General features: G+C 46.5%; 3 protein-coding genes across 6 annotated transcripts; 1 reads left to right on the forward strand and 2 right to left on the reverse strand.

Annotated features, from left to right (window-relative positions):
• Nucleotides 1-122712: 122712 nt before the first annotated feature.
• Nucleotides 122713-619402, reverse strand: LOC147691857 (uncharacterized). Of its 3 annotated transcripts, none has more exons than XM_086938132.1 (16): nucleotides 619226-619402; nucleotides 498874-499075; nucleotides 432292-432488; nucleotides 431877-431986; nucleotides 392750-392847; nucleotides 336922-337198; nucleotides 336424-336626; nucleotides 317733-317858; nucleotides 312497-312625; nucleotides 302955-303077; nucleotides 279071-279197; nucleotides 240735-243133; nucleotides 194199-196203; nucleotides 180079-180468; nucleotides 170818-170978; nucleotides 122713-126730 (listed from the first exon to the last, which is right to left on the reverse strand). In XM_086938132.1, exons 2-15 carry the CDS (start codon nucleotides 499033-499035, stop codon nucleotides 170842-170844), a joined length of 6483 nt encoding a protein of 2160 aa, XP_086794258.1. In that variant the 5' UTR covers nucleotides 499036-499075; nucleotides 619226-619402; the 3' UTR covers nucleotides 122713-126730; nucleotides 170818-170841. The 3 variants fall into 3 exon arrangements, with proteins under 3 accessions (XP_086794258.1, XP_086794257.1, XP_086794259.1); XM_086938131.1 differs by lacking the exon at nucleotides 619226-619402 and adding an exon at nucleotides 536176-536503; XM_086938133.1 differs by lacking the exon at nucleotides 619226-619402 and adding an exon at nucleotides 536176-536503 and having other exon boundaries at nucleotides 124645-126730; nucleotides 180079-180453.
• A 129987-nt stretch (nucleotides 619403-749389) lies between these two features.
• On the reverse strand, nucleotides 749390-848476 carry LOC147691858 (integral membrane protein GPR137-like). Of its 2 annotated transcripts, none has more exons than XM_086938135.1 (8): nucleotides 848279-848476; nucleotides 814421-815587; nucleotides 792073-792122; nucleotides 791332-791557; nucleotides 779288-779437; nucleotides 766039-766167; nucleotides 761974-762113; nucleotides 749390-751705 (listed from the first exon to the last, which is right to left on the reverse strand). In XM_086938135.1, exons 2-8 carry the CDS (start codon nucleotides 814790-814792, stop codon nucleotides 751540-751542), a joined length of 1233 nt encoding a protein of 410 aa, XP_086794261.1. In that variant the 5' UTR covers nucleotides 814793-815587; nucleotides 848279-848476; the 3' UTR covers nucleotides 749390-751539. The 2 variants fall into 2 exon arrangements, with proteins under 2 accessions (XP_086794261.1, XP_086794260.1); XM_086938134.1 differs by lacking the exon at nucleotides 848279-848476 and adding an exon at nucleotides 823001-823114.
• A 152721-nt stretch (nucleotides 848477-1001197) lies between these two features.
• Nucleotides 1001198-1018003, forward strand: LOC147691859 (zinc finger BED domain-containing protein 6-like). Its single transcript, XM_086936693.1, has 5 exons — nucleotides 1001198-1004853; nucleotides 1005161-1005257; nucleotides 1005548-1005645; nucleotides 1005935-1006032; nucleotides 1017830-1018003. The coding sequence occupies exon 1, from the start codon at nucleotides 1001467-1001469 to the stop codon at nucleotides 1003567-1003569; it is 2103 nt and encodes a 700-aa protein (XP_086792819.1). The 5' UTR covers nucleotides 1001198-1001466; the 3' UTR covers nucleotides 1003570-1004853; nucleotides 1005161-1005257; nucleotides 1005548-1005645; nucleotides 1005935-1006032; nucleotides 1017830-1018003.
• Nucleotides 1018004-1153433: the final 135430 nt, after the last annotated feature.

The following is a 1153433-nucleotide window of genomic DNA, read 5'->3' on the forward strand; positions in this document are numbered from 1 at the left end:
GGCAAGTGACCGGGCCAACGCATCAAGCCCAAGAAAGCAGAAGGGCCCCACGCAGCACTCGTCGAGTCTGGAGGGGTGAGCTTCGGTGCAAGAGTGGCTCAGGGTTGGGGCTTCTCAAACCCCGATGTACAGTTTAGAGGGTCACTCGTGGGCTGCACGGTCAGCGTCTCGTGGTCTTTTCAAGATGGCGTGCCCCACGCTTCCGGTCGTCTCCACGGGTCTCAGCTCTGTAGAGACTGTGGATCGGGCTGTGAGAAGGCAGGCAAGCTTGATCTCGTTGATCTCTGTTGCTCGAGTTCCGGCGGGAACTGCAACAAAGCAGACGTCGAAGTGCTGGATGGTGCCTGTTTGCACAGGGTGGTCACTCCTTGACCACAAGGGAGATTCTTCAGTCTTCTACGTCGAGCAGGATGTCGAAGGGTCCAGAGTTTTGTTTCTTATGTTTCTTCAGGATAATCTGAGTGCGTTGGCACTGCTCCCATTCTTATACCAATCTAGGGGGCTGGATTACCTGCTAGGTCCCCTCCTATGGGTGGGACCCAGGAAGGGGGTGGATACACCCCTTTCCTTTGATCCAGGCCGCGCTGGGACAGGGGCTGGTGTGCCCCAGAACCGGTTTGGCCGGATTATGCAAGGGGCAGCCTTGTGCTCCCCAGGCAGTGTCTGGTTTCTTTCAAACCTCCCTGCTACAATCCACTATCTCCTGTCTGGGGTGGTGTAACACCTCCCTGTGACAGAAAAGCCTTTGTCCAGGCCTCCTCTGCAGAGTTTTGGTCAGCAGCAGGAGGTCAGACTTGTGTCTGTGGCAGAAGCATCCATTTTGTGGATCTGAGGCTCTTTTAAAAATCAACCGCGTTTCAGTAAAGTAACATGTCTTCTCCCTCTAGAGGGGTGGAATGCTATCCCCGTCGACAGAACTGTCGAGGGGATAGTATTCCAAATCGTATGACACCTTACACGACATGTTTTGATAAAGCCAAACCAAAGTTGCTATACAACCGCGAGGATTATAATGCAATTAATAGTATATGGTATGGCATTATCCCGGATCAGCTTAGGGAGTTGTTCCAGACAGCTGCAGACAGGCTCAGCTCATGTCAGAGCTCCATCTCACATTAAACCACACACTCTGCCTCCAGGATTGATAAGGCCTTCCATAGGAGTGGCTCACAGGTTTATATGTGTCCAGATATAGGTTTAGATATAGGTATACTATATCTAAGCAAGGGGTGATTACACCCACTTGCCCCAGCTGACTGATCAGCCAGTTGTGTCAATTTAAGAACCAGCCAGGGGTGGCAAAAGCTATGCTTCAGCCCCTGGTAGGCCTTGGTGGCACCTATGCCCTGAGCACCTATAGTGCATGGTACAGGGGCTGACAAGGGGTCCATTTCCAATTGGGTTATGTACCTATAGTACATGTCTGTGAATTTAGAGAGAGAACAGCAGGCTGGGGGTCTGATTAGCAGGCCCACAGCCTCAGTAAGTCGTAAACCAGTGAAGCAAAAAGCAAAAATTTGGGGTGACCATAGGATAGCAGACCCTACTCTCCTACACAACCCCCTCCCCCCCCCCAAACGCAGGGACATTAAACTTAACCTTGACCAGATAAGTCTTCAGGTTCTAAGTGGAAGTACCTGGGGAGACCATCTCCATTACCATGGTCAGTCCCTGGGCGGTGCTCCACTGTAAAGTCTATCCCCTGTAGGGAAATGGACCACCTGAGCAGTTTGGGATTTTCACCCTTCATCTGATTTAACCACAAGAGGGGCTTATGGTCTGTCTGAATTAGGAAGTGAGTTCCAAACAAGTATGGCCTCAACTTCTTCAGGGCCCAAACCACAGCAAAGGCCTCCCTCTCAATAGCTGACCAACGTTTCTCCCTAGGGGTCAGCCTTCTGCTAATAAAAGCAATGGGCTGGTCTTGACCATCTTGATTAAGTTGTGAAAGCACAGCTCCCACACCCAACTCAGAAGCATCTGTCTGTACAATGAACTGTTTGGAGTAGTCAGGACTCTTCAGGATAGATGCAGAGCACATGGCCTTCTTCAGGTCATCAAATGCCTTTTGACAGCTAACTGTCCACTGAACCTTTTTGGGCATCTTCTTGGATGTCAAGTCATTCAATGGTGTCACAATGGACCCATAGTTCTTTACAAATTTTCTGTAATACCCAGTCAGGCCCAAGAAGGCTCTGACTTGTGTCTGGGTAGTTGGAGGAGCCCAGTCCTGTATGGTCTGGATCTTGCTCTCCAGTGGTTGAACCTGACCCCCACCTACTAGGTGGCCGAGGTACACAACCTTGCTCTGCCCTATCTGGCACTTGGTAGCCTTGATAGTCAGGCCTGCCTTTTGCAGGGCCTCCAGAACCTTCTTCAGGAGGATCAGGTGATCCTCCCAGGTGGAGCTAAAGACAGCAATATCATCTAGATATGCTGCACAAAAGTCATCCAACCCAGCAAGGACTTGATTCACCAACCTTTGGAAGGTGGCAGGTGCATTCTTCAAACCAAAGGGCATTACCACAAATTGATAATGTCCACTAGGGGTAGAGAATGCTGTCTTGGCTTTTGACTCTTCAGCTAGTCTGATCTGCCAGTAGCCAGCTGTCAAATCAAATGTGCTCAGAAACTTGGCAGAAGCCAATTTATCAATGAGCTCATCTGCTCTTGGAATGGGATGAGCATCTGTCCTAGTGACAGCATGGAGACCTCTGTAGTCCACACAAAACCTCATTTCTCTCTTTCCATCTTTGGTATGAGGTTTTGGCTCAAGGACCACTGGGCTGGCCCATGGGCTCTCTGATGGCTCAATCACTCCAAGCTCCAACATCTTTTGCACCTCAGCCTTTATACAATCCCTGACATGGTCAGGTTGCCTGTAGATCTTATTCTTCACAGGCAGACTGTCACCAGTGTCCACCTCATGGGTGCACCAGTTAGTTTGACTGGGTGTGAGTGAAAACATATGCCTGTGGGCCTGCAACACCTGTCTGCAGTCCACCTGTTGCTGCTCAGTGAGGCTGCCTGCCAAGGCTACTCCATCAACTGAACCATCATCAGGGTTCTGGGAAAGCAGGTCTGGGAGAGGGTCACTCTCTTCCTCCTGATCCCCATCTGTGGCCATGAGCAAGCTCATTTCCTCCCTGTCCACAAATGCTTTCAAACGATTTACATGGAGCACCCTGTGGGGGCTCCTAGGGGTTCCAAAGTCAACCACATAGGTGACTTCTCCCTTTTTCTCAATGATAGGGTAGGGTCCAGTCCATTTGTCCTGGAGTGCTGCTGGGCCCACTGGGTTCAACACCCACACCTTCTGCCCTGGCTGGAACTCAACCAGAACAGCCTTTTGGTCATGCCAAGCTTTCTGTAATTCTTGACTGGCCTCCAGGTTTTTGGATGCTCTTTCCATATACTCAGCCATCCTGGAGCGGAGACCAAGTACATAGTCCACAACATGTAGCTTAGGCTTTTTGAGAGGTAACTCCCATCCTTCCTTCACCAAACATAGTGGACCCCTCACAGGGTGGCCAAACAAAAGTTCAAAAGGGCTGTAGCCAACCCCCTTCTGTGGGACCTCTCTGTAAGCAAAGAGCAAGCAGGGTAAAAGGGTGTCCCATTTCCGCCTAAGCTTCTCTGGTAGTCCTTTTATCATTCCCTTGAGGGTCTTGTTGAATCTCTCCACAAGCCCATTGCACTGTGGGTGATAGGGTGTGGTAAACTTGTAGTTTACTCCACACTCCTTCCACATTGCTTTTAAGTATCCAGACATGAAGTTGGTACCTCTGTCTGAAAGAACCTCCTTTGGAAAGCCCACTCTTGTGAAAACTGCAATGAGGGCTTTTGCCACAACAGGTGCTGTTGTGGTCCTCAGGGGAATTGCCTCTGGGTACCTGGTGGCATGATCCACTACCACCAGTATAAATCTGTGCCCAGATGCTGTTTGAGGATCCATGGGACCCACAATATCTATGCCAACTCTTTCAAAGGGTACCCCCACCACAGGTAGTGGTATCAGGGGGATCTTTGTGGTGCCACCTGACTTACCACTGGCTTGGCAAGTGACACAGGAGCGACAAAACTCCTTGACATTTTCTGACATATGAGGCCAGTGAAAGGGAGGGACAAACCTGTCCCAAGTCTTGTTCTGGCCTAAGTGTCCTGCAAGGGGAATATCATGGGCCAAGGTAAGAAGGAAGCCCCTAAACTTCAAAGGTATAACCAACCTCCTGGTGGTACCAGGCTTGGGGTCTCTAGCCTCTGAGTAAAGGAGTCCATCATCCCAATATACTTTATGGGCACCTTGAGCATTCCCTGCAGCCTCAGCAGCAGCTTGCTGTCTGAGGGGTTCAAGTGAAGGGCAATATAATCGGGCCTGCCCCAGGTCTGCCCTTGAGGGTCCCCCTGTCCCCAGAAACTCAACCTGATCAGGCTCCAGTTCCTCTGAGACAGCCTCCTCTTGGACTGCAGAATCAGCTTCCTGTGAAGGCTGATCCTCAACCTGGGGCAGGTGGGAAGGCACAGCCTTAACCCTCTTGCTCCTTCTCTTGGGTTGTGGTTGGTCTATTGTTCCAAGATCCACCACTGGTTCAGGAAGGCACTTCTTAGCCTGAGTCCTTGTCACTGCAAGGACATGTGCTGAAATCCCTAGCATTTCTGCATGAGTCCTGTACTCCACTTCTGACCAAACTGAGCTTTCAAGATCATTGCCTAACAGACAGTCTACTGGGAGGTCTGCACTTACCACAACTTTCTTTAGGCCATCTACCCCTCCCCAGGAGAAGTTCACAACAACCACACTATGTGTAGTAGTGGTGTTGCTTGTATTGGTCACTAGGTAATTCTCACCTAGTACAATCTGACCAGGGTTCACAAAGTCAGGTGTCACCACAGTGACACTGGCACAAGTGTCCCTGTAGGCCTGAGCCAGTTTCTCATTTATTAAAGGCGTCTGCCTATACTTGCCCAGGTTACTGGGACTCACAGTAGTGGACAAAGATAAGTCCACATCATATAGGAGAACTGCCTGAGTAGGGACTCTGACTAGGCCAGATCCCATCTCAGTACCCAAGGTTAACCCTACTATCCCCTTAGGTTGTGCACTACCACTGCTGACTGTACTAGGGGGTGCAGATGCTTTAGGAGCTGCAGTGGTAGGAACTGGATTTTTCTTAGTGCATTCACTGCCCCAGTGTGAAACTGATTTGCAGGTATTACACCAAGGTTTCTTTGGGCCATCGTTCTTCTTTTTCTTGTTGCCATTTTGGGAACCACCCTCCTTATTACTAGTTTGGGGGCCTGAAGACTTCTGGTCCTTTTCTTTATCTTTCTGATTCCCACCCTTCTGGTCTGTTTTCTTCTGGTCACCACCATGGTTCTGGGGTTTCTGCTTAATCCTTGTTCTGACCCATTTGTCTGCCTTCTTTCCCAATTCTTGGGGAGAGGTCAGATCAGAGTCAATAAGGTATTGATGCAACAGCTGGTTCTGACAGTTATTAAGGATCTGTTCTCTCATTATAAGATTGTACAATCCTGTATAGTCTGAGACTTTACTTCCCTGCAGCCAAACCCCCAGAGCCTTAGTGGCACAATCAACAAAATCAGTCCAGTCCTGAGTCTGTGCTTTTTGGGTGTCTCTGAACAACAACCTGTATTGCTCAGTGGTTAGGCCAAACCCTTCAATAAGAGCACTCTTCAGGACAGAGTAGTTTTTGGCATCCTCAGGTCTAACTGTGAGGAGCCTATCCCTCCCTTTCTCAGAAAAGGAGTACCATAAAATTGCAGCCTACTGATCCTGAGGAACCTGCTGTACCATGCAGGCTCTCTCAAGAGCAGTCATCCATTTGTGGATGTCATCCCCTTCATTGTAGGGGGGCACAATTTTTGTCAGGTTTCTATTATCATAGCTCCTGTCTTTCTCTCTAGGAATATTGCTGCCACCAGTGGCATCTAAGCCACACAACTTTCGTTCTCTTGCTAAAGCAAGTTTAGCTTGAGCCAAGGCTATCTTTTCCCTCTCTATTTGGAGTTGGACAGCCCTCATTCTGGCCCTATGCTCTTTCCTCTGGGGGGAAGTCATTCCCCTTTGGGATTCCCTGGAGACACTAGAAACATGAGAGTCCCCTGATGGAGATCTCACCCTTCTGTTGCCTGTGGGAATTATGTTATAGGATCTGGGGAGGTGCTGGCCCTCTCCATTCCCATGTAGGTCTACGTTGGCCTGGTTAAGCCTGGCAACTACAACCTGGCCACCCCTCTGATCCTGATCCTCAGGCTCATCTACTTCGGAGCCCTCCTCCTCCTCTTCCTCCTCTTCTTCCTCCTTTGGAGTGGTCTCATTCTCAGGGGTGTTCACTCCATCTCCTAAATCTAAGGGAGCTGCACTCGCCTTATCTAAGTCATCCTTTTCCAGGATGGCTATCAGGGAAGGAATGGTGGGGTTTCTACCCCTTTTTAGCCCCCTTGCAGTGCACAAGGCACTCAAGTCTTTGTGGCTAAGTTTGTCATAGCTGGAAGTTGCCTTGGTAAGGTCAACTGTCACAGGGGCAGAGCCTGAAGCTCTTCCTGTGTCAGACATGACTGCTAGTGAGGTATAAATGGTGCACTTACCTACACTAAGTGTTTTCCTACTGTACCTTGCTAGTGAGTTGTAGTCAGGGTGTGCTAATCCCTTTAATCTACAACTACTAAGTTCAGTAGAACTTAATATGCTAAGCTTTTGATTTATATGTACCTAGGGTACTTTATGTGATCTTTCAATTTGATAAAAAGATTGCAATCGTAAAACAACAGCAAGCTCAAATCCCACCGCTGCGCACCAATGTGAGAAGTTGGCCTGATATATTAAGTTTCCAATTCTGGAACCACCTTGTATCAGTCCAAACAATCCCTTATGGTGTCTGGTTGTAAGTCAACCTTATAGACAAGCTATCTTAATGGTAGCATAGACTAAGCAGCCTTAAAGGCTAAACTCAAGAGGTCGTGTTAAGCGAGCTGTTTTACCAATCACAATCCTGTAATATCAAATGAAAGGACACCACACAAGTATATATTATAAAAATATATGTGTTTATTACTAAAAATAATCCCCAGTACTATTTATGAGCAAAGGGGCACAAGCGTTAAATCAAAAGCACAGTATAACATACAAAGTTGCACAATAATGGATGAGGGCGGGTGGCCACTCAAACCATATCTTAAAAAAGTGGTATAAGAGATACCTATCGAACAGTGGTTAGGCCTAGGGCAGTGGTTCCCAAACTTCTTTGACCCGTGGCTCCCTTGACCTAATTGGCAGTTGGCCGTGGCTCCCCACTGTTTTTTTTTACCGGAGGGAGGGGGGGGGGGGGGTTGTAAGCACGAACTCATGAGTACTTACTGTCTGCTTCCTAAAGTAATTGGGATGCAATAATGAAGGTATTATAATCATATTTGTAACAAAATAAAAAGATAACAGTTGTTTACTAAGAACTGGTTAAGTGAGAAACGATACTACAGATTAATAGCCATATGTTTGCATGCACCTTTTTTTAACCACACAACAATTGTTACATTAAACTTCAGTTTAATAAAATATCTCCGTGATACCATGTCAAGTAAAAACTGGTCAACTCCCCAATTCTCACAGACTATCCTCACCCTTCATGTCTAACCTCATGATTGAGGAGGAAGAGATGTGGCCTAATAGCTAAAGATGCCAACTCTCAACACCCTGTGATTCCGAGCTGGGCAAATCACTCTTTCCCCCCTACCCTCATGCCTAAAAAAGCAGCCTGTAGTCTGGCACTCTTATAAAATGTCTGGTTCTCATGTAAAGCATGAGTAAAAAGGCGGGCTCCACGGAGCTCATTACATCGTTGGACTGCATTTTATAAATGTTGGCAACAGTATGCCAATGATGAGCAAGAGAGCCCTGCATGTGTTGATCCCATGCAACAGCATGCCATGCCACACCACATATATAGTATTTTAATTTTCCAGCTTGTGTACACGAGTTTCCCCAGAAAGCTGGAAAATTAAAACTCCCTACTTTTTGCTGCACTGCATTTCCTTCACTCTCAATAGTCCAGCATTTCTCTGACTTTCCCAACACTCCAGCATTTCTGGGACTCGCCAGCATTTCCAAAACTCTCCCTACTCTCCAGAACTTCCCTGAAACGCTACATTCCAGCATTTCCATGATTCTGTGCCACATTTCCGGACTCCTCCACACTCGAGCATTTCCAGGTCCCCATGCCCACTGTAGCATTTCCCTGTCTCTGCCCACTCAAACATTTCCATAACTCTCCCTGCACTTTAGCATTTTCCATAATAACCTTACTCACTGTACACTTTCATGTGATGCTACCTGCCCTGTTAGTGTTCCCATTATTTTGGACTCTGCTTTTAATTGGTGGAAGCACGTTGATACATATTTTCTTCAGAGCAGTAAATCACCTGACTAAATAAACTAGGATCTACAATTTAAATCTAATTGTTTTTTCATAATGTAGTGAACTTTGTATATTATTACTATTCTTGTTTTATAACTCTTTGAATAAAGGCAGTACACATCAACTAACATTACTTTTTTTTAGATCTATCCGGACTTTTGCTGTAAAATATTGCTCCTCTACAATATGAGATTTACTTAACTGTGAGGAATTCGCACACAGTGAGCTCTTTTGTTGCAACATTCAATGCAATTGAGGTGAACGCCTTTGATGATCAAATCTGGTTAGTGCGTTATGAGCAGGCATCCTTGTTAGGGGCAACTGAAGATCTTGATATTGGATTCAAGTTGGATGTATATCCCACATCGGAGGGAACTAATACCCATTTGGAAGTCTGGATAATGTCTTGTGCAAGTTCTTATTAACTCTAAGCCTCTGCATGCTCAGAAGGGTTGCCACATGCCTCATATACCAGCTTCTCCTGTTGGGTGCACTAGTCAGTCCACCCAATGTCTCCACTTCGACAACTTCGGAGGCATGGAGGCCTTCCATGAGCAGCAATGTCTTGTTTAGCAGCCAAAAAAGCCAGTCCCAATAAATCTCTATCGGCTTGTGATCCACCCACTCCATCATCCACTCCCAGTAGGATCAGCAAGGAAGAGTGCTCTAAAGTCAGACAGAATACATCCCGAAGTTCAGCAATCACAGATTCATTCCCAAAGCGCTCCAATACCTTTGGGTCGAGTTTGCGCACTATACTAGGGTTCCTTTAAAGAACATGATAAACACAGGCCCCTGCAGCACCTGTGGTGCAGGGAGAACTCCAGCTCTCAAAGGGGCCCAAAGGCAATGACTAGCTTTGAGATATGAGAAGCTCGGGGGCCACTCTTCACTTTATGGGTGTGTGGAGGGGGCATCATTTTGCTAACGCTAATGCTTCACGCATGACTGCGTGAATTAATCTGATAGACACCGCACAAACTTAAGGTGCAATTCATACTTAAACACGATGATTCCAATGTATTTATTTATTTATGTATTCATTCAGTAGTAGATGATTCAGAAACATCAAGTTACTTTTTTAAACTAAATGTGCCCATATGACCAGCGAGCGCGAGTTAATCTTTAACACGCACTCTGTGCAGCCCGCCTTGTTTCAGTAAAATTATTAATCAAACGCCATGCTGATGTTTGGCACAACCTCAGTTTTACACCCGTTATCACCAGCATTATTTTTACAAAAATAATAATGCTGGTGATACGAGTGTGAAACCGAGGTCGGGCCGAACATCGGCATGGCGTTAGATTAATAATTTCACTCATGGGGAGAACAATGATCCATGAACCGTGTCCTTTTGCTCGGTTTTTTAAACATGAATGTTACAGTACAAAAGCGGGCGCCACGGAGTGACTTGAAGTTAAAGTTAAACACAAAAGAAAACCTAGTACTGAGTGCAACAACTACTAACCTTAGATGTGACTGAGAGGGTCCCACGAGGCACGGCGGACAGCAACAACGCACGCACCTGAAATGGTTAGCGCTGCACGTAGGTCCAAGGCGCGTATAAGTACGCACGTTTTGCCCCAGTACCTTCGGGCTAAACCATGTTCACCGAATATGCAGGGGGCACGTAATTTACATCTGACACACCACAAAACTTCACTTTCCCACAACGTGCGCGCGGCGCCCCTGGCACTTCATGGCGGCGCACCGGGGTGCCGCGGCGCACAGTTTGGGAACCACGGGCCTAGGGCCTAGGGAATCGCTGGGAGCAGTCGGGACAAGCAATGCTGAAGTCGGGAAAAGCCCGCGGGTTTCGGGTGCAGCGCTTAAAGCACACGCATGCACCAATGTTAAGTCAATGGTGCGTAAAAGTTAAACAAATAGAGTTTAAGGACACTTCCGCTGAACCTAGAAGGACAAAACTTTAGGCACAGGCCCTAGAGGTGTGTACCAGTGTGGGAACACCGGCGTTGCAATGTTACCTCACCCACAGGAAGCGGGTGCATAGGGTCGAAGTGGCGTCGAATTTCGTCACGCAGGTTCTTGGTGCTTGAAGCTGAAGATGCTGCAGGCGATGTGAAGGAGAAGTGTCCGGTGTGATCCAAGGGTGGATCAGAGTAGAAAAGTACCTGAAAGTAGAGGGGACAGAGTCTGGGTCACTCAGCAGTGACCAGGGTGGAACCAGGACGGAACCAGGCAATGTCGGGCGCAATCAGGTGGTTGTTGAGGAGCTTCTCTCCGCTGCCACGTGGGCTCTGGGGCATCTGCGATGTCCAGGAGCGGGTCACGAGCTGTCCCACGCAGGCTCTCACCGTTGGCGCTGTCGGCTTCAAGATCGGAGTCAACAACACTTGGTAAGAGCAATCCACGCAGGACTAGGAGATTGCTTCTCACTCGGACCAGGAGGGTCAAAGCGGGGGCTCCTTTTCAGAGGAGCTGGTGCAAGTCTGGAGCAACCAGAATCACAAGTCGGTTTTAGGTTTTCGCCGGCACAGGGGCCACAAGCTAGCTGGCAAGTGACCGGGCCAACGCATCGAGCCAAAGAAAGCAGAAGGGCCCCACGCAGCACTCGTCGAGTGTGGAGGGGTGAGCTTCGGTGCAAGAGTGGCTCAGGGTTGGGGCTTCTCAAACCCCGGTGTACTGCTTCGAGGGTCACTCATGGGCTGCACGGTCAGCGTCTCGTGGTCTTTTCAAGATGGCGTGCCCCACGCTTCCGGTCGCCTCCACGGGTCTCAGCTCTGCAGGGACTGTGGATCGGGCTGTAAGAAGGCAGGCAAGCTTGATCTCGTCGATCTCTGTCACTCGAGTTCTAGCGGGAACTGCAACAAAGCAGATGTCGAGGTGCTGGATGGTGCCTGTTTGCACAGGGTGGTCACTCCTTGACCACAAGGGAGATTCTTCAGTCTTCTGCGTCGAGTAGGATGTTGAAGGGTCCAGAGTTTCGTTTCTTATGTTTCGTCAGGATAATCTGAGTGCGTTGGCACTGCTCCCATTCTTATACCAATCTAGGGGGCTGGATTACCTGCTAGGTCCCCTCCTCTGGGTGGGACCCAGGAAGGGGGTGGATACACCCCTTTCCTTTTATCCAGGCCGCGCTGGGACAGGGGCTGGTGTGTCCCAGAACCGGTTTGGCCGGATTATGCAAGGGGCAGCCTTGTGCTCCCCAGGCAGTGTCTGGTTTCTTTCAAACCTCCCTGCTACAGTCCACTATCTCCTGTCTGGGGTGGTGTAACACCTCCCTGTGACAGGAAAGCCTTTGTCCAGGCCTCCTCTGTGGAGTTTTGGTCAGCAGCAGGAGGTCAGACTTGTGTCTGTGGCAGAAGCATCCATTTTGTGGATCTGAGGCTCTTTTAAAAATCAACCGCGTTTCAGTAAAGTAACATGTCTTCTCCCTCTAGAGGGGTGGAATGCTATCCCCGTCGACAGAACTGTCGAGGGGATAGTATTCCAAATCGTATGACACCTAACACGACATGTTTTGATAAAGCCAAACCAAAGTTGCTATATAACCGCGAGGATTATAATGCACTTAATAGTATATGGTATGGCATTATCCCGGATCAGCTTAGGGAGTTGTTCCCGACAGCTGCAGACAAGCTCAGCTCATGCCAGAGCTCCATCTCACATTAAACCACGCACTCTGCCTCCAGGATTGATAAGGCCTTCCATAGGAGTGGTTCACAGGTTTATATGTGTCCAGATAAGGTTTAGATATAGGCATACTATATCTAAGCAAGGGGTGATTACACCCACTTGCCCCAGCCAGTTGTGTCAATTTAAGAACCAGCCAGGGGTGGCAAAAGCTATGCTTCAGCCCCTGGTAGGCCTTTGTGGCACCTATGCCCTGAGCACCTATAGTGCATGGTACAGGGGCTGACAAGGGGTCCATTTCCAATTGGGTTAGGCACCTATAGTACATGTCTGTGAATTTAGAGAGAGAACAGCAGGCTGGGGGTCTGATTAGCAGGCCCACAGCCTCAGTAAGTCGTAAACCAGTGAAGCAAAAAGCAAAAATTTGGGGTGACCATAGGATAGCAGACCCTACTCTCCTACAACCACCCATTGATGAAAGTGTAGAGAACGAACTGGTAGAGGCAGCTGTGGGAAACCCAGCAGGGTCACCACAACCCACAGATCAAAGTATAACAAATTAATCCGTTGAGGTATTAGATAACGTATATATCTCTAGACGCCCATTGCTGATAAAAAGGCGTGGGGTGTATGCAGTGGCCCCCACCAAGAATAGGGTTGGAAAGAAGCGAGCCCCAAACCTAACAGCAAAGAGGAAAGGGAAGAAACTAGAGAGGGAGGTACAGTCAGGCCTAAACGCATCAGCCCCGATCTACGTACCAAATAGACCAATACAATCGGAGCTTAAATTAACAAAGACCCCGATAGAGCCAAAGAAAAACTGGAGAAGCAATGAGGTAAAGGAGAAACCAACAACATCTCGTACTGTGAAGCAGAAAGTAAGGATAGCCTCAGGTCAACTCAAAAGTGGCCATAGAGTTGAAAGCCCACAGGTCCAGGTACTATCCGGAATGGGAAGTAAAGGGTTGCAGATAGGGAGATCAAAGGCCAGACAGCAAAAATATGAAACTCCCAAGAAAGTACAAGAGATAGATAACAATAAATGGGTATACCTGGACCACATGCTGGTGGGGAAAAGGGGAAATACGGTGAGAAAAATGAACCCCCTAAATAGGGCACAGATTTTGACCGCCTTCGCCAAATGTAGTAGCCTGAGTGGGATCAGCACAAATGACCTTCGGCAAATTGGTTTTGTAGAGAATAAAAATGGTAAGGAAATAACAAAAGTGTCACTTCACTCAGACCTGGTAAAAATGGCAATCCTGAAAGCCACCAGTGAGATAAACCATCTGGGTATAAGGATAATTCCGGAGAGGGAAGTTAAAGCCCCCATAGATAATACTTTCCTAAAATATCACGCAGGTCTGGGGAGGAGACAAGTGAATCTATATAGAGACAAGGAAGGAAACCATAGCTGCCTGAATATAGTTATAGATAATACAGGAAACGAAGCCTCATGGGATAACTGGTCTCAATGTAGTAGCCCGAGGGGTGACCCTAATGAGAGTTATACGCAGGGAGAGGTAGAAGAGGGTGGCATGCGTGAGGTAGAATAGGATGAGGGGGTGCCGCAAAGTCTAGGTCTCCTAACATGGAATGTGAATGGGCTAGGCAACGAGGTAAAGCGAGAATATACAAAGGACATAGTAAATAAAGTGGACATTGCCTGTCTACAAGAGACCTGGACATGCAACGAAACCCCAATCATCGAGGGATATCTACAACTAAGTCTCCCGACCACGAAAAAAAGCTTTGGCCGCCCGTCGGGGGGACTAATGACACTGGTTTCAACAAAAGTTCTGAGAGATGTAACACTGTTAACAATGAAATGTAAATGGGTTCAATCCAGCAGATTAGAACTATTGACAGTGGAAAAGAAATACAAAATGTTGACTGTGATGAATGTATACATGCAGTGGGATAATGGTGTAGAGTATGAGAATGAGATGAGGTTTTTTAAAGAGGATGTTGACATTATACTAGAAAAATATGCATCGGATATTCTGATAATAATGGGGGATTTTAACCATAAACTAAATCCAAAAAAGGCCGACCTCTGGAATAGAGAACTGTTAGAGGTGTATGGAATAAACCCTGCTAGCTTCCCAGCAGGGGAGATATCGAAACAGGAATCAGAACTAGTACACTTCCTAGGAGGTAGGGGTCTCCAATGTCTGAATGGTAGAATGAAGACAGATTGCCCAGCAGGGAAGACCTTTAAAATAGGCTCACAGAATTGCCCAATCGACTGCATGTTTATACAAGCCTGGAATTTCCCCCAAGTACGGGAATTTAAGTTCGAACAAAAAGAGGTTAGTGACCATAACCTACTGCACCTAACAATACTTGGGGGAAGAAAAATGCCCAGAGACAAAGTGATTCCCCAGGAGGTTGAGTACCCCAAACGTGTGACGACACGACTTACGGAGGAATATCAAGCAAAACTGAAGGCTATGCAAATTAAAGTTGAGCCTGAAAATTTAGAGAATAAAAACTTGAAATGGTTCATAGAAAAGTTAGAGGAAGTGGTCCGGTGTTTAAGAATAGAACTAAAAAGGGCTAAAAATATTAGTGGGAAACCACCCAGCCGAGTAAAATGGTTTTCTGTCGAGTGCCAATCTAAAACAAGCATTGGAAATGCAATAGGTCTCGCATTAGGAAAGTTTGAGTGATTGGTATTGTAAATTACACTTTTTTTATTTATGTGTTGGTTTTGAAAATAGCAAAATTAATAGCTTTGTCAGTTACAATGTCAATAGTTTTAACTTTCGCAAATGTGACACCTATAGCATTTGTAATGCAATGTGTGTTGTATTTACGTGACTTAGATGTATTGATATTACAAATAACAATGGCTTTTAATTTTGTAAATAATTAATACTTAAATAAAAGTTATTGTAATTTATAATGACAATACCTTAAACGTTTGTAAATAACTTTTGTGAAGATTATGTTCAGTGTATTTTATTGTGATGAAAAACCAAGAACAGTGCGTTTGCACCTACACACACACACAGCCACACACACACACACACACACGCCCACACCCACACACACACACACACACACACACACACACACACACACACACACACACACACATATAGATGTGGTGGTGGTGGATCTGGGGGATATGGTGGTGGTGGATGTGGTGGTGGATGCGGTGGTGGATGTGGTGGTGGTGGTGGATGTGGTGATGGTGGATGCGGTGTTGGTGGATGCGGTGGTGGTGGATGCGGTGGTGGTGGATGCGGTGGTGGTGGTGGATGTGGTGGTGGATGCGGTGGTCGTGGAAGTGGTGGTAGATGTGTTGGATGTGGTGGTGAATGTGGTGGTGGTGGGTGTGGTGGTGGATGTGGTGTTGGTGGATGCAGTGGTGGTGGTGAATTTGGTGGTGGTGGATGTGGTGGTGGATGTGGTGGTGGATGTGGTGGTGGATGTGGTGGTGGTGGATGCGGTGGTGGTGGAAGTGGTGGTGGATGTGTTGGATGTGGTGGTGGTGGATGTGGTGAAAGTGGTGGTGGATGTGGTGGTGGTGGTGGATGCGGTGGATGTGGCGGTGGATGTCATGGTGGATGTGGAGGTGATGCTGGATGTGGTGGTGGATGTGGTGGTGGATATGGTGGTGATGGTGGATGTGGTGGTGGATGTGGTGGTGGTGGTGGATGCGGTGGATGTGGATGTGGTGGATGCGGTGGTGGTGGATGCGGTGGTGGTGGATGGGGTGGTGGTGGTGGTGGAGGATGTAGTGGTGGTGGGTGTGGTGGATGTGGTGGTGGTGGGTGTGGTTAAAGTGTTGGTGGATGTGGTGGTGGTGGATGCGGTGGTGGATGTAGTGGTGGTGGAAGTGGTGGTGGACGTGTTAGATGTGGTGGTGAATGTGGTGGTGGTGGATGTGTTGAAAGTGGTGGTGGATGTGGTGGTGGTGGTGGATGTGGTGTTGGTGGTGGATGTGGTGGCGGATGTGGCGGTGGATGTGGAGGTGATGGTGGATGTGGTGGTGGATGTGGTGGTGGATGTGGTGGTCGTGGATGCAGTGGATGTGTGGGTGGTGGATGCGGTGGTGGTGGTGGATGCAGTGGTGGTGGTGGATGGGGTGTTGGTGGTGGTGGATGCAGTGGTGGTGGTGGATGGGGTGGTGGTGGTGGATGGGGTGGTGGATGTAGTGGTGGTGGGTGTGGTGGATGTGGTGGTGGTGGGTGTGGTGAAAGTGGTGGTGGATGTGGTGGTGTATGTGGTGGTGTATGTGGTGGTGGTGGATGCGGTGGTGGATGTGGTGGTGGATGTGGTGTTGGTGGATGCGGTGGTGGTGGTGGATGTGGTGGTGGTGGATGCGGTGGTGGTGGATTCGGTGGTGGATGCGGTGGTGGATGCGGTGGTGGTAGAAGTGGTGGTGGATGTGTTGGATGTGGTGGTGGATGTGGTGGAGGATGTGGTGGATGTGGGGGTGGATGTGGTGGTGGATGTGGTGGTGGTGGATGCGGTGGTGGATGCGGTGGTGGTGGAAGTGTTGGATGTGGTGGTGGATGTGGTGGTGGTGGATGTGGTGGTGGATGTGGTGGTGGTGGATGTGGTGGTGGATGTGGTGGTGGATGTGGTGGTGGATGTGGTGGTGGTGGTGGTGGTGGTGGATGTGGTGGTGGTGGATGCGGTGGATGTGGATGTGGTGGATGTGGTGGTGGTGGTGGATGTGGATGTGGTGGTGGATGTGGTGGTGGATGTGGAGGTGGATGTCATGGTGGATGTGGAGGTGGTGGTGATGGTGGATGTGGTGGTGGATGCGGTGGATGTGGTGGTGGTGGATGTGGTGGTGGTGGATGCAGTGGTGGTGGATGTGGTGGATGTGGTGGTGGATGTGGCGGTGGATGTCATGGTAGATGTGCAGGTGATGGTGGATGTGGTGGTGGATGTGGTGGTGGATGTGGTGGATGTGGTGGTGGTGTATGCGGTGGTGATGGTGGATGCAGTGGGGGTGGATGGGGTGGTGGTGGTGGATGTAGTGGTGGTGGGTGTGGTGGATGTGGTGGTGGTGGGTGTGGTTAAAGTGTTGGTGGATGTGGTGGTGTGTGTGGTGGTGTATGTGGTGGTGGTGGATGCGGTGGTGGATGTGGTGGTGGTGGTGGATGTGGTGTTGGTGGATGCGGTGGTGGTGGTGGATGTGGTGGTGGTGGATGCGGAGGTGGATGTGGTGGTGGTGGAAGTGGTGCGTGGACGTGTTAGATGTGGTGGTGGATGTGGTGGATGTGGATGTGGTGGAGGTGGTGGTGGATGTGGCGGTGGATGTCATGGTGGATGTGGAGGTGATGGTGGATGTGGTGGTGGGGGTGGTGGATGCAGTGGATGTGGTGTTGGTGGATGCGGTGGTGGCGGTGGATGTGGTGGTGGTGGATGCGGTGGTGGATGCGGTGGTGGTGGTGGTGGATGCGGTGGTGGTGGATGTGGTGGTGGATGTGGTGGATGTGGTGGTGGATGTGGTGGTGGGTGTGGATGTGGTGGTGGTGGATGCGGTGGTGGTAGAAGTGTTGGATGTGGTGGTGGATGTGGTGGTGGTGGATGTGGTGGTGGATGTGGTGGTGGTGGATGTGGTGGTGGATGTGGTGGTGGTGGAGGTGGATGTGGTGGTGGTGGATGCGGTGGATGTGGATGTGGTGGATGTGGTGGTGGTGGATGCGGTGTATGCGGATGTGGAGGTGGATGTCATGGTGGATGTGGAGGTGGTGGTGATGGTGGATGTGGTGGTGGATGCGGTGGATGTGGTGGTGGTGGATGTGATGGTGGTGGATGCGGTGGTGGTGGATGCGGTGGTGGTGGATGCGGTGGAGGTGGATGTGGTGGTGGATGTGGTGGTGGATGTGGCGTTGGATGTCATGGTGGATGTGCAGGTGATGGTGGATGTGGTGGTGGATGTGGTGGTGGATGTGGTGGTGATGGATGCAGTGGTGGTGGATGGGGTGGTGATGGATGTAGTGGTGGTGGGTGTGGAGGATGTGGTGGTGGGTGTGGTTAAAGTGTTGGTGGATGTGGTGGTGGATGTGGTGGTGTAGGTGGTGGTGTATGTGGTGGTGGTGGATGCGGTGGTGGATGTGGTGGTGGTGGTGGATGTGGTGTTGGTGGATGCGGTGTTGGTGGATGCGGTGTTGGTGGTGGATGTGGTGGTGGTGGATGCGGTGGTGGAAGTGGTGGTGGACGTGTTAGATGTGGTGGTGGATGTGGTGGTGGATGTGGTGAAAGTGGTGGTGGATGTGGTGGTGGATGTGGTGGTGGTGGTGGATGTGGTGGTCGTGGATGCGGTGGATGTGGATGTGGTGGTGGATGTCATGGTGGATGTGGAGGTGATGGTGGATGTGGTGGTGGATGTGGTGGTGGGGGTGGTGGTGAGGGTGGTGGTGGTGGATGCAGTGGATGTGGTGGTGGTGGATGCGGTGGTGGTGGTGGATGCAGTGGTGGTGGTGGATGGTGTGGTGGTGGTGGATGGTGTGGTGGTGGTGGATGGGGTGGTGGATGTAGTGGTGGTCGGTGTGGTGGATGTAGTGGTGGTGGGTGTGGTGGATGTGGTGGTGGATGAGGTGTTGAATGTGGTGGTGGTGGTGGATGCAGTGGTGGTGGTGGATGTGTTGGATGTGGTGGTGGATGTGGTGGTGGTGGGTGTGGTGGTGGATGTGGTGGTGGTGGTGGATGTGGTGGTGGTGGATGTGGTGGATGTGGTGGTGGTGGATGCGGTGGATGTGGATGCGGTGTATGTGGATGTGGTGTATGTGGATGTGGTGGATGTGGTGGTGAATGTGGCGGTGGATGTCATGGTGGATGTGGAGGTGATAGTGGATGTGATGGTGGATGTGGTGGTGATGGTAGATGTGGTGGTGGATGCCGTGGATGTGGTGGTGGTGGTTGCGGTGGTGATGGTGGATGCAGTGGTGGTGAATGGGGTGGTGGTGGATGGGGTGGTGGATGTAGTGGTGGTGGGTGTGGTGGATGTAGTGGTGGTGGGTGTGGTTAAAGTGTTGGTGGATGTGGTGGTGGATGTGGTGGTGTATGTGGTGGTGGTGGATGCGGTGGTGGATGTGGTGGTGGTGGTGGATGTGGTGTTGGATGTGGTGTTGGTGGATGCGGTGGTGGATGTGGTGGTGGATACGGTGGATATGGTGGATGTGGATGTGGTGGATGTGGTGGGGGATGTGGCGGTGGATGTGGCGGTGATGGTGGATGTGGTGGTGGATGTGGTGGATGTGGTGGATGTGGTGATGGTGGATGTGGTGTTGGATGCGGTGGTGGTGGTGGATGTAGTGGTGGTGGGTGTGGTGGATGTGGTGGTGGTGGTGGGTGTGGTTAAAGTGTTGGTGGATGTGGTGGTGGATGTGGTGGTGGTAGATGCGGTGGTGGATGTGGTGTTGGTGGTGGATGCGGTGGTGGATGTAGTGGTGGTGGAAGTGGTGGTGGACATGTTAGATGTGGTGGTGGATGTGGTGAAAGTGGTGGTGGATGTGGTGGTGGTGGTGGATGTGGTGGTGGATGTGGCGGTGGATGTCATGGTGGATGTGGAGGTGATGGTGGATGTGGTGGATGTGGTGGTGGATGCAGTGGATGTGGTGGTGGTGGTGGTGGATACAGTGGTGGTGGTGGATGGGGTTTTGGTGGTGGTGGATGCAGTGGTGGTGGTGGATGGTGTGGTGGTGGTGGATGGGGTGGTGGATGTAGTGGTGGTGGGTGTGGTGGTGGTGGGTGTGGTGAAAGTGGTGGTGGATGTGGTGTGGATGTGGTGGTGTATGTGGTGGTGGTGGATGCGGTGGTGGATGTGGTGGTGGTGGTGAATGTGGTGGTGGTGGGTGTGGTGGTGGATGTGGTGGTGGTGGTGGATGTGGTGGTGGTGGATGTGGATGTGGTGGATGTGGTGGTGGTGGATGCGGTGGATGTGGATGCGGTGTATGTGGATGTGGTGTATGTGGATGTGGTGGATGTGGTGGTGAATGTGGCGGTGGATGTCATGGTGGATGTGGAGGTGATAGTGGATGTGATGGTGGATGTGGTGGTGATGGTAGATGTGGTGGTGGATGCCGTGGATGTGGTGGTGGTGGTTGCGGTGGTGATGGTGGATGCAGTGGTGGTGAATGGGGTGGTGGTGGATGGGGTGGTGGATGTAGTGGTGGTGGGTGTGGTGGATGTAGTGGTGGTGGGTGTGGTTAAAGTGTTGGTGGATGTGGTGGTGGATGTGGTGGTGTATGTGGTGGTGGTGGATGCGGTGGTGGATGTGGTGGTGGTGGTGGATGTGGTGTTGGATGTGGTGTTGGTGGATGCGGTGGTGGATGTGGTGGTGGATACGGTGGATATGGTGGATGTGGATGTGGTGGATGTGGTGGTGGATGTGGCGGTGGATGTGGCGGTGATGGTGGATGTGGTGGTGGATGTGGTGGATGTGGTGATGGTGGATGTGGTGTTGGATGCGGTGGTGGTGGTGGATGTAGTGGTGGTGGGTGTGGTGGATGTGGTGGTGGTGGTGGGTGTGGTTAAAGTGTTGGTGGATGTGGTGGTGGATGTGGTGGTGGTAGATGCGGTGGTGGATGTGGTGTTGGTGGTGGATGCGGTGGTGGATGTAGTGGTGGTGGAAGTGGTGGTGGACATGTTAGATGTGGTGGTGGATGTGGTGAAAGTGGTGGTGGATGTGGTGGTGGTGGTGGATGTGGTGGTGAATGTGGCGGTGGATGTCATGGTGGATGTGGAGGTGATGGTGGATGTGGTGGTGGATGTGGTGGTGGATGCAGTGGATGTGGTGGTGGTGGTGGTGGTGGATACAGTGGTGGTGGTGGATGGGGTTTTGGTGGTGGTGGATGCAGTGGTGGTGGTGGATGGGGTGGTGGTGGTGGATGGGGTGGTGGATGTAGTGGTGGTGGGTGTGGTGGTGGTGGGTGTGGTGAAAGTGGTGGTGGATGTGGTGTGGATGTGGTGGTGTATGTGGTGGTGGTGGATGCGGTGGTGGATGTGGTGGTGGTGGTGAATGTGGTGTTGGTGGATGCTGTGCTGGTGGTGGATGCGGTGGTGGATGCGGTGGTGGATGCGGTGGTGGTGGTGGAAGTGGTGGTGGATGTGTTGGATGTGGTGGTGGGTGTGGATGTGCTGGTGGATGTGATGGTGGTGGATGTGGTGGCGGATGTGGTGGTGGATGTGGTGTTGGATTTAAGCATGAGCGGATTTTGCGGATTGGCAATCCGCGAATTTTGCGGATTTGCGGATTCGCAATCCGCAAAATCCGCGAATTCCCGCGAATTTGCGGATTTTTTTTTTTTTGTGTTCGCCCGTGTTTCTGCCAGTTCGCGAGGGTTTTTACAATTTCGCAATTTGCGAACTTACCTGTCGGGTCGCAAGTTTTGCGAACTTGTTGTTTCTACGTGTCCAGCCTGTTTGGGACACTCTTCTTCATCACTGCCACTCTCTGTCACCACTGCCACTCTCTGACTACTCATGCCACCCTCTGACTACTCATGCCACCCTCTGGCCCACCCATGCCACCCTCTGTTTCATCACTACACCCTCTGGTTGTCCAGTGTACATTATTTTCGGCAAAGCAAAGCACACCTTCCCTGCCTCAAGTGACCTGAATTAATTTGGGGCTGATTAATGTGTCACAGAATATTTTTTTAGCTGGCACCTGCTTCCTTAGTGCGCCCTGATTAGTGATCTTTTGCACTTGCTAAGTGCTTTCATTGTTGCAAAATTAGTTACAACACCTGCCCTGCCCCAACTGACAATAATGAATTAGGGGCTGATTAATGGATTTTAACTTCCAGCCTGGCTCCTGCTTGTCTCCCTTAGCTGTAATTCAGGACCTTTGTGGCATATTGTAACTATTCTGAGGTTCAGAGCAGGGTCACATAATAGTTTCAACTGGCAACTGAACTCTGGAGGGGCCCCTCAGGAAGCACTACAGGAAATGGCTACTAATGATGTGCCTGAACTTTTGAACCTGGTAAGTAGTTACTTTCAGTTTTGCCAAGATCGTATTTCTGCAATTTTGCACTTATTCGCGGGGCGCGAACTCACGCGAACAGTGCGAGCAGTGCGAGCAAAATCCGCTGCTCGCGGATTTGCGGATTTTGCGGGAAATTCGCAAATCTCGCGGATTGCGGATTTCCCGAAAATCCGCAAAATCCGCGAGCGGAACGGATTTTCCGCCCACGCCTAGTTGGATTACATTGAACCCGCATGCATCAAGTGCGGATTATACAATATAAAATAATGATTTATTTTGCGCTGACTCACAACCTTAACCAGCCATGATCATTTAGAAATAAATAAGACTATCCACTTAGCTGTGTGAATACAGCACATTCTACAGCCGATAATAAAAAGTCACCAACACAACTAAATAAAGAGCATGAAAAGACAAATAAGAAAGCTGGTGAAAAAGAAAACACATTGCCCAAAAAATAGTGCTTCTGCAAACTGCATATATTGTGCAAAAAGAAACGGAGCATTACTGACAAAGACCAATAACTTACTTAACAATTCTTTTAAGCTAAAGAAATCCATTGCAGCGCACGTTCAGTGACTAAAAATTGAAATCAAAGCAACCACATTCATCCATCAAAAGAACAGCTCAAGAAGGCTGTATGGTGGGCATCGTAAATAAAAAGTGCACTTTACACGGCCGGCCGGCCGTGAAACTGAAAGCACGGCCGGCCGGCCGTGAAAGCCTTTGATCTGGCAGGGGGTGGAGCGGCACCAAGCTGGGCAACAGATGGCTGGCGATTTGATGCTGTGCACGCGCATCGGGCACAGCACCAAATCGCCAGTTAGTTAAAGTTTGTTTAAAGCCCTATAGTCTCGCTTCTCTATCAATGCGCATGCGCATTGATAGGTCACGAGACCTAAAAAGGGAGATACGGGCAGCACAAAGCACAAAGAAGACAAAAAAAGATCTTCACCCATGAGAGACAGGATCCCATAAACAAGTTGAAAAGAGACTTTAAAAAATTGGTACATGACGCAAAAAGTTCATTTAAAGAGAAATGTTGGTCAAACCTGTTGGAAGCAATTGAAGAAAAAACCTTAGACAATTTTGGAAATTGGTAAAGGCAGCAATTGGTCCAACGGATGGCGAACTAAAATGTGTAGTTAGTGAGGCAGCATGGGAGAAGTATATAAGGGAATTGTACGGGGTAAGAGCTCGTAGAGATCAGGTAGATACACAAAAATGGCAAGAAATAGCAGAAGATCTTAAATCTAAGTTTAATGAAAAGCAAGTAGAACTTACAATAAGAGAACTGAAGCTAACTCGTGCGGCAGGACCCGACAACCTTCCTGCAATAATATTGAAGTCAGAAGTAAAGTGGTGGGAAAGATTTTTTGCACAGAAGTTCCATATAATATTAACAGAAGGCATAATGCCACCTAATTGGAAGGGCGCAATAATCAGGCCAATCCATAAGAAAGGGAGCATGGAGGCACCACAAAATTACAGACTGATTAACCTCCTAGATATAGGAGAGAAAGTTTTTTCAAAAATTGTATTGAAACAACTCAACGCATGGGTAAAAGAGTTCCAAATTGTCCCCAGAGAACAGGGAGGATTTAGGGAGGGACTCTCCACGATAGACCATGGATTTGCATTGTGGGCTATGGCAAAGAAGTCAACGGAACAAAATGGCAAGTTATGCTGTTGTTTCGTTGACTTCCGAGCAGCCTTCGATTCAGTAGATCAGGTATGCCTATGGGAAACACTACTGAAGGTAAACATTCCCAGCAACCTTCTGACTATAATAAAAGAATTACACAGTGGGAACTGGGCGCAAGTCATCAAGGATACCGTGGGATCATTGACGCAAAAAATACCTATCGACAATGGTTTAAGACAGGGTTGTGTTCTGGCCCCACATCTATTCTCCATATTCCTGTCAGACCTCCCGGCCTATTTAGAGGTTGAGGGTAGTGCAAGCCCGAGAATGGATGGAAACAAGGTGCCCTGCTTACTATATACAGACGATCTGGTAATTGTAGACCAGACCGAGAGAGGCCTCCAAAGAAAGCTTAACGCTTTCAACGCATATTGCAAATTTCTAACTGTCAACCTAGATAAAACAAAAATCCTATGCTTTGGGAAAAAGATAAGCAGATTCAACTGGTACCTAGGTGAGCTAAAACTGGAGACGGTTAATGAGTATCGCTACCTAGGTATATGGTTTGACAAAAGACTAAACTGGTACACGCATCTGGAAACACAAAAAGCAAAAGCACACACTTCAATATGTGGCCTAAACATTTTTAATAGGGATTATGGAGAGATGTCACACCGACCAATGCTAAGAGCCTTTGAGGCAATGATCCCCCCCCCCCAAGTCCTGTACGGAGCAGAAATCCTTTATTTGAGCGGTAAGGGAGCCTGGGACTTGGTGGAGGGGAAATGCTGGCGATTCCCAGCTTCTGTTCCCCTTCCATACCATGACACCGGGAATTAAACATGCATTTGCCACCGGTATTAGAGCAGTATTGACTGGATGACCTCCAATTACTTACATTGCAATGTAAGCAAGAAGGAGGTCGTGCTTTTTGGAGAATCCCCCCTCCTAAGGTCGCCTGAGTGGTGGCCCACGGATCTAGGAGCTGCTCCTTGCCCTAAGCAGATAGTGAAAAATCTGGGAGTGCGGCTTGACCAGGCGTTATTACTAAAGGAACATTGGAATCTGGTGGCGGGAACCTGCTTCAGGACCATTGGGCTCCTGAGGCGTGTGTTCCCATTCCTGGATGATTGCTATAGGAAAACACTGGTTCAGACATTGGTCGTCAGTAGATTGGACTACTGCAATGGACTGCTCCTCTCAGCCAACGAGGAGCAACTCAGCCGTTTGCAGGTAGTCCAGAATACTACTGCCAGATTAGTCCTTGACGCTCCTTCTAGGTCCCCGTCACGCCCTCTTCTCCATAAGCTCCACTGGCTGCCCATCCACCAGAGAATTGAGTTTAAAGTCTGTTGTGTAATTCACAGATGCCTTTATGGATCTGGCCCTAAATATCTGGCTGAATTATTTCAGCCTTATATTCCGACCCGCTCTTTGCGATCTAGCAACTTATTTTTGCTGCAGATTCCGCAGATTAAGAAGGCAAAACAAGGAGGTCGTGCATTGTCTTATAAGGGCCCCACTCTCTGGAACACTTTGCCCCTAACCTTAAGACAAATTACTAATCTACATGCCCTTAAGAAATCCTTGAAGACTTATCTGTTTCCGGCTGTGTAAGATCTAGGGCTTTTTATGACTATGGTATGGATCTGGCATCTTGGAAGACCTTAAAAGCGCGGAGATACCTCTTGGGGTCGATTCCGGCACTATATAAGAAAACAAATAAATAAAATAAATAAATGCCTCAAAAGCCTTCTATCTCTCCCACAATCATCTATGGTACAAGCTATAAGAAGATAAATAGGCACAAAGTCTTGGGAGATACAAACACAAATGGCAATAATCAGACTATGGAAACGATTTGAAGATCCAGATGGGCAAAAAGTAGCACAATGGTGCAGGAATGAAATCCAAAAGAGTGACCTAAAATGGGCAAAAGCATGTAGAGAAAGATTGATGCAAATTTGCATAAGGCTAAAGGTAGAGGTGATCCAGGAAACGCATCAATTACTTTGCACTAAGAGTGAGCTGAAAGTAAAGGGGAAGGAAGTTTCTAGAATGATTGATATGGGATACTTAGCGAAAAAGAAATCAGTAGCACACATGATGAGCTCTTGGTCAAACGAAAATTGGTTTCCTTACCTAGACATCCTACCCAACCGAGGCTATAGGCAGGAGATATTAAGGCTGCAGATTGGGATTAATCCATGGTTAACAAATAAAGACCTGAAAGCAAAAATGTTTGATCAGAAAGGGTGCTGCAGGTGTAACCTGGGATGCAAAGGAGACCTGGTACATATCCTACTCGATTGTTTGACATTACTGGAACAGCAGAAACTGTGGCTGCGACCTGTGTTCCTAAAACATGATATAAGATCTAGGGCGCAGGCAGCCAACCTACTAACTGAAAATCCCACTATTGACATTGCAATTGCCCTTGGGAAATACATAAAGGTGGTACTGAGTGAACTAAGAAACCAGGAATAATCTGTAGGATTGTATGAATTTTAATTTAATGAAAATATACTCGAACTAAAGGAAATTAATGGGTTTTAAATGTAATGCTAAGTTCTATCTTAAATACAATTTTATTGGCGTTGGTAAACGTATAAGAGAATGTAAGAGTCTTAACCAATATTGGATTAATTTTTATAATGTTTTACCGTTTTTAGGTGAATATTTTAAACTTGTGATACTGCCTCTTGCACCTGTTTAAAGACTATGGTCACAATAAACTTACTTTTGACTTGACTTGACTCTCTGCTCTCCTCTGCCCTCATCCCTCATCTGCTCTTCCCTCCCAGGGCAATGCCCCTAATACAAAAATGATCAACTCAAAGAACACGCCCTCGAAACACCTCCTTTGGCTGGACATCTTCGGCAGGTGATTTTCCACAACTTGTGCTTTGTCCAAGAACGGTTGAGTTGTCCTTGGGTCCCAGGCTTCACCAGCGAGCTCCCAATTATCAAAATTCCAATGTAACATTGTAACAGGTCTCCTCCATACCTAACTCCTAAAACAAAGAGCATCAGTCTAACTAACGAGGAATATGTCCTTGCACCTGCAACGGAAAGCATGTGAACGAATTAACCTTGCATGTAAAAATCTGCTGACTGCCTTCAACTGAGAGCCTTCCCAAGGAAAATATATTTCAGGCCTACTCGATTTAGCTAACATAAGAAATCACGAACAGGCCTATCATGACAAATTGTGGATATTCACTTTAGGCCTTTACACATCCAAGCTTACTCAAGATTAATAAACGTTGCATTTTAAAAGCATTAGATTTCTTCACCTTAAGGCACATTTAGCCATCACTACACATGCAGACTTTTATAGTGCACGTTTACATCTAACACATTACAGTACACACAAACTGATTCGTTAAGCACTTGCAATAGGCAGTTACATTTAAAAGTCGATTTTCTTTCAACTAACACAAACTACTTTTCTAGCACTGCATACATTGTTTTTTATTATATCCATATTTTCTAATGATTAATTCTTAGTTCAAAATAGAATATATGTGGGTGCAGACTAACAGTGATTCTGACGCACCACTACAAATTTCAGAATATCATGACGCTCTATCAGTTGGCTGACCTCCATGCCTGCCCACCTAATTTAGAAGGGCGGACATGCAGGTCAGTTTTAACTGCCAGTAAAAGCCTAGAAGTGATGGGCAGTGAAAATGCTACCCTTGCCATGGTGAGGGGTGCATTTAAAAACATTTTTCAACAGGATATTCTTTTCGAGAATAAAAAAAATTACGTTTGACAAACGACTCCGTCATGTTGAGGGAGCAGTGCTTCAAACTTAAAAAACACATTGACAGAACTTCAGTGACAGCGGTTCCTGTCCAGTTAGCGGTCATTTCTAAAGTTGGCGGGACGGCGGAGTAGTCTCAGCCTGGCATATATTACTTCCTTCGCCAGGTCAAAGGAGTTTACTCCTTCCGCCAAATAATAAATCAGACCCAAAATCATAGAAAACGTTGCATAGACATATTTCTCTTGAGGTTGATGTGTTCTGTGAAGAATTTAAATCACATTTTTGTTCTCCAGAAATGCTAAAGTAACATTCCATTAGGAGAGAGAGTCAGCTACTACTCATGGGAAGACACCTGGAGTTGACGGGAGTAGTCACACTGAAGTTATACAGTCACAGGGAAAAGATGCACAAGCATTGCTCTAACAATAGCAACAGCCGGTGGCATAGAATTGCTGCAGCAGTAACACAGCCCCTGTGAATGAACTACTAAATAGTGCAATCACAAGGACACCTACTGTCCTTAGCTGGGAGTGTGGCTGAAGTAACAGAATCAAGTGCTGCTCTTACAGAGACACCTGTGGGCGTCACTGAGAGTGTTGGTGAAGTCATAGATCTGAGCACTGCTCTTACAATGACACCTGCTGGGCATCAGTGGGAATGCAGCTGAAGTAACAGAGCCAAATATTGCTCTTGCAGGGACCCCTGCAGTCAGTGAAGGAAATGAGGGGGGATCAACCCAGATCCCAGACCACACAGCTATTATTGAGCAGATCCGAGCTTGACCCAGTGAAATATGCTGAATTTTGCCTAGTTTAATTTGCATACACTGGACACATTCAGCCGTGGGAGCAGCAACCTGCAGGTGGTAAACAGCTTTCCAATTTTCACTTGCAGCAGGCCCCAAAACAAAAGGCCTGATTTACAAGGCCATCACCCCTCCATCTGTTTCAATATCATCCTGGCTGGGAGCTACCTGGAGCCTAACACGTATATGCCAACGTAATGGAGGGTAACAAGGTACTCTGCTGGTTATCAAGCCAGAAGTACCCAGGAAAAACTATGATTTTGAGGCAGATTTTTGTCTTCTTTCAACACATGTATGTAAGACATTTGCATTCACTGTAAGAATGTCGGGTGTGTCTGTATGAATAATTAAACAAATAACAATTTAAACAGTGCATACTCATTTATTTTGTTTTATTTCATTATATTATGCTAATCATCCGAGTGGAGGGTGTCAGAGGGCTTTATATCATGCACACACATATATTATACAAAGACAACAAATCATATAAGTATATCAATCAATGTACAGGAAGGTTTATATAAGACAATGAGAGTTACAAGGTTTAGAAGTCACATATCGTCCACACGGATAGGAATTACATGTTACACGTGCATGGTCGGCAGGAAAACAAAGTCAGGATTTAAAATGGTAAGCAGTTGTTGGGCTTGTCTGTACTAATAAGACTTTATTACTATCCAAAATCCTTTTAGTAACTTTAGAATAACAACAGATTTCAAAACATCTGTAAGGTTCTAAACCCATGGCTTGCAGTTTTCATGAAGCTCATTGATGCCTGTTCATAGATCAGTGTGGTACATTAGAAGGACTGCAACTTACAAACTGAAAGCAAGAAAAGGTCCCTGTGCCAAAAGCAGTAACTAAATTACCTAGCTACATAAAATACAAATCTGTGATCTGCATGATACATGGTGTGCTTTGCAGCAGGCACATTAACGCTATATTCTGATTTATGACTGAAAAAAGTAACAGGACAAAACACAGATCTCTCCAGCAAGTGCATTAACCACCAGTTATCTTACCGTTATTATTATCCCCTAAAAAATGTCGGTCACAGAAAAGTCTCTGAAGCAGGTGCCTTGGCAGCTTAAGGTATGCAGCATGTAGCCTCTTTGTGCCAGATCCAATGAGATCAGATTTTCTATCACATTTGCCCTTGTTGCCAATTTGTTTGTGGCAGAGTTAAAAAAAAGAAAAGTTTTCCATATCTCCACCCCCGTGATGTCATCTCCTTTCTGATGCCACTCCTTGACCCCTAATTTGTGGGTTTCCCTGGGTAATGCAGATGGAATGACTGAGAATGCTAGTGGCAGGTGATATATGATGTTACAACGCGGACTGTTACAACGCATACCGTTACAACGCGGATTTTACAACGCGGATACTGTAACAACGCATGTATTTACAACGCATTTTTTTACAACGCAGGTACCTTTACAACGCAGACCATTACAACGTAAGTATTGGTAAGTATATATTAATATTAATATTATAATGGTAAATTAATTGTAAAAAATATAATTTAATGTAATTTTATTTAATTTAAATACAATTAATTAATTTAATTTTAAATTAATATTACTTTATTTTTACCCTGTACCCCTGCACCCCAGAAACTCAAAACTGACCCTCAACCCCAAAAATAAATTAAACTGATTTAATTTAATTGAATTCCAATTAATTAATTTAATTTAAAATAAATGTTACTTTATTTTTACCCTGTACCCCAAAAACTCAAAACTGACCCACAACCCCTAAAATAATGTAATGTAATTTAATGTAATATATTTTCAATTGAAAAATGTATTAATTAATTTTAATATATTTTTACCCTGTACCCCAAAAACTAAAAACTGACCCTGAACCCTAAAAATACCCCTTTACCCAAAAACTGAAAACTGACCCTGAACCCTAAAAATACCCCTTTACCCAAAAACTAAAAACTGACCCTGAACCCTAAAAAAATACCCCTTTACCCAAAAACTGAAAACTGACCCTGAACCCTAAAAATGCCCCTTTACCCAAAAACTAAAAACTGACCCTGAACCCTAAAAATACCCCTTTACCCAAAAACTGAAAACTGACCCTGAACCCTAAAAATACCCCTTTACCCAAAAACTGAAAACTGACCCTGAACCCTAAAAATACCCCTTTACCCAAAAACTGAAAACTGACCCTGAACCCTAAAAATACCCCTTTACCCAAAAACTGAAAACTGACCCTGAACCCTAAAAATACCCCTTTACCCAAAAACTGAAAACTGACCCTGAACCCTAAAAATACCCCTTTACCCAAAAACTGAAAACTGACCCTGAACCCTAAAAATACCCCTTTACCCAAAAACTGAAAACTGACCCTGAACCCTAAAAATACCCCTTTACCCAAAAACTGAAAACTGACCCTGAACCCTAAAAATACCCCTTTACCCAAAAACTAAAAACTGACCCTGAACCCTAAAAATACCCCTTTACCCAAAAACCCCAAACTGACCCTAAACCCTAAAAATACCCCTTTACCCCAAACATATAACATTTAAAATATAACTATATACTTACCAATACTTACGTTGTAATGGTATGCGTTGTAAAGGTACCTGCGTTGTAAAAAAATGCGTTGTAAAAACATGAGTTGTAACAGTATCTGCGTTGTAATGGATGCGTTGTAACAGTAGTGCGTTGTAAAAAATGCGTTGTAACAGGTGCATACCCCGGCAGGTGGTTGGTGTCTACTCTCTATCTCTACTGCCCAAGGCTCTTGGCACACTATCCACGAACAACCAATGGAATGACAGAGAAAACTAGTTTAGCAGCAGGTGGCTGGTGCCTACTCACCATCTATAGTGCCTAGGACTCCTGCAACAGTATCCATGACCTGCAGATGGAATGACTGAGGGGGCTAGTCTAGTAAGGAAGGTAAGGTGGTTGGTGTCTACTCATCATCTCTAGTGCCTTAAACTCCCGGCACGTTATCCATGAACTGCAGATGGAATGACTGAGGGGCTGGTGTAGTGGCAGGTGGTTGGTGTCTACTCACCATCTCTAGTGCCCAGGACTCCTAGCACAGTATCCAAGAACTACAGATGGAATGACGGAGAAGGCTATTCTCATGTGCAGGCCATGCGCTTTGACTCTGATCAGGGGAAACATCCACATTTCTGGAGATCATGTGGCGAGGCGGGTTTGGGGGTTTAACCTTCTCACACTGTCAGAGCCTAATTTGTTAAAAAGTATGTTTTGGACAGGCTTAATTAAGAGCCACTGAATGCTGGGGTTGCTGAAATCATAGGCTGCTTAGTCTTGATTCCACTTCCTACACTTTCTGTTTCTTTATTTTACTTTTGCATGTTCTTTTACGTCCATGCTTTCTCCCCTTTTCACTGTTTTGCTACCTTTTTGTTTCTTCTTCCTTCAACCCTTTCTTACTTTTGCTCTGAAAAACGAGTCCTTGTACCAAAAATGAATGCTAGTGCCCAACAGTGGAAACCAGTGGCACACATTAAGCACTAGGTTTGGTTTGGTAACAGTATCCAAACAAGCATTTGCAATGCAATTGGTCTCGCATTTATGAGACTTTGAGCTATTGACAGTGTAAATAGCAATGCCTTTTATTTATGTGTTGTTTTAAAAACAGATCAATAAAAGGCATTGTCATTTACAAAGCCAGCAACTTAAACTCTCGCAAAGGCAAGATGTATTGCACTGCAAATGCGTTCGGCACCTATGCAATTAAAAAAAAATGCGTTAGGAGAGAGCTTGTCCTGCGGCAGGACAAAGCTATTTAAAATAGTGCTTGTAGGCTGTAATTAAAGCCCACTGAGTAACAAAACACTTAACAGGGGGTGTCGCCATGGGAGATTACAAATGAGACAAGGTGTTATTAAGGAGGGGCCTACTAAGCCTATTGACCAATGAACAACTACAGTTTACTGTAGACAATGACACAAGCCAATGAAAAATATGGGCGGAGCTTCAAGAATACAGCATGCCTCGCAGAGCAGCGAATGCGCTGCCAATGCTCGACCTAAAAAGGAAGATATAAGTATTATTATGACATATACTTCTACCTGATGATTCCTCACCTTTTGAATATCTATCCAAGCGTCATACTGGTCTGAAAACATTTACAATAGCTTTCCCTCAATGGTAAGGGGCACTAGCTTCGTTCTGGGGTTGGAAGTGACATAATGTAGCATCACAGGGACTACCAAGTGCCCAAACCTTTGAGATGTTGATTTCTTTCCTAAGATGGTGACCACATTCCATGTAGGTCATCTATGTCGATCGGTCACACTCCCTTCCTTTGTTCACCCTCTTCACTCTGCTAAGGAGGAAAGGCTGCATAGGCTGGATCCTGAGCATGCAGTCAATTTCTATATTGATTGTACAAAACAATGGACGACTATCTCTTTGTGGGGTTTGCTGACAGCAACAGAGGAACGTGGTGTAGAAAAGATTGTTATCCAGATGAATAATCCTTACATTAACATCTGCTACATAATGGCGCAGAATGAGTCCACACAGGGCTCACTTCCTGACAGCCAAGTCCTCTACATCTACCTTGGCTAGGTGAGTCTCTGTAGGCGACATCTACAGAGCAGCCACTTGTTTTTCTCTTGATCCCTTTGATAATCACTACTGCCTGGATTTGGAGGTGAGGGATGGGCATTTGCCCAGTCTGTATTAAAGGACTCCTAGGGGCATATTCTCAAGCCAAAGTGGTGATAAAACTATCGCCCCATTCACAAGCTGGTGATAACAGCCCATATCACCAGTTTACCTGCAATAGTAGCCGCAAAAAACATCACCACAGATGACCCCGGCAACTATCCCTAATGAGATGCAGAGTTTCCCGTGCAAAAAGCCGCAACAAGACCACTCCGCGACATTCTCAACAACCAGCCAGATCAGCGATAAAATCACAAAACATGAGATAAGGTGCGTTAGCAGCAGGAAATTAATACCTGTTCTGACCTGGTGTAAAGTCAGACGACAGCCTGCACTAGAAAAGGGAGTCCAGCCCAGAGCCACACCTGAAGAACATCAGATGCCATGAGGCCACTTTACATGCAGCTGGGAGCCTCAACAGGGTCACAACACCCACCGCCACCACAAAATCATGTACAAAAACATTCGCCTGATGTCGCACAATCACAACAGATAACATGCATGTGTCGTCACAAAAATGAGCATCACACATTCACCTTCCAATTAACAAACAGAAATGTATTTAAAAACCCTCAAAAGAACATTAATGATGACTCATGGTGGGTCTCCTCTGGACAGTCTGTAGATCACAACCTGCAAGACAAACATCCAGATAAGAATGTGTGTCATGCACTCATCCAAGGACAGAGAGAGAGCAAAGTAGAGAGAGATACAGAGAGGGAGACATAGCGAGAGAGAGAGGAAGACGGAAAGAGAGGGAGAGAGATGAAGACAGAAATAGAGGGAAGGAGAGAGGAAGACAGAAAGAGAGGAAGAGAGAGGAAGATTGAAAGAGAGGGAGAGAGAGAGGAAGACGGAGAGAGAGGGAGAGAGGAAGACAGAAAGAGAGGGAGGGAGTGGAAGACGGTAAGAGAAGGAGATAGAAAGGAAGACGAAAGAGAAGGAGGGAGAGACACAGAGAAAAGAAGAGAGGACCAGGGAGAGAGACTGCTGACACTGCGCACCCAGGCCTCACTGCTCACCTGCTGCCACCGGTGTGTCTCCAACCATGTGCCGGTATGTACTGCAGTTCACCAGGTCCCTCATCTGAAACAAATCCCTCATCTGAAACAGAGTCCAGATACATGAATGGCAAAGTACATAAAATTGCACACGCCATCATCACCTGTCTGGCCCTGCGCACCCAGGCAGCTGCACCCAGCCCCCTCCCACCGCCCTGCGGTGCATGCCTGACCCTGCGCACCCATGCAGCTGCACCTGAGCCCTTCCCGCGGCTCAGCGGTGCATGCCCGTCCCCGCGTACCCAGGCCTCACTGCTCACCTTCCGCCCACCAGCGTGTCGCAAAGAGGGCCCACCGCGTGCCGGTGCAAGCCCCAAGCCCAGGGCCCACGAACATGGCACCCTCCAAATCATGCAGCCCCGTGGGCCACCGGGTCTCACATTTAATTCTGGGTCTTGATTTCGCTATGGCAGAGGACATACCAGTGCACACGGCACCATTGTAGGCTGCACACCCGCTCAGCCCTTGAGGTGCCACTAAGTCTGTGATCCTCGAGGCAACGCCACGTGGCGGTGGGCACGCACTGCCAACTGGCTCAGGCCTACACTGCGGTCTAGCAGGGCTCACAACGATCGTCACCAGTCCGGACCACCAGGACGGGGCATCATCACAGGCTGCACACCCGCTCAGCACTGAAGGTGCCCCTACCTCAGTGCACCGAAAGTCACCGTCCTGTGGCGGTGTGCCTGTGCCGGATGCAGGGTATCCGGTGCCACCAAGTCTGTGCCCTGCAAGTCAGGGACCCTTTATGATTGAGTATCATGGTGCGGACGACATCATGCCACCTCCAGCCCTGGAGAATGCGATGTTACAGGGCCCTAGGCCCTCATGCCTACATTAACACCACATGGATACACCCAGATAGAGAGTGGAAATGGCCTTGAGCTCGTGCACCCGGCCCTTTTTATTGGCAGGGTCACATGTCCTGTGATGCATGTGCTGGATGGGTGTGGTGTGGGTGTAAACCAACCGTGAGGGAGTAGCTGTGGCATGCTTACAACTAGACCTGTGATCTGCAGAACAATAGAGGGTAGGCCTGGCACATGTAGCGTTGTCATCCCCTGAGAGCATAAACGGAGTGGGCTGGCCTGGCGTATGCCAGTCCAGCATAAGGGTTTGAACAATGACCCTGGGGCTCTGGGCGTGGTTCCGTCCTGGACTGAACAAGGAAGTGACTAATGCGTGTGTCTCTGTTGTTGTGTCGGCACCACCCAGACTGCAATTGGCAATGTGTCGCCCTGTGACCCAAGTCCAACGTCATGAGCAACATGGATGTAAGGGGGAATCTATCACCCTACATTCATCCATACTTCGACACTTGAACAATCATAGACATGACACATCTTTGTGAATATGAATGTTTAATGCACATTCAGTGGAGTGTTGCAGCTAGAGCAGTACAGGGCCATGCAAACCCCACTTTACAATGTTGGCGCATTGAGGGCCAGCCAAAGTATCTCACAGGAAAAGCCAGGAAGGGTTCCACAGCGGTATGAATACAGCACTACGAGACCTCAGGGTAGAAGTGTGCTATATAAATGCAAACACATTTACATTTACATGGAATTACAAGTCCAAAGATGAGGAAGAGTTCAGTCCGCAGTCTGATTGCTGTGTCATTGGCGATCACACAGTATATGGCAGTCCATGTCAAGTTCCAAAGTGAGTGTCGCAGATTGTATCGGGGGACAGTGGAAGGTGATGATGCAGAGTGTAGAATCAAGCAGAAATAGCAAGAGGGACACTTCGTGTGTTGCTCCATTGTGTTCCACCTTCTTGGTTACCACACACAATTCACAAATGCAGCAATTTCCGCATTTGTTATTTCCAACTGCTTTGTGTCCTCTAAGGGTGGTTTGGATCTCAGTCGTGTCGTCCCTGTATGTGTGTACCAGGTTTGATCTCAGATTTTTATTTTTCCTGTATGCGTATAGTGGACGCTCAAGGGTAGTTACATCTGGGCCGTTGTTCAAGATTTTCCAGTTATGGTTGATGATGTTTTTGACCTGATTAGCTATGACTGAGTGTTGGCTTACCATCACTATTTTGTCCTGTGTCTTCTTTTTCCCTTCTATGAATTGCTGAAATGTTATACACATGTCTTTATTTTGTTTTGTGTATTTTTTAATTGTATTTGAAATGTATTGGTTTCAAGTGTGTATCATTTCTCAAAGAATATTTCTTTGATTTTAATTGTCTTGTATTTTAATTACTCAGACATATGGTTTTTAATAAAATTAGATTGTGAACGATTTTATTTCTTTGTGGAAATTATTATATATTCCCCAGAATACAGTGGACTATAGGTTCTCCCCCGTGTTTCTGTAAATGGATGTTTACACGGGTCTGTGAGGTTTATTAGTGCACCCCAGGGATTTCCCCTTGACTTGCTGTCCTCTTACCCTGTTCCCTGGTGAAAGTGGGGTACCCTCTCTTTTTGAAATCAAGCAGAAATAGGCCATATGGCGGAGAAGCATGCTACTGCATCTTTCATACCACGAAGGCAGGTTCAGCTGCATCTTCGTCCACTGCTGTTTCATGTGCCTCACGTGTGTCTCCAGCACTGTGAGGCAGTGACTCATCATCAGTGGTCGGAAGTGAAATGTCTGCTGCACTGTGTGGCACTGACACTTCAGGGGAGGAGATTTGGATGGAGTGGTAACAGCAGAATGCATCAGCGCCAGACCTTGTGGCAGCAATGCCATGAGGATGGTCCTGAGGTCATTGAGGAACCCAGCTACCTCTCGCTGGTGTGCAGCTGTGGCAGCCGCTCTTTCCACCTGCGTCTGCTCCATGGCCTACATTAACCTCCGCATGTGTCGTAACTCCTGTGTGACATCTCTAGAACCACTCTGACTGGACAGTTGTTCTAGTCTCTGAGTCAGGGCTCTAGCGATGTCAGCCATGGTCCGTTGGAGAGCATGGAGTGGACTGTGGGTGTCCGGTAGGGACTGTGAGTGGTCACTGATGGGACTTAGACACCCATGTATGGCATCTAGTTTGACTGCCATGCGGTTGAACCCCACCCGCACCTGTTCAGTTAGCTTCTCCTGGCACCCCAACACACGGCATTGGAAGGCCATGTGTTCTTTGTGGGGGTCCTGGGAGGCAGCTTTGGTGGTGGGTACTGCCTGCTGCGTGGTCTGTGCAGGGGGTGGGGTCTCCTCATGGCAGCTGGGCTGCCCTGCTCCTGGAGGTGGGGAGCGGAGGCTCTCCACAAGCTGTTGGAGGGCATCGGAGTTGAAGCTGTGGTGGTCCTCCTCATCATCAGAGAAGAGAGGTTCGGGCTGCTCTGCAGGAGGTATTGGATTTCCCTCTGCAATGTGCAGGGAAGATTCAGTTTAACAATGTGTTCACATGTATGCTGTCGCATTGTACATGTTTTCATACAGACTGCATGACTGTGTACATTGTGGCTGTTTGGGAGGAGCTGCCTATTTTATGCGGGACAGTGGACATTTCTACAACATGACGGATGTGTGTTTGTACTTGTACATTATCAACTCACATTTCCCTGCAATGCCAAATGTGATTGGCCAGTTTCTACACACAAGCGGCACCAGTTGTGTCCTGTGTTCTGTTGTGGATGTGTAGTGGTTTGTACAACATTGTTGTCTATGATGTGGATGTGGCCTTCCTGTTATGTGTGTGTGTGCTGCATTTCGAGGGAGTTGCCCCTGCAGCTCTGATTTTGCTGCCCCTTATCCCTTTCATGCGGTGTGCCTTTAACTTCTGTGCTTGTACAGTGCTGAGATGTTGCATAATTGGGTACATTTGTCTCTTGATGGGAGTTGGGGCCGGGGCATGGTTTGTCCGCAGATTTGCTCTACTTAATTGTACATGTGTGCTATTGTGCCCATCTCCCCCGTCCCCCCAGTCCCTGGTCGTTACTCACCCTGGTGCTGTTGTATCCGGTCATGTTGAGCAGTGTCCGGTCCCCCAACTCCTGCCACCGCTCCCCACTGATGACTGTGGACACCATTTCCTCCATTGCGTCCAGCTACTCCTGTGGTGCAGGACTCCGACCTGAAGTCTGCATTGCTGCCTTCCGGTTGTTGGCGAGTTTGAGCTTGGTTTTGCGCTTGACATCATTCCAGCGCCTCTTGACCTCTTCCATTTGTCTTTTCAGCATTTCGACTGCATTCACCTTGTCCACGATGGACTGCCATAGTCCATTTTTTGTTGCCAATGACACAGTGGAGGTGACAAACAGTTGTTGATGGTGTTCTACCACCTCCGTTATCAAGATCCTGTTTTCCTGCAGACTGAACCGCTTCTTCCTCGGGGCATCGGGGCTAATGAAATGCCTGGAGGAAGTAAAAGGATGGATGACGACATCCTCCCTTAAACTTAACGGGATAAAACAGAGCTGATGCTCCTGGGCCCCCCAACCCCTACACACTTTGACTCCTGCTGGCCCTCATGCCTAGGTACCCCCCCAGCACCCAAGGACAACATAAAAAGCTTAGGGGTCTGGTTGGACAAAGACCTGTCCTTTAACACCCAGGCCACTAAACTCTCCGCAACCTGCTTTGGCCTCCTTAGGATGCTGAAAAAAGTCCTCCCACTCCTACCTATGAAAGCCAAGAAAGTGGCCGTCCAGGGCTTGATCCAGTCCCGACTGGACTTTAGCAATGTCCTGTATCTCGGTGCCCCTGACTACACACTACGTAGGTTGCAGATAGTCCAAAACTGCGCGGCTCGCACACTGCTCCAGGTGCCCCGTAGACTGTCAGCTAAACCTGGGCTGAGCAGCCTGCACTGGCTGCCGGTACGGCAAAGAATTGCCTTTAAGGCGATGTGCATATCCCATCGGGCCTTTTGGCACACAGGACCGGCAATTAGCCGTGAACTGATAACACAGTACCACCCCAGCAAAAATCTTCGCTCTAGCCAGGCTTGCCTGGCCACAGTCCCTAGAATAAAATGAGCAAGAGCTGACGGCAGGATGTTTTCGTACAATGCCGCCAAGCTGTGGAACACGCTTCCCCTTCTCCTCAGGTCTAACCCCAACTTGTCATCTTTTCGGAAGCAATTGAAGACTTTTCTTTTTAATGCTCACCATTAACTCCTCTTCCAGCTTCATACTTTGCTAGGCGACCACAACGATCCGTCAGCGCTTGGACACCCCAGGGCAGCAATCGCGCTTTACAAGTGTACGTTTCATTTCATTTAATTTCATTTCCTACTCTTCTTCTCCTTGGCCTTCCCTGACCCCGAGGTCCCAGGCTGGTCCTCCGGGGGCTTGTGGGTTTCTGGTTGTCCTCTGTACTTGCTCCGGCAACATCCATTGTGCTTCGCTGTTGTTTGGCATTTGTCTGGTTTTTTTCTACTTTTATGGTGATTTTTCCCGTCTGACGTGTGTGCATTGCTGACCTGTCGATGGTTTTCGCTGATTTTTGTATCGCGATTGGCCTCATCACAACTTTTTTTGCCTTTGTGTTTCTCATTTTTGCGGCGTCACGTTGACTTTATTGCAGACATTTGATACATTATCATGTGCCTATCGCATGGTACCGCCGCGTTGAGAATGCCACGTTAACAAGGCATTAGTTTACCACGATAGACTGCGATGTTGAAAGTTGCGTTAAGCAAATTTTGCAATAGTTATCACACGTTCTTGAGAATATCCCTCCTAGTGTAACTGTCCATTAGGCCCTACATTCCTGGGGTGGCATTTCTTGGACATCTATTTAAGAGGTGAAGAATCTGCACGTTGAAGTATCCATCCAAAGAAAAACTTACTTGCCTTCGGTAACAATGTTTCTGATGGAAAAGTCTCACTGATCCGACTCACCCCTACATATTTGATGGGTAGTCATGGGCCGCAAAAAAGATTTAATTACTCATGCTGTTGCTGTCAGGATCGCACTCCGCAGGATCCGCATGCAGAAATAATGCTCCACCTCCGGACCTCCCAAACACCCCGACTGTATATCACAGGGTGTTCAAGTGATACGGCGAGGGAAAAACCCCAAAAGGGGAAAAAACCCAAAAGAAAAGATTGAAGGAAGGGACAGCGAGGGAAAAGAAGCTGCAAGAGGAATACACAAGCATTAATAATGTTCTGAATGCTACTCTCATTACATTCTCACTACATGTAACGCAACCTGATTCACCTGTAATAATACTCATGTTTGCCCCTTCACACAGCAGTGTCTTCTTTGTCCCTCCTGCCCTGCATAACACAAGAAGCACGGTTATCAAAGGCAATGCAACAATGAGCTTCCTATATTAAGCTATCAATCTGGATACATGCCCTGCAATGTAATTTAGGCTAAACCTTTAAATGAGCGTTCCCAAAATAAACGAAGACTTCAGTAATCAAATCCACAGTAATGGAGTGTTGCCAAAAAGCAACTCAAATCAAACAAGCAGATTCCTCCTCTGCTAGGTAAATGTTAATGTTTGTCCCAGATAGCACCTCTAGTATCCAAGATAAACTAAACACGGCATGATGTAGTTACAGCACTACTATCATCCGCTTTAGTATTTGTAATCCGCAAGGTTTAAATCAACATCCTGTATTACTTTTTCGTGCCGGCATTGCGGAGGACTCCCCCCAGCAATCCGTCACTAGACTATAAACATACAGCCCCCATCCGGGTGTTGTTGGCATCAGTTAAGCAAATCTGCACAATAGTTCCAAAAACAAGAACTGTTAATGTTCCTTGCAGCCGCGAGGCTCAGGATGACTCGGGCAAAATGTCCCCCGAGCCGGTACCAGACAACACAAACAATGCGCAAGTAGCGCGAACACTTTACCCGACTCGTTCTCTCTTCTCTGCGTAACTGGAAACTCAGAGTTCTCTGTTCCAAATGCGAACAGGGTTATTAGGAATATCGGGAAACAGAACTATCCCTCCGGAACGAACAAAATCATGAGCACTGTTGCTTAGTCCCGCCCGCTATATCCTGTTTACAGCAAAGGAGCATGGGACCTGTAGTTCGTGGCCCTTAAGTCATGGGAGTTGTAGTTCAGGTAGGCGCGGTACGGACTTAGATCCTGACAGTTGCACTATGTTCACAACCTGATGTCATTCCTGTCCTGCTCCTTCAGCACACGGAAAAAATGAATGGGAGACTGCCATTGTTTTAATGATAGGAACATTTTGTCAGCCCTGTGATGCTATATGACATCATTTTCTACGCCAGAATGAAGCCCGGAGAGTTATAGAAAAAGTTTTACAAACCAGTTTAATGCCTGGATGTATATTCAAGCGGTGTGGAATCTGCAGGGTCGACAGAGTATTCACCAGAAGCTTTGTTACCAAAGGTAACTTTTTCTTCTTATAGTGGCATCTCCTGAGCACAGCTGTTGGCATACCGGGTCTTCCAAAGAATACCCAAGTATATATCTTAATGTGGCGCCTTCTGGGGGTCCTACAGTACCTAGGAAGGAAGGGCCCAGGCCTGCACTTCATGCCATTATCATTGTACGGCCACTTTCACTCACTAGGATGTGTATGTGAGTGTAATTGCAGAGTGCAAGATGGCCGCATAATTGTTCGGCATAGCTCACGGCAAGCCTCAAGTTGTGACTCCCTGGATGGAGCTAATGTATCGCCATCAAGAAGGAAAGAAGAAATAAATGGTTGTACTTTTGACTGAGTCCTGAATGACTGATAGGGACTGCTGCATTATCATTAGTAAGCTTTGCAGGAGCTTGAACGTGTAAGAGGGGAACTTTCAAAACAACATTAGTTCGCTTCTGACACAGCCTGCGAGTAGAAAGGAGCAGGTGCTGTGAACAATGTCTGTAGGGGAGCTCTACAGTGCCTGTGTTCTTTCAAGCATGCCATTGCCATGTTAGACCTGACTGAGAGGGGCCCAGGCACGACCCTTTGTGGATAGAAAGGACTGAATGGCCTGGCACTGAACCTGGTTAGGTCATCAGTGAGTAGGTTTCCTTAAGCGCTATCTGCAATTGACCCATCCTAGAAAGGTACAAATAAACATGTTCCATGTGCAGGAAGTAAATGGCGACCTGCTGTGAGTCACCGCTGAGGTCCACCAAAACAGGTGGATGAGTGCAGGGCAACTGCGGGACTCTAGGCACCCGTCAATGGGGTATGACTAGGCTGTGGGGTTTTAGGTTTAAACCTATAATAACTGATAAAACCCCACTGAAAGAGAAATAGCCTTCACCAGTGAAAACATATAAACACTGAAAAAACACCTGCACAACCGCAAACTAAATGCCATTAAAAGAACGGAAAAAGAGAGTGAAAAAGTCATTTTTTTTCTTCCTGAAGGGGCCAATACAATGTAACTTTGTTATACAAGCTAGCAATAAGAAAGACTGGGCTAACATTATTCTGATTTAGCTTTGTTGTTTAGGGATGCCACTAAAATATTGTTTCTTCTTCCTTTTGCTTTTTTCAGTTTTGTGATCTTTGGTCTAAAGATGCAGGGGTTAGAAGCATGCTTTACGTCTTGTTGAATTATTTTATAGTATAAACTGTAGAGAATCAGGAAATATCAAAATCATATTTGAAATTGTGGCTGCGTTTGATTCTTTCACTGATAGGTAAAATGTCTGGTTTCATAAGAATCTTTCCTAATATGTGTCATCATAGAGAGAGAATGGGTAAAAACCCTAAATACATCAGCCCACAGTTTCTAGTGGGTCAGTATTGATAGTAGGTGAATTGTCAACACCTCAGGTTTTAAACATGCAATGCAAGGTATAGTGACAAGTATATGTATAAAGAGTGCCATCACCAAGCATCTGGGGTAGTGGTGAAAACATGACACCAGGCATTTGGAAAACATGGAACGCAATGTCACTTGGAATGCTCTGCAAAAAAGGTTCTTTCCAAGTTCAACAAAGATTGACGTGATATTGTTTGTATTTGCAGTGTTTCAGATACGTATATGAAAAGGTTGTGTGATGACCTGTCAAAATTGATACCCAAGTTGGAGTGATTCCCTGTAGGAGATCCTTGCCACTAGGTAGATGGTATGCTGAAAGCATCTTTACAATCTTCAGAGTTAATGAGGGATGCTATTGATGTTTTAGTCCATTCTAGTGCACTATTTTCTTATGCACAGGAACTAAAACGCAAATATTTATAATGTTGTGCTTTGTGTGACATCAAAGAAAGAGTCACCCAACTGTTTCCCTTAGCTGATGGTTCTCCGTCCAAGGGGCTATGAATGCTATATTATTCATCTGACAACCATTTACAGAATTTTTGCTGAGTGATGATGCCAAAGGCAAGAAATGTGAGGATCTTTGGTCGCATAAAGAAAGTGATGTCAAAAAAATGCACTCTACTGCATTATTAGATTTGTTCAGGAAAACATAACTGCTGTAGTGGACATAATAAAAAAAACTAGAGTCTGAAAAAACCCTTGTCTGCCAAGTGTTCAGCATAATTGGTGTAGATGTGAAAAATCTCCTTGGGGGTAGGCTGGGCGACACATTTAGTGACTTTGGCACTGCAACATGTTCCATGTTAGAGTGCTTGCCACTTGGTAAGCAAAGCAATGTTGGAGAGCAATTCAGGAAAGTTTATTTTACAATGTATGAAAAATGGCTTGCAAATGATGCCTAGAAATGTCCCTTCACCACCAATGGCATTTGAAGTCAATGAAACCTCACTGTGATACTCTGTACAAGTTCTAGATCCCTTCAGTAAAGGGGAATTTCCTCCTTAGTTTCAAAAGTGCTACTTCATTTTTGACCGCTTCAATGGCTTTGAGGGCATATGTGCCCAGCTCAATGCAAATGTTGCAGAACCTGCCCTGAGAATTGCATTCTTCAAGTGCACCAGTATTGGCATGGAAAACTATGTCACTGGCCAGGGTTAACAAATTGTGTACTGGCTGTTTTGGCATTGCCCATCTCAAGTGACAATGTTGAGAGGGCCTTTTCACAGAAGTTTACATGGGAAAGAAAGAGCGAGGGCACATGACCAAAGACTCACTGAAAAAATGTCGTATGGTGTACTACAATAAGCTTAATTTGCAAAAATCTATTTGGACCTCATAGACACTATGCATACACTGTCTATATACCATGTTATATCAGTGCAGAAAGCAAGCAATAATAGAAGCAAAACGTTTCATAAACACCGGAAAAACACTTCGTCTGTTGTTTTTAGTGGCGCGAAAATGTGTAACCACTTATAACAACTGTTTTTTTGAGGTATTGAAATCACATGAAAACACTGAAAACCCCCCACTAGAATTTACCAAAAATAGAAACTGAAAGCAGGAAAGCCTAGGTATGACCTACTCACGAGATGGGATTGCCCACCTCGCTATGCATATTATAGATATTTAAAACAATAGCATCATACTTCAGAAAAAGCATTGGTAGAGCCAATAGCTTGGGGTTTAATATGCTGAGGCATACAGCATAAGCACATTAAATAGAGAAAATGTAAGAAACGAAAGGTGTGCCTGTATTGAAGGTTCCTGTGACTTTAATACAGTCATGTTTTTGTTTTTATGTCAATTAAAGGCCGAAGGCAAGGGACACTTCATTATAGCCCTTCTTTAGTTTCTATGACATAGACAATCAGGATGATAATGAAGACTCTCATGCCACAGAAGCTCCATTTGTCATAGAAACAGACAAAAAAATATATTGACGGTGAGCGGGCCTTCAACATACACCGCCTTATGTCTATAATGAACACAAAAAGGAAAAAAGATTTATAAAAAAAATACCTAGCCCTGGTGGCACAGGAAAGGCCTGTAGGGAAAGCAGAAGGTCTGGCAGGCAGCGGTAAGGAGCACACAGGACAGAGGGAGAAGCAGGCAGGAGGAACGAGAGAGGTGGCAAGCAAGTGGAAAGAGGAATACACAAGGGAACGAATGAGAACTGACAGGGAGAAACGAGGGGTAGTGGCGGGCAGTAGAAACAAAGAGCAAGAAACAAAGGAAATAGGAAGGGGTGGGAGAGAGCCAGCAGAAGCAAACACAGAGGCCTACCGTTGTAAAGTAATCTCACATGTAGTTGAGAGCAAGCACTGTACGGGAGGCGGAACGAAGCACTCTACTAGCCAATCACATCAATTGAGAAAGTAATACTTCTAAGGCTGAGGCAAGATTTGGCTAATAAAAATCTGACAATGTCTGAAAGAGGCTGGTTAAAAAAAGCTAACAGCTGAAGAGTGGGGACCCACAGCCCCGCTCTAAGCATATTGTATGAAAAACAACTGTTTAACAGCCAAAAGTTAACCCAGGCCTAGAAAGAACTGCGTTATTGTTTTACTGCCTGGTGACTCAGAGTCAGTACTGTAAGGCTGACTCTGGACGTTGAACTCCATTCTGGACGAGGGAGCTGGTCTGCATAGCAATCTCTTACCCTGCTTCTGTGATAGTAGAAAAAGGAGCATTATAGCTGGTGGAGACTTTCTGGAGCGGGTTTGATCTCTGTTCTTGGATTCCTTGAGGTTGAGACTGATTTTTAACAAAACATGAGATAATTCACAGAGAAAAAACTTCAGGAGCTAACTAGCTAATCAAAAGAGCATTTCCATTGACGGTAGCTCCACAACACTGGCATACAATGTCACTGCTTTTTTCATTTCTTGACTCTAGTTGATGTCTCAGTGGTAGTCGGAGAGTGAACTGCCTAGAGCATTTGCTCCCCATGTATCTACAATTGGAAAATGATTTGCTGTGATCTGCTACTTCCAGACAGGATCCAGGGCCAGTTTGGTCCAGGAATAATACTTTTGGTCATAAATGTCCTTATTCCTTGTTTATTGAAGTAGCACTTGGAAGGCATGTTTTATATGTGCACCATGAATTAATGAACAAAGAGAGGAAGGACATGCTGACTATGAACCATCTAGTCCCAGCATTCTGATTTATTAAGATGTATCAGGATTTCTCCCCTTAAAACCAGGCTCCTTGAGTCACAAGATAATTTGTGGACACTGCTCATTCCATCAGGAAATTATTATTTACTACTGAAGAGGGTGATGTTGCTAGACATGTACTCCCTTCCTCGTGTCTGGCACCACAAAGGTCAAAACTACAAAGGATCGCATTTCCTACATCTCCATGTTTTCTGGTACCAATGATCTTTGCAAACCTTTGGAGGACTCTGACATGCAGCTGCGCATTATGCCCAATGCAGGATTCCATTGACCCAGTTGAGACAAGCTATATCTCGCTGTGGACAAAGGGTTCGTCATTGAAAGTCATTTCCGGGAGATAGAAAATGCCTCATCATTGAAAGATTCATTGATGCGCCTCCTGTGACCATTAGATCTTTAAAGTACATAGGTGCATGACAATAGGGCCAAAGCATGAACTGCTAATCCAAAGTGAGGCAATTTCAGGCAAAACTGTAACCACCGTTTCTTCTCTGTATAATCAGCAACTGTCTTTATATTGGAAAAAGTTACATTATTGGTAAGAGCACTGTCTGCTGAGTCATATGTTGATATGTATTTTGTGCTGCGCTTGTTTTGATTATTTTTTACGATTTAGCTCGTTTTGTACTGTATAGATTGCCCTGCAGGTTTCCTGAATTATTTGGCTGGCCTGTACTCCTGAATGTGTTGGGTTTTGACTTCCTCTGCTCTAGGTCAGTCCCAGCTTGCTCCACCCTCTACATCCCAGGAGAACTACAGTTTTTTATCTTTTGTAATCTAAGGGATTGGCCTCCCATCCCCACCAGCCTAAACTATGCCCCTGCTTAACCTGTCCTCCCTGGGCTTCAAGGTCAAGGTAAGAGAGAAGACCCCACGTGTTCCAGGGAACAGGGTACTAAACGACAATGTAAGTCTAACGTTTACACTCTTTTATTAAAATACAGTTTGATCATTCTTTTAAAATGTATTATATCCTATCAATCTGTAGAAATATCATTCGAGCTATCTAAATACAGGGGGTTTCTGTTTGTTTTTTATTAATGGTAATGAATTTTATTGTGAAATGTACCTATTAGATTAGGGTGCTTTTTATGTATTGTATACTTATATTGTATTTTATTTAAATGTAAGAGATGTATTTACATTGTATGTGTTCAGAATATTTGCTTTTTCAGAAATTTTAAAAGAATGATCAAACTGTATTTTAATAAAAGAGTGTAAAGTTTACATATTAGTTTTTGGCCTGTTTCTAAAGAGTACACGCTTGGATGACATGTGATCTAAGTGTAAGTACCATATACATTGTTGTCCACTAGTCAGTCCAGGGATATTCCTAAGACTTGCACTCCCTGGGCTTCAAGCCAGGTGTCTAGGAAAAGGACAAGAAGGTTAAGGGCATCTTTCTCAGTGTTGTTCTCGTCTTGGCCTATCAGGGCAAAGTAGGACCCACAGCTATACCCCTGGCTCTCACTCTCTTACATCTGGCCCTCACCCTCCTCAAAACTCATCCTCCCCACAATCCTACATCCCACAACTCCCCTCCACAACTATTAACCCTCACCAACATCACCATTCTAACAATGCCTATTCAAGTCTCCGCAAGGTATTTTTAATGTAAGCTGACCCTTGTTCATTTCCATTAACCCTACTCACCCAATTCTGTGGTGGGGTTAAAATTGCTTATTATGGTGTTTATTTTCTTCACTCCATAAGGCATATACCTAATGTTCTAAAAAAGCACCTTCATTGTTTGCTCGTTCATTGCTTGTGGACCCCATCCATCATATCCTCATCTGAAAATTGTGCCTCTCGATGAGTTGCACCGATTCAGCTCCTGGGTGGAAGTCGAAAAGCATATGCCTTATGTCAGTTGTGCCTCTGTGGGTTGCTTCTCTTGCGCTCCTGGACAGACCACCTTTAATATTCCATCTCTGTGGGCTATTTCCCTATCGGTCATAGGTGGATCCCATAGACTACTTTCCCTCCCTTAGGCAGTGCCTCTCTATGGTCTGCTCCTTTTTCTATGCCTTGATGCATTATTCCACATTCAAGCAGGTCCTAAAAGCTGAGCTTCCACTGCCCGGGTATATTCACAAGCTCCCTCGGACATTCATCAATCTAATACTACAGGGATTCCTGGAAGGTGGGATTTGGTAATCCAGATTCAGCTTCTTCGGAAATTCGCTAATCGAACAATAGAAGGATCCTTGGAAGGTGGGATGTGGCAATCCAGAATCAACAACAGATTGAAAATGCAAGCACACATTTCGCTTGACCCACACCCAAAAATACAAGTGGTCTTGGTTGCTGAGCTTCTGCTACCCAGGGTTCACCTCATGCCTCACAAAAAGTATTCAAATAGTTACCAAACTAACTTAAAACCAGTACTGTATGTTCCTGGAAGCAGTGCTCCTTCTCCTACAGAGAAGAAGTGGATTAATAAACTGTAAAATACAAAATATTGTCATCACAATATGTTAAAAAATACAAATTTTTTCACTTAATACTCTACCTCAATGCGACTGTTCCCTTCTACATTCACTGTCACTAGATCCCCATTCCTATACTGCCAACCCCATCTTCTTTCCCTTCCCACACATGACTACCAACTTTCCTTCACCAATATCTCTCCTCTCCATCTATTCATTTACTTTTCCCATCTCAACACCCCCTGTACTCATCGCGCCTTTCCCAACATCCATCCCTTTGACACCTCTCCTATAATGCTCCCTCCATCCCGCTATCTCACCTTTCTTCTTCTACTGCATCTACTATCCATCATTCTCCATTCACCTTGCCTGCTCCATTTTTCCATTTGCTCTGCTTCTTTCCCATTCTTATTCCTATAACTCCCATGCTCTTCTAATCTTCTCCGAATTTACTCCATTCTTATATACAAATACCACACCTTGTCTCCAGCCTGAACCTCAGATCTCTAGCAGGTCAATCCTATTTCACTTAATCTCTCCATTCTCGCTAAACCTCACTCTTCAACCTTTCCTTTCAGCTACTCTTACTGCACAGAACAAACTTTCTTACTTACTCCTTCCACTCCACTCTACTTTCACCTTCACATCCCACCCTCAAAGTCACAACACACTTAATTTTAGGCAGGCCGTTACTCTATCTTCTTTCTCTTCAGCCTCCTAACCTACCCACTACTAACCATCTGCCCCTGGCTCAACTCATCTGCTTTCCTACAGCCTCTAAAATGCAAAATCAATTAACAAAAACAGTCTGAAAACTATGAAATGGTACCGCACGCCAACCCTGATCTGTCTTCATTACTGAAACCTGGCTATGTGATAATGTGCCACTAACCCTACATGAAGACATACTCCAAGGTTACAAAAAATTAATTGGAAAGTGCCCCAGGAAGATGACAAAAAGAGGACTAACCACTTTAGATAAAGCCTCTGTAACTATCAAACCCATCAAAGATTACACAGGTTTGAAATTGGACTGTTCCCTTCCTCTTCTCTCATTCTCCAAACTTCGACCCATTGTTTCCTTTTAGCTACAGATCTCCAGCTGCAAACGTACATTTGCTTAGCCTTTCCTGCACTTTGCTTTTAAGATTACATTTAAGAAATCCAACCTTTGCATACAGGAAGACTTCATTACATGGTGTGACAAACCTGAAGGGTCCAAGATTAGATACCACCTCTCTAATCTAGAATCATTAAATCTGATTGCATTGATCTCCAGTCTTGGATCCATGGTTTGGCATGCACTTATACAATGTTCTCACTCATAACTTCATCACAGAAACCAAAACCTATCATCTCATCTAAACCAACTATGAAATAATTCAGTTCAACCTTCATTTCTTTTTTTTTTGGTCCTCTTCTCACCTTTTAAGCCTCTGCGGGTCTTATGAAGCCGCTGTTACGATCTGTTGGCCTCCCGGCTTACCGCACTCGCTTAGGTCACCCGACCAATCCCTTTTGTGAGGGAACTCGGTGTAATCATAGGACCAGCTATATTAATCGTAAATTACGACCCCAACTCATAAAAAGATGCCAGATGTTTAATGGCTTATCCTCTACACCTTCATATTCCAGTCGGGCCATAGCAAATGAGGCTTTAAGCCAGTCCTCTCTTTTTGGTGAACAGGGATCTTTCCATTTCTTGCAGATCTCTCTCCGCGCTACTAAAACCAAATATAATAGAAGACCTCTGCGACTGTGGGGCTGCCTGACAAAATAAGCCATCATCCCCAAAAAGGACTAGTGAGAGATTAACATCGATATTGGTTTTAAAAATGTCCCGGAGTGAGTCGCCCACCTCTTTCAAAAAAGTATTCAGTTCCGAACACTCAAAAAAGACATGTAGGTCATTGGCTAGAGGCGTGAGGCATCTTGGGCATTTGGGAGGTGGCACTGGAGCGAACTTGGCTATCTTTACAGGGGTGTAGTAGAGTCTATTAATAACAAAAAAAATGATTCTTTTTCAAACAGGGGGGTTTGAGGTACTTGTATAATATCTTTAATGAGGGCTCAAAAAGGGACTCTGTTGAGGGTCCAAGGGGGGTTTGGTTCCACACCACCTCTAAGGGAGGAATCTCAAGATCTTCAGCTTCTAGTAGATGGTGATACCACACTGAGATTTCCCTCGAGTGGATTGACACAACCTTTCGATCTCCCCATTCCCTCTTACTTCCCCTTTTTCAGCGTCATACTATGACACTAACTGTAGAAATTTAAATCTACATAACCCTGTACCGATCTTAGCTCTCAAATATTCCCAGGGGTGAACCCCCTCGGAATCAACCAGCTCGGTCCAAGTGGTAATACCAGCCCTCTTTATAGGCAACGTCAAACTGTCTCTTAGGCAGTCCAGGGTTCCGGGTGCATCCCAAACGGGGGCAAGGTCCGAATAGTAGCCTATCCCCCAGCTGAGTCTCACCCTGTGCCACAACTCCAAAGCTGCCCTCAGAACCTTCAGGCGTACCCGCTTAAAGAATTTTGGAGACCCAAACTTATACAGAAAGGCCTCCACCTCCTTCAGCTCTCACCATCTCTCCCAGCAACCTACCCCAAGCTGAGTCCTCTGGTTTCACAAGTAGCATCCAAATGCTTTTAAACTAGAATGCTATTGCATACAGACTAATATCAGGAAGGGCCATCCCACCTTTAATTAGTCTGCGTCTAAGTTTCTTCCAGGCCAGTCGGACCCCCTTGTCCCCCCACACAAAACTCCTAATCTTACTCTGCACCTTGCTAATGATCTTTTTCGAGAAAGTTAGAGGTATAGTGGTGAATAAGTAGTAAAGCTTAGGGAGAATGACCACCTTTACCAAATTGATTTTCCCGTAAATGGTTAAAGGGAGATTCCTCTATCTCCTAAAAAGACGATCTATTTCTTTGGTCACTCTATTAAGATTAACCTGGGTAATTTTTTCCTGATCTTTAACAATGTAAATCCCCAAATATCTAAACTCTGTACTAACTGTTCCTATCCACTGATCCAAGTTCCAACACATTACTTCTGTCTTTGATTTATTAACTGAGTGACCAGACATGGACCCAAATCCAACCAATAACTCCGCAACCCTGAGAATTACCACCTCAGGATTACTCGTATATAATATCAAGTCGTCTGCGTAGAGAGCTATTTTAGACCTATAATGTTCAGACCTAAAAGGATAGATTGATTCATCTAATCTCATGGCTTGCGGTTCTATGTAGATATTGAATAAAAGGGGAAACATCGGGCAGCCCTGCCTGGTTCCTTTTTGAATGTTGAAACTCGAGGTTAATAGACCATTTAAAAGAATCCGAGCAGAGGCTCCCCTGGTAACAGTTTCGCAGGGTTTGGATAAAAATGGGTTTGAATCCCATTACCTCCAATACTTCCCACAGGTACACCTAGCAGACTCTATTGAATGCCTTGGCCATGTCCAAAGCAACTACGGCCAAGGGATCGGATCTCTGGACGGCTAGGTCGATATTGCCTATTAACAGTTGTGTCTGCTCCTGGATGTACCTTCCTGCCACAAAACCCTTCTGATCTGTATGTACCAACTTGGGGACCAATTTTGCAAATCTCCCCGCCAATATGCCCATAAATATCTTATAATCGGCATTTGGCAGGAAGATTGGACAATATGAATCCGCCTTTCGGGGGTCCTTTCCTGGCTTCAAAATCAGAACAACTGTTGCCTCCTTCCAGGACTCGGGGACTCTGCCAGTGGGACAATAAACTGAGTTAAAAATAGCACCCAATACAGGGGTCAACTCCTCTGCAAGAAGTTTATATACTTCACTCGGAAGTGAATCAGAGCCTGCAGCTTTTTTGTTCTTAGATTTTTTAATTTGCTCAGTTATTTCCTCCAAAGTGAAGGGGGCATCTAAGTTGTTCCTACTATCCTCAGACAGGGAAGGCAGCAATTTATTGCTCAACCAAGAGCGAATGGAACTCGGGGATGGAGCCAAATCCTCTTTATAGAGGTTCGAAAAAAGCGAAAGAAGACAAGTTTGCATGTCCTCATTGCTGCTTGATGTCTCCCCATTGCAATTTACTATCAGTTCTTTGATGTCATTCCTAGTACGATCGGCTCTGGCATTTCAGGCCAGTAAGGCTCCTGCTTTCTCCCTGTATTCAAAGTTTTTCATATTTCTAGAGTTCCATTACGCTCTGCACCTTGCATCTAATTTCCCTCTATACTCCTGTCTTGCCTCATCCAAGTCCTTCAGGACTTGCGAGAGACGCTCAGAGTCCCCATTACTTAACCCATTCCTCTCCTTCTCTAACTGACTTATTTTCCCCTTAATGCTTTTTAGTGCCCCAGCCTCTACTCTATTCTTGGAGCAAATGATGCCGGGGAACCTCCCCCTTAGGCTGGCCTTATACGCATCCCAAATAAAATCTATAGTTGTGGATCCCATATTTAAAGAAAATAATTCTAAAGAGGATGACTTCACAGCCTCAATAACTTCAGGGTCGAGAAGCTTGGCCCTATTCAACGTCCATCTTGGCTGCAACTGCAACCCTTTGTTCTGATATGAAAATTGCACTGGTGCATGATCTGAGAGGTGGCTTGGCATAACCGAAATCCCCCCTAAGTTGTACAAGATCGATCTATCTGTAAATATATAATGAATCCTAGAGGAGGGCTATATTTTTTGCTATAGAACGTAAAACCTGGTTGATCTCCCTTCTGGGCCCTCCATACATCAACCAAATTTAAATCTTGTATCATATTCAATGATGCATGACGTATCTTTGGGGCTCATACATGATGACTCAAATTAGACCTATCTTTTGAAGGATCCAACAGGACATTAAAATCGCCCCCCATAACATAAGGAGGGGACTCCAAAGTCAGTATTGATTGCAATTTAAATATGTAGGTCGGATCATCTACATTTTGGCCATAAAACGAGACACACACTAAGTCTACGTTCTCTAATGCCATTTAAGCCACTATCCACCTCCCAGAAGAATCTGATTGTGATTTTTTTATGGAACAAAGGACGACATGTTTAACCAAGATTGCCACACCTCTACAACGAGAAGTCTGTTGGGACACGCTAAAACATTTTATCCAAGGCACCTTAGAAAAGATTAAACACGTTTCTGTGTAGCTCAGGTGCGTCTCTTTTAATAAACAAACTTGGGCAGTAGAGAGTTCCAGATATGTGGTAAATATAATTTACCGGTCAAGTTTTACCGTATAATTACTGACAGAAAAGAATAGCTCAATTGAATGAGAGGCAGAGTCCGGGGTGTCTGAGTCATAAGGGCTTTAATTCAGGATGGCTCGAGCCATGGAAATCAATTCCATCAATACAAGGGTTCGGGGGTATATGCAATGATGGCAAAAAGATGTCAACGATTTATTAACAGTACATGACATATATAGTATAACGGTGCAATAGCAGTGAATACAGTAGGCGTGACAAGTGAATGTGCGTAGCAAAAAGGCGTGTACAAAGGCGTGCACGAAGGTGTGTGCTGGAAACGTCACAGAAAAGTGTCATAAGTGGGTGGATACATAGAAAAGTCTGCAGAGTCAGCTAAGACCTATAACTTGGGTGCGCGCGCAGCTGGTATGACGTGTGATTTACGTGTATCTGGAGAAAGCTAAGGGTCTGACTTTTAGCACTAGTAGAAGAGACAGAAGTCTGGCATGTCAGACCGACCTGTTCCTATAACATGTCTGATATCTGGTATTTGGGGTAGGTGTAATCTGAAGTAAAAGGTCTCTCGGGCAGAGGCTATTCTATACTGGATGCATATGTGTCTAAGTGCAATGCGCGGGGCCATGGGCCTACCATGGTAACGGGAGCTATGAATTACATGAGGGAGACAGGGAGGCTTGGCCCTTTGCTCTGCAGCCAGGGAGCTGTTTACCTATTTCACTAGACAGGAATGTGTTTTCGAGGAGGCTGAGCCGGCTACACTGATAACTTGAAGGCAAAATACTGTTTGGCAGGCAGGCCAGGCCGAGCCAGGCACCGCTTCGCTTGGCAGGAAGTAAGGCAGAGGTCAGGGATGCATCTCCACGTTGCAGCTTTCAGAGACAGAGACAGAAAGTGGTTCAATGGCAGAAATCAGGGCCTAGCTCTGCAGAGCCAGGAAAAACGTGAAAGTGCACCATGTAAAGACGTTGGCAAGGCATAGTTAGGAACGGAATTGTCAATCCATTCATGGTGGATCTGATAGAGGACATGTTAACGTTGGACGCAAATGTATTTGCGTCTTCAAATTCGGTTGCGGAGGGAAGTTACATGCACTTTAAACTCGTACATGGAGACGATGGGGTACACGTTAGGGGACATACTTGACCATAAAAATTTCGATTACCTCATTCCCTCCTTGTCCCCTACGGACCCATTAGGATATATCTATTTTCATGAGACCATCTATCTGTTCATATAACATCATTTGTTCTTCTTTCTTTCTTCGGGAATGGGAACGTGAACTTGAGCGGGGAATACAAGCTGTGGCGCACAAGCCGCAAATCGCTGGCCCACATTGGAGACATAAACAACAACTGAATACTATGGCCAATATAATCCCCAGGAATGACAATAGCTTCCATCCCCAGGCTGTTATTACACTCCAGAGCCAACCGGACCAAGTCCAGGAGCCTGGGTTCTGATGTATCTGATGGGCAATTTCGTGAAGTCTAGTGATGGCCTTATAGACTGATGGCGCGTTATTAGGAATAAACACGCAACAACTGGATCCGATGACTATACAAGCTCCGCCCCTATCGGCCAGGATGACGTCAAGGACAAGGCGGTTCTGAAGAACAACAAGTCTCATAGCAGACTGCTCCTCTGTTAAGTTGCCCAAAGCTGAAGTAGTCTCATTCACTACTGCTTCGAGAATTCTGGTCAATTTGCGGATTAGTTTACTATTGGAGACAGTGCCTAAATAAGGAAAAAATCCTTTATTGAAATCTGTATATTGTTCCCATGCGGTTTCAGTCTGATCAACTAATGGAAGATCTCTCTTGTGCCTAACAAGATTGAGGCGGGAATTCCTGTGATAGTCAGATGGGGCTAGAAAAACTGGTGGCAATAGGAATGCAATGAAACAAGTACCATCCCAGTCTAGAGGTAAACGTACATAAGCTGTATGGCCACAAATGAAATAGGAATGTCGGGAAGCTTTGAATGTAGACTTGCCTTCATCACTAAATTCGACCACAGTAGTACAGTCACTATGGCCTAGATGTACTGAACCATTCTTTCTGACGCATAATACACCTTTTGCTGGTAAAACTGATATAGATGGCAAGTCTGGACTAGTTTCTGACTGAACATTTAATATCATGAGGTTAAGTGTAAAATTGCCTAATCCATACACTTCATTTTCTAGATCGGTCCCTGTCATTTGTGGAAGACCTTCTTCATCTGGGAAACATGCTTTGTTCATGACTGTGTTCAGGTTCCCCCATATCCATTTGCCTTGGGAAACCCTTGAATCAGTGTCTAAAGAGGATATTAAACTAAACCATGCACCACAGGAACCATTATGCGTAAACGGGTAAGGAAAGAGGGGCAGAGCTCCCTTGTAATTCTGATAGGGAGGGAGTCGGCCACATATCCAACAATTAGTAGCATTGTTGATCTGGTGAGAATGGTGTAACATACGAATGAATGTATTGTTGCGCAGCGCAAGTCGATAAGACAATTCATGTGGGGGTAATTCACTAAACGTGTGCTCTGCAGTGTCATTAGAAAAAGAATGTGCAATCGGAAAATACATATATAACATCCAACTGATGCAAATTAATGTAAGACTCAGAAAAAACATAATAATCAGTGTGCAGATGCACCGACTACGGAGATTTTTACAATAATGATTTCTTTTCTGGATCTCCTGTCTATCTCTCTCTCTATTGGGGTCTAACTTGTACATGTCAAGAAACTGTCTAACCGCTTCACCCAGGAGGGGACTTAAACAATTAAACTGTCTGACTTACTAGACCTCAACTTCATGCGGAACTCCTGCTGAGGAGTTTTCTCTACCAGGGGGAGTTTAGTATCAGTCTCTGGAATGTGGCAGGGCTGGGAATCAGTCTTTGGCGGAAGTCCATAAAAGCGTTTTACATAACTCGAGTGGAGCCAGGTTTTTCTGCCTTCGAGTTTCACCGCAGTCCTGGTGGTTAACAAGACGATCTTCGGATCCTTCCAACGGGGCTCCAAAGGGCTTGACCTGTCGAAGTTGCGCACGACAACTACATCGCCGGGGACCAGCTCATGCGGTTTCACCTCGGTGTTGTCTGGAAAAGCTGCTGCAACCTGTGAACGACATGATTGTAGTGCAGACATCAAGGAAGCAAGGTAATCTGTCAGCATAGTACTTTCGACATCAGTAATCTTTCTCGGCATAGGCGTCCCCCACATATTAGGAGGTCTACCGAAGACCACCTCATACGGGGATAGCCCTGTCCTAGAATGGGCTACCATTCTCATATAAAAGAGGGCAACTGGCAAAGCTACTATCCAATCTACTCCTTTCTCTTTACACACCTTGGCAAGACGAGTTTTCAGGGTCTGATTATGTCGCTCCACGAGACCTGCTGCCTCGGGATGTCGAACACAGTGGAATTTCCACTGATAACCTAACAGAAGGGAAACCTGCTTCATGAGTTCGGACGAGAATGGCTGACCATTGTCCGAATATACGACACAGGGCAAACCGTACCGTGGGAAGAATTCACGAACCAACTGCTTGGCAGTGGTCGGAGCAGTGTAATCTGGGACGGGATATGCTTCTGTCCATCGGGATAGGGCACAGACAACTACAAGGACATATTTAAAACCTCTGCATCTGTCCATCTGGATATAATCCATCTGGAGGACTTCAAAAGGATGGTCGGGAGGATGAAATCCACCTCGCTCCACGGGAATACCTTTTCCTGGGTTGAACTGACAACAGATCATGCAGGTACGCACTTTCTGTTTTGCTGCTGCTCGTAAATGTTTGTTAAACCAGAGGTTCTGTAAACTGTCTAACATGGCTTTCTCTCCTAAATGTGCTGGGCTATGTGCAGTGTTAATAATTACTTGGACCATAGAGCCGGGGAGAAACCATGTGGTCTTTCCCTTCGTCATCCATCCCTGTTCAGCCTGGACCCCTCCTTGTTCAGCCCATTTCTTGATTTCGTCTGGAGTAGCATGTGTCTGTATGTCAATGACATCTTGTGTGGGGTCCCTAACTGTCATGCAATGTGTCAGTGATGATACGTCAGTCTTGGTCATATCAGTTGTATGAGTATGAGTCTGTGCTGTATGTTTTGCTGTTCGATCTGCAAAGTCGTTACTCTGGGAAATCGTGTCTGTGACTTTTGTATGTGCTTTGCACTTCATGATGGCTATGGCTGTAGGCAAATGTATTGCTTCCAACAGTGCTTGAATGAGGGGACCATGCTGGATTTTGGCTCTGTGAGAGGTCAGAAAACCTCTTTCTTGCCAGAGGACGCCGAAGTCGTGTACGACTCCAAATGCATAACGTGAATCTGTGTATATGTTTACTTTAAGGTTCTTGGCTCGTATACAGGCTTGGGTCAGAGCAATGAGCTCTGCTGCTTGAGCTGACAGGGTATCAATGCGATGTGTTTCTAAAACTTCAGTTTCAGTGGTCACTGCATATGCGGCCACTAGCTCTCCTGTACTTGTTCTCATACATGAACCATCCACATAAAGTGTCAGGTCTGGATCGGGTAATGCCACATCTGTCAAGTCTTGTCTGGGCTTCGTGATAGTATCAATGACCTCCACGCAGTCATGTGGAGTAGGATCTGTAGTGCTCGATGGTAAAAGTGTAGCAGGATTTAGTGTATTGCAGCGTCTGATTTCTATGTGTGGTTGGAATAATGTCAATTCATAACCTGTCAGCCGTGCTATAGTCAAGTGCTGAGTCTGTGTTCTGTTTAGGAGAACTTCCACAGAGTGTGGAACCTGTACTGTCAATTGATGTCCCAATACAATGGAATCACTTTGTCTGATTGCTAGGGCTGTTGCTGCAACTGATTTTAAGCACGCAGGCAAGGCCTGGGCTACTGGATCTAATGTGCTCGAAAAATAAGCACACGGTCTGTATTTGTCTGCTTGAACCTGAGTGAGAACCGACAACGCTGTGCCATCGCGTTCTGTGACAAAAAGTGTAAAAGGTTTGCTGTAACATGGTGTCGCTAAAACAGGTGCTTGACATAAGGCTTTCTTCAATTCGTCAAAAGCTTGTGTATGTTCCTGAGTCCATGGGAGGACAGCCGAAGACGCTGCCTCTTGTGTTGTCAACTGTATGAGTGGTTTAGCTAGAAATGCATATTGGGGAATCCATTGTCTGCAATAGGAAGTGAGTCCAATAAAAGCTCGTACTTCTTTCTGTGTCTTGGGTTGTGTAAGATGTGCTATTAACTGTATACGATCTGGTGTCAGCTGTCTCCCCTCTTTGGACAGCAAGTGCCCAAGGTACACCACTTGCTGGGCGCAGAATTGCAGCTTCGAAGGAGACACCTTGTGTCCCTTGTCCGCCAGGAATAACAAAACTGTCAGTGATGCTTGTTCACATTCTGGTTCACTCCGGGCGGTGATCAATAGATCATCGACGTATTGGAGCAGGGCAGTATTAGGAGGCATGTGAATATTGTCAAGTTGTCGTTTTAATGCTTGGCTGTAGATGCAGTGGCTTTCTGTGAATCCTTGAGGGGCGCGTGCAAATTTGAAGCTACGGCCATTTAAACAGAAACCGAAAAGATACTGGCTTTCCGGATCGATGGGGACACTAAAGAAGGCGTTCTTGAGATCGATTACAGTAAAGAACGTCGCCTCTGAATCAATAGCTGTTAATAAGGAGGAGATATCTGGGACCACAGGATACTGTGGTACAATGCATTTATTCAATTCTCGTAAATCAATCACCAGTCGATAAACTGGAGGTGCATTTGGATCAGTGCGTTTAAGAATCGGAATGATAGGGGAATTACAAACATTTGAGTCGGTTTCTACAACCACTCCTTGTGCAATGAGCTCGTCAACGATTTTCAGTAAAGCCACTACAGCATCAGGTGGTAACTTGTATTGTCGGATTCGGGGCAGTACTACTCCTGGCTTGAGTGTGACACGATAAGGGGTAATGTGCATACAACCTACATCAGTGGGGCCTTGTGCCCATAAATGTGCTGGAACATTCTGTAACCTGAGATCAAAATCTCTCAACACATAATGGCCCTTGAAATCACGAAGAAACAGCCTTACTCCTTCCGGAGAACAACAAATTACAGCTCCTAGAGCTTTCAGAGTCTTTATACCAAGCAGGTTTTCTGGACATGATTTCGTAAGCAATAAATCAGTAGTACGAGACAACGGACCAACTGCAAGGGGAACAGGTTTTTGATACTTCGTTAACAATAGGCTTTCCTGAAAATCCAAGGGAAACATTCTGTGAGCCTGAGAGGGGTGCCCCTGGAACCTCGTCATGGCTGATGGTAGTTCTGCTTGCCCCTGTGTCAATCAAAAACTTTCTATCCTTTCCTAATACCTGACTATGTACATAAGGACCCTCTTGATCTACAGGAACTTCAATAAGAGGCAAGCCAACCTCCCTCTCTAGGCTGTTTCATGTGTACTGCTGATAATCGGGGTAATCGGATTGTGCATACTGGTACATCTGTTGTGTGACATGCTGTGTCGCGGCAATGGGTTGGGGCTGTGGTACCGCTACGGTCTGTTGTGGAACATGCATAGGTTGTACGTTCTGTGGAACATGTTGTTGAACCTGGTCCTGTCTATGTGGACGTGGTCTCTCTTTGGTTTTACCTGTGGCGATATTGTGCTTCAGAACTGCACACTCGTTTACATAATGGCCTGGCTGTTTACAATAGTTGCATGTCCCTTTAACGGGAGCCGCCGAATTATTTGACTGTGTCGCACCCTTTTTCTGACCATCTGCTGGAACTGACTGAGCAACTAGCATCTTCATTTTCGTGTCTTTCATACGTCTCTGTTCGTGATCGTGTTCCTCTCTAATTCTGTTCTGGTGGTACTGTAACATTTGTAACATCTGGGAAGGTGTATTTGCTTGCCATGTGCTCTCGACTTTCAATACACGGTTCTTAACCTGGGGTAATGAATTCTCAACCAATTTGGTTACAAATAGGTGTGGGTATGACTCGCTACTTGTTTTCAGGCCACTATTAATGTGTCTTCATCGTGTTTCTGTTTGCAGGCTGAGATTGCGTCCCAGTCCTCCTTTTTAGTTGTCAACAATCTTGGCAAAATCTGTACTAATAATCCTGGTAACGCTTTAGTCTTATCCCCAAGACCTAAACCTGGGGTCCGACCCTTGTCTTCGTCTTCCAATTCAGTCCAATTAATCTTTTTGTCTCCCACCTCCCATTCTTTTTCTTTGAGCTTCTCGTAAATACCAGCAGGCAATAACACTTTCAGTATTTTCATAATATCAGAATATGTGTAATCTCCCATGAGTAGCATATCTTTTATTTCACGGTGAAAACCTGCTGGATCTTTATCGTGACTAGGCTCTATTTTCTTCATTTCCAATAATTCCATTTTAGTTATGGGCGTATATACATACACGCGTTCAAATGTATTATCTGGTTTCCGGATGGGATGTACTTCTCGTAAAGGGTTCTGTCTGTCTAGGTGGAAAGGGTTGCTTACTGGGGGTGGAACAGGCACAAAACGTGGGGTCAAGAACGTTCTGTATTTATGGCGTTGTTCGAGAATTACATTAATCAAATCAGTACCTAGGCCTCTCCATCTATGCAGGAGTAAGTCTTGCAATAGATTATACAACGGACCTGGATCAGATTGTTGATTCTCGTACTGTACAATAAGATGTTGGGTCATGTATATACCAGCTAGTCGCTGTTCTTCTGGAGTAAGACTTAAAAACGTTTGCACTACTAAGTCATCTTTATATATACTGTCATCCCCGGCCCATTGAACTGCGGATCGGGCTAGTTCCTGATCACGCAAGGTAGTGAGTTCATGATAACCTACTCTTTCTTTCAGGATTCTATCAGTAACTTGGAAAACATGTTCAAGGGAACATTTCTCTGGAATCGGGGAAAGGTGACGGATGGGTCTGTCAAAGGGCCTATCAAGAGAATACTGTTTAGGGAGTTTCGCCCTACCTACGTAAGCTATCGTGCCTGGAGGCACTTGGGTCGCTGCTGAATCTTCTGGTTCTTCCTCCTCTGAGGAGTCTTTATCGTCTGACTCGAGAGGCTTGTCAGTCTCTTGTCTGGCATGTATTGCTATTATTTCTTTACGGATCTTTCTAGTCATGGCCACTATACATTTCTCTTTATCATGCTTACATTCGGCAATATTCTGACTCCACCTCGACAAACCCTCCATCTCTTCCTGCGAAAAGCCTGGCTTGTCCAGTACCCTTATCAAACTATTAATCAGAAATCGCAATATCATACCCTGTGTCTCAACTTTCTCGTGTGCCATGGCTTCGCGAACACATTTTGGCCTTTCTCCTGTTCTAAGAAAATGATATATGTTGTCTAGATGTTCTGGCATGTCTGGTAATAACAGTAGATAGTCTGTAACACGGCGTAGACGTAGTGAGGCTAACATCATGGGTTTTGTCTTGCCAGGTACTGGATCGTATCTACAATCTGTCAGGTACTCTTTAAGTTTTTCGGCTGGGCTTGCTTTAGGTGTACGCGACATGGCTATTTCTCTCATTGTCACTCGGTGTAAGGGTGGTGGGGTATGATAGGAACCTCCTGAAGCGCCTCCTGAAGCACCCCCTGAGGCAGAACCATGGGCTTGACTTGATGTCAATGGATGTGGGTAAGGTATATTTATCGGGGACGACTGACTCCGAGTCGCATCTGTACTAAAAGGGTTATTAGGACCAAGAGTAAGGGGACCAGCGGGGGAAGTGACACCAGGTGCGGGAAGTTGATGACGTGGAGGGGTCGTGGATTGATCAGCAGGAATCAGCAGTGGCAGTTGTCGGGGTACATTGGCGTATGCGGGAGCTTCATCATCTAAATAGGAAGAAAGGAAACTATCTGCTGTGGTCGGTTTATGACGTACTTTGGTCGGAACCAATGGAGGGGGCAGATCATTCGGTATTTCCGGAGTTGCTTTGGGCCCTCGGCCAAAACTTGATACAGTCCTGGTATAAGAGCATTACTCTGTCTTTCATGTTGTTCGATTTTGACTCGCTGTCCCTCTTCTAGTAGTTCTTTTTCTTTAGCTTTTTCGGAATCTTCTCTACTCTTCTCTGCTTTTCTGAGTGCTTTCTCTGTCCGTCTATGTGATTCCTTGCGCCACAATTCAATGGCGTCTTTCTGTGATTGTCTGGCTTTCTTTTTCCATAACGCTTCTTCTACTCTCATGATGCACTCGGCATCCCATGTCCCTGTAACGGGCCATCTCTGATTCTCTGCCAGGTCTTTAGTATAATCCACCCATAAGTCTAAGTACAGTATGGCATCTAAGCCATGCTTGTAGTACATAAAATGTCCAGGAGTGTCCCTAGGTGGGATGGGAACTGCTTCTTCAAGTATCCCTTTCCTAGTTCCTATCTGTCGTAATTTCGAGAACAAAGGCATTGCTACCTCTATGTTGAACGCAAACACAATGAACACAGTAAATTATGCGAACAATCACTAATACCACGACATTAAACACATTGAAACATTTCGAACAGATACTGACTATTAACGAATTCTAAAACAAAAACAAAACTGAATCGCTGAATAACTGAATTACTAGATGTACTGCTGAACAGCACAGATACACTGCTAAAACAGTGCAGACCGGATCTGTGTACCCAAACCCGTCTTGACCGGATACAAATTAATGCACCCGTCTTGATGCGTCCCCAGCAACGGTACTCACCGGGAAGCACGGAACGGAAGGCCTCGGAAACTCGACTGGACTGGACCGCTACGACGTCACTGGTGCTGCGCACTACGCATGCGCCTCGACGCTTTGGACAGGTGGGCCTCTGGACACCTCGGACACTGTTCTCTCGGCTGGGCTCTGGTCGGGATCCTCCGCACTCCTCACCGCCTCGTCTGGATGTCGATCGCAGTCTCCGTCACCTCCGTAGGCCTGAGGGAGATACGGGAAAACCTGCAGATGCGCATAGAAGTCCGTCACGGCTGTGGCAGGGGGCAAGGCCTGCGACGCATCGCCGGCGCGTGGGGTGGGGGAGGGGTCCCTATTCGGACGCCAATTTATGTGGTAAATATAATTTACCGGTCAAGTTTTACAGTATAATTACTGACAGAAAAGAATAGCTCAATTGAATGAGAGGCAGAGTCCGGGGTGTCTGAGTCATAAGGGCTTTAATTCAGGATGGCTCGAGCCATGGAAATCAATTCCATCAATACAAGGGTTCGGGGGTATATGCAATGATGGCAAAAAGATGTCAACGATTTATTAACAGTACATGACATATATAGTATAACGGTTCAATAGCAGTGAATACAGTAGGCGTGACAAGTGAATGTGCGTAGCAAAAAGGCGTGTACAAAGGCGTGCACGAAGGTGTGTGCTGGAAACGTCACAGAAAAGTGTCATAAGTGGGTGGATACATAGAAAAGTCTGCAGAGTCAGCTAAGACCTATAACTTGGGTGCGCGCGCAGCTGGTATGACGTGTGATTTACGTGTATCTGGAGAAAGCTAAGGGTCTGACTTTTAGCACTAGTAGAAGAGACAGAAGTCTGGCATGTCAGACCAACCTGTTCCTATAACATGTCTGATATCTGGTATTTGGGGTAGGTGTAATCTGAAGTAAAAGGTCTCTCGGGCAGAGGCTATTCTATACTGGATGCATATGTGTCTAAGTGCAATGCGCGGGTCCATGGGCCCACCATGGTAACGGGAGCTATGAATTACATGAGGGAGACAGGGAGGCTTGGCCCTTTGCTCTGCAGCCAGGGAGCTGTTTACCTATTTCACTAGACAGGAATGTGTTTTCGAGGAGGCTGAGCCGGCTACACTGATAACTTGAAGGCAAAATACTGTTTGGCAGGCAGGCCAGGCCGAGCCAGGCACCGCTTCACTTGGCAGGAAGTAAGGCAGAGGTCAGGGATGCATCTCCACGTTGCAGCTTTCAGAGACAGAGACAGAAAGTGGTTCAATGGCAGAAATCAGGGCCTAGCTCTGCAGAGCCAGGAAAAACGTGAAAGTGCACCATGTAAAGACGTTGGCAAGGCATAGTTAGGAACGGAATTGTCAATCCATTCATAGTGGATCGGATAGAGGACATGTTAACGTTGGACGCAAATGTATTTGCGTCTTCAAATTCGGTTGCGGAGGGAAGTTACATGCACTTTAAACTCGTACATGGAGACGATGGGGTACACGTTAGGGGACATACTTGACCATAAAAATTTCAATTACCTCAGAAATAAAAATGGTCCTTCTATCCCTTGGCCTTGGTTTCCTGCCATTTTCCTGATTTACCTGCTTGGCTATCACCCCTACTTGGCGAGATATTCTTATGGCTAAGGTTGTTTTTTTTTCTTTTTTTACCCACTGCTCCCCACCCAGGTGCCCCCGCCCACCCCTCTCCCCATACCCCCTGTGTCCCCTCTGCCCATGAGGAACCCTCCATTCCAATAGGCTAAGCCTATTTGGCTCCCCCCCGGCCACCCTGGGGTACAAGAACAAAACTAACTGCATCCTTGCTGGGAACATGTTTTTCAGTGAAATCAAAAACTTCCCCCTTTATTCCCCACCCCCCTACATCCCTTCCCGCTCATCCTTAATCTTTACAATAAGGGCGTCAGCTTCCTCACTCAATTTTATCTGATACATATGATTGTTTCACATCACACGAAGTAGTGCTGGGAACGTCAACTGTGCCTTGGCCCCAATACTATTCAACTCCTCCAACCTTTTCCCCAACTCCCACTGTCTAATTACGGTAGTATGAGAAATATCCAATCTGATTTGAAAAGAAAAGGGGTTAGAGCTGTTGAAAGATATGAAGCCTACTTTTAAGGCGGAGGACAAAATCTGTTCCTTAACTGAATATGTTAAGATATTAACCAAAATCTTTCTTGGTTTTTGTTTAGCGAGGTTCCTCCTGAAGGGATCATGATGCACCCTTTGAATTTTACACACAAGATCAACTTCTGGCACTCCTTTTAGAATCGTTCCCATTAACACAGATATTACAAACCCCTTGATGTCAGATCCCTCCAGGGCTTCAGGGACATTTAAAAGCCTTAAATTGTTCCGCCAAGAATGATTTTCTAAGCGTTCGAGGTTATCTTTCAGTTCTTTATTCTGAGCAGATAGTTTGGCTACCTCCGCTTCGGTGGAACGCATGGAGTCCTTAATCTTAGGGATATCAATCTCGATAGCCTCAGTTCTTAGTGTGACCTCATCCAATCTTTTAGTTAATACTTCACAGGAGGCTTGAATTGCTGCCTGATTAGCCTCAGAGATTAGAAATCTATTAGTCATTTCTGCTTGATTGGTTTCGGACACCGTAACTCTACAGGCTATTTCATCCTTCATCGCCAGAAGTATATCAGCTGAAGAGTATGATGTTGTGTCAGGTTTACCTGCTATATCTGCTGTGCCTACATTGTTAGTGGCAACGTTGTCATCTGTTACACCAGGTTGTGCTGATTTAAAAGCATCAGATGACTCCATAGAAAGAATTTCAGGATCATTATTTGCCAATGCTGAGTACCTATTTGATAGGCTTACTGCCGGATGCATCATGATCGGGCGTATCTAGAGCCCTCTCCTTTACAGGACTTGAGATGCTAAGAGCCGCCAGAGAGTCACCCTGGCTTGCATTATCTGCAATATTGCCTACGGGGGCTGGCTGGAAGGAAGATGTAGAAGTTGTAGTAGTAGACATAACTTTATAAAAGGTTTTAAGCGATGGAGTGACTTTTATTTTAGGAGGAGACCCCTTCTTGCCCCTTCCCTTTCTCTTGACAGTATCTTACTTTTTGACTTTAGGCTCAAAGCCCTCGTCAGAGTTGCTCCCTTTGGTTTTACCTCGTCTGGTGCAAGCCCTTACTTCAGAGACTAGAGGGAAAACATGTGAAAGGTAGACTGTTTTTTCGTTAATAGGGTCATAAACTGACCTTGCACGAAGGGCGTATATATTTACTTTAGGAGCCTGGGTCTCCACTGCTACTCCTGTGCCACTAAGGCTGCAAAAATTGCCAAGACTGCCAATACTGGGCGCTCCTTCTGTATCCATACATTTGCCTAATGCCTTGGTGATTGTCACCCCAGTTCTTTTATGTGAGGTCAACTTGAAATGGTGCCCTCAAAGGGAGAAAGGAATAAGGGATGGCGACGACTCCCTACCTCAATGCCGGCATCCACTGCATGGGCCCCACAACAACTCACATTCTCCCTCGCTGTCTCTGTCGCAGGCGAGCCGATACTGCCACTGTCTCTGCCCCCGCGACCCGCAACAGGAACGGAGCTGAGTCGCGTCTCCAGCGCACTCGAGCTGCTTCCTCCCAGCGCCACCGCCAACCGCCGCTCGAATTGCCGGCTCCGCCTGCTCTGCCCGGTCTGCTCTCCACTGGGCCTGCAATTGGAAGTCCCGGAGATCTGGAGCCAAAAAGAACCCGGTCCAGGAGCATGTTAAAGTGAGGAGGGGGGGTCTAAGAAATACACCGTTGGTGCCTCTTTTAGCTGACAATCTAGCAAGGGCTCATAATTTTACGTGAGAAAGAAATCCCATGGGGGAGCTGAGCCGCGGCGGTTCAGCTAGCGGCCGCCATATTCCTCCGAGGCCTCCAAGCCTCCCTCTACAGCAACCTTCATTTCTTGGCACCATAAATGAAGATTATACCCACAAGCCCTAAAATAGCTATTAGGAGGAAATTAGATCTTCCCGCTTTCTAAGCACAACTAACCACTTCCTTACCTACCAGTCCATGAAAATCGTTTAGCAGTTCCTCCTCTGCCTGTCATCACTTCTTGGCAACCTTAAACTACTCAAGACATCTTCAGCTATTAACCACCCTCAGAAAGATGGCTGACACCTGAAGCAAAATTCCTAAAACAAATAAAACAACTCAAAGAAAACTTACAACCATAATGACAAATTGGTACTCCAACATCATCCCACAATTTAACAAGCCACTGTTAAAAATGGAATAAGACTTCAGGGTGTGTCTTAGAAGTGGCCTCTTATCAAATTAACTTTACCAGATAATTACAGGAATTTAGAACCCAGAATGCTCTACCTCCAAAGCCATCCACTCACAACAACTAGGTGACCACTGAGCAGATTGCTTAATCTTAAAAGCCAATGATCTGGAAACATATATATATATATATATAGAATTACTGCGCCTCAAAAGAAACTGTACGCTTACAGATGATTTTGAGCGAGCTGCACAAGACTCAATGGGAAGGTTCAGATTTAGAGGATATCCTGACAATACACTTAAAAAAGCATATGACAAAGTTTGTTTAATTCCTAGAGCAAGTCTGTTCAAACACCCAAGTGGGAAAAAAGTAAGTGAAGATAAAACTCCTCGCTTTATCACCACTTTCTCTAATGACTCCTCAATGATTCACAACATCATGAGTCGCCATTGGAATATTCTCAAAACAGATGGTGTTATTGGAAAACAATTATCATCCCATCCCAAAATCACTTACAGGAGGAATAGATCCCTAAAAGACACCTTAATACACAGTCACTTTGATGCTATTCAGAGACCACCACGACTGGGAAATCTGACTGGGTTTTTCCCTTGTCAAAACTGTAAAGCCTGTCAGTCAAGTGGTAAAGTTACCTCATATGAAATCCCAGATACAGGAACAGTGAGGAAAATTAACAAATTTCTCACTTGCACAAGCCCATTCTGTGTGTATCGTCTTGAATGCCCGTGTAAATTATACTATGTCGGGAGCTCAATTCACCCTGTCAAAAAGCGAATTCTAGAACACGCTAGAGCAATTGAACATAATGACCCAAACTATCCCGTAGCAAGACACTTTGCACTGAAACACAACAGTGATCGTAATCTCCTAAAATTCCATTGTCTGGCTGAAATACCCCTTAAAGATCGTGGAGGGAACAGAGAGCTACAAATGAGAAAACTTGAGTCGAGGTTTATCATAGACCTTCAGACAAAGTCTCCATTAGGATTGAATACAGGGGAAGAATTGGCCAGTCATCTTGGCTAATTTAGATGTAGGATCGCACTTTTATTGACACATTTACCTCCTTCTGATCCATAACACCTATTTTTGTCACAGTTTGCAAGATACAACTCGAAATGTTATACATTACTTTTCCTTGTTGCTGATAATGAATACAAATCGATGTACAGTAATTGATGAATTCATGAATTTTTTACATATTATTTGATAGCCCATTCAGGGCTTAATAACGTCTGTTTGTTTAACAAGGCCATACAATTCATGCATTATGTTAACCACTATAAGATGGCCGCTATGTTTATCAATTTCTTTGACTCTCTTTTGTGTTTACTTAACATGAGATTGACGTCAATACATAACTTTATTTAAATTGCCAATGAATTTGGTGCTAGTCACAGCAGACAAAGGCGTGATGCCGAAAAGCGTCCTGTTTTGATTGTTTAATAAATCCTAGAGTCTTGAAAAGAGAGTTGTGGAGTGCCGTCCATTCTTTTGCTACAGTAGAAGAAATTTGGAGCGTTCATATATATATATATATATATATATATATATATATATATTGCATGTCAACAAGGGCTTGTGAAGCCCGAAACGCGTATTGCCCTCTTTCACCAGCTGGCTATGCAATAAAAGAAACCTGTGAATTGATTTGGTGGTCCGTCTCCTGCCTTGCTTCGCCGGTCCGATTGGGGATTGTAGGTGGCGTTGTGGAGTTTCGCGAATATATATACATATATATATTACCTACTGGCAGTCGCCAGTAGGTATATATAGTTAGAACCTAGTTACCAAAGGAAATCCCCAACATTCTATTGGGAATAACTTTGGCGCCGATTGAGGAATCTGCGTGTAATTTTCCTTAAATTTGCTCATCTACGCTCCGCTCCTTCCCTGAAAGTTTCAAGGGGATCCGTCAAGCGGGGGCCGAGAAAAAATGGGGGTCCCAAAACGTGTTTTCCCCATGTTCATTTCCATAGGGACCTTTAGACACGACTACAGCCCGAACGGCTGAATGGAATTACACCAAACTTGGCAAAATGGTAGGGCCTGGTATGCAGATGTGCCTTTGCTATGTTTGGTGAAAATCGCTCCAGTAGTTTTTGAGAAAATTGAATTTGAAATTTTTCAAATGGCATTTTCTATGGGACTTTTAGACATGGCAACAGCCCGAACGGCTGAACGGAATTACACCAAACTTGGCAAAATGGTAGGGACAGGTATGCAGTAGTGCCTTTTCTTTATTTGGTGAAAATCCCTCCAGTAGTGGTTGAGAAAATTGAATTTGAGCAAATTATATATCTATATGCGCTCAACATTCTATTGGGAATAACTTCGGCGCCGATTGAGGAATCTGCGTGTAATTTTCCAGAATTTTGGCCAGCTCCGCTCAGCTCCTTCCCTGAAAGGTTCGGGGGGATTCGTCAAGCGGGAGCCGAAAGGGGGGGTCCCAAAACGTGTTTTCCCCATGTTAATTTCCATAAGGACCTTTAGACACAGCTACAGCCCGAATGGCTAAATGAAATTACACCAAACCTGGCAAAATGGTAGGGCCTGGTATGCACATGTGCCTTTGCTATGTTTGGTGTAAATCCCTCCAGTAGTTCTTGAGAAAATTGAATTTGAAGTTTTTCAAATGGCATTTTCTATGGGACCTTTAGACACGGCTACAGCCCGAACGGCTGAACGGAATTACACCAAACTTGGCAAAATGGTAGGGACAGGTATGCAGTAGTGCCTTTTCTATATTTGGTGTAAATCCCTCCAGTAGTTGTTGAGAAAATAGAATTTGAGCAAATTATATATCTATATGCGCTCACCGTACGCGCACCGTACGCGTACGGTACGCGTACCGTACGCGTACGTGCACGTACCCTTACGTGCGCGAGCGAGTTTCTGATTGGCTGGCAGTCGACTGTCAACATTCCAAACTGTCAAAACCAGGAAGTATTGGCCACCATCTTGTTTTTTAGGAGAACTGAGGCACAAGAGAGTCCAAAACAAGAGTGGAAAACACAAAGAGGGGGCAGGGTAGAGACCCCCCAAACCTCTAGCCCTTCTGAGGGGGTCCCAGAAGGACCCCCAAGGGCAAAAAAAAAAATCGAAAAAATCGAGGGGTACGCACACCATACGCGTACGGTACGCGTACCATGCGCGTACCCCGCAATTAAAAAAAATAATATACATTTTTTTGCACTTGGTGGTCCTTCTGGGACCCCTGAGAAGGGCTAGGGGGTCAGGGGGTCTCTACCCTGCCCCCTTTTCGCGTTTTCCACTTGTTTTGTGCTCTCTTGTGCCTCACTTCTCCTGATCTCCTGAGAAAGTGCTCAGGTGGTCCCAGAAGGATAATAACATATATAAACGGTATCCGCTAATAGAATTAGCATTTACAAAACCTTTGAAATTTATTGAAAAAAATATATGGGTTTCACGCCTGATATAGTTAGGAATTAGCATTTAAAAAACCTTGCACATTCACTGAAAAAACCATAGGTTTCAGGCCTTATATATTTAGGAATTAGCATTTAAAAAACCTTGCAAATTCACTTAAAAAACCATAGGTTTCAGGCCTTATATAGTATTATAGTTAGGAATTAGCATTTAAAAAACCTTGCAAATTCACTTAAAAAACCATGGGTTTCGGGCCTTATATAGTTAGGAATTAGCATTTTAAAAACCTTGCAAATTCACTTAAAAAACCATAGGTTTCAGGCCTTATTTAGTTAGGAATTAGCATTTTAAAAACCATTGAAATTGCTCCTATATAGTTAGTTGTACTAACTATATTTCGCGCACCCGCAATCTACTGCTGATGATGTCACATATTACATCATTCATGACATGGTCAGTGACATCACTGACGACATCACTGATGACATCTCATTTGACATCACTGATCACATCACTGATGATATCATTCATGTGATAATACGATGCACCTCCTCACACTCTAATATAACCTTTGATACACCCAGTGTTAAATACAGACTACCATTCTTGAAACCATTGACACACCAATACCAGTTACTACATACACACTCACTAATTCCTAGGTCTACACACACATTCACTCATTCACCCATAGAATCACTCATACATACAGTCACTCATCAATACAACACTATCATATGCACTCATACACCTATACAGACACTGCCACACTGCCACTCATCCATGGAGTTACTCACACACCTAGTCAGTCATGCAAAGAATCAATCACACTTCCATTTTCTCAACTATACAGTTATACACACAACACCTTACTTATTCAAACATATACTAACACATACTTACTCTCTTATACAATCACTGATACAAGTACACAATGATCCATACAGCCACTCGCACATTCACTGGCTCTCATGTATAGTCATTTATATATGCCAACTCTCACATGCACTGTGTTTTACATATGTACTTACTTGGACATGTAGCACTGAGATATCCATTCACTCACCAACTCACCCATGCACACAGTCAACTGCCCATATAGCTGTTTCCACATGCACTCTTGAACTCATACACCTAGTGAATCAACTGCTCACACATCTATGCACAGAGTCACACACCTCCCAGCCACCCACACACACACTCAGTCTCCCATTCAAATACTTGGGCAACCAATCAATAACCCATATAGCCACTCGTATAGCTACTGATCAACACATGCAGCAGCTTACACAACAACAGACATACTGATGCACACATTCAGACAGTTTAGTCACTAACCCATGCATTTAGTAAGACACATTTAATCACTCACTCATACAGTCAGTCACGCACCTACTAAATCCTTCATCCAGACACTTATACATCCACCCATTCTTCAATATGTAAAACATAAAAACATATTTAAACTTTACAGAAACACACAGTCACTGGATGATGTCATCAGTGATGTCATCAGTGATGTCAAATGAGATGTCATCAGTGATGTCAGTATATATATATATGTATATGTATATATGTATATATATATATATATATATATATATATATATATATATATATATATATATATATATATATATATATATATATATATATATATATATATATCCAAGGAGGATAAACAAATCCACTCAGAAAATGAATGTAAATTGCTAAAGTCGTTTAGAAGAAAGCTGAAAACTATTTTTCTCTCTACCGGGTCTAGTTACAAAAGTGAACTTACTTTAACTCTTACACGCTGTAGTAAATTTACCAGTTTTGACTATTCACCATTTACAAGCGTAAATTTATTACAAAGTGTTGGCTTACATGTCTCCTCCCCCCGAATCAATGGGATAGAGCCTAATTTATAACTTTAAAGTTATTAGTAGTTACTTTCTCAAATGTAGACGGAGGTGTCGCATATGGGTTTCCCTTATTCATTCCAGGTTGGCTTGGCTGGTATTTTACCAATCCAAAGCTTTAATACTGTTCCTGGAATGGTAAAAGGCTTTTGTTATTTTTCAGCTCAGCGTGGATGGCACTCGCTAATCCTACGCCTAAAAGACTTTGCTGTAAAAATGGCAAAAGGCTTTGTCACTTTGTAAGCTCAACATGGATGGCAGTGTGCTAATTCCCGGCTTAAAAAGTGCTGGAACACATTTGAGGGGAGCAGCTTTTGAGCGTCAATAGTATTGTAGACTGCTCCATATAAAGAAGCTGTTCGAACTACCTAGGGTTTATTGCTCTTTTTACATAATTTATGGGGCACTCTAAGCCCCAAGGGAATTGTTTTGACAATTTTTGCTATTACATTAAAATGTTATATATATATTTTTAAAAGTAGACCTGAATTACTATATTTTAGCACTATGTCCTATGGGGATTGTAAATTACATTTCGAAGTATATGAGAAGTAATATTGTAGCACTATTTAGCATAGTTCAAAATGCAATTTGTGAATACGGGTCTCTGTGTTTACGCTGCAGTTGTAAACTGCTCACTGATTTGCTTTTCCAAATTGCTCACATATTGCTACCTCTCACAGAAAGCATTGACGTGTAGCAAATCAATGGTAATACATTACTAAGTTAAACTTAAGTTTTGGTCTTAAGTTAAACTTAAGACAAACAAGTTTAACTGAGACAAAATCCTAGTCGTAAAATTAGGATTTTGTCTCAGTTAAACTTAAGTTTGTCTTAAGTTTACCTTAAGACCACAACTTAAGATTGACTGAGACAAAATCCTAACTTGAGTACTCCTAAATGCCTTCTGTGAATACCGAAAGTTGTAAAGTTGGGATTTTGTCTCAGATTACTTTTGTGACTCGGGCCCAAAGTTTTTGAATTGCAGACTAGACAGTCCTCTGAGAAAATACATAATCCCACACTGCAAACAGTGTTGGCCACCAATGGAAAGTGGGTACAAACAAAAACTATGCTGCATATTCTTTGTATATGCCCTATTTTAATAGTTGCACGTAGACACTTTCTGTGGATACACTCCAATGCCTTACAAATAGGAATTTACAGGGGGCTCTGATTCAGTGCTTGACTGGACCACATAACTAGTAACTTCGTGAAGTCTACGGGCCATGATCATACATTTTATGACACCGCACTGAATGTATCCAGCCTGCTGGGACATAGATTACACGTTGCACTTGCACGTTTTCTTTTAAAATGGATTAATGAATGTTATACAGCATAAGTTTTCCTTTTGTTAAAATAATTCACTGTTTTTAATCATGATACTAATAACCTATTTTGATAACGTATAATTATATGGACTTTTTTTATTTTTGCCTCCGTTTTTATTAATCATGCAAATAAATGTCTCTGCAGAAGAATCACTGTGGAAACACGGATTACCACAGTTCTTATTCTCAAAGTCTAACCTGTCACAGTGCAGCTGCGCTTTACCCGGAAATTGTGCACCCATGCATTTCCAGGTGCGGTAATACTGCATTGAGAGTCCTGCTTTAGGATTTGTAAGGAAGCAGTCGTTTTTATACATAAAATTGATGGTAAAATCAGCTTCAACCGTAAATGAGGGATGTTGAGATCTAGGAACAGAGGCGGTGTCGTCACTGCCTGGTTCACTCACAAAAGTCTGTCCTGCACAGGTGATTACGTTATTTACCTTCAGTAATTCTCTTTCTGGGGGATACTCTATCTAATTGCCGACTCCTCATCTAAATATATGCTCCAGACACCAGACTGGAACTGAAAAATTTTGTGGTAGTGCTCCAGCATGCTCGATACGTGGAGTCGTGTGGCTCTGCTCTGACTCTATACTGCCTTGGAAGTGACTGAGACCCCTGCATTTAAGCGCCAACCCTGCGAGCTGACATCAGTTTCTTATCTCTTTTCCCTCCTGCGCTATCAAATGCAGACCATGTCCAATTGTTGGTAACAGTGTATTGATTGCTAACTTGGGACCTTTTTAGATGTTAAAAAGAGGTCACTTCCTGGAATAGGGAGTTGAGAGGACAGTGATGAATCTGTGGTTAGTAGAAAATTCACCAGAAACAGCATTATCGAGGGTAAGTAACTTGTTCTCCTTAAGGATGCTTTTAACAGCAGATTTCTCACCTTGGAGTAGATCCCAAAGCAGCACCTCCCAAATGCAGGGCAGTCTGTTGAGTGGACTAAGACCAAATGTCTTGCAGAACCAAGAAGATGAAATATTCTTCCTGATGGATCTGGTTGTTAGGTCAATTCTTTATGAACGTATGCAGTGAAGCTCACGTCGCTTCTTGGCAGATGTCAAGAGCAGGTACCCCTCGCATGAACAAAATATTAGTGGACTGAAGCTGCTGGAAGGGCCTCTCAGACCTTCCTGGAGTTGCTTCTTGGACAGTGTGCAACAGATCTTGATTAAGAGGACTGTCCACCTTGGCAATGTGCTTTTCTGTACAGCCTTCCCTTTCTTTGCCACATAAAACACCACAAAAATCTGATCATCCACTTGATGGTCCTTGATATGAGCAATGTAAAAAAGTCAAGCTCTTTTGTGGATGGAACCTACAGTCCTTTTTGAGGTGTTAGGGGAGAAAAGAATGCTTTCAGAGTGATTGATTGCCTAATGTGGAAGGGAATCACAATTTTCAGTAAGAAAGTTGACTGAATTCTCAGACACAATTTGTCTGGAAAGAAGGTGATGTAGGGTGGTTGCACTGAAAATGTCTGCAGTTCATTCATGTGATGAGAAGAAATATTCACAATGAGGAAGGTCATTTTCAGAGTCAGGAGAAGCACCAAACAGTTATACATAAGCTTGAAGGGCAAACACATGTGGAATGTCAAGACCAAGTTAAGGTCTATTGGGGGCATCACAAACAATTCTGGAGGAAACATGTATCAAACAGTAATACAACCTCTTCACAACAGGTTATTTAAACAAGAGCAGTTGGTCCATCAAACACAGAAAGCCAGAAAGGGTTGAAAATGACCTTTACAGTGCAACTGCAAGGCCTTGACAGGCTAAAGACAATACAAACAAAAGGACATCTGACCCCTTCGTTTGTGATGTAATGGGTCCGTGTCCCAGGCACCACATCAGATTCCAAACTTGTCGCAGCATATATGGGTTTTGTGGAGGGGTTTTGGTTCATGAGGATGGTATCAATTATATTGGACTGCAAACAGAATGCAGTCAATCTCCACCCCACAATCTCCATGCATACAAGTTTGAGTTGCAGAGGTTTGGGTGGAACACTCTGCCCTGTTGTTGAAAAAGGATGTACTCCTGTAGTGTCAGCCTTATCGGAGTGCAGATCTTCTTGTTTGTGAGATCTGGGTACTATACTCTCCAATCCCTATCCAGGGCAATGAGGATTACTTGGGCCAAATCTTACTGGATATTCTTCAGAACTTGACGCAGGATAGGTTTTGGCAGCAAGGTATTCAGGGGTCGCATGTTCCATGCCTGACAAAATGCATATCCTAACACGTGATTTTGTGGAAACTCCAATGAGCAAAACTGTTGACACTGCGCGTTGTCGAGGCTAGACGCCACTCATGACCTGTCAGAGGATGTCTTCTCAATTTGTCCTCTTTGGTATTCAGGTTTCCTCCAGGTGGTTGGCGACCAGGAAGATGCTCTTGTGCTCTTGCCACCTCCAGAGGAAAAGAGCTTCCTGGCACAGGGCCCAGGACTCTACTCCACCTTTCTTGTTGCAGTACTGCATGGAAGTAGTGTTTTCCCTGAGAACCTACAACACCTTCTCTATTATGTCCTCTAAAATTATTCCAGTTGTCTTTCTTTTATCTCACTTCTCTCTTTTTTTCTCTATCTTTCTTCCTCACACATTTAGGCTGTTAGGCTCCCTTAATTAGTCATAATGCCGGACCTTAGTAAGTGACCCAACAACAAATCAGACACAAAAAACACAAACGTACCACAGCCTCTTTTTGGTACAACCATTTTGTTACTCCAAGACATTCTTTAGTGACTCCCTGTCTCTCCACTCTTCCTCCCGGATTGCCCCCTCCACTCTCGTATATGGGAACTGACCTGGTCAAGCCACGTTCCCCTGTGAGGGTGGCTGAGACCGGGTGCCTCTCGGGTCCTGCTACTGTTTGGGAGGCACTGCAGCTGAAGTGGTTGGCTCCCTCTGGACTCTGACATCTCTTGGTCTCCCTCTGGTGCAGTGGTACTCTCCAGAGTCTGTCACCAGGTTGGGGGTGATTACTTTCAGTTTGATGTTCCTCTCGGTTTTTCCCATTTTGTCTCCTCCTGACTCCTCCGTTACTCTTTGTTTAATCCTTCTTCTAGACCTCCTCTTCTGCCTGACTTACGTCTTCCCACTTCCTATAGGAAAGATGTGTCCTTCGACTGTTTCCTTCTTTTCTCCGTTTTCCTATTTGTTCTTTCCATTTCGCTAATAGCTTTCTTTTATTTGTTTTTTTCAGATTGCTTCATTACAATGACCCTCTGCCCTCAAACCTTTTCCCGGAAGTTATATCCTCCTTACTAATATTGTGAACTAAGCTCGTCAATACATCACTTCAGCAAGGGGATATTCCAGACTGCCTAAAATCGGGGCAGGTTCCGACAATTCTCAAGAAACCAACAGCGATCCTACGGACCTGCATAACTTTTACCCAATCTCCAACATCCCCACCCTGGCAAAGCTCCTGGAGAAATGTCTGCTTGCCCAACTCTGCAACCATGTAGACCATTTTAAACTCCTGGATCAATGCCAATCTGGTTTCCGCCTGGGCCATAGCATAGAGTTGGCACTAATGCACATTGTCGATGATGCCCTAAGAATGCTGGACCACAATGAGTCGTGCCTACTGATTCTTCTTGACCTCTCGTCAGCATTTGATACTGTCAAACACGACAACCTAATTCACCTCCTGGAATACAGGATGGGGTTGTCTGGGCCTGTGCTTAAATGGTTCTCTTCATTCCTCCAGAATAGACCTCAAAGCTTCAAGTCAAACCAATCCTCCTCCCAACCTGCACAGGTTAAGCTGGGGGTACCACAAGGTTCAGCACTCTCTCCCTTGCTCTTTAACTTGTTCATGGAGCCTCTAACAGAAATTCTGAAATCATTCAGCATTCACTATCACATGTATGCTGATGACACCCAACTATATTTGAAGATCGCCTCCCCTGAGGACATTTAGTCCCTCAATTCAGTCTTGCTGGAAACACAAATTTGGCTGAGACGGAACCATCTGAAGCTAAATACCTTAAAAATAGAATTCCTCCTAATCTCACCCCACAAGCAATCCCCGGTCATGGAGCAATGGCTAAATCAGCTTACTGCTCTCAACTGTAGACCTCACCTCGCTTGGTATTATAGTAGACCATAACTAAACATGCAAAAGCATATGAGCTCCCTCACTAAAGGAGCGAATTTCCAACTCCGCATCCTAAGGAAGCTCAAACCCTTTCTCCCTGCTCATGACCTAAGGTTGCAGTGCAAGCATTAGTGATTGCAAAGCTGGACTAAGGCAGCGCAACACTTTGTGGCTTGCCCAGAGCGAAAACAGCTCCTCTGAGGGTGGCCCTCACCTCTGCTGCTAAGCTCTTAATGGGTTCTAAAAACTACAACCACTTCTCTCCTGACCTGCTGGCTCTGAAGTGGCTCCCATATGAAGCCCGGGTACAGCTGAAAATTGCATGTATGGCACACAAAGCCATCAACTTCAAGACCCCACTTTACCTCGCTCAGAAACTTGAGTTCTCTTGTGGTACAAGAGCCTCCAGAAGTGCCAGCACCCTCCTACTCAAACCACAAAAATGCAAGAAAAAAAGACTTACAATCGTGCCTTCTCAGGCATGGCGCAGAGGATCTGGAACTCCCCCCCCCCCCTCCCCAAAAGCCAGGGTGATCCCTTACACTGTCCGCTTCAAAATGGAAGTAAAAGGACTCTTGATGAAGAAATATTTGCCTCAGTCCGCCTCTCCCACTTTACCTGGGGTCGTGAGCTGCGGTTTGTAGCCCAGAGGTTTTGCTCGTGTGACTGTTGGACACTTTTAAAAATCTTTTGTACATTTTGCTCCGTTGACTATGTATGTTTGCCTATACCCTTCCTTGCTGCATTATATGTAAAGCGCTCTGATACCCTCGTGGTCATGGTTGCGCTATATAAAACTTTATAAATAAATAAGTAAAGGAACCAGACCTGACTCACCAATGGAGTTGCCGGTAAGTAAGGGTTCCCTTCTTTTTCATGTCCCCCCTCTCCTCACAAACTCATTCCATTCGATTTTTCTGATAGGGAATAATAGAGAACCTGGACAAAAAAATCTACATTAACATGATCCTTTCCCTTTCTATATATAACCTCAAAGGAGTATGGTTGCAGAAAAAGGACCCAATAAAGAAATCTGGGGTTACACCCTTTGTTTTTGTGCATCCAAATGAGTGGGGCATGGTCTGAATAAGGAGAAAAGTGGCAGCTATCCAAATAGTATCAGAGCTTGTCAATGGCCCAATTGATGGCGAGGCACTCTTTCTCTATTGCAGGGTAATGGAACTTACATGGGAACAGTTTTATTCCTGACGGTCATTCAACTGAGATAGAACAGCACCCTATCCAAATTTGGAGACTCTGTTGATAGTTCTGAAATTGACACAGAAACAAATATTACCATCTTGTTTAGGAACTAGAATGTCATGTGGTTATTATAGGCCCGGTTACAAACACCATCATTTTCCATGCTCATGTTTCTTAAGTTTCCTTCTTTCTTACACAGTGACTTTTGACATACATTTTGCTTGCGTGTTTGTGCAGCAAATTATTGTCTGAAACTGCATTGCCTACATTTCCACTCCATAGGCACACTATAATGACACCTTGAACATTCAGTGCAAGGAATAAAGTTCACTTGAGCAAATGTTGTTGCATATTGTTGTCCGGTAGGCGACAAAGCTATCACAATAGGATAAACAATAGCGGCCTCACTGGGGTTTCGGCATTGCAGTATGAAATGAAATACCAGCATTTGTAAAGCGCACAGCTACCTCCAGAGAGGACCGTCTGGAATATTAAGCGAGCTATTGCCCAGAGTCACATGGTGCTGGGCTCACCTGCCGCCAGCACAGGGGATCAGACAGTGGTCCAGAGTCAGGCACCCTGGCCGCTGCGCCACAACTCTTCCGATGGGTGTTGGTATATATACAGCATTGCTTCCTTGTTGAAGGGAGATGAGCATTTTGCTGACACTGCAAGGTTGCTGCATGGCAGAATTCCAGCCCAGCTGATTCCTTTTTACCCTGTGAAGAGGGATGTCCAGCTGACGACCAAGACAGACACCCTGATGACACTTACAAGTAATGAAGAGTTAGACCACCTGGCTGGGCTTTGGCAGATCACCCTCCCTAGGGAAACTAAGTTAGAAAGCACTAAGTAGGAGTACACTATAATACAGTACTTATATGCCGCATAAATGTACTGCAATCGCACTATGGTGGAATGGTTCATCTTTTTCACTGTTCTCATAATGATAATTACGCTATTCTGTTTCATTGTACTGATTATCGCAGCACATGTATTTTAGAATAGAACCAAAATGCTTCAATAAATATTGAAATGTCTGTCTGAGTATTTCTTGTGTATTTCTTTGGGTATGTATGAGTAACCAAACAAAAGGGTTCTATATCTGTTGCCAAAATTTCCTTGGGGGATCAGGGTTGTCAATTACTGAGGTTGCCTACACATTTGTTACCCTATAAGGTTATTAGTGCAGATGGTCCACTGTGAGCTGGCAGCGATACCGACCAAACATATCCTGAGGTTGTTCATTGAATCAGAGTGCCACAATCTGGCATTTACGTTGTCCAACAAATGCACAGTTTTACCAGAGAAGTACAAGCTGTATGATATGGCACCGCCAACGTTCTAGGTTGGGCTCTTATTCAAGGGATCGTCAGAGTAGTTTTCTTTTGTGTACCCAAAGGACCCAACTCACCTACAAACGGGTGCGTCCATGGTGTTAGGGAACATATCCTCCTCAGCTGAGTAGGCAAACACTATGGCTGTAGGTTGTTCAACCTTTAACCTTTCAAAGTAGCTTCATGTAGTGGTACCCTCTATAAATTCGACATATGGCTGACCCAGCAGCACTCAACATACCTAAAAACTGCAGACATGCAGGTACTCAGAAGCTGCACCACCATGATTCCACACTTACGGGTGGGGAGGCTATCTTCGTGGTTGAGGCTCACGAAGCATTTAGGACTGAGGAATTCTATTCATGGGTTACATTCACAGCAGCAAACGACTGATTAAGGCTGTTTCACACTTACACTGCAAGTGACGTTTCAAATACCTAAACAGCTTACGAAACTCTAGAAATACCATTATCTTACCAACAACATCAAAATTGGTTTGAAGTTACCCTATCACACACTACAAAAGAAGTTAGACTAGGTCCCCTTAGTAATGAGGGAGCAAAATGGCCAGTCTTAGCCGACCTCACACCACATCCAAACATAGCTAATATGACAGCACCACAATTATGAACATTATTTAACAGTCTAGTCAGAATATATAGAAGTCTGACACAGTTCGTCATGCAGACAATGGCAATACATCCTGCGAGGCCTGCTCAAGCTGCACAACCACAATTTGTTACACCAGGTGTACACCCACAAACTATCAATGCAGTCAGGGTAAAATTCCTGGCAGATTGGAAGGAATCCTGTTCTAGATGGCACAAAAAACAAGTCAGCTAGAATCAGTGTTTCGCCATACAGGACCCCAGGAGAAACACAGGATTCTTACAATTCGCTTGCCAATGGGGATGGCTTCCCCAGTGGAAGACTGCATCACTTGGAGTTCAGTCTTTGCTGTAGTATATACCAGATCACACAGAAGACCCTCATTAGCTGCTTTGCCAGAGGTGCTTAAACAGATCCAGAAGGAGTACGATTCAGCCCTTGCCCTAGATTTGGGGATGAAATTGATGGGCAACTTTGCCACAGTATCCACCATTATGTTAAGTAACAATAAAGGGGAAGCAGCAGCGTTGGTGGTAGACCAGCGACTCACTAACTTGACTCCCAGAGAACAGGAGTGTGAGTTATTGAAAATTATTGAGGAAACCTATGCACCCATAGGTAGAGATAATTTGAGAGCCTGATCTAGTAAACCACAAGTTAAGAGTAATTCTGGAAAGGAAAACTCAAAGCAAGCACCCCAATCTTCTAATAAGGAGTGGAATAATAAGAAACATAAAGGAAAGACTAAGTCACAGTGTGGATCTCCTCAACAGTAGGCAACCAAAAAGAGCTATAATCTGTGTAAGTGTGATAATATTAAAACAACTGACAGGTATCTGGATACTGATACACGTTAAACTTGTTAATATCTGGATTTATCCGAAAAACGCTCGGAGAGAGAGGTGGATGGTCAGAATAGTATGTAAAAACGACAAAGGACTCACAACACTCTTCTGAATACATAACAAAAAAGGAAAATAAACTGAAACAGTCAAAGCCTCAATTCAAAAAGAAGGTAGCTTGACTAAACGTCAAGCATGTCACTGATATTGAGGACACTGCTTCTGAGCAGGGAATAGGCTCTGAATGTGCTGGACAGCGCAGCAGAAGTCACTTTCGTTTGCTGGAACCTGATGGATTGTCTGGTGGCAATAGCGTTGAGTGGTTATATCCAGGTGGAACCACCGGATACGAGGGTGAGCATCCCTCATCGTTTATATGAGATGAAACATCAATTACAGGGGTACTTGCAATTCAGCTATGATATTCTCTTGGCTGAAAAGGACTAGCCAGAATTTGTGATGGATTGCCCAGAGGGAGAAACTATAAATTTACCTACCTTCTCCGACCTCGTCCCAGACTCAGTAAAGCATTTGTATGCCAAGCAGTGGGTTTTAGCACTAGCCCCTAAGGTATACCGCAACTATATGGGGTGGGATGATGGTTTCCCTTATGTTATACCAGTGAGGTCAACCCCACAACCTCAAAGACAATACCCCATTAGCAAAAAAAAAACAAGTCAGAGAAATTCTCGCACAACTTGAATATCAAGGCACATACAATATGAATAACCCCTTGTTTCCAGTAATGAAACCAGACCATTAATTTTGTTTAGTATTAGATTACAGACACCTGAACACAGCTACATGTACATTTGCTTTACTAAACGCATCTAGTGCTGCACTAATGAACAGCATAGTACGAAAGAAATACAAAACAACACTAGATATCTCAAATGGATTTTTGTGCCAAAATTTGGCACCTGAAAGCAGGTATTTGACAGCATTCAGAGCTCTTGGTTCTCAAAAACAGCTCTGCCAATTGCCTCAAGGGTATACGAACATCCCAGGGTTGTTTTCAGCCAGGGTTACAGAACTTTTGCAAGAATTTGATGACCAGGCATTGTCCTATGTCGATGACCTATACTTGACAGATGATGACCTTTCTACAAGCTTGACAAGAATAGATGCATAGTTCTAAGATTTGTTCACATGGGCTACAAATTAAATTTTAAGAAATCAATAACTCACCTCAAGGTCCTATCCTGGGATATGAGCTGTCAAGGGAAGGCAAAAGCCTTGCAACACCCTTCTTAGACATTGAAACAAACACATTGAGGAAACTTCAATTCATTTTGGGATTCATACATTTTAGCAGAATTTACATTCCTGATTACGCAGAACGGGTTAAACCATTCTATAACTTGATTTGTCCAGACCTTTCAAGCACACACTGGACAACTGAAAAAACATAGAAGTTATGTCCAGTACAAGCTGACATGCTAGCTTCAAACCACTTACACACACGTAGACACAACAAGCCTGGTGATCCGTATCATGGGGGTGCATCAGGATATACCTATGCTACATTCAACAAGGGAGACACTGTTCCAATTGCATATAAATCACATTTATATACCAATGCTGAGATGCATTGTGCACAGACAGAAAACATTCTGACGGCGGTACAGACTGCTGTGGTGAGAGAGAACGCATTGGCTCAATTGTGACTCTGGTGCCAGCCTTAAAAGCTGTCACGAAAGCCTGCGTTCCCAATGCTAAAGCATTACATCCAAATGGATACAGTGAGCCAATTCTCTCACAGCAACAGTTGTAGACTACAGATTTGACTCTACACTACAAACACAAGTTTACCTGCAATACGAAAATTAATGCCCTCTGCCTAATGAAGTTATGTCTCTTGAACAGTATGACTACATCATCAATACTGACAGTTCTGCACAGCCGGTCATAGGGACAAAACACCAATTCTCCGCAGCGTGCGCTGCTGTTAAGGGTAGAATGCAGGATGGTGAATTCCACCCTGAAAAGACCTACACACAGTCACTAGGTGATTCCACAGCACAGCTGACAGAACTCAGAGCTCTAATTCTGGCACTTGAGAATATGGATGAGGATTTCCCACACTCATAATGTGTGATTCATATTATTGTGTCCAGTCTTACAATGAGTATCCACACTACTGGAATCAAAATTGATTCAGAGATCCCAAAGGGTACAACATAAAGGGCGAAGTGTTTGAGGACAGGTCGCTAAGTTGAAAGAATGCTTGCCACAGACTAATGTGAGTCACACCTTGAGCAAAGCTATTATTGGCCATGTCTATATAAACAGACTATGGACTTTGTCTTAAAATGCAACATCTGCCAGAAGATAAAGGGATACATTGTAGCACTCCACCACAGCCACCTCTATTGAGCCACTCGCTTGTGTTTATCTGGACCGAAGAAGCCCCTTACAATCAGATGAGGCTTACAAATAATCTTGATTGCAGTGGACTCCTGCTCTCGATTCCTATGGGTTTGGCCACCGCGATAGGCTGACGCCCTAACTTTTATAATGATCTTCAAGTCTTCATCGGGACATATGCTGTTGGAAGATTCCATTCTGACCAGGTCTGGCGTTCCCCTGTAAGGCTCACAAAAACGCCATGGGAAAATTGGGTGTGACTGCGCGGTACTCCTCCTCCTATCATACTGAGAGAAACGCGGTAATGGAGAGGAATAACCTGGGCTTAAAGCAGTCTGTAACAGCTAGGGTCCTAGGTTGAGGTCGCAGTTTGGTCCATCATCTATAAGGGGTCAATAGAGCACTCAATGATCTACCTAGAAAATCCCTGGGTGATCAGACTCCCTATAAGATCCTGTTCGGGAGTTAAGATGTGGGTACCAGACCTCAACAATCCCAGTACAGTGGCGACTGACACACCATTTAACATCAAAGAACATTTGGATGTTTTACAGGAATTGGCAATTTTAGCGAAGCTCAGAGAAACATCCAAGTAAAGCATGCCGCCACTAGTAAAGTGTAACAAGCATTTGCAATGCAATAGGTCTCGCATTTACGTGAGTTTGAGCTATTGGCATTGTAAATAACAATACCTTTTAATTATGTTTTGGTTTTTAAAACATAAATAAAAGATTTACAATGCCAATATCTTAAACACGCCTAAATGCGAGACCTATTGCATTGCAAATGCTTGTTTTCCTGTATAGTCTTGTCTTACTTCTCTTCCACTGAATTAATTACACTATCACCAATTAAATCAATGATTTGTTGGTGAAAGTTCAGTTTTGGAGTGCGTGTCCAGAAGGGCCTGGAGTGATGGGACACACTAAAAAGTGTGTCTTTTTAGCCAATAGAGTTGGAAAATATGCCTGAAAGTTACTATTCATAAAATGAAAGTTCTTAGAATATTGTTCCTCGTAATGTTCACTTAGAAATGATACCTTACCTCAGCGTGCTGCTTGTGCACACAGCAATGAACGTGTGCACACAAACATTGCATTTCAGCGCACAGAAGAAAAATATGAGAGGGAACATTGTATGTAAGCAACTTTGTGAATCGGTCCCTTACAATAGCTGCCGCCCCACACAGCACTCGCTGGGTTGGCAGACAGCTATTGTTAAAGTGAAAGCGAGATGCAAAAATAAACACCCATCCTTCTTAGCCAAAGCCGAATGAAAAATAATAGTGCTTACCGACTAATAAAGGAGACAGTGTAACACGCAAGTAAAAGATCAAGTCCTTATGGGCGGTCACAAAAGGAGACAAGGTGGTAACAAGGAGGGACTAAGAAGCCTCATTATCAATCGGGAGCCAGCATTTAACATGGACAATGACACCAGCCAATGAAAAATGAGTGGAGGCTTCCACAGCACTTCTACAGCATACCCCACTACAGCATGCCTCGCCAAGATTGGCTAACTAGTCCAGGGGAAGATTGTGGACAAGAATTAATTTGGGCCATCTTACCTGTCCTAGCTGTGAAGGCACCAGAACTGTACTTTTACCACCACTTGCTGGCTGCAAAAACCATCCAGGAAGTCCCAATGGAAACTTTGACCAGTGATGAAGCTTCTTCTCCCCGGAAGGGGATAGCTCATAACGAAGTGGCACTTCTACCCACTACATCAGCAACTACCATACAATCAACCTGTAAGGAAATACAGATTTAAATTCTGAAACCTGACACAGATAGTGTTTACATCAATGTACCCCAACTCGAGTCAACTCCCACTTCCACACAGCCTCCAAAGCTGCCAAAAATAGATCAAACAGGTTTGCCTGCTTTGTCGATTTTGATTACTCTTCATTGGATTTGTCGCACCCACATCCACTTCTACCCCTGTGAGATAGATTGTGTGCATTCTACTTTTGGCTGAAGACAACATACTTTGTTCTTCCATGGCTACCTGTAGATTATAATCTCATTACTTTTCCCCATCCTTTGGATTAGTTTTGGGGCAGTCGTTTTCTTGCTTCTGAACGGACACTGTCTCGGGATTCACAGGAAATAGGGACATATTAACCTATTTATATCAGTAAGTACAGGAACACCAAACTCAGCATCCCTGTTACAAGATGGAAAATACAGTTTAAGGTGATTACATAAATGCATAATTACATGGTTATGTGGTTACCTGCATCCTGATCATTCGTAATGGCTCAAGCCAGCTCCAGAATTTTGCCATAGTCTCCACTACGACTTCGCTGGTATCCGATTTTATAATACGCAGAGCCATTTGGGATGATCTTGTTCCCATTTTGGCGCAAACTGGCTTGAGCCATTTTTTGCGAGGCGCCTTGTATGCATGGCAGACGAAAAGGATATGCGACAGTCTCTTCCCCACATAGAAAGGAGTGACAAAGTGAGTCTTGGACAGACACCCAGTTTTTAGTAAACGTTTTTATACGGAGGCTTACTACTCTAAATTAGTGGTAGTGCTTCCTGTCTCCAGAACTGGTTATGATGTCCCAGTATGCTTCCATAATATGCTTAATTTTATGGCACAGAAAGAGCCTGTTAAGGAATTTCAGTTCACCTGGGAAAAGTATTTCTGCCAGATCATCTCCCTGTATAAGGCTTTATATTCCACTTTTGAGGGAAACAAGTTCCCTTCTGGGTCCCGCCATAAGTGGGTCTGGCCCATACTTGAAGAGAGCAACCTTAATCTTGTGTAAACATGTGATCTTGTTGGATTTATCAGCCTCTCTAATTGTCTTAAGAGCCTGCGCATAATCTGCCAACTCCAGGGTGTTTATAAGCTGTCGCCAATAGGCAAGAGGTCTAAAACCCGCTTCTTCTTCAAATGAAATACACCCAAGGTCCATCAATAAAGGCATTAAAGGTGTTGACATCAGGAGACCAGTCAATTCCCTCAGGAACTTGTTCTAAACTTTGACTAAAAAAGATAAATTTTCAAACCCCCGAGTTCTGCTCCATAGATTATTGACGCTCTGACCTTTCCTCGATAAATAGCCATGGCCGGGGCCACTGGTTTGGTTAGGGATAGTTAGTGTTCTTTCAGGAGAGCCCCCGCTAGTTGGTTGTGCTTTACCACCAACAGATCCATCTGTGGCTTCCAATTCATTCTCTTGCCCATAGAGACCCCAAGATAGGTAAAAGAATCAGTTTGTTCGAGGGGGACATTATTCATAACTACTCTTGCTTTCACTGATGTACTTTTGTGCAAAACTATAAATTTAGTCTTGGTGACATTAACTATAAGTTCATGGTCATGGCAGAACAAAATAAATCGGTTGAGGGCTATTTGAAGACCAACTTGAGTTTTTGACAATATTAAAGTATCCTCCGCAAACATCAATAGCGGAACCCTCGAACCAGCAAGAGTTGGAGCGTCCGTGGGATAATCAGATTAATAAGATACCACATTATTGATAAACAGGGAAAAGAGGGTAGGGGCTAGACACTCCCTTGCCGCACTCCCTTGTTAAACAAAAAACATTCTGTTGTCTCCCCTTGTTGTCCCCACCTTACTTGGAAATAAGTAGAGTCGTGCAATTTAATGATGAATGAAAGGATTCCTGCGGGCATCCCCGCTTTATTACGAGTGTCCCAGAGTTTATTACAGGGCACTAAGTCAAATGCAGACTTAAGATCTATAAATGCTGCGTAAAGGGTGCCCCCGGCTAAGATCACTGTGTTCCAATATAACATCATAAATCTAAAGATTTGGTCTATAGTGCTGACATGGGAGCGAAATCCATCTTGATAGGTGGATAGTATCTCGTTATCAACAATCCACTTGTTTACCCTGCCCTGCACTAATCTAGCCACCAACTTTTGCATAGTATCAATAAGACTGATGGGCCGGTAGATGGATGGGGAGGCTCGGTCCTCTTTTTGGTATATGGGGATGATCTCCGCCCCATGCCATGATTCTGGGTTAGGAGCAGCTCTAGCCATACCATTGGCAAGGATGAATATGTATTTCAGCCAATTCTCCCTGTCAGATTTAAATATGTCTGCATGAATGCCATCCGACCCGGGGCTCTACCTGCAGCCACCCCATCGAGTGCACATTCTATTTCTAGCGGGGTAAATGATAATATCTCCTCTGAGGCACTACACTTAAACTGATCTGAGTCGTGTATGTGAGAGGAGAATTGGGACTGAAAATATATGACCCAAGCTTCTGGTAAAACATTATTAGCAGCGACCGGGCCCGCGTTGTGACCTCCCCACTTAATTAAGTGCCAGAAACTACACCAGTTTTTACCGTTGCATGCTACTAGCAGATCCTTCCATCAGTTCTCATCATGGGCCTTTTTTGCCTGTTGTTTGATAGTCTTATATTCCGACCTCCTAGTCCTTACCTCCTGGACAGAGCCAGCCCTGATTGCGCTGGACAGATCCCTCTAAGCCTTCCTGCAAGCCCCATCATAACATTTAGCTGCTTTATGCCCTGGGCCCCTATTGGTTCGCGCTCTAGGTTTTACCAGAGAGGATCCAAGCTTGGCAAACAGAGCCTCATGATGTACTGTAAGGGCTAATAAGGTATCCTCAGTGAAATCCAATTGGGAAAGGACTACCAAGGAATCTGCTAGCGTTAGCTTGATTTGGGGTACAGTGGCCTCATCCGTGGCAACCTGCGCCCATTTTAGCCTGCGTGAGTCATTGGACATAATCACATCTGATGAAGACATTCTCAATTTGCGATTAGCAATTAGAGAATCGCAAATTGAGAATGCAACTTCAAGGGTGCAAGGGTGTCAAAAGGACACCCTGTTGCTCCCCTGAAATAAGCATGGGTGCACATGTGGCGCACATACATGCCCTAAGGGCATGTATGTGCTTCACATTGCACTTTGAAAAATGCAAAAAAGTGAATTTTTCAAAGAAATCGGAAATTAACACCAACTTGAAGTTGGTGGTAATTTGTGATTCCTTAAGGCTAAATTGCATTTTTTTTGGTGCTTCTTACATTGCATTTAAGGAATCGCAAAATTTGTGATTCCTTAAATGCACTTACGAAATATGGAATCGCAAGTTTTGCGATTCCTTATTTTGCATGCAGATTTGCCTCATACATACCACTAAGCAAAATTGCGATCGCAAACGCCAAAATTCTGCGAATTTCGGCATTTGCGCTCACAATTTTGCTTGATACATATGGCCCTTATTACTATAGGCTCACAACATCACCAGCAAAGAAAAATATGCTCACGGATACAAAGCTGATATATTCTGCATCTTTTCTTTCCCAGTTGTCTACAGAAGGGTTTGACTTTTGGAGAGACACTGTTACTTTAAAATCTGTTTGGGGGAACTCAAAATTGGTAGGTTCAGGGGAAAGAGGCATTATTTAGAGCATGCCAGATACCACCTTAAGAGGAGGTCAACTCTACTCCTAGTTTGTTCGTCCGTGAGGGTCACACAGTCGTGTATGGGAGGAACGTCGGGGTCATTTTCAGGCAGGGGCAACAATGTGGCAGGATTCAAAGTTGTGCATCTTTTTAGTGTGATGTGAGGTGCAAGTAGCGCCAGTTCGTACCCTGTCAGTCGTGCGCTAGTCAGGTGTTGAGTCTTGGTTTGGTTCAGGAGGGTGTCGACAGCATGGGGTACTAGCACGGTGAGGGAGTTGGAAAGTACAATTCCCTCGCTCTGACGGATAGAGACAGCAGCGGCAGCTACTGCTCGAAGGCAGGCAGGTAAGGCTCTGGCTACAGGATCAAGAGTGGCGGAGAAGTAGGCACAAGGGCGCTGCTTAGGACCAATCGATTGTGTTAGGACAGACAATGCACACCCCTCCCTTTCGTGGGTGAAGAGGGAGAAGGGTTTGGCAGGTCGATGATAAAGCGGTACGCTTTCTCATCTCCTTCACCTTGCTTCTTAACAATAGGTAGGATTGGGCTGTTGCAGACGTTGCTGACCACCTCTTCAACCACTCCTGTATCTACCAGAGACTGAATGATCGCTACCAGTGCCTTCTCGCCCTCTGGGGATATCCGATATTGTGGGAGTTTCGGGAGCATAGCGTCCTGTCTTACAGTTATATGAATAGGGTCAATCATCATTCGTCCCACATCAGAGTCATTTTTGGCCCACAGGTACGGTGGCAGGGTGTCAAGCAAGGACAGGTCAGCGTCAGTTATGGAGCACATGTGTCGTGAGGGGCAGGATCTGGGCATGTCTGGGTTGTCGTACAGGATGACTCGGATTCCATCTGGGGAACATCTAATAGTGGCTCGAAAATGTTTCAGTAAGTCAATGCCCATAATGGCATCAGGGGAGTTGGAGGAGAGCAGAAATGTCGCGTCAGTGGTGCTGTTTTCTAGATCAAAGGTAATAGGTACGGACAGGGGGTTAGTGGAGGGCGTTCCATCGAAACCTATCGACGTTATGTGTGAGCCAGACAAGGGTGCCCTTGGAATCAGTCGTTTTGATAACACACTACGTGTCGCCCCAGTGTCTACCAAGAATGGAGACTCTGTACCCAGGACCTTAGCGGTGACATAAGGACCTTGCTGGTCAACACAGAGCTCGACTGGATCCCTCCCTTGCCCCTGGCAGTCCTATGCAAAGTCGGGGGCATTTTCACCTTCGGACAGCTGATATTGGTTCTGTCGGGGACGGTCAAATGTGTTCAGTCTCCCTGATCTGTCATTGTTGGTGTCGTTGGTGTGCCCTCGTCCTTGTACTCTATTTCTCGGACCACCTGCCACATCCCTGGAGTCCCTATTTCTATTCATCTCTAGCATAACCGGACACTGGTATTTCCAATGGCCGAACCTTTTGCAGAAGGCGCATTGGTCATTGCTAATGTCTCTACGTCCAGTGTGGGGTGTGGGAGTGTGATCTTTAGGAGGTAGATCACTGGGGGTGGCTGATTGGTAGTTCCCCCTTTGATGTTCCCGTCCTACCGTTATACCTTGTATCTGGGCTATCATTACCCTTTCTTTTAAATCTTTCTTCTTTTTCTCGGACGCCCTATCATTCTCATTCCTTTGGTGCTCGTAATACTGAGCCATCTGAAGGATAGCTGCGGGTTTGGAGGCCCCCCAACTACTCTCACTCGTCTGCAGCTTTTGGGAGACCTCTTGTGTTAGGCCCTTTACGTAATTTTGTACAAACAGGTGCTGTCCGGTTGCGGTGGTCATGTCTTGGCCACTGTAGTCGGAGAACACTGTCTCGAACCGGGAGAAGTATTCTGACACATCTTCCTGGGGTTTCTGTCGACAGGCCGTGACTATCGACCAGTCTACCTTTCTTTCTGGGATCAGTGTCTTTAATTTCTGAACTATTCTGTCTGGGAGTTCTAGTATGTCTTTTACTGGTTTCCTTCCAGGTTCTCGTTGTCTATCTAATTTACCGAGTTGGTCCCAGGTATGTCCAAACAGATCCGTGTGGTCAGCCTTCCGGATTTGCTTCCACACGTCAGCCGGCAGGCATAACCCGAAGAACAAGTCAATGTCCGCTAAAGTCATTATCGTCGAACCCAAGGCTGTGCCTAATTCGGTATAAAATGCTGTCGGGTTCTTTCTTAAATCGGGCAGAGTTTGTTTAAAGGTTAGGATATCTTGTCGGTCCCATGGTTGGTAAACCCAATTATACACAACCCTCCCTTTTGCATCTGCATTATTAATATCATCGCTTGTTCCCTGGCCACGTGGCGGGATCCAGTAAGGGGCCGCCTCTCTGATGGGCATCATAGTATTGGCTACTTCTACTGAGGTCGTTTCAGGGACTGTAACCTTGGCTTCTGGTTTTTGTTCCATGAGGTGGCGGAGGACCTCAAGCATCTGCGTGAAGAGCTCCGTCGCCTCACATTCAGTCCCATCTCCAACATCAATCTTCCTATACAGCGTTGTTAGTTTAGCGGGGCCCTTACTTTGGTACCTATCTTCATATGCGTTCAGGGTGTGGTAGCTGAATCGCAAAATGAAATGCCGCCAGTGGCTGTCGGCATGTGAATTATATATGTTCATTGTGTACTCTTCGCTCTCCCTTCGTTCTACTAAGGTCTTTGCTATTTTGTCGATCCCATCCCGCTCATCTTTGCTCAACCTATTTGGTCTGGCTGGTGGTTGTTTGCTAGCCTCAGGGTTGTCTGACGATGTTGTTAATGTGGCTGGTGCGGAGGCCGTGAGGGCCGGTGCACTAGCGCTGAGGTCGTTCTCGTTTGCATTTAGGGCCTGCGAGTGTTATTGGCAGGGGGCATACGGAGGGGGCATGTAGATGATTGGGGGACCTAGTAGTAACTCATCGTTCGCCCGCTGTTTGGAGGGCAATTCAGGGTAGAGCGCAGAGGGGGTCCTAACAGGACATTGGCCTGTCGACCCTGATTCTTGGTTTCGCATAGTTTCCTTTCTTTCTTTTATTTCTTCTTCTAGTTGCTTTGCGGCTAGGTGGGCTGCCTTTCGTAATTCTTTCCCTATTTTTGCCTCTTCTCTTTTCTTTCGTTGTTCCGTTTCTTTGCGCCACATGCCGATACTATCGAGCATAGTGGGCGTAGTCTTATTTTTCTGTAGCGCTATTTCTAAAGCTTTTATTTTATGATCGTCAAAGGAACCTATCAGTGGCCACTGACTTTCAGGGTTCTTCTTTGTATATTTATGCCATAACTTAGTATAAGCTATAGCGACTAGTCCATGCTTAGTGAACATGTCCTTATTAGGGGTGCCCTCCAGTGGAGCTGGATGATTCATCTCTAATAAGCGGTCCGGGCTGTACAGGCTACCAACCAGTGGGGAGAAGATAGGCATGACGGGTTACAACGGGGACAAAGGTCTGCACTACCTATCTTATCACGACGGACAAAGACTAGACAGAATATTTCTATTCTACGTTGTTTGGAGGCCGTGAATACCTCAAAAGAACCAATACCAAACAATCAGTGTTCGGTCAATCAAACAATCAGTGGGGAGAATAAGTGGGTACGAAAAGTTTGCGTTACCCACCCTTTCTCTACCTGCAAAGAGAGACCTTGTTCTTCCCTGTTTGCAGACAAAGAATCTCCAGACAATAATCCACGAACGACAGTTCGGGACAACAGTGGGGGAGGAAGATAGGCACGACGGATTACAATGGGGACAAAAGTCTGCGTTACCTATACTTCACTGCTTGCAAAGAGAGAGCCTGTTATTTTCTCCGTTTGCAGACGGTGAATCTCCAGAGGGTTTCAACAAAGCGTAATACTAGTATTATCCAAACCAAACAATTTTTTCTCAGTTCGTCGTGTCTACACGACCTTACCCGGACCGCATGGACGGTTTCCTGTCTTCTGAATCCAGCGCCCGATCGTCCTCTCTTCTTCGTGATGTTCGTGGCACTCCTGATGGTTCCCAGTCAGGACCGTAGATCACTCGAGAGAGGTCTGTTCGGAACTAGTGAAGGTCGGATGATCGGCTGTCAGACGAGGGTCTATCGGACACGAGCTCTCCCGATCGTTGCAGTCGTTCACTCTGTCGTCGGGACCTCTCCCACTGGATCCACGTGTCACTGATGGGCCCCACGCTTTGGGACGCCAATTGTGGAAAAAGGTAGGGCTATGACCTTTTTCAAGATGTGCCCGGCGTTAACCGCCCTTGTACCATTCAAATTACCAAGCAATGAGGCAGGCGCCGGAGACCAGAAGGCAGGAAACAGAAGTTTTATTCCGACGGAGCAAAACACATCAGATCGGACAACAAGGTATCGTCTCGAGGTGCTCTAACAGCCTCTCGGAGGCCTGGCCTCTTATACACTGGTTTATGGCATGTGACCTTTCTTTATTACAATCAGAACATTGTGAACAACAAGGAAAGACACATCCCCGTAATCCTCGTGTCAATCCCACCCCCATATACCTTCTCAATAGAGGTCCTCAACCTGCTGATAAGAGGAGGGGGTCATCACGCAGCTGAGTGTTTCGCCAAGTCTTAGGATGTGTGCGTCTGATCATATCCCAGGGGGTGGGGAGGCCCTGATCAACAGTGTGTCCTTTGAAGAGGGGCGATTCCATACAATGAGGGGCAGTAAATGGTATCTCCCAGCTTAGGTAATGGCCTCGGACCTGTGTGGACAGCTGGACACGGGGGAAGGGGTCATCAAAGGAGTGGTATTCATGCCGCGTGGTCAATCCAGTGCGGAGGGAAGGTTGATCAACAGAGGGGCATTCATGGGAGGAGAGGAGGTGCTGGTCAGGCGCTGGCGTGACTCCCAGGGACAGGGTCATGCGGAAGGGTCATGCTCATGAGAGGGAGGGAGGGGGAGCCAGGGTGCGCGGAGGATGCTTGCTGGGTCAGAGGGGCGCGCTGGCAACCGAGCGTGGACAGGGAGACCATGATACCTAAAATGGTTGTCGTGCACGTTGTACATGGGTGACAAGCTGGCGCAGATGATGTTCAGTTCGTAAACTAAAATTCCACAGAGACCCGTAGAGTCAGGGATGCTGATTTGGTGCGCATCGAGGAGGAGATCATGGAGCTTGACTCCCAGTTGGAGGCAGAACCCGATCCCGCTCTCCTGCACGACCTTTCCCTCAAACAGTCGGAATACCGCGACCTTGCCACGAACGCTGCCCTTGCTTTAGCTAAGGAACAGCAGGGTCGGATATACGACGTCGGCGACAAGGCTGGGAAGTTGCTGGCCTGGCTGGACAGGAGAGAGATGGCTAGCCGTGTCGTACCCGAGATAATGGGGGATGACGGAGTTGTCGTCTCTGATCCCAGTGCCATTGCCGAGTCCTTTGCTGATTACTTCCGAGGCGTCTACACCTCTGTTTCGGACCGGTCTGAGACCGACTCGACAGCGCTTCTCTCGACCGTCGAACTCCCCTGTCTTTCGGACGAGGAGCGCGACGACTTGGACAGGGACATCTCTGTTGATGAGATCGCCCTTGCGATCCGCTCATTGCGATAGGGCAAGGCACCTGGCCCCAATGGCATCCCGGTTGAGTTATATAAGATCAGGCCGGACGTGGTTTCCCCACACCTGCGTAACATGTTTCTGGAAGCGCGGGACGCCGGCCTACTTCCCCTAGACCAGAGGTTGGCCACCATTGTGGTCATCCATAAGGAAGGGAAGCCGAGAGACTTGTGTCGCTCTTATCCTCCCATTTCTCTCCTTAATGCTGAGCCTAAGATTCTCGCCAAGCTACTCGCTAATCGACTGATTGGAGTTATCGGCGACTTAGTGCACCTGGACCAGTCAGGCTTTATTCCTCACCGCAACACTGCCCTTAACTTGCGTAGACTCCACGGCGCCCTGGCCAGGGCCCACACCCTGGAGGAGCCGGCAGTCCTTGCTTCCTTTGACGCCACAATGGAATTTGACTTTCTCGAATGGAGTTACCTTTGGGCGGTGTTGACGAAGCTCGGTTTTGGCCCGGTGTTTGTGGGATGGGTGAAGTTACTATATGCCGACCCACTGGCTAACGTTGCCGTCAATGGCCGCATCTCAGCATCTTTTGTCCTTCACAGAGGCACTAGACAGGGCTGCCCCTTGTCGCCTCTCTTGTTTGCGCTCGCTCTTGAGCCGCTCGCGGCCATGTTGCGCACACACCCGGATCTGCACAGCATAAGCTGGGCCCCTGGTTTCGAGGACAGAATCTCTCTCTATGCCGATGATATTCTGCTCTACCTCACTTCCCCTTGCAAGTCACTTATTGTGGCATGCGATGTACTTAGGCTTTTTGGACGGTACTCTGGCCTTGTTATTAACTGGGCCAAGCCCTCCCTATACGTACTGAAAGGGGACACACCGCGCCTCCCAAGAGGGTGTAACATCCAGGTGGCCAGCCAGGGCTTTAAATACTTGGGGATTTATATCTCTGGTAATGCTAAGGCGCGATACGACCACAATTTGCTTCCCCCTCTTCTGCGCCTCCGGCGTGATGTGGAGGGTTGGCGCAAGCTTCCACTTTCTTTACTCGGACGCAATGCATTATTTAAGATGATGTCTTTGCCCAGGTTTCTGTACGCCCTGCAGAACACCCAAGATCCGGTCCCCGCCTGCTATTTTCGAGAGATTGAGGGCCTTCAACGTGCCTTGCTCTGGGACGGCCGTCCCCGTGTCGCTATCACGAAGCTCACGCTTCCGTGGTACGACGGGGGTATTGCACTACCAGATGTGCGCAGATATTACTGGGCCTCCCAATTGGCGGCTATCAATCATGGTTTCTACGGTCCGGAAAATAACCCTGGCTATGCAATGGATAAGTGGCTCTTGTGTGGCGGTAATTACTACAGGGCACTGTATTCGAGGTCTCTGGATAGGCGGATGTCGGGTCCGACGAAAACTGCGGTCCACATTTGGCGGACGATTACCACGGCGCAGGGCTGGCAGGGCAGGCTGACTAGATTCACCCCATTGTATGATTCCGATATTTTGGGCAAGTTATGGCACACCAAGGGATTTGATACATGGGACCTCATAGGTATTTCCAGGGTGCACAATATGATCTCAAAGGGTGAGATTAAGACCTTCTCCCAGCTGCAGGCTGAGTATCAGTTGGGCAGCTCGGAATCCTTCCGTTATACCCAGTTGCGACACGCGCTGCTCTCTGCTAAACCGGCAGAAGGGGCGATTCCAGAAAGCTCCCCGTTGGAGGACAGGGTGTTAGATGGCCACATGCCTGGCAGTGCCATCTCACTGTCGTATAAGAAACTAATTAATGTTCGCACTGACCTCCTACTCGGTGTGCGGGACCAGTGGGTGCGTGATGGCCTGGAGATCGACGACGAGGATTGGCAGAGTGCTGTGTCTTCCCCTAAGGAAGTCGCCATTTCCTCTCGTCTTCGGCTGGTGCAGTTCAAAATCCTGCACAGGGTGTACGTGACTGGCCCCCGGCTTGTGCATATGGGCTACTCGACCGATGGGCTTTGTCGCCGTGGCTGCGGCGCCTCTGCTACTTTTATGCACATTCTTTGGGAATGCCCCGTCATAGCCTCCTACTGGAGACGTGTGCACCGGATTATGGACGAGGTGACTGGGGTGGTGGCGACTGCGGAAGCTAGGAGATGTCTCCTCAACATCTGGGAACCATCCGATCACAATGTGGCTCAGACGCAGTGGGTGACCCTTGGCAACATGGTGGCCAAACGCGATATTGCGCAGAAATGGGGGGCTACGAGGGCTCCCCTGGTGGTGCAATGGAAAGCCAACATGGATTGGTGTATGTTTAGGGAAAAGACGGTCTATGTTGCCAGGGGTAGGCCCAAAAAGTGTTTGAAAGTGTGGGGGGCCTGGAATGCCTACAGGGGAGATATTTGCTTGCCCCCGGAACCTGTCTCTCTGGAGGAACATCTGTCACCATAACCTGTGACACCAACTGTGACACGCTGTAACGCTGAATCCTGTTTCCTTTTCTTCCCCCCTCCTATCCTGATCTATTCTCCTGTATCCGTGTTTGTATGCCCGCTGCTCCCCCTGCCCCGATGCCAACACCTCGAAGGCTTCTACTACTCCATTGCCACTCTTTAGCGCCCTTTGGCGTTTTCTTCTTTTTCTTGTTCTATGTTCCTTTTCTGACATAAAATAATAAAAACAACCTTCACTGTACTGCGATAACTGTTCTTGCACTATTGCTCTCCTGATTCACTATGCTGCCTTGCCTCCGGGATGTTAGGCTGAATAGCTGTGTGCACTTTTCTAAATAAAGGTTTTAAAAATATTTTAAAAAAAAAACTTTGTCTCAGGCGAAACAACACTTGTAACTTCTCTCTGATGACATGGCATTTCAGGACACATTACTAGGTCCCCGTAAACCATGTCAAAACCGCTTCTTGTATGCAATCTACAACAAAGTGTGGAAGGTTTCATAGCAGGAAGCTGCTGAGAGACTGAGCGAAATTGACAGGGTAAATTTAGAAAAGGCTCCAGCAGTAGTTGATAATAGTATGACTACATTGTCCACTAGGATGTACTCTCTGGGTAACACAGTGTCATCTGCAATAGACATAATACAGAATGACACGTCCTCTTTACAACATGGGCAATCACAGCTTAGATCAATCATGCACTTTGATGCTTTGAGCAGACTGAAAGCCTTGTTGTTCCAGAAGAATGTAGCATTAACATCTGCAAAGAAGATGCTTGATCTCCAAGTTGCAAGGACTTCTTTTGAGATACAGTCGCTACTCCGCACTAATTTCTCAATGCATTTTGGGGAGCTTGTACACCGCTTTTTTAACATGTCTAGTACCGCAGAAGTAGAGCATTTTTTCAAATCAAAAGGCTTTGGGTTGGGGGCGGGGGTGGCTTGCTGCCGAGCAAGATGGCCGCAGCTTAGAGGAGCTCCGGGGTAGAGACCGACTCCCCAGCACATCTGTATATTAATCCGTAGGTCTGTTGTGTCCCAAAGGCATCTTTTTGTAGCTGACGATGAGCGGATCTTACCGATCCAATTCCGGCACTTCTCTGAGGACTGTGGCGCTGTGGAGAAGACGGAGACGGTAGCAGCCTGCCGAAGCGGCTCCCGCAGGGGGACTAAATTGTGGCACGCGCTCGCCTCCGGAGGGCTGTGTGCGGCAAATCTCGCTCGTCCTGTGTGGCCGTGGGAGGTCTGTGTCGGCCGCGGATTTGGCGGGAGTGGTGGCAGCCTGCAGCACTCATGCCATCTGCGAGGAAAGGAGGCCCGCCGCCCTCCCCTGTAACAAAGCGGCCCACTGGCTGCAGACTACGGCCTGCAGTTAACCTGCGAGGCGGACGGCGAGCTGGGGGGCGGTCTGATAACGCGACCGGGCATCTCCCTGCACTGTTTGAAGTCCTGTTCTGGCCGCCTTTGATGCAGAAAGTATCCCATGTGTTGCTGCTGGGAGCCTAATGCCCAGATTTGGTCGGTGCATATACCTGGAGACGGATCCGCCCGGGCGAAGGACGCGGGAGGAGTGGGGCGCCAGGTGCTGACCGCTGCCCAGGACACTGTGGAGAGGAGAGGCGAACTGTGTGGGGGCCAGGAGGGCCATCCGGCTACCGCTGACTGTACCTGATTTTGGCACCTAGCGAGTGGAGCAGGTCTCGGGCCCTGGGGATCCACCTAGAGCACGGCGTGAATTAGAGAATCCGGCCTAGGCCGTGGCTGTAGCCCGGGAGGCCTCCCAGACTGTTGCCCAGCATTGTATAGGACCGCGTTGAACAGTGGGAATACTGAAGTGATGGATTGGATATAACATATAGGTGTCTCCGCTGCATCCGCCCTACAAGTTACGAGACCCCCCTGGGCGGCCTGTACTAAGAACAGAATAACGACAGGCCGTGCAAGCCCGCAGGCCTCGTGGTGGGTATGGGCGAATACTGACCGGCGTTGTACCGCCAAATGCAAGATGGGGGCAGGGGCCCTCGCACGACCTCACAAAGTAACTTAGACAAATTTGCATATAATAAAGACTTTCCCCCGCTGTCGCAGCACAAAGACCTAGCGGATAAGACCCCAGATGACAGTTGGGCGCCTAAGGTCACACTGGCAGATATAACGGCAGCCCTTACTAATGTTCAATCGCCAGTGGGGTAAATCTCCACAGATGTCACTCTCCTGCGGGCCGATTTTCAGAAGATCACCGCCAGGGTCGCAGAGGTCGAGCAAGTGGGCAAATCTTTTTTTGAGACACCCGAGGAGGCCCACGACTGGGTGGAGGGATGGCAGCGAGTGGAAGGGACTGGACGGCCTGACAGACGTCGGAGACATCACAGAACAGAGGACGGCCACAGAGACCGAGAGCACGATATGGAGGGGGACCACCAGCAACAGAGGGAGGCCGGAGAATGGGATATTGGAATGCAGTTTGGCATCGGATTCAGGAGTTATGCAGTGGTGCATAACCGAACTCACCGTCGATCAGAGACGATAATGGACCTTTAACTAAAATTGCCTTTGAGGAGGGGAAAGATGCAACTTCCTCATGACTTCTCTACCCCTACAGGCAAGTAATCTTCATGGGGCTTGGGTTTAAGCACTGTGCTATGTTGGGGTGGTGGGCAGTTATGGGTGCGTCTGGCAGGGAGGCAGGGTGGGGGGGTGGAGGGCATGGGAATGTTTCTTTGTTCATGTTTGTTTGAATTATGATTTCAAGTGCAGTACTCAGATGTGCATTGTTCAAACGCAGTACAAGGCATAGGTGTAGCCCCAGTGATCCTGCAAGGCATCTCAAACACTTCACCAGACATGACACAACACGCCCCACTTAGCCCTACGCAGGCAACATGCTTGTTGACTCAGGTGGCTCCTCTTTCCCTGCTCACATGGAATGTGCGTGGCCTGGGGGACAAAATTAAGAGGAGCTTGGTCCTACAGTGTAACAAAAGGAGCTCGCCAGCGGTGGTATTGCTGCAGGAGACACACCTCACTGGCACCAACTTTAAAGCGATGGACAGATGGGGGTACACAATGATAGTGCACTCAGAATTCTCCTCAGGAACTCGGGGGGGGGGTAGGTATTTTGATGCAAAAGCAATCCCCACTGATAATCCAAAACACAAAAATAGATGATCAAGGTCGGTTTGCAGTCCTGATTGGACAGTGGGAAGGGCGATCTATTAACATGGTCTCAGTTTACGTCCCACCTGCATTGCATGCGATTACACTCCTGGCTCTCAGTAAATGTCTACTTGACCTTCCGGTGGGGGAGTTACTGATAGGAGGGGACTTCAACGCTACTATAGTCGGGACTATTGACCGATACCCTGTGAGGGCCAGTGACTCTGGCGTATCTCGCCTTGGCGGGTTTCTGGAGGCACTCAGACTTACGAATGTATGGAGATGGCACCACCCGACCACACGGCAATACACATTCCACTCCGAGGTACATAATAGTCTGACAAGAATAGATTATTTTTGGGCCTCAGTGGACAGCCTCAATAATATTGAAAGCATAAAAATCAGACCCAGGGGTATCTCAGATCACTCCCCAATACTCTTGCAATACACGTACAACCACAAGATGCGTTGGCGTATATACCCAATATACCCTGGCTACCTGCAGGTCCACAAAATCAAAAAGGCCATCACTAAGGCGACAGATCACTATTTCCGAGAGAATGTCGCATCAGTTGATTCCCCTACCACCCTATGGGAAGCATATAAAACAGTCTTGCGAGGGCAGGCTATCACATCTATTACAGGGCATAGGCGGAAAAAATAGCAAGAGCTGCTGGATTAAGAATTGGAATTGCATAGGAAAGAGACACACTACACTGTTAATCCAACACCCGCCACGTCCCAAACCCTGCGTCTGAAACAACAACAACACAGAGAACATCTCCGGGAATTGGCCTTGTAACGGTTAACGGCCGTGAAACACAGGGTATATAAAACAGGTGACAAGGCAGGAAAACTGCTTGCACGGCTTGACAAAAGGGAGCAGGGTGCTAGGTGGATAGCGCAGATCTCTACGGAAGGGGGCGGGCTTACTATGGACCCACGGACAATAGTACACAGACTAGCACATCACTTTCAGAAGGTATACACGTCCACCTCTACGATGACGCAGGAGGAGGCTATGGGTTATATAAAAGACATTGATATGACCAAACTCACCCCAGAGGCAGCGCTTGAGCTTGACACGGATCTCTCTGTGGAGGAAGTACAGGGGGCAATTGGTTTGCAACAGTTCTGGCAAAGCGGTAGGGCCAAAAGGGATACCTATAGAACTCTACAAAAGAACCGCAGGGACCACTGCCCCACACTTGCTGCGCATGTTTTCTGAAAGCCTCCAACTGGGCGAGCTCCCGCCAGACCAACGTAGGGCTACTATAGAGGCTATACTGAAACTGGGCAAACCTGCTGAAGACACCACCTCGTATCGCCCAATATCACTGATTAACGCAGAGGCCAAATTCCTTGCTAAGCTGTTGGCGACTAGGCTCAAACCACTCTTGACGACCCAGATACACCCAGACCAGTCCGGTTTTATGCCCGGCAGGAATACTGACCTCAACTTGAGGTGCCTGCATGGGGTGTTGGCCCGTGCTCCGTACATACAAGAGCCGGCAGTCATCTTGTCTCTGGATGCCCAAATGGCCTGTGATATAGTCGAATGGCCCTTCCTATTCGCCGTGCTCCAGCATCTGGGCTTTGGGCCCAATTTCTGTGCCTGGGTCCGTCTTCTCTACACTAGGCCGATGGCCCATGTTGTGGCTAATGGGCACATTTCTGACGACTTCCCCCTGACACATGGCATGCGTCAGGGATGCCCCTTGTCGCCACTGCTCTTTGCCCTGGTGTTGGAACCACTGGTGACATGGATTAGGTGGGACCCAATGATACAAGGACTTAAGTGGACTGAAGGGTCGGATAACCGCATCTCGCTAAATGCGGACAACGGCCTATTATATCTAACCTCTCCTAAACATTCCATACTAATTCTCCTAAACATCTGTGAAATCTTTGGGAGGGTGTCTGGATACACTATAAACTGGTCCAAATCGGTCCTTTATGTCCTACATGGCCCCCCACCGCAGCTCCCCCTGAAATGCCCACTTCAAATCTCCGAAAAGGTATTTAAGTATTTAGGTATACATATAACAGCCCACCCTGACGAATTCTTTAAACAAAATCTCCAACCCCCGTTAGACTGCCTTAAAAGAGATGCAACACACTGGGGGACCTTGCCGTTAACATTGTTGGGTAAGGCAGCACTGTTGGAAAACACGCCGTTCCCAGTCCCACTGTGCTACTTTAGGGCGGTAGCAGCCCAGGGCTCCAACTTACTGTGGTGAAATAAACCGGCGCGTATTGCGCAGTTCAAGTTAGTCCAGGGATGGTACGACGGGGGATAGCTCTCCTTAACATACAGTTATACTATTGGGAGGCACAATTAAAAGTCATTAACCAGTGGATCCAAGCCCCGCACAGACCCAGCATTTAAAGCGGATAGATCTGCCTTGGGACAAATGGTATGCTGTCTGCTCCCTACGACCGGAAGCTGACCACAGCACTGGTAGGACCCGCAAAGCACACAGTTTCCATATGGCACAAAGCTCAGACTAAACTTGGATGGCAGGGGGTTATAACTCAGCTGACACCTCTCCGGGACACAAAGCGACTGGGTAACCTCAGGAATAGTAAGGGCTTCGATAAATGGGACGACATAGGTATATCCACAGTGGGGGATATGTGGAGCAAGGGGGAAGTTATCACGTTTGAGCGTCTTCAATATGAATTGATCTCCTCCTAAATTTTTAGGTATATACAGATAAAGCACGCACTAACAACGGCATTACCACCTGGCACCGATGTCCCGGAGGCATCTCCTCAGGAGGACAGATTGCTGACAGAGTGTATTTTTAGGAAAGCAACATCATTTACTTACCGAAAATTGGTCAATAACCTGCCTGGCCCCACTGGACCCCTTAGGGGTAAATGGGCCAAAGATGTGGGCGACCTTGACGAGACTGAGTGGCAGGAGGCACTGGCTTCCCCACGGGTGGTGGTTATACCATCGCAACTCAAACTGTTGCAGCTAAAAATCTTACACCGATGCACAAGTTACTACTTGTGTAACGATATATCTGTAAGAGACATTAGTTAGTGATAGATTCCTTACCTTAGAATATCCCCAGGCGTCAGACTGGATCCGGAAACTTTTGCGTAGCAATACCCCTGCGCGCCGGTAGGCGTCGTCTGCGGCTCCGCGTCCGTCGTCGGCGTCGTGAGCGCCGGGATGACGTCGTCGGAGTACTTAGACGGCGCCCATGCGCGCTGACGTCAGTTCTGACACACAGCTTTTCCGCGCCAGATACGCAGAGCCATGATAGAACAAACACTGGTGCCATGAAACTAGGGCCCTGAAAGGGGATGACCTTAACCCTAGATATTGGTTCGCAGAACGGGGAGGATGGGTGGGTCGGTAAGGAATCTATCACTAACTAATGTCTCTTACAGATATATCGTTACACAAGTAGTAACTTGTGCATCTGAAAGAGACACGTTAGTGATAGATTCCTTACCTTAGAATAGATACCCCAGCAATACCAACCCCGGTGGTGGGTCTGCGAACCAATATCACACCAGAAAGTCCTGGAGGACGGAACGGCCAAAGAAGCCATCCCTCCGGACTTGACTCTCCAGGCAGTAGTGTCTTGCGAACGTGTGCAGCGAGGCCCACGTGGCTGCCTGGCAAATGTCCTGCAGGGGGACACCTCGGCCCAGAGCAGTTGTCGTCGCCGTGGCCCGAGTGGAGTGAGCCCGCAATCCAGCCGGGGGCTCCTTCCTAGCCATGGAGTAACATGCTTGGATGCACAAGATGATCCACCTAGAGATGGTCCTCTTGTGCACCGCCTTACCCTTCTTCGCGCCCACGTAACCAACGAAGAGTTGGTCATCCACCCGGAATTGGCATGTGCGATCCAGGTAGTAGGAGAGCGCACGTTTTGGATCCAGGCGGTGGAGCCTCTCTTCCTCTTTCGAGGGATGCGGAGGCGGAAAGAAAGTGGGCAAGGTAATGGACTGCCCGATGTGGAAGGCTGTGACAACCTTGGGCAGAAAGGAAGGTCGTGTACGTAACACCACCTTGTCAGGATGAACAGACAGGAAAGGTGGAGAAGAAGAAAGAGCCTGGAGCTCACTCACTCTCCTGGCAGAGGTGATGGCAACCAGGAAGGCCGTCTTCAGAGTAAGGAGACGAAGAGGACAGTTATGAAGTGGCTCAAAGGGAGCACACATCAGATAAGTGAGAACAAGATTCAAGTCCCACTGGGGCATCACGAAGGGAACAGGAGGGAACATGTGCGTGATGCCCTTCAGAAACCTACTTACAATAGGGGACTTGAATAAAGAAGGTTGATCTGGTAGCCTCAAGAAGGCCGATAGAGCAGAAAGGTACCCTTTAAGAGTGCCCAGAGCAGAGCCCTGCTGGGCAAGGGAAAGAAGAAAGAGCAGCACTTCCGAAAGGGGTGCAGAGAGAGGATCCACAGCCTTTGCTGTGCACCATGCCACAAATCTGTTCCACCGGCAGGCGTATACCGACTTTGTGGAGGGACGCCTGGCTGCCAGAATGATATCACAGACTTCAGGAGGCAAGTCAAATGGCCTCAACTGCCGCCGCTCAATCTCCAAGCTTGTAGGTGGAGACTGGACAGGTTCGGGTGCAGGACCGTCCCCTGCTGCTGCGACAGAAGGTCCTCCCGAAGAGGCAGACGAATCGGGGGATCGACTGACATGCAGAGTAGCTCGGGATACCAGTATCTTCGTGCCCAGTCCGGAGCCACAAGGATAACCTGGGCCCGGTCGCGCCTGATCTTCTTCAGCACTCTGGGCAGAAGTGGTATAGGCGGAAAGGCGTACAACAGATCGCAGCTCCACTCGCGACGAAAAGCGTCTCCGAGCGAGTGCCGCCTTGGAAATTCCAACGCGCAGAACTGATGACATTGCGCGTTCTCTTCTGTGGCGAATAGATCTAACCAAGGCTCTCCCCACTGCTGAAAGAGACCTTGCGCCACGTCCGAGTTCAGACGCCATTCGTGATCCATCATGCACCGACGGCTGAGTTCGTCCGCCCTGGCATTCAGAGAGCCTGCCAGGTGTTGAGCCACCAGGGTCACGCCCTGATGTTCCAGTCATTGCCATAGGCGCAGAGCCTCTTGGCAAAGGGTCCACGACCCCACCCCGCCCTGTTTGTTGCAGTACCACATGGCGGTGGTGTTGTCGGTGAACACTTGCACTACACGTCCCCGGACAGAGGGGAGGAATGCTTTCAGTGCTAGACGAATCGCCCGAAGCTCCAGCAAGTTGATATGGAGCCGGGACTCCGCCGGAGACCAGAGGCCTCTGATCTCCGCCTCTCCCATGTGGCCCCCCCAGCCCTGGAGGGACGCGTCCGTCACAACTACGTGCTCCGGGTGGGGTAGGGAGAGGGATCTGCCACTGACCCAGTCGCGATCCGTGAGCCACCACTGCAGTTGTCTCGCAGTGCCCTCCGAGATCAGGACATGATCGGACAGGTTGCCCTGATGCTGGGCCCACTGAAACTTCAGGTCCCACTGCAGAGCCCGCATCCGCCACCTGGCGTGACGCACCAGAAGGATGCAGGAGGCCATCAGTCCCAGAAGCCGGAGCGTCAACCTGACCGAGACTCGGGATAACAGCTGGAAGATTGGAACCAGAGCCTGAATATCCCGAACCCGCTGCTCGGGTGGATAAACCCGAAACTGCGCCGAGTCGAGAACCGCTCCGATGAAGAGGAGCTTTTGAGAGGGACACAGGTGTGACTTCGGCACATTGATGGAGAACCCCAGCAGGTGCAGGAGGTCGGCCGTAGTCTGGAGGTGGCTGACGACTGTCTGGGGCGAGCCCGCCTTCAACAACCAGTCGTCGAGGTAGGGGAAGACTGATTACCCCTGCCTGCGCAGATGAGCCGCGACCACCGCCATCACTTTCGTGAACACCCGTGGGGCGCTGGTAAGGCCGAAGGGGAGCACGGTAAACTGAAAGTGCTCTTGGCCTACCGTGAACCGCAGGTAACGTCGGTGGGCCGGCAGGACGGGGATGTGGAAATAGGCGTCCTGCAGGTCCAACGCTACCATCCAGTCTCCCGGGTCCAGAGCAGCCAGGACCTGAGCCAAAGTGAGCATCTTGAACTTCTCTGTTCGGAGGAAGCCGTTGACGTTCCGCAAGTCCAAGATAGGGCGTAGGCCCCCTTTGCCCTTCTTGGGCACCAGAAAGTAGTGGGAGTAACAACCACACCCTACTTCTGGCCCAGGAACGCGCTCGATGGCCCTCTTGGCCAAGAGGGCCGAGACCTCCTCTTGCAGAAGTTGCAAGTGATCCCCCGACACACGGTGGCATTGTGGTGGCATGGATGGAGGGGATGTCTCGAAGGGGAGGGAGTAGACCCTTCGGACAATCTGCAGCACCCACCTGTCCGAAGTGACTGTATGCCAGTGGGGAAGGTGATGCCGAACCCTGCCCCCCACGGGCGTCACATGGGCCTGAAAACTCGGACTAGGAAGGTTTTGAGGCAGGCGCTGCTGAGGGAGGTGTGGACTGGCCTCGCCGCGGGCCCCGACCGCCACGGCGGTTCCCACGTCCGCCACCGCGTTGCTGGACATTTTGCCGTGCGTGGCTGGCGGTCCGTGGTGGGGCGCCCCTTCCGTGGCCAGGAAAGGAGCGAAAGGGACCCGATTGCTGGCGTGGGGCCGTAAGGCCCAAGGACTTGGCCGTAGCCCTGGAGTCCTTGAAACGTTCCAGCGCATGGTCTGCCTTGTCGCCGAAGAGGCGACGGCCATCAAACGGCATGTCCAGGAGGGTGGCCTGGACATCGGCCGAGAAGTTGGCGGACCTCAACCAGGCGTGGCGTCGAACCGCCACCGTCGTTGCCATCGCCCTGCCCAGTGAGTCCGTTGTATCCAGCCCACACCGGATAGAAAATCGCGCTGCATCTCGGCCGTCCGCAAGGGCTTGGCTGAGTTTAGCCTGGACCTCCTCCGGGCATCTGGGCAGCACCTCCGCGACCGTGTCCCACAGAGTGTGGGTGTAGCGGCCCAAGAGACAGGCGGTGTTCACAGACCGCAGCCCTAGGCTTACAGACGAGAAAACCTTCTTCCCGAACTGCTCATATCTCTTGGATTCCCTGTCGGGCGGGGCCGACGGGAATGCGGTTTGGGAGTTTGAGGCCTGGATGACCAGACTCTCGGGGGTGGGATGGGTGGACAAAAAGCATGGGTCGCCCGGTGCCGGGCGGTAGCGTCTGGCCACGTTCCTCTCCACAGGCGGGCCTGTGGCGGGCTTGGACCAAGTGCCCAGAAGAACGTCACACAAGGCCTCATTGAACGGCAGGAGGGGCTCCGCGGAGCCTGACTGCGGTTTGAGGACCTCTGTGAGGAGATTAGTCCTCACGGCCGCGACGGGGAGCTGAAGGTTTAAGGCCTTAGCTGCCTTCGTCAACACTACACTGTAAGCAGAACCCGCCTCCGAAGCCACAGTCGGGGGCGAAGTAAATCCAGTGTCTGGCGAGGTGTCAATACCACTGGCCTCCCCAAGCTCATATGTCCAGTCCTGCTGTGACTGGCAATCATGTGCCAGAGGGTCCTCGGACCCCTCCCAAGCCTCCTCGTCACCTGTGTCCTGGAGACCAGGATTAACAGCCAGGGCCTCCTCGTGGAGATAAAAATCTCCAAAGGCCGACGGAATCGGCGCCCAGCGGCGCCCTCCCGACGCCTGAGCAGAACCGCAGGAGACATTGGGGGCGGCAACCACATCGGCTGCCGGGGACGACACCTGAAGGGACGGCGCCGGCGAGGTCGTAAGGTCGACCGGCGAGGTCCCGGAGCCGGATCCAGCGAGGTCCTGCGGCGCCGAGACCGAAGTCGCCAGCGGCGCCGGGCCCGAAGCACCCGACGTCGTCGGGGCCGAAGCGCCCGACCCGCAAGGACCTCCAGACGGAACCGATCGACCCGAAGGCGCCACGGGAACCGACTGAGGAGGGAGGGCCCTCATGGCCATGAGGTACCTCTCGACCTCCTCTTGCGTCGCGCCGTGCCCAGGGACCCGAAGGTGTGGGGCAGGCGGCGACGCTTGCGACTCCCGCGGAGCCGCGTGGGCGGTGTCGCCCGAGTCCCCGGCCGCATCGTGCGAGCGTCGGGGCGGGTCGGAGGATCGATGACGTCGCTCCGACCTCTCATGCCTCTTACCTGAGGACTTGGAACCAGACGAACCGTGTCCACTCCCGGAGCGTCGATGACTCCGACCTCGCGACCTGTCCCTCGACCTCCCGTGGGACCGGGACCTGGAGCGGCGCGGGGCCGACTGCCTCAGCTCGAGACGCTTGCGGGACCGCTCCCGCCTAGCCTTCGACGTCAGGGCCCGGCAGTCGGAGCAGGTTCGATCGTCGTGGTCGAGGCCTAAGCACTTCAGGCACCGGCGATGGGGGTCCGTGACCGACATGAGTCGGTCGCACTTCGAACAAGGCTTGAACCTGGGCATCCCTGGCACCGATAGTCGAGAAATCGACAAAGAGAGAGAGATCAAAAGGATCAAAAATTTCAGTCAAAAATTGACTGGGGGTAGAGCTTCTTCCGGATCTGCGCTAGCTGGCGCGGAAAAAAGAAGAACTGACGTCAGCGCGCATGGGCGCCGTCTAAGTACTCCGACGACGTCATCCCGGCGCTCACGACGCCGACGACGGACGCGGAGCCGCAGACGACGCCTACCGGCGCGCAGGGGTATTGCTACGCAAAAGTTTCCGGATCCAGTCTGACGCCTGGGGATATTTTAAGGTAAGGAATCTATCACTAACGTGTCTCTTTCAGATCTTAATATACTAGACACACCTTACACAAGATAGGTAAAACACCACACCCGTATTGCTTATGTCATTGTGGGGACGAAGGTACCTTTTTTCATACCATATGGCAATGCCCCAAAATCATGGAATTCTGGGTGAAAGTGATGAGAACGTTTTCCCAAACAAAGGACGTCTCACTAATACCGGAGCCCAGACGCTGTTTGTTAAATGTTTGGGAGCCCAATGACCTCACTCACCAGGCACAGGACTGGGCCACATTGGGGATGATGTTAGTCAAGCGTAATATCGCACAAAAATGGGGCTCAGCGGAGATACTGACACTGGCCTCATGGTGCAGGGACATGGACAAGGCATGGTTGCTGAAAGAACGGTATTCGCCAATCAGGGGTGTCCTTGGAAGTGGAGTAAAGTCTGGGGGGCAAGGAACAAATTTAGGGGGGACATATGTGAACCATCAAGTGATCGTGATGAGGATGGTTTGGAGGAGGAATAACGCTGCAGGGAACGTTGATACTGCGGTGGGAATGGGCTATGATGGGAGATGAATTGCCTGTAACAATTATGACCAACTGTATATTGAAGATTGATAGTGTACATCTGAAACTTTGTAAATTGCTGTATAGTGATTTCATTGTTAATAAATCAATAAACATAATAAAAAATAAAAAATAAAGGCTTTGGGTTGGTCAACACCTTCCAGACAGTCTTCTGAGTTATTCCATTATTCATACACTCCGTGCTTGGAAGAGTTTCTGGAGGTCTTCGACTGGTACTGTTCCTGAATGTAAGTACAGAGGTTTTATGTTTTCTGCTTCACAATGGATGCCCCATCAAGAGGCCTGATGGAACTGGCACTACCACATGTGCTCCTTTGGCGTGACCGCATGATACAGTGTTTTGGCGCACCCTTGCTTCATGAACTCAATGAGCATTGGTTCTTGTCCTTTCGGCCTGTATGGCTACAGTGTGGGCAGCCCGTATTCCTCTGTCTGCTATGCATTTTCGAGTGTGCCCTGGACATACGCATAGGAACGCAACAGGCTTCACCCATGGACATGGAACTGCTTGTGGACCCCCTAATGGCTTACTTTTACTGGTTTCCTTCTCGCTTGCCGTTGCTTCTGAATGCATTTCACAAGCCTTTCTGGGATGCTTCAGCTGCTCGTGATCTGGATCTTGGCTCAGCTTCTACAAATTCCACCCTGGCTGTTCCTCCTTCTGTGGCTACTGAGGAGGGTGGATAAGAACACATTTGGTCTTTGGATCTGCTCTGATTGGTGCCTCTGGGAACATTATCTGCGGTTGCTGGGAAGAGCAATGTTCTGTATACCTCTCAGAACACGTAAACATTCTGACGGTTTGGAATAATGGGAACTTTTTTATTCTGCTTTTCTTTTTATGCTAAATTGCTTTTAAATTATTCTTTTTTTAATAGATTGCTTGATTATAATATTTTATGAATTTGGCTTTTGCTATGCTCTTGGTTCAATGCATCATTTAGCTCTTCAGGATTTTAGGTTTTTATGGATATTTTACCTTATGTTTTATCATAGTTTTAATAGCTTTTATTGTCTCACGGCCAAAGTATGGGAGTCAGGTGGTTAGGATAGGCACGGTTAGAAACACCATCATTTTAAAGGCTCGTGTTTCTTAAGTTGTCTTCTTTTTTACCCAGTGACTTTTGACATACATTTGCTAGCGTGTCTGTGCAGGATAATATTCTCTGAAACTGCATTACTTAAATTTCCACTTCAGAGGCACACTATCACGACACCTTGAACATTCAGTACATGGGATAAAGTTCACTTGTGCAAATGTTGTTGCATATTGTTGTCCAGTAGGCGACAAAGCTATCACAATAGGATAAACAATAGCGGCCTAACTGGGGCTTTGGCATTGCAACATGTTTGTTGCTATTATACAAAAAAAACACAAAAAGGAGGGCCAGAGGAGATTTAGAGACCAGCAGGAGTTGACTTCCCAATACTTGTAATAGAACACAAACTCCTGGGTTTAAACAGAGAAGAAAGAGGATTGAGAGTCGGTCAAAGTACCTAGCTAAGGTGGAGCATTCCTTTTAAAAAAAGGACAATTTCCCTCATCCACCGTAGGTGACATGCTTCATCATCAAGAACATCCTTGCACCGTGATGTCTAGTCACGGTGCGGGCTACAACCTCCTCACTAGAGGAAGGAGCACAGGAATGTTTTCAGAGGTATAATAAATACCTTTCTAATCAGCGAGAAGTGGTGATGGGAAATGTGATACTTAAAACTGGCTGCAGAGTACGCCAAACACTTTATTTGTTTGTACATCAGTCAGGATTAAAACAAGCAAGGTCAGCTAGGTATATTTTACCCGCTGGAAGTTTACCATCAAAGTAGGTCAAAGTGTTTCTGCCTATAACCCTCTTTAGAGGTATGGCAGCATTCTTCAGGACCTAAATAAGTGTTGCTTCTGCTCAAGAAAGTGTTCAAAACAATATGTGATAAATATGCAATACAAAACCATCCATCAGTCCAATTTCAATCCAAGGAGGGAATCCACTGGCGGTCACCCGCGTACGTCGGGCATGGTGCCTCAGCTCAGGTCCTCTGACCTGGCAATGGAAGTAGCCATATCTGAAAGACGTCTTAGGGAGCTTATTCTCTGAGCCTCATGCCAGGATCTGCGTTGTTGCAATATTGCAAAAAACAAATTTAGCGCCTGGGAGCTGAGTGTTGTTACACAGCAGAAAGCAGGGCCTTTGCTGCACAGAAGGCTTCACTACACATGCCAGGGGCGTCCTAATCTGGGCCCGCAGGGGCCTAGGGTTCACTGCAGGAGGTGTGCACAGATTCGGGAGGTAGATATGTGGTGATGCGATGTTGCAAAGATGACCTGGTGGTCTCGATGGTGGAAGTGTATGGACCCAATTACAACCCCCAGTTCTACCATACTCTAAATGCCCGGCTGGCTCAATAGGGCACCCTGCCCCGAATCTAGGGAGATGATTTAAATTGTATGCTATGCCCTTATCGGGATGCTATTGAGGCCTGCCTCGGCGGCGGCCCATGCCATTATGGAGATAGCGGCCCAAGGAGAGTTACTGGATATTAGGAGTCACCGGTCCTCCACAGGGGCAGGGTGCACATACTACTCCACAGTAAACGATATCCACACCTGCATCGATTGCAACATTTCTGATTGTTATAATGGAAGTTGCATCCCCGCATCTAGTGGGTGCACACCACTGCCATGCACATATTCAGATCATTCAATGGCCTTGCTGGAGCTAGAGCTGCACTCCTCGCGACCAGCCACGTTCACATAATGCTTTCCCACATATTCACTGTTAGACACTGTGTTCAGGGAGGAATTAGCGCAGGCTATTGTAGCATTCTTTGATACAAATGTAGGCTCTGTGGATACGTTTGCAATGGTGTGGGAGGCCTTTAAAGTCTATATACGGGGTGTTACCTTGTACAAACATGTCAGGGTCCTTGAGTCGCTGTGGGCCTTCTGACATGACTGGAAGTCGAATTTTCATACTTAGAAAGGCAGCACAGGCAGACAGCGCCGAGAAACCTATTTATCAGTATGAACACCGAGGTGAATGACTATCATGAAATGGTGCAGAGTGAGGTGAATCACTTAGGGAAATACGCAGTCACCCGAATGTATGGCAAGGGAGAGCACCCTGGTGCTATCTTGGATGTGCTGCTGCGCCCCTGGCGGGATGATGACCCAATCCTAGAAGTGCAAGATGAATAGGCGTAACCGTTACACACAACCAAGTTGTTCTCCGACCGCTTCTGCTTTCCCGGGACGACAGCATTGCACCTCATGCATATTTCAATGAAATGGCTCATGAGGGAGCACCTCATGGTCGCACAACGCCCTGAGGAGATATGTGCCACGCCCAAGGCAATGCCATCCAGGATGGCACCAGGCACAGATGGGCTCACAGTAGCCTTCTACAAGGCTTACCAAGACCTACTGATTCCCCATCTGGTTACTCTGTATGAGGAAATGGTTAAGAACGGTCATATGGCTACCATGTATGAGGCACTGCTGTTTACTATATTAAAGCCCGGGAAGCCAGCGGATAATCGCTTGTGGTACAGTCCGTTGTCACTCTTAAACGTGGATACTAAAATCTATGCAAAGATCCTTGCCAATCTCTGCTGCTCCCAGGTACAGTGGAGCCCGAGCAGGGTTTGTTCCGGGTCGCACTATAGCATATTATCTTAGGACACTTTTTGGCACAATTCAGCGGTTGGACCCTGATGTGCGCACCACGGCAGTCTTCCTCGATGCTGAAAAAGCTTTCAACTCATAGGGTGAATCTTTATGAGGGCAATTCTAAGATAGTTTGGGGTGGGTAATGTCTTCCTACAACTAGTGGAGGTGCTCTACATGCACCCAACTGCCCGAGTTCGGATCAATGGCGTTGTCACCGCACCTATTGAAATCACAAGGGGTACCAGACATGGGTGCCCCTTGTCTTCATTGCTGTACGCCTTGGTGGCAGAGCCATTAGCTTGCGCACTTCAAGAGTACCAGGCACATGGAGGTCTGCAGTTAGCACATTACTATCTAATCACTTCACCATACACGGATGACAACCTGCTGTAAGTCTGTGACCTGAAGCATAACCTGGCCCTGGTGCTACACGAAGTGGTTTTGTTTGGGGGCTGTGAATAAACTAGGACAAGCCTATCATTTTAACGCTTACTCTTGCTTTCTCATGATTACACTAACTTGGGCGGGGAAGCAGCTACGAGTACAATGGGAGATCTTGACCTTACCATATGCTATGGGAGGACTTAAGGCCCCGACCTTGACACATGCTATAGGGTGACCCAGTGTATGTTTGCCCATTATTGGGTCCATGGCCCACAGGATTTACCTCGTCTGTGGTTAGAGCAAGATGAGGTGGCTCTAGACATATTGCCTCATGCTGTGTTTGAGACACTGATTCAGCACCACTGTACATTTGATTTTCTACACTATGATCGACTCCTGAGAGCACCTCCTGTAACAATTTGTCATATCAATTACTAGATTTGCTTTTGTTGTACTGTATAGTCTATGACGGACACTACACACTGATGCGGCGGGCCGGGTGGTATCGCCTTACGAATGTATGCATCTCTGTGCTAACACCATAATATAACAAAACATATCTGTTTTTAGCTCTCCATTTACGATTATATGTATTTCCGTGCTTACATTATAATGTAACTAAACATATTCGTCACTATTTCCCTATTTTTCCAGATCATTGCTTTTCTGGCGATTGGTAGGCTTCGTATCGCACAGCTGACACGATGTGGGCACGAACTTCTAAAACAAATTTGGGCCATTAAATTATTAACATGTGTCATGAAGTTTTGTAGGTTTAAGTGTTCCGTCAAAATTCTGATTAATGGGGTGTGGAATGGTTTGATCTATGGGCATAACTGTATACTTTTGTGATGCTGACCAACTGTTTAAACTGTACTGGGTTTGCTTATACTGATACCCCCTTTTTTTCTTCTCGTTTGAAGTACTTTTCACGCTGTGATTACTGTTTTCGTAATTTACGATTTGCTTGTACGAACCGAGATACACGTTGATTTGCTTTATGCTGTTGACCATATATATTGGCTTGAATGCAAGAAGGTACTTCGTTTATGCCTGTTGGGTATGTTGGATGTCCGCACTGGTTGCATGGTGACAGGTTTTTGTTACTGTGGCTGTCTAGTTGTGACTTTTTGAAACTGGCCTTGAATGTGTAAACACTGGAAAACACCAGACAGGTCTATGTGCACCACCATGTCTCTTGGTCATTGGTTCTTCCATATGTGAAGCATCTGGTCACAAATTATGTTTCTTGTTACGGACCAAAGAATGCATGGGATGGTCAAACTGCATGTTTTAGCTTTTTTTGTTTCTTTTCTTGTAATTGTCATGCAATGTTTAATATATATATTGTCAAAGTTGTGGATTGAATTATGACCAACTGGCTGACCTTGCTTGCTGTTGTTTGTAGTGAGTAGCGATGGATCTGGGACTCTGATATGACCTTCCTGCTAATAAACTGTATTGTTAGCAGTACAAGACTCCTTTTAGTAAGTGCTTTCGTAAGCTTTCTCAGTATTAACTGTAGGTTGTATCAGCGAGCCTGGTGAGAATGATGTGAATAAATGTACAGCTCAGAAACTTTCTCTCACAACTGTTATGAGACACTATTATCTTGTGTTCCTATGCCCTGCTATCCATCCCTATTTGTTTTTCTCAGTGTGTCTTTCTTTTCAAAGTGTTATGCTCTCTTTTTAATAGTATTACCTTTTTGGCACCACCTATATAGGAATTTTGGGTTTTGACAAGATTATGGATAACATATTTGGGTGTGTTTATGAAATGTATGTATCATAGACTTTGCTGTGCATGTTTGTTCCCTACTAAAGAAGTCCCTTGAAGAATGTTAAATATCCAGGGATTGGAAATCACTGTTGAGTGTAATGTGGGTGTGATGAATTTATTGTTCTTAACTCAAGGGTTTCTCTCTATGTACGATATGTGTATTAGTATTGATGTTTTTATGTTTTTTATATGGAATGCGTATTAGTTATTGTATTTATGTTTGTCCTTTTTAATTGTGCACGCAGCGCTGAAGAAGGCGTTGTCTAGGGCAAAACATGTTGATTGCGTCTGTATGTCAAATTTTAAAGATTGAAAGAGAAGACATAAAAAAGAAACATTCAAGCAACACTGGACTCTTCGGATAATTTTGGAAATTATTTTAATAGTTGATTATATGTTCAATTGATCTTCCTTGCTTATGTGTTGCCTCTCATCTCTTGTTTTCCTTCCTGGAGCAATAGGCTGGGTATACTCGCCCCCTATACTACTATCCTGGTGCTTATGGTTCCCCTTAGGCCAAGAACGGTCAGCGGTACAGGCGTTCAAGGAGTCAGCTATACCCACTATGTGGGATGTCTTCAGTAAGGGTGCAATAGGCACTCCGTACAACATCTTCCACTTGACCCGCACAGTACCCCACCCTAATTTTACCACAGACTTTACTACTCTGCATCTGAATGCCACATGACTTATACTGATCAATGACCCACCTTTGAACACTGTGTTTACAGTGACACTCTTTGTTATTGACAAATGTTGTTAAGCGCTCCGATACCTTCGGGTCTGGCTAGCGCTATATATAACTCCAAAATATATATATTTTTTTAATTGCTGGGACAAGTTACGAGACTACAGTGACAAATCCACCGCTACAACACAATTTCACCATCACAGAGCACGACATACACTGCGGGGACTCCTGGGAGAAGATATCTTGGAGCCCCCAGAGATGCTGTTTCGGTTTTCTTTTCTGCAAATAGTAGCCCTCCTCTGTGTAGTGGTGAGGATATAGGCGCATGAGCAGGAGGCGTGCAGGCCCGAGGTTACTAGAGTCAGCTTTGAGTGGCAGAGGGAACTAGGCATCAAGATTAGCAAACAGAAATGGCAGTACTGCTGCACAGTCATTAAGACCGTTACCTTGAACAGGCATGTCTTATACACTTTAAATACGTCAATTTGGTGTACTATATCCCAGCCCGCCTAGACTGTGGTGGGCTGCGTGATAGTGCAGGCTATCCACGTTGTGAGTAAAGTGAGGCTAGATTTGAGCTATTGGCTTGGTTCTCCTCTGGGGGTGCAGAGGTTTTGGCAGGCAGTATTTCAGGAACTGGAGGTCATCCCTCCTGAATCACTGTAACCGCAGCCATTGCTAGCACTGCTGGATATGACAAGGGGGTGCAGAATGAAGTCAGGCGGCTGGTGGAGATTGACCCGTCAAGGCCCGTCCATGCCTGGACCGCGCCCAGCACCAGAACGCCTGCCTCCCGCGAATGCCACAACGTCCGTCTCCGTTACGATGCCAGCACCCTCCTCGCACTCAACACCGGACGATCGAACACCTGCTTCCGGGCCGCCCGAAGCGCACCCAAGGACCCTTCACCTGCCGGAACTGCAGTTTCACCAGAATCCAATCCACCAATCCACCCACCGGGAAACAACTCAACCACCTCAGCTGCATCTTCTCAACACCCGCACCGCCCGCAAACACGCCATTGAACTCTGGGGCTTACTGGACTCCACCTCGCCAAACGTCGCCTTCCTGACGGAGACCTGGATGAACCCCTCCTCGGCACCCGACATAGCCATAGCCATCCCCGACAGCTACAAGATCACCCGCAGGGACCGCACCAATGGAACAGGAGGAGGAATCGCCATCGTCCTCAGGAACACTCTCAGAATCTCAACCAGCACCGCCGACAACCTCAGCACCGCCGAACACCTACACTTCCAGATCCACACCAATCCCAACACCACCCTCAGAGGAACCCTCATCTACAGACCCCCTGAACGCCAGCCACAGTTCAGCGACTCCATCGCCGACTTCGTCAGCACACACGCCCTCGCCTCCAGAGACTACATCCTCCTCGGGACCTGAACTTCCACCTCCAGAACAATAACGACACAAACTCCACCACCTTGATCGACAACCTCGCCAACCTTGGACTCAGACAGCTCGTCACAACACCCACCCACACTGCTGGCCACACGCTTGACCCCATCTTCTCCGCAAACTCCCACGTTGCCTTCAGCCACACCACCAAACTCCATTGGACCGACCACTGCTGCATCCACTTCACCTTCCAGAAACTCACCACGCACCACCGCACCCAACAGATCCTTCGCCGCTCCTGGAGCAAAGTCACAGAAGACCAGCTTACCACCACCCTCGCCCGGAACCCACCCGCTGATCCCACCGACCCAGACACCGCCGCCCGCAACCTCAGACAGTGGATCGAAGATTGCGCCAACACTCTCGCCCCGATCAAGGAACCCTCCTACAGACACACCAGCAAGAATTCCAGCTAGGTCACCGAGGACCTCCAGGCCGCCAAGCAAGTCTGCTGAAAACTAGAGAAGAAATGGCACCATGATGAGACACCGGACAGTTACGCGGCCCACAAGAACACCACCCGCAGACACCATCAGCTCATCAGATCCGCTTTGACAACAACACACACAACAGCAAGGAGCTCTTCAACATCGTGAAGGAACTCTCCAACCCCAGCTCCAACACCAACAACATCCCACCCTCGCACGACCTGTGCGACTCCCTTGCCACCTTCTTCCATCGCAAGATCGCAGACATCCACGGCAGATTCATCGTCTCGACTACCCCGACAGCCCCTGAGACCTCTGTCCCCAAGACCACCACCAGCACCGACCCCCTCCTCTGCTGGACCAACATAAACGACGACGACATCATCAAAATCATGAACATCATTCACTCCGGCTCTCCATCAGACCCTTGCCCACACCACATCTTCAACAAAGCCAGCACCACCATCGCACCCCATCTCCGGAAAGCCATCAACATCTCCTTTGAGACAGCTACCTTCCCGGAAAGCTGGAAGCACGCTGAGATCAACGCCTTACTCAAGAAACCCAAGGCCGACCCTAAGGACCTCAAGAACTTCTGACCCATCTCCCTGCTCCCATTCCCGGCAAAGGTCATTGAGAAGACTGTCAACAGACACAGACCTGCTACCTCGAGGAAAACAGCATCTTGGACCCATCCCAGTCTGGGTTCCGTAGCAACCACAGCACCAAAACCGCCCTCATCGCTGCCACCGACGACATCAGGACCCTGTGGACAACAGCGAGACCGTGGCCCTCATACTCCTGGACCTGTCAGCCACCTTCGACACCGTCTGCCACCACACCCTACACACATGCCTCCATGAGGCAAGGCTCTGGACTGGACCACCTCCTTCCTCTCCGGCAGAACCCAGAGCGTCCGCCTACCCCCTTTCCGTTCCGAAGCCACAAGATCATCTGTGGCGTACCCCAAGGCTCATCCCTCAGCCCGACATTGTTCAACATTCACATGGCACCACTAGCCCTAGTCGCCCGACTGCGCGACCTCAACATCATCTCCTACACCGACGACAACCAGCTGATCCTCTCCCTCACTGCCAAAACCAACCTCCACAAAGGCATGAAGGCCGTTGCCGAGTGGATGAAGAACAGCCGTCTGAAGCTAAGCTCGGACAAGACAGAAGTTATCCTCGGCTCCACGACCTCCAACTAGGACGACTCCTGGTGGCCGACCGCACTGGGAACAGCACCAACACCCACCGACCACGCACGCAACCTGGGGTTTAACCTCGACTCCACTCTCTCCATGATAAAGCAGGTCAACGCCGTCTCATCCTCCGGCTTCAGCACCCTCCACAAGATCTACAGGTGGATCCCCACACAAACAAGAAAAACAGCCACCCAGGCCCTCGTCAGCAGCAGGTTAGACTATGGAAACACTCTCTAAGCAGGAGCCCCAGCCAAACTCCTGAAATGACTACAACGCATTCAGAACGCCTCTGCACGCCTGATCCTCGACATCCCTCGCCGCAGCCACATCACACCCCACCTGAGAGACCTGCACTGGCTTCCCATCGACAAGAGGATCCCCTTCAAGCTCCTCACCCACGCACATAAGGCACTCCACAACACCAGAACAGCATACCTCAATCGACGACTTAGCTTCTAGACCCCAACTGCTAACTCCGATCCGCCGACCTCGCCTCGCCACCGTCCCCCGCTTCCGAAGAGTGACCGCCGGCGGCAGATCGTTCTCCCACCTCACCGCCAACACCTGGAAAACACACCCCATCCTCGTACGGCAGACCCAGGACCTACTAACCTTCAGAAGATTACTCAAGACCTGGCTGTTCGAAAAGTAGCAGTACCCCCCCCCCCCCCCCCCCCCCCCACAGCACCTTGGGACCCTCAAGGGTAAGTAGTGCACTTTACAAATGCACTGATAGATTGACTGATTGATTGATTGACTTGTTATTTGCATGGCGTAGGATAGCGATGAGCTGGGCTCACTTCCGCTACCAATGCTTAATGAAAGGTACAACGATATTGCGTACTGCAGCATGCAGTCTGACACTTACTATGAGCGGCTCCCAATGTGCAGCCACCCAAGTGATATTTGGGGGCCTTAACAAGTTTACTTAAGCAGAGTCAGGGCAGAAGAACACACCGAGAAGGTTAGCACGGGTGGGGCAGTTGAGTAGATGGGATATGGGGTGGCGCAGCTTATGTATGCTTTTTTTCTAGGATGGAGTGTCTGCACTACGATGCACACCTGTCCCATGTGCCCCAGGCGCTCCTGGGCTACATGTAGAAAACTATTGTCATGCAGACTCAACCTTGCTGATGCTTGTATGATGTAGTGTTAGTATGGTTATGAGTATAGTGTTGTACAAGACAGTAGAAGGGGTGACTGAGGAAGACAATGAAGCAGAATATAGCAAAAGCGACAAAGCCGGAGGGAAGGAAGAATAATGTTATAAAAAAAGAGAGCTAAGTGTAGAAGGGAACAAGAGGAACCTAACATAAACCGAGATGGGGTGCAAAGGATAATGAATGAGAAAGAAGAGAGAAGCAAAATTGTGAGAAAAAATGAAGATGAGTAAGCTGTTAAGACAGAGACAAAGGAAGGGTAGTGTGAGGATTAGAAAAAAAGGACACGCAGAGGTCACAACAGTGGTAAAAAAGTAAAGTTAGATGTAAAAAGCAAGCGAAAGATAAGCCGCCTGGACAAAGATGATCTATAAATAGAAAGAGAACATATAGAAAAAGAGGTATCAAGAAGAGAAGTAAGGCGATAAACAAAAAGGCAAAGAAGAAATGACTGAGACAAAGACACAAAAACATAGCGCACAACACAATTACAGACACTTTCAGTGGGATGGATAGACATCCAGAGGCAAAAGAGCGATATACACAAAAGAAATGCATCATAACATTGCATTCATTGTCAGTATTCATGATGTTGCAGAAGTCATTACAGTCAATTTCCCTCATGTATCTGTTAGCATTAACATGATGCTAGAGGCCAGATTTAATTCCATCCCCGCAGGGCTAATTCCCCCGCTGTGCTGGGGGGCGTGCACAGTCTTGTGGTGCTCGTGAAGAGCTCAGCTCGTCAGGCAGCACAGTGGCGCTGTGCTCATGACGAGCTGAGCTCGTCATGACCACGCCCGTTTCTATAGAACGCTCAGCACAGCGGAGGAATTAGCCTCGCGTATGAGCGCCACGCGTGTCATGACAAGCTCAGCTCGTCATGAGCACAGCGCGACCGTGACTCATGACGAGCTGAGCTGGTCATGAGCACGGAAGGGGTTAACACTTATTCACGCAGCACAGTGAGGCTAACACAAATGCTGTGTTGCGTGAAAAGGAGAGAGGACAGTGCCATATTCACAGAAATATGGCACTCTCCTCCCCTTTCCCTAACACCGGCACAGAAATCAGCTGCCGTGTGCCACAGAGAAACCTTTGTGCCATAGTGCAAGGGTGTCTCCATGCGTGCAGCATGGGTTTTGTACTGGTAGGGTTGCTTTCCAGTACAAAATACCATGCTTAGACTAACTTTAACCCTTTAACCTCTCTGAAAGTGTGCTGTAAAGTGCAGCACTTGTAGTACAAGTCGGGAAAGGAGTGAGAAATTAAAGTATTTCTCCTTCTTTGCGCTTATTTCAAAAGAGCACACTTTTCCAAGGCAAAACACTGTCTACTTTATCTAGAAAATAGGGTTTATCGTCAGAAACCTTGGGTGGTTGCATGGGAATGTGCATGCACTACCCATAGTACGCTCCCTTGGTGCTAAGTAATGCAACCGCTTCGTTGTACTTTCACGCTATTTCCAGCGCTAAACAAGTTTCATGCTTGAAAGTAAATCGTAAAAAAAGATTTGGCGCTGATTTGCATAATTATTGTGACACAAACACGGTGTAAAATCGTAATAATGTCCCATCAAATCACATACAGATGCACTTGTTGTTAATGTCTACTTCATGTGCCAAATCTACTCCAGTACTTGTGAATAAAATACTTTATTTGTTTTCACATGAGATTATTATATTTGTCATATTTTTATTAGGTTAGGCTACAGACCGCATTTAGTTGCCTTGAAGGCCTCAAGTTCTCAATTCATCAAAAAATGTACAATAGGAAGTACACAGAGACATTGTGTGATTTGGGTCAGCCCCCTGAGCCATTTGCTTTCATGTGTTTTACGTGGGTTGCCATTGCTTGAATGGGCTATTCATCAAGGCTCTGGTATTTCTTGGATGGTTAAGCTGTCCAATTTGTGTTCCCATTTGGTTTTCGTGATGGGGCGTTACATAGTCTTTTTCTAAGACATTAGATGTGGCATGATATGTAGCTTGTAAGTGAGGTAGGGGATGTTGCTGGGTGAATGACCTTTGCTGGCAAAACAGGATTGTAATTGCTGGTTTTGGGCATTTTTGTTTAGGAAGGCCTTGCTCTTTGGATGCCATAGCTTTTCAAAAACACACAGAGCTGTTTTCTAATTACCCACGCACGTTCATTTATTTTACTTTAGTCAAGATGATTTGTTAATTTACAGCATTTTTTGTTCACAAAGTTAAGACTTGTGAGCACACAGACTTCCTAAAAAGATGTAACAGAAATACTGACCCTTTCTGAAATGTGTCTACTATGCAATATTTAGTTGTGTACACCTTTGAAGTTCATCACTTACAAGACAAACGTCATTCTTTCTCTTTGAGGGTACAGATTAACTCTGTTAATGAAGTTTGTTCACCAAAGGGTCAGGCACCCAGTTTTCACAATGCATTGGCTCAAGATGTTTCTTCATTATGGGATTTTCTTTCTAGGACATAAAAATGTTGAAGTACAATGCATCTTCTGGTTGGTTTCACGACCTTCTACTGTAACACCAGTGCATCAGTTATCCCACTTAAAGCAAAACTACAAATTAGGATAAGAGCATGGGTGGCAAGAAACAGCAGCATGCAATGTATAAAAGGTTTTCCGACTAAAGGAAACAAAACCACATTTGCCGAAACTACAAGTTTCTTCTATTTATTGCACCGTACTGTTCTGCCTTGCCTTGACTATGTCGTTCAATTGCTTCCCTTATTTTGAGTTATTTGTTAGGGGCTTTTGTTCCAGTTTCGAATGTGCTTCAACCAAACCACAAGCCAAAACATAATTTCGAGGCCTTAGTCACTTCTTTAAGAGTGGTTACAGGGAGGCGCACCCGACTTTTAAAGCCTCAGACCATGAGTGTGGCCTGTTACAAAGAACTCGCAAATGACCATCCATGAAGGAGTTTTAGGGTCAGGCAGTATTAAGATGACATTTTATTTATTAAATCCTTTGAGGTAGCAGCACTAAAGGTGGCCCTGTTGACTCATGGCCTGGGCGCAAGCAGCTATCATTTGCACATTTACGTAAATGATGACAGTATGATGATCAGAGTGAATGAATGACCGCCTCACTTGTATACTGAGGTAGGTTCTAGGAACAGAATTGCCGCTGGGACCCGCATTCTGAATCCTGGTCATGCTATTACTCAATGGTTGTAATAGAGGACAACATGCGGTTTTCGTTTTATTGCACGGTTAAAGCACACTTTCCAAACTGTTTTTCCATTTACATTTTTACAGATAAAACTGGGAAAAACAACTTGTAATGTGTTTTCCATTGGGAAACTGAAACAGGCGCTAACTGTAACGCACCTGATTTCACATTTCCAGAAGGCAATCCCTGGTCACCTTACTTAAAAAGTTGACGAAGTGGAGGGCAGAGAGTTACAAAACTGTCCTTGGCGGATGAAACAAGTCACATACCTCTCGCCTCTGGGGTCAGCGCTGAACTTTTGGGCACAAAATGGCGCCGCTGGGGAGTAGCTTTCAAAAGCACGCAAGAAGCCCCGTCCTGCTGCAGCCACACACGGAAAAATCCACAAAAGGATACGGAGTTGGTAAAATACAAACACTTTATTGCAAGATGTAGTGTCCATGACGTAAGGCGCAGTACCAGGTTTCAGAGAAACGTCAGCCTGTGCAACACTGCTCAATGCTGGCGCCAGTAAAGAGAAAACGTGACATGGTAACAGACAAGCAGAAAAGTGTTAACCAGTTCGGGGGATGCGAGTTTTGAGAGACAGGAAAGTTGAGTAGGGGAGCCGTGAGGACCAGCCTCATAGAGGTTTATCTGTGACAATAGTTCTCCAGCCTGAGATTCATAAAACTAGAATATTCGCCCAAGGCTGCCATCTGGCAGCTTCTCCTGAGCAGAAAAAGGGATTTTGAGGTTTATGAATCTGAGGAGAGTCCTATGAAAAGTTATTTACTTATTTGCCACTTGTAACACCAGTTCTCTAGTTTTAGACACTACCTCAGTCACATGCTTAGAAAAGATCCTTAGACATAAGATAAAGAAAAATCCTTCTGAAACTAGTAGAGAGTTAAAATAATTCCCCTGGCATAAAACAATTAATCCCTCTGAAACTACTAGATGCTGTGAATAATTCACTTACATGGAACAATAAATCCCTCTGAAACTATTTTTTTAACGGTTGTGAATCTACGAAAGAGACTAATGCTGGCTAAATAAGGCTTCTAGACGTCCTTCATTACTGGTGTCAATCTGTAACCAAGACGCCTACCTGCTTCAATCACCATCAGCACCAATTCCCCAAGAGGGCTCTACTCCTGTATGCTCAGCTCTGTACACTTGTCAAACATCTTTGGCCTGATGAACCACGACAGGGCGCGCTGACGCGGAGCCGAGCTCCCGGAACAGGCCGGGTCCCATCTCTGGGACCCTAAGTGCACATTAGAGTAAAGCAGACAAGTCAGCTGTCCGTACTGTGGCTGGCCCCCGGGGGGCGCCCTCGTCATCAGGAGGCTAATGCAGGTCCGGAGCCCCGTGAACGGAGTGAGAGGAGAGTGCGAGCGCGCACCGTCAGCAGCCTGTCTCAGCATCTATCAGAGAGAGGTATGGAAGTCAACTTTATTAACTGGAGGTGCCCGAGCCACAGGTCTGCGCCGCCCCAAACATTAACATCTGTAACCAACAACAGCCCTCTGATACTCCGCTAACCCAAGAGACAGACGCTGTTATAGGGCCACCCTTTTCTTGTGTGCAAGGCATTTTGTCAAAATGAACAAAAATACCAACAACAAAATGAAGAAATGGGATATCACAGTTTGAGTTTAGACAATAATGGTAAAACGTTAAATACAAGTGCAACTATGCATTCTGTTTATATTAATTATGTCAGGGAAAGAGGGTTATCACTTGGGGAGACAGTAAGGGTTAAAATTAGGGTTATGATTAGGGTAAGGTATAGGATAGGAGTTCCCATTACTGTTCATATAAAGATTAGTGTTATCGTCATGGTTGGTGTTAGGCTCACTGTTACATTCTGCCTAACATTATGGTTATGTTTAGGGATAAGGAGGGTGTCAGGGCTAGGGTCAGCCAAAGGGTCATCGTTAGGATAAGGGTAGGTGTTAGGAGTAGTGTCGCTAGTAGTACTGGTCCTTCCTACCTACAGATTAAATGCCAATAACTGCATTTTTGTCATTATGGTTAGCCAAGTCCTCCTTCATAAGTGCTTTATTATGACACAGATCCTAAGACGACGCTCTTGAACTCACACACAGAGGGGCAGTCAGGACTTTGATGATCGTTAGGGGTGTCTGGAAGGAGGCGCACCGCCTCCTATGTGGTTTGCAGGAGGTTTCAGAGAGAACCGACACAAAACAAGGATGCCCATGTGCTTTAGGCAGCTGTTTGAAGTAGAGAGGAACGAGCTGAGTACCCATACCCGTTGCTTTGAGCCTACAGCTGAACTTGGAACAACCATGCTCAAAACCCTTAGCCTCCACAGACACAGAGTAACCTGGAGTTCACAGCATGTGAGGACAGCTTTAGTAACACATGGTCTTGCGATGCAGGGTATGTGCCCTGGACAGGAACGGGTGGTCCTACTGCAGGTTTCCCCTTGACCAGTCCTCCTTCTCGAGATCTGTTAACAATGGAAGGCACCAGCGGCCCTGAAACCACAAAGAAAAGAACTAGTTACTTGCTTCGGTAAGGCTCCTCTGGTGGATATTCAATCTAGGGAGAAAAAAAATAATAATGAGAGGGACCTTTTATTCACCAAAGGAATAGGGTTTCGTATTCAACTAAGAAAATATAAATTCTTCATTTGGCAAACCACTTAACATTCTATAATTTACATAATATTTCCACTAATTACCGTGGTACTTCCATTCATACACCTCTGTATTCTCACATTAACAGAGAGAGTATACCTATGTGTATACTCCTCTAAATATAATGTACCACTACGTAAAACATGTACATATAAAAAATACTTTATGAATCTTTTTAAAATATTATTATTCGATGCATATAAAAAAATATTCTCGTTTTGTTACATTGGTTTAGGAACAGATTCATCAACAATTCCACAATATTAATGTTTCATCAGTCATTCCTGGGATACATAGGGTTAAAGCAAATAAAGAAATAGAAAAAGGATGAGAGTATTCGCAAGACAATTCACTTTGCCATGAAACAGCCTATCTGTGTTAACATCTAATCTGAGATATTGCACAATAGATTACCAATATTTCATTTGCTGTGCCAACACGTTTCACAGATTAGGCATCAAATCTGTCGACGCGTTTCAATGGTATTGTTCTGGTCTACCAGGATGACTTGGGCCCAGTCGTTTTTGATCTTTGTCAGAATTTGAGGCAGGAGACAACATTGACAGAAAGACGTTCAGGAGTCTCTTACTCCATTCCAGCTGGAATGCCTCTCCTGATGAGTGCTCTCGTGGAAGCTCCAATGCGCAAAGTTGTTGACACTACACATTCTCGATGGTGGCAAAAAGACCTAGCAATGGATCCCCCCACTGTTGGAAGACACTGTGTGCCACTTGGGGATGTAAGCTCCACTCGTGATCTGCCAGAGCAATCCTGCTCAGTTTATCATCCGCCCTGGTATTCGGGGACCAGGCAGGCTGCTTGGCAATCAGAAAGATGCCATGGAGCCCAAGCTACCTCCAGAGCGGCGAAGACTCCTGTCACAGCATTTAAGACCCATCTCTGCCCTCCTTGTTGCACTACCAGATGGTTGTGTGTTACTCATGAGAACCAGTACCTAGCCTTCCCTTGATGGGTGCCTGGAAGGCCTTCAGTTAAAGTAAATTGATGTGGAGCTGGCCTCTCTTAAAGACCAGGATCCTTTGATCCATGGCACGTACAGAGATTTGATCTGCGACTTGGGAGCAGGACCTGAGTGAATGCCACAATTTTCTCTAGTGTTCGGTGACATACAACTTCACCTTCCGGTCCCTGATAACCTCTGGGGGCACAAGTGCACACCTATCACATGACTTAGGGCCTGATTTAGAGCCCAGCAGACAGGTTACTCCATCACAAATGTGACAAACATCCCGTCTGCTGTATTATAAGAGCATTATATCCAATGGCACTTTTAATACGGCAGTTTGTGAAGGAGAACTTATCCACCAAACTCTTATTCAGGCCCTTAGAGTTGTATCTTGCGCCCAGACACGAAAGACACACTTCATGACTTACAATTGCTTTCTGCAGTCAAGACACAGAATGAGTTCTTTTTGTTTAATGGGAATATTGTTGCCTAGCACACGGTGAAAAAGTATGGAAGTTGTTGGTAAACCTAAAAATTTGGTGCAAGAGCTCCAGATCAGCGTCCAAAGCCGCAGAAAGACAGGGATTGACGTCCACAAGCAAGTCCTCACCATCACTTCCGTGGTGCTATGGTGCTAAGCTTTACAGCATCACCTAGCTGCGTGGGAGCACTTCTCAAAACATTTCTGGATCCAGCCTGGAGATTATTCTAAAGTGAGGGATCTGTGGTTGGAAGTATCCATAAGAAATATGACAAATTCACAAAGAAAGCAAGCCTGTTCTATTCACCCCGTGTCTATTTGAACAACAATTCCACCAACCACTGACCTGTCACTCTCTTGTGTTCTGCTGTAGAGTACCCCCTGGCCCACCTAGGTGGATAAATGAATATGGGAAAGGTAGTCCATGGTTATGAATCACAGGAAAAACCCATGACGGAAAAGTGAACATTTAACTTGAAATCTAATGCAATGCAACCCTGATTTCATATAGCTCACGCTCACCATTTAGTTGGCGTCTATGTGGTTGTGGGTTTGCCCGTGGGCAAGAGGCTCTGTGAGGAAATGCTTTGAACATACCTTTGCCCACTAAGTAAATGAAGTGTGAAAAGAATGTGCCCCCAGAGCGACCGCGCAGCGGACGCGCGAAGCAAACGCGCGCAGCGGGAGCACCGATTGAGCGCCGAAGGTGCGCCAAAGGTAAGCCCGTCTGCGCCCGTCCGCGCCTGGACCGCGCACAGTGCCAGGTCCCCTGGCACCCGCAGACACCAGCCCACCCGCCGGACCTACGACGCAACCGAACTCTACGCACTCAATGCCGGTAGAATCCCGGGCTGTTATCGAGCCACCCCGAGACGCACCCACGGACCCTTCTGCTGCCACTCATGCAAGTTCACCTGCATTCGGACCTGCACAACACCAGCACCGACCAAGCCGAACTCCAGCAGCAACCACCTCAAGTGCATCCTGCTCAACACCCGCTCCGTCCACAGACACGCCGTTGAGCTCTGGAACCTGCTCGACAGCCCCAGACGTCGCCTTCCTCACGGAAACCTGGATAAACGCCTCCTCAGCACCCGACATCGCCATCGCCATCCCGGACGGCTACAAGATCATCCGGAGGGACCGCGTCAACCAGACAGGAGGAGGCATCGCCATCATCCACAGGAACACCATCCGCATCACGACCAACACCGACGACCCCTCGCACCCGCCGAACACCTGCACTTCCAGATACACGTCAACCCCAAGACCACCCTCAGAGGCACCCTCATCTTCAGACCCACGGGACCACGCACCCAATTCAGCGAAGACATCGCCGACTTCATAAGCCCGCACGCCCTCCCCTCCGCTGACTACATCCTCCTCGGGGACCTCAACTTCCACCTGGAGAACAACAACGACCGCAACACCACCACCCTGCTGGACAACCTCGCCAACCTCGGTCTCAGGCAGCTGGTGACCACCCCCACCCACTACGCCGGACACACACTCGACCCCGTCTTCTCATCTACCAAGGACGTCGCCTTCAGCCACGCCACCGGACTCCACTGGACGGACCACAGCTGCGTCCACTTCAGCTTCAGAAGGACCACAATCCACCACCACCAGCAACAGGTTGCACGCAGAAGCTGGAACAAGATCACAGCCGACCAGCTCGCAACTTCCCTGAACATGAACCCTCCCACCAGCGCACCGAACCCAAGCCAGGCGGCCACCAACCTCGCGAAGTGGATCAGCAACTGCGCAGACGAGCCCGCCCGTCTGCGCAGACGAGGCGGGCTAGCAGACCCGGCAGCAAGAAAGCCCCATGGTTCACCGACGAACTCAAGAGCTCCAAGAAGAACTGCCGAGCCCTCGAGAAAGCCTGGCGCAGAGACCCAACACCGAACAACATGACTGCCCTCAAGCTCGCCACCCGAAAACACCACCAACTGATCCACGCCACCAAGAAAACTGCTTTCAAGGAACGACTGGACAACAACGCCCACAACAGCAAGGAACTCTTCAACATCGTTAAAGAGCTCTCCAACCCCAACGCCGGAAACAACGACATCACCCCATCGCAAGACCTCTGCAACTCCCTCGCCTCCTACTTCCACAACAAGATCGCGAACATACACAACAGCTTCAGCCCTCAACCGACGCACGCCACGACTGAACCACCGCCCCCCACCACCATCCTCCGCGCCTGGACCCCGATCAGCACCGAAGACACCGTCCGCACGATAAACTCCATCCACTCCGGTTCTCCGACCGACCCTTGCCCTCACCACGTCTTCAACAAGGCCGACGCTGTCATCGCACCCCACCTGCGGGACATCATCAACACCTCCTTCGACACCGCCACCTTCCCGGAGAGCTGGAAGCACGCTGAACTCAGCGCTCTACTAAAGAAGCCATCAGCCGACCCCACCGACCTCAAGAACTACCGCCCCATCTCGCTGCTCCCGTTTCCTGCAAAAGTCATCGAGAAGACCGTCAACAAGCAGCTGGCCGCCTTCCTCGAGACGAACGGATCCCTCGACCTCTCGCAGTCTGGCTTCCGGGCCAACCACAGCACCGAGACCGCCCTGATCGCAGCTACCGATGACATCCGAGCCCTGCTCGACAACGGAGAAACAGCGGCCCTCATCCTTCTAGACCTCTCTGCGGCCTTCGACACGGTCTGCCACCGAACCCTAGTGCAGCGACTCAGCAACGTCAGAATCCAGGAGAAGGCACTGGAATGGATCACCTCGTTCCTCGCCGGAAGGACACAGAGAGTCCACCTTCCCCCGTTCAGATCAGAAGCCACCGAAGTCATCTGCGGCGTTCCTCAAGGCTCCTCGCTCAGCCCAACCCTCTTCAACGTCTACATGAGCCCCCTCGCAGCCATCGCACGCCAACACAACCTCAACATCATCTCCTACGCCGACGACACCCAGCTGATCCTCTCCCTCACCAACGACCCCGCCACCGCCAGAGCCAACCTACACGAAGGGATGACAGACGTAGCCAAGTGGATGATGAGCAGCCGCCTGAAACTGAACTCAGACAAGACGGAAGTCCTCATCCTGGGATCTTCACCCTCCGCCTGGGACGACTCCTGGTGGCCCCCCGCCCTGGGCAGCGCACCCAAACCAACAGACCACGCACGCAACCTGGGCTTCATCCTGGACTCCTCCCTCTCCATGACCAGACAAGTCAACGCCGTCTCCTCGTCATGCTTCAACATCCTGCGCATGCTACGCAAGATCTTCCGGTGGATCCCCACCGAGACTAGGAAGACGGTCACCCAGGCCCTCGTCACCAGCCGTCTGGACTATGGAAACTCTCTCTACGCCGGAACCACCGCCAAACTCCAGAAGAGACTCCAGCGGATCCAGAACGCCTCAGCACGACTCATCCTGGACATCCCCCGCCGCAGCCACATCTCCGGACACCTGAGAGATCTGCACTGGCTCCCGGTCAACAAGAGAATCACCTTCCGTCTCCTCACCCAAGCACACAAGGCCCTACACAACCAAGGCCCAGGATACCTCAACAGCCGCCTCAACTTCTACGCTCCCACACGCCAACTTCGATCGACCGACCACGCCCTCGCCGCCGTCCCCCGGATCCGAAGAGCCACCACAGGAGGAAGGTCCTTCTCCTACCTGGCCGCCAAAACGTGAAACTCCCTCCCGACCCACCTCCGCCTGACCCAGGACCACCTCGCCTTCAGGAAGCAGCTCAAGACCTGGCTGTTCGAGCAGTAGCGGACCCCCCTCCCCCAGCGCCTTGAGACCCTCCGGGTGAGTAGTGCGCTATATAAATGCTGTGATTGATTGATTGATTGAGTGTGTTCCCTGTGGAGGAGGTCCACAAGAGTGGTGGACCTTGAGACCATGTGAATTTGGTATGTTTGGGTTGTCTTTGCAGGGTGTATCAGAATTGGCGTTGGTATTCTGAGCCTCTAACACAAGCCAGCTACAGAGCTGAATTTCATGTCTTTCAGTGTCCATTCTCAAGCTCCAAGCAAATGCTGCAGGGAGTACTGATTTAGACCAAAAGATGTCAGGGGTGTGAAGTGTAAAGTACTGTTCTTTGTTTTTTTTTTTTTAAACAAAAAATATAATGCAGGATATTCCGGTATATAGACAGATTATCAACTTGGAAATGTCGACTTACACAAATATCGAGTTGGAAATATCGTGATACAGAAATATCGACAGCAAGAATATCGTGGTCAAGAGTATCAACTTTAAGGTAGGAAATATAGCTTTTAAAAATATCGAAGTCATTAATATGGTTTGCTAAAATATAGTCGTTTAAAATATCGATTTTTTTCATAAGTGTTATGAATTGTAGGACCAGATGTATCAAAGGGTTTTACCCATTCTGTGCCTATGGCAAAATGTGTTCATACATATGGCCCTAAGTTTGTATTTTAAATGCATGTGATCTATTTTTTTGTATAAGCATTGATTTCGTTTTTTAATATATGTGTTACATTTTTAGTAGTTAACAATTTTTTGAATTATATTTTGCACTTTTTAGTTCTGTATCGCATTGTGGGTTTATAGGGGAATAGGGTGGGAAGTAATGTAATTATAATAAATTAATGATTATTTAGTAATATTTATTTATTTAGATTTTATAGTGCTAATTGTGGGAAGTAATTTATTATAAATTAATTAATAATTGGTTATTGACTAATATTTTTTTTTAACAAAAAATTATTGTTTATTTTCCAAAGTACCATACGGGCAAAACCCTGCAAAGTAAATACAAATAGTGAGCGTGGCATACAGTTTGATTGCTAATTAATATTAATTAATTGGTAATTAATTATGGTAATTGTGTTATGTTTTTAGGAGAGGGTTGTGGGGTTATAGGGGTAAAGGATGGTAAGTAATTTAATTATCATAAATTAATGATTTAAAAAAAAGTATTCATATTTATTTAATTTAGATTTTATAGTACTAATTGTAGGAATTAATTTATTATTAAGTAATTATTAATTAGTTGTTAATTATTAATTGAATAATTGGTAATCAATTATGTTAATTGTGTCATTTTTAGGAGTGGATTGTGGGGTGTATGGGGTAAAGGGTGGAAAGTAATTTATTTTAATTAAATAATAATTATTTGTTAATTAATGCTAATTAATTAATAATTAAAATTCATTTTAGATATGAGTTGTGGTAAAGGGTGGAAAGTAATTTATTTTTAATTAATTATTAAGCAGTTGTTAATTGATATTATTTTTTATTTTACAATTAATTATGGAAATGGTGTAATGATTTTTAGGTGTGGGTTGTGGGGTTTATAGGGGTAGCAGGTGGAAAGTAATTTATGTTCAATTACTTTATAATGACTTGATCATTAATATTAATTCATCAATTGATAATTAATTAAGGTAATTGTTATTTTTTTGTGTGTACGTTTTGGTTTTATAGGGGTAACGTTTGGGGAGTAAATACATTTTTATCTGTTTTAATTTGTTTATTTAATTAATAATAATTCTTTAATTGATAGTTAATTATGGAGATACTTTTTTAACATTTAGTTGTGTGTTGTGAATTGTGCGGTGTTATAGTGTAGGAAAAGAAATATTACATTTATGTAATAATTAATGTTTTTGTTTATAAATAATTTCTAATTCAAAATAGTTATTTGTTTGTAAATTATTTTTAAATGTATTTAAAATAATATTTCCAGGAATTTGTCATATCTATGTAACATTATAACACGTTTCTATTTTTTAGCCTTTTCAAAATATTCGAAAATATTTTTCATTTTATTTAATTTTTTAAAAATATTTTGTGTGGGTAATATTTTGTTTGATTTTAATTTTTAACTGACTGGAGTGGGAATATTAATTTTTACTCCTACGCTATCCAACACTTTCCCTATTGTTGCACTCACTGGTGTGGAAATAGTAATTTTTACCCCTCCGCTATCCAACACTTTCCATATTGTTGCACCAACTGGAGTGGGAATAGTATTTTTTACCTCTCCGCTATCCAATACTTTCCCTAGTGTTGCACTAACTGGCATGGGAATAGTATTTCTACCCCTTCGCTATCCAACACTTTCCCTACTGTTGCACTCACTGGTGTGGAAATAGTAATTTTTACCCCTCCGCTATCCAACACTTTCCCTACTGTTGCACTCACTGGAGTGGGAATAGTAATGTTTACCCCTACACTATCCAACACTTACCCTACTGTTGCACTGACTGGATTGGAAATAGTAATTTTTACCCCTCCGCTATCCAACACTTTCCCTAATGTTCCACTCACTGGAGTGGGAATAGTATTTTTTTACCCCTCCGCTATCCAACACTTTGCCTACTGTTGCTCTCACTGAAATGGAAAATTGAAGTTTAATGACTTTTAAATAGTTTGATGTTTTAAGTTATAATATAATGTTTTTTTATTAGATTTAATGTTATTTGTGTATATATATATATTAAGAGACATGAAGTTGCTGCTATCCCAATTGGGCCTAAATGAAGCGTGGTCAAATAGAACTTCACCCCCGAAGCTTACGCTCAAGAAATTATATTGGGACTGGATCTCCTCAAAAAGAAACACTAGTTCTACTATGGGTAGGCTTACGGAGGATTTTCTGAAGTTTAAAGACCAACCCAAGCGGGAAGTGTATCTTGACATTATTGAAAAACCCTTTGATAGGGCTTTATATTTCAAATTCAGAGCAGGAACCCTTCCCCTTCAGTCTTTTACATCCAGTTGGAAACTACGTGAACAAACCACAGAGCTTTGCCCAGTGTGCTTAAACAAACCAGAGACATTGGCGCATTTTATGTTCGAATGCAGTGAGTATGCAAATCCAAGAAGGGTTTGGCTCAAAAATGTATGTCGGCAGCTGGGTACTAGGAGCCATGTGACTGCAATCAGGATATTAACGTCTGATAGCCGTGCCACCTATGCTTGTGTTTTAGCCAAATTTTTATCATGGCTTGGACCATCCGCACCAAAAGGCTCAAATTGACTGTTTAATTCCTTTTTAAAACACATAGTGTTTCTTAATGAACTGTTTTGCAATCTGTGAGAATGTTTTTTACATGCTTTTCTGATCTTACAAATTGTGTAGTGTGATTTACGTGCTGCTTTTATGGTAATTCTTTTTATCGAAATAAAGCCTTTTTGACTTTGACTTTGAATATATATATATATATATATATATATATATATATATATATATATATATATATATATATATATATATATATATATATATATATATATATATATATATATATATATATTTACTAGCAGCCCGTCCCGACGTTGTCCGGGTATGAATTGCTGCCGGCCAGTAGTATATTGTTTGGTAGGATTTCGTTTAGGTAGCATTTCTTATCTGTGACAGACCTGTGAAACGCTCCGATTCACAGTGCACTGCTGATGCACTTAAGAGTGCGCGTTCAGTAGTGTGTGAACTCGAGTTTCCCTACTTTATTTTTCCTTGCAATATTATATAGAGCAAACTCGACAACATGGCATGAGCACAATTTACATTACAGAAGAACACATTCATTTGTGGTAGGCACGGGGAGACAAAGAGATTTGCCTGGAATCACAGGATGTTGAGCTGATGCTGAGATTTGAACGCAGCTCCCCAGCTCTAAAGTTCACAATTCTAGAACTTGTGGCGGGAGGTGTGTCTAAAAGTGTATGTCGGTGCAGGCCATCAATGAGAGAGACCTGTGCATTTTTCAAATGGGTGGTGAAAAAATATGAGTATGTTGCTGGAGATGTGGGCCGCCGTGCCACCAATGTACTTACCGGGGGAGGGTAAACACCCATTATTCCGCAACTTTCTTTCCGCTTACCATCACTCCACATACTTTCATTAAGAAAGTACCAAGGGCCTCATTTATGAGGCTATGCTTCACTTTTACGCCGCTGGTGCGTCACTTTTTGTGACGCACCAGTGGCGTAAAAAATGCGCCTTGTTGCGCCATATTTACAAAGTGACGCATCTAGGTAGATGTGTCACTTTGTAAACCCCTGCGCCACATTATACCTGCGCCAGGTATAATGTATGCAAGGGGGCGTATTGACGCAAGAAAGGGTCGTAGAAGTGACGCAGTGAAATCTATGTGATTTCACTGCACCACTTCTAGGACACAAATGCGTCAATTTCTTACGCCTGCCTCACAGCAGGCGTAAGACTGACGCAGGCCCTTTCACGTGGGGCTTGCCCCATGTGAAAGGTGACATTGCTGGAGTTGCGTCACTTTTGTGACACACTCCAGCAATGCGCCACTTTTGCGCCATACAGATACATCAGAAATACTGACGTATCTGTAACTCCTTGCGCAATGATGCGTCATACTGTAAATATGACACATCCTTGGTGGTGCAAGGAGGGCGCAGTGAAAAGTGACGCATCGCTGTTTTCATGCAGCGATGCGTCACTTTTCATAAATGAGGCCCCATGACTCCCCAATGCCATTATAACGCATGACATTACATTTTATATGCTTTTACCATGCATACATTTACAACGAAATTCGTTGTAAATGCATGAATGGTAAAAGCATGTTTTTTTCAATGCTTGGATAAGGTAAGTATGGGTATAGGTGTATATGTTTTGGGGTACTGAGGGATATGTTTTGGGGTGTTTGGGTATTTTAAGGATTCAGATACAGTTTTGGGTTATGGGGTACAGGGGTAGTTTTAGGGTTTAGGGATAGGTATGGGTTTTAGGGTACAGGGGTATTTTTAGGGTTCAGGGCTGGGTTTGGGTTTTGGGGTATAGGGGTAGTTTTAGTGTTTAGGGCTAGGTTTGGGTTTTGGGGTACAGGGGTATTTTAGGGTTCAGGGGTAGGTTTGGGTTTTGGGGTACAGGGTTACTTTTAGGGTTCAGGGCTAGGTTTGGGTTTTGGGGTACAGGGGTATTTTTAGTGTTCAGGGGTAGGTTTGGGTTTTGGGGTACAGGGGTATTTTAAGGGTTCAGGGCTAGGTTTGGGTTTTGGGGTACAGGGGTATTTTAGGGTTCAGGGGTAGGTTTGGGTTTTGGGGTACAGTGGTATTTTTAGGGTTGAGGGCAAGGGTTGGGTTTTGGGGTACATGGGTATTTTTAGGGTTCAGGGGTAGGTTTGGGTTTTGAGGTACAGGGGTATTTATAGGGTTCAGGGCTAGGTTTGGGTTATGGGGTACAGGGGTATTTTTAGGGTTTAGGGATAGGTTTGTGTTTTGGGGTACAGGGTATATATATATAGGGTTAAGATGGGTTCATGTTTAAGGGTGTTGGGGTATTTTAAGGAGTATGGGTGGGTTATGATTATGGGGTGCAGGGGTATTTAAAGGGAGCAGGGTGGGATTAGCACACGATATGAGACATGGCATGAAGGGCGGGACGTACCACACGCCCCCAGCGTTAGTCACGCCCCCAGCACACGCCCACAGCACAACACAGACACGCCCACAATGGACTACTTTGCTGGCACGGTTCTTTTACCTTTTAAATGTATATGGTGGGCGTCTGCATAGCCCATGTCCTTCTGCTGCAACTGCCCTTTCCAACGCTGTATTGGGTGTTGTGATTGGTGCTGTGGTTCCTGAGATTACCCGCCTCAAAAGTTTGGGCTCTCTCTTTATTATATTAGTATGGATTTGTATATTTTCATATATACAATTATAAAATAAATAAAAATTAATAGTTTATAATTTGTTTTAAAGTACATAAATATATACCTATTTTATATATGTATGTTTATATTTTTACATGAAATGTATTTGCTATATTTGTTAAAATGTATATTAAATCTAATTTATTTTTCAGTTAATTTTATTATTTAATATATTTAATATTATTTTTAATACATATATTAAAATGAATATTTTGTCCAACTACATGTTTTACATCGATTTTTTCTCTCAATATTTTTGTACTTACCATTATAAATATGGGATGTCGATGTTTTTGACATGGATATTTATCACTCAATATTTGTGTATGGGGATATTTTGGGGGTCGATATTCGATCTGTGAACCAGAATTACATATTTTTCCAGGTTCCAGGTGGGTTAGTCAATGGGTAGTGAGCAGATCTCTATTGTGTACCACTTGTTTACTAATGATATCCATGGGTCTTGAATACTATTGTATTTTTTATTAATTATTAAAAGATATCATTAAGGCTTCCACTCTCCCAAGGTTTTTGTATGTCCAAGAGACCAGGCTCCGGGTGACCAGGCTTACTTACACTAGGTGGTGAAGAGTTTTCCGATTTCGGTTAGTCTATGACACAGACAAAAAGATTAAAGAAAGGCCAATGCACCGTCAGAGCTATATCTTTAAAAGAGAATTGTTGTGGTTGAGGTTAGAGTATGGGTCTTTATTTACAAAAGAAAAATGTTATGTAGCACACTAACAATGAAGATAAACAAGAAAAAAAATGGTGCCAGCTCATTCTGGACTGAAATATTACATACTTTTGTAGCACTTACCCGGTAACATGCCAAAATACAAATAATATTTGGGCCCATGGGCAACTTGTCTATGTGTCAAAAATTACAAGTCCTTCAGGCTCTGAAAATCTTCGGCTTTCTTAACAATGGAAAATGTTTTCTCAAAGAATCTAGGTGCAAGACAGAAAGGCACTAAGCATGCCACGTGTTATATGTCTGCTCTTTCTCCTAGTTTCTCCATGGTCATGATCACAAATGTGGTCAACTCAGTCGATTTGAAACGATGTAGCTCAGAATTCAGAAAACATCTGGCACAAAATTTGAAAATTCACCAACCAAAGAGGAATGGCATTCCCAGCTCACAAAGACAATAGACTCTGGTGGTCTCTGAGCTAATTGGAGATTTCAGGTAGAAAGCACACCAGTGCAAAAACTGCTACTGGTTCACAGGTGTCACACCAGGGAAACCAGAACAGACTTAAAAAGGAACACACCGCATACATTGTTTGCTCTGGGAGGTCGACCTTTCATACTGTACATGATCTCCAGCCACAAAACATGTAAACAAGATCACACAACACACACTGATATGAAATGAAGGAGCCCATTAACTGGTGATGGCAGATTTTATTTACATTTTAGAGGTTCAGTAGGTACTTCTTTCAGGATAACAGGTGGCAATAAAAAAGTTTCTAGATATGATGAAGGAAAGTATCAAATCTCTGACGAACATGAAGGCGAAGATTATGTTATTTTCTCCGCTATATTTTAACATAGCAGTCTAGTAAACCACATTCTTTTCCTAGTCTTGTAAACCACATACTTTTCCTATGAACCATCGGAAAAATAAAAGATAAAAAGAGGACAACAACAATCGTCCAATCATAATGTCCCAAACAGCAACATAGTCGTTCCTTGCCAGCGATTCACCCTCTTTCTTCATACGGTGAATAGCAGCTCATCCTGGACTCCAAGAGCCTGATTTAAATATCGGCAATGGGTTACTCCATCACAACAGTGACGGATATCCCATCCGCCAAAATCTCAATCCCATAGGATATTATGGGATTTATATTTCAGCGGACGGGATATCCATCCCAGTTGTGACAGAGTAACCAGTCTGCCGATATCTAAATCAGGCCCTTAATCTTATTTGGAGACTTTATCATCTGAAAAATGAACGTGTATAAATTAACTGTTTCTCTACAGTATATATCAACACATTACAGAGATGTACAACCATAATGAATAATTCGACATTCATGACCCCATTTAATCAACAATTGAAAACCATGTTGATAACATAGTATTACTCACCGTTAAGCAAAAAAGGTAAACCACAATGAAGGTTATCAGCAGCAGGGGTGTGAGGGGGGATTCATTGGTCTCTGACCCATGGGTGAGAATAATCCTCAACTCTGTGTCCTTAATGGAAATTAAACTTTCCTTCACAATAGCTAGGAATTAATTTTATTCTATATCAGGACTGGAGGCGAGGATTATCCTGGTTTAAAGCTTACTAACTACCAGTGAAGCCAGATCAACGCCAGATGAAAACAAGTTACTTGCCTGTAACTGTAGTTCTCCAGTATTGGAAGCTTTCATAGATTCACATACCTGAATCATTTCCCCGTCGTTGAGACGGGAGTCTACGGTACATAAAAAAGTAATGGTTAGCAATATAGCTAACTGTAAAAAAGGCCTAGGCCCATATTTCTTTTGTAACCCATAACTTTCGTTATGTAAAAAAGGACCAAACTTTACCCTTAGCCAATCAGAGGTACCCACCCTCTAGAACCCTCCTGAGAGAACCTCTTGCCCCTCAGATTTTCTACCTGCACGTTGTGCTAGGGAGTCTCCTTTGAGCTCTGCTCAAAATCTGGATTTCTAACTTTGTAGAAGGTTCATATTCAGGCTATTTCTTCTGGATTAGAGAAATTATAATCTACTTCTCATCTACATTCCTGAAAATGACTGGAAAGGAGAAAAAGGGTCTGTTTAGAGCCTGTGCCACCTGCTCTAAAAAGACACTCTACACGGATGACCCACATGAAGACTGTATATATTGTCTTTACCCGGACCACCAAGCAAAGGATTGCAAGGTATGTCGCACTTTCTCTAGTAAGACCCTTAGAGATCGTGAAGGACGCCTTCTGATTTGGCTTCAGAAGATCAAGGCCAGAAAGGAGGTGGTTTCTAGTGATAGTGACCAGGAATCCTCCACTTCTTCCAGGAGATCTCGGAAAAGATCAAGATCTCCTCAGGCTCATTCATCAGGAGACCATCCTGAGAAGGCCCTAAAAAAGACCAGCCAAGGGTCTTCCGGGCGTAGACCTTCAAAATCTCCTCAGAAAAAATTAAAGGAGAATAAAGGACTCAGTTTAAAAGAGAAAGAATCAAAAAGAGCTGCTTCTGAGCCTTCAAATACACCACCTTTTGCTCCGGCATCAGTCACGAAGCCATCCTCTAGTATTCCTGAGGAGAAGGTGAAAAAAGTTCTATTAACACCATCCCTGCTGATGATATCCTTCTCCTGCGCTGGGCCATAATAAAAACGGGTGTGGTCATGACGAGCTTAGCTCGTCATGAGCACACGAGAGGTATAACTCATAAAGAGCTGAGCTCGTCATGAGCATCGAAGGGGTTAAGGAAGTGATTTGGCTTTCTAGTCTTCATTTAAATACAGTAGTTTCTTGAATGGTTTTATAACATGAAGGTTGGCCTTTATCTGAAAGTGTGACGTGAGCGCTCTCCCTTAGCATCCGAATCTGCCGGAGAGTCACCCATATCAAAGTTTGCCAAAGGGGAAGGCAAGTCCAGAATTTGACTCTCCTGGGGGACCTCCGGTGGTGTTTCAATCGACTGGAGGGCATCACGTGCCAGGAAGGCCCACTTAAACCTATTGAAGGCACCCAAATCAGTAGTTTACACTTGGCCTTACCTGAACCCACACCTGGCTGCCCCGGAGATCATGTGGCCTGTGGGCTGGCAAGATCCTCCCTCGAGAAAATGGGTCCATTGGTAGATGTCCATCCACTGCTGTAAATCCGGCTCATAGGAAGCCAGGGCAAAGGAAACCATCTTGTGAATAAACTTGTTGCCGCGTCACAAAACTCATTGCTCAGGGGAAAATACTGGACCTACTCTTCCTCTACAAAAGAGACTGCCTCATCCTGCATTGCAGGGATGTGGGCGCTGGGGTTACCAGTGCAGTCAGGTATGTATGCCGAAGCTCTGAGGAGTTTTTTGTCCCCCGGGGACACAATGCCCTATTCAATTAACTGGGCAGGGCCTGGGTGAGTGTCCCAATAACAAGCGCCTCATCTTGTTACTTAAAGGTGCCAGATACTGACCCTAATGGGCATAAACAATACTGGTAAAAAGACTTCGAGTACAGACCCTGCAGATATAGGACGTAACACTCCAGGCCACAGCGGTTTATGCAGATGCTCCGCAATCGGTAGCAGACACCGCGATCATCACCAGTGATAATGCGTGATCCGATCACAGATCTGCAGAGGAGCGCATCTCGATGAGACAACTTAGGGCCCTCTGGCGGTTGGCGGGGATTACCCCGCACCCCTAGCCTGCTAGCAATGAAGCTCCTGTGAGCTAACCCTGTAAAGTGAAAACACAGTAAAGGCAAAAAACACGAAAAAATACTCAATAACGCATATAAAAGGGTCAGGTCCGATGAGAGACTCTGGCATCTGAACCTTGCTGGCAGCAGAGAGGGGAGAAGAAAGAGGTGGAATCACTAGCAAGGAAGGAGTGTGTTGCTGTTTGGGACATTATCATTGGACTATTGATGTTGTTCTTTTTCTCTTCTATTTTCCTGATGGTTCATGGGGAAAGTAGTTCTTTATGTGGTTTTACATGGCTGCTATGTTAAAATAAAGCAAAGAGAGTACAGCCTAATCCTCGTCTCCAGTCCGGACATAGAATTCTAGTTTCCCTGCTCTACTAATCACCTGCAATCAAACTGCTATGCTCCCACTGCCAAGTCAGCAGACAGTACCCTGCCTCCACTATGAGTTATTATAAACATACATTTCAGTGTACAAAAAAACATAATATATTAATATTCCATTGGTGACTATCTTACACTATAACTATGAAGAGTTGAGTACAGTTATGTACAAACGGAACGTTCGAACTACATTCCAACATTGAGTCACTGGATTGCCTTTCTGAACACAGCCAAGCCACCAGAAGCTGGAGCTCACAATTAAACAACACTTGCAAAAGCAATTGTCAGAAGAACCAGTGACTCTGACTAAAATAAAAATAAGGACAAAGAGTGTGACAGCTTCAGCTCATGATTTCCTCATTATTCATTCTGCAAACATACTTCTATATAGCTACAGATTTCTTACCTTAGAATAATCTTCAGGTGTCAGACTAGACCCAGAAACGTTTCGAGCAGTACCTAGATCTGGAAACTTTTCAAGCAGTTCCTCCGAGTGCCAGTAGGTGCCATTGTTTAGCTCTGCATCAGCCGCACCGAAAGTGACATCCGTGGTGCCTATAGAGGCGCCACCCCAGCACACTGACATCAGTCACTTTTTGCAAACTTTCTATTCCAGAAGAAAGGCGCCATGATGGCAGCTGATGTAACAGTGTGCAGAAACTAAGGACCTCATAAGGGTTACCCTATGATGAGAAATCTTTTTGTAGATTGGGGAGGATCAGTAAGAAATATATGCAGGTAGATAATCTCTACCAGAAAAAGAGTTAAAGTAGATAAGTAACTTGCTCATCTGATGGAGACTTCTTGCTGCAGATTCTTTACCTTAGAATAGATACCCAAGCAATACCACTCCAGAGGAGGGTCTACAAACAGATTTAGACTAGAAAGTCCAGGTGGACCAAACTGGCAAAGTGCCAGTCATGACGGACCTGACTGTCCAGGCAGTAGTGCTTGGTAAACCTGTGCAGTGATCCACACGTTACATCCTGAGAGATGTCCAGGAGGGGACTCTGCAAGCTAAAAGAGTGGTCACAGTTTAGACTGGTGGAATGAGCAGAAAAGCCCTTAGGGGGTTGCTTCATGACCAGTGCATAGTAGTTTTTAAAACTAAGTATAATCCATTGTGGGCTGGTCGTTTTCAGAAAGTTTTTCCCTTTTATCCAACTAGTGTTCCTTAGTACGATCATTGTTGAATTATAACACTCATTTTGGGCCCAGGCAATAGTCTCTCCTCTTCTTTGGAAGAGAGAGGCGGAGCAAAGAAAGTCTGCAGTGTGATGGTTTGGCCGACGTGGAACGGTGTCACCGATGTAATGACCACTTGAAATGCAGTTTTTATGTTCAAAAGTCGTAAAGGGCACTTGTGGAGAGGCTCAAAGGGTGATCACATCAAGAATGTTAAAACCGGATAAAAACTCATTGGAGTATGACGAAGGGTTTTAGAGGGAGCTGATGCTGTAGATCTTTTAAAAATCGAGTCACAACAGGTAACTTTGCAAGGAGGGCTGATCTGGCAACCTCAAGAATGCCAATATGGCCAGAAATACCCTTTACTATCTCCAAAGCAAAGCCTTGTCAGGCTAACGAAAGAACAAATAACAAAACTTCTGACAGAGGTGCAGAAAGAGGATCGACCTTTTTGGTAGTAAACCATGTCATAAATCTGTCTCAATAACAAGTTTATACATTTTTCTTTGAGGGACAACTGGCTGCCAGAATGACATCACAAACTTCAGTAGGGAAGTCGAAAACTGTCAACTGCCACCGCTCACTCTCCATGCATGAAGGCGGAGCGTGTGCAGGTTCAGGTGCAAGTCCCTGCCCTGTTGCTTTGACATTAAATCCTCCCAAGGGGCAGCCTGATTGGATAACCAAGGCTCATGCTCATTAGTTTGGATACCATACTCTTTGTGTCCAATCCAGGACCACAAAAATAACTTGAGACTGGTTGTTCCTGATCTTCCTGAGAACTCTTGTCGAGAGTTAAGGTGTAAAGGAGACCTGAGCTCCACTCGAGATGAAAGACGTCTCAGAAGGACAGTGCTGACATTGTGCATTCTTGGTGGTGGTAAATAGATTGCATCAAGGTTATCCCAATCTCTGAAGAGACCTTGTACCACCTCAGGATGGAGCTACCATTCGTGATTTACTAGGCATTGTCCGATCTGGTATTTCAAGAGCCACACAAATGGTGAACCACCTGGGAAATGCCTTGATGTTTCAGCCATGTCCAGAGGAGCAGAACCTTTTGACACGTGGTCCACAGCCCCACCCTGCCCTAGTTGTTGCACTACCATATGGAGGTGGTATTGTCCCTTAACACTTGAACCAGCCTTCCTTTGAGGGAAGTAAGAGGCTTTCAGTGCTAGTGAGATTGCTCTCAGCTCCAGAAACCAGAGTCCTCCGATCTCAAACTCACACAGATGGTTGCGCCAGCCCAGGAGTGACGCATCTGTTACTGCAATCATCTCTGGGTGGGAAAGGGAGAGAGGTCTGCCGCTGACCCAATCACAATTTGTCAGCCACCACTGCAGGTCTTAGCAGTTTCCTCCGATACTTAGACTAGGTCGGGAGATTCCCCTGATGCTGCGCCCACTTGGACTTCAGGTCCCACTGCATAACCCTGTCATGAGTCACAAGCAGTTGGTAATGAGGCCTAGCAGTCTCAGTGTCCGTATCACCAAAATCCAGGATTTAAGCTGAAACATCGTAATCATAGCCTGAATATCCTAGACCCGCTGTTACTGAAGATAGGTCTGAAACTAGACTGTATTCAGAACAACCCGTTGAAAGGGAGCTCCTGAGTGGGAGTCAGGTGTGACTCTGGTACGTTTATAGAAAACCCTCAGAAAATGCAGAGGGTATGCCATAGTCTGGAAGTGGGAGATGACTGCCTGGGGCAAGACCTTGATCAACAGCCAATCATTGAGGTAGGGGAAGACAGGAACCCTTGACCTCCGCAGGTGTGCTGCAACCACCAAAATCACCTTGGTGCCACTGAAGGGGCACTAGTGAGGCCAAAAAGGAACATAATAAACTGCTAATGTATGAGTTTAATAAATACTTTGCAGGTCTTCTCTTATAGCTTTTTGTTTTTTAATGACCCTCCGAGGGGGTCAGTTCAAAAGTCCAAGCTCCGCACCGAGAAGAAAAAGAACGGGCGTCCTTTCGCGTTGTGATCAGACATATTGAAGATGGCATCCCTGCCGGGCCTAGCGTTGTAAGCAGGGTGGGGGCCCCTAGGCGAGTGGCACAACCTTTGTTTGCTAAGGATAGTTTTACTACCTGAGAGAGAAGGTGCCGGGGATATTGCCACCAGGAGGGGAGGAGGAGTTCACTCCAGAACGTGACGCCTGCGGGTGACTGGAGAGACTGCGGCAGGGCCCTTTTGCCTGAGGAGGGGCGGACGAGTGGTCCCCCGAGTTAATAAGGTGACGCCTGGTGGATGATTATAGCGCCGAGCTGGCCATCTTCTCCCCTTCCCCCTCGTACTTGACTATTTGCCTGAATTTGACCGCCCCCCCCCCCCTCCTGCGGTGCTCCGTCCCTGTGAAGGTACCCGCTTACGGGCACGATTGGCAAGCATCACGCGCATGGCAGACAAGGGGTGACTTGGATTATGACCACGGGACTGTGGAGGCGGTCTAACACCTGAAACTGTACGAACTCGACATGGGGAGAGACAGAGATCCGAAACAGGGCCAGGGCAAGATGGACCAGTATACGAAGGTCGTGGCCCCCCCGCAGGAGGAACGCCCGGGAGCCCGTTAGGACACGGATACCCTCCTCCAAGCAATCCAGGCACCCAGGACGGTGCTAGAAGGACAGATTGGCGCTGTTGGGTCGGAGGTAGCGCTCTTGCGTCAAGACCTTAGGAACTTGGCTGAAAGGGTCACAGAGGCAGAGATGCGGCTAGGAGAGACGGAAGACTCAGTACACAACCTCAGCAAGGGCATGCAGGAACTTCAATCCCCTCATAGGGACCTTCTATGGCGGGCGGACGACGCGGAAAACAGAGCGCGACGGAATAATCTCCGCTTTGTGGGCTTTAGAGAAGGAATTGAAGGGACAAATGTACCCGAATTTCTCTATACCTGGCTGCTGCACACCTTCTCGGCGGGACAAGTTCTCCTCTAGTTTTGTCATAGAAAGAGCCCACCGAGCACTGCTGGCCCGACCACCTGCGGGGGCCAGCCATGGCCCGTAACAGCACGCTTCTAGAATTTCCTAGATAGAGATATGATACTTAGAGAGACCCTAAAACTAGGGGAGATCCGATACGAAAATACCCGCATAACCATCTTTCCGGACTACAATAGAGAAGTACAAAAACAAAGGCGCACTTCTGACTCCGTGAAAGCTAAACTGCGAGAACGCAAGATACAATATATGTTGCTCTTCCCCGCGAAACTGAAGGTTCTCTTCCTGGGCCAATCCCACTTCTTCCAGACCCCGGGGGAGGCTTGGCAATGGCTGGAGGAGCGTCCCCCTCTGGGGTGCCTGGAAACACAGACGGGCGATGGGGCACCCTCCTGTGGTGCTGGTAACCGACCCTGCAAACGCAACGCTCGCTTCGGCCCCGGCAGCTACGAAAGGGTCGCATCTTGGAGGTCACCCCATATGCCCAGAGGGGCACAGGCAGACGAAGACGACGCACGGGTGGATCTCTCGACTTCCGGCTCTCGTTGGGCGCTCATGCTCTCCGACCCTCCAGACGACTTCAGAGGGGAAACGACACTGAGAATGACGATGGGACTGAAAGCGGACACTCTACCTCCGGAGGAGAGGAGGTGGTAGGCCCCTCGATGCACCCCTTGGCGGCTGAAGTACTGGCGATGGAGCAGGCAAGGACTGAGGCGGGGGCATTCCAGACTGAACCCCCGGATTCCAACTCCTGAACAGGGGCCTGCGGGGACAACCGTGGTTCGAACTAATATGCTGGAGCTGACAAACTGGACACGCACGCTATCTCCTTTCTGATCTTTCTCAGCTGATCTTGACTCTTTTCCTACTTTTCTTCCTTTTCTCTCTTCCATTGACGTCTTTGGCCTTCTATTTTCTGGACTCTGTCTTGATGGTTCTGGGACAGCTGCAGGAGTTTTACGCTTGTGGCGTAAGTTGGGCACAGGAGGGCCTGCCCTAAAGACTACCCCGACATATTGCTGGGGATGAGTCATGGGAGGTGGGGGGAGAGGGAAAGGGGGCTGCACTTGTTTTCTGGTTGGGAATGTTTTGGGTTATGTTTTGTTTAATGTTTGCTCGGCACACTGACTGCAGGTTTGCACTGGTCGGCGCACATTCCATCCACCCTCCGCTAGGGATGAACCGGACACATGCCACCCCATGGCCTCCATGACGGTGCACGGAACCCCCGAGGATAGATTAGTGAGCGGCCCCTATAAGGTTCTCACGTGGAACGTAAATGGTCTAGGGGACAAAATTAAAAGAGGACTGGTGACGGCACATATTAAGCGATTACACCCAGATATAGTCCTCCTCCAAGAGACCCACCTTAAAGGAACTAAGTGCTGGTTCCTGGCGAGATGAGCCTATAAGGTATTGGCACATGCGGGGTACACGGCCTGCTCCCGGGGGGGGGAGCTATTTTGATTAAAAAATCCCCACCTTTTACAGTGACTCGGACCTGGACAGACCCCCAGGGGACTTACGTAGGGGTGTCAGGGACGTGGGGGCGACAGAGGGTCACAATAGTCTTGTTAGATCTGGGGTCTCTAGTTGGCAATGGTATTCACCTGTGTCCAAATAGGGATCCTTACTTCTAAGTCAGGATAAGGGGATTACACTCCTTAATAACCCCTGCTCACCCACTTGGTAGCTTGGCACGAGCAGACAGGCTTATCTCAGAGGCAGTGTGTTAATCATTTGTGAATATACACAGTAATATAGTGATAACACTACAGATGGACACAACACAGGTTTTATAAAAATAAGTATTCTTTATATAGACTTAAACACCAGACCATAAATGACAAAAATCCACAATACTACACTTAAGATTACTTAAAAGATGATTAAAGTCTCTTTGTTCAAGTTGATGGTAGATGCGACAAAGTTCTCAACAAAGTACCTGGATGCGTAACGCAAAGTAAACAAAAGGACTCACAGAAGGGGAGATGAGTCAGATTCAGATTCAGATTCAAAGAACTTTATTCGGTTAAAACAAGTAACCAATAAAAGTAGCAGACATAAAAACAGATTACAATAATTACAGCTCATAATGTGAGTTCACTAAGGGAGATCATTAGAAAGTTATTCACTAAGAATTTTTTTTTAAACCATTTCAGTTACCATTTGTTTCCGTAATTTGAGAACACTTTTTAAAAAACTTAAAACCACAGTTACAGTTAAAACCGTATCCATTCTCTGGACTTCTAAAAAAGCTGGGCGGCATCTGGTTAAATTAATTTCTTTTAAAAAAGGGACGATGATTTTTCTACGAGAGGCACTATACAGTCTGCAGAAGAAAAGGATATGAATATCCGATTGATGTGACATGCCATCACACAAGCAAGTGGGCAATATACGCATCCATGAGTTCATACTAGGAAAAGACACCAATCTAAAGAATATACAAAATCTAAAACGAGTTAAAAGAAAGCGATCATAGTTTGTCATGGGCAGGGATAGGTATGGCTGTACAGACTTAGTCTCACATAGAGTAAGGAGGTGGGAATGTACTGAATGTTTCAGAGTTTCAGCTCTCCTCCTCTTATACTCAAGATGGTCCAGGCAGAGGGTTTTCAGTGTACTCCTTGAGATGCTATCCATTGAAGATGGATCCGAGTAATAAGAATAGCACCCAATCTCAGACAGGAAACACTTTACATATCCCTGCCATTCTGATCTATCCACATGATCCAGGCTGAGGGTATCCTGTAATAGAGCCCGATTCATAACACATTCATTAGTGGTCCATACCCTATGCCACAAAAGGATAGGTTGAATTTTAATAATATCTGTTATGTAGGGTTGAGCAAGTTCAGCGTGACAGTTAAATGTGGCAACACACTGTGGAACTGCGAGGACTTCCCTCATAAATTTGTTTTCCACCACCTGGATTGGATCTACATTTGCGTACCCCCACAAGCCTGAGCCATACATAGCCACAGATAAGCATGTTGCTTTATATATAGTTAACATTTCTTTTATCGGCTTCCTGCCCAATTTTCTAACAAAATTCTTTAAGGCCATGATCGTTTTCATAAATAGGAGAGTTCTGGCCTTAATTGCGCTTGTCCAAGAACCTGACTCATGGAATAAAATGCGCAAATAGGAAAAAGTTGGGGTGTTGTCTAATGGAACATTATTTAAAAACATCCGTTTCATTGGTTTACCTGATTTTGGACCACAGTTCATTGTGAAAGTTTTACTACAGTTTACTAGTAGGTCTAGATTCAGCATGAAGTTCTCAAAACTTACTACTAGTTTTTGCAAAGCCTGAGGAGTACGTGCCATAAGCACGGCATCATCCGTATACAAGAGCGCAGGGATTGCCCTCCTCCCCACCCTGGGCATTTCTCTGCACTCCTGCAGCAGGTGATGCTCAAGCCCATTAATATAGAGGAGGAAAAGAAAAGGTGCTAAAACACAACCTTGACGCACTCCACGGCCCACACTAAATTGTCTGGAGCATTCGCCCCCCCCCTACCGTAACGAACAGAAGCTGTGGCTCCACTATAAAGTTCCCTCAGGAAACAGATGATGGTGTTGTCCACTCCCAAACTTTTCATTATTGCCCACAATTTGGTGTGTGACACGCAGTTGAACGCTGATGAAAGGTCCACAAAGGTAAAATACAAGCGTTCCGATTTTATCCTTATGTATTTGTGTTGCAATAACATTAAATTTAGGCCTTGCTCGATTGTGCCAATCCCTTTTTGGAAACCAAATTGCAAGTCGCTCATGACTTCATTTTCCTCCGCCCAGCTTTGGAGTCTTGCCAACACTATTCGTCCCAGGATTTTTATTGAAGAATCGAGAAGGGAGATTGGCCTGTAGCAGGCACAGCTGTTTCTATCCCCCTTCTTATAAATTGGGACGATGACAGAGGTAAACCAGGAATCTTTCAAGCCCCTCGATAAAGCCGCATTAAAAAGTTGTACCAACATTGGGCCCCAGATTTCAGTGTTTGCTTTAAATAGGTCCGCGGGGATCCCGTCAGGCCCAGCTGCCTTGCCTCCTTTGGTAGCTCTCAGGGCACGCAATACCTCATCTAGTGTTACAACCAAGTTAGAGCCTGGTTGTAAGTCCAAGCTAATATGAGGACCTCCTCTGCAAGTATCATCCTGTGCCTTATAGAGATTAGAAAAATGATCCACCCAATTATCCTCGTTTATTGCGATCTCAATTCGCGCCGTATGGGTTTCGTAAGGTAGAGGGGTGTTAATTACTTTCCAAAATGCGGCGGAATTTTTAGTTTTTGAAGCCTCGCAGAGTGAATCTATTGCCTCCTTATTTAGCATAGTTTTCCTTACTTTGAGGGCCTGGTTATTCGCAGACCTACATGCTCTTATTTCACCTGTGTCCCTGGGGCTTCTGTGTACTGCATGTTTTAAATTTTTCAGCGCCCTGGTGCATGCGTTATCGAACCAACTCTTGGACCCCTTACCTCTACGTTTTGCCTCCACCCTTAAGCTACTTTTTATATTTGTGGCTATTATACCAAAGTGCTCAATTATTTGATCATTACTAGAATTGTCTCCCAAACAGGTCATAAAACTAGTGGAGCGCGCCTCCCAAAGTTCCTTGAAGAATGTTGCGGGGATTACTTTACTCCAATTGAGTGTGTACCCATTTTGTCTCCCAAGAACCACATCAACCGCTGCCTCAGCAAGAGGCGCGGCCGTCGATGGGTCTGGGAACAAATCTGCTACCTTGAGACATTGGGGGAGATGGTCACTTAAGGGCAATTGGATGTTTGTAACCCCCACCACTCTATGTTTAAGATTGCTGGAGGAGATGATAAAGTCAATAGTTGACATGAAACCTCTACCAACAAAGGTCGGGGCGAAGGGTGTGGGTTTTAGAGCTGTTTCATTTGCAGACCCCAAGTCAAACATGAATAGTAATTCGTTCAGCAAGTCCCCCATCAAAGTGTGATCAAAATGAGTTAGATGAATATCTCTCGCTGTCATTAGGCCACATAGGCCCTGGCTCCCTTTAGTACAGAGTGAACAGTTAAAATCCCCCCCCCCCCCCCCCCATAAAATTACTAGTTCTCTGTCATTTTTATCTACCTCTAATTGAACTGCGTCCTTGAGCTGCTTCATCGCAACCACAATTTCATCCCTCGGGACATTATTGTAGAAGTTAATAATAATCACCTTCGCTCCTTTAAAATCTCTTAGAATTATGAGCTGAAAGTAATTAGAATATAAATGACAATGAACCTGCTTGATTTTGAGTTGATTTGAAACAAAAGTGGTCAAACCACCCTTTGCCCTTCCAAAGTGGCCTCCAACTGCTGAGGTAAAGAAGGTTCTATAACCATTTACATGGATTGGGTCCTGAGTCCATGTTTCTTGCAGGGCCACTATATCCTGGCCACTTATTACAGACTCCCAGACTGGGTTACTAATTTTTTGCCTCAACCCTGCTACATTCCAGAAAAGCAGTGCACAGAGGTCACTCTTCACCTGTGTCGGGCCATTTCCTATCTTTTCCCTGCTCCCATTGTTATCGCCTACAATAGGTGGCGTCTGGTTCAGGATAACACTGTCAGGCGATGTCAGTCTATCGAGAGTGAGGTTCTTATTTAATGTGGGCGATTCTTGAGATGACTCAATGGGGGCCTCAATGTTATTGGAGAGAACCCCACCCTTAGTAGAAACTTGAAAAACTGGGGGAGAGGGGTTTTTCCCAGCCACAGTTTCTCTGGGAATCTGGGCTTGCTGTCAGTCTACCCCATCCAGACCGGAGAAGATCTGGAAGCGATTTTGGATTGGTAGGTTATACATGTGTGGAGGCAATCCTCTATTGTCCCATGGTCTCCCGTGAGTGAGGTTGGGTCCCAAGTATGGTGGGTATTGATTACTGAAAGAGGGGTATTGATAGACTTGATGCTGATTTCTGGGATAAAAGTCCTCCGGCCTCTGAGTGTAAAAAGAGGGGTCTTGGCCATTTACATAGACAGAGCTACCCAGCACAGGTGGTACCCCCCCAGGTCCAACCCTATCCCATGATCTTGCATTTCCAAACCCCCGTTGTTGGTAGACTGGCTTCTTAATAAGCTGCCTTTCCCTGCCTCAGCTATTAAAGCTTTTTGGCGGTGCATAGGGGTAGAAATAGGATAGAAGATGTGTGGAGATGGAATCGCAGCTTCTAGCATCGAACCAATCACCAATATGCCTCACAGCCCTGTGATCCTTAAAATTGATGATTATGACATCCCCATTTCTATCCTTTGGCCTGGCTCCCACCCAGTTTGCACGCCTTACACTTAAAATTTCACCATTTATTGATGCAGGTAACGGTCTGTTATCACGGAGCCAAAAGGCAACCTTGTTCCGTAGTGCTCCATGATCTTCCCATTTACCTGCGGGCAGTTCTGGGACCCCTGCCATTACAATAACATAAGGGGCAGAATCAGGGGATAAATCTATGATAAGACTAGTTTTTTCGGGAGCGATGGCCAGAGCATTCCCTTTACTTGGCTTAGTCGTTAATAAGTCCTTACTACCACCTTGATTTTGAATTCCCCCTGGTTTAGATGTTTGCTCCTTGGTTGCTGGAGCCGCGAGTTGAGTTGTGGCCAATTGTGGAGTTGGAGTTAATGACGTAATCGCAGGACTACCCGATCTTACCCCTTCTTGCACAGATTTCTGTTTTTGCACAGGTGCCGATATTATAGGTGCTGGTGTTATAGGTGCTCGTGATGGAGGGGGAACTGTTACTTTGGATTTTACAGGTGGGTTGGCACTTAATGAGGAATTCGTCTTAGCTTTATCGAGCCCCTTTACCAGGTCAGATAGGAGGAGGGAGTTCTGTTCGACCTTCTTCTCTATTTGATCTAGCATACTAGGGTTTGGCCAGTTTGTGACTGAGGAGAGTGAGCTACCCCTTTCCTTATTTTATGTGCTCTATTATCCAGTTGCTCGCCCCCCCTTTTTTTGCTGTTTCTCGTAATTAGGGGAGATGTAGGAGGCTTGGGCGACAGCTCAATAGGGAGTTTTGGGGAGCCCGATAGCCTAACACTGTCATTCCCACTAGGTAAGTCCAATAGGGATAAACTAGATGGTGTACTAGACAAGAGATGTTTGCTTATCATGGTGGGGTCAGCAGAAGGGCTTTTAATGTTATCTGTGACCCCTGAGTGTGATAAATCGATAAGCAGCAGAGAATCTCTACGGCGTTTGGGCGAGATTGCATCCCCTATTTCTCCTAAATTAGATGATCTCATTTCTGTATGTGGTAGTAAAGTTCCAAACTCACCCCCCCCTCCTTGTGTAATTGTATGGCTGGTTTTCCTTTGCTTCCCCCTGCGTCTTACTCGGGCTTTCTTAAATCTTCTAGGAGATTCTTTTGCTGCAGGCTCATATATTTCAAGAGAACCTATGCCTGTCCCTATAAGGGCTTGAGCGTGGGAACCCTCGTCATGCTGACCCGCATGGACCATGGCAACAACGGTAGTTACTTTGCCTGCAGGGGCAGAGGGGACCTCTGACAAAGGTGTGTCTGTAACAGTAAATGGAGGCTCCGGTGTAATTGCAGGAGAAGGCTCCAATCCCAAAGACGCCCTTCTATTGCTGTTGATTTGCGCAACCTTTTTAATTAAGTAATTGTCCATAGTTACCAGATTGGAGGGCATAATGGGGGATAGTTCCGGTCTCAAGTGGGAAACAAAAGTAGATTATTAACAGTAGTTTCTCACTCACATGTGCAGTTTACTGGAATCTGGCAGGGAACAGTGATGGAAAGGGGATGGCCCCGGCCCGGCTCCTCGGTCCCCGGAGGGCCACAGAGGGCCCGCCCTTTGCCCGGGCTTCGCCCCCGGCTACGACCCGCGCGCGTCCCGCGATGCGCGTTTGCAGGTCTGATTATATGAATTGAGGGGGCGTGGCACTGGGAGGGGGCGCGGCTCGGCCAGGAAGAGGAACCAGCTGTCGATGACTCCAGGAATGCTGGTCCTCGCAGTCCCGGTCAGCGCGCCTCTCCCTCCTCTGCGGCCACAGAAGTCTCTCTCTCACCTCGCCCTGCGTCCCAGAAGGGCAAAGATCCACACGCTGTCCTCGTGTGTCAGGACAGCAACACAGGGCTTCAGAGCGTTCACGAGCGGCTCCCGCGAAGCGGGGGCCGCGAGGAGCAATAAGCAGCTGGCAGGGGGCGTGGCACTGGGAGGGGGCGCGGCTCGGCCGGGAAGAGGAACCAGCTGTCGATGACTCCAGGAATGCTGGTCCTCGCAGTCCCGGTCAGCGCGCCTCTCCCTCCTCTGCGGCCACAGGAGTCTCTCTCTCACCTCGCCCTGCGTCCCAGAAGGGCAAAGATCCACAAGCCGTCCTCGTGTGTCAGGACAGCAACACAGGGCTTCAGAGCGTTCACGAGCGGCTCCCGCGAAGCGGGGGCCGCGAGGAGCAATAAGCAGCTGGCAGGGGGCGTGGCACTGGGAGGGGGCGCGGCTCGGCCGGGAAGAGGAACCAGCTGTCGATGACTCCAGGAATGCTGGTCCTCGCAGTCCCGGTCAGCGCGCCTCTCCCTCCTCTGCGGCCACAGGAGTCTCTCGCTCACCTCGCCCTGCGTCCCAGAAGGGCAAAGATCCACACGCCGTCCTCGTGTGTCAGGACAGCAACACAGGGCTTCAGAGCGTTCACGAGAGTCAGTTCTGTGACCTGGGGGAATGGTTGCGTCCTTCCTAATTGCTTGCGCAGAGTAGGGGACTCGTCGTGAGCCTTACCGGTGCGGAGGTGATGCGTAGATTACGGCCTCTTGCGGTGCGCAAGATGGCGCTTTGATGTGATGCGATGACGATGCGATGATCCAGTTGCGATGCGAGAAGATGGCGCCCTTGATGCGGCGATGAGATGACGCCCTGGCAGCATTGCGGCGACTCTGTACTTTGGAGCCGCGACAGGCCCTGCGACGCGCTTCCCTGGCGATGCGATGGCGACTCTCTCAATGGCGTCACGCTTCTCCGATGATGCGACAGCAGGCAGCTTTGATGAACACACGCTTCCAGGGAGATGCGACGAAGGCTCGCTTCTCGGCGTTGCAATGATTTCAGCTGCGGCAGCGACACGCTTTTTCTCAAAGCGTCATGCTTCCAGCTCCCAGCGGCATGCAAGTGACTGGAGTCAGAATTCCCAGCAAGGAAATTCAGGAGGGAGCTGGAGGTTAAGTCTTTTGGCCCTGAGACTTCAGCAGGAGGCAAGCACAGGTCAAGCCCTTGGAGAATATTCTGTAGATGAAAGTCCTTACAAAGTTCCTTCTCCTTTCCCTTGGCAATGAAGCAACCACTGCAGGCCAACCCAGCAAACAACACACTGGCAGAGGGGAAGTCCAAACTCTTGCAACTTCCTTGGTTCTTCTCCTTGGCAGAAAGGTTTCTTGTTCCAGAAGTGATCTAAAGTCTGTGGGGCTGGGTCCCAATATTTATACCCCAAAATCCTTTGTTCTCTAAAGGCAGAGTGGCCTCTGCCTAGTTCAAATCAGTTCCTGAGCCCTTTGTTTACATGACTCTCCCCTTCCTTTCATTGTGCAGGGCAGAGACATCAGCCGCCCTACAGGAGGTGGAGCCAGCACAGGGGAGGGAAGATACAGCTCTGGAGCATTCTGTTGACAGCATTCCTCTTCTCCTTTCACTGTTCAGGGCAGAGACATCAGACAAGCCACATGGGGTGGAGCTAGCCTTGTAGAGGGAAGGCCCACTCCTATTCAGGTCCCAGGTGCACCCTCCCCCTCCCATCTGGATGTAAATCTCCCTATTCACCACTGGGCTGTCCCAGACTGTCTCCTGGAATTTCCCCAGCCCTGTCACACACAAACCCAGACAAGGAATATACAACTCAGCAGAGGCGGGCTCAAATGGTTAGACAAGCAAATCTGCCTTGTTGCGCCATATTTACAAAGGGACACATCTAGGTAGATTTGTCACTTTGTAAAACCCTGCGCCACATTATACCTGCGCCAGGTATAATGTATGCAAGGGGGCGTATTGACGCAAGAAAGGGTCGTAGAAGTGACACAGTGAAATCTATGTGATTTCACTGCGCCACTTCTAGGACACAAATGCGTCAATTTCTTACGCCTGCCTCACAGCAGGCGTAAGACTGACGCAGGCCCTTTCACATGGGGCTTGCCCCATGTGAAAGGTGACATTGCTGGAGTTGCGTCACTTTTGTGACACACTCCAGCAATGCGCCACTTTTGCGCCATACAGATACGTCAGAAATACTGACGTATCTGTAACTCCTTGCGCAATGATGCGTCATACAGTAAATATGGCGCATCATTGGTGGTGCAAGGAGGGCGCAGTGAAAAGTGACGCATCGCTGTTTTCATGCAGCGATGCGTCACTTTTCATAAATGAGGCCCATGACTCCCCAATGCCATTATAACGCATGGCATTACATTTTATATGCTTTTACCACGCATACATTTACAACGAAATTCGTTGTAAATGCATGAATGGTAAAAGCATGTTTTTTTATGTTTGGATAAGGTAAGTATGGGTATAGGGGTATATGTTTTGGGGTACTGAGGTATATGTTTTGGGGTGTTTGGGTATTTTAAGGGTTCAGATATAGTTTTGGGTTATGGGGTACAGGGGTAATTTTAGGGGTTAGGGATAGGTATGGGTTTTAGGGTACAGGGGTATTTTTAGGGTTCAGGGCTGGGTTTGGGTTTTGGGGTATAGGGGTATTTTTAGGGTTTAGGGGTAGGTTTGGGTTTTGGGGTACAGGGGTATTTTAAGGGTTCAGGGCTAGGTTTGGGTTTTGGGGTACAGGGTTATTTTTAGGGTTCAGGGCTAGGTTTGGGTTTTGGGGTACAGGGGTATTTTTAGGGTTCAGGGTTAGGTTTGGGTTTTGGGGTACAGGGGTATTTTAAGGGTTCAGGGCTAGGTTTGGGTTTTGGGGTACCGGAGTATTTTAGGGTTCAGGGGTAGGTTTGGCTTTTGGGGTACAGTGGTATTTTTAGGGTTCAGGGCTAGGTTTGGGTTTTGGGGTACAGGGGTATTTTTAGGGTTCAGGGGTAGGTTTGGGTTTTGAGGTACAGGGGTATTTATAGGATTCAGGGCTAGGTTTGGGTTTTGGGGTACAGGGGTATTTTTAGGGTTTAGGGATAGGTTTGTGTTTTGGGGTACAGGGTATATTTATAGGGTTAAGATGGGTTCATGTTTAAGGGTGTTGGGGTATTTTAAGGAGTATGGGTGGGTTATGATTATGGGGTGCAGGGGTATTTAAAGGGAGCAGGGTGGGATTAGCACACGATATGAGACATGGCATGAAGGGCGGAACGTACCACACGCCCCCAGCGTTAGTCACGCCCCCAACACACGCCCACAGCACAACGCAGACACGCCCACAAGGGACTACTTTGCTGGCACGGTTCTTTTACCTTTTAAATGTATATGGTGGGCGTCTGCATAGTCTATGTCCTTCTGCTGCAACTGACCTTTCCAACGCTGCATTGGGTGTTGTGATTGGTGCTGTGGTTCCTGAGATTACCCACCTCAAAGGTTTGGGCTCTCTCTTTATTATATTAGTATGGATGCACCCTGACCTTGGGCCTACCATAGGGGTGTTTAATATGAAGCAAAGGGAAGGTTTAGGGACTGGCAAGTGGGTGCACTTGGCTAAGTCGACATGGCAGTGCTAGACTGCACACAGGCCTTGCAATGGCAGGCCAGAGACACACTTTACAGGCTGCTTCTGTGGGTGGCACAACCAGTGCTGCAAGCCCACCAGCAGCATTTGATCTACAAGCCCTGGGCACACATGGTGCACTGTACTAGGGGCTGACAGTAAATCAAATAACCTAATTGTGGAATAACCAATCAGTACATCAATTTAACATAGGGAGCACTTGCACTGTGGCACTGATTAGCAGTGGCACAGTGCCCAAAGCATAAATCCAGCAAAAACATATCAAAACAGAGGAGGCAATCCGTCAAAAAAATGGAAGGCAGACTCACGCGCCCCCCATCCCTCCACCCACCCCCCAGAATAACAGCGTTGTGAACATTAATTCCATAAGATCTAGCCACCCTAACTATCTGTGACTTGCCAGCAGTGCTTATGTTGGTTGAAAATGCTAAGAATTAGTTTTTATTTTAAAAAAAGGCTTTGACAAAACATCAAAACAAGCATTTGCAATGCAATAGGTCTCGCAGTTATTAGACTTTGAGCTATTGGCATTGTAAATGGAAATGCCTTTTATTTATGTGTTGGTTTTGAAGACATAAATAAAAGGCATTGTCATTTACAATGCCAATAGTTCAAAGTCTAATAACTGCGAGACCTATTGCATTGCAAATGCTTGTTTCGGCTGAGACGCCGACAACGCAGAGCAGCCTTAATATTTTATGTAATGGAGTGAATCAAAAAACAAATAACCCTAACAAAATCTATGGATAGTACATGCAAAAAAAATCCACAAAAAAAAATACAAGACTACAATATTGACCGTATTTAAACAACTCCACATAAAAATGTTGTGCCTACAACTTGAATATGTTGGGGATGGGTTAGAATAGAACATAGTCACTGGAGGCTAGATGGCATATAATGTGCGTGACTAGGGAAGAAGCGTGGCCGAAATATCTCAAGGCATGGCTGGCGATAGATAGATAGAGTGAGGGCGATAGATAGATAGAATGAGGGCGATAGATAGAGTGAGGACGATAGATAGATAGAGTGAGGGCGATAGATAGAGTGAGAGGCGATAGATAGATAGAGTGAGGGGCGATAGATAGACAGAGGGCGATAGATAGACAGAGGGCGACAGATAGACTGAGGGCGATAGATAGAGTGAGGGGCGATAGACAGAGGGCGATAGATAGACAGAGGGCGATGGATAGATAGAGTGAGGGTGATAGATAAAGTGAGGGTGATAGATAGAGTGAGGGCAATAGATAGATTGATAGAGTGAGGGGGATAGATAGAGTGATTCTTCTGGAAACATACTTGGGCAGCCTTGAAGTCCCCTACCTGTTGCTGGCCGGGACAACTGAGCTCCCCTTCCCTGCTGGACCTGCTTCTCCGCGCTGGTGTTCCCGCTCACCCCCCGCCACCGCACCTTTGCACCTAAGGTGCGGCCGCCGAGTGGGGGCGAGCTTTCAGTCATACCTGGGAACTACAGGTTCCATCTCTCCTTGCGACCGGAAGCCGCACACTTGAATTCCGCGCCAGGAGGTGAACAAATACCTGCGTCCCTTTCGGCAGAGCGTGATTCTTCTGGAAACGGACTTGGGCAGCCTTGAAGTCCCCTACCTGTTGCTGGCCGGGACAATTGAGCTCCCCTTCCCTGCTGGACCTGCTTCTCCGTGCTGGTGTTCCCTCTCACCCCCCCGCCGCCGCACCTTTGCACCTATGGTGCGGCCGCCGACTGGGGGCGAGCTTTCAGTCATACCTGGGAACTACAGGTTCCATCTCTCCTTGCGGCCGGAAGCCGCACACTTGAATTCTGCGCCGGGAGGCGCACAAATACCCGCGTCCCTTTCGGCGGAGCGTGATTCTTCTGGAAACGGACTTGGGTAGCCTTGAAGTCCCCTACCTGTCGCTGGCTGGGACAACTGAGCTCCCCTTCCCTGCTGGACCCGCTTCTCCGCGCTGGTGTTCCCGCTCACCCCCGCCGCCGCACCTTTGCACCTAAGGTGCGGCCGCCGAGTGGGGGCGAGCTTTCAGTCATACCTGGGAACTACAGGTTCCATCTCTCCTTGCGGCCGGAAGCCGCACACTTGAATTCCGCGCCAGGAGGCGCACAAATACCCGCGTCCCTCTCCGCGGGAGCACCCGGGCTAAGCCCGGGACAAGGGCGGGACAAGGGCAAGACCATCTGTGGCCATCGGAGGCCAGAAGAGGCTGGGCTGGACCACACCCCTGATATCCGAGACATTGGTTAGTAGATATTTGCGTTCAATATTCTTTACTCTTGTTAGGCCATATGGCAGCTAATCGTAAGAATGTACATAGAGCGGGGGAGGTAGTCATTGGGTCAATGGACGCTTTTTTAATTAAAGCTGAATCTATATTACAACATGAGATAGCTCTGACGGAGAAGAGACTATCGCTAGGTAAAGCGGAGGTACAGAAAAGGTCCTCACTAGGCAAAATTAGCAATGCCAAATCGCCCGCAGTAAATCTCTATCCCACAGCTCTTATAAACAAGCTGGGTAACGATCAGGGGCCTGGTAGTGGACAAGAAGCAGATATATCCACTACTGATATGACCGAAAATAACCCTAGAGGCCAGTCCCTAGCTTCACCATCTCTTCATCTGGATACGTGTATACCACCCTCAAGCCTAATAGTGGTTTTTGGGGGGCCAGGCCAAAGATTGGTGTTAATCAGGCAAAGGGCAGGCAAATGGTCCTAACAAAGTCTATAAGTACACAAACAGAAAATGATAGTACCCTTTATGATATCGGGCTGGAGAGACGACTAGGGAAATTAGAGACAACAATGAAGGACTCCCTAGAAGCTATGTTAAAGGAGAAAGTGGAGGGCCTCGAAAAAGATCTGGTAGCAAGTTTAACACATTTCACGGCAAGAATAGAACATATGTATAAGAAACTAGGGAATGCGGAACGAATATCCTACTCGGAAGGGAGTAATCCTTTATCACATCATATTCCAATAGGGAGGGAAGCAGAGGGCCCAGTGATAGCTAAAAAACAACCCCAAAAGACCGTAAACCTGATTGAGGGAAACAAGGACCATACACATAACATAGCACATGATAACACTGGATACGCAGGTAGATTTACATCACAGGGAAGCCCATGTAAAACACTGGTCAAAACTAAGGCCTATAGCCCAAAAGGATCTGACTTGATGCCAAATACTGACGTTCTACAACTGCCACCGGCATCCTCACCCTATGTAATAGTTTTAACAGGGGTGCCCTCCTTAAAAAGAGACCAACAAGAACCCTGGCAAAACCTCTGTAACAAGGTAGTCGACTGGCTGGTAAAATTCAAGAGGTTCCACCCGGGAGATATCCATGACATCTTGATGGTCCGTAGGGTTGGGTGGTTGGGCCCCTCCTCAAAAGATATCAGAGGAGAGTGTGTGGTGATCAATTTTAGGCGCCCCCAACAAGCCAAGAAGGTCTTACACTGCATGGAAGAACCCCACAGTGTAAATCCGCTTATTAGTGCACTTCCCCTGGGGTACTTCTACAAACCAATGTATGATGGCAATCCAAGACAGCAGTCTCTTCCAGTCTCGTTAGAGAATAGATTTGATGGCTTTGTTAATCTAGAGGAGGTGGATTGACTACTTAAACCTAGTTTAATTACATCCCCTCTGGAGGAAACCAATAAGGAGGTTGAGCGGGGTGAGGTAACCCAGACATCTACTACCAAGCACACATTAAATACATCGGGACCGGGTGCTACGGGCTCAGGTGACGATTTATTATTAACAACCAATAATAGTAGTATTAAGATTGCAATGGACAGTGGTTGTAAAGTCCAAAAAGGAGGAATGGGCGGTACACTCACTAGAGTAGAGGACACAGTTGCTCAAGTTAGCCAAGTGGTCCCACAACTGGCATTATCATTGAGAATTCCGGAAGTCAAATTTATGTCATGGAATATAGCGGGCCTGTCGAGGAACCTCCAGGACATTGTCTGGTGCAGATACACCGATGAGTACGATGTAATACTGCTACAGGAGACATGGGCCTTAGATACTCCCCATAGGCTTGGATATAAAACCTTTTGCCGCGAAGCTATTCCGTCTGTAAGAGGAAGAGCGTCTGGGGGTCTTGTGATTTGGATAAAAATTACAATGGAAATTGAAGTTACCCCCCTCTCTATTCCATCCCAGGACCTTCTGGGTGTAAAGATGGTGACTTAAAAACAAAGAAATTGTCCATTTAATGAATGTATACAACAGGCCTAACCCTTTAAACAAGGAATCTAGGGTAATAGAGCAACTTGACTCGTATCTTGATTCCTTGGGGTTTAACACGCATAAAATAGTAGGCGGGGATTTCAACTGTAAATTTGAGCCATTATTGGGTCTTGATAATATATTTGACGATCAGGACCAGGCAAACAATATCCCTGCACTAGATAGCACAGGGGAGGTAAAATGTACGGTTGCAGCAACCCAAATTTTACAGTTAACTGTGGGGCATGACCTAAGGCTTGCAATGGCCACTTCCAGTCAGATAGACCAACGGCCCCAACATACCGTAAAGGCAATGCCAAGTCGCATATAGATTTTATATTGGTTTCCTTAAGCTTATGGTACTTAATCAATGATTTTAAAGTTGTCTTCAGGACAGTGACCACCTGCCGCTACAATTAACCTTGGATTCCCAGCCTTTTTTAACTAGCAAAGTCGAAGGAGATGCACTAAATGGGATGGACGGTGTTTCCAGATATCCAACAACAGGCCTGCTGTGAAATGGCCTTACATTCTAGCCAGGGAAGCTATGATGGCAAATATATATAACACCTTCTCAGATACTGTTGCATCCTGTCAGAACCACTCATTAGGCGCACAGGGGTGCTAGACATGCACTACCTACTGGTAGATGCTTTAACACCTCTTTTGAGTAAAATCTATGAGAAGGATAACATTTCAAATAGTAGTCACACTAACTTAAGTAACCCTTGGTACAACAAAGAATGCCGCGTAGCCAAGACTCACCTGATCCAGGCAGTTAAAACTAAGAATATACAGGGTATAAGAGTTAGCAGACAAGCTTATAATAAGATCCTTTTACAGTCGAAGAAAGCCTGGGATGAGGACATTTGGGAGGACTTATTACCTGCAGCTAAAATGAGGGATCAGGGTACTTTCTGGAGCCTAATATCAAAGGGGAATAAGTCGGGCAGAACCTCTATGGGCCTATACTTAGATGAAAAAACATGGTGTGACCATTTCTCTAAGTTATACTCTCAAAATGAGGATGGTTCGTGTATAGAAGAACACGAGATGGAATTAGCATCCAGCTCAGTTACCTTACATTTTAACTTAGAGGAGACCATCCAGGCTTTACAGGCCATTAAACCAGGGAAAGCCCCAGGACCTGACAAGATCCCTGGTGACCTGTTAAGACATGACATGGAAGTCTGGGGACCCTATTTAAATTATTTATGTAACTCCATAGTAGCAGGCACGCAGATTCCTGAGACTTGGAAAGGGGCAGAAATATTAAAAAAATGTAAAAAAAAGGGCTCGGTATGATCCAGCTAATTATCGCCCAATTAGTTTAATTGATCTTTTACAAAAAGTCATTGCCAGACATATTTTAAATAGACTTCTAAGTTGGATGGACGAGACTCAGGTACTGACCAAATATCAGGCAGGGTTCAGAATAAAAACCAGCACTATAGACCAAGTATTCAGGTTCACATGCATCTGCTGGAAATATATTAACATAAGGAAGGGCAGTTTGTACGTAGCTTTTATGGATCTAAGGGCTGCCTTTGATCTAGTCCCTCGTACCCTTTTGTGGGACACATTAAAAAACATGGGTGTCCCAGGCGAACTACTCGCAGAATTAATTAGACTCCACACTTGGAATTTCGCCAAAGTAAGATGGGGGGAAGGGAGGGGAAGTAACTAAAGCCATACCTGTGAGACGGGGCGTACGTCAAGGCTGCGTATTGGCGCCTATGCTCTTCTCACTGTATATTAATGACATACCTGCATACCTGGGGAATTGTAGCCATGATTCACCAAAACTGGGGGGCGAAGTGATCTCAGCCTTATTATTCGCTGATGACACTATCCTTATTTCACAAACTCCTAAGGGACTCCAAAATTTGGTGAACTCTTTCTATAGTTATTGTGTGGAAAAGGGACTAGAAATCAACTCATCTAAAACTAAATATATGTCCATAAACCCGCAAAAATCATTTCAAAAGAACTTGGCCTTAAATAACCAAAAACTGGAGTACGTGGGGAGCTTCAACTATCTGGGTATTACGCTGGATAGTAATTTGTCTTGGAAGGGGCACCTGGAAAAAAGCTGAATATCTCTTAAACAGAACTCGATGTCCATACTAAAAATTCATGGAGGGAGCCACTCCAAGGCTATTACACCAGCATTGGAAGTTTTTAAAGCTAAGGCCCAATCAGCGGCACTATATGGGGCTGAGATTTGGGGGTCATCCAGCAGGAAGAACTTTGAACGGGATGAAAATAAATGTATTTGCAGCCTACTTAAAATACTGTCTAGAACTCCCCTAGTACCAGTGTTTTTGGATATTGCTATTAAACGTACTGATCATCAAGCAACTTTAAGGCCGTTATTGTATTGGGTCAGGATATGGACCACTTCAGAATTGATTAATTATAGAAGTGGCCTGTTAGAAATCATGCAGATTGACAAGTATAAGAATATTGCGTGGCTAAAACACATCTCATCGTGGTGTATTAGGCTAGGGCTATCCCATTACTGGGAAGAGCCCTTGAGATTGACACCTCATAGCAAAAAGCTTCTAAAGTCCACCTTTTGGTCCTATATTAACAATGATATACTGCAAAGTTCATCTATTGGTACGCTGACCCAGACGTTCTTGTCTGTTAAGGATAGTGCTTCCTTCGAACCCTTTATGAACGAGGTAGGTCCTCCTTTGGCGAAATCCTTATATCTACAATTTAGATATGGGGTCCTACAGACAAAAGCATATACCTGCAAGTGGGGGGGGGAGGGCACTAAGGATACTGATTTGTGTACTCTTTGCTCGCAAATGGTGAAGGAAGATGATGTTCATTTACTTTTCTTTTGCTCAGTATATAAGTCCCCTAGGGCTTGATGGATTAGATCTTTATGTAAAAATATGGGCGTTAGGTCCTTTAAAAAGGCTGAACGTATATTCAAGTCTGACACTTCACAAATGGTAGTGTTCTGCACAAGCAGGTTTCTTTTTAATGTGTACCTGATTAGGAAGAAGCTTGGTTTGTAGCTATAATTTAATTAACCTGATTCTAGTGTCCGCCATCTTTGCACATTTGTATATAGTATGTTTTAAAAGATTTAATTTTTATTCTGGCTATTAAATTAAATTTTACTGTATTTATGTACTTAAATTGTAGGTTTTAGGGCGAAAAATGTAAATATGGATTAATTGTATATTTATTTCTGTTCCAACTCATTGTTGCCTGCTCACTTGGATATTGTCTGTAAAATGTTTTTATAATGTTGCTTTTATGGCTAAAAGATAGCCGAAATAAAGTTGAACGAACGAACGATAGAGTGAGGCCGATAGATAGATAGAGTGAGGGCGATAGATAGATAGAGTGAGGGCGATAGATAGAGTGAGGGTGATAGATAGAGTGAGTGTGATAGATAGATAGAGAGAGGGGCGATAGATAGATAGAGTGAAGGAGATAGATAGAGTGAGGTCGATAGATAGATAGAGTGAGGGGCGATAGAGTGAGGGCGATAGATAGACTGAGGGCGATAGATAGATAGAGTGAGGGCGATAGATAGAGTGAGGGCAATAGATAGATAGAGTGAGGGCGATAGAAGAATAGAGTGAGGGCAATAGATAGAGTGAGGGCGATAGATAGATAGAGTGAGGGCGAAAGATAGAGTGAGGGCAATAGGTAGTGTGAGGGCAATAGGTAGAGTGAGGGTGACAGATAGATAGAGTGAGGGCGATAGATAGATAGAGTTAGGGCGATAGATAGATAGAGTGAGATGGCCTCGTGGTGGACGTGGTGGTGGACGTGGTGGTGGTGGAGGTGGGGGTGGTGGTGGTGGAGGTGGGGGTGGTGGTGGTAGAGGTGGGTGTGGTGGTGGTGGAGGTGGGTGTGGTGGTGGATGTGGTGGTGGAAATGGTGCTGGTGGACGTAGTGGTGGTGGACGTAGTGGTGGTGGTGGATGTGGTGGTTGTGGACGTGGTGGTGGTGGATGTGGTGGTGGTGGTAGACGTGGAGTTGGTGGATGTGGTGGTGGTGGATGTGGTGGTGGTGGATGTGGTGGTGGTAGACGTGGTGTTGGTCATAGTGATGGTAGAGGTGGTGGTGGTAGTGGTGGTGGACATGGTGGTGGTGGACGTAGTGGTGGTGGACGTAGTGGTGGTGGACGTAGTGTTGGTGGATGTGGTGGTGGTGGAGGTAAGTTAGTTAGTGAGAGAGTGAGTTAGTGAGAGAGGGAGAGAGAAAATAATCAGGCAGAAGGAGAGGAGGGAGCAGTGCATCAGTGCAGTAGGACGGGAAGAACAGGAGAGCAGGTCAGGAGAAGAGGGATCTGAGGACATAGCAACATCGGGGCAGATGGGGAGGGATCTTAAGGGCAGTTTACCAGGGTAGAGGACAGTGAAGAGCAGAAATGGGGCAGGAGTGGAGAAGGCATGGTAGCAGTGGGGTAGAATAGAAGAGGCAGAAGAAGATAGGGGAGGAAGGGGAGGTGTAAGGGAGGAGGAGGAGAGGAGGGAGCAGTGCATCAGTGGAGCAGGACAGGGGGGAGAACATGAGATCAAGTCAGGAGAAGAGGAATCTGAGGACATAGCAACATCGGGGCAGATGGGGAGGGATCTTAGGGGCAATTTACCAGGGGAGAGGACAGTGAAGAGCAGAAATGGGTCAGGAGTGGAGAGGGCATGGTAGCAGCGGGGTAGAAGAGAAGAGGCAGAAGAAGATGGAGGAGGAAGGGGAGGGAAAAGGGAGGAGGAGAAGGAGGAGGAGAGGGAGAAGGAGAAGAGGAGAGCGGAGATGAGAGGAGAGGAGCAGTTTTTAGGAGGTATTATGACAGTGGAGCAGGGCAGCAGGAGGAGGTGGTACGGGCAAACAATTGGGGGTGGTAAAGCAGGGAAGGAGAGAGCAGAGGAGATGGAAAGGGTGGCTAATGGGGAGGTGGAAATAAAGTGGGGGGTCAATGGAACACAAACAACTATTTAAATGGGTGCAAGCATCCTTCTGAGATCACTGCAAGGCACATACCAGCGCGCGCGAATGACATGCATTAATCAAGCGCCAAGAGGGCGTTGAGCGCTATAACAATGGGCGGTTTTGTCAGTGTTAGAACTCACTTGCATTGTGTACTCTTGTCAATATTAGGATGTGATTTTGGACTACAATTTTTCATCAGGGAGATGGTGCACCGACCCTGGAGACCTCTGAAGTTTGAGTGCTATGCGTTCTCAGTGGAGCGCTTAGTAGGGAAATCTCTCAGCACCCTCCGGTGGTGGAGCGGAGTTCTCCGCCTGCGCTTAATTTTGACGAGCTGTTGAGGGCAGCCCTTAAATTTTGCACACCTCTGACCTAAAGCAGGGCCTGCTCTCATTGCCTAAGGGGGAAGCAGATCAGCCGCTGTGACTCGAGCCTACCAGCACCTCGGGGGTATGCATGCAGCACCACTGCATCAAGCTGGGGTAGGGCTCGCAAAAGGCCCAAGGGAGCAATCCCGTCGTCACATGCGGCACGAGCACCACTCTCACCTCGAAGGAGCGTGTGGCCGCTGCACACAGTCTCTCATCGCTGGGGGCCCACAGAGAACCCCAGCAGCAACACTCCCTCGTCGCCAATGTTGTGTCGGCGACTCTGGGGCATAAGGAGTGCCGACCAGGGTGCAGGTATTCGATCAATCAATCAATTGTGTTTTATCTTTGCATACTGCTAAGCCTTGTAGAAAGGGTGACATGGAGACTCTGGGCTTACTGGTCTGGGGTTCTAGCGCAGGTGCTTTCGCTGACCCCGCCTGCCCAGCCCGCTATTTATTGCGCGTGGCCCACTTGATCCCGGGACCACACCAAAAAGCCTGCACCACGGGTACCAACTTCTAAATCCCCCCCCCCGCGTGCACATTCTTAGATTTAAATCAGTACGTACCAGTTAATTCACTGGTATGACATTACACCTCCCTCCCTCCCTCTGTCTCCCTCTCTTTCTCTCCCTTCTCCCTCTTTCGCTCCGTCTCTCTCCCTCTCCCTCTCTGCACAGTACAGTGCACATATGCACACGCAAAGCTTGAGCAATAGCCACATTAAATATATGTTCGTAGCCGCCTGTAAGCACAGCTGCCACGAGCTGCGGGCCCTCTGCCCTGGGGCTCCGCCTTCCACCCACGGACAGACACAGGGGCTGGGGCCTAAGACTGCCCGGCCTCTGCAGCTGCCTCTCTGGGGCGGTCAGAGCCATTTCCTGGATCTGAGAAAGAGTTGCCGAGCTGTTGGTTAGGCTGAGATTTCGACAGCTGCAGGAAATGTGAGATAGAATGAGGTGCCTTGTCAGAGCTGTAGTGGAGCACCAGAGCTGTAGGGAGACAGGAGAGGTGGGATTGCATGTGTTTTACAGGTCAGGATCGAGATGCCTTGGCAGAGCGTGGGGATTGCAATTCAGGATATTGAGCGGTTGCTGCAGGTCATGTCTGGTGTGCCTTGGTGGAGCTGTATGGGGGCAACAGTAACACAAAGAGGCAGCAGTTCAATATCGAGGTGTCTTATGGGGATAGTGGGTGTGAAGAGCGGTGTGCAGCTTCAGGTGCCGTAACAGAGCTGTGGGGGTTGGAGGGGGGCGGTGGGGTGGGTGGGGGCAGGAGGGGGTTCATTCCTGCACCCACAGAAGGTGCTAGTGGGCAAAAAATGAGGCGCTTCGTCAGAGCTATGTGGGAATAGCAGTTCTAGGAATGCATGGGCGCCTGCTGATCTATATTGAGGTGCCTTGGCAGAGCTGCATGAAGATATCAGTGCTGGAACCTAAGGGGGTGCTGCAGGCCAGGCCTGGGGTGTCTTGGCAGATCTGTGTGGGTTTCAGTACTTGAAAGTAGTGGAATAGGAGGCGGGTGCTGCCAGCCTGGACTGATGTACTTTGCAAAGCAGTGTGAAAGAAGTTTAAAACAGGCAGTGCGGGGGCCGCCACGGGAGGAGCACAAGGCCAAACAAACCTCTTGAGGGCGGGCTGTGGCATCTTGACATGCAGCGTGTTGCCTAGCATTGACTGGCACAGGAAGGAAGAAGGGAAAGCGGGGTTTCCTATAGAAAAACAGTATTGCTGATTTTTCACGGCTTGAGAGTGGGGTGGGGGTAGAGGGAAGAGAGGAACAGAAGACACACTCAACCTTTGCTTGACATACGAGGAGGGGGGAGTGAAGGCGACTTGGAATGCCTATGCGCAGCCCAGCTCTTGGGAAGACTTTTTTTTCAGCTTGCTAAATAAACAAGACGTGCAGTGCGAGTGCCGGTCCCGCGAGAAGGGGCGGGACTGTGAGAGCCGATTCCGACGCGTGCCTTGGGATTGGGCCGCGCGACGTCACGTGAGCTGTCTATGGTAGAAGCTCACGAGCGCGACCCAATCCTAAAGCGCGCGTCGTAATCCGACTCTGAAAATGCCTTTCCCATTGAGAATGCTGGGCGCACGACCAGGTCATGTCTCCCCTCGTCGTTTATTCGGCTGAGACGCCGACTATAGTTCTCGCTGCGAGAACGCGCTTAGCGCGTTCGTCGTATTGAGACCTAAAAAGTAGGTCAAAAATTGACCGGTGGTAGCTCTCTCTGGATCTGCGGTAACTGGCACAGAAAAAAAAGAACAGATGTCATTGCACTGGGGTGGCACCTATAAACCCACCACCCATGTCACTTTCGGCATGGATGCGGAGCAGAATGACACCATCTACCGGCGCGGAGAGGTACTGCTCGAAATCATTCCTGATCCAGTCTGATGCCTGGGGATTATTCTACGGTAAGGAATCTACAGCTAGAAGGCTCTATCAAATACACAAAGGTAAACTGCTGAGTAGAGCTGACTTTAGTGCTAAGGACCAACATCATTGCAAGCTATTGAAAACTTTTGGCCAAATACCCTACTAAAGGCTTTTGTCCCACGTGCCTTTATTTAGCTAATCATGACATGCAACTGCACAATGACATTACTTTTGGTCGGCCCTGCATTTCTGCTGTCAGTAAACTGGGACCCGTTCCAGCAAGTGCAGACTTACCTATGCTGCCACACTTGTGCTCCGTCACACACTGCTACCATCAGAAGAAGCAGGTGGGCTGGCCTCTGCTGACCGCTTTGGAATGGCTGCTATAGCACTGCCGAGGAGACCCCGTCGAAGCACGTAAGGGCAGGCGGGACCCGTGGGAATATCTGCAAAACCTGAGGAGGAACAAATAACATGCATCAATGAGTAACTTGTGAATTTCAGACCAATTCTGTGACCAATTAAAACACTCAGCAACAGTCAAGATGCAGATCAGCTCAGAATGCATATCTCTGTGCTCTGTCATTATGAGACTTTTGGTCACTGTTTACTGCTTGGCCTGTGAGAATAAGGGATTTTCTCTGTGCAGACGTGCCGATGAGAGTAAATATCATTGTACCCTTGTTGCGTGTTTATCTAGGTTCCTGATCGATACTGTGACCTTATGCCCCTATTCGGCTATAAATCCATTTATTCCCTATATTGGCATAACCGTTCAAGTGCGATTTTCTGAAAAGTCATCTCTGGCCTCACACGAACAGAGCCACATTTCAGCATAGTTCCCTCTGCCACTTCCTTTGCGACCAATTAGTGCAATGACAGAGCAGCAGTCACTATCTGATATTCCTAGATAACACTCCGAGTTCTTCAACAAGATAAAAACTTAGCAAACATGGAAATCCCCGCTTGCTATGTTTTGATTAGTAATGGAACTCTAATGAGCAACTGATAACTATCACTTCCTAGTGACATCTTTAATTGACGTCTTATGTCCAGCAAACTTGCGTCAAACCCGGCACCTGTCAGGTATAAATATTACCAACGTTGCCTTAAGCAATGGAGAGCTACTGTTGCTGATGCCAGCTGCCTGCATGACCCCGTGTTGGTAAATCTAGCACTCTGTCGCTGCAGCCTGCTATCCTGTGGTGGTGAAGCTGCTGATACCATTATCGCCGCTACAGCGCGAACTATGGTGCAGTACGCTTAAGGAGCTGAACAGTCGTCCCCCTGCGAAGACATCCAGCAGATTCCAGCTGCCCGCGGACGCTGTCCCCCCTCCTTCCTCGACGCGCTGAAGAGCAGCCGCTGCCTTTCTCGTGCAGAGAAATCCAGCTACAGCGTTTCCGGTTTACCCTCGCAGGTGACTGGGATATCGAGAGAGACCCCTGAAGGAGATACCAATCCTCCATCATTCTATTCAGAGGTATGGTTTTTATCGACTAAACCCTTAGACAAGAATTCTTGAAACAAACCTTGGCAAAACCAACTTAACTTAAAGCTACTTACTTGCTCCCCTTTCACGTGTTAGGCTTAGGTCAGGCACACTGGGGTAGGCTTAGTTAGAAGCACCAGTTGAGTATGTTAGCCTAATGTATATATGACTGTATAAATGTTTTATTACTTTTAAACCATTGTATGGCTAAGAAACCATATCAATGCTTTTACAGTTCTATCTCGCAATACTTATCTTACTGTACGTACTTTTTATAATAACAATTATTGCAATTGTGGCAATACATTTCTCTTGTACGAGAAGAAAGACTGTTCAATAAATGTTAACCCTTTATTGACAAACGCCCGTCTCTCTATTCTCTACATCTCGTGAAAGTAAACTGCACTAGACTGACTGAGTGAAATACATGTCTATTGTTTCACACGACCCTAGAGATTGACTCTTGATCTGAGGAGCAAAGTTGTCATGTTGCACGGTTGTTGGAAAACTGAATCCCTTCTTGTCTGTGCCAAGGAAGCTGATCACTTCCCATGCAGAGAAGAAAGTTTCCAGTGACCTCTGAGCTAGTTGGTAACACAACCCAATTAAGTTTAGCATAGTCAGTGGAGGCCTGGAATATCCGCAGTTCCACGTCGATACTACTGTTTATGTTATTCCAATGCGCAGGGCCTAGTGGGAAACTAGGAACTACACTACATGGCGCCCAACGTTTGGTAAGGCGATAAACTAACGCAAGACTTATAGAGTAACTCAGTCGTGCATATTTCACAGACCCCTTTCTCCCGTAAATACTCCAATAGACGTCTGGAGTGGGTGAAAGGTTAAAATCCGCCCGACCTTAGTAGGAAGAGATTCCTATGTAAAGCTCTGGTTTATTCAACGTTGAAGGATACAGTGTTCCAAAATATTGTGCACCTAATCTTTGTCTCCTTGGAGACCTACTCTGCAAACCTTGCATTTTTACAATGCCAGAGAATAACGGAACCTCTGGGGCCGCAGTAGATGCGACTCAGCAAGGTCCCGAACACACAGACCCGGATGCAATAATCATCCCGGTCCACTTAAGAAGATCTATAACTTTAAAACTTATAGATAACGGACTGACACCACAAGGTGGTACAGTAATTTTCGTGATAGAGGCTCACGAGTATCGGCAGACAGAGGTATTCTATTCATGGATAAACTTTCCAGCGGTAAACGCTATAACAAAAGAGTTTCACTATTACAAAATAGAGAAACCTCCGGAAGAGTACGCTCCTTTCGAGGAGATTGAAATTCCACTTAAATTTCAAGAGCACCTGCTCTGGTTTAATGGCGCCCTAAAACACAATGATCACATAACCAGGCTCGGTCCACTAGGTAGACCAGGAGCAACGTGGACGGTTCTAGCCAGCTACACACCACATCCTGACATTGTAAGAATGTCTAAGGAAGAACTGTTAGTACAGCTCAAAACACTAATTAAAATACATAGGCAATTAGTCCAATATGTAATGCGGACTGCAACAGTCCAGCCAGCTGTTAATGTACCACAGCTGACCCCTCATCAGGGGAACACAAATAAAATTACACCACAGAACATACAGTCATGTCTTGGTAAAACACCCATAAAACGGGAACACATTCCTTTCTGGTTAGCACAGAAAATCACTCAAATAGAGGCAGTATTTCCTGATACTACCCCTATTGAGAAACACAGAATCTTGACCATCTGCCTTCCTATGGGAATCGCACCACACGTGGAGGACTGCGACACTTGGGGTACAGTCTTTGCTTCCATCTACACAAAAACACACGGTGTTCCGTCTATGGCGGTAATACCAGAAGTGCTAAAACAGATTCAAAATGAATTCGGTCCAGAGCCCGCTTTAAATCTAGGTATGAAATTACTGAAAGACTTCAAGCAGGTCTCGGCTATAATATTAGCCAACGTAAAAGGAGAAGCAGCATCTGTGGCGATCCGCCAGAAGTTGAAGGAAACAGATATAAAAGATCCTGTTGAGCTTGCAAAAATCATAGAAAAATGCTATGAAGAATTAGGTAGAGACAGCTTGGGTGGGAAACCGGTAAAGCCCCAACTGCTCGAAAATCCTGAAAAATTATTTATTAAAAATAATTTAAACACTCCTAAAAAGAACTGGGATGGAAATAAACAATCCACTCCCAAGGAAAAAGTTTTCCAGTCCAGAGGAAGGTCTCCTCGACGGAGGGAAAGAACTCCGACTCGAGAACGCCAGTCTCCCCAGAGGGAGCCCTCTGAGAAAAGATATAACCTTAGAAATAGGGATAATCTGAAAAAACCTGATAGATATCAAAGTATTGATACACGTCCCTCTCGATCTCTTCCACAGAATTCGGAAAGAAGAGGACGGTCAGAACCAGGAGAGCACACCAAGTCCAAAGACAAGGAACCTGCTCAAAATAAAAAATCTCAATTTCAGAAAAAGAAGGTAGCCAGTATTAGAGTAATCAACCATGCCGAGAATACTGAGGACACAGTTGAAAAACGGGGAGTGGGCATTGACAATGTTGGACAGTGCAGCAGAAATCAGTATAGCACGCAAGATCTTGATGAGTCATCTGGAGACAGTGGACACGAATGAATACATTCAGGTTGAAACTGCCGACACCAGACTTAGCGAGCCCCATAAAATATACGAAATAACATTGCGTATGGAGGGTGATAAGACTAGGAAAATTAAGGGTCTATTTTGGGATAAGCTCTCAAAAGGCTATGATATTCTGTTAGCTGAAAAAGATTGGCCCCCGGAGTTTGTCAGGGAGTGCCCTCGTGGCGAAGAAGTGATTATGCCTGCCTTCTCGAATCACAATTCCGATAACAACTTTCCGATTTAAAAAGTGCCTTGAGTACATACCTGCTGGCCAGTATGAACAATTGGGTAACGGGTATGTAAAATCTATATGGAAATTACCATACACTCATTCTTGCTATAGTGACAGTGACAAAAATGTATTTCTTAGTGGTGAGAACTGTAAACATTCACTAAGCGGTATACTTTTGTGTCAGGGTATTAATTTACACGGAGCATGTGATGGAAATTCAAACCACCTTTCATGCCACCAGCTAGTCACACCTGCAACTCAGATAGAGCCCTTCTTTATGCAACTTTCGAACGGGAGTTACATTCTTAGAACGGATCACAGATGTTGTGGCCTCGCGCCAGGGAAAAGTTATCTAGTAGAAGTAACATCCATGGTCAAATGCTGTATGCAAGCATTGTTTCCGAGTGGGCCTCCAGACATAGTGACTCCCCTCTGGCCTCGTCTGAATCTCTATTCTATACGAATTGATACATTAAGCAAAATGAAATCTGTACTTTTACAGACAACAGTGCCTATAACGTCATCTAAAGAGACGTATGATCTTCTAGTTGCAAGGACAGCTACTGAAGTTCATGACCTTTTATCAACAAATTGCCCCGTGCATTTCGTAGAAATGTTCAGCCAACTCCTTAACATGTCTAGTGCAACAAGCATCCCAGGCATATTTAAGACAGTCTTTACGGGACTGCTAACACCCTTCCAGGCAATTTTGGGAATCTTTCCTAATTTTGTGCACTCCATTTTTGGCGGCATACCATTATTTTTGGGACTCGTCGCAGGGATTCTATTTTTGACCCTCCTGCTACGTTATGGCAAGCCTCGGCTCAGACATAGCTCCCATGGGAATGGAAGAGACAATCCTAGCAATGCGCTACCGGGACAGGATAACTAACGTCCTTGGATTGGCCAGGCTGAGAGATCTAAACATGACCTGGTTCCTTTCATTCAGACCGATATGGCAAAATTGCATTTTACCTGTGCTACGGTGTATGCTTCGCGGAGATGAATGCGTGTTGGACATCTGTCTTTCACTTCCATCAGCAGTACCAATGGACGTCGATACTTTGCTCAGTCCAATAACGGCTCACGCATTGTGTTGTCCCCAGCGGCTACCAATCCTGATGACGGCATTCGTGGAAAATCCTGTACTACAGCCAAGTGGTAACAGTGGAGCGAGTGACAAAAGCAACATCATCCAGGTACAACATTCTGTGAGCATTGCTGGTCCTGCCTTCGATGACAGCAATCACTCTCACACCTGCCAAGTTACAGCACTATCTAATTTGGTTGAACTATCACCTGAATTTGTAGACCAATTCTTTGAGAGCCTGTCTGATACGATGTTCTCACCCATAGAGAAACAATAACTTTTTAGAAGCTTTCCGACACACAGTGTTCCCATGAACTCTGAATTCGGCCTTCAGTTTTGATCAACAAAAACTGCCAAGAGCTTTGGAAATATATTTTCTTTGAATTGGACAATTTTTTTCTAAATATTGACCTTTTTTTGGCACGAACAATTCTTTGCTTAACGTAAAAACTATTCTTAGAGAACAGAAGCTTCACACTATTTCTAAACACATCTAGAGACATAACAACATTACACCAGCCTCTAGCACACATGTTATTACAATGCATTTTTATGTGATGATTTATCTCGCTTTTTCTTCTGTCAGAGATACTTCATGTGTAATTCCTTTTGCATAATCGTTCATTGATTTCATATGCAATAATTCTTGAATGATTACTATGCTTTAAAAAACGTACAGTACCTATATTCCATGTATTACAAGTACGCCTATTTCGAATGCATTTATGTATTTTGGGGTGGGCAATGTTACACATGCATCGAATTGCTTAGTTTTAGTAATTTTGATGGACATTAACCCGTGGAGTGGGTGTTGCGTGTTTATCTAGGTTCCTGATCGATACTGTGACCTTATGCCCCTATTCGGCTATAAATCCATTTATTCCCTATATTGACATAACCGTTCAAGTGCGATTTTCTGAAAAGTCATCTCTGGCCTCACACGAACAGAGCCACATTTCAGCATAGTTCCCTCTGCCACTTCCTTTGCGACCAATTAGTGCAATGACAGAGCAGCAGTCACTATCTGATATTCCTAGATAACACTCCGAGTTCTTCAACAAGATAAAAACTTAGCAAACCTGGAAATCCCCGCTTGCTATGTTTTGATTAGTAATGGAACTCTAATGAGCAACTGATAACTATCACTTCCTAGTGACATCTTTAATTGACGTCTTATGTCCAGCAAACTTGCGTCAAACCCGGCACCTGTCAGGTATAAATATTACCAACGTTGCCTTAAGCAATGGAGAGCTACTGTTGCTGATGCCAGCTGCCTGCATGACCCCGTGTTGGTAAATCTACCACTCTGTCGCTGCAGCCTGCTATCCTGTGGTGGTGAAGCTGCTGATACCATTATCGCCGCTACAGCGCAAACTATGGTGCAGTACGCTTAAGGAGCTGAACAGTCGTCCCCCTGCGAAGACATCCAGCAGATTCCAGCTGCCCGCGGACGCTGTCCCCCCTCCTTCCTCGACGCGCTGAAGAGCAGCCGCTGCCTTTCTCGTGCAGAGAAATCCAGCTACAGCGTTTCCGGTTTACCCTCGCAGGTGACTGGGATATCGAGAGAGACCCCTGAAGGAGATACCAATCCTCCATCATTCTATTCAGAGGTATGGTGTTGACTAAACCCTTAGACGAGAATTCTTGAAACAAACCTTGGCAAAACCAACTTAACTTAAAGCTACTTACTTGCTCCCCTTTCACGTGTTAGGCTTAGGTCAGGCACACTGGGGTAGGCTTAGTTAGAAGCACCAGTTGAGTATGTTAGCCTAATGTATATATGACTGTATAAATGTTTTATTACTTTTAAACCATTGTATGGCTAAGAAACCATATCAATGCTTTTACAGTTCTATCTCGCAATACTTATCTTACTGTACGTACTTTTTATAATAACAATTATTGCAATTGTGGCAATACATTTCTCTTGTACGAGAAGAAAGACTGTTCAATAAATGTTAACCCTTTATTGACAAACGCCCGTCTCTCTATTCTCTACATCTCGTGAAAGTAAACTGCACTAGACTGACTGAGTGAAATACATGTCTATTGTTTCACACGACCCTAGAGATTGACTCTTGATCTGAGGAGCAAAGTTGTCATGTTGCACGGTTGTTGGAAAACTGAATCCCTTCTTGTCTGTGCCAAGGAAGCTGATCACTTCCCATGCAGAGAAGAAAGTTTCCAGTGACCTCTGAGCTAGTTGGTAACACAACCCAATTAAGTTTAGCATAGTCAGTGGAGGCCTGGAATATCCGCAGTTCCACGTCGATACTACTGTTTATGTTATTCCAATGCGCAGGGCCTAGTGGGAAACTAGGAACTACACTACACCCTGTGTTCATATGTGTCTTGTCATTTTGAGACTTGGGGTCTCTCTTGGGGTTTGGAAGAGCGGAAGCATGCTGCAAATCAACAGCATTCATGACTCTCTGAACTTGTGGCTCCCTGATTCTGTTTAGAATCGGAGGAAGCACTGTGTACACATCAGGAAAGCCAGCACCAGCGGAAACCTCTGACCTGATGGCCACTCGGCTAATGATGGTCATCCAACCCTACTGATTTCAGGGTGACCACCACTCTTTTTTCTTGCCCCTATCTGCCATTTGAGTCATGGCAAATGCGGGTAGGGGAAATGTAGCATGGTCTCTATGTGTGGGAGAAAACTCCCTGCATAAGGCCATTTGTTTTTTTGTATTGAAAAAAAAACCTCCCACTTTGGGAGTTTATTTTCTCAATACAACACAGTTTGCCATACTGATTCTTTAAATCTTCAGTGCTGTGAATGGAGACACTGCGGCTCTCTACAGAGCACAAAGATCCCTGCCAGGAAGGCAAGCAGGGGTGTCTAAATAGGGATGATCCTCCTCAATGAGGTGGTAAAGATCACAGCCTCCATTCCCTAAGGGCCCATCAGATGGTCCACCTGGATGGTGATGTCATAGCCTCTGCCCACGTTGCAAAAATGAAATGCCGTCCACCAGGGCCTAAATGACCCTGCTGATTCACGGTGCATGGCTAGGTTTCTGTTCAGCTGTGCCGGTGAACATGGCCATTTCGCAATGCTTTCAAAATTGCACACTCCCCATTCTTACCTTGTTTTAGCTGGATGAATTTGCAAATTGGTTGTCAGCAAAGAGGAAAAGGTACACAGTAATTACACTCTCACTGAAAACTGTAGCTAATTAGCAGTCAGTGCCAAGTGTGTGGAAAAACAATCTGTAGATTAAGGGAAAGCGAGTAAATCGTCAAAACAAGCGAAGTTTCAATAACCAGGAATTTTGCAAACTTTGCTGACACTATAAAAGGTTTGCACACACCTACTGACCTGTGTGCAGCTAGTTCTCTGAGAATAGGCCACTCTGGATTTCTAGTTGTCTCTGCTGAGTGAGAGTGACGTTTTCTGTGTATCATTGTAATGTTGCTCTCTGAGAATAAGATACAGAAACTCCTTTACCTTTTGAACCAGACAGCCAGACAACACTTTTGGGAGATACATATCCCATTCACTCAATCTACAACTTTTTCCGCTATTTTGAAGCTAAAAGTGAAGAACTTGTAGAACGTGTCTGTTATATGCTAAGATTCACTCATATTACAACTTTTCTTGTTTCTTTTAATGCTAAATGTCAAGAACTTGTGGAACGTGCTTGTTATATGCTAAAGCCCTGAAGAAGTCCCAAGAGGGACGAAAAGCGCGAGCGATCAATTGAGTGCTGTGATTTTAAGGAATTTGCACTGAATAAAAGAATACGCCTAACAATATGTTTCGTTTGGGAGATACCACCTTTTTCTGACATGTGACGGACTTTGGACACTGATATCCATCTATAAAGCATTTACTTGTTTAGTTGAGTGCAGAGCCATTTGTGTGTAAATTTGGTTTGGCGAAAGTTCCTTCTCCATTATTGGGGGTCTATGAGGGTACGTCTCTGGCTCATTGCACCATGTTTAAATTCACCTTTAAAGCCACGATACGTTAACGACTGGTGCAGGATTTTATTGCCCTGACCTTTCCCTGTGTGTTTGTGTACAGAAACTCTGTGTATGTCTGGATTTACGAGAAAAAGGCCACGTGACTGCATTATAATCCATCTCGCCCACTCACCCTTCATTACGACCTCAGGCAGTCCATAAGGCTCATACTCTGTGTCATCGTAGGCCACAGACATCTGGTCCCGCTGCCTCTGAAGCCGCTGCACTAAATCTGCTGGGTTTTCTCGCCATGTCCAGGCTGGGCTGTCCTGCCCCTCCATGTTGCCTGTCGATTCCAGAAGGTCAGTCTGGGACTCTGAGTGACAGAGCTCTGGTTTTGCAGCCCTCCGTAACTCATCTAGTTCATTCTGAACGGCAACAAGTGCCTTGGACAGAGTTTCATTGGTCTCCTCCAGGGCCTGATAATTATCCACGAGTTCAGAGTAGCGTTGTTCGAAGTGATCTCTGGATCCCAAGCTCACACTTCTGTGGCACTGCCGGTCAGCCCCTGCAAGGGATATACCTACAAAGATATGGATATGCAGATGGACCTTTGAGTATACACACAAGGACAGAAATCTGCCCAAATACCATTATGCCAAGGTAAAGCAAGTGACTTATAGTAACACCAAGGCTGACCACAACTCACCTGGGCCCTGTATCAAAATCTACTTAGTTATCTGCATTTGTATTTATTTAATGGACTTAACATCTCATCACGAAAAGCTGCATACTTTGCAAAAGCAATGAGTAATATCAGTGCAGTAGAAAACCATGGGTGTGACAAAATAGTTTTTAGTAGTTTTTAAAAATATATATGACATAAATAAATAACAATCATGTCTAGTGAGGATCCTCTGTCAGTAAGTTCTGAGAGCTCATGAGTGTGCCACAAAAACTTTGCTTTGAGTCGTCTTGGACGGCGAGGTGAGTTTTTTGACTCTTCATAAATGCTTTGAGGGAGTGCTCTCAATTACATAGAATAAGTGGCTCCCATTTACAGCAGCTTGCAGAGAAAAGGTTCGGAATTAGTACAGTGCATGGAGTGATTTAGGCATGGCCTAGTGATGGTAGACTGCAAGGCAGGCAGGTGGAAAGTCATACAATATTTTGAAGCACTGGATATAAGTATAGTGTTATACAGATTGCATTATGAATTCTCAGCATACTCCCTCTGATCTGAAGAGAGAGCATCTCAGACTTCATGTGTTACCAGAATATCGTTATCAAAATATTGTTTGACAGAAGTATTGTGCGCTTAGTATCGTCTACAAAAATATTGCCTCGTTGGAGTTAGTAGGAAATTTTTAACAGATACGTAATATTTTTGTAAAGAATATTTAGGACACAATACTTATGTCAATTGATATTTCTGTATATAACATTTTGACTTACAACCTTCTGACCTTCTCTTATACACAAAGTTTAAAACCCTCAGATATACCACCTTGGGAAGCATATGTTTTGGATCGTCCCAGAGAGCCTACAACAAGGCAACACAATAGCCTCTCTTTGATACCCTCAGGACAAATAAATACCTTGAATATCAGCTTCTGTATGATTGCTAATGAGTAGGACCAAACACCGCTGTGTGGTGGTAACCCAATTACTTGCTGGCAATCTTGATTTCACTGAGTACTACCCTTCTTCATCCCAGAATGTAAATCTTGAGGGTAAGCCCGCCCAAAGATAGACACTTCTGTTTTCGCAACCCATAACAAATACATTACTCCTCCCCCACAGTTGGGGCCCATTTATGGATGAGCCTTCTCTGAGAATTCATTGTAATAGCCACTTAAGCACAACATATGCCTATGTTTGCCCAAATTTGATAGGAAAGTACAGTATGGGGAGGGGAGGATTTAAGACTACGAGTAAGAACAGTTTGACAAAGTGTAATTGAGATTAAAGGTATGTAAGTACATTTTCACTAGGTCTCTTATCTCATTGCAGTCCTTACATCAGAGGATTGCCTTTACAGCTTTGTGCCTTGTTTTTAAGGCTCTGCATGAACAGGGACCGATACCGCTCCAAAATCTATTTTCCTGGTATCAGGGTACCAGACTTCTGAGATCCTCCTCTGCGTTCCTAGTGACGATCCCCAGGATCAATAGAGTGAGAATGGGCGGCCGTGATTTTAGTTTCACAGCCGCTACACTTTGGAACACCCTCCCGCTGACACTGAGGAGTAGACAAGATCTTGCCTCTTTTAAAAAGGACCTTAAAACCTTTCTGTTTCCCAGAGTAATGTAAGATGGTCTATCTGCAGGAATAATGTGGTCTCAGCGCCAGGATACCCTTTGGGTGGCAGATGCGCTTAACAAGCAATAAATACATACATACATACATCATGCAGAGCACCAGCCAGTAAAAAAGACTTTGGTCAACATTTACTGTTTGGCAGATGCGGGACATACTCCCGAAATCAACAGACAGCACATCTACCAAACCTGCAGATAACCTGCCTCATACAGAAGTGGAGAACTACCTGTTTTCCAACACAAGGGCAACAGCTAGTTTCAATATTAGCTAATCAACCAAGGTACTGCCGGCAACCTTTTGAGGCCTACGTTTGATATTTGCATCAGCCTACGTTTGATATTTGCATCAGCCAAGTAAACAATGGTGGGCACAAACATACAATAATTCAGAAAAGACCTGGATGGGCTCAAAGAAAATCTACCAGTGCATAAGAGGCATTTTCCTTTTTTTTTTACAGAAACAAACTTCTACTTTGGGGGTTTGTTTCTGAACAACAAATAACGCTAAGTGGACCACAATGACATGGCATCATTTCACTTTCAGCCCAAATTCCAGGCTAGTGCAGTGGGAACTTGTGATACAGCAGCAGATTTGCTTTAGGGCTGGGAAAGGCGGGGGCTATGGCACCTCTGGAGTTTGGTAGCACAACCCTCTTAATTCAAGATGACTGCCCAGTGGCTGAAAACTGTTTAATCCAAAAAAAACACTATGTTCATTAACAACATAAGAAGTTACAGGTTAATCTGAGGAAGCCATTGGCTTTAATGTGGCCATGGACAACTTCTTGCTCTTGTGGTAAGTGCCAAAGGACACAGAGGCTCAAATGACTAGAAGGATGTGGGGCCATATGTAAAACGCTTCCATTTTGTTAATCGCAAAATGGAATTTACAACAGTGTCTTAGACTCTGTTTGCGATTCCTAATGGGGTCGCTAATTGCCTGCCTCATTAATATTCATGAGGCAGGTGCAATTTGCGACCCTCATTGGGACAAGCTATCTGGGGTCAGCGTCAGAAGGCCACCATGTCTGTGTCTGCTGTTCAAATAAAGCAGTTTTTTAAAAATGGAGACCGTTTTTCCTAAAGGAAAACGGGATGCATTTAAATAAGAAAAATTAAACATTCCTGCTTCGTTTTTTAAGAGTAGACAGTGATCCATGGGACCACTGCCTGATCTTAAAAAAATGTTTTCGCTGCCAGTCACGAAGGGGAAGGGATACCCTAGGGACCCCTTCCCATATGCTTACCACCATTTTGGAATAGGTGGGAAACTGCAAGTGTTTTGTAGCCGGAAAACAATCGTACATTGAAGTGTGACTCGCTATTAGGAAGGGACACCCTTGGCACGCCCCTTCCTAATAGCGAGTCGCAAACCCGATTTTGCGAGTCGGTAATTGATTACCGACTTGCAAAATAGGGTTTGTACATTGGGCAGACCTATTATCCGAAAAAAAACGGTTGTATATATAGCCCGTGGTTCTGCCCACCAAGACACAAACCTTCCTTCCCACTTCCAAAAGATGTTGTAAATCATGAACCCTCAAACCAAGAGTTGATTAAAATTAAGAAGCCTAGATCTTGGCTGAGATATAAATCAAACACCATCTCCAGAATTACCCCCTGGAAAGCCAGTGCATAACTGCACATGGAAGAAAACATACACTTTGAAAAACAATCACGTACCAGATCCCTCACCCAGACAGTTGATGTGACATCCTCCAAAAAGAGGTCTAAAAATTGTAGAAATTAGTAGATATTCTGACAAAGGTTCTAAATGGCTAATCGGCATTATTCTATAAAAAATGGGAAGATCCTAAACTGGAAAGAGATACCATACATGATGACACGGTTATTGAAAACAATGAAGGAGGGAAGTATTCAGGCTTAACTGCCCCAATCTAGCCCTAAGGATGTCCAAATGAGTGAACTGTTGCCAGCTGAGCTCCAAGGCCTCACACAGTCATGCACATAACAAGACCCTGTAGAAGGGCTTAACATCCGAAAAGGTTATAGGCGATAATCTGAAGACCATGATGAAAGGAACTTCCAATATTCGTTGCACGCCTTAATGTCGAAGGCCACCTGGACTGCTGGATTACAAACGCTAACTCCTCAGAAAGTCCTACTGGAAAACAGATAAAGTTACACCTCTACCACTTTGTTTGAGTTATTAAAGACCCCAGAGACCAAAGACACATTCTAACAAAAACATTTCTAACAGAGGTATAGCAATGCTATTTATATTCCTATTCCAACCAACAACATCAGCATCAGCATCTAAGGGGACTGCTATTTGATGTAAATGTTCCGTAAAATACTTAAGAATGTAAATGATTAATACCAATCTATAACTCTGTAGCTAGTGAGCACTGACATGAAGGGTTTTGTATGCTGAAAGCTTCTCCTGTTTTTTTTATCTTTTTATGGATATATATATGGTATTTGTGTGGTGTAAACCTAGCCAAAAGGCAGCGGAACACTGTATTGGGTCAAAGACAAGCATAAAGGCAACAAGTCATAAGAGAGGGAGCTGTCTTTTTAAAACTATTAATGCACTGTGATGCAGTGTTCTTTAAAGAGAAGGGTCTTAAACTCTTTTCTAAATTGGAGCGGTATTGGGGCAAGGAAGCTGTACCAGACCCGGGGTGGATAAATGGAAATGGCGCTGCCTTGTTTTTTTTCTTCAGTCTGATGGTGTCCTTGCTGCAGGTGTGCTGAGAACCACTGGAAATGGTGAGATCATTTGCAAGATTAGTGGGGGTGCTAGTCATGATGACTTTATAAATGATGCCGCTGGTTTTGAAGATGTTGGAGGTCGGCAAAGGGTGCCAATGTCATTTCATCATAAGGGGTGGTGTGATCATATTTCTTCATGCTTTGGATTAGATGTGTGGAATCTTGGAGACAATGGAGTAGGGTATTCCACTATACAGATGCAAGAGTACAAGGGCTTGAACAATTGTTCTGTAGTTACTTTCTAGAAGAAACTATTTCATTTTGATAGAAGAGAGAGATGATACAAGACCATTTTTGTTTGTTGGCACTGTGTTCCTTGAGGGTGAGGTTGTTGTCACTGGCGAATCCAAATGACTTGGCATTCAGTGAAAGTAGGGGTTCACAGTTGTCAAGGTTCATGTAATTGATCCAGGTTTGTACAGTTTCTTGTCTGTTGTTCTTAGCAAATAACAGGAAATCTGTCTTGGTTTGGTTGAGCTTCAGGTAGATGCTGGACATCGACGTCGGGATAATGTGCAAGCAGTGCTTGAGGCATAGGATGTCTGAAGCAGATGAACATTTTTAAGTACAGCTGTGCATCCTCTGCACATTGGTGAATCTTGATGCTCTTATTTGTGAGTAGAGTGTGAAGTGGCCGCACATATAGGTTGAAGAGGATAGGTGACAGTATGGAACCCTAGGGGCCTCCGCAGGTGATGAACAAGTTACTTACCTTTGGTAACACCTTTTCTGGTAGAGACTCTATTCAATCTCAGATTCCTCCCCTTTTGAATATCCATAGCCATCAGACAGGACCTGGAAATGTTTTCATAGCAATTCCCTTGTGTGCAGATGGGTGGTGTCGTGCGGCATCATTCTACTTCATGCCACACTATACCACGCAGAAATGATGTCGGACCAGTGTATATACGCCACCTGTTCCCACTAGGGTGAGTTTCTTTCTGAAATACATCCATCCCAACAGACTTGGAGCCTATAGCACCTGATGTGAAACAGTGTGCATAACTTTGGACTGAATGAGATTCTTCCACGAAATGGGGAGTAGGGAGGCCAGGTGACGAATCTGAGGTTAGATTGATTCTCAACCAGAAAAGGCATTACGGAAGGTAAGGAACTTTTTCTCCTGATAGACTTCTACCGCAGATTCTTCACCTTCTGAATAGATACCAAAGCAGTAGCTCATATATGCTAGGTCTGTGGAATGGCTCAGACCAGGGAATACTGCAGGACAGATCTGGTGAAATTCCCATTCCGCTGGACCTGCCTGTCCAAGTGCTTTGTGAAAGTAGCCTGGAAAATGTTCAATGTAAGCCTGGAGCACAGCACGCCTAGCGCCGTGGTAGCAGCCTTTGCATTGTTGGAGTGGTCGTCCTGCCTAAATTCTCCAATTCTCTCAATGTAAAAACTAAGGTCTTTTTAGGATCAAGGAGATGCAGTCGTTCTCCTTCCTTTGATTAATGAGGCAATGCATAAAATGTTGATACAGTCATGGATTGTCCTTCATGAAGGGGCATGATTACCTTGGCTAGGAATGCTGCTAGAAGGGCTAACTTGCCTAAGAAAAAAGGAGACAAATGGTGGGACAGAAGATAAGCCCTGAAGTTCACTCACCTGCCTGGCAGATGTTAAGGCGATGAGGAACACCATTTTAAGTGTGAGTAAGCGTAATAGGCAACTGTGAATAGGCTCCAAGGGCAAGAATTTCAGGTATGTTAAGACAAGTTTTACATCCCACTGTGGCATTCTAAAAGGAGTATGTGGGAACATATAGGTCAGCCCCTTCACACAACAGGTGATCTAAAGAGGGATGGCTGATCCGGTAAACATAAAAAAGCTGCCATTTTGCACTATATTTTGTATCAAAATGCATCCTCACACCCGTTTTTGATGTGAAGACACATTTAATGCATTCCTTGTGTTTGCTTTGTTCTAGTACATGCCCACTAAGCTTTTGCTGTGAATGGTGGGTAATTACATAATGTATAGTAATTATCCAAAATATGCAACATTATGCTAGTGTAACAGAAGTTTTGCCTAGTCCTATTTAGTAGGCCTATTCTTTCCCAGCTGAAAAGTAGCTGCTTTGTAATAGCGAGGGTATGAAACCCTTCCTCTGCCATCTCCAGTATTCCTATTACTAGCAGTAGCTGGCGTTCGGGTGTTGCTCTGGGCTGCAGGGTCTCCATAATGCCTGACACTGTTATATAAGGGGCATCCAGTGGGATGCTGAATTTGGATGCCTCTCTTGCCAAAACTTCTTGGAAAGTGGTGTCATTCAATGGTGAAACCCTTGATGGTGCAGCCATGATGGGGGTAGGTGTGTCAGAACTATCACAGTCCTAACCATCTGGGCATTCTTTTATGATTTCACTTCTTGATAGGCGGTATTCCTCAAATTCCATTGAAAAAAGCTTGTTTCTGACCGGCGACACTAACATCAGCCTAAAGACATAGGGGCAGATGTATCAAGATTCCAATTTGAGAATTCTAAATAGCGATTTTTAGCGAATCGCTATTTAGAATTCGCAAATTGGAATGTATGTACAAAATCGCTATTTTTTAGCGATTCCTTATTTTTCCTTATTTGCGAATTCGCATTTTGCGAATTCGCAATTAAGGAATAATTCCCATGCATTGCTATGGGCCAGGAGGCCCATAGGAATGATAGTGCAATAATTCTCAAATTGCGAATTCACAATTTGCTAATCGCAATTTGAGAATTATTTCAAGGGTGCAGGGGTGTCTCAAAGACACCCTGCTGCACCCCTGAAATTTACATGTGCGTGCATGTGGCACACATACATGCCCTATGGACATGTATGTGTGTTACATGCCACCCTCACAAATGCCAAATAGGGCATTTTTAAAAGAAATCGCAAATTACCACCAACTACAAGTTGGTGGTAATTTGCGATTTCTTAACACAAATTTGCAATTTCAAAAAGTTACATACATCTCATTTAAGGAATCGCAAAATTTGCGATTCCTTAAATGCTTAAGCAAAATAAGGAATCGCAAATTATTGTGATTCCTTATTTTGCAATTTTTTGATACATATGAAAAAATGCTAAAATGCCTTTTGCGAGCCGCAAAAGGCTTGATACATCTGCCCCCAATACTTTTGATGTTGGAGGTTGTGGAAGCTGGAGAGGCCACAGTGGGGTTTAAAGAGGATTTTATTAAGCTATTCTAAAAAGAAGAAGCCCCAGATGTGGTGGTGTGTCCACTGGAGTAAGAAACAGACATAGGCCTAATTTAGATCTCAGCAGACAGGTTACTCTGTCACAACAGTGACGGATATCTCATCCGCTGATATATAAATCCCATTCCACCCGTCCGGCGAGATCTAGGCCCATAGTCTTTTCCTCAGTGATGCTTCCTGAAAGGAAGAGTGTGTATTCACTGAAAATTTCAATGTCAATCTTCGCCAAACATCGAATATTGTTTTGACATCACATGTATTGACGTTAAAAGATGCCTTAACAGAAAGTAGCACAATGTCGAGGAAGTTGGTGATGGCAGGCATCTTGAATGCTTTGACGTCAATTAATTACCTTAGGTCAAGTGCCTATAGTGTTTCGACATCAACATCACTCCCGATCCCCCCTTCGTCAGCAAACAGATCATTTCTGTACCTATCGCTGATATTGAGACCTTCAATGTCAATCAGGATGTTATGATAGAGAATGCCTTCTTTTTTTGGATATCTTCTCCTTGAAACTCTCTTGCAGAGAGACCTTTGGTTCCCAATGCTTCTCAGTGGAAGTAGATACTTTTCTGGTAGCGGATTTCTTTTTTTAAATTGTTCTCTTCTCTGAAATGTTCCAATTTCCCTCTTAGGTCAAATCCCTCCAGGTACTTGAAGGTCCTTCTAGACATCTTAGAGCAAACTTCACATTCGTTGTTGAATGCGTGGCTTGGAGCCACATTCCACAGATGTGCAGCATTCTTCCTTCATCATAAAAGGCATCTTACAAAATAGAAGACAATTTGACTATAAAATAAAGAATAAAAAGCCAAAGAAAGCCTTAAATTGCTTTTTAGCAACAAAAAAAACATTGACTAAAGGTGTCCTTTGAAGATTTCTGGCAGACACACACAGTGTTTCAAGTGCTCCCTCCCGTTAGCTGGGAAAAAATTGAGAGGGCACTGTCAGAACAAGGCATGATGAGATTGAACGCTTCTAGACCTCTTAAATGTGCAGGGTTTATTTTAATACTTCTAATGGTAAAGGTATAAGGCTTCCCTTTTCCCTCACTGTAGTCATAAATAGCCAGCATATTAGATTTAAAGGTGCAGTAATGTGGTTTTCACTAAGGATTTTAAATATGAAACAGTCAACATTTTCAGAATAAATGAGACCTATCAGGGCCCCTGCACACTGCAGGGAGCTGTGTTGTAGCTACACAGGACTGTGCCAAAACTCCCAGGGCATCCCTTAGAAGGGTGTTTGGTCTAAGAATCACAACTGGGCCACATAAGAGCCTCACAGCGGATGATACCATCAAGGAGTAAATAGTCTTGCGTCGGGAGCATTCAGCAGCTTCTGTAGCGTGCATACAATTTTCCTTGAGGTCTCTACATTGTTTTCGTCAAGCTTAGAAGTCGAAGAAAATAAACCTTCTCAGGAGGATCTTCTCTCAGATAACAAAACCACACATTGTGCCTACATGGAAGCAACGCCGCTGCCAAGGCTGAACACTTCATCTTATTTTCAGCAGCTGGACCTGCTTCTCAATCATTGCTTGCAATGGTGCACAATCCACTCTATCCTAAATAGCCTACAATAAGTGATGGTTCCCACCCCAAAGCAAACAGGGCAAGTACATGGCATAAGCTATTACCTTCATGGATTAATTGAAGGCCATAGTTATAGTTTGGCAGCGGAGTATACACCATCAGGACGGCAGAGGACAATACCTCAGGCATTCTGAGGGATCTCCGCCTGACATACTTAGAGTTCTCTGCCAACCATGTGGACAACTCTATACACTGAAAGGAACAACTATCATGACAGCACCATCAGCCAGGACAACCATCTGTCAAACCTTTCAGAAGCTTTATGTTTTTCAAAAGCAGACTCCCAAAGCGGAATTTGGCCTTTGAAATACAAACAACGAATAAGTAATCTCCTAGGGTGTGGTGGTCATTACTGGGTTTTTTCTGTCCCTTTTTTTCAGACGGAAACGGACCAAAAACAAAAAAAGACTTTAAACTGACCACCCTAAATAGGGCAGACAGTGTCAAGACCTTCTTCAGGCAGCCCCTACTACATTGCGGAAGTATTTTGTTGAGGCAGGAAAAGGGGCCTTAGTGATTTACAAGATCAATTTATTTGTAACTCCAATCTATTGTCAATAGGATCCGATAGAGACATCCTCAGATGCCATTGATTATGCACATCAAACTTGGCATCAAAGTTTTCAAATGAGTTAGGGAAATCTGTGTCAAATTGCTGCAACAGATGCATTTTAGTAAGAAATCGTGGATTACTGTTCATTTCAGGGTCCATTTCTTCCCTTGTCTGGGTGTCCCAAATAGTTAAGCAATGGCAGCTCAGGCTCAAGAGGAACATGCAACTTGCAAATCATCCCCAACTGAGATGTAGGAGGCTGCAATTACTCTAAATCATGGCTGATAGATCAGGAACTTCCCCTATTAACAGTTGTTGAGGCCTCTCCTTTCATGGAATGTTCATTAATTTTAGCTAGGCAGACTTTTTAATTAATCATCTAGCTACAGCATATGTGGCTATGGCTATCCCTCTTGTAAATGTGCCATATGTCACAAGAAGCTATAATGCTGCATAAATGCATGCAAATGCTTTGAACAAAGGTATTTGCAAACTAAGATTGAAGCCATGGCCATTTTATGGACACCTGGACATTTTGTGATATTTTCTGCAGACATTTTCACCTCAGACCTTACTGACACCTTTTTAGGGTATTGGCTAAACTCAAGTCACCAATTTCAATGGCACTGCACCCTTTTCCTCACTTCATACACTCAAACCCTCAGTGAGGATGCCAAAGTGGCTGTTGCAGTTACAATAGCTACATATTGATGTCCTCTATAGGCCTCGGCTTGGACGATCTTGGAGGTCCTGAATCTCACCAGCTGACAAAAAGATCAGCTTCCAAAGTCTGAGAAGGCACAAGAACTAAACTCTGGGTGAGGTTTATTGTAGATCAGGCTCTCCTTTGCCTCTTTTGCTAGCTTAGGTTCATAAACGGAGTGCTGGAAAAGCTGGCATTTAATCTACTGCTGCACAATGTCATTCTTATGAAGGAACAGCAAGAAAAGCATCACAAAGATTGTCATTTTTTAGACCTTACCTAGTAAACATTTAGCTGGATAACTCAGAGGACGAATATATGCTCGAAGATTTTCAGTAGCTGATGCCACATAGGTGGTGGCGTAGAGAATGGAAATCCTGCCATCTTTTGGGGCATTGCTAAAATTTCTAAAGCAGTAGTTCTACTTCGTGGTGTTCAAAGCCAAGGTAAAGCAGTAAGTTGCAAAGTGCATCAAACGGCAAACCTCTGGGTCCAGTTTTGATGACTGCCAGTAAGAGGAAATGGATCTATCTTAGTTTCACTGCTACATCACTTATCTCAATCCGATGGTTGCTGTTAACCGATCTGTTTGGATTAGGAAGTAGTTCAATACATCCGTACTGGAAACCTATCACACTTATCCGTAACCAAATCAAAGGTCTGACACATAGACAACAGAAAACACGCCTCACCTAAATTTCCGTACAGGTGGCTGATACTGTGATGTGATGGTCAAGAACAGACACCAAAAAGAAAAGGTAAATCTACTACACAAATTTCTCCCACCAGAAATGACTGTGATAAATCGATGATAGAAGGATACACACAGAGACTAGATCAAACCATAAACAGAGGTATATGTTTTTTCAAAAAGTACTATCAAACACAGCACCCATTTCATGCTCCCTCTAAAACACAAGCTTTGTGTCATAACCAGCACCAGGGCATGTTTGAAGTTCCTAGCAGGTGTAACACTCTGACTGGGGGTCATCCACTGTGCGGAGCAGAGTAAATGTCCAGGCTGTTCAGGAGGAGGGAGAAGTGATTGAAAATGATGGTTGTTGAGTTAATTGCAGGCTGGTGGAAGAAGATGAGCATGCACATTTTAAAGTCCCACTCCATGATTCACCAAGCCCTTCTTCTGAACTTTTGTTGCTTTCTTTTCCTAGGCTCCCTCAGGTTCAATTCCTAGATTTTCCCTGGCATACCGTCATTTAGTTGCAATACTATCCACAATACTGTTGGCTTTCTGGTTCTTTACTACTCTGACTAGGAGTCTGGTAAGTCCATTTCTCTTTTTCTTCAGTTCTTGTGGTTGTGCCTGTATTTTCAATATCTTGAGTCCCTGAGTATAGGAATCCACACAGATCTATAGGTGTTGATGACTCTGTGGCCCTTAGAGACCTCAATGTCAAATGACTATGTCTCCCGATACCACTGAAGGTTTCGCATCAAGTCACCCCTCAAGCCTAAAAACTACGTGATTCACAAAGAATGGTGGCTCCTCACATCATGCCTGGATACTGTTTAGCTCCAACACCACAGGACACCACTTGTGTTATCGGAACTGATTCCATAAATATTTGCATGGCTGTCATTGCACCCAACATCCCAGTGGTAAAAGATACAACATCATGCATCCTTTAACCACTGATGAGATCACATGTTGGGTGGCACTGACAGCCCTTGAAAAGTCTCTTATCTGATGCTGCAAATGTAGAGAAAGAGCAAGGAGTGGAAAATGCTATCAAAATAACCATAGCTCTTAGAGACTTGTTTCCTCTCTATTGCAGCCACTGCCTTCCTGACTAAGGTGTTGCTAGGGGTACTACAGAACAAGCCAGTGGCCACCATGACAACAGCAGTGAGGATTCCTGCCAAAATCCTTCCACTCTTTGGAGGGATTATATAAATTGTTTAAGTTTATCAAGCTCTGCTTATAAATTAAAAGCTTACATCAATGATGTATGTTATCTGTTGCTGCTTATAAAGTGACAGATTATAAGAGTGGCATACCTTACAGTATGTGATCTAATTTCATTCTTCGTATAAATTAGCATGTGATGTTTGATTGTATGTGAGAGTGCCTCTCACTGATTATACGGTAAACATATTTGTCAGAGGCTACCTTTTACAAACAATAAGCAACTATCATCCAACATAACTAATGTCAAATCTGGTTAAAATTAATATACATGAGTGAGCCCTCTCTAACAGAAAGACGGCACACTGTTTATAAGTTAAAGCAATGCCAGGGACCTCTCTGTCCAGTTCACTGTGGGCTTCGGATTAAGGGTGCCAGTCCTGCCCAGCTCTTTGCAGGCCTTGGATACACGTTACTGGTTATATGTTAACATCTCACCCAAATATCTGCAACTTGTTCACTGTCAGTCACATATACATGGCAGTGGTTTTAAGTTAAGGTGTAATTTATACCTTGGCTGTATGTATACTCTGTCAGAACAGCAACAGGGTATACATACCACCAAGATAAAGGTCTGACCCCCTGATTTAGATGCCGGTGGACCATAGGTTTAATCACAGCATAGACTACTCTGTCTCCTCTGAAAAAATCACTCCGAAGGCCCGACACAGTAAAGGGCCATTGGATGCTGACCTTTAATTCCACCCACCTGATTTAGATGGATGAAATTAGCGGCCTATTTTCACTGCCCGCTACTGGCAAGAAAACCCTGACAGTAAGGGGAAGAGGTAATACATCTAAATGAAAAAAGAAACTAGAGTGGTACAAGGCTCCATCAATTTGACAGAACCGTGCATCAAACTTCAAAATGCACTGACAGAAACCGCGGTGACAGCGGGATCTGCCAATGCTTCAAGTAATGACTGCCTGCTTGGCAGCCATTTCTGAATTTGCGGAGCGGCCCCTTCGTCAGGGCAACGGAGTATGCACTCCATTTCCCTGACAGAAAAACAGGCCGCCGTGCCAACTTCTAAGTTAGCCCATGGTCTCTAACCAGGAGTGTCTGGGTCCTATTCACTGTGGGCCTCAGATGCATATGGCAATGGTCATAAGTTTAGTCTCTTACCAGGAAACTTTGTGTTCTACTTTGTGTTCTACTTACCATGAGCCTCTTATACATGGTTCTGGCTGTAAGGTAGCATCTTACCAGGAATTTCTGGGTTTAGCTCACTACCAGTCTCACATACATTCCTCTGATTATAAGTTACTTTCTTACCAGGAGACTCTGGGTCCTGCTTGATATGGGTTTCTCCCAGGTCTCCAGGGCTCGAGGGATGCACAGCAACACCATCCGTGTACAGCGACTCCTTTAAACATGGTTTTCCTATTATATCAGGCTGTGTACCTTTATCCATTTTTCTGTGGGAATGCAGTAACTCTTTCACAGATGGACTCTGCAGGCTCAAGGTCCTTGATTCTATCACAGAAAGTGCATTTTGTTTTATCTGATCTGACTGACCCCTTTCCTCCACCACCCTCCGCAGTTCCTCCTTAGAATGTTCGGTTTCATCTAGCTGTCCACCTATTGCCTTTGGCTCGGACTGTTTGTCCCCGACCTGTGTCAGTCCCTGTAATGCACAAGTTTCAGATGGGTTCCAGTACTCTGACATTGTATCTTTTGTATGAGAGTCTGAGGGTTTCACAGTCTCTGGCAATCTCCCTTTTACTGAAGTTTCCAATAGTCTCTCCTGTACCTGAGGTTTAAATGGTGTGTCCGTTTTTGGTGTACCCTCCAGTACACCAGGCACAGATGGTCTCTCCATTTCTTGCAGTCTCCCTTGTACATATGTTTCCAATGGTCTCTCCCTTTCTGATATACCCTCCTGTACAGGATACTTAATTGGGCCCTCCATGACTGTCACACTCTCTTGCACATGGGTTCCCAAAGATCGCTCCCTTTCTGCCCCACTATCCTCTATCTGAAGTGCTGGTGGTTTCTCCCTCTCAGGCTGTCTCTCCTCTTCCTGAGGCTCAAATGGTCTCTCCACTTCAGACATCCTCACCTCCATCCGAGGCTTGGATGGTCTATCCCTTTCTGGAGGTGTCTCTTGGAACTTAATTTCTAATAATCTTTCCCTTTCTGGAAGTGTGTCCTGTACCTGAGGTGTAGACTGTCTCCTTTTCTTTTGAGATGCTTCTTGTACCTGAGTTTCCGAAGTTCTCCCCCTTTCTTGCAGTCTCTTCTGTACCAGTGTTTCAACATCTTCCTCTCCTTCTGCGTGATGCATTAGCTGTCTCTCCCTTTTCTCAGAATAAATATCACAGGATTCCGGAAATTCCTGAACTGTGGCGGATTCTGTCTGCACTCCCCCAGGCCCCTGTCGTTGGGGGTGTGTGGACTCTCCATCCCATTGCTTTCCATCTGACCCATGTCCCGGGAAGTGTGTGGTCCCCCAATATTCCAGTGTTCCTCCTGGCACCAGACTCTGATGGGGTGTGGTATCCAAAGCTTCAGGTTTCCCCCCTGGTCTCTTGCTCTGGCTGGCTGTGGCCTCTCCATCCCCTTGTATTTCTTGTGGACTCTGTCCCTTTGTGTGTAGATGTTCTCCATTAACTTGCGTTCCTTCTGGCTCCTGTCTCTGGCTGTTTCTGATCTCTTCCTCTCCTTGCATTCCTTCGGGCTCTTTCCTCTGGGTTTGAGTGGTTTCGCCATTCACCTGTGTTACATGCAATATCGGTCTCTGAGCAAAAGGGATCTCCCCATTTTTATGTTTCCATCTTGAGTCCAGTTCACTACCTTCTCTTGACAAGGTTTCTGACACCTTCACCAGTGGTCTGCAGCTCCTTTCATGTCCATCCTGGGAGGTTCTTGCACTGTCTCCTATTTCCCAGAGCCATGCTTTCTCCACCAGCACCTTAGTGTCCACCTCATGCACATCAATGTAGGTGGTGCCACAGTCCCTTCTTTCGCAGAGTTTCCCCTGCTTCCACAATGGTCTGCTCATTAGTGTGTGTTTTTGACTTGTGGTCACTCCACCATCTATAACCCATAATTTAGTTTCAGTCTGCAGAATCTTAGAATCTCCCTTTAGCACTTCTTTTGAGGTTATTTCAGGATCTCCTCCCCCTAAAGGATCAGTATGGGAGTTAATGTTCACCCAAGGTATGTTCATGGAAGTTGATTGGTCACCTGAGCCTCCATAGTCACAAGTGTTTAGCCTTCCTTGTCGGTCTGTTTTTTGATCCAGGATATCACTCACCATCCTGCGCATGACGTCCACCTGAGGCAAATAAAGGGAAGCATAAGAAAGGCATAATGGATCAGAAGAGAGCTGCAAGCATATATAACAAACACTAAGAAATGCCTCCTATACACTAACCAAAAGATCCACAGAAATGAATTCTGTTTAGTTACAGTGATACTGATTTTAAAGCAGAGAACCCCAAAATCAAGAAATGTGCAAATATGGTTGGATAACAAAGACCAAGCTACGTTTTCAATTTCTAAAGACAAAACTATATAATAAAACTCACAAAGAAGATTGTTAAACCATTGATATATCTTGCAATCCAGCTACCTAGTATTCAAGATCTGAACCTGGCCCTTCTCTGCCTTTGAAGATGTATGTTTGGTGTCTCCTAAAAGGCCCACCTTGAGCAGACACCCTTGGAAAAACATAAGCTACAATCACAATGGAGTTCTAGGAAGATTAATACCATTTTCCAAATATACACCATCATCCAGAGGAGATTCTACTGTTGGAAAAAAATAATTCTCCTATAGCATATCTCATTCTTTGTAGAATCCAAACTCAAATTATTCTACAGTAATGCCATGTTATGTAGGAGCTGGGAGTTTCAGTTACTGCTTTAGGCATAAAAATATCAAAACAGCGTAGACAACATTACCATCAGTCGTGGGATCACAGTTCAGAAAGCAGAGTAAACAATGTGGGGGATGAAGCTGAGGTGTCAGCTCTACAGTTAGTATCCAACCTAGAAATGCCTACTTTAGCAGCTTTACCTTTTGCAGGGAGGCTTTATGCCATCAGGTGTTTTGCTGAAAACCTACTTACTTGTAACTAAGAAATGGAAGACGCCATCTTAAAAAAAAGATGTCTTTGCTTGCATTTTTAAGAATAATTGCACAGAATACTACCAACAAAACATCAGGTACAATTGAACACCTGTTAATTTGTGTTTGTGCAGGTTTTGAAAATTAGTGAGTGCACAATCTGTGCCCATTTGAGAGTTAAGCATTTTTGGATGGGGAATTAAGTTCTAAACTATTCCTTATTCAAAAGTGTACTTTTTACCCAGCGATTTTGCTACCTGGTGACTAAAAAGACAGGCAGAACAATTGACTCATCAGGGTAAAACCCTGCGGTCAAATTTAGGCACAGAAGTGGGATGTAGCTTTAAGACAGCTTACTTTTTATGAACAAATCAAACAAGTTACTTACCTTTGGTAATGGTCTTTTTGGTGGATACCCTATTTAACTGAATATTCCCCATCTTAAAATACTCCCCAGGTGCCAGACTGGACCTGAAAACTTTAGTAATGCTCATGTACATTGGTTGGTTGGTTGATAGCTTTATTTCGATATGCATATATCATAAAAGCGTTTACATAACAAATTTACAACAGCACATCGATAAAGGAAGGGACTGGACATTAAAATCAACAAGTAAAAATGGCAATTGATCAGAATAAATTAGTTAAAAAGGGATTAAATTGAAATAGACAGTCTTTTTAAGCGGATCAACCAAGCCCATTTAAAAAATTTGGATACTGCACAAACAATAGGAGGGGCTGTGTCCGTTAATAAGATCCGTAGAGCCACCAAACACTGTTGAGTGCCCAATTCTCTACAAAGTGGTTTGAGCCAGTGGGATCTAGGGCGCACGTAATCCGGGCATTCGAAGAGAAAGTGTGCCACAGTTTCGGGTCTATCGGTACATAAGGCGCAGTGGCGTGATGCCTGCTTAGGCGTGTTCCATCTGGAGAGGAGATCGGCTAGGGGTAGGGTCCCTAGTCTAAATTTAATGTAGAGAGCCCGATCCATGGGGATGGTAATAATGTCTAAATATGGCTCAAAGGCAACAACGTCTTTAATTTCCATTACATTGTTAAGTGGCGCAGTTGCAGAGGCTGCACACGAAGGGGGCTTGAGAGCCGGCGCCATAACGATTGCCTGCCCCCCTGCCCACCCCCCCCTCCTGTGACAAAGCCAGCTCGCGCCCGGGTTTTGGCGCGCAGAAAAGCACAAGGCGCGAAAAACAGCCTGGCCTTGCCCCCCGTCGACTCCCGCGGTGACCCCGGACAGGCGCCTCTCGCCATGCCAATGGGGACGATGCAACATACATACCCCCCAATGGGGCAAGGCCAACGAGCTAGGCAGGGAACAAAGGGGGGGATATAAGGCCTGCTACCCCAGGTAAGCTCCATGTTCACGGCCGGAGCGGGGGAGCAGCATCTTGACCTGAATCTTTTTCCCACCCATCCACACCTAAGGAACAGCAATGTCGCAGGCTGAAGAGCAGTTGCAAGCAAGCAGAGAACTATTTGGATAATGGTTGGTAAGGAGGCACACCGGAGGGCGGTGTGCCAGGATTGGACCACTAACCCTGGGATGCCTAAAGGCTGGGAGAGCTGGTCTAAGGGCAGAGGGTAAGACCCCTCACCTTCAGATGCCTCATGGCTAGGTGAGGCGGCTTAGCGAAGAGGGGGGTAGCAAAACGGAGACGGCGCTCGCAGCCCAGCCCCCACCGGATGGCAGGGCACAACTAGAATTGGACAAGGTAGCGAGTCGTGGCCTAACTCCAGGGACAGAAGCTACTCCTCCCCCGCGCAAAGGGAGCCAAAATCCAACCTACCAAAGAAAAAAACGACCCACAAGGGCCAAAAGAGATTAGAAAGCAAAAGTACAAAGTTTATGCATGTTGTTGTTGTATTCCTAAACTGCGGCCAACAAATGAGTACAACAAGACAAAAGTGTAAGTTGGTTTCTTGTGCAGAATGGGGAATACAACAAGGGGAAATGTACGAATGGGGAGATGTGGGGCAAGTGCAAGGGTTATGCGCTTTCTGTTGGCTCTGTCCACCCTACAAGTGATAGATTGGAGCTGCATAAAAGAGCCACCCCCTGTGTGCTGGTGTCATTTTCTTCCTGGGCATTGGTAACAATCGCACTCCTGGTTAGCTCACTGTAATTCTTGTAAATAATTTAGAGAAAATTCAGTGAATTAAAACTTTGTGAGTGTCGGAGGGGACGCTTTGTCCTCTGCAGGAAAACGCATCATTTTGTCATTTTCTTCCTTAGCACTTTCTATGCCCTCAGACGCTGGGCTTGAAACAATTATTGGTACCAGTGTGCCAGTTCCTAACTTTAGACCTTTTTAGATGTAAAAAAGAGGCTACTCCACAAAAAGAGGATGTGGAAGAGTGGCAAGGAATCCATAGTTAGATAGAGTATCCATAAAAAGGAGCGTTACACAAGGTAAGTAAATTGTTGTTCAAATTAGTACTACTAACCACAGATTTCTTACCTTAGAATAGATACCAAAGCTGTAACTCCCCAAGGTGGAGAGTCTGTGGAGTGGACTTAGACCAAAAAGTACTATAGGACTGAACCAGCGAAATGCCCTTCAAGGCAAACCTGGTTGTCAAGGTAGTATTTCTTCGTGAACATATGCACTAAGGGCCAAGATGCAGCTTGGCAGATGTTAAGAACAGGCACTCCACAAGCACTGGCGGTGGAGAGGTAAGGATATTTTAAGTTTAGGAATCTGTGGCTAGATGTCTTACTGAGCCTCACCGATGCCAGCTGAAAGCCATCCCCCTCCCCACAAGCCATAAGCGGCGGCAACCACGGGATTGGACTGCCTGTAAGTTAAATCAATAAATTAACTAACTTCGAGGAGAACTTATCCAGCAGAGGAGAGGAGGGTGCCAGCTACCAGCCGGTTTGGTGACAAGACCACAAGCCATACTCTCCATCCCCGGCTGCCAGCCTGGGTGCAATTGACTAGGCATTGACAAGGCAGAGGTCAGCACACAAGTCCAACCAACAAGTTCAAGGCTCCTCCTGAAGAGCACCTCAGCCTCCCATTCCCCAGGCGAGACCCACCTCTTTAGAGCCCAGTCGATAAAGAGAGCACAAGGAGATTACTAGGAGAAACTGGAAGTCCAGCATCAAGCTCAGTTGGACTGCGAACCTGCCAAAAATATCAACACCATTGAATAATTGCGCCCACCCACAAGAAAACCGAGACCTCTGACCAGAAAAACACTGCAAACATAAACAAGTGTTTAGTGCTCCCAACTATGGCCCAATAAAAGAAGTCTGCCAGAAACTCCAAATCCACGCCAAGCATGCATCGATCGGGATAACTATGCCGCCAACACGGACTACGGACAGCACTGTCCAGGAGCCACCCCCCAAGAAAACCAAACGCACCACTTCCAGTCAGCTCCTTTCACAGGGGGCTCGGGTCCCCAACAGTGCCAGCTAATAAGTCCGAACAAATACAGGATTTGCACAAAACCTCCCTACGCCAACATGAAGCAGAGATCAAGCTCCTGCTCGGGCACCAGTGGTGCTCCTGAACTGAATACAGCAGTAATATTGCAGATCACAGAAGCACACATTTATCACCACAGCTCCTCTGGCCCTGGAGAGCCGAAATAGCACTTTTTAGCAACAGCTCTCAGGCCGAGAATAAGTTTGCAGGCAGATAGTCCAACCACTGTAAACACCAATAAGGATGAATTAACACCTTTCTATTAACAAAGCCTTGAGATGAAAATAGAAAGAACACTAGAACCTACCCCAAAAACTGTTCAGCGCACAGGAATAGTTCTGTGATACTCTTCCAGAAATGCAAGACAAGAACAGCTTCAAGAACCTTTGCACCTCAACTTTCAACGGTACACAAAATTTCATAGAAAGAGCACTCCTCTGGCAAGCATCAAAAATGGAATTACAAATTGATCTTCTGGAATCCAGTGAGCAGCGCCTAGCCAACCTAAGCATAAGGGTGGATACCACTGAACAGAATATGCTAGACTCCCAGAACTTCAAAAGGTGCTAGTGCTAATGTGACAACATCATAGACAAGTGGGCGCTACTACCCGTGGTCCTTGGCGAGATAGCAACCATAGTGAAGGGAAAAAACGTCAACTCTGAATTCCCCAACCCGGATCCTTACAGCTCCCAAGCACCAACAATTGTAGAAGAGGCATTCTTTGCCCAGGCATCAATAATCCCAGAAGAGGCACCCTTCACCTCATTCTCTAATTCATTGCTCAGCCTATTCAACAAATATGATCCCGCGACTCAACCTGACTTGGTCATACTACAGTCTAGGCCACCAGCAGTAAGCATCCACCATGAAACTCCACCTGAAGTAGTGCTTCCTAACGAGGTGCTGACTGGTGCAGGGAAACACCTGGGCCCCCTGTCCAGGAGGGCCAAGAAAAAGTTGCGGAAGCAACACAAAAAGGCTAAACCCGAAAGAGTGGGGCAGCAAACATCCCCACTGAGCAGACCTCCGCCCATCAGTCCGATAAACCGATTCATATCCAAAGTACCGTTATACCCAATCTTTTCCTCTAAAACAGCCCAGAATAACACCCTCAACAGGGGGGCAATGTCCAAGAAACAAAGTCTCTTCTACTCATTACGAAAGCACCCGTTATATAGGCCTCGGAAGTGGCACTCCTCGATCCCAATCTCACGAAGTCCAAGCAGTCATCCGGGCTGAAGGTCGATGCCAGTATTCAGTCTTCTCCTCCAAAACATCAGGGGAACATAGCCCCAATCCGGCACGCATTGACCCCCACCTATTCCATCACTCCACCAGCCCGGCCTTGGCATTCACACATTGCACAAAAGCCTGCCAACAGCCCAGGCCAATCAGGCCTCCTGCAAACATGTTAACCTGGACTCAGTTTTCCGAATACACAGCATACTACAAGGCAGGTGCCAGCAATTCACCTCCCTTCAATGGTAGTCGACAGCATAATGAAGTAGTGCTATCCCCAAGGTACTTTTACATAGGGCCCTTTGATATCCTGAACAGGAGCAACATTTTGTGCCTATTCCAACATATTCCATCTCTGGCCCATATTCAATCAGAGAGCCTCGAGTGGGTAAGATATCAGAACTTTCAAGAGGACTTGCATGGCGAATACACTTTGGTGGGGTTCCGCTACCAGCACTTTCCAACAGTAGTTCTCATGGAAGCGTCACAGTTCTGAGACATATCCACACGTCCTCTATTCCCCGCGGCAGGGTAAGGAAGCTCTATCCGTCCTGCGTGGCACCCACAGGACTCAAGTAGGTGGGAGAAGTCATCGAGCTCCGCCAAAGATTGCAAAGGACCTCTGAATAACATGCAGCAACAATCAACGTGTCGCTCACTTCAGTTAAGCTAAAGGGGAGCACTGAAGGCTCGGAACCCTACCGTGTGCCATCCCTAACACCTGCCACAGACAAGCAAAATCCATCACAAACAATAAGGCAGATCGCTCCCAACAATTAACAATTATTTCATGGAATGTTGCAGGCATCAAACAACTTGTTGGGGAGAAAACTTCCCTGGACTACCTTCACCAAGGGGACATACTATGCTTCCAGGAGACTTGGGCAATGGCAACAATGCCAACAATGCCAATGGCTGGATAGTATGACCTCCATAATGCTGTCACAAAAAACAGCCTATTTGGGCAGCCATCCGGTGGCCTTTCTATCTTCATTAAACATGAACGGAAAATAGTGACCTCTGCAATCCTCATCAAGTCCAGCTCACTTCAGGCCCTGCTCATCAAAGGCACAAAGCTAAACTCACTACCTCTCCGCCTGATACTACTCAACTCGTACATCAACTCAGCCCCGCTCCTGAAATGAAAGGCCCTGGACCTTTTAGCAAAAACCATAGATGATCTGTTGAATAAATACAAGTCACATTAGGCAATCATAGTAGGGGACTTTAACACTAGGGACTTAGGCAACTATATGTTTGTTCATGAAGGGCTGGCCCTCAAACCTTTTGCCTTTGAAATAGATGAGAGGGACGAAAGCTATCATAGACCTTTATGGCCAACACTACAGCTAGCCTCCACAATTTGACTACCTACACCCTTGCTGTGGAACGCTCAGGGGAAGAGCAACACAGAATCCCTCACAGAATCAAATGGTCAACAAAGCTAGGGGTCAAACTCTCGGCATGGATTGAACCACGGAAGTCTGTCAGCAATAAAACCAGTTTCACAACCGTAGCCGGCCACTGGGAGGGTCTTGTGGCCGACCTCCAGAGGACAATGAGCAAAGGTGAACGAAACACTCCGCACTGGCTACCATCCACCCAGAGCCTCCACTACTCAAAGAAAATTATTCCCAGCAAACAGGGCCTCAACAGGGCATTAGCCGCCAGGAGACGAGGCTCTAAATTAGGAGACAGCAAATCTATTTCCCTGCTCAGGGCAGCACACAGGAAGGAAGTATGGAAGCACCGAAAGAAACTCAAGGAAGAAAGTAGCGTGACTCAAAATCTTTACCCTACTAAAAGTTAAAAACCAAGTCCGCCTATGGAGAAACATTAACTGTCTAGACAATCCGGGGCCCACAAGAGAGAACGGAGTGGCAGAACAGGACTGGCTAAGGCAAGTGAACCGGATATACTCAAGCAGCCAAGATAATGGAATAGTCCCTGAAATAAGTCGTCCAATCCCAGTCCCCAGGGACCAACACAACATAACAATCACAGAAAGCACAGTACTCACCACAATCATGGAAATGAGGAACAACAGGGATCCAGGGCCCAACGGGATCACAGCCATCGTATTCAAATCATGAGCATGAATTCTGGCAGTCAAAACGTACCTCTTTGTATAACTTCGTGCTTGCAACTGCAATACTAGTGTCCAGGAGGGGTTCAATTCTCTTTCCCATTCACAAAAAGGGAGACCGCTCCAATGCGGCAACTTAAAAACAAGGGCGTCACAGTCATCCATCGACTAAAGCGCCTCAGTAGCCGTTTACAAAGCCCAACAGCTGAGACCCGTCTGACAGTACTAAGAGCAACATTTATCCCTGCCCTTAAATATGGCCACATGGCCTTCCCTGGTGCCCTCAACAACTTTCTAACAAACTCCCAGATCAAGGCCTACAAGACCACTCTACTTGCTTCCCGGGCAGACCTCTCTACTTGCTTCCCTGCAGGCCGGAAGATCTGGATTGTAGCTTTGCTAGGGGAATGCTGATCTGGGTGACCCCTGGGGCTCCACTGGAGGTTTTGCACACACTTGTCAACACTGAAGGTGGCTATGCAATACTGGCTGTTAGAAGGCCTCCCATTGGCCCTGGTGTCGCTACACGCCCCCATTGTAAACCAGTCTTCCTTCTTGCAATCCCTGATCGTGACTCCAGTGTTGCGACAGAACGCTCTGGCTCCGGCTTACAGGGGTAGTGATTTTAACTGAACTCCCAATTTAGAGATGGATCGGTAGCCCCCCTCCCCCCTCCCCCTCCAGGCACCCAGACACCAGGATATATTCACACTATTCCGGTTTCCACAATTTACAAACTAGAAGAGATCTGTGCTATTTATAGAAAGTCTTTTAGTAGGGTGTCCCAAGTGGGATATCTTGGATGCACACTTTTAGTTCATTGTCCGCTCCATGATGCCCCGCTTTGCTCTCTCTTATCTGAAACAATTACTTAATATTTTTGTGACAACGAGGGCACCCACCTGGGGTGGGGATAGAGTGTAACGCAATCAAGGTTGTGCTCCAGGGACACATGATTAAGGTGGTTCGCGACATTCGGATGACCCTCCGCACTGAACGTAATAATTTCGAATCTGAGAGACGCCGGTGAGAACAGGCTTCCCCCACTGCCCCACCGATCACAGCTGCGTTGGCTCAAGCAAAATGATCATATAAGACAGGCTAGGTGCCCTTTACCAAAGGGAATACCTGGCTAGAAGACATGTAGAGGGAGATAAGGCTGGTAGGTTGTTGGCATGGCTCTTAAGATCTGATTCACCCAAAAGCCCGATCACAGCCATCAGGGATGGAAGCGCTGGGTTGTCAACATGCAGGATGAAACTAACACTGCCTTTTACTCGTATTACGCTTCTCTATAAACAGCCCCTCAAGTGTGTGACCCAACTGAGATTCACTCATTCCTGGATGATGTTACTTTCCCCTGAATCTCACGGCCAGTATATTGAGTTGGAATCCCCCATCACAGAACCTGAAGTAGGAGCTGCCATACAACAGATGGTAAGAGGCAAGACTCCTGGGGCTGACGGTTGGCCCCTGGAGTATTATACGACCTTTCTCATGCAACTAGCCCCTCGTTTATGTCAGGTATACGCCAATGCATATGCAAAAGGCAACTTACCGTCCTCCCACCGTGAGGCCATGTTGGTGGTCTTGTCCATGTCAGGCAGGGACCCATTGCTCATTAGATCTTACTGCCCACTATCCCGTCTAAATTCCAACTATAAGATCCCAGTACGCTTTCTAGCCAATAGAATAATCGTGGCTGCTCAATTTATTGTCCAAAGCGACCAGATCGGCTTCATACCAGGCAGAAGCACCTCCTTTAATTAACGCAGACTCTCTATGCTAATGGATTGGAAGCGTACATCAGAACAACAAACATGTGTCACCTCACTAGACCTTGAGGAGGCGTTCAACACCTTGGGCTGGCACTATTTACACTATTTACATGCAGTGCTATCTGGTTTTTGGATGGGACCCAAATTCTTGAAATGGATTTCCTTACTGTAAAATTTACCAATGACACTAGTGAAGACTGGCTCTGTTATCTCAGACCCCTTTGTCATTGAGCGGGGCACCTGGCAGGGATGCCCCTTATCACCACTCATAATCGCACTAGGAATGGAACCACTCCCCTGAACGCTTAGACCGGGGGCGGCGGACTGGGGAATACAAGGATAAAATCAATGGAACATGGTTCCCCTGTATGCGGGAGACACGTTGAAATATTTGCGCAGAGACGTGCCAGTCTTACCAGAAGTGATGGCATTGCTGGAACGTTTTGGCGGTGCATTGGGATAAATTCCTCTTATTCCCCATGACCCCCCTGACTCCCGATTCAGAAAAGGGGGTGGTGATGGACAGAGTATCTGAATTAAGCAGACCACTCCTACCCAGTCCAAAGATCGTGGCTTGATCCATCACCGTTTTTTAACCTCACTGCACCATCCCAGCTCAGAACCTGGCTACATGCAAATTAGTCTGTCCCTGGCCCAGTGCATCATGGGAACAGGGCAGACCAAACTACCAAGCCAATTCTTTCACTGGAAAGGAAACAAGCAAGCCGGGCCGAAGACGGCTGTAATGCCAGAAACCGGTCCCCGGAAGCTTGTTTCCTTTCCAGTAAAAGAATTGGCTTGGTAGTTTGGTCTGCCCTGTTCCCATGGACATTGCGGAGGATCAGTGTGCTTATTGTAAGGAGTTTGGGCATTGGGCCGACGATTGTCCGGTACTTCGTGAACAGCGTAGTCAGCGTGGTCGAGGTAGTGGAAGGTCAAGAGGAGGTTATACTGGAACGAGAGGTGGTGGGGGTGATCGTAGACAGGCTGAGGAGAGGGGCCGTGGCCAGGACGAACGAAATACGTTTGATAGACGGAATCAATATCAGATTTCAGAAGGAGAGAACGTGGAACATCAGGATTATGTGCATGCATAGGATTGCGTAGGATGGGGTAAGGAATCAGTTGAAGTGCCAGTAGATCAGCAAGGTCCATATGTAACAGCGGGTATTTTGGGTTCTACTGATCAGTTTCTAGTCGACACAGGAGCTACTCGTAGCGCTCTGTCGAAAAACTTGGTTCCGAGGGCTCCCCTGTCTGGCGAAATGATTACGTGTGTAGGGTTTGATGGCACACCATCCCCCAGCCCATTGTCCAAGCCCCTTGCACTATGCATTGACAAATATTTTAGTTTTGGCCAATTTTTGTTATCGCCCCATACCCCGGATAATATCTTGGGCATTGACTTGCTTAAATATTTTCGAGCAACAATACGCTGCGCTCCAGAAGGAGTGCGGGTTATTCTGAATGACAACTACCCTGACCCTGACGATTGCCCCGACCCTGATAGATTCTGTGTCATTTTAGATATTCCTGCTCTGGCCTCTCTGCCGCACACGTTGTGGGCGACATCAGATACGGATGTGGGAGAGATGCGCATTCCACCAATACACATTACTGTTAAGGAGGGGGCCCCCCTACCACGAGTGCCACAGTATAAGATTTCGAAGGAAGGTGAAATTGCACTGACGCATATTGTTCAGGATTTGATTTCCGCAGGGGTGGTGGAGGAGGTCCCTTATAATGTTTGTAACAGCCCTATTCTACCGATTCTTAAAAGAGACTCAGATGGCAAGATCTATCGATTTATTATTGATTTGCGTGAAATAAATAAAATTGTCATTCCCCAATACCCGGTGGTGTCTGATATTACGACCTTGCTTACCTTGGTTCCACCGACAGCCACCACCTTTAGTGTTATTGACTTAAAGAATGCGTTCTTTTCCATTCCTGTTCACCCAGATAGCAGATATCTGTTTGGTTTTACGCTCAATAATAAATCGTATAGATTTTGTCGTGTTCCCCAAGGTTATACTGAGAGCCCTAGCATCTACAGCCAGGCTTTGAAACGTCAACTAGATTCCTTTACATTGCAGTCTGGCGTGGCACTCATCCAGTATGTGGATGACCTTCTGCTCGCCGCCGACTCCTATGCACAATGTGAACAGAGTACGCTTGCGTTGCTTTCCTTTTTGGCACACAACAATCACAAGGTTTCCAAGAAAAAGCTTCAATACTGTAGACCCCAGGTGACCTACCTCGGTCATCTGTTGTCTAAGGAGGGGCGGGCATTAACATCTGATCGAATTCAGGCAATTTTAGACACACCAGTCCCCCGCACGCAGAGAGATGTTCGTGCCTTCATAGGGTTGACATCTTTTTGTAGACAATGGATCATGGGTTATTCACATATCATAAAACCTTTGCTAGCATTGTTGTCCAAAACTACACCGATGCCTCTTGAGTGGACAGACGAATGTCAGAAAGCCTTTGAGCAGTTGAGACAGGCTCTTTGTTCTGCACCTGTGCTAGGAACACCAGATTACACGAAACTTTTCACACTATACGTGCACGAGAATGATGGGTGCGCATTGTCAGTGTTAGTGCAGTTACACGGGGATAAGCAGAGACCATGTGCATACTTCTCTGCCATTTTGGATCCTGTAGCACGAGGGTTGCCTGGGTGTTTTCGGGCGGTAGCGGCAACAGCAGTAGCCATACGGCAGAGTGAGGGCATAGTGTTATCACACAAACTATTGGTGTTAGTTCCCCACGCAGTAGATGCCCTGTTAAACCAAACAAAGACCCAATATCTTACGAGCGCACGACTTACAGGATATGAGCTGACGCTTTTAGCGCCTCACATAACATTGAAAAGATGCGCTACTTTGAACCCCGCGACTTTATTGCCCTATCCGGCCGAGGAAAGTCAGGAAGACTGTTTTCCTGACTGAGGAACAGACAAAGGGTCGTGTTGACTTACAGGATGTGCCACTTCCTGATGTGGATGGGGAACTGTGGGTTGATGGATCGTGTTTGAGGCTACCAGATGGTACGACTTCCGCAGCATATGCGATCACGACTCTTAAGACGGTGGTTGAAACAGCTAGAATACCACAAAAATCGGCTCAGGCAGCAGAGCTGATAGCCTTAACAAGAGCCTGCGAATTGAGTGCTGGCCTATGTGTGAACATATACACAGACAGCCGGTACGCCTTTGGAGTGGCCCATGACTTCGGACTTCTCTGGAGGGAACGCGGGTTTCTGACATCACACGGAGAGCACATTATGCACGGAGAGTTAGTGCGTGATCTCCTAAACGCGTTGCTTTGCCCCAAGAAAGTAGCAATAGTGAAGTGTAGTGCCCATAAAAAGATCACGGATAAAGTGGGTCAAGGAAACGCCTTTGCAGACAACATAGCAAGGCAGACGGCCATGTCCCGAACTAGCTCCCCTATGTACGTGGTACAATCACAGGCCGAGAGATGGAGTGATGCTAGAGCAGAGATACGGGATATTCAAAAATCAGCTACAGAATCTGAGTTTGCGGCTTGGGCAGCAGATGGGGTGCTAGATGACGAAGGTTGTTGGAGAAGCAAAGACATGGAGAAGTGGAAATTGCCTGTGGCTTACTTACAGGCGATGGTCCAGATGACTCATGGACTGGCCCACGTCGGAGCTCTTGCAATAACTCGGCTTTTAACACGAGTTTGGGAACATCCCGAGATTGCGAACACCGCAAAGAGAGTAGTGCAGACCTGCCTGGTATGTTTGCAACACAATCCTGGAAAGGGGGCCTATACTCCGAAAGGTGAGTTCGTTCCACCTTCTGCACCGTTTGAAGTGCTTCAAATGGATTACATCCAACTCGAGCGCTGCAATAACTTGAAGTACGTCTTAGTGGTGGTGTGTGCTTTTAGCAAATGGGTTGAGGCCTACCCCACGAAAGACAATACGGCTTTGACAACAGCTAAGGTGTTGCTTAAGGAATTCTTTCCTCGCTTTGGAGTTTGCAAATTTTTGTGGAGCGATAATGGGCCCCATTTTGTTGGGAAGATTGTGGAATATGTACTGAAGGGGTTAGGGATTCAGCAAAAGTTCCACGCTGTATTCCACCCTCAGTCAGCAGGTTTGGTCGAGCGGTACAATGCCACTTTGAAGCTTAAGCTGGCCAAAATCGTGGCGTCTACATCGTTGAAGTGGCCAGATGCATTGCCGCTAGCACTGCTCTCTCTTAGATCAGTACCCCACTCACGAACAGGCCTTACGCCCTATGAGGTGGTGTTTGGCCGCCCCATGAATATCTGGGGGGTGCCCAAGCCGCGATTAATACATGATGTGCCTTGTGTTATGATGAATGATTATTTGGCACGATTGACAAATGATTTGCTCTCTATTCATCAACAGGTTCGAGAAGCGCTCCCTGATAACTCCACTGGAGAAGGCCACGATCTTCGTCCTGGGGATCATGTGATGATCCGCTCGTTTGAGAGAGCAAGCAGTTTGGAGCCCAGGTGGAAAGGCCCCGAGCAGGTCCTCTTGGCGACCCGCACCGCAGTACGAGTGACGAACAGAAAGCGGTGGGTGCATTCGACCCATTGTCGCCGTGTCTCTCCGGACCTGGTGACTCCTGCTGTGCTGACTGATTACAAAGAAATCTTGGAGAAAGAAAAGAGCCCAGCTGTGACGTCGGCCGAAGTGGAGGGAGTCTTCCCGGACCAATCTGCTACTGGAAGAGAGCGCTACAATCTACGACCGCGATAAAGAAGATTTTTGTTCCTTTTTAGACTGGTTGGTAACCGCTCCAGGTTTGTGAAACGGAAACCGGGAATTCCAAGGGGGGGGGATCAGTTCTGCCAGAGTAGCGACACCCGTCTTGGCCCGGAGAAGAAAACAACGGCTACCTCGGAGTTCAGCACCGTATTTTTCTTTTTTTTTAGGGTATACACGCACGTGTATCAGAGACTATTTGTGAAAAACTGTGAACAATTTGTGTCGTTTGAGACTTTGCACAGACTTCCTTGAACTATGGCATCAACGGCATCGCGTGATAAGAAAATACTGGGTGCCTTTCTTTTTGTTTTCACGATTGTGGTGATAGCTGTTATAGCTTGGGTAGTTGAACTTGTGGTGCCTGTACGAGAACACTTGCTGCCGACTACCCCGGCACCGTCTGAACATTTCCATTTTACATTGCCATTCCATGAAGAACGCCATCGCCAAACGTACTTAAATAACAGCTTCATTCAGATCCTTCACCACACGCATAATATGACCAATACCTCTAACTGCTGGGTGTGTGGAATGTTGCCTGGGCACCAGAAGAGAGGGGGCACCCCACTTATTCCACTCCCGTTTTCGCACAATGGGTCATGCAATGCCTGGTACACCCTCCTCTTTACTTTGAGATGGCCAACCAAAGGGGGGGTGCTTTTCCGTTTGAATAAAGTATGTTCCCATGATAAGGATGGGTTTCCCCGGGCTGAGGGTACACGCTTTGAGTGGGAAGAGTATAGGCCTGATAATGTATCTGCTCCACGAATATATAGCAATCAGCGAAATGTGAATGTATCCAGTGCTCATGTCATAAATGTCATTGCCACAAAGGCCGATTTATGTATCCGAAACAAGGGCACGATTGCAGTGGGGAAAAGCGAATGTAATATTACTCTCACGTTTGATAGCCCGAATGGCATTTAATTTGTTGCATCTCGAAACACTTACTTCATCTGTGGAACGAAGGGGTACCATCAGCTTCCAGTGGGGTGGTTGGGCACATGTTATGTATCGTTTGTGCTACCTCCTGTATTCATTGCCCCTCCGATGTACCACAACGACTATACTCTGTACCACGATTTTGTTCTGAATAGAGTTAAGCGAACTGTTGCTCTAGAGGATATTGATCAAACGGACACTGCTTTACAACAATATGTGGATTTCAATCTGGGACTATTCTCCTTTGTGGGGGCTGCATTGAACAGCCGGAAAATCAGACGGCTGACTCGCGTTGTCGAGGCTGTTGCGAATGACACTGCTGTTGCCCTGGGGAATATTACCGAAGAACTGCAGATTTCTAGAATTGTCACCCTCCAAAACCGGATGGTGCTGGATGTTGTTTTGGCTGATCGTGGGGGGGCATGTAGAATCATCGGAAGCAGCTGTTGTGTCTATGTCCCTGATAATTCTCCATCTGTGTATGATGCGATTTCCAAGCTGCATAAAATCGCTGCCGAAATACACCCGGACAATGGAACTTGGACACTTTCTGGATGGTTCTGGTCCATGATTGCAACTTGGGGCTGGAAACTGTTGACAATTCTTTGTATACTTGTGGGAGCAATGTTCTTTATATGCTTGTGTATCCAATGTGGCCCTGCCTTATGTTCAATGTGTCTATCAGCTTGTTTACCATCGAGACGAGCTCTTGCTCAGGATAAAATGATGCTACACACAGAGGTGACAAAAATTATGTTAATAGACATCGAGGACGAACATCCAGACTATGTTCATTATGAGGTAGATTCAGCTAAACGCTAAAAGGGTCGTCTGTCGTAATTGGCCCGATCGGATTAGCGATTAGCTGAACCTACACGTTTCGCTTCTTAACTTGGCTATATACGATAAACGCCATTTTGAATGTTGCAGCGGCCATCTTAGACCATGAGCGGCCTCGTGGCCGACGTGCCCTTTAGTCCTTTGTCCGTTCCACTGACCACTCTCATCTGCCCAGCAACAGGCTATTTTTAGTACTGGTCAAGCCACACATGCGCAGTTCTCACTGACCCGTAAACCTTCAGGAATGTGCCGCTAACTGACCAGTGGGTTTGAAACTCTCCAATGAGCTGGCAGTATTCCAAAACATGACCATATATGTCTCTAAAACTGTGTCTTAACTTATGCCGCCTATCTTTTATTGCCCCAAAATTGTATATAAACGGGTCACACCGGTGTTCGGTGTGATACCTCTTGCATTACCGAAGGGTGCTGTTTGAGTGTACCACCACCCCATGGGGTCCTAATAAACTTGTTCTTTGCATTTTACAGTTTCCGTGCCAACAGTTCTTGTGTAAGTGGGTAATCTCTGGAGCGTGTAGGCCTTGGGAACCCCGAAATACTTCAGATCAAGCCCTGATCTTTGGACTGGGTAGGAGTGGTCTGCTTAATTCAGATACTCTGTCCATCACCACCCCCTTTTCTGAATCCCCCTGACTCCCAGCATACGGGAAGCCCTGCTGCACACACCACTACCCTGGTCCTGGGACAGCAGATGCAAGCCTGCGTCGGTCTGCCAAAGAGAGCTTGGACGCAGGAAAGGTACCTGACCTGTGGGAAAGCTGAAAACTGCAATCCTGACATGGACTTTAGTTGCCTTGGAGAGAGACAGGTCATAGATGGAAGGTTTGGAGAGCACCGAGTCATTGTTCTGTAGTGACTGACTCAGAAGAGCCTTTCAAAGGAGTCTAGCGGTCCAAAGGAGTAGCTATTTCATAAGGGTACATTTCTGGAGAGTATATTTAATTTTCAGTGAAACTAATCAGGTCGTCTGATAAAGTAAAACAAAGTCTTTCCCCATGACACACAACACTAACAAAACTGAAAATAACCTTCCTTTATGTTAGTTATTATTGCTAGATACCCCCTATAAATTAAATAGGTTGTTCTATTGTTTATTATTTAATTATATTGTTTATTGTAACTTGTTTGTTATGCACAAAAGTGTCAGGCAAAAATAGCAAAGACACAGGAGGTTGTAAATTGGCATGTTGTACCATTACATGCAAAACTGTGGTAAGTTAAATCTGACTGCTCAATGGAATTCATGATAATTCTCTATATAATGTGTGCTAGGCGTAACCACACACATGGGAGGGAATTTTAAGCATATTGTGGTTTCTGATTAATTTTAGGTAAACTTGCACAGTCTCTGAAGCCTGAAAGCTACTCTTGTTCACACCATCTGTTCCAACACTGTTTTGACAAGCCTGTAAAGTATATGGGGTTGGAGCATGGCCATGCTCCGAAGGTAGGTTTTGGTGGGTGCTGTGAGTAATAGAAAGCATGAAGTAAGAGTGTTTGAGTCGACTAGTGGTAATGAAAACATGGAAAGCAGTGCTCCAATAGCTTCCTTATTCTAAGGTTTTAGCTCTTTAAAAAAATCAAGATTATGTAAAGTTCCCTACAGCCGAGTAAGCATGGTTATAACACAAGTAGAAATATTTCTTGGTTTTGGTGAAATTATGTCAATTATACCTCAAACTCAACAATTCTCCTAGCAGAGAAAATTGGGACCTAAAACATTAACTTAGTAAGAAGATCAATGTCACAAAAAGGCATATATGGAAAAAATGTGTGCATGAGGGAAGGCACAAGGCGCAAATCCCACTTGAGAGACTGGATTTGTAATGGAGCTAAGAGTCGCTGCTGAAATTGAGAGTTTTAGATCCTCATTCTTTATAGAGAATGTATTAGCAAGCTGTTAAGTTTTACTACAGTTGGTGAAGCATTATGTTTACACAAATCCCCAGGAATTTCTTTATCCTGACTTTTAGTAATTTTATGCTTGTATTACTCTGATTGCGGCAGCTCATGTGAGTCTAATTGGCCTTCAAATAAATCAAAAGACTTCTCCAAGAACGCTGTACTGCATTTTGTTTTAGCTCTTGTCTTTCTTATAATTGTTTATATAACTCATTAAATATATTGAAAACATTGCATTTTCAAAGGAAAAACTTCTGATGGAGGGATTGTCATCCTCCAGCCATTTCAGGGACGAGGTCCTTCACCTCTCCACAACATATCTCTGGAATCAAACCTTAATCAAGAAACAGATCCTCCATCCAAACATTTTCAAAAACAACATTGGTACCTTAATGGAAACTAAAATCAAAATTCTAAAGTGATACACATAATAAAAACACTATTAAATTGTTATTCATAAAAACTGTTAGAATGATAGTCAAAATCACCTAACCAAATACCCAACCAATTCTTTACACATTAAGATGTTGTCATATACATACCAAGTGCAATTGGAATGTCTGCGTACCCAGTAATGCCATTATCAGTTTTCACTACATGTGCTACATGTTGAAAATCTTGTCTTGTGTCAGTGCAATGCTGGGACTAAAAGTCCTTGTCTACAAGCAGAAACCTGAAATACGCTTAACATCACTTCCTGTCGAACTGCATGGTATGTCTCATAGAACATCAAGTCCATCATCCCATAGGCATTGATATAGCAGTTTACCATGAGTAAAAATAAAACCACATAGTTTCAGTGGTCAAGATCTGCATGAACACATCTCTAAGTACCATTTTGTCCCCTTTAGCTTCAATCTAAACATGGAGCATCCTGGAAAGCTATTAAATGGTAAACAACATTCACTAATACCACTACAACACTCAACTTCAAATGAAAATCTCTTTCTCTCCTTACAAACAACACTTCACACATGCATGCACCTTTCTTTTAGAACTGGATGCTCAGCATAAACCTCAATCTAGCCCCACCAAAACAGAATTCCTACTATTAGCTCAGAATAACAAACTAGAACTAGGACAAACATGGATTAACAAAATGTATCTGGATGGATTTGAACTACAACTTTCTCCCAATGCCAAGTGACCTGGGATTATTCTGGAAACCGACCTCGCCATCAATGAATAGATTGGGAAGAAAACAAAGTTAGCCTGGTACCAGCTCTAGTCATTAAAGTAAAATGTTTCCACCCTGAAAATGGCTTTGGATTAGCTATTGAATTCCTCATACATTTGAATCTGAATAGTGGCCGCACCCTGCTCCACAGCCTCCCAGACTCTACAGTGCCCATTTTAAGTGCATCCTAAATGCCAAAGCACAGCTCATCAAGGGCCTGCAAAAATATAACATCACTCCCATGCTGACTGAACTCCAATGGAATCCTTGCCGGCCCGCACATCATCAAAACCAGCTTATATCATCTACAAAGCCATCACCACCTACATTCTCACCTATCTGGTTGATAATATGCCCCTCTCAATGGCTCTCGCCATGCGTGCAGCCAGAACACCATCAGACTTGGGCCAACCAAAAGCACAGAAACAATAAGATAACAGGCCTTCTCCATTTATGCATCTAGGATTTGGAACAAACTCATTACATCCATCAGGACCACCCTTACACTGCTGAAATTTAGGAAAGAGCTATTGGCATGTGTCTTTAAAAAACAGTATATCACAGGGAGCAACATTCCACATCTAGTCTGGATCCCAACCAAACCTCAAATCATTTGTGTACAAATATATATATGTGATCAAGGGCTCTTGAGCCCGAAACACGTCATCTGCCATAAGCTGTACTGGATGTAAAAGGTTAATAAAGACATCTTGCCTATAGAAGCGGTCCGTTTCTCCTTCTTCGCCACCGCGCTGTGGTGGAAGTAGCTGGAGTTGCTGTATATATATATATATATATATATATATATATTTAAGTTGCTCGTTTGTTGCAATCCTTCGAAGGAAAATAAACAAGGGCAGACCCAGATTCTGTGCAAATTTTGATTAAATTCACACCAAAAGTCTTCCGCCATGGCGCATTTCGGCAGAGCCCTGCCTTGATCACATGATATATATTCAGATTGTTGGGATATGCTCATACACGTATCCCTTGCTCGAACAACATGACGCCGCCTGGCAGGCGAGGGGTTTCCTGGCCGGGGCTTGTTTTCCACAAATGAAAACACAGGACTCGGACGCATTAAGCGTTAAGAATCACAGCGGGAATACTAGGACAATAAGGCACGGCGCCCATCCAGGGGCGTGTCACAAATATAAAGAAAGGCCCTCCCTGCTACCACTCTGATAATCAGTTCGTCACCCTCTGAAGAAGAAGGCAGCCGCCTTCGAAACGCGTCAGGACTTTAGACGAATCAGGACTGCATCACGAACCTTGTTCCTTCGTTCTCATGCTATTCAGCTACTTGTTGGAAAATAAAGCCCTCACCAGAAGCCCTGCGAGTGTGGTTAGTGTTTTTTAACACATGAGCCTGCATATTTGAAAGGTCCCATCACCTTTCTTTGCCGCACCCGCATATTGAAGAGTGTACAGCGCCCTGATGGGGATTGAGCGTCGCAGAGGAGCTGCATTGCGCTGAGCACCGCCACACGACGGGATGTTACGAGTCCAGAAACGGCGAGCATTCAGCTTGTTGGGATATGCTCATACACGTATCCCTTGCTCGAACAACATGACGCCGCCTGGCAGGCGAGGGGTTTCCTGGCCGGGGCTTGTTTTCCACAAATGAAAACACAGGACTCGGACGCATTAAGCGTTAAGAATCACAGCGGGAATACTAGGACCATAAGGCACGGCGTCCATCCAGGGGCGTGTCACACATATAAAGAAAGGCCCTCCCTGCTACCACTCTGATAATCAGTTCGTCACCCTCTGAAGAAGAAGGCAGCCGCCTTCGAAACGCGTCAGGACTTTAGACGAATCAGGACTGCATCACGAACCTTGTTCCTTCGTTCTCATGCTATTCAGCTACTTGTTGGAAAATAAAGCCCTCACCAGAACCCCTGCGAGTGTGGTTAGTGTTTTTTAACACATGAGCCTGTATATATATATATATATATATATATATATATATATATATATATATATATATATATATATATATATATATATATATATATATATATATATTCACTGAAAAAACGATAGGTTTCAGGCCTGATATAGTTAGGAATTAGCATTTAAAAAAAAACTTAGAAATTCACTGAAAAAAACATAGGTTTTAGGGCTGTTATAGTTAGCCGGACATTTCACTCGTACAAAACCATTGAAATTCCTCCGATATAGTTAGTTGTACTCACTATATCTTGCGCTCCCGCAATCCACTGCTGATGATGTCACATATAATATCATTCATGACATGGTCAGTGACATCACTGATGACATCACTGATGACATCATCCAATGAATGTGGTTTGGTTAGTTATTTAAATATGTATTATATATATAGCAATTTTCATATATAAATATAAATATATGGAGGGAGGATTTAGTAGCAGTGTGATTGACTGTTTACTTGACTAATTTAAAGAGTCTCACTAAATATTTTGGATAGTGACTAAACTGTGTGAACATCTGTATCACTTTGTCAATTGTTGTGTAAACTTCTTCTCCAGTTGGTTACTAGCTATTTGAAAGCCTATATTAGTTATTGATTAGTTAACTGAGTATTTGTATGGGAGAGTGAATACGTGTGTGGTTCGGTGGGGGATGTGTGACTGCCCAAAGATGTGTGAATAGTTGACTCAGTAGGTATATGAAGTTAAAACTACATGTTATAACAGTTGTTTGGGTGAGTGAATATCTTTATGGGTGCGGTAATGAGCAAATACCTCTCTCAATGGTACATGTCCAACAAACTAGAAAAATAAAAGACAGTGTATGTGTCAGTTGTTGTTTATAATTAGGTATACATAAGACTCAGTGATTGTATGAGTGACTGTGGGGATAACTGTATACTTGTAATAGTGTTTTTATAACACACTAAGTATAAGTTACTATCTATATGAATAGGTAAAGTGGTGTTTGTATAAGTGTGTAGCTAAGTAAATGTAAGTATGATCCATTGTTTGCATAAGTGAATAGGATGACTTCATAAGTGAATAGGAGGTGTGCTGGTGTGTAATGTTGATATAGGTGTATAAGTATATTTGATAGTGTTCTATTGATCATTGACTGCATGTATGAGTGAATCTATAGGTAAGTGATTAGATGTGTGTATAGATCTAGGAATCAGAGTGGGTTTTTAGAAACTTGTATTGGTGTGTCAATGGCTTCAAATTTGGTACTCTGTATTTTACAGTGAGTGATGAAAGGTTATACTAGTGTAAGATGAGGTGTATCGGATTGTCACGTGGATGATGTCATCAGTGATGTCATTTGAGATGTCATCAGTGATGTCACTGACCATGTCATGAATGATGTAATATGTGACATCATCAGCAGTGGATTGCGGGGGCGCAAGATATAGTGAGTACAACTAACTATATCGGAGGAATTTCAATGGTTTTGTACGAGTGAAATGTCCAGCTAACTATAACACCCCTAAAACCTATGGTTTTTTTCAGTGAATTTCCAAGGTTTTTTAAATGCTAATTCCTAACTATATCAGGCCTGAAACCTATGTTTTTTTCAGTGAATTCAAAGGTTTTTTAAATGCTAATTTCTAACTATATCAGGCCTGAAACCTATGGTTTTTTCAGTGAATTTCAAAGGTTTTGTAAATGCAAATTTTTAAATGTAATAATTGTTATATTTATTTTTTTGATACTGATTTACTACATTTTTAAACTATTTATTTTTAGATATTTTCTTTTTAAATTACATTATAATAACATTATACATTACATTACAAAATATACTTTCTCAGAATTAATTACTTTAGTTTAAATACTTTGCAAATAGGCAATAGACTGTTAAGTACAGTAGTTACAGTTGTTGCAATGGGCAACACAATCTCAAACACAATGCAACATTGACCTCAATGTGAATTTCTAGTTAAATGCAATTAGTTACTTTATGGATTACTTTTCTAACCATAGAACTGGATCCTAGATTTAGTCCTTGGACATCTCCTATAAACGGTTGACTAAAAGAGTTTTAGTTACAGTAGTGATTTTTAAGGAATATTATTGTATTTTAAAAGTTGAAATTCCTTTAGCAGGTAAGTAGTGCTATTAGCACTTTGTCTTACTCGGTGATGGATCCTGGATCCAGCACTGCTGTATCTCATGTAAACAGTCGAAAGAATGCGTTTAAGTCATACACGCAATTTTTTAGGAATATTTTTAGTTTGTGAAAATAGACACTTAGAAACTTTTCTGATGAAAACCAGACAATGGATTCCTATGGAAGGAAATACAAGTTACTGATAAGTATGGTTAGAATTACTTTTCAGGGTCAGTGCTGGGTTAAAAGATGCAGCACTGGGTTCTCTCCTGATAACAGGTGAGTAAATCAGAATTCGTTGTTCGGATGATTTTAGGTGAATATTTTAAAGTTCCAAAACTCCACACTTAGAAGAATTTCCAAGTGAAACCAGTCAATGTTACCCTATGGAAGGAAATTCACTTAGCAAGTAAGTAGTTATATCGTTACCTTTTCTTACTCAGTGGTGGATCCTGGATCCAGCACTGCTGCATCTCCTGTAAACAGTTGAAAGAATGCGTTTAAGTCATACAGGCAATTTTGAAAGAATATTTTTAGTTTTTGAAAATAGACAGAAACTTCTCTGGTGAAAACCAGACAATTGATTCCCATGGAAGGAAATACAAGTTACTGGTAAGTATGCTTAGAATTACTTTTCAGGGTCAGTGCTTGGCTAAAAGATGCAGCACTGGGTCCTCTCTTGATAACAGGTAAGTAAATCGGAATTCGTAGTTCGGCTGATTTTAGGGGAATATTTGTACACAGGTGAAGGAAGGGTGCGGGGCCTGAGGTGACATGTGTGCAAACACGCCCTGTGGCGCGTTTTAAGTTGGGGAATTAATTCCTCTTCAATCCTGCGGTCCCCTGGGGGCCAACTAGCCCACCAGGTACCTCCAGTATGACCCAGGGAGCTGCGTTGCAAAGAGGTGTTCAGAGGCCACGCCCCTTTTTACAACACTCTGCAACACAGCTCCGTGGCACTTACTAGAGGTACCTAGTAGGCTAGTTGGCCCCTAGGGAACCTCTGGATTGAAGAGGAATTAATTCCCCAACTTAAAACGTGCCACAGGGCGTGTTTGCACACATATCACCTCAGGCCCCACCCCCTACCTTCACCACTGTGCAAACGCACCCCGTGACGTGTTTTAAGTTGGGGTATTAAGTCCCCTTAAATCCTGAGGTCCTCTGGCGGCCAACTAGCCCACCAGGTACCTCCAGTATGCGCCAGTGAGCTGCTGTCGTGCCTGCCATATTGGTTGGCAAAGTCAGAGCGGAGAACTGGTTGGCAAGTACGGTAGGAGTCCTCTACAAGCATACGCGAACAGCAGCGCCTGCACATTAAGCTGATCTTAAGCCCGCCTCCCGGTTCCCATTACGCTTCGGTTTCTCGTTGCGGTTCCGGGGCCAGTCTGTTCGTATCCGGGTCACGGTGGTGGCGTCTTCGGGCTCGTCGTGGTTTTCGGCGTCTCGTCGTGTAAATTACACGGAAGTAAGGTATTCCTCCTTACGAAGAACTCTTCTGTTATTACTGCGTTTAGATATAAGAAAAGAGCTTTGGTTACATAAGTGACGTTTATCTCTAGGTTGCTTTGTTTCTTTTGGCGGTAGTTCCGCCCGTTACGAGTTTCATTTTATTTGGTTGGCTATCAGTTGTATTGTTCATGTGTACCGAGTGTAGGTTTCACATGAGTTTATTTGTTTCTCTCGTGATAGTGCTTTAGATGCGCTACAGAAATATCCTATTGATGATTCTAGTTCAATCGGCTCTCTTATGGTCAAAGAGCATTTGTTTGTCGGGTTCTCTTTCTATGTGTATCCTGTTAATCATATAGGTGAGATTTGTATTAGGATTAATTCAGGGTTACCCTCCTTTGTGAGTCACACCCTATGGTAATTAAGTTTATCGTGTTTCCAGAAGGTCCACGTACTCCTGGTATAAGAAGCCGGTGCACCTCGCACTCCTGTTGTAAGTGATCACTTCTCCTACATTTATTACCGTGCCAAGAAAAGGAAAGGCAGTTAACAAGGAAATAGGAGCGCATAAATAGACTAGAAAATAGGGAGGGAATCTAATGCTTTCTTGTTTTCCTTCCTTAATATAGTTGCATACCAAGAGAGATACACCAGCCTCCTGAGTTCCCACTGTCTTCCTACAACTTTCCACAAGAGAATCCTGTTTTTTCCCCCACTTACCTTGTTTTGTTTTCCCTTCTTCCCCCAAGACATCCTCAAGTGTTTACCAGGTTACATGTTCTGGCATTTGATGGTGTTAGGGGGAAGTTGAGGACTGGTCTTCACTTTTATGGTACTTCTGCGACAACAGCTGGGACTGGCACGACAGCTGCGTTGCAGAGAGGTGTTTAGAGGCCATGCCCCTTTTTACAACACTCAGCAAACGCAGCTCCGTGGTGCTTATTGGAGGTACCTGGTGGGCTAGTTGGCCCCAGGGTACCTCTGGATTGAAGAGAAATTAAATCCCAAACTTAAAATGTGCCACAGGGCATGTTTGCACACATATTACCTCAGACCCCACCCCCTACCTTCACCATTGTGCAAACGCACCCCGTGGCGCGTTTTAAGTAGGGGTATTAAGTCCCCTTGAATCCTGTGGTCCCCTGGCGGCTAACTAGCCTCCAGTAAGCGCCACAGAGCTGCGCTGCAGAGAGGTGTAAAAAGGGGCGTGGCCTCAGAACACTTCTCTTTAAAAAAAAAAAAATTCTTCTTTTTGGGAGGGGGGTCGCGTGGCCCCCCTCCCGGACCACTACTGGACCGGACCAATCTCCCCACGGTCCCAGCCGGCTCACCGCATCCTGCGGGTGCCGGCATTGCTTTTCCACATGGGGAGCAGCTAACATGCTGCTCCCCCTGTGGAAAAGCAATCTACTTTCCTATTTGGAAGAGAGAGCAGGTGTCCTGGAGAAAACGCCTTTTGGCACCCCTCTTTATTCTCGGCCCCCGGTTGATGAATCACCCCGAAACTTTCAAGACAGGAGCTGACTGGAACGCTCCATTAATTTTCAAAATTTGCGATGATTCTTCAAACAAAGCCAAAGATATAGGCAAATCAAAAACTGCCAGTAGGTAATATATATATGTTTCCAAAACGTACCCAGAGCTTTGAGGACGCGACTCCCAGGAGTTCTGTTCACTGTGAACTTTATTGCACAACAGCCTACTCACTCTGATTAGTCACAACTTCCTGGCGGGTTTTAGGGCACGGCCCCTTATTCATAGGAAACAGCTGTCAGGTCACAGGAAAGCACTACGCTTATTGATTCCACATATTGCGTGCCGCTCACAGGTGAGTACTACTACGGCATGCTGGAAATCATAATGCCGCATATGTTCATCTGTTAATCTCCCCTCCAGTGGGGTCCGTGATTCCTGACACCGATAGTCTGCTTTAAAACACAATGTATTGAGCCCTCCAGTGGGTCTCAGGGTGAAAGGGCAGCCGTCACTGCGCTAAGAACTCCACGCTGCAACAAGGCTTTGGCACAGTTCCAAGCCCGCAGTCCCGCATCTTTGGTAGGCGGGTGGTGCAATCCTCCACGCCCGGAGCTGCCGTGTGAAATTTGTTTCCAAAACGTACCCAGAGTTTTGAGGACGCGACTCCCAGGAGTTCTGTTCACCATGAACTTTATTGCACGACAGGCTTCTCTCTCTGATTAGTCACAACTTCCTGACGTGTTTCGGGGCACCGCCCTTTATTCATAGGAAACAGCTGTTAGGTCACAGGAAAGCGCTACGCTTATTGATCCCACATATTGCGTGCCATTCACAGGTGAGTAATACTACGGCATGCTGGGAATTGTAGTGCCGAATATGTTCATCTATTAATTTCCCCTCCAGTAGGGTCCAGGATTCCTGACACCGATATTCTGCTTTAAAACACAATGTATTGAGCCCTCCAGTGGGCCTCAGGGTGAAAGGGCAGCCGTCACTGCGCTAAGAACTCCACGCTGCAACAAGGCTTTGGCACAGTTCCAAGCCCGCAGTCCCGCATCTTCCGTAGACAGGTGGTGCAATCATCCACGGCCGGAGCTGCCGTGTGAAATTTGTTTCCAAAACGTACCCAGAGCTTCGAGGACGCGACTCCCAGGAGTTCTGTTAACTATGAACTTTATTGCACGACAGGCTTCTCTCTCTGATTAGTCACAACTTCCTGACGCGTTTCGGGGCATCGCCCCTTATTCATAGAAAACAGCTATCAGGTCACAGGAAAGTGGTACGCTTATTGATCCCACATATTGTGTGCCGCTCACAAGTGAGTACTACTACGGCATGCTGGGAATTGTAGTGCCGTATTTGTTCATCTATTAATCTCCCCTCCAGTGGGGTCCGTGATTCCTGACAGCGATAGTCTGCTTTAAAACACAATGTAATGTAATGTAATGTAATTTGACTTATATAGCGCACAAATCACCCGAAGGTCTCAGGGCGCTTGCTTAGGGAACCCGTCCTGGTATTCCCTTGTGAGATACCCCGGCAGGGTATCCACAAGGTGAAAGCCAGGCATCCCGCCACGAGGGGCCGTAGTGGAGATTAAGCAAGCTATTGCCCAGAGTCGCAGAGTGTGACCCCGTGAGTTGAGTAGGCACCGGCGCGAGAATTATCGAGTCCGTGGAATTTTTGAGCCCGAGACCCTGCCGCGTCGGGAATCGAACCCTGGTCCACGGCCGCTCTCAGCCTCCGGGTCTGCCGCCTCTAACCACTGAGCCACAGCCCTCCATTGGGCCTCAGGGTGAAAAGGCATCCATCTACATATAGAAGTAGGCTGGTGCAAAGAATCAGCCCTCATTGTGGGACTAAATGATTTAAAACTAGAGAACACATCAGAATGTCAGTGTTTAACGGGGAAGGAGGTTCTAAATCTACAACCCGAGAGGCTCAAATTAAGGTATCAGTATCCTCTCTGGAGATGCTAAAAAACTTGTATTTTTGGAGAGTTCAATCTACCAGGGTTATTGTGCAGAAGATATACTGAAAACTGTTATGATAAGTCAAATAGAACTGCCTCCCATAAAGACATTCCAGCTTTCCCAAAAAGGAGGCAAATGTATGGTACTAAGTGTTGTTTTCTGTGGAAAACAAGAGTATGATGGAATCCTGAGCTGTTCAGCACTGCTCCTGCACCATGGTCTTGTCCGCTAAGGGCACCTGTTGCCCCATTCATGTAAACGCCACAAGTAACGTGAGCTGTAGGTTTTTGCCTATTAAAATAGACAAGAGTGTCTGTATTGCAAGTTTTCACCACACAATATACTCTCTGACCCAGTGAAAGAACCTCACTCAAAAACATGATCTCCTCAATGTCAAATCATCTTCTTCACCATGATTCCTATCGATTGAGGATGCAAACTTGATGACTTTTCTTTGTTTTTGGGAGCTTGAGTCTTCACCTCCGAAGCGAACAGCAGAAAAATATAGAGCACACTTTGGGGCATTGTGGACTTATGGTGGACGTCATTAAGAGTCAAAAAGCTCTGTCTTATTTGATACCCAAGCACAAATATTAGGTTTGTTTTAAAAGATTTCAGACCCAACCACTAGATGGTGAGTTAATACACAGGATGTGAATCTACAAAACGGATTTCAGCTGTAAAACCAGAGCAACCCACTAATCTTGGGTCAGGAGTGTCCACTGGTGTTAATAAGAAGAGAACCCTTTCACCTCGCTGGGGACAATACATCAACAGGACCATTACCATGAAGTCAAGGAGAGCAAGTTACTTACCTTTGGTAATGCTTTAACTGGTAGAGACTTTATCTAGCCTCAGACTGCTTAACTTATAATATTGCCTAGGCGTCAGACTGGCTCTGGAAATTTTCTAGCCGTATGCCTGCACGCCGGTAGTTGGTGTTGTTTGGTTTCGTGTCGGCATTAGATGTGACTTGCACAGAACCTATATAGGCGCCACCGCAGCACACTGACATCAGTTTCTTTTTGCAACTTTCCACACCAGTAGTGTGGTGTCCGAAAAATGCTGACATATTTACTAAGGCCCTCAGAAGGGTGACCCTAAAGACTCAGTTTGCAGAGAGGTAACTATGGAAGGGCAGGTAAGGAACCTGCAGCTAGATAGAGTCTCTACCAATTAAGGCGTTACCAAAGGTAAATAACTTGCTCATTTGATAGAGACTTCTAGCCGCAGATTTCTTACCTTAGAAAAGATACCGAAGCAATGCCTCCTCAGAGCCAGGTCTGCAAACAGATTAGACAAAAATTCCTCCAGGACTGAACGGGCAAAGCGCCAGTCACAACGGACCTGACTGTCCAAGCAGAAGTGCTAGGTGAACAAGCGCAAAGACATCCATGTTGCAGCCTTACAGATGTCTAGGACAGGGACTCCGTGAGCTAACCAGTGGTCGAAGACTTGCCTCTGGTAGAATGTGCATGCATGTGCTCAGGGGGTTGCTTTTTTGTCAACGCACAACAGATCTTTATGAAGAGATCTCCCCCATGGAGTGGGTGGCATTATTTTTCAAACTGTTTGGTGAACTAATGGTGCCCCCGACTCAAAATTGAACGGATAGACCAATGGTTTGGCGGACCGGGTACTCCAGCACATTTATGATGGATTACTGTGTGTAGAAAAAACCAAGAACCTAGTAAGATGTCTGCAGTGAAGCATATCTGCGCATACAGCTAGGTCATTCAAGATACTGGCTGATCCATCAGTTGGGATTTCAATAGTCTGAAGTGATAGCTTTAATCAGTCTAGATATTCAGTAACATTAAGTGAGAGCAGGTAAGCACATTTATCCAGATTGCACTGTTCTTGAGATGGTAGCAAGCAATTATAGATATAGAATTGATCTGACCAACGGAAAGCGATAAATCCAAATAACATTCCTTTCCCTAAGTATTCAAATCTTTAGCTTTCCTATTCCAAAGGATGGAGGTCCTGGTCCCTTGCATTATTGTTAGGGCAGTCATACCTGCTGTTCACTGTGCAGGAAGATTACCCATAATGGAAGAAGGCTTATCTCTGAAAATATTGTATATAGAATCTAATGTCTAGAAAACGGATGCTCAGAATCGGCTATCTTGCATGCATACAAGGACAGGTCCTATTATTAAAAATTCTGTGCACTAAGGGGCTTAGTACAATTGAAAAGAGGCAATCCTGCAGACAAACCATACGAGGTTGGTTCAGCAATAGAAATCAGATTCAGGGCCTTCAGAGGCTTTGCCACAACCCTATGAAACAGTTTTTGTGGAGTAAAGTTATCACATTTAAAAAATTTTGGGAAGTATATAGCATTTATCACGAGAGGCATTATGGGTCTCATCTTCTTATTTTTTAAGAGAAAGGCCAGCTTGTGTTTCTGAAACAGAGTGGTAGTTGAATATTAGAACGTTGAATTCTGTTTTCTATTTGTTCTGCTAGAATATTAAAAAAGACTCTACCATCAAAGGTGGCACCACGGCATCATTGACCCGCATTAAAAGGAACTAATGCTGAATACCTTTCATCACACCACGTGGGGGAACATAAATCTCCTCGGTAGAAGGAGGTACTACTTATAAGGTATCTGCAAGAGGAATACTATTCACTGTATTATAGTGAATGTTCAGTCATACTGGACCTATGATAAGGTAGGCAGAAGGGCTGAATTCCAGATCACAACTTCAATTAAAAAAAAGTATATAGAAGGACAGCTGGTTCTTCCTTTAAATATTTGGGTATCCATATCACAAGGGACCCGACAGAGTTTATGGACAAAAATCTGGGACCCCCAATGGCGCGACTCCGACAGGACGTTACGTTTTGGTTGGGGCTGCCACTAACACTACTAGGGGGAGCCGCACTGTATAAAATGATGTCACTGCCCCGGTTTCTGTATATACTTGAGAATACTGCGTATCCGGTGGCCCCGAGATTCTTTCAGAGAGTAGCGGCATTAGTATCCACTCTTTTGTGGGGGAATCTCCCAGCACGCATCGCACAAGTCAAATTGCACAGGGGGTGGTATGATGGAGGAATCGCGTTGCCTGATCTGAAATTATATTACTGGGCGTCCCAACTTAAACCCATAAACCCATGGATACACACGCTGCAACACGAACCAGCATTTCAAGCAGACAGGGCGCAATTAGGAACAGATACTTTACTGGCTCCGTTATATGACCAGAATAAACTGCGTAAACTGGTAGGGCCCACCAGACTAACCGCGACGCTGTGGCATACTGCGACAGCGGCATTAGGATGGAAGGGGAGATTAACCAAACTTACACCACTGTGGGACTCTCGAGCCTTGGGAAACATGAGAAACAGCAGAGGCTTCGAGCATTGGGATACCATAGGGATATCTACAGTTCGGGATCTCTGGGAAAGGGGTGGAGTACTGCCTTTTAGCAGACTAAGAGAGCTATATGATCTAGGAGAAAGAGAACTGTATAGGTACATTCAGATACAACATGCACTGCTCGCTGCCATACCCCCAGACACGGTATTGCCGGAGTCCTCTCCGCTGGAAGACCGCCTACTAACGGAGTTTATGATTGAACGGGCGACATCACTTACATACCGTAAACTACTCAATAATCTATCTGACCCGATGACCCTGGTTAAGGAGAAATGGGAGAAAGACACCAGTGAGATGGATGAACATGAATGGAACGAGGCGCTGGCGTCGCCTAAAGAAGTAGGCATTTCAGCACGATTGAGACTGGTTCAGCTAAAGGTTTTACATAGGGTATATTACACTAGAACTATGTTACACCGCATTCACAGAGCACAGCACCCTTACTGCCTCTGTGGGTGTGGGGAGGAGGGCACGTTTTTTCACACTATATGGGACTGTCCCCATATCCAGGAGTTCTGGAGACAGATAATGCGAACAATATCACAGACACTGGAAACTTCGCTGCTGCCTGACCCACGAAGGTGCCTCCTAAATGTATGGGAGGCAACCGACTTGTCCAGACATGATCAACTCTGGGTCACGGTGGGCTCGATAGTGGTGAAACGTGATGTGGCGCAGCGATGGGGAGCGACAGACGTGCCAACAAAGACTCAATGGTGTCTTAACATGGACAGGGTTATGGTTACGGAAAGGGCAGTATACACTAACAGAGCTTGTCCGGGGAAGTGGAATAAAATCTGGACCAAGTGGAACATATACAGGGGGGAGATATGTGATCCCTTACCGGAGGACGATCAAGACATGTCGGATGACGAAGGGGTAGGGGAATAATTGACCGCACAAAGCCAGGTGGGGAGGGAAGACTCGGAACTCGGGAAAATCTAAGCTGCTATAAGATAGACTTATGAGTGCGATATGAGGGGATATCAGGGGAGCGACGCCAGGGGGTAGGAGTCCACTCCCATGGTAAGGCCTTAGCGTAGGCCTGGGGGACCCGGACGGAGGAGACATGGGAGAGAAGCCTCACTACTCACTTAAGGTAACCAATAATCAGCACTGCTGGACCGCAATGTGATTCCTAAAGTTTTTTTGAAGTTATCTGTTGTTATTGTAAAAAACGGAAAACCAAGAACCATTATTTCTCAGCAGACAAATGTGAATACTGTGCCTTTTACTTGTTGCAGATGTACAGATTGCAAATGACGAACACATAGATTCCAGACTTATGTTACTGCAGGATGTTTGTAAGATTGTAATGGCGGCCAGCCCTAAGGGTTGTAGGCCTACAGCTGTGTAAAATTGAAGGTACAATAAAGGTTTTTGGAAAAAGGAAAAAGTATATAGACTTCAAGTGAATGGCTACAAAAGGTTGAGAAACAAGCTTTGATAGCACATGAGTTTACTCCAAAATTGTTAATGTTAGTGGTCCTGCCAAGTGGCTTACTAATATACGTGCAAATCGTCTAGTTCATCTTTTTGGCTGACTTCTTGTGTATTTCTTTGGACAAGGAGAGGGGGATGGACCTGGGCAGCCTCTAGTATGTGTCTCAATATTTGTTACTAACAGCCCGTCCCGACGTTATCCGGGTATGAATTGCTGCCGGCCAGTAGTATATTGTTTTGTAGGATTTCGTTTTGATAGCATTTCTTATCTGTGACAGGCCTGTGAAACGCTCTGATTCACAGTGCACTGCTGATGCACTTAAGAGTGCGCGTTCAGTAGTGTGTGAACTCGGGTTTCCCTACTTTATTTTTCCTTGCAATATTATATAGCGCGAACTAGACAACATGAGCACAATTTACATTACAGAAGAACACATTCATTTGTGGTAGGCACGGGGAGACAAAGCGATTTGCCTGGAATCACAGGATGTTGAGCTGATGCCGAGATTCAAACGTAGCTCCCCAGCTCTAAAGTTTGCAATTCTAGAACTTGTGGCGGGAGGTGTGTCTAAAAGTGTATGTCGGTGCTGGCCATCAATGAGAGAGACCTGTGCATTTTTCAAATGGGTGGTGAAAAAATATGAGTATGTTGCTGGAGATGTGGGCCGCCGTGCCACCAATGTACACCCATTATTCCGCAAAATTTCTTTCCGCATCCCATCACTCTGCATACTTTCATTACGAAAGTACTATGACTCCGCAATGCCATTATAACGCATGGCATTACATTTTATATGCTTTTACCACGCATACATTTACAACGAAATTCGTTTTAAATGCATGAATGGTAAAAGCATGTTTTTAAAAAAAATGTTTAGATAAGGTAAGTATGGGTATAGTGGTATATGTTTTGGGGTACTGAGGTATATGTTTTGGGGTGTTTGGGTATTTTAAGGGTTCAGATATAGTTTTGGGTTATGGGGTACAGGGGTAGTTTTAGGGTTTAGGGATAGGTATGGGTTTTGGGGTACAGGGGAATTTTTAGGGTTCAGGACTAGGTTTGGGTTTTGGGGTATAGGGGTATTTTAAGGGTTATGGGGTAGGTTAGGGTTTTGAGGTACAGGGGTATTTTAAGGGTTCGGGGCTAGGTTTGGGTTTTGGGGTACAGGGGTATTTTTAGGGTTCAGGGCTAGGTTTGGGTTTTGGGGTACAGGGGTATTTTAGGGTTCAGGGCTAGGTTTGGGTTTAGGGGTACAGGGTTATTTTTAGCGTTCAGGGCTAGGTTTGGGTTTTGGGGTACAGGGCTATTTTTAGGGTTCAGGGGTAGGTTTGGGGGTACAGGGGTATTTTAAGGGTTCAGGGCTAGGTTTGGGTTTTCAGGTACAGGGGTATTTTAGGGTTAAGGGGTAGGTTTGGGGTACAGTGATATTTTTAGGGTTCAGGGCTAGGTTTGGGTTTTGGGGTACAGGGGTATTTTTAGGGTTCAGGGTAGGTTTGGGTTTTGAGGTACAGGGGTATTTATAGGGTTCAGGGCTAGGTTTGGGGTATAGGAGTATTTTTAGGGTTTAGAGATAGGTTTGTGTTTTGGGGTACAGGGTATATTTATAGGGTTAAGATGGGTTAGTGTTTAAGGGTGTTTGGGTATTTTAAGGAGTAAGGATGGGTTATGATTATGGGGTGCAGGGGTATTTAAAGGGAGCAGGGTGGGATTAGCACACAATATGAGACATGGCATGAAGGGCGGAACGTACCACACGCCCCCAGCGTTTGTCACGCCCCCAGCACACGCCCACAGCACAGCGCAGACACGCCCACAAGGGACTACATTGCTGGCACGGTTCTTTTACCTTTTAAATGTATATGGTGGGCGTCTGCATAGCCTATGTCCTTCTGCTGCAACTGCCCTTTCCAACGCTGTATTGGGTGTTGTGATTGGTGCTGTTGTTCCTGAGATTACCCGCCTCAAAGGTTTGGGCTCTCTCTTTATTATATTAGTATAGATGAAAGAAGTAAAGAAGTTTCATCTTCTGTATTTTTACTCTTGTTGAGGATAAAAAGGAGTGTTTTATATATTTTTTGGTTCAGTGCAAATGCATCAACTGAGGTCCATGGTACAAGGTTGGTGTATGAAACACTGGCAGAAAGAGGGTCTAGACTATGATGGAAGGAAGGTTCCCTAGGACACAGGTTTTGTCAATCTTCCCTGAAGATAGAGGCCCTCTTAAACTTCTTGGGATATTTGGTAAAAATCTTATTTGAGCCAGTCTGCTTCAATCCTGTGCAGCATGATGCAGACACCGGCACCCTCCTCCATGGCACCTTGAGAGCCTTATCGGAGGTAAAAAGGCTGTTCACTGCCTCAGGTCCCCAAGACTTAAAGTTGAGTGCTTTCCTGGAGAGAGGTGCTCTTGTGCAACTGGAGTGTACACTATTTAGTGAGTGGAATACATATGAGAATTCGGGGGGCAACCCTTACAATGTTACTGATCGAAGCAGCACACCTTTAATATGGATTCCTGACACCGATAGTCTGCTTTAAAACACAATGTATTGAGCCCTCCAGTGGGTCTCAGGGTGAAAGGGCAGCCGTCACTGCGCTAAGAACTCCACGCTGCAACAAGGCTTTAGCACAGTTCCAAGCCCGCAGTCCCACATCTTTGGTAGGCGGGTGGTGCAATCCTCCACGGCCGGAGCTGCCGTGTGAAATTTGTTTCCAAAACGTACCCAGAGTTTTGAGGACGCGACTCCCAGGAGTTCTGTTCACCATGAACTTTATTGCACGACAGGCTTCTCTCTCTGATTAGTCACAACTTCCTGACGTGTTTCGGGGCACCGCCCTTTATTCATAGGAAACAGCTGTTAGGTCACAGGAAAGCGCTACGCTTATTGATCCCACATATTGCGTGCCATTCACAGGTGAGTAATACTACGGCATGCTGGGAATTGTAGTGCCGAATATGTTCATCTATTAATTTCCCCTCCAGTAGGGTCCAGGATTCCTGACACCGATATTCTGCTTTAAAACACAATGTATTGAGCCCTCCAGTGGGCCTCAGGGTGAAAGGGCAGCCGTCACTGCGCTAAGAACTCCACGCTGCAACAAGGCTTTGGCACAGTTCCAAGCCCGCAGTCCCGCATCTTCCGTAGACAGGTGGTGCAATCATCCACGGCCGGAGCTGCCGTGTGAAATTTGTTTCCAAAACGTACCCAGAGCTTCGAGGACGCGACTCCCAGGAGTTCTGTTAACTATGAACGTTATTGCACGACAGGCTTCTCTCTCTGATTAGTCACAACTTCCTGACGCGTTTCGGGGCATCGCCCCTTATTCATAGAAAACAGCTATCAGGTCACAGGAAAGTGGTACGCTTATTGATCCCACATATTGTGTGCCGCTCACAAGTGAGTACTACTACGGCATGCTGGGAATTGTAGTGCCGTATTTGTTCATCTATTAATCTCCCCTCCAGTGGGGTCCGTGATTCCTGACAGCGATAGTCTGCTTTAAAACACAATGTATTGAGCCCTCCATTGGGCCTCAGGGTGAAAAGGCATCCATCTACATATAGAAGTAGGCTGGTGCAAAGAATCAGCCCTCATTGTGGGACTAAATGATTTAAAACTAGAGAACACATCAGAATGTCAGTGTTTAACGGGGAAGGAGGTTCTAAATCTACAACTCGAGAGGCTCAAATTAAGGTATCAGTATCCTCTCTGGAGATGCTAAAAAACTTGTATTTTTGGAGAGTTCAATCTACCAGGGTTATTGTGCAGAAGATATACTGAAAACTGTTATGATCAGTCAAATAGAACTGCCTCCCATAAAGACATTCCAGCTTTCCCAAAAAGGAGGCAAATGTATGGTACTAAGTGTTGTTTTCTGTGGAAAACAAGAGTATGATGGAATCCTGAGCTGTTCAGCACTGCTCCTGCACCATGGTCTTGTCCGCTAAGGGCACCTGTTGCCCCATTCATGTAAACGCCACAAGTAACGTGAGCTGTAGGTTTTTGCCTATTAAAATAGACAAGAGTGTCTGTATTGCAAGTTTTCACCACACAATATACTCTCTGACCCAGTGAAAGAACCTCACTCAAAAACATGATCTCCTCAATGTCAAATCATCTTCTTCACCATGATTCCTATCGATTGAGGATGCAAACTTGATGACTTTTCTTTGTTTTTGGGAGCTTGAGTCTTCACCTCCGAAGCGAACAGCAGAAAAATATAGAGCACACTTTGGGGCATTGTGGACTTATGGTGGACGTCATTAAGAGTCAAAAAGCTCTGTCTTATTTGATACCCAAGCACAAATATTAGGTTTGTTTTAAAAGATTTCAGACCCAACCACTAGATGGTGAGTTAATACACAGCATGTGAATCTACAAAACGGATTTCAGCTGTAAAACCAGAGCAACCCACTAATCTTGGGTCAGGAGTGTCCACTGGTGTTAATAAGAAGAGAACCCTTTCACCTCGCTGGGGACAATACATCAACAGGACCATTACCATGAAGTCAAGGAGAGCACGTTACTTACCTTTGGTAATGCTTTAACTGGTAGAGACTTTATCTAGCCTCAGACTGCTTAACTTATAATATTGCCTAGGCGTCAGACTGGCTCTGGAAATTTTCTAGCCGTATGCCTGCACGCCGGTAGGTGGTGTTGTTTGGTTTCGTGTCGGCATTAGATGTGACTTGCACAGAACCTATATAGGCGCCACCGCAGCACACTGACATCAGTTTCTTTTTGCAACTTTCCACACCAGTAGTGTGGTGTCCGAAAAATGCTGACATATTTACTAAGGCCCTCAGAAGGGTGACCCTAAAGACTCAGTTTGCAGAGAGGTAACTATGGAAGGGCAGGCAAGGAACCTGCAGCTAGATAGAGTCTCTACCAATTAAGGCGTTACCAAAGGTAAATAACTTGCTCATTTGATAGAGACTTCTAGCCGCAGATTTCTTACCTTAGAAAAGATACCGAAGCAATGCCTCCTCAGAGCCAGGTCTGCAAACAGATTAGACAAAAATTCCTCCAGGACTGAACGGGCAAAGCGCCAGTCACAACGGACCTGACTGTCCAAGCAGAAGTGCTAGGTGAACAAGCGCAAAGACATCCATGTTGCAGCCTTACAGATGTCTAGGACAGGGACTCCGTGAGCTAACCAGTGGCCGAAGACTTGCCTCTGGTAGAATGTGCATGCATGTGCTCAGGGGGTTGCTTTTTTGTCAACGCACAACAGATCTTTATGAAGAGATCTCCCCCATGGGGTGGGTGGCATTATTTTTCAAACTGTTTGGTGAACTAATGGTGCCCCCGACTCAAAATTGAACGGATAGACCAATGGTTTGGCGGACCGGGTACTCCAGCACATTTATGATGGATTACTGTGTGTAGAAAAAACCAAGAACCTAGTAAGATGTCTGCAGTGAAGCATATCTGCACATACAGCTATGTCATTCAAGATACTGGCTGATCCATCAGTTGGGATTTCAATAGTCTGAAGTGATAGCTTTAATCAGTCTAGATATTCAGTAACATTAGGAGAGAGCAGGTAAGCACATTTATCCAGATTGCACTGTTCTTGAGATGGTAGCAAGCAATTATAGATATAGAATTGATCTGACCAACGGAAAGAGATAAATCCAAGTAACATTCCTTTCCCTAAGTATTCAAATCTTTAGCTTTCCTATTCCAAATGGTGGAGGTCCTGGTCCCTTGCATTATTGTTAGGGCAGTCATACCTGCTGTTCACTGTGCAAGAAGATTACCCATAATGGAAGAAGGCTTATCTCTGAAAATATTGTATATAGAATCTAATGTCTAGAAAACGGATGCTCAGAATCGGCTATCTTGCATGCATACAAGGACAGGTCCTATTATTAAAAATTCTGTGCACTAAGGGGCTTAGTACAATTGAAAAGAGGCAATCCTGCAGACAAACCATACGAGGTTGTTCAGCAATAGAAATCAGATTCAGGGCCTTCAGAGGCTTTGCCACAACCCTATGAAACAGTTTTTGTGGAGTAAAGTTATCACATTTAAAAAATTTTGGGAAGTATATAGCATTTATCACGAGAGGCATTATGGGTCTCATCTTCTTATTTTTTAAGAGAAAGGCCAGCTTGTGTTTCTGAAACAGAGTGGTAGTTGAATATTAGAACGTTGAATTCTGTTTTCTATTTGTTCTGCTAGAATATTAAAAAAGACTCTACCATCAAAGGTGGCACCACGGCATCATTGACCCGCATTAAAAGGAACTAATGCTGAATACCTTTCATCACACCACGTGGGGGAACATAAATCTCCTCGGTAGAAGGAGGTACTACTTATAAGGTATCTGCAAGAGGAATACTATTCACTGTATTATAGTGAATGTTCAGTCATACTGGACCTATGATAAGGTAGGCAGAAGGGCTGAATTCCAGATCACAACTTCAATTAAAAAAAAGTATATAGAAGGACAGCTGGTTCTTCCTTTAAATATTTGGGTATCCATATCACAAGGGACCCCACAGAGTTTATGGACAAAAATCTGGGACCCCCAATGGCGCGACTCCGACAGGACGTTACGTTTTGGTTGGGGCTGCCACTAACACTACTAGGGGGAGCCGCACTGTATAAAATGATGTCACTGCCCGGTTTCTGTATATACTTGAGAATACTGCGTATCCGGTGGCCCCGAGATTCTTTCAGAGAGTAGCGGCATTAGTATCCACTCTTTTGTGGGGGAATCTCCCAGCACGCATCGCACAAGTCAAATTGCACAGGGGGTGGTATGATGGAGGAATCGCGTTGCCTAATCTGAAATTATATTACTGGGCGTCCCAACTTAAACCCATAAACCCATGGATACACACGCTGCAACACGAACCAGCATTTCAAGCAGACAGGGCGCAATTAGGAACAGATACTTTACTGGCTCCGTTATATGACCAGAATAAACTGCGTAAACTGGTAGGGCCCACCAGACTAACCGCGACGCTGTGGCATACTGCGACAGCGGCATTAGGATGGAAGGGGAGATTAACCAAACTTACACCACTGTGGGACTCTCGAGCCTTGGGAAACATGAGAAACAGCAGAGGCTTCGAGCATTGGGATACCATAGGGATATCTACAGTTCGGGATCTCTGGGAAAGGGGTGGAGTACTGCCTTTTAGCAGACTAAGAGAGCTATATGATCTAGGAGAAAGAGAACTGTATAGGTACATTCAGATACAACATGCACTGCTCGCTGCCATACCCCCAGACACGGTATTGCCGGAGTCCTCTCCGCTGGAAGACCGCCTACTAACGGAGTTTATGATTGAACGGGCGACATCACTTACATACCGTAAACTACTCAATAATCTATCTGACCCGATGACCCTGGTTAAGGAGAAATGGGAGAGAGACACCAGTGAGATGGATGAACATGAATGGAACGAGGCGCTGGCGTCGCCTAAAGAAGTAGGCATTTCAGCACGATTGAGACTGGTTCAGCTAAAGGTTTTACATAGGGTATATTACACTAGAACTATGTTACACCGCATTCACAGAGCACAGCACCCTTACTGCCTCTGTGGGTGTGGGGAGGAGGGCACGTTTTTTCACACTATATGGGACTGTCCCCATATCCAGGAGTTCTGGAGACAGATAATGCGAACAATATCACAGACACTGGAAACTTCGCTGCTGCCTGACCCACGAAGGTGCCTCCTAAATGTATGGGAGGCAACCGACTTGTCCAGACATGATCAACTCTGGGTCACGGTGGGCTCGATAGTGGTGAAACGTGATGTGGCGCAGCGATGGGGAGCGACAGACGTGCCAACAAAGACTCAATGGTGTCTTAACATGGACAGGGTTATGGTTACGGAAAGGGCAGTATACACTAACAGAGCTTGTCCGGGGAAGTGGAATAAAATCTGGACCAAGTGGAACATATACAGGGGGGAGATATGTGATCCCTTACCGGAGGACGATCAAGACATGTCGGATGACGAAGGGGTAGGGGAATAATTGACCGCACAAAGCAAGGTGGGGAGGGAAGACTCGGAACTCGGGAAAATCTAAGCTGCTATAAGATAGACTTATGAGTGCGATATGAGGGGATATCAGGGGAGCGACGCCAGGGGGTAGGAGTCCACTCCCATGGTAAGGCCTTAGCGTAGGCCTGGGGGACCCGGACGGAGGAGACATAGGAGAGAAGCCTCACTACTCACTTAAGGTAACCAATAATCAGCACTGCTGGACCGCAATGTGATTCCTAAAGTTTTTTTGAAGTTATCTGTTGTTATTGTAAAAAACGGAAAACCAAGAACCATTATTTCTCAGCAGACAAATGTGAATACTGTGCCTTTTACTTGTTGCAGATGTACAGATTGCAAATGACGAACACATAGATTCCAGACTTATGTTACTGCAGGATGTTTGTAAGATTGTAATGGCGGCCAGCCCTAAGGGTTGTAGGCCTACAGCTGTGTAAAATTGAAGGTACAATAAAGGTTTTTGGAAAAAGGAAAAAGTATATAGACTTCAAGTGAATGGCTACAAAAGGTTGAGAAACAAGCTTTGATAGCACATGAGTTTACTCCAAAATTGTTAATGTTAGTGGTCCTGCCAAGTGGCTTACTAATATACGTGCAAATCGTCTAGTTCATCTTTTTGGCTGACTTCTTGTGTATTTCTTTGGACAAGGAGAGGGGGATGGACCTGGGCAGCCTCTAGTATGTGTCTCAATATTTGTTACTAACAGCCCGTCCCGACGTTATCCGGGTATGAATTGCTGCCGGCCAGTAGTATATTGTTTTGTAGGATTTCGTTTTGATAGCATTTCTTATCTGTGACAGGCCTGTGAAACGCTCTGATTCACAGTGCACTGCTGATGCACTTAAGAGTGCGCGTTCAGTAGTGTGTGAACTCGAGTTTCCCTACTTTATTTTTCCTTGCAATATTATATAGCGCGAACTAGACAACATGAGCACAATTTACATTACAGAAGAACACATTCATTTGTGGTAGGCACGGGGAGACAAAGCGATTTGCCTGGAATCACAGGATGTTGAGCTGATGCCGAGATTCAAACGTAGCTCCCCAGCTCTAAAGTTTGCAATTCTAGAACTTGTGGCGGGAGGTGTGTCTAAAAGTGTATGTCGGTGCTGGCCATCAATGAGAGAGACCTGTGCATTTTTCAAATGGGTGGTGAAAAAATATGAGTATGTTGCTGGAGATGTGGGCCGCCGTGCCACCAATGTACACCCATTATTCCGCAAAATTTCTTTCCGCATCCCATCACTCTGCATACTTTCATTACGAAAGTACTATGACTCCGCAATGCCATTATAACGCATGGCATTACATTTTATATGCTTTTACCACGCATACATTTACAACGAAATTCGTTTTAAATGCATGAATGGTAAAAGCATGTTTTTAAAAAAAATGTTTAGATAAGGTAAGTATGGTTATAGTGGTATATGTTTTGGGGTACTGAGGTATATGTTTTGGGGTGTTTGGGTATTTTAAGGGTTCAGATATAGTTTTGGGTTATGGGGTACAGGGGTAGTTTTAGGGTTTAGGGATAGGTATGGGTTTTGGGGTACAGGGGAATTTTTAGGGTTCAGGACTAGGTTTGGGTTTTGGGGTATAGGGGTATTTTAAGGGTTATGGGGTAGGTTAGGGTTTTGAGGTACAGGGGTATTTTAAGGGTTCGGGGCTAGGTTTGGGTTTTGGGGTACAGGGGTATTTTTAGGGTTCAGGGCTAGGTTTGGGTTTTGGGGTACAGGGGTATTTTAGGGTTCAGGGCTAGGTTTGGGTTTAGGGGTACAGGGTTATTTTTAGCGTTCAGGGCTAGGTTTGGGTTTTGGGGTACAGGGCTATTTTTAGGGTTCAGGGGTAGGTTTGGGGGTACAGGGGTATTTTAAGGGTTCAGGGCTAGGTTTGGGTTTTCAGGTACAGGGGTATTTTAGGGTTAAGGGGTAGGTTTGGGTTTTGGGGTACAGTGATATTTTTAGGGTTCAGGGCTAGGTTTGGGTTTTGGGGTACAGGGGTATTTTTAGGGTTCAGGGTAGGTTTGGGGTTTGAGGTACAGGGGTATTTATAGGGTTCAGGGCTAGGTTTGGGGTATAGGAGTATTTTTAGGGTTTAGAGATAGGTTTGTGTTTTGGGGTACAGGGTATATTTATAGGGTTAAGATGGGTTAGTGTTTAAGGGTGTTTGGGTATTTTAAGAAGTAAGGATGGGTTATGATTATGGGGTGCAGGGGTATTTAAAGGGAGCAGGGTGGGATTAGCACACAATATGAGACATGGCATGAAGGGCGGAACGTACCACACGCCCCCAGCGTTTGTCACGCCCCCAGCACACGCCCACAGCACAGCGCAGACACGCCCACAAGGGACTACATTGCTGGCACGGTTCTTTTACCTTTTAAATGTATATGGTGGGCGTCTGCATAGCCTATGTCCTTCTGCTGCAACTGCCCTTTCCAACGCTGTATTGGGTGTTGTGATTGGTGCTGTTGTTCCTGAGATTACCCGCCTCAAAGGTTTGGGCTCTCTCTTTATTATATTAGTATAGATGAAAGAAGTAAAGAAGTTTCATCTTCTGTATTTTTACTCTTGTTGAGGATAAAAAGGAGTGTTTTATATATTTTTTGGTTCAGTGCAAATGCATCAACTGAGGTCCATGGTACAAGGTTGGTGTATGAAACACTGGCAGAAAGAGGGTCTAGACTATGATGGAAGGAAGGTTCCCTAGGACACAGGTTTTGTCAATCTTCCCTGAAGACAGAGGCCCTCTTAAACTTCTTGGGATATTTGGTAAAAATCTTATTTGAGCCAGTCTGCTTCAATCCTGTGCAGCATGATGCAGACACTGGCACCCTCCTCCATGGCACCTTGAGAGCCTTATCAGAGGTGAAAAGGCTGTTCACTGCCTCAGGTCCCCAAGACTTACAGTTGAGTGCTTTCCTGGAGAGAGGTGCTCTTGTGCACCTGGAGTGTACACTATTTAGTGAGTGGAAGACATATGAGAATTCGGGGGGCAACCCGTACAATGTTACTGATCAAAGCAGCACACCTTTGATATGGAATTACAGTTACAGAGATGCTAAAGCTTCGGTCCTATGATAAACCCAAAAGTCACCTTGACAGTTTACCTACAATCTCTGATGAACTATAGCAATGAAGGGCAGGAGCTCACATTTGGATTTTTCAGCTGTGAAACATTGGCTCTTTGTAGATCAGTCTCTGCGCACTGTCTTCATCCAATACCCAGTGCAACGCCTAAAGCAGATGGTGTCGGCAATGTTACTATTTCTGATCATTCTCTTAAAAGGAAAGAAAATTCAAAAATACATTCTTCCTGAAGGGAAGACAGCAGAAAATGGAGATACTGCATGAGATGCACCTGGAGAAGCTGATCCCTCGGTCCTTATGAGAGGAGTTAAAACATAACTTGAATGGGAACATTTTGTTATACTTGGATTGTTGCAGACACTGGACACACACAGGTAATCCACACAAAGGAGTCAAACTGAAAATATTTTATGGAGCAATACTCCTTTGTAAAGCTGTTCCTAGTCTTGCTTGCAACTGCATGGGAGACTCTGTGGATAAAAATACTCCATACATTTACATTATGTATGCTGTCTGCTTGCTATACAATGCTACTGTCTGTTTAGACCCAAAACTCCCATTTTAAAATACCCATCCGAATTGAAATGCTGCCCCTTAACTGAAACAATACCTGATGCTGAAGGTCTGCGTAGGCAAGGGATGGTGCATCCATATATTCAGCGTGCTGAGCCTCTGCCACTGCCCGCTGGAGGGAGTTGAACTGTTCCTGAAGCACACACCAATGGTCCTTTCCCTGGGCTTCAGGCAGGCCAGCAGCTTTGACAGCCATTGCAGGGCAATTCTTTTGTGATTTCTCCAAGTCGCTCTTTGGACCGTCGGTATTCCCCAGTTCTTTCTGTGGTCGTCTCTTCCCTGTGTCTGGCCATAGGTTAGCAGAACACTCCTTTGCACCTGAGGGTAGCTCGAGATTCAGCAGCTTTTGTTTCAACATGTCCCTTTCACGCGCAAGCAACATACACCTATTGTGCAGGTTCTCCAGCTTGAAGGGTTCAGTCCCTGTTTCTTGACTGGGACTAATATTCCCCTGGCCAGTGGCAACTGTGGTGAATGCTGCTGGTATCTTGTTAATCAGTGGCATTCTTCCTGAGGTGTCATCTACATGGCTGTTTACCAGGTTCTCTGCTGGATTAGGTAAAAGACAGGCATCCTTATCCAGCAGGGACATCTCAGATGGATACATTGTTTCTTGGCCCCCTTTTTGAATGCCTACCTCAGTTTGTTTCCCCAGTTGGTGACTTTTCCCTTCTTCTGGATAAGCCAGATCCAAATCCATGATCTGCTTACAAGAGGGCAACTCAAAAAGTTGGGCTGTTTCAGTACCTCCTGGGCTGTGGCATGTAACCTCTCGTTTATCCATAGCCCAGGTTTCCATTTGGCCTTCTACAACATTTGGCTGCAAGCTGCTGCTAAGCTTCATTTCTTGTGCAGAGCTTGCTATATTTGTTTTGGTTGAACTGTCCTCTATCACCAGCGGACTGCCGTTCTCCAAAGTTCCTTGCTTAGGGTAGAGGATAGCATATTCCAAGACAGTAGGATCTGATGCTCCCGCAGCTCTGGAAGATTTATCTGGTGATACCTCGGGCTTGGCCGTAAGCAGTTTCACATTTTCAGCATGTAGCTGTGCCATGCACTGGCTATACCGTTCCACTGTTTCATTCTGATTGGCAATCTGAGCCTCCTTTTCCTCCAGGCTCTGCAGTAAGTCATCAATGTTCTGAGTCTGAGTCTCAAAGGCCAGAGTCAGCTGCTGGGTCTGCATATTAATGGTGGCCTGCAGGTGGTTGAGCTTCTCTTGCATTCCACTAGCTCTGCTTTCCGCCTCCAACTTCTCCACAGAGAGTGTTTCACACTGAACCTGAAGCTCCTTCACTTTCTGATCCATGCCTTCCAGCTCTGTCTCTCTCTGGTGTTTGGGGAGTGCCTTCTCGTCTTGACTCCTTTCCTCTGCATCTTGGTAGAATTTATTATAGTCCTGGGCTGATTTCAGCTGTTCTTCCAAACTGTTTATTCTCTCATTGAGTACTTTCATTTCACATCCCTTTTGAGTCATTAAAGTGTTGTTAGACATTAGTAGGTCACTTCCACACTTCTCTTGGTCTTTAGTAGTATTGCCTTCCAGTCCATGGACTTCTCTGGGATCCTCTCCACAACTGTGCTTTAGTACTGCTGGTTCTTCACCTCCTATGGACTCCAGCTGGATATTATTGTGATCCTTCAGGTCATGCTGCATTTGGTTAATAACCATCTCCTTCTCCTGGATGTCAGATTCCCTGGCTTCCAGTACTGCAGAGAGCCGCCTGCACTCATCCTCCAATGCTTGGCCCGCCTGTTGATGCTCAGTTGACCTGCGCCTCTCACTTGCCAGATCCCCTTCCAGATGAGATAGCTTCTCTTTTAGCTCCATCACCTGCTTCTTTAGCCGCCTAGTCTCCACGGTGTACTTCTTATCGCTCTGCTTCAGTTTCAAACTGGACTCGAAGAGCGCCTTTTGTCTCAACTCTGATTCCTCTGACAGTTCATTCAGCTTCAGCTTCAACTCTGACAGCTCAGTCTGCAGGGCCTGGTCCTCCGCTTGTAATCCACCACCCCACTCATTGCTTGCAGGCAGACACTGGCCTTTTTCCTCTGAACTCAAAGGCGCTCCAGCAGAGGCTCTTCTGTCGGTCTGACATAAGGTCTCTCCATGTTCATAAGTTAAGGCCACCTCTTCTGTACTCAGAGGCCTCATTTCATTAAGATCTACTGCAAAGCACTGTTTCTTCAGTGTTGGCTGTGAGACATCAGAGTCCCTATGGGACCCATGCAATAATGTTCTATCAGGCTCCAGTACATCTGTTAGCCCACTCTCCTCTGATGTGTTATGTTCAACCTTTCCGGTGAATTCCGTCAGTCTCCCTGCCTCATTCTGACAAATGTCCACTTTGCGGGGAGAGGAATTTTTTCCTAATATGGAGGCTATCTCCTTAGAACCCTCGTGCTTTCTTTTTTCTTTATTCAGGATCTGATGAGCTGGAAAAGAAGAGAAAATGCAATTTTTAACATTGTATAATGATTTTTTAACAGCTCTTACCAGCACCCTACAGATAGGCAATCCCAGAAGTAAGACCTCTAAACTGTAATGACAGCAGCATCATTCAGGTGGAAAATGGCTTTGAAAGCTGACCTGTTTTACGCAGTAAGCCAGAAATACTACATGACATAGGGCCAGTATAAATATTCCAATCTCAAAACGTGGTCTCAAATTGAGTACCGTCTTTTTGTGACTGGAATCTGATTTTGCAAGCCAACCTATGTACTAATGGGTTGCTTGAAAAAAAAAATACTGAATCATACTGCTCGCAGACCAACCTGCTAAATATTATTAAATAAGGCCAGTCACAAGTTGTGACCCACTACGATTGGCTACAATCACAGGGATGGTAGTCTGCAAGAGTAAGCAGACCACCATCCCTGTGATTGCTTTTCAAAATTGAAAACCTTTTTATTCCATAAAAGCTGCCTGGCTTACTTATCGGAATGTTTCAATTTTGAAACATTTCAACAAAGCAGAGGTCCCCTGGACCACTGCATACCACCCCCACCCCTCCGCTCTCGCCCGCTCCCTGAAGTTGTCACACCAATTTGCAAAGAGGTAGGAGTTCAGTGGGAAATCCTTCTCTTTCACTAATAAGTTCACAGTCCAACTCAGTAACTTATCAATTGCGTGTGACCGGAATTCTGGTTGCAAAAGTACATGCCCCTTCCAGGTTATGATTCAGTATCCAGTTCTAAACCTATTTTAACAGTTATAAAACTTTACTGACTCCTGAAATTGGTTTAGTAGAGACCAAAAAAAGGTTTGCTGAAAATGTTAATACTTCTGACCCAAAATATTAAGGTCTTAATGCACAAACACTTACACACTGCTTCATCCTATCAGTGGATGATACATCTTCACACTTCAACTACACCAAATCCACCTACCTGAAAATATTGATTTCCACTTTTCATACACCCATGCTTTCCCTAAAAGATCATGCAACCCTTAATGTACACATACCCATACCATCATCTCATCTCGCTGTTAAAAACTGTATTAGATTATTCCACCAAATCCAAAACCTCAGGTCAACACTTTTATTTCCTTATCTAACACACCAATTCTTGCCCTAAGCAGCTTAGGCTAAGCTGCTCAAACTTCCCTATTTTAACAAAAACTCTAGACTGGTTTGACTTCAATCACTTTATTTCTACCATCATAGGACTGGACTGCAAACTAAAAAAAAAACAGGAAATATTTTGAATTGCAGCCCCATATGCCATGAAGCAAATGAGCCCAACAACCCCTGGAGCTTTCGGTGAAGTTCTGTCAGTCTCAATTAAAACAAATGACATTCGAAAATCCTCTGCCAACAGCAACACACCATTTGCTAAGTCAAAAAATAATGGTCACTGTTGTTACAATGTAAATTAGAGCCCATTAAACATTCTTTACAAGACAGACTGGTTAGATTGGAGAGTCCTCAAACACTTGATGGACCTCCAGCAAAAACTGGCGCTTAGTTTACACAGGCAATGCAATCCTGTCTTTGCCTCCCAACTTCTCTTTTCTTCTTCTCTCTGGAGCGGCCCAGTCCTTTGTCTATACAGCGCGGGGACACACTGTTCCTAGTGTAACCAGGCGCTATACAAGATGTTTTATTATTATTATAGCAATGGTACCACATTTGATCTTTATATTAAAACTCCAAACACTGCACTGTTTATAGGAGAACTGAAACCACATAACACTTTGGTAGTGAACAAGGTCATTCTTACCTCAGACTAATCTTGTCCAATGCTACTAACAATACCCTTTTCTCTCTGAATAGAACCTTATGATGACAATGAAGTAATTAAAGAACTGGATTTTATTCTTGCACAAAGTTACGTGGTTGGCTATAAACTAGGCAATGTTTAGAGTCCGATTATGAACATATGTGGCAGTATTAGTAAGGAGCAGTGTTTGTGCAACCTAGGTATGAGAATTAAGGAACCCTCCAGACACTGGAGTTGGTATTTGGATCACTGAGTGGGCAAGGGCTCTGCACTCTCAAAGGCCACTCCAAATAGGGATCAGCTTACTTTTTAGTTAAGCTTAGAAACCTCAGCGAGTATGCAACCCATAATATGTGTGTGTGTGTCTGCACGTATTGATGTGCACACGCACACATTTGGTGCTACATGCTGCTAGTAGCCAAATGAAGTGTTGCCCAGATGTTCCATTTTAGTAGGAACTACTTATGTATTTCAGTGCTCAGCTAATAATATAATAATTAATTTTCCATTGTTGCTACTCAGGTATGGTAGAGTTCTGCTCAATATGATAGCCTGTCACAGGAGATTTATTATGCGAAAAAAAGACTAGTGCTCGCGTTGTTCCTGGAGTAGTGCATCCTGCTACAGAGGTTTGGGGTGCATAGGCTGCAGTGGGGTGCTTTTTTCGTTTCAGTGAATGAACTTGCATGGTCAGACAGTAGGGTTGTCCATGAGTTGCAAACAGCGGGGGTCCCCTGCAGGTAAGAGCGGTGGGGTCGGGTTGGGGAGGATTCGACAGACAACCACAAGGGAAAATTAAATAATTAATTAATTTTCCCTCGTCGTCATCTGTCGAAATCTCCCCCCACCAACCCCACCGCTCTTACCTGCATGGGTCGCTGCTTTTTGCAAATACTGCCTGATGTCAGTGTCCACATTGTCCTAGCGTTTAACATTCCCCTGGCACTATAATTTCTACATTGCCTTGGAATTTGCCAATGCTAAGCCTGTTTCCACATTGCCAAATTATGTTAAGTTTCACCTGAATACCAAATTATTACTCTCTCATGGTACGCACAATTGGACTGCCAATTGTTCACATTAGTACTGTCTTGGTGCGTATGTGATGAAAAACTGCATGCCCGTCTGCAAACAGCTTTGATATATAAATCCTCTTGCCCGAGCTCTCCATTTCATTGAGTCGGCTACACTGGGGCACCTAAGGTAGCAGCAGTCCACAATGCAAAGATTTAGTTCTGGAGCCTTTCTGAAAAGGGAAAGCGGCTCAGGGGGCAACGCATCCACAAGCATGGATCCACCTTGTGGTGTGCTGCTACAACTCAGATGGGAGGTTTTACAGACAATTTGTCACTTTATGAAATAGAGGTGGACGTCTAGGAGCAGTAGAGATTGACAATGGTATCCCCTTCAACACCCAAATAATAGCTGTAGCATGAATTGGTCTGTCTATTTTTACTTCCTTAACAAATGGGACTTGGGTTAGAATAATGTCTGGTTGTTCTAAATCCATTGTTGTACTCAAGCTAATATATGCAATTGCAGGCTATACACAAGGCTTTCCTAATTGTGGCAACTGGCTCTTCTCTCCAACCAGTTTCTGAGTATGTTTGATAGTACATATTGAACTGTGTCCTCTTTTGTCCTTTTCATGTATTTATATAGTACACAGATATTTACATGTGTTTTAAGATGACCTAATTTTGCAACTTTGATCTACAGCCCTGAAGAAGCTTGTTGTGATATAGGAGTGAAAAGCTTTGGCTGTTACCATACTGTATAATATTTCATACAAATTAAGGTACTAAGTTACGTTCCTGTAACTCCGGTTCTTCAGCATTGGTATCTTTCATACATTCATATACTTAAATAATTGCCCGTCGTCAGCTTGGGAACTCTGGTTACTTTCCAACAGCAATACATGGTCAACCTACGACATACCATATTAAACCAAAAGGCATCTTTTGCAACCCATTGTTATCTAAGCAATTTTACTTGCATCCGCTGCCAGCACATTGACTCTCTTTCCCATCGAATCCCATTTCCTACTTTCTTTGTCTGTAGGCACTGCGCATGGCAATGACAAATCTCTCGACTTGCACTGTGCTGCTGCTGATATGACCGATTCAGTTCAAACTTGATTCAGAATGCATCCTGCTGCGTCCTCTTTGGCCTTGTACTTTCTCTCAATTTTAGACTTACTGAAGCAGTCTCTGGATTCTGCATAAACAAACCTTTTTCCCATAGTTGATGGAATATGGGAACAGACCTCATGCCTCTGTGCATTTTTTCTTTAAATTCGAACAAAAAATATGATTTCTCTGCAACAGAGACTGGCAGACTAAAATGTTCTGAGGCCTTCTCTATCAGGGAATGAAACCTTTCAATGTCATCTTGGGGAGAAGTATGTTTCACAGGGTTAGGGTTGGCATCCTTAGGAGTGTTGAACTGATTCCATTCTGAATCACTGTCATGCTCCCGGGGCAGTTTTGCATATAGCAGCATTCTAATCCTCTTTACTGTCATCATCGTCTACGCTACTGAAGAATGAATGCAACTGATTCACTTGATCATAATCATCTTCATCATTATCTGGCACTTTTTCCTCTAGACTCAATTCTAGACTGTTTCTGCCGTTGTTTTTGTTTACATTTCTCCGGCTGCAAAATTAGTGGCTGTGGGGGGTCGCATTGTTCTACTTTTTCTACTGTTACGGCTGAGGCTGCAGCCTATTGAACAAGTTACTTACTTTCGGTAACAATGTATCTGTAAGAGGCATAGGTTAGTTGTAGATTCCTTACCTTAGAATTACCCCCAGGCGTCAGACTGGATCCGGAGAATGTTTTCTTAGCTGTACCCATGCGCGTCCTGGCATTGGTCAACTGCGAATCCGTTATCAGCGTTGTGGTCACCTGGATGACGTCGCGGTGCCTACTTAAATGCCGCCCCTGAGTGCTGACAGCAGTTCTCACACAACTTTTTACACCGGAAGCGCAGAGCCATAAAAGACACTGACTGCTGGTGTGCCACAACTAGGGCCCTGTAAGGGAGTCCATATCCCTAGAAATCAGATTGCAGAGCGGGAAGGATGGGTGGGGTGGTAAGGAATCTATAACTAACCTCTGTCTCTTACAGATACATTGTTACCGAAAATAAGTAACTATGGGCCAGATGTAGGACACCAAATACCGGTCGGTAACAGCCGATTTCGGCCGTTACCGACTGGTATTTGGTGTTTGACATGTAGGGGGCCTAAATTTTACAGAATCGGTAAATTTACAGAATCTGTCAATTTACTGAATCGGTAAAATACCGAATCGGTAAATTTACCGATTCTGTAAATCAAGATGTAGGTGTCACTTAAAACAGTGCCACAGGCCCTTAAGAATTCGTTATTTACCACCAAATACTATTTGGTGGTAAATAACAAATTCCTGTGAACATGCACATCTGTGCATGTACACCTGTGCCATGTGGCACACATACATGCCCTAAGAGCATGTATGTGTGTCACATGGCACACAAGCCAGAATCAGGGGTGCAACAGGGTGTCAAAGTGATACCCTGTCCCCCTTGACAATTCAGTAATTTTACCAAATCGGCCATTGTAATCAATGGCAATTACCGAATTGGTAAATACCGATTCGGTAATTACTGAATCATTCCGATTCGGTAAAAATTACCGAATAATTACCTACATCTTATTTACCGAATCTAAAAAACCGAATCGGTAAAATTCGGTATTTTAGAGTCAGTAAATAAGATTTACCTACATCTGGCCCCTGTTCATCTAAAAGAGACAGTTAGTTATATATTCCTTACCTTAGAATAGATACTCCATCAATACCAAAGGGTCTGCGGACCAAGTTCATACCAGAAAATCCCTGAGGACAGAACAGGAAAAATAGCCATCCCTCCGGGACTTGGCTGTCTAAGCATTAATGTCTAGTGAACGTGTCAAAGATGTCCGCGTTGCCGCCTGGCAGATGTCAAGAAGTGGGGCTCCAGGTGACAATGCAGTTATTGCTGCCGCAGCTCTAGTGGTATGAGCATGCAGCCCCCCCAGGAGGTTACTTTTTCGCAAAAACCTAACAGATTTTAATACAAAGGACTACCCATCATGAGATGGTACACTTTTGGACAGCCCAACCTTTCTTGGCACCCACTTTGCCAATGAAGAGTTGATCATCCACCCGGAAATCTTTTGTGCGGTCAAGGTAAGACAGTGCATGCTTTGGGTCCAGGCGGTGGAGTCTCTCCTCCTTCCTTGGAAGGCTGCGGAGGTGGGAAAAAGGTGGACAAAGTGATAGTATGTCCTATGTGAAATGGTGTAGGATGGAACGAGGGTCTCGTCCTAACACCACTTTGTACCGCTGCACAGAAAAGAAAGGGTGCTTAGAGGATAGAGCTTGAAGCTCACTCACTCTGCGAACAGAGGTGATGGCAACAAGAAAATCAGTTTTCAGGGTGAGAAGCCTGAAAAGACAGTTGTGAAGATGCTCAAAGGGAGCACACATAAGATAAGTTAAAACAAGATTCAAGTCCCACTGGGGCATTATGAACGGAGATGGAGGAAAGAGATGATTAATGCCCTTAAAGAATCTGTTTACAATAAGGGATTTGAACAAGGAAGGCTGATCTGATGGTCGAAGGAAAGCAGAAATAGCTGCAAGATAGCCTTATAGAGTGCCCAGAGCAGAGTCCTGCTGGGCTAAAGAAAGGATAAACAAGAGAACCTCAGAAAGAGAGACAGAGAAGGAATCCACAGCCTTTGCTGTGCACCATGCCACAAACCTATTCCATCGACAGGCATATACTGTTTTAGTGGAGGGATGCCTGGCTGTCAAGATAACATTACACTCTTTTGGCGAAAGGTCAAAAGCTGTCAACTGTCGCCGCTCAATCTCCATGCAAGGAGGTGGGAGCTGGACAGGTTTAGGTGGAGCACCGTCCCCTGTTGCTGAGACAGAAGATCCTCCCGAAGGGGTTGTCGGTTCGGAGGATCGATGGCCATGCTCAGGAGCTCGGGGTACCAGACTGTTCATGCCCAGTCTGGAGCCATAAGAATGACTTAGGCCCGGTCGATCTTGATCTTCTTCAGCTCTTGGGGCAGAAGTAGTACAGGTGGAAAGGCGTACAGGAGACTGCAGTTCCATTCATGATGAAAAGCGCCGCAGAGCGAGTGCCGCCTTGGAAACTCTAATGCACAAAACTGCTGACATTGGTCGTTCTCTTCGGTGGAGAACAGATCTAACCAAGGCTCTTCCCACCACTGAAAGAGACCTTGTACCACCTCTGAGTGAAGACGCCATTCGTGATTTACCAGGCACCGACGGCTGAGTTTGTCCGCTCTGGCTTTCAGAGAACCTGCCAGGTGTTGAACCACCAGGGTCATGCCATGATGTTCCAGCCATGTCCAAAGACGAAGACTCTTGATGCACAAGTTACTACTTGTGTAACGATATATCTGTAAGAGACATTAGTTAGTGATAGATTCCTTACCTTAGAATATCCCCAGGCGTCAGACTGGATCCGGAAACTTTTGCGTAGCAGTACCCTTGCGCGTCGGTAGGCGTCGTCTGCGGCTCCGCATCCGTCGTCGGCGTCGTGGGCGCCGTGATGACGTCGTCGGAGTACTTAGACGCCGCCTCCGCGAGCTGACGTCAGTTCTTAGCCACAGCATTTCCGCGCCAGAAGCGCAGAGCCATGACAAAAACCAACACTGATGCCATGAAACTAGGGCCCTGAAAGGGGATGACCTTAACCCTAGATATCGGTTCGCAGAACGGGGAGGATGGGTGGGTCAGTAAGGAATCTATCACTAACTAATGTCTCTTACAGATATATTGTTACACAAGTAGTAACTTGTGCATCTGAAAGAGACCCGTTAGTGATAGATTCCTTACCTTAGAATAGATACCCCAGCAATACCATCCCCGTGGTGGTGGGTCTGCGAACCAATAATCACACCAGAAAGTCCTGGAGGACGGAACGGCCAAAGTAGCCGTCCCTCCGGACTTTACTGTCCAGGCAATAGTGTCTTGCAAACGTGTGCATCGAGGCCCACGTAGCCGCCTGGCAAATGTCCTGCAAGGGCACACCTCGGCCCAAGGCAGTTGTAGTGGCCGTGGCTCGAGTGGAATGAGCCCTCAGCCCAACAGGGTGTTCCTTCTTAGCCAAGGAGTAACACGCCTAGATGCACAAGATAATCCACCGGGAGATGGTACGCTTGTGCACCGCTTTCCCTTTCTTAGCGCCCGCGTACCCAACAAAGAGTTGATCATCCACCCGGAACTGTTGTGTGCGATTCAGATAAAATGAGAGCGCACGTTTTGGGTCCAGACGATGTAGCCGCTCCTCCTATCTCGAGGGGTGCGGAGGCGGAAAGAAGGTGGGCAACGTGATGGATTGCCCAATGTGGAAGGCCGTGACTACCTTGGGTAGGAAGGAGGGCCTTGTCCGTAACACAACCTTGTCCGGATGGACTGAAAGGAAAGGAGGTTTACAGGATAGAGCCTGGAGCTCACTCACTCTCCTGGCAGAGGTGATGGCAACCAGGAAGGCAGTCTTCAAAGAAAGAAGGCGAAGAGGACAGTTGTGAAGTGGCTCAAAGGGAGCGCACATCAGAAAAGTAAGAACCAGGTTCAAGTCCCACTGAGGCATCACGAAGGGAACAGGAGGAAACGTATGAGTGATGCCCTTCAGGAATCGATTAACGATAGGGGACTTGAACAAAGAAGGTTGGTCGGGCAGCCTTAGAAAGGCTGAAAGAGCTGAAAGATAGCCCTTGACAGTGCCCAGAGCAGAGCCCTGCTGGGCAGGAGAGAGAAGAAAGAGGAGAACCTCAGAAAGAGGGGCATTGAGGGGATCCACCGCCTTTGCTGTGCACCATGCCACAAATTTGTTCCACCTGCAGGCGTATACCGACTTTGTGGAGGGACGCCTGGCTGCCAGAATAATGTTACAGACTTCAGGAGGCAAGTCAAATGGCCTCAACTGTCGCCGCTCAATCTCCAAGCATGGAGGTGGAGACTGGACAGGTTCGGGTGGAGGACCGTCCCCTGCTGCTGCGACAGAAGGTCCTCCTGAAGAGACAGACGAACCGGGGGATCGACTGACATACTGAGTAGCTTGGGATACCAGTACCTTCGTGCCCAGTCTGGAGCCACAAGGATGACTTGTGCCCAGTCGCGCTTCATCTTCTTCAGCACTCTGGGCAGAAGTGGTATAGGCGGAAAGGCGTACAACAGACCGCAGCTCCACTCGCGACGAAAAGCGTCTCCGAGCGAGTGCCGCCTTGGAAATTCCAACGCGCAGAACTGATGACATTGCGCGTTCTCTTCGGTGGCGAATAGATCTAACCAAGGCTCTCCCCATCGCAGAAAGAGGCCTTGCGCCACGAAAGAGTTCAGACGCCATTCGTGATCCATCGAGCACTGACGGCTGAGTTCGTCCGCCCTGGCGTTCAGAGAACCTGCCAGGTGTTGAACCATCAGAGTCACGCCCTGATGTTCCAGCCATTGCCAGAGGCGTAGAGCCTCCTGGCAAAGGGTCCACGACCCCATTCCGCCCTGTTTGTTGCAGTACCACATGGCGGTGGTGTTGTCCGTGAACACTTGCACTGCACTCCCTCGGACAGACGGAAGGAATGCCTTCAGTGCCAGACGAATCGCCCGCAGCTCCAACAGATTGATATGGAGCCGGGACTCCGCCGGAGACCAGAGTCCTCTGATCTCCGCCTCTCCCAAGTGGCCTCCCCAGCCCTGGAGGGACGCGTCCGTCACAACTACGTGCTCCGGTTGGGGAAGGGAGAGGGATCTGCCATTGACCCAATCGCGGTCCGTGAGCCACCACTGCAGCTGTCTCGCAGTGCCCTCCGAGATCAGGACATGGTCGGACAGGTTGCCCTGATGCTGGGCCCACTGAAACTTCAGGTCCCACTGCAGAGCCCGCATCTGCCACCGTGCGTGATGCACCAGAAGGATGCAGGAGGCCATCAGCCCCAGAAGCCGCAGCGTCAACCTGACCGAAACTCGGGATAAAGGCCCGAAGATCGGAATCAGAGCCTGTATATCCCGAACCCGCTGTTCGGGCGGACAAACCCGAAACTGCGCCGAGTCGAGAACCGCTCCGATGAGAAGGAGCCTCTGAGAGGGGCACAGATGTGACTTTGGCACATTGATGGAAAAGCCCAGCTGGTGCAGGAGATCCGCCGTAGTCTGGAGGTGGCTGACGACTGTCTGGGGCGAGCCCGCCTTCAACAACCAGTCGTCTAGGTAGGGGAAGACTGACACCCCTAACCTGCGCAGATGAGCTGCGACCACCGCCATCACCTTCGTGAACACCCGTGGGGCGCTGGTAAGGCCGAAGGGGAGCACGGTAAACTGAAAGTGCTCGTGGCCTACCGTGAACCGCAAGTAACGCCGGTCGGACGGCAGGACGGGGATGTGGAAATACGCGTCCTGCAAGTCCAACGCTACCATCCAGTCTCCTGGGTCTAGGGCAGCTAAGACCTGAGCCAGTGTCAGCATTTTGAACTTCTCCTTCCAGAGGAAGCCGTTGACGTTCCTCAGATCCAAGATAGGGCGTAGGCCCCCTTTGCCCTTCTTGGGTACCAGGAATTAGTGGGAGTAGCAACCACGTCCTACTTCTGGCCCAGGAACGCGCTCGATGGCCCCCTTGGCCAAGAGGGCCGAAACTTCCTCCTGCAGGAGCCGCAAGTGATCCCCCGATGTGCGGTGGTGTTGCAGTGGCATGGCTTGAGGGGTCGTCTCGAAGGGGAGCGAGTTGCCCTTTCGGACGATCTGCAGCACCCACCTGTCCGAAGTGACAGTGCGCTAGTGAGAGAGGTGATGGCGAACCCTGCCTCTCACTGGCGTCACTTGGGCCGAAAAGCACGGACTAGGAGGGTTTAGAGGTGGATGCCGCGGGGGCAGGCGTGGACTGACTCCGCCTGGGTCTCCGACCGCCACCACGGCGGTTTCCACGGCCACCGCCGCGCTGGACGACAGTTTGCGGCAAGTGGCTGGCGGCACGTGTGGGGGCGCCCCTTCCCTGGCCACGAAAGGAGCGAAAGGCACCCGTTTGCTGGTGCGGGGCAGAGAGGCCCAAGGACTTGGCCGTAGCCCTGGAGTCCTTAAAGAGCTCAAGCGCGTGGTCTGCCTTGTCGCCGAAGAGGCGACGGCCATCGAACAGCATGTCCATAAGAGTGTTTTGGACGTTTGCCGAAAAATTGGCGGATCTCAGCCAGGCGTTGCGTCTTACCGCCACCGTCGTAGCCATCGCTCTGCCCAGCGAGTCAGTAGTATCCAGCCCACACCTGATGGAATACTTGGCTGCGTCCCGGCCCTCCACAAGGGCTTGGCCGAGTTTGGCCCGTACCTCCAACGGACACTCTGGCAGCACTTCCGCCACCGTCTTCCACAGAGAGTGGGTGTAGCGGCCCAAGAGGCATGCAGTGTTGGAAGACCGCAGTCCCAAACTAAGGGACGAGAAGATCTTCTTGCCATAGTTCTCGTACCTCTTTGATTCCCTGTCCGGCGGGCCGTCGGAAATGCAGTCTGGGAATTAGAGGCCTGGATGACCAGACTCTCGGGGGTGGGGTGGGAGGACAGGAAACATGGGTCGCCCGTAACGGGCGGTGGCGTCTGGCCACGTTCCTATCTACGGGCGAACCCGTAGCGGGCCTGGACCAAGTGCCCAAAAGAACGTCCGTAAAGGCCTCAATAAACGGCAGCAGAGGCTCCATGGAGCATGACTGCGGCTTAAGGACCTCAGTGAGGAGGTTAGTCCTCACGGCCGCGACGGGGAGCTCAAGGCCCAAGGCCTTGGCAGCCCTCGTCAACACCACACCATAGGTAGCTCCCTCCTCCGAAGCCACGGTAGGAGGAGCGACAAATCCAGTGTCTGGAGAGGTGTCCAGGCCACTGGCCTCCCCAAGGTCTCCTGCCCAGTCCATATTAGACTGACACTCCTTGGTCAGAGGGTCCTCAGACCCCTCCCAATCCTCCTCATCCCTCATCTCCTGAGATTCAGGGTCGTAATTGTATGAGGTCGGCTCGTAGAAGCAAAAATCTCCAAACGGCGTCGAGAGCGGCGCCGATAGGCGCCGTCCCGACGTCTGAACCGAATGAAAGGAGGCATCGGGGACGGCGCCGCCCGAGGACGGCGTCGGAGGGGACACCACACCGACCGACGCCGGGGGGGGTCGTAAGGTCCACCGGTGACAATCCAGAGCCCGATGAAGGACCAGCGGCACCCTGCGGCGCCGGGCCGGAAGGCGCCGATGGCGCCGGAGCCGCTGGATCCTGCGGCGCCGGGCTCGAGGGCACCGGCGGTGTCGGGATCGTGGGGCCCGAAGGCGCTGGGCCCGAAGGCGCTGGCGGCGTCGGGCCGAAGCACCCAACGGCGTCGGGGTCGAAGCCCCCGGCCCACTAGGGCCCCCAGACGGGTTCGCTGGGCCCGAAGGCGCGGCGGAGCCCGTCGGAGGAGAAAGGGACCTCATGGCCATGAGGAAACGCTCAATCTCCTCCGGCGTCGCGTTCAGCCCAGGGACCGGAGGGTATGGGGCCGGACGCGGCGCCCGCGACTCCCGAGGAGCCGCGTGGGCGGTGTCACCCGAACCCCCGGCCGCATCACGCGAGTGTCGGGGGGAGTCAGAAGAGCGATGATGCCTCTTCGACTTCTTATGCTTCTTACCTGACGACTTGGACCCGGAGGAGTGGTGCCGACTCCCGGAGCTGTGACGGCTCCGTCCCAGCGACCTGTCCCTCGACCTCCCGTGGGACCGGGACCTCACACGGCGCGGGGCCGACTGCCGGAGTTCGAGCCGCCTGCGGGACCGCTCCCGCCTGGCCTTCCTCGAAAGGGCCCGACAGTCGGAGCAGGCCTCGTCGTCATGGTCGACGCCCAAACACGTCAGGCACAGGCGGTGGGGATCCGTGACCGACACGGTACGGTCGCACTCGTCGCAATGCTTGAATCCGGGCATCCCTACGGCACCGTCGGAGTCGTACAGACTTCGAAATGGATCAAAAGATCACCAAAAACTCAGTCAAAAATTGACTAGGGTAGCTGCTCTTTCCAGATCTGCGCTGGATGGCGCGGAAAAAAGAAGAACTGACGTCAGCACGCAGAGGCGGCGTCTAAGTACTCCGACGACGTCATCACGGCGCCCACGACGCCGACGGCGGACGCGGAGCCGCAGACGACACCTACCGACGCGCAAGGGTACTGCTACGCAAAAGTTTCCGGATCCAGTCTGACGCCTGGGGATATTCTAAGGTAAGGAATCTATCACTAACGTCTCTTTCAGATATAGGGGCCACGACCCATGAGCACCCTGTTTGTTGCAGTACCACACGGCGGCGGTGTTGTCTGTGAACACCTGCACTACGTTCCCCTTGAGGGAGAGAAGGAATGCCAGGCAGATCACTGGGAGCTCCAACAGGTTGATATGGAGGCTAGATTTTGCCGGGAACAGCCTACTCTGATCTTCGCCTTTCCCTGATGGCCGCCCCATCCCAGGAGGGATGAATCAGTCACCACTGTTAGTTCTTGTTGGGGAAGGGAGAGGGACCTGCCGCCAACCCAATCCTGGTCCTTTAGCCACTGCTGCAGTTGTTGCAGTTCCCTCCGAGATCTGGACGTAGTCGGAAAGATGCCCCTGATGCTGCGCCCATTGAAAGTTCAGGTCCCACTGCAGTGCCCGCATATACAACCTGGCATGATCCACCAGCAGGATGCAGGAGGCCATGAGGTCCAACAGCCTCAGGGTCATTCTCACCAAAATTCGGGATAGAAGCTGAAACATCGGCATCATAGCCAGAATATCCCAGACTCCCTGCTCGGGAGGATAGGCCCGACACTGCACTGTGTCCAGAACAGCTCTGATAAAAGGGAGCGTCTGAGAGGGAGTCAGGTGTGACTTTGGCATGTTTATAGTGAACACGAGCGAGTACAGGAGGTCCGCTGTAGTCTGGAGTTGGGAGATGACAGCCTGGGGGGAGCCCGCACTTAACAGCCAGGCGTTGAGATAGGAGAAGACTGAAAACCCTGATCTGCGCAGATGAGATGTGACCACCTCCATCAGTTTTGTGTACACCCGAGAGGCACTGGTAAGGCCGAAGGAGAGCATTGTGAACTGAAAATGCTTGTGACCTACTATGAACCGTAGATAACCTCTGTGGTCTGGCAGGGCGGGAATATGGAAATAGGCATCGTGCAAGTCCAAAGCCACCATCCAGCCTCCAGGGTCGAGGGCAGACAGGACCTGAGCCAACGTAAGCATTTTAAACTTCTCTTCCCAGAGGAAGAGGTTGAAGGCCCTGAGGTCCAGAATAGGACACAGGCCTTCATCCTTCTTGGACACTAGAAATAGCGGGAATAGCAACCATGACCTACTTCTGGAGCAGGGACCCTTTCGATAGCTTCCTTGGCCAAGAGAGCAGAAACTTCCTGGCGGAGAAGTGCCAAATGATCCTTAGACATGCGATCAAAAGTCGGTGTCATGGAGGGAGGGGCAGTCTCGAAGGGGAGAAGAAAAAATTCTCCAGATCCAATCTGACGCCTGGGAGTAATTCAGAAGTAAGGGACTATTTGCAAAACCCACCTGTCCGACACAATGGATTGCCAGTGTGGGAGGTGAAGGTGAATTCTGCAACCCACTGGCCATTGATGGCCCTGAAGGGTCCGACTAGAAGGGTTTGGAGGCTGCTGCGGGGTCGGGGGAGAGGGGCTGGCCGCCCGCTGGCTCCCAGACCTGCGAGGTTGCTGGGTCCCACGTCTGCGGCCATGCAGAGGCTGGGCAGCTTGCATGTACCAGTGGCTAGACTGGGCTGGAAGTGGCGAGGCGCCCCTTCCGTAGCCACGAAAGGGGCAAAAAGCAGACTGGAGTGAAGGGGAAGACGCATGGAGGACCAAGGATCTGTCTGTAGCCCCTAATTCTTAAAGCGCTCCAGCGCCAAGTCTGCTATGTCACCAAAAAGGCGATGGCCATCGAAGTGCATGTCCAGCAAAGTTGACTGGACATCCCTCAAAAAGCCGGATGTCCTCAACCAGGCGTAGCGTCTATGGGCTACCAACGTGGCAAACGTTTTACCTAGTGAGACCATGGTATCCAGCTCATATCGAATCGTGAATTTAGCTGCATCTCTTCCATCTGTCACTGCATGGGAGAATGGCCCGGGCCTCCTCCGGGCACTGAGGCAGCACTTGCGCATCCGTATCCCAGATAGTATGGGAGTATCAGCCCAAGAGGCATGTGGTATTCACGGACCGCAGTGCCAAGCTGGAGGAAGAGAACAATTGCTTCCCAAGATGATCCAGCTTCTTGAATTACCTGTCTGGGGGAGCAGAAGGGAATGAGCCCTTGAAAGAAGAGGCTTGGACTACCAAGCTCTTGGGGGAAAGGTGCTGAGTGAGTAAAGCTGGGTCGCCCGGAGCCGGGCAGTAGCGACGGGCAATCATTCTTCTCACAGGAGCCCCTGTGTTGGGATTGGACTAGGTGCCCAGAAAGCCGCCAGTGAGAGCTTCATTGAAGTGCAGAAGGGGTTCAGAGGAGGTTGCCCTAGACTAAAGCACCTCTGTCAGGAAATTAGTCCAGACTGCCACTGAAGGGAGCTCCAGCCCCAAGGCCTCGGCTGCCCTTCGCGCCACTGCAGTGTAAGACGTCTCTCCTCCATAGCTATGGTAGGGGGGGCATGCCAAGGTCTGGAGAAGTGTCCAGACCGCTGGCAACATCCAGGTCCTCTCTCCAGTCCGGCTATTCAAGCTGGTCTGCTAAAGGGTCCAGTGACTCTTCCCAATCCTCATCACCAGCTTCTGGGCGATAGGGAACACCAGGAATGAACAGGGGAACAAAAGTACACTCCAGCGTCGGATTTGACATTGAATGACGTCGTTCCAGCTCTGGGTACATCTCAGGGGTGAGGATAGGGACGCTGTCGGCCGGGGGCTCGGCCAGCGGCAGGGGCATCATCGCTGGGATCGGCGCAGGGGAAGGTCAGGTAAGATCGACTGGCATCGATCTTGATCAAGGCCTGGATCCATGGTTAGGCTGCGGGACCGGGGCCGGTGCTGCTGGTATCAAAAGCCAGGAGCCCTGACAAGCTCCGCCAGGCCCGAAGGTGCGCCGGTGGAGTCGAGCTGCCCAGAGATATGGTGGAGGGCTTTGTAAAATGCACAAAGTTGGGCAGGGGATGCCCCAGCTCCCTGAAACGGTGGGAGGCGCAGAGTCATCCCTGAAGGAGACACCGGAGAAGGAGCCTTAGAGAAACGATGCTCCGGGCCCCGTGTCGCGTCAGCCGACTGACGGGGAGAAGGAGAAGAGCGTCGGTGCTTCTTCGCCTCCTTCTTGTGCTTTGACTTACCCGGGGACTTCAAAGACTTTGAATGGGACAAGGTGTGGGGGCTCCACGAGTGACCTCAAGACCTTCTTCTCGAAAGAGACTAGGAGCGACGTGGAGCCGACCGCCGGGCTGCCAAGAGCTTTCTGGTCCGCTCACGCAGACTTTGGGTTCATGGCCTGGCAGTCGGAGGACAACTTGAGTTGTGGTCGTGCTACAGACACCAAAGGCACATGGGGTGCAGGTCCGTCACAGACATCAGCCTGTGATAGGCCTCGCAAGGCTTGAACGTGGTCCGACAGTGGGACATTCCTCGCACACCTGGAGCCAAATACTCAAAAAAGAAGTTTAGTCAAAAAGTAAACAAAGGGGTAGCTCTCTCTGGATCTGCGCTAGCCTGGTGCGGAAACAGAAAGAACCAACGTCAGCGTGCAGGGGCAGCATCTAATTTGGCACTGCAACGTCATCCCGGCAACCACGACGCCAACGACGGACGCGGAGTCCACTGATGCCACCTACCAACGTCGTGGAGTACTGCTAAGAAAAATTTTTCCATATCCAGTCTGATGCCTGAGAGTAATTCAGATGTAAGGCACTTGTATAAGCCGGTCAGAGGTATGAGCTTGAACTTGTCTTCACTGATAATTGTTATACTCCTCTCCTTATCTTCCTCCTCAATGGATTCTATGTTCAGATCACTTGGGTGAACAGAACTTTCTTACTCATCATTTTATTCAATAAAAAATGACTATGTCATCCAAATCAGGTACTATACTTTCCTCACAAACTATAGGCTTGTCTGGCTGTGGTGAAGGGAAACTGTCCTGAAATCATTTGAGTGGTGGTCTAGGTGGCATGGGTGACATCAACATTTTCTCCAATATTTGGCCCCACCATTTCTTCTTGCACCTCACCAAAACTTGCATGCAACCTATTTGTTTGAGCCAGTGCTTGATTATCTGCCAATGCTGGTTTCTTACTTAGAATATTTGCTTTTGTCAGTGCTTTATTTTTTATGGATATTTGCCTTTGCTGATGCTTGTTTTCAGTCAAATTTATTTGGTTTTGCCGATGCTTGTGCTTTTATGTCTGCTGTTGATGGTGTTAGCTGCTCCCTACTCATTGACTGCAATATTTTCCCTGATGATGTCTCTTTAAAGGTCTGCTTCCTCTCCGTCTACATTTCCTCCGTCGACGAAGACAACATTGTAGCCTCGCTCGTTGATGGCATCAGTTTTCCTGCTGCTGCCTCCCAAATCGCTTGCCTTTCCTACGCCGACAGCTTTACCTTCGTGGGCGAGGGCAACAATGAAGCCAAACTCTTCAATATCATCAGCCTGCTTGCCGTTGCCTCCTTAATCACATGCCTCTCCTTTTCAGACGGCTTTCAACGGTGAAGGTAAAATTGCAGCTGCTGACGAGGAAGAAAACGAGTTACTTACCTGTAACTTCAGTTATCCGGTATTGGTATCTTTCATAGATTCACATGCTTAGAATCATCCCCGCCGACGAGGTGGGAGTCTCGCGGTACAATAAAACATATGCATTACAGTCATAATAACATCACACTATAGGCTATAGTAGATAGCAGAGTCACTACACTAGCCTATCTTAGTCCTTTTGCAAAAAGAACGAAACTTGGAAACCAGCCAATCAGGCAGCAGCCTGCTCTTAGAACCTTCCCCACAGAGGCAAACCCTCAGATTTTAGTAGCACAAGTGAAAGTAACTATGCCATAATGATAAGGTAAACCTCTCAGGGGAGGAGGGTGGGTCGCATGTGAATCTATGAAAGATACCAATACTGGATAACTGAAGTTACAGGTAAGTAACTCGTTTTCTTATCCAGCATTGGGGTATCTTTCATAGATTCACATGCTTAGAATCAGAGTAGCTAGCAGTAAATAATACATAGATGTATAGTGGATTGTGGGTATCATAAGAAAAAATCCAAAATACACCATACCAAACCAGTGCAAAAATACATATATACATATATATACATATCTGTACTAAAATAAAGAGTAAGTCAACATATATGCAACAATAGTTATATGCAAGAAAGAATTGTACAATGGCAGAAACAATATACTCTCATCATATGGCTTACAGTATCAAAAAAGGTTTCGTAGTACTGCTTGCCCAACTGCTGACTCAGCCTCTGTTGCCAGATCCAGGCAATAATGCTGAGTGAAAGTGTGCACACTTTTCCAGGTTGCAGCACGGCAAATCTTGCCCAAAGACACACCAGCGAACGATGCCGTAGAGGAGGACACCGCCCTGGTAGAATGAGCTTTAGGCTTATTTGACAATGGATGGCCTGCCTTGCAATGGCAGAATTGAATAGTGGATGCAATCCACCTTGAGATAGTAGCCTTTGATACAGCTGATCCTTGCTTGTGACCACCATATGAGAGAAATAACTGGTCAGATTTTCTAATGGACACAGTCCGAGATATGTAGAATTTCAAGCATCTTTTGACATCCAATGTATGTAATGACTTTGCCACCGCGGAAGACGGATTAGGAAAGAATGTCCACAATATCACAGGTTCGTTGAGATGAAATGAAGTAGGAACCTTAGGTATGAACGTGGGATTAGTTCTCCAAAGAACATCATCATTGGTAAACTTCAAATATGGTTGTCTTATAGTGAATGCCTGTATTTCACTCACTCGTTGGGAAGAGGTGAGTGATAATAGGAGAGCTGTCTTCCATGAGAGATATTTTAAATCGCTTTATGAATGGGTTCAAATGGATGTTTCATCAGTTGTTGTAGAACCAGATTCAGTCTCCAATCGGGAGGAGGAGCTGTAATAGGTTGGAAAGTTCTGAAAAGGCCTTTCAGGAACTGCTTAATGAGACGATTGGAACAAAGTGATGCTGCCCCCGAGGATCGTCTGTATGTAGAAATTGCAGCCAGATGCAATTTAACAGAAGAGAACATGAGACCAGACTTAGATAATTGGACTGCTCGCAGGCATGTCGCTCCCCACGCCACCACACGGCCGCCAGATGCCTCGTGTCCTGCTTCCTGCCGCCCGCTGGTTCCTGCCGTTTCCCGAGCCTTTCCCGCTGCTGCGTCCCTGCCCCCCTGCTCCCCATTGGCCACCCCACTCCCGCCTCCCAGCTGCTCCTCCCTCCCTATCTCCCTCTTATGGAAGCCGCGGAGCGGCTGCGCAGCGGGCACGCCGCTGTAGTACCAAAGGCGCACCAAAGTCATGCCCATCTGCGCCCATCCGCGCCTGGACCGTGCCCAGCGCCAGAACGCCTGGACCCCGCGATCGCCACAACACCAGACTCCGCTACGACGCCAGCACCCTCCACGCACTCAACTCCGGCCGAAACCACACCTGGTTCCAAGCCACCCCGAAACGGACTCATGGACCTTTCTCCTGCCACACCTGCAGCTTCACATGCGACAGAACCACCAAACCCCCAAGGACTGGACCCAACCACCTCCGCTGCATACTCCTCTACACCCGCTCCGCACGCAAACACACCGACGAGCTCTGGGATCTGCTCGACACCTCCGCCCCAAACGTGGTCTTCCTGACCGAGACCTGGTGGAACGACTCATCGGCAGCCGACATCGCCATAGCCATCCCGGACGGCTACAAGATCACCCACAGGGATCACACCAACGGAATCAGAGGAGGAATAGCCATCGTCCACAAGTCCACCCTCAAGGTCGCCACCCACGCAGACGACACCCTCAACACCGCTGAACACCTGCACTTCCGGATCCACACCGACCCCAACACCACCCTCAGAGGAACACTCATCTACAGACCACCTGGACCCCAAGCTCAATTTAGCGACTCCAATGCCGACCTCGCCAGCACCCACGCACTCGCCTTCACGGACTACATCCTCCTCGGGGTCCTGAATTTCCACCTCGAGAACAATAACGACGCCAACTCCACCACCCTGATCGACAATCTCGCCAACCTCGGTCGCAGACAACTCGTCACCGCACCCACCCACGCCGTCGGCCACATGCTGGACCCCATCTTCTCCACCGGCACCCACGTCGCCTTCAACCACACCACCAAACTCCACTGGACCAACCACCACTGCATCCATTTCACCTTCAACAAACCAACCATGCACCACCGCACCCAACAGCTAACTCGCCGCTGCTGGAGCAAAGTCACCGAAGACCAGCTGATCACCACCCTCGCCCAAAACCCACCCACTGGCCCTACCAACCCAGACATTGCAGCCCGCAACCTCAGACAGTGGATCGACGACTGCGCCAACAGCCTTGACCACTCAAGAAACCCTCCAATAACCACGCCAGCAAGAGCCACCTGGTTCACCGACGAGCTGCAGGCCTCCAAACGCGCATGCCGGAAACTGGAGAAGATATGGCTCCACGAACGCACTCTGGACAACCAAGCAGCCCAAAAGGACTCCACCCGCAGACATCACCACCTCATCAGATTAGCCAATAGATCCTCCTTCAAAGACCTGGACAACAACGTACACGATAGGAAAGAGCTCTTCAGCATCGTAAAGGAACTCTCCAACCCCAGCGCCAACGACAAACCACCCTCACAAGAACTGTGCGAGTCACTAGCCATCTTCTTCATCCGCAAGATCTCAGACATCCATGACAGCTTCAACACCATGACCGTCCAGACTACGCCAGACCCCACCTCCCCTGTGAACACCACCAGCACCAACCGCCTGACCTCCTGGTCCAACGTCAACAACGACCAGACACGCAAGGTCATGAACTCCATCCACTCAGAATTTCCGTCAGACCCGTGCCCACACCACGTATTCAACAAAGCAGACACTGCCATCGCACCCCAACTACCGGAGGTCATCAACATCTCCTTCGAAACAGCGACATTCCCGGAAAGCTGGAAACACGCCGAAATCAACACCCTCCTCAAGAAGCCCAAGGCGAACCCAAGGACCTGAAGACCTTCCGGCCCATATCCCTGCTCCCATTCCTGTGAAGGTCATCGAGAAAATCGTCAACATGCAACTGGCCCGCCACCTGGAAGACAACAACATCTTAGACCCGTCCCAGTCCGGATTCAGACGCAACCACAGCACCGAGACAGCCCTCATCGCCACCACACACTACATCAGGCCCAAATAGACAACGGCGATATATCAGTCCTCATCCTCCTGGACCTGTCAGCCGCCTTCGACATGGTCTGCCATCGCACGCTAAAGACACGCCTACTAGAAGCCGGAATCCAAGAGAAGGCCCTTGACTGGACCACGTCCTTCCTCTCCGGCAGAACCCAGAGCGTCCGCCTCCTGCCCTTCCGATCCGAGGCCACCGACATCCTCTACGGCGTTCCCAGGGCTCAGCCTGACGTTGTTCAACGTCTACATGGCCTCCCTCGCACAAGTGGCCCGCCAGCACTACCTCAACATCATCTCCTACGCCAACGACACCCAGCTCATACTCTCCCTCACCAAGGACCCGCACACCGCCAAAACCAACCTCCACAAGGGAATGAAGGCCGTCGCCGACTGGATGAGGAACAGCCGTCTGAAGCTGAACTCGGACAACGGAGGTACTCACCCTCTGACCCACCCCCTCAGCCTGGGACGACTCCTGTTGGCTGACCACTGGGAACAGCACCGACACCCACCGACCATGCACGCACCTGGGATTCATCCTAGACTCCTCCCTCTCCATGTCTAAACAGGTCGGCGCCGTCTCCTCCTCCTGCTACAAAACCCTCCGCATGCTCCGCAGGATCTACAAGTGGATCCCGACCGAAACAAGAAGAACGGTGACACAGGCCCTCGTCAGCAGCAGACTGGGCTACAGCAAAGCACTCTACGCAGGAATCCTAGCCAAACGCCTACGACAACTACAACGCATCCAAAACGCCTCCGCCTGACTGATCGTCAACGTCCCCCGCCGCAGCCACATCACCCCCACCTGGGAGACCTACACTGGCTCCCCGTCGACTAGAGGATCACCTTCAAGCTCCTCACCCACGCACACAAAGAACTCCACAACACCGGACCAGCCTACCGTCCATCACCACCCCCTTTTGTACAGCCTACCTTAACAGCAGACTCAGCTTCTACACCGCTAGCTCCGCTCCGCCAGCCTCGCCGCTGTCCCCCGCATCCAACGAACAACCTCTGGCAGCAGATCCTTCTCCTACCTCGCCGCCAAGACCTGGAACACCCTCCCTACCAACCTATGGCAGACCCAGGACCTGCTCTCCTTCAGAAGACTCCTCAAGACCTGGCTCTTCGAGCAGTAGCAGCACCCGGTCCCCTCAGCACCTTGAGACCCTGACGGGTAAGTAACACACTTTACAAGTACTTTGATTGATTGATTGATTGATAATGACAATAAATAAGGCAGAACCTTATCAGGAGAACATTCCAGCGAGTGTAAGTTGTTGTTGCTGCACCAGTAACAGAATCTCTTCCATTTTAAGGCATATGCCCGTATTGTAGAAGGGGGTCTTGCTTTATTCAGAATGTCTCTGCATTCTTGAGGTAAGTCTATATCCTTGAAGTCTGTGAATCCAGAAACCAAGCATGGAGTTGTAGTTGAGCTGGACAAGGATGAAGAATCTGACCTTCGCTCATTGACAACAGATTCGGTATAATTGGAAGGCGGAATTGCTTGCACTTGGAGAGAAGAAGAAGTTCTGTGAACCAGTGCTGACGTGGCCATTACGGTGCAATCAGAATCATGCAGCATGGTTCCCTTTTTATCTTGTGTAGAAGTCTTGGGGTCAGAGGAAAATGAGGGAACACGTAAGCAAAAATTCTTGTCTATCTCATCATGAAAGCGCTTCCCCAGGAGCCCTTCAACGATTCCCAACTCGCGAAGAAAGGACATTTCCGATTGCTTTTGGTGGCAAAGAGATCCAGATTTGGCTTGCGCCATTTCTGAAAGACATTTTCCAGAATCATTTGATTCAGTTCCCATTCGTGGCAAGATTTTGTTGTCCTGCTGAGAGTGTCTGCCAAGGTGTTCTGCATTCCTAGAAGATGTTCCACCTTGATTGCAATATTGTGCAAGAGAAGCCACTTCCAAATGTTTTGAGCTTCTTGGGACAGAATGTGAGATCTGGTACCCCCTTGCTTGTTTAAATAATGCATGCAAGTGGTGTTGTCAGTTCTGATGAGAACTGTAGACCCTTGGAGTCTAGGTAGAAAAGACTGCAGAGCCAGGAAAATTGCTTGAAGCTCCAAAAAATTGATGTGCATCTTTGCCATTGCTGTAGACCACCTTCCTCTTATGCTGAGGTCTTGAAGATGGGCACCTCAACCTTCCAGGGAAGCATTCATAGTGAGGATGAAATCCGGAATGGAGGTTGAAAACTGAGCCCTACGGAGACATTTTTGGAAAACCTCCACCAAGAAAGAGTTTCTTTCATAACTGGAGTTACTTGAACTATGTCGTCGAACAAACCTGAGATTTGGAGCCACTGATTGTCCAGATCCTCTTGAATTGGTCTCATTCTTAGCCGCACGTGAGGCACTAGCAGAATTGCCGATGAAAAAATCCCCAGAAAAGATTTGACCAGTCTCACTGAAGCAAACTTTCTTTTTAGAAGATCTGATGCCAGAGAGATGAGGCGAGATATTCTGTCTGCGGACAAGAATGCTTTGTCTTGAACAGTGTTTAGTTTTGCTCCCAGAAATTGAATTACTTGGGAAGGATAGTGGCTTGACTTCTGGACGTTTAGGGAGAGGCCCAGAGAGTGAAAAACTTGCAGGCATTTTGCTGTTGTGAGAGAAGCCTGACGAAAGGATGGAGCTTTTATCAGCCAGTCATCCAAATACGGGAATAGTTGGATGCCTTGCAGCCTGAGATGAACTGCTACCGGAGCTAGAAATTTGGTGAAGACTCTTGGAGCCGAGCACAGGCCATGGAATCTAGAGGCTGCCCTTTCCATAATTGCATGGAAATCTCCTATGTCCTCAGGAGAGGAGTCAAGAGCTAGAGGAACTGGTAAAGCTGGTGTTGGAATAAGATATTCGTCCAATTCATCCACAGAAGTGGGTGAATTTGGAATGTCTCCACCTTCTGCCACCATGTCTCCGTCATCATCCTGCAGTAATTGTGAAGGCAACGCCACTTGGGGATCTGAGACTGGTGTCGCAGGGGTCGCAGGCTGCATCTCTGTAGGTGCAGGAGATCTTTCTGGAACTGTGACTGGAGGAAAACAGATATCCTGCAAGGGGACTCCCCGACCCAGGGCAGTAGTAGCCGCATTGGCCCGAGTGGAATGGGCCCTCAGCCCAACAGGGGGCTCATTTTTAGCCAAAGAGTAGCATACCTTGATGCACAACACGACCCACCGAGAGATGGTCCGTTTGTGCACAGCCCGTCCCTTCTTAGCGCCCACGTAACCAACAAAGAGCTGGTCGTCCACCCAGAACTGGCGTGTGCGGTCCAGATAGAATGAGGATTCAGAAAAGGGGGTGGTGATGAACAGAGTGTCTGAATTAAGCAGACCCCTCATACCCAGTCCAAAGATCAGGGCTTGATCCATCACCGTTATTTAGCTCACTGCACCATCCCAGCTCAGAACCTGGCTATACGCAAATCAGTCTGTCCCTGGCCCAGTGCATCATGGGAACAGGGCAGACTAAACTACCAAGCCAATTCTTCACCAGAAAGGAGACAAGCTTCCGGGGACCGGTTTTTGGCATTACAGCCGTCGTCGGCCCGACTTGCTTGAATCCTGATGGTGCAGTGAGCAAGGGACTCATGTCTGAGTATACCCTGCCACACCTATAGTGGCCAAAAACGATTCAGAAAAGGGGGTGGTGATGAACAGAGTGTCTGAATTAAGCAGACCACTCTTACCCAGTCGAAAGATCAGGGCTTGATCCATCACCGTTTTTTAGCTCACTGCACCATCCCAGCTCAGAACCTGGCTATATGCAAATCAGTCTGTCCCTGGCCCAGTGCATCATGGGAACAGGGCAGACTAAACTACCAAGCCAATTCTTCACCAGAAAGGAGACAAGCTTCCGGGGACCGGTTTCTGGCATTTCAGCCATCGTCGGCCTGGCTTGCTTGAATCCTGATGGTGCAGTGAGCAAGGGACTCATGTCTGAGTATACCCTGCCACACCTATAGTGGCCAAAAACGATTCAGAAAAGGGGGTGGTGATGAACAGAGAGTCTGAATTAAGCAGACCACTCTTACCCAGTCCAAAGATCAGGGCTTGATCCATCACCGTTATTTAGCTCACTGCACCATCCCAGCTCAGAACCTGGCTATATGCAAATCAGTCTGTCCCTGGCCCAGTGCATCATGGGAACAGAGTAGACTAAACTACCAAGCCAATTCTTCACCAGAAAGGAGACAAGCTTCCATCACCACCCCTTGTTGTTAAATTCCATCACCACCCCTTGTTGTTAAATTCCATCACCACCCCTTGTTGTTAAATTCCATCACCACCCCTTGTTGTTAAATATCCATCACCACCCCTTGTTGTTAAATATCCATCACCACCCTTTGTTGTTAAATATTTTGTCCACCAAAAGCGTGGAAGGGTATACTCAGATTTGAGTCCCTTGCTCATTGCACCATCAGGATTCACCCGGAAGCTTGTTTCCTTCCCAGTGTAAGAATTGGCTTGGTAGTTTGGTTTGCCCTGTTCCCATCATGCACTGGGACAGGAACAGACTAATTTGCATATAGCCAGGTTCTGAGCTGGGATGGTGCAGTGAGCTAAAAAACGGTGTTGGATCTAGCCCTGATCTCTTGACTGGGTGAGAGTATTCTGCTTAATTCAGAAACTCTGTCCATCACCAGCCCTTGTTGTTAAATATTTTGTCCACCATAAGCGTGGAAGGGTATACTCAGATAGTCCCTTGCTCATTGCACCATCAGGATTCAAGCAAGCCGGGCCGACGACGGATGAAATGCCAGGAACCGGTAACCCGGAAGCTTGCTTCCTTCCCAGTGTAAGAATTGGCTTGGTAGTTTGGTTTGCCCTGTTCCCATCATGCACTGGGACAGGAACAGACTAATTTGCATATAGCCAGGTCCTGAGCTGGGATGGTGCAGTGAGCTAAAAAACGGTGTTGGATCTAGCCCTGATCTCTTGACTGGGTGAGAGTATTCTGCTTAATTCAGAAACTCTGTCCATCACCACCCCTTGTTGCCAGATAGAATGAGAGCGCACGTTTTGGGTCCAGACGGTGGAGCCTCTCTTCCTCTTTCGAGGGATGCGGAGGCGGAAAGAAGGTGGGCAAGGTGATGGACTGCCCGATGTGTAAGGCTGTGACTACCTTGGGCAGGAAAGAGGGACACGTTCTCAAGACATCTTTGTCTGGATGGACAGAAAGGAAAGGAGGTTTGAAAGAAAAATCCTGGAGCTCACTCACTCTCCTGGCAGAGGTGATGGCAACCAGGAAGGCAGTCTTAAGAGTGAGAAGACGAAGAGGGCAACTGTGAAGTGGCTTGAAAGGAGCGCAGATCAAATAAGTAAGAACAAGGTTCAAGTCCCACTGAGGCATCACGAAAGGAACAGGAGGAAACATGTGAGTGATGCCCTTCAAGCATCTATTTACAACAGGGGACTTGAAAAGAGAAGGCTGATCAGGTAGCCTTAAAAAAGCTCAAATGGCAGAGAGGTAGCCCTTGATAGTGCCCAAGGCAGAGCCCTGCAGGGCAAGAGAAAGAAGAAAGAGGAGAACCTCTGAAAGGGGGGCAGAAAGAGGATCCACAGCCTTTGCTGTGCACCATGCCACAAATGTATTCCACCTGCAGGCGTATACCGATTTTGTGGAGGGACGCCTGGCTGCCAGAATCACATCACAGACTTCAGGAGGCAAGTCAAATGACATCAACTGTCGCCGCTCAATCTCCACGCATGGAGGTGGAGACTGGACAGGTTTGAGTGGAGGACCGTCCCCTGCTGCTGCGACAGAAGGTTCTCCTGAAGAGGCAGACGAATCTGGGGATAGACTGACATGCTGAGTAGCTCGGGATACCAGTATCTTCGTGCCCAGTCCGGAGCCACAAGGATTACTTGGGCCCGGTCGCGCCTGATCTTCTTCGGCACTCTGGGCAGAAGTGGTATAGGTGGAAAGGCGTACAATAGACCGCAGCTCCACTTGCGACGAAAAGCATCTCCGAGCGAGTGCCGCTTTGGAAATTCCAACTCGCCGAACTGATGACATTGCGCTTTCTCTTCTGCGGCGAATAGATCTAACCAAGGCTCTCCCCACTGCTGAAAGAGACCTTGCGCCACGTCCGAGTTCAGACACCATTAGTGATCCATCATGCACCGACGGTTAAGTCTGTCCGCCCTGGCGTTCAGGGAACCTGCCAGGTGTTGAACCACCAGGGTAACACCCTGATGTTCCAGTCATTGCCAGAGGCACAGAGCCTCCTGACACAGGGTCCACAACCCCACCCCGTCCTGTTTGTTGGAGCACCACATGGCAGTAGTGTTGTCCATGAACACCTGCACTACAGTCCCCCGGACAGAGGGGAGGAATGCTTTCAGTGCAAGTCGGATCGCCCGCAGCTCCAGAAGGTTGATGTGGAGCCGGGACTCCGCCGGAGGCCAGAGGCCTTTGATCTCCGCCTCTCCCATGTGGCCCCCCAGCCCAGGAGGGACGCATCCGTCACGACTACGTGCTCCAGTTGGGGTAGGGAGAGGGATCTGCCGCTGACCCAATCACGGTGCGTGAGCCACTATTGCAAATGTCTCGCAGTACCCGCCGAGATCAGGACGTGGTCGGACAGGTTGTCTTGATGCAGAGCCCACTGAAACTTCAGATCCCACTGCAGAGCCCGCATCCGCCACCGGGCGTGATGCACCAGAAGGATGCAGGAGGCCATCAGCCCCAGAAGCCGCAGCATTAACCTGACCGAGACTCGGGATAAAGGCTGAAAGATCAGAATCAGAGCCTGAATATCCCAAACCAGCTGTTCGGTAGGATAAACCGCTCCGATGAAGAGGAGCTTCTGAGAGGGACACAGGTGTGACTTTGGCACATTGATGGAGAAACCCAGCAGGTGCAGGAGGTCGGCCGTAGTCTGAAGGTGGCTGACGACTGTCTGGGGTGAGCCTGCCTTCAACAACCAGTCGTCGAGATAGGGGAAGATTGGCACCCCCAATCTGGGCATATGAGCTGCGACCACCACCATCACTTGCGTGAACACCCGAGGGGCGCTGGTAAGGCCGAAAGGGAGCACGGTAAACTGAAAGTGATCGTGGCCTACCGTGAACCACAGGTAGTGCCGGTGGGCCGGCAGGACGGGGATGTGAAAATAAGCGTCCTGCAAGTCCAACGCCACCATCCAGTCTCCAGGGTCTAGGGCAGCTAAGACCTGAGCCAAAGTCAGCATCTTGAACTTCTCCTTCCGGAGGAAGCCGTTGACGTTCCGCAGGTCCAAGATAGGACGTAGGCCCACTTTGTCCTTGGGAATCAGAAAGTAGTGGGAGTAACAACCACACCCTACTTCTGGCCCAGGAAAGCGCTCAATGGCCCCCTTGGCCAAGAGGACCGTAACTTCCTCTTGCAGAAGTTGCAAGTGATCCCCTGACACGCGGTGGTATTGCGGTGGCATGGCTGGAGGTGTCGCCTCGAAGGGGGGGAGTAGCCCCTTCGGACGATTTGCAGCACCCACCTGTCCGATGTGATGGTGTGCCAGTGGAGAAGGTGATGGCGAACTCTGCCCCCCAATGGTGTCGAATGGGCCTGAAAGCTCAGACTAGGAAGGCTTTGAGGCGGATGCTGCGGGGGGGATGTAGGATGGCAACGCCGCTGTCCCCTGGCACCGCCACGGTGGTTACCACGTCCGCCGCCGTGCTGGATGTTAGTCTGCGGCCCATGGCTGGCAGGACGTGAGGGGGCGCATCTTCCTTGGCCACGAAAGGAGCGAAAGACAGAAGTTTGCTGGTGCTGGCCCGACAGGCCCAAGGACTTGGCCGTAGCCCTGGAGTCCTTGAAACGCTCAAGCGCACTGTCTGCATTGTCGCCAAAGAGGCGACGGACATCAAACGGCATGTCCATGAGGGAATTCTGGACATCAGCCGAAAAGTTGGCGGACCTTAGCCAGGCGTGGCGGCGAACCGCCACCGTCGCACAAGTTACTTACCTTCAGTAACAATATATCTGTAAGAAATAGTAGTTAGTATTAGATTCCTTACCTTAGATTATCCCCAGGCGTCAGACTGGATCCCGAAACTTTTGCATAGCAGTACCCTTGCGTGTCGGTAGGCGTCGTCTGCGGCTCTGCGTCCGTCGCCGGTGCTATGATGACGTCGTCGGAGTACTTAGACGCCGCCCTCGCGGGCTGTGGGCTGTGACCCTTAGTCACAAATTGACTATGGGTACAACTTTTTCCGGATCTGCGCTTGCTGGGGCGGAAAAAAGAAGAACTGATGTCAGCGAGCGAGGGCGGCGTCTAAGTACTCCGACGACGTCATCACGGCGCCAACGACGGACGCGGAGCCGCAGACGACGCCTACCGACGCGCAAGGATACTGCTACGCAAACGTTTCCGGGTCCAGTCTGAGGCCTGGGGATATTCTAAGGTAAGGAATCTAATACTAACCTGTTTCTTTCAGATGTGGAAATCGCTCTGCCCAGCGAGTCCGTGGTATTCAGCCCACATCGGATAGAATACCGTGCTGCATCTCGCCCTTCCGCAAGGGCTTGAGCGAGTTTGACCCGGGCCCCTCCGGGCAACCTGGCAGCACTTTCGAGACCGTGTCCCACAGAGAGTGGGTATAACGGCCCAAAAGGCAAGCAGTGTTGAGGGACCGCTACCTCAAACTGAGTGAGGAGAACAGTTTCTTACCGAACTGCTCATACCTTTTGGATTCCTGATCAGGTGGAGAAGTCGGGAATGCAGTCTGGGAGTTGGAGGCCTGGATAACCAGGCTCTCGGGGTGGGGTGGGTGGACAGGAAGCTGGGGTCGTCCGGGGCTGGGCGGTGGCGCCTGGCCACATTCCGATCTACAGGGGGACCTGTAGCGGGCCTGGACAAAGTGCCCAACAGAACATCAGTAAGGGCCTCATTAAACGGCAGTAGAGGCTCCGAAGAGCTTGCCTGCGGTTTAAGGACCTCGGTGAGGAGGTTAGTCCTCACGGCCACGACGGGGAGCTCAAGAGCCAAGGCCTTGGCCGCCCTTGTCAGCACCACGCTGTAAGCAGCCCCCTCCTCCGTAGCCACGGTAGGAGGGGAGACAAAACCAGTATCAGGCGAAGTGTCCAGCCCACTGGCCTCCCCTAGATCCACTACCCAGTCCTGAAACGACTAGCACTCTCGTGCCAGAGGGTCCTCAGACCCCTCCCAGTCCCCCTCGCCCCTCATCTCCTGATAGCCAGGTTCAAAGGATAGGGCCGGATCATAGAAGAATTGATCTTCTCTCAGCGTCGAATGCGGCATCGAGCGACGCCGGTCCGCGCCGGATCCAGACCGAGGGAGGTACCGGGGACGACGTTGTCCTGGGACGGCGTCGGGGGCGACACCCTAGGGGTCGGCGCCGGTGGAGGGGTCGTAAGGTCGACCAGCGGCGACCCGGATCCGGACCCGGTTGGGCCCTGCGGCGTCGGGAGCGGAGTCGTCGACGGCGCTGGGGCCAAAGCACCCGACGGCGCCGGGGCCGAAGCACCCGGCCCGCTTGGGCTCCCAGTCGGGGGCCGCGGGGCCAGAAGGTGCCACAGCGGGACCCGACAAAGGGGATAGTGACCTCATGGCCATGAGAAAGGCATTGATCTCCTTCGGTGTCGCGTTCAGCCCAGGGACCGGCGGGTATGGAGCTGGCAGCGGTGCCTGCAGCTCTGGCGGAGCCGCGTGGGCGGTGTCGCTAGAACCGCTGGCCGCATCGCGTTAGCGTTGGGGGGAGTCGGAAGAGCAATGTCGTCTCTTCGACTTCTTGTGCCTCTTACCTGAGGACTTGGAGCCCGACAAATGGTGTCGACTCGCCGAGCTTCGATGACTGTGGTCCCGCGACCGGTCCTTCGACCTCCTCCTTGACCTGGACCGTGAACGGGGCGGGCCGACTGCCGGAGCTCGAGGCGTTTACAGGACCGCTCCCGCCAAGCCTTCGACGTCAAGGCCCGGCAGTCGGGGCACGACTTGTGGTCATGGTCGGCCCCAAGGCAATACAGGCACCGGCGGTGGGGTCGGCAAGATATCAGTCGGATGCAATCGGCACAGGGCTTGAACCCAGGCATCCCTACTGGCACCGATAGTCTTTACCACTCGAAACAGGATCAAAAAGATCGAAAAAGTTAGTCAAAAATTGACTAAGGAGTACTGCTTTTTCCAGATCTGCACTTGCTGGCACGGAAAAAAGAAGAACTGACGTCAGCGCGCGAGGGCGGCATCTAATTACTCCGGCGACCTCATCCCGGCGCCAACGAGGGACGCAGAGTCGCAGACGACGCCTACCGACACGCAGGGGTACTGCTACGCAAAACTTTCAGGATCCAGTCTGAGCCTGGGGATATTCTAAGGTAAGGAATCTAACACATGTTTCTTTCAGATACATGGAACACAGAATCATTTGAAATGTTGCTGCAAAAAGTTCTTACCAAGTTCAACAAAGATTTGAGTGATATTGTTTATATTTGCAGTGATTCAGCTACGTATATGAAAAAGTTGTGTGATGACCTGTCAAAATCGATACCTGAGCTGAAGTGCTTCCCTGCAACAGATACTTGCCACTTGCTAGATGATATGCTGAAAGCATCTTTACAATCTTCAGAGTTAATGATGAACACCATTGACTTTTAAGTCTATTCTGGTGCACTGTTTTGTTATGTGCAGGAACTAAAATGCAAATATTTCTTATTTTGTAATTTGTGAGGCATCAAAGAATGAGTAATACCAACTTCGTCATTTAGCTGGTGGTTCTCAGTCGTAGAGGCTGTGAATGCTATATTATCCATGTGTTAAACGTTTACAAATTTTGCTGAGTGAAGAAATGTGAGAATCTTTGGTCGCATATTGATAGTAATGTGAAAAAAAGTACAACCCACTGCATTCTTGGAATTATTACATGAATGCCGTAGTGGACATAATAAAAAAACTAGAGTCTCAAAACACCCTTGTGTACCAAGTGTTCTGCATAATTGGTGTAAATGGTGAAACATCTCCTTTAGAGAATTTGTCACTGCAACATGTTCCATGTTAGAGTGTTTGGCACTTGGTAAGCAAAGAAATTTTAAGGAGCAATTCAGAAAATTTTATTTTTACAATGTATGAGAAATAGCTTGCGATGACGCATAGAAATGCCCTTTCACCGACCATCGCATTGGGAGTCAATAAAGCCTCACTGTGGTGCTCTGCACAAGTTCTTGATCCCTTCCATAAAGGGGAATTTTCTCCAGACTTTCAAAAGTGCTGGTTCATTTGTGAACGCTTCAATAACTCTGAGGGCATATGTGTCGAGTTCAACGCATTTGCTGCAGAACCTGTCACAGAGCATCACAATCTTCAGGTGCACCAATATTGTCATGAAAAGCTATGTCAGTGGCAAGAACTAGCAAATTGTGTATTGACTGTTTGGTGTTGCCCGTCTCAAGTGCCAATGGTGAAGGGCCTTTTCACAGATAAAAGTTTACTTAGGAAGAAAAGAGCAAGCGCGCATGACCAAAGACTCACTGAAGAAATATTGTATGGTGTACTACAATAAGTTTGATCTGTAAAAATGCATTTGGACCTCATATACACTGTACGTATACTGTCTATATACCATGCACTATCAGTGCAGAAAGCAAGCAATAATAAGAGTAAAACGTTCCATAACCCCTGGAAAAACACTGTTTCTATTGTTTTTAATAGTACGAAAATGTGTAAGCACTGATAACCACTGTGTTATGGTATTAAAATTACGTGAAAACACTGAGAAAACCCCACCAAAATGTATCGATAATAGAAACTGAAAATAGGATAGCCAAGGTATGTTATAGGTTGCGTATCTACTGCTATTGGAAAATAACTGGTGTTCCTAGTATGGCAACTTGGGAATTATTCAAGCATGTGATACAAAGCTGGGGAGGAATACGCTTTCATGGACTCAAGCATCTGGAACGTCGTTGTGAACTGTTTGGACATCTGTGAATGAAATTTGTGAAAGAACTTTCACATTGTTATCTGTTGCCTCGCCTCATTTTATGTCACTATATGCTATCTGTAAAACTGAGATGCTTTGTGATCGTGTCTCTATTATGTTATGTTATGTTATGTTATTTATTATTTGTTAAGCGCGCATACGCCCTGGGGCTTCTTGGCGCTGATGAGAGAATCAAACATAACAGTGCATAAAAGAAATACAATTATTTTTTACAGTAGGCCTGGGAAAAAAGAAGAGTTTTAAATGCCTTCCTAAAAGCAAGGAGATCCTTGCTATGTCGCAGGGTCAAGGGAAGGGAATTCCACAATGAGGAGGCTAAAAATTGAAAACTGCTGCCTCCTTGACGTTTCTCTGTCTCACTCCTTGTGCTGTCTGTGTGGGAATGAGGTCATTGCTAGCTATCAGTGCTGAGGTTTGGACTGTGGTTGATTGAGCATCTGCTAAGCAAGTGGGCTGCTGCTTTCATGGCTGAATGCATGGAACAATGGAGTCTCTGGCCTATTCACTCAAAAAACAACTCTCAACTTCCACAGAAATCCCCCCCACCCCGTGGCCCGCACAGCAAGTCCAGAAATGCAATCACATACTGCATCTGCAATGTTTTACTGTCAGGCTTCCATCTTTGCATTTCATTGTCTCAATCATCACTATTTCTGTTCATCATAACCATCCCTTCCAAATGACCACCTCTTTTACTAGCCATTTACATACCCATGATTCTGTTTTACGCCTCCTGATTTGCTTCCTAAATACAGCTACACTGTCTTCCCCTTTCATTCCTCAACTGATGTGCTTCAAGGTGTTGTGATGTAATGCCCTTTGACATTTGCTACTGGATGGCAATTTGCCACTTAATGGTTAACAACATCAAGAACTTCCTTCATGATTCCATTTTAATATCCCTTCTGCCCATAACGTTGGGATTCAACTAAAAAACTATCTATAGGCCTACACCTTCATCAACTACAGTGCCACCTCAGCCCAATCCTACCTTGTGAATAACTATGCAATGTGCCCCGTCTCAACTTTCTCTGCCAAGACGCTTATTAAAACGCCAGTTCTCCAGTACTAAAACAGCGGGACTACTGCAAAAGCACCCTCCTGTGCTGTTCAAGACTTTCTCAACTCTGAAAAAGAAGGTACTGACTTCAACCACAATACATATTCAACCTTGGCAATATTCCTTGATCTACTTAAAACTACCAGTACAAAATTCAGACTGGTTAGCCCACTGTGTGCAACACCCCCAATTAATTCCTCAAGCTAGAGTTCATATCTATCTATACCGCCTCTCCAATTAGGCTGACCCAACAATCTAACTCTATACCTCTATCTGTCCACTTCAGGTACAAAACCCCACACGGCAACTCCAACCCCTCTGCAGGATTCCATCCTTTTTTAATTTTCATACTCCTCCACCCAAAAACCCTACTCAATGGCCAACAATCTTCCACCTTCATAAGCCATGTCAAATCAGCCTTCGTGACCCATCTCCTTCAGCTCAAGGATGTTCATAGATACTGCCTCAAAACAAGACAAATGACACAAGGACTAAATGCATCATGATAATTCTCTAGAATAATATGTAAACGCAGAGCCGTTATGAACTGTTTCACTCTTTACCCTTGTTTATAGCATCAACTTCTGAATAATTTCATAGGTTTTACTGTTCTGCTGCAAAATAAGAAGATTATTTCTGTTTGACATACTAACCTAATGATCAATTTACTTACCCTCACTAACGCTCCTTCTGGTGTATACCCTAACTGAATATTCCTCACATTTAGAATATCCCCAGCAGTTTAAGAATTCTTCTGGAATGCTCCTTTGAACTGTGTACCATACCAAAAGGGATGGATCGGAGCCACATATAAACAACAACCCTATGTGCTAACGTTGGATTTTTGTACCTTTCTCTTTTCTTGTCCTCAGACGTGAAACACAGAACAGATGGCCTGAGAAAGTGTGCTGAATCCTAACTTGTGACATTTTCAGATGATAATCGAAATAGAGATAATGGAGATAAAGACCGAGTAATCAGAGGGGAAGTGTACCAACCAGAAAGAGTGTTACCAACTGTAAGTAACTTGTTCTGATACATACTTCTAACTGCAGTTTCCTCATATTTGGAATAGATACTACAGCAATACATCCCAAAGGTGGACGGTCTGGAGAGTGAACTCAGACAAAAAACTCCCAGAGTACCGAGCAGGATAGAGAATCTACCGCCAGACATCACTGTCAAGACAGTAGCGTTTTGAGAACCTGTGTAGTCACACCCCCATTTCAGCATGGCAGTTGTCTAGAACAGGCAAACCTCATGCCAAAGTATTGTTCTTGTATTGTTGCTGGGATACAGGAATGTTCCCCGATCCTAAAATAGTATATTTGGGGTATCCTTCTTGTTAAAAACCTGAGATTAGAAATATCCATCAGAAAAGTATATTCAAATGAGTGATGCTCGCCTTGGTTGGCTGCAGATTTGAGGGACAGACCCTGTGCACCATGAGCATCCTGCCAATGTTAGCTGCCCTCAAAGTCAAGCTGAATATATGTCAGACATCTTAACAAGAGTGGAAAATAACATGTACACCCAACTTACTTCTAACAGCTCTGATCTAAGTTCAATAATATGACAAAGTAGAAAGCAGCCGAAGTAAAAGCCAGTGCCCATACACCACAGCTCTCCCATTACACTAACTGAAGGCACCAGAACCTACAACTAATCATGCTCACCTGTTGCTTGTGCCACAGATCCGTGACTCCGCTTTACCACCACTCGTCTTGTATCATCTTCCACTGAGGACCATATCTCGCCAGACATTACGGGTTTTGGAGGCACAAGCTCTTGTCTCTTCGATGCCTGTAGGTCAGAGGATAGGTAGAAAAGCAGAGCAGATATCAGAAAAATACTACCCAATCTTATTAATTCAGGTAATAGGTGCCCAGGACTCGGGGGTAGCACCAGCCATTCTAATGGCATCAGCACTGCTTACCGCAAGGGCACACAGCTCATAGATGTTGGAAATCAGGCACTTTAAATGCATACAACACAAATAGTATACACCTTTTGTCCTCTTCAGCAACAACTGTTAGATCACTAGAGACAGAAGAAAGGGAGAGAAAAACAGACAAAGGCAATAGTAAACAGAAGTATAGGGAAAATAGATTAAAAGGCAACATGCAAGAGGGTAAGCACATACATTAATGCATAAACTGCAGGACGTAAGAAGAATTATGCTAAAGGGACCAAGCACCAGCATGCAAAACACAGCACAAAGGACAGCAGGTAAAATGGTTAACATGCAAAAGTCGGGGCATAAAATGGTGGCATAAGAAAGACATGGTGAAACCCAAAAGCATGTCAGATATTATGTCCTGCATGCAGAAGACCCACTCTTTACATGTTCATTGACAAATACTCTTTATCCATAGTTGTACATGGTCAAAACGCTCTACATGAACTGAGCAGTACCTAGATCATGAGGCCCTGTGGGAGCAACTCAAACAGTACTGAGGAGATTGTATAAAAAACAAGTTTTGGATAAAGACATATTTCATAGGTAATACATTATTTAAAGGTAGTTTTGCATATTTCATCTGTAAATGTGTAGCAAGAGAACATCAGGGAGAAAGAATGAGCAGTGCAGAGACAGAGGGCAAGAATAAACACACTAAAAGAAGAGCAATAGAGGTGGGTGACTGTACGGTGATTGGAGTCTTAGGTGGGATGTAAGTGGTATGTTGACGTTGAATATTTTTGCACCCCTGTCCACCAGGATATGGAACCTGTCTTGTGGTGGACAATGTATTGAGGGGGTGTGAGAAGCTCCGATGTTGGCATTATGTAGTCATCCCAACCATCTCCTTTTATCCTTGAGTGTTTTTGCAGTGTCCCTTCTTCCATGTTTGGTTGTTGGTCATGATGAGAGGTATGTACTTGTATTGGCTTTAGTAGGATAACAGTGAAATGTTGGACTGGATGAGTTGGCACTTGAGGAACTAGTGTGACAGGTCAAACTAGAGTAGAAGATTTGAGGTACTGCTCAAGAACATCTTGCCCCTGTGGTTCCTGCAGGTTCAGAGTTTGGGCCTATGGTGCTTTTGATGGTTTGTGATCTGCTTATCTTGAGAAACAGGCATAATGTTTTTTCATCATGTGCCTTGGGTCCTTAATAAGGTCTATTGGCACTTGGTTATGGGACGTTTATAGATTTTTTTGAATGCTGCCTCACAAAGATCATAGATGCAACTGTAGCATGCATGTTTTTTACTCTAGTCTTTCTTCCTGTATCAGGGATAGTTAGGGTGATAGGAGTGAATAGCCTGCTATCAATTTGGTGAAAATATATGTTCCTCCTCTGTATCCTGATTGTAAGTTGCCTCATATAGATCATGAGGGCCCGATTCTTTCTTTTCAGCCTCTCTCTCCATCACATTGGAAGTGGTGGTATTTTGCAGGGTAAGGTATGTTCTGGCCTCACGTCTGACATCTTCTCTTTGATGGGTCTGTTGTTGATAGGGACGACATCAATGGTGGTACTGCTGATGGCTCCGTCTATGGCAGATTCATTGACAGGCTGGTCTTCATCGACAGTATGCTAGTTGTTGGTATTAATGGTGACTTTGTGAACATTTTAGTCTGTGATGATTTCGTCGCTGGGTTGTTCATCTGCAAGGTTTGTGATGGCATAGACGGTGGTCTTGTAGACTGAGGCTGGTCTTCCCTGTGTCTCCTCTTGAGATTTGTTGTAGACGACTGGTCCCCAACTGGGGTTTCTGGCATTGTTGACAGATGTGCTGTCAACTGTGCTACCAGTGGCGTTCTGACAGAGTATGTTTTTTTCATTTTAGGGTATGGCGTGGTGGGATATCTGTGACACTTTCCTTTCTTTTGCCCGTGCTCAAGGGATGGAGAAAATGGCCTCAAAGATTTCTTGGTTGGCATTTTTATAGATTTTCTCCATAAGCTCTTTAAAATAAGATAATGCCCCAGTCGTAGATTCTATAAGACATTTTAACTCTTTTTCTCTTATGAGGGCTTAAAAGCTGAGCCTGATTCATCCCTTAAGAAAGAGGTTTCGTTTGTCTTATTTTTTTGAAGCCACCTCAAGAGTCTTCCCTCTTTGCCAGTGAGAGTTTTGGCAGAAAATCTTCTGCAATTTTCCACTCTTTAGAAATATAGTAAGGGTAAAATCAATAAAGGCATTTTCTGTAAGGGTCTTCAGAGCACCCCCTTACTTTCCTACTAGATTCACAAGCCTAAACAGGCCCTTTCGAAATGATTATTTCAACGCAAACCACCTAAGGATAGGTTCAAAGTAATATTTCTAAATAAAAAGCTGGACTTATCCCGGGGAACCTACGCTCGAAGGTTCCCTTTTCAAACCACATGCAGTAGAAATCTTGGGTCAGATTGCCTGAGGGAGGGCTGAGGCTGGGGGCACTTTCTCTTCAAAGACTGATTTTTGATTATTTTACCATGAAGTGGATGTGCTACTAAAGCATCACAATTTGAAAGTCATGCGGACAGCAGTTTATTATACGTCCTTTGGAAATTTGCAGTGGGACTGCTACATAGACAATGGAAAATTATTGCAGGATGTGAATCTATGAAAGATTCAATGCTGAAGAAGTGGCTTTTACATGAGTGAAGGATTGGGGTTATGTGGGCTGATACGTTCAAAAGTAGTTGTAACTGTGCGGGCAAGAATTTCATACTAACAGAGCATTTCAGGGAGGATTGGAGAGTAGCAGAGCACTGCTGGGTGGGAGAGTTACACTTTAGCAAAGGCCACTAGAATTATGTGGCAGTGGAGGTCTAAACATGTAGGAATATTGATTAGATTATGCTGCAAGAGAATTAAATGTATGTGGTAATTACGCATATTTCATTAAAACAGCTCTGCAGTACAATATACTCCATTGAATATGTATTAAATACACGTCTGATTAGGAGGACCTACACGTTTGTGATTACTTGTGCCAATAGTGAAACAGAGTCACTTAAGAAGGAATTACTGTAGTGGTCTCATTTCCTCGAAGTATAAGCACGAGCCTTCTCGTACTAGATAGTTAAAAGTTCTTTATTGGAATGTTTAGCGAGACTCGTGTTTCTGAGTCAGTTACTCTGTGATTTTTCCCCTGCTGGTCGCTGCGCGGCACCTGTGCATAATAAACTTACAACTTCTTCAACTACTACTTGTCGGAGTACTTACTACAGAAAATTGTGCCAACGAGGGTCAGGGCACAGGTGTCAGAAGAACCTACGATTTCATCCGGAGTTGATGAATCAGAAGAGCGATGTTTATCTTCAGTGACGGAGAAAAGGTGAAGGAATTCTAATTTTACCCGTCGGGATGAGAAGGTATTTACTTTAGTCATTAAGGGAGTGTATCCTATAAGCAGCACCAGCAAGAATTGGGAATTTATTGGTCGGTAGCACAGACAGTTACATTGCGCAGCTGACGTCACTGACACGCAGCTGAAACCCAACATCAGTTTCATTGTGCATTTGACGTTTCTGCCATTTTGTAAAGCAACAAATTGTATTAGAGATGCCTTCAAGCATTGGGTACTACGTGTCGGACCTTTTGTAGTCGGGAAGAGTGGTTGGACACGCAGTTTGAAGTTAACGTTTTTTTCATGAATTTTAACTTCATTGACACTTGTTGAATTGAACAGTAATCTACTTCTTTTACGTGAAACTGAAGCAGTGAGTTCTATTCAGCGTCAAAAGTTAACGGTGACAGGTCCGATTATTATTTGTCGGATTGACATTGATGAAGTTACAGTAATAAAACCTTGCGCTCAGACTGAGCATTTGGAACCTTTTGAAGCCATGTTGAGCATTTTCTTTTCTTAGAAGAAACAATTATTATTATTATTATTAGGGAGTTTTGTAAAGCGCCTGGTTTACGCCCAAGGCGTGTCCCCGCGCTGTGGTAGGTAGGGTGTCCGTGAGCAGTCAACCGTAGTTAGCGTCTGAAGAGATAGGTCTTAAGTTTTCGCCTGAACAGGGTTTCCGAAAACTCCATGCGTAGTTCCATCGGCAGATCATTCCACCGCTTAGCGGCCAGGTATCTGAATGATCTACCCCCCATTCGTGTTTTCTTTATTTTGGGGATTTTCAGAAGACCTGTGCAAGACGAGCGCAGGCTCCTGGTGGGCTCATACCAGGTGACCAGACTTTGTAATGGGGCAGGGGCTTTTCCTCTCAGAATGCGGTGGCATGTGGCCAAAGCCCCGAATTCCACCCTACTCCTAACCGGAAGCCAGTGCAACTCCTGGAGCGCTGCCCTGGAGGGGGATCTTCTAGGAAGCCTCAGAACAAGGCGGGCGGTAGCATTCTGCAACACCTGGAGGCGGTTTAAAACCTTTTCCGTTGCCCCCAGATACAGCAGGTTGCTATAGTCCATGCGAGATGTAACTAACGCATGCACCAGCGTCCGTCGAGCATCAATGGGTAGGAAATCCAAGATCTTCCTCATGGTTTTTAGAATGCCGAAGCATGTCCCCACCACTCGACTAACCTGGGAGTCAAAAGCAAGATCCTCATCTAGCCATACACCCAGATTCTTTGCTTCATGACATGGAGCAGGTACCTCTCCCAGGCAGGGTGGCCACCATGCCGACGACCAGACAGGTGGACCCCCCCCACCACGAGCACCTCGGTCTTGCTGCCATTAAGTTTTAGGCAGTTGGCGGACATCCAGGCTGCCAGTTCTTGCATGCAGACTCTGAACTTGTCCGCCATTAGACCAGGTGCGCGTGAGAGGGATACCACCAGCTGAGTGTCGTCAGCATAGGACACAAGACGTAGTCCGTGGCCTTCAACAATGGTCGCCAGCGGGGAGACATAAAGATTGAACAGGGTAGGGCTCAGGGACGAGCCCTGCGGCACTCCCTGGCCCAACCCAATCTCCCTAGAGTAACACTCTCCCTGGCGAACTTGGAAACACCTGCCTGTCAAGAAGGACCGGATCCATCCAAGCGCAGCTCCTACCACCCCTCCATCATTCAGACACTGTAGCAGGGTGGAGTGAGCTACAGTGTCGAATGCTGCGCTTAGGTCCAAGAGGATCAGGGCCATGGTCTGGCCCTCATCCACTCCCTGTCGCAGAGCTTCCACTGCCATGAGCAATGCTGACTCCGTCGAATGGCAAGGGCGGAAGCCAAATTGAGAGTCATGGAGTAGAGAGGCTTCTTCGACAAAACCCATTAGCTGGAGGTTCACGGTTTTTTCGGCAATCTTCACCATATATGGCAGGAGGGAGATGGGGCGAAGATTGTCTAGCCTATCATAGCTAACATTGGGCTTTTTTTGAAGGGGGAGAACCACCGCTCGTTTCCAAGCATCCGGGACAGTATGAGTCTCGAATGAGAGATCCAGAAGACGACGGATATGAGGCTCCAAGACATGCAAACTGCCCATCAGGCGTCCAGGAGTGGTGGGATCACGGGGGGAGCCTGATTTAATTGACCCACAGATCTGAACGAGTTTTTCAGTGGGTGGGTTTACGAATGTCGCTAGCACCCGTCGTTCATCACATGCCTTAGATACCTCTACCACCTCGGGGTCCATGTCAACCCTACTGGGGAAGGTTGAGTATATAGTAGCGACTTTGTTGGAAAAAAATTCCGCTACTCGGTTGCAGTGGTCAACTGTGCAGAGTTCCTCTGGGACTGCTGCAGGCTTTCCCACTGAGAGGGATTTGTATATTAGAAACAATTCTTTCGAGGAATTTTCGGCTTCCCCAATCCTAGTACCATAGTAGATTTTTTTGGCTTTTTTAATTAGTCCATGGTAATATCGCCTGCTAGAAACATAGTCCAATCTAGCTTGTATGGCGAAATCAATTCTCCAGCGCCTTTCTGCCCGTTTACACTTGGATTTGACCATACGGACTTCTTCACTAAACCAAGGTGCATTTTTCAGTGCGCGTCCCCCTGTTTTAATCTGGGCAAGCGGGGCTACGTGGTCTAGGGCGACTAGAATGCGTTGGTCCAAACTATTGTCAACAACACGCTTCTTATTTTACATCAAGGTTTCACGCTCAGTTATAAACTTAACACAGTGAAGAGCACATTTGTCAATTACACAGAAATACAGTGATGCGCACACCTAGTGTTCTGCGTGTCAAGCAACAGTGATACGCACAGCTGTGGCTGACGTGCAAAATATTAAAAGCTATATAAACAACAGGAAAAAATACGGTGATGCGCACACCTATAATGTGTGTCAAATTATAGTGATACGCACACTACGCATGTTATTTTTTATTTTATTTTGCGTGTCAAGCAACAGTGATACGCACACTTATATCTGATGTGCAGAATATTACAAGTTGTATAAACTGAAAAATTACAGTGATGCGCACACCTACGATGCGTGTCAAGGTACAGTGATACGCACATTTTCTTTTTGTTTTATTTTGTATGTCAGACAACAGCACTCAAAGTTAGACATTTATTTCAACTCAGTAATACTGATAGTATTGAGAGACTTGAGTATATATATGCTATGCAAATCGATTTATACACGTACTAGAGTTGATCTATTTGATCAAGAAAGTTTTTAGTTTTTATAGTTCATTCTTGTTTCTCATCTTAACATGCAATCTGTTTCTCCGCCTCCGCCTTTTCTAGAAGAACCAGGTAATCCACCTATATCATGGAGGAATTGGTATGATGCTTTTGTGACTTATATCAGTGCAATTGGGGCATCGCGTTTTAGAGCTGAACGAAGAAAATTTCTTCTTCTCAATTCGTTAGGATTTGAGGGAAAATCAGTGTTTTAAACATCTACCTGAATTCGTTCGTCATGAGAATGATGAGGAACTCGATGAATACTCAGAGGCTGTTAAAAAATTAGAAATTCGTTTTGACATCCAACCCAGCATTGTTGTAATTAGGGATACGTTTTTTAAAAGGGAACACAAGCATTGCTTTACGGAAGCTAAGTGCTGACTGCCAATTTGAAGTTTTTTAATGAACAATTAATAAGAGACCAATATATTTGCAAATGTTTGGATAAAAACATATAACAAGAACTGTTGTCATTGGGGAATCCAACTCTTGAAGAAGCTTTCTAAAATCTCAGAAAAAGAATTAGATGAAAAAGTTGTGTCAAATGAATCTGTTATGGTTGTTCGCACTAAAGATTATAAGAGTAATAATTCTATTTGTGTTGAAAACACGGGTTTCAAAAACAACATATGTTACCGTTGTGGAAATCTTCCACATTTCAAGTCTGGTCAACATTGTCCTGCAAAGAGTGTTGTCTGTAGAGTTTGTGGAAGATTGGGGCATATTGCCAAGATTTGTAAGAGTGGCAAACGTGTTTTTCATGAGGCAAAACAGTCATCTTCTCCTGTTGCTAATGTGTCTGTTACGGAGGGCAGTGATGTAGATTTCAGCAAAATACAAGATGATTTAAAAGACATGGTTGTTGTTGTGGGTGACATGTGTGCTACTGTGGAGGATCTTTCTGATTGTGTTGATCCGTATGTAGACATAAATATTGGAGGCAAAGTTGATAATTTGTTAGTTGATTCTGGTGCAAGAATTCGATGATTACGCAGGAATTGTTTACTGAAGTTTGGGGTGATCGCTTTTTGATGCCTCCAGATAGATCCCCCGTTTCTTATGAAGGGAGAAGAATTAAATTAGCTGGGTTCTTTGGAGATTCTTTGGAGATTCATTGGAGTTTAGATAAAGAACTATACATGGAAAAATCTATGTTGCCATCAAGGGGCTGTTGATATTAGGTTGGTATCATCAAGGTTTGTTTAAAATGTTTTTTTGCGACCAGGTACCAAAGATCAAGTCTCTGTAGTCTGTGCTGATGATTTTGTTGTTAAAATGTCCGAGCATTATCCTTCAGTCTTTAACAAAAAACTTGGAAAAATTAAAGATTTCACACATGTTATAAAAGTTAAGAATGGTGCTATTCCTGTGTAACATAGACTGAGGAACATACCTTTTAGCGTTAGGGATCAATTGGAGAAAGAACTTAGTGAATTGTGTAAAAAGGGGATCATAGAACCTATAGAATCCTCGTTGTAGTTGTCCCCATTGGTTGTCGCGAAGAAAAAAAAATTCCATCTTCGCTTTTGTGTCGACTTACGCTTAAATAAAAACATATGGGTGGATTCTCATCCCCTTCCAAAGATTGCTGACATGTTAAGTTTGATTTGTGATTCCAAGTTGTTCTCCAAGCTAGATTTGGTGTCAGCGTACCACCAGGCGGTGCTTGATCCCTCATCTAGACATGTCACAGCATTTGTCACCTTTTGGATCTCATCAGTATTTTTATTTTTTTTCAAACATTTTTTTATTGTTTTTTCCAAATGAACATTTCCAAATCAGCATCTTACATCCATTTATGTCGCAGATCCGGTACATTTCAATGGTGCATAAATTATGCAGTTAACTATTCAAATCACACTTTTGGTACAACATTAACTGAGTCTCTGTTGGTTTCATGCAGCAGTCGGGCAGTCGCAATTACACATATTCAACATCATGTCTTAGGAATCCACATACACTATTGCATGATCACAGCTGTATGTTAGGATGCAATACTTTTTGCCAATCTCCGCCATCTCCTGCCCCCTTTCCGACCAGTGCAGGTATCCACCTTCAGTTCATATCACGTCTAGGGGCCACCTGTCGATCATACCTCCCTTCACAGTCATTTACACCCACACCCCTGAGGTTAGGGTACACCTTAGCGTGTGTATACCGCCCAGAGGTTATTTTCCACCCGTATTTTGGTCCTGATGAAAGCTCAGCTTAATTGGCATTTAGGAGCAGAAACATGTCGACCTTCTGTACCCCCAGGACATAGCTGGCTCAGGCTAATAGCCAGCTGCTGTTCGTCTTAACGTTTTTTAATGTCTGCTTACTTTACCTATATTAAAATTAAATTCTGTTTAAAGTCTGCTCTCTTTTAATCTCACCTTGTCACTATTCACTACTGACACAAAAACCCAGCTCCACTGCAATTGCAGGTGTCGCAGCACACCGGGTAGGTATTCGGCCGACCCGGTGGAACCCGATGATGAAGCATGTCACCCACTAGGTGGGTGAGTGAGGGTTTTCTTAAACACCTTAATGGTTTTTGAAGACTATGCACACTTCACTTTTGATATTTTACACTTAAGGCCACAAACACTAGTACCCTTCTTGTGTTTTTTTGCGCCAATAGTCACTTCTTTGTTGTTGTAAGCATCTTGATTTGGGGAAGAGGAGTGTCTCCTAACCCTGCCTCTCCTGTTGTTTAAAATTATGATCCCTCATCTAGACATCTCACAGCATTTGTGTCACCTTTTGGATCTTATCAGTATTGTTTTTTTCAACAGCTGTTTTTATTGTTTTTTCCAAATGAACACTTCTAAATCAGCATCTAACATCCATTTATGTCGCAGATCGGGTACATTTCAATGGTGCATACATTATGCAGTTAACTATTCAAATCACACTTTTAGTACAGCATTAACTGAGTCTCTGTTGGTTTCATTCAGCAGTCGGGCAGTCCGCAATTACACATATTCAACATCATGTCTTAGGAATCCACATACACTATTGCATGATCACGGCTGTACGTTAGGATGCAATACTTTTTGCCAATCTCCGCCATCTCCTGCCCCCTTTCCGACCAGTGCAGGTATCCACCTTCAGTTCATATCACGTCTAGGGGCCATCTGACGATCATACCTCCCTTCACAGTCATCTTATATCCCACTACTCCTCATCTCTTGGGTGAGCTAGAAAATAGCACTGCAATGGTGCCCATATATCCTTGGGCCTGGAGGCCAGTGTTAGTAGTTCCGCATAAGTCAGGAGTCTCTCCTGGCACATTACTAAATCAGTGATCCATTCCTTGAACTGGGGCACCCGCCCTCTGCCCCATCGGCACGCCACCCTTCTCTTGGCCATGAGGAGTTCTAGCGCTGTAAATTTTTGGTGCTCAGGTCGGAATGGTTTGACAGATCCCACCAATGCCATCAATGGTGTGGCTTCTACAGGTGTGTCAATCATTTCGTGTAGTGCCTGAAATACCTGTTCCCAGTACTCTTTTACCTCTGGGCACCCCCATGCCAGATGTAGAAAGTCCACCTCTGCTGAGCGACATCTATAACATCTATAATCCTCTAGTAACTTGAACCTGTACATCTTGGCCGGTGTATAATACAGTCTCTGTAAAAATGTATAATGAATTAGCCGGAGTCTGCTGCTGGCTGAAACACGCTCTGTTTGTACACAGCTCCCTTTCCACTGCTCGTCAGTCAGGACCAGTCCTAGCTCCTCTTCCCATTGAGAGCTTTCTGCTTAATTCAGAGACTCTGTCCCTCACCACCCCTTGTTGTAAATATTTTTGTCCACCCTAAGCGTGGAAGGGTATTCTCAGATGTGAGACCCTTGCTCATTGCACCATCAGGATTCAAGCAAATCGGGCCGAAGACGGCTGTAATGCCAGAAACCGGTCCCCGGGAGCTTGTTTCCTTCCCAGTGTAAGAATTGGCTTTTGTAGTTTGGTTTGCCCTGTTCCCATCATGCACTGGGACAGGAACAGACTAATTTGCATACAGCCAGGTTCTGAAACTGGGATGGTGCAGTGAGCTAAAAAACGGTGTTGGATCTAGCCCTGATCTCTTGACTGGGTGAGAGCTTTCTGCTTAATTCAGAGACTCTGTCCCTCACCACCCCTTGTTGTAAATATTTTTGTCCACCCTAAGCGTGGAAGGGTATTCTCAGATGTGAGACCCTTGCTCATTGCACCATCAGGATTCAAGCAAACCGGGCCGAAGACGGCTGTAATGCCAGAAACCGGTCCCCGGGAGCTTGTTTCCTTCCCAGTGTAAGAATTGGCTTTTGTAGTTTGGTTTGCCCTGTTCCCATCATGCACTGGGACAGGAACAGACTAATTTGCATACAGCCAGGTTCTGAAACTGGGATGGTGCAGTGAGCTAAAAAACGGTGTTGGATCTAGCCCTGATCTCTTGACTGGGTGAGAGCTTTCTGCTTAATTCAGAGACTCTGTCCCTCACCACCCCTTGTTGTAAATATAGGAGTCTCTCCTGGCACATTACTAAATCAGTGATCCATTCCTTGAACTGGGGCACCCGCCCTCTGCCCCATCGGCACGCCACCCTTCTCTTGGCCATGAGGAGTTCTAGCGCTGTAAATTTTTGGTGCTCAGGTCGGAATGGTTTGACAGATCCCACCAATGCCTTCAATGGTGTGGCTTCTACAGGTGTGTCAATCATTTCGTGTAGTGCCTGAAATACCTGTTCCCAGTACTCTTTTACCTCTGGGCACCTCCATGCCAGATGTAGAAAGTCCACCTCTGCTGAGCGACATCTATAACATCTATAATCCTCTAGTAACTTGAACCTGTACATCTTGGCCGGTGTATAATACAGTCTCTGTAAAAATGTATAATGAATTAGCCGGAGTCTGCTGCTGGCTGAAACACGCTCTGTTTGTACACAGCTCCCTTTCCACTGCTCGTCAGTCAGGACCAGTCCTAGCTCCTCTTCCCATTTCCTACGTGAAGTCGGTGGTGTCACTGCCACATGTGTGTGTATCGTGTGATATAACAACGACACCACCCTTTTGGGTGCGACTTTTTCCAGTATGAGCTGTAGTGGAATCAACACTGGCGGTTCCGCTGGGAAATCAGTAGTGATCGATCTTACCCCATTTTTCAGTCTGAGATATACAAATACATCTAGTGGCGTCTTCTGTGTTGTTTGGAACATGTGGTCAATACTACTGAATTGGCCTTCGTGGTATAGGTCTCCCCAATTATATACTTGAGTCTGCTGTTGGAATTTCCTAAACACCCCCTCCTGTAACAATGGCATAGCGGGGTGGTAAGTATGGGGCAATAGGGGGGAATATACCATGGGCACGTCCAGCATGCGTTGTATGCGCTGCCATGCTGCTATTGTGTCTGTGAGAGCATTGGCTGCCCTATCACTATCTCTTACTACTACATATAATGCTCCTTCTATTGGTGTGGGATGCGACAGCCAATGTTAAGCTGCTACTTGTGGCATATATGTCGGTCGCTTCACCCAGTACCCGGCGTAATGTGCCTGCACCCACAGGAAGTAGAGTTACAAATTTGGTATACCAAACCCGCCCTTCACATAAGGCCTCGTCATCACCTCCCACTGTAGTCTAGGTTGCTTTCCTTCCCATACTAGTCGTATCATCTCCGATTTAAGTGATTTAAAAAACCGCACTCGGATAAAAGGGGATATTCAGGAAAAGATATAGCAATCGGGGAAGCACCACCATCTTAATCAAAGACGCCCGGCCCACCATGGAGAGGGGCTGCGCCACCCAACGCGTGACACAGTCTGTTATTTTAGTGATGGCCGTGCCGTAATTCAGTATGATAAGCTCTTCCTTATTTCTAGTGATTCTTATCCCCAAGTATTTCAGTTTCTCCTCGCACCACTCCAGGGGAAAGTCTGGAGAGAAGCGTGTCGTAGCTGTGGTCAGTGGAAAAATGCATGATTTTCCCCAGTTTATTTGAACAGCCGAGAGCTGCCCGAATACTATAAATTCTCTCAATATCAGGTTAAGGTTTTGCTGTGGGTCGCGAATGTACAGAATGATATCGTCAGCGTATAATGAAACCAGTACCTGTTGCAGGTTACATCGGTGGGCCTTATCATTATGATGTTGTCTTAATTTGCCGCAAGCGGCTCTGTCGCTATTGCAAAAAGCATTGGGGAAAGGGGGCACCCCTGCCGCGTCCCTCTAGTGATACTGAAAGTCTGTGATGTTTGACCGTTGACTAGGACCTAGGCCACCGGCATGCAGTATAACAATTTAATCCATGACAGGAACAGTGGGGGGAAGCCCATGCGCTCCATGACTCCAAAAACACAGTCCCACTCGATGGAGTCGAATGCTTTGGTGGCATCTATAAAAATAGCTGCAAGCGGCAAATCAGGCGAGATGTTATTCAGGACGGCAAACAGCGTCCTAAGGTTGTGGGAAGTAGCACTGCCAGGCACAAAGCCCGATTGGTCGGGTAGTATCAAGTTTTCCATTAAAATGCTCAGGCATGTCGCAATTAGTTTGGCCAGAATGTTTGCATCACAATTGAGGAGCGATAGCGGTCTATAGGAGTCACACTGTGCTGGCTCTTTCCCCGGCTTAAGCAAAGACAATATGAGCGTCTCCCTCATAGAGGCTGGTAGATGTCCCACCTCCAGTGCATCTTCGTAGACTTCTCTAAGCATAAGGGCCATTATATCTACATATGTTTTGTAAAATTCTGCCGGAATGCCATCTGTGCCTGTGGCCTTCCAAGATTGTAGACCCATGATAGCTTCCCGTACCTCAACGAGCTCAAACGGTGCACACAAAAAAGCCCTCTGCATATCACTGAGCCAGCCCAGCGCCACATCCCCCAAAAAGCCATCCAAATCAAGTGCCTTTACTCTTGTAGTGGTGCAGAGTTTTTTGTAATGCCTAAAAAAGGCATTAAGTATATTAGGTGTCTCTTGGCACCCTCCTTCCGGATCTCCCACTTCCATTACATAGTTGTTGCATCGAGGTTGCCTTACCTTCTGCGCTAGTACCTTGCCAGGCCTATCCCCTTCCCCATATTGCCGGGCCACCCAGTGTTTGCCTCAAAATTGTACCTCTATCTGAGCCTCCTCCATGAATTCTGTGAGCTTCTTTCTGAATGCTGCTTGTGTGGTGCCCCTTGGGTCCTCTGCAAGTTCCATTTCCAGTGTTTTTAGGTTTGTTTCTATTGTCCGCAGGGAATTTAGGATATCCCTAAAGACTCCGGCCCCCTTAGCTATGCAAAATCCTCTGAGTGTCACCTTAAAGGCTTCCCAGACTATCTCAACACTATCGACCGAGTCCTTACTGCGCTAAAAGAAATCACTGATATCCCCATGCAGCTCCTCCTGGAACACTGTATCAAGCAAAATAGGGGCATGCAGTTGCCAGGGACTACGAGGTGTCCTAAGGTCGCCAGCAGAGAGTCCCAACACCACTGGTGCATGATCCAAATAGGTCCTGGCCAGGTGTTGCACTGTGGCTATTGCGGGAACTGACCCTCTGGATACTAAAAAAATAGTCTAACCGGGCACATGATTGCGCCTGCGCAGTAAAATGTGTGCCTTCCTTCCGGCTGGGATATTTATGTTTCCATGCATCGGTCAACTGGTAGGCAGCAATGATATCTTTTAGCACTCCCTGTGCTTTGGTGTAATGGTGTGGGGCGGGGTGCGATCTATCTAATCCAGGACTATAGGTCACATTAAAGTCACCTCCCCATATGACATGAGTGGAATCTATCTCAAAGATCTTGGCCCACAGAGTGTCGAAGAACCCAGGGTCATATGTGTTCGGCCCATAGCAACATGCAAGCGTGACTGACGTTGTACCCAGCCGGCCCCACGCGAGACAGTACCTTCCCTCCGAGTCCCCTGCTGTGCCCTCCATCCGGAAGGGGACCTGTTTCTTTATCAGTATCGCTGTTTCCCGTGCATATGTGGAATAAGAGGAGAAGATTCTATGTTCTGCCCATCTAGTGGCAAAAGTATTGTGTTTCTGACGCGCAAAATGAGTTTCCAGTAGCATAGCTATATGCACATTATGTCTGTCCAGGTAAGACAGTATATGTCTCCTCTTCCTGGGGTCGCCCATCCCTCTCACATTCCATGTGTGAATGTTTAATGTACCTACGATTGTTCTAGCTATATTGCCTAACTGCTGTTTGTATCATAATTGTTATCCATGCAACCCGTTCCCGATCTTGTACATGCTCACAATCATTTAAAATGACTCTTTTCTGATGCAGTACACCTCCCATCCCTTCTATCCACTCTCCCCTTAAGTAGGAAATCGTATGCACATCCTTCCTTACAAACCAAACAACCCAACTTCTCCCCCTCCACCCCATACCCACTGAAGCAACCCAACTTTGCCAGAATCCGAATCCCACCCCCCTCCCCATCCCTCAAATGCAACAAACACAAACTTAAACCCCTCCTAGTTATTGTGTCATTGTCTTTCTTGGGGGAATATCCCTGGGGGGACATGTCTAGATAGCTACCCAGCCTCTCCGCTCCTTTCAAACCTCCCCCCGGCATTGTGTCTTGCTCCGCAGGGAGGGGGGGAGGGGGGTCGGAGCCTGGAACATCAATAACATAATAGCAAATGAGTCAATTGAGGATATCTCACCGCCCTCAGTCTTTCTGCTCGCCAGTGCGCCTCAGTCTTCCAAACATTGTCTTTTAGTACATGCCAGTGTTCCTGGGGACTGGTTATTCCACATCATCGTTGTCTCCATTACGTTCAAGATGTTGTGAGGCCCCTGGTCCCCTCCACCCTGAGTCGCACGCTTTACTGATCGGAGAAAGACCTCTACATGTTGCGGGTTCATGGAAAATCTTTGTTTCCCCTGATGCGTCACCCTGAGTTTCGCCGGTTACAATAGCGCGTAATCAATTTGTGCCGCTCTCAGCTTATTTTTGACCTCTATGAACTTGTGCCTCTCCTCTTGCACCATGGGAGTGAAATCCGGGTATATCGAGAAAGTGATGCCATCATATGCCAACGTCTGCTTGTTCCGTGCTGCTCGGAGAGCTACGTCTCGTTCCCTGTAATTTAATAATCTGGCGATGATGGGTCGCGGAGGGTTGCCTGGCGTTGGCCGCGGACCAAGTGTTCTCTGCGCCCGTTCTACAATAAACTGCGAAGAGAACGCCTCTTTCCCAATGGCCGCCAGCAGTAAGTTCTCAATATAGTCCTCCATTCTTCTAGTATTAGTCGATTCTGGCACACCTATTAAGCAGATGTTAATGCGTCTACTGCGGGCTTCCAAATCCTCGTTTTTGGCCGCTATTGTTCGTAAGAGCTTGTCCATTCTTGTTAGTTGTGTTGTATGGCTGGCAGTGACGTCATCAGCATCAAATATGCGTCGCTATGACTCCTTGATACGTTCTTCGTGACCGTCAAGTTTGTGAGCTATAGCATCCATCCTGGACGACATCCGATCTACTTTGTTCACTACCATTGCAAATCCCTGACATATCTCTTGTAAAATATTGTTCATATCCGATGCTTGTGATGTGGCTCCTCCGTTGGAATGTGACATGGCCTCCGAGTCTGTGTCTGCTTGTGTGGGCCTGTTCCCCTTTTTCGCCGCATCAAAGTTCAGTTTAGGTTGTCTGGTGTCAGGCTTCCCCATTTGCACCACAGTGCGCTAGCCCAGGCAAACGCAACAGTTGTTCTTCAGCAGATTCTCAATCCCCCCATTTTGGTAGCAGGGACAGGCTCTAGCGTGCGTGAGCTCTATGATAGCGCAGCTTACTGCCATGTGCATGATCTGCGTTTATGTTTGTGCCTGCACGCCCTTCCTGCCATCTGGTGCAATGTGGTATTCTTCTTTCTTGGTCTTCTGTCACTGCCACATGGTTGGTCCCACGCCTCCTTATTAGGGTATTACTCTATGGCCGTAGGCGGCAGCAGCTGGTTTATCTGCGGCAACGCAGCACGTCTGACGCACACTCCCCAGTCGGCCCTGGTGTCACCACTCTCACCCTCAGGGCCCATCCGCAGCAGGACATCGAGCCAGAGTCCTGTACGTCTATGGAGTACCAGTACTACTTAAGGAGGGGAGGGGGGAACCAATACGCTCCCAGCTGCACAGTACCTCTCCACAGATCTCCACTGGGTAGGGGGTCGTTGTACACTTGCTTCTCCAGCTCCGCACAGCGCCACGCAAATGTCACTAGCAGGCCTCAGGGGTACCTTGCCCATCCTTGTTTGCTCCACTACCGGCTGCACAGGTCTCAGCTGCTCACAGTCTGTTTGCCATCGGCCACACTGCCCACCAGTCCGCAGCGCCCTAGGCACGTCCTCTCCGTCCTTCTCCGCTGGGGGGGGAGCAGGGGGTTCCCGCGATCCCAGGCCCCCGCCGAGCACGTTGGTTTCTGTCTCGTTTGTGCCTAAACCAAACAGTGCTCACGGTCCTCACACATTCCCTCTGGCCTCCTCCCACCCAGCCAGTGCTGCCAGTCTCCGCAATCTCTTGCCGTGTTCGGAGGGGCCCTGCGGCAGCTCTGCCCGGTCCCGCTCCGTGTGCACACTGCCTCAGCCTCTCCCCCAAGCTTGCTGGCTCGGAGCTATCGCTCCACGCGGACCATCCTCGAGCGCCGCTGCCGCCCTTACCGCCTCTCGCCTAACCATCTTCGCAGTAAAGGGTCTCTGGCCACAGTCCATCTTTCGCCAAGTCAGCGCTTCCTCCTGTTGCCGCCCGCCGTCCACGCGGCCTGGTAGTCACGTGTGAAGCCCTGGCCTTTCCTGAGCACTGCAGCCGCCCCGTGGTTTCTCACTGTTCCGGCCGGCGGCTCGGTATTACTTTCAATGCTCGGTACTCCGGCCGCCAGTCACCAAGCTCCTTATCGCTGGCTCTGAGTGAAGAGGGAGGCCAGTTCTACTGTTTAATCCAACTTTCGGTGAGTTTTTCGTAGATTTGCACAGGATAAATGTAGGATCGTGGTTCCAGGAAGCAGGAGCCTCACATCAGTGTGGACATTCTGCTTGCGCGCTCTCTAGCGCCCCCCCCCCCCATCTTACTAGTATTGCTGTATGCCATTCGGGTTAGCCTCTGCGGCAGCTGTATTTCAGAGGATTATGTCAAGCATGCTCAAGGGTATCAAGGGTGTAGTCGTTTTCCAAGACGATGTGCTAATCCATGGAGATTCGGATGATTCACATGATGAAGCTCTTTTTCATGTGCTTGAAGCTATGCAGGACAGTGGTGTGGTTTTGAAACAAGAAAAGTGTGTGTTTAAAGTCAAAATAATTGAATACTTAGGTCATGTGCTGTCTGAACAAGGCATTGAACCTAGACCTGCATTCATCAAGGCGATTGTTGACAGTCCGGCTCCCTTAGACAAGAATGGGCTTAAGTCATTTATAGGACTATGTGAGTTTAATTCTCGATGTGTGCAAGATTATGCTTCACAAGCTCAACCTCTTACCAACATGCTTAAGAAAAAAATGTTTCTTTCTGTTGGGATTCTAATACTCAAAGGGTTCTTGAGTGAATTAAAACACAGTTAGTTTACCCAAAAGTTCTTAAACCTGTCAATCCAAGTGTCATGTGCACTATTACTGTTGATGCCAGTGGTTTGAGGTTAGGTGCGGTCCTCACCCAATCTGTCAATGGAGTAGACAACACTTTAGGATTTGCCTCAAGAGTCTTACGTGGCACTGAACTAAAATTTGCTGTTATTGAAAGAGAACTTTTAGCCTGTGGGTGGGCTGTAAGGATGTTCAATTCATATTTTGGGGAAGACATTTTCAGCTACGTACAGATCACAATCCTTTTGTCTCTATTCTATCAGGTGAAAAATTGAAAGAACAAACTCCGAGAATAGCCCGGTTGTCTACAAAACTACTGCAATATGATTTTGAAGTATCATATATCCCAGGAAGTAAAAATGGAAGGGCTGATTACTTTTCAAGGTTTCTCATTGAAGATGAATGTGATTTTGATTTAGAAGATGAAGATTAATGTTTTATTGCTAGTTTAGTACTAGATGACATGTATGCTATCAGTGAGAAGGAATGGAGAGATGAACTTGCAAAAGACAACTTACTCTTGTGTGTTGCTAAGCATGTTAAGGAAGGATGGCCTAAGGAAAAAAATGTAGAAGATGGGTCGTTGGTACGTAATGACAGATTGATTCCACCTGATATATTGAAACTACGTTTGGTGAAGGGGGCACATGAAGGACATTTGGGAAAAACACTTACTAAGAGGAGGTTACAAGAGTACTTTTGGTGGCCCCAAATGGATAAGGATGTGGGTGATTGTGTGGTATGCTCTGGGGCAGAATTAAGTTTTATTGTCGGAACACCACCATTACAACCGATTGAGTTACCTGATTCGCCAGGGCAGAAAATTGGCATTGATCTGGTTGGACCATTTAATATTCTTCCGGCTTCTTCAAGGTTTGCTATAGTAGTAATTGACTATAATTCTAAATGGCCTGAGATACGTTTTATTAATGAACCAAATTCGAGAAGTGTAATTGATTTTCTTAAAGACATTTTCCTACGTGAAGGGTTTCCCTCAACCATTGTCAGTGACAATGGTGTACAGTTTGTAAGCCAGGAATTTGAACAATTTTTGAAGCAAAGTGGTATTATTCATTGTAAAAGGTCACTTTATCATCCACAAACGAACAGATTAGTTGAATGAATGAATCGTGTACTCAACAATTGTGTGCAGTGGGCTTTGGGGGGACATGTAATGTGCAAAATGCTATAAGATCCATGCTGTGGTTCTATCGCACCACACCCGATTCGTCCACCAAAGTTTCTCCTTAAGAACTTTTGCGTGGGAGGAAACCTTGTTAAAAAATGTGTCCTGGTTGGAAGTCTAAGTGGGTGAAAATGAACTCCATTACTGGTTTAGATGACACTGTTAGAGAGAATGTTTCTTTGGCACAATCTAAACAAAGAGCTTATTTTGACTTGAGAAAAAGAGCAATTTCAAATACTTTTGCTGTTGGGTGACATAGTACGTGTAAAGTTTCCTATGTATAAAAAGAAAGGTTGTTCGAAGTACTCAAATCCAATGGTTATAGAGAAAGTTTAGGGAAATGCTGTTAGAATGGAAAACAAGCAGTGGTGGAATGTATCAAGAATTGTAAGAAATTCAGGGGGCAGAATGTTGTAAATGAATCTCCAAATCATTCCTCAACTGTCTTGCGCAGGAGCAATAGACAGTGTTTTGTTCCTGCAAGATTTCGTTAGATCTCCACATTGTATACCTTTAATTTTTGTTACCTTTATTTTTTGTTCTTAATGTTTTATCTATATTTGTAATTTTTTTTTAAATTTGTATGAGGAGGAGGATAATGTAGTGGTCTCATTTCCTCGAAGTATAAGCACAAACCTTCTTGTGCTAGATAGTTAAAAGTTCTTTATTGGAATGTTTAGTGAGACTCGTGTTTCTGAGTCAATTACTCTGTGATTTTTCCCCTGCTGGTCGCTGCGCGGCACCTGTGAATAAAAAACCTACAACTTCTTCAACTACTTCTTGTCTGAGTACTTACTCACTACAATTACTCTAAGCAAACTGTTTGAATTACATTTAAGTATTTCAAATTGTAGTTTCCTGCTGCAGGAGAGAAGACCTTTACTGAATCCATCAAAATGGAAAACTTTACTCTACCTGGGCAACTTTTTTTTACTTAAGTAAATGTATGACTGCTCTGATCAACAACTAAATGTAAAGAGTTACTTTTTGTAAAATAGCTTCCAATACATTGTACCCGATGTGGAGTAACCTTTATTTAATTTATGTATTGTATAGCTTTTTTAAAGCACTGCGTACCACTTAGGGTAGCCTCAGAGCACTCAGGGATTTGATACAATAACAACAAAGAACTTTTCAGAAGAATAAGTTGGTCAAAAGATTGACAAAGATTGCTGATAAGGACCTATCTCATTGAAGACAGAAGGACGCTATAAAAGCCTTGAGATCCGTGGAACACATTATCAGATAATCTCTCTCAGATGAGGAGGCAACTAACACATCTTTGGCATCTAAATGGCTGAAGAGAAAGATATCTTTGCCGAGTATAGTCAAGTTGGTATAATAACCACCTAGGTGCCATTAAAAAGGGAAAACCAAAGGCATGGCTAAAGAGATGCATTTTTAGAGTTTTTCTGAATTTGAGGAAAGCATTTTCAAGTTTCAGATTGGTGGTAAAGTACTTCACAGAGAAGAGTCATTCAGATGAATCTTCCACCAAGTTGTTTGTTAGACATCTGACAGATGGAAAGTAGGCTGAGCTTGTCAGACCCTAGGCTTCTTGTTAGTTGATAAAGAATACAGCATACACAAGGAGATGATGGACAGAGTGCTGACACTTTTCAGACACTCACCCCCTAGTCACTTTTAGATCTGGGTTGAATCCATAATCATACTTTAGCTCACTTTGCCACCCCTGTTCAGACCCAGTCATATGCAAATCAGTCTTAACCTTGTTTCTCATGGGAACAGTCCACCTGGAACTGCCAAGCAAGGTCACTTTGCCACTGGATTCAAGCTGGCCTGCCTAATGAGGGGTGTCACCCCGAAACCGGTCCCAGGATGCTTGTTTTCAGTCAAGACTGATTTGCATATGGCTGAAAAGTTTCAGCGCTCCGTCCACCATCTCCTTGTGTTTGCTTTGATCGCCCTATGTTGGCAGGATACGTCCAGACGTGGGTCCCTTTCTCACTTTTCCATTGGATTCAAGTTAGGCTGGCTAATGAGAAGCGTTACCCCGAAACTGGTCCCAGGAAGCTTGTTTCCGGTCCAGGGAAGACCTGTCTTGGCAGTTCGGGCTGGACTGTTCCCATGAGGAACAGGGTCAAGACTAATTTGCATATGGCTGGGCCTGAACCGGGGTGGCGAAGTGAGCTAAAGAACAATGATGGATTCAACTCAGATCTCTGTCGGGGGGTGAGTGTCTGAAAAGTATCAGCGCTCTATCCATCCTCTCCTTGTGTTTGCTTTGAGTTGATAAGGGATAACCTGCTTGGTGAAATAGCTAGGGCAAACTGAGTTGATAGCTGTCCTGAATAGTCAGTGGAAAATTTTAGTGCAGGAGAGATGTTATCTTGTTGGCTCATATGAATATGCGTTGATTACAATGGTTCTAAACTGTTTGTATTTTATATTGGGAAGTCCAGAATAGATGTCATTGTAATAGTCAAGTTGGGATATAATGAATGCAAGGACTAGTAAACTTTTCTGCAGAATTGGAGGAGACGTAGGATCCCTTTATCAAGACGAAGGTGGTAGAAGATTGATTTAAGAGCAGTTTTTATAAGGGGTAAGAATGACGGCTCACCATCAATGTACAGTCCTAAATTTCAAGCCCGTTCAATAGGGTGCGGAGGAGTGCAGAGGGATTTCACCCATATCACTGGAAAAAGAGGGGATTTACGGTACCAAAAAGCTCAGCATTAGGACCTGATTTAGATCTTGGCAGATCTAGCCCCGACATCAGTTTTCCAAAGGTTTGACCACCCGCCTATTTGACAGTGCGCCATCTCTATTTAGATGTTGATGGGTCTATGGACGAAAGACGGTCTGAGTGCTGCCATCCCCACCAGAATTGTTCTCGCACGTAGACAGTGTCATAGGCATGAGCGGCTGTTGGAGGGAGTCCAGTCAAGATTACTGCCGGACCAATCACGATGTGCCTTTCAGTTGAAGAAGCTAAAGTGGGGATACCTCCTACCTTGAGTTGGCAGAATCGAAGGAAATGAGGTAGAAAGTTACCTTTTTCGGTTTCCCACTTATGTTTCCGTGCTAACCCCATTCTCCAAGTCCTTCCTTTGCTGCTACAACTTGGCCATGACACTAATCAACTCCATTGTCGCTGGGATCTAAGGTAAGCTTCTTTTACAAATGTCTAACTATGAATCATGTGTTGACATTTGCTTTAGCCTTGTGAATTGTTACATTGCTCTTACATGCAATTTTTTCTTATTTTTAATGCATTAGCCTTCATTTTAAAAGGTAAAACTAACACACCTCTATTGACACTGAAAACATTTTTGTTGTTGTGGTGAGTGTTGTGGTGAGTGTTGTGCTTGTGGTGCCTGTGGATGTACATTCAATAGTGTGTGTATGTTGTTTGTTTGCTATGCTATCTGTAAAAAAAAGGGGGAATAGCACATTATCTGCATGTATTTTTTTTTTAAGCCAACGCAACATACATATGTAGTGACACATTAATAAGTAGTGCTTACCAGTCTCCTCTCCAGCAAGGACTCACTCCGTCAGGAAACAGCTGCGAGGACATAAGCAGCACAACAGGAAAATCGAAATAGGCTCTGTGCAAACCTGCCAGCCTGATGGTGACGGAATACTGTTAGCCAGCAGAGGAGTCTGCCCCATCAATGGAGGTGTGCTGCTTACGCAATGGAAAACAGTCTGTTGATGCGGATGGCCGTTCAGCCAGCCCGCATGTAAAAATGGCAGGAGGAACTCTGTCAGCTCGACCGACTACTTGTAAACGCCACCACAGAGGAACAACTCGTCCCGCCAAGATCTAAATCAGGCCCTTAGTCTTTTTTTTGTCAAATTACATACAGAAATGAGCCAACATGCACAAGGAGCAGCTAGACAATGTCTCAGGCCGAAAAAAAAATCTATTGAAATGAAAAAGGAGGTGAACTTTGACAACAAAAGATGAATACCATGTCCACGCACAACACTGAGTATGACTTTAGAGTTAGCAGTTCTGTCCTTCCACAGCGCTAGGAAGAGGGGCACAAACACTAAGAAAGATCTTAGTCTTGTTCCTGTGCAAATCTAGCATCAATCTAGCAATGAGACATCAAACAATGACATCACTTGAGGAATCTTTAGCTATAACTGGAACAGTACTCCAGGAATGTTCTGTGAGACTGTGACAACATTCCATAAATCAAAACATGCTAAATATCACAATCCCAGGAACATGTAATTCAACGTTATGTAATTCTGTCCTCAGGATATTACTACAACTAAAGAAGTTTAACTTAATCAGTGCGGTTTCCTCTGGCCGTTTACCTCAAGATCAGCTTGCAGTTGCTCAACTTTGCTCTGGCTAATGTGGGTCTCCCGCTCTGCCCTTTGGACAGCCTCCCTCAGTTTATCCAACTCCTTCTCCCCACTCAGGTGCTGGGATTTCAGCTGGTGGGAGAGATACAAAGGAGAAAATATCTGTCAGGAGAACGGTGTGCTCTTTCTTTTGATGAATGACAAAATAAGAAAACAATAAGGGGTGATAATACAACTCACAGACATGTACACATTGACTTTTCCAACACAACAGCACCGTAGGCTTACAGTTTTTATCTACTCTTCAAGATGCACTTGCAATTCAGGATCGTCCCCTAGCCCCCAGGTGATATATGACAGAGACATAGCATATCCTATTTATTAAAACAAGAGTATCTACTGCCATATTTACACAGTCAAGATTGTGGCTCGCTGCAGACGTGAGTGTTTCAGAGCTGAAGAACAATAATTTAATTACTTAGATTTTTGATCTGATGTGAACTGGCTTGAAACCAAACGGGCCGTTCATGTAGCAGTTGGGTGTGGTGAAGGCTATTGCTTCAAAATCAGGGGATTTCTTCATTGGGGGAGTGTGGATAACATACAAAGATTTCAGATCTGATCAAGTGTGTTTCATCTGTATTCAGGAAGGTTATCATTCTTTTTTGCAGAGCAGGGGGTGTTGTCCCATTGGTAAATTGATGGGTTAGAAATGGCTCTTTGAAGAGGCTGTTGTTCGTTTTTCTTAAATGGTGCAAAATTTGTTTGATTTCTCCGATCTCCCGGCCCCGGTTCATTCAACCTCAGTGTGACGTGCAATTAAATGATCATCTGTACCCAGCTTTGCATTGCTAAAACTTAAGTTTCTGCTGGGAGGATGGGTGGTGATAAACAAACTGAGGCATTTTGTTATCACAAAAGCAAGTTCCCTCAGAGCTGAAATCAAGGAAGTTACAAAACACGGAACGAGAGGACAAGCACAACATAACTTCGAGGAGGCCTATTGGTGACAGCACCAGTCGAAGCAGATTGTGTGGTCAAGAAATTGCCCGCATCAGTGTCAATTCACCAGGCACAGACCTAGATCTTTGGTGGATATTGAGGTCTAAATCATAAGAACAATTGTTACTTACCTGTAAACAGGTGGTTCTCCAGTATTGGTGTCTTTCATAGATTCACATGCTTGAATATATTCCCCGTCGTCGGAGTGGGAGTCCCACGGTAAATAAAATAGCAATAAATGCTAAATATATAATAATATATAATAAATATGTATATACATAATAAGGAAAAACCTAAAAAATGCATACAATAACCATCTGGTATCTAACCAAGAATTTCCACATAGGAATGCATGGGGAAGAAGAAGTTCCAATGCAGCCTATCCTTGTCATTATGTTAGTCCAAACTGCAGCCAATCAGGCGCCAGCAGCCCTCTAGAACCTTCTCCTCATAGCTCAAGCCCTCAGATTTTCGTAGCACAAGAGTGACCACAGAGTCTATGAGGAGAAGCGAGCCTCTGAGGGGAGGATGGGAGGGTCGCATGTGAATCTATGAAAGACACCAATACTGGAGAACCACCTGTTTACAGGTAAGTAACAATTGTTCTTCTCCAGTATTGGGGTGTCTTTCATAGATTCACATGCTTGAATATAGAATAGTAAGCAGTCCGTATCTGAACACAAAGTTTCCAGGATGCAATGTATACACAAACGGTTGGAATCAACAGGTGTAAACCATGCCATAGAAGTTACAAAACTATATGTATACATAGAGAAGACATGCATAAGACTGGAAACCATAGGAGGAGGGTAGAACAGAGGCTCACCTTATTGAAAAAGATTACGGAGCACAGCTTGTCCCACTGCGGTATCCCCTTCAGCCATGGCACCCAGATTGTAGTGCTTCGTGAACGTGTGCCTGCTGGACCACGTGGCTGCTCTGCAAATCTGATGCAATGGAACTCCGGCAAAGAGTGCAGTTGAAGAGGCCACAGACCTGGTAGAGTGGGCTCTTACTGTAGATTGTAAAGGCTTTCCCGCTTTCTGATGGCAGAAAGCAATCGCCGAAGCCACCCAGCGGGCTACTGTAGGTTTGGTGACTGGTCGCCCTTTTTGAAAACGGCCATAGGCCACGAAGAGCTGATCCGATTTTCGGAACTGGGCTGTTCTGCTGATGTAGAACTTTAAACATCTTTTAATGTCCAAAGAGTGCAGGCGTTGTTCCGCAGGTGATTGCGGATTGGCAAAGAAAGACTTCAGTATAACAGGTTCATTAATGTGGAAGTCTGACGGCACTTTTGGAAGGAAAGTAGGGTTAGTGCGTAAAAGCACAGAATCCGGTTTGAACTGTAGAAATGGTTGTTTAATCGTGAAAGCATGCATATCACTCACTCGACGTGAGGACGTCAGAGCAAGTAAAAGCGCAACCTTCCAGGTGACATACTTGAGGTCTGCGCTATGGATTGGCTCAAACGGAGCAGTCATTAATTGTGACAGGACAATGTTGAGGCGCCACTCTGGGGGAGGACGCCGAACTGGAGGAAAAGTCCGAAGAAGTCCTTTGAAGAATTGACGTATCAATCTGGATGAGCATAAGGAGGCGGAGCCATCATGGCGGAAGCGTGATATTGCCGCCAGAAAAACTCTTAAAGTAGCATGTGACAAACCCGACTGAGCCAGATGGAGAAAGAAAGGGAGGAGCTCAGCGGGCGTGGCACGCAAAGGATGTACTCCGGCGTCTGCACACCAGTGGCAAAAGCGTTTCCATTTCAACTTATAAGTTTTTATAGTTGATGGAGCCCTGGCCTGAGCGAGGATGTTACGACACTCCTGAGGGATGCTTAGATGTGCAAATTCACAGTGCTCAGGTTCCAGGCTGACAAGCTCAGGGAAGAGGGGTCCGGATGGTAGATTTGACCCCTGTTCATGGAGAGAAGATCCATTCGAGGACGAAGAAGAATGGGTTTGCATTGAGACAGGAGTAGCAGCTCTGAGAACCACGCGTGTCGTGGCCACCTGGGAGCAATCAGAAGGATGTGGCAAGGCTCTCTCCGCATCTTCCAAAGTACGCGAGGCACTAGAGGGATCGGAGGAAAAGCGTAGGCGAAGAGATTCGACCAATCCATCAAAAGGGCATTGCCTTGGGACCCTTTGTGGGGATGCCAGCTTGCGTAAGCGGGGCATTTGCGGTTCTCTGGAGTCGCAAAGAGGTCGATTGCAGGGAATCCCCAACGGTGAAGGACCATATCGAGTGTTGGCTGGTGGAGTTCCCACTCGTGGTTGGATGATCGGGATCTGCTTAGGGAATCCGCCAGGAGGTTGGACAACCCCGGAAGATGTACTGCAGTGATTTGGATTTGATGATTGATGGACCAGTCCCAAATCGCCTCTGCCAGGCGGGATAACACCGGAGACTTCGTTCCGCCCTGTTTGTTTATATAATGCATGCAGGTCGTGTTGTCCGTTTGTATGAGAACTGACTCTCCCTGCAGCACTGGTTGAAATGATTTCAGGGCCAGAAAGATAGCCATAAGCTCCAACTTGTTGATGTGCCAGGTCTTTTGATGGAAAGTCCATTTCCCTTTCACGGACAGGTCTTGGAGGTGAGCTCCCCAGCCCTCCAGGGAAGCATCCGTCGTCAGTGTTAGATCTGGGGTGTTGGACAGAAAAGACGTGCCTGCTGCTAGCTGGTGTGGTTGTGCCCACCATCTGAGCGCCTTCTTCATGGGAATGGTGATGGAGACCTGATCGTTGAAGGAACCGGTGACTTGACGCCACTGCTTGTCCAAAGCCTGTTGGATAGGTCGTGCTCGTAGTCGGCAATGAGGGACAAGAGCGATGCATGACGAAGCCATCCCTAGAAAAGACTTCAATAAGCGGACTGAAACGCACTTCTTTGCGAGAAGTAGCGAAACTAGCCGGAGGATCCTCTGTTGACGTTCCCGGGAGACAAATGCTTTGGCTAGGTTGGTGTCCAGCGTTGCTCCTAGGAAATCTTTGCAAGTTGTTGGCTGCAATTGAGATTTCTCCAGATTGATGGACAGACCCAAGGAACGGAATACTGTCTGGCAGATTGCAGTATGGTGTAGAAGTTGTGCGTGGGATTGTGACTTCAGGAGGCAGTCGTCGAGATATGGGAATATCTGTATGCCTTGGAGACGAAGAAAAGCCATGACCGGAGCCAACATTTTTGTAAAGACTCGGGGGGCTGAACGGAGGCCAAATGGAAGGACCCTGAATTGGAAATGAAGGTGCCCCACCTTGAAGCGCAGGAATTTGCGATGAGCCGCTAGAATTGGGACATGGAAGTAGGCGTCCCGGAGATCGATGGTAGTCATGAAATCTCCGACTGAGAGCAAACGCAAGATCTCTGTAAGCGTGAGCATACGGAAGGTCTGGTCCTTGAGATAATGATTGAGTGCTCTCAAGTCCAGTATTGGTCTCCATTCTCCGTTCTTTTTGATGACGAGGAAAAAACGGGAATAAAACCCCTTCCCTCTCTGCGACTTTGGCACAACTTCCACTGCACCTTTCTGAAGGAGAAGGCGAACCTGATGCAATAGTTCTTTGAGGTGCGGAGGTGGTGGTCCGGAAGGTGGCGTTGGAGGAGGTACCTCGACAAATTCCAATGCATGGCCTCTCTTCACAATGTCGAGTGCCCAACGGTCCGTAGTAATGGAGGACCATTGAGAACCAAACAGAGAGATTTGACCTCCAATTCTCCGTTCGATAGAGGAGTCATTGACGTTTGTTGGATTGTCCTCTGAAATTAGACTTCCCTCTGTAAGTTCTGGCAGGCTGCTGACGGGAAGACTGCTGGCGATTACCGGTGTAACGCTGGTTACCTTGGTTGAAGGACCGGTATTGACTGCTTCCTCCACGAAAAGTGGACGTAGTACCACGTCCTCGAGCACCCCGAAAGGGCTGCTTCTTAAACTGAAGGGTACCCAAAGCACGTGCAGTGTCCGTGTCCTTTTTAATGGATTGTAGCGCTTCATCAATATGCGCTCCAAATAATGACTCGCCGTCAAATGGCATATCTAGGATTCGTGCCTGAACTTCCTGCCGAAACGAAGTTGAGCGTAACCAACCCTGGCGACGCAGGACGGCCGCTCCAGCGAGCTGGCGAAAACCGGTGCAGGCTACATCCACTGCACAATCTATAAGTTCTTCTGCCGTCCTTTCTCCTTCTTGCAGAATTTTCTGTGCTTCTGTCTTGGAAGCATCTGGGAGTAACGCTACATAGGCGGCCATGTCAGCCCAAGCCTGACGGTCATAACGGCCTAAAATGGCCATTGCGTTAGCTACTCGAACTGTTGTAGAGGACATGGAGGAAAATTTTCGCCCAATAGCATCCAGGCGACGGCCCTCACGGTCCGGAGGAGCAGTGATTGTAGACGCCGGATTCTTTGAACCCCGTTGAGCTGCCTGCGTGACGACAGAGTCGGGCTTAGGTTGACCTGTAAGGCATGCTGGAGATCCTATAGGAGCTTTGTATTTCTTTTCTAACCTTGGCAGCTGTGCTGGTAGAGAGTTTGGCGTCTTCATTATTTTCTCTCCTTCAGACCAGATGAAATCTATAATCGGGACTGTGTGGATCTGTTTCAGGGGTTGGTTTTTGAAATCGTATAGGAAGCAATCTTCCTCTCGGTGTGCTCGTGGCAATTTGAATCGCTGTGCTGCCCTATCCATTAGCTGGTGGAAGCCCGCGATGTCTACTGGAGGAGAATCCGCTGCAGGCACCTGAGAAGGAGATGGTGTTTGAGCACGATAGTCATCCCACTCCGCCAAATGTTCCTCACCATCCTCATCAACTTCAGAAACTTCACCATCTTCACGCTCTGGAGGATTCTCGTCATCATCATCCTCCGGATAGATGGTAGTGTGAACACGAACTGATGTAGTTCGGTGAACAGTTACAGACGACGCTGGTTGAGGAGGAGCCAGAACCGGGTTAGAAACTGGATTCATTACTGATGGGACCGTTGTAACCTGTGGCGTTGGTGGGAAACGCCGATTGTAGTCTTCCAACATACTTTGGAGGTTTGATATCATGGAGATAGGCAACATCGCAGTCGGAACTTGAGTGTGAGTAGTTTGATGTTGGCCATAAACATCTTCCTCGTCGTTACTGAGGTCTTGGCACTTAATATTTAGATCCGAAAGACTGTGAGCTTGGTCATCAGACTCTTGATCAGAATCAGTCGCAAACAGCGGAGATGGAGGATTAATCATCTCTTGCTCTGTAAGAGTCTCGAACTGTGGTTTGCTGGACTGCAAGGGCAATAGAGGCATTGTAGCAAAAGAAGAGGCCGGCGTCGAAATTGTGTCCTGCGTACGCGTCGACGGCATGACATCAATTGACTTCTGCGATGGGATCGACTTGGATGCCATCGTCGACGAGGAGACCGTCGACGGAGCAGTCTTCAGTGGTATCGATGGAGTCATCGTCGACGGAACCTTTACTTTCAATGTCTTCGTCGACGGAGTCATCGTCGACGGAGTCATCGTCGACGGAGCCATCGTCGACGGAGCCATCGTCGACGGAGTCATCGTCGACGGAGCGGTCGTCGACGGAGCGGCCGACGACGGAGCGGTCGTCGACGGAGCAGATGGAACAGGTCCCCTCGTCGACAGGATAGCCGTCGACGGTGCGCTCGTCGACGAGAGCGTCGACTGAGTCAAAGCCTTCACACCTCTAGTCGACGACGACCGGGTCGTCGACGAGTGAGCTTTTTTCGTCGTTGAAGATGAAATAGGAATCACAGAAGATACAGTCTTAGAGCTGAGAACCACTCTCATCGACGATGAAGACGTCGACGCTAAAGCCGACGACGATCCAGAGGCCAGCGTCGTTGTGACTGTCGTCGTCGATTTGGAACCAGAGAAAGCCATTCTCGTCGACGGAGTAGAAACCACCGTCGTCGACGGCAAATCCGTTTTCCTCACAGAAAAACTGGACTTTGAAGCAGAGGGAGCCTGAGAGCTTTGTCTCGTGGGCCCAGACGTGGTAGGCAAAGGTGAAGACACCGCAGGGGTCATTGTGAGGGAAACTTTCCTCTTTTTAAGAAATGGTGAAGGCACCTCCTGCACACTACCACGTTTAGAAGCTGCTTTAGAACGGCCTGACCCAAGACTTTCAGCGTCAGAAATTACACTATCTTTGTCTTTAAGCCTCTGAAGCCAGACAAGTAAACGGCCTTCTCTGTCCTTTTGAGTTTTCTCTGAGAATTTTCTACAGAGTTTACAGGTACCCACTTCATGGTCCGGGTAAAGGCAGTAAATACACTTACTGTGTGGGTCATCATGAAATAATCTCAGCTTTCCACAGGAGGAGCAAGCTCTGAAGAGAGACTTCTTACTTGAAGACATTATGGAAGAAACTGGAACACTTGAAGAAAGAAAACTGAGCAGAGCTCAGGGAGACTCCCTTACACACGACGTGCGGTAGAAAATCTGAGGGCTTGAGCTCTGAGGAGAAGGTTCTAGAGGGCTGCTGGCGCCTGATTGGCTGCAGTTTGGACTAACATAATGACAAGGATAGGCTGCATTGGAACTTCTTCTTCCCCATGCATTCCTATGTGGAAATTCTTGGTTAGATACCAGATGGTTATTGTATGCATTTTTTAGGTTTTTCCTTATTATGTATATACATATTTATTATATATTATTATATATTTAGCATTTATTGCTATTTTATTTACCGTGGGACTCCCACTCCGACGACGGGGAATATATTCAAGCATGTGAATCTATGAAAGACACCCCAATACTGGAGAAGTTGGGTGCTCCTGCCCCGCCTAACTACTTGGGCAAAAGAACAGAAGGTTTAATCGTTGATTCAATATGGGTTCAGGCCAGGGAGGGGAACTATCGAACAAAATGTGAAACTGTGTTTGATCATCTCTAAATACACATGGGAAAAGGGGAGTGCAATTCACTGGGCCTTCATGAACCTCAGCTCAACCTTTGATAGTTTTAATAGAGTTAAGCTCTGGGCCATGCTGGGGTCTACGAGGAGTTGAACCCACTCTTGTTGCCTTCCTGCATGGTTTACATGATTATCGTGCTGTATAGCGTAATTGGAGGATGCTCTGAGCAATTTAGTTTGAAGAGAGGGGTTCACCAGGGCTGTATCCTGGCCCCCTTTCTTTTCATCCTTTATATAAATTGTCTGGAGTCTGTTTTAATTGAGCAAGAGATGGCCGCTCGTTACCAGCCTTTTTATATGCAGATGACACAGACCTAGACGCACACATGGCCAAGGGTTTGCTGTGACTCCTTGATCTTTTTATTAGTTTCATGGATGGTCTTGGCCTGTTCCAAATCTGAGGTTATGATGGTTGGCCCCAAAACACTAGATCTAATATATTTCTAGTCAGGGGTCAACTAATCAACAGGGTCAAGCATTTTACCTATCTGGGTATCTTACTTGATTCTTATTTTAATTGACAACCATTGCTAAAAATATCATGACTTTTAAAAGGGCCAGCCATAGTATTAATGAATTTTGGAGAAGGCTTAGGGATAAACATATTAAGGCAATGCTCAATGTTTATACTGCCAAATGTATCCCCATAGCAAGTTTTGGATTTGAAATTTGTGGATAAGTGCCCATTGCACCGCTCCAGATAGTCAAAAACATGTTCATGATAGGTCTTTTTAATGGCCTGCAAGGTATTCCCAGCGAGATTGTTCATGAAGAATTGAGAACAGGATCTATATCAGATGTTATTTGTTTCTGCCCCTTCGCTTATGCTTCTCCCTCTGGCTGAAGGAAGTAGTAAAGTTAGACTTTTGGTCTAAACTTAGACCAAAAGCCTAACTTTAGTGGCAGTAAATGCCCTTTGTGAATACCGAAAGTCATAAAGTTAGACTTTCGTCTCAGATTACTTCTGTGAATCAGGCCAAATGTATGCTTTTTTCTGTCACTTTTTTATCTGGGATATTACATTTGCAAAGAGTATGTTCATTTGATTTTGTATTTTCTCGCTGATTGTTTCCATAATTTTTGGGAGTCTTAAGTCTGTTCTATGAAATGTTTTTGCACATGCACTTAAAATTTTGCTCCCTGTGAGGATGTCCATTAGTTAGGGGTTGAACCGTGTAGGCTATATGTAATGTTGCTCAGCCTTTATGGAACTATAAGCCTTTCGTACCTGTATTGTAATCTCCGTATTTCTAAGGACACAACTTGTTTTTAATACAAAGAGTCAGACTCTTTTTCTTTTTATTCTTTTTATAAGAGTCAGACTATTTTTCATGATTGTTTTTTATTTCTGTGTGTACTATTATGATTTAATGAAAAAACTGAATAAAGTTATACTACTACTACTACCATTCACAGTCTTTCACAAAACAGACTTCCAACTTTTATTCTATAAAAAAGTAAATGCCTTAAGGCCCTCCTCAGCAATTCTAAATAAGAATGATGCTTCTTGAAATGAATTGGCATGTATATTTGTGACATGCTGAGGACATATTATCCAAGACATTCCAAAATTGCAGACAAGTGTTATCTGGTAGTATGGATCATTGGTCTCATGGTACCTTATCTGCCTGGGCCTGCAACTCCTGCCCATCGTTCTTTGCCTGTTGAAGCTCCTGCCGCAGACGGGTGCAATCTTGCAGATGTTGTTTTTCCAGGGCCAGGCACTGCTGTTGGTGAGTGGCGACTTCCTGCAGAAAAATTAAAAAAAGTAATCAACCCTTAAAGAGGCCAGGTAGATTTCCCCAAAGCCCATGTACAAAGTGGAACTGACATGAAATGATCACATGCGGAAGACACATTCCATCATGGAATGTTCATCATGAACATTATTCATATTCTTCAAAATTATTCCACCACTCAAGTAAATCGAGAAACACTATTGAAATGCATTACTTTGGGTTTTAAAAACAAAACTCTATGCTCCCATCTTGCTTTTCTTATAATGCACAAGGAGGAGTCCATGTCAGCAAAACAGGTACAGAAATTTTCAGACAACTGCTGTAATCCTTTTCTTCATCGAAGATACCATATTTCTACATATCTGCTTATCATGAATATTTCAAAACAACTTTGCCTTTGATTTCATTCTTTTTTTCCTTCAGAATTTGTCCTTTTTCAAATATTTGTTTTTTAATTCGTTATCTTGTTTTTGCAGAATGGCCATCACCTGTAAAGCCCTCGTTGAGGCAGACTCATTAAGGAAATATACCTCAACTTCAAGATATAGCTCACTGTTGAAAACATAATCGACATCTGCAGTTAGGTGAGAAAGGAGCGTGAATGACCATTAACAAGTAAAACACGCCAATGAAGGGCAATGGAAAAGTGAATTCCGTTTTCTTAGCCTCCTTTCAGACGTTTTTTTAAGGGAAAAGTTAAGAAGCTTCCCCAGAACACGAAGTCAGGCTCTCCAGTGGATCCTTGCCAGACTAAAATTGTTCAACTCGCTTCAGAACTTGAAGCAGAGGCAACTGTCTGCTACATTTAATTTTGTGATGGTTGAGGGTCCTTTCCCAAAGTTATGGAAAGAGACAACAGTAAGGCCAAAGTAAAACAAATACCAACTTAGACCCATTAGATATGAAAAATAATGTCCTATATGGGTAAGTTAATTACCTTAATCCCAGTTCTCTTCCAGGGGTATCCTCATCAAAGTCATAAGAACTGAATATTCCCGCCCATGTGCGGGGACCCCGGAAATAATATAAAATTATATAGGGAAATCACATATATCTAGCTCCACATATATGTATCAACAGATATCATTATTTCTGACACCAATGCAGCCCCAAAACTGAGGCTAAACAATGTAGTTACCCATACATAGGCTGTATTTGCAAGCATATAAAACACACATTAGGTCAAAGAGCACTTGAACTCTGTGTTGTAATGAGCAAAACACTCATAAATCCTGAAAATTGCTAATAAATAGACAATGTTAGCCCACAGGCTAACATCACTATTTCCTGGATAAAGAAAGTAAGACATTATGTGGCTAAAAAGAGACCGTATCGCGCGGAACTACTGAAAGTCATGATTTAAGCAGTCAAGAGGTGTTTTCTTCTTTTTTCTCTCATTTTACAAATATATGGGGGTGGAGGTGTTGGGAGAATGACAAGACAGCTAAATCTTCTGTATAGGAATATTTGTTGCATTTGCTTATTTGTATTATGGGCCCCCCTTGGGCGTGTGCTCAGACTTTATTGAAACAGAGATCCACTCTTATCTTGAGGTTAAAGGGAGAACGATGTTCCTCAGCCAGTACGTTCTGGGCACCCGGCAAACCCACCTTTAGGGAGGAGATTAAAGGGTATGTCCATGGTAAAAAGGTGCAAAAGCTGTTGCAGATGATGACTTTAGGGGCCCAGATCCTCTCCCTGGGTCAGAGCACCCATCAGCCGCCCTCTGTTGACCTGCACTGACAGTTGGTGTTTGCAAAGTCCTGCTTGTGTCAGATCATGCTAGAAGAAGCCAGGCAGTGCTGGAGAGCATTGGCACAATGGGTATATGAACAAGGTGATAAATTGGGGAAGCTTTTATACTTGCTAACCATCAGAGGGGTTACCTCTAGAGTGGTGCCCTCTATTAGAAATGCCGAGGGACGCCTTCATGAGCATGCTCACTCAGTGGCACAAGTTTACGCAGACTATTTCCAAACATTATATGCGAAGACACCGCAACCCACTCGGGGAATTGCCCACCGAGTGCTGCCAGATAATCTACTGCCCATGATACCCCTGTAATTGGCTAAGGATCTGGATCAGCCTATCATAATGTAGGAGATCGGGGAGAAGCTCTCCGCCAAGACTCCTGGGAAAACCCAATGCACTGACTGTTTACCAGTAGAATATTTTCCATTATTCCAGACTCTAGTACTACCCTACCTGTTACCGCTGTACCCTGAGATGGTGGAGCGAGGGACATTTCCACCGGGTTTAGATACAGCAATGATTGTTGTGGCCACTAAGCCAGGCCAACTGTTGACCAGATGCCCCTCTTACAGGCATACCTCTCTTAACAATGCTGACGTCCAGTCATTTGTCAAAGTCTTAGCTATGCCACACCCTGCCCTACTTGATTTATCCTGATTAATGTAGTTTTATGCCAAGCAGAGGCACTCAGCATTGTGTTCAGAGGGTCCAAGTGGCCCTCTCACAAGCCCATCGCCTTCAATGTCCCTCAGCACTGCCACTAGTGGATTTTGAAGAGGCCTTTGACACAGCTGACTGGTCCTTCCAGGCGCGATGCTGAAGAGGACCGGGCTGGGGCCTCACTTACATACACTTGTCATCTCCAACAAACCAACCACCCAGGTCCGGGTAAATGGGACCCTTTTGCTGTCACTCCCAATTGGCAGAGGCACCCATCAGGCATGTCCCATTTTGCCTCTTTTATTTGCCCAGGCGATCGAGCTCCTAGAAGGCTCGCATTCAGGGAGGGTGTTGGGACGGGGGCCCGGTGGAGTGCAACCCGCTACATGTCGATGACATATTGGTGTTCTGGCAAACCCACAGATCTCAGGTTCATGTTGTATGGAGATTCTACGATTATATGGGGAGGCATCTGGTCTCCGAGTGAATTAATCCAAGTCCATGTTGGTACCCTATTGCTGGAGACGCGGACAGCAATTTCTGGCGATCTACATTCCTGTCACGCCGCTTGCTCTTCAAAGCCTTAAGCTGACCCTCTTGGTCAACAGGATGAATGGAGACCTGCAGAGGTGGGGCTGCCTGCCGCTGAATGCCCTGGGCAGAGAAGCCCTCTTTAAAAAAATTGGCTTTGCCCCATTTTTTAAAATATTTTCTCAAACTTCCCCATCCCATTTCTAGACGATGGTTCCAGACCCTTGCTCCAAATATCAACACCTTTTTTGGGGCTGGAGGCTGCCTTCGAGTGGCTTTTGTCAACGACCGGCACTCCCCTTATGACAGAGGGATCGGTATAGCAGACCTCTACTGTTATTACTTGGCTTCAGCTGGTCAGACTGAATGATTGGTTGAACGAGGGTCGGGACGACCCATCTTACCGGGTGAAGCTAGTCTTGCTAATCCAGGACAGGCTGATGGGCCTGCTTTATTGGAACCTGATCCCTCAAACACTCCCCAACTGTACTCGGGTAGTGCTACCATGCTGGAGGGCGGCAACTCGCTTTATTGGCTTGATCGCAAACTTACTGGGTTGACACCCTTGTGGCAGGGGAGACAGTTGCAACATACCGCAGGTCTGTAAGGCATTGGGCTGTGGGATAGACTAGGCATCACTCACTTTGGGGATGTTTGGGCGGACACTGGCATGCAAACATTCCAGGCGCTGCAGGAGCAATACCAGCTGTCCCATACCCAGTTCTATAAGTAACTGCAGCTGTGGCACACCCTGTTGGCCAATATTCCTGCTGACATGCTGTTCTAGAATTTAGCCCCCTTAAGGCTAAACTGTTGATGCAGAGGCTGGGTAAGTAAGCTATATCCCAGATCTATTGTTTTCTAGTCCTCAATGCTCTTGACCGCTTTCCTGGGCTAAGTAGGAGGTGGGAGACCTGGGTGGGTGAGCTCAAGGACAAGAAGTGGCGTGAGGCTAGATTGGCCCCCAGTAAATTGGCTATACCTGCGAGCCTCTAGTTGGTCCAGCTTAACTACCAAGTCCTATACAATACGTGTATGACTCCACAGTGGCTCCATCGAGCCAGCAGGATCTCCCAAGCTAACTATGCCTATTGTTCCATACCAGAGGAAGACTTCTTCTTCTTCTTCTTAATCATATCAGTAACAAGTCTCCTCACATGATTCATCACTCAAAATTCACCTTTAAATATATTTTGGAAATTGAGCCATTTTTAGGAGTTCTGAAAATATACACATTCTTGTCTTGGAATACACAATTATGTCATACTTTTGTTAATTTGATCAAGCAAAAAGTTACAATTTAGAAGTCTGGAATGCACACAGAAGAACTACTTGCAGGTACCTGGAGAGCTACTCATTGGAGAAGCCTGGACTAAAGCAAGGCTTGCATAGCAGCTCTGAGAGGTTATTAGCATTATGCTTGAAACATAGATAATCAGGCCCCCACACAGTCTCTGACCAACATTCATTTTCTAAAAAGCACCAACCTTGTTCTTACTCCTGCTCCATAGCACAAGCTCCCACACTGCCACACTTCTCATCGGTGTTGATCAGGGGAAGGCGAAGCAGGTCATGTCACTCACTACAGAGGCCATCTATGCTCCCACAACAACTCTTACATCAACACAACTAGTAGCTTGCATATTTCAACAAGTGCTTGGGTCACTGGTTTTTGTTAACTTTGGAGAGTTAGACCCCAGGGTATTTCCCTCACTACTGCACACTAAAACTGCAAGTATGTTGCCTTAAGGAGATTTCGAGTTCTTTAGCACAGTCCCTTCCAAGTGAGTTCTACAGGGCAAAACCGTACACAAGTAATCTCTATCTGATGCCTTTTAACATCATCTTTCCATATCAGGAATAGGCCACACATCAGATTCTTGGACTCTTGGTTCTAATCTTGATAAGGGTGACTTTGTAACCACTGACTGGTGTGGAGTGGTCTTATTCTACTTTCTTGTTGTGCTCCTAAATTGCTTGTGACTCCAACATTATGCCTTCATAATGGCCCCATATGTGCATTACAGCAAGTCACGTGAATGAGGGCAACCAATGCTTTACAGGGCTAAGGTTCCCTAATCTGTGAAAGGAAAGCTCTGCACGTGCATTGAGTATATCCAGCAAGCTGACTAATAAACGGGGAGCTGGTCCTATTCAGTAATTGCATTCTCACCTGCTGATACTCCTTTTCTTTCTGCTTTATCTTCTGCTCTAGATTGTGCTTTGCTGCCTCCGAGTTTTGTCTCTGGCACTTGAGCTCTTCAGAGAGAATCTTCAGCTTCTGCTCCAGTGTGATGCGCTGGAGGAAAAAAGCAAACAGTAATGAAACAGTCCGAATGGCATTGCCCATTAGCCAAGTCTACAAAACCCTGCAGATCTTGTGTTTTTATAATACCCTACTTCCATGGCCAAAACAATGTGACTGCTGCCGGATTTAAATCTCTTAGAGCCACATGTATGAAACAATTTTACATTCGCAAACAGTGCAAAGCGCAAAATGCTGCTGTTGGTGAATGCAAAATAGCCTTTCATAATGTATGAAAGGCTTTGTAGTCGCAATTTTATGTAATTGCAAAAATTGTGAAAAAGAAAATTTACAAATTTTATAACAGGGAAAAAAGAGAAAAGAAGGCAGGAAGAAAAAGACATATTTCATCCTGGCTATGGTACAAAAGATCTAACCCCTATACAGTTAGTTATGGGTAGCCAGATCGCTTTACCATGCAGAGCAGCTTTTATTCCCCTAGTGGCGTATATAGTACTCTCCTGATTAAATGCACCCAGAAGGCGAGCTAACCACATTTGGAAGCTCGGTGAATCTGAGTCTTTCCAGCGTGCTGCTAGTATGATTCTATACACGGCAGTACCTATAAATAACATTGCTTCTTCCTACGCTTTTAGATCAAGTGTGCTGTCAAAGCAGAGCAAATAGAGGGTGGGGGAGTCAGCTATTTAGTGACCGAGCACCTCTTCCCACAAATCAAGCATCATTTTTTTGATTAAGGTTAATTTACTACATTTGCTAAACATATGTATTAACGTAGCTGGACCGGATAGACAACCGGGGAACTCATCGTTCTCCCTTTTGCCCCAGGCATGTAGTTTTGCGGGGGTGAAATACAGATTATAGATGGTTTTGTAGGTCTGGGCTTTTAAGCTAGATGATATGAGCAGCCGTGATGATAAAAGTAAGCTCATATCGATTTCTGCATTTGGATTATCTAGTTTATCAGCCCAGACTACTTCTGTTTGCTCCATATCATCTTGTAGTTTTTCCAAAAGCAGTCCATAAATTGATCAAATTCTTGTGGCATTTTTAGCAATAATTTCTATAAGTTCAGTTCTCTCTAAGGTAATGTTAGGAGCTTTCAGTTTTAATACAGTATACACCTGGATGAACTTAATGTAATCACCATTAGGTAGGTGGAACTTCCTCTGTAAGTCTGTAAATGTGGTAGCTATATCTTCCCCAGGAAATCCCCTACTGTAGTGATTCCTAAATTTTCCCATTTTTTTGCAATGACATCGTTAGCTAGAGCGGGGAGCAGATTGGAGTGCCATAGGGGGGTATAGCGATTTATTTTCGATATTTGCATGTGCTTAGCCGTTCTCAACCAAATTCTCCAGGCATTAGAAATGACTTTGAATTTGCTCTTCTTGTAGTAGCTTGGTTATACTTGTCTCAAAAAGAGACCTTTAGCCTTCTGCCCTATTGACAGCTCATAAATAGATGGTATTACTATATCCCCTATATCATCAGAAGAGGGAGTGGAATAGAGGAGAGGAGCCATTTGTTGGAGAAATGCCGCCCAGAAGTAAAATAGCATGTTGGGAACTGCTAATCCACCTCTGTTCTGTGGGAGCAAGAGGAATTTCAAGGATCTCCTGATTTTACCCTGTTACCACATAAATTTAGACATTTGAGATTCTAGTGTTTTTAGAATGTTTTCTTCAAAAATCAGGGGTATTGCTCGAAAAAGGTACAGAACTCTGGGGAAGATATTCATCTTCAAAAAGTTTCCCCTGCCAATAATTGACAGATGCAGACTATTCACTCGATCTAGATCTTTTCTTATAACATTCAATAGTGGCTCATAATCAAGCTTGGGATGGATTTGACATCAGAGCTTATGCTTACACCTAGATAAGTAGCTTTCTCAGCTTTCCTGGGATCATTAAATTCAATATTGTCGGTACAGAGCATGATTGTTTTTTCTTTATTAAGGGAACAGCCAGAGTACTATCCGTACGTTTGTGTTATTGCCTCTATATCCGACATTGCTTCAGAGGGATTAGGTGTTAGGACCACAATGTCGTCGGTGTAGGCCAGTACTTTAGTTTCAAATTGGTCAGTCACCACAGGTTTAATTGTTTGATTTTCTAATAGCTTCAGAATTAAGGGGTTTATGTAAAGAGCAAAAAATATTGGAGAACAGGGACATCCTTGCCTTGCACCTCTAGAGATTTTGATTGTTTTTGATTTGGAGCCCATTATCTGTAGTTTAGCTTTAGGATCAAGGTACATCGCCATTATGGATTAAAACATTTAGGGCCAAAATTATTATGGGTCAATACTGCCCAAAGGAAGTTCCAAGAGACACGGTCAAAGGCCTTCTCGGCGTCCAAGAGGATCATCGACATCTGACCCCCCCGCCCACCCCCCCCCGTTGCGGACATTATGTCAAATAGAGATATAGCCCTTCGAGTGTGATCAGTCGTGCCTTTACCAGGAATAAATCCATGTTGCCATGGGGAGACCAGATGTTCGACAACCCTCCCGAGCCGATTGGCCATAATTCTAGCATATAATTTGGAGTCCGTATTAATTAGGGAGATTGGACGGTAAAATGATAGTTGATCTGGGGGCTTTCCCTTTTTAGGAAAGATAAATATGTTTCTTTCTTTCCAGGACTCCGGAGGGGTACCACTCCATTGAATCCCAAGGAATAAGTCAAGAATGAGAGGGCCTAGACAGTGACTCAGAAGTTTATACAGCTCAAGAGGTATTTTGTCTGGGCCTGCGGCCTTCCCAGAGGCAAGTGCAGACAGGACCTGCTGTACTTCAGTGAGAGTGATTTCTTTCTCCAGATCTTCACGGGTGATATAATCTATATTCCTACTCATCTCAGGGTCATATAGAAACTTGTTTAAGAAAGTGTCGGATTCTACCCTACTGGCTATACTATCGTTTTGGTATAGGTTCTGGTAGTATTGTTGGAATGCGTTAATTATATCTGATGTTTGTGTAAGTGTCTGCCCTCCTGATTGCATAGTTGTGATGGCATTGTAGGACTTTTTCTGGCGGGTACCTAATGTGAGTTGTTTGCCTACCCTTTCGCCATTCTCATAGACATCTTTCTAGTGTGTTTTATAGATCTCAGCAGCTTTCTGAGTCAAACCCGAGTTTAGCTCAGTTTTTAACACCAGCATATGATACATAATGTGTTTCCCATCTTCTCCTTGAGATATTTTTGCGATATGCTCTTCTTCAACCCTAGCTAGCTCTTGTAGCTTCTGGTTATACTCACTACTGCATTGTTTTCTGGCTCTGGCTAGGTAGCTCATTGTTTCACCTCTAAGAGCTGCTTTAAAGCTGTCCCAGACTACACATCTTGGAGCGCTATATCGATTAATATAAAAAAATTCTTGGACCCAGCTAGTGATGTAGTCGATGCACTCCTTGTTGGCCAACAGTTTCCTATCAAAGGCCCAGCTCCTATATTGTCTATTTGCGGTTGTGATGTTAACTGTGAGGGTTAATGCATTATGGTCGGAAATTATCTTGGGTTATTTGATGATTGTAGCTTGATTAGAAAGATCGGTTGTTGTAAATATATAATCAATTCTAACGTATTTACTGTGGGGGCAAGAAAAGTAAGTGAACCCAGGATCCGGATGATTTTTCGTGCCCCAAATGTCGACCAGGCCCAAACTATCTCGTAGCCGGCTGATTGCCTTTAAAATTTGCGGTTTAAGGCCCATGTATTTTGGTTGCGTCTGACTATTAAATAGGGGTCCGAGCGAGATGTTTAGATCACCACAGAGAACGAGTGGGCCCGGCCAGGATGCGAGTTCAAGCTAGAGTTTCTCGAAGACTGTGGGGTCATCTTGATTGGATCCATAGATCGAACATACAGTAACACCGAGAACCAGTTTTATGATAATCCATCTGCCCTGAGGATCTGCTAGTTTGTAGGTTGCTTGGCCTAGGAAGGTTTTAGCGAGTATCGCTACCCCCCGGGTGTTAGAAGTTTGAGTAGTGCATGACAATAGGTTATATCCCTTAATTTTTAACAGCTCCCTTATGTCCCAAGGCAGGTGGGTCTCTTGGAGGCAGACAATATCCACAGGATTTTGATAAATTATCTCGCTCAGGCGCTGGCGCTTGCCTCTATCGAGAAGACCTGCAATGTTCCAAGTACATATGGTTAATCTCCCCTTAAGAGCGTGTTTATTTGCTCAATGTATAACTGTACATTCAATCTCCATTGGATTCCATGACCTGCTTGATCTGCCTTGGATTTTATTAGCATATTATCTAGAATTAGTAAAAAAAGTAAGGATATTGATGACTCCTGTCTTAAATCTGGTTCCGTTTTTTTCTTTTTAAATGCTTCTTCCCACCACCCACTTCCCCCCAAACCCCCACCCCTCCCTGCTCCCCCCCCCCCCGAAATAAGGCAAACAGACTCCGTAAGAGTCTGGGATGATGGTGATGCAGCACAGCAAAAGAGCATATGCAGTAAACCTCCATTTTATAAATTTTCAGGAAGGTATCGGCCTATACCTGTTGCGCAAACAATCAGGGAGGCCCAAATTCAATTAAATCGTATATCCCCCACTTCACCCAATGAACCCAGTGAACCCATCCCACACAAGCGTGTATAGACATTAACCTTGGCCCACATCGTTGAGTCTAGCATATATACTGCATTAGTTATAATCAAGTGTATAACATTTTAGCCATTTCTTTCCCCTTTTTAAGACATAATTCGGTTAACGCTAGTTCATTTTAGTTCGTCCAAATACTCTTTAGCTTTAATCTCTGAGAGAAAAAACTTTGTTTGACCTCCATAGATAATTTTAAGCCGTGCTGGATTGTTTAGATATGCTTGTGCTTTCTTTTCTTGAAACGGCTTAATTAGCATACGTAGCCTCCACCTTCTTTCGACTGTAGCATGGCAGAAGTCAGGCGGACAAAATAGGATATATCTTTGCTGGTGCGCTTAGATTCGGGCCTTGCTTTCTCAAAAACTGCTTGCCGAAGCAGGAAGTAGCCGCAATATACTAAGATTGCCCGGGGATAGGTCCCAGGTTTAGCTGGCAGCTTAAAGGGCATACGATGTGCTCGCTGGATCTCGTTGTCCCAATCCCATTTTGATAATTCGGGCAGAGAGTCTCTGAATAGGTTAGCCACAAATGAGCGAATATCATCGCCTTCGGCCGTCTCGGGAACGCCAAGAACCCGAAGGTTGTTCCTTCGTTGGCGGTTTTCGAATTCTTCTAGCTTCCACCTGACGTCCGCCAGCTCGGACTCATGGGACTCAATTTTTTCCTGGTTCGTGGCACGTTCATTTTCGTTGGAAAGCACCCTGGATTCGATCTCTGTGATTCTGTCCCCAAAGAAGCTACAAGTTTTGGTAAGCTTACGTACAACCACTTGCACCTTGCGCAGTACTGCTTGTGCCCTCCTCCCGTCTTGAGCGGTTTCCTCGTGATGGGCCGCTATGGCTTGTAAAACAGTATCTGGTGTTGTTACAGGTGGCCCACCGAGCGAGGAGTGCGCAGGCTGCTGAGCATTTTTAGCGCTGCATGTGGGGAGTGTAAGCTGGTCGGTGAGCGAATAGTCCCAAGTGAGGTCCCCACCACAATGTTGTTTCTTTTTCCGTTTTTGGGCAGGCTTGGACTTGATGGTGCTAATCTCAGTTCTTTCTCCATTACTACTCCTACTCTCATCTGTCAGGTATGAAACAGATTCATCTGTCCAGTCTCCTTCGACCCCTGCTTCATCAGAAGAAATCACTTGCCTATTTTTCTGCGTCAGGGTTAAGATCATTATCATCATTGCTCAGATCTCTTTGTTTTGACAAGTACTGGTCGAGGTTGCCTTGCCCCTTCCCAGTGTCTGTACTAGCTAGCATATGATCGCCATTTGTCCCAGGACATTTATCTTGCTGTGCCTGGCAGTCAACAGTGGATGAGACAGCCTTTTGCACCTCCCGCATGTCTTTAGCCAGACCCCCATTCAAGGCGAGATTAGCGAGATTGGAGACATTTGCTTCAGCCAGCTGATCGATAAGTTCTACAGTGTCATCGCAATGATCAGGGATTTTACTAGCATTAGTAAGGCCAGGCTTAACTTTTGTCCCCATAGTACTCACATTTGTAGATGGTGCCTGTACAGATTCAGCCGTATGAGGCGGTGGTGTCTTTTTTCCCCTTACCTGCAGCCACTTCTCCATCAGCCTCTCCTTCTCCTTGTATGATCTTGCTAGCGGCAGGGGCAGTCTCTGCAGCATCGCTTGAGGATTCTGTCTGGCGCTTCTTCTCCCGCTCTGGAAGTGCTCCATGGGTCCTCCGCCAAAGATCAATTACGGTAGTGCCAGCGGTGCCGATGGAGCCAGCTGCATCCTTCTTACCGAGTTTTCTTTGAGCTGACAAGGCATCCTGCCTCGGTGAGTTACTGTCTGCTGTATCAGAAGGGGCCATCTCATTCTTCTCCTTCGCGGTGGGTGTCTGAGCCTTTCCCACATCGCTCTGAGCCTGGCGCTCGGTACTCTCTCGGAGCGCCGCTCTGGCAGCTCTTGCTCGTGCTACTGCGGACATAGGGACTGTGGCGATTTTCAGGGGCATTGCTGCGATTGCTGCGATCGTGGTTGCGTCGGCTTCGGCAGAGTCTGCACGATATGTGGGGAGGTCCGATTCGCTATGATGTCGGGGTGGCGGGTTCAAGAAGAATTTCAGGACATCCCATCCGATCAGGGTGTAAAGAGATGTAAGGCGATCGAGCCTGTTTGTCTTCTGGCACTCCCTCAGCATTGTCGTCGAGTTGGTCGAGTTGGTTGAGGGTTAAGTCATGTTTTTGGACGACATAGGGGCCGGCATCTTCCGATCATAGTACGGAGCTCTGGTGCTGTGCTTGCATTACGGTTAGTGACAAACCGCCACCCTGCCCCTCGACCACTCATAATACCCTACTTCCATGGCCAAAACAATGTGACTGCTGCCGGATTTAAATCTCTTAGGGCCACATGTATGAAACAATTTTGCATTCGCTAACAGTGCAAAGCTCAAAATGCTGCTGTTGGCGAATGCAAAATAGCCTTTCATAATGTATGAAAGGCTTTGTAGTCGCAATTTTATGTAATCGCAAAAATTGTGATTACCTAAATGTGGGCTAGAAATTGGGAATCGCAAACTGCGATTTCCTTAGCACATGTACCAAGCATTTTCTAAATGCAAACTGTGCATTTGGGAAAAGGCTATCACCATCGACTTCAAGACAATGGTAACATGTAAAAAAAAATTTAAAAAGCACAAAAATGCTGTTTTCAAAGTGCCATGTAGTGCACACATGCCAATAGGGCATGTGTGCATTTTAAATGTGCACTTTGTTTGGGGGGTGCTTCAGGGGGGCCTTAGATATCCGGGCACCCGTAGCTTTACATTACCTCATTTGCAACTGCCAATTAGGTAATCGCAAATTAGCTAATACAAAACTGTTCGCACCTAAGAAATGGAGTAGTATTACCTATTAGCAAGTCTCTATTTACCGAATCCCTATTTGGTAATAATAAGAAATCGCTAAATCTTTGGCGATTCCTTACAAAGTTAGCATTTTGCGATAACCAAATAGCGATTTAGTAAAAAATGCTATTTGGTCAGTGTAAAATTATTTTTGATACAAGGGCCCCTGTCGTACTTCTCTACTTCTATAGTAGGGGATTTCTGTGTATAGTCATATTCTAGTGAATAGTCCCGCTCATGTGCGGGGACCCCGGAGCAATCAAAAATAATCTCTTAAGTTGTCTTCTGTGCAGTCCTGCATAGACGCTTAAGAGAGAATTAAAGACAAATAATGCAGCCTATACCTGCAAGGCTACACTGTCCAGTACTTCAACTAGAAATGCAGAGGATATTCCACCAATATCATATTCTGCACAGTCTGCCGAGTTTCACCATAGAGAAACTTCCTCCCTTCACAGAATCCTTGGAATGATAGAGAGGAAGGGATGGACAGACAAGTCCCCATAGGCTGCCATTATGTGGCTTAAAAAGGGATACCGTGCCTTCAAGGAAACTTTCCAGAACTGTCGGTATCCCAGAATGCACAGCAACCCCCTCCACTTTCAGTTCTTTTTTTCTGGCTCCTGCTAGCAGGACCCTGGAGCATTGAGCTCTCCCTTTTTTGGGTGTTTTGTCTAAATGTTTGCACTTTTCAAGTCTTTAGAGTGTTTCATTCAACGTGTTTTTGCTCCTTCTTCCTTTTGCTGGAGTTTTTGGTGAGCTTGGCCACTCTTTTGTCAGATATGCCTTCCTTATTTGACAAATGCCCTGAGTGTGCCAGGAAGATGGAAAAATCTGATCCACACAGGGTGTGTATCCTATGTCTCCCTTCTTCTCATGTCCCTGTGGATTGTGAGATCTGCCAGCATTTCTCCAACAGGACCCTGAAGGACAGGGAGAAGACTCAGCTCCGAGGACTGGAGCAAAGAACATAGCAAGATCAAGGGGGGTTTGGGCATGGAAAGGCCTCTTCCTCTGCCCGTACTTCAGCCTCTGGGGGGCTCCCCAGGGAAGAGAAGGCCAGAAAACGTCCCAGGGCTCCGTCGACGTCGACAGCCTCGACGTCGGCGTCGAGAGGGATGACCACCGTCTGCTCCCCATCTCCCCAGGGCCCTGGGTCGAACCGACGTCGCCGTTCGACGTCGAGGGGAGTGACTTCGAGACCTCGGACGAGGTCGACGTCGAGGACCGCTTCGTCGTCGAGACGCCATCAACGTCGTGAAGGGTCTGGAAGGCATCGGCACTCGCCGTCGAGGCGACACCGCCGTTGGCGTCTACTCGACGTTCGTCGTCGAGACGAAGATCATCGAAGTCGAGACAAAGATCTTCGACGTCGAAAAGAGGAAGATCATCGACGTCGAGAAAAAGATCATCGATGTCGAGAGGGCGATCGAAGCCGACACGCTCAACGTCGAAAAAGAGGTTAGCGTCGAGAAGGAGAAGATCGACATCCAGGGGGCGTTCTAAGACCAGGATGGAGTCCCAGGGCTCTTTAGTCAGCCTTTCCTCGGCTTCCACGAGCCCACGGTCGTGGCGGCGCCGTCGCTCGTCCACGAGGAGGTCGGCCTCTAGGTCACCCCCCATCAAGGCCGGCGCAGAAAAGAAGGAGAGTGGTAGAGTCTCCGGGATCGGAGTACTCCCAGGCCTTTTCGCCATCACGGCCCAGGACGCCTACGCCTCCCCCGTTGCCCAAGGACCCTCCTCCGCGTAATCCTATGCCTCCACCGCCTCCTCCCCCTTCTCATAAACCTCCTCTTCCTCCACCGCCACCTCCGCTGAGGTCTCTCTTTTTGCCTCATCTCTCGACACCCCCTACGGAGCTGCCACGCCCTAGGCTCCCTCCTTTACAGCCAGTGGACAAACCAAGGCCAGTGAGGTCGAGATCTCGCTCCAGGCGGAGGTACAGATCCAGAAGTGACCGCCGTTCTTCCACACGGTCCAGACGGCGGCACAGGAGGGACAGGTCTTAGTCCCGCCACATGGACTCGTCCAGTGGCCGGGACTATTTCCCTACATTGTCGGACTCCCCTCAGACGAGGGTGTCTCCGTAGACAACATTGTCTCCTTCCAAGAGGTGTTGTTATGTGGGGCGGCGAAACTGGGCATTACACTCTTGGTGCCCACGCAATCGACTTCAGTCATCTTCGAGACCCTGCATAAGAAACAGCTGTCTCGCCCCTTGTTGCCCTTGGTGCCAGGGCTGGAGAAACCTGCCATGGAGCTCTTCCTCACCCCTGCCTCTACGAAATTGGCACCTTCCAGGTTGCAAAAGAAATACAGGGCCCCAGACTCAGACCCGGCGTGCCTTGGTGGGCAGATCAAGACTAAGGGATTTCGGAAATCCTCTCAGTTTGTTGCCTTTGGGGGTCCAAGCAAGGGCCTTCCACTATCCAAACAGGGTATTTCAAGATAGACCACAAGTGCCATTCTGCATTGCCACACTGCGGCAGGAAAACCTCTGACTGGCAAGATTCAGGCACATTCAACGAGATCGGTAGCATCTTCAACGGCCCTCTTTGCGGGGGTACAGATTAAAGACATTTGCAGAGCTGCTACCTGGAGCAGCGTTCACACCTCTACTAAGCATTACTGCTTGGAGTCCTTACAACAAGATGATGCAGCAGTGGGACAGGCTGTCCTGAGGAACCTCTTCCAATAATTGGTGAGCTTTCCTTTCTATCCCACCTTCCGTGTTACACATTTTGTATCTTTATGTCATGTTGGCTATTGCAATACTTATATGATAACAAAATGTGGTTTTATTGCTAACTGCTTGCTACTCTGATACAAAAGCATGGGAATCTATGAAAGTTCCAATACTGGGGCAAGAAAGCAAGTTACTTACCTGTAACTTTGGTTCCCCAGTATTGGTAACTTTCATAGATTCCCATGCGCCCACCCACCCCCAGAGAAAAGCTCAGCCTACAACAGATATGGTGTCTGGTACACAACGGCTACAAAAAACTGAGGCTCTGAGGTTCCTTCAGGAGGGTTCTAAGGGGGGAGGCACTTCTGACTGGCTGATGCCTAAGTTTGGTCTCTTTTACAAAAAGAGGGTGATATGCTACAAAAGGGAATGAGACCTAGGCCTTTTTCTTTCTCTTTTGTAACTACTGCTATGGTATTTTTGTTAGCAAGACTCCCATTCCGACAACGGGGAATGATACAATAGCATGGGAATCTATGAAAGTTACCAATACTGGGGCAACAGAGGAAGACCTTCCGCCCGTTCCAAAGGTGTTACGGTGCGCAGGGGAGAGGGCAAGGTCGGCAGGCTGGACAGCAGCAACAGCAGCAGCAGCAGTACCAGCGGCGGCCATTCCAAAAGCGCCAGAGGTGGTCAGCAGTCCTCCTCCGCGACCAAGGGCCCAGCCGGGTCTAAGCCCTGAGGTGCTACTTCACCCTCGTCCGTTACCCGCTCCGGTGGGGGGAAGCATACAAAATTACTTGGCAGAGTGGAGAAAAATTACTCAGGACAAGTGGGTGCTGAATATTGTTTGCAATGGATACAGTCTTCGTTTTCTCAGCCCACCTCCAGCGATTCCACCGGTTTGCTTGCAGTTCCAACTGCGTGAGCTACAGACGGAGGCCGATACCCTGTTAAGACAAGCATTTACAATGCAATGGTCTCAGCATTATTAAAGGTAGAGCTATTGGCATTGCTCATGGCATTTTTTTTTATAAATCATAAATAAATGGCATTGTCATTTACATTGCTAATAGCTTAATTGTTAAATAAATGGCATTGTCATTTACAATTCCAATAGCTTAATCGCTGGCAAATGCATGCCCTATTGCATTTACACCCACACAGAGCCACACCCACAAAGCCACCCACACACACACACATACAGAGCCACCCACGCAGAGCCACCCACAGAGTCATTCACATAGAGCCACCTACACAGAGCCACCCTCACACAGACAGAGCCACCCACACATAGAGCCACCTACAAAAAAAGTTATTCACACATAGAGCCACCTACAAAAAAAGCTATCCACACAGAGCCCCACACACATACACACAGAGCCACACAAAGAGCCCCACACACAGAGCCCCACACGCAGAGCCCCACACAGAGCCCCACACAGAGCCCCCCACACAGAGCCCCCCACACAGAGCCCCTCACACACACACACACACAGAGCCCCCCCCACACACAGAGCCCCCCCACACACACACACACACAGCTCACCCACACACACAAAGAGTGTTCGGAGTGGGGAAAGAGGTGGCATTTTTTTGCTGTGCTTAAAGATGGAATCAGCCCTGGGATTCTTGAAGGGGCTACCGAATTGCAGAGACAGTGGAATTTCGACAAAGTCAGAGGCATTTAGAAACAGAAATCTGTTCATACCTGGAAAGGCACAGAGTCTGCAAGTGTGTGCAAGAGAGAGCACTAGACAGAGAATGGGTGCAGGCACCGATAGATAGAGGTGATAAGGGAATCGACAGTGAGAGAAAAGAGAGTGTGAGTGAGAGAGACTATGTGAGAGAGCCAGAGGGAACAGTGAGAAAAACTGAGACATACAGAGGTGTGAGAGAATAAGAAAGACAGATTGGAGAGCAGGGTGGCGTAACAATGCACGCAAAGGGTAGGAGGGGTGAAGAGGAAAGAAAGAAAGAACGAAGGAAAGAAAGAAAAAAGCAATAGAGAGAAAAGGCAGTCACTGTTGATAGTTCTATGGGGCATTTGATTTTGAGGGGGCCTATTTTGCCGTACTGTTCTTCCCCTCAAATTTGAGCAATTTAAGATGTTACTTTCTGCTGGGGGTGGGGCTGAGGTCACGTCCACATCCTGTGATTCTGGGCTAAAATACCTTAATCTCCTCGTACCTGAATGGGTAATGTAAATACGGAGCTCATGTAAAGCGCTCCAATTCGAGTTCGTGCTATATAAATATGCAAAAAATAAAAATAAAAATGCCCTGGTGGGAGAGGACATGTTCTGTAGAGTCTCTGCCCCGACCCCCCCCCCCGACCCCCACTCCCAGGCCCTGGTGAATGAGGGCAGATTCAGTAGAGTCTCACTCTCTGCCCTCCTCCCCCCTCCCCTGCCATAGCGGGAGAGTGCAGGTTCTGCAGAGCTATGGCCGCCTCTCCCAGTAAAGCTCCCGGCGGAGGCAGGCTGGGGGCAGCCTCGAGCCCTGCGCACTGCATTAGCAGTCGGTGTCGGCGTCTGGGAGGTGATGGATGGCAGCTGTTACTTCATTAGAGCTGCATTAGCAGTCGGTGTCGGCGTCTGGGAGGTGATGGATGGCAGCTGTTACTTCATTAGAACTGGTTGTCTGCTCTCTGCACTGCACACTGCGGCTCAGGGAGACCGGAGCAGCGTAGGAGACGCACCGCCTCTGCTGGGCATCCGTGGGCAAAGCCCGAGGCCACTCCTGGCATCTGTGCTGTACCGGGTTGTGTGCACTCCTTCACTTAATCCACTGTCTAACTGCACCCAAACACACACATATATATATATATATATTCTATCCATCCATCCATGTGCCGGTATCTGTGGTTGCATAATAAAGGACTGCCTGTGAAAAGCCGTCCTCTCGCAGTTGCTTGTTCTCAGGACATGAGATTTGATTTGAAAACTTTGGGTATTCTACTAAATGAGATTTGACAATCTCAGGAAAGCCAATTAAATATATCAAATTGGTTTAAAGGAAACGCGGGAATCCATACACATCTTTGGGAATATGATTTTTCATAGGTATTACGACAGCTGGGATACCGGGCAGTCTCTTTCAAGCTTAGACAGGAGGGGCGAGAACAGGGTTAACAAGTTTGCAGCTCAAAACATGGGCCTCTTGTGTTAATAATTTATAAGCAGGAGGGAGACACAGCCTTGCAATGCCCGGGCGCGTCATTTCTTGCCGACCAAGACCCAGGTCAGAAAGCACTGGCCAGATACCGCTCCTTCCCTTTTGGAGCCTGGGTCCTACTTCTTCCCAGACCTTCCGTCTCAAGTACCTGAGGATCCAGATCTCCAAACGGGTAGAACTTGACATCCAAAAACATGTCCTCGGGGACCGTCAGCTCCTCCCTGGCCTCGGCCCGCAGTTCCGTCCCCCTACCCCTGCATCAGCAGATGCTACTTCCAGTACCCAAACACCCAGGCCCATCGTGTTCTTTCCACGCCACAGACTGAAGCGCCCCGCCCCCTGGAGCCACCGAACCGCCAGAGCCAGCGCGCGCCTTGGCCTGTACCATTGTTAAGGCTTCCAAGGGGGAAACGGGCCATACAGCACACCTAAAGACTCACTCGGTACTGCTTTTGCTATGTAGGCACTGTATTTAACAGCGCCAAATAGCTACATATATTGCAAGTCATTTGCGGCAATTATTAATTTTGTGAATGCGTGTCTACTTTTGCGGTACAATAAATAACCCTTCTTAATGGTACGGACGGGAAAAAGATCCCCTAGACAGGAAGATAAACAAGCCGTGAGCGTGCACTCTCCCGAACTTCCGGTGTCTGGATGTGCACGCTCACGTCCGTCTTATGCGCCCACGGAGTGGATGGCTGGACCAGAGGAGCGGTGGCAGCAGAAGTCAGGAGTGGCGGCTGAGGCCACTGATGCGGTAAGTGGGGCTTGGGGGGCTCGTGTGTGTGTGTGTGTGTGTGTCTGCGCGTGTGTGAGGGTGTGTGTGTCTGCGCGTGTGTGTGTGTCTGCGAGTGTGTGTGTGTCTGCGCGTGTGTGTGTGTCTGCGCGCGCATGTGTGTCTGCGTGTGTCTGCGCGTGTGTGTGTGCGTGCCTTCGGCCTGCCGGCCGGCGTAAGCGCGTCCACAGACCCTGGTAGGCTCGTGCACCGCTCTGTCTCCCTTGAGAGGCAAGTGGGCAACAATAGGTCTCGAGAGCCGAGACCTAAAAAAAGGGCGATAGAAGACGTCTCTCTGTCTCAAAGGGAAAAGGATCTTTACTCAGGCTTCTTTCTGATACGCAAGAAAGACAAGAACGAGTTCAGGCCCATTCTGGATTTGCAACAAGCAAACAAATGGATTCGCAGGGAGAAGTTTTGCATGCTGTCTTTGCACCAGATTTACCCTCAGCTGCAAAGGGGAGACTGGCTTTGCGCAATAGATCTGCAGGATGCGTGCTTCCATGTGCCTATTGCATGGAAACACCGGATGTTCCGACGCCAATCACTATCAATACACCGTACTACCGTTTGGACTGAAGTCTGCGCCCAGGACTTTTTCAAAGTGCATGGCAGTGGTGGCGGCACACCTGAGAAAGAACAATGTGTTTGTTTACCCGTACCGGGACGACTGGTTGATCAAAGCCTCCACCTTCCAGTAAGCGCAATTGCACTTCAAAATGACGGCCGTTCTGTTGAACCAGCTGGGGTTGCACATAAACAAGTCCCAACTCCGGTCCAGTGCCTACAGAACTTGGGAGCCTCCATCAATACGCTGTCAGCAAGCATGTGTCCTTCGGAGGAGAGACGCTTATCGATCCTTCGGAAGGCTCAGGCTCTCATGGCTGTTCCATCTACGACAGGTAGGACGGTGTCTTCTCTACTGGGGTCGATGGCCTCTTGTATCTTCCTCACTCCACATGCACGCCTACACATGCGGCAGCTGCAGGAACGTCTGGAGGATCGGTGGGACCAGAGGCGAGGGAAGTGGGACGACAGGATACGACTGTCTCTGCATGCTCAGTAGTCCCTGAGATGGTGGTGTTCAGCAGAAAACCTCCTCAAGGGGGTTCCGTTCCACAAGGACATTCCCACTCAAACTATGGTGACGGATGCTTCTCTCCACGGCTGGGGAGAGAAATCCGGACAGTTACAGTTCCAAGGAACGTGGTCCCCAACGGAGTCCACGTACCACATCAATTTCCTGGCACTCAGAGCTGTTCACTTGGCACTGAAGGCCTTTCATCCGTCGTACAGACGGACAATACGACCACGATGTATTACCTCAACAAGCAGGGGGGGCTCAAGATCGCGCACACTGTCACAGGAAGCGCAGGCGATCTGGGACTGGCTGCTAGCCAGAGGGCTAACGATAACGGCTACCCATCTGCCAGGTGTGCAGAATGCTCAGGCGGACGCACTCAGCAGACTGATCCAGGAAAACCACGAATGGGTCATAAACGACGAAGTGCTCGGAGATGTCTTTGCCAGGTGGGGAACTCCAGACGTGGATCTGTTCGCCACCGCCGACAACAGCAAATGCCGAGACTTCACATCCAGGTATTACCAGCAGGGGACTCGGGGAATGCGTTATGGATCAACTGGTCGAACAGCTTTCTGTACGCTTTTCCGTCCATTCCCCTGATTCCAGCGGTGCTCTTCAAGCTGTTCCAGTCCAGGGCGCGGATGATCCTCATTGCTCTGGAATGGCCAAGACAGTGGTGGTTCATGGACCTGCTTCACCGGTCTCTCCTTCCTCACATACGGCTGCCGTGCCGGCCGAACCATCTCATGAACTTCGGGGGGCAGATGGTGCACCCCAACCTCTCGTCTTTGAGTTTGGCGGCATGGCTCCTGAGATAGTGCAATATGGCCATTTGAATCTTCCTTCCACTAGGACTTCCTATGCTTACAAGTGGAAGAGGTTCTGCATCTGGTGCACGTCCAAGAACTATGATCCGACGAAATACAAGGAAGATGTCATACTTCCATACCTCTTGCATTTGGCGCAGTTTGGTCTTAACTTCCATTCTATTAAGGTTCAGCTCGCTGCGCTGACTGCCTACAGGAAATGTCCCTCACAGACATCCTTCTACCAGATTCCTGTGATAAAGGATTTTTTGGAAGGCTTGAAGAAAGTGTTTCCTCCTGTTCGGCTTCCTTCGCCTTCGTGGGAACTGAATGTGGTGCTGTCTAGGTTGATGAAGGAGCCTTTTGAGCCTATTCATAAGGCTTTGCTGCAACACCTGTCCTGGAAGGCAGCGTTCCATGTGGCCATTACATCGGCCCGCAGGGTGAGTGAAATTCAGGCATTGTGTTGCCAGGAACTTTATACTGTATTTCATGCTGCTAAGGTTGTGATGCGTACTCACCCTAAGTTCCTTCCTAAGGTGATTTCTGATTTTCATGTTAACCAGACTATAACTTTACCTACGGTTTTTCAGAATCCTTCCACTCCAACGGAATGGTCTCTTCATTCCCTGGATGCCAGAAGGGTGTTGAAATTCTATCTGGATAAAACCAAGAATATTCGTAGGTCAGACCAATTGTTTATCAACTATGGGTCGGTCAGGACTGGTCTTGCTACCTCTAAACAGTCCATCTCTAGGTGGATTGTGTCCTGTATCCAGTTATGTTATTAAAAGGCTAATAAGACCTTAGGGGGTCAGCCTAAGGCTCATTCCACCAGGGGCAAAGCGGCTACAACAGCGTTGCTCCGTAATGTTCCCGTTGCAGACATCTGCAGGGCTGCCACATGGAAGTCGGTCCATACCTTTGCGAAGCATTACTGTCTGGACTCTGATGCCAGAGCAGATGCTCAGGTTGGGCAGGCTTTGTTACGAAATCTGTTTGCACAGTAGTGGTGTTGTCTTTTTCCTTCACCGCCGGTTTGGTTGTGGGGATGGGCTTGCCAATCTAATCACTAGATTATGGCTATACACAGAGATCCCCTACTACAGAAGGAGTAGTTTCTTACCTGTAACTCCAGTTCTGTAGTAGGGGTATCTCTGTTATAGTCATAAGCGCCCGCCCTCCTCACCGGCGGAGAAAAGGATAAAATACTGAATGCTACAGGTCTAGCTTTATACACCTCCAAAAAGAACTGAAAGTGGTGAGAGTTGCTGTGCATTCTGGGATACCGAGAGTTCTGGAAAGTTTCCTTAAAGGCACGGTATCCCTTTTTAAGCCACATAATGGCAGCCTATGGGGGGCTTGTCTGTCCATCCCTTCCTCTCTATCATTTCAAGGATTTTGTGAAGGGAGGAAGTTTCTCTATGGTGAAACTTGGCAGACTGTGTTGAATATGATATTGGTGGAATATCCTTTGCATTTCTAGTTGAAGTACTGGACAGTGAAGCCTTGCAGGTATAGGCTGCATTATTTGTCTTTCATTCTCTCTTAAGTGTCTATGCAGGACTGCACAGAAGACAATTTAAGAGATTATTTTTGATTGCTCCGGGTTCCCGCACATGAGCGGGACTATTCACTAGATTATCACTATAACAGAGATACCCCTACTACAGAACTGGAGTTACAGGTAAGAAACTACTCTATCTGTCCCTTCAATTTATCCTCCCCCATGTTGCTGGAATGTTGTTGTGTTAATTACCTTACATTGGCTTCAGATGCCTCTTGCTTTCCCAGTTAGACTCTCCATTTCATCAATTAGCTCCTAAAATTCCTTACCTTGGCCGATTTTGCTCTGTTACGGCTGTACCCATCTCACCATAGCCTTTCCCCCAGATGCATCATGAACCCATTTTGCTATTCCTTAATAGCGAAAAATAACAATTCGCTATTAAGGAATAGCAAAATGCAATGCATGAAGAAATCACTAAAAAAATAGCTCTTTCTTATAATTCCTTAATGGCGACTCGCAAATTGCGAGTCGCAATTAAGGAATACCTCCCCATTCATTCCTACGGGCCGAAAGGCCCATAGGAATGAATGGGAAGACATTCTTAATTTGCGAATCACAATTAGCGAATCGCAAATTGAGAATGCGATTTCAAGGGAGCAGGGGTGTCCAAAGGACACCCTGTTGCATCCCTGAAATTGATCTGTGCACATATGTTGCGCACACAGATGCCCTTAGGGCATGTGTGTGCGCAACATGAAACTTTGAAAAATGCATTTTAGTGCATTTTTCAAAGTTTTTGCAAATTACCATGAAGTTCAACTTCATGGTAATTTGCGAGCCCTATTAGCGAAATCGCTATTTTTTCAACTTTAATCTCAATTTGAGATTCCTTAAATGCAAGTAATCGCAATTTTGCAATTTCTTAATTTACGATTTTTGCATTTGGGATGATGCATCCCAGATGCAAAAATACCGGTCGCAAAGGGGCAGATTCTGAGAATCTGCCCCTTTGCGAGCGGATTTTACCTTGATGCATCCATGCCTTTGTTGTTCCTGCTCTGAGGGTCGCCATCTTACCTTGGTCTCGTTTTGCTCCTGCTGCACTGCCTGGCGTTGCAGTTCTTCTTGCAACTTAGCAGCCTTCTGCACCTGCGCTGTCAAATCAACTCTAGTCCCGTCCAGCTGTCTCTGCAGGTCCTGGCATTTACGGATGAGAACCTGTTCCTCTGATTGCTGTGTCTGTAACTTGCTCTCCAGCTGGGACACAGTGCATCTAAGCTCTGCAGAACACAAAGAGAAGAGTGACTAACCCCATCTGAGAACCCGCTGTACAGGCACCTGGCAATAGAGATAGCAAGAAGCAACCCTAAAAGCATTAAAAGGAGTAAGAGAACTAGGAAAAAAAAAAGAACCAAAAAAATATAAGTGCAATAAATAGACAGAAGAATGGATCAACAGAACAGAGCGCCTTAAGAACAAGAGAAGCAAGCTATGAAATTGCTGACAAGGAGGTGTCACTGCCTTCCGTAGACATCAGCAATGCTCATCCTGCTAATGGAGTTCACTTATTCTTACCTTCGTTCTCGCGTACAAGTGTCTCCTTTCCGTTGACCTCCTGAGACTTTTCTGGGACTCTGGTACAAGTGCTGCCCGCATTTTGAGGTGAACGTCGATTGACAATAGCCGGAGAGTGAGGATCCTGGCCCCATGGAGTCTGGGATGTACGGACCCCTCTGTGTGGGGTGGTGGAGCGCTGTACTGGGCAACGCTCTTCTTGCCAAGGAAACCCTGGTGTTTCTCTCCGTTGGGGGGCTTCCAAGGGGCTGTTGCTTCTACTCAGCTGTAGTTGTCGCTGTTGGGTGACAGAAAGGCACTGTCAAAGTGTGGGAAAGAAACTGCCAATTGACCGCCTTTCAATATTTGGGTGTTTTTATTACTGTGACATTTCCATCACTTCACTGCCTGCACTTAAGGTGCTTGTGTTCCGGATTGACTCATTCTGGGAGCCTCAATGTCTAAAGGGTAGCTTGGAGATTGCTTTAGAACCTCCCAAGATAGAGAGGGAGCACTGCCATGACTAAAAGTGTGGATTATCTTGCAGAAGAGCACAAGACGCAATGGTATAGGACCATAATATTGATATTAGCAATCAGTGAATGATGGAGGAAATAGAAAGAGGCACGGACCATACATAATGATATACGTAGAGACAACGCCTGAGCTGAGAAACCATATTGGTGAACTAGATACTACGCAGAATATAACTCCAGACACAACTTTATAATAAAGGAGGACCATAACTTCAAGGCAACTGTTTAAAACTGAAATTGCAGCATGTACCACCCATCTCTTGAAGAACCATGAATCCAGCTTCAGACCATCCTGCGGCACGGGGACAACTGTTTGACACCTCAAAGACTACACCTTTCTAATCATCGACATTCTTACCTTTAAAGGTGAAATCTGCCTCCTGACATTGCTGGACACTCAATCATTTTCTAACCAACCTCCTTGCCTCATCTACATCCTGCATTTTTTAATCATATACAGTGAGAGTAATGGCCAGTAAAAAAAGACAGGGCTAAGTAAAAAAGCAGAAGACAGCAGGGAAAGAATTCCAGAATAGAGCACAGAGAGAAAGTGGACCCGAGGAGGCAGGGAGTCGTAACAGGAGTAGGACACAAGTCAGAGGAAGGTGGAAGACCAATGGGACAACAGGAAGAGCAGTGTCCGCACTTCCTGGTTAGATTAAGTAGAATCAGTTGGATGGGAAAACTTGCCATGCAACTTCTTTTGTTGCAGGGCTCATCATTGTCGAAATGTTTTCATTCACTATTAGCATTCCCTTTCACATTTGTTGTTTCCATGACCTCTTACCATCCCATTTTGCTACTTTACTCGAGATTCCCTGGCATTACGATTAACCCGTTTTTCTCCAGGCCTGTTGCTAATACGCATGTGTGTTTATTACTGATGCTCATGAGTCTGGGGAGGATTCATAGAACTCTCTGGGTTGTGTCTAATAAAGTTGTAGTGTGACTGAGTAATCAAAACTAAGATTGAATATTTGTGGTGATATTGTAATATATGTCTATCTATGCTTTATTTTAGATTTTCGCTAGTAAAGAAGTTGGAGATGAGACTGAATGTGCACTGATATAAGACCAGAACTACAGCAACTCTCTCTCTCTCTCTCTCTCCTACACCATTTTCTCCTGGGACGAGAGTGACTGTGGAATTTACCAGATTCGTGTGTGCTTTGCCTTCAGTCACAAGATTCAGAAGAGTGGTGGATTAACACTGGTAATCAGTGCTGCACTCTCGCTCCTCAAAAGTCAACTTGTGACTACTGCATTCTATCGAGTTCCCCTTCATCTTCAGTCTCTACATAAAGCCTCTTGGGGCTCTTCTCACTGACAATAGCATCAAAATTCACAAGCAAACCACCAATGCACAACTCTACTCCAGACACCTATGGACTCAAATATTACCTGTATCATATCCAGGCTTGGCTGAGCAGCATCTACGTGAAGCTTAGTAGACCAAAACAGAATCAATGCTATTCACTAAAGACAAAAGCAACCCATGTCCAAACCTGGTTGAATTACATGAACCTGAATGGATCTGAACCTGAACTTTTACCTCACACCAAGTCATGTGGATTCATGTACAAACCAATCTCACCTGCAAGGACCACATCACCGAGAAAATCAGGACAGACCAGCTACCAACTATCTCTACTGAAAAAAATTGAGTTATTCCACTCTGAGAGTCACTGAAGTACTGCCGTTCAAACCCTCATACTCTCACATCTGTATTGTTACAATGAACTTCTCCATCAACTCACAGAATGCACGGTGCCCCCAAACGCCATCCTATATGCTGCAGCAAAACTCATCAATGGTGGCAGAAAAATGACCACCTCTGCTCTACCCTGATGGTACTCCACTGGCTCCCCCTTTGTGGCATGTGCCATCTTCAAAATCAGTGTCATCATCTACAAATCCATCATGAATGGCTCTCCTGCCTATCTAGCTGACAGGGTCCTCTCTTCTGGTGGTGGTCGGCACACCATCTGCTAGGACACTATCTGACAACAGACTTAGAAGGTCAAATAAGAAACAACAAGGCAACAGACCTGCTCCAAAAATGCAGCCAAGATCTAGAATGACATTTCCATATCTTTCAGGACCTCCTAAAAGCTGCTTCTATTTAGGGAAAATTATAAACATAACAAGGACAAACCACTAAGCTTAGTAAGAACCCGAGCTATACGTTATAAAGAACTTTTGCAATTGGGTTACAAGCACCGTTATATGTATATTTTAAATGAGTTTCTGATAGACCAATTAAGAAAAGAACTAAAGATGCACCCAGAGAGAACTATATCATGATGCAATTAAAGTCCATTCCTGCTTTTAGAACCTAGATGCCACTCCACCCGCTCATTTTCTGTGTCTTTGTCATCCACCATGTACAGTGCTCAGCTGTTGTTCAGCTGTCAGCTATATGAAAATACCACAAACCTGCATACAAGACATATATACATACATGATATTGTACCAGTAAGCAGGCCATTGACTGAGTGGTAATAGAAAAGACCTGTAATAGAAAAGACAATTAAAGTCTTTTCTTTGGCATACTGCACAGGTAAATGTCAAATGCCTAATATATCACCTTTCTATAACCATGTTTAATACCATATGCACCCAATGTAGAAAATGCCCATATGGATATATGCATTGCAAACACTGTACTAAATGCTCTACGCTGCGAAGAAAACACCCATGGCGATATTCTGCTGTTTCATGCACACCCTGTAGTTCTGCTCTTGCACATACATGTTAATGACTTAGGCATCTGGGTACCCATTTAAAACCATTGCTACTTGGATGTTAACAAGCAATCAATCAATCAATCAATCAATCAATCAAAGCATTTGTATAGCGCACTACTCACCCGGAGGGTCTCAAGGCGCTAGGGGAGGGGGGTCCGCTACTGCTCGAACAGCCAGGTCTTGAGCTGCTTCCTGAAGGCGAGGTGGTCCTGGGTCAGGCGGAGGTGGGTCGGGAGGGAGTTCCAAGTCTTGGCGGCAAGGTAGGAGAAGGACCTTCCCCCTGTGGTGGCTCTTCGGATGCGGGGGACGGCGGCGAGGGCGTGGCCGGTCGATCGAAGCTGGCGTTTGGGAGCGTAGAAGTTGAGGTGGCTGTTGAGGTATCCTGGGCCTTGGTTGTGCAGGGCTTTGTGTGCGTGGGTGAGGAGACGGAAGGTGATTCTCTTGTTGACCGGGAGCCAGTGCAGGTCTCTCAGGTGTCCGGAGATGTGGTTGCGCCGGGGGATGTCCAGGATGAGTCGTGCTGAGGCGTTCTGGATCCGCTGGAGTCTCTTCTGGAGTTTGGCAGTGGTTCCGGCCTAGAGGGAGTTGCCGTAGTCCAGTCGGCGGGTGACGAGGGCCTGGGTGGCCGTCTTCCTGGTCTCGGTGGGGATCCACCTAAAGATCTTGCGTAGCATGCGTAGGACATTGAAGCACAATGAGGAAACGGCGTTGACTTGTCTGGTCATGGAGAGGGAGGGGTCCAGGATGAAGCCCAGGTTGCGTGCGTGGTCTGTTGGTTTGGGTGCGCTGCCTAGGGCGGGGGGCCACCAGGAGTCGTCCCAGGCGAAGGGTGAGGATCCCAGGATGAGGACTTCCGTCTTGTCCGAGTTCAGTTTCAGGCGGCTGTTCTTCATCCATTCGGCTACCTCTTTCATCCCTTCGTGTAGGTTGGCTCTGGCGGTGGCGGGGTCGTTGGTGAGGGAGAGGATCAGCTGGGTGTCGTCGGCGTAGGAGATGATGTTGAGGTTGTGCTGGCGTGCGATGGCTGCGAGGGGGCTCATGTAGACGTTGAAGAGGGTTGGGCTGAGCGAGGAGCCTTGAGGAACGCCGCAGATGACTTCGGTGGCTTCTGATCTGAACGGGGGGAGGCGGACTCTCTGTGTCCTTCCGGCGAGGAAGGAGGAGATCCACTCCAGTGCCTTCTCCTGGATTCCGACGTTGCTGAGGCGCTGTACTAGGGTACGGTGGCAGACAGTGTCGAAGGCCGTGGAGAGGTCTAGGAGGATGAGGGCCGCTGTTTCTCCGTTGTCGAGCAGGGCTCGGATGTCATCGGTTGCTGCGATCAGGGCGGTCTCGGTGCTGTGGTTGGCCCGGAAGCCAGACTGCGAGAGGTCGAGGGATCCGTTTGTCTCGAGGAAGGCGGCCAGCTGCTTGTTGACGGTCTTCTCGATGACTTTTAAGGGAAACAGGAGCAGCGAGATGGGTCGGTAGTTCTTGAGGTCAGTGGGGTCGGCTGAAGGCTTCTTTAGTAGGGCGCTGAGTTCGGCGTGCTTCCAGCTCTCCGGGAAGGTAGCGTGTTGAAGGAGGTGTTGATGATGTCCCGCAGGTGGGGTGCGATGACAGCGTCGGCCTTGTTGAAGACGTGGTGAGGGCAAGCGTCGGTCGGAGATCCAGAGTGGATGGAGTTCATCGGGCGGATGGTGTCTTCGGTGCTGATCGGGGTCCAGGCGCGAAGGGTGGTGGTGGGGGCGGTCGTTCGATCGTGGCAAGCGTCGGTTGAGTGCTGAAGCTGTTGTGTATGTCAGCGATCTTGTTGTGGAAGTAGGAGGCGAGGGAGTTGCAGAGGTCTTGCGAAGGGGTGATGCCGTTGTTTCCGGCGTTGAGGTTGGAGAGCTCTTTAACGATGTTGAAGAGTTCCATGCTGTTGTGTGCGTTGTTGTCCAGTCGTTCCTTGAATGCAGTTTTCTTGGTGGTGTGGATCAGTTGGTGGTGTTTTCGGGTGGCGAGCTTGAGGGCAGTCATGTTGTCCGGTGTTGGGTCTCTGCGCCAGGCTTTCACAAGGGCTCTGCAGTCCTTATTGGAGCTCTTGAGTTCGTCGGTGAACCATGGGGCTTTCTTGCTGCCGGGTCTGCTAGGCGGGGTCCTCAGAGGGGCGAGGTCGTCTGCGCAGTCGCTGATCCATTTCGTGAGGTTGGTGGCCGCTTGGCTGGGGTTCGTTGTGCTGGTGGGTGGGTTCTTGCTCAGGGAAGTTGCGAGCTGGTCGGCTGTGATCTTGTTCCAGCTTCTGCGTGCAACCTGTTGCTGTTGGTGGTGGGTCGTGGTCCTTTTGAAGCGTGGCTGAAGGCGATGTCCTTGCTGGCTGAGAAGACGGGGTCGAGTGTGTGTCCGGCTTAGTGGGTGGGGGTGGTCACCAGTTGCTTGAGTCCGAGGTTAGCGAGGTTGTCCAGCAGGGTGGTGGTGTTGCGGTCGTTGTTGTTCTCCAGGTGGAAGTTGAGGTCCCCGAGGAGGATGTAGTCAGCGGAGGGGAGGGCATGCGGGCTGACGAAGTCGGCGATGTCCTCGCTGAATTGTGTGCGTGGTCCCGGGGGTCTGTAGATGAGGGTGCCTCTGAGGGTGGTCTTGGGGTTGATGTGAATCTGGAAGTGCAGGTACTCGGCGGGTGCGAGGGTGTCGTCGGTGTTGGTCGTGATGCGGATGGAGTTCCTGACATTTAAGGCAAATTCTGCCCACCTGACATTGACTATTCCTCACTCTTTCGCATCAATGCATCTATAATAGATAAGAAACCCAAATACCCAATCAAAAGGATCTATGAAATTTCCATGAAAATCAAACTTGGCGACCTGTTTTTGTCTAATCCGTTTCTACACATTTTTCACCTTGAATGGCACATACAAGCCTGAGAAAACCACCCTGGCGAATGTCCTTCTCACAAAAAATCCTACATCTAGTTTGTTGTTACCACAGAGCTCTTTCTCTTTTTTATCGCCCCTCCGTGACTCATCCTTTTTTTTTAAGAACACTTTCACCGGTATTGTAACCTTTTCAACATAACAAAAAAGACACCCTAATATCAGAGGGGCACAAACTAGTTATTACAGGCTATGATAATCAAATAAGTGAACTCCTTAACAGTTATTTCATTGATTGTGGTGCAATCCCTTAACATTTATCTGAATCAATTCTCCACAGTAATTGTAACACTAAAAGACTCAGTCAAGAATAAGATGCTTCATTGCCAACCCACTGCTTCTACTCCAACTTTTTTTTATCTTACTACATCTCCTTCTCCTGTTACCCTTACCTCTGAAACAAATATTTCGAAACACAAACCCATTCCACTAAGAAATCAATCTATACCGCCTATTACTGAAGCCTATTCCTAATTTCATCTCCCCCTGACTTAAACATACTGAAGAATAACCTGGAGCAAAGCGATAACACTAACTCAATCTCACATACAATACAAAAATCTAAGTTACCCCATTGGAACAATTTCAGGCACAGGATAAGGCTGTTGCCCAAGTAGACATTTTAACTACGCAATAACAGGTTTGTCTTACTGAACAACCCTAAAACGACTTCTAAAACTTCAGGTATGTTGTAGAACCTTTTCAGGCAGGAATAGTGCACACTAACGCATTCCAGTCCTGGGGGCATTCTGCAACAAAAAATACTCTTAATTGCAACTACAGCTGACAATCTGTTTCCCCTACTGACTAACCCTGTTGGTCTCCCACCATAAACTAGGGTCCGTCTAATAACTCACCTTAATCTAATCTCTCCTTCATCACACGTCCCAAAAATTGACATGACAGAGAGGAACATAGTTCACAACAGCATGATAACCAAAAATCCCAAAATCACCGATGAAGGATCGAAAGCATATATCCTTTGCTACTAGACGAGCCTGTCTAAGCTTTCCTTTCACATAAAACAAAAAGTAAATAAATTATTAGCAAGCTCTTCTTAAAAAGGATTCATGCATTCTCTAAACTGGTGTGTTGCAACAACTAAGGCACAATCCGCTGCTGGCACAATCGCTAGATTTCTTCACCAAGCAAGGCGTGCACACTCAGGGCACCCACTCATGGGCAAGAGCATTACACAAGAAAAGAAAATATTTCGAAAGTATAGAAAAATAGACCATGATGCAGAGTAGCCATAATTCATAAAGAAGATATTAGCTACATGCCATTTGTACCTCCGTGCATCCTAGCCTGTAAAAGCCTGAAATCTAATATCCAAACAAACTAACTAAGTCTTCGCATAAGAACTAATTAGCTTCAAAACCCCTCCATTGCTTTCATAGGACAACTACCTACTGTTTGGAGACTTTCCATTCAACAGGAACAACAATGATCAAAGGCCTGTAAGCACAAACGATCCTTCTCGGTGCTCCAAGGGAGAAAATGGCAAATTGCAAAAACCACAATAGCAATAAATGTGTCAGATAAGAGATAACCCAGCTATCACAAATACCATGGGTCAAGAATAAATACTGACTGGAATTATATTCCAAATATTAGTTTGGTACTTCAATAATATTATCAAGTCACATGCACTGCTCACGTGTCTCACACAAAAGGAGCAAAGCTACTATCACATTAAAAGAAAAGCTAAAGGACAAAACGTAGCACTGGCTGTCTGGAAAGCCAAGGTATGACAGGTATGGCTAATAAGGCAGGTCACAATGTTTTAACACTTACAGTCAATTAAATATTTAAGGCAAACCAGAAATATGAAAGTTGACCTTTCGGCCCCTAAGAAAGAGAGCCCTTAATAAAGGGCCTTCCTCAGGACTTATGAAATAAAAATAGTAGGTACAGCACCTGAAATGCATAGAAGAAAAAAATCTTCAGTGTGCTTTAATGTAGTGCCAAACAGTGCCAACAACCCAGGGGACATGGGATTTAGAGGTGCCTTGCAGAACTTCAGAGGCATCCCTTAAGTTGGAGTAGAGTCTGTGTAATAAACATCTCACCAATAAAGTAACCATGTAGTCACCATGGGAGTAAAACCTAAAACACTCAAAACGGTGCCAAAAAATTATCCAAACTGAAGGGCTGCAAACCAAGGAGAGAAAAAGTCTTTGTTAGAAGAATTTGGGAGAATATAATCAGATTGGTAATGGAGCGAGGAAATAAACTGGAAATTGAGGCAAATATCACACCTAAAAGTACTGTAGCGTAGTTCCTATATTCCCAATAGGCTCTGCGGATTGGAATAATAATACTATAGACTTGACGTAGGACTGAGGTCTACTAGGTCTCTATTGAATATACTAGACTTAATTGTGAGTGCCAGCTGCTCAGAGGTCACTAGAAACTTTCTCCAACAAACAAAAAGGGATTCGTTTCTGACAACCGCATAAACATGACAACTTTGTTTCCCAAGAATTAGAAATCCATCTCTAGAGTCGCGGAATCAATAGATAGTTATTTTACTCAGTCAATCATGCATACTTCGTTTCACCAGAGGTGCAGAGAAATAGAGAGACGGGCGTTTTCAATAAAAGGGTATTTATTGAACAGTCTTCTTTCTCAAGCATAAGAAATGAACTGCTACAATCGTAATACTGGTTGCAAAGTATAATGCTTACAGTACAAAGAGTATTATAAAATAATACTGTAAAAGCATGATATGGTTTCTAAGCCATAAAATACATAAAATACATACACTAATAAAAAAAAGACTAAAAGTACTCAACTGGTGCGTCTAAAATACGCCTACCCGGGTGTACCTAACCTAGGTCTAGTACAAGGGAAGAAGTAAGTGAGGTGTAGCTTAAGTTTAGTATTCTTTTGCCAAGAATCTATTCCAAGAATTCTCTTGAGGGTCTAACCAGCTCCGTACCTTGTTTAGAATGAAGGAGGTCTTGTATCTCTCTCAGGACTCGATTTCCCAGCAACCCGTAGGGGTTGCCTGGAAACACTGGAGCTGGATTTCTCAGTAGGAGAAAAGACAGCGTCTCTCTCAGTGCGTCAGCTGGAGGGTCGGCTTTCTTCGGCACTTGCTGCAGCAGGGCGTCGGGCAAGTAGATAGTCGAACTGCTTTAAACCACTGTGTATTTGCCTGGGCAAATGTGGGCATATTTATACCTTGAAGGTGCCGAGTTTGACATAAGGTTGGACATAATAACGTCATCAAAGACTCAGTTCTTTGAAAACTCCTTGAGTTCTTGGATAAATCAATATTCAAGCAAGGGGAGGTCCCTGACTGCTGAAGGCGTGTTTTTCCAAGAAATCGTTGTGGATTCTCGGAACTAGTGGAAGTAGCCATGCCGTATTTGGGCTGCTTAGGCTAAGTCTAAATATGCTTAGGATTTCTAGGCCTATATAAGGATATGGTGATTTATACCTATATATGGGCATGAATCTGGAAAATTACACTAGGGTCCTAGATTCATATACAACACCCACTCCACTTTAATATGTTCAACATTACTAAATTATAAGCATCTAAACATATCTAGAGCATGTGTTTACAATCCCACCCAAAATACATGAAATGTACTTGAAATGGTTGCACATGAAAATGAGAATTTCTACAGTACGCATTAAAGGAAATGATGTCATTCTAAGTATAAAGTATGATATTGGTAATGAATCATGAAATGGCTTTTTTTTTTTTTAATGGCTCTTGACTACAGAAGAAAAGGTCGAGACCATTTCATAATATAGTATATAAAGAGTTATAGTATTGAGGACAATGCCAAATATGGTCTCTAGGATGTGTTCAGAAAGAATTTCTTGTTCTTTAAGAATACTTTTACTTTAAGCAGATTTACTTTGTGCCAAAAAAAGTTCAATGTTTTGGAAAAAGTTCAAATTGAATCGTAGAAAAATAGAGTTCCCAATTTAGAAAGTTTGTTTTGAAAAAGTGAAGGTCTGATTTCAGAGAACGCTGTGTTCAAGATTCAAAAGTTATTCTCGGCGTCAGGAGAAAACATCAGATCATCCAGGCTGGCAAAAAAAACGTCTACCATAGTAGGCGAATTTGGAACTACTTCATCAAGTAGATCAAATGTGCACAGGTGAGAAGCATCGCCGTCAGCACCAAGTGCCGCATTAGCAATGTTCATATCAGATGGTACCTGTGTGCCTGTTGATCCTCGTATCTCACCCTCAGTTAGACTTACTGGTGAGACCTCAATGAATGCCGTCATCAGGATTGGCAGCTGTTGGGGGCAACACAATGCATGAGTCGTTACCGGACCTAGAAAGGTGTCAACATCCAATGGCAGTACAGATGGAAATGTAAAACAGATGTCCAACACACATTCTTCTCCGCCACGCCCCCTTTTCCTTCTGTGCCCTCCCCGCTCCCGCCTCCCAGCTGCTCCTCCCTCCCTCCCACTTTGCCATAAACGGCGACCGTGCGTACGCGCAGCGGGTGCGCCAACTGTGCGCCGAAGGCGCGCCAAAGGTAAGCCCGTCTGCGCCCGTCCGCGCCTCGACCGCGCCCAGTGCCAGGACCTCTGGCCCCCATCGACGCAAGACGACCCGACTAACCTACGATGCCACCGAACTCGTCGCACTCAACACCGGCGGGATCCCTGGATGCTACCGAGCCACCCCGAGGCGCACCCACGGACCCTTCAGCTGCCACTCCTGCAAGTTCTCCTGCATCCGAACCTGCACCGCACCCGCACCCACCAAGCCGAGAACCAGCAGCAACCACCTGAAGTGCATCCTGCTCAACACCCACTCCGTCCACAGACACGCCGTGGAGCTCTGGAACCTCCTCGACACAACATCACCAGACGTCGCCTTCCTCACGGAAACCTGGATGAACGCCTCCTCAGCGCCAGACATCGCCATCGCCATCCCAGACGGTTAAAAGATCATCCGGAGGGACCGCGGCAACCAGAACGGAGGAGGCATCGCCATGATCCAAAGAAACACCATCCGCATCTTGAGCAACTCCGACGACACCCTCACAACCGCCGAACACCTGCACTTCCAGATCCACACGACCCCAAGACCACCCTCAGAGGCACCCTCATCTACAGACCCCCGGGACCAGGCACACAATTCAGCGAAGACATCGCCGACTTCATCAGCCCGCACGCTCTCCCCTCCGCTGACTACATCCTCCTCGGGGACCTCAACTTCCACCTGGAGAACAACAACGACTGCAACACCGCCACCCTGCTGGACAACCTCGCCACCCTCGGTCTCAAGCAGCTGGTGACCACCCCCACCCACTACGCCAGACACACACTCGACCCCGTCTTCTCCTCCAGCAAGAACATCACCTTCAGCCACGCCACTGGACTCCACTGGACGGACCACACCTGCGTCCACTTCAGCTACAGAAAGACACGATCCACCACCACCAGCAACAGGTTGCACGCAGAAGATGGAACAAGATCACAGCCGACCAGCTCGCCGCTTCCTTGAGCCAGGACCCCCCCGCCAGCTCAGCGAACCCCAGCCAGGCCGCCAACAACCTCACGAAGTGGATCAGCAACTGCGCAGACGACCTCGCCCCACTGAGGACCCCGCCCAGCAGACCCGGCAGTAAGAAAGCACTATGGTTCACCGACGAACTCAAGAGCTCCAAGAGGAACTGCCGAGCCCTCGAGAGAGCCTGGCGCAGAGACCCAACACCAGACAACATGACCACCCTCAAACTCGCCACTCAAAAACACCACCAACTGATCCACACCACCAAGAAAACCGCATCCAAGGAACGATTGGACAACAACGCCCACAACAGCAAGGAACTCTTCAACATCGTCAAAGAGCTCTACAACCCCAGCGCCGGAAACAACAACATCACCCCTTCACAAGACCTCTGCAACTCCCTCGCCTCCTACTTCCACAACAAGATCGCGGACATACACAACAGCTTCAGCAAAGAGCCAACGCAACCCACGACAGCACCTGCACCCCCACCACCACCCTCCGCGCCTGGACCCCGGTCAACACCGAGGAAACCCTACGCACTATGAACTCCATCCACTCCGGATCTCCAACCGACCCCTGCCCTCACCACGTCTTCAACAAGGCCGACTCCATCATCGCGCCCCACCTGCGGGACATCAACACCTCCTTTGACACAGCGACCTTCCCGGAGAGCTGGAAGCATGCCGAACTCAGTGCTCTACTGAAGAAACCATCAGCGGTCCCCACCGAACTCAAAAACTACCGCCCCATCTCGCTCTTCCCGTTTCCGGCCAAAGTCATCGAGAAGACCGTCAACAAGCAGCTGCCCGCCTTCCTCGAGACGAATGGATCCCTCGACTACTCGCAGTCCGGCTTCCGGGCCAACCACAGCACCGAGACCGCCCTCATCGCTGCCACTGATGACATCCGAGCCCTGCTCGACAACGGGGAAACATCGGCCCTCATCCTCCTGGACCTTTCTGTGGCTTTCAACACTGTCTGCCACTGCACCCTAGAGCAGCTCCTCAGCAACGTCGGAATCCAAGAGAAGGCACTAGAATGGATCATCTCCTTCCTCGCCGGAAGGACTCAGAGAGTCCGCCTCCCCCCGTTCAGATCAGAAGCCACCAAAGTCATCTGCGGCGTTCCTCAAGGCTCCTCGCTCAGCCCCACCCTCTTCAATGTCTACATGAGCCCCTTTGCGGCCATCGCACGCCAACACAACCTCAACATCAACTCTTACGCCGACGACACCCAGCTGATCCTCTCCCTCACCAACGACCCCGCCACCGCAAGAGCCAGCCTACACGAGATGATGAAAGAGTAGCAGAGTGGATGAAGAACAGCCGCCTGAAACTGAACTCAGAAAAGACGGAAGTCCTCATCCTGGGATCTTCGCCCTCCGCCTGGGACGACTCCTGGTGGCCCCCCCGCCCTGGGCAGCGCACCCAAACCAACAGACCACGCATGCAACCTGGGCTTCATCCTGGACTCCTCCCTCTCCATGACCAGACAAGTCAACGCCGTCTCATCGTCATGCTTTAACATCCTGCGCATGCTACGTAAGATCTTCCGGTGGATCCCCACCGAGACCAGGAAGACGGTCACCTAGGCCCTCGTCACCAGCCGAATGGACTACGGCAACTCCCTCTACGCAGGAACCACTGCCAGACTCCAGAAGAGACTCCAGCGAATCCAGAACGCCTCAGCAAGACTCATCCTGGACATCCCCCGACACAGCCACATCTCCGGACACCTGAGAGATCTGCACTGGCTCCCGGTCAACAAGACAATCACGTTTCGACTCCTCACTCACGCACACAAAGCCCTACACAACCAAGGCCCAGGAAATCTCAACAACCGCCTCAACTTCTACACTCCCACACGCCAGCTTTGATCAACCAACCACGCCCTCGCCGCCGTCCCCCGCATCCGAAGAGCCACCACAGGAGGAAGATCCTTCTCCTACCTCGCCGCCAAGACGTGGAACTCCCTCCCGACCCACCTTAGCCTGACCCAAGACCACCTCGCCTTCAAGAAGCAGCTCAAGACCTGGCTGTTCGAGCAGTAGCGGGCCCCCCCTCCCCAAGCGCCTTGAGACCCTCCGGGTGAGTAGCGCGCTATATAAATGCTATGATTGATTGATTGATTAGCAGGCATCGTAGAACAGGTAAGATGCAATCTTGCCAGATTGGTCTGTATGTAAGAAACCAAGTGGTATTCAGATCTCTTAAATGAGCCAAGCCAAGAATCTGTGCAATCCTTTCACGATACCGCATGGCTAGGAGGGCTTGTTCCATGGTAGTCTGGGTATCGTTGGTTACTGGACTTGCCATATTGGAGCAGGAGAAACACAAATAGAATTCCTACCAAAATGAGAGGCAGGTCGCCGAACACAGAGTGCACGAAATTTGGAAAAATGCAGAGGACTGCTTCAAATGGTGCTAACAGTCCCGAAAAAATTGTCTTAAATACATGTGCGATGCCGCTGGTATCAGACATGTTTAAGATTTGACTTAACATTTCTGCGAAATGTACTGGGCAGTTTGTTGATAATAATGCATGTATCTCCGCAGAAGTCCTTGCAACTTGCATATCAAACGTTTCTCTTGACGAGGTCAGTGGCACAGTTTTTTGCAAAAGAATGGCTTTCATTCTGCTTAAAGTATCAATTTGTATAGAAGAGATATTCAGTGAAGCCCATAACGCCGACTCCCTGTCTGTCTTGCTTTTTGGATACAATACTTGCATACAACAAGTGACCCTGGCTGACACACTAACTAGATACGCTTTTCCTGGCAACATGCCACAACAGCTGTGATCATTGAGCATAACGTAGTTGCCATTGGATAGCTGCCTGAAAAGTGGTTCTATCATTGCTGCTGGTCAACCGTGCAGGTGGCAAGAAAGGTTATTTGAAGAACCCTCGCAGGCTCCTTGTAAATGGGCTGGACTGTTCCCAAGAGGCACAGGGTCAGACTGATTTGCATATGGCCATGTCTGAACTGGGGTGGCAGAGTGGGCTAAAGAACAGTGATGGATTAAACCCAGATCAGTTGACTGGGGGTGAGTGCTTGTACTGTCAACGCTCCGTCCATCATTTCCTTTGGTTTTGCTTTGTTCGCCATAATGTAAATGTATTGCGATTTATATAGCGCACGTATCACCCGCAGGCATCAAGGCGCTTGCTTTGGGAACCCGTCCTGGTATTTCCCTGTGAGATAACCCCAGCAGGGTATACACAAGGTGAAAGCCAGGCATCCCGCCGCGAGGGGCCGTAGTGGAGATTAAGCAAGCTATTGCCCAGAGTCGCAGAGTGTGAACTCATGAGTCGAGCAGGCACCGGAACGAGAATTATCGAGTCCGTGGAACTTTTGAGCCCAAGACCCGCCGAGGCGGGGGAATTGAACCCTGGTCCAGGAGCGAACTCAGCTTCCGGGTCTGCTGCCTCTAACCCCTGAGCCACACTTCTCCACTAAGTTGGCAGGGTATGCTCAGACGTGAGTCCCTTGCTCACTTTGCCACTGGATTCAAGCAAAACGGGCTGAAGCAGGCTGAAATGCCAGAAACCGGTCCTGGGTAGCTTGTTTCCGGTCCAGGAAAGGCATGGCTTGGCAGTTTGGGTTGGACCATTCCCATGAGGCACAGGGTCAGACTGATTTGCATATGGCCATGTCTGAACTGGGGTGGCAGAGTGGGCTAAAGAACGGTGATGGATTAAACCCAGATCTGTTGACTGGGTGTGAGTGTTTGATTGGTTCAGATGCTCCGTCCATCCCCACCCTCTTTTGTACCGCTTTGTTCGCCATAGGTTGGCAGGGTATGCTCTGACGTGAGTCCCTTGCTCACTTTGCCACTGGATTCAAGCAAGCCTGGCTGAAGACGGCTGTAATGCCAGAAACTGGTCCTAGGAAGCTTGAATCCGGTCCAGGGAAGGCATGGCTTGGCAGTTCGGGCTGGACTGTTCCCATTAGGCACAGGGTCAGACTGATTTGCATATGGCCATGTCTGAACTGGGGTGGTAGAGTGGGATAAAGAACGGTGATGGATTAAACCCAGATCTGCTGACTGGGGGTGAGTGTTTGATTGTTTCAGATGCTCCGTCCATCACCACCCCCTTTTGTACCGCTTTGTTCGACATAAATTGGCAGGGTATGCTCAGACGTGAGTCCCTTGCCACCCCAGTTCAGACATGGCCATATGCAAATCAGTCTGACCCTGTGCCTCATGGGAAAAGTTTTAGAACGATTGATTGTAGCTATGGAAGCCTTTTGCACAGCTACCTTTGCGGCCTCATCAGCCAATGAATTCCCTGCAACGTGAACGCCATCATGCTGATGACTCAGTGTATAATTCACATGAGTCTTTTGTAGTTCTTTCTGTAATAGAACTACTTGGTCCCAAAGCGTTTTATACTTAATTGCGCCACCTTTTGTATTTTTGAAACCACTTTGAACCCAGGTCTTCAGATATTCATTATAATTCTTGACGCAGTTATACGAATCGCACACTATGAGTGTTGGGATTTCGCGATCTGTATTTTCAAGCGCCATCTTGAAAGCTTGGAGTTCAGCTCGCTGAGCTGTACAGTCTCCGAGTGATTGAGTTTTAGTGACCATTGGTCTGAATTTACCTTCGTGCCAGAGACCTTTAACAATCGCGCACCCAACACTATAGGCTTGTTTACCCCCAATTGCGGGCTGTGCGGATCCGTCTGTATCCATCTATCCATACTAATATAATAAAGAGAGAGCCCAAACCTATGAGGCGGGTAATCTCAGGAACCACAGCACCAATCACAACACCCAATACAGCGTTGGAAAGGGCACTTGCAGCAGAAGGACATAGGCTATGCAGACGCCCACCATATACATTTAAAAGGTAAAAGAACCGTGCCAGCAAAGTAGTCCCTTGTGGGCGTGTCTGCGTTGTGCTGTGGGCGTGTGCTGGGGGCGTGTGGTACGTTCCGCCCTTCATGCCATGTCTCAAATCGTGTGCTAATCCCACCCTGCTCCCTTTAAATACCCACGCACCCCATAATCATAACCCACCCTTACTCCTTAAAATACCCCAACACCCGTAAACACTAACCCATCTTAACCCTTTAAATATACCCTGTACCCCAAAACCCAAACCTATCCCTAAACCCTAAAAATACCCCTGTACCCCAAAACCCAAACCTAGCCCTGAACCCTATAAATACCCCTGTACCTCAAAAGCCAAACCTACCCCATAACCCTAAAAACACCCTGTACCCCAAAACCCAAACCTACCCCTGAACCCTTAAAATACCCCTGTAACCCAAAACCCAAACCTAGCCCTGAGCCCTAAAAATACCACTGTACCCAAAAACCCAAACCTACCCCTGAACCCTAAAATACTCCTGTACCCCAAAACCCAAACCTAAACCTGAACCCTTAAAATACCCCTGTACCTCAAAACCCAAACCTAGCCCTGAACCCTTAAAATACCCCTGTAACCCAAAACCCAAACCTAGCCCTGAGCCCTAAAAATACCACTGTACCCAAAAACCCAAACCTACCCCTGAACCCTAAAATACTCCTGTACCCCAAAACCCAAACCTAAACCTGAACCCTTAAAATACCCCTGTACCCCAAAACCCAAACCTACCCCTGAACCCTAAAAATACCCCTGTACCCAAAACCCAAACCTAGCCCTGAACCCTAAAAATACCCCTGTACCCCAAAACCCAAACATAACCCATAACCCTTAAAATACCCCTGTACCCCAAAACCCAAACCTACCCCATAACCCTAAAAATACCCATATACCCCAAAAACCAAACCTAGCCCTGAACTCTAAAAATACCCCTGTACCCCAAAACCCATACCTATCCCTAAACCCTAAAACTACCCCTGTACCCCATAACCCAAAACTATATCTGAACCCTTAAAATACCCAAACACCCCAAAACATATACCTCAGTACCCAAAAACATATACCCCTATACCCATACTTATCTCTGGTTAGAAGCGGCAGACCCGGAAGCAGAGGTTGGCCCGGGACCAGGGTGCAATTCCCGACGCGGCAGGGTCTTGGGTCAATGTCCGCGGACTCGATAATTCTCGCCTCGGTGCCTGCACTAACCATGGGTTCCACTCTGCAACTCTGGGCAATAGCTTGCTTAATCCCCACAACGGCCTCTTCAGCGCCGGGGATGCCTGGCTTCACCTTGGGGGTGCCCAGGAGGGACCATCACACAGGGAAAGCCAGGAAGGGTTCCCCAGCGGTATACAGCGCCAGGACACTCCGAGATGGAGTCACAGTGCGCTTTACAAGTATACATTTACATTTACATTTTAAAAAAAACATGCTTTTACCATTCATGCATTTACAACGAATTTTGTTGTAAATGTATGAGTGGTAAAAGCATATAAAATGTAATGCCATGCGTTATAATGGCATTGCGGAGTCATGGTACTTTCGTAATGAAAGTATGAGGAGTGATGGTATGCGGAAAGAAATTTGCGTAATAATGGGTGTTTACCCTCGCCCGGTAAGTACATGGGTGGCACGGCGGCCCACATCTCCAGCAACATACTCATATATTTTCACCACCCATTTGAAAAATGCACTGCTCTCTCCCATTGATGCCAGCACCGACATACACTTTTAGACACACCTCCTGCCACAAGTTCTAGAATTGCGAACTTTAGAGCTGGGAGCTACGTTCGAATCTCGGCATCAGCTCAACATCCTGTGATTCCAGGCAAATTGCTTCGTCTCCCCGTGCCTACCACAAATGAATGTGTTCTTCTGTAATGTAAATTGTGCTCATGCCATGTTGTCGAGTTTGCGCTATATAATATTGCAAGGAAAAATAAAGAAGGGAAACTCGAGTGCACACACTACTGAACGCGCACTCTTAAGTGCATCAGCAGTGCACTGTGAATCGGAGCGTTTCACAGGCCTGTCACAGATAAGAAATGCTAAGTAAATGAAATCCTACAAAACAATATACTACTGGCCGGCAGCTATTCATACCCGGACAACGTCGGGACGGGCTGCTAGTACTAATATAATAAAGAGAGAGTCCAAACCTTTGAGGCGGGTAATCTCAGGAACCACAGCACCAATCACAACACCCTATACAGCGTTGAAAAGGGCAGTTGCAGCAGAAGGACATAGGCTATGCAGACGCCCACCATATACGTTTAAAAGGTAAAAGAACCGTGTGCTGTGGGCGTGACAAACGCTGGGGGCGTGTGGTACGTTCCACCCTTCATGTCATGTCTCATATTGTGTGCTAATCCCACCCTGCTCCCTTTAAATACCCCTGCACTCCATAATCATAACCCACCCTTACTCCTTAAAATACCCCAACACCCTTAAACACTAACCCATCTTAACCATATAAATATACCCTGTACCCCAAAACCCAAACCTATCCCTAAACCCTAAAAATACCCCTGTACCCCAAAACCCAAACCTAGCCCTGAACCCTATAAATACCCCTGTACCTCAAAACCCAAACCTACCCCTGAGCCCTAAAAATACCCCTGTACCCCAAAACCCAAACCTAGCCCTGAACCCTAAAAATACCACTGTACCCCAAACCCGAAACCTAGCCCTGAACCATAAAAATACCTCTGTACCCCAAAACCCAAACCAGGCCCTGAACCCTTAAAATACCCCTGTACCCCAAAACCCAAACCTACCCCTGAACCCTAAAAATACCCCTGTACCCCAAAACCCAGTAAGAATTCTGTGTTTCTCATGAGGTGTACTATCAGGAAATACTGCCTCTATCTGAGTACTTTTTTGCGCTAACCAAAAAGGAATTTGTTCCCTCTTTGCGGGCAATTTACGAATGACTGATTGTGTAGTCTGTGGTGTAATTTTGTTTGTGTTCCCCTGGTGAGGGGTGTGCTGTGGAATCCTTACAGCAGGTTGGACTATTAAAGTCTGCATGACATATTGCACTAATTGTCTGTGTATTTTAATTAACTGTTTTAGCTGTGCTAACAGTCTGGACCTGTCATGTTTTCAATGTCAGTATGTGCTGTATAGCTGGCTAGTACCGGCCATGTTGCTACTGGTTTACCTAGTGGACCGAGCATGGTAAGGTTATTTTGATGTTGTAGGGCGCCTTTAAACCAGAGCTGATGCTCTTGGTAAGTTAGTGGAATTTCAACGTCCTCAAATGGAACGTATTCCACTGGAGGTTCTTCTACTTTGTAGTAGTGGAACTTGTGTGTTACTGGATTTGCTGTAGGAAGCAGAATCCATTAATAGAATACCTCTGTCTGCCGATATTCATGTGCCTCTATTACGAAGATTACTTTACCACCTCTCGATGACACTCCATTTTCTATAAGTTTTATAGTTATGGTTTTCCTTATATTTGCCGGGATGATTATTGCATCCGGGTCATTTTGTTGGAGATTTGTGTTGTCTAAAACAATCCGAGCTGCTGCTGCAGCCCTCTCCCTCTCGTCGTCACTCATTTTGTTGACCGAGAGTTTGCAGAGCAAGTTTCAAGGAAACAAAGATTAGGGGCCAGATGTAGGTAGGTAAATACTGGTCGATAAAGGCAGAAAATCGGTCATTTCGGCCGTTACCGAACGGTATTTGGAAAATGAGATGTAGGTGGGCATTTTACTGATTCGGTAATTTACCGAATCGGTATTTTAAGGAATCAGTAAATTACCGATTCCTTAAAATACCGAATCAGTAAATTACCGATTTTGCTATTTAGGTAGCACTCAAATGAGTGCTTTTCCCCTTTTAGGATTCGTTATTTACCACCAACCACAAGTTGGTGGTAAATAATGAAAACCTTGGAAAAGGCATTTTTTTTGCTTTTCCAACAGTGCCATGTTGCAGACATACATGCCCTTAGGGCATGTATGTCTGCAGCATGTGCACCCATACACAATTGAGGGGTGCAACAGGGTGTCAAAGTGACACCCTGCCACCCTTCAATGTTTCCCCCTTTTACTGAATCGGTAAATACCGATTCGGTAATTGGCATTCATTCCTATGGGCCTCCAGGCCCATAGGAATGAATGGCAATTACCGAATCGGTATTTACCGATTCGGTAATTACCGAAACTTACTGATTCAGTAATTTTTTCGGTAAAATTACCTACATCCCATTTGCCTGTTCTTAAATACCGAATCGGTATGATTCGGTATTTAAGAATCGGTAATCTGGGATTACCTACATCGGGCCCTAGGTGCACAATATTTTTGGAACACTGTATCCTTCACCATTGAACAAAACCAAAAACTAATACATAGGATTTTCGTCCTACTCAGGTTTGGCAGATTTTAACCTTTTACCCACTCCAGACGTCTATTGGAGTTTTTTACGGGAAAAAGGGGTCTGTGTGAAAAGCACGACTGAATTACTCTAGTATCTAGCGTTAAATTATCGCCTTACCAAACGTTGGGTGCCATGCAGTGGAGTTCCTATATTCCCAATAGGCTCTGCGCATTGGAATAATATATACTATAGACTTGACGTAGGACTGAGGTCTACTAGGTCTCTATTGAATATACTAGACTTAATTGTGAGTGCCAGCTAGCTCAGAGGTCACTAGAAACTTTCTCGAATAAACAAGAAGGGATTCGATTCTGACAACCGCATAAACATGACAACTTTGTATCCCAAGAATAAGAAATCAATCTCTAGAGTCGCGGAATCAATAGATAGTTATTTTACTCAGTCAATCGTTCATGCTTCGTTTCACCACAGGTGCAGAGAAATAGAGAGACGGGCGTTTTCAATAAAAGGGTATTTATTGAACAGTCTTCTTTCTCAAGCATAAGAAATGAACTTCTACAATCGTAATACTGGTTGCAAAGTATAATGCGTGCAGTTCGAAGAGTATTATAAAATAATACTGTAAAAGCATGATGTGGTTTCTAAGCAATAAGATACATAAAATACATAAAATACATACACTAATAAATAAAGACTAAAAGTACTCAACTGGTGCTTCTAAAATACACCTACCCCGATGTACCTAACCTAGGTCTAGTACAAGGGAAGAAGTAGGTGAGGTGTAGCTTAAGTTTAGTATTCTTTTGCCAAGAATCTATTTCAAGAATTCTCTTGAGGGTCTAACCAGCTCCGTACCATGGTTTAGAAAGAAGGAGGTCTTGTATCTCTCTCTCAGGACTCGATTTCCCAGCAATCCGCAAAGGTAGCCTGGAAACACTGGAGCTGGATTTCTCGGCAGGAGAAAAGACAGCATCTCTCTCAGTGCGTCAGCTGGAGGGTCGGCTTCCTTCGGCACTTGCTGCAGCAGGGCGTCGGGCAAGTAGATAGTCGAACTGCTCCAAACCACCGTGTGTTTGTCTGGGCAAATGTGGGCATATTTATACCTTGAAGGTGCCGAGTTTGGCGTAAGGTTGTACATAATAACGTCATCAAAGGCTCAGTTCTTTGAAAACTCCTTGAGTTCTTGGATAAATCAATATTCAAGCAAGGGGAAGTCCCTGACTGCTAAAGGCGGGTTTTTCCAAGAAATCGTTGTGGCTTCTCGGAACTAGTGGAAGTAGCCATGCCGTATTTGGGCTGCATAGGCTAAGTCTAAATATGGTTATGATTTCTATGCCTATAAGGATTGGGTGATTTATACCTATATATGGGCATGAATCGGGAAAATTACACTAGGGTCCTAGATTCATATACAACAGTACAGTGGATGTGCATGACTGGGACATTCAAACCCCTTTCATCCTTCTTGCTTGGAAGCATTTTAGTGCAACTATCAAACAAGCCTACACACCTCAAAGAAACCACACTGAGGCGCAGTATAAACTAAATATGACCACATACATTCTATTAGAATCTATTTAAACTGACTGTTCTGTACAGCACATTCTTCTCTCCACTAGTGAAATACCAAAAATGTCTTTGAAAGGACAAATGAAACCAAAATATGAAAGGGTGTAGAGCACAAAAAAGAACAATTGTTACTTACCTGTAAATAGGTGGTTCTCCAGCATTGGTGTCTTTCATAGATTCACATGCTTGAATATTCCCCGTCGTCGAAGTGGGAGTCCCACGGTACATAAAATAGCAATAAATGCTAAAAATATATGTATGTGAGAACATAATATAAGAAAAAACTAGAAGTAAATACATAACTGAAACCTCTAAAACAATTCCTCCATAGGAATGTATGATAGAGAAAGAAAACACTTGTAAAATATCACTGTCATGTTAGTCCAAACTACAGCCAATCAGGCGTCAGCACCCTCTAGAACCTTCTCCTCAGAAGCTCAAGCCCTCAGATTTTCGTAGCACCAAAGTGACCCAGAGTGCATGAGGAGAAGAGAGCCTCTGAGGGGAGGAGGGTGAGTCGCATGTGAATCTATGAAAGACACCAATACTGGAGAACCACCTGTTTACAGGTAAGTAACAATTGTTCTTCTCCAGTATTAGGGGTGTATTTCATAGATTCCCATGCTTGAATAAAATAGAGAGCAGTAACCTCCAATGAGTTTGCTAAGCACAGCCTGGAAAAGCTCGAAGACAGAAGTAATACAGTCATGGAAGCTTAAATAGCAATCATTGAAACAATAGAAAGGAGGAGGGAACAGAGGCTCACCTTATTTGAAAAGATGACGAAGTACTGCATGCCCCACTGCGGTATCCGCCTCATTGATGGCGTCCAAGCAGTAATGCTTGGTGAAGGTGTGCCTGCTGGACCAAGTCGCTGCACAGCAGATCTGATGAAGTGGCACACCAGCAAACAGGGCGGTGGATGAAGACATAGCCCTTGTAGAATGAGCCCTCACCGAAGACTGCAAAGGTTTGCCAGCCTGTTGATGGCAGAAGGCAATGGCCGAAGAAATCCAATGGGCAATCGTTGGTTTGGTAACTGGATGCCCCTGACGCAGTCGTCCATAAGCAATGAACAGTTGGTCGGACCTGCGGAAGGAGGCAGTTCTGCTAATGTAAAATTTAAGGCATCGTTTGATGTCCAAGGAATGCAATCGCTGCTCAGCCGGAGACTTGGGCTCAGCGAAGAAAGTTTTCAAGAACACAGGTTCATTTAGATGAAAGTCCGTAGGCACCTTAGGTAGGAAAGATGGGTTGGTGCGAAGTACCACGCCGTCAGGTTTGAATTGAAGATAAGGCGGTTTGATAGTAAAGGCGTGGAGGTCACTCACACGATGAGATGAGGTCAGAGCAAGAAGAAGAACAACCTTCCAGGTGAGGAACTTAGTGTCCGCCCTATGGATGGGCTCAAATGGTGATTTCATAAGTTGCGACAGAACAACATTGAATGCCACGGTGGAGGAGGGCGCCGAATAGGCGGGAACATTCCAGAAAAGCCCTTTGAAAAACTGGCAGATAATCCTGGACGAGCAGAGGGAGGAGGAGCCATCTTGCCGGAAGCGCGAGATTGCAGCTAGGAAAACTCTCAAGGTAGCATGCGAGAGTCCAGATTGAGCTAGACTCAAAAAGAACGGAAGAAGCTGCTCCAGAGTAGAATGGATTGGATGGACATTTGCTGCCAAGCACCAATGACAAAATCTCTTCCACTTGAGTTTGTAAGTTTTGATGGTAGACGGAGCCCTAGCATGAGCAAGGATCTCTCTGCAGTCTTGCAAGATATTTAAGTTTGCGAACTCAAGGTGCTCAGGTTCCATGCCGACAATTGTAGAGTGGATGGATCCGGATGGCAAACCTGGCCCCTGTCTGGACGAGGACGAAGAGGAATGGGCTCGCACTGGGACAGAAGGATCAACTCCGAGAACCACGCCTGTCTGGGCCATCGAGGGGCGATCAATAGAATGTGGCAGGGCTGCCTCCGCATCTTCCACAGCACCCGTGGTACTAACGGGATCGTCGGAAAGGCGTAAGCGAATAGATCGCACCAATCGATCAAAATGGCATTCCCGCACGATCCGGGGTGGGGATGCCAACTTGCGTAAGACGGGCATTTCCGATTCTCTGGTGTCGCAAAGAGGTCTAGAGATGGGCGACCCCATCGGTGAAACACAAGATCCAGAGTCGGTTGATGCAGCTCCCATTCGTGTGTCAACGATGTGGACCTGCTGAGGGAGTCTGCCAGAATGTTTGAAACGCCGGAAGATGCACCGCCGTCAAGGTTATCTGATGACGGAGAGCCCAATCCCAAATCGACTGAGCCAGTCGGGACAAGCGTTGAGACTTGGTCCCTCCCTGTTTGTTCACATAGTGCATGCTGGTGGTATTGTCCGTTTGAAAGAGCACTGACTCCCCTTGAATTACAGGAAGAAACGACTTGAGTCCCAGAAAGATCGCCATCAACTCTAGCCTGTTGATATGCCAAGAGCGTTGGGGTGGAGACCATTTGCCCTTGATGGAGAGACCTTGAAGATGAGCACCCCAGCCGTCCAGAGAGGCATCCGTTGTGAGCGTGAGATCTGGCGCGTTGACGAGGAAGGATGTTCCAGTCGCCAGGTTGGTCGGCTGTGCCCACCAGCACAGACCCTTTCTCATGCGAGCTGTACCGGCCACTTGGTCGTTGAAAGATCCGGAGACCTGACGCCACTGTACGTCCAGTTCCTCTTGAATGGGACGGGTCCACAATCTGCAATGTGGGATCAGTGCAATACAAGATGATGCCATCCCCAGAAATGACTTCAATGTCCGGACAGAAATGGACTGCCTTGATCGAATGAGAGACACCAGGCGGAGGATTTTCTGTTGTCGTTCGTGTGAAACGAACGCCTTTGAAAGCATTGTGTCTAAGATCGCTCCCAAGAAATTCCTGGTTTGCGCTGGTGCAAACTGTGACTTGTCGACATTGATGGCCAAGCCGAGGGATTGAAACACATTTTGACAAAGACGAGTGTCTTGGCTCAGTTGATGGCGTGATTGAGACTTGAGGAGGCAATCGTCCAAGTATGGAAAAATTTGGACGCCTCGGAGGCGTAGGTGAGCCACCACAGGACCCAACACCTTCGTGAACACACGAGGGGCGGAGCGGAGTCCGAAAGGCAACACCTTGAACTGATAATGTGTCTGCCCCACCCTGAAGCGCAGGTACTTTCGATGCTGTTGGAGAATTGGGACATGAAAGTATGCGTCCTGAAGGTCTATGGTGGTCATGAAATCCCCGCTGGCCAGAAGACGCAGAATCTCCAGTAGTGTCAGCATGCGGAAAGATTGGCTCTTTAGGTATCTGTTGAGAGCCCTCAACCCCAGAATTGGTCGCCAATCTCCCGTCTCCTTGAGTATGAGGAAGAAACGAGAGTAAAAACCCTCTCCTCTCTGAGACACTGGAACCACTTCGACTGCACCTTTCTGAACAAGAAGACGGACTTGATGGTAAAGCTCCTTGAGATGGGGAGGAGGCGGGCCAGACGGTGAAGTATGAGGAGGAATCTTGACGAACTCTAATATATGACCTTTCAGCACAATGTCCAAAGCCCAACGGTCCGAGGTGGTGGAGGGCCACTGACAATAAAACAGAGAGATTCGACCTCCAACACTTTGGGGATGACAAAAGCCATTGGCGTTTGGGAGTGGATCCCCGATAGAATGACTTTCCCCTATAGGGCTTTGAGGACTGTAGTCGATTTGATTGTGCGTCAGCTTTGGAAGCGTCCGGGATGAGGTCGACTAGGGCAGATATGTCCGACCACATCTGCCAGTCGTAGCGGCCCAAAATGGCTAAGCCATTCGCCGCCCGTACATATAGTGAAAACCATGGTGGAGAATTTTCATCCAATGGCGTCTAGGCGCCGACCTTCTCTATCTGGAGGTGCAGTGATTGGAGCCGCTGGATTACGGGCCCGACGCTGTGCTGCCTGAGTTACAACCGAATCCGGCTTAGGGTGAGAGACCAGGCATGCTGGTGAACCAGTTGGGGCCTTATATTTCTTCTCAAGGCGTGGTACTTGGGCAGGTAACGAATTCGGAGCCTGCATGAGCTTAACTCCCTCCTTCCATATAAAATCGATTATTGGAATCGGTTGGACTTGTTTGAAAGGCTGATGTTTGAAATCGTAGAGGAAACAGTCCTCCTCTCTCTGTGTCCTTGGCAATTTAAAGCGCTGAGCCGCTCTATCCATCAACAGATGAAAACTGGCAATATCTACTGGAGGGAAATCTCCATATTCTCCTGGCGGAGGGGAGGGCGTCTGCATTTGGTAGTTGTCCCACTCTGCCATGCCGGTTGAGACATCATCATTATCCGTGTCATCGTGGACCTCTCCGTCTTCACGTTCAGGAATTGCCTCATCATCCGCATCCTGTGGATACACAGTTGTGTGAATCTTGACCGACGTTTGAACCTGGGATGAAGGCGTCGATGGCAAAGGTGGCGGAACCGTTGGCGGAGCTGTCGCAGTCGCAGCAGGTGATGGTCTAGGAGTACCTTGCAGCGTTGGTGGAAAACACCGGTTGTAGCCGTCCAGCATATGCTGGAGATTTGAAATCAAAGACAAAGGCAAAGTAGCCATTGGAACTTGGACGAACTGTTCCTCAGCATGGGACTCCTGGTCGCCGCCTTCGTTGTCACTGCCGGAATATTGACATTTGATGATGAGATCAGACGGACTGTGGGCCACCCCGAAAGTGTCATCCACATCATTACCAGAGTCCGAGTCGGGCTCAGAGGTAGTGGCAAACATAGGTGAAGGAGGCTGCGGATCAGGAGCAGACAACTGGTGGCATGGCATTGGTCGGCGATGGTGTAGAAGATCGGTGGCGACAGATGCAGAAACTGAAGAAGGTAAAGGCACTAGAGGCAACAAGGCAAATGAAGATGGTGCCACCGTCGACGGTGCCATCGACTTTATCGTTGACAGTGCTGAAATGGCCGTCGATGAAGATGACTTCATGAATCCATCGTCGACGAATCAATAAAACGAATTTCGTAGTACATCGCATTTTGCGATGCAGGGCGCGCTACGAAATTCGTTTTATTTATTGAATTGTTTGCTTACCTTCATTTATCCATACTCCAGTTTTTAGCAACCCCACCCTGCCCCGCCTCTCCACCCCACCGAAACTCCCTACACGGGCCGTGGCTGGTGCAGTGGCATTGAGTACAGAGGTGCAGAGCAGAGTGGCGTGGCGTAGGGTGCAGCGGCATAGTGTAGAGTGCTGTAGGGTAGAGTGCAGTGGCATAGAATGGTGTGGAGTGGAGTAAAGTAGAGTGGACTGGTGTAGAGTGGATTGGCATAGAGTGTTGCAGAGTATTGTGGTGTAGAGCGCAGTGGCGTAGAGTGCAGCGGCATAGAATTCAGCAGCATACAATGCAGCATCGTAGAATACTGTGATGAAGATTAGAGTTTTGCATAGCAGAGTGCAGCAGTGTAGAGTGCAGTGGTGTGGAGTAAAGTAAAGTGGCATGGAATACAGTGATGTGAGTGCAGTCATGCTAAGTAGACTAGAGTGGCTCTAAGGGCAGTGGCGTAGAGTGGTGCAGAACAGAGTTATGTAGGGTGGTGCAGAGTGCAAAATAGTGCCGTAGAGTTGAGTGGCATAGAGTTGAGTGGTGCAGAGTGGTGTACAGTAGAGTGGCATAAATGCAGTGGCATAGAGTACAGTAATGTAGAGTCCAATTGTGCAGCATAGAGTAGCGTGGCGTTGAGTAGAGTGGCAGAGAGTGCAGGACATTAGAGTGATGCAGAAGGCAGTGGTGAAGAATGATGCAGAGCAGTGCCACAGAGTGATACAGAGTAGAGTGGTGTAGAGTGCACTGGCCAAGAGAGCAGTAGTACAGAGTAGAGTGGCGTAGAATAAAGTAGCCGAGAGTGTAGTGTGAAGTGTCATAGAGTACATTGGCATAAAGTGCAGTGACATAGACTAGAGTGGCATATATAGCAGCGTCGTACAGTACAGTGGGGCAGAGTAACGTAGAGTGTAGTGATGTAAAGTGCAGTTGTGTAGAGACAAAGGGTGTAGAGTGCAGTGGTTTAGGGTGGAGTGGCAGAGAGTGGAATGGAGTAGAGTGGCACGGAGTAGAGTAGTGCGGAGTAGAGTAGTGCGGAGTGGAGTGGCGCAAAGTAGAGTGTCACGAAGTAGAGTATCACGAAGTAGAGTGGCGTAGCGTACAGTGTATACAGTAGATTATTAGTATTGAAGTGGCGTACAGTTGCGTGGTGCGGGGTAGAGCGCAGTGGTGTACAGTGCAGAGGCATAGAGTGCAGTGATGCAGAATAGATTAGCTTGACTTACAATAGATTTGCATAGAGTGCAGTGGCGTAGAGTGCAGTGTTGCAAAGTGGACTAGAGTGGAGGGGCGTAGACTGGAGTGTGTAGAATGCCCTGGGATGGATCACTGACAGAATATCAGACCGAAAAATATTGTGTGGACAGAATATTGTGTCAAAAATATTGAGTACCAAAATATCAAGAAGTGCAAATAGTTAAGTATAGATTTATTATTCTTAACTCCACATCTTTGTACCTTTAAACTATATATATATATATATATATATATATATATATATATATATATATATATATATATATATATATATATTACCTACTGGCGATAGCCAGTAGGTATATATAGTTAGGATTTTTTCTCTATGGAACTTTTGAAAATTCTATGTCTAATAACTTTGGCGTTTGTGGACGGAATCGGCTGAAATTTCCAGGAAAATGGCACATTTTGTTTCTGAGCAGCCCCTGAAAATTTGGGGGGGTTACGTCAAGGGGGGGCCGAGAAAAAAGGGGGTCCCAAAACGCGTTTTTCCCATTCATTTTTCCATAGGGCGTTTGGCCTCACTTTTAGCTCGAACGGCTGAATGGATTTGCACGAAACTTGGCAAAATTGTAGGGACTGTTAGCCCGATGTGCCTTTGCTGGGTCTCAATATATGTGCTCCAGTGGATTTTGAGAAATTAACGTTTAAAAAAACAGATATATCTGAGACAGCGTCCCGGATAGCGAACCGGTTCGCGTACTTTTCGCGTAACGGAGCTTTGCGAAGCGAAGCTGATTGGCTCTCCGGTGTCTGTCAACATTCTAAACAGTCCGGAGCGGCCGCCATCTTGTCTCTCGGTAGGATCGAGAGACAAGAGGAGGCCAAAACGAAGGGGGAAATGAAGGAAAGGGGGCAAGGTAGACCCCTTCTGACCCCCTAGGATTGATGAGGGGGATATTAAAGTGCCCCGCGGGGCCAAAAAAAAAAAAAAAAAAATTAGATTTTTTGTCGTAGAGGCGCAAATCGGTACGTGAACCGGGCAGCTAACCGGGCAGCTAACCGGCAGCGTAACGGGAGTCTGAGGAGAAGCTGATTGACTTTCAACATTGTAAACAGTCCGGAGCGGCCGCCATCTTGTCTCTCGGTAGGATCGAGAGACAAGAGGTGGTGAAAAACGAAGGGGGAATTGAAGGAAAGGGGGCAGGGTAGACCCCTCCTGACCCCCTAGGATTGATGAGGGGGATATTAAAGTGCCCCGCAGGGCAAAAGGAAAAAAGAAAAAAAAATTGCGATTTTTCGCGGTAGAGGCGCTTCTCGGTACGCCAACCGGGCAGCTAAACGGTAGCGTAACGGGAGTTCGACATCTTGTGTTTTTGGAGCGTCCGGTTTGCGTACCGGGTAGCTTTCCGGTAAGCGTAACAAGGGGAAAACCAAGAGAAACAGTAAAATAAAATTTAAAGGAATAGATTTCCACCAAACTTAGCAAAATTGTAGGGACTGTTTGTTTGATGTGCCTTTGCAAGGCCTCAAGATATGTGCACGTGTGGATTTTGTCTAATTAAGGTTAAAAAAAATATATATATATCTGTAAGCGTGCTCTGGCGCGCTTACGTTACGGGTTTTGTTTGCGCTGCAGAGACGATACGTCACGTTTATGTGACGCGTCATGAGGTGTCTCACGTGGCTACGTGATACGTCACGTAATAAAGAATATATTTTACAGCTATAGATATTAGCTTTTAAAAAACCAATGAAATTCACTGAAAAAACCATAGGTTATAGACCATATATAGTTAGGAATTTGCATTTACAAAACCTTGAAAATTCACTGAAAAAACCATTGGTTATAGACCATATATAGTTAGGGATTAGCATTTTCAAAACCTTAATTTACTCGCACAAAACCATAGAAATTCGCATATATAGTTAGTTGTAATAACTATATATCGCGCACCCGCAATCCACTGCTGATGATGTCACATATTACATCATTCATGACATGGTCAGTGACATCACTGATGACATCACTGATGACATCTCAAATGACATCACTGATGACATCTCAAATGACATCACTGATGACATCACTGGTGACATCTCAAATGACATCACTGATGAAATCACTGATAACATCTCATTTGACATTACTGATCACATCACTGATGATATCATTCATGTGATAATACGATGAACCTCTTCAGACTCTAATATAACCTTAGATACAATCAGTGTAAACAGACACTCACAGACTGTCACTCATCCATGGAGTTACTCACACACCTAGTCAGTCATGCAAAGAATCAATCACACCTCCATTTCCTCAACTATACAGTTATACACACCTTACTTAATCAAACATATGCTAACACATATTTACTCTCTTATACAATCACTGATACAAGTTCACAATGATCCATACAGCCACTCACACATTCACTGGCTCTTATGCACAGTTATTTATATATGTCAACTCTTACATTTACTGTGTTTTACATATGTACTTACTTTGACATGTAGCACTGAGAAATCCAATCACTCACCAATACACTCATGGAGACAGTCAACCGCCCATACAGCTGTTTCCACATACACTTTTGAACCCATACATCTAGTGAATCAACTGCTCACACATCTATGCACAGAGTCACACACCTCCCAGCCACCCCCACACACACACTCACTCTCCCATACAAATACTTGGGCAACTAATCAATAACCCATATAGTTACTCACATAGCTACTGATCAACACATGCAGTAGTTTACAGAACAACAGATATAATGATGCACAAATTAAGACAGTTTAGTCACTAACCCATGCACTCAGTGAGACACATTTAATCATTCTCTCATACAGTCAGTCATGCACCTACTAAATCCTTCATCCAGACACTTATACATCCACTCATTCTTCAATATGTAAGACATATTTTAACTTTACAGAAACATACAGTCACTGGATGTTGTCATCAGTGATGTCATCAGTGATGTCATTTGAGATGTCATCAGTGATGTCATCAGTGATGTCACTGACCATGTCATGAAGTAGTGAAGTAGTGTGGCTCACTGGTTAGAGGCGGCAGACCCGAGAGCAGAGGACGGCCCGGGACCAGGGTTCGATTCCCGGCGCGGCAGGTTTCTGGACCAGGGTCAGTGGACTCGATAATTCTCTCGCCTCGGTGCCCACTCTGATCAGCGTTCACACTCGGCAACTCTGGGCATTAGCTTGTCTCATCTTCACTAACGGCCCCACCAGACCGCCGGGGATGCCTGGTCTCACCCTGGAGATATCCATTAAGGGACCATCTCTCAGGGAAGCCAGGAAGGGTTTCGCAGCGGTCGAAGCGCCTTGGGACCCTCCGGGTAAGTAGTGCGCTATATAAATGCCTATACATTACACATTACATGAATGATGTAATATGTGACATCATCAGCAGTGGATTGCGGGTGCACGATATATAGTTATTACAACTAACTATATATGCGAATTTCTATGGTTTTGTGCGAGTAAATTAAGGTTTTGAAAATGCTAATCCCTAACTATATATGGTCTATAACCAATGGTTTTTTCAGTGAATATATATATATATATATATATATATCATCAAGGTGCATGTATGTGGAGTTATACATTGTAAAATTTTGCTTACATTTAAAAACGTAGCATCACGATATTTTGTCCCACAACATTTTTGATTCCGAAATTCTGAATAGACACCGACTGTCATAGAGTAGAATGGTGCAAAGAGGAGTAGAGAAGCATGCAGTGGTGCAGAGTGGAGTAGACTGCAGTGGTGCAGAGTGTAGTGGCATGGAGTGGTGTAAAGTGGAGTGGTGCCAAATAGAGTGGAGTGGCGTAAAGTGGAGTCTGCATGGTGTGGTAGCACACTGCCATTAAAGACAACACATTTTTAATTTAATTTATTTGCACAGACATACAGTTTTACTAATAAAATATACAGTGCACAAACAAAAAAGATACTTACCTTTGGGAATGCCTTATCTGGTACAGCCTATATCTAGCCGCAGATTCCCTACCTTAGAAGTATCTCCAGACATCAGACTGGATCGGGAAATTTTTTCGTGAGCAGTACCCCAGGACTCCGGTAGGTGGCGACGTTCAGCTCCGCGTGGCCACGTTGGAGTCATCTGCACCAGAAGGGACTTGCGTGGTGCCTACATTGCTGCCACGGCAGGGTGCTGATATCATTTTCTTTTTGCGACTTCCCACACCAGGAGCACAGTGCCACAAAGAACACTGACAACTAGCGTGGAAAATCAGGGCCCTTAACCCGTTAACCCCTGCGGTAATTCCGCCGCGGTGCGGGCGTTTCCGTGCGCGGGCGGGGCCGCATCGGCCATTGGCCGACGGCAGCACTGGGAAGGTAGTGCTGCCGTCCGCCAATGGCCGACAGCAGCAAGGAAAGGGTTAAAGGGGGAACAGCCCTGTCCCTAGAATTCTTTTCGCAGAGCGGGGAGGATGGGTGTGTCAGGAAGGAATCTGTGGCTAGACAGTCTCTACCAGATAAGAAGTTACTGAAGATAAGTAACTTATTCATCTGATAGAGACTTCTAGCCACAGATTGCTTACCTTAGAATAGATACCCAAGCAATACCAACAGGTGGGTCTATGAAACTGATTCACACTAGTCCTGCAAGACCAAACAAGCCTACTGACAGACCTGACAGTAATGTTTCTTGAATGTGTGTAGAGAAGCCCATTTTGCTGCCTGGCAAATATCCAGGACTGGCACACCGCATCTTAACGCTGTGGCTGCAGCCTTATCTCTGGTGGAAGGAGCATGCAAACCCTCAGGGGTTTGCTACTCGGCCCATGCGTAGCAGATCTCAATGCAGAGCACAATCGATGAGGAGATGGACCGTTTCTGCACGTCCTTTAAGTTCTTCGCTCCACAATGAATTGGTCCCCCCTCTCCGCCCCCAGAACTCTTGTGCGTTCATGGACCGTACTCTTTTTGGGTCCAGTAGGTGAAATTGTTTCTCTTGTTTAGAGGGATGAAGTTGTCTTACATGTGGGCTGTTTTTTAAAATGAGATTGAGGAAAACTTGTGACTAAGGGTTGACTTTTATAACTGATTCAAATGTATATATAATGCTTTTTAAACCTTTTATATGATTCTTATTATGCATTTTGTATTCGATGGTGTTAACCGTGCCTGTTTTTTTATCTGTGTACACTTGGTACATTTTAAATTATTTCATTTATCTCTACTGCTTGCTTTTTTAGTATCCTGCTTTTATGATCCTTAGTGAAAAAAAACAAATAAAGCTTACATTGATTGATTGACTTCGGCATGTTGATAGTGACCCGAGCGAATGCGGTAGTCTGGTGGTGGGAAACGGCATCCTGGGCGGAGGCCACCTTCAACAGCCAGTCATCGAGATATGGGAAGACTGGCACACCTGACTGCCACAGATGAGCTACAACCATCATTTTCACCTTAGTCAACACCTGAGAGGCGCTGATAAGGCCAAAAGGGAGCACAGTAAACTGTAAGTACTCATGGCCCAAAGTGAACTACAGGTAAAGCCTGTGGGCAGGCAGAAGGGGAATTCAGAAGTATATGCCCTGCAAGTCCAATGCTACCATCCAGTCTCCAAGGTCAAAGGCAGATAGTACTTGAGCGAGGGTGCAGGTCTAGGATAAGATGAAGGTCCTGCCTCCCACTGGGTGCCCATGATGGTGAGAGGGCAAACTAAAGGGGTTTGGAGGTTGCCAGGGGGGTGGTGGACCGGCCTGACATTTGGCTGCCCAACCCACGGGGCCTGTGAGTACTCGCCATGCAGAGGCTGGGAATCTTGCGCCACTTGGTGGCTGGATGCGTAAAAACTTGGTTGAAAGCCTCTTTGTCAGCCATGAAAGAAGGGAAAAGCGGACTGGGGCTGACGAGGGGTCATGGACAGACCTAAGGACCTGGCTGTAGCCCTGATGTCCTTAAAGCGCTCTAGTGCCAAGTCCGCTGTCTCTCTGAAGAGACTGGAGGCATCAAAGGGCATGTACGTAAGCAACGCTTGAACATCCCCGGAAAATGCAGTTGTTCTCAGCCAGACGTGGCGCCGCAAGCCCACCGATGAAGAAACAGCTCTGCCCAGCGAGTCTGACCTAGCCAGCCCACATCGGATTGTGAAATTGGCTGCATTTCTCCCATATGCAATAGCTTGGAAAAGTGTGGCTCGGGCCTCCTCCGGGACCATCAGCAGCACCTGAGCCACTGAATCCCACAGAGTGTGGAAGTACTGGCCCAAAAGCCACACATGTTCATGAACATTAGTGCAAGGTTGCTGGAAGAAAACATTTTCTTTCCTAAGGGTCCAGCCTCTTGGATTCCCTAAGCTGTGGAGTGGTAGAAAATGCACCAGGGTTTACAAAGGAGGAGGAAGCTTAGACCACCAAGCTCTCCGAGGTAGGGTGTTATGTGAAGAAATTGGGGTTTCCTGGGGTGGGGTGTTGGCAGCAGACATTCGTCCAGTTCACAGAAGCCCCTGTACAGGGCTTGGACAAAGTCCCAAGCCGGACGTCAGTGAGGGTTTCATGAAATGGGAGAATCGGTTCTGAGGGGTCACTCTCAACTGAAGCACCTCTGTCAAGACATTAGTTCTTGACTGCCACTGAGGGTAGGTTAAGGTCCAGGACCACAGCCACCCTTCTCACCACAATTGTAAACAAGGCTCCCTCCTCTGTAGCCACGGTAGGAGGAAAGCCCATGTCAGTATCTAGAGCGGAGTTCAGTCTGCTGACAGACAACAAATCCTCACTCCAGTCAATGTTAGGGTCTAGGGGCTGGTATTCTTCAGGGTCCAGCGACCCCTCTCACTCTTCCTCGAGTCCCAGCCTATAGGACTAGGGCTCAGGCTCTGGCCCGGAAGGCATGGCTTTACTTGGTGCCGGAGCGGACGCTAGCCCAAGCCCCTCTGGTTTTGTGTCAGAGTCGGAGAAGAACAATAGTTACTTACCTGTAATCTGTGGTTCTCCATTATTGGTGTCTTTCATAGATTCACATGTTTATGTTTATGTTTATTAAAACTTTTATAGCGCGCTCTGTTACCACGGGGTATCCTGGCGCGGTGAGTGGATTGAGAACATAAGTGCTGGGGCAAAGCCTGGATGAACTATAAGAGAGGGGCATTGAACAAGTGGGTCTTGAGATCTTTCTTAAACACAGAAATGGTTGGCGAGGCTCTGAGGGAAAGGGGAAGAGCATTCCAGGCAGAGGCTGCTTTAACTGAAATGGATTGACCTCCCAGACGTGCATATTGGAATTTAGGGTTGGTTAGTAAACATAGATTGGCCGATCGAAGGGCACGGTTGGGAGTGTAGAATGAAAACCTTTTCTGCAGATATGTTGGTCCCTGGCCATGAACTGCTCTGAATGCCAACACAAGAATTTTAAACAGAATTCGATGTGGTACTGGTAGCCAGTGCAGACTGCGTAAGTGGCTACGCACGCTTGACCTCCTTGGGAGAGAGAAAAGCAGACGTACTGCAGCGTTTTGTATCACCTGCAGGCGGTGAACCATATACGCAGGTAGACCACTAAATAAGGCATTGGCGTAGTCGAGCCGGGATAAGATCAGAGCTCGAAGGACAGACTCCTTGGCTGCCCTAGGCAGAAGAGGAAAAAATTTCCTCAGGGCACGCAAGGTGCCAAAGCAAATGCCGGTCAATTTTTTTATGTGATCCGCAAACTTTAGATCCTGACCGAACCAGACCCCCAGGTTTTTAGCTGGGCCTCCCGTCGCACTGGGACAGGGCAGGTCCGGGGGCCAAATCTGCTCCTTGAAATTGTCAGGGAAGGAGCCGAAGAATAAGACCTCGGACTTATCTTCGTTGCACTTAAGTTGGACTTGTGCAAGCCACCTGAAAACTTCCGACAGACAATGCTGGACTGCTGATGGATCGGACACACCCTTAGGCCATGTGAATAGCAGCTGAGTGTCATCAGCATAAGCTATTATCTTGGCTCCCAGATGTTCCGCCAGATAAAGTAGAGGGGTCATATAAACGTTAAACAGTAAAGGGCTTAACGTAGAACCCTGCGGGACTCCAGTTGACAGTCTCTTCGGGGCCGACGAATAGGGGGGCATCCAGACCTGTTGAGTTCTATCACTCAGGAATGATGACAGCCAGTCAAGGGCCAACCCAGAGATGCCGACGGCACGCAGTCTGGCGATCAGTAAGGCATGTGGGACCGTATCGAAGGCGGCAGAGAGGTCCAATAAAATCAGGACCGCTCTGCCACCTCCGTCCAGGCACTCACGAACAGCCTCCGAAACCTCAACTAAAGCCGTCTCGGTACTGTAGGCAGCTCTGAATCCTGACTGAGCAGGATGTAGGGCGTGAGAGGACTCGATGAAGCTGTCCAGTTGTTTGAAAGCCACCTTTTCGCACACCTTCGCCAGAGCTGGCAACAGTGAAATGGGCCGATAGCTCGATGGTAGTGCTGGGTCTGAACCGGCCTTTTTTAATAAAGGGAGCAGCTTTGCCTCTTTCCAACTTCTCGGGATCATGGCCGTGGAAAGGGAGAGGTTAATGATGTACGTCACCTCTTGAGTGATGGTGTCCGTTATCCCGCCCAAAACCCTGGCTGGGCAGGGGTCTGAGGGAGATCCAGACTTTAAAGCAGTCAGGATTTGCCGTATGTCCAGTTCCGAGGCCGGGAGGAAGGCAACAAGTTGGTCCTGTAGACATAGTCTATCCGATCCAAGAAGGACAGGAGGAGTCGTAAAAGACTTTTGAGCCATTTCTAAGTCCGATTGTATTTTTGCAATTTTGTCCGTAAAATAGCAGGACAGTTCTTCACACCATTGAGCGGAAGAAGGGAGCTGGGGTTGGGCAGCACAGGGAGATAGAAAGTTTTGGACAATTGAGAAGATCTCTTTGCTGTTGTTTTCCGCCTTCTCAATTCTGTCCGAATAATACCTGCTTTTAGCTGTCTTGATCGCAGCATAATAGTCCATTTGGGCTGCTCGTAAGGATTTCTTTGCGGCAGGCAGGTAGGCTTGTCTCCATGCTCGCTCTAATTTTTTGCAGACCAGCTTCTGTTCTCGCAGGGCATGCGTGAACCATGGTTGGGAGGGTCGTGACCGCATTCGCCGGACACCCCCCACGTTAGTGGAGGTAGCGACACCATTCGCTATCCAAGAATTGAATGCGTCAACAGTCGCTTCTAGCTCCATCATTGGGGCCGGACGGGTGTCGGAAAGGGACTCAGATAAGGACATCACATTAATCCGGGGGTGGTGTACCATAGAAGGAGTTTTCCTCAAACCCTCATCTAGCTGCCAGGCAAACTTGATCATGTAATGGTCGGACCACACCGTAGGCATTGGGGGGGACAGACTAATATCAAAATTAGTGCAGATTAAGTCAAGAACATGACCTCCCACATGTGTGGGAGCGTCGACCCATTGGGAGAGGTTAGCCATGCTGAAAGTCTCACTAAGACGAGTAGCTTCAGTGGTGTTAGCAGAATCCACATGTATATTAAAATCGCCCAGCAGTAGGAAACGAGAGAAGCGTAAGGCTCGTGGCACGATAACCTCCTCCAAAGATCCAATAAAATTTCCGACGTAGCCTGGCGGTCGATACAGTAGTGTGCCGCCTAAGGTAAAATGCGGACTAATGTCCAGGCAACAATGGAGAAGTTCCGCTTCTTTGATTTTGTCCAGATGCTCGCAGGTGAGAGACCAGTGATCCCTATAGATCACGGCAACCCCCCCTCCTCTTCCCACATCAGCAGCGCGATCTACTCTGCAAATTCTGAAACCACGAGGGATAGCTAACTCGACTACCGGCGAGCAGGAGTCAGTCATCCAAGTCTCAGTAACAAAGAGTAGGTCGAAATCATTATCAGCTAAAAGGTCAAAGACCTCAGCCGTGTGGCAAACCAAAGATCTGGCATTGATCAGGCCCGCCTGTATGATCTTAGTCCCGTTACAGGGTTGAGTAGGCGGGGTGACAGGACTAGGAAGAAGATAATTACAGAAGGGGCATGATCGGAACCGATTATCAGAAAGCGCCCAGGAGTGCGCTGCCTCACAAGGAGGGACCTTAAGGGCTCTAAGGTCGGCAGCGGAATACCGGCGTGGTGTAGGAGGGACAGAGGTGGAAGGAAAACGGCCAGGGGTCGGGGCCCTGTGCCCGGCCAGAGCACGGACGGGCACAGACGGGCCCTCCTTGGGCACAGACGGACCCTCCTTTGGCGCTCCTTCGGCGCGCAGACGGCGCGCCCGCTGTGCGCGTCCGCTGCGCGGTCGCTGACACATGGCGTTATAAACGGACGTGCGATCTGCCGACTAGAGCGTCAACCCCGGTGCAATGCGGTCCCGCCTCACTTCCGGGAAACCGCTGGGGTCGAGCGCTGAGGCCGGGACCAGAAAGGGGCGTGTGCAAATAAGCGAAACCAGTGCTAGAAAGGCAAATAAAGCACCCCACTGGCTGTAAAGTGCAGCGGTGTGAAGCGGAGCCTGAGCACAGTAAGGGAAAGGGCAGGGGGGTTTAAAAACGTTAAAATATGCAATTAATGGCAAAGAGCTAAAAACAGATGATACAGCTCCGCTAGCAGCGTCAAAATAGCAGCAAGAAGGGTTGTGCAAAATAGCAGCGTTACAGCGTTCTTCTCAAGATACTCACAGCCCGAAAGCGTCACCTCAGCCGATTATAAACGGACGGGCGATCTGCCGACTAGAGCGTCAACCCCGGTGCAATGCGGTCCCGCCTCACTTCCGGGAAACCGCTGGGGTCGAGCGCTGAGGCCGGGACCAGAAAGGGGCGTGTGCAAATAAGCGAAACCAGTGCTAGAAAGGCAAATAAAGCACCCCACTGGCTTTAAAGTGCAGCGGTGTGAAGCGGAGCCTGAGCACAGTAAGGGAAAGGGCAGGGGGGTTTAAAAACGTTAAAATATGCAATTAATGGCAAAGAGCTAAAAACAGATGATACAGCTCCGCTAGCAGCGTCAAAATAGCAGCAAGAAGGGTTGTGCAAAATAGCAGCGTTACAGCGTTCTTCTCAAGATACTCACCCTGAATCATTTCCTGTCGTCGGAGTGGGAGTCTCACGGTATATAAAAAAGCAATAATATGCAGTAATATCCTAAGAAAAACTTGGTAATAGTAATCCAGGAAGTAAAGTAGCCCAAGCTACAAGAGTAAAAACCTCCACACTCATGACTATCCTAGTCATTTTGTATAGTCCAAACTGCAGCCAATCAGGCGACAGCACCCACCAGAATGTTCTCCCCAGAGGCTCAGGCGCTCAGATTTTCTCGCACAGGAGTGAAGCTAAAACACCTAGCCTAAAAAGCCTCTGAGGGGAGGTGGGCGGGTTGCATGTGAATCTATGAAAGACACCAATACTGGAGAACCACAGATTACAGGTAAGTAACTATTGTTCTTTTCCAGTATTGGGGTGTCTTTCATAGATTCAGATGCCTGAATCAGAGTAGATAGCAGTACCCAAATAATGCTTGGAAGATGCTATTTGTAACATAAATCTGTACATAGCAAGTATATACATTCACATATTAAAAATGCCAACATTCATATATGCATGAAAAAACTTGCAATCACAGGAGAATGTACTCAATATTAGGCATGGAATAAGCGTCTGGAAAGCAGTACAGAGGAGGAGGGAAACAGAGGCTCACCTTATCTGAAAAGATTGCGTGGAACCCCTTGACCCACTGACGTATCAGTCTCGCTGGCAGCATCTAAACAATAATGCTTGGTGAAAGTATGTCTGCTGGACCAAGTCGCTGCTCTGCAGATTTGCTGAAGAGGAACTCCAGCGAAAAGAACAGTTGAGGAAGAAATAGCTCTTGTAGAGTGAGCTCTTGGAGTTGCCTGCAAAGGGCTTCCAGTTTGTAGATGGCAAAAGCCAATAGCTGCAGAAATCCATCTAGCTAAGGTCTGTTTAAACACTGCTTGTCCTTGCCGTATCTTCCCATATGCGACAAACAGTTGATCGGATTTGCGAATGGCAGAGGTCCTTTGCAAATAGAATTTTAAACATCTTCTGATGTCAAGGGTATGTAATACCCTCTCCGCATGGGATTGCGGATTAGGAAAAAACGTCTTTAAGATGGCTGGTTCGTTCAGGTGAAAATCCGAAGGCACCTTAGGCATAAACTTTGGGTTTGTCTGTGGCACCACAGAAGTGGACGTGAATTGTAAGAAAGGCGAATTGACGGTGAAAGCTTGAACATCACGGACTCTTCTAGATGAAGTCAATGCTAGCAAAAGAGAAACCTTCCAGGTTAGAAATTTAAAATCCACCGTGTGAATTGGCTCAAATAGGTGATGCATGAGCTGCGCTAATACTACATCAAGATGCCATGATGGAGGTGGACGACGTACAGGAGGAAACATTCTGAATAGTCCCTTAAAAAACTGTTGTATTATTCTTGAAGAATAAAGAGAGGTGGATCCATCCTGACGGTACCTTGAAATGGCTGCCAAAAAGACCTTTAACGTTGCATGAGATAAGCCTGATCTCGCTAAGTGCAAGAAAAAAGGTAATATCGGTTCCGGGGTTGCATGAAACGGGTGCACCCCCGCAGATTGACACCAAATGCAGAATCTTTTCCATTTAAGTCTGTATGTCTTTATTGTAGCAGGTGCTCGCGCGTTAGCCAGTACCTCCTTACAATCCGCAGAGATATTTAGATGAGCGAATTCAAGGTGCTCAGGCGCCAAGCTGCTAATTTTAGAGAAGTCGGATCCGGATGGCAAATGTGACCATTCTGAATGGAGAGGAGATTCGGAATTGGTCAAAACTATATTGGATTGCACTGCGATAGGAGAAGAAGTTCGGTGAACCAGTACGGCGAGGCCACCTGGGTGCGATGAGAATCAAGCAACAGGGCTCTTTCTTCATCTTCCGGAGAACTCTGGGAACCAACGGTATCGGAGGAAAGGCGTAAGCATATATTTGAGACCAGTTGATCGAAAACGCATTCCCCTGAGAGTCCTTGTGGGGAAGCCAGCTTGTAAAGAACCGGCATTTGCTGTTGTTCTTGGTCACAAAGAGGTCCAGATCGGGATGACCCCACTGCTGGAAGATTCGATCCACCATTGGCTGATGCAGTTTCCATTCGTGGGTGGACACCGTTGACCTGCTGAGGGTATCCGCCAGAACATTTGCAACTCCCGGCACATGAACAGCCAAGAGATTGATCCTGTGTCTTATCGCCCAAGCCCAGATCTCTTGGGCTTCCTGAGATAGAAGAACCGACCTTGTTCCTCCCTGTTTGTTTAAGTATTGCATACTTGTAGTATTGTCCGTGCGAACCAATACTGTGGCCCCTTGAATGACTGTACGAAAGGACTTGAGGGCTAAGAAGATGGCTCTTAGCTCTAGCAGATTGATGTGCCAAACCTTTTGTTGAGGGCTCCATTTCCCGCTGACCTTCAGCCCTTGAAGATGTGCTCCCCAACCCTCGAGGGATGAGTCTGTGGTGATTGTATAATTTGGCACCTCTTGAAGGAACGCACACCACTTCTTCAAATTTCGTTCTTGGACCCACCAAAGAAAGGCCTCTCGCATCCGAGGAGTTATTTGAATGAGATCTCCGAATGAACCTGAGACTTGCAACCATTGCAGGTTGAGTTCCTCCTGAAGGGGCCTCATTCTGAGGTGGCAATTTGGTATCAATGGGATGCAAGAAGAAACCATTTCCAGAAAGGACTTGAACAGTTGGACTGAAACTGACATTCTTGATAGTAACATCTGAGCCATGTTTTGGATCTTCTCTTGCCTTTCGTCTGATATGAAAGCTTGAACCAGTTGTGTGTTCAAGGTTGCTCCTAAGAACGTTTGCCTCTGGGAAGGAACAAGGTGCGACTTGCTGAGATTGATAGAAAGACCCAGCGATTGGAAGAGAGACAGACATCGTTGGACATGGATGTCTGTGTCTGAGAAAGAATATGCCTTGATAAAGCAATCGTCCAGGAAGGGAAATATTTTAATCCCCTCCAGCCGGAGGTGACCTGCTACTGGAGCTAGGACATTCGTAAACACCCTGGGTGCCAATCGTAGCCCAAAGGGAAGGACTTTGAACTGAAAATCCCTGCCAGCCACTCTGAAACGCAGGAACTTCCTGTGACGGGGTAAAATGGGAACGTGGAAGTATGCATCTTGAAGGTCCGAGGTGGCCATGTGATCCCCTGCTGACAAAAGATGCAGTATATCTTGAAGCGATAACATCCGAAACGATAGTTTCTTCAAATACTTGTTGAGGGAACGAAGGTCTAGAATTGGACGCCATTCTCCAGATGTCTTCCTTATTAGAAAGAACAGTGAATAGAATACTGCTCCTCTCTGCCCTTGAGGGACTTTTTCGAGCGCTCCTTTTTTCAACATCAAATTTATCTGGGAAAACAACTCCTTGAGATGAGCTGGAGGAGGGCCTTTTGGAGGGACATTTGGAGGAAACTTTTCGAATTCAAGAGCATGGCCCCTGGCCACGATGTCTAGGAACCCACCTGTCCGATGTTATTGAGGACCAGTTCGAATAACATTTTGAGATTCTTCCTTCAATCTTTACATGGGATTGCGGCAGCAGCGGTGGCAGGTGATGACACTCATTGCCTTTTATTGGAATCCTTTCCGCGGCAGGCAGGCTTTTTCTTGTTCTGGGAATAGGATGTGTTGCGTTGGCCATAAGATTGGTAACGTTGGGACTGGTAGCGCTGATTCCCCTGATGAGATCTGTAGGAAGATTGTTGGCTATAGCTTCCTCTATTAGAGGACGATCCACGTCCTCTCGCACCCCGAAAGGGTGGCTTCTGAAACTGCGAGGGAGAGAGCTGGCTGTTTTAGTGTCCTTTTTAATGGTTTGCAAAGCTTCTTCTACTTGCGGACCAAACAAAAACTCTCCATCGGAGGGCATGTCTAGAATCTTAGCTTGCACCTCTTGACGAAACAAAGTCGCCTTTTACCAGCCTTGTCAACGTAGGACAGCAGCCCCCGCCAGCTGACTGAACCCAGTAGAAGCCACATCCACTGCAGAGTCTATAATCTCTGCTGAGATCTGTTCTCCCTCTTGCAGTATCTTCAGAGCTTCAGATTTTGAAGGCTACGGTAGCATGTCGATGTACGGTGAGACATCCGACCACATCTGTCGGTCGTACCGACCCAGAATGGCTAAAGAATTCGCTGCACATATCGTTGTCGCTACCTTCGTAGGGACTCAATTCCCAATCGAGTCTAGACGCCTGCTGTCTCTATCTGGTGGGGCTGTGATCGGGGATGAAGGATTTCAAGCCCGTTTTTGGGCAGCTTGCGCAATCACAGAATCTGCCTTTGGGTGTCCTATAAGGCAAGCTGGAGATTTGTCAGGTGCCTTATATTTCTTGTCTAGACGTGGCAAGACTGGAGGGATAAATGCAGGATTTGACATCACCTTGAGTCGCTCTTTCCATATGAATTCTATAATTGGAATTGTCCGGACCTGTTTTCTTGGCTGGTCTTTAAAGTCATAGAGGAAACATTCCTCTTTCTTAATTTCCATAGGAATAAGGAAACGTTGGGTCGCTCTCTCCATAAGAAGGAGAAAACCTCCAATGTCCACTGGAGGTGAATCAGCAGGAATCGGAGGTGAAGGAGAAGGCGTCTGGATTTGATATTCATCCTACTCCGACAACAAGGACCTGTCATCAACTTCACCTTCCTCTCTCTCTTCATCCTCTGATGATTGTGCTTCCGCAGGATGATGGGAAATCACTGGCGAAAGAGGTCTTGGAGACCTGAATTCTGATGTGGAAGCCTGCACCACAGGTGTAGGAGGCACGCAATCCGCTGATTCAGATGGCGTGAAATGACGGTAATAATCGTTCAGCATATGTTGAAGATTGGTTAACAATGCTACAGGCATTTGAGCTATCGGAACACTTTTAGTAGGTGACGCCAAATGTTCAGGCGAAGGTTGATCGTCCTGATCTTCCTCTTGGTATTTAATGAGCAGTTCTGAAGGACTTGTAGCTGCTCCAAACCTACCATCCATATCAGAATCTTCCTCACTGTCTTCTGAGTCCAACAATTTGTCAGGAACCTGTAGAGGTATCTTCTGAGGCGACAGGCACAATGGAGATAAAGGTTCAAGTCCTGAACCACGCCTTTGTAGCAAAGAAGGCTTCGCCGTAGACGGCGTAAAAGTTAAAGCCGTAGATGGTGACCAAACCTGAATTTCTGTAAATGTTGACAATTTTGGCGTTGACGGAAGAGCCGTGGATGGGTTCGTCGACGAAGGAATAAGTCCTAAAGAGGATAACGCCGAGGAGGGCATTGTCATCGATAAAGTTGCCTTCGACGACGAGGAGGGTTTAGTCGACGATGAAGTCTTTGTTGACGATGAAGTCTTTGTCGACGATTTGGCTGGAGACAATGTAGTTCTCATTGACGAGCTCGTCGGCGATGAGAAGGTCGTCGACGAGGTCGTCGACGATGAAGCCGTTGCCGACAAAATTTTCTTGGTCTTGGTCGTCGACGGTGCGCTGACGATAGGAGCAGGTGAAGTTTCTCTCGTCGACGAAATAGGTTTCACTGAGACATAGACCAGCATCGACGGTGATGTCGCCGACGACATGATCATCTCAGGTTTAGGTGATGAAAAAGTACCGTCGATGTAGACATTGCGTCGTCGAAAATCTTCGTCGACGAAGGGGTCGTCGACGGCGTCGATGACGATGGGGTCTTCTTCTGACGAAAAATCTTCTCAGAAGTTGGTTTAGGAGGCAAAATCTTGACCGATCTTCTCGGGCGTGAAATTATTTATTTATTTAGGCAAAGGTTTGCTTTTGACAGGAGGAGTAGCCTTGGAAGTTGAAGGCCTCTCTGACCTCTTAGAAGGTTGCTGTCATTTTCCAATTTTGGCCCCAGGAGAAGATAACACCTCCTCAGCAGCTCTCTTCCTAGAGGCCATAGAAGACCCAGAGGCAACACTGCCTACCTCAGATACTGGATTATCCTGGTCCTTGAGCTTCTGTAGCCACAGAAGTAAGCAGCCCTCTCTGTCCCTGAGGGTCTTTTGAGGGAAGGTCCTGCATATCTTGCAGTCCTTCACTTGATGATCCGGATACAGGCAATAGATGCATTTCTTGTGGGGATCTTCTGAGAAAAGTCGGAGCTCACCAAGTTTTTGGCTTGCTTTGCTCAGCTCGGAAGGTCCTTCCTCTTCTTCCCTCTCTCTCAAAGAAACTTTTAATTCAAGGGCTGATCCTGTCTAGGCTGGAGTTCAGTAACGCTCTGTACCTGGGCGCACCAGAAGCGACAATTAACAAATTGCAATATATTCAGAACTCCGCAGCTAGGCTGCTGACAGGCATTTTAGCAAGGTCATCAGCGAAACCAGCCCTGGGAACGCTGCATTGGCTACCTATTCGCGAAAGGATAAAGTTCAAATCCCTTTGTATTGCCCATAAATCATTACAAGAAAAGGGGCCCCCCATTCTGAAGAACTTAGTGCCCCCTCTACAAAGCTAATAGGCCACTCCGCTCAGATCACGATTGCTTAGCTAAAATTCACAGAGTAAAGAGGGCTCGTACAGGAGGAAGGCGGTTCTCAATCAATACTGGAACTCTGTGGAACTCGCTACTGCTGAAGCTTCGGGCTGAACCAAGCCACCTTCGTTTTCGGAAGCTTTTAAAAACCTTTCTGTTTCCTTAGGGCCCCTAACCTCACTTTCTGTCCTCAGTAGTCTGGGTTCTATAGCGCTGGGACGCTCCCGGGTAACCACGCGCTCTATAAATCCGCATCCAATCCAATCCAATCCACAAGGCCTGAATAATGATTTCTTTGAGGAAGACATCCTAAATTCAAGAAATCCTGAAGAAAACTGAGAAGAACTGAGCAGAGCTCAGGAAGATTCCCTTCACACAACCTGCGGTAGAAAATCTGAGAGCCTGAGCCTCTGGGGAGAACATTCTGGTGGGTGTTGTCGCCTGATTGGCTGCAGTTTGGACTATACAAAATGACTAGGATAGTCATGAGTGTGGAAGTTTTTACACTTGTAGCTAGGGCTACTTTACTTCCTGGTTGGCTATTACCAAGTTTTTCTTAGGATATTACTGCATATTATTGCTTTTTTATATACCGTGAGACTCCCACTCCGACTACGAGGAATGATTCAGGCATGTGAATCTATGAAAGACACCCCAATACTGGAGAATGAAAATAGGGATGGCATCACTGGAGGGCGCCAGCAGTGCCAGGAGCGTCAGCATGGGGACCTGCACCAGGGAAAGTCGAAGTGGCAGCGCCGGTCCAGATCCATCTGTGGATCTAATGGGCCCGACTTGATCAGGGGACGGAACCACCAGTGGAGAACTAGTGGGAACCCCTTCAGAATCCACGCCAACCCTCCCGCCCTCGTGGGCATAAAAGAACCGATTCCTTCATTCTCCTCACTGATTGCGAGTGAGTGCTACGTTTGTGCGCGAAAGCGTTTGTTCCTTTTAACAAGTTTTAAAAAATACCTGTTGCATTTTTAAACCTGCGTGTTTTGCACTGTGATTATTGCTACTTTGCACAGCACCTACCCTCTGCCTAAACGCTCTTTTCTGCAGTGTCCTAAGGCGGAAAGCCGGGTCCTGCTCTTCAAAATCTACCTGCTTTTCCTATATCAAGCTATCCTTGCTCCCTGGTCACTGACCTCGAGGTAGGACTACTAGAGGCGGCCATCTTGGGTGAGGAGAAGGCTGGGGGGCTAGGAAGCAAGCGCTTAGCCACGCCCACCCTCCCGCCCTCGTGGGCATAAAAGAACCGATTCCTTCATTCTCCTCACTGATTGCAAGTGAGTGCTACGTTTGTGCGCGAAAGCGTTTGTTCCTTTTAACAAGTTTTAAAAAATACCTGTTGCATTTTTAAACCTGCGTGGTTTGCACTGTGATTACTGCTACTTTGCACAGCACCTACCCTCTGCCTAAACGCTCTTTTCTGCAGTGTCCTGAGGCGGAAAGCCGGGTCCTGCTCTTCAAAATCTACCTGCTTTTCCTATCTCAAGCTATCCCTGCTCCCTGGTCACTGACCTCGAGGTAGGACTACTAGCGGCGGCCATCTTGGGTGAGGAGAAGGCTGGGGGGCTAGGAAGCAAGCGCTTAGCCACGCCCACCCTCCCGCCCTCGTGGGCACAAAATGAAACCCTCATACAGGCAGCGCAGCGGGCGCGCCGGCGGGGCGCCGAAGGCGCGCCAAAGGCAAGCCCGTCTGCGCCCGTCCGCGACCGGCCGAGACCAAGGGCCATGACCCTTGGCTCAGAGCCGTGTTATTCCAAGGAAAACCTAATTGCGCTTAATAGCGCTACCTACTCCATTAGCCAACATACACAGCAGATTCTGAGGCGGGAGAACATACTGAAGCCCGCAGCTGAACCAGCCCAAAAAAACTCGATCAGAGAAGAAGGAGAGCAACGGTAACGTCATTGAGCGTCAGCTTGCTGAACACTCGTTTGCTCCAAAAACACAATCTAGAGGTATTCTCCCTGCTCCAGGAGGGGAACACAGATATTCTAGGAGTTACGGAGACATGGTTGGATGACTCTTCTGCGCCCGACCTAGTGGCCGCCCTCCCACCCAACTTTGGTGCTATCTCTCATAACAGAAAAGATGGCAGAAAAGGGGGGGAGTAGCCCTGCTATATAAAAATGCCTTTAAAGCAGAAACTATCTGTGCTGAATGCATTGAGGGAGCAGACATCCTAGGCGTCAAGCTCTGCTCTCCCACCAATTGCCTCACGATAATCATCGTATATCGCCCGCCAAAAACCCCCCCAACATTTCTAGAACCTTTCTTGGGTCTGGTTCACGACCTCTGTACGAGATATGAGGGTCTTATGGTGATGGGCGATTTTAACCTCCATTGGGAGGAGCCCATTAGAGACATTACGTCCAAACAGCTCGAAGACGCAATGACCGAACTAGAATTAACCCAGATTGTGACAGGCCCAACACACATGAAGGGCCATACTTTGGACTTGATATGGACTTCTGTTCCTGCCCTGTGCCCAGTCACTTCATTACCCTGCATTTGGTCAGATCACTACCTTTTACAGGGTAGCTTAGCTTTTCCGAAACAAGAAAGCATCTCATCCGACAAATGGCGGGTAGTGAGAAGATGGAACTCCATTAATCCGGATACTTTGCTATCAACTTTACAGCAACCTTCCCACCTAAACAGACTTCCTGAAGATGATCTAGAGAAGGCCAGTCAAAAGCTATCGCAAAAATTGGAATCTGCAATAGAGGTGGTAGCCCCAGCACGTAAGATAAAAATCAGGGAAAAAGGCAAAGGCGCCCCTTGGTTCAATGACGATTTGAGACTCCTAAAACAGGCCCTGCGACAGTGCGAGAGAGCCTGGCGAAAGGGGTATGATCTTAACTGCCAGACTCTATATAAGGAAAAGCTCGCCTTGTATAAACAAGCCATTAGAACTAGGAAAAGTGAGTTCTACGAGAGCAGAATTGCCACAGCACCTAACCCCCAGAAGGAAATTTTCCAAGTACTCACTGAACTGAGGAAAAAGAAGGAACAACCGCCTTCTTTTACGCAAGAAGACTGCCATAAATTTCAATCCTTCTTTACTTCAAAGATATCCGACCTTCTGATAGAAATCGAAAGTACCCCCAGATTTGACTGCCCGGTAACTCCGCTAACTCTCCCGCCCACAATCATTGAGCCTTTAACCTCCCTACCCCTACTTACCAAGGACTCCCTGACAAAAGTGATGAACCAAGTTAAATCAGGCTCTCCGGCGGACCCTTGCCCCCCGCAGATATTTAAACAAGCATGGCCAGGTCTGGAGGAGGACATTTTATCGCTCCTAAATAGTTCCCTTACCTCAGGACTAGTCCCCTCCATTCTTAAAGAGGCGAGACTGATCCCCCTGCTAAAAAAGGCCGGTGCTGGCACTAAGATTCTAAAGAATTACAGGCCCATATCTCAACTGCCTTTTTTAGCAAAAATACTGGAACATCTTGTGCTGTCCGCCCTCTCGCACCACCTCGAGAGTAACGCACTACTCAAACCCAACCAAGCGGGGTTTAGAGCCCACAACAGCACGGAATTAGTCATGCTATCAGTGCTAGATGACCTACGTCTTAAAACAGATAATAAAGATCCCTGTGCCCTGGTGCTACTCGACCTCTCCGCGGCATTTGATACGGTCAATCATGACCTCCTTCTGTCGTGGTTGGGGGAGTCTGGCATCAAGGGCACGGCCCACGCCTGGCTGACCTCGTTCCTCGGTGGACGGGTCCAGAAAGTACAACTGGATGACCTGGTGTCAGAGGCTGCTAAAATTACATGCGGCGTCCCTCAGGGCTCTGCCTTGTCCCCCTTGATGTTTAACACGTATCTGCAACCCCTCATTTCATCTCTGAATCAGATGGACTGTAATATATACAATTATACTGACGACACCCAGATCATCATTCAGATAGGCAATTCCCCTATGGCTGATCAAAAACTGAAGAATATTCTACAATTTAGCGTCAACTGGATGACGGCAAACTTCCTAACGATCAACCCGGATAAGACGGAGGTTCTTCCTATCACAACTTCATCTAGCCCCTGGTGCGACCTCCTTTGGCCCTCAGAATTAGGTAACCCCCCAATACCGGCAACAGCAGTAAAAAGCCTTGGCGTAATCATCGACACAAATCTCACTATGTCAGCCCAGGTCTCGGCGGTGGTGGGCACCTGTGTAGGCCTCCTGAGACAACTGCGCAAGCTAGCTCCCATCCTAAAGGCAGACACCCTCAGAAGAGCAGTGTCAGCCTTAATTCTGGCCCGACTGGATTATGGCAATGCCATGTATTTCGGCATTCCGAAAAAACTCACCAAGAGACTTCAGATCGTCATGAATGACGCGGCCAGACTTATATACAATAAACCAAGAAGGACACCGGCCACCCCTCTCCTCCGGGAGCTACATTGGTTGCCAGTGAATCAACGAGCCAAGTTCTATGCATTACGCAGAAAGCCTTATATGGGCAAGCCCCGAAATACATCAAAAAACGCCTTGTCCCATATGCCCCCAACAGGAACTTACGCTCAGCCAACGCCGCCCTTTTGATCTGTCCTAGGATCAAACGGTCCACTATCGGTGGCCGGACATTTTCCCACACAATGCCCAAAGCCTGGAACCAACTGCCTGAAAATCTGCGCAAAGAAACCAGACTCCTGCCTTTCAGGAAAAAGCTAAAAACCGTGCTTTTCCAAGAGGCATGGGGTAATATCTAGTCTGTTTTCCTCCTGCCAGTACTCACTCGCCTGTTAAGCGCTTAGAGACCCCGGGGTGATAAGGCGCTCTACAAGTCTAAAATACAAATACAAATACAAATCCTCAGGGCCTGAAGTGGTGCCAGCAGTCACCGAAATATGATATGCATGGCCTCACAGAATTCACAGAATTGGCTGGAGGTTGCTCCGGCTGGCAGAAAACTTAAGGAGGTCAAGAGCCAGCCCAGGCGCAGAGCCAGGCCTCGAGTGACAATGCTCCCTCGTCTCGTCAGATGACTTTAAAGGACGGGGTGAAGTTGAAGACCTCTTCAACTTACTACTCTTTGGGGCATATGTGTGAAGCCCATTTCCCGTTCACAAATGGGCCGATTCTCAGAATCGGCCCGTTTGCAAGCAGGAAAAAGCCTTTTAGGATGTAACATCCCAAAAGGCCCTTGCAAAATAGGGAATAGCAAAATTTGCGATTCCCTATTTTGCAAGTGCATTTAAGGAATCACAAATTGCGATTCCTTAAATGCGATGTAGAAAGCACCCATGTTGTGCTATTTCTCCCTAAGAAATCGCAAATTGCCATCAACTTCAAATTGGTGGTAATTTGCGATCTCTTTGAAAAATGCCCTTTTTGGCATTTTTCAAAGTGCCATGTGGGGCACATACATGCCCTTAGGACATGTATGTGTGCCACATGTGCACACATACTCATGTTAGGGGTGCAACAGGGTGTCCTTATGACACCCTTGCACCCTTGAAATTGCATTTGCAATTTGCGAGTACCTAATGGGTACTCACAAATTGCGAATGTCCTCCCATTCATTCCTATGGGCCTCTCGGAAGCCATTCTTTAATTGCGATTCGCAATTTGTGAATCGCAGTTAAGGAATACCAAGGAATCGCAAATTATTTGCGAATTTTTAATTACATCTCGTTTTGCGAATCTCAAATAGCGATTCTCTAAAAATCGCTATTTGAGAATAGCAAAAACAGTATTTGATACATATGCCCCATAGACTTACAAGAAGACTACTTTGAGTATGACGAGGATCTTAGGCTCCATGACTGATTCTGGGACCTTCGTTTTGAGTGCTATCGAGACCGTCATTGCCTTGCACACAGAGAAGCAATGACCTTGAGGAAGCACTCCCTCTAGGCCTTGGGGGGCATGGCACGGCGGTCAACGCAAGTCTTTGTGTCGTGGTCTCGCTTGAGGCACAAGAGGCAAACAAGACGAGGGTCCATCACCAACATCTGTCGGTGACAGGTGCCGCAGCTTGAAGCCATTTTTCCTAGCTGACATACCTGCCACACCAGAAGAAAATCTTTTTAAAAAGTTTGACAAAAAGTCAAAAAAGGTGAGTCAAAAAACTGTTGGGGGTAGCTCCATCCTGATCTGTGCTGCTTGGCGTGGAGGAAAAAGAACGGATGTCAGCACGCTGGGGTGGCGCCTTTATAGGCACTGTGCATGTCACTTTTGGTGCAGGAAGCCTAAAAACGCCACAAACCGGTATGCAGGGGCCCTGCTCACAAAAGAAATGAAGGATCCAGTCTGATGCCTGGAGACAACTCTAAGCTAAGGAATCTGCGGCTAGAAGTCTGTAGCAGATAATGTATGGACACTGCATCACCTAGTGTATTGATTTGTTTTGATCACAATAAAGTATTTGCTTTCAACACACTTCAGAGGTAACCAAACGGGTACTTCATTTGTGCTTTCCTAATTCTGATGTATTTTGAATTACTTGCACAGTTCATTTAAATATTGTTTTATGGTGGAATAAATACACTCTCCTACTCCCATTATCTAGCAGGATTGCCACATAAACTTTATGACTTTGAAGTCAGAGAAATAAAAGTAAACACCAAGCTCCCTTAGAAGCTAGAGCCTGACTTTTGACCTTTGTCTTTGAATCCACAGCACATGTGACAAGATAAAAACAAGATTCATAGGCCTTTTTACAGAAAGGAGAACTTGTGGAAGAATATGGGGAAAGGTAGTGCGAAAAGTCTTTGCTCTTTGGGAGGAACAAACTCACGCTGAACAGCCTAAAACAAATAAAGCAAGCAAATAGAAAGCTAGAAAATGTACATTACAAATCACAAAACCAATGGTGTATATTGGGCGAAATGCATTCCCAGAGAAGCTTTCTGAATGTCCCCAAGATCTCTTTAGCAAACAAGACAGCTGCAGTGTCTCTTAGGCTATGACCTAAAAAGGCCTGTTCACTCCGACTGATCATTACACAGTATGCTGCCACCAAGCTTGTATTGCTTAGCTCCGGGCAAAGGCAGAAGCCTTTCACCACTATGAGGGTAGTGCTTTGGGTGCAGGTCCCAGTCCAAAAAACCAGCAATCCGCGAGGAAGGGATATGTCATGGTGCACACGCAAGATCCATGTTTGCACAAGACAAAAAAAAAATCTGCATCTGGAAAAATGTACAACAATATGCAAACAACACAATGATTTAACTAAGGATCTTCATTAACCACCTAACTGAACCCCTTCCTAAAATTCAGACTGGACGGAAACTAAAACTGGACCCCCCAAAAAAAGATATTCCTGCTAATCACTTTTAATGCTGAAAACAATACTAAGAAAGGATGACTTAGTGGTATATACACCTCAATGAAGTAGATGTCTGCTCTGAATTGATAGAGAAAGCCAAAGCCATTGACTTCATGCTAGAAGACGAACTAAACATAGATGGTCCTCATAAATCTTTGGTAACGTAAGCTCAACAGCAATGTAAACTCATATAATTCACAAGAAGATCAATTCCAAAAGAACATCTTAAAGAGCTATTTAACTCAATTGCACCCTCAAGACTAATATGTAGTATTTCTTACATCACTTACCTCCCTGTTATCCAGACTGACCCATTTAATTTTGTTCTTCATGCAGCTGAAAGATCAATCACAGACACAAGGAAATTTGGCCAAAGCACTCCAGCACTCATTGCACCTAAATGGTGCCTATTCCAAGATTTACTGACAAATCTGCTTGAATTAATGACAAAGCTCTGAAACTAAACCCACCAAATTATGTGACAAATTATTAGTAACATGCATCCTGAGACAATTGTTCCACACCAACAATCTCCAATTGGAAACACTTGATGCAACAAAGCCTCCACCCTAACCTGATCATTTGCTCTGAAGGTATGTAGCAGCTACCCAGGTTGCCTGAAACTCTTTGTGTTTATCATTTTGTGCCAGCACATGTTTGTTGTTGTGGCGGCCAGAAGCATCATCGAACTGAATCCATATGAAAGGCCCCTGTACCCGCATTGGATTCATTATCATCAAGTCTAGAAGCAGTCTGAATCTCAAAAGATTTATAATTTGGAGTTGTACATCAGAACGAGTGACCTTCCTCACCTCCTTCCCTCCCCCCAATCAACTGGCCTGAGTTGAGGATTGGATACGGTATGTGAAACTGGTAGGATCGCAAATTCCACTCAATATACAGCAGAACAGAAAAATCCCCAGAACTAGGAGTGAATAAAGATGGCGGTGAGGTTTGGAAATTATTAAAGGTATTTTCTGAAATACTGATGCAGCATAAGCACAATGTCCATTTTAGAATTACTTGTGGATTCATATCAGAAACAAACTATTGAGAACTCTGAGACGGAAATAACGTCTGTTATAATAAATATGGAATTCAACAAAGCCATATTCGTAAGAGTTGTGGACATGGCTCTTGTCAGAATTCAACTTGCAAATGTGTAGTTGTTGCCAGCAGGCTAGCACCAAAAAACTGGAATTAAAGGGCAAAACAGTTCAAGATAAAAGTACTTAATACTCGGTTTTGATCAGAGGCCTATAAAGGCTGCTTGTGATATCCTTTAAAATCTGTTGGATAATAATGTTTGTCCTGCATAATGGTGCTATATACCGATTGCAAGGCAGAAACGTTGCTGACTGTTTAATCCATGGGCTGTAACAGTGGGGTCACGTGAAAGAACCAGAACTGTCATACTGGGACCTTAGAAAAGGAGCTGAAAATGTAACATTGAATCAATGGGAGATACATTGTCCGAAGCCATGTTTTGTGATGTTAGGTCAAGAATACTTTTGTGTAAGTACAGATACAAACAGAAGACTAACGCTCAGTTTTTCATTTTGGAATGTGGTATAAAAATTTAAATTTTAATACTAGTGAATGATAAATTGCTCAGTATGAAAAAAGTTCAGTGCCACCTAGACATGAGTCTCATCAAATTAAAACTCACTAAATATTCTAGCCCATATGATAATCAGTGATAAATGAGGAACAACTTCTCGAAATGACCTTAACAGAAATCTAACCATAAAAGGATCAAGTTCTAAATGTGAAATATCAGAGGCCAGATGCATAAGCTGCTAAAACCAGTATTATTGTGGGTCATCACAGAGGGTTAAGAAGCTCTGGAGAGTGAATGAAAATTCTGCACCCAAGGCTTGCTGACCTGGGTATACAATAGAGGTGTGTAAAGTATGTCATATAGGGCCTCTCTAACCATAAAAAAAAAATCAATATTACATAAATAGAAAAAGAGAAATCCCAGAAAACAAAGCACCAAAGAGAATAAAAAAAGCAATTAGAAAGGAAAATCTGGAATAAGAGCAACAGAGGAAGAAATAAAGATTGCAAATGGGAAGGAGAACCATGAATAACAGCAAAAGAAGGAGACCAGAGTCAGTGATCTGGCAGGAAAAACAGGAGCAAAAGCAGCAGGAAAAGGGATAGGAAACCAAAATAAAATTACTACAGATAGACAGTAGTGAGATAGAATTCAATGGGCAGCGTTAAAGGTGTTCTCATACCCACCCGAATGCACGGAGGTGAAGGGCTTCTGATGATCCCAGTGGATTGTTCTGTCGTGTTGAGGATGCCTCTCATCCGGTTCAGGGATGCATCATTAATATCTAAAAGGATCAGGTAAAAGATGGTATTATGACACAAAACTAACTAATAATATTTTATTGTCCAAAGGGGGCAGAGAAAGGGAATAAGTTGCAAGCTGGAACTTAAAACAAGCACTGGCGTTGCCAATAGGTTTCGCATTTTGAAAGTTGGAGCTATTGGTTTTGTAAATGGCATTTTATATTTATATATTGTTATTGACAATGCCAATAACGATATATAAATATAAAATGTCATTTACAAAACCAATAGCTCCAACTTTCCTACTGCGAGATCTATTGGCAATGCCAGTGCTTGTTATGATGTCAATTCCTGTGATGCCGTGTGTAATGTCGCGCGCAGTGATGTCACTTACATACTGCCAAACAAGGTCAGTCCCCCAACTTCTTATTTTAGGACTTGTGCCCTGCCCGAATGTAGCCCTTCACTCGTACCGAGGGCCTCAGGGCGCTAGCTTGTGCCTAGGAGAGCATTCACCAGCACAGAAGTCCTCGTGAGAGCAAACCCGGCCTCTGCACTCACGTGCACGCACCCGGAAGCTGCAGTGAGGCGCTATGAATTATACATCACTCACTATCCCTGAGCGCAGCTGGGGCTTCAGGGGGTGGAAGAGGGCATCCTTTCTGCGCCGTGCACAGCTTTACGGAGCTGTGTCCGCCGGGCTTTGGGTTGGTAATGGTAATGGTTGTGGTGCACTGCACACAATGGCGGACGCACATTTTTCTATGCATTATTTTTAATAGCTTCGCAGTGTTTTAAAAGCAGGAGTTACTACAACAGAACTCAACCATACTAGTCTAACCGACCTCAGGCGGATACAGGGTCGGAGAGAGGGGGGCGAGGGAGAGAGAGAGAGAGAGAAATAGATACATGAGTGGCGTGATCCCTGTTGCCTGTCCCTTCTGCTTCCTTTCAGCCCTGGCACACTGACATTCTGCATTCAACAATTCCTCATTGTGTAACACTGGGGAAGAGTGACATTTCTCCAAATGGTTGGGCTTCCATTCTTTGTTTAAAGCGATACCAAAGGGGATGATGTTTGGCAGATAATCCCCGCTTTTCATTTCCTGCACCTTTAGTTCTGTGGTGTGTGCCAGACTGCGGCATGGGCCGTAAAGACCCAAAACAGTGCCTACTTTCCTTCGATAAAGTGTCAGACACAGCTCTGGAGCAATCTAGCAACATGGCGGAGGGGGGACAGAAAACATCTGCCACTGAAGCCTCCTACACCCAAATGACCTTACTCCTGCAAGAAATGCGTAAAGGCTTTAGGGCGCTGGATGTAAGGTTTGACTCCTTGGACAAACACATGGCTGATATGGGGGTCAAGATTCAAACACATGATAGGCTCCTGGATGTTGTGGAGTCTCTCACCTCTGATCTCGAAGATGGCACCACTCAGACGCTGAAGAGGGTTGATCGAGTGGAATGCATCCTAAAAGAGGTTCCGATCAAAAATGAGGACTTGGAATCACGCAGCCGCTGAAACAACATGCGCATTCTTGGCGTGCCGGAGTCCACCGCCACTGGACGCATGGACACGTTTGAATAAAAAGTCCTCATTGATCTTTTTGGGAGAGACGCATTTACAGCTGGATTTGTGGTGGAGCGTGCACATTGGTCTCTTGGACCTAGACCAAACCCTGGTTGCCCGCCTCGACCTATCATAGCCCGCATTATGAACTTCAGAGATCGAGACATGGCACGTTAACGTGGCGAAACAATGTGGCAGGGCTCCAAGATCTCACTATTTCCAAATTTCATAATCATGGTGCAGGAAGCCAGAAGGAAATTTAAAGGGGTGAAAGCTACACTGAGGAATCCTGGACTGAAGTATGGCATGTTGTATCCAGCACGGCTCAGGGTTGACTTCAACGGCAAATATCGCATATTCGACAGTCCCGCGGAAGCGCAGGAGTTCTGCCACAAGTACAAGTCCAATACCACTCGTGCTAACCACGAACACAGACTTGCACCATCACAGACTGGTTCTGACGCAAGTATAGAACTTTTCTCCGGCACAGGTCACAGCTGAATCCTTCGCCAGGTTTTTATTTTATCATCAGCTGATGTCTAATTCTATGGGGGAATGAACAAATGGTCCGTGACCAATGTTTAACCAAGAATAAAATTCAATTTCACAATGTGGGTTGTATGCAAATTACCAACCCTAGTATCATATACTCACAAGTTGCTTCATGCGTGCATTAAATACCTTTTTATGCATATATATTTCAAAAGAACACACAGACGAAAAGAAATATTTTCAGCCCAATTAAATTCAAAAGTATATCCACATTTATTTTGAATATATATTAAATTCGTTTCAATGAACATAGGTTGCGCACAGAAAAAGAAAAGGGTAGTAGAGTAGTGGTGGCGGGTAGTGAAAAGTGTAAATCATAGAATTAAGAAAGAACAGATAGATACTTTCGATACACTGGTAACTCAAGACCAGACAATGTTGACCTGTCCAATGGTAGACTTTCATTTACATGTAATATGTAAATTGTTATAAGCACTCAATGCATTTTAAAGGTATGGCAGATGAATAACTGTTACAGGTCTAGTGGGGAAGAGCGTCAACGTTTCGACTCAACTGAAGCAAAGAGGGGTGACTGTGGCCTCCGCTGCGAGTCTTCATCAGGACAGTACGTGGTCTGTACACTAAAATCTGATTTCTGCCAGCTTTAGGAGTGTCAGAATAGAGGGTTCTGAGTAGACAAGGTCACCCATACCCCTGTATGTGGTCACTTCAGGGGTAGACTAGCTGCAGGAATTAGCTGTCCAATGGGTACTAGCCCCCACACCAATAGCTACCCTAAATCTAGTATTAAGAGACCCCACTGACACCAGAACCCCAGTCCTGAACAACCTGCATCCAAGAGGACAGAAGCAGAGCCCCACAACAGTGACAAGGCTTGTCCAAAGCAAAAGAGGATACCCTGCACCTGTGGCAATAGAGGGACCCTTGTGAAGTCAAAAGCACACCCAGACTCCCCAATATATTATTGAAGGTACAAGTAGTATTACAAGCACATGCATTTTAGATGATTACTGAATTTGAGATATACACTTATCATGCTAATATTTCTTACATTTGTTATTTGATACCACCTTCCCAGCAGTCCGTTTTCCGCTTCCTTCCCCTCATCTGGCATCTAAGGGTCCTGTGTTGGTTTCATTTAGGAACCCAGTGGTGCCTGGCAGTGGGTCATTCTTAGCATCATGCCATTCCTGAGAAGCTTCAGAGTCTTTTCGAAAAGACCTAACAGAATAGTAAGCCCACAACCATTTTCTTCTCCGGTGGCACAAACTTCAGAATGGCTTCCTTAGATGATGTACTTAATGCATTAAACACACTACAAAAAGAATCGGTAGTCACTAGAGTTGAGATGACAACTTTAGCAAATAAACAAGCGATTATTCATTACACTATCAAACCTCTACCTAACAGTCTAGACGCTACTTCGCTAGGACCCTTATCGCCCCAAAATATTTCTGGGACGATGCCTCTGTCGATTCAACATTGCAACACCTGAGAGGTTTGTGGGTGATCCAAACAAAAGACAGATATTCCTGACTCAAATACAATTGCATTTTTAATGTCGACCATTCTCTTTTCCTGATGCTCAATATCGCATCGCCTTGCTTACATCTTGTCTAGGAGGGGACGTTGCTCAGTGGGTATTTCCTTTAGCAAACCAAGATGACCTGTTCTTGTATAACTGGTTTAGTTTTAAGGTAGAAATTGTCAAAGTATTTCATCAACGAGCTGTTACACTGTCCACTGATAAGGAAATCAGAGTTAAAACAAGGGACTCTAGACCTTCATGCACATCTATCCCATTTTAATCGGCTGGTTGTAGAGACCGCCTGGCCTGAAGAAAAAAGGGGAGCACTATTTTATCAGGGCTTAAAAGATCATCTTAAGGATGTAATATTACAGGTGGAACCATAATCTAAGGATTACCCTGACCTTAATAATCTTTCCCTCAGACTTGGTCATGAAATGAATGGGCAAAAAGGGGAGTCGGCGTAGATATTTTGGAAAAGGTGATCGGGTGTTTAAGTCTCCAACTAGACCAAATCCCCAATGCTTAGGAGAACCTAGAGACATTGTATTCATTCATTCTCCACAAACCAAAGAAGAAAAAGAGTTTATACGCCGAACAGGTCTTTGGGTGAATTGTGGTAAGAAAGGGCACTTTGTGAGAGAAAGTTCTACTAAACCTAAGTCTGTAAGTGCTCGTGGAACTGCCTGTTCAAGACTCGTCCTAGGCTATCTCTTGGTTCTCCCAGATAGAGGGACCCTTGTGAAGTCAAAAGCACACTCAGACTCCCCAGTAAAAATGGCATTAGTCCCCTGCAAATTGCAGGTAAAACAATGTTCCAGGTCTGTCAAGATCTGGAATGAGATGACGGTTTCATGTGTATCTTCCTGGACAAGCCTAATAAACAAGAAAAAAGCATACCTTGAATTTACAGGACTACGTGTATCATAATCTTTTACCCTGACCTGGCTGGGCGTCTCCTGCACATAACGTAGCCACACCCAGTTACGAAAGCTTACTATTAAAAAAATCCTTTGATGGACAGAGAGGAGGAATGCTGTCTCTATGATTTTCAATTTTTTGTATCCATGGAACCTTGGAAGGAGAGTTTGTTAACTCTCAATCATTCAGAATCCTCGTGGAGCCTAGTCGCTCACTAATCTACCAAGTAAATATGGCCTCTATTTCACCTTTGTGAGGTGCTGTAAGCAGAGGCATTCGTTTATGGAAAATCAAAGTTTCAAATTAGAAATATGTGTTTCACTTTTCTGTTAAAGTACAGCAGGAATGCATTTGTCTTTCTTGTCAGCAAAAGCCTGTTTAACTGCATTTCAATTTCAAAAGTGTGAAGACTTTAAACAAACAATTAAATCTTCTGAGATGAATAAGACTCACATTCGCAAGATACTTGACAAGCGCTGAGGAAAGTGGAAAGCGGAATCCGGGTGAACTATATCATTACTAATTACTTATTTTTCTTGAAACTGAAAGCATTGAATCTTATTTTGTCTCCGAAAAATTAATCTTGAAAGATTAAAAAATCTTTAGCTTTTGAAACTAAAAGCAGATAACGTTCACTACCAAACAAGCTGAATGCATCTTCCTCAAGTATCTAAAAGAGCATTTGCTTTGTGCTTCAAAGACACAATGAATTCACGCGCTGAGGTAAGCGCAGTTGTCAGAAGAATTCAAGCCATAACTATATATACGCTGAGGAAAGCTTACTCAATTTTGAGAAGATATCACAAGACATATTCATAGCGAAAAGGTTAAACTATGGTGGTGGGGGTGGGGGGGTGGTGGTGGAGGGGGTGGTGGTGGTGGTGGTGGTGGGGGTGGGGGTGGGGGGGTGGTGGTGGTGAGGGTGGTGGTGGTGGTGGGGGTGGGGGTGTATATTATTGAAGGTACAAGTAGTATTACAAGCACATGCATTTTAGATGATTACTGAATTTGAGATATACACTTATCATGCTAATATTTCTTACATTTGTTATTTGATACCACCTTCCCAGCAGTCCGTTTTCCGCCTCCTTCCCCTCATCTGGCATCTAAGGGTCCTGTGTTGGTTTCATTTAGGAACCCAGTGGTGCCTGGCAGTGGGTCATTCTTAGCATCATGCCATTCCTGAGAAGCTTCAGAGTCTTTTCGAAAAGACCTAACAGAATAGTAAGCCCACAACCATTTTCTTCTCCGGTGGCACAAACTTCAGAATGGCTTCCTTAGATGATGTACTTAATGCATTAAACACACTACAAAAAGAATCAGTAGTCACTAGAGTTGAGATGACAACTTTAGCAAATAAACAAGTGATTATTCATTCCACTATCAAACCTCTACCTAACAGTCTAGACGCTACTTCGCTAGGACCCTTATCGCCCCAAAATATTTCTGGGACGATGCCTCTGTCGATTCAACATTGCAACACCTGAGAGGTTTGTGGGTGATCCAAACAAAATACAGATATTCCTGACTCAAATACAATTGCATTTCTAATGTTGACCATTCTCTTTTCCTGATGCTCAATATCGCATCGCCTTGCTTACATCTTGTCTAGGAGGGGACGTTGCTCAGTGGGTAGTTCCTTTAGCAAACCAAGATGACCTGTTCTTGTATAAGTGGTCTAGTTTCAAGGCAGAAATTGTCAAGGTATTTCATCAAAGAGCTGTTACACTGTCCACTGATAAGGAAATCAGAGTTAAAACAAGGGACTCTAGACCTTCATGCACATCTATCCCATTTTAATCGGCTGGTTGTAAAGACCGCCTGGCCTGAAGAAAAAAGGGAAGCACTATTTTATCAGGGCTTAAAAGATCATCTTAAGGATGTAATAGCACAGGTGGAACCACAACCTAAGGATTACACTGACCTTAATAATCTTTCCCTCAGGCTTGGTCATGGAATGAATGGGCAAAAAGGGGAGTCGGCGTAGACATTTTAGAAGAGGTGATTGGGTGTTTAAGTCTCCAATTAGACCAAATCCCCAATGCTTAGGAGAACCTAGGGACATTGTAGCCATTCATTCTCCACAAACCAAAGAAGAAAAAGAGTTTATACGCCGAACAGGTCTTTGGGTGAATTGTGGTAAGAAAGGGCACTTTGTGAGAGAAAGTTCTACTAAACCTAAGTCTGTAAGTGATTTGAAGCTAAAATCAGTAAATTCAATTTAATTAAAACCCAAAGGAAAATAGAAAGTTCAAAGGGTACAGAAGGGGGCCTTTTGTGCAAAACACGGAGAATCCCTTCCTTAACTTCAGAACTTTTAGAAGGCCCTACACACCATCTCATATTGTCTATGACTTTGACATTCCAGAAATTCCATGCCCATGAGTTTCAAATTATGATGGACTCTGGAGCCACTGGAAACTTTATTGATTCCCCTATGGCCCAAGCAGATTAAACTACATAAAAAGAAGTACGAGAGGCTGTGTTTGCTGCAGAGGGAAACATCAGTCCTTATCATAGACCACACAGAAGAAGTACAGTTACCATTAGTAGGGGCCAATGCTATACATGAGGAACTCAATAGATTCAATGTTATTGAGGCGCCACAATATAGATTCATCTTCGGTATGCCATGGCTGGTGCTTCACAAACCTTTGATACATTGGGACTCCCACAGAGTAGAATTTCCCTCTGTTTATTGCTGTGACCAGTGTCAACAAACATTGAATGATACCAAGGGGATTCATTGTGCTTTTCTAGTACAGTCTTTCATAGCTTTCCATATTGCTGCCATAGCCGCAGAAAAAAGATACTGAACTTCCAGATCGGTATAAACAGTTTTCTGATGTCTTTGATAAGAGACAGAAATTTTAACATGTAACAGAACTAAAGCCTTAGTTCAAGCAATTCTTAAGTCCGCTCTAGATTAAATCTATATAGTAGGTTAAATAGATACATTAACCCAAATTGTCAAAAAAGTATCACAAAAGTACCCAAACATTTGAGAATTCAATTGAATCCAGACGGATTCTCTAATTTAATATATAATTTGAAAAAAGTATTTTCGCAAATCAAAATACAAATATTTACATATTATAATCAACAAAATCTTTCATAGTATAAAAAGATGAACGTGCACAGAGAAAGAGAAAGATTTGTGCTCAAGTGATTGATCAAGAATATCAGAGAAACAAAGTATAGAATTGTTTATATACAAGAATGAGCCTGCCCTAACCAACACTTGTAAAAAATATTTGGTTCTTTTTTTACTAGCTCCTAGTTTTCAACAACATCCTCCATTGTCCTTGATTTGCACTATTGGCAAGGGGATTAGGAGGGAGACTGAAGGGAGAGGGGGAAGAGGTGGGCAAAAACTAATAGATGCAGGCTCCAAAGGGAAAGTGTCAAACGTTTCGACCCACACGTAAGCTGGGTGATTATATTCCTCAAATCAGGGTCTTCATCAGGACGGGATGAGGGAGTGGGAATTTCAATGTGCACGCAGATTAAAATAGTCAATGGGCACCTCTGTGTGGTGCACTACCATGCATGCAACGTTTTGTCCGCATCAAGATTATTTAATTGGGCGCACCAGTATATTTACGGGCGTGGATTTCCAGTCAAATAGTAAAGTTGTTCACTCGAATATATTCGAGAAAACGCGGAGAATTTCACTATTCTCTGCACGCTGCTAACCTCGCTACTTCGTCCTCGCGTCTGGGGAATGCGGATTCCCCGCCCGTAAATATACTGGTGCGCCCAATTAAATAATCTTGATGCGGACAAAACGTCACATGCATGGTAGTGCACCACACAGGGGTGCCCATTGACTATTTTAATCTGCGTGCACATTGAAATTCCCACTTCCTCATCCCGTCCTGATGAAGACCCTGATTTGAGGAATATAATCACCCAGCTTACGTGTGGGTCGAAACGTCAACACTTTCCCTTTGGAGCCTGCATCTATTAGTTTTTGCCCCCCTCTTCCCCCTTTCCCTTCTGTCTCCCTCCTAATCCCCTTGCCAATAATGCAAATCAAGGACAATGGAGGATGTTGTTGAAAACTAGGAGCTAGTAAAAAAAAGAACCACATTTTTTTACAAGTGTTGGTTAGGGCAGGCTCATTCTTGTATATAAACAATTCTATACTTTGTTTCTCTGATCTTCTTGATCAATCACTTGAGCACAAATCTTTCTCTTTCTCTGTGCACGTTCATCTTTTTATACTATGAAAGATTTTGTTGATTATAATATGTAAATATTTGTATTTTGATTTGCGAAAATACTTTTTTCAAATTATATATTAAATTAGAGAATCCGTCTGGATTCAATTGAATTCTCAAATGTTTGGGTACTTTTGTGATACTTTTTTGACAATTTGGGTTAATGTATCTATTTAACCTACTATATAGATTTAATCTAGAGCGGACTTAAGAATTGCTTGAACTAAGGCTTTAATTCTGTTACATGTTAAAATTTCTGTCAAGGACCACTTGTTCTTTATAATACTTGATACCCAGGTCCTTTGACTAAATTGGGTCACCCCTTGTTTTATAACAATTTGATAAGAGACAAGCAGAACAATTATCCCTACATTGACAATAAGATTGTCAAATAGACTTAGTGTCAGGAAGTGATGTTCCCAACTGTAGAATATATGCTCTTACAGAGGCGGAAACCCAACATATAAGAAAATATCTTGACAAATATACCGCCAATTGGATTTATTCAACTATCTAGATCTCCTGCAGCCTTCCCCACTTTTCTTCATACCCAAGACTAGCAGCGAATCCAGAAATTGCAATGACTACCATGCTTTGAATAAATATTCTCTGCTACTTATCCAGTTTTACTACATCAAATAAAAAGAGCTCAAATATACACTAAACTAGATTTGAGAGGGGCTGTTAATTTGGTAAGGGTCCACAGAGGAAATTAATGGAAGAGCGCTTTCAAAACCCAATTTGGTTAATTTGAGTACCTTGTAATGCGGTTTGGGTTACGTAACACCCCTGCAGCATTCCAATATTTTATCATGGATGTGTTTAGGGAATTCTTAGATCATTTTGTTGTAGTTTACATTAATGACATCCTGATATATTCCCTAAATGAAAACACACATGCTCAACATGTAGCAGCTGTCCTGGGTGCCTTAAGAAATCATAAGTTGTATTATAAGCTAACTAAATGTGAGTTTCATGAAACAGAAGTCAAGTTTCTGGGGTCCATTCTACCTCCTTCTGGCATGAGTATGGCAGAACACAAGGTCCAATCAGTCAGACTGGTCAACCCCAAAGAATATATGAGAGGTGCAGTATTTTCTGTGATTCACCAGCTTCTATAGAAGATTAAATGATAACTTAACACCCATTACACATTTACTGAGAAAGGGACCACTTTCATTTGTCTCCATACGCTGAGCAAGTCTTTCAAACATTGAAAAAACTTTTACAACGGCACCAATTATACATCATCCCAATACTGACCAACACTTCATTGTGGAGGCGGACGCCTCCAACATAGCCATTGGTGAAATATTGTCATGAAGACATTAAAGGACTGGTCAGTTGCACACAATTACCTATATGTCGAAAAAACTTCTCCCGGCAGATAATAACTACACAATTGCAGAAAAAGAACTATTAGCCATTACAAAAGCGTTCAGTGAATGGCAGAATCACCTATTGGGAGCAAAGCACGCTGTCCAAGTTTTTTAATTTGCAATTAAAGAGATAAGCCAGATTTCTTACACCTCGACAATTACGATGAATACTTTTCTTCTCAGAGTTTGATTTTATAGTAACTTTATGCCCATGAATGCAAAATAAAAAAATAAGACTTGTTGACAAGACAAGAAACCGAAGATATTTCATATAAAGGTGAACAATTATCTAACCTAAAACTTCAACAGGTAGTTGAAATACCTTTCCGGATGTAGTTTGTCGCAAGTTTCCACAAGACAATCTACAAGCATGGGTAAAACGACACCCCAATTAAAAAATCATTGTTAATTTACCCTTTCAAGAATAAAAACTGTTCCTTCCTACTAAAAAACTCAAAGAAATGGAATTTACCTGGTGTCACATGATTCCAAGAGCAAGTTATCCAGGTAAAGCAAAAAGAACATAAGTTACTTACCTGTGAACTGTGGTTCTCCAGTATTGGTGTCTTTCATAGATTCACATGCTTGAATATTCCCCGTCGTCGAAGTGGGAGTCCCACGGTACATAAAATAGCAGTAATATATGCATATATAAGTAAAATTATTATAATTATAAAAAATGCACATACATATATATAAAATACAGTAAACTGAAAAGTACCATAGAACTGAATAGGCCCATAGAAAGCCTAAGGGAGAAAACTCAACTTGGTAACATATCAGTGTCAATATGTTTTGGTCCAAATTCCAGCCAATCAGGCTGCAGTTCCCTCTAGAACCTTCTCCTCAGAAGCCCAAGACCTCAGATTTTCGTAGCACAGAGTAACCAAAGTGCCTGAGGAGAAGGGAGCCTTCTGAGGGGAGGATGGGAGGGTCGCATGTGAATCTATGAAAGACACCAATACTGGAGAACCACAGTTCACAGGTAAGTAACTTATGTTCTTCTCCAGTATTAGGGGTGTCTTTCACAGATTCACATGCTTGAATAAGAGTAGAAAGCAGTAATCATCATATAAGTCATAAAGGTAACAATAATTTCAAGCATATAATAGACATATCATATTAAAGAGAGATAACCTTTCTGACAGGAGGCGGGTAGCAACAGAGGCTCACCTTTAATGGAAAAGATTCCGCAGCACCGCTTGTCCTACTGCTGCATCTGCGGCATCTATTGACTGCAGACAGTAGTGCTTTGTAAAAGTATGGCTGCTCGACCACGTAGCAGCTCTGCAGATGTGTCGCAGAGGTACCCCCGCAAAAAGGGCAGTAGAAGCTGACACAGCTCTAGTTGAATGAGCACGTACTAGAGCTGGAAGAGGCTTGCCAGCTCGCTGATGACAAAAGGCAATAGTGGAAGAAATCCACCTAGTAATAGTTTGTTTGGTAACAGGTTGTCCTTTAGAGGCCGGGGCCTAGGCCACGAACAGTTGATCAGATTTCCTGAAGGATGAAGTGCGCTGAATATAAAACTTGAGGCAACGTTTTATATCCAGGGAATGTAATGAACTTTCCGCAGGAGTTTGTGGATCCGGAAAGAAAGTCTTTAAAAGGAATTAGTTACTTACCTGTACACTATAGTTCTCCAGTATTATCTTTCATAGATTCACATGCTTGTATCTTCCCCGTCGTCATGGTGGGAGTCTCACGGTAACAGAATGACCGAGCAGTATCATAGAGAAGAAAAACTGCATAGAAAATCCCCATAGGGACTGTATTATTTGGTAACCAGACCATTTCTTTGTTTGGTCCAAAAGCCAGCCAATCAGCATTGCTGCCCTGCCCTCACACTCCCCAGCAGAAGCTTCCTGCCTCAGATTTCCGTCCCCGAGTGAGAGACATGGATAAATACCGAGAAACAGGTTCTGCCTGAGAAACGGGGAGGCGGGCGGGCGCATGTGAATCTATGAAAGATAATACTGGAGAACTATAGTGTACAGGTAAGTAACTAATTCCTTCTCCAGTTTTACATCTTTCATAGATTCACATGCTTGTATCAGGGTAGTAAGCAGTGCTCACAACATTTGCAGCATTTCCAGGACAGAACTCAGAAGGAAGCTCTGCCGCAAAGCAATGATATAACAATACATATCAATATATAAGCAATACGATAAATGCATGTTTAAATATAAATCAAAGTATTGTATAGAAAATTAATCATGCCATTAGATCATACCTTACTGAAATAGACGTTTCAGAACAGCTTGTCCCACTGCCGTGTCCTCCTTCCACGCAGTGTCTAGACAGTAGTGTCTTGTAAATAAATGCACGCTCTTCCACGTTGCTGCTCTGCAGATGTCAGGCAGCGCCACTCCTGCGAACAAGGCCATTGAAGTTGCCATCTTCCTTGTGGAATGTGCATACACCTTAGAACATAGCGGCTTTCCCGCTTTTTCATGACATTTCAGGATAGCTGAGGATATCCATCTGGCAATACTCAGTCTTGACAAAGGAAGGCCTTTCCTTTGTCCTTCGAATGCAATGAATAATTGCTTGGACTTGCGGAACGTTTTTGTCCGTTCAATGTAGAACTTTAGGCATCTGGAGATGTCTAGAGAGTGTAAGGCCCTTTCTGCTTCCGATGAGGGATTGCTGAAAAAAGTAGGCAAAATAATAGGCTCATTGAGGTGAAAAGACGTCGTCACTTTGGGAATAAAAGTAGGATTTGTTCTTAATATAACCCTGTCCTGACGGAATTGTAAGAAGGGTTCCTCCACTGAAAAGGCCTGGATTTCGCTAACCCTCCTTGCTGATGTCAGTGCGAGCAGAAGGGCTGTTTTCCATGACAGGAACTGTAAGTCTGTTTTGTGTATGGGCTCGAAAGGCGGCCTCATAAGCTGCGATAGGACTGTATTGAGGTGCCACGGTACTGGTGGGCGCCGGATGGGTGGGAAAACTCTAAAAAGTCCTTTGATAAATTCTTTTATTATCCTGCAAGACCAGAGAGATTGTTCATTTGGCTTCCGCCTGAAGCGTGATATCGCTGCCAGGTGAACCTTGACCGAGGCATGTGAGAGACCTGCCTTAGAAAGTGACAGTAGGTAAGGTAAGACACCTTCTGGTTGTACCTCAAACGGATGCAAGTTTTGACTGCTGCACCAGTGGCAAAAACGGGTCCATTTCGCTGCATAGGTTTTGTTTGTTGATGTAGCCCTGGCTTGCGAAAGAATATGCCTGCATTCCTGCGGAATGTCTATATTTTGAAATTCCCGCTCGTGAGGTTCCATGCTGACAATTTTAGCGATTGCAGATCCGGGTGCAGAATCTGCCCTTCTTTCATGGAGATGAGGTTCTGAAATGTCGGAAGCTGGATCTTGTTGCCCTTCGACATTTGAAGTAGGTCTGAAAACCACGCTTGTCTTGGCCAGGCTGGTGCTATCAGTATGACATGGCAGGGTTCGAATCTCATCTTGCGCAGGATTCGCGGTATCACCGGAAACGGAGGGAAGGCGTAGGCAAATCTTCCTGTCCAGTCCATGAGAAATGCATTTCCCTTGGAACCTTGTTGATGGTACCTGGACGCAAATTGGACACACTTTGAGTTGTTCTTTGTTGCGAACAAGTCTAATGTGGGGGTGCCCCACCTTTGAAACAAGTTGCGAACCTGAGTGTCGTGCAGTTCCCACTCGTGCGTCACCTTGGAAGTGCGGCTCAGGGCGTCTGCCCGTGTGTTGAGGACTCCCTGTATATGCTGGACCTGAATTGAAATGCCGTTGGATATCAGCCATTTCCAGATTCTTTGTCGACAGGTGTTTGGATCTCGTTCCACCCTGTTTTATCAAGTAAAACATGGTCGTGGTGCTGTCCGTCTGGATAAGTACTGACGATTGGCGTATTCTGGGAAGGAATGCTTGAAGCCCCAGAAACACCGCTTTTAGCTCCAACATATTTATGTGAAGCTGAGCTTCCCAATCTGACCAAAGGCCCTGAATTTCTAGCTCCTGAAGATGCGCACCCCATCCTTTCAGCGAAGCGTCCGTTGTCATCACGAAGTGGTGATCTTAAGGAATAAAGCTCAAGCCTTGGTCCAAGTTCTTTTGAACCTTCCACCATGACATGGCCACCTTCATACGGTTCGTGATGATAATGCGATCCTCGAAGCTTCCTTTGGATTGGACCCACTGCTCGTCTAGTTGTTCCTGCAAAGGTCTCATTCGAAGACGACAGTTTGGCACCAGTGGGATGCAGGATGATATCATCCCCAACATGGACTTGTACAGCCTCACGGAAGTGGACTTTTTTGTTTGCAGTGATGCCGTTAGCCCCATGATCTTTCTCCTTCGATCTTCGGAAGGATAGGCTTTCCCTGCTCTGGTGCATATCCATGCCCCCAAGAACTGGATGCCTTGGGCCGGAGTCAGCGAGGATTTCTCCAAGTTGGTCCTCAGACCCAAGCGTTGGAACAGCCGAATGCAGCCCTTAAGAGATCTTGCTGCGTCCTTGAAAGATGGACCTGTCACCAACCAGTCGTCCAGATATGGGTAAATGTAATGCCCTTGCAGTCTTAAGTGGGCCGCCACCGGGGCCATGCATTTGGTAAACACCCTCGGTGCCGATTTGAGTCCGAATGGCAGGACCTTGAACTGAAAGTGGCGACTCTCCACAACAAATCTCAAATACTTCCTGTGCTTCCGGTGAATGGGAATATGGAAGTAAGCGTCCATGAGATCCAAGGACGCCATGTAGTCTTTTTCCTTTATCATTAACAGAATCTCCTGCAATGATAGCATTCTGAAGGGTATCTTCTTTATGTATTGATTGAGATCCCTCAAATCCAATACCTGCCTCCATTTCAAGGTTTGTTTCTTTTTGATGAGGAAGAAATGCGAATAGAAGCCTCTCCCTCTGAGATGTTGCGGCACTTCTTCTATGGCTCCCTTTTGCAGAAGCGAGTGTACTTCTTTCTGCATTTCCTGGCGATGTTGGTTGAGCCTGAGTACTGGGGGATGATCCGGTGGTATTTCCACAAATTCCAGAGTGTGGCCCCTGCTTATGACATCTAGAACCCATTTATCTGATGTTATGGACATCCAGTTGGTGAAATATTGAGACAGATAGTGGTCGTTTTCCGGGATCTGTTGTGTGGGGATCGCCGGCCTGAAATCATTGACGTCTATTAGACTGTTGATTTTTCCCCCTGGCGTTTGGTTTACCTCTGGACTGTTGCTGGTAGGAGGAGTTGGAGGACCTGAACTGGTTGCTGGTATTATACTGTCGATATCCCTGTTGATTATACGGTTGATATCGATTGGACTGAAAAGAGGGTCTTTGATTAAATTGACCTCTTGCACCCCTCTTTCGAAAGGACTGAAACCTTCCCTGCTGAAGAGATCCCAGCGCTCTAGCTGTATCCGTGTCCGACTTTATGCCTTGCAACGCCTCATCGATATGCTTCCCAAATAAATTTTCACCGTCAAAAGGCATATCGACAATTTTCGCCTGCACCTCTGGACGAAAAGAAGTCGCCTTGAGCCAGCCCTGCCTGCGAAGCGAAACCGCTCCAGCCATCTGCCTGAAGGCCATAGACGAGACATCCATGGCGATGTCGATAGATTCGGCAGCAGATTTAGCTCCTTCTTTAAGGATGGCTGCCGCTTCCTCCTTTCTATCTTCCGGAAGTGCAGAAAGTATGGGTGCAAGATCGGACCACATTTGTCTGTTGTAACGGCCAAGCAGTGCCATAGCATTTGCCGCTTTAATGGTAGAGGCTGCCATGACCGCAAACCTCTTACCTGCCCCATCCATTCTCCTTCCTTCCTTGTCTGGTGGCACTAGGGAAGTAGCCACCGGGTTCTTTGAATTTCTTTGCGCCGCCTGCGTCACGACTGATTCCGGTCTGGGGTGCCCAATGAGGCAGGCTGCTGTGGACTCTGGTGCTCTGTACTTTTTTTCAATTCGGGGAACTGAAACCACTATAGACGCCGGTGTTTTCAGAATCTTTAGGCCCTCCTCCCAGATGTGAGGGATAATCGGAATTGAGCGAAGCGATCGTTTGTTATCATCTTTGAAATCGTACAAGAAACAATCCGTCTCTTGCACCTCCACATCCAGATTGAATCTCTTGGCCGCTCTTTCCATGATATCATGGAAGCCTCCGATGTCTTGAGGAGGAGCGGTAGACGGTAGTGGGACAGGTGACGTAGCCGATGGTAAAATGTATTCGTCCCATTCCTGCCCCGAAGCATCATGAACAAGCTCTCCTTCTTCAGGCTGTTCATCTTCGTCGAGTTCCGTTAGGTCATCCCTTATAGTAACCACCTGCGGTGATCTCACCCCTTGTTCTTGTGAAGCAGGTGCTTTAGGCGTCTGCGAGGAAGGCGTCTGCGTAGCTGGTTGCGAGGAATTCGCCTCTGGGAAACGACGGTAGTAGTCGTTTAACATCAACCTAAGGTCAGACACAAGAGTGAGAGGTATGGAAACCGTCTCTTGACGTTCCTCCTCCCGTGAGTCCTCATGCTGCTCCTCCTCCTCATCATAATCACCAGATTCCTGAAATGACTCATATCTGGAAGATTGGGGTCTGTCCCTGAAGGAATATACTTCCTCCTCGTCCGTGTCTTGGCTCTTTATCTGAAGCTGAGAAGGACTGTAGGCGGCACCTGAGGACTCCTCTCCATCTGAGTCCTGCTCCAGCAATGAGGATGGTGGCAAAGGAGAAATCTTTGTCCATGAGGTGAACTCTGCAGATTTACTGATAGTAGCCGAACCCCTGGTCGACTGAAAAGACCGGATTGAGATCATGGTCTTCGACTGCGGTGATTTGAATGATTTTGCAGATGATAGCACGATTTTCGTCGACGGCGCCGTCGACGGAACCATCGTCAACGAAACCATCGTCGACGGAACCATCGTCGACGGAACCATCGTCGACGGAACCATCGTCGACGGAACCATCGTCGACGGGACCTTCGTCGACGGGACCTTCGTCGACGGAGCCTTCGTCGATGCGACCATCGTCGACGGGGCCCCCGTCGACATCCTCGACATCGAACCTGTCGTCGACGGAGTCGTCGTCGTCGTCGACGACGGTCTTTTCGTCGACAGTGAAATTTTACTCGTCGATGTTGTTGTCGTCGACGTCGTAGCCGTCGACGTAGCTTTAGATCCTATCGTCGATGAAGCCGTCGTCGTCGACGAAGTCGTCGTCGACGGTGAAGTCGTCGAAGGAGCTGAAGTCTTCACCACAGGTTTTGGAGCAGAAGCTAGGGAGCTGGTCGAAGGTGCAGACCCAGGCCCTTTAAGACTTGACTGCTTTTCCAGAGGAGTAATAGGAAGAGATGAGGTTGATTTCTCCTTAGATTTACTCCTTTTAGACTCTACTCTCTCCACAGAAACAGAGGCCTTTCTTTTCTTGGGAGTTGAATGAGAAGATTCCTCCTCAGAATCTGAGCCTGATGTGGCCTTCTTCTTCTGAAGCCATAAAAGTAATCTAGCCTCTCTGTCTCTTTTAGTTTTGTCAGAAAATTTTCTACAGAGTTTACAGTCTTTCACCAAATGTTTAGGATAGAGACAGTAAAGGCAGTCCTCATGTGGGTCCTCAGAGAAAAGTATGGCCTTCCCACAGGACCTGCAAGGCCTGAACAGCCTCTTTTTAGAGCTTTCAGCCATCATGAGAAAAATAAGTACACACAATACCTCAATCCAGCAGACAGGAAACAAGATTCCAAAGGGTCAAAAGTTCACTCAGGAACAGAAAAACTGAGCAGAGCTCAGGGAGACTCCTTTCTCACACGAAGGCGGTTGGAAATCTGAGGCAGGAAGCTTCTGCTGGGGAGTGTGAGGGCAGGGCAGCAATGCTGATTGGCTGGCTTTTGGACCAAACAAAGAAATGGTCTGGTTACCAAATAATACAGTCCCTATGGGGATTTTCTATGCAGTTTTTCTTCTCTATGATACTGCTTGGTCATTCTGTTACCGTGAGACTCCCACCATGACGACGGGGAAGATACAAGCATGTGAATCTATGAAAGATGTAATAGTGGAGAATGACCGGTTCATTGAGATGAAAATCACTGGGAACTTTCGGAATAAATGTAGGATTAGTACGTAGTGTAACAGCCTCCTTTGAGAACTGGAGAAAAGGAGGCTGAATTGTGAATGCCTGAATGTCACTGACACGCCTAGATGACGTCAAGGCGAGCAATAGGGCAACTTTCCACGTGAGGAACTTTAAGCTTGCTGAATGGATGGGTTCAAAAGGAGGTAGGAGGAGCCGAGACAAGACCAGGTTTAAGCGCCAAGTAGGCGGAGGACGTCGAATGGGTGGAAACATTCGGAAGAGACCTTTGAAAAACTGTTTAATAATTCTAGACAAATATAGTGAGGAAGAGCCATCATGACGGAAGTGGGATAGAGCCGCTAGAAAGACCTTCAAAGTGGAGTGGGAAAGTCCTGACTTCGCAAGGGATAAGAAGAAAGGCAGAATCTGTTCTGGTTTAGCGGTCATCGGATCCAAGGCCTTGGTGTGGCACCAGACACAGAAACGCTTCTACTTCAACTGATAGGTTTTAATGGTGGAAGGAGCACGGGCGTGCGCTAACACCTTTCTACAGTCTGCGTCGATGGTCAAACGCGCAAATTCATGGTACTCAGGTTCCAGGCATGAAGTTGGAGGTATGCTGGATCCGGATGGCAAATCCGCCCCTGCTGCATCGTGAGGAGGTGAGGCAACGGATGAAGCGGATTTGGCTCGCTCTGGGAGAACAAGAGAAGGTCCGGGAACCATGGGCGCCTCGGCCACTTCGGTGCGATCAAGATGACTTGACAGGGTTGAAGCCTCATCCTGTGCAACAAGCGTGGAATCAGAGGAAGCGGAGGAAAAGCGTAGCTGAATGCGTTCAACCAGCTGATCGAAAATGCATTTCCGCTCGACTCTCTGTGGGGATGAAGACTTGCAAAGCGTTGGCATTTCTTGTTGGTGATAGTCGCAAAAAGATCTATCTGCAGATGGCCCCACTGGCGGAAAATGAACTCCATAGTTGGTTGATTGAGTTCCCACTCGTGGTTGTCCGAGAAAGACCTGCTGAGTGTGTCCGCCAGAACATTGGAAACACCCGGCACATGTATGGCAGTGAGATGAATCTGGTGATGAATTGCCCAATTCCATATCTCCTGTACTTGTTGGGAAAGCAAAAGGGACCTGGTGCCGCCCTGCTTGTTCAGGTAATGCATGCTGGTGGTGTTGTCTGTTCTCACCAGCAGAGATTGACCTTGAACGATCCGTTGAAAAGACTTCAGGACCAGGAAGATCGCCAGAAGCTCCAGGCGATTTATATGCCAAGTGCGTTGGACCGCAGTCCATTTTCCTTGTACTGACAAGCCTTCGAGATTTGCTCCCCAGCCCTCCAGGGATGCATCGGTTGTAAGCGTCAGAGTTGGAGTAGTGTCTTGAAAAGACCGACCTTTTGAAATGTTTGGAGGGTGAGCCCACCACTCCAGAGCCTTTTGGATGCGGGGCATAAGAAGGATGTTGTCGTTGAACGATCCTGAAATCTGCTTCCACTGCTTGTCTAACTCCTCTTGGATGACCCTCATATGTAGCCTGCAGTGGGGAATCAACTGTAAGGCAGAAGAAGCCATGCCGAGGAATGATTTCAACATCCGGACTGAAACGTACAGTTTTGACTGGAGGGATCGTACCATCTGGAGCATACGGTCTTGTCGTTCCTGGGAGACAAAAACCATTGCCAGATGAGAATCTAGAGAGGCTCCTAGAAAATCTCGCCGTTGAGATGGGCGAAAGTGTGACTTCTGGCAATTGATGGAAAGGCCCAAGTCTTGAAACAGGGAGAGGCAAGACTGTGTATGCTGGATTGCCAGTTGAAGATTCGGAGCCTTTATGAGACAATCGTCCAGGTATGGATAAAATTGTATGCCTCGTAGGCGTAGAAAGGCAGCTACCGGGGCCATGATCTTGGTAAAGACCCTCGGTGCTGAACGGAGGCCGAATGGTAGGACCTTGAATTGGAAGTGCAGGAGTCCGACTGTGAAGCGTAGATACTTCCTGTGTCTGGGGTGAATTGGCACATGGAAATATGCGTCCTGGAGGTCGATCGTTGAGAAGAATTCCCCTGGATTGAGGTAATTCAGGATTTGAAGCAGAGTTAACATCTGAAAGGTTTTGCAAATGATGAATTTGTTCAGGGCCCGTAAATCCAAAATTGGACGCCATTCTCCCGACTTTTTCTTGACTAAGAAAAACCGGGAATAGAATCCCTTGCCGCGTTGACCTGGCGGCGCTACCTCGATGGCCCCTTTTTGGATCATTAATTTTACCTGGGCCAAAAGTTCTTTGAGGTGGGGGGAGGGTGGTCCCGAAGGTGGACGAGTGGGAGGGAATTTTGTGAACTCCAGGGTATGGCCTTTGGAGATAACATCCAGGACCCATTGGTCGGAGGTGATTTCGGACCATTTGCAAAAGTACTTTGAGATGCGACCTCCAAGATGCACAGTCGGCAGACGAAAGGAACTGAGACGGTCACTGTTTTTTGTTGTTTGCACCACCTCTATAAGTTGTTTTCCGTTGGTATGGTCTGGAGGAAGATTGACGATTCTGGTTTTGGTAAGAAACTCTCTGCCGGTTATCGCCGTAGGTATTGTATGAGCGATACTGGCCTGATCCACGAAAAGTAGAGGAGCCACCGCCTCTACCTCGTGCCCCCCGAAAGGGCCGCTTTTTATATTGGAGAGTAGCCAAGGACTTTGCGGTGTCAGTGTCCTTTTTGATCGCCTCAAGAGCATCGTCTACATGCTTGCCAAATAAAGACTCTCCATCGTATGGCAAGTCGAGGACTTTTGCTTGTACTTCTGGGCGAAAGTTGTAGATTTCAGCCAGCCTTGACGCCTCAAGACTGCAGCCCCAGCTAATTGGCGAAAGCCTGTGGATGAAATGTCGAGCGCACATTCGATAATTTCAGACAAAATTACCTCTCCCTCTTGGATAATAGCCTGCGCTTCTGCACGGATGGCCTCAGGCATTTGAGGAATCAGTGCGGCAATCTCGGACCACATTTGGCGGTCGTAACGGCCCAGAATTGCCAAGGTATTTGCCACTCTGACAGTAGTGGCCGCCATTGTAGTAAACTTTTTTCCTATAGAGTCCAACTTGCGGCCTTCCTGATCATGAGGAGACGTGAGTGGTGTAGCCGGATTACGAGATCTTTTCTGTGCTGCTTGAGTAATAACCGACTCTGCTTTTGGCTGTGACACTAAACAGGCTGGAGCGGACGCTGGAGCCTTATATTAATTTGTCTAATCTGGGCAAGACTGCAGGTACTGAGTTAGGATGTTCCATGAGTTTAAGTCCCTCTGACCAAATAAAGTCAATAATTGGAATTGTGTGGGATAATCTTTGTGAAACGTCCTTAAAATCATACAGGAAGCATTCACTTTCATGTTGCTGTTTCTCGACAGTGAGATGAAAGCGTTTCGCTGCACGGACCATTAAATTATGGAAGTTTGCAATGTCCACTGGAGGCGATGCAAGAGGTGAGATGGGCGGAGTGGAAGGTGTTTGAGCCCTGTAATTGTCCCACTCATTCATATCGGCATCATCGTCGTCATCAGTGTCGTGAGGAGCAGGATCCTCATTGTCAGTGTCAGGTCGAGTTCTTTCCGGTGATGCGGGTGGAACCGGAGCAGGTGCTTGTAGGGGTTGAGGTTGAGGCTGAGGAGGAGGTTGTGATGCTCGGGAGGCAGGTGTAGATGGAGGGAACCTGCGGTTATAGTCATCAAGCATGTGCTGTAAATTTTTGACTAAAGATAAAGGTATTTGTGTAACAGGTTCTGAAGTTACTGTCTCTGCTTCGTCAACAGGAAATAAATTATTCCCACTTTCGACGTATTCCTCTTCGTCACCCTCATCACTGTACTCCTGGCACTTAATGTGCAAGTCAGATGGACTAGATGCCTGTCCGAACAGTTGTTCCACCTCCGATTCATGGTCGGATTCTTCTCCACCTAATTGAAACAGTTTTTCAGGAAGACGTTGTAATGGCTGCCCTTCTGCTGGCTCTTTGGAGAGGGAGAATGATGGAGAGTGACTCCAGCCTATCACCCCCATAGCATAGGGATTAGGACTATAGACAGGGCCCCTGTCTTACATATATTAGGACATTTTCGTGTCATTTTCCTTAATGTAGGGCTTATGAATTTAAGTTAGGGGATAGATATATAAGTATTAGTCATGATTTGCTCATTTGCTAACATGCTGGGATATTTTCTATGGAGTTATGCATATTGTGGGCTCCGTAGGCCTTAAACGAGACAGACTCCATTTTGCTTTCTGCCCGGTAGCTCGAGAAGGCTTTCTAGGTGAAGTGTGATGTTTTAGTTTTAAGCTGTTGTTCGCTTGGAGAGAACCGGCTCGGGCTGGCCCTTATCGAAGGAATGTATTTTTCTCCACTCCGAAGACACAACTTCAGGCCGGCCGGCTGGGAAGGTGTCCTTGGTACGGGGAGGTACAAGAATTTGGTGGGCGGCAGGTTACTGGCCGTGGATTTCCATGAAGGAACGGGCTTTGATATTAGCGAAGGTGTTAGTCAGTTTGTCAGTTAGTCCGTAGGCGGCATCTAGCCGTTAGCATCTCTGCCATTAATTATCTCATTGGCGGACAGTCGCCATCTTTGAAGTCCGAGAAAGATTTAAGACCGAAACTCTCTGAGAAAGACTGAACGAGAATTAGCGCGGAGCGCACTGATACAGAGAGAGAGAGAGACGGTAGCTAATAACCAGCAAGGTTCCGGTGCCCTGGAGGGAAGCAGACGAGGTTGAGCCTAGCGGTGCAGACGTGTACTTGTGACGGCTGGGGTGTGAATGCAAGGCGAGCCAGGACACAGAGACGAGAAGGGAACCTAGATGACTGCCGAGCCCAGACTTCATATTAACAAGGTGATGTCCGCCCAGCTCTAATAGAACGTGCACTCTAATCTTTACCTTTTCTTTGCAGAAGTTATGTTGCATAGTAATGTGATTCGTGTCTATTGTTAATAAATACCCTAATTCTTATGGAATTATCATGTGCCTTGTGTTCATGTTCAATCATGGTAAACATATCTCCTAGTCGAAAATTGTTTATGTGAACGGATGCGAAATCCCGATCAGGTAAATGGTGATCGAACAAAGAGGGAGTGAGTGGACCTTTGATGCCAAGAGCAGAAAGTACACCATATAATTTGGAACTGTATTCAAAGTCATTATTATAGTTTTCTCCCGAGTAGGTAACTGAAATATTATCCTGATGACTGTTCATAGGAATGTGGTCGTCGTTGATATACGGCGTTAGTGAGAACACTGGGGAGGATTACCAGTGTCTATACCCACAGGATTGTGGCTTGAATAAGTGAGAGCGCTAGGGGGTCGAACTAGCGTGTAGTTTTGCAGGATTGCAAACAGTTTGGAAAAGGGAGCATTGGGTTCTGCAGGCCCGTGTGTAGACGCACCGGATTGTGTGTCATATCTGCCCTAGGGTAGAACGGTCTGGGTCAGGGTGGCCGCGAGACCAACTGATGTGAATAAGATATTGTAGAAAATCCATACATGTATATTGTCATTCCCCATCCTTAGGTGCGATCTGTATATATATTTGTATATCTATCCATTGTGAATACGATCTGAGGAGGGAAGGTGAGTACGTTTTGGCTGGGTCATAGGGGCCCCTGGGGGCTGATCCCATCTAAACAGAAAATCCAGCCATTACATCTGGCGTCACGAACTGTTTACGAAGCCTGTGTGCATTGTGTTGATTTTATCTTGTTGGTTTGCGCTCGGCTTATACGTATTGAATTTTGTTTATAATTTGTGTATATAATTTTTTGTGTCAATATGTTTGCGAAAAAATCATCGTCGGTTTTTAAACTGCCGATTCAGATTCCCGGCTGGGAGTCTACGCCTTATGAGGCCTTGGCCCGTGAGAGGGCTGATTCTACTGGTTTGAGTGAAAATTGGTCTTCATGCTTGGAGCAGGCGGAGCCTGCCGATGTGGTATCGTGCTTGCAGAAAGCGCCAGTAGTGAAGGGTGATGAGCTTCCTATTTTAGGACGCAGAGGTTGGATTGTTCTTAATGCATACAGAATATTGCATGAGAGGTTTGTTCAGCTACAAAAGCAGTTTAAAGATATGGAAGGACAGTGTGTTGAGTTGCAAAATGCACATACTTTGTTGCGTTGTCAAAATAAATTGCTTGCCGACAAACTTGAAACATATCAGACCATTGCCGAAAGAGCTGCGGCCCGTATTGCACGATATAAGTATAAACATCGTCGTGGACGTGTGTCTTCACGCAAAGTGCGTATGGTTGTAGCAAAAGCTGGAATGGATTGGAACCCCGATGAGTGGGACGGTAATATCTGGGATTCTCATACTTCTGACTCCTCGGCAGAGGAGGGTGACAAGCGCGAGTCTTCTCGCTCCGGACGTGATTGTAAATCTGCTTCATGTACTGATTTAGGTCCTGACAGTGACCGTGCTCGTTCTTCCCGTGCGGATGACGTTGTTTGCCCTGATTGTGCTACTAAATCTAAGATGCGGGCTTCCTCGGAAGCTCTTCCTGCAGTTTCTGCTCACCCTATTTTTCGACGAAAATTACAACAGGCCCCTGGTAACCCGGGTGGTATAGCTCTTGATTGTATTGAAGATTTTACTCAGCAGGAAGTTAGTGACATTTTACAACGATTTCGACAACGGCCTGGTGAGGCCTTGCTTACCTGGATGGTGCGTCTTTATGAACTTGGCGCTGCCGGTATTATGCTCGATGCTGTTGATTGCTTACGATTTTGCTCTTTGAGTTCTGATTCTACGATTCAGGATCATTTTCGGAATTATAATGGTGCTGGTCAAATTTCTTTGCTCCAGCTTGCGTCTGACGGCTGTAACCATAAATATCCAACTGAATCTGATTGGCCTATTGATGAGAAACCGTGGTACACTTTGCGCGATGCGTCGCAACGTTTAAAAGAGGAAGTCATGAAAACGGCTATCTTTCTTAGTACTGCTGATAAGTTATTGGATGGTCTTTTAACATCTTCTGTGCGCAATCGCATTATCCGTTCTTCTCCTGTTGCTTACAAGCAGGTCATGATGACATTATTGATTAACCAAACTGGCAATCCTTTGTCTGTTGTGCTTGAGTCTGTTCGTCAGCTTGGTGAGCTGGGTGAATGGTTTAAACCTGAAAGACAATCTCGACCTGAGGGTCGTACTGGTGGGGACTATAAGTTCTCTAGCCGTGACATGTTTCTTGCTCTCATTGCTGATGGTGTCAAAAGGGAGGACATTGATGGTGAGCCTAATAATCGCTTATGGGATATGCTTCGTAAGCGTGGTTTGGATCGGAAAGAGGGTGCCCGGCGTGTGCGAAAGAATGAGTATGATCGTGGTTCGGATGACAGTGGTGATGAGAGGCGACGTGTGAATTCTGATCGCCGTGATGATCGGCGTTATGAACGTGATGGATCCCCTCGTCGTAATGATGGGAGGGGGAGAGAGGATGATCGTGAGAGGGGAAGAGATGATCGTGTTTCCAACAGACGAAAAGATGAAAGGAGTTATTCCCCTGACGTGAGAAAGAGAGAGGATCGTAACAGACTCTCTGATCGTAACTCACAACTTTTTGAACATGACACTAATCCGTTTCGTACTGGAGACGGATATGAACAAGACATTCTAATACCAAAGAAAACTGAGAGCATTTACCCTGACTTGTCTTGGTTGACAGACCGCAGGAAAAATGACTAGGAAATAGGTCAAGCTCCGGTACGCAAGTGGGCTCACGGAGATTACAGACCCTATGTAGATATTGAGATTTTTTGGAAACATCGTAATATCCAAAGGGCCCGAGCATTAGTTGATACTGGGGCGGAGGCCACTTTAATTCATGGTAAGTCGAAAAAATTTCATGGACAGTCTTTTACGATTACTGGTTTGGGTGGTAAAGAGACACCCGCAGTTCAAACTGCACTCGAAATTAAAATTGGTAGGATTCCTCGTAGAGAATACTCTGTGTTGGTTGTGCCACTTTTGGAATACATTATTGGAATTGACATTTTGAAAGGTATGAATTTGCATTTGGATGATGGGTGCTATCAATTTGGTACACAACAGTACATTTCGACCAGACCCGTACGGGTTGGCCGTTTACGCATGCCACCTATTAAAATACCTTTAGCGACGAAAGTAATTTCTCAAAAGCAATATCGCATCCCAGGTGGTCATGAAGAGATTACTGCTACAATTCAGGATTTGGTTGACGCGGGAGTCATAACTCCGGTCACATCTGCTTGGAATAATCCCGTTTGGCCCGTGCGCAAAAGTGACAATTCTTGGCGCATGACTGTTGATTATCGAGAATTGAATAAAAATACACCTAAATTGACTGTTGCAGTGCCTGACATTGTCACGCTGATTCAAAGAATTCAAAAGCATCCAGGTACATGGTATGCTTCTATTGACATTGCTAATGCATTCTTTTCAATCCCGATTGCCCCCGAATGTCAGGAACAATTCAGTTTTACATGGAATGGACGTCAAATGACGTTCCGGAGTCTTCCTCAAGGCTATGTACATAGTCCTACGATCTGTCACCGGCTGGTGGCGGAGCATTTGTCTGAAGTGCCCACGAATCCACAAGTTCAGGTTTGTCATTATATTGACGACATTTTGATTCAAGGTGAAACGCAAGACCAGGTACAGTCCCATTTAGATCAGATCATTGATTGTTTGCGAGCGAAAGGCTGGGAAATTAATCCCGACAAATTACAAACTCCATCCCAAAATGTGAAATTCTTAGGTATTAATTGGCATGAGGGTCACAGAGAGGTGATTCCACAGGTTAAACGAAAAATACTTGATTTTGCTGTTCCCAGAAACAGGAAAGAGGCTCAATGCTTTATTGGTTTGTTTGGATTTTGGCGTCAGCATATTCCCCATTTGAGTCAAATCTTGGCTCCACTGTATCGAGTCACCCGTAAAAAGAATGCGTTTGAATGGGGTGAACCTCAACAGACTGCTTTTACTTTGGCTAAGAAGCTATTCAGTATGCCTTGGATTTGTGGCCCGTGAGTGAAGGTGATGTGGATTTGAATGTGTCCGTGGAAGGCCTGTATGCCAATTGGAGTTTGTGGCAAAAGCAGGGCAGACAAAAAGTGCCATTAGGTTTTTGGACCAAAAAGTTACCCGAGGCTGGTGAGCGTTACTCACCTTTTGAAAAACAGTTGCTTGCTTGTTATTGGGCTCTGGTGGATACCGAGCAATTGACTCTAGGCCATGTTGTGATTTTAAGGCCTGAAATTCCCATTATGCAGTGGGTTTTGAGTTCACCGAAGTCCCATCAAATTGGACATGCTCAGGAGGCTAGTGTGATTAAATGGAAATGGTACATTCAGGACAGGGCACGTGTGGGTCCGAAAGGTGTGGCGGTTTTACATGAGCGAGTGGCGCAGGCGCCCTCCAATGAGACTGAAAGTGTGTGTTCGGTTCCCGTAGTGCAGGAGTCTCCCGTGAAGTGGGGTAAATCATTTGATGATCTGTCCGTGGAGGATAGAAAACATGTGTGGTTTACGGATGGTTCTGCGAAGTTCATTGGTGACAAAAGACATTGGAAAGCTGTTTCATTCAACCCGATTACGCAGAAATTGTTGAGCACAACTGGAGATGGTAAGAGTAGCCAATATGCTGAACTCTATGCAGTTTACCAAGTTTTGAAACAGGAACTACCTGGCACATGTCATATTTTCACTGATTCCTGGTCCACTGCGAATGGACTGGCGGTATGGTTACCAACATGGCATTCTCATAATTGGGAATTGCATTCCAAAGAATTGTGGGGTAAAGAATTGTGGCAAGAAATTTGGGAGTTGCTCCCGCAGAGTACTGTAACAATCTTTCACGTGGATGCTCACACTCCAATTGACTCCCTTGACAAATTTTTCCATAACATTGCAGATGAAAAGTCTAAAATTGCTGAGGCAGTGGTGGACATGCAGGATTCTGATTTGGCGGGATTGGCGAAGTGGGCCCATCAGAAAGCAGGACATTTTGGAGAGAAAGCCACTAGCAGGTGGGCTGCCGATAGAGGAATTCATATTCCTTTTTCTTTAATAAAAGATGTCATTCTACATTGTCCCGTTTGTCAGCATTCTAGGAAAAAAGAGGTGCCTCAGATTGTTCGAGGTCACTTACATCGAGGTAAATTGCCCGCCCAAATTTGGCAGATTGACTATATTGGTCCGGTCCCTATGAGCAGAAATTGTCAATATATTTGTACAGTGGTTGACACTTATAGTGGCCTTTTGGTCGCTTTCCCTTGTAAGAACACTACCCAAGTGAATACCATTAAAACCCTGGAGCTAATTATTCTGTACTATGGTGTCCCATTCCAAATTCAATCAGATAATGCATCCCACTTTCGTGGAAGATTGGTGCAGGAATTCTGTGCGGAAAATAATATTGATTGGGTGTTTCATATTCCATATTACCCACAGGCTTCAGGACTGATTGAGAGGATGAATGGCTTGTTGAAAGAACAGTTGCGCAAGTTGACTGATGACCGTTACAGTCAGTGGAGAGATGTCCTACTTCAAGCTTTATTGATTTTAAATAATCGCCCTTTGTTACATGCTGAATCTCCTTTAATGCGTTTGTTTCCTCCAAATGTTGATGCGAAACCTAATTCTGTATCGAACACTGTCATGTATTGGGAAATTACCCCCGGTGCTTTGGCTCCATGTAGAGCAACCCCAGGTTCCGCAGGCCTCGACCTGCATGCTTTAAATGATGCTAAATTTCCAGGAAAGGATCGAATCATTGTTGAAACTGGCGTTGGTGTCTGTATACCTGCCGGTAGCTTTGGATTAATTGCCCCTAGATCTGGCCTGGCCCTGAAAGGTGTACAAGTGCTCGGAGGAGTAATTGACAGTGATTATCAGGGAGAGATTAAGGTTCTCCTGCTTAATAGCAGTGAGACGGATTTGTTCATAAAGAAGTCTGACCGCGTTGCTCAGTTATTGATTATGCCTGTCTTCAGTGGTGAGATCAAAAAAGGCTCTGCCCCAACGTTGCTAACTGTGCGAGGACAAAAAGGCTTCGGATCGTCTGATCTTCCTGGAGCTAAGATATGGGTGCAATCGCCTAAAAATCCTCCTGAACAGGCTGATATTATTGCGACCGGTCATGACAACACCGTTTTGGTGATGAAGCCAGGGAAAGATGGCTGGGAAGCTGTCCCAGCTGATAAATGTTACTTACGAGAATGATTAAGGCCTGTGTTTGTATTCTTTCAGATCATTCTCTGGACTGCTGCTGCAGGATGTGTCGGCGCTGGACTCCTTTTGGCCTACTACGCCGGGAGAGGAGAGGATCCACCGACGCCGGTTGATGGGATAATCCGAGCTCCGCGGTCTGCGTGGAGTTCTTCCTCCAACTTCTGGGTTACACTCGCAAAGCGGGTGACGAACTCTCCGCATTTCTGTCTTACCCCAATGAAATCTGTCACTGACATTTTAGCGACCTGTTTGGTTGCTGTCCCTGCATCTACTGAGACTTTGCGACACATTTTTAATATCTCAAATGCCCGACCTAATGTTATTTTGGGCGACTTCGCGGCCCATGAATTTTGCCCCTCATGTACTGCTCTTCCAGACCTTGATATTGCTATTCATTCCCGTATTACTACTTTTAATATTACCCCTGGAGATCTATGCTTTATTATGACTTGTGACCCTAAGGCTATTACTGAATGTTTGAGGTTGAAACTCCAGGCCGCTACTTCTTTTTCAGCTCATCAACGATTGCTATGTTCAAAGAGACTTCCGAATTCATGTCTTTCTGTAAAGAACAATATGACTTGTAAACGTTTATTAGTAGCCCCTAGCCATTATCGTTCAATGTTACTGCCAGCTGGATGGCTGTTCTCCTGCGGGAATTCATCTTGGCCCTATATTCCTGCGAATATTTCTGGTGGCCCATGTGCCATCACTAGATTGAGTTTGCTAATGTTTTCCTCACATCCTACTTCACATTCCCGTATGGTACGTGATTCAATGTCATTGCATGAAGATTGCGATTCCTCTGTTCATCTTTATTCCAAATCAGAATACCTTGGTTTAGCTTTTTCTATTATTGGAGTGCCTGCTTTGGCCGTTTATAATGCCAAAACAATCGGCAAAATGGCCTGCTGGATGGTTAAGTCTATTAACCAAACATCCACTGTTTTATCTGATCTCTTATTAGATGCCCAAGGTGAACGTAGAGCTATTTTGCAAAATAGGGCCGCTATCGATTATCTCTTGCTGAAACATGGACATGAATGTTCTGATTTTGAAGGTCTGTGCTGTTTTAATTTGTCTGACCATTCTAAAGCTATCCAATCCCATATTGACAAACTCCACGACTTGACTGCAGAAATTAGACAACATATAGATCAGGGTTTCTTTGACTGGCTTTTTAATTGGTTGCCTGACTTGCATTCCTTACGACAGATTTTAGGGGGAGTTATTGTCGCTATTTGTGTCCTGATAGCTATTTGTTGCTTTATTCAGTGCATCCCTTCCTTGCTCCAATTTTTTAGACTTAGTAAGAGTCGTAGATCAGTTAATTTTGTTTCCTATTATTCTTCTACTGATGTTAGCTCCATTTAGTTTGTGGTTAATAGACTGGAGTCAAGGGGTGTAATGTAATGGCTGCCCTTCTGCTGGCTCTTTGGAGAGGGAGAATGATGGAGAGTGACTCCAGCCTATCACCCCCATAGCATAGGGATTAGGACTATAGACAGGGCCCCTGTCTTACATATATTAGGACATTTTCGTGTCATTTTCCTTAATGTAGGGCTTATGAATTTAAGTTAGGGGATAGATATATAAGTATTAGTCATGATTTGCTCATTTGCTAACATGCTGGGATATTTTCTATGGAGTTATGCATATTGTGGGCTCCGTAGGCCTTAAACGAGACAGACTCCATTTTGCTTTCTGCCCGGTAGCTCGAGAAGGCTTTCTAGGTGAAGTGTGATGTTTTAGTTTTAAGCTGTTGTTCGCTTGGAGAGAACCGGCTAGGGCTGGCCCTTATCGAAGGAATGTATTTTTCTCCACTCCGAAGACACAACTTCAGGCCGGCCGGCTGGGAACGTGTCCTTGGTACGGGGAGGTACAAGAATTTGGTGGGCGGCAGGTTACTGGCCGTGGATTTCCATGAAGGAACGGGCTTTGATATTAGCGAAGGTGTTAGTCAGTTTGTCAGTTAGTCCGTAGGCGGCATCTAGCCGTTAGCATCTCTACCATTAATTATCTCATGGCGGACAGTCGCCATCTTTGAAGTCCGAGAAAGATTTAAGACCGAAACTCTCTGAGAAAGACTGAACGAGAATTAGCGCGGAGCGCACTGATACAGAGAGAGAGAGAGACGGTAGCTAATAACCAGCAAGGTTCCGGTGCCCTGGAGGGAAGCAGACGAGGTTGAGCCTAGCGGTGCAGACGTGTACTTGTGACGGCTGGGGTGTGACTGCAAGGCGAGCCAGGACACAGAGACGAGAAGGGAACCTAGATGACTGCCGAGCCCAGACTTCATATTAACAAGGTGATGTCCGCCCAGCTCTAATAGAACGTGCACTCTAATCTTTACCTTTTCTTTGCAGAAGTTATGTTGCATAGTAATGTGATTCGTGTCTATTGTTAATAAATACCCTAATTCTTATGGAATTATCATGTGCCTTGTGTTCATGTTCAATCATGGTAAACATATCTCCTAGTCGAAAATTGTTTATGTGAACGGATGCGAAATCCCGATCAGGTAAATGGTGATCGAACAAAGAGGGAGTGAGTGGACCTTTGATGCCAAGAGCAGAAAGTACACCATATAATTTGGAACTGTATTCAAAGTCATTATTATAGTTTTATCCCGAGTAGGTAACTGAAATATTATCCTGATGACTGTTCATAGGAATGTGGTCGTCGTTGATATACAGCGTTAGTGAGAACACTGGGGAGGATTACCAGTGTCTATACCCACAGGATTGTGGCTTGAATAAGTGAGAGCGCTAGGGGGTCGAACTAGCGTGTAGTTTTGCAGGATTGCAAACAGTTTGGAAAAGGGAGCATTGGGTTCTGCAGGCCCGTGTGTAGACGCACCGGATTGTGTGTCATATCTGCCCTAGGGTAGAACGGTCTGGGTCAGGGTGGCCGCGAGACCAACTGATGTGAATAAGATATTGTAGAAAATCCATACATGTATATTGTCATTCCCCATCCTTAGGTGCGATCTGTATATATATTTGTATATCTATCCATTGTGAATACGATCTGAGGAGGGAAGGTGAGTACGTTTTGGCTGGGTCATAGGGGCCCCTGGGGGCTGATCCCATCTAAACAGAAAATCCAGCCATTACAGACGTGCTCCACTCCTTATTGGACTTATTTGAATGAGAGGCACAGTCCTCAAGGTAGAAGCAGTTTTCACTGTAAAAGTGGTAGTTGAGGCCGGAGGAGGATGAGATGCCGACGAGCCCGTTGATGTAACAGCAGTAGTCATATGGCCAACCTGAGGCGCAGAAATGGAAGATTTTTTCGTCGTCGACGAAGATTTCTTGTCCGTCGACGGAGTCGTCGACAAAGTCCTCGACGATATTGAAGGTTTGGTCGTCGATGACGAAGTAACCGTCGACGAGCTAGCCGTAGACAGAGTCGTCGTTGCTGATGCGATGGTCGTCGACGAGGCTGTCGTCGACGTTGATGGACCCGTCGACGAGCTTCTTTTAGATGATTTGGTCTTCGTCGTCGGTATTTGCTTCAACGACGGAACCGTCGACGGTGTTCGCGTCGACGATGGGAGCGTCGACGATGATTTCTTCGTCGACGGTATCAACTTGACACTCGTCGACGAGATCTTAACAATCGACGTAATGGGTCTCGTCTCCTGGGCTGTCGTCGACGAGGTGATCGTCGCCGATGCAGCAGTGGATGACATAGAACATGTCGTCGTTGACGAGCCCGTCGACGAGCCCATGCCGGATTTCTGAGAGGAAGGCAAGGCTTTGGGGCACAGACGTCAGAGAACCAGGTCCCGTAGACGTGCCCTGAAGCAAATCCTGTGGGGAAACAATCCTAGAGGATTCCAACAGTCTTCTCTTCTTAAGAAAAGGAGAAGGAACCTCAGTTTCAGACCCACGCTTCTGAGAGGATCTAGAAATGCCTGAAGAAAAACTTTCCACATCAGAAACCACAGACTCCGAAGTCTTCAACTTCTGTAGCCACAGAAGGAGACGGGCCTCTCTATCCCTCAGAGTCTTGGGAGGAAAAGTACGACAGTACTTACAGTTCTTAACCTCGTGGTATGGGTAGAGACAGTAAATGCATTTACTGTGAGGATCCTCATGGAAAAGGCGCAGTTTACCACAGGAAGGGCAGGCTTTAAACAAAGATTTCTTATTTGAAGACATTTTTGAAGAAATAACAGCTAGAGTTGAAGAAAAAACTGAGCAGAGCTCAGGGAGACTCCCTTCACACGACGTGCGGTAGAAAATCTGGGGTCTTGGGCTTCTGAGGAGAAGGTTCTAGAGGGAACTGCAGCCTGATTGGCTGGAATTTGGACCAAAACATAATGACACTGATATGTTACCAAGTTGAGTTTTCTCCCTTAGACTTTCTATGGGCCTATTCAGTTCTATGGTACTTTTGAGTTTACTGTATTTTATATATATGTATATGTATTTTTTATAATTATAATAATTTTACTTATATATGCATATATTACTGCTATTTTATGTACCGTGGGACTCCCACTTCGACAACGGGGAATATTCAAGCATGTGAATATATGAAAGACACCCCTAATACTGGAGAACCATGGATCACATTCATAGACGATTTTTTAGGCCTACGTTACAAAAAGAAATTACAAAGGCTGTCCAATATTGCGATGTGTGTGCTTGAACCAAAGTGGATCATTCAAAACTTCAAGGATTGATGATTCCTCCTATAACTCTTAATGAACCTTGGCAACATATGTCTCTTGATTTCATCACTGGCTTACCCACCATCAAAGAAAGGACACTATTCTGGTAGTAATAGACAGTCTCACAAAAATGGCGAATTTCATTCCTTGCTAACAGATTCTTAACTAAAGCACTAGTACATATACTAATGGTTCAAGGAGTGCATCTTAATGGACTTCCACCAAAAATAGTTTTTGATCGAGAGTCACACTTCACCTCCAAATTTAGGCAGGCCTGTATTCAGTACTTCAAATCAATACCACCATGGTCACTAGATTTCCTCAACAAACGGATGGCCAAACCGAACAAATCAACCAAAATCTGGAACAATATCTCAGACACTATTTAGCCGATTCCCCAGGCTCTTTGGTTGATGTGCTTTAGTTGCTCAAAATTGCTTACAACAATGCTAAACACTCATCCACCTGTTACTCCCCGGTCTACAGTAACTATGCCAGACGTCTCTGTTTTCTTCCTTTCAAAATGAAAGTCAAAGAATCGAGTACACTGGCGGTATTGGAGCAAATCCAGAAGATTCAAACAGTTTGAAAACCTGCCAAGAAGAATGTGATACAGGCAAAAATCAGAAATAAAAATGGATACGAATGGACAAAAAGGACTAGAGTATGAAATCTGAGATCAAGTGTGGTAATCTACTCACAATCTTCAATTTCTCACTTGAAAACAAATGTAAGCTTTGATTTGTTAGTGCATATATGATTCTGTGCCAAATCAATCCTGTCACATTCAAATTGCAATTACCTTCCAATTCCAGTGTCCATCCAGTCATTCACACTTCATTACTGAAACCCGCAATTCCCAAGAAACAGAAGACATCTCCACCCCTTTTGGTTGGCGGTCAAGTAGAATAGGAGATACAGAGCATTCTAGATTCTTGATATTGTAGCAACAAATTGAGGTACTAACTCTCATGGAAAGGTTGTGAAGCATAAGAGAATTCCAGGGCACCAGCAACAAAAGTACACACTCCTTGACTTGCGGGAACATTTCCATTCTCAACATCCCCAAAAACCAGTCCCCACGAAACAGTCTTAAGAGGAGGGTACTATCATGATCTGGAATGAGATGACCATTTCATGTGTATTCCCATGGATGAGGCTAATAAACAAGTAATAAACAACCCTTGATTGTACAGGACTACAAGTACCATGACCCTTTGTTTGACCAGGCTGGGTGTCTCCTGTACACAACATAGCCACACTCAGTGACCAACTCTTACTATTAAAAAATCAAAAAATCCTTTGATAGATGGAGAGGAGGAGTGCTCTCTCTATTATTTTCACTTATCATATTTGCAGAACCTTGGAAGAACAGTTTATTAGCTCTCAATCAGTCAGAATCCTCATGGAGCCTAGTCGCTCGTAAATCTGCCAAGTGAATGTGGCCTCTGTTTCACCTTTGTGAGTGCGGTAAGCAGCACTGTGGAATCATGTTTGTTTCTGGAAAATCAAAGTTTCATCTTAAAAAAATCAGTTTTCTGTTTAGGGACAGAAGAAATGCATTTGACTGTCTGGGCAGTGAACGCTGTTTAACTGCCTTTCAATTTCAAAAGTTATAAGACTCCGTACGGACACCAAAATCTTCTGAGATAAATAAGCCTCACATTGTTATCAAGAAACTCAAGGAAAGTGCATTCAGCTTCTTTGGAAATGAATGTTGTTATCAATCAGTCAATCAAGCAATCAAGTTTATTGATTCATCTTTACAGTAAAGCCATTCAATAATAAAAGATAAAATACACAGTATGAAAGAACCCCCGACTTATGAAATCCTTTTACAACTCCAAGCCCCAAATGGTACATAAGATTAATAAACAAGCATTTACAATGCAATAAGTCTTCCTTTATTAAAGTTTGAGCAATTGGCATTGTAAATGGCAATGCCTTTTATTCATTTGTTTTTAAAACCGGCAATCGGTGCATAGACACGCACTTTGAACGTATAGTCCTTCCTTACGATGAGCAAGGCTGGCAGTAAAAGAGACTGCCAGACTTGCTTCTCATAAGCACGGACTATAAGTACAAAGCGCTTGTTTACGCATTGATGCAAATGAATAAAAGGCATTGTCATTTACAATGCCAATAGCTCAAACTTTAATAATGCGAGACCTGGAACATGAAGGACTATTTTATTTCTGAATCCCATGTTAAAATCTCTCTCCTTAGTGCATTATATACACAAAGGAATCCTTATTTTAATTGCTTTGCACTGCAGCAAGTATTTTGTATTGCTATCATCAGTGCTCAAGTGTGAGTGCCAAACTTATTGGCTTTACAAATGTTTGGCGCACAGTGAAACCATAAGAGAGAGAGTGAGGTGGAATCAGTGTGTGTGTGTGTGTCACAAGTGTCTCACGAGTGTCTAGCTTGTAACGGTATCTGGCCGTGTCAGAGGCTTAAAATTAAGGACTGTAAATTAAAGACACAGGCCCTGTAGAGTCCCGGGGAAGTAAGTAGTGATGCCTCCTCCACTTCTTACATCACGCTGCCCCTCCCTGTGATGCGAGGGGTCGGTGGGAGTCAGAGCTGGATTTACTAGCACTCTCCCATTCATTTCCCTAGGTGCTATGACGTCAGAGAGGGCAGAGGTGTATGGGTTTGAGGATGAGCTCCAACAAGCATGCTGAAAGCACTCCATCAGCACTCATCAAAGCTTAATTTGGACCGGGGATAGAGTGATACAGTGTAGGAACTTGTCCTAGGTGACCTCAGTGTGTGTGCATTGTCTCGGGGTGCTAGGGGAGAAAGAGATTCTGGTATGTAATTCTGCGTGAGAGAAAGAGTGCAGGTCAGGGTGGTGAAATGTACGGTACCCCAGAGAGCGGAAGGATATTGGGCACTTACCTCTCTTTTATGCTGCTAGAAGATTACGTTATGTTGCCTTGGGCAGCAGGGTGAGTGCAGAGACGAACATTGCACTTTAGAGTGTCTATGGCGGAAGGACGCAGGCCCCTTCTCATTGGTGCAAGGGCTTCATGGCCTTGGCTGCTCAGGGCCGAGTGATGCTGTGTTATATTACCCTAGGTGAGAGGGTGAGTGCATGATGACATGTTAGCTCATGCCCTGTTGATGTATTCTATGGACTGTTGAAAGTGAACTGCAATAGGGCGCCACAGTCACAACCTACATTGAATAAGATACAACAGTCTTCACGTATTAGCAATTTTCCTTCAAATCATGTCATATACCTGTTGCGTTGTATTTTCATTTGTTTTGACTAATGTGAAGCAAACGTTGCTAATACTGAATACTGAAAGTATGAACTTATTTTCGGAAATGAAATTGAAAGCCTATATACAGTATATTTAATAAAAGCTACTCCTGTATAAAATACATTGCATACACAATCACCTATATGCAGAGCAGTTACTGCTGATACGGGCAGGCAGAGCGTACACACAAGTGCATTCCATACCTGCTCTGTGCGCAGCCATGTTCTATGCAAGAAAATCTCACGCATGTTCACAGGTAAGGTGCAGACACATGCAGGCAGACCACGGGTACATACATACATACATTCGCAGCCAAGAAGACACTGCCGGTGGAAACTGCAATCTACCACGTCCACAATGGCGGTGGAGAATGGACCTATGGCAGGGTACCGTGCAGAATGACGAATGGCAGGAGGTAGCGGTAGAAAGGGGCGGGACTTGACATGCAGCGCATCGGAGGCACCTGGCACCATAGGACGAGACTGAACCCCCCCACACCAAACTCCCTGCTTATATCGCCATGACCACAGAGGTACTCAATATATATTTTTTAGCAATTTTATAGAGCGCAAACTTCACCCTAAGGTATTGGAGCGCTTTACCTATGCACTAGTTAGTTACATTAGACAAGGTCACATTCATTTTCTGTAAGCAAAAGGAATTAAGTGATTTGCCCAAAATCACAGGATGGTGAACACACGCCGAGACCCGAGCGCGGTCCCCAGCTCTGGCATGCACGCCATAGTGAGAGAGAATCACACAAAGTCGCCACAGAGAAAGCTGCAAACAGACACTGTGCAGGCACGCAAAGTGGCGCCCGCTCACGGAAAAGCAGCATGCACATGCACAGTATACAAGGAGAAGGGCGCATGCGCAGTGCTGCAGACACGCGCGCGGAAAGCAAATACATGAAGCACGCTCTGCAACCCCTGGCCTTAAATCACCCCAAATATGATCTCGGAGGTGGAGCAGTAAAGTCCTTGAGGCCGGGATTTCAAAGCGTGGCGTGAGGAGGGGAAAGAAAGACAAAGCAGGGAGAGCGAGCTGGAGGAAGACAGGGAGAGCAACGAGGAACCGAATCAACAGAGGAGGGACAACGAAGAGGGATTGAGGAGGATAGGAGCCAAGGACGGTCTGAAAGGGGTCTGAAATAACGACGACAGAGCAAGCTGCCTTTGCCAACGTATAACTGGCGTGAAAAAAAAAAGAAAAAAAGAAAACGCCTGTGAGCGGTGCACGCGAAGCATATGTTTTCAATTATCGCGCCCTTATCTGAGTGTGATACTTGAAAACATATGGGCTTTGGTGCACGTAACAGACACCAATAGGCCATTGCCTATTGCGTGTTCTGTTCAAAAACAGCACGCACGCAAAGCCCAATCAAAATGGACCATAGGAAATGAACACGCACAAGCGTGTGGAATTTCCAAGTCCATTTTGAAAACCCCTACAAAACGGCTCGCCTGCACGAGCACTGGTGCGCAGTGCATCACAAGGGCTCGCCCTGAAAAGATAATCCAGTCCACATAAGCCTGTTTTACCAGCATGCCTCTTTTTTGTGGTTTCAGGCAATCGTGGTGCTATCGGCTTAGCTTAAGATGCCTAAGAGCACAAACAAGAAACCTGCGTCGCTTTCCTCAATAACACAGGTGTCTACTGTTTCTCACCCTCTCCAGCTGGTAGTGGTGATCCACTGCAGCTCCAGGGGGGTGTCAGGAAGATCTGTGATTCTACTGGTTTCCCAGCGGCTTGAAGTTTCTCCAACTCTGCTTGGCATCTGTGCAAAAAAAAGAGAAAGGTGAGGACTGAGCTTCCACACAGGCAATACTATTTTCAGCAAATTTGCTTGCGCCCCTTCATCAATCACGTTTTGTAACTGTACTCATCATGGGTCCATATAATCAGGCAGACTCTGTACAGCACAGTGCCCAGTGGCCCTAGAAGAATAAGTAGTGTTCTACATCTTTAACTAAGATAAAGCAGTACAATTACATCCATGCAAAAAGGATGTGAGAGGCAATCTGTCTCCACTTGTAGGCACTGCACTGGCCATCTAAAGAAATACTTAGTATGTGTATGTACCTTTTTAGCTCCTGCTCCAGGCTGCTTATCTCCTTCTTGGCAGCGGATAACAGGCCCTGAAGGCTGCACACTTGGGCATCTTTCACCTGCAGCTCCTGGGTTAGCCGCTGACGGGCCCGCTCTGAGCCTGTATACACCTCTGTCAGGTTCTGCTTCTCCTGCGTCATTGCAGCCAGTTCAGCTCGGCCCTCCTCATACTTGGAGAAACAGAAAAGGCAGAAATAAAAAGCCTTATACAGATATAATACTTTTTGCATTGAGCAGAAAAGAGAAAACGACATTCAGTATACCTGCCCAAACCAACCTACTCTGCTGGTAAAACATTTAGCAGTCCTCTTGCTACGTGGGAGTTTCCATTACCCATCTGATAGCAAATATTAACATTGCCCTCAGTGATATACACAAGCATACAAATATTTTCACTAAATGATAACATCTCACATTCTTCTCACAAACAGAAAATTAAGTAAAGGTTACTCACTGTAGTATCTCCTGCACTCTACAAACCCTCATTTGCAGTTGGGGGCATTTGGAAATCCTCCTTTTTTCTGTGGAAACTCTAAAAACAGAACAGATTCCTCCAGCTGAATTTCCTCCACAATAATCTCTACTGGGATGTGGGAATTCAGTTGGTGGATTCCACTCGTTATTTAGAGACTCCTTCAGAAATTGGAGGATTTTCTTTTTCCTTTTTTCCTCCCAGATGAGATTCTAGGGGCCTAATGTAATTGTGGGCTGATGCAGCACTGCACTAAAAGTTTTCTTTTTTTATTTTCACAAAGAAAATCCCAAAACAGGATTTTCTTTTTGAAAATAAAAAATGTAATGCTCCTCTCGCCATGGGAGTCATCTCTAATGGAGAGGGGAGGATTATTACCATTTTATCATCCCAAATATAATGGACTGTGAAAAAATGGGTATATGTTCACCTATCCTAATTGGGTGGGCAGACATATAGCCATTTCTCTAATGCCCTCTACTCCACTGGGCCATTGGAGGGGTTTGGCTATGGCAGTGAATAAGCAGTCACCGCCGTAGCCAAACCTATGGTTCACCTAGATCTAAATGAGATGAGGCGGACCTTTCTGTTGGTGGTATGTATTCTCTATCGCCGTTGTGATGGAGTACACTTAACGTCAGCCTATAAATTAGGCCCCAAGTCCTTCATCCACTTCAGGAATGCACATAAAATAACAAACAATTGAAAGATACCACAGAAGCCATCCCTTTGAGAGTAAAGAAACCTGAGAGTAGACAAGAGCTCCTATTACCCGATTCTCTCTGTTGTCTGACTGACACTGAAGGTCTATATTACATGTTGGGTAAGGAAAACTCTTTGCACAGAACAAGGACACTAAAAGAAATTCATTGCTTGGTGATTTTTTGGGGGGAGTGCACACCGAAGCCATTCAATCCTGTGTCCCTTTTTGTATTTGCTGTAAAACTATTTAGCAGTCATTGGGATATTTGGTTATCTATTGCTGTCTGAACAGGAAATTTTAAAAAAAAATGCAAACTTCAAAGAGCTACGCCTATGTTAAATCACATAAACTAAATAACTGAATAACAAAGCAACTACTCCGCAGTGTGAGTAGGTGGGAGGGCAAAGAGGAATCTGTGGTTAGATGGAATAGACACCAGAAAGATCCTTACCAAAGGTAAGTTACTTGTTCTTCTGATGGATACTTCTAATTGCAGATTTCTCACCTTAGAATAGATACCAAAGCTGTACCTCAACGCAGTGAGGGTCCGCGGAGTAGACTCAGACCAAAAAGTCTTGCTGCACCGAATGGTCAAAGCGTCCTTCCTTCCAAACTTGGCTGTCAGAGCAGTAGGGTTGGGTGTAGGACCCTGTCCTATGACTGAGACAGGAAGTCCTCCCAAAGTGGCAGCCTGGTTGGAGGATAAATGCTCATGCTCAGTAGTTCCATATACCACATTCTCCTGGCCCAATTGGGTACCACTAGGGTAACTTGGCCTGGTCATTCATGATTTTCATCAGAACTTGGACAGGAGAGGCAGGAATATGTCTCCTGCTGTGAGTACTTGCAGAAACACCACCATGCAAAACAGGTAACAATGCATGTTCTAGATGGTTGCAAAACAGATCTAGCCAGAGTTCTCCCCACTGGCGCCCTGTTCTACCTTGAGATGCAACCTTCACTGATCTGCCCGACGATGGCTCCTTAGTTTGTCTGAATGATAAGGGATACGTCCTAGCACTCCAACCATATCCAGAGGCACAATGCATCCTGGCATTGGATCAGGACCCCACCCTTCTTGTTGCTGTATCACATGGCACCGCTGTTGTCTGTATGTGAGAACCTGGACCAGCCTTCCCTTGATGGACAGCAGGTAGGTCCTCAGAGTCAGATGAATGGCCCACAGTTCCAAAAGACTGATGTGGAGCCTGCCAACCACCTGCGACCATAGTCCTCTGAGTTCCATACTCTCCTAGTTGACTACCCCAAGCCAGCAGTGATACGTATGTCACCACTGTCAGCTGGGGATGGGAGTGTGGCATGCAAGTCAGTCCACTACCGTTGTAGATCTTCAGCTATCTCCTTTAAGATCTTGACAGTGTCAGAAATGTGACGTGGTGCTGGGCCCACTGGCCTTCATGTTCTATAAAAGGACCCAAATTTGCCACATGGCATTGTTGGGAAGCAGGATTCACGAGGCTAAGAGGCCAAAAGCCTCAGAACCACCCACAACTGGATCAAGGCGTGAGCCTGAAACATCAGGATCATATCCTGAATGTCTTGGACTTGTGGGTGCAGAGGGAAAGCCCTGAACTCACCACATCCAGGATTGCCACAATGAATGGAAGCCTCTGAGATGAAACCAGGCGGCACTGCAGCTTGTTCAACGATGTCAGGAGTTCTGTTGTCATCTGGAGGTAGTCCTCAATTGTCGGAGATGAGCCCATCTTCAGGATCTAGTCATTGAGGTTTGGGAATACAGTGATTCCTGACCTCCAAAGATGATGGACAGTGACCACGGAATCACTTTTTTGAACACCACGGGTCCTTATCGAGCTCTGTTTTTATGCCCTGGCCTTTCTATACCGTGGCCTGGTAATACCAAGAGGTGGACAGATCTAAAGCCTTACCTTGTGCTACGTGAGTCACTGGTAACAGTTCTGCCACCTGTGTCACAAACCGGGCAAATGAAATGTATCTGGAAGAGGAGTGTCTGGGGTATTGTTTTAAAGGCATCTTAGGTCCACTATGCCTCTTTTCTATGCTCAATTCGAGCAACATGGCTAGGCCACTTTGGAACCTCCTACAGTCGCCTAGCTTGAAGTCTTTTAACCCCGACCTTTCTTTCTACTTACCTGATCTTTGCTGCTGGGTGGGGTGTTGTTGGCAAAATGTAATGATCCCTGGACAGACACCGCGTTCGAATAAGGTGAGTCACGAATTACACTTGGTAGGGACTGACATAGGTTTACGTATTGATTTCAAGACTGTGCATTTCTCCTTTTTGTCGCGTTTGTTCCTCCTCCTCACTGCCTGATATTCCCAGATACGTTTTTGAGCTCAAGAGGCAGGATTCCAGGATGAGTGAATATATCTATCTTGCAGTGGCGGCTCCTCAAGGGAGTGTTGCGTTAGGATGGGGTGAGGGAGGGGCATGGGGGGTAGTAAACTCCGGCATTTGGCCGAATGGAGTTAAGTAAATAAATAAATAAAACTAATTACATTGCGCGTGTTGCAATGCTGCGATGCAAGGCAGCACGCGCAATGTAATTCGTTATATTCATATATTTATTTACTTAACTCCGTTCGACTGTATGCCGAAGTTTACTACTCCCCACCCTGCCCCTCCCCCGCCCGCCTCACCGCCCGCAACTCTCCCTCGAGGAGCTGCCACTGTGAGTGTGTCATGCGTCCCGCTGCTCCCTCAACAATGAGATGAAGGCTTGCCTTCAACACTCACCACACTGATGCACGCATGCTATTTATAGCTATTACACAAGATATTATGGAAATATCAGAATTTAAAGAACTAAATAGATGGATAAGCTTCCCCTGCGGTCTCCCTAATCTTCTGCATGCATGTATTCACGTTGTCCAGGGATAATTGTATTGTATTGTATTGTAATTGCATTTATATAGTGCTTACTACCCCTGACAAGGCGTCGAAGTGCTTTTTCGGCGAGTAGCACGCTACTCCGGGACCCATAGAGGATTAGTTTTGAATTAGTATAGTGAAACATGCAAGTACATTTTAAGTGGTGGATAGGTTAGTCAGTTAATTGGATTTGGAATGATTGCAGAAGGATAGAGGAGGACAAAGATTTATATTTATATAGCGCTTGTTGACGTACGCTATTCAGGAAGCCTTCAAAGGATTAGTGGTGAATTAATATGGTGAAATATGAAGTAATTTCAGTGGTGGATATTAGTCAGTTACTTGGAGTGAGAAGGATAGCGGAGGGATAAAAGGGGAAGAGAGATTTGCCTTCATATAGCACTTGTTACTCCTGATGGGTGTTGAAGCGCTTTTCTGGTGAGTAGCACGTCACTCCGGAACCCATAAAGGATTACTGTTGAAAATTAGTATAGTAAAAAAATATGAAGTAATTTGAGTAGTGGATATGTTATTCAGTTATTTGGGTAGTATATTAGTATAGTTTAATATGGAATTTGAGAAGTGAACATGGTAGTCTGTTAATTTCGATTGAAAAGGATAGTGGAGGGATAAAAGAGTGAAGGATTTATATATTTTTTATTTTTTAGGTCTTAGCAGTATGAGGAGGGTTTTGGATGAGTAAAAAGGAGTTTTGGAGGGGAGGACTCAGAGGGAAGAGTTGAGAAAGGTTTGTTTTAGGGGATCAGTATAGTAAAAGAGGTGTCAGATGATGCAAGGAGGGGTAGAGTAAGAGAGAGTCTAGAAAGGGTTATTTTGGCAATCATAGTAGTGGTATGGGGTTTGGGATAAATGAGAGAGTAGATGTAGAGGATATATTGATAGATGTATAGGATGAGAGATAGGGTAGTGCATTGGAAGAAGTAGTGGAAGAAGTTTGAGATGAGTCAGAAGGTTGGGCTAGAAGATATATTGAGCGAAGTATAGGCTGAGAAATAGGGTAGTGCATTGGAAATGCTAAATTAGAAGAAAGTGATAAATATATAGATCCATAATTACATTGAAAGTATATAGATACATAAAGGAGGTAAGTATATGTAGATTAAAGATATTGATAGAGGCACAGGATGAGAAATAGAGTAGTGCATTGGATATGCTTTTTCAGGAGAAAAGTAACAGACACACAGATCCAAGTACATGGAAGGTACATAGATGCACAATGGAAGTATGTGCATGTAGACCAAAGATTATTTTTATTTATTTATTATTATTATTATTATTATTATTATTATTATTTTTTTCTCTTAACAACATAATTATTTTACATGTTTATACAAAGTAATACACAAAGATAGGTACATATCTATCGTGAAAAAAATGCTTGTATATAGAGGGAGATGCTGTAAATTTCTGTTTGCCTATGGTGCTTATGTGGGGAAGAGCAAAATCTTGAGTCGTTTTCTGAAGATAAGGTGGTTGTCGGTGGACCGTATGTTGAGGTGTAGAGTTCCATAGTTTGGCTGCTTGAACAGAGAAGGATGTGCCACCCATGTTTTTTTTCTTGAATGGTGGGATTTTAAGGCGAGATGCTCCTTTAGAGGGGAGGTTCCTTTGTTGAATGTGTTTGCTGATTTTTTTCCTGATGAAGAGTGGTCCCATTCCTTGTATTGCTGTGTGGGTGATACAAAGCAGCTTGAACGTGGATCTTCTGGCAACCGGTAACCAATGCAGGGCTTTCACGGCAGGGGAGATGTGGTCTGGCAGCCGAGTTCTGAATCGGTTGTAGTCATTTCATGGTCGTTATAGGTGATCCGTGGTAGAGGCTATTGGCGTAATTGAGTTTGGAAAGAACAAGGGAGATGGTAGCTTGGACCTTGTGTGAAAATCCCAAATGAAGGAAAATTAATCGCAGCGTTTTTATAGTAGCAAAACTTGATCTTGCTAGTTTATCCACTTGGGCATTCATCGACATTCATCGAGTCCATGGTCATTCGAGGTTTCTTACTTCCTTCGATACTTTAGCCAGTGACCCCAGTTCATCAGGCCATGCGGAAAGCGGGTTGTAATGTTTCCAATCGCCACACGTGAGTATTTCAGTTTTTGAAGCATTCAATTTGAGATGGCTCCAGGTCATCCACTGATCCACGGCTCTGAGACAGCTGAAAATTGGTGATTTTCCAATGTCTTCGGGGCATTCCAGTTGAAGGAGTATTTGCGTGTCACTGCATAGTTATAGCACGTAAGGTAAAATGTATTGATCACTACTGGTAATGACTTCATATAGATGTTGAAAAGCATGGGTGAGATGATAGAACCTTGAGGAACCCCTGCTTTTATGGAGTACGGTTTGGACGAGAAAGGTGGGGTATGGATGACATCAGTTCTGTTTCGAAGGTAGGACGCATTCCAGTCTAGAACAGTTACCTCTATGCCGGCTTCATAGAGTCTTTGTTTCAGAGTGTCATGGTCAACTGTGTCAGAGGCAGCTGAGGGGTCCAAGAGGAGTAGTGCAGCAACCCCGTTGCGGTCAACTGTATTCTTTAGGTCATCCCAGATGGCAAGGAGTGGTGTAGCTCACTGGTTAGAGGCGGCAGACCCGGGAGCAGAGGACGGCCCGGGACCAGGGTTCAATTCCAGACGCGGCAGGGTCGTGGGACCAGGGTCAGCGGACTCGATAATTCTCACCTCTTTGCCTACTCTAACCAGGGATCACACTTGGCAACTCTGGGGCATTAGCTTGCCTCATCTCCACAACGGCCCCCCACATACGCCGGGCATGCCTGGTTTCACCTTGGAGATACCCAGTAGGGACCATCTCACAGGGAAAGTCAGGACGTGTTCCCCAGCGGTCTATTGCGCAGAGATACTCCTTCGGGAGTCAATTCTAGTGCGTTAGAAACCCACAATTAATTAATTTTAAAAAAGGAGGGCAGATTCAGTACCTCTTTCCGGACGGAATGCTGTTTGGAAGTCTGAAAGTATCTCATTCTCTTGAATTGTAACATCTGGGCGAACGCTGCTCTTTCTATCAGTTTGCCTAGGGACGGTCCATTTGTAATGGGTCTGTAGTTGTCAGGGTTCAGCGGGTCCAAGTTTTTTCTTCAGTAAAGGACGTATGTATGACTTTTTAAGTTCTTCTGGAAATATTCCAGTAGTTACGGAATCGTTGATGACTAACTGGGAAACAAGACCTGGCACGGCTCGCTCCTCCAGGCAGGGCCAGGGCCAGAGCTCCTGCACACCGCCAGCGCCGCTGGGTGCCTCGAGGCACTACCAGGGTTCAGTGTCTCCAGGTAAATGAAACGAGGCCTGGCACGGCTCGCTCCTCCAGGTAGGTACAGAGCTCCTGCACACCGCCAGCGCCACTGGGAGGCACTACAGCCTTCGAGGGCCTTGAGGCACTACCAGGGCGCTGTGTCTCCAGGTAACTGAAACAAGGCCTGGCACGGCTCGCTCCTCCAGACAGGGCCCGGGCCAGGAACAGAGCTCCTGCATACCGCCAGCGCTGGGAGCGGCTACAGCCTTCGAGGACCTCGAGGCGCTACCAGGGGGCCGTGTCTCCAGGTAACTGAAACAAGGCCTTGCACGGCTCGCTCCTCCAGGCAGGAGAGACCTTCAAGAAAAGTGACGGCAGCCAAGCAGTTGGCTGAACATGGTAGCGCAGTAGCCTACAAATGGGGGAAAGGACATCCACTGATCCACGGCTCTGAGACAGCTGAAAATTGGTGATTTTCCAATGTCTTCGGGGCATTCCAGTTGAAGGAGTATTTGCGTGTCACTGCATAGTTATAGCACGTAAGGTAAAATGTATTGATCACTACTGGTAATGACTTCATATAGATGTTGAAAAGCATGGGTGAGATGATAGAACCTTGAGGAACCCCTGCTTTTATGGAGTACGGTTTGGACGAGAAAGGTGGGGTATGGATGACATCAGTTCTGTTTCGAAGGTAGGACGCATTCCAGTCTAGAACAGTTACCTCTATGCCGGCTTCATAGAGTCTTTGTTTTAGAGTGTCATGGTCAACTGTGTCAGAGGCAGCTGAGAGGTCCAAGAGGAGTAGTGCAGCAACCCCGTTGCGGTCAACTGTATTCTTTAGGTCATCCCAGATGGCAAGGAGTGGTGTAGCTCACTGGTTAGAGGCGGCAGACCCGGGAGCATAGGACGGCCCGGGACCAGGGTTCAATTCCAGACGCGGCAGGGTCGTGGGACCAGGGTCAGCGGACTCGATAATTCTCACCTCTTTGCCTACTCTAACCAGGGATCACACTTGGCAACTCTGGGCATTAGCTTGCCTCATCTCCACAACGGCCCCCCACATACGCCGGGCATGCCTGGTTTCACCTTGGAGATACCCAGTAGGGACCATCTCACAGGGAAAGTCAGGACGTGTTCCCCAGCGGTCTATTGCGCAGAGATACTCCTTCGGGAGTCAATTCTAGCGCGTTAGAAACCCACAATTAATTAATTTTAAAAAAGGAGGGCAGATTCAGTACCTCTTTCCGGACGGAATGCTGTTTGGAAGTCTGAAAGTATCTCATTCTCTTGAATTGTAACATCTGGGCGAACGCTGCTCTTTCTATCAGTTTGCCTAGGGACGGTCCATTTGTAATGGGTCTGTAGTTGTCAGGGTTCAGCGGGTCCAAGTTTTTTCTTCAGTAAAGGACGTATGTATGACTTTTTAAGTTCTTCTGGAAATATTCCAGTAGTTACGGAAACGTTGATGACTAACTGGGAAACAAGACCTGGCACGGCTCGCTCCTCCAGGCAGGGCCAGGGCCAGAGCTCCTGCACACCGCCAGCGCCGCTGGGTGCCTCAAGGCACTACCAGGGTTCAGTGTCTCCAGGTAAATGAAACGAGGTCTGGCACGGCTCGCTCTTCCAGGTAGGTACAGAGCTCCTGCACACCGCCAGCGCCACTGGGAGGCACTACAGCCTTCGAGGGCCTTGAGGCACTACCAGGGCGCTGTGTCTCCAGGTAACTGAAACAAGGCCTGGCACGGCTCGCTCCTCCAGGCAGGGCCCGGGCCAGGTACAGAGCTCCTGCACACCGCCAGCGCTGGGAGCGGCTACAGCCTTCGAGGACCTCGAGGCGCTACCAGGGGGCCGTGTCTCCAGGTAACTGAAACAAGGCCTTGCACGGCTCGCTCCTCCAGGCAGGAGAGACCGTCAAGAAAAGTGACGGCAGCCAAGCAGTTGGCTGAACATGGTAGTGCAGTAGCCTACAAATGGGGGAAAGGACATCCACTGATCCACGGCTCTGAGACAGCTGAAAATTGGTGATTTTCCAATGTCTTCGGGGCATTCCAGTTGAAGGAGTATTTGCGTGTCACTGCATAGTTATAGCACGTAAGGTAAAATGTATTGATCACTACTGGTAATGACTTCATATAGATGTTGAAAAGCATGGGTGAGATGATAGAACCTTGAGGAACCCCTGCTTTTATGGAGTACGGTTTGGACGAGAAAGGTGGGGTATGGATGACATCAGTTCTGTTTCGAAGGTAGGACGCATTCCAGTCTAGAACAGTTACCTCTATGCCGGCTTCATAGAGTCTTTGTTTCAGAGTGTCATGGTCAACTGTGTCAGAGGCAGCTGAGAGGTCCAAGAGGAGTAGTGCAGCAACCCCGTTGCGGTCAACTGTATTCTTTAGGTCATCCCAGATGGCAAGGAGTGGTGTAGCTCACTGGTTAGAGGCGGCAGACCCGGGAGCAGAGGACGGCCCGGGACCAGGGTTCAATTCCAGACGCGGCAGGGTCGTGGGACCAGGGTCAGCAGACTCGATAATTCTCACCTCTTTGCCTACTCTAACCAGGGATCACACTTGGCAACTCTGGGCATTAGCTTGCCTCATCTCCACAACGGCCCCCCACATACGCCGGGCATGCCTGGTTTCACCTTGGAGATACCCAGTAGGGACCATCTCACAGGGAAAGTCAGGACGTGTTCCCCAGCGGTCTATTGCGCAGAGATACTCCTTCGGGAGTCAATTCTAGCGCGTTAGAAACCCACAATTAATTAATTTTAAAAAAGGAGGGCAGATTCAGTACCTCTTTCCGGACGGAATGCTGTTTGGAAGTCTGAAAGTATCTAATTCTCTTGAATTGTAACATCTGGGCGAACGCTGCTCTTTCTATCAGTTTGCCTAGGGACGGTCCATTTGTAATGGGTCTGTAGTTGTCAGGGTTCAGCGGGTCCAAGTTTTTTTCTTCAGTAAAGGACGTATGTATGACTTTTTAAGTTCTTCTGGAAATATTCCAGTAGTTACGGAATCGTTGATGACTAACTGGGAAACAAGACCTGGCACGGCTCGCTCCTCCAGGCAGGGCCAGGCCCAGAGCTCCTGCACACCGCCAGCGCCGCTGGGTGCCTCGAGGCACTACCAGGGTTCAGTGTCTCCAGGTAAATGAAACGAGGTCTGGCACGGCTCGCTCCTCCAGGTAGGTACAGAGCTCCTGCACACCGCCAGCGCCACTGGGAGGCACTACAGCCTTCGAGGGCCTTGAGGCACTACCAGGGCGCTGTGTCTCCAGGTAACTGAAACAAGGCCTGGCACGGCTCGCTCCTCCAGGCAGGGCCCGGGCCAGGTACAGAGCTCCTGCACACCGCCAGCGCTGGGAGCGGCTACAGCCTTCGAGGACCTCGAGGCGCTACCAGGGGGCCGTGTCTCCAGGTAACTGAAACAAGGCCTTGCACGGCTCGCTCCTCCAGGCAGGAGAGACCGTCAAGAAAAGTGACGGCAGCCAAGCAGTTGGCTGAACATGGTAGCGCAGTAGCCTACAAATGGGGGAAAGGACATCCACTGATCCACGGCTCTGAGACAGCTGAAAATTGGTGATTTTCCAATGTCTTCGGGGCATTCCAGTTGAAGGAGTATTTGCGTGTCACTGCATAGTTATAGCACGTAAGGTAAAATGTATTGATCACTACTGGTAATGACTTCATATAGATGTTGAAAAGCATGGGTGAGATGATAGAACCTTGAGGAACCCCTGCTTTTATGGAGTACGGTTTGGACGAGAAAGGTGGGGTATGGATGACATCAGTTCTGTTTCGAAGGTAGGACGCATTCCAGTCTAGAACAGTTACCTCTATGCCGGCTTCATAGAGTCTTTGTTTTAGAGTGTCATGGTCAACTGTGTCAGAGGCAGCTGAGAGGTCCAAGAGGAGTAGTGCAGCAACCCCGTTGCGGTCAACTGTATTCTTTAGGTCATCCCAGATGGCAAGGAGTGGTGTAGCTCACTGGTTAGAGGCGGCAGACCCGGGAGCAGAGGACGGCCCGGGACCAGGGTTCAATTCCAGACGCGGCAGGGTCGTGGGACCAGGGTCAGCGGACTCGATAATTCTCACCTCTTTGCCTACTCTAACCAGGGATCATACTTGGCAACTCTGGGGCATTAGCTTGCCTCATCTCCACAACGGCCCCCCACATACGCCGGGCATGCCTGGTTTCACCTTGGAGATACCCAGTAGGGACCATCTCACAGGGAAAGTCAGGACGTGTTCCCCAGCGGTCTATTGCGCAGAGATACTCCTTCGGGAGTCAATTCTAGCGCGTTAGAAACCCACAATTAATTAATTTTAAAAAAGGAGGGCAGATTCAGTACCTCTTTCCGGGCGGAATGCTGTTTGGAAGTCTGAAAGTATCTCATTCTCTTGAATTGTAACATCTGGGCGAACGCTGCTCTTTCTATCAGTTTGCCTAGGGACGGTCCATTTGTAATGGGTCTGTAGTTGTCAGGGTTCAGCGGGTCCAAGTTTTTTCTTCAGTAAAGGACGTATGTATGACTTTTTAAGTTCTTCTGGAAATATTCCAGTAGTTACGGAATCGTTGATGACTAACTGGGAAACAAGACCTGGCACGGCTCGCTCCTCCAGGCAGGGCCAGGGCCAGAGCTCCTGCACACCGCCAGCGCCGCTGGGTGCCTCGAGGCACTACCAGGGTTCAGTGTCTCCAGGTAAATGAAACGAGGCCTGGCACGGCTCGCTCCTCCAGGTAGGTACAGAGCTCCTGCACACCGCCAGCACCACTGGGAGGCACTACAGCCTTCGAGGGCCTTGAGGCACTACCAGGGCGCTGTGTCTCCAGGTAACTGAAACAAGGCCTGGCACGGCTCGCTCCTCCAGGCAGGGCCCGGGCCAGGTACAGAGCTCCTGCACACCGCCAGCGCTGGGAGCGGCTACAGCCTTCGAGGACCTCGAGGCGCTACCAGGGGGCCGTGTCTCCAGGTAACTGAAACAAGGCCTTGCACGGCTCGCTCCTCCAGGCAGGAGAGACCGTCAAGAAAAGTGACGGCAGCCAAGCAGTTGGCTGAACATGGTAGCGCAGTAGCCTACAAATGGGGGAAAGGACTTCCACTGATCCACGGCTCTGAGACAGCTGAAAATTGGTGATTTTCCAATGTCTTCGGGGCATTCCAGTTGAAGGAGTATTTGCGTGTCACTGCATAGTTATAGCACGTAAGGTAAAATGTATTGATCACTACTGGTAATGACTTCATATAGATGTTGAAAAGCATGGGTGAGATGATAGAACCTTGAGGAACCCCTGCTTTTATGGAGTACGGTTTGGACGAGAAAGGTGGGGTATGGATGACATCAGTTCTGTTTCGAAGGTAGGACGCATTCCAGTCTAGAACAGTTACCTCTATGACGGCTTCATAGAGTCTTTGTTTTAGAGTGTCATGGTCAACTGTGTCAGAGGCAGCTGAGAGGTCCAAGAGGAGTAGTGCAGCAACCCCGTTGCGGTCAACTGTATTCTTTAGGTCATCCCAGATGGCAAGGAGTGGTGTAGCTCACTGGTTAGAGGCGGCAGACCCGGGAGCAGAGGACGGCCTGGGACCAGGGTTCAATTCCAGACGCGGCAGGGTCGTGGGACCAGGGTCAGCGGACTCGATAATTCTCACCTCTTTGCCTACTCTAACCAGGGATCACACTTGGCAACTCTGGGCATTAGCTTGCCTCATCTCCACAACGGCCCCCCACATACGCCGGGCATGACTGGTTTCACCTTGGAGATACCCAGTAGGGACCATCTCACAGGGAAAGTCAGGACGTGTTCCCCAGCGGTCTATTGCGCAGAGATACTCCTTCGGGAGTCAATTCTAGCGCGTTAGAAACCCACAATTAATTAATTTTAAAAAAGGAGGGCAGATTCAGTACCTCTTTCCGGACGGAATGCTGTTTGGAAGTCTGAAAGTATCTCATTCTCTTGAATTGTAACATCTGGGCGAACGCTGCTCTTTCTATCAGTTTGCCTAGGGACGGTCCATTTGTAATGGGTCTGTAGTTGTCAGGGTTCAGCGGGTCCAAGTTTTTTCTTCAGTAAAGGACGTATGTATGACTTTTTAAGTTCTTCTGGAAATATTCCAGTAGTTACGGAATCGTTGATGACTAACTGGGAAACAAGACCTGGCACGGCTCGCTCCTCCAGGCAGGGCCAGGGCCAGAGCTCCTGCACACCGCCAGCGCCGCTGGGTGCCTCGAGGCACTACCAGGGTTCAGTGTCTCCAGGTAAATGAAACGAGGTCTGGCACGGCTCGCTCCTCCAGGTAGGTACAGAGCTCCTGCACACCGCCAGCACCACTGGGAGGCACCACAGCCTTCGAGGGCCTTGAGGCACTACCAGGGAGCTGTGTCTCCAGGTAACTGAAACAAGGCCTGGCACGGCTCGCTCCTCCAGGCAGGGCCCGGGCCAGGTACAGAGCTCCTGCACACCGCCAGCGCTGGGAGCGGCTACAGCCTTCGAGGACCTCGAGGCGCTACCAGGGGGCCGTGTCTCCAGGTAACTGAAACAAGGCCTTGCACGGCTCGCTCCTCCAGGCAGGAGAGACCGTCAAGAAAAGTGACGGCAGCCAAGCAGTTGGCTGAACATGGTAGCGCAGTAGCCTACAAATGGGGGAAAGGACATCCACTGATCCACGGCTCTGAGACAGCTGAAAATTGGTGATTTTCCAATGTCTTCGGGGCATTCCAGTTGAAGGAGTATTTGCGTGTCACTGCATAGTTATAGCACGTAAGGTAAAATGTATTGATCACTACTGGTAATGACTTCATATAGATGTTGAAAAGCATGGGTGAGATGATAGAACCTTGAGGAACCCCTGTTTTTATGGAGTACGGTTTGGACGAGAAAGGTGGGGTATGGATGACATCAGTTCTGTTTCGAAGGTAGGACGCATTCCAGTCTAGAACAGTTACCTCTATGCCGGCTTCATAGAGTCTTTGTTTCAGAGTGTCATGGTCAACTGTGTCAGAGGCAGCTGAGAGGTCCAAGAGGAGTAGTGCAGCAACCCCGTTGCGGTCAACTGTATTCTTTAGGTCATCCCAGATGGCAAGGAGTGGTGTAGCTCACTGGTTAGAGGCGGCAGACCCAGGAGCAGAGGACGGCCGGGACCAGGGTTCAATTCCAGACGCGGCAGGGTCGTGGGACCAGGGTCAGCGGACTCGATAATTCTCACCTCTTTGCCTACTCTAACCAGGGATCACACTTGGCAACTCTGGGCATTAGCTTGCCTCATCTCCACAACGGCCCCCCACATGCGCAGGGCATGCCTGGTTTCACCTTGGAGATACCCAGTAGGGACCATCTCACAGGGAAAGTCAGGACGTGTTCCCCAGCGGTCTATTGCGCAGAGATACTCCTTCGGGAGTCAATTCTAGCGCGTTAGAAACCCACAATTAATTAATTTAAAAAAAGGAGGGCAGATTCAGTACCTCTTTCCGGACGGAATGCTGTTTGGAAGTCTGAAAGTATCTCATTCTCTTGAATTGTAACATCTGGGCGAACGCTGCTCTTTCTATCAGTTTGCCTAGGGACGGTCCATTTGTAATGGGTCTGTAGTTGTCAGGGTTCAGCGGGTCCAAGTTTTTTTCTTCAGTAAAGGACGTATGTATGACTTTTTAAGTTCTTCTGGAAATATTCCAGTAGTTACGGAATCGTTGATGACTAACTGGGAAACAAGACCTGGCATGGCTCGCTCCTCCAGGCAGGGCCAGGGCCAGAGCTGAACATGGTAGCGCAGTAGCCTACAAATGGGGGAAAGGAGTCTTCAACAAAACAATACTGCTGACTATGCAACATGGTGGTAGAAAAGATGGGCAAAACTCCGTCCCAGAGTATTTAAAATATAATGTAATGCATTGAGAAACATCGGCAGCACAAATTCAGTTACACCAGACTTCCATCAATGACTGCTCCTTGTTAAAATAAATATTTGGTGCGCGCGCTTTAAGGGTGCCCGCGAACGATGTGAAGTAGTGATGGTAGGTTTGGAGGTTGGGAGCACAATGGGAGGCCTGCCAGTGGACTGAGCCAGAGAGGTGGCCACCAAGTGTGCACCAGGACTCGGGATGGGCACAGATCGTGCAGCAATATCACGGATGCCGGCAGCTAAATGCTTACCTTTTTTCCAGCTATGCTCTCAGTAACGGTCAAGCAGAGAGCAAAAAAGAAAGGCATGCATGCACATAGCCATTAAACAAGCGCTAACACCTGGGTCGGGAGGGATTCCTGCAGGAAATATGGCGGGAGATTCGGGAAGAAAAAAGGAAAAAGCAGAAAAGGTAGAAGGAAAGAGACCAAGCTGTAGCCCGGTGACTGACGAGGAAGGAGGGGGAGAAGGGAAGGGTTAGTGAGAGCAAAGAGCAGGGGGTGGAGGAGCATGGAAATGAAAGTGATTTGCGCGCTGTAAGGCTTAATGAGCCATGACGGAAAGCCAGATGGTGGCTATGTGCGTAACTGCAAGCTTGAGGCCACAAGCAAAAGCGTGTGGTCGGACTTTTTAAAGCCCACTTACAAAATGTCTCGCCAGTGCAGCTCATGTGCTAGCTCAGGCGAGACCTAAAAACAGGCCAGAGGAACTGCTTCTCCTGGATCTGAGCTGTAGACACGGAAAAAAGGAAACTGACATCAAAGCGCCAGGAGGGACTTGTATGGCTCCACTGACATATCCGTGGACGACCTGAGGGCAGACTCATGCAACTTGTCCCCCAGCGCACAGAATGTAAAGATAAATTGTGAAACATGCTTGAATTTGATAAAATGTCTTCAAAATTGAAAAAGTGTGTTTCTTCAACACAGAGTAATTTTTTACCCAAATGAATCACATTATATCACTGCATTGAGAGGCATTTATTCAAAAATAGTTTTTAAACATACACTGACAAACATTCCTTCCCCACTTTGATGGAAAGCTATAAGTGAACAGTGTACCCTTTATATGGCCTCGGTTATGACACCTGAAGCAACATTATGGTTATGGGCAATTAGAACAAACACAAGAGGTTTTCAACAGCGCACATTCTGATTTCGCAAGTTTGCCACACTGCTTTTATTGACGCCCCTCCCAGTTTTTAAATACCATTCAAAGTCCTGGTGAGATAAGTTTGTAAACACCAATCCTAGTGTAAAACAAAATTGTCAGAGCATAGCTTGACATTTGACCTTTATCTGCAGCAAATGTCATAAGATAACTACATAATTTAAAGGCATTTTTATTTATTACTTAGGTGTTGTAAGCTAACCCAGGAAAACATAAGGTAAAGCGTATGGTAACGGACATCCAATCTCTTTAGGAATTTTACCTTTTGGTATGTTTACATATTACAAAAGGACATCAAAGTCAATACCATTCCGAGTGAGGCAGTCAGATTAAAAAGAACACAGATTAAATTCATTCAAACTATAAAAATAAATTAAAAATGCACTATTCCTTGAAATAAAAATCTCACCTTAGAGAAAATACATGAAATAAAACAATGGTCCCTTCAGGTTTATTAAATCACATTTTATATATATGAAGCATCAGCAAAGAAATAGCCAGGTACGGTGGGTTCTAACTGCCTGAATTCTGGATCATTATAATGATGAGGATAGGTTGGAAAAGCTTGCATTGAGTGTCAGTGTAAAAGAATGCTTTTTTATCTACTGCTGTTGGTAATGTTACTGGGGGTTCGAAGTCTGCTGACAAGGATTTAAGCATGTGAATCTATGAAGGATCCAATGCTGGAGATATATATATATATATATCCATCATGAAGTTGACTGACGAATAGAGGACCACTCACAGGTAAGTTTTCAGTGTTGCATTCATTTATTGAAAGAAGGCATTCTCAGCGTCATAATGCCAATGCTCGAATCATGTCTGTAGTCCCGACGCGTTTCGTGTCTCTGCACTTCATCTGGGGGCTTTGGATTGACGGACGGCAAACAGGCAGTTTCCCAGCACCTGTGGATGAAATACTTCCCGCCTACTAGGCGTGGCCACCAGCGTTGCCTCATGGAACCTGTAGTGCTTAGGTATTCCTTCAGTGAGTCGCCTGCATATCACTTCCGTATTTCTAAAACAATGATACCCCAGTGGGTTGGCAAAAGCAGTTCTGTGCGCATGGAGCAACTCTAATCTTCTTTAAACAGCACTTGCCTGCCCCCAAGGCTGATCTGTCGTTTGGCGTTCCAGCAGGGCTGTGCAGTGCACAACGGTGGTCTCTCTTGCGGCTCAGGCAGGCCACATACAATCCATCGTGAAGTTGCCTGACGAATAGAGGACCACTCACAGGTAAGTTTTCAGTGTTGCATTCATTTATTGAAAGAAGGCACTCTCAGCGTCATAATGCCAATGCTCGAATCATGTCCGTAGTCCTGACGCGTTTCGTGTCTCTGCACTTCATCTGGGGGCTTTGGATTGACGGACGGTGAAACAGGCAGTTTCCCAGCACCTGTGGATGAAATACTTCCCGCCTACTAGGCGTGGCCACCAGCGTTGCCTCATGGAACCTGTAGTGCTTAGGTATTCCTTCAGTGAGTCGCCTGCATATCACTTCCGTATTTCTAAAACAATGAAACCCCAGTGGGTTGGCAAAAGCAGTTCTGTGCGCATGGAGCGACTCTAATCTTCTTTAAACAGCACTTGCCTGCCCCCAAGGCTGATCCGTCGTTTGGCGTTCCAGCAGGGCTGTGCAGTGCACAACGGTGGTCTCTCTTGCGGCTCAGGCAGGCCACATACAATCCATCGTGAAGTTGCCTGACGAATAGAGGACCACTCACAGGTAAGTTTTCAGTGTTGCATTCATTTATTGAAAGAAGGCACTCTCAGCGTCATAATGCCAATGCTCGAATCATGTCCGTAGTCCCGACGCGTTTCGTGTCTCTGCACTTCATCTGGGGGCTTTGGATTGACGGACGGTGAAACAGGCAGTTTCCCAGCACCTGTGGATGAAATACTTCCCGCCTACTAGGCGTGGCCACCTGCGTTGCCTCATGGAAACTGTAGTGCTTAGGTATTGCTTCAGTGAGTCGCCTGCATATCACTTCCGTATTTCTAAAACAATGATACCCCAGTGGGTTGGCAAAAGCAGTTCTGTGCGCATGGAGCGACTCTAATCTTCTTTAAACAGCACTTGCCTGCCCCCAAGGCTGGTCCGTCGTTTGGCGTTCCAGCAGGGCTGTGCGGAGCACTGCAGTGGTCTCTCTTGCGGCTCAGGCAGGCCGCATACAATCCATCGTGAAGTTGCCTGACGAATAGAGGACCACTCACAGGTAAGTTTTCAGTGTTGCATTCATTTATTGAAAGAAGGCACTCTCAGCGTCATAATGCCAATGCTCGAATCATGTCCGTAGTCCCGACGCGTTTCGTGTCTCTGCACTTCATCTGGGGGCTTTGGATTGACGGACGGTGAAACAGGCAGTTTCCCAGCACCTGTGGATTAAATATATATATATATATATATATATATATATATATATATCAAAATCGAAAAGGTTGCCCTTGTAGAAAAAGCCCCCAGCACGTTTTCTTTAGCTTCTTTATTTTGAATGTAAAGCCAGCAGCGTTGCGCAAACAATCCGCTTTGTAGTTAGAACAGCAGCTTCAGCCAGACGCGTTTCAATTTCTTTTCTTCAGTGGCTAGGCGCTCGAACATTCATGCCCCAGGTGCTTGTCTTCTACTTATTATGAACCACCCCCAGTGGGCGTTGCCGTAATTCACGGCATGCTGGTTCATGTAGTCCAAATTGTTTAACTCAAGTGAGTAGTTGCATGAAGTTCGTGTTTTAAGAATTATTTTTGCCCCAGTGGGTAAAGCTGTGAGAGTCTTTGCAGCGCTGACGAGTTTGTGCTTTCATCCTGCTCGTGCTTCCTGCTCTTGGGTGGTCTCACCTTGAAAACACCGCAGGTCCGCTGCAGCAGAGTGGCTTTCTCCGCGACTGGGTCAGCCGCAAATATCAAAATCGAAAAGGTTGCCCTTTTTGATTTTGATATTTGCGGCTGACCCAGTTGCGGAGAAAGCCACTCTGCTGCAGCGGACCTGCGGTGTTTTCAAGGTGAGACCACCCAAGAGCAGGAAGCACGAGCAGGATGGAAAGCACAAACTCGACAGCGCTGCAAAGACTCTCACAGCTTTACCCACTGGGGCAAAAATAATTCTTAAAACACGAACTTCATGCAACTACTCACTTGAGTTAAACAATTTGGACTACATGAACCAGCATGCCGTGAATTACGGCAACGCCCACTGGGGGTGGTTCATAATAAGTAGAAGACAAGCACCTGGGGCATGAATGTTCGAGCGCCTAGCCACTGAAGAAAAGAAATTGAAACGCGTCTGGCTGAAGCTGCTGTTCTAACTACAAAGCGGATTGTTTGCGCAACGCTGCTGGCTTTACATTCAAAATAAAGAAGCTAAAGAAAACGTGCTGGGGGCTTTTTCTACAAGGGCAACCTTTTCGATTTTGATATATATATATATATATATATATATATATATATATATATATATATATATATATATATATATATATATATATTAAAGTGCATTTATCCAAATGCCCTACAATAATCAAAGTAAGCATTTATGTTGCTTTCAACATAGGATAATTGCAAATGGTGATACAATGATGAAAAGTGAAGCAATGCAGTGATAATGTGAATTCAAAGTTAATATGTGTTGCAGAATACATGTGCAACATGTAAACAAAAACAATGGCTGTGAGATTAATATGAGGAGCTATTTAGGATATCAGAGGAACCCTCTCCATCTTAGAGGTGTCTCGGCTATTAAATATTCAGAAAAACCTTCAGCATTTACCAAAATTTAAAAAGGGAGGGGAAACTAAATCAGAGGAAGAAAATTCTGAGATTCATGAAAAGTCTTCCACAGAATAGTGGAAAAGATGTATATATATATATATGGTCACTAAAGCTTGCAACCAGCACTTGGAGACCGCTAAAGATTCTTTTTTTTCAAAACTCTTTTTAATAAGTCAGCAGATATAGTGTTTGCAAGCATTGCAAAGTAATGGAAACATACAATCATCCATATATTGAATACCGAGCAGGAGACTATTATATAAGAGTTATAAAATAAGAAAATAAGCCATTCAGGACAGTACACGACAGCCCCAAACATTTTAAAACACTGTGTCGCATACTGTAAAACAATACCCCGATCGTGCCCTGCACGCCCTACGACATACATCATGTCCATCTGAACAGTCATATTGCCCTGTGCTACACCTCTATATGGTTTCAACGTCCGCAGGGTGAGGTGGAGGTGGTTCCAGTACAAGGCCCCCAAAATATGCCCACTGTTTCCATATTTTAATAGTGTTTCTTAGGGCACCCTCTTGCTTTAAAAATAGGTTGCTCCTGACCCATACACTAGTCAAGAGTCCTATAGGCAAGGGATTGGACACTGCACGAGCGATTCTGACCGAGGCCGAAAGGTCAGTATATAGAAGTTTAATATAGGAAATAAGACGTGGGCCAAAATTTAAGCATTGTAATAGAGCAAACAGATAAGCCCATCCCAGCTAGTCGAACGCTCTGTCGATATCTGCTAGGAGCAGGGCCGCTGGGCCCTTAAGGCAATCAATGGCCGCAACCGCATTGTGCATGCGTCTGATGTTATGTCGGGTAGCCTGCTGGGGCATAAAGCCGGCCTGATTTGGGTGAACCAGTTCGGACATACAGGGGAGAATACGATTGGCCAAAGCTTTGGCCAGTAATTTTGCCTCAAAATTCAACAGTGAAATAGGGTGATACGATGAGTGCTGATCTGGGGATCGACCCGGCTTGGGGAAGACCGCAATTTCAGCGTGCCTCCAGTCCGGAGGAAGTTTCCCATCTTCAAAGGCCGCGTGTATCGCTCCCAGGTAATGGAGAAGGAATAGAGTATGGAAAAACTTAAAAAATTCACAGGGGAAGTCATTCGGCCCGGTGCTTTCCTGGATCGCAAGTCGACCAGGGCAGCACCCAGCTCATTAAGCTGTCAGTGGGGCATCTAGATCCCCTTTTGCGATGTCTGTAATGGCCTTGGGAGGCAAATCCTCACGGTATTGCTGGATCAGAGTTTCTGGGAGGGCGTCTCTGAGAGCATAGAGCTCTGCATAGTACACCGCAAAACTAGCAGCAATTTGAATAGGGTCCGTGAGTGTCTGGCCATCGCCGTCAAGGATACCCGGTGTGCTCACTGGGCGGAGAGATCGCTGGCACAAACGATGCAGAAGCGAGCTTGATTTGCCACCCCATTAATAAATTCTGCTGCCGGATACCAACCAAGCCTGTCTGGCCTCGTTGCAAAGGGTATTGGCGTAGGTTTGTTGGAGAAGGAGCAGTTGGCGGCAGTGTGCCCTGCCATGTTCATCCCTACATTTCTGTCCTAGTTGCAAAATCTAGGCCTCAGTCTGACTCAAAGCCACCCAGTGCTTTTTCCGTTGAGCGGCACAGTATGCAATGTCTACTCCCCTAATGGTGGGCTTCATAGCCTCCCAGAGCATGGCTAGAGAATCCACTGTGCCCTAGTTCTCAGCAAAATATGTTGTGAGGGCCTGAAGTAGGTGTGACGTGTACTGTGGGTGTTGGAGATGCCACGGCGACAAGAGGGGGGGCGCGCCACATCCAGGCAGAGTGTTAGGGCCACTTGAGAGTGCTCCGACAGACCTCTAGGTAAGATATTGGTTGCTGCGATTCAAGAATAATAGGAGCTTGGTATGAACATGTAGTCTAGCCTGGAGAACGAGTCATGGACCGCTGTGTAGTATGTGTAGCAATAAGTAGCTGGATGCAGATGCCTCCATGTGTTCAACCACCCCACGTTTTAGAATGAATATAGGGGATTCGGAGGTGAATAAGGTTTGCAACCCCCTGGGAGCCCCTGGGGAATCCCGCATGAAAAACTTGTACGTAGCCAAATCGAGCGAGACACAGCGCGCGAGTGCCCAGAAGATGGGTCTCTTGTAGGAGAAGAACATCAGCGAAGACCCGGTTGGTCTGTCGTAAGAACGCACTTCGTTTGATCTTATTTAGTGCCCCCCGTATGTTCAAGCCAACCACCTGGAGCCTACCTGCAGGGTCAATTACAGGGCAAGGTATCTAACAGAAGCGTAAAATTCTGGGCTGTTGCAGGGTATATAGACCATAGATGGAAGCAAAATGGACACAGTAATCAACAACATTCAACAAACCCAACCCCTCCCCCACCCCCCTACCCAATACCTCACAACAGCTGAAGCATCTTTCGCTGTATGTGTTGCGCCTCTGCCACAACAGGAGCAGGGGCCAGCCCCATACCAAGTGTTCCAAAAAAACTGTCCCAAACATTAATAAAGTTCTCAGATACTGAGAAAAGAGTTATTGGGGGTAGGCTTTACGTGGGCCCGTGACACAGCAAACGTCGTCGGCGCTGCAGCCATTATTTCATTTCATTTCATTTTGGAATTTTGTAAAGCGCTTGGTAACGCACACCGGCGTGTCCCCGCGCTGAAGAGAACCTGGAAGAGAGTCAGAGGATTATAACAATGCTAGGCGGAAGAGATAGGTTTTGAGGGTTTTGCGAAATTTAGTCTCAGAAGGTTCGAGACGCATTTCAGTGGGGAGCAAATTCCAATTCTTGGCTGCAAGGAGCCTGAAAGATCTACCTCCCATCCGAGATTTACGGATTTTGGGGACAACAGCCAGACCCATCCCAGAGGATCTGAGCAGCCGCTCAGGTCTGTAGGGAGTAATAAGGCTGTTCAGCGGGCCGGGTGCTTTGCCTCCAAAGATGCGATGGCACATGCAGAGAGCCTTGAAGGTAATCCTTTCCCGGATAGGAAGCCAGTGAAGGGACCTCAAGGCAGCTTTAGAGGGTGCTCTCCTGGGGAGTCTCAGTACCAGCCGGGCTGTGGCGTTTTGTAGAACTTGGAGACGGTTGAGACTTTTGGCCGTAATACCCAGATATAATAGGTTGGCATAGTCAAGTCTCGATGTGACCAAAGCATGCACAAGAGTTTGTCTGGCACCAATCGGTAATAGGTCAAGGACCTTGCGAAGGCTCTTCAGTATCCCGAAGCACATTCCAACCACCCGGTTAACCTGGGGAGCAAAGGATAGATCAGAGTCGAATAGAACCCCAAGATTTTTCGCCTGGTGGCTCGGCGTGGGGGTAGAGCCCAGAGAGTCAGGCCACCACGCTGAGGACCACACAGACGGGCCTCCCCCTACCACGAGCACTTCCGTTTTGGACCCATTCAACTTCAGGCAGTTGTTGGACATCCAGGAAGCAAGTTCCTGCATGCAGGCCCTGAAGTTGAGTGCCGCAGTATCGGGTGCCCGTGACAACGAGATGACCAGCTGTGTGTCGTCAGAGTACGACACCAGCTGGATGCCGTGCCTTTCCACAATGGTGGCAACAGGGGAGGCGTAGAGGTTAAACAGGGTGGGGCTGAGGGCCGAGCCCTGGGGAACCCCTTGTTCGAGATTGAACACCCGAGAGTAGTGTTCCCCCTGCCTGACCTGAAAGCCCCTCTCAGACAGGAAGGACTGCATCCAGCTGAGTGCCATCCCGTGCCATTATAATGAAAGTTTTCCAACCTTGAGTCATGTCGGTGACAGGGTTCGCTGAGTCTCCTCTATTCGTGATGCAGAGGCAATCTGTGATTTGGAACGGTGTCTTGAGCGTGATCTGAGTGGGTTTTACCTTTGGCCTGGCCACCTGTCGCACAGTCTCTCCGGCTGATGGCTCAGATTCGAATCGTGGTGGAGTATGCGGCCTGTGGCTCTGTCTCTCGGCTGTCCAGGCGAAGACCTCCTCCGGAGTATCGAAAAAATGGGTATGTGACTTGTAAATGACTCTCACCTGGCCGGAAAAAGCAGCGCATATTGGATTTTAAGGTTCCGCAACGGCCTTTAGCAGCAGTGAAGGATTGGCGTTGTTGTTGCACCATGCGTGTATACTCCAGAAATATCAGGAAATGGTGAGAATCAAAGTGGAGTTTACCAGCCAGCCTGGCCTGTGAAAGGATGGCATCACGGTCATGGAAATTCAAAAGTCTCGCAATAACGGGCCGGGCTCGGGCCCCAGGTGGAGGTTTTTGCATAAGGGCATGGTGCACATGTTCAATTATGAAGCACTGCAAGAATGACGACTGGGGGATCCTCTTGCGATCCACTTCGCAAGGAACCATTCCATGTTGCTGCCTTCACATACCTCCGAAAATCCTACAAATCGAAGATTGTTTCTCCGAGCTCTACCCTCAGCATCTTCCGCCTTGATCGCCAGCCCCTTCGTGATGGACTCCAGCGAGGTCACCCAAGCCTGGAGCGACGCAGTTGTATCTTCCACGGTGGAGATGCGGGTCTCGGCCTCGGTAATCCTGCCCACCGTTTTACGCAAGTCCTGACGGATAAGGGCAACATCAGATCCTACCTCTCCGATTTTGGCCTCAAGTGCCTCACGGGACTGGGTTATCGCCACCATCGAGGCCGCGTTATCTGGCCCAGCAGGTGCCTGGCTCGACGTCTCTGGTGTGTGTGCCCCCGGTCCCACATATCGATCCAGGGTGCTCTGCTTCGATACTTTATCTCTGGTCATTTTGATGCTGTCAATTGGATGATGACCAAGCGGGGAGGAGTACGGCCGTGCTAGGTATATTCTGCCCCAGACCCACGCTCCGGCCAACATGCGACAGGGCGTCCATCACTTCATCCTGTATCTATTTGGCGGGAAGACAGGCCCGAAGCAATCTGCACACAAGCCGCACCAGGCCTAGCCCGGCCGCCTCCGTGCACAGGTGCCTTACCGCCCCCCTAATGGGTGTCACCCATTTGCCCAATCGTTGTACAGGCCCCTCGCGGGATGCCCTCCACCAGGTATGAGAAAAGTTCCACTTGTCCACTTGTACAGGAATCACTCGCCAGCGGAGAGCCCCAGCCAAGCCGACGAGCCCACTTCATGGCAAAATCCCGGATCCCAGGATGGGAGCTCCACCACACGCCCGGGCAGCTGCTCCACTGCAGCCCCCTGCTGCACACATTCAGTTATGCCTGGCTGTTATCATAAAGGAGGGAACACTACAGGGTTAGATCAACATATTCTAGGCAAAAACTTTCCAAGGCTAAGTGTAGGATGAGGGATTTTTACTATACCCTGGGCGAAACTAACAGCAACTTGTACGCTCAGAGGATATATGAGGAGAGCGAGTACACAGGGAAGCTCCTGGCCTGGCAAGCTAAAGAAAAACAGGCTCGCAATAGAATAGATCAATTGACCGACCCGATTACTAAAATGCACGCTAAGACCACAGCCTCAATTGGTGAGTGGTTTTTGAAACATTATGAGGGGGTCTATCAAATAACAGAAGAGGCCGCATCTGATTCAATAGGGGAATTTTTCGCTCAACTTACAATTCCTAAACTAGATGTTGAGGACAAGAAATCCCTCACTGAGACTTTCTCAGAGTCTGAATTAAATGAGGTGAGTGATACCCTCCCTAAAGGTAAGACCAACGGAGACGATGGCCTTCCGATCGAATTCTTTAAAAAATTTGGAGGAACTCTACGTAAAGAACTTTTAATCTTAGTAAATGATCTACTCCAAGGAGGATCCCCCTGGATTCTTTTCGTTCAGCTGTAGTGGTTAGTGTTTTAAAAAAAGTAAAGGACAGGGAGAATATAAATTCGTACCGACCCATAAGTCTACTAAACACAGACTATAAAATTTTTACAAAGCTTTTAGCAAACCGACTGAATAAAATAGTGGGAGGTCTGGTAGTTAACGATCAGTGCGGTTTTATTTCAGGCAGGCACCTCCATACAAATACAAAGTTCGTATTGGAGGCACTAGATTTTTTTTAAACTAATAAAGTGAAGGCCCAAATCTGGTTTTTAGACGCGGAGAAAGCCTTCGATCTAGTGTCCTAGGACTGAGGGGGCGTGGCTAGCAGGCCAACATGGCGGACGGAGTTTGCTAAAGCTCCGGTGCCGCTGGGAGAGGAAAGATCCTGCAGCCCACGCTGAGGGGCCGTTTCCGCCTGAAAACGGCTGCATTCTGAGGTTACTAACCCCCGCCTGCTCCGCTGAAAATCCCGAAGCTCTGGCGGCAGGGGCTCCGGAGTTACGCCGTGGCTGACTGTAGGGCCTGGTGTCACGCTGCAGACCGGGGCCTCGAGTGACGGCAGTACCCGGAGAGCGGGGACCGGGAGGCGGTGATACGCCGGAGCCTCCAGGACCGGAAGCGGACCCCTGCAACAGCGACCCTGACCCCGCGACTGCCGAGGGGTGCGGATGGCGCCTTGTGTACCCTGGCACCGGGAAGAGGGACGGTAACTGCGGACGGACCTGCGCTGTGGGCCAGGGCGCCGGTACATAGGCGCTGCGGACCGAATACCCCCGCCGCCGGTAGTGACTACCTACTGGGACACACCCCGCCTAGCCTGCTGACTACCCGTGAAGATTGAAGGTGAGGAGTCCGAGGGAGTGAGGAGGGGACCCCCGAGGCCTTGCGCTGGGCAGAGAGCCGGGGTCTAGAGTACCGTTGCTGCCCTGCATTCCGGGGAGGGCGGACTACGACAGGCAGAGACCCCTGGGCTAGGGGCCAGACCCAGCTGCGACGCCCCGGCTGCCCGGCTGAGACACGACGGACCTGAGGTGATGCAGGGCCTACCCCCACGCGGTGGGCCGGAGACTGGGGCGCCGGAGAAGCCTGAAGCGGTACAGTTAACGCCCCCAGAGTGCCACTATTGATACACTACCGACCAAACCCATTGTATCTGCCCTTCGCCTATACATAGCTAAGGATCCAAGCGTGGCGGCGCCCAATTGATCCTACTGCCGACCTTGGACCACCGAAGTGAATCTGATAGGGAGAGGGACATAGCGCCTCAGGGTGGTTGACACTGTAAAAGACCTCAACGTCCCTTTAAGCTGGGCGAGGTGGGAAGCGCCCCCCCTGTGGAACCGCGGAGATCTTCAGCAGCTACCCCAGGGTGTGAGGGCTAGGAGAGGCCAGCGGGGAGACTGCTGGGGCATAAGACACACATCGGGCGGCTGGTACTCGCCCTGAGACGCACTCCTGCTGCCAACCGGACACCTGACGGCTACTATGGTGCGCAAAGGCGGGAAGAACACGGAGGGCAAGGAGGGACCGGTCACGGGACCTACCCAGGATGCGGACCCCGGGGGCTCTGCGCCGCTGACCTCCACCATTTCAGAGAGCCAGCAAGGCGACAAGCTGGACCTTATACTTAAAGAGATCAGAGACTCCAGGGCTGTGATGGAGACGCAGATGGGCACCCGCACCACTAACCTTTCCTTGCTTAAGGCGGATCATGAGAAACTTGCGGATAAAGTCAAAGATCAAGGTCTGTCGATAGCTGAACTTGCCCCGGTAGTGGCGGAACACAAGGACTCCATCCAATTGATCCAACATCAAGTCAAAACCCTGATGGAACGCGAGGAAGACGCAGAAGGGCGCAATCGACGCAATAACATTCGCGTTATTGGCCTGCCGGAAAGAAGCGAGGGGTCCCGTCCGGCTGAGTTCATGGAACAATGGTTCCGAGATAACGTTGCCCCTGAGGGTCTGTCACCGTTCTTCTGTGTTGAGAGGGCTCATAGGATCCCAACTGGCCAACCAAAACCGGGACAGACACCACGGCCGCTTATTGTCCGGATCCTAAAATACCGGGACAGAGACATGCTGCTAAATCAGGCCAGAATAAAATCGGTCATACCGTGGGAGAATAAACGAATTTCACTGTACCCGGACTACACCACTCAAGTGCAAAAACAACGGTCCTCATACTATGAGGTGAAACAGAGACTCCAAAAGGCAAAACTACGCTACGCCTTACTGTTCCCTGCACGCCTGAAGGTGATCCATGACAAGAAAACTCACTTTTATGAAAGCCCCACAGACGTGGAGGAATGGATGGAAGTGATGGACATTGAGGAGAGACTGGACCCGACGCAGGACTCCACAGACGATGGGTCCAAAGAAAGCTCGACTCAAGGGGAGAACAGGAACGGCGCCCGACGCAATCACCCGAAGCAGCGCAAACCGACCGCCCACCAACAAAAGCAGGGACAAGTTGATGCAGTGGCAGCGGTGGGCTCCTTCAGAGACGACCGAGAGACAATTAACACGGACACTGAGGATAGCACAGTACACTCGGACTCGGACAACAGTATGGTCCTGTTCCCAACGGTGACACCTAGAGCCGCGGACGACCTTATAGACAATGCCCAAGAATAATATCTCCTATGGAACAGACCTGAGGCTGGAGTACAACACGATATCCTTTTCTGTATGAACTACGGGGGCGGCGGGGGTGAGGGAGGGGGGGAACTATGTCTGCTCAGAGTATATATGTGGCCCTTACTTGCTGGCGAACACTGTATGGCCTGACCTAGGATGAAGAGAGAGACTTAGATGCGGGGATCGTGGGATGAGACTCCTGCGTCTCCTGTGCTTCTACGACACATGGCTGCAGTTTGCTGACTGTATCAGTATGGGGCCACCCTTGTTTCCCCCTCCCCTCCCCTGTCCCTCTGCTTCCCCCCCCTCCACAAGACGTGGCTACATATACCGAACAATTCCGAAAGAACTCTCCCGGCGGCGCCGTTGAGCCGGCGACCTGACCAAGCATGGCACTATGGACACGGCAAGTGCTTGGCCGACCCCCCACTAGCATATGCACTGTTACTTGTTTACTTACGTTCCAAAGTTTATGGTTTGGCACAGCAGGGTTTAGAGGCTGTGCCTCCACAGTTGGGGTTTGGGATAGGGAGGGTACTGTCTCCTGGTTGACACGAAAGAATCACTCGCTAGGACATATGGGAACATTCCTTGCGACACCTACACGGGGTTATGGCTGACATACAAGGAAAGTATAGGCTGGTCACCTGGAATGTGAGAGGGCTGGGGGCAGTGCAGAAGAGGCACAGAGTGCATGCTTTCTTGCTACGACAAAAGGCACATATAGTGTTCCTACAGGAGTCACACATGACACACTCCGAGGCACTCCTGCTACGGAAGAAATGGAGGGGTACTATATTCTCTACAACATACTCTGCCTTCTCCAGAGGGGCCACGATATGGGTGCACCACGGTACTCCATTTGTGGAACTGGAAAGACGGACTGACGAACAAGGACGCTATGTACTGGTGAGGGGCACCTTGGACGGGGAGGTGGTTTTGCTGGGCGGCATCTATGCCCCGAATTTTGACCAAGATAGGTTCCTTGCTACAGTGGGCCGGGCGTTGGCGGACTGGGTAGACGTCCCCTGGATCTTGGGAGGTGACTGGAACATGATCTTAGATGTGACCCTTGACAGATCACACCCCCCCTCCAGGCGGCGGGAATACATGTCAGAATCGTTTGGGACATGGCTCCGGGGTTGGAGGTTGGTTGACATCTGGCGCACACTGCACCTGACACACAAAGAATACTCATGCTACTCCCCTGTGCACAACCTACATACCAGATTAGATAGGTTTGTATGCTCCAACTCTGTCACGACTAGATGCGCCACATCGGAGTACCTTGCTAAAACGTTCTCAGACCACCGGCCGCTGGCGCTTGACCTACACTGGGGTAGGGTACCCTCACCAGTCCCTACCTGGAGGCTTAACCCCGCGCTGCTCGAGGATGGCCCGTTTAGATCACATATAGCTGACGCCTTAACTGGTTACTTCGATACAAACTGGGACTCTGCGTCCTCGAATCTAGTGGTGTGGGATGCAATGAAAGTGGTAATACGGGGGGCAGCTATAGGCCGCCTGGTGGGAGCCAGACAGGAGGTCTATGGTAAGCTATGCGAGGTGGGAAAGCGCCAGCGCGACCTTGAAAATGCGGTAGGGCAGGACCCTGGCCGAAAAGCTGATCTACAGCAGTGTAATATCGAACATGCTGAATTGCTAGAGACCCTGAGAGTAATGGACTATGGGGCCTATCTGAAACGCCAACAGGCGGAGGCGGACAGATCCGGTGCTCTGCTCGCCCGGCTGGTCCGGGATGCCCCTGAGAGCCCTACAATAACGTCTATCCGGAACGCAGCGGGTGAACAGGTGCACACTCAACTGGGAATTAACACTGTCTTTAAGACTCACCTGGAGAACATCTATGCTCCCCCCTCTGTGGATGCCATGGACGAAATGACGGAATTCCTAGGAGAACTAACGCTCCCAGTGCTGGCCCCGGGAATCCAGGCGGCTCTAGCCGGGCCTATAACACAGCATGAAATAAAGATAGCAATCCATACACTTAACCGGGGCAAGACCCCGGGCATGGATGGCCTGCCAGGGGAGTTTTATCAAACATATGCTGATGTGCTGGCCCCCGTCCTGGAGAAAATATACAACACCGCTTACGAGGTTGGCCATCTCCCGGCTACCACCATGAAGGCCTTGGTGATTTCTATCCCGAAACCCGGTAGGGACACTCAAGATGTAGGTAACTACAGGCCCCTCTCCATGCTCTCCACGGAGTATAAGATCCTTAGTAAGGCTATTGCCCTGCGGATCCAACACCACCTCCCTGGCCTGATCCATACTGATCAATGTGGCTTCCTCCCAGAGAGGAGTACCTCCCAGAATTCGAGGCAACTCCACGCCCTCATGACAACTACACCTCACAACTTACCACACGCTGGCTGTATAGCCCTAGACCTCCGTCAGGCGTTTGATTCCCTAACGTGGAACTTCATGTTCGAAGTCCTGCATCGCTTTGGTTTCCCGGAGGCCCTTATAAAATGGATCCGCTTATTGTACACGGGCCCGACGGCTAGGGCACGAACAGGAAGACACACATCTGACAGTTATGAAGTCCATAGGGGCACCCGATAGGGCTGCCCACTGTCGCCACTACTATTTGTGCTGACGCTGGAACCCCTGGCTATTGCGCTTCGCAATAGAGCTGTGGAGGAAGGTATACCGGTGGAAGGCACCAACCACATGGTCTCAATATATGCCGACGACATCTTGGTGTATCTCCGGAACCTGCGAGGGGACCACTCGCCCCTGGCGACTGTCTTCAGACACTTTGAGGCCATGTCTGGACTGGCTATAAACCCGGGAAAGTCCCTAGGTTTCTTCTTCCGAGATGGCCAACAGCCCCCCCACATACAGTTCGGGGCCTATGAAATCCAAGTGGCACCGACCACGTTTAAATATCTCGGAATACAGGTCTACCGGGACCCGGAGGCCCAAATTGACGGTAATATCCGTAAGGCCATTACTGGCCTACGAGGTAGCATAGGCTTCTGGACGTCCCTACCCCTATCGGTAATGGGACGAGTGGCGGTCTGGAAGATGGTCCTGCTCCCCCGCATACTGTATTATTTTGTAAACCTGCCGGTCCTGCTCCCGCGTCAGATTTTCACCACACTAAATACATTACTGGTTAACCTCATATGGGGCTCGGGGAGAAGACGAATCAGCCTTAAAAAACTGCAACTGAACACCAGACGGGGTGGCTTGGGCGTACCGGACCTACAAAGCTACTACTATGCCAGCCAGCTCCAATGGTTGAACCGATGGGTGGCGGGCAGGGGCTTGCATGAGATCGCTTACACAACGGACAAGTTAGCACGTGGAGAACTACACTCCCTCCTCTTGCCCAATGCTAGGATCCCCAGAGACTGCCACACCCCCTCCTGCATGTGGCCCTGACTTCCTGGAAGAAAGCACTGTCATACACGGCTGGGACCTCAGCATACGCGGACAATATACCTCTACTAGGACTCCCGACACCACAGGGGACTCTAACACAGCGCAGACTACATCCCTGGACGGAGGCCGGGGTGGATAGGGTGGGAGACCTGTTCGGCGACGACACCATGCTGGACCACGCCTCGTTTGTGCAAGCCACGGGAGCGCCTTCACGCTTATATCTATTACACGCCTCGGTGACGCACTATGTGCGACGGGCTTGGGCCCGACAACGTACGAAACCAGAACAACATGAATTAGTACACCTCATATATTATATGGGCACGGGGGGACACCTAGTGAAATGGCTGTATGTTGGTATCAGAGAACATGTGACATCGCCGATCACTACACTCAGGGAGACCTGGACCGCAGACTCGGGTGAAAACATAACGGACGGGGAGTGGAAAGTTATTCTAGGCCATCATAGAAGGGTATGCAGGAATGTTAAGTTTCAGTTCATACAGGCCATGATTCTCCATACAGCTTACCTTACACCCCAGAGACTACATAGGATGTTCCCTGCCGCTGCACACTGCTGCCCGAGATGTCAACAAGACGAGGCACATATTCTTCACATGCTATGGACATGCCCGAAGTTACATACTTACTGGGGGACGATCAAACACACGCTACACTCCATAACAACACTCCGGATCCCTGAGGGAGCATTACCCTGCCTACTAGGGAACAGGAAACGGCCCAAAACATGCAAGGCACAACTGAAATGTACGGACCTGGCACTAGTGTTGGCGATCAGGGTGCTCACTATGAGATGGAAATAGCCCAGGGCCCCGCAGATAGAAATGTGGCGAAGCGACTTGCTGAAATGGGGCAAAGCAGAATCCGCGCCACTGCGGGAAGAGGAGAGCAAGGGCCTTCGCAAATACCCTATAGCACAAGAATGGGACTTAATGATGATAGAACTGGAAGAGGCAGACCTGGACAGTTCAGGGGACCCGGTGGGGTGACCTCACACGTGTAGCGGGGGGCCGAGGCTCACGGGCACCAGTGCAACTCACAAGGGCTAGACCGGACCTGGAGCCTTTAACAAGTTCCAGATAGATAGAGCCACCTTGGCCCGGGATGTAGAGTGTACAAGAGAGAACGACCAGGAGACAGGGGGTGGGCGGACGGGGAGGGAGGGACAGTTGGGGTATGATACTTATGAAAGTCATGATTATGGTGTTTACAGAGCATAAATGGGAAACATCCGGGGACTGTTATGACAAGCAACTCATGATTGAAATGTTATGCTCCCAAAAATTAATGGTTAAGAAAATGGAAAAGACTGATGTGTGATATGATGAGAAAATGTACAGAAATGCATGTCATCCTGAAACAGTCACGAATAAAGAGTTTTAAAAAAAAAAAATAGTGTCCTAGGACTGCCTGTTGGCTATTTTACATAGTTTTAGTTTCCCAAATATTTTTATCTCACTTTTAAAACAACTATATATGAATTCTAGGGCACAGATTATCATCAACAATTCTAATATTGGGACATGCCAGGTTACTAGAGGTACCCGACAAGGCTGCCCCCTGTCGCCAATACTATTTGCATTGTTTATTGAACCTTTGGCGATTGCGATTAGGAATATACGAACCAATACAGTCCCGATAGCTGGCATGACTAATATAAAATTGTACGCCGAGGATATTGCCCTTTTTCTAGATTCTAACCCCTTAAGTCAAGCGAAAATTTTTAAAATATTCTCTGACTTTTAAAAACTAGGGGGGTTACAAAATGAATGTTAACAAGACGGAAATTATTTTAATAAACTGCACTGTAGACACTTTAATACCAGAATTTAGGCAAATTTACAACCCAACGCCGAAGAGATAACTGGGAATATATTTATCGGACAATTTAGACGACCTGTTTTCACTTAATTATTCACCGCTGCTAAGAAAGGTTGAGTCCCTTTTAGAACGTTGGAATTTATTACCCCTGTCTTTAATAGGCTGAGCAGCACTGATACGAATGTCGATTTTACCTCTTTTATATTTTTTATTTAATGCAGCACCCTGTGTTATCCAGGTCTCCTTCTTTAAAAAAGTGGATGCCCTGATTTCCTCATTTCTCTGTGCCAGAAAGACTCCTAGGCTCGCACTTAGCACTTTACATCTTTCATCAACACAAGGAGGCTGTCCCTCCCAAATATTAGAGAATATTGTTTTGCGTCTTTTGCTCACCACAGCTTTAGGTTTTTCTTTCTAGACACTAACAAGGCAGACAATTTTTTTATGAAGAAGATGCTGCCAGAGGTAAAAATAACTGATCCGATTAGAGTCACTAAAGATCCAAAGAAAATTCGCTATTAGTCCCTTCAGTGGATTTTCAGACAGAAAATCCAGTTTTTGAAATTCCACTCTATTCCTAGAATATCTATTACAACAGATTTGAATAATTTTAACCTAGGGGAAGAGGGATGTATGGACAGTAAAATAATAAATCTCTGGAAAGACAATGGCTTTGTGAAAATTGAAGACTTCCTGGTTGGCAACAGGTGGAAGTCATGGGACCAAATAGCCAGACAGGTGCACCATTTTCATTCCATCCTGAATTGGTCTTTTCTTATGTTTAATCCAATACTCGGGGAGCTAGATATAGGAAATCTTTATTTTAACGAAACTATCTCTACAGCGTTGAATAATAAAACTCAAAAAAAGATGAGTATTCGGATTAAAATACTAAAAGAGGACAAGGAGCAGGAATTTCCTAATAAGATTATTGAGAGGTGGAAAAAGAGGGAGAATATTGAAATCAATCAACAAGTATGGGATAAAATAAATAAATTCAATAAAACAATCTTTCGCAGCGCAAACTTTAAACGCATGCAATTTTATAATAAATGGCTGATTTACAGAACTCCCCCTTATCTCCATAATATCTTCCCCCTTGTTGCCGACAAATGTTTCCGTTGTGAGAAAAAAGGGAATTGGAAGCACATTGTCTGGGAATGTCCCAAAATTCATCCACTCTGGAAGGAAATCAAAAAATACCTCTCCCTTGAGCTTAAAGCTTCTATAATATTTGATGATCTAGTCCCTGTTCTAGGCTGTTCAGCGACCAACACCCAATACGACGAATTTCTTTTTATAGCCTCTCTAATAGCTAAATTGCTTGTTCTGCAGTCCTGGAAAACCAACCAAGTACCGACCTTCCAGGCTAAACTATTACAAATCCAGGGCAGGGAAAGAAAATACGCGCTTAGATCAGGGGCGCTCAAGAAATATGAAAAGTTTTGGAGTGTGTTTGATTCGTAAAGTATATCTTCATAATCACCAGTCTGCTTCTATGCACTTTTAAGCACTTTGCACTTTATAATTCTATGCTGCACTTTATAATTATGCTGTGGATACTTGAACGCTGATTACTTATTTATATTTATATGCCATGTACTGTACTAAATCTTTTACAAATGTATTCTGCAATGTTGATCTTGTTTTTATGAACTCTCAATAAAAATAATTAAAAAAAAAAAATAAAGGAGGGAGGTTTGCGAGGGACAGTTGAGGGCCCAGGGGTAATTTCCTAGAGGAGGAGGAGAGCCCCCACCACACTTTCGCAGTTACAGGAGGGCCACACCAACGTCCCCCTCTCTCCCGATGGCATCAGGGAGCCCAAGGCACTCCCCACCTCATCGCTTGGGGCCCGCACCGGCTTCAGCCGCCAACCGGCACAAATGCAGGAGTCGGAGCTTCACCGCAGGGGGCCAGGTGGCATCCAGCGCCCCGCGTGCGCTCCGTCAGGGCACAAAGTTTTGAGCCTGTGGTGGGGCCCAGCACCGGTCCTGACTAAGCCCCCGACACGCCATTTCTCAGCCGCGGGCCGCAGACTATGAGCGTGCTCAAGGCGTCCCAAAATGGCCACTAGTCCGGGAAGTCCCAGAAGTCCCTGTCGGGTTTCACAAAGTCCCAGGGACGCGGGGCACTGCAGGTGCCAAATCGGTACATCTCAGCTGCTCTGAGGCGTCCAGGGCGTCAGGGAGCTCCTCGCTTCTTACCCCGATCTCCAGGGGCAGAGTCGGGAGGCCCGTGCAAGCCAGCCCCGAGCGACAGCCTCACACAATGGCAGGAGGCCAATACCCGGATCACCTGCAGCAATCGCCCCGGCACAGGCTCCCCGCTGCTCCTCGAGATGTCCGGTGGGAGGTTTGGAGAAGGCTAATGAAGCGCCGGTGACCAGGTTATCTTACAGGATGATGATCGGGCCCATAGAGCTCGTCTACAAAGCGTTCAGCATGTCGGACCTCTTGGCTACGCTCCCCACCGTTAAAGATTCTTAAGAACCGACTTATGTTCTAAATCAAAACTGTTATGGATCGGGGGCGTGGCCAACACCATGGCGTGCTCAGACGTGCGGCTCCGGAGCTCCCGGCGAGCTGCCCAGAAATCCGACTTTCAAATCACCCAAATCGCCATCCAAATACTGGAATCTGATCGGGGGACTCTTGTGCCTTCCGAGAGCGAAGAATAGAGAGGAATTTCTGTTTGCAGCGCTTTCTACACGGATTTTCCGACATCGCTCCAAGCCGAAGACAAGATGGCGGCCGCGCCTTGCGGAGAGCAGCGGAGGTACTGACACCCGACCTCCCCGCTCGGTGACCGTGCCCTGCACCTGAGAGAGAGGGCGACACCGACAGGCCATCAGTTGCTGGACCTGGACGTCCAAGATCTAGACGCCGGAGAACTCAGAAAGAGGTTCCTCCTCCCTCCCCTGCCGAGGGGACGACGGCGGAGCCCCGCGAGGTGACACAAGCGACCCGGAGCCCGGCCGGAGGCCCTTGGCCACAGTTCTGCACACCGCTGCCTGCTACTTGAAGCTCGGAGACCCACGGCCTGGTTGTGAACACCAGAGGAGGAGCGCCGCGGTGCCGGCGGTCGCCATATGCAGAGCGGGGAAGACCGAAACCCGCGAGGCCCTCGCGATGACACTCTCCAGCCCGTCCGGGAGATCCAATACTCCCGACCGGTGGGCCCAACGAACCACTTCGGCACGACATGGGCAAGAAGGAGATACTGCCCAAAGGGCCCAAGCAGGGGCAGATGGACAATTATGCTGCGCCACATCTGGTGACGGAGGGCCTTCCTGCTGCGCCCGGACCGTGCTCGGATACCGCATTGCTTATGGAAGCCATACAGGCCTCGAGAACGGATATCCAGGAATCCAGAGCGGCCCTGGAGGTCAAGATTGGCGAGGTATGCTCGGAGGTGACACTTCTGAGACAGGACTTTCGAAATTTGTCGGACAGGGTCACCTCGGCAGAGACGCGGATGGGTGAGGCCGAAGATTCGATCACAACCCTTCGGAAAGATATGGCGGAGCTCAAGGCATCCCATCGCCAACTGCTCTAGAAGGTGGACGACGCCGAAAACAGAGCACGGTGGAACAACCTCCGCTTCGTCGGCTTTAGAGAGGGGATCGAGTAGTCGGATATGGTGTCCTTCCTCCACACGTGGCTAATGAAAACCATCCCAAAGGTACAATTCTCGCCCTGTTCATCATTGAAAGGGCTCATCGGGTGAACGGGATACTTTCACGCGAGTTCCAGATTCAGAGGGGCACTCGTCAGGGATGCCCCCTGTCCCCTCTCCTCTTTACTCTCACCATTGAAATGCTAGCGGCCAGGATTCGACAAAACGAAGACGTCCACGGCTTTGCGAGCAAAGACACCAACTTGGCAACAGAAAAGATCTCACTGTACGCAGACAATGTCTTGCTCTACGTAACTAGGCCAGAAACCTCAGTCCCAGAGCTCTTCAGAGAGCTGGAACGGTACAGTGGACAAGCAGACATAAAATAAACTGGCATAAGTCCGTACTTTATGACCCAGGGGGACATGACCAGTGGGGGAGATTGCCGGAAAACCTACTGACAACCACAGACGGTTTCCAATACCTCAGGATTTATATCACCGTAAACGCGACCCTCTCGTTCCATAGGAACCTGGAACGGATCATGACCAATGCGGTGGCAGATATGAGCAGATGGCGACAGCTCCCTTTAACACTACTGGGCAGAGCGGCCATGTACAAAATGATCATCCTACCGAAATTCCTCTATGCTTTGCAAAATGAGTATTATCCGTTAACAGCGACGGTCTTCCACAGGATACATGCGGACCTGAGATCCTTTCTTTGGCTGGGCAAGCACGCCAGGGTGGCTCTGTCCACGCTTCAAAGACATCAGTATAGTGGGGGGATCTCGCTTCCCAACCTAGAGGCCTATTATTGGGCGGAACATTTAACACCAATAAATGATTGGTTACACGCCCCGGCAGATCACCCAACCTACGTTCTGGAAAGGACGAAGCTATCATCCAAAAACCTACTGTGCTATCTCTACGGGACCTTTAGAAGGGCGCCCCTCCTCCCGGCCACATCCATAACACTTGCCGCTTGGACGAAGGCCACGAGACGCATGGGCTGAGAAAAAAGGCCCTCACGGCAAACTCCGTTGTGGCACTGCCAGTGGTTAGCGGAGCTACACAAACTGCGAGGTTTCCAAAGGTGGGACGGCATCGGCATTTCTACTATAGGGGATGTGATAGCCCAGGGGGACTTAAAATCTTTTCAAGCTCTTAGATCAGACTTTGGGCTACACACTACACAGCATTTCAAGTACATCCAACTACAACTTGCTTGGCGAGCCCTACACATTACACTCACAGACATCCCAGAGTATGCACCGCTGGAGGGGAGACTCCTTCAAGAACAGATAACGGAAAAAGCGGTCTCACTGACATATAAAACGCTAACTAACCACATGCTAGGGGATTTGGCAACCCTCAGGGCTACGTGGGAGGCCGAGATTGGTGAGATGGAAGATCTGGACTGGGAAATAGTGTTGATGCATCCCCGGGAGGTGGCAATCAAGTCACGCTTAAGGCTTATCCAATTCAATGTCCTCCACCGGACTTACTACGATAGGTTACGGCTAAGCAAAATGGGGAGGGTGGAGGACCCGCGATGTCTCCGATGTCATCAGGGAGAGGGGGATTTTTACCACACAATATGGACATGCGACATAATACAAACATATTGGACACAGGTATTTAAGGAGTTAGAAGAGGTACTAGGGGCCTCGATCCCGCAAGATCCCAGACTGGCTCTGCTGGGTATGACCACCGAGGTGGACCTGACCCGCCCACTCCTTACATTTTTAGTGCTTGCATTGGTAGTTGCAAAGAGGGACATCGCAAAACACTGGGGAGCGCCGGAGCCTCCAGATCTGGAGGAATGGAGGAAAGGGCTGGATCTGTATATGGCGACCGAGAGGGTGACCTATAAGGCATGGGGATGTCCCCAAAAATTCCGCAGGGTCTGGTCTAAGTGGAGACAATATCATGGGCTTGATGGGGGGATGTGAGGGTGGACGTCCTGCAGGGAATATGAGAAGGGGAACTAGGACCTCTCTACAAGGAGTAAGACGAGACATCCTAAATTTGTGGAACTCCGTAGGGCATCTGTGATCTCTGGTTCAGAACTGTGACGAACATTGCTGGCAACAGAGAGACAAAGGGGGGGATGGAAATGTGATTGCTGATATTTTTCTTTTGTACATATGTGTTGAGGATAACCAGCTTATGTTCTTGTTCGTTAGGGGGGGGGGGGGGGTCAGTAACAAAAAAGGAAAAAAGCAGGTAATAGGAACGCCCTTTGAAAGCCTACATTTATATATGCAACAGAGCCGACAGTGCTCAGTCATGACTCGCCGCCCAACCTTAGGGATGTGGGCTAAATGGCCGTGTATCCTTCTGTTGACTATGAGATGTGATATTTATGATGTATACCTGAAACACCTGATTGATTGTCTGTCAGCAGACCACCATGTCTATGATCGTATTCCAATAGAAAACTTTTTTTTTTAAATGCATCCCATTTTCCGTAAGCTTTACCTTTTTTCAGAACCCCTCTTCTGCTGCAGAGAGGTCTCTCCACACTCTAGCAGCAAGGTGGGTGTTATGAGATATGGTCCCAATTCCTGGAGCAATAACTATCCTAATAATCTCTCAATAACGGCTACGGAAAGGTTCACACAAAATCTCTTCAAACATCATCCAGAACAACTAATAGCAGACACCACCTATAGCACAAACAAAGGTATTCAAAAGATTGATTTCATACTCTACACAAAACGTCCATCAAAGTGTAGAAATCTTATCACTCCTCATCAACAAGTAACAAACATAATCAAAATTCCTTACAAAACCAAACTCACAATTGACCCCTCCCTAAGATTCAAAGAGATCGTCATATCCATTTTCATAACAGAGATCATTTTAATCCGAGCGACGAACCAACATCTTTCAATCTATAACCAATATATTTCCTGACACCTATCTCCCTTATCACACACACAACCCAGCACCAACCCCACAGCAAGACCACATCGCTTCTTTACACTCTAGCTTTTCTCCTATCAAAAGCACTGATGGATGCATAGCAACCCAGAACACTACCATACACCAAAGCCAGGACAGTGCCTGTCCCAACCCTGAGAACTCCACAGAACTCCCTTCAGCCCCTTCCAACCTATTCACATTCTCCAATAGGGAACCTACCCAGCCAAAACAAACACATTACACCTCCTATCCCAACACATCTGACACCACCATGAATATGACTCATCAGCCAACTACAAACATTGGAACCATTGCTCTTTCCCTCTTTTATGGCAACATTACCTTTCCATACCTACTAATCACAACCCTTAAACAAATAGTAAATAAAATTGATGCCCTGGCTGAAGAAATCTCACACATAAAAAAGTATTGACTTAGACCAGTCTATGTTGCAAAGCTAACTCCATGACAGGAAATCCTCACAAAGGTATCCAGAACAGTAATGTACGAATCCACTGGACTTTTATCTCCCTTTGTCACCTATCTAACAGACCTCATTGAGCCCTTAACCGACTATCTCTTCCCGAAGCATCATTACTTACCAACTCATATTGCACAAGAGCACCCCAAAAGAACCTCAAGACATCATCCAGAATCCCCCTAACAGAGTGCCCAGAACCCCATCTCAATACACCACCATACAAATACTTCAACCCCCAAACAACACTTCTGACCACTTAAGCTGTTTGCTCCTGCACTGTAGGTCAGCACTTAAGCATGCAACCAAAATAGTTGAAACCCTATTAACAGATGGAGTGGACATTACATTCATAACTGAAAACTGGGGCTCAATGAACACTCCACCGCCATACTTACTTGCACCACCTGGCTATTTCATTATTCGCCGGGACAGGACATGACATACAGGGGGGCGGAATAGCAATCATTCACACACAAAAATATCACAGGTCTCAACTTATTTGAGGCCACAAACTACTCATCATGCGATACCTAGGAGTTGAACTCATAACTCAAGGTGCAACGCCTATCAAACATCATACCATCTATCACTCCCTGTGAATAATTCAACCTACATTGAAGAACTGTCTGACCTGATAACACAAGTATTTCTAACGGACACCAAAGATGTGTTATTAGGAGATTTCAATCTTCACTGCAAAGACAGAGACAAAAACATGGTCTACAACTGAATTAACTTACTTCAAATCAATGACCTCAAGCAACTATGCTCAGAACAGACCCACAACACTATTCTAGATGTGATAATTACCAGAAGTGAACTCGCATCTCTTCAATCTATCACACCCATTGACTGGTCAGATCACCATCTCACACACTTCAGACTAAAGGCCAGACCCACACTCTACCAAAGCACACCCAATAAACACACACATTGGGCAAGGAACATCCAACAAATTCCCCTATCAACACTGGAGTCCAAAATCGACACACAACTTTACCCATATCCTCTCCTATACAAGGTAGACAACCTCACCAACCTCTATAAATCAACTATGACAAGCCTGCTTGACTAAGTAGACCTGCTCAAACCCAAGAGATCCAGAAAGAATCAGTCTAGATCCTGATTCAATCTAGATCTAAACACAGAGAGGAGACAACTAAGAATGACTGAAAGACTATGGAGACAGAACCCTACACCAACACACCTTGCTTTCCTCAGAACTGAACGCCTGGTCTACAAGAAACACCTTGTAACGAAGATACCAGACTCTGCTTCCAGGAAGGAATAAAGAACGTGGAGCCTGGATAAAGGACAGCTGCCTGAAGCTAAACTCAGAGAAAACCGAGATCCTCATCCTCGGACCCTGCACCACCGCCTGGGACAACACCTGGTGGCCACCCGCCCACAGGAGCCCACCCACCCCTACAGATCACGCTCGGAACCTCGGCATCATCCTCGACTCCTCCCTCTCCATGAACTGCCAGATCAACGCCGTCGCCTCCATCAGCTTCAACTACCCTTGCATCCTCTGTAAGACCTTAAAATGGATCCCCTAGACTGTAGAAGGACCGTCAACAACGCACTCATAAGCAGCAGACTGGACTTCGGCAACGCCCTCTAAGCAGGAATCAACAAAACTCTGCTACGCAAACTTCAAACGATCCAGAACACCGCAGACAGACTCGTCCTCGAGACACCGCGCCATGAGCACATGACCCAACACCTACAAGGCCTCCACTGGCTCTCCGTCGATAAGAGGGTCACCTTCAAACTCCTCACCCACGCCTACAAATCCCTCAACAACATCGGGCCCAATTACCTCAATAACAGACTATCCTTCCACGTACCCAAGAGGAACCTACGCTCCGCCGACCTCACCCTGGCAGAGGTTCCCTGCATCCGCAGAAAGAGAACCGGAGGGAGGGCTTTCTCCTACATCGCAGCAAGAACCTGGAATGAGCTCTCTGTGAACATCAGACGCCCCCCCACCCTGCACACGTTCAGGAAGGACCTCAAGACCTGGCTCTACGACTGACCCGGAGCCGCCCCCCAGCGCCTTGAGACCCTCACAGGTGAGTAGCACGCTATATAAAACCCCTGATTGATTGACTGATCGTTAAAGAATAGGCTGCTTTCTTTCGCAATCAACTGGACAGGGTGAAGAACAGACTGAAGAATCCCTACAACATAATTAAACAACAAACTACCTTCACCTCCCAACAGGAAATTATAGCTACTAATAAACACTGTGAAGGAATAGCGCATTTGTTCTCTTAGAAAATATAAAAAATTGAACAATCTCTTCTCCACGTCGCAAGTTTGACAACTCAGCTCCGCTCCTCTGACAACGTACACATCTCCATGTTAACGCCTGTGCTTAATTTGAGCCAGTGGTTTACGGTGCTCGGCACTGGCACATACTTGGTTTCCGGTGCTTGGCACCGGCACTTAATTGTCATCACCACACTTATGACATTCTGCCACAGGGTGGCGCTACTCACCTAATTTAGAGATGAGTAGAACAACGGTTGTTTGTGAATACAATATACATTAAAAAATGCCACAAGCTGCCTCCCCAGCCCTTCCATTAGCTTTGGGGACCTGGAATAACCTGAACCATCGAACTTGCAAGTGAGAGAGATGTTTAGAATTAGTTTTGGTACTGTCATTGGCAGCGATGGCGGGCCAATGAGTAGAGAAAACTGCAGTGGCCTCCTGGTCAGAGCCCTGGCACCTATTATTTTACAAATTAGGACCTGGGTAACTCCCTCTTCAGATCCTACCTCGGACCTGAGGAACACACAAATAACCAACTTCAAGGAGGAGCTTCACTCAGCAAATAATAATGCCAACTGGTCAGAGTTCAAATCGTTGATGAAAGGTGCAGTCTACAAAATAATTGCAAACTTGAAACTAACATTCCATTCCACTAATCCCCTTCCATCCTCCCTAGTACAGAGCCTGAATCACATCATCTCGATGTTCTGGACTAAAATTAACAATGCTTCCCTCTAGTCAGGCTGTGTGCCCGACTCCATCCAAATAGGCCAAGCCACAGCCATTCTAAAACAACAGGAGGCAGGTTCTAAGGACTTCAACAACCTAAAGACCTCACCTGTCACTAACCTTCCTTTCCTAGCAGAAGCAAATGAAAAATGTGTTTTGATACAACTCATCCAACACAGAAATTCAACCTGCATGACACCTTCCAATAAGGATTCTGAAAAGGGTGTAGCACGGAAACTGCTATGCTCAATATATCAGATGGCATTCTCCAAACTTTAGATGAAGGGGACTCTTGCTTTCTAATCCTACTAGACCTATTGGCAGCATCTGATAGAGTCAACCACCTAGATTTACTTCAGACCCTCAGAAATGGCAATGGTGTTAATGGCACGACCCTGAGATGGTTTACCTCCTATCTACAACATCGCTTGCAACAAATAAATATCAGCAGTTGTCTCTCACAACCTAAACCAGTTCTAAAAGGAGTTCCACAAGACTCCATCTTCGCCCCAGCCCTTTACAACCTCCTCATGGAACCCCTCGCTATTATCCTTAAACATTCAGGGGTGAAATATCACATGTAAGCTGACAAAACACAACTCTACTACAAAATATCATCCCACTGTGACAATTTGCCATCTAAATACCACAATAAACAAGATACCAAACTGGGAAAGCACTAATCACACCTAAAACAAACACAATAAAACAGACCTGTTACTCTTTTCTCCAACTGACATGCCATCAGCAATCCAAAACTGGCTCAAAAACATTGACACTCTTAACTGTTCTTTCACACTCTCCAACTCTGTGAAGTCCCTAGGAATCACCCTAGACAAAAACATGTCAATGAAAAAACAAATCAACAATTCTGCCAAAGGTACACTCTACACCTTAAAAAATCTCAAGAAAATCAAAACTTTTATCCCACTTGAAGACCTAAAGACTGTAATACAAATACTTGATTATGGCAAAATCCACCTAGCACCTCTTACACCAACTCTAAATGCAGCTGCTAGACTCCTCACAGGTGCCAGAAGACTTGCCCACATCTCACCTGCTCTCAAGAGTCTCAATAGGCTCCCTAGAGAAGGAAGCTGCATCTTAAAGAGAGCCTGTATCACCCACAAGGCCCTTCATACCGCAACCCCTAAATATGTATTTAAAAAACTATTGAGATTGGGCAAAACTCGGGCTCTAAGAAGTTCTGAATCACTTCTTTTCATCCCTCACAAATTGGAAAGAAATTCACCTCAGAAACGCTCTTCCTCAGGTAACGCTCCATCGATTTGGAACTCTCTTCCTAAAGATCTTCGCTGCAACCCTTCCTATACCTGCTTTAAACAGAAACACAAAACTCTACCGCTGAATAAATACCTTAACCCGCCCCCTGAGTTTGCTACACTAACAGGACCAGTCAATATGGTCATCCAATTCAGCGCCTATGCCTCGGACTGAATGTTGGATTGTCTGTTACTCTTTGAGATACATATTTTATGTTATACTGTTTTCATCTCCTTTGTTATACAATGTCAACTGTGAATCCTATCAATGCTAAGTTTTGTAGAGCGCTCTGATACCCTCGGGTCTAGCCAGCGCTATATAAAACTCTCAAATACATAAATAAATAATAAAATTATATCTGGACAAGCCCTAAAGACTTTCAAAAGTCCAAACAAATATTTGTAAGCTATGGTCCTTTACTAACATGATTTGCCAATGTGAATTTGTTTTAATGTAAATGGACTATCTCTTGTATTATCCTGTTTTACCAGAAAGCTATCAAAACCGTACCTGGAAAACCAAAACCCCATTCAACAGAGGTAAAGCAGCTATCGCACGTTACTAAGAAATATTCCAATCTTTGAGATCTATAAGGCAGCAACTTGGAGAGCTGCTCAGACACTGTTTGCGATTCCCAATGAGGTCCCAAATTGCATGCCTCATTAATATTCATGAGGCAAGCTCAATTTGCAACCCCATTGGGAATGGCTAGCACTCCCAGTGATGGTGGCCTGTTGGGCTCAGCAAACCCCCATATCTCTGTGACCGCTTTTTAAATAAAGCATTTTTTTTTAAATGCAGCCCGCTTTCCTCAAAGGAAAACGGGATGCATTTAAGGAAGAAAAATGTAACTTTTCAGTTTCATTTTTTAAGGGCAGGCAGTGGTCCCTGGGACCACTGTCTGCTCCTAAAAAATATTTTCGCACACACTCACAAAGGGGAAGGGGTCCCCTGGGACCCCTTCCCATTTGCGAGTGGTTTACCACCTACTTGAAGTAGGTGGTAAACTGCGAGTGTTGTGCGGCCGCAAATACGGTTGCAAAACAATAGTACATTGCACTGAGACTCACTATTAGGAAGGAAAGCCCCTCCCTAATAGCGAGAGTCGCAAATGCTATTTTGCAAGTCAGTGACTCGCAATATAGCGTTTGTACATGCCAGGACCCTTTTTTGCAGTCGCAAACAGGCCGATCTCCCGTTTGCGACCGCAAAAAATGGTCATACATCTGGCCCCTAGAGAAAATGCCCAGGTATGGAAAACGTCTTTGAGAAATCTCTTTGCAATCTTTTTGCTTAAGTTTTATACCTTGTTTATCTCCTTCTCTCGAGGATTAGGGGATGAACTAGCCATTCTATTCAGTGCGTATGGTTATCAATGGAGCATCTCTTAAGCCTGGGAGAGAAGGAATGGCTTCTTACCTATAATCCTAGTTCTCTCCTGGGGGAATCTCCATTAAAATAATAAGCAACCCTCTCTCCTCCCCGATGGAAGAAATGAAGTTTAGTTAATACTATCCTGTTACCTACTTTGTAAAAAAGAACTGAGCCACCTGTCACCTAAAGGGCATGATATAACATTGCTGGTCAAGGTGCAGTCTTCTTTTGTCTTTCTTACATTGCAGCAGTCTATACAGTTACATTGGCCTATCCTTTTCTGTCACCCCCTTTAAAAAGGGAATAAAAAGGGTTTGTAAAGAAGTCACCTATGCTTACATTTTGTGACTTTTAAAAGCTGCATGTATCTTCTTCCATCTTTTAAAGTTAATTAATGAAATCGGTCCTTATAGCCTGAGTTATCGTACCAACATTTTACATTTTTGTTACATGTACCGGAGTGCTCCGGGGTCCCAGCATGTTGGAGGGATTATTCACTGCTTATGATTATCAATAAAGATACCCTGAGAGAGAAATACATTTGTTAAAAGGTGGAATGCTTGTGATAGGGACACTGCATATCTTTTGAGATGACAACTTTCTTTTGTAGAATTTCCCTGATCTGCCTCCTCCAACCAGCTGGAGCATAAGAAAACCAATGCAGTCTAACTGGAAAAGTAAGCCAAGATCACTGTATGCTCGCATCCTCTGCCTGGCTGCCATGAAACAGAGTGCTTTGTCTATGCTTCAAGAACCAAGAGTGGTACTACACCCACAACCTGAATACCTCCTTCCTACAAGAAGCCTTTGTGCCTTTGGAGTGACAGTCCCCCGTCTTCCTCTTTTCCGTTAGATGTCTTTCCCAGGTAATTGGTATTTGCTTGGCAAAGCTTCAGTTAGGAAGGGAGACAGCAAGACAAAGAGTAAGGTAGGGGTTAGAAGAGGCCTCCGTTGTGGTGCTTGGTAGGGGGATGATGTGAGGAGTACAGGAGTGCTAAGTTGCCCATGTATATTCCTTCACTTGTCAATAATTTCCAGGACATATGACAGCTAATACTCCATCAAGCCATGGTATATACACTCTTTCCCCCTCCAATTATTCTATCCGTCGACCACTCGCAGACAAGGTACTCTGTTTCCCTGGACTTAAACCATTATGTCACGGAGTATCACGTTTCATATGCCACATGACTGACCATCTCTTAGCATTATAATCTAACTCCTTGTCACTTAGAAATCCAAGTATGTGCCATCTTCCTTAGCAGTGGCGGCACCTCCACTAAGGCAGAGTAGCATCGCCTCACTGCTCGTTGAGCATTGGAAAATAAAAATAAAATGATATTAACAAGAAGTTATTATCATTTCATTTTCCTTTGCGACTTTGGGCGGGGCTGGTTCACTGTAGAGGAAACAGGAGTGGTTTGCACTCCCTCCATACATGTGCTTTGACCAGCCAAACAGTCATGCGTAGTTGGCATGTTCCCGATTGGGCTGTGTTGCACAGCCCCGTGGAGAACATGGCCAGTCTCCCCAGGTACTGCCTAAGCAGCCAAGTGGGCCACTAAGACCAATCACAACGCTGCTCCTGCAGTGTCATGATTGGCTGGCAGAGTCCGCAAGCCTGGCTGCTTCCAGTGCAGGCTGAAGGCAGCAGCTGGAAAGAAGACAAGAAGACGGAGGAGAGGCAGGCGGCGGAGGCAAAACAGGTAACTTTATTTTCATTTCTTTCATCTTTTTATCCCTCCTACCCCGTCTCACCACCCCTGTTCAGAGGCAGCCACACTGTTCCTAGGTCTCTGCAAGTACTAGAGGTGGTTAGAGCTGCAGCGCACCACCACAACACCCACACTAGAAGGCAGGATTGCTGCTTAATATGTTTTAGGTTTAAAATCCTGATTGTGGCATTCCACTCCGCAGAGGTTTCCCCGGCCACTCATTTTGTGACTCTGAGCTCCTTCTCACTATAAACAGCAGAAATCAACATAATTCAAGCTACGCATGTTGACAGTGTATAAAGCATGAATGGAAAAGGTTCGGTTTACCTTTTCAGTATTATTCTTTGTCCTCGGCTAGCCCTCATCATCAATGGGTGAGCAATACCCAATTAGTGGCAGCTTTTATTTCTGTTTAATGAGTATCATGCACACATAAGAGCAAGTTACTTACCTTCGGTAAAGCTTTTTCTGGTGGATACAGTATCTGTCTGTGGATTCCTCACCTTTTGAATATCCCCTGCGCCAGCATTCCAAAGAAACATTTTTCCTGGCTCTCCTCGCCGGCGAGGTCGTCACAATACCACGGCTCCGCTCGCGATTCAGCATGACGTCACCGGAGACATAAGAGAGCCTTGTCGGCGTGATGACGTCAGTTCCACCAATTTTTCCATTCCTCCAAGGCGAACGGGTGGACTGACAACAGATTCAAAGTATACACAGTACACAATATTCATACGAATACACAGAGTGTAAAATTAAGAAGGAAAGCCAAAGAAGAAAAGCATTTCCTATAAACCCACACCAAGGCAGATAGAAGAGGCAATGCAAAACAAACATTATAAACAATGCCACCTTTAAGGTATACAAGAGTGGACATCGAGGCGAAGGGTGGGTCAGTGAGGAATCCACAGGCAGAAACTGTATACACCAGAAAAAGTGTTACTGATGGATACATCTGCCTGTGGATTCCTCACCTTTTGAATAGAATCCAACAGTAGTCCCAACCCCGGAGGAGGGTGTTCACCATTCTATACCGAAAAATCCTGCAGGAAAGAGTGCGCAAAGTGGCCGTCCCTCCTCATTTCGGAATCCAAGCAATAATGCTTTGTGAAAGTGTGGAGGGAGGCCCAAGTTGCAGCCTTACAAATGTCCACTACAGGAACACCTCTGGCAAAAGCAGAAGTGGATGACTTGGCTCTGGTGGAATGAGCTCTAATAGCTTCAGGCGGCTCCTTACCAGCCAGGGTGTAGCAGATCTTGATGCGCAAGATGATCCATCTGGATAGAGTACGCTTGTGCACAGCCTTGCCCTTCATGCGTTCAACGTAGCCCACAAAGAGCTGATCGTACAATCGAAAGACTTTAGTCCTATCCAAATAAAAGCTAACCCCTCTTTTAGGATCCAGGCGATGAAGTCTCTCCTCCTCCTTGGAAGGGTGAGGGGGAGGATAGAATACAGGAAGGGAGTAACCACCTTAGGCAGAAAAGAAGCCCTGGTCCTGAGGACCATCCTTTCAACATGAAAGGTCAAAAACAGGGGTTTTGAACTTAGAGCTTGAAGCTCACTTACCCTCCTGGCTGAGGTAATAGCCACAAGAAGGACCGTTTTGAAAGACAGGAGTCTAAAAGGACAAATATGTAAAGGTTCAAACAGAGAACCCATCAAGAAAGTCAGACCAAGATTTAAATGTCATTGAGACATAATAAAGGGAGTAGGCGGAAACCGATTGGTAAGGCCCTTAATGAATCTTAAAACAATGGGAGATTAAAACAAAGACGGCTGGTCCGGCAAACAAAGAAACGCCGATAAGGCCGACAAATAACCCTTAACAGTGGCCACATCACAACCCTGCTGGGCCAGGAACAGCGAAAACTGAAGAATATCTGACAAGTGGGCCTTTAATGGATCAATGGACTTCTCTCCATACCATTTGGCAAATCTAGACCACCTTGAGAAGTAAATAGACTTGGTGAAGTGTTGCCTAGATAATAAAATAACATCCACCACATCTGGCGGGAGAGAGAATGAATTCAGGTTGCCCTGTTCAATCTCCAGGCATGAAGGTGCAGGCTCTGGAGATAGGGGTGTAAATCCTGCCCCTGCGACTGCGATAGGAGGTCTACCCTCAGAGGGAGACGGAGCAGAGGGTGCAATGAGCGGTAAAGTAGATCTGTGTACCACACCCTCCTTGGCCAATCCGGGGCGATCAATATAACTTGGGCCCAGTCTTGGTGAAACTTCCTCAGAACCCGAGGAATCAAGGGTATGGGGGGGAAACACGTACAGAAGCTCTGAGCCCCAATCTAACTGAAAAGCGTTCCCCATCGCTTCCTGCATCAGAAATTGGAGACTGCAGAATGACATGCAATGCGCATTCTCGAGAGTGGCAAACAGGTCCACCCGTGGAGTTCCTCACATCTGGAGGATCTGATGAACAACCTCCGGATGAAGCCTCCACTCGTGATCGGCCGAGAACCGTCGACTGAGAGAATCCACACACACGTTCAGCACCCCTGCCAGATGATTTGCTATTACACAAATCTGATGGTCCTAGGCCCAGGACCAAAGTCTCAGAGCCTCTCTTCAGAGACGATACGACCCTACTCCTCCCTGCTTGTTGATGTACCACATCGCAGTAGTGTTGTCCGTTAGGACCTGAACCGACTGACCGCGAAGAGAGGGAAGAAAGGCCTTGAGTGCCAAACATACCGCCCGCAATTCTAAAATATTGATGAGAATCAATCTTTCCTCTTAAGACCAAAGATCCTTGGCATTCAGGTCCCCCAGATGAGCACCCCACACTAGGGTAGAGGCATCCGTTATTACCGTGGCCACTAATGGATGAATATGAAATGGCTTCCCTTGTGACAGGTTGCCTTCCATGCTCCACCAAATCAGGTCCGCTGCAGTGTCTCTGGAGATCCTGACTGTCTCCCTGAGATCCCCATTTTGTTGAAACCACTGCCTATGGAGGCATCCCTGGAGTGCCCTCATGTGCCGGCGTACATGGTTGACCAACAGAATGCAGGAAGCGAACAGACCGAGCAGGCGAAGGACCTTCAAGACTGGAACAACCGCTCCAAGGTGAAACAAAGGGATCATTTCCTGAATGTTGAGAATTCTTTGTGGAGGTGGAAAAGCTTGACACACAGTAGTATCCAGTACCGCCCCTATGAACAGGTTGCGCTGAGAGGGTACCAGGTGAGATTTGGGCACATTTTTTGAAAAACCCAATTTGAACAACAGCTGAGCGGTTACTTACAGATGATGAAGCACCATCTCCGGCGACTCAGCTTTGAGCAGCGAGTCGTCCAGATAGGGAAAAACTGGAATCCCTGACCTACTGAGATGAGCTGCCACCACTGCCATCACCGTTGTAAAGACTCAATGTGCAGTAGTAGGACCAAACGGGAGGACCGCAAACTGGTAGTGCTGCGACCCTACCGTGAAATGTGAAATACTTACTGTGTGACTTCAGGAAGGGAATATGAAAATACGCATCCTGCAAATCGATCAACACCATCCAGTCCTCTTTCTGCAGGGCCTGAAGAACTTGAGCAAGGGTCAGCATCTTGAATTTCTCCTGTTTGAGGTAAAATTTCAAGACCCTGAGGTCCAGGATCTGTCGTAACCTGCCATCCTTCTTGGAAACCAGGAAATACCGGGAGTAGCATCCCTGACCCCTTTCCTACTGTAATGTAGTTCCTATAGTACCCTTCATGCAGGACCTGCGCTGTTTTTGGATAAGATGTACTGTGGGACTGGTGGCAGACTGACTCTGTACACCCACTGAGTATGTTAGCCTCTTTTTGCATTAGCTAGGCTCACAGTGCCACTAGAATCTCCTTTTATCAGAGAAATTAGTTTTTGGCAACCTCAGAACACAACAAACCCTGATTCCTCTGACTTCCTGGACTCGAATTGGACACCCCACAAGGGATAGTCAGACCACTGTCAGCTGGAGCGATTGCATGTCGGAGCCGCAGCGTCTCTGGTGAGTGTATCGCGTGAAGTCTCGGTCCCTCCTCCTTACTGATAGCAAGAGGTGCTGTATTTATACAGTCCATGTGCGTGTGTTAACTATTGTTTAGTATGAGGATGACGTTGGGGATTAAACCTTGTGCGTGGATAGGAGAGGTGAAGTATACCCCCGGGTATTGTTCTCATAAATTATTCATATGCGCTTAGGATGATGTCTTAGCAATATCGATTGGGAAAAACGCTCCCTCATCATGGAAGTAGGTGAAAGCTTTAGTCCATAAAAGGCATCAGTCCTTATACGGTGCTCAGTCCCTGTAAGGCAGTTTGTCCTTATTAGGAGTTATGACCTTATAAGGCTCGTTCATATGAAATGAAGGGGAGATGATGTAGGGAAGGTGTAAGATGTTCCCTGAACCTATATTAGGGTATCGATATGAAATATAACACCACCTCTATCGCACCTTTTTGCAATAAGGCAAGGACCTCCTTCTGGAGAAGGAGTAAATGATCTTCTGAACAAAATCCTTGGCAAGGAGGGTAAGGAGAAGGGAATCCCCAGAAGGGAAGGGCGTACCCATTCTCTACAAGATTCAAAACCCAAGGTCCGTAGTGACCGATTTCCAATCTTGTAGAAAATGGGACAGCCGACCCCCCCACAGGACCCGCATGTTCTAGGATGTGGGATCCAGGGCTGCTTTCCTGTGTTACCAGGGGGAGTAGGGGAGGTAGAGGAGAAGGAGGAGGAGGAGAGTTGATGGGTTGACCCACGCGGGCAACCCCTGTTTCTCCCTCTGTAGGATTTGTAAGGAGGATTTTGTTGCTGTTGTTGCTGAGGGTGTCGCAGGCTATGAAAAGAAGACCTTCCAAATCCTCGATACTTTCTACAACCAAACCCCCTGGACTGAGTTTGCAACCCTAAGAACTTTGCAGTGGCGTTGCTGCCCTTAAATCTCTGAAGCACAAAATAAGCCTTCTCTCCAAACAGTTTTGATCCATCAAAGGGAAGATCGAGAAGGGTAGCCTGCACATCTGGAGAAACCCCAGAGGATCTGAGCCAAGCCTGTCTCCTGGTAATGATGGAGGAGCTCATTACCCTGGCCACCGAATCAGCTGTGTCCAGACCAGACTGAATACCTTGACGAGCCGCAGCCTGTGCGTCCATCAGACCCTCCATAAAATTACCGGTTCCTCCTCAGGCAGCTTGGGTGCTAATTGTTTGGCAGAATCCATAAGGGCGTGTACATATCTCTCCAGCAAACAGGCAGCATTTGTGGACTTTAACGCCATGCTAGAGGAAGAAAATACTTCCTTGGCTGATTGCTCCAATTTTTTAGAGTCCATGTCGGCAGGAGCCTGAGGAAATGCGCCTGTACATTGTTAAGAACTGGGCGCCTGCACCACTAAGCTTTCAGGGGACGGATGAGCCGAAAGGAAGGCATGGTCTCCTGGAGCAGATCTGTATCTCTTTGCCACCAACCTCTAAACTGCAGGAGCCGATAGAGGTTTACGCCACACTTCAAGGATATGCTCAGTTACGGGGAATGTAAAACCTCTGTGAGTACATTTGGTTTGTACTCCGCTGTAGGCAACTGCAAGTCCAAAAGCTCCAAAGCCTTTATAATGACTGTATGATAGGGAGACACCTTTCGAGATGGTGCGGCTCTTGAGGAAGAAAGCTCCTACTCCGGGGAGTTGTCCAGGCCCGTTGAAGACCCTCGAATTCGTCAACAGACTCCTCAATCTCGCCTTCTTCAACTTCCTCTCTTCTAAGCTGTTCTTCCTCAACCGCCTCTGTGCCTCTCTTCTTGAACGCAACTTCGGTTGCGGCATCGGCGTTGCCACACGCGGCGCAGGTGGCTCCAGAGCCGGCGTCGATGGAGGGTCCGATGCAGGTATCAGCGCCATATGAAGACGAGAGTAAGGGCCACCAGAAGGCGCCGGGGACTGAGTATATGGCATTGAAAACCTCGGTGCCTGAAACTGCCAAGGCGACGCCGTCGGCATAAAAGGCACGAAGGTTGCCTGGGCATATTGTTGAGGCACACCCAAATTGAAGACAAGCAGTCCATGGGACCCGAAGGTGCTCCAGAGGGGAAGGCAGCCTTGGCAAACACATCATACATAGCATTTAAGATATAAGAGGGATTCGACCCCGGTCCAGGAAATGGAGGCTACAAAGCCGGGTCAGGATCCACACAAGGTACAGCTGGATCGACAGGCGGAGCCAAAGGAACAGATAATAATAATCTGAGCCGGTAAGCCTTCCGAAGCCGTAGAGCCCCTCAGCGTCGACCACCGCGCCGGGGTACCGTTAGGCAAAGGAAAATGAATCGGGGTCGCCCGAGGAGATGGCAAAGGCGATGGAGACACAAAGTCCTTTTCACAACGTCAAGGTGCCAGAGAAGGTGACCTCGAAGCCTTTGTCTTCAACGAAAGACGCCGAGAGCCATTCCTCCTCTTCTTTTTATGCTTCCTCCACTTCGAAGTGTGCGAGGTCAAAGACTTGGACTTCGATTTGGTTCTTTTCCGACCCCTCTTCTCCTTCCTTACTTTTGCCATGAAGAACTTGGCCTCACGCTCTTTCAAGGCCTTCAGGTTCATGTTGCGGATGTACGTTGTTACAACCCATGCTTTTACCACGCATGCCTTTACAACGCAGGTTTGTCAACGCAAGTCGTTACAACGGCTTGCGTTGGGGGGTGCTGGATAGTGAATAGTTTAATTTACTATTCCAACTCCAGTCCCCGTGGATAGTAGGGAAGGTGTTGGTTAGTAAATTAAACTATTACAGATCCTAGAGCGCCACCCAGCGCAATTCGTTGTAATGACTTGCGTTGAAAAACCTGCGTTGTAAAGGTACTGCGTGGTAAAAGTTGCGTTGTAAAGGATGTTTCCCATTTTGCGACAGCATGAGCAGCCCTCCACGTCGTGGTCCGATGATAAACACTACCAACAGTCCTCATGGGGGTCAGTGATGGACATATGACCCCCCACACTCTCTACAGGGCTTGAATCCCAACTTTCCTAATGTCGCCACCGTACAGCTACAGTTAAACCTGGAGAAATTACAAAGTAACTCAAAAGCAGTATGGGAAGTCCCAGAAAACCGTTGATGGCGCAGAAAAAAGGGAACTGACGTCATCACGCCAACGAGGCTATCTTATTGCTCCGCTGACGTCATACGGAGTCGCGAGCGGAGCCGTGGTATTGTAACGACCTCGTCGGTGAAGAGAGCTAGGAAAAAAGTTTCCGCGGAATGCTGGAGCAGGGGATATTCAAAAGGTGAGAAATCCACAGGTAGATGTATCCACCAGAAGTGAATAATACTGAGCCACACCCACTTCCCTGCATAGGTGCACACCCTCGCCATACCGCCTATATAAATAAGAACCCATCATGTTTCGGTTTTTTTTTGGACAATGGCTGAAGGATTGACATGATTTTTTAAATGAGTTCAGGCCTACATACTAGGAGTAATAGAGGTTACCATGAAGGTAACCTTGTCCTACTCTTGTATCCTGTTTCTTTACCACTTCCAACCAAACTACACATAGTGGTCGATTAGGATGGCGGACGGACGCCCCCGAGGTGGAGGGACCGACCGCAGGGGCAGCGGCGGTCCCTCCGTAGCAATTAGGATGTGACCGCCACCCTGCTGCGGGTGCTGCTTTGAGCAGCACCCGCCGCAATGTAAAATATGCATGTTTAACTATGGCATGCAAAACTTGGCAGGCACTGCGTGGTGCCTACCACCTTGTACATGCCAAAGCAGGGTGGTACCATAGGTACCCCCAATGTGCACCCCCCACCCCCAACACCCTGGGGCCCCGCAACGGGCCCCCAAACACAAAAGACCACATGTTTTTCCACGGCAGAAAAGCTGCCGTGGAAAAGCATGTTTCCGCCTGCATCCTAATATAGCTGGTGGTGTCTTGTAGACACCGCCACCATTTTTGCGTGCATACACCGCGGATCGGCGGCGGACGGACTTGCCGTCCGCCGCTGATCCCACCGTCATCCTAATGTGGCAGTGGGTGTTTCCATAGTCCGCGCCGGTGAATCCGCATCCTCCAGGCCGGCGGTGGCTTCCGCCGGGCCGGAGGATGCAGATTCACCGCCATCCTAATCGGCCCCATAGTTTGGAGTGGAAGCCATATAAGCACAGATTCAGCAGAATACACATAGAGTAGACCATGAGGCTAAGCTACACATCTATCTGAAAGGCACGTGACTAAACAATGCTAGGTCAGGACAGTTCTGGTAGAATGTGCTCTGCCACCCAGTGGAAGGTATGACCCATGCACTGAACTGAAATAGGTGATGAATAGTGAAATACATCTGGAAATGGGGCTGTAGCCACAGTTCAACCAGCATAACTGCCATCATAAGTCACAAATAAGTGACTTGCAGAATGCAGACCTACGAGTAGGTCCAAACAGAAATGCAGAGTGTGCCAAGCATTAAGGGTGTGCAACGTCACTAGTTAAGACAAGGACATTGTTCGGTGAGTAAATATACTGGAAGAAAAAAATGTCAATGAATAGAAATTCTGATAACACCTTGGCAAGAAAGGCAGAGTGCTGACTGCAATAACACATAGTTCCGAAGTTATTTGTCTGTACATGTGATAGCAACATGAAAAAGGTTCCTTAATGATGAGGCTTTATGTACAGAGAACTCACAAGCTCGAAGAATTGTGCTTTAACAAGTTTTAGATTCTGTCAACAGGCCACCCAATAGGAGCAAAGAAACAAAGCAGTCAATGAAAGATGACATTTGACTCCATAATTTTCTGTGGAGAAACGTTCTGTGGGTCTGTTCCTACTGGTGCCAATCGCTGAAAGGCACATTTTGCACGTGTTCAGCTTGCACCCCACCCCATCAGATGCCTCGAAAAAGACATCATATTGCCCTTGAGAAGATTAGAGGCTAAATGCAGGAGAGTCTCCAAATAAAACCACACCCCCTGGCTCTTATTCTTTCATCTGGTGGAGACGTTACTAGCAGGTAACAAACCTCTGGCTCTCAGGGGAGGAGGGACTTAGGTGGCTGAAGGCCAGTTCTTAGGAATGTATACACTCAAGTTAAGCGATGCTAAAGAGGGGAGCAGAATTGTCACTTTCTCGCTGAATGAGACAGTACCTTTCCGTTTCGGAGCTGCAGGTTACCAAGTACTTTTAAGGCTTGGCAAACAAAGCCAGAAAAATAATGCAGAGGAAAGCCTGATAATTCCCACTTATCTGGGAGTTAAGGACACTGGCCACTGTTGGCTGCAGCAATGTGAGAGCAGACTCTAGGTGATGGCCCACTGTCACAGGTCTATACCAACCACCAGAACTGTAAAGCCCTCCTCTCCTGTTTTCTTATGTAAAGAAAGGCCTGTGTTGTTGTCTGCCTGGATCATTGCCTCCATAAGCCTGACTACTTTACGTAAGGACTCAAAGGTCAAGCAGATCGCTTGAGGTTCATTAAATTTATGTGGTGGGATTTTCCAATTGGTGCATTAATCACTGATAGTTATGCCACCAGTGGACCTCAATTCAAATTCTGATGAATCAGTCCCCAATCTGTGGTCACAGTAAACGGAAAGGGTTTCCCATTAGAAAGTTGAGAGCACCAGTCCACTATCCAAAAGCTACGAAGATATATGGGGGTATCAGGACAGACTTTGACTCACTCAAGCAACTGACCTCAATGAAATGACCAGTAAGTCTTATCTAAGAACAGATACCTGACCTTCGTAATGGCTCCCTAAGGAAGCAAAGGCCTTTGAGAGTCTATATACTAGAACAGCCTCCCCATTTGATCTGGCTCCTTTTTGCAAAAACAACAGAGGATTACGGGTAGTTCAGAGTGAAGTCAAGATTGAAAAGAATGAATAATTATCTGAGGACCACAGCCAGATTGGAATTGGAAACTGTAAGCTCCCTTGTAAAATCCCTCACAAAATAATCAATGTAAGGTTATCAGTGGAGGTTCTACAGCCACAGCAAAACAGTTAAATAAGAAGTCTCTATGTGAAAACTCCACTTGCTACATTAGGTTTGAATGGCATCATCTTCTACTGGGACTGTTGATTTTCCATGTGAAGAAGAAATACCTCCTGCAGAGATTCTTCAGGATTGGCCAGTGCTAAATTTGTAAAATATTAAGTGCAGGTGCTCTAATTTTTTTAGGAGATCACACCCACTTCCCCGGCTCCGCCCACTTACTCCAGGGGCTCCACCCACTTCATTTATTAGCTCCATCAACACCCATAAGCCTCAACTCATCAGAGTCGCTTCCTCACTTCTTGAGTTCGGCAAGAAGCTGAAACCCTGGCTCTTCACATAAGCATTAGAGGCATTAGAGGCCTCACACCTACACACCTGTACAAGCTCCTCACTATGGGGACAACCAACTAGCTCTCAGCCTCTAACCCTCATATATGACAATTTCATAATTTCAGTGAAATTATGAGTGACACCCTTTTAAGCAAAAAAAGAAACTCTAAGAAAATCTTAAAACTGTTGTAATCACCAGAAATTGAAGGGTATATCATGGGACCCTGGAGATCCAGGTAGTGCTTACTTACTGAGGAGGCCAGTCACAGTGTAACTGTGTACAGTACAGGAGGCTCTGGGTTTGCAAGTCACAGTGTACAAAGGAGGCCCGGAGAATAGCGATGGCTTGGGGTTCAAAGAGGAGAGCAGTGTGCACAGAGAAGGAAAGGAGGTTAAATTTAAAAAGGTTATATAGGATGTCAATAGACTAAGTATTGAAGGTTAATGTGTTTACATGGGGCTCATGGCCTTCCTGTGGGTTCTGTGGAAATGACAGGAGACCTGGGCCGGCTTGGTGTACAAAAGAGGTCCACGGACTCTACAGCCAGTTCAAGTGCATACAGAATGGATAGGGATTACAGAGTGACACTGTAAGGTGTACTCTGGAGACAGGGGTCCGTCTATTGTTTGCCCTCTGGGCTGCCATCTGCTGTTTGGCCTTCCCTACCTGCGCTCCTCTCCCTCCCAGGAATTCTCCTTACCAGCAGGGTCTAGCTTGAAGCCTTGCTCCTCTGCGCCCATCCTACGCCTCCTGTCGTGTCCCTCAGCTCCACTCACTTAGGAACAGCTGATCGCACTGGCCTTACTTCGAGGCTCTGATAGTGTATTCCTGTACACAGGAACGTGTTAGGATTCCCAGGGAGGGCCTTTCTGGGGCTTGTAGTTCTTCCAGTTTCATTTTTCAAAGGAATCTAGGAAAGCTAGGACTTAATGTCCCAGCAAGCAACGAGTTAAACCGAGAAAAGATTCACACCCAAAACATGTAGATAAAAGGCAGGCACGAATGACAAGCCGGTTATAATCTAATTGCGCGTTATCTTTTGTAATAAACTGCACTCGGTGAGTGCTCATTCATGCGCAGCGCTATAATAAATATGCGGAAAGGTCGACTGTGCTTCTGTCTACTGCAGCAGTAAGAACTAGGAAACTGAGGTTTTGTCTACTCTCATCCCACAAATCATGTGCCACCCAAATGCGTCCATAACTCAGCCTAACCTGGACGTGTGTGTGGGAGAGGGGGAATGGAGCAGGGTTAAGGTCTCATCTGTTGTGAAGCACTTGCAGTAGAGTGAGACAGCGAGCACTTGGGTGTCCGGACCGAGAATTAAAAGCAATTTTAATTTTTAAATGGGTATGATGTATGTTGGGCAATGAATTGTGTGGAAAATATGTGGCAGTAGCAGACGTAGTATCAGTGAGTGCAGTTTTAGGCCAGCTGCGGTGCAGTTAAGTGTAGATCTACCACCAGAGGCGCAACTACAGCCAAATTCGGCGGAGAAGGGGGGGGTTGTTAAGAAAAATTTTTGGGGGTGGGCAAAAGCCAGAGTCGAGCTGCAGGGGTTCTAAGAAGGGGTTTAAAACATCAAAGCCTCATTAACAAGGGAAAGGTCTGTGAAGTACTCCGTTGCGGCTCTGTGTGTGCCCGGGAAGCTGTCTCAGGCTGACCCACACAAGGGAGGGGGAGGGGGGCGCCTGTCTACCGCTCAATTTTCAGCCAGCCTAAGACAGAGGTATTGTGGTGCCTGAAGTGAAGTATGTGGCTGCGAATGCAGCCAGTGTCATACATGCGTGGAATTTCGGAAGGAGGAAAGCAAGGCAATCTGAAGTACATTTGAAATACCCGCGACCTTCACTGAATATTTTTATGCCTCTGCTTACTTGCTTGAAGATGAATATGGAGCGACGGCCGCCGGCAAGAGCTGTATTTCCGGACGGGGCCGCCCGCGGCATTTACCGCAGCGAGCTCATCACAGCAGCCTGACTTGGCATTTACAACACTGGTCACTCCCCTCAGCAAACTTGCACGGTGTCCGGCTTAGCAGCAGGTGCTACTGCTGCACAGGCTCGCTTCACATGCAAAGCAGTCCATAGCCTACACCTTGGGGAAGCGTCCCATAGACTTAAATGCAGCCCGGGAGCTTGCAGTAGGAGGTAACATCGCGCCGGCCGCCTGGCGCCTATGATGTCAGTCAAATGGCAATGCGCGCCATGCGGGTAATCAGTTTTACATCTCGATTGATACATTTTAGTACTAGCAGCTTCTAGCTAAGCCATCCCCCAAGAAGCCCAGTGTCATGAGCTGCGAGCACATCACGGTGCAGTGTGCTGCCAGCCACTGCGTCTTAGTCTAGTCAGTATAACAGCCCTTCGAGGAGTGACTCGGAAATTAATCGAGTCGCGCTGAAGCCTGCCTGTTCCCTTCGTGCCGAGGCCTGCCTATCCCTGCAGATTGCAGAACCTTGAAGGTGCCTCCAACAACAGCCCCCCTCCTTGCGCTGCAGCTGACCGACTGGAAACTTCACGATAAAGTCAGCACCTGCAACACTCCTCAAGCTCTCAATACTATAGACCCGGCCCTGAGAAATAGGTGCCGGCCCTTAGCACCGGAAAGCACCGGCACAAACTAAGCACTGGGATTGGCACATAAAGGGAAGGGTCTTTTAGGTAGGCCTGGTTGGTGAACTCCGCTCTGTTTGTGGAGTTTGCAGAGTTTTCCACACTCTGCGGAGCATGCACAGTTCTCGCTCGCCAACGTCAAGTTGTCGAGCGAGGAAAATCCACCTCCCAGCAACATTTCTCAACGCAGGCGGTCAGATTACTTATCGTGGGCGGTGCGGATGGTCACAACCGCTAGCATTGAGAAACCATCCGTTCGCCATAAGAAAGCTGCTACTCAGATAGAAAATCTACTTGAGCGCCAAGAAAAGAAGCAGCGCCCTCTTGCACTGCGCATGGTGCCGTTCGGGCTGATTTTACAGCACAGGACAAACACTCGGCGCTGAAAATCAACAAAAACAGCATGATCAAATGCACGCCGCTGCTTGCGGAACTCCACATAGCACAGCTGAGTTTTTGGGTCACTTCGTAGAGTACCGCATAGCGGAACTCCGTGGACTCCTCCCAGGTCTACTTTTAGATCAATTGAACACTACCAATTGATCTAATGGACGTCTCCAGTACCTGGGCCAGGGCCAGCATTTAGAAATTCTGAAGGCAGGAGAAGCTATTACATGGTATAGATCTAGGATGCAGTGGACCTCTGATTCTTCAACATACAGGAAAATGAACAGGAAAAAAAGAATTTGGGGGGGGGAGGGTACTGACTAAATGATGCCAGTTACGATAGGCTCATGGAATGTTAAAGGCCTTAATTCTCCTCAAAAGCGTCAGAAGGTGTGGAAATACATTATAGATCATCATTTGGATGTGGTGGGACTACAGGAAACTCATTTGGCCCGTAAAGACGAATCCAAGCTTAAGCATAGGCAATACCCACTGACTTACAAATTCTCTGCCCCCACTAAGCACCGGGGGGTGGCGCTCTTGTTCCGTTCTACACTTCAGTTTCAACCAATGGGGGTGCGAGGTGACAAGGAGGGAAGATGGCTGATGGTGAAGGGGATGCTTCTTGGTAAGCTCTGCACATGGGTGGTTTTATATGCACCGAACACGGGCCAGAATGGGTTCCTTGAGGCCTTTATGAGGGAGGTGGGGGATTTTGGGGAGGGAGCATTGATAGTAATGGGGGATTTCAATTTGGTTTGGGACAAAGGTCTTGACTGCTCGCACCAACAGAGGACGGAGGCGGGCCTCTTCTCCCCTGAGCTGCACGACGCCATGGACAGTCTGGGCCTTATTGATGGCTGGCGCGCCCTCCACCCCCACACTAGGGATAGCACGTTCTATTCCCATGTTCACCACACGTATTCGCGTCTCGACCACATTTTTCTAAATCAGTCACTACAGGGGGACTTGCAGGACAGTAGAATATTTCCGCTCTCTGTATCAGATCACAGTCTTTTGGCAGCGTGCTTGACTTGGGCCCCAGAGACGTCACCACACCGCAAATGGTACTTCCCTATCTTCCTTACACGTGATGAGGAATCCTGCAAAAAACTTAGGGCAGCCATTGGTGAATTTTTTGAGTTCAACAAAGCTGGGGACACCTCGGTTTTCACCCAATGGGATGCCTTTAAGGCGACGACACGGGGCACGTGCATTGCGTTGAACTCCGCCCTGAACAAGCTTAGGCGCGAGAAAAGGGAGGCGCTGGAGGCGGAGCTGGCGACGCTTGAAACTGCGCATAAACAGAATCCTTCTCGAAAGACTCTTCGCCCTCTTGCTGCGGTGCGGGGTAAACTCAGGGCCCACTATAATAATAGGGCGGAGTATACCATCTTGCGCCTACGGCGCCTTTCTTATGCTCAAGGCAACAAAGTGGGGAAACATCTGGCTCGGCAGCTCTGTGATAAGCGTGAAAGGGAATATGTGGGTGGCATCCGGGCACCCTCCGGCGCCATGGAACATAGGGACGCGGCCAAGGCGAAGCTTTTCGGCGACTTTTATGCCGCCCTATACTCGGCAGATAACCTAGCGCCTGAAGAGCAGCAGGAATATTTAGGGGCTTATCCACTTCCGCAGGTTTCCAAGGAGTGGAATGACCTTCTGGAGGCCCCCTTCACTAGGGAGGAGGTGTTGACCGCCATTAAGTCCCTTAAACCGCTCAAGGCGCCTGGCCCGGACGGCTTTACGGCACCCTTCTATCAAACATTTGCCTCTGAGCTGGGGGATTTTTTGGTGACACTTTTCAATGGCATGAGGGAGACGGGCCAAACTACGGGCACCATGGCAGAAGCGATGATTTCGATTATCCCCAAAGCCGGAAAGGACCCATCTAAATGTGAATCATACCGGCCCATAGCCCTATTAAACGTGGATGCTAAATTGTACTCCTCTATCTTGGCTGCCCGGCTCCAGGACCTTATGCCTGCTCTTATTCACCCCGATCAATCGGGATTCATAAAAGGTCGCCAGACCCACGACAACACCAGAAGGCTGATTCATCTGATCGAGAAGGCTAATCGCTTTAAGATCCCGGCGGTCTTGTTGGGCCTTGACGCTGAAAAGGCGTTCGACCGGGTGGACTGGAACTTCCTCTTTGATACCTTGAAGGCCTTTGGTTTTTCACCCAATTTTATCGATATGCTTCGGGCCAACTACCATGGCCCTCGTTCGAGGGTTTTGGTAAATGGCCATGTTTCACCCTTCTTTGCACACTCCCGGGGTACGAGGCAAGGCTGCCCCCTATCTCCCCTACTCTTCGCGCACACGCTAGACTTTCCTTCCTTACGCTGCGTCGGCCCCTAGGGAGGGGTGGGGTCGGCCTCTCGACATGCACCTCTATTACAAGGCGGCGCAACTCCGAGTGCTGGCCGAATGGGCCCAAATGGAGTCGGAGAAGCACTGGCTTCATATGGACAGGAGTGTGGCGGGAAGATCGATCTGGGACCTGGTATGGAAGGCAAAGGGTGATCGGCCTCGTAACGCCTACATTAGCACTCCTACGAGTACCAATCTGAAGGTCTGGGACTCGGTCTCTAGCGATGAGAGGTGGACCTCCTTCGCGTCCCCCTTCACACCTATCCACTTCAACCCGGCCTTTCCGCCGGCTCTCGTTGAGGACCCCTTTGATGGGTGGAGAGCGGGGGGTTGCCACGCACTCACACATTTGTTCCATGGGTATGAGCTGCTCACTTTCCATAATTGCATGCGTGACTACGCGGTGCTACCTTCCGAGCGTTACCGGCATGCTCAACTACTTCACTGGGCGTTGTCACCGGAGGTGCGAGATCGCCTCGCCCTAGATACATGAATCTGTGGGAAGAGCACTTAGGGCGAGATATCTCTGATGAGGAGTGGACTGACCTCTGGCGCGATCTACACAAATTCAATCATTCTATTGATCTCAGGGAGGCCCATATGAAAACAATGCTGGATTGGTATCTTTACCCGACCCGATTGAACAAGATCTTTCCCGCTGCGTCGGATAGGTGTTGGCGAGGCTGTGGTCTCCTTGGGGATTTTCGCCATATCTGGTGGGACTGCCCTATCATACGCCCTTAATGGGAGGAGATACTGTCTCAAATCAAAGATGTGTTGGGTTACCCGATTCCGGACTCCATAGGCTTCGTGCTCCTGGGTCTTCGTGACCCGCTTCTGGAGCATCAGACCAAGGCAGATAAACAGATCCTTTGGCTCTGCATAGGTGCGGCCAAGTTGACCTTGGCTGCAGCTTGGAAGAAGAATGAGGCTCCTGCACTTTCCCTCTGGTTTGCTAAGTTGTGGAAGCTGTTGAGTAGGGAACGTATGACTGATGTTTTCAGAGGTGACTTTAAAAACTTCACCTTCAGGTGGGGCCCGCTAGTCCGCTTTCTTTCTCGAGGCTTGCCATCGGCGGTCTGCCCACCCACCTTACGAGCACTACATTTGTTTCAGGTGTGAAAGAATGATTGAATGAATGCCTGCTGCTGGACTGCCACCACTGGGGGGAGGGGGATGGAGGATGGCTGGAGTCTTTGGGGGGGGGAGGTTTGTTTGTTTCAAGGGGGGGTGGGATTTTACGTTATACCTCGCTACAGCGTCTTTCTCGTGGCCAAGACACAAGGAGGCGCAACTTGAACTGGTCGAATACGCCCTGACTCGGATAGCTTTTGCCTGGTGCCAATGTGGATTGACGCCCTTCCAAGGTTTCCTCGTTGGGCAAAACGCGGTTGGCTGGCGGACTTTAAAATTTATCCTGACTGGGGCTGCCGCGTTGTACAAATCTTCAACAATGATAATGCTTCTTGGCCATGTGGAGTTAGCTCCTGCGAGGGCTCTCATTGCATTTCGTATGTCTCTGTCCTTCCTTTCTTCTATTCTTCCTTCCTTTCTGTGTTCTCAATAAAAATATCTTTAACAAAAAAAAAAGAATTTGCTCTCGCTAACAAGATAATACATACTAATACTCTCTGGAACAAGAAACAACTTTAGGTGTCTTACAGACAGAAGAATTTTCAAAACTTTTCTCACCAAAAGCAACAAAAAAAAACATTTCGCTCATGAACAGCCAAACAGCCAACATGCCTCTTTATCTGCAGGTAAACACTCAACTCTTTTTTTAAAGGAAAAGACGCACAACGTTTCTCTTACTATTTTAATTTCTCTTACTAAGAAAAAAAATTACTATACCTCCTACTGAGAGATTCTTAGACTCACTGCTCGCTGGCAAAAAAAAAAACCAAAATCTCTCAGTGACATAAAAGCAACATTTCTTTCGCTAACAGGAACACGAGTACACGGTCTTCTAATTTGGGGAAAACATCAGCCTCCTCTTAAGGACGTTAAAACACAAACATTCCTCTTAATGACTGAAAATCACCCATGAGTCATCTCACTTATGGAAACACTCGACATTCCTTTAAGAAACAGAATTCAACACTTATGCTCCTTTCACTTTGAAAATACAACCAACGTCTCGAGAGAAAATCGGTTAATATTTATTCCTCGTAATGACACACAAATTCTCAATATTCGTTTGAGAAAAACACACAGCAACACTTCCAGTGCCTTTAAAAATTCACGTATGTATAGCACGCGACATCCCTAGGAAAGGGCCAGCATTCCTTTTCTGAATATAACTTTCCCTTCCTGAATCCTGAGCATTCGGACTAGGTTTAAAGTGTGCAACGCAATCAATAAATTAAAGTTATGTTTTTAACATGCTTTGTCTTTTGATGGTTATATACTTTACTAAAATCAAATCTGTACAACATAGGGATTCTCGGGAATGCATTTCAGCCTGTCCACAAACTCGCAGGGCCGGAAGAACTTCTTCTATTCCACCTAGCCAAATATGTGAGGTTGTGTGCCCTTGAGGGCTGATGCAAAGGTGATCCCACAAAACTAGCATGGTAACTGAAAAACCAGGGGCCGCTCGCTCAGATTTTTGCGTGACATACCTTCTGTTTCTGTTTGTGCAGAGTCATATCTAGAGCCTCCATCTGCAACTGTTTCTGCTGCTTCTCCTTGGACAGCTTCTCGAGCTGCCTCTCTTGCTCCGAGATCTTCTGCAGGGCCCGGCTGGGGAGCCCCACTTTCCATTCCTCTGCTGTCCAGCTCATGATGGGTTGCTCGCTGCTCTGCGGACTCCTGTCTCATTACCTGTCGGTGGAGAATACTAGGTTACGAAAGGGAAGCTTTCAGGGGAATTGTGGTGTCACAGAAAGGGCATCAAACAAGGAAGGCAGAACAGAGGAATGGAAATGTTAAGGATGGAAAGTGTAAGAGGAGGAAAGACCTCTGGTCAAGGAAGCCTGCCAGAGGATAATCAATCAATCAATCAATCGATTTGTAGAGCGCGCTATTTACCCGTGAGGGTCTCAAGGCGCTGAGGAGGGTGGGGGGAAAAGCTTCACTACTGTTCGAAGAGCCAGGTCTTGAGGAGTCTTCTGAAGGCGAGTAGGGGTTGAGTAGTGTAGTAAGGGATGAGACAGAAGAATGGTCAATAGCTGCACAGGTTAAAGAATTATACAATGACAGGGAAAGGTCATGGGTGTGCCAGAGACATATATAACAGGGTACATGGTCAGGAGACATGGCAAGCACGGTGTAGGATAAAACAAATCAAGTACGGATTTAGAGATCATGTAGAAGATACAGGGAAAAAATGAAACATTACCTATCAGGAAGGGACCGAGGGAGGAAATAAACCATGGTACAAAGTAAAAGAGGGAACTTAGATCTAAAAGGAAACCTAAGGGGAGAATCCCATGGTTTGGCTGAATTTAGGCAAAGTTGTACAATCAGTAGCAGTTGTCGTTAGCATCAGGGTCAGAAGTAACCTGCTCGAATATGGTTAGAACTATGTTGTATTTCCCAAAGTTACTCCTAGCGCTAATGATTTCCTTTTAAAAAAAACTGAATGTATACCATCAAAATGGTGGTAAGGGGTTTAAAATGTAGCTTATACCAGATAGTTCTTGTTTGGACTGATCTTTCTGGGTAACAAGGAGCGCGAGATTCGTAGGGGCCTATGTTGTGCTCAATTCTGCGCTAATTATGGTCTTTAGCGAAAAAGGTGGCACTACCATAAGGACACTGATATAAACAGTAGTGTATTCAGATCTTGACAGAAGGATGAGTCAAATGATTTAAAATTAATGCATATCAAGCTGATCTGTACATATCATGGCCTTGCGTTCAGCTCTGTTCAGAATTGTACATTAGAATATTGATAACAAAATGTTTTTGACATAAATACTGTGGCCTAAACATTGCCATATAAAAATATTGCTCTGTTGGGTGTATACTGTCGTTTATTAACTCCAATGCAGAAATATTTTTGTAAAACGATATTTAGAACACAATATTTTTATCCGATTTTTTTTAACACAATACTCCGGTACAATCCCTTGGTCACAGAGAAAATAATTTGTTTTGGCATTTATATTTTTGATGAGTCAGTACCTTTCATACAAGTACTTTGATACTTTGAACGCATACATGTGAGTTGCGGTTGTTCCCTAATGTGTCAAAGAGATTTATGTAAAACCCGATTGTGTAGAATACTGAATTTTCACAAATAGCAAACAAATCGATTGTTTGCTACAGAAGGCACTTTCAGTGCCCAAAGGGGGAGCTAAACTATTGGTTTCTCCTGGTTGAGCCCAATATCCATATCTATCAGTGTTAGGATGCACTTTGATTTACTGGGAAATGTATCTGGCTCCGACAAAAAGATGTTCTGCCTGTGTGTTAGGGTCACTGGAAGCTTGTATCCTTAACTTCTTCGGGTTGGACCCAAGGCATTCCCTCATCAGCATTCCAGTGTATTTGGACAAGTGTTAGAATTGCAAGATATATAAAAAAAATTAGAAAAACAGAAAATGTGAAAGGATTAAATAGTCACGTCAACTAAATCCTAAGGTGTCTCAACAGAGTGATCAAGCCACTGGATCCTAATTTTTAGTGGTGTGGTTAACTAAGGTATCGATCTTAAATGCAATTGAAATGTCAACAGTAGGATTGCCAGTAAGGATGACAGAATAGATCTCACACTATCATATGCCATGTATATTAACTGCTATCAGTTTTACCTGAAATGTTTGTACAGGGAATACACAACTCATAACATATGATACAATTTATCCAGTTCTTGCTGCATTCCTAATTTATATTTAATGCATGATTGTCACTACAGTGAATTAGGGGAGCACCTGGGGTGCAGAGGAGCATTTAACAAAATGTGCATTGTAAAGAAATTAAGTTATTAGTAAGTATCCATCTCTAGTAATAACCACAATCCTTGTCAGGATAAATTATGAAAGTCACTAAATAAACCTGAGCTCAACACCTTACAATTGAGAGCTTTTTATCAGTGTCTACATTTTATTACACAAAACAGTTTAATTCCGTTTTTGGATTTGGCGAAAAATGTGTTTCTTGTTTGACGTGTATGAATCCCAGCGTGACAATGGTTATTCACGGATCTACTTCTGCATACCATAGACTGACACTCAAAGCACTGAAAGAAGCGTATTCCCACAGCAGTACATGGACCATTGCAAGATAGCAAGCCAGCACGCAGATCATGAGCAGCTCGCACCATCACTATTACGATTCTCTGTAAGGACTGAAGATGAGGATTACACTCTCTTTTCTCTCAAAACTCTATAGCCAAAGTCAAAACACTATTTATTAATGAAGATAAAACAATAAAAGACTACATATCCCACGAGTCCTGCAAACATAAAATATAATGACATCTAAATTCAACGTGCAATCAGGAGCCCAAGTGTTGAGATGGTCACCCTACTTGACGAGATTACATCATGCTTCAACCAATAGGAATAGGTCCATTGGATAGAACCTCTTGACTGGTTGCTGTCAGTCAATCAGATTAGCAGGGGTTAGCTTCCACATCCTATCCACGGAACATATTTTGAGGTCCAGAAAGACAAGAGCAACGCAAACAAAGCTGGTGTCTGTTTTCAGGCATAGAAATTGTACCTTCTTTTCAAGTTGACCTGTGGGGTTGATTATTGCGATGTAGCGAGTGGAACTCGCTTTCAGGTACTAATCTTACCTTCTGGGGAAAGAGCTTCCTGCATTAAGGTGGAGGATTTCGCCAGCACCACACAGGACCCCATAGCACTACAGGAGACCTTCACTGCTTCCTCTGACAAGGCACAATCACCAGCACAGGAGTCTGTGATCACCAAAATCTGCGCTTGTGACTGATAGAAAAATAGGAATTTGCTCTGTGTATTTCTGCCTTAGGGCAAATAGCCCCATAGGTTAATTCGTCACCTAACCAAACGTAGGTTTCATTATGGAATAGATGGAATTCTAAATATAGGCACGGAGGTCAGAGTCACAGGAAAGCAAGAGCCCCAAGAGTTGAGGGAATTCTAAATATAGGCACGGAGGTCAGAGTCACAGGAAAGCAAGAGCCCCAAGAGTTGAGGGAATTCTAAATATAGGCACGGAGGTCAGAGTCACAGGAAAGCAAGAGCCCCAAGAGTTGAGGGAATTCTAAATATAGGCACGGAGGTCAGAGTCACAGGAAAGCAAGAGCCCCAAGAGTTGAGGGAATTCTAAATATAGGCACTGAGGTCAGAGTCACAGGAAAGCAAGAGCCCCAAGAGTTGAGGGAATTCTAAATATAGGCACGGAGGTCAGAGTCACAGGAAAGCAAGAGCCCCAAGAGTTGAGGGAATTCTAAATATAGGCACGGAGGTCAGAGTCACAGGAAAGCAAGAGCCCCAAGAGTTGAGGGAATTCTAAATATAGGCACGGAGGTCAGAGTCACAGGAAAGCAAGAGCCCCAAGAGTTGAGGGAATTCTAAATATAGGCACGGAGGTCAGAGTCACAGGAAAGCAAGAGCCCCAAGAGTTGAGGGAATTCTAAATATAGGCACGGAGGTCAGAGTCACAGGAAAGCAAGAGCCCCAAGAGTTGAGGAACTGTGCACTAGAAGCATATGTTGCCTTCATGTGGAAACATTAGAAAACATACATTTATTTCTTTAAATGAGGAGAAAAGCAATGTCATTATTTTAGACTAGGTTGAAATTAAAGTGGAAAACTACAATGTTATATGTCAGAATATAACCTATATTACAGCAATGAATTTTTTTTTTTAAATTCGGACACAAACGCTAAGTGCTTTCATTTTAATTTCTCAGTAGGCCGGGGAATTAAAGGAAACTCCTTCAAATGTACTTTTTTGTGTATAAGCAATGGCACAAATAGCAAGCCCTTTCTACTCGCTCCGTAATTGTCTTTATGTTTTAAATAAATTATATGGAGAAAGATTGCAGAAGCCAAGAAAGAATGTGAAGCACTGTGAAGCGTTTGTAGCCAGTCCTATAAACTGAAATGGTGGGCTTTCTGTGGTATATCACAATGTATTGGATCTTCCACACGAAGGCAGAGGACAGAGTAGAGCTCTGATGAACGTGAGAAAGGTCACAAATGTGAACTTTGTGGTAAAACCCAAATCAGAGATTAATGGAAAGTAGGTGAAATGGAGAAAAGACTATCAAAGAATGTGAGAACTATTACACAAAGTTTTCCTAAAAATATCAAAGGTTACTATTTACCCATTAGTTATTGAACACTGGTGTGTTTTTAAACCCTTGATAAGCCTACCTTTTTGTTTCACTTAGAATAAACAGAACATTTCACACAATATACTATGTACCATGTAAACAGAGAGGAAAGTGTAGAAAAAGAACAATAGCTGTGTTCACGAATAACACATTCTGCTAGGTGTATATGTTTTTACATTTCATGAAGTAACCTCATCAGGATTTGGACAATATTATGTTAGCTCTAATAAATAGAGGCAATGGGCTTTGTTTACAAATATTTAAATCTTTCTTCTTTTCTATTTACGCCTTACTTTTGTTCATATTTTTAACGTAATTGTGTCAGCAGGTGGAACAGCAGTTTATATCTGCTATTATCATCAAGTCAGAGTTTGCAGAGTAGAACAACAGCCAACACGTGTTTCGCCCCCAGTAGCAAGTATAGACCGGGGTTTTTATGAATATTACAGAGCATAATTTTTGATCTGTATATTTTCCATATCGGAGATTAAGGGTAAAAAACACTTTACTACAGAAAACAAGCAAATGTGATTAACTATTGCATATAATACTTTACAAAAAACGTATTCAAATATTCATATTCCCCGAAAATAACATTACAGGTAAAAAACGAAGTACGTTATAAACAAAACAAGTCTAATTAATACAATGAATACACATAATAAACATAAAGGGTTAGCTTAAATATATTAAGGATATGAGCGAAAAGGCTACCTATCTGGCCAGAGCACAAGAAAGAAGACGAGATGCTGCAGTCAAGGCCTTGCGACCTCTATATCAAACATTCTAGTTGCTTAGCAACGTTTCATGGCTGATTGTGTCATGCTGCTAAGAATGTCGTAATAAAGAGATGATGCAAACAATATGACCTTCTGGATATTCAACATAGTGTATATTTATTGGTCATTAACCACTAGGAAAATCTCTATTAATGTCGGGAACATGTGAGAAGAAACGTGAAAGTGAAAAAAACACTCCGGGCAAGATGTGAAAGGGATGATGCAGGCATAATGAAACGGCGACTGTGATTATAGAAAAGGCCGGCACACTCTAACCATAACAGTGCACAGCATGTGCAACGGTGCAAAGTGCTCTGGACTCATATAGTGCACAAGGTGGAATACGGAAACCAAAGCAATACGTGCGGGCTAATGAAATTGCTAAGTGCGTCCAGGGACAAGTGCACAAGAACACACAGCTGAGTGCCTGAGGACTCAAATGCTCTTGTACACAGAGCCAGTGACTATCCTCATTCAGTGCCTATAAGAGGAGCAACTTTGAGAAAGACAAATGACTGCCTCACTGACAGTTTCGAAGTCTAAAACACAAAGAAAATGTGATCATTGAGCAGAGTCTCTTGGTACTCTGTATTTTTGTTGGGATTATGGAGGACTGAGGGGCCTGGTGAGCTCACTTCTCCCTATGACTGGGGTTTTGGTGGGAATAGGAATAGCTTGTAGAAGCTGCCGATCCCAAAGGTAGGTGCAGCAGAGTTTCAACAGCATTAGGCCGTTCACAAGGAACAACTAACCTGAAGTTGGAATTAAGCCATAGCACTGGCCTGCTTACCTTTCAGTAATCTTCATCACACCCATCAGGAAGATAAATAACTTGATAAACGACTATACATAAATAGTCTACAGTCGTCAACCCTGAAGCACGTTTTTGATGACAATTCGTCAGGCCAGGACATAAGGACTGGGACAAGGAAGTGTGGAACAGTGGCAAATTAAGACTACCACTAAGATACCCGTGGCATTACACCCATGTCCCTCTTCCTCATGCACGTCATTCATGACTAAAATGTATGCCAAACACTAACGAATTTGGCATGGACTACGAAAGAAAAATACTTAAGGCCAAAAGACTGCTAGTAAGGTGTAGATTTCATTGCAAAAACCTTATGCAACAAGCTTTCAGAACGGTAAAAAGTGTCTATGAACTTTTCACCTAAAGCTAATAATGTTGCACAAAAGTGTTGGGAATACCCCAAGTAGAAGCTCTGTGTGTACCTTTAATGGAACACCCCAGGGAAAAAAACAGACATACCTTACAGCACATTCTCTAATTTCTTGGCCGGAAGAGGAAACTGAGCAAGGAGCAAGTGGTTGCTTTTTCAGCAGATGATCTACTCATGGAGACCACCATAGCTGCCAAATGTCACGTTTTTGCCGTGCCAGTCCCGGCAAGTGAAATCCACTATCCCGGGCCAGTCCCGGCAATTACACTTTGGATAAAATTGCAGTGAATTGCAATGGTAATTTCAAACTTCAGGCCTAAGTAGCCGAGTTGGAAAAATTCTCCCATGCAGCTGAATGGGAGAATTTTTCCAACTCAGCTACTTTGGCCTTAAGTCTGAAATTCCCCTCTCAATTCTCTCTTCATTTAGTAGACCTTATAATCTGCACTTTGATAAGTAGGCGGAGTTAAATGATGCTAAATATGTGGGTTGGGTTGGTTGGGTGGAGTGGGCGGGGCTTTGGGGGTAGTGGGTGTGGTCAATTTTCAAATTGATAGCTGTGCTGCAAAGTGTCACAGATTTTTTTTTCAAATGTTGGGAACAATGGACCACTGACGCTCGCTTTCCGTCCCCTCACATAGGTCACCACAGAATGGGGATCATCTTTTCAAATGAATCCGTGTAGCCTGCTCTCCATCCAGTTTATGCATGGGCACTTCTTTTGTTGTATGTTATCAAACGGTGGAATTAGGTTAACATTTTATAATGAAGTGTTCACCTGCCATCAACGGTTTTGCAAACAGCAGGAGATCGTCCGTTCGAATGTTCAATGTGTCAAGATGTATTTAAAGTGTAAGTACTGGTGTTTCTCTTGCTCACCTCATTGAAAACTTCAATTAGTAAAACATAGCTTACGGATGGAAGGTTTACTGGCGTTTAAACACATTCCAGTATTGTAAAATAAGCCTGCAGAAAGGTACTGTAAAAATGAATTAGATATTTGATAGGTGCACATTATATTCCAAGGACCAACATATAGCTTTATGGATGACGGTAGAAGCGTCCTGGGATTTTGAGAGCATGACCTATAACCAGATTTAGCTATTTCAGTTTTGCACATAAACTACATTAGAGATCAAAGGACACAATCAATGGGGGGCAAATGCAGTTAACAATCTTATAGTATGTGCAGGAAATACGGAGTAAACAATTAACCGATGTGAACACAACCAACATTACAATTTACCATGTCAGAATCCTGAATGGCATTAGTGAAAAGTGTGTATGGGAAGAGAGTAAACATCTTCTGTTTTAGGTATGGAAGTGCAGTGCATTTATGATGGTTCAAGGAATTTGCCTGTGACTGATAAAAAGCATTAGCAAAGCCAAAAGGTCTGGCTTGGCAAGCTGGTGCAATGGTTATTTTTATTATTTTTATAGCAAGGTATGCCACAATAGTAAAAAAGCATACTACCAATCAAATGTGACCACGCTATGCTTGCAATCCAAAATTAGAAATATAAAAAAAAATGTACTGTTGTGGCTTTTATACTGGTGCTGTTTTCTAAATATGAAGCCTTTCATTTCTGCCACACAATTTATTGTTATTGGTGAAGGCGACAAGAACAAATACACACCTTTAAAAAGTATGAGGAAAATGACACCTGAAATGCAGACAAACTAAATAGTAGCTATTTAAAGATAAGAAAAAATAAAATAAAATAAGTGCATTTTGAACTAGCTTTGCCTCTAACATTTGTAGGCAGAAATGAACAACATGCACAGGCTTTATGCAGTCACTCAAAGTGAAGGTAGCCAATGGATAAAAGTAGGCTGACCAATTAACTCATGCTGTACGCCGTGGTGGGCGAATGCAAAATGTGAATGGCATTTTAATGGACCAACAGCGAAAGCTCACTGCCCAAAAGGTTTGAATATACATTATGCATGATTTTTTTTGTTTGGAAAAACAACCGTCTGTCAAGACATTTAAAGCTGTTGCAAGGGCAAACCAAACGGTATGAGCTGTAGCTGCAAGTATCATTCCAGTAAAGTGGGTGCAATAAAAGTAGAGGCAATGCAGGGAGTCAGTGTGTGGAATGAAAAGGTGGCATGCCAAGAGTGCCTTATGATATTGAGTTCAATGTGCAGGGATCAATAATAATAAGCTGATGTGGCTTGAGGTGCAGTTAATGGCATAGATATTGAATTGAGGATGGATTCTGGTGCATGGTATAGCACTGTAGCTAAGGATATTTATGAGGAACTTTGGACAGGGATTAAATTGCAGCAGAGTGATGTGTACGGTCATTTATACTGGCTATACGATTAACAATGTTATGTTTTTATGGGCCAAGCTGAGTTTCAGTGGTAGGAAATGAAAATAAAAAGAATATATCAACGTAAAAGGCGCTCCCATCCTACATGGCCACAAAAAGCACATTTGGTAATGAATTTAGATCCCGTCGCTGATCCTCCCATCAATTCTGTGTCCAAGTTAGAGGAAAAGGATAACATTATGTTACCATAGATCAATTAATGGGGACATTCAGAGGGTATTTAGTGACTCATCAGGAAGACTGAACAGGTGTAACCATTGATTTATGAAATGCATGAGGTGGGCCTGTGTGGTACAAATTGAAAAATGTAGAAATAGCATGTACTTAGCTGAAAGCGATAATAAATGAATTGTGGAAATGGAACACCATATAACCAACTGAAAAATCAATCGATTTAACTCATGTGGGACTATCCAGCAAGATCACGGAGGATTTCAGGCTATCTAATGAACTGTGTGATTTAAACAGCAGTATTATGATGGCCAATTATGCATTACTGGACAATAATAACATTGTCTTAATAGTGGGAAGTGAGCAGTTTTTAGGTCTCAGACTAGTGTACACTGCGCAGCAGTGTCGTGCAGCCGAGATTGCTTGAACCGCACCTCTTCTCCATTGGCTGGCTTCCTAAACGGAGGCCAGCCATTGGAGAGGGGCGTCACTCCGCTTAAGACGGGATTCGGGGGGGGGGGGTGTTTTTTAATTTCTTTCTGTTTTCTTTCGGTTCTCTTCCCATTGGCTGGAATTTTACATTCCAGCCAATGGGAAGAGGACAGAAAGAAAACCATGCCCCGAAACCGAAAATGACGCTGCTTTCTCCGAGGCATTTCTGCTTCGCCTCGGAGAAAGCCGGAGCTACCAAGGGTAAGGGCTTGAGCCTCTGTTCCCTGCTTGTGCCTCTGTTCTCTGCTGGTGCCTCTGTTCCCTGCTCGTGATCCGGTTTTCGTGTCTCTGTTCCCATTTTTCGTGCCTCTGTTCCTCGGGACAACATCCTTGCACCAGACTAGAGGGGGGAGCCCCTCCTTCTTAGGACTCGGGGTCTGTGGTTTCCTTTTTCAGTCAAGGTGCTCTGTGACGAGAATAGCAACGAGGGCGCCATTCCACTCTCCGACTCCATGACCGAGTGCAGTCATCTCAATCAATCAATCATATCACTTGTATAGCGCGCTACTCACCCGGAAGGGTCTCAAGGCGCTTGGGGGAAGGGGGCCGCCACTGCTCGAACAGCCAGGTCTTGCGAGGTGGTCCTGGGTCAGCCGAAGGTGGATGGGGAGGGAGATCCATGTCTTGGCCACCAGGTAGGAGAAGGATCTGCCTCCGGCGGTGGCTCTTCGGATGCGTGGTATGGCGGCGAGGGCGAGGCTAGCGGATCGTAGCTGGCGAGTGGGCGTGTGGAAGGTCAGGCGGTCGTTGAGGTACTTGGGGACCAGGTTGTGGAGAGACTTGTGTGTGTGGGTGAGGAGCCTGAACGTGATCCTCTTGTTGACGGGGAGCCAGTGCAGGTTCCTCAGGTGGCCGGAGATGTGGCTGCGTCGAGGGATGTCTAGGATGAGTCGGGCGGAGGCGTTCTGGATGCGTTGTAGTCTTTTCTGTAGCTTGGCTGTGGTTCCGGCGTAGAGGGTGTTTCCGTAGTCTAGCCGCCTGGTGACGAGGGCCTGGGTGACCGTCTTCCTGGTTTCAATCGGGATCCATCGGAAGATCTTGCGGAGCATGCGGAGGGTGTGAAAGCATGAAGAGGAGACGGCGTTGACTTGTCTGGTCATGGAGAGGGAGGAGTCCAGGATGAAGCCCAGGTTGCGTGCGTGGTCTGTCGGCTTGGGGGCGGTGCCCAGGGCAGGGGCCACCAGGAGTCGTCCCAGGCGGAGGGTGATGGTCCAAGGATGAGGACTTCCATCTTGTCTGAGTTCAGTTTCAAGCGGCTGTTCTTCATCCACTCGGCGACGTCTTTCATCCCTTCGTGGAGGCTGGTTCTGGCGGTGTCGGGGTCTCTGGTGATGGAGAGGATCAGCTGGGTGTCATCGGCGTAGGAGATGATGTTGAGGTTGTGTCGGCGTGCGATGGCTGCGAGGGGTCTCATGTAGACGTTGAAGAGGGTGGGGCTGAGTGATGATCCTTGCGGGACGCCGCAGATGACTTCGGTGGCCTCGGAACGAAAGGGGGGGCGAACTCTCTGTGTTCTTCCAGCTAGGAACGAGATTCTCTTGGATGCCGGTGTTGCTGATGCGCTGGACTAGGGTGCGGTGGCAGACAGTGTCGAACGCGGCGGAGAGGTCCAGGAGGATGAGTGCCGTTGTTTCCCCGTTGTCGAGAAGGGCTCGGATGTCGTCAAGGACTCCAAGAAGACCTGCCGCACCCTCGAGAAAGCCTGGCTCCTCGACCGGACCACTGACAACATTACCGCCCTCAAACACGCGACCCGCAAGCACCACCAGCTCATCCGCACCACCAAGAAGAAATCACTGAAAGATCGACTGGACAACAACGCCCACGACAGCAAGGAACTCTTCAGCATCGTCAAGGAGTTCTCCAACCCTAGAACCAACAACAACGACATCACCCCTTCACAAGATCTCTGCGACTCCCTCGCCTCATTCTTCCACCGCAAGATTGCCGACATCCACAACAGCTTCGGCACACCATCCTCGCACCCAACCGTCGAACCAACGCACCCCACTGCCACCCTCCGCACCTGGACCGCAGTGACCACCGAAGACACAGCCCACACGATGAACACCATCCACTCCGGATCTCCAACTGCCCCCACCACATCTTCAACAAGGCCGACTCCACCATCGCACCCCAACTCCAAGACGTCATCAACACCTCCTTCGACACCGCCACCTTCCCGGAGAGCTGGAAGCACACAGAGATCAGCGCCCTCCTGAAGAAACCCACCGCAGACCCCTCAGACCTCAAGAACTTCCGCCCCATCTCGCTCCTCCCCTTCCCTGCAAAAGTCATCGAGAAAACCGTCAACAAACAGCTGACAGCCTTCCTGGAGACGAACGGCTCCCTCGACCCATCACAGTCCGGATTCCGAGCGAACCACAGCACCGAGACCGCCCTCATCGCGGCCACAGACGACATCCGGACCCTGCTGGACAACGAAGAAACCGCCGCCCTCATCCTGCTCGACCTTTCGGCTGCGTTCAACACGGTCTGCCACCGCACCCTGACAAACCGCCTCCGCCACGCCGGGATCCAAGGAAAGTCCCTGGAATGGATCACCTCCTTCCTCTCCAACAGAACCCAAAATGTCCGTCTCCCGCCCTTCCTCGCAGAAGCCACCAAGATCATATGCGGCGTACCTCAAGGCTCCTCGCTCAGCCCCACCCTCTTCAACGTCTAAATGAGCCACCTCGCAGCCATCGCACGCAAGCACAACCTCAACATCATCTCCTACGCCGACGATACCCAACTGATCCTCTCCCTCACCAACGACCCCACCTCCGCCAGAGCAAGCTTCTAGGACGGAATGAAAGACATCACAGACTGGATGAAGCTCAGCCGCCTGAAACCGAACTCAGACAAGACGGAAGTCCTCATCCTCTGCCAATCCATCTCCGCCTGGGACAACTCCTGGTGGCCCCCAGCTCTGGGCCCCCCACCAAAGCCCACGGACCACGCACACAACCTGGGCTTCATCCTTGACTCCCCCCTCACGATGGCCAAGCAAGTTAACGCCATTACCTCCTCCTGCTTCAACACTCTCCGCATGCTCCGTAAGATCTTCCGCTGGATCCCCACTGGAACCAGGAAAACGGTCACCCAGGCCCTCGTCACCAGCCGTCTGGACTACGGGAACGCCCCTTACGCTGGGACCACCGCCAAACTACAGAAAAGACTCCAGCGCATCCAGAACGCCTCAGCACGACTCGTCTTGGACATCCCCGACACAGCCACATCTCCACCCACCTGAGGGACCTGCACTGGCTCCCCATCAGCAAAAGGATCACATTCAGACTCCTCACCCACGCACACAAGGCTCTCCACGACTTGGTCCCCGAATACCTCCACAACCGCCTCACATTCTACACACCAACCCGTCAGCTCTGCCAGCCTCACCCTCGCCACCGTCCCATGGATCCGCAGAACCACCACCGGAGGAAGATCCTTCACCTACCTGGCGGCCAAGACCTGGAACACCCTCCCCACCCACCTACGACTCACCCAGGACCATCTCTCCATCAGGAAACAACTCAAGACCTGGCTTTTCGAGCAGTAGCAGCCCCCCGGCCCCCCCCCCCCCCGGGCCTTGACACCCTAGCGGGTGAGTAGCGCGCTTTACAAATACTCTTGATTGATTTAACATTTCTAAGTCCTTCAGCAGATGATTCAGCTCTCCCTTGTCGAAGGGACTGCAGACACGTTCATTCTGCGCCCGTGGTTTTTGCATTCCTCCGGCTGAAAGTTCTCAAACGGATCTGCCCTTGCGCCTCGTTTCTGGCAGATCGAGTTAATTTTTTTGTGCTTGTTTTGCTGAGACGAAACGTGGATGATGGGGGCGTATTTCTATTTGCCGTGTATCTTATCCATGTTAGGGACATGCTATGTTTTTATGTCTGAGGATGTTACTTTCTGACGTTTGTAAGGGACATGCTTCGTGTTGACATGTTCATTGGTGTCGTGTAACGCACTTATTTTTTAGGTCCGAACATATTTCTTGTTGTCCCAGGCTCAGAGGTGTTGTGTGAATTTAGTCTGTCCCTTCCCAGCATACCGAGCGCGAGGAGGTGCGGCCTGCACTGGGCTCGATCCGCTCACCGCATTGCATCGCTGGCATCTTGTTGGGAGCCTGTCTGCTTGGGGGCGGGGCCAGCATCCTTTAATTACATCTCTTAGTAGGGGTGGAGGACGGTGATCACCGGAGGAGGCGAGGCAATCCCTGTCAACAAACACTTTGTTGACCAGAGGATCCCCGTTGATAGCTCTCTGTGTGCAGACATGGGCCTTGTAATAAACGACTGCCATGTGGCAGCTGTCTCCCTGCATTCAGAGCTTGGCAGCACTTAAACTGTCAGGGAGGCATGCACCATCCCTTGGTCCTCTCCCAAAAGAGAAGCTGGGGTAGCCGAGAAACCGGTCACCTAAAATGTATGACGAAAATATTTAGGACACACTGTCTGCTAGAAGAAGCCATATGAAACGGATGCTGCTTTTCTTTAACTTAATTTTCCCAGAAGTCACTTCTTTAGAATGAGTGCCCCGTGTAAACTATCGAGATGAACTCTGAATCCCACTAGTGTGTAACTGTGTGCATAATCATTAACTCATAGAGCTATTGGAAATTAGTTTAGGGTGGTGGTCGATATCTTTGGGGTGTAATGTAAAGTAGTGTAACTTCTGTAAAGTACTAACAATATGCAAGTTTTCCCTAACAAGTGCAGTTTGTCTTTTTTAAACACATTCAGCGCTCTCAAAATAGGCCACATTCCAGCCCTCCTCTTGAGTGCTGAGTGGCACACTGCTCAGCCTCTCTCTCTTCTCTTCTCCCTCTCTCTCGTTTTGACTTCTAGCTCTTCCCACCATCACCACAGTCTACGCAGTCTGGTGCCTACATATCACCAGTTCCATCCATTCTTCCCTGTTCGTGCCTGGGTCTGCTAGGACATGTATAGGTGAAGTAACAAATGCATTGATCCATGTAAGCGTCCATAAATGCTTCCCAGCAATGGTCCTGGGGTTACGCACATCAGCAAGGAAGCACGTGCATCAATCACCGTACACACCAGATATTTTGTTTTTATATTTTTTCTTTCAATCGTAACATCTTGAATCGTAGCCACTGATACTGGTTTCAAAATTAAATTGGGGTTCTCTTAGTCCGCTATACATGTGGTTGGAGCAGTCTCTTCTGAAGTTGGCCACCATTGTTGGTGTCTGGATTGCCCCAGTGTCATAATGAGATACTACACAGGTTTATTGTGTGCAGGTTATAATTGCGTGCCTTGAATGATTGGTAACAGACCTATTTTTACCTTAATGGTTGAGAGGTTGATCCTTCAGGGAGCTTATTTAAACATGCCGGTGACTCATTGGAGATCATTGCCACTATGATGAAAGTAAGGGGACTGTTCTTTTGTGTTAAAGTCCACTCTGTTCTTAAAAGGCCTCCTATGAATTATGAAGCCAAGTTTACGGGACTGTTTGGCCTGATGGTTGAATCGGTAATGTTGGAGGCCTAATTACATCTGTAGTTGGTCAGCTGCAGAATCTAAAAATCGAAAATATAGATTTTTTTCCCATGAGCATAGTATCTGTCTATTTGTCCATGAAGAGCAGAATAACAAAATACTCTATTATGACATTTACTACTTTGACTTAAGACAAGACGTGCTCCTGTCCCCTCGCTGTGCTGGCTCCCCTGCCCCCTCGTTGCTTGTGCTTGCTCTCCTGCGCCTGCCCCCTCGTTTGTTGTGCTTGCTCTCCTGCCCCTGCCCCCTCGTTGCTTGTGCTTGCTCTCCTGCCCCTGCCCCCTCGTTGCTTGTGCTTGCTCTCCTGCCACCTTGTTGCTTGTGCTTGCTCTCCTGCCCCCTCGTTGCTTGTGCTTGGTCTCCTTCCCCTTCGTTGTGCTTGCTCCCCTGCCCCGCCCCCTCGTTGCTAGTGCTTGCTCTCCTGCCCTTCGCTGTGCTTGCTCCCCTGGCCCCTCGTTCGTTGTGCTTGTTCTCCTGCCCCTGCATCTCATGAGAGAAAGGGCTTGCCTTTGAGGTTGGTGAGTGCAGAATCTGTTTCAAATCATTTGTTTAACCCCTTCCACACTGATGACGAGCTGGGCTCGTCATGGCGTAGCCTCCTCGCACGCTGATGACGAGCCCAGCTCGTCACGTAACATGCGATTTAAAAAATCTCAGCGTGCGAGCGGAATTTCCCCTAGCGCGCATGAGGTTAAGACCTATGAAACCGTTTTTATACTTGCTTAAAGTACTAACAAAGCATTTGCATTATTGACAATTAACTATCATTTAAAAGTACTGCCCTCTTTTATTTCAGTGTTGTACACTGCACATTTAGCCTGATAGGTCGAGTAAGAATAGCCTAATTTTAAAATTGTCATGGACAAGCGAGAAACTGAAGATTTTGTGAATTCAGCTTTCTACCGTATCTTACCTGTATCCCTGCCCCATGGTCTTCCTGCATTCTTCCAAGGAGAAGCAGCCATTTTGAGATTTATATTAAACCACATGTTCTATCTTCTGCTTGCATTCTTAGAAACAAAGGTTCTCAGCTTTTTTGGAGATAGAGCAAATACTATATAGAACACAATAGGCTACTATATGTTTGAACTTCCTTGTCCAGCCGGGCAAGGAATTTATTTGTCAACAGATATCAAGTAACTGGTTATGATACAACACAATCCTGTGCTGTACTAGGAGGAAAGAAGAAAATAGAAAAGAGTGAAAGGGGTGTTTTCAGGCAAAAGAAAGGAGCAGGCAGGGCACTGTTATAGGTAAGGAATATTTACAGTGCCGCCTGGAGTAGTACATACACAACCAAATAAAAATTATTTTTATGTATGACAACTCATGGGTGTCGACGTTTCGATCCCTTTGCTCAGTTAATAAAGGGGATCATCTTCAGGACTTGTATAATAGGGTTTGCCTGAATTAGGAGCGCCTCTTACGAAGAGGTGAAGGATGGTAAATTTGGTTTGGGCAAAATGGTCCTAACCCTTCCGTGAGTAGATTATGGGTGATGGCGCCGGGGCTTGTTGCAGCAAGGCAGCCAGGAAGTTTGTTCCTTAGATAACAAAGCTGTGGCCCTGATAGTGTATTGGGAGCTGAAGGATTGCCAGCTTTCTTATTGTCCCCGTTGCGGCGTTGTGCCGAGCGTTTTGTGTTGTGATTTCCGTTTGGGATAGGTTATGGGCGGAGGTGAAGGGTTGTCGGCTTCCTAATTGTGCCGGATGCGGCGAGGCGCCGAACGTTTTTTCATGATTTCCGATTAAGATAGATTATGGGAGGGAGGCCTCCCATATGTGAATCTATGAAAGCTCCAATACTGGAGTAAGAAAACAAGTTACTTACAAGTAACTGTAGTTCTCCAGTATTGGAAGCTTTCATAGATTCACATACCTGAATCATTCCCTGTCGTCGAGACGGGAATCCCATTCCCACGACGGGGAATGATTCAGGCATGTGAATCTATGAAAGACACCCATCATACTGGATAATCTATAGAATCTAAACTGATGTCTTTAAAATTACAAAATATGCAACAGAATGTGAAAGGGGTTGAAAAGCTCCTTCACCAGGAGAACACTGAGGGGCCGAGGAGGAAGGCAAGCTGGGGGGGGGGAATCTAAAGAGGCAGGGGAGAGGCCCTTGGAGTAGGAGGGTCATGTTCAGCTAGTAGGCAACTGAGAAACTGGAAAAGGGATTGACCTAATGGAGTTTCAAATGTACCTCGTTAATCTGACCCACCAGAGTTTAACCAGATCATACAAAATCCACACACTGAATACTAGGACAACCCAAGAGGTACTGCCTGTACCCTCAACATTTTAGATCATATAGATCAGAAAGGGCCTTCTGTTGATAGTAAATAAACAGAAAACCTACTATCAGATTAATACTGGAGCAAGCCAATATACTCTAAAAAACAGTGAATATCCTTCACTACCTCTCCTGGGCTTGCCCGTAGACACAGTTGGTGTTTCAAATAAAAAGGTTCCACACCCCATTTCGAATCCGGACTCTATCACTCTTGGTCCCGTCACAGACAAACATACTTTTCCTTTAAACCCTGCTTCCACTGCCCATCTGTGCAGTCCATGGGCGGAATGTATGAGTTCATCTTGTGATATTTTGAATAGGTTGAAATGCATGGTTTTCTACAAACCAGAAGAAGCCTACCTCAATTCTGATGCATGCAGATGAAGAAGATAAGGTCCTTGCCGGTTGTGCAAAACTGATTGTCAACCCCCCCCCTTATAAAATGTCTGAAGACCTGTCAGAATTGCTTGCATAAGTGCCTTCCACCTTATTGCCCACAGGGGCTAATGACACGTGGTTCATTTTACTATCAGCCCTGTAAAGATAAAAATAAAACCTATGAAAAGGTTACAGCATATTTCACAGTATCCTTAATGCCTGAAGCTGAAGCAGGAATTTTGCCAGTCATTGCAGATCTCATCAAGTAAAGTGTTTTGGTACGGATTGCTATGGTATTTAATACTCCTGTCAGCCTTATTAAAAAGTCGGGGAAGACCTATGTGTTCAGATATGTTCAAGATTTGAGACATATTAATAATATGGTTATCCCTAGTTTAGTTGCAGTCTCTGTCCCTGCAACCATCCTGTCCTGTATTCTGCTAATGCCCCACGGTTCACCATGGTGGATGTATGTTCCGACTTTTTCTCCATACCCATTCATGAAAAAAAGTCAATTTCTCTTCAGTTTCTCATTTGACAGATTACAACTGACATATAAGAGGCTTTCACAAGGCTTTACAGAATCTACAACTATCTTTTCCCAGGCTTTAAAGAACAACCTACTAGACAAAAAAGCCCCTCTTCAACTGAAAAGAACTTCCACAAAAGACTCAAAACCTTGGTATGATGGGTGGCTAAATGAAGACAGATGCTCTCTTAGAGTAATTGAACAACGTTGGAGATCCGCACCCTCAGCTGACCACCTCAATCTACTAAGAAACTCCAGAAACTCCTACTTTAGAAAGATCAGAAAATCTAAAACCGACTTCTTCAGGATTCAACTAGACCAAGCCAAGAACCGCCCCAAAAAACTATTCGATCTTATCAAAGCTCAAACCAAGAGCGCACCCATTCTCCTTAAGGCTATCCCAGACACTCTACCCAATTGTGATGAAATTGCCTCCTTCTTCGCTTCAAAAACAGAATCCATAAAATCAGACCTACTCAAGGACCTCTTATCCCTCTCAGACATGCAAAATAATTCATCACTGCCCCATTCAGGTGCCCAAGCTAATGGCCTCCCAAAATTCAACCTAAAAACAACACAACTTGGTCCTACTTCAACACTTACAGTGAAGATACCATATTAAAGACGCTAACCGCTCTGAAACATTCTCCAACCACTTTACCGGTTCGGCCAACTACTTAAAAGACTTCATTCCTCTGTTACTACCTCTCTGGACCAAGATCTTAAATACTTCCCTCCTTCAGGGATCTATTCCAGACAACCAGAAAACAGGTCAGGTATCCCCTATCCTAAAGACACCACCAGCTGACCCTTCGGATCTAAATATCTATCGTCCAATTTCTAACATACCTATGCTAGCCAAACTTCTGGAAACAGACACATTGATCAATTCAACCTGCTTAATCAATTTCAATCAGGCTTCCGAGCAGGTCACAGTACTGAATCAGCCATGACACATGTAATTGACGGCGCTCTAAAAATCCTGGAGCAAAACAAAGCCTGTTTACTAATCCTACTCGACCTGTCATCTGCCTTTGACACTGGCAAACATAGCAACTTGCTAGAACTCCTGAAACACAGAATGGGACAGTCTGGAGCTGGATTTAACTGGTTCACCTCTTTCCTCCAAAATAGATTCCAAAGATTCAAGGTCAATCAATCCCTGTCCAACTCCATGCCAGTCACATTAGGAGTGCCGCAAGGCTCCTCACTCTCACCCACCCTTTTCAACCTTTTCATGGAACCTCTCAAAGAACTTCTCAGCCTTGCCAAGATTCACTTCCATATGTATGCACACGACACCCAAATCTACATCAGGATCCACTCACTTGAAGACATCAAATCGCTCAACACCACACTACACTACAAAAAATCCAAACATGGCTGGCCCTATACCATTTGAAACTAAACTCCCTCAAAACGGAGTTCCTCTTAATCGCTCCCCCTAACAAAACACCCACTATCCCGGACTGGCTGAAGCACTCAACAGCTCTAAAAGGTTAACCTCTTATCGTCGATTCAGTGAAATCGCTAGGTGTAACTCTGGACAAACACTGATTGAATGTCTCGCGTTCGAGTTGTAATTACGAGGCGAGGCAGCAATTCATTAGTCTTGCGATACAAAAGCGGGACCAGTGCCAGTACCCGATTGGGACTACTGCAATTATTTATGAGGTAGGTCCCGCCCCAGTTTTCATTTAATTTTCTTTTTTTTTTAAATCCTAGCTTTCTAAAAGTACACTGACATAGGCAGTTGTTTCTTGACTTAGGAACAGCAACTTCTGCTGCATGGTTACACGCTTTACCTAAAAGAAAACGCTGCGTACAGTTGGAATTTTGAGAACACTCCGGTTCTCATCTGACCCACAGACACAGGTATGATTCACTAGATGGCAGAAGGTAGATAAGAGACATATGGCTTTTTCAATTCACCCCACCTGATTATTCTTATTGTTTCTTTCGCATCTCACACAGATTGTTCATAAGGCCCTGATGAGAGTTCGGGAACCTTCTTGGACCCTACTCGAAACGCGTCGGCTTATCAGCGGGAACAAACTAGTATATTGAGTATACACTAGGATTAAAAGAGACTCATTCTATCAATGTTCCTTAGCACCTTGACATTTAACGTTGCTTTGTGACAAATTACGAAGTTGATTTTCTTTTGGAATAAGAAAATATTCAGTGTGATGTTTGTAATGTTTATGAATTAATTATCATGTGTATGTGTTGTTGTTTAATATGTGAGTATATTTGAAAAAGTATTTGTTCTGTTTGAAATGTACATATACGTGGTAAATGTTTACATGTGAATGTGTATATTTTTCTGCCTTAAATACTTATGAAAATTTTTTTTGAAAAAATAAAATAAAGTGATTGGTACAAATTAAGGTACCTGACTAAACACAACTAAGTGTCTGTTTGGTCTCCATTGGATTAGCCATGTAGAATCAATAAGGAGGTTGCAGGCAGTTACAATTTCAAACAAGCAGTTCAAGCCCTAGTAATCCCTAGAATGGAATATGGGGCGGTAGACTTATGCAGCCTCCTACGGTCGTTGACAGCCCCACTAAGAGCCGCTATCAACTCAGCTACGAGACTCATCACGGGCTCAAGGAGGACCTCTCACATCTCCCTAGACCTTAGAGCCCTCAACTGCCTACCATTTGAAGCCAGAATTCATCTGAAAATTGCTTGTATGACGCACAAGGCCCTACACCACAATTCCCTGCACTACCTAGTGCAGAAACTGGTGCTCTCTGCGGGCATGAGAGCCTCCAGGAGTGCCAAGACTATTCTACGGAAACCACAGCGATTTGCCAAGAAAAAAACCTATAACCGATCCTTCTCTGGTATGGCTCCTAGGATCTGGAATGCTTTGCCCATTGAAACAAGGTTGAACCCTTCCACTGCCTCCTTCAAACAAGCATTTGCAATGCAATAGGTCTCGCATTAATTAAGTTTGAGTTTTTGGCATTGCTAAATAATGCAAGGTTTTCAAAATGAGTATGTTTTATAATTTTCTTTGTTATGTTGAATAATAAATATAATTATTATAAGCAAAGCAATCCATTAATAATTATTTTAAATGCCAAAACATATGATAGGTTATACATGTACATCTCTCTCTGTGCATCACTGTCTGTGTGTGCCTCTCTGTCTGTGCACCACTGTTCGTGTGTGTATCTTTGTCTGTGCCTCTTAGTGTCTGTCTCTATATGTGCATTACTGTTCCTGTGTACGTCTTCGTCTTGTGTGTGCATCTCTGTACGTCTCTGTATGTGCATCACTGTGTCTGTTTTTGCATCACAGTCTCTACTGTGCATCTTTGTCTCTGTACGTGCCTCTATGTCTATGTGTGCGCGTCTCTGTACGTATATATGTGTGCATCACTGTTTCTGTGTGTACCTCACTGTCTGTGAGTGCGTCACTGTGTGTACGCCTCTGTGTGTGTGTTCATCTGTCTCTATGTGTACATCTCTATGTGTACGTCTCTATGTGTGAGTCTTTGTCTATGCGTGTACATCATCAAAAGCAGATAGCTTGATATACAGCCACTGCATTGTCATGCTGATGGCATTAACACTTTAAATTACAACACTAGCCCTGTGTATTCCATGCAGTGAGGCAGCCATGTTTGCTGTTGACACTGTGCAGTGTGATAAAACAGTGATTCAGGGGTGTTCTTCCTTCGGTATCAGGAAGCTGTAAGGCAGCTTTTTATATTAGTCTAAAGTTCAGATAGAAGTAATTCTGAACTTGTGACCAGCACAGCACCTGTGTCCTAGTGACGCGTTCTGATATATATGGAACAACTGATTGCCTAAGAACCTATTTTTAATCGGGCATGTCTGGGGGGCCCTGGAAATCCCACTTTTTTTTAGCGGTGCAAGCGTTTTTTATTAAAAATGATCACTCCCATTCAATGAATAACTCTGTGCTTCTATATATCATTGTTTCTAAATATTTTATATGAATTCTATTGCAGCATATCTGGTTCCAGTGCGTCCCGGTTTTGTTCCGTTCCGTGGTTACTGGGCTTGATGGGTTTGAAAATGAAACTCAAAAGCATCTGAAGTCCAGAGCTCACCATAAACCTTGAACTGCACCACCATGTTATCGCCCATCTAGTATGCAATAAGGCAATGATTTCTGGGATGTCTGTCTTACAGATGAATGCATTATTGGTGTTATGGTTTGAATGTGCATTGTATTCTAATCAGAGCCACTGAAGAATGCGCTTCTGCGATTGGAGCCACTTCCATCTGATCATGGCTCGGACGCTTTAGCTGCATAATACACCAGAGGCTGTAAAATCAGCAGCTCTTCTAAATCAACGACGTGTGTAAATCAAAAGATCCAAATGTAACCAGGAATGCTGCATAAGAAATGTTTAACAAGTCACCTTTCACCAATTGTGTGGTGTAATCCGGCATTAAAGAGGTAAAATGTGTATTGTGCTCTGTCTCCCGATGCACTGACTGAAGTGATTCAGGGCTAGAGTTATAATGTGGCAGACAGGGTGCTCTGTGACAAATGTGGCGGGGTACTCTGTCTGCTGCAGTGACGCTCTGCTCGCCCTATTTAAAGAGTCAGGCAGACGACAGCAGGAGCTCTGCCGGCTTTGCCGTCAGAACCCTACCATGACAGCCCGGAGTTGGGGGCCTCAATGTAGGTACATCAGACATCTGCCCTACATTGTGCAGATGGTCTGCTGTACTTTCTTTCTATTCAGGGCCCAATAACAGAACAAGCATTTACAATGCAATGGTTTTGCCTTTGTTAAAGTTAGAGCTATTGGCATTGCTCTTGACATTATATTTATTTATGTTTTTTTAACATAAATAAATGGCATTGCCATTTACAATGCCACTAGCTTTATCTCTCGCAAATGACACACACAAACACACACAGAGCCCCCCCACACACACACCCATACAGAGCCCCCCCACACACACCCACACAGCCCCCCACACACACAGCCACACAAAGCTTCCCACACACACAGCCACACAAAGCTTCCCACACACACAGCTACACAGAGCCCTCCACACACACCCACACAGCACAAGCAGGCAACAGGGGCACACGGAGGCACAAGCAGTGGGTGCATCGGTGGAGCTGAGTGGTGGGTGCATCGGTGGAGCTGTGTCGGTGGAGCTGTGTGGTGGGTGCATCGGTGGAGCTGTGTGGTGGGTGCATCGGTGGAGCTGTGTGGTGGGTGCATCGGTGGAGCTGTGTGGTGGGTGCATCGGTGGAACTGTGTCGGTGGAGCTGTGTGGTGGGTGCATCGGTGGAGCTGGGTGGTGGGTGCATCGGTGGAGCTGTGTCGGTGGAGCTGTGTGGTGGCTGCATCGGTGGAGCTGTGTGGTGGGTGCATCGGTGGAACTGGGTGGTGGGAGCATCGGTGGAGCTGTGTCGGTGGAGCTGAGTGGTGGGTGCATCGGTGGAGCAGGGTGGTGGGTGCATTGGTGGAGCTGGGTGGTGGGTGCATCGGTGGAGCTGTGTCGGTGGAGCTGTGTGGTGGTTGCATCGGTGGAGCTGTGTGGTGGGTGCATCGGTGGAGCTGGGTGGTGGGTGCATCGGTGGAGATGTGTCGGTGGAGCTGTGTGGTGGCTGCATCGGTGGAGCTGTGTGGGGGGTGCATCGGTGAAGCTGTGTGGTGGCTGCATCGGTGGAGCTGTGTGGTGGGTGCATCGGTGGAGCTGTGTGGCTGGAGCTGTGTGGTGGGTGCATCGGTGGAGCTGGGTGGTGGGTGCATCAGTGGAGCTGTGTGGTGGGTGCCTCAGTGGAGCTGTGTGGTTGGTGCATCGGTGGAGCTCTGTGGTTGGTGCATCGGTGGAGCTGTGTCGGTGGAGCTGTGTGGTGGGTGCATCAGTGGAGCTTTGTGGTGGGTGCATTTGTGGAGCTGTGTGGTGGGTGCATCAGTGGAGCTGTGTGGTGGGGGCATGGTAGAGCTGTGTGGTGGGTGCCTCGGTGGAGCTGTGTGGTGGGTGCCTCGGTGGAGCTCTGTGGTGGGTGCATCAGTGAAGCTGTGTGGTGGGTGCATCGGTGGAGCTTAGTGGGTGCATTGGGGGAGCTGTGTGGAGGGTGCATTGGTGGAGCTTAGTTGGAGCATCGGTGGAGCTGTGTGGTGGGTGCCTCGGTGGAGCTGTGTGGTGGGTGCATCAGTGGAGCTGTGCGGTGGGTGCATCGGTGGAGCTGTGCGGTGGGTGCATCGGTGGAGCTGTGTGATGGCTGTGGAGTGAAAACTGGAATGTTGCTTCTCTTGTGAACTGGCTTTCATTTCCATCTTTGTTCTACGTGTTACAACTTGAGGCATATTTAAATCAGTTGTGCTAATGTCCGATCCCGGAAACTGCATTGTGCACACTTCTAATTTCAGGGCCTCAAGTAGCAGTCACTGTGTTTTATTTGGGAACAACTCGTCTCTGGTGGTTGTTCTCTAGGAAGATAATGCAGAGGTGCGAATGGAGATGTCTGGAGTGAATGGGACGAAGGGCTGTTTTTTTTTTCTTCTTCAATTTGCATCACGGGACCTGTGTATTAATGTCAACCTTTTTGTTGCCTCGCGAATGAGGTTGATTTCATCACATACATTCAATGAGGACTAAACCTCTTTAGGAAGGTGTTGCAGGTTTGCAAAAATGGTGTTTGACACAGGACTCTATTTTCACCCCAATATATCAGCAGTTATGCTAATTTTTAGTTAATCAACCCCAATGTTAAACAAAATAAGCACCAATTTGCCAGAAGACTCAGCCTGACACTTGACTTCTGTCTTTGAGGTACAGCAAATGTGGGAAGATGGATACAGAATCTAAAAGAACCTTTATTTATTGATTGCACTTATGCGTTGCACCAAAATTCGGCTCACAACCGACCAATGGGTCGCCACCCACAGATTGCCAAACACTGGTCTAATCCTCAATCCTGCTGCAATGCCAATAAAATTATACAAGACATACTTTGCTCCAAGTCTGCCCGTATCTTAGAGATGACTCTAATGCTATCATGTTGTGCCACGTTATGTAGCGCACTCAACGAGGCCAGGCTTTATAGCCAGCAGTGGTCTGTCTTCTGAGACTTGTAGGTTTATTATTTTTCTTTTTAGGTCTCGCTTATCAACACCTTCAGCTGACTGGTGTAAAAAACCTGCTGTGAATTATATAACAGTCGGCTTAGCCACTCACTCATGATCGGATGGCTTTATCGTCCATCTCCCTTTCGTGCTTCTGATTCCCAAGGCTTTCCTCACTAGTCATATGTTTGTCCTGCAAATAAGCATTTCAGAGTCACAGGGTTTAGATTGGATGGAAGGTATCCTTCCACTGCCGACATCAGACTGAAGTGCATATCAGGAACTATTGTGCTTCCCTACTGCCCCTAGTTCCCCAGCCCTTCGCTTTAATAAACCTTTTCAGTCCTCCCAATCCCTTTATTTATTAGAACCCCCTTTACCTGTGGCCAATTGCACCAGCACCCTCGAGCTTTGAGTGCTACCTCCTGCACCATCAGTAGCAGACATATTAAAATGGCACAGATGGTCGCTTTGGATCAGCCAATCTGTGGTGGACATTTTTGAGTTTCTTAAAGCATAAGAAAATTAATTCAAAGATAACCATCAAGGATGCGCTCGCCATCGCGGATCCATCTGGGAGAGAGAAAAAACCATTGGCAAAGTCCAACAGATTTCACAAGCAAGACCTACGGGCTTTGTCAATGCCTGTTGACAGAAATATAGGCTTTGAAGTCAAGACATGTTAAATGATGTTGGTTTATAAACCAGTTCTGAGTGTAACATACTTGACTTGGGACCACTTAGCAGAGTTGTAACTAACTGCTCCCCTACCCAACATATGTCAGAGGCAAGTTATACATAGTCTTAAATGTAATAAAGACAAAGTTTGATAATGGCAATATCATACTGGAAAATGTGGACTAAATAACAATACGGATTACTAAATTAAAACACCAAAGCTTTTATTGGCAGTTTATTTCCTTGAAGTTTGTCCACATCTGATTTACTTCCTTACAAGCACTTTAAATGAACTCACCTACAAACGGTCTGGAGAAGGTCTTTAACAATAGTGCTCTCAAGGATGCAGCGTTTCTATAGGTTCAAAGGGACACAGTTACTGACAACTGAGTGAAGTAAAGACGACGGCAAGCGTTTCAACATTGACTTCATTCTGGTTGCCAATGACAAGGAAAATTTTCAAGGCCTGCCTCTGCATAATGTGATCAGGTCCTGACAACGTTTTCCATACAACTCACCATTCATAGAACGGACACTTCTACCTTCCAAATTAGCGACTTGAATGATAAATCTTCATCCACGGGCATTACCATGAACAGTTTTACACTAACTTTAGATTCTCCAGATAAGTAATGAGAAACAGGAAAGTGATCTTCAAACTTCTTCACCTTGTACAATTCTTTGTGTAATCGAATGAAGGGCGAGATTCCAATAAAATAGACTAAATAATAGGCACTTCTTTTTTTGGGGAAATCTTGTGCATTACCATATCTAATTTGATTACAAATAAGAAGGGGATTTAGGCACACAGAGACATAAGACCAGAGGATGAGTGTAACCCGCAAAACACTTGTAAGTGTTGTCGTGGAAATGAATGAAAGTAATTGGGCGACCAAAAGCTAAAACTTTGCACTAGTAATTATAACTTGGAAATGTCAACACAATACAGAAGAAACATCAAATAAACTTTGTGGAAATGGTCATCATTGCTCCTGTTGAGGTGTCGGAGATTCTGAACTCAATTTGTATGGTGACAGCATTCCTGTGCGGAAGGGAAAATCTTCTGAGTGCACTTAACTATCTAGACCATAGGTCCCAAATGTTACAGGCGCTATAAAACACAAACTCCTTGACTGCTGAAATATTAAATAATTACATTGTTTTTATGTAACTCAGTATGTAATACCATTTCCATTCCATTCTATGAACTTTATTTCGGTCATCAAAGCCAATAAAAGTGCATACAAATAAAATACAAAGTATGTCATTGATAATGTTCTTTTGATGCGGGTTCTACCGGAATAGAAATTCTTAAGGATTTGTTGAGAGCAAGAGCACGAGGAATCTTCACAGACGGAATGTCCATTCTAAACATGCAAAGGGTGCTTCCATTAACTCCAGCACATGCTTTGCAAAACTTTAAAGCAGAAGCTCCAACTCGCAAGCATAGAGTTTCACTTTTACCTCTGCCCCTCCTTGCTCAATGACAATCAACGCTCTCTAAAGTCAGCCTGTTTAAACCGAAGTACAATAGCACGATAAAGTGCTCTGAACAGAAAAACCTGCAGTGTCTAAGCGCACACATTGAGCACAATTCAAAACACGAAACAGTAAGAAACCAGGCAGAGATAAGTCCCAGAATGCAGTTTTAAAAGGCTATGGCTGATTGGGTTGCATAGAGCAGGGGGCCCCTTAACAGCTAAGTAAAGGATAACTAAAATGGAGAATTTCTTAAAATACTGAAGGGTTATATTTTAAAAAACACAGCGAAAGGACACTGGCTGCCAACTAAAGCCCTAATCCCAACCAGATGACTAAAACATAATCCAAGAGCAAGCTCGTCCTTCACAATGGCTTGAGATAAACATATTCCTTCCCTTCCGAAATACTATAAGCACATTATGTTTTCAGGACATTGTTTTCTTGCTGCTCACTGCCATGATCTAATTTATGATTTCATCTTTATTTTTTCAAACCACACCTAAGCAAGGAACACAATGCATGCACGTACATAAAATGCTACGCTATTCATCTGAATCTATAACATACCACACAAAACTTCAAAAATTAAATTACGTCGCTCCTTGTCTCAGGAAAGGCTTTAGCCAGGCCTAGGTTTTTAGCCACCAGTAAATTGCATGGTAATCACACCGTTAAATGAGAATCTTCAAGTCCCTAAGATTTATCAGCTGAGTTGTTACCGAATTGTGATGGGGCTGTAATACCATTTACTGTGTAATATGGTGGAATATGGACGGAAATGGGAAAGTCACAGATGTGGCTGTAAATTTTCCTGAATGTCACATGGCATATTCCTAACTCCCAAGATGCCCCTGAATCATGTCAGACAGCTATATCCCAATCCTCGTTTTTAAGCAACACTGCTTTGCCTTCTAGGCGTGTATGTAGTCTATCTTCATTAAAAGCATGGGCTTGGAACTTTCAGCAGGGGGAGGGGAGTCTGCGGGGAGCGGGCCTGGCTGAGACAACAGGAAAGCACGGTCACCAGCGGGAGGGGGGCGGGAACGGGGACGGGAGACGCTGCGAGCAGGAGAGGGGGTGGGAACAGCGGGAAATTAAAGCAAGCACCACACCTAAGCAAGGAACACAATGCATGCACGTACATAAAATGCTACGCTATTCATCTGAATCTATAACATACCACACAAAACTTCAAAAATTAAATTACGTCGCTCCTTGTCTCAGGAAAGGCTTTAGCCAGGCCTAGGTTTTTAGCCACCAGTAAATTGCATGGTAATCACACCGTTAAATGAGAATCTTCAAGTCCCTAAGATTTATCAGCTGAGTTGTTACCGTGGAGTCAAGGTGAGAATCATGATGCATCTGGAGTCGCTGCCCTCCCGCCCGCCCCTCCCCCCCGCCGATGGATTTATGGCCCACACTTTTATGGTGATCAGTGTGTGATTTATCAGTGCCCGCGAAAACAAACACGGCTTCCTGCAGGGAGGTCCCGCGCTATCCGTGGCTTTTGGAGAAAAAAAAATTAGTGTATGGTTTACAAAGAGAGAAGGGGAAGGGAGGGTTCGAGAGCGCAATGGTCGTTATTTTTCATCAAAAAGCTTATTTTTCATCTAAACACAACAACCCTTACGCCGAAAAGCGACCTTTAGTGAGGGTTCTATGCGGTATGACGTCATGGCTACTATGTACTTGGTAGGGTTGTCAAGCGTGGCTGTCGGCTCTCCATCTGGACGCTGGCCCGGCGTGCACGCGGGCGTGAGTCATGCCTCCAGAAACTTTCTTGAACAGAGATTTTATCCCTCCTGGTTAGGCCTATGCAGAGCCCGGACATGAAAATCACTTCCATTTTGATGAGAGGCCGAATGTGCAACTAATAGGTTGTGTAGAAACTCTGGATTGGAAATGAACCTTAAAGCGCTGCATTGATCTGAGTGAATCGATTTCACTGTTCTCGAGAAGCGCTGCCTCTGACATCGACTGGTTTAGAGGAGACCCAAACATATACAAGTTAAAAAGAAAGGGAAATGTGTGAACGAAACCAAGATGTTTCGCCTAAAACTCTACCTCGCAAAGGGCTGGCAAATGAAGCTCCCCTTGAACAGGCCTTCCGAACTCCTGCAATGCGCTGGTATCGTATACTGCTATCAGGAAAGGCCAGACTGACACACAGTCATTTTCTCGATGGGCTCTTCGGCATTCTTCCCCCGGGCTGCCGGGGGCGGGCACTTACGGCCGGCCGCGCTAGGATTGGCCGGCCGGCCAGTCACGGGGCGGGAAACGGGGGAGGAGAGACGCAGAAGTGCCGGCAATGCCGGAACAGACTCGGGGGCGTTCCCGGCGTCGCGTGACGTCGGCAAAAGCCAAAGAATGTCGGGAACGCCCCCGTGTCTGGTCCGGCATTGACGGACAGGCCCCTCGTCCAATGGCTAGGCTCCATTTATGGAGCCAGCCAATGAATGACGAGGGCCGACCCAAAGCACACTACAGTTCTCATCAGGTTTTCGCCTGCGCGAAAAAGCTGCGCAGAAAGCGCAGCTTTCGCCAGGCAAAACCTAAAAAATAGAAAACTAGGAGTTGGAAAGGGCACTGTATTTAAAGCGCAGGAATCCTGCAAGGAATGCAGGATTCTTGTAAATGCAACTAGTGGTGAGCGCGCACCACAGAGGAGCGAGGGGAGGGAGGGCGGCAGCGGCAGCGAGGTGAACGTGCGCTGCTGCGCGTGCTAGTCACCGTCGAGAATGGGCGTTACAAAGGAGGGACATGCACCCTCCTTTGCCCATTCGCGTGCCTCTTTTTGTTAAAAAACATGCGAAAGCCAATGCCTGATGGCGAAAGCTGATCACACGCAAGAGCGTGTGGTCAGCTTTCAAAACCCCATACAAAAGGGCTCTCGCTGCGCGAGCAGGCGCGAGCCCTAAAAAAAAGGGAAAGCGATCCTCATGGCTAAATTCACGTGAATTTACTGACTTTTTACTTTATTTTATTACCAGTTCTGTTTTTGTGCTCCATACTGTTTTCTTTCCTTTTTTGCTAGTTTTTACGTTTATGAGCATTGTATATCTAAATCACTTATAACTTTGTTTGCTATGTTTACTCTTGTTTTCTACATCTGACATGTAAAGCGCTCTGATACCCGCAAGGGTCTTGTTTGCGCTATATAAAACCTTCAAATAATAATAATAATAATAATAATAATAATAATAATAAATAATAATAATAAAGAAGGATTTAGACACGCTGGTCTTTCCCGGAAATTCCACCTTGGGCAAATATTTTAATGCTCTTCTCCTTGCTCTCTGTTGCTTTAGACCAGTGATACTCAACGTACGGCCCTGGGGCTGCACGCAGCCCTCCTGATCTTTACATGCGGCCCCTGGGCAGCAGCAGCACTGGGCTGCCGTTTACTCGACTCAGCAGCACTAACATGAAAAAAAAATACAGCAATCACTTATTTAAAGGTTAATTGCAGTTAGAGAAAGGGAGAAACTAGGCCCTTAACTTTAGGAACACCTTAATTTGTAAAGACAGCCACTGGATATACATGCTGTGCTTCCCCTACACCCACTTTACACCCCCCGCTGGCATCAGTGCGACCCTCTGTCACACCATAGAACAGACTTTGCGGCCCGGGGAAAATGTTTGTGAGTACCCATGCTTTAGACCAATGCAAAGGTGACTCCATCTAACACCTGAACAATTGGCTAGGAAAGGACACAAGGTTTAGAAATAAAACTGTAATTTTGCCTTCCATATGTGCGATATTTAGGTCATGAGATCTCTGTGAGAAACTGCCATCTGTAGACAGAATTAATTGAATCAATTCATAAATTACAACATCCTGTAACCGTCTCCTAGGTAGAATCTTCTATGGGTATGTCTGTGTATTATAGAGAGTGGATCTATGGGTATACAGCTGTGGTGAAACCTTTGCAAAATGATATAAAAGGACACCCCTGAACCCTGGCAATGATCTAAATAAACAGGGTCCTTGTCTCCAAGTCCGTCTTGGGGCTCCCGATTATACAAAACCGCTTACTCTGTATTGTCACAAACAAGATGAATTTGCCCATGGAGTGTCAAGGTGATAGGAACAAGCCTACAACATACTATGCCTCATTTTTAGACCATGTGGCAGAAGCACTCTCTCCATGATTTGGCTCTGCATTCTCCAATTTCCATATTGTCATAGCCTCTGAAAACACTGCACTGAGTTTTATCTTGATTGAGGATGTTCCTCATTCTGTTGTTGCTCTCTTCCTCACCACCAAGACCCAACACATTTTCACTTCCAGGTTTTCCTAGTACGAGATTGTGTTATTGTCTCTCTCCCGTATCATGCTAGTCCGCGGCTCAACTTTAAATCTCACATCTTGTGGCTGGATACGCCATATGTACTATATATCAGGCAGTCAAGAACTGCCACCTACCCAGTGTAAGATCTGTCCTCATTGCTAAGCTTGTTACCCTCACCAGAGCTTGTATCCTTGCTGAGAAAAACTCTGTATTCAGAGACTCACAGTATGCTTTCGGAGTCGGACAGGACTTTGGGCTTCTCAGGATGCAGGGGGGTTTTAAACCACCGTCCGCATCCCCTGAAAACATGCCTTAAATGTAAATAATCACCTGAACACTTAGCTTCTTTCATTTGAGATTTCAGTCATCAAACTTTCTGTCAACCAAAATTCTCACTTTGTAGTTCCTCGGCGGGGACATTTCCATTATTTTTCTGCCGCCAAGGAAGCTCCTTTATCCTTGACCAATATAGCTGCTATGTATGTTGTACAGACCGATTTGTTTCCTGTCCCCATTTTTCAGGAGATCTTCTCTGTTACAGAAGCAAGTCGGAGAAGAATACTGGAAAAAAGGTATTGTACAAGAGATCAGGAAGGAGTGTGGGCAGACAGCATGAGCAATGTTCTCACACTGAAATTCCTGTTCCCCAACTGCAAACGGTTGTATCGTTGTATCGTGGACCTATCCATGTTGGGTCAGTATGATTCATGCCGCTGCAATCCATTATTATGCACCCTTCTTTCCTTCTCTCGCCCAAATATTATTACCACTTTTGTTTCATCAGCCAGTCTCATAATATTGACAATAGAATCAAAACCACCTACGCTGCCCACCTACCTTCCAAGGGCCTCTTCATCCATCTACAGATGGATTTCATCCAAATGTCAAACCGTGCTTCTTATTTTTATGTGCCTATGATGTTGTGTCTGTTTTCTAGGATGGTTGAAGTATATCCATGTGCAAGAGCAGATACTAAGTGCCTACTAAGGGAGATCATGCCACAATTCGGTCGTCTGCAGCACCATTCAAGTGACGGAGAAACACTTCATTTCAGCTGTAGTTCAGGCGATCTGCGAGGCTTTAGGGATCAAGCAATATTTCCACTGTGCCCATCACCTGACTCAAAGGGGAAAGCTTAGCGCCATTATAGACCACATGTGAATATGTTATCAAAAAAAATGTCAGAGACCCAATTAAAACGACCATATGCCTTACAGTAGGTAGTTATGGGACGCCCTATCATGTTATCTTCAAATCCACCTGTTCTGTTGCTCAATTAGCCTTGCAATTGAATGTTGATGCAGTTCTCCAATATTCGCTGTCTCTAAAATTCTGCTCTCAGGTTTAAGCTGCCTTACCCGATTGCACATCAGAGGTCTACCACACTCTCCTGCCGCTAGACTGGCTCTTGGTCAAAGTGCACCGGGGGAACTCCACCTTCTGCCCTGGAGAAGGGGACCATATCTTATGATACTCATCACAAGCACAGCTGTTGAATGCTGTGAATTTCCAATGTTGTTCCATTCCCCTCAGCGCATGTGTTCCTCACCCTCACCGGACATCTGCCCACCAGTGCCCATCTGCCCACCAGTGCCCGGTCCCCAAAATTCAGCCAACTGCTGGATCTACTTCTTCTGCAACCAGACTGGAATGCAAATGCCAGCCTACACCATTTGCTCCTGATGGGAGTCAGTCCATCCCCTAAGGTGGTTCCACTGCTACTTTCCTGCATCCGTACAGCCAGGTACCCACAATTTCTCGTTATCACCTCCGTTCGAGAACAACCAGTCTCCTGTATTGGATTTCCCTGTGGATCTGTCTGCACTGTTGTCTACTGCCCTCGTTCTTTGGCTCCTTGCGGAACACCTCATAGAAACAGAGCGTGCACTGATGAAAAGCCAAACTGCACTACGCATGTCAATGTATCAGAACAACTCCTACAATAGTGTTGCTGGAACATTGCCAAATCATAAATCTTTCTTCCTGCTCAATTTGCTCCCTTGCCCGCTAACAACTGAGGAGAATAGTGCGGTGCCTTTGATCCGAGTTCCCCTCTTCAAAAACGAATCCTGCCTTGATATGTTCTACTATGGGCACCACCTGCTTGAGCGTGCTGGCACCTCCCCGAAATCTACACAGGATATGGAAGCTTTCTCCACACCAAAGATTATTTCTTGTCAGATACTATTCATCTTGCTTAATCATAGCATGAGCAGTTTTGTGAACATCTCTTTCCAAGTAACTATACCCGACTATGTTGTCCCCTTTGAAAACTCCTTTCCCACTGCTAAATGGTTTCTTAAACGTCACTTCCAAGACAGGTATGCCCATTTCTTTTGCACCATGATGTTCGCTTTTTCCAGATTACCAAAAGATTGGACTGTGGATCGTTAGCCTGGATATGTGGTCCTTGCTATTGGACACTCTCCCAAGCATCCCTTCAGTGACTCTGAAGACACCATGAATTGGCTGATATTTTTCTCCATTTTGTTTCCAAATTATGATGTGAGGAAGCCTATCTGCGAAACAAGGCAGAATGCTAAATTACTAGAGTAAATCACCAACACCACAGCCATTTCTTTGAAACTGGTATCTGCCCAGCTAGATGCCCAGAAGACCATTTTCCTGCAAAGTCGAATAGCCCTTGCCGTTTTCCTCACTACCAAGGGGGTTGGGCATTTTGTGCTACAGTCCTATCAGAATGTTGTACACACATACTTAGCATGTCTTGCAGCATCCGTGAACAAATACATCACTTCAAGAGTAGTATGATGAACCTACATGAAATAAAAGTACCTTGTTCAGCGCAAGTGGATGTAGCCTTGTTTTGAAGTTAGCAAGAACAAGCGAGAAACTGCAGATTTAGCGGTAGCTTTCTTTCGTACTCCACTGCATCCATGTCGCAAGGAAATCCTGCATTCTACCCATGAGAAGAGCTAGTCATATGCGTGTTAGCAGTTACCATGAATTTCATATTAAACTACATGTTCTATCTTCCGGTTACTGTATTATTAAAAAAATTATAAAAGAAAGTCAGAAATTAAGTGAGTTTAGTATTGTATGCTTCAACAACAAATTGTTGGTCTGTTGAAATTGTAATTTCACACTTAAGGGGCTTTTGCTGCTTTCTATAGTTTAGCATTTAACATGTATTAGATTTCAGTGAGCTTCTCAGAGTGACTTTTTTTTCTTTCACAGAGTCAAAGAAAAAAACATTGCATTCCAGGGTGATATCCTAATCTATGGATGAATAAAAGAGAATACAACTGTATTTTTGAGATCATTTCTGTAACTTTCATCTAAGTAAACAAAAAAGTGATGGGTGGAATGTATGTGTTAATCTCAGTCTCTAGTAATTACTCAGGGCTGCATTCCAGTCCATCGCTTTTTGCCCAACATGTTGCTAAGAATTGACCCAGCTATACGCTAATCATCCTTGGTCCTGCTCCGATTGGAACAGCCCAGCCCAAACTGCCAATCCAGTACCTCTGTGAAACCTGTTATGCTGTGCTATGTTAGTTGAACTTATAAAGCACCTGAGTGCTCCTTCGGTATAAGGATGGTGTACAGCAGATACACCTTCCATCTTAAAGAGTCAGCAACTCAGCGGCACACCTAACCATGTACTGTGATAACACTTATTCAATTGTGCACAGTAGTGAAGGATTTCGTTCTTAACGGTTTAGGCATTCAGTGACAGGAAAGTCTTCTGAACTTTTAAAAATGACGATACTCTGATGAATATTTGTTTGTCTTGGTTTTAGGTCAGAAGTAGGAAGAAGAAAAGTTAGGGGTTGGTTGGTTGGTTGGATTCAGAAAGATGCAGGGGAAGAGGTGACAGTATCAGGCGGAGGGTGAAGAAGACATTTTAAATGGACATGAAAAGGCGTGTTGCAGGGAATGCTAGTGCTCGTAGAGGTGTCAAGGCATGCTATCTCATGGATAGTGGTCAGGTGAATACAGAAATATGGGGATTGGAGACTGTAGAGAAATAGAGTGCTACCTTGGTTGGATAAACTTTAGTTAGAATAATGTCAGTAAATGTATCACAGGAGTGTCTAGTGCTTAAAATGGAAATATAGAAGTGTAGCTATTCGCTAACCCTATCCCAGAAGCGCTGGTCCTTCTCCCATTCAAAGTATTGCACTTCTTCACAAAGGAATAGGTACTTTCCCTGCTAGGTGAGAAGCATCAGGAATGAAGTGAAGGCAGAAAGTGGTGAAATGTGTGGGCGTTCGTGATATCGACCATGTGTTTTCATTCTGAGGTTGGAAGATCAGATGGGCAGCCGTGTTCTTGAAACATAGTGGGCTGGCCTGTATGCTGCAACCACAAATTTTTTAAAGAGTTACACATGATTTAACAATTAAAATGCCCTTGCAGAACAATTATTAGCTCAAAGGTTTTACACCTGCTAGAGAAATTAGCGTGTACTCTGCAATTCCCTACTGAATTTGATAAAATGAATACCACAGGTGCGTGACAACACCTCCTATCTGCAACACCACAAATCCCTATCCCTGTGACACAGTGCGATATAAAAAACACACAAATATCATGTTTTTCTATCTCAATAAAGTACCGTCTATAAGATGCATCTACTGATTCTGTAGCTTCTCCTATGCATTGGAAAATGTATTTGTCAGGATTGGTTTCACCCTACTCTCCAACCCCACTACCTGGCAAGATCCTCTCTAACTCCACCCAAATCGTTTCATAGAGAGCTTTACACGAGAGCAATTAAAAAGCATAAGCATTTAAGATCTGTTAGCGCAGCACTGTACTAAGCATAAGTGCATACCTGTTGCATCAAAAATGTGAGCGAAGTCAGGCGTTTAAAAGGGTGATCCCAATAAAGTTAATGGCCAATGAACATTTTTATCGAGGGTGATATAAGCTTGAAAAGCAGGTGACTCCATTTCAATCTCTGGGAGCATTTTGTTTTCAGGCAGGTGGGTGACATTGCTTGTGAGTTGAGGTAGGTAAGTGAAGGGCTTAAGCTTTTCTTGTCACTCCTGAATGTTGATGTTGCGGAATATCACGGCTGCCTAGTTGTTATTCCATCTCATGCCTCTTTCCTCCACCTCTCTACACTTCCTGTCTTTTTATCTGACTCGTTCAAGCTCTTTTTCATCTGTTCTTTCTCCCTTTATATTTCTATTATTCTGGGTCAAAAGCTAATGGTGTTATACAATCCCACGCCACCCAGGCCCACCCCTCCCCAAAAAAAAGGTACATGGGCCGAGTGAAAATGATGTTATTGCCACCAAGGGAAGGACATGAAATATCACTTGGATGGACAGACCGCAACAGGCAAACCCTATCCATAACTTCACATAAGCGACAGGTAAACACCGACCAGTCCTATCGCCACAAACCTCCTTCCCGCGCTCAGTCGCGGAAGAGTCTACACTTTACCTCAGCGCTGGCCCCGCACCGACATCTTGAAGGGATCGATGTATTATCGATCGGGCCCACAGGTGCTTCGGCTCTGACTGATGAGCGCTTTAAGAGCAGGGCTCTGCCCGGCGGACGGAGGCCAGCTCAGCAGGATCGGCGGACGGGCAGAGCGTTTAATAACCGCCAGGCCCATCCAGCCCACCTCCCGAAGCATTCACTTAAAATGACGTGATTGATGGGCCTGACAAGCCCTGGCTCCGTCAGTCTTCCTTCAGTCAGCAGGGGCTTGTATCCCAGCTGACCCCGTCCCGACACAGACTGGGGCGCGGCCCTCAAACGACGCCTCGGTTCAAAGGCGATCTCGCACGGCAATCATTAACGAAGGGTGAGGGGGCAGAGTGCACACTGAAAAGCGGGCTCTCTCTCAAACCTTACCAAAGCACGCGCGGCTCAGCCAGTGCACCCTAACGCTGCCCTGCAGCACTGTCCTGTTAACAGACTAAAGGCAGCTCTGTCATTGTCTCTGAACCCACCGGCTGCAGCATCACCTGTTAGCCAACCGTTGAATCCACTCCGAGGATGTGGCGTTGGAGATGCCAACTTTGGAACCGCGGAGCCGGTTCAACATACGGCGATACTACCGTAATCATTTAAACCTCCCCATGTCTAAAAAAAACATACATTAACTTTCCTTGTGTAATGCACCGGTGTGCTCATTATGTAAAGCGCACAGATGCCCTTGTTAGGTCCGCGCTTTAAAAAATAAGAAAAAATAAGCTTGCATGCTTTAACTTGGGACACCAAGGCTCCGCGTAATTATATTTTTTCCAGGAAATTCTTAAATAATGTGTGCTTCTTGGAACCGCCTCAGAAGCAAGCAGATAATTCAGATCTAACACGACCGCTCTCAACTACTAGATCACTGTTTGTTATGCCACGACAACTTAGGGCAAACAGTCAAATCGGCTCTAAATCATAAACGAAAGATTGGCGAAAATCACACAAAAATAAAAAACCTGCAACCGCTCTATATGTCGGGTTTGCTAATCTTTGTCAAACTCTAATGCATCGAGTTTTGGATCTTCTGGTGTAAATCTTGGCGTGCTGGCAAAGCGAAACTTCTAACTCTAAAGTACACAGCTCTTCTGTTATGGTGAAACTTAAAGTCTGGAATGTCAACAATTCTGTAGTCTCAGTGCACACTGTTCTTTAACGGGATCCAAATATAGCTCACTCCCACGCTATGCTAGATGTATGATACCAGAACTCTGCCAATGCACCTCAGCCCTGCCACAAAGTACTTACTACCTGCTGTTCGAGCAATATGGCTCTCTCACACGCCTTCAATGTAGCATGGCCTGATGTTCCTTTATTGAGGACCACAAAATGCTCAGCCAAATTCCCTCAAACCTGCCTCGGCAACATTCCCTGCTATTTCATTATTTGGCCAGCTCACAGCATCGATGCCATCGTGCAACACTACTGTTCTAGCAGTGAAGCCCCACATAGCTGTGCTAAAGCGCCTCATTCTGCGGGCACAAACCTGAAATAAGTCCAGCATAACTAGAGTGGCAAAAAGACTCGTAAGTGCAGGGATTTAAGTGGGAGGAAAAAACTGGGAGGCCTCTCAAAGAGGCGTGGCCGCTGTAATTTAGGGTATGGCTTAAAAACACTTAAAATGTGTGCTGATCATAGTGTGCCGGCCCACTGGTATTTTTCTGCTTCTGTCATTTCATCCAGATATATAATACAACAAGTAACTTTACACTTACAACAAGACGGGGCTATTGGCTTTGTCAATAGTTTTTAGTTGCATAAGATAAATACGCAACAACTATGGCTTTTTTGTATATAATGTTGAAAATGCTTCAGTTCTGAAATGGTAAGACTGTGAAAGAACTAAAACGAGTCTCTCTGAAGTTACCTCTAAGTCTTTGAGCAGTGGTACTGCTGCAGAGGTAAAAAAAAAAATTCCGACCTGAGGGTGAGGGCAGAAATGGGGAGCCCGATAGGGACCCGTCTCGGCAGCTGCTTTTAAGAACTGCTGGATGACCCGGCCCACTTAAAGCCCTGGATAGGGGGATATACAAATATCTTTAACCTTTGTCTGAATCGTAACTATTCCTCTTAAGCCACAGTAGGTAATGGCCTTCCAATACTAGGCTGTAAGGCGAGGTAACAAGCATCCCTGATAATTAAAACTAAGAGAAAGGCCCATGTGATTCAAGACTTCACTGGCGATTACCTCGAGCAGGCGCGCAACACCCAATGGGCTCAGGGGGCTTCAGCCCCCCGTCGTGTGTGTCAGCCTGGGCTGACACAGCTTTACGGGCTGGCGAGCATCTAATTGCAGCCACACCCGAGTACTTAACAGGTCTTTAAAAGACCATTTACTTGCTCGAACCTACTGCACACAGTGAAAGACGGTGCTCGGATCCTCCACTGATAGCACTTTTCTTCGTTGTCAAGGGATTGACCTCAGGCTTTCCTCCAAGGTGCGATAATTTCCCTCCTGTGATTCCAGAACCCTTGTCCCCCCCCATTTCCCTGTCTTGATAAAGACCCGCCGTGACCACCAACTGGGGCACTCAAGGGTCGAAACGTCGACGCATAACATTGGTCAAGAAACCTCCGGGAACAGGAGCAATAACCATCTGTGTCCTTGGAGCACTCATTCAGAACTCTGACCGCCATAATCAAAGACTCTGCATCCAAACCCCCCCAACCCCTCACATACCCATGTACAATACTGTATAGATTTGTAAATAAGTGTCACGTAATTTGTTTCACTATTCACTGTGTTCACCAACAGTCACTCTTCACATGTTTTTAATTGTTATTGAATTTGAATTGGAATGAAGAAATTCCAGTGCATTACAATGGTGACTTTTTCATACATATAAACCTTGAACTAAATCTGTTCTCAGAGAGGTGCATTTGAATGCAATTGATTATCATTCTTCTCAATAATTTATGAGGTGTTACGATGGGGCAAGGCTGAGGGCCAGGAATTGCACAGAAAGAAGCGCAGGGGTCTACGTAAAACCCCGATCTCCCTAGAATGGAACTCGATGGTGGTGGAATTTGAAACGTGTGCAAAGACGCACATTGAATGAACACTAGTACCGTTAGCGGCTGTGGAGACTAACTGACATGGCTGGGTGGGTGTCTTTATGCGGGATGCCGGATACGGTTAGCCAGGGATCTGTTATCAGCAGTACAGGTTGCAGGACTGGACCGCTGCATACTTTTCAGTTGCATTGTAACAAGGGAAATGTACGACAATAGTGTATTGCTTTTTGGAATGTACCGGACTGGACATTGCTCACATGAGAAAATGCTGTATTGTATGTAAGTGCTGGGGGGGTGGGTTGGGGGAGTTTGGTTGACGAAAAACTGATACGGACATTACACTGTTAATGGCATTGTATGTCAGGGGGGGACCAGCTTTCAGTGATGGAAGAGGAAAAAGTTGTGATACTGCCGACATGTTAATGGTGGCACCATGCTTCATTCTGTATAACAGTAATGTTGAAACAAATGTATTTGTACTAGTGACCTTACTCTGACAATAAACATATTTAAAAAAAAAAGATATTTTATAAAATTCCACACCCCTGCAGCCTCTTTGACTACCACTTTGCTTGACACTCATGCCAATCGGTAGCACCCTCTTATCACCTGAGCATTTTATGAAAACCATTATATAAAAAACAAAAAAGAGGCATCTGGGCAAGGAGCCTTATCTGAGTTAAGGTCTAACTGACCACAACAACCTCCTGAAGAACTTTTGGGAGGCCAAAGCTGTAGCTTACACCTGATCCACTTATAAGGTCAGCCTCACTGAGGTTGTGTCTTAACAATGCCTGAGCTTACAGAGATTGTCTGACTGTAGAACACCTGGTAGAAAGCAAACACAAGGAGATGATGGGCGGAGCGCTGAAACATTTCGGACACTCACCCCCAATCACAGATCCGGGCGATTCCATCATCCAAACCCCGAAACCGGTCCTAGGATGCTGGTTTCCAGTCCAGGCAGGACCTGGCCTGGCAGTTCGGGCTGAACTGTTCCCATTGGGCTCAGGGTCAAGACTGATTTGCATATGGCTGGGTCCAGACTGTTATGGCATGGTGAGCAAAAAAATGATGGATTTAGGCCCAGATCTCTGTACTGGGGTGAATGTATGACACTGTTCTGCATTCTGTCCATCATTTGTTCTTTTTGCATTTGTCACCCAGAGTGGGACGGGCATGCCCAGACGTGGGTCCCGTGCTCTTCATTGCCACTGGAGACAAGCTATCCTGATTGAAGAGGGGTGAAACCCCAAAACCGGTCCTAAGATGCTTGTTTCCAGTCCAAGGAGGACCTGGCCTGGCAGTTCAGGTTGGACTGTACCCAATGGATGCAAGGTGAAGACTGATTTGCATATGGCTGGGTTCAAACTAGAATGGCATGGGGAGCAAAAAATATGGATTTGGGGCCAGATCTCTGTACGGGGTGAATGTATGACATTGTTCTGCATTCTGCCCAACAATTGTTCTTTTAACACCTGATAGAAACAGAAAAACAACTCAGTTGTTGCCCCTCTGCTATTCTACTTTAGTGTGCTATTTAACCCTTAAAATATGTCAACCTGCCGAATCCTGCCACAGTGGCCCGTGAGCAGGCTTTGGCCGCCAAGAGGTGTCCTGAGACACGGTGTCGGCGGATTGATCTTGCAGAGTGAGGTGAGCATATTGCATCACGGTCATGCAGGTTGGGGGGGGGATGGGCGTGGGGCCGGAAGGGTCGCCAATGCCACACGTTCCCTCACATAACTTTGCCACAGGCCTGGACTGTGCGTTAACTGGCCTGGGACTATGATGATACACTGGGAACTCCACGTTGGGGCTAGGGAGGGGGGTGGACGGGGTTGGGATTAGGGGAGATGGTGGGCAGTTGGCGGGAGGGTGGGGTGTTGCGGTTAGGGAGGGGGAGGGCTGGGGGTTGGGTCGGGGGTGGGGTTCTGGGAGGGTGGAAACGGTGTGCAAAGGTTGGGGTAGATTTGTGCTAGGACTGGTATGTGCTACAGAGTTGAGGCTGCCCACAGATTTGAGCCTGCGCGACTTACATTCACTTCCTTGTCACTGAGACATTCTGGCATTGCACCATTTCTGTGTCCTTTCCTATGATCCAAGTCTTAACTCTCAATGTGAAAGGGTTAACTAACCCCATCAAGAGACAGGCAATTCTAAGCTACCTAGAGAACTCCGGGGCCTCGATCTGTCTCTTGCAGAAGACACCCTTGCTACCAAAGGATTGGCACAGGATGAGGTACCAGGCATTTCCCTACCAATTGTATTCCTCTACTCTAGAGAAAAAGCGGGGGCCATTCTTCTTGCACAGCACTTTCAGGGCAGGGTTGGGGACAAAGTAACAGACGAAAGGGAGAATATTGGCATACAGGTTCTGGGTGGGGGACACCTCCTTAGTTGTAGGTTCTATATATGCCCCGAATTCTGGCCAGGAGCCGTTTCTTACTGACTCACTCTCAGAGGTCTTCCGTTACCATGACAGACAGATCCTATTGGGGGGGATCCTAATATAGTAATGGATCCCGAGAAGGACAGGTCAGGTCACAGACACGGGGCTAAAGGCTCGATTTCTAAGGCAGGGGCAGCATGGCTCCGGGATAGAGGTCTGGTAGATACCTGGAGGGACACACACCCCCACAGCACACAATACTCTTTTTATTCCCATGTCCATCATATGTATGCTCACCTTGATCATTTTATAGGGTCTACCGAACTCAAAGTCTTGGTCCGGTCGGTGGAAATCACACCGGCGGCACTGTCAGACCATGAGGCGGTACAGCTGACTATTGACCTGCGTCCTACGGGCAAACAGAGAGGGAAATGGCGGCTATGGGAGTCTCTGTTGCAGCGACCGGACACTTGCCGGCAGGTGCAGAAGTGCATAACAGATTACATAGCATCCAACGACACTGCTGACATCCCATTATCTGCCCTATGGGGTGCTCTCAAAGCGGTCGTGCGGGGGGAGCTTATGGTGATCTCCACAGCTGACAACCATGCGCGAAGGGAGAAGAGAGAGGAGTTGGCAGCCATGGGTGCTGGAACTCGAGCAGGTGCGCAGCCGGACCAGGGCTCCACGCATGTGGCGGCGACTCAAAGCAGCCAGAGCACAAGTGGCCGGTTTAGACCTTGACAGAGCCGAGTATGCCGCTCTTCGGCTCAAACACTCCTTCTATATAGGGGGTGACAGGAAAGGGAAGCTCCTTGCGAACAAACTCCGGGCACGTACTGAACGCTCCAATATCTCAGCCGTTTAGACTTCCACTGAGGATCGGGTCGAAAGTGACGAACGGATTGCTGAGGCTTTCCGAATGTTCTATGTCTCCTTATACAGCAGGGAGCCCACTATGGACGGCGCGAGTGAAGACTATCTTAGTCAGGCTGCGACCATGGCTCTTAATGCGTATGGGGCAGCGGACTTAGATGCTCCCATTAGGGTGGAGGAGGTGATTGGGGCGATATCACGCCTCAAACCGTTGAAATCACCGGACCCAGACGGCTTTTCCGCTGGTTTCTATAAGACCTTCTGCCAATCCTTAGCGCCTGTTCTGACGCGCTTATTCAACTCTTTCAAGGGCCCTGGGACGATCTCAACAGAGATGCTGGAAGCGGAGGTCGTAGTTCTTCCCAAACCTGGGAAAGATCCCACCCAATGCGCAGCATATTGGCAGATCTCCCTCCTAAATCTCGATCTGAAATTATCCACAGGTGTCCTAGCAGCCAGGTTGGGCCCACGCCTCCCTGGCATAATCGAACCGGACCAATCAGACTTTATCCCCAATCGACAAAGTAGTGACAATACCAAAAGGATCATGCATTTAATAGATAAAGCCCATTATATGGATCTCGACGCTTTGTTGATCTCGGTCGATGCTGAGAAAGCATTTGACCGGGTAGATTGGGTTTATTTAGATAGGACACTAGCGCACTTTGGGATTGGGGATCGCTTTCACTCTTGGGTAGCGAGTTGTTATGACAAACCACAGGCGAAGATCAGGGTAAACGGGGTCTGCTCTAAACTCTTTAACATTCGGACGGGCACGAGGCAGGGGTGTCCTCTATCCCCCCTGCTCTTTGCGTTATATGTTGAGCCCCTGGCGCAGCGGATCCGAGACAATCCCCAGATATCTGGCATCCCTTTCGGGGGAGAGCAGCACACAGTCAGTTTATATGCGGATGACATTCTGCGCCTCTTACTACACCCCAATGCTCCGTTCCAGCTTTTCTGTCGGAACTTGCGGAGTTTGGCATGGCCTCAGGCTTTAAAGTCAATGTGGGGAAATCAATGCTTTTGCCCTAGGGCTAGTCAGGGGACGCCCCGGTTGATGCTTCCCAAGATTATGGGGGATTGTGGACACAGAGTGAAATCCCGTACCTGGGGATCGTGCGGACGTCGTCCACGAGCGCTACTCTCGCCCGTAACTATACTACCCTTACTTCACAAGTGATGGCCGCACTACGCCGCTGGAAAACATACTCCCTGTCGCTGCTGGGCAGGGTGGCAGCGGTAAAAATGTCAATCTTGCCTAAAATATTATATATTTTCCAGACAATACCTGTCACGCCCCCCTTGCATCACATACGCACACTACAGTCCGAGATACAGCACTTCATCTGGGCCGGACGACGGCCGAGGCTTCGTCGTGATTTGGCCTTTCGGTCTCCCGCTGAGGGCGGTTTAGGAATTCCTAATCTTATGAATTACTATAAGACAACCCAACTTCGCTACTTGGTGGAATGGAGTAGACCGGAGTCCGAAAAGAGATGGCTCTTTCAGGATCCGGCCATGGCCCGCCTCCCCTTGTGGAAGGTACCTTTCCTGAAACCGGCCGATCGCCCCTTGTATATGCGCAGGTCTCCCATCACCCGTTCAGTGGTGAGGGTATGAGACTCGGTTGCGGTGCGGCGGAACCTCACCTCATTTCCTTCGCCCCTTACTCCCCTTTTCGATAATCCTGAATTCCACCCAGGCATGGATGCGCGGGCCTTCCCACAATGGTGCGCATTCACATGCCGCTCAGCGGGCCACTTGTTTGATCTCCAGGGCTTCATCCCCTACTCCGAGCTGTCGGATTGGTACGACATCAAGGAACCCCAACGGTTTCAATACTTTCAGATCCGTCACTGGCTGCTCCACCCTGATGTGCACCCTTGGGTTAACCATAAACTTACAGTTTACGAGAAATGGCTCCTCTCCAAACACTCGGATCGCAAAATGACCTCTGAATTATACCCCATGTTACACCCGCCTGCACCATTAGATAAGTCCGCTGGACAGCGCCGTTGGGAAGCAGGGCTAGGTCGGACTCTCTTGTTGAAGAAATGGCAGCAGATCCACTATAGGGCCCACCACACGGCATGGAATATAGGGAGCAAGGAAGTGGCGGTCAAAGTGGTCATGTACTGGCATCTAACGCCTGCTAGACTGCATCAAATTAATCCATACCGTAGCTCTGAATGTTGGAGGAGCTGTGGGTTAACGGGCACCTTGACACACAGACTTTGGGAGTGTAGGGAGGTACAGGGGTAATGGGAGGAGGAGCTGAAAGACGTGGACACCTACTTTGAAACAGAGGTCCCCCGATATCCTGCATACACCCTCTTAGGCCTGCCTAACGCGCTCACCTTTCCACTCAAGTCCATGCGCGGGAAGCAGATGGGTCTGGCCCTGGGCGCAGCTGTTCACTATATCCTATCCATCTGGGGTACTGCAACCCGCCCCTCACACACTGGGTGGCTGCATAAGCTGTGGTACATCATTGGTATGGAGCGCATACAAGCCACTATCACGAATTCGACAGCCTCTTTCCACACGGTTTGGAAACCTGATATATGATGTCTCCAATTCTGGGGCACCTTGTATCAGACCAAACAATCCCTTATGGTGGTGGTTGTAAGTCAACCTTATAGACAAGCTATGCTAGGGGTAGCCTGGACTAAGCAGCCTTCAGGCTAAACTCAAGAGGGCATGTGAAGCCAGCTGTTTTACCAATCACAATCCTGTAATATCAAATGAAAGGACACCACACAAGTTATATATTATAAAAATATATGTATTTATTACTAGAATAATCCTCTATACTCTTTATGAGTCTAGAAGCACAAGCGTTTAAACAAAAGCACAGTAAAACATATGAAAGTTGCACAAGTATGGATGAGGCCCAGGGGCCACTCAAACCATATACTAAAATAGTGGTATAAGTATCACTACTCGAACAGTAGTAAGGCCTGAGGCCTTGGGAATCGCTGGGGCTATTCGGGACTAGCAGTGGTGAAGTCGAGAAAAGCCAGCGGGACTCGGGTGCAGCGCTTAAAGCACACGCATGCACCAATGCAAAGTCAATGGTTCGTAAAAGTTACAAAGTTACTGTTAAAGGAGTCTTCCGACTGGACTTGAATGACCAAACTTTAGACTTAGACACTAGAGGTGTATACCAATGCAGGAGCACCGGCGTTCACGAGTTACCTCACCCACAGGAAGCGGGTGCATAGGTGCCAAAGTGTGTCGGGTTTCGTCACGCAGTCTGATGGTGCCTGGAGATGAAGATGCTGCAGGCGTCCAGAAGAGAAGTATCCGGTTGGATCCAAGGGTGGATCGAAGATGCAGAGTACCTGAAAGCAGAGGGGACAGAGTCTGGGTCACTCAGCAGTGACCAGGGTGGAACCAGGAAGGAACCAGGCAATGTCGGGCGCAATCAGGTGGTTGTTGTGAAGCTTGTCTCCGCTGCCACGTGGACTCTGGGGCACAGAGGATGTCCAGGAGTGGATCACGAGCTGTCCCACGAAGGCTCTCGCTGTTGGCAGTGTCGGCTTCTGGATTGGAGCTAACAAGCCTTGGCAAAGGCAACGCACACAGGATTCGAAGATCGCTTCTTACTCGGACCAGCAAGGTCAGAGTGGGTGCTCCTTTTCAGGGGAGCAAGGGCCAGTCCAGAGCAACCGGACTGGCAGAGAAAATTCAAAGGTTCGTCGGTACTGGGGCCACTAGCCAACGGGCAAGCGACCGGACCAACGCGTCGAGCAGCAAAATGCAGAAGGGCCCCACGCAGCACTCGGTGAGTGTGGAGGGGGTAGCTTTGGTGCAAAAGCTGCTCGGGGCTGGGGCTTCTCAAACCCCAATACACAGCGTGGAGGGAGCCTCGGGAGCTGCACGGTCAGCACTTCGTGGTTTTTCCAAGATGGCCGGCCCCACCCTTCAGGTCGCCTCCACGGGTCTCAGATTCACTGGGACTGTGGATCGGGCTGTTGGAAGGCGGGAAAGCTGGGTCTTGTCGATCTCTGTCGCTCGAGTTCCGGCAGGAACTGCAACAAAGCAAACGGTGAGGCGCTGGATGGTGCCTGTTTGCACAGGGTGGTCACTCCTTGACCACAAGGGAGATTCTTCAGTCTTCCACATCGAGTGGGATGTCGAAGGGTCCAGAGTTCTGTATCAAAGTTTCAGTCAGGATAATCTGATGTGCGCTGGCACTGCTCCCACCTTTATTCCAAATCTGTGGGCTGGATTACCTGCTAGGTCCCTCATATGGGTGGGACCAGGGAAGGGGGTGGTTACACCCCTTTCCCTTTGTCCAGTTTCGTGCCAGGACTGGGGCTGGTGTGCCCCAGAACCGGTTTGACTGGATTATGTAATGGGAAGCCTTGTGCTCCCCATGCAGTGTCTAGTTTCTTTCAGCCCTCCCTGCTCCAATCCACTATCTCCTGTCTGGGGTGGTGTAGCACCTCCCTGCGACAGGAAACCCTTTGTCCCGGCCTCCTCTGCCAAGTTTCGGTCAGCATCAGGAGGTCAGACTGGTGTCGGGGCAGCAGCATCCATTTTGTGATGCTGAGGCTCTGGTTAGGATTAACCGCGTTTCAGTAAAGTAACATGTCTTCTCCCTCTAGAAGGGTGGAATGCTACCCCCGTCGCCAGGACTGGCGAGGGGGTAGTATTCCAAAACGTATGACACCAAACACGACAAGTTTTGATAAAGCCAAACCAAAGTTAGCACATAACCGCAAGGATTATAATGCACTTAAGAGTATATGGTATGGCAATATCCCGGAACAGCTAAGGGAGTTGGTCCCGACAGCTGCAGACAGGCTCGGCTCGTGCTAGAGCCCCATCTCACATAAAACCAAGCACTCTGCCTCCAGGATTGTTAAGGCCTGCCATAGGAGTGACTTATAGGTATATATGTGTCCAGATATAGGTTTAGATATAGGTATACTATATCTAAGCAAGGGGTGATTACACCACCTTGCCCCAGCTGAGTGATCAGCCAGTTGTGTCAATTTAAGTACCAGCCAGGGGTGGCAAAAGATATGCTGCAGCCCATGGTAGGCCTTGGATGCACCTATGCCCTGGGCACCTATAGTGCACTGTACAGGGGCTGACAAGGTATCCAGTACCAAATTGGTTATGCACCTAGGGTGCATGGAGTCCATTTTAAGAGAGAGCAGATAGCCTGGGGCCCTGATTAGCAGGGTCCCAGTCCAACTAAGTTGAAAACCAGCTAAACACTAGGGGTAACCATGGTCAGGTATCCACCCTCCTACACCGATCCTCTCTGCTAGCGCAGGAGTTCAATGAGGTGACCTGCCCCAAGTACCTGCAATTGCTCTGGCTTAAAGATGCTCTGCCCCCTGCGGACACATCCCACAAGGCGTAAACCACTGTTCCTCTATGGCGCACGACACACCAGTTCCGGGGTGGTGAGGGGGAGAAGTTGGGCTGGGGGGGGTTGGGGTGGGAGGGGCTTTTTGGACAGGTATGTTTCCAGGAGAAGGCCCTTTATTGTTGTCTGTACCATCATTGATACGCATGGCCCTTGGACAATCATTACAGCCCTCTATTGGGGCCGGCTAGCTGGGTTGCTAACTATACAAGCAGAGTTTGTACGCTCCTGTTCATGATTGCACCAAATGTGTTATATTTGGGTCAGTGGGTACTTTTCCTTGATTACCTTTGTCTGCCTAAAATCAATAAAATAAAGTTATTTAAAATATGTGAACCTGCTCTTGAATCATATTATTGCCTTGTCCCATTTATCGCCTGCTGCATACCTCATTTTCTCCTGGCTAAGACATTCTGTTCCATGAATCTCACCTCTGTTTTTGATCTGTTGTTCTGACAAGAATTGTTTGGTCCCCAGGAGCATCCTAAGCAAATCCAAGTTGCACTCTGCCCTTCCCTATCACCTCAAGAATGCCATGTTCTAGGGTACAGATAGACCTCTCATGTACACAATCAAAACAATGGCATGTCTAAGGCGACAGTGTACATTTTGTTTTGAAGCCTCATAATTTCATCAGCTGATTTAAGTACATAAGGTCGAACGATGTGCCTAGTAAGAACTTCTAATTTTTTCAAGTTATAAAGCCCCATATATGCTTACTTTTAAAGAGCATTCATTGGTCTACAGTCTGAAAGTGTGCAAAATAGGAAATAACAAACCTTTACATTTCTGGCCACACTACGTAACTGCAAAAAATATTAGCTCCAGGACACAGAGGTTCGCAATGGTGAGTAATATGTGCGTGAACTCATGGTCACCAGAATGAGTATATGTGACAGCATCAGCCACGGGGTGAAAACCAAATGTCTTCCAAACCTGAACAGCTGTCCTAGCCAGTTGTTTAACTCTCGGATTGCCCCAGCCAAATTAATACTCAAAACCATATTAAAAGCCCTGCCATTGGCCTATGTTTCAAGTGAATTGTGACACAACTTTAGAAATGAGTTGTAAGAACCCGGACTGTCTGACTAATTCTTATCAGCACAATGGTATGATCAGTAATGGACCCATTAACTACCACAAGATGATCAATGGGATCAATGAGAGCCATGAAGTCAATGGATTTATGAACCAAAGCAAAAACACCCTATTGTTGTATATGGCAATCCAAATCATCTGCTCTGGTTACCAACATGTACGCAGAGGCAGCGGAGTGATGGAGGAACCACATATAACATATAATTTTTTTTTAAACCTACCTTTGTGCCACCCATCCCCACCACCCTCGACATATACCCCCACCCAAAGTGTAAACATAAACACCAGGCCTCCTGCCACCAACCAGCTTCTGAAAACACCCTCACCACAAATCTCTAATCCTGCAACCCACCTGCACCTCCCTCTGCATGAACCCCTCCATGCCCGCTTACAGTGGAATAAAAATAGTTGTCCCGAGGCCACCCACCATTCTCTGCCAAATCCTCACAGCCAAAAGAGAAAAATAAGTACATGCCCCCTGCCTCTCAACCTCACCGTCCTGTGCACCATCCCACACCGCCCCCCCCAGCCCCAAGTCTCGCTCTTACATTGGCTGTACTTGCATGCACGTTTTTTTCCATACAAAACAATAAACTGGCCAAATGCTAAAAATAATCAAATATAACTTCTTGTTCCAAGTTCAACAGTAGCAAGTTTACAAAGATCTGGTGATGTGACCTCAATTCGCTGGGTACATTAGAGAACAGGATGATTCAAATATGCAAAGGTACATTGAAGTAAGTGTTTACATACTTGCAAGGCCACCAGCCGTCAGTTTTACCTTGATGTTCCCACCCTGTTACCCAAAGATTGATGCTAAGCAAATGTTTGAATCAATTAGCCCTTCCCATCAGCGGCCTCTGCATTTGTTCCAACTAGCCTTGGGTCATCTTAACTCCAAAGCACAGTTTACGTAACGTGTATTTGTAAAGCGCATGTTCACCCCAAGGGCATTTTGGCGCGGAATAACATGTGTTTACTGTTACCCAACTCAATGGTACTCATGCAGGGTTCCTGCAAGAATCCTGGAAACACCACTAAGAAGTACAGCCATGTAGCCTGATTAGCCTTCACATGCAGTCTAGTGAGCTGATTCACAAAGGGTCTCCGCACTTGTGGCGGAGGCCCTACAGTCATGGGGAAGTCTACGTACTGGGGGCAGAATCTCCACAATGTGAATTCTCATTGTGGAGATTCTGCCCCATGTGCGGAGACTACTCTACGAATGCAGGGCCTCCGTCACGAATGCAGAGGAGGCCCTTTGTGATTCAGGCCACAGATGTTCTGTGTACACCATGAGGAGGCAGAACAATGGGTCTACACTGCACAGATAGTCAAGAGAAAGTTTATCACATTTGTTGGTGGATCACGGCAGTGGCTAGGCCTTGTGAGGCAGCCCCTATTCACAACTCATTCTACAAAGTCAAGTGCATCTCATTGGGCTGCTCACCAATTGTTTTGGACGCACTAGAGTCTCAAAGATTTTCATCATTCTTCTTGAATTTGAAAGCAAAGCCTTTTAATAAAGTGGTCGGTGAGCCAACATATTGAGCCACAGACTGATCTGCTAGTTCACCATCTTGTAAAAACAAACACTGGCAAAGCCAATAGGTTTCACCTAAGGAAGAGCCATTGGCGAAGCCAATATGTTTTAATCATGTTGTGCACCAGCATGGCTGCTGTTCAGCATGGCTAAGTTAGTTGGGCAAAGGAGAGTAGAGTGGAATGGAGTAAAGTGGATGAGAGAAGTGTTATGGAGCAACGCAGAGTGGCGTAGAGTTTCAATTTACCTCTAAAAGATCTAAGTCTATTAGGAGGTACCATTGTGTATAGACCACCGGGACACCATGCTCAGTGGCCTGATAAGCTGTTTGCTTGGCTTATCCCACTAATGTTGAAACACAATATGTATATTGTTTTTGGGGACTTAAACTTTCGTTTTGAAAATGAGAGGATGCTTTTTTTTTGCAAACAATTGAGAAAAGATCTGCTTACTTTACAACTTACTCAAGTAATTAACGGCTCTACCCACCATGCAGGGGGGCCCCCTCAGGTTTCGTTACCCCACTGCACTAATTCTTATCAGCACAATGGTATGATCAGTAATGGACCCATTAACTACCACAAGATGATCAATGAGAGCCATGAAGTCAATGGATTTATGAACCAAAGCAAAAACACCCTATTGTTGTATATGGCAATCCAAATCATCTGCTCTGGTTACCAACATGTACGCAGAGGCAGCGGAGTGATGGAGGAACCACATATAACATATAATTTTTTTTTAAACCTACCTTTGTGCCACCCATCCCCACCACCCTCGACATATACCCCCACCCAAAGTGTAAACATAAACACCAGGCCTCCTGCCACCAACCAGCCTCTGAAAACACCCTCACCACAAATCTCTAATCCTGCAACCCACCTGCACCTCCCTCTGCATGAACCCCTCCATGCCCGCTTACAGTGGAATAACAAGCATTTACAATGCAATAGGTCTCCCAGCTTTAAAGTTTGAGCTATTGGCATTGTATATTACAATGTGTTACATTAATTTGTTATCAAACTCTGAATTGTTGTATAAAGATGGTAAATGCTGCAAGAAAAAGTAGCACTGAAATTGATAGCTTTCGCAATCGCTATTGTAATGAAGCTGAACAGGCAGGGACAAAAGCATAGTCATAACAATCGATTTAAAAAATAAATGAAAAAAACACTCACTGAAAGTCTGCTTTCGATTCTGCGACTGTCCGCAAACCCAAAACAACGGCCTCCTCCTCCCCCTAGGGCACCTCACCACGCACGAGTACAAAAACAAGCATTTGCAGTGCAATAGATCTCGGAGCATTAAAGTTTGAGTTATTGACATTCCGCCTGGGAATATCACGCGAGCCCGAGGAGGTGTAGGCCGTGCCACGAGGCAACCTGCGGCCTGGTGTGCCCATCGGGTGAAGTCGGAGCTGCTCGCTGAGGTTGGTGTTTCTCCCCCCCACCCCCCCGTGGGGCACAGAGACCTACCCGCAAGCCCTGAAAGAACTGCCCAGGGTGCCGATTGCAAATTCGGCCCGAACTGGTAGATGGAGCACGAAGCTAGCTGAGGCCTACTCTGCAAAGGAGGTGAGAAGTGGCGGCCGCTAGGCATGTGGAGAGAGACATAAAGCGAGGCAAGCTACCGCGAGTGGGTTGGGCACTCACTACTCTGCACTCACTACTCTGCACTCACTACTCTGCACACTCACTACTCTGCACTCACTACTCTGCACTCACTACTCTGCACTCACTACTCTGCACTCACTACTCTGCACTCACTACTCACTACTCTGCACTCACTACTCTGCACACTCACTACTCACTACTCTGCACTCACTACTCTGCACTCACTACTCACTACTCTGCACTCACTACTCTGCACTCACTACTCTGCACTCACTACTCTGCACTCACTACTCTGCACTCACTACTCTGCACTCACTACTCACTACTTTGCACTCACTACTTTGCACTCACTACTCTGCACTCACTACTCTGCACTCACTACTCTGCACTCACTACTCTGCACTCACTACTCTGCACTCACTACTCTGCACTCAGCACTCACTACTCTGCACTCACTACTCTGCACTCACTACTCTGCACTCACTACTCTGCACTCACTTCTCTGCACTCACTTCTCTGCACTCACTACTCTGCACTCACTACTCTGCACTCACTACTCTGCATTACCACTCTGCACTCACTACTCTGCACTCACTACTCTGCACTCACTACTCTGCACTCACTACTCTGCATTACCACTCTGCACTCACTACTCTGCACTCACTCTGCACTCACTACTCTGCACTCACTACTCTGCACTCACTACTCTGCACTCACTACACTGCACTCACTACTCTGCACTCACTACTCTGCACTCACTACTCTGCACTCACTACACTGCACTCACTACTCTGCACTCACTACACTGCACTCTGCACTCACTACTCTGCACTCACTACTCTGCACTCACTACTCTGCACTCACTACTCTGCACTCACTACTCTGCACTCACTACTCTGCACTCACTACTCTGCACTCACTACTCTGCATTACCACTCTGCACTCACTACTCTGCATTACCACTCTGCACTCACTACTCTGCACTCACTACTCTGCACTCACTACTCTGCACTCACTACTCTGCACTCACTACTCACTACTCTGCATTACCACTCTGCACTCACCACTCTGCATTACCACTCTGCATTACCACTCTGCATTACCACTCTGCATTACCACTCTGCATTACCACTCTGCACACTACTCTGCACTCACTACTCTGCACTCACTACTCTGCACTCACTACTCTGCACTCACTACTCTGCACTCACTACTCTGCACTCACTACTCTGCACTCACTACTCTGCACTCACTACTCTGCATTACCACTCTGCATTACCACTCTGCATTACCACTCTGCATTACCACTCTGCACTCACTACTCTGCACTCACTACTCTGCACTCACTACTCTGCACTCACTACTCTGCACTCACTACTCTGCACTCACTACACTGCACTCTGCACTCACTACTCTGCACTCACTACTCTGCACTCACTACTCTGCACTCACTACTCTGCACTCACTACACTGCACTCACTACACTCACTACTCTGCACTCACTACTCTGCACTCACTACTCTGCACTCTGCACTCACTACTCTGCACTCACTACTCTGCACTCACTACTCTGCACTCACTACTCTGCACTCTGCACTCACTGCTCTGCACTCACTACTCTGCACTCACTACTCTGCACTCACTACTCTGCACTCAGCACTCACTACTCTGCACTCACTACTCTGCATTACCACTCTGCACTCCCTACTCACTACTCTGCATTACAACTCTGCACTCACTCTGCACTCATTTAATAGGTCTCACCGTTTTCTGCATACTTTTGTGAGAGACTGTTCTATTTCCTTGTTAAATACTTCTGCATCAAACTGGGAAAAGGCAAGGGAGTCTGGCACTGGGGCTGCATTGCTTTCAGCTTTCAGCACACCCCTTCCCTGTCTCCGCAGCACCAGACAGGACAGCCAGGCAGCCCCTGATCCTTCTGCAGAACGACTTAAAGTGCCCCTTTCACTTAAACTTTCATCAACCTAACATGTTTTCAAAGGAACCGGAAACACGACGAGATGTGCAGTTTGACATTGTCTGTGCAGGAAGGGGAAATGTCTCTCGGTTAATGATCAGGGCGTAAATATTTCTCTGTTGCTATTGAGTGTGGGCCGTAAGGGTGAGCTTCTTGGGGCTTTATCATAGTCAGTGAGTTCTTATAGGGTGCTTAAAGGGGGTGCTTCCAATTCCCAATTGATGATTGTAGTGGGCGGTATGGGGGGGATGTTGTTTTCCTGTGGATATTCACCATGCGCTCAAAAGGAGGCTGTTGTCAACCTCTAGAAAATCAGTGTGTGGACTGAGGGGCGCTTATATTCCCATTTGCAAATGTTTCTCTGCAATAAAAACGTCTCGCAAAACATAATTTCAGGCCGCCTGTCACATTACACAGTAGGAGGCACTTTAAATATAGAATCGAGTATGCCCCCGGAATGCCGCCGCGGCCGCCCCGGAAGTCAGGCACGGTCGCCTGTGACGGGGGCGGAGCCACGTTCAGAGCGGAAGAGGAGGCAGGCGGAGTCGTTGCGTCTCGCGGCCCGGGGCTCCTGTGAGCGGTGTGGAGCCCCGGGGCCGCCCCAGCAGGAGGTTGGGCGCCGCGTGCTGAGCAGAGTCCCCGACATTGGCCAGGTAAGTTCAAAAAAAGGCTGGGGGGGGGCTTGGTGCACTTGTGTGTGTGTGTGCGTGTATGCTCGTGTGTGTATATGTATGCGTGCGACGGTGACGGCGGGGGAGGGAGGGAGGGAGGGGGGGGCCTCGGTGCACGTGTGTGTGTGTGTGCGCGCGTGTGTGTATGTGTCAGGGGGGGTGTCTCTGTATGTATGTATGTGCGTGCGTGCATGGGCGCTTGTGTGTGTGTATGCGCATGCGTGTGGGGTGCTTGCGCTTCCCAGGAGACAGCGCCTGGCCACAGCGCGCGTTCCAGTTACAAATCGCCTGGAAGGATGCGCGTGGCCAGGACTGTCTCCTGGGACTGAGAGTCGCTGACAAAAGATCTCCTGGCGGACACAGCGCTGACGCGCTGTTAAACGCCAGGAGACCTAAAAATAGTTGTCCCGAGGCCACCCACCATTCTCTGCCAAATCCTCACAGCCAAAAGAGAAAAATAAGTACATGCCCCCTGCCTCTCAACCTCACCGTCCTGTGCACCATCCCACACCGCCCCCCCCAGCCCCAAGTCTCGCTCTTACATTGGCTGTACTTGCATGCACGTTTTTTTCCATACAAAACAATAAACTGGCCAAATGCTAAAAATAATCAAATATAACTTCTTGTTCCAAGTTCAACAGTAGCAAGTTTACAAAGATCTGGTGATGTGACCTCAATTCGCTGGGTACATTAGAGAACAGGATGATTCAAATATGCAAAGGTACATTGAAGTAAGTGTTTACATACTTGCAAGGCCACCAGCCGTCAGTTTTACCTTGATGTTCCCACCCTGTTACCCAAAGATTGATGCTAAGCAAATGTTTGAATCAATTAGCCCTTCCCATCAGCGGCCTCTGCATTTGTTCCAACTAGCCTTGGGTCATCTTAACTCCAAAGCACAGTTTACGTAACGTGTATTTGTAAAGCGCATGTTCACCCCAAGGGCATTTTGGCGCGGAATAACATGTGTTTACTGTTACCCAACTCAATGGTACTCATGCAGGGTTCCTGCAAGAATCCTGGAAACACCACTAAGAAGTACAGCCATGTAGCCTGATTAGCCTTCACATGCAGTCTAGTGAGCTGATTCACAAAGGGTCTCCGCACTTGTGGCGGAGGCCCTACAGTCATGGGGAAGTCTACGTACTGGGGGCAGAATCTCCACAATGTGAATTCTCATTGTGGAGATTCTGCCCCATGTGCGGAGACTACTCTACGAATGCAGGGCCTCCGTCACGAATGCAGAGGAGGCCCTTTGTGATTCAGGCCACAGATGTTCTGTGTACACCATGAGGAGGCAGAACAATGGGTCTACACTGCACAGATAGTCAAGAGAAAGTTTATCACATTTGTTGGTGGATCACGGCAGTGGCTAGGCCTTGTGAGGCAGCCCCTATTCACAACTCATTCTACAAAGTCAAGTGCATCTCATTGGGCTGCTCACCAATTGTTTTGGACGCACTAGAGTCTCAAAGATTTTCATCATTCTTCTTGAATTTGAAAGCAAAGCCTTTTAATAAAGTGGTCGGTGAGCCAACATATTGAGCCACAGACTGATCTGCTAGTTCACCATCTTGTAAAAACAAACACTGGCAAAGCCAATAGGTTTCACCTAAGGAAGAGCCATTGGCGAAGCCAATATGTTTTAATCATGTTGTGCACCAGCATGGCTGCTGTTCAGCATGGCTAAGTTAGTTGGGCAAAGGAGAGTAGAGTGGAATGGAGTAAAGTGGATGAGAGAAGTGTTATGGAGCAACGCAGAGTGGCGTAGAGTTTCAATTTACCTCTAAAAGATCTAAGTCTATTAGGAGGTACCATTGTGTATAGACCACCGGGACACCATGCTCAGTGGCCTGATAAGCTGTTTGCTTGGCTTATCCCACTAATGTTGAAACACAATATGTATATTGTTTTTGGGGACTTAAACTTTCGTTTTGAAAATGAGAGGATGCTTTTTTTTGCAAACAATTGAGAAAAGATCTGCTTACTTTACAACTTACTCAAGTAATTAACGGCTCTACCCACCAGGCAGGTCATACCCTAGACCAGCTTTTTTCAAACTCCAATAACATACAAGAGATTGATATCTCCCCTCTTAGGTGGACTGATCATTTCTGCATCACGTTCTTGATTTCACTTCCTTCCCACAAAAAATTGTTCCAAAAAATGTGAACCCTTTAAAGTGGACATGAAGTAAAGTTAGAGTTGAAACATTTTCAGATCACTTTTTCCTACCAGATCTGGACATCTCGATGTCACTGAAAAACTATGTAGAACAGTTTGATCCAGCTATCACGGAAGTCCTTGATGCCTGAGCTCCCATGAAATTGAACACTTCCCGTAGGGCAACACCATCCGAATTATGGTACCCCCCTGAACTGAAGAATTTAAAATGCAAATGCGAAGCAGCTGAAAAATGTTGGCGAAACTCCCAAAAACTGTCAGACTGCACATTATATAAACTCCAAATAAACGATTACTACAAACAGACTAAAAAAGCAAATAAAAATTACTTCATTAAAAAGATTAAATAATAGAAGCCTAGCAGCCTGTCTCAAACAATGATTCCCTCACAACATCATTGAGAGTCCCTTGCTGATTATTGTATTGATAAGATAGAGGAAATCTATTACTCTTTCGATTTCCAACCCGCTCCGTTGGGTGCCACCTACAATATGCTAGGACAGCATCCCAAAGCCAATACATCTTTTTTGAGACTTCACCTGTGACGCTCTAGAACAGGTGGAGAAAACCATAACAGAAATAAAATCTGGTTCCAAACTAGTCCCTTCTCCGCATTTCATTTTCTCACGGTTATCGTCAATCTTGTGTGGATTGTTGATTCGGATTTTTAATGCTTTGCTAAAAACAACAACGTACCCAGATATATGGATGTATGCATTAATCCTACCATTAGCCAAAAAAGCTGGCCTTGATGCATCCACTTTATCGTCCCATCTCCTTGCCGTATTTGAAAAATTGGTCAACTGCCAGGTATCTACCTTCTTGGAGGATACCTTCTTGGAGGATAATATCTTGCTCGATCCCTCACAGTCAGACTTTCGAGTAAATAATAGCACCAAGAGCACACTCATTGCCATTTTGGATGATATCAGGCTAACGGTAGACCAGGGAAAAGCAGTGGCCCGTATTCTGCTGGACCTGTCTGAAGCATTCAACAGTCTCACGTTGTGTTTTGATTAAGAGGCTGTATGAGACAGGTGTCCACTTCACCGCCCTATAATGGTTTGGCTCAATTCTATCTAATGGATCCCAGTCCGTCCAGTCGAACAAATATAGATCGCAACCTCACAGCTCCGAGTATGGTGCTCCACAGGGCTCAGCCCTAAGCTCTACACCAGAGCTTTCAAAAGTGTGTGCCGCGACACCGTACTGTCTCGCCTCCACTCTCTGGGTGTGTCGCCTGACAATGACCCCCCCCTCGTGTTTGGCAGCCCGGGCTCAGACAGCTCCCGGGCACACACACAGCCGCATCCGAGCACTTCACAGGTCATTAAAAGACCGTGTGCATGTTAAAGAGGTTTTGTTGATGTTTCACCCCTTCTAAGAGCCCCTGCAGCGCCACCCTACCTACTGCTTAATGTTTCAGCCCCATCCGCCCCCCCCCCCCCATCCCCCGGAAATGTGGCTATTTGCACCTCGGCGCTGGGGGGTGTCTGCTGCTGTTATTATGCTCTGTAGACCCTCGCTCCACCCTGGGCCCAGCAGGCACCAGTCTCGCCTTAGCCAGGGGCACCAGGGGCACCGGCTGCTTCGAACATGATTCCTGCTCCTTGACCTTGTCGGACACCTGGCAGTGGCAGCTTCCGAGCAGTTTCGGAAGGAGTCTCTGCTTGGCACACTGGTTCAAGGCGCTGCATCTTATTACTTCGAAAACTCAGGCGTTAGCAGAGAGGTAGGGACTCTGTCCAGCCTCAGGTCCATGGGCTTTTTATCTTATGACCTCCGCATTCATTTATAAACATTACATCATTGTATTAGTCTATTTTGTTGAATTTATTTCTCAGTAGTTGCATTAGAAGGGTAACGGCGAAAGGGTGTCACAGAGATATGGGGTGGGGGGGAGGAGAGATAGAGGGAGTGATAGAGAGGGAGAGAGCAAGCGAGAGAGAGGGTAGGGACAGAGAGAGAGAGATACTGAAGGATGGAGAGAGGGGGCGAGAGACATACCGAGGGAGATAAACAGAGAGAGCGGGGGGAGAGAGACTGAAGGATGGAGAGAGAGAGATAAAGAGAGATAAAAAGAGAGGAGGGATAGAGAGGGGGGATAGAGAGGGGGAGAGAGACGGAAGGATGGAGCACGAGGGCGAGAGAGATACTGAGGGAGAGAGCCAGAGAGAGAAAGAGCGGGGGGAGAGGGAGAGACTGCAGGGAGAGGGAGAGGAGGGAGAGGAGGGAGAGGGAGAAGAGTGAGAGGAAGAGGAGTGAGAGGGAGACAGGGGGAGAGGAGGGAGAGAGAAGAGGAGGGAGAGGAAGAGGAAGAGGAGGGAGAGGAGGAGGAGGGAGAGGAGGAAGAGGGAGAGGAGGGAGAGGGAGAGGAGGGAGAGGAAGAGGAGGGAGAGAGGGAGAGAGGGAGAGGAGTGAGAAAGGGAGAGGAGGGAGAGGAAGGGAGAGGAGTGAGAGGAAGAGGAGTGAGAGGGAGACGGAGGAAGAGAGAGGGAGAGGGAGAGGAGGGGGAGGAAGAGGAGGGAGAGGGAGACTGAGAGGGAGGGAGAGGAGAGGAAGAGGAGGGAGAGGAATGGAGGGAGGGAGAGGAGGTAGAAGGAGAGGAGGAGGAGACAGGGAGGGAGACAGAGAGGAGTGAGAGTGAGATGGAGAGGAGGGAGAGGGAGGAAGAGGTGGGGGAGAGGGAGAGGAGAGAGAGAGGGAGAGGAGAGAGAGAGGGTAAGGAGGGAGAGAGGGAAAGGAGAGAGAGATGGGAGAGGGAGAGGTGGGAGAGGGAGAGGTGGGAGAGAGATGGATAGCACGGCACGGTGAAGTAAGGATGATGTGCCGTTGGCGCGCTGCGCTGAGAAAAGTGGTCTAACCTGAGTTTAATGTGCTGAGACCGGCTGATAAGTTGCATGATTGGTCCAGAACGGATTTTTGATTAACTCATATTCAGCAAGGCATCAGGGGGACTTTGTGCATGGTTGGAAGGGTTGGCAGTGCGTGCACCCCCCCCCCTTTTTGTGCTGTAAATCAATGGGGCATGTGTCAATGTGTGCATAGTTATATTCTTGTTTCAGGCACACACCTAATCTTGCTTACACCCAGTTTTGCTAGTCACTATCTTTGTTAGAACCTTCCTGCTTTCTCAAATTTGCTAGAAACTGCACCATTGGCCCACTATGTTCTCAAAATGTTCTTGCTGGAGTACCCCCTAGAACCCCCTGTAGGAGGTTCGGCTCACTCGCTGCGCTCGCGCGCATTACCGTGTCACAAGATGAAGATTGTCGAAAAGGTGTGTCATCGACGTGGAAAGTTTGGAAAGCTGTGCTCTACACTATTTAATGTGTATGTCGCACGTCTAGCCACTCTGGTTATAAAGTGGGGCTTTGACATTTGCTCCTATGCTGATGACACCCAGCTGATCATCTCTTTCGGTGATCCTCCGTCCAGTACCAAGACAAATCTGTAAGGCTGCCTCTTAGAGGTAGCCAGCTGGATGTCTGCGCACTGCCTGTAGCTCAATGCAGAAATATTTGAACTCTTACTGTTTGGAGGTGCTAAAAACATGTGGGATGATTCCTGGTGACCATCTGCTTGGCACTGCTCCAGTGCCGAAAAAAGCAGCAAAAAATCTTGAAATCATTATCGATCAATACCTCACTATGAAAGATCAGGTGTTAGCTGCAAGTGGAAGCTGTTTCGGACTGCTAAAACTTCTTAGAAAGCTACTTAGATGGTTTCTGATGGATTGGGTTTGTACGGTTTATCAGGCTATAATAATCAGTTGCCTGGATTATGGAAACGCATTATAGATGGGCATGGCAGATTATTTGTTTGCACGCCTTCAAATGATCCACAATGCAGCCGCTAAACTGATTTGCAATAAGCGCAGACACAACCCCGCAACTTCTTGTTTAAAAACACTACATCGGCGGGGGGCGTGGCTAGCAGCCAACGATGGCGGCCGCAGCTTAGAGAGGCTCCCGAGACGAGGCGGCTTCCCGCGGCAATCCGTCATAATTATCCTTGTTTTCATGAGCTTTAAGGGGAGGACCGGACCCGGAGTCCGTGCGGCAACCAGCACAGCAAATTTGGGGTCGGTGACGGCCTGAACGCGCCTCGAAACGCTGGGCGGAGACCGGAGAGGAGAGGGGCCTATCGTCAGCTTGAAAGCAGCGGAGTCGCGGCAAGACTATAGCTGGCCGGAAGTGGCTTCGGGGTGGCGGTGAGTGGCAGGAAGTGCCGGCCTCTCGGACGCGTTGCCCAGAAAGTCCGCAGAACTTCCTCCGGCGGCCCGAATACACGAGCGGAGCCCCGAGACACCCAGCGGTACTCTACAAACCCGCAGGATCTGGCCGGGGGCGCGGAAAGCACCGCGGACTACAGACGCGACGCCGCCATTTTACACACTACACGCGAGTATCACCCCGAGTCCCAGCAGCGGCCATTCACACAGAGCAGCGATCACTACAACCTCCCGGGAGTGCAAGCGGGGGACAGCGGTTCATTGCGGACTCCCTTCTGTGGCATGAACGAGCGCTCATAAGGCACTCCACTGGAAGGACAATGATGGGAGCGGATGGGGCCCTGGCAGCACGCACACTGAAGGGGCGCTAAGGCTCGGCAAAACGCAGAGGCATGACCCAGCGCTAGCTGCGACCCACAGCACACCGCCGGACTTATCAACTGGCTCAATGCAGGTATGAGGGCTCGGCAGACCGCCTAATTAATAGCACTACTGGGTGAGGTGCCGCATAGACTATCATAGACTCAGATAACACCCGGCAAGTCGTTCCTGAGGTGACATTCAGCTGCCGAAAGCCTGCGAGGGGACACTACACTCCCTCACTGTGGACTCAACTACGTGGCCGCTACACAGCTGACTACCGGTGCATACGTGGACGGCCCTGCTCGGCCCGAACACTGGCCCACTGTGACATCTTGCAACGCTGATAACACACTGCACCATGTCAAACAGGGGCCCCAAGCACAGCACTACCCAGGCCAAGCTGGACAAATTCGCATACGAAAGACAGACGCCACCCCAAGAGCAACGCAAGAACGCGGGGAAAGCGACGGAGACCGAGGGGGCTAAAAAGGCCACACTTGAAGATGTCCTGGCGGCATTGGCCCAGGTGCAAGCGACGGTGGGAGCTAGGGCCACTGAAGTCACCTTGATACGAGCGGACCTCCAGAAAATGAACGAGAGGGTCAAGCAGGTCGAAGTAGTCACTAAATCACTGGTCGAGGATGTGTCCGAACTACAAACGGCGATGGAGCGACTGCAAACTGACAACAAACTACTCAGGGACAAACTGGATGACCAAGAAGGCCGCTCCCGGCGCAACAATGTCCGAATTTTAGGTGTGCCGGAATCGGAAGACACGGGGGCAATGGATCTCTATGTGGAGGACCTGATCAAAAACCGACTCCAGCCTAAGGGACTCTCGAACTTCTTTTCAGTAGAAAGGGCCCACCGAATTCCGGGGGGGAAACCGAAGACAGGAGGCCCACCTCGGCCAATACTGGCAAGACTGTTCAACTTCAGGGACCGCGACGCCATTCTACAGGCCGCAAGAGTGGCGCCGGCCATTCAAATTCAGAACTCGAGAATTGCTTTCTTCCCAGACTATACGGCTGAGGTATCCAGGAAGAGGAGGACGTTCCTGGAAGTGAAAAAAACATTGAGGGAGAAGGAACTGCCATACTCGATGATATTCCCGGCTCGGCTGAGAGTAGTAGCGGACAAAAAGGTGTGGTTTTTCGACTTCCCGGAAACTGCCCGGGACTGGCTGGAGGGATGGCACACTGTTGGCCGGCAGCGCAGAACTCACAGACCGGATCACGAACGCAGAGGAGACAGCAGGAATGGCTCACAAACGTCTGGTCGAGGGGGGGAGCGGAGAGCTCTCCCTCCCGTGGATTTGCAGGGGCGGGTGGAGAGGAATAACCCCTACCCCGGGATCTGTATTAGTGACAATCGCTGACCATTGACTTATCATTTCGACTGCTGCACAAGGACTCTGGCATGGCTACCCCTGAAGCACGCAGGGATGCCGCCTGCTCGGGGAGACGCTCTCCCCCCTACACGCAAGTACTCTGGTTGTGGGATGGGTTAAGCACTCTGCTCAGTTGGGGGGGCGGGCAGTTGAAAGTCCGTTAGGCAGGGATGCAGGGAGGGGGGGAAGGGGGAAGGGTCGTTTTTTTACAGTTAGGAATTTGTATGCTAGGTCACAGACAAAGACTAGGCCTCCACCTGAGTTAATCCCAGGTGGGAAGACAGAGAGGGGGACTACAGCCTCCACGAGGACACTCAGCATCTTCTTACACGACAATATACCCACCACGTATGACACATTTACCCACCGATATCCCATGGAACCCATAGTACCGAATGGCTGACATCCCAACGCCTGAAAGAGGGAATGTAGACACCAAGATACAATGCCCCTCCCTACGTCTAATGACTTGGAACGTGAGAGGGCTTGGAGACAAGGTGAAACGGGGGCTAGTGCTAACCGCATTTAAGAGACAAAAACCCACCATAGCGCTACTGCAGGAAACCCACTTAACAGGGGGGGCTACCAAGGCCATGGATAGAAGAGGATACAGGATGATGGTCCACTCTGATTTCACATCCGGCTCCAGGGGGGCCGGAATCCTGATGCAAAAAAACACACGGTTTATCCCCCTACAAACCAAGACTGGTGATCAAGGCTGCTTCGCAGCACTGCAGGGGCAGTGGGAAGGGAGACTTATTAACCTAGTTTCGTTAAACATCCCACCGGCGCTACACTCGGTGCACCTCCCTAAACTGGGTGATTTTATTCTGTCTCTCCCAGAGGGGGAGGTTATCCTTGGGGGGGACTTCAACGCAATTCTGAATACACAACTTGACAGGTTTCCAACACCAGTCTCCACGGGAGGGGTCCCCGCCTCCAGCAGTTCCTGACAGCCATGGGACTGGTTGATATTTGGAGGCACCTTCACCCCGCGGTGAAGCAATACACTTTCCATTCCGCAGTACATGGTAGTCTGTCTAGAATCGACCACTTCCTGACCCTGGGAGATGGTCTCCATTATATAGATGCAATGGCGATTTACCCTCGAAGGATCTCGGATCACTCCCCACTTACTCTCACACTTTCCTCACAGAGACAAACATGTAAACGCATATACCCCATACATGCTGCCTGCCTCAAGATCCCCCAGGTTCGCAAGGCTCTTAAAAAGACAACGACACAATACTACACTGAGAATGTCCACTCGGTGCGCTCCGCCGAAGTACTATGGGAGGCATATAAAACGGTTCTAAGAGGTCAAGCCATAAACTCCATCACGGGCTACAAAAGAGAACGATCTCAGGAACTAGCTGACCTGGAATTTACTTTGCGGGAATTGACTAAAACTCATGAACAGCATCCCACTCCATCCACCTTACACGCACTTACATTACAACAGCAGCTGTACAACGATCACCTGCGCATACATATCAAAGAAAGCCTAGCCGATATTCAAAATAGGATCTGTGAGGTGGGCGACAAGGCGGGGAGAATGCTGGTGTGGCTCGATAAAAGAGAAGGGAATTCAAGGGGGATCCAAAGATTGAAATATGAACGCGGTGGGGTACACACTAACCCGGGACACATTATAGAACTGCTCGCAGACCACTTCGAACGGGTATACACCCCTGAACATACAGTAACGCCCGAGATGGCCAGAGAAGTATTAGCTCCAATCGAGGTCAGTACGTTGACCTCGGACATATCAAATGAGTTGGAAGCAGACATTACCGCTAAAGAAATACAACTGGCGATCCGTGCTTTAAATCCGGGTAAGGCAACGGGACCCAACGGAACACCTGTGGAATGGTATCAGGCGATGCCTGAGACCCTCAGTAAACATCTGCTAGGGATGTTTAAGGAATGTCTGGGGAAGGGTACGCTTCCACCGGATCAGAGAGCGGCGACAATAGTGGCCATCTCCAAGCCAGGCAAACCACCTGAAGAGTGCTCCTCCTACCGCCCCATATCGCTGCTTAATGCAGAAGCCAAAATTCTTGCCAAACTCCTAGCAACGAGAATTTTGCCCCACCTACCGTCTCTTATACATCCGGACCAGTCCGTATTTATGCCCCACCGCAACACAGCGCTAAATTTACGCAGATTGCACGGAGTACTGGCACGGGCAGACTCGGTGGCGACTCAAGCAGTGATCTTGGCACTTGATGCTAAGATGGCCTTTGATCTTGTGGAGTGGGCTTACTTGTTTGAGACGTTGTCGCGCTTAGGATTCGGGCCCCTCTTTATTGCATGGGTAAGATTGCTGTACACCGACCCGGTAGCTCGGGTGGTGGCCAATGGGCATATATCACGGGAGTTCCCTCTGGGCAGGGGCACAAGACAAGGCTGTCCCCTGTCACCGTTATTGTTCGCAATCTCGCTGGAACCCCTTGCCACTCTGATTAGAACTTCACCCCTAATTAAGGGTATATGCTGGAAGGAGGGATGGGAGGACCGGCTGTCCCTGTATGCAGACGACATGCTGATATATCTAACCAATCCTGACAGCGGAATCCCTGCTCTATTACACCTCTGTGATACTCACGGAAGGATATGGAGCAAATCAGAATTGTATGTCTTGAAGGGGCAGGCCCCGGTCCTTGACGCGGAATGTCCTTTGAGGATAGCTGGTACATCGTTTAAGTACCTAGGCATTCAGGTCACCACTGACCCTGCAGAGTTCATGGACAAAAATCTGAAACCCCACTTAGAAAGGCTCAAACATGACGTTCAATTTTGGTCGGGACTCCCGCTGACGCTTTTGGGGCGAGCTGCACTTTATAAAATGATGGCCCTGCCAAGATTCTTATATGTCCTTGAAAATATACCCTACCCGGTAGCCCCTAGGTTTTTCCAAAAGGTTGCAGCATTGGTATCCAACCTCCTATGGGGGAACCTCCCCGCTCGTATCGCACAATCCAAATTGCATAGAGGGTAGTTTGACGGTGGTATTGCTTTACCCAATGCTAAAATTGTACTACTGGGCGGCACACCTTAAACCCATCAACCAATGGATCCATACTCTACAAACCGAGCCGGCATTCCAGGCCGACAGGGCGCAACTGGGCACTAACAGCTTACTGGCCCCGTTATATGACCAACGCAAAACTCGCGCATTAGTGGGACCCACCAGACTAACGGTAGCACTCTGGCATACAGCGACGGCTGCTTTGGGTTGGAAGGGGCAGATCACCAAGCTAACCCCGCTGTGGGGCTCTCGAGTCCTTGGCAACATGAGGAACAGCAAGGGATTCTCACACTAGGACACAATAGGAATTTCCACGGTGGGCGATCTTTGGGAAAGGGGAGGGGTGATACCCTTCCATAGACTGAGAGAATTATACGAACTCAGTGAAAGGGAGCTCTACAGATACATCCAGATCCAACATGCATTGCTAGCGGCCTTGCCCACGGACACAGACCTGCCCGAGTCTTCCCCGCTGGAAGACCGCCTCCTTACTGACTTTATGGTCGAACGTGCAACATCTCTCACATATCGCAAATTACTCAACAACCTACCAGACCCAACACTATCCTTGAAGGCGAAATGGGAGGGGGACACCAGTGAGATGGATGAACATGAGTGGAATGAAGCACTAGCTTCACCTAAGGAAGTGGGCATCTCAGCGCGGCTGCGACTAGTACAATTGAAAATACTACACAGGGTATACTACACAAGGACAATGCTGCATCGTATTAACCGGACACAACACCCTTACTGCCTTCGTGGGTGTGGGGAGGAAGGCACGTTTTTTCACACCATATGGGACTGCCCCCGGATTCAGGAATATTGGAGGCAAATACAGCGAACGATCTCACAAACACTAGAAATATCACTGTTGCCAGAACCGAAAAGATGCCTTTTAAACGTGTGGGAACCTACAGATATTTCTAGGCATGGGCAACTCTGGGTTACAGTGGGGTTGATGATAGCGAAACGAGATATTGCACAAAGATGGGGAGTGGCGGAAGTGCCAACCAAGTCATTATGGTGTCTAAATATGGATAAAGTAATGATAACGGAAAGGGAGGTATACTCTAACCGTGCCTGCCCGGGGAAGTGGAATAAAATCTGGACCAAATGGAATGTATACAGAGGGGAGATTTGTGATCCCTTGCCAGAGGACGATCAAGATGAGTCAGACGAGGAAGAGACAGAGGGCTAGTATTCTGGGCGCCTTGTGAGAAAGGGGAACCAGGGACGGGGAAAGTGGCGTCTCGCCACATTAGCATGCGGGTTAGGCAGTAGAGGATTTACATGGATCACCAATTAAGAAGGATGTCTACTCAAGCACAAGCATGGCAGCCGGGGGCGGTTGGCGAGAATGAGAGGGGAACCAGAAAGGGGTATTTCGGTGAGGTGGCTACAAAAGATCAGTATTATTATACACACGACCACATTACTATTCCTAACAGTTACTTTGATTTGTTGTTGTTCAGGGGGGGGAAGGAAAAAAGAAAAGAAAAACCAAAAACCAATACTCTCTGAGATACATATGCATGTGCTGCACCCTTTCATCATGGCAGCTAAATTACTGACTACAATATTGAAGAATGTACTACTGATTTTATAGTGTTGCTATGTGACCTACAAACTGCTGTAGCGGCCAGCCCACTGGGTTGTAGGCGTTCCGCTGTGTAACTTGATGGTGCAATAAAGGGTTTTGAAAAAAAAAAAAAAAAAACACTACATCGGCTGCCAATACGTATGAGGACACAGTTCAAGCTACTCTGTATAGGTTTTTGCATGACTCCGGCCCTCTGCTCCTTACAACTAGGAATAATTTTATCAACCTACAAGAAAGTTAACATCATCCAGCCTGACTGTAGCAATAGTTATTAAGATCATGAAGGACAGAGCCGGTGGATGCTCTTTTACTGTTTTGGCAGCCACTCACTGGAATTTGCTACCCCTGGACATTCGATGCACCAAGGACTACCTTGTATTCAGGAAAAAAACTTATTGACATGGCTCTTCTCTGACTAACGGATTTCTGACTTCAACCCTAACTCTGCTGAAATTAAAAGGTAGTTACTAGGGCTGTGATATCCCTTTGGGGATGAATGTCTGAACTCTATAAAAACCTTTAAATAAAATGAATAAATCGAGTAGAGCTGAGTCATGTGAAGTGGAGTGTGTGTGGAGTGTCGAGGTGTGAATGAGCAGAGTGTCGTACAGTGGAAGGGAGTAGAGTGGGTTAGAACTGAGTGGCATTGAGTGGAGAACAATGTCGTAGAGTGGAGTGGTATAGTGTGTCATGGAGTGGTGTAGAGCGGAGTGGTGTAGAGGTTGTTGCGTAGAGTGGAGTAGAGTATTGTAGAGTACAGTGGCGTAGAATAGAGTAGATTGTCATAGAGTGGAATGGCATAGAGAGTTGTAGAGTCAAGTGGCATAGAGTGGAGTGGCACAGAGTGTCAGAGTGGAGTGGAGTAGTGTGTCGTAGAATAGAGTGGGGTAAAGTGGCATGGAGTGGCATTGAGGGAGTTGTGTAGAATGTAGTGGCATAGAGTGGAGTAGAGTTTAACACCATCGATGCTAGTGTTATTTTCCTCCTGTGCTGACATTTGGGTTCTTCTATTGTTCATGACGAGCTCAGCTCGTCATGAGTGTATGGAGGTGTACATCATGACGAGCTGAGCTCGTCATGAGCGTCGAAGAAGTTAATGGAGTAGAGCATCATCTAGTGGAGCATCATCTAGTAGAGCATCGTAGAGTGTAGTGGAGTAGATTGGCCTAGAGTGAAGTTCTGTAAACTACACTGGTACAGAGTAGATTAGCGTGGATTGGAGTAGAGTGCATTGGTTTTGAGTAAAGTGGTGTAGAGAGCATTTGCGTAGAGTGCAGTGATGTAGAGTGGCATAGACTGCAGTGGCATAGAGTACAGTGGTGCAGAGCAGACTGCAGTGGCGTAGAGTGCAGTCGTGTAGAGAAGATTGTTTCAGAGTTGAGTGAAGTGGTATAGAGTGGAGTGGTTCATGGTAGAATGGAGTGGTGCAGGGTAGTGTACAGAGGTGAAGATTAGAATGGAGTAGAATAGGTGTAGAGTGCAGCAGCGTTGAGTACAGTGTTGCAGAATAGACCAGAATGGTGTGGAGTGATGCAGAGTGTCCAAGCGTGAAATGGATTGCCCTAGAGTACAGTAGAGAGTCGAAGAGTTGAGCAGTGCAAAGTAGAGTGCAGTTGCGTACAGTAGAGTAGTGCAGAGTGGTGCAGAGAGCAGTGGCGGAGACTACAGTGGGGCATAGTACCATAGAGTGGCATAGAGTACAGTGGTATAGCGTGTAATGGTGTTGAGTGGCATAGAGTGCAGTGGTGCAGAGTAGAGTGACGCTGAGTTCAGTGGCGGAGTGTGAAATCTTGCAGAGTGTCGGAAACTACAGTGGTGTGGACTGCATAGAGTGGCATGGAGTAGAGTGGTATAGAGGATAGTGTTGCAGAGAGCAGTGGCATTAAGTACAGTGGTGCAGAGTAGAATAGAGTGGTGTAGAGTGTAGGGACATACAGCGCAATGGTGTAGGGTGGCTTATCATGCAGTTGTGCACAGTAGAGTGGCACTGAGTTCAGTGACGGTTGCGGAGAGTGCAGTCTTGCCAAGAAGAGAGTCACAGAATGCAGTGGTGCAGAGTAGAGTGGTGCAGAATAGAATGGCACAGAGAGCAGTGGCATGGAGTACAGTGGTGCAGAAGTGTGGCTTAGCATGCAGGGGCGTAGCATGTAGTGTTGCAGAGCAGGGTATAGAGGCATAGAGTGCAGAGCTGCAGAGTACTTGGCATGAGTGTATTGGTTTTCAGTAAAGTGGTGTTTAGTGCATATGCGTAGAGTGGAGAGGTTTATAGTGGAGTGGCGTTGAGGGCAGTGGTGTAGAGTGAAATGGTGCAGAGTAGAGTAGAGTAGAGAGGCGCAGCTAAGAGGGCAGTTGCATAGAATTGAGTGGCAGAGATTGCAGTGTTGCAGCGTAGACTCTCAGATTGCAGTGGTTTATAGAAGAGTGGTGTAGGGTACATTGATGTGGAGTGCTGTGGCATTGAGTAGAGTGGTTCAGGGTAGAGTGCAATGGTGTAGGGTAGAGTACAGAGGTGTAATGTAGAGTGGTGTAGAGTGCAGTGCTGCGGAGTTCAGTGGTGCAGAATATTAGTGGCATGAAGTGATGCAGAGTGAAGTGGTGTAGAGAACAGTTGAGTGGGGTAGAGGTGAGCGGTGCATAGTAGAGTGCAGAGGGGTAGAGTGCAGCCGCAGAGATGCAGAGGCGTAAAGTACAGTGGTGTAGAGTAGAATAGAGTGGCGTAGAGTACAGTGACGTAAAGTGCAATGGTGTAGCGAGTAGTGGTGCCGAGTAGGATGGTATTAAGTTCAGAGGCTGAGAGTGCAGTGGCGTGGACTACAGTGTCATAGAGTAGAGTGGCAAAGAGTAGAGTAGATTGGCACAGAAGAGAGTCGTGCAGAGAGCAGTGGCATACAGTACAGTGGAGCAGAGTAGAATAGAGCGGTGTAGAAGGCAGTTGATGGAGCAAAGATTCAAGAAAACAAAGCTTGCTCGGATCAATCTCTCATTAACGAGTACTAATAACTAGAAATAGTAAATTACAGAAAATTAACATGCACACGACATTCACATATGGGGAAAAGAGCTGCACACACGCTTAAATAACAAAGAATAATTTGCAACGCGACTAAATCCCCCTTGTAACCGAAAAACGCTTTGCGCATGTGCAAACTAGAACCGCGTAAGTAACCATGTGACCAACCCTTTTGAGTGGAAAACTCTTAAGCATGCGCAAGAGTTACTAACTGTGGGGTTTGAGGCACTACGTGCCGGCATATGCTTGCCTAAACTTTAAAACGAGCTGTTGCTGCTAATGCTTTTGCTTAAAGAAAAATAATTTAACATGGGATAGAGTAGAAGTGGGTGGTGAACAGTGACAATCACATATTTGAAAAATTAACATCTGTTTATGATTCCTTTATTAATAGTGTAAGTTTGAGCCTAATATGCTAAGCCAATGAAAAAGATAGCAGTGAAGATGTACGCCATTTGGGACATGCGCAGATTGATAAAGATGTGACCCGCTGACCGTGTCGTTGACAGGCTGCCAAGAGCCAAGGACAAGTCGCTGTGGGAACGCGGTCATCGACTGTAAATTCCTATTGAGAAATGTGTTTAAATTGATATACCAGGCGCCTGAGAAAATAATAAGGCAGAATAATAAATGAGCTATAGGGGAAGGGTTTGTTAAACAAAGAATTAGTTAAGAAATTGAGTATGACAGCATGAGGTGATGACAACTCCCCTGCCCCTGCCCAATCACAGTTCATGATCTGGTGATATTTGCAACTTTTAAGGGTGGGACATGCAGAAATTAAGAATATAACTAGGGTGACAAAAGGTTAAGGAAGAGAGCATGTTGCTAGAGATTGCGGATTTATTGCTGAGAGAGGTGTGGGCGAGAGCTGCTACTGAAAAGAAGAGAACAGACTGGGAAGACTCAATCCTAAAAGACAGCCTGTTTAGATTGAAGATTTAAGAAGAATATCGAGGAGGGAGAGAGTGCAAGAGAGGGATGCGTTCTGGTACGTCGAGGTTGTAGGTACGTTTAGTACGTTTTATTCGGTCCTGATCCTGCCCTTAGTCTATGTCTCCTGATGGATCACTGGAAGAATATCGATGACACAAATATAGACTTACCAAAATATTGAGTAAAAAATATAGAATGCAAAAATATCGAATCCCTATCTCCAAACAGGTAAGTACAAAAATATCGAATCAAAAATATCGATGCAAAAAATAGTCAAAATATCGATTTTTTAAAAATGTTTTAAAAGTACATGAAAACTAATGAAATAATCAATATAATTAACCTCAACATACTTAAAATACTTAAATAACCTTAAAATTAATAAATAATTAATGTAACTTAAAAGATTTACTTTTTTTGATACATTATATATATATATATATATATATATATATATATATATATATATATATATATATACACATAATATTAATAAAAAATATACAATATTTTTACCGTAGGATAGTATGTATAGGCATTTATATAGCGCACTACTTACCCGGAGGGTCCCAAGGCGCTTCGACCGCTGCGAAACCCTTCCTGGCTTCCCTGAGAGATGGTCCCTTAATGGGTATCTCCAGGGTGAGTCCAGGCATCCCCGGCGGTCTGGTGGGGCCGTTAGTGAGGATGAGGCAAGCTAATGCCCAGAGTTGCCGAGTGTGATCGCTGATCAGAGTGGGCACCGAGGCGAGAGAATTATCGAGTCCGCTGACCCTGGTCCAGAAACCTGCCGCGCCGGGAATCGAACCCTGGTCCCGGGCCGTCCTCTGCTCTCGGGTCTGCCGCCTCTAACCAGTGAGCCACACTACCTCATGGGAGGGTTAAATTTACTATTACTAATCCAGTGAGTGCAACAGTAGGGAAAGCGTTGGAGAGCGTAGGGGTAAAAATTACTATTCCCACTCCAGTGAGTGCAACAGAAGGGAAAGCGTTGGATAGCGGGAGGGTAAAAATTACTATTCCCACTCCAGAGAGTGCAACGGTAGGAAAAGCGTTGGATAGCGTACGGGTAAAAATTACTATTCTCACTCCAGTGAGTGCAACAGTAGGGAAAGCGTTGGATAAAGTAGGGGTAAAAATTACTATTCCCACTCCAGAGAGTGCAACAGTAGGGAAAGCGTTGGATAGCGTAGGCATAACATTTACTATTCCCACTCCAGTGAGTGCAATAGTAGGGAAAGCATTGGATAGCGGAGGGTAAAAATTACTATTCTCACTCCAGAGAGTGCAACTGTAAGGAAAGCGTTGGATAGCGTAGGGGTAAAAATTACTATTCCTACTCCAATGAGTGCAACAGTAGGGAAAGCAATGGATAGCGGGAGGGTAAAAATGACTATTCCCACTCCAGGGAGTCCAACAGTAGGGAAATCGTTGGATAGCGTAGTAGTAAAAATTATTATTCCCACTCCACAGAGTGCAACAGAAGGGAAAGTGTTGGATAGCGTAGGAGTAAAAATTACTATTCCCACTCCAGTGAGTGTAACTGTAGGGAAAGCGTTGGATAGCATAGGGGTAAAAATTACTATTCCCACTCCAATGAATGCAACAGTAGGGAAAGCGTTGGATAGCGGGAGGGTAAAAATTACTATTCCCACTCCAGAGAGTGCAACAGTAGGGAAAGCGTTGGATAGCGTAGTAGTAAAAATTACTATTACCACTCTACAGAGTGCAACAGTAGGGGAAGAGTTGGATAGCGTAGGAGTAAAAATTACTATTCCCACTCCAGTGAGTGCAACAGTAGGGAAAGCGTTGGATAGCGTAGGGGTATAAATTACTATTCCCACTCCAGTGAGTGCAACAGTAGGGAAAGCGTTGGATAGCGGGAGGGTAAAAATTACTATTCCCACTCCAGAGAGTGCAACAGTAGGGAAAGCGTTGGTAGCGTAGGTGTATAAATTACTATTCCCTCTCCAGAGAGTGCAACAGTAGGGAAAGCATTGGATACCGTAGGCATAATATTTACTATTCCCACTCCATTGAGTGCAATAGTAGGGAATGCATTGGATAGCGGGAGGGTAAAAATTACTATTCTCACTCCAGAGAGTGCAACCGTAGGGAAGGTGTTGGATAGTGTAGGGGTAAAAATTACTATTCCTACTCCAATGAGTGCAACAGTAGGGAAAGCGTTGGATAGCGGGAGGGTAAAAATGACTATACCCACTCCAGAGAGTGCAACAGTAGGAAAAGCGTTGGATAGCGTAGTAGTAAAAATTACTATTCCCACTCCACAGAGTGCAACAGGAGGGAAAGTGTTGGATAGCGTAGGAGTAAAAATTACTATTTCCACTCCAGTGAGTGCAACAGTAGGGAAAGCGTTGGATAGCATAGGGGTAAAAATTACTATTCCCACTCCAATGAATGCAACAGTAGGGAAAGTGTTGGATAGCGGGAGGGTAAAAATTACTATTCCCACTCCAGAGAGTGCAACAGTAGGGAAAGCGTTGGATAGCGTAGTAGTAAAAATTACTATTCCCACTCCACAGAGTGCAACAGTAGGGGAAGAGTTGGATAGCGTAGGAGTAAAAATTACTATTCCCACTCCAGTGAGTGCAACAGTAGGGAAAGCGTTGGAAAGCGTAGGGGTATAAATTACTATTCCCACTCCAGTGAGTGCAACAGTAGGGAAAGCGTTGGATAGCGGGAGGGGAAAAATTCCTGTTCCCACTCCAGAGAGTGCAACAGTAGGGAAAGCGTTGGATAGCGTAGGGGTAAAAATTACTATTCCCACTCCAGTGAGTGCAACAGTAGGGAAAGCGTTGGATAGCATAGGGGTAAAAATTACTATTTTTTTTAAAAAAATCTGTTTATTAGCATAGTGATCAGAGCAAAAACATAAAGGTAAGAACGTAGCAATAAATCAGGGTGTAACATGTTTCCGCTTGCCCAGTATTTGCAGGTACATAGTATATTTCGATTTTGATTTTCATTTACTGATTTCACATAACAAACCCATACCGTTTAAAAAAAAACACCCTCCACCCTCAGGAATCCCTCCCGACACTCCTTTTGCATGCGCATGAACATAGGATGTACATCTGTCACACCCATGGTACGGTGTAGTGCGTTAAAGTTTATCCACACAGTCAGGCAGGGGTGGAGTCAATGATAGTACAGGATTTCTCGTACCATCTCCTAGTGCACCACAGTTCGTGACGGTACATGGAATCTCAAGTATGACTGAACGTATGTATCACATGTGTAACGAGTCATTAGAGTCCCCATCGTCCCCTGCTTCAAACATTCCCACAATGGCAAACCAATCCAGCGAAATCTGTGTTTTCCTGAGGCCTCTGCGTTCCTCCCGTTGTAGTGCTTCACCTTCCGCCCTACCCCATCGTGTTACCTCCGCTTTCCATAAATCAGGATCAGGCGGCCTGGATGACTTCCACCTTATCGTGATTGCTCGTTTCGCTAGTAATAGGGCCATTTCAGCAAAACGTGTTGCTACGCTTCTTGTGCGTGCCGAAGGTCCCAGCCCCAGGAGTGCATATTCTAGGGTGAGTGGTTGGGGCAGGGAGCCTGTTCCCTCAAGCATGTCATTAATAGTGGTCCAGTAGTAACCCAGTTTGGGGCATTACCACAGCATGTTATTAGCGATGCGTCATCCGTGTGCCATCGGGGGCACACGCCAACTGTATCAGGGAACATCATGTGTATGCGGTGTGGGGTCAGGTAGGCTCTGTGTAGCAACATCAGTTGGATAAACTTGAACTTGGGGTTCCTAGCTACCTTCTTGGGAAACTGGAGGACACAGTCCCATTCCTTGTCTCTCAGCGGCCTCCCAATATCTCCTTCCCATTTCGCCCTGAGAGGCGACAGAGGGATCGCCCTCCCTGTTCTGATGCTAGTGGTGAGCCACTTAGTCAGGTGGTCGCCCGTCCCCATGAGGTATTGCATCGTTATCAAGGGGTTTGTAAGTGGTTCTCGCCCCTCAGGTGCCCACCTACGCGTTACATAATGGCGGAGGCCAGCATGCAGGAGGAACGAGCCTCCAGGAACACCATGCGTGGCCCTGAAGTCTTCAAAGGACAGCAGATGTCCCTCAGTAAACAGGTCACCTACATGTGTCACTACAGCGTCAGGCCAGGACACAAGTTTGTTCGCTGTAAGCGGTCCCGACTCTAGTGGGATTCCCAAAAGCGGAATTGTGGGGGCATAAGACGTCGTGGGGGATGTATATTTTAATGCCTTCCGCCAGTACGATATAGCTAGTCGGAGGAGTGGTGGGGCATCTCTCGGCAAGTCCGAGCGGGGTAAGAGCAGTGTATGGATTCCTCCTTTAGCATGATCGTCTTCCGTCATGTTAATCTCGTGGAGGTTGCGACCCGTTATCCAGTAGGCCAGCCATTGTAGCTGGCACGCGTAGTTGTAAGCCCTGAAATCCGGTAGTCCCATGCCTCCGGATCCAGAGGGGAGCTGTAGTTTAGTTAGGCCTATGCGCCTGCGCCCCGGCCCCCACACAAGTTCCGTGAGCAGTGTGTCTAGAGTTTTAAAGGTCGCTGCAGGGATCAGGAATGGTAGATTAGTGAAGTAGTAAATGAGGTGGGGAAGCATTACCATTTTGGAGATGGCCACTCTGCCGGCTATCGAAAGGGGCAGCGATAGCCAGAATTGAATTTGCGATTTCAGTGCTCTTATGGCCCTCCCAATATTGCCATCTATCATCATTTCAGCTTCCCTGTAAATGTGTATCCCGAGGTATCGGAAAGTGGTGTCTGCCATCTGGAATGCGTGTGGGGCGAAGGGTAGAGGAGCAGACGAGCCCGCATCCGTAAAGGTGAAGTCGTAGGACTTAGGTTCGCTTATGGTGAGGCCTGATAATGACCTGAAGTCCTCAAACATTTGGGGTATAGGGTCCAAGTTGCCCCGCAGGTCACGGAGATATAAGATGATATCGTCGGCGTAGGCGGACACAACGTGTACCGTCCCGTGCCTCTGAATACCGCAGTGGGGGGCTGCCGTCCTAAGTTTACAGAGCAGTGGTTCGAGGGCCAGGATAAATAGGAGTGGGGAGAGTGGGCCGCCCTGCCGAGTGCCCCTCGCTATAGCTATGGGTCCTGAAATGTACTTGGAGGTACGCACCCTAGCCGTGGGGCGGGTGTATAGCAGTTTGACCCAGGCAATATATTCGGGTGGAATCCCGAAATTCGCGAGCGTTGCGAACATGTAATCCCACCTGAGGGAATCGAAGGCTTGTTTCAGATCCAGCGAGATGCAGCCCTCTGGGCCCACGCCCGTCTGGTCTCTGAGCATCAGCTGGGCCAATCGCCTAAGATTCATGGCCGTACTGCGGCCCGGCACAAATCCACATTGGTCGGGATGGATCAGCTGTGGAATGAATTGTGCTAGCCGCGTCGCCAGCACCTTGCTCAGGATCTTGTAATCGGTGTTGAGGAGGGATAAAGGTCTGTAGTCGACCAGCTGCATCCCGTCTTTACCCGGTTTTAAGAGGGAGGTGATTAATGCTTTCATGGATGACTGCAGCAGGGTGGCAGTCCGTAATGCTTCTAAGTAGATAGTGTGTAAGCGTGGGGCTAGTAGATCAATGAACGTTGCATAGAATTCGGCCGGTAGGCATCCGTCCCAGGGGCCTTGCTCTTAGGGAGGTCGTGTATGGCCTGCCAAATCTCTGCTATCGTAATGTTACGCTTTAGGTCTTTGCATTGCCTGTCAGTGAGTTGGGGTAGGTCCAAATTCCTCATAAATTCCTCAAAGGCGACCTCTGAAAGGGGTTGGTGGGGGCAGTACAGTGTGGTGTAGTAGTCTTTGAACGCAGTATTGATCCCTATTTGGGTTGAGGTCAGTACCCCTGCCTGATCAAATATTTCCAAAATTGGGTGACATACTGGAGAGTCTCTTATAATACGGGCCAGTAGGGGGCCAGCTCTATCTGCCTGTGTGTGCTGCCTATTAGTGTATTCCCTGTAGTCTAATAACCTCAGGTCTTCTAGTAGTTCTGCGTGTTTTATGTGAGCGTCCTGTAGTCGTGTGAAGTGTGCATTCGTGCCTGCAGCTTCACTCTCCAGCGACGCTAGTGTACCCTCCACTTCCTTCAGATTACCTATCACCTCCCGTCCTCTGCCCACCCGAGTGGCCATCGCCTCCCCCCTGAGGAAGACTTTGAAGGTGTCCCATTCTATCTGGCGGGTACTGGCAGTGTGTGCGTTTGTGTTGAAGCAGGCTTCAATGGTGTCAGACAAGGACGACCTGAAGACCGTGTCCTCAAGCAGGTCCGTGGGCAATCTCCAAGTCGGGATGGGGGTCAGTAGTCTGCCCCATTGCCAAGTGAGTTCAACGGGGTTATGGTCAGAGAGGGTTTTTCCCATGTGTTGGGCCTGAACAATCGATCCCGTTAGGGAGCGGGAGCAGAATATATGGTCGATTCTGGTGTGTAGCTGGTGAGGTGGGGAGAAAAAGGTATATTCCCTGTCTTGTAAATGCATGCTGCGCCATGCGTCTGCCAAATCCCACCCCCCTGCCCATTGTGCCAGAGCGTTCGCCTGTCTCCTGCTTTCGGTGGTATGCAGTGGGGGGTGTGACCTATCCAGGACAACATCAAGAACAGCATTGAAATCCCCCCAATTATCCAGTGGTGATCGGCCCAATCTGCAAGGATCCCGTTAACAGTTATCAAAAACTCCGACTGACCCGTATTTGGTGAGTACACACAACCAAGTACGATGGCATCCCCGTCCAGTAAACCCCTTATAAACACATACCGACCCTCCTTGTCAATTCTCTGCTCTAACAGCTTGAAGGGAACAGAATTGCGAAGCCAAATAGCCGCCCCCCTGGAGAACGCTGAATAGGAGGTGGCGAAGAGCTGCCCTCTCCACTTCTTGCGTAATTTCACATTTTCGGCACTGTTCAGGTGGGTCTCTTACAGGCAAGCTATCTGTACCCCCCTACGGTTGAGTTGGGCTAGAATTCTGTGACGTTTGTGGACCGAGCCCATGCCCCGTACATTCCAGGTGCACAATTGGTAAACATTAAGAGGCCCCATGACCGACTGTGTAATGCAGTAGAATAAAGTTCATGGGTGTCCATGCCAGATATGTCTTGCTACAAGGGAGGAGTGTCTTACAAACAGGTAACCCCTTAACATTAAGGTCCCCAGGCCAACGGGCTCGGGAGTTGAACCAAGATGCCCAACGTGGGCATAAGTCAATTAGTTCCATGTGCATACGGGGGGAGCAGACCACCCGTGCCTGTCTCTTAATGGCCTGCGATGGCATGGTAGCCCTCTACAAAGTAGGCCCTTATGCAACCCACCGTGTGCGAAGAAGGAGATCAGTTATACGTTACCACTCGGAGAGTGTCAAGCGTGATGCCGGTCAGAACTCTGCTGCCATCTGGGCCGTGATCTTAGGGAACAGTTGCAGGCTGTCCACCGATCCTGATACCTCAGTGTGGGTGTCGGTGGCAACGGTGATCCTATCTCCGGTCGCTCCTGCGTCGTGTGCGGCTAGCGCCTCCTCCGTCAACCGTACCAGTGATGATGACTGACCCGTTGACCGGTCCCCCGTAGGTTGAGCCTTCGTCGGTGCCCCCGCTGAGGGGGAATGTCCGATGTTGGAAGTGGTGTCCTTCCGTTCCAATTGGCTCCGGCGTCCGTCGCTTCTGTTGACGGCAAATGGGTCCTGTGAGGCCGGCGGAGTTAGCATGACCTCCATCCATTCCTCCGCCTCCTCTGGTGAGTCGAAGAAGTGAGATTTGTTACCATGCAGTATCTTGAGTCATGCGGGGAACAGAAGTGCATATTTCATGTCTCTTTCTCTCAATTTGCGTTTCACCCCCATGAAAGTGGATCTGGCTCGTTGTACCGGGGGCGTGAAGTCGGGATACACACAGACATTTTTGTCCTCAAAGCGTATTGGCGCTTTCTCTCTGGCCGCTCTTAGCACAGTGTCACGATCCTTGTAGTGGAGAAGGCGCGCAATCAAAGGACGAGGGGGCGCTCCCGGTTGCGGGGGCCTCGATGGCATTCTGTGTGCCCGTTCCACACTGTACAGGGCAGTTAGATCCTACAGGCCCACCAGTTTCCGCAGCCAATCTTCCACTAACTGGGTGGGGTTCCTCCCCTCACTCCGTTTCGGAATGCCTAGGATGCGGACGTTATTGCGGTGGGCACATCCTTCCGCATCATCCACCCTGTCCCACAGCTGTTTAAGTTGTTTCTCCACGCCCTCCAGCTTCGTAGAGTGTTCCATCTGTTGGGGTATGAGGTCGTTCAGCGCTATCTTCTGATCTGAGACCCGCTCTGCCAGCTTGCTATGGTCGGCTCGTAGCAGGGATAGGCCCGCCGCCATACTGTCGATGCGTGATTCCAACGCCTCACGCGTGGCGCGTATTTCGTTGAGGATAAGATCCAGTTTGGCGTCCTGGGACCCCTTCCCAGTCGGTGGGATAATGTCCGCGTTTGAGGAGGCTAGCGGGTCCTCCGAGCCCGTGGACTGCATGTCTGTCGGTGCGCCTTGGTCTTGAGTCCTGCCCCTGTGTCTGCCCATTGATCTGGTATGCAGGGTGGCGCTGTAGTAAGTGTACTCGCCGGTTCTGTTCCCTTCAATTGTCCACGCGCAGGGCCGGATAGTGGCCGTGCAGTGCCTTGATTCAAAGGGGGGGAGGTAAGTGTGAGGCAGGTCCCCAACGCAAGTAGGGTCAACAATAGCGCGGTAGTAATAGCGCCTCTGATGGGTGAGGTGGCGTTCCACAAGGGGCCTTGTGCACAGCCACAGTTCCGGCCCAGTGAGTTGTAGGGGGGGGGGGGCCACAGTCCGCAGGCAGTGGTGGGGGGTGGCCCCCGTTAGAGGCCGGGAGGGCAAGAGGTGCCCCTCACCTGGTCCAGTAGTGGTGATCTCGTGTATTGCGGTCTGCTCATAGGCCGCCGAGTGGGCGATCTCCGTCCAGGTGCTCGGCGAGTCCCCGATATGGTGTGGAGTGCAGGGGCCGTGCGTGAGAGTCGCCGCGTATCTTGTTTCTGCTCCCAGGTTGCCGTTGCGTGGGTCGGGGGGAGCAGGGCACCGCTGCAGTCACTCGGGCCCCGGGGTCCGAGGGTGAGATAAAATGGCGCCTGCAGGACTGCCGTAGTGTCGGGCCGCACCGTGTCCCTGGAGCGTGGCGCAGTCAGAGGACTCGGGTCTCCCAGTTGCAGAGATGGTTCACACGCTCCCTTAGACCCACACTCCTCACCCGTTCTTGCTGTCCGCGTGTGTGCCTCCGTTGCGTGTAGGCGGGCGGCGGGCCGGATCCACAACTCCCGCGGCCGCGGGCGGGCCGCTCGGAAGGATAAGTCGATTGCGGGCTTCAGCGCTCGAGGGGAGGCAGCAAGGCGGCAGTCGGAGTGGGCACTCTCCAGCATTTACGGGCACATCAGCAGGTCTCGTGCCCTATCACCGGCCTGGGTCCCACCAACAGTGTTCCGACATCCAGGGGCAACCCGGTCGGACTGCCAATCGAGGCCGCGGCTTTCTTCAGCGCTACAGGCCGCAGCAGGCACCACAGCTCCGCAGTGTCTCCGGCGGTGTCCGAGGGGGGCAGCTCGCCTCCGTTGCACTCCGCTCACCCCCTGAGACTCCGTGTACAAAATTCAGGTGGGCTGCACTTCGGGCAGGCAGGATAAGTTGCTCGTGTCGAGGGCTAAGGACGGAGCTCAGGGACTACGAGTCCGCCATTATCGGCTCTTGGCCACGCCCCCAAGGGGTAAAAATTACTATTGGGAGTTGGGGGGGATGGGGGTTGCGGGGGTAGGGTGGATTGGGGGTTTATATATATTGAGCCTATTTTCGGTGCCTGCTTGAACATTTGCTACTCATTTGATATACTGTGCCTGTACTGTTGGTGGTGATCTCCGATCTGTGGGGTGCCACAATTTTATTGCCTACTTGCTCAATAAAATTGGTTGTGAAAAAAAAAAATTACTATTCCCACTCCAGAGAGTGCAACATTAGGGAAAGCGTTGGATAGCGTAGGCATAACATTTACTATTCCCACTCCAGTGAGTGCAATAGTAGGGGAAGCATTGGATAGCGGGAGGGTAAAAATTACTATTCTCACTCCAGAGAGTGCAACCATAGGGAAAGCGTTGGATAGCGTAGGGGTAGAAATTACTATTCCTACTCCAATGAGTGCAACAGTAGGGAAAGCGTTGGATAGCGGGAGGGTAAAAATTACTATTCCCACTCCAGAGAGTGCAACAGTAGGGAAAGCGTTGGATAGCTTAGTAGTAAAAATTACTATTCCCACTCCACAGAGTGCAACAGTAGGGAAAGTGTTGGATAGCGTAGGAGTAAAAATTACTATTCCCACTCCAGTGAGTGCAACAGTAGGGAAAGCGTTGGATAGCATAGGGGTAAAAATTACTATTCCCACTCCAATGAATGCAACAGAGGGAAAGCGTTGGATAGCGGGAGGGTAAAAATTACTACTCCCACACCAGAGAGTGCAACAGTAGGGAAAGCGTTGGATAGCGTAGTAGTAAAAATTACTATTCCCACTCCATAGAGTGCAACAGTAGGGGAAGAGTTGGATAGCGTAGGAGTAAAAATTACTATTCCCACTTCAGTGAGTGCAACAGTAGAGAAAGTGTTGGATAGCGTAGGGGTATAAATTACTATTCCCACTCCAGTGAGTGCAACAGTAGGGAAAGCGTTGGATAGCATAGGGTTGACAATTACTAATCCCACTCCAGTGAGTGCAACAGTAGGGAAAGCCTTGGATAGAGTAGGGTTAAAAATTACTATTCCCACTCCAGTGAGTGCAACAGTAGGGAAAGCGTTGGATAGCGTAGGGGTAAAAATTACTATTCCCACTCCAGAGAGTGCAACAGTTGGGAAAGTAAATACTTCATATAAATATATATGAATAAAAATAAATTAAATAGTAATACCAATTACAAATTAATTAAAAGTAATTGACAATTTTATATAATATAATAATTAATCAATTAAAAATACAAATAAAAATAATTATTAAAAATAATTACCTATTAATACAAATTATTTACCAATTAACAATTAAATAATTAACAATTAAAAATGACAACAAAAAACAATAAATAAATTAAAATATTTAATTAATTACAATTAAATTACTTCCCACCCTATTCCCCTATAAACCCACAACCCGCAACAGAATGATATTACGCAAAAATTAAATACCATAAAATTAATTAATTAAAATAAATTATAAAATAAATATACACTTTTCACACATATACTAACATAAAAAACACTTAAAAAATTAGATATTAAAAAATTGATATTAACAACTCAAATTTGATTCAATATTTTTGTGGTCTATATTCTGTCCATTCAATATTTTTGTTGTCTATATCCTGTCCATTCGATATTTGTCCATTCTATATTTTGAATTCGATATTACTGCTATTCTATTCGATATTTTTGTTGTCTATATTCTGTCTATTCAATATTGTGTCCATTCTATATTTTTAATTCGATATTAATGCAAATCGATATTTAAAACTCGATATTTTGAGAGTATATCTCTCCTGATTCTTAATCAGGAGACCTCCACCAGTCCTTTGGCCAGAGGGTTGGGTTTCCTGTTTCACCGTTGGGTTATTATTATTCTGTCTTAAATTTGCATACCTTTGCAAATGTATGATGTATTATGTCTTTTGTCTCTTCATTTATCCTCTCCTAATGCATTGAATTGTTGAACGAGTCTGTGAATTGAATGTATTTGATAAATGAAATTTTCTCTCCCATGAAAGTTGATGGAGTTTGCATTGTGAATTTGTATAAATGAGCGTTCACTTTTGACTGAGATCTAAATAAAATCCATTGTATCTTACCCAGAGTCCGTGGTTATTTCATTGATATTTGTTAAGTAGTTAGTAACTTGTTAATATCACCATCAACTACTCAAATAATGGTCTATTGACCAAAGGAAGAGTGTTAATCTGTGATGATTAGCTAGACATAGACTAATCAAGATCAAAGTGAATATAAACTGGACAACCAGGAAACTCGAATGTGTATATGGGCCCATTTGAATTTATTGTTGATTGCAAAGTGTTAATCCCTGGCCTTTCGCTGGATCACAGTGACAAGTAATAATAAAAAGGGAGAGTAAGAGGAAGAAACTGGGTATATCCTCCAAAACAGGTCTGTAACACAAAATAAAATACCCAGCTAAATTGTAGGGATTGACTCTACCTTTGGAAAAACAAAGGTTTTTCGTAAAACCCTCACCCACCAGGGTTACCCCTTGGTGGCATGCTTCATCATTGGGTCCATTCCGTTCTGTTGCGGAATGGGCGTGCTGCGACCTACAGATTATGTGGGAGCACTTTTGACTCTACAATGACCCTTGAGGAAGGTGGATTCTCTGTGTGAGGAGTGGGGGGATGGATGGTGAAGTCTCTTTAAAAATGCCTGGTTAGTCGGTCTATTGCTTTAATCTGACCCCTAGTCGGTATGGTTAAAAATAGGGGGGATTCTTTAGGAAAAAAGAGTTGATGTTCCTATCTCCTAAAAAGTCGACATGTTTCTAGCCTTACCCCTATCGGTTATTCTTTAGAACCTACTGAAATGGCAACTGTTGTGATTTCCTGGTTCCACTCCTAAGGTCATATATTCAACACTTATTTAATGCATGCTTAATAGAAGGTGTATATACTTATACCACCAGATTTGCGATCATTCTATCGTTATATTAATAAATTTCTGTTATTGCTTCATGGTTCCTCCGGCTGCTCCCTAAGTAGGAAACCGGGCTGAGTGGATGTCCTGTCACAAGTGTGATTTTACTCTGTACTGGAGGAACCATGAAGCAATAACCGATATTCATTAATATAACAAAAGAATGATCACAAATCTTGTGGCTGTTTCCGCCAGCCGGAGGTTTGCTGTGTGTAGTATTTGATCAAGAAATACTCTGCAAGTACTTGTAGTCTGGAGTTTATTCAGCTTAGAAGAAGTACAGCGACAGGAGGCAGGGACAGAGATCAACTGCCAAACAACAACATTCTTTCACAAAGCATGGAACCATAAAGAACCAAGGTTCTACCTACAGGTGCCTGAAAGGCACAACACAGAGAATACTACATTATCCTCTTTTCTATAAAACAAAAGATAAAACAATGATGGAGAGAAAATAGAAGAGGAAGAAGAAAAGGAAACTTAAGCGAGAAAGAAAAGAGAAAGAAAGAAAAGTAGTAGGGCGAATAAGAAAAGAAAAGTAAAAGACACAGCTTAGAAAGAAAGAAAACACGTCTGAGAGCAAAACAGAAAACAAGAAAGTTATCTGAACCTGGCAGGAATCCTACAAACTCTAAGACTCCTGCGAAGCTCTGGCACAAAAGTTGCATCAATATTACTACCATTTCCATTATTAGAAACAGAACTAAAACAACTGTTGTTTGTATCAGAACTTGAACTGGACAAAAAGTCATTAGAGAAAACATCATCTCTACCAACCTTAACAACTTTACAAATGTTCCACCAATTTTTGTTATTCACACGCACAGCATTACCGCAAACCTTATCAACCACTAGTGGCTCAGAGAATTTGCTCCTACCCTTGGTGACATGAACAGGATTTTTAATGCGAACTACATCACCAGCACACATATTATGAGGAACAGATTTTTTCCTTTCATCAAAATAATCTTTTTGTTTCTTTTGAGCTGCTGTAACATTGTCCCTAACAAAACCATCAATTCCATCCATCACATTCATCTTCACCCATTTGGACATCCAACCCGGACAAATTTTCGTAGAAGGTTTCCTACCCCTTAAAAGTTCGAAAGGAGAAACTCCAGTAGAGGAATGCGCAGTAGTACGGTAAAACCATAACATGGAACGCACAGCATTCTCAACTACACACTTGCTGACAATGGCCCACTGCACACAGTTATTGAGCACACGATTCATCCTCTCTACAAGGCCATTGGCCTGGGGGTGATAGAAAGAGCTCTTCTTATGAGTAACACCACCCTGTTTAAGAAAACACTCAAAATCAGAGCTAACGAACTGTACACCATTGTCCGTCATGACAACTGAAGGAAAACCCTCTCTAAGGAAAATATCCTTCAGAAAAAGAATGACATTAGCAGAGGAAGGTTCGCTGATAAAACGAATTTCCGGCCATTTGGAGTAATAATCAATGGCAACAATGGCAAAACGAGAAGAAGAAGGTAGGAGATAGAAAGGACCAACTAAGTCAACACCAATCCTCTCCCACGCTCTCTCCGGAAACTGAATAGGCTCCAAAGGGGGAGTCCTTACCTTGTGACTTTTGTCAGATGTCTTGCAAATAACGCAATTATCAATCAAAGTATCAACACAAACATCCATTTGTGGCCACCAAAACACATCTCTCAACCTACGCTTCGTGAAAGTTTTCCCTAAATGACCTTCATGTGCACCATGAACAAGACGTTCCCTCAAACTCTCAGGAGGAATAAGCCTTCCACACCGCAAAAGGATACCATCCTCAACAGTGAGCTCATCAGCAACTTTAACAAAGGTCTGGAAATGTCCAGAAACATTCTTCTCTTTAGGCCGACCAGATTTCAAGTAATTAAAAACTTGAACAAGAACCTCATCCTTTAACAATTCCTCTTTCCACTCAACCTCACTAATAGCACACATTCCTTCAAGATCGAACGCAGCAACAAAGCAATCCTCCAGGTCATCCTCCTTTTCTAAATCACAATCACTCCCAGTTATGGGAAAACGTGAAAAATAATCAGCCCTGACATTCTTTGAACCAGGGAGATACACGATGTCAAAATCATGCTGTAGTAATTTTGTGGACAACCTAGCAATCCTCGGAGTATGCTCCTTAATCTTCTCCCCAGACAAAATTGAAACTAAGGGATTATGGTCCATTCGAATCACAAAGTGACTACCCCAAAGAAAAGGGTTGAACTTCCTGACCGCCCACCAGCAAGCCAAAAGCTCTTTCTCAATGACAGAGAAGTTCACCTCAGCCCCACGCAACACTCTCGAAGCATAAGCAATGGTATTGTCAATTTAGCCATTCTTCTGAGTGAGCACAGCCCCAAGGCCAAAACCACTCGCATCCACAGTCACAACACATTCCTTATTGGGATCAAAAGGTTTGAGAACACTGTCACTCACTAACTGTAATTTAATCCATTTGAAAATTTCTTGACAGTTCTTATCCCAGATAAATGGCACATTCTTCTTAAGCATGTTGGTGAGAGGTTGAACTTTAGATGCATAATCTTTGATAAATCTGGAGTAAAATTCACTGAGCCCAATGAAAGACTTCAAACCAGATTTATCGACAGGTGGAGAGGCATCTACAATGGCTTTCACCAAACCAGGACGTGGTTCCACCCCATCATGTGAAACCACATGTCCCAGAAATTCCATTTTTTCCTTAAGGAAAACACATTTCTCACTCTTGAGTACAACACCTTTTTCCTGCATGATCTCTAAAACTTGATTCAAAGAAAAATCATGATCCTCTTTGTTCTCGCCAAAAATCAAAACATCATCCTGGAAAACAATTACTCCAGGAGTATCTTTAAACATTTGACTCATTAGTCTTTGAAAGACTGCCGCCGCAGACGCAAGGCCGAACGGCATCCTGCAGTATTAAAAACTCCCAAAAGGAGAGACAAAAGCAGTCAAATGTCTAGAGGATTGACTCAACACTACCTGGTGGTAAGCGGAGGCTAAGTCCAACTTTGTGAACCACCTTGCACCTCTGGTGAGAGACAGCAAATCGGTAATTTTTGGCAAGGGGTGTGAGTCAATCCAGATGTTTTTATTGAGACTGCGCAAGTCCACACAGACGCGCAAATCACCATTCCTTTTCCTGGCGACAACAAGAGGAGACAACCACAAGGACGACTCTATAGGTTCTATGACCCCTTTCTTGCACAACCCACTCAACTCCTTTTCCAAAGCATCTCTCACACTGAAAGAGACACTCCTGACCTTATGCTTGACAGGGATAGCTCCATCTTTCACCTTAATCTCGTGGTTAAAACCTTTTATCATACCAAGACTGTTTCCAAAAACAGTAGGAAACTTGAGAATTAGTTTCTCAATATATTCATTTGATTCTACAACTGCTAACTTTTCAAAATGGTCGCAGGATTCATCGATACTAATCTGTTCTTTTGTACCTGGTCTAAGGATCATCTTGAACAACCCCTGGTGAAACCACCCCAAAATGTTCAAACCTTTTATAGAAACATATATTTTCCCAAAAATTTTCCTTCCCCTGAACTGAATGATATCTTCAAACAAGCATTAGAAATGCAATAGGTCTCGCAGCATTAGAGTTAGTGCTTTTAGAATTGTTTATGGGTTTTTTTGTAAATCTTTAGCATTTTTGTTTCCTGTAGCCAATGCTAAAGAATTAAAAAAAAAAAGCCATAAACATTTCTAAAAGCTCTAACTCAAATTCTCCGAGACCTATTGCATTGGAAATGCAATAGGTCTCGCAGTAGGAAAGTTTGAGCTATAGGTGTTATTTATTTTTTTGTTTTTTATTTATGTGTTGTTTTTTCTAAATAGCTAAATTAATAGCTTTCTTCTTTACAAAGCCAATAGTTATAATTTTTGTAAATGTGACACCTCTAGCATTTGTAAAGCAACATGTTTTGTATTAACGGGACTTATATGTGACTTATATGTATTGATATTAAAAAAATCAATGGCTTTAAAAAACAATTAATAATTAATACGTAAATAAAATGGATTTTATTTTATATTGCCAATAGCTTAAAGTTTATTAAATATATTTAGTGAAGATGCTGTGGTTGCGCTGAGTGAGGGTGAGTGAGGGTGAGTGAGGGTGAGGGTGAGTGAGGGTGAGGGTGAGTGAGGGTGAGTGTGAGTGAGTGAGGGTGAGTGAGGGTGAGTGAGTGAGGGTGAGTGAGTGAGGGTGAGTGAGTGAGGGTGAGTGAGTGAGGGTGAGTGAGTGAGTGAGGGTGAGTGAGGGTGAGGGGGTGAGAGGGTGAGGGTGAGTGAGGGGGTGAGGGGTTGAGGGTGAGTGAGGGTGAGGGTGAGGGGTTGAGGGTGAGTGAGGGTGAGGTGTTGAGGGTGAGTGAGGGTGAGGTGTTGAGGGTGAGTGAGGGTGAGGGTGAGTGAGGGTGAGGTGTTGAGGGTGAGTGAGGGTGAGGCGTTGAGGGTGAGGTGTTGAGGGTGAGGCGTTGAGGGTGAGTGAGGGTGAGTGAGGGTGAGGGGTTGAGGGTGAGGCTGAGGGGTTGAGGGTGAGTGAGGGTGAGTGAGAGTGAGGGTGAGTGAGGGGTTGAGGGTGAGTGAGGGTGAGGGGTTGAGGGTGGGTGAGGGGTTGAGGGTGAGTGAGGGTGAGGGGTTGAGGGTGAGTGAGGGTGAGTGAGGGTGAGTGAGGGTGAGTGAGGGTGAGGGTGAGTGAGGGTGAGTGTGGGTGAGGGTGTAAAGCAACATGTTTTGTATTAACGGGACTTATATGTGACTTATATGTATTGATATTAAAAAAATCAATGGCTTTAAAAAACAATTAATAATTAATACGTAAATAAAATGGATTTTATTTTATATTGCCAATAGCTTAAAGTTTATTAAATATATTTAGTGAAGATGCTGTGGTTGCGCTGAGTGAGGGTGAGTGAGGGTGAGTGAGGGTGAGGGTGAGTGAGGGTGAGGGTGAGTGAGGGTGAGGGTGAGTTTGAGTGAGTGAGGGTGAGTGAGGGTGAGTGAGGGTAAGTGAGGGTGAGTGAGTGAGGGTGAGTGAGTGAGGGTGAGTGAGTGAGTGAGGGTGAGTGAGTGAGTGAGGGTGAGTGAGGGTGAGGGGGTGAGAGGGTGAGGGTGAGTGAGGGGGTGAGGGGTTGAGGGTGAGTGAGGGTGAGGGTGAGGGGTTGAGGGTGAGTGAGGGTGAGGTGTTGAGGGTGAGTGAGGGTGAGGTGTTGAGGGTGAGTGAGGGTGAGGGTGAGTGAGGGTGAGGTGTTGAGGGTGAGTGAGGGTGAGGCGTTGAGGGTGAGGTGTTGAGGGTGAGGCGTTGAGGGTGAGTGAGGGTGAGTGAGGGTGAGGGGTTGAGGGTGAGGCTGAGGGGTTGAGGGTGAGTGAGGGTGAGTGAGAGTGAGGGTGAGTGAGGGGTTGAGGGTGAGTGAGGGTGAGGGGTTGAGGGTGGGTGAGGGGTTGAGGGTGAGTGAGGGTGAGGGGTTGAGGGTGAGTGAGGGTGAGTGAGGGTGAGTGTGGGTGAGGGTGAAGGTGGGTGAGGGTGAGTGAGGGTGGGTGAGTGTGAGGGTGAGTGAGGGTGAGTGAGGTGAGTGAGGGTGAGTGAGGGTGAGTGTGGGTGAGTGTGGGTGAGTGTGGGTGAGTGTGGGTGAGTGAGGGTGAGGGTGAGTGAGGGTGAGGGGTTGAGGGTGAGTGAGGGTGAGGGGTTGAGGGTGAGTGAGGGTGAGGGGTTGAGGGTGAGTGAGGGTGAGGGGTTGAGGGTGAGTGAGGGTGAGTGAAGGTGAGGGGTTGAGGGTGAATGGGGGTGAGTGAGGGTGAGGGGTTGAGGGTGAGGGGTTGAGGGTGAGGGGTTGAGGGTGAGGGGTTGAGGGTGAGTGAGGGTGAGGGGTTGAGGGTGAGTGAGGGTGAGGGTGAGTGAGGGTGGGTGAAGGTGAGTGAGGGTGGGTGAAGGTGAGTGAGGGTGGGTGAAGGTGAGTGAGGGTGAGTGAGGGTGAGTGTGGGTGAGTGTGGGTGAGTGTGGGTGAGTGTGGGTGAGTGTGGGTGAGTGTGGGTGAGGGATTGAGGGTGAGGGGTTGAGGGTGAGTGAGGGTGAGGGGTTGAGGGTGAGTGAGGGTGAGTGAGGGTGGGTGAGGGTGAGTGAGGGTGAGTGTGGGTGAGGGTGAAGGTGGGTGAGGGTGAGTGAGGGTGGGTGAGTGTGAGGGTGAGTGAGGGTGAGTGAGGGTGAGTGAGGGTGAGTGTGGGTGAGTGTGGGTGAGTGTGGGTGAGTGTGGGTGAGTGTGGGTGAGGGTGGGTGAGGGTGGGTGAGGGTGAGGGGTTGAGGGTGAGTGAGGGTGAGGGGTTGAGGGTGAGTGAGGGTGGCGAGGCTCGTGGTTGTACGCAATTGACTGGGAAAACTCGAAAGACCATGATCTGTGGAACGCCCTGCACACAATGCAAACCTCACCGCCATCTTGGAACTATTTCCTTATCAAAACAATGGGAGTGATGATCTAAGCACTAATTAAAAAACAAAATGCAATTGTTTTTAAGTTTGTTGTTTTATTGAGCACTCTGACGATCTTTTAGGCTTGAATATGTGGTTTACAAAAAGTTTAATGAACCGGAACCCCTGCCTCATTTCCTTAAACAGCAGGCGCGGTTTGGAGGCGCTGCCCGTATAGTTAATTCCTCGTTTCTTTATAGTTTTGACACAATTTAGAAATTGACCTGCAGGGGGTTGGCTGGCTCGTAGCAAGGACTTTTCGCCATGCAATTAGAATGTTTCGAAACATCTAGCGGCCGTGCAATCAAGTAGTGAGGGGGCGGAGCTGGGGGAGGCTGTGAGAGAGAGTAGGCAAGGCAGGCGGCTGGGGGCATGTGCACGCGCATTTAAGCTCAATGCGCATGCGCATGCGCATTGAGCTTAAATTTCTCGTGCACTGCAAGGAATCGCCACGATTCCTTGCAGTGTGGATAAAGAGCGGATAAGTGCCAATACTCTCGCCTTGCTCGATGCGCATGCGCATCGACAGGCGAGACCTAAAAAACCAAGAAGAGTTATCCTGCGTCCTTCATAAGAAACAGGAGCTCTATCTGGTGGCAGGAGCTTCCTTTCAGGCCAAGTTTCATCGAACAATTCTTGGGTGATCATAGTTACTTTAGCACCTGAATCTACCAACAAAGAAATAACTTTGTCACCAACACCGAAATCTTCATAAGGGTCAACACATTCTGAAGGATCCCCAATGATAACACCATCATCCCGTACCACCACAACCATGTCCCTAAGGTCGTCTTGGATACTATTAATAGGATATGAGTCCCTCCCAGTACCTCCATAAAACTCTGTGACATTTCCAACCACATTAACATTGCTCTGTCCCTGAGGTTTGTTAGTGAAAGAAGAATTCCCTTGTTTGGAAACTTGACAAATTTTTGCAAAATATCCAAATTTACCACAATTTCGACACGTAGAGTTCCTTGCAGGGCAAAATTTATTGTTCTTGTTATGCGAAGGATTGCCACATCTATAACAAATGTCATTCCTGGAAAAGGCATTTCTCTCAAAACGTAGTGAGCTGGGAAAGTTGTTTTTCTCAAAACGTTGTTGACCAAAAGCCGCTTTATTATCCTTGTTCTCTTTAGTTCCAACTATGGAAACTGCTTCTTCACATTTCTTCTCAAGTTCCTTTACTTCTTTTTTAGACAATTCTATACTCTTGGCCATACGGATAGTCTCTTCAAGAGTTGGGTTGCCCAACGTAAGTAGTTTTTGTTGAATTGACTTGTCGGAACATTTACAAACATACTGATCTCTAATTAATTGCTCTCTAAAACCCTCAAATTCACATTCTGCGCTCAGCTGCCTTAAACTAGAGACATATGTCTCTACATCCTCCCCAGGTAGCTGTTCCCTTTTGAAGAATTTGTGTCTAATAACAACAAGACTAGGCTTCACATCAAATCTTAACTCCAGTCTCATTCTAGTCTTGGTATATTCGTCTACATCTTCTTCTGCGTTGTTTCTTGCCAAGGGGGGTAAGTGCTTATAGATTTCTCTTCCCTCAAAACCTAAAGAATGTAGTAAAAGACATTTCTTCCTTTCCGCGCGATATCTTGACGCGCCTATTGCACCCAAATAAGTCTCGAAAGCATCAAACCATTTTTTCCAATTTATGGGTGGATTGCCTGGGGTCTCCAGAAATGGAGGAGGAGGTGAAACTGATTGCATGCTGAGCGAAATTCCGTTTTTTCCTTAAAATACTAGAGAGACAGTTAATTCTAAAATTTCATTGACCTGCCCTGTCGCTGACCATAAGAGAATGAACATGTAATGGGAAAGTTTTTTATTAAACTTCTCTAAAGTCAATGACAGTGTTAATATTTTGTTCTCCTGTAGATGGCACCAGCGTGTAAAAACTCACAATTAACTTAGACTTCGTTTTATATTTTTTTCCTTGGTCAAACAGTGTAGATAAGACTTTATTTTGTTCTCCTTTGTTAAATACTGTAGATTTCGTTCTATTAGACGAAGTAATGCCTCCTCGCATTCAGCGTTCGTCTTAAAGTATTCTTTATCAAGCGCATTCAATGTTGTGAAGACGCGCCTTCTCCAATCGCCGTGCGCGAACAAGTTTACTTGTTACCATGGCAACGCGTGTCACGAAGAAATGCGCTCCCCGCGTCAGAGAGTTCAATGCGAGGCAAAGGCACGCGCAAGTTTACTTGTTACCATGGCAACGCGTGTCACGAAGAAATGCGCTCCCCGCGTCAGAGACTTCAATGCGAGGAAAGGCACGCGCTGAAAGGCTGATGACGTGACGCGCTGAAAGCGTCAACCAGGAAAATACGCGTAAGCCTTTTTTTATAAATAGAATAGACGCGCTGAAAGTAAAGCAAAAGCACTTATCTCGCTTCTGCTAATCATCCGCTTGCGAAGGATGAAAGGAAAAAAAAACAGCTGGTCTTCGTGCTCACTCGAAGCTAGGTCTTTAACACTGCAACTCGAGGAAAGTCGAGGTAAGGCAGGCTCTTTATCTTCTCCTAAGCATCGCGCCAACAATTTTGTAGTATTTGATCAAGAAATACTCTGCAAGTACTTGTAGTCTGGAGTTTATTCAGCTTAGAAGAAGTACAGCGACAGGAGGCAGGGACAGAGATCAACTGCCAAACAACAACATTCATTCACAAAGCATGGAACCATAAAGAACCAAGGTTCTACCTACAGGTGACTGAAAGGCACAACACAGAGCATACTACATTAAATACTACACTGTGCCTTTCTCCGGCCGGGGTGAGTGTGTCTGCCTGTGTACCTGCTGCATGGTGGGCAGTTGAGGGCTGTGCCGCATTGTGGGGCCTGTGGCCCTGGTGCGGTTTTCCTTGCTCCACTGCGCCTCTCTGTTTCTGCTGGCACGGCTGTGGGGGTCGGTGGCACGGTTTTGGCATCTCCTGCCTTTCTGGTTCCTTTTCGGGGCGCACTTGGGAGGGGGGGGGCTTTCCCCGTTTTTTCCTAGGGTTGCTGTCTTGTCTCTCCTGAGGGGCTGCTGCCTCATGTTTTGCCTCTTCGCTCCAGTTTTCGTCCGGTCAGTGGGCTGGGGTACCTTCTCCAGCCTGTGGCGAGAGGGGGGCCGTTGGGCCTACGACCCTTCCTCCCTGGTCACTCTTGATCTCATCTGAGCTCTGATGTTACCCTGGGTTGGGCCTGGTTGCCGTATGGATGGGTGGCCTCCTCCGCATACCAGGGTTTTTCTGTCTGTTCTGTGTGTGCTTCCTTGTGGTTCTCTGCTGTGGCTCCCTGAGTCTGGCTCTTGTTGCTTGCTTGGGCTTGGCTTCGTGCCAGTTTGTGCTGGTTTGGTTCTCCTGCCCAGTGGTCTGCTGTGCCTTACTCCAGTGTGAGCTAGGGCCGGTTTCTCGCTCGGTGGTGTATGGGGGGGTGGGGGTGGGGGGGAATTATGGCTGCCTCTGTGGGGTGTGTTTGTTGGCCATTGGGGGTGCTGTGGCCTTGTGCAGGCTCCTTGGGCCTGGCGCCTGCCTCATGCTTGTGCTTGGCGGTCGGGCGCCGGGTCTCAGTCCTGCTTCAGGGGTTGGTGCCGGCTGCTCCTGTGCGGGTTGGTCAGCCTCTAGTCTTTGGCTGTGGCCTCTGGCAGTGGGTGCCTGCAGCAGGTCCCCCTTGACTCCAATGCTCTCATCTGTTTTCGGGTTGGGGTTGCTTTGTGCCTTGTGTTGCCTGGGTTGTCTTTGTGGCTTTTCCTGTCCGTCTGACCTTTTCTTATGGATTTTGGCGCTTTCCTTCCTTGTGGGAGCTTGTCCTCTGGCGTTGGCTTCTCCTTGTCCTGGTGGTCCTATCTTCCTGTGTCTGGAGATGCTCTGTTCCCCGTGCGGGTTCGGCTCTGCAGTGGTTCCTGGGTTTTGGGGCCTCTTTCGCCTGCGGATGTCCCTGGACTTGTCGCTGCACTTCGGAACAGTGCTCTGGCTGTCGCAGTGCTTTGTTGGGCCCCTCGGTGCTGGTGCTGCTGCCTTTTTGGCCCTTCTTTTTTCGGGTGCTGGACCTCTCGGCCTCTGTGGTGGAGGTCTGTTGGTGGTGGTTGCGGTGCTCCTTTCCCTTTGCCCCTCCGTCCGTCTGGGTTGGACAACCTTTTTAGTTTTATGCTTAGTGGTGCTATGTCTTTTGTTGTTGGGTTGTTTCCTGATGGATGGGCTGTCCTTTTCTCATTGCTTATGGGGTTTCCTGTGCTCTGTCACTGTGTCTGCTTTGTGATGCTGGCAGGCCTTGCGCTGTTGTGTTTCTGGGGCGTCCCCCTGGCTGCTGGGCGTCCGTGTTGGATGCTGGCCTGGGCTTAGGGCATGCCTTCCCCTGCGGTTTGGGCTGTTGCTCATTCCTCTGGGGACTTCTGTGTGCAGTTCTCCCCCTAGAGGATGGCGGTAGTCTTTACCTTCGGCTTCCACTGCCTGCTGTTTTGTGGGGTGCTGTGGTTGCTTATTCCTGCCTGGTTGTTCCGCCTTGATTCAGCCTGTTGGCTGTTTCTTGTACTGGGGCTCTTTGCCTGCTGTTGCGATGGTTGGCCGGCTTATGGTGGCTTTTTCGGTCTTTTGCTGGCTTCTGGTTTTGGCCTCGCCTGCCTTGTTGTGCTGCTAGGGAGTGTGTGCCGGTTTCCCAGGTGCTGTTGTCTCGTCTTGTGGTCTTCCAGGGTGTTTCATCTGCGGCTCTGATTGGGGACGTCTGTGTCATGCGGCTTTTCGCCATGCTGGCTCCTTCCCACGTCTGTTCTCTGGTGTTCAGCGTTGTCGGCCCTCGTTCATTCCTGGTTGAGTGTCTGTCAGGGCTGGCCGGGTGCTGTGGGTTTCGGTGCCTCCCCTTCCTATGGCCTTGCCGCCATGAGTTGCCTGTTCTTGTATGGTCCCAGGGGTTGGGCTGGGTCGGGCATGGTTCATGCCTGAATGGGGGCTCGCCTGGGTGTGCCTGGTGCTGTTGGCTTGGCTATCCTGGGCTGTGGGCTGTGTTTTGCTGTTTGCTGTGGTCCGGTTTGGGCTTTGCCCTCTTCGTTTCCATGGTTAGGCTCCTGCTTCTCTAGTTTCTGGGTGGTTGGGGGCGGCGCTGTGGCCCTGTGCGTTCTTTTATGGCACCTATTGTGGCCACTGCTTCTTTTGGTCCTTGGGGCACCAGTGGCGGCCTCCTCTGCTGTCCTGGCCTGCTGGGTCCTTTTGGCGGCTGGTGGGCTGTTGTGGCTGCCCCTTGTTCCTGCCTGCGTCCCCTGGATTCTTCCAGTGTGCTGTTCCCCTTTCCTCTTCCTTCTTTGGGCCGTTTCGGCTTGGATGGGGTTGACGGCTGGTTTCCACTGTGCTGCTTGTCCCTTGGGCTATGCTCTGAGCTTGGGTTGTCCAGTGTCCGCCTGTCCTAAGGCAATTTAGTTGAGGTGGTTCTCCCTGGTGGGGTATTTGCCTTTTGCCTCTGGGGCGTTCTTGCCTACTTCTTTTTGCCGGTTGCGTTCCTGCGCGTCCCAGTTTGTCTGCGTCTTCTGCAGTGTTTGGGGTTTGGTGTTCTGTCTGGGCCTTTCCAGTTCCTGTTGCTTGGACCCTGGGCTGTTTGCTGTGGGGCCAGGGTGTGGATTGTCCTGTTGGGTGTTCCGGTCCTCCTTCTGCGGCTCGCCGGTTCGTTTGGGGGGGGTGGGTGTCGGGTTGAGAGTGGTTTCCCTGTGGTTGCCTGGGCCTGCGGGCCTCTTACTGGCTTTCCTCTGTTGGCCTTGTTTCTGGGATCTGGTTCGGTGGGTAGGGGGGCCGTATTTTAAGGGATCTGGTTCGGTGGGTAGGGTGCCGTATTTTTTCTGCAGCCTCCTGCCTGTCCTCTTCCTCTGGTTCCTCTGTTGTGGGGCTAGTGGAGGTCTGGTTTCTCCAGTTCTTTGGCCTGGTGGTTTCGTTTTCTCCTGGTGCCTTCTCTGGCGTTCCCAGGGTGGGAGCCTTGCTGTTGGGGCTTGGTGCTGTCAATGCCTTGGTCTCTCAGCTTCAGTGGCCTCTTCTGTGCATGTGCTTTTGGGGGTCTGTCTGATCTCATTGTCCTCAGCATTGGCTGTTGGTTGGAGGCTTGGTGTGCTTGTGCACACATGGGTCCCTTTTCTGTTTCTCTACCTCTGGCACTCCGGGCTGGCCTATCTGGGCTTTGTGGTCCTGTTTCTGGGGTCTGTTGGTCGGTCTGGTCCGCTGGCTCTGGGTGGGGTGGTCCTTCCCTTGGTGGTTGTGTCCATCTTGATGTTTTCCCTCCTGTTTGGCGGGCTCCCTGGTTTTCCCCTTCTTTTCTTTAATCTGTGGGGGGTTGCGTCTTCTGGCTCTGTTGTTTTTTCTTCGTGTTGTGTCGGCTTGCTGGCTTGGGGGTCCTCCGCTCCTTGTTTTGTGGGTCTTCTTTCTTGCCCGTGTTTGTGGATGGCGTGCCTCTGGGTTGCGGTCAGCTGTTGATTCTGGCTTGTCTTTCCTGTTTGTTTGCCCTTTTTTGGGGCTTTTTGTTCCGATGTTCTGGGCTTGTGCTTGGACAGTTGGCCTGGTTTTTTTGGCTTTGTATGTCTCATTAAGTAGTGGAGATAAGCAAGAGGGACGTGGAGGTAATGTTTCTATTACTTACCGGTAATCACATTACTCCTAGTCCTACTCTCGCTTATCTCCATTATGGCCCGCCCTCCCTCCCGGCCAACTGTGTCTACGGTGGTTTGGTACATACAGATATTGTGGAGAGGGCAATTCCTTTTTATTTTGGTAGGGGGTGTGTCTACGAGGCACAGGGGCCTCATTACATAGCGGAGAGTAGGAGAGTGGGACTAGGAGTAATGTGATTACCGGTAAGTAATAGAAACATTATAGTGATGAAGTGACTGACTGAGCCCCTGGACCAAGTCTAGGTCCAAATCCATGTGCCCCCTTACGAAGAAAAATATCTGATTGTGGTAGCTGGGTGGTTTTTCTTGACAAGCAGCTCCAAAAAGATCTCCATTTCGCCTGTCTCTGTGCCCTCTGGTACTGCCAAGATGTCATTTTTTTGTTGCAGTTTTGTATAGCATGGTATTGGAGCGCTTTACATGGGCACCGGCTGCATTACACAAGGAGATATTCATTTTGTATTTGATTTTTCTAGGCACGGGAAGATTAAACGAATTCTCCAGAATCACATCATGTTGAGCCGACACTTGTTCCAAAGGCAGCAGCTTTGGCCTTTATGCCACGTCCTCATTGTACCTGGAGTGCCTCTATGCTCCCCTGCCCTGGACAATGTTACAATTACATCAATTTTAGGCCTTTACATAGTGAGTCTCCATTTTAATTCCTAGGGTCTCAGGTACACTGATGCCTTCAGCACCCCACCTGTAAAAGTCTACAAGATTGCTCTGCATAAATGCAGTTTCACACCAAAAGCATCTTTTTTCTTGCCTTCCAAAATACTTTTCACCTGACCGACCTCATTCAATGCCACTTGTGTATGTCAGAATACCGAGCACAAGAATGTAATGCTAACAAAATATACATTCTGGCAACAAAAATACTGTGAAGGTGTTTGTATAGTTAAGTATAGTATTCTTAACTCTACATCCATGTACCTTCAAAATAATATATATATATATATATTTACTTTTATACAGACACACACACACACAGAATCAAGTTGCGTATATGCATGGATAAGTACATCACATCTACAGTCGCCTTCACGATATTTCTGATCCCTACAGTCACGTTATCCATTAAAGGCTAGTCGTGAGAGCCCCGGCTCCTTCTGCGTCAGTGGAGTGAGTGCAGTAGTAAGACAAAATGTTATATGCTGTTGACCTCGAGCACTTACCTACACATACGGCACTCCTACACATGGTGTTGTGACGGGCCTGAGGGCCTGGCATGTGCTATTCAGCAAGTGTCTTACTCTTACCGGGGGACAAGTGACACGAAGCATCATCATGCCCTAACACACAGTCACAATGCCGTCCAGAAAGAGCGAGGTGTGGGGTGCAGTGATAAACTGGCCGAATGTACTACATATGTTTCCCAGGATGGAAGGCAGGCAGCTGTACGAAAAGCTCGGTAATCCAAGGAGTGACGCAGTTATGGCGGCTGCTAACCTCAATCTGCTCTGGATTCCCCACGGCGAACGGAAGTATGGCGCCCCACTGTTGACGTCACGTGGTGGGTGCACGAGCCATGGCAACCATTGCAGGCGTCACAAGGGTTTGCTTGCGCAGCTGACAACCAAGGGTGGAAACACCCTGCCCAGAGTGAATGTGGGTTTCAGCATAATACAATGTACTCACACTACTGACTGCAGACCGAAACCTAAGTCTAAAAGGAATATGGCTTGGTCCTTAAAAACACAAGCCTGAATGTAGAGAGCAGGCGCTGTACCTCCGAGCTATCTATGCTGTAAATTAATATTTTAGAGCTGAGCTGCAGTCTTAATGGTAACTTACTACCTGGTGCACGGGACCAGACTCTCCTACGCATAGCAGATATTTTGAAGAATAGTTTAATTTTAAACAGTGGAGGATTCAGAAGTGAAGACACCTGGATAACTTCTCCTCTGGGATGTGGCAAAGCATACAGATCGCCTCAGAAACTAGTGGGGGTAGGGTACCTCTCCTGAGGGGTGGAGGGATGTTTTCATCCTGGACAGATTGCTCGATGGTAATCTAAACTGTAGAGTTTGCTACCTAATTCACGGAGCTGGTAGCTGCCAGTACCCATCATCAGCATTCAAGCCTAGGCTATTTGATAAGGGTCTCGCTTAGTGCCCATAAAATGACAAGCATTAACGCCAGAGCACTCCAAACTCTAAGCAACCAGATTTTGGACCACATTGACGATTTCTGCTGTGCACAGCCACCCCTCAGCACCAGCTCGAGGCCTAGGTGCTTATGCCCAGATACAGTCCTGCAACACCTTATATCTTGTTTTATTTGGGAATTTGACTGTGTTGATAACTGTAGCTGGTATCCAGCTTCTTTTATCATTGTACCTATGAATAAAGATCAACCGTCCGCTTTCCATCTATTGATCTTGCAAGCGCATCTAAGAAGATGCTTCATAATATGTCTGCACATTGGGTAGTGCCAACCCCCCCATTTGGTATCTAATTGAAGTACAGAGAGTTTTACCTCAGAAGCCTCTTTATTCTCCAAACAAATTGTTAAAAGTGCTACTAATTTTGTAAAATAGCTCTTATTAACTTTTATAAGGACATTTGAAAAAAGAAACAACAGCAGATGTAGAATAGACATTTTTAGGTCGAGTTATTTATAACTCGAAACCTATTGGGGCTAAACTAAGAGCTAAACTAAGCTCTCAAAAAATCCGGATTTCCAGAAGTGCATGTGTCCCGTGCACGTGCTTCTATCCGCCTGCCGGCCTGCCTCGCATCACCACATCAAAGCCAGCCATCTGTTGCTTCCCCAGCGTGGTGCTGCCAGCAGCTTCACTTCAAAGGGATCCGCTCCGCCCCCTGCTGTACCAAAGGCTTTCATTTCACGGCTGCGTTTATTTACTTTCATTTCGCGGCCGCGTTTTTTCTGCCCCTGTTAGGCTCGGGTTTTTTTTGCCTTTCTGCCCCTATTAGACTCGTTGTTGCTTGTTTAATTAAGAGTTTCCCCCCGTTATGGTCAAATTTTACACTGAGCACATTTCAGCAGTTCGTTTGTTTCCTTGGTTATTATTTGCATTCTTTGTTTGCAAGACTTCTGGTTTTGGTAATAACCCTGAATGGTACACCACACTGGACGAGTTAACTGGGCTTTCCACGATAAACGCACAAAGAGCTCTCTTTACTTTTAACCTTGAGCCTAGTCCAGCAGACCTCGAGGAAAGAGGGGAGACAGGGCCTCCTTTTGGAAGTAATTAAACAAATTGTCTGGCTGTTGTACTTTCCTGGTTACCCAATAACTCTGGTTTGTCAGTTCACTTTCTGGTTCATTAGTTAAGCATTTTTTGGCATTCAAAAGCATAAGACGCAAGCTGCAAAAAAAGCCTTTCTCTTGAGCCACTCTGTCTGAGCAACCTGTTTGTTTGTGTAAGTTTAAGTATGGCTGGGAGAAGCCGAGTGGAAATGCCAAGGGGTCAGGCTGCAGGCAGGGTAGCAGGCTGGGTTAGCTACAACTTTGTGAGAAACCTGAAACGTGCTCCAGGGGTTAACTATTTCAGGTTCGGCTGCTCCCCTTCTGTGAGCAATCCGAGCTCAGCTCAGCAGCCCTTTTGGGGAAGCACAGCGTTAAAGGCGGCTTTTGTTCTGCCTCCTCGCTCTGCACTTTGTTTTAGAGGAGGCTGCCGGTTTCCTTGCCAACAAGCAGTTGCACATTTTTCATTCCTTCCTACTGGTATTAATATTCTAATGGTGTAAAACAAAGCATAGTGGAAGCAAACGTTTGCAACCCCCTTTCTGTGTGATCTCAATAGAAATGTATGTGTTTCTAATTGGGACCTTTAATATTAGATATAATATTATTGTGACTTAGCAAAGAGGTAACTAGACGTAGCAACATTTAATTAGACATTTGGAAGGTAGGCAGAACTGCCAGGTGACCCACAACTGACCCGTAACACATTTTGGGACTTTTACAAAAACTGTTTTCTTACAGCATAATTAAATGAAACTACAATTCCCAGAATGCAACTTCAGTGGCTAAAACAACCTGCAAACAGAGGATGTCGAACATGGCAAGAGGAAACGTGGCAGTTATGGTCAAGCTAAGCAGATCCCAAAACAGGTTGAGTAGGAATAGCTTTGCGTCCTGTAGAGTTAGTCCAAAAAAAGCCCTACAGTTTTTTTTAAGTTAAAGAGTCTGTATATTAGTTCATAAAAGCGAACAAAAGGACAGAATGGAGGAAGACACACAGCTTTGTAGTGGGCACAAGAAGTGACCACGAGCACAAGAGAGTTCTTGTCCTGGCTGTGGCTGTGTTGCTGTGTTGCTGATAAGCATGCAGGCCGGAGCTTGGTTCTGGCTGCTCTGAAGGCGGTGAGGGTCAGGTTTCAACGTTTGGCTCGACCTAAATGCTCAAGGGGTTTGAATAATGAAACCCGAAGCAGAGGGCACAAAAAAAGGGCAAACCTGCTTTGCACGAGGATCAAACATTTTCCGCAGGTCATTGTCCTGGTGATCTCTGGGAGAGGGAGGTTTAAGGGTACCAGCATGTTTGATACCATTTGCCAGCCAGTGCAGCTAGGGGCTCGCTTGGCATTACACAGCCCCCAAACAAAGATTCCATTCAGCTGGGAGAGAAGAAATGGAAACGGGTTGACATATTACTTTTTACTTTCTTATTAATTAGAGCAATTCTTTTTGCCGTAATTGGGAAAATCCTAAACAAGTCGTATTATAATATGTTGAAGTAGTCAGAGGAAAAAAAGAGTGTGCGGTTTGTAAAAGGCCTTGGGAATGATACAGGGCGAGCAGAGCTGTCCCACCTGAGGAAATCAGTGTATTTAGAGTGTTTTCCTGGGTAACAAATCAGTGGCTCAGGGGGCTAGGGGGTCTGAGACGCAGCAGAGGTGTTTACATACTTTCTGGATCCCTTCCATTGTGCGTTTTTTCTATCGGTGATTAGTGCTATCATAATTGTACCCATTAAAGATGTTGTCATCTTGTTTGACTTATAATCAATTGATGTTTCAGCAGCTTCAGTATGGGTTTCTGGGATAGCAGGCATAATCTTAATGTCCCTGTGACTCTTGGCATCTGACGAAATCACATTGTAGGATTACCTGCTCATTATCCTAATCTGCTAGCTCCGTTGCTTAATGCATGTGCTACAAAGGTTGCTGTGCGACCTGAAGGAATTTACTCCCAGTGGGTCCTATGCGTCTGTCTCGCATACAAGAAAGATACTTAAAATTAGCACCTTCGAGTTGTGTGAGATTAATTCCTGTTATCAGTGCATACATTTGAATAACTTGCCAGTATGCCACCTGTACCCATTATTTATTAGGTCTAGCTTGACAATGGAGCTGTCAGCAAGACCTATTGTTACCAATTATTTAAAATATGCATCTAGTAGGCGTTGGCTCTGCCCAGAGGAGTATCACTCTCTCACCTTATGCTATTTACTGTTTTGTATACCATTTTGCCTCCTACTGAGAGCTTACATTATAGTGCATCAGGGACTATTTTGCTTTTGAAAAGCGTTGAATCATGAGCAACCCCTGCATCACTCAGCGCAACCCTTACATCACTCAGCGCCACCTCAGCATCACTCAGCGCCACCACAGCATCACTCAGCACCACCACAGCATCACTCAGCACCACCACAGCACCACTCAGCACCACCACAGCACCAGCACAGCACCACTCAGCACCACCACAGCTTCACTCAGCACCACCACAGCATCACTCGGCGCCACGCCAGCACCACCACAGCACCACTCAGCGCCACCACAGCATCACTCAGCGCCACCCCAGCATCACTCAGCACCACCACAGCACCACTCAGCGCTACCCCAGCATCACTCAGCACCACCACATTATCACTCAGCACTACCACATTATCACTCAGCACCACCACTCAGCACCACCACAGCACCACTCAGCACCACCACAGCATCACTCAGCACCACCACAGCATCACTCAGCACCACCACGGCACAACTCAGCACCACCACAGCATCCCTCAGCACCACCACGGCACAACTCAGCACCACCACAACATCACTCAGCACCACCACAGCACCACTCAGCACCACCACAGCATCACTCAGCGCAACCCCAGGTAATAGGTGTCACATTTATGAAAGTTATAACTATTGGCATTGTAAATGACAAAGCTATTAATTTAGCTATTTTCAAAACCAACACATAAATAAATAAAAATGTCATTTACAAGACCAATAGCTCAAACTTTCCTAATGCGAGACCTATTGCATTGCAAATGCTTGTTGATAAAGCTACTCTATCCACTAATCCACTAATGTAAGGGGAAGGAGTGGCCATCTATCCAACAAGCCCTTGATCTTCTTGCGCATTACCACATAGTTTAATTGAAAGAGCTGGGCGTAATTATCCATTACGCAGCTCCCCAGATATCGGATAGGATTTTTCAAGCTGGCCTCCTGCTGCAAAAAAGGAGGGAAATCACTACCTGAAGAAATTAAAAAGAAGCAGTTCTGTTTTATTCTGGTTGATTTTATTACCCCCCCCCCCCCACCCCAATCCTTTTATGCTGCTCAAACTCAAACTGAATAATGTGCTTCTCTGGCCTGAGATATAGGAGATCATCATCTACAAACATTTTTAATTTAGGCATCCCATTTACGGGGACCTCAATACCCTCATTCTACCGATTACTAACTGCCAGGAGATCTGTAAAAAAAGTACATAAAATTGGGGACAGAAGGCACCACTGCAGCTTTCCCCTATTTATATCTACTACCCCTGCAAGATTGGAATTCACAAAAGCCTTCGCTTGTTCCCCTTTATACAAATTACCCAGAATTAAAATGAATAGGGCAGGAAAGCCAAACCTCGCTAGGCCATAAAAAATCAGAGCATCCCAGTTAACCAGGTCCAATGCTTTCTCTGCATCGACCATTATTACAGCTTCCCAAATCTCGTAAGCAGCAAAGTAGTTCAGTGCATGTATTAGGAAGCCCGTGTTTGCCAACATCCCTCAACCAGCCACAAACCCGGTCTGTTCATTATGTATTTCCGCTTGGGTGTGTTACTGCTACAACGCATCTATTACAACGTAATGCTGTTACAACGCAGCTATTACATTGCAAATACCATTACAATGCATGCCATTACAACGCATGGCATTACATAGCAGATGCTATTACAACGCATACCATTACATCGTAAGTATTGGTAAGTATTTAATTTTTTTTTTTTTTATTTAATATTTTATAATTGATTTAATTATTATTAATTATAAAAAAATATTTATTTCGTTTTTAAATATTATAAATTAAATATATTAATTTAAGTATTTTTTTAAATAAATATGAGTATAGGAGTATATGTTTTGGGGTACTGATGTATATGTTTTGGGGTGTTTGGGTATTTTTAGGTTTTAGGGCAGTGTTTGGGTTTTGGGGTACAGGGGTGTTTTTAGGTTTTAGGGTAGGGTTTGGGTTTTGGGGTACAGGGGTGTTTTTAGGTTTTAGGGTAGGGTTTGGGGTACAGGGGTGTTTTTAGGTTTTAGGGCAGTGTTTGGGTTTTGGGGTACAGGGGTGTTTTTAGGTTTTAGGGCAGTGTTTGGGTTTTGGGGTACAGGGGTGTTTTTAGGTTTTAGGGCAGGGTTTGGGTTTTGGGGTACAGGGGTGTTTTTAGGTTTTAGGGCAGGGTTTGGGTTTTGGGGTACAGGGGTGTTTTTAGGTTTTAGGGCAGGGTTTGGGTTTTGGGGTACCGGGGTATTTTTAGGTTTTAGGGCAGTGTTTGGGTTTTGGGGTACAGGGGTGTTTTTAGGTTTTAGGGTAGGGTTTGGGTTTTGGGGTACAGAGGTGTTTTTAGGTTTTAGGGTAGGGTTTGGGTTTTGGGGTACAGGGGTGTTTTTAGGTTTTAGGGTAGGGTTTGGGTTTTGGGGTACAGGGGTGTTTTTAGGTTTTAGGGTAGGGTTTGGGTTTTGGGGTACAGGGGTGTTTTTAGGTTTTAGGGCAGGGTTTGGGTTTTGGGGTACAGGGGTGTTTTTAGGTTTTAGGGTAGGGTTTGGGTTTTGGGGTACAGGGGTGTTTTTAGGTTTTAGGGCAGGGTTTGGGTTTTGGGGTACAGGGGTGTTTTTAGGTTTTAGGGTAGGGTTTGGGTTTTGGGGTACAGGGGTGTTTTCAGGTTTTAGGGCAGGGTTTGGGTTTTGGGGTACAGGGGTGTTTTTAGGTTTTAGGGCAGGGTTTGGGTTTTGGGGTACAGGGGTGTTTTAGGTTTTAGGGTAGGGTTTGGGTTTAGGGATAATTAAATTATATTTACCATTTTAAAATTGATTAAAATATATTTAATAAATTAAATAAATTATTTTACACTAATTACATTTTTAAATTAAATTAATTAAATTAAATAAATTATTATTATTAATTTAATTTAATTTCATTATAAAAAATATGTACTTTAAACTAATTACTTTTTTTATTATATTAAATTAATTACTATTTTTTAATAAAATTTCATTTATTAAATAGATATTATTTATTAAATAGATATTTAATTAAATTAATTTAATGACAATTTTAAAATGTCTTTTAATTAAATTATTTAAAATAAATTAATTACAATAAACTAAATAAAAAATTTTTTAAAAGGTATACTTACCTATACTTACGATGTAATGCCATGCGTTGTAATAGCATTTGCGATGTAATGCCATGCATTGTAATGACATCCGTTGTAATGTATCCCGCGTTGTAAAATCTGCGTTGTAACGGAACGCGTTGTAATACAACGCGTTGTACTGACACCAATCCTAAAGCTTGGGCTGCCGCTGTAATTTGAACCACACATATTTCCATTAAAAGCTTATAATCCGTGTTCAATGAGATGATTGGTTGGTATGAATTAACATCCCTTGAGTTCTTATCCGCCTTTAAAACACTAACACCACAGGATGAGGGAACTTCCCCACCCTCTTTCTCAAAATTGAACAACTCTGTCGAAAAGGGTATAAGTTTACTTGCGAATACTCTAAAAAACTCAACCAGAAACCCATCATTGCCGCAATATTAATTCCTCTCAATACGTTTTATACCCTATTCATGCTTGTGGAAATCCATGGGGCTCAGGGAACCGTGTGATGCAGCATGGCGCTCTAGGAAGGTCCATATTCTAGAACCTGTCTTTTGTCCTGGGTCCCTGCTATATGAAGACTTCTTTTCATATTATGTACAATAAACCTTAGATGCCCTCTATCAATTGCTCCCTCCCTCAATGCTCATTTGGTTCCTAGCCCATGAAACATGTAGTCATCACACCCACCTTTTTGAAAAAATTTCTGCTGATGTGGAAATACTGGCTAATTGCTAGCTTGTTTCCATCCCCCCCACCCCTCAAAGAAATCACGGAAGGAGATGTGACGGGACAGCTGCAAAAGTATGTAGAACTTAACCATCTTCTCCATGACCACAAATTTGGATTACGACTCTGGAGGGGCACTGAAACTGCACCAGCCGACAAGACGGAAGGGCTTCTATCTGTGGGTGAAGGTAAGGAAACCATCCTGCTGGTCCCTTCCCTGCCCGCTGCTATACAATCGACCACACAATATTTCTGCATAGGCTTGAATTCTGGGCATGAATCCCTGGAGAGGCACTGCAATTAATCCATTCATTTCTCATGGACTGCCGCCAAAAGGTCAAACTAGGATTATTCAAACAGTCAACACCTCCAGTATTGTTTTGCAATGCTAATTCCTCTTGTGCCTTGTATTAAAAATATAGGTACAAATTGACAGCCCCCCTTGAGCAGTAAAAAGAGAATTTCCGAATGAATGCAAATCATAAACAAATTCATATCCACTTGGAAAATGGTCTAGAGAAACCAACTCAATCAATCAATCATCGCATTTATATAGCGCGCTACTCACCCGGAGGGTCTCAAGGCGCTGGGGGAGGGGGGTCCGCTACCGCTCGAACAGCCAGGTCTTGAGTTGCTTCCTGAAGGCGAGGTGGCCCTGGGTCAGGCGGAGGTGGGTGGGGAGGGAGTTCCATGTCTTGGCGGCGAGGTAGGAGAAGGACCGTCCCCCTGTGGTGGCTCTTCGGATGCGGGGGACGGCAGCGAGGGCGTGGCTGGTCGATCGAAGCTGGCGTTTGGGAGCGTAGAAGTTGAGGCGGCTTTTGAGGTATCCTGGGCCTTGGTTGTGTAGGGCTTTGTGTGCGTGGGTGAGGAGACGGAAGGTGATTCTCTTGTTGACCGGGAGCCAGTGCAGGTCTCCCAGGTGTCCGGAGATGTGGCTGCGACGGGGGATGTCCAGGATGAGTCGTGCTGAGGCGTTCTGGATCCGCTGGAGTCTCTTCTGGAGTTTGGTGGTCGTTCCAGCGTAGAGGGAGTTGCCGTAGTCGAGACGGCTGGTGACGAGGGCCTGGGTGACCGTCTTCCTGGTCTCGGTGGGGATCCACCGGAAGATCTTACATAGCATGCGCAGGATGTTGAAGCACGACGAGGAGACGGCGTTGACTTGTCTGGTCATGGAGAGGGAGGAGTCCAGGATGAAGCCCAGGTTGCGTGCGTGGTCTGTTGGTTTGGGTGCGCTGCCTAGGGCGGGGGGCCACCAGGAGTCGTCCCAAGCGGCGGGTGAGGATCCCAGGATGAGGACTTCCATCTTGTCCGAGTTCAGTTTCAGCGGGCTGTTCTTCATCCATTCGGCTACCTCTTTCATCCCTTCGTGAAGGTTGGCTCTGGCGGGGGCGGGGTCGTTGGTGAGGGAGAGGATCAGCTGGGTGTCGTCGGCGTAGGAGATAATGTTGAGGTTGTGCTGGCGTGCGATGTCTGCGAGGGGGCTCATGTAGACGTTGAAGAGTAGGACTGAGCGAGGAGCCTTGGGGGACGCCGCAGATGACTTTGGTGGCTTCAGATCTGAACGGAGGGAGACGGACTCTCTGTGTCCTTCCGGCGAGGAAGGAGATGATCCACTCCAGTGCCTTCTCCTGTTGCTGAGGCGTTGTACTAGGGTACGGTGGCAGACAGTGTCGAAGGCCGCGGAGAGGTCGAGGAGGATGAGGGCCGCTGTTTCTCCGTTGTCGAGCAGCGCTCGGATGTCATCGGTGGCTGCGATGAGGGTGGTCTCGGTGCTGTGGTTGGCCCGGAAGCCAGACTGCGAGGGGTCGAGGGATCCGTTCGTCTCGAGGAAGGCGGCCAGCTGCTTGTTGACGGTCTTCTCGATGACTTTTGCAGGAAACGGGAGCAGCGAGATGGGGCGGTAGTTCTTGAGGTCGGTCGGGTCGGCCGATGGCTTCTTGAGTAGGGCGCTGAGTTTGGCGTGCTTCCAGCTCTCCGGGAAGGTGGCGGTGTCGAAGGAGGTGTTGATGATGTCCCGCAGGTGGGGTGCAATGACAGCGTCGGCCTTGTTGAAGACGTGGTGAGGGCAGGGGGTCGGTCGGAGATCCGGAGTGGATGGAGTTCATCGTGCGGACGGTGTCTTCGGTGTTGATCGGGGTCCAGGCGCGGAGGGTGGTGGTGGGGGGCGGTGGTTCGGTCGTGGCGTTCGTCGGTTGAGTGCTGAAGCTGTTGTGTATGTCCGCGATCTTGTTGTGGAAGTAGGAGGCGAGGGAGTTGCAGAGGTCTTGCGAAGGGGTGATGTTGTTGTTTCCGGCGTTGGGGTTGGAGAGCTCTTTGACGATGTTGAAGAGTTCCTTGCTGTTGTGTGCGTTGTTGTCCAGTCGTTCCTTGAATGCAGTTTTCTTGGTGGCGTGGATGAGTTGGTGGTGTTTTCGGGTGGCGAGCTTGAGGGCAGTCATGTTGTACGGTGTTGGGTCTCTGCGCCAGGTTCTCTCGAGGGCTCGGCAGTTCTTCTTGGAGCTCTTGAGTTTGTCGGTGAACCATGGGGCTTTCTTGCTGCCGGGTCTGCTAGGCGGGATCCTCAGGGGGGGCGAGCTCGTCTGCGCAGTCGCTGATCCACTTCCTGAGGTTGGTGGCCGCCTGGCTAGGGTTCGTTGTGCTGGTGGGAGGGTTCATGTTCAGGTAGGTCGTGAGCTAGTCGGCTGTGATCTTGTTCCAGCTCCTGCGTGCAATCTGTTGCTGGTGGTGGTGAATCGTGGTCCTTCCGAAGCTGAAGTGGACGCAGCTGTGGTCCGTCCAGTGGAGTCCGGTGGCGTGGCTGAAGGCGATGTCCTTGCTGGATGACAAGACGGGGTCGAGTGTGTGTCCGGCGTAGTGGGTGGGGGTGGTCACCAGCTGCTTGAGTCCCAGGTTGGCGAGGTTGTACAGCAGGGTGGCGGTGTTGCGGTCGTTGTTGTTCTCCAGGTGGAAGTTGAGGTCCTCTAGGAGGATGTAGTCAGCGGAGCAGAGGGCGTGCGGGCTGATGAAGTCGGCGATGTCTTCGCCGAATTGTGTGCGTTGTCCCAGGGGTCTGTAGATGAGGGTGCCTCTGAGGGTGGTCTTGGGGTTGATGTGGACCTGAAAGTGCAGGTGCACGGCGGTTGCGAGGGTGTCGTCGGTGTTGGTCGTGATGCGGATGGTGTTCCTGTGGACGATGGCGATGCCCCCTCCGGTGTGGTTGATGCGGTCCTTTCGGATGATCTTGTATTCGTCTGGGATGGCGATGGCGATGTCGGGCGCTGAAGAGGCGTTCATCCAGGTTTCCGTGAGGAAGGCGACGTCTGGTGAAGTAGTGTCGAGCAGGTTCCAGAGCTCGACGGCGTGTCTGTGGACGGAGCGGGTGTTGAGCAGGGTGCACTTTAGGTGGCTGCTGCTGTTGCTCGTCGAGGTCTTGGGCAGTGCTGGAGTGGTGCAGGTCCGTATGCAGGTGAACTTGCAGGCGTTGCAGCAAAAGGGTCCGTGGGTGCGTCTCGGGGTGGCACGGTAGCACCCCGGGATTCTTCCGGCATTGAGTGCGTAGAGTTTGGTGGCGTCGTAGGTCCGGCGGGTGGGCTGGGGTCCTGGCACTGGGCGCGGTCCAGGCGCGGACGGGCGCAGACGGGCTTACCTTTGGCGCACCTTCGGCGCTCAGTCAGCGCTCCCGCTGCGCGCGTCCGCTGCGCGGTCGCTGAGGGGGCGTCATAAGTAGGAGCCGGGAGGGAGGGTCAGCCGGGAGGCGGGAGGACCAATGGGAGAGGAGGGGAGGCGGAGCTACGGGTCAGCAGCGGCGGGAAAGCACGGAGGTGACCGGGGCAGCGGGGCCGGTGAGGAGCGGGGGCAGAGGCGGCAGGCTGCGGGCAGAATGCGAACCCGAGGAAGATGCGGAGGGCAGCGACGTAGAGGAGGTGAGCGGAGGTCTCAGCAAGCAGGGAGCGGCCAGGCAGCAGCTGAGTCAGCAGGCAGGCAGGCGAGCGTCAGAGCAGCGTGGAGGGAGCGACCGCCTGCGAGGGCACAGGGGTCACCTGACTTCAGCGTGGGCTTGGACCCTGTGTTCCGTTGGAATAAGGCAGCTCCCTGTGCATGAACAGTGATAAAACAGCAAAGGTTTTGTGATCGAAGATCCTAAGCCCAAAGCACTACTGTTAGTGTAGCCTTCTGACCTCAGATCGATTTCGTCTACCTCACCAAAAAGAGACCCTAGGAATCCTGTTCAATACGAGCACCACCTTTGCTTCTGTGGTTACAGAAAGTGGCATGGACATACAGCCATCTCTTCTCTGGACCACTCTCCTAGATCTCACTGACCACAGAATTGACTTGATGTGATTCCCACATCCAGGCATGCTTAGATGACTGTAACATTGTCTAGTATGTTGTAAATGTAAATGTAATGTAAATGTAAATGTATTTGAGCTTATATAGCGCACAGCTACCCGCAGTGGGTTTCCCGGCGCTTGCTTAGGGAACCCGTCCTGGTATTCCCCTGTGAGATAACCCCGGCAGGGTATCCACAAGGTGAAAGCCAGGCATCCCGCCGCGAGGGGCCGTTGTGGAGATTAAGCAAGCTATTGCCCAGAGTCGCAGAGTGTGAACCCGTGAGTCGAGAAGGCACCGGTGCGAGAATTATCGAGTCCGTGGAATTTTTAGCCCAAGACCCGCCGAGGCGGGGAATTGAACCCTGGTCCAGGGCCGATCTCAGCTTCCGGGTCTGCCGCCTCTAACCCCTGAGCCACACTTCTCCAATACAGATGTTCTCCTCATCAGTAGTAGTCGCGGGCCATCTGATACACTATTGTGGAAGATACATCATTTTACAAATAGCCCACACTCTTGGAAAAGTACACGTGGAGAACAAATCAGTCTGCATCTTCCCAAACTACATTGCAGCAGATCAACAGCACAGGGCCTTATTTCATGAAGTCAAAAGGCAACTACGATCAATGCATGACATTTTAATATTTTCTGCCAAACTGACAATAATCGAATTAAACAAATCAGTCTTCTTCATAGGACCTCAAGAAGTGGGAGACAGCTAGAACAGAGGGTTATCAAGAAAGGAGAGAAAAATAACACTGCAAGTCAATGGAAAATCCTTACTAGGAGAACACTGAAACCACAAAGGCTCAAGGGATGCATGAGAAGTCAGGCATGAGTGGAAAGAGAACCGTCTGGTGCATCCATAGGCGCACCTGCACTCTGAAGGTCACCAGTTACCGAACTAAAAACAGCTGCACAGTCATCTGGCTCGGATTCAGGAACAGAACAATCACAAATGAGGGATGAGGGACCTCCCCATTTGTAAAAAAAGATCAGCAGACGGTCTATGAATACTGAACCTAAACCCCCAAAATGTGCTTGGCTTACAATAGTCCCTCCTTGTATGTGGGGTGGCGGGGTGTTACATGATAGTTACAAGAATTAAACAAAACCTAAAGCTATATGAAATGGGGCTGCCAGTCTGGGTAAGCTCTGGTTGCTCCATACACCTCCTAAATTGCTGACCTCTCATACTGAACAGCAGGCATAATTCACATTCATAATTGTGAATACACACGTGGAGCTTTCATCTGCACTGGAGATGGAAGTTGGGTATCTTTGTTATTGTTTCTCTTCTCCCTTGTTTGGAAGGTCAAGTACACATATCTTTTTAATACTACTGGAAAAATCCAAATGGAAAGTGGTTTCACAGGAAAGGGAGCAGCCTGATACTGGGGCCGTACTGTGGAGGTGGGGAGGGGGTTCTATGTGACAGAAGGTAGATCTATAAGACAGGTAGCCAGAAAAAATATAATTTCATAACCTGGAATGGGCGAGGAATCGGGCGATTTCAAAAATGTACAAGATACACTGTGGAGCCAGAGAACACAGATAGCATTTCTCCAAGAAACGTATTTAGCATCACAAGAAGTAAGTAGACTGCAACAAAGATGTTCAGGAAAAATATATGCAACAGGCTTCTCCTCCTATGCTAGGGGACCATTAGTATGGATTCAACATGGTATTCTCTTTGTTCCCTTAGAAGTGTGCACAGACAAAGAGGCAAGCTATGTATCAGCAAGATGAAGACTTGATGACCAGGAACTGGACCTAATACAGTTCAACAGGTCTTTATACAACACTGTCTGAACGATTATCGAGATTGCTAAATATCCTGCTTCTTTAGAGTGGCAACTACAGCAGCATACTAGATTTAGACTCGGCTAGTTCATGGCTGCCATATGGCACCATGACTAAAAAGACAACTAGGACACTGAAGAATTGAAGAGCCGGCTGGGACCTCTGTAATGCATTTCGATAAATAACACCCAGAAATGTGCAGACACTCAATTTACTCCCCAATATGTGGCTTCCATGTCAGGTATAGTGTCCCGCGTTCTTGCCCCTTAATATGCTCCATTATCCACAAAGAATATATGGTGAGAATAGAGACAGACAATGACCCACTACTGATTTTGCTGGAGTGGGAGAATCGAGACACTTTTCAAAGATTACACATAATCAAGTGAGAGAGTGGACACTTGTAACTACGTACCCGTAGATTGGATTGAATCACCCTCATAAAGGCTATGTAAATTGTGCGGTGTATATCGTTTATCCGCCCCACATACACGTTACGGCATTTTCATTGGGTGTCCAAATTTGTGCTGCATGCCAGCCTCAACCTGAGGCAACCTCTGGTATAGGTAGTAGTGTCCAGAGATAGAAGGGCACCCCCAAAAGCGAAAAAGGGGAGTTAGAGGGTTATGTCTTTAAGTATTTACCAACAATACGCTACCATACATCTTTCCTAATAGCACACAGTCTAATCATTGGGCCCAGCAGTTGGAGACCCTAACGATACACACAAGAGAACCTAATTAGATCTTGAGGTTAGTTTAATTCCTGCAATGATCCTGTTTCACCTCAAAGTGTAGCACAGATTTCGGTGGTCTTTATTGGGACTGCCCCTATGAATGTAGTGCATAATATCGGCACGCCCTTTCAAGATATCTCAAATGGAGATTTATATACAGTGCTGAACCTGCACACCCATATCTGTATGTTTATTTCTTCTGTTTCTTTTATCACAGGAACCTTGACCGATTTACAAACAGAGTGTTTAAGAATAACACTACCGAGTACTTCACAAGTAGTGTAAGTAACTGATGTGTTGTCTGTTTTGTTTGTCCTGACGAATGCTCCACAGACCCGGCTGGGCGAAATGGAGCAGAAACATGTCGACTTTGTCATATAAGTGATATAAAGAGATCCAGTAACACGATCTGAAATTATACCCACTCATTTTTAACAACAAAACCTCACCATTCTTTATTAAAGTTCACCTGCGGTGAAGTTTTGCCTTTTAGACATAACCCTCTAACTCTCCTTTTTCACTTTTGGGGGTGCCCTTCTATCTCTGGACACTACTACCTATACCAGAGGTTGCCTCAGGTTGAGGCTGGCATGCAGCACAAATTTTTGAAGATTTTTATATCCCGATTCCCATTTCTCAGTACTAAGATATAGTGGAAAACTGAAGGGAAGAGGTGCCTGGCTGCCTTTTTAGTACATGAAGAATATTGTGGCTTCAAATAAGAACAACTAAGGACAACCCGTGGAGGTGTCTTTTACACACTTTGCGTTTTAAAATTGAAAAATCCCCCTGGAAGGATACTTGAGTAGGATTATTTTTGTGACCACCAAGTGTTCAAATTGTCCAGTATTAACGTGTGAGAATCCCGTATTGGTAACAAATCTGCTACCATAAGGTCTGGTTGGTACTAGCAGGAGGAGATAGAGAGTGAAGTCCCTTGTCATCGAATCCACATTCTTACATAACGATGTTAGGATCCTTGGACACATTTTTATAAGAAAGCCTGAAGAAGGTGGTTTGGACCAATTACTTCCACAGAAACGTGTGGCCTTTGGTCATTTTGTATTCATTTGTCATGTTTTTCTTGTGATGCTTTTATATGAAATGTTCACATATATATATGTTTTTAATTGTGAATTTAATGTTGATTGATTATAATGTTAAACTGTGAAACAGTCATCCTCTTGATGTGTTTAACAAATCATTTTTAATATTTTGGGCCATATTTTGTTGTTGTTTATAAGTTAGTTTAATATATCTTGCTAGATATAAACTAGAGCTTTTTTATGCATTCACTTGGTGAATAAAACAGTTATATACTACTCTTTGGCATTTTCAACAGTTCATATATGAGTGAGGTGTGATTGAGGTGTGAGTACTGTTGTATGCTATTGAGGAGTCCCAAAGGGAATTTTCTTTGACTTGGTTTCAGTATTAGGCTTGTTCCATTTTTTTACTCACGTATGAGTGCCTGAAACTAATAAGTTGACACGCATGCACGTCTTGGGGAGGGAAGTAACGTCATTACATCCCACCCTGACGAAAGCCCAGAACCTACTTAGGCCTGACAGTTAGGGCTGAAACATGTTGGTGCTAGAATAAGGGTCATAGGACCATCACATCCTTAGTCACCCTATTTGTATATGTATCCATCCCACTCCATTATTAAACATTTCTTTAGGAGTGGGTAAGGAATTTTATCTTTAATAGTACGCCCCCATACACAATATCTTTAAGTGCTCCCTGAAAAACGGTTGAGCCCACCTGACTTTTAGCAGCCGGGGTAAGCCCTATGATGAAGCATGTCACTACTAGAGTGAGTGAGGGCTATTTAAAGAAAAGGGTCTCTTTCCCTTCCCTCCAGTAACCACGGGTTGGTTACTATTTTTCTATCTCTCTTGTGAACACATTCATAATAGGATCACAACTACAGACTTAGGAACCCGCCCACATGATTGGGATTATTCTTGTGATGTTGAGAGACACTCAGATACACCACCAATTGTTAGCTTAGAAAAGGAAATACGCTACAGTCTTAGAATTCCTGGGACCTTCATTATAGGGAATATATAGCCAGAATGCATGCTGAGGAGGGCAAAGCAGGACGTCTGCTAGTGTGGCTGACCAGGCCTGTACACAGCGGCTCGCCTATTGCACAGATTAAGGGCTACAGTGTGTACCCAAACTGAAATTAATGAGGTATTTTTGTAATACTATGCAACATTATGCAACTATACCAACCCTGCATTTATAAATAACATTCGGCTAGATGTACGAAGCCTTTTTGCAGTTGGAAACAGCCCGATTCGCAGAATAATCTACTGCCGCCCAACGTTTTATTTAGCATTTCAATTAGGATATATTTTATTAAGAGGATCAAACCTGCACCCGCCTCAGGCCAATCTGAGGACAAAAGGAGACTGACCTATTTCCTACTAAACAAAGAGCAAAGTAACTGCAACTCTCCAATAGCTCAGTCAGGTATGTAACTTCAAACAATGCATTTCCTGTACCAGTGGTAACTCGATCCATGCTCTGTATTTCACGGTTATGCACGTAACCTCTTTTAAGCTTAGAGGGCGTGGTGTTAGCCTTGATCTCAGAAAATAAACAGAGTAATTTTAAGTTTAGGATCTCCATCGAGTGGTTTCCAGTTGAAGAGAATCAAGCATGGCAAAGACGATAAGGCTGGCCTTGGCAAGCAAGCAATGTTTTTTTTTTGCAAATATATGCAATTTCAAAAACAATTATCAAAAATGTAAAAGTAAAGGAGAGATCAAGCAGCTAACGCATATTAGCCCTGGCACTTTTGCATACTTGTTTAGGTGGATGTGCACACGTGAGCATGCAAAATGCCATCACTCACAGTCTAAGTAAGACAACCGATGGAATAAGTAGGCTGACCCATTTCTCATGCTGAATGGTCTGGTGGACGAAGCAAAATAGCAATGGCACTTGAACAGACCAGTCAGCGTGAAAGCATGACCAAAAATCCCTTTATCTACATAGAGATGTACGTGTTTTAGCATAATTTTTTGTGCTGTTGTGTTTTTGTTTTACACAAAGAATATCGTAATTTGGGAGCTGGTGTAGAAAAACAATTACCACAGGGTGGGCATAAAAATATGGTATCTGCTTAGCATTCTGCCCTTTCTTCAATGCTTCTGCTGCAAAGGCGAATGCACTGGCGGTATACACATTGCCGCCAGATAAGGCTCTCTAAATATAGGGGGCTGGTCGTCCGCCAGGAAAGCAGATGTAAGGGCTTCCATTGACCTTGCAGGATAGCTAACTGCCAACAAAAGTATAAACGAACCCCTAAAGCCCTTAAAAAAGTCCTGTAAGGAACCCCCAAGTTGACGACGAACAAGAAAAACATCTATTGCTCTTGGACTGCGCATACATTATTGCCCTTGGTATGGTAGGTCTGATCTGTAAATTGTAGCTTGGCTAGTGATCACTGTAGTCATTGGGCTTCAAAACTCTTACGAGTGACAATGAAAATCCTGTCATGCCAGCATCTAGAAAGCAGGGGGCGTCCACAATGCACCACTGAATCTACCTCCAGCCCATCTGATAATGCATTCACCCAGCAGGCAGTCCACCCTGCGACCACCAAGAATGATTCACCAAAATGCTCCTTCAAAAGCCGCAATTCTCCTTCCCCATCATTCAGCATTTTACACACAACAAGCATCCATCCACAAAGAGGAACAAACAAAATAATCTCATCCACATGCATTGCCACACCAGCTCCTTTTCTCCTACATTTATTTGTTTTGTTTTATTTTTTAGAGTTTTTTATAGCGCGAACTAGACCCGAGACATCGGGTATCAAAGCGATTTATGAGTACCAGTTTCGTTACATGAGGACACATTCATTTTTTTAGGCACGGGGAGGTTCTTACTATGCATTCTGATCAAGGCCTCTCCTTACGGTCCTCAGGATCATAGGGGTGTCGCGCCACTACAGTGATACAGCAACTGGAAACATTTCAGCATCCTGGTTTAATGTAAGGAACTGGTTTTGCGCAAGAACTTCTGCAACTAGAACCTGTGTCTTCAACAAAATTTGAAAGCACATGGCACCTACATCCTTTTATGTGTTTTTCTGAGCGTGTACACTTGCTAAAAGATACAAAACCTGAGTGACTTCACTCACAGGGCATTGGCAAACAAAAGGGTTGCTTGTATTAAAAAAGGCTACTCAAGAATAGCCAGAAACAAGCAGTTTGGTGAACTATAAATCAAGGTGCGTGCGCATACAAACTCTGACTGTAGAATGCAGAACACACAAGATGACTACTTTTAAGTTTGCCTTAGGGGACTTGATTTGCCTCTGTACTAAGCTTGGTATTAGGACTAAAACACTGGCTATACTATGAGTTTGGTTCAGGCAAAGGGGGCATAGCTGTGCTTAGCATGGTGTCTCTTGTCTTTGAACTATTTTGGACCCTTCAAAGTGAATCTACTTTATACCCTCGGCCAACTATTCTCAGTGCAGCATCCCAACAAAGAGAAAGAACCCCAAGGATGGTGGAGAGCCCTGCCACGCAGGGTTAAGAGCTCCGATACCCCAGCTCCACCACACCAAAAACCATAATCCCGGAGTGTCTTTGCTCATTGAGACCCATACGACAGGGTCTATGTGCCATCTCCTTCATCATAAGAGGCCTCAATCACTAAAATGGACTCTGTGATCAAATCAGTGTGGAGATTTCTGCGTGTTGAGAATACTGGCACTATACAAGGACAACCTCACAAATGGATTTAACAGATCATGGGTGGTGGGGGGGGTGGGGGGTTACCTAATGCCACCACCTACACGGAATGGTGCTGAGGCATATACTGTCCGTGTAGCCTGTGGGTCAAGCTGCAGAACAAGGTGTTCCTGTCGCAACCAGTTATTTAAGAGGAATTTTCCAGGAGCTCCCAACATCAAGGTAATGATATCAGTGTGCCCCCACATTAACACATATGTGCCTGGTCATCAACTATTTTCTCAAGCTGCAATTGATGCTGAGCTCTGCATCCACTTCCACAAAAATACATCACATGAGTTCAGAGGGAGGCACAGAAAGAACCGCTGAAAACCGATGCAAGTACCCCCCATTCCTACAATTTTTTCAAAATAAATGATAACGGCTGCGGCATGGAGTTTATAGAATGTCTCCCGTCCGACAACTTTAAAGTGAATTTTTTGTGAAAGGATTCTCGCCAAAAAAAGTAACTTAATTCGAAGGATGGATCACAGTTTCAATATTTCCCGCTTAAACATGAAGTTATCTGCATTTCGCAATTTCGAATCCCAGAAAATCCGGCTCAGAATTCCATCTTTCTGAGATAGTTAATTTCAGCACCAATAAAGTGGATAATAGTAATTCTGATTGTTCACACAGCTTTAGCGCACAAGTGCACTATGAAACGCCAATTAAAAACAAAGTGTTAATTTAAATAATCTTTTGTTGCCTCTGACTTAGTGTCAGTGGCAAGAAGAGATTATTTAACAACGTCCAAGACATAGCGAGCATGCTTCAGACTCCACTGGTTTACGGTTCTTTTTCTAAACAAATACCCCAGCAAAAGTCACCCACATGGATCTCGGACACCACCGCCGCCCTTGTGAATACCTGATCCTGCTTCCGTGTGAAAAAAAGGTCACCGCTGGATTTTTAAGACTCACAGTTTGCTGTTTCTATGTAAAAACTGATGCGCACTGCTGCTCGACACCCGAAGTCCGCCCTGCTGTCTGATCAACACATCCGGCAGGCATCTGAAATCCCAGACCGATGCCCGCTGGCCCTCACGGGGTACTGCAGAGGGACATCTACGGCCCTGTGTAACAAGCCCTGCTTTGGCTGCGCACCAATGACACGTGCTCTGCTTGTGTTATTTGTACAATGGTATAAACCAGCCTGACTGTCAGTTCTGTCCCAGGGCTGCGCAGGGAGGAATGCGGGCGAGCGGCATTCCACCCGCAGCGCCTACCCACCCATTCACTACCCATACACGCCATGGCGGCAGCGCCTAGAAGGACAGACGCAAGGAATTAAACGACCCAGACCGATCCGACCGTGTCCGAGGCTGGAGACAGGGCGGCTGTGCCAACCTCCATCTGTACCAACCGCAGGCCCTGTGTCCGTGACAGACGCGCCACTGTCCACAGGGGAGCCGGGCGAGCGAGAAACCGGGATACACACACTGATCGTAACGGGTCCGATGCCAGTTTAACAGCTGTTAGGCTGGCATCAGATGCCAACCGTCCCGCCTCAGATCAGCTTCTGAACGTGGCACTTACCTCCAGTCTTCCAGTGGAGGGCAGTATTGTCAGTTCAGAAGTGGAAAAAGAGTATGCCCGATGTCCCTTCAAAAGAGGCCCAAAAGAAGCGCAAGTGGTGACAAAAAATCCCCCAAACAGGTCCAACCCCACCCAACAACAAAAATGGGCTACAGAAAAAAAAACGAACAATTATGTTTCTGACAGTGTTACTTCCCGACAATATTAACTACGGTTCTAAAGGCTTTATCCTGAAAATTGACATTCGTGCGTAGCCAGCAAGAATGCACATTTATAGTATCTAATCTGCTTACTACCTGTACATCGAGATCTAAGAGACTGAGGCCCCGGATTGGGCAGGGGCGTAGGTGTGAGCTTCAGATTTTGAACAATTACGCTGGCATATAAAGTCTAAATCCATTATACGACAAGCAGGGCACATCAGAGGAGCTAACAGGGCAGTTAAATGGGAGACAGATCGGTAGGGGTATTATGTGAGGCGTTTTTGTCTGTGTTTATGTAAAAAAATTCCTTGTGAAATCCGACAGCACCTCACCTTCCCCGTCTGAAAGCACCTGTACCTAACTATTTAGAAAAAATACATTTATTAGGGGAGTGTACCACCCCAAATACCCCCCATGAAGCTACGCACCGGGGAGTGGGCACATATGAAAATAATTAAAGACACTGAACCACAAATATGTACAGATGGTAGTGTGATTCATGGAGGAGCTTCGTTATATTATTTTTTGCTACGGGCATTTTTATAGTGTTTTCAACCAACGTTAATATAACAGAAGGGGGGCTTGGGGGGGGGGGGGGGCGCAGCCGACCGCAGGGAGGTCCCCCCAGGGCGATTTGGGAGGGCTGCGGGGAGGGGGGGGGGATTCTTTTGGCAGAACATTCCAGAATTCAAGTTGGGCTGCCTTTTGGTAGGTTTTTTGCAGCCCAACTAATAAACCCCCTTGTCTCTGCCTCCCAGCCACCATTTTAGGTTTGGTGACCTGGTGGCTGGGAGGTTAGCTGCGATTTTTTGTGGTATTTGCATAGTTTATTTATTTAGTGCGGCGGAGGGCGGGGAGGTTGTAGGCATGTTGCGCGATACTCCGCGTGAGGCGTCTGCAGAGGGGGTCGCGCCAGTATCTCTGGCAGGGAAGCGGGCAGATTTGGAGGCCCGTCCCGAGGTGCAGCCTGCTTTAATTGTAGCCGCGGGCAAAGTGGGGGCCAAGCGGGGAGGATGGAAAGCGTCTGAGAAGCGCTCCGCTTCCGCCGCTGCCTCAGAGCGTGTGTCTGAGTTGGATTTTAGCACGGCTAGTGTCAGGCCGCGTAGAGGCTCTATTCAGCTGGGGGAGGGGTGTGGAGCTTTGTTGTCAGAAGCGGAGCGTGTGGGGGCATGGGTGTCGCCTGGTGGGCAAATTTTGGGGGCTCGTAGTTCTCATCTCTCTACAGTTACACAGGCTGTTAATTCGGGTGGTTTAGGGGAGAGTGGGGCATTTGTAGGGCGGCATGCTCATAATTTTGAGTTGGAAAGTCCTGTGGCTGAGCAGTTTGGGGAGAGGGGGGTTTTGGGCAGTCCTTTACTTTTCTCTACGCCAGCCTCTGTTCAAGGTGAGCCCCTGTCAAGAGGCGAAGGGGAATTGGCTCAAGTCGGCGTTGGGGGTGCCAGTGATAGAGCGCGCGGGCCTCCCGGCTCACTAGATTACCAAATTTTCCACGCACTGGGCCCTGGCGTGCATACGATGACAGTGTTTTGCAATGAACCGGGTGAAACCTCTGCCACGCTCTATGAGTAATCGAGTGGGTGACTCTTACACCACTTACTATTCATGTACCTGACTTACCACAGGCACATTTACTCCTGACAGACCAGGAGCTAGCAGTGGATAGGTGATAAGGGTTTTCCTAAAAGGGAGAAAATTCTACTTTACACATTTAATACCTTTAATCTCACTTTAATGTATAATGACCACAGACACCTTGATGGTTTTAAAGGGTTTATATAGTATAAGTTTAGGACGAAAATGCCATTACAAGGAGGCAAATGCAAAGCAATACATCAATGATTAGTATCAGAACAAGGATATAGCTATGGATTAAAGTGAGTATCATAGAGTAAAAGGGGACACTATAGGGCATGAATCACAATAAACATATTAACTAATATGGTTTAAAACTAGGGCAAGGACGTGAGAAAGACCTAATGTGTAGCCTAATACCTTTATACTAATTCCTAAACCTTATGCTATCTTTACTAACTTCACGGCAACCATACTAAGGGAAAGGGAATAAGTGGAACAATCTAGATAAACAGTCGGGTTCAACAATGTCCTAAAGGAAGGGTAAGAAGTGGAACATTTACTAATAATCAATTGCATAAAATTACATTCAAAGGAGATATGGAGAGTATCACAGGCAAGATTGCTTTAATCAGAGGAGGAAAAGTTTAGGGTATAGTATAGACAGACACCTATGCCAATATTTACCTAAGTGAGAATGAGGACTAACCCTGGCCACGGGTCAGTTGGGAAAGAACGGGACAAGGACCCTCAAGGATTCAGGAAATACCAGAAGGTGAGCAGGTACGGCTCATGGACAATCAGGACAGGATACCCCTCAGGTCTGGGTCAGGACTGGGTTCACCAAGGCACGACCAACCCCTCACAGGTTCGGATGCAACGCCAGCGTTACCCCCTCTTCTGCACGGAATCCGCCAATAACCCCGATTGGGTTTTTCGAATCTCCCAGCAAAGTGCTTCGCTTAGCACTTAGGACTAATTTCCACCCCTTGGAGTTTGTGGAAAGTTTCAGGCAGAATGCTCCGCAGCACTCTGTATCAGGCACCTATAGAGTTCGTAGGGTCAGTGACAGGTCTGCTACTCGGACAAGTCGGACAATTTCTCTAAGCTAAGCTAGGCTATATATACAGTTTTGAGTCCCCAAGACCACCCATAAATGTTGCAAAATGACAAAGCCCCATCTTCTGATTGGTCAAGGGAGGTGGTTAGATCATAGGTACCACCTATACTTCACGTGACATTACCCTACCCCTAACACCTGGGTTCCCAGGCCTACGTGTGGGAAAGTACAATAGTGAAGAAAAGGTTTGCAACTTTGTTGCACATTCAGAATAAAAATAGCAGGTCTTCAAGGGCGAAGGTGCGTCAGGAAAGGACAGTCCCCTTTTCAATGGCCAACTGGCCAGGTTCCATTGCTGCACGTCCCAGATCTTTAGGTCACGTGATGAGGGATACGTCAGCTTCAATATGGATTCTGGTCACTAAGTCCAGGCCCTCATTTACGCGGTACATGAAAAGTAAGCGAAAACAAATTAATAACACAGAATAAAATGAATACACTGTACACCATGACCAACTACTCTTAATCCCTTAATTTATAATACTTATTGCATTAAGAGTTAGTGCAGAAAAGATGCATATACAAAAGCGGCTTAAGATAGCATGAAGCATGATTAGTGACAAGCGGCCATTTTAACACCACTGCGCATGAGCGAACTTTTCCCTCCAGATTGCGAGTGCGTCACATCACATGGGTATGACCGACGCATGCGCGGACTGGATTTCTGCAAAAGCGGCCATTTTATTAATGGGCAAGCTTGATTATGATGAAAAACACATAGGCAAGCCTCCTAGGGACACCCGTGTGTTGGGGAAATACAAATAAAATGACAAACAATCGGAGTTAGTACAGTTATGATTCAGGCGAGGTTCATGAAAGAGAGCAAGTCGCGTTACATGCGAATCCTTGCTCCATCAATCCCCTCTTTGATGATATTTACTATCATCACTACACATGAAAACAGATGCCAACTTCATTCATCCAATTCATCCATCTCAATCTCGACGAACTTATTGTTGAGCTTTCTCTCCGCCTCTCTGTGTGTATGATTGTTCTTTATTTTCTTATATATCTGGTTTCTCAATTCTTCTAATTCTAATTCTTCAGCCTTTCGTTTTCCTCTTTTATTCACTATATATTTTCTGCACTTCTGGCATTTGCAACAGATGAATATGATCAGAACAATCAAACCTATTCCAGCTATTGGCATCAGTATTTTCCATATAAGACTTTTACCTAAGTTAGAGAACCAACTACCTACAGAGGAGAGACCATCAGTCAGTCTCTTCCAGGCACTGTCAACCTCTAATGGTTTGAGTTCTTTTTCCAAATTAGTAATGTTTCTTATATATTTCTTAATTTCGACACTTTTATCAGGAATGTAAGTGCAACAATGTTGTGCCCTCAGCATCCTGCAGACTCCGCCCTCTTTTGCCAATAAGGTATCAAGAGCAAGGCGATTCTGTAAAACCATTGATCTGATCGCAACCATTTCAGTATTGATCATCAGAAATCCAGCAGCAGTGTCAGTAGATAACCGATCCACTACTGTAGATAATTTGCAGATTCTATGAGTATTCAGAACTACCCCCATTCCAGGTATCAGTGCACTAAAAATATCACCTACAATTTCTCCTACACTTTCACGTTTTCTACGCACTAAGCCATTTGTAATTTCATTGCTTCCAGCTGCATTGTTCACATGGTATATTTTCGGAAAGACAATGCCAAAGTAGCAGCTTCCATACCAGTGATCCGGCAATTTGAAATACGCCTTGTTTCCACATATATAATAAATTCCTGGAAACACAGGTTCTGACCCATTTTTGAAACCCCAACCTCCAATTACCTTGTAATTGTGTTCACACTCGCTGGAACCAATGAATACATTGTTATAATAACTAGTCTTTTCTCTATGAAGACAGAGTTTCCCTTTCCGTTCAAAATCCAGCAACAGAGCAGGAGTAACTTCGCTTTGTGAGGTGTTATCCATGTTTTCTGCCCATCTAGGTGTTCTGTCCTTCTCGTCATTTGCCTTTTTCTGAAACTTTTCCCTTCTCTTCTCTGCCATCTTCAAGAACATTTTCTCTTGTGCATGTAAAGAACAAGTCAAGTTAGCTTTTCTAGCTTCATTTAAGTCTATGTCACCTATAGTCAGGAAATATTCTCCCATGTAGCGAGTCACTTCACCAAGTGTATGTACAAGGTTCAGATTCCCTCTAATAGGAAGTTCTGAAAAGATAACGTCAGTGTTTGAGTAATAGTACTGTAAAGTACTTCTATAGAATAAGCTAGCTAGAATACTACAGGAAATTCCATAGGTCAGGGGTAAATGGTGGTATGTCACGCCTTCAGCTACTGAAGTAGGTAGCATCATGCAGACATAGCAATCTTCTATTTCCATAGCTTCTACATAGTGCACTAAAAGATTAGCGAAAACATTTAAGTGTGTCCTGTTCTTCATTTGGTGATAATGTAGTTCACCCTCATCTGATGCTTCTAAGTCAGGTCGTGTATGTCTCAGACTCATTGAATTGTCACGTCTTTCTACTCTTCGTGGTGTTTCTTCGGTATGTACAACTTCTGCGTCTTGTGTCGTCAAGTCTGTAGGATATATATTAGGGTCTTTGCTTATCATAAAAGGTATAAACACTGTTAATCCTATCCATATCACTATCATTATTACTATATTACAGATGCATATTTTACAGCATGTTTTGCAACAGCTAAATCTGGATCTTCCAGAGACATTTGAATCAGACATTTTATCTTACAGGTGGCTTTTTCAACCCCTCTTTGTTTCTTCTCAGCAGAGGTTTTATTTCGCTTCACCTCAAGGAGGGTCTTCGTCAGAACTCCGATCAGCAATGGACCCTTCGTCGCTTTTGCCACAGGCTTCGGGCTCATCAATTTCTTCCAACACCAGATAAGTCCATTCAGGGCTCCGATACAGTTTGTTCTGTTTCTTTACTCTGCCGCCCTTTCGGATTGATTTTCCTCGGGCTTCTTTTCTTTCACTCTCAGCCCTTTTCCGGTCTTTCAGTTTTTCTTCGACTGTTTTTATTCTTATTCTTAGTCTTTTTACATATCGGGGTTCATCCTTCTTTTCGATCCTATTTGTAGTCGAGGAAACTTGCTCTTCCTCGTGAACTCTTTTGCTTTTTCTTCTTTGTCGCACTATTGCTTCAGCAGTGTCTTTTTCCCTTCCTGTCTGACTAGTTCCAGGTCTTTCATCTATTCCTTCTGCCTGGTCCTTACTCTGACCTAGTTCAGGTTTAGACTGTATGTGATCTTCGTTTGTGAGTGATTCACTAGGCTCTTCTTCCTGAACACGTTCATCTATTTCTAACTGGCCTAGTTCATGCTCTTCGATCTCTTGATTTTCTTCCGCATGAACTTCCGCTTTGACTACTATCTGTCCCTTTCCAGCCTCCTCTGTCTGAGAAGGAGTGTTGATGACTTGATCTGTCCCTACTTGGCCTATTCCCTGATCAGATTTGATGATGGCTTTGATGATCTGACCTTCTCCTTCTTGTTCTGACTCACCTGCACTGTCCCACTCACTACCTAGGTAAGAGTATTTTCTGGTTCTTATAGGATCAAGAACCTGGTCATCAGCAGGAAACCATTCAACTTCTTGACTTGTGCCTGGTAGTTCGATGTCAGCGGGATCCGGACCCTCTTCTGGAGTCTCCTCAGCTGGACTACCTTCGGCTTCAGTCGCGTTTTCTCCAGTCACCTTCTTCGTGTGACTTGCATGGATCCACTTTGGTACACCAGCACACTTCACAGCAGTTGTGGTGACAAGGATCACTTGTCGAGGCTTGCCCCACTTCGGTCCAAGGCAACTCTTCCGGGTATGTTTCTTTAACACCACCCAATCACCTGGTCTCAGATTGTGTGCTGGAGTTGTAGGCCATTCGACAGCAGTCTCTCCAATCTGGTGAGAGATAGAACGCACTTGGTCACCCAACTGCCTGCAGTATTCTAGCACCATATCATCAGAAATACTTAGCAGTTTGTGTCCAGGTACCCATGCCTGTCGCATCATTCTTCCCATCAGTACTTCATGGGGGCTCAGGCCTGTCTTTCTGTTTGGAATACTTCTCAAGCTCATCAGCACCATGGGCAAAGCTTCTATCCAATTCATTTTAGTGGAGTCACACAGTTTTGCCAGCCTGGAAATGAGAGTGCCGTTTATCTGCTCGACTATTCCAGAAGCCTCTGGATGATAGGCACAGTGCAGCCTTTGCTCCATTTTGAATGCTTTGCAGAGTTCTTTTAGGATTTCGTTTGAAAAATGTCCACCTTGGTCTGTTTCAATTGTCTCAGGAATTCCAAAGCGGGGGATCAGTTCCCTAAGTAACAATTTAGCTACAGTCAGGGCATCATTCTTCTTTGCTGGGTAAGCCTCCACCCACCGGGAAAATAAGCAAACTATGACTAGGACATATTGATATCCCTTGCACAGGGGCAGTTTTATGAAGTCTGCCTGCATCCTAATGAAGGGACCTTCTGCTCTCCCAATGGTACTTTGTTCCACTACTGTCTTCTTTCCTGCATTGAACTGTTGACACACTAAACACCTCTGGCAAAGTTTGTCTGCTGTGCTCCTGAATTTTGGACTGTAGAACACCTTTTCAAACATTCGGCACATGGCATCCCTCCCAATATGTGTTGGTTCATGTATTATCCGTGCCATTGCGGTAACCAGTCGTTCGGGGAGTACAGGCCTACCAGTTACATGGACCACTACACCATCCCCTTTCCTGGGTTGACATTCATCCTGCCTCCACATGTCCCTTTCTTTCTTGTCTGTTGTATGTTGTAGTTCTCTCAATTCGTCCCATGTTCCCAACCTTTCAAACAACATCAGTTGGCAGCTGCTTTCACCTCCCCATAATTTAATTAGGAGAGACATTTTATGTCGGGCGCAGTACTGGGCAATTTGGTCAGCATATCTGTTTCCGGCTGTCACCTCGTCATTTCCAGATCGGTGAGCCGCACACTTGACCACAGCCAATTCTTTGGGCAATTGGATGGCTTCTAGTAGGTTTTGTACTGGTTTCCCATTCCGGATAGGAGAACCTGAGGAAGTCATGAATTCTCTTTGCAACCAGAGCTGGCCGAAGTCATGAACAACCCCGTAACAGTACTGACTGTCAGTATAAACAGTTACTCTTTTGTTTTTCCCAATTTTACAAGCTCTTGTTAGAGCAATGAGCTCCGCTACTTGAGCAGATTTAACTTCGAAAAGATAGGAAGCTTCCAGGGTCTTTTCCAAAGTGACTACAGCATAGGCAGCACTCAAACCTCCATTCTCATGTCTCAAGCATGAACCATCCACAAACATTTTGAGGTCTTCATCAACCAAGGCCACTTCTCTGATATCAGGACGGGGTTTTGTGCTAAATTCAGTCAAGTCTATGCAGTTATGCTCAATTTCATCTCCTGCTTCTACATCAATGGGAAGGGGCAATAGAGTGGCAGGGTTTAGAATGTTGCATCGGGAAATTATTACATTTTCTGCACCAATGAGAATCCTCTCATACTTAGTCAGCCGACTAGGGGTGAGATACTGTGCCTTGGTTCGGGTGAGCAAGATCACAACTGAATGTGGAACAAATACAATGACAGGATGTCCCATCACAATGTTCTCACTCTGCTCTAGACTTGTACAGGTAGCAGCTACTGCTTTCAGGCATCCCGGTAATCCAGCAGCCACTGGATCTAGTGTGGCCGAAAAGTAGGCCACAGGACGTCTAATCAGACCATGTTCCTGGGTTAAGACCGAGAGCGCACAATTGTCTCTCGTGTCACAGAACAGTTCAAAGTTCTTAGTGTAGTCAGGCATTCCTAAGGCTGGAGCTGTGCACAGACAATTTCGCAATTTTACCCAAGCAGTCATGCATTCATCATTCCAACAAACTGGGTCTTCTGCTCCTTTCTTTGTCATGTTAATCAAGGGTTTAGCTATAGCCGCGAAACCCACTATCCACTGTCTGCAGTACCCAACAACTCCTAGGAACATTCTTACTTCTTTCTGGGTTACTGGTAGTGACATTTCTCGAATGATCCTGATCCTTTCTGAAGTGACCTTTCGGATCCCTTTCTCTATCTGGTGCCCCAGATATTTTACTGAGGTCTTGCAGAACTGTAGCTTGTCTGGCGAAACCTTATGTCCTCCCTTTCCTAGGTGATTCAGCAAGGCAATGGTATCAGTGACACAGTCGTCTTGACTTCTAGATGCTACCAGGAGGTCATCTATGTACTGTACCAGGACAGACTCTTTTGGAAGAACTAGAGATTCAAGGCATTTCTTTAGAATCTGGTTGAAAATCGATGGACTTTCGGTGTACCCCTGGGGGACACGATTCCAGACATAGACCTGGCTGTTGAATTCAAAACTGAAAAGGAATTTGCTTTCTGGATGCAATGGGATGGAAAAGAATGCATGGCACAGGTCAATGACAGTGAACCATTCCGCATCCCAAGGAATTTGATACAGTATTACTGCAGGGTTTGGTACTATGGGACAGCAAGGTACTACAATTTGGTTTACCTTGCGCAGGTCCTGCACTACCCTGTACTTTCCGCTAGGCTTCTTAATTCCAAGTATGGGCGAATTACAGGGACTGCTCATCACTTCCTGAATGATGTTTGCTTTGAGCAATCTGTTTAATTCCTTTGCAACTCCTTCTTTCACTTCTGCACTCATTTTATACTGTTTGGTATTTGGGTATACCGCATTTGCTTTTATAGCTATTTTTACTGGGTCTACATTTGCCATTAAGCCTACATCTTTTCCAGTAAAATCCCAAACTTCAGGTATTACGCTCGATTGGAGTTCTTCAGGTAGATTTTCAATGGACATGGGCTTGATTTCTGTGTCGGGCCTCAGTAACAATAATTTATATAGGCCATCTTCATCTGGGGTCTATATTTCACCACCATTTGGTGAGCAAAAGATGGTGCAACGCATTTTGCACAACAAATCTCGTCCTAATAGGTTTACAGGACTGGAATCACAGACCACAAATCTGTGCATTTCCTTGAAATTCCCTATGGAAATTTCCATAGGCTCAGTTACCGGAGTACTGATTATCTGATTTGAAACTCCCACTACTTGGATAGCATCTCCCGAGAGGGGTAGGTTAGGAACGTCCGCTGTTCTTACAGTGGAACGGGTAGCACCAGTGTCCAACAGAAAGGTGACATCTGTCCCTTCAACCTTTCCTTCAATGTATGGTCGAGTCTGGTCTACCGGTAAGGAAGCGCCAAGCACGCACTCCTTGCCCTCCCCTCTCAGGCCCCGTCAGTATTGATCATCGCAGAGGAAAGTATCATTTAACAGGTACTGAGGAATGGGTGCATTTCTTTCATTCTCTCTTTCCCACACTTCGACCCTTTCATTCTCTTGACCCTGATTCCTATAATTCTGTCTAGGAGCGCGTGGCACTGGGGGTTGATTTACCTGCTGTTGGGTCTTTCGGATCCCCTCTTTCTGCACCTGTGGATTTAAACCATTTACGGGGGCATTACCAGCCTGCAAGTGCGGACATTTATCTCTCCAATGCCCCATCTGACCACATCCGTGACAGGGGAATTTTTCCATAGCATCTTCTCTACTCATTTTTACCCGGGGCCTGCCTCCACCCCCAGTATTCGGATTTGTAGCATTATTACTGTTAGTCATTTTACTTAACTGTTTTTCTTGTTGTTCAGCTAATTTTACCTGAGCCCACATTACTTTCTCTTTTAGGGCTTTCTTTTTGTTCTCGATCTCATCTTCACAGTATTTGGCATATTTGAGAACATCATCAATGGGTTTCCCTTGCCAACTGATTTTGTTATCTCTAATCCACTGGGATATTTCAGGTCTTAATCCCAACACGAATCGATAACTGAAATGGGTCATATCCTTCATGTCCACATTATCGATTCCACTGTAAGTTTTGAACACCTGAAGTAACCTTTCATAAAAGGAGTGGACTGATTCATCACGCTCTTGGGTAGTTCTATCTATACGGGTCCAATCAGTTTCTTTTGCAGGTACCTTTTTCTTTAGGTATTGTATGACTTGATCATACTTTCTCATTACTTCAGGTGAGGGAGCGCCTGTTCTATCGTCTCTTGCATATTCCTCATTGGGCCAATCAATTTCAGTTTTGCATTCGGTCCACAAATCTACAGGTACTACAATGTCGAAAAACCCATCCAGGTCTTTCAGGAGACATTTCTGAACCTTTATGAAGCGTTCAACCTGTCGGTACCATTCAACCGGCTTCTCCCTCAATTTAGGGAAGTCATTGGTAAATGATACTATATCTTGTCTGGACCAAGGGACATGGACATATTTTCCCCCTGGGACTTCTCTCATGGGACATAATTTTTCTGGTTTGTCAACTTCTTGTAGGACGTACTCAGCAGTCCGTGGTCTCTCCTTGCTATCCTCCTTTTTCTTGGCCCACCTGGCTTTCCACTTGTCTAGATCTCCCCATTTCTGTGCTAAGTTTATCAGTTCCTTAATCTGCGTTTTCTTCCCTGCGGTATTCAGGTTTTCTAGATCTTTGTCTGAAAATTCTACCCTGTAGGATTTCTGTAGTACCTTAGATCTGCTGATATCTATTCCCATACATACTGCTGTGTCCATTAATTTGTCATAGTATGATTTTGCGTTCCGAGTAAGGTGTTTGCACATGAACAACAACTCATCTTCCTCCCGGACATTCAATCGGTCTAAACTCACATTCCCTGCGCTCAGTTCCTCTAGCTCTATTCTTAGCTTATAAATATCTAGAGGTCTCGGATGAGGGGTTCCCTTTTCTAATTCTCGGGTCCACCTTTCTATTTCCTCGGGAGTTACCACTGTCGCACTTTGAGTTCCTGATGAAGACTCTATTAGTACGTCTTTGTTCCTAGTCTGAGGTCCAGTTCGAGACATACTAGGTCCCTGTTCCCTATTAGGTAGATCCATCAAGGAAACCATGGACTCACATTCACTTGCTTGGTCATCAATAATGAGTGGTTCTTTTCTAGGCTGGGGCATCATCGGGGTTATGACTGGAGTTTTTGGAGTATTCATTCTGTCCCCATATAGAGGAAAAACTGGACCAATGGTTACTGGAATCGTCAGGGCTTCAGGATTTGCATTAATCTGAGCTATGGCATGTATGAGATCATTCCGCTGTCCTCTCAGGGCATCCCTTTCCTGCTCGTGTAATACTCGATTCATGGGGGGATCCTGTATCATTTGGGGTACTAGGGAAGGATAAATATTCGGAGCTGATGGAGTTGACAAAACTAGTCCCTCACCAAAGGGGTTGTAATTCGGGACCACGGGGTCGGGTCTACCAAATCCCTCTCCTCCCGCTCTTCTCGGTTCTATCCCTGTGGAATCGGCCTCACTAGTACTTCTTCTTCCTGAAGGTCTCACTGGAGTAGTTAAGCTTTGAGATCTGGTGTCTTCATTATAAGGCGGGGGATTTTTCATGAATAAGTCTTCTAAAAACTCATCTTCCGATTCACCCAGGGGCATCATGTGTCGGGTTTTCTCAGTACATTTCTTCCCTCCCACCATTTCATTAGCTCCGAACATGGGGAATAACCCTTCTACCATCATATTTTGTCTCCACTGTTTCAATTTCTGCTCCTTGGTTTCTTTTACCAATTTTGGATACCATCGGGTCACTCCCTTGTCCATCCGGGGTCTGTCTCGTTCTAGAGCCTCAATCTCCCATTCCTCTAAAGCTTCATACTGAGTTAATCTAGGTCTGGGATGTAATTCATTCATTCGGGTCCTCAGGTTAAATAGGATTCTCCCGTTAAAAGTACCATCAATGGGAAAGGCTAAAACTCCATCCTCCGCAGTGTACTTTACCCAGTTCTCTAACCATACACAGGTATGATACCCTTTTTCTAACATCATGAAAGAGGCTGGAGTATTTGGCGGAGGAATGATCACGCCTTCCCTAGTTCGTACGGGTTTGTCAGTTTTGAAGAAATTCTTTATTTTGCTGACAAATGACATTTTTCTCTTTCCTCCGTACATGTTGTGAGGTCTGCCTTTGCTCATCAACTCTTTATGACACCCTAGATTTCTTGGATCAGGCAGAAAATCAGGGTACCACATACACCGCTCGTAACAATCTATAAGCTCGGTGCGGAAAATGTTTACTTCGTTTGTGCTTCCAATGCTAACGCGACCCCAATTTCGCAACAACCAATCAGTGCAGAGGTTGCAAAAGTTCTTGACCAATGGGTGTGTGGCCTTTTCGAGAGACGCGTTCTCACGCTCAGGCACTCACCCCTCCCTTACAATTTCGGCTTCACTACACACCCGCTGGTTTAACCAATCCCAGCGCGGCACGGAGTGACGTCAGAGCAGCCCTTCGACTGACTCCCTCCTTTACAAGGTAACGGAAACTTTGTATTTTCTCTAAGATGCTAATATTAATTTTAGTCAACAACGTGTAACATTCGCCATTGTGTAGGAGTGTTCTAAAGAGATAGAAAGTTCTTCTTTTACTGCAAGTAAACCACTTCTGTCTACTTTTCATACACTTCGGATAGACTTCTCTTGCCTACCCTCACGCAAGCATTAGAAAACCTGCTATTACCCAGTCTCATCCACTTCTTTCCGGGATATATACTAAGCCTGGGGTTCGTCAGCGCTTCCCTTTGCTATCATACAAGCTCCGATGACTCTATTACTCCCTTAGTGTGACCCTTACTAGGTGATATCAGACCAAGGTTTCTATCAGCAGTCCCGTCACTGTCATTCATACAGTTTTCCGAAAAAGACCTAATTAGCGCTTCCAGTTCCACTTGAACCATGCACTAACCTTTCCTCCCTACAAATGACCTCTGAACGCGATGGATTCTACTCACCATCCGTTATACAATTCCCCGGGGATTTCAGACAACACTCAACAATCACACACAATTGGTTAATAAAACATATAATTTTTAGCAGCAATACATATATATAAAATTTTCTCAAACATTTAAAATATTTTAAAAACAGTTGCGCAATAAATTTATTAAGTAACACAATCAATATTGAAAATTTTAGCAGCACATTTATTTTTCACGGTTTATTTTCTAACTATCTTATCTACCTATCTTACTAGTCCTAACCATTCCTCTGCTTACCAGAAATTACTGATAGAGCGCGCGGGCCACCCGGCTCACTAGATTACCAAATTTTCCACGCACTGGGCCCTGGCGTGCATACGATGACAGTGTTTTGCAATGAACCGGGTGAAACCTCTGCCACGCTCTATGAGTAATCGAGTGGGTGACTCTTACACCACTTACTATTCATGTACCTGACTTACCACAGGCACATTTACTCCTGACAGACCAGGAGCTAGCAGTGGATAGGTGATAAGGGTTTTCCTAAAAGGGAGAAAATTCTACTTTACACATTTAATACCTTTAATCTCACTTTAATGTATAATGACCACAGACACCTTGATGGTTTTAAAGGGTTTATATAGTATAAGTTTAGGACGAAAATGCCATTACAAGGAGGCAAATGCAAAGCAATACATCAATGATTAGTATCAGAACAAGGATATAGCTATGGATTAAAGTGAGTATCATAGAGTAAAAGGGGACACTATAGGGCATGAATCACAATAAACATATTAACTAATATGGTTTAAAACTAGGGCAAGGACGTGAGAAAGACCTAATGTGTAGCCTAATACCTTTATACTAATTCCTAAACCTTATGCTATCTTTACTAACTTCACGGCAACCATACTAAGGGAAAGGGAATAAGTGGAACAATCTAGATAAACAGTCGGGTTCAACAATGTCCTAAAGGAAGGGTAAGAAGTGGAACATTTACTAATAATCAATTGCATAAAATTACATTCAAAGGAGATATGGAGAGTATCACAGGCAAGATTGCTTTAATCAGAGGAGGAAAAGTTTAGGGTATAGTATAGACAGACACCTATGCCAATATTTACCTAAGTGAGAATGAGGACTAACCCTGGCCACGGGTCAGTTGGGAAAGAACGGGACAAGGACCCTCAAGGATTCAGGAAATACCAGAAGGTGAGCAGGTACGGCTCATGGACAATCAGGACAGGATACCCCTCAGGTCTGGGTCAGGACTGGGTTCACCAAGGCACGACCAACCCCTCACAGGTTCGGATGCAACGCCAGCGTTACCCCCTCTTCTGCACGGAATCCGCCAATAACCCCGATTGGGTTTTTCGAATCTCCCAGCAAAGTGCTTCGCTTAGCACTTAGGACTAATTTCCACCCCTTGGAGTTTGTGGAAAGTTTCAGGCAGAATGCTCCGCAGCACTCTGTATCAGGCACCTATAGAGTTCGTAGGGTCAGTGACAGGTCTGCTACTCGGACAAGTCGGACAATTTCTCTAAGCTAAGCTAGGCTATATATACAGTTTTGAGTCCCCAAGACCACCCATAAATGTTGCAAAATGACAAAGCCCCATCTTCTGATTGGTCAAGGGAGGTGGTTAGATCATAGGTACCACCTATACTTCACGTGACATTACCCTCCCCCTAACACCTGGGTTCCCAGGCCTACGTGTGGGAAAGTACAATAGTGAAGAAAAGGTTTGCAACATTGTTGCACATTCAGAATAAAAATAGCAGGTCTTCAAGGGCGAAGGTGCGTCAGGAAAGGACAGTCCCCTTTTCAATGGCCAACTGGCCAGGTTCCATTGCTGCACGTCCCAGATCTTTAGGTCACGTGATGAGGGATACGTCAGCTTCAATATGGATTCTGGTCACTAAGTCCAGGCCCTCATTTACGCGGTACATGAAAAGTAAGCGAAAACAAATTAATAACACAGAATAAAATGAATACACTGTACACCATGACCAACTACTCTTAATCCCTTAATTTATAATACTTATTGCATTAAGAGTTAGTGCAGAAAAGATGCATATACAAAAGCGGCTTAAGATAGCATGAAGCATGATTAGTGACAAGCGGCCATTTTAACACCACTGCGCATGAGCGAACTTTTCCCTCCAGATTGCGAGTGCGTCACATCACATGGGTATGACCGACGCATGCGCGGACTGGATTTCTGCAAAAGCGGCCATTTTATTAATGGGCAAGCTTGATTATGATGAAAAACACATAGGCAAGCCTCCTAGGGACACCCGTGTGTTGGGGAAATACAAATAAAATGACAAACAATCGGAGTTAGTACAGTTATGATTCAGGCGAGGTTCATGAAAGAGAGCAAGTCGCGTTACGTGCGAATCCTTGCTCCATCACCAGTACTGGGGTTGCTTTTGATGTGGGGGTTGAGCAGTCTGGGGCTGGGGGGTCGGTGGTAGATCTGCCCACGGAGGCTGGTTTTCATGGATTGGACATTGGTGTGGGTAATTTTGTACCCTCTACTTTTCCTCGGTATGGTAGTTTTTTGGGGCGAGCTGGAGGTTTTGGGGTCCAGCAGCCTGGTTGGGAGCGTTTTGGGGGTGTGTGTATGGATCAGGGTGCGGTTCAGCGGGGGGGTGCGGAGCAGGGTGTGTCTCATATTTTTGGGGGTGCAGGTTCTTCTAAGGCGGTGGCAGCAGCAGAATTGGTTTGGAGCGCTGAGGAGGATGTGGTAGGTGATTCTCCTGTGAGAGGAGTGCCTTTGAGGAGTACAGGTCAGTTTTTGTCTTTGGATAGGTCAAAAAGGGGGTCGGTTGGTTCAGTTGTTTTGTTGCAGCCAGGGCCTGTGTCAGGTGTTTTTACTGGGGATCCCAGCACACCAGTCCAAACTTTTTCTTTTCAGGGGGTGGATCGGTGCGGCGGTCCGGACTCGGTAGGGCGTAGTTCAGCCCAATTTCGCCGAGGTAAAGTGAGGAGGGAGCCTAGTGCGGCGCTTTCCGTACCACCGAGGGAGCCCGCCGCGGTCAGCGAACGAAGGTCTTGCGCGTCCTCGCTGGCCCCAACGAATAGCAGGTCTGGGTGGTCTACCTTACCGTCGGCTATGGAGCTGCAGAGTCAACGCATGGGGAGGTACAGGCGTGTACAGTCTGCTCCCCCTCCATGAGGACTTTCTACTCATTTTAAATCTAATATTGCTGATGACGGGTTGGGTCAAGTCAAGTCATAAAATTTATATAGCGCACTACATACCCAGAGGGTCTCAAGGCGCTTAGGGAGGGGAGGAGGATTACTTGTCAAATATCCACGTTTTAAGTTGCTTTCTGAATGCTAGGTGGTTTTGGGTAAGGCGAAGGTAAGTGGGAAGTGAGTTCCATGTTTTAGCTGCCAGGTATGAGAAGGATCTACCTCCCATGGTGGTCTTGTTGATACGAGGTACAGTGGCGAGGGCTTGGCTGGAAGATCGTAGTTGGCGGGAGGGGGTGTAGAAGGACAGTCGTGAGTTGAGGCATTCTGGTCCGATTTCGTAGAGTGCTTTGTGTGCGTGGGTTAGAAGTCGGAAAGTGATCCTCTTATTGACGGGTAGCCAGTGGAGGTTTTTCAGGTGACCAGAGATGTGTTCGTTACGCGGGATGTCTAATATGATCCTGGCTGAGGCGTTTTGGATTCGTTGGAGTTTTTTCTGGAGTTTAGCGGTAGTACCTGCGTAGAGGGTGTTTCCGTAGTCCAATCGGCTCGTGACCAGAGCATGGGTGACTGTTTTTCTGGTTTCGGTGGGGATCCAGCGAAATGTTTTTTTGAGCATGCGAAGAATGTTGAAGCAGGATGAGGAGACGGCGTTGACTTGTCTGTTCATTGAAAGTGAAGAATCCAGGATAACACCTAGGTTCCGTGCGTGGTCTGTCGGGATGGGTGCTTTTCCAAGGGCTTCCGGCCACCAAGAGTCGTCCCATGCAGAGGGGGAAGTACCTAAGATGAGGACTTCTGTTTTATCTGAGTTCAGTTTCAGACGGCTGTGTTTCATCCATTCGGCGACTTCTTTCATTCCTTCGTGTAGGTTAGTTTTGGCGGTGCTGGGGTCATTGGTGAGTGAAAGGATCAGTTGAGTGTCATCCGCGTAGGAGATGATGTTGAGGTTGTGTTGGCGGGCGATGGCCGCGAGGGGGCTCATGTATACGTTGAAGAGGGTGGGACTGAGTGAAGATCCTTGTGGTACGCCGCAGATGACTTCAGTGGCCTCGGACTTGAATGGTGGAAGTCGGACTCTCTGGGTTCTTCCGGTGAGGAACGAGGTGATCCATTCAAGTGCTTTTCCTTGTATTCCGATGTTTCTGAGGCGTTGTAAAAGGGTGCTGTGGCAGACTGTGTCGAAGGCTGCAGAGAGGTCGAGGAGGATGAGGGCGACTGTGTCTCCATTGTCCAGTAGAGTTCGAATGTCGTCTGTTGCTGCGATGAGGGCGGTCTCAGTGCTGTGTTTTGCTCGGAAGCCAGACTGTGAGGAGTCGAGGGATTTCTTGGCTTCGAGGAAAGCAGCGAGCTGGTTGTTGACAGCTTTCTCGATGACTTTGGCCGGGAAAGGAAGGAGCAAGATGGGGCGGTAATTTTTGAGTTCGGTGGGGTCCGCTGTGGGTTTTTTCAGAAGGGCGCTGAGTTCAGCGTGTTTCCAGCTTTCCGGGAAGGTGGCGGATTTGAAGGAGCAGTTGATGACGTCTCAGAGGTGTGGTGCTATGACGGAGTCTGCTTTGTTGAAGATGTGGTGAGGGCATGGGTCTATGGGGGATCCTGAGTGGATGGAGTTCATCAGGCGGATGGTGTCCTCAGTGGAGATTGGGTTCCAGTTGTTAAGGGTGTTCAAGGGGGGTGAATGTTCCGCATATGGTTGGGTGGGTTGGTCGCCGGGTTGGTTGTCGAAGCTGTTGTGGATGTCTGCAATTTTGTTGTGGAAGAATGAGGCTAGGGAGTCGCAGAGAGCTTGAGAGGGGGTGATGTCGTTGGAGTTGGCCGAGGGATTGGAAAATTCCTTGACGATGTTGAAAAGTTCCTTGCTGTTGTGGGCGTTGTAGTCTAGTCGATCCTTGAACGCTGTTTTTTTGGCCTTTCGGATTAGTTGGTGGTGTATGCGGGTGGCGTTTTTGAAGGCGTCCTTGGTGCTGGTGGTTGGGTCTTTTTTCCAGGCCTTTTCAAGGGAGCGGCAGAGTTTCTTGGACTTCTTAAGATCATCGTTGAACCATGAGGCCTTCTTGCTGCTAGGTTTGCTTTGACGTTTTTTCAGTGGTGCTAGGATGTCGGCGCTGTTGGATAACCATAGGGTGAAGTTGGTGGCGGCTTGGTCTGGGTTAGAAGAGTGGGCTGGGGTGTTTAGAAGGAGCGATGAGGAGATCTGGTCGCTGGTGATTTTGTTCCAGTTTCTTTGCAGAGTCGGTTGGGGGTGGTTGATGGGTTTCGGCTTGTTGTAGGTAAAATGAACGCAGCTGTGGTCAGTCCAGAGGAGAGCCGTAGTGTGGCTGAAGGAGACGTGATTGCTGGAGGTGAAGATAGGGTCGAGAGTATGACCTGCTATGTGGGTGGGGGAAGTGACCAGTTGTTTAAGTCCAAGGTTGGCAAGGTTGTCCAAGAGGGTGGTGGTGTTGCGGTCGTTGTTCTTTTCAAGGTGAAAGTTGAGGTCTCCCAGAAGGATGTAATCTTTGGAGGGGAGCGCGTGTGGAGTGATGAAGTCTGTGATGTCTTCACTGAATTTTGCGCGGGGTCCTGGTGGTCTGTAAAGGAGGGTGCCTCTGAGTGTGGTCTTGGGGTCGATGTGGATCTGGAAGTGAAGGTGTTCAGAGTTGGCGAGGTTGGCGTCAGAGCTGGTAGAGATGTGGATGGATTTCTTATGGACGATAGCGATTCCTCCTCCTGTGTGGCCGGTACGGTCCTTGCGTGTGATCTTATAGTCTTCAGGGATGGCAATGGTGATGTCTGGGGCGGAGGAAGCGTTCATCCATGTTTCTGTTAGGAAGGCGACGTCTGGAGAGATGGTGTCTAGTAGATTCCATAGGTCAATGGCGTGTCTGTGGGCCGAGCGGGTGTTGAGCAGGATGCATTGTAGGTGGTTGGGGTCGGGAATCTGAGGTGTGATCGTAGCGGAGTTGTAGACGGTGCCGATGAAATTGCAGGAGTAGCAGGAGAAAGGTCCATGGGTGTGTCCAGGAGCGGCTTGGACGCAGTTGGGGGCGCAACCGGGGTTAAGGGCTAGGAGGGTGGAGGCATCGTAGGTAATGCGGGAGGGCTGGGCAGTGCGAGGGGCAGGGGGTCTGGCGCTGGGCGCGGTCCAGGCGCGGACGGGCGTAGACGGGCTTACCTTTGGCACACCTTCGGCGCGGGATGGGCGCGGTCGCTGCGCGTGAACGCTGCGCGCGGGAACTACTGTCATATATGGAGAGTGGAGGGGGAGGGGCGAGGGCGGCTCAGCTGGGAGGCGTGGCGGGCTCAAGGGAACGGAGCACAACAACAACAAGATCAAAATGGAGGGGAGGGCAGAGCAGGGCGCCGGGGGATATCACACAAACAAAGCGCAGCTCCAATTCAAAGCAAGCAAGCAATGAAAACGCTGTAGAATCCTGGCGCTATGAAATCACCAAACTTTGTCACAATGCAGCTTTTAAAAATACGATACCACGTTGCAGAGCGCAGACAGGGGAGCGATCACTCAAGGCAGAAGCGAGGAGTGAATCACAGCGCTGCGAGGTCAGAGGACGCTCTTTAATGCTAGTGGGAGGGCGGCTCAGCTGGGAGGCGTGGCGGGCTCAAGGGAACGGAGCACAACAACAACAAGATCAAAATGGAGGGGAGGGCAGAGCAGGGCGCCGGGGGATATCACACAAACAATGCGCAGGTCCAATTCAAAGCAAGCAAGCAATGAAAACGCTGTAGAATCCTGGCGCTATGAAATCACCAAACTTTGTCACAATGCAGCTTTTAAAAATACGATACCACGTTGCAGAGCGCAGACAGGGGAGCGATCACTCAAGGCAGAAGCGAGGAGTGAATCACAGCGCTGCGAGGTCAGAGGACGCTCTTTAATGCTAGTGGGAGGGCGGCTCAGCTGGGAGGCGTGGCGGGCTCAAGGGAACGGAGCACAACAACAACAAGATCAAAATGGAGGGGAGGGCAGAGCAGGGCGCCGGGGGATATCACACAAACAATGCGCAGGTCCAATTCAAAGCAAGCAAGCAATGAAAACGCTGTAGAATCCTGGCGCTATGAAATCACCAAACTTTGTCACAATGCAGCTTTTAAAAATACGATACCACGTTGCAGAGCGCAGACAGGGGAGCGATCACTCAAGGCAGAAGCGAGGAGTGAATCACAGCGCTGCGAGGTCAGAGGACGCTCTTTAATGCTAGTGGGAGGGCGGCTCAGCTGGGAGGCGTGGCGGGCTCAAGGGAACGGAGCACAACAACAACAAGATCAAAATGGAGGGGAGGGCAGAGCAGGGTGCCGGGGGATATCACACAAACAATGCGCAGGTCCAATTCAAAGCAAGCAAGCAATGAAAACGCTGTAGAATCCTGGCGCTATGAAATCACCAAACTTTGTCACAATGCAGCTTTTAAAATACGATACCACGTTGCAGAGCGCAGACAGGGGAGCGATCACTCAAGGCAGAAGCGAGGAGTGAATCACAGCGCTGCGAGGTCAGAGGACGCTCTTTAATGCTAGTGGGAGGGCGGCTCAGCTGGGAGGCGTGGCGGGCTCAAGGGAACGGAGCACAACAACAACAAGATCAAAATGGAGGGGAGGGCAGAGCAGGGCGCCGGGGGATATCACACAAACAATGCGCAGGTCCAATTCAAAGCAAGCAAGCAATGAAAACGCTGTAGAATCCTGGCGCTATGAAATCACCAAACTTTGTCACAATGCAGCTTTTAAAAATACGATACCACGTTGCAGAGCGCAGACAGGGGAGCGATCACTCAAGGCAGAAGCGAGGAGTGAATCACAGCGCTGCGAGGTCAGAGGACGCTCTTTAATGCTAGTGGGAGGGCGGCTCAGCTGGGAGGCGTGGCGGGCTCAAGGGAACGGAGCACAACAACAACAAGATCAAAATGGAGGGGAGGGCAGAGCAGGGCGCCGGGGGATATCACACAAACAATGCGCAGGTCCAATTCAAAGCAAGCAAGCAATGAAAACGCTGTAGAATCCTGGCGCTATGAAATCACCAAACTTTGTCACAATGCAGCTTTTAAAAATACGATACCACGTTGCAGAGCGCAGACAGGGGAGCGATCACTCAAGGCAGAAGCGAGGAGTGAATCACAGCGCTGCGAGGTCAGAGGACGCTCTTTAATGCTAGTAGTGTTTTGCAGGTTTCCACAGTAGCACAGCCATCAAGGGAGATTTGAGAGCGCGGCCTATCAGTCAGGGCTCCTCGAAGACGGAATAGGTTGGATGTGTCAGCGCCACGAGCGGAGTCTGTGAGAGCGCCTTCTTTGGAGCCAGGTGAGAGCCCAGTTACACAGGCCAGACCTAGAATGGTGTCTGTGGGGACAGCGGTGGAGGGGGTTGGCGGGGTGGTTGAAGTGAGATTGCTCAAAGGAAAGTACGTTAAAGATTCAAGTGTTGGCACTGATGATGGCTGAGGCAGCAGGAAGTAAGGTGGAAAGCGGTACAACCACTGAGGCTGCGGGGAGTGTTAAGGAGCCTCTTGCCAGTAAAGAGTAGAAAATTAAAAAGCTTCCGTATATGGGGGTCACTAAACCTTTGGGAGCTCATTTAATGTTGGCAACAAAGGAGCGTATTTGGAAGGGTGAATATGAGGAAATTTTGAAGCTCCTCCACCGTGAGGTACGGTCCAAAGAAGGTTCTAAGGAGGAGGAATATGAATTAGCGAAGCGCCCTAAGGTTCCATTGACTATAGAGAATTGGACGGCGGCGTTTTTAATATATGCACGTGTTTACTGTGAGAAATTTCCAGAGAGCAGCGTTTCTATATTTAAATATATGGATGTGATCAGGAAGGCGCAGCTTACGGGAGGGGGGTATGCTTGGGCTCAGTATGATGAAGAATTTAGGGCTCGGATGGCATGGGATCCAGAGGCAAAGTGGGGGGAGTTGGATACTGATCTCTGGCAGCATACATTGGGAGCAGCCTCGGGGGGAAAGACTATTTTTACAGCTAGCGGTTTGCCTTTGATCTATCAGCCCTTTCAAGCTAAGCTCACCCGTGGCGGGGTGGGAAGTAGTTCAAATACACAGTCAGGAAATGGTACCTGCTGGGACTTTAATAAGGGGTTGTGCGTTAGGGAATACTGTAGATATAGGCATGAATGCTCAAGCTGCGGTAGGCGACACCCTCTGTTTAAATGTTGGGGCCCCAAACCGCCAGGTGGACAACAAGGGAGTCAGACAGGTACAGGGGTTTCAGGATCAGCTCAGCAGTTTCAGGGGGGTCGGGGAGGTAGAGGAGCGCAAGGTTCTGGGCCTAAAGACTCATTCACCGGTTAAGCTGCCACAGTTACAACGGGCCCTCCAGGATTATGAGGATGACGGTGTGAAACAAAAACTTTTGGAGGGTTTTCAATTTGGTTTTCGTTTGGGCTATTTTGGGCCAAGGCAGAGGCGTTGGGCTGACAACTTGAAGTCTGCATCTGAACACAGTGCAGTGGTGAGAGGGAAATTGAGCAAAGAAGTGCGTGAAGGACGGATGGCAGGCCCTTTTCATGACTGGCCGATCCATGATTTGATAATTTCACCCATTGGAGTGGTGCCTAAAAAAGAGCAAGGGCAGTTCAGATTTATTCAACATTTGTGGTCTTCTGTAAATGATTTCATTGATGAAGAGGCTGCTTCGGTATCATAATCCTCGGTTGACGTGGCCTTGTCACTTGTTGTGGCCGCGGGCGCAACTGCAGAGATGGCTTAGTGTGACATTAAGTCTGCTTTTCGGCTGCTTCAGTCCCTCCAGATGATTGGAGTCTTCTGGGCATCCATTTTGAAGGAAAATGGTACGTGGACAAAGCATTGCCGATGGGTTGCTCAATTTCATGTGCTCAATTTGAATGTTTCAGCACTTTTTTGCAGTGGCATTTTACCCACCTTTCCGGTCATGCACTGGTAACGCACTATTTAGATGATTGTTTTTTTTTTTTTTTTTTGGTTCCCCGGGCTCCGCGGAGTGCCAGGCAGCTCTGGACACTTTCCATGGGCTCATGGAGGATTTGGGTGTGCCTTTGGCTCCTGAGAAAACAATGGGTCCTGCCACAGTATTGTCATTCTTGGGCATTGAAATTGATTCCGGGGCAATGCAGGCTCGCTTGCCGGAGGATAAGAAGTTGAAGATGCTGGAATTGTTGAGTGGTATGTTGTCAAAACAGAAAGTGAAGGTGAAAGAAATTCAAGTTTTACTGGGGCACCTTAACTTTGCGTGCAGGGTGGTGAGAGCATGAAGAAATTTTTGTTGAAGATTGGGAAGGTCTCTTTCTGGACAGCATTTGCCTCACCATCGTGTACGTCTGTCAGCGGGTGTCAAAGAAGACTTGCGGATGTGGGCATTTTTCCTCACTTCCTTTAATGGTGTTCCATTGGTCAGAAATGTGGATTTTGAGTGGATGTGCAGATGTTTTCAGATGCTGGAGGCAGTGCAGGTTTTGGCCTGTACTGGAATGGGAGATGGTGTGCGGGCAATGGCCTGCAGATTGGTTGGATGGTGGGAGGAGTATCACATTTCTTGAGTTTTTTCCTTTACTGGTGGCCTTGACACTTTGGGGGGACGCTCTAGCGCACAAAAAAGTCCTTTTCCGTGTTGACAACATGGCAGTGGTTGAGATTGTTAATCGGCAGTCGGCCAGAGTTGAGCAGGTATTGAAACTGATGAGAGTCTTTGTGTTGGGTTGCTTGAAGCATGACATCACTTTTCGAGCCTTGCACATTCCCGGTGTGGACAATGACATAGCGGATGCTTTGTCTCGTTCGCAGTGGGGGAGATTCCGTGGACTAGCCAGGGAGGCGGACCGATCACCCACCCCAATGCGAGACATCTGTGGCACGTAGGCAACGTCGGGTATTACAACTGGTGGTAGGTTCTTTGTCTGTGTCCACACGTTCAGATTATTTTTTGGCATGGAAGGAATTTTTGGATTCAGGCGCATGCAGGCGTGATGAGGTTTGGCGCCATTCCGGGGATGTCATTCAGTTCATCCTAGACCTCATGGACAAGGGTCTTTCTAGAGTTACCATTGCAGGAAAGTTGGCAGGGATATCCTTTATCTCTTTTATCTTGGCAGACACTGGCTCGTATCTTGGCGATTCTGCCCTCAGTTTGTAGAGACGATTTTGAAGTTTGTTTGTTCTCCATGCTGATGGCTTTCATGGTCTTTGGGGCTTTTCAAGTTTCGGAATTGTTGGGTTCTAAATCTAAGGGAGGAATTTGTTGGCGAGATGTTCTCTGTTCAGAGCAGGGTGTGCATGTGTGGCTTTCGAGCTCAAAGACTGATCAAAGGCAATTGGGTAAAGGGGTGTGGTTAGAGGCGCGTTCACCAACAATTACTCGTCCATTGCTGCTGGCTCGCCGTTGGCGCATACTCTCGGGGGGTTGCGATTGTGATCTGGTTTTTCAGCATATTAATAAAGCACCTGTGACAGCATATCAGTTGTGCATGGTTTTGTGTAAGGTTTTGCAGCATATTGGTTTGGATGGGGATCAATACGGAACACACTCTTTTAGGATCGGTGCTGCAACTGAAGCGTTTAATAGGGGCTGGTCTCAAGGGGACATCATAAGGTTGGGGCGCTGGTCGTCAACTGCTTTCAGCGCTATGTGCGGAGCAATGCGGGGGAGGCGCATGCGTCATCCTCCTTTTCTTGAGTATTCATTGTTTATTCTTTTACTGGTTCAGTTGCTGGGCCCCGTTCTGAAGTGGCGACGATTTGGATAGTGGGGCATTCGTTCGTCAAGTGGGCACAGGTTCAGGCGGCTCAAAGTTAATTTGGAGAAATGTTGGGTTTCAATGGCAAAATGTTCAACATTGTTTGGAAAGGAAAGGGTGGGATGCTTTGGAGGGAACTAGTTCCATGCCTTAATATAGAAATGGCTGGGGGTTTCTGTCCGGATATTTTAGTCATCCACTTGGGGGAGAATGATCTTGGTGCGACTAAAGGAGTGGTTTTGTGGCGGGCAATTAAGAGAGACTTAGCTTTCATTAAGGAGCGTTGGGCTGGTTGCCATGTTTTTTGGACGGAATTGAATCCGTGTCGGATCTGCAGAGGAGCAGTGCATCCTAGAGCGATTGATAGGGCCAGGAAGAAGGTGAATGCTGAGGTTTCCAGATTCTGTCAACAGCTGTGCTTTGGAAGAGTGTCTCATAGAGCGATACGGTTTGGATCGATTGAATTCTTTAGAGATGATGGGGTTTCACTTATCTAGAGTAGGCATGGACCTTTATTTGTTGGAATTGAGGGAAGTATTAGCTAGGTCTTTGACAGTCCGGCAGTGAGTACTTTTCGGATCCCTTCCTTTTTTCCTACTGGGGGGGCAGAAAGGGGGGGGGGTAGTGTTGCTCCCCCCTCCTTCCTGGGTGGTGGGGTCTAGTTGTTTCGGGGCAGTTTGTGTCAGATTTTGGTGATTAATGGTCAGGTTGGTGTTATCGACAGGGAAAGAATAAGTTGGTCATTGGTTGACCGTTTATACATTTTGGGGGTTTGACAGAGGTGAAGGGGCAGGCATGTGATTGGTTAATGGAGGGCCTGGTATTTATAAGTTATTGGAGTTGATATGATGACGTAATGTTTATATTGATGATGTAATGTTTTATGTTTTATAATGTTGTTGTAATGTTTGAAATGTTGTGTATATGGGTGGGGGAGGGGCTATGAAATTTTGGGGGAGGGGGGCGGGGTCAGGATTATTTAATTATTTTGTGAGGTTTAGTTTTGGAAGGCTTTGCCAAAGTTTTATATAATTTGTGATGCGCACCTGTTCCTAATAAAGCGGCCTTTTCCACACACAAATATTTTCTTGGTCTGCATATATCCACCCCCCCTCGCCCTCCCTCCCAAGGGGGGCAGCCGACCGCAGGGAGGTCCCCCCCACCGGGCGATTTGGGAGGGCTGCGGGGGGGGGTTGGGATTCTTTTGGCAGAACATTCCAGAATTCAAGTTGGGCTGCCTTTTGGTAGGTTTTTTGCAGCCCAACGAATAAACCCCCTTGTCTCTGCTCCCAGCCACCATTTTAGATTTGGTGACCTGGTGGCTGGGAGGTTAGCTGTGATATTTTGTCCCCCCCTCCCACCCTAATTGTTCTTTAGCATTTCCTCATTTGGGTGTTCACCCTTTTTTCTCATTCTCTTTTTCTTTTTTGGTTCTTTTTCTTTTTTACATCTGGCAGTTTTGTTTGGAGCAGAGGTGCAGGGTTTTTTTCTGTTGTACTTTGTCGCTTGGAGCAGGTGCAGTGCGGGGTCTAGTCGTTTCGGGGCAGTTTGAGTCAGATTTTGGTGATTAATGGTCAGGTTGGTGTTATCGACAGGGAAAGAATAAGTTGGTCATTGGTTGACCGTTTATACGTTTTGGGGGTTTGATAGAGGTGAAGGAGCAGGCATGTGATTGGTTAATGGAGGGCATGGTATTTATAAGTTATTGGGGTTGATATGATGGCGTAATGTTTATATTGATGATGTAATGTTTTATAATGTTTTATAATGTTTTATAATGTTGTTGTAATGTTTGAAATGTTGTGTATATGGGTGGGGGAGGGGCTATGAAATTTTAGGGGAGGGGGTGGGGAGCGGGGTCAGGATTATTTAAATATTTAGTGAGGTTTAGTTTTGGAAGGCTTTGCCAAAGTTTTATATAATTTGTGATGCGCACCTGTTCCTAATAAAGCGGCTTTTTCCACACTCAAATATTTTCTTGGCCTGCATATATCCACCCCCCCTCGCCCTCCCTCCTAAAACAATGGTACTGAGAGAGACCACAAGGTCCTCGGGTAGCCTAGGCTAACATTACTAAGGTAGTTCTTGATCAAAGAAGGAACAAACAAAGGAATGCCCTAAAGGGAATTACTGCGCATTTAATGCAGGGACACAAGGTTGAAATGTTCTCACATTTATTCACAGCATAAATGGAGAATCATTTGATTACACAGTGTAGTTCCGGTGCTCACACAGAGTAGTGAAGGTGCGTGCAGTGAAAGATTGGTGACATTTTAAAAATACATCACATTGGCAACAGAACATCAAAACTCCAATAAATTCAGTACAATGAGGGAGTTTTGGTTGCAGAAGGGAGTCGACGGCGTTTCGATCTCATTTAATAGAGATCATCATCAGGACAATAAGTGTGTGAGCAGAAGAATCAGGGCCTGCAGCGGGGACGCGTGCTCGGGCCCTGCAGACAGGAATCAAGCCTTGCGGAGTGGGAGGAGCTACGACAGCAAACAAGATGGCCGCTTAGTCTCCCGGCTCCGCCGACCTCAGTCTTTCGCTTGCACATCCTATCATCTATCCTGATTTTCCGCCACAGATCCGTGTCTATGAACTAATCTGCAGTCCGATGGAGCAATCCCGAGACTTTTCCGACATTGTGGAGTGGAGTAATGTCGAGGTTTGACTCGAGGCCGAACCCAGTCTGGAAGCCGGGGTCTCGAGTGCTGGTCCAGCCGGGTCCCAGTTGAACAACAGCGGACTGGTGAGGGCGGCAGGGTCGGTCCATGGAACTTTCGATATCTTTTAGACTACTTTGCTGCCGATCTGCTGCCTGGTCTCGTATCAAAGGTGAGGAGACGTGTGACGCCCGAGGCGGTGTGGCGGAGGTCCCTGACCCGGAGGCCTAGTGTTCGCCTCGCGGGTGCCTTTTGGTTGGGGACTTGGCGCGCACAAACGCATGTTGACGATCTGTCCCTCACGGTTCATCCCTGCTCTGCCTAATCTTCCCCCGGGGAGAGCGGCTCTCCGAGGGGATCACTATGCCTGATGTCATGTGAGACCTGGCGGAGCAGGCTGAGTGCGGCCCGTCACTGTGGTCTGTGCTGGTGGCCCTCGAGGCACTTCAGGTGACTATGGAGGCCCAGATCTGTAAACTGATGTCGGCAGCAGACGGAATTAGGCAATCGGGACCGGACCCTGATTCATCGCACGGGACTCGACGGCCTGCTCTACTCCCGATAGACACCCCAGCGGTGCATTCAGACCCTGTACATGGAGCAGTGCCTGCCTCTACAGAAGTAGAACTGATCAAACATGCTGCGATCTGTGTATCGACTGTACGGTCGGAATCCTTGGTTTCGCTACCAGTGGAACATTTAACTGCTGTTCCCACTCTGGAAACTTTTGGTCGAGACTGTGAATTGCGTTGGATTGTGTCGCACCCCCTTCCCAGCTGGTTCATCAAGATGGCGGAGGAAACAGTGTCGGACCTTGGAGTCGGTGAGGGGCACCGTTGGAACCGGCCACGTACTTTGGGGTTCGCCATCCTTTCTCCATCTAGCAGACTATATTTCGGCAACTTCTACGTATATTTTGACAATTTGTGGATGGAGTTCTACTTACCAGAGGGAGTCAACAAGTTCGATCGACGGGGTCAAGGCTGAGACTGTTGTTTTGGGCTTACTATTGTGGTTTAATCGGTAACGGGATTTGCTTCATTAGGTTCCCGGAGACCGGACGGGGTTTATAGTTTCCTCCGGTGTAATCTTCTATTGTGTTTTGCTCGATTGCGTCAGCTTTGTGGGGGATTCTTTGTTAAGGCGGGGGGGGGACCGGGAATGTGTACGACAATGCCCTCCTCGATATCACGACGTTCTGGTGCTCCAACTCTTCGCGGGGGCAGTACTGACGAATGTCCCAATCACCCCTCCACCGGTAACCTCGCTTCAAGAGCAAGACCACCAGCAGAAGGGAAAGGGGAAGTGGACAGAGAAGAGAATACCTTAACTTCGACTGGCACCTATTTCTTCAACTGACTGCTATATTTCTTGCCGTCTACTCTGAAGGTGCCTAATACACAGAAGGGAGAGAAGTAGAGAATATACCACAAACCTTTCTTCACAATGCAGACTGTTCTTAAAGGTAAACAAAACTTGTCCTACCAGTTTTAGCCCAGGTATTTGCCTCTCTTCTATTATGTGTATTGTTATCTGGCTTAGCTTCCTGCGGTGAAGACATACGCAAACATTAGTTTCTCTACCCCAGGTAGTTCTCCCCTACTCACTCTCGCTCCCTCTGACTGAACTAGTACCTGTGAAGCCTTATGCCAGACTTGGTCTCGGGGGTTCTGTGGATGGTTGGAATTCTTGACAGCTGTACAAGTAATTGTTCAAACAGTCTTATCCGAAGCACGCAAAAAGGAAACAGGTAGGTAGAAAGGGGGAGGGAAGAGAAGAGGAAAAACGCAAGGGGGAATGTCCGGGGGGAAATACGGTTGAAGGACAATTAAGTTCTTGTACTTGAAGGCTTTACGTGGAGATATAACACCCTACTTGTCGAATTCTGCAACCTCTTCTGTTGAATAACAGTCTTACTCAAATTCGTCGAGTCTTCTTGGAAGCAAGGACTTCTCTGGAAACGGCTGTGACGTTCTCGCTGACTTCTTACTACCGCTCTGAAGGATAGAGGTCGGACTACAGAACCTCTGTATTCTGTAAGGAGCGCAGGTGCCTCTCTGAGCTGGGAAAGCGCACTGCGAATTTACTATTCAAAATAGTGTCTACGATACTCTGTTATTATCTCTCTAACTTCTTGCTATTCCTTACTACAAATTCTCCCGTCATGAATTACTGACGCGGAGCAGCGGCATGGAACAGCTTCTCGAACGGAATCTTTGTTGAAGTGCGCAGTTTGAAGCGCGCGACTTCCAGAAACCCACTAGAGGGCGCACCTCCCAGATACTCTTAACGGGACATTGCGCGGCCATCTTAGGGAGGTGAACTATTTACAATCTCAACAGCCTTCTGTTTAATATCCCTGATTACCTCTGGAATTTCTTAGCTTACCAGAGGAGCAAGGGTACCAAACATTAGCCCGTGTAAAACGGGGCAGAAGCAGGCAGTTAATTAACTGTCTTGAGGAACCTACAGTAGCTGCTCGGTGAATCCTGACAGTACCCCCTCTCAAGGACCGATTCATCGGTCCTGGTTTGTGTGGAAATCTGGAATGAAAGCGTTTTAGCAGTTGAGGGGCATGGCTATTACTGACAGGTTCCCAGGACCTTTCTTCTGGACCAAACCCCTTCCAATCCACTAAGTATTTCAATTTCCCTTTCAGGTACTAAGAATCTAAAATATCTTTAACCTCATATTCAGTGTGTCCTTGAATGTTAAGTGGGTCAGGAGGTTTAGTTAGTCGCATGGGTGATTGGATCTTTTTCAGTAAAGATACATGGAAAACAGGATGCACCTCAATCTTGGTCGGTAGTTTCAATCTCACAGTAACTGGTCCTAACACCTTTTCTATAGTATACGGACCCACAAATCTCGGTTGGAACTTCCTGTTTCCCTTCAAATGTAGGTTCTTAGTGGACAACCACACCTGATCTCCTTCCTGATACTGTGAGGACTTTTGTCTATGTGAATCTGCAAACTTCTTGTAAGACGCCCTAGCTTTTACTAAGGTCTTCTCAGCCGATTTATGCAAAGAACTCAGATCTGAAAGGGCTCTCTTGGCTGCTGGGACACCTAACTCATCCTGTGTAACAAGAAAGTTGGGATGCCGGCCAAAGTTTAAATAAAACGGAGAGTACCCAGTAGATGCACTCTTCGCATTATTGCAAGCAAACTCAGCCATCCACAACTTTTCCGACCACTCACCACCTTGATCTAACAGAAATAGCCTCAAGTACTGTTCTAATTCCTGATTTATCCTTTCAGTCTGGCCATCGGATTCAGGGTGATAGCTAGTGGACAGTCTACTCTCAATCCCCATTCCTTTTAGGAAGGCCCGCCAGAAGTGAGAAATAAATTGGGGGCCTCGATCTGAGACCACAATCTTGGGGACACCATGAATCTTTACTATATTCTCACTGAATACTCGAGCTAGATCTACTGCGGTTGGAGTTCCTGACATTGGGATGAAATTACTCATTTTGGTGAAGGTATCTACAACCACTAATATTGTATCAAATCCATTACTTAACGGTAGATCTACTATGAGATCCAAGGAAATAGTATGCCACGGAGAAGTTGGAGTGGGCAGGGGCTGCAACAATCCCTGTGGAGCCTGTCTACTAGGTTTACTTCGAGCACAAGACTCGCAAGACTGAACATATCTCTTGATCTGATCGGACATCCCAGGCCACCAAAAATAACGCTGCACTAACTCTTGGGTCTTAGCAATCCCTTTGTGACCCGCCAGCGGATGATCGTGGCAATTCCGTAAGGCCTTTTCCTGAAGACTGACTGTAGGAAGATATAAGGCTTCTTTAAAATAAGGTAGCTGATGCCGACACTGTCTTTCTTCTCCTTGTTGTACTCACTGCTGAATCTCCTCTGTAGTTAAACTCTTTCGAACCTCTTCCTGGAAATTATCTAAAGAAAGTGCACACACAATCTTCGTTTCTGGAATGATCGGTTTAGTTTCGACAGTATGCTCGGATTCCTCAGTATGTAGTCGGGACAGAGCGTCTGCTTTTCCATTCTTAGGACCTGGTCGATAGGTAATCACAAAATCAAAGTCTGCAAAATAAAGAGACCAACGCAACTGACGTGGAGTCAGAGTCTTAGCGGTCTTTAGAAACTGTAAATTTTTGTGATCAGAAAAGACTGTGACAGTATACCGAGCCCCCAACAGATAGTGTCTCCAATCCTCGAAGGCATCCTTCACTGCTAATAACTCTTTCTCCGTGATGGTGTAATTCACTTCAGCAGAATTCAATTTTCTTGAGCGATAAGCCACTGGATGAAGCTGCCCAGTTGTTGGGTGGCGCTGCGAAAGAACTCCCCCTATGGCCTGATCAGAAGCATCAGCTTCCACATAGAATGGTTCAGCAGGATCTGCGTGTAAAAGAATGGGGGCAGAAACAAACTTTTTCTTCAGACTCAAAAAAGCTGTGTTAGACTCGTCAGTCCATTCAAATTTTACTCCTTTCTTCAGAAGACCGGTGATGGGAGTTATCAGCTGAGAAAATCCTTGAATAAATCGCCGATAGAAGTTGGCAAAGCCCAGAAATCTTTGAATTTCTTTTACATTCTTGGGTGCAGGCCAATCCTCCACTGCCTTTACTTTTCCAGGATCCATAGTAACTCCCTGAGGTGAGATAACAAATCCCAGAAACTCCACCTTGGAAGCATGGAATACACACTTTTCCAGTTTAACAAAGAGATGATTGGCTTGCAATCCCTCCAAGACCATCCGTACATGCTGAGTGTGCTCCTGAGTGTTTCGAGAGTAAATCAAAATAACATCCAAGTAGATGATTGCAATATTATCGATCAAATCACTCATGATGTCATTGATGAAATGTTGGAACACGGCAGGAGCATTACAAAGGCCGAATGGCATGACACAGTATTCAAAAAGACCAAACTTGGTTCGAAAGGCGGTCTTCCATTCATGCCCTTCCTTCATACAAACCATGTGATAAGCTCCTCGCAAATCAAGTTTGGTGAAAATTTGAGCTTCTTTTATCTGATCCAATAGAACAGAAATCAACGGTAACGGATACCTATTTTTAATGGTGATCTGATTTAGTGCACGATAGCCAATACAAGTTCTTAAACTACCTTCTTGCTTCTTCGGTATAAAGAACAGAGGTGATGATGCTGGAGACTGAGATGGCCTAATAAAACCATTAGCAAGATATCGATCCAGGTATTCCGTTAAATGTTCATTTTTCAACACAATGGCCATCCGAATGACCAGAGAAACAGTGTCAGATAAAGACATGCTTATCCTCAAAGACCTCTTTACAATGCAATCTTGGAGGAAAAGTATTCAACCTTTTGCTAATAATGTTAAATTTCTAAAATTTACAGGATGAGCTATCAGTCACTCGAGAGGGTATCATCTTGAAAGGCTTGAGAATTGTCATGCCCGAGAGTCTGAAACAGCATGCATGAGCTAGCCCATGAAGGGCATTGTGGCATTGTAGTATCCAAAAGAGTCCTAAGAGACCGAGTGTGGCTCCTTCGCCTAGATAAATGCGCTGAGAAGGAGCTGAGAGCATGCCACCTCTGTAATTGCTTATCCCCCAAAGTGACGCAGCACCCATAGACAATTTATGACCTTTCTGTGCATGCATTGGGAAGCGTTGCAGTTGATGTCTTTGGGCATCTAGGAAAGGATCTATGATGTTACAACGCGTTCTTTTACAACGCAGGCTGTAACATCGCAACTTTTACAACGCAGGTTCCATTACATCGGATGCCATTACAACGCAGGATATTACATAGCAGATGCTATTACAACGCATACCATTACATCGTAAGTATAGGTAAGTATATCTTTTTAAAAAAAATGTAATTAAGTTAATTTAATTAATTTAATTTAACTAATATAATGTAATTAATTTTAAAATTGTAATTAAGTTAATTTATTTAATTTTGTTTAATTAAATTTAAAATTGGAATTGATGTAGTTTAATGAATTTAATATAATTTTAATTTAATTTAATAAATTTTATAATAGTAATTATTTTAATTTAATTAATTTAATTTAATTAACATAATTGAATTAATCCTAAAATTGTAATTAATATAATTTAATAAATTTAATTAAATTTAATTAATTACATTAATTTAATTTAATTAAAGTCGTATTTTTTTAAAAACTGAACCCTAAAAATACCCCTGTACCCCAAAACCCAAACCCATCCCTAAAACCTAAAAATACCCCTGTACCCCTGTACCCCAAAACCCAAACCCATCCCTAAAACCTAAAAATACCCCTGTACCCCAAAACCCTAACCAAGCCCTAAAACCTAAAAATACCCCTGTACCCCAAAACCCAACCCTAAAACCTAAAAATACCCCTGTACCCCAAAACCCAAACCCAGCCCTAAAACCTAAAAATACCCCTGTACCCCAAAACCCAAACCCAGCCCTAAAACCTAAAAATACCCCTGTACCCCAAAACCCAAACCCAGCCCTAAAACCTAAAAATACCCCTGTACCCCAAAACCCAAACCCAGCCCTAAAACCTAAAAATACCCCTATACCCCAAAACCCAAACCCAGCCCTAAAATCTAAAAATACCCCTGTACCCCAAAACCCAAACCCAGCCCTAAAACCTAAAAATACCCCTGTACCCCAAAACCCAAACCCAGCCCTAAAACCTAAAAATACCCCTGTACTCCAAAACCCAAACCCAGCCCTAAAACCTAAAAATACCCCTGTACCCCAAAACCCAAACCCAGCTTTAAAACCTAAAAATACCCCTGTACCCCAAAACCCAAACCCAACCCTAAAACCTAAAAATACCCCTATACCCCAAAACCCAAACCCAGCCCTAAAACCTAAAAATACCCCTGTACCCCAAAACCCAAACCCAGCCCTAAAACCTAAAAATACCCCTGTACCCCAAAACCCAAACCCAGCCCTAAAACCTAAAAATACCCCTGTACTCCAAAACCCAAACCCAGCCCTAAAACCTAAAAATACCCCTGTACCCCAAAACCCAAACCCAACCCTAAAACCTAAAAATACCCCTGTACCCCAAAATCCAAACCCAGCCCTAAAACCTAAAAATACCCCTGTACCCCAAAACCCAAACCCAGCCCTAAAACCTAAAAATACCCCTGTACCCCAAATCCCAAACCCAGCCCTAAAACCTAAAAATACCCAAACACCCCAAAACATATACCTCAGTACCCCAAAACATATACTCCTATATTCATACTTATTTTAAAAATTACTTAAATTAATATATTTAATTTATAATATTAAAAAACATAAATAAATATATTTATTTATAATTAATATTAATTAAATTAATTAAATAATATTAAATAAAATAAAATAAAAATTATATACTTACCAATACTTACGATGTAATGGTATGCGTTGTAATAGCATCTGCTATGTAATATCCTGCATTGTAATAGCATCCGATGTAATGGAACCAGCGTTGTAAAAGCTGCGTTGTAACAGCATTACGATGTAAAAATTGCGATGTAACAGTAACATACCCTAGGAAATGGACATCCTCTCATGGTAGTCATTGATGAGTATTCATGTTTTCCTTTAGTAGAAGGCTTATCATCAGCAACCCAGAACAAAGCCATGAAGTGGCTTGATGACATGTTTGCAGTGTGGGGCAATCCTCGCTATGCTCAAATGTGATAATGGCCCACCTTTCAATAGAGTTTCTTGTTCGACTCAATGTCAAACATCAAAAGAGTATACCTCTCTGGCCCCAGGCCAATGGTGTTGTTGAACAATTTATGGACACCCTCATGAGAGTAATTCAGTGAGCATCGAAGGAGGGAATCGATCGAAACCAAACCATCTGTCAAGACCTTCATGCCTATCGATCAACTCCTCACTTCACAACTAATGAAAGTCCTGGCACTTTACTATTTGGGAGAGCCATCTAAACCAAACTACCACAATGGACATCAGACCTATCGAAGAATGCCGATAATGTTTATACCACAGACACTTCTCAAAAGTGCAAAATGAAAACATATGCTGATCAGTGCCAATGCGCCCAGGACACAGTCTTCGATAAAGGGGGCTGGGTACTAGTAAAACAGAAATGGAAGCGGTAAACAGGCATTCCATTTGCTGTCAACCCTTTGAGGGTCATAACATGCAAAGGACAAATGGTGGCAGCACATCGTCTGGGAATATCCATCGCATGGGACTTGTCACACTATAAACACCTACCTCAGTGTTCATCAGCTCCTGAAATCATGAGTGAGACGACCCCCGAATGTCAAGATCTAACCTCTGAGCCAATGTCATCGGTGCCTGACCAAGGTGCATGTCAACTACCTCATACCACCCAATCTGGCAGACCTGTGCAAGTTGCTCCATGTTTATGCTCCATTTAACTCAATTTCATCAAAATACTCCTCAAAATATCATCAACTTTAACATTTAGTCACATATATTCGACAAGTTGGGATGTCATGCCATTTTCAAAGCTTCTTGTGCTCAAGCTGTGCCCAACTGGACCGCTTATCAAGAACACAAACTGAAGCATGCTTCGTCTAAAAGCAATGTTTATTTAGAAAAAACTCAATGCATTTCGGGCTGTAACAAGCCCTTCTTCGGGGGTCACTACAAATCACTAAAAACATTGGAATTGTAAAAGATAGTGCCATTTATTGATGTGTTAATTATCAAAACATAAAAATGAAAGGCATTGTCATTTACTATGCTAATAGCTTAAACTCTTACAAATGCGAGACCTATTGCATTGCAAATGCTTGTTCGGTCCAGTCACCAGCAGCTAGCATATGAGACCGGCTCTTTGAAACACCGGTAAAGCAGATAAACATTGTAGATACGTAAGTGTATGGAGCGTCATAATCTACATAGTCTGTGTTGGTGAAACATGATGCTTGTAGGTGACTTCTCACATTTAGGAGAAACAAAACAAAACATTTGTAATCTCAAAAAAAATTGTTTGCACCACACAAACTGGAATAGTTCCTGTTGTTTGCTTATGGCAACTGATTAACTGATTTTTGACTCACACATAACTGTTTGTTCTAAACAGTGCCAACAGACACAGTAAAAAGTTCCCATTATAAGACACATGCAACACAAACACCACTTACAGCTATGGGTTTGTGGGGGAGGGGTTATGCCGGCACTCCCCCCTCTTGTGTTGAAGGGTCATGACAGCTGCTCTTTCCCCATGCATCCCTTTCATATGGGCCAATAACAGAACATTGTGTGATGATAACCGCTTTTCTCCCAGTCTGCTACACATGAGGCCTGCTGTTTCTTTTGGGACTTGGTGTTTCTCAAGGACTTGAGTGGGGGGGACACCTACTTCCGGTGCCCAAGGCAAAGGTGTGTTTTGTTATGCTATGCTGTGTTTTGTTATGCTATGTTTTGCTATGCTATGTTTTGTTATGCTATGTTTTGTTATGCTATGTTTTGTTTTGTTATGCTATGCTGTGCTATGTTTTGTTAAGCTATGTTTTGTTATGCTATACTATGCTATGTTTTGTTATGCTATACTATGCTATGTTTTGTTATGCTATGTTTTGGTATGCTAGGTTTTGTTGTGTTTTGATATGCTATGGTATGTTTTGTTGTGTTGTGTTATGTTAGGCTATGCTATGTTTTGTTGTGTTCTGTTGTGTTTTGCTTTGCTATGTTTTGTTATGCTTGGTTTTGTAATGCTATGTTTTGTGTTTTTTATGCTTTGTTATGCTATGTGGTTTTGTTATGTTATGCTTTGTTTTGTTATGCTATGTTTTAGTGTGTTTTGTTATGCTATGCTAGGTTTTCCTATGGTGTGCTATGTTTTGCTGTGTTTTGTTATGCTATGCTTTGTTCTGTTATCCTATGTTTTGGTATGCTATGCTATGTTTTGTTGTGTTTTGTTATGCTATGCTGTGTTTTGTTATGCTATGCTATGTTTTGTGTTTTGCTATGCTGTTTTGTTATGCTATGCTATGTTTTGTTGTGTTTTGTTATGCAATGCTTTATTATACTATGCTATGTTTTATTATGCTATGCTATGTTTTGTTGTGCTATGCTTTGTTATGACATGCTATGTTTTGTTTGGTTATGCTATGTTTTGTTATGCTATGTTTTGTTGTGTTTTGCTATGCTATGTTTTGTTATGCTATGCTATGTGTTGTTGCTATGCTGTTTTCCTATGTTATGCTATGTTTTGTTTTCCTATACTATGTTTTGTTGTGTTTTTATGCTATGCGATGTTTTGTTATGCTATGCTATGTTTTGTTATGCTATGCTTTGTTATGCAATACTATGTTTTGTTATGCTATGCTTTGTTATGCTATATTTTGTTATGCTATGTTTTGTTATGCTATGTTTTGTTGTGTTTTGTTATGCTTTGTTTTGTTATGCTATGCTATGTTTTGTTATGATATGCTATGTTTTGTTGTGTTAGGCTAGGCTGTGTTATGTTGTGTTAGGCTAGGCTGTGTTGTGTTGTGTTATGCTAGGTTGTGTTGTGTTATGTTTTGTTATGTTATACTATGTTTTGTTATGTTATACTATGTTATGCTATACTATGTTATGTTATGCTATACTATGTTATGTGTTGTGTTAGGCTAGGTTGTGCTGTGTTGTGTTATGTTATACTATGTTATGCTATGCTATACTATGTTATGTTATGCTATATTATGTTATGTGTTGTGTTAGGCTAGGTGGTGTTGTGTTGTGTTTTTGTTATGTTATGTTATGTTATACTATGTTTTGTTATGCTATACTATGTTTTGTTATGCTATACAATGTTATGCTGTACTATGATATGTTTTGTTATGCTATGTTATGATTTGTTATGTTAGGCTAGGCTATGTTTTTTATGTTAAGTTTTGTTAAGTTATGTGATGCTACGCACTGGTATGCAACGCTTGGCTATGTTTTAATACCATCACGAACCCATGATGTGGCACCTATAATACCAGCACCACCCAGTGCTGTTTTACAGACAATATCTGCACGCCCCCTGCTGTGGCAGAGACAATATGGGCACCACTCCCTGCTGTGGAGCACAAATACCTGCATGCCCCCATGCTGTGGCACAGACAATACCTGCACGACCCGTGCTGTGACACAGACAATCTAGGCACAGTCCCTGCCCCAGCACAAGCCCTTCGCCTGAACACACTGGAACAGCCCGGGTCGTGTACAAAGACCTCCCATGCACAATCCCACCTTAGACAAGTCCCCTCTTCCTGGCATGTAGCAGGCCTGGACAATATCTTCTTGTGTGGGTTCACCTGTTCAGACCATAGGCATTTCTACAGATGCCACAAGCCCCTGCACAGTCCTCGAGAGCCGTGTCTTGGGAAAGGGTGTCCAGCACCTGTGCAAATCACGCCGACCCCTGTGAGACACACAGAGGTTCCCGAGCATTGTAAAGCCCGCCTCTGTTCATGTACAGATCACACCGACCCCTGTAAAGACAACACTCCCCCGCCTATGGAAGGGGGTGAGATCGCGCCATGATCCCGGAGAGGCCCCCTCCCACCCTCACACACACCCGCCTCCCTCCTGATTTTATGAAAGCTGCACCGTAAAACTGACACGTTCTGTGTAAAGGGGTCACCCTGGGCCCACAATGGAGCCTGCTGCCCTTAAGTGGAACTCCGCACCTATACAGGGGGACGACCCCGTACAAAGTGAGCCATCAGCCGAATGCGTGCACCCTGTATAATGTGGGTGCCGCAGTACTGTGGGCACCCTGTAAGATGAGGACACTAGTATGGTTGGGACACCCGGTATGATATCCGCACCCTGTATCGCGCAGACTCCCAGCGCGATGTGAACATTCTGTGTAAAGTAAATTGCCCGTTATCACGAGGACGCCCTGTTTCATAACTACAGGTTGCATGACTAGAACAACCTGTATATTGTGAACACCCTGTGTTACATTGATTCCCAATTTACAATGTCTGATGAAATTTTGTTTAAGGCGGACTTCCTGTGTGATGTGGGCACCCTTTATGATGTGGCCACCCTGTGTGACGCGTGCACGCCCTCTGTGGGTGGGAGTGTTGGGGATCTCCTCTTCCATGAGCTTGTGGGGACAGTCTGCTCTTGAACATGCAGATTCACTCTATAGGACAACCTGTGTCCTGCCTCAGACTGTTGTATCAAAAATGGGGGAGAGCAAGAGGGTATGACCAGGTTCACCCTCCTAGTATTTAGCAATGAACAAAAAACTTTTGTGGAGACAAAAGTCAAAAACCCTGGCCTAGGTCAAATTCACAACGCTCATTGGGGTTGGAATAACTGTAAAGTAAAAAAAGGAAGAAAAAGAAAATGATATTTCTTTTTAGTGTCCCCTCACTCACCATGGTTTCCCCACTGTGACATGCTTCATCATTGGGGCCATCCCAGTCCGCTGCGGGCAGAGGCGTGCTGCGACTTGCGAACTACGTAGGAGCACTATTTGTGATGGACTATGTGTGGTGTAGGGAGTGAAAAGTGAATGCGGAGTGGTATATGATTAGTGGTTTAAAAATACCTGCTTAGTGAGCTGTAAATAATTTATTCTGGCTCCTTGGTGGTATATTAAAAATGGGGTTGAGAAAAAGGGTCCTACTAATAATGAGTGAGGCATGCCTATTTACTTAGCCAACATGTTTCGAGATACCCCTATCTCTTCGTCAGGGCTACAACAGGGACCAGCCCTGTGTACGCCACTCCTAAATCGTGCTGATATAAGAATTAAAGTGAACAAAAAACTCAGAGATTAATGCTGCAATAAAAAAGCATGCATAAGTACATACGTCCTAATGGTTCACGTTGTACCTGTAATAAAAAACAACAAATGGGTAAACTATGCACAGGGGGCAGTGTGCCCCGTAGGATATCGACAATGGTTGTGCACCTAACATTCATCCATCCTCCAACTGTGCGTCCGTTCATGCTCTTTTAGTGAAAAAAAGCCTGGTGGCGTGAAATTTAAAAACAGGAAAACCTGTGGTTAGTGATAAACACACATATCACATGTAATGGAAAAACGACAGACATTGACATACATTGATATGGGTCCTAACTTAGCCCCGTGGTCTACGGAGGAATGCTTGGATCCTGCCTCAATCTATGGATAGAAAGGAAAGGATTGCTGCGTTAATGCTAGGCCAAAAAATGACTGCTTCTTGTCGATGATGTCATAAACCTAAATGGTTTTCGGTATTCGGAATCGTTGGGCCACCGGTCCATGTTGGCCCTGGACAACAGACCCCTTAACTTACTTGATTTCCAGGATTACGAAGTTTTGTGACCTACGGAGCTTCCTCCGGACCGCATCTTGGTTAGTGGTGCTCCGGGGGCTATATATAGGCAGACTGTTTCCGCATTGTCATTACAGCGAGACTGGCGCGCGCCTTCTCCCTCGCCCGCCACCCCCTACTCACCAGCCTGGCATGCTGAAACCTCCCCACTTCCCCTCCAGCCGCAGCATTCCACAGTCCCAGTTCAACATCTCTGCAAAGTATACTACGTTTAGGTGTGGGCACCGCCCCAAACAGTCAGGCAAATGAAGGGGTCGTAGGAAATACTCAAGGTCATAAAAAAACAGGAAATTATGCAGGTAGGTCTGTGCATTAAGAGAAAACGCTGTTGGGCACACCCGTGTTTCAAGAGAAAACGCTGTTGGGGAAACCTGTGCATCAAGAGAAAACGCTGTTGGGCAAACCCGTGCATTAAGAGAACATGCGGTGGAGCAAAACCGGTTGCAAAGACCATTGCAACGAGCGACCCAATGCTGCGTGGGATTTCTCTCTAGAAGCCAAAACGAGGCTACTAACAGGCCCAGCAGAGTCCTTATGCATCAGGGTTCTTATTGCAAGCAGCTCAGCGGCCTAGGACAGCGTTTAGTTGCTTCGGCCGTGAAATGGATTAAAAAAAAAAAAAGCTTGTGAGTAGTGCAGCGCGCGCGCCACTGCGAGCATATGTCTTAAATTATGGCGGCCGAGTCTGGCCGCCATAATTGAAGACATATGGGCTTTGGTGCGCGTAACAGACACCAATAGGCCATGGGTGGAGCTATGCGACCACCTATGGCCTATTGCATGTTCTGTAATGAAACAGCACGACTGCAAAGCCCAATCAAAATGGACCTTGAAATGCACATGCACGAGCTATGTGGAATTTCAAGGTCCTTTTTTGAAACCCTAATAAAAGGGTTTTTCGCTCGCTTTGCTTGCGAGCCCTAAAGAAGCATTTTCAATGCAATCAGTCTCGCATTTGTGAGGGTTAGAGCTATTGGCATTGTAAATGACAATGTTTTTTGCCCATGTCTTTTGGTTTGGAGTGGAGTGGATGTATGTGGCTTGGAGTGGAATTATGCTGGTTGAATTGGAATGGTTAGTTGTGGAATTGTGAGATATGTAGTATATTTGTGTAGTGGGATTATGTGACATGGTGACTAGATAGGGGTGATAGCTGCACAGAATCAATAGAAAGGAAGATAGAGAAAGATAGCTAGTTTGCGTACAAAGTGGTGAATGAGCTCGTAACAGAGGAGCAGCAAGAGTGTGTGAGGAAGAGAGAATGAAGGGGAGGTCAGGCCACAGACGCATGAATAGGGTGTGTTTGTGTGAGGTGTGAGAGAGAGAGTACGAGAGAGGGAGGAGTGGGAGGGTCACCCAGATGAAGGTGGGGAGGCGAGAGGTGGACCAGTGCACAGCGCGAGGAGGTACAGAAAGGTAGCATGTATGAGCAGGCAGTATAGAAAGGAGAAGTGTGAGGGTGGGATGAGGGGGCAGTGGAATTGCAAGATGAGAGTGGGTAGTGGAAGTGTGAGAGAGAGATGATAAGGGCAGAGGGTGCGGGGGAGAGATAACAGGGTTGGTGGAGGTGCAATGTAGAGATGGGTTGTATTGGACTTCTTTGTTGTGGAATTGTGTGGTGTGAGATTGCATGGTTTAGAGTTGTGTAGTGGGAAATATGTGGTATGGTGTGCAGTGGAATTATGTGGATAGCAATTAATTCGTATTAACTGTTGCAGAATTATGTAAAGTAAGATTGTGTTTTATGGAGTTATTTATATGGAGTGGTATTGTGTGTTGTGGAGTTGCATGTTGTGGAGTTGAATTATGTGGTGTTCTGTTAAAGTTTGTGGCATGATGTTGAAATCTATGGTGTGTATTGGAGGTATTGTGTAGTTGAACTATGTAGTTTGGTGTGGAATTATATTGTTTAACATTGAATTGTGTGGAATTACGTGGGATGGTTTGGAGCGGTAATATGTAGCATGGTTGGAGTAGTATAACTTGTGGAATTATGTGGCATGTTGCAAATTTGAATGTAATTTGTATAGTGCAATTAAATGTTTTAGAATTCAGTGGAGATATGTAGAGTGTTAATATGTGTGATGAAATGAAGGTTGGAGTGCAATTCTGTATAGTGGAATTATCTGGAGTAGACTTGTGTTGCGTGGAGTGTAATTATATTGTCTGGAGTGGAGTGCAATTATGTGGCATAGTGGTATTATGTGAAGTCGAATTTAATAGCATGGAACGTAGTTGAAATCTGTGGAGTTTATTTTATTATTTTGCATTTATGTCATATGGAGAGGAATGACGTGGAATGGAAGTGTGTGTAGTTGAATTGTGCGGCATGTTATTATGAGGTGTTAAAATGTATTGTGTGTAGTACATTTATGCAGCATAGATGTGTGTGTTGTTGCATTTTGCGACACCTTCAGCCAGTTCTTATGCTTTACCCAGCTGCCCTTTGCATTTTGGACCTTACCGGTTTATACTTCTAATACAAAAAGTGAAACTACAGGCTCCAACAATTTAAATGCTACTGAACATCTATGTCTCTTACCTACATTATCCATACTTTTAATAGTATTTTTTTGTGCCTAGCATATTTTGGAAAATTGAGGTATACCAAAAGTGTATTTGTGTGGCCTTTGCCTGACCACACTAAGAGCACCCAATGAATAATGTATTTTTTGCAGTGTGTCTGGCTGCAAGGAGCCCACAATATACTATTTACAGAGTGTGTTTTGCATATGTTCTGAGCACATGATTCCAATTGTGCAGGATTAGGCCAATAAACTTTCCACAGGCTTACTGTCTGCAAAATCTGATGGTAGCAGCAATATGACGTATCATCTACGATACCAACACTCCTACTGGAAATACAATTCACATAGACTAGACCACAACATGTAAATAGCAAAACTGAAGATTATGTTTTGCTAAGTCACACTAGACCCATCCCCCAAACGCGTTTAAAGGGTTTTCCACTGGGGAAACCTGTAAACACAGAAACACAATAAGTCTTAGAAAAAAACAGTCTACGGTTACATCTTCACAAACCAATTGCCAAAAAAAAAACAAAGAACAAAAACGTAATTACTTGTTGACAATTATATTTCAGTGGGTCAATTACGGAAAACAAATTCAGGTATGTATAGGCTTGCCCACTGATCTGACCCATGGGGAGCTGCCGTAAATGAGCATGAAAGGCTTTTTAAGGATGCATCCCTTGCACAACCCATAAGGCTGTAAATTAAAACCAATGCCATAAGGGCAAACTCAGACATGGTGGCATCGTATTTCATGGCTTCCATAACAAAACAGCAGTGAATGATTTGCCTGGAACCTTCCAAACCAAACATATTGTAGCACTTCTTATGGGCCACAGTGGCATTGAACACAGAAATGCAGAGCACGAGGAAGGCAAAACAAAGGGCTTGTGGTGGTGCTAAACATATTTGAATGCCAGTCCGTCTCAGGCAGTTAAAAAAACAATAAGGTAAATCAACCCACTGGCTAGCAATCATAGTAAAGATTAGGTTCTCTACAGATTCAAGCATGTTCAAAAGAGGTATGGTACTTCTGTGCCAAAAGATTACAAACAACATTATTGCAAATCAGTTCAGACTAAACGGATTGGAATGTATCAGAGGTCTGCTCTTCCAAACACAGGGCAGTGGCAAAAACACGAGCTAAACATGGTAATGAGAATGTGCAGCAAAGCTCTGAGCTTCCTAGTGTGTCAAGCAAACACAAGCAAAACAATTGTGAAAGACTAGAATAGTCTGATTATGGAAGGACGTGGCCTCCTCTGGTTGGTTCATTTGGAATAAATATGCATTTACCATGTCAGATTGCAGTACACCGGATTCAAAAACATGATGGACTTTTGATAACAGCGAGAATAGCAGACAAAAAAGTCTATTACATCAAATAACAGAGCCCACAAGGTCGGCCTTGATAAATGCTGTTTGTTTAAGAAAAAGAACAACTCTGGAGTCCGTATTTTAGTAAGTGCTGACTGTGAAATGCCATTGCACCCCAGAAGCAAACATTTTGAGTAGGTCTACAGGTTTTGCACAGTTTTGCAGTCATCAAAGCGGAGCTCGGGCAGTCACACTGGGCACTAAGTCAACAGTTTAAGAAAGGGAGAGGACTATGACCGCAAAAGTACAGTGTAACACACAGAAGAACGATAGGCACTGTACACGTACTGTTGACCCTCTGCACTTGGCGGCGTTGTCGCCGGTCATGCTCACCAAGGCAAAGAAAGAGCTAGTATATCCAAACTGGACTGTGCCAATTCATAGTGAATGTTGTACATGATTTTAGCATATTCAAGTCACGAGTGCCAAACAAATATAGTTGATTTAATGGTGGCATATGAAAGCACCTATTGTGCTTAGATAAAGCACAAGTTACTACTTGTGTAACGATATATCTGTAAGAGACATTAGTTAGTGATAGATTCCTTACCTTAGAATATCCCCAGGCGTCAGACTGGATCCGGAAACTTTTGTGTAGCAGTACCCTTGCGCGTCGGTAGGCGTCATCTGCGGCTCCGTGTCCATCGTCGGCGTCGTGGGCGCCGTGATGACGTCGTCGGAGTACTTAGACGCCGCCTCCACGTCAGTTCTTAGACACAGCTTTTCTGCGCCGGAAGCACAGAGCCATGCCAAAAACTAATACTGGTGCCATGAAACTAGGGCCCTGAAAGGGGATGACCGTAACCCTAGATATCGGTTCACAGAACGGGGAGGATGGGTGGGTCGGTAAGGAATCTATCACTAACTAATGTCTCTTACAGATATATCGTTACACAAGTAGTAACTTGTGCATCTGAAAGAGACACGTTAGTGATAGATTCCTTACCTTAGAATAGATACCCCAGCAATACCAACCCCGTGGTCGTGGGTCTGCGAACCAATAATCACACCAGAAAGTCCTGGAGGACGGAACGGCCAAAGTAGCCATCCCTCCGGACTTGACTGTCCAGGCAATAGTGTCTTGCAAATGTGTGCAGCGAGGCCCACGTAGCCACCTGGCAAATGTCCTGCAAGGGCACACCTCGACCCAAGGCAGTTGTAGTGGCTGTGGCTCGAGTGGAATGAGCCCTCAGCCCAACAGGGGGTTCCTTCTTAGCCAAGGAGTAACACGCCTGGATGCACAAGATAATCCACTGGGAGATGGTCCGCTTGTGCACCGCTTTCCCTTTCTTAGCGCCCGCGTATCCAACAAAGAGTTGATCATCTACCCGGAACTGTTGTGTGCGATTCAAATAAAATGAGAGCGCACGTTTTGGGTCAAGACGGTGGAGCCTCTCCTCCTCTCTCGAAGGGTGCGGAGGCGGAAAGAAGGTGGGCAAGGTAATGGATTGCCCAATGTGGAAGGCCGTGACTACCTTGGGTAGGAAGGAGGGCCTCGTTCGTAACACAACCTTGTCCGGATTGACTGAAAGGAAAGGAGGCTTACAAGATCGAGCCTGGAGCTCACTCACTCTCCTGGCAGAGGTGATGGCTACCAGGAAGGTAGTCTTCAAAGAAAGAAGGCGAAGAGGACAGTTGTGAAGTGGCTCAAAGGGAGCGCACATCAGAAACGTAAGAACCAGGTTCCAGTCCCACTGAGGCATCACAAAGGGAACAGGAGGGAACGTATGAGTGATGCCCTTCAGGAATCGATTAACGATAGGGGACTTGAACAAAGAAGGCTGGTCAGGCAGCCTCAGAAAGGCTGAAAGAGCTGAAAGATAGCCCTTGACAGTGCCCAGAGCAGAGCCCTGCTGGGCAAGAGAGAGAAGAAAGAGGAGAACCTCAGAAATAGGGGCATTGAGGGGATCCACAGCCTTTGCTGTGCACCATGCCACAAATCTATTCCACCTGCAGGCGTATTCCGACTTTGTGGAGGGACGCCTGGCTGCCAGAATGATGTTACAGACTTCAGGAGGCAAGTCAAATGGCCTCAACTGCCGCTCAATCTCCAAGCATGGAGGTGGAGACTGGACAGGTTCGGGTGGAGGACCGTCCCCTGCTGCTGCGACAGAAGGTCCTCCTGAAGAGGCAGACGAACCGGTGGATCGACTGACATATTGAGTAGCTCGGGATACCAGTACCTTCGTGCCCAGTCCGGAGCCACAAGGATGATTTGTGCCCGGTCGCGCCTGATCTTCTTCAGCACTCTGGGCAGAAGTGGTATAGGCGGAAAGGCATACAACAGACCGCAGCTCCACTTGCGACGAAAAGCGTCTCCGAGCGAGTGCCGCCTTGGAGATTCCAACGCGCAGAACTGATGACATTGCGCATTCTCTTCAGTGGCGAATAGATCTAACCAAGGCTCTCCCCACTGCTGAAAGAGGCCTTGCGCCACGTCCGAGTTCAGACGCCATTCGTGATCCATCGAGCACCTTCGGCTGAGTTCGTCCGCCCTGGCGTTCAGAGAACCTGCCAGGTGTTGAACCATCAGTGTCACGCCCTGATGTTCCAGCCATTGCCAGAGGCGCAGAGCCGCCTGGCAGAGGGTTCACGACCCCACCCGCCTTGTTTGTTGCAGTACCACATGGCGGTGGTGTTGTCCGTAAACACCTGCACTACACTCCCTCGGACAGACGGGAGGAATGCCTTCAGTGCTAGACGAATCGCCCGCAGCTCCAAAAGGTTGATATGGAGCCGGGACTCCGTCGGAGACCAGAGGCCTCTGATCTCCGCCTCTCCCATGTGGCCTCCCCAGCCCTGGAGAGACGCGTCTGTCACAACCATGTGCTCCGGTTGGGGAAGGGAGAGGGATCTGCCTTTGACCCAATCGTGGTCCGTGAGCCACCACTGCAGCTGACTCGCAGTGCCCTCTGAGATCAGGACATGGTCGGACAGGTTGCCCTGATGCTGGGCCCACTGAAACTTCAGGTCCCACTGCAGAGCCCGCATCCGCCACCGTGCGTGATGCACCAGAAGGATGCAGGAGGCCATCAGCCCCAGAAGCCGCAGCGTCAACCTGACCGAAACTCGGGAAGAAGGCCGGAAGATTGGAATCAGAGCCTGTATATCCCGGACCCGCTGATCGGGCGGGTAAACCCAAAACTGCGCCGAGTCGAGAACCGCTCCGATGAAAAGGAGCTTCTGAGAGGGGAACAGGTGCAACTTCGGCACATTGATGGAAAATCCCAGCTGGTGCAGGAGATCCGCCGTAGTCTGGAGGTGGCTGATGAATGTCTGGGGCGAGCCCGCCTTCAACAACCAGTCGTCGAGGTAGGGGAAGACTGAGACCCCCAACCTGCGCAGATGAGCTGCGACCACCGCCATCACCTTCGTGAACACCCGTGGAACGCTGGTAAGGCCGAAGGGGAGCACGGTAAACTGAAAGTGCTCGTGGCCTACCGTGAACCGCAGGTAACGCCGGTGGGCCGGCAGGACGGGGATGTGGAAATACGCGTGCTGCAAGTCCAACGCTACCATCCAGTCTCCTGGGTCTAGGGCAGCTAAGACCTGAGCCAGAGTCAGCGTTTTGAACTTCTCCTTCCGGAGGAAGCCGTTGACGTTCCTCAGATCCAAGATAGGGCGTAGGCCCTCTTTGCCCTTCTTGGGTACCAGAAAGTAGTGGGAGTAGCAACCATGTCCTACTTCTGGCCCTGGAACGCGCTCAATGGCCCCATTGGCCAAGAGGGCCGAAACATCCTCCTGCAGGAGCCGCAAGTGATCCCCCGATACGCGGTGGTGTTGCGGTGGCATGGCTTGAGGGGTCGTCTCAAAGGGGAGGGAGTAGCCCCTCCGGACGATCTGCAGCACCCACCTGTCCGAAGTGACAGTGTGCCAGTGAGAGTGGTGATGGCGAACCCTGCCTCCCACTGGCATCACATGGGCCGGAAAGCACGGACTAGGAGGGTTTAGAGGTGGATGCTGCGGGAGAAGGTGTGGACTGACCTCGCCTGTTTCCCCGACCACCTCCGCGGCGGTTTCCACGGCCGCCGCCGCGCTGTACGACAGTCTGCGGCGAGTGGCTGGCGGCACGTGTGGGGATACCCCTTCCTTGGCCACGAAAGGAGCGAAAGGAACCCGTTTGCTGGCGTGGGGCCGAGAGGACCAAGGACTTGGCCGTAGCCCTGGAGTCCTTATAGCGCTCAAGCGCGTGGTCCGCTTTGTCGCCAAAGAGGCGACGGCCATCGAACGGCATGTCCATCAGAGTGTTCTGGACATCAGCCGAAAAATTGGCGGATCTCAGCCAGGCGTGGCGTCTTACCGCCACAGTCTTAGCCATCGCTCTGCCTAGCGAGTCGGTGGTATCCAGCCCACACCTGATCGAAAATCTGGCTGCATCTCGGCCCTCCACAAGGGCTTGGCCGAGTTTGGCCCGTACCTCCAACGGGCACTCTGGCAGCACCTCCGCCACCGTCTCCCACAGAGAGTGGGTGTAGAGGCCCAAGAGGCATGCGGTGTTGGAAGACTGCAGTCCCAGACTAAGGGAGGAGAATATCTTTTTACCATAATTCTCATACCTCTTGGATTCCCTGTCGGGCGGAGCCGACGGGAATGCGGTCTGGGAATTGGAGGCCTGGATGACCAGACTCTCGGGGGTGGGGTGGGAGGACAGGAAACATGGGTCGCCCGGAGCCGGGCGGTGACATCTGGCCACGTTCCTATCTACGGGTGAACCCGTAGCGGGCCTGGACCAAGTGCCCAAAAGAACGTCGGTCAAGGCCTCATTAAAGGGCAGCAGAGGCTCAACTGAGCATGACTGCGGTTTAAGGACCTCAGTGAGGAGGTTAGTCCTCACGGCCGCGACGGGGAGCTCAAGGCCCAAGGCTTTGGCAGCCCTCGTCAACACCACAGAATAGGTAAGCCCCCTCCTCCGAAGCCACGGTAGGAGGAGAGACAACCAGTGAGGAGGAGAGACAACCAGGGTCTGGAGAGGTGTCCAGGCCACTGGCCTCCCCAAGGTCTCCTGCCCAATCCTGATGAGACTGACACTCCTTGGTCAGAGGGTCCTCAGACCCCTCCCAATCCTCCTCATCACCCATCTCCTGAGATTCAGGGTCGTAATTGAATGAGGTCGGTTCATAGAAGTAAAAATCTCCAAACGGCGTCGGGTGCGGCGCCGAGAGGCGCCGTCCCGACGTCGGAACCGAAACAAAGGAGGCATCGGGGGCAGCGCCGCCCAAGGACGGCGCCGGGGGTGACACCGGACGGACCGACGCCGGGAGGGTCGTAAGGTCCACCGGTGACGATCCAGAGCCCGAGGAAGGCCCAGCGGCGTCCCGCGGCGCCGGGCCCGAAGGCGCCGGGCCCGAGGGCACCGGCGGTGTCGGGATCGTGGGGCCCTGCGGCACCGGGCCCGAAGGCGCCGGCGGCGTCGGGGCTGATTCACCCGACGGCGTCGGGTTCTAAGCCCCTGACCCACTAGGTCCCCCAGACGGGTCCGCTGGGCCCGGAGGCGTCGCGGAGCCCGTCGGAGGAGAAAGGGACCTCATGGCCATGAGGAAGCGCTCAATCTCATCCGGCGTCGTGTTCAGCCCAGGGACCGGAGGGTATGGGGCCGGACGAGACGCCCGCGACTCCCGAGGAGCCGTGTGGGCGGTGTCACCCGAACCCCCGGCCGCATCGCGCGAGCGTCGGGGGGAGTCAGAAGAGCAATGATGCCTCTTCGACTTCTTGTGTTTCTTACCTGACGACTTGGACCTGGAGGAGTGGTGCCGACTCCCGGAGCTGTGACGGCTCCGTCCCCGCGACCTGTCCCTCGACCTCCCGTGGGACCAGGACCTCACACGGCGCGGGGCCGACTGCCGGTGTTCGAGCCGCCTGCGGGACCGCTCCCACCTGGCTTTCCTCGAAAGGGCCCGACAGTCTGGGCAGGCCTCATCGTCGCGGTCGACGCCCAGACACGTCAGGCACAGGCGGTGAGGATCCGTGACCGACATGGTGCGGTCGCAATCGTCACAATGCTTGAAGCCAGGCATCCCTACGGCACCGATCGGAGTCGCAAGACTTGGAAAAGGATCAAAAATGATCACCAAAAAGTTAGTCAAAAATTGACTGGGTTACTGCTTTTTCCAGATCTGCGCTGGCTGGCGCGGAAAAAAGAAGAACTGACGTCAGCACGCAGAGGCGGCGTCTAAGTACTCCGACGACGTCATCACGGCGCCGCCGACGACGGACGCGGAGCCGCTGACGACGCCTACCAACGCGCAAGGGTACTGCTAACCAAAAGTTTCCGGATCCAGTCTGACGCCTGGGGATATTCTAAGGTAAGGAATCTATCACTAACGTGTCTCTTTCAGCTTAGACTATACTGTTGCTCTTTAAGTATCTGGGCAACGTACAGGATTCATGTGACATTTGTATTTTCTCGCACTTCTCCAATACCAGTCGCCCGGATGGGGGCATGGGCAGAATGGTTCAAATTTCATGGGCGGGGGTATAATCAGTGGTCGAAGTGGGCGGGATCGGAAGGGCACGGCGTGCCCCTACTTCTTTTATTAAAAGGATTCCGTTCCCCTACTTTTTCTTTTCAAAACTGTGTCCCAGGATGGCAGAAATAGCAAAGGCATTCAGATAAGGCTTGGCTTGATGAACGTTCGGGGACGGGCAGAGAAGGAAAAGTTCTCTGTCTCTTCCTTACTGCCCAGAGAAGACACGGACAATGTCCGCTTCTTTTCTGTGCTGGCAGCTGCCCCCCTCCCCTTCCTATTTTTCCCTCTCTTTCTGTCTTGCTCCTCACTTACTGAAAACCGTGACTTAAAGAAACGCTCCACAACCTTTCTTTCCTTCTTTAATTTAGTTGCTTCCCTGTGAAATGGATCCAAAAAAGAAACACTCTTGCGGGGAAATGCCTTTTTTTCTGACATTTTTCTACTCCAAAGTGCAGCCTCGGGATGGAGAGAAATAAAAGGTTTTAAATATGAAAAATAAATACATAATTAAATTAAGTAAGACAGAGTGGTTGCAAAGTGGCCAGATTGGTTTTATTCACACCCAAATGCATCAGCCTCACTTTACAGACTTTGCAGTAAGGCACAACTTTTGTTTTATCGTCTTTCTTTGAACAGCATTGTTGTCCCCAGGTGGGTAAATGCACCTTTCCTGGATGTATTGCAGTACCTGGTTGATGGGTGGATTGGAAAACAAAATGTGTACCATGGCTCTGCGTTTATGGATGTGGTCTTTTTAAACCACACTGCTTATATTTTGTATGGATATAAGCAATCAACATTGAAACGGTTCTCTTCAGGGCCCTGTAGTCATGGCCCTAACTTTTCAGGTAAAACCACTCGCTGTTTTCTGAATAGTGAGTGCGAGATCGTTAAGGTAACCATGTTGTTTCTGCTTACATTTCACATGCTTTACTCAATCTTGCATTTCCTATGAGTTTTTGCTTTACCTTTTATTTTTATTTTTAGGCAGCATATTACTCTTATCAAGTGCATAATTTGAATTGAGCCACGTCCAAGTGTTTATAGCAGGCACAATTAGTTTGTAGCTGAAGGGAGTGAGAGTTTCTCTCATTGGGGCAGTATGGTGTTCAGTGGGGGAGAGGATGTGGCACAATGGCCAGAGCTGTCGAATTTGGAACTGGGGAACCGGGTTGAGTTTTCATGACCAGACCACTCTACTGAGGGAGCATATTCCCATGCCAGACCTTAGAAGGACCCACTAGACCTTAGAAGAACTGGTGTCTTAGCACAAGCAGGTGTACCCTAGTGGTGTAACTGTGGGTTAATCTTGAGGTCCTGTCCACCATAATCCATACTGAAGTTAATCTCCAGTCTTGCGGGCAGGCCTACGAAGCAGTACACCCTAGAGCAACAGTGATCCTGTCACTGTGACTCTTGTCACTGAGGTCACATGAAGCTTGAGCAAGTTAGGGCAGTGCAAACTGTGTGACCGCACTGGGTACCTATTTTGGGTGGGTGCGTAGTGTTTGCAAGTATATTATGGTTTACAAAAAATAAAATGCCTCCTTCCTGGCCTCCAGCAATTTTCAGCAACAATAGAAATGTCATGATAACTTCAGTGAATTCTGTTTTTCCCAGTGAGAGATCGGCGATTTGTCTAGTGGAAGGGTTGACTCCTGGAAAGGTAGCACAGAGGGTTAATGTGCCTGCTGCAAAGAACATGTATCATGCAGACCACAAAGTGCACATAATGTTAACTAGGTTAGTAGGTTACTGATTTTGTCAGAGAGATCCTGTTGTTACTTGCAGTTTATAAGTTAAACTCCTAACAAAGAACAGTGAGCTATTAAACTACACTGCCTACTAGTATGGTTGTCATGTGTGTGTACACCTTGTAGTCCTTTTTCCTATGTAACATTTCCTATACCGTGATTTACACACGTATAAATGATTGTCTCTTTCTGGTGTGTGTGAGATGTGGAGTGCTCTGAAACCCTACACTGGTATGAATGGTGTTGTAAATCAAATTAAATGCATCTGAGAAAGAGTGTGGTTATGGATACTTGAGGGGGACTGTTGAAGGGTGGTAGTGATGGAGTCCGAGGCGTAGGTGATAATTGGGGGCACCAACAAACATTTTTGCACAGGGCGCCACCAGCACTAAAGTCGGCCCTGCCATCGAGGCCAGTCCACCTCACCCATCGGTACCTCCATTGGCCTTGTTTCAGCAGTAGTAGCTGCAACTCACCAAGGATCGGCAATGCAGGATTTGCACGCACACCAAACTAAGTTTGCAAACTTCACAGTCTCTCTGCTTCATGCACAAGCACTTTTAACATGTGCTACCTGCTCTGGAGTCACTGGAATTATGCAGCAATGGGGGACAAAATGATACAGCAGTGTGGACTAAATTATGCAACAACAAAAATGCAACAACAAAAAAGCTGCAACGTAATGCAATATATTTTCTTATACTTTATTATTTAGACATTTTTACACATGTTAAGTCTCTGCAAAGATTCTGCCTCATTAGTATCAGTATAACATACAAATGCAGCAGTGAGAAAGGTGATTAGTCAACCTTTGCAAAGGGCCGGCAACTTTGCAGCAACTCAAGTCACGTTTTTTGTACCTTTTTATCCGTTTTAGCTACAAAAATTATTAGTTAAAACTGTAATATTATGCAGTGGATGATGTATTATGTGGGAAATAAGAAAGAGCCATAATTATATAGCAAAAATTTGCAAACTAGGATATTTTGCCATTCATGTTTGAACTGCTCTTGTGGAAGAAGCGAGAAGTGCTAATGAGAGAAACTGCATGGCTTGGAGACAAATGGCTTGTGATTCCACTTTTAAGCATATTTGGGACATTGTGTGATTGGAAATATATCCCACTTTGTGAATGTAATTAAATGCCAATAAATCCTATTAAACCTTAAATAATCAAGTATATATATTGGTTCAATTAAATAACACAATAAGCTGTAACTGGTCGGTGAAATGCCAAACAAATATTGAAAATTGGGATGCTTGGCACATTCTGGCCACACCTCTGACTCCGCCCACTGATCCAATCCTTGGGTTATCCCCGCCCTCTGAGTCTCCACCCACAGTTCCCATACTTTTTTCCCCCCACTTCAACCACTGTGTATAAGGGTTCTAATTCAACTTTTAAATAGTACTTCTCACTACAGTGCTGTAATGTGACATACTAATGTCAAGGGTTCCACTTGTTAAAGAAACACTTTTTAGAATTTTGAAGAGATATTGTATTTTATGTGAGGTTTGCTGGGCAATTTACGTAGAAATCATTTTCAAAGCTCGGCTTGTGCATGGGTTCTAAAAGCCAAACCAGTTTCTTATGTCGGTCGCCCTGTTTATTTTCTGGCTCTCCCACCTCTAATCTGTAGAAGTAATTCTCTGTTGACACTTCTTAATGCTCAGCTGCCTTTTACATGTACCTGGATATATTCTTGATCTAACTGAGCTATAAAAAGAAAATCAAAAGTAAGTTTTAAAAAGCAGAATTTCAACAGGTCCAATTTTTTAAGGTGTCAATAGTTTTCACACTCCTCAGTGAAGTTGTAATGCTCCCCATCAGCACAGGTCTAAAAAGCCAGCCATATTTTGTTGGGTCCATACCCAAGACAGACATAGAGCAGTCAGCAAGGGATACAATTACAACTACAAAACTGTGCATCCTTGTATATATGGACTGCCTAAAAGTCATAGTGAGGCCATTAACATCCTGTAGACCTATAATTTGTTCACAGGCATGCATAATGTCTATTTAGTATGAGTGAAAATTAACGGGTCTTTGAGCTCCAAAAAAAAGAGGAAGAACGACATTCTGTACCGTGACAACCAGGGCTGCCTCCGTAAGTCTCTGCACCAAACAAACTTGGTAGGAAGAACACATTGAAAAACTCTACTGAAGCATTCTCCTCCTATATGCAGGTAAGCTATATCAACTGCTTTAACACTCAGAAAAAAGGGTTACTGACAAGAGTTAAACACCCTTGTTCCCCAGGGAATGATATTCTCAGCCTTCAGGTCCTCAATTGTAGCTTTGCACTGCCGCACCAGCTCTCGCAGCCCCTCCGACTCCTCCGAGCTGTCGTCCAGGTCATTGAAGTGGATGTGTACCAGCTTCAGCGGCTCATCGTCTAACTACTCCAACTGCTCCCTGTCCCAGAAATCCACCTCCGCTTTCTTCTGCTTGCAGCTCTCGCTGACGCTCTGTGATTGGACCATGAGCTTTGGCCAAAGTTTATGTGAAATGTTTGTGAACAAGCGGGAAAGAAATACTGAAAATGCGACGTAATGCGACGTAAGGCCCTCCTCTGACTGCCTTTTCCGATATATTTATTGGGGAGAGAGAGTGTATGAAAGGTCTGACTCCGGGAGCTGAGGTGAGGGTGGCGACCCAGTCTACTGTCTTTCCAGAATGTTGTAGAAGAAGTTTGATTAAAGGATGGTGCTCTCCTGCCATCTGTTGTCATATTTAGGTAATTGCAATCGCATTTGTAAGCAAAAGATACCAATGTTGGACGGGAAACTTTCTTCAAAACACTATTGGTTCTAGCTCGATAGGAGACAGCTCAGGGGAAACACAAACGACACTAATGTTTAGGCCTGTACACCTCGTCGAACCAAAATGTAGACACAGAGACATACAAAAATGTGTGGGTGCACTGGAAGAAACAGCTTCATCAGCATCTGTTCAAGAGCCACCAAAAGACGGCGCCAGTACTTAAAACCGGTGCCACACTGCCATCTAGTGACTTTTTCCTCAGTAACACGTTTTCACTGTTGAATGTGCAGAGAAATGGAGCCCTCCCCAGTTTGTATGGCGAGCTGTATGTTTATTCGAGAACTGCTGCCCGCAGGTTTTGTAGAAACAAACGGTTTGACTCTTTGGCCTTTTTTTTCGTTTCATTTTGTTCTTCTAAAGATAAATACCTGGACCTACAATGTCGACGGTTAGGCCTGCATCGTGTCCATTCTTACAGTAAGTTGGCTCTCGCTCCAAGTTCTGAGATATCTCTATTGATAATTCCATTTTGCAGTTCCATTTTGACAGCCGCTATTTCTTCTCTTTTTTCTGATCCCATCTTTCTTGGGTCACGGTCAGTGCTTAATTTGTAACATAATAAGTGCTGGTGCCCAAAGCTCTACTCAGAAGTCAGCCGCAGGCTCTAATAAATGTCCTGGTACATAATATCAAAGCTGCATAGTCCTGAATTCTCCTCACTTCTTAATTCTCTTGACAGACATTCCTTGCCTCTTTATCACACTCTTGCAGATTCCTGCTTTCTCCTTTTTTGACATTTTCCCGTCTTCTCTTCCTTCTTCTTTCCCTTTGGTGTATTTTTCCGTCTTTCGCTCAGGGAATGTCTGATTCTGAAAAATGTGTGCAGAAGGACCCCCTCTGGACCCAAAAATTAATGGCAGTGAGCTCGACCAGCAATCATCCCTCAAATGAAGCATTGTGGTGGACACACCAGAAAGTGCTAGTAAGACAGAAGCTCTCTGGCCAAATGGCCACCAGCTTCTTAGCGGCGATCTATAGCATATTGATGTTATAAGGGGTGTAACACAGGCCCCCGCAGCCCACGCGGTGCGGGGGGGGGGGGGGGGGGGGGCTAGCTCCAAGAGGCCCCCTCAGCACTGAACTCTGGCCGGGAGAGCTCCTAATTGAGACCGGAGGGGCCCCCCTAAGTACCGTGCAGGGAGGCCCCCTCACTTTTCGTTACGCCAGTGGATGTTATACGCAGGAAGGCCCTCGTTTTTCTGATGCGGACTCTGAACAGGGACTATGTCTTATGCGGGGAAGTGTTAGGGTGTGGTTAATATTGTATATGGGATAATGCAGTGTGTGAGTGTATGCTGAGGAATAAAGACGTATCTGATTGCGGCTGTTGTGTGGCGTATTTCATTTGCATGCTCCCAGGCTTGTGAAGATGCTGCATGTGGCGATGTGTAGTGGATACGTGCCCTCAAAGAAACATGGCTGTTCTCCCTGAAAGTTTGCAACGGTACGGCAAACTGCTCCTACATGCCACGTGTGCCTCAAATCGATGCAAAGCAGTCTGCAACTGGTACATGTGGAGGCAAAGGTCTGCTCCAGACCATACACAGCCAAAGGAAAAAAAAGTGAAGGCCCTACAGAGCACATTCAAAATGTCAGCGGAAACTGCAGGTGAACCTGTAGACGGAAAGCTGCACTACAACCTGAAAATGGAGCACCTACTGAAACGAAGCAGAAAAAAAATGGCAGTGACAACCAAGAATGAGAAACAGAGAATGTACTCATCGTTGAGGACAAGTGAAGCATATTACGACCTCAGATCGGGTATGGTGATCCAAGTTCAAGCACAAGGGCTGTAGTTGCAGAAGCCACCGGGTACAGCTAAAGCTGTCCGAACAGCACTAGCTCGCTATGGCGGAAAAAGAGAGCACAAAATACAATGTAGCTGTGTTCCTGAAACCACCACCGCCTTTCGACACCTATAGGAAGCAGAACATTAGTGCTAGGTGGGCTTCGTGGATAGAAACATATAATAACTTCATAGATGCACTAGAAGAAGAAGTTAAAAAGAAGCTCATCAAATACATAAAACAAATCTTGCAAGTGATGGAGTGAAAGAAGTGCTAAGGAAAGTTTCACAGAATGATGCAAAATCATACCAGAATGTAAAAGAAGCGTCAGAGGCCAAGTTCAACCAAATGCCGAATGTCGACTACGAAAGGTATATATTTAACCAAGTACAACAGGTTGGTAAAACAATGTACTGATTTACTGAGAGACTTGATACACACATTAAACATTGCAATTTCTAATATTTCACTGACAAAGAAGCCATGCGCCTCAGAATCATTGACAATCAATCGCCTTGCAGATTTGTTTAGAAGGCACATGTTGAGAGACACAGACAGCTTTGATAAAATGCTGATGGCTGCGTGAGCAGAATGAGCAGAACAAGTTGCTGAAATGGAAGCAGGAACAGTCTACAATGAATCAGCCTTGGCTGTGAAAAGCAGGCAAAAGCAAGATTCCTCTGTTACGTGGGAGAAAAAAGAATCAAGTCTTCAGCAATCTCCCTACTGCAGGAGGTGAGCAAGATTATGATGGACCAATCACAGTCCCAAGTCTGTACTTTGACCCCAGAGAAATCCACATTTTGAATGGATTAAGCTACAAGCTTGTCAGTATTAGAATGAGACATATTTTATGCTTGGTTACAAGAACCTGCAACCGCCTGCACAGATGATGACCCCCCCCCCACCCAAAAGGAGGACAGGGCACAACTTATCTAAGAATTCAGGTCAGATGCCTTCAAACGACACATACTACAAAAACCTGGAATGTCACTAGACGATATCCTTATACTTGCCAGGTCATGAACTGTCCAGTAGCAGAGCCAAGTAGATAGAGATCGCTCAGCAAAGTGCGGGTCAGGGAAAGGGTGAGTGACTGAAGCCTCAGCAACCATCACCAAAAGATTGCTGGCTCGGGCCCCCAAATCAACAGTGGTAGATGTGACTGTGAAGAAGGCATGTTGATATTGTTTTCATCCCACACCCTCTCCAAGACTGCCCGGCAAAAGGCAAAATATGCTCCATGTGCCAACGCCCTAATCACTTTGCAAGGGTTTGTAAGGGTGGAATGATGCCTGATGAGAGCCTCTGGAAGGAGATCACAACAATCCCCAGTGCTCGGTTGGTGGCCTAGGAAACTGCCACCCACAAGTGGGATCCTTCCTCTATGGAGGACCGAGAAGATAACAAATTATTCTTAATATCATGCATGATCGGGAGCCAGGGAGGACATGTCAAGCTGAGACCCACCTGCGAATCACCATATCAGGAACATAGATAATATCCTTGATAGACACTGGTGTTTCAGTAAACATGAGCATTTTGATGGACTACACTCTCATCTAACTGTGCTACCCATAAAAACCAAGATCATAATATATGAAGCTGCACAACCCATTCTACTAGAGCGTGTATTCAAGTGTCCTATCTCACAAGAAGAAACAACGTGCCATTCCACATTCTTCGTTGTTACCCATGGGATAAAGATGCAGCTCAGCTGCTGCACTGCAGATGAACTACGACTAATGAACACATTATTTACCTTCAGCATCACATTATCTGGTAGAGACTATCTAGCAGCAGATTCCTTACCTTTGAATTTCCTAGGCATCAGGCTGGATCCGGAAACTTTTGCTGAGCAATACCCCTTGTGAACGCCATTTGTCTCCATGTGACCTCGTCTGCATCGTTAGAGTTGGTTATGACATCGCAGTACCTATATAGGTCCCACCCAGGCATGTGGATGTCAGTACGTTTAGTTTTTTTCCACACCAGAAGTGCAGAGCCACAAAGTAACTGACATGGCTGTGTGCAAAACTAGGGCCCTGAACAGGGGAGTAACCCTAGCTCTACAACATTAGTCCGCACAGCAGGGAGGCATGGGTGGGGCTGTAAGGAATCTGCATCTAGTTAGTCTCTACCAGAAAATGCATTGCCGAAGAGAAGTAACTTGTTCATCTGCTAGAGACCTCTAGCTGCAGATTCCTTACCTTTAAATAAGATACCCAAGCCATACCATCCCGGGGGTGGGTTGCAGACCAATACCTCAAACTAGGAAGTCTTGCAGGACCAGAGGGGCAAAATGCCTGTCTCTGCGTACTTGATTGTTCAGGCAGTAATATTTGGCAAATATGTGCAATGATACCCACGTTGATGCCTGACTGAGGTCTAAGACTGAGACACCCCATGCCAAGGCCATAGTAGCAGCTTTTCCCCTAGTGGAATGAGCTCCTAGTCCTTCAGGGGGCTTCTTCTTTGACAGGGCATAGCACATCTTAATGTAGAGAACAACCCAGCGAGAGATCGTCTTTTTCTGCACTGTCCTTCCCTTCTTAGCTCCCACATACCCCACAAACAGTTGGTTGTCCACCCGGACGTCTTTAGTGCAGTCAAGGTAGAATGACAATGTTCTTTTTGGGTCCAGACGGTGGAGATGCTCCTCTCCTTTCGAGGGATGCGGGGGAGCAAAGAAGGTGGGCAATGTGATGAATTGACCAAGATGGAATGGGGTTCCAACTTTTGGCAAAAAAAGCACCATCTTGTCTGGAAAAGACATCAGATAGGGAGGCGAGCAAGATAACGCCTGCAACTCACTCACCCTCCGGGCAGATGAAATCACCACAAAGAAGGCTGTTTTGATGGTCAACAGCTGGAGGGGACAATTGTGTAAAGGCTCAAAGGGAGCACAGGTCAGGTAGGTGAGGACCAAAATAAGGTCCCACTGTGGCATAACAAAGGGCGTGGGAGAAAACAAGCGAGTCAGCCTTTTTAGACCTCTATATACAATAGGAGACATACAAAGAGAAGGCTGGTCTTGCAGCTGCAAAAAGCAGACAGAGCAGAAGGGTAACCCCTGATGGTACTAAAGAAGAGCCCTGGTGGGCAAGGGTCAGAATGAACAAAACAACAGTAGAAAGAGAAGCAGAAAGAGGGCCAATATAACTTTATGTACATTATAATACAAATTTCTGCCAACCGCAGGCATATACCGTCTTAGTTGAGGGAAGTATGGCCGCCAAAATAAAGTTGCATGCTTCAGGAGGTAGGTCAAAAGCCAACCACTGCGGACGCTCAGTCTCCACGCATGGAGGTGCAGAGTTGACCGATTTGGGTGGATGGCCCTCTCCTGCTACTGCTGACAGAAGATCTTCTGAAGGAGCAGCCTGATTGAAGGATTGATGCTCATTTTCAGAAGCTCTGGTTACCAGACTCTCCTCGCCCAGTCTGGAGCCACAAAAATGACTTGGGCCTGGTCGCTCCTGATCTTCTTCAGAACCCTGGTCAGGAGTGGTATGGGCGGAAAGGCGTACAGGAAGCCTGAGCTCCACTCATGACAAAAAGTGTCAGAGCTATAGCGATAGCCGCCTTGGAAACTCCAGTGCGCAGTACTGCGGACACTGCTCGTTCTCTTCAGAGGTGAACAAATCTAACCAAATTTCTCCCCACTGCTGAAAAAGACCTTGCACCACCTCCGACTGGAGATGCTATTCGTTATCCACTAGGCATTGACGGCTGAGTTCGTCCACCTGGTGTTCAGAGACCCTTCCTAGTGTTGAACCACCAGGGTTATGCCCTACTGTTCTAGCCATGTCCAGAGATGCCGGGCCTCTTGACAAAGGGTCCACGACCACACCCCGCCCTGCTTTTTGCAGTACCACAGGGTGGTGGAATTGTCCGTGAACCCCTGCACTAACTCCTCCTTGACAGAGGAAAGAAATGCCTTCAATGCCAACCGAATTGCTCGGAGCTCCAACAAATATATGTGGAGCCCCGACTCGGCTGGAGATAGTGTCCTCCAATTTACACCTCTCCCAGATGGCAGACCCATCCCAGAAGTGACGCATCTATCATGACTGTGAGATCTGGTTAGGGACAGGAAAGGGGTCAGCCGTTGACCCAATCGCGGTTCGTCAACCACCAATGCAGATCTTTTGCAGTCCCTTCTGAGATCTGAACCACATCGGTGAAATTTCCCTAATGCTGTGCCCACTGGAACTTCAAATCCCACTGCAGAGCCCGCATTCACCACCTGGCATGCTTTACTAACAGGATGCAGGAGGCCATGAGGCCCAACAGCCTCAGAGTCAGTCTCACCGAAATCCAGGATAGAGGCTGAAATATAGGTATCCTAGCCTGAATATCCTCGACTCGCTACTCGGATGATAGAACCAAAACTGCCCCGTGTCCAGAACAGCTCAGATGTAAGGGAGAGTCTGAGAAGGAGTAAGGTGTGACTTCTGCACATTTATAGAGAACTACAGGGAATGCAGGATGTTCGCCATAGTCTGAAGCTGGGAGACAATTGCCTGGGGTGAGGACAACTTCAACAGCCAGTAGATGAGGTAGGGGACAAATGACACCCCTAATCTGCACAGATGAGCTGCAACCACAGCCATCACCTTGGTGAACACCAGAGAGTCACTGGTTAGGGCGAAGGGGAGCACGGTAAACTGAAAGTGCTTGCGGCCTACATTGAACTGCAGGTGAGAGACATTAGCCTGGCATATGATGTCCACTAGTTCTAGTGGGCACCTTGCACCAGTCTAATTGACCCTTATTAATGGTGGTTGTAAAGTCAACCTTATAGAAAGGTATCCTAGTGTTAGCATGGACCAGCAGTCATCAGGCTAAGACTTCAGAGAGCGTATTAAGCAACTTGTTTTACCAATTATAATCCCTTGAGTACCAAATGAAAGGACACCATACAAGGTATATATCAAATATATATGTATTTATTCTAAACACAACCCCTCTGCACTCTTTATGAGGTCAGTGGTAAAAGTACAATACAAGTTATTCAATTAGCATACGATAAGTTGCACAGTATACATTATGCCCTAGGGGCCTCACAAACCATATACTAAAATGGTGGTATAAGAACCACAAGAGAATTAGAAAGCAGGCCTGGGGCCTGTGGAAACGCTGGGGCTGCTCTAAACAACCAAAGGTTAGGAAGTAGTGTAGCGGGAATTCCGTTCTCCTACAGAACTGTGCATAGAGATTCGGAACCTCAGTGAATTAGGATGGCCCAGAACTCACCTCAGTACCCAAAATCCCCTTACCGAGCTAGCTACAGTGTCTCATTGGTTATAATAAAACTCCCAATGTTTAGACAAACCAGAACATGAACTTAGATTACCTCAGGTATCGTGGAACACATGAACACTCTTTCGCTTTATAATCAATTCAAACCAGAACGTGGAGTAAATGAGGACACGTGCATATTTGAAATATTTATTTACTTCCGGCCTATCTCCCTGCTCCCTGCCCCAGCGAAGATGCTTGAGACACATCTTAACAAGCATCTCGCCGTCTTTGTGGAAAGCTCGGGATACTTAGACTCCTCCCAGCATGGATTCAGGAGAGAATTCAGCACCGAGTCAGCCCTCACTATCGTGCTCGACAAGATCCGCACGACAGTAGATGAGGGCCAGACCTCTCTCCTGGTCCTGCTAGATCTAACTGCGGCTTTCGATACCCTCTCCCCCTCAGTACTTACATCGCGGCTGAGGGAGGTAGGGGTGAAGAACGCAGCTCTGGATCTTCTGACCTCCTTCCTCACGGGGAGGGAACAAAGTGTCAAGCTGGGGGAGTTCCTATCTCCATCCCGACCTGTGCTATGTGGGGTTCCTCAAGGGTCAGCACTCAGCCCGACCCTTTTCAATATCTATGTTACCCCACTAGCCAAATTAATAAGATCATTCGGGATGGAGGTAGTCTCGTACGCAGACGACACTCAAATCCTCGTCTCTCTTCCCCATTCAGATGAACTAATCGCCTCCAAGTTTAGATCTTGTATGGAGGCGGTTGGTCAATGGATGATCCAGAATTCTCTGAAACTGAATGGGGAGAAGACTGAGGTGATGGTGTTTGGGGGGAAAGAAAACATCTGGACAGCCAATTGGTGGCCCGACTCACTTGGAACATGCCCTTCCCCCACATCTTCTGCCAAGAATCTCGGGGTGCTAATAGACCCTGCACTTGACTTAGGCAGCCAGGTGAGCAGAACTGTTTCCACCTGTTGGGGCCTGATTCACACCCTACGTAGGATCAGGAAATATCTCTCCTTCCAGGCAAGAAAACAAATAGCCGTTGCTCTCATCGGCTCGCGCCTGGACTACTGTAATGCGCTGTATGCTGGACTTAACAAAGGACAGCTGCAGCGCTTACAGGTAGTCCAAAACGCCATAGCTAGATTTGTCCTGGATATTCCCAGACGCTCCTCAGCCACTGCAGCCAGGAAAACGCTGCACTGGTTGCCGGTAGAACACCGTATCCGGTTTAAAGTTCTATGTATGACCTACAGAGCCATTGCCAAAAAGAGCAACACTGGAATAGGATCCATCATCTCCCTCTATGTCCCCCGAAGGAACCTGCGTTCCTCTGGGAAACTGCGTCTGGCAGTCCCCCGTGTACGAAGAGCCAAATGGGGTGGCAGAGCCTTCTCCACTCTTGCTCCTAAGTGGTGGAATGAACTTCCTTTGGATCTGAGATCTCTCCCGTCCTTACAGAACTTCCGCACTGCTTTAAAAACCCATCTCTTTCAGCAAGCATATGTGTAGGGTTTCATACTTTTTCCGGATCACTCTCTGATCTTTTTGCTAGGCGCCTTGATACCTGCGGGTTACTGTTTTGCGCATTATAAATCTCTTTTCTTTTCAATTCAATTCATACTAATGCAGGGTTCTCAAACGCAGTATCTTATATAATACAAGCAAACATATTATAAGCAACAAAGTTATCAGCATAGTTACTAGTCCATAAAAGGCGAATGGTGACCGCATACTACGATGCTGAAATGAATAGAAATTAACAACACCTAATTCTCACCCTCCCTATTTAGCATAGTATTTTATATCTATGAAGGTCTCATTTGGGTTTTAGCAGGGCGGGCCCATACCTCAAAATCTCAGTGGCAGAGGATCACATCATCTTCCACCAGCTCTCTGCATGCGAAGCACCATCAAGTGTGTTACGTGTGTTTTCAGCAAAGCAATATAAAACCTGCTTAGAGCCACATTTTGGAAGCAGCATGTGTGTTATGTCTAGGAAGGTGCGAAGATCAGACCTCACAACAACACTGTGTCGAGTTATCCTTGGAGCCTTCAGCACTCACTGTGCAGACAGTGTACCAAGCAAAGCTGATATCAGAGCAATAACATTATTTCTCAAGTAAATCATGACGCTCTTCTGGGTAGAAAGCTAAAATAACAATTATGTGTTGTGTGAAAAATGAAGCAAAAGGAAAAATGACGTTTAAACATTTAATAAGCTCATGCTAACTTAACACAGTATATAGAAACAAAGTAGCTATATGAAAGTAGGAGGCCCACAGGAGACGAGTGCAGTGTCTAAACACAGCCGCGGGTTACCATTGACTTTCCATGGGAAACAAAGAAGTTACAAATTTACAATTTAAGGACACTTCCGGATGGACTACGATGGAACCCTTTTAAACTAGGACACTTCGAGAGTCCAGACCGACGGGAGCACCAGAGTACTCGTGTTACCTCACCCAGGGAAGCCGGTGCATAGGTGTCTTTCGTGTCTGATTTCGTCATCGTTTTCAATGGAGAGCTGCAAAGAAGTGCTTCAGGGGACCAGAGGAAAAGTGTTCGGGTGGATCCAAGGGTGGATCGAAGATCTGTAGAACCTGAAAGCAGAAGGGACAGAGTCTGGTTCACTTGCCAGTGACCAGGGCGGCAATAGAAAGATGCCACCAGATGTCAGGTGATTTCAGGGGAAGTTGTGAAGTTGGTCTCTTCAGCCACGAGGACCAGGAGGCGTTGACTATGACCAGGAGCTGGATTCGAGCTGTCCCACAAAGGATCTAGTTGACTGCGGTATCGGTATCCGGACTGGACCCAACAAGCCTTGGCAAACGCAACCCACGCAGGATGTCGAGATTGGCTTCAGAGCAGACCAGCAAGGTCTGAGGAACTTCTCCTTTGTAGGGAAGTTGGAACAAGCCTGGAGCAACCAGGAAAGCAAGTTAGATTCAAAAGAAAGTCTTCAGGGGGCTCACTAGCCAACGGACTAGGAACCGCGAAGACGAGTCAAGCTGAATTGCAAAAGCGGGGCCCACGGGTCACTCATGGAGTGTTGGCCTCTGTGGTTCGGTGCAAATGGTGCTCGGGTCTGGGGCTTCAAGCACCCCAATGCACGACTTAGAGTTACTTCGTGAAGTGAGTACAGCTTGCAAAATGCAGGATGTCCAGGAGTTCTGGTCTCACGTCTCTCGTGTCTGCCACGGGTCTCAGCTTTGCTGTGAGCGAAGGTCGGGTCAGAGATGTCTGGAAATCTGTGTCCTCTTTCGCAGATTCTTCGGTTTCCGGCGGTAGCCTCGAAAATGCAGGCTGGCAAAGTTGCTGTTGGTGCCTGTTTGAGATGTCTTCCATCTTCCAATCGAAATGGAATGTCGAAGGTCCAGGATTTATGTTTCAAAGTTTCGTCCAGGGTAATCTAAAGTCCTAGTGACTGGGTTCCTATACTTATACTAAGTTTAGGGGCCGGACTACCCTTAAGGTCCCTCCTATGGGTGGACCTGGGAAGGGGGTGGTTACACCCCTTTCCCTTTGTCCAGTTTCGCGCCAGAGCTGGGGCAGAGTGCCCCAGCAACTGGTTTGAAATGCATGGAGCACCTAGTGTGCCCCAGGCAGTGTCTGGAAAGCATTCACTGAATGCAGCTCTCCCTGCCCCAATACACAAAAGCCTGCCTGGGGAGGTGCCAGCACCTCCTTGGACAGGAAACCTTTTGTCCAGGCCTCCCCTGCTGGAGTTTCGTCCAGCAACAGGAGGTCAGACTCATGTCTGTGGCAGCAGCAACCATTTTGTGACGCTGAGGCTCTGTTTAACTTTAGCTGGTAAACCAGTAACTACAGGTCTTCTCCCTCTAGAAAGGTGGAATGCTACCCCCGCCGCCAGAACTGGCGGGGGGGGGGGTGGTATACCAAAGTGTTTGACACCTTACACAACATGTTTTGATAAAGCCAAACCAAAGTTAGCATTAACCGCGAGGAGTGTAATGGACTTAAGAGTATATGGTATGGCTATATCATAGATGACCAACTCAAAATACAATTAGTATCTAGGGGTCAACATGCCATGTCAGTCACTGTCAGACTAAACCTCAACACAATACAGAATACAGAGTAGTGAAAACCCAAAATGTAACAAAAATGTAACATGTGATTGCTAGGTGTAAGCTCTAGGGCATGGGTAAATATTCCCATCAGTAGCCGTCCTGTACCAACCCTTTTAACATCATTTGGGTTCTCCTTGCCCAGGAGACGAGACAACACAACATAGCCTACTGGTGTTCTTAAGACTATGTGTAGTTCTCAAAAGTCTGTGTTGTCAAGGAAGAGTGGTAGTAGTGTCAAAATAGATGAATTTTATGGCTATTGAATAAGCAGTGTAAACAATATTAGTGAATAAAGTGAGTAGAATTAAAATTGGATCAACTGAGTAGATGATAAGTTTTAATGATGTCTCCCAGTTATCCAAATCTAAAAAAAAAAATATATATATATATATATATGGTGTGAAAATACAGATTTAACAAAATATCTGTGAGCAATAGGTCAACATGTTTCAGCATAAAAGAAGAATAGTTCTAAATGCTTTCTTCAGGACCAGATGATAACTACTGCTTATAAAGTGAAAGGTTAAAATCAAAATCACCTGCTATTTTCAGGTATCATACTCCACCACATACCATTTGTAGTGATGATAGCGCTTCACCCCACCTGGCAGCCGCTCAGGTTAAGAGGAGCACCGCTCTGTCCGTCGGGGTCTCCGCACAGTCGTCCGAGCTGTCTGGGGAGCTATAAGGAGATGGTTCCGAAAGCTGCAGAGGGGCTCAGCTCATGCTAGGGCACCCTCTCACATAAAACCAAGCCCTCTGCCTCCAGGATTGTCAAGTCCTGCCATAGGAGTGACTTATAGGTGTATATATATATATATATATATATATATATATATATATATATATATATATATATATATATATATATATATATATATATATATATATATATATATATATATATATATATATATATATATATATATATATATATATATATATATATATATATATATATATATATATAGGTATACTATATCTCAGTAAGGGGTGATATTACTCCACCTTACCCAGGCTGTGTGAACAGACCTGTGGTGTCAGTTAGGAAGGCAAACCAGGGGTGACACAATACATGCTGCAGCCCCTGGTAGGCCTAGGGTGCACATGTGCCCTGGGTACCTATGGCACACTATACAGGGGCTCACAAGGGTGACCCAGTAACCAATCTGGTATGTACCTAAAGTACATGTTATCAATTTAGAGAGAGAACAGCTGGCTGTGGGCCTGATTAGCAGGTCCACAGCCACACTAAAGTCGAAAAACCAGAGAATCACAGCAAAAAGTGGGGGTAACCATAGGAAGCAGAGCCTACTCTCCTACAGCAGGTAACACCTGCAGCCCGACAGAATGGGGATGTGAAAATACGCAACCTGCAGGTCCAACGCTACCATCCAGTCTCCTTGGTCTAGGGCAAACAAGACCTGAGTCTCCTTCTTGAGAAAGAGATTGGCTGTCCAAAGATCTAAGATGGGCCGTAGCCCCTTGTTCTTCTTCAGAAAGTAGCGGAAATAACAACCACTGCCTCCTTCTGAATCCGGGAACCTTTCTATAGGTCCCTTTGCCAAGAGAACTGTAGCTTCCTCCTGGAGCAGTTGTAAATGATCCCCAGTAAGCCGTTCCTGATATGGCAGAATGGCAGAATGGAAGAAAGGGAAAGGGATAGCCCTCCCGAATGATCTGCAAGACCCCCTTGTCCAGTGGGAGAGATGATGATGGATTCTCCCACCAACTGGAGTGGTGTGGTCCTGCAGACTCAGACTAACAGTGCCTGGAGGCTGCAACTGCCGAAGGCAGGGTGGGTGATGACTTCTGGCTTCCATTCGTAGGCCAAGATGAACAGCGTCAACATCCCCATACAGCTTGGGAAGCCTGCACAGGACGGTGGCTAGGATAGGGCTGACGGGGCTAGAAACCCATTCCGTTGCCACGAAAGGAGTGAAAGGTAGACTGGCCATGAGGAGTAGGAGAGTCCCAATGATCTGGCTATAGCTCAAGAGTTCTTGAACCTCACTAGGGCCAAATCTGCCTTTTTCCCCCAAAAAGGCGGGTCCCATCAAAGGGCATGTCCATCAGATTTGCCTGGACATCCCCCGAGAAGCCAGTTGTCCTAAGCCAGGCATGGTGCCTAAAGGCCACTGTCATGGAAATCAATCTGCCCAGCGAATCTGTTGAATCAAGGCTACTCCTGATGGTGAATTTTGCTGCATATCTCTCGTCCATAACGGCTTGAAAGAGCACAGCTTTCTCCGGGACGTGCAGCAGCACTTGTGCAACAGTCTCCCAAAGGGAGTGGGAGAAGCGGCCCAATAAGCACATGGTATTCACCGAACACAATGCCAGGCTGAAAGAAGAAAACATTTTCTTCCCAAATAAATCCTGCCTCTTGGATTCCCTACCTGGAGGGGCAGAAGGGAATGCACCCTGTGACGTAGAGACCTGCACCACCAAACTTTCTGTGGTGGGTGTTGGCTGATGAACTTTGGGTTGCCTAGAGCTGGGCATGGCAGAAGGCAATTGTCCTATTCACAGGAGCCCCTGTGCTAGGCTTGGACCACGTGCCTTGAAGAACATCAGTAAGTGCCTCATTAAAGGACAAAAAGAGTTCTGAGGTGGAAGCATCAGGTTGAAGCTTTTCGGTCAGGAGATTAGTCCTGACATCCACTACAGGCAGCTCCACTCCAGGACCTCAGCTGCCCTCTTAACCACCATAGCATAAGTTGTCCCCTCCTCCATAGCCACAGTTGGCGGAGAGAGCATACCTGTATCTGGAGAAGTGTCCAGTCCAACCAGCCTCCCCATGTTCCCAATACCAGTCCAAATGCTCTGCAGAGTCATCCTGGTGATCTAGAGGGTCCATAGACCCCTCCCTTTCCTCTCCGGAGCCTAACACATCCACAAAGTGCTCAGGTAACAACATAGAACCTCTGGGTTCAATCGATGTCGGAATCATCGTCAAGCGAAGTTGTTCTGGCTCCGTGTTGTCGGGGATGAGGATGCGGCCGGCACAGCAAGCACAGACTTCAGGTCTGATGGCGATGAAAATCGCGGTGGGACGACTGGCATTGCCCCGGATACGGGCTTGGATCCCTGAGGCCCCACCGACGTTGTGGCCGTAGCAGACAGCATCGAATTAGATGGGGCCCCACCGACCCCATGGGGCCTGAAGGCTCACCAGAGGTGTTAGCCCGCTCAAATACGCGGCGTAAGGTCTTGCAAATCACTTTTATCTGAGTGGGGGTCGCTCCTGCTCCTGGAAAAGAGGCAAGGTGTGAAGTCTCCGACTCCGGCTCCGCAGAACCATGCCTAGAGCATCGGTGCTTCTTACCTCCTTCATTGGCAGACGACATTTGAGGTGAATACGAAGTCCGCTTGGACTCCTTCTTGTGCCTCTTCCCCAAGTGTACCGACGACCTTGAGTGGGATGAAGAGAACTTTCGGCTCCTGGAGCAGTCCAGCGACCTCCTCTTCCTCGATAGGGACCGGTACCTTCAGAGTCTCGCTTGATGGTGTCGGCTGTTGGCCGCAAGGAGCTTCAAAGCCCGCTCCCTCACGGACTTAGAAGCTATGGCCTGACAGTCCGAGAACAACTTCACATCATGGTCGCGCTCGAATCAGCATAGGCATACGAGGTGAAGATAGATGACCGACATTGTGCGGGGACAGGCAAAAATACAGAAGTCGACAAAATGTCAAGAAAAAACCTGTCAAAAAGCGACAGAGGGACTGCTCTTCCCGATTGGCACTTAACTGGCGTGGAAGAAAAGAACAGATCTCCGCATGCCTGGGTAGCGCCTATTTACGTACCGTGACATCATAATCGACGCTAACGATGCGGACGATGTCACGCGGAACCGAATTGAGCCACATGATGGCACACGCAAGGGGTATTGCTCAGCAAAAGTTTACAGATTCAGCCAGATGCCTGGGAAAGGTAAGGAATCTGCAGCTAGAAGTCTCTATCAGATACAGTTTGCAGTAACCATTTGTGAAGCATTGAAGTACTGACCAGCTTCCAGCAACTCTTCCGTGGGCTTACTCGGCTTCAGGCATCACCAGCCTCATTAGATAAACATTACAGTGAAGCCTGTGACCCTCCGCCACTGACAAATTTCTTTCAAACTATGTCCTGCTGTGAAAGCAGAGTAGCAAAAACTGGAAGACCTTGGTGTCATCAAACAAAGGTCACAGGCTTCATCCACTGGGTCTCGCCATTGGTTGTGGCCAGCAAGTCCAGAGAGCCAGAGAGCATCTGAATATGCACTGACATGCGTTTTCCCAACAGAGCCTTAAGGAGGGAACGGCATATCTCGTCAGTCATTGATGAACTCATTACTGATCTGAATAGAAGACACTAGTTCTGAAAGGTAGATTTAATCTCTGGTACCATCACCTTGAACTTGCAGAGGAGATAGCACGTTCTTAATAGTGTCATGTCCTTGGTGGAAGACGTGTTTCAGAATGCGATTAGGGACGTTCTGCCAAACTTGGAAGGTTTCCTGAATGGCAGCGATGATATTCTGATCATTGTCTCCGAAACACCAGAAGAGACTCAGATTAACCCTACAAAGAATTGCAGATATGGGTCAGACTCTCAAACAGAACAAATGCAAGTTCCTACAGCATGACGTTTAATTCTACGGAACTCTATAAAAGCGAACCCAAAAAACGCATCCCTTGGTCAGGGGAAAGGTAAAAGAGGCAGTATTTCACAACATCAATGAAGCGCTACTACAAAATTCAACTATGGCATACTTTGATCCTGCCTAAGAGACAAAGCTTATATTGGAAGTCAGCCCCATCAGACTAGAAGCTGTCCTACTGCAACCACTGGAAGGGATGAATGAAGGGCGATTGTCTTTGCAAGCAATGCACTAACCAGTACAGAGAAATGCTTTGCGCACACACGGAAGGATTCCCTTACCATCAATTGGGCTTGTGCACACTTCCACCTATACCTGTATGGACGGTCCTTCAAAGTAACCACCAACCCCAAACTCCTCACACCAATATTCGCTAGCACATATCCCTATCCTCCAATGATGATTGAAAAGTGCCCGCCCCCCTTCCCCCCCCCCATTATCAGAAGTATCAGTTCACTCTAGGGTACTAGCCTGAATGCACAAATGTGGCTGACTACCTTTCACAACACCCTAAGTCCAAACAGTCAACAGTAGTGTGTGCAGGAGTAGGAGCTGAAGAATATGCATAATGCATCACCACTGTGAACTGCCCCTTATCGATTGTGGTAAGTGAAACTGCAGATGCTATCGAAGTGGATCTGTGCCTTCAACAAGCCATTGCCACGCAAAATCTGAATGGAAAATCTTCCTACATGACATTGGGGATCATGCTAAAGACAGAAACATAGATTTGAAAGTACTATGCAACATGTGTGATGAACACAGAACCACAGATGAAGGTATCCTCGACCGAAGACACGAATTGGTTATGTCAAAAGCTTTCTACGACAAAATTCTGTGATTTGTGGGTGCTTTACTACAGAAGGGAAAGTTAGAAATGGAACTCTCAAACTCTTTAACGAGAGAATAGAAATGGATTTTGTGAAGTCTTTAGATGCAATGAAACAGCAGTCAAAATACTCGTATATTTTCTAGATTACACCAGATGCAACAGATAGGGCAAAATATTGTGTTGGTGCATAGCCACAAGGACCAAGATGTGATCCATCGTCCAAATATGGAATCTTTTCCACTTTCAAGAATGTTTTTGTGTTAGAGGATGTTTTCTCTGCTTTTAGATTGGCCTGACAATCGGGTGGAATGTTAAGAGATCAAAACAATACGTCTGTAGCTGCCAGGCAGTTCCGTGAAGTGATAGCAGACTGTGGTGCAGGACCTACCATGATCCTTAGTCTGAAGATGTGGGTCTGCTCTGAACTGAATCAAAATAACTGAATCAGGATGTGAACTGACATATTCCAAAGGTCTGTGTACTAGTGATAGAGCGCGCAGGTCACCCGGGTCACAAGTTTACCAATTTTTCCTCCCCACGCACTGGGCCCTGGCGCGAGTAAACGAGGACTGAGTTTGCGTGAACCGGGTGATCTCTTGCACGCCACTATGAGTAATTCGGGGGGTGACTTCACACCACTGCTGACCGTGTACCTGACTTACCACAGGCACATTATTCCTGATGGATCAGGAGCTAGCAGGGGATAGGAGACAGGGTTCCTAGGAAGAATTTCACTTTATAAACCAAAATACATTTATCCACACTGTATGTTTATGAAATGACCACAGACACCTGATAAGTTTAAAGTTTTATCGAAAGATTTCAGAATGAATATGCCAAAAGGACAAGCCAAATACACAATAAAACATCTAGAGTAAAAATCAATACCACAATGTAACTATGGATTAGGGCAAGTATCATTAGAAAAATTGAGAACACTGATAAGCAATAGGCTATTCACCGCAAACTTAAAACTAGGGCAAGGGACATGAAACAGGACCTAATATGAGTACTTAACTAGGCTAGTTATTCTATTTTTACTGAATTTCACTGCAAACATGCTAAGGGAAAGGGGAAAAATGGAACATACTACTATATATGACAATTTAATAATGTCCTATAGGGTGGGGAAAAAGTGGAACAATTCTAATAAACCATTGCATATAAGTTGCTATCAAGGCAATAGGGCAGTATCACAGGCAAGAGTGCTTTATTAAGGAAAAAGAGAGAGAGAGAAAAAGAGAGAGAAAAGACGTAAACCCACTGATTGATATTTACCTAATTAGAAATGAGGACTAACCCTAGCCACGGGTCAGTTTGGAAAGACGGGGACGAGGACCCTCAAGGAATGGAATACCAGAATGCGAGCAGGTACAGCTCACGGACAGTCAGGACAGGATACCCCTCAGGTTTGGGTCAGGGCTGGGCTCACCAAGGTACGACCAACACCCACAGCTTCGGATGCAACGCCTGCGTTACCCCTCTCTGCAAGTAATCCGCCAATAACCCCAATTGGGTTTTCGAATTTCCCCAGCAAAGTGCTTCGCCAGCACTTAAGACTATTTACACCCCTAGGAGATTGCGGAAAGCATGGGCAGAGTGCTCCGCAGCACTCTAGATTGAGCACCTATAGAGTTCGTAGGGTCAGTGACAGGTCTGCTACTCGGACAAGTGGGACAATTTCTCTATGCTACCCTAGGATAATTATACGATTTGGGGACCCTTAGACCACCCACTAATGTTGCAAGTGACAATTTCCCACATTATGATTGGTCAGGAGAGGTGATTCGGTCATTGTCGCCTCCTAGAATTCAGTGTTCCCATCATAAATAATAATTTTAGCATACCCGCCCCTTGGGTTCACGTTCCCAAGCATAGGAATACAGAAAACAATACAAGTGCACAGCATATAGCAACAGTGTTGCTTCGCTCAAGGTAAGATTCAGACTCCTGGAGAGGGTTTCCCAGGCGCATTGGGCTTCAGGAGCCAGCTGGCTTGTTTTAGCTTCTGCGCAGTGAGGTTTCTCCCAGGTCACATGACAGGTTTCAGAGGAGCTTCATCATGGCGTAGCTCAAGTATGCCCCAGCCCCCAGAGACGCGGTACATGAAAAGTAAGCGAGAACAAATTAGAATCATACATAAAACTAATCACACTGTATACCGTTATAGACTTTAACACACCTCTTATTTTATAACATCTGTAACATTAAAGTTTAGTGCGAAAAGACAGATAGGCAAAAGCAGCAGTAGCAAGCTGAGAGCGTGGTGAGAGACAAGCGGCCATTTTCGCATCAGTGCGCATGAGCAAAACAATCCCTCCAAAATGCGAGTGCGTCACATCACATGGGTATGACCGACGCATGCGCAGACTGGATTTCTGCAAAAGCAGCCGTTTCCTTAGTGCAAGCATTGTGAGGATGAAAAGACACACAGGCAAGCCTCTCGGGGACACCCGCGTGTGGGGAAAAATGCTAAATAAATGACGGACAGTGGGATTAGTACGATTATGCATTAGGCGAGGTTCATGAGTGGGAGCAAGTCGCTTTACACGCGAATCCTTGCTCCATCAATCCCCTCTTTGATGATATTTACTATCATCACTACAAAGGAAACAGATGCCAACTTTCATTCTTCCATATCATGCATCTCAATTTCTACAAACTTATTGTTGATTTTTCTTTCAGCTTCTTTATGAGAGTGGTGATTCTTCACCTTTTTGTATATTTGATTTCTCAATTCTTCTAATTCTAACTCATCTATATTTCTCTTTACTCCTCTCTTATTCATAGTGTACTTCTTTTTACACTTTTGACATTTACAGCAGAAGAATATGATCCGTGCAACCACACCTATTCCAAATATTGGCATCAGTATTTTCCACAGAAGATTTCTACCTAAGTTAGAGAACCAACTACCTATAGAGGAGAGACCTCCAGTCAGTCTCGTCCAGGCACTATCAACCTCCAATGGTTTGAGTTCTTTTTCCAAATTCGTTATGTTCTTCACATATCTTTTAAGTTCGATACTTTTATCAGGTATGTAGGTGCAACAATGTTGCGCCTTCAGCATTCTACAGACTCCGCCCTCTTTTGCTAATAAGGTATCAAGAGCAAGGCGATTCTGCAAAACCATGGATCTGATCGCAACCATCTCAGTATTGACCAGCAGGAATCCAGCAGCAGTGTCAGTAGATAACCGATCCACTACTGTAGACAATTTGCAGATTCTGTGTGTGTTCAGAACTACCCCCATTCCAGGTATTAGTGCACTAAAGATATCACCTAATATTTCTCCTACACTCTCACGTTTACTACGCACTAAGCCATTAGTGTCTTCATCATTGCTTCCAGCAGCATTATTCACATGGTATATTTTCGGGAAAAACAAATGCCAAAGTAGCAGCTTCCATACCAGTGATCCGGCAATTTAAAATAAGCCTTGTTCCCACATATATAATATATTCCGGGAAACACAGGTTCTGACCCATTTTTGAAACCCCAACCTCCAATTACCTTATAATTATGTTCACACTCGCTGGAACCAATGAATACATTGTTATAATATTCTGTCCTTTCTCTATGGAGACAAAGTTTTGAATAATAGTACTGCAGAGTGCTTCTATAAAACAAGCTTGCCAATATACTACAGGAGAATCCATAGGTTAGGGGTAAGTGGTGATATGTCACGCCTTCAGCTACAGAAGTGGGTAGCTTCATGCAGACATAACAATCTTCTATTTCCATAGCTTCTACATAATGCACCAATAGGTTAGCGAAAACATTTAAATGCGTCCTGTTTTCCATGTTGTGAAAGTGCAGTCCACCCTCATCTGATGCTTCTAATTTTGGTCGTGTGTGTCTTAGACTTTTTGAGTTGTCACGTCGTTCTAAGCTTCGTGGTGTTTCTGCAGTCTGTACAACGTTTGTGTCTATCACTTCAGGTTCAGTAGGGGACAAGTTAGGATCTTTACTTATCATAAAAGGAATAAAAACTGTTAGTCCTATCCATATGACTATCAACATAGCTACACTACATAAGCATATTTTACAACAAGTTTTACAACACCCAAATCTGGACCTTCCTGCTACGCTTGAATCAGACATTTTAGCTTACAGGTGGCTTTTGCAACCCCTCTTTGTCTCTTCACACCAAGGCTTCCCTCGGTTTTGTCTCAAGGGGGGTCTTCGTCAGAGCTCCGATCTGTAACGGACTCTTCGTCACTTTTGCCACTGTGACTGGGCTCATCAATTTCTTCCAGCACCAAGTATGTCCATTCAGGGCTCCGATACAGTGTGTTCTGTTTCTTCACTCTGTCGCTCTTTCTCAGAGACTTGCCTCGGGCTGCTTTTCTTTCACTTTCAGCCCTCTTACGGTCTTTCAGTTTTTCCTCGACTGTTTTTATTCGGAGTCTTAGCCTTTTGACGTACCTGGGTGTACTTTTGCTTCTGTGACTTTCAGTGGTCGAGGACACTTGGCCTTCCTCGTGCACTCTTTTTATTTTCTCTTTGGGTTTGACAGAGTCTATTTCCCTTCCTGTCTGACTAGTTCCAGGTCTTTCATCTATTTCTTCTGCCTGGTCCTCAAGCTGGCCCTGTTCAGGTTCGCTTTGTATGTTTTCTTTGCTTTCAGGTGAACTGGATTCTGATTCCTGAACAAGTTTGTCCATTTCTATCTGCTCTGGTTCATGCACTTCGTTCCCTTCATTTTCTTCCGCATGAACTTCTACTTTGACCACTATCTGTCCCTTTCCAGACTCCGGAGTCTCGGGAGGAGTGTCGATGTCTTGATCTGTCCCTACTTGGCCTAATTCCTGATCAGGTGTGATGTGAGTCTCGTTGACCTGACCTTCGTCCTCTAGTTCTGTCTCACCTGGACTATCCCACTCACTGTCTAGGTAGGAATATTTCCTGGTTCGTATTGGATCATGAACCTGGTCGTCGGCAGGGTACCACTCAACGTCTTGACTTGTGCTCGGCAGTTCGATATCAGCGAGATCTGGACTCTCTTCGGGAGTCTCCTCAGCAGGGCTGCCTTCAGCTTCAGTCGCGTTTTCTCCAGTTACCCGCTTGGTGTGGCTGGCATGGATCCACTTCGGTACACCAGCACACTTTACAGCAGTAGTGGTGACAAGGATCACTTGTCTTGGCTTTCCCCACTTTGGTCCGAGGCGACTCTTCCGGGTATGTTTCTTTAACACCACCCAATCACCTGGCTGTAGCTTATGTGCTGGAGTCTTGGGCCAGTCGTCAGCTGTCTCTCCAATCTGGTGGGAGAGAGAACACACTTGGTCACCCAGTTGCTTGCAGTATTCTAGCACCAAATCATCAGTAATGCTTAGCAGTTTGTGTCCAGGTACCCATGCTTGTCGCATCACTCTCCCCATTAGTACTTCATGGGGGCTCAGACCTGTTTTCCGATTTGGAATACTTCTCAGACTCATCAGCACAAGGGGCAAAGCTTCTGTCCAGTTCATTTTGGTGGAATCACACATCTTCGCCAATCTGGACTTGATCGTGCCATTTATCTGTTCAACCACCCCAGACGCCTCGGGATGGTAGGCACAGTGCAGTCTTTGCTTCATTTTAAAGGCCTTACAGAGCTCTTCTAGGACCTCGTTGGCAAAATGCCCACCTTGGTCTGTTTCAATCGTCTCAGGAATTCCATACCTAGGTATCAACTCCCTGAGCAATAATTTGGCTACAGTCAAGGCATCATTTTTCTTTGCTGGGTAAGCCTCCACCCACCGGGAAAACAGGCACACTATGACCAGGACATACCTATATCCCTTGCATCTGGGCATTGTTATGAAGTCCGCCTGCATCCTGACAAAGGGACCTACTGCCTTTCCGATGGTACTTTGTTCTACTACAGTCTTCTTTCTTGCATTGAATTGCTGACACACTAGGCACCTCTGGCAAAACCTTTCCGCTTGGTTCCTGAACCTTGAATTGTAGAACACTTTGTCAAACACACGACACATGGCGTCCCTTCCCATATGTGTAGGTTCATGTATCATCCTGACCATGGGATCTATCAGGCTGTCGGGCAGCACAGGTACTCCAGTTTTGTTTACCACCACACCGTCATTCCTCACTCTGCATTCATTCTCACTCCACCTGCCTTTTTCTATCCTGTCTGTTAACTGTTGTAAGTCTTTCAATTCATCCCACGTTGACACATTATCAAACAACATCAGTTGGCAGCTGTGTCCACCCCATAACCCAATTTGGAGGGACATTTGGTGTCGGGCACAAAACTGTGCGATTTGGTCAGCGTACCTGTTCCCGGCTGTCACATCATCATTTCCGGATCTGTGAGCCGCACACTTGACCACAGCCAATTCTTTGAGCAATTGAATAGCTTCCAGTAATTCTTGTACCACCTTTCCGTTTCTGATAGGGGTACCTGAGGAAGTCATGAATTCTCTTTGTAACCATAGTTGGCCAAAGTCATGAACAACCCCATAACAGTACTGACTGTCGGTATAAACAGTTATTCTTTTGTTCTTACCCCTCCTACAGGCTCTTGTCAATACGATGAGTTCCGCTACCTGTGCAGATTTTACCTCGCATAGGTAAGAGGCTTCTACGGTGTTTGTCAATGTGACTACAGCATAGGCAGCACACAGACCTCCACTCTCATGTCTTAAACATGAGCCGTCCACAAAGAGTGTTAGATCCCCATCAAGCAATGCCACTTCTCGGATGTCAGGACGGGGCTTAGTGCTGAATTCTGTTAGATCAATGCAATTATGTTCCATTTCATCCTCGGCGTCTATATCCAGAGGAACAGGTAACAGAGTTGCGGGGTTCAGGACATTGCACCGAGAAATTGTTACATTCTCAGCACCAATCAAAATTCTCTCATACTTAGTCAGCCGACTAGGTGTGAGATACTGGGTCTTGGTTCTGGTCAGTAAAATTACAACAGAATGTGGAACATATACAGTGACAGGATGTCCCATGACAATATTCTCACTCTGTTCTAGACTGACACAAGTAGCAGCCACTGCCTTCAGACATCCGGGCAATCCAGCAGCCACCGGATCTAGAGTGGCCGAGAAATAGGCCACGGGACGCCTTACCAGCCCATGCTCCTGGGTCAGGACTGAGAGCGCACAATTTTCTCTGGTGTCACAGAACAGTTCAAAGCGCTTGGAATAGTCAGGCATACCCAATGCAGGAGCGGTACATAGACAGTTTCGCAATGTTACCCAAGCGGACATGCTTTCACTGTCCCAACTGACTGGGTCTTCTACTCCCTTCTTGGTCATTTTTATCAAAGGTTTGGCCAGAGTTGCGAATCCCACAATCCATTGCCTGCAGTACCCCACAACTCCTAGAAACATCCTCACCTCTTTCTGAGTTCGGGGTAGGTCCATTGCTTTTATTATCTTGATCCTTTCTGTGGTGACTTTTCGGATCCCCTTCTCTATCTGGTGCCCCAGATATTTTACTAAGTTTTTACAGAACTGTAACTTGTCAGGGGACACTTTATGTCCTCCCTTTCCTAGGTGATTCAGCAAGGCGATGGTGTCAGTGACACAGTCAGTTTGAGTTTTAGATGCCGCTAAAAGGTCATCTATGTACTGTACCAAAACTGACTCTCTGGGCAGTATTAGAGATTCAAGGCATTTCTTTAGGATCTGGTTGAAAATCGATGGACTTTCAGTGTACCCTTGAGGGACACGATTCCAGACATAGATATGGCTGTCAAATTCAAAACTAAAAAGGAACTTGCTTTCTGGATGCAATGGGATGGAAAAGAATGCGTGGCATAGGTCAATGACAGTGAACCATTCCGCATTCCAAGGAATCGGATATAGGATCACTGCAGGGTTGGGCACAATGGGACAGCAAGGTACAACAATTTGGTTTACCTTGCGCAGGTCCTGCACTACTCGGTACTTTCCACTAGGCTTTTTAATCCCAATGATGGGTGAGTTGCAGGGACTGCTCATTACTTCTTGTATGATGTCTGCTTCGAGCAATCTTGTAATTTCAACTGCGACTCCTGCCTTTACCTCTGCACTCATTTTGTACTGTCTTGTTCTGGGATATACAGCATTTATTTTTATCGCTATTTTGACTGGGTCCACATTTGCCATTAAGCCTACATCTTTTCCCGTGAAATCCCATACTTCAGGCACCACCCTTAACTGAAGCTCTTCAGGTAAGTCTTCAATGGACAAGGTTTTAATGTCAGTGTCGGGTCTCACTAACATCAGTTTATACAAACCATCTTCATCGGGGGTCTGAATTTCGACACCTTTTGGTGTGCAAAAGATGGTGCAGCGCATTTTGCACAACAAATCACGTCCTAGCAGGTTCACAGGACTGGAATCACAGACCACAAATCTGTGCATTTCTTTAAAGTTTCCTATGGAGATTTCCATAGGTTCTGTTACTGGAGTACTTATTATTTGATTGGAGACACCCACTACTTGGATTTCTTCTCCCGAGAGGGGTAGGTTAGGAACATCCACTGTTCTCACAGTGGACCGGGTAGCACCAGTGTCCAACAGAAAGGTGACGTCTTTTCCCTCAACCTTTCCTTCAATGTATGGTCCAGTCTGGTCTACCGGTAAGGAGGCGCCAAGCACGCACTCCTTGTCCTCCCCTCTCAGGCCCCGTCAATCTTGTTCATCACAGAGAAAAGAATCGTTTAACAGGTACTGTGGAATTGCTGCATTGCCTTCATTCCCTCCTTCCCATATTTCCGCCCTTTCATTCTGCTGGCCCTGATTCTTATAATTCTGTCTAGGAGCGCGAGGTACTGGTGGTAGCTTTACCTGTTGCTGGTTCTTTCTTGTCCCCTCTTTCTGCACCTGTGGATTTAAACCATTTATAGGGGCATTACCGGCCTGCAGGTGTGGACACTCGTCTCTCCAATGCCCTACCTGGCCGCACCCGTGGCAAGGAAACTTCTTCATAGCTTCTTCCCGACTCATTTTTGCACGGGGCTTCCCTCCTTCCCCAGCATTGGTACTTTGGGTATTATTATTAGAATTCAGTTTACTTAACTGCTTTTCTTGCTGTTCAGCCAATTTCACTTGTGCCCACATAACCTTTTCCTTGAGGGCTTTCTTTTTATTCTCGATCTCATCTTCGCAGTATTTTGCGTACTTAAGGACATCATCTATAGGCTTTCCCTGCCAACTGATTTTATTATCTCGTATCCATTGGGATATTTCAGGCCTCAATCCCAGCACGAATCTGTTACTAAAATGGGTCATGTCCTTCATGTCCACATTATCGATTCCACTGTAAGTTTTAAACACTTGCAGCAACCTTTCATAAAAGGAGTGGACAGATTCGTCTCGCTCTTGGGTAGTTATATCTTTCCGGGTCCAATCGGTTTCCTTTGCAGGTACCTTTTTCTTGAGGTATTGTATGACTTGCTCATACTTCCTCATTACTTCAGGTGCGGGAGCTCCAGTCTTTTCGTCTCTCGCATATTCCTCACTAGGCCAATCAATTTCAATTTTGCAGTCGGTCCACAAATCTACAGGGACCACAATGTCGAAAAACCCATCCAGGTCTTTCAATAGGCATTTCTGAACTTTTATGAAGCGTTCAACCTGTCTGTACCAGTCAACTGGTTTCTCCCGTAATTTCGGGAAGTCATTAGTAAATGACACGATATCCTGTCGGGACCAAGGGACATGGACATACTTTCCCCCCAGGACCTCTCTCATGGGACACAATTTTTCTGCGGGAGTCACTTCTTTCAGCACATATTCTGAAGCCTGGGATTTTGCCCTGCTGTCTTCCTTTTTCTTTGCCCACCGGGTTCTCCATTTCCCTACATCCCCCCATTTCTGTAAGAGTTTTAATAATTCTTTTATCTGGATCTGTTTTCCTACCATATTCAAGCTCTCTAAGTCTTTGTCCGAAAAATCTACTCTGTAGGGTTTCTGATGGATTTTGGAGCGACTGACGTCTATTCCCATTTCCGTGGCTGTGTCCATCAGTCTCTCATGGAGCAATCTAGCGTTCCGGGTAAGGTTTTTACTGATGAACAGTAACTCTTCTTCGCTGAAGGAGTTTAAGCGGTCTAATCCTACATTTCCAGCCATCATCACTTCTATTTCTATTCTTAGCTTATAGATTTCTAATGGTTTGGGTTGGGGAGTGGTCTCTTTCTCTAATTCTTTGGTCCATCGGTCTAATTCTTCTGGGGATACTACCGTGGCACTCCTAACCCTAGACGTACTTTCAATCAGAACCTCTTTTGCCCTACTCTGACTTCTTGCCCCCGACATGCTAGTTCTAGGTTCCCTAATGGGCATATCCATCAGGACCACTGATTCGCACTCACTTTCTTGGTCATCATCTATGAGCACTTCTTTTCTCGGGGGAGGAATGCTGGGAGTTGGCATGTTTGGGGTCATGACGGGAGGACGAGGACTAGCCAGGTTGTCCCTATAAAGAGGAATAGCGGGTCCAATGGTTACTGGGATAGTCAGGGAATCTGGATGGGGATGTATCTGGGCTATGGTCCGGACTAAATCATCTCGCTGTCTAACCAGGGCTTCCTTCTCCTGTTCTCGCAAAGCCCTTTCTGCGGATTTGTCATGCAATACTTGGGGTACCAAGGGAGGGTAAATACTTGGGGCAGTCGGAGTAATCAATCGAGGTGGGCCTTCTCCAAACGGCTGATAATTCGGGACCGTGGACTTAGGTCTGCAAAACCCATCCCCTTCACTGGTCTTGCTATCCGTACCCGTTCCATCTGTCTCACTATCCCTCCGACATCTGGGATATTTGGCAAACGGGTTTGGTGAACTTAAAGGCTCTGACTCTGCTACATAGGGAGGTGGGTTTTTCATCAATAAATCTTCTAGGTGCTCATCTTCTGAGTCCCCTACGGCCATTAAGTGATGGGTTTTTTCTTTACTTTTTCCTTTCCCTTGTTCTAATACCCCCATCATTGGAAACAAACCCTCCACCATCATGCTTTGTCTCCAATGTTTCATTTTCTGCTCTTTGGTTTCTCTATGGACCCTCGGATACCATTTGCTCACTCCCTTGTCCATCCGGGGTCTATCTCTCTCCAAAGCCTCAATTTCCCATTCTTCTAGAGCCTCGTACTGAGTTAATCTGGGTCTGGGATGTAGTTTATTCATGCGGGTCCTCAAGTTAAACAGGATTCTGCTGTTAAACGTACCATCAATAGGAAATGCTAGGACTCCGTCATCTGCAGTATACTTTGCCCAATTCTCTAGCCATACACAGGTATGGTACCCTTTGTTAAACATCATGAAGGAAGCAGGAGTATTCGGTGGAGGAATGATCACCCCTTCCCTCGTTCTAATGGGCTTGTCTGTTTTAAAAAAATTCTTTACCTTGTCCGTAAACGACATTTTTCTTTTTATTCCATACATCATGTATAATCTGTTCCTTATAGAAGCCTGAGTTTTGTGGGTTAGGTAAGAACTCAGGATACCACATATGCCTTTCCAGGCTCGCTTCTAACTCGGCCTGATTAATCTTGTTTACTTTTGTACTTCCAATGCTAGCGCGACTTTTATTTTGTAGAACCCAATCAACACTACGGATACAAAAATCCTTGTCCAATGGGTGCGCGGTCTTTCGCGAGACCAAGTCTCACGCTCCGCCACTCACCCCTCCCTTACAAATTCAGCTTCACTACACACCCGCTGTCTTGACCAATACCAGCGCGGCACGGAGTGACGTCAGAGCAGTCTTCCGACCGACTCCCTCCTTCACAAGGTAACGGAAACTTTTAACTTTTCCTAAAGTGCGAGTACAAATCTTAGTCAACAATACACAACGATTGCCACTGTGTCTGAGTGTTCTAAATAGGTAGAAAAATTCTTTCACTACAAGTAAACCACTTCTGTCTACTTTTCATTCACTCCGGATAGACTTCCTTGCCTAACCTCTCACACGAGTAATACAGACCCCGTTATTCTTCTGACTCATCCACTTCTTTCCGGGATATATACTGAGCCAGGATTTCACCAGCGGACTATGTTACTTACCAGTCAAGCCTCAGAGACCCTATTACTCCTCCCACATGTGACCCTTACTAGGTGATATCACAAGGGAAGTTTTATATAATGGACTCGCGGCTATCAATTATACAGATGCAAAAAGATCCTAATTAGTGCTTCCAGTTATTCCTAACCCTGCACTAATGACTCTAGACAAGTGACCTTGTCAGCTAACCGGATTCTACTCACCGTTAGCTATATACTTCCCCGGGGATTCGGACTACACTGAACGCTTACAAACAGTTCTTTGTTAATACGACATATAACACTTATAGCAGCAATGCGAAAATCATAAACATTTACATAAAAAAACCTTAAAACATGGCAAAATATTTGAATCAATGCAATAGAAAAATCAGCAGCACATTTTATTTTCACGGTTTGTTTATCAACTATCCTATCTACCTATCTTAACTAGTCCTAATCATAACTCTGCTACCAGAAAATTACTGATAGAGCGCGCAGGTCACCCGGGTCACAAGTTTACCAATTTTTCCTCCCCACGCACTGGGCCCTGGCGCGAGTAAACGAGGACTGAGTTTGCGTGAACCGGGTGATCTCTTGCACGCCACTATGAGTAATTCGGGGGGGTGACTTCACACCACTGCTGACCATGTACCTGACTTACCACAGGCACATTATTCCTGATGGATCAGGAGCTAGCAGGGGATAGGAGACAGGGTTCCTAGGAAGAATTTCACTTTATAAACCAAAATACATTTATCCACACTGTATGTTTATGAAATGACCACAGACACCTGATAAGTTTAAAGTTTTATCGAAAGATTTCAGAATGAATATGCCAAAAGGACAAGCCAAATACACAATAAAACATCTAGAGTAAAAATCAATACCACAATGTAACTATGGATTAGGGCAAGTATCATTAGAAAAATTGAGAACACTGATAAGCAATAGGCTATTCACCGCAAACTTAAAACTAGGGCAAGGGACATGAAACAGGACCTAATATGAGTACTTAACTAGGCTAGTTATTCTATTTTTACTGAATTTCACTGCAAACATGCTAAGGGAAAGGGGAAAAATGGAACATACTACTATATATGACAATTTAATAATGTCCTATAGGGTGGGGAAAAAGTGGAACAATTCTAATAAACCATTGCATATAAGTTGCTATCAAGGCAATAGGGCAGTATCACAGGCAAGAGTGCTTTATTAAGGAAAAAGAGAGAGAGAGAAAAAGAGAGAGAAAAGACGTAAACCCACTGATTGATATTTACCTAATTAGAAATGAGGACTAACCCTGGCCACGGGTCAGTTTGGAAAGACGGGGACGAGGACCCTCAAGGAATGGAATACCAGAATGCAAGCAGGTACAGCTCACGGACAGTCAGGACAGGATACCCCTCAGGTTTGGGTCAGGGCTGGGCTCACCAAGGTACGACCAACACCCACAGCTTTGGATGCAACGCCTGCGTTACCCCTCTCTGCAAGTAATCCGCCAATAACCCCGATTGGGTTTTCGAATTTCCCCAGCAAAGTGCTTCGCCAGCACTTAAGACTATTTCCACCCCTAGGAGATTGTGGAAAGCATGGGCAGAGTGCTCCGCAGCACTCTAGATTGAGCACCTATAGAGTTCGTAGGGTCAGTGACAGGTCTGCTACTCGGACAAGTGGGACAATTTCTCTATGCTACCCTAGGATAATTATACGATTTGGGGACCCTTAGACCACCCACTAATGTTGCAAGTGACAATTTCCCACATTATGATTGGTCAGGAGAGGTGATACGGTCATTGTCGCCTCCTAGAATTCAGTGTTCCCATCATAAATAATAATTTTAGCATACCCGCCCCTTAAGTTCACGTTCCCAAGCATAGGAATACAGAAAACAATACAAGTGCACAGCATATAGCAACAGTGTTGCTTCGCTCAAGGTAAGATTCAGACTCCTGGAGAGGGTTTCCCAGGCGCATTGGGCTTCAGGAGCCAGCTGGCTTGTTTTAGCTTCTGCGCAGTGAGGTTTCTCCCAGGTCACATGACAGGTTTCAGAGGAGCTTCATCATGGCGTAGCTCAAGTATGCCCCAGCCCCCAGAGACGCGGTACATGAAAAGTAAGCGAGAACAAATTAGAATCATACATAAAACTAATCACACTGTATACCGTTATAGACTTTAACACACCCCTTATTTTATAACATCTGTAACATTAAAGTTTAGTGCGAAAAGACAGATAGGCAAAAGCAGCAGTAGCAAGCTGAGAGCGTGGTGAGAGACAAGCGGCCATTTTCGCATCAGTGCGCATGAGCAAAACAATCCCTCCAAAATGCGAGTGCGTCACATCACATGGGTATGACCGACGCATGCGCAGACTGGATTTCTGCAAAAGCAGCAGTTTCCTTAGTGCAAGCCTCTCGGGGACACCCGCGTGTGGGGAAAAATGCTAAATAAATGACGGACAGTGGGATTAGTACGATTATGCATTAGGCGAGGTTCATGAGTGGGAGCAAGTCGCTTTACACGCGAATCCTTGCTCCATCACTAGAAAGTCCTGCTCCAAGCTGGAGCAACTTGCAAGTCTATGTCTCTACTCTGAAGAAATTGTGGAATGAGAGGGTTTGGAAGAAAAGTGTTTGTAAAGATTCCCAAACAAGAAATTGAAGCAGCTTTTCCCCAAGCCCCATGGTACAATTTTCTGCTTGCAAAGAATCATCATTTGGCATTAATGGGAGCTGCAAACAGATTGAGGGGTGCAAATGTGGGCCCCGCCTTTTGAAAATCTGTACCAACTGTTGCATGTGAGTTTCTCATTTGCAATAGCATCACAGGCTTAGTCCAATCTCCTTTTCATCTATAATGGAGGATTGTCCTAGTGTCTGAAATTATACGGATGTCTGAAAGTATGTCTTTATTTGGCAACATGGGGAGGAAGGCTTTCAATTCTAACCTTACCGACTGACTTTCCAGCACGTTAATGCTGAGTTGTGTCTCTGCTTAAAGAAAGATCCTGAATTTGAGCCCCCCAGCCTTGAAGGGATGCATCAATTGAGATATAAAATTGAGAGTTCAACAATACAAATCCTGATGTGCAAAAATGTCACACCGTTTTATCCACCATACAAAAGCATGCCTGGTTTTGTCAGGTATCAACACAAGGTTGCAACCTATGAGTGACACATATATTGATTCCAAAATATTGTGTAACCTTAATATGTCAAAAATGTTGGCACTTCAAAAATACCATGGACCACAATATAGAAAGGTAAGAATATTGTATTGTATGTACACAATGTTGTTTTCACAAATATTTTTGTATACAGGATTGTTTACTTTAAAATATGTTTTAAAACGTATTTAAATATAAGTTAGCACTTCTTTTTTTTTATTTTTTTTTTTATTGAGAGTTCGTACCGGTAAATACATATTCCTAAATGGATACATAAATACATAAAATAGAAGCATAGCATTATTCCTTCATGCGAGACAAAAACAGAAAGAGTGATAAACAATACGAAATCAATTGACATGTTAGATATCTACACAGCCAGTAAGTCATTCATTTGTAGTTAGTTTTGCTGTCCTCCATGTAGCCACTGGGGCCCAAAGTCGCTTGCCCACATCCCTTAGCTTTGCTCCCTTTAAATCATATAATGCTTCCTCAATATTATGTATGCCCAACATTCTACACAACCACATTTGAAAAGTTGGGGCTTCTGTATCCTTCCAGGCTGCGCTAATTAAAATCCTAAGGACTGCTACAGAGATAAAGACTAAAGCTTCAGCCTCGATACTTATATTTAATTTCACGTCGCAGCCAATTATTATCAGGGTTGGGGATAGGTTAATTTTGATATCAAGTAGCCCCTCTAAAAACCGTATTATTTCAATTTTAATAGATTTTAATTTTTCACAGCCATAGAACATATGTATAAGATCTGCTGTACCATTTCCACATCTGGGGCAATTGCTATCTGTCGCTTTCCCCCACGAAAATAATTTTTCGGGCGTATAATATAAATTAAATAGGGTTTTGTAATGTTGGGCTCTGAGATTCGAGGAGCGCAAAAACCTCTTATCCATTGCTAACGCCTTATCAAGGTCTACTTCGGGATCTCCCAATTTTTTGGACCATGCAGTTTCAATTTTTCCAATATCATCAATTGATGCATCGTTAAATATTTTATATACATCTCTAATTCTATGGCCCCCTGACTTCAAATACTCAATTAATTCATATTTCCCAAGCAGAGTGATACGTGGCCTAATTAATTTAATTCTATTTACAATCTGTATGTATTTGAACTCTTGATAGCCTTGTAGTGAATAGTGTTGTGTAAGTTCTTCGAGTGTTCTGCACTGATCTCCAATCATTATTTGCCCCAACTCCACTATACCATGACTCTCCCAATGACGCCACGTTCCATCCCTACTAAAATTTGGAAAGAGTGTTGAATTCCAAAGTGGTGTGCGATGATGGATGGTAGCTATATCTAGAACTTTTTTAACAGTTTTCCAAATATACCATACACCCTCAAGCGTCTTATATCCAATTTCCTTGTAATAACTCCTCTGAGTCCTCCTTAATAAAAGCCCTACGGCTTCACCTCCTACCAATAGCTGAAAAATTGATGGTATCGCCGCCTGCCTGAAGGTTGGACCCCCCGAATGGAGTAGAATAGCCATGTCTGTGAGGAGACATGCAAGATGATAGCTCTTAATATCTGGCAGTCCCAACCCACCTCTATCTTGTGGTAATGACATATATCTATTTGACAGCCTTATTTTTCCGTATTGCCATAAAAATTTCATGAAAATGGCCTCAATCTTCCTAATAATTTTCTCATCAATTTTAAATGGGATTGACCTCAATTTGTAAAGCACCTTAGGAAACATTGTCATTTTTATAACGTTAGCCCTCCCTATCAGTGACAGCTGTAATGAGTCCATTCTTTTTAGGTCTGTTTCCATAGATTTGATAAGAGGGGTGTAATTATCGTCAATTATTTTACCTGGTTCTGCATTTATTGTTATACCCAGGTAAACTACAGATCCTACATATCTTCCATCCACCTTGGCTATTTTATTTGAACATAATACCTGTGTTTTATCAACATTTAATCGGTAGCCTGACACATCTCCAAACTGACCAGTTATGTTAACTACATCCCTCATAGCTAGCTCTGGATCTTTTGTAATGACTGCTAGATCATCCGCATATGCGAGAATTTTAGTATGAAACCCATTTGATATTACTGGTTTAATAATTGCACTGTTCATTAATTGTGTAATTAAAGGATCTATGTAGAGCGCGAACAAGATTGGAGAGCATGGGCAGCCCTGTCTCGTACCCCTTGTTATATTGATCCTATCTGATCTTTCCCCCATTGATTGAATTCTTGCCGTAGGTGATGAATACATAGCCTGAATGGCTTGACAAAATCTAGGGCCAAATCCCCTTGCCTCCATAATCTTCCATAGAAAACTCCATCTAACGCGATCAAATGCCTTCTCTGCATCGAGGAAGATCATTGCGACCTCCTCCCCCCTAGCAGCACCGATGTCAAATAAGGTGATAGCTCTCCTAATATGGTTTGTGGTTCCTCTTCCTGGGATAAACCCATGCTGCCAGGGGGAAACCAAGGACGCAATGATCCTTCCCATACGAGTGGCCATGATTTTTGCATATAGCTTGTTATCACTGTTAATCAATGATATTGGTCTGTAGGAGCCCGGGTTGGTCTTTGGTTTCCCTTTTTTGTGAAAGATTACTATATTGGTTTCTTTCCAAGACTCAGGTATTATTCCGGTGTTCATAACACCATTGAATAGATCTAAGAGCAATGGTGTTGTTTCCTCCATTAGACTTTTATATAGCTCTACCGGTATAGCATCTGGGCCCGCCGCCTTTCCGCTTGCAAGATCTTGCAGAGCTTCCAATACCTCAGACAATGTAATATCTTGTTCCAGTAATTTGATCTGGCCTGATTTTAGCTTACTACCCATGTCTAACCAGCTTATATTTGGGGGCCCTCCAACCGCTTCCTCCCAATATAATTTTTGATAAAATTTCCTAAACCCCTCCAAAATGTTGCCAGGCTTGTCGTATATTTGGCCCTGATATTCAATTTGTGTCACAATGTTCTTACTTGCAACCTGCCTGATTCGCAAGGCAAGAGCTCTACCTGCTTGCTCACCAGTTTCATAAAGGCATGATCTCTGTGCCTGATAATTTGCTGCCGCCTTTCTTGCTAATTGTTTCTGAATCTCAGCTTTTAAGGAGTTTACTTTATGTAGGCTCTCAACAGATTGAGATTGATCACCTGTAATTATATCTTGTCTATGTTGTGTCTCTGCCTCACTCAATTTTCCCATCAATGCTTCCCTTTCCCTATTAACCTTTTTCCATACGTTGGTGGTATAGCTTATAGTCTCTCCTCTTATTCCTGCCTTGAAGCTATCCCACACCACTCCCCTTGATGCACTATACCTATTAGCGTCAAAAAAGGACTGGGACCATATTTTCATATGAGTGATGTAGTCGACATCCGCTAATAATTTTTTTTCAAATGTCCAAGGTCTAGGAGCCTTGTATGGTCTATTGATGACCATATTTAAAACTAGGGGGTTGTGATCTGACATGATTTTGGGAAGCTTGTTTATTTGAACGCTTTTAAGTAAGGTAGTCGAGATCATAAAATAATCCAATTTCGAATATTTGTTAAAAGGATGTGAAAAATAAGTAAACCCTGGATCTCCGGTCAGTAAATTTCCCCAGACATCGTCTAAGCCATGTGACTGCATCATTGACGTGATTGCTCTAAACACCCTTGGCTTCCTGCCTATGTATGCACTACCATCCGTAAAATTCGCAGAGATGTTGAAATCTCCACATAGTACTATGGGGGTATGCCAATCAATTAATTAATTTTCAATGTGACTAAAAACTTGTGGCTCGTCTGTGTTGGATCCATATATTGTACAAATAGTGAAACCTAAGTTCATTTCACAAATTGCCCATCTTCCTAGTGAGTCCGCCTTACACCTTTTGGCCCCCCCTAACCCCACTTTGCCAATTATGGCCACACCTCTTATCATAGAAGTCTGGGATGTACATGACAGCAATTCATAGCCTTTAAAATTCAACCAGTGTTTTTTGCTCCAAGGTAAATGGGTCTCTTGTAGACATATTAAATCTAAGTTTATCATATTTAAATATTGTTCAAGCTTCCCCCTCTTTTTCCAATCATTTAATCCTCCTATGTTAAGAGATCCAATCCTTAGTTTAGGCATACCTAATTTTTAAATACTTCCATAACATCAACCTGTCCGGGTAACTGATGCATACACCATATACATAATAAGAACCCATCCTTTGTTTCAAATTTCCTCCTTCATTCGAAATCCCTTTAGCAGTACGAACTCTCTTCAGTTTTTTATTTTCTCCCCCCAGATCCACCACCCAACCCCCTTTCCCCCCCTCCCTTCCCCCCCCTCTTGCCACCCCCCCTCCTGCCACCCTTTGAGGCAACCTGGGTTTAGACTCACCCAGCTGTTGATGGCCGTGTGTTCCGCACGCCTGGACCTGCCACCTGGCCTGATACTATATAATCATACTGAGTGTCAACCTTATATCAAATAATAATAGTTTATAGTTTGTCGGCACTAAATGTCTTCTTCTATTCAGTTACCATTGTTTTGTTTCATTCTTGCTTCAACCTCCTTAAGATAGACCTCCGCCTGAATCTCACTTGTGAAGCTCCTCGTTGTGCCTTTATATGTTATTTTTAATCGTGCCGGATTTTGCAGATAGACCGTTGCTCCTAGTTTTTCGAAAGGGGCAAACAGCTGTCGCATTCGCCATCGTCTTTCTACTGTTGCGTGTGCAAAATCTGGTCTTACAAAAAACTTAAAGCCCCTATATTCTCTTTGAGCCGTTGGCCTGGCCAAGTCATATATAGTGTCACGTACCAAAAAGTTTCCGAAGTTGACTAGGAAAGCTCTCGGATATTTTGGAGAATTCTCTGACCGTTTTGGTAATGTTAGTGGAAAGCGATGTGCTCGGCATACTTCTTTATCCATTTCCCAGGAGTTGAGTTCCGGGAACGAAGATTTTAGTAAATTGATCATGAAGTTTCTTGGATCACTCCCTTCCGAGCCCTCGGGAATCCCAAGAAATCGAAGATTATTCCTTCTTGTTCTATTTTCTTGGTCTTCAACCTTTGTCATTAAGTCTTTGATTATTCCCTCGTGCTCCTTTGCTTGGAGTTGTAATCTGCCAACGTCTGATTCCAGGTTTTCTGCACGAACTTCTACCGAGCACATTCTATCAGAGATTTCCTGACATGTATTTCCAACTTTATTGATAGCTCCTTCCAATTTTTGAATAGCGACATGGTTTCTTTGGCTATCTTTCTTTACATCTTGATGAAAATTTTTTATTGAATCGAAGACTTCACTCAGTGTAGGTTCTCTATGCTTCAGCTGCTCATCATCATCGGGTTGTCAAAGCTATTCTTATTTCTTTCAGATTCAGCGTTTGTTTTACGATGAGGACTTTTGCGTGAGAGTTTGGTTCTCACTGTTGTTTGTTCTGGATTACTCCCAGGATCTGTCGTTTCATCCTGAATTATATTTGGGTGCCTTTTATGTTTACTTCTTTTTCTCCCCATTTTCTTTGTTGGTATATAATCATATAGTAGAGCATTTTTAGATCCAATTTCTGTCGATAAAAGTACTTTTTTGTCCAGCTCCTCCTGTCTGGGATTCTCGCCAAGATCAGTCTCTTCACTGGATTTGCTGGATTCACTGGAGATTGATATTCCTGTCTCATAGATCTCTGATTCAGAGCCATCGGAAACTTCTGCTGAAGCGTACCCATTCGTAGCTCGGTTTATATTCGAGACTTCTACTGAAGTGCTGCCTTTCAGTAGTGGATTGATATTTGAGTCTGCGTCTATATTAGGGCCAGATCCGCCATCTTTCCCCATATTTTCATGTTCTAGATGTTCTACTGGGACTAAAACCTCAGCTGCAGCAGTTATGGTCCTATTTTGTAATCCTTGTTGATCCATTGTGATTGGTGCAGTTTCATTATGAGGGCCATTCTGCTGTCTTTCTTTATTAGCGGGGCTGAATATATTTGAAATTCTAGGTTGGGAACCGGTTGAGTGCCCAGTTATATTAGCCGCAGCTTTTAAATTTTTGATCGTCTGTAGTCTTTTGGCCTTTTTCTCCAATAGGTCAAGATTCTCTCTACTTGCCAAATCCTTTTCCTTTTCTACTTCTTTTACTCTCTGTTTTTCCTTGGCTTTCTTTTTTAATTTCTCAGCTTCCTTATTCCGTTTCTGTTCAATCTGTCCATTCTCGATGTTGCTATCTCTTCCATCAGACTTGATAGCTCTTATTTTGCCATTGTCATTATTTTCGTCGTTGTTTTCCATCGCTTTGTAGCCCCTGGTTTCGGGTCGTCTTTGTGTTTCTTTTATCTTCTGAGATCCTTGTAAATTGAGGATCTCTTTGGTATTTCCTCTGTCCCTGTCCCTGTCATCTGAGTTCTCTTCCCTTTCATGATTTTCTTGAATATCCAGTTTTTCTTGATCAGCCTCACCTCCTTGAGCCTGGGCCTGGGCCTTTGCCTTAGCTTTTGTATCGGTTATTGTATCATTCTTTATCCCAGCCTGACTCTGTTTTTGAGTTTGAGTTTCATCTTGAGAAATAAAGTCACTGGTTTTATCATTATTTTTATCTTTATCTTTATCTTTTTCCATGTCTTTCTCCATGATTGTGTTGAAAGTTTGTATGGTAACTTCCGTTATATTTACTAACAGTACTCCGTTACCTCTGGCCCCGAGCCCTCCGCCTTTAAATCTTGTAGTTGTAGTTGATTTAAGTAAACTTGGGAATCCAGCATACGCTCTTTTTCCCCAAAGAATCTTAATGTCTAGACCTGTATTTTTCCCCAATTGTAGGTCTGAATAGATCAGCTGAAAGTTTTGGCCAACCATACGTGGTTCAACTCCTTTTGCTCCTTTCACTCCTGGTATGTTATTACTGTTGTATTGTATATATTTATTTTTGGCTCTCTCTTTTTTTTCTTGAATTTCCTTACTTTCTTTTATTTTTCCGTTTTTTGTTCCATTATTATTTGTCCAACATTTTTTCCAATTTTCCAGTTTTCTGCCCCTTTAGTATTATACTATACTGTGCAGTGTTCTGTGCTCCTCTTTTTTTTCTCTGTTATTCTTGGCCCCCCGGGCATTCTGGGCATTCTGGGCTAGAGGCGTCGCCTCCTTGACAACGACGCGACGCGATCTCCTGCCTTTTTATCCCCCGCTGTCGTGTCTGCAGATGACGGATGATGTCAGTCAGCAGCAGTAGCTGCAAGCGGTGATGAGCTGGGCGGAGCGGAGCACTGGAGTCGGCGGAGAGGCAGAGAGGGAGAGAACGCAGATCACGAAGAAGAAACAAGCCTCGTTGCAGATCGAAATGAAAGGGGGAGAGCAAATCAACGCTGAGCGGAAGAGCAGGTAGGAATCCCTTATGTTATTTGGTTCTCTTTTTCTCACTATTTCTCTCTCCCAGCTTCACATCACATCCCAGCTTCACATCGCACCCTCGCTCCTCACGTTTCCATTATGAAGCCATGCGTAGCAAGCAAACTCTGCTAGCGTTGCGGCACCGAAGCAGTAAGTCCAGGGATCCGGGGGTAGCCAGGGGTAGCCGGTAAATTGTAGCCGATAATTAGAAAGTTAGAAAGTTTAGAAAATGTTACCGCACAAGCCGCGTGTTCGCGTCTTTATTTTCCTTACGTGGCAAACCTCAACTTCTTCCCTGCTTTACGGAGCAAAAATCTATTGCACAAAGCTCATGCTGCAACAATTACAACCGCCAACAAACAAGATAGAAAAGCAGTGGTAGTGCCAGCTTACATTTCACTTTTCTCGCCGCGCCTATAGTCCTCCTGCTGGCAGACACTGAGCATTATCACCGTCTGAAGAGTCTTAGGGTCTTAGGGGCCGGCAATTGAAGCAATTGAAGCTAGAGTTGACGGTAGAAGACTAACGACTAAAATTTAAGGTTGACATCCAGAATAGTACTATATGGGCATTTTCCAAGGTCCAAGGTCCCAGGTCTCGGGAGCAGGCTCTACAGCGACCTCTCACACGGACGCCATCTTGCCTCCAGCCCTAGCACTTCTAATGTATTAGGTGTTGGTATGTAATACATTTTTTTATTTTTTTTAAAAATAGTTTGTAATTTATAAAGTGGGGTTGGACTTTGAAGAAATGGAAATTATAATGTAGTAGCAGTTTGTTAGGCTTGAAGGGGAATACGGTGAAAAGTAATTTAAATTAAAGGTAGTTTACATTGTAGTTTATTTTTATTTTAATTACATATTTTATCGGTAATTCATTATGTAAATTAATTGATTAACTTGTTTACATTATTTAAGTATATTTTGTGATCTTTTTGTATTTATACATAATCTACATCATTTAATTAATAATTTATAATTTAATAGCAAATTGTAGGATTTGTAGATGAATACTGTGGGAAATTAAATTATATATTTTTTCATATTGTTTTAATGTTTAAGTATTTATTAGGTTCTCATTCCAGTTCCTAACAGTTTCGCCGAGTTAGATGTTATTTGTTCTGTTTTGCTACACTAGCTAAAGGCATATCTGGGAAGTTACAACAGATGCCATCTTGCAACATATACAATTGATTTAAGGTCATTAACCCAACATACTGATCCCTCGCTCCTCTACACTCCTATTATTGTGAATACCTTCAAGTTTGTCACTCAAAGCATGTTGCATTAATGGTTGCATCTTAATAGGATGTACAAGTAATAGTATGGAAAATGGAAGATAATTTAAAAACATTAATTTGGTATTTATCTACATTGTTTAATTGATTATTTGACGTTGAGAGGGAAATGAAATGAACTAATTAACTTGCATGTTTCTGTGCAGCTGTTCCTAATGTAGTGCAGACATGACCTGGAAATGCTTTTCCACTCATTATTGAATGACAGTCTAGAATGCTGTTTGAAGTAGATAAGGCAAAAGACAGTAAGGCCAGAGTTGTCTCCGCTAATTGTGGGGAGCCAGAGAAATGTTCCAGGGGCTGACTTACTTTACTCTTAACTGCATGAGATCTAGGATTTACAGGGTAAGCGGTCTATCAGCAAACATTCCTGCCTGCCATATATCCAATTTGACAAAAGCACACTGTAGAGTATACCAGATTGACAAATAGCCCGGTTGAGATTTAAGGTTTCTCTTTATTCTTCATCGTATAAGACACAATAGACAATGCATTTTGTTCCTATGAAATAATATGGAAATTCTTCAGGACAAACAATCGTGTATGTGTCTCATAGTTTCAATTGATTGTGCACTGATCCCATCTGCTTTGTGCAAACAGTTTACAAGATATGAATCAGCATATCCTACATGATGCAGTCATACCTCCGACATTGTGAAATTCTTGCCAACCAGATGTAATCTGAGATATATATAAATATTTTCTGAATTAAGTGTAACACGCTCCTGAACTTCTGCTAAGAGTGTCATGCTGCACTGTGCAATGGCAATATATGACGCGGATTAGATACATCTTTAATGCCTGGTCTATGCACGGCTTTTAAAGAAACCCAGTGCCTCGGAGCTACCAAATCCATGGTTAATTCTGTGACACTATTTTAATTATTTAAATGACTTGAGATTTTTTTATGCAAAACACATTTTTGTAGAGTTAAATTACTAATTGATATTTTAGTATTGGGTTGTTGGGTTTGGAGAGGTATAGGGTAGGAAGTTATTTAAATCGTTTTTGTAAAAATGGTTTCATGTTAGTATTTATGCAGTAAATATTGAGTTAAACTAATTGGTAATTAACTGTTAATCTGTTGATAGAGGTATGTATTTATGTTTGTGAAATTAGATTTATATTTATTGGTTTTATTTTATTACTATTTTAATGTTTTTAATTTAAATTTTATGAGCAGTGTTTGCAGTTATTTCTGGGTATTAAGAGAAATATTTTTAGTTAAATGCTAAAGCTCTAATTTGTTTTTTAATTTTTTAAGATTACATTTTTATTACATCAGATTTTATATATATATAAATATATATATATATATATATATATATATATATATATATATATATAACACCAAATCCTGTCATTCTTGAAATGATCAGCAAGACGATAAAGGCAGGAACGACCACCACTCAGGCAAATGTATTACCAAAGTGCTTTATTGCTCCCTTCTCCCAACAGGACGCGTTTCGACCAGGTATCCCCGGTCTTGTTCACATGACATGCCCGGAATCCCGCGTGACTTAAATACTCCCATTTACCACCATGTTACCTCCCCAACAGTTTATAAATAGAGAAGAAAGACTTTTAAAGATGAACTGGCGAAAAATATCACTTTAAGCCTGCCTGAACGATGTACATGAAAATACAATTAATTCATAGTTGAACTAGATATACTGGGCAAGTGCCCACTTAATCAACATCACAGTCATTTCAACAATTCCAAATTTGAATTTAGAAACAGGTGGAAAAAGAAATGGGATATTACACCAAAATTGTGAAACTGAGACGCAATGACTATGAAAACCAACATAGTCGATGCAACATATTAAAAACAATATAATTTAGCGGATGCAATTAGATGTCACATCAAAAAGAATCCCGTGAGGAATGCCAAAAATTGTCAATAACATGTAAATAAAAAAAGGAAGGAATTTTGAAAAAAGGCATGGAAGAGAAATGGAGAAATGACAGATAACCTAAAGTGCAAAATGAATGCATAACTGCAGAGATATAAATATTTAAACAGTGTGCAAAAAGGCCATCACAAACATTAAAACCACACCATCATCAGACCAAAACCAGTAAAACCAGGTGACTATATATCTTATTTTAAATATGGTTTGATAAGTCTATTTTGTAATTTAGATATTTTATTAAAATAATTAGGAGTCATGATGATCAATTTAACCGTTCCGAAGTCCAACTTTTCCCACGGTATTGTCTTCGTAGAAGTGGGAATAGCCAACACATTCCTTACTATTGCTTAGATTGGGGTGGGAATAGTAAATCTAACATCTCCCAACACCGAGGCTTTCCCTACTGTTGTATAGACTAGTGTGGGAATAGTAAATCTAACCCCTGCAAAGTCAAACAATTTCTCTGCTTTTGGTTACGTTGGAGAGAATAGTAAATTTAACTCCTTCAGAGTGTAGCATTTTTCCTACTTTTGTTTAAATTGGGTTTACATTACTCATTTTGCCTCTGTTCTTTGATTGTAATTGCCTTTTGATATTATTGATTTCTTTTTAATGTTTATATTATTTTTAAATGCACTTATGTATTTGAAAGTAATTTAATATATTGTTTTATATTACTTATTTAATTGTGATTTTTTTACATTAATGTGAGTTTTTAATTTCTTTTTGTTATTGCTTTCATTTTTACATTGGTTTTATATTTTTTTCATTATATATTATTTACATGCTTAAGTCACTGAAATTAATTAAAACTGTTTATAAATTAATTTTAGTATTTAAATTGGGTTACGTTTACGGGCTGGTTATTTATGTTTGTTTCTTTTACGTTATTGATAATATTTTTAATTTAATATATTTTTTTAAAAGTTACATTTTTATGTAATTTTTAAAGCAAAAAGAGAGAGAGCAAGAGAGAGAGCGAGAGAAAAATAGAGATAGATATCAATCACCCAGTGGCACTTGTCACTGGGAAGTTATAGCTAGGACCACATTTCCATTAAAGAATATTAGGAAAAGCATTTTTGTTTTACCTATAACTATGGCACCATTTGACAAAGACTTTGTGAAACTTTCCTCCAAAAAGTACCTCAGCTCCTCCTTGAAAAAATTTGAGGGTGATCAATCAAACAGGGTGTGGGGAGGAAGAGAGGGCGCTTGAAAAGAAGGGGGACAGCGAGTACCGAGTTGTGTTTTCTCCATGCAATTTTCCATACAAGGTCCCAGGCGCAGCTTTCCCAATGCTGCTGCATCGCTCTTACTCCCGTCTTCCCCTTAGTTCTTCCCCGTTTTTGGAGTGCTCTCTCGTTGCCTTTCCCTAATTTTTTACTGTTTTCGCCTTGCTTTTTCTTCGTTTTCATTGCTTGCTCCTTGTATTTTCCATCATTGCTGTTGCTGCCCGTTTTCCCGCCTTCCACCTAGTCCCATCCACCCCCTCCCAGGATATACTTAATTTAGGCCGCAGCGCCCCCTCATTGAGCAGGCCCAGCTCTCCCCATGCTGGTGTATCGCTCTTGCTCCTGTCTAACCCTAGCTACTTCCCCCTAGCTACCTCCCCACTTTGAGTGCTTTCTCCTTGCTTTTCCCTCATTGTTCAATGCTTTCTCCTTCCTTTTCCCTCGTTTTCACAGCTTTATCCTTGTTTTTACCCTCATTGCAGCTCTTACCTGTTTTCCCGCATAGCCCTCCCCCACTCTCTCCAAGCATCCTACCCTCCTCCTAGGACCTACTTAATAGCAGCCACGCCAGCGGCACACCAAAGGCAAGCCCGCCTTCGCCTATCTGCACCTGACCGCATCCACCACCAGGAACCCTGGTTCTTTTACCCCCGCACTGTTACACTGCTGCAGACCTCTGTGCCCTGGAACCCAGGCAAATCGCGACAACTACTGCCGCACATCTCCACGCATCAGTAGAGGACTATTCTCCTGCCACGATTGTGCGCTTCACCTGCAACAACAAAGCAACCAAGAACACTTGAGATACAGAAAACATGACTGAGTCCAACCCGCCGAACTGGACCGCCATGGCACAACTCCATGATGACTCGGCAAACATGCCACAGAGATCTAGGACAAGATCTAGTCACTCACCCTGGACATCATCTTCGTCACAGAGACCTGGCTGAACCCCGCATCCACGCTGGACATCACCACCCCAGAAGGCTACAAGTTAACACTCTGGGACCGAACCAACAAACATCGAGGTTTAATTTCCATCATCTCTCGCTCACCCCATTCGGAATGCCTGCTTTGAAGATGCTTTTTAAAGCCGCGCTTCATGACATCAGGTTCACCGAAACTGCAGCTCTAAGCCTACAAGGCGATTAACCGCGGACACGGTTCACCTCCTTCCAGTTTAATCCTAACTGGGATACTGTATTCCACCTCGCTCCAAATCAGGTCCATTGCTGATCCTTACACGCTGTGTAACCACGGATGCGGTTTGCAACTTTTCAAGTCCATTCTCCACTGGCATGTAAATACTATGTCCTGATGATGATGATCCCAATATTTTCTAAAAGGGATTTAAACGTTGAAAACTATATGTAAACTGTAAACACTTTCCGTAAACACGTTCCTAACCAATATTACCCATGTGCAACGATGTCCCACCACATCTTTGCTTGTACCAATTGAATGTATAAAATACAAGCAAGTCGTTCTGCCTGAGCCTTCCTGTGTTTTTTCTGTTTTTTCTATATACAGTATGTATGCGTAGTAGGACGCAGGCTTGTGTCCCATTTAATTGTTTTCGTGTCAATTGTACGAATTAAAAGCATTTCTGTCTGGCTTGACAGCTTCAAATATAGTACTGACTCTGGTTCTATATTCATTCTTTAAAGTTCATCGTCCTGGTTTAGGGACCACTGTTTAAAATGTATCACCTACAAGGACAACATCCGCTGCATGACCTCCTCATACTACTGGACCCCGAAAGATGGAAATAGTACCATCAGAGGCACCCTCACCTACAGATCACCATGGCCATGCTTCAGCAGCTCCATCCCTGACCTCATCACCCCGATCGCCATCGACTCTGAGCACTACATATTTCTAGGGGATCTAAACTTCCACCTCTACAACCCCAGCAACACCAACAGAATGACCTCCTGGAAAGCATGAGCACCATCAGCTCCAAGCAACTCATCACCAATCCTACCCACATCTCAGGACACACGTTCAACCCCACTTTCACATCCAGCAACAGAGTCAAGTACAACCACGTCTCACAGCTCACCTGGACTAACCACTGCAGCACCCACTTCACCATCTCAGGATCTAGCAACACTGGCACCATGCACCCCCTCCCTCAGCTCCACTCACAGAAACTGGAAAAAGATGACCAGTGGGACAATGCTCCTCAACTCCCACCTCCAAGGCACAACATCCAACCCAGGACAAGTTGCGAAGAACTTCCCAGTGGATCAAAAAAATGCACCAACACAATTCACCCCGCCACGCCAGCCAAATCCAATGAACCTGACAGAAGAGTCAGCTGGTTCACTGTGGAGCTGAAATCCACCAAATACAAATAGTGGCAACTAGAAAGGAAGTGGCACACCAGCAAAAAGACAGGAGATCACACCACCTTCAAGACAGCACTCAACCAATACCACAGCCTCCTGAAAGAAATAAAGAACGCCCTAGCAGACTGCATACAAGCCAGCACAAACCGGAGCAACAAGCTCTTCGCCATCATGAAGAGTGCTTCGACCCCTTCCCAAGAGCTGTTTGACACCCTGGCAGAATTATTCCACAACAAGATCTCAGCCATCCACGAAGACGTCTACCCGCCGCTCTAGACCGCATCAGCTTGCTCACACCCACGAACACTAACCCAGAACACCTGCTCACCCATTGGGACCCTCTCACAACTCAAGCCACAATCCCCATTATGAGCTCTGTGCACTCAGGAGCACCCACACCCACAGAGCCCTGTCCCCACCACATAGTCAACCTCGATAACAAGACAATTGGTGACGAGCTCAAGAAAGCCCTGAGACCTCCATCACCTCAGCCTCCTCCTCAGAGGACTGTTAACACGCTGAAGTGAGGCCCCTCCGAAGAAACCTTTTGAACCATCAGGATCGAAGCACTACCAGCCCATCTCTTTGCTCCCCTTTCCAGCAAAGGCCATTAACCAACAACTACCCAAACAACTGGAACACAAGTACCTCCTGGACCCCTCTCAATCCAGATTCTGAGCCAACCACAGTACTGAGACAGCCCTGATCGCAGTCAGCGACATCAGGGCCCTCCTGGATCGAGGCAAAACTGGAGCCCTCGTTCTCCTGGACCGGTCAGCCGCCTTTGACACTGTCTCTCATTACATCTTGATCAACAGACTCCATTACATCGGAATCCAGAGAGATGCCGTCAAATGGATCGCCTTATACCTCACCAGAAGAACCCAGAGAACCAGCCTCCGACCATTCCCCTCGAAATCGAAGAAGATCCGTGGCATGGTCGTCTCTCCGCCTCACCCTCTTCAACGCATACAGGACCCACCTGCCCAACACAGTCAGGTCGCATGGACTCAATATCATCTCCTATGCCGACAACACCCAGCTCATCCTCTAGCTGTCAAAAGACCCCTCCACCACCAGAGCCAACTTGCACAGATGAAGGAGGAACGCCGCAGACTGAATGAAGAACAACTGTCTCAAGCTCCACACAGACAAGACGGAAGTCCTCATCTTTGGGAACAACGCCTCTCAATTGAACAATACATAGAGGCCTGCTGAACTCAGTCCATCTCCCACCCAGACAGACCACGCCCGCAACCTTGGCATAATCTTGGACAGCCTGCCATATATAAAGAAACAGGTAAACTCAGTCTCATCCGCCTGCTTCCACACCCTACGAAAAGCTGCGCAAGACTTTTGGTTGACTCCCAATCACATCAGAAGGACCACACATTTGATTGAACATATCACATCTAAGAAGTTGGCAACTCCAGGGCCTGGAGACCCTCACAGGTGATTTGCAGTGCTTTATAAATCCTTGATTAAACAATTGAATAGTGATACTTCAAAAACTGTTGTACAGAATTACATCAAAGTTGGCTGAACCCTAGATCTTGGTCCAGAGAGCGTGCTGATTTAGTGTAAATCCATGCTGAAGGGTGAAAGGCAAACTCTCTGGGTTCTTCTGGCAAGGAAGGAGGCGATCTATTTTCAGGCATCTCCTTGGATTTCAACATAGTGAAGTCTCTTGATAAGGGTGTGGTGGGATACGGTGTCAAATACTGCGAAGAGGTCAAGGAGGATAAGGGACGAAATTTCTCCTCAGTCGAGGAGTGTTCAGATGTCGGTGGCAGTGATCAGGGTCAGTTCTGGAGTATGCTGGGGTCGGCTGAAGGTTTCTTAAGAAGAGTTTTACTGCTGCGTGTTTTCATTCTTTGGGGAAGGTGGCTGTGGTGATGGATGTGTTGAGAATGGCGGTGAGCTCGTTGCTGGTCGTCTTGCTCCCGAAGTTGAACATGTGGTAGAGACAGGGGTCCGATGGGGCTCCCGGTGGACGGAGTTCATACTGGCTGTTTTGTTTTGTGTGGTGCACTGATTCTAGGTGGTGAGCAGGCGGTCGGGTTAGCCTTTGTGGGAGCAGGGAGGTTGAGGTCGGTGGTGGTGGGTTGGGGCTCAAAGTTTTTGTAGATGGTGGAGATTTGGTCATGGAGGAAGTCCGCCAGGGTGTCACAGAGTTCCTGGGAAGGGGGTGATGATGTTTTCGTTAGCTGCGGGTTTGGAGAACTCTGACGATGTTGAAGAGTTATTTGCTGTACTGGCACTGATTTTGATGTGGTCAGTATAGGTGCTCATTTTAGTTTCTTTCAGGAGTTGGTGATATTGGTTGACGGACATCTTGAAAGTAGCTCAGTCCGTGGGCCCGTTGCTAGTGCGCCATTTTTTTCTAGTCGTTTGATGTTGCATTTGGCGGTTCTCAGTTCCGCGGTGTAAAAGTATTGGTGACTATCTGACAAAGACAGTAGGTATGCGTTATTTATGCTGATGTGCTAACCCCTTGATAAAAACAATATTAAGCTTTTTAGATTTTGGTTTTCTGACCCTTTGACAAAGTCAGTAGGTTGGACTTGCTTAAAATGATATTCTTTATATTGTTACATCACATAATCCGCATGTGCGCCTGCAGCCAGGCCTTGGGCACAACCCCATGCCACGCAAAGGCTGTGTGCTGGGGCACTTGGGGGCTGAGCACCAGAGAGGGGTTGGACATAGCTGACTGAAAAAACAATGGTTCAAATTAAATTATGGTTAGGTGAAAAGGTCAGTTAAAACATACCATTTTTAACAAACAAAACCACTGAAATTCACCAGTTATAGATACCTCCGGTAACTAACTCGCTTCCTGTCAATGCACTGCTAATTATATGACATCACTCATGACATGTTCTATGACACCATTGATAACATCAATGCAATATTTTAAATTACCTAATTGATGGCAACACTGTGCATGGCTGGGGCGTGAGTTATAGTTACTTGAAATAATTGTAACTGATGAATTTCAGTGGTTTTGTTTGTGTAAAAAGTTACATCAACTTACTTTATTCGGTTGTATATATCAACCATAAAAGTACAATAAAAACAAATTCATTAACAATAATAAAATACATATAAACAACTGGATGCCAATACATAATGTTCAAGCATGATCAAACAGGAAAAAATTAGATCAGTATTTTCCGTAAATTGATAACACACTGTATCATTTTCTCCACAGTCCAGCATATGTACATTGATAGTATATTGACCATGGCTTCCTTACACTGCCTAGGCAGCAGGAACCGGCGTCTAAGAAAAACATAATATTTACAGAAAAACAAAAAGGTGCAAGGTCGGTTGAATAGATGGATCATCACAGGGACACAATGGTAACATCACAGGATATAAAATTGGAGTGGGAAAGGCCACCAAAAGTGCACAGTGCTAAATCTTAGAAATGTTAACAAATACCTATGAAAGCTATTTGGAAACCAGGCAAGATATGAGTCTATCAATGGGCTGGTAGTATGCAGGGTATAATTGCTCACAGAGACCTTCCAGGGTTCCTTGCACATTCTCAATGATCAGCATGAACCAAGGAGTTTCTCTTTTAAAACACACACAAAAGAGGCAGGCAAACCACAGCTAAGTGGTGACTTAATTCCTTATTATATGCAAGCAAAAGGAATTTTTTCACCAGATTGAGGCGTAAGCAGCCTTCCAAAACTTGGCATGTGCGAATGTTTAGAGGATAAGGCTAAATTGACAACCGCAGTAGTGCAGGGCGGAGTCTGAGGACATTTACATAACTCAGCCCCAGTTCAGTATGACAAATATGTGTAAGTATATTGGGGACTGACAGTAAGCCTTTATTACCTTTCTTAAAACAAAATCAGCAAAATTATGGCATGTGACCAAAACATAGGGGAAACCGCAATAGCAACTACATGCAATACGTTAATAGGGATGGGTGCCCACATATCTATGTTGCCCTAAAAAAGATTGATCGGACCCCATCCGGGCCAGTGGCATTATCCATAGTGCTTTTTTTTAATAGCTCATATGACATCTTCATATTCAGCCAACAAATTGCAGGGATTGGACATTACTGTCCCTGACGCCATAGACTATGAGATCAAAACAGCAAATACAAAACCATATTTGCACTAGAATATATTTTAGGATGAGATAAAGAGTCATGAGAGCATTTTCATAAGCCGCAAAATAGGATCACAACAATTAGATAATTACATATCCCATGAATTCTTACTTTTAGTCTGACTGCTTCCCCTGAAATTAAGTCGCGATTATCCCAAACATTTTACTTATTTTGTTCCAGAAAATTGCCCTGCTTCTTGCGAAGAGTGAAACTTGTGGTCACAATTCTGCTCAAGACTTGTTGGAATGCTTCTCTGTGACGTTCTGTGGATTCCCCCAAAAACCTAAATGTAATCTTGAAATAAAACTTTTTTTAGGCCAGCCACAAATTTGACACTAGCCTCTGAAAAACAATGGCTTTCAAGGATAACCCGAACTGCAGCCTTGTAAACTGATACAACCCTGATTCCCGATTTAAATTGATCCCGGGTGAAATTTGATCTGCTTTTGTATAAACCTCTAAATCCTAAAAAGAAGATTCCAGATTTAATTTACTACAGAAGCATACAGAGAACAATATGCAGCTCTCTCAGTCTGTATTGAGAATAATGCAAGCACAAGAACATATCTCACTAATAACTAAACGCTCTTCCATTCATACGTTCACCCACAGGAACCACTGAATATTCCAAACAGGAATTAAGGAGCAGGTTATAATACTTTGTTTCTTCACACCTTGCACAAAATAACGGTGTTAGGGAAAGAAAAAAGTAGTGAGAGGGTTCTGGGTGGTCCTAGAGAAAGTCTACGACCAAACAGGTGCCACGTTAGGGAATAAACACATTGAATGTCTAGCGCAGGCAAGGAGATTTTATTTACTAAAGCTTATTCATATTTTTTTTTAACTGTGTGGTTATTGTGAGAAGTTGGCCTGGTATATGATGTTCACTATTCTAGTGAGCACCTTGCACCAGTCCAAACAACCATTATGGTGATGGTTGTAAAGTCAACCTTATAGACCAGCTATCCTAGTGGAAGCATTGACAAAGCAGTCTTGGGCTAATCTCAAGAGGGCATGTGAAACCAGCTGTTTTACCATATGTAACCCCTTTAATACCAAATGAAAGGACACCACACAGGATATATATAAAATATATATGTGATTTATTCTAGACAATCTCTCCGAACTCTTTGTGAGGTCAAAGGCACAAGCACAATACAAGATATTCAATTAAAATACAATAAGTTGCACAAAATACAGTAGGGCCCTAGGGGCACGCTAAACCATATACTAAAATAGTGGTATAATGACCACTACACGGAATGTGAATAGGCCTAGGGCATCGCTGGGGCTACGCTGAACTGCCAAGAATTAGGAAGCAGGAGGCCCACGGGATGCGTGTGCAGTGTCTAAAAACACAAGCGGGTTACCATAGAGAATGAATGGGAACGTAAAAGATGGAAACTAGTTACGCTGCATTGGTTACCGATTGCGGAAAGGATTCAGTTCAAGGTCCTTTGTGTAGCCTACAAGATTCTCAAGGGATCCCCTGTTATGATCCTTTCCAACCTTCTGTCCCGCTATGTTCCGGTCAGGGCTTTAAGATCTTCGGACCTAGAACTTGCGGTTGTCCCCCGTTTCAAGCGTTGCAGGGCAGGCGGCCGCTCTTTTCAAGTTCGCGCCGCAGTGTTGTGGAACTCCCTTCCCCTTGCGATTCGTGCCCTTGGGGATCTGCTCTCTTTCCGTCGAGCTGTAAAAACCTTCTTGTTTCCTTAAAATTTCTTCTGTTTGTTATGTCCAGTTGTGTTGTGTTGCTACCTTGTCGGGCGCCAGGACGCTCCTTCGCTGGAGCATCTGTGCGCATAATAAATGAGCTTAACATAACATAACATAGTTCTTTTAGGGCACTTCTGACTGGACTCGATGAGTTACTTGAAACGTAGACAGTTGGATAGTCAATACCCACAGGAGCACCGGAGTACTCGCGTTACCTCACCCACAGGAAGCGGGTGCATAGGTGTCAAAGTGCATCGGGTTTCGTCGCTGAATCCTATGGAGCCTGGAAGAAAGATGCTGCAGGCGACCAGGAGAGAAGTGTCCGGTTGGATCCAAGGGTCGGTCGAGGATGAAGAGGACCTGAAAGCAGAGGGGACAGAGTCTGGGTCACTAGCCAGTGACCAGGAAGGAACCTGGCGATATTGTGAAGCTTGCCTCTGCAGCCACGTGGACCAGGAGGAGTCGACGACGACCAGGAGTCAGGCACGGACTGTCCCACGAAGGCTCTCGCTGTCGGCGGTGTCGGCTTCCGGATTGGACTCAACAAGCCTTGGCAAAGGCAACCCACACAGGAATCGAAGTTGGCTTCTTAATCAGACCAGCAAGGCCTGATGGGCTGCTTCTTTTCAGGGAAGCAGGGGCCAGTCTGGAGCAACCAGACTAGCGGTGTAAATTCAAAGGTTCGTCGCCAAGATGGCCACTAGCCAACGGGCAAGTGACCGGGCAGACGCGTCGAGCAGGAAAATGCAGAAGGGCCCCACGCAGAACTCGTGGAGTGTGCAGAGCTGATCTTCAGTGCAGATGATGCTCGGGCTGGGGCTTCTCAATCCCCAATGCACAGCTTCGAGGGTGCCTCGGGTGCTGCATAATTAGCAAGTCGCAGACTTTTCAAGATGGCCGGTCCCACATCTCTCGTCGCCTCCAAGGGTCTCAGCTCTGCTGGGACTGTGGATCAGGCTGTTGGTAGTCTGGAAGTCCGGTTCTTGTCAGGCTCTGTGCTCGGGCTCCGGCGGGAGCGTCGACAAAGGAAGCCGTTGATCGCTGGATGGTGCCTGCTTGTGCAGGGTGGTCACTCCTTGACCACAAGGGAGATTCTTCAGTCGTCTTCTTGCAAAGTAGATCGTCGAAGGTCCAAAGTTTTGTTTCAGAGTTTCAGTCAGGATAAATCTAAAGTCTTGGGACTCAGCTCCTACCGATATACCAAATCAGGGGCTGGATTACCTGCTAGGTCCCCATTTGGGTGGGACCAGGGAAGAGGGTGGTTACACCCCTTTCCCTTTGTCCAGTTTCGCGCCAGAGCTGGGGCTGGAGTGCCCCAGCACCGGTTTGAACTGGACTATGCATGGGACACCTTGTGTGCCCAAGGCAGTATCATTTCTTTCAGCCCTGCTTGTCCTAATACACAAGAGCCTGTCCCAAGACAGGAAACCTATTGTCCAAGCCTCCCTCGCTGGAAGGACTCCCAGCAGCAGGAGGTCAGACTTGTGTCTGTGGCAGCAGCATCCATTTTGTGATGCTGAGGCTCTGGTTAACTTAAACCAAGAATAGTAGGAACAACATGTCTTATCACGTCTTATCCCTCTAGAAGGGTGGAATGCTACCCCCGTCGCCAGAACTGGCGAGGCGGGGGAGTATTCCAAAACGTATGACACCTTACTCGACATGTTTTGATAAAGCCAAACCAGAGTTAGCATTAAACCGCGAGGTTCATAATGCACTTAAGAGTATATGGTATGGCAATACCCTAGAACAGCTATAAGGACATGGTTCCGAAAGCTGCAGAACGACTCAGCTCATGCTAGAGCACCATCTCGCATAAAACCAAGCACTCTGCCTCCAGGATTGTGAAGGCCTGCCATAGGAGTGACTTATAGGTATATATGTGTCTAGATATAAGGTTAGATATAGGAATACTATATCTAAGCAAGGGGTGGTTACACGACCTTGCCCCAGCTGAGTGATCAGCCAGTTGTGTCAATGTGAGTGGCTAGCCAGGGGTGGCATAATACATGCTGCAGCCCCTGGTAGGCCTTGGATGCACCTACGCCCTGGGTACCTATAGTACACTGTACAGGGTCTCATAAGGTGACCCAGTATCCAATTGGTAATGCACCTAAAGTACATTGTGGTGAATTTAGAGAGAGAGCAGCTGGGCTATGGGTCTGATTAGCAGGCCCACAGCCACATTAAGTCGAAAACCAGTGAAGCAAAAAGAAGGGTGACCATAGGAAAGCAGTCCCTACTCTCCTACAGTTATTAGGCAACCAAATAAATGGATGAGTGTCCTTTAGTACACAGTATATAGCAGAATAGCCCTTGGTACCTAATTTGAGATATTTCATTGCATTTAAACTCATACAAAAATACAGATCTTATGAAGAGCCTGTCTGGAAACCACCGTTGCTGGCAAGGAGTGTCCCTACGATGAACTATACCAAATATAGCGTGGGATGGGTAGGTGTCCTATTAACATAGCAATCAGTGGTGAGGCCGAACCTGCAACAAAACAGGAATACAGTGCATAATAAAGAAAACAAGAATTAATTTGAACAACGCCTTTTTAGTCTTGGTGTTTTATATAAGAGGTAGTAACATTTTGCCAGACAATTAGTCATACTTCAGAAGTGAAGTTCTGGGATGAGTGGGATAGGTGGACCCCAACCCATCTAAAGGGGAAAGGATGTGGTTTAACAGCTAGAGTGGTCGACCTCGAAGCTGGGGAATGAGGTTAGAGTCTCGGCAAGGACACTCAACATCCTGATTCTGGACAAATCAGTTGATCTCCCCGTACCTAACAAAAAATAATGTGTCAGTCTGTAATGCAACTGGTGCTCATGTAAAGCGCTTGGATACCTTCAGGTCTAGTTTGCGCTATATAAAATCCAAAAATAAATGAACAAACATATCTGAAACAGTCTGGAAGATAGAGAGACTGAGGCATTCCAGGAAAGGCCCACCAGATCTATATATGTCCATTGGATAAGTCAAGAGAAAAGACAATATTTTGACCCAGAGTTATGTTAAGACAGATTTGTTTTTAAAATCTTTTTATTAACAAAACTAAAAGAAAAAGGCATCAGGCGACATATATCGATTCAACATTTGTCATATGAACATCTCAACACTGCGAGATAATGCAGACAGAATCACATTTAGGGATTATGGGGACTAGTATTTGTTGCTTCGTCTCGAACAACTGGAGGAACACAGATATCACCCGATAACTATTCCAGGCTCCCCAAATCTTCCCCCACTTCGCAGGACAGCCCCTAGTGACTTAGACCAATGTTTCCCTGTACATGCACCAGTCCAGGTCTTCCATCCACCTCCCGATCTGAGGTGGCTGGCAGGCGCCCCACAACTGTGCAATGCTACGCTTGGCAATCCTAAGCGGCAGGGTCACCCACTGTCTCTCATAAGCACTCAAATCCATAGGCTCCCAGACATTGAAGACATACCTTCAAGCCTCCAGCGGAATCTCCATCCCCAACACCTCTCGCATCTTTTCATGAATTTTGACCAAATATTCCTGTAGGTCTACACAGTGCCACAAAATATGCATGAAAGTTCCAAGCTCTCCGCACCCCCTCCAGCACCCCCCACTCTCCGCCCGATCCACGTGTACCAGCCGGGGCCCTGTGACTTACGACCTATGAAGGATCTTTAGTTGCACGAGCCTAAGTCTCATTTGAATGGCCACTACCTTTGGGGAATAAACCGCCTCCCTCCAGTCCTTATCATCTAGTTCCAAGCCATCAGCCACCCATTGAGCCCTGGTTCCTGCCAGTGGGTCTCCCATGTTGTTAATAAGCTTTTTGTATATTAACGAAATAGTCTTTTCCGGGAGGTGCCCATCCAACACACGATCTTCCAGGTGAAGAGGCATCCGGGAGTGCGGTGCCTCTGGGAACATGCGCAAGCAGGGATTGCCTAACTTGGAGGTATTGGTAATGCTCACTTTCCCGTAGAGTGTACTTTTCCTGGAGGGCACCGAACGCAAGTACTGTGTCCTTTCCCCAGATACCCTTGATCTGGGAGATCCCAATGAGATCCCACTTGTCGAATCCCTTTGTTTTCCACAGGCTGCCCAGTCTCTCTGAATTCCATAATGGGGTTGCAAGGGTGAGCCTTCCGTCCCACTTAAGATGCCGAGTCGCTGCGTGCCACACCTGCATCGCTTGAGCCGACGGTCCGGCGAGGGGAAAAATCGGCCGGCCCTGGCATATAACGCCCTTGTAAAGTCACCTCCAGGCACTTGTCCACGATCCATCACATATCCAGGGTCTCCAGGAGACCCATAAATTGTGTGGTTCACCGCCACCAATTGGGAGGCCCAATATTATTTCCGTAGATCCGGCAAGCCGATCCCCCCCATCATACCAGGGGAGTGTAAGCTTAGTGAAGGCAATGCAAGGCTTGCCCTCCCATAGTAGCTGCCGTTGAAGGGTCTCGATCTCGCTAAAGTAGGACGATGGGACCGTGTCCAGTGCATTCTGGAGCATACAGGAATCTGGGAAGGGCCACCATGTTAAAGAGCACCGCCCTATCCAAAAAGGAGAGCGGCAACGCCCTCCACCTCGCCACATCTTTCCTAAGCCAGGTCAGCGGCGGGTCCAGGCTATTGGCATATCTCAACTTCGGGTCTAGCGTCACGTAAATGCAGAGGTATCGGAATCCTATCAGTTCAATCTGCAGTGGGCAGGAATTTGGGACCACCAGAGGGTCTCCACTTAGGACAAAAAGCACTGACTTCGACCAGTTGATAGTGAATCCGGAATATCTCCCAAATATAGTAAGTACGTCTAAAAAACAGATCAAAGATTCCCTGGGAGTGGTGAGGTAAAGCTGGATATCATCCGTGTATAGCGAGATCTTGTCCTCCCAGTCCAGAAGTGGGGACAGGGAACATCCCTGTCTCGTGCCTCTGCCCAGTGAGAAGTCAGCAGATTTTCGGTTGTTCACTACAACCCTGGCGAGTGGATCTGCATATAGGAGACAGACCAAAGCGACAAACTACGGGCCGATGCCCATCTTCCCCAAAACTGCGAACAAGTAGGGCCACTCAACCCTGTCAAATGCCATGGTGGCATCCAATGACACCAACACTGCCGGCTCGTGTATCTTCGGGGCACCGCCTAGTATCCTGTGCAGCCTTCGTAGCTTACGGGCTGTATTTTGACGCGGCATAAAGCCGGATTGATCCGGATGTATCAGGGTGGTAATGACCTTAGCTAGACTCATTGAATGAAATGAAATGAAAATGGGTTTTATAAAGCTCAAAATAGCTGCCCGGAGGCGTCCCAGCGCTAAGAAAAGAAAACTAACAGGTGTTGCCCATGAGGCTGAGTGTAAGAGGAACAACTTATTTATTGAACAGGAAAGTTTTCAAATTTTTCCTAAAAGAGGTGAGGTCAGAGTTGGACCTGAGGTGGAGAGGTAGACTGTTCCACAGTTTGGCCGCGTTCAAGGAGAAGGAGCGACCTCCTGATCTAGATCTTTTGACTTTTGGCACTACAGCTAGTAAAGCATTGGTGGATCGAAGTTGTCTGCTGGGAAGATAGGGGGTGATTAGGGGGCGACTAATCAGTGGGCCAGTTTCCCAAAAGGATTGGTGGGCAACACAAAGGGATTTGAAACTGATCCTGTCTTTCACCGGGAGCCAGTGTAATTTTTTCAGTCCGGCCTTCGCAGAGGTCCTGCGGGGAAGCTGAAGCAGGGTTCAGGCCGCACAGTTCTGAATAACCTGCAACTTTTTAAGTGTGTAGTCAGGGGCCCCAAGGTAGAGCGTATTTCCAAAATCCAGCCTGGCAAGTATCAGTCCCTGGACCACGATTTGTCTGGCCTCAAAACGGTAGTAATGGGAGGATCTTCTTCAACACTCTGATGAGGCCAAAACAGGTGGCAGATAATACAGCGGCCTGATGATTAAACGTCAGGGACTTGTCCAACCAGACTCCCAGGCTCTTGATGGCATCTCTGGGGACTGGGGGGGTGCCCAAGCAGGTTGGCCATATCTGATTAATAGTGGATGGTGCTAGATGTCCCAGCATCATGACCTCTGTCTTGTCTCCATTAAGTTTGAGACAGGACATGGTCATCCATCGACTAATCTCGCTCAGACATTCGGGCAGGTCTACTGTGCCTGCAGGGTCTCCAGCCGGCGTGAGGGAGACTACCAGCTGGGTGTCGTCCGCGTAGGTAACGATCTTAATACCATACGGGCGGACGACCCCAGCCAGCGGTCTCATGTAGACGTTAAACAACGTCGGGCTTAATGAGGAGCCCTGCGGAACTCCACAGTTTAAGGGCTTGCTGGTAGAGATAGTTGCTCCCTCAAAGATATGAAATTGTCTGCTGGATAGGAAAGAACGGATCCACTCCAATGCTCCTCTTGAATCCCAATTTCCCTGAGGCGCTGCAACAAGATGTTGTGATTTACAGTGTCAAAAGCGGCACTGAGGTCGAGGAGGACGACTGCCACCAATCCTCCCCGATCCAAGATGCCCCTAGTTTCTTCCGTGACCGCCAGAAGAGCCGATTCCGTCCCATGCTTGGGACGGAAGCAGGTTTGCGAGGGATCAAGGAGATTATTTTCCTCTAGGAATTTGGTCAGAAGGCCATTGATGTATTTTTCCAGTAACTTGCTGGCCCAGGGGAGCAAGGAAATTGGGCGATAATTGCTGAGATTGGTGACACTCATATTTGGTTTCTTAGCAAGTGCTTTGACCCTGGCTTCCTTCCACTTAGGGGGAACTGTGTTGGAGGAAATAGAGGCATTAAGTAGCTTTTTTTTTTAATAAACTTTATTTTTGTTGCAGGTATAAAACACCGATTTCCTCAGCCCGTGGGCTGCATCTCCAAACCATCAATTGTATGCTGAGCTAGGGTATAGTTGTGGACACGGCCCATCAGCCCACATCCCGGAGGCTGGGCGGCGCAACTGTGGTCAAGCACACAAACATCAAATAATCAGTTTCAGCGCGTGTCATCCCTGTCGAGTCGGCATCCTGCATTTTAACACATAATAACCCCCCCCAACTGTGTTTGTTGTGTTCGAATAAACATATCCCAACAAGCTCATTGCCACATCATTTCCTTTTGCCCCATACTATTTGGTATATCTTCCCTATGGTCACAATTTCGCCCCCCGCCGCCCCTTCCCATCCCAGCACTACCCCACAGCACTGCATCTTTCCAGTCTTTTCCTTTCAAATGTCTCTTCAATGTTACATATCCCCCCACATATGTCTTCGTGATTTCAAGTCATAACCCACTCCCGTTGTAGGCCCTCCCTGTCTGATCCCACACACCTCACTGGCCTCCCTCTAGACCATGATATTGTCTCCATTTCGTCCAGACTCTCTGAAACTTTTTAGGGCACCCCCTCGTCTTATATGTTACCCTCTCTGCCGCCATGTAGAGATCTAAGCCCCTTCTCCATTCCTCTACGTCTGGTGTCTCCGTGGCCCGCCAATGTTTCGCGATGTCCCTCTTGGCCACCACTAGCGCCAGCACCAAAAATATGAGTTGGTAGCGCGGCAGGTCTACTTCGTTTGTCATGCCCAACAATGCCAATTTCAGGTCTCGTTCTAATTCTATCCCCAGGACTTCCCCCAGCTCCATGAAAATGTGGTCCAGTATATGCGTATTTTCTCACACGACCATATAGTGTGGTAGAAATCCCCTGGGTGCTGTTGGCATCTGAGACATCGTGGGTCTGTTATTTTCCCAGTTTTGAGGAGGCGTACTCTATCAAAGTATGTCCTGTGTAGCACGTTTAGCTGAATGAGTCTCAGCCGTGACTTAATCGCTACCTCGCGTGGGTGCATCAGGACACTCTCCCAGTCCAAATCTTCCATCTCGCCTACGTCCGCCTCCCACACTCTCCTAAGTTTTGTTAAGTCCCCCAGTATATTGTTAGTTAGCGTCTTGTAAGTGAGCGAGACCACCTGATGTGTTATCTGATCCTGTAAAAGTCTACCTTCCAGTGGAGCGTAGTCAGGCAGCTCCGCGAGTGTGATGCTTTGTGCTCTCCATGCATGTGCCAATTGTGTATGTTTGAAGTGTTGCGAGCGGTGTAGTCCGTATTCCAATTGTAGCCTGTCGAACGACTTCAGTTCCCCCCTATATATCACATCGCCTATCTGCGAAATACCTATGTCGTCCAACCTCTGGAAACCTTTCAGTTTTTTAATTTCCGTCAGCCAACGGCAGTGCCATAACGGGGTTTGTCTGGTTGGTCTTCCATCCCACCCCATGCATTTTGTCGCTCGCGTCCACACCCGTAGTGTGAGCAGCGTCGCCGGTAGAAGCGACCTCCGTATCGTTCCTCCATAAAGATAGAGGTATACGTTGTGTGGTGACAGCTTCTGTCGTTCCAGAGCGTATGTCGGGTAGTCGACCGGGGCATGGATCCACTCGTTGATTGGCGTCAAGTGTTCCGCCCAGTAATACGCTTCTAGATTAGGTAGGGAGATTCCTCCATTGTATTGGTGCCTTTGGAGAGTCTGGTGTGCAATACGCGGTTGTTTCCCCAGCCACAGAAAGGAGCGTAGATCTGCGTGGATTTTGGGTAGCGTGGCGGCCAGGAGCGGATAGTATTCGTTCTGGAGGGCATAGAGGAACTTGGGGAGGGTAATCATTTTGTACATTGCCGCCCTTCCCAACAGGGTGAGAGGTAGTTGCCTCCATCTGTTCATGTCCTCTACCGCTTCGGTCATGACTCGCTCTACATTTCTGCTGAACGAGAGCGCCTTGTCTAGTGTAACGTAGACCCCAAGTACTGAAACCCCTCTATAGTAGTGAGTAGTTGATCAGGTAGAGTCCCCCACCTAGCCGCTCCTTGTGGGTCATAGAGTATTGATTTGTTCCAGTTGATGGTATGACCCGCTTTTGCGCCAAAGCCTTCTAATTCCCTAAATAGCTCCGGTACCGAAACCTCAGGTTCCGTTATGTATAACAGTACATCGTCTGCATACAACGATATTTTTTCCTGCGATTCCCTAGACGCCTCCCCCGAGAAGCCACGGATATCGGGGTTTTGTCTAATCCTGGCGGCCAGGACTTCAATTGTGAGCGTGAATAGTAAGGGGGACAGTGGGCATCCCTGCCTCGTGCCTCTGGACACCCGGAATTCTCTGGACAGTCTGCCGTTAACTCGGACACGTGCTGATGGAGCTGTATATAGTAGCTCTATCCATCCCTGAAATTTTGGGCCGAGTCCGAACCGTTGCAGTGTCGCAATGAGGAACGGCCAGTGGACCGCGTCAAACGCTTTTTCTGCGTCCAGAGATAGAAACCAGTGGGGTTCCTCTCTGTCTTTGACTTCCTGTAACCAATTGTGTGTGCGTCTTAAATTCAGTTTAGTTGCTCTGTCTGGCAGGAAGCCTGATTGGTCTGCGTGGATGAGATCTGGGATCACCGACCTCAGGCGCGTCGCCAATACCGTAGCCAGGATCTTCACCTCAATGTTAAGGAGTGAAATGGGGCGATACGAGGCACAGTCTTCAGCGGGTTTGCCCTGTTTGTGTATCGGTACAATAGTGGCCAAAGTGAGGTCGGGCGGGAGGCGTCCCTCCTGATAGGAGTCAGTGTATAGGACTTTCAGGTGGCGTATCAACAGATCTGCCGTTCGTTTAAAGAATTCCGCCGGGAATCCATTGGGTCCCGGAGTTTTCCCTGTTTTGAGTTTATTAATGGCCTCGGAAATCTCATCTAGTGAGATATCCGTTTCCAGAACCAAGCTGGATTCAGTGTCTAGAGCCGGTAGATCTACTCCCTCCATATATTGTAGTGCGTCCTCAACCGTCCCGAGGTCCCTCGCCGCATAAAAGCCTTCGTAGTGTGCCGCAAAGGTATCTGCTATCTCTTGTTCGGTGCACACCAGTACGTCATCCGTCCGTCTAATCTTTTCCACCCATCTGGCTGCCCTCTCCTTCCTACTCAACCACGCTAGGAGCTTGCCTGATTTGTTGCCCACGTCGTACAGCCGATGCAGGGTGGCCAGTGATTGCGTCCGCGCTTCGTTGGAGGCTATCTCTCTGTATTCCTGCTGTTTGTCTAGTAAGTGCCGTAGAGTGTCGTCATCCCTGTGTGTCTGGTAATCTCCCTCTAAATGTATTATTTTCGCCTCCAGTTCCACTATCGCTGCCTGTCGTTGCCTACGGTCCTCCCGCAGCCTACTCTGTGCCCTGTCCCTCAGAACCGCTTTCATAGCCTCCCAAAAGGTCACTCCAGAATCAACCGTGCCTTCGTTATCTCCTATGTAGACTTTGACGTCCGCCCTGAGTCCTCTTATTATTTCTGGCTTCTGGAGATCCCAAGCCGCCAAGCGCCATTCAGTGCCTGTCCTTCCTCCATCCGCCCCCACCTTAGCGTACAACGGAGAGTGGTCCGAAATCCCCCTTGCCTTATACTCCGCCTTGTCCCCATTGGTGAGATATTGCCTAGCAATGAAGATATAGTCCAGTCTCGAGAATACCCGATGTGCCCCGGAGTAAAAGGAATAGTCCCTGCGTGTGGGGTGTCGCCATCTCCATATGTCTGTGAGACCCAGGTTGGCCATGTGTTGTGATAGCGTCGTCTCCGCCCCTCCCCTACGTGTTGGCCCCGTGCGGTCTAACTCCTCCGACATAACATCGTTAAAGTCGCCCCCCACTATTTGTATTGTGTCAGCTGTGTCCATGAGGATCTTTGCTATCGCTTGGTATGTGCGTGTCTGCAGTTTCGGCGGGGCATAAACTGAGAGTACTGTGTATCTTTGCCTCCTCCACACTCCCTGGACCCCTGCATATGTCCCTTGTGGGTCGTTCCAAGTACGTGTTGTTTTAAACGGGAACGCTTTGTTTACCAATATAGCAGTACCCCTGGAATCTTGCGTGTACCCCGCGTGGGCTAGGACCGCAAACCTCCCTCTGGCTATGAAGGTACATTTTTCGCCCCTAGGGTGTGTCTCTTGCAAAAGGGCAAAGTCCGGCGCCACCCTCTTAATATAGTCGTTCACTAGCCCCCTTTTGATTCTAGAGCCCAGGCCATTCACATTCCATGTGAGGATCGTCACCCCCCTGCCGTCTCGTGACGGTGCCGTCAGTGTACCTGCCATAATGTGGGTTGGTGTACGTGTTCTTTTCGTGGCGGTGCTGGATGCCAGCGGCTGTATAGCGATTTCCTTGATTGTGACTGCCTCCCTCCCCGCCTCCCCACCCACCCCAACTTGTGCAACTGTTCCCCCCCCTGTGATTTCCCCTCCCCACCTCCTTCCCCATCCAGACTCATCCCCTCCGAGGACCGAGCTTTCAGTAGGAGTCGGTCTGTCGCCCGCCCACACCCACCCACTATTCAATTATTCTGTAACTTGAAGATAGTTCAAACCATGCACAACTTCCCAGAAAAGAGTAGGAAAACAGTAGTTAAGGAAAACAAAAAACAAGGGGTAGTGACAACTTGCGTGCCATCGTGTGCTCCGGCCGACGTTAGATCTGGTCCACTTCAGCAGTGTTCAGGAGTGGGAGTCTTGTGTAGCTAGTTCTGACCCACTACATTTGTCGGAGTTGTCTTGTTCCATATCTCGTATCGCATTCACTAAGGGGTGGATGGAACTCCCATGAGTGTCTCTTACACCATCCTCTTCTTCCGAGTCTCTAGTTTCCGCCTCCTCCTCACCATCCCCTTCCGAACAGGCCTGTTTGTGGGTCCCTTGAAGTAGCGGGTCAGCCGAGCCGGAGGCTCCTGGTGATTCCGACCTCCCCCTCCTACTTCCCGTCGCTGTGTGTGCCCGATAGGGGGTCCCTGAGGCACGAGAGTACATCCTCCTGGATTTCCGCCTTTGTGGTTTTGGGAGATTCCATTGTGTCTTTTCTCGTACAGTTCTGTCCAATTCCTCTCGCCTCGCTGCATCCCTGCCGTTGAACATCGGTCTCTCTTCGAGCCATTGCCATGCCTCCTTCGGGTGGTTAAAGAAAATGGCCTTTTCCTTATATACAACTTTAAGTTTAGCCGGGAAGAGTAGCATGTAGGTAATGTTCATTGATCTGAGCTTGGTTTTCACGGAATCGAAGGACCGCCTCTGTTTTTGTACCTCTTGGCTATGGTCCGGGAAGATCATGATGTGTGTGTTCTCTAGCCTTATGACTCCGAGCTTTCGCGCTTCCCGTAGAATCAAGTCCCTGTCTGCGAAGTTGAGGAAACGTGCTATCACGGGCCTTGGTCTCGCGCCCTCCGGAGGTTTCGCCAGCAGCGCTCTGTGGGCTCTTTCAATTACAAAGCATGCCGAGAATTGTGCCTCTGGGAAAGTCTCTTTGAGCCACGTGTGCAGGAACACCGCCATGTTGTTCCCTTCGATTCCTTCCCGAAATCCTACGAAGCGTAGGTTGTTGCGGCGCGCTCTATTTTCGGCATCATCGACCTTCCATAGCAGCTGCCTGTGTGATGCTTGGAGTTCCGCCATGTCTTTCCGTATCGTTACAATCGAGTCTTCGGCTTCCCCTATCCGCGATTCCGTCTCCGTCACTCTGGCTGAGAGATTCCTGAAATCCTGGCGCAGGAGGGTGACCTCAGATCCCACCTCTCCGATTTTCACTTCCAGTACCACCCGCGATTCTTGAATATCCGTTCTCGAAGCCTGGATTGCCGCAAGCAGTGCCCCGTGTCTATGGGCCCATTCGCCGACGGGTCCTGGTTCCCCCTGGCCTGTCGAGGTGCCGCAAAATTATCCATGGGTCCTTTTTGCGATGGTTTGGGCGGCGGGTCCCTTTTCCCCATGGTGGTCAGCGTGGGTCTATGACCAATCTTGGCTGTGTAGATCCTTCCCTGGTCGCGCGGTTACGTCGGACCTCCGCCCGGTCTCACTAAACTTTGTGTATGTCTCTTTTGTCCCCCGGGTTCTAGCTCCTCCGCTCACCCTTCACTCGCCCTTCCAATGTTGCAGCTGCGGGGGGGCTGGCGCTGAGGTATCCCATCTCCGCCTGCCACGGAGTGTGTGACTTTTCGTCTGATCAGGTTCCCCCTCCAAGTGCCACTGGTAGTCGGCGGAGGACTGCCGCCAGTCGTTATGTTGAGACGCTATCCGAGGGGCAGTACGTTGAAAGTGCAGAGACCTAGTGCATCTGGGCTCTGTCGCTCCGTAGGGTGCCCATCCGCTTACGGCCGCCGGTAGAGCTCCGCTGCTGGGTTCACTCACCACACAGCCGTAGCTACAGCCTATGCGTCCGTGGTTTGCCTCTAGTCCAGCCGCCCGTGTCGTCAGGAGGGGGGGTGGGGGAGTCCTTTCCCATGCGCGTTGCAGTGTCTGGGGCTCACTCTGGTGTGTCCCGTTACCTGGTCGCGGGCCGTGCCTTCCTTCACCCGCGGGGATTCCCCCGTCGGCGATCACCCCTTCCAGGTCCGACCGCTCCTCCTCTGTGACTGACATGTGCGTGTGCGCCGCTAGCTCGCTGCCCCTGTGTCGCGCCTTGCGCTGCCCAGCTGGCGGGCCATTGCGGTGGCCCAAGGGGAATGGGCCGGTGGTGTGTCACCTCTATTCTGGCCGTGGCCGGTCACCTGGGGTGTGCTGTTATCGGGCTGTCCAGCCCTCCCTCCACGCACTGCCTTTCAATCCCAGGGCTCCGCTGCCGCCAACTTGGTGGGGTCTATGGAGTCGTCGGGGGTGCCTCACCACCGCCGTCGGGATGGGTGTGACGGCTGCTGAGGTGGGGGGCTAGCGCCGGCATCTCCCCCCCCCCCCCCCCCCCAATAGCGGGGTCTCCGTACCTTGTAAGGGTTTACTGCCGAGTCACTCCGCCAGTTGTTACCGCGCCGCCATCTTGGTGCAGTCTTCCGCACTGCTGGTACCGATGCCTGCTGTTGGGGTCAGCGTGGTCCGGGACTCGCACAGTTAGCCCCCGGTGAGCACCCCAAGCACCTCGCCTGCCTCTGTCTGGCTCCGCGAGCCCCGCTGCACACCTCTATGTCCTTAGGGATCACCTTGACCGGGCGCCATGACCATCCGCCATCTTGGTGTAGTCTTCACTGGGTTCCCGCGCCTCTCTCTACGGCAGGTCTCCGGTCTTCCGAATCATCCCAGGTTGTGCCGCTCTCACTGTGGCGCCGATCGGCTCCCGCCCAGGCTCAGGGCTCAACGCAGGAGTCCGCCGGTCACCGCTCCTCGGACACCCTGTTTACAGCGCGGCCGCCATTGTACCTCTTCGGGGCTTCCCACAGCCGTCAGGTAAACTCCCGTTTCTCAGGCACTGAGGTCGTCAGAGCCGCCGTCTGCCGGACACAGCTATCTCGGGGTTGTTCTCCACCCGATACTGTCGTTTCAGTGGTCCGTGGCGTGGTTTCATGTCGGATTTGATGCTGGCCGGCCGGGAGCACTCGAGCAACACGTCTAGCTCGGCATGCTGTTGGCCACGCCCCCCCCCGGCATTAAGTAGCTTTAGCATCACCGGAAGGATGGTCTGGCTGACGGTCCTTAGAAATCTGGGAGCGGCCGGATCGCTGGGGGAGCCCGATTTTACCTGGGCCATTAGGCTAGCTAATAAGTCCTGCTGTAATAATGGGAAATTCTCCAAAGTTGGAGAGTTATTTTCTGCTGCCCCATGGTTGGGAAGGCCGACAGTGGCTGCCTGATTTTGTGAGTGGATGGCTGGGAAGGCAGAGTAGACACTATCTATTTTGTTAAAGAAGTAATCTGCCAGCTCGTTGCAGCGAGTTTGTAAATCCTCACTATTTATCGGAGGCTGGGGGAGCGCAGTGAGATTTGTTACAATTCTATATATTTCCCTTGAATTGGACCTGGCATCATTGATTTTTTGTGTGTAATGCTGGATTGAGCTTTTTTGATCTCAAGCTTATAGTTCTTGATGGAGTTTCTATATGCTATTTTGTCGAGGTCTGTATATCCCAGTCGCCATTTCCTTTCTAGCCTCTTGCACTTGCGTTTCATCTCCCTAAGCTCTGTAGTGTACCAAGGTGCTGACGTCCTAGATCTTTTGGTGCAAGATTTTACTATTGGAAGGATAGTGTCCAATGACTGAGTGATCCAGTTGTTGAAGGTGTCATTTGCTTCTATAGGGTCTGTGGTAATTAGATGGATTGTGGCTTGGAGTTCATGAGCCCACTCGTCAGTTGACAGTTTCGGCCAGTCTCGAGCCTCCCGTAAACCAGTTGGAAGGGCAGGCGGTTTGGGGATACGCCAGTTTAGCCGGATTAGTTGATGGTCTGTCCATGGAAGAGCGATAGGGGATTCTGTTGCTAAATACTTGGTCTAATAAATGTCCTTTCACATGTGTAGGTGAAGAGACAAGTTGGACCAGCTGTAGTGCAGATAGGTCGGCAATCAGTTCTTGAGCAGCGTGATCTGCAGAATCTTCAAAGTGCATGTTTAAATCTCCCAACAGTGTGAAGTTGGCAGATGTAATAGCCAGGTCTGCCATAACTGAGGGCGCGGAATCTAGAAACTGTCTGGCCGCACCAGGGGGGCGGTAGGCCAGGATGCCAGAAAAATTTAGATTTGGTGAAAATTCCAAATTAAACGACACGCTTTCACAGTCAAGAACGGAGGTGGAGTTGCATCGACAGGTGAAAGTATCTTTGAACACTATTGCCAATCCTCCTCCCCTTCCTGAAATGCGGTCTGTTCTGGCTATTTGGTAGCCATGAGGCAGTGCTTGCACAAGATCAGGTACCAACGAATCTGTCAACCAAGTCTCTGTAAAAAAGACCGCGTCCGGTTTATGCTCTTCGAGCAGTATAGATATTTCAGTTTGATGCTTGGGCATCGATCTGCAGTTTAGGAGAAACATTTTAAAAGAGTTCTGAGGTTCCGTGGGCAGAAGGCCTTGAGGATGGAGATAGCAGTGTCGGCACTGGATGGGCAAGTTTAGCGGATGATATGAGTACGCGCATTCTTTATTTACAAGGGGTCTTAATCCTAACAGGTCATTGAAATTATATTTTATATGGGTGTTCAACAAATGGACAGGGGTCGTGGCCCCTGGTCCCGTCCGCGGACGGGCGCAGACAGGCCCGCCTTTGGCGCGCCAACGGCGCGCCCGCTGCGCGGACGGGATGATGACATCATTTTATAAAGGTTAGAGGCGGGTGGGAGGCGAGCAACAACTCGAACGCCAACCTTAATTCCCCCTAATATGGCCTCCTAGACCCAGCTTCCCACAGCGTCAGCGCTGACTCGGCTGCGCTGGGAGTGGGGACAAGTGCTGGATGAACCAGAGTTCGGTGGGTATTCTAAAATCAAATAATACACAAATTAGGCGCAAAGAAATTTTAAATGCACACAATTAAAAGATGACAGCCCCCGGCTCAAGCCTCAGGGGTTCGAACACGCGCTAGCAATTCAGCGCGCTCGCCTAGTACTGTTGTTTTTATACGTGGGCGGGCGGGAGGCGAGCAACAACTCGAACGCCAACCTTAATTCCCCCCAATATGGCCTCCTAGACCCAGCTTCCCACAGCGTCAGCGCTGACTCGGCTGCGCTGGGAGTGGGGACAAGTGCTGGATGAACCAGAGTTCGGTGGGTATTCGCCAGAATCTTACGTTCAGCATTCAATAACGAAATGGGCCTGTAGGAGGAGCAATGCTCCCTAGGCTTTCCGGCTTCGTGAATAACTACATTATTAGCTACACGCTGATCATAGGGAAGCTGCCCCCTATCTTTACTCTCTACAAACATGGCATGAAGAAACGGGGCCAGCCTGTTAGACCTTAATTTGTACAGCTCTATGGGGATCCCGTTTGGGCCCGTAGCCTTTCCGGAGTGTACGCTTCTAACGGCCTGTGCCACTTAATCATTTGTAAGAGGGGAATCTAAATAGTTCCGATCCTCTTCCGATAGTGTGGGCATACGTATGTCGTGTATCATGGCCGCGTTGTCCTCCTCTGTATAGACACCTGCGGACGTATATACTGAGCAATAATATTCCGCGAACTCATTTGCTATACTTTGCGGGTCAGTTATACTATCCGAGTCGCTTTTCCACAACTCTGGCACTAGCCTCGACGCCCACTCTCCTCTCTCAAGCCATACAATCAGTTTACCAGCTTTGTCACCTTGTTCATATATCCTGCTCTGGGTATCTGCGTGCTGTACTGCGGCTCTATCCCTAGCTAATCCCCTGTATTCATCTTGGAGTTTCATTCGATGCATACTCTCGGGCGTCGCATCTCGGGACACATCAAACTCTATCTTGGTCACTTCCGCCTCCACCCAGTCTACCTTGGCCTAACTCTTCCTCTTTGTTCCCCCAACTAATGATAGGACTTCCTCTCGAAAACCTGCCTTATAGGCCTCCCATAGAGACGACTGATCCAGAGTTTTCATTAAAGTACCTTTCCGTACTCGTTACAACCTCCTTCTTGACGGCGGGATCTCTAAGGTGCCATGCATTTATAGGGGCAATTCTACTTACATAAAATCGGTCGACCTCTACCCGGAGCCACACCGGCGAATGATCAGAAATTCCCCTACCAAAGTTCCACACTTCTCAGACCGACGCCGCCTGAACCACAGGTATCAGTACATAGTCTATTCTAGAGAGGGTAGGGTGTGGTGTGCCGCAGATGCATGCGTGTGGTGCACCCCACTCGGTTTCTTCAACCTCCAACCATCAGCGAGCCCTGTTGTTTCTAAGAAGTCAGGAAGCCACCTCTGAGACGGCTTTAGCGTTCGTGCTGGGTATCCATCTACCTCGCCATCTATCACCGCATTGAAATCCCCACCCATCACCAGTAAACCCGCGGGCAGAGTTAGGAAGATGGCACCCAAGTCTCTAAAAGGGTCTTGTCTGCAGGCCTGGTGGAACATAAACAGACATAAAAGTGACCATGTAGCCTGGATAGCCAGGGTAAAGGAGTTTCTCACCAGGATACCCGTCCCTCTGGACACCCTGTGGTAAAACCGGCATGAGCCACCAACTGATATCACCCCCTGTGCAAGGCCAAGGAACGATTACTGACTACATGTGTCTCCTGTAGCAACACCACATCTGGGGCATGTCTCCTAATCAATTGGATCACCATCCCCCTTTTAATTTTATCCCCAAGACCATTCACATTTCAACTGAGTACATTAATCCCCGATACCGGTCTAACAACCGACATTGTAGGGGTGAGGAATCAGATCAATCCTAGCTATGTTACCAGATGCAAGAAAAAAAGAAAAACGAATTGAAAATGCAATTGCACACAATACAATCCCAATTGCAAAAAAAACCCTCACCCTCATCCCCCCTCCCTCCACCCCTGCATATGGCTATCGCCGATCCCGAACTAGCAGTGTGCCTGTCGCCCAACACTAATCTAAAGACTAACTAAAAGTAGAAAAAAGGAAGGAGGACCAGGAGCCCCTCGAGCACCCCCAGCCTCCCTAAACATATAATGGCCGTATATGCACCCCACCCCCGCCTGCAAGATACGACACATTAAATACCACAGCCTTCTTTGTGCTATTCCAGTTATTCATCCACACCACCTCGGTCTCGATCTTCCGGCTCGTTCGGACGCACACCCAACCGTCCGACACCACCTCAGGGTTATCAAAGAACCAGGCCTTCCCATCAAGTTTCATCCGAAGGCAGGCCGGGAACATCATCCTGTATTTCAAACCCTTGTCTCCAAGTTTGCTCTTCACCGGCAGGAAGCTCTGTTGTTTCTGTACCATTTGAGTAAAGTCAGGGAAGAAGAACGTTGTATTCTCAAACCGCAAGGGGGTCCCTGCTCGTGCCGCCTGTAGGATCACATCTCTGTCTCTGTAATTCAGGACCCTCACAATTATAGGGCGAGGGGGGGCTCCAGGCCTGGGCCTCCCCCCGCCCCCCCGGCACCCTGTGCGCGCGCTCGACCGTGAAGAAATTGCTCAGTCCCTTAGGCTTTAGGTGGCTGAGGACAAAGTCTCCGACGAACAGATCCGGCGTTTGGCCCTCTGATTTTTTTGGCAACCCCAGGATGAGATTGTTGTTTTGCCTGGCCCTCCCTTCATAATCATAAAGCTTGCGATCTGTAAGGGTTCTTGAGGTCTTCAAGTCTCTTACCTCCTGCTGCAGCAATGCCACGTCGTCGGTCAGACTGGCCGTCTTGATTTCAAGTGATTTGACTTGCTCACTTGCTTTAGTTAGATCCGCACGTATCAGTCCTACCTCGATCGTGACCGTGTCCAGCTTGTTATGCAGGGCCTCCATTTTCTAGCCCAGGGCCGCCTGGACCCCGTTTATGGCTGCCACGAGGTCCACCAAAGTTGGTTCAGTGGGGGTAACCACTCCCTTCCGCCCAATCGATGGAGCTCTCTTCATTTCCGCTGGGGACCCTTTCGGAAGGGTATAGCAATCTAGCTTATTTGTCTGGACGCTTCTGGACCCCTTAGAAGACCTGAAAAGGGATTTATTGGTTTCCGGTTTCGGCGCCATCTCAATGCTGTTTCTTCCCGACTGTCGGGCACTGGACACAGGTTCTCACCCAGGGGCCCAGATCTCAGGGTTCCCCGGGCGTCTCACTGACACTCAGTCACCTGTTGCTGCACCGCCGTGTTCCCAGAGGTCTCTGCAGGGCAATCTACGGGTCCCCCCTCCCAGTCTACGGGCGGGGCGGCCCCCACAGCCACCGGCCATCCAATTGCCCAAGGGAAGAGCGCTGGTCTCAGATGCTCACACCACTGCCATCAGGGTCAGCAGCTGGACTCACTTCTATTATTGCAAGGCCGAGAGATCCCAGCTGCAGCCAAGTCACCCTGCTACAACTGTTGCACTGTCTCAGCATCTGACGGACTCTCCACTTGTCACTCTCAATCAGCACGATAGAACCTCGAGGGGCTGCAACTGAGTAGCGGCGCAGACTAAGTCCACCGCACCCCACGCCGGTTTCAACCGGGCCCAATGTAGTCATTCAAGGCGCCTCCGGGGCCGGTCCTTAGCATCCTACTGGACCTCCCTTCAACACAGGGCGTCCACACAGTCACCACCGCTTCACTCACTGTATGGGCAATAGGCACTCCCCCTACATCGCTTGTTCTCGTTACCAGTCCTTTAGTGCAACGCAGATCAGGCACTGGGGCCCGAGGGGGCCAGCTCCTCCAGGCAACCACTTTCTGGGACATATTCGGTACTCCCCGCAATTGCTCCAGTCACTGCCTATTTATGGGGCTGCCGCCCCCGACTTCGGCGCTCTGCATGTCTTCCGGGTGCACCACTCTCGCGCCTCACTGAGCTGCCGATACGGGCCCCTTGGCGCGCCGGTCTACAGCCGCCTCTCCCCGTCCACACGTACTCCGGAGGGCCCGCACAGAGCCCTGGGGGAATTTCAAGATCTTCGCGGGGCCGCACCGGTGACTTCCGGTTCGTGGCCCCAATGTTTACCAACTCAGCGTCGGCCTCCCTTGGTACTCGAGCCCCCGGCCTCCAACAGAAGGCCACAAATCGCCAGAAAACACAGCTCTGGCGTCGGGCGCCATAAGCGGATCAAAAAAACAGCCAAGGTTGTCGCTTCAGCTGCTTGTTCCGGGAGTGGGGTTTTGGCACAGGATTTTCAACAGGATACTAGTGCGGAGGAAGGAGGTCGGCGGAGGCGAGCTCTTATGCGGTCATTTTGGTCTTGCGCTTGGCTCCTCCCAAGACAGATGAGTTTAAATGCTGGTTATTCATTTGGAGTTTGCTCTGTGGTTTCAAATTAGCATTTGCTTTTCTGAAACAGGCAAGCCTGCAAACCGTTTGGTCTAAGGAGACTAGGGGTATGTGGAGTCACATCATAGGGGTATGCACAGTCCTAATCCTTGTCTTCTTCGAGAAAAGGATGTGGCAGTGAAGTGCAGGAAACCAAAAAGGGGCTAAGCAGGCGAAGGGTCAAGAAAAAAGAAAAAAGGGTTCCATAGCAAAACACCCATCTCCGCTAAGCACAATTCGACAAAGTTTAAAACATGACTTTCTGAAGTGCATTGCTGTCCCTAACCTTCACTTAAGTGTTGAAAAACCATTCCACGGGGGGGGGGTGACTAGAAAGTAATGAGTGCTGAAAGATGCACAATAAAACAAACATTTTCTGAGTTGTAATTCACTGGATAAATGAGCAGAACTCTAAAGCTGTCTGGAGATGAATTTTTGTTTGCTTCAAGGTGATGCACAGGGATGCAGTTTGCCAGACTGACATTGAATTGACGCTAGACCTTTTTAGATTGGCTTGCTCCCAGTCCAGATGAAGGCCACAAGTACAATGTGAGCCGAAACACACATAAATCAAGTAAAGCAAATAGCCAAGAGTTAAACATAAAACTTTTATTTATTACACTACTGAGTAAGAGTTCACAGGGCAGGCTTTATAAGCCATATTCCCTAGACACAGTGTACATTTCATTTAAAATAGGCAGAACTTATTTCTGGTCCAGTGGGTCCCAGATTACATACAGGCCTAAGCAGTAATCTATCATAGATAAATGAGGCATGACTGTTCTGCAAGAGGGTATTCCAATGTTATAACATAGGAGAGTGAGAGGCCGACATCTAAAGTGCAGGGGTGCAGGCAGTTGGACTACAAAATGGTCTGAAAGGGTACTTCTGGAAAGAAGCTTAGACAGATACATGTAGCCCTTACTCCACTCTTCCATGTAACACTCCTTTCTCCCGTAAAACACGGTTAATGCGAAAAGGTATTTTCGGCAAAATGGGAGAGTCAAGGGGAATTTCTCTCAGGATATCCTTCTGACTCAGCGCACCAAGACTTGAAATCTGTTATCTCAGAAAACCACATGTATCACATTATTTAAAATATGTCGTACTGTTGGCACTCTTTCAGAATGCCTATAGGAAAAGCATGAGGATATCACTTCCCAGCAAATCTTCAGGACACCTTGCCTCATTTAAATGGACATTAATAATAAAGTTCCCATATATTAAAAATTTGACTTTTTGAAGACTGAATATTGTGGTCTGCCTAAGTGCCATTCAGATAGTTGCTACTTATCCTCTTAAATGACTTTCTTTTTGATAGATTGCACCATGGCATGGTCAAACCGGACAGAAAAACATGAACTGGAGAAGTGCCTAAAGTATGGACCTGGCACTTCATCAATGTGGCAGTCACAGTGAAGGGTAGATGTCTACGGTTTGGGTATAAAAACTGGCTTTTACAAAGGAGAAAGAAGAAAAACACTTTTACAAACAGAAATAGATGCTAGATCCGATGCTTCCTTAACACTGCTTGGTTGAAGCAATGGCACAGGGGAGGTGTAAAAGGCTGGTGATGCACAGTGGCCCAGGTAGGGTTTGGAGTGGGGCTTGTAAATTGTATCACTTGCTTTCAGTGTTAAACTGGCATTGTGAGAAAGCTGCTGCGTTGCCTTTGAGGAACACCTTCCAGAGAGAGCCACAGTCACATCAGGATAGAGTAAATGTTCCGAAAGAAAGGATTAGGTTGTCTTTTTCTCTATGAAGTACGTTACCAAAAGCACCCAACAGACCCAGAAGCCCTAACGTCACCTGCTTCTGCCATCAGCATCAATGACAAGATCACATGCATAGAGACCCCATCAAGGGCAGAGCCCTGACAAGGTGCGTCAGCTCATACGTGTGGCTAGTGGTGAACTCATCACTTATTTCAGAGACAAAACATCTGGGAAGGCAAAGCAATGAATGACTTTGTCTTCGAAAGGGTATAGCACTCTGGCATTCCCTAGTCACTGGTTCCAGGCAAAGCACATTTTCCCAACCTGTGGCACTAGCCTGTCGTAGCAATCATTTTCACAAGGGGTTGCAAGTGGAGACAACCGCTACAACTGTGCAAGATGAAATGATGTCTAACAAGAGATCCTGACAGTAATAGCCAGTGGGAGGATAGAGAACCAAAACTAGGTAGAATTATTCAGACCACAATAGATGTAGAAACACACTAACAGACACATAAAACATTGGCACAGCAGAGGAGGATGAGGGATAAAACAAGTTTAAGAGAATAGGAGCAACTTAGACTCATGCAAATGAAAAGACTAAAGATAGCTATAATAAAATAATCAAGACGCAGAAGCCAAGAAAATAAATAGAGGAACAGCATGCAAGCTAGCAAAACAATTTGATGGGAAGTGGTATGAATAAACAAAGACTAAGTGCTTGCGAAACAGAGACAGCCAACCACAAGCATCCTTCCTCATACAAATTCCCTTGACAATGCAAGAGCAGAAGACAGGAACATCTAATAATAGACACCTTAGTTCTGCCTCGCAAACATTCACATTGCAGTTACAACAGGAGACAGTCTTTTGGCAATAAATGTTCCTTATGTGTGCCTTTCTCCTCATTCTCGCCATTCTGTCATGATTAAGTGCATCCTTTTTCTAGTGCAGAGGTCGGTTTTCAGATCGAAGTGATCTCAGGCCACAAGTTGCAAATACACCTTGGCCATCAGCAGTCCAACAAGCTTACGTCTGTGGGGTAGAGTAGAGGCTATGGTGATGGTTGCTTTGTGTATGGTCCTGGGAGAAAAGCAACGGCGCTGTGCGAGGTTGTGTTAAAAAACTGTGGTCGCTGCTGCATTGGCGGCCCACGGAGCCATACCAAGGTATCTTCTGAAGACTAGATGACAAGCTGTGGGGGACGAAAAGAGATAGGAGAATATAAAATTACTCAAGGAAATGGTGGAGATACAACAAAGAACCAATAGTTAAGATCCCTGCATTTTTTTCGGAGCTTAGAGAAATTCACCTTCATATGTGAAAGCTAACATTGCTGCCATAAGCTTGGGGTTAACGGAGGACAATGGGTAGCAGCAGACAGTGCAAGGAAATCTGCTGTACTGGGGACCAACTGTTAGCTGCTGCAAGTTGGAGAGCAATGATTTGCAGACATACAAACAGCTCATGCCGAAAAAAAGAAGCTCCAATGTCACAAATCAATTACAATAATGAAAACAATAGGGGCAGATTTAAAGCAATTACAAAGAGGTTTTCTGAGAGTCCTAAAAAAAGATGAAAATAATCTCTGCTGTAAACCACTTCTGGATTAATAAACGGTTTGTTTAGAAACATGCCTGTTACAGAGGCTTGAGAGACTGAACTGTGCATTCAGACAACAATTTGAACCACATGTCACTACTGTTTGCCCCAAATACAGGACCAAACAGCCAAGGAAATGAGCTTCTCAAGAATTCCAAAGCTATCTACAGGGGTGATGGTGGCATCCGTAAAGGAAGAAGCTTTGCCATCACAAATGGATAAGGACACCAAATACCTCATAAAAACAATTCTCAATCTGATAACCTCCCAGATAGGCTATCACCAATGTGATAAAAGCCCTCTTCTGGTTGTACCTCTATATCAAATTCGACTGCAATGCATCTCTCCCAAAGCACACTCAACAGCAATACAGATTGATGCTGAACCTTGGAAAGAAGGCAGCTGAGCAGAAGCTGATGTGAAATTACCTCAAACTCCCAAGCAGTTCATAAACACTACCACCTCCAAGGGACTTAATGAATGACATGCAGCAACACACAACTGGCCTAGTCCTGACCAATTGCTAGTGGCATTCAAGTGATGTCAGCCATATACCAGTCTCTATCCATCAGCTAGAGCTTTTGGTTGCATCAGAATATTATTTTCAAAATATCATCTGCCAAATATGGTGCCCTAAATATAGTTTTATAAAACAAATGTCATCCCATTGTGCGTACATTTTCTATTATAAACTCAAATGCAGCGACAGTCCCCGAATCCTAATTCAATCCCTTCTCAAAATTCTAAATCAAATTTTTGACCCAGCACTGACTCTTACGCTACCATCGCAAATCTAACCCCTTCTTTGTCCCAAACCCTAGAGACTTAGTACTGCTCCACACTCACGCTTACTCAATGTAATCCTAACACGATGTACCACATTAACGCTGAACGAAATCCTAAGTATAACCTTAAGGTTAACCCCAACTCTAAGGTTTAGGGTTAAAGAAAGGGATAGCCTGTGGGACAGAGTTGGTCTCAATAATCCAAAACATTGTTTTCAACTTTCCCGAATCCTCATTAAAACACTTGCAATAACATTTACCCAAATGGGAAGTATCCACTTTAGTGCAAGAGTTTTGTCTAACCAGGTTACCCTCCCTAAAGAAAATGACATAACTCAGTAAACACAATTTAGCAGCTAATTCAAACTGAGCTTCGTTCCTTCTGCCAGAAAGGAAGTTGTAGGCTCTCTTTATAAACCAAGTACCTTTACTTATACTCAACAGCCTGGTACAAGGATGGCTTGGCTCATTATTTCTTTCCCATTCTGATTGGTTACAGACCATGATTCATGTTCGATTTCTAGGGGTTGCATGTAAATGAATAATAATTCATTTTCCCTTGGAAAGATAATCCAGATGCTGGAGACTATTGAACACAAGAAATTAAATTGTTACTTGTAGTTCTGGTTCTGCATTGTAGGCATCTTCAGTAAAGATATAAATGTTAGAATAATTTTCTACCGCATTCAGGGACCCCAGATGACATATCCAATATATAAGGTAGTGAGAGACTGAAGAGTTCGACATGGCGAAATATAGCAAATTACCTCCAAGAAGCCTATCCAGGAAAACTTTTACAAATATTCAGTTCTTTCTGAAGAGTACATGGAGATGATACGACATTCAGCCTTTGGCCGCAAACAGATTTGCTGAGTTGGCAGGTACAAGGGGCTTGATGTTATTCCTCCTTGTTTGTTTAAATAATGCACTTCGTTGAGTTGTTGGTCTGAATGAGAAAGCTATTGGTCATCAGAGATAGGAGGAAAGCTTTGAAATCTGGTTAGACTGCTCTTTGGGCCAAATATATATGAGACAATGGTTCTCCCTTCCTGACCATAGATCTTGTACAGATAGGTCACTTAGGTTCTGTGGAAAAGGCCCATCTTGTAGGACCTTGTTCTTTTTACAACACCAGGAAGCTCTGCTGGTAGCAAGAGCTGAAGTCTGTCATCCAAGTTGTCTCTCCACAGAGACCACTGATCCTATAAGCATTGCTATAAGTGGCTAACTAGGTGTTCACACATTCAGGAAAATTGAGATGCAGGAAGCCATGGAACCCATACTTAGAGAAAACTGGATGGATTATTGAATCGAGAGTTCTGAAGAGATTATACTTCCCTCAGATTGCTAACATTCTTTCCTTTGAATAATTGCTATATAAAAACAGAATTTGCCCAGCGGTGTCACTGACTTTTGAGGGTTTACCTCCAAACTCAAGTAGTGCAATAGCAAGATTGTTGTCTGCAACTCCTGTTCTACTTTCAGTGGAATGTGGGCCTTTATCAGCCAATAGACCAGATATGGATAGATGAATATTCTGTCGACCGAGATGGACTACCAGCCACGGCACATGCCGGTAAGAGCGGTGGGGCCAGGTGGGGTTTCGAAAGACCATGACGAGGAAAAACGAACTAAATAATTTTCCCTAGTCAGCATCTGTCGAAATCCCCCCGCTCTTTCCTGCATGGGCCGCGGCTGTAGACTACCACTACTGCCATGCATTTGGATAAAGTCTGACAGGCAGACTGCAGACCAAAGCGTAGAACAGCATTTTCCCGAAGTAGGAAGGACTTACTACAAATCACAGAAATTGTCTGTGTCTTATCGCAACAAGAATGTTAAAGAAGGCATCCTGTAGGTCTACAGCGTACATCCAATCTTTCGGTTTGAGATGTGGAATAATATGATGTAGTGCTAGTACACAGATTTTCTCTTTTGAGACACTCGCTTGTATAATGCAGATCACGGATTATTCAGCACCAGGAAATATCTATCTTGAATAAATGTTATTTCCCTTCATGGGGAAAATTTTCTATTAATTTTATTGTCATTGGTATTGATGTTATCTCTTTGTGCAGTTTGGCTAGATGGATTTTTGAAGCAGGCTTTGGTGGTGTTCCCAGTGGAGGTGCCTTGAAAAGCAGTGAGAAACCTGGTCTTACAATAGTCAGTACCCATCTGTCATCTGTGATTTCTGCCACACTTTTAGATGCTCTGTTATGGTGCTCCCCACTTGAGCGGATTGGGGGGTGGGGAAGTACAGGGGGCAAGGATATCATAGGGAGGGAAGGAAGAGTCATTGCTTGCTGTTCTGGAGTGGTTACCAGGATGATAAGCGGGTTGATTCGAAGAGTAGTTATTTCTTGAACCTCGCTTTTGATGGTACAAGTTTAATTGCTGGTAAGCTGTACATTTTAAGCAAGCGTGGTGTAGCGGTCTTACAGACCTGGTATTAGGGGCAGCAAAGGTGTGGAAGAAGTTCTTGGTTGTAAAGTCTCCACAATGATAGAAACATTAGGCTGATGCATTTTTAGAGGAATGTTCAGCTTCAATACTTCCCAAATATTGTCAGGGAAAATGATGCAGTAATCCATAGGTGACATTTTCAAAATGAGATGCCGTTTAAAATGTGGGGATACAAGAAGATGCGTCAGTGTCAAAACGGGAGTTCACCAATAGAGAGAGTAGGAGACATAGTAAGTCTAGGTTTAGGCTGACCATATTCAAAACCATGTTGGTTCTACTAAAGGGGAGTACCTAGGTGTCTTCCTTATAAAGGGTATAGCAGTATGACTTACAACTTGTGCAGGCGTTGGTGCTGGAGGTGGTGGCAAATCAAAAGGTTGCTGAACAGCTGGTGGCACGAGTCTTAAAATTTTCCTCAGAGTCTGCTCAGGAGACGGCTCGATATTGAATATCCATTGGGTTGCTTAGTGTAAAGTTTACTAATTAGGATGTGTTCCTATCAGCAGGATTGAATATTACCACAAACAAATAAGTTGTGATGTTTGAAATGTGTGTGGGCCAGAGTAACATTTGGACATGAACTGAAATGTAGCTGCAGTTATAAAATGTACTGTGATTAAAACAAATGTTACTTATTCCACATTTTGATAAATCAGGGGTAAGTTCGTTTTATAGCCTGGTGATTCCAGTATACCCCGCTCTGGTGGTTTAGTACAATTCTCTTGGACGGTTCCCTTCTGGTCAGTTGAACTGTAGCAATAAACAAGCAAGTGTTGTACTTCAAGACTGTAACCTTAACGATTGGAATTCCTGTGAGTATGAAGCCACTTAATGTTGTCGTACTCTGGAATTGAAGTGTGAATGTTGGTTATTGTGTGTATCGATACAGGTCTGTACAATATTTGTTTAATTTAAGTGCATGATAAAAACTCCATTGTAATTTAGAAGTATTGATTCCATATAATTAAAGATGATCATGTATACACAGCAAATTACTAATACATAGCCAGATTAACAAGTGAAGAGATGATTTAGATGATATCCACTCGACTTAGTATCAATTATATTTGGCTTTGGGAGGGGTATATATTTTTCCACACTTAAGGACTTGTCTTTTCTATTTTGGTGTATTGTTATTTGGCGAGATTGGTTGGGTTATAATCTATGCGTGAGACCAGGTGGGGTTTGTGATTGAGTTACGATATATTCTAGTAGCTAGGAAGTTTAAGGCACAACACATGCTATTCATGATCATATGAATAGCAATGACAGAGACCACAAACTAATACTGATTAACTTATATGTGCAGGTACAATCATGGGATGAAGTTGAAATGCTATTGGCAGGAGCGCAGGCTATGTTAAATTGGTCACAATCAAATATATTGATAAGCTCAAGAACAATTTTTTTTATACTATGGGGTCTATTTTGATTATTGATTTCTATTATCTATTTAAGAAGAATATATAAGTGGCGGCTAGTGGAATTTGAAAGCGATGAGGCTTAAGACAAATTAATTAACAAACTTTGGCACACTTAATAAATTGACCAAAATCACAGTTCTTATTGGCAAGACTCCAGTATAACTCTCACCTTTATCAGCAAGTTAGACACACATGCAATGATTTAAATAAAGTAAAAATGTTGCAGTGTAGAGCAAACCGGTGAAATGAACAGTGGCATTAATTGCACAGCCTCAGTGCCCCTTTAGACTCCCACGTTACTGGATTTATAGGGAGCAACACCTAAAAATTATTAAACAAAGCATGCCCTCACTTCACAGACTCCTCTCTATATTGTCAAAAATTCACCCACATATCTTTTGATGCTCATATACCTCTTGCCTCAGAATGCTGGCAGATCTCTCGCTACTGCGAAATTAAACCACTCTTTACAAGCAGACATCATTCGACACAGTGGACGAATATTGCAATCATAACTGGGACTGCATGGTGAGCGATCTAGGTAGCGTTTGCAGAGTGACATTATCAGAAGGCTCTGGATGTTTCGTTTCCACTCACATAATTTCATTGAAGAAATGAGTGCATTCCGTGAGTTGCACTTTACTTCCAGTTCAATTAACTACTAGTCATACCTGAAACAATGTTTTGCAAAAGCAAAGTCCTGGACAGAAATAGCTATGTTCCAGGCATGTGGTATATGCTGCTTTTTTTTATTCTGTAGATAAACTTAAAATATCATGTTAGGTGAACAGAATGATGCCTTTTTGTGCATTCTGGGACTTGTAGTCCAGTCTATGCTTTACATAGCACCAGAATGCAAGGAAAACAATGTACTGGGTAATTTTCACATCTTTAGAACTCACAGAGCAAAACTTTCCTTGTTGAATTATAAAGCATATACTAGAGACATATTTTACTAAAGGGAGCTAGGCACGCACTGCTATGCAGAGGGGAAAAGGAACACAAGTTCACACGCACTCAGTTAAACAAGCATTTGCAATGCAATACAATACACTCATCTACAGACCACCTGGACCCCGACCACAGTTCAGCGACACCATCACTGACTTCATCAGCACCCACACCCTCGCTGGACTACATCCTCCTCAGGGACAACAACGGCGCCAACTCCACCGCCCTGATCGACAACCTCGGACTCAAACTCGTGACGACACCCACCCACGCCGCTGGACACACTCTGGACCCCATCTCTCCACAAGTCCCCACGTCTCCTTCAACCACACCACCGAACCCCACTGGACCGACCACAGATGCGTTCACTTCACCTTCAGGAAACCCACCGCACCCAACAGATGCCACGTCGCTGTTGGGGCAAGGTCACAGAGGACCAACTGACCACCACCCTCGCCTTGGGACCACCCACCGACCCAGACACCTCCACCATCAACCTCAAACAGTGGATCAACGACTGCGCGGACACCCTCGCCCCACTCAGGACCCCCGCCACCAATCACACCAACAAGAAAGCCACATGGTTCACCGAAGACCTCCGGACCTCCAAGCGCACCTGTCGGAAGCTGGAGAAGAGCTGGCTCCGCGACCGAACACCAGACAGCTACACAGCCCACAAGAACGCCACCCGCAGACACCACCAACTCGTCAGGACCGCTAAGAGGACCGCATAGACCGCAACGCACACAACAGCAAAGAGCTCTTCAACATCGTGAAAGAACTCTCCAACCCCAACACCAACGTCATTCCCCCATCGCAAGACCTGTGCGACTCACTGGCCACCTTCTTCCACGGCAAGATCACCGACATCCATGAAAGCTTCAACACTGCCACCCCCACATCCACCGCCGAGACCAGCACCCCTGCGACCACTACCCGCACCAGTCGCATGACCGCCTGGTCCAACGTCAGCGACGAAGACACCTTCAAGATCATGAACTCCATCCACTCCGAATCCCCATCGTACCCAATCTCCGGAAAACAATCAACATCTCCTTCGAGACAGCAACCTTCCCGGAGAGCTGGAAGCACGCAGAGATCAACACCCTACTGAAGAAACCAAAGGCGGACCCCAAGGACCTCAAGAACTTACGGCCCATCTCCCTGCTCCCTTTCCCGGCGAAAGTCACGGAAAAGATCGCCAACAGACAGCTGACCCGCTAGCTCGAAGACAACAACATCCTGGACCCATCCTAGTCCAGCTTCCGCAGCAACCACAGTACCGAGACGGTCCTCATCCTCGGCTCCACCCCCTCAGCCTGGGACGACTCCTGGTGGCCAACATCGCTAGGAACAGCCCCAGAACCCACCGACCACGCACGCAACCTGGGGGTCATCCTCGACTCCGCTCTCTCCATGACCAAGCAGGTCAACGCCGTCTGCGCTTCCTGTTTCCACACCCTCCGAATGCTCCGCAGGACCTGCAAGTGGATCCCCTCCGACACAAGAAAAACCGTCACCACGGCCCTCGTCACCAGCAGACTGGACTACGGGAACGCCCTCTGCGCAGGAACAACAACTAAGCTCCTGAGACGGCTGCAACGCATCCAGAACGCCTCGGCAGGACTGGTCCTCGACGTCCCCGACGCGGCCACATCACACCCCACCTGAAAGACCTGCATTGGCTGCCCGTAGACAAGAGGATCACCTTCAAGCTCCTCATCCACACACACAAAGCCCTACACAACGCCGGACCAGCATACCTCAACGGTTGACTCAGCTTCTACAGCCCCGCCCGCAGCCTCCGCTCAGCCAACCTCGCCCTCGCCACAGTTCCAAGCATCAGGAAAACCACCGCCGCCGGCAGATCTGTCTCCTACCTCGCTGCCAAGACCTGGAACACTCTCCCTACCAACCTACGACAGACCCATGACCTGCTTCAGAAGACTTCTCAAGACCTGGCTTTTCGATCAGTAGCAGCCCCCCTTAACCTCTCCACCCCCCCTAACCCCCCCCCCCCCCCCAGCGCCTTGAGACCCTCACAGGTATGTAGCGCACTCTAAAAATGATTTTTTGATTGATTTATGGGTCTTGAAAACCTGCAAGCGGTGCGTGAACACACACTTGGTACTTTTAGTCATTGCTTACGCGAAAAAAGGCTGGCAGTAATTGCGCCTCTTTTACCGCCAGCCTTGTTTCTCATAAGCAACGACTAGAAGTACAAAGTGCGTGTTTACGCACCGCTTGCAAGGTTTTCAAAACACATATAAGGCAGTGTCATTTACAATGCTAATAACTCAAACTCTCGCAAATGCGAGACTAATTGCATTGCAAACGCTTGTTTAGCTGAGTGCGTGTGAACTTGTGTTCCTGGGCTGCGGCCCAGCTGTGTCACATGCAACCATTTAAGCTCTGCCCCCACCCACTTCAGACTCCGCCCACCCTCACCAGCTCTTTCTTTCAAACTTTAGTAGCATATAAGGTTATATTCTATTCCACTACCTCTACTTTAGTCACTTTTTATTCTTAGCTTGTTAATGACTTTGACAGAAGAGTTTATGAATATGAACCATGAATTGGTCTATTTGGTTCTGAGGATTGAAATTGCATCTCCGTTTTAGGTTTTTTCAGTATTTGAATTCTGGTCTAGTTCAGTTAGGAACAAAATAAGCTCACTGGGCTGATCCCCATTTTTTACTATACATAATTTGTAAACTAAAGTAGTCAACTAATGGATGAAGACTGGCTTTGGTCAGATTATTGTGAACTCAATGAAGATAGAAATTGACTGTTTATACAGTTTTCCCTAACACAGAATAAAATATTGAAGTTCTTGGAGTTTGGAGTGCTTCACCTTACTAGACTTCGATCCGTGAGACTTGAAATGGTGTTTTGATGTTAAATAGGATGCGGTCAACAATTGTGGCGAAATCAACAGGACATAATCACACCTCGACAATGGTTGGGAATGCTTCAGCGTCCTGAACTTGCCGGTTGGTGAATGACTGAGGACATGCCAACAATGTTAAAAGTGAGTGACTTTAGTGCGAGGACGAACAAGTCTGTCTTATTTACATACGTCAATGCCTCTGATTGGGAATGTTGATGGTGGCAATAATACTTACTGTCTTTTTGTGTTTTCCTCTCTCACGATTTTTCTGTAGGGGAGTCCTTTATGGTAGAAGGCACACTAATGTTAGAAGCTGAAGCCTCCTTGGAGGCCCTGTCACTTTTCTTTTTCTCTTTGGCCCTGTGGTCTTCTAGCCTCCCTAGCAGTCGGACGTCTTTTAACCCCTTCCATGCTCATGACGAGCTCAGCTCGTCATGAGGCACAGTTGAGCTGTGCTGATGACGAGCTGAGCTCGTCATGAAATTATAGAATTCAAATAATTTCAGCACAGGAGGGGAAAATGCACAGCAGCCAATGTGTTAAAGTTTTTTTGACATATTTTGGCAATATTTACAGTCCTTGACCGAATGTGAAGCTGGGAGGCAGACAACACTATGAGAGGATCTGTATCACCTTTTTTTTCCCTTCCCAAGAAGGGCATTTCACCAAAAAACTGTAAATGTTCCCATCACCAAAATATGTTGAGTGAAGTAAAACAAACTGCATGTTCTGAGATAAATGTTTAACATAAATAGGCGAGGAACCACCCAGAATATTCCCGGGATTCTACCTAGGAATAAGAATTGATTCTGTCAGTAAACTGCCGCCATAAGGCATCATGCCATATAGAAGCTCCTAAACCCCTAAAGGGGCACCCGAGCTACTCTTTTCCTCTCTCTTCAGATATGCAAGGCAGTTGGTTGTGTTTTAGGTGCAGAAATGTAGTTTTGATGAAGGGCATTCTTGATCTATTTTTATATAAACAGTCTGAATATTCAGAAAATATATTTTGTATATAGACATTTTGGAGGTGATTGACTGCATTTTGTCATGCCGAACTCTTCACACTCTCACAATGTTATATTGGATATAAGTGTGCTGAGGTCTCTGTACACAATGGGAAATTATTCAAACCCCTATGACTATCAATGGGTATCCTACAGGGTAGAAATAAAGCTATTATCATCCTCTCACATTCCTTTGGCAGGTTCTCAGATATAGCTTACTGATGTGGTCTGAAAGCATTACCACAGCCTGTGGGCAAATTTTCATGAAAACCTTTGTCGGGTTTCTCAGATGGGCACTGTGTGACGGCAACTATTTTACAGTTGGGCTCCTTGCTTACCTGCGTGTCTCCTCTCTGTCTGGCTCCCCTACGGGCGAAGCCATCCATGACCCCACCACATGGCTGTCCCCTGGGTGTGGGTTGTCAAAAAAGTACGATCGAGAGCCAAGAACCTGCCCATTGATAATTCCAGTGGAGGTCTGTGAGAAAGGAGGCGAGAGATTGTAAGTATGGAGAAAGCATAACAGGATAGACATCTGAGAGAGATTTAAAGCAGGAAGAAGAAAAACTACGGTGAAGCTACTAAGTGGATATGAAGAAAAGAGACCATAATTCTGAGTAAGCATCTAATGGAAGAGACAGAAGACTTAAGAAACAAGGAAGCTATGTTGAGAATTAGAGTTAGTGAAAAGAATAGAGATTATTCAAGACTCATCATGTAGGATGATAAATAAAGAAGAGTAAAGGTCGAGACTTATAATGACAAGAAGGAAATAAATGTATTTTCTCTAAATTCAATTCGTTCCAAATCGATATGTACTAACTACTTCACTGTCCATTTTCTGTCTATGATATACAAATAAATATGCTGTTGACAGGTACTGTTGTACTTTTTAAAACACACATGTGCCAGTGAATGGCTGCCGGGAGAGGGAGAGACCGTGTCGGGATAGCAAGACTTGTGGCTCTGCAACTTCCAAAGGTGCCAATAACAAAGAGGTGGGATGGGGGCACCCACCAGTGGCAGAGTTGGGGGAAAGGACTCCAAAGGCTGGTCAGACAAACACTAGGGCTGCTCGAGCCACTGGCTCAAACATATTTGATTGAGCCACTGCTCTCCTTGAGAATGCTAGCCCTGTTCCATTTGCCAGGAGCATGCTTGGCATTCATGGGCAACACATCATTATAAATCTTGTGGAGTGACAATACATAGGTTGCCCATCCTTAGCCTAGGTTGAATGGTGCCCTAGAATATGACAAGTGCCCAACCAAGGCTAATAGCAACCTGTAAATGTGAACACTCAAAAAAGGGTTCTTTCCACCTATGTAAGAACCAGTAGACCACGTTTCTTCTCTCCTGCCATATTGGAGGCTCAGCAAGTTGTGATGTCATGCATTTCGCTGAAGGGATTAAGTTAAGGAATAGTTTGGAGGTACTCATTTAGGAAAAGGACCCTGCAATCTGTGAGATTTGCCCATAGACATTCATCCTCAGTGTCAGCGTGAGGCTGTTTGGGGCAATGCACATAATTTACTCCTTACATGTGTTTTAGGATTTGGTTTCTTCTTCTAGGACCAATGGTGGGACTTATCCCTCAGAAAAAAATTCACTTTTTACACTGCTGAACGGTTGCAATTGTGTCCAGTCAAATCAATAAGGGTGCAGGTACAAAGTAGGGCTACAAGTGTCTACCACTTTGGTTTAATCCTTTTTAAAACAAAATTGGAGACATTGTAATACATGCATGACCATTTTATATGAAAAGAAGAGAAACTATAGCACTCATACCCAGAAAATAGATTTTAAGGGTGCATCACCTCTTACTCCGAAATGCTTCGCCTGCTTGCACAAAAAGTTGTGTCATCCTAGATAGTCTCTAGTGGGATAAGGAACCCTCTGTCACACATGGTCACTCAGGGACCCCTGGAATTAAAGCAAGAAGCACTGACTGACATGTTCAGAAATCCTCCTCTAGGTATAGCGTACAGTAGGTGTTTGGGCTGAGTCTGAACTGCAAGTCTGTGAATCTCTTATTTGCCAAGGAATAAGGTCTATATTTGGAAAGAAAATGGACCTATGTATATTGTGTCAGTCAGGATATTTTGGATGATTGCTCAGCAAGTTACAATTCTGCATCTTCAAATCGAGTTCAAGCTAAAGGCCACAGGTTGCAATGCTAACAGGAAATACTTCTATTTTTAGCTTTCTAAAATGCGTAACCAGAAGAAGGGTAACAGCAACATTTGCTACTTACAACACTACCAAACTAATCCTGTAGAAAGTGTGAAATAAAAATAAATGATGTGTAGGCCAGCATATGTGCAAGTGGGTAAGAAACGGTCTATGTTATATTTATCCTTCAGTTATGAAGTTTAAGCTACCTAGCTCTTTTTGTGCTATACAATTGCAATGTTTTTGCCATCCGGTCTCTTATACATGCCCCAATCCCCCTCTACTTCTAGTCAATCTGTGCACTACTGCCTACTATTCCACACTGAAGCTTTTCAATTCTTCCTGCCCGTTCCCATTTCTTACCAAGTCACTCTTTATCAAGTTGGTAAAGAGGGTCTGTTCTCCACTCTTCAAGCCTGATGATTCTTTCTGCTTTTCCCACCTAACCAGGTCTGCCCTCCCCCTTCATCTTTAATAGTATTAGTAATGTTACTCCTCGCCATGTCTTTTTCACTACCTTCAGCTTTTCCGTATTACTCTCCTAAACTCCAAGTGTTGTCCAGTTGCCAACTCGTGACCAAGCCTGTTAGTCATTGCTGCCTTTCTCCACTTTCACTGAGCTGGTCAACACTTCTCAACAGATCTACTCTTCCCAGTGCACGCGTCATAACTAGATCTCCCCCTCTATCCTCATCCTACTGTGCCTTTTACTAATATCTGCCTTTGCCTGCTTGCCACCAAGTCGGGCAGTACTACCCAGCTTTGCCCACTTCCCACCAAGAGTCTCACACACTTTCCACACTTCCTTTCCTACACGTAAGAAGTAATGGCTGATTTTTCACGGTAAAGCTCTAAACGGTTGGTATCTTTTGGCAATTCTGACTCCTTCAAAGCCGGTCGCTACAGTGGTGCTCTTCCCTGCCTCTCACCAAGCCAGATAATCCTGTTTCACTGTCACGGGGGCTCTCACTAAATTATGCTAGACCACTTGACGGCTGATAATACCACCTGGACTCAGAGGTCTACAAATTAAATTGCTTTGCCTCTTTCCTGGATCTGTGCCCTTACTGATTAGTTCCCGCAAAATCAGTACTAATGACAACTGGAAAGTAATACCTACAGACAGCAAATAGATACGTCTTGTTGAAGTCCTGTTGGGTACATTACCAACATTTATAGTGGAATTTTGGTCAGCTCATTACGTACATTGGTTGGTTTTTTTCTCAGTCCCATTTGCTTGCTTCCTATCCAGCAGCTTTTCTTCAGCTTCTTGAGATTGTGCCTTCCCTGCATAGCTTCTTTACGATCTATTTGACTGGGTAACTTGTGTTCTTCCACAACTCATATCAGAGAATGGCTTTTTTCTTTTTATTCCAGCACACCATGTGAGTGCATGCACTTTCTTTCTCTGGACCCTGTGCATTGGCTACCCCTCAAATCCATGTCCTCTCCCCTACACTCTATGTTGCTCTTCCCCTTTTGGCCCATCAGTTTGTCTGCTATTTTGCCCTCGTCTCACTGTGCTTGGCTTTTTTATCAGTTTTTTCAACTTCCAAACTCCTTCTTAGCTCCCCTATTTGGTATCATTGCCCTCTGGCTCTCAGTCACTCAGTAGCGTTCAGGTACTCTTACTTCCTCCCACTCGGCTCCTATATTACTCAATATCCTGCTTTTCACTATTATTTTTGTTTTACTTTTAGGGAAGGCCCTGCAGCTGCAGTTTGCTCCTGTGCACTCTATTCTTTATCATTCACTTTCATACACCTTTTATTCTGTTTTAATTGCCCCATTCTAAGATAGGATCCACCACCTTGAAGCAGAGAATTAAAAAGCCAAAACGCTGCAGAATCATGACATATGCGCATGCATGACACATACACTCACTAATGTCATCACGTTACAGTGGGCATTTTGGCTCTTCTTGGCAATGCTTTTCTGCATATGCAACAAGTTTGTTTTCTTTCTGCCATTGCTGTACAATAGTTTTACCATCTCCTACTGATATAAACAACAGATGTTAGTTTCACCGCCTGAATATAATCTTTGTGCTGGCCATACCACAACAGGAACCTATGATTTGAAGGTCACCCAAATGGCAACAGTAATGGCTCACCTCATAGCACCATCGGACAGAAAAATCCTACAGGGCTGCATAACACCATGCATAGAAAAGGATTATGTGACCCTGAAACCAATGCATCACTGGGCATGAGGTAACGTCCCACACTCACCAGGTCTTGTGGCGGCCGGTGCACTCTGAAAAATCCCACCAGGATGGCGGTGGGCAACAGCTCCCATAAGAAGAGGATCAGACCAAAAACCAGGTAGCCCTTGTCCCCAATATCAGCAATGAGATCTGCCTGGAGGAAGATGGCAAAAGAGATCTGATTAGATGCCACGTGTTGGGAAATGTATATTGAGCCACATAAGTAAAATCAGACAGAGGTTATGAACTCCGAGGGATATGCATGGTCATAGATGTCATAGGAGTATGCTTTATCTAGAAACTCAACAAATGAGAAAAGGAAGAAAAACATGAAGAATGACCAGGTTGTACTTTTAAAATAAATATCCCCTTAAATAGAAACCACAAAACGTCCCCACCTAGTGCACTGCTACAATCTGGTACGATTCCAGTCCACCTTTAATTTTATACTCTGGTGACTGAGGATCTACTGGCAAATACTACTCTAGAATCTCACCTGCTCTCCCTTCAAAATAACAATTCATCTTCACTCTGTCAGCCTTTTTCAGGCATCTTTCTTTTACTAGGGGGATATCACCAGGCGGGTGGGTCTGACCTTCGGTGGGCACTGATCAACACAGCAAAATATGTTCTCCGTAGTAGCATAGACAAGAATTCTTTGGTGCCATTTTTGGCTTGCGCTCCTCCCTGTTCTGTTGGTGTGCATTTTCTATTGGCTTTTAACTTCTGCCTTCAAATATGGAAGGAATGCACCTTACGTCACCAGAAAAATAAAAGCAAGGAACAGGAGAATAAAGTATTGTTGGGGGATGTGGTCAAGAAGCATGGGCCTCGTCAAGGTTTGAATCACACACCTGGGAGAACTAATTCTCATCTAGAGCAAAATTGGGCCTAGTTCGCAGATGACGAAAATGGCCCCACAGCAATGACACTAAGTTGCAACTATAGTGGAAGGAGAAACCGAATATAGTAAATGTAAGCAAATCTCTGCACAGACAATTCATGAGGGGGGTGGAGGGAGATTCATGAGGGGGTGGAGGGAGATGACGGACTATGGACGAACATGCTTTATTAACTACTGTGCTAAGCAAACTCATACAGTAGTTACTCTTCATTCCCAAGAGCAAGGGCAAACAATGCGAATGTCTTGGAGTGCTTACTTTGAAAATGTTGACACAGTGGAATAAGGCAAAATGTAACTTTAATCCTCTAAAATAAAATATTTTTATTACAATAGCCAAGAGGCATTTCTTGTACGAGAAAAAAAAGAATACTCTAATCTGGATGGCCATTGTAACCACGAGGATGCACCATAAGCATGATACTAACCTAGAAGATTTGGAGCATAACATAGTTAGAGTTGTTAGCAGACATGGTCTTATTTATACAAGGGGGATTTCCAATTTGGATTTCAGCATTAAACCACTGGCTTTCCCATCTAAGCATGGTTTAAAAGGGTAACAAACTGGTATTATTTTTGATAAGATCCAGAAGATCAAAAGCTTCACATTTGAAGTTCCGAACCCACAGATTGCCTCTTCCTCCAGACGCTACTTATAGGGGCCGTCTATTGTAGAGAAAAAAAGTTATCTTTAACCGGTCTTGCATCGCTAACAATCGCCAACAACAGGAAATCTAGAACATTGCTTTGTTTGGTGTCTGATTTGATTTAGAGATGTATTATGGCATCATTCACCTGACTGACCCCTTGGGAAGCTCTGAACAACTGTGAAAAAATAGGATAGAGATTTCCAGAAAAAGGAGTTTTGAAAAAGTATTTCTACAGCAAAGTATCACCTCAAAAGTAAAGTTCTTCCTCGAGACCTCCACCTACTTTCTAATCACAGGATCACTCTGAGTGGGCCCTACACCTGCTTTTCGACTGGCAGACAGAAGAGATCACATTCAACTCATTCAGGAGCAACTGCTGGGTAAATGGGTCTCAATTTCCACTGCAGGATCATGCTTAACATGTATTTTAATAATAAAATTCGCTTTGGCCTGGTAGACGACATGTTTGAGAGAACAAAGTTGGATGTATGACCACATTCAAATCCATGGCCGTGGCCTCCAGGATGAAAACCCTCTATTTGCAATTTACAAATCATTCACTCCCTGGATTATCTAGCTTTGGCTTTGCCTTTATGCATCCACACCCACCCAAGCCGATTTTGTCTGAAGTGGATCGCAAACCCATCCCATACTTGAACCGGTTGGCTGGATGCTTCACAGCAGATGCAAATCTTACACATCACACTACCTGCAGGATTTCAGTAAATACGCTTATGAAGCTAAAAATCCAATTAATCATTTACGCAACATTTTCCGCTATGCTTCAGGGGGCATTATCCTAAGATCCCCTTTATCCTAACCAGCAGTGTTCTCTGACGGTCTAACTACAGTAAGCGCAGATTACCCAAAAGAATACTTTTTTTTCAGGTTAATATCGTTCGAATATTAATCCAGCAAAACATTCAATAACTGACTTAATCAATAGGTGAGATATTCTAAGTTCATGTTCCTAAACTCTAATTTTTTTAAACCTTTAAGTCAATAAATAATTTAAACCCAGAAGTAACATAAACAATTCTCCTTTGCGTAGGGATTAGTTTTTCTGATCACACTTTTGAACCAAACTTTTGTTACGTAGCAAAAAAACAGAGAACAAAATACAACCCCCGTAAGTGTACATGTTTATGCCCGCACACAAGCCCTACACCGGTCCGGATTATTTGTCAGGCGAGATTTCTAAACAAATCACTGAACATTTCATTCCCTATTCAGGAGGTGTCGAAACAGTAAAGGGAGAGAGAAGAAAGAACATGGATATTTTATGTGCTGTATAAACTGATCTACTGGATCTGCATTGTGAATGTAGAAACATTTGATAAGCAGCTGTTGCTAAACATTGTTGCAGTGATCACTTGTAAAAAAAAAAAGGGAAATCAAAAACACACACAAGATATTGTGTCACCAATTACACATCCAGCACCAAGGGAAATAGCACATCAAGCAAATTGTGGTTTACTAGTACTACCCATCCAAAATGTGAACAATACACCCAAAGAAAGTCAGATACTCCTAGTGTATAACTATTGGTAATAAAGTTAATTGATTAGAAAATAACATTCATCCAGAGTCCCTCAGGCAAAGAGTGGATTGAGTCCTTACTATCACTGTGCAAAAACACCTTCTTGCGTCTGGAGTTGGTACATCACAAGTAGAGGATGCAGTGGTAGAATATCTCTAACTGAGCAACTAATGTGGGTGGCATGCAGCCGCAGTTCCTTCATTAGGTTGGAGGAGCATTGCCCCTTCGCAGCGAGTGAAGCAAACATGAAAAATAAAAATTGTAATAAAACAAATGTATTACCATTTTATTTTTTGTGCTGGCAGTGGCAGCTGAGTCTGAGCGTGGGGTCAGCAGCAGGGAGGAACAGTGTGCACTAATTGCCCGTCACTTTGGCCGGCAGCTTTGCGACAGCCAGCCTGATATGCGCCCTTTAAACATTCCAACCCGAGCGGCCTTAGGCGGGCCCCCAGTGCCTGAAGGAGCAACGAACCAGCGCACTCCAGCTACTCCTACCTAGCCCTTGTGCAGGTGGGGTTGGGGGAGGGGCAGAGGGACACCAGGAGACAAAAGTTTTAAACAACTGGGGTTTTGCCTCGATACATGGTACTCCAGCAGGATCACAGCAAAATGCAAAAACAAAAAGTAAAATGGCAGCCGCCATATTTTTCTTTATTTAACTTTAATGAGCCCTGGGGTGGGCCAGTTCCTGGGGTCAATACATAGTTTTAATTGGGATGGGGGGGGGGGGGGAATCTTGCAGTGGTCCCCCTCCTTTGCTGGTATGGCCCCAGGGACCTGTAGTGACAGGGTAATTTTAGTCTATTTTCAGACTGGTGGTGACTATAATTTACTACCATTTCAGTCCTGGTTGCATTTGCGTTCATTTGTAGGGATGTGTTTGTCTCCCCGGCTCTAGACGCAATACGCAGGTGGCCACTGCGGAGGGCGAAGGGGGCCGGGGACTGGTACAGGAATTCGGTGGGAGTCGGCCTAATGCCGTAATTTTCCATAGAGAAAGTGAGCTCTATATTATCAAGAAGCAAGTAGAGTAGAGAGAGAGAGAGCAACGTGTGGAGAAGACCGAAGAAGTTGGTCTGAAGGCTGGTGCATAGAGATTGATACCATCAGCTAATCGAAATCCTGAAGTGAAGAAGGAGATTGATTGAAAGTCCTGTAGTGACATCATACAGGAGTGGCAGAGACCAAGACCAGAAGAGGGTTCGAGTGTTCTGGAACGAGGCATAGCGGTGCAGACGTGTATTCCTGAGCCATAGAGGGAGAGCAGAGTCCCAAGCGCATAGAAGAGAACGAGAGAGAGAAAGATCAGCTCCGCTGCTGAGATGGAAAGACACACGTCTAAGGTGAGGCGTTCTGAGCTTAGTGTAGAATGCATTTAACTATTCATCTTCATTCCCCTTTTTTGGTTATAGGTATCAACTAATTTAGTTTATTTGTCTTTTGCTCATTCGGTCCTGTTTGATTGTAGAATAAAGATTTAATGACCAAGATCTTTCAGTGTTGTTTTCATGAATGAGATTACCTTTCCTTTTAACCAGGTGCTGATATACAGAAGGATGGGATATACCCTTCTGCAAAGGTAACTGATGATTGGGGGAGAGTGTGAACTTCATTTGGGAAATAACTCTTAAAGGTGAACCCCTATTAGTTATCCCCATTAGTGTAGATCGTCGGGTGACGTTAAAGAGATCGTCGGGTGACGTTAAAGAGATCATCGGGAGACGTTAAAGAATATAGAATGAGGTAAATATAGGATAAGATATGGAACCCATTAGGTATTAGTGATATGTTTGACTATACAGGCATGTAAATAGCTTATTTTCACTTTCTCAGGTGAGTATTCTAGATATCTTGTAAATAGTGGCCTGAGAAGAGTGTTGTTACGCGACGACTGGGTTAGCCACGGATGGTGAGCTGCCTGTCATGAGAATCCGGTCGTTACAGGACCCCATCCCCCAGGGCCTGCTGCATAAAGCAAAGGGGAGGGTGCACGCCCCCTCTTCGAGGCCCTCGGGTTCCCATCACCGGGGCTCAATTTTTGCACAAGGGGAGAGGGCGCATGGCCCTTCTCCCTGGGTCCCTTCCAGGACCCTGGGACACCATCCCCATGGCTATTTTGTTTTTTATGGGGAGGGGCACCCAGACCTCTCTCTCAGAGCCTTAGGAGGCCCTGGGGACCCCATTCCCTGGCCCGCATTATTTTTTTAAAGGGGGGCATACGGTACTCTTCCGTGAGCCTTGAAAGGCCCAGAGACTCATTCCCTCAGGGCCGCCTCACATCTGTTCTCCTGGACAGTCAACCCCCCAGTGACACTGCTTCCCTGCCCACTGGAGCACAGACAGGCAGAACTGGTCTGCGCCAACTGTGCAGGAGCTGAAAAAATGCTCCCGCCGGTTGATAGCAGATATTTATTTCCCTGCCCTGGCTCTTGTAGGCAAGAAAACTCAGATTGCAAAGGCCTGGAGGGAGCATGGAAAAATTCCTGCACCTGCCAGGTGGGAGCAATGCCAGCTCCCACTGCATGCGGGGGAGCATGTAGTGCTGTGGGGTCCTAAAGCTCCCCCTGCAGCCCCCAACATTGTGTTTCAAAGATTCCGCAGGTGGGCACCAGGACATCCACATTGGGCCAAAGGGAATGAGCTGCCTGATGCTGTAAATTATCGGGGAGGGGGCATTGGGGAGGCCCTGGGAGATGGGAGTACTGTTTTGGAGTACTTGTAAACATAAATATTGATCTGCTGCACTTTTTTGATGACAACAACAACCTGACCTCTCCCTGTTACCCCCACCCCATACAGGGGTAGATGTACATACCTTTCCAAGCAATAAGATGGGAGTTGTAGTTGTTGGGGTTGCAGATGCTGAAGATAAAAACTATCCCTGGCAGCCTATATGAGATCCAACTATGTGTGGCTGGAAAAAAAAAGGTTTGGACACCTGAAGCAGCTGTTGTAATGGCTGCCTGCCAAAGTGGTGATCCAGGACACCAAATTTCTGGGCCGGTCTGTGAAACTTTTTAATGGTGGGCAACGCCCCATCAGTGACCTCATTCTTTATAAATATTCAAAGGAAACATTCAATTTCTCCCCAAAGTGCCTTTGCAATAAAAAAATAAAACAAACAACAAGAGCCTGGACATCAGAAAAGTAGTGAGCGTGCATCCATGGCATCTTAACATGAAAACTTCATGGAACAGGCCACTAAATTCAGTGTGTCAAAGCCAGTCTACATTATCTCCCTGAATGCATCTATGCAGTCCGGGAAAATTCCTTAAATGGTTTCTTCATATTGTCAGGAAGTGATACAAACCAATAACTCCCACACCACATATTTCTATGGCCCAGTGAACCTGTTACAATCTAAGAGCACAGCATCAAACTGCCAAAAGCAAACATCTTTTCCCATGGAATCCAGGTTTAAAAAACAAATTTACACTATGGTCAATTTATGGGATTTGAATCCTGCTTTAACTTACAAGATGAAGCTTGCACTACCAAACGTCCCAGAATAAGGCGTGTAGAAGGGGTTAGTATATCTGAAGGAGTAGGTTTGCACTTAAAGGAAGATCTAGCCACCTGTCTATTTAAAGGAGGCGCAAAATACAGTTCCTTCAAATAGCACATAAGCACCTCATTCAAAGTAACAATTTCCTCAAAAGATGTTGCTCCTGTTACACTCTCTAAAAAAGGGAGACTTTATTTAGCAGTTTCTACAACTGTATGTTCAACATCTCAGCAACAATATCCCCAAAATAATCTTGCTCAGCCATGGCTGCCTCTCTGGTTCAGGGAGATTAATTTCCGGGCATGTCCAAAACACTAGCACTTTGGGGGATCAGCTAACAAGGCTGAATTGGAGATAGGTAGCAAAATAACACCCCCTTAAGAATAGCTGGAATTAGAATCAGGCTGGTTAGGAAATTATAATGCACCTGCATCACAGCCAACATAATTTCTGCATCCTCTGGAAAAAGGACTCCTTATGGACCTTGGAACTATCGGGAAACTTTCTAAGAATGCTCTGAATCAGAACGACTGGGACAAGGCAGCATTAAGATTATTAAACTTTCATTCTCTCTTTTGCTTGCTGGCATGAGGTTTACGTTATCGTTTTTTAGGACTCTTCTCAGATGTAGGCATTGATCTGAATCTAACCCTTGTTGTTTATCTAGTCGTGGCCCAAGAATGAGAACAGAACTTCTCCTACAAAGAAGAGATCAGATTGAAAGAATTATCCCAAGGGCCATGGAGTACACCCTTTGACGAGCCACAAGACTAAGGGTCATCGTATTTTCAGGAGCACCAAATACAAGACGGTGAATATTATTTCTGTCTTTGACAAATCTTACAAAGATTGAAACCTGAAGTGTAAGGATGAGGCATAATACTGAAACCACCCCTGCCCTTTAAAAAAGTATAAGTTAGCAGAAAAACGGACAAAATCATTAGATAAAAGTAGAAAATATTAATCAATTCTAGAGCCCACATTCATTCAGGCTTGCAAAAAAAGGAAGTGACGTCAATGGTGCCTTTTATGGTGGCAAGCACATAACTTTCGACAAATCTGAGAGACGTTCCTAACAATGTTGTGTTGCGCCACTTATGCAGGTGATGGTGAACGGTATGGACAAAATTCTGGATCCAGTGTGGGACATGGGAAAAGGGCTCACATCAGTATTCTGCATGAGTTATCTCATGAAAGGTAGGCTCTTCGCTTTCATCTGTGTGTCAAGTACAGGTACAACGACTATCAAAAGTTACCCTTATGAGCACCTGATGGAAATTCAACAGTATCAGAAAGCGGAAACATTTGACACACCAGTTGTTGCACTGAGCAACTGGTTTGACACAATCAACATTCTCTTAATAACGTCACAGAAATACTGACCCCATTTCCTATGCAGACAAACTAAACCGCTGCACTGTTTCCCGTAAGGGCCTATCATACCACTCCGTTGGAGCGCATCTGCAGCTCACAGTTGTGGAAGATATTTGCTGATATTTTCTTGCCTGCTTCCTCAATCTTACTCTTTTTATTATTTGTGGAACTGAAGATAAAGTAGCTGCACACTCTGCAGAGAATGGTCTAATCCCTATAAACTTTTAATCTAATAGACAAGGGGTTGTACTATGGAACCTTTTATTTCAATGTGGTCCAGACTGGCAGCTTTTGGCACGGTCTACGGTGGATCTCAATAGCCTAGTAGCCCAGCAACAAAAGTCAGCAATCATCTAGATGGAGCCAAATGCAATGAAGTCTCAAAATTACTGAGGGCATTGCTTGATGATCTTCACCACTGTCACCCATCTTGTTAGAACTTCAGGCACAGCAGACACTCTAGAAAGAGATCCCGTTGAAGAAGTTATGGTTTGTGTTTCCCAAAACATTTTTAAAGTGGTCTTTCTAAGTGTATCGTACCTTTCTCATGTGCGAGGAAGGCATGACTTCTTGGAAGAAAAATAACCTTTACTGAGAACTGTACTTTTACTGACGTTCCACGTTCAAAGCAGTTTACCAGGCTTTAGGCTTGTATTAGCCGGAAGGAGAATAGTTCTTCTTTTTAGAGACTTTTGTGTTCAACATTTTCTTGGAGGCTTAACCATAGGAGATAGGCAGAAGGGACATTTCGTAAAAGGAAACATAGGTGGTGCTGAAAACCTGCACGAAATTTCCATCCTTAATAACATGAAATTCGACATCAAAGGTTTAAATACCTTATCTGAGCATTATGGCACTAATTCCAGTAGTGTGCAAATTGATGTTTAGTGCCCTGGCGTGTTGTGCCAAAACAGAGTACTTTGGTCTTGAAGAGCACTTTAGTTTTAAATGTCTTGAAGGCTATCTTAATGGCAAGAAGAGATGGTCTAAGCCTATGTTAACACGAACAACAGATAAAAGGAAACCCACAAAAGGGTGTACATAGCTTTGTAATTAGAATCTAAGAGTGTGAACTAGCTATTTATCTGAAGAGCTACAAAAACCTCGCTCTGCTAGGTGTTGTTTTATAAAAATAAAAAAAGGATGGTTCACCTCACTCACTTCCAGTAGCACGCTTCAACAGGGACCTCTATGTCATCACCTTCATGTTGGTGCGTAGAGGGCTCTTTGACCGCTCTTAGCGGGATTTCAAGAAAGGTGTATCAGAGTATACACGGATGAGGAGTAAATAATCAGCTCTGGTGTGCTTGTTGAAAATAATTGCCAAACACCTCCTGGTAGGTGAAGTAGTGTGGCTCACTGGTTAGAGGCGGCAGACCCGAGAGCAGAGGACGGCCCGGGACCAGGGTTCGATTCCCGGCGCGGCAGGTTTCTGGACCAGGGTCAGCGGACTCGATAATTCTCTCGCCTCGGTGCCCACTCTGATCAGCGATCACACTCAGCAACTCTGGGCATTAGCTTGCCTCATCTTCACTAACGGCCCCACCAGACCGCCGGGGATGCCTGGTCTCACCCTGGAGATACCCAGTAAGGGACCATCTCTCAGGGAAGCCAGGAAGGGTTTCGCAGCGGTCTAAGCGCCAGGACGCCTACGGGTAGCAGTGCGCTATATAAATGCCTACACATTTAGGTGACATAGTCAATGTAGAGGGACCAAGGCCTTTCAAAAACATGTGCAGGATGGTTACAATAATTTGTTTTTGCCTAGTTGGGAGTGAACAGCAAAAATGAGTGTCCTGTGGGGATTGTTGTAATATAATGATGTAGTGTTAGACTTTATAATGGGCAGAAACACAAACACCTATCAGTCGATCAGGGACATTCTTCAAGATTGATTCCTACCCTCCTCCGAGTCCACTCAATCCTATTTGTGACAGTCTCTAAATCAAATGAGAAAAGCAACGAAAAGGTTCACCTTTGTTAACACAGTAAAATACCTGGTAATTCAATCTGTGATATTCATAAAAAGGACATATTAATGGTAAACAATGTCTGTAAGCCATTGGGCACACTTCGTAAGTGTGTACTATTTACTCATCACTCCATCTATCCATTAAACAGGAAAGCAGTCCTGCATCATGTTTGGGAGGCACAAACCAACAGTTATGTAAGTTGTCACTTATCTTTTGAAAGCATTCATAAATATAATGCAAGGCACTGTCAACAAAACCCAGCAGTAGGTTTCACTGAACAACATGCAGAAAAGCCTGAAAGTCATTTCACCAATAAATCCTTTCGGTATTGCCATGTAGTGAGAAACCAGAGCACAACCCCCCCCCCCCCCCCCCCCCCCCCCCCCACCTCCACTGTCCTGTGGTAGGGGAGATATAAGCTACCACATATGGTAATGTTGGCAGTCCATTATTACCACAATGCTCTGTACAGCAGACTCAGTGCAGACCAGCACACTGAATGAAGCTGAAAACCCAAGTGGTGTAATTTGTTAGAGCGAGCACTGTGTCCTCAAGGGGTGTGTTGTAACATTGTGTCAGTGTCTAGCATCCAATGTGATGCTGAATCTGTGTAAATGTCATATGAATCTGGACCAACTAGGATACTTGAGAAATAAGTAATGTGAAGAAACTACTTGTTGTAAATAAATGGCCAGATTGAAGCTGATATGAGAAGGGACAGATAGCTCCCTGCAATTACATTGTCTAAATGGGTCATACAATGTATTTAAGCATCGGGTGGGGGGGGGGGGGGGGGGGGGGGACACAGGCAGGTGAATGGTAAAAGAGAATTTAGATTTATTACAACTTTACTCCTCTAGATTATCTTTCAACCCCATTATGTGGGTGGACAGTTTAAGCCCCATTTATTTGCTGTACAATGCAGGATCCGACGTCTAAATTGTCAGAAAAAACCTTTTCCAAGCATGGTCCATGGAAGATGTTAGTCAGTGTGCTAATTTTGTTGTTAGTTTGCCCAGTCAAAGGTTGCATAGGTTGCTACCTTTTGGGTCATTATCACAATACAATTCAAACTCCATGGAAAAGTGAACAGATACACCACAAATTCACCGTTATAATTATTGTAAGCAAAATGCCTCCAAGAGTTTTGCCACCCCACGTTAAGTTCTTTTGTGTCAACTGATTCTAATTACCACATATTTCCCAAATAGGTGGTGTTCAGCTACGTTTGAAATAAAATGAGACCTCAAATCCTACATCGATTGAAGGTAAATACCAGTATTTCAAACTTGAACGAACCAATACTGAGGATACCACCATTTTTATTGATATTCTTTAAGTTGATTCAAGATGGGGGAATATACAGCCATGCAGGTCAGTCGTTTTCTCTTTTTGGTTGACTCAAAATCCTGTTATGGTAGAGTGCTCTGGGGTGGTAGCTTTCGAATCGTAACACAAAGTTTCTGTTGATTGGTTTGGTATATACCTTGCTGGTCAGTTTATCTTCTTTATCAATCAGAAGGAGATCAAGGAAAGGAATATTATTTCTGTCCAGTATAAGCGGGCTAGGCTTATTGCGAAAGAGCCGCCCATAGAAGCCCTACCCACCTTGTGGTAAATCTCATTTTCAAACTGTAAATAGTTTTTGGTGAGGTCTTCTTCGTCTAGAGCCATTATCAATGATATTGGTTTAGATTAATTTTCACAATCTGTGTTTTTCAAGACATCCTCCGCTACTCGGAGGGTAGCTTCTTGGAGGGGATGTTACTGTACAGCACCTCTACATTCAGAGTTATCAGGATCTCAGACTCAGGATCAAATGGTAAAACTTTAACTAGGTTATGGATATCCTTAGTATTTTTTATTAAAAAGATAGCTTTTTCTGTACCTGAGGTCTCCATAGAAAAGTCACAAAACTGTTATAAAGGTTCCCAAGTGAATCCTTTACCACACTCCTCAGGGGGAAGAAGGATGCATTTATGTATCTTTGAGAAGGTATAAATGTAAGGAATATTTGGTTTCTCCACTTTTAGGAAATCCACTTCCTGTTTAGACAACCACCCAGCTAGCTCATCTTCTAAAAACAACCTATGAATTTCTAATTTGATCTTGGAGGAGAGACAACGAGGCAGTTTTCTCGAATGATTTGTGGTACTGAGACAAATGCATTAATTTCTATGGTCCACTATTTTGAATGGCAATGACCCCTCCTTCAGTAGCTTGTTTTATTGGATGGTCAGATTTGTCTTCAAGTTAGTGGGACCCATTCTCTTTATCGTACAAATATTGTTAAGACCTCATATGTTCTTAGATTCTGCTGCAGTAACCAGGGGATTGCCTTTTCAAAAGTGTACTGCTCCAGGTACAGAACGAGGGGAAGGCAAAGGCTGGATTTTATTGTAGGGCCTGTATCTGAGTCAACTACATCAATTGATGGTCTGTTGTGAAAAATGCATTTCAGCTGTTTTTTACTGAAGAAATGATGAAGTGGGGTTCTTAGCGTGAAACGGTTGCTTCTCAGTGTGGACAAATCCCAGTCCTTTATTGAGGATCCTAAACTGAATGTAGGTAAGAGTAATAGCACTTAGGTTGACTGCAAGGTTCTGTAGTGTTTGGTCACTTATTGGTACCAGCCCTTACTATGGGTTATTACTTCGAGTCGCTTATTTGTGTGGAGACTGAACTGGTTGTTGGGTATAGTATTCATCTTTTACATTTGGATATACACAATCATGTGTGAATTTCTGCACATCTTTAAGTTTAATAATTTCATAATTCGTAAGAAATCTTTATAATGGGTCATCTCTGTACAGATCTCATCTAGATGTTTTTTTGCCAAATGGAATAAGTGACAGGAGATGCATTTAAAAATGAAATATTTGAGGTTTTAAAAATAAAAACATTTTTTATTGTGGGTCATTCGATGCACCAAAAATATGGTGGTGAAACTCCAATTTTACCATCTATTCAAGCTGTGCTGCCTATCTGCTAACTTTCTTTAATGCGCGTGCTCCCTTTCAACAATAGAATTAAATATTTCAGGTGTGACTGTCTCACAGTTGACTTTTCAAGATTCAGTTAGTTAAATAAAAACCAAAAAAGAATGAAAAAGTGCCTTTGACTGCCAATAGGATTATTATTATTTTTTTTATCGTAAAGTGTGCCATGATCCCACATAAAAAACGGAGATATTCAGGTAATATGAATTGAGGAGTACATGCAATAGAAATGAATATTGTCGATATCTATTGTGTAAAGAGGAGTCTGAGTTCCCTGATGTGATCAGGGACCGAAAGGGCCACATGCATCATCCGTAGACAACCCTTCTTACCTGGTCTGAGACATTGTACCAATCAAAATCAAAGGAATTGATGCGTGCACGTCTTGTTAGAACCAAAGACACAAGATTGTAACAGGCTCGGCTGGTGGAAAGGAGAATCAAGGTGCCTCCAACAATGGCCGTCCTGAATACTGTAGTGCCCTGTAGTGAGAGAAAGTACAAATGGAAACAGCACACTCTCGAAGGAAAAAGGCATTTGCCTATTCAAATCAGGAGCATCACTGGTGAGAATGCATACTACTACAATAAGGAAAATCTCATTTAACCCGCAAGCATCAGTTTGTGGCATGTAGTGCTGTAGATTCACACGCTGTGCATACTCCTGTCATCTAGTGTTGGGTCTAATTGTGTGCAAGTGATTTTTCTTCGTAGAATTCTTCTAGAGTCACAAGGCATTGTGACTCCATCTCTTGTTGGTAATGTACATGGGCATCGGCTCCATTGTTAGATTTTTTTCCTGCACAGTGGGTGAGGATGGACATTGAACGAAGCAATATGGAAGAGAGAGATGACCATGCGAGAGAGTAAAAATTTAGGATTTCCGCAGCATCCAAAGGCATCTGGGGAGGCGGGTGGGCGCATGTGGATCTACAGCACTACATGCCACAAACGCATGCATACAGGGAAGTAGCATTTTCCGTTTGTGAAATGTGTGGCTTTAGATACACATACTGTGTATGGACTGGAAGGCAGTCCTCCCGTAAGCGGTGGTTAGCCTGTGGGCCTTGCAGTATACTGGAAGAGTGTACGGAGGCTTGCTGGCGGGCTAGTACGTCCACACAGTAATGTTTTGTGAAAGTGTGTGAAGTGGACCAGGTAGCTGCTTAGCAGATAGCAGCCATGGAAATGCTTCCAAGGAAGGCAATAGGAGCCCCCTTTTTCCATGTAGAGTGGGCCTAGGAAGAGAATGCAAAGATCTCTTGCGTATCTCATTGGATACATTTAACAATCCATCTAGCTATACTTCATTTAGACAGAGCCCTAATTATATGAGGTTTGAAAAAGGCAACAAAGAGTTCTAGAACCTTTCGAAAGCCTTAGTCCTGTCTATATAGTACAGTAGAACTTGTTTTACATCTAGGGTATGGAGAGCCCGTTCTGGAACTGAGTCATGTAGGGGAAAGTAGGGGAAAGAAAACTGGGAGCTCTATAGACTGATTCAGGTGGAATGAAGAGACGACCTTAGGAAGGTATTTAGGGTTAGTACAACCCTATCCCTGTGGACCTGAATGAAGGGCTCTACCTAGGTTAAAGCCTGAAGCTCAATGAAAAGCCTGAGTGAAGTGACAGCAAAAAGAAATGCCACCTTCTACAAGAGGAATAAGGGGAATTTAGGGGCTCAAGTGGAGGCCCCTTAAGGAAAAAGTTAAGATTCCAAAACGGAGCCAGGTGAGCCCATGGGGGGATGACCCTCTTGAAACCCTCCTTAAAGGCTTTAATCACAGAAATAATAAACAAGCATTGGCATAGCCAATAGGTCTTGCCTTTGAGACCTTAGAAGTGTTTAGCCATGCAGCACTTTATTTCTGTAATAGAAACAGTACTTATGTAAAGTGCTTTGATACCTTCATTTGCGCTACATAATGCAAAGAAAAAAAGGAATGAATGGAGGAGTGCTTTCAGATTTCTGAGGTGGGGGAGCGAAAAGATGCACTCGGTAGAGTTGCGCTGTGCCTACCTGTTGTAGATGTTTGGTTTTTCTCCACAACAGTTAGGGTAAAATGCTGATTGCTAACATTCTTCTGTTTTGTTTAACCAGAACCACGATCATCCAATCAACAAATGGTAAAGCCTCACAATGTAGCTATTTAGTTGAAACCCCACGAGGATTGTTCCCTTCCTCCCAGAGACATGAGTGGTCTTTAAGGAGCTTTAACTACTGTAGCAGCTGCTTGTTGCCTTCCAGGCTAGGCTTGTTGGCCAAGACCCGCTCAGACTGTGCTGACGATGCCGCTGAAAAGTATGTCGTCACCGTAATTGATTTTGTTTCTGCTCCTTTGTGTTTTAGAGAAAATTAATGCGCACTCTTATGTAGGTGGGGTGGAGGGAACGCGCCTTCTAATGAAAGTGGCAAGGTCCGGAAATGAAACCTAACCCAAAACAGATGGCAGCCTGCACGCCGCCGCTGCTTTCTCCTGTTATATAATGCCAGTACCAAATCAGTACCAAATCAGAAAGCGAGCACAGTATAGAAAATCAGGAGCCGAATTGAAAGGAGGCGAAAGTAAGTTATCCCAGTGTGCAAGTGAAGACGGGGCTGGAGTATGTTGCATCTTGGTACAGAGTAACAGATGTTTATTGCCAACCAAATGAATGTTAATTAGTCAGTTGGCCTCTAGTAGGATGAAAGGCTGAGCAGACTCGCTGGGGTTCGAACCTGTTGTTGGGAGGTAAAACATAAGATTAATAGGGTGCTGCCTTAAAGTTAAGATTGCATTATATAATGCCAGTACCAAATCAGAAAGCGAGCACGGTAGGGAGAATCACGAGCCGTGTGTGTAAGCAGAGGCCTCGCTAACTTTGCCTCGGCCGCCACTGTCAAACCACGATTCTGCTGCCTTCCTCCTTCTGAAAGTCAACAGCAATGGGCCTAGCATGACAGTGAATACACAAGTTTCTCATTGCAAACAGAGCATTGGCAGGGCTGTGCCTGTGGCATGTGAAGGGAGAGCTGATTAAAAAGAATGGCACAAGAGAAAAGCGGGGGAGAGTGAGCACGACAATGCGGCGAATGCGCTAATTAAAAACAAATGGTGACATGACCCCGAACAGATGGCGCCCCTGCTCGTAACCGCAAGCCGTAGGCGGATACATTTCCTGGGAAAGGTGGGACATGCACCCGCCTTTGCCCAATGGCGTGCTGTCTTTTTAGAAAGATGCACGCAAAGCCCAATAGAAAAAATGCTAAATATATATTTTTTTTTTTTAAAACAGGCACACACACACACATTCGATCGTGTGAAAAGTCTAGAGTGATTCCAAGAGGTCATTTTCCTAGGGCAGCAATTGAGCGCTGCGCTAGTCTCAACCAGAACAAGGAAACATGTAGCCTATTCTGGAGGTAAGCAGCTACAGGCTAGGTGAAGGCGGATGGAAGTCAAGGCTAGCCCCCAGATCCGGGAATGCAACAGGAAACAGCCAATGGGCCACATGTATAAAAATAGACTTTTGCGATTACCAACTAGCGATTTTTATGAAATCGCTATTTGGTCATCGCAAAAGGGACAGGGAACAGCGATTCCCTACCTGCAATTTCTTAAAAATCGCAAACACAATTAGGGAATCACTATTTGTAATTGCGACTCAATTTATTCCTATGGGCCCCAAGGCCCAAAAAGTGTGAATGGTCTTGCATTACCTAAATTGCGATTACCTAATTGGTAATCGCAAATTATGTAATGCAAAGGCAAAGGTTCACAGGAGCCTAAGGCACCCATGAAAAGCCACCCAAAAAAAAAAAGTACACACGTAAGGCACACACATGGACTAGAGTAGAGGCATGTGTGCGCCACATGGCATTTTGGAAAATGCATTTCTTTCGATATTTTTTAAAATCGCACAGGTTTACAATCTAATTTAAATCAATGGTAATAGCATTACCTAAATGTACAGTTCACATTTAGGACAGGCTGCTTACATTAGCATTACAGAATTGCAAATTGCGATTCCCTATTTGTATTCGCAATTTAAGTAATCACTAAAAATTGAGATTACCTAAATTGCAAATCCCAATGCCTTTCACACATTCAGAAAGGCCATTTTGCATTTGCATACGGGCGAACTTAGCGATTGGCACCGTTTACGAATGCAAAATATTTAGATACATGTGGCCCAATGTCTTTTACACTGGCTGCCAAGGGATCAATGTGAGTGATAGAGTGAACAAACATTTTCCATTTGGTAACATAGCAGGCGCGAGTAGTGGGCCTGTATGCTTCCTTGAGAATGCTCATGCATTGAGGCGGCAGGTTACGGTAACCAAATTCTAGGACCTCCGGAGTCAGATTTCAAGGTTGAGAGACCGTGGGTCGGGGTGTCTGGTTTCTCCATGGTTCTGCATGAGAACGTCCTGCCTACTGAGGAGTCTCTTGAGTGAGACCATCGAGAGGTCGAGGAGAGTGGTGGACCAAGGCTGGCGAGACCAAGGTGGGGCCAACAGAATGAGTGTGAGAGACGTTTGCAGAAGCCTCCGCACTACAAATAGAAGACGAGGGAGAGGCAGAAAGGTATAGGCAAATATCCCTGACCAATCCATCCATAGTGCATTGCTCATTGATTGTGTGTGTGGGTGTGGGAACCTGGATACATTTGGGGCATTTAGCGTTTTCTGCCATGGTGAAAAGGTCTATGTAGGGAACCCACCACGGTGGAGTTTCCACTTGTGGATTTGTTGCTAAATCCTGTTGAGAAGGTCAGAGAAGTTGTTGTCCACTCCCGGGAGGTACTCCACCATCAGATGGATCCGGGGTGCACCGCCCATTGCGAGATGGTCTGGGCTAGCTGAGTGAGCTGGGAAGAGCGGGTGCGACTCGCCTTTTGGAGATAATACATGCCCATAATTTCGTCCATCCAGATGGGGCTCACATTGCTTACTATGTTGCAGAGGAAGGACTTCAATGCTAGGTGGACAGCTAACAGCTCCAGGTAGTTAATGTGGAGACACTGGTGTGCGGGCTCCGATTGACCTTGGACAGTTAGGTCCTGTAGGTGCGCACTCCACCCAGTGAGAGAGGAGTCCATTGTAATGGTCACCTGCGGAACTGAGTCCAGAAAAGGCCAGTCCTGCAAAAAATTGTTAGTGTTCCATCACTGCAGAGAGCGATGGGTGTGGCGGCCGATCAACACTAGATAGTACCAATGACCCTCTGCTTGGGACCATTGGTATGATAAGCATTCTTGCAACAGGTGCATGTGTAACCTGGAGGAGGCACTACGGCTATACATGATGCCATCATAACAACGAGACGCAGGAATGTCCACACTGTGATGTACCGATTTGGCTTGAAAAGGCAGATCAATGCCTGAAAGGACTGTACCCTTGGAGGACTGCGGTAGGCCTTGCCCACCTTGGAATTGAGAATCACCCATAGCAAAGGTTGTAGCTGCATGGGTTGAGATGGGACTGGACAGCGTCAACCCCAGGTCATATAGGAGGTTGATGGTGGCCTGGGTGGGTGTCCAACACTGTTGCTAGGTGGCACTCTTTAGTAGCCTGTCTTCTAGGTAGGGAAATACATGGATGCCCTGTTTTCGCAGCTGTGCAGCTACCACTGCGAGGCACTTGGTAAAACATGTGGTGTGGTGGTGACCCTGAAGGGCAGGACCTTGAACTGATAGCGTTTGCCACTAACCACAAACCCGAGATAGCGGCGATGCACAGGATGGATCGGGATGTGGTAGTATGCGTCTTTGAGGTCAAGTGCAAACCTATTGACACCTTGCTTTAGCAGAGGAATGACATGCGGAAAAGTGACCACATGGAAATGTGGTGAGAGGATGTACTTGTTGAGGGGCCTAAAGTCCAGGATAGGTCAGAGGTACCTATCCTTCTTGGGAATGAGGAAGTAGAGCAAATACACTGTTCCCTGTGGATGAGAATGCATGAGCTTGATGGCCTCTTTGAGAAGGAGTGCTTTGACCTCGTCCCGAAGTAAGCACTGGTGTTTTGAGGAAAGGATGTACCTGCAAGGTGGCATGTTGGGAGGCATGGAAGTGAGCTCTAGATACTAACCTCTTTGGATGATGTCTAATACCCACTGGTCGGAGGACTGGTCGGAGGTGCTGTGTCGCCATATGGGGAATAACCTCTGGAGGCTACCCCTGACAGATGTTGTGTGGTTACGAGGAACTCTTTTGGAGGATCTGTCTTTCCCTCTACCCTTGGTGCGATTACCACGGAAGCAGCTTGGAAGTAGTCTCTTTTGAAGGTTTGGTGGACCTGTTGACGCTGGAGATATGTGGAGGTGGTCTTGGAGCCTCCACGATAGGGTGACTGGCAAAACGACCCACGAGGAGTGGTTGTTTGGAGGGTGCCCATGGCTTTCACCATTTCTGTGTACTTTTTTTATCTTCTCCACCATCTCATCAACCTGGGGATCAAACAGATGTTCCCTACCCAACAGGAGGTTGTGGTGATGTTAAACATCCGGCTTACAGCTGGAGACACGGAGCCAAGCTTGTCTGCAGAGGAGTACGCTGGAGTCGATGTCCCAAGATGCAGTGTACGCTGCATCAAGGGTGCAGTGAATGATGGTATTAGAAATTAACTTGCCTTCCAAGACTATTTCATGGCCTCTCTTAGGGTGCTCCTCAGAGATGTTGCAGGAGCTCCTCCATCTTGTCCCAGGTGGCTTGGTCACACCTGGAAAGCAGGCTGATTTAGTTGGCGATGTGCCAATGATAGTGCAGCAACACAATTGCCTGCTGCGCCAATGCATGTGCTTTCTTTGTCCTGAGGTGGGGCACCACAGGTACACTGTGCACTGGCCTGTTTGCGGGCAGTATGCACTCCCAGTGAATCGGAGAGGAGTGGACCTCTGATGTGGGCAGGGGGGAGGGGGGGGGGTTGAATGGCAAAACCTTATACTTTGTCACCTCGAGGAGTGATTACCAGAGCCTTGACCCACCCCTTGAAAATGTCAGGAGCATGCCCTTCAGGATGGGCAAGTACTGCGTGGAGCAGTGGGCAGAGGAGAGAGTGTCAAACAGGAAGTCCCCCTAAATAGGTTCCCTGTGCATGTCCACCTTATGGTATGAGACAGCCCACTTAGTACCTCGTAGTAAGAGGTAGTGTTGTACAGAGGGGAGGGATGGACGGGTGGGGTAGAGGTCAGGGCCTGTATTCTCTAGAGGGTCCACGTCATAGGAATACCAAGGGTCTCCCTGCCTGGACATGCCACCTGGGTACCCTCTGCCAAGTCCCTCAAACTCCAAGTGTAGTGACCCCCTGTGGTGTGTAGAAAAGTAAGTCACCAGGGGAAGTGTGTAGAGATAGTGAGACTCAGCATCAGTGAGGTGTGGTGGAGGAGAGAAGCAGTTGAGGATCAGGAAGAGTACTGGTGGCCTTGTTGGGTCGCTCTGCTTGGCAGGTGGTGGGAGCTCGAGTCCCTCCTCGAAAATGTCTCTTGGAATGCTGAGTGGCGGACGCAAGTGGCTGCGTGAATATCTGACTCATGTGGGGGTGGATGACAATTTGCCTCTGGCAGGCGTCAAGTTAGTCCTGCAGCTTTTGAGGCCCGGTTCGACAGCCGACTTACCAGTCAGCACTGAAGATTTTGGCACCGACGCCAAGTCTCAACATCAAAAGATTTGGATCCGAAGGTTGGACGGCATGGAGTTGGGATCGTTCAGCATGGAATGAATCAGATTCAATGTCCTCTTTGACGCCAAGCTAAGGCTGGGCATGGAGTCCGAAGTGGTCGCTCCGAGCCAACCAGAGCCTGAAGGCACTAGTGGCCCTGAAGCCGGTCTCTGTGGATCCAGAGTGGCTGCTCGACCCTTATGGGTGGTCTGTTCACAGTGAGAGTGGTGTCAAGGGGGAATGAGAGGCGAGACCATGCTCATGATCAGCTGAGCAGGCGGGCAGTATTTGATTTAGAAGTTGGAGCTGGAATAGGCATGGGGCGAGATCGCCTCCTCGTCAGCAGCCAACGGATCTACATGATGTTCCCCTCGAGGTCCTGGGTGCCGAAGAGGTCTGTTGTGTCCCCTCTGATCCCATGCGACATTTTGAGTTGACAGACCCAGTGGACTCGCCCCACAGGAGGTCTTGTTGTGCTCGGGTGAGAGGCAAAGATTGCAGACTTGGTGTAGCTTGGTGTCCGTACCATCACAGGCAGAGCATGGTGAGAGCCAGGCCTCTCTAGTTTGAGTAGCTGTGCGCTTGAATAAATTCCTTAGTTCATTTCATTTCAGAGCGGAGCAGGCCACTACCTGCGGTTGAAGTAGGCTGGAGGTCCGACTCAGGCAAAATTTTAGGCGATGACCCGATACAAAGCGAAAACGAACTCAGAGGCAATACCAACAGAGGGAGTAGAACAGTGCAAATGAAAGGGACACTGCAATAGCATCAATCTGGAGCCCAGGAACACACATCCGAACCAGATGGCGGAAAGAAAACAATGTAACAATGTAGCCGAAGCATATGCACATTACCAAAAAGAGGTAGAATCACACTGCCTTGTGAAGACTTCTAAGAAAAACAACTTGCAGACATCTAAATCAATCACTAAATGCCAGGAGTATGCACAGCATGTGTATCTACAGCCACACATGCCTTGATTGCATGGTTGGGTCCTCTACCCTCCCTCCAAACAACAAAAGATCTATTTCAGTGTACAATAAACATGATTAGGTTCTCTACCCTCCCTCCAAAGACACAAGATCTATTTCAGTCTGTCCATCGGATGAGCACACATTTCTTGGTACAGCATTTCCTCCCAACATGCAACTCAAACATTTTAAACCCATTCTGAGACTATCCATACCAGGAGAAACCTAAAATGAATCCTTTGAACATAGTGCGTAGCCCGAGGGGTGGGAAGCTGGCCACAATACAAATTTACACTATTCACTGGGAGGCAAAGATCTCTAATACAAGTTGTACACATAAATGCATTGCAAAATAGCTCTCCATATTGCAATACAGATAACCCCCACAGACAAAAAGGCCTCCCTCCTGCACTCCCTCTGGGAAGCCTTTGCCCTGAGTTACAGGGGTAATTCCTCACCAAAACCAGTGGCAAGTATTAGGCTTGTTTCAGTTTTTATTCACGTAAGAGTGCCTGAAACGAATCATTGACACGCATGCACGTTTTTTGGGAGATGTAACTTCTTGAAATCCAACCATGACGAAAGCCCAGGACCTATTTAGGCCAGATAGTTAGGGCTGAAAGATGTTGGTGCTAGAATAAGGGTCATAGGACCATTAAATCCTTAGACACCCTATTTGTATATATTTTAACCTTCCCTCCCACTCCATTATTAAATATTTCTTTAGGAGTGGGTGAGGAATTTTATCTTTAATAATACGCCCTCATACACAATATCTTTAAGTGCTCCCTGAAAAACGGTCGAGCACACTAGACTTTTAGCAGTCGGGGTGAGCCCTATGATGAAGCATGTCACTATTAGAGTGAGTGAGTGCTATTTAAAGAAAGGGGTCCCTTTCCCTTCCTACTTGTAGCAACGGGTGAGCAGTTAGTCTGTTGTTTTTCTCTTGTGAACATGTTCAAGAGAGGATTACCATTACACATTTAGGAACCCCTCACCCAATTTGGATTACTCTTTTGTTGCTTGTCTTACGTAGAGAGAAAGCAACCGTTCGACCACAGAAGGGACATTCCTGTGTTGATAACTATTAACTAGGGTAGACGTGTCCTTTCTATCGTCCTGTGCGAGGACCTACCAGCCCGCCTGGGAACCGCAAATCCTAGGGTTTGTGCAATTGTATATCTATACTAGCTTACCTGTTGCGCGTTGCTGCGATCTCGGAAAAAAGGAAATTTAAGGAAACTTGTTATGATAACATTTAATTTACATTGTGTCATTTTTATTGAAACTTATTCATTTTAATATGGAAAACATTTTAAAGTGTTGTTTTACTTCTGTTTATTTATTAGAGTGCTTGTGGATACACAGTATTTTTTGTTTTTCCGTCTGGTGCGTACACGAATAAATCAGAAGGTTTTCCGACGCATGAGCTGGCCACATACAGTTGTCCATGTGAGAAGCACGGATTCTCCAAATCTAGTTCACACACTTGCAATTGTCCTTGTGCTTTGTTGATGGTCATTGCAAAAGTGAGTTGTACCGGAAACTGTAAACGTTCAGTATTGGAAAGATTATGAGGGCCCTGGGGGGCTGATATTTGTCAATTTTTTTTTTTTTTGTCAGAAACCTTCGCGGGAATGTACTCAACAACTTCCCAAAGTTTCATGCCGATCGGATGAATGGTGTAGTAATGCATAAAGGACAATCAGACATACGTTCATTTTTATATATATAGATTACCTACTGGTGGTTGCCAGGAGGTAGTTATAGTTAGGACCATGTTTCCATAGGACAAGTTTTGTTTTTTACATATATATCTTCACAAACTTTTCCCCAAAAAGTGCCCCATTGATTCTTGTTGTGCATTGAAAGTTTTGGGGTGCTCCGTCAAGTGTGGGGGCAGAGAAAAGGGGGCGGGGGCAGTGGCGCAAAAAACATGGGGTTCCCAAGTGAATTCCCATAGGAATTTTAGACATGACTATAGCCCGAATTTCTGAACGGAATTACACCAAATTTGCCAGAAAGGTAGTTGTTGTTCCAGAAAGCGACCTTTTTGTGAATAGATGTAAATCTGTTCATTCATTTTGAAGTTATTAAAAGAAATTACATTTTTGATATAATGGGACACAAAGGCTCTGCAAACCCTTCTGAAGTGGAGAAGTGTGGCTCACTGGTTAGAGCAGGCAGACCTGGAAGCAGAGGTCAGCCCGGGACCAGGGTTCAATTCCCGGCTCGGCCGGTCTTGAGTCCTAAAGTGTCCATGGACTCGACAATTCTCGCTCCGGTGCCTACTCCATTCATTGGTTCACACTCTGTGACTCTGGGCAATAGCTTGCTTAATCTCCACAACGGCCCCTCGCGGCGGGATGCCCGACTTTCACCTTGCGGATACCCTGCTGGGGTTATCTCACAGGGGAATACCAGGACGGGTTCCCTAAGCAAGCGCTTAGAAACCAGTGGTGATTTGCGCTATATAAATTCCTGTACATTTACATCTCGTGCTTAGATCGGATTGGCTGCAACAAACAAACTGATGCCTTGGACACTATTAATGGAATTAATGCAAAGGGGTGAGAAAGTTTAATTATCTACCCCCACAAAATTGTCTGGAAACACTATTTTGTATTAATAAGATCGGATTGGCTGCCAACACTTCAACCAGGAAGTGCTGGCAGCCATCTTGGGACTCTGCTGCTACTGAGTCCCACAAAAAAAAAAAAAAAAAAAGGGGGCAAGTTAGGAATAGCCTGACCCCCCTAGGCCTCTTTGGCATGAATACACAACAGCTCACAAATCTGCGGCAAAATAATAAAAAATAAAAAAAATGTTTTAAAACACAAGTGTGGTCTTCCTCGCTTCTTTTTATTATAGATCCCTGGTGGGCCAGGTCCCAGGGGAATACTATAAAAATAGGAAGGGTGGGACGCATGGGCCCCTCCTCCTAGGGCTTATGAATGCCTTGAGCATTGCCACTCCCCAGGACAAATCTGTATAAATGAAGCTCCCGTGGGGCCCACCCTCGGGAGGTAGCGGTTTGCTTTGGCTTGGTGGGAGCCGACCGCTCCCACCAAGCAAAAGCAAACATGACTTCGCTTTCTGCAAACACGAGCTGTCAAACAGCTCCTGCTTGCAGAAAGCGGAGTTTTCATCTGTTTCCTTGCATGCAAATATGGTGGGGAGCTGGCTGGGACTGCAGAGGCCTTGAGAGCCCATGGTCCCATAGCACACTGGGTGTCCTGGGGGGGGGGGGCCAGGAGACATAGCCGATCCCTGGGGGTCCTCTGTCCCAAATAGGCCTGAGGAGGGGGGCCCCCCTATTACAAAAAATGTATTTTTAAAGGCCAAGGTCTGGGTTTCCCGGGGCAAAATCAACTTGGGGAGGAGGCCACGCAGGCCCCTCCCCCATTTGTTGATGGTTGGTCCCAGGAGGATGGGGTACCCGGGCCCCAAGATCTCCTCTATTACAAATGTTTATTTTTCAAGTCCACTGCCAGAGGGATGGGGTTGTTTTAAAAACCATCACATTGCAAATGTAAAAAATAAATAATCATTAGAGTCTTCAGAACAAGAACTCACAATTATCTGTGGTATACAGAGATCCTCAAGAGTCCTCTGCGCCTTTATCCCATCTTATTTCAAGCAAAAAGGTCAGTGTCTAACCCAACCATATCATTTGGAAAAAGATAAAGGTAATAACATCAGTCAAGGAGTAAGATCAGCTTTCCACTACATTCCTCAGATGGATGGGCACACCAGAAGCTTACCTTGGCTTCTAGGTAAATGCTGGTGGAAGAAGACATCTTGGCGACCAAATACAGGCAGCAGGCCAGAGAGACGGCGCTTAGCAGGAATAGCGAATCATTGATGAGAACCCGCACTAGAACGATGCTCCAACTCTCTAATTGGCGGACCTTGGCTAGGAAGGCACAGGTGATGTTGACTGACAAGAAGAGAACACTGGCAAAGAGACAAACTAATCGCACCGCCAGCCTTGAGAAGAGAGGGAAGAAGGGTGAATCATGGAAAAATTAGCGCACTCCTCAATAACTCAGTGTTCAAAGAATATAACAGCATGTATTCAGAGAGCACAGCCTCATCTAGAGCCTTTAAAAAATAGAAGACATACGGTGTAACCTGTGCAGGGTCAGCACCACCAAGTGCATCGCTATACTTTTTGACTTACAGAAGCTCCGCTTCATATCGGTTTATAACTTGCACAGGAACCGTGCTCAAAAATAGAGAGCATTCAGACATGCTTATCAACTTTTACCATGTAAGACCATGTAAGAATCAATATGCATGTCACTAAAAGAAATAAAACTTGACTAAAAAAACTGTAAAGAAATGTAAAAACATGCATTTGGATGTTTTAAAATCCATCACTCTGAAATAAAAAAAAATGAAAAAAATAAAATAAATCACAAGAGTCTGCACAAGAACTCACAATTAGTTCAACACTAGGCCGGTTTCTTGACATTTCAAGTTTCTCACAAAAAAGTACTCACAAGCCTCTGCTGCTGTCATGCTGGCCCCTTGCTTTGGCTTTGAACACCACCTAAGTGAAGAGAGAAACGTTCTACATTAATGACTGCTGACCACTGCCCTCCATGTGCCTTTCTCACACACACAGGGTAGACTGAAACTGAGATTCTCCACTGTGCATCACCAGTGCCAAAGAAACCACATGGGCAATCTCTTCTCCAGAGATCTTACCAGGCAGGAAGAGCATTTAAAGGTAGAACTGGCAGAAAAGACCAATCACTGAAATAGAAAATGAGGCCAGGTGTGCAGTTACTGAAGTATCTGGTTACGGGGCAACGCCTGTGGAATCGCCGCCCACAAGGAAGTAATGCATGAGGGTTGCAACGCAACTGACTGACAGTAAAGTACGTGGCAGAGGTGAGATTGATAAACCATACTGCGGACTCCACTAAATGTGTTGACCATGTAGAAAACGTGTGCATTCCATCCCAGTTGGTGCATAGGGATACCCCAGATCACAGCCTCAATCACTAGAGAAAGCTTAAAACAGACAGCAGAATGAATGGCCAGGAGACACATACCCTCCACTCATTCTAGTGGCACTGACAACAAAGACCCTTCTCCCACTGAGAGACTACTCGCTGGTAGAATTACTGTCCACATTTTATAGACCCCACTCTGCCCTAATAAATACTAAGAAACAGTTCCTTAACATTAGAGAAAATTCAGTTTAGTGAAGATTTGCAGTGTATTAGGAGTGTACATACCGCATTGAGCAGATGTGATTGAACTGCTGTGGGTGGTGATAAAAAAATTAAGTGAGAGATCGGTTGGTAGAAAGTCAGCATAGCTGAGGTAGGACCAGGGATATAAAATACGGCTTTAAATACAGCAAAAGATACATTGTTTTATGAGGTTGTAGAAGTCTGTCGTGTGGAAGCAGATAGTACTAAGATTTCCATTTGTAAGATGGAACTAAGGGTTAGTCGCCCAGAGATTACCTAAAGAGGCTTAAGGTAGTGTTTGAGAGATACTAGAGACTTGCCGATCTGACGGAGATGACTCAGGAAGCTGTAGGTGCGGTCATGTCTGCAGAGACTGTATGTACTAAATGAACGGGAAGTAACAACGAAAAAGGCAGGAGAAGCCCAAAAAACAGGAGGAGCAGGTTTTGCTTTGGTTCAATAGGGACATTAGAAATCGGATTCCCTAAATGTTTTTTCAAACATTCCTAATCTTGTTGATAGAACCTGAATTTCACCAATTTATGCAGAAATCCTATTTCAAATTTAGGACAGCCCCAGTAATTCAGAATGTTCCACGACTACCCTAATTCCTGAAGATCAGAAATGTTTCAATGTTGACTGCCTGATCAATGGTAAATGCACCACATGTCTTATTGAAACTGGACTAGTCGCTCTACCCTGAGAACATCTGAATTTCCCTCATTACCGCTCTTAGGTTAGTCCATAAATATGGTCTGTATTTCCAACAACGGTGTTATCCATCACTTCTCTGACACAGTCTCTACATCTCTCTGACCAATACCAATAGACATGCCTTCTTGCTGAATCCTACCCTTCGTGCTGAATACTACCTCACCAGCTAACTTGTTTGGCAGGGTGCATGTTAAGTAAACTACACAGTGTTCTGTATCCCGGATGGGGTCTACCTAAATATTCAACAGCACCATGAGAATGAGGTGCTGGCCCTGATCTAGGAGTATACCAACTGTCAACCTGCAGTGAATAACAATAAGCTGTCTCCTGATTTAACCAATGCACTTTCCAAGGTACCTTCCACATTCTGGTCCACAGGGGACAACGAAGGGGGATTTGTAGCCTCAATAGAACCTGTGAAGAGCAAGATCAACCAACAAAAAAGGCTGCCTTGAATAACTCGATATCCACCTAAATCAGGGAAGAAGCCGGAATTCATCCTGCAACAGTTGACTCAATTAAGTTGAAGATTTGGTACCTATTGTCAGTAGACACAATACATTCACTTTACCTATCAAGGCAAGAAAAAACAAACATGTACAGATTTGTGCATAATTTGCATATCATAAATGATGTTGTAATCCTTAATCTCCATGTGGTCCTCCGACCATCACCATCCTTTCTTGCGTCTCTGAATGTCAAATGGGTTAGTGTGGTGGACCTTGGTTCTGCATTCTTTTTCATCTTCATACAAAATGGAAGTTAGTTCCTTTATATTCTCATTTGGTGGGTATCAACTTTCCCGGCAGAGGCTCCCTCAAGGATTTACAGAGTCCTTGTCAATCTTCCTACAAGCTTTAAAGAAAGATCCAGACACTTTGGTCTTCCCCCGGGGTTGGTTCTACTTGCTTTCAATACATTAGACCTTTTCTTGCATCAGTTTCTTTAAACCACTGCAAGGTATATTTACCCCTTACTGAACTGCCCTAAGAGGGGCACTTGCCTTAAAAAAAAAAAAAAAGAAGCCGCAGTTTTGTCTTTCTAGAGTACCATACCTTGGGCACGAAATCTTAGCCTGTAAGCACAACCAGTCACCCTACTGCATAGAAGAGATTTGGAAGTGGCCCCGTCCAGTGACCATCTCTAAGGCACAAACTTTCTTGGGTATGGCTGGATATCCCAGAATCCTTGCTGTGCTCCAAAAAGGCTGAAAATGCATTTGTACAAATAAAGCAAGCATGGACCCCTGCACCTGTCAGGGCTTAAACAGTTTACTCTATAGTGTCATGAATGCACTGGATTTGCCCTTGGTGCACTGGTCTAAGATCATGAGGATCAGAAAAAGCTTGTAGCTTACTATTCTTCAGCTTTGGACACGGTCGCACTGGGCTCCCCCCCCCTGTCTTGACTCCGGAAGCGGCCCAACTTGTTAAACCCTCTGGAAACAAGGCACAGAGTATAACTTTGATTGCTGCTGTGCCCCATGCGGTTGTTGCATTTCTGCTCATTACCAAACCTCAACATTGTTAAACTGCAATATTGTCTAGATACAAAATACTATTTTTGTCTACCTCACATAGTACTGTTGTCTGCTGCCTAAGTCTGAACCCCACTTCGCTGAAGCCCACCCTTAAATCCCACGACTGTCTAATTGTAACTTCCCAGGTCACCAAACCCCCTATGTTTTTAACTGACATTCCCATCCAAAACTTGGAATTGATGTATTTTATTGTTGGCTCATGTCTCAGAAATGTTGACGGTGTCCTGGTCACAGAGAAGGCTGTATGAACTTTATACCAAATTGTTGAAAGTTGCAGATTGCACAATGTTAAATCTGCCCAAGTTTCTGAATTCATTGTGTTAACTTGTACCTGTATTCCGGTCAAGAAAAAGATTGTAACCATGTACACGGACTAAAAGTATGTGTTTCGAGTGACGCATACATTGGGGTTCCTATATATGTAAAAGAGGTTCTAAGATCTGCTGGAAGCCTACGAAGAATGGGCAATACGTACAAAATCTGCTGAACGTTTTGATGTTACCTACAACAAATTGCAGGTGTCAAGTGAACAGCGGATACCCTCAAGACGAAGTGTCCTAAGGAAATGCCCTTGCAGATTTAGCACTAGAAAGATTGCTCAGTCAAGTACTGTGACTTCAGATCAAGTCACTTGTATTCGGACGTTTTATGGTATTTTATTGTGAAGACATGGAGATGGGAAAACCTTTTACATTCATTTGTATGTTGTTATGCTTTTATGATTTTTTTTAATTGCAAACATCTAATAAAAGATACTACTACTAATAATAATGCTGCTATGCATGTTGTAAAAACACATTTTCTTTCCATGCCTTATTTGAAAAGTTTGTCTGTTTTGCAGGAACGTTTCTGAAATCAGTGACAAATAATATTTGATCTAGCTCAAGTATGAAAGAGACCTCAAAGGAGATCGGAGAGACTGCTTGGGGCATGTGGTTGCAATGACATTTCTACTCCCCAACCTTGGATCGTTGCATCCCCACTCACAGGAGGGAGTTTTGACTGATATTGTAAACACTCTTCAGTCAAGCTCTGACCAAGGTGCTTCAGTATGATTCTTCATAGGGCATTTGAAAACATGAACACGCACGGCCCCAACAGTAATGGCAACCAACACAAACACTGGCTTAACAGTTTCTCTACATGGAGAAGAAATCACAGAGGGATTTAGCAATGAGACTTGTTTGGATTCCGTACCACAAGCATATTTTTCAGTTTCTGCTATTTCAACTCTAGAATCATTCCTCTGCATTCTGGCGTGACATGGTAACTTCACTGCTACAAAGCCCCAAGCTTACCAACAAAGTGGAACGTTTTGCAAATGATCAACTGCCACACTGGGTATGGAATTGGATTATAATTTCAGGAGTTAAATTTATTTTATAGATTTTAACTGTTTTAATGTTCTAAACATAGTAAGTATCTCACAGAAGAATAGACTCCAGATTCAGCAAACATGAAATTACAACCACATTTGAAGGACTTTATTACGGGGGGATGCCTATTGGTAACCAGGCGCTATACAAAACTCAGAATAATAATAATAATAATAATAATAATAATTACATGTTAGCATAACACCGATTCCACTAAACCCCTGTATCTTTTGGACAAGGGTCAATTAACAAATACAGGAGGAGGAGCTTTGCGCGCATCCGAGATAGCCGCGTGAGCACAGGGCTCCGGAGAGCCTCGCCGCCTTCCGCATATATCCTGAATGATGATTACGAAGACGGGTTATTGAAGATGAAACTCAGCTGATGGACTAACTGCTTTCAAAACTTGATTCGGACTTCGGGAACCACTACTTCGACAACCTGAACTTTTGAGGCCCACCCCACGGCGACGCCTGGGGGCTCGAGTCTTGAGACGCCTTGGCAGTAGTCGAACAACAACGGCCCCACGAGCTCTGCTCATTGCCTTGGAGTTAACTTTCGGGTCTTTGGCCTTACCCTATTTCAAGATTGACCTGGTTGCTCGAGGTCTAGCCGAACTCTGTGAATCCGCCGTGTGCCAGCGGTCGCGAGCGTCTGTGTGCTGGACTGCAGCTGCTGGTGCCTGCTTTCGAAGACTCTGGTGGGTTGACCGCGAAGAGCCATTTTCACCAGGTCTCACAGGCCCCTCGAGGGCACATTGCCCAACATGGCGGGCAGGCCCCAACAACGAGAAGCAGAAAACCAAGACGCCTCTCCGGGGGGGTACTATTCAAACGAACGTCATGGATCGATATACCCAGCCCAAGGGGTCCCCCGGTGGCACGAATAAGACTCTGGAGGAAGCAAGGGAGGAACCGGCTGCGTCGATCGAGTTGACTACAGGATGTCATGGGCGCCTTTGCTGGTATTAAGTTTTCCATTGGCCAATACGAGGCTCTCGCCCTAAAGCTCGACACTGTGGCCATTGACGTCAATCTGATCAGAGCGGACTTATCGAAGACTAATGAGAAGGTCAAATCCTTAGATCTAAAGACCTCCAGCCTTAAGACCGATGTGTCCGACTTACAGACGGAGGTCGGCAATTTGCGATCCTCCAATGATCTCATGGTTCGTCGACTTGAGGATTTTGAAAATAGGGCCAGACTCAATAATGTACGTATTATTGGGGTCCCTGAAAAATCGGAAAATCCTGCTGCAGATCTCCTTGTGGAGGACCTTATCCTAAATCACCTTGCCCCCAGAGGCCTAAGTAAATTCTTTGCCGTGGAGCGTGCACACTGAGTACCGGGTGGGAAACCAAAACCAGGTGCCCCTCCGAGGCCAATTATCACCAGAATTTTCAACTTCAGAGACAGAGACGCTATCCTGCAGGCATCGTGGGTGGGAGGCCCCGTGAAGTTTGAAAACACAACGGTTAGCTTCTACCCGGACTTTACTCAGTTCGTTCAGAGACAGTGGATGGGGTTTCAGGGGGTGAAGCGACGGCTGAGAGACATGGACTTAAAATACGCCATGATATTTCCAACCAGGCTCCGTGTCGAATATGAGGACCGGACATTTTTCTTTGATCGTCCCGAGACCGTGAGTGACTGGCTGGATACATTACACTATAGGTGTGGCAGGGTATACTCAGACATGAGTCCCTTGCTCACTGCACCATCAGGATTCAAGCAAGCCGGGCCGACGACGGCTGAAATGCCAGAAACCGGTCCCCGGAAGCTTGTCTCCTTTCTGGTGAAGAATTGGCTTGGTAGTTTGGTCTGCCCTGTTCCCATGTTGCACTGGGCCAGGGACAGACTAATTTGCATATAGCCAGGTTCTGAGCTGGGATGGTGCAGTGAGCTAAATAACGGTGATGGATCAAGCCCTGATCTTTGGACTGGGTAAGAGTGGTCTGCTTAATTAAGACACTCTGTTCATCACCACCCCCTTTTCTGAATCGTTTTTGGCCACTATAGTTGTGGCAGGGTATACTCAGACATGAGTCCCTTGCTCATTGCACCATCAGGATTCAAGCAAGCCGGGCCGACGACGGCTGAAATGCCAGAAACCGGTCCCCGGAAGCTTGTCTCCTTTCTGGTGAAGAATTGGCTTGGTAGTTTGGTCTGCCCTGTTCCCATGTTGCACTGGGCCAGGGACAGACTAATTTGCATATAGCCAGGTTCTGAGCTGGGATGGTGCAGTGAGCTAAATAACGGTGATGGATCAAGCCCTGATCTTTGGACTGGGTAAGAGTGGTCTGCTTAATTCAGACACTCTGTTCATCACCACCCCCCTTTTCTGAATCGGATACATTACCAAAGCGGAGCGAACAGAGCACTCGGGTGGAGCAGAGGGTGGCGTGCCGGAGCAAGAATGACTATGTGGTTCCTGATTTCCGAACAGTTAACATATCATACAGCTCGGTTTGATGTCTTTCATATTTATGTGATCTACGGTGGCATACCAGAGGGTGGCGGGGGGAGCGGGACTCTTTCCTCCTCTGGGTTTTTTTTTTGTAGACTAGTTTCATGTTAGGGCGACAGGCACACTGCAAGTTGGGGATGTTCTGGAGTCTAACGCAGGGGTGCAGGGTGGGGGGTATTGTAACGGGATCATTTTGGGGGGTGGAAGGGGGAGTTTGGGCATGTTTCACTTTTTCTAAAGGCAACGTATTGTTTTCTTCTTGTATCTGGGTACTGTGTTCGCTATGGGGTGGATTGTGCATTCATTTCCGAGATGGGGGGTAGTGGGTTGAAAATACTGAGTTGGAATGTCAATGGGTTGGGGGATAGGATAAAGCGGGGAGTAGTGTTGCAATTGTTGAGATGCCTCTCCCCTGATATCGTGTTGTTGCAAGAGACGCACTTGATTGGAAACACTTGTCACACCATGAATAGGCGGGGATATAGTCTTGCTGTACACTCTGGGTTCACTACTGGTTCTGGGGGGGTGGGCATCCTCGTCAAGAACTCTCTCCCTTTGGAAATAGACAACACGATTCTTGATGACAGGGGGCGCTACGCTGCTCTCACAGGGAGGTTGGAGGGGAGGACTGTCTCACTGGTTTCGGTATATTCCCGCCTGGTCTACAGACCTTGACTTTTGCTGATCTTGGGCGTATGGTACTGGGGCTTCCAGATGGTATCCTGGTGATGGGCGGAGATTTCAATTCAGTTGTCTCCTGTAGTGTAGATCGCTACCCCCCCCGAGAACTCACCAGGTCACAGTCTTGGTTAAGTGGGAGACATTGGGTTTGATAGACTGTAGGAGATTGATGCATCCGGGACAGGTACAATACACCTTCCACTCTGGGGCCCACGGCAGTCTCTCCAGACTGGACTAGGTTTTGATGCCGGCCTCTTCTGTCAGGGAGATTAGACATCTGGCCCGGGGTATAACAGATCACTCCCCACTGTGGCTCCAGATTGGCACTAGTATGAGTCTCGACGGACGGGTTGCCCCGATCAATCCCTGGTATCTTCGCAACCCTACAACTCGTGCCGAGTTGATTAAGTCCCTGGATCAGTACTTTGCCGGGAACGAGGTGTCTGTGTCCTCCTCTGTGTTGCTGTGGGAGGCATTTAAGACAGTCATTCGAGGACAGGCATTACTGTTAATCGCTGGTGCCAAGAAAAGTAAGAATAAGGAGGTGGTCCGTTTAGAGACTGAAATAACCGAGCTAGAAAGGGATTTGGAACTGGGTGTGACTCGTAACAAGCTTCATGCTCTCAGCCTCAAACTGGATTATAGGGCCCTGGTGACGGATGCCGCTAAAGTCATGAGTAGAGAGCAGCAGGGCAGACTGTATGATGTGGGTGATAAGGCTGAGAAACTCATTGCTTGGCTGGATAAAAAGGAGAGGGCGAGTTGTGTGGCTCCTGTTATTGAGAAACTTGATGGAGTGCGTGTGACTGATCCGACTGAGATTGTCGAGTGTTCGCAGAACATTTCCGAAATGTGTATTCTTCAGTCTCCGATAGACCGGAGGAAGACTCCCACCTGTTGCTACGCAATACTGCATTGCCTCGCCTGTCGGATTCGGATAGGGACTTAATGGACGCTGTATTTTCAGCTGACGAGGTGGCCCTCGCTATTCGCTCGGTGTGCTCGGGCAAAGCTATGGGCCCTAATGGTCTACCCATTGAACTCTACAAGTTGCGTCCTGACAAAATGGCGCCATATCGCCGTGATATGTTTTTAGAGTCGCGAGTCATCGGCTCCCTTCCTCGTGATCAGCGTCCCGCTACCATTGTGGTGATTCATAAGGAGGGGAAACTGCGAGATCGCTGTGCGTCTTACAGGCCCATTTCGCTCTTAAACGGCGAACCAAAGATTCTCGCTAAGTTGCTGGCAAACCGCTTGATAAAAGTAATTAGTGACTTGGTTCATCCGGATCAGTCCGGTTTCATCCCACACCGCAATACAGCACTCAGTCTGAGGCGCTTGCACAATGTTCTCGCGAGGGCGGCGTCGCTTCGTGAGCCTGCCATTTTGGTTTCCTTGGACGCTACGATGGCTTTTGACACAGTGGAGTGGCCGTATCTCTGGGCCACTCTTGTGAAATTTGGTTTTGGTCCTGGTTTCATTGGCTGGGTGAAACTTTTGTATGAGAAGCCATTGGCACAGGTGGTAGTGAATGGTTGAGTATCTAAGCCCTTTGTTCTTGGGAGGGGTACGCAACAGGGCTGTCAGTTGTCCCCGCTTCTATTCGCCCTTGCCTTGGAGCCCCTGGCTGCCTGGGGAGCCCTCGATGAAGGGTATTCAGTGGACCCCGGAATTCGAGGATCGCATATCGCTCTATGCTGACGACATTTTGTTGTACATCACATCCCCTCGTAAGTCGTTGAATGTATTGTTTGATGTGCTCACCTCGTTTGGAAGGAACTCTGGCCTTGTGATCAACTGGACCAAGTCCTGTGTGTATGTGCTTTCGGGTGGTGCCCCCCCTTTACCGCGCCGTTGTCCCATCCAAGTGTCGCAGTCGGGATTTAAGTACTTGGGGATTTTTATAACTTTAGATCCCGTGGCTCGGTATGATCGTAATCTGCTCCCTCCTCTCCAGAGGTTACAATCTGACGTTGTGGGTTGGCTCAGGCTACCACTTTCACCACTTGGGCGTGCAGCTCTTTTTAAAATAATGTCCTTACCACGATTTCTATATGCACTCCAGAATACATTTGGTGTTATTCCGGCGAGTTATTTTCGGGAGGTGGAGAGTTTGCAAAGATGATTGATCTGGGACGGACGCTTGCGCATTTCCCTCGCCAAGCTCACGCTTCCTTGGTACGACGGGGGTATAGCACTCCCGGATATCAGGCGATATTATTGGGCCTCTCAGTTGGGAGCGATTAATCATGGAATGTATGGACCAGCCTCTGACCCTGCATTCGAGATGGATAAGTACCTGTTACCGGGTGGAGACTTTAACAGAGCCCTTTATTCCAAAGCAGTGGGAAGGGAACTATCGGTACTTACTAAGATAGCGGTATGGGTGTGGCATGATGCGAATGCGGCAACAGGATTGAGGGATCGACTGACACGTGCGACTCCGCTTTATGCGTCTGAAAGACTGGGTTGCCCGTGGAAAGCAAAAGGATTTGAAAAGTGGGATAGGATTGGTATTAGTACGGTGAGTGATCTATGGGTCAAGGGTAAAATCAAGACTATCGAGGCACTGAAGGTAGAGTATGAGCGGAGTGATAGAGAATTTTTCCGTTATGCACAGATTACTCACGCGTTGAGTTTGGTTTTTCCAAAGGGTACGGACATCCCCGAATCCTCCCCACTAGAAGATCGGGTGCTTGACGGCCACATGCCCGACAGCACTATTTCTTTGATATATAAGAAATTGATTAATAATCAAACTGATCTGTTGGTGCGGCTCAGGGAGGTTTGGACCAGCGACGGTTTGGAGTTGGATGACGAGGACTGGCAGTCGGCACTATCCTCGCCGAAGGAGGTCGCGATTCCGGCCTGCCTCAGACTCGTTCAACTTAAAATCCTACATCGGATATAGGTCACTGGCCCGCGCTGGATTCATATGGGTTATTCAGTGGATGGGTTATGTAAGCGTGGTTGTGGACTGGTCGGAACCTTCCTCCATATAATTTGCGAGTGCCCGGGGGTGGTGGCGTTCTGGAATCGTGTACATGCTGTGATGGAAAGTCACGGGGTGGCATTATTACCCTAAGCGAGGCGTTGTCTGTTGAATGTCTGGGAACCGAATGACTATGATGTGGCACAGATGCAGTGGGCGACCCTTGGTAATATGACTGCTAAGAGAGACATTGCGCAGTTGTGGGGTTCCCAGCGGCCGCCCACGGTCTCGGCATGAAGGAGAACATGGACTGGTGTACGTTCAGGGAAAAGACGGTGTATGTGGCACGAGGTAGACCCAGGAAATGGAATAAAATTTGGAGCCAATGGAACTCCTACCGTGGAAATATTTGCACGCCTCCATTCGTGGAGACCCCAGAGGTTCCCCTTTCCCCCTGACCCGGCATTCCAAGTCTTGTGTAGCTTTTAGTAACACTGATCTTTTTTCCCCACTGGCCCCCCCCCATTGCATCAACGATGTTTGTATGATATTGTGTTGCAGTTTCCGTCCTCCTTGAACACGTGTCCGACTGTATTATCTTATTGCCTTGTGTAGAAGTTCTTTTTTCTTTAATAAAATAAAAATTATACCACAAAAAAAAAAAAATAATACAGAAACATGCAGAGATGGAACGGCTATATCTTTCGAACACAGCAAGATGTGTTTAGCTATAGATGAGAATAAAACTATTTCTCACTAATACTATGTTACTATCTATATACTGCTAGGGCTTCTTGTGCACTGGCTATTCTTAGTGCATCATAACTTGAAGAAAACGGTTGTCCAATTTTGCTATGGTTCTAAATAAGTTGTGAAAGTGTTTTATTTTCTACAGCAACCTGTAGCAACTACAAATGTTATAGTTACAAAAAAAATGGTGCAACTTATTCACCTGCTTTTATTAAATTCTGTATGGCATTAGGGTATACATTTCGGGGTACTTCTATTTCCTTAACCATCACCTGTGGATCTGAATTTTGGCTAGTATAGGGTTCCATTTTCTGCCTGCATGCATCACAGTAAAGTCATATAACTGAATAATACTGTTCAACACTAATGTTGCAACTCTTATAGATAACAGTACTGTGTTACCATCCACAGAGTTATTCTCATTTTCCTGACTGTACTCGGAAAAGGAATCATTCAGACAAAGATTTAGAAGGACATGTAAATAGTGGTACCTTTCTGGCAGGATTATATGTACAATGGTGAGGTAAATAAAGATATTTAATCAAATGAATGCAATGAGCATTTTAGAGAGAAGATCCTGGTCCATTAGTTATTGAATTAGATGCTAAAGACTTTCCAATTTCTATTCAGTATTCTTTAGGGATATTGATACTTTTATGCCTCACACACCACAGACTATCAACACAAATGATTTAAATAGGTTTACGGCCCAGTTTTTCTGAAAAAAAATGTGAACTATAAACCATGACACTTCTTATATAGTTTAACACTAAATATGCCTATACCCAACAACAATAGTGCACATCCGATTGAATGATAAGGTAAACTTGCTTCTATCTTATTGTTGATAACATGATGCATAACATGTGAACAGGCCAAGAGTTGGTTCCTGTGCCCCCGATGTAGGAAAGGAGTAGATGTCTTCTCTCAGAGAGGAACAATTACAAACATTTGCAATCACGGATTTAAATTGAGCTTTAAAGCTCTTAAAAAAGAAAAAAAAAAGAAAATATTCCATGGAATGGATACTGCTTTGCTTGAACCATACCTTTTTAGTGCACATCAATGTGCAACAGCATGCAGAGACGCGCCCTACATCCCACTGTCTACACAACAAATAGATGTTGAAACGTGTTTTGGGTGAACAACCTCGGATTATTTGGGTGGTTCAAGGTGTTATTTCTTTTACCATATTTAGTTTCCGGTAAACAGGATGATCAAAAGCAGATTGATTAGTGTGGTATTAGAAATTTCATTATTCAGGTATTTATCATTGTTGTGCTTACCTTATAAATATTACTGCTTAATAGAGGATAAGCATGTTCCAATTAGTTATTGTAAACATGTGGATAACACATAAAACTGGCTAGGTCACTGTGTATTCAGAATGTGCTTTTGTGATGCAAAATAATTCTCGCAGCCCCTTCTCCAGATCTCATACAGTTGTGCTTTATTACTAGACAAAAGGGCAAGAACTATTCATGCTAAAGAAATCAGTAATTATCTGCAAATGAGAATAACATATTGTAAGTTTCTCAACAGCCGGACAGTGTTACAGGGTGTCAATCTTCACCCCACAAGTGGAAACTAATTGATCTTAGGTTGCGCAACTTTCAACTTAATAAGCTGGACTTTGATAAACTTGCTAAATAAATGGCGCTTCCACTTGCTAAATAGATAGTGCTTCTTATCAAATATGATATTGCTCACGTTTCTCCTCTTACTTCAATAGTGAATTGGCTCAGCAAATAGCTTTATTACTTCCATCTACTTACCATGCTCGAGTGGGTGATAGATTCTTTTTTTTTAGGCTTCTAGAACAACTAGATTCTCTACAGTTAACAAGACAATCTTCACACCAACATCACACCCCTTTAAAACTGCATTCAGTGGAGCCAGTACCATTTATGGAACAATAACTTGATATTTGTTCGGAGGAATAAGGCTTCTCTTGCTGAATGGCATTACAGTACTCCCAGGTCTACTCTACTGGAAACAAAGTCCCTCATACTCACGTGAATATCAGTGCCAGCATATCCTTGGAACGAATTCCAGAGGAGATTTAAAGAAAAATAAATTCTCAAATGCACAGCACACTCCTTCTATAAAATGTAACAAGCACCTGAATTTGGCCCGGTTTTAGATGCAAAATCGGTTAAAAAATAATTGCACTTTATGTTTTTTTGAGAATGAACCTTGATGGTAAATGCGGTCATCTCCCCTTATAATTCATCTTGAGGGATGTGAAATATTCTCCTGGTCTGATCTCACAACTGCTACATGTGACCCAAATCTGGGATCTGAAAGGGCAAACACCACCTTATCTTCAGTCTCATCTGCTGCAAATAGGACACTTAAAGAGGTGATGAAAATCATGAGCAACATGGTTGCCGTATGCTCTTCCAAGCTCCATGATGATACAAGCCGCTCTTTAAAACACAAATCTGGTTCATCGTTGGCTGCGCCAATACCATCAGATGCTGAAACTGATCAAGTTACTGAATAGCAAGCAAAAGCCAATTCTCATTTTGAAAAACACCTGGGTGCAATTACTGGCTACAGTTTCTTAAGTGACAAAGAGTCTGCCACTACAGTCAACCAGATTCATGTTTTGCACCGGTGAGGTTCCTGACCATTCAACTTACGATTAGGCTTTTGACATTGCATTTCAATCGAAAGCTGGATAAACTCTAATCACAGATAACCATCACCTATGGTATGACTCCCTTGAAAGGTAGCAGGACTTCCAAACTCTTGATTATCTGGATGTTTCATTAAGCGCCAGAGATTCCTACTATAATTCAATAATTCAATAATTATTAATTGGAACATTTTGCACTTTAAATTTTTCCGATTAGCAAATGATTACAATCATTCAGTCCAAGTTTGGAGGCTAAACCACAGAGCAACATTTTGATAGATTTAAATTTGCACGTTGAAATTTCATTTTGATATGTTAAACTCAAATAACGCACCCTCGCCTTCACTGAACAATAGCGGGGGGTGTAAAAAAAAAAAGTTTGATTTGTGCTTATATGCATACGTTTGCCTTCTTAATTTTCTACCATTATTCCCTAAACATAAAACTTAAGATTTAGGGGTGTTGCTAACATCACTATTTGTAACCCACAACATGCAATGCATATGTACGAATAAAACCACATTTCAAAAGTTTTCCATTACATGATGTTTTTCGGCCTGCTTTGACGCAAAATATATTAAAGTACATTAATCTTATCAAGAGTTTAACAATGCATGTATTTGGCTATATTACATGAATGCTTAATACAGTATTAAATCACATACAAAGTTCATGTACAGACGGCTTCATTCTAGTACAAGTCTCAAAGTGTGTTTCATGACTTCTGAGGAAGGTTGAAAATAGTCTTCACATATTTTCTAAAATAAGGGTACAAAAACCTGCACTTTGTGGTTTAGGGAGGGATTTTGAAGATTAGGTCAGTCAGCTGAGCACCCTGCCAATCAACACACAGCTTCTGATCCAAGAGGTAGGGGGGACATTTTTTTGAAGCATATTTCTAACAAGGCAGAAGAAATTCAAATGCAGACTTTTTAGTTCTGAAAAGAAATGTTAGGAATTTAATAAATGTTACATTTCTCATATTGGTTTGTGCCAATGTGTTTCAAACATCAGCAAGAATTGCCTTGCGTCTCTTATTGTGTAGGTCTGTGTAAAATCAAGAGTTGTAAATTCTAAATATATTTGTGATTGTCTGACTTCAGAGCAATCATAACTAAAACATACCCTACAGAGCCCCTGGAACGTTACATAAAAAGAATAAAAAAAAAAAAATGAAAAAAAGACTCAGATGTGGCCCATCCTAATGAAATATGCCCATGGCAGGGTTGATGAGATCACCGTCTATTCCCCGGCTCATAGTAAGCAGATTTCTGCTTTGGAATTAGCTTGGGTATTGCCAATAGCACAATCCAAATATGGCATCACAATATTTGCTTCTTTTTTGCATGTGCTTTAGCTAGGTATCACCCAACGCCATTGCCTCTTCCATTCTTCCTCTACTGGCTCACACCAGCCTCTTTTAATCAGTATCTCTTGCATCACTTTAAATATTTGCAAGGGGCTCAAAAGTCATCACACACATCATGGAGTATAATTTCAACAGGGCTTTATGCCTTTATCTAGGCATCTTCCTCTCACATCAGGCTCTTTCCCGAAATGTTCCTCCTACCTCATCACTAAACTTCGAAAATGTTTGCAGCGTTAATTGCTCTCATCAGTGTCTTCAATTTCCTCTTGGGAATTTTCAGATAAAAGTTTCATTGTTCCTGGAAGTTATAACTTTCTAACCGTTCAAGTCATTCCTTTCCCATCCAGGGTTCTGAAGGACCTACCTCAAGAACCTTTAGGTTAAGGTCAGTAAACAATGAGGCAGCAAATCGGTCATTCTAATTGAATGGATACAGAGTGAAGTCAAAGGGTTATGAATCATCATGTTCTGCACTGTATTCTTGGCTTCATGAAATCTTCTCATTTTTACCAGGGCACCGTCTTTCAGATCCTGTTAAAAAGCTGAGCCATGACCAGGCTAGTTGGTGTGTTCTTTCTCCTTACCAAACTATTTCCTCAAATTGAAACCACAAGCTAAGGAAAGAAGATAGTTTTTGACCGGTTGTGTGGGTACAATCTTTGTAACAGTATGCAATGTGCCCTATCAGTTTTGTTGAACTCCAACAAGGGATGACATTTTCTACATTACATTCGGCCTGTTATTTGGGAATTACTCCTTCTGATCGTTCTTTTAGTTGATGCTTTTGTAGCACGCATGTTGTTTAGATTTCGGAAATAATGCTTTTTCATCTCCCACAATTATAGGTAGAGTCACCAAAAATACAGGTTTATTGGTCTGCTAATTCCTTATGCGCGAGCTCTTAAGGGCTCTTGTGATACAGAATACTGTACGCAACCAACGACTGCCCTATCCCACCCTGTGTCAACCATCACAGTTGCCATGCCTTGTACGACCCAGCAGTTGGATTTACACCTAGTGATGTAGGGAATGCTTAAACTTACATTGCTGGTCTTGTTAAAGATTACTCCCATTTAACATGATTGCTGGATAAGAATCTTTCCCTTAAAGCTTCAGATAAGCCATATTAAAAAAGCATGGGCTAACTAACAGCTGTACAACCCCTGGAGTCTCCAAGAAGCTTCATCCAGGACAAGGGTTGTCCCGTCCCTAGAAACCAAGTCAAATATGCCAGATGACACTAATGAAATTCATTTTCAGCTTCCAATTTTCAATACCAAATATCACAAAACTGCAATCCGTGCAAGCGCTGTCGATCAAATCACCCTAGGCTAGAGCACTGGTTTTGCAACCATGTGTTATTACGTGATGCGGCTCAAAGTAATGTCCTAAAATTTTACTTTTTAACCTAATATTGGAGACACTGATCAGGTCATATAGGTCTGCAAATCTATCTGCCCCGCTTTAGAGTTAGCTGTTTCAGGAAAACGGCCACATGTGGTAGTCGTGAGCTACGGAAAAGAGAGAGAGCGAGCGAGAGGGAGAGTAAGAAAGAGCGAGAAAGCGAGCGAGTGAAGGACTTTTATAGATCCCAAACCCACTAAACAGCCCCTTAGACAAGGAAGGTCACCTAGGAACTGAACTTTCTGATCTACAAAATGTTGTTGATAGAATAAGCATGGTTGGTGATGAACCACGTAAGCTCGAACTACATCATAATGTCAGATGGTGACTACACTCTCAGATGTGTTTTGACAACACGTGAAAAAAAATAGAACCCAACCATTTTCACTGCCATGAAACAAACACTTTCATTGGCTGCTATTATCATCCACTGTCCCCAGAGAAGAAATGAGACAACAGTTTGTTTTCAAATACATTTAACTCCCTCGTTCCAAGGCACAGGTCACCATATTCAACAACGAATGGTGAACGAATCAAGAACAAGAGAAACTGAGAGAGAAATAAAAGCCCAAATACAAAAAAGGGGACTAGGAATATCTAAAAAGATGATAGAAAAACGTAAAAGCAAAAAAACAAGAAGGTGAATCAGAAATAAAATAAACACATGAAGGAATAGCGGCAACGAAGCGGAAAGAAAAACCTGGAATAATACCAACTAAGGAGAATGGAGCCAGGGAACAGAACGGAGAGCAGAAAAAAAAAGCGCAAAAAAATAAAATAAAGAAAAATAAAAAAAAGGAGCACTAGAAAAAGTAGAATCGTGAACAAAGAAGGGGGTTACAGATTACAAAAGCCACTGCTACATTTTGGCTCCGTCCGCTTTAGTAGTAAAAGAGAATCTGTTTCAAGGACTTACTTTGTTGTTTTGAAGCACAAATTAACACACTGTGCAGTCACCTTAATTGTAGAACTGAGAACTAGCTCAGCACTCACTTTTGTTTTAGTCTGAGTCGCTGTATTGTGACAGATTGAGACCAGCACATTAATAACTTAACCGCTTCTCTTCTCTGGCCTGTGGCTACTCGAACTGCCCTCTTACTATCCGATCCACACTTGATCTTACCTCTTAGATCACTGATCACTGCAGGTAGTGTATCAGCCTTGAAAGATAGCTCCTACCAATCTGAATAATTTCAACAGCTTTTCAAACTAGCACATTGTTCTAACATGGATATTGACGCATACTTAGATTCAGGCTATGACCAGGCCATCATGGATCCAGGTCTGGTTGCGGTCAGTAGGGCTGGGGCAGACGCTTGGGACACAGCGCTACTCCGATTTTTACCATGATTTTAACAAACGCTTAGGCGCTTTTATTTCTGCTTTTAAATTTAGTTCTAGACTCTGTTCACTTACCCTTTGCTGATATATTGTACTTTTCAATCCTGTGCCTCTGTTACAGCATCGCTGCATGTTGGAGTATGCTGTAACTTCTCTCTCTCTCTCTCTCTGTTCTGCCTACTTAGCGGCCATCTTTTACACCGGAGGCAGGGCCATTTGCGGACACCATTTTAGTCTGCGATCTAGTCACTTGCTGGACCTGGTGCTTCCCCTACTTATGGACGCTGCTGCACGGGCGCACCGCTGGCTCGCCAAAGGCAAGCAAGTGTTCCCCCGTCCGCATCCGAACTGCAGCCAGCGCCGGCCGTCCTGCCTTAACCGGTCCAGGTTCTAGAACTACTTGGACATGTAGGCAGCTTATGGATCTGAATGAGCTGTGCTGTGCGAAACCCACTTGTCCAGACTTCAACTTGGATAACTGGGATCAGGTCCTCCATCATAAATCCTGCTCCTTTGAATTTGGAGGGTTCGAGGTGATACAGAGCTCAGTGACAGTTGGTGTCAAGTCATCAGCTCCTGGTAGTGGTGATGATGAGTCTCCTATCAGAGCCTTCATGGTAAACTGTAGATCGCTCCCCAAACACTCTGAGGACATTTGGCTCTCTTTTGAGTCCAACTGCTGGGACATGATGTTTCTTACAGAGACCTGGCTAACCAAGGCATCCTTCCCTGATATTTTACTTGCACTACCGGCTGGGTTTAAAATATCTATGGTCAACTGTGTGGATAATCGGCGGGGTGGAGGACTAGGTATTATCTTGAGACATGTGGGAGTTATCATGTAAAAAACAAATGAGAATTTGGGGTCAATCGAGGCCATTTTTTTTCCCCACTAAAATCTCTCCTGGGCTTACTTTTTCGGGCATCCTGGTCTAGCGAACCTCTGACTCAGCATCTGGTTACTTTTCAAAACTGTGTGACATCCAAGCAGACCTCTCTTTGAGACATGCAAACCTTACGGTTCTTGGTGATTTTAATGGACGATGCAGATTGTGCTCTGGCACGCCTTGTGGCTGATATGTTGGGAGGACTAAATCTGACTCAGTTGGTAACAGCCCCAACTCACCAAGCAGGTCACATGTTGGATCTCATCTTTTCAAACGACCCCACACTTAAGGTTGGGTCTCTATTGCCATTAATTTGGTCGGACCACTCGTTGGGGCCATTCAACCTGTTTAGAAGAGGTGGGATACTCAACTCTAGTTCTAGGACCATAAGGAAGAGAAACTGGAAGAAGGTTTTGCTTGAGTCCTTTGGACCCTCCCTTCAGAACAGGTGACCCGTGCGTGGATGCAATTTCCTTTAATGAGTGGGTCACCACCTCCCTTGATACCATTGCTCCTATTAAAACGGTAAAACTTGCTAGGAAAAAGCCTTCCGCCCCCTGGTTTTCTTCAGAGCTCTGCTCAGAGAAAAGAGCCTGTAAAAAGCTGGAGCATATCTGGGGAAAATCTTATAACCTGGATGCGCAGAGTGTGTACAACACGATCTTAAAAAAAGTCATGCCCTCAAACGCTTAGCTAGCAGGAATTACTTAGCCAACCAAATTAAAGAGTCAGACAACACGTCTAAGCAAGTCTTTAAGATAGCACAAGACTTTATGAAACCTCATCCTACTCTGAGCACTATCACGCCTTCAGCCGACCTATGTAGAGACTTGTCAAACTTTTTCCAGGAGAAGGTTCAATCTATATACTCCTCCTTCGCTGCATCAGAGGCTTGCACTTCCCCTTCTTTGGCTCCTGGTCTGAATTTTGGTCTTTCTGTCCGGAACTGTCCCGGTCAGACCTAGTGAGAACTAAATCAGGCTTGCCTCTTGATCCTTGTCCAGCTAGATTTTTTTAATCTGCTCGCTCCTCTGATCAATCCTCACTTAAATGATATCTGGAATGAATCGCTGACGTCAGGCAGCTAACCCCCTGAAAGGAAAAAAACATTTGTCTTGCCAATTCTTAAAAAGGAAGACGTAGATCCAGGCATCCTCAAGAACTATAGGCCCATTTATGCTCCTACCCGCTCCAGCAAACATTCTGGAGAAGGAAGTCCAGAGGTAGCTATCTGACTTCCTGGAGTCCAACAAACTTCTTCATGACTCCCAGTCGGGTTTCAGGACAGGCTACAGTACTGAGACTGCTCTATTGGAAGTGGCAGAAACCATCTGAGAATCCCTAGACCATGGGAGTCGTGCCATGCTAGTGCTGTTGGACATTTCCGCAGCCTTTGATACGGCCTCTCACTCCATTCTCTTAGACAGTCTAGCTCAACTGGGTATTTCGGGGACCATCTTGAACTGGTTCCGCTCATTTCTGGATACACGGTCTCAGCAGGTCTTTCTGCACCCTCATGCCTCCTCTCCCTACCCCATCATGTGTGGAGTGTCACAGGGTTCGGCACTGAGCCCCTCCCGGTTTAATGTTACTTGCTCCCTTTGCATCGGAACACTGTGGAGTGAGAATGATTTCATATGCTGATGATACGCAGCTTGTGTTTACATTTAAGCACACTGCAAAGGCTACGTTCGACAGCTTCAGGTAGTGCCTAACCAAGATTGCCTTCTGGATGACGGACAATTGCCTTAAATTAAACACTGATAAAACATAGGTGATGTTTTTTAATCAACCTTCACCCCGGACGCAGCTGAATCCCCCCTCACCCTGGTCACCTCAGCCAGAAACTCAGGCTTTAAGTTAGACTCTAAACTGCCATGCAAGCCCAGTTTGTTCCAATTTCCAGATCGTGCTTTTAGAAACTCAAGACCTTGGGCACATTTCTCCCTCTGCTGCCATTTGACTGTCTCGCTACTATAGTACATGCTCTCATTACACCTCAGCTAGACTATGCCAACAGTCTTTATTTGGGTCTCCCCGCTTATCTAACCCAACAAAGACTTCAGACAATCCAGAACACCACAGCAAGGTTCATCAGAAATGTGCCTCTCTGACATCATATTTCTCCCCACTTGCCCAGCCTGCACTGGCTTCCAGTGAAAAGGAGAAGTGAATTAGGTTTCTTGCCTATGGAGCCACAAGAGACAGAGGTCCAGGTTACTCAAAACAAAGACTTCAGAAATACCATCAGAACAGGACCTTGCGATCCAACTCTCAGATGCTTCTCCACACCCCTCGCTTTGCTAAAGACAGGATCAGTGGGCGAGCCTTTGCTGTAAAAACAGCTGCGCTTTGGAATGCTTTGCATAATTACCTGGGTAAAGCCGAATCGGAATCCTTCTTCAGAAAGGCATAAAAACGGTCTGTTTGATTTGCCCTAGCCAGTCTCATTTCCCCCTGCCTGACCCGCTGCTACTTTGCGCTGAGACACCGCCGTTGGTGGTAGCTGTGCACTCTATAAATGGTATGGTATGGTATGGTTGCTCAGTCGACCAATAGATCCACTCCAGGAATGTGTTTTTGACCTCAGAGTCACTGATCCGAATACTGGGGAGGTCACTCAACTCGTCATCAATCGTCGGTCAATAAAAGGACCACCAATGAGCTGGGTAACAAACATCTGTTATTCAGTGACAAGATGCAAAAGTGCACTTTATAAATACATGTTATGTTATTGGGCCTCAAACAAGCTTTGCTTGTAATCATATTCTAGCAGTAAATAAAACTGAACAGCATTTGACTATGCTACAACTCTTAAGCTACTGTTTTGACTGGGTACGTTCTTAGCTCAAGAGTATTCCTTCAAGCTCAAGGTCTGTGGTATTGAATGGTGTTTAACATCCAATAAAGTAAATCAATTTCAACAACTTCAGTGTCAAAGATGCATTAACTAGTTCTGGTCTTCCAATCAGGACACAAAATCAAGAAGGTTATCTACAACTTAGACATGTTCAATCCAGTGCCACTGCCACTACTTACCAGAAATCATCCTTCTATATCGTATCCAGCTATCAGCTCACACCATGTGGCTGCTCGAATCGTCTGCCTTTGCTTCTTTTTAAAGAGGGGAATAATCGACTTCTAAATCTAGGGCCTTAGACAGGGTCAGAATCGCTCCACTGTAGGATTACAATCAGGAAATAACTAGATGAAAACAAAATAGGAAAAACCAGAGGATGGAACAGAAACAGAAATAAGGGATACACAGACAGAATCAGAAACTGAAGAGACAGATACAGGTAACGCCGGTGGTGCCATCCAAAGCACTCCAAGGTGCACTCAGAGGCTCAAGGTGTGTACGAAGCAACTCACAAATAAGCTCACAGAAAGTCATGGGTTTTCAGAGGCTGAAGAGGAAGCATCAGAAATCGACAGAAATTAGTAATCCTGGTCTGATACATACCATTGAACATGCTCATTTACAGACATTTAACGGTACCTCCCACAGCTGAGGACTTAAGCCCCATGCCACCCACCACAATTACCTGGGCAAAGTACAAGTTCATCAGGCTGAACGTGAAGAACTGCAAGCACACCGGAAAGCAGTACAGGAGCCAAAAAAGGAAAGGGCAGAGATGGTTGGCCTGGAGCGCGTTCTTGAAGTAGAAGGAGAAGAGGGTTGCCCGCAGTGCCGCCCAGAGGAGGCAGAGTGAGAGGAACACTGTCTGATAGCTCAGCTTCTTGTGCCGGTAAAGCAGCACCAGCCAGAGTTGGGTGTAGATAAACAGAAAAAGCAGGAGGTACAGCGTCATGTACAGTGAGGTAAGGCCAATCTTAACTGCTGGTGGTAAAGCCGGATGCAAAGGCTCAGGAGGTACCATTTCTGAGAGATTGTTTGAGGGAGGAGTTCTATGCATATCAGGGAGCTCCTCGCAGGCCAGGAAATCTAAAATAGAAAGTGCATAGGATACCGCTCAATATGCTTCAAAGAGAGAGGTCCTTAAAATAAATGTAAAGAAATGTTATCCAAAACCATAACTCCATGTACAAGATGAGCCATATACTCAGCCACCGACACACCAGAGCTATATCGAAGCTGCATAATGAATGCGCAGAATATGAGGACTTCGCAGGATGAATCACCTACAGGTTTACGAGTCCCAGTCCTGTCCATGGGTGTATTTTGGCCACAGCAGCTCCTTATGAAGAAAAGATCCACACTCTTGGCCAAAGACAGAAGCCGAAAAGGAAGAGTGGGTGAATTGTTTTGAACAAGCCAACACTCAAATTCAAATGAACCATCAATGTTGTGCCTGGAGACCCCACTGTTGGCTCACTTTAGCCCCCAAAAGTGTTTGGCACTACACAGGCACCTGGCTACAATGTATCCATATCCCCTTTATCCAGAAGGGAACAGGACAAGAGGCTTTACCAAATGTGAAGTCCAAATCTCCAGGTTAAATGTGGTCAAGTGATTCGCTGCTCAGCTCAGTCCAAATCAGTAGCAAGCCACTAGACACTGGCTCCCAGCATGCTGAAAACTAAGCACTGTTCCAAGCACAGCCCTTCGATTCTTTTAAAGCAAACAAGTTCCCTGTGTGCCGAGATCAGGATGCCGTATTCAACGGCCCGCTATGACTCCAGTTTTCGAGCCAGACAGGACTGCTGCTCTCACAACCAGGAGCTCCACCACATGACCTCCAAGCAGGTGACTGAAAAAAGAAAGAATAAAATCAGGTGAGGTTCTCTTAGCAGCATTGAAGTAAGACCTAATAAAAATAAAACAGTCAAGAGGAATTGATTTGTGTTTAGTTATGTAGGTCTTCTAAAATGCAAAGTCTCCCATTCATTCAGACTCTTTGCATGGATGCCTGTCTAGTGTTTGTGGTTGTTCACCGTATTTACTGAATGGTTACTTCATTAAGGTTTTGGTCAGATCGGAGTGCTGCTGGGAGAGAGGCTGAGTAAATGTTGCCAATATTTAAAGAAACGTAAAAAAAGGATCGAAAGAACATTGATAAATGTGGACATGAAGTTGCATGCATGCCCTATGCTATGTCAACTACTATTAGTAAAATATCCAACTATGCTCCGGTTAGCATTTTGATTTCACAATTAAAAAAAAAAACATTTAAAAAACTTTAATTACAAAAAGAAAATACTCCACATACGAGCCAATAACTTTCCAAATACAAAAAAAGGTTCAAATCTAGATTTTAAAGTTACTCGCCATTTACAATACATCAGAGAACACCGTTTTTAATATATATATATATATTTGGTTTACTAAAAATGGGACACTTTTGAAAATAGGAGAAGTTAAGGCTGTAAAATTAATTTGATCGCTTAGTAAAATTAAAGCATATTTTCAAAGATAACCCTCACTCTTGATTCTCTTAATAGCAGCTTAAGATACAATGTCCTTAAATTCAGTAGACACATACTGTGTCGAATTGTGTCAATATGGCCTAAAGTGCCAGCGCAAACTCAATCACACGAGTCTATCAAAACCCTGTTCCCTGGGCAGAAAAATATGGCCTATGAAGAACATTATTATTTAGGTCACAAAGATGGGCCTTCAGAAGTTGGCAAATGGCCAGGTGAATAAGGGGTTTGTTGTAATGCTTTACCTCTGCATCAGCCTATCACCCTTCAGCAACTGTGCTTAATATCCAATAAAGCTCTGTCATAGCATTCTTGTATGCAATCACTAGCACCTTACATTGTGAATTGATATTACCGTGTTCTCCAGATCCACAACTTTTTGTTATGATGGAAGCATCCAAACATTTGAGTACAACTAAAACTCCGATCACACTATCACCTTGAAAAACGAATCGCATAAAATTCTAGTCCGTGTGTAAGGCCTGCATTGACAATGAATTGTGAACTGTAAAGCACATCTCCAAAGAGAACACTCCAGGACTTGCGTTATACCTCAGGCTTTTGTCGCCCAAACCGGGTCAGAGGAGATAAAGAAGCAGTTCTTTATCCTTTTTGTAGAACTGGCTGCTCCCTTTTCCCTAATAAAACAGTGTCCCAGATTACTGCTTACTTTTGCTTTGCCTTTACACCTTCAAAATGCACATTTTAATTCACATTGTTACAAAAAATAATTTCCAAATAGGTATGCTGGGAGACCTCTTCTATTCCTATGCCTGCTGTACGAAGTCCATGCACAATTTCAGTTGGTGTGCAAAAGCACTGAGTTGTTTGCAGCCTGGGCTTAATTCAACAATACGACTAATGTATTATTCTGTTGCACTTCAAAATGTAAATTCAAAGGAGATCGCAATACCTCCTTCTGCGTTAATTTTCATGAGGGTAGAGCATTTTACAACTCCTACGAATGGCAGAATGCATGGATTTAGACCTACGAAGACAGCAGACATCCATCCCTGCGTTCGCATTTCCTAGATGTGAACATTTATTTTATTTAAACAACCCTGTCTCTCAAAGGAACAGGGTTTTGTGGTTAGACTACCTGCTCCAGCCGAGCCAGCTGCTGCCACATTTAACAAGGTGGACCTTTTCCACTTTACAAGTCAGTTTCTACTCCATCTTTGGTGTTGGTAAATGATCAATGCATTGAAACTGCAAATGTGGTCACAAACATAAAACATTGCACTTGGACCTGAAAGTAAGAGGGGAGGTCGCCCCTTTCATGTCCCCTCCTATTGTGATTAGGAAGGAGTCACAAAGGGCAGCTCTAACTTCCAACGTATCTTAATTACACTGCAAAAAAAAATCTTTCAAAGCCTGCAAATAGCATGCTTTGCAACTGCAAAGCAGTATCATAGCTTCGCCCTTCAAACCACTTACATTATTAGGATAATTTGATTATTGGTCATAAAAAAATATGTTTTTGTCTTAGCGGACCCAATAACATAATTGCAGATTACAAAATATTGATAAAAAACCCACAATTGTCTTAGATATCCCACTGCCATCCTATACGTAAAACCTTATCTGCATCCATTAAAAAGTAAATGAGGATCACCCATGCGAGGAGGAAGCAATATGAATTTCCCACTAATCTAAAAATATCTGCAATGTCTGTTAAACAAGAGTGGGCCTTGCCCATATGCTTGCTGTAAACCATTAGTTACGTCAATCTTGCATGTGAGCGTACCTTTCTCTATTACAGTTTCACAACAGTGGCTGATGCATATTGGAGTAAAAGCTGAAATATTCCTTAAACTCCGAAGTCCTGCCAAGTATCACGCATCATGCGTTAGACTAACGCATTTCAGTGTGGCGCTCCGAATCACCGCACTGAACTGCATTGTCACGCATATGCATAGTGCTTCAGCAGCCTCACTGAAGCTCTGCCTAAACTATATCATGGAGTTACAGTGTGTCAGCGGACCGCCAGTGGCGGGCGCGCTGTTTCCATGCAGGCTTGAGTCTTGCAGTCAAGGCTGCTGGCAGGCGCACTGCACAGTGCAACAATGTTTCATTATGAATATTTCACGTTGCGCAATACTCACATCCTGACGTCACGGCAGTGCGCGGTGTAATTATACATCCATTAGTCTGGTGCGGTGGGGGGACGTCATATCCTGCTACCAAAGGTGGGGAAGTTTGCTTTTGGAGGAAGCAGCTCGGTCTGGCTCTTAACTCTGGTAAAACAACATGCCTGTCCACACTGTCAAAAGTAGCCTGGATGTTCATAAGCAGCAACATGAGTTTCTTTTGGATAGATTGTTCAGTTTACCCTTCGTTCCAATAGAAGGGTGAAACCAAATCTGATTAAGTGGGGAACCTGCTCCACAGGACCCCGTTTTCAAATATCTCAAAAGTAAAATGCAAGCCCTTCATTAACTACTCAGTGAAATCTAAAACGGAGAAGGACCACCTTCATTTAAAAATATTATTAAGCAGGGATCCACAACACAGCTTCAAAATGTTATCCTTTTTTTTTTTTAAAATATTTTTATTGAAGTATTTTGCATTTATATACAAAGCACGGCATCATTGATACAAACCAAAGATTAGAGGAGAAAAAGTATATACCAATAATTCATAAATCAAAATAAGAAACAATGACTGGATCATCAGCAGGTGAGGGTGAATTTCCAAAAATAAAGTAGAACACAAATTAGATCATAAAAAATACCATTAATAAATGCAACATGTATTTTCATATTGAACAACATCAATATTGTATTTGCACCAAGTTAATATTTCCTGTCTGTAGGCAATCCAGCATTTCTCATTATTATTCCTCCTTCCATCGAGTTATAGGATCCCATATTATATCCCCCAACTTCCTGCCCTTTTTTCCCTTCCTTGCATATATCACTTTCTCCATTTTATACATTATTAGTAACTTAGCCAGCCATTTATGGAAGGTAGGTGGTACAGGATCTATCCATGCAGAGGCTATACATAATCTCATGATAGACATAGCAACAAACAAAAATTCCCTCCCACGAAAAGAACGTATATCCTCAACATTTACTCCTAATAGGATAGTTCCTGGGGTTAGAACAATTTCGCTTTCTACAATTTTACTTATAAAACATTCGATTTCCTTTTTAAATAAATCTAAACGAGGACATAAAGCAAATACATGTTCCAAGTCAGCATCCGAGCTTCCACACCTATAGCATGTAATACCCACTAACCCTCCCCATTGAGCTATTTTAGCCGGTGTATAATACAGGTGGTAAAGTGTTTTATAGTGTTGAGCCTGTAATGGTGCAGCACATAGTAATGATTTCCCCATTTCTAGAGAGATACCAAAGCTTTCAAAACTAATTGTAAGATTATCCCTCCATTTTTCACTCCACTTTTGATGATCATCTTGTTTTACTTTCATCAATTCAGCATACAATCTTTTAATTGTGCAATCCTCTCCTTTCTGAATAATTTCCATTATAGCATTACGCCTGAATCCCAGAACACCACCTTTCTTTGCCAGGAGGAAACTCCTAATCTGCAGAAATTTAAAAAATTGCCTTGCTTCTAGGTTATATCTATCTTGCAGATCTTTGAATTGTAGAAAACAATGTTCCCCCCTAATATCTCCAATGTTTCTGATTCCCGTTTTCCCACTCTACCATTATAGGTCCCGAAAAAATATCTTGTGGGAGAGTTGGATTATGTAGTAATCTCGTATAAGAATTAAATTTTCCCAAGCCAATTTTTTTAGCAAAACTTTTCCAAATTTCGAATGCTGCTATTATTATCTTGAACTTTGTCCTCTTGTAATAACTAGCCTCTGTGAATTTCAGGAGAACATCCTTTGCTTCCGTTCCCAAAGTTAGGCCATAGATTGCTAATGATCCATATTTACTCCACTCCTCTCCTACACTGCCCTGTTCACCTCCCATTAAACCAGCCATATTCTGTAAAGCCGCCGCCCAGTAATAGGATTTTAAATCTGGGACTCCCCAACCTCCCCTTTCTCTTGGCAATGTCATGTATCTAAGAGCCCTTCTCGTTTTCCCTTTTGCCCAAAGAAATCTATTTAGCATACTCTCTAATTTTTTAAATATTTTATTATCGAAGAAAAGCGGTATTGCCCTAAATAGATATAGAAATTTTGGAAGGATAATCATTTTTACTATATTAGATCTTCCCACTATTGAGAGGTGTAAATTATCCCATCTATCCAGGTCTTTCTCCACCTTCTTAATTAAAGGGGAAATGTTCCTTTCCACCAAGTTATCCAAGTCTGCCATTATGGTAACCCCTAGATATGTACCTTCTTGGATTACTCGGTTGTCTGAGCATGTAGTATACGAGTTTTTAATTATCTGTGTTTTTGTTGTATTTAATTTGTATCCCGAGATTCTTCCAAATTTCATCGCCTCAAGCTCAAGGTGTTCTATAGCTTCAGATGGGTTTGGAGAGATAACAGCGATGTCATCTGCGTAGGCTAAGATTTTACATTGCCCGATAAGCGTTATAACTGGTGTTATCATCGCTGATGCCTCTATTTTACGTATAAGCGGGTCCATATATATAGCGAACAATAAGGGTGAGCAAGGGCACCCTTGTCTGGTACCTCTTTTTATATGGAATTTTCCTGTGTTTCCACTGTTCACTCTTAGTGTCGCTACTGGTTCTAAGTAAAGAGTTTGTATGGCTTTAATAAAACCTTGTTTGATTCCTGTTCTAGCTAGTGCGTACCAAAGGTAGCTCCAGGAGACCCGATCGAATGCCTTTTCTGCATCGAGTAACATCACTGCGATCGGGTCCCCTGTGACTGCCGAAACGTCAAATAGAGTTATTGCCTTCCGTATATGGTGGGTGGTTCCTCTCCCTGGTATAAAACCGTGTTGACAGCTGCTAAGGATTTTATCTATAATTCTTGCCAGCCTTGATGCTAAGGCTTTAGAGAAGACTTTTGCGTCTGCATTAAGTAGGGTTATAGGCCTGTACGAGCCTGGTTCCTCCGGCTTTTTACCCTTTTTTAATATTACGACCACTTCTGCGCCCCCCCATGATTTAGGCGATGTTATGCCCAGTTGTGCACCTTGCATCACCTTCACCATTTCTTCTCTCAAGGAATCCCAAAATACTTTATAGAATTCAATGGGAATTTGATCAGGGCCTGCTGCTGTTGTCCTGACGTAACCAGGAGGTTAAAGGGAGGAGGTGGAGTGAGGGCAGAAATGCTGACCACTACCGGGCTACAGTTTCCTAATGATAGTTACAATTCTCTTTAAAAGAGCTGTAAGCATTTGTTTCAGCATTTACTGTTTTAAAAAATTCAACAACTCTCTGCGATGCTTTATACGCAACCAAAGAGGCACCCACAACCTGGTCAAGTTATCGTAAAACTCTTTTGAATAGGGCTTTTAGATCTCTGGTCAAAATATGAATTTCTGCAGCAGAAGCTGAAAGCAACTCGTGGATATTAGCATGTTTGCTGTCACGAAGAGCCACTTCGACTGACCACTGGCTATCACATCTTTGAAGTCTCATATGCTCTCAGTGGCCCACTGGGATATCTTGGCCTATGCACTTGATTCCCCAGAGAAATGACTTGGAAATCATCCCAAAGCCCCGGTATTCTAGACATAGTATCAAAAAAGGAACACTGACTTAAGAGAGACCTTATATGAAGACATTTGAGAAAAACGCAGGAACATATTCTGTCAGTGCATATTTAAATTTACTATTTCACAATGAAACTGAAAGGTAGTCAAGTAGATAACTACATGTAAACACATTTTAAATAAATGTTCACTCAAGCAATTGGCCACTTTGCTGCACTGCTACAATACAATAGCCATCAAGCAATCCACTCACACCAAGTTACATTGCAAACCACCATGTCTTTGGTACCAAAAATCAAACATACGTAGTACCAAACCTCTCGATAGAAGACAAAAAAATGCGCGGCCAGACACAAATAATCTATTTATTTATTTTAAGTTTTATGCTTTTGTTTCTTTGTTTACTAGAAGTTATTTACTGCTCAGTTTTCAACTCCTACTCGATTCACTGTATTGCTGGATGTACAATTTCACAAATAAAATCTCAACGATCACCTCACAAACACTGTGATTGGATCTTCAAATCTAAAAATTATTCCAAACACATATCGGGCTGATTTCAGTTCCCTTTTTATAAAACAGACAATAACTGCAGGCTCGGATAACAACACTTGTAGTCACAAGGGAAATGTCTTCCTGCCACAACATTAGGATTGTCAAGAGTTAATTTGTGTCTGGCCTCCCTCAATTTCAAGCTAACATAGAAGAACCACCGAAGTCCATAAACTTGTTAGGTGTTTGTAAAGACTCTGTCCGTTTCTCCCCTGCATTTCAATTCAAATTCCTTCCTACTGTGTAGCAGCAGGTTTTTATGAAACATGTTTCTACTTATCACGTTGTTATTAACACAGAGGTTTAGAGTAAGACTATATATGTCACAACCTAATTAAATGTATTTATTTACATACACACTCAACTTTTGAAAAGTTTGTATAGCAATGAAGATAAGGATCGGATACATAATCCAATGTTCAGTGATGTGACTATATAACCGCTTCAGGGTAAACGCCAGCATATAAACCACACAAGATTATTCACTGTCTCCGTACTGAAAAGGATGCACACTCAACACATCATTTAAAGTGAGAAAAACATTTCCTGTTATTTAGGTACCAATGTATTCCTTTTAAGCTCCATCAATAGATGAAGTGGCTGTTCTTCTGGTTTTTCAGCAGGTCATTAGAAATCACTCTACTGCCTCTCAAACACGTCCTGGTGCACACCAGTCTGATGTTAAACAGCCATTAAGGCATCTGAGGTATAGGTAACCACCAAATAAGCTATAGATTCAGTTCAGTCATTCTGCATTGTTTTCAACACTATATAAGAATCAGAACATTACTGTGTTATTTACAGTCTGCACATTTTCTAGATTGATTATATCGAGCTATCTCAAACCTCGAGAAACCCCACTGGCTTCCTAGTCACTCATACAATACTTTCAAACTGTTTATGACACAGTATTTGATAGGGTGATGCCCTTCTTTTTCGGAGAAAAAAAACCTGCCCGCTCCACCCCTGGACTCTAAACTCCACAACGCTAGGCCTTGTGGTATCTCGAAAATGCTGACTGAATTTGATGTTTTCAATCTTTATAAATGGCACCGGTTATTTTTCAAATACTTTTCAGTCAGTAAACTCGGAACAGAATTAAAAAAAGGAAAAGGTAAATGTAAAAGGATATGCTTGCCAAGGCCTAATTTACACAGGAATCAACAGTTAGGTCTTATAGTCTTCTGCAACAGCAGAAGGAGCAGATTTATGGCACTACGGGAGACTGAGGGAACAGCTGAGTGAGGTCAGTAGACGGCCCTCCGCCAGCACGATAAAAGCTTTTTTGTGCCAAAGATTATTCTTTCATGTAATACACGGAATGCAGGAAATAAAGCAGAAACAACCCTTAACTTCTGCTCTTCAGTTATACCACAGGAAAAATAACCCATTTGCTGTACTTTGGGGGTGGGCAACACACTCTTGCATGAGCACACAAACTGCAACACATACTCACCCATGACGACAAATGTATGGTAAAAGAATGCACGCTGTGCAGGTGATTTGAGACAAGTACCTCTACTCTTCCGAGTTGCATGTTTTCATCTATATTAGGGTGGCCGGAACAGATTATACAGGGGTACCTATTTGTTGATGAGCATGAGGAAAATTGTACACATGGATACTCACAGTGAGAGTTGGTCTGCAGTGGTTCACGAAGACACTTGTACCCACAGATTTTGTGATCATTACCAAGATGCCATTTTTGTCTCCTATTCCCACTGGAAGAAAGAGGCATAATAATTTTCTGAGCGCAACCAATATATCTGCACTATAAGAAGGGCACAAAAGCACTGAGTGACCGACACTGTTCTCCATAGAATAGTGGAACACAACATTTGAAGGTTCACCAGTTGGATTATAGATCCTGAAGAAGTTTGGCAAATTGAGCTCTGAATGAAGCATCTTACCAATGTAGATGCAGGGACAAATAGAATGCACCAAGGGCATTCAGCTGTTTTTTTTAACTTTGCGAGGTGGCTCAACCAATAACACTGTTGTTAGCATTACATTCTAGCCTATTTTAATCCTTTTTTAGGTCGAGCGACCTATCTCAATGCGCATGCGCATTGAGCGGGAGCTCGATATATAGCAGCTTAAACAGAGCTTACCGAGATCAGGCGATTCCCAGGCGATTCTTGCAGTGCATGTGAAAGCGCGTGCACAATGCCACCAGCCGCTTGCCTGCATTACCACATCAAAGGCGGCCGCGTCTGAGGCCCCTGCTGCTTCACACCCTCATGCCGCTCTCCCCGCTCCGCCCCCTCCCCTGCCCGCCGTGTCGCATTTGCAGAAGCACTATTTTTTGGGCAATGTGTTTTCTTTTTCACCAGCTTTCTTATTTGTCTTTTCATGCTCTTTATTTAGTTGGCCGTGCTTTCAGTTTCACGGCCGGCCGGCCATGTAAAGTGCACTTTTTATTTACGATGCCCACCATACAGCCTTCTTGAGCTGTTCTTTTGATGGATGAATGTGGTTGCTTTGATTTCAATTTTTAGTCACTGAACGTGCGCTGCAATGGATTTCTTTAGCTTAAAAGAATTGTTAAGTAAGTTATTGGTCTTTGTCAGTAATGCTCCGTTTCTTTTTGCACAATATATGCAGTTTGCAGAAGCACTATTTTTTGGGCAATGTGTTTTCTTTTTCACCAGCTTTCTTATTTGTCTTTTCATGCTCTTTATTTAGTTGTGTTGGTGACTTTTTATTAATCGGCTGTAGAATGTGCTGTATTCACACAGCTAAGTGGATAGTCTTATTTATTTCTAAATGATCATGGCTGGTTAAGGTTGCGAGTCAGCGCAAAATAAATCATTTTATATTGTATAATCCGCACTTGATGCATGCGGGTTCAATGTAATCCAACACCACATCCACCACCACATCCACCACCATATCCACCACCACATCCACCAACACACCCACCACCACCACATCCACCACACCCACCACCACCACATCCACCACACCCACCACTACATCCACCACCACCACCACCACATCCACCACACCCACCACACCCACCACATCCACACCTACCACCACATCCACACCTACCACCACATCCACACCTACCACCACATCCACCGCCACATCCACCACCACATCCAACACATCCACCACCGCATCCACCATCACCACATGCACCACCACCACATCCACCATCAACTCCAAATCCACCTCCACATGCACCACCACATCCACCACATCCACCGCCACATCCACCGCCACATCCACCAACACACCCACCACCACATCCACCACACCCACCACCACTACATCCACCACAACCCCATCCACCACCACCACCCCATCCACCACCACCACCACCGCATCCACCACCACATCCACCACCACCACATCCACCACCACCACATCCTCCACCACCACATCCTCCACCACCACATCCTCCACCACCACATCCTCCACCACCACATCCTCCACCACCACATCCTCCACCACCACATCCACCGCCACATCCACCGCCACATCCACCGCCACATCCACCGCCACATCCACCACACCCACCACCTCCACCACCACCACTACATCCACCACACCCACCACCACTACCCCATCCACCACCACCACTGCATCCACCACCACCACCACCGCATCCACCACCACCACCACCGCATCCACCACCACATCCACCATCACCACCACATCCACCACCACATCCACCATCACCACCACATCCACCACCACATCCACCATCACCACCACATCCACCACCACATCCACCATCACCTCCACATCCACCATGACATCCACCGCCACATCCACCACCACATCCACATCCACTGCATCCACCACATCCACCACCACCACATCCACCACATCCACATCCACCGCATCCAACACCACACCCACCACCACCACATCCAACACCACCGCATCCACCAACACCACATCCACCACCACCACCACATCCACCACCGCATCCACCACCACCACATACACCACCACTTCTACCACCACATCCACCACCACTTTCACCACACCCACCACCACACCCACCACCACACCCACCACCACACCCACCACCACCACCACACCACCCACCACCACCACCACATCCACCACCCCATCCACCACCACCACCCCATCCACCACCACCACCACTGCATCCACCACCACCAACACCCCATCCACCACCACCACCACTGCATCCACCACCACTGCATCCACCACCACCACATCCACTGCATCCACCACCACTACTACCACATCCACCACCACATCCACCACCACATCCACCACCACATCCACCACCACATCCACCACCACATCCACCACCACATCCACCATCACCTCCACCATCACCATGACATCCACTGCTACATCCACCACCACATCCACCACCACTTTCACCACATCTACCACCACATCTAACACGTCCACCACCACTTCCACCACCACCACATCCACCACCGCATCCACCACCACCACATCCACCGCATCCAACACCACATCCACCACCACCACCACATCCACCACCACCACATCCACCACCACACCCACCAACACCACACCCACCACCACACCCACCACCACTACCCCATCCACCACCACCCCATCCACCACCACCCCATCCACCACCACCACTGCATCCACCACCACCACCACCGCATCCACCACCACCACATCCACCGCATCCACCACCACCACATCCACATCCACCGCATCCACCACATCCACCACCACTTTCACCACATCCACCAACACCACCACCACATCCACCACCACCACCACATCCACCACCACCACCACATCCACCACCGCAACCACCACCACATCCACACCTACCACCACATCCACCACCACATCCACCACCACATCCACCACCACATCCACCACCAACACCACTTCCACCACCACCACTTCCACCACCACCACCGCATCCACCACCACATCCACCACCACCACATCCACCACCACCACATCCACCACCACCACATCCACCACCACCACATCCACCACCACCACATCCACCACCACCACATCCACCACCAACACCACATCCACCAACACCACATCCACCAACACCACATCCACCAACACCACATCCACCAACACCACATCCACCAACACCACATCCACCAACACCACATCCACCAACACCACATCCACCAACACCACATCCGCCAACACCACATCCACCAACACCACATCCACCAACACCACATCCACCAACACCACATCCACCAACACCACCACATCCACCACCACCACCACATCTACCACCACCACCACATCTACCACCGCATCCACTACCACCACATACACCACCACCACCGCATCCACCAACACCACATCCACCACCACCACCCCATCCACCACCACCACTGCATCCACCACCAACAGCCCATCCACCGCATCCACCACCACCACCGGATCCACCACCACCACCACCACATCCACTGCATCCACCACCACCACATCCACCACCACATCCACCACCACATCCACCACCACATCCACCATCACCTCCACCATCACCTCCACCATCACCTCCACATCCTCCACCACATCCTCCACCACATCCACCACCACCACATCCACCACCACCACCACATCCACCACCACATCCACCACATCCACCACCACCACATCCACCACCACATCTAACACGTCCACCACCACTTCCACCACCAATACATCCACCACCAGATCCACCACCAACACCACATTCACCACCGCATCCACCACCACCACATCCACCAACACTTTAACAACACCCACCACCACTACATCCACCACCCCATCCACCACCACCACCCCATCCACCACCACTGCATCCACCACCGCATCCACCACCACCACATCCACCACCGCATCCACCACCACCACCGCATCCACCAACACCACCGCATCCACCAACACCACCGCATCCACCAACACCACCGCATCCACCACATACACCACCACACCCACCACCACATCCAACACATCCACCACCACCACATCCACCACCACCACATCCACCACCACCGCATCCACCACCACCGCATCCACCACCACCGCATCCACCACCACCGCATCCACCAACACCCCATCCACCAACACCGCATCCACCAACACCGCATCCACCACCACCACATCCACCACCACCACATCCCCCAGATCCACCACCACCACATCTATATGTGTGTGTGTGTGTGTGTGTGTGTGTGTGTGGCTGTGTGTGTGTGAGGGGCAAATGCAATGTTCTTGGATTTGTCACAATAAAATACACTGAACATAATCTTCACAAAAGTTATTTACAAACGTTTAAGGTATTGCCATTATAAATTACAATAACTTTTATTTAAGTATTAATTATTTACAAAATTAAAAGCCATTGTTATTTGTAATATCAATACATCTAAGTCACGTAAATACAACACACATTGCATTACAAATGCTATAGGTGTCACATTTGCGAAAGTTGAAACTATTGACATTGTAACTGACAAAGCTATTAATTTTGCTATTTTCAAAACCAACACAAATAAAAAAAAGTGTCATTTACAATACCAATCGCTCAAACTTTCCTAATGTGAGACCTATTGCATTTTCAATGCTTGTTATAATATTGCTGCAAATGAGACGGTCACTACAGGTCACTGGACTTGATTCAGTGCTCCCTTCTTGAGTGGGTTTGAGCCCACACTGGGTGTGGACCAGATGATGAAGCATGCTACTTGATTAGGTTGAGGGTCCATATATAAAAAGGAAAAAACTTTTTTCATCCCTACCTAAGGGGTCAGTAATAGGTATTTAATGAGTTTTGTTAGGGTCAGACCTCTCTGTTGGTATGATTATCACTAAGCCAAGGTTCGGTTAGCCCATAGGAGGTTTCTCCCTCCCTCCTGGAGGACATTGTTTAGAACAGTGGGCAGATGTGGGAGAGTTTTGAAATGTAACCATCAGAGTAGGAAATATATATTCATGAAAAGGTGGGGGGAGTGACCGTTTGCCTCCACCCTGTACCCAGAAGAAATAAAGAAATACCCTTATCCTGCAATGTCCCGAAAGATCACCAAATTGGCTCCATTAAAGAGTCCCTCAATTGACACATTCAAATTGTTTTGAAATGGCTAAAAACTTAGGCCAGACATTTTCGGAGGAAGACGTGATCCTCATTTTTTCTGGGTCGCCTCTTCTTAAGGACACCACCATACGAGAGGCATTTGAGAAGGCTGTAGATTGGGATGCTTAGAGTGACCTTAAACGTGATCAGATTAAAATCCTTTTACATGATACAATCATGACAGAATACTTAAAGGCCAATTCAGCACAGTGGTCTTACTGTAAATAGTGAACCCAGAATATTTTTAAATGTCCAGTCTTCAGTATGGAACGGTCATAAATAACGTGGTCATGTACACGCAACCGGCTTATCCCAATTTTAAAAACCACCAAAAGATCATCAGACGCTCTTCAAGTAAAAATTCAGATGAGAAAGAACAACCTTAAGTTGTGTACAAACTACAGTTTAAAAAAATGCTTGATAAAATCCATAGGGGAATGATGGTTATAAGGAATAACTCGCCCAAAAGGTAGTACAGAAACTTTGGAAAGATTTTAAAAGTTTGCCCACGAAAGAGTCTATCCTTCCTCAGGAGAGGATTATGGGAGCAGAACGTCGAGCCGGGGAGATGATATATCCCCAGTTGATATCAGGTCCTGTGAGCGAGGTGGTTCACGTAGTGGGGAAGATTAGAAAAACAGAGTAGGAAGAAAACAGAGAGGCTATCTGGGCGACCCCATCAATTCATTTCACTGGGTTTCTAATCTTTCTTTCAAGGCCCCCTTCACTTTCCTCATCCCCACTCCTATTTCCGGTGGCAAAAGGCGTACCCTGATGTGAAGAAGCAGCCCTGACCTCCCCGGGACGCCGTCAGAGTGTGGGCTCCCTGACCTCCGAGACCGGTCATGCAGCGTCCCTATCAACCAGGACTCCTCCTCTCTCTTTTACCCTACAGGAACCGGCAGCAACAGCAGAGCGCGAAAGACCGGAAGCAAACTCCCCTGACCCCGGAAGTGAGGCGACATTCGAAGGACCGGAAATGACCGCCATTGACCCCGGAAGTGCTTACCCAGATACCTGCCCGGAACACATAAAAGCCGGCGGCACGGAAGGAGAGGCGTTCCAAGCAGCGGACTCGTGGCAGGAGGCAGCAGCAAGCGAAGAACCAGTACCAGTGAGCGGAGCGGAAGAGCCGGGACGAGGACGAGGACGTCTGGTCCGAAGATTGGTGGCGACCTCAGGAGGTGGCTGGAGAGTGGCCTCAACTCGCAGGAGAGTTGCGGCGGGGCACGTGAGTACACTTTAACCTTTCTCCATGTTTCCCTTGTAGTTAGTTGTAATATAGTGTATATAGGACCGCACGATCACTGAATCACTGTATAGGCATATGACATTAAAAGCTGGAATTATTTTCACTGGAAACAAAAGCCATTGATGTAAATCAACTTTGCTGCATGCACCCAGATGTGTGCTGTCTACCATGCTCAAACACCAATTTGCCAATTTGATGAAACAAAGAGGTATGGTGTCAATTGGTGTTCTTGTATATGATCATTGTTTTTGGTTTTGGTTGTTCCTGTACATGATTGTTGAGTTTTGCTCCCCTTGAGTCATTGTGCTCCATCGTCTAGCACATACTTTGTTCACCCAGGTGTATGTTAGATTCCCCATGTTAGACTAATGTTCTGATTTGTTACCTTTGCCTCAAATTGTAAAGCGCTCTGATATCCTTCGGGATCAAGTTTGCGCTATATAAAACTTTATAAATAAAATATATATATATAATCCTATCACTGGCACTGTATAAAAGACCTGAGCACCATTCCCCCACACGCAACACCCTCTTCCCGTTCCATCTCTTGCCTTCCCTTTCCCAACCTACCCTACCGTCCCTTCCTCACGTTCATTTTCAACTCCCTCACTCCCCGGTGTAGGTGGCAGTACTCCAAAGTCCTTTTCGCCCAGGACTAATCGCCTTGTACTTTTCTCTCCCCTGTATACCTCCGAGGAACACCGGAGCCTCTCCCTGGACAAGACGACCTCGGCCCATCAGCAGATCTCATCCAGACGACCCCACATCGCCAGACCCTCATCCAGACGACCCCAGCCCTGCATATCCACCCGGGACTCACCACACAGCACTTGTTCTTCAAGGACAATATTTCTGTACTCTTAATAAAACCTTGCTGATCATAGCGCACTTCATCTGGCCTCCCCGCCTGTTACTCCGGTCCGCCCATACCCCTGCTCCACACCTCCTCAGTTTAGCATGGGTTACCAGATGCCACAGACTAGGTTTTTTTTAAGATCAGGCCAGAGACGACACAGGGGGAACAAAAACAGGAACAGAGAGTACAGTGGGAGGACACTATGTCACGAGCCAGCCCAGGAGTAGGCTCAAGGAAATGAAACCGGGCACTAGCTCAGCAAATTAGTGGTTAACCTTTCAGACAGGGTGCTAACAGAAATAAAGGAGTATTGAACAAGGGACTAGGATTCATCCGCACACCTAATCTTGACAGGTTTCCTTTACGTTATGAATTGGTGACTTCTTTAGAAAGATCAAATTGAAAGCCTTTTGTTGCAACAAAAAGAATTAGAGTGCAGACACTGACTCAGGGTTAAGGAAGAAATCCATCTTTACTCCCCTAGCAATATGGTACCAACTGAAATCGTCACAAGCAATGACGAAGACGATTGAAGAGACTGATTTGACAACGAGTAAGAAGGTGAAAATGGTTTGGACAGACTGAGTAAAGATGGCAACATAATTATAAAACCCACTGATAAGGGTGGAGCAGTGGTTGTGCAAACAAACTATTAAAGGCGGGGCCACTAGATTTATGCACAAAGGAGCACCAAACTATGCAGCAAGAAAAGGCAAATTATGCTGCATAATGTGGTATGTTTTTGATAGTATTACTTCATTCTTTTATCATTTGTATACATGGTAATACTCTCAAAGCAAAGATTATCTCATTGCTACCAGTTTAACAATCAAATGCATAACTAAGCAACTAAGATTCCCAGCTAACTGCTGCGAAGGTCCTTCCATTGTGGGCAAACACGTTGCCACTATTTTTTATTTACTTTTGATCCATTTGAGCTAGAACTTTTTTCTTGTAATCATCTGCAGATTATGCAGCAGAAGATGGATTATGTGGCAAATCCAGAATGATGCGAAAAAAGCTGCAGCCGCAGAATCACATAATTCCAGTAGCCTGGATTATGGGGATAGGAGATTGAAAACTGACCCCACAGTAGCACTGACGAAAACAATTAACATAATGGTCGAGGAGGCGAAGATGAACATGTGGATCTTCGGAGACTGATGTGGGAATTTTTTATGGCAGATCATCCCATCATTCTCAGCTTCTATACTCTTCTGAAGATCCATAAGAATAAAACACCAACACTAAGCTGCCCAAATGCTTCAGACATAAAATACTTACTGGAGCCACTGTCTAAATTTAGTGACTACTTCCTTTTCCATATGGCTCTTACATGCGGGATACCAAGGATCTCCTACAGATCGAGAGATCCAAAAGATCCAGCAGAAGTCTTTCATTACAGATTGGATGTGGAAAGTCTATATACTAGCCTTCCCCCAAAGGAGAGCTACAGGTCATAGAGGACTTCCTTTTATCTTTTGACTGGGCTTATACTACATCAAGACAATTCTTCCTGAAGTGTATACAAACAGCCTTCAAAAATAATCTTTTCTAATTTGAAGGAACCATTTCCCTGCAGGTACATGGAAAATCGATGGGTAGTACTTTCGCCCCTAGTCTACCATGCCACTAAGTACATCAGTTAGATTAGAGACTATACAGGTCGTAAAGGGGCTATGCACCAAGGTAAGGAAAAACACAAGAAGAGAAAGACAAGCCACAAAATAAGATGTAAGCAAATAAGAGTGACAATAAGGCCAACCAATGGTAACCAATGGGCGAGATTTAAGCCCACTTTAAGTTCACAGGCCTTTTGCAGCCAGACAGCTTGCATTGTCCGGTAAGTGAGACTTAAAAGTGTTCTCTATTAGTTTTATCTTAGGATGAGCAACGACAATTTATAGCTCCAATTTGCAAAGCACTTTAAAGGTTATCAGAATTTCATATTGAAAATTTACTACAGAGGTCTCTTCTGTTTGCCTCACATATTTCTATTCAGCCCTTTCTGTGGGATGTAATGGCTAGCTTTTAAATGTTCTAACTACCCAGCTTGTGACACCGAGTCCAGTGGTGAACCTTAGAGATGGATTACCTAGGTTGTGATCAGTGACTAATGAATTACGGAAGGACCAGTCAGCTTAAAGGTGCTCTGGCATGCTTAGACTGGCTACAGGAAGGAGTATGCATTCCAAACATTTTTAAAACAGCACTTCTAATGGACAGAGGACCTAGGTAGGAGGGGACATTTCTGTTCACTTCTTTCCTCTTGGACTTCGCCTTATACAAAATGTGCAAGGAAGAATGACCCTGAGGGGCAAATTAGAGGGATCACAAAGCGAGTAAGAATATTTCAGGAACCAGGCTAAAAATTCCATACAAACACCTGAACTGTGTATTGTTGAAGTCCAGATCCTACCAAGGCACACCCTTCTGCTTTTTCAGGAAAGATCTAGGCTGCACATATCTCTTGCACGCTAGCCAGTGTAGCTTTAGTAAACTGATCTGCTGCTCGCTTATGTACGTTGCTTGGAAGGTATCCTGTACATGCCAGGAGGTCCTGGTGGAACATCATTGCCTGAATACTCCTATCCTTCTAGCTTTCAAGTCCTCTCTTCGTTCAAAGAGCTGCTTGTTACCTGTGCAACTTCTTTGCTAGCTGCTTAATAATCAGAATTGTAAACTGGTGCAAAAGGCTATGCATCAGCAATGTTTGTTGGCAATTCGAAGTTTCCGCTCTCAAGAAAGTAGTATTGATCTTGGAAGTGGCTTAAATGCTGCAGGTATTACCAACAGTCCAAAACGAATATTGGCATGCAATTTCGCACTGCCGATCATTTTTTAAGCTGTATACAGTATCTTTCCTCATTTCTAGATTCCACTTCCCTTACTAGTTCCATCTTGTCCCTCCCAACCAGGGTCTCCGTTACATCTTGAAACTGTGGATCAACTTGAAAAAGGCAGGGTAGAAAAATTAAACGCTATGCAAGACTCACAATCTCAGGCCATGATCTCAGGTCATGGAGCAGTGCTGCACAGGGTTATTCGGCAGTGCTACTGCCCAAGTTACACAGGCATCATTGATTCAAACAGAAAACCAATACTGTGCTCAGAGCACATACAGCAGAAATGAGAACATCATAAAAACCTTAATCAGCATAGCTGATGAAATGCCTTCATATGACTCAATAATGTACATTAGTAGTGGCGGGACGCACACCTTGTATTCCATGTTTTACTATACTACAAATTCACTCTTAAATTCTTTCGAATCCATATTGGCGTGCTCGCTTGCTCCGCCCACTTGCGCTGCAATGTAGAATAAACACGAAGGAAACCCCATCTGGTCCCCGTCAAGCTGCACAGCCATGACTGCCACTATGAATACAATGAATCGAATTTCTATACATCTCTTCTTTTATATCCACAATTTCTACATGACTTCTCTCTTTTCGCTTTTTCTGGTGTTCATCAATTCATTTTACCCATTATACTTATTCATCATTGTACAGCAAAAACAAAGGAGGATTAAATGTTTCCATATGTCACGTTTTTATTAAAATCATTTTGAGAATGAACCCTTCGTCAGGTGTATCTAAAACACAAACAAATTCATAAACAAGCATCGGCTTGGTTATGTTGCTTCAGTAACAATGATTAAATTTGAAACATCATTTAACCTCTCAATTATTAAAACAGAGAGACATTACAAGATTTCTACAGTTATTCAGCTGAAACAATCATTTACATAAACCATAACCCGTTATAAGCACCCGTACCCTCCAAGCCATGCTGTATCTCAAAATCCTACAATCCCATCAACCTGAAGTACTCATGACCTCATGTTCATCCATAATACTCTTTCTTGAAACACTCACACAGCGGTAATGTCAGCACGCTTACCGTGACATATGTTCATCTGTTTTTAAATGAAATGGCATGACTCAATTCCACCAGGTTTTTACCGCATTATTATATATCTCTCGAATTTCCCATAATGTGCCACTGCACCTCTAATCTTCGCAATAGTAACTGCCTTAGCTGTTTCAAACCTTTGCTAGCTTTATGATGAATAAGTATAAGAATGGATAAAATAAATTGATGAACACAGAAAAGGTGAATAGAGAGAAGTCATGTAGAAATTGTGATTATAAAAGAAGAGATAAATAGAAATCCGATTAATTTGTGGCAGTCATGGCTGTGCAGCTTGACGGGGACCAGATGCAGTTTCCTTCGTGTTCATTCATATGATTCAAGACACAAACACAGTAGTAGCAACTGGCCACTGACTTCAATGCAACCTCGGCATCAAGCCTTCAACCAGCAGGAGTTACCGCTCAAATTTCAACGTTAAATATATTTTGAAAAGCATTCCTTTTGTTCCCACACACGGGATTAACTGATCAAAGGAACACGTTTAGCTGTCAAACAAACAATGTTGGCTAAACTGACTTCCTCCAAACAAAACCATGTTATTTTATGAGGAAATTAGCACAATTTTCAGGACAAAATATAATCTTCTCAGGTTTGGTGAATAGATGTTTTTTTTTCCACCAAATACCTGTTGTTTGTTGATCGGACTCTCGGCGTTGGAGGCGACTGGAGGCTTCCTTTGCATCGTGAACTGGCTGGAGCATAGAGAGACGCTACTGCTTGCCGGACCCGCTCCGCGGGTCCCGCTTCGCGCCACTGTGCTGTTGTCTGGCCAAAAAAGTGCAGAAGGCATTACCACCACAGGGCTGCGAGCGTGCTGAGTGCAGGACTCGAACTCCCAAGAGTCCCTGCAGCTCCAATCACCTGAATCACCTGGTGACGCTCTCCCTGGTGGCCTCGCCCCCATCACCTCCCTGTCAATATTATACGAGACACACACCCGCTGCGCGGGAGCGCGCGGGAAGCGCCCGGGAGAAGCCCGGGACAAGGGCGGGCCCTCTGAGGCCCTCAGAGGCACGAGAAGGCTAGGCTAGGCCAGTCCTCTAACAATTGTTTAATCATAAGTTGTTTGATCAGACTACCTGCCTCGTGTCCTCCCTGCCGTATATGAGAATTGTAACAGAAGGTATATGTCAACCGCTTAGGATTTGTAGACTCCGTTTGTTAGTTTTAGATTTAGTTCACCTATCTTAAACATCAGCGAAAACTATCAAGTACTTCAGCTTAGGCTCACCAATTAGTAACCTCTTTTACCATTTTGTCTTTGCATTTCCGCTGCTATTGTCTGATTTGAATGATGACAAAAAAATTAAGGTCCGGGAGAATATTGGTAGGAAGATCAAGCTCAAAAACCAGATCGAATCCCCTTTGAAATAAGCTTGGTCAGGCTACTAATCTGAAAAGCACTGGTCAGCTTTTTAATCTTTGGGAAAAGGGTAAGAATAAAGCTACAATGGCGGACAATAAACCAGAGGATATTAAGGATTCAAGAGCCATTCACTTAGATATATTACCCAATACTTCAAGTGAGATGCCTGAAAATAGAAAGGAAGCTGTGGATAATAGTTCAGTGGTAACAAAAGTAGTTCCTCCTACCTCTGAGAGTGATTTCTCTCCCCCCCTATTTTCCACAATGAAAAATAATATCATATTAGTGCCAGAAGTAACTATAAAAACTAAGAAAGACGTAGAATATGATAACCTGCATATAGGGAAAATTTCACTAGTAGATGCCCATCATACAGTAAATATATCCCCAACATAAGTTTCTTTTAATAATGGTCTGTCCCCAATGGTGCTAGATAAAGACCTATGTCAAAGATACTTAGAGAATGACCTGGTCAAAGCTGAAATAGACCTAAAAACCCCGGTAACATCGACCCACGCTGGCTTGCAGCTATACAGTAGTACCCCTTCTAAGTCCTCACACTCAAATTTTTCCATTAGTCCCAACCTAAATCTGACTGGGATAAATGCACTACAATGTCAGGGGACAGACAAACCCATTTCTGATTCCCTCCAAATATTAGAACACTTATTGTCGTCCATTTTACAACTACTGGAAAAATTTGTGGGGGGCTCAGACTGCGTACTAGATACAGTGACCCAAATTCTGAAAGTTTTATTGGACACTCAAAAAGAGAAGGACTTAACCCAAAAGGAGCAGTCCTTCCCTTCCTTAGTACTAAGTGGGGCAGAAATAAAAGATCAGTTATCGATAGTCAACAATACATCTAATGAAGTACATGAAGATGGGAAAATAAGTGTCTCTCAGCCATCCCCCACCCTAATCCGCCCTTCAGTTAATGACTCAGAAATCAAATCTTGCGGAGAACTCCCTCTGAAATCCGGGAACGACCTTTTCCCAATCTTTAAGAAGCAACAGGGAGATGGAGATAGAGAGGCGGACGCTGCTCCGGAAGAGAAGGGTAACAAAGGGAATTCAGAGGGAATTAAAAAAGAATGGAAAAAACAAAAGGAAACTTTTGAGACGGATAGAAAAAAATAGGCGGAGGAAAATCCTCTTTAGAAAACATCTTAACTCACCTGTATATAATGAGGTATATCAAACTCAGGTGGCAGCTGAAAAGGAAAATAACCCTGAAAATGAGATCATTAAGGTAAACACTGCTCCCCCGCCTTCAAACACCCCAGTAATACTATTTACCTCCCCTCTTCCCCCTCCATCAACAGTTGATACAAATATCCTCTCTCAACAAGTTTCCATTAATAGGGATACAATAGGGTCCAAAAATCCTCTATTCCCAGGACAGGATCATAACCCCCTCCGCCAAAGTAGTCCCAATACTCAACCCTCTAGCAACATCCTTCTCGGGAGCAGTAACAAGAGGCATCACGCTAGAAGAGTCCAAAGAGAAATGCATAGATACAGTATGGGTAGAATTCTCTCCCCTTTTTGACACCGAATGCATTTTGAATAGATCCCTCTTACTTAAATATTTTCAAGAATCTGCCAACTTGAAATTAATACAATCAGCCGATCTGGATATAGTACAAATACTACAATCAGAGGCGGGGATGATAACTAGGGTGAAGTTCTACTCTAAGTTAGTAGCCAATCTAATTCTGCAACGCTCAGAAGACCTGCAGAGCAGAGGGATAGATGTAATCCCGGTGTTGGGGCATACTAGACAAATCAATGTCCTTAAATCTAAAAACTCCAAGTTGCCCCCATTTTCTCTGTTGCAAGCAGCAACAGGTAGTATAAACAAGGTGGGAGAACTTACAGAGTTAAAAATATGTAAGTCTAAGGATTCCCGTTTGGTGTCCTATCCCACCCCTCCCCTGTTGTCTTACCAACCAGATATTGGAGACGAAAGTGTCCAATGGAATTGGCTTCCAAGAGTTCTGGCAGAAAAATCCTTAAATAAACAACCAAATAATCTGCATCTTTAGCAAAAAACTATCTATAATATCCTGGAATGCAGCGGGTCTAAAAAACAGTCCGGAGAAAACGGCTTTCCTCTTGTCCCTGGAGGCAAATATAATATGCCTCCAGGAGACATGGTGCCCCGATAAAATCCAAATAGGGAAAGACTATTATGTTTTGGAAGGCAGCGCCACTTTGAACAAAAAAGGGCATGCCAGTGGGGGGATAGCCTGCCTTTTATCAAACAGAATAAATTGGAATTATGGGCACTATATGGACCCCAGTAAACTGTTCCAAGTAGTAACCTTATTTAGATCAGATAACCCAAAAACTGATAATCGTTTGGTCCTGATTAATGCCTATATACCACCAGAAGCTGGTTTTAATGTAACACTAAAAAGGGTTTTCTTGCATATCCAGAGTATTAGGGAGAAAGACCCGATGACAGTTATAATTTTAGTCGGGGACCTGAATTGCAAGATTTCCAATTTAAGCATAAATTTATTCTGCGATAAATATAGAGAAGAAACTCTCCATATTCCCCGGGCAGTGTTTCCTGAAAACATAAAATCAAATAAACGTGGTAAAATATTATTAAATGAGTTGGCAGAAATGGACGGGATTATTGCAAATGGGAGACTCCCCTCGGATTCCCCGGCTAATTTCACGCATAAATCCTATCGAGGGGAATCGATTTTAGATTATGTAATAATGGGGACCCACTCATTTGAGTTGTTGAAGGACCTCAATATTATTGACACTCCGCTAAGCGATCACAAAATCCTTTCCATCTCGATGAATGTAAAGCCTCCAAGATGTGATCAATGGTCGCTAAATAATGACCAAATTTCAGCTCTAAATCAGGTAGGTGCTACTGGAATGCAAGGGCGCATCGAAATTTGGAAGTAATGCTAGATACAGCAATATCTGAGCTTCCTTCCTGGAATGGCTCCGAAATTGAAAATTTCTGCCTCTTCATGAAGACAGTGGTAGCAGGGACAAAAAAACTTAACAAGAAAAAGCCCATTAGAATATCCCCCAGCCCTTTGAGACTGCTAAATACAGAAATTAATAAATTAGTAAGGGCCCAATACATAAATAGATCCGCTGGTACAGCACAAAAAATAACTAAGCTAAAAAGGAAAAGGAGAAGGCTATTAGCCATATTACGCAAGGAAAAAGAGGATGCCATCTGGGTAAAAATAAGAGAAGCTGCTATCAACGGGGAAATGAGGCAATCTTGGTCCCTCATAGGTGAGGGGTGTGGACTGAGAACAAGCCCCTCACCTATTGCTATTGAGGAACAAATATGGAGGGATTTTGTTTCTAATCTCTATGCAAGTAACAACATGGTGGACACTCAAGTATGGCCAAAAGAAATGAGTGTGCCTTTAGAACCATTTACAGAAAAGGACATAGATTTAGCTATCGGAGAAATGCGGCACTCCGGGGCCATGGGCCCGGATGAATTGCCCATTAACGTACTAAAACAGAACAGGGCTAAATGGAGCATGTTACTCTGTCCAGTCTTTAATATTTGTTTATTAAGAGGTAAGGTTTTACCCTCCTGGAAGGGAAGTATCCTGGTACCGTTGTTTAAAAAAGGTGATCGCCTAGCCCCTCAGAATTATCGCCAGATTGCATTACTGGATGCAATCGGCAAAGTTTTCACAAGATGTCTGCTCAAGCGGATAAATGTCTGGGTGGAGCACTCGGATATTCTTCCACTTGAGCAGACTGGCTTTAGAAAAAATCACGGTACCTTGGACAACCTGACAGCCCTTCAGGTAATAACCGACAAATACATTGGAGCCAGAAAGGGGAGAGTCTACGTGGCATTCATAGATTTTTCCACGGCCTTTGATAAGGTCGATCGTCAATTACTGTGGAGAAAGCTTCATGCTCTGGGAATGCCTCATAGACTCTTAGGTTTGGTACAAGACTTACACGATAACACGTGGTGCAGAGTGCTATTGGGGGGAGAAAGAGGCTTATCCCAGCTTATTCCATCGGCAAATGGCCTCAAGCAGGGCTGTCTTTTAGCCCCCCTCTTGTTTTCCCTTTACGTTAGTGATCTTCCCTTTACCATTTCTGCATGTGAAGGCATTGCCCCACGCTTGGGAGACACATATATTTCCTGTTTAATGTATGCGGACGATATATTGATCTTAGACCTTACCCCAAAAGGCCTTAATAATCGTCTGCAATCATTATACGCATTCTCCGAAGACCATTTTTTGAAAATAAATATTTCAAAAAGTAAGGTAATGTGTATGGAGGGGAGAAAAAAACTAAAGTTAGAAAACTTCAGCTGGGAGCTGGGAGGTCAGAAATTAGAAAGAGTGAAATCATACGTATTTTTGGGCAAGGTAGTTAACAGCAACCTGAGCAACAAATCCCATATTGAAAACAGCTCCCACAAGGCAAAGTCGCAGGGAAATGGGTTAAGAGCATTATACAAATCGACTGGTAAAAGACATTTTGGATATCTGCTGGAGGCTTTCCGGGCAAAAGTTCCCCCAACTTTGCTTTACGGCATAGAACTTATCGACTCAGTCGAATGGGGCTTTTTGGACACTGTCGAGGGTTCCCTCCTGAGAAGCTTAACCTCGGTTAACCGCATCGCTGCGGCGGCTTTTCCCGCTGTGCGCGGCAAATTCGAAAATACCGCGTTACGTGACGAGCTGGCCTTGTCATCCGCGCAGGACAGGTAAGCGCGATGACGAGCCCAGCTCGTCAATAGCCTCGAAGGGGTTAATAATAGCTGCAGTACAGCTGCCCTTCGCTTGGAATTAGGGCTAAGAAGCAGCTGGGTACAGGGTCTGGCAGGAGTCATCCGCTGGGTAATATGTTTGATTAAAGGAAAGCCAGCCACATTAAGATCCTTAATCAAAAATGAGTTGATGGGTCCCCTAAAAGAGTATTCGATTCTTATAAAGAATGATAGGAAGGCCATTACCCTCTTGGGCCTGGAGGAAGCCACCCTTTTAGATCTCTCTACACAACAATTAAAGCTCACATTAAAACAACTACATGGAAAGTGAGCTACGAAAGGGATCGCAACCTGATTATACAAAAGAAGGGGATTACCCAAGCTGTTGACTCTTGTTTGATTAGACAAATACAACCTTATATTTCTTGGAATATACCTCACGGCTTGCGCCGCTTTTGGCTGCTTCTTAGGCAAGATCTTCTTCCACTGAATAAGCTGCTGGCCAAATGGCATGGTATATCCAACATATGTAACTTCTGTAATATTTCAGTCCAAGACTCTATACATGTCTTGCTAGTTTGTCCAGCATTAATGGCCCACCGTCGGTTGTGGGTAAAGCCTGTATGTATTCAGTTTGGTATTTTATCTGCAAGATCTTTGATAGATGCGATCTTCAGTCCCCCAAATGAAATTTTCTGTAACAGAATTTTTAATTTTTTCAAATGTTTTTTAGAATTATACTAGATGAATGGCCTGATAATTTGTATATTACTGTTGATTACATGTGGTTTCGTTTTAATATGTCCAGTCTGTTACCTTGTAATATGTGGATCTCTAAGGAGTTCCAAAATCATATTTAAATAAAATTGAATTGAATTCCACCAACAGAGGCTTAACGATTTAATCAAGCTCTTGACGTTTACATCTTTATTGATGGGTAATTAAAACCACGTAAATTGAAACAAAAATAACTGCATGCCAGACTCAGCAATCACTACGGAAAATATATAAACATGAGTCACGAGCCTGCTCATTAAAAAGTGTTGAATATTCATATACATTAGACATTGCCACACTGTAATGTTAGTGAAATACTTCCCATGAATTTAATAAACACTCTCATGAGTAAGACAGTTAAAAGAAAAAACATTTCACAATAACTGCGTTTTTGCAGGTGTAAAGTCCTAATCATCAACTTGAAGGTAGCACATACATTAAACATGCAGATTCAATGTTTGGCAAACCAGAAAACTATATGAGCCATGCTTTCACAGCCAAGATCACAAAAGCGACATTCATTATTAATGTATGCATCGGTGGGGAAAGAATTTCACCTAAATCAAAGGGACAAACCTTAAAATGCATATACTCAATTGTAAGCATGCAAGATATGGAGATTAAACAGTATGGTTGTAACTGACATATGATGTAAGGATGCATAATAAACCTATTCTACTTCTCCAATTCTAGGGTAACTAGGTTTAGTGTAAAATTAGTCGTTTTAATCTGCACTGCTAATTTATTTTTTAAATAATGCTCTTACAACACAATGCATCTACAGTCCAAACATGTTCAATGTATCTAAAGCTGCAATAAGTGTGATATGCAATAAGTTCTTCTAATGAGTGCTGACTGACAAATTCCTGCAGGTGCTTTCAATATTTCTTGCTCAATGATCATTGAACGGAATAAGAAATGCAGAGTGACGCCATACTGTGTTGATGCATGGTTTAGTTGGCAGAATTCCGAGCAAATTTGCACCTGAAATTCAGCGGGGAAAAATCCGGAAATATCACTTAACAATTTACACTACATGACCTATAAACTTGTCTGGAATGTCGGTAGAAAAGCTTCCACCCCATACTTTAACTCAGGGGTAAATAAATCACTGTGCTATATTAAAAAGATTGCAACGTATGAAAAGAAGTAAAAAAATTATCGCAGGGTCAAATGCAATAGCACACGTGCCTTTCCACATAAAATACAAATCTGTGATCTGCATGTTACATGACGTGCTTTGAAGAAGGCAGATTAACCCTCTGTGCTACTTTACGAGCCAAAACTGTGACTGTATAAAATACAGAACTCTCCCAGAACTGCGTTAACCAAACCCCTTGAGTTATCTTACTGCTATATAATCCTCTCAAATTGCTGGGCTAACAAACATTTCTGCAGCTGGTGGTTTAACCCAATAAGATTTTTAGGTTTCGACCTGGCGAGGGGCTTGCCCCTCCCAGTTTGAAAACTTTTGTTTTCAGTAGGGATGTTCATACCGCCTCTGTTTCCAATTGGTTAGCTCCATAAATGGAGGCTAGCCATTGGGAGACAGAGGCTGTCAATCGCGCTGTCTCTTGAAAACGCGATTCGGGGGCGTTTCTGGTGCTTTTTTTAAGCCCCGCCCCTTTGTCCCGGGCCGCGCTGCGATTGGCTGCCGGCCCGGGACACCCCCGTGACGTCATTCCCGGGCCGCGCTGTGATTGGCTGCCGGCCCGGGACACCCCCACACCCCCGTGATGTCATTCCCCGGGCCGCGCTGTGATTGGCTGGCCGGCCCGGGACCTGACTTGTTTTAAATATGCAAACGCAGAAGTTTCTCTCACACATACACAACAGATGCTTAGCAAGGTTGTCTCAACCTAACATAAACTTATTGTGACTTATGCTTGTGTTGGTTTTCTATTTACTTATGTAAAATTGTTTCCTGAATTTTAATACTCACTGTCCTGAATTTGCACCCGCCAGTTGCTCACCCTAGTTTTGGCTGTTAGGCTCTGGGTCGATTTCTGGCTCGGCTCTCTCTGACAACTAACTGTAACTCTTCACGACAAAAAGCGGTGGTGGAAACCCCCCCCCATAGAAAAAAACAATAGGTTCAAAACCTATAGGAAAGCAGTCCCTCAGTTCAACTGGGGGAGCCCAGTGGCTCAGAGCGCTTGCGCAGAAGGACTTCTATCTGACAGGTCACAGCTTATTGCGTCACCAAGTGCCATGAACGCAGGAAGCGGAAGAGAAGTAAATTGAGGGGAGGAGATAGGGGGCGGGAGTAGGATCCTGGGTGGGAACATACAAACAAGGAGAAGGAGAAAGTGGTACGGAAGTAAAGTCCGGGTGCTGATACTTTTACCTATGACTGGTGGTTGTGGCGTAGTCTCGCACCGCCTGGCGGAGTGACAAAGTAGCAGTTTACTCATGTGGCTACACACGAGTGTCTTCTTTTCAGAGCCTGCGGTAACAGCGCTGTACTGTGTTTGCTCCTCCCGAACCAAAGGGAAGCTGTGCTTGAAGTTAAGCTGACACAGCTACTCTGTGTGTCGCAATCCAGCATTTTTGGTTACAAATCTTGCAATTCACGGTGTTCTTTTAAAACACCCTAGCCTAGGTCACGCCGGAGTTGTTTTTCATACCCTTGCATAAGGCGACGTTATCTTTACAAATCCACCCAGTACAAGGCTCTCTTCACAAAACCTGGTTCCAAGTGGCGTTCTCTTTACAGCGAGGACATTTCCAAATCCTGACATAATTATAGTAATCGTCTAATTAGAATTTCTGGCACAGAGTGAGCCCTGCCCTGAATCCTGCACCGAAGACGCGTCCCTTCGAAGTTCTGAACGTCTCTAGTGGGCATCATGTCCGGGACTCCTACAGACCCCGGGGCACTGCTGGCCTCCGCGCGCCAGGTGTACGTAGAGGCGTTTGGTGGATCCGCTCCCAAAATCGCAGTGTCCGCCCCTGGCCGGGTGAACTTGATCGGAGAGCACACGGATTACAACCAGGGCTTCGTGTTGCCCATGGTAAGGAGGAGGGGGTGGCACAGTGACGAAGGTGGATGCTGCACCCTTGGGGATGCACACGGGTGCGTGTGGGACGTTCCGAGACGGTGAAATGACGCTGGTCACAGTAAAGGTTTTATTACGAGGGCAGAAGGTTTTGGGTAGGAAGTTGTAATATTTTGCATTGCAGCCGTCATTCTTTCACTGCTCATAGTGTTGTAGAGCTGTAGGGAGGTAACTGCAGTCAATAAAACCTCTACCGTGTACAAGATTTGTGTCTGCTGAGGATGAAGAGGGACAAACATCAAATCTATGGGTTCTTCTAGCCTTTGATACCCGTCACCACATTCCAAAATCATGCGTGAGCCTTACAAGTTCCATTACCACAGTTTAACTACACCTTAAAACTGATAAAGACATTAATATATATGATTTAAAAAAATCCTTGATTACAAGTACAGTGTGTTCCTGTTGTGAGGGAAAGAACATGTTCTTAATGTTGCTGCCTCTAGCTGGAGTTTGTCTTCAAGCTCCCTCTGTTGCATGGTGGAGGCCCTCAGGGAGTTGGGACCTTTTTGAGTTGAAAGGGATGACATGACCTGCCTGCCACAATAAGGAGAAGAGGACTAGGACAGATGAAGACACGAGGAAATCCTTTCATGCCCAGCTCAATAATTTGGCAGATGCATGCTTTTCCTTCTGGCAGACCTTATACAGGCGTTAATTAGGATGAAAACTGGCTAAAGACTGTTGTTGGCAGAGATCCATAATATGGCTGCAATTGCAAGTTACCTCTCTGTTTCTCAAGTGGTGTATGTGGATATACAATGGGTGGGTATTTCACTTTTAAATGTTACTTTTACATTTCTGTGTGTGACACACCTTCCTACAATAGTGTGCCATCTTTCCACTACTAATGAGCTCCACCCATATATTTTTATTTATGCATGTTCCTCCTTTCCGGATGCAAAGAGACACTGGTCTGGCGCTAGTTGGTTGTCACTATACAAAATAAAAATTTGATTTATCCATGGTTTCGGCATGCAGAACATCTTAATGGTTGCATTCAGCATACGGTCTCAATGAAGCAACTCTTCTGGCCTGGGTTTTTCCAAGAATTTGGGGAAGCTGTTCCCGATGGTGGAATGTTCACCTATACTGAGTACCTAGGACGCAAAATCAGTAACTGACAACTTGTTTCTGCGACTGCTTGAACTTAACATTTGTACCATGTGTCTGCGAATGCACCTGTTTGGAAAGGTAGGCCCGAAGCCTTGCTTGATATTATGGCATATAAGAAAAACTTGGGCTGCTCTAGGCAATTTATGGTGGGAGCCAACATGGTGTGTGTATTAATAGATGTCAAGTGGCCCCCTTTGTAACCCCTTTGCCTACAGTAGAAGCCAGAATGTTAGCCCAGGTTTTCTGTCCAGTGTCTGAAATTCAGTCACAGGGGTTAAACATACCAATGTCTCTATATTTATGGCAAAGTCACTACTTTGGGGAAAGTTGGTGAGAGCTAAATTAGTACACTGTGCTTAATATTTTCAATGTAGTTGATTTGCAAAGTGTACAACTAGCGTAGTAAACCCACCCGTCACTAAATAATCTTTCCAGAAACAAATGAATACACAAGATTGATTTCATTACATGGTCATCCATGTTTAAGGTGGGTGTAGAAAGCTTTTTGTTGAGTGTTATCTTTGAGTTTCACACGATTATCACAGCCAGGGTCCGATATGTGCCGTTAGGGGAGTGCAGTGCTCCATTCCCGATGGAACAAGTAGGTAGTCAGGGTTGTGTAATGACATCATTCCTTTTTAGGTTTCACCTGCACAGCGCTCGTTAAGTCTCTTGTAAATAAAAAACAAGCACTGGCGTTGCCAATAGGTTTCGCATTTGGAAAGTTGGAGCTATTGGTTTTGTAAATGACATTTTATATTTATATATCGTTATTGGCATTGTCAATAACAATATATAAATATAAAATGTCATTTACAAAACCAATAGCTCCAACTTTCCAAAGGCGAAACCTATTGGCAACGCCAGTGCTTGTTTTTAAATGTAGCCTCTTTGTGGCCAATTTAGTTAGAACACATTTACTGTCACATATCTCCTTGTTCCCAAATTCTTGGCAGCAGATTTTTTGTTAATAAAAATGTAAATTGACAATCAGATTTTGATTTTAAAGCTCCTCGTAGCACCACTCCTCTTCCACGCCTTGAGCCACAATTTACGTGGGTCAGTCGAGTAATTTTTTCTTTCCAATTTTAGCACGATTTTGGGACATTTTCAAAATGGTACAGTTTATGTTGGTTCTTCGATTTACCACATATCGAGAAGTGATTATTTCACCTAGCAGGTCATCACTGACTGGAGGAACTCAGCCACAGGCGAAATAACTATGTTCATGACAAGCACCAGGTGTCACTTCTTCGAAAAGGTGTTGAATGCAGGCGCTGTAATATCCCGGCCTAGGTGGTGCACCTGTTCAGAATATTGATGGTTGTCATACATACAGCATTCAATCAAGGCCATCAAACAACTCCCAAACAGGTCCAGGTGAGATCACATATACAAGGCTAAACACGCATTTCGACGAAATTACTGATATGGGCAAACCAAATCATAATTAATTAAATCGCATGTGAACAAATCAAGCAGAAGCGAACAGTTATAAAACGGATACCCGAAAATAACATTATTCCGATCGCGATAACGGAAAGAAAGTGTGAACTGACATACTTAACAGGGCTAACGATATTTGTACAAACACAATATACAAATAAAAAAAGTATTGAGGAATTTAAAGTTACAGTTTCCCAGAATTTTTTCTCGGGGATTAGACGTACCTGTAAAATCGGTCACTTTCCACTGGATAGCGAGAATATTAAGCACGAATAACATGAGCGGTACTTACAAGGACCATCCACAAACTCAACTCAATGTCTGTCGCATGTTATTTTGATCTTTCAACAGCCAACATTTGTTATTTTAATACTTCCGGATCGCTTGACGTCCTATCCGAGAGCTGAACGTTTCGAGGAGATATGTGGGAGTGAGCGAAACACGTGACGTCTTAGAAGATATAGGATTGGAGCTTTGCCGGCCCCTCAGCCAATCCTAGTGCTTTGCATTGCATTTCGATTTGCTGATTGGCTGTGTGAGGTCTCTGCTGTCTGTAAACATTGTTCAAGCCGCATACCATACCACAGTGTGTGGGTAGCAGTTTGGAGCCGGTAGCGTTTAATTCTTGACATAATGGCCAGGATGTTTCTGCATCCCTGATAACCACGTACATTCCGTGATGTGTGGGTGAAGATTAGTTACTATTAGCATTTTCGACTGGGACGCGGTGATCATAAGCGAGTGGAAATGGCCCGACCGTCTGCTTCCCTGCTGTTTAGCGATAGACATCAGGAGTTGGTAGGGTTTATTTATTTTTGTATTTTATTTTATTTATGCGTATTTATATAGTTGCGTATGCGGAACCATTCAGAAGAGAATTTTTGGTCGAAAGACGGAGCTTGACCGGGGAACCGAAAGCAGCCATGGCAAAAAAAACGCCAACCATCCCTCGCTCCCTTCCTCTTATCACCAATTTCTTTCCCATCTGAGCGCTCGTTGTATGTTCCCCCTAGCCCACACTTTTTTCAATCCCCAAAGCTTGCGGCAATTAATCTCACTGGAGCCTCTTGGTGAGGCCTGGGACATGTTGCCCTTGCCCCCAGGGCTTTAAGTGGGATGAAAAAACTGGGGGGTCTCGGTCTCTCAAAGGGGCGTGGCCAGTGTAATTAGGGGCGTGGCATTAAAACACTTAGGCTAAAAATCTGTGTTTAGCATAATGTGCCTGTAGTGTGTTGATGTGGACACGTTCTAGTGTTCCTGTGTGATGTAACACACCCTACACCCACCCACCACAGACGTCATGGTGTCACATGACGCTGCCAATAAAAGAGGCTGAGCGCACGTGCTCAGGACCTTTTTTACCACTCATTCCTGGTGTCCGTGTCCATCCTTGCTGCGCCTAACATGAGGGCCCAGGGCCCACAACTTCAATCATTACAATGGCGACGAGGTCGGTAGTGAAACCCATGCGTGCCACTACCCTACACTGAGGAAGAGGGGGAGAGAGTGCCCGCCTGAGGGGCACCCCCTGCAGCAAGGCACAGCGAGCCGAGAAGCCGGTGAGCACGTCGGAGCCCAGCAGCCACCAAGAGGCGAACAGCTAGCCGACCGAAGCCACCCGCGTCAGCCGCCACCAACATGTGCTAGCAGGAATGAGCGGACCGCCCAGAGCCCACCTGAGACGGCTGCGAGGCAAGGATCCCCCGGAGAGGTGTACCGGCCGGGCGGAGGCCGCCACAGATCGTCAGGCCCGTTGGCCGAAGGTGAGCCCCAGGGGCGAAGCGCTAATAAATGAACTGAGCCATTCATTAGCAGGACCAGCGGAGCCTACCCGCGGCCTGCCCGAGTCATCCCTTGCCCCCGCCGCGTGTGTAACGGAAGCGGCGGGGCCCAGAGTAAGCCACGGCGTGAAGGGAAGGCGGCCGGACCCGAAAGTTAACAAAATCAACGAGGGGGAGGGAGTGGAGTAGCTAACCGCCTCCCGACCCCCCTCGCGACGTGGTCCGGGCCAGCGGAGCCCACCCGCGACCGGTTGGCGGCACCTCCACCGAAGGAAGACTCAGCAGCGCCAGCGGAGCCCACCCGCGACCTGCCGGCAGCGCCCCAGCGAAGAAAAGACTAAGCAGCGCCAGCGGAGCCCACCCGCGGCCTGCGAGAAGCATGGCGGGTCTCCGCCGCGCAGCGAGTGCTTGTTGAAGCTGCTGCGGCGGGAGACCGGCGATAGTGGGGCCAGCGGACCAAGAACATCCTTAAAGACAGAGCCGGCGGAGCCCAACCGCGGCCTGCCTCGAGCGCCCCCGCCCAGGGAGGAGTGACCGGAGCGACGCGCTCCCCCGCCGAGTGAAGCACCTTCTCCCCCGCCTGCATGAGTACTGCCAAGACGGCTGCGGACGGGGAGAGGTAGCAAGAGTGAAGCAAGCGTCTGTAGGCGGCCAGCGCCGCTAAGATCAGAAGGCGCCCCCCTCCTCGTGTGCTCCGTGTGAGGAGCAGAGTGCACGGGAGCAGGGGAGCAGCAGCGTCTGCACGAGGCCAGCGCCGCCGTCATCGTAAGAGCCCCCTCCTTGAGTGCTCCGTGAGGGGCAGAGTGCCGGCAAAGCGGTCAACACCGCCAAAGGTTACATAAGCCCCACCGGGACACTGAAACAAAAGGAACCACCGGTGCACCCACAAAGACTGTGAAATTTGCCCCCCAGCATCAAAGCTGCACAACACCAAGGGGAAATAAACAGTGCTTTTGCAATGTCTGCCTGACTTCAGTACTTGTATGCTTCAGTACAATTCTGTGAACACTAAAAGCAAAGAAAAGCGACTCACCCATTCACAGCATCACCGCAGCATCAACTACTCCCGCCAACGGTCCGAAGCAGCAACCTCCTGACTCCAGCCAAAGCAGCAAGCACCCAACGGTCCAAAGCAGCAAAGTACTGGACGTCAGCCAAAGCAGCAAGAAATCGACGCCAGCCAAAAGCTGCAAGCACCGACGACACGCAACAAGTGTCCGAGAGCCTTGAAAAGCACGGGCGCAGATAACGTGCCACGTGGCAAGGCACAGCCCCCACGAGATGGAAGAAGGGCACAGGTAACGCCACAGTGCAGAACAGTTACCGAAGACGACCACTAAGCGTGGCGCCCCCAGACGCCGATCCACAGAAAGATCGCGTACCAAGCATGACCCGCGACGGGTTCCCCAAACAATACCAGTAAGTGCTAATGCACCAAGTCCGACAGGACGACCGAAGAAGCCTGCCAAAACATCAGCAGGAATGGACCGCCAAACGGTCCAGGACGTTCGACCTAATCAAGGTCTGTGAACACCATCCCACGAACGTCATCTGCAAGAAACTAGAGAAGAGGGTTCGCGACACCAACTCTGGAAGCTGAGGAAGAAGGAGGAAGTGTTCCAGTCGGGGACAAACCAGGATCACACATGCAGCGGGCGCGCCCTGCATGGAGGAGCCAGGCCAGGAGAGAAGATGCAAGAACGGACCAAGTGATGTCGCGAGACAGGAAGGGATAAATGGAGAGATCCGAGTGGCACGTCTGCCACCGTGAAAAGAAAGGAAGAAGAGGAGAGAGCGGTGTGGCACGTCTGCCACCGTGAAAAGAAAGGAAGAAGAGGAGAGAGCGGTGTGGCACGTCTGCCACTGTGAACAGAAAGGAAGAAGAGGAGAGAGCTGTGTGGCACGTCTGCCACCGTGACCAGAAAGGAAGAAGAGGAGAGAGCTGTGTGGCACCTCTGCCACTGTGAAAAGAAAGGAAGAAGAGGAGAGAGCTGTGTGGCACGTCTGCCACTGTGAATTGAAAGGAAGAAGAGGAGAGATCTGCGTGGCACGTTCGCCACCGTGAAAAGGAAGGAAGAAAAGGAAAGATCTGCGTGACACGGTTGCCACCGTGAAAAGTAAGGAAGAAAAGGAGAGACATGTGGCACCTCTGCCACTGCTAGAGCGCAAGGAAGTATATCCACGTGGCCGTTGCCACAGTTAAGAATGGAAGGAACTGTATTCCACGTGGCCGTTGCCACAGTTGAAGAGCAGAAAGAAGTACATCCCCGTGGCCGTTCCCACAGTCACTAATGGAAGGAAGTAAATCCACGTGGCCGTTGCCACAGTTAGGAGTGAAGAGGAAGTCAGTGCGAAGTAGGCCCCCACAGTGAGTCCAAGGCCAAATAGGGTACGTAACCATCATTCCACGGCGAACTACAAGAACTCCAACCGCACCCGTGACCACGGAAGTCAGCAACAGAAAGACTGTGAGTACAAAGGGGCTACCCAGTCGCTTGCAGACTGTTTCCTTCGAGCACCACCAACCAGTGCCATAGCGGACAAATGTTCCCCGGAACAGACTGAACTCCATCCGCCCATTTCCAAGCAGCGGCGGATAGAAAAGCTTGGCGGAACTGAACACTTCTCTGCATCCTTTGATAAGTTATTTTCCCCAAATGTGAATTACTAAGTTGGGTCTTTTCTATGATTTAAAAAGGGGAGTGATGTAGTGTCTTAGTGTGGACACGTTCTAGTAATGCTGACGTTGGGTCTTTTCATTGATTAAAAAGGGGAGTGATGTAGTGTCTTGATGTGGACACGTTCTAGTGTTCCTGTGTGATGTAACACACCCTACACCCACCCACCACAGACGTCATGGTGTCACATGACGCTGCCAATAAAAGAGGCTGAGCGCACGTGCTCAGGACCTTTCCTACCACTCATTCCTGGTGTCCGTGTCCATCCTTGCTGCGCCTAACATGAGGGCCCAGGGCCCACAACTTCAATCATTACAGTGCCGCCCCACTTGTATTTTGCCGTTTTTGTCATTGCATCCAAATATCTGATACAAGTAACATCATACCTAAAACAAGTCAGGACTATTCCCTTCCCCGTAACTCTCATCTGGCATGACGTCATGCCGTAACCGCCACTAGTGAGAAGTGAGCACTCTGAGCACACGCACATCGATGTGCCTGCTGTCTCAAAACTGGTCTCTATCGGGCTGTTTTGCGCCCTGGCACTTTTTTCCGGACTGCAGTGACAGTTTGCTGGTGCTCTGTCCTGAGGCGGAAGCCGGGACTGGTATGCTGTGACTATAATTACACCGTATTTTAAAACTGCACGTATATTTCCTTTGCTCTGCACTGTAATTGTGTTTTAACTTGTGATCACTGTGAAACTATCCAGTTCTCACTTGGCTCATGCCCCTAGCCCACTGCAGCCGATTAAACGCTGCTTGGGTCTGACTCGTCTCCTTGGCACCTGCCATCTTGGTGGTGAATTTGGACGAGCGGTCTAGTGCTCGGCCCCTCCCGCATCAGACACTACAAAAGCCCTTCTAAATCACTTGCATTTCTGATTGAGAGTGTGCGAGTGTCTGTTCTGAGGCGGAAGCCGGGACTGGTATGCTGTGACTATAATTACGCCGTATTTTAAAACTGCACGTATATTTCCTTTGCTCTGCACTGTAATTGTGTTTTAACTTGTGATCACTGTGAAACTATCCAGTACTCACTTGGCTCATGCCCCTAGCCCACTGCAGCCGATTAAACGCTGCTTGGGTCTGACTCGTCTCCTTGGCGCCCGCCATCTTGGTGGTGAATTTGGGCGAGCGGTCTAGTGCTCGGCCCCTCCCGCATCAGACACTACAAAATGGCCCCTCCATACAGGGAGCGCATTGATAGACTGGGACTTTTGCAGCAACGTGATAAATTCCCGGAAATGCAAGGTGTTCAAAGGAACAACAAGGTAATTACTCACAAACATACGAATTTCCGGGTGTCTTATTTAAACACACGCTCCCTAGTCAAACATCAACTGGAGATTTTTTAGGTCTCGCGACCTATCAATGCGCGCAAGCGCATTGAGCGGAGCGAGAATTCATGTCCTCGAAATCCTCATCAAACCAAGGGCTTCTTGCGCTGCGGTTTTCATTAAGTTCACGTGAATCACGTGACCAAACACGCACGCGCATTCAAGGCCGCACAGCACATCAAAGGGCTTCGCCCAGCGTGCGCTCTGCGGCTTCTCCTCCCCTAATCACAGCACATCAAAGGGCTTCGACTTTCAGTCGCCACTGTCACTAACAGGGCTTCGACTTTCAGTCGCCACTGTTACTAACCTTGCACATTATTGCATGTAAGCGTTTCACCAACTCAAAATGGCCGACACCTTTTGATGCCTTCCTAGTCCGGTGTTGATTTTTATGACTAATTTTCAACCATTACGCCGGGATCCAAGCACACAGGTTCCTGCCATCGTGCCTTGGATAATTTTCTGCTCGCATATACAGATGACTTCTTGGAGGTAAGCGTAACTACTCGCCTCACCCCCGGTTTTTATTCTTACGTACGACCTAATTATTGAATAAGGGTATTTTCTTTTCTAGCATCTAAACGGCTTCACTTCCGCCATTCTGCAGTGCCGTTTTAACTCGCTTGGCCATTTGGATCACCCTTCCGCCAAGTACCAATTCACCTCCGTTTTTTGAAACCCCGTGAGGTCCCATCAACATTAAGGAACATGTAATTCGTGGGTAACAAATAACCTACGGCTGCCTTTTTCTATTTTTCACGAATGGAATTACCGAACTCTTTTCATTTATAATAGATGATCCCAAGATCTGCGGTATCCCCGCGGGCATAGACCCGCTATTGAAATTTCCTACTACTGAACGTCAGTAAGGCTTAATTATATCACCAATTCATGTTTAGTTACTTTCACTCTGTCAAGCCCCTGCCCTCAGTCGCCACTGTTACTAACCTTGCATATTATTGCATGTAAGCGTTTCACCAATTCAAAATGGCCGACACCTTTTGATGCCTTCCTAGTCCGGTATTGAATGTTTATCCTCACTCAACCCTCGCACCCCCTCCTCGCTCTTGTTTTTGTTCTGATGTTTCATTTTGTGTCTGTTTCATTCAAACTAACCGCACACATTGCTCTGGAATTTAATTGTGACGAGGGTGTTGATGGTAACACTTTAACGGAATGAACATTTAAGTGGAGCGTGTTTCAGACCCCGTTTTTACTCTGTCACCGCACCAGCATTGCTTTCATCGCCCGTATTTCTTAGTCCACCCACTCACCCCGGCCTTGTTAATGTTACTAAGTAATGGAAAAGTTCCCCCTGTACCACTTTTGATGCAACCTTGATTAACTTCGTCTGCTTCACACAGTGGACGTGCAAACATGACTACCGTCCGTGTTTAGGCTGTCGGGGTTTACAAACACACTTAGTATTTATTGCTGGGGGTATCTATGGTGCACATTACCATCAAGGGGCAGCGGGGCATTCTGTGTCACAGGGGTCACATCCCAGTGTGCGCAGGTTAGAGAAACACACACTGACTGATGTTTATTTACACCAGACTCTGCAGGAAGGCTAGAGTGCACGTGCACACAACAACGCCTCGTCTGGGGTATTAGGAGCTATGTAAATGCAATTTAAACAGAAAAATGGTATATGGCAAAATGCGTGTTTTGGTCTGCTGCATCTGTGCTGAAACGTCTTTACAGGCAGGTAACGTGAGCCCCGAGTCAGAAACGAATGGTCAAATTATTAGAAACAGGGAAGAGAAAGCGAGTTGAAGGGGTAAAGATAGAGCGCTTTACCATTGTTGTGAACCTTACATAACCAGCAGTCTCAATTGCCACATGCCATATTCAAATTTCATTTATTGAATATATTGTTAACCAACTTTGTTCTTTAAAATACCCTAAAACTTCTGTCTGAAAATATGTTTTCAAGTGAATTCGATGTTTGGTAAACGCTCATGCTATTTTTAATGGTGGTCACAATGATTTAGTTCTACTGCAAGTCTCCAGACAGTGCGCCCCCCCCCAGCCCCCTCAGTGCGCCGGTCTGCCCTGTTTGAGATTCAGATGCACAGCAAAGACGTGGCCAAGCCAGGCCCCACTTCCGCCTCTGTTGCTTCGTTCTTTGGCAGGTCTGAGCCAGAGCTGTTTTCCAGGTAGTTAGCCTTTTGGCTGACTTTTTTCTCTTTGGTGGAAAGAAATGCTGAAATGTGATTTTGTACTGTTTGCAGTCCCTCCAAGACGTATTCATTGCAGCAGAGTGTAGCCAAAGGACAGCACTATGTTCCATTATGTGTTTGTTCTAATGCTTTTCTCTGATTAGGAGCAAATAACATCATTGGGTCATGATATAGTGCTTGCTAGTTAGATGTGCGCTTTGTAGCGCTGTACATAGCATGTGACCCCACCCAGTGGTATTCAGTTTACTGCAGTGCTTTAAATGGGCCGTTTCTGCCTGGTACGGAGTACTGGTACTATTTTTTTTAGTTTAGGAGGGAGAGTACGGGCACTTCTTGTAGGAAGGTGGATACCTGACTATGGTTGCCCCCAACTTTTTGCCTGGTGTTTTGCTGGTTTTCCGACTTAGTTGACCTGGGGCCCTGCCAATCAGGACCCCAGGCCTACTGCTCTCTCTCTAAAATGGATTCCATGTACCTTAGGTACATTTCCAATTGGTACTGGGCCACCTTATCAGACCCTGTAACTCAGGGCATAGGTGTACCCAGGGCCTACCAGGGGCTGAAGCATGTATTATGCCACCCCTGGATGGCCATCTAAATCTGACACAACTGGCTGCGAGACAGCTGGGGCAAGGTGGTGTAATCACCCTTTGCTTTAGATATAGTATACCTATATCTAACCCTAAAATGGACACACAGATTCCTATCAGTCACTCCTATGGCAGGCCGTAACAATCCTGAAGGCAGAGTGCTTGGAATCGTGTGAGATGGTGCTCTGGCATGATCTGAGCCCGTTTGCAGCTTGTGGAACCAAGTCCTAATAGCTGTTCCATGATAACGCGTACCATATACTCTTAAGTGCATTATAATCCTCGCGGTTAAATGCTATCTTTGGTATCGCTTTATCAAAACATGTCGAGTAAGGTGTCATACGAATTGGAATACTAACCCCTCGCCAATTCTGGCGACGGGGTTAGCATTCCACCCTTCTAGAGGGACACGACATGTATGTAACTGTGAACCCCGGTTAAAGTTAACTCAAGCCTCAGCATCACAAAATGGATGCTGCCACCACAGACACGAGTCTGACCCCCTGCAGCTGGGAGTCCTTCCAGCGAGGGGAGCTTGGACAAAGGGTTTCCTGTCAGGGGCGGTGCAGCACCATCCCAGACAGGGTTTTGTGTATCCTGGGTAGGCAGGGCTTTACAGGAAGGTGACTGCAAGTGGCACCCCGGTGCTCACTACGCATCTGCCGGCTAGAACCAGTTCCGGGGGCACACCAACCCCTGGCCTGGGGAAAGTCCGGCATGGGAGAGGGGTGTAACCACCCCCCTTCCTGATCCCACCCCTAGGGCAGGACCTAGTCGCGTACCCACCCCTTTCTTTAGGATAAAGGCAGGAGCAGGGACCCTTCCAAATTAGATCATCTTTGCATCAAGAAACTACTTTCCACGAAAGGAACTCTCGACTCTTCTCAAGATTTCTCCCTTGTGACTAAGGAGTAGTCACCCTGCATCCGCAGGCACCATCTAAGAACTCTGCGGTTTGCTGCACGTCTTTCCTCCGGAATCCGACTGCCCAGCTCGATGAGACCCTGCTTCCCTGGCACCTCTGACCTCTACCTACCTCTACATCTAAGCTGAGAACCGTAGGTGCGACGAGACCTCGAGGGACCGGCCATCATCAGAACTGCACGACTTCTATCCAGCACGACCGCCGAGGGATCCTCTGGTGAGTGCTTTGGGGTCCGAGAAGCCCCGACCCTGAGCAGCTCCAGCACCGAAGTCCAGCCTCCCAGCATCCACGAGATCTGCGTGAGGCCCTTCTGCTTTTTGCTGCTCACCGCATTGTCTGGCTACTAGCCCGCTGGCTTGTGGCCTTCCCGACGACGCCCGACGACATCACCACTGCTGGTCTGGTTGCTCCAGACTGGCCCCTTCTCCCTTCCAAAAGAGGAGCACCCCGGACGCCATTTTGAGTCCACCGCGTGGGCTTGAATTTGCCAAGACTTGTTGCCCCAATCCTGGGTCCAGCGAAGTCGACAGCATCAACCATCGTGGGACAGCTCGCACCTCCATCCTGGTCGCCGACAACGCCTCCTGGTCCATGAGACTGCAGAGCCCAGCGTCGCCCACTCACCTGGTCGAGGTGACTACCATCCGGTGCCCTCCTGGTGCCATCTGATCACTGGCTAGTGGTCACGAACTTGGTCCCCTCTGCTTTCAGGTGTCATCCATCTTCGATCCAGGCTTGGATCACTTCGAACTATCTTCACTGGTCGCCTGCCAGCAACTTCTTTCTTCAGGCTCCTGGTTCGACAACGATGATTCCCGATGTCTTTTCAGACCTATGCAGCTGCAGCCCCTGGGCTAGGTAACTTCGGCATTTCGGTGCCCCAGCATAGCCTCACTACCCAAGGGGTTAGATCCACTGTTGTTTTCAACCTACCTTATCGGGTTCGCCCGAGAACACTAACTTTGCTTTTACCAGCTCCCATAGACTTTGTCCCGCATCCCGCGTGAGAGTGCACACTCTGCACCCGAGTCCCCGAGGCCTCCTACTAGTAATCTGAAGGTTCAGTAACGTAGTCCTAGCGATTCCAAAGCCTATTAGTCCAGTACTTACCTGCTAGTAATTTCGCATTCCACTTTTAGAGTATATGGTTTTCCGTGCCCCTCGGGCATTTGTGTAAATTGTGCAATTCAAAGTATTTTCGTAAGAGTTTTGATTGTGTGCTTAGTACCCTGTCCTCATAAAGAGTACAGGGCTGTTGTGATCTAAATAAATACACTGTTTATTTTCATAACACTTGTGTGGTGTCCTTTCATTTGGTGTTCAAGGGGTATATGTGATGGTATAACAACTGGCTTAACACGCCCGAAGACTGCTCGTATCCACGCTACTAGGATTGCTGGTCTATAAGGTTGACTTACAACCAATCACCATAAGGGTTGTTTGGACTGATACATAGTGATCACTAGAATAGTGAACACTGAATATCAGGCCAACTTCTCACACTTCTCTAGGGGGGCGTAATACTTTTCATTGAAGAGTACTGGCACTTCTCAAGAGAGATGTAATACTTTTAATTGCAAAGTAGCAGCACTTCTCAGAAACAAGCAGGTATTCTGGCACAGAGTACCTGCACTTCTATTTTTTCATTTTCAAGTACTGGTTCACTGGCACTGAAGGCTTTGTTGAGAGATCCGTTTATGTTTACAAGTGGGTCTGCACAGGCAGTGCTGAACCTGATTAGCCATCCTAAGTTTATTACAGTTGTAGTATTTATAGCATTAGTTACAATTGCTGAAGAGAAGTGCTGGTACTCGATGCCGTCGCCTACCTGCTTCCAACTGAGAAGTCCAGTATCCTCATGACAGTAATGCCTCCATGTTGAGAAGGGCTGACACTCATCTAGTCAAAAACATATAAGTGCATTTAATCAGATCTCAACAGTACCTGCTCCTTTAAAGTGCAGGTAAGAAAGCTATGGGAGCTTGTCCAGTGGAACAGCACTTGTGTAGGGCAGCCAGCTTAGAAGTAGGGGGCATAGCTACCTTTGTTGCAGCAGGTCCAGTGGCACTGGGGCCGGGACTCCTTTGAGCCCTTCCAGTGCTGTATTTTACTACCCTTGTAGCAGTCAGTAGTGATGGCCATTTTCATTGCTTGCACCAGAACCCACGGCATTCTTGCTACCGTACTTCATAGAAGACTGGCCTTCCCATGATGCACCTCCAAAGCCTCCTGAGCTTTGACTTTACCAGAGGGTATTCCTACTCCTGGGTTGGATGACGCCTGACTGCTTTTTTTCTATATTTAGGAGAGCACTTAGAATTCGGCAGAAACTAAGATCCAAACCAAAGTCGTCTAAGATAACTGTCTAGAGTGGTTCATTGTGGAAATGGTGTATCCTTCTCTTCACTGCTCTCCTTATCTCCCTCTTCCTCTCTCCTCTCTCCTATTCTCTCTCTTTCTCTCTCTCTCTCCTTCCCTCTATCCCCTTCCCTCTATCCCCTTCTCTCCTGTCTCCCTCTCTGCACTTCTCTCTCATCCTCTTCTCTTCTCTTCTCTCCTTCTTTCTCTCTTTTTCCATCCATCCTTTTCCCCCTTCTCTCCTCTCTCCCTCGCTCCACTTTTTTCCTTCTCTCTCCCTCTCTCCTTCTCTCGCTCTCCCTCTCTCTCTGTCTCCTTTGCTTTCTCTATCTCTCTCTCTACTTCTCTCCCCTTCTCTCCGCCCACACTCCTCACTTCCATGCTCTCCGATTCAACATCACTGTGCCTTCCTCTCTGCCTTGCTCTCTATCCTCTCTGCTTCGCTGCATCCCCCGTCTTCCATGCTGCCCGCATCTGTCTCCAGACTCCCTTCCTCCCGTTTTTATCTCTCACTAACACTCCCTCTCGTCTTTTATATCTTCGTGTCTCGCTCATACTTTTTTGCACTCATCACCTTTCTTCATCACCCTCGCACTTCATTATACTTCTCTGTTGCACTCCTTCCCTATCTCTCTCTCCCGCCCATCTCAGTTTACTTTCTCCCCTTCTAGAAGGGTGTAAAAAGGCTGTTTATTAGGGAGCAGGGTGGGCAATGAAACAAACATCATAGCAGGATGGGCAATAAAACAAACACCCTTCAGTTTCTTGTTGCACACGTTGAAATCCTGTGATTAAAAAATAAACAGTAAAACCACTAATTCATCCCACTTTCCCTAACAGTTCCTGGCCCCTTTACATTTTCCATATTCACCTACTGCGAACAACATCTGTCCTTATCCCTCCATGAGGCTCCTTTGTCGTTTCTACTGGTCCCCTCTGCCTTCTCCGGCCTTGGCAGGCTTGCTCATCCATCCACCAAGCCTGCCCTTCCTCCATTCAATCCATGCCTTTTACCTTTCCCTTGGACTCTTCTCTCATACCCCAAACCCCATCTAACCGCTTGTTCTATTTTGCCACTATTTTATCTACTTCGGACCATTGCCATTATAAATTACAATCACTTTTATTTAAGTATTAATTATTTAAAAAAATTAAAAGCCATTGTTATTTGTAATATCAATACATCTAAGTCACGTCAATACAAAACATGTGGCATTACAAATGCTAAAAGTGTCCCATTTACTAAAGGTAAAAGTATTGGCATTGTAAATCACAAAACATAAATATAAAATGTAATTTACAAAACCAATAGCTCCAACTTTCCTACTGCGAGACCTATTGGCAACGCCAGTGCTTGTTACTTTTCTCTCCACTGATTCACCTGATATCCTGTTTCTAACTGAAACATGGATAACCCCTGACTCTGTTCCTGACATATTGGCGCACTCCCCACCGATTACTATATACTTCATACCGACCGTCCATCAGGAAAAGCTGGAGGAGGAGTGGCCGCCATTATTCGTCGTAAACATGATTTTAGATCGATCGACTCCCTTAATCTAGCTGTCGCAGATAACCTAGTGATTAAACTCGACTCAGATCACACATCACTGATCTGCGTAGTCGTTTATAGGCCTCCTCAGCCTATGCCGCTCTTCCCCATCACCCTGAGCGAACAGATAGCCAATCTAGCAACCAAATACTCCAACATCTTGCTGATTGGCGATTTCAACTATTGGTTTGGTGACCAAACAGGCGGTCCTCACTCCCTTGAATTCACCAACCTTTTAACGAATTTTAATCTCACACAACATATTTCTATGCCAACACATAATAAGGACCATATACTGGACCAGATTTGGACGACAAACCCAATCATCTCTGCCTTGAAGGTACTCCCATGCATATGGTCTGACCATTTTTTGGTGACATTCCATCTCACCCTGGCCATTAGGGCTAAATCCCCTCTGGTCGAGGGCGGGACTGTTAGATGTTGGAAATCTATTGATATACCTGAGTTCACGAACTCTTTGGCCGGCTCAACACCTAGCCTGGCCCAGAATGTGGATCTTTCTGATACTCCGATCTCTGACTGGTTAAAAACAGCAAGCGATCACTTTGCCCCTCCCAAAAAAATTAAGATAAACTAAAAAGCGGAAGCTCATAAATGGTTCTCTCCCGAATTAAAGGAGATGAAACTATCACTCCGCCAAAAGGAGAGGAAATGGAGAGCTCGCTATGACCCTGAAGATAAGCTCCTTTATAAACAAGAACAGGTAAAATATAATGAAGCTATTAAGGCAGCCAAGGTAGAATATTTCTCCTCTAAGATCTTAACGTCCACTAATAAATCGAGAGAGATCTTTTCGATTGTGGATGAACTATCCAACCCTGATAGAGTGTCATCTAAACCAACTCCTACACAGGAATTATGTGATAAATTGAACACATTCTTCCTAGAAAAGATTACAGCAATTAAAGCCAGCATTACATGCTCTCCATCAGCTGTGATCCCGCCTGACTCCTTCAGGAATACCTGTACTATGGACAGTTTTTCTACGATCGATGTCGAATCGTTCATCTCCTTGATGTCCAAAGTTAAATCTGGATCCCCCCCGTGACTGCTGCCCCCCACATATAATGAGGGAAGTATTTTCCATTATTCCTCAACCTGCTCTATCCCTATTAAACTCCTCACTTACTCAAGGTTGCGTCCCAAAATCATTCAAGGACGCCACAGTGATCCCTCTGATAAAAAAGGTTGGCGCCGACATATTAGAACCATCTAATTACCGCCCCATCTCCTTGCTTCCATACTTAGCCAAGGTTTTGGAGGCACATGTCGCAAAATCCATGTCTGCCTTTATAGAACAGTCCGGACATTTGGACCCCCACCAAGCCGGCTTTCGTCCAGGTCATTCGACTGAGATGGTCATCTTGGCAGTCCTGGACGAGCTCCGTAGGGAGGCTGGCATTGGAACCCCTCAAGCCTTGGTTCTTTTAGATCTGTCGGCCGCGTTCGACACGATGGACCATAAGATCTTGGTGGACCGTGTCGGACGTGCAGGCTTTCAGGGCAGAGCCTTGAGATGGGTCACCTCCTTTCTGGAAGACCGTACACAGGCTGTTCGCCTGGCTAACTTTACAGCGCCAGGGCTGAATACCACATGTGGGGTTCCCCAGGGTTCTTCCTTATCCCCACATATGTTTAACATCTATTTACTCCCCCTGATCAAAGCCTTAAAACAGAGGAAAGTAACAACATTTAACTGCGCAGACAATCTGCAGCTTTCCTTCACCATAGATAATTCCACTGAATCTATTACCAACTTTCAGGATACTATGGTGTTCATCCACCATTGTATGGATTATAACCATCTGAAGCTGAACCCCGGAAAGACGGAGGTACTGCTGATAGGAGATAGTCGTATCTCCTGGGGCCCTCATTATTGGCCAGCAGAACTAGGGCCTTTTGCTAAACCCTCCTCTTCCGTAAGAAGTCTGGGCGTGACTATTGACAGAGATCTGTCTTTAAACACCCAAGTGGGTACAGTAGTTTCTAAATGTTTCTTCCAACTACGAAAGATCCAGAAGATACATCACTTGCTCACCCAGGCAGCACTGATACAAGTTGTGATTGGCCTAGTCTTGTCCCATCTAGATTATGCAAATTCAATCTATCTAGGCCTCCCCTCTTATCAGATCAAGAGGCTCCAGCTTGTACAGAACCAGGCAGCACGACTGATTTATCAGCAGCCTAAGTGGCAATCGGCCAGATCCTTGATAAAATAGCTACATTGTCTCCCACTGCTTCAACGGGCCACCTTCAAAACTGCCTGTCTTACATTCAAGTCCCTAAATTGTTATAGCCCTATTTTTATTAACGAACTGATCTTGAGATATATTCCAACCCGTGATCTCCGTACTAAACATCAAAATCTGCTGGTGAGCGCAAAGTTCAAACGAAAGCGGCATGGCGGGTGTCGCTTCGGATATCTGGCACCACAACTCTGGAACTCACTCCCTTGGGAGATCCGTTCTTGCCCCGATCTGCTTCAATTTAGAAAGCAGCTTAAGACATGGCTGTTCATACAGGCACATGAGTAAACTGACCCCACTGAAGTCAAGTCAGAACAGTCAACTCAGAACAGCTCGAAATAGCGCCATGAAACCTTGGTCGAAGTGCGCTTTACAAATAGGTTATAACATAACATAACAGACCCTTTGAGACCCAGCCCACTTAAAGCCCTGCTTGCCCCTTTCTTTTGCCACACCTCCACAGCTGTTGACTGTCTCTTCCTGCCAGGAGTGACAGGCGAGATTTTTATTTATTGCATTTTTATTCAGTGCATTTTTATTAAGCGCGGGTATTACCCAAAGGTGTCAGAGCGCTGTACAATAGAACCATTTACGTTACAAGAGAGAGGTGTTACACTAACGAACATTACAAAGATAAATAGGAGACTTAAAATGAAGGGTACACTAACACAAAATTCAACACAGCATGCGAGGGTGAGGAATGTACAAGAAAAAATAAAAATTTACAGTGATGAGCAAACTTCCTAGAGTGATGAGCAAACTTCCTAGAGGGACCTGAGAACGAAAGTCTTAGTTCTGAAAGTGTCTTTGGAAGAGAAGAGATTTGAGGTCCGCTGTGAAGATCCGGGTAGAGGAGGTGGCACGGAGCAATGGGTTAAGCGAGTTCCGGATTCTCACCTCATTGCCTGAGAAGGATTGCGCCATCGATCTTTCCCTTTTGAAGGAGGGGGGCTCAAGCAGAAGCTTTTCCGCATTGCGAGAAGGTCGAGAGCCTCCGGACAATTTAAATTTATTCGCCAGGTATCAAGGGGAGAAGGTGTGCCAAGGCTTTGTGTGTGATGCAGGCAGTTTTGTAAATAGTTCTTGCCTCGATCTGAAGCCATCGATGAGAGTACAGGATAGGAGTGACGTGGGTGCTCCGTTTAGACCCTGAAATGAAGCGAGCTGCTGAATGGAGGATGGATTTGAGAGGGGAGAGGTGGGATTTGGGTAGGCCTTGTAGGCCCGTCGAAAGAGAAGTGCAATAATCCAGTCTAGAGAGAATCAGCGATTGTACCAAAGTTTTAAGGTCTTTTTCCGGGAAGAACCGACGAATCCTTCACAGAAGACGCAACTTGTAACATGCGTTCTTAGCAATAGAGTTGATGTGGGAGATTAGGTTGAGTCTTTTGTCAAGTATGACACCTAGGGATTTAGAGCTGTCGACAATGATGGGTTTTTTGTTGAGTAAGTTCAGCTGATCCATCCAAGATTGAACAGGAGGAGGAGAGAGAGAGGTAAACAAGCATTTACAATGCAGTGGTCTCAGCTTTATTTAAGTTAGAGCTATTGACATTGCAAATGGCATTTTTTTCTTTTTCCGTTTTAAAAAAACATAAATAAATGGTATTGTCATTTACAATGGCAATAGTTGAGCATTAGAGAGTAGTAGAGAGTATTAGCAGACACAGAGCCACACACTCACAGAGCCACACACACACACAGAGCCACACACACACACTGAGCCACACAGCCACACACACTAACACACGGAGCCACACACACACACATACACGGACAGAGCCACACACAGACAAAGCCACACACACAGACAGACAAAGCCACACACAGACAGACAAAGCCACATACACACAAAGACAAAGCCACACAAAGACAAAGCCGCACACACACACAGACAAAGCCACAGACACACACAGACAAAGCCACACAGACAGAGCCACACACACAGACAGAGCCACACACACAGACAGAGCCACACACACACACAGACAGAGCCACACACACACACAGACAGAGCCACACACACATACAGTCAGAGCCACACACACAGACAGAGCTCTCTGCCCCGTAACGCCCTAGGAAACAGAGGCACGAAAAACCGGATCATAAGCAGGGCACAGAGGCACAAGCGGGACAAAGAGGCACAAAAACCGGATTACAAGCAAGGCACAACAAGCAACGAGGGGGCAGGGGCAGGAGAGTAAGCACAAGCAATGAGGGGGCAGGGCGGCACATAGGCACATAAACCGGATCACAAGCAGGGCAGGGGACAGAGGCATAACAAGCAACGAGGGGGCAGCGGCAGGAGAGCAAGCATAAGCAACGAGGGGGCAGCAAGCACAAGCCACGAGGGGGCAGGGGGGCACAGAGGCACAAAAACCGGATCACAAGCAGGGCGGCACAGAGGCACAAAAACCGGATCACAAGCAGGGCACAGAGGCACAACAAGCAACGAGGGGGCAGGGGCAGGAGAGCAAGCACAAGCAACGAGGGGGCAGCAAGCACAAGCAACGAGGGGCCAGGAGGGCACAGAGGCACAAAAACCAGATCACAAGCAGGACAGGGCACAGAGGCACAAAAACTGGATTACAAGCAGGGCAAGGAACAGAGGCACAACAAGCAACGAGGGGGCAGGGGCAGGAGAGCAAGCACAAGCAACGAGGGGGCAGGGGGGCACAGAGGCACAAAAACCGGATCACAAGCAGGGCAGGGGACAGAGGCGCAACGAGGGGGCAGGAGAGCAAGCACAAGCAACGAGGAGGCAGAAAGCACAAGCAACGAGGAGGCAGGGGGGCACAGAGGCACAAAAAACGGATCACAAGCAGGGCAGGGGACAGAGGCACAACAAGCAACGAGGGGGCAGGGGCAGGAGAGCAAGCACAAGCAACGAGGGGGGGGGGACAGCAAGCACGAGCAACGAGGGGGGGGCGGGACAGCAAGCACGAGCAACGAGGGCGGGCATAGGGGCAAGCACAAGCAACGAGGGGGGGCAGAACAGCAAGCACGAGCTTCGGGGGGCAGGGGAGCAAGCACAAGCAACGAGGTGGCAGGACAGCAAGCACAAGCAACAAGGGGGGACAGCAAGCACGAGCAACGGGGCAGGACAGCAAGCACAAGCAACGAGGGGCGGGCAGGACAGCAAGCACAAGCAACGAGGGGGGGGCAGAACAGCAAGCACAAGCAACGAGGAGGGGGCAGGACAGCAAGCAGGAGCAACGGGAAGAGGGTAGCAAGCAACGAGGGGGCAGGACAGAAAGCACAAGCAACAAGGGGGGAGGACAGCAAGCACAAGCAACGAGGGGGGACAGGACAGCAAGCACAAGCAACGAGGGGGAAGCAGGACAGCAAGCACGAGCAACGAGGGGGGAGCAGGACAGCAAGCACGAGCAACGAGGTGGCAGGACAGCAAGTACAAGCAACGAGGGGGGCAGGACAGCAAGCACAAGCAACGAGGGTGGGCAGGACAGCAAGCCCGAGCAACGGGGGGCAGGGGAGCAAGCAACGAGGGGGCAGGACAGCAAGCACCGAGGGGGCAGGACAGCAAGAACAAGCAACGAGGGGGGGGCAGGACAGCAAGCACGAGCAACGAGGGGGCAGGACCGCAAGCACAAGCAACGAGGGGGGCAGGACAGCAAGCATGAGCAACGAGGGGGGGCAGGACAGCAAGCACAAGCAATGGGGGCAGGACAGCAAGCATGAGCAACGAGGGGGCAGGACAGCAAGCACAAGCAACAAGGGGGGGCAGGACAGCAAACACGAGCAACGAGGAGGGGCAGGACAGCAAGCAGGAGCAATGGGGGGGGGGCAGGACAGCAAGCACAAGCAACGAGGGTGGGGCAGGACAGCAAGCACAAGCAACGAGGGGGCAGGACAGCAAGCACAAGCAACAAGGGGGGGCAGGAGAGCAAGCACATGCAAAGAGGGGGCAGGACAGCAAGCACAAGCAACGAGGGGGCAAGACAGCAAGCACGAGCAATGAGGGGGGCAGGACAGCAAGCCTGAGCAACGAGGGGCTAGGCCAGCAAGGGGGGGGGCAGGACAGCAAGCACAAGCAACGAGGGGGCAAAGGAGCAAGCACAAGCAATGAGGGGGGGCAGCAAGCACGTGCAACGAGGGGCGTGCAGGGCAGCAAGCACGAGCAACGGGGGACAGGGGAGCAAGCACAAGCAACGAGGGGGCAGGACAGAAAGCACAAGCAACAAGCGGTGGGGCAGGACAGCAAGCGCAAACAACGAGGGGGGGCAGGACAGCAAGCACAAGCAACGAGGGGGTGCAGGGGAGCAAGCACAAGCAACGGGGGGCAGGGGAGCAAGCACAAGCAACGAGGGGGCAGGACAGAAAGCAGAAGCAACAAGGGGTGGGGCAGGACAAGCAACAAGGGGGGGGCAGGACAGCAAGCACTCACCGGAGGACTCTGCAGCTTCTCGACTTCTTCCGGCGGCGGTCAGGCAGAAATGGTGCCATTTTCGCATTCAGGGGCGTGGTTTTTCCAGTTGAGTGACAGATGACGTCACAGCGAGAAAACTGCAAAAAACACGCCCCGAATCCGAAAAGGACGGGGCTTGAACGGCGTGATGCCCCTCTCCTCTAATGGCTGGCATCCGTTTAGGAAGCCAGCAAATGGAGAAGAGGGGCGGGTTCAAGCACCCGTACTAAAAAACATGAATTCTCGGCTGCGCGACACTGCTGCGCAGTGTACGCTAGGCCGGGACCTAAAAAGAGGAGGAATTCAGTTTTGACGGAATTTAGAATGAGTTGGTGAGCTAACATCCAGTTGTGAATACAGTTGAGTGAGAGTAGAGTTGAGTAGTGAGAGATCGTATGCGGACGACACCTTGAGGTAGATTTGGGTGTCATCCGCATAAAGATGGTAGTGGATCCCAGATTTACTTAAGAGGTTCCTTAATGGTTCCAGGTAGAGATTAAACAAAGTGGGTGCCAGGATAGAACCGTGAGGGACGCCTTGACCTACAGCCAATGGAGACGAAAGACTGTTTGCTATCTTGATCATTTGGGATCTATCCGAGGGAATGAGGCAAACCATTTAAGCACTGTGTCATCCAATCCCATTCTCTGCGGAAGAGTGTTTAGGAGGATGTTATGATTTTTTTAATTTTAATTTTTTTAAACTTTATTTTCCAGTTTCTTCTTACAAAGGAAATAGAAATATGTGATCCTACATCATTCTGTGGTCACATCATGTCACATCATTCCAAGATAACGTCTTAATCTGTACTCCAATATATTCAACCAGTTACCAAATAAAGGCATCAATTGCAATAGTGACTGTTCATCTTGTTTACCCTACTCCCTCTGGAGTTATGCCATGCTCTAGCTGAGTTTGTGATTCCTGTCGAAGTTCCTCGACATATGACTTGTATGGTCCCCAAATATCTTTGGGGCGAGATGTACTGGGAATCAAACTTGCAAAGAGCTCACTGGTTACATTACAATAGGCAAGGCTGTGTAGCAGGAGGGTGTTATGATTAACAGTGTCAAAGGCTGCAGAGAGGTCTAGAAGAATCAGAAGACACAATTCCCCAGAGTCAAGTATATGCAGCGCATCATCAATCACTTGCAGTAGGGCTGTTTCAGTGCTGCAATTTTGGATGAAGCCAGACTGGAAAACGCAGAGGAGATTATTGTCCATAATATGTAGGGAAAGTTGTTTCGCAACACATTTTTCGGTAATTTTCGAAAGAAAAGGAAGGTTGGTGATAGGGCGGAAGTTGTTGAGGTCGGTCGCATCAGCGGAGGTTTTTTTTAGAAGAGGGGTAACCTGTCCTGATTTGAGGGCAACAGGGAGGGAGCCTTGACTGAGGAAGAGATTAACTAGCCTGGTCCAGTAAGAGAGAGTATGGGTGTAGAAATAATGGTGATGACACTAGGGATGGGGTCAGAAGAATGGTTGGAGGGTTTAGTTTCCAGGATGAATTTGAGGAGGTCATCTTCTGAGATGACGTCAAAGTTCTGCCAAGTGACTAAGGATTTCCGCTCCTCAGTGGGGTGGGATGGGTGACCTGCTCCACCAGTGCTTTGACCTTCTCATCAAAGAATATAGCGAAATCTGCTACTTCCTTTGTGGAATCTTCAGGCTTAATGGTTAGGGGAGAGCAGTTTGGGTTTTTGATGAGGTCAACAAGTTTTTTGGGTCTGTTTTTGCTGATTCAAGGAGGGATCTGAAATGTGATGCTTTTTCATGGAAGGTGTGGTTGTGGTATTTGGATCTTGCTGAACGTAAAAGAGAGAGATTGGAGGTGAATGGAGATTTTCTCCAATGTTTCTCCAAGATTCTAAGGTTCTTCCTTTCATCATAGAGAGCTTTATTGAACTAAGGTGCTGAAGTGTTGGGTCTTTACCTTTTCGCTTTAGAGTGGAGTGACATTATCGATTTTGACTGCTAGGACTGAGAAGTGAGATAGTTGACATCCACGTTAGGATCTAGTCTAGGAAGTAACCGCATAGCAGAATCACAAAGAGTGTCAAGATCAATGTTTTTAGTGTTGCAGAACCAGGTAGTAGCTCTTTTAGGTTGGCCGAGAGTGCGATAAGTGAAAACGGAAGGGAATGAGGAAGTGGTCAGACCAGTCTACATGATTGGGGGGAGCAATAGTCAGCAGGTCTGCTTTGGATATAACAAGATCCAGAATTGAGCCCTTCGAGTGTGTGGTTTCCGAGCAATGTTGAAAGAGATCATTGGCTGAGAGAAAGGTGGCAAGCTTGTTGGCAGCTGAGTCTTCCAAAGAGCCCCAGTGGAGATTATAGTCACCCAGGAACATCTGTCTGTCACTTTAAGAAAACTGGTCACTGATAAAGTTGGTGAGTTCCTCCACAAAGGAAGAGCAGTTACCGGGCGGGTGGTATATGGCATGGAATCTAAAGGGTGAGCTGTGATGTATTTGATGTTCAAGGGATAGGCATTCGAATGTACGGAAGAAGATGGTGGAGAAGGCTTTAATTTGAAGGGAGTTTCTGAAGATGATAGCGACACCGCCATCAATTTTGTCTGTTCTGCCATTTCTGAGGATAGAGAGTGAGTGGGTACCAGAAGATCAAACAAAGTATGAGAGGTGTCATTAAACCAGGTCTCAGCGAGGAAGAACATGTCAAGATTATGGTGGGTGATAGTGTCAGAAATTTCCAGTTTGTGTTTGATTGCAGATCTGCAGTTGTGGAGCAAACAGTGCAGCTCTGACGCAATTGTTTTGGTGATGGGGGTGTTAGGGCTGTTAAGGGAGAGAGGGATAAGATTCTTGAATGAGGGTGCCCCATGAGAGGGAGGTTAGTAAATTCTGACAGAGGAGATGGTCTGAGTAGTGAACTGCGTAGAATTATTAGGAGAGGAAGGTGGAGGGGGAGTGACGTTGGTAGTCTTGTAGCTGGCCAGTAAGTTGGTGATGCCTGCAGAGGACAGACTGTGGTTGGCTTTATTGGGGCAGCGGGAGCAATGAACTCCTCTGGAGGATATTAGGAAAGGGGGACATCTTGGTGATTAAAAGTGAGATGGACGCTACAAGATGGGAAATGGAAGAGATGAGAGAGTCCAGTTTATTTTCCAGGCAGAGGAGGGCTGAGCACGTTGGGTGGCGTAATGGATAAGGGAGGGAGTGCAGAGGGTGAGGGAGGACGGGGCGGGTAGGGGAACGGGATACGGGAGGGAGAGCAGAGAGTGAGGGAGGACGGAGCTGGGAGGGGTAACGGGATAAGGGAGGGAGTGCAGATGGTGAGGAAGGGAGGGGAGGGGTGGGGGATGTGTGGGGAGTTGGGGCGCAAGGGTAGAAGGAGGGGAAAGATGGTGGACGATAGGAGTGGATGGTGATACAGTGGTGGGAAGAGAAATATTTTTACTGGTGTTGAACAGAGGGGAAGAGTAGAGATCATAAATAGGAGGAGACAGTTGAGGAGTAGGAGGTGGTCAAATGAAGGCCAAAGGTACGGGAATAAGCGAGGAGAAGAGGCTGAACCGGGAGGGGAGGGCGGGAGGGTCAGATGAAGGCCACAGATATGGGGAGAAGAGAGGAGAGGGGGCTGTACAGGGGGGAGGAAGGGGGTCCAAGGAGGGCCAGAGGTATGGGGAGAAAAGAGAGGATGGTGCTGGACAGGTACTGTAGGCTATGAAAGGTGAATGTAGGGGGAGAGGTAACAGGTGGAGCGGGGGGATTGGGCTAGATGGCAATTGAGGGAGGAGTAAGGGACTGCAAGGTCAGAGGGGAGAGACGAGGAAGGAATTACCAAGGAGGGAGACATGGTTGGGAAGCAAAGGATGAGGAAGGGGAGGTTGAAGAGAAATGGGAGGTGGAAGGGAAGAATTTAGGGTACAGGGGATGGGGAATTGATAATTCTTGATTAATCCACGGAGGCTTCAGATTATGCTTCTCTTATCTTTACTGACATAAACAGCAGCCAATAAATTTTAAATTAGCATAACCCCAGAAGGACAACCCCTCCAGTATGCACCAAACATAACGTCCATCAGTATATCTCCCCCAAGCGCCTTAAGACCCTCTGGGTGAGTAGCGCGCTATACAAATTTCTTGATTGATTGATTATATGTCTCAGATGTCATACAACTTCCTCTTTCATTGCTGCTACTTTTTTTGTTTTTGTTTTACCATTTCTTGCTATTTAGTGTTGTCATTGCGATTAATTATTTATGCATTGTCTTGGTATGTATATCGATTTGAGTGATACCCGTACACGGCACGCGTATGCGCACTTCATTTTATGTGTGTTTGGCGCTCCGGCACCCGTCTTGGTGATTCCCCTGTAGAACGGGAGCAGAGAAGACTCGCTTTGTGCGCTTGAGGAGCAGTCCTCTTTCGATCACCACGCGGCTTGCGCATGCACGAGCAGCCGATTTGCATTTTCATTGCGATTGACTTCTCACGCGTTCCGTTTCTGCTAAGACCCAGAGAACGCCCGATGGGGCGCATAACCGTAGCAGGGCATTGCCTGAGGGAAGATAGTGGGGTGGCTCCCTCCACTTGTACAACAGACTGATTCTATCTGGTTTTGGCACATTCTGCAAGGAATTGGGTAGTGACAGGGTGAGTGCCTGATTTTTCATACTTTGAGGGACAGGTTAGTTAGGACATTTTGGTGCCTGTCAGATAATTTTTTGGTTTTATTGAATTATCAGTGACACCCCTGGGTTTTCTCCTCCCTTAACCTCCTCCATACCTCAATAGCACAATAGCGTATTATGCCGAGGAGGTTGACCAGTGGGCAGACTGTAATGATTATGTGAAATTTGAAGAGGTGCCTTACGAGCACCAGATGGAGGAGCAGCTGGTTGAAGCCCTGGATATCCACGTCCAGGGTTCTGTGAACAGGGCATTAGTCAATGCTCTACAGCCATTAACGAAGCCTCTGCAAAATTATAGGAAACTTAAATTTAAAGCTTCACTGGGTGAGTCGTCCCTACACTCATTAGTGGAAGTACTTTCACGGATGGCGTCCATCGTCATTAAAGACCATGGCTATGGTGATTCTCTTCCTTCTGGAAAATCATCCCTTTTTAATCCTGGGGACGAGGAGGAGTCTTCTCCTGCCGCTTCAGACACAGTTGAGTCGGAGCAGGCAATAGAAGAGCTTTGAGATGCTTTCTTGAAGAAACGACCAACAGACGGTAAGTAAAATGAAGATCTTTACTGAGAGCACAACTGGCATCCGACCACCTCAACGACCCAGCTGCAACTGTCGATCGTGGAGTGCCGTCAGCCTAACAATCTAAGAACGAAGGAAAGAAAATGGAAAAAGAACTTAGAGAGCATGGGAGCTCCAACTCAGGTAGGAAGAGTACTTAAATACCATTAAGTACCATCACAACACATCCTCTCCCTTTAGTATAGAGAAAGAAAACAGAGAAAAAAATAAAAGAAGAAGACAATGAAAGAGAAGAGAAGAAGAAAAAAAACCAAAATAAGAAATTAATAACCTAACATAATCCTGAAGATACACTGGTGGTCTGCGATTTCTATAGACACCTCAACATCAGGAACGTGAGACAAATCAACAGAACCCTCCCCCTAATACCTTGGGGAGAAGAAAACAAATCATTAGAACGTGAGCATTTTCAACAACTTTAGCACATGAATCATTTTCAACAACTTTATCAGGGATAAACATTATCCGCGAACAGCCTTCATCTTCTGTGGAACACTTGGAAATAGATCCACCTTTCTGGTATAAAGCCACTTTGCGTAGATTCCAACACTCGCCTCCTTCAATGACAAAAAAAATACCTTCCCACACTGACAAGGTCCTTTGAACTTAGTGAGACCACCTTTAATCCTGCCAGACTTCAGTTTGACCCAGTCACCAATCGAGATCTTAGAAGGAAAAATATCAAAAGAACACTCACCTCCAGAAGATACCCAATTTTTGAGCCAGGATGGAACAAGACGTGAGCCAAGAAAACGCCCTCTCATAATAAAAAATGGGGACTTCGAGGTAACGCAATGAGGAGTCGTAAAATAAGCCCACAACATATCTTGAACAAGACGTTTAGGAGCCAACTCATTACCCATCGGATTGTAAAGAGAAGTACACGAATGTTCAACCCCACACTTCTCAAGAAAGCAACACATCTCTCTAGAAATGAGTTGAGTCCCATTGTCAGTAAGTAATACTTGTGGAATATCTTCACGCTAAAACAAAGTCTCTAACTCACCAACTGTAGAATTTTTGGTAACATCCTTCAAAAATTCAACATGCAACCGTCACAAGTGTACATCCCCAACCACAGCAGTAAACCGCATGTCTAGGGTAAACTCAGAAAGAGGACCAATAAAATCGAGACAAATAGTGTGCCACGGCTCACCAGGATCCTCAATGTGACCCATAAAACTCTGAGTACCAAGTTTCAGTCTCTTTTCACTCTCTTTACAGAGAGTACAGTTAACCACCCAATCTCTGATTTTATCATCCATGGCAGGCCACCAGAATTCTTCGCCTGATAGTCATACCTTGGCCCAGATGACCCTCATGCGCAAGTTTAAAAATGTGAAATCCAAGGGCAACAGGGGGCACAAATCTCTCACCTCTCATAACATTATCTTTAACACTCAAAGATAATTGATCCAACAGTTTCCAAAAGGGCCTAACTGATGCTGACACCATACTCTCACAAGGTGAACCTTTTTTAATGAGAGCAATAACATCTTGCAAAACTGAATCACTGACCATGGCCTCCGACCACTGTATTTTAGAAAATGACCCAAAATTGCATTCACAAACATCAAAAACAAAAGCAACAGCTTCTTCACTTTCTAGCTTGTTGACAATCTCTCTGTCAACCGTTTCCCAGTCAAGTGACATGTGTGACAGGCAGTCAGCTTGTAAATTTCTCCAACCGTGAATGAACTCAACATCAAAGAGGTACTCTAGTAACCATGCAGCCAACCTGGCAAGGCTCGCTGAGCCCTTTCCAGCACCTCCTACCGACAAGATTTTCATTAGGGGTTTGTGAACAGTCCTCAATACAAATCTGGATCCCCACAAGTACACTCTGAAATACTCTACTCCCCAAGCTGCAGCAAGAGCTTCATGCTCTATTACCGAGTAATGAGTTCTCGACGCAAATGCAATTGTCCTCTCAGTGCCCCTCTGAAGTTGAAATAGTACCACACCAATGCCAGTAAGGCTAGGATCAACTGTGAGAAACGACTTACAGGAAGCACTGAAAGGTGCAAGAATACCAGCATTACAAATCTGCACCTTTATTTTTGAGAAAGCATCAGACTGATCACTGCCTCAGTCAAATTTGCACCCTTTATGAAGAAGTTTCCTTAAGGGTTCAGACATATCAGCAAATCCACGCACAAATTTAGCATTATATTCAACAAGACCCAAAAAGGTCCTGAGCTGGTCATTGTCCTTTGGGGCAGGAACATTTTTTTTTATAGTTTCCAAAAGATTCTTTTTGTGAGAGATACCACCACTAGAGATTGAATACCCCAAATAGTCAACTTGATCAGTGAGAAAATGAAATTTTTCTTTGTTAACTGTGAGACCCTGCTGCTCAAGCTTCCACAAAACTTGCCTGAGAGTTTCATTCTGTTGCTGAATAGTCTTTCCTGACACCAATATATCGTCTTGAAAGTAGACTACACCAGACAGGCCCTTGAGCATATTCAACATAATTCTTTGGAAGACCATCGCAGCCAAAGCTAGCCCGAAGGGCATGCGAGTGAACTGAAAAAATGCCTTCAGTTGTGACAAATGCTGTAAGAGGCTTGGAGTCTGGATGTGGTTTGATCTGGTGGTAAGCACTTCTCAAATCAATCTTGGAGAAATACTTACGACCCCCCAACAGACTGCAACAATTAATTAATGTTAGGCAGTGGAAACGTGTCAGTAACTATATCTCAATTTAAGGACCTGAGATCAATGCAGAAACCGAGCCGACCATCTGACATGAGCGTCAGAACCACCGGAGAAATCCAAGAAGACACCTCCACTGGTTCAATGACTCCAGAATTCCATGAGTCATCCAACAGATCTCTAAGGCCCTGTTTCACAGACATTGGAACTTTTCTGAGCTTGTGTTGTACCGGGCACGCATTGGGCTTGAGAATGATCTCATGCTGATACCCTTTCACACAACCAAGTCTATCCTCAAACACTCTGTGGGCATCTTGAAGAATATCATGAACTTGAATGTCATCTTCCACTACCATCATTTGATTACGAGCTATCAGATTGATTACCATGTGAAGGTCATATTGGTGCATCCAGACAAGGATTGTGGGGCCTTCTTTAGCGACATAGACCTTCCCTTGGGTGCTATTTGAGTCAAAAGTAATTTGACCAGTCATGTACCCCAAAACATCTATAGACTGGCCCTGATAACCAACTGGATTATTATCCTTGTCCAACAAAGAAACCCCTTCCCAGGTGGTTCGAAACAGAGACTCAAGAATGTTCGTGAACATGGAACCAGAGTCCACCATCAAGGTGATATCTTTACCACAAACATTAAATACAGCAGTGGGTCAATTTAATCTCGGAGAGTCTTGATTAACTCCCACCATAGTCTGATCACACATCCCTCCCACAGCTAAGACCTTATTTACAGTTGTTTTGTGATCAGCACCCTGATGTACCACATTTACTGTGGACTTGGACGTATCAGATGAATCAAATTGCTTACACATTCTAGCATAATGTCCTTTCCGCCCACACCGTCGGCAATTTTGATTAATCTCAAAACATCTTTTAAAGTCAGCTAGATGATATTGACTGCCACTATGCAAACACTCGCTGGTCTTGAACTTAGGTGTAGCCCCAACAACAGGACCTTGAAAAATATTTTTTAGAAACAGCACTAACTTCAACACAGTCATCCTTGATTTCAACATCCCCTACTTCTTGTGACAGTTTATCCTTCTTGTTCAATTCTTTAATGCATTTTTGAGATTGTTCAATGACCTTAGTCATATCAATGGCGTCTTTCAAAGAAGGGTCTTTAGCAGCCCACAACCTTTCTTGTATCTTTCTGTCACAGCATTGAACGATCAACTGATAACGAACAATTCTTCAGTCATGGTCCCAAAGCGACACTCGACTGACTGTTCACGTAACCTAGATACAAAATAATCAATACTTTCTCCTTCCAAGTTGTGGCTGCGTGTAAAACTTATATCTGACTACGACCAATTTAATTTCTTTTGAAAATCTTATTTCAAGTCTCTTAATGGCTTCCTTAAATACATCATCCATAGGTTGTCCATTAGGTCCCATTGCCACCGGTAAATATTTAAACACATGTTGACCTTCAGTACCTAATGCGCTCAATAACAAAGTTTTTTTCCTATTGGGAGCAAAATTATTACCATCCAAAGCTACAATATAGTTATGAAGCATTTCTATCCAATCCTCCCAAATTATTTGTAGAGTACCTGGTTGGGAAAGAAACATTGGTGGCATTATCACATTTGAAGTATTGGTAGACATGTTTAAATTGAAGATTTTCAAAAAAGAGTAAAACATTAAAATACTATATATAACTGCATGATAGCAGAGAAAGAAGTCTTTATAACCAGGGGATACCTGAAGAAATGGGATAAAAAATGGCAGAAGTGGAACACTCGCAGAGGGGAGATCTGTGTATCGTCTATGGTGGAACTTGACATGGGAAGAAATATGGACAGAGATGTAACCGCTTAATGTAACGTTTTCCCAACTTCCGTAGATTATGTGGTGATTAATGTAACCTGCAGTTATGTGTAAGAACGGTATACTTGTCTGACAAGTCTCACTATCAATAAAAAAAATACTATATAACTTAATATAACAAAGTAATGAATATTAAGGTGTGCAAATCACCATAGTTGACTGCACTAGATAACGCCAAACGTGGGTAATGAGGATGAAAAAAAAATGTACTGTAGAGTAGACCACAAGATGTAAAAGTCAGTATTTAGGAGTGAGGCTGGAATAAAGTTAATAAAATGCGGAGTATCGAAGCAGATAAAGCTATAAACAGTACCGTGCAGGAAACTAAAAGGAAGACAAATTCTGATGCAGTTGAGGAGCGAAAAATACTTGAAGGATGGCGAGCTTGAAGGCAAACCAGAAGCGTCAAACTGAACGTGATAAAAAAAACAGATCTCCAAAATCAAAGATGGCGGCACGTCACGCCACGTAATGTACTTTGTGCACCACACGCTAAGTACTCTGAGCGTGAGTCGTGCGTTCATTGAATTCAACGGCGTGAGAGGGCAGCGCATGCCTCCAACTGTCGTGCTGAGCTGAATTCGCCAGAAAGGAAGGAAATACCTTAAAATGAAGCACACAAGCAGGGGAAGACCGCGTCAGTGCTCTTCATCCAAATCAATCGGAGCCGTGAAAGTCAGCAGTGATGCGAGATTCAGTGGAAAATGGCACCAGGTTGTACTCATAGAAGTTGAAGATCATCGCCTAAATTGTTGAGATGCTTGCTTGAAGAAACAATCTTTACTGAGAGCACTACCTGGCATCCGACGACCTCAACGACCCAGCTGCAACTGTCGATCGTGGAGTGCCGTCAGCCTAACAATCTAAGAACGAAAAAAAGAAAATGCAAAAAGAACTTAGAGCATGGGAGCTCCAACTCGGGTAGGAAGAGTACTTAAATAACATTAAGTAACTTCACAACAAAGCCTAAAAAGGCAGCTAAAAGGGAGCGCAAGACGCATCATGTGAGCAGTGTCTCCACTAATAACCTGCTCTTTGACCCCAGAAATATTGTGCACGAGGTCCAGTGAATGGGTGCCATGTGTGGAAGTGGCACACAATGTACAGGAGAATCTTCGCCAAGGCTTTGAGCGCAGAGTGCGCGCTACACTACCATCTGAATGCCCTAGACCAGTCTTACTGGCCAAATTGGCGGACACTCCCGAATTGGACCCTAATATGCCACTTTTCTAAAAAAATGTTTTCTAAAGATCCTAAAAAAGGGTTGGGCAGGGCATGGAGAGGGTGCCAGGATAAATTACTCTATGTATCTGTCCATCTCACGAAAATCCTAGCTGCGGCTGTGCAGGCCAAAGATTCTAACACTCCCTTAGACGTGACAGAGATATTGGAATGGGCGCAGAGGGCCCTCTGTTTCCTTGGCAATGCGAATTGTGCGTTATCTACAGAGAGGAGAAGATCGTTCCGTATGCGGATTGACCCGCAACTTGCGGACATGGCCACGACTGAAGCTGGAAACCTGGCGAACGTGTTAATGTTCGGTGATAAGTTCGTAAAGGAATAGGGTAAATATGTGGCGACATTTTGCACTGGACAAGTCCCTGAGTAATATCAAAAAGGTTTTCCGCACTGGCCTTTTTGCCGAGGCCAGACACTTTAGGGGTCGAGCAACTGGCCGTGGATTTAATCAGACCTCCAGAGGCTTCAACCAGAGGGGACGTGGGGGAGCCCAATGATCCAATTTCTATCACACCGGATATCTTGGTGGTAGAGGCAGATGTCAAAAGAGAGGATATCGAGGACAGAATAACGACAGAGATGGCTCCTATTCAGGTAAACCTGATTCAGTGTGGAGATGTCAAGGTGGAGGGTCGAATTGCCTGGTTTATACACAAGTGGGAGATCCTGACGCATGATCCTTGGGTACTTCAGACAGAACAAGGTTTTCAGATAGATTTTTACGCAACACCACGACAGACTCACAGACCCCGACCACTGCATTTTTCTCAAGTAAAGAGGTCTTTTATAGACAACAAAGTGGCATTTCTGATGCAAAAAGGAGCAATTATAGAAACCAAACCTCACAAACACAGCTTTACCAGCACAGTGTTTCTAGTTCCAAAGACGGATCAAGGCTTCCGGCTAGCCTCACAGAAGAATCCTGAATCCCCACCAGCAAGCCAAGAGCGATTAGTCGCTCACACTACTGGTAGGATATTTGTAATGCAGGGAAACATATGAAGAACAAATAGAGAAGATATTCCCCAGCCAGGGCGTGAATAGACTCACGCGATGCAGGAAAGGGTCACACAATTCAAGAGGGCTTCGTGGCTCAACACAGACGCATGCCACAAAAGGTCACACGTAAATCTACAGTGTTGCAAATGATTCAAATCCAAGATAGACAAGCACCAGTTAGTCCTGAGGGAGGGGCTTATAGAGGCAGGCTCAACTTCCCTGAGAAAACCCGATGGTTGCCTTGTGGCATGTTGGGACTTGTAGTTCGTTTGGTCCTCGTGTGCCCATTGCTCCACGGAGGATCATTACAGGTATGTGGATTTTGTGGTGTTTTGAATTAGATAGCTACCAGATGGTGGTCTGGCCATGTGATTCTAATATCCTTTGAAAGGTAACTAGTTCTGGATTGACCAAAATGCCATCTTGGATGTGGCCAGCGATTTGTTTGGGTCTTCTGAGGTATGTTCAGTGTGTCTATGGCAGTGATTATAGTTCTTGGTTGGGGCATATTGGGTTTGTCAACCCAGATATCAAGTATATATTAATTGGAATGTTATGTCATAAGGTTTGAGACTATGTCTAGAAACGTGTCTGTGAATTTTGCATTGCTAGGTGGTAGTCTGTAAAGAAGGAGGTAGTTACAGGAGGTAGTTGATATAGGACTGCATCTGGACATGAGGACTTCGCAACCTTTTATAGAAATGTCGTCATCTTTGTTGAGATTCATTGTTTCCAAGAATATAACAGCCAGTCTGTCTCCTCTTTTTTCTATGTGAAAGTTTAATAGCTAGAGGAATGGCTTTATGCAACATTGGAGCCATGTCATCTCACAACCATGATTCAGTTATGAAGAGTAAGTCAGTTTGTGTGTCAGTGAGAAGGTCGTAGATGTGGTGCTTGTTTCCAGAGACTGATCAAGCATGTATTAGTTGGCAGTCTAAATATTATGTTTTGGTGGTTGTGTGACTTTCTTTGCTAGAGGAGTAAGTAGTAGTCTTTGAAGTTGTAGCAGGTGTATTATTATTAGTGTTGATATTAACTGTATGAAAATAGCCATCATGTTGTTTGCTTATATCATAATTCTTGTCCAGTAGTTTAAAGGCATTTTTTGGGGTCTATGTGTGTAGGTGGAGAGGGTGGTTGAAAATTAGTTTGTAAGCCGTGTTGTTTTATAGAGTAGCCTTATTGTGTAATAAACATGGAGATGCAAAGTTGTGAAGAGCGGCATGTTGTTTATTTTGGTATGTGTCTGTTTAGGGTGGAGGGTATATGGGTTACAGGTGGTGGCGGAGCATGTAGACCATGTTTTAAGGCTAATTTGTGAAATGGATGAGAGGCGGTAGAACGAGTATTTTTGTGTTGCGGTGTTTGTGGTAGTTGTTGGTGAAGATAGAAGATTTGGGTGTAAATGGTAATTTAGGATTGTTTTTATTTCTGTAGTCATGAGGGTGGGATTGGGTGTTTGTTTCTATTTTGTACCGGAATGTAGTATGAAGTTGTATGAGTGTGTGACATTTTGATGTGCTCTGTGTGTGTGTTATGTTTTGTTTTTGTGGATTAGTGAGATGAGATATTGAGGTAGTGAATTGCTGTGAATGATTTTGATGTACAGTACTGTTGGTGAGTGGGAATTGAGTTATAAGGGGATACTGATGTGCACTGAATAAGAGCGTGTGTAATGGTTGAGAGGGGATAAACAGGGGTTATGAGTGTTTGTTTTAGATTTGGTAGCAGGAAGAGGTAATATGTGTGGCAGAGTTTAAGGATTGTTTGGTTGTGTTTTTAATAGAGAGAGGAGGAGGGTGTTGATGGTAGATGATATGAGGGAGGTGTTAGACCTGTCAGCCCTTTGGGTGGTCCCTCCTATTTATTTCTTTATTTTCGTCCCCTTTCTGCCTCCTAACCTTTGTTTTTTATGTCCACTGGATTTTTTGTGTGGGTGTTGACCTAGGGGTTAGGTCCTCCTTGACCCTATAGTTCCTTAGGCTTAGGTGACTCTTAAAAATTGGTGAAAACTCAATCACACAAAATGCTGGCCAGGAACTGCCATAACTGTCACCTCAGGATCTAGGGCCATAGGACATAATGAGGGCTTCCAGAACCTTCTGGACCTCTCTGGACACTCTAGAGTCTGCCTATATAAGGCGGAATGTTGGGCGGCCATTTTAGAGAGGAGAAGAGAGGTGATCTTGTGAGGAGTAGGGTCAGTCAGGAGTTAAGGCTTCTGGGAGGAGAGGTTGGCGCACTAGGTAGGGAAATTGACTGTCTGCGGGCCTGCTTCCCTTCACTGCTGACGCCCCCCTATCTGATGACCTTGCCATGTCTTAATCTGGGACCCTGTCTCAATTTACTTCTGTGGTACCCCCCTCTTATCTAAAAATAACCTTGGTTCGGTCTGGGTATCGGAAAACCATTGAGCCAGGAGTTAGAGGGTGAGAGAGGGTACCGTCTGAAACCCTGAGAAATCAGGTGGGACTGTCTCTTGGCCATCCCCCGCAGCCTACTTGTGAATAGGTGTAATTGAAGGTCCAAGAAAAACGGACCCTAAGCAGCGTAGCATCATCCACGCTTGTCTGCACTCACCGCTTATTATTCGAAATCGGCTGGGGAAGCAGGTGAACTGCGCTTCTTGGCGCTCGTGGGAGATCGGCGTCGATGTGAGGCAGGAGAGCGTCTTCCGCGTTGGTTGCTAGGTAGCAGAAGTCCTGCAAGGCTCCGCCTGACGAGTGAAGAGAAGGCGAGGCACCGGAAGGCGAGGGGCGGGACGAGAGAAGACCGAGCTGAAGCGGAGCTCTTCCACGAGGGGAGCCAAGAATCAATCTTCCCCCTCGCTGACAGGACTTCGGTGAGAAAACCACCGTCGGAGTCCTACAGACAGCGGGGAAGCCCTGTTGAGTGTTCTTTTACCCTCGGGATTCCTGTCAAGCTCGACATCATCAAGTAAGCTGGGAAATCTGACCTGGAGGGAGGGGAAAGACTCGGCACTACCAAACTCCCGGCAGAGCTGTAACTGTGGTCGGGCTGCCGAGCAGAGGGGGCTGGTGACTGAGAGACCTGACTGTAAAACTCAACCAAAGCTCTGCGTATGTGCCGGGGATCTAGTGGAGGATCGTAACCCTCGAAAATATTAACCCTCCACAGCCATCCTGAGAAAGGTTACAATCCAGGGACAGATTAGAATTGTAAATTAAGTCAAATTTGACTAAGAGCATGGTCATTACAGTAATGTTAGAAGTGGAACTTTGATGGTCTAAAGGGAGAGTGTACACTTTCAATGTAAAGTCTATTTATTCCAAAAGTAATATCTTGTCTTACTGAGGTGCTTGTAAAGTGTAACCAATGGTGGTAAGAATTGATGGTACAACTAAATGTTGTCCTTCTAGGCAAGATACTATTGGACTCCATTTCTAGGTACAAATATTTCAGAGTTACCTCTGGAACCTGTAACCCATTTGCAATTCCAATGTGTCCTTTATGGTGATGTAAATCTGTTTGCACTTACGGAAAAAGGAGAAGGGTCCACTTGCAAAGAAACTCTTATTCCTATTAGTATTAGGTTGTTAGGAATGAGTAAAGTCTGCTAATGAACTGCATTCAGTGTTATAATTCATGGAATCACAAAAGTATGTCAAATGATAATAATGGTATCTAAAATGCAGATGTGACAGATGGTGAGATTAATGAAAAACTAACTGAAAGAAGAGATAAAGCTTTTCAACTTTTCTAAAAGGATTGGTGTAGTGTCATTTTTGAATGGATGGACATGGAGTTATTGTAGGGTGTGACGCAAGCTTAACGTGATGCTTTTGGATTAGACCTTTCCCCCTCTGTGCCAGGCTACCCTATGTGATCTGGAACCTCACAGGTCCAACAGGAGGGTTTAGTATAGGATTAGTGGTGATAGAAAGGGATCTGTTAGGAGTAAGTAGAGGGGTATGTATGAACAGGAACTATGTGTGAAGGGATTAAGGCTATGTATAATGTGGGCTGTGTTGTGTTTGTGATGTATAGATTTGGATAGTGGTATAGGAAGGAGTGGTGTTTTGTGTGAGAGCGAAGTTTGTCATTGCATGGTAGATGGGGTAGAAGTGTGTTTAGATGTGGCTCGTAGGGTTTCTGTAGTGGTTGTTGAAACACTGAAGTGTGGCTAGGGTTTCTTTGTTATAAGTGAGTAGTGTGCATTCACTGAGAGTGTTTTAATATGTTTGTGGGGGGTAGTGGCTTAAGGTGCTTGCTGTTAAATAGAAAAAATGGCTGCATCTCTTGTCCCAGGTCTGACCTCGACTGAACAGGCAACTGCCCTTGTCCCCTTAGCCTCAACACCCAGGTTGACAGGTGCTACGGTCAAATTGTCCTAGGTCAGGTGCCCTTTGGCAAATTGGAGCCCTAACCAATCAGATCCATAGCCCTAGAGGCAAAGGAAGACCTGGCCCTATCAACCAGTCCCAGCCCTAGCCCTAAGTCAGATAGAAACCCTAGCCCTAGGAACGAATCAGAACCCTAGCCCCATCAGCCAATCAAATTTCAAACCCTAAGTCCAACAGAAACCCTAGCCGTAGTAATCAATCAGATCTCTAGCCCTATCAGTCAACCAGATTTCAGACCCTAATTCCAAAAGAAACCCTAGCCATAGGAACTAATCAGAACACTAGCCCTATCAGTCAATCCGATGTCAAACCCTAAGCTTTAGATCCAATAGAAACCCTTGCCTTAGGAGCCAGTCAGAGCACAGATGCAACAACCAGTAGCAAGCTTATATGACGGGTATTTGCCTTAAGCACTGACTAGTGTGCAGGGGGCAGGGAGGCACTTCTGAAATCAGAATCTCCTTGGGTACAGATAGGCTCAATCCAAACGCTGCAGGTCCTGTTCAAAGGTAAGGCCCAAATGTAACGTCACTAAAAATCCTGCTTTTCACTTACTTGAATCACTTTTTATAGCAAAAAATGAGTGCCACATCCACTTTCCAAATACAATTTGAACCACAACGCATATTAAGCAGTATCTTAAGCACACTGGTTAGGCTTTGGGGTGTATTTGCCTTTTTAGATTGTAAAAAAGGAGAGGGGGTTGGATTGCCTTCTAGAGGCCTTAGAACAGTATTGGGGAAGACCAAGAAAGAAATATAAAAAGAGACACGGGTAGAAGAAAACATCAGTTTTAAAAGTACAAAGTGCACAGAAACCATCAGATAAATGTAAACAGTCACGGGTTGAGGAAAAGAGCCGTTTCAAAGTACACAGCACAAAGTCTGTGTTCTTACTTTCTTTGTATTTGCTCACTGGGCAGTTTATTGCTCAGAGAAGCTGGGGCTACAAATTGAACTTGATGAGGGTATGGAGACAAAGACAGAATGTTATCCATACAAGATAAAACATATTTGTATACCCAAGATTGCAATGTGTGACTAATTGGTTCAAGCCCTCAACTTTTACATTTGTATCTTGTTTTGGTGAGTAGACCTTGAGAATAGCGTCAGTCTTCCCCCAGTGTAATTTCCAAAATGTGTTGGGGGGTTGACTGTCCATTAACTCATTCGGGTTAGGCTGGGCTACTTTAACCATCAATGTAGTTTATTAGGTCTCACCTACAGACAGATTTTAGCAGTCCTTCTGTTTCTTCTTGTGGACCATACCACAAACGTACAGTTTTTAGAACCCTCACATTGCTTCCCTTGGTTGGATTTCTTGTGCTTCTCATTTTCTTGCTTCTTATTCAGTGGCTTTCCTTCCTCTTTTAGCATTTTGTCCCTCCCATGGAGAATTGCTTCTTCGCCTTTCTTTTTATTGCATGGCTTGTATTCTTTCACTGCTCCCATTTAGGGAACTACTTTTTACATTTTATTCTTTATGCACTCCATGAGAGTGCATGTGTTTTCTTGCTGTCTCGTGAGAGCTGTTTACTCACGAATACTCCTATCATGTTTACTTCATTTTGTTCCCTCCTTCCCCCACTTGCACTATCTCTCGGGGTTGCTACATTCTTTCCCCATCGTGCCCAATCATTCCCTCAATCCGCCTTTTTTTTAATCCTCCTTCTCCAACCTAAAGCTCATTTATTTCTACCTTCGTCCAATGCTCTGTTCCTCCTCTATTTCCCATGGACCTTTAAAATGAAATATTTAATTGAAACTTTTTTGGAGGGCCTGCCACCTGCCATTTGCTTCCAGGCTGCTCCCATTTCAAACAAGCATTGAAAATGCAATAGGTCTCGCCTTTGATTAAGTTAAAGCCATTTGCTTTGCTAATGGTATTGTATAGCAAAGCAAAAGGCTTTTAACTTAATAAAAGGTGAGACCTGGTGCCTTTTTAACTCTTGTTTTACTGGCAGTGGTAGTATTTCCCTCCCTTTAGCTGACATAGCCCGACATTCTCACAGGCTGAAAGTCTCCCAGGATAGTGCAATTGCTGTGAGCGTGTTGTGTGCGAGAAAGTGTAGGTGTTGTGGAGTGATGGTGTGGGGAGAGTGCTGGGTGCCAAAGCACTCGAATGTTGTGAAAGTATTGGAGGCCCAGAAGTGCTTTACTGGTGGTTTGAAAGCCCTGGGTATTATAGCGCTGGGACTGAGTGCTCAGCAAACCATGAAACACATGCAGCTCACACTCAAGTTGTCTCTCATGGGCACCAACCCTGCCAGACCATGTTGGTGTGTGAGTGCCCCTTTGATTGTTTGATTGTTCTGGGAGGCTTAGTTAGACCTCTTACCCCACCACACACATACACACGTACACTTCTTCACCCAGCCAGCTCGGGTAGAAGGCTGGAATTGAGTATTTACTACAAAGAGTGATGGATGTGCTTAGCTTAGAGGTCAGGTTGGGGTGAGGGGTTGATGGACACAGGGGTCCTACGTGCACTTTAGTCATCAGTGGCTGTGCCTGCTACTTCTACAACCTGGAACTGGCGAGGGCGGAAAGCGTCCTAGGACACGGAGTAAGTGGTTGAAGGACCCAGAAAGAGTGTGTGTGAAATAGGAGACAGAACAGAAGAGAGAAAGGAAGAAGACGGAACTGAGAGTGTAAGGGAGAGAGAAAGGATGGTGACAAAATAGGAAGACAGACATGCAGAAAGAGATAGAAAGTCAGAAGGTGAGAGTGAACAATGAGAAACAGGAAAGTGAGCGAGGTTTGGTCACATGAAAGGGAGAATAAATGCTAAAAGAGAGATTAACAGAGAACTGGGGTGCCGTTCCTAAGACATTTTAAAATGTGAAAAGTATAACGGGAAATGTTCCAACATGTGAACATTATTTAGTTTTGTTGCGCTGTTTCCAGCGTTTCAGCAGAGGATTTCCAATAAAACAAAACAAGCCCATGCTTAATATACCAGGATGTCTTCACACCCCCCTATAATAAAACGTGGTCTGTCTGGGTGACTTGGGCGTTTGTCACAGCAAAGCAGCGAAAGGGAGAATGAGGCGATGCTAGCAACCCCCCTTCAGAGACGAGATTGCACAACGAGAAGAAGCCGGATTTATCTGCTGAAAGTAAGCAGCAGCAGCTAAACAATTTAATAAAGATATGCTTGTGTGCGCGCATGAAAAGGAAAGCCGCCAAAGAAAAAAGCGACGTGAGAGCTAAGCAGTGTCCCGTGAAATCAGATACGCGGCAGAACCCCGGGGCAGCTGAGGCAGAGGGACAGACAAGGGACGCACAGATGTCTCCCTGTACCACCATCCCCCCAAAATTAGGATAATTTTTAAGATATCACCACTTTTTCACTCACCAATTAACGATCACTACTGCCTCAACCAAAGGTAAAGCCTCCTGGCGGAGGGTGCACACAAAAAATCGACCCAAGGATTACGCACTCACGTGTTTAAATAAGCGGGGACACATCATATACTGCTACGAGATACCCAAAAAAACGCGTGTATGAGGGTCTTTTATTGGGAGACACCCACTTACCTACCTGCAGACCTTGGTTCACGCAGGACAAGTGATCCTTTCCCATTTGTGATTATGAAGGAGCAGAGAGATCTACAGGCTAGCCCAAAAGTGCTTAGACGCATCACATGGGCACCATGCAGCGACCACTGAGCTATACACACATTCAGCAAGACGCAAATCGTCATTGTGGGAGCGCTCCTCTCTCTTCTATGCTGCAATCAGGAAACCTCTAAGGCACAGAAATGGTCCGGTGAACAGAAAGAACCACAGACTAATACAACACGCCCACTAAAGATAAGAAAGAGTGTTACGACAGAAGGAAAGGAGGCGAGCCAGTCCGGGGGGGCGGACAAAAAAGCAGAAAGGAGGTACCCCAGAAAGCTTACACAGCAATATTGGTGGTAGTGTTTCTCAAAGAGAGAAAACGTCCGCACCTTCTGTTAATGACTGTTCTCACTGTGCACGTTATACGCGAAGTATCTACAGAGGTGCACTGATAACTTGATAAAACACCCACCACCAGGGGTGTTTAAACAAAGCAACTTAATGCAAGTATCAAGAATCAAGAGGAAACCAAGTTACACAAGCACCCTCTAAGAAATCAAATGTCAAGGAAATTTCCGTAGCGTAATGGTTATTTCAAGATTTATACAGCAACATCAATCAAAATTTCATTTGAAGTTAAGGAGCGTCAAAGTATGGATCCAAAAACAGTTGTTGTGCTTCAAATTCTTTATTATCAAACACATTAAAAGTTTTCCAGCTTTGCCCTGCCGACACGTGTTTCGCCCACTCCTGGGCTTTTTCAAGGCAATCTTAGTCAGTCTTGACAGGTCTGGTCGTCGGGAAGATCTTAAGAATCAGAGGGGTGCAAATATAATGTGTCGAAGTTATGAATCCTATTAGGTGTAATGATCACGGCGAGTTGATCAAGGTGTTGGTTCCACCTTTATAGCTTCAAGATATTGGGCCCGCGTTGAATTTTAATAAAGTACGGACAGTCATAGAAGTATGTCTTAATAGGGAAGTACGGCTTGCTGCATGGAGATAAGTCCTTATTCATATGGTCAAGATTCCTGAAGACCTTGATTGTTTACAATCGGACCTGGATCTCCACTGCAAGAAAGCTTATTTCCAATGGCAGCTCACCGTTTAACATAAACGGTAACACAAGCCAATGGAAATAAGGGGCGGGCTTCAAGCCCTTTTCTCAAACTCCTCATTTACAATAAATCTCGCCAAGCATTACAGCGCATGTGCGCAGCAATGCTAGGCGAGACCTAAAAAGTGCTTTTGAGCACGTAACATTTAGTTTACTGCTCCAAATCGAATCTGTAATCTTGGATTGGTAAGCAATATAAATAAATTGTGTCTCTTTATCCAATAGGTGTGTACATGTGAAATGAAAGCACACTAGCCCCAGGTTCTACTGGGGAAGGGAACTAGAGGCACACCAGGGCGATAGGAGCCGGCCAGCCTCCAACACAAAATGTTATACACAAATGGGGCCGCTCCTATTAGAATGACCTAAAAAGTGCTCAGAAGTGTAATGTGTATGTCCCTGGAGGAGAGCAGTGTGCCGCTAGGTGATGCCGCGAGAAGCGCACCTTGACGAAGGTTTGACTACAGGGGCTTTGCTTTACTCCCCCTCACATGGAGCATTTTGGGTAAAGACCCCAAGATAGTGGAGTGTGACAAAGGTCACCCCACCGCAGGTTTTGTCTAAGCACAGTGTTGGTAAGAGTGAAGCCCTTTATATATTAAAATATCTAGGTCCTAATGAATGCCATGTACCACTGTTGACACAAGGTAGAAACATGTCGACCCAATTCAACACGGCGAGGGGTTAATAACTCACCCCATTTCGCCGCTCACTTGTTTTTATACACCATACAGTCACCTAGTTCATTAAAATTAAATGAGGTAACAGTTATTGGCTTTTAATTTCACTCGCTCACTTTGGGCCCCCACTTAGTTAGAAGTGCATTCCTGTCGTCAGGTATATGCCCGCCCTCTATCAAACCGAGTGTTTAGAGGGCGAGGACTGGCGAATGATGAAGCATGACACCAGGTGGTGTGTGAGGCCAGTCCAAAACTTTTTGTGAGATGTCCACACTCACATACACATTACACTTCTGAGCACTTTTTTAGGTCTTGCATGCGAAATGACCATTTGTGTGTCTACAGAACAAGGTGCCCACCAGAAGTTTCATGATGCATGCATGCATGGGGTCACCATGTTTTTTTTGCGTTTAAAAAAACCCATTTTTTTTGCAGTCGGTAATTGGCAAAAGCAATAGAACAAAAGGGCAAGGGTTAAGCTTGTTATATATAGGTAACAGAAATTGTAACAATTATTGCAAAGGCAGTCTAGCTAGATTTAGCTATTTGCAACAAGAAATCGACCCACCAGTCCCAAAAGAATACACAAGGGAAAACAAACTAAATCACAGTGACAGACGTTCTTGTCCAGTGTCTTAATAGTTAGCTACATATTAATTCGAAACATTGCCACTTTTAACCAAATTTGATCATTTGTATAACAATTATTACAAGCTCTTCTGTTTGTCTTAAAGTTCAATGTCCTAAAATGCCCTATTTCTAATAGTCCGCAAAAGACTTAGTGATGCTTCCTTGCTGGTCCGGGTACTTTTCCCTGCAGTTCTTCACATTCCTAATAATAGCACTTCTAAAGTTAAAGTTGCTAGCTGTGCTTTGCAGGAGACACTGTGCGCCATCGCACCCCTAGTAACGACTGACTCCCCTCATATATGGGCAACTCAAAGCCTCTCACAGCCAACTCAGAAACCAGATTAATATGGTTGTGGGCCTTATTAGTTGTCGTGGAAAACAATAATAACACTTGGGGAAACATAGCCAGGGGCAATGTGAATAATGCACAAGTAGAACACCTACACACGTAGTTCAGTGATGTAGTCTCAAATATGTTAGAAAGACACAAAAACGTCATTAATGGGCCCCGGACAGGCCAGGGCCTGTCCTGATCTTTCCAGAGGCGGTCGCTCCCCCACGCAGCTCCTCATCCCGACTGCAGTGGTATTGTAGCGCTTGAAATCTACTCTGATTGCTGCCTCCCCGCATTGCTGCTATTTTGGAACGTTGATGCTTTAACTGTAGCGCTTGGATTTTAATGTGATTACAGCCTCCTCGCATTGCTCCTAATATACTGAACTTTGATGCTTTAACTGTAGCGCTTGGATTTTAATGTGATTACAGCCTCCTCGCATTGCTCCTAATATACTGAACTTTGATGCTTTAACTGTAGCGCTTGGATTTTAATGTGATTACAGCCTCCTCGCATTGCTCCTAATATACTGAACTTTGATGCTTTAACTGTAGCGCTTGGATTTTAATGTGATTACAGCCTCCTCGCATTGCTCCTAATATACTGAACTTTGATGCTCTTATTTACCCACGCTGCCAAATCGACTTATTTAATTAATTAGACGCAAACACGCTCATTTGTGTCTGCCTGCTGCCGCATTGTGCCTTAATTTATTCCATTTCATTTGAATGCTCGATCGCATAGCGTAGTATTGCCCCAATCCAGTTCGGTTTGTTGCCAGCAGCCATCTTCACGTGTGTTGCTGTGCCTCCCTGCCTGGACCTACACCCCGCCCTCGGCCTCCCAGCTGTCCCACCCTCGCCCCTCCCCCTCCACTATCCATATATGTCAGATGCTATTGCGCGCAGCGTTCACGCGCAGCGGTCGCGCCCCATGCGCGCCGAAGGTGCGCCAAAGGTAAGCCCGTCTACGCCCGTCCGCGCCTGGACCGCGCCCAGCGCCAGACCCCCTGCCCCCGCCGTACCCAGCCCACTAGATTCACATATGATGCCGCTACTCTCCTCGCCCTCAACCCCGGACGCAAACCACAATGCGGCGAAGCCACCCCAGGACGTACCCACGGCCCATTCGCCTGCCTCCTGCAAGTTCAACTGCCTCAGGACCCTCACCAAATCCACTTCCTCCATACACAGCTCCAACTCTAACCGACTGAAGTGCATCCTGCTCAACACCCCCTCGGTTCACAGACACGCTACTGAGCTCTGGGACCTATTCGACACTGCATCACCGGACAACGCCTTCCTTACAGAAACATGGATGCACACATCATCAGCACCCGACATCGCCATAGCCATCCCGGACAACTACAAGATCATCCGGAAAGACCGCACCAATCAAACAGGAGGAGGCATCGCCATCATCCACAGGAACACCATCAGAATCTCGACCAGCTCCGACGATAACCTTACAACTGCCGAACACCTCCACTTTCAGATCTACACCGACCCTAGGACCACACTTAGAGGCACCCTCATCTACAGGCCTCCAGGTACCCGCAGTCAATTCCGCGACGACATCACGGACTTCATCAGCCCACATGCCCTCACCTCCGAGAACTACATTCTTTTAGGAGACCTCAACTTCCACCTTGAAAACAAACACGACAACAACACTTCCACCCTTCTGGACAACCTGGCCAATCTCGGACTCAAACAACTTTTTGACACCCCCACCCATGTAGCCGGTCACACGCTCGACCCTATCTTCACCTCCAGCAAGTACATCTCCTTCGATCTCACCACAGCTCTCCACTGGACGGACCACAGCTGTGTTCACTTCAGTTACAAAACTACCATGACCCACAACCGCCCACAACCTATCCCGGGAAGAAACTGGATCAAAATCTCCACCGAGCAACTCCTCACATCACTCAACCAAAACCCTCTCATCGGACCCAAGTCAAGCAGCCACCAATCTCAAGCAATGGATCACCCACAGTGCTGACGAATTAGCACCCCTAAAAAAGCACCAGATCAAATCAGCCAGCAAAAGAGCTCCCTGGTTCAATGATGACCTTAAAAAATCCAAGAAGCTATGCCGCACCCTGGAGAAATCATGGAGAAAAAACCCAACCACCGACAACATGGCCACCCTCAAAGAAGCCACCCGCCAACACCACCAACCGATCCGCTCCGCCAAGAAATCAGGATTCAAGGATCGTCTCGACAACAACACTTACAACAGCAAGGAACTTTTCAACATCGTCAAAGAATTCACCAACCCCACCGCAGCATCCAACGACATCACTCCCTCCCAAGACCTCTGCGATGCGTTATCCTCCTTCTTCTACAACAAAATCGCCGACATCCACAACAGCTTTGAGAATACTCCCAGCGATCAACCCTCCCTATCACTCTCAGATCTTACTCCGCCAACTAACAACCTTAGCGCCTGGAACCCAATCACCACCGAAGACACCATCCGCCTAATGAACTCAATCCACTCTGGCTCGCCTACCGACCCCTGCCCCCACCACATCTTCAACAAAGCGGACTCCATCATCGCACCCCATCTCCGCGACGTCATCAACTGCTCGTTCAACTCTGCCACCTTCCCAGAAAGCTGGAAACACGCCGAACTCAGCGCCCTTTTGAAGAAACCCACAGCAGACCCCTCTGAACTTAAAAACTACCGACCCATATCCCTCCTCCCATTCCCGGCCAAAGTCATTGAGAAAGCCGTCAACAGCCAGCTCGCCACATTCCTTGAATCAAACAACTCCCTCGATCCCTCTCAGTCCGGATTTCGAGCCAAACAAAGCACCGAAACTGCCCTCATTGCAGCAACAGACGACATCAGAACACTACTGGATAACAGAGAAACAGCGGCCCTCATTTTACTCGACCTATCCGCCGCCTTCGACACAGTCTGCCACAGCACCCTCATACAATGCCTCAGCAACGTCGGCATAAAAGGAAAAGCCTTGGACTGGATCATCTTGTTCCTAGCTGGGAGAACTCAGAGAGTCCGACTTCCTCCATTCAACTCAGAGGTCACTGAAGTCATCTGTGGAGTACCACAAGGATCATCACTCAGCCCCACCCTCTGCAACGTCTACATGAGCCCACTCGCATCCATTGCGCGCCAACACAACCTCAACATCATCTCTTACGCCGACGACACCCAATTAATCCTTTCCCTCACCAAAGACCCTAACACCGCCAAAAATAATCTTCACGAAGGCATGAAAGAAGTAGCCGAATGGATGAAACATAGCCGCCTTAATCTCAACTCAGACAAAACAGAGGTACTCATCCTAGGAACTTCCCCCTCAGCCTGGGATGACTCCTGGTGGCCATCCGCCCTAGGCACAGCACCCACACCTACAGACCATGCACGTAACCTTGGCTTCATCCTAGACTCCTCTCTCTCGATGTCCAGACAAGTCAACGCAGTCTCATCCTCCTGCTTCAACGTTCTTCGCATTCTCAAAAAGATCTTCCGCTGGATCCCCCTCGAGACATGAAAGACTGTCACCCACGCACTGGTCACGAGTCGACTGGACTATGGTAATACACTATACGCCGGAATCACAGCAAAATTACAGAAAAAACTCCAACGCATCCAAAACGCATCAGCGAGACTCATATTGGACATCCCTCGCCAAGATCACATCACCGAACACCTAAAAGACCTCCACTGGCTTCCCGTCAACAAAAGAATCACTTTCCGCCTTCTCACCCACGCACACAAGGCCCTCTACAATCTAGGACCCGAATGCCTCAACACTCGACTGTCCTTCCACAAACCCACCCGCCAACTAAGATCGTCTAATCAAGCCCTCGCCACAGTCCCGCGCTTCCGAAAATCCACCATGGGGGGCAGATCCTTCTCCTTCCTGGCTGCCAAGACCTGGAACTCACTCCCCACCCACCTCCGCCTTACTCAAAACCACATCGCCTTCAGAAAAGAACTTAAAACCTGGCTATTCGACAAATAATGAACCCCTTTCCCCAGCGCCTTGAGACCCTCTGGGTGAGTAGCGCGCTATATAAATGCCCGAACTTGAACTTGAATGACACTAGGCTGGTGTGAGTATATGGTGGGTTCAGGGCAGTGGTGTAGCGTGGTTTGCCAGCACCTGGGGCTGACCATTAGCACTTCCTGATTCCCTTCCTCCAGTCCAGTATTGAGGCCTTTAACTCCAAGCACATCAATAACATTTTAAGAAAATGTTAACATTTTGCGCCCCTAAGAATTTTGCACCGGGGGCCCCACCCACGCTACACCACTTGTTCAGGGGTTCCATGGTTTCAAAACTACATAGCACATTGCTCTTCGATGCTGCAGCATGTCCATCCAAGTCTATAATGAATACAAATACCAACTCCTTGTAGACTCTTTACACAGCTCATTTTTAGAGCTAATAATGGCCTTGTTGCCAGGGATGCACAAGCTATCCAACTTATCTCGCACTAATTCCCAAAAGAACCTAATGAGCATTCTCGCCGAAAACAGGTTTAGCTTTTTTTGTGGGTCAAAGTGCTTCTTTGGCTGGTGAGCATCTGTGTGTGTGTAGCTGTGGGAGAGGCCTTAGTGAATAAATGTCAGAATGAGTGGTCGACTCTCGGTGGTTTGATGAATAGGTTTGAAGATGAGCGGGTTAGTGAGGCACAGTGATGCAAATTAAGTCAGATGGAGTAAGTACAGATTGAACATGTATTGACATAAACTGTACAAATTAGGAGCAATGGAAACTAGGTGTGTGGCCTCTCCAGTGTCTCTCCACCAACCTCCTATTATGTTAGTCATCTTTCTATGTCAGCATTCTTCCACAACAAAAAGAAACACTATGGCTTAAACCCAATCCGTAACTGGGGGGGATGTTTGATTTAGTCAGCATATCGTCCATTATCTGTTCTTTTTGCTTTTGTCGGCCTAAGTCGGAAGGGTATGCCCAGACGTGGGTCCCAGGCTCACTGTGCCACTGGATTCAAGCTAGCCTGTCTGATGAGGGGTGACACCTCGAAACTGGTCCCAGGATGTGTGTTTCTGGTCCAGGGAGGACCTGGCCTGGCAGTTTGAGCTCGACTGTTCCGATAAGGCACAGGGTCAAGTCTGATTTGCATATGGCTGGGTCCAAACTGGGGTGACGTGGTGAGCAAAAAAACTTGATGGAGTAAACCCAGATCTGTAATTGCATAAATTTTGGGACCCCCTCTGTGGTTACCTTAATGACCAGGGTAAAGAGAGGACAACATTAAGGAAACAAGCATTTGCAATGCAATAGGTCTCGCATTAGGAAAGTTAGAGGTATTGGTATTGCAAATGGTAAATATTTTATTTATGTGTCTGTATTGAAAGTGGGGAAATTATTAGCTTTATTTTCAATGGCAATATTTTTAACTTTAGCAAAAGTGAGACTTATAGCATTGCAATGCAATATGTTTTGTATTTATATGATTTACAAGTATTAATATTATAAATGTGAATTGTGTTTATTTTTATAAATAATTAATAATTAATTAAAAGTTAATGTAATGTATAGTGGCAAAATTTTAAAGTTTTGTAAATAAGTAATGGGAAGATTATGTTTAGTGTATTTAACTGTGAGGCAAATTGAAGATTCTAAGTGGAATATTGCCTTTTGTTTTTAAATTTCTTACTAAAGCTTAAAACATTGAGAGAACATCTTAGAACCATTTGTTGTTGATTGTTTTTAAAGAGTGATGCTGTGGCGTTCAGTGATGCTTTGGCCTTTTGTGTTGCTGAGTGATGCTGTGTCTTTTAGTAGTGTTGGGCGATGCTGTGGGCTTTAGTGGTGCAGAGTGATGCTGTGTCCTTCAGTGGTGCTGATGTATGATGTGGCCTTCAGTGTTGTGGAGTGTTGCTGTGCTATTAAGTGTTGCTATTTTGTTGAGTGGTGCTGTGGTGTTGAGTGTTGTTGTGGCGTTGAGTGGCATTGAGTGATGCGGTGGCGTTGAGTGATGTGGTGGTGTTGAGTGGTGCTGTGTTGTTGAGTGTTGCTGCGGCATTGAGTGTAGCTATGGCGTTGAGTGGTGATGTGTTTATTGGTGTTGTTGCGTTGAGTGGTGATGTGGCGTTGCGTGTTGCTGTGGCTTTGAGTGGTGCAGTGGCGTTGATTGTTCCTGTTGCGTTGAGTGGTGATGTTGTGTTAAGTGGTGCTGTGGTGTTGAGGTGTGCTGTGGCGTTCAGTGGTGCTGTTGTGTTGAGTGGTGTTGTTGTGTTGTGCTGGTTTGTGTTATTGAGTGTTGCAGTGGCATTAAGTGGTGCTGTGGCATTGATTGGTGAAGTGTCATTGAGGGGTGTAGTTGGAGGTTGGAGTAGGAGGTTGGAGCTTGAGTGTGGCGTTGGAGGGTGGCGTTGGAGGGTGGCGTTGGAGGGTGGCGTCGGAGGGTGGAGTCGGAGGGTGGAGTCGGAGGGTGGAGTCGGAGGGTGGAGTCGGAGGGTGGAGTCGGAGGGTGGGGTCGGAGGGTGGGGTCGGAGGGTGGAGTGGGAGGGTGGAGTGGGAGGGTGGAGTCGGAGGGTGGAGTTTTAAGTTGGAGTTGGAGGGTGTAGCTGGATGGTAGAGTTGGAGGGTGGAGTTGGAGGGTGGAGTTGGAGGTTGGAGTTGGAGGGTGGAGTTGGAGAGGGTGTAGTGGGTGTGTGAGTTTGTGAGGGTTAGTGAGGGTGAGGGTGAGTGAGGGTAGTTAGGGTGTGAGTGGTTGTGAGGGGGTGAAGGTGTGTGAGGATGAGTGGGGTGGGTGTATGAGGATGAGTGGGTAGGGTGTGTGTGTGTGTGATGGTGAGTGAGGATGAGCGTGAGTGAGGGTGGTCAGGGTGTGATGGTGATTGTAGGTGTGTGAGGGGTTGTGAGGGGGTGAGGGTGAGTGAGGGTGGGTAAGGGTGTGGAGGTGTGAGGGTGAGTGAGGGTGTGGGTGAGTGAGGGTATGGGTGAGTGAGGGTGGTTAGGGTGTGGGTGAGTGAGGGTTGTTAGGGTGTGAGGGTGAGTGTAGGTGTGTGAGGTGTTGTGAGGGTGTGTGAGGGTGAGTGATGGTGTGTGAATGTTTGAGGGTGATGGGGTGTGAGGTTGAGGGGGTGATGGTGAGTGGGTGTGTGAAGGTGAGTGTGTGTGTGAAGGTGATGGGTGTGCGAGGGTGAGTGGGTGTGTGAGGGTGAGTGAGTTTCAAGTGTTTTTGTGAGGGTGAGTGGGTGTGTGAGGGTGAGTGTGGGTGTGAGGGTGAGTGTGGGGGTGAGTGTGGGTGTGAGGGTGAGTGTGGGTGTGAAGGTGAGTGAGGGTGTGTGAGTGTGGGTGAGGTGGTGTGTGGGTGAGTGAGGGTGAGGGTGATTGAGAGTGGTTAGGGTGTGGGGGTGAGTGTATGTGTGTGAGGTGTTGTGAGGTGATGGGGGGTGTGTGAGGGTGAGTGATGGTGTGTGAAGGTGTGAGGGGGTGTTAGGGTGAGGGGGTGATGTTGAGTGATGGTGTGTGAGGGTGTGAAGGTGTGTGAGGGTGAGTGAGGGTGTGGGTGAGTGAGGGTGGTTAGGGTGTGGGTGAGTGAGGGTTTGGGTGAGTGAGGGTTGTTAGGGTGTGAGGGTGAGTGTAGGTGTGTGAGGTGTTGTGAGGGTGTGTGAGGGTGAGTGATGGTGTGTGAAGGTGTGAGGGTGAGGGGGTGTGAGGTTGAGGGGGGTGATGGTGAGTAGATGTGTGAAGGTGAGGTGTGTGTGAAGGTGAGTGGGTGTGCGAGGGTGAGTGGGTGTGTGAGGGTGAGTGAGTTTCGAGTGTGTTTGTGAGGGTGAGTGGGTGTGTGAGGGAGAGTCTGTGGGTGAGTGTGTGTGAGTGGGTGTGTGAGGGTGATTGAGGGTGTGAGGGTGGGTGTGAAGGTGTGTGAGTGTGAGGGTGCATGAGGGTGGGTGAGGATGAGGAGGTGTGTGGGTGAGTGAGGGTGATGGTGATTGAGGGTGGTAAGGTTGTGAGGGTGAGTGTATGCGTGTGAGGTGTTGTGAGGTGGTGGGGGTGTGTGAGTGTGAGTGATGGTGTGTGAAGGTGTGAGGGGGTGTTAGGGTGAGGGGGTGATGTTGATTGTTGCTGCTTGACGGTGTGTGAAGTTGAGGGTGTGAGGGTGTGTGAGGGGGTGAGTGTTTTTAAGTCGTGAGTGTAAGTTTGTTGTGATGATGTGTGAGGGTGAGTGTTGTGATGGTGAGGGTGAGTGTGTGTGAGGGTGAGGTGGTGTGAGGGTGAGGGGGTGTGAGTGTGAGGGGGTGAGGTTGTGTGAGGGTGAGTGGCTGTGTGAGGGTAAGTGGGTGTGAGGGGGTGTAGGTGTGTGAGGGTGAGTGAGGGTGTGAGGGTGAGTGAGTGTGTGAAGGTGAGTGGGTGTTTGAGGGTGAGTGAGGGTGGTTAGGGAGTGAGGTTGAGTGTAGGTGTGTGTGGGGATGTGAGGGGGTGAGGGTGTGTCTGGGTGAGTGATGGTGTGTGAGGAGGTGTGAGGGGGCGATGGTGTGTAAGGGTGAGTGAGGGTGAGTAAGGGAGTGTAAGGGTGTGAGAGGGGGTTTGTGTTAGACTTAGGGGGTGTGAGGGTGAGGGTGACTGAGGGTGTGTGAGGGTGAGGGGATGAGGGTACGGGTGTGTGAGGGTGAGGGGTGTTGATGGTGAGAGAGGGTGAGGGTGGTGTGAGTGTGAGGGTGTGAGGTGTAGTGAGTGTGAGAGGGTTGTGAGGGTGAGGGGGTTTGAGGGTGAGGGGGTGAGTGAGTCTGATGTTGTGTGAGGGTGAGGGTGTGTGAGGGTGAGTGAGGGGGTGTGTTGGTGTTGGTGTGTGACGGTGTTTGAGGATGAGTGTGTGTGACGGTGTGTGAGGCTGAGTGTGTGGGAGGGTGAGTGAGGGGGTGTGATGGTGTGGGTGTGTGACGGTGTGTGTGGGTGAGGGTGTGTGAGGGTGACTGAGGGTGTGTCAGGGTGTGTGAGGGGGTGAGGGTAAGAGTTAGGGGGTGTGAGGGGGTGTATGTTTATATGTAATTTAAATATGTGTGTGTTTTTTAATATGTGTAGTATTAAAAAAAATGTGATTGAGCTTCCCTTTTGAATTGCCCTGCCTTATGTGTATTTTTATATGTAATTTAAATGTGTGCGTGTTCTGTAATATGTGTTGTGTTATGTGTGTGTTTTGTGTTTGTTGACTCCCGTATGAAAGTGAATAATTGTAAAATGGAGGACGCAATGCGTCACCTTGACGCTACCTATGTTAGCGTTCTAGTTTATTTTTCTATTGTGAATGATTGTTTTTGATTGACGTTTATTTTTAGCCAATTGGAGCGCTACGTTTTTGACGTAGCGTTCCGATTTGCTTAAGTCAACGGTGGAATTCCCCAGAAGATCGAGAATCGTCGGGCGCGGAAGGCATGTGCTTGTTCGTGTGCTGTTGCTGCGTCGTTTGACAGGTAAGAGTTTATTTGTAAGTGTTTTGTTATCTAATGTAATGTAGTATCCATAGTATGTATAAAGTAATTAATGATTATGAGTGTATTTATATAAATTTTGAAATATTTTGTTAGCGATTCTAATTATTGTCATTTATTTATGTAAATGAAATGTAATTAAGTTTTTTTATTGTTGATATATAATGTATATGTTAGCGACAACTCTAATTTATTGATTTTTTAGCTGGTGTTAGTTATTAGACCGTTTATTATTGGACTCAAGTTGTTGCTTGTAGACAGCTTCTTTCCCTTATTTTTTCGCATACCTTAATGAATTGTTTAGATTCCTTTGCTTACTTTGAGTTGAATACTTTTTTGTAGTTGTGAAAGAATTGCAATTAGGCTGTGAAGTTCTGTGCTTTTGTGATTACACATTTTTTTTTGGTTTTGATTTAATCCGGCATTGTTTAATGTTTTATTTTCCCTTACGTTAGTAAGTGCTTTATGTTGTGAATTGGTGTCCTTTAGATGGCTTTGTCCACTTTTAAAGTGTTGTATTATTTGCTGTGTATTCAGATGTTTCCCTATTTTGTGTGCATTTATGTATTTTGTTAAGAAATTGTTTTATTTTACAATCTATTTCAGCATTTTTGTGTATTAATTGCTGCACTGTCCTTGCGTTGCATTAAGTTTTAATTTTTGAATAGCTACAAGTGTATTATCCGAATTTTATTTATTAAAATAAATGTTGCCTAACGCTATTTATGTGTGGAGTTGGAGGGTGGAGTTGTAGTTGTAGGGTAGAGTTGTAGGGTGGTATTGTAGTTATAGGGTGTAGTTGGAGGGTGGACTTGGATAGTGTGAGTGTGAGGGTTAGTGGATGTGAGGGTCCGGGGGTGTGAGGGTGTGTGATGGTGTGTGAGGGTGATTGAGTGTGACGGTTTTAGTATGAGTGAGGGTGTGAGTGTTGTGAGTGTGTGTGAGGATGAGGGGGTGAGGGTAAGGGGGTGTGAGAGTGTGTGATGATAGGTGTTGGTAAGTGAGGCTGAGAGTCTGAGGGTGATTGCTGTGAGGTTGTGAAGGTGAGTGAGGGTGTGCGAGTTTGAATGTTGAGTGTGTGAGTGAGGGTGAGTGTTTCTGAGGGTGAGGTTGTGTGAGGGGAGGTGAGGGTGAGGGGGTGATGTTGAGTGATGGTGTCTGAGGGTGATTGTTGTGAGGTTGTGAAGGTGAGTGAGGGTGTGCGAGTTTGAATGTTGAGTGTGTGAGTGAGGGTGAGTGTTTGAGGGTGAGGTTGTGTGAGGGGAGGTGAGGGTGAGGGGGTGATGAGTGATGGTGTGTGAGGGTGAGTGAGTTGATGTTGTGAGTGAAGTTGAGGGTGTGATTGAGGGTGTGAGGGTGTTAGGTAGGGTGATGATGAGTGAGGGTGTGTGAAGCTGAGGGTGAGGGTGTCATTGGGTGTGAGTGTGAGTTGTTGTGATGATGCTTTTATTTTATTTTTTTTATCCGTCAATATTGTCACAGAGACGTACAGGCATTAGAACACCAAAGCACAGGGACAAGGAATCATATGTAGCATGAGATCCGAAAAGTGAAGTGAAAGAGAGATAGGGATAGGAAAGTAAGGCAGAGAATGTGAAACACGGGCGACCCAATACAGGAAGATGAGGCTAGATAATAAGTGTATCCAGCATGTGTTTGTGACAATTATACCTTGTAAAGAGCACATTTGTTTTTGAAAAAAATTGACATGGGGTGTTGAAATTTTGAACAGATGGACTAGTAATATACATGTGAGTGTGAGTGTGTTGCATGTTTTTTTGATTTAGAACGTTTTTGTGTATTTTTTATATGTACGTATTTGCACAGTGTGTTAATGTGTAGTGTTGTAACGTTTTTAATAAAGTTTTTTTTTTTTTTAAATGGTGGACGCGATGTGTGCCCTTCACGTTTTTTACGTTTTTGTTGTTGCGTTCTAGTTTTAGTTTAGATTTTGTTATTAGTTGAGGTATGACGTAATTTAGAGCCAATCACAGCGCTATTTTTTGGTGACGTAGCGTTGCGTTTGACGTCCGTAAACGTTCACTTTCGTAGATGTTAGTGAACCGTCGCGTGGAAAAGGTGCGTTGTTCTTACAGTATTTTTTCTGCGTCGTTTGGCAGTTAAGTGTAAATTGTAATACAATATAGATTATTTTGCGAATGTGTTTGCCATTTTGTAGAATTATTTGTTTTGTCATGGACGAAATATGTAGCAGTCGATTTCCAGAGTATGTGTGACTTTGTAGTAGTGTATGCAGTCTATTTTCTTATTGAAACGTGTTTATTGTTGTTTTGCTTTCTATGTGTTAGATAATAAAGTGTATGCCAACTATCTTTGCTGTATGCAACAGTGGGCATAAGGGTGTTGTTTGCTATTTATGGGCATAAGGGGATACGTGGTTGTATGTTTTTGTCTTTTTGGACTTTCCTAGATGTTCGTGAACAGTTGCGTGGGAAAGCCGCGTTGTTCTCACGGTCTTGTTCCTGCGTCATTTGACAGGTAAGTTTAAACTTTAATACTCAATACTTAAATATGCGAAAGAATTGTCTATTTTATAGATGTTGTTAATGTCTAACAATGTTTTTTTAGTAATTTGCAACCTTTGTGTCTAAATTTTTTGTTTCATTAGCCGATGTACTTATTATTTAGTGATATACTTATGTAAATGTGTTGCTTGTTGGTGTTATATGTCCTGCTTTTTACTATATGGAAGTATGCTGCTTATGTGTATTTTATATATGCCTTTACAGTCTATTGCGAACATTTATTAGAACACTATGTGCAATCGCAGCATTAGTCATAGGAACACCAGCATCACTATACAACACATGCAGCATCACTTACCACCACCCTAGAAACACTTACCAACACACCAGCATCACTTAATAAACCATAGGATCATTGTTGTGTTGCTGAATGTTTATGTGGTGATGCTGAGTGGTGTTGTGATGGTGCTGAGTACTGTTGTTTTTGGGAGTGTTGGTGTGGTGCTGTATAGTGTTAATGTGGTGTTTGCGAGTGATGATGTGGTGCTGGAGGCTGATGTTGGTGTGGTGCTGAGCAATGTTGTAGTGTTGCAGAGTGATAATGTTAATGTGCTGAGTGGTGTAGTGTTGGTGCATTGTGTTAATGTGGTGTTGCTGAGTGATAATGTTGTGCTGATGAGTGGTGTTGTGGTGGTGGTTAGTGATGCTGGTGTGTTGGTGATTTGTGCTATGTTCATGCTGAGTGATGCTGTTTTGGTGCACGGTGTTCCTGTGGTGGTGCACTTAGCAGCACCAAAACACTTAGTGCAATAGCAGCATCATTTAGAGCAACACCAGCATGACTATGCAACACATGCAGGATGACTCCCCACCACCCTAGCAACACTTAGCAACACACCAGCATGACTCATTTATACCATATTCGCACTTTTCATCACCTCAGCATCACTTAGCAGTATAACAGTAACATTTTGCACCACAACAGCATTACTTAACACCAGTACAGCATCACTTATTAGCACAACAGCATCACTGTGCACCACTGTAGCATAATTGAGCATGCTTAGTGATGCTTGTGTATGTTAGATGTAGCATCATTTATTAAACCATTGGATCATTGTTGTGTTGCTGAATGTTTATGTGGTGATGCTGAGTGGTGTTGTGATTGTGCTGAGTACTGTTGTTTTTTGGAGTGTTGGTGTGGTGCTGTATAGTGTTAATGTGGTGTTTGCGAGTGATGATGTGGTGCTGGAGGGTGATGTTGGTGTGGTGCTGAGCGATGTTGTAGTGTTGCAGAGTGATAATGTGCTGACTGGTGTTGTGTTGGTGCATTGTGTTAATGTGGTGTTGCTGAGTGATAATGTTGTGCTGATGAGTGGGGTTGTGGTGGTGTTAGTGGTGCTGTTGTGTTGGTGAGTTGTGCTATGTTGATGCTGAGTAATGCTGTTTTGTTGCACGGTGTTCCTGTGGTGGTGCACTTAGCACCACCAAAACACTTAGTGCAACAGCAGCATCATTTAGAGCGACACCTGCATGACTATGCAACACATGCAGGATGACTGCCCACCACCCTAGCAACACTTAGCAACACACCAGCATGACTCATTGATACCATATTCTCACTCTTCATCACCTCTGCATCACATAGCAGTATAGCAGTAACATTTTGCACCACAACAGCATAACTTAACACCAGTACAGCAGCACTTATTAGCACAACAGCATCACTGTGCACCACTGTAGCATAATTGAGCATGCTTAGTGATGCTTGTGTATGTTAGATGTTTGCGTATGTTTGTTGCTATTGTATGTGTTGCTTGTGTTGTTTTTGCTTGTTAATGAATCGATATATAGATAGGTATAGTGAGGGCAATAGATAGATAGATAGATCGCTAGCCAGAGTGAGGGAGCTAGAGAGATAGTGAGATATATAGAGGGCGGTAGATAGATAGAGTGAGGGTGATCAATAGATAGATAGATAGTGACTGTGACATACCTTGATAGATAGATAGTTAGATTGAGGGTGATAGCTAGATAGATAGATATTAATACAAATTGATGGAGATAGATAGATATATAGAGGGCTGTAGATAGATAGATAGAGTGAGGGCGTTGCAGTGATGCAGGAATTGCAGTGAGTGATGCATGAATTGTGCAGAGTGATGCAGGAGCAGTGCTGACTGATGTTGAGAGAGAGAGAGTGTGAGAAAGAGAGAGAGTGTGTGTGAGAGAGAGAGAGTGTGTGTGAGAGAGATAGAGTGAGTGAGCGTGAGAGAGAGAGTGTGTGAGAGTGAAAGAGAGAGAGAGTGTGTGAGAGAGAGAGTGTGTGAGTGATGCAGGCATTGCAGTGATTGATGCAGGCATTGCAGTGAGTGCAGGAATATGTGTGAGGGAGGGAGCGTGTGAGGGAGGAGGCAGAGTATGTGTGAGGGAGGCATCGTGTGAGGGAGGGAGCGTGTGAGTGAGGGTGCAGAGTATGTGTGAGGGAGGGTGCAGAGTATGGTGAGGTAGGGAGCATGTGAGGGTGGGAGCGTGTGAGGCAGAGTATGTGTGAGGGAGGAAGCGTGTGAGGGAGGAGGCAGAGTATGTGTGAGGGAGGGATCGAGGGAGGGAGGGAGCGTGTGAGTGAGGGTGCAGAGTATGTGTGAGGGAGGGTGCAGAGTATGTGTGAGGGAGGGAGCATGTGAGGGTGGGAGCGTGTGAGGGAGGGGTTGAGTATGTGTGAGGGAGGGAGCGTGTGAGGGAGGAAGCAGAGTATGTGTGAGGGAGGGAGCGTGTAAGGGAGGGAGCATGTGAGGGAGGAGGCAGAGTATGTGTGAGGGAGGGAGCGTGTGAGGGAGGGAGCGTGTGTGAGTGAGGGAGCATGTGTGAGGGAGGGAGTGTGTGAGGGAGGGAGCGTGTGAGGTAGGAAGCGTGTGAGGGAGGAGGCAGAGTATGTGTGAGGGAGAGAGCATGTGAGGGAGGGAGCGTGTGAGGGAGGAGGCAGAGTATGTGTGAGGGAGGGAGGGAGCGTGTGAGGGAGGGAGCGTGTGATGGAGGGAGGGAGCATGTGTGAGGGAGGGAGCATGTGTGAGGGAGGGAGCGTGTGAGGGAGGAGGCAGAGTATGTGTGAGGGAGGGAGCATGTGTGAGGGAGGGAGCATGTGTGAGGGAGGAAGCATGTGTGAGTGAGGGAGGAAGCATGTGTGAGTGAGTGAGCATGTGTGAGGCAGGGAGGGAGTGTGTGAGGGAGGGAGCGTGTGAGGGAGGAGGCAGAGTATGTGTGAGGGAGAGAGCATGTGAGGGAAGCAGCGTGTGAGGGAGGAGGCAGAGTATGTGTGAGGGAGGGAGGGAGCGTATGAGGGAGGGAGCGTGTGATGGAGGGAGCATGTGTGAGGGAGGGAGCATGTGTGAAGGAGGAAGCATGTGTGAGTGAGGGAGCATGTGTGAGAGAGGGAGCGTGTGAGGGAGGAGGCAGAGTATGTGTGAGTGAGGGAGCGTGTGAGTGAGGGTGCAGAGTATGTGTGAGGGAGGGTGCAGAGTATGTGTGAGGGAGGGAGAGTGTGACGGAGGGAGCATGTGAGGGAGGGAGCGTGTGAGGGAGGAGGTAGAGTATATGTGAGGGAGGGAGCGTGTGAGGGAGGAGGCAGAGTATATGTGAGGAAGGGATCGTGTGAGGGAGGGAGCATGTGAGGGTGGGAGCGTGTGAGTGAGGAGGCAGAGTATGTATGAGGGAGGGAGCATGTGAAGGAGGAAGCAGAGTATGTGTGAGGGAGGGAGCGTGTAAGGGAGGGAGCATGTGAGGGAGGAGGCAGAGTATGTGTGAGGGAGGGTGCGTGTGAGGGAGGGTGCGTGTGAGGGAGGGAGCATGTGAGTGAAGGGAGCGTGTGAGGGAGGGAGCGTGTGAGGGAGGGAGCATGTGAGGGTGGAGTCAGAGTATGTGTGAGGGAGGGAGCTTGTGAGGGAGGGAGCGTATTATTGAGGGAGCGAGTGAGTGAGGGTGCAGAGTATGTGTGAGGGAGGGAGCGTGTGAGGGAGAGTGAGGGAGGGAGCATGTGAGGGAGGAGGCAGAGTATGTGTGAGGGAGGGAGCGTGTGAGTGAAGGGAGCGTGTGAGGGAGGGAGCGTGTGAGGGAGGGAGCGTGTGAGGGAGGGAGCGTGTGAGTGAAGGTAACGTGTGAGGAAGGGAGCGTGTAAGGGAGGGAGCATGTGAGGGAGGAGTATGTGTGAGAGAGGGAGCGTGTCAGGGTGTGAGTGTTGTATTAAATGTCGACTTCTATCACCGAAAAGAATTGGACGCAAGTAATGAAGTCTGTGGCCTGAGTCTTGTGGTTATCGAACAAGACCGTGCCTGAGAGGGAGGGGGTGAGGTGAAGTGAACGAACGTGCAGCTGAGTGATCGGTCGGCTGTGGTGTGCGTGTTTGCATGTTTCTCCCTAAAATTTATTGATGAATCTGTGACCAAATGAATATTTTGAGTGTTAAATAAAAAAAATGAGACCAAGGAGTATGTGGCCTGCGTATTGTATTTGGAGAGCGAAGACCGTGCATTAGAGGAAGGGGGGGTGTTGGAATGGACGAATAAGTGAGATAGGTTGGGGGGTGTTGGAATGGACGAATAAGTGAGATAGGTTTTCGTCTGCGTGTTAGCTTTTATTTAAAAAAAAAAACTCCCAAAAGCATATAACTTGTATCATATATCGAGATGCAATCCCGAAAAGAGCAAAGTACCAGCCGAGCGCCACACTTGCTACTTGTGATGTGACTGTGGATGGGCAGTTGTTTTCGTTTCCTTTAGCTGCGATTTGCATTTCACAGGGGATGTCCTCCAACAGCTAAGAATCTTTATGGCTGTGCTTAAAGCACTCCAGTATCGTGGTGTGGGATCCTCACCAGACGGCGCCCCCATTCCGTCTGGGGAAAAAAAGCTGGTCCACAGAATAGTGCGAACAACGTGCAGTAGAGTGAGGTGGGGGGTGGAAAAAGAACATGCAGCAGAGTGACAGAGAGGCTGTAGCCGGCGTGTTTGCGCCCAGTAAAGCTAAAGTATGTAAATTAACAAAAGCATCAAACTTGTCTCATATCTTTACATGTAATAACGTATACGAAAAATCCAAGTGATGCGACACACTTTGTACTTATAATCTGAAAAGTATAAACGGAACTTTTGTGCCCTTTCTCTGAGGCTCTCGCACACATGAGCCACGCAAACAAAGTGAAAGATACCCTGGGTTTGTCAACAACGTTTTTTCCCGGTGAAGCAAGGGGAGTAGAAGAGGGCATCTGAAAATGGTGCAACCAAGTCCAGTGATGTGTATGTCCGTTGAATGCATGCACAGATCACTGATGTTGTCTGTGTCTGCCGAAAGCATGCAATGACGTCCGGTGGTGTCTATGCCTGGTGAATGGGTGCACTGATGTCTGTTGGTGTGTGTGTGTGCATGGTGTGAATGTGCACTGACTGGCGGTGGTGTGTATGCCTGTTCATATCGTGCCACACTTTTACTGATGTTGTGACTTGTGATGCAAGGACGGATACAGCCAAATGCAATTTGTGCGCCACACTTTGTACTTATGTTGTAACTTGTATCACATTAAAAGGTTGTCCGCCATTCTGAATTACTACAGCTAAATGTTGTCCTGCTAGAGAGGGGTGGGGGGGGGTGGGGGGCGGGCAGATGAATGTGAAAGAAGTGCGTGTGCGTGTTGCCGCGAGTTGAAAGGCAGGAAGTCGTATGCTTGGAAAGAGTGCACGTCTGAATGTTGTCGTGCTAAAGAGGAAGGGGTGGGTTCAGCAGAAGGCGCGCGCTGGACCTTCGAGAGGGTAGAAGGAAGAATCAGATGGTGTGCGTGAATGTGAAAGAGTATGGGGGCTGTTGGTTGTGTAGTAAAATGAATTCTGGAAAAAAGTAGGTGGGTGGTGGGAGAACGTGCAGATGAATGAGTAAGAAGCTCTGGGGTGCGTGTTGAGGTGCGTGAATGGAGAGAGACTGGGAGTGTGTTGGGAGTCTCTGGGCTGTTTGAGTTTGGTGTGCGTTTTTCCGCGAGTGAAAGGCAAAAATAGCTCGACCCGAATATATCAGAGCACTTTTCGTAAGCAGCAGGCAGTTGGTGAGTGTCCCTGCCGAGACGTGTTTGCGTGTTTGAGAGTGAGAAGCTATGGTGTGCGTGTTGACGTGCGTGAATGGAGAGAGACTGGGAGTGTGGTGTGTGGTGGGGTGGGGTGGGAGAGAGAGTCTGTGGGCTGTTTGAGTTTGGTGGGAGAACGTGCAGATAAATGAGTGAGAAGCTATGGTGTGCGTGTTGACGTGCATGAATGGAGAGAGACTGGGAGTGTGGTGGGGTGGAAGAGAGAGTCTGTGGGCTGTTTGAGTTTGTTGTGCGTGTTTCCGCGAGTGAAAGGCAGGAATAGCTCGACCCGAATATATCAGAACACTTTTCATACGCACCAGGCAGTTCCTTCCGAGATGTGTTTGCGTGTTTGACAATGAGAAGCTATGGTGTGCGTGTTGACGTGCGTGAATGGAGAGAGACTGGGAGTGTGGTGGGGTGGGAGAGAAAGTCTGTGGGCTGTTTGAGTTTTGTGGGAAAACGTGCAGATGAATGAGTGAGAAGCTATGGTGTGCGTGTTGACGTGTGTGGTGTTGACGTGCCTGAATGGAGAGAGACTGGGAGTGTGGTGGGGTGGGAGAGAGAGTCTGTGGGCTGTTTGAGTTTGGTGTGCGTGTTTCCGCGAGTGAAAGGCCGAAATAGTTCGGAGTGTGGTGGGATGAGAGAGAGAGTCTGTGGGCTGTTTGAGTTTGGTGGGAGAACGTGCAGATGAATGAGTGAGAAGCTATGGTGTGCGTGTTGACGTGCGTGGTGTTGACGTGCGTGAATGGAGAGAGACTGGGAGTGTGGTGGGGTGGGAGAGAGAGTCTGTGGGCTGTTTGAGTTTGTTGTGCGTGTTTCCGCGAGTGAAAGGCAGGAATAGCTCAACCCGAATATATCAGAGCACTTTTCATAAGCACCAGGCAGTTCCTGCCGAGACGTGTTTGCGTGTTTGACAGAGGAGGAAAGGTGGGAGGGAACACGGCCTGGGGGAAGCTGGCTGGGGAGGGGGAGGGCTGTGAGTCATGGCAATCAAGCAAGGCTTTGAAGAGCAAGGCAGGGGGATAGAAGCGCGGTCACGAGCACGTGCACTTCTACAAATCCGGATCATAAAAGTCAGATTTGTGGATCGGCGGCAATAGGTCTCTCTGCGAGACCTAAAAATACTGAGATTCCCCTGTGGTCAATTCGTACTTTCTTATGTGGCAAAGCTCATAAAATTAATCAATTAGCCTTCATATTGACACAGGTACAACAAGATTAGTTCTCTCATTTTACATATTTTATTAGTTTTTCTTTTTCTGTAGTATATCAAAAATATTTTTTCTTTTTAAATCTTTTCTTATGTATACATCAATTCATAAACATGGGTTATAATCCAATCAATATTAAAATGCAGTGAGAAATACCATAATCTTTACAATGTATTTAGAAAACCAAGTGTTTTTACAATGAAAAACCAACACCCTGTCTATCACACACCAACCAACATACACACTTACTCATTCATACATCTCTACACTCTTCCAAACTCAAAAACAATTTCTAAGGTTGAGGTAACACAGATATTATTTGTGTATTTTCCACGTCAGGTCTACGCGCGTTTCGGTGGGTTCTGACCACCTTTCTCAGGACCAGATCAGAAAGAGTTTTATTTTCCCCTCAGCATGTGTGTGCAGGGTACCTGAAATTACAAACAAAATATAATATACCTGTAGCTTAACCTTAGTCGAAGGACACATGACTTAATCTATAGTGTTTCATCTATCAATTTCTTTATACACTTGCTATGAGACACCACATTGCACCAGAGATCAGCAACGCCAATTGGATGAGGGACGCTATTCTTTTAGGAAGTGAGTGCTAGGTCTGACAAGTAAAACCCAAATACACTGTGACACAGTCACGGGAATGAGACGTGTTGTCATGTTCTTTTAGAAAAACTGGGGACCATTCATTTAATGCACATTGTAACAGATCCATCTGAGTAGGGATATCTTCTACGCTTTCTGCTCTGAGCTCTAAGAAATACATTTTCTCAGTTTAGTCTCACCTTTAGTTCGGTGATACCCAAATATGTCTAGTTTCTTTTGTGTACAGGTATTGACTTCTCTTTGACATGAATCAACAATCCCTGGAGGAGAGACATATATTTTAGAAACTTATTTTCGACCTCTGTATGCATAGTTAGCCACAATATTAACAAAAAAAGGCTCTTACCCCAGATTTATCATAAATACGTCGCTTTTGGGACTATTCTTTGTCTTAATGTGTGAGGCAGGAAGAGGCGGTTATTTTGCTGTGGCTCTCGTTTTTGGTCGCCCTGAACAAAATAAGCTCAGATTGTATCACTTATCCTACATGTCGCTCTATTAGTTACACAAATCAAGATTGTATTTATTGACTAACCTTTGTTTTTGCCGAAAGAATGTAGTCTTTAATCTTCGTATTTTTCATAATACGCAGTCCATGATGAACTCCTTTCGGTTCCCCACTCTCATAGTTGGAAAGGTCTATAATTAAAGAGTTGCATTTATAGTATAAATCGTATTCTATCTACGTGTTATTTGCTATGATAGTTACTGTTTGAAGTGGTAGTCTAAGACATAGGTCCACCTTCCGTTTACGATATGCTTGTAGAAGTGCACTGTTGCACCCGCATTTTCAATGTGCATTTATTAAAGTGCCTGACACGCTGTTAGTTAAGGTATACGTGTTATAAACCCACATCGAACTTGACCCTTATTGGCTTAGCGAGTCTTTACTGTCCCTCAGTTTACTACTCCTGACTGATGTTGTAAATAAGTTTATACTGCCGAATAATTATTTTGAACAGAGTCCTTGCCGGGCGCAACTAGAGAGTTAGCTTATATCGTAATATATTTGCGACATCGCAATCGTACCTTTTTTGGTTGATCTAACCGATATTCACGGGTTTCTCCTGCTCCGACAGACGTTACTGAGGTTTGCTAGTTACAGAGCTTTAAATAGGTCCTGCAAAATTGCTGGGTTTGCATTTTCGGCGTCTCATAACCCGGAAGCAGTTGGATCGAGTTCTATCATTCTAACAAATTGAGCTGCACTTCCGGTTTGTAAATACGGGCGCCATCTTTAAACAGGTTCGTGGTATAACTATTAAATAACACAAGTAGGATATTTTTTATCAAAATACTTGATTACTACAAAAAAGCGTGTTGTTATACGCATTAGAGTATTAAACAATCTTATTATTTTAAGAAAGGTTGGGTGTTGAATTTCTGGCGACAGAGGAAAGTTGTGAAATGTCACAGGCTGCGTCTTGCTCAACAGAAAGTTGAGTGTTCGAAAATGATATTGTTTTTCAGATGATAGTAGATAATACCTCCTGAATGTGATAGATCGAAAAACAGTTACCTGCTGCCTTGGGTGGAGAGAGCTGCCTGCACTTGCCGGGAGTGTGCCAGTCGCTCGTTTGCTTCCCGCCTGCTTCCCGCCGCCCACTCCATTTCCAGCTGCGGAGCGCGGCTACAGAGGGGAGAGCGGGCTTGGGGACTTCAACCCCCAGAAGCACTAGCGCATCCACCAGCGCACTGACCAGCAAAAGTCCGCGCCAGGAGGCGCATAAGTTGTGCATCAGCCCCTGCTGAGCGGGAGGATCGAAAAACAGTTACCTGCTGCCTTGGGGGGAGAGAGCTGCCTGCACTTGCCGGGAGTGTGCCAGTCGCTCGTTTGCTTCCCGCCTGCTTCCCGCCGCCCGCTCCATTTCCAGCTGCGAAGCGCGGCTACAGAGGGGAGAGCGGGCTTGGGGACTTCAACCCCCAGAAGCACTAGCGCATCCACCAGCGCACTGACCAGCAAAGGTCCGCGCCAGGAGGCGCATAAGTTGTGCATCAGCCCCTGCTGAGCGGGGGAATCGAAAAACAGTTACCTGCTGCCTTGGGGGGAGAGAGCTGCCTGCACTTGCCGGGAGTGTGCCAGTCGCTCGTTTGCTTCCCGCCTGCTTCCCGCCGCCCGCTCCATTTCCAGCTGCGGAGCGCAGCTACAGAGGGGAGAGCAGGCTTGGGGACTTCAACACCCAGAAGCACTAGCGCTTCCACTAGCGCACTGACCAGCAAACGTCCGCGCCAGGAGGAGCATAAGTTGAGCATCAGCCCCGCCTCGCGGGACGCCGGGCGAAGCCCGGACAAAGGGCGGGCCGTCTGTGGCCGTCTAGGGACGACGTTGGGCGGGACGGGCCATTCCCCTAAGCTTCATAAGCAAGAATGGGTAAGCGAAAATTACAAACGTCCATTACTGGGGGTACTGGGAAAATAAAAATCCCTCGGAAGTCTACTACATCTGCCAATATTATGACATATCTTACAACAGCTGTGGGAAAACTAAATCAAGAGATTGCTGACAATGAACAGAAACTGGGGCTTGAAACTACCCCTCCAGTTATTTTGGAGTCCCCCCCTCAAAATAGACAAGTTGTCCCTTTGGAACCTAAGATTCATATTGTCACTGCTAAGGTTATTACACCCCAAGCCCAAGGCACGCCTGGTCCTGTAAAGCCCAATCCAATTAATGAAGCAAATGAACAAGACCGCAAACGGGAGGTGGCAAGCCCAGTCAATAAAAGAGCTACAAGGTCGAGAAAAAGGCCGAAAAAGACGATTTTGCAACACCATAAAAAATTACGCTGTACTCCAAGTAATCTCGAAGGCTCGATAAGTGACATGATTGAAAGGGTGATTAGGGATAAAATAGAAATCACCCTTGTTCAGATCTCAAATGATATAATTGACACCCTAAGAGAAGGTGTGGCTGATATATTGGGCAAATGCGATAGGATTAACTCATTTTTATCAACAAAAATGCCTGAACACTTCCCCTCTAAGGTACCCGGGACCTTGGCTCCTTAGGTGCAACCTATGGAGGTGACAAGAAATGTATCATCAGTAGATCCCCATCTCATTCCTGCTCCCTCAATGCTAAAGCTGCCTATAATAACTACGCCAGCTCTGCACATTACAGGTCCAAAGATACCTGGACAGAGTATATCCAACCCCAGTATCTCCTCCACAAAAGTTAATGGGCATAATGAAGGAGATCTACAGGGGGGGAAAAGTCAGCGCACAAAGCTCCGAGTTAACCTACCTCCGGAGGCTACTCCTTTTGTTTCAGTTCTGGTAAATGTTCCCGCACTGAAATCAGGGGAGATAGAATCCCAGGGTACCTTACCGGAAAACATTAAGTCATGGTGCGATATAAACTGTACAGGCCCAAGGAATATATCCTCGAACATAAGCACAGGGAGAAGAGTTGACTGGATGGGGCATACGGAAAAAAACTTGCCAGAGGATTGCCTTATAGTAAACTTTAACAGACCCCATGTGTGTACTCGATTATTCTGGGATGCTACTGAGGTTAAGAAAGGAGAAATCCGGGCTGTGCCTTTAGGTTTCTTCTATCCACCACCCAAGCATCATAATTATCCTCAAGTTCGGAATGGACACCATACTACCTCGAGACACAACACTTGTCTCTCATCTTGGACAACACAAACACCAGATTTTACTCCAAAACCTATGAATGACATCACATCAGCAAGTAGACCTGACTTGGAGCTATCAAATAGATACACAGTCCTATCACAGCTAGATGAAAACGATTGACTGTCTTGCTCTGCGGGCTCGGTTAAACAGAGACAATATAGCCCCACCAACATAGAGGTAAAAGGGAAAGCTGTGAAGCTTATGAGCTGGAACATTGCTGGACTTCGCTCAAAAAGGGAAGATAGAATATGGCTTGAGAAAATCATGAACTGTGATGTTGTAGCTCTACAGGAGACGTGGGACACTGAATGTGATTTCTGGATAGATGGCTATGTATCTTGCTTTCTAGCAGCCCAAGCTTCAACCGCAGGGAGAGATAGAGGAGGGCTAATGTTTCTAGTTTCTGTTAGACATATGGGGGTTATTAAGGTACTAAACACCACCTCCCCTAACTACATGGCTTTGGAAGCAACTATGCCTAATAAGCATAAAACTGTGCATGTCAATTTCTATAGTGCCCCACATAGAACTTATGTTAATGAGAATATTCATTTACTTGCTAAATTTTTAAATGATTATAAAGAGGGTCAAACGACTTTTGTTCATTTTATCCTTTTTGGAGATTTTAATACACATTTATGTAATTTGCATTGTCAATATGGAGCCTATGTAGATACGGATTATCTGCCCCACTTTCATTTAGAACATTCGGCAAAAGGGGTTGCCCTGGAAGAATTACTGACAGACATAGATTTGTCGGAGCCAGAGTTTATTGACACTAATGATAGAGTGGCGACATATAGTGCTAGGGGCAGTAATACTATAATAGACTTCATTTTCGTATCTCCAGGCCTGTTACGTAATGTTATTTTTTATAATGCTATACATGCAACGTTTAGCGACCACAACCCGGTGATCATGGAATTGATCAACAATAACCCAATCCTATTAAATGAAGAAGGTAATAGTGATTACCCTTTAAAAGTAGGGATACAAGATCAGGGAAGACGTATTAAGTGGAGCAAAATCATCCCAGATGCCTTTTTTGATGAACTTTCTGACAAAGTGGGTAAAGAAATAAATATCTGTCGAGACCCTTTAAAGTATGGAGGGAATGTTACTACTGCCTTTGGTATAATCTGCAAACAAGTGGCTCTGGATCTATCGTGTAAGCCGAACCTTAAGGCACAAAAAACATATGGGTGGTTTAACAAGGAGTGTTCCAAAGCCCATAAAGACTTAATGTAGGCACTAAAAAGGGTACCACGAGAAAACCAGGTAGTGGCTATGCTAAGGAAAAAATATAAAATAACGATAGAGACCCGTAAGAATGAAATAAAGAAAAATGCATGAGAGTCCCTTTTTGAGAGAGCAACCTTGAGGGATAGTGCTAAATTTTGGTTGATTGTTAATACGCCTCTTTTTAATGGTAAAGAAAATGAAATTTTTGAACTTAATATCACGGAACGGCAATGGTTGGACCATTTTGAGAAAATTTATGGTAGTAATATCGCTGTAGAGCCCTATACACCCGAAACACCTGAGCACATAGAGCCCCCCCTGAGTTTTTCAGTTAAGGAAGTGCAGAAGGCTATAGATGACACGGCGGGACATAAGGTGCCGGGCCCAGATGGGGTGCCGGCAGATATGTATAAAGCTAATCCCTATATCTGGTCCCTTGTCCTTACAAATGTCTTTAATGTAGCCTGCTCAGATAACACTAGTGTGCCTACATCCTGGTCCCGATCTATCATAATCCCTGTTTTTAAGAAGGGTCAAAGGGGGGATCCAAGGTGCTATAGGCCGATATCCCTAATTGATTCCTCCTTCAAAATACTAGGGAAAGTTATCTTGGCAAACATATCCACATGGGCTAATAACAACGATATCTTGTGTAATGAGCAATATGGGTTCAGAACTGGGAGAGGCACAGAAGACCAGTGTCTAAATTTGCAGCTTATAATTAACAAAACAGGTAAATTAATGGAACAGACCCGCAGAAAACGCGAGAGTTTCTGGATTTTCCAATTCGATAGTGTCCGCAGGGGACCGAATGAAAATATAGCTTGGTTTGTTATCAAGCACACGTAAATTGGTTAGCCCCTTCTGTATTTTCTAAATATTTGCAAAGTGATAAGTTAACATCTATCGCAGGGGACTGAATGAAAATATAGCTTGGCTTGGTACCAAGCACAAGTAAAGTGGTAAGCCCCGTCTGTATTTTCAAAATATTTGCAAAGTGATTAGATAACATCTATCACATTCAGGAGGTATTATCTACTATCATCTGAAAAACAATATCATTTTCGAACACTAAACTGTCTGTTGAGCAAGACGCAGCCTGTGACATTTCACAACTCTCCTCTGTCGCCAGAAATTCAACACCCAACCTTTCTTAAAATAATAAGATTGTTTAATACTCTAATGCGTATAACAACACGCTTTTTTTTTAGTAATCAAGTATTTTGATAAAAATATCCTACTTGTGTTATTTAATAGTTATACCACGAACCTGTTTAAAGATGGCGCCCGTATTTACAAACCGAAAGTGCAGCTCTGTTTGTTAGAATGATAGAACTCAATCCAACTGCGTCCGGGTTATGAGACGCCGAAAATGCAAATCCCGCGAATTTGCAGGACCTATTTAAAGCTCTGTAACTAGCAAACCTCAGTAACGTCTGTCGGAGCAGGAGAGACGAGGCAGGATGACCGTGAATATCGGTTAGATCAACCAAAAAAGGTACGATTGCGATGCCGCGAATATATTACGGTATAAGCTAACTCTCTAGTTGCGCCCGGCAAGGACTCTGTTCAAAATAATTATTCGGCAGTATAAACTTATTTACAACATCAGTCAGGAGTAGTAAACTGAGGGACAGTAAAGACTCGCTAAGCTAATAAGGGTCAAGTTCGATGTGGGTTTATAACACGCATACCTTAACTAACAGCGTGTCAGGCACTTTAATAAATGCACATTGAAAATGCGGGGGCAACAGTGCACTTCTACAAGCTTATCGTAAACGGAAGGTGGACCTATGTCTTAGACTACTACTTCAAACAGTAACTATCATAGCAAATAACACGTAGATAGAATACGATTTATACTACAAATGCAACTCTTTAATTATAGACCTTTCCAACTATGAGAGTGAGGAACCGAAAGGAGTTCATCATGGACTGCGTATTATGAAAAATACGAAGATTAAAGACTACATTCTTTCGGCAAAAACAAAGGTTAGTCAATAAATACAATCTTGATTTGTGTAACTAATAGAGCGACATGTAGGATAAGTGATACAATCTGAGCTTATTTTGTTCAGGGCGACCAAAAACGAGAGCCACAGCAAAATAACCGCCTCTTCCTGCCTCACACATTAAGACAAAGAATAGTCCCCAAAGCGACGTATTTATGATAAATCTGGGGTAAGAGCCTTTTTTTGTTAATATTGTGGCTAACTATGCATACAGAGGTCGAAAATAAGTTTCTAAAATATATGTCTCTCCTCCAGGGATTGTTGATTCATGTCAAAGAAGTCAATACCTGTACACAAAAGAAACTAGACATATTTGGGTATCACCGAACTAAAGGTGAGACTAAACTGAGAAAATGTTTTGCTTAGAGCTCAGAGCAGAAAGCGTAGAAGATATCCCTACTCAGATGGATCTGTTACAATGTGCCTTAAATGAATGGTCCCCAGTTTTTCTAAAAGAACATGACAACACGTCTAATTCCCGTGACTGTGTCACAGTGTATTTAGGTTTTACTTGTCAGACCTAGCACTCACTTCCTAAAAGAATAGTGTCCCTCATCCAATTGGCGTTGCTGATCTCTGGTGCAATGTGGTGTCTCATAGCAAGTGTTTAAAGAAATTGATAGATGAAACACTATAGATTAAGTCATGTGTCCTTCGACTAAGGTTAAGCTACAGGTACATTATATTTTGTTTGCAATTTCAGGTACCCTGCACACACACACTGAGGGGAAAATAAAACTTTTTCTGATCTGGTCCTGAGGAAGGTTGTTAGAACCCACCGAAACGCGCGTAGACCTGGCATGGAAAATACACAAATAATATCTGTGTTACCTCAACCGTAGAAATTGTTTTTGAGTTTGGAAGCGTGTAGAGATGTATGAATGAGTAAGTGTGTATGTTGGTTGGTGTGTGATAGACAGGGTGTTGGTTTTTCACTGTAAAACACTTGGTTTTCTAAATACATTGTAAAGGTTATGGTATTTCTCACTGCATTTTAATATTGATTGGATTATAACCCATGTTTATGAATTGATGTATACATAAGAAAAGATTTAAAAAGAAAAAATATTTTTGATATACTACAGAAAAAGAAAAACTAATTAAATATGTAAAATGAGAGAACTAATCTTGTTGTACCTGTGTCAATATGAAGGCTAATTGATTAATTTTATGAGCTTTGCCACATAAGAAAGTACGAATTGACCACAGGGGAATCTCAGTATTTTTTCCGTAAACCCAGATCTGTGACTGGGGGTGAATGTTGGATTTGTTCAGCATTCCATCCATCACCTGCAGCTGTGGCAGCTGCAGGTAAGAGCGGTGGGCCGATGGGGGGGGGGGGGGAGGGGGGGAGGGGGGCTGTGGGAGGATTTCTAGAGACGACTACAAGGGAAAATTAAATAAATAAATAATTTCCCCTCGTGGTCGTCTCCCGAAATCCCTCCAGCCCGGCCGCCACTCTTACATGCAGTGGCCGCGGCTGATCAACTTTTCTTTTTCACTCTACCACACAGTACCCTCAAAATTCTGTATCATTCGCACCACCACCACACACCTTTCCCTTAAACAAAACAAACAAAAATAGTTATGATTAGGGTTCCCACTTTTCCATCTGTACTGAGTTTTACAAACACTCCGACAAAAACTGCCTGTTCCTCTCTCTGTGTTTGTTTTTAAATATAAAAAAATACAGAAAATAGTTTTTTTTTATGGATGATACACACTACTGTCAGCCCTGAGTGCTAGGTTAAGAGCTGTGCAGATTGGCAGGTAGTGAAGTTAAAAAAGAAAATAATTTCCAAATGAAGCCTAAATAACTGCAGCAGTACAGCTGTTTAAGTTGTTCTACAGTGCAAATGCTTTCAGGTGATGACTATTGTATATAAATGTCTAAAACATATTGGACATTCAAACAGGAGTAAGTAAATGTGGAAATATACTCATTACAGCTTCTTTTTTCACAGTACGCACAAAATAAATGTCCGGTCTGGAGTGGCGGGGAACTCACAGCTCCTTTTAAAATGAATCGTGGGGTTTGTCAAGGGTGCGTCCTTGCCTCTTTTTTATTTTGTCTTTATTTATTTTTTCACAACAAATTTTTATTGATTGATCAGGTAAAGGCATATATACGTGGCTCCCCACAATCAGGAGATCACCACCAAGTATCATGACACTTTTTAGTATTATTGCAAAGCCTAATCAATGAAAAGAGTAAAACAAGAACCCCCCCCTCCTCCACCCCCCTTCCCCAACCACCCAGCTACCCTTCTACCCACCCCTTATCCCTCCCTAACCCTATGCACGTGAGCACATTAAGCCTTCAGTACTTGGTCGTAGTGTGCTAGGTATGGCATACCTCCCTAGGCCTGAGAGTCATCCACCCGTATTCCATCCTCCGGTTCTGCTGGAGGTTCCAGAGTCAACCCCCTATATTCCGCCCACCTTTTCCAGATTTTATAATGTTTACGGGGGCATCCTCTGGCCTCAAACACTGGGCGCTCCAGCCCCATAAAGTAGTCCAGTCCAGCCTTCCATGCACACAGTGGGGGGGCTCGCTCTCCCTTCCATGCTCGTGCCAGGTCCCTTTTGGCAACAACTAGCCCCAGTAACAGGAGATGGCGCTTGTATATATGTCCACCTACACCCTCCAATACATGGAGAAGCCCTAATCGAGGGGTGCGGGGAAGATCCCATCCCAATACCTCTGACAAACAACTCCAAATACCACTCCAGAATCTGGTCAGGCCAGCACAAGACCACACAGTGTGCAGCAGCGTACCCCTCTTAACTCCACAGCGCAGGCACTCCGGGGACACGATCAGGCCCGCCCTCCACAGCCGTTCCCGGGTGTAATAGGCCCTGTGTAGATATTTGAATTGGATTAGTCGGAGTCGTACCGCTATGGCAGTCCCTCTTGGGGACTCCAGTGCCTCCCTCCAATCATCGTCATCTAAGGGTCCAACATCTCTCTCCCAGGCATCTTTGAGGGGGAGCAGGGAGGTGGAGCAGTGAGTGATCAGTGTTTGATAGATTCGGGACACTTTCTTATCACCGAGATCTCCCATGAAGACTTTCGCCTCCACTGGGCTGAATTCCGGTAGCGACTCCAAGTCAGCGATGCTAGGCGCTAGCGCATGACGAAGCTGTAGGTACCGAAAGAATTGGGTCTTGGGCATATGGGACTCGGTCCTGAGCTCCTGGAATGATTTGAGGGTGACCCCGGTCAGAGCGTGTCCTAGTGACGAGATCCCGATGGCGTCCCATCCACCAAACCCCGAGAACGAGGCAAGCCCGGGGAGCCGCCCGTTCCTCCACAACGGAGTCTCCGCTGTTAATCTGCCCCCTCAGCCCATGCGACGCAACGCTTGTCGCCATATAACAAAGACCACTCGCGTGGCACATGGCAACTTTCTCCGCAGCCTGGCCGAGTATAGGATCATGTGTAGCGTGTTGTCACCCATCAGCGAGCGCTCCAGGGCATATGCTGGGTCTCCTCTGTCCCCATACCACCATTCGTTAAGTACTAGCAAGTGGGAGGCCTGATAATAGGACAAGAGGTCCGACGTGGCCAGGCCACCACAATACGTGGACAGGAAGCATGTCCGCAGCGCCACCCTGGCTGCACCTCCAGCCCACAGGAAACGGTCCAGAACAGAGTTAACCTGCCGAAACCACTGGGGAGCGATTAGGTGTGGGTAGTTCTGCAGCCATTTAAAGACTTCTTCCGGGGTGTCGAAGAAATGTGTCCGCGATTGGAAGACCACCCGCAGTCGGGCTGGATAGAGCAAGGAGTATTGAATCTTCAGGCCTCGTAGTTTCGCCTTGGCGGCAATAAAGGAATGCCCCTGTTGCTGCACGAGTCTGGTGTAGTCAGGAAAGATCATGATCTTCTGATTCTCGAATAAAATGGAATCCTTGGCCCGTGCTTCCCTTAAGATAGTATCTCTTTCATGGAAATTCAGGAGTTTAGTGATTACTGGTCTGGGCCGCTCTCCCTCCGGTGGCCTCTGTGTCAGGGCCCGATGGGCACGCTCAATCACAAAACAATTGGATAGAACCCCCGTGGGTAGCCAGCTCTCCAACCACTGGGATAAAAACCGTTCCATGTTGCCTTTCTCGCATCTCTCCGGAAAACCCACAAAGCGAAGGTTGTTCCTGCGTGCGCGCCCCTCGGCATCCTCCACACGGAGCGCAAGGCCCCTTTGAATGTTTTCCATCGCCACCATTTTCTGTTTCAGGGTCCCAAAGTCGTCCTCCACCACCGAAATCCTGGATTCGGCCTCCGTGATGCGTGCCACTGCATTCCGCAGGTCCTGACGCAGCAGGGTCACGTCTGCCCCAACCGCTCCAATCTTGGCGTCCAGCATATCCCTGGACTGGGTGATCGCCGCCATGAGCGCTGCGTTGTCCGGCCCTGCTCCATGGCCTCCTCCAGACGCTCCGGGCCCCCCACTTGGCCCGTGAATTTATCGATGGGCCCCTGCTTGGAGGGACCGCCGCCCCCTCTGGTCATGTCTGCGGTCCACCCCGGAGCTGCTGTCTTCTGAGTGTTCGCAGATTGTCCCAGCGCAGACACCCCGCACCTCCAGTAGTGTCCAAGGTAGTCTAACCAAGTTTCCTTTCTGCCCCTGGGCGCAAATGTCCCCCACGCTGCTATCGTCGGTTACTGGGACTGCTCCCCGGTTTGTTATTAGGGCACTTCCCTCTGGCCACTCCCGGTTTGTCCGCCGCGGGGCCCCTGGCCTGCCCCCCACCTCACTGACGGCCTCGTAGTTCCACTTTCTCGCAGCTAGACAGCCCCCGTCCTCTCCACGCTATTGCGTCGGGTGCCGCTGGGCACTGCTCACTCCAGCAACCCGCCACCCTCGCCCATCAGCCAATCACACCAATATGGGGGGGCCCGGGGGAATCACTCACTTTTCGTCGTCCGTCGCCTCGGAGTCCGCCACAGGGCCGCGCCAGGCACGGGCACGAGTCTCGCCGGTCCGTCTGGCCATTCACTAGTCCGCGGCCCAAGGGAGCACAGCAGTGTTATTCCCAGCTATCCGTATGAGGCTACACACCAGGGGCCGCAGCTCCTCAGGTCCCACTGTGTCTCTGTTCCGTCCGATATCGGACTCCAGCACCATCGGGCGGGACCCGCCAAACTCGGGGCCCCGGCTTCACTGAGTCCAGGCAGGCCGCCGCTCCCCACGGGCGTCCTCTGTGCACTAGTCTTCTCCGCCGCCACAGCAGTGATGGCCGAAGACCCGTTCGTTGCTCCGCTGACCCCAAGAAGCTCCTGGCCCAGGTAGAATGACTGTGCAGCCGGCCCTCGCGCGACCTCTCCAGCCCGGATGCGCCAAAATTGAGGCCCCGGCTTTGCCGTCTGGGACTAGGCCGCAAGCCACTGCTGCCGATTCAACCGTACTGGACGGTCTATGGGCGCCGCTCTCTGCACCGGAGGACTCCTGTCACCTTCTGCCACAATTGCCCCACAAGCGGTCCGCTGTTCGGGTCCGGGGGCCAGGATTATGAGTCAGATAAGTATCGGGCTGGCGGGAGCTCTAGAAAGCTACGTCCGCCATCAACGCCCACTAAGCCACGCCCCCCCATTTTGTCTTTATTTTAACGACATAGAAAGATCACTGGCATGCTGATGTTCCCAAGGCACTAGAAATCTTCCGGCATTACTCTATGCCGATGACTGTGTGTTAATGTCCAGAACCAGTGTGTGCCTGCAAACGCTTGCCACTAGATTAAATGATTTTATAACTGAACTGGGCCTAAAGACTAATACGGCCAAGACTTACACCATGGTGGCAGGCAAATCTCCCCCCCTTTTAAAATCATGTTTTACTAACAATGAAAGGTTGTCCTATGTCCCAACTTTTTTATAATTGGGAATCCCTTTTGACCAGAGAAGTACTTGTCACTATTTAGTTGAAACAAGAGTAAGTAGTTTTAATCAAAACCTGGAGGCGCTATTTAGGTATATAAAGAAATTAGGCTCAAGGCCGATTGATTCAATAATTAATGTTTATAAGGCCCGCTCGTGTTCTGTAACTATGCATGGGGCTGGAGTGTGGGGATCTTGCAATCCGGCTTGCCTCCAAGCAGCTGAGAACAATTTTCTGAGACTTTATTAACAGTTCCAAGTAGTCTCCCCATTATTTATTGTCATAATGAATTTGGCCTGATTTCCTTAACTCATTGCATGCAAACTGCACTAATTTTATTATGGCATTCAATGTGGGCAAAAGATGAGCCGGCTCTTAATCGTGCAATTATATTGGACTGTTTTAAACTCGATTACATGCTGAAGATACCATGGTTTAACTAGATAAAAAGGCAGTTGGAGACAGTGGGGATGGTGGACTGTTTTTACAACCCAGAGTGCATTGCAAAGATTCCAAAATTCCAGCTGAAAAAGGACTTTTTATCTTGTCTAAAGTTGTCTAGTGAGCGCCTGGAGATTGGAAAAAGAAAGTCTCTAAACATTTCCTTCTAGTACGCTCTCCAAGTGTTAAGCCCTATCTCTCTTTTTATTTTTGTTATGTTAAAATGTTTTATCAGATTCAGGTTTTGCATTGCGCACCGCTTGGTGTCCTATCCTCGCAAAGCTTACTGTGATGCTAAACTGGATCTATGCCCATGTGACTGCAAATCCATGCAGAATACACTGCATTTCCTGTTTTCTGTCAACTCTATACTAAGCCGAGGGGGGATTTTATCATCCCCCTAATAAAATGTTCAAATATTAGGGAGTACCGGACGGCCCTATATCACCGCCAGCTTTTTAATGACGTATATACATGTTTAATGGTCTATAGATATATTTGCAAGCTGTCCGTTTACCGTATTTGGTTGGGAGAACATTTTTTGTACTAGATTTTAATTAATTGTCTTAAAGTTCAATATACATCGTCCTCCTGGATCTAAGTGCGGCATTTGATACGGTGGACCACGAAATTCTAACTCACCGTCTTGCCAGACTGGGCGTAACAGGAATGGCCCTGAAATGGCTTATATCCTTTCTGAATAATCGTTCTTTCAGAATCTGGCAAGATGGTGTGCTGTCCAGATCTACCCCTCTCCAGTGTGGTGTCCCTCAGGGCTCCTCATTGAGCCCTACTCTACCTAAAAAACGGTGATGGATCAAGCCCTGATCTCTTGACTGGGTAGGAGTATTCTGCATCATTCAGAAACTCTGTCCATCACCTTTTCCAAAATTGATTTTATCCACACTAAGTGTGGGAGGGTATACTCAGACGTGAGTCCCTAGCTCATTGCACCATCAGGATTCAAGCAAGCCGGGCCGACGACGGCTGAAATGCCAGAAACCGGTCCCCGGAAGCTTGTCTCCTTCCCAGTATAAGAATTGGCTTGGTAGTTTGGTTTGCCCTGTTCCCATCATGCACTGGGACAGGAACAGACTAATTTGCATATAGCCAGGTTCTGAGCTGGGATGGTGCAGTGAGCTAAAAAACGGTGATGGATCAAGCCCTGATCTCTTGACTGGGTAGGAGTATTCTGCATCATTCAGAAACTCTGTCCATCACCTTTTCCAAAATTGATTTTATCCACACTAAGTGTGGGAGGGTATACTCAGACGTGAGTCCCTAGCTCATTGCACCATCAGGATTCAAGCAAGCCGGGCCGACGACGGCTGAAATGCCAGAAACCGGTCCCCGGAAGCTTGTCTCCTTCCCAGTATAAGAATTGGCTTGGTAGTTTGGTTTGCCCTGTTCCCATCATGCACTGGGACAGGAACAGACTAATTTGCATATAGCCAGGTTCTGAGCTGGGATGGTGCAGTGAGCTAAAAAACGGTGATGGATCAAGCCCTGATCTCTTGACTGGGTAGGAGTATTCTGCATCATTCAGAAACTCTGTCCATCACCTTTTCCAAACCTGAAATGGCTTATATCCTTTCTGAATAATCGTTCTTTCAGAATCTGGCAAGATGGTGTGCTGTCCAGATCTACCCCTCTCCAGTGTGGTGTCCCTCAGGGCTCCTCATTGAGCCCTACTCTGTTCAACATATATATGGCCCCACTGGAGGGTGGCTCCCTTTGGGATCAAAACAGTCACCTACACGGACGACACCCAACTAGTCGTCTCGCTAACCCAGCAAGAGGGATGTCTGGATAATCTCTCCGCCTGCCTTGTCGAAATATTCTCCTGGATGTCTAGTTCGCCTCTCAAACTTAATGGATCAAAAACGGAGATCATGCTCCTGGGTCATCACTTTACATCTCTCCCCAAAGCCGTCTGGCCCCTTTGCCTGGGTGAGCTGCCCATACCAAAGGATAACATTAAAAGCTTAGGGGTGTGGTTTCAGCCCGACCTAGCTTTCAAGACACAGGCACAGAAAATCGCAGGCATCTGTTTTGGCCTGCTACGTTCAGTGCGGAAAGGTTTCCCTCTTCTGCCTCCCCAGTCCAGGACACTTCTGATTCAGGGGTTAATATTATCCAGACTGGACTATAGTAATGCCCTGTTTTTGGCAGCTCCCGAAGCTACCATTAATATTCTTCAACGGGTGCAGAATGCTGCAGCCAGGATGCTTGCGGGTGCCTCAAGAAGATCTTCAGCTAGACCGGCTTTGAGAGCGCTTCACTGGCTGCCTATACGCGAAAGAGTCATCTTTAAATCACTATGCATCACCCATAAGGCTCTTCAGGGTAAAGGACCTCCGGTCCTCAGGAGCCTGATTTGCCCTTATAAATCATCTCGGGCTCTCCGATCGGACCTTGGAAATTTTGCCAGGGTTCCCAGAGTTAGGAAGGCACGTACAGGAGGTCGCCGCTTCTCTGTAAATGCGGCAAAAAACTAGAACTCTCTCCCCAGTCGGATTCGTACCGAACCCTGTTATTTTAAGTTTCGAAAGGCCCTTAAAACATTTCTTTTTCCTAAGGATTCTTAATTATCCGTACACTCTTCAGGTTGTTCTTTGTTCTATTTTTCTTTTGTTAGCGCTGGGACGCTCTCGGGCAGCCATGCGCTTTATAAATTAAATTTCATTTCATTTCATTTCATCGTCTGTATGTCATGCTGTTATTTGTTGAAGCATTAACTTAATTATCACTGTTACATTTCTGAATATGAATTTCTGTTGTCATGAACCTTGTTATATATTGTCTGTATCATATTTTAATTATTTTAAAAAACAAATTGATGTACTCTTTTATGGCTGCAAGTCAGCTGAATAAAGATACTTGACTGACTGACTGACAAACAACAAACAAACAAAAAAAATAGTTATGATTAAGGTTCCCACTTTTCCATTTGTAAATAGTTTCACAGACAATTCAGACAGAAACCGCCTGTTCACCTTTCTGTATTTGATTTTAAATATGGAAAAATGCAAAATTAGGTTTTCTATGGATGATATACACTACTGTGAACCCTGCGTGCTAGGTTAATAGCTGTGCAGATTGGCAGGTAGTGAAGTTAAAAAAAGAAAAATGATTTCCTGATGAATCTTAAATAACTGCAGCAGTACAGCTATTCGAGCTGTTCTACAGTGCAAATGCTTTCAGGTTATGACTATTGTATATAAATGTCGAAAACGTATTGGACATTCAAAAATGAGTTATTAAATGTGTAAATATACCCATTACAGCTTCATTTTTTCACAGTACGCACAAAATAAATGTGGATAAATACAGATTGAATTTCCCCAAAAATACATACCATAAAACACGGACCCATAATTATGATTATGGTGCCTGCTTTCTGCTTCTGCTCATTTTTACATATACGTTTGGACAGAAAACAATCTATTTGTCTTTACTTATTTTTAAATATGGGAAACATGGATGGGTATTCTTTGAGTGATTCTGCGGACTGTCATTCATGAGTGGCAGGTCATTAGATATGCAGAGTGACGGGGGATTAAAAAAATAGGTTTCATATTCAAGCTTTGATTAGCTGTAAACGTGTGCATGTGTTTGGGCTACAGTGCTAATGTTTTCATATCAGTGTCATTTATATGGTTTATTGGGTTGATTCATTATAAATGGTTTCATAGAGACTCTAAACTGACCAGTCATGTGTACAGTTACACATTAAATAAATGTGAAATATCTCAGTCATAGCTTAATTTCTTCACAAAATAAATAGGGAGAGGGGGTGAGGCTTGGCAGCTGAACATGGTGGTCGCGTGAGCCTGTAGCTCCGCACCGGCCCGTACTTATCCTGCTCACCCTGGCGGCAGACAGGGTCCCAGGACTCACTCAGGGGCTGAGTTGGGAACTGGAGACACCCAGGGGAGGATTAAAGATCCCTCTGCTGCTTGGGGGCATCAGCGCGTTTGGAAATCGCACATTAACACAGCCAAACGGCTGAGCTCAAAATGGTGTCATAGATCCTTGGCGACGGCTGAGAGTCGAAGCCCCGAGATGAGGTGGGACTACTGCAGAGAGGAGAAGTGGATTGAGGGGGCCCTCCGAACGCTGATCGTGAGTCCCGGTGAGCTGTTGTGAGCCCGGACACGTGATTCAAATCTCGGCCATGACGCAGCTCTGTGCCGGGATGCCTAGACCAGGGCCGACGGAGGAGGGGTGAGGCCCAGTGACTGCAGGGATTGCGGGAGAAGGTTGCGACTGTCTAGAGAACTCGCTGGGGTGACCTGGAAGCCGCCCTGTGCTCGTGTGGACCAGAGGGGAACCCCTGGGCGGTGTGAGGCCTGAGTTGCGAAACTGTGTTCAGTGGCCCCAATTGTGACACATCTACTGGCCGGGGAGACCCGAGGGGAATTCTAGCTGCAGAGAGTCCTGGCTGTGAGCGGCAGCCTTGGAGTGCTGATGAGGTAATTTCTAACCAAACATACCTTGGTGAACTGGTGCGTGGCCCTGGGGGGTATGAGGCCTATGAAGTGCACCCCTGGATTGGCGGTTTGGCCCCGACCTGCCGCAAGACTCGGATTCCTGCGGCAGGCAGCTGGAACCTGCAGATCTGGGCCACCCGGGTTGCGGATGCCTCCCTGAGAGCCTTGTTGGGCTGGTGCTGACCGTGCCGATAACTGTGCCATACCTAGGACGCTGCAACAGAGTGCCCCAGACGGGGAGGAACACTGCGACTCCGGAACTAGAGTCCTGCAGGACTACCTGTGAGTACATTAACAGGGCCCTGAGGTGGACTAAGGTGAGAGACAATTGTATAAGGAAGACTCACTTTTTGCGAGGAGTGCCTGGTGGGATGGTCTGATCGCTGGACACAACTGTGGACCCTGCATGGACTGGAAGCTGTGGAGAGGAGTCTTGTGTGGCACCATTGCGGTGAGACTCGCTCATAAACTCACGAGGAGCGTGAGCTGTGTGATTGTGCTGGCTAGTGAACAATGCAGTAGGGCAATTATTTCTGGATTCCTGGGGTGCCGACCCACAGAGATGCGTGGCTGTGGATGGGGCCACAACCCCGGGTGAAAGGTACAAAGCAATATGGGAGCACTTGAGGGCTCTATAATTCGTGCCTGGGCAAGTGCCCACTGGAGCCTGGTGGCAGTGAGAAAGAGAAGACAGCCACAACACTCCTCACTGCTTGAGACAAACCTGCAGAAGACATCTGAGGGCACCTCATTATAGAGGTGAAGAAACTAAGCCGGCTCTGCTGCATTGAGGAAACCACGAGCAAAGCCACCTGGAACTGCGATTCCTTAATTGCAATCGCAATTTGAAAACTCGCAAATAATTTCGATTTTTTAAAGTGCGAGTGGCAAGTTGTTTCATGCATCGCAAAAGCTAATTTTGCGATCGCAAGCGGCCGTTTTTTGCAATTCGCACCGTTTGCGATTGCAAATAGCTTTGATACATGTGCCTGACAGTGTCCAAAATTACAGTTCTTGAGCCGGCGCAACACTTGTTGGTGGCACAGATGGGAGACCTCGCAGACTGGGTCCAAACTCTAGAGTGGAGAGCAGAAGATGCTGAAGGGCGTAATAGGAGGAACAATATACAGGTTCTTGGCCTCCCTGAAGGTATTGAAGGTAATGATATGGTAACCTTCCAAGAATGTTATGACTTCGGTGGCCCCGAGGGTCTACGATTTTTTATACTTTGGAAAGAGCACAATGCGTCCTGGCCAGGCTGCCAGCCCCGGGCCGACCCCCGTGTCCAGTGGTGGCTAGACTCCTTCACTTCAGGGATAGGGATGGCCTCCTACATAAAGCCCGGACGGAAGGCCCGTACAACGTGTGTAATAGCATAGTATTCATTTTCCCCGACTACACCTTGGATGTCCAGAGGAAGAAAACCTCCTTCCTAGAAGTTAAGAAAGCACTGAGAAAGGAAGGGCTCCAGTATTCCTTGATCTTTCCTGCCCATTTACATATACTCCTGGATGGAAAAACACACTTCTGTGACGACCACAAGTCTGACTGGGAGTGGTTAGAGTTGTACAAAGCCGGAGCTTCACAGCCAACACAGACACAAATGTTGAACCCCCGAGAGACGTGAGCCCAGACAAAGAACTAGGAGACACTCCAGAAAAGAGTCATGAGTCGGGCGACATCTTCGCAAACTGAAAAGGAGAGAGCTGAGGCCCTGCAGGCAGTGGCGGCCATCATGCAGGATAGGAGACCACCCTCGGAGGCTGGAACTAGCTCTTCGAGAAAAACTGAAGGGATTGACTCAGACTACTCTCACGGTAGCAGTGTGAAACTACCAGTGGTGACCCCACACACAGCAGACAAAATCATTTGATATGGACATACCGTGGAGACTGCTGGTGGCTTCTTGGGGTGGAGGGTGACCCCTGATGCCTGCTTGGGGTCAGATTGAGATTTTACTGGCTCGGGCCAGTGCGCCGTGGGCAATATACCCGTCTCAGATAGCGTTCGTACCTCTGACACCCCCCACTGAGTCGCCTACCTCTTTGGAACTGGGCCTCAGCTAGTGTTCGATGTTTTCCACAATGTTACGGCGGCCGGCCATTGCCAGACTGCCCTGGGGTCCGAGAGTTGTTCAGCAACAGGGTTATTGTGTTACTTTTTCTTTCCTTTTTTCCTCTTTTTAGCTGTTTGCATATTGGAGTGGTTGCATGTGACCAAGGGGGTGGGGCGGGGAGGGAACCTGCCGGTTGGCTGGCAAAGAATCCACTGTCATTATGGTACTACACATAATATAAGGTTTTTGACCTGTAACACAAGAGGGATGGGGACTATGGCTAAACGGCACAAAGTATACTCTTATTTAAAGTGAAGGGATATCCACATCGCCCTTCTTCAGGAGACCCATTTGGCCAAGGAAAAAGCAGGGGAAACTTTGCAAACGGTGGCGAGGCCAGGTTTAGGTGACAACTTTCTCGGCCTTTTCGAAGGGGGTGTTGATCTGGGAGAAACCTGGGGTCCCCTTTGACCTTACTCACTCTATGATTGATACTGAGGCTAGGAACATCTTTCTGGTGGGTAGACTGGCGGGACGAGAGAAAGTACTGAGTAATGTTTAAGCACCCAACCAGGATCAGATCGCATACTTGGCTTCCCTATCAGATAAAATCACAGTGCATATGAACGGACAGGTGCTTCTGGGAGGTGATTTTAATTGTGTTGCTGACGTTGCAACTGACCAATCCCACCCGCCACTTCCCGCAATGCAATCTTACCGCACAGCAGCGGGGGTCAGAGACCGTATCCAACACTGGGGATTAGCCGACGTGTGGAGACGGCAGCACGAGACAGACAAGGAATATTCTTTTTTTTCACTGATTCACCAGGTACATACCAGATTGAATGCCTTTCTCTGTGTGCCAATGCTTGCTAGCTCCGTTACCCATACAGAATATTTGGGACGCATGCTTTCTGATCATAGCCCCCTACTGTTGTTTTATCCACCCATAGAAAGAAGACCCCCAAACAAATAAAGAAATACATAAATAAATATGGAGAATACAGATAAAATTATCAGAAGTAAAATTATCAGAAGTAAATAGGGACAGATACAGACCGGAATGCATACAAAAAAATACCATAAAACTGTGAGCCCTTAATGAAGTGCGACCAAATGCAATCCTAAGGAGTGTGGCACTCGGTATCACGTCTTCTGTGAAAACACAAATACCTTATACTTCACAAGCTATATTTTGTTCCTAGTAGTATGTCCTAACTCCTGATTGCCACACTACAGCTGAATATTTGCCACTGAAATTACCAGCTAGAAACCTTTAAGTACTCTCCTTCTGAGCACCCAAGGTACCGTCCTCTGCACCTGAATCAACAGATAGATTCAGTGTTGGTGCCCAAGTCACCACAGAATCAGACATGGAACACTCATTTGATCCATGAACCCCAATATCCAAGAAAATGTTATTCCTTTTTTCCTAAATATTGGTCATCGGAACCATTAAATATTGACAATGTTCAAACTTTCATACCAGGTCACCTTCAGCTCTAACTGCCCCTTTTAGTAAGTTGGTAACTGTTATTGGGTTAGACCACATTGAATCTAACTTCCCACACTTATCAGAAAGTTTCATATGTACCAACTGCCTTTGACTAATCTTGCTAAAAGAGAGTTTCCCTCCTTTATCTAACATGCATCATTTCATTTTCCTCTTGTACTCCTCTACTTTTTGCCTAACACCTTGGTAAATGTTCTTTTTATTTTCTCTGATGCTATCAGTAGTAGTTTGTACTATATCCTTGGACCATCAACCTACAAGGCAAAAGCTTTCTTTACATGATTGAATAGTTCTCGTCAAACTCATTCAATGCTTTAAACCTATACAGTAATGTCCTTTCTTTTTGTCATTGAGTTATTGCGACACAACTCACGAGTCGCAGCCGCTGACATCCACAGCAACCATGTACTAGTTCTCCACTTCAAAGGTTTTAATCAAGAAGCATCTTCTCCTCCTTTTTAAGCAATTCAAACTTCTTTCTGTTTCCCCCCCCAATGAATTTAATATTCTTTTGAGCAGTGCACCTAAAGGTTCCATTTCAGGGGAGTAGTACTGCAAAACCTTTGCGTTAAACTCAATGAGTCCTACAAAAGATATGAATTATTCTGTAGACATCCGGCCAGGGGCTTCCAGGATTGAGTCAACATCCCACGCGTAAGAATTATTACATTGGAATTGGGATGGCTGAGATATTAATCTCTGTCACTTTTTGAAATTAAAATTTCCAAGCCTCAGATAAATCCTCCTCCATCAATGCAAGAAAAACCTTCTCCAGTGTTTTTTCCAAAGTACAATGAAACAGGGAGGCAGGTTTGGTGAGGCCCAAAGGCATATGCTTACACTAGAACATGTCTTCATGGGTCATACATGCTGATACATTTTAGATACCCTCCAGCACCACCTTGCATGGTAGGTGGTTGAAAAGATGGTTGTCATCTCCAGCATAGATATCATCTCTAGCATTATAGGAGAGGTGGCGGTCTACACACCTGTAACTCGCTAATTCAACTGATATAACTATGTATCCTGTAACTTGCTGATCCTCATGTAAAGCGCTCTGATACCTCCGGGAGTAGCCAGCGCTACATAAAACTTTGCAAATAAATAAATAATTAATCACATCATTATGGCTGCACAGGTCAATGCACAGTCGAAAATCTCTGAAACGCTTCAGAGAAATCACCATGGCAGAGATCCTTGAGAATACCTTTGAACATCCCCCTTATAAGTCAAGGGGATGTATATCTCTTTGATGCCTTAGGTTGATCACCCAATCTTTCAACGCTTTCCAATGGTTGACGTTTTGGTATCTCTCTAACATATTTGAGAATTTGAGAATGCATCACTGAACTTCATTTGTAGGTATTGTATATGTGCATTATTCACATTTTCCTTACCTGTGTTTTACCAAGTGTTATTATCCTTTTCAATCACATAAACGGGATCAGTCCTGGGGTCATGTCGAATTATCATCTGTTCCTGATGTTGCCAGCCTAGAATAGAGTCCTCTCTCACATACATTTTCCAATAGCTACTCTAGCCTCTGAATTCCATATTTTGCCCCAACATATCCTAATATGTTTATGTTGTAACCTGTTTTGCTCCCAAGGTGAATATCAGTGGGCACAGCTTCATAGTTCCTCATAAGGTCTGGACAAAAGCTGCTTCTAAAATTGTAAACAGGCACAGGCATCCACCATGATTTGAATCTCTACCCAACTAATTTAGAATGCTCTCTCATTCCCTTTCCACTCTAGTACCAGAAACGTTTTGAGGAATGGGCAAAGTGGCAATTGCCCAGGGCCCCACCATCCTAGGGGGCCCCTGATAAAAAAGTGAATGTTACATTAAACTTTCCTGCCTTTACAAACATGCTTTTAAAACCCAGGTTATTTTTCTAATTTGACAGCTTAGCATACTTAAGAGAAACATGGAGGCAAATGTACTATTATTTCATGCAGTCCAGTATAGAAACCTAAAGTTTCTGCACTATAATAGATGAAGGGGTGCGAGCAGCACAGTGCCATATCTACTCAGATATGGTGCTGCTGCTCTATTTTCAAGCACTGGCACACATTTGGCTGTCCTATGCCACACACACACACCTTTACACTAGCAGTGCAAAGGTATGCCTGATTCTAGCATAGGTTTGAACTGGAAGACTAGCCTAGTACAAAACACTATGCTTAGGCTAACTTTAAAATGATTCCCACAATGTCTGTGTGCTGTACCATGCAGCACACATGCAAATAGAGAGAAAAAATATTTTCTTCTTCTTTGTGTCTGCCTCAAGAAAACATATTTTTTACCTAAAGCCCTGTTAGTAGATAGGGCTTTGTGTAAAAAATAAAAATAAATTGGAAGTAGCTTGGAATCCCCGATTTCAACCCATGGGATGCCCAACTTGACGCAAAATAATACAAAGCAGCTCATAGCGCTACTATGTGTTGCTATGAAGCAACTTTTCTGTCCAAAGCAGGTTTTGCACTCAAACGTAAACCCCAAATCAACCCTTTGTGCCAGTTTGTGTTACTTGTGACGACTTTTTACTGGCTGAGAGTGTTGATAAATATGGCCCTCAGCATGCCAGGCCAGCCCAACCTTAACCTTCTCACTCTTGAAATGATCAAGCCAAGTTGCTACCTACTATAGCATCCAGAAGTGAACTTCTGAGAGGGAGGGATGCTTCCATCTTGGACAACATCACAATGAGGATGTATCGAATAATCTTCAACCGCCCTAATTATACGTCACTGGCGTAGATTAGGCTGGAACTCAGCCTTCAAAGGGATACTTCGGCAACGGATCACTATCTGTAACCGGGCTACTCCATCTCTGGGAAACTCCCACCAGTGTTTCAAAAACTTGGTCAGCAAAACGATAAAGTCCCACTCAAAGATCGAGGACAAGGCTGTTGTAGCACGCAGAGGCCATGCTTGGTTGACTCTAAACAACTGCAGAACAGCAGCACCTTAGCAATATTTTCATACTGGGTATGCACACGCTGTTATGGAGAAGTTTTTGAGGTACCGCTTAGGTTTGCTTCCATCACTGCTACATCAATCTCGCTGGCAGCAAAACCCTACACAGAGCGGTTGCCACCTATGTGGCTACGACCGGGTGGCGCCCGGTGTGGCAATGCTGATTGGTGCCCCCCTATCTGTGTTGGAGACCACCTTCACCAAGGATTCCCTCACCACCACCTTTTAACAGTGCCCCTCAAGACTGTCTTTCAGAAGCATTTAATTAGTTATATAGCGTTACTCATACCAGTGTAGGGTGTTGGAGCACTTTGCATCACACACACCTTACACAGAGGCAATCATTCATATGTGTGTAAATCTGTGTAAAGGAAAAGCTACATAAGACAGAGGACTACAAGGGTTAGGGGTGATGTCGTCCATACTGGTAGGCAATATGGTTTAAAGTGCTTGGCTTGGAGAACCACAAACTCAGAACTGAAAACAGAACACTATAGGTGGGAGTTCTCTTTAATAATAAGAATCGATTTCTACCCAAATGAACCCTTTTTGCAACATTAATCTATGCTCTTATCTATTTGTTGCAGTGTGCATGCATTACTTTGATGGCTAATAATTCACTGTTCTATATTAGGATTTTAACTTATAAACTGCAAGTAACAAAAGGATACCATATGAAATGGGTTAATGCTCAATAACATTTGTTTTAAAAAAGTAACAAAAGGAAGTCACTTAGAAAAGCAGTAACCCACTGACCACTTTACATTATACGAACTTTGTGATCTGCATGATACACGTTCATTGCAGCAGGCATATTAACCCTCTGTGCTATTTTATGATCAGTCAAAACCTCAACTAGACAAAACTTCGATCTCTCTCCAGGAAGAATATTAATCGGCAGAGTTATTTTGACATTTTTATTGTTGTCTGGAAATTGCTGGAGCCAAGGAACGAGACCGCAAGTGCTTTAAAAACCTCAAAAAACATGCAAACTCAGCGCCCCCTGATGTCCGCACCTGTGCAGTAACACCGGTAGGACTGCCCCTGTACGGCAAAGAAGACCAGCGACATCTGATATGCTCTTGCAAAGAGTTAATGGATGAACGGAAACTGCTACTAAAGGCACCTTTTAATAGGGTGACCAGAATTTTAAAGCCAAAAACCACGACATTAAACGAAAATAGAAGAAGGACTGCAGTTTTACTTCAAGCAAGCACACAGAATGACAGCTCTCCTCAGCAGAGAAATACAGAACAGGCAGTTAGAACATACATAAAATGCAATTTTTATTTTTATTTTTTAATTTCAAAAGTTTTTTTATTTAGAAGATTTCCCAATACAGTACAGTAGTAATGCAGGGGGGGGGGTGGTTACAGCAGGGAATTCTTGGCATCTTTATGGTTACATGGTTACATAGAGCATACATAGTATAGGCTGATTTGGCTGTAGATTCTGTAAGCCCCCCGGAGAGGGTGAAAGAAGGAGAGAGAGAAAGGAAGAGAGGGGGGGGGGAGTTCGTTGATACATTAGTGTCGCCCTCCTAGCCTTGGCTGCGTGCTGGCGGTGTGCGTTGATAGGCTGTCCGTTTACGGGTTTACGGGGGTTTGTGTGACCCCAGGTGTGCATCTAGGGCCGCCCACATCTCATTCTTAGCGTTGTGGCTGGGCGAGAGGTTCCCAGTAATGTTGTCTCTCCTCTGAGGAAGGTGACCCAGTTGATCCAACTCTTGAATGTTGCCTTGGCTGTGTCTTTCCAATTCGCTAATATGGTTTTGACTGCTGCGGTAAGTAGGAGGTCTACTAGGTCTCTCTCTTCCTTGCTTCCTAAGTCTGGTGCCATGAATGCTGTGGCTAGCCCTATGAAGCCTGGTTGTAAAAAACCCAGAAGCTTGCCTGTTAATAAAATTGATTTTTTGAAACAACTGCTAACTATCCCTGCTTTGTAAAACATAAAAAAGCACCTCCCACAGTTTTCAGTCGTCCAGCTCTAAAAACCAGGACAGGAGCAACATTTCCTGAAATCTGCCAGGACAGCCGGTGAAAACCCGGGCTTGTCCGGGCAAAGCCGGGACGTCTGGTCACCCTACCTTTCAACCAAAGAGGAATTTGTGCATGTTGGCAGGCTGTGCTGGCGTGCTTCACCTCTGGGAATCCGCAACTGAACTGCCGTTTAGTGAAGGACCTTAAAAAGGTTGAAGGGAAAATGGCAGCACGGGACAGACAGCTGGGGCTTGTTAAGCTCCCTTGATCCCCGCACACTCTGCTCTACTGGAAGACTCTATGCCCAGGAATGCACTTTAGGGAAGCTGTTTTTACGAAGTTTTAGCACATCCCTCCCCGACTCCCTACGTACATTTTATTAAATATTTACTGCGACAGAGAATGGATGAACTTTGGCCGTATGCTATTGTCTCAGTGAAACCAGTCAGGCAGCAACAATCATTTGACTTGGAACATTTCCAATCTTGAACAAAGTCCAAGGGGTGGGGACTTGCCCGGACTTTAGCTGCTACTGGGTAGTTGTATCTATCATGGATTATTCCAGTGGGCGGCAACATATTTTTCATGTTTCCACTGTTGTTATGGGTGGGTAAGCATTGTAGATTTGCTCAGTATGCACTTTAGGGATCCATATGCTCTTTATTTGCTCCATAAAGGTTTTATTATATCTCATTAAATTTGCTACAGTTGATGCAAGGTGCTGCCTGCCACTGAATTTATGTCTATGTTTACTCTGTGTCCCATTTATTGTTTTAACCTTTGCAATGGTTTTAACCCCTTGGCCGCGGCGCAAATGCCGCCCTGCTAGTGACGGAACTACGCCGTCATGAACCACGGGCGGCGGGTGCTCATGACTGCATGGTTCCGTCACGGTCCCGCCCACTCGCTAATTTGTCCGCACAGGCGGGGAATCAGTGCCGCGCAGACCCACGCCGTCAGGAGCACACGCCGCCCGTGGCTCATGACGGCATGGTTTCGTCATGCGTAGGCAAGGGATTAAGTAATCGAGTAAAATTTATAAGAAACTTAAAACTCTCTGGCAGTTGCTGGCAATTAATTTGACAAATAATCTTTCTGTCATTTCTTTTTCCTTACTTCACTTGACCTCGTTTTGTCGTGTTTATATCTAGGACCCTAATTCAATATTCCCGATTTATGCCCTTGTGAGGTTACAATCAATAATATCCCCGATAAAGGCATAAGAATCAGATCCATATTCAGTAATAGCCCATGCATTCCAAAGCACATCACGGCTACTCCCATCGACTCCTAGAAAGCACAACGCGTTCTTTAAACAAACCAAGCCTCCAGCAGCCCGGGAAAATCCCCCCTGCTTTTGTTTTGATTTGAACAAGAACTCCTGAAGTCCAGAAAGAACTGTTAGTTCTTAGTGACGTCTTATGTCCAACCTTACGTCAAACCCGGCACCTTCCAGGTGTAACATACCAACAGTTGCCTTAAGCAAACACACGGTGGTTTGGAGCAGAGCGGCCATCTACTTGCCCGAGAGCCCAGCTGATGCAAGAGCCCACGGAAGCCGCCCCTCCTGTTTGACGCACTGAGAGAGACGCTGTCTTTTTCTCCAGCCGAGAAAATCCAGCTCCGGTGTTTCCAGCCTACTCTTGCGGGTGGCTGGGATATCGAGTCGTGAGGAAAGAGATACCAGACCTCCCACATTCTATTACCAAGGTACGGAGCAGACTAAACCCTTGAGAAAATTCTTGATGCAGATTCTTGGCAAAACTATCTTAACCAACTTAACTTAAACTGTCATATGGATACTTCATTACATATATTGCGTTAAGTTAGCATGAGTGTATTACATGTTTAAACAGCCGGTTTGCCTTCGGCTTCAGTTTTGCACACGACACATACTTGTTGTTGTAGCTTTCACCCTAGAAGCGATGAGGTGGTTTATTTGAGAAGAATATGTTATTTCCATGCTATCAGCTTTGCCTGGTACACTTGGTACAACTGTCTGCACACTGAGAGCTGCACACTCTAAGATTAACCTAACACAAGGTTGCTGGGAGGCCTGATCCTCGCACCACATTAGACATAACACAAATAATGTTGATGCCAACATTTTGGGCTCTACGCGGGTTTAAGATAGAGTTACACGGAATGAACGTAGACACTTGGTGCTGCGCATGAAGAGAGCTGGTAGCTGTTGATGTGAACTGCTCCTACTGACATTGAGAGGTATGGGGCCGCCCTGCTAAAGCCCGAATGAGACCTTCCTAGATATAAAATAATATGATAGATAGGGTGCGCGAAATATAGGTGATATAGATTTCTATAGGTTTTGCATTATAACATGCTAGCACCTTTTGCTTACTATGGATTAGTGACTATGCTGCTGACTCTGATTTTTATAATCTGCATTTTGGTATTATACAAGATACTGCGTTTGAGAACTTTGCATTGAATAATAAATATTTCAAACTTGCACTTGTGTTCTTTGACTCTCAGTTTTGGTTTGAAATGATTATATAACGAAAGAGTGTTCATGTGCTCCACGATTCCTGAGGTATTCTAAAGATCATGTTCTGGTTTGTCTAAGACATGGTTCATTCCATAATGATCCATGAGACACTGTAGCTAGCTAGGTAAGGAGATTTCTGACACTGAGATGAGTTTTGGATCATCCTAACTCACTGAGGTTCTAGATCTCTATGCACAGTTCTGTGGGAGAACGGAAACCCTGCTACATGGCGCCCAACGGTTTGGTTGGCCTTAAAACATGACACTCGGGGGGGAGGAGCTTCGCTGCCAACCAAGATGGCCGCGTAAGCTCGGAGCTCCGAAGACCTCCCGATCTTCCGAAATAATCCTGTTCCCTATCCTGTCCCACGATTGTGGGAATCGGTTGCTAAGCCGGTCCTGATGCGGCACCCGTTTTCGGAATGAAAATCGGACATTCCTAGCTCCAGTTGTGTCGACGGCGCCCGGAGGCTCCTCCCGCGTCGCTTGTGACCAGGGTGGGTTGCAGCGGTGTCTCCGCGTGGTACCTCCCTGCCTACGCTACTTTGACCCGAGGGGTGCTCCTGATCCCCGAGCGCCTTGCTGGACGACCTCAATTCTGGATTTTGGAGAACTCGCTGTGTGCATTGGGCGTACTCTACTGGACTCTTTCGCCCCTGGTGTCCCCCCCGTCCCGCGATTGCCAATATGGCAGGCAAGGGTGGCTCGGACGCAGGCAAGACTCAGCGGCTCAATAGGAAGCCATCCCAGTCCCAGTCCACTATTCCTGAGCGATTCTCCCAGTCTAAAGGATCACCGGTGCTGGTGGTCCGCACAAAGGACCCGAGAAGGGATGACTCGCCGGACGACTCCGAGATCACACTCCGGGACGTCATGGGCGCGATATCAGGGGTGAGGACAGAGATGCACACACTTCGCGAGGAACTGTCCGGTAAGGTCGACTCTCTGAAAATTGATCTTAATCTCATCAGGACGGACCTCAGGAAAACTAATGACCGGGTGAAATCTTTGGACCTTAAGACGTCCAGCCTGGTCACAGATGTATCTGACATCCAGTCGGAGGTGCGAAACCTGAAACAGGCAAACGGCATGCTGGCACGTCGGCTGGACGAGTTCGAGGGTCGCGCGAGGCGCCAAAATGTCCGCATTACCGGAGTACCGGAAAAGGCCGAGGAGGACTCCACTGAGCTCTTCGTGGAGGATCTGGTGGTGAAACACTTGGCACCGGGGGCCTGAGCAAATTCTTCTCGGTGGAACGGGCCCACAGGATCCCGGGTGGGCCGCCAAAATCGGGAGCTACCCCTCGCCCCATCATAGCGAGGCTGTTCAATTACAGGGACAGGGACGCTATCCTGCAAGCATCGAGAACCGCGGGCCCTCTCCATTTCCAGAACTCTGAAGTGAACTTCTTCCCGGACTTCACCCAGGCCGTTCAGAAACAGCGCCAGAGCTTCACCGGGGTGAAGCGGAGACTGAGGGAAATGGGCCTGCGATACTCTATGCTCTATCCTGCCAAGCTTCGCATTGAGCGAGACCACCGGACCTTCTTTTTTGACTTTCCAGACGATGTGGGACACTGGCTCGACACCCTGCCCCAGGAACGTCCTGAATCGACCGACCAGACGGAGGAAGCCACCGGAGGCGCGGCAGCGCAGGAATGATTACTTGGCTACTTGTCTTCCGAGAACTGGGTTGCCGTGAGGAGCTTTGGCTTTTGACAATGCTGCTTTAATTGACTCATTTTGTTATTGATACGGGGGATGACGGGGGGGGATGGGATGTCTCTTTTCTCCTCCGTGGGCTTTTTGTAGGTTAGTTAAGGGGCGACAGGCACACTGCTAGTTGGGGTGGATTTTAGTCTGATGCAGGGGTGCAGGGTGGGGGGTTGTTGGGGTGTGTTTTTTCGTATTTTCTTTCTGTTTTGCTCTTTGTTTTGGCTGAGGTACTTTTGGACTGCTATGCTGTTGCTGTGGGCGCTGATGTGGGCGGGGGGGGGGACGCGGAGCGTCCTTGACGATGGGGGGTAAATTACTTCATCTGTTGAGCTGGAATGTTAACGGGTTGGGGGACCGTATTAAGAGGGGTGTTGTGTTACAAATGCTCAAGCGCTGTTCGCCTGATGTGGCTTTTCTACAGGAGACCCACTTGGTGGGACATGCTTGCAAGGCCTTGAATCGACGGGGTTACAAAATGGTGGCACATGCGGGGTTCTCTTCGGGATCCAGAGGGGTGGGCATCATGGTGCGCACGTCCCTTCCGTTGGAGGTGGAGTCTGTGCTTGCCGATGATAGAGGCAGATACGTGGCACTGGTGGGTAGGTGGGAGGGCCGCACGCTAGTTTTGGTTTCGGTTTATGTTCCCCCGGGGCTGCAAGAGACTACGTTCAGGGACCTGGGTGGCGCCATTTTAGGTCTTCCCGAGGGACTGTTGTTAGTGGGTGGGGACTTTAATTCTGTTCTCTCCGGGGAGCTTGACCGCTTTCCTTCCAGGGATCTCCGCCCTTCCCAGTCTTGGATGCCTGATTTTGTGAGTTCCATGGGGATGATTGACTGCTGGCGTCTGCTACACCCCACACAGCGGCAGTACTCCTTCCTCTCGGGTGCACACGGTAGCTTTTCTAGACTGGACTACGTCCTGGCCCCGGCGGCCCAGGCACAGTCCGTCTCCACCGCGCGTCTCCTAGCTAGAGGCATCTCGGACCACTCCCCGGTCTGGGTCTCATTTGACTTCCAGGTCCCCGCGTCTTCACGAGTGGCCCCCATTAACCCATGGTACTTCCGAGATCCGAAGACCCGATCTCTCCTGGCCAAGGCGATGGACCGGTACTTCGCCGAAAATACCGGCTCTGTTGACTCCGCTGTCTCCCTCTGGGAGGCCTTTAAAACTGTGCTTCGTGGCGAGGCCTTCTCTCTGATTGCGGAGGCTCGCCGCCGCCGCGACGAGGACGTGGTGCGGCTTGAGTCTGATCTCGCTGACCTGAATGCCCGGCTGGAAATGGGCCCGTCTCCCGACCTGGTCCATGCCATCTCGCTTAAACAATCCGAACTCCGGGCGACCACCACTGACGCAGCGAAGGCCTTGAGCAGGGAGCAGCAGGGCAGAATTTATGATTCGGGCGACAAAGCGGGCAAGCTTTTGGCATGGCTGGGCAAGCGGGAACTGGCGTCCCGGGTGGTCCCGGAACTGATGGGTGAGGATGGCCTATCCTTGACGGACCCGGCGGCCATAGCAGGGTCCTTCGCTGAATACTTTGAAGGGGTCTATGCCTCCGCGACTCCCCTCCCGGAATCCGCTTCGGCCTCCTTCCTGGAAGATATTGACCTTCCCTGCCTTTCGGATCTCGACCGTGAGGACATGGATCGAGATCTGTCGGATGATGAGATCGCCCTGGCGATCCGCTCCCTGCGCTCTGGCAAAGCTCCGGGTCCTAACGGTATCCCGGTCGAATTGTACAAACTGAAGGCTGACGCGCTGGCCGCACCACTGCGTAAAATGTTCCTCGAGGCCCGCGAGATGGGGGAACTCCCCCCCGACCAGAGACTTGCCACTATTGTGGTGATCCACAAGGAGGGGAAGCCACGGAATTTGTCCCGGTCCTACAGGCCCATATCGCTGCTCAATGCCGAACCCAAGATCTTGGCTAAATTGTTGGCCAACCGGCTGGTGGGTGTGATTACGGACCTGGTGCATCCGGACCAGTCCGGCTTTATACCGCACCGGAACACAGCGCTCAATTTGAGGAGGCTCCACGCAGTTATGGCGCGCGCTCACTTGCTTCGCGACCAGGCGGTCCTGGCCTCGCTTGACGCCTCTATGGCTTTCGACTCCCTAGAGTGGAATTACTTGTGGGCTGTTCTAACCAAGTTGGGTTTTGGGCCCTCTTACATCGGGTGGGTCCGACTGTTATACTCTGCACCGTTGGCTAATGTGGCTGTTAATGGTCGACTTTCGGCCTCCTTCACGCTGCACAGGGGCACCAGACAAGGCTGCCCGCTTTCGCCGCTCTTGTTCGCCTTGGCACTGGAACCCCTAGCGGCGCGGCTTAGGACGCATCCCGATGTTTCCGGGATTACGTGGTCGCCTGGGTTTGAGGACCGAGTGTCGCTTTATGCGGACGACATCCTCCTTTATCTTACCTCTCCTTGCCGCTCGCTCATTGTGGTTTTTGACCTGCTGGGCACCTTCGGGACATACTCCGGACTGGTGATCAATTGGTCTAAATCCTCTCTGTACACGCTGTGTGGGGACACTCCGCGCCTCCCCCGTGGGTGCTCGATACAGGTGGCCCAACAGGGCTTTCGGTATTTGGGCATCTACATGTCGCACGACCCCCGCGCCCGATACTCGCACAATCTTTTACCACCGCTTGCGCGCTTGCAGAGGGATGTCGAGATTTGGAAAAAACTGCCTATCTCCCTGATGGGTAGAGCCGCGCTATTCAAAATGATGGCCTTGCCTCGTTTCCTCTACGCTTTGCAAAACTCCCAAGACCCGGTCCCGACCAAGTACTTTAGTGAGATCGAATCTCTGCAGCGGGCACTACTGTGGGATGGGCGGCCACGAATTTCGTTGCTTAAATTGACTATTCCGTGCTATGACGGAGGTATCGCACTGCCGGACATGCGACGGTACTATTGGGCGTCCCAACTTGCGGCTGTTAATCATGGCATCTATGGCCCAGCGGTCAGCCCGGGCTACGCCATGGATCGGTGGCTCGTTAATGACGGGAACTACTACAGAGCCCTCTATTCCAGATCTTTGGACCGTAAGCTGACGGGCCCCACCAGAACGATGGTGCATATATGGCGGGCGGTCACCGACACCCTGGGCTGGAAAGATAGGGTCACCCTGGCCACACCCTTGTATGACTCGGACGTGTTGGGGAAACTGTGGAAAACTAAAGGTTTTGACCGATGGGACACCATCGGAATATCTAAAGTTGGAGATATGATTGCGCGGGGGAGGATCAAGTCGTTCGATACGCTACAGTCTGAGTATCAGCTGGCGTCGACGGAATTCTTCCGACACGCCCAGCTTAGCCATGCCCTCTCCCCCCTCGTGTCCGACGGTGGTGCTATCCCTGAGTCTTCGCCCCTGGAGGATCGGGTGCTGGACGGCCACATGCCGGACAGCGCTATTTCCCTGACTTACAAAAAACTTATCAACGTGAGGGTGGATTTGCTTGACCGATTGCGGATGCATTGGGTGAATGATGGCATAGAACTGGACGACGAGGAGTGGCAATCAGCGGCCTCCTCCCCCAGGGAGGTGGCCATATCGGCGCGACTCCGTCTTGTTCAGTTGAAAATCCTACATAGGGTGTACGTCACCGGCCCTCGACTCATCCATATGGGGCTTTCCACGGACGGCCTGTGTCGGAGGGGTTGTGGTATGCTTGCTACCTTCCTGCATATCATCTGGGAGTGTCCTGGTGTGGCCCGGTACTGGATGCGGGTGCATGAGGTGATGGAGGAAGTGACTGGTGTGGCCCTGCCGGCCGAGGCCCGACGATGCCTCCTCAATGTGTGGTGTCCGAATGATTATAGTGTAGCCCAGACCCGTTGGGTCACCCTAGGCAATATGGTGGCTAAGAGGGACATTGCCCAGAAGTGGGGTGCGCCAGCTCCTCCCTCCCTTAGTCTCTGGGAAACCAACATGGATTGGTGTATGCTGCGGGAAAAGACGGTGTATGTGGCCAGGGGCAAGCCCAAAATGTGGAGGTCTGTGTGGGGGGCCTGGAACTCATATCGGGGCGACATCTGCGAGCCCCCGATGGAGGTAGACTTGGAAGTCCAACCCTCCCCATAGACTGGAACCCTTCCCGTAATTCCAGACGGAATATCCTTGTGTGTTACCCCCCCATATCTCCGTGTTGCCATTGGTATGTTGTGCTGTCTTGGGTGTGCGGCCCTCGGCCCCTCCCGCTGCGCCCCTTTCATACTTTTGTACTGCCCTCAGCCACTTCCTTCTCCTCTTTCTTCTCTACTCTCTTTCGTGTCTAGGCACGTCCTTTTCTCCGGGCCTTTCGAGGCCTTCCTACTCTTTGGTTTCTTTATTCCAAGTTATGTGCTCTTGAAAAACTAAACCTGACTGCTTCTGCACACTGTTTTGTACATGATCTTCCTGCTACTTCAATGCTGCCTGGCCTCCGGGATGTATGGCTGAATAGCGGTGTACGTTTTTTCTACAAATAAAGGTTTTCCAAAAAAAAAAAAAAAAAAAGAAAAAAAAACATGACACTCGAGTAGTATATCATTCATACCTTGACACCTTCATTCCCGTTTCCGGTAAACGGTGGTGTCGGAAAACCTACCTGTTTTTGAAATAGGTCTTTTCAAGCTTGAATTCTACTTTAAACGGTTTCTTTGAATTACTACCCAGTTGTGCTACAAAGTGTTCTTTGTCTTTTTTCACTTCCGGTGCTAACATGGCCGTGGACATAGCGCAGCATAGCCGCGTCGCGGTTCGCGACCACTTGCGGGCATATAATGTCCCTGCGGAAGGTTTGGCTGTGGTTCTAGTGGTGAGTGCGGAACATGCGTACCCGTACGAATTGTTTTATTCCTGGGTGACGTTTCCGGAAGTAAACGCTAATTCGGGCGTCTACCACTCATACACTGCCTCGGCTGTTCTGGCGGCTTATGCTCCGTACAGAGCACTGGAAGTACCTATAGATGTTTGGCAGCACGGAGTTTGGTTTGGTGGCGCCCTACCCCATTCTTTAACGGCTCCGAGGTTAGGTCCGTTGTCCATTGCGGGCACGGCCTGGCCCGCCTTGGGTGGCTTTACTCCACATCCTAATCGCGCCACTTGTAATGTGGGTGATCTGCGGCGACTGCATGATGTCGCGGTTGACGTGATTAGAGCGCTTGTTCATTACATTGGTCGTAATATACATGGCGCAGCCCCCGCAGGTGCGCAGCTTCGAGCGGAACAGGCTGGTTTGAAAATCAGTCCTGTCTTGGTGAATTCCGTAATGGGCAGAAAGCCAGAAAATAAGGATGATTTTCCTTACTGGCTTGCCGAGAAATTCGACCAGCTGGAGGCTGTGTTTCCTAATACGACTCCGGGTGAAAAACACCGGATTCTTACGCTTAGTTTACCGAAGGATTTAGCCCCTGAACTTGCTGACTGTGAAACATGGGGTAAGACTTTTGCAGCGGTTTACTCGAGGTGCTTTGGCACCCCGTCAGTGTCGAACCTGTCTGCGGTCCTAAAACGTGTTCAGGATGATCACGGACCGGAGTCGGCGGTTGAGTTGGGTATGCGCCTGAGCGGTTCATTTGAGACGGTTTGCGGTATTATCCTTGCTAATGTAAAAGGAGATGCAGTGAACTTTCAGGTGGCCAATGGTCTGGCGTTAGTTCCCGATGCCGAGAAACCCCGTCAGCTGGCAAGAATTATTGTGGCGGCTTATAAAACGGTTGGCCGCAATTCTAAGGGTGTAAAGGTTTTTCTTGAAAAAGAAAAGAAGCAGCCCCAGGGACAGTCTTCGGAAACGGGTGGACAACCCAAGTCCAAAAAACAAAATTGGCCTAAAAAACAGAATCAGGGTAAGCAACAACAACAACAGACACAGGTTCTAGTCCGGCGCCTTCACAACCTGCGCAGTCGGATCGAGTTTATGAATTGCGCGATCGCGCTACGATTAAATCGCCTGACAGATATCAGGCATCTGACCAACGCTCTCCTCGTTCCTTTCAGGACTCATCGGCTCCGTCAACCGGTGGTGGAGGGGGCGGCAGGGGCAGGGGTGGCCAGCAAGGACGTGGCCAGCCCCGCACGCGAAGTGAAGGGGATCAGCGGACCGACTCTACACCAAAGAGACCGCAGTTTGCCAAGAAGAAAGTCGCTGCCTTAACGGCGCATCGATATGCCCCAGATAGTGAGAACGCGGCTTCGGAATCTGACGTGGGCTCTGACCTTGCTGGACAGCGCGGCGGAGATTACCATAGTGAGAGAGGCCCTCCGTCCACTGTTGAAGGTGACAGCGACTGAGACTTTTATTGTGATTGAAACAGCTGATACACATGTTGCTCCCCCTGAAAGACTTTTTGAAATTGTCCTGTTAATTGAAGGTGACATGCAGCGAACTGTAAAAGGGGTATTTTGGGAGAATCTTTCGGATACGTATGACATTTTGCTTTCGGAGGCTGACTGGCCCCCACCTTTTGTTCTCGCAGCTCCGCGAGGGGAGGAGGTAATCCTCCCCAGTTTCGCGCACACTGTATCGAGAGTGGAAGCGCTGCATTTTGCAGAAGAGTGGGCTCTGGCGCTTGCGCCGGCTGTGTACCGAAATCAGTGTGGCTGGGATAAATTGTCCCCTAGCCATGAGATTCCTTTACGGTCACAGCCGCAGCCACAACCCCAGTATCCCATACGGCGTGAAGCTAAAGCTTCGGTCGCGGCTATCCTTGAACAATTGGAATATCAAGGTGTAATTGAAACGTGTGTGTCACCAATGAATAATCCCCTTTTTACTGTTAACAAGCCGGACGGCTCATATCGTCTGGTTTTGGATTACCGGCATTTGAACTCGCATTGCCGTAACTGTGCAGTACAGAATACTCACGGCTCTGCCCTAGTGAATAGTCTTGAGCGTAAACGGTTCAAAACCACGCTTGACATTTCCAATGGTTTTTATGCACATAGATTGGATGGTCTAAGTTCCCAATGGACCAGTTTTACGTGCGGCGGCGTACAAAAAAAGTTTAATCGACTCCCAATGGGATATAAAAATAGTCCTGGAGTGTTTTCCGCCCGCATAGTCTCTCTTTTAGAGAGTTTCGATCCAGTTGCATGTTCGTATGTGGATGATATTTATCTCACAGACGACGAACTTTGGGTGCATCTGTGTCGAGTAAATAGCATAATTTGTAACTTTGCAGACATGGGTTACAAGTTTAACTTTGCAAAATCGCACATTGCGGAGTACACAGTGTTGTTTCTAGGTTATGAACTTAACCATGAAGGAAAGGGATTGGCTCCTCAGTTCCTGGAGAAGTGCGCGCAGTTGCGCTCTCCGACAACGCTGAAAAAATTACAGTCTATGCTGGGTTTTTTAAATTTCGGGAGGACATACAATCCGGAATATGCCCAGCGTATCAAGCCTTTATATGCCTTGGTACAACCATCTTTTTCCAAATCATGCTGGCTGCCTGAGCATTCAGCCATTCTGCAGTCCTTGCAGGCTGATATGCTAGCTTCTGACTACTTACAGACTCGTGATAACCAGACCAACCTGGTGATAAGAATTATCCCTGGGACGGTGGGTTTCACGTACCTGACTTTTAATGAAGGGGATACTGTACCTATTGCTTACAAGTCACACTTGTACACTTCGGCTGAACTGCGTTTTTCCACTGTGGAGAAAGTTTTAACGGCTGTGCAGATGGCAATTCTTAAGGAACGTGCCCTGTCGCAGGGAAAGCGCATGTTGGTTGTCACCCCGTGTCCAGCCTTGGAGGCGGTCACGAAAGCCAGTGTACCGAATTCTAAAGCTTTGCACCCTCGGTGGATTCAGTGGGCTACATCCTTGACATCTCAGGATGTCACGTTTATTTTTGACGCCGCTTTACGGTCGCAGGAGTATTTACAGTATGAATTCGTTCATCCTGCTCCTTTAGCAATGCGGCCGTTGGAGGATTTCCATTGTATCATTTACACGGATGGTTCGGCGCAGGTTGCGCATGGCTCTAAACACGCCTACGTTTCCGCTTGCGCCATTGTGGTCGGTGCCATGGTGAACGATGAGTTCAAGTCCAGTGTTGTGCACACGCAAACGCTAGGGGACTGCACTGCACAATTAGCAGAGCTTCGTGCTCTTATGCTCGCATTGGAGTACGCTGATCCTTGTGTGACGACTTTAATCGTAAGTGATTCTTACTACTGTGTCCAGTCTTACAATGAGAACTTGTTCTTTTGGATTCAGAATGATTTTCGTGATTCCAAGGGTAGCACAATAAAACATAAAATGATCTGGGTCCGAGTGGCGGAACTTAAAGAGAAACTGCCGCTCGTGTTTGTGATTCATACTCTCGGCCACCAGCGCGTGGGGGTCCACGCTGTTGGCAACTCGCTTGCTGATGAAGCAGCGAAGTCAGCGGTATCAAAATACTTAGTTGCAGCGGTCACGAGGTCCAAAAGCAAAATAGATGATGACATCTTGGCGGCTGTTGCTGCCACGGAGAAGGGAGGTAAATATCCTGCGGGGTTCCCTTCGAAGTACACATACCACTTAAGTCCCGATAAGGTTCCTTATGTGAAAATTCCTGAAGTTGGAGAGCGTCTAGTTCCCAACTCGGATCGCAGAGCTTCTCTGATTACAGCGGCTCATGAAGGTGTGGCGTCTGCGCATGCGGGCGTCTCAGCCACTGTATCTCAGCCACAACAGAGGTTCTGGTGGCGGGGACTGTACAAACAGACGCGCGATTATGTCCTTATGTGTGACATTTGTCAGCAGATCAAGCCTTCTACTGCTGCGCGTCCGCCTCAGACACAGTTGTACATCTCTAATAAACCACTTGGTTGTGTTTATTTGGATCACTGCGGTCCTTTTTCTTCTGATACTGCGTATAAATACATCTTAGTAGCAGTTGACTCATGCACACGCTTTGTATGGGTATGGCCGCATCGAAGCGCTGATTCGCGAACTGTCATTAAGGATTTGCGTGTCTTTGTGGGAATCTTTGCTTGTGGTACTTTCCATTCGGACCAGGGTCCGGCTTTCGCCTCTAAGGCGTATAAGGATGCTATGGTTTCGTTGGGAGTACAGGTGAAGTTTTCAAGCCCCTACAGGCCTGAGGGCAATTCTGTAGTAGAAAGAATGAACCGCGACTTAAAGCAATCTTTGACAGCCCGTGTTATAGGCACTGGTAGAAACTGGCTGACCCACCTCTATGGCGTGCAGCGTGCGCTTAATAATCTCCCTAGAAGGTCTCTGGGTGGGCGGACCCCATACGAAATGCTCTTTGGTATCAAGATGTATGTACCTGACCTTGATGGGCCGGACTACAAGGCCCAGGCCGGGGCCTTTGACGTAGATGAACATTGCAATGTTTTACAGAATCTACAAAAGACCAGAGACAGTCTTGCAAAGGAACACTTGCCCTCCACGTCGGATGATGCGTTGCAGATCCCGGTAGTTGGCTGGCTACCCCAAGTTGGAGAACTGGTTCGAGAGAAGATCGATAACAAGAAAGAGTTTGGTCCCTCATATCGAGCACCAGTCCGAGTACTTGGAGTGAAGGGCACAAGAACAGTCATTTTACCACCACTTCCAGGTCGTAAAGAAAACAGATTTATTTCTATTGACAATGTCAAGACACACAGGGTGGCCGATTCTTCATAGCATGACACCGGCTGTATCCTGTCCTTCCATGGTGAGGCACTCTGTGCTGGCTATTACATCTGGTGCAGATCAGGAGGTGTCCCTCGAGATGCCTGCCATATCCAGACCTTTATTAAATACTATTCCTGTTACTAACATTGATGAGGTGACCTATGCAGATCCTGCTGATTTATCCATGTCCGATTTACAAGCTCGTTTGGCTAACCAATCCAGATTCTCTTTTGACTCTGATTCGGAACTTTCAAAGAAACCATCGACTATTGCAAAATATGCCACGTTGTTTAAAAAACATTTTTTAATTCCACCTTGGACATACATTTGGCTGATACTATTTTTATTTCATCTTTTTATGTCGATTGGTTTTGTGTTTTATTTTTTCCGACTGATCGATGGCCATTATGTGGAAGAAAGAACAGGAATTCGGTACCTTAATGGAACATTGGCCCCTCTATCCTCCTCACATTCAGTACACAGACTAAAGAGAGACTTACATTCAGTACAGATTACTGCTTGGCCAGTCCTTGATGGGATTGTGTGGGATGCGGTTAGGTTTCAGATACATGGCCCCACAGAAGTTATTAATGTTCCTAATGTGCTTAGAGTAAACATGGGAGATGTGATTAAGCAAAATGTTCGTTCTGATGATTGGGATCTTCAGGCCGTAGAAGCATTGTTCTCTGATTTGAAATATTATGCGGCCTTTGATGCTGAGGATTTGTACTTAGATTCTGTCAATTATGGTGATTTGTTTTGTTATCAACATTATGGGAATCATTTCTTACACAAGACAAGTTCCAGGAGGGTTCCTGTGAATTACACTCAGTGGGAACATTGCCCTACTCCCTTACAGGGGAGTTCAAGTACATTTCTGGGAAAATACTCTTATTTTACAGATTTTAATCAATCGAATCCTGAGTCGTTTTATTTTAAAGTGAACCAGAAATTCATGCCCAAAGTTAGACTTACTGATACAAAATTGCTGTATTCAAAGTCCTTTTTAGAAAGGTTATCTGTGGATGGCTATGAGTTATGGAAGGATGCTATTGACCTTAAATCGGTTTGGGGTACCAAAGATTGGCAGGTACAAGGCACTGAGGCTTTGCATTGTGCATGTCTCATCCCGAATCACATGTTGTTTTTAAATTCTACTGTTTCTCAAACAACATGTTTTGGATTGGCTACATCTAAAAAATTAAATACCCCTACTATCCCTGATTTGGAAGAGTATTCAGGTTGGAGTAATTTCACTACAATATCCATCAGTGGGATACAAGCGCTTTTGCAGAATTCCTCCTTTAATATTTCCCGTTTTGATCCGGAGGGGTGGCTTTTGTGGCAAAGAAGCACTGATGCTTGCCAACGTAGGTTTTTGGGTTTATCTGAAGGTTTTACGCACATCAGGCCAGATCCCAGGTTTGAAACAGATCACACTGTTACCACTTATTCAGTAGGTAAATTGTGTCAGAACTGGTTACAACATTCCACTTTGGCTGCAGTTAAACCTGCATCTATCCCAGTTGAATGAGAATATAGAGCTAAATGATTTTATAAAAGGCCCGACTAGGGGTAGATCTAAACGCTTTATTTATGCTGTATACAATGAAATTTGGAAATTTTCACAGGTTGAGGCAGCTAAACGCCTGAGAGCGATTGATCAAGCTAATTTGGAAAAAGTGCTAGCAGTAGTAGATAACAGTATTAACATGCTTTCTTCCAGGATTTACACGTTGGATAATATTGTTTCTTCTGTTGTTGATATTGTACATGATGAAGTGTCCACGTTATACCATGGTCAAAATCAATTGCGTTCTGTAATGCAGTTTGCCTGGACTCTACAGACAATTAAGGCAGGTCGAGTTCCCTGGAACTCATTGAACGTTTCATCCCTTTTCGCCCCTTTTAATCTTACTGAAAAACAGCGCATGCTTTCAATGCGTGATGCATCATTTTCTATGTTACATATTGAGAAGCTAGAATCCTTGCCTTTCTCTGTTGCTGAAACCACTACTGCCACGTGGCTGATTCATAGTTTAATTACATTACCATTTCCTTTATATAAATTTACTAACTGTATGCGGTATATTGCTATAGGACGATATGAACCACTAGGCAATGCATTTTTACACGAGGCATGGTCATTACCATACACATACAGATGTCTGAAGGATGGAAAAGAAGTGAATCTTAATGGTGAGGATTGCACACAGTCACCTGACCAGTCATTAATATGCAGACACATTCAGTTACACGGTTCTTGTAATCAGGACCGGCCAAATTTAGCATGTGTTTTAAAAGGCACGCCAGTTCCAGCAGTAGTTCCCACGTTTACATTATTAGCTAATGGTAGTTATTTACTTTTAAACAACGAATTATGTTGTGGTTTATTAATTGGTGTGGCTTATGTGGTAACTGTATCAGAGCGTGTGGTGTGCTGCAAGAATGTTCTATACCCACCCACGCATGGGTCTTCAGATGTCTCCATCTGGCCACGGATTCCAACCTTGGAAGCAAAATTCAATGGTTTAAGCAGAATAAGGGCCCTTTTGTCTCAAAAACAAGTGACCCTGAGTTCGGCCCGGGAAACTTATGTCCTTCACATAGCTAACACCCGCACAGAGGTGCAGGCGCTTTTAAATACTGATTTGCCGTTTCATTTCTGTGAACTGGTGCACCAGATTTTTAACGCTTCTTCAACGACTGGGCTTGCACATTTTTTTAAATTAGTAAGCAGTGGCCTCGTGACTACATTTGAAAAAGTTTTTGGAATCATTCCCACGTTTTTCCACACTATTTTTTCGAGTTTGTTTGGTGGACTACCTGTGTTGCTGGCTGTAGCCGCAGGAATTCTGGTGGTGTTTTTCTTCATAAAACATGGATGCCCGTCCTGCGCAAGACGCCGTTCAACGCCTCCTGACACTGTGCCGTAATCGGATGCTCAATTACTATGGAACATTGCCGCTTGCAGCATTAAGCACGGCCTATAGATTGTCATTTCGGTTCACCGACTTCACGTGTGTCCAACCTGTGTTTCACTGCCTGAGCTGCGAGTTCGATTGGGCCATTGATTTGTGCCTATGCTTGAGGACTGCTCCTGACGTCGATTTTGATCAGCTAATGCGTCCCGTGGTGGCTCACGAGCTGATCTGTTCTGGCGAGAGAGTTATGGCCTTGGCAGCGATAAATGGAGTTCTGGGCCAATGGGAGATCTCTGCAGCGGCGGATGCCTTTCTGAGAAACAGCGATCTGGTGAACCCACCGAGTTGTCCTCTGACGTTACAGGAGGATCCGATGCTGGAGGAGCACGTATGTTCTTTCCCATTGCTAAATTGGATTGCTGAACTATTTTCGGATGATGGCAGTGATTTCATGCTGGAGGCTGTGGCAACTTTCTTTGCATATACTTTCCAATAATGAGATGCCTGGGAGGAATGCTTTGTTGTGAAATATGACTTTCCCCTCGCTGGAATGGAGGGATGAACTATGTTCAGCTGATGGAGAGTACAATCATGTGATGTCACTGGGGATAACGTCAATGTGGCACATGACTTTGGAAATCGGATACGTGCCTTGTTTTTTCTCTTACAAACATTTGAATTGATGAAACCTGGTCCTACGTTTCATATTTTTGAGACCTGATGGATGACTTTTGGTTCAAAAGTTTTGTTTTTATTTTTTAGATTTGAGGCCACTGTAGGCATTCATACATATTCATTCATGCATATTTTTAGCTTATTTTAGCTCAAGATTATTGAACTTTGCTTTCAATTGTTGTGTCTGATTTAGTATTGCCTTTTCCCTTATGTTTGACGGTGCTCGGACCAATGGGGGGGTGTCATATGGATACTTCATTACATATATTGCGTTAAGTTAGCATGAGTGTATTACATGTTTAAACAGCCGGTTTGCCTTCAGCTTCAGTTTTGCACACGACACATACTTGTTGTTGTAGCTTTCACCCTAGAAGCGATGAGGTGGTTTATTTGAGAAGAATATGTTATTTCCATGCTATCAGCTTTGCCTGGTACACTTGGTACAACTGTCTGCACACTGAGAGCTGCACACTCTAAGATTAACCTAACACAAGGTTGCTGGGAGGCCTGATCCTCGCACCACATTAGACATAACACAAATAATGTTGATGCCAACATTTTGGGCTCTACGCGGGTTTAAGATAGAGTTACACGGAATGAACGTAGACACTTGGTGCTGCGCATGAAGAGAGCTGGTAGCTGTTGATGTGAACTGCTCCTACTGACATTGAGAGGTATGGGGCCGCCCTGCTAAAGCCCGAATGAGACCTTCCTAGATATAAAATAATATGATAGATAGGGTGCGCGAAATATAGGTGATATAGATTTCTATAGGTTTTGCATTATAACATGCTAGCACCTTTTGCTTACTTTGGATTAGTGACTATGCTGCTGACTCTGATTTTTATAATCTGCATTTTGGTATTATACAAGATACTGCGTTTGAGAACTTTGCATTGAATAATAAATATTTCAAACTTGCACTTGTGTTCTTTGACTCTCAGTTTTGGTTTGAAATGATTATATAACGAAAGAGTGTTCATGTGCTCCACGATTCCTGAGGTATTCTAAAGATCATGTTCTGGTTTGTCTAAGACATGGTTCATTCCATAATGATCCATGAGACACTGTAGCTAGCTAGGTAAGGATATTTCTGACACTGAGATGAGTTTTGGATCATCCTAACTCACTGAGGTTCTAGATCTCTATGCACAGTTCTGTGGGAGAACGGAAACCCTGCTACAAAACTGCTACTCATTCATCCCTTCCCATGTATTAGGCTTAGGTCAGGTACACCAGGGTAGGCTTAGTTAGAAGCACCAGTTGAGTACGTTACTCAATGTATTTGTGTATGTATATATTTTATCCATTTTAAAGTATCATATGGCTAAGAAACCATATCAATGCTTTTACAGTATTATTTCATAATACTACTTTTACTGTACGCACTTTACTTTACTTTAAGTATTGCAATTGTGGCAATTCATTTCTCTTGCATGAGGAAGAAGACTGCTCAATAAATAACACCTTTTATTGAAAACGCCCGTCTCTCTATTTCTCTGCATTCTGGTGAAACTAAGTATGCACTGCTGACTGAGTGAAATAGCTGCCTATTGTTTTCACACGACTCTAGAGATACACTCTTATTCTGACGGAGCAAAGTTGTCATGTTTATGCGGTTGTCGGAAACTGAATCCCTTCTTGTCTGAGCCAGGGAAGTTCATCCCTCCCTATTCATTCAAGGAAGTTTCCAGTGACCTCTGAGCTAGCTGGCGCAAACCTAAATTAAGTTTAACATAGTCAGTAGAGACCTAGATGACCTCAGTCCTACGTCTACACTGCTGTTTATGTTATTCCAATGCGCAGAGCCTATTGGGAAAATAGGAACTACACTACATGGCACCCAACGTTTGGTAAGGCGACAATCTAACGCAAGACACTAGAGTAACTCAGTCGTGCTTTTTCACACAGAACCCCTTTTTCCCGTAAAAACTCCAAAAGATGTCTGGAGTGGGTGAAAGGTTAATATCCGCCGGAACTTAGTAGGATGAGAATCCTATCTATTAGTTTTTGGTTTGATCAACGTTGAAGGATACAGTGTTCCAAAATATTGTGTACCTAATCTTTGTTTCTTTGAAACTCGATCTGCAACAAAAAACTTTCAGTCAGTAAAAATCAGAAAGTGACGAAGAGAGGGAGCAAGCTAGACTAGCAGCTCAACTCATAGCGGACGACACACTTCTGCAAAACACCGACCTGGATGCAATAATCATTCCGGTCAATATAAGAATAACTATAACTCTTAAACTTATAGAAAATGGACTGACATCACAAGGTGGTACAGTCATATTCGTGGTAGGGGCACATGAATATCGGCAGACAGAGGTATTCTATTCATGGATAAATTTTCCAGCAGCACACGCTACGACAAAAGACTTCCACTATTACAAAATAGAGGAACCTCCGGGAGAATACACTCCTTTCGAGGAGATCGAAATCCCACTAAATTACCAAGAGCACCTGCTCTGTTTTAATGGCGCCCTAAAACATAATAATCACATCACCAGGCTCGGTCCACTAGGTAGACCAGAAGCAACGGGGCCGGTCCTATGCAACTATGTAACACACCCAGACTACGAAACAATGACAAGCGAAGAACTCCTAGTTAAACTAAAAGAATTAACAAAGGCATATAGGAATTAGTTCAATTGGCAAGGGATGATATAAAGAACCTCCAAAATTTAAAGGAGACAGATATAACAGACCAACCATTTGAACTCGCCAAAATCATAGAAAAATCCTATGAAGAGCTAGGAAGAGATAGTTTGGGTGGGAAACCGGTAAAACTCCAACTAACTGAAAATCCTGAAAAAACATTAAAAATAATTTAAAAACTCCAAAAAAGAGTTGGGATGGTAATAGAAAATCCACTCCCAGGGAAAAACATTTCCAGTCCAGAGGAAGGTCTCCTCAGCGGAGAGAGAGATCTCTAGGCCGAGAAGACAAGTCTCCCGAAAGGGAGCCCTCTGAAAAAAGATATAACCTTAGAGATAGGGATAAAATAAGAAAACCTGACAGATATCAAGATGTTGATACACGTCCCTCTCAATCCTTCTCACTCAATCTTTCTCGATCTTCCTCACAGAAATCGGAAAGAAGAGGACGGTCAGAACACAGAGAAGAGCACGTCAAGTCCAAAGACAAGGAACCTGCTCATCAAAGTAAAAAATTACAATTTCCCAGAAAGAAGGTAGCAAATATTAAAATTAAACATGCCGAGAATTCTGAGGACACAACTGAAAAACGGAGAGTGGGCACAGACAATGCTAGACAGCGCAGCAGAAGTGACCATAGCTCGCAAGGACTGCAACAGAGATCGCAGTTGTGAACCTGACCAGCCTGTAGCCCAGATACCACTATTAGATAGCATGAGGCTATCTATAGCGCAGAAATCCAGTCGGAGAAATGCGTCCCATAATTAATAAAAGACTTAAAACACTTAAAGATGTGGCCCCAGCACTCGGCTGACGCCAGAACTGTTATAAAAGATTTGCGAGTCTTTATCGGCACATACGCAATTGGCATGCTACATTCTGATCAGGGTCCTGCGTTTAGCTCTCGAACTTACAAAGAGGCCATGAACAGCATGGGCATCGTATTGCGGTACTCTTCTCCCTTCCATCCTGAGGGAAATGCGGTTGTGGAAAGAAAAAACCGGGACATAAAGCAATCTATAACGGCGAGGGTATTAGGTTCGGGTGATGGGTGGGTCAAACATTTAACAAGTGTCCAACGTAGTCTTAATAATCTGCCAAGAAATTCTCTAAAAGGTCTCACTCCATACGAACTATTGTTCAGAACTAGAATGCTTATTCAGGATCTTGATAGTCATACTTCAGTGGTAGAAGAAAAATCCTTTGATATCAAAGATCGTTTGGCTGTTTTACAGGATTTAAATGAAACAAGAAAAAACCTGGGTAACATAAAGTTGAAACAACAGCCGACAGCCACTGAAGAAAAACCACCTGTCCCAGCAAGACCTGTCTGGATTCCAAAGATTGGGGATCTGGTCAGAGAAAAGATTGCGGTAAAGAAGGAATTTGGGCCTTCTTACAGAAAAGCAGTACCTGTCTTAGCTATCAGCGGAACAAGATCAGTTGTACTACCGCCCCTTGCTGGTAAAAGGGAGAACAGAGTTGTTTCCATCGACCTGGTAAAACCACAATCATGTGGCCAATAATAAGTAGTAGGCCAAGTGGACTCCCAAGAAATAACAGAATACCGAAATTCGCTACAATCCAAGAGGCTCATACTGAGAGACTAATCACATTTGATAAAACTGCAGTGAGTAACAAAGGACAATGCAATAATGCCATGGAACTAGTGCCTCTTGAATCTCAAATTACAACAGTTCGTCACGAAACACCAGTCTACAATGATGTAGCCCCTGACTATGCTAATGAAACAAAGAAAAATGCAAAAGCAAATGAAAATCCGGAAAAAAATCCAACAATTGACAGAACTGCATCTGGCTACTTCATCAATTTCGACGATTTCTCTGAAGATCCAAGCGAGCATGAAGAAACGCCTCCAACAAAAACTTTCAAAGACAAAGTAATTGAACTTTCTCACCATCTAAAAGAAACATATCTGATTTCACCATGGATTGAATTTTGGATTGTGTTAGGTGTACTTACTCTCCTGCTTTGGTTCATCATGGTTCTATGTTTGGGAAAATTCATTGATGGAAAATATAGTACAATGGACACAGCAAGTCAGAACATCAACTTGGTCCTAAAGCCTCACACATCCTCCCACATCGAGAAAAGAGAACTGACATCAGTAAACATCTCAGCCAATCCAATACCCGGTGGGGTAGCATGGGACAGAACTGATTATGACATTTTTGGCCCGGTTGAACTCTTGAAATATCTACATCAGTTCAAGGTTTCATTAAGTGACTTTGTGACTCCAAGTACATTCTCTGATGATTGGGACTTTGAAAACATTAATAATAAGATGTCAGATTTAGAAATGTCAGCAAAATTTACAGAACATGATTACTTACAGGGTTCATCGAACTATGAAGAGTTATACTGTTATAACCATTATGGTGATCACTATTTGCATAAAACTGCTCAGCCTAGAAATGTTTTATCTTATAACCAGTGGGAACACTGTCCAACTCTACCAAAAGGCAGTTCGAAAACATTTTATGAGAAATTCCAGTACTTCTCAGGGTTTAATAACAGTGATCCAGAAACGTTTTATTATAAAATGTTAAGTAGAACAGGAATGAAAACAATGTTGACAAATACTAAACTGATTTATTCTGAAAAATTTTATGACAAAATGTCTACATTTGGTTTCGAAATTTGGAAAAACACCATTGAAACAAAAACGATCTGGGGTTCCAAAGATTAGCAAGTGCAAGGCCTAGAAGCATTATTTAGGGCCTGCATGATCCCAGAACAAATGATATTCTTGAATGACACAATTCAGCAAACTACTTGTCTTGGCCTAGCTACCATAAAAGACTTAAATACACCGTCTATTCCGAAACCCATGACTGATAGTGACAGCACTGCAGATGTGGAGATAGACGTATCCCATATTTTACACCAAAACAGAACACATCCAGATTGGAAGAAGTGGTTGATCTGGCCAACAGACACGAATAACTGTCAAGATAGATTCCTGAACAAAACACAGGGGTTCAAAATGACCAGACCAGACCCTAGATACTCCCAGAGACAACATCCAGGGATAGTTACAACATACAGTGTAGGGAAACTTTGCCTTGAGTCGCTAGAGAAATCCACACTGGCTGAAATTAAGCAACACTTGACTTTACTTAAAGACGGTGCAGACTTGCGTGATTTCATAATGGGACCACGCAAACAGCGTAAAAAACGTTTCATAGGGGCCGGTATATACGCTGCGTACAACGAAGCATGGAAAGTAATGCAAATTGAAACAGCGGAAAAAATACGAGAAATTGATCGTATAAATTTGGAAAATCAGTTTCTGTTGTGGACAATGGGTTAACGACTCTGTCCTCCAGAATATATTCACTGGACAGCATTGTATCATCTGCTTGTGATATAATAGAGCAGGACTTACTAATGTTACAACATGGTCAGTCTCAATTACTTTCTATTGTACAGCTTGGTTGGACGTTGCAAAATCTGCGTTCAGGCTACGTACCATGGCGTTTAATCAACACTACGTCATTATTCGGTATCTTTAACCTTACTGATAAACAAATCAGTTTGGCACAAAAAGGAGCAGACTGTACGATTCTGAGCATTGAAAAACTCGAGAGATTACCATTGACAATGTCAGAGAGACCTGTCATTGAATGGATAATACATGGAACGATTACAATTCCGATAACAACTTTCCAGTTTAAATACTGTCAAGAGTATATACCTGTAGGCCAGTATGAAAGGTTGGGTAAAGAATACATCAAATCAACCTGGGATTTACCTTATACACACAGATGTTATAGTGAAGGGAACAAGGAGGTATTTCCTAGTGGTAAAAATTTTTAAAAAATCACTAAGCGGTACACTTCTATGTCAAGGTAATAATTTGCATGGAGCCTGCGAAGGGTCTTCAAATAACCTTTCATGTCACCTGCATGGCACGCCTGCAAAACGGATAGGAGCCATTTTTTAGACCACTTTCTAATGGCAGTTACATTTTAATAAGTGACCACAGCTGTTGTGGCATGCTGCCAGGAAAAGCCTATCTGACAACTGTAACTTCCTGCGCCGTTTGCTGTATGCAAGTATTGTATCCACACAGCAATCCAGATATGGGGGCTGCGTTATGGCCTCGGTTGAATATCTCTTCTATTCGAATTGATACTTTAAGCAGAATGAAGTCTATTCTTTCACAGACAAATGTACCTTTAACGTCATCAAAAGAAATGTATGATCTGCAAGTGGCAAGGACATCAGCAGAGATACATTCCCTTTTATCGACAAATTGCCCCGTGCATTTCGTAGAAATATTAAGCCAAATCTTAAACATGTCTGATACCAGTGGCATCGCACATGTATTTAAGACAATTTTTTCGGGACTGTTAGCACCCTTTGAAACAGTTCTGGGCTTCTTCCCGAATGTTGTCCATTCTGTTTTCGGCGGCCTACCCTTAATCTTGGGACTCGTGGCAGGAATTTTATTTTTGCTCCTTCTGCACCGATAAGGCAAGCCGATCCACAGACAAGACTCTAGCAACAATGGAAGAAACGATCCTAGCAATACGATACAGAGACCGTATCACTAAGGTCCTCGGATTGGCCCGGCTAAGAGATCTGAGTACAACCTGGTTTCTTTCATTCAGACCGATCTGGCAAGATTGCATCATACCTGTGCTTTGATGTCTGCTATGCGGGGAAGAATGCGTGTTGGACATCTGTCTTACACTACAATCAGCAGTACCAATGGATATCGATGCTTTGCTAGGTCCTGCAACGATTCATGCATCGTGTTGTCCCTAGCGACTACCGATTCTGATGACGGCATTCGTTGAGACTTCACCACTACGAATAGGTGGCGGTGAGGTACGAGAGGAAAGCAGCACCAAACAGGTACAGCCTTCTGTGAGCATTGCTGATCCAAACATCGATGATAGCAATCACGCAGAGAACTGCACAGTTGCTGCATTTTCGAACTTGGTCGAACTTTCACCTGACGTTGTAGACCAATTTTTTGCGGGTCTGTCTGAAATAATGTTCTCTCCAGTCAACGAGAATAACTCTTATAAAAACAATGAGCACACAGCGTTCCCTGAACTCTGAATTCGGCCTTCAGTTTTGAAAAACAAAACTACAGAAAATATTTGGAACTATTTTTTCCCCTGAAAGCAAAATTATTTTTTTTCAGTTTCCAAAATATTTACTTTTTTGGCACATGGTACTCTGCCTAAGGTAGAACTATTCTTAGAGAACAAAGATTCTATTTTAGGATAGTAGAGACAATATTTCACCTCAACCTCTAGCACATATACACCAATTTGTATAAATATGTGATGAAATGGTCTCGACCTTCTTTTCTGTATTTAGAGCCATTTCATGTGTAATTTTCGCAATTCATTCAGCTGATATATATATGCATTTATCTGAATGATGACACTGCTTGAAAAGCGTACAGTACCAACACTAATTTTCGTGTATTTACCTTATACCATTTCAAATGCAAAATATGTATTTTGGGGTGGGTCGGAAAACACACATACATCGTTGAATGTTTACTATTGCTTAGTTTTTTAGTAATGATGGACATCATTCCGTGGAGTGGGTGTTGTGTTTATATCTAGGACCCTAATTCAATATTCCCGATTTATGCCCTTGTGAGGTTACAATCAATATTATCCCCGATAAAGGCATAAGAATCAGATCCATATTCAGTAATAGCCCATGCAGTCCAAAGCACAGCACGGCTACTCCCATCGACTCCTAGAAAGCACAACACGTATGGCCGAGATACCCGCCACCCCCTCTCAACACAATCCCCAAAAGGAGTGAAACCGGAAACAGTTCTTGAAGTTTTTGGAAGTGGGATGGAGTGACCATCCCGGCCGTATTTATTAAAACAAAATTAAAACATTAAACGTTTCATGTTATGTACAATTTCATTACCATATTGCGATGTTTGGCTAACCTTAACAGATTCTCTAATACAGAGGTTCTCCTAGCCGAACTAGCAACCTACAAAACATTTCTTGACATATTGAAATTGTACAACCTAACGTTTAAGGGCCAACGGCAGGGTCATAACCGGTGTCAAGATCCCTAACCAGACTTACCCCTCCCACTTGGGATGGGCGACAGCACGGAGGCGTACCTCAAGTGCAACTACTACCAATTTCCCTTGTCTTGACGGGGGCACCTAAAACTCGACGCCAGTTAAAGGTCGTTCGAATACTCGTGTGAGGTATCTAGAAGGTATCGTGGCCCTTATCCCAACCCCACACAACTTACCGCATCTGCCGTCGCAGATGTCACTGGCCCCGGGAAATTCCCCAGGAGGGGGCTGTAACCCCTCCTACAAAGGAAGGGGCCTTGACCGCCTTTCCTTTACTTCCGGCGACCCATCCTTAGAAGGGACCGCCTCCCCATTGAGGGGCCAATGGCCACCTCTCCCGAGCGCTCCCATCCGTGTTGGGTGACGCCCACTCATAGGGATCTACTAATTAGTGCTCACCGATCATGACCTTACCGCCTACCAAAATAAATACGACAGTGCAAATTAACCTACGAATACCTTGGCCACTATGACCGAAAGAGCATACATCAAAATTCAACACTAAACTGAATATCTTTAATGGCAAACGTACTCAAAAACGACCATTCTTTATTAACTCAAAATCAACATGGCACTACAACCTGTAAACGCAAACAAACAAAATTAATCAACTTTATTATACACAACTGGCTGTCTTCAGGGGCTGGTGGGTGGGTCAAAATTGGCTCTTCGTTCTGTCCCGAGCTCACGTGCAGCGAGGAGGTGCAGCTTCAGAGCACAAGAACAAGAGGATGTCTTCTGGTCTTGCGTCCCTTTTTATCCGTCTTCAGGGCGGGCGTATACCCGCCCCTGCCTGCCCCTGAGGGCGTGGCTGGCTGCGTCGGTGTCTAGGCCAGCCCACTCTAGGGCGGGAACGAGCGCGCCCCAGCTACGCCGCTTCGGGCATACCAGCTGAGACGCGCCTCCCGCCCAAAATGGCTTCCCGGGGGGATCGAGGCACTCGGCCATACGTTCGGGGGGACCGATTCGGTCGCCCCTTTCCATATGGCCGAGATACCCGCCACCCCCTCTCAACACAATCCCCAAAAGGAGTGAAACCGGAAACAGTTCTTGAAGTTTTTGGAAGTGGGATGGAGTGACCATCCCGGCCGTATTTATTAAAACAAAATTAAAACATTAAACGTTTCATGTTATGTACAATTTCATTACCATATTGCGATGTTTGGCTAACCTTAACAGATTCTCTAATACAGAGGTTCTCCTAGCCGAACTAGCAACCTACAAAACATTTCTTGACATATTGAAATTGTACAACCTAACGTTTAAGGGCCAACGGCAGGGTCATAACCGGTGTCAAGATCCCTAACCAGACTTACCCCTCCCACTTGGGATGGGCGACAGCACGGAGGCGTACCTCAAGTGCAACTACTACCAATTTCCCTTGTCTTGACGGGGGCACCTAAAACTCGACGCCAGTTAAAGGTCGTTCGAATACTCGTGTGAGGTATCTAGAAGGTATCGTGGCCCTTATCCCAACCCCACACAACTTACCGCATCTGCCGTCGCAGATGTCACTGGCCCCGGGAAATTCCCCAGGAGGGGGCTGTAACCCCTCCTACAAAGGAAGGGGCCTTGACCGCCTTTCCTTTACTTCCGGCGACCCATCCTTAGAAGGGACCGCCTCCCCATTGAGGGGCCAATGGCCACCTCTCCCGAGCGCTCCCATCCGTGTTGGGTGACGCCCACTCATAGGGATCTACTAATTAGTGCTCACCGATCATGACCTTACCGCCACAGGCCCGGATAGTTGACCGGCTATCCGGGCCCCCCACAAAACTCCTAGCTAAAGGTCATGTTCCAACGTTTTTAACCATGCTAAGAAGTCTCCTATGAGTATCATTAATACAACCGTGCGAGATAGAATGCAATGTCCTGGAACGGAACAACCTACCCATTTTGTTATTAAGTTTCCTAACAGAATGGTTCAAAGCAGGGATCGAAATAGCCCCCCGCCACACTTTTCGTGGGATCATATGAGACCACGCAATTATGCACCCCGGAACTTTCCTCGCCAACCAACTTACAGTGGACAGCATTGCCTCCAGGAGAAGTCGTCTACCGGTGGTGACCAAATCATTGCCCCCTAAATGTACTATGACTATAGACGGCGGTGACCTCATCCGCCCTAACAAACCCTCAAAGTAAGCCTGAAACTGGTCAATACAGAGACCGCCCCTTCCGTAGAAGGACATTCTGTACCCGTATTCCCCAGCTACGTGAATCATGTCACCTGCTTCGAATACGTCTGCGGCACGCCTCACGTATGAGTGGCCCACGACCCACACCTCCTTTCTCACAGCCGGTGATGTCTGACCGCTGGCCCGGTGTTGGGTCGACTGCATAGTCCGCCCCGCCTCGAAGGCTTGCGTAACTGAAAACCAAACAAAAGACAAGAAGCGTGAGTACATTATTACAGCTTCACAACATGTGCAACCGCACATACCTCTTATAACAATTGGAGGACCAACGCCCCACTCGTTTTACTTGTTCCACATTAAGACCCCTGGCTGCAGCTTCAGTGGCAGCCCCTATCCGAAAGGAATGGGTCCCAAACTCACCCGGGACCAAGCCCGCTGCGGTAATCGACATCGCGAGCACCCGCTGAAACTGAAACTTTGTCAGTGGGGTGGCGTCCGCGTGTCTCAACATTGTCCCCCCCCAAGATGCCACCCTTCGTGCTAGGTAATCCTCTAAACACCTCACCGGACACATGGAAGACCCTGGAATCCTGCGAATGACTATGCAGTCTCCCACCCCACTTTGATCGGTTTTTGACTTGACAAAGGATACCGTCATAGTCTCACCCCTGATCTGAACGTGTTCCCGGCACAAACCCCCCGCCACATCCCGCTTGCTCCTTGCCACCAGCTCACTTATCCTCATAGCCCCGTGAAATGCAAGCGTAAAAGCGGCTCGGAACAAACAGGCCTCGAACTGAGACGAGCATATGTCGGGGAGTGTGGCCAGCAACTGGGACAACCTATCCAGACCTATCGGGCGCCTCTCATCTACTCTGCGACCCTCAAGGCGTTGCCACCCACGCAGCGCTTTCTGTACAGCAAAAGACGCTGTCGGGTCCTGGATATTATGAGCCCTGGCAACAAAGGAGATGGCAGCACGATGCCTCTGGGCTGTAGCCACCGACTTCCCAGCCTTACGCAAGGACATCAGAAAATGTACTACCCAATCCTCATGCCCCCAAAGTCCCCCTCTCTCAGTCCCCAAAAAGGCCAAATAAGCCCGAAACGCCCCTTCGTATGCCTTCCTCGTCCTTGGTGCTAGACTCTCTCCCACGAGGTAACGAAGTTCGGGGCACCGAGAGACCAGAGAGCTTCGGGAAAGGGTGCTGGCTCGGGGTCCGCTGAGGGAAGGAAACCCGAGAAAGCCTGCATTTGAAAACGAGACAGTGCATCAGCAGCCTGATTCATCACCCCCGGGACATGTTTTGCTCTGAATACCACGTTCAGTTGCATACACAGTAAGACAATTTCTTTAAGCAGCCTCAAAATCATTTTACAACGTGCTGCCTGACTATTGATGCATTCTACAACGGTCATATTGTCAGACCAAAATATGACAGAATGATTTTTGAATCCATCGGGCCAGGATCTGAGGGCCACCAAAATAGGAAACAGCTCAAGGAAAGCAATATTACTCGTCAGCCCCTCCTCGTGCCACCATGTTGGCCACTTTTGTGCCGACCATTTTGTGCCGAAGATGGCGCCGAAACCCATGCTTCCCGCTGAATCCGTCCATAGACCAAGCTCTTCAGAGGACAAGGCCGGTTTGTTCCAGACGACTCGACCATTGAAATCCGCCAAAAATGCTAACCAAATACGCATGTCTTGGCGGACCTCGGCCGATAACCTCGTGCGATGGTGACCCTCCTTTAGGCCGACCATCGCCTGTGCAATCGAACGGGAGAAGGGGCGGGCCATCGGGATCACCCTTAAGGCAAAATTCAACTTCCCCACCAATTGCTGCAATTGGTGCAGCGTAACTTTAGATGCAGTGATACACATTTGCAGGGCTGTCTTGAATTTCGATACTTTGGAAGCTGGTAAACGAAAACAACCCTCACTAGAGTCCAACTCGATCCCGAGGAACTCGAGGCAAGTCGTGGGACCCACAGTTTTACCTGGTGCCAACGGCACGCCAAATTGATTCATTAAAACACAAAATTCAGTCAAGGCCCGGGCACATTCATCATCCCCAGCGGCCCCAAGGAACAGAAAGTCATCGAGGTAATGCATCACATTCCGAAAACCTGTTTTCTTCGTGTAAACCCATTGCAGAAAACTACTGAATTTCTCGAAATAAGCACAAGATATCGAGCACCCCATCGGCATACACCTGTCCATGTAATACAAACCTTGAAACATGAATCCCAACAAACGTTGGTCTTCCGGGTATACCGGGAGCAAACGGAACGCTGACTCGATATCTGATTTCGCCATCAGCGTCCCGGGCCCCAGGCGATTCAAAATGGCTACGGCCTCATCGAATGATGCGTACCGCACCGAACACATTTCTGGATTAATTGCATCGTTTACAGAAAGGCCATGAGGGGCTGATAAATTGTGAATCAATCGAAACTCACCCGGGTCCTTCTTGGGGACCACCCCTAAAGGAGAACAAACAAAGTTCGGCACCGGGGGGACAGGAAACGGGCCGGCAACCCGACCTCGGGTAACCTCTTTCCGGATCTTATCCTGTACTACAGTAGTATGCTGCAAGACGGAAAGTTGATTTTTGCACGTCCCGACACCCTGAAAGTTACCCACCGGGATGCGGAAACCATATGAAAAACCGTTTCGTAGCACCCCAGCAGAAGTACGATCTGGGTATTCGCTGAGCCAGGGAATCATCGCCAGGGTATCAATCGGGGTTGGTAAAGGCGCCCCTCGGACTATATTAGACCTGTTTAGCGCCTCCTCTACCCCCATTTTCACCCGATTTGGCTCTGCACGAGGACTCAGGATGGGGTGCCCCACAACCACTACATTCGTGTTTGAACTTACAAGATCCCGGGGGCCTAGTACATTTGCTTCTGTTGAAATTGAAACAGACCCCCCTCTTCCCTGTATTGCCGGCGGGTCTCGGGTAATCGTCTGTACCCGTACCCGACCGAAAGGGTGTCCCCCCATTTTGGCGGGAGGACTCACTAACAGCACTCCCCACCAACGGCACTTTCAACATCCCCGACTCTTTCATCTTATTCCATGTTAAAGAATCGTAACAGTCCCAGGTTAAACTTTTGTTATGCTCCATCGCTTTCCTGAAAAGGTTGTCATAACAGAACCATTGGTTACCTTGGTGTGATGTCGAGTACCCCATAATTCGTGACTGATATACTGGAAATTCAGGGAGCAAATCAGGCCTACGTTCCCCCAAAATTGCCGTAAAAATTCCCCAAGCATTACCCCAGTTACCAATATTTTCATTCACTTTAAAGGCGGCCATTTTTGCGCGCCAAACACTCGGATGCATCAGATCCTTTTGACCCTTAACAGTTTCGACCTCATAGTGATCAACGAGCAGGGAGAAAATGTTAACGTATTCCCCCGCCCAAATCTTTTCCTTTATTGGCAAAGGAACATGTTGCCCCAATTTTTCTCTACGAGAGGGGGTTGACTCATCCCTTGCAATCGGCAATGGCCGCTTACCTGCACCGGACGCTGCTTCCGTCCCTCGTGGCTTGTCTATCGCCGCATCCGGCGCGGGCACCTTGGCTGTATCACGTTTCTCGCGCAACTGCTTTATGAATGCTTGCGCTTCGGTAGCCATGGCGCCCCCATTACCGTCCCCCAACCATGCTGCTAACTGTGCTGCCAACTCGGGAGGCATATCTTCGGCAGACGTCGGGGTGACTACCACGGGAATCGGATTCCCCTCATCCGGTACCGGGGCCGGTACCGGGGCTGGCGCCTCGAGCGGGGAACAGGGAACCGGGACGTCTCCCCCGACCGGCCCCCTTCTCGGCCTCTTTGGCTTCCCTCCGGCCGGTGGACGCCCCGATCCCTCCTCGCCGTCTCGCTCCGCCAACCGCTTCTTAATTTCGGACATGTCCTTCATGAGGGCCCGAACCAACTGGTCAGTCGACATTGTCTTCGCTCCTTTCTTGGGCATCTTTTCAGATGAAGTATCTAAAAGACAAAGAGAGAGATTAAAACGCTCAAAATTGGCTCTTCGTTCTGTCCCGAGCTCACGTGCAGCGAGGAGGTGCAGCTTCAGAGCACAAGAACAAGAGGATGTCTTCTGGTCTTGCGTCCCTTTTTATCCGTCTTCAGGGCGGGCGTATACCCGCCCCTGCCTGCCCCTGAGGGCGTGGCTGGCTGCGTCGGTGTCTAGGCCAGCCCACTCTAGGGCGGGAACGAGCGCGCCCCAGCTACGCCGCTTCGGGCATACCAGCTGAGACGCGCCTCCCGCCCAAAATGGCTTCCCGGGGGGATCGAGGCACTCGGCCATACGTTCGGGGGGACCGATTCGGTCGCCCCTTTCCATTCTTTAAACAAACCAAGCCTCCAGCAGCCCGGGAACATCCCCCCTGCTTTTGTTTTGATTTGAACAAGAACTCCTGAAGTCCAGAAAAAACTGTTAGTTCTTAGTGAAGTCTTATGTCCAACCTTACGTCAAACCCGGCACCTTCCAGGTATAAAATACCAACAGTTGCCTTAAGCAAACACACGGTGGTTTGGAGCAGAGCGGCCATCTACTTGCCCGAGAGCCCAGCTGATGCAAGAGCCCACGGAAGCCGCCCCTCCTGTTTGACGCACTGAGAGAGACGCTGTCTTTTTCTCCAGCCGAGAAAATCCAGCTCCAGTGTTTCCAGCCTACTCTTGCGGGTGGCTGGGATATCGAGTCCTGAGGAAAGAGATACCAGACCTCCCACATTCTATTACCAAGGTACGGAGCTGACTAAACCCTTGAGAGAATTCTTGATGCAGATTCTTGGCAAAACTATCTTAACCAACTTAACTTAACCCCTCCCCTGCTGATGACGGAACCGCTCCGCATCAGTTCCGGTGGTGCTGTGCTGATGACGGAGCGGTTCCGTCATGGCCCGCCCGACTGTCCTGCGCGGCGCGAATTTCGCGCCTGCGCTCAGCGTTCTATTGAGCGGGCGGGGCAGTGACAGAACCGCTCCATCATAAGCACAGCGCAACCGACACTGGTGACGGAGCGGTTCCGTCACCAGCATGTGCATGCTGCATTTCCGCCCCGCCCCCTTAGCACTGCGGCGGAATAGCCGCCGCAGTGAAGTGGTTAAACTGCTACTTATTCATCCCTTCCCATGTATTAGGCTAGGGTCAGGTACACCGGGTAGGCTTAGTTAGAAACACCGGTTGAGTACGTTAGTCAATGTATTTGTGTATGTATATATTTTATCCATTTTAAAGTATCATATGGCTAAGAAACCATATCAATGCTTTTACAGTATTTATTTCATAATACTACTTTTACTGTACGCACTTTACTTTACTTATTGCAATTGTGGCAATTCATTTCTCTTGCATGAGGAAGAAGACTGCTCAATAAATAACACCTTTTATTGAAAACGCCCGTCTCTCTATTTCTCTGCATTCTGGTGAAACTAAGTATGCACTGCTGATCTGGCAAGATTGCATCATACCTGTGCTTTGATGTCTGCTATGCGGGGAAGAATGCGTGTTGGACATCTGTCTTACACTACAATCAGCAGTACCAATGGATATCGATGCTTTGCTAGGTCCTGCAACGATTCATGCATCGTGTTGTCCCTAGCGACTACCGATTCTGATGACGGCATTCGTTGAGACTTCACCACTACGAATAGGTGGCGGTGAGGTACGAGAGGAAAGCAGCACCAAACAGGTACAGCCTTCTGTGAGCATTGCTGATCCAAACATCGATGATAGCAATCACGCAGAGAACTGCACAGTTGCTGCATTTTCGAACTTGGTCGAACTTTCACCTGACGTTGTAGACCAATTTTTTGCGGGTCTGTCTGAAATAATGTTCTCTCCAGTCAACGAGAATAACTCTTATAAAAACAATGAGCACACAGCGTTCCCTGAACTCTGAATTCGGCCTTCAGTTTTGAAAAACAAAACTACAGAAAATATTTGGAACTATTTTTTCCCCTGAAAGCAAAATTATTTTTTTTCAGTTTCCAAAATATTTACTTTTTTGGCACATGGTACTCTGCCTAAGGTAGAACTATTCTTAGAGAACAAAGATTCTATTTTAGGATAGTAGAGACAATATTTCACCTCAACCTCTAGCACATATACACCAATTTGTATAAATATGTGATGAAATGGTCTCGACCTTCTTTTCTGTATTTAGAGCCATTTCATGTGTAATTTTCGCAATTCATTCAGCTGATATATATATGCATTTATCTGAATGATGACACTGCTTGAAAAGCGTACAGTACCAACACTAATTTTCGTGTATTTACCTTATACCATTTCAAATGCAAAATATGTATTTTGGGGTGGGTCGGAAAACACACATACATCGTTGAATGTTTACTATTGCTTAGTTTTTTAGTAATGATGGACATCATTCCGTGGAGTGGGTGTTGTGTTTATATCTAGGACCCTAATTCAATATTCCCGATTTATGCCCTTGTGAGGTTACAATCAATATTATCCCCGATAAAGGCATAAGAATCAGATCCATATTCAGTAATAGCCCATGCAGTCCAAAGCACAGCACGGCTACTCCCATCGACTCCTAGAAAGCACAACACGTTCTTTAAACAAACCAAGCCTCCAGCAGCCCGGGAACATCCCCCCTGCTTTTGTTTTGATTTGAACAAGAACTCCTGAAGTCCAGAAAAAACTGTTAGTTCTTAGTGAAGTCTTATGTCCAACCTTACGTCAAACCCGGCACCTTCCAGGTATAAAATACCAACAGTTGCCTTAAGCAAACACACGGTGGTTTGGAGCAGAGCGGACATCTACTTGCCCGAGAGCCCAGCTGATGCAAGAGCCCACGGAAGCCGCCCCTCCTGTTTGACGCACTGAGAGAGACGCTGTCTTTTTCTCCAGCCGAGAAAATCCAGCTCCAGTGTTTCCAGCCTACTCTTGCGGGTGGCTGGGATATCGAGTCCTGAGGAAAGAGATACCAGACCTCCCACATTCTATTACCAAGGTACGGAGCTGACTAAACCCTTGAGAGAATTCTTGATGCAGATTCTTGGCAAAACTATCTTAACCAACTTAACTTAACCCCTCCCCTGCTGATGACGGAACCGCTCCGCATCAGTTCCGGTGGTGCTGTGCTGATGACGGAGCGGTTCCGTCATGGCCCGCCCGACTGTCCTGCGCGGCGCGAATTTCGCGCCTGCGCTCAGCGTTCTATTGAGCGGGCGGGGCAGTGACAGAACCGCTCCATCATAAGCACAGCGCAACCGACACTGGTGACGGAGCGGTTCCGTCACCAGCATGTGCATGCTGCATTTCCGCCCCGCCCCCTTAGCACTGCGGCGGAATAGCCGCCGCAGTGAAGTGGTTAAACTGCTACTTATTCATCCCTTCCCATGTATTAGGCTAGGGTCAGGTACACCGGGTAGGCTTAGTTAGAAACACCGGTTGAGTACGTTAGTCAATGTATTTGTGTATGTATATATTTTATCCATTTTAAAGTATCATATGGCTAAGAAACCATATCAATGCTTTTACAGTATTTATTTCATAATACTACTTTTACTGTACGCACTTTACTTTACTTATTGCAATTGTGGCAATTCATTTCTCTTGCATGAGGAAGAAGACTGCTCAATAAATAACACCTTTTATTGAAAACGCCCGTCTCTCTATTTCTCTGCATTCTGGTGAAACTAAGTATGCACTGCTGACTGAGTGAAATAGCTGCCTATTGTTTTCACACGACTCTAGAGATACATTCTTATTCTGAGGGAGCAAAGATGTCATGTTTATGCGGTTGTCGGAAACTGAATCCCTTCTTGTCTGAGCCAGGGAAGTTCATCCCTCCCTATTCATTCAAGGAAGTTTCCAGTGACCTCTGAGCTAGCTGGCGCAAACCTAAATTAAGTTTAACATAGTCAGTAGAGACCTAGATGACCTCAGTCCTACGTCTACACTGCTGTTTATGTTATTCCAATGCGCAGAGCCTATTGGGAAAATTGGAACTACACTACAGTTTACCTCAAACCTTTCTTTTAACCTCTCTCTCTTTCTCTACAGCTCGATGTGCCTACTCTGGTCTCTCAATTTCAGCTCTCTTTAATGCACTTTTGCATCTCTCAATACTCCCAATATACCTCACTTGAATTGATCTATCTCTACTACTCTCTAATAACTTTGGCTCTATGCCAGTCTCTGTGTCTACGTCTACATCCATCACTCCTAATCCCCTTTCACTACCTCAGCTCTATCTGTACAACAAACCTCCCTCTGTACATTATCCATTTGACCTCCATCTAATTCACTGCTCACACAACCCCACCTCTAGCGTTACCTCACCTCTCTATCTCTTTCATGTTTATACTACCTTACCCCTCTCTACCTCTCTGCCCTTTCTCTACCTCATCACCCCCTGTCATGTCTCTCTCACATTTGTTCCCTTCTTCACATCTCCATCTCTACCTCACCTTTCACTACCCCACAGCTCTCTCTCTCTCTACCTACCAAACCTCTCAAGTTACCTCGCCGTCAGTTCACTACCTTGCCATTCCACCTTCCCTTTCTCTCATTCTACCTCTGTTCTCTTTCCTTAACCTCTTTGAATATGTTATTCTTTTCTTTCTATCTATATTATTTTACCCCTATCGTCAACTCCTCTCTGACACACAAAACCATCTCTCTTGCAACCTCCTTCTCCATTTCAACTCACCCATTCCACATGGGTGCTCCTTTATGGATCACTGTACCTCACTGCATCCTCTTCAGTCACAACTCTGTCTACTTTTATGTATGTATGTACCTGATGCATAATGGGTCCTGACACGGATTAGCATTACTTAATTTATGCTTTGTTGGAATGTTCTACCACCATTCTCTCCATAGGTTCTCTTAGCGTAGACAGTTTGTTTTTGCTTCAGCCGTGTCAGTGTATGATGGACGAGGGGAATAATTAGGGGGAGATTGACCAAATCTCCACGCAACTCAGCGCAGCCCCCCTCAACGCTGTGATGCGTTGCACGACAGGGAAAGAGCAGGAACGTGCCATATTTTCAAAGATGTGGCTCTCTTCCCCCTTTTACCTTGCGCCGGCGCTGATTGCAGCTGCTGTGCGCCACGCAGCACCTTAGCGCCATAGCGCTAGGGTGTGTGTGTGTGGGGCTGTTTTCCATAGGTTTTGTACAGGAATGGTACCCTTCTTGTAACAAAATACTATGCCTAGACATTTGTATGCACATGCAAAGTCAGAAAACGAAGGAGAAATGAAAGCATTTCTCCTTCATTGCTCCTAGTTTAAAAGTGCGCAGTTTTCTCACTCTAAACCCAGTCTACTGTATTAAGTAAATTGGGTTTAGAGTAAGAAACCTTAGGTGGTTGCATTGGAACACAGATGCAATACCCTTGGTATGCAACCATGGCGCAAAGTAATGCGAATCAGCGCTATGTGCTGCTTCGTATTACTTTCACGTTATTGTCAGCACTAAACAAGTTAAGCACTGAAAAGTAAATTGGGAAAAAAGATTTTGCACTGTTTTAGGTCACTTTTGTGACTCAAACACAGTGCAAAACCTTAGTAAATCTCCCCCTTAGTGTTTTATTTTTTGCGCCTCCAGATTGTCGATATAATTTGGTAACATATATCTTTCTTTTTCTACCAACAGACAAACAATTGATTTGGGTATTCATAGAGCATTACTAGTAGGTAATAATTGTTAGAAAATTACGCAGTACAATACATATTTTCTTCTTTCACACTTTTAGATATGAACATTCACACATCTAGGATGGCAACCTAGTTGTAATAAGTGACTGATATTTTTTGCAGACAAGCCATTTTTACAAATAATTCTGGTATAATAAATTAATATATTTTAGAATCAATACAATGACCCATTACAAATTCAGTTTTTTTAATGGAAATAGCTCAAACTACTGATTCACGCCATTGCATCTGTCTTTTGAAATTCATCAAAAGTCGAATTCGTTTTTTAATTTGTCACTTTGGTAATGGAGTTTGGGCTTTTCTTTTCTTTACACTCACAGAAGACAGTTTGTTTTCTGTGCTGGGGGTTTTCCACCCTTCTCATTCTTTTCTGATTATCTTCCTCTTGCGTGTCTTCACTATCTATTTATGTATTGTGCTGGCCACCAGTATTTCTTTGGCCTTTTTCTCTTTCCTTATCGGCGAGGTTGCTTGTGATCTTCGAGCCCAACTCGTGTTCCAATTTCAACTTTCTTAATTTTCACTTACTGGGTTGTTGTGACACTGCACTCTATTGAGACCAATCTGGTTGGGTTCCACTCTAAACCATATTTCTCAGCACAATTTCTCTGAATTTAAGCACGGTTCTTCTTTTTTATCTCATAATTTGGGTACATCTCTTATTGAGCCACACTTAATAGCATATGAATTTAATTGTGTTACATAGGGCTCTGACATTTTTAACCCAGATCAATCCCTATATATATTTTTTTAGGATTTTAATCATCATGGATTCCTGATGAAGGCTGCATAGCTGGAATGCGCGTAGGTCACATTGGTTGCACTCTATAAGCCATAAGAGCCTTGTTCTTGCTCTTCATACCCTAACTGTTGCTACTGATCACTGGGAAAGCTGAACTTTGCCGTTCCCTGCCTGGACTGCCTGGATTGCCGGGGAGAGACTGAAGTCTGTCCGGTTTGTGAGGGCGGGACTGCGAGTCCCAGCAGGAGTAGCGCTTCGGACACCAGCGCACCTGCGACTCTTCCCGCCCACTCTCCTCCTATCTACATAATTCCATCCACCTACGCGCACGCGGGACGCGAGCGGGACGAAGCCCGGGCCAAGGGCGGGCCCGTTTAAGCCCGTTCAAGACCGGGTAAGACTGGACTGGGCCACCCCCCTGACTTTTGATGATTGGCACCTCCTTTATTGCTAAACACTGTTTGTCCTACTCTATTACTGTGTAGCTATATTCTCATTATCCTAGCTGGGTCCTACCAATACGAACGATGTCTCCCAGAGGGACCAGGAGCAACAAGGCGCTTCATAGTGCTCAAACTACAGGCCCAATGGACCAATTTATTGCCAAAGCAAATGATGCCATAAATCAAGGCGTCCTTCTACTAGAACGGAGGGTTTCACAGGATTTGACCGCCGCGAAATGCTCTTCGTTGGGCATACTGGCGGCAGCCAAAACTCCCTTGCGCACTTTTGGAAGCGGATACTCTGTTGGCTGATTCTCATCCTGTTCCGGGTGTTGTGGACCTGTCAGTCTCACTTGAGCTGTCAGCTCTTCAAGCATCTCAAGCATCTCATTTATCAACGTCTTTGGAGCAGACACCAGCCCCTCTTACTAGCCCGCTTAGGGATGACCCTACCGCTACTACAATTCGGGGTATCAGGGAGGGAGCAATACCCAAGAACAAAAAGAACAAAAAGAACCAACAGCATAACAGGACCCGCCAGCAAACTAACACTTCGAATAAACAATCTCAAATTACTACCCTATCCCTCCCTACCCATCAATCCCCTAAACAAGTTACCCCCACACAGGATGAAGGGAATTTTATTCCCCCAGATATAATAAACCTATCTATCACTTCAGCTAATCTTAGTGCTACTAGTATTATTGATAATAACAGTGATCCCAATGGTCTAAATAACCAACTATTAGACAAATTGGGGGCCCTAATTAAATCCTACCTCCAACCGCTCGAACTTACCCTTTCAAAAATAGAAAAACAACTAGAAGAGCTATCATCAGTGATAAAAACTAACAAAGGAGCTACTCCTAGCCTTACATCAGGACAACTGAGGGCTCAAAAGCCACAACTTAAAATCCCAGCTGGTGGGGCGACAGCACCAAAGTCAACGCCAAAGCCAACAAAGACAAATACCACAGTAGGGGCCTCCCAGTCTAAACCTTCTCTCTCAAAGGCAACTAATACTAACACTCCTACCCAAACGACCATGCCTGCTCCTCCAACGGAGCATTCTACTATTCCGCCCCCCTAAGCTAATTAGTAATTCAGGGACACAAAGCACCACCTATAAGAACAGAAGGAAGGGGGGGCATTCCATCCATCTTCCCCCAGAAGCTGCCCCATATGTTGTCATTATGACAGGGGTCCCTGAGCTGAATTATAACGTGGAGGAACCAGGCTGGTCCCTTAGGAATAAGGTACTCCATTGGCGTTCTGTTAATAGGCCACTCCCCCCTTATTCTGATAACAGAGTTACAACAGTTCGAAGAGTCCCCTGGATAGGAAGAGAGTCAAAATCCATACCGGGCGATTGTGTCATTATTAACTTTGAGGACCCCCATACTGTGGAACATATCTGTTCCTGGGGCACACAATATACACCCGATGGAATTGGTACCAAGAGACTTTCCTTCTTCTATCCTCCAGTGTACCACCATAACTCCAGTCCAGAGTGGAACTGGACGCAAGTTGGTAACTGGAATAGGAGACGTGATTGGGTCGATTGGTCAAACACCGGGGGTAGAGATGTAGCCCCCACCTTTGGATGGAGAGGTGTCCCCCTGACCAACAGATATGACTGTCTGGAGATGGTGGACTGACAACAACCCGACAGTCATTTGGATAACATTGCCACATTTTCTCCAGTGCCTACCTTACCCGATCAACCCGATGATTTTCTGTTTTCCTCTACCCCAATTAGTAACCCATCTATTTCTCATGTAATAACACCAGAAGTTCAAATTGCTGTACCAGCACTATATCTAGATTCTGTTATCAACAAAGAAATTCAGTCAGATATATCACTCGTTGAATTATTAGCACATCCCCCTATTACCCCAGTTCCCTTAACCCTAGAACAAAATTTGAATATTAAAAAGTCTACTCCTTCCACTTATCAACTTTCAGTTTTATTCTGGAATGTTGCAGGTCTCCGTTCGAAAATAAAACTCAAACCATGGTTGGAGACAGTAACTCCCCATCAAATAATTTGTTTGCAAGAAACATGGGCTATAGATCCGATTCACATGCTGGGCTACAAAACGTTCCATTCTCCAGCCAGCATCACCACACACGGTAGATCTAAGGGAGGTCTTGCGATGTATATTTCAAATAACTTATCTGTAATTGGCTTGTATGTCATGCATACCACCGCAAACTTTGAAATTGTTAAAGCTGCATTTAGTAATCATACGATGTATCTTTTTATTAATTTTTATAATAATTTGTCCCCGATTGAATGTGTTAAATCCGTAAAAGCAATCATGTCTGTTGTAAACGAACATTGTAACAAGCATTCCTCACTTGCTTGCTTTGTGATATGGGAGGAGATTTTAATGTCCCACTGTGTGCCAACTATACGAAAGGTATTTGCGGTTTGTTAGACGAACAAGACTGTCCATTAATCCATTTTACTCACTCACTTCTGGGTAATGCTCTGAACGACTGTTTTTTCACAATGGAACTAGATTATGCAAATAATCTAGTAGATATTCCAGTTGAATTTAGACCTACTTTTCATGGTAGAGGTATGTTTAGCACTATTGATTTCATTTTATGTTCTACGGTCCTAAAAGGTAATCTCCAATGGTTTAGGACTGGTACAGATATTTCCAGTGACCACTTCCCTAATAGTATTCTTTTATCCATAGAAATTGGTGCCTCCCATTGTAAAAAGGTCAGCCAACTAACCCAGCAATCACTGACCATGGATAAACTAAACGGATTTTCTGTGAAATGGTCCAAAATAGATCCGGTAGTTATTAGTGGCAATGTTGTATCAAAAACCCTTCCTTGGATAATCAACTGTTTAGCAGAGGATTCCCCACCTGAGTTGATCCTTAACAGTTTTTCTGAGATTTTATCAGCAATGCGGTTAGAGCTATTCCGTAATCATAAATCAGGTAACCAGGGGTCCCTAGGATGGTTTGACACTGCTTGTCGTAAAGCCCTATCCGCATTAAAAAAGGAACTACATAACCCAATTAGAAACCCAAAGGAGATAGCTAACTTAAGAAAGATCTATAAAGCTGCTCAACAAAATTGTAAAAGGGAGCTAAAGAAAACTCTATGGGCCCAACTTCATGAAAGTTGTCTAACTAAAGACAGCTCGCAGTTTTGGCGTGTCGTTAAGTCACCTTTTTTAACTAATATTAACGCGCCAAAGCATCTCGACGTGGCTGTGCCCGCTGATGCATGGGTGACCCATTTCACAAAATGTTTTGGGGGGTCACCAGTAGATACTATAAATCCGGCGAACTCAGTAGATGACCCCGCAAGGTCTCAGGTCTATCCTATTGAATTATCTTTTAGCCATAGTGAGGTCATCCAAGCACTAACATCTGCTAAATCTGGTAAGGCGCCTGGCCCTGACGGGGTCCCCGTAGACATCTTTGTAAATAACATAGAACTGTGGTCTCCTGTTGTCACCCAGGTGGTGTCGGCAGTCACGAAAGTCGGCCTTATAGATTCTTGGTCCTCCTCCATACTACTACCTATCTACAAAAAGGGGGATCGTAATAATCCTGCCTGTTATAGACCCATTTCTCTCCTGGACTCCCTGGGGAAAGTCGCAGAGACGCCTGATCCTGGAACGTCTGCAGGATTGGGCGTCTGAGAACAACATCATGACTGACCTTCAGTATGGTTTCCAGGAGGGTCTTGGCACAGTCGAGCAGGCATTAAATTTAACCCTCTTAATAGGGAAATATACCGGAGCGAAGGGCGGCAATATACATTTAGTATATTTCGACCTTAGCTCCGCTTTCGATTGTGTGATCCACCTTAAGCTGTGGTCCATTCTTAGTGAGCTCGGGGTGGACCCCCTATTATTAAATTCCTCCGTGAGCTATACTCCGATGCCACAGCTTGCGTGAGATATGGGTTATGCGGTGAACTAACATCTTTATTCACAATAAAAAGAGGAGTAAGGCAAGGGTGTGTCCTGGCCCCCTTCCTGTTCAACCTCTACACCAACAGGGTCGAGAATGCCATGCTGGAGGGTAGCCAGGACTTACCATCTATCAAACATCGCCCAATTCCAGCGTTATTATATGCTGATGACTCTGTCATTTTAGCTAGGACACCAACTCAGCTACAAAAACAACTAGACAAATATTGCCAGTTTATGCTATCTCTGGGGCTAAAAGTTAACAAGAGTAAGACCTATGTTATGCATTTTGGTCCCAAGGTGAAAAAACTCAAATCCATCTATATTGAACAGGTTAGATTGGAGCGTGCTAGACAATCCTAGGTATCCTAATGGACGACCAGTTAGACTGGAAAGCAGGAGTTACAAGTAAAAAAATGCTCTTTCAAAGAGCGACCTCTGCGCTTATTTCATTCTCGAGAAAATTGGGTAAACCGGCCCCAAAAGAGCTGCTTAAAATTTACCATGCGAAATGCCACAGTGTTGCCATCTACGGTGCTGGCGTCTGGGGCTATGCCTCCGTGGATGGATCACAACTGGTCCAAAATGGGTTTTTTAAATATATTCTGGCACTTCCTCCTAGTGCTCCAATATACGGATCCCATATTGAGCTGGGTATCGATTATATAACTGATATTATTAGATGCCAGCCGATACTCTTATGGCACCGTGTTTGGACCAAACCCCAATGTCACCTAACCCGCTCTCTATTACAAGACTGTTTATCACTGGAGAAATGGAAAAACATTCCATGGCTTCTTTATGTTTTCAACTTCTTAACAGACCTGAATTGTGCTTATTACTTCATCGAACCATTGACCCTGACAGAGATCAGCAGAAAGGCGCAGAAAGCTCTCTGTTTAAATCATCTGAGAGAACCTCGCCTTCTAAGTGAAGTATCTATGCCTACTAATGTGCACATTCTTATGGTTCAAACCTCCCCAGGTATTCAGCCTTACCTTACTTATTTTTTGACCAACCATGAGAAATTTGTCTTAACGAGGTTTAGTTTCAACACTTTTTTTCGCCTTGTAACCTTCCCCACAACGTCAAATTGGTCTCATGATCTGGCAAAGTGTCCTTGTGACGGAGTATCACCGCAATCGACCATCCACCTTACATTGTTCTGTCGTTACTATGAACAAACTCGTAAACGCTGGATCATTCCACTCCTTCGTAAAATGGGGTCAAGAACATGTCGGCCAGCCTATCTGGCACTTCAGATGTTAGACACACCGTATGTGGCCAAATGTGTCGCTCTTTTTCTAAAATCTTGTCTGAAAATGCGTTCCAACTTAGGGCTATTATCACCCTGATTTATTACAAATTGTCATATTCTGATTAACTTGATATTATCAATTTCTAGCTATGTTACAAATTATTAATTTGTTCCTTTTAACTGTACATAATTTGTGTGTTTTTATATTATCTGAATTTGTAAATGTACTTTTTATGATTTAACAAAATGTTAATCGAATAAAAGTCTTTGAATCGAATCGACTTGATGCACATTATTAAAATACAATGTATTGAAATTTGTATTTATATCTGTTTATATACATAAAAAACTATATGAATATACATACTGAATAGACTGATTTTTTAATACAAACTAGTGAATAAACACGCATTCATAATAAAAGGATGAATGTTGAAGCGTGACTGAGTACATAGGCTTGTTACATCATAATCTAGATGGAAGAATGAATTGTTTTTTAAATTATTCAAAATCATGACAATATTTCTTTTAATTATGTAGACTGATTACGTTTTTTGATATTAATAAATTGTTTTCTAACAAAGATTTTGATCTGGGTTTTTTGTATTTATATATGTTTGCCCATTTTCTCATTAGTTACTTAAGTAGTTGTACTTACAATTGTTGTTCATGTCCTGACTTCGGAATGTAACTATTAACAGGGGTACCACCCTTTTCTGTACAATTAATAATAGGAATGCATACATACAAGTATAAAATTCCAAACCCCAATACAAACATGTCAGGTAAGGAGTAGTTTTAACCCTATGTCAGTAGTGAACCGGCTTAGGCTAATACATTGACGTGCTGAAAAAGATAACCGTGGGTTCTGCAGAAATATACAGGTCACAGTGTACATTAGTTTTAGGACATCCACATAAAATGTTGCATGGTCAATTTAGCTGTGCTGAAACACATAAATAGACTATATTTCTTTGCAGACTCAAGCTTGACAGGACATCAACAATTAGTGCAGACATAACAAAAAGAGGCCACCACATTTTTATCTGTTAAACAAACACAACGAGAGGCCGACAGTAGAAACAGTTTTTGAACTGTCATTAAGCATTGAGCACAGGGTGTAAACAATTGTGGATTCTGCCTTAGTACAAGCTTGTTGAGAAAATGTTAAAGTCAGATAGGCTGGATTGGGCCCATTGATGTAAAACAAGAGATAATCACTCGCTATGCAGAAAAACGAAAGTGTGTTTCAATGTTATCTCACCCTTATTCTGAGGACTAACCCACAAGAGGGGGCTTCCTGCCAGGCTTGCTATTTGCGTCATGTTGAAATTTGTAACCTGTGTTGTTTTGTGGTTTTTGCTATATATATATACTACTGCCTGTAATCCAGAACTTTGAACGTCAGACTTTAGTCTCTTTTTGAGACTGGCTGATTTTCCAAATTGAGTGATTGATTAAAACCATAATATTGTGTAAAATTGTTCTGTCTTACTTTATTAATAGATTTTCCCTCCAACATGAGCAACGCCTAGTGATCAGTGAGAAGGGTGAAGTACTTACCGTATAGAAACTCCTGGAAGTGTTCACAAGCCCACACTACAGTTAGGGTTTTTTCCTCAGGTTGTGAATAGGCATGTTTGGTCTGCGACAGAATCCTACTCAGATAAGCCCCAACATGTCTCTTAGCATTGCTGTGTCCATTTTGCTGGGAATTGGGTTCACCCACCCCCACCAAGCTTGCGTCTACCAAAGTCTCAGAATGCAGTTTTGGATCAAAATTGGCTATTTCAGTCGTTTTCTCAATTGCATGTTTGATTTTCTTAAAGCTCTGATCACATTCAGGTGACCACTTGAACAGAACGTTGAATATTGTTAAATCTCTCAATGGGGCACTAATTGTGGCAAAGGTATGAATGTACCTTGAATAGTAGCAGCGATGCAGAGGAAAGATTGTGGCATGGTCACATCCTGTGGGGGACAAGTGGACGATAAGGCTAGCACTTTAGCCAGATCTGTTGTCATCCCCTTTTCAGAGAAAATATGCCAGAAGAATTTGAGTTTTTTTTATGAAACTCACACTTTTTTCTGTTCAACGTGAGACCTTTTCCAGCAAGTAAATGGCATGTTTGTGTAAGGGCTTTGTCATGTTCCTTTTAGGTGGCCCCAAATACCACTATATCATCACTGTAATTAAAAGCATATGTGACAAGCAGTATTATGCTACAAATGGCATCCTGAAAAAGTTCTTTAGTAGACGACACCCCAAAACATAGTCTTTTATATCTTAACAAATCAACACAGGTCAAAAAGTTAGTAATGTACCTGCACTTTTCTTCTAGTTTAAGTTGATTGTAGGAAGGTGGAATCTGACTATATGGTTACCCCAACTTTTTTCCTGGTGTTTTGCTGGTTTTCGACTTAGCTGGCCTGGGACCCTGCTATTCAGGGCCCCAGACTATCGGCTTTCTCTATAAAATAATGGACTCCATGTACTTTAGGTACATACCAGGTAGGTTACTGGGTCACCCTCATGAGCCCCTGTATAGTGTAATCGTCAAAAAGAAGGGAGAATGATCAATTGATCAATCGGACACTATTTACCACTCAGAAGGGTGGAAGGTCCAGTATCAGCCTGTGCCCGCATCAAGCATAGGTAAACCAAGTGGGTTGCTGAACTGTTCCTTAGGAAAAGAGGAATTAAGTGTATCTGGCGTGACCGGAGGTGTAGATGCAACACCTTTGGGCATCCATTATGTTGGATGTATTTGCCTCACACACCCATAAGGGTGTCATGCTTCATCATAGGCGTTGCTCCTCGTCGGGGAGGCGGTGCAATCCCCGACGGGCTCACCTCTGAGAGGGGCTCTTTGGCGGAGATCTTTTATATCCAACTGCCTTATGGTGAAGTGCGGGTGTGTGGGTGGAGTAGCAAGTTGCCTAGGGGAGTGATTTAAAATGTAGCAGGGGGTGCCGGAAACCACTTTATTCTGGGGGTCCCCCTACTGCAATTAAAAACGTGAATCTAGCTCGCTAGGTGCCAAACGGTTAGGTATAGTGGCCCTAGATGAGACTAGAGGAGGAATTGGTCAACATGTTTCTCGCGTGTGGCAGTTCGCCCGCGATTCATCAGGACCTATAAGTGATAAGAACTACATTCAATCAACAACATGCTGGTGTCATGTGTGTAGTGTGGGTGTAGTTTACCTCTGTGGCTTTATCCTATGCCTAAACGGGGAAAAAAATATACAGAATTAATAGCATTTCGTTTCCACCAGAAAGCATACATGGTCAGGGTGAGGGCAAAAACACAGTGTATCATGCTAGTGGTGGTGAATTACAACTAGCATCAGAATAGCGTGACTGTGTTGTTGCAGCGTGCAGTGTAATAATCACACACACACTGTGTAAGTGAAAAGGGTGCTTAATATTAAAAACAATGGTTTAAAAACAGCAGCAGTCTCGCAGGAGACACCATACATTTCTTAGTGTGTGGCATAACCAATGTGCTTATTTGGTGTGTATATTGACATTACAGACTAACGCCTGACTCACCTAATGGTCAGGGATTAAATGCCACATGAACGTTCGGTGGGTTGGTACATCGGGGTTGAACCTTTGGATTTGGCTAGAGGGGAGACGTATAGAATGTCACAAACGAGGCTACAATTGAAGTAATCAGAGCCCTCAAGAAGACCGGGATCAGCTATGGTTGGACGGAGTTATTTGGGACCCCCAGCATTGTGTTATAGGGATGCACCTTACCTCAAACTTCCCGTGTCCTCGCGGATTCACCTACCCATCACCGCCGAGCTCGGATAGATGATGGGGCTTGGTGGCGCTCACTATTTATAGTTTGGAGCGTCAGGGAACTGCGCCCGTCCCCGCCCACTATATTAGGTCAGGTGGTACGCCCGGTTAATGGGGCGGCCGTTATAGAATGGGTTCATTAAGCCTCACGTGTGGACTTTTCGGATGCTAGGTATTAGATACTGATCTGCAGTACTAATAAAACCAGAAACTAACAGTTGGCCAGTAGAAGGTACATTTATTGTATTATGTGGAGCAAGCAGAACAGGGAAAAATTGGCAACAACAGAGAGCAGGTTTCAGTTACTAATCTAGAATTCCAATGTGGAATATGTAAGACTAGGGGTGGCTGGTCTAAAGAGAGTGCCAAGGAATATCCTCATTGAGACCTTGACTGTCGGAAGATAGGCGGTGGACCCACCTTTGTTCTTTCCGAAACAAGGCTTGTTTGGGGCAGTTCGGGCTGGACTCTAACACAACCCATTTCAATGAGTCTGCATTGTGGTTGGACTCCACATAGTGTTTACACATTTTAGTATGAGTTTTTTTACAGCGGAAATTGCTGCGGTGTTCGATAATGCGGGTTTTGATTGGGCGTGTCGTCATCCCAATATACTGCAATCCGCAGGGGCATGTCAACATGTAAATACAGTGGGAGGTGGTACAGTTAGTGTGGCCCCTGAGTTCCCAGTTGAAAGTGTCAGAGAGTTGTATCGTTTTGTGTATCGTTGTGTATCTGCACACCCCACAGGAACCACATGGATAATGGCCCCTGACGGGCGGCAGATGCCACAAAGGTTGTTGAGTACCTTTCTTAGTTATTTTTGGTCTGGTATTGATCAAGATATCTTTTACATTCTGCGATCTTTTGAACGCAAACCTCGGTTGTTCTAGACTCAGGTTTCCTGTATTTAAGATGCCCCAGTGACGTTTGATTGTATTTTTGATTTTATTTGACACGGGGTAAAGGTTGTAACACAGGTAATAGGCTGATTCTCGACCGGTGTTCCCTTCCGTTGTTCTAATAAAGCTTCTCGATGGTTGTTTCTGGCTCGTTTTTGTGCTCTTGAGACCTCTCTCTTCGGGTAACCCCTATCCAGTAGATTCCTGGATAGGATTACTGATTCTTTCTTGTAGTCGGCAAGATTGCTGCAATTTCGCCGAATACGGAGAAATTGTCAGAATGGTAGGTTGGAGCGTAAGGCCCTTGGGTGGTGGCTCGTATAATGGAGCAAGCTATTGCGGTCTGTAGGCTTTCTATACATGGTGGTGTAGGCTTTCTATACATGGTGGTGCTGAGTGACCCCTCTTGTAGTCTTGTAGAAAGCAATCTCCGTAGGTGAAGCAGACATTGTGAAGTGGAAATAAGGGTTGAGCGTATTCACCCATTCGAAGAAGGCCTCATGTGAGGTCGGTGGTCCAGTCCACAAGATCAGAATATCGTCTATAAACCGCCTCCACATCTTGATGTTGTCAAGGAAGGGGTTAGACTGATGGTGTATATGTCTGTCTTCAAATTCTGCCATGTACAGGCATGCCACTGAGGGGGCAAAAGTACTGCCCATCGATGTACCTTGGGTTTGATGGTAATAGTGCCCCTTGAACTCGAAGTAATTCTCCGTAAGTGCTAAAGTGGCACATTCCATAATGAATGCAGGTGGGGTGTTCGAGCTCCAAATTTCGTGTCCGAGCCTTTCCTCTATTACTTCTAGTGTGGCCCTCTGAGGAATATTTGTATAGAGGGCCTACACATCGAGAGTAATCAAGAGGTCGATCCGTCCTGTGTCCTGGATAGTGTCCAGTAGGCGTAAGATATCTGTCGTGTCTTGAATGTATGAAGGGATGCGTCTCACAAGGGGTTGCAGGAAATGGTCACAAAATTGTGAGAGTGGTTCCAAGACGGAGTCGATCCCTGAGACGATCGGTCTCCCTGGTACCGGTCTGGTTTCTTTGTGGACCTTTGGTAAGATATAGAAGTAGGGGACCCAGGGGTGGGGAATTCATATCGCCCGACGCCCAGGACATATTGTTTGCTGCCAGGGACAAGAAGTCTTTATGTTTTTATTGTCCCTCGGACAAGTAGGCTCAACTTCCTGCAGCAGAAACCTTTCCCAGAACAGAACTCTCAAAATCCTGCTAAGCTGCTTCCAATTGTGTGCCGAGTTTATTGGGATAACTTTCTACGACGTAATAGTCCTTTGCTTCACTGACAATGCCCAGAAATGCTTCCCTCCTTTCTGAGCACAGCGCAAGGAAACTGACATCTCTTTGGAGGTTGCAGGGCCGGCCTGACTTACGCTTTTGGAAAGAAAAAAAAAAAACTCTGCTTACACGGTTTCATTTAGCATGAAGGCTGCCACTCACAACTGCACTCTGAAAGCATTTAGGCCCGTCACCGTTGCTTGCTAGCAGAATGTGCAAGTACTGCCTTTCACAATAATCCTGTGTTTCCGAGTCTCTGCGCTCCCCAAAGCCTGCCTCGGTGGCCCCTTCCTTCAGAGGTCATTGTCCTTGGTGTAAAGCGCGCGGCCCATCACCACCAGCAGCCAAGATCGCGGATGCTCTTCCCCCCCAAACCCCCTCCCACTGTAGCTATTAATGTGATCATCGGAGCTATTGTCAGATCTCAGCCCACTAGGTAAAAGGCAGCAAAAGCGTAGTAAAATATAAATGATAAAGTTGCATTTGTAAAGTTGAATTTTCCAAAAACTTTGACGGTAGACAAAATATTGTGCCCAGCCCCACGTCAAAAGTGTTGTCAAAATCCACTTTTTGATGAGGGGCCTCGCACAATATTAGAACATTAAGTTTATGGAAAATTCATCTTTACAAATGCGACTTAAGCATTTATATTTATATTTTTGCCACGCTGTTGCTGCCTCTCTTACCTAGTGGACTGAGCTCTGATAAAATACCACACTAAACCTATTTATGTGTGTGTTTGTGAGCATGGGCGCATTATTTTATAGGATTTTGACAACACTTTTTAAAGTTTTAGTGAATTGAAAGCTCATGAGGTTCTAAAGCTAAATCTACTGACTAAGGGACCCCCACCAATAAAACCTGGGCTATAGTGAACCCCTGCCTACAGCAGCAGTGAGTTTTTTATGGGCCTCTCATCTACAACTTGGCAGATAAGAGATGATTAACTAAAAGAAAATAGAAGATGGGTTGCTAGAAAAGGGAGTGAAGGATGGAAGAGGGGCAAAGGATAGATGAGTGGGTGAATGTATGGGTGGATGAAAGGATGGATGGACGAGTGGGTAAAAGGATGGATGATTGGGTGAAAGGATGGATGATTGGGTGAAAGGATGGATGTATGATTGGGTGAAAGGATGGATGGATGATTGGGTGAAAGTATGGATGAGTGGGTGGATGGGTGGGTGAAAGGGTGGATGGGTGGGTGAAAGGGTGGATGGGTGGGTGAAAGGGTGGGTGAAAGGGTGGATGGATAATTGGGGACGGGTGGATGAGTGGGTGAAAAGATGGATAGGTAAGAGAATGGGTGGCTCTGTGTATGTGAGAAAGAATGTGTAGCTGGGTGGATGAAAGGATGACAAAGTAAATGGAAATCTGAGATGGATGGATCGGTTGGTAAAATGATGGACGAGTAAATAAATATAAATAAAAGTCTGAATGGATAGAAGGATTTCATAGTAATTTAAAATCTGAGTGGATGGATTTATGGCAAAGTAAATGAAAATCTGAGAGGATGGATGTATGGCAAAGTAAATGAAAATCTGAGCGGATGGATGGATGAATAAATGAATGGCAAAAGGAAAAATTGATGGCTGAAAGGAGTTATTGATTGATGGGTAAGTCAAATGATGGATGCATGGGTGGATGGATGCATGCATAGATTGTGGATGGGTGAACAGATGGGTAGATGTATGGAATGGCCAACGGATGGATGGAACGGGGAAGAGTGAATGAATGACAGAATGGAAATGTGAAATGGACATGAGCAGATAGATGTAGCATGAAAGAATAATGGACAGATGCTTGGATGGAAGCGACTAAAAAGGAATTTTAGGGAGGTTTGAGCTCACTTACATCACTTGTTTGGTGCTGTCAGAGTATTGTTCAAAGTGGGGGTATTTTAACTTTCTGGCTACTCCCTTGAATAAAACCATCAAAGGGCTTTTCCCTTTACTTAGCAGCAGAGTACGACTGTAAATCACACACCATAATGATCTTTTCTTTTCATGAGAACCCCACCTTCGTATCACTCATCACATAGAGGATACTACCTGTGCAAATGGAATAAGCTGTGCAAGCGTGGCCTGTGCAAAGCTTGATTTGTGCACTATACTGAAGATGCTAGGAACAATGGTAATGCAAGGCTCAACTATGTCTTACATGAGATCCACATGGTACCCGAGCTACACTGCGTATGATCTTTACAGTGACCTGCGCAGGACATGAGCTGTATAATAGTTATGAACAGTGCTGTGCATGATTCATGTAAGGGGAGGGATAGTGCATGAGTGAATTGTTAAATAGAAGGTGTAAAGTGTATGAGATGCACTATAGAGGATATAAGTTGCTCTAGAGATGAGGTTTGCTATGCCCGTGGGTTGTGCAGGAGCTATGCAGAACACTAGCTGTGTGGAGTTTGAGCTTTACTTTGCATGAAATCTGCATGGTATGACTTGGAAGAGGCAACTAAGTAAATTGCTGTGAAAGGCATGACCTTTCTTCTTAACATCTTTAATGACAAGTCAGTGCCTGCTGTAACCATAGTACCTTAATAGTTTGTTAAATGGCCCGTCTTCGGGGTTTTCTAACTGATGCATTTTTACTTGCTGGTTTCCTCAAATCCCCCCATCGCCTCTGAAACAAATTGGTAGTTTCTCAGGGAAATAATATAGTGACACATTTGCATTTGTTTGCTAGAGGTATGATCGCCCACAGTTTATTCGGCTTGTCGGGGTGCTAATGTTTAAAAAAAATTGTGTAACATGTTCATGGGTCAAGTGCATTAAAGTTCAGTCGAGCAGAGAATTCAAGTCAGATACATTCAAACACAGTCAGCAGGAATCTCAGCTTGCATTACTGATAGGGGATCCAATAAAAGCAGTTGTGCATGGTCTGATACATTTACAAGTTGTGGCTGTGTATAGCTTCCAGAAGGCTCCTTTATTATGTGCAAGTGTATAAAGAAAAATGGAGGCAAGAGTGTCTGTTTTCAAAATAAAATCACCAATGTACCCCAAACAATGTGCTCCTTGAAAAAGCGACGAAGAGAGCAAAATAGTTGCAACTTAAAAATGGTTGTAGTGTGCAGAAAGCTACAATGCAGAGTTTGAAAACATTAACTACCATTGCACTAAGGAATCATTTAATACATCACCTTTGGTGCATGTCAATATTTTAAAAACAAAATAAAGGCAAATCAAAGTAAAACTACTTAAAGAAAAATAATTAGGCCCCCCACTCATAACAGAATGTAACAAATGTGCATTAAAGATCTATTAAATTGCATTGGTGCAGAATTAAGACTTTCCGAAATTCATAAGCGTTTACCTAAGTTGGCCTTGAAACCTACAAACAGTTCCATGTTCGTAAACACACTCTTTACAAACATATAATGTATTACCTTTTTCAGGGTGCAGAGGGGGTTAGAGAGGAGTTTATAGTGTCGTTAAACAATGTATGTTGCACGCATGCACACATTTGCACCGCAATCTAGGTCTGGAAAAAACAACTCTTTTTGCTAGTGAATACTTTTATAGGTACAAACACAATCTTTGTGTGGCTAAGCCAAACTTACATGTATTGATAGCTTACATTTTGACTCTGTAACTAGATTGCCTACAAATTCTTGCCAAACTATGAAAGTCTACATATTGGATATAGTGCTTGGCATATGATCACATTTCTAGCAAACCAGGGAACCAAGCTAGAGTGAGATGAAGGGAACTGTCCACAAATTACAATGTGAATAGTGTCAGACAGGGGCAGTCTCCTTGATCCTCAGTTGGTAACTGAGGCACTGGACTGGAAGTAGAATCTAAGTTTATTTACAGTAACATTTTGTGAAAATGAGTGAATGTTTACAAATATAATTGTCAGGGTAGTCCACAAGTCTCTTCCTCAGACTAGAAAGAGTGCATTGATACAATAAGGGCAGTGAACTTCAATATAATGAAAGTGCTGATATATTCAGAGGCTTACCATGACCTTGAGCAGAGCTCACTCAAACAGAGACTAAATATTCAATAAATGTAATCAGTTCCATTGGGACAATAGTACACCAAACGCTGATTGCAGTTTTATGGATATGTTCTTATATTTCCCATGACCGGGACCGCTGTCTCTAATAATATAGTAAAATGAGCCCTGACATAATCAGAAAGGTTGCTATCCAAACTCTTATATGAGAATACGGTCATGAATTGAAACCTCATTGTTTGCTACCAAATGGGACAAGTAGATTTTTTTTAAAGGACAAGTAGATTTCTGAAACATTTTGTCCTTCGGACAAGAAGATATTTTATAAAATTCCACACCCCTGGGGACCCTGGGATCTTTTTTCGTCAGCAATTCCGTCTCTTTTTTAGTGATCCATTGTTCACATTCTGCACTCACCACCAAGCCCGTAATTATGGTCTGTAGGCGGACTGTTGGATCACCAGGGATGGGTGTGTAGTATCGTCTATCGTTTAGTTGCCTTGTGCATTCCAGATCATAGTCCACAGTGTTCATGAGGACTGTGGCGCCACCCTTGTCTGCCTGTTTGATGGTAATCAGGGGATCTTCCGCTAGTGATTTGAGAATATTCATCTCATTCCGAGAGATGTTGGAATGTTTTGCCTGCCGGTCTAATGTTTTGATGTCTTTTAGTACGGCTTGTTCGTAGGTAAGGACTTCATTAGGAATCATCCCATTGTGGGGTGTAAAGGTTGAAGGGTTGTGTAGGCCAGTCTTCTATTCGATCACTGGGCCTGCCCTCAAAGAAGGCCTTCAATCTAATTTTCCTGAAAAATGATTGGATTTCCCTGGTTTGTTGGAAGAGGTCAGTTTTTGGAGTTGGTACAAAGCCCAGTCCTTTTGGTAGAACTTGTTCCTCTCTCTCTGTCAAGAGGCGGTCTGACAGGTTCACCACCAGACTTATTTTTGTCCCGATCGGTTCGTGTTCCTCGTGTCCATTCCCTGGGGGCGTGTGTCCTCCCATTGTACTTTCTTCTCTAGAGCGTTGCCTCGCTTTCGCCCTCGCCTTCTGCCCCAGCCTCTGCCTAAAAAAGGGGGGCGTGAGGAAACTTGGGGGGCATAGAAAGGTGGATATTGAGGGGCAAAGGGTGGTTGGAAATGGGGGAATTGTGAGTATTGCCAGATGGGAGGGCCCATGGGGTGCCCTTGGTGTGGGAAATTCTGGAAATTCTGTTGTCCACATCCCCTGCCTCTTTTGGCCCTAGGTGGCATTTGGGGAAGGCCATTTTCACAGCTACTGTCAGATCCACTGCTGGATCCCCTTCTGGAGGAGGTGGCACTCGAGTCCGAATTGTAGTTTGTTCCCGGGGGGACATAATCATCCGTTAGATAAGGGTAGACTTTTTCCTTTGAAAACCTTTTGATATCCTTTTGTAGTTTAATTACTTTCTGGTTCATCAGGTATTCTTTGTGTTCCGCCATTTCTTTATTTAGTTCCGCCAGTTTTGTTTTAAAGCCTGGATTTGGAGCCGCTGTCTTCAAAGCAGTCTCAGCTGCTTGGATGCGGAGTAGGAGTTCATCTGCTAGACGTTTCGCAGTGTTAACGATAAGGATGATCATGGGTACACTTCCATGAGACCTGTGACCATTCAATCTTAAATTGTCCATCCTCCCAGAAAATTCTAGGAAAGTTTTTAACAATCAAGCCATTGGGAGCAATTTTGGCTTTGAAATATTCAGCCATCATTGTCCCATGTATGGTAATTCTAATCCACTCTCGTTTGAGATCTGACAAAGATTGCCATTCCGCTGTATTGCTCCCTGTAGCTGGTTCTATGTCTATGCAAAAAAGCGATGGTGTTCTCATGATTGCTGCTGCATCTTCCTCACCGAAACTCAACCCCTGACCATCCATATTGTCGGGGTCAAAGAAGTCGTGTTCCAGGAGGAGGGACTCCTCCAGAGGAAGGCAGGAAAGAAAGTGAAAGTACCACTGCCCAATGCGGGAAGTGGGTTGTGACCAACCAATGTGGTATAGGGGTCACAGGGTGGGGGATATGACAAGTCTTACCCACCAAAAGGGTACTCCCACGGTTTGCACCGTGCAAAGGTAATCGTCAAAAAGAAGGGAGAATGATCAATTGATCAATCGGACACTATTTACCACTCAGAAGGGTGGAAGGTCCAGTATCAGCCTGTGCCCGCATCAAGCATAGGTAAACCAAGTGGGTTGCTGAACTGTTCCTTAGGAAAAGAGGAATTAAGTGTATCTGGCGTGACCGGAGGTGTAGATGCAACACCTTTGGGCATCCATTATGTTGGATGTATTTGCCTCACACACCCATAAGGGTGTCATGCTTCATCATAGGCGTTGCTCCTCGTCGGGGAGGCGGTGCAATCCCCGACGGGCTCACCTCTGAGAGGGGCTCTTTGGCGGAGATCTTTTATATCCAACTGCCTTATGGTGAAGTGCAGGTGTGTGGGTGGAGTAGCAAGTTGCCTAGGGGAGTGATTTAAAATGTAGCAGGGGGTGCCGGAAACCACTTTATTCTGGGGGTCCCCCTACTGCAATTAAAAACGTGAATCTAGCTCGCTAGGTGCCAAACGGTTAGGTATAGTGGCCCTAGATGAGACTAGAGGAGGAATTGGTCAACATGTTTCTCGCGTGTGGCAGTTCGCCCGCGATTCATCAGGACCTATAAGTGATAAGAACTACATTCAATCAACAACATGCTGGTGTCATGTGTGTAGTGTGGGTGTAGTTTACCTCTGTGGCTTTATCCTATGCCTAAACGGGGAAAAAAATATACAGAATTAATAGCATTTCGTTTCCACCAGAAAGCATATATGGTCAGGGCCAGGGCAAAAACACAGTGTATCATGCTAGTGGTGGTGAATTACAACTAGCATCAGAATAGCGTGACTGTGTTGTTGCAGCGTGCAGTGTAATAATCACACGCACACTGTGTAAGTGAAAAGGGTGCTTAATATTAAAAACAATGGTTTAAAAACAGCAGCAGTCTCGCAGGAGACACCATACATTTCTTAGTGTGTGGCATAACCAATGTGCTTATTTGGTGTGTATATTGACATTACACACTAACGCCTGACTCACCTAATGGTCAGGGATTAAATGCCACATGAACGTTCGGCGGGTTGGTACATCGGGGTTGAACCTTGAATCCAAAGGCTCAACCCCGATGTACCAACCCGCATTTAATCCCTGACCATTAGGTGAGTCAGGCGTTAGTCTGTAATGTCAATATACACACCAAATAAGCACATTGGTTATGCCACACACTAAGAAATGTATGGTGTCTCCTGCGAGACTGCTGCTGTTTTTAAACCATTGTTTTTAATATTAAGCACCCTTTTCACTTACACAGTGTGTGTGTGATTATTACACTGCACGCTGCAACAACACAGTCACGCTATTCTGATGCTAGTTGTAATTCCCCACCACTAGCATGATACACTGCGTTTTTGCCCTGGCCCTGACCATGTATGCTTTCTGGTGGAAACGAAATGCTATTAATTCTGTATATTTTTTTCCCCGGTTAGGCATAGGATAAAGCCACAGAGGTTAACTACACCCACACTACACACATGACACCAGCATGTTGTTGATTGAATGTAGTTCTTATCACTTTTAGGTCCTGATGAATCGCGGGCGAACTGCCACACTTGAGAAACATGTCGACCAATTCCTCCTCTAGTCTCATCTAGGGCCACTATACCTAACCGTTTGGCACCTAGCGAGCTAGATTCACGTTTTTAATTGCAGTAGGGGGACCCCCAGAATAAAGTGGTTTCCGGCACCCCCTGCTACATTTTAAATCACTCCCCTAGGCAACTTGCTACTCCACCCACACACCCGCACTTCACCATAAGGCAGTTGGATATAAAAGATCTCCGCCAAAGAGCCCCTCTCAGAGGTGAGCCCGTCGGGGATTGCACTGCCTCCCCGACGAGGAGCAACGCCTATGATGAAGCATGACACCCTTATGGGTGTGTGAGGCAAATACATCCAACATAATGGATGCCCAAAGGTGTTGCATCTACACCTCCGGTCACGCCAGATACACTTAATTCCTCTTTTCCTAACGAACAGTTCAGCAACCCACTTGGTTTACCCCTGTATAGTGTACCATAGGTACCCAGGGCATAGGTGCACCCTGCAGCATGTATGGTGCCACCCCTGGTTTGCCTTCCAAACTGACACCACAGGTCTGTTCACACAGCCTGGGTAAGGTGGTGTAATCATCCCTTACTTAGATATAGTATACCTATATCTACCTTTATATATAGACACATATACACCTAAAAGCCACTCCTATGGTAGGCCTCGACAATCCTGGAGGCAGAGTGCTTGGTTTTATGTGAGAGGGTGCCCTAGCATGAGCTGACCCCTTCTGCAGCTTTCGGAACCATCTCCTTATAGCTGTTCTATGATATATCCATACCATATACTCTTAAGTGCATTATAATCCTCGCGGTTAATGCTAACTTTGGTTTGGCTTTATCAAAACTTGTCATGTAAGGTGTCAAACACTTTGGAAAACTACCCCCCCCCCCTGCCAATTCATGCGGCGGGGTAGCATTCCACCCTTCTAGAGGGAAAAGACATGTAAGTTACTGCTTTACCCAGTTAAAGTTAAACAGAGCCTCAGCATCACAAAATGGATGCTGCTGCCACAGACACGAGTCTGAACTCATGTTGATGGGGGAAACTCCAGCAAGGGCGGCCTGGCCAATAGGTTTCCTGACAAGGGAGGTGCCAGCACCTCCCCAGGCAGGGGTTTTGTGTATTAGTGCAGGGAGAGCTGCATTCAGTGAATGCATCTAAACACTGCCTGGGGCACACAAGGTACTCCGTGCATAGCCCGGTTCAAACCAGTTGCTGGGGCACTCCAGCCCCAGCTCTGGCGCGAAACTGGACAAAGGGAAAGGGGTGTAACCACCCCCTTTTCAGGTCCACCCATAGGAGGAACCTAGTCAGGTAATCCAACCCCAATCCTTAGTATAAGTATAGGAGCTGTGTCCCCAGGACTTTAGATTATCCTGGACGAATCTTTGAAAGACATATCTTGGACCTTCGGCATTCCATTCTGACTGGAAGATGGAAGACATCTCCCTTGTGGTCAAGGAGTGACTACCCTGTGCAAACAGGCACCAACAGCATCTTTGCCAGTCTGCAGTTTCAAGGCTCCCGTCGGAACCTGAAGACTCTGCGACACAAGAACTGGACTTCGAGACTTCTCTGACCCCGACCCACATCCACAGCAAAGCTGAGACCCGTGGCGAACACGAGAGACGAGGGACCGGACATCTTGGACATCCTGCATTTTGCTACCTGCACTCCTTTCCTGAAGCCTCAGTAAATTGTGCATTAGGGTACGAGAAGCCCCAGCCCAGAGCACCATTTGCGCCGAAACTCAGGCCCCCACACTCCGCCAGTATCCTGTGGGCCCGCCTCTGCATTTGAGCTTGATGTGTCTTCCCGGTTCCTTGCCTGTTGGCTAGTGAGCCCCCTGAAGACGCCATCTTGAAATTACTTTGCTTTCCTGGTTGCTCCTGGATTGCTCCAGCGTCCCTGAAAAAGAGAAGTGCCACAGACCTTGCTGGTCTGCAACAGAGCCAATCTCAACATCCTGCGTGGGTTGCCACGGCTAGTTGGGTCCAATCCGGATACCGACACCGCAGTCATCTAGATCCATCGTGGGACAGCTCGAATCCAGTGCTTAGTCATCATCGATGCCTCCTGGATCTCGTGGCAGAAGAGACAAACTCACCTTCTTCACCTTCAAGCAAACAACATCACCTGGTTCCTTCCTGGTCACTGGCTGTTGACCCAAACTCTGTCCCCTTTGCTTTCAGGTTCTTCTCATCACCGATCCATCCTTGGATCTACCCGGACACTTTTCCTCTGGTCGCCTGCAGCACTTCTTTGCAGCTCTCCATTAAAAACGACGACGAAACCCGACACGAAAAGACACCTATGCACCCGGCTTCCCTGGGTGAGGTAACACGAGTACTCCGGTGCTCCCGTGGGTCTTGACTCTCGAAGTGTCCTAGTATAAAAGGGTTCCATCCTAGTCCATCCGGAAGTGTAGTTAAATTGTAACTCTGTATCTTTTTCGAACTCCATAGAAAGTCAATGGGAACCCGCGCCTGTGTTTAGACACAGCACGCAGCTCCCGTGGGTCTCCTACTTCCTAACCTTTGGTTGTTTAGTGTAGCCCCAGCGATTCTACAGACCCTAGGCCTGCTTTCTAACTCTCACGTGGTACTTATACCACTTTCTTAGTATATGGTTTGTGAGGCCCCTAGGGCATAACGTATACTGTGCAACTTATCGTATATTAACTGTGTGACTTGTATTGTATTTTGACCTCTGACCTCATAAAGAGTGCAGAGGGGTTGTGTTTAGATTAAATACATATATATTTGATATATACCTTGTGTGGTGTCCTTTTATTTGGTTTTCAAGGGATTATACATGGTAAAACAACTTGCTTAACTCTCCTTCTGAAGTTGTAGCCTGGAGACTGCTAGTTCATGCTACCCCTAGGATAGCTTTCTATAAGGTTGACCTTACAACCATCATCAGTAAGGGTCGATTAGACTGGTGCCAGGTGCCCACTAGAACTAGTGGACATCATATGCCAGGCTAACTTCTCACATTGATGATACTCTTTGTTAAGATCAAGGCGGGAAAAGACTTTGGCGCCATTCAGCTTTTTAATGATGTCTGCAATGTGGGGATCTGGATGCCCTTGTCTCTGATTGTCTTGTTTGCTTGGCAGATATTAACACTAATGCGCACAGCAACTCCACTGTCCTTTTTCGGCACTACCACTATGGGCGAAACCCAAAGCATCGGACAAGTAGAGCGTTCAATTATATCATGCTTCAACAACGTTTGGAGTTCTTTCTTAACAGATTACTGTAGATGGAAAGCAATTCAATGATGTTGAGCAACAGGATGAATGTCCTCATTATTGTGAAGTTCTACTTTCATTGTCTTAAGCATTCAGGTTATAATTGATAGAGTGTCAGCAGTAGAACTGAAACGGAGTAAACATGCACTTGACGAAGTTCCTTGAATAACATGAATTGGTGCCTGTACGTTCATAGTCTTGCGTCACATGGTCGCTACAAATGCTTCTTAACTTTGCAATGGTGTGGAAGCAGGCCATGGATATACCTTTGTTTCAACGGTGTAAGGTGGGGCACCAGAGAAAGTTTGCTGTATTTTAAGGTATGGAACAACCATTCACCCTTAGTGTGATCTTAGGGCATGGTCCAAAAGAATTTGGTTGTTTCCCTTGACGATCTCTCTCTTCGACTTGGACTCCTCTCTACATGCAGCCAGACCTACATGTGCACGTCGTTTAGTGGTTGATGTCACCATCGTACAGCTATATTCTTCACTGTCACTCGACAATTACGTTGAAGAACCTTTACAAGACAACTTTGATGACAAACAACTTTGTTTAGTTTCCATTTGCCGCAATTGTTGTTGCTGTTTGGCCTTGTTGGCATGGTTAGAGTACTTCTCAAATTTTCTGCCATCCATTTTCTCTTCTCGATGTGAAGCAGTTGGTTTCTCTTTCGCTTTGCAAATGAAATGCTTTTCTTTCCTGAAGACTTTGCATACTTATCGAATGGCGTGACATTTACCTTCGTGTGGGAAGAAGAACCCACATCGGAAACACAACTTCTTTTTGCTCTGAGACATCACTTTATGACCCACGACCTTGTTTCTCTGAATTCTTTTTATGTTCAATGCTGATTCGCTCTGAGCTATTCCAACTTCCATATCACCAGCTTGTCGGTCTACACTTTCCTCTGTTCTTGCAGCCATGAGTACCTCCTCTAGACTGAGCATCTCTCTCAGCACATGTCGTCTGAACGAGTCGGACAGGCAACCATTGATAACTCTGAGATGTAAATCAATCAATCCATCAATCAGGTGACTTGTAAAGAACGACTACTCACCCGTAAGGGTCTCAAGGCTGGAGTGGAGAAGGGGGGCTGCTGATACGCCGAAGGTAAGGGTGGGCGGAAAATCCGTTACGCTCGTGGATTTTGCGGATTTTGGGTAAATCCGCAATCCGCGAACTCTCGCGGATTTACCGAGAATCCGCAAATCCGCGCGCTGCGGATTTTTTGCTTGTGCTCGCACTGCTCGCGGCCCGCGGCGCGGGCAGCAACAATCTCGCACTTGCGAAATTACAAAAATTACAATTGGGGAGGGGTGAAGGAAGTGGCCCAGTCTCCATCTTCCTGTTCCTGTCCAGCAAGCTCCTCCCATTGGGGTGGGGTGAAGGAAGTGCCCCAGTCTCCAACTTCCTGTTCCTGTCCAGCAAGCTCCTCCCATTGCTTAGTCCATTTCCTGGCCACTTTGAATTCGATCTTGACTGGGAAGGATTACTTTTTGTGGATGCTGCTGGATATTTGGATTTGAGGCCTTTTGGATTACTTTTGGATTCGAAATTTGATTTCACAAGTAAGTTGATAAGTTGATGTTGTTTGTTTGTGGTGATTTTTGTGTGTGTTTTTGACTTTTTGGGGTGGTGTTGGGGGCTTGCTATGGGGTGGGGGCCATATTATTGCCTGGTCCCGTGTCGGTGGGGGTCTAGGGGCCATTTTGAAGCCATGTTGTGTGCTTTGTGCCATAGGCCTGCACCCAGTGTGCTGTGATTTCATTCATTATGCCCAGGGGGCCCAAAATCGGTCTGTTCGCGGATTTTGCGGGTCTTTAGCCACGTTCGCGTCGTGAAGCAACAATCTCGCACTCGCGAAATTGCAATTCTGCACCAGAAAACCCCCAGCAGGCAGCATAAACCTTCTGAAACTTGATGGATGGCATTGGATTGTGGTGATTTGTGTTGTGTTTTTTGACTTTTTGGAGTAGGGGTTGGGGGCTGGCAATGTTGGTGGGGGCCATTTTGAGGCATGGTCCTGGCCATGTGGATGGGGGTCAAGCGGCCATTTTGAAGGCAGGCAGTGAGCTTTGTGACATAGGCCTGCACCCATTTTGCCTTGCTTTCACCCATTGTGCCCAGGGGGAGTCAGTGGTACATGAAACTACAACCCTCTCTGTGGGCTCTCTTAGATCAATGTTAAATTCCTGTTTCCCAAAAATGTAGCAATTCTTATTTTTGATATTTCCATATTGTGGTGTGCACGTGTGTATTCATAAATGCCTACTTGCAAACTATTAATTGAAGCGCTACATATGCAACATATATTTAACTGATGTTCCTCTGTCTTCGTTTGCTTTTAGGTGCACAAAGTCAAGAACTCCGCATCATCGTTGAGCATCAGTGCCAGGAAGAAGTCCTGCTGCGGCCTGCTGTTCCGACATCTGAAGAAGATGGGTCCAAAAAGAGGTGGCCGTAGCTCCTCTTGCAAGAAAGATGTCTCTACTAAGGAGAAGAAGAAGCAAGTGGCACCACTTACCAAGGAGACTGGTGCCTCAACCACTAAATTTTTGTGGAAAAAAGAAAAGTCCACCATGAGTGCTGCACAGGTAGCCTGTTTAGTGGTTCAATCACCAACGACCAGTGATGTTGGCTCATTTCAAGAAAGTAGCAGCACACAATCAACACAGGTTGTAACTCATCTCACAAGTACTATTCAACAACCAAAGCCGCAACAACAACTGCATGGGCTACTAGTACAAGCACAAGTACATGCGCAAGGAGCTGTCCGAGAAGGAGCTGTCCGAGAAGGAGCTGTCTGAGAAGGAGCTGTCCGAGAAGGAGCTGGCAGAGAAGGAGCTGGCCGAGAAGGAGCTGGCCGAGAAGGAGCTGGCCGAGAAGGATCTGGCCGAGAAGGAGAAGGTCGAGAAGGAGAAGCCCGAGAAGAAGAAGGCCGAGAAGGAGAAGGCTGAGAAGGAGAAGGCTGAGAAGGAGAAGGCCGAGAAGGAGAAGGCCAAGAAGGAGAAGGCAGAGAAGGAGAAGGTCGAGAAGGAGAAGGCCGAGAAGGAGAGGGCCGAGAAGGAGAAGGCCGAGAAGGAGAGGGCCGAGAAGGAGAGTTGCAAGTAGAGGTCAGTGAAGAGGCCCATGTAGCGGCGCATGGAGCGGTGCAAGTGCCCACAATGGTTGTTCTTCCAGAAGTAGGGGCACAGGAGGAAATTGACTTTGGAGCTGAGGTATCATGTCAGGAAGACGAAGCCATTCCTCCTGATGATTCATTTTCTCCCAGCTCCCCAGCAAGGAATAGATCACGGAGGGTGTGTAGAAGTTCCTCTTCAAGCCCTGCTCCATCAGATGATCTGGATCCAGATTGCCAACCATCACCGACGTCTGAGAGGGAAGCACACCATGAGCTGAGAAAGGTATCAAATGTTAAAAGGAAGGGCCCCGGAAAGCTCATACTTATGGATCCGAACGTCGGACTTGATGAAGTGGTGCATTCTGATGTTGATGAACAGGATGACAGCAATGACCTAGTCATCACACATGTCATTCCAGCCACACCGGCCATGCAGCAGACAGACATTTATACCCTATCCCGACGTCATGCTGAGCGTGACCCTGGCGACGTGGCACTGGTAGCACCACCAACGCAGTCAAGTAGTACAACAAGTTCAACAAAACCTACAGCTCCCATATTTTCTCCCCAGAGGGGACCTCCATCCAGCTCGACTCGCTCAAGTAGGGTTGCTGCAATAATTGCACAACCCAGTAGATGTCTGCAAGGCTCATCCACCACTGCTTCATCTGGCATTGGCAGTATCATCTCGTGCGGCAAAACCAGAAGTTTCCAGTCCCCAGTTTGGAACTTTTTTAGTGTCCATGCAAAGCATGATTACATAGCCGTTTGTTCCATTTGTAAGACTAGAGTTAGCCGTGGTAAGACTGGTACCAACTATGGTACCGGAGGCCAGATAGGTCATCTTAAAAGAAGCCACGCTGTCGAATGGTTTGCGCACCTAGCAAACATCAAGGGAAAGCAATCCCAAAGGGCAAGTGGCCAAAATATACCCGTACTAGGTGTTTCATCTGAAGATGACGGGGAGGTAGAAGAAGCGTCAGACATTTGTCCGGTTGCACCCAGTACCCCTGGCAGCACCACACCCTCCGCAACACATAGGAGGCACACTGAGAGTCTGGGAGACACACCAATGCGGAAAATGTCAACACTGAGCACAACTGGGTCGAAGAAGTCATCAGCATCATCCAGTAAATTTCTCCAGCGCACCATTACAGCCATGTTCTCCTCAGATGCGCCATTTCAACGCAATCACCCAATTGTTCGCCTGTATAACACTAAGCTGGCTAAAATGCTAGCGGTGGACCTTCTCCCTTTTTTGTTTGTCGAAGGTGTGGGTTTTGTTGAACTCGTGGCAACACTGGCCCCTAAATGGAAGGTTCCTAGCCGGTTCTATTTTGCCAGGGTTGCTGTTCCAGCACTACATAAAGAGGTGCTTGAGTTGATTGGGGAAGCTTTGCAGAAGAGTGCTGTTCACACTATACACCTGACAACAGACATGTGGACCAGTTGCGCAGCCAATGATTACATGTGCATCACTGCACACTGGGTCTCTTTTTCAGGGGTTGCAAAACAGATAAATGCAGGTGGTGACTTGGTCGAGATTTTTAAGGGTGCTCGTAAACATGCAACATTAGCCATGTTTGGCTTGGAGAAAAGTCATACTGCAGACAACATTTTGGATGACTTTAACAAAAAGGTCTCGCAATGGCTGCCCCCAAGAAAATGCAAGGTTGGTTATGTTGCCACTGATAATGGCAGCAATGTAGTTAAGGCCATGGAGGACGGTGACTATTTCAAAGTGGCGTGTTTGGCGCACTGTATAAACCTGGTCGTGCAAAATTTCTTGAAAAAAGAACTTGCAGTTGATAAAATACTGACCATCTGCAGAAGAATATGCACACATTTCAACCATTCTTTTAAGGCCCGGAAGGAGCTGAGGCGCAAGCAAAATGAACGTAGAATGCCAGTGAAAGCACTTATCCAGGAGGTGGCAACACGTTGGAACTCAACCTTCTACATGCTTGAGCGTCTGCATGAGCTGTTTCCAGTAGTCAATGAGTATGTCTACAACCTGGGTGGTGCTATGACAGAAATGATGCTAGCGGTGGAGCAATGGCAGCTAGTTAAAAGCCTGACAGACATGCTTCGTCCTTTTGAGGTCTTCACGCGTGAAGTCAGCAGGGAGGACTGTAATTTGGGATAAGCTATCCCATTGTTGCTGAAGCTCGAGCACCAAGTCAAGGCGGTGTCTTCAAAATTAAAGGATGCTGGAACGAATGAAGCATATGAGTTGGCGCAGAGATTATTACAACGCCTAGTTAGCAATGAACGGCTTGTAAATATCAAGAAACAACCGCACTACATTTGTGCTACTATTCTGGATCCACGTTACAAAAAGCCATTGTTTGGCAAAGTATTAATTCCTTTTGAAACATCAGATGTTACAGAGTACAAAGGTTGGCTAGCTCAGTCAGCCATTCGTTTTGAAAGAGAGCGGAAGGAAACTGTAGGAGAAGACAGTACTACTAGTGAATCAGCAGGCCATCAGGCGTCCCAAAAAAGCACTCCTGCATCTGTGCCTGTGGCAGAAGTGAGTGACTTTTCCTCTGAGCCGTTAACCACACCAGCAACCGTATCATCTGCACCAGGCCCAGGCCATATGTCTGAAGAGGATTGGCTAAGTCAGCTAGGGTTTCCTTGTCCCAGAAAGGACACAGAAGTGCAAAGTACAGGAATCCGGGAGAACATTGTTTCAATGGTGCAGGCCTATTTGGATGACTCAACAGCGGTCAATATTACTTAGGACCCATTGGCGTATTGGCATGGGAAAAGAAAGATATGGCGAGAGCTCACCAACCTGGCTATCAATTACTTGTCTTGCCCACTCGCAAGCGTGTCTTCAGAACGTGTTTTTAGTTCTGCTGGTGGCATTGTGACTTCCAAAAGGTCCCGCCTCTTGCCCGCAAATGTGGAGCGGCTCACCATGATAAAGATGAACCAGCACTTCATACCACCAGATTACAAAGTACGAGAATGCACGCAGGAAGAAGAGGACACCGACCTACCTGAGGGAAGTTTTCCTCAGTTACCAGAAGTACTACCGACTCAATTTGCAGAGTTCGAGGACGAGTTCTGCTTCCCTGACAGCGAGTTCTGAAAATGAGTCAATGAATCACTAACTTTATTTTTCGTCCTTATTCACTTTTATTCCTGTGTGTCTGTCTTTCTTTGTTTAGCAAGTGCTTGATCACATTCACAACAAAACTGAAATCACCCAATCACAACAAAAAGCCCATCAGCAGAACTGTCTTGATTTTGATGCCGCAGCATTCCTCAGGTTCACAATTTGACAAGAACTCAGTCCTGGTCGTCTATCCTCCTCCTCCAGTCCAGACTCACCCTATCCATTTCCCTTAATGCTGATGCCTGGATTCCGCACAATGAAGAAACTTACGTTGACGAGTCACCTAAAGAGGGACTGGAAGTAGTGAGTCCTCATTTAAATACATTTTGCTAAGTGTGGCTTTTTTCCCAGATTTGCTTTTTGGCTGTTTGGGGGTGTCAAACTTGTTTGCGCCTGGGTTTACGGGTCTTGGCTGGGCCATTGCTGGCAAGGTCTATTAAGGGATGAAATTGGTTAGGAGGACATGGTGAAAACGTTTAGGCGTTATTGCTCGCTTGCCTGTCATAGGGTTGCTGTCTGTGGGGCTTCTAGGTTTTTGGGTGTGGGTTTTCTTTTGGGGTCTGTGAGCACCGCTGCCACATTTCTAATGTTGATTGCTTTTGTTTTGCAGAAAATCCACGCCGGGAAACTCCAGTTGGGGCCCTGCTGCAGAACGCTTTAGGACACTGTGAATTCCAGGTGGAGCCAGCCCTCAAACACAAATTAAAGTTAAGATAAGCGTTTGGATGGGAGGTGGTATCATGGAGTATTAGGAGAGGCGAGAGAGTGACAGTGGTACTAGTAAAGTCCTAGGACTCTTGAATTAACTTACTCTGTGACAGGCATTTACTTTTGAAAACATTTGGCCAATTACACGTGAACGTTTAGGCGTTATTGCTCGCTTGCCTGTCATACGGTTGCTGTCTGTGGGGCTTCTAGGTTTTTGGGTGTGGGTTTTCTTTTGGGGTCTGTGAGCACCGCTGCCACATTTCTAATGTTGATTGCTTTTGTTTTGCAGAAAATCCACGCCGGGAAACTCCAGTTGGGGCCCTGCTGCAGAACGCTTTAGGACACTGTGAATTCCAGGTGGAGCCAGCCCTCAAACACAAATTAAAGGTAAGATAAGCGTTTGGATGGGAGGTGGTATCATGGAGTATTAGGAGAGGCGAGAGAGTGACAGTGGTACTAGTAAAGTCCTAGGACTCTTGAATTAACTTACTCTGTGACAGGCATTTACTTTGGAAAACATTTGGCCAATTACACGTGAACGTTTAGGCGTTATTGCTTGCTTGCCTGTCATACGGTTGCTGTCTGTGGGGCTTCTAGGTTTTTGGGTGTGGGTTTTCTTTTGGGGTCTGTGAGCACCGCTGCCACATTTCTAATGTTGATTGCTTTTGTTTTGCAGAAAATCCACGCCGGGAAACTCCAGTTGGGGCCCTGCTGCAGAACGCTTTAGGACACTGTGAATTCCAGGTGGAGCCAGCCCTCAAACACAAATTAAAGGTAATGTGGTAAAATTAATTACCTGGTACTGAATTTCTATGCGGTAAAGTCAATAAGAATAACTCATAATAAATAAGAGGCAAAATCCGTGATATTTGAGGTTTCTCAAAAAGGGTTTTATTCCTTTAAAAGGAATTGGGTGATTAGCATATTGGCTCGAGCCAAGGTGGCATACCGTTCCGTCACCACGCAGGTTCGGGAAGGGACAGACTGACAGAGTCAATGGTAATATGCGAATATGCAAGTACGCGACAATACATTATTGACAGGCATTCATATATATAGTCAATGCATTACAGTAAAGGCATATGCAGGAGGCGTAACAGCTGAGAAGAGAGATAAGAGTGCATGTACGTAATACAAAAAGGCGTTACAATAGGCGTGCATGAGGGCGTGAACAAGAACGTCATTTATCATGATGTCACAAGTAGGCGGATCCAGAAGTGAATCCGGCAGTGTCAGCAAAAACACATGGCAGAGATGCGCGCGCAGCAGTATGACGTGTAATGTACGTGTAACTTGAGGGGTGAAGGGGGACTTGACATTTAGCCCTACATGTGGAGACAGATGTCTGGGTGTCAGATCAACCTAATCCCAAATCGTATCTAATATCTCATGTTTAAGGAACTGTATTATCTGGAAGGGAAAGGTCTCTCGGACAAGAGGCTATTCTATACTGGCTGTGAGTGCGTGTATGAGCGTCTACGTGTCTGCATGAGATGCGAGGGGTGCGAGGGAGGGCATGGGCCTACCATGGAAACAGAGGCATGAATTACTTGCATAGAGACAGTGAGGCCAAACCCTTTGCTCTGCAGCTGGAAGGATGTTGACATAAAACTACTAGACAGGAATGTATTTTCGAGGAGTGGAGCAGATAATTCGAAGGTTGAATACAGTCTTGGCAGGCAACAGGCTGAGCCAAGCACCGTTAGCCGCACAGGGAGTGAGGCAGAGGTCACGGGTACAGATGCAAAGCCCAGGTTTGAGATTCAGAGCCAGAAGGCAGGAGAAGGCTCGATGGCAGATTTTCAGGGCCTACTTCGCCAGAGCTGGAAAACGTGTGAAGTTCATTACATAAAGACGTTGGCATGGCATATTTAGGAACGGACTATTTGACCCATTCATGGTGGATCTGAAAGAGGACATGTTAACGTTGGACGCAAATGTATTTGCGTCTTTATAGCTTGAAAGGGAGGGAACATACATGTACTTGTAGCGTGTACACGGAGTCGGTGGGGTCTAAGATAGGGGACACAATTGATCATAAAATTTATATTACCTCATTCCCTCCTTGTCCCCTACGGACCCTTCATGATATATCGATTTGCATGAATCGATCAATCTGTTCATGTAACATCATTTGCTCTTCTTTCTTCTTTTGACGTTTTGAATGGGAATTTGAATGCGGAATACATGATGTGGCGCACAAGCCGCAAATCGCTGGTCCACATTGTAAACATAGGCAGCAACTGAATACTATGAGAAGGCCAATGCCTAGGAAGGATAGGATCTTCCATCCCCAAGCGGTCAACGTAGTCCAGAACCAACCGGACCAAGTCCAGGTGCCTGGATTCTGATGTATCAGACTTGCAATTTTATGGAGACGTGTTATAGCTTTATATACCGTTGGCGCGTTTTCTGGAATGAAAACACAGCAACTTGACCCGATGACCTTACAGGCTCCACCCCTATCAGCTAGGATGACGTCAATGACGAGACGATTTTGAAGAACAACAACCCGCATGGCGGACTGCTCCTCTGTTAAGTTGCCTAAAGCGGAGGTAGTTTCATTCACTACTGCTTCAAGGGTTCTAGTTAATTTGCGTATCAGTTTACTATTGAAAACAGCACCTAAGTAGGGGAAGAAACCTTTATTGAAGTCTGTGTATTGCTCCCATGCCGTTTCAGTGTAGTCGACAATCGGGAGGTCTCTTCGGAGTCTATGGTTTACTAGATTGGTATTTCTGTGATAATCAGGAGGAGCTAGGAAAACAGGTGGCAGAAGGAATGCAATGTAACAGGTACCATCCCAATCTGGAGGCAAACGTATGTATGCGGTATGGCCACAAACAAAGTAGGAATGACGTGTAGCTCTAAACGTGGATTTGCCTTGATCACTGAATTCGATCACAGTAGTACATTTACTATGACCTAAGTGTATAGAACCATTCTTTCTGATACATAATTCACCTTTGACTGGTAACACTGACATAGCAGGTAATACTGGTGCAGCTTCGGATTCAACAGTAAGAATCATGAGGTTAATTGTGTAATTACCTAATCCATATACTTCATTTTCTAGATCAGTTCCTGTTCTAGTAGGAAGTCCCTTCTTGTCAGGGTAACAGACTTTAAGTAGAACTGAGTTCAGGTTTCCCCAAACCCAATTCCCATTGTAAACCGCAATGTCAGAATCTAAGGAATTAATCAATCTAAACCATGCCCCACAGGAGCCATTGTGAGTGAACGGGTACGGAAAAAGGGGCAGAACTCCCTTGTATTTCTGGTAGGGAGGGAGTCGGCCACATATCCAACAGTTTGTAGCATTGTTAGTCTGATGGGAGTGATGTAACATACTAATGAATGTGTTGTTGCGCAGCGCAAGTCTGTAAGAAAGTTCATGTGGAGGTAACTCGCTAAAAGAATGTTCGGCAGTGACATTGTAAACAGATTGTGCACGCTTGAAAATAGGGTAATACACGTGTAATAATATACTTGCAGCAATAACAAGAAGGCTTAGGAAAAACATAATTAATAATGTCACTATACAGTGACTACGAAGTGATTTACAATATGCACGTTTCTTGAGTTGTCTCTGTCTATCTCTCTCTCTATCTCGGTCTAGGGGATACATGTCAGAAACTAATTTAACCGATTCACCTAGGGGAGGACTTAAACAATTAAACTGTCTGACTTGCTAGACCGTAGCTTTAGTCTATATTCTTCGGAGGCGGTTTTCTCAACCAGGGGGAGTTTTGAGTCAGTTTGTGGAGGAGGGCAGGGCTTAGAGTCCAAGTCCGAAGGAAGTCCGTGGAATTTCTTGATGTGGCTCGAGTGCAGCCACCCTTTTCTGCCCTCCAATTTAACAGCCGTCCTTGTTGTCAGAAGAACCAACTTCGGGGTTTGCCAGCGGGGCTCCAGTGGACTTCTCCGATCGAAGTTGCGCACGAAGACAAAATCCCCCGGGACCACCTCGTGGGGCTTCACCTCGGTGTTGTCGGGAAAGGCTGCAGCTACCTGTGAACGACAAGATTGTAGTGCAGACATCAAGGAGGCAAGGTAATCTGTCAGCATAACACAATCAACATCTGTGATTTTACGAGGTATAGGCGTCCCCCACATATTTGGTGGCCTACCGAAGACCACTTCATACGGGGATAGCCCGGTTCGAGAATGCGCAACCATCCTCATATAGAAGAGGGCAACTGGTAAGGCTACTATCCAGTCAACGCCTTTCTCTCTACATATTTTGGAAAGTCGGATCTTTAGAGTTTGATTATGACGCTCCACGAGACCTGCTGCCTCGGGATGCCGGACACAGTGGAACTTCCACTGATACCCTAACAGGAGTGTTATGTGTTTCACAAGCTCGGATGAGAATGGCTGACCGTTATCTGAGTACACGATACGGGGCAAACCATACCGTGGGAAGAACTCGCGAACCAGTTGCTTGGCTGTGGTCGGAGCAGTATAATCTGGGACCGGGTATGCTTCTGTCCATCGGGAAAGTGCACATACGACTACGAGGACATACTTAAATCCTCGGCAACGTTCCATCTGGATATAATCCATCTGGAGGACTTCAAAAGGGTGATCGGGAGGCTGAAATCCACCTTTCTCTACAGGGATGCTTTTACCTGGATTGAACTGACAACAAATCATGCAAGTACGCACTTTTTGTTTCGCTGCTGCTCGTAAGTTCTTATTGTACCATATGTGTTGAATGCTGTCTAGCATTGCCTTTTCTCCTAGGTGTGCTGGACTATGTATAGTATTAATGATGACTTGAACCATAGAATCGGGGAGAAACCATATAGATTTTCCCTTCGTCATCCATCCCTGATCTGTTTGGATCCCTCCTAGTTCAGTCCACTTCTTTATTTCATCTGGTGTGGCATGTGTCTGTATGTCGATTACATCATGTGCGGGATCCTTGACTGTCATGCAGTGTGATGGTGTCGGAACTATTGTCTTTGTCAAGTCAGTTGCATGCATTCGATTCTGGGCAGTTTGCTTAGCTGTTCGGTCTGCCAGGTCATTACCCTGGGAGATCGTGTCGGTAACCTTTGTATGTGCCTTACACTTCATAATAGATATCGCAGTAGGTAGATGTATTGCATCTAACAAGGCTTGAATGAGGGGACCGTGTTGAATGTTGGCACCGTGAGAAGTCAAGTAACCTCTCTCTCGCCAGAGAACTCCGAAATCGTGAACGACTCCGAATGCATAACGTGAATCAGTGTATATGTTAACTCTCTTATTTTTGGCTTGAATACAGGCTTGTGTCAGAGCGATGAGCTCTGCTGCTTGAGCTGACAGGGTGTCGATACAATTTGTTTCTATAACTTCGGTGTCTGTTGTGACTGCGTAAGCTGCCACTAATTCTCCTGTACCTGTTCTCATACATGAACCATCCACATAAAGTGTCAGGTCTGGGTCTGGTAATGGGACATCTGTCAAATCTTGTCTGGGTTTTGTCGTAATAGTGATGACTTCGATACAATCATGTTTTAGTGGGTCTACACCACTTAATGGCAAAAGTGTGGCAGGATTCAATGTGCTACAGCGTCTGATTTCTATGTGTGGTTGAAACAATGTCAATTCATAACCTGTCAGTCTTGCTATGGTCAAGTGTTGGGTCTGGGTACGGTTTAAAAGAACTTCCACGGCATGTGGAACTTGTACTGTTAATTGATGTCCTAATACTATGGAATCGCTCTGTCTGATCGCTAGAGCTGTCGCTGCGACTGATTTCAGACATGCAGGTAACGCTTGGGCTACTGGATCTAATGTGCTAGAAAAGTAAGCACATGGTTTGTGTGAACCTGCTTGTTCCTGAGTGAGGACTGACAAGACAGTACCTTCACGTTCTGTAACAAAAAGTGTAAAGGGCTTACTGTAACATGGTGTTGCTAAAACTGGTGCTTGGCATAAGGCTTTCTTTAAGCTGTCAAAAGCTTGTGTATGTTCCTGAGTCCAAGGGAGGACAGTCGATGTCGCTGCCTCCTGAGTTGTCAACTGGATGAGTGGTTTTGCTAGAAATGCATATTGGGGAATCCATTGTCTACAGTACGAGGTGAGGCCTATGAAAGCCCGTACCTCCTTTTGTGTTTTCGGTGGTGACATGTTTACAATTAACTGAATGCGATCTGGAGTGAGCTGTCTCCCCACTTTGGACAGCAAGTGACCCAGGTACACAACTTGCTGAACACAGAATTGTAGCTTTGAAGGGGAAACCTTGTGCCCCTTGTCAGCCAGGAAATTTAAAACCGTCAGTGATGCTTTTTCACATTCGGGTTCGTTTCGTGCGGTGATCAGCAGATCATCGACATACTGGAGTAGGGCGGTGTTAACAGGCATATGGATACTATCAAGTTGTCTTTTCAGTGCTTGGCTATAGATGCTGGGGCTTTCTGTGAATCCTTGAGGTGCGCGTGAAAATTTGAAACTTCGTCCATTTAAACTGAATCCGAACAAGTATTGGCTTTCTGGATCAATTGGGACGCTAAAGAAGGCGTTCTTGAGGTCAATTACAGTAAAGAACGTCGCTTCTGAATCAATAGCTGTCAGTAATGACGAGATATCTGGAACCACAGGATACTGTGGTATAATGCATTTATTCAATTCGCGCAGATCAATAACTAATCGATAAACAGGTGGTGCATTTGGATCAGTACGTTTAAGAACTGGGATGATAGGAGAATTACATACATTGGAGTCGGTTTCCACGACCACTCCTTGTGCAATGAGCTCGTCAATTATTCTCAGTAAAGCCACTACAGCATCTGGAGGTAACTTGTATTGTCGAATGCGTGGTAATACCACTCCTGCTTTGAGTGTGACTCGATATGGTGTAATGTGCATACAACCTACATCAGTGGGGCCATTCGCCCACAAGTGTGCAGGTACACTCTGTAACCGGGGATCCATGTCTCTTAATACATAATGGCCTTTGAAATCTCGCAAGAATAATCGTACTCCTTCCGGAGAACAGCATATTATAGCTCCTAGAGCTTTCAGTGTTTTTATTCCTAATAAGTTTTCTGGACATGCTTTTGTAAGCAATACATCTGTAGTCCGTGTCAAAGGACCAACTGCAAGGGGAAGTGGCTGTGATACTTCATTAATAATAGGCTTTCCGGAAAATCCAAGGGAAACATTCTGGGAGCCTGAGAGGGGTGCCCCTGGAACCTCGTTGTGGCTGATTGTGGTCCTGCTTGCCCCTGTGTCAATTAAAAACTTTCTGTCTTTTCCTAACACTTGACTGTGCACATAAGGACCCTCTTGATCTACAGGAACTTCAATAAGGGGCAAGCCAAACTCCCTCTCTAGGCTGTTTCATGTGTACCGCTGATAATCAGGGTAGTCATTCTGTGCGTACTGGTACATCTGTTGTGTTGTGTTCTGTGTTGCAGTAATAGGCTGTTGTTGTGGCACTGCTACAGTTTGTGATGAAGCTGGCATAGGCGGAATATGTTGTATATTCTGTGGTACTTGTTGCTGGGCCTGATCTTGTCTAGGTACGCGCGGTCTCTCTTTGGTCTTACCCGTGGAGATGTTGTGTTTCAGAACTGCGCAATCGTTTACATAATGACCTGGCTGTTTGCAATAGTTACATGTCCCTTTAACAGGAGCCGTCGAATTACTAGGCTGGGTTGCACCCTTTTGTGACCATCAGCAGGAACTGACTGGGCAACTAACATTTTCATTTTCGTGTCTTTCATACGTCTTTGTTCATGTTCTTGTTCTTCTCTAATTCTATTCTGGTGGTACTGTAACATTTGTAACATTTGTGAAGGGGTGTTAGCTTGCCAGGTGCTTTCGACTTTCAGTACTCTGTTCTTAACCTGGGGCAGTGAATTCTCAACTAATTTTGTTACAAAAAGGTGTGGATAGGACTCGCTACTTGGTTTCAGGCCGCTATTAATACCAAAACATTTCTCAAATCGAGTATAAAAATCACTAGTGTCTTCATCGGGTTTCTGTTTACAAGCTGAAATTGCACCCCAATCTTCCTTTTTCGTACTTAATAAACGTGGCAACACTTGTACTAACAATCCTGGTAATGCTTTAACCTTATCCCCGAGCCCTTGGCCTGGAATTCTAGTATTTTCTTCGTTTTCTAATGCAGTCCAATCAATCTTTGCATTTCCCACTTCCCATTCTTTTTCCTTAAGTTTCTCATAAATACCAGGAGGCAGCAGTACTTTCAATATCTTCATAATGTCGGGATAAGTATAGTCACCCATGAGTAACATGTCTTTTAATTCACGGTGAAAACCTGCAGGATCTTTATCATGGCTAGGTACTAGTTTCTTCATTTCCAATAATTCTATTTTGGTTATGGGTGTGAACACAAACACACGTCTAAGTGTATTGTCGGCATTCTGAACTGGGTGCACTTCTCGCAACGGATTCTGTCTATCCAGGTAATACATTTTTCTTTCCATGGAGTGTGCTGAATCAGATTGTGGACATAGGAAGGCACTATATCTGTGCCTCTGTTCCAGAATTACTTTAATTAGATCGGTACCTAGACCTCTCCATTTATTCATGAGTAGTTCTGCTAATATATCAGGTAGGGGGCCGGGATCGGAATGTTGGCTTCTATATAATAGAAGTAGGTGCTGTATCATGTATGTACCAGCTAAACGCTGTTCACTTGGTGTCATGTTCAAAAATGTGTGTGCTAACGCATCATCACTATATTTCTCGGGACTGTCAGCCCATTGTACTGCTGACCTCGCTAATTCTTGTTCGTCCATAGAATCTAGTACATGGTACCCCATTCGTTCTCGAAGTCTGTTATCAGTAGCTTGAAATAAGTGTTCAGGAGTTCTTGGATTACACATGGCTTCTTGAAAAATTCTTTTACTTTCTGGACGCACTGGGCGCATTGAATTATTAAAGGGTCGTCCCTTACCTACATACGCTATCGTTTCTCTAATCGGTAATTGTGTTTGTCCTGTAGCTTCTTCTGATGGCTCCTCCTCTGAGGACTCAAACTTGTCTGATTCGTTTTCTGGTTCTATCGGTCTTGTTCCATGTATTTTTATTACTTCACTTCTAATTCTCTGATACATGTTTTTTATACTATTCTGTTTATCATGGTTCCCGTCTGCTATATTCTGGCCCCATCTATGAAGTGCTTTCATTTCCTCCGGGTCCATCCCCGGCCTGTCTTGTTCTCTTATTAAGCAGTTTATAAAAAACCGTAATATCTTGGCTTGAATGTCAACTTTCTGGTGAGCCATGGCTTCCTTAATACTTTCAGGTCCCTGCCCTGTTTGGACAAAACGATATATTCTGTCTAGATGTTCCACCATTCCGGGTAGGGTCAACAAAAAGTTGGTGACCCGCCTTAGTCGTACTGATGCTAGTATTAGTCTGTCATCATTTCTACCGGGTACTGGATCATATCTACAATCCCCGAGACGGTCTTTCATTATATCGAAATCGGCTGATCGAGGTGTACGCTGTTGTGCTAGATCCCTGTAAGTCAATCTATGTACCTGTGGAGGTGTCTGGAAACCTATCGCTCCTCCGGACGCGCCTCCTGAGGCACTGCCTCCGAAAGGGTTGTTCGGATGTAAAGTGGGAGGAATGGGTGCGGGAAGAGTCGGAAGAACAGGAGGAAGACCAGGAGGGACATTCGGAACGGGAGGAAGAGGTGGAGGAGTAGCTTGTCGCGGGGGTAGGAGCTGATTGTCTCGGGGTCGAGCGCCGCCAAGAGGAGGTGTATGCAGCGGTGCGGCATTAGCATATGCGGGTGCCACATCATCTAGATAGGAAGAAAGGAAAATGTCCTTCGCGGTTTTGGGATGCATTTTGGTCGGGAGCATGGGAGGGGGTAGATCTTTTGGTACTTCCGGAGTGGCCTTAGGTAAACCTTCGGCCAGGAGAGGATACATACCATTCCTAAGGGTGTTCAGTTGTCTGTCTACTTGTTCTATTTTTACTCGGATACCTTCCTCAACTAATACGTTTTCTTGGGCCTTGTCTGGATCCTCTTTCCTTTTCTCTTCTTTTCTAAGTGCTTTTTCTGTACGCCTATGTGATTCTTTACGCCATAATTCGATGGCATCTTTCTGTGACTGTCTGGCTTTCTTTTTTCGTAATGCCTCTTCTACTCTTATGATACACTCTGAATCCCATGTCCCTGCAGCGGGCCATCTCTGATTCTCTGCTAGATCTTTAGTGTAGTCCACCCATAAATCGAGAAATAAAACGGCATCTAGGCCGTGCTTGTGGTACATAAAGTACCCTGGAGTGTCCCTAGGTGGGATGGGAACAGCTTCCTCGAGTACCCCTTTTCTAGTCTTTATCTGTCTTAATTTGGAGAACAACGGCATCTTAAAATCTGGCTACTTAATGCTTTACTCAGATATGAACACAATGAACACAATAATCACAATAATGACGATCGAACAATCACTCATACCACGACATTTTGAGACACATTAAAACATTTTGACATGAATAATAACAATTAGAATGTAACTAGCTAACTGCATAATACTGGATACACTGCTCAACAGTGCAGACTGGATATACTGCTAAACAGTACAGATACACTGTCTAAAACAGTGCAGACCAGGTCTGTGTACCCACACCTGTCTTGACCGGCACAAACTAATGCGCACGTCTAGATGCGTCCCCAGCAACGGTACTCACCGGGAAGCACGGAAACAGAAGGCCTCGGAAACCCTGGACTGGACTCGACTGGATTCGGACTGGATTCGGACTCGACTTGTGACGCAGATACTTCGGAACTTCGGAACCTGGTGGGCCTCCGTATACCTCAGATCTTGCTCTCTCAGCTAGGCTCTGGTCGGGATCCTCCGCACTTCTCACCGCCTCGTCTGGGTGTCGATCGCGGCCTCAGTCACCTCCGTTGGCCTGAGGGAGATACAGGAAATCCTGCGGGTACGCGTAGTTTCCGTCCGGCTGTGGCAGGGGACTAAGCCTGCAAAGCACCTCCGGCGGGTGAGAGGGGGGAGGGGTCCCTATTCGGGCGCCAATTATGTGGTAAAATTAATTACCTGGTACTGAATTTCTATGCGGTAAAGTCAATAAGAATAACTCATAATAAATAAGAGGCAAAATCCGTGATATTTGAGGTTTCTCAAAAAGGGTTTTATTCCTTTAAAAGGAATTGGGTGATTAGCATATTGGCTCGAGCCAAGGTGGCATACCGTTCCGTCACCACGCAGGTTCGGGAAGGGACAGACTGACAGAGTCAATGGTAATATGCGAATATGCAAGTATGCGACAATACATTATTGACAGGCATTCATATATATAGTCAATGCATTACAGTAAAGGCATATGCAGGAGGCGTAACAGCTGAGAAGAGAGATAAGAGTGCATGTACGTAATACAAAAAGGCGTTACAATAGGCGTGCATGAGGGCGTGAACAAGAACGTCATTTATCATGATGTCACAAGTAGGCGGATCCAGAAGTGAATCCGGCAGTGTCAGCAAAAACACATGGCAGAGATGCGCGCGCAGCAATATGACGTGTAATGTACGTGTAACTTGAGGGGTGAAGGGGGACTTGACATTTAGCCCTACATGTGGAGACAGATGTCTGGGTGTCAGATCAACCTGATCCCAAATCGTATCTAATATCTCATGTTTAAGGAACTGTATTATCTGGAAGGGAAAGGTCTCTCGGACAAGAGGCTATTCTATACTGGCTGTGAGTGCGTGTATGAGCGTCTACGTGTCTGCATGAGATGCGAGGGGTGCGAGGGAGGGCATGGGCCTACCATGGAAACAGAGGCATGAATTACTTGCATAGAGACAGTGAGGCCAAACCCTTTGCTCTGCAGCTGGAAGGATGTTGACATAAAACTACTAGACAGGAATGTATTTTCGAGGAGTGGAGCAGATAATTCGAAGGTTGAATACAGTCTTGGCAGGCAACAGGCTGAGCCAAGCACCGTTAGCCGCACAGGGAGTGAGGCAGAGGTCACGGGTACAGATGCAAAGCCCAGGTTTGAGATTCAGAGCCAGAAGGCAGGAGAAGGCTCGATGGCAGATTTTCAGGGCCTACTTCGCCAGAGCTGGAAAACGTGTGAAGTTCATTACATAAAGACGTTGGCATGGCATATTTAGGAACGGACTATTTGACCCATTCATGGTGGATCTGAAAGAGGACATGTTAACGTTGGACGCAAATGTATTTGCGTCTTTATAGCTTGAAAGGGAGGGAACATACATGTACTTGTAGCGTGTACACGGAGTCGGTGGGGTCTAAGATAGGGGACACAATTGATCATAAAATTTATATTACCTCAGTAAGATAAGCGTTTGGATGGGCGGTGGTATCATGGAGTATTAGGAGAGGCGAGAGAGTGACAGTGGTACTAGTAAAGTCCTAGGACTCTTGAATTAACTTACTCTGTGGTCTAGGAATGAAGAAATGTGAAAACAACATAAAAAGTAATTGACTGTCTAATATAAAGTAAAAATGTCCCTCCTTCCAGGGAAGGCTGTTGTCTTGCTGCACTTTTTTGTCACAATTGACGAATGCTTGCTTAATTTTAACACACACCATTTTTCTCTGAACAGACAGAAGCTGGACTTCTAAGGACAAGAGCAACATCAACTTCAAACCAGGTGAAAGCTCGGCTCGACCACAAGAAATGTGTTCCATTACTCATCAACTCAGCACCAAGCACTTTTCCATTTCCAGCTAACTTAATTTTAATATATGTGTTTACTTTTAATAAAGCTTTTAAACTTGAATAGACTCTGTGGTTTTTGGTCCTCCAGACTAGAGTGACTGAGCGAAAGGTTTTGTAATTTTTGCAAGGAGGAGTCCGTGTCCTGCTGCAGAACGCTTTAGGACACTGTGAATTCCAGGTGGAGCCAGCCCTCAAACACAAATTACAGGTAAGATAAGCGTTTGGTTGGAGGTAGTATAATGGAGTATTAGGAGAGGCGAGAGAGTGACAGTGGTACTAGTAAAGTCCTAGGACTATTCAGGAAAACAAACTTACTGTTAAACCCCCACCCACCAGACTCAAAAGCAGTAAAAAACAGGTATGCTCAGATAAAGTTTGAAAAAGTATATTTATATCCCTAACAAAATAATCTCCCGCAAGACCCTCCCTAACCTCAACGGTTGTCCTTTAAAAGTCCCAAACCCAACTCCCGATTTCCACCCCCCAAAAGTCTCTAAAAAAGGGGCAAGGGACACTATGGGTGGATGCTGTTTACTTTTTGGGCCAGGGCATCATACTCCTCGCGGAGCAAGGCGTGCTCTAAGCGGAGCCCCTCCAACACGTTGCTAAAGTGGTGGAGCTCCTGCTGAAGGCGGGACACCCTCAGGGTACTGCGGCGCAGGCGTGCCTTGCAGTTGCAATGGCTGTGAGAGGCAGCTGTTGTCCTTGCTGCTCGGCGTCGGCGTTTGGCTTTGGCAGCCCGGCTCAGTCTGGCTGGAGCACTGTGCTGGGTGGCAGCCCGTGGGGGCACGGAGGCCGATGCAGCCGACGTTGTTGTTGTGGTCGACTGCACACTTTCGTCGTCCTCCAGGGCCACCAGCCGCCGATATTCTGCAACAGTGGCATCGATCCTCCGTTGCCGGGCCGCTCTAGCCAGCTCCTTCCTCCTTGTTAGTTTGGAAGGAGCATCTATATGAAGAAAGAAAGACATAGTCTGTAACCAATGCTCTTTAAGATTAACTCAATCATTCAGCAGAAATTTGTGTTGCAGTACAACTAGCAACTTGCAAGCGCATTACATAATGAGGCCAGTATCTATCTAACCTCCCACTTCTTCATCCTTGCTCTAACATTAGTGGGAGTTTAAGGAACAAATTCTACGAGCACTATGGACTTCCATTGGAGTAGACTATGAAAGTACACCAGTCTTATTCTTCTTCTTGTCTCTTGTTTAGGAAAATTGGTACGTTATCTTCTGCAAACCGGCATAATGCCAGCGCAGTGAACTTGCACCCGAGAAAAAGAGACGCACGCCATGATGAGTGACCTAGACTTGCGTTACTGGACCGGTCCAGTACATGCAGGTGGTGAAGCTCTTACTTTTCTATTACGGGTGGCACTGAGAATACTCTGTTACAAGGGCTACTGCTTAATTAATTTAACTTTCACCCTACAGTGCAAATGAGTACTAGAAATGGAAAATGAAGAAGATAAATAATCTGATTATCTATCACTTCACATGGGATGTTTTTGCTTACATATGGGATGACTTTAGGTACTTTGCTTTTTATTGAGTGACCAGTGATACATCCACACATGAATGACTGAGTACTACTAAACTTATTAAGAGAGGTAGGGAGTGGCCACCGTAATAACCGGATATACGCTGTGCTTGCAATACAAACTACTGCTACTATTGATGGTAGTATTTGGACAAAATTACAACTTCTTTTCCTTGCCTTTCCTACACTGAAACGGACGTGCGGGTGCAGTGTTACATGCTCTTCAAAGTTACACTTAGTTCATCCACTGACCGTCTACTCTCTCTAGATCATGGGTACTCACAAACTTTCTCTCGGGGGCTAAATTTACAGTGTAGTTTGTGGACGAGGGCCGCACTGGTGGGGGCGGAGTCAGAGGGGGCGGGGCTAAAGCAAAACGAAAACTTGTGACCATGAGGTTGCACACAGGTCCCTGCAGCAGATGCCTTCATCCACTGAGCCACCAGACCCAGCATTTACATACATCTCTCTCCCTCCTGCTCTCCCTCCTGCCCTCCCTCTCCATCTCTCTCTCCCTCCTGCCCTCCCTCTCCCTCCCCCTCTGTCATCTCACTGTGTGTGTGTGTCTGTCTGTGTCAGCCTTCAGCCCGGGCTGAGACAGCTTCCTCAACGCGCACACACAGACAGCCACACCAAAGTACTTAACAGGTCTTTAAAAGACCATTAACATATTATTGAGGCTTTGTTTGTTGTAGCGCCCCTGCATCTCCACCCTGACAATCACTGCTCGCCCGGCCTCACAGAGCAGAGGCTTTGTTCTATTTCACCTCTTTGTGGCCCTGCATCTCCACTCTGCTCTGTGGGGGCCGGGGGAGCAGTGATTGTAAGAGTGGAGATGCAGGGGCGCTAACAGGTGAAATACAACAAAGCCTCTGCTCTGTGGGGGCCGGGGGAGCAGTGATTGTCTGCAAGGTCTGCGCACCGCCAAGGAAGGCTTGCCGAGCCGCCACCGGCCAGCGGGCCGTACTGTGAGTACCCTTGCTCTAGATACACATATGCTATCTAAGAGTCAGATAGTAGCATCATCCAGGTATATGGACACATACAGTTTCTGTGTCACCCACCCAGGCTGTTGTCCTTCCACCCATCATTGCTTCATCATTCACCCAGCCATGCATCTCATATTCTTTCCTTCCCAGCCACGCCTTCAATCTCAATAAGTAAGGAATATATAAGAGCTTACCTTTGCCCGCCACCACCACTGTCTCAACTCTCACAGCCACCGCCTCCTCCCCTGAAGAAGTGCCCTCCGCCTCCGTGTCGAGCACCACCACCTCCGCGCTGGCCCCGCCACCAGATGTTCCACCTACAAAGTACATTTAAGAATGTTAGAATAAACCACTCACTAGTATTTGGTCTAGGAATGAAGACATGTGAAAACAATGTTATTTGTGACTGTCTACTCTAAAGTAAAAGGGAAGGGTGTTGTCTTGCTGCACTTTTTGGCACAACTGATGAAGGCTGGCTTTTTAACACGCACCATTTTTCTCCACACAGACAGAAGATGGACTTCTAACAACAAGATCAAGTTGAAACCAGGTGAGAGCTCGGCTCGACCACAAGAAATGTCTTCAATTAATCGTCAGCACTAACCACTTTTCCATTATCAGTTAAACGTTTAGTTTTATTATGACTTCATTTTAATAAATGTGTTTACTTTTAATAAAGCTTTTAAACTGAAATAGACTCTGTGTTTTTTGGTCCAGACTAGAGTGACTGAGCGAAAGGTTTTGCAATTTTTGCAAGCATGAGTCCGTGCCTCTGACACTTCTTGACTCTGACTCCGTATTCTTTCTTGGTGGTCATTCACATTTTATAGTTGGGAATTTTCAAAGCAGATAGAACACTTCAAAAGACATTATGGACAATCCCAGAGGACTGCACTAAGTTGATAGAGCTATTGCTGACTAGAATGGGAGTTTCGCCAACCGTGCAATCTTAGTTAGCTACACAGACAGACTAATAAGAATAATCTAGTAATACCACAGGGAGTCATAGTAGAGGCAGGATAAGAATTTAGATACAGTCTACAAGAAGATCAAAGACGATTTTGAAAAAATCAAATGAAGAACGCTAGGAAAAATAGGTACTAGTCTAAAATGAAAACTTACTGGGGCCAGCAAAGGAGCCCTCGCCTGCCCGATCCTGGCCCTGTTAAACAGCATCCGCCGCCGCCTGCTGCTCCTGTGTCCCCTCGCCCCTGGGGGGAGCTGACGTACAACATGAAAGAAATAACAGAAAACATGGATGATAGTTGCTTGTCAATGTCAACCAAATCAAACATTTCAAAACAACAATAACAAAATATTTCCGCAAAATTATATTGATTAGGGTTAGTTTTCATTGATTTGCGGACCTGCGACTTCGAAAGTCACGTAACTCACTAAACAAAGTACTGAAAGGTTCACCTAGGACTGGCAGGCAGCAGTCCGCAGGCAAGACGCAAAGTGACAGACAAACTCCATTCTGATTTCAGTCAGATCAGTGACAACACTAACAGTTGCCTGCTACATAACCAGTGATTTAAATAGTCAAACTATCAATCCACCGCCACTATTTTTCTTATTGTCAGGGGTACAAAGGGAGGGGCAGATTTAAGCCCCTTGCGGCTCTTTTGCTCCGTTCTTGCGTGACTTTTGTAACGCAGCAGCTGAACAAAAGAGGCGCCATGGTGCGGCGTATAATATTATAACAACGTGACGCATTTGGGAGATGCATCCCGTTATAAAGCCCTGCGCCATCAGGGGGCGTTCCGGCGCAAGGGAGGGCATTCCTGCGCTGGAACACATCCTAAAAGTGGCTGAGGGAAATCTACAAAATTTCAATCAGTCACCTTTAGGACAATATTGCGTCACACAAACCCTGCACCTGCTTGAAGCAGACGTATGGCTTGACCCAGCATTGGGGAGATAGGGTACCCCAGAGCATTGCTGGAGCTGCGCCATCGTTGCGACGCAACTCCAGCAGTAAAGCTTCGGTGACGTTTTGGGCCCATGGTGCGCCGCATTGCAAATACGGCGCATCATGTTTGGTGGTGGTAGCGGGCCGCACAATTACTGGCGCATCCCTGCTACTTTGCAGGGATGCGACGGTAATTGCAATTCTGCCCCTTAGGGGCATACTTACTTACGCGTTCTGGCGCATCTCCAGAGATGCGCCAGATCAAATGCGTCACGCAAAACTTCCCTTGCGACACGGCAGATGCGCCTCATTTACAATGCGGCGCGCCCTGACGCAAGGGTAGGCACTTGCGTGACGCATCTCGTCACGTAAGAGCGGCGCATCGCTGGAGTCACGTCACCAACGCAATGCAACTCCAGTAATGCTCAGGGCCACCCAATACTTAACATGCTGTGTCAGTCCTTACGCCTGCTTCAAGCAGCATAAGGAATTGAATTGTCGCAGAAGTGCCTGCGTTAAATCTTGTAGATTTCACGCAGGCACTTTTGCGAGGCGCACAGCCGCCGGACCGCCCACCCTGTGTACTAGGAACGCACCCATTGTGGCGCAGGCCCATGGCTTTATAACGTGACGCATCTCCCTAGATGCGTCAAGCTGTAAATGACTCGCAGGGATGCGCCACGTTTATGCCGCTGTTGCGTCACGCAAGGCAACGTAAACGTGGCGCAAGGGGCTTGTAAATGTAATCTGCCCCCTAGTGTCTAGCATTACGCAGTTCTGTAAAGTACACTCATACATAATAGTTACTCAGGCCAATGAGACCACAAAATAGAAAACAAATAAGCATAGTAGCTACGCCACTGAGAAGGAGAGCAGTGCACCTGAAATGCACAGAAGATTTTGAAATATAATTTAACTACAATGTAATCGTCAGCAGCAGTATTGGCTTGCTCCATGTAAAACACAAATATTTGCAATACAACAACACAGAGCAGGAGAAAACATAGTAGTGAGTGATGAAATAGCTACTACTACTCACCAAGCCCGGGGATCTCCAAGCCGAGCTGGTCCAGCAGGTCGCGCTCCCGGTCCAGGAGTCCGTCCAGCGGTGGGTGGCCTGGTTGTAGGTGCGCTGGACCCCGGAGAGTTGGGACATGGCCCAGCACACCTTCTGCCACCGCTTCCGGCGCTCCCGGATGTTGTAGCCGACCGCGATCCTGCCGCCTCCCGCGATGGTCCTGGGCAGGCGGCGCTGGATGAAGTAGACCAGCGCGCCCACTTCCTCCGGGCTGAAGATCTCCCGTCGCGTCACCTGCTCCCCCCTCAATCGCCCGCATGCTGTCCTGGCACGGGGTCCAGGACTCCTCCTCCCCGCCGCCGCTGCGGCCCTCAAGTGCCTGGGCAGCTTCACGGCGCCTGGCTTCACCATGGTCTGGGCAGGTAAGGTAGGAAGTAGAAAATTAAGAAGGAATAGGATAGGGAAGAAGAAAAGAAAAGAGTTTAAAAAAGTAGTTTAAAAGTAAACAAAAATAGCAGAATAGACAAAAATATACAGCTAGGAAAAGAGAGGGATAGATAAGAAGCAAAATCGTTAAAAAAAAACTGAAAACAAGCAAAGGATGGCAAAGATAGCAAGAGGATAAACACCATGCCCAGACACAGGAAATGAATGAAAAACAAGATGGCCGCCCGTTCACGAGCGCGAAAGTAAGTTTGCACGCGATTTTCCTCGCGATCTCGCGCGAACTTGTACTCGCAATGCGCTTACTTCGCGAGATTATACATAGCGGGCGGAAACGGAAATACGTCACGCAAACAAAATGGCCGCGCCCGTACTCGACCTTGGGGTAAATTCGAGTGTTGCGCTGCAAGCGGCTCGCGAATACTGCAAAAAACAGCGCAAAATAACACGCCGCAAAAAAATATAAAGCTCATTCGCACGAATTGGCGGCTTCCGCGGTCGGTTTCGCACGACGCCGCGCCTCGCAAATAGCGCGAAATTACCGAAAAACGATTTTTGCAAAAGCAATGAGCAGGTGCAAAAGGTCAACCTCATGATTTGTAACGATTCCCTGTAGTGCTTCCTGAGGGGGCCCTCCAGAATTCGGTTGCCTACTTGCAACTATTGTGTGACCCTGCTCTGACAGTCACAGAATAGTTGCAAGTATGCCATTGCCAACAAAGATCCTGTTAAAAATGTTTTACATTGCAACACAAAGGAAAGGGAGCAGACAAGCAGGTGCCAGCCTTCATTAATGTCAGTTGGGGCAGGGCAGGTGTTGTTGTAATTTAATTTTGCAAACCTTAAAGCACTTAGCAGGTGTGCTTTGCTTTGCCACAATAATGTACACTCACTGGTCAACCAGAGGGTGCTGTGATGACACCGAGGGTGGCATGGGTGTGCCAGCCAGAGGGTGGCATGGGTGAACCAGAGTGCCAGTGTTGACAGAGGATGGCAGTGCTTAGCTTTGCCCCAATAATGTACACTGGTGAACCAGAGGGTGCTGTGATGACACAGAGGGTGACATGGGTGAGCCAGAGGGTGGCATGGGTGAACAAAGAGAGTGCCAGTGGTGACAGAGGGTGGCAGTGATGAAGAAAGGCTTGCAAACAGGCTGGGCACGTAGAAACAACAAGTTCGCAAAACTGGCGACCCGACAAGTAAGTTCGCAATTTGCGAAATTGTACAAAACCCTCGCGAACTTGCAGAAACCCGTGCGAACACAAAAAAAAAAATCCGCGAGAATTCGTGGATTTTGCGGATTTTCGCAATCCGCAAATTCGCAAATCCGCAAATTCGCGGATTGCGAATCCGCAAAATCCGCCCATGCCTAGCCGAAGGCACTGTGGTTCAGTGGAAAAGCCAGGTCTTAAGGTCCTTTCTGAATTGAGGCAGTGAAGGTGGTTGCCTGAGATGGAGAGGCGGGTGTTCCAGGTCTTTAGGAGAAGGACCGTCCTTCAACCTTGGCCTTGCGGATACGTCGGACAGTGGCCACGGCCATGTGGGCGGAGCAGAGGTCTCTGGTGGGATGCGAGGAATGAGAGGCTGTGGTTAAGGTACACATATCCGACATCGTGTAGGGCTTTGTAGGCATGTGTGATGTGCTTAAAGGTGATTCTTTTGTTGACTGGGAGCCAGTGGAGGTTTCCCAGGTAGCTGGTAATGTAGCTGCGGTGGGGGATATTGAGGATAAGTCTGGCAGAGGCGTTCTGAATATTCTGGAGTTTCTTGAGGAGTTTCTGGGTGATGCCTGAGTAGAGTGTGTTGCTGTAGTTGAGTCTGCTGCTGAGGAGTGCATGAGTGACTGTCTTTCTGGACTCAAAGGGGATCCACTTGAAGATCTTTCGGAGCAGTTGTAGCGTGTGGAAGCAGGATAATGAAACAACGTTGATCAGGCAGTTCATGGTGAGGGGGGAGTCCAAGGTGATTCCAAGGTTTTGTGCTTCAACTGTGGGTGTGGGGGAGGGACCAAGATCTACAGGCCACCTGGAGTCATCCCAAGCAGAGGGGGTGGATCCCAGGATGAGGGCTTCGGTCTTCTCGAAGTTGAACTTAAGACAGATGTCCTTCATCCAGGTAGCAACAACATTCAACCCGTCGTGGAAGTTGTTCTTGGTGACTGTGGGTTCATAGGTGAGGGAGAGGATCAGCTGGGCATCGTCGACATAGGAGACGATGTTGAGGCCGTGGTTCCTGATGATGGCTGTGAGCGGGGCCATGTAGATGTTGGGGGCTCAGGGAGGAGCCCTGAGGCACTCCACAGTTGATGTATGGCTTCTTCATCATTGGAATCGATGAATTTGCAATGCTTCCTGAGGGGATCAAGTCTTTCACCAAACTAATCCATCATCTCACCAGCTTACTGTCTTGCTGGTTGAAAATGTACTTTCATAGTAGACATTTGGCATTGGGTTGAACTTGGTTCTAATGCCCCCTTAATTTGACGGTAAGATATTTTATCAGCTTGCGGTATTTTCTGTATCAATTCTTTCACTCCGTTGCCTGCAATGTTCTTTAAGTATTAAATGTTCTTTTTGTCATCTGCTTCTACTAGTGCGTCAATTAAATCCTCAAATGATTTGATCCATGCAGTCCATCTGGCTCTAATTGTTTGCTTTTTGGTGGTATCGAATGGAAGCGGTGGTTTCAGGAAGGCGGCGGCATCATAGCCAGTGGTGCACCTTACTGACGTGGAGAGCAGAGCCCGCTCCAGCAATCTCTACTGCCCACTTGGATTTGCCCATCTGATGTCGTATGGCCTCTTTTTCATTTTTGGCCATGAGTGATGGTTTTGCCACTTTCATATGGTCATCACCATTTTCAGCCTTCTGCATTTTGCTCAGTCTTCACTGCCTTTAGCATTTCTTTGCGCCTGGATGCTTCTGACGTGCTTTTGCACCTGGCTATGGCTGCCGTCAGTGCTTGTATGCACTTTGTTGTCACTGCTGTTAGCGTTATTGTTCGGTACATATGTTGGGTCTGTGGTATGTTCTGGTACAGTACCTCTTCTTTTGCCCTCACCAGCAGGTTCCTAGCCATCTGTGAGTATGCTTCTCCAAAGGGCCTTCGCCTTCTTTGAAAATATTGTACTGGCTTGAGTGGCGCTTTGACTCTACTTATGCCAACCGTAGACTTCACTTTGACTGAGTTGCACATGGCATGCATGAGTTATTTGCTGGACCATGGCAAACTCTCAAGGAGAGCAGTCTTTGTTTCTTCGGGTACGTATCCCATCCTTGTCGACAGTTGTAGCTTCCTCCCCAACTTGGTAGCACACAAATGACCACCCAACACATGGAGCTCTGTGGTGCACGTCTTTATTCTTCAGAGTGGAAAGGTTAACTGCATGCCCTGCGTCATAACCTTTATTACCCACACCCAGACACACCTCCAAACCGACTACGTCATTCTGCTATGGAGACCAGAAGGATCCTGCTATTCATATTCATAAGACATTACAATTGCCACCCACCACTACCCCATCAAGAGAGCTATTGCCACAAAGTGTCTGTATGTTTGGGGATATCTCTAATTTATGCAAGTAGAGCAACCATAGGACTCAGAGTGAGGGAAAAGGACGTTGTATTGGTGAGCTCTTGAACTAGCTTGTTCCAGTATGCCAGGATGGGAGTGCATTCCAATGGCAAGTGTAGAAATTCAGTATTTGGGGCACAGCATCTCCAACAGTCAGTGTCAGTGGATAATTCGTATCTGGTGGGAGATGTAGGAGTGTAATATGTTCTATGTATGAAATTAAGGAGTACTAGGAGTATGACCAATTCTGGGCTGGTGTATCGTAGCTCACCCTGCTTTCCATCACATTCTAGCGGTGGGTGGTGGAGAGGGTGCCACAGGTATGGCACAATTGTCAATTTGAGTGATAAGTTTATATGTGCTGGATTATCGTAGCCATAGTCATAGGAATGCAGCCTTGGGCGGAAGAGAGGGGCAAGCAAACTCCCCTCTCAATTTCTGTGAGGTATTTGGTGGGTTTCATGGAGCCAATAGTGTGCAGAATGGGCCTGGGCCATCAGATATAAATGCTTGAAGTCAAGTGAGTACAAGCATTTACAATGCAATAGGTCTCGCAGCATTAAAGTTTGAGCTATTGGCATTGTATAGGACAATGTGTTGCATTAATTTGTTAGCAAACTCTGAATTGGTGTATAAAGATGATTTGCAAACTGTCAAATGTTGCTGAATAGTAAGCAATGTTGTAAATAATATTGTTTGCTAGTCATCCTTGGGTACCAGAGTACTTCACTTGAGGCAGAGGTATTATCTTTAGACTACAGGTGCCGGTGCCGCTTGAGCTAGAAACAGGGCCAGCTTTAGCAGTGGTGCTGCCCAGTGCGACATACTTTTTTGACACCCCCGCGTCCCCCTTCCCCCACCTCCTTCTCTGATTCCATCATTACCACCGGGTGAAAAGTGGACCTCAGATTCCCTTAGGCCCTCTCTCACATACATTTCATTTGCTTTATAGTGCTGGTAAAGGCTGGCTTTACGAATCTGCTCAGATATCCACCCAAACACCGATCTGTTCTTTGCAGCAGATTAACCCTCTGCACTACTTTATGGTGAGTCAAACCTGCTACTAGACAAACCTCTGATCTCTCTCTATCAGGAACATTAATCCCAAGTTATCATGACATTTTTATTGCTGCCTGAAACCTGGATTTACAAGGAACTCTGCAGCAGGTACTTTTAAATTGCATGTTACTGTTTTAGTAAAGTTAGAGCTTCTTTGTAATGAAAAAATAAAAAAAATCTGCCGAGTTTCATGGAAACAATTTAAAAAATAGAAAGTCAAAATGAATGAAGACCCCTAGAAAACTCCCACATGTTTAATCTCAGAGCACTTACGCCGGGAAAAAAAACACATGCATCCAATGGCAACAATATGAGTAAGAAATTCAGAAAACCGTTCTCAAGCAGTTACGGTACTACAAAAACACTTAACATCAGTAGAACATATAAAGATCTAAATACTGAAAATCAGGTTGGCGTGAAATTCATATTCAGCCCTACACAGGCAGCCATGCTTCAGCTACTCGGTACTGATCTGCAGAGGGCCTTGAGCAACATACTGGGTAGTATAAGGAGAAGAAACGTCCGAATACTGACACACACTGACACTAATACAGAAATGCCCAGGGGTATGTATGGTTAGCAGATCAATACCATTATCAATGTGAATCAAGTTCAGGCTCTGGCAGTTCCAATTACAAAAACTACTGCAGTTTGTATGCATGAATGAAGAAGATAATATATGCAGATATCAGAACCTCGAGCAGATTTCTTAAATAAATAAAAAAGGAAGGAGAGACCCTAGTGATCTTCTTGGTCCTGATGAAGGCTGTTAGACATGTATGGGCAGAAACAATCAGCCTTAACATGGCATTGTAGACCAATAGACGCAGGCGCACTAAAAAACTACAAGTGACCGCTTTTGTTGACATAAGAACCCTGGATAACAATGTACTTGGAATAGGGATATTTATCAGGTGTAATTAAAAAACTGTGTAGAAGTTGAGACACTCAACAAAAAAACTGAACTGTCGGGGTAAACCTGGGATGTGTGGTGATCCTACTTTCAACAAATGTAATTGCTAAAACTATACAACTCACTACAACCACATTCTGAAGTATTTTATGTTTTTATGTTTTTTTTTTATACTAAGCTACATGCTCAGCCGCACAATTAACAATATACACTCTACTGGCTAAAAAAACAACTATTGTAACTGAGTGAAAGGCATTATAATAAACATAAATAGGCAGTTACAAAAAGTAACTTGTACCAACTAAACGTTCTTAATAGTAGTTATTTGGGTAAACAATTCCATACGTGATCAACTGTACCCATGAGACACTTCACTTCACAAGCCACCGGCAACGGATTCACAGGCATTTCAGCTGTACTTGGAAAAGTGACAGATGCCGACTGAAAAGGGATTAGTTGCAGTCTCCTTCTACTATTGACAAATTACATGTGTGCGTTGTGTCCGTTGTTGCACAGGAAACACACACACATAGACAAGCTAAGTAAAATCGTTGTATTTGGAAGAAACGTAGGCAAAAAAAAAAAACAGTCCGAGTGTGCAAAGCAGGCACATTTAGGCACGCCCACAGCGAAAGCCGGACATGTCGGGACATAAAACACTGAAGGTTTTCCCTTACCGTCAAAGGCAGCTGCCGCCTCTAAGGGAAATTCCAGAGGAACTTTCAGCTCAGCCTTCCTCATTAGTTTGTTGTCCCGTTGCTCAGCAGTGAAATGGTCAGCAGAAGACGACCCTGCACCGGCATCTCCGCGATTCATCGCGCTCTGCGAGCAGCTTTCCCACGGCAGAAAAACACCCTTAAAGCTGCTCTCCCGAAGCCGCTCGCTCAGCTGTCCCACCACCACATGGAGCAGCGACAGTTGCAACAACATGTGAGCGAAACCGAAACCTTCCGTGGGGCGGGACTTCTGTCTTCGGAAGCCCGCGCACGCGCCCACGGAGTGCCACGGAGAGAAGCAGTGCTGGTGACGCGGGGCTCCCATGCCTGAGGAAGAGCCCCGCGGTGGCGGCTGAAGTCCGGAGTGGCGGTAAGTGGCCCTTACTTGTGGGGGGGAGGAAGGGGGGGGCGCTTGTGTGTGTGTGTGTACGCGCTCGTGTGTGCGGTGGGGGGATCTCTGTATGTGTGTGTGCGTGTGTGTAGGTGCGCTCGTGTGTGTGTCTCTGTGTGTGTGTGCGGCGGGGGGTGGGCAGGGGTCTCTGTATGTGTGTGTGCGTGCGTGTGTGTAGGTGCGCTCGTGTGTGTGTCTCGGTTTGTGCGCTTGCGTAAGCAGGGGGAGGTGTGGCTGTGTGGTACAGCTTTCCAGGAGAGGAGACAGGAGCTGGCCACAGCGAGCGCATTCACGTGCGCATGGCCCGCTCAATTCCGAACACGCGGCCAGCTCCTGTCTCCTCTCCTGGAAAGAAGACTCGCTGACAATAGGTATCTGGCGAGACCGCGCTTCGCGCGGCTAACGCCTACGAGACCTAAACAACCACCTACCCTAAAGGGCCATATTAATTCTGACCGAGTAATTCTAGGCATTGTAAGCGGTATTGAAAGGTTCTGGGAAAGGTACAGAAACCCTGGGAGGATTACCATTTTCAATATTGCCAACTTACCCACCAGCGACAGAGGAAGTTTGATCCAACTATCCACCTGCTGTTCCAGTTTAGAGACGCGTTTCCCATAGTTTTCTCGAAACAGTGTCTCACTGCCAAGATGGAGCCAGATAGCCAGGCAACGTATAGGCTCCATCTGCCATTGTAATGGATAATCTAAATCTGGGCATGTAGTCTTCTCTGTCAGCTGCCTAATAAGTGACTTATCCCAGTTAATCAGCAGACCTGACTGCATTCCAAAGGCAACAATCTCCCCCACCACAATCAATCAATCAATCAATCAATCAAGAACATTTATAGAGCGCGCTACTCACCCACGAGGGTCTCAAGGCGCTGGGAGGGGGGTCACTACTGCTCGAAGAGCCAGGTCTTTAGGTGCTGCCTGAAGGAGAGATGGTCCTGGGTCAGTCGTAGGTGGGTGGGGAGGGTGTTCCATGTCTTGGCCGCCAGGTAGGTGAAGGATCTTCCTCCGGTGGTGGTTCTGCGGATTCGTGGAACGGTGGCGAGGGCGCGGCTGGTGGATCGGAGCTGGCGGGTAGGTGTGTAGAACGTGAGGCGGTTGTTGAGGTATTCGGGACCTGTGTCGTGGAGAGCCTTGTGTGCGTGGGTGAGGAGCCAGAACGTGATCTTCTTGCTGATGGGTAGCCAGTGCAGGTCTCTCAGGTGGGCGGAGATGTGGCTGTGTCGGGGGATGTCCAGGATGAGTCGTGTGGATGCGTTCGGTATGCGTTGAAGTCGTTTCTGTAGTTTGGCAGTGGTCCCAGCATAGAGGGTGTTCCCGTAGTCCAGTCGGCTGGTGACGAGGGCCTGGGTGACCGTCTTTCTGGTTCCAGTGGGGATCCAACAGAAGATCTTTCGGAGCATGCAGAGGGTGTTTGAAGCAGGAAGAAGTAACGGCATTGACTTGCCTGGTCATCGTGAGGGAGGAGTCGAGGATGAATCCCAGGTGGCGTGCGTGGTCCGTGGGCTTGGGGGAGGTGCCCAGAGCCGGGGGCCACCAGGAGTCGTCCCAGGCGGAGATGGATGGGCCGAGGATGAGGACTTCCGTCTTGTCTGAGTTCAGTTTCAGACAGCTGAGCTTCATCCATTCTGCGACGTCTTACATGCCTTCCAGGAAGCTGGCTTTGGCGGTGGCGGGGTCGTTGGTGAGGGAGAGGATCAGTTGGGTGTCGTCGGCGTAGGAGATGATGTTGAGGTTGTGCTTGCGTGCGATGGCTGCGAGGGGGCTCATGTAGACATTGAAGAGGGTGGGGCTGAGCAAGGAGCCTTGGGGTACGCCGCTGATGATCTTGGTGGCTGCTGCGTGGAAGGGCGGGAGACGGACTCTTTGGGTTCTGTCGGAGAGGAAGGAAGTGATCCATTCCAGTGCCTTTCCTTGGATTCCGGCGTGGTGGAGGCGGGTTGTCAGGTTGCGGTGGCAGACCGTGTCGAAAGCAGCCGATAGGTCGAGGAGTATGAGGGGGGCAGGTTCCCCGTTGTCCAGCAGGGTCCTGATGTCGTCGGTTGCTGCGATGAGGGCGGTCTTGGTGCTGTGGTTCGCGATGAGTCGAGGGAACCGTTCATCTCGAGGAAAGCGGTCAGCTGCTTGTTGACGGTTTTCTCAATGACTTTTGCAGGGAAGGGGAGGAGCGAGATGGGGCAGAAGTTCTTGAAGTCTGTGGGGTTTGCGGTGGGTTTCTTCAGGAGAGCGCTAATCTCTGCATGCTTCCAGCTCTCCGGGAAGGTGGCGGATGCGAAGGAGTTGTTAATGATGTCCCGGAGTTGGGGTGCGATGATGGAGTCCGCTTTGTTGAAGATGTGGTGTGGGCAGGGGTCGGCTGAGGAGCCTGAGTGGATGGTGTTCATCGTGTGGGTGGTATCTTCAGTGCTGATGGGGGTCCAGGTGCAGAGGGTGGTAGGGTCTGTGGTCTGAGCGCTGAAGCTGTTGTGTATATTGGTGATCTTGCATTGGAAGAACGTGGCGAGGGAGTTGCAGAGGTTTTGTGAAGGCGTGATGTCGTTGTTGCTGGCGTTGGGGTTGGAGAGCTCTTTCACGATGCTGAAGAGTTCTTTGCTGTTGTGGGCGTTGTTGTCCAGCCGTTCTCTGAAAGATGATCTTTTGGTGGTGCGGATCAGCTGGTGGTGTTTGCGGATGGCGTTCTTGAGGGATGTCATGTTTTCCGCTGATTGGTCGTGGCGCCAGGTTTTCTCGAGGGCACGGCAGGATTTCTTGGAGTCTTTGAGATTGTTGGTGAACCATGGGGCTTTCTTGCTGTCCGGGTTGCTGGGGGGGTTCTTCAGTGGAGCAAGGGCATCGGCGCAGTCAGTAATCCACTGTGTGAGGTTGCGGGCTGCTTCGTTGGGGTCCGAAGTGATGGTGGGTGGGTTTTGGCTCAGGGAGGTGGTGAGCTGGTCGGTGGTGATCTTGCTCCAGAATCTTCGGGGGCTTGTTCCGGGCGGTGGTGGGTTGTTGTTTTCCTGAAGTTGAAATGGACACAGCTGTGATCGGTCCAGTGTAGTTCCGTGGCGTGGTTGAAGGAGATGTGGTTGCTGGAGGAGAATATGGGGTCGAGCGTGTGGTCGGCGCAGTGGGTTGGGGTGTTGACCAGTTGCTTGAGTCAGTGGTTGGCGAGGTTGTCTAGCAGGGAGGTGGTGTTGTTGTTCTTGTTGTTCTCCAGATGGAAGTTGAGGTCCCCTAGGAGGATGTAGTCGGAGGAGGCGAGGGCGAGCGGGCTGATGAAGTCTGCTATGGCTTCACTGAAGTGTGTGCATGGTCCCGGGGGTGTGTAGATGAGGGTATCTCTGAGGGTGGCCTTTGGGTCATGTGTATCTGGAAGTGAAGGTGTTTGGCGGCGGTGAGGGAGACTTCGGTGTTGGTCGTGATGCGGACGGTGTTTCTGTGGACAATGGCAATGCCACCTCCGGGTTGGTTGTCGCTGTCCCTCCGGATGATCTTGTAGCCGTCCGGGATGGCAATGGCGATGTCGGGGGCTGAGGAGGCGTTCATCCAGGTTTCCGTGAGGAAGGCTGCGTCTGGCGCTGTGGTGTCTAGGAGGTCCCAGAGTTCGACGGCGTGTTTGTGGACGGAGCGGGTGTTGAGCAGGATGCACTCGAGGTGGTTGTTGTTGGCGCCGGTTCTGGTGGGCGCGGTGCAGGTGAACTTGCAGTCGCGGCAGGTGAATGCTCCGTGGGTGCGTTTCGGGGTGGCGCGATAGCAGGCTGGTTGGCGGCCGGTGTTGAGTGCGTGGAGGGTGGTGGCGTCGTATCCCCATCGGGTGGGCTGGCTCCGGCGGGGTCCAGGGGTTCTGGCTCTGGGCACGGTCCAGGCGTGGACGGGCTTGCCTTTGGTGACTTCGGCGTACCTTTGGCGCGCCCGCTGCGCGTGACCGCTGCACGCATGCACGGTCTCCGCCATAAATGGCGAAGTGGGAGGGAGGAGCAGCTGGGAGGCGGGAGCGGGCGGCAAATGTGGAGTGGGATCGGGACCGAGGAAAAGGGGGCGGGCCGCAGGGGAGCAGCGGCGGGGAGCGGGGGGAGACACAAGCGGGAAAGGCAGTCACGGGGGGCACAGAGCGGAAAAAAAACAATCACGGGGGACCCAGAGCGTGAAAAACAGTCACGGGGAACCCAGAGCGGGACAACAACACGGGGAGAGTGGCGAGGGGGCAAGCCTTGGTAGCAGAGCCCAGACAAGAAAAACAGAACAGAGCCAACAGTGGCAGAGGCAGAAGGTGGGCACCGAGCTGGGAGACGCTCAGTAGATCAGGGCAGCAGGAGTGGTGGCAGAACTCTCGGCAGTAGCGGGCACACGGGGGCCGTGCGGTGAGTGGAGCGAGGACCACTCTTCTTTTCGGAGAGCCGTCTCCACAGCTTCAAGTGTTGCTTGTTGTGGAATATTCGTGTAGAGGGCTTCTACGTCAAGCGTTAACAACAAATCAACTCCCTCTCTTCCTTTCTCCGAAAAGAAGAGTGGTCCTCCCCTACACCAATTTCCTTCATCATGGCTTGTGCAACCATAGCTCTTACTGAAAACTTCTTTCAATATGGTACACAATTATACCACCAGATCCAGGGAACTTCAATGGGTTCGACATTTGCTCCGAGCTTGGCCTGTATTTACATGGCGACATTTGAGGAGAAAGTAATCAGTAATCCTCAAAACCCATACTTGACCAATATAACATTCTGGCGTAGTTTCATTGACAACATTTTAATTTTTTGGAAAGGGGACCGCTTGTCATGTGAAACTTTCTGCACCTGGATCAATGAACAAAATCCTTACTTGAAGTTCACAGGGACTATCTCTGAAACGTCAATCCCTTTTTTAGATCGCAAAATCAATTTGGAAAGGGACAGTCTGAACACCTCACTCTATCGAAAAAACACAGACAGAAACAGTCTGTTACCATACGGGAGCTACCATCCTAGAGCACCTCCCTTTCGGACAGTTTCTCAGAATCCCCAGGAACTGTTCCGCCCTGGCTGATTTCAAACAGGAAGCTACTGTCCTCCAACATAAATTACAGGACAGGGGTTATCCCACCAAACTAATCAGAAGCTCCTACAAGAGAGCAGCCAACAACCCGAGGGAGTCCCTACTGGAAACTAGAGAGAAAGAACCAGAGGATGTGATCACTTGTGTCACCACATTCACCAAGAATTCATCCTTCATAAAGAAAACCATTAATAAACACTGGGGCATAATTAACTCTGGTGGTATGAACCTTCCTAATCCTAGGTTCGCATTTAAACGCACCCAGAATCTGAAGGATGCATTGGTCCACACCAGACCTAAGAAAGTGACTAGCAATAATCAGAGTACACTGTGGGATCTCCCGCGGGTACAGGGTCACTTCCCGTGTGGTGGCTGTGCAGTATGTCCCCAGACCAGTATGACTAAAGAGATCCAATTGACCGAAACCTTCAAATGGCAAATCCGTAGACATACGAATTGTAACAGCACCAAATGTATCTACCTCCTCACTTGTCCCTGTGTCCAGCATTACATAGGAATGACAATGAGACAAGTGAAACTACGTATCCAAGAGCATAAGAGCAATATAAGATGTCTCAAAACACACACCAAACTATATCAACATTATAATCAAAAAGGACACACAGCTGACAGCATCCGCTGGTTGGTTCTTGAAAGTCACCCTACCATCACTACTCAGGGTTTGTTCAGGATTGAACAGAGATGGGTACATCGCTTGAGATTGGATATAGTGGGTCTTAACGATTCGGTACCGTGGGCCTCCTTTCGAGACTAAATCCGATTTCGAACAAACTCCTTACTGTCACCACTTAACCAATTCCAAGATGGCCGACGGCTAAGTCCATCTCCGAGTGGCTGTAAAACCAAACTGATACTAGCCATGTCGTCCAACCAAGGCGCATGCGCGAACCCTGACCGGGTAGCCACACCCACTGCGAGATTCACGGTATCGAGGAGGCGCAGGGTATAAAGAACACCGCACCAGGCAACTTCTGTACCAGCTGCTCCAGATCCCTGTCGGATTACGCGTGGGGGTAGGTTTGCAGGCAGAGACCGCACACCGCTTGGGTAAGCATCACCAAAACTGCGCCAGACATCTTCGGGTTCCGGTTCACAATATCGGTCGAGACCAGTGATGCCTTGACTCGCTGAGGTTCTCTTGGTTCACTGTTACCACCTGTTTGGGGGCACCTCAGTTCCGGCGGCATACTGAGGTCATCTGGCTGTTAACTGTTGACGTGTGGCCCACCGGCGGACGGGCGGGGGCGCGGTCTCTGCTCGGGTTCTGGCGCCTACTGTCGACACGATTGGCGCGGGACCCGGGAGATGTAATGGTCCCTCTTGCTTCGCCCCAGTTGCCCTCGCCTACACAGTGACGCTAGCCCACCTTACATCCATCTGAACGGTTTAGTGTTGCCAACACTTGTGGCCTACGATGTGCGCAATTGACACCTGCAGTGTTGTGGGTTGACCTGTCCCGGTCCGAAGTGGTCTCTACCACGACCTGCTACCGGCACACGTTTGAGGATACAAATTGTCCTGTCCCCCTTCCCTCCTTCTTGTATTAGGTTCCTGACTCTTCTGTGCAGGTCCCACAGAGCAGACTGAGAAGCACCTTAGGAATTTACTTAGGGTAAGAGATCCCGGTCCGTTTGTCTTCAACCAGACTCCACCGAGTCCCCTTTTTAATGTTCTCTATAAGAGTGTGTAAGTTGTTTTATGTAGAAGCATGCACCTAAATTACATAGGAGTGTTATTCTGACTCTGCTCCTGTTGTATTTCTTTCCCTTTAGGTTGCATTACTCAAGGCAGGACCAATTGGCCTGCCCACTACAGACCTTGAGATCAAAGGTTGTATCAAGTTTTTAATTTTTAATTCACTGTGTAGTACGAGCACCAAGGTCCTGAGGAATTGCTAGTTTAGCATGAAACATGTCGACCTCAATTGAGGGTTGTAGATAGCCTTGCCACATACTAGCGTAGCATCTATCTCCCCTCCCACCGTTTTAATCAAGGGAGTTAGCCACGTTAATAAAGTCCCTTGTGGACTAACTCACCTTTTTTAACTAATCACCACCCACTCACGACTACACGTTCACCTACCCTCTCACACGCATGCACCATATGGCTGGAACAAAAGATCTCCGCTAAAGAGCCCCTTCGCGGGTGCCCGTCGGACATTGCAGCGCCAGTCCGACGAGGAGCAGGACCCATATGATGAAGCATGACACCTAGCTTGCTGGGTGTGTGAGGGTTCTAGTTCCCAAGAGGGAATCTGCCCTCCCTTCCCTCTTGGTTTTCGGTTCTTTTTCACAACATACACTCTTCTTCCCTTCCACCCAGTCCTTCTGGGGAACTGTGTGTACTCTCTTTGTTGCTAGTTAATTGGACACACACACTGGACCCCGTTAAAAATTGTCCACCGAAGGTTCCACTCCTTGTTAAATAAGAAGTGTTACCATACCAGTTGCCCACGCATACCCATCCTCTCCAGCACCGTTAAGAGATCAGCCTATTCTATAGATTCAAAGGCCCTAGCCGATTCGAGAAATGCAGCCGCCACAACCTTCGCTGGATCAACTTCATGTACTAGTGCAAAAACCATTTGTAAATTGTCTATTTGGCACAAATCACTCCTGATCCGGCCATTTCATGAAGGAGAGTATGTGAAGGAGCTGTTTTGCAATTTGTTTAGCTAAAATCTTTGTATCTAAATTGTTTTATTGTGAGAGGTCGGGACGATTCACAAAGGTGAGCTGGTTTATCAGGTTTAAGGAGTGTGATGACCACCACCTCTCTTGGTGTGTAACTGGATCAGCGTCTGGTGGTCCGATCAAAAACTTAGTCTGACTTCATGTTGAGCAAATCCAGCCTCAAGTTGGGACTGCTCCCTATGTATTGACTTCAGAATGCTGTGTCCCTTGGAAATATATTCTCCATGTATTGCCACCTTAAATGCTTCCCAAAGTATACTAGTTGTTTTAACTGTGCCAGTGTTGGTCTCAAAGCAGGAACGATATAGCTTGCCAAATTTCTGTCTTAAAAACGTCATCAAGTAATTCCTTCGGATGTAAATGACAGATTCTGGTTCCTTGAGTCATATCAGGTACATGAATCATGATAGTCACTGGTGCATGATCAGATAATTTCTGCAAACAGTTCTGTCGGGTGAAAGAAATTTCCTCAAGGGGAATTCTAAATAATATTTTTCATTAAACATTAAATACTTAAAAGACCTATAAGTGATCACTTTACCTTGTGGGAAACTTCTCCTGACCCAAATAACACAAATCTTTCAAGAAAATAATATCTAAAAACCACTGACACAACACAAACATCAAATTATGTTTTAAATATATTATTTTTCATGTATCCAACCATACATGTATATATACCTCTCTTTTTATATTTCTCTTTTCAACGGCTGACCAAAAAACATAAAGAACAATACATCACAGTAACATATACATAGTAAAAATCAAAAATCTCCCAGTGATCACATACACAAACATGAGTCCTTGGAACCGCTATATAAATGCCAATACATTTACACATTTACATATAATCAAAATGTCCCAACAAAAATGTTAAGATAGGTTCTGCTGCTGGTCACATTATAAATCTAAAATAAATTAAAACAAATGAAGCCACGATTGGGCCAAGAGGACTGCAACTGAAGGAGGATAACATAACTGATCAAGACAAATAAACCCCATCCCCATATTGAATGATCCCCGGCTGGGGGCTGAGATGGCATGGCACATAACTAACGGATACCGTTCTGGACACATAATATCTGTCTTTCTTTGAATACATTTAAGGGTGCCATTTTGCCTGTTTTAGTCCTGAGGAAGACCCGCCTTGATATATAGTCAATAACAATTGAACACAGGGTCGTAATGTCGGCGACGTTACGTTATGTCCTATATTCAGCTATCCTTGGAATATGCAATAAAGATATAAGGATACACTGAACGAAGACGTTTTTGGACATTTTGAGTGTATGTGGTTTTAAGGTCTCATGTTTGTTATGTTATGTTATAAAGTACTTGTAGAGCGCAGCTTTCACTCCGAGGAGCATCATGGTACTGTGCAGATCCCTAATGGACACAAACAACTAGAACTGAGAGAGTCAGATAAGTGATCTACATATAGCGTAAGGGGCAGTAAAGATCTAGGTTTTCAGAGCTTTCCTGAAGAGGGTCTCTGTTTGAATGAAACGTAGATGGTTTGGGAGCAGGTTCCAGACTTTGGTTCCAAGTACCGCAATAGATTTCCTACCCTTTGTGATACACCAAGAGATTGACATTGGATGATTGGAGTCTGTGGTGTTGGCCCATAGCAAGCAAACCTGGCCTGGAGATAGTGGGGGCCTAAGGAATTAAAAGCTCAGAAAGTAATTGTCAAGATCTTGAAAAGGACTCTTTTATGGATTGGCAGCCAATAAAGTGCTTTAAGGGCAGGGTTTGTGTATGTGATGACTGGGAGATTTTTATTTATCACTAAGTGTAGTTAATGATATGTATTATTCTTTATGTTTTCATATCGAGACATATATACATGTTTTGATATATGAAAAATAATACATTTAAAACATGATTTGATGTTATTTAAGATATTATTTTCTTGAAAGATTTGTGTTGAGTCAGGAGAAGCTTTCCACAGGTTGAAGGGATCACTTATAGGCCCTTCAAGAACATAATGTTTAATGAAAAACATTATTTGCAATTCCCCTTGAGGAGATTTCTTTCACCCGACAGAACTGATTGTAGCTCATAACTGTATGCCCAGGTTCTGAGGAACCCAGGCTAACCCCATTTTACTTAATGACAGATCATTTCTGTGGCAGATGTTTGAATTTTTCCAACCAATCCAGCATATCTCAAGTGCCCAGCCAGTAGTCTAGCCTAGAGTGAGAGTCATATGCAGTGTAGCAGATGGTGTAGGCGTGCGCCACGGGGGAGCGTACGCTGAAAAGGTCCACCAGCCCTCACTGAATCATCATACCATACAGCACTGTCCGGGCACGTGCGTGGTGTCTCGTCCTGGTTCCAGTAGTGTCCACCTCAGCTTGCAGTTGGATTTAAAAATCCCTGCCCCTTAACAACATGGCCGTGATTGTCTATTAGGAGTTGGCACCCGAGGGTTACATAGAAATCCGGTCGTCGATATTTGAGCTGTATACCTTTACCCAATGACTATCTGTGAACATAGTATTATGTAACATGCCTGTTCCTCTGCTGTCAGCTCAAGAGGTCGCATCAGCACTCCTTTACGGATTAGAATAGCAGCTCCTCTGGCGTAATTAGAATATGTAGAGAAGAATTTGTGAGAACACCAGTAGGTGGAAAACATAGGAGAAAGCTGTTTTGCCAGATGGGTCCCTTGGATAAAGGCTACATCCACCTTGTTACGAGTGAGATAGGAAAGTATAAGCCGGACCTTCCACGAAAGGAGTAAAAAAGTTTTAGTAGTAACAGGCATTTGCTTTAATGAGTTGGAAAACTGCCCCTCCCCAATGAGTGATGATGGTTCAAAGATATAAGTGATGAACAGGAATCAGGCAAGCTCACTGTGTAATGCACTGTGCCAAACCTCAGCCCAAACCCCGCCCACATAGAGCCCAAACTCCTCGATGGAATACCCAATGTGAAACTATAACTTAACAAAAAGGTGACAAAGAAAAATAAACAGTTCCAGTTTCCTCAGAAAGCCTCATTTACGTTCGAGTAGACCAGAGGCACTAACCATACGAGATCGGAGATCTGTGGTGCACCAGATGATCAGTCTGGTTTTACAATAAAGTCAACAGTGTTTAAGATAGTCGTATGGGCTTACCTCATCTGGGACCTCACCACTCCCCTATAGGTGACCAGCAAACTCTTAGTCCTTGTCAGCCATCACAAGGGTCCCCTCTATCCACCCCCAGGATTTGCCTCCAGGTCATAATGCATAGGGAGGGTTACCTGGCAGCAGTTTCTCCACATCGTCTTTTGAGTGAGCTTCTAATGATTAAGGGCAGTTGCGATCCATGGGCCCAACAACAAGAAAGCTGCTTCAGAAATTGAGATACCTCTCCGGGGCTGTTGAACACATGGGGCTTATCCTTGTACGTAATGCTCAATCGGGCTGGATAGAGCATAGCATACATCAATCTGTAGTCATGGAGTTTCTTCTTGACCGGAGTGAACTTGCACCTTGCCTCCTGGACTGCTTGGGTAAACTTTGGGTAAAAGAACAATTTGGAACCTTCATGCTGGACTGTACTGTTTTCTTGGGCCAGATGGAGGATAGTATCTCCGCCCCGGTAATTGAGAAGTTTAATAATTAGCCGCCGTGGCGAGTCTCAGGTCACCGGATGAGGCGCAAGGGAGTGGTCCGCTCCTTCCACAACAAACACCTGGGAGAGGTCTTCACCCGAAGATGTTGATCAGTAGGTGCTCTAAATACTCCTCCACCTCCAGGCCCAAGGGAAGCCCACTGGTCCAGCCCGCATATCAGGAATCAGGCATTGCTGTAGTCACCCCCAGGCCCGTGGGAGCCCACCAGCCGATCAGGTCGCAACGCACACCTAGTACTTCCCCGAGGGCGCTGATTATCAGGATCTGCTCAGCAGCACCGCAGACACACAAGGCCTCGGCTGAAGTCCATCCTTCCCCGCGGGTGGTAGTAACCCAATCAGCCAGACTGGCTGTTCAATAAGGCGGCCATGAGACATCACGGAGGGCCAAGGAGGAATCTGCTAACTCACCGGCAGTGGCCGTATTCCGGCAAGGTGTTTTCTCAACTGCCATTTCCAGACGCACCCAGCCTGTGACCACCACGTACCTGGTGATATCGTCAGAGGACTCTCTCTGCCTTGCTGGGCCTTTTATTCCTCCGGCTCTCCTGCCCCCTCCACACTCCTGCCCCCTTCCCACTCCAGTTTAAAGAATTGTACACCAACTATGGCACACAATACAGTTATTTGCAGCAGCCAAGACGTAGATTGGTTGATGATTATGACGGATTGTGGCCCGAACCTCAGGAGCTCATAGTTTAGACAGCCATCTTGTTGTGCATATTTTAGCTTCCCTGAATCACAGCCATTCCATTTACCGTGATATCTCTAGGTTCCAACGTGTCGATATGCATCCGAGGGAGTCCTGGAAGCTGGAAGGGCTCCAAGAATGCCCTGTACCACCACAAGTTAGCATGGCCCAGTCGCACATAGAGGCAGGCAAGGTAGTCCGCCAGGGTGTCATTTATGGTGGACTCCGTAACCATCATGGTCCTGTCTGGCTGGCTCAAAGTCAATATGAATGAGGTGGTAGCTTCCCGTTTAAGCAGCCACACCAGCAGACTCCCTGATGAGTCCTCCTCCCAGTGTAGCACTTGCCTGTAGTCCCTAAGGTTAGAAATGTCCACCGCGTCCCATGTTTCAGCTATTTCCCGTCGAGGGGCCAGTCTTTCGCATCTCTGCCCATCCTTCCCCCTTGCATACCTGAAGGTGTGCCATTTGGGTCTTGGGACATGTCGGGGGGCACTGCAAATTCTCCTAGATATCATATAAGGTACACATACACTTGCCCCAGAGGGCTACCCTCTAGGCATGCCTCCATTGTGCAAGTCCCTGTGAACCACCAACTATTGTTAAGGTGCCCACCTCGTCTACCATTAATTGCTCACCATAAGACAGCATCAGTAAGGACCTCTGGCATAGCTGGTAAGCCGGTGTCCTCATGCGAGGGCTGACCCCACTCATAGTAAGGCCAGTGGGGAATAGTCCGAGAGGAAACTATTTAAGTAGCTAGCCTCTCACACTTGATGGCTGCACTCTCTAAACACCAGAATATGGTCTAGTTGGCTGTACGTATGAGTTATTGGCATTAATAATGCTTGTCTGTGGGGTGCATAACACGCCAGATATCAATACAATGTAATCGAACCATGACCTCAAGCAACGCAGCAGTCACTCTAATTTAGTATGGTATATGAGTGGGTTCTTGTCCCAGCCAACATCTAAAACACAAGTAAAGTCCCCAGCCCATATCAGTGGCAAGTCAATGTATGGGAGAATGAGATGAGACAGCATGTGAAAAAAATCCTTGTCATCTATGTTGGGTGCATATGAGTTCAGCAGGCACACCTCTACTCCATCTAGCAGGCCATAGACAATGATGTAGCGGCCTTCTGTATCCACTATCGGGCATATTATCAATGAAACGCGATAAATATCGCATTTACCACTTTCTGCGATTCTGTTTAATGCCGCATATCGCCGGATTTAATCGCAGAGATATTGCGCTATTATCAACCATGTCTCCACAGTGATTAAATCCTGCAATAGCTACGTGAAACAGAATCATGGAAGCGGGAAATGCTATATTTATCGCATTTCCTTGATGATATGCCCGTTGCCTCAGCTGTACAATCCACCTGCCATAATAAGTATGGCTAAGTCAGTTACAAACCAGGCATTACAAACCCGCGATAACCGCAGTTAGCATGGTTTATTTTATCGCATTGCGGGTTTGCACAAGGCTTGCTAATATTGCGCTGCCGTGTCAGCGCGGATTTCCATAGAGAAATGGAGAGTCTACTCTGCATGTCATTAGCTATATTCATCGCTGACATGTAAAGTGGAATTAAAGGAAACACACGTTAGCGTGTCCTTGATAATTGTGCGTTAAAAAAATTGCTGCTTTTCTGATGAAAAGGGCTGCTAAAGCGGCGATATTCTGCTTGATAATATGCCCCTATGTATTGCCAGTGCTGGAAAGGCACCCCTGGGCCCATTCATATGTTGACTCTACTGGCATACGATGAGAACATTTGCCCTCGCCATTTCTTCTCATTTTACCAGCCTCTTCCTCCATCATATGGGTCTCCATGGCAATACGTATCCCCTGTCTCCTCAGAGAGATGTGTGCCTGGTATTGTTTCTTATAGGCATTAAGTCCACGAAAATTCCAGTATGCGTGGTGTGTCCATGGTTGCTACAGCCATTCCCAAAATGAAAAGTTGGCAGCAGCCAGGAACGCAGTCCTCCCCTACTGCCAGAGCCAGATGCGGGCTTCGGTCAGGTCGTATCAACCTCGTCATGTCGAACCTACTGCGCCGTGTGTGTGTGACTCGTACTTGAGAACTACCCAACTCCCCTTCCTTTCCCCTGGCGAAACACCCTGCCATCCAACTAACTGGTGCTTTCCCATCTCACCCGTACCGCTGTGAGAGTTTAGTGTAACGTAACTGCATCTAACTGTAATGCAATGCTTGGATGGTCCCAGCGCCTAGGTGCCGTCAGGCCAGCAACAGCTTGTTCACTCGGGGCGGGGCCGAGGCCCTCAAGCAACTTATTTGCTTGATTAACCAAAGGGGCACATTAATGTGTAGTATGTGTGCGTGTCATACCCGTAAAATTCACTGTGTCTGTAGAACCCTCTGCTAAGCCTGCCCCCCACAGTTTGGCTCTGTGCCCCTACCATGACTGGAAGGCACTACGTTCAGAGGACCTATTAGTCAACCCATTGCAATCACAGAAGTCAGATTAAATCAATCCTTGGATTTTTCATCTCATCGAGTCCCTCTTCCTTCCCCATCCTCCCCTCCAATCAGCATAGGTGCTCACACCTGCACCGCCATGCAATCCTCCCATGGCCGTCATAGTCTCACTGGCACACTCTGCCAGTTAAGCTCCTCATCTACTCTGATTAGAGATGTCTTGGCGAGTGGGTACACACCAGATGCCTCGCTGTGAGGAGTTTTCCTCTTTCCCTGCAGCACACTTAGAAAGAGAAAACAACAAGAAGAAATAAAGATATTTCTCCTCATTGTGCCTCTATTGGGAAAGCGCATGATTTTGATGCATGCCCGAGTTTACAAGTCTTGATAAATCTGGGAGTGCAGCAAAGAGCAATGGTGGATGTGTGGGAACACTCACCCTCTACCCATGTAACGCCTTCCTGGCCCAGAGTAACACAAGGCAGTGACTTTTACTGCCTATCATTACTCCCGATTTACCAAGCAACACAGAGCCACGCAAGGTGGCCTTCCATGGCTTGGCAAATCTGACTTAAGGATTGTTTTGCCCTTGAGTCACCTTGCATGATGCAAGGGCAATGCAATCCTTTGATAAACCGAGCTCTTAGTTTTTAGAGCAAATGGTTCCTTGCCTCCTTCCTCAAAGAGCAATGTCACGCCTACCACAGTAAGAACACTGGGAATGATTTAAAGTGTAAGGGATTGCAAACTGTGTTTACAGATATATGATCACATGCTGTATAGAGCGAGGAGTTTCTGTGAGCTCCGGGGGATGTTCATCTGTAATATTAAAAATAAACACACAAGGGAGAGTAGAAACTGAAAGTTTCAACTGTGCAGTCCAGTGGGATTGAAAAATAAGTAGTCAAAGTCAAAAAGTAGCTTTATTCGATTTCAATTAAGAAAAATCACAAAAACACAAGTAAATACTCATTAAACATTAATAAAATTCATTTAAGATTAAGAAAGATCACGTAGAAATAATCATAATAATTCAGTTCATTGTTAATCTACATCTAATTACACATTTTAAAAACATGGCTACTAGGTACGTAGACTTCGCATCTTCTAACATTTGCAGTTTTACGAAAGCAGGTCTACATTGTCTCAAGCCCCATTGCTTCAATACATTTTTTAATATTTAATTTTTCACAATGTCCAGCACTCTTTAACAATGTAAGAACGATCTATTTCTATATAGTGTAATAGCAAAAAACTTTTCTTTTTGATGCACAATATAGAATCACAATATTTCATTTAGTCAGTCCTGATAAAATATGAGTCTTCAGTGGATGAATGATAAGTTCTTTATTTGATTCCAAAAGCATAGATTCTGTCTTCATAAAAACAATGTTGTAGCCGGTGCCTACGCGTTTCGTCCAAAAGGACTTCTTCAGGGCTACAAATAACACATATATATACACATTAATCACAATCTATACACATATAAATTTTTCATAATCTACTTACACTATCTATTTTTTTATATATAAATAAAAATCAAAGAACATTTGTGCTATTTACATACTTTGTACATAATTTACATTCATTTAACATTTAGCTTTGAACCAAAAGCAACTCCACTGAAGCATTTCCTACTACCAAACATAATCTCTAATTTGTTCTGTTTTGAGATTGAGATTTTTATATTGTTTACATATAAGCACAACTGACAGAAATATATATTCACGGTCTGGTGGGTAAGCGTGGGCGGAAAATCCGTTCCGCTCGCGGATTTTGCGGATTTTCGGGAAATCCGCAATCCGCGAGATTTGCGGATTTCCCGCAAAATCCGCAAATTCGCACAGAGCGGATTTTTTTGGCGGCGCGCGGCGTTGGTGATACAATTTTTGCGGCGCGCGGCGTTTATCATCGTTTGCCGAGTTGTTTTTTTCGATAGTTTGCGAGTGCTGCGCCATTTTGGATCTTGCTGTGTGATCCCGCGGGAATTGGCGAGCGCGATTACGTCATCGCGGCTTGCCAGCGATAGTTTGTCAACGCGAGTACGGCGAGATCACGTTTCGCGGTACTTCGCAATTGCGAGATTTGAGATGCGGCGAGCGAAAATATAAATTTGCAATTCTGCACAAGAAATCCACCAGCAAGCAGCATAAACCTTCTAGAAATGATGATTTTTATGTGAATAACTCCTTAGTTTGACATTTGCCTGCACTTTTTTAGCGAGGAGTCCATTTTGGGGAGGGGGCAGGGGGGTGGGAGGAAGGAAGTGCCCCATAGTCTTCAACTTCCTGTTCCTGTTCAGCAGGCTCCTCCCAGTGCTTTGTCCATCTCCTGGTCACTTTTCATTTGGATGTGGACCTGGAAGGATTACTTTTTGTGGATGCTGCTGGATCTTTGGATTTGAGGCCTTTTTGACTTTGTTTGGATCACTGTTGGATTAGAAATTTTACAAGTAAGTTTGTTTGGGGCATTACAGTTGCTGCAACTAAAATTTTGGGATTTTCGATTTTTGGGCTGTTTTGGGGCCTTTTGCCCAGGGGTACTCAGTGGTGGGTGGACTGATTCTTTCTGTGGGTTGTCTTGAACTTAAACATCATGGAGGCCATAGATGAATTGGGATTGTGCTGATTTTTCTGTGTTTTTCGATTTTTTTTTTTTGTAAAATTTTGTGTTTTTCGATTTTTGACCTGTTGTTGGGGCCTTGACCAGGGGTAGTGAGTGGTGCATGGGCCTAGTCTTTCTGTGGGCTGTCTTGAATTTAAACATCATGGAGGCCATGGATGGAATGGGATTGTGCTGATTTTGCAGTGTTTTTCGATTTTTGGGCCTGTACTTGTGGCCTTTTCACCAGGGGTATTTGAGTCTAGCATGGGCCTAGTCTTTCTGTGGGCTGTCTTGAATTTAAACATCATGGAGGCCATGGATGGAATGGGATTGTGCTGATTTTGCAGTGTTTTTCGATTTTTGGGGGTGTTCATGGGGAGGGACATGCCATGTGGCTGGTGGCCATTTTGAGTGCAGCTACAGGCACTGGCCATGTGCTGGCAGGCAAGTGGCCATTTTGAATGCAGGCTTTGTTGTTAGGCCTCCAACCATTTTGCCTACTTTTCAACCTTTATTTATGCCCAGGGGTAGTGAGTCTTGCATGGGCCTAGTATTTCTGTGGGTTGTCTTGAATTTAAACATCATGGAGGCCATGGATTGAATGGGATTGTGCTGATTTTGCAGTGTTTTTCGATTTTTGGGGGTGTTCATGGGGAGGGACATGCCATGTGGCTGGTGGCCATTTTGAGTGCAGCTACAGGCACTGGCCATGTGCTGGCAGGCAAGTGGCCATTTTGAATGCAGGCTTTGTTGTTAGGCCTCCAACCATTTTGCCTACTTTTCAACCTTTATTTATGCCCAGGGGTAGTGAGTCTTGCATGGGCCTAGTATTTCTGTGGGTTGTCTTGAATTTAAACATCATGGAGGCCATGAATTGAATGGGATTGTGCTGATTTTGCAGTGTTTTTCGATTTTTGGGCCTGTACTTGTGGCCTTTTCACCAGGGGTATTTGAGTCTAGCATGGGCCTAGTCTTTCTGTGGGCTGTCTTGAATTTAAACATCATGGAGGCCATGGATGGAATAGGATTGTGCTGATTTTGCAGTGTTTTTCGATTTTTGGGCCTGTACTTGTGGCCTTTTCACCAGGGGTATTTGAGTCTAGCATGGGCCTAGTCTTTCTGTGGGTTGTCTTGAATTTAAACATCATGGAGGCCATGGATTGAATGGGATTGTGCTGATTTTGCAGTGTTTTTCGATTTTTGGGGGTGTTCATGGGGAGGGACATGCCATGTGGCTGGTGGCCATTTTGAGTGCAGCTACAGGCACTGGCCATGTGCTGGCAGGCAAGTGGCCATTTTGAATGCAGGCTTTGTTGTTAGGCCTCCAACCATTTTGCCTACTTTTCAACCTTTATTTATGCCCAGGGGTAGTGAGTCTTGCATGGGCCTAGTATTTCTGTGGGTTGTCTTGAATTTAAACATCATGGAGGCCATGGATTGAATGGGATTGTGCTGATTTTGCAGTGTTTTTCGATTTTTGGGCCTGTACTTGTGGCCTTTTCACCAGGGGTATTTGAGTCTAGCATGGGCCTAGTCTTTCTGTGGGCTGTCTTGAATTTAAACATCATGGAGGCCATGGATGGAATAGGATTGTGCTGATTTTGCAGTGTTTTTCGATTTTTGGGCCTGTACTTGTGGCCTTTTCACCAGGGGTATTTGAGTCTAGCATGGGCCTAGTCTTTCTGTGGGCTGTCTTGAATTTAAACATCATGGAGGCCATGGATGGAATAGGATTGTGCTGATTTTGCAGTGTTTTTCGATTTTTGGGCCTGTACTTGTGGCCTTTTCACCAGGGGTATTTGAGTCTAGCATGGGCCTAGTCTTTCTGTGGGCTGTCTTGAATTTAAACATCATGGAGGCCATGGATGGAATAGGATTGTGCTGATTTTGCAGTGTTTTTCGATTTTTGGGCCTGTACTTGTGGCCTTTTCACCAGGGGTATTTGAGTCTAGCATGGGCCTAGTCTTTCTGTGGGTTGTCTTGAATTTAAACATCATGGAGGCCATGGATTGAATGGGATTGTGCTGATTTTGCAGTGTTTTTCGATTTTTGGGGGTGTTCATGGGGAGGGACATGCCATGTGGCTGGTGGCCATTTTGAGTGCAGCTACAGGCACTGGCCATGTGCTGGCAGGCAAGTGGCCATTTTGAATGCAGGCTTTGTTGTTAGGCCTCCAACCATTTTGCCTACTTTTCAACCTTTATTTATGCCCAGGGGTAGTGAGTCTTGCATGGGCCTAGTATTTCTGTGGGTTGTCTTGAATTTAAACATCATGGAGGCCATGGATTGAATGGGATTGTGCTGATTTTGCAGTGTTTTTCGATTTTTGGGCCTGTACTTGTGGCCTTTTCACCAGGGGTATTTGAGTCTAGCATGGGCCTAGTCTTTCTGTGGGCTGTCTTGAATTTAAACATCATGGAGGCCATGGATGGAATAGGATTGTGCTGATTTTGCAGTGTTTTTCGATTTTTGGGCCTGTACTTGTGGCCTTTTCACCAGGGGTATTTGAGTCTAGCATGGGCCTAGTCTTTCTGTGGGCTGTCTTGAATTTAAACATCATGGAGGCCATGGATGGAATGGGATTGTGCTGATTTTGCAGTGTTTTTCGATTTTTGGGGGTGTTCATGGGGAGGGACATGCCATGTGGCTGGTGGCCATTTTGAGTGCAGCTACAGGCACTGGCCATGTGCTGGCAGGCAAGTGGCCATTTTGAATGCAGGCTTTGTTGTTAGGCCTCCAACCATTTTGCCTACTTTTCAACCTTTATTTATGCCCAGGGGTAGTGAGTCTTGCATGGGCCTAGTATTTCTGTGGGTTGTCTTGAATTTAAACATCATGGAGGCCATGGATTGAATGGGATTGTGCTGATTTTGCAGTGTTTTTTTTGATTTTTGGGTGTGTTCATGGGGAGGGACATGCCATGTGGCTGGTGGCCATTTTGAGTGCAGCTACAGGCACTGGCCATGTGCTGGCAGGCAAGTGGCCATTTTGAATGCAGGCTTTGTTGTTAGGCCTCCAACCATTTTGCCTACTTTTCAACCTTTATTTATGCCCAGGGGTAGTGAGTCTTGCATGGGCCTAGTCTTTCTGTGGGTTGTCTTGAATTTAAACATTATGGAGGGCATGGATGGATTGGGATTGTGCTGATTTTGCAGTGTTTTTCGATTTTTTTGTGCTCTATAACTGAACTGATGTTCCTCTGTCTTCCATTTTTTTTAGGTGCACAAGACTCAAGAGAACCACCAGTGCCAGGAAGAAGTCCTGCAGCGGTGTGTGTGTGCAGCATAACGTCACGCGACGTCACGTCTGGCCTCAGACAACTCTACAATTCGTGCAACTGCGGCCTGCTGTCTGACCTGCTCTGAAGAAGATGGCCCGCCCCCAAAGAAAGTTCTCCGTAGCTCCTCTAGCAAGAAAGTTGCTAGTAAGGAGCAGAAGAAGCAAGTTACCAAGGAGGCTGGTGTGCCACCCGCCACTTTTTTTGGGAGCAAAAAAAAAAGTACGCCTGCATCAGCAGGATCTGCTGGGGACCAACCTGAGAGCAGCACCCCTGCTCCATTGGGTTCAGTGCCTCCACCACCACGCCAACTTAAGTCAAAGCCCTTGAGTGCTTCAGAGGCAGTCAGTGTACTTCTCCAATCACCATCGACCAGTGATGTTGGCTCATCGCAAGAAAGTAGCAGCAATGTCCCTGAATCAACACAGGTTGTTGTAACTCATCTGACAAGTGTTGAACAACCACAGCCGCAACAACAACACCATGTGCAAGTACACGCCCAAGTACATGTGGAAGGAGAGGCAGCAAAAGGAGATGCGCAAGCAAAGGTGCATGGAGGTTCACAAGTGCCCACAATAGTTGTTCCTCCCGAAGTAGGGGCACATTTGGAAATCGACATTGAAGCTGAGGTATCATTGGAAGCCACTCCTCCTGATGATCATTCATTGTCTTCCACATCCCTAGCAAGGAAAAGATCAAGGGGGGCGTCTACATCTTCTTCAAGCCCACCTCGTTCTGGTGCAAGTGATCTGTCTTGGGAACCACAACTGCGGTCTGACAGTGAGGCAGAGGCACACCATGATCTGACACCGGTACCTAAGCGTAAAAGGAAGGTCGTCCAAAAACTCAAACCTATGGAGTGTGATGAGGCTCAACAAGAAGTGACAGATACTGCTGGTGATGAAGCCTCTCACGATGACGACGAGCCAGTCATCACAAAGGTCACTGCAGCCCCACCGGGCATGCAGCAAAGAGACATTTTGACCCTATCCCGAGAAGCTGCTGAGCGTGATGATGATGTCGGCGAGGAGGCAATGGAAATGGAATCATTAGATTTGGAGTTAAGTAGTACACCAAAACCTACCGCTTCCATATTTCTTCGCAAGAAGGTACCCACCTCGTCCTCGACCTCAATTCGTGGTGGTGAAAGTGCAAAACGTACTGAAGTTCGGCAATCCACATCCTCCACTTCATCTGTCATTAGCAGCAGGACCACCACCACCAGTATCGCCGCCTCCTCCGGCCCCCGAAGACATTTCAAGTCTCCAGTTTGGGACTTCTTTAGTGTTTGCCCAAAAAAGGAAAACGTAGCCATTTGTAGCCTTTGTAAGCTTCGATTTAGTCGTGGTAAGCTTGGTTCTAACTATGGTACCGGAGGCCAGAGAGGTCATCTTGAGAGAAGGCACGCTGTCGAATGGTTTCCGCACCTAGAGGCGGTCAAGAAAGCCGGAATTGCACGTAATGAAAACGTTGATTTGTCATCTGCTGATGACGAGGAGGTAGAAGAAGACGATTCAAACACTTCACTTACACCCAGTTCCCATGTCAGCAGCACACCCCATGGGAGCCACACTAAGAGTGTGGGAGAGAGTGAGACATCAATGCGGAAAAGTTCATCAGCGAGCGTAACTGGGTCGAAGAGATCATCATCATCCCGTAAATCATTGGTCCAGGGCAACATTAAAAAGATGTTGTTTACAGAAGCGCAATATGAACGCAACCACCCAATGACCCGTCTGTATAACACTAAGCTGGCTAAAATGCTAGCTCTGGACCTTCTCCCTTTTTCTTTTGTAGAAGGGGTTGGTTTTCTAGAATTAGTGACAGCACTCTGCCCTAAATGGAAGGTTCCTAGCCGGTTCTATTTTGCCCGAGTTGCGGTTCCAGCACTACATGAAGATGTTCTGAAGGTGATTGGGGCAGCTTTGCAGAAGAGTGCTGTTCACACTATACATCTGACAACAGACATGTGGACCAGTGGCGCAGGCGCTGATTACATGTGCATCACTGCACACTGGGTCTCTTTTTCAGGGGCTAAAGCAAAGCTAAACTCAGGTGTTGACACTAACATTGTTTTTAAAGGTGCTCGGAAACATGCAACACTAGCCATGTTTGGTTTGGAGAAACGTCACACAGCAGAAAACATTTTGGATGTCTTTAACACAAAGGTCCTTAACTGTCTGTCCCCACTAAAACGCAAGGTTGGTTATGTTTCCACGGACAATGGCTCCAATATAGTTAAGGCCATGAGGGACGGTTACTATTTCAGAGTGCCGTGTTTGGCGCACTGTATAAACCTGGTTGTCCAAAAATTCTTGGGTAATAAACGCAGTGCAGCGTACAGTGTATTGGAGAACTGCTGAAAAATTTGCAAGCATTTCAGGCATTCTTTTAAGGCCCGGAAGCAGCTGAGGAGCATGCTATATCAATGTCAAATGCCAGTGAAAGCACTCATCCAGGAGGTGGTAACACGTTGGAACTCAACCTTCTACATGCTTGAGCGTCTGTATGAGCAGTATACGCAACTCGATCAATATTTCTTGAAAGAGGGTATAGAGGAGCTGAGGATGGGTGGGCCGCAATGGAACATAGTTGAAAGCCTAACACGCATGCTTCGTCCTTTTGAGGTCTTCACGCGTGCAGTCAGCAAGGAGGACTCTAATTTGGGAAAAGCTATCCCATTGTTGTACATGCTGGAGGACCAACTGAAGGAGGTGTGTTCTGTGTTTCGAAAAGATGACAAAAAGAAAGACTCTTTGCTTCTGGCTGAGCAATTATTAGAGCTCCTACAAGGTGATGAACGTCTTAAAAAGATCCACTCAGAACAGCATTACATTTGTGCTACTATTCTGGATCCACGCTACAAAAAGGCGCTGGCAGGCAGAGCATTCTTTCCTTTTGGTGATGAAGATGTTACAAAGTACAAACGTTGGCTAGCCTTGTCAGCCAAGAAGTTTGAAACAGAACGGCTGGAAATTGAAGGAAATGGCAGTACATCAGCAGGCCATCCCCAGTCAAAACAATCCACTTCTGCACCTGTGGCTGTGGCACAAGTGACCTCTCAGCCGTTAAAGACACCGGCAACCGGATCATCTGCACGAAAGACAACAGAAACATTGGAGGCTGAAGAGGATTGGCTAGCTCTGCGTGGGTTTGGTTCTCAAAAGGTCAGAGGCACAGCAAGAGCTACGCAAAGTGGAGGAACCTTGGAGGAGGACCTTGAGTCGATGGTGAAGGACTATCTGAATGACTCCACAGAGGTCTATGTTAATTCTGACCCATTGGCGTATTGGCATGGGAAAAAAGAATTGTGGCCACAGCTCACCAACCTGGCTATAAACTACTTGTCTTGCCCACTCGCAAGTGTGTCTTCTGAACGGGTTTTCAGTGCGGCTGGTGGGATTGTAACTCCCAAACGGAGCCGCCTCTCGCCCAAAAATGTGGAGAGGTTAACAATGATCAAGATGAATCAGCACCTCATACCACCAGATATAAGAGTACGAGAGAGCGTGCCGGATGAAGAGGAGGTGGCCAGCAACATAGATGAGGGAATTTCTACTCTGTCAGGTGGCACTGACCTCACCCTGGCTGAATTCGCAGAGTATGATGACGAAGCCTTATTCTTATTCCTGGACCGTGATACCGACTTCGAGCCCTGAAAATGAGACAACGAATCAATAACTTTCTTTTTCATCCTTATTCACTTTTATTCCTGTGTGTCTGTCTTTCTTTGTTGTGCACAGTTAATATAATTCAAACTTTAATCAGATAATCACAAAAACAAGCCCATCAGCAGAACTGTCTTCACTTGTTTGCTAATTTATTTGAAGGTGCCGCAGTCTGCATTCCTCAGGTTCACAAGTTCAGAAGAACATGCTCCTCTATCCTCCTCCTCCAGACTCCTATTTCCATCAAAGCAGAGGGCTGGTTTACGCCCAATGAAGAAAGACTCAGCACTTGTGGGGGTGTTGTTCTACCTCTTTGCAGGTGAGTTGACGGGTCTGGGGCCATTGCTGGGAAGCACTAAAAGTGGTTTGGACCAAATCCGAGGCGGAAAATTTTTTGTGTTGTTGATGACTTGCTTGCCTTTGAGGTGCTCTTAGGGGGGGTTCCGTCTGTTTGTGGGTGAGTTTCGTGGTCTGAGAGCATTGCTGGGACACTCTAATCTTGATTGCATTTGCTTTTCAGGAAATCCGTCGTGCCAACCCCGACTTATGGCCTAGCTACGCAGCGCGTTTGGACCGAAGGCCCAGAAATATTGCAAGTATGAGATTTTGCTTTTGGCCTGTTTGGGGGTGTTATGCTTCTTGGCGGGTGGGTTGCCGGGTCTTGGGGCATTCCTGGGAAGGTCTAATACCGGGTAGAAGTGGTTGGGACAAAATCCAGGCCGATTTTTTTTTTGGGGCTATTTCTGACATTTTGCTCTATGTAGCGTTTTCGGGGGCCTGTTTGGGGGGCTTCCTGGTGTTTGTGGGTGAGTTTCGTGGTCTGGGAGCACTGCTGGGACACTCTAATCTTGATTGCATTTGCTTTTCAGGAAATCCGTCGTGCCAACCCCGACTTATGGCCTAGCTACGCAGCGCGTTTGGACCGAAGGCCCAGAAATATTGCAAGTATGAGATTTTGCTTTTGGCCTGTTTGGGGGTGTTACGCTTCTTGGCGGGTGGGTTGCCGGGTCTTGGGGCATTCCTGGGAAGGTCTAATACCGGGTAGAAGTGGTTGGGACAAAATCCAGGCCGATTTTTTTTTTGGCTATTTCTGACATTTTGCTCTATGTAGCGTTTTCGGGGGCCTGTTTGGGGGGCTTCCTGGTGTTTGTGGGTGAGTTTCGTGGTCTGGGAGCACTGCTGGCTATATGTACTTTACTTTGCAAGAGGTTTGAAGCAAATCCATGGTGGCAGAGGGGACTTAGGGCCTAGCTGCAGAGCGCGCGCAGAGTGATTTGGGAAATTTGTGAAAAAGTGACTAAGTCCCCATTTTTGTACTTTTGCTCTTTGGCTGTTTGGGGGTCTTCTACTCGTTTTCTCCTGGGTTGACGGCTCTGGGGCCATTGCTGGGAAGCTCTAATACCGGATAAAAGTGTTTTGGACCAAATCCCAGGCGGAATTTTTTTTGTGTTTTTGATGACTTGCTTGCCTTTGAGGTGCTCTTAGGGGGGGTTCCGTCTGTTTGCGGGTGAGTTTCGTGGTCTGGGAGCACTGCTGGGACACTCTAATCTGGATTGCATTTGCTTTTCAGGAAATCCGTCGTGCCAACCCCGACTTATGGCCTAGCTACGCAGCGCGTTTGGACCGAAGGCCCAGAAATATTGCAAGTATGAGATTTTGCTTTTGGCCTGTTTGGGGGTGTTACGCTTCTTGGCGGGTGGGTTGCCGGGTCTTGGGGCATTCCTGGGAAGGTCTAATACCGGGTAGAAGTGGTTGGAACAAAATCCGCGCGGAAAAGCCTTTAGTTTTGGCACTTTTTGTAACTTAGGGTTCGTTAGGGCTAGCCCTAGCAGCAGGATTGCATGTGTTTCGGGGTGTTCTAGATTTTTCAAACTGAGTTCTGGGGTCTTAGAGCACTCGTGAGAATGTGTAATTTTGGTTGCAAGTCATTTGAAGAAAATCCATGGTGGGAAAGGGGGGATTTGGCATAGTTAAAGAAAGCCTTTGCCACTATTCTTAACTTAGGGTTCGTTAGGGTTAGCAGTATTTCTATTGCATGTGTTTGAGTGGGGGGGATTTCGAGTCTTGGAGCGATGCTGGCTATGGCTACTTTTGCTTGGTTGCTTGCAAGTGGTTTGAATGCAATCCACGGTGGGTAATGGGTAAATAGGGTACTTCGGCCTACTTTTACTTTCAAAGTAAGTTTTGTCACCAGTTTTCTGCTAGGCCTCGTTTTTTGAGATTTGATTGGGGGTCTTCTACATTTTTGCGACTGGCTTTAGTAAGGGTCTGGGTGGGAGCACTGCTAGGAAGATCTAATTTTGTTCTAAAACACAGTTTACAGTACACCTAGCTTGAGGGGCAAGATCCGCTACATTAATTTGCCCATACTTATTTATCCTTCAAAAGGTGACTCAGAGTACGCACTTTCAAAAACATTGTACTGTCTACTAGGAAAAACAAATTGTGACTTTTTGCACTCCACAGCCTACATACCTTATATTTATTTATCAGTGGTGTTGTAATATTATATCACTTCCTGTTTTTCGTTGAATAATTACAGGCCGGGTTTCAGTCTCTGCAATGGGGAAAAAAGGATGGAGTCAGGCTTCACAGTAGCGAGCCACAATTCAGCATCAGGCAGGCAGTGGACAGGGTGTCTTCTGGTGACCAACATCGATGGACGAAGCGTCGGCTGCAATGGAGGAGTGCCGCTAATAGGAGGATTTTTTTTCTGCGGGCAACTTACCACTTCCAACAGGACCACTACAACCACATAGATACAGTATCCCTTGCCTTTTTCTCTGACTGTGACTGCATTTCTTGGCTCTCTCTCTGCTTCTACATTGATCCCTTAACACATCACTTAGTCCACTCCACTATCACATCTGCACCACACATAGTCATTTGTAAGTGCTCCTACGTAATTCGCAAGTCGCAGCACGCCCCAGGCCGTAGAGGACTGGGATGGCCCCAATGATGAAGCATGTCACCAAGGGGCAACCCTGGTGAGTGAGGGGACACCTAGAAAAAAAGCAATTTCTCCTTTTCTATCTACTATACCTTCTGTCAGGTTACGCAGCCCCTAAGCGCCTACCGTACTATGAAACTACATTTCCCATGAGTAGGCGGGAGACTTGCAGACTATTTAGTGAGACTATATGAGAGTACCCTTGTATGTTAGGACAGCACTTCACTGATGCCTGTCTTGTCTTCTGTTACAGGTATCCTTTCCCTGCTGACCCTACCTTTACCCATCCCACATTTTTTATTTTAGTTTGTTATTTTTCTCCCCCGCCTAATGCCTCGAACACCCTGTGTTTACACTTCTGGGTGTTGGTGACATTTGGAGGTGGAACCATATTTGCATCGACTGGATCACGGGGAGTAAACCTGACACCTTCCAGACCAACCCCATTGAGTGTTGTTGTGAATGGATTTATAGTGACCAGCAAGGCTCTCAGGTATCTGGCTACAGAGACCTTATGTTGAATATAGTTATCAATATTTCCACCCACGCCCTGTACTGTCGCATTCTTTCTTCCACAGTTGTCGAAAGTACTACTTACTTTTAACTGACATGCATGCAGTTACAGTAGTGTATGCACTTTCAAAGATTGATGGATAGGTTTGTACCCAAAGATTTGTTTATGTTCACAATTGTTCGTCCATGCTGTGCTACTTTTTCTTGTCTCCCAAAACCTTTCCCAAAAACCCCCGTACCCAACCATTTTTCAAACCCTAACCCTCTTCCCCCGGGCTGTGTGGTTTTGATTGATGTGTGACTAAATTACAGCAATAAATCCACACACTTGCTGGGGAGGATAAGGTGATAGCAACAGGCTGGTGAAGAAATCCGAGGATATATTCTTACTCTGCTTGACAAAGACCCATGGCTAATGTCAAAGAACTTCAACCGAATTAGTTATACTTTAACATTTGTTAGGCTACAACGTGGCACTGTTCTAGTGTACTTCTGTCACCTGCTATATTCTGTATTGTACCTTTGTATTGCTCAGGAGGACAAACCAGATTTCATTTTCTTTTTTTCATAGGCAAGCAACTGCCACTGTGTCACACCACTAGTACCACCGCTATGAGGAAATTTTATCCGCCCAGGATTGCCAACCTTATTTGCTGTTTCCCGTGGAGCCAGCCCTGGGCCTAGCCCTACTTGCAAACAGAAATTACAGGTAAGATAGGCGTTTGGTTGGAGGTAGTATAATGGAGTATTAGGAGAGACGAGAGATTTGATTGACGGTAGTACTACTAAAGTCCTAGGACTATTCAGGAAAACAAACTTACTGTTATGTTAAACCCCCACCCACCAGACTCAAAAGCAGTAAAAAACAGGTATGGTCAGATAAAGTTTCAAAAAGTATATTTTTATAGCCCTAACAAAAGAATCTCCCGCAAGACCCTCCCTAACCCCAACGATTGTCCTTCAAAAGTCCCCAAAAATCACAACTCCCAATTCCCACCCCCCAAAAGTCTCTAAAAAAGGGGCAAGGGACACTATGGCAGGGTGCTGTTGGAATTAGCAGCCAGGGCATCATGCTCCTTGCGGAGGGTGGCAAGTTCGAAGCGGAGGCCCTCCACCACGTTCTTATAATTATGGACCTCCTGCTCCAGGTAGGACAGTCTGAGGGATAAGCGGCGCCGGTGTGCCTTGCAAATCCTGTGAGGGGCAGCTGCTTTCTTTGCTGCTGGGCGGTGGCGTTTGGCTTTGGTAGCCCGGCTCCGTACCGCTGGAGCACTGCGCTGGCTGGCAGCCCGCACGGAGGAGGAGGCAGCTGTCCCAGTGGACGTTGTTGTTGTTCCAGACTGCGTCTCCTCCTCCTCCAGGGCCACCAGCCGCCGATATTCAGCAACAGTGGCATCCAGCCTCCGTTGCCGGGCCATTCGAGCCAGCTCCTTCCTCCTTGATGGTGTCTTGGATTTGGAAGGAGCAACTACATGAAAAAAGAAAGACATAGTCTGTAACCAATGCTCCTTAAGATTAACACAAAATGATTGAGCAGAAAGTTGTCACAGTACAAGTAGCAAATTGAAAGCACAGTGCATAACTATTGAGGACAGTATCTATGTAACCTCCGACTTCTTCATCCTTGCTCTAACATTAGTGGGAGTTTAAGGAACAAATTCTACGAGCACTATGGACTTCTATTACAGTCGACTATGACAGTACACCACTCTTATTCTTCTTCTTCTCTCTTGTTTAGGAAAATTGGTACGTTATCTTATGCAAGCCGGCATAATGCCAGCGCAGTTAACTTGCACCCGAGAAAAACAGACGCACACCATGGTGAGTGAGACAGACTTGCGTTACTGTACCGGTCCAGTACATGCAGGTGGTGAAGCTCTTACTTTTCTATTACGGGTGGCACTGAGAATACTCTGTTAAAAGGGCTACTGCTTAATTAATTTAGCTTCCACCCTACAGTGCAAATGAGTATTAGAAAAGGAAAATGAAGAAGCTAAATTATCTGATTATCTATCACTTCACATGGGATGTATTTGATGACATATGGGATGACTTTAGGTGCTTTGCTTATTATTGAGTGAACAGTGATACCCCCACACATGAATGACGTACTACTACTACTAAACTAAAGTTATTAAGGGAGGTAGGGAGTGCCCACCGTAATAACTGGATATATGCTGTGCTTGCAGTTGCAATACAAACTACTGCTACTATTCATGGTAGTCTTTGGACAACGTTACAACTTCTTTTCCTTGCCTTTCCTACACTGGAACGGACGTGCGGGTGCGGTGTTACATGCTCTTCAAAGTAACACTTAGTTCATCTAGTGACCGTCTACTCTCTCTAGATTCACATATGCTATCTAAGAGTCAGATAGTACCATGAATGATCCAGGCATCCATCCATTCAAAGTATATTGCACACATACAGTTTCTGTCTCACCCACCCAGGCTGTTCTCCTTCCACCCATCCTTGCTTCATCATTCACCCAGCCATGCACCATACCATTTTCTTACCTTCCCAGCCACCTCGGGGACCAAGCAAACACATATCATTCTTCTTTGCCAGTCATCATTACATTTCTCGTGCTTCCACACTTACTTACACCCTTCTTTCGCTTTCCGTTCATCCCATCCATCAAGTTCACCTCAGATCTGATTGGGATTCTTCTCGCCAAAAACTTCACAGCTAAGTCGAAGTACATTTAGAGGAGGCTACTACCTGCTTTTTTTATAATACACCCGTGCAGAAAGCACACTCTGCAGTCTTCAATCTCAATGACTAAGGAATGTATAGCTTACCTCTGCCCGCCACCACCGTGTGAACCCTCACAGGCATGTCCTTTTCCGGCACTTGCACCGCCTCCTCCCCAGAGTTGTCCTCCTCGTCCAATGCCACCACCTCCGCGCTGGCCCCGTCTCCAGATGTTCCACCTACAAAGTACATTTAATAATGTTATAATACACCACTCACTACTATATAATATTTGGTCTAGGAGGAAGAAAGAAATGTGAAAAAAAGTGTACAATTTAATAATTTTTGACTGTGTACTCTAGAGTAAAAATGTCCCTTTTTCCAGGGAAGGCTGTTGTCTTGCTGCACTTTTTGGCACAACTGATGAATGTTTGCTTTTTACTTTTTAACACGCACCACTTTTTCTCCTAACAGACAGAACCTTGACTTCTAAGAACACGAGCAGGATCAAGTTCAAACCAGGTGAGAGCTCGGCTCGACCACAAGAAATGTGTCCAATTAATCGTCAGCACTAAGCACTTTTCCATTTTCAGTTACACGTTCACTTTTATGACAAACTTGAATTTAATAAATGTGTTTACTTTTAATAAAGCTTTTAAACTTAAATAGACTCTGTGGTTTTTGGTCCTCCAGACTAGAGTGGATGAGCTAAAGGTTTTCGAATTTTTGCAAGCATGAGTCCGTGCCTCTGCCATCGGTGACTTTGGGAGCTAAATGACTCTGCCACACTATCTAGTCAGTAAGGAGATTGGGGGTTCAACTACAAAGTCTGTTATCACTGAGGTATGTGGAAAGTCTAACAGTTACAGCACCTATTATAATTGATAAGCTAAGCGATGCATTATTTAGTGTCCATAGTTCTGTTTGTGCAGATTTGTCCCTGCAACAGTAGTAGAATGGATTGTCCTATCCAAACCAAAAGTAAAGTAGTATCTTATTATTTCTTGGTGGTGGTCATTCACCTTTTTATTGTTGGCAATGGTCAAAGCATAAACATTTAGAATACTTGAAAAGACATTATGGACAATCCCAGAGGACTACACTCAGTGCATAGAGCTATTGCTGACTAGAATGGGAGTCCAATGGAAATGCCAAATGTGCAATCTTAGTTAGCTACACAGACAGACTAATAAGAATAATCTAGTAATACCACACGGAGTCATAGGGATAAGAATTTAGATCCTGTCTACAAGAAGATCAAAGACGATTTAGAAAAAATCGAATGAGGAACGCTAGGAAAAAATAAGTACTCTATATTAAAATTAAAACTTACTGGGGCCAGCAAAGGAGCCCTCGACTGCCCGGTCCTGGCCTGCATCGACAACAGCACCCTCCTCCTCCTCCTCCTGTGTCCTCCTCTTGCCCCTGGGGGAAGCTGATGTACAACATGAAAGAAAGAAAAACAGAAAACATGGATGATATTTATTTCTCAACCAAATCAAACATTTAAAAAAGAACTAACAAAGTAACAAAATATTTTTGCGAAATAGCAAATAGGGAACGACTCCACGGGATATATTATTGACCAATCTCATGTGGTCGACTACGTCATTACTTTAGTATTGCTTGATTTGCGGACCGTCGAATTGGAAACTACCCTATGTAACTCACTAAACAAAGTACTAAAAAGGTTTGCCTAGGATTGGCAGGCAGCAGTCCGCAGCACGCAAAGTGACAGCCAAAGTCCATCGTGATTGAAGATCAGCGACAACACTAAAGTTTCCTACTACATTCACCAGTCATTAAAATACTCAAACTATTAATCCACCACCACTATTTCTTCTTATCGCCATGTGTACAAAGGAAGGACTGGACTTGAGTCTGTAGGGGCTGATTTATAAGGCCCTTGCGGCTCTTTTGCTCCATTGTTGCGTGACTTTTGTGACGCAGCGACAGCACAAAAGAGGCGCAATGGTGCGGCGTATATTAACAACGTGACGCATCTGGGAGATGCATCACGTTGTAAAGCCCTGCGCCAATAGGGGTGTTCCGGCGCAAGGGAGGGCGTTCCTGCGCAGGAACGCATCCTAAAAGTGGCTGAGGGAAATCTACAAGATTTCAATCAGTCACTTTGAGGACAATGATGCGTGACTCAAACCCTGCGCCTGCTTGAAGCAGACGTACGGCTTGACGCAGCATTGGGGAGATAGGGCACCCCAGAGAATTGATGGAGCTGCACCATCGTTGCGACGCAACTCCAGCAATGCGCCACCTTTACGGCACAGATGCGTAACGCTTTGGTGACGTTTTGGGCCCATGGCGCGCCGCATTGTAATACGGCGCACCATGGGTGATGGTGGCGTGACGCACAATTACTGGCGCATCCCTGCAACTTTGCAGGGATGCGCCGGTAATTAAAAATCTGAACCTTAGTGTGTAGCATTGCGCAGTTCTTTCAACTACACTCATACATAATTTCACAGGCCAATGAAATGAACACAAAATCTAAAACAAATAAGCATAGTAGCAACACTACTGAGAAGGAGAGCAGTGTACCTGAAATGCACAGAAGATTTTGAAATAAAATGTACCTACAATGTAATGAGCAGCATTATTGCTCTTGGTAAAAAACAAAAATTTGCAATATAATAACACAGCAGGAGAAAACATAGTAGTAAAGACATAGCTACTACTACTCACCAAGCCCGGGGATCTCAAGGCCAAGGAGGTCGAGCAGATCTCGCTCACGGGTCAGGACATCCGTCCAGCGGTGGGTGGCCTGGTTGTAGGTGCGCCAGACCCGAGAGTGGTGGTAAATGGCCTGGCACACCTTCTCCCACCGCTTCCGGCGCTCCCGGGCCCCGTACCCGGCACTGATCTTGCCGCCTCCCATGATGGTCCTGGGGAGGCGGCGCTGAACATAAAAAATGAGTTGGGCCACCTCCTCCGGGGTAAAGATCTCCCGTGGCATCACTAGCTCCCCCCTCAAACGCCCGCACGGGAGCCGGACACGGGGTGCGGGACCCTTCCCCTTCTCGGGATGCTTCCCGGCTCCCTTCACCATGGTCTGGGCGGAAAGGAATAAAGAAAATAGAATAGGGAAGAGAAGAAAAGAAAAGAGTTTACAAAAGTAGTTTAAAATTAACCAAAAGTAGCAGTAAACACAAAAATATAGGGCTAGAAAAATAGAGGGATAGATAATAAGTAAAATAGATAAAAAAAAACTTCAAACAAGCAAAGGATGGCAGAGATTGACAGAGGATACAAAGACCATGCCCAGAACCATAGCAATGAATGAGAAACAAGATGGCCGCGCCCGTTCACGACCGCGCGGGTAAGTTCGCGCGAGATTTTCCTTGCGAACACGCGCGAGACTGTACTGGCAAGCCGCGGACTTTGCGAGATTACACTTCGCGCCCGGAAACGGAAATACGTCAGGCAAACAAGATGGCTGCGCCCTTGAACGACCGCGAGGGTAACTTCGCGTCTTGCGCTACGAGCGGCTCGCAAAAACGCACAAAACCTTGCCAACTAACACGCCGCAAAAAAAACAAATTGCATATTCGCACGAATTTGCGGCTTCCGAATCCGATCTTGCGCGTGTTCGCACCCCGCGAACCCCGCGAAATTGCAGAAAAACGAGTTTTTCAAAAGTGAAAGCACTCGGCAGGGGCAAGAGTTCAAACTCATCATTAGTAACAATTCCCGGTAGTGCTTCCTGACTGGGGCCCCTCCAGAATTCAGTTGCTAGTTGCAACAATTGTATGACCCTGCTCTGACCCTCACAGCAGGCTCATACAATAGCTACAAGTAGGCCACAAAGAAGGTCCTGGGGAAAAAAAATGCACTGCAACAGAAAGCAAAATTACAGATAAGGAAGCAGGTGCCAGACTGGAATTTTAAAACAGTGACACATTAATAAACTAACCCCAAATTAATTCATCTGAGTTGAAGCAGGGATGGTGTGCTTGCTTTTCCCCCCCATAATCTACAGTAATGATGAACCAGAGGGTGGCATTGATGTAACAGAGGGTTGCAGTGGTGAAACTGAGGGTGCTGGGAACCTGTGATGATGAACCAGACGTAGAAACAACATAATTCGCGACCGTTGCGCGACGAAATGTAAGTTCGCAATTGCGAACTGGTACGAAACCCTCGCGAACTGGCAGAAATCCTTGCGAACACAAAAAAAAAAAAAAATCCGCAAATTCGCAAGAATTCGCGGATTTTGCGGATTGCGAGTTCGCAAATCCGCAAAATTCGCGAACGCGAGATCCACAAAATTCGCCCATGCTTACTGGTGGGTAGAACAAAGATTATTACCAATGCCAGAATAAGCAGTGAGAGAAACCTCTAGGTGACATTGACATTTTCAAAAAGCGGAAGCCTTTAAATGACCATAACATTTTTTTACATTATATAAAGGGAGATGACCATGACATTTTCTTATAAAAAAGGAGAGATTTGAGTCTTGTTTTTATGGCTATGTACCTTATATTTTAATTCTTTGGATGTTCAGTGTTTTCCTATTAACCATAATCTAGTCAGAACATGCATGATGTGTCTTACCAGGTAAGTCAATTTCTGGATAAAGTAGGGCTTATCTGTTTCTTCTTCATGAAGGATTATTTGTAATTCACTTCCTTAATATACTTTTACAACCTTTGTAGCAAATATCTATAAAGAATATTTATACAAATTGTTCAGTATTATAGGAAAATCCCTCCTTAATCCAAGTACAGAGGTAATGCAAGACAGAAAAAAGTATTACTCAAGTTTGTTGTGATACACATAAACATGTGTCTACTAATACATTATATTTTTGCCTACCTTGTGATTTGTCAAATTGCGTCTTTTTACTGGGGGTCACGTGTCTGTGATATGTATCTCATAATGTCTTGGACACTGGTCTCTGATGTGCCGGATTCTTATAGATCCAACATGCTATGAAGGCAAATAATAAGTGCTATATTCAATTTTAATTTAAAGAGCAAAACTTTACATTATATAAATATGTTTTTCGCTAAAACGCACATCGTGATACGTCCATACTTTATTTTCAACGAATGGTGGAATTTAAAAGTTTAAAGGTTCTTTTTAAGCAAGCACCACCATGGGATTTCAATGAAAATTTACTAAGTTCTATGTTATAGTATACTAACTATTTTAATAAAGAGAACAAGTCTATTATGGGACTTAAAGATCTTTGCCTATAGCAGTTTTAACAAAAAAATAATCTCTAACTGTCATTCTCTGGTTGCAGAGGTCAGATGAAAAAAACACTCTTTAGCCTAATCTATCCAAAGGTTTTAGAGAAGAGTAACCCCTTACACTTACTTGTGTGTTGACAAATCACTGGCTTCGTGGCGTCATAACCACAGCGGCTTGCAAATGAAAGCATTCTGTCTTGGATTTAAATAGCCCGCTCAGATGTCTTAATTGTGCACAGCTGGTCGTGCTTTCCAAAAAATGTCATCCTTCGTGATCACATATGAGCGCCATCTTTATATGTGCATGTGCGCACCGTTGTTTAAGGCAAGTTCTAACTGTTAAATGTAATAAAGACTATATTGACTATTTTCCATAATGTGTTCTTATGCTGATTTAAACGTTTATTTATTCGCATATTGAAAATGCAGATGGCGTGCTTCTAGTATGTCTATTTTTAATGCGTGGATATGTGAGCGCCATTTTAGGATGGTTTCGTTTTATTAAGCGTTTCGGCCTGAAAAAGTCTTTTGTATTTATCTATATATTTGATGAAACTGATATAATATTTCTCTTTTCCCTCGAACATCAGTTGTTTTTTGTTTCGGCATTTATTTACAATTGTTGGTTAAGATCGAAATGTATTCATCGCATCTGACACGCAGTCAACTGCATATTTCCGAGATGAATATTATTTTTTGAATCCCTACCCCAATCTATTTGCCAATTATATATTAGATGATTTATTAGGGCAGAGAAAAGCGGCCGACGATGTCATTGAGACATGCCTATTCTCCATACCATAGTGCATTGGCGCCATCTTGAAATGGTCTCATTTCGTTGTAAAAGTCTACCTCTAAGCCTTATGTGTATGTCTATGTATCAAGAAATATTTTTATGATGCAAGTTTAATCACGGAACATAACTTGTGTCCAAAGAGTATTATTATTCAAGAATAAGCCAAATTAACATGCCAATCATGTATTAAGTAGACATTAGGACAAAATAATGGTGACTATTGGCTAATTTTCAGATACTACATTTATTTTGAACGCCAACCTGCACCTTCACAGGTTGGAGGTAGTACTATATAAACAAGCAACTAGAAAATATACAACTAAGTATAACCAAAATTGTGTCCAGGCTTGTCGAAACCAACACAAAAAAAGCCAGGTTCCTGGTTCACTAATACTTAAATGATATATAAATGTATTCTTCAAAACCTAATGCAAGTCACCTCCAAGTCATATGTGAAAATTATGAAACTTATAAATAAATATAAAACAACAGATAAATACATTAATATAAGGATATCAAAAACCATTATGAAATGGCGTTCAAAATAAATGTAGTATCTGAAAATTAGCCAATAGTCACCATTATTTTGTCCCAATGTCTACTTAATACATGATTGGCATGTTAATTTGGCTTATTCTTGAATAATAATACTCTTTGTATAATATGCAGAGGATTGCGTGTCATACTTTACTGAAAGAGTTCAAGTCGAATTAGCATATATAAATAAAGCCCACATGGACACAAGTTATGTTCCGTGATTAAACTTGCATCATAAAAATATTTCTTGATACATAGACATACACATAAGGCTTTGAGGTAGACTTTTACAACGAAATGAGACCATTTCAAGATGGCGCCAATGCACTATGGTATGGAGAATAGGCATGTCTCAATGACATCGTCGGCCCCTTTTCTCTGCCCTAATAAATCATCTAATATATAATTGGCAAATAGATTCGGGTAGGGATTCAAAAAATAATATTCATCTCGGAAATATGCAGTTGACTGCGTGTCAGATGCGATGAATACATTTCGATCTTAACCAACAATTGTAAATAAATGCCGAAACAAAAAACAACTGATGTTTGAGGGAAAAGAGAAATATTATATCAGTTTCATCAAATATATAGATAAATACAAAAGACTTTTTCAGGCCGAAACGCTTAATAAAACGAAACCATCCTAAAATGGCGCTCACATATCCACGCATTAAAAATAGACATACTAGAAGCACGCCATCGGCATTTTCAATATGCGAATAAATAAACGTTTAAATCAGCATAAGAACACATTATGGAAAATAGTCAATATAGTCTTTATTACATTTAACAGTTAGAACTTGCCTTAAACAACGGTGCGCACATGCACATTTAAAGATGGCGCTCATATGTGATCACGAAGGATGACGTTTTTTGGAAAGCACGACCAGCTGTGCACAATTAAGACATCTGAGCGGGCTATTTAAATCCAAGACAGAATGCTTTCATTTGCAAGCCGCTGTGGTTATGACGCCGCGAAGCCAGTGATTTGTCAACACACAAGTAAGTGTAAGGGGTTGACAAGGGGTCTGCTCTAAAACCTTTGGATAGATTAGGCTAAAGAGTGTTTTTTTCATCTGACCTCTGCAACCAGAGAATGACAGTTAGAGATTATTTTTTTGTTAAAACTACTATAGGCAAAGATCTTTGAGTCCCATAATAGACTTGTTCTCTTTATTAAAATAGTTAGTATACTATAACATAGAACTTAGTCAATTTTCATTGAAATCCCATGGTGGTGCTTGCTTAAAAAGAACCTTTAAACTTTTAAATTCCACCATTCGTTGAAAATAAAGTATGGACGTATCACGATGTGCGTTTTAGCGTAAAACATATTTATATAATGTAAAGTTTTGCTCTTTAAATTAAAATTGAATATAGCACTTATTATTTGCCTTCATAGCATGTTGGATCTATAAGAATCCGGCACATCAGAGACCAGTTACCAAGACATTATGAGATACATATCACAGACACGTGACCCCCAGTAAAAAGACGCAATTTGACAAATCACAAGGTAGGCAAAAATATAATGTATTAGTAGACACATGTTTATGTGTATCACAACAAACTTGAGTAATACTTTTTTCTGTCTTGCATTACCTCTGTACTTGGATTAAGGAGGGATTTTCCTATAATACTGAACAATTTGTATAAATATTCTTTATAGATATTTGCTACAAAGGTTGTGAAAGTATATTAAGGAAGTGGATTACAAATAATCCTTCATGAAGAAGAAACAGATAAGCCCTACTTTATCCAGAAATTGACTTACCTGGTAAGAAACATCATGCATGTTCTGACTAGATTATGGTTAATAGGAAAACACTGAACATCCAAAGAATTAAAATATAAGGTACATAGCCATAAAAACAAGACTCAAATCTCTCCTTTTTTATAAGAAAATGTCATGGTCATCTCCCTTTATATAATGTAAAAAAATGTTATGGTCATTTAAAGGCTTCCGCTTTTTGAAAATGTCAATGTCACCTAGAGGTTTCTCTCACTGCTTATTCTGGCATTGCTAATAATCTTTGTTCTACCCACCAGACCGTGAATATATATTTCTGTCAGTTGTGCTTATATGTAAACAATATAAAAATCTCAATCTCAAAACAGAACAAATTAGAGATTATGTTTGGTAGTAGGAAATGCTTCAGTGGAGTTTCTTTTGGTTCAAAGCTAAATGTTAAATGAATGTAAATTATGTACAAAATATGTAAATAGCACAAATGTTCTTTGATTTTTATTTATATATAAAAAAATAGATAGTGTAAGTAGATTATGAAAAATGTATATGTGTATAGATTGTGATTAATGTGTATATATATGTGTTATTTGTAGCCCTGAAGAGGTCCTTTTGGACGAAACGCGTAGGCACCGGCTACAACATTGTTTTTATGAAGACAGAATCTATGCTTTTGGAATCAAATAAAGAACTTATCATTCATTCACTGAAGACTCATATTTTATCAGGACTGACTAAATGAAATATTGTGATTCTATATTGTGCATCAAAAAGAAAAGTTTTTTGCTATTACACTATATAGAAATAGATCGTTCTTACATTGTTAAAGAGTGCTGGACATTGTGAAAAATTATGTTTGTTTGAGACTTTTTAGTCTTAGGGAGATTTTGGGGTTTTGAATCTCCTGTCCTTAGCACCTAAAATTTGCAGACACAATTGTGATACTAGTGGATAGGTGCAATATCGTATAGCCTCAAACCCCTGTGCTTGGTGTGTATAACATTTTTTAAAATTTGTTCCTTGGGAACATGTAAAATTTGTAGAACAGCGTACAATGTATCAATGGCTGGTACGATATATCATCACAGGGGCAGAGTATCAAATCTTTCGACCAGCTATTAGGTTCAGGAAAAGTGATTAATCTAAAGAATGACACCCCCCCCCCCCCTGAATCGTGTCAATAGCATCCGGGTGTAAGAACTCTGAGTGTGTATCAGATATTTCTGCATGCCCGGACCCTGTAAGAGTATTTGATTCTCCAGCACAGAAACTTTTTTACTCTCTAGCAACCACCTTTTGTTCTCTAGCAAGGTGAGACAGATATTTTTCCATTTTTTCCTCGAAATTGATGCTAGCAGATTAGGGGAATCAAAGAATTCAGGGTCTCCAATTTCTTTTAAGAAACCCTTTACGTATAAGAACCAATCATTTTTTTGAGCCCCCTGTAGCTTAAGGCAATCTTGAATTATATTCCTGTTTAGCTTGGTTTCATCTGAAGTCCATACCTTGTGCCACAAAAGGACAGGACTCCATTTAATAAGGTCTGTGACGTAGTCCAGACCTAGTTCCTTGTGGCAAACATACGTTGAAGTTGACTTAGGAACAGCTAGCAGGTATTTGAGGATGGCATTTTCGCATAAGTGAATTTCGTTAGTGTCCGCAATACCCCATAATCCTGCTCCATATATGACAGTGGACAGACATTTGGATTTAAAAATGTCAAGCAAGATGTGTACTGGTCTGCCCCCCAGTTTAGTTGCGAAATGTTTTACTGCTCCAATTGCGCGAGAAAACGCTAGTTTCCTCGTGTTGGCAGGTACCGACCATTTCCCATTCCTATCGAAATTAATCCCCAAATAGGAAAAAGTATTAGTTAGTGCTACCTTTGATTTTCCTAAGAAAGTATTACATTGGACGTTTCTCTTTTTCGAGCAGCACATACTAAAAGTTTTTCCGATGTTAATTTTTAGCCCTCTGTCTCCCATATAAACTGAAAAAGAGTTAAGCGTTCTCTGTAAACCTAACTGGGTCCTAGCCATGATGACCGCGTCGTCGGCATAAAGTAAAATGGGAGCAAGGGTACCGTCAATTTGGGGAAAATCCTGTTTTTCATCTGATAAATGGCTTGCCACGCAGTTTATATAGAGATTAAATAAAAAAGGTGCTAATATGCAACCTTGACGTACTCATTTATTTATTGGAAATTTTGAGGTACATTGACCCTCATTACCAAAGCGTACTTTGGCGCCCGCCCCTCGGTATAATTCTTTAATAAAATTCAGCAAATTGAGTTCAATGCCTTAGAGTGACAGGGTATCCCACAATATTTTATGCCTCAGGCAGTCGAACGCCGAACTTAAGTCGACGAAGGTTAAAAATAAATTACCATCTTTTGCGACCACATGCTTGCCTATAATTATTGCCAAGTTCAACCTCTGTTCCACAGTGCCCACACCAGCTTTGAACCCATACTGAAACTTTGAAAGTACTCCTGTATCTTCTGCCCATGTTTGGAGTCTGTTTAAAATGACTCTCCCTGCTACTTTCATCAGAGAGTCAAGCAACGAGATTGGCCTGTAGCATTTGGGGTCGTTTCGGTCCCCTTTCTTAAAGATGGGGACTACTATCGCCTCTTGCCATGACTGCAAAAACCCTTCTTTGTTGCAACTGTTTAAAACATTGGTCAGAAGAGGTGCCCATAGATCAACATTTGTCTTATAAATATGTACGGGGACCCCGTCTGGTCCGGGGGCTTTTCCTGCTGCACTTTCTATAATAGCTATTTCAACTTCGGATAACGTAAAATAAATGTTTAAAGGAAAGGATACCTATTTGTTCTTCTCCGGTGTTATAGCAATTTCTACATTGCCATTCCCAACTGAGTCATCTATTTTATATAGTTCAGTGAAGTGGGTTACCCAGGTGTCCTCATCAATGGCCATCTCTATAGTATCTGTGTTCCTATCTATAAAGAAAGGTGCATTCACCGCCTTCCAAAAGCCAATGTTGTCTTTCGAAATGCAGGCTTGGTGTAGAGCTTGCCACGCTTCCTGCTTCAAAACCTTTTTCCGTTGTTTAATGGCTGCATAATAAATGGCTCTTGCCTTTCTTATTTCAGGGGGGGGGGTTTCGGTTCAGTTTTGAGTGTCTGCTTCAAGACAGCATGTGCTTTCCTACACTCAATATCAAACCAACCCTTGACCTTTTTACCTAGGCTCTTTTTCACGGTCCCAGTAAGTAATGCGCTTACTTAAAACATGCCCACAGAGCAGACAGAGATATGCATTACAAATATAGGCAAAGGTTGTTTTAAAAACTGGGTTCGTGTGTATTTGAGCATATGGGCGAAAGCAGGAATGTGAGCCTTGACAGGAAATGATAACTAAAGTGTATGGCGGGTACGTATTGTAGGTGGTTGTATTTTATGAAAGTGAATATATAAATACCTAATAGTGGGTGTTGCTCACACTTTAAAAAACACATTATTTGATAATAAAGCAGTGCAATTAAAAATAAACACTTAGGGCCAGATGTAGGTAATCCCAGATTACCGATTCTTAAATACCGAATGATACCGATTCGGTATTTAAGAACAGGCAAATGGGATGTAGGTAATTTTTCTTTAAAAATTACAGAATTGGTAAGTTTAGGTAATTACCGAATCGGTATTTACCGATTCGGTAATTGCCATTCATTCCTATGGGCCTGGAGGCCCATAGGAATGAATGTCAATTACCGAATCGGTAAATACTGATTCGGTAATTGGGAGAAACATTGAAGGGTGGCAGGGTGTCACTTTGACACCCTGTTGCACCCCTCAATTCTGTATGGGTGCACATGTTGCAGACATACATGCCCCAAGGACATGTATGTCTGCAACATGGCACTGTTGGAAAAGCAAAAAAAATGCTTTTTCAAGGGTTTTCATTATTTACCACCAACTTCTAGTTGGTGGTAAATAACGAATCCTTAACTCAGGAATGCACTAACTTGAGTGCTTCCTACATCCTGGATTCGGTATTTTACCGAATCGGTATGTTAAGAATTCGGTATTTTACCGAATCCTTAAATTACCGATTCGGTAAAATACCGAAAGCTTAAAAAATGCCACCTACATCTCAAAAACCCAATACCGGTCGATAACGGCCGAAATTCGGTAATTTCGGCCGTTACCGACCGGTATTGGGCGATCTTCATCTGGCCCTTAGGGCCAGATGTAGGTAGCTTAATACCGGTCGGTAACGGCCAAAAATCTGTAAATTTGCCATTACTGACCGGTATTAAGCTTTTACTAATGTAGGTGGCTTGATTTTAGGATTCGTTAATTTACCGAAGGGGTAATTTAAGAAAAATACAGAATCGGTAAATTACCGAATCCTAAAATCCTATGTAGGGAGCACTCAAGTGAGTGCATTTTTGATTTAAGGATTCGTTATTTACCACCCACTACAAGTTGGTGGTAAATATCGAAAACCTTTAAAAAAGCAATGTTGTGCTTTTTTAAAAGTGCCATGTGGCAGACATACATGCCCTTAGGGCATGTATGTGTGCCACATGTGCACACATGCACGATTCAGGGGTGCAACTGGGTGTCAATGTGACACCCTGCCACCCTTGAATATGGTCCCCCTATTACCGATCGGTAATGGTGAATGGCTTCCCATTCATTCCTATGGGCCTCCAGGCCCATAAGAATGAATGGGAATTACCGAATCGGTAAATACCGAATCGGTAATACCAAATATTACCGATTCGGTAAAATTTACCGAATTTTTACCTACATATTATTTACGGATTCTTAAATACTGAATCGGTAAAATTCGGTATTTAAGAATCGGTAAATAGAGATTACCTACATATGGCCCTTAGTGTGTGTGGTGTACATATTTGAAAAAAAATTGTTAAAATAAATAATGTAAAACATCAAAGTGGACGGAATGGGCATTCATTTTAGGTTTCGCCTGCATGGGGCATGCACTGTGCTTGCAAAATCTCTTAACAAAAAAGAAAATCTTAAGAGGGGCTTAGAGACAATCCATTACTTAGCTTTACTTACTATTGGTTAGCCTCCATGTCACTCTTGTTTCCTTTGTTCCTGTTGGTCATCGCCTCCTCCAGCTTCCTCCTCGGCTTTACGTCCTCATTCTTGCTGTGGAGCTTAGACCAAGTACTGCTTCCTACAGCCAGTGTCCTTCTACTGGACGCACACTTGTAAAGGTACTTTATTTTTTTTATTTCCAGGGTAGCACTCCATAAGAGTGCATCATATTGCAGGCCATCTCTTGCATCCTCATTCGGTTTGTTGCTTGCCCATCCCTTCCACCGCCTCACTTCCGTCCTTGCATCCCCATTCATTGCTTGCCTGTCCCTCCCACCACCCCACTCCTGTTGCTGCATGCCCCTTCCACACCCCAACGCTAGTTGCCTCCTTCCTACCTCCATCAGAGTTTTAGTTGGAGCCCGCCCCTCTTTCCCTGTTCTTCATAGCCCACGACCCCATTGTTTTCTTTACTGCCTTTGTAGAGAAAGCCTCTAGTAGTGCAACATAACTGAATACTGCTTAGTATGCCATGCAATTGATGTGCACATCATAATGTTTCTAGTAGATGAATGTGTGGTATGCTCACAAAGGATCAATTGTTTAAAATATTTCTGGAATATTTTGTGGAAAGAGGGTCAGTTCAGGTACCCTCCTCAGTCTTAAGAGGTCACAGGAGCAGCAAGTAGCCCAAAAAATACCTTGGGCAAACATTGTTGGGCTGTTTTTATAGTTAGCGCAAACTTGACCGAAAGCTCTTGGAGTGCTTTATATGAGCACCAGTTACATTACACAAGGACACATTCATTTTTGGTTGGCACAGAAGATTAAGTGACTTGCCCAGAATCACAGGTTGTTGAGCCAACACTGAGACTAGAGCCTGGTTCCCCAGCTCCAAAGTTAACGGTTGTTGCCATTACGACTCATCCTTTATTTAGTTACATGTTTTCAGGAGGGCAGCCTCCAGGTGCAGTCAGTAATAAACTGGATGTTCTTGGAGTTAAGAAGTAAAATCAAACAAAAGCATTGGCAAAGCTGGTAGATTACTCCTATACAAAATCTGGTGGCTTTCTCAATGTTTTCTGCACCTTGTACAGCAGTTGAGCAACATGGCTTAAACAAAAACAGAATGCTATGGCACGGTCAATGTTTTTTTTTTTACATTAAACCATGTTGCACAGCAGCTCAACTGCTACGCAACATGTACACTGACAAAGCCAATAGATTTTGCATAGACGAAACCTATGGCTTTGCCAATGCTTGTCTTCTTGTGAGAGCATTCCAGGAGAGTGCATATTTTTGATCTCTCACGCTTGTGATTTGTTTTCCTCCTAAACTGGACACACTGTGTTGCCTGTTGCAGTTGTTGTGTAACATTTCTCAACTCAGTTTGCTTTGGTTTCATGCCTGGTTTGCACAGTAAGGCCCCCATTAGGATGGCGGGCGGACTTAGCCCGCCCGCCATCCTCCTGGTACAAGGGACCGCCCGCCATAAGGGCGGGGGTCCCATGGGGGGAATTAGGATGCGCCCACCACAGTGGCGGGCGCATCCTGTATTTTTGCCATTGCGGCGGGCTGCGTTGAAAGCACCGCCCGCCGCAATGGTAAAAATACATGTTGTGCATTTCAAAGCACAACGTGACAGGCACCGCACGGTGCCTGCCACGTTGTACTTTGAAATGCAGGGGTATACCATAGGTGCCCCCATATGCACCCCCCACCTCCCCCGGAGTCCCTGGGGTGCTGCAACGGGCCCCCAGAGCAGACTCCTCATGCCTTTCCGTGGCGGCATTTCCGCCATGGAAAGGCATTGGTAAATGCCCATTGTAATATGGCTGGCTGTGTCTGATAGACACCACCACTATATGAACCCTTTTCTGCCCCGGTCGCAAGGCGACCAGGGCGGAAAAGCGGCGAACGGTCTTTCCGTCCGCCGCAGACCCCCCAGCCATGCTAATATGGCGGGGGGTCATTCCGGCACGGATGGAGGGCGGATCGCCCCCGCCAGGCCGGTGGTGGCTACCGCCGGCCTGGCAGGGGCGATCCGCCCGCCATCCTAATGGGCCCCTAAGTGTCTTTGTTGATATCTACGTTTAAAATTATCTTGCTTAATACACACACCTCTGTGTGCTCTGTATTTCTTCCCTTTAACACTACTGAAACAGGTTCAAATTACAAGCACCCATGTGAGCTATGTCTGTTTTGCTTTAGCATAGCGCTTAAGCATTCGTGTGCATTGCAAAACTTTAACAAACAGGAGTTAATGCAAAGGATGTATGTTAAATGTAGACATGGCACAGACTGTTAATCTGAAAGAGTGGTTATTAAAAGCAAAAAGTTCAAAAGGAAGTCAAACGTCACTGATTACATCATCCACCCTACTGCTGTACAATTTACAAACCAGTACAGTCTTTCAAACATATGTAATGTGAACCAAATGGGACAGAATCATGTAAACTTTAGCATAAATTACATAAACATATACGTTAATATAAAGTATTTATTCTGTGCCCTACTCCTTCTAGCATCTAGACACACAAACCCCGTTAGATGGTCAAACCCCTAGTATTGTTAACCATTGCTCTGTGCAGAGCTCTTTATGGCGAGCCCACTACTTCCAGATACTCAAGCCCTATTAGGTGGCCAAGCCCCTCCCATGCCCAGCCTTCGCCCTGTACACAGCTCTTCACGGAGCGCTCACTCCCACCAGATAGCTCTTTTTGTAAAAGCTTATACTCATTAGCTATACATGAGCTATCGAACATTTTCTTTAGATGTATCTCACTAAATACCTTTAAATGTCAGAAGCTGAGATTATGCAAATCTGGGTTTTTCATATAATTATGGACTTGCCTTATTTGCCACTTATTCCATCGTTTGCTGCATAATCTTTAATTTTGTTTCTAGCTCAAACTGATCAAAAGTTACAAAACACATGGTGACAATGCATCTCACTAAATACCTTTCAATGTCAGAATCTTATAGCAAACTCACATTCCTCAGGTGATGTCATCAATGATGTCATTTGAGATGTCACCAGTGAGGTCATCAATGATGTCATGGAATATTTCATGACTGATGTGACATGTAACATCATAAGCAGTGAATGCAGATGGCGCAAATTATAGTCTGGGCCACTGAAATTATGCGATTCGGCGGCACCTGGGTTTTTCACATAATTATGGATTTGCCTTATTTACCACATATTCCATCATTTGCTGCCTAATCTTTCATTTTGTTTCTAGCTCAAACTGATCAAAAGTTACTAACTCACAGAGACACATGTTCCTGCACACTGGAAGGCCCTTCGTAGAGGTTGACGGGTCATCTTTCAGATGCTTATTGCTGAATTTGAGTGTTAAATTAGTACCAATAAGGTGCAATCCTGTCCCTGACTGTATTACTATGTGTAAAGAATGGCAAAAAAATTGAGTTATACTATTACAAAATGTGGTGCATTATGCTGCATAATTTGCCTTTTCTTGCCCATAATTTAGTCAAACCTACAGCATAATTTGGTCTTCTGCTGCATAATCCCAGTGGCCTTGGTTACCTTTAGCTCTCTAAACTATAACTGGTAAATAAGGTCTGTGTATGTATGTATGTGTGTTTCTCATGACTAAATTATACACAAAAAGTCTGACAGTGAAAAGCAAAACCAAAAAAGGATCGCTTTCTGTATATATTGTATGTGTGTGAGAAAGAATTTAGAATGCAATGGTTCAGTGTGCTTTAAAATAGTCTTTTAGATGCTTATAAACTGCTGGCCACCACCAGCCCCCTATATTTACTTCAGATGTAAACTCGCTGCTAGGGCCGCATACCCATCTTTCCCCCTTGAACCACCTGAATATACTCAAATAACGCAACTCTTGACGTCAGACAATAGTGGAGGGTGGGCGTCCCGGCTCAACGACACATATGCTATATTAGTGGGCTGCCATCTCCAGCTAAAGCGCTCTGGAGAAGGAAATTGGAATCAGCAACTGAAGATAAAGTATGGAGGCACTGCATGGCACAAGTCCTATTAAAAGAAGTGGGGGGACTGGCAATATGCAAATGACCTCATGACGTCACGTGCTGAAAGTGTCCCGGTTTCTGAACATTACACCGGAACACGTTCAGCATATTTCTGTGGAGCCCAGCTTCTTGGCAGAGGGGACGGCGTCCACCCTGTGAAAAGAGTGGGGGGACGCCGTGTACTTGCGTGTACCCCCGACTCGAGCCCATAGGCACTGGTACTCTCATGTTAAACACATATCGATGAATTATATGCACAAACTTCTCCATTTTAAATAAATACATAGGATATGTTATATGCCAGTGTCTATCCACATGTTTAATAACCCTCAGTATTAACGCTCACTGATGTTCCTCTGAGTGTGCGACATCCATAGACCTGGCGTAGGAGTGTCCTCCCAGCTCCTCAAAATTGCTTTTCAATGGAAACTGATCTAACCTGACCTAACCATAATTATACAGTTTCTATCAATGACTGAGTAAAATCTGTATGATCGGTTATTAAAATAGCACAATGCAAGCTACAAAACAACCGAGATCTGTACAACAGAAGTAAAGTGGAAAAGTACCAATGAGATCTCGATTGCAGGCAAGATTAGGAGAATTACCAGATTTGGGTCACAGATTAAAAGGTGTTGAAGATGAAGATGTTTCGTTCCAAGATATGGAGTGGGAGGTCCTCCAGTTGGGGGCAGAGTTCCATATCCTAGGATTATAGCAAGAGAAGGCTTGGTAGATAATCTTCACCTTTCTGCATTTTGGTACTTCAGCCCAGTGAGGTTTCTGCTGTCTATGTTACATGCCCATTAAAGAGATTGCTTACGAGATAAGATGATTGAGTTTACTGGTTTGGGGATTTATATTTATTTATTTAATGAGTTTTATATAGCGCTGGCTAGACCCGGATGTTTCAGAGCGCTTTACATTCGGTTACAAAATGTTACAGAAAATGATAACAATTTCACATTATGTCAAAAATAAACAACACGTTAAAAGAGGAAAGAAAGGTGAGAGAAGTAAGGAGGGGGGAAGGGGGAAGTGTGAAGGGGAGGATGAGGGAAAAGACGGCAGGAGAGACGAAGGGAAGTCTGCCAAAAGACTAACTGAGTAGGTGACGACTGAGGAGGGAATCCACTGCCCGTCTCCCCTTTAGCTAAATAGGGTAGCTCCATCGGGATAGCTAGGTCTCAACTGATGAGGGAAAGTTCACATAAGAAAGTCTGGTGGATAAACAGGGTGGGAACTATGAGCAAGGACGGGTGAGGGAAGGGGTCAATAGCTGGGAAGAAGAGAAGAGTAGAGCGGTCGGGTGAAGGGGGAGGAGGGATATAAGGTCAGGAGAGACGCAGCATAGTTTGCCCAAGGACCGGCTGGGTAGGTGATGGCCAAGGAGGGAATCCGTAGCCCATCTTCCCTTTTGCTTGCGAGGTAGCTCCACGGGGCATCAGTCAAAATGGCTGGGTCTCAGCTGTCGATGGAGAATTCACAAAGTCAATGACTGAGGCGACCATCTTGAGGTCGGGCAGGGGAGGATTAGTCATTGATGTACGAATTCAGAGCATCCCCACAATTTTCTACAATCCGGATGAAACGGGGTGCAAACATCGGCATGATGAACAGAGCCGGGGTCCGTATGTCTTTAGGGGGAGCGCGTGATGTCACGTGATAACCGCCAGAGGGAGAAACAGCCGCCATTAGCAGGCTGTTTCTCCCTCTGTTTCTAATTCTGTCCCAAGAGGCCCTCTCAATACAGTGTGGAGATAGGGGTGGTGTCATCCCCTCATAGGTGCCTGCAATGCATGGACTCCCTTGACCGCTATTTTAGGGTTAAGGTTTCCGCCTGGCATAGACCCTCAGGCTAGTCCATATAACTCCTCCACGGGCCCGCTGAACAGTTCTTTATCCTGCCGCTACTGTTGCGCTCATACGATCCGGTGTGCGGCACTCATCTGGCCAGGTGGCCTGGGACCGCCATTTTAGGATCAGGCACAATCGAGTGAATCCTGGTGGTCTTTCCCGCCCGGTCCAGACCCTCAGGCCAACGCAGCTATCTCCTTTGCGACAGCCGCTGCACCATTCCTTGCCCTGCTACCGCTGCAACCCTTCTTCATACTAGCGCGCATCACTTATCTGATTGGGTTCCCTGGGGCCAGACAGGCGCTCTCCGTTGCCTGCTGGTTTCGCTCGCCGCTCACTCCATAGATATCAACCTGTACTCGAAATTCTCGGCAAGTTCCAAGCGTCTCACAGTCGAGTACGCGATCAGGGGACCGGCTGCAGCGCATTGCTGCTAGAGCCCGGCACCGCCGTCGGCCACCATTTTGAGGAGGAGCTGCCGGGATCGCTGCTCGTAGATGCAAGATTTCTGATCCGTCAGCGTCCTTGGGCACCCACGACCAGCCAAATAGCTCCCCAGGTGTTCCAGTGTACAGAACTGTTTTTTGTGAGCGCGGAGTCACGACTCAGGCAGGATAATGTCGGATCAAAGCGCTCTGTCAGTAGACCTGCCTAGCAAGCAGCCATCTTGCCGGTCACGCCTTTCCCTCTGAGATGATGTTATACATGTCAGGAAGCTATAAACATTTGGTTGGCAAAACAATAAAGGGTCAGAGAGAGAGAGAACATAAAATATTGTACAATTTTGTACAATAATTGAAGCTAATATAGGATTCTTAAACGCGATATTAGCTATTACATGAAATGAGAAGAAATCTACCTCTTTGGTAACGTAGCATAAATCTGCAGTGCATCTGGTGACTGTTTGAAAAATGTTGCTGCAGAGTCAACTTAGGTGATCTTGATAGCAACATTTTATCCACTGCCTTTGAAGGTCAAGGCGAAAGATTACTTTTCCAAGAATTGATTTGGGGTTATCTCTGATAAATCACCTGAAGATAACAATTCATTTTAATTATCCTGAAATATAAACATTTAAATCCTCTGGAGAGATAGAACATTATCATACTTCCTTAAGGAAGTGGAAAGTGGTAGATCATTTAAGGAGCAGACCTTTTATCACTTCTTTCACCAGGATGATATTGTTACTTGCTTCTGTATAAATGAAGACACACTCTCAGGTGAGTGTAACCAGGGTTTATGCGTAGCTCTGCAATTACCAACTGACCCAGGGCAGCTCCAGCCTCCAACTGTCTTTGATGGAATCCCCACATCCCCAGTATTCCTGGATGACACCTTCATGTTCCTGAAAGATGGATGGCAGTTCTAACCTTCCATTGGCATACACCACAACAGATATATTACATTTGGAAACAGGTCAGATCATTTTTGAACACCAGGAAACATTTTGAATTAAGTAGTGGCAAGCCAAGGAGTCTCTAAAACAATTTCACTTCAGTAACAGTGAAGGAAAGGCCTCCAGTTCTTTTATCAGGCAAGGTCAATGTTAAGTAATCCACTGGGCAAGTGTAGGCACCACGGAGCGTCTTTAAGGCACACCTTGAGCACGTGACCCAACACATTATTTTTGATAGGAGGAAGAAGAAGATGAATCAGCACACCCATTTCTTACCTCGGAGAAGGAAGATGAATCAGCACACCCATTTCTTACCTCGGAAAAGGAAGATGAATCAACACACCCATTTCTTACTTATGAGATTACTGCATAATCTCTCTGAAATGTTGCCATCCAATGACTAATCAATCAATCCTGCCTTGAAATCAGATGAGCTGGAAGAACAAGAACAATTCTTCAACCTTTCCGCCTAACACTCATCTCTCACCTTCACAGCACTTCTCTTACTCCACCACTTATCATTCTCCACCAAAATGGCATGTTTAGATACTTGAACAACGTGTGTGCAAGGATAACATTTTGAGGAACCTCCTCTGAGGTGAATAGGTTTCAAGAAGTTCACCTCATCCCCAACTTGAAAATCAATAACTAACTTTTTTCTAATCATAACATCTCTGCTAACTCTTGACTTGAACATTTTTACTTCTGTGGGATTACATTGCTCAATCTGGACACTCACACCAATTTTCACAATAACTTCACTTAATTCCTTCTAAAATTTGAAGTATCCGTTTTTGGAAAACTGAAGCGGCTGAGGTCAAGCCACATGGCATGTTGAGAAATCTATATGCCCCAAAAGACTCGTTGAACAGCGTTAAAGAACAAGATTCTTCACTGAGTTCAACCTGATGATAGGCAGCTCTAAGATCTAAAGTGGTAAACACTTTAGGCTCCAGCAGTAGTGCTAACATTTTCTGGTTCTTTGCTTAAGGAAAGTAATCCACCAGGATGGTCTTGTTCAGGGATCTACGGTCTGCACAAAACTTGATCTCATCCATTTTTTTGCCACAACAATGGAAGAGTTCCACTGAGAGGAGTCAACTGGTTCAATCACTTTTTCACTGCACATTATCCAAATGTTCTTTTAAGTGACTCCAAATGCTCAGGGGAACGTCTGGACCTTGTGAAAACTTGAATACCACTTGATTTGAGAACAATTAGACTCAGTGGACACTACATCTATTAATGAGAATGGGCAAGTGTGCCAAATGCCTTTGGTCTCTCCAGAATAGTATAATAGTGCCTCTCCTTGCCAACATACACTTTTGAGTGTATCATTCATATCCTTACATCTAACACAATAAATCAGTTTCAAAGCCTTCGAATGCTATGATACAAATATAATGTGAAGACAAGTTAATGTGGTTCCATTCCTTTTCATACAACTTTTCAGTCGCAATTGTTATAGGAGACCCTTTAGTCAACTGTGACATCCATGTTAACATCACCAATGTTTATATTGCATATATGATCTCCTCTTTTGTCTATGTTTTTGGGAGATTTGATAATCCTGATGGGCAACACCACTTTACTGCTTCCTCTATATGTGTCATTTGAACTACCAGATTGCTCAATTTGTTGAATATTAAATATGACTTACTGCATGTTTTTACACACCCTAGCAAAACGTCCAATATTTTTTGCATATCATGCAGGTCTTCCGTACTGCACAATACACCTTTGAGGTAGCTGTGATTTTTCAGTGTACACCCGTAGAAAACACCTTGCATGCTAGTGGTACTCTCTTTAACCCTCTTATTTTCATTGTTTGGAATTGTGCCATGCTTAGGTTTGGATACAATGGAACTCACCGATTCAGATTCTTGAATCTGTCTGAACTTTCCTAATTCTTTTAACACCATGATGGATCTTTCAATTCCGCTTGCAAGTTCCAATGTCTCCTCCAAAGTGAGATTTCTGCAACACAACACTCTTTCCTGTGTCCTACCATCATAACAGTTGACAACAAAGTCTTCACTCAAATACTTTTCAATCATTCCAATAAATTAACAATTGGATGCAAACATAATTCATTCTGCCAAAATTCCCTCAGTTGTTTCCTGTTGATACTGCCAGTGCATAAAATATTGGAGCCTCTCTACAATAATACTTGTGTCATCCTTGAATATCACTGAACTTGCACTTGAGGATCCAACTGTGGTAAATTATCAACATTTCTTTGACCCTCTGTGCCCAAACAATTGTACAGCATAGCTTTTTTAGGTTGAGCATTTGAGACCTCTTGTATACTTCTTTGGGGACTTACAGCCATCCCTACTTTTCTTTTGCTTGGTTCAGTGTCCTTTAAAAAATTAGCAGGGGCAAAATACTGTATCTTTATGCTTTGGTTCTTTATCTTTGGTTTGGGGGACTACTTTATTATTTCCTTCCTGCTTGTGTGGTACACAGTGGGTGCTTGTTCAACTTCAGGCCCATAGCTGCTTGCATTTGATTGCAGCATTGGTCCCTCCTACCTCCTCCCAAGCCGGAAAAGCCCAGCTGTTGTGCTCCGATTGGGGCTGCTGCGACGAGGGTGCTCTGCTGCTCAGTGAGTTTTAATAATTTCAACGAGTATAGATTACACGCTGCCTCTGCCTTTTAATTACATCTTCAACAGCAGCCTTCCAAAATCCACACGGAAAGTGTCTGTTATTTTAGAAAGAGGCACCAAGTGAGACAGACACTTATACACACATTCACTTTCTCATTAAAAAGCACGGCAAAATAAAATAATACGCCCTTCATGTAAAATGGTTAACGTATACTCTTAAGCAGGATTCTATTGTTTTTTTCCTTTAGTATGTTTATTTACTCGAGGGTAAGTTAGAATTAAGTCCTGAAGCGGAAGTTTGTAAATTGCTACCTTTTTCCACATACTGAAAATCAAGTCTCTACCATGGCAGCTGACATGCACCTTTGAGAGCCCAGCTCTTCTCTGGCATTCTGCAAAAGCTGCTACATACCTAATCTCCCTATTTCCGTGGCTGCGCTCTCCAGCCTATCTCCATTTCTCAGCAGCAGGCAGTGAAAATGCAAAGAGTTGCAGACTGAAGGCTAGTACTGCTCATTTTGATATCCCGGTTTTAATCATGCAGATGCCGTTTGCCACCTTGCGTGCTAAAGTACAGGAGTTTTTTTTTTAAACACGTTCACCAACTAGTTTTTTATAAGTACAGGGACAGCCAAGTCCTGTTATCCACCACAACCGCCCTCCATTTACCATCAACCTGCCCTCTCATTCACCACTCCCACCCACCTTCCCGTTCACCACCACCACCCAATTGTCAAAGGCAATAGCTTGCCCATAATCAAAACCAATTGGCTTTCCCAATGCTTGTGCCTGAAGGCGTCAAACTTAGTACCATCAATAGCAGTCAAATAACTGTCAAAACTGCTGTACCACTGCTTCCAGTTTAACTTTTGCAGACCTGGTTCAGCTAGGAATGTGGGTGGAGGACTTGCAGCCTGCATAAAAAATGTATTTATACTGATGCCAATTTAACCATATAGTTCTTTGCAGGCTCGGTGCAAGATAAACAGAGTATCAGTTGAAGCTGGTGTTGAGGCACAATGGCAGGACCGTGGAAGGGAGGGATAAAACAAAAAACACAAAAATAAGTACCTGAATCCCGCTGCGTCGATGCTCTTCGGCAGGCACAAGCTCCCAGACGTCCCTGCTGCCAATCGCGACCCTGCTCTCACAGCATGAAAGCAGCACCAGGATTGCCTGAACGCCCTCGATTTGCTCTTCCAGGGAGACTGTGAGCCTGTGCCTGCTCTCTCCAACCTGGCAACAGATCTCGGGTTGGAGAGAGCTTCATTACGCATGACGGTTTGGCCAGCCTGAGATGGCTGACTTAACCGTCATAGGCACTAAATTGTGCACCAACCGCTCCCCCTATGCCTGTCATTTCCATGGCGCCGCCCCCAAGACTCCACGTCAGGGGAGGCGGAGCTTGCTCGCGACCAAGATGGCCCCTTGAGCTAAGAGCTCCGCAACACGTGGCGTCCCCTGAACCCCGGAGATCGGCGGCAAAGATTTTGTGTGCCCCCGACTGCTGTGCTCCCCCGTGGACCGAAGAAAGAGAGCCTGACGTTATCGGCCTGGCTAGGCCACAAGCACCGGCCTAAAGTAGTTGCAGAAGGAGGCTCGCGCCCGGGGACACTGCGGCGTGGGAGCCGAGTGCAGCTACGGAACGCTGCTATACATGTGCGGCCGGTGGCCTGCTCTGACGGCCCCCTACGGTACCTCAAGGTGCAAGGCCTTTGCGTATTGGAAATCTCACTAACGGCGGCGCGGTCCGCGGGAGGTCCCTGCCGTGCAGGATTAAACCTATCTCGGAGCCCCAGGACGGACGGAGGTGAGATCCGGCCCCTGCAGCCCCTGACCTAAGCTGCCATATCTTGGCTCACTGGACGATTTACGGGCTTCCGGCATTTACTTCCGGATTTACTTGGAGCGTCTCCCTCTACTAAATTTGGTGGTGGAGGCTCGGGGAGCTTTCACCTTAAGGCTCGGCCAGTGTCGCCATTTTGTTTGCCGGGTGAGACCGATATCCCCAGTCTGTGCCTGTGAAGCTGGAGGCCTGCTCTGAAAGTGATCACAAAACCCCCCTGGTAGGTCCATGGTGGTGACTGTGTGGTACGACAGGAGCGGTGCCTTATTCTAGGATTCTGATAGCCTGGGGCAAGGACTCAGCTGTTATTGTAGACCGCCCCTGTGTGCTGTGGCATCCTGCCGGGATGCTTGCTTTTGTTCACAATAGCTGGGATTTACGGGCTACGTCAGCTGGGGCTGCCTGGACTTGCCTTCTGTGGCCCCTGGCCCCGCTTGGCTTGCCGGCTGCCGTGTAGGGGCCAAGCGCTCGCTCTGTGCTGCCTTTGTGTAAGATTCGCCACAATTGATCTGGAAGCAGTTTGTGCCACATCTTCCAGTGCTAAGTGGCGTGGCGGAGTCCACCCGGACGGCCAATATGGGCGCACATGACCAGCCATGGGGTCCTGGGCCTAGCATTAGGGGCTTGAATACACACTTGTGTGAGTGCGATACATGGGACGCTGGTGCTCCCGCCTCTGACCTGCAGGGCCACCAAGGTCATTAGCTTGGGACGCCTGCTGACCGCTACGAGCGGATGCCCCTCCTGCTGTGTTGAACCCCTGGTGTGGTGGAGACCTGACTGTCTTGTGACCCACAGGAGGCTAGGATGGGCAGAGTCGACAGAGTGCAACCGGAGCTGTTGTTTGAACAGAAAAGGTCTAAATCTCGAGATACATCCGTAGAAGACGCCTCCAGAATGCAGGGGCAACACGTGGAAGAATCGCGTCAGGACATCCGTGGCATGCTGGTGGCAATGGAAAAAAGCCAGCAGAGCGGTATCTCAGCCCTCAGCACTAAGATGGATGCACTGACCTACAGAATGGACCGAATGGCTGAAAAACTCGACAAACACGCTGAGAGGCTAGATATGTCGGAAAGGAGGCTGACGGAAGCGGAGGAAGCACACACCACCCTTGACTCTGGACACAAACAACTTGGCAGGGTGCTGCAGGTTTTGCAGGACAAAACTGAGGACTTGGAGGCGCGTTATCGGCGCTGCAATCTCAGAATTACGGGACTGCCGGAGACTACTTGCACAGGTAATATGGACCAATTCACAGAGAAGCTTTTGAAAACACTGCTGGGCGAGGACTCGTTCTCCGCCATGTTTGTAGTAGAGAGAGCGCACAGCTCCCTTGGGCCCGACCTCCCCCAGATGTGCCTCCCTGCCTGATCATTGCAAAACTACTCAACTATCGAGGTCTTGACTTGGCACTGAAGCTTGCTAGGGAGAAACACCATTGGGCTATGAAGGCTCCACAATCTCACTATTTCCGGACTTCACAATCCGGGTCCAGGAGGCCCGCCGACAGTTTGCTCCCTGAAAAAGCAGATCAACGATCTTGATGCGGATTATGTCATGCTTTACCCGGCAAAACTGCGGGTCAACAGGCAGGGTCGTTCCCACATTTTCACGGATCCGAAAACCCAACAAAAGGCGCTAGAATAATGGTCGAGAGAACAGCGTCGTAGCCCTGAGAGGCCGCTGCTTGACGACGCAGCGGGTGGACAGCTGGAAGAACAGGACTGAGCATTGTCTGGTGCCACTGTGTGATAAGTATTGTCCATGATCCGTGATAGAGTTGGGGGTGTCAGTTGGAGGGGCTTGGGAAGATGAGCATTGGTCTTTGAATGCTATGCTTGCTCCTCAGCACTGGTGGGCCCTCACCCTAGAAGACTCTGCTACTCTAAAGTGTTAAGGCGGGTTTCATACATGGGGGCTGCAGATGTGGGGCTGAGATTGAGCAACACGCTGGGGCGGTGAGTTTATATTGGCAGGCCAGACCCTGGGAAATGGTGCCTGACCTGACAGACTTTGTGCTCTTGTGTTGCCCTACAGGGTGGACACTCCTGCTTAACTGAGGTTGACGTTATGATGGGGGTGTGAGGGATTACATATGCTTTGTAGTTGCACATTATGTTTGCGACAGTGCCTTGGGAGAGGCCTCATGTTGGCCTGTTAGTTCTCCTTGTTTGATGAGCAACCACTGCCCACGCTTGAAACACACCTGGGAGTGCTTTTGGGGTATTTTTCGGGAGGGAAAGGGAGGTGGGGGAAGCTTGGGAGCAGATGGGGATGGTCCGGTTTAGGAGGGGGTTTGGTGGGTCTTGGGAAGCAATTGGATGTTATCACAGATTAATGTTTTTAGTCAGTACACACATGGTAAGAGCGAACACTGCGTACTAAACAGATCAGATAAGTGCAATGGTGGTACCTAACTATGACAAAGGGAATTTGCTGGCTGAAGCTCTTCGACTGCTCACATGGAACGTTAGGGACGTAATGACCATAGGAAACTCTGTAAGGTTTTAAACTATTTACAAAATCACGCCATAGATGTCTCCTTGTTGCAGGAGACGCACCTTCCACTCAGCAGCCCCATTCTCTGCAGCAGAGGTCTACAGGACAACATACACGCCTCAGGTTTTACTACTCCCACCAGAGGGGTGATTACATGGGTTAACCCCAAATTTTCCTTTACCATTGTCCCACTTCATTCTGACAGAGACGGCAGATATGCGATATCTAGATGTCAGGGGAAGGGCATTGATTTAGTGATTGTAAACATCTATGGCCCCAATTTTGACTGCCCCGACTTTTTTGACTTACTGGTGTCTGCACTAACACATACAGGGAAAGTCAATTCCTCTGAGGAGGGGATCTAAATCTTGTCAGAAACTCCCAATGCAGATCGATCGGGGGGCCCTGGGAGACGCCCCTCAGCAGCAGCTAGGACACTGGAAAACGCTATGATTCGTCTGGACCTGTGCGATGTTTAGATCACAAGATACCCACATTAGGGGGTTTATACACATTATTCTGCTTATTATAACCTGCATACTAGGATCGATTATTGGTTGGAATCCAGTCCCTTTATGATAACGTCAGGGAGTGTAGGGTCCTCCCACGTACACTATCAGGCCATTCCCCCTTGTTGATAGTGATAGCTACCCCCAAGTAGGGTAGTCCGCCATTTACTTGGAGATTACCCCCCTATTCGCTTATGGATTCGGTCTTCAATGCTGAGCTGGCGGAAGCAATTGAGACGTTCTTCATTACTAACATGGGATCTGTAGATAGTTTCCAAGTGGTCTGGAAGACCTTTAAGGTTTATATTTGTGGTATAGTTATGTCCAAGCACTCGGGAGTCCTCCGTGATATACGCAGACATCTGGCAGATCTAGAAAAGAAACTGGGAGCACTGGAACAGCAACAGTTGGTGCACGCAGACGATGTAGTATCTGCGGAAATTAAGACACTTTTAGAGGAATATCACGACATTGCGGATGCTGAATTTAAACACTTAGGTAAATACGCCACAGCACGGGTGTACGGGGAGGGGGAACGGCTGGGTGCGGGTCTGGCTCAGATACTCAAGAGACGTTACAGGTAAACCCAAGTCACTGAGTGAAAATCAGCAGAGGGGGATGTGCTAACTGAGGAGGCAGATATGGCGACAAGATTTAGAAGCTATTATGCAGAATTATATTCCACCGGCACTTCCGGGACGAAAGATGAAATCTTGGATTATCTTTCCTATATCAAGCTTCCCTTCCTCACCAATAAACACTGTGAGTTTCTGATGAGACCCATCGAAAGGGACGAGATATTGTTGGCCTTGACGGGCATGAAGTCCGGTAGTGCCCCGTTAGTGGATGGCCTCACTGTGGCCTTCTACAGGCCGTTCCTTGATATTTGATTGCCTCACCTGTCTGCGCTCTATGACGACATGTGTCGATCTGGCACTGTGCTGGACTGGGAAACAAGGGAACCCTACTCACTCAGAGCCTGAGTGTGGAGATTAAAAGGAAAACAATGGCTCCTGTGGAATCATACAGAGATACTCTTAGTAGAAATAACGCACAAAGGCGATGTGGGGGGTGGGCTCGGTGTCAAACAAAGAAACTCTTTATACATGTCTTTGGTATGATATTTCATTACCATCTTTATGTAGACAAAGACAAGTGTTGATTGTGTACCAGTGAATTATACCATAGAACTATGCTACTCTTAGTAACATTACTGTGGTATATACAGAAAACGGTTTCTATTTTACATTTGTATCATTAAAGAAAAGGCGACCATATAGTGAATATACAATTAGGTCAACAACAATTTGAACCATTAGAAACTGCTGTTATGTGGTCTGCCTTTTTGTATTGTCGACGACGTTTCGCCAGTAAGGATGTAGGGTCTCCTCAGGACTGAACAGTGTAGGGACACCTGTAGAGAGTAATGATATACAACAATGTTTGGAAGGCATTCACATTGTGAGTAAGGATTAGGAAGACGGCTATACCTAATTATGAGCACTTACCCCAGGTGAGGGTGAAGTTTGCAGGTTTGTGTTCTGATAGAGCCAGCCCAAGGGCTCTGTAATAGCAAAATTACGATGGGCAGGAGATACGAGAGACTGCCAGGTAAATTTAGAAATGGTTGGCCTCTACAATAGAATGTACTTTGCAAGTTACAACAAAGCATCCAGACATGTCTCTTACCGGCTGGCGCACGATTTCGCTCCAAGCGCGTGAAAGCGAGTAAAGGATTTATTAGGTGCGGTCGTCACCGTTGGATACCGTAAATCATGTAGTTTGCTGGTGCTGTAAGCAGGGAATAAGGAGCACATTGGATATCTATTTATTGTGATGATAAATAAAGTATTGTGCGCCTAGTCTACATGAACTCGTACCTTGAATAAGCGTGGCAGCAAGCCTTGCTCTCTCTGCAAGGCGCCTCCTAAGCGTCTTCTCCTGTGGTGCGATGACAGCGAATGTCATAGACCACGCGGTTTTAGTAATAAACAAGCATTTACAATGCAATGGTCTCGGCATCATTAAAGGTAGAGCTATTGGCATTGCTCATGACATTTTTTTTTTAAAATCATAAATAAATGGCATTGTCATTTACATTGCCAATAGCTTAATCGTTAAATAAATGGCATTGTCACTTACAATGCCAATAGCTTAATCGCTCGCAAATGCATGACCTATTGCATTTACACCCACACAGAGCCACACACACAAAGCCACCCACACACACATACAGAGCCACCCACACAGAGTCATTCACATAGAGCCCCCTACACAGAGCTACCCTCACACAGACAGAGCCACCCACACATAGAGCCACCTGCAAAAAAAGCTATCCACACAGAGCCACACACACACACACACAGAGCCACACACACACACAGAGACACACACAGAGCCCCCACACACACAGAGCCCCACACACACAGAGCCCCACACACACCCAGAGCCCCACACACACCCAGAGCCCCACACACACCCAGAGCCCCACACACACCCAGAGCCCCACACACATCCAGAGCCACACACATACCCAGAGCCACATACACACACAGGAGAGGAAGCACAGTGAAGGGGCAGGGAAGCAAGCACAGCGAGGGGGCAGGGGAGCAAGCACAGCCAGGGGGCATGGGAGCAAGCACAGCCAGGGGGCATGGGAGCAAGCACAGCCAGGGGGCAGGGGAGCAAGCACAGCCAGGGGACAGGGGAGCAAGCACAGTCAGGGGAGCAAGCACAGCCAGGAGGCAGGGGAGCAAGCACAGCCAGGGGTCGTAACGCAGCACAAGCACTAACTATCATTACACCACCTTATCAAAAGGAAAAGGCAACGAGGGGGGGAGGGAGGGGAGGAGCTCACGCACACACAAGCAACGAGGGGGGTGAGGAGCTCACGTACACAAGCAACGAGGGGGGGGGAGCTCACGCATGCAGAAGCCACGAGGGGGTGAGGAGCTCACGCACGCAGAAGCCACGAGGGGGGAGGGCGGTGAGGAGCTTACGCACACAAGCAACGAGGGGGGAGGGGTGAGGAGCTCACGCACACAAGCAACGAGGGGGGAGAGGGGGCTGAGAAGCTCACGCACGCAGAAGCCACGAGGGGGGAGGGGGTGAGGAGCTCACGCACACAAGCAACGAGAGGGGGGAGGGGGTGAGGAGCTCACGCACACAAGCAACAAGGAGGGGAGGTGAGAAATTACTGAAAGGAAAAAACTTCCCAACGAAATTGGGCCAGATGAAACTACCAATAATGCAATATGCATAAGACCTGGTATTATTAGATCAACCCAGTATTGGAATGAGGCGGGCCCTGGACATACTGCATGCACACAGCGCATGGAATGCTCTGCAGGAGAGCGCAGAGGAAACGTAAATCCTGATTTTCGGCAACAGAACCAAAAAATACCAACTTGGCCCATTGAAAATAGGCACAACTAGTAAATACAAATAACTTGGGAGTCAGGCTGGCAGATAGTGGAAAATACTCACATAACAGCCAACTGCATTAGCAGGAAAAGCAGCCAAAACCAAATATGCCCTATCTAAACTATATCATAACCTCCACATCCACTCTTCAGAGGTGATACGAAGAGTCATAGGGGCAAAATGATTACCAACAATATGTTAATAAAAAAAACTTATTAAGCGCCCTATCACCGGTTGGTTTCTTGGTGCTAGAATCGACAGTAACATAATCAAGGACATGGAATGGAGGGTTTATTGAAATGCTTGTCTGTAGAGCCAGGTCTTTAAAGCTTTCCGAAATGAGAGGAGGTCCTGACAGGAGCAAATCTCAAGAGGGAAGGTGTTCCACAGACGAGGAGCCAAAGTGGCAAACCTGCGGCCGCCAGAGCGCTTGCGTTTAAAAGAGGGTATCTGGAGGAGGCCAAGATGGGAAGAGCGGAGGTTGCGAGATGGTACGTACTTTGTGATAAGTTGGTCAATGAATTTGGGGCTTTTACAATGTAATGATTTGAAAATCATGCATCCTATTTTAAAGGTGCAACGTTGGATCACCGGAAGCCAGTGGAGTTTCATAAGTAAAGGGGTGGCTGAGTGCCATCTGGGTTGATTTAAAATCAATCTGGCGGCATAGTTCTGCACCATCTGGAGGCGTTTCGACAGGTAGAGGGGGAGGCCTAGATAAATGGAATTCGCACAATCCAGATGGGACAATACGGTGGCGATCACTACCTGGGTGATTGCCTCCAAGGTGAGAAAACGTCGAACCTTCCGGATTTTTCTTAATTGAAAAAAACACTTAGAGACCACCTGGCCCACTTGGGCTTTCAGCGAAAGATCGCAGTCCACGGTGACCCAAGCGTCTTTGCCGACAGTGAAGGGGTCGGGGCTTGACCTAAGTCTGACGGCCAGTAGTGGGAACCCCAGTGTTTGACGCTGTCTCCAGTGAGGACTAACTCAGTTTTACCCGGGTTTAATTTCAGCTGGTTTTGGTCCATCCAGGCTTTGATGGCCACCTTGCTTTCCCTGGAAGGCTCACCAAGCCACTAGAACGCAGCCATATCCACCTACAGAAAAATATTTGCCATCCCAAAAAAACAGTTGATGCACTCCTAATTAGTCTTGGGTTTAACCTGGTGAGTATGGACATGGAGTGCAAAAAAAAAGACATAATCAAATGTCACCACCTTGTGACCAAGGCAAACCCAGAAACCCTACGAGGAGAACTAAACACAATAGAGATAGTTCTGAATGAAAAAAAGCAAGTGGGCGAAGTACCTTGGCGCGACCGGAAAAACATTAAATACAGATGCAGAAAATTCGACTGACCCCACAATTACCACAGCACAACTAAAGAAAAAGTGCACATTGGCCTCAAGAGAGCAAGATATAAAACAAGTCATAAATATTAGAGAAGTGGCGGGCAAACAGCGTTTACAATGCAGGTAGAACTACTCAGTGCCATTACATCGCAGGCACTACAACAAACGCATCATTACCACTGGTTCCATTACAACGCAGGTTGTTGCTTTAGGGAGTGCACTGTTGAATTTTAAATCCAACACCTTCCCTACTGTTGCACAGACTGGAGTAGGAATAGTAAAATATACTATTCCAAAATCCAGCACTTCCCTACTGGGAGTCGTTGTAAAGGTTTGCGTTATAATGGAACGTGTGGCAACGGCACGCAAGTTGAACTGCCCGCGTTGTAAAGGCATGCGTTGTAAAAGCATGCATGAATAGGTCTTCCATCCAGAGCAGTGGGACTCTTGGCATCACACAAAGCCACACATTCTCAACCATACTTGAAATTAGCCATTGGAAAATAAGCTTTTAAGAACATTCTAGCACTTAGTCTCTTAAAAACGCCCATATGAGAAAATAGGGCACACTGGAAGAGCTTAAAGCAGACACATGGGCAATGTAGGCTGTGCCAATCCCCCTCAAAAATGGCTGCCCACATTGCATGATGCTGCGCAGGCCTGCTACAACAGTAGCAAAAGTACCTAAGGCCAATCTTTTTGCAACATGGGTCAAGAACATGCAAAGAGGCACTAAAGATAATCTACACCACAGTAATACCAAAAGAATTAGCTCAGATGGGGAAATTATTTTTGGAAGCCGGACGCTTCCTACATGAAGACTGCCCAATGCCTGGGACAGCCACTGCAAATTCTTTCAAAAATGTAGAAAAGGGGCAGCAGCTGAGTACATGGGCACACTATGGTATGAGTGAACTTGAGCACGAACCACTACTTATCCTGCCTACAACATAATGCTCAAGAGACAGTTTGTGACATAGTCTACACTGCATCATTAACGGACACTCATGTCTTTTATATTTTTAGATACTAGTACTTTACACTATTGCACTTTAACCAAAGCCCTAGGGTTTTAAAAGAAAGTTTTAAATATAGCACATTGCTAAACACTGCTTATTTGCACAAGTCTCATTTTTACTTCTTTATGTTTGTACAATTCTGCGTTTCCTGTACTCTGACCTTCAATTGACTTGATTGTCTAAATTTATATTTACTTCACATTGAAATAAAATGAGCAAAAGGTGAAATCAGAGACAACTGTCTCGGCTGTAACACGTTAGGCATTGCCTTACGTCCACATTGGTTGGAAGGACTAATTAAATCTATTTGAGAGACCACACAGAAAAAGACACTGAATGTTAGTTCGTGCCTGATACCTGCTATAGAAAACAATACTGGAGTTGGTGAACGCCAACTAGGAGTCGAATACCTTTGTGACGTCATGACCAGAGCCAACTCAGAGGCACACCTTGAGGGCACGCGCTGGGCTTTCCCATACACGTCTAGGGGAAAGATGTAACAACCTGTTGCGTGCAGATAGAGCAGCGCCGCGGTGGTGGAAGGCTGCACAGCAGCACCAGTGCTGCACGTACACGAATCTCCCCAAAATGGCAGCGCAGCGGCCAACTACATACTTACCGAAGATACAAGAAAATATTGTCTTTGCAACTTTTTCACCACAAAACTCCAACTGTCCAGTGAATAAGTACTTCAGCTGCGCAGTTAGCCAAGCACAGTCCCACCGGGGATTTATTAGGGCTAATGCCCAAGAGCTCGAAATGCGGATAAAATTAAGCAGAGGAAGAGGGGACCTCGAGGGATGATGCCTCTAGACCCTTTTAGACTGATTTCAATTAATATACCCAGAGACTCGTGCTGTGTCGTGGCTGATGGCATTTTCGCCAATACCATCGTAATGTGCAACTTGAAAAGGAACAATAGGACGGACATGGGTCAACACTGGCAACAGCCACGGAGTAACCTCGGCCTCTTACCGAGAGATAGAGTTTTAACTCTGTATGGAACGCGCAAAATGACGAACTGCAATGTCAATTTAGACGACTTTGAGCAGCACGAAGACAACCACAGCATTGCAGCAGAGGATGAACGATGCACTGAAAACGCCAAACGCAAACGCGCAGCCTTGCAGAGAGGTGCACTTTCTCCCATGCAGACATGCATCACATCACGAATGCAGACATTGCACGTTACACTGCAGCGTGACTGGACGATCGGAGACCATTGCACCGAAACCATCCTGGGCTTCTCCGCCACGTCCAACTAACATGTCACTTATCAGATCAACCCCCATTTTTTTCTGCAGCTGAGGAAGCGCAGATCTCCTGCCACGATCAAGTTTTTGCTGTTTTTTTATAGCAAAACAAACAAAGCCACTTTGGCTCGTCGCCAACAAAGCTGGTAGTAACAAAAAAACAAGATTTTTAGGTGTAAGAAAAAAGCAGTAGAGACAACTGTAAGTAAAGAGCACAGCGTAGACCAGCTCCCTGCACCCTCAGAGACCGCAGATCCGGGGCGAGGGGGTGCAGTGAGGGGTCCCTGGCTACATACTAAGGGGGTAAAGGGGGCGGGGGGGCTGCGCTTGGGGGCCTGCGGCTAAGGGGGGCTGTGGGATCCGCGGTGCTGGCTGCACTGCGCTGGCTGCCGCTGTGCCGTGTGTTTGCAGCTCCCCGGCCAATAGGAAGCGAGCTGCTCGAGCAACTTTAAATGGACTGCTCCCAGCCTGCAGGACCCAGGGAACGTCGCAAATTTCTGTTTTGCAGATGGCGTGCACAGCGGACGATGAAAAACACAGTCCCTCAGTGGGGTTGAGACAGATGCGAGTGGGTGTAGGAAAACCGTGACTTTCAGATAGCAGTTTGTAAAAGGTTCACGGGAAAAGCTGAAGTCGCTGCTGTAATCGAGTAGGTCGACAAACGTGAAACGCTCCCTGGCCGCACGGCACGCTCTGCTGCTGGGGAAAAGGGGGAGGGTGGCTCGGCGGTGACACCGGGATAGGAGGTCGGATATCTTGGTCCGGCGCCTGGCCTGTGTCGAAGAAACCAGACGATACATAAAAAATGGCGGATGGAAGCTTCAAAAGTTTTTCAGCTTCGAAGGCGTGTTCTGCTGTTCAAAAGAGGTGTGGAAAAAAGTGGAAAGAACAGCAAGGAACACGCCCCCGAATCTTAAAAAGACGGAGCCTATTTGGAGGGACGGCTCTCTCCTCCAATGGCTGGCCTCCGTCTAGGGAGCCAGCCAATAGAGGAGAGGCAAAAAGAGGAGGCGGGAGAAATAACCACCTAAGCAACATAAGATCTCGGTACTTCCGGTTCTGCCTTCGGCAGACCGGATATTACCTCGACCTAAAAAACGGTTGGCGTGGCCCGGGAAAGACACAGCTAACGGTGGAAGTGCCCAGATGCGCTCCATAGCTCCGTGTTCCATTACATGACAGACATGGATATGGTGGACAGACTAATTGTAGCAGGATTGTATTAAATAAGGTTGCATATACATGACGGGGCAGAGGCATGTATATTGCACGGCCAGTAGGTATGAAGGCAGGACCTCCTGTCAATTATACATGTGCGTCTTAATATAGAGGGCAGAGCCTGATATATAACGTAGCGTGTCTCTCTCGGTAACGAGTCATGATGGTGAAGGCTTACAAATACACGCCGAGTAGGTCGTCTTTCCTAGATAGTGGAGGAGCTAAGGGCCCGATGTAGGTAAAAGCGATTTTCCGATTTCAAAATACCGAGGCGGTCCGAATCGGTATTCTGAAATCGGAAAACGAGATGTAGGGAAAAAAAAGCGATTGAATACCGATTCGGTCGGCATCGGTAATGAGAATCGGTACGTTCCGAATCGGCACGGACCGAATCGGGAAGTACCGAATCGGCTAACAACGAATCGGAAATTACCGAATCGGCTAACACCGATTCGGATAGTCCTGATTCGGCTAACACCGAATCGGTAAAAGCCGAATCGGTAAAATCCGATTCGGCAATCATAGATTCGTAGCCATGAAAACACACCCATGGCGAAAAAGCCCATAGGAATGCATTGAAGAAACCGAACCGGTAAAATACGAATCGGATAATACCGAATCGGTAAAAGCCGATTCGGCAAAAGCCGATTCAGCCAATGAGGTGGCTCCCCCTCCCCCACCCAAACAGGGAGTGGCAACCCTGGCAGGTGCAGCTAATTAAGAAGTTTCTGGAGAGCCAGCCTGAGCTCAACACTCACAGTTAGCAGCAGTGGGAGTAGGAGGTTGTCAACTGTAGTGAAGAACATGGCAGACCAGAGCGAGAGCCAGAAGTCCTCCCAGAAGAGGAAGCCGAAGTTCACCACCACCGAGCTTCAGGTGCTGGTCGAGGAGGTGGTGAGGGTGCACCGCCAGCTGTTTGGAAAGCTGTCCCTCAATGTGCCAGACAGCACCAAGAGGAGGATCTGGGCAGAAATCGCCCAAAAGGTGAATGCTGCGGGTGTCACCCCCAGGTCCGTAGAAGAACTCAAGAAGAGATTCTACGACATCCGCAGCCTCACAAAAAGGAAGATGGCAGAGATCCAGAGGCAGGCTGGAGGCACTGGAGGAGGCAGGAACCCGGCGCCACCCCTCACCGAGCTGGAGGAACTGGTCTCCAGCACCATTGAGAGGGAGAGTGTCAGTGGAATTGGGACCCTGGACAGCTCTGCGAGAGCTACAGCTACAGGTAAGAAGCATGCGCATCATGACACACCCTACCAGACACCTCCCCATTAGACACAATGCATAGGCAAACCCCAGCACAGTACTGTCACCAACATACAAGAGACAAGCATCATGGTACATGTAGTCAGCAGAAGTTAGCAAAATATGGCAGTGCAGAATCACAAGACAGGAAACAGTGTGACACAGTGTAAGGAGATGCAAGGACATGTGGAATGCTTTAATTGTACTGACTGTAATACATCGGCACTCAGTTTACAAATGCTTCTTTGTACCTAGGGGCCCCATCAGGCGGAACAACATTGTCATCAGAGGGAGCAGCACCGTCTGACACTGCACTCGCAGGGCCGAGCACCAGCCAGGCTGCCCAGGAGGAGGAGGAGGACAGAAACACCCTAGGGCTAGGTATGGAGGGAGACCTGGTGATAGACTTCGATGCACTGCACTCCCCACAAATGGCCAGCACACCCCCCTTGCAGTTCTCCCCAGAGAACTCCCCTACAAGGGACACCATTCCACCTACACCAGCTCCTGCCACAACCATGGCTTTGCCACCTGTACAACCTGTCCTGGGAGCAGGGGCTCAGGGACCGGCCAGCACCACACCCCCACCAGTGGCACCCCAGCTCACTCAGCAGGCCGGCAGCAGCAGTGCCCGGCGCCGTACCATCACCACCTCTGCTGCACCAGCACGGGAGGGCAGTGTCTTCCTGGGCCTCGAGGGACAGATGGTGAAGATTCAGAGGCAACAGGCAAAATCCACGATGGCCTGCCAACGCCAGCTCCTGCAGCACAACCTGCAGATGGGAGAAATGGTAAAGGGATTTCAGGCCTTCGTGGAATCGAACAAGGAGGTGGCAGCAGGGTTAGGCAGGCTAACCACTGCCATAACCCAATCATCTAGCAGACAGGAGGAGCATGAGCTGGTGCGCAGGCGGGATGCCCGGGTGCTGAACCGCGCCATGAGCCGCCTTGCTGCGGCGACGGCACAACTGTGCCAGCGCAGCGCGAACATGGAATCTAGCCTGAGTCAGAATACGGCAGAGCTCACAAGGGGGATGGCCCGGATCACCACTGCTATCGAGGCCATGATTATTTCGAACACGGCCTCCAATCCTGCCCTGGACCTGGGTGATGCTGGGGACAGCAGCAGCCGCAGCAGCCCGGCCAGCGCTGCGTCTGAGCCACGTAGGAGCACCAGGCGCTCCGCAGATGCTGCTGGGCATTCAGAGGGGGCTGAGGGACACCCCAGTGGGTCTGGCAAGCGGGCAAAGAAATAGCCTTGCAAGGGCGGGTGAGGCAACCTGAACCTTGGACTTTTGTTTTTTTTCCTATACACCATTTTTTGTTGCACATCAGTGCTGTAACTGTGTTGCAACAGTATTGAAATTTGTTTTTTCCCAACCAACATTTAGCTGGCTTTGCATCTGTACTCACTCAGAAATAGTTCTCAGTAATCTCCTCACGTCTGTATCTGCCATCACTTGGCGTACACACCCCAGCTGGCTGTGTCAGTGGCACAGCTTCGTCGTCATCATGGTCCTCGTAGTCAGACAACTCCACCTCAGTGCCCTTCTTCACCGCAAGGTTGTGTAACATTGCACATACAGCTATGATCTTGCAGCAGGTGATGGGGGTATACTGCCTTGCACCTCCACTCTTGTGCAGGCATCTGAATCTACTTTTCCAGATGCCAAAGGTCCGTTCGACAACATTCCTTGTGCGTATGTGGGCCCGGTTATACCTCCTTTGGCTGGGTGTGGAGGGGTTGAGGTAGGGGGTGAGTATGAATGAGCGGAGGGCATATGCACTGTCGCCTGGAAGAGAAAGGGGTTACATTACACACATGCATACATGTATTCCACCTAGCTACTATGTGTTATGGGGGTCTGATGATGTGTCTCACCTAGGAGGTATACTTCACCAAATTCGCCAGCCATCAGCCATGCATAGATGCCGCTCTGTTGGAAAATATAGGAGTCATGGGTACTCCCTGGAAATTTTGCTACCAGGTCTGTGATGGTGCACTTTGCATTGCAGATCACCTGCACGTTGATGGTGTGTGTAGACTTGCGATTGCGGTATATGTATTCGGTGTCCGCTGGTGGGCAAATCGGAATGTGCGTGCCATCTATGCAACCGATGATTTGTGGAAATTGTGCCATCTGGTAGAAGTCAGCTTTGGTTTGTAGCAGTTCTGCGTGGGTTGCAGGGAAAGAGATGTATTGGTCCATCCTGTGTATCATGGCGTCAAGGAATGTGTGGAAGAACCTTGACAGGCTGCTCTGGCTCACCCCTCCTGCTGCTGCTACTCCACTTTGATAGCTGCCAGACGCTAGCAGGTGTAGGCTGCATAGCACCTGGATGTGCGCAGGGATGGCGTGTGCCCTTGGGGTGTGGTGGTCCAAGAATGGCTTGAGATCCCTGATGAGCTCAAGTATGGTGTCAGAGTCCAGCCTGTATCTCTGTAGTATCTCTGCCTCTGTGAGCATGAACAGGGTTATCCTCTGTCTGTAGACCTGTTCATTTCTTAGCCATTCCCTCTGTCCTTCCTGCTGTAGCCGTAGCCGCCTCGCAATGACATAAAAAGCTGCCATCCTGCAAGTTGCAATGCATTTTGGGCCTGTTTATATGGGTTGGAGTTGGTTACCACCTGATTGCAATCCATGGTAAATAGCGAGTGAATTCTACCGATTTTGAGCTGATTTCGGTGTTTCTGTGCCTCCCTACATCTCCCCATCTGTCGGAATCGGGGAATTTCCCGATCGGCGATTCATACGAATCGGCATGTTTTCCGATTCGGCTCATGTCCGATTCGGTCTACCTACCGATTCGGTACATGGACCGAATCGGTGAATTTCCGATTCGGTGTCACTACCGATTCGGTACATGGACCGATTCGGTGTTTGCATCCGATTCGGTGTTTTTCCGATTCGTTACATATCCGATTTTCGGTATGTACGTATCGGATTCTTTCCCATTCGGTACTCATTCCGATTCGGTTTTCACTCCGATTCTTTATGTTTTTTGTTCCCTACATCTCGATGGCTGTTTACCGATCGGTAAGGGCCAAAAATCGGTATTTTCGGCCGTTACCGATCGGTAACGCCCTACCTACATCGGGCCAAATCTGCCTAATGGCGCTCTGTATGGGGAATATAGATGCCGGAAGGTGATCCTTATAGAGTGATGTGGGAGCTAAATGAGCCACAATGTGCTAGGTGTATGTGTGGTGTACCGTTTCGGAGCTATGTCAAGCAGTAGCTGATGACCAAAAAACCAAACATATTATGGAAGATACCAAACATATTGGGGATGAACAGCAGTATATACACTTGCACCCGAGATGGTTCATATAATATACCCTATAATACATCATGACAATGTTAGGAATGCAAATGCTATTACATATATTTCCTATTAAAAAACGGTGAAGAAGGCATACAATCTGCATGGAGTTTACAATATGCTGAATCTGGCCTCAAAAGGTATACCTTACAGCAGGAATTAAAGATAGATAATACCCATAGGCATTATCAATTATACAGATTGGTATAATGTGAGTGTTGATGACTCCCACTAAGATGAGTATGACGCTTGATGAGAAGAGCTGGTAAGCAAAAATGCAATGGGCTAGGAAGCGACGTGCGCATCAGTATGTATGAGCATAGTGGTCCTCCTAAGCTCATTCCATGCATGTGACAAGTAGGTCTGTAGCTTCATGTGACATAGTTTAGGGATTTTTAGACATTTAATGTAGTGACAAACCCACGCCACTCCTCTGCTGAATTTAGCCCCTCTGTGATCGAATTGGTGCGTTCTATCCAGCGACATTCGAGTCATTGCAGGATTTGTGAGAGGTCTCCTCCTCTTGTAGGGATTTGGACCTTGTCATTGACCTGCCATCTAATCTCATCCGCCGTGTGCTGTTTTTTAGGACAAGTATTTACACTCAAACCTATTACATCTGAACCAAAGTCTCTTGAACCAGCAGATTTCCTACAATGCATGTTGTGCACTCGAGCATGAAGCTTCCCCAGGTGCGCGCCTGGCCTCGCACACCACCATCAAAGGCTTCTGCTCCCCCTCACTCACACCCCATCCCCATATGCTCCTTTCCTCCCTCCCACTCGCTGGCTCCCCCGCCCTCCCCTCCCCACCAGGCTCTTGAAGCGCGACGCTTCACCAGCGTTTGGCAGCCTGCGGCCACTGACAACAGTAAACAATAGAGAAATACGCACAAACACACCACGTACACGCACACAACAATCTCACAAACCATCCGTGCATCCACATATACTACACACGCACGCACTATATGCACACTACTTCACATACACAGCTACGCACGTAATCACTCGCATTTTATTTTTTTTTCATTTCGCTGCCGATTTTTTTTGTGCAGCTGCCAATGCTTGTCTAAGCAGTGGCTGAATAGTGGGGCATTGGGTACGGAGTTTATGATCCTGCTCCGATGCTGACCAAGGCGTGCCTTGATAGGTTGTTGGGTTTGGCCTATATAAGGTAGTCCGCATGGACAAGTGATGCAGTATTCAACATTTTTTGCGTTACAATTGGCGAAAAAATTCCAAGATTTGTTTAACATTCCCATGCTCAAATGTTTTAGTATTGGAGGTGAATGCATATGCTACACAATTGCCGCATTTGTAAGAACCCTTGACCTCTGGGAGTCCCCATGTGGCCTGCAATGATCTAGTGGGTTGTACTGGGACTTCTAAGGAGGACCTAATGAGATGATCCCTCACATTCCTGCCTCTTTTAAGAGCGAACATAGGAACTTCAATTGTAGGGTCTATATTCTTGATAAAAAGCCAATTTTTTGTAATGAGTTTGCGTAACTTGTTGGTGTGTATACCAAAGGTGGTAACACAGATGAGTCTGTTTAATGTGGACTTTTCATTAGGTGTAAGTAATGTTTCTTTAGGGCAGAACCATTCTCTTTTGAGGGAACTTTTGACTAGTTTGTTCGGCTAGCCCCTGGATAGTAGTTTGTTTTTCAGTGTGTTAGCCTCTCTCATGTAATCATTTTTCTCGGTGCAATTGCGCCTTAATCTTAAAAACTGGTCATAAAGTACGCCATCTCTTAGCGCTCTAGGATGATGGAAGTGAGGAGCGTGTTGCGCTCCGTTGGTTTACGATGTACGGATGTTTATAGTTGACCATCTTCGTATTGGATATTCAAATCCAGGAAGGCTACAGTTGATTTGTGAATTGTAGCGGTAAAGGTGAGGTGTGACTGGGCTGTGTTCAAGTATGTTACAAAATCTCTGAATTCCGCGTCACTGCCAGACCAAATAAGGAAGATATCGTCTATGTACCGCTTCCAGCTGGAGATACGGGGTGGTACATATTGATGGTGTTCAAGACATACCTATGCTCAACATAGTACATATATATGTTAGCTAAGTTTGGAGAAAAAATTGCTCCCACACTAGTACCAGAGCACTGTTGGTAATAACTGCCTTCTGATACAAAGTAATTGTGTGTGAGAGTAATATGCAAGAGTGCAACAATGAAGGAGGTGGGTACCTGTATTGGTCTTGGTCTGGTGCCTAGGAGATCCTTAATGACTTGTATACATTCTCTTTGTGGTATATTAGTGTACAAAGAGGTGATGTCAAGGGTGGCTAGCCAATCTTCCTCTGTGTTATAAGGTCTTCCCTCTAGTCGGTTTATCATATGCATTGAGTCACGCACAAATAAATCTTGTGATAGGACAAACTCCTTAATAAAGAAGTCAATGTACTTTCCAATCGGTTCAAGAATAGAACCGCAACCCGAGAGTATTGGACGCCCTGGGGATTGGTGGTCCTCTTATGTATTTTTGGGATCGTGTACAAGACAGGGGTTCTTGGGTGAACCGCATTGAGGTAATCAAATTCCTTCTTACTGACAGTCTATTTCCAATCCTTCGGTGGTAACCTTGAGGATTTGTTCTCTAATGTTAGCTAGAGGGTTCATGTCAAGTTTCTTGTAGTGTCTTTCTTCTCTTATTTGACTCCTGATCTCAGTGTCGTAATCTTCTCTACTTTGTATAGAGATCTCACACTATGCAGCCCACGATGAGAGAGGCCGTCATAGTCGCAATTCCCAAACCGGGAAAGCTCCCAGATGAGTGAGGATCATACCGCCCGCTTTCCTTGCTAAATGTCGACACTAAAATCTTTGCTAAAATCCTCGCTAATTGGATAGCTGCCCTTGCTCAGATTCTCGTAGCCCCGAAACAAGATGGGTTCATCCCAGACAGGAACCTCACTTATAATTTATGTATGGTCTTTGGAGCCTTACAGCATATTCGGCAAAACATCAAGGCGATAGCAGTCTTCCTCGACTTGGAGAAGGCCTTTGATTCTGTTGAGTGGCCCTTCATGCATCATGTCTTAACTAGGATCGGTCTTGGGCCGGTGTTCCCACAACTGATTAGGGTGCTCTACAATCACCCCTCCGCCAGAGTCCGAGTTGGCAATCTGGTGATGGACTTCTTCAGCATTACCTGTGGGACGAGGCAGGGATGCCCGCTGTCCCCTATATTATACGCCCTAGTGGCAGAGCCACTGGCCTATGCATTGCGAGAATATCATGGTCACAAGGGTATTAGATTGCCGAAGTATGAATTGATTGTGTCAACCTATGACGACGACACATTATTATATGTTCGGGACCTAGACAACAACCTCTCTTCCGTCTTGCGTGAGGTGGTGCACTTTGGTGCCCTCTCGAGCTGAGGGTTAATTGGTCCAAGTCTATTGTGTTCCCACTCACGCCTGTCACGACGCCGCTGGAATTGCAATGGTCTAATGATTCGATCAGGTACCTGGGTATACAGGTGCACCCTAACTCAGAGGTAGTTTTCCGGGAAAATGATGTTGCTGCTGTTAGTAGGTCGGAAGACGACGTGGACAATTCAATCAGGCTTCCTCTATCCCTGTTAGGCAGAATATCGATCATGAAAATGGTGGTGCTACCGCAATTTTTGTTCTTATTCACGAATATCCCCATTGTTTTACCCATCTCTATTTTTTAGTCGGGTCACAACATTAATGATAAAATTAGCCTGGGCGGGCAAACACACTAAAATTAAGTGGCAGACACTGACCTTGCTGTGTCATACGGGAGGACTGGGTGCAATGGACTTAAACTTATACTATAGGGCTGCGCAGAGCGCACACGTATATCACTGGATACATGGTCCTCCAGATGCTCCTACTCTCCGTATTGAGATGATTGCTGTGGACCCACTCCACTCCCAGCCTTCATATTTGAAAATATAAACCGTAGGACAGGCATACTGGACTCCATTAATATTACACAGCATGCCTGGCGCTCACAGTTGCAACTTCAAGCTGGAGCACTATTATACTCCCCAGTCATGCCACTTGACTTGGCCTGTTGGCTGCCCCATGCAGAGACAGAGGGGTGTATTCGAGCATTGAGCTCCCTAAACATTTAGATGGCTGCCGATCTCGTTCATAAAGGCAAAGTTAAAAAGTGGGAAGAGTTGGAACCGCAAGAGCCTCCTCACACCCTGCTGCAACAATTTTAATTCCATAGGGTGAGACACGCCCTACGGGGCATCCTGGGTGAAGATTTCTTGGAACCCCCTGAGGTCCTGGAATTAACCGATGTAATCAAAGCTAAGTCTCCCCGCAACACTGTCAGTGTGATGTTGACCCTGCACATCTGATGAGTCACAGGCATGAGGACTGTGGTCATATTCACACACCCTCTGGCTGTGGGTCAGTCATGCCTGCAGCCTGGGACACCCCCTCTGGTTGATCAGGAACACTTCCAATGAATAGAACCATGGAAATGTGGTGTAGACACCTTTACTGGTCCAGTGACTACCTTCTGGTCTATTTAGAGTGCTCCACAATAAGGGGGAGTTTTTTTGCCAGCAGGGCTTTCGCCTTCTTGGTGGGAGCAGGTTGAGAGTTACTGCTCAATGCAAATCACTCCACCATGCAGGGCCGGACTGGGAACAGACATCAGCCCTGGCTCATCCTCTCAACTGGCCGAGGGGGTGGGGGTGCTACTGAGAAGTACCACTGCAGCTTTTGGTACAGGGGGGCGATTTTGCAGCACTGATGTAAAACTGGCCCCTAGTAACAACACCAGGCTCCGTGGGTCAAAAACTGGCCCCCACCCTTCCGGCACACCTGGAAAACGCCCGGTGCCCGCTATGGCCATTTCGGCCCTGTCACCATGCAATGTCAGTGTAACAGACCAGCCAAACGACAACCCCAACCTCTTCCCCACTTATACTCATGTTGGTTTTTGAAACATCAACAAAATCAACATACCTGACGTGCCGAGAGGTTTTGTTCTCACCGGTTAGGTGACATTCCATGTTATTTTCCTGCTAGCAAGTGTCATACTGTGCAAGGCGGGTCCTGGCGGGCAGAAGCATTTGCAATGTAATAGGTCTCACAATTGTTAGAGTTAGAGCTATTGGCGTTGTAATGGAAATGTTTTTTACTTATAAAGATTATGTTTTTTTAGCACCTTTTCAAAGAAAGGATGGAAAGTGATTTAAAAGTAGGACAACTAGGAAAATGATTCACCATAGGCACACGCCTGCCAAGGGCTAATAATAATTGATCTTTCACACAGTACTACTCGCCAAGGTTTCAAGGCGCCTAGGGCAGGTGTTACAACAATCCTTTTTTTGTTATAACATGCACGATTGTAACCACAACAAAAAGTACTCTACCAAAACAACATTCAGTACTGCAGTTGAAACATAAAATATTATGCCTCGAAAATGCCAATATATCCTGTTCCTTGCCTTCCAGGACAACAAGTCAAATAACACAGCACAAGCTTGGTTGCTGGGTTCACACTAATTCCACTGTCCTGGCCCAACCTAATATGATTGCTTCCCAGATTTTTCTGAACAACTTCTGCTTTAACAGCAAATAGACTCTGCCCAATTCACTGGGACTTTCCTGGCATGAGAATATAGTACAGAGAGAAAACTGAGATTATGTTATGTTGTTAGCATATGGATAGTCGTTTCAACCATTACTATAGCATCAAGGTGTTTTTTTTTACTCTGGAAGCCCTTCCTGTTCTACTCGGGGATTTTTATACAGTCGTTTTGTTTTGTTGTTGCGTCAGTAGAGATTTGTAAAAGTCGAAATTAGTAATGGTTCATTTTGGTTAATGCGTGAGCAAAATGAGTTTGCTCCTGTTAAAGAGTTCTATAGTTTGTTTTGTTTATGGCTGGGTGTGCCGAAAGGCCTGTTTTAGATTGTATGGCTGACAACTTTGCAAATTTAGAGTAAACCAGTTCAAAGCTAAGAACGGCCCTTGGTCTTGACAGAGCACACAAAGCAGCTGTAAGGACAATGCAGCAGACATCAGGGTTTTGTTGACTGTAGGCAAAGCCTGAATGTGGGGCTAGGTAATGTCAACTTTGAAGCCAGAGCAGCTCCGAGCCTGACAAGTCCCACCCAAGTGTGGTTAGTGTTTACTTGCTTGCTCCACGCCTTCTACTTCCGGGATGCAGTGGCGGCTCCTCCGCTAAGCCTCACTGCCAGGAGCAGCAAAGAGAATTAAAAAAAAATGGTAATAATGGAATGTTATCATTTTATTTTCTCCTTCTGCTGCTGCAGTGCACGAGGGGGCGGGATGGAGCTGCAGGGGAGGAGTCTTAGAACACTCCTGTGCGCAATGACTGTTTGGTCGGCCCTCTTGGGACGCCCAGACCACTCATGCTTACTTCTGTGTTCTCCATTGAGGCTGCATTACAGCCTGCATGTCGAATATGCCCACCTCTCCAGCCCCTGGCTGAGCGCCGTGTCACAGCGCTCAGACCAATCACAACGATGCATAGCAGCATTGTGATTGGCTTAGGGTGGGAGCCTGGCTGCCAGCTTCCTGTTCCAAGCTAGAGTCGGACACAGGCGAGCAAGAGAGAAGACGCAGCAAGGTAAGTTTTATTTAATTCTTTTTTTTTAAAAGCAGTAACATTTTGCCATCTGTGCACCACCTTCACATACATTTTCACAAAATTACAATTACAACTGGAATACATGACCATTGTTCTGTGTGCTCTGCAGAGAGGCCAACCCACTGACAGGCACATTGCTTTGGCTTCAGCATCAGCATCAGAGCTCTCAATAAGTGCCCCTCATAAACACCTGCACAGCTAAAAGTATGCATTGAAAAAGAAATGCAGAAAGAAACATATGATTGAATAGCTAACTCTTTTGAGGAAGGCAAGATTAAGTAAAACTTGAAATAAGGGAGGAACTAAATCGCTGACATGCATTGCCTTAATATTTTAAACACTCATTGTTCGTAAACCAATCCATGTTTTTGGAATTAATGCTGTTAAAGAACTTGAAAATCAGGCCCGTTTTAATGTCATACGGCAGATAATTGTCTACTGTAAGCACATATCCCTCGCTTTGTGCTTGACTCAGATATATGGACCAACTTCACAAGGGAACAAGAACCCTGGCCTGCTCATCTTTTGGATCTATTTCCCAGGGGTAAAAATGCAGCAGCTCCACTTCGAACTGGCCAGCGACATGCAGCCAGGGCAAGGGGTGGTTAGGGGGGTGAGGGGGTCTCAGAATAATATATATAACAGAAGATTAGCATTCTAACACTTACCATTACAGAGAACAAGGCATCCACTCCTATGTGTTACAAAAGGGAAAGGATGGGATCCATGCTTGTGAATGACAGACGGTTGCTCTCGAGCATGGACAGAGGCTCCAGTGCCTGAAACAATGATGCTGAAAGCGTCACTGGCCTATAGTGGATACTGCCATAGACTACAATGGCATCGATTCATTATGAAGGGCTTTAGAAGAGTAAGCCAACGCCATCTTGCGTCACAGTTCAGAAAGTTGATTTACTGCCTGGCTTCCGTCTTCTGCTTCAGAGCGAGTCATGGCAGGCAGCCTTGGACAGACAGCCCAGACTTAAATACATTGATTTGTTTAGAGATACGATTGTATCTCTAAATAAATTAATCTATTTAATATTTGTACAAGAATGTGAAGGAGATAATTTCAGGGGGGAGCAGCCCCAGAGACCTAATGGAGAATCCACCCCTACTGAAGCCGCAGCAGATCAATGCCATCCTCGAAGCCCTTGTAGATCACGTCTCCACCATCCTCCTGCACCGTTGGCCTAGTGAGACAGCAAAGAAAGTGTGGAAAGTGATTTAAAAGTAGGACAACCAGGAAAATGACTTACCATAGGCACTACCCTGTAAAGGACTAATAATACCTGATCTTTCACACAGTACTAATCACCAAAGTTTCAAGGCACTTAGGGCAGGTGTTACAACTACTTCAGTTTAATACAAATTATCGCAAATGGGAAGCATTAGCAAAACAATACTCAATAAAACAACCAATGAAATCAAAACAGGAATATGTGCCTGGTATTCCCACAATTTTTTATTTTTTTTAATGGAAACAATTAAACATAAAACGTAAATAATTACACCAGGTATACCAGGGGTCTCCAACCTTTTGTGTAGTGAGAGCTACTTCTGGTCAGTGAAAATCGGCATGAGCTACTAAACCTCAAGCAACTCGCGCATTTTTCCGAGCGACCTCCCCCGTCCAGTTTCATTGACGTTAAGCCTAATTCTTCAGAGCCCATGGGCCCCATACTGTGGTTTCAACACAATAACACTGAAAGAAACGACTTTGAATGTGTGCTGTTGGCAAACCGCTTTACGACCTTTCAATTAATAGCTTCAAAATCAGGACCTATCAATAGCTGTCACTTAAATATTCATTGTAATGCAGCTCATTTAACAAACAAACAGGAACAGAAATTTTACCTTCAATGTAGGACTGTATGATGTCCTCTGATGCTGTGTGATCTGGTAGCCTGGCGGGGCATTTGCGAAGAAGTCATTTTAGTAGTGAAGTAGTCACAGTCACACAGTGTTACACAGTATCTGAAAGAGACACGTTAGTGATAGATTCCTTACCTTAGAATATCCCCAGACATCAGACTGGATCCGGAAATTTTTTGCGTAGCAGTACCCTTGCACGTCGGTAGGCGTCGTCTGCGGCTCTGCGTCCGTCGTCGGCGTCGTGGGCGCCGTGATGACGTCGTCAGAGTACTTAGACGCCGCCTCCGCGTGCTGACATCAGTTCATCTTTTTTCCGCGCCAGCAGTGCAGTTCCGGAAAAAGTGGTACCTTAGTCACTTTTTGACTAACTCTTTTTGATCTTTTGATCATTCCTTTTTCGAGTCTTCAACTCCGATCGGTGCTGATAGGGATGCCTGGTTTCAAGCCCTGTGAAGATTGCGACCGACTGATGTCGGTCACGGATCCTCACCATCGGTGTCTCCACTGTCTCAGCGTCGACCACGACGACAAGACCTGCCTCGACTGCCGTGCCCTTACTTCGAAAGCTAGACAGGAGCGGTCCCGTAAGCGACTCGAACTCCGGCAGTCGGCCCCGCACCGAGAGAGGTCCCGGTCCGGACGGAGGTCGAGGGACCGGTCGCGGGAGCGGAGCCGTCATAGCTCCGGGAGTCGACATCACTCCTCTGGGTCGAAGTCGTCAGGTAAGCACAAGAAGTCGAAGAGACGTCATCGCTCTTCCGACTCCCCCCGATGCTCGCGCGACGCGGCCGGGGGTTCAGGTGGCACCGCCCACGCGGCTCCGTTGGAGTCGCAGGCGTCGCGTCCAGCTTCTTACCCTCCGGTCCTTGGGCCTAACGCGACGCCGGGGGAGATCGAGCGGTTCCTCATGGCCATGAGGTCCCTCTCTCCCCCGACGGGTTTCGCGGCGCCTTCGGGCCCAGCGGTCCCGTCTGAGGGTCCTAGTGGGTCGGGGGCTTCGGCCCCAATGCCATTGGGTACTTCGGCTCCGATGCCGCCGGCGCCTTCGGGCCCGGTGCCGCAGGGCCCCGCTGGATCCGGTTCCGGATCCGGGTCGTTGCCAGTGGACTTAACGACCTCCCCGGCGCCGACCCCACAGGTGTCACCTCTGGCGCTGTCCTCGGGCGGCGCCGTCCCCGACGCCTCCCTCAACCCGGTTCCGGCGCCGGAACGGCGCCACTCGGCGCCGATTCAGACGCCGTTTGGTGAGTTCACTTTCCATGAACCGGCCCCATCCTTTACTGACCCTTAGTACCAGGTGATGGGTGATGAGGAGGATTGGGAGGGGTCTGAGGACCCTCTGGTACGTGAGTGCCAGTCTTATGAGGACTGGACAGGTGACCTTGGGGAAGCCAGTGGTTTAGACACTTCGCCTGACACTGGCTTTGTCTCCCCTCCTAGCGTGGCTACGGAGGAGGGGACAACCTATAGTGTGGTGTTGATGAGGGAAGCCAAGGCCTTGGGCCTTGAGCTCCCCGTCACGGCCGTGAGGACTAACCTCCTCACCGAGGTCCTTAAGCTCAGTCATGCTCAGCCGAGCCTCTGCTGCCGTTTAACGAGGCCTTAACTGACGTTTTTTTGGGAACTTGGTCCAAGCCCGCTACGGGTTCACCCGTAGATAGGAGCGTGGCCAGACGCCACCACCCGGCCCCGGGTGACTCATGTTTCCTGTCCACCCACCTCACCCCTGAGAGCCTGGTCATCCAGGCCTCCAATCCCCAGACCGCATTCCCATCGGCTCAGCCGGACAGGGAATCCAAGAGGTACGAGCAGTATGGCAAAAAGATCTTCTCCTCCCTTAATCTGGGACTTCGGTCTTCCAACACCACATGCCTCTTGGGCCGCTACACTCACTCTCTGTGGGATACGGTCGCAGAAGTGCTGCCAGAGTGTCCTTTGGAGGTACAGGCCTAACTCAGCCAGGCCCTTGTGGAAGGTTGGGATGCAGCCAGATATTCGATCCGGTGTGAACTAGATCCCACCGACTCACTGGGCAGAGCGATGGCAACGACGGTGGCGGTCAGACGCCACGCCTGGTTGAGGTCCGCCAATTTCTCGGCCGATGTCCAGAACACACTGATGGACATGCCGTTCGATGGCCATCGCCTTTTTGATGACAAGGCAGACCATGCACTTGAGCATTTTAAGGACTCCAGGGCCACGGCCAAGTCCTTGGGCCTCTCGGCCCCACGCCAGCAATCGGCTGCCTTTCACTCCTTTCGTGGCCACGGAAGGGGTGTACCCACACGTGCTGCCAGCCACGCTCCGCAGGGTAATACGCAACGCGGTGGCGGCCGTGGAAACCGCCGTGGCGGCGGTAGGGGACAACGGCGAGGTCAGTCCACACCTTCCCCCGCAGCATCCACCTCAAAACCCTCCTAGTCCGTGCTTTCAGGCCCATGTGACGCCAGTGGGTGGCAGGGTTCGCCATCACCTCCTCCACTGGCGCACTGTCACGTCGGACAGGTGGGTGCTGCAGATCGTCCGAAGGGGCTACTCCCTCCCCTTCGAGGCGACTCCTCCAGCCATGCCACCGCAGAACCACAGTGTGTCGGGGGATCATTTGCGACTTCTGCAGGAGGAAGTTACGGCCCTCTTGGCCAAGGGGGCCATCAAGCGCGTTCCTGGGCCAGAAGTAGGGTGTGGTTGCTACTCCCGCTACTTTCTGGTACCCAAGAAGGGCAAAGGGAGCCTACGCCCTATCTTGGACCTACGGAACGTCAACGGCTTCCTCCGGAAGGAGAAGTTCAAGATGCTGACACTGGCTCAGGTTTTAGCTGCCCTGGACCCAGGAGACTGGATGGTAGCGTTGGACTTGCAGGATGCTTACTTCCACGTTCCCGTCCTGCCGGCCCACCGGCGCTACCTGCGGTTCACGGTTGGCCACGAGCACTTTCAGTACACTGTGCTCCCCTTCGGCCTTACCAGCGCCCCACTGGTGTTCACAAAGGTGATGGCGGTGGTCGCAGCTCATCTGCGCAGGTTAGGGGTCTCAGTCTTCCCCTACCTCGACGACTGGTTGTTGAAGGCGGGCTCGCCCCAGATAATCGTCAGCCACCTCCAGACTACGGCGGATCTCCTGCACCAGCTGGGGTTCTCCATCAATGTGCCGAAGTCACACCTGTGCCCCTCTCAGAAGCTCCTCTTCATCGGAGCGGTTCTAGACTCGGCGCAGTTTCGGGTTTATCCGCCCGAACAGCGGGTCCAGGATATTCAGGCTCTCATCCCACTCTTTCAGACTTTATCCCGGATCTCGGTCAGGTTGACGCTGCGGCTTCTGGGGCTGATGGCCTCCTGCATCCTACTGTTGCATCACGCCAGGTGGCGGATGCGGGCTCTGCAGTGGGACCTGAAGTTTCAGTGGGCCCAGCATCAGGGCAACCTGTCCGACCACGTCCTGATCTCGGAGGGCACTGCGAGACAGCTGCAGTGGTGGCTCACAGACCGCGATTGGGTCAGCGGCAGATCCCTCTCCCTTCCCCAACCGGAGCACGTAGTTGTGACGGACGCGTCCCTCCAGGGCTGGGGAGGCCACATGGGAGAGGCGGAGATCAGAGGCCTCTGGTCTCCGGCGGAGTCCCGGCTCCATATCAACCTTTTGGGGCTGCGGGCGATTCTTCTAGCACTGAAGGCATTCCTCCCCTCTGTCCGAGGGAGTGTAGTGCAGGTGTTCACGGACAACACCACCGCCATGTGGTACTTCAACAAACAGGGCGGGGTGGGGTCGTGGACCCTCTGCCAGGAGGTTCTACTCCTTTGGCAATGGCTGGAACATCAGGGCGTGACCCTGGTGGTTCAACAGCTGGCAGGTTCTCTGAACGCCAGGGCGAACGAACTCAGCAGCCGGTGCATGATGGATCACGAATGGCGTCTGAACTCGGACGTGGCGCACGGTCTCTTTCTGCAGTGGGGAAAGCCTTGGTTAGATCTATTCGCCACCGAAGAGAACGCGCAATGTCATCAGTTCTGCGTGTTGGAATTTCCAAGGCGGCACTCGCTCGGAGACGCTCTTCGTCGCGAGTGGAGTTGCGGTCTGTTGTACGCCTTTCCGCCTATACCACTTCTGCCCAGAGTGCTGAAGAAGATCAAGCGCGACCGGGCCCAAGTCATCCTTGTGGCTCCGGACTGGGCACGAAGGTACTGGTATCCAGAGCTACTCAGTATGTCAGTCGATCCCCCGGTTCGTCTGCCTCTTCGGGAGGACCTTCTGTCGCAGCAGCAGGGGACGGTCCTCCACCCGAACCTGTCCAGTCTCCACCTCCATGCTTGGAGATTGAGCAGCGACAGTTGAGGCCATTTGACTTGCCTCCTGAAGTCTGTAACATCATTCTGGCAGCCAGGCGTCCCTCCACAAAGTCGGTATACGCCTGCAGGTGGAACAGATTTGTGGCATGGTGCACAGCAAAGGCTGTGGATCCTCTCTCTGCCCCTCTTTCTGAGGTTCTTATCTTCCTTCTTTCTCTTGCCCAGCAGGGCTCTGCTCTGGGCACTATCAAGGGCTATCTTTCTGCCCTTTCAGCCTTCTTAAGGCTGCCTGATCAACCATCTTTGTTCAAGTCCCCTATTGTAAATCGATTCCTCAAAGGCATCACTCACACATTTCCACCTGTTCCGTTTGTGATGCCTCAGTGGGACTTGAACCTTGTACTTACATTTCTGGTGTGTGCTCCCTTTGAGCCACTTCACAACTGTCCTCTCCGCCTTCTTACACTGAAGACTGCTTTCCTGGTTGCCATCACCTCTGCCAGGAGAGTGAGTGAGCTCCAGGCCCTCTCTTGTACTCCTCCTTTCCTTTCTGTCTATCCGGACAAGGTTGTGTTGCGTACTAAGCCATCTTTCCTGCCCAAGGTTGTCACAGCCTTCCACATCGGGCAGTCCATCACTTTGCCTACCTTCTTTCCGCCACCGCACCCCTCTAAAGAGGAAGAGCGGCTCCACCGTCTGGACCCAAAACGTGCGCTCTGATTCTACTTGGATCGCACACGCCAGTTCCGGGTGGATGACCAACTCTTTGTTGGCTACGTGGGCGCTAAGAAGGGGAAGGCGGTACATAAGAGGACCATCTCCCGATGGATCATCTTGTGTATCCAGGCATGCTACTCCTTGGCTAGAAAGTAGCCCCCTGTTGGATTGTGGGCTCACTCCACCCGAGCCACGGTGACAACAACTGCCCTGGGCCGGGGAGTGCCCTTGCAGGACATTTGCCAGGCAGCTACGTGGGCCTCGCTGCACACGTTTGCAAGACACTATTTCCTGGACAGTCAAGTCCGGAGGGATGGCTTCTTTGGCCGTTCCGTCCTCTAGGACTTTCTGGTTTGATTATTGGTTCGCAGACCCACCACCGGAGTTGGTATTGCTGGGGTATCTATTCTAAGGTAAGGAATCTATCACTAACGTGTCTCTTTCAGATGCACAAGTTACTACTTGTGTAACGATATATCTGTAAGAGATATTAGTTAGTGATAGATTCCTTACCGACCCACCCATCCTCCCCGTTCTGCGAACCGATATCTAGGGTTAAGGTCATCCCCTTTCAGGGCCCTAGTTTCAATGGCACCAGTGTTGGTTTTTAACACAGCTCAGCGCTTCTGGCGCGGAAAAGCTGTGGCTAAGAACTGACGTCAGCACGCGGAGGCGGCGTCTAAGTACTCCGACGACGTCATCACGGCGCCCACGACGCCGACGACGGACGGGGAGCCGCAGACGACGCCTACCGACGCGCAAGGGTACTGCTACGCAAAAAATTTCCGGATCCAGTCTGACGCCTGGGGATATTCTAAGGTAAGGAATCTATCACTAACTAATGTCTCTTACAGATATATCGTTACACAAGTAGTAACTTGTGCGTATGGCAGTCAGCTTGTGCAAAGCTTTGCTGAATCACAATTGAATCACAATTGCAGATGGATTCTTCTACGGTAGCTTTGACAAGCTTGCTGTCTTTTTTAGTTCAAAAAGAAAAAGTGGCAAAGCTTTCTTGCGCACAAGATAATGTTCGTACTCCCCAAATTAGATACTGGAAATAATCATAGTGTGCATCCAAGAACAGGGACAGCCACTTGTATCCCCAGATATGGACTAGAAGACCAATCCAAACTGAAAATAGGAACTAAGTCCTGAGCACAATTTCACACCAAGTGTTAAGAAGTCCAATCAGTCTTCTTTTATGTTGATTTTATTCTTCACATCTGATAAAATCTTCTTGTCATTCACATATAATATAATCTTCAATTTATCCAAAGCCACATCTTCCAAAGCCAACACGTGTTTCGTCAGTGTTGATGCTTCCGCATCTCTGACTTCTTCAGGGCTAATACGATATTCTTGGTACAAAGTTATATCGAAAACTGTATTCCAGTACGTATGAATCCTCTGCAATCCACTCAGTGTTCTATCTGGCGTCCAGCTAAGCTCCAATATACAAAGGATCAGTTTCTCTGTATCCGGGTCAGGGAGAGTACCCCTCGCAACATCCGATCAGCGTTCAGTTCTTGCTGTGTTTTTTAGTTGCCAGATAAGCTGAACTTCAGCTCTGTTTGGATTGGAAAGTACCGATTTTGTCCTCCACTCTGAATTCTTCAGAAGGTTCAGGTTTGACTTTAAGGTTTTTATGGCACCAGTCATGTTCGCAGTTGTATTGTTATTATTCCCTTTACTTTGTAAGAGTGTCAGTTACCCAAGACTGAAGTACAAATTGATTTGTTCCTATTCAACTATAAAGAACTTTGAAAGATGCTGAAGATTCTTCTCTTTAGCTCTTTTTTATCTTTATATCAATACACCAGGCCTCCAGTAAACACAGCTTTTTTCTTATCTTGTGCAGCAAATAAACATTTAGAAAGGTGCTGAAGATTCTTCTCTCCAACTACTTTTTTCTTGGTGTCTGAAACCCATGCCTGTTCAACTACTAACTGTTACTAACGAAAGTAATTTTGAAAGATGCTGAAAATTCTAATCTATAGCTATCTTTTTATCTTGATCTCAATAAACCAGGCCTCCAGCAAACACTGCTTTGCTCTTGAGCAGCAAATACAAATTTGGAAAGGTGCTGAAGATTCTTCTCTCCAGCTACTACTTTTTCTTGCATTTTTAAAACAGGCCTGCAGTACAAGTTCCTTTGTTTTTGTTCAACTAATAAAAAACAGTTGGGGCTGAAGATTCTTCTCTGCAGCAACTTTAATCTTGGTGTTCGTAATGAAACAGATACCTAGGTTTGGCATTTCACCAGGAACTGTCATTGAACAAGTATTGATTGCGAATGCATTCAAATTATTAACTTACCGGGACCTAACTAAGAGTGTTGTGGCTTACCTGCTGCTAATCTTGTGTGGAAGGTTTTACCCGCAGGTCCCGGCAGTTCTTTTGGCCTGCAAACTGCTCCACAATGCTCCGCCCTGCCACTTGAGCTCCGCACTCGCACAGTGGACAGTGCGGTGCCAGTAAGGAAAAGGCAGGGGGCGCGTGCCGGTGTAAAGCCGTAAACAGTCATCACGAGACTCTGCCCGCGCCCTGTCACGAGACTGCAGGAGAGGAACATCATCCTCTTCGGCCCACCCCACCCCAGCTAAGCGCAAGCCAATTGGAGCAGCTGCGTTGGGTGAGGGCGGGCATCAGACACGTAAATAAGCCTAAATAGCCCAAATAAAACTAATGGGCTACTAAACTGAGCAGCACTCTGCACGAGCTACTCACAGGGTCTCGGCGAGCTACCGGTAGCTCGAGATCGACCAATTGGAGACCCCTGAGGTAGACATTGTTCATGCTTTTAACCCTTTCCATGCTCATGACGAGCTCAGCTCGTCATGATGCACGGTTGAGCTGTGCTGATGACGAGCTGAGCTCGTCATGAAACAATGGGAAATGGGCAGCATCCAGCACCGGAGGGGAAAACACCTAGCAGCGAAGGTGTTAAACTGGGAATTAACATGAAACATAATGTTTGCATATTCAAGTGTCCAAATCATTTCTGAAGTAGCCTTCTCGCATTGCTTTTACTTTTCGATTTCAGAAGGAAGACTGTTTGAAAAAGTAGGAGTGTATACAAGCTCAAGCCCTGTTTTTCAGTTTTTTCATACCTTATGGGATTAACATTATATTTCAGGCAGACGGGAGGTAACCCCTGAATCGCCTGAATATGCCAGTTTGTAAACAAGAACTATTTTCGGCACTCCTGATCAACCTGTCTTTAGCTGCCTTAAAAGGCAGTCATAGTATCTCTACCATGGGGGAAGCTTTAGGTACTATCTATAACCACTCAGGGAGGCTAGGTGTTAGATCTCGGTAGCGAGAACTTAACTAACTGTTGGAACCCTATGTGTAATATTCCGTTTACTGGTTTGAATCCATGCAGGGCTGGTGTTAATCATTTAAGGTTGACAAATTGAACATGTTGGGTATAAATAAGATCTGTTATTTAGAGAGTTATGTAATTACAAACTACAATACTGTGCACCACTTATAGACCAAACATTGTTAATATGAATGAGGAAGCTACCTTCATCAAACAGACTTTCATTAGTGTGTGCCTTCGCCTGTTTTCTGGTTGGAGCTATTTTTTTAAAAAACAGGTGGAAGAAGAGATGCTGAACCTGGGCACGGTGACAGCAGGGAAGGCAGTAAAAAAGAACATGGGGAAAAAACAGAAGCAGGCTGAAAGCAATTGGCTCATCGCGGAAAGCTTTTTATTAGCCCCACCCGTTCAGATACCAGCTTCTAGTCAAGCAGAAATAGTCACAATTCACAAGCTGAGCTTAGGCTGCGGGATACAAAACCTCGGCTCAGAATGCACCATTAACATTTTTTTTTTTTAATTACACGGGAAACAAGCATTTTTAAGTAAAAGCACCACTTCATGCTTTCACTTTAAAGTGTCTTCAAAGTACAATACAACCAAACCGTTGGCATAGCGATAACCCATTCTGAGCACAATCTGTGTATGCAGGTAGCTCCTAGAGCATGGGTACTCACAAACTTTCTCTCAAGGGCCAAATTTACAGTGTGGTTTAGGTCCGAGGGCTGCACTGGTGGGGGCGGGGTCAGTGGGGGAGGGGGCAGGGCTTGAGGGGGAAAAACTGACCATGAGGTTGATCACAGGTCCCTGCAGCGGACGCCCTCGTCCGCTGAGCCACCAGACCCGGCATACACACATTTCTCTCTCTCTCTCTCTCATTCTTTCTCTGTCTCTGTCTCTCTCTCTCTCTCTGTCTCCCTCCCTCCCTCTCTCCCTCTCTCTACCTCTCTCTCCCTCTGTCTCTCTGTGTCCCTCTGTCTCACTCACTCTGACTGTCTCACTCTCTCTGTCTCCCTTTCTCTCTCTGTTTCCCTCTCCCTCTCTCTGTTTCCCTCTACCTTCCTCTATTTCTCTCTCCCTCTTTATCCTTCCCTCTTCCTCCTTCCCTCTTCCTCCTTCCCTCTCCCTCCCCCCTCTCCTTCCCTCTCTGTCTCCCTCTCTCTCCTTCCCCCTCCCTCACTACAAGGTCTCCCTCACTCTGATGTCTCCCTCACTCTGATGTCTCCCTCACTCTGAGGTCTCCCTCAATCACTCTGAGGTCTCCCTCACTCGCTCTGTCTCCCTCCCTCGCTCTTTCTTTCCCTCGCTCTCCCTCTGTCTGCCTGTCTCCCTCCCTCCCTCGCTCTCCCTCTGTCTGCCTTTGTCTCCCTCGCTCTGTCTCCCTCGCTCTCCCTCCGTCTGCCTCTGTCTCCCTCCCTCGCTCTCCCTCTGTCTGCCTGTCTCCCTCCCTCGCTCTCCCTCTGTCTGCCTGACTCCCTCCCTCACTCTCCCTCTGTCTGCCTTCGTCTCCCTCGCTCTCCCTATGTCTCCCTCGCTCTCCCTCGCTATGCCTCCCTCGCTCTCCCTCTCTCTCCCTCGCTCTCCCTCGCTCTCTCTCACTCTGCCTCCCTCGCTCTCCCTCTGTCTCCCTCGCTCTCCCTCTGTCTGCCTCTGTCTCCCTCCCTCGCTCTCCCTCTGTCTGCCTGTCTCGCTCCCTCGCTCTACCTCTGTCTGCCTGTCTCCCTCCCTCGCTCTCCCTTTATCTGCCTCTGTCTCCCTCGCTCTCCCTATGTCTCCCTCGCTATGCCTCCCTCGCTCTCCCTCTGTCTCCCTCGCTCTCCCCCTGTCTCCCTTGCTCTCTCTCACTCTGCCTCCCTCGCTCTCCCTCACTCTGCCTCCCTCACTCTCACTCTGCCTCCCTTGCTCTCACTCTGCTTGCCTCGCACTCCCTCTGTCTCCCTCGCTCTCCCTCTGTCTCCCTCTGTCTCCCTCGCTCTCCCTCTGTCTGCCTGTCTCCCTCTGTTGGACATGCGATGGGCAAGCCCAGCAAAAAAGGGGGTAGTTTGGCTCAAGTGTCAAGGCAAGTGAAGGCTATCGTGCTATCTGACCCAATAATATCTCCTCGTACCACCACCAAAAAGAAGGACACCACACCACTGCTGTAGAAAAATACGATTCCTTTATATAAAAATTCTCTGTTGTGAATAGGGATCAATTAGGAAAGCACATTTACATTTCTTTTGGCCACAATTTGCTGGGTTTCGATTTTGGAATAAATACAATAAATAAGCTCAGGAATAAATATCATCAATAAATAGAATAAATATCAGGAATAAATATCATCAATAAATAGAGTAAATATCAGGAATAAATATCATCAATAAATAGAATAAATATCACTTTTGTTTAGCAGAATAAATACTGGTTCATTTAAATAAACAAACACATGTTCATTCTGGTATCGCTGCCACCAATTAAATATTTCAGGAACTTTACAATTGTAATACGTTTCAGGTTGGAAAGATTACTCTTACAGTTTATGATGATTTCACTGCTAATGAATGCAGGTTTCTCTGGGCACAAAAGGAGTGTTGGGACTCTTTGAGAATCACTCGGGGGTTATGCGCGTGTATCTAAAAGGCAAGGAAACACAGTGAACACTTCATTTACATTCGGCTGCCACCGGGTTAAGATCTCTGCTCGCCGGTGGGGTCTAAGCGCGCCTATGGGCTTTATCACGGCCAGCACTCAGGCCGCACCAGTTCAAAGTCTTTAGACTGACGAACGGGGCTGCCAGAGAGGTCACACAATCTTCGCGCTCAGTCATATAGATGCCGGTTCACAGTTCCTTTACAACGCCGCTTCCCACCTAAAGAAAACGGGCCCACCTCTCATCGGCGGTAATCGGAGAGCGACTCAGTCAGGGCTCAGCACCTCTCACACCAGCGACGGCTTCTCAGGGGCTCCACGGACCTCCCTCCGACCTCTGCACACAGGGATGGTTCCCGCCCACAGCTTCAGCTGCCGATCCACTGGGGAGATGCAGGGACAATAGTCCCGCCCAACGAAGGCCGGCCTTTCCCCGCCCCGGCGCACCACCTCACCTTCAGACTGCGCAGGAAGCACTCTAAGCCCGTGGGGCTCGGAGACGTCCAAGCTCCTCGCTGGAGGCGCCTGTCTGAAAGGGGGCACAGCAGACGATCACGGCGAACTTGCTCTCGCCTCGCGACCCGAGTCTATCGTGATTCACCACCGGGGGGGGCGGGGAGGCACACGAAAACGGCCACAGTCTCTTGGAGTAATGAGGCACTCGCTGGGCAGGCGCTGTAGGCGTGAGGTCACCGCACACGCAGCTGACTGGAACGCCAGTCAGGATCAACGTCAATGGCCTTTGCTGCTCTACTGCCCGTGCTACCAGCCACCTCAGGGGTCAACAGGGCAGGTGTCAATCTGGTGTCAAGTCTGGAATCTCCTTCTCATCTAAAATGGCCGCCAGGGACTGGACCTTATATAGCCAGTACCCTGAGGTGCTGGCTCGTGCCAGTAGGTTCTAGAACCTTCTTTGGCTAGGCCAATGACATGGCACTTCTGAGATGTATTTGGGATCCTAACAGCCACCATACTATGGTTCTAGAGCAGCCATTTTGTGTTCCTGAGGGAAAATAAAGAAATTCCTGTCAGGAATGCGCACCAAGTAAAAGGGCGCCAAAACCTCAAAGTTCAAGGCTCATGGAGGCTCCAAGGGGAGTCACTCACATGAGGAAATAGGATGGCCATCATTTTGAGGCCATTCATACAGGTTGCCAATCCCAGTCTATGATATCACAGGTTTCGCCGGGTGCCTTGTAAATAGGTACCAAAAACCTTGTGATCAACTGGGCGCCAAGGAACATCTAGCCCCATGAAATAGCACATAAAAAGTCCTGGTAGACAAAGAAAAGCGACAAATTTTGGGAGGTACAGGGGAACAAAAGAAATCATAGTGGTGAGGGGACTCTCAGAAGCAGACAGGTCTAACACCCTCCCTCGCTCTCCCTCTGTCTGCCTGTCTCCCTCCCTCGCTCTTCCTCTGTCTGCATGTCTCCCTCCCTCACTCTCCCTCGCTCTCCCTGTCTGCCTCAGTCTCCCTCGCTCTCCCTCGCGCTGCCTCCCTCGCTCTCCCTCTGTCAGCCTCTGTCTCCCTCGCTCCCCCTCTGTCTACCTGTCTCCCTCCCTCGCTCTCCCTCTGTCTGTATGTCTCTGTCTCCTTCCTCCCTCCCTCTACCTCTTCATCTCACAATGCCTGTGTGTGCCCGGGCTGACACAGCTTCTGGGCACACACACACTCAGCCAGCCAGCCGCACCCGAGCACTTCACACCTCTTTAAGAGACCATTTGCAGGCTAATAAGGCTTTGTTCAGCTCTTAGGCCCCTGCAGCCCCACTCTGACGGAAATCGCCCGGCCCTCACAGAGAGTCTCTGCATCGCGCTGCCGCAGGGGTGTTTGCTGAGATTCTTTAAAAAAAAAAACAAACACGGGTACGATGTCTGCACGGTCCGCGGGCCGCCAGGGAAGGCTTGCCGGGCCGCCCCTGGCCCGCGGGCCGTACTATGAGTACCCGTGTCCTAGAGGCTACAGCTCTTGGCGGTTAGGGATGGGACTGAACACTAGGAGGAGTGAGAGGGGCTGCAATGCCTTTTTAGAAACAAGACTTCATCAAGTCTAATCCCCCATAAAAGGAAGCCCAAAACCAACCGTATATCCTAAAAAAAAGCCCAAATGATGGTGGATGTCAAAAGTGCAAAAAGGCAAAAAATATGCAAGTAATGGAGCAGGAGGCACGGCGTGGGAGGCAGCACAAACACAACTGTTGCATTAAGGGTAGGGGGAGGGAGGAATGCTATATTTACATGTAAGTAGTAATGGCACCAAAGCTGAACACAGATAAACAGTAACAGAGCTGGAAACCCCCCCAAAATAGCCCCTCAAAGAACAAATAAAGAACAATAGCAGAATAAGACAGTACTTATTCCCTGCTCTCCTGGGAGGAACCGAAGAGAAAAGGAGGGACAAAGAAGCAGGACTGACCACTAGCGAGCAAGGACTTTTAAAGGACATGAAACAAACAAGTCAAAAGCAGGGGTATTGCTTTAAGCCCACAACCCAGGCGTAACAAACACCCCCCGGAGAGCAGGAGGCAGCATCGAGCACTGCTGGGACACTGACAAGGGTGGGGGTGGGGCCGCAGAGAGCAGGAGGCAGCACAGAGCACTGCTGGGACCCTGACAAGGGTGGGGGTGGGGGGCCCAGAGAGCAGGAGGCAGCACAGAGCTCTGCTGGGACCCTGACAAGGGTGGAGTGGGGGCCCAGAGAGCAGGAGGCAGCACAGAGCACTGCTGGGACCCTGACAAGGTTGGGGGTGGGGGCCCAGAGACAGCAGGAGGCAGCACAGAGCACTGCTTGGACCCTGAGAAGGGTGGAGTGGGGCCCCCAGAGAGGAGGAGGCAGCACAGAGCACTGCTCAGGACCCTGACAAGGGGGGGTGGGGGCTCCAGAGAGCAGGAGGTAGCATAGAGCACTGCTGGGACCCTGAGGTGGGGTGGGGGCTCCAGAGAGCAGGAGGTAGCAAAGAGCACTGCTGGGACCCTGCCAAGGGTGGGAATAGGGGCCCCCAGAGAGCACATTCTTCCAGGGCAAAGCTCATATGAGAAGGGATGAGGCAGCAAAATGGTACCCTCAGGTAAGCACTCTTGTTAGAAGGCACCATGTGGGCGTCCGCCGGGGGGGGGGCTTGGGTGCCGAGAAGGGTGAAAGGCAGAGGGGAGAAGGGTGCAAGGTAGAGAGGAGAAGAGCGCAAGGCAGAAAGGAGATGGGTGCAAGGTAGAAAAGGGTGCAAGGCAGAAGGGACAAGGGTGCAAGGCAGAGAGGAGATGGGTGCACCGGGGAGGGGAGAAGGGTGCAAGGCAGAGGGGAGAAGGGTGCAAGGCAGAGGGAAGGGTACAAGGCAGAGGGGAGAAGGGTGCAAGGTAGAGAGGAGAAGGGTGCAAGGCAGAGAGGAGATGGGTGCAAGGTAGAGAAGGGTGCAAGGTGGAAGGGTGCAAGGCAGAGAGGAGAAGTGTGCAAGGCAGAGAGGAGAAGGGTGCAAGGCAGAGGAGAGAAGGGTGCAAGGTAGAGGAGAGAACGGTGCAAGGCGGAGGGGAGAAGGATGCAAGGAGGAGGGGAGAAGGGTGCAAGGTAGAGGGGAGAAGGGTGCAAGGTGAAGGGGAGATGGGTGCAAGGCAGAAGGGAGAAGGGTGCAAGGCAAAGGGGAGAAAGGTGCAAGGCAGAGGGGAGAAAGGTGCAAGGCAGATAGGAGAAGGGTGCAAGGCGGAGGGGAGAAGGGTGCAAGGCAGAGGGGAGAAGTGTGCAAGGCAGAGGGGAGAAGGGTGTAAGGCAGAAGGGAGAAGGATGCCAAGCAGAGGGGAGAAGTGTGCAAGGCAGAGGGGAGAAGGGTGCAAGGTAGAGAGGAGAAGGGTGCAAGGTAGAGGGGAGAAAGGTGCAAGGCGGAGTGGAGAAGGGTGCAAGGCGGAGTGGAGAAGGGTGCAAGGCAGAGGGGAGAAGGGTGCAAGGGGGAGGGGAGAAGGGTGCAAGGGAGAGGGGAGAAGGGTGCAAGGCGGAGGGGAAAAGGGTACAAGGTGGAGGGGAGATGGGTGCAAGGTAGTAAAGGGTGCAAGGGAGAGAAGGGTGCAAGGGGGAGGGGGGAGAAGAGTGTAAGGGGGAGGGGCAAAAGGGTGCAAGAGGGAGGGGAAGAAGGGTGCAAGGGGGAGGGTGAGAAGAGTGCAAGGGGGATGGTGATGAAGTTAAAAATGTGACCCCCCCTCCGGAAGCATTTCTGCGGACACCCATGGCAACACACACTACTTTGTGAGAGAGAGGGGAGAGAAAGTGGAGTGAGAGAGAGAGTGGAGTGAGAGAGAGAGTGGAGTGAGAGAGAGAGTGGAGAGAGAGAAAGTGGGTAGAGAGTGGAGAGAGAGGAGAGAGAGAGAGAGAGCGTGGGTAGAGAGTGGAGAGAGAGAGAGTGGGTAGAGAGTGGAGAGAGTGAGTAGAGAGTGGAGAGAGAGAGTGGAGAGAGAGAGAGTGGAGAGAGAGAGTGGAGAGAGAGTGGAGAGAGAGAGTAGAGAGAGAGAGTAGAGAGAGAGAAGGGAGAGTAGAGACAGAGAAGGGAGAGAGAGATAGAGTGTGGGGAGAGAGTGGAGGGCGACAGTGGAGAGAGAGTGGAGAGAGAGTAGAGAGGGTGAGAGACAGTGGAGAGGCAGTGGAGAGAGAGACAGTAGAGAGAGAGAGACAGTAGAGAGAGAGACAGTGGAGAGAGAGACAGTGGAGATAGAGACAGTGGAGAGAGACAGTGGAGAGAGAGTGAAGAGAGGGAGAGAGAGTGGAGAGGGAGATAGAGTGGAGAGAGAGAGTGGACAGAGAGAGTGGAGAGAGAGTGGAGAGAGAGGGTGGAGAGAGAGGGAGTGGAGAGGTAGAGAGAGTGGAGAGAGAGTGGAGAGAGAGAGTGGTGGATGGAGAGAGAGTGGAGATGGAGAGAGAGTGGAGATGGAGAGAGAGTGGAGAGAGAGAGTGGAGAGAAAGAGAGTGGAGAGAGAGAGTGAAGAGAGAGAGAGTGGAGAGGGAGAGAGTGGAGAGGGAGAGAGTGGAGAGAGAGTGGAGAGAGAGAGTGGAGAGAGAGAGAGTGAAGAGAGTGGAGGGAGAGAGGAGAGAGAGAAAGTGGAGGGAGAAAGGAGAGAGAGAGAATGGAGAGAGAGACACTGGAGAGAGAGAGGGGAGAGAGAGAGTGGAGAGAGGGAGAATAGAGAGAGTGGAGAGAGGGGGAATAGAGAGAGTGGAGAGTGGAGAGAGTAGAGGGAGAGAGGGGAGAGTGGAGAGAGAGAGAGTGGAGCGAGAGAGAGTGAAGAGAGAGACACTAGAGAGAGAGGAGAGAGAGAGACACTAGAGAGAGAGAGAGGAGAGAGAGAGTGGAGAGAGAGTGGAGATGGAGAGAGAGTGGATAGAGAGAGTGGAGAGAAAGAGAGTGGAGAGAAAGAGAGTGGAGAGAGAGAGAGTGAAGAGAGAGAGAGTGGAGAGGGAGAGAGTGGAGAGGGTGAGAGAGTGGAGAGAGAGTGGAGAGAGAGAGAGTGGAGCGAGAGAGAGTGGAGAGAGAGACACTAGAGAGAGAGAGAGAGGAGAGAGAGAGACACTAGAGAGAGAGAGAGGAGAGAGAGAGTGGAGAGAGGGAGAGTAGAGAGAGTGGAGATGGAGAGAGAGTGGAGATGGAGAGAGAGTGCAGAGAGAGAGTAGAGAGAAAGAGAGTGGACAGGGAGAGAGTGGAAAGGGAGAGAGAGTGGAGAGAGAGTGGAGAGCGAGTGGAGAGAGAGAGAGTGGAGGGAGAGAGGAGAGAGAGAAAGTGGAGGGAGAGAGGAGAGAGAGAGAGTGGAGAGAGAGACACTGGAGAGAGAGAGGGGAGAGAGAGAGTTGAGAGAGGGAGAATAGAGAGAGTGGAGAGAGAGTGGAGAGAGTGGAGAGATCGTAGAGAGAGAACGGAGAGTAGAGAGAGAGAAGGGAGAGAGAGTGGATAGAGAGTGGGGGGAGACAGTGGAGAGAGAGTGGAGAGAGAGTAGAGAGAATGAGAGAGAGTGGAGAGAGAGAGAGAGAGAGTGGAGAGAGAGTAGAAAGAGTGAGAGAGTGGAGGGACAGTGGAGAGAGAGACAGTGAAGAGAGAGACAGCGGAGAGAGACAGTGGAGGGAGAGACAGTGGAGAGAGAGTGGAGAGAGAGATAGTGGAGATAGAGTAGACAGAGTTGAGAGAGAGAATGGATAGTGAGAGATAGAGTGGATGGAGAGTAGAGACTGACTGACTCAGAGACTGAATACTGACTGACGGAGAGACTGACTGGTGAGTAACTGACAGAGAGAGAGAGATTGACTGACTGAGAGAGACTGACTGACTGACTGACAGAAAGAGAGAGATATAGAGACTGACAGAGAGAGAGAGACTGACTGACAGACTGACTGACTGACTGACAGAGAGACTGAATGACAGAGAGAGAGAGAGAGACTGACTGACTAAGAGAGAGAGAGACTGACTTACTGAGAGAGAGAGAGACTGTGATGGAATTGGGGTCAAAGTGTGTATGAAGCTATGCAATGCCTCTTAAGATTGCTATTGTCTACTAATAAAAATGTATTATCAAAATATGCTCTTTGTAGTTAGATCTGCTTTTGAAATACTGAATTGTCGCTTTGTCTAATGGTTTAAAATTGAAACGAGAAGGAGCAGTGAATGCACTTTTGTCAAAACTGAACGATGAGTGGGCCCGATATTGTATATCAAGACAGGAGTCTGCATCAGGAAACCCACCTAAAATTGGGCAAACTTCCCCGGCCGACTGATGGAAGGGACCCTGTAATGAATGGACCACCACCTTTGATAGCCTGCGGGCAGACTAAGCCCAACCTTTACTTCCACCATTCAGTGTTACTTATGACGGCTGGATTGGTGACAGTGGTGTAACGATCGACCCGCATCTCCTGCAGTATAGCGGGTCGCTGGCCTGAGAGCTCTAGACTGGCACGGAGAATGGGGGGGGGCCCCCCTCCATGTAGTTTGCAGGGGGGCCCCCTCAAGTTTCGTTACCCCACTGGCCCACAAGAGTAGTATACTAAAGTATGCAAGAGGTAGTACGCGTATGCTTGACCTAAAAAACTGTGTCAGATGGCCTGGTCTAAAAATTGTGGGCCTTCCAGTGCCATGGAGCCATTAGTTCTCCATCTGCTGGTCTGCTATAAACGCCTTTGGCACTGCTGAGCTGGCCGAGGGTCAGAAACACAGCAGTTTTCCCACCTCTGAATCAGGTTAGGGTATTGAGAAGTGGAACATGCACAGGGCGTTTGCCAATTCATGGTCGATGGTACGGTATCGTAATAGTATTTATATAGCATTTACAATCCCTGATAAGGCACTGTTTTTTTTGTTTTTAAATATCTTTATAGCATTTTATTTTTTTCTGTAACATGAGTTCTAAGTATTGATATACATTGCAGTCATAAGAACATTATCCGTTCCGTGCCACTGTGAATATAAATCTAAGTATTTCCTTCACACAATCGTTATATGGCTTGCATGTATAGTGCAATATTACTCGTGCATTTATAAAGTATCATGGGCATCAATGGCCCACACATGCTGTCATCTCCGATTGAGAGGCGGAGTGTGTCTACTAATTACGCCTCTGTACAACGGTGGTCATCAATGGGAAAGGTCGTCAATGCATATAGAAGCAAATTGTTCATAGTCAGTTCAATTTTGGAATTACAACTGATATTTCTACATGGGCAAATAGAATCAGATCTATATATTTAAATGTTGTATTCTCACACTAGATATCTTCTTTTATAACATTTTAACCACATCCAATGAAGACAAAAAAAATGAATCAAAGAAAAAGAAATATTAAAGTTTAAAGAAATATATAACCAATATTTAGAGTGCCGCAAGAGTTAAATCGTGACTAGGCTTGTGCATAAGTAGCGAGTGTGGGCTGCTGTTTCTGCTTTACATGCGGCCGCATGGACACCAGGGTATCACGTGGCAATAGCCATGACTATGTATTATCTTTAAGGAATGCGAGGTCTGTGCCTAACCCAACAGCTGTTGTTGAGGTGTCATGTGATTGCGGCGTGCCCTCTACATCTAGGTGATATGTCAGGTACTGGTTCCCACGTGTTGCATGAAAGGTGCCCGCAGTGTAGCTCCAGCGCGTGTAAGGGCTCTAAGCATCTCATCCCAGGTCTGGGGAATTGGATACTTTCGCAACCCTGCCGTTTATTCCCTATGCAGGGTGGTGCTCTCTGCCTGCGCCCAGACCTCAAGGGATTTAAGCCAATGCAGTACCTCTGGTGGGTTCTTGTGTTTTCACCTCTTAGTTATCAGTCGTTTCGCAGTTATGAGGCCTAGGTTACGAAATCTGGAACTTACTTTGTTGGCCTTGGTTTGTTTGTAAAATCCCAGGATACTGACCTCCCATGTAGTAGGCACTTCAGCGCTAGTGCAATCTGTGAGTGTTTCAGATATCGTGCGCCAATAGGGCAAAAGCAGGGGGCAAGACCATAGCATATGTCATAGGTCAGCACCTAGGAGACGGCATCTCGGACATTCGGAAGTGTTGATGTTAAAATATTTATTGATCTTATCTGGTGAGAGATACACCCTATGTAGTATATAGGTTTGCATAAGTTTAAATCGTGAGTTGCGTGGTATGTGTGTGGCGCTGGCTAGGACCCGTTCCCATTCCTTATCAGTCCAGGGACGGCCTCTGTCCTCAGTCCAATGTGTGCAGAGTCTCTGTAGTGGTTTTAATGCATGGATAAGCAGGGCTTGCACTAGCCAGTGTGTCACATGCGACCCTTCCCCCATTACATGTAAGTATTGCAATAGCTGATGTGTCGGTGGCTCATTAGTAAAATCTCCCCATGCTAGTGTCAATGTCTGTGTAATGGCTGCATGTAGAAGGAACTGACCCACCGGTAAACCATTATCTGCCGTTAGTGTCGCAAAAGGTAGTAGGGTACCATCTGCGTATAGGTCTTCCAGCATCTCCACTCCCACTTCAGTCCAGAACGTCAGTGCTACATCCATTATAGAGTCTCTACCTCTGGGTGTCACAATAAACAGCAGTATTGGAGCATTGGGGATCGTATCTTTTGTGAGTTGGAGGCTTCTCTTATAATATCTATGAGCTAACTCAATATGTATCTGTATCAGGCGGGGGATTTTCGCTAGAGGGTGAAACAATCCATAGATCTGACTCTGCGTCCACGTTGTTGTCTTGGTCGCTGTTTCTGCCAGGTTCTTGCTGCTCAGCCACTTCGTGACCCACTGTAGCTGTATCAAGATACCAATTAGCGATTCTGTAATAGCGATTTTTAAGAAATCGCTATTTCAGAATCGCTAATTGGTATGTATCAAGAAAATCGTGATTTTTTAGCGATTTCTTGATATTCTTTAATTGCAAATTCGCAAATTGCGAATTCGCAATTAAATAATACTTTCCCATTCATTTCTATGGGCCTCCTGACCCATAAGAAGGAATGGGAATTTATTCTCAATTTGCGATTCGCAATTTGCTAATCGCAAATTGAGAATAATTTCAAGGGTGCAGGGGTGTCCAAAGGACACCCAGTTGCACCCCTGAAATAAGTTTGGGTGCACATGTGGTGCACATACATGCCCTAAGGTCATGTATGTGCGTCACATGGCACTTTGCAAAATGCTGAAAAGTGCATTTTTCAAGGAAATCGCAACTTACCACCAACTAGAAGTTGTTGGTAAATTGCGATTCCTTAAGGGCATTTTGGAATTTCTTTTTGCTTAATACATTGCATTTAAGGAATCACAAAATTTGCGATTCCTTAAATGCAATCGCAAAATATGGAATAGCAAATTTTGCAATTCCTTATTTTGCACCCAAATTCTTTCATACATACCATTTTGCAAAAATTAGTTCGCAAACGTTTGCGAACCCATTTGGCCTTGATACATATGGCCCATAGTTCCAAATGAGGAACTGCTAAACCTCCACACTCCGGTGGCGCAAACAGTTTCTGTAGTGCTATCCTGGGCTGCCTTGCATTCCAAATTAGGCCTCGGGTTAATCCCTCCAGTTCCCTAAAAAGTCGTGCTGGGACATACACTGGAAGGTTTGCAAAATAATACAATAGCCTTGGCAGTACTATCATTTTGGTTAAAGGTAATACGACTCATCACATTGAGCGGTAGAATCTTCAAGAATTGCATCTGTGCACTTACTGAGGAAATGGCGCATACCAAGTTACCCTCCAGTATGTCTGCTGGGGACCTGTAGATATATATGCCCAGGTGTCTAAACGTGGTCGGATACCAAGCAAGAGCAGTCTCATTAATAATTATATCCGTCACAGCCATGTCCTCATGAAAAGAGTAAGGTCCTGATTTAGCCCAGTTAACCCTGAGGCCTGACACTGCCTCAAAGTTACGGAATATTGCAGATATCGCCGGCAGTACAGCATGCAGGTCTCTTATGTATAATAACAGGTCGTCCGCATATATGGACACTGTGTGAAGTCCATCACTCAAGTGGATCCCCCAGTCCACACCACTCTCTCAGAGAAGAGTCACTAAAGGCTCCATAGCCAGGGAAAAGAGCAACGGGGACAAGGGGCTTCCCTGCCTGGTTCCTCGGCTAACCCTGATTGTATCAGAGAGAAGCTTGCCCGTGCGAGCCTGCACCGTGGGGCGTTGATACAGTAGTTGTACCAGTTGTAAATATTCGTCTCCTAACTCATACTTACGCAGGACCACCGCAAGATAGGGCCATTCCAGCGAATCAAAGTGCTTCTCTAGATGCAGCACTAGACATCCAGACCGGGGCCAGTTCTGCTTTGCATACTTCTGGATTCTGAATAGCCTACGAATATTTAGGGAGGTGCTCCTGGTTGGAACAAATCTGTTTTGATCAGTATGTACCAGAGTTGGCACGAACGGGGCAATTAGTTTACCTAGGGTGGAGGCAAGGATCTTATAGTCTGTATTCAACAGAGCCAGCGGGCGGTAAGAGCCCAGGAGTTCAGGGCTTCTGCCTGGCTTTAAAAGGGAAATCAGCGTTGTCTCATTTGGCTGGGTGTGAGTGTCTATATGGGGCTGAATTACTGTTTTTGGGTGGTGAACATGGTTGGCATGTAGAGGAGGGAAAAGCTTTGAAAAATCTATTCTCACTCCCTAAATGTTCAATGCTGCAAGCTGTAAGGTTAGAAACATGTGTAACCTCTTGGAAGTTTACAGTCTGTATGGCCTTAGTTAGATTCTGGCAGCGTTTGGGCACTGAGGAAGTTCTAAAAGTCTTGCAATGGTGTAGGAGGGAAGCCTTGACGAGTGAACGATCATGGGCTAAAGGAGTTAGAAATTCCCTTAAGATGGTTGGTAAATTGCTGAGACTGGATGTAAGTCGCGTGACTCTCCAAATGGAACTCACGAGGAAGGCTCTTAGGGAGGTAGGATATGAAGTATCCCGAGCCGAGGACCATGATTATTTGGCGACGAAAAAGTCGGTACAGTTTATGGCCCAGACCTGGCGAAAAGATACACATTTTCCTGACCTAACCATAACTATACAGTTTCTATCAATGACTGAGTAAAATCTGTATGATCGGTTATTAAAATAGCACAATGCAAGCTACAAAACAACCGAGATCTGTGCAACAGAAGTAAAGTGGAAAAGTACCAATGAGATCTCGATTGCAGGCAAGATTAGGAGAATTACCAGATTTGGGTCACAGATTAAAAGGTGTTGAAGATGAAGATGTTTAGTTCCAAGATATGGAGTGGGAGGTCCTCCAGTTGGGGGCAGAGTTCCATATCCTAGGATTATAGCAAGAGAAGGCTTGGTAGATAATCTTCACCTTTCTGCATTTTGGTACTTCAGCCCAGTGAGGTTTCTGCTGTCTATGTTACATGCCCATTAAAGAGATTGCTTACGAGATAAGATGATTGAGTTTACTGGTTTGGAGACTTTTATTTATTTATTTAATGAGTTTTATATAGCGCTGGCTAGACCCGGATGTTTCAGAGCGCTTTACATTCGGTTACAAAATGTTACAGAAAATGATAACAATTTCACATTATGTCAAAAATAAACAACACGTTTAAAAGAGGAAAGAAAGGTGAGAGAAGTAAGGAGGGGGAAGGGGGAAGTGTGAAGGGGAGGATGAGGGAAAAGACGGCAGGAGAGACGAAGGGAAGTCTGCCCAAAGACTAACTGAGTAGGTGACGACTGAGGAGGGAATCCACTGCCCGTCTCCCCTTTAGCTAAACAGGGTAGCTCCATCGGGATAGCTAGGTCTCAACTGATGAGGGAAAGTTCACATAAGAAAGTCTGGTGGATAAACAACGTGGGAACTATGAGCAAAGACGGGTGAGGGAAGGGGTCAATAGCTGGGAAGAAGAGAAGAGTAGAGCGGTCGGGTGAAGGGGGAGGAGGGATATAAGGTCAGGAGAGACGCAGCATAGTTTGCCCGAGGACCGGCTGGGTAGGTGATGGCCAAGGAGGGAATCCGTAGCCCATCTTCCCTTTTGCTTGCGAGGTAGCTCCACGGGGCATCAGTCAAAATGGCTGGGTCTCAGCTGTCGATGGAGAATTCACAAAGTCAATGACTGAGGCGACCATCTTGAGGTCGGGCAGGGGAGGATTAGTCATTGATGTACGAATTCAGAGCATCCCCACAATTTTCTACAATCCGGATGAAACGGGGTGCAAACATCGGCATGATGAACAGAGCCAGGGTCCGTATGTCTTTAGGGGGAGCGCGTGATGTCGCGCGATAACCGCCAGAGGGAGAAACAGCCGCCATTAGCAGGCTGTTTCTCCCTCTGTTTCTAATTCTGTCCCAAGAGGCCCTCTCAATACAGTGTGGAGATAGGGGTGGTGTCATCCCCTCATAGGTGCCTGCAATGCATGGACTCCCTTGACCGCTATTTTAGGGTTAAGGCTTCCGCCTGGCACAGACCCTCAGGCTAGTCCATATAACTCCTCCACGGGCCCGCTGAACAGTTCTTTATCCTGCCGCTGCTGTTGCGCTCGTACGATCCGGTGTGCGGCTCTCATCTGGCCAGGTGGCCTGGGACCGCCATTTTAGGATCAGGCACAATCGAGTGAATCCTGGTGGTCTTTCCCGCCCGGTCCAGACCCTCAGGCCAACGCAGCTATCTCCTTTGCGACAGCCGCTGCACCATTCCTTGCCCTGCTACCGCTGCAACCCTTCTTCATACTAGCGCGCATCACTTATCTGATTGGGTGCCCTGGGGCCAGACAGGCGCTCTCCGTTGCCTGCTGGTTTCGCTCGCCGCTCACTCCATAGATATCAACCTGTACTCGAAATTCTCGGCAAGTTCCAAGCGCCTCACAGTCGAGTACGCGATCAGGGGACCGGCTGCAGCGCATTGCTGCTAGAGCCCGGCACCACCGTCGGCCACCATTTTGAGGAGGAGCTGCCGGGATCGCTGCTCGTAGATGCAAGATTTCTGATCCGTCAGCGTCCTCGGGCACCCACGGCCAGCCAAATAGCTCCCCAGGTGTTCCAGTGTACAGAACTGTTTTTTGTGAGCGCGGAGTCACGACTCAGGCAGGATAATGTCGGATCAAAGCGCTCAGTCAGTAGACCTGCCTTGCAAGCAGCCATCTTGCCGGTCACGCCTTTCCCTCTGAGATGATGTTATACATGTCAGGAAGCTATAAACATTTGGTTGGCAAAACAATAAAGGGTCAGAGAGAGAGAGAACATAAAATATTGTACAATTTTGTACAATAATTAAAGCTAATATAGGATTCTTAAACGCGATATTAGCTATTACATGAAATGAGAAGAAATCTACCTCTTTGGTAACGTAGCATAAATCTGCAGTGCATCTGGTGACTGTCTGAAAAATGTTGCTGCAGAGTCAACTTAGGTGATCTTGATAGCAACATTTTATCCACTGCCTTTGAAGGTCAAGGCGAAAGATTACTTTTCCAAGAATTGATTTGGGGTTATCTCTGATAAATCACCTGAAGATAACAATTCATTTTAATTATCCTGAAATATAAACATTTAAATCCTCTGGATAGATAGAACATTATCATACTTCCTTAAGGAAGTGGAAAGTGGTAGATCATTTAAGGAGCAGACCTTTTATCACTTCTTTCACCAGGATGATATTGTTACTTGCTTCTGTATAAATGAAGACACACTCTCAGGTGAGTGTAACCAGGGTTTATGCGTAGCTCTGCAATTACCAACTGACCCAGGGCAGCTCCAGCCTCCAACTGTCTTTGATGGAATCCCCACATCCCCAGTATTCCTGGATGACACCTTCATGTTCCTGAAAGATGGATGGCAGTTCTAACCTTCCATTGGCATACACCACAACAGATATATTACATTTGGAAACAGGTCAGATCATTTTTGAACACCAGGAAACATTTTGAATTAAGTAGTGGCAAGCCAAGGAGTCTCTAAAACAATTTCACTTCAGTAACAGTGAAGGAAAGGCCTCCAGTTCTTTTATCAGGCAAGGTCAAGGTTAAGTAATCTACTGGGCAAGTGTAGGCACCACGGAGCGTCTTTAAGGCACACCTTGAGCACGTGACCCAACACATTATTTTTGATAGGAGGAAGAAGAAGAGGAATCAGCACACCCATTTCTTACCTCGGAGAAGGAAGATGAATCAGCACACCCATTTCTTACCTCGGAAAAGGAAGATGAATCAACACACCCATTTCTTACTTATGAGATTACCGCATAATCTCTCTGAAATGTTGCCATCCAATGACTAATCAATCAATCCTGCCTTGAAATCAGATGAGCTGGAAGAACAAGAACAATTCTTCAACCTTTCCGCCTCACACTCATCTCTCACCTTCACAGCACTTCTCTTACTCCACCACTTATCATTCTCCACCAAAATGGCATGTTTAGGTACTTGAACAACGTGTGTGCAAGGATAACATTTTGAGGAACCTCCTCTGAGGTGAATAGGTTTCAAGAAGTTCACCTCATCCCCAACTTGAAAATCAATAACTAACTTTTTTCTAATCATAACATCTCTGCTAACTCTTGACTTGAACATTTTTACTTCTGTGGGATTACATTGCTCAATCTGGACACTCACACCAATTTTCACAATAACTTCACTTAATTCCTTCTAAAATTTGAAGTATCCATTTTTGGAAAACTGAAGCGGCTGAGGTCAAGCCACATGGCATGTTGAGAAATCTATATGCCCCAAAAGACTCGTTGAACAGCGTTAAAGAACAAGATTCTTCACTGAGTTCAACCTGATGATAGGCAGCTCTAAGATCTAAAGTGGTAAACACTTTAGGCTCCAGCAGTAGTGCTAACATTTTCTGGTTCTTTGCTTAAGGAAAGTAATCCACCAGGATGGTCTTGTTCAGGGATCTACGGTCTGCACAAAACTTGATCTCATCAATTTTTTTGCCACAACAATGGAAGAGTCACACTGAGAGGAGTCAACTGGTTCAATCACTTTTTCACGGCACATTATCCAAATGTTCTTTTAAGTGACTCCAAATGCTCAGGGGAACGTCTGGACCTTGTGAAAACTTGAATACCACTTGATTTGAGAACAATTAGACTCAGTGGACACTACATCTATTAATGAGAATGGGCAAGTGTGCCAAATGCCTTTGGTCTCTCCAGAATAGTATAATAGTGCATCTCCTTGCCAACATACACTTTTGAGTGTATCATTCATATCCTTACATCTAACACAATAAATCAGTTTCAAAGCCTTCGAATGCTATGATACAAATTTAATGTGAAGACAAGTTAATGTGGTTCCATTCCTTTTCATACAACTTTTCAGTCACAATTGTTATAGGAGACCCTTTAGTCAACTGTGACATCCATGTTAACATCACCAATGTTTATATTGCATATATGATCTCCTCTTTTGTCTATGTTTTTGGGAGATTTGATAATCCTGATGGGCAACACCACTTTACTGCTTCCTCTATATGTGTCATTTGAACTACCAGATTGCTCAATTTGTTGAATATTAAATATGACTTACTGCATGTTTTTACACACCCTAGCAAAACGTCCAATATTTTTTGCATATCATGCAGGTCTTTCGTACTGCACAATACACCTTTGAGGTAGCTGTGATTTTTCAGTGTACACCCGTAGAAAACACCTTGCATGCTAGTGGTACTCTCTTTAACCCTCTTATTTTCATTGTTTGGAATTGTGTCATGCTTAGGTTTGGATACAATGGAACTCACCGATTCAGATTCTTGAATCTGTCTGAACTTTCCTAATTCTTTTAACACCATGATGGATCTTTCAATTCCGCTTGCAAGTTCCAATGTCTCCTCCAAAGTGAGATTTCTGCAACACAACACTCTTTCCTGTGTCCTACCATCATAACAGTTGACAACAAAGTCTTCACTCAAATACTTTTCAATCATTCCAATAAATTAGCAATTGGATGCAAACATAATTCATTCTGCCAAAATTCCCTCAGTTGTTTCCTGTTGATACTGCCAGTGCATAAAATATTGGAGCCTCTCTACAATAATACTTGTGTCATCCTTGAATATCACTGAACTTGCACTTGAGGATCCAACTGTGGTAAATTATCAACATTTCTTTGACCCTCTGTGCCCAAACAATTGTACAGCATAGCTTTTTTAGGTTGAGCATTTGAGACCTCTTGTATACTTCTTTGGGGACTTACAGCCATCCCTACTTTTCTTTTGCTTGGTTCAGTGTCCTTTAAAAATCCTTGCTTGTTTGTGGTCAGTCTTACCTCTTTGTCCCTCCTTTTTGTCTTTCATTCATCACAATTAGCAGGGACAAAATACTGTATCTTTATGCTTTGGTTCTTTATCTTTGGTTTGGGGGACTACTTTATTATTTCCTTCCTGCTTGTGTGGTACACAGTGGGTGCTTGTTCAACTTCAGGCCCATAGCTGCTTGCATTTGATTGCAGCATTGGTCCCTCCTACCTCCTCCCAAGCCGGAAAAGCCCAGCCGTTGTGCTCCGATTGGGGCTGCTGCGACGGGGGTGCTCTGCTGCTCAGTGAGTTTTAATAATTTCAACGAGTATAGATTACACGCTGCCTCTGCCTTTTAATTACATCTTCAACAGCAGCCTTCCAAAATCCACACGGAAAGTGTCTGTTATTTTAGAAAGAGGCACCAAGTGAGACAGACACTTATACACACATTCACTTTCTCATTAAAAAGCACGGCAAAATAAAATAATACGCCCTTCATGTAAAATGGTTAACGTATACTCTTAAGCAGGATTCTATTGTTTTTTTCATTTAGTATGTTTATTTACTCGAGGGTAAGTTAGAATTAAGTCCTGAAGCGGAAGTTTGTAAATTGCTACCTTTTTCCACATACTGAAAATCAAGTCTCTACCATGGCAGCTGACATGCACCTTTGAGAGCCCAGCTCTTCTCTGGCATTCTGCAAAAGCTGCTACATACCTAATCTCCCTATTTCCGTGGCTGCGCTCTCCAGCCTATCTCCATTTCTCAGCAGCAGGCAGTGAAAATGCAAAGAGTTGCAGACTGAAGGCTAGTACTGCTCATTTTGATATCCCGGTTTTAATCATGCAGATGCCGTTTGCCACCTTGCGTGCTAAAGTACAGGAGTTTTTTTTTTAAACACGTTCACCAACTAGTTTTTTATAAGTACAGGGACAGCCAAGTCCTGTTATCCACCACAACCGCCCTCCATTTACCATCAACCTGCCCTCTCATTCACCACTCCCACCCACCTTCCCGTTCACCACCACCACCCAATTGTCAAAGGCAATAGCTTGCCCATAATCAAAACCAATTGGCTTTCCCAATGCTTGTGCCTGAAGGCGTCAAACTTAGTACCATCAATAGCAGTCAAATAACTGTCAAAACTGCTGTACCACTGCTTCCATTTTAACTTTTGCAGACCTGGTTCAGCTAGGAATGTGGGTGGAGGACTTGCAGCCTGCATAAAAAATGTATTTATACTGATGCCAATTTAACCATATAGTTCTTTGCAGGCTCGGTGCAAGATAAACAGAGTATCAGTTGAAGCTGGTGTTGAGGCACAATGGCAGGACCGTGGAAGGGAGGGATAAAACAAAAAACACAAAAATAAGTACCTGAATCCCGCTGCGTCGATGCTCTTCGGCAGGCACAAGCTCCCAGACGGCCCTGCTGCCAATCGCGACCCTGCTCTCACAGCATGAAAGCAGCACCAGGATTGCCTGAACGCCCTCGATTTGCTCTTCCAGGGAGACTGTGAGCCTGTGCCTGCTCTCTCCAACCTGGCAACAGATCTCGGGTTGGAGAGAGCTTCATTACGCATGACGGTTTGGCCAGCCTGAGATGGCTGACTTAACCGTCATAGGCACTAAATTGTGCACCAACCGCTCCCCCTATGCCTGTCATTTCCATGGCGCCGCCCCCAAGACTCCACGTCAGGGGAGGCGGAGCTTGCTCGCGACCAAGATGGCCCCTTGAGCTAAGAGCTCCGCAACACGTGGCGTCCCCTGAACCCCGGAGATCGGCGGCAAAGATTTTGTGTGCCCCCGACTGCTGTGCTCCCCCGTGGACCGAAGAAAGAGAGCCTGACGTTATCGGCCTGGCTAGGCCACAAGCACCGGCCTAAAGTAGTTGCAGAAGGAGGCTCGCGCCCGGGGACACTGCGGCGTGGGAGCCGAGTGCAGCTACGGAACGCTGCTATACATGTGCGGCCGGTGGCCTGCTCTGACGGCCCCCTACGGTACCTCAAGGTGCAAGGCCTTTGCGTATTGGAAATCTCACTAACGGCGGCGCGGTCCGCGGGAGGTCCCTGCCGTGCAGGATTAAACCTATCTCGGAGCCCCAGGACGGACGGAGGTGAGATCCGGCCCCTGCAGCCCCTGACCTAAGCTGCCATATCTTGGCTCACTGGACGATTTACGGGCTTCCGGCATTTACTTCCGGATTTACTTGGAGCGTCTCCCTCTACTAAATTTGGTGGTGGAGGCTCGGGGAGCTTTCACCTTAAGGCTCGGCCAGTGTCGCCATTTTGTTTGCCGGGTGAGACCGATATCCCCAGTCTGTGCCTGTGAAGCTGGAGGCCTGCTCTGAAAGTGATCACAAAACCCCCCTGGTAGGTCCATGGTGGTGACTGTGTGGTACGACAGGAGCGGTGCCTTATTCTAGGATTCTGATAGCCTGGGGCAAGGACTCAGCTGTTATTGTAGACCGCCCCTGTGTGCTGTGGCATCCTGCCGGGATGCTTGCTTTTGTTCACAATAGCTGGGATTTACGGGCTACGTCAGCTGGGGCTGCCTGGACTTGCCTTCTGTGGCCCCTGGCCCCGCTTGGCTTGCCGGCTGCCGTGTAGGGGCCAAGCGCTCGCTCTGTGCTGCCTTTGTGTAAGATTCGCCACAATTGATCTGGAAGCAGTTTGTGCCACATCTTCCAGTGCTAAGTGGCGTGGCGGAGTCCACCCGGACGGCCAATATGGGCGCACATGACCAGCCATGGGGTCCTGGGCCTAGCATTAGGGGCTTGAATACACACTTGTGTGAGTGCGATACATGGGACGCTGGTGCTCCCGCCTCTGACCTGCAGGGCCACCAAGGTCATTAGCTTGGGACGCCTGCTGACCGCTACGAGCGGATGCCCCTCCTGCTGTGTTGAACCCCTGGTGTGGTGGAGACCTGACTGTCTTGTGACCCACAGGAGGCTAGGATGGGCAGAGTCGACAGAGTGCAACCGGAGCTGTTGTTTGAACAGAAAAGGTCTAAATCTCGAGATACATCCGTAGAAGACGCCTCCAGAATGCAGGGGCAACACGTGGAAGAATCGCGTCAGGACATCCGTGGCATGCTGGTGGCAATGGAAAAAAGCCAGCAGAGCGGTATCTCAGCCCTCAGCACTAAGATGGATGCACTGACCTACAGAATGGACCGAATGGCTGAAAAACTCGACAAACACGCTGAGAGGCTAGATATGTCGGAAAGGAGGCTGACGGAAGCGGAGGAAGCACACACCACCCTTGACTCTGGACACAAACAACTTGGCAGGGTGCTGCAGGTTTTGCAGGACAAAACTGAGGACTTGGAGGCGCGTTATCGGCGCTGCAATCTCAGAATTACGGGACTGCCGGAGACTACTTGCACAGGTAATATGGAACAATTCACAGAGAAGCTTTTGAAAACACTGCTGGGCGAGGACTCGTTCTCCGCCATGTTTGTAGTAGAGAGAGCGCACAGCTCCCTTGGGCCCGACCTCCCCCAGATGTGCCTCCCTGCCTGATCATTGCAAAACTACTCAACTATCGAGGTCTTGACTTGGCACTGAAGCTTGCTAGGGAGAAACACCATTGGGCTATGAAGGCTCCACAATCTCACTATTTCCGGACTTCACAATCCGGGTCCAGGAGGCCCGCCGACAGTTTGCTCCCTGAAAAAGCAGATCAACGATCTTGATGCGGATTATGTCATGCTTTACCCGGCAAAACTGCGGGTCAACAGGCAGGGTCGTTCCCACATTTTCACGGATCCGAAAACCCAACAAAAGGCGCTAGAATAATGGTCGAGAGAACAGCGTCGTAGCCCTGAGAGGCCGCTGCTTGACGACGCAGCGGGTGGACAGCTGGAAGAACAGGACTGAGCATTGTCTGGTGCCACTGTGTGATAAGTATTGTCCATGATCCGTGATAGAGTTGGGGGTGTCAGTTGGAGGGGCTTGGGAAGATGAGCATTGGTCTTTGAATGCTATGCTTGCTCCTCAGCACTGGTGGGCCCTCACCCTAGAAGACTCTGCTACTCTAAAGTGTTAAGGCGGGTTTCATACATGGGGGCTGCAGATGTGGGGCTGAGATTGAGCAACACGCTGGGGCGGTGAGTTTATATTGGCAGGCCAGACCCTGGGAAATGGTGCCTGACCTGACAGACTTTGTGCTCTTGTGTTGCCCTACAGGGTGGACACTCCTGCTTAACTGAGGTTGACGTTATGATGGGGGTGTGAGGGATTACATATGCTTTGTAGTTGCACATTATGTTTGCGACAGTGCCTTGGGAGAGGCCTCATGTTGGCCTGTTAGTTCTCCTTGTTTGATGAGCAACCACTGCCCACGCTTGAAACACACCTGGGAGTGCTTTTGGGGTATTTTTCGGGAGGGAAAGGGAGGTGGGGGAAGCTTGGGAGCAGATGGGGATGGTCCGGTTTAGGAGGGGGTTTGGTGGGTCTTGGGAAGCAATTGGATGTTATCACAGATTAATGTTTTTAGTCAGTACACACATGGTAAGAGCGAACACTGCGTACTAAACAGATCAGATAAGTGCAATGGTGGTACCTAACTATGACAAAGGGAATTTGCTGGCTGAAGCTCTTCGACTGCTCACATGGAACGTTAGGGACGTAATGACCATAGGAAACTCTGTAAGGTTTTAAACTATTTACAAAATCACGCCATAGATGTCTCCTTGTTGCAGGAGACGCACCTTCCACTCAGCAGCCCCATTCTCTGCAGCAGAGGTCTACAGGACAACATACACGCCTCAGGTTTTACTACTCCCACCAGAGGGGTGATTACATGGGTTAACCCCAAATTTTCCTTTACCATTGTCCCACTTCATTCTGACAGAGACGGCAGATATGCGATATCTAGATGTCAGGGGAAGGGCATTGATTTAGTGATTGTAAACATCTATGGCCCCAATTTTGACTGCCCCGACTTTTTTGACTTACTGGTGTCTGCACTAACACATACAGGGAAAGTCAATTCCTCTGAGGAGGGGATCTAAATCTTGTCAGAAACTCCCAATGCAGATCGATCGGGGGGCCCTGGGAGACGCCCCTCAGCAGCAGCTAGGACACTGGAAAACGCTATGATTCGTCTGGACCTGTGCGATGTTTAGATCACAAGATACCCACATTAGGGGGTTTATACACATTATTCTGCTTATTATAACCTGCATACTAGGATCGATTATTGGTTGGAATCCAGTCCCTTTATGATAACGTCAGGGAGTGTAGGGTCCTCCCACGTACACTATCAGGCCATTCCCCCTTGTTGATAGTGATAGCTACCCCCAAGTAGGGTAGTCCGCCATTTACTTGGAGATTACCCCCCTATTCGCTTATGGATTCGGTCTTCAATGCTGAGCTGGCGGAAGCAATTGAGACGTTCTTCATTACTAACATGGGATCTGTAGATAGTTTCCAAGTGGTCTGGAAGACCTTTAAGGTTTATATTTGTGGTATAGTTATGTCCAAGCACTCGGGAGTCCTCCGTGATATACGCAGACATCTGGCAGATCTAGAAAAGAAACTGGGAGCACTGGAACAGCAACAGTTGGTGCACGCAGACGATGTAGTATCTGCGGAAATTAAGACACTTTTAGAGGAATATCACGACATTGCGGATGCTGAATTTAAACACTTAGGTAAATACGCCACAGCACGGGTGTACGGGGAGGGGGAACGGCTGGGTGCGGGTCTGGCTCAGATACTCAAGAGACGTTACAGGTAAACCCAAGTCACTGAGTGAAAATCAGCAGAGGGGGATGTGCTAACTGAGGAGGCAGATATAGCGACAAGATTTAGAAGCTATTATGCAGAATTATATTCCACCCGCACTTCCGGGACGAAAGATGAAATCTTGGATTATCTTTCCTATATCAAGCTTCCCTTCCTCACCAATAAACACTGTGAGTTTCTGATGAGACCCATCGAAAGGGACGAGATATTGTTGGCCTTGACGGGCATGAAGTCCGGTAGTGCCCCGTTAGTGGATGGCCTCACTGTGGCCTTCTACAGGCCGTTCCTTGATATTTGATTGCCTCACCTGTCTGCGCTCTATGACGACATGTGTCGATCTGGCACTGTGCTGGACTGGGAAACAAGGGAACCCTACTCACTCAGAGCCTGAGTGTGGAGATTAAAAGGAAAACAATGGCTCCTGTGGAATCATACAGAGATACTCTTAGTAGAAATAACGCACAAAGGCGATGTGGGGGGTGGGCTCGGTGTCAAACAAAGAAACTCTTTATACATGTCTTTGGTATGATATTTCATTACCATCTTTATGTAGACAAAGACAAGTGTTGATTGTGTACCAGTGAATTATACCATAGAACTATGCTACTCTTAGTAACATTACTGTGGTATATACAGAAAACGGTTTCTATTTTACATTTGTATCATTAAAGAAAAGGCGACCATATAGTGAATATACAATTAGGTCAACAACAATTTGAACCATTAGAAACTGCTGTTATGTGGTCTGCCTTTTTGTATTGTCGACGACGTTTCGCCAGTAAGGATGTAGGGTCTCCTCAGGACTGAACAGTGTAGGGACACCTGTAGAGAGTAATGATATACAACAATGTTTGGAAGGCATTCACATTGTGAGTAAGGATTAGGAAGACGGCTATACCTAATTATGAGCACTTACCCCAGGTGAGGGTGAAGTTTGCAGGTTTGTGTTCTGATAGAGCCAGCCCAAGGGCTCTGTAATAGCAAAATTACGATGGGCAGGAGATACGAGAGACTGCCAGGTAAATTTAGAAATGGTTGGCCTCTACAATAGAATGTACTTTGCAAGTTACAACAAAGCATCCAGACATGTCTCTTACCGGCTGGCGCACGATTTCGCTCCAAGCGCGTGAAAGCGAGTAAAGGATTTATTAGGTGCGGTCGTCACCGTTGGATACCGTAAATCATGTAGTTTGCTGGTGCTGTAAGCAGGGAATAAGGAGCACATTGGATATCTATTTATTGTGATGATAAATAAAGTATTGTGCGCCTAGTCTACATGAACTCGTACCTTGAATAAGCGTGGCAGCAAGCCTTGCTCTCTCTGCAAGGCGTCTCCTAAGCGTCTTCTCCTGTGGTGCGATGACAGCGAATGTCATAGACCACGCGGTTTTAGTAATAAACAAGCATTTACAATGCAATGGTCTCGGCATCATTAAAGGTAGAGCTATTGGCATTGCTCATGACATTTTTTTTTTAAATCATAAATAAATGGCATTGTCATTTACATTGCCAATAGCTTAATCGTTAAATAAATGGCATTGTCACTTACAATGCCAATAGCTTAATCGCTCGCAAATGCATGACCTATTGCATTTACACCCACACAGAGCCACACACACAAAGCCACCCACACACACATACAGAGCCACCCACACAGAGTCATTCACATAGAGCCCCCTACACAGAGCTACCCTCACACAGACAGAGCCACCCACACATAGAGCCACCTGCAAAAAAAGCTATCCACACAGAGCCACACACACACACACACAGAGCCACACACACACACAGAGACACACACAGAGCCCCCACACACACAGAGCCCCACACACACAGAGCCCCACACACACCCAGAGCCCCACACACACCCAGAGCCCCACACACACCCAGAGCCCCACACACACCCAGAGCCCCACACACACCCAGAGCCACACACATACCCAGAGCCACATACACACACAGGAGAGGAAGCACAGTGAAGGGGCAGGGAAGCAAGCACAGCAAGGGGGCAGGGGAGCAAGCACAGCCAGGGGGCATGGGAGCAAGCACAGCCAGGGGGCATGGGAGCAAGCACAGCCAGGGGGCAGGGGAGCAAGCACAGCCAGGGGGCAGGGGAGCAAGCACAGCCAGGGGACAGGGGAGCAAGCACAGTCAGGGGAGCAAGCACAGCCAGGAGGCAGGGGAGCAAGCACAGCCAGGGGTCGTAACGCAGCACAAGCACTAACTATCATTACACCACCTTATCAAAAGGAAAAGGCAACGAGGGGGGGAGGAGCTCACGCACACACAAGCAACGAGGGGGGTGAGGAGCTCACGTACACAAGCAACGAGGGGGGGGGAGCTCACGCATGCAGAAGCCACGAGGGGGTGAGGAGCTCACGCACGCAGAAGCCACAAGGGGGGAGGGCGGTGAGGAGCTTACGCACACAAGCAACGAGGGGGGAGGGGTGAGGAGCTCACGCACACAAGCAACGAGGGGGGAGAGGGGGCTGAGAAGCTCACGCACGCAGAAGCCACGAGGGGGGAGGGGGTGAGGAGCTCACGCACACAAGCAACGAGGGGGGGGAGGGGGTGAGGAGCTCACGCACACAAGCAACAAGGAGGGGAGGTGAGAAATTACTGAAAGGAAAAAACTTCCCAACGAAATTGGGCCAGATGAAACTACCAATAATGCAATATGCATAAGACCTGGTATTATTAGATCAACCCAGTATTGGAATGAGGCGGGCCCTGGACATACTGCATGCACACAGCGCATGGAATGCTCTGCAGGAGAGCGCAGAGGAAACGTAAATCCTGATTTTCGGCAACAGAACCAAAAAATACCAACTTGGCCCATTGAAAATAGGCACAACTAGTAAATACAAATAACTTGGGAGTCAGGCTGGCAGATAGTGGAAAATACTCACATAACAGCCAACTGCATTAGCAGGAAAAGCAGCCAAAACCAAATATGCCCTATCTAAACTATATCATAACCTCCACATCCACTCTTCAGAGGTGATACGAAGAGTCATAGGGGCAAAATGATTACCAACAATATGTTAATAAAAAAAACTTATTAAGCGCCCTATCACCGGTTGGTTTCTTGGTGCTAGAATCGACAGTAACATAATCAAGGACATGGAATGGAGGGTTTATTGAAATGCTTGTCTGTAGAGCCAGGTCTTTAAAGCTTTCCGAAATGAGAGGAGGTCCTGACAGGAGCAAATCTCAAGAGGGAAGGTGTTCCACAGACGAGGAGCCAAAGTGGCAAACCTGCGGCCGCCAGAGCGCTTGCGTTTAAAAGAGGGTATCTGGAGGAGGCCAAGATGGGAAGAGCGGAGGTTGCGAGATGGTACGTACTTTGTGATAAGTTGGTCAATGAATTTGGGGCTTTTACAATGTAATGATTTGAAAATCATGCATCCTATTTTAAAGGTGCAACGTTGGATCACCGGAAGCCAGTGGAGTTTCATAAGTAAAGGGGTGGCTGAGTGCCATCTGGGTTGATTTAAAATCAATCTGGCGGCATAGTTCTGCACCATCTGGAGGCGTTTCGACAGGTAGAGGGGGAGGCCTAGATAAATGGAATTCGCACAATCCAGATGGGACAATACGGTGGCGATCACTACCTGGGTGATTGCCTCCAAGGTGAGAAAACGTCGAACCTTCCGGATTTTTCTTAATTGAAAAAAACACTTAGAGACCACCTGGCCCACTTGGGCTTTCAGCGAAAGATCGCAGTCCACGGTGACCCAAGCGTCTTTGCCGACAGTGAAGGGGTCGGGGCTTGACCTAAGTCTGACGGCCAGTAGTGGGAACCCCAGTGTTTGACGCTGTCTCCAGTGAGGACTAACTCAGTTTTACCCGGGTTTAATTTCAGCTGGTTTTGGTCCATCCAGGCTTTGATGACCACCTTGCTTTCCCTGGAAGGCTCACCAAGCCACTAGAACGCAGCCATATCCACCTACAGAAAAATATTTGCCATCCCAAAAAAACAGTTGATGCACTCCTAATTAGTCTTGGGTTTAACCTGGTGAGTATGGACATGGAGTGCAAAAAAAAAGACATAATCAAATGTCACCACCTTGTGACCAAGGCAAACCCAGAAACCCTACGAGGAGAACTAAACACAATAGAGATAGTTCTGAATGAAAAAAAGCAAGTGGGCGAAGTACCTTGGCGCGACCGGAAAAACACTAAATACAGATGCAGAAAATTCGACTGACCCCACAATTACCACAGCACAACTAAAGAAAAAGTGCACATTGGCCTCAAGAGAGCAAGATATAAAACAAGTCATAAATATTAGAGAAGTGGCGGGCAAACAGCGTTTACAATGCAGGTAGAACTACTCAGTGCCATTACATCGCAGGCACTACAACAAACGCATCATTACCACTGGTTCCATTACAACGCAGGTTGTTGCTTTAGGGAGTGCACTGTTGAATTTTAAATCCAACACCTTCCCTACTGTTGCACAGACTGGAGTAGGAATAGTAAAATATACTATTCCAAAATCCAGCACTTCCCTACTGGGAGTCGTTGTAAAGGTTTGCGTTATAATGGAACGTGTGGCAACGGCACGCAAGTTGAACTGCCCGCGTTGTAAAGGCATGCGTTGTAAAAGCATGCATGAATAGGTCTTCCATCCAGAGCAGTGGGACTCTTGGCATCACACAAAGCCACACATTCTCAACCATACTTGAAATTAGCCATTGGAAAATAAGCTTTTAAGAACATTCTAGCACTTAGTCTCTTAAAAACGCCCATATGAGAAAATAGGGCACACTGGAAGAGCTTAAAGCAGACACATGGGCAATGTAGGCTGTGCCAATCCCCCTCAAAAATGGCTGCCCACATTGCATGATGCTGCGCAGGCCTGCTACAACAGTAGCAAAAGTACCTAAGGCCAATCTTTTTGCAACATGGGTCAAGAACATGCAAAGAGGCACTAAAGCTAATCTACACCACAGTAATACCAAAAGAATTAGCTCAGATGGGGAAATTATTTTTGGAAGCCGGCCGCTTCCTACATGAAGACTGCCCAATGCCTGGGACAGCCACTGCAAATTCTTTCAAAAATGTAGAAAAGGGGCAGCAGCTGAGTACATGGGCACACTATGGTATGAGTGAACTTGAGCACGAACCACTACTTATCCTGCCTACAACATAATGCTCAAGAGACAGTTTGTGACATAGTCTACACTGCATCATTAACGGACACTCATGTCTTTTATATTTTTAGATACTAGTACTTTACACTATTGCACTTTAACCAAAGCCCTAGGGTTTTAAAAGAAAGTTTTAAATATAGCACATTGCTAAACACTGCTTATTTGCACAAGTCTCATTTTTACTTCTTTATGTTTGTACAATTCTGCGTTTCCTGTACTCTGACCTTCAATTGACTTGATTGTCTAAATTTATATTTACTTCACATTGAAATAAAATGAGCAAAAGGTGAAATCAGAGACAACTGTCTCGGCTGTAACACGTTAGGCATTGCCTTACGTCCACATTGGTTGGAAGGACTAATTAAATCTATTTGAGAGACCACACAGAAAAAGACACTGAATGTTAGTTCGTGCCTGATACCTGCTATAGAAAACAATACTGGAGTTGGTGAACGCCAACTAGGAGTCGAATACCTTTGTGACGTCATGACCAGAGCCAACTCAGAGGCACACCTTGAGGGCACGCGCTGGGCTTTCCCATACACGTCTAGGGGAAAGATGTAACAACCTGTTGCGTGCAGATAGAGCAGCGCCGCGGTGGTGGAAGGCTGCACAGCAGCACCAGTGCTGCACGTACACGAATCTCCCCAAAATGGCAGCGCAGCGGCCAACTACATACTTACCGAAGATACAAGAAAATAATGTCTTTGCAACTTTTTCACCACAAAACTCCAACTGTCCAGTGAATAAGTACTTCAGCTGCGCAGTTAGCCAAGCACAGTCCCACCGGGGATTTATTAGGGCTAATGCCCAAGAGCTCGAAATGCGGATAAAATTAAGCAGAGGAAGAGGGGACCTCGAGGGATGATGCCTCTAGACCCTTTTAGACTGATTTCAATTAATATACCCAGAGACTCGTGCTGTGTCGTGGCTGATGGCATTTTCGCCAATACCATCGTAATGTGCAACTTGAAAAGGAACAATAGGACGGACATGGGTCAACACTGGCAACAGCCACGGAGTAACCTCGGCCTCTTACCGAGAGATAGAGTTTTAACTCTGTATGGAACGCGCAAAATGACGAACTGCAATGTCAATTTAGACGACTTTGAGCAGCACGAAGACAACCACAGCATTGCAGCAGAGGATGAACGATGCACTGAAAACGCCAAACGCAAACGCGCAGCCTTGCAGAGAGGTGCACTTTCTCCCATGCAGACATGCATCACATCACGAATGCAGACATTGCACGTTACACTGCAGCGTGACTGGACGATCGGAGACCATTGCACCAAAACCATCCTGGGCTTCTCCGCCACGTCCAACTAACATGTCACTTATCAGATCAACCCCCATTTTTTTCTGCAGCTGAGGAAGCGCAGATCTCCTGCCACGATCAAGTTTTTGCTGTTTTTTTATAGCAAAACAAACAAAGCCACTTTGGCTCGTCGCCAACAAAGCTGGTAGTAACAAAAAAACAAGATTTTTAGGTGTAAGAAAAAAGCAGTAGAGACAACTGTAAGTAAAGAGCACAGCGTAGACCAGCTCCCTGCACCCTCAGAGACCGCAGATCCGGGGCGAGGGGGTGCAGTGAGGGGTCCCTGGCTACATACTAAGGGGGTAAAGGGGGCGGGGGGGCTGCGCTTGGGGGCCTGCGGCTAAGGGGGGCTGTGGGATCCGCGGTGCTGGCTGCACTGCGCTGGCTGCCGCTGTGCCGTGTGTTTGCAGCTCCCCGGCCAATAGGAAGCGAGCTGCTCGAGCAACTTTAAATGGACTGCTCCCAGCCTGCAGGACCCAGGGAACGTCGCAAATTTCTGTTTTGCAGATGGCGTGCACAGCGGACGATGAAAAACACAGTCCCTCAGTGGGGTTGAGACAGATGCGAGTGGGTGTAGGAAAACCGTGACTTTCAGATAGCAGTTTGTAAAAGGTTCACGGGAAAAGCTGAAGTCGCTGCTGTAATCGAGTAGGTCGACAAACGTGAAACGCTCCCTGGCCGCACGGCACGCTCTGCTGCTGGGGAAAAGGGGGAGGGTGGCTCGGCGGTGACACCGGGATAGGAGGTCGGATATCTTGGTCCGGCGCCTGGCCTGTGTCGAAGAAACCAGACGATACATAAAAAATGGCGGATGGAAGCTTCAAAAGTTTTTCAGCTTCGAAGGCGTGTTCTGCTGTTCAAAAGAGGCGTGGAAAAAAGTGGAAAGAACAGCAAGGAACACGCCCCCGAATCTTAAAAAGACGGAGCCTATTTGGAGGGACGGCTCTCTCCTCCAATGGCTGGCCTCCGTCTAGGGAGCCAGCCAATAGAGGAGAGGCAAAAAGAGGAGGCGGGAGAAATAACCACCTAAGCAACATAAGATCTCGGTACTTCCGGTTCTGCCTTCGGCAGACCGGATATTACCTCGACCTAAAAAACGGTTGGCGTGGCCCGGGAAAGACACAGCTAACGGTGGAAGTGCCCAGATGCGCTCCATAGCTCCGTGTTCCATTACATGACAGACATGGATATGGTGGACAGACTAATTGTAGCAGGATTGTATTAAATAAGGTTGCATATACATGACGGGGCAGAGGCATGTATATTGCACGGCCAGTAGGTATGAAGGCAGGACCTCCTGTCAATTATACATGTGCGTCTTAATATAGAGGGCAGAGCCTGATATATAACGTAGCGTGTCTCTCTCGGTAACGAGTCATGATGGTGAAGGCTTACAAATACACGCCGAGTAGGTCGTCTTTCCTAGATAGTGGAGGAGCTAAGGGCCCGATGTAGGTAAAAGCGATTTTCCGATTTCAAAATACCGAGGCGGTCCGAATCGGTATTCTGAAATCGGAAAACGAGATGTAGGGAAAAAAAAGCGATTGAATACCGATTCGGTCGGCATCGGTAATGAGAATCGGTACGTTCCGAATCGGCACGGACCGAATCGGGAAGTACCGAATCGGCTAACAACGAATCGGAAATTACCGAATCGGCTAACACCGATTCGGATAGTCCTGATTCGGCTAACACCGAATCGGTAAAAGCCGAATCGGTAAAATCCGATTCGGCAATCATAGATTCGTAGCCATGAAAACACACCCATGGCGAAAAAGCCCATAGGAATGCATTGAAGAAACCGAACCGGTAAAATACGAATCGGATAATACCGAATCGGTAAAAGCCGATTCGGCAAAAGCCGATTCAGCCAATGAGGTGGCTCCCCCTCCCCCACCCAAACAGGGAGTGGCAACCCTGGCAGGTGCAGCTAATTAAGAAGTTTCTGGAGAGCCAGCCTGAGCTCAACACTCACAGTTAGCAGCAGTGGGAGTAGGAGGTTGTCAACTGTAGTGAAGAACATGGCAGACCAGAGCGAGAGCCAGAAGTCCTCCCAGAAGAGGAAGCCGAAGTTCACCACCACCGAGCTTCAGGTGCTGGTCGAGGAGGTGGTGAGGGTGCACCGCCAGCTGTTTGGAAAGCTGTCCCTCAATGTGCCAGACAGCACCAAGAGGAGGATCTGGGCAGAAATCGCCCAAAAGGTGAATGCTGCGGGTGTCACCCCCAGGTCCGTAGAAGAACTCAAGAAGAGATTCTACGACATCCGCAGCCTCACAAAAAGGAAGATGGCAGAGATCCAGAGGCAGGCTGGAGGCACTGGAGGAGGCAGGAACCCGGCGCCACCCCTCACCGAGCTGGAGGAACTGGTCTCCAGCACCATTGAGAGGGAGAGTGTCAGTGGAATTGGGACCCTGGACAGCTCTGCGAGAGCTACAGCTACAGGTAAGAAGCATGCGCATCATGACACACCCTACCAGACACCTCCCCATTAGACACAATGCATAGGCAAACCCCAGCACAGTACTGTCACCAACATACAAGAGACAAGCATCATGGTACATGTAGTCAGCAGAAGTTAGCAAAATATGGCAGTGCAGAATCACAAGACAGGAAACAGTGTGACACAGTGTAAGGAGATGCAAGGACATGTGGAATGCTTTAATTGTACTGACTGTAATACATCGGCACTCAGTTTACAAATGCTTCTTTGTACCTAGGGGCCCCATCAGGCGGAACAACATTGTCATCAGAGGGAGCAGCACCGTCTGACACTGCACTCGCAGGGCCGAGCACCAGCCAGGCTGCCCAGGAGGAGGAGGAGGACAGAAACACCCTAGGGCTAGGTATGGAGGGAGACCTGGTGATAGACTTCGATGCACTGCACTCCCCACAAATGGCCAGCACACCCCCCTTGCAGTTCTCCCCAGAGAACTCCCCTACAAGGGACACCATTCCACCTACACCAGCTCCTGCCACAACCATGGCTTTGCCACCTGTACAACCTGTCCTGGGAGCAGGGGCTCAGGGACCGGCCAGCACCACACCCCCACCAGTGGCACCCCAGCTCACTCAGCAGGCCGGCAGCAGCAGTGCCCGGCGCCGTACCATCACCACCTCTGCTGCACCAGCACGGGAGGGCAGTGTCTTCCTGGGCCTCGAGGGACAGATGGTGAAGATTCAGAGGCAACAGGCAAAATCCACGATGGCCTGCCAACGCCAGCTCCTGCAGCACAACCTGCAGATGGGAGGAATGGTAAAGGGATTTCAGGCCTTCGTGGAATCGAACAAGGAGGTGGCAGCAGGGTTAGGCAGGCTAACCACTGCCATAACCCAATCATCTAGCAGACAGGAGGAGCATGAGCTGGTGCGCAGGCGGGATGCCCGGGTGCTGAACCGCGCCATGAGCCGCCTTGCTGCGGCGACGGCACAACTGTGCCAGCGCAGCGCGAACATGGAATCT

This window comes from Lissotriton vulgaris, chromosome 9, assembly GCF_964263255.1.
Source record: "Lissotriton vulgaris chromosome 9, aLisVul1.2, whole genome shotgun sequence".
Taxonomy (NCBI): Eukaryota; Metazoa; Chordata; class Amphibia; order Caudata; family Salamandridae; genus Lissotriton; species Lissotriton vulgaris.

Bases quoted from the DNA above. Each gene is read 5' to 3' on its own strand.
- LOC147691857 (XM_086938132.1), bottom strand. From the start codon at position 499,035: ATGAGCTGGACAGCAGAGGAATGGAAAGTGGGGCTCCCCAGCCGGGCC. The intron at 431,987-432,291 runs GTACATACACAT...TTTTTTGCACAG, and splicing joins CTGGAGCAGGAGCTAAAAAG to ATGCCAAGCAGAGTTGGAGA. The intron at 336,627-336,921 runs GTAAGAATAAGT...TGTGTTCTGCAG, and splicing joins ACTTGTACGCGAGAACGAAG to AGCTTAGATGCACTGTGTCC.
- LOC147691858 (XM_086938135.1), bottom strand. From the start codon at position 814,792: ATGCATAGAACTCCTCCCTCAAACAATCTCTCAGAAATGGTACCTCCT. The intron at 779,438-791,331 runs GTAAGCTTCTGG...CTCTCACTACAG, and splicing joins GCATTTACCTAGAAGCCAAG to GGCACTACAGTATTCAGGAC. The intron at 751,706-761,973 runs GTAAGCAAGGAG...CGTCCCCCACAG, and splicing joins GACAGAGAGGAGACACGCAG to CTTGTCATCTAGTCTTCAGA.
- LOC147691859 (XM_086936693.1), top strand. From the start codon at position 1,001,467: ATGGTTGTTCTTCCAGAAGTAGGGGCACAGGAGGAAATTGACTTTGGA.